Source organism: Chelonia mydas, chromosome 5 (assembly GCF_015237465.2).
Source record: "Chelonia mydas isolate rCheMyd1 chromosome 5, rCheMyd1.pri.v2, whole genome shotgun sequence".
NCBI classification, from domain to species: Eukaryota; Metazoa; Chordata; order Testudines; family Cheloniidae; genus Chelonia; species Chelonia mydas.
The window spans coordinates 95,804,074-96,945,664 of record NC_051245.2 but is presented as its reverse complement, the minus strand read 5'-3'; the positions used below and the strand labels follow the sequence as shown (position 1 = coordinate 96,945,664).

Below are 1,141,591 nucleotides of genomic sequence, written 5' to 3'. Positions count from 1 at the left end.
GATGAGTGACTAGTGATTCTATATGCACTTGAAACCTTTGGCAAAATGAGGACTCTTTCTCTCCCCCTTTTGTATCATTTTTCATTAGACAGACAGCGAGGTGTTAGAGGATGCCTTTAGGACATCTCAGAATTCGTGAGATAAAGAACATAAGTTTCTAATAGAAAATGATACTCAGTTAACAATACTGTGTATTTCAAGTTTGTTCAAATTAGTCATGAATATCAGCCTGCATTCTACTGAATAAACTAATTCTTCTAGTGCAATGGCTCCAAATACCAGTAAGCATGGGTTACTGACCAAGTACCACAAGTAGCCAAGGAGTACATTTGACATGAATTAAAAGGCTCACACGTACAATCAGCCCTGAATAGTACCCAAAATAAACTGTGCATCCCAGCAGACTTTGTCCTGGAGCCATTCATGCACTGCAGATGTTCAAACTGGCATAAGGCAGAGGAAAGCTGCCTGTCAGAGAAATAAACTGAACAGGAAAAAACAAAAGCAAATGTAGGTAAAATTAGGCTAAGAACAGTTCAGAAATTCCACACAGATCAAAAGGAATCACTTATAAATAGAGAGCTTTGTGGGGTTCAGAGCTGTCCTTTTGTTGCAATACAGTGATTTAATACAAACATTTTCTGCCCATAAAATATATATTGTATCCAAATGACTGTGCTTCGGATAAAGTACCCACATCTAGATTAGAAATTACTTTGTAGATATTAGGTTGAAACTAAAGGCAGCACAGCCAAATATTCATCACTGCTCTGGATATCAAAACCATATGCAATAGCTGTATTCTGTATTTCTATGCACTGGTGCTTTATTATTAAGTGAAGCAATATCGACTCTTAACACAACACCAATCAAGAAGATAAGAAATTTGAAAATGCTTTTGAAAGATTTTTTTCATTAAGATCAGCGGAAGTCACTAGGAAGTCTTAGAAGTAAAAGGGGGCCTCCCTCAGATAAATTGGTTGAAGCCCATTCTAATGTGTAAATATCTTTCCTGAAGCAATACCACAGAAAAAAAGATGATGGTATTTCTAATTTCACTGACTAGTTCTAGGATACTGGCCATCTAATAAATTCACAGCATCTCCATATGAACTTTAATGACTGTATTACTGGAAATACGCAAATGAAAGAAGACTTAAAAATACACAGGGTAAAGTGAAGACAGGTGATGTGGACGAGGGCCTACATCTAGAATGGACCACCATGCACTACCATGGAACATGGAAAAGAAATGTTAGCAAGCTCCCTCAAGAACCAGTAGAGCAGATGTTTATAAAGGCCCTAGGATCCCTGCAGGCAAAACAGACAAAGTTGAGACATTGGCTGGAACATGTTAGAATCAGAGCTTAAGCATCTATGTTTACATGTTAGAGAAGAACAACACTGATTTTATTGATGTCTCCATATAATCCACTCGTTGATGTTCAATGCTCATTAAAATGGCAAAAGAGGAAATGTTCCAGCATTCCAATAACTTCTTATGGAGGGTTTGCTCCACTAAAATAATAATAATAATAATTAATAATAAAAAGACACCATTTTCACAAATCTGGAGAAGGCAAAGTTCCACCTGCCAATTCCTTGCAGAGTCTTAGAGATGACCTATTTGTAAAGCAACCCAAATACAAGTATACAAGACATTTCTGCAGGGCACAGATGGAGCATTTGAAAAAATTCCCCAGTTATTGCTTCACTCAATAATTTTTGCTTGTGAATTCTCAAGACATCTAACTGGTTACCAAAGTATCAGTCATGGCAATTATCATGGAAATTAGCAGGGGTATAAATCATGGAGTCTCTTGAATATCAGCTTCAATGGAATTATCTCTCTTACTGAAATATTGATATTTCTGCCTTGAAGAAGGCTGCTGTGTCTTACTTCCTGTCTCAGTTGATTGGCTGACCAGCAGTAATATAGTTTAGTTTGCATCCATTGCCTAATAGCACTGGTCAGCATTAAGTATCATGTCAGTAAGCAAATCAGCCAAGTGATAGGCATCTCACACAACTGCTATTGACATGACACATTGAAAAGGTATCATGCGACATGCCTGTCATTTCCCTGCAGATTGTGCTACATGCCACCAAATGATGCAAGTCCCTGTCACATTCTGTATAAGTAATTTCTAGTCTGTGTCCATTCCATCTCACACAGGGTGTTCAGAAATAGTTAAATAAAATGGGCCAAATTCTTTGTGGGCATCACCCCACTGAAGTCAATGGAATTATGATAGGACAGAATTTGACCCAAAGGGTATTTTTACTTACAACACTAGCTTGTTTTGATTATATGTAGATTAGTAAATGAAAATTATTGCCCATGAAATTATCACAGATGGAAAAACTACATCCCTGGATAAATGTAATCCATTGATTAGTTTATGGTTCCACGGTCCTGCAGTGATAGTCACAGGTCTACCTGCTGAATGCTGGATTTGCATTTGAATCTAAACTACTTGTGAGATGTGTTAAAATGATGTGTTGGTGAACGTTTATTGGCTACATGCAATGTTTATTTCACTATATACATGAAGTACCTTACATTCAGGAAACTTATTTTGAAATTCCTGTTTGAATTGCAAGGAAAGGAACCATATCACATAAATAATATTTGATTGGCATAACTAACTTTGTCAGAGCATCAAAGAGACAGAGCCTGAACAAATATTAATTATTTTATTATTTAAAATTGTGAAATATAGTTGAGAAATGTGTCCACATATTACTTGCCCAGTCTGTAATTGGGGCACACAATGGGGGAAATTCAGTTAATTGATGTGAAAAAATACCACAAATTTCATAACATTTTTTTTCAACCAGCCCTACTATGAGTACAGTATCTGCCAGAACTACTTTTGCTTCAAGCATCTGTCCTGTGTTTGGGGTTTTATTACCTCTGGTCATATTTTCATTGACTTGAGTGGAGTTGGATGAGGTTCTTATACAATGGCAGGCTGCTAGATAGCATAAGACCATTTCTACTATCTCTTTCCTGTTTTCAAGAGCTATACAGTTTTGCTTCTTTGTTTTTTGATGAAAAGTCTTTTATCATTTCTTATAATTTGAGAAAGTATCACACCTTAATATCATGGCCAAATGGAGCAGAAAATGTCTCTTGATTTTACTCTGACACATTTTATACTGCTCTAGTCATGAAATCATGACCCCACTGAAGTCAACAGGAATTCTTCCATTGACTTCAAAGGGGCCAGGATTTCACCTTACGTTTCCACTCTATGCTTTGTACTTCCCACTTTTAGCGTCCACTTTGTGATAGCTGATCCCGTATTTGTTGAGTCTACCCGTATTTTGCCTGTTTTACTGGGTTAAGACAATCAGAGTGAAGTTTCTGTTTAGGGATCTGTGGTAGTCTAGCTCAGTGCAGACTTGTTGTTCCCAATGATACATATATTGTTCTCTTAGGGATTTTTCCCCCCTAATGATGTAGGATTCCGTCATGTCTTTAGGTACTGCTCCATATTGGGATCGGCATGGAGCCACTCCACTCCTGTGAGAATTCTGGGAGGCATTTTGCCTTCACAAGCTCCCAGGCATACAGGCGTATGTCCCTATACTACTACCCATAAGTGGGTGCATTGTGTCTTCCTCTTCATGGCTGGCCAACTCCATTGGCTGGTGAGGAAGGAGCCACAGCATCATGGCCACAGCTTCTCCCTGGCTCTTTTTGGGCACTACTGGGGAGCAGTCATTACACTGTCTGAACACAAGGATTATAACTGTGGTTGGCTGCTGCATAGGGTTTACAAGAGTTGGAAGCTCCTTTTGCACCTATGCAGAAGCTGGCTACAATCTGGCCCTTGTAAGTAATATTTTTGGGGTGTGGTTGTTTCCTTCATTGCTCTGGAGGATACTGTTGTTGAAGCCAGCGAGTGCTGCCACATAGAAAGAAAGAAGCTGGGATACAGTTTTTAAATCCTTCTTCATTTTGGGAACCATCAAGCACAAATGTAAGAGTCATAGATTGCTATTCAAATACATTTTTTGGAGAATGCCAAATTCCCAGAGAGCTAGAGTTTAACAGCTACTGGCTGCTGTGTGGGCCTTCAGATTGTTCCACATTTGGGTGATACACATTTATGTATCTGAGTTTGGGATTAGGCAAAGAGTAGTCTTATTATACATCGACTTAGAATTCCTGAGCCCATGTATAAGCTACATACAATTGCCATTTAAGTTATAATAATCACCCCAGTTATGAACTCTGGAATGAAGCCCAAATATCATAACAAGTACTATTTCTACATAGTAATTAAAATGAAACTCTTGGAGCTAACTGAGTCATTTGGGTTACTATATTAAATGTAGTCAGAGAAGCAGGCTTTTATTATTGAAAACTCTGTTTTTTAGTTATTAAAGTAGCCCTTAAAATGAATTGCTTAATAGGATTTGAGGATCCTTTCCTTTTCAACGTACATTTCCCTCTTCTTTCTACAAGGGCTAAACATTTATTTCTGAATATACCACTGTATTCTGAGTCTGGCAAACTCTCCATCAGGATGCCATCCTATTTCTCACTTTCCTCCACATCTCCAGAGCCAACACAAACACAGGTAGGGAGGGATTCACTGCCATCTTGTTTTCCATTCTCAGAAGTGCACTCACACCAATATCCACTTTTGACTCGGTTTCATAATTCCATACTACTTGTGAATTTCTAGTAGCACAGAAATCAGATTTGTATTAAAGGTACTGTATGCTTGTGACTTTTAGCAAAGCAACCAACAAAACAAAACAAAAAACCACCACAGGTAGTATTCATACAAGCAAAATGTAAACATTGATTTGAATGTTATTTGTTTTATTATTTATCCGATTGTACTGACTGTTATTTCTGTAGGAGGTCTTTAATGTGTTTTCTTTCTCATTTTCTTTCAATATGTACCGGCTATCCCTTTTGGCTCTAGCAGTTAGCTAATATTCAGGGTCTTGCGGGCTGTTTCAGGGAGGTGTTTCTTTGATGCAATCCTGTTTATTTACAAAGAACGTACAAACTCCTGTTTCCCTGAACACAGGAATCAAATATGAAAAGACAGTTTCTTTGCTCAGAATTCCAAGCCTCTTTCTAGCCAGCACTCTGCCCAAAAGCTCATTTTTAGCTTTTCTAAGGGTCATGCTGCAAGTGCCTCTCAGGCTGGCAGTCAGGCTTTCTTGCTGCTTTCTTTGCATGCTTCTGTGATGTTTATGCTTCTTCGTTCTCTCTTTCTTGCACACATGTGTGCGCGTGCACATTCCCCTCCCCCGGAATGAAATCCCCACCCCTATGTTTGTTATCTGAGCCCTGGAAAACTCCTTGGGCCTCATGGCTTAGTCACTGCTCAGGCTTGCATGCAGTTTAGTCCTTGGCTGATGGTTTTCCATGGTTTCACCTATCACTAAACAATAGGGCATTTAGTTCCCCCATTTAGCCTGAATGGAAGATGGCTATCACACCCAACAGCTTCAACGAGATGCTGCAATTGCCCAACCCCTACCATAACACACCCATCACAACTGGACATAATTATATGTTAAAATAATATAAAACAAGTTAACAAATGTCAGCTAAGACTTATTTTCAGATATTTCCAAACATAATCTAACAATAAAACCACCCTTTTTCTCCCCTCTACCACATTTCTTTTATCCAGAGCTTCTCAGGAAGGTATTAACCCAGTAGATTTAAAAATCCAGACAGATTAGACTAAATTCTACAAGTAAATGGAATAAATGTAAGTATTTTCTCCCCTCACCCAGAGTTATATGCTGTATATTTCATTTAGGGCTTTTCACACAAACATCTTAGAATTCTTTTTGATCGCTTGGCTTCTTTCTGCCATTGTAACATAAGAAAAAGGAAGAATCTTACCATTAATAATCAGAACACACAGTAGTTGATCACTGTATATATCTGGGGATATGAAACTACTTTGAAGGTCAATATGGTGCCCTTTTATATTATGATATTTTATATATCTTTTATATATCAAGCATAGGTGCAGTAATATGCCTCTGTGAAATCTGGAAAGATGTAAGTGTGATTATCTCAAATTACTGGAACTTTTCCAAACATTTAGCTTTTAAAACTCAACTGAGATTTAATCAGCAGCTTCCCATTTTACCATCACTGCCACCATCTCTTATTCTGAATGGCACAGAAATCATGCTGAGCTTGAATTAAGATCACACTTCCCAGGCTGTTCCTGAAAGATAAAAGACTAATTGGTTTTGGCTTCTGCAAAGCCTGCAGAACACTTGGAGCTGAAGATTTTTAATCATTTTTGTTGCTGTGCATCATCCTTCCAATTACCACCAAATATGCCCTGTGCATGAGCTACTTCCTTCTACTGATTATGAACCTAGCAAAAGCAAAGTAACATTTCATTTTAAACATCTCATCATTATTAATTAATTTGGGATTTCTTACAGTAGCACTAATCACAGTGAACTCATTTGGTAAATGTGTGGATGACATATGTATTTCCATGGGTATCGACTGTGTAAAGGTATCATTAAAATAAATTGTTACTGAAAGGAAAGAAACAAAATGTGAATTAATGTAGACAGAACATTTTCGCTCTTTCTTTCTGATGGCTTTTGCAGTTTGTGTGTTTGGGAAACAATGCTAGTGTTTGAATGATCCTTTATATTTAATGGATATACTAGAGGTCAACACTGAGAAATGTAAACAACCACTGGTGATTCTCTCTCAGCATTCAAGATTGGCATGAACTGCATTCTAAACTAAGAACTACAAAGAACTGAGAAATGTAGGTGCAGAGTAAGCTGCTTCAGGGAGAAACATGGCATCAGACCCTTGCAAAGTTGGCATGGGAGTAGCCTGCTTACCACCCTATTGTGCTTCTCTGTCTGGAAACTACCACCTCAGGAAAACAAAGCAGGCCTGATTGAAGCATATTTGCCAGGGGCATGTTTGAGAAATAAGCCCTTACCTGGAGGATACTGGTATATGTTCTGTATGTTTTTTGGAAAAATATAAATCAATTCAAACAGCCTTTAGCAGTGAAACTGTCTCCAAATCCAAACTTTTCCAGAGTTTGGGGTTTTCTGATTCCTGTTTTGGATCCTTCTCTAAACAATAATCCCTCCTACTTATATTAAATGATACTGTTGGGTTACACTGACATTAGAATTCGCATTCTGGTGCCAACTGTACTTTTACCGTCTTGTCCTGCTCCAAGAATTTGTGCACATTCCAGGGTGTATCCTAATATGTCCAGTTTGGCTACACTGTGCTCTGCTTTGTAAGTAGCATAGAAAGGGGCAGAGCAGGGAGTGAGCTTACACTGTATCTACTGTATAGACAGAAAAAGACAATATGCATTAGTATGGCTGCTTTTATTTATTTAATTTATTTATCACAAACCTGGATCACAAATACAGAGGTGGGTCTAATCCTGATCCCATTGAAGCACCCCAGCAGCAAACTACCATTGACTTTCACAGGGCAGGATCAGACCCAATAATAGCATCAGCTGGTGTTTTATTTTTACACTGCACTCCCTACAAAAATAAAAAGCTGATGTGGTTAGTTATGGCCACTCCTGCTCCCATGTATGTCAACTGCAAATTTCACATGGACTCCAGTGATGCAGGAACAGGTCTGAGGGTTAGAGAAATTCATAAGCACTCAGTGTTGGCTTAACTCAGCTTCCATTAAAGTCAATGAGAGCTTCACCAACAGTTTCATTGGGAGCAGAGCTAGGTCAACGCTAAGCACTTTTGAAAATCCCACCCTAAATGTCCATTCTGACAATTCACATCTGAAGAAGAAACCCAGCCAGTTAACTTTCTATTAAAGTGGCATGTTTGCACAGAAGAGCATATTAAAGGGAATTACTGCTTCTTTAATAGTTGTCATTGTTATAAACCAATGACTAGAGTTTTTTTTCAGCTGCCTCCATAATTTCCCTGTACTAACAGCTCGACAACGGTAGCATGGCTAAATGCTTCCTGCAGAAACTCTGTTGTTAGTTTAATACTAACTCTTCCAGTTACTATTTTTTTAGATTACACAGAAGTTGTTGACAGTACAAGTTATTTTCTTGCATAGATCGTAAGTGAGAGGGTGACAGATATAAAAAGAAGGAAATGCAGCAGAGTTGAGGCAGTATAGCTGATGAGTGACAGCAGGTATTGTTGCTATAAAGTTACATTAATAATTTTGTTTGAATCAGTTCATTCTCATTGGCCTGCCTTTCCTCAAATAATTCACATTTTAATCTAATAGTGGCAGTAAATTATTCTATTTCTCAATTCTTTTATCCTGGTTGACCACATTTCTGTAAATGGCATTCTGTAAATGTTTGCAACCATAGTGATTAACTATATTTATTGACTGTAATCACAAGTATTATGAGCAGATTTCCATCATAGTTTGATTCACCAAATCAGGATATTTTCCTGATACCAACGAAGAAATCGGACACACTATAGCACACCTTCAAAGCACAGCAATTTTAGGAATATTTGTTATCTGATATCACAGAGTGTGCTTTCTACAGCTGCAGTGGGAGCACATGTTTTCTTCTCTTTGTTTACTGAGGTTTTCAATCAAAAAATCAACAGGAAAGATCTTTTGAGTGGGTGTATCAGAGAACCTTAGAATTGTTAGAGCTGGAAGTGACCCACTGTGGGCTATCTGGTAGAGTAGTTATCAACCTTTTTCAGTGCAGACCCCAACAAAAAACAAACTACCCACAGTTTCTTCTTGCAACCCAGCTGTGGAGTTGGGGCCATGACAAAAAATGTTGGCTGGTTTGGGTGCTGGGGATTGTCTCAGAAGTACCAGTCAGCTAGAGTGAATATTGACCAGAAAGCTAGAGTGAATATTGACCAGAAAGTTAGGGTGAATGTTGATGGACCCATTGTCAGGTCTGAAGCTGAGCAAGCATTTTACTCTCTTTGTTGACATAGTAGATTGGCATCTAGGAAGCTGATGGCAACACACAGGGAATTAGGATAACTTGAGGAGCTATGGCAATTGAGGCAGAAGAGCTCATATCAAAACAGAATGGTCAGGATTTAGATAATGTAACAGTGAATATTGTTGAATGAGCTGGATGCCAAGTCTAGACAGATCCTCTCAATGGTATTGCTGTGTACTGCATCAACCTCCATCCTGAGATTACTATTCTGGATCTCAACAAAGATTATTCTGATCTTCACCCAACCTTAAAAAGTTTGGTTTTATTTTGAAAAGCCAATCTAAAATTGTATTTTTTAAAACCCAAAAGACAATGCAACTGTAACTCTTGCTAATGCCTCAGAGGGCAATTGTGAGCTATTTAGAAGGAACTAGTCAGGCCAGAGTACTGGAGGCTATGATTAAAATGATCATTTGGCTGTCACCCATTTGGAACATATTGCAGAACTGAGTCGGGCTGATGTAGGCCAAGTTAGGGGCATTTTTAAGGTGATCAATTAAGCTCAGTAGTTTTGGGGGCACACAATTTCGTGATGGACTTAATCGCTATGATGACTGAAGTATCCTTTTTTTCAAGGAGTTGATCACTCATTTGTAAAAGTTAGAAAGTGCTATGTTAGAACTCATGGCTAGAAAGACAATCCCAACCCTTATGTCTGAAAACATATCTTTAGAGATGGCAAATCTGAAGGGATAAATATTTCCAGGTCTCTAGAGGCAAAGCTGCAGAAAAATCAGACCTATCTGCTTGGAACTGCATTTGAACATACGGGTGCTAAATTCTTTGACTGTACTCCCTGGCCTAATGGTAAGAAAGAACAGGCGCATTATAGCAGTGTACAAACTGACAGTCTGCAAGAGAATTTTACTAAGATGGGTAATTTGTGAATAGGAAAAGAGAGCATCCTACCTCTGTGGCTGCCTCTAAACTTAATCCATCTATTGTTAGATGATCATATTATAATGGCCAGGCCAACACCTCCTGGGCTACTGAATACATTAGGGATATCCTCATGTTCCATCTGAATCTGTGTTGTGTTGCCAAAAAATATCCCAAAAACTGCACTAAATCTTACTTCTGAACTATGGACTATATGCTCCTCCTGCTCATGCAGCTTGGAGGGGACAGAAAGGACCAAGTATCACAGAGAAGAGTCCTCACATGAGGATTCATGGTATTTTCTTCTCCACTGAGAGCTACCTGCCTTCCCTTAGCAGTTACTGTAATCGATTTCTGGTGTGCCCAGCCAATGGAGGGGCTGATACTGGTGCCATAGGAAGGCAAAGTCTAGAAATGACCCACTGTTCATGGTGTATTGCCCTTCAAATCCTTTAAAAGTAACAATGCATAAAACATCTTAAGTTACTATTGATTGGAGCAGTAACTCCCCGGCCATGGATTTAGCCCTGGTGAAGGGGCATGTCCTTATGGAGAGATCCTGCATGACATGTAGCCAGGATGATGGCTGGGAGACCTGTGGAAGGTTGGACTTACATGGGATTCTCTGTGGATGGCAGCATGCAGCCTTTTGTTTGCTATTCCCCATCCCACAATTGTTAGGGTGACCATATGTCCTGTTTTGGCCAGGACATTTTTTAAGCCCTGTCCTGGCCGTCCGACTTTTTTGGCAAAAGTGGGCATTTGTCCCATTTGCTCTTTCCAACTTGATCAATTAGTAAGAGCAAATGGGACAAATGCCCACTTTTGTCAAAGAAGTGGGGTGCAGAGGAATGTGCGGAGGGGGGTGAGCGGTGACGCCAGTCCCATGAAGGGGGCAGGCAGGGCTCAGGCGAGCAGCAACACCAGCCCCACGTGGAGTGGGGAGACCCGGATGAGTGGCTCAAGCCAGCCCTGCATGGGCGGTGGTGGGGTGGATCGGGCTAGCCCCATACAGTGTCCCGTTTTCCCTTTGGGAAATATGGTCACCCTAACAATTGTGCTTCTGCTATCTAAACATCCAAGAGGGGCTGATTCCACAGCTGACGCTAGCTCAGGAGCTGTAGTCTTTTTGTGCCTTTTAAGTTACACAATTTGTCAGTACGTGACCAAACCTATGAGAGATGCGCTCCTTGAGAACCAAGATTGTTCACAAAATATCAGAGCACTAGAAACACCGATGAGTAAAGAGTCTGATCCCATCATCCCTATGAAATAAACATTTTGTTAATACCGCTGGATTACATTTAAGAAGGGATAATTATTACAGAAACAGGAAACATTGCCCAGAGAGACAAACACACTAAAAGTTTCTGGTTGACAGCAAAGTTCATGTACAGATCTTTCAAAGAGAACACTTAATCCTTACAAGGCTAAAGATATGGGCGGCGATTTCCCCATTGTGAGTGTCATGGGGTAACACTGGCCTTTTAAGAGGGCAGAGGCCAGTGCACCTGTGATTGGGCAGGTGACCCCCCCCCCATTACTCTTAAAAGAGGGCACCTGGGCCCTAGAGGGAGGAAGCTGTAGAGGGACTGCAGAGAGTGAAAAGTCTCCTGCAGAAAAGACCCTTAGACATCAGGAGAGTTTTGAGACAGTACCAGGGAGGGGGACAGGGGACTGTGCCGAGCTTCTAGGGAGAAGCCTATTTTTGGATTTTCTTGAACTTTAATCCAGTCAAACCAGACCCTAAGGAGACATATTACTGAATGTAAAGAAAGGGCTTATCTTCACTGTGTTTCACTCCAAACTATGGGGGTGGGAACTGCAGAGCACACCAAAATGTTATGATCTAACTGTCATATGTGGGCACTGCTGGCGTGAACTAAAAGATATTCAGTTCGCATTAACATAGTAGTGTTTGAAAGAGGACTACGTTAATACAAATGAAATAGGTACCTTTTAGTTTGTGCCAGCAGTGTTCACACAGGGCAACTGAGCACATTTTGGTGCGCTCTGCAGTTCATACCCCCATAGTTCACACTATGGTGCAGTGTACACATAGCCAAAGACTTTTTGGAGTTCTTAAAAGGCCTGAAAGAGGAAACACGCCCCTCCTCCCACTCCCCACCAAAGCCATAAAAGGACACTCAGATGGTGTCTGCCTAGGTTTGCCAACCCTCCAGGATTTGCTTCGAGTCTCCTGGAATCAGTGTCAATCTTCCAGTGACTATTGAAAGCAATCCGGGAGATTTTAATAGGATATTTTAAGAAAATGACATTACATCATATTTGGGGGGAAAATCTCCCGGAATAGCTTCAGTCAGACTTGGCAACCCTATGACTGCCTGTCACAGTGGAACACAATCACCAAATGAGGGAGATTTGGCAGCACTAATTGAAACAAGCCTTAATGACAGAAGAGATAATCAGCACTGCTGTCCAACCGAGCAGAAGACCAAGACTTCACACTTAGTTGTCTAACAAGACAACTGGTCTCTTAAATTTTGGGGTATGGTTTCATTCACAAGTAAATTAAAATGAAATATTGTTTCTGCTATGAATATCTACAGGTAATTTTCTTTTGGCGGTTATTGTGCCAGGGTTTCTCAATCTTATTCTCTTCTTTCATATATTTGACTCTCACTTGGTCTTATATTTAGCTTTGTCCTAGCTTTAATATTCATTAAAATGTCACTGTTACCACCTGTTTGAGACAGAGAGTCAGATACTATGTAATTTATTTCAGTCAAGTAAGAATTCCAGAGCATAAATAATATTATAGATAGTGTCACCTGCCAACACCCAGGAAATCATAGACAATAGGTAGAAAATAGGCCAATAGGTAGAATAATAAGCCAATAGGTAGTGTGACAAAGTTCCTCCTCTACCTTGGTGGGTCTTGCGCTTCTTGGCAGATTTGCTTGCCTTGGAGCTTCACAACGGCCCTCAGTTTGGCCGTTTTCATGAGCCCACAGTCCAGGTCAACTCCTCCTGTGTCTGACCAGGAGTTGGGAGGTTTGGGGGGAAGCCAGGCCCGCCCTCTACTTCGGGTTCCAGCCCAGGGCCCTGTGGAATGCAGCTGTTTAGAGTGCCTCCTGGAACAGCTGTGCAACAGCTACAACTCCCTGAGCTACTTCCCCATGGCCTCCTCCAAACACCTTCTTTATCCTCACCATAGGACCTTCCTCCTGGTGTCTGATAATGCTTGTACTCCTCAGTCCTCCAGCAGTATGCGTTCTCACTCTCAGCTCCTAGCGCCTCTTGCTCCCAGCTCCTTACACACGCACCACAAACTGACGTGAGTTCCTTTTTAAACCCAGGTGCCCTGATTAGCCTGCCTTAATTGATTCTAGCAGTGTCTTGATTGGCTGCAGGTGTTCTAATCAGCCTCTCTGTCTTAACTGTCTCCAGAAGGTTCCTGATTGTTCTGGAACCTTCCTTGTTACCTTACCCAGGGAAAAGGGACCTACTTAACCAGGGGCTAATATATCTGCCTTCTAGTACTTTCCTGTAGCCATCTGGCCCGACTCTGTCACAGTAGAAAATAGAAAATACAATAAAATCCCACCTGCTGGCTCTGATTCTGGGCTACAGCTGTGCTGAGCTCAATGTACCCAAGAGCGTAAGGTCAAACGTGGCTTTCAATAAATTCTGTGGCTGCCAGGGACTGGTTTGGCCCCTCAGAAAAAACTAGAATAATCCCAAGGATTTCTCTAATTTACACCCTTGCTATAATTGCCCCTCGGGATCATCTTATATCCCATAATAGCTAGAGTGCAGGAAAAATGCTTATTTTCCAAGAGGCTCTAATTGCTATGATGAACATAAGCTTTCTTTACCAGAAATAGATCCCCATCACTTGTTCTTTCCAAGTAATGATGCCAGAATCGTATGTTGATCTAACTCTTTTCTCTAGGAATTACTATCTTAACAGGTTGGTACTTCATTGTACAAAGATACAGAAAAAGAGTGCTACAGATGGCCAAAGAAGCAGGGTCAAATCCTGGTCTGAGTTCCATCAGTTACTATTATTATACTGTGTTATTATTTATTATTATTGTTAATCCTTATGAAGGAGGAGAGTGGAAAAATTTATAAGTAAATATTTCTCCTATCCAGAGCACTGGAGCTGAAAATGAACACAGAAGAAAAACCAAGTTATTTGTTTAAACTGTAGGAGATGTCATCCATAATTTGCTTTTGCATATACTTCATTTCTGTGATCCAAAATGAACACTTGAAGAAAAATGAACAGCTGAAATGACTCTTATTAAGCTGGGAAGTATAAATATTGACAGCTCAACTAGTCAAAATGCAGCTATGGAGACACAAAAACATTTTTCATAATTTTAAAACTTTTCCCCCCTTACGTTTTCCATACTTCCTTGAAAGCTTGAAACTGAATCTGTTTCCTTAACCCATTCATAGAATAATAGAATTGTAGGACTGGAAGGGACCTTGAGAGGTCTTCTAGTTCAGTCCCCTGCACTGAAGGCAGGACTAAGTATTATCTAGACCATCCCTGACAGGTGTTTGTCTAATCTGCTCTTAAAAATCTCCAATGACGGATATTCCACAACCTCCCTAGGCAATTTATTCCAGTGCTTAAACACCCTGACAGTTTGGAAGATTTTCCTAATGTCCAACCTAAACCTCCCTTGTTGCAATTTAAGCCCATTGCTTTTTGTCCTAACCTCAGAGGTTAAGAGAATAATTTCTCTCCCTCCTCCTTGTAACAACCTTTTATGTTCTTGAAAACTGTTATCATGTCCCCTCTCAGTCTTCTCTTCTCCAGGCTAAACAAACCCAATTTTTTCAATCTTCCTTCATTGGTCATGTTTTCTAGACCTTTAGTAATATTTGTTGCTCTTCTCTAGACTTTCTCCAATTTGTCCACATCTTTCCTGAAATGTGGTGCCCAGAACTGAACACAATACTCCAGTTGAGGCCTAATCAGAGCAGAGTACAGCAGAAAAATTACTTCTTGTGTCTTGCTCACAACATGCCTGCTAATACATCTCAGAATGATGTTTGCTTTTTTTTGCAACAATGTTACACTATTGACTCTCATTTAGCTTGTGATCCACTATGACCCTCCCCCCCCACAGATCCCTTTCTGCAGTACTCCTTCCTAGGCAGTCATTTCCCATTTTGTATGTGCGAAACTAATTGTTCCTTCCTAAGTGAAGAACTTTGCATTTGTCCTTATTGAATTTCATCCTACTTACTTCAGACCATTTTTCCGGTTTGTCCAGATCATTTTGAATTTTAATCCTATCCTTAACAACACTTGCACCCCTTCCCAGCTTGGTATCATTTGCAAACTTTATAAGTTTACTCTTTATGACATTATCTGAATCATTGATGAAGATATTGAACAGAACCAGACCCATAACTGATCCCTGCAGGACCACACTTGATATGCTCTTTTAGCTTGACTGTGAACTAGTGATAACTACTCTCTGGGAATGGTTTTCCAACCAGTTATGCACCCACCTTTTAGTACAACCCATCTAGGTTGTATTTCCCTAGTTTGTTAATGAGAAGGTCATGTGAGACAGCATCAAAAGCCTTACTAAAGTCAAGATATACCACATCTACTGCTTTCCCCCTATCCACAAGGCTTGTTACCCTGTCAAAGAAAGTTATTAGGTTGGTGTGACATGATTTGTTCCTGACAAATCCATGTTACTTATCACCATATTTTCTTTTAGGTGTCTGCAAATTGATTGCTTAATTATTTGCTCCATCATTTTTCCAGGTACTGATGTTAAGATGACTGGTCTGTAATTCTCTGGGGTGTCCTCAGTCCCATTTTTATAGAATGGCACTATATTTGTCCTTTTCCAGTCCTCTGGAATCTCACCTGTCTTCCTTGACTTTTTGAAGATAATCACTAATGGCTCAGATATCTCCGCAGTCAGCTCCTTGAGTATTCTAGGAAGTATTTCATCAGGTCCTGGTGACTTGAAGACTCTGACTTGTCTAAGTGATTTTTAACTTGTTCTTTCCTTATTTTAGCCTCTGATCCTACCTTATTTCCACTGACATTCATTAAGTTATATGTTCAATTGCTACTAAACTTTTTGGTGAAAACTGAAACAAAAGTCATTTTGCACTTTTGCCATTTCCACAGTTTATTTCCCTTTCCCCCCATTGAGTAACAGACCTACTCTGTCCTTGGTCTTCCTCTTGCTTCTCATGTATTTGTAGTATGTTTTCTTGTTACCCTTTATGTCTCTAGCTAGTTTAATCTCATTTTATGCCTTGGTCTTTCTAATTTTGTCTCTACATACTTGTGTTATTGTTGTCTCTGCCGCAGTATGATGTGTTTGTAATGTTTTAAAGTATGGTTCTACTTTGAAAAGAGATAATGAGGAGAGAGAAAAAAAGCCAATGTTTACTCAACAGATCTGCTACCTATAGCTCCAGTTCTGTCAGCCCTACTTTGAGTAGTACCTTTCTCCATGAGCAGTCCCAGAGGACTATGGTACTATTTAAAATCTGATCCTGTGTGTATTCAGAGATTAGGATTCCAAGTCACCTTTGCATCCATTCTCTCCTTCTCTTAATTTGTGGCCAGCACTCTTGAGCCACAGATAAGCCACATTTCTTTCTGTGCCAATATCATTGTTTATTAAGTTACCGTCAGTTATATCTGTTCAGAGAGTTTGTGGAGGTGTGGGCAACGGCACAATTTAAAGATAACTGGGTTGGCAGGTGTAGCCAAAGGACTAATTTGGCCTGCCAAACATTTATTGCTGGTGATGATGCAACAGAGTGAACTTAGCTTGACTCACAGCACCCCTGTTGAGTTTGCAAGGCCAGAAGCTAGCAAAGCATCTTTTTACTCGTAAACTGACTGCATTTGATATGGAAATAATTGAGACAACCAGCCTTGCACCCCACAATCCTATTATTAGAGTCACTTTTCGGACTAGAAATTGTACTTTAAAAGCTAGTGCTCCATTGTCAAAGTGGATATGCCAAGGCTAATGGGCAGCACTTGTGCACACTGTACCTGGTAAATTAGGAAACACTGAAGTGGTTAACGCTTTTTTCCCCTCTACTTTGTGTACCCACCTTAATATATTGTACTAGGGTTGGTCCTGAGGTTTAGGATTCTGTCATTTAGGTGAATTATTGCTTTTTTAGAACAAACAACATAGAAATCCTTTTTACTGGTGGAATAATCAAATCTAGAAATTGACAACTTTGAATAGGCAGTTTTAAAATGACAGGTTTCAGAGTAGCAGCCGTGTTAGTCTTGTGGCACTTGTTAGTCTCTAAGGTGCCACAAGTACTCCTTTAGTTTTAAAATGTAATTGAACATTTTCATCCTCAAAATGTTTCTTTAATTTAAAGAAGCATATGTGTATTTCTGTTGTTCTCTTAGGTCAGGGTAGAAGTCAAGGTTTTGTAAATTCTTTTGCTAAAGTTGCTGGTATAATTAGAAACCAAAAACTGTTACCAAATGCAATAGTTATCTGTTAATAGGGCGCAGCTGATGTCATAAACTACACAAATGTGTCCTGAGACATTTTATAGGTGTCAGCATAATCTTAGTAGAGAATTATTGCACTGCACGCGCCTCCTTAAGTGTGTCTAGTGTCTTACCTAATATTTACTTTGACATTTAAAGAATACTCATGAAGAATTATGATTTCAAAATGTAAATACATAGTATTATTAAAGGCTGCAACAATTAGTGTGGTAAGGATTGGGATACTCTCTCTCAAAGCTAACTAGATTGTTTTACCTTGCACAGTCTTTACATCTCTCTTGTATTATTTGCAGGACTGGATCAAGTGGATCTAGTCCTGCCCAGAACTAAAGACCTGCCCTCTCAGCTAAGGGGGAGGAACCACTAAGTCCAGGCTGCAAGTGCGTATGTGAGACAACGAAAGAGAAAACAGGAACAGGAATGAGGTCAAAGGTTAAAAATGAGGGAGCCAGAGGAGGAGACTGAGCAGAGAACCCCAGGCAGTGCCCATCACTCCTCAAAGGCATTTAGGGAGTCAGTGGACACTGCCCAGAGTAACTCTGCCCAGAGGCCTGATTGCATGAGGGACCAGAAATAGGCCCCACAATCCCAGAGTATCTTCCCACCCATCTTCCTCCTCCTGTTATAATGAATGGCCATCTTGGCTAGTGGCAGGAGGAGGTTGACGAGGAGGTCCTGTGACTTTGTGGGGCTACAGATGGGGGGAGCAAGAATTAGAAGATGCAGGGAGAAGTGCAGCGAGAACCTCAGTAAGAGGTTCTGGCGGAGCCATAAGAAGGGCTTCAATCTGATGCTCTCTATGTAGATGTGTGCGAGGGTCTCCCTCTTGCCACAAAAGGGACAATGCCAGGGGAGTTTGTGAGCCCATGCTCACGGCTTGATGGAGGAGTCGCCAACTAATATCCCCGGCAGGCCATGGGACCAGAGTGGATTACAGGCTGGCCCACTGGGTTTCCTCGCCTCCTCAGGTGGCAGCAGGTGTTAGGGCAGGACATGAGGAAGTGGATGGTGGGATGAACGTGTGTACAGATGTTCTCTGGGTGCAGTTTGGAGGTGTATTGGCTGAATGACATGCAGCCGACTCAGATGGTGTGTCGGAGGTGGCTGGGGAGGCTCGCGGGGCAGAGGCCTGATAATGAGTTCCAGAGGCCCAGGGGAGAGGGATGGGCAGGGAGCTTGACTTGCTTGAAGAAAGCGGGAGAAGCAGGAGGCAAGGATGCCCTCACTCCTGGAGCACATGAGAGGGTGGGGAGCCCCATGCGCTGGCTGAGTGCCATGGCATCCACCCAGTCCCTCTATAATCATAATCCAGGAGGTCTCCAAATCTGGTGATACCAGCCAGGACCATCTTCCAGTGCACCAAAGGTTACCTCTCTCTAGTGCTGCTAAGGCAGGAGTCTATACAACCATCTCCCACTGCACGCATGGTAATAAGTAGGTAAGTCTTCTAATTGAACTATCTCCTGTGGATGCCTCTAGGGAGAGAAAGCCCTACCCCAAACTTTATCCCATTCCCACTTTCACCAGCAACTGGTTGCACTGCTGACCAATTAAAAATGAAGGTCAGTTTTAAAGCATGTGAGGATTGATTTCCCCACCTGTGAGTATGCGGTTGGATTACTAATCCCCATTGCTAGAGCAGCTACTGCCTAGGAATAGCCCCTCCAATGGAGCACAATAGGATAAGGGACAAGCAGGCTAACATGGTGATACTAGGGCCAAGACAGTTGTATGCATACTATTGAACCCCAGTGTCCAAAACAGGAAAATATGAAGAGCCAATATGCTATGAATAAAAGAGTTATGGGATTTAGAATTCAATAAGAAAAACAGGGGTAAACCTGTGCACCCCAATTATTTAATTTCACTGCTTGGTTATCGGTGTGTGCTGCACGTAGAGACAATATTAAGGGAGAGCTCCAGCCTTCCATGCAGAGTGCCGCTATTCAGATTTTGTGAAGAGAAAGCAACAGGATCTGGTAGTCTAGAACTCATCCCCCACGATCCCCAGACAAGTCATGGGATGCAGCACATCCCCTTTGTGGCTGCTACTCCAAGTTCTGGGCTGAATTGTGGTCCTTCTGCACTTCCTATGCAGCAGATAGTTTCATTGTGTAGTTTTGCAAAGTGGATTGGGTAAATCCAACAAAATATGATTCTATGAGGCTGTAATTTCTGGAATATTCATTAGTTTGGATTGTATGGGTCTGAAACTCTTTCCTTACACACCCCAAACTTGTTGCACAGAAAATGCAGTATCTGGCTCCAGATGTGTGTTTAACTAGTCTGTATACTGTATTTGTTGTTTTGCCTGTAAACTATTAAAATGTCATTACTATATGTTTTTAAAAAGACACCCATGCAGATTACCCTAAGATTTTCAGTGAGTTTCCCTTGACCCTGTAGTGACCTCCTAATGACACATTTTACCCACATTACTGCTTACAGTATATAGTAGGAATTGTTTCCAAGAAATCCTGTCTGCTGAAGCATTCCCCGGTTTCGTTTGTAAGAATTAGATCCATGTCGGGGATGAAGACGTCTGAATCTTCTGGTGTACTGGCCCGAGAGACAGAAATAAATCATGAAAACCAGCTGTTCCTTATAGGAAAGAAATCCATGGTTGTTATTGCTAAGACTATGCAACTGTAGAACACAATCCAAGAAGAAAATATCCGCAGTGTTCTGAGCCATGCAACACCCAGATGGCCAAGGATTCTGGCTTTGCTGCGGAGGGCCGAACAAAAAGAGAAAGGACCAACTCTGCAGGAGCAAGTTGCAGAAAAGCCTGGAGTGGAGGGAAGTAGAGTGCATACATTAGCTTCTTATGTGAATTGAGAATACATATAGGTCCCTAAGTGGGGAAATAAGATGAATTCAAGGACTGGGTATACACACAAATCCTCAGGTGGGGAGTATGGCAGGAAACATTAGCTCCACACCCATTCGTCTCAAAGAAGAGAATGTGAAGGAGCTTGCTATCCTGTTCACCTCATTGTTCTATAATTAGGGGATACCCCGAACAGGAGTCCTGTAGTGGAGTTCTCCCCCCTTTACCTAGGTTTTATGAGTGGAAGATAAGGCCTTGTAGTCCTGCTTTCTCCCAAATGGTGCTCCTTAACAGAACGGTTGGCCTTGCAGATACCCCAGTTTCTGATCAAGGACCTCTAAAATTCTTCCCCAGCTCAATCAGGAAAGGACCCAACCTTGCATTAAGCCATCTGGGGATGCATACACTCATACCAATTCTTATTTAGATAAAAGTGCATGGTTTAAGTTTCCAAAACCTTGTAATCTTTCCTACAATACAGTAGAACCTCAGAGTTACGAACACCACGGGAATGGAGGTTGTTTGTAACTCTGAAATATTCATAAGTCTGAACAAAACGTTATGGTTGTTCTTTCAAGTTTACAACTGAACATTGACTTAATACAGCTTTGAAACTATACTAGGCGGAAGAAAAATGCTGCTTTCCCTTTTTTTTTTTTTAGTAGTTTACATTTAACACAGTACTGTACTGCAGTGGGTCTCAACCAGGGATCTGGGGCCTCCTGGGGGTCCGCGAGCAGGTTTCAGGGGGTCTGCCAAAATAAACTAGAGAGCAGGGCTGGCATTGGACTTGCTGGGGCCTAGGGCAGAAAACTGAAGCCCAAGCCCCACTGTGCGGGCTGAAGCCGCAGCCTGAGCAAAAAAGCTTCATGGGAATGGGGCCCTGGGAAGTTGCCCTGCTTGCTATCCCCTAATGCCAGTCCTGGCTTTTAAGCTACTAGATATGCAGAAAAACCAGAGCCGTCCTTACCCAAAGTACGCAGCTGCATAGGGCACCAGGAAATTTGGGGCACCAAAGTGAGGTACAGCTCTTGAGTCTGGCTAGACTGGGAGTTCCCTGGCACAGGAACTGTCTTCGTATTGCAGTCTGTACAGTGCCTCATTCAGTGGGGCCTTGCTAGTTTGGTGCTCCCAGCCACTACTGCAATATAAATAAATAATAGAGTAGAACAGTCTTAAAGGCTTCATTTTGTGGGTTATTTAATTACACACGGATAGCAAGGCTGGTCTGCCCAAACAGTGACACAAGCCCCACTGGAATGTACCAAATCTAGCCTATCAGATACTAGAGACAGCAGGCTATTTTCTCTTGCAAACCTTGATTCCAATTAAAAGCGGAACTTTTACTAGTCAAAACAGATTTAAGGAAAGTATCATCAGTCTTTAAAAATGTATTATGTGGCATCATCAGCCTTTAAGTAATCCAAACAATAAATAACCTGGGAAACAGGTCTTCATTATAGAGACATAACAAAGCTTTGTTTTTTTCTGAAAAACAAGGAAAAAAATAAAGCTTTATAGTAAAAACTCTTTATGTGCTGAACATAAATTTTTCCGTTTATTAAACTAAAGAGTTTATTTTGTGTCCTTTGTCTTTGCTTTGCTGAGATGATTAAACATAGCCACATTACTCTCATTACCTATTGTCTCCGTGTATACATAACTGTTTCTATTTTTATACCAAACGTGCTAATTTTAGATTGTGTTTGGCCCATTGCATTTCTTTTAAAAAGCACAACTGGAGAAAAATGAATAAAGCATACATGCATGTCCTCTGATGCTAGATTAATATCTAAAAATTACCAAACCTTTGAAACCCAACCACATACACTGAATATACTATTACTGGAGAAGGAAGGCTTTGCAGAGGGCTTTAAGTACATGTTCTGCAGAGGCTACAGTAAGAAAGATGCATCCATATGGATTCTCTAGGTGTAGTGGGCATCAGGGGAGATGTGCTTTGTCCCAGTTATTGACATGATAAAGAGGGACAGAATTGAAGCAGTTAATAACCACAGAAGCAGAACAGATTAACAGATCCAGCACTTGAATAGTTAAGTGGGTACAGGATGATTTTTTTTTCCAGTGAGGTTAAACTTGTTTGTTGATATTGCTGTTAAGGAAAAAGAAAATCATGAATCTGGCCATTCTTTCGGTTAATATTAACCATCTGCCTGATTTAACCTACTTATTTTTCTGGCAGAATTCTGACTTTTGTGGGTTTTTTTCTTTTCTTTGTGATTATGAAACAACCCCCAGTGGCATGTTAAACCTCATTACTGTAAACATGCACAATTGTTCTGCGGTCAGTTTCAAAGGCCCATAAACCCCCCAATATTAAATCTTGGTCTGAAACTGACATTGCAGATACTCCCCTGATAGGACTCTTCTGTGTGCTAATTGAAGCCTCGAAATTATTGTAATACAGAAACCTTTTGTCAAATGCAAATCAGCCTATGGAAAAACACTTTTAAAGGAACTGTTCTCCAAGGACTTGATCCAACTTGAATTGACTTCAATGGGAGCTGGACTGGGCCCTACAATAGCACCTGGCAGGTGTAGGAAATTGGTTCTTTGCAGCCCTAAACTGTGCAGCTCCTCATTAACAGTTGCAGAAACAGTAAAAGATTGCTAAGATTAACCACAATTGTTTTATGTAAATTGAATGAAAACTAAAGGAAAACAATTTCAAGTTTCATAATAGTGCACCTGCCGAAAGAAACCAGCTCCTTCTGCAGCTTGTTCTCCTCCCTTTAAATCAGTGGAATTACTGTGGATTTATATTAGAATAGCTCAGAGCAAAATTTGGTCCATTGTCTCTGATAAAAGCCAACAGACCACAAAGAGAAACAGGCAGATGCAGCACGTTCATTAGCAGTTATTTAAGGTTCCATTCCAGTGAAGTTGCATTCACCTTATCTGTAGCTGAGGTGATATTCTGAGTGAGCTTGCTGTATCCTTTCTGACCTTGCACAACTTTATGCATGGCTGATGAAGGAAGAAAGAAAAATCCTCTGCTTTATTTTAGCTTCATGGGGTTTTAAAATGCATTAGAAGATCTAGAGCTTGAGCTTGTAAAAACTTATCCTGAGGTAATGAAAATGGCCTATTTATGGAACAGTAGATTTAATTAGTCCCAGTTTGTTTCAGTTATAAGTCACAGTAGTCCACCACCAGGGTGGGAATCTTTATCTGTCTTTGTAGTGTTCAGGATGTGGTGAGGCAGAATGCTTTCAATAACCATTATGGATTTCTTTCCAACTCATACCCAGGAATGTGTTTTCTTTGCAGGCAGTTCCCTCACATGCTGTTCAGAGTGTGAAATTTGTTTAAATAGGAGCCACCTGCCTTGTTGTTTTGTTTTTGTTTTGAATGACTTCATATCAATGGTATATGTACATATCCTGCCCTTAGTTAAACTAGTGCAAATCAGAGTGATTCTATTGAAGCTAGCGGGCCTTATTCTGATCTCATATTCATTTTTCATCATGTAACTTCACTGACTTCAGTGCCATTACTCCTGATTTACGCTGGAAAAGTGATGAAGATCTGCTACAATGGTCCAGAGGATGAGGGTAAGCAGTTTTTACCCCTACACTTTGGCAAAACTTCCATTAAAAATGAAGAACATCCTAAACTGTATTAAATTTTACACAAATTTTCCCAAACTCCCTTGGGATCCCCAGGAGCCACTGCTGCCAGGGAGTGTCCTATGATCCCAGGGAGCTGGCTTTTGCTATGAGACAGGAAAATATGGGCTAACTGAATTATCCCAGATGGGATTGAGAGCAGAATTTGGTTCATGATTTGTAAAGAAATAAGCATAAATTATAAGAGGTACAGAGACAAGTGTTTTCAAAATAAATAGCATCTAGATTATTCATTAATTCCATTAACTCAGATTCAGAACAGCCCCAACAGTGCTGGCCCAAAGCATAGAGGCAAGTTATTCCTTGAGTTATAAAAAGAATGAATTTGGCCTATGGGATGTATTTGAGAATTAGATTCATGTAGCTGAAAAGGAAGTGTGGTTTCTTTGTGGGTATCCACATTTTGTATTCCTCCCCACTTACCCTCCTGCAATTTTCCTTCCTGAATCCTGGTAGTAAGCTTTTCCATCAGAGCCGTGGTGAACAACTCACTGAGCCAGTCAGAGATCCTTGCTTCCATCTCTTGAGAAATGACTCTTGGATATCAGAGTAAAAATTGCTAAGCATTTTGATTATTGTGATTGGCTGCTCTCATGGGTTGCTGAACTTTTTCTAGTGTTCTAACACTGCCTTCTCATTTCTAGCCCCAGATAACACCAAAATAAGGAGAGGGGAGTGAAATTAAATAGAATTTTCTGTTACTTTGCCCCTTGTTTTTATGAATGTGCTCCATTTAAGTTAGCTGTATTTCTAAGGGGCCAAAGGCCCTATCCTGTTTCCGTTAAAGTCTCAAATTCAGTGGGAGCAAGCTTTGGTCATTCATTAGTACATTTTCTGCAAGGAACTGTCTTCTGGTCCGGTTCTGGTTTTGCTTCCTCTTCCCCTCCAACCCAAACTTAAGAATAACGGTAATTCTCTATTATTACCAGGTCTTTTACTCCCTTTATTTTTCATTGACTCCACTGGATTTGTTGTTTCATCATTCTGTAACTAGCAATGGAAAAACTTAGTTAATATTCAGAGCTGGGCTGTTAACAAAATAGGAGAAATACATTACCATGAGACAGACTTGAAAAGGCTTGGTACTTACTTCTGCCTTGTGCCAACATTCTCAGAATACTGCAGCGGGTTACATTTTTCCCATGCAGTCTTATCAGACCTTTTTGAAGTTTTATAGAATTGTGTAATTCAGTCTTTAACTTTGTTTATTATTAATTCCTCCTTTCCTTTCTTAAGTACTAGCTGATATCTGTGACTCATGAGGGTGCTGGCTGCAGGTTCCATGGGGTTGCCTAAAAGTATCACATTGATTTCTTCATGTTTCACCCAGCTGACCTAAGTGCTGGGCTAGGCATCCTTTGCGGGGCGGGAAGTTGGCAGTGCTCTATGGAGTTTCTTATTTAAATCCATGTCACTGTCTGTGGCTTCTAAATTAGGTCATATCATAGGCAAGAGATGCTTTGATTTAAAAAGTTTTCACACTCTCTGATTCTATGTTTCATCCTGTGTCCTTAACATGTTACATTATTATTATTATTCATTGTTAAGCTGTACAAGACACAACGACCCTGTTTCAAGGGACTTGCAATCTAAACCAAATGGGCCTGATTCTCAACTTACTTACAGTTGTTTTGTACCAATGTAACTTTACTGGGCCTGATTCTCCTCCCACCAGTTTTACACATTGTAATTTGACTGTCTTCAGTTGAGTTACTCCTCCTGATTTGCACCAGTATACCTGAAATCAGAACCAGAGTCCACATGTGGTTTGTATTTTTAGTACATTTGTGAAATTTGATCTTTCCATTATTTTTTGTACCTCCTTTCTGTTCTTTCGACTTGAAAGAATTTTAAACTCTTCCTTCTTGGACCACTCTTTCACTCCATGTCGCTCCCCTGCCTTTTGGCAGTAACTTGGAGAATTCTTCTACTTAAAAAAGATGCAGCAAGTGGCTTCTGTGGGCACATAATTTCAGTGAAGTATTCTGGGATACTTTTGTATGAAAGACTCCTTGCAAAAGTCAATTATACTGTATGCCAACAAGTCCTGTACCTGATCTTGTCTAGCAAAGAGTGGATGTTGCTTGTATTCCATGTCTTGTAAAAGATTATACTCCTAAACAGAAGCTGTCTACAACAGGGCAAAAAGTAAGTAACTCCTTAGCCTGGCACCGTTAAATGCTAGGTCCTTGGGCAAGAAGACTGTTGATCATGGCATAGCTTCTAGACAGGTCTTCACGTGTCTTTTCCATTGGAGGGCTGGCTTGTTCAGAGTGACAGTCTATTTTGGCAGGAGTCTAAGAAGGCTTTTCAGAATAGTTTTAGTTTAGTGAGGAGGGTAAGTGTGGCAGTTATGAACTGGTCATCATTCTTTTGAACTCTTTACTACAATTCAAACTTTCAAAATCTTTGTATTTCCTTATTCCTAACAACACCTAACTTAACTTATTTTATTTCTTACTGGAAATGTTATCTCTGAATTCATAGTTTTCGTATGGTGCATGCCATGTGTTCTTATATTAATCTTTCAGGATTTTAATCTTGATGACTAATAATTTTCTGAGTGTCTCCTTTAATTCACTTAACGAAAATGTAATAATGTAGCGGAATACCTATCCACTCCATGACTTTTTTTTTTTTTAAAGGTACATGATTTCAGGGAAGGGCAATAGTCCCAGAGTTTGATAAACACAGAGGCCGCATGATATCTTTTTCCATACTTCAAGTAATGACTAGAGTGCATACAGTTATTCATTCAGTTTGACCATACAACCCTGAGCGTATCTACCAGGAAGACAGTACCTTTATGCTTTAGTACCAACAACTTTTGCTAAAGTCTATGAGCTAAAATCTCTCAGTTGCACTAGTTTTACACCAGTGCAACTCCATTCATATCAATAGAGTTACTTCTGCTTTACACTGATGTAAGTGAGAAGATGATCAGGCATTTTATTTTGGATTAAAGTATTTCTTTGGGTTTATGATTACATAGACTGATGATTTCATGCAAATTCTGCTTCTTCTGTTATTCTTTGTTTTTTTCATTTTTTTTCCCTTGCACTTTTGATTGTGACCCAGTTCTCTGGGTTGATGATCAATTCTGGCTTGGCAGGGCTGCTTTGCTTGGACTTCATACTGATGCCAGTCTACCAATAACACATTGAAGTGCATTATGGATACTGAGGGACTGATTCTTCCCTACTTACACTGGTGTAAGTCAGGAGTAACCTCATTGAAGCCAATGGAGTTACACTCATTTTACACTTGTGTAACTGAATTCAGAACCAAGCCATGAGTCTCCATTGTCCTTCTCTCTTCTGGAGCATGTGCTACTGATGAATAGATTTAATAGAATCTATGAACCTATGAATCTAAGACCAGAAGACGCCACTGTGATCATCTAATCTGATCTCCTGCGTAGCACAGGCCATCATACTTCCCTGAAATAATTCCTGGTTGAACTTTCCTATTATAATAAGCAGAAATCAAAAAACAATCTAGCTTACCCTTCTATCAGGTGTTGTCAGCAGTAACAAAGTCCAGGTACAACGAGCTAGTGGTCCCTCTTAAAACTAAAAAAACAACATTGGTTTAAATCCCCACCCAGCATTTCTGGGATCACTACCTTCTCTGCAAGCCCTTAATAGGCAATACTTCCCCACTCACAAGCACTGGGTCTATGTAAGAAAGAAGGAAAATTTTGTTGGGGGGAAGGGAACAGCAGCCACTTGGGGAAAAAACAGCAACAATATACCTATATGAATGATAAATAAAACACTTCCCCACAGTCATTTCAGCGGTAATCCGTTAACATGGTTCCCCACTGACTGGTGTAAAAGTCCAATAGGCAAGTGTCCCTTTATCACATCACTTCCCCTTCCGCTATCCACTCAACCCCATGCATGGTTCAGCATCAGTAGTTAACAGTCCCTGTCCTGAAGTGCACTTGGGCAGGCCTGTCTTTAGTCCCTTTGGGAAGTGCTGTGGTAAAGTTGTTCAGTTATCTAAGGTGGAAAATTCTTTGTCTACTGCATGTCTGTAAGCAAGGATCTCTTAAGAATTATTAGAATCAGAAACGCATGCAGAGCTCTTTTGAACAGGTATTACTCAAAATATATTTAGTTCCTGTGGCGGTTACTTTATTGTCAGAGTATGCTAGAACATGGCCACTATGTCTTATTACTAGTGTTAATGTTGTGATTTGCGCTGTTAGTTGTATTTTACAAATTTGAAGTGATAATATTAAAATAATAGTACCTCCATAATGTGACTAAGGCTATGTCTACACTAGCACTTTTGTCGGTATAACTTATGCCGCTCGGGGTATGACCCCCCCGAGGGACATAAGTTACACTGACAGAAGGGCCGGTGTGGACAGCACTATGTCAGCAGGAAACCCTCTCCTGCTGACATAGCTCCCACTGCTGGTTGAAGGTGATTTAATTATGTCAACGGGAGGACGCTCTCCCCTTGGCATAGAGCAGCTACACAGGAGATCATACAGCGGCGTAGCTGCAGCAGTACAGCTGCCCCACTGTAAGCTCTGTAGTGTAGACATGGCCCTAATGTCACAAGTGAAAAACAGAGCCACTGAATTAAAAATGTACAAAGGGTAGCTGAAAGGGTCTGCAGTATAACAACAAATACCTAATCAGGAATTGAGCTTTACTCCAAAAGTTTTTTGATGGATGGAAGCTGTGTGTAAACATGCCAAATTAACACATTTCAGAAATAATCAGTAAGTGTTGATGTTTTAAAAAAAAAAAAAAAACTGGTGGCAAAGCACTCTACAGAGCTGTCTAAAGCATTTAATTGTTGTGGGATGGCTGGAAAACATGCCTATCAGGGTCACCTTCAGATTTACAGTTGTTACTGTTCTGTCACAGGTTTCTTTTGCAAGCTGCAGCTCTTTATGTTGGAGTTGAAATATCTTAATTTTCAGATTTCTTTGAAAACCAGATTGTTACTTTGCAAATATTATAAAGCACCAGTTAAGACAGCAGGAGAAAATGAGTAAGTTACTTATGTTCATAACTTATGAAAAATAGCTGCTGTAACATCTGCTCACGTTTCTCTAACGAATCCAGCCCCTGAACCCCATCTTTCCCTCCTGCTCTCACCTTCATGCTTACTTCCATACTGTTCCGTTTTAAAGTTCCCAGTGCTTCAGGTGCCCTGTCTTCACTCAGATCCTCCCTTAAAGCTCACTGCTCCAGGGAATCTCACAAACTTGTGATAATCCACCTCAGTTAAAACGCTGTCATCACCTGGGATTAAAAATCAACCAATCAAAATACCTCTTGCAGCTCCCTGGTGCACGGGGGGGTGGGCTGGGGTGTACACACATTGATACACCCCTTAAGACGTATGCAGCATATTCCCTCACAGGTGCCACCTCTGCTGGCAAACACATAGGAGGACAGAGCCATGGCGTAGCTTGTTCTCTGCCGCATCTCACCATGCCATCATCCCTTTGGGCACCATGAACTCTCAGGGCAATGGTTAGGAAGTAGACCCTCTGCTCCCCTGAGAGCAGAAACTGCAATTCTTCCTGGCCTTCATACCGACCACACAGGGAGAGGTAGAGGCTCTTTATTCCGTGCCCCCCACTATGCATCTCCGTAAGGGTCAACCATAATCCAGCCCCTAATGCTTTGGATAATGTGCATGTCATTTACTTTTAAGCTAATTTGAAAAACATGATTTGGTGATTTACCAAATAGGGGTTATCAAACTAATTTAAGCAAATAATATGATTCATTCTTATTATCTCACTCATAAACCCCAACTCTTTGGATCAAGCTGGGAAAGAAAACTATAGCTATGTGCTTATCCGTTATAGTAATATTTACATCAAAGGACTGAAAATAAGGAGGTCAACAAACAGGTTAAACTGAGATTTTTTTCCCTTTTAGTGGGATGGAAGACACAACCTTTTTTTGAGCTGCAAACATGCTTTACCACTCAGTTATCCACTGCGCCCCTTAAATATTAAGGGGTGGGTAAAGGAGAGAGAGTTGATTTCCTCTGTGCTCTGCAAAAAGGCTGGAATTTTAGATGATATTTTTCTAACTGTTCAGACCTCTTCTGGAGAATATACCATCATACTGAAAATCACCTATGTGTTTGTATTTTGGGGGTGTCAAAAATGAATTATTTTGGCACCAACTCCATGATAAAAATAAAAACACACTTCACAGGCTATTTAATAGAATACTCTTCATTACGGAGAGACATCCTAGGTGAATTAAGCAATTCTAAAGGAGGTTATGTTTAAAAATTCTAGCAACAGCAGCTGAAAGATGCATATGTATATTATGGCTATCTGAAGAACAGCCCATTGTAATGCGGTGCTTAAAGCTCTAGGAAATGCAGGAGCTGCAATATTGTTACAGCCGGAAGTAGTTTGGGGAAAGAAGGGGATGTAATTAGTCCAAGTTTTAATGAAAAGAGATAAGATATATATATATATATATATATATAGCATTCATTCATTCTGAGCCGGTACACAGTAGGATGTGTAGGGAGCGTGAGGCAGCAGAAGCCTCCGTCCAGCTGTCCAGTATGCTTGGAGAGTGCAGGCCCTGCTCTCTGACATCTGGATGTTAGCAGTCTGTGTGGAGGAGTGAGGCTCCAAGAGTGGTGATGCTTCCTGCTAAACTGTGTGCTTTTTTTTTTTTGGGGGGGGGGGGGGGGGAAGTCAGTCAAAATTCCTTCTGAAGACACTGCAGACAGCTCCTCTGCATTGCCTCCAATGCCTTTCTGAGCGCAAAAAGCAGATTCAAGTCACATAATTCCTAACAAGTGCTACATGCACAAAACCCTTCTCCCATTAACTTCAGGGGGGAGTCTCCATCCAGATGGTTTGCAAGACAAGTGGGGTGTTTCTCTTAATGATTTTATGACTGCCTCTCTCTAACAGAAGAAAAAACATTTATTAATCTCCTGGACAATCACTTAGCAATATTTCTGAGTTACCCCAGGGAGAGGTTTTTGTGAGTATTTTATGATTTACCCTTTGCCCACATCAAGGGAGATAACAGAGAAACTTGGAGTTATCTGTACAAAGGAAAAGAACATACTACATGTGGTGGATTATGTTTTGATCCATGCACATTGACTCCTGCACTCATGCAATCCCATTGACTTAAGTGGGGCTCTGCCCAGATCAGCTTTCAGGGCCAATTAGTTTAACAAGCAAACACCCAGCTATCACAATTTATGCTGTTGGCATATAAATAAGTATGGTAATTCATAAGGAAGTTTAAGCATAGCCATAAAAAGACATAATTAATTACTTAAATTCCAGAAATATACCACCACGGTATATCTTCCTTAGCACCATTTCTATTATCATCTCTTGGATCTTCCTTTTTTTAAGCTGTTCTGAGAGCAATATTTTATAGCATCATGATATTAGAAAAAGATATACTTGTCTCTTCAATAATATATAAGTTAGTGATAAACAATATGGAAGTATTAATGCCCAACAAAAGAAATTCAGATGTTAACATCATTAGTTTACTGTATCGAGGAAGACATGGACTTTTCCCCGCCTTTATTTCCAGTCACTTTCATCTTCCTAGATTACCTACAAGAACTTTAAAAAAAAAAATTATGACAGATGCAAAAGTTAGAATAAAACAAGTTTATTCTTAAATCTAATGTAAAATACTTTAAGGACCAAAAGCCGCAGTGTTGTAAACGGTGTTTGTGATGAGGTAGTAGTGAACTGTAAGCACAGGAAACAATTGATGTCCCACAAGCACCTGGTTTAATATTGAACAGTATAAATAAGTCAGATAATTGAAGAACATAACTACCACGGTGATAAAGCACACCAGAGATTAGTTCTGGAAACCTCAGAATGCTTTCCCCCCACCTCACTGCTCCTCAACGTTTGGGCTTTGAGCCCCTGGCCTACAAACTACATTCTTTGTAAATTCTCTGTCGCTACTGACTTCTCCAGTTTAGGCTGACCACCTCCTATGGAGCCTTTCCTGGCATTTTGTCTGGTAGTTGTTCCTTTAAATGTGGGAGAAAAGCCCCTGCAGCCAAAGTGTCCCAGTTATTTGCATTTGACTGTTATAGGTTACATCATCTTCCATTTTGGTTGCCAAGTATTTTTAGATCCAGGTGTAGCAGTCTGAGCTGCCTAATCCGAAGCACTGGCTAGAGGTATAGCATCAGTAAGTCCTACCCCCGGTCATCAAAGGATCTTTGGTCTTCTCACAATCCTGGCAATAGAGGTGAGAGAGGAATTAGGCAGAAGAACAGAGAGGGGATGTGGATTGGGGAGAGAAGGTCAGATAGGGGAGGAGTGAATTTAATACTCCTGATATAGTAGGTGAGTTTCCATTCTGTCTTTTATCCACAGAACAGGAACAGTACATGCTGCACCAGCACCAGCTCCCTCTTACTGACCTCTCCAATGTGCCTCAATCCTGACCTGAAGGGAACATTTCTACAGTGATGGAGCAGTACAGTCTCTGAATGTCCATTCAGTCCTTGGATTCACTGCCTGTTCATTCTGATTATGATGGCAGTTTGTGTGATGTAGTCTGCTGTCCACTATGACATGGATTGGCACCACCAATTCATACTGCATAAACAATGAGATGGCAATGGCTTTCAGCTACTACAGACATGGGCCAGACTCATATTAGAGTAGACGAGGCCACTGGAAATGTTTGTTAGGAGATGGAGGTGGCTGTGCTTTCAGTATGCTGATGACACCCAGCTCTGTATCTCCAGATTATATGATCCAACTACAATACTGGATTTTTTAGCCTAGTTTTGGGATAGCAGGGGCCATGGATGAGAGTTAGAGGGCTCACTCTCACTCTGATGTTGGTTGGTGGGGGAAGCAACCAGAAGAGCTGCTATAAGTAACATTGCCATCTCTTAAAAAAGGGGTTTGTCTGTCATTTGTAGGACACATATGCAGGCAAGGAGGCTGCCTGGATTCCTAGCTGCTAGTAGATCATAATGTAGCAACTATAGAAATCTGTCTGGAACCTGACGCTTGGTGCAGAATTTGACAGCTTGTGGTTACAGGGTACATCTTGTAATGAGAACATTATGCTAGAATTCAAAATAAAGTACATTCCAAACAGAGCAAAGCACAATTCATATTGGCATTCCTGTATTTGTATGCTACTCATATTAATCAACCATATAAGAAAAGCTTCATGGCATACAAATCTTCTGATGTGGCAATTTCCATCAATTATTAATCACTTCTTCTACTTTATCAACCGCTGTCATCATTGGTCGCTGGTTTTTCTTTTTCAAGCTAGTCAAAGAAACCACAGACCTGTCTTTTTTTTTTTTTTTTTTTTAAACTTTAATTTGTTTTACCAATCACAAGAGCAAAAACAGAAATACTGTGTCTGGTACAATGATTGTTACTTGCATGTTAGATACTTTTGGCCTGTTGTGAGTTGCCCAACACATAGGAGTGTCACTGTTTTCAGACATGGATCAATTCAGCTGACAGTGCAAACCACAAGACATATATTTCTTGATTTTTGTCTAAATAAAAATAATTAGAAGAGGCAGTCTGGTCTGGTGACTAGCCTTAAAAAGCAGGAATGAGGGCTTCTGAAATTCCAGATTCTATGTTTGTCTTGGCTGTCTCTGTCTATACAGAGCTGCTCTGTATGCCTCAGTTATGCCTTTGGTGAAAATGGATGGAAGAAGAGGTGCCATACGGTTCATGAGACTCCAGTTAACAGCAGGCAATTCTGGATGATTAAACACTTAAACCTGCATGAACATGTTGCTGTCATCACTGACTTATAAAGAAGTACTTTTAAAAGAACAATTAATTTGTGATAACTAAAGCGTTCTGTGAACACGTGTGTTTCATGGACCTAACTTGCCACTCAGCAATCAGAGTAGGTGGCAATATTTGTTTGCCTCTTAAAATTTGAAGCATGTAACTCCTTCTTTTGGGTCCCAGCCTCCCTCACCTCTGGCTATATAGTTTTTCTAGGTCAGCTACCTGTGGCTATATCTACACTACAAGTGCCACAGCAGCACAGCTGCAGCTATGCTGCTGTACCGTAGACGCTGCTTCCATTGACGGAAGGTGTTTCTGCATCAAAGTAGTTGATTCACCTCTCCAAGAGGCAGTAGCTAAGTGAATGGAAGAGTTCTTCTGTCAACCTAGCTGCATCTATAGTGGGGGTTGGGTCAACCGACCTATGGCACACAGCGTGAAATTTTTCACAGCCCTGAGCGACATAGGTAGATCACTCTAATTTGTAAGCATAGACCAGGGCTGATTCTCCTCATACTTATACTAAATTAGGACTAATTCTACTTAAATCAATGAAGTTTTGCCAGTGTAAAATTGGGGTAAAGGACAGCAGAATCAGGCCTTAAATGATTAAACAAAATATAAAATAGAGGCTCCTTCATCTTTCAATACAACATAGTTTTTCCTGCACAAAACATATGTATACCTATAACCACCATCCTTGGCATCCTTATCCTTCCTTGCTTTGATAATCTCCTTCCTTTAACCATGAAATAATCACCTCACTTATGATCCTTCATACCTCTTGAGTGCTACAACATTTCACTAGTGGAAACAAAATAAGTGTAATGTCAGGACAAAAAAAAAAAAAAAGCCACGGAAATAAGTGGACTGTCAAGACCAGTTTGATACATAGCAACATTGTAGGCCTGTTGTACAGGATGAATTTGGGATATTAGGCAATAAACAGCTTAAGGCCTTTAGTTAAAGCAGATGCTGCATTAGAGAGGTTTTCAGTGTTTTACAAAGTCTATTAAATGCTGGCTTTTAATATGAACAGGCTGTAAAAACCTTGTGGTAAGGCTTTCCTAAACAGTATCTACTGATATAAATTTGCCTTAAATTCTGTCCATTTACTAGTACGTCATGCTACTGGAGAGAGCTACTGGAAGTGTTGTAGCCTGGATGAGATGTAAAGATAAGGTTCTGACTGCTTGTGGTAATTAAAAATCTCCTGGTATGTGCAAGAGTAGGGAGGTTAGCCTTCAGCTGCTTCTCTATGAATTTCTCTTTATAGCATGAGTTGGATGGGATATTCTTTGCTTTGCAGTGAGTTTGTAATTTCATATTTAGTTTCTCTGGATGGAAGTACTATATAAATCTCAGCAATATTGCTGTATTTTAGGATTTTCTGATTCATTCATTTTTGGATGCTACTCCATAGTGAAGATTGCCTCAAGTAGTATTGGTCTCCTAAAATATATTGAAACAAACACTGATTATGCATAAGCAAGTATAAAGCAGAAGCAAAAGATCTCAGCTGCAGGCTCATCTCAACTCCATAGATGTATATTTTCAAATTTCTAGAACTGCTATTGCAATAAAACATTCTCTACCTTTACGTAGGCCCTCATAACACGGCTGCTACTCTGAAACCAGTATATTCCTCATTTTCTTTGGAAAGAAACAATTATTTATTTGGAAAGAAATAATTATTTCAAGAGGAAAAACTGAGACCCCTGGTAAATAAAGAAGATGAAAAAGAGGAGAGAGAGCGCACTGACAAAGAAATAGACAACATCCTGGGAGTGAGATTCTGGGCTGCACAGAACTCATAGCCCCTGGGCAGAGTGCGTGTAGTAGCTCCCAACCCCGGCCTGGTCTAATTTACAGTGAGCAGCCTCACAAGGCTGCTCTATGGCTGACAGTAGTGCCACAATGTTGCAGATGCAGCGCTGAATCTGACATGTACCCCTCCTGGCCTGGCCCCACCCACAGCATGCCCCCTGCTCCAGGCCTTGTGAAGGGGTCCTTGGAAGTAAGGCTTAAGGCTATTTTTACAGTGCCTTCACCCTCCTGCAGCCAGTACAGAGACACTTTAGGCATCTTTCAGAGTAACAGCCGTGTTAGTCTGTATTCGTAAAAAGAAAAGGAGTACTTGTGGCACCTTAGAGACTAACCAGTTTATTTGAGCATGAGCTTTCGTGAGCTACAGCTCACTTCATCGGATGAAGTGAGCTGTAGCTCACAAAAGCTCATGCTCAAATAAACTGGTTAGTCTCTAAGGTGCCACAAGTACTCCTTTTCTTTTTAGGCATCTGTCACTTTTACCCAGCACGGGGGCTGGAGCAGGACTGAGGATCTTTCCCTGGATTTCTACATAAACCTTCCTACAAACCTGAAAAATGGTCAATACTCAGTCTCTATTTTCACCCCTTTTTCGTTTTCCTCATCACTTTCTCCATACCTTCCTCTTTTTATTCTTTTCCCCCCCATCTTCATGATCTCTCTGTCTTTCATCTCTGCATGTATCCCCTCTTCTTTGCTTTTTTCTGTTGTTTCCTTTCAAGATCTCCAAAGCAGTGTCATCTGAAGGAAAAAACTAACCACAGGCTATGTGTTTGTGCCCATTTGTTCACTATGGCAACCCCTGTTTTCCATTATACAGTTTTCTCAGCTGTGAAGCTACTGTCCAGAAAGTGGCTCTAGTCTGTTTCTTCTGCTGTTGGTATCTCAATGAAAGCCTCCATAATAGAAGTTGTTACATGGACTCCAGAAGGGAGAAAAAGTGAACTGTTCTTTGGACAAGATGTGTTTCAGGTGTACAGATTAGTAGTTTGGTCACACCTGGAAACAGGAGTTAGTTATTTTGTAAAATATTTGATTATTTTCTTTTGCTATCAAGGTACAGATTTATACTCCTGCAATCCCACAGATGTCTTTATCAGAGTTGCATGGGATGTAAATCAGCACAGAATTTGGTCCAGTGTATTTTGTTCTTTTTGGATTATTAGTGTCAAGGTTCCTTCCCCACTCTGAACTGTAGGGTACAGCTGTGGGGACCTGTATGAAAACCCCCCTAAGCTTATTTTTACCAGCTTAGGTTAAAACTTCCCCAAGGTACAAACTATTTTACCTTTTGTCCCTTATTGCTGCCACCACCAAGCGTCTAACAAAAACAACAGGGAAAGAGCCCACTTGGAAACATCTTTCCCCTCAAAATCCCCCCTAGCCCTACACTCCCTTTCCTGGGAAAGGCTTGATAAAAATCCTCACCAATTTGCATAGGTGAATACAGACCCAAACCCTTGGATCTTAAGAATAATGAAAAAACAATCAGGTTCTTAAAAGAAGAATTTTAATTAAAGAAAAAGTAAAAGAATCACCTCTGTAAAAATCAGGATGGTAAATACCTTACAGGGTAGTCAGATTCAAAACAGAGAATCCCTCTAGGCAAAACCTTAAATTAGAAAAAGACACAAAAACAGGAATATACATTCCATTCAGCACAACTTATTTTATCAGCCATTTAAACAAAACAGAATCTAACGCATATCTAACTAGATTGCTTACTGACTTTTTACAGGAGTTCTGATCTGCATTCCTGCTCTGGTCCCGGCAAAAAACACAACACACAGACAGAGAGAACCCTTTGTTCCCCCCCTCCAGCTTTGAAAGTATCTTGTCTCCTCATTGGTCATTTTGGTCAGGTGCCAGCGAGGTTGTCTTAGCTTCTTAACCCTTTACAGGTGAAAGGGTTTTTCCTCCGGCCAGGAGGGATTTAAAGGTGTTTACCCTTCCCTTGATATTTATGACAATTAGAAACAAAAATAACTGTATCTTCTCATTTGACTCATACTCTGATGTCAAGTGGTGGTGGTGACTCTCAATAGTGGTGAAACAACAATTTTTAAAAACCAAAACCTCTTCCAGGCAACATAAGTTAAACTGAAAAAAAGGCACTCATCCTGGGACAAGAATGTCTACATGAATGGGGCGGAGGGGATAGGGTTAACTGGTATAACTATATCAGTTTAATTTCACGTTAGGTTATACCAGTATATCTTTCCCATGTAAGCAACCCCTTAAACATTTAAACAAGCCCTTAAAAACAGGTCAGTGATCAATGTGTTTATTGTTGTTTTTATTTGAATAAATTGAATATATAATTGAACATAGGGTAATACAAGTCATCTTATTAGAGATAGATGAACACATTTGGATAAAATAAAACTGAAGATTCACCTCAAATCAAACCAAAACAAATTTTTATGGGTTTTGAAAAAGTTTGATAAACCAAAAAGTTAATCAGAAATTTCATGTCTGTCTACTGTACTCTTTCGTTCCAGCTGGAGTCAAAAGCAGAAATACAAAAAATAATGTGAAGAAAGCTAACAATTTTGCAATGTTTCTGATCCATTCTAAACCTGGAAGAACTGGAAATCTTTTGAGAGAATCAGTTCTCAAAAATATATTCAGCCTAAATTCTTGACCAAGTTAGGGTTGGATAAGCTTCTCTGAACCAAACCCTTCAAATTTGAAAGGTTTATCACTACTACTTAATAATAATGTGTCTATAAGTGAAACTTTTACTCAGACAAAATTCTAGTTGAGGCCAATATAAGTTCCACTGACCTGAATAAGGACTTCAGGAGTTGGACCAATACTTTCTTCTGTCTTTCACAAAAGCCCTACGTTCTCTTTGAAGATTCCATACTATTTTTTATTATTGCCTATCCCTTCCTTAGACTGTACACTCTTTGGGGCAGTGATGGTCTTTTTGTTTTGCATTTGTACAACACCTAGCACAACGGGGTCTTGGTACATGACTGGGGTTCCTAGGCACTACCACTATATAAATAACGATAGACTACAAGGTTGTTAATAACTGTGATGGTGTGGAAGATTCAACATTTTCCCCATTTTTTTCTTAAGTGACAGAGAAGTTGCTTTAGACTATATGGAAGATTTAAAATAGTAGATTTGCCATTGTACATATAAACAAATAACTATAAAGTGGAGTAACTGGGTTGTATGACCAAAAATGGCTGGTCAGGGCTAACATTTCTGAATTCCAAAGTGCTTATGAAGAATCCAGATGTAGAGTAGGTAGATACTAATTCCGTGGGCTGAAGGGAATACTTTGGTCTGGAACACCTGATCCTTTTCATCAATGCTCATCAAGTATGGGATTATGTAAGAATGGAGCACTTGGTACAGTGACTGGTTTAAAAAAAATGAAAGCATGCTCTGTGGTTTGGTGTGGGAACTAGACCTGTTTAGAAACTGAGCCAAAAATACCAAACTGGGGTTTTAATTGTTAATTTCTTCCTCCTCTTCTGTACAAGTAGCAGGGGTTTGTGCAAGGAGAATCCTTGGGAACTGAGGGGGGAAAAGGAATCCTTCCTTTGAGGATCATGGGCAGTAGAGGATCCTCCTTGCAGCAGCTACCACAGCCTTGAGGTTACAGTAACCCCTGCCATTCCTGTGCTCCCATTCTGTGGGGGTGTTCATGCTGGTGTTGTTATTAATCATTACTCATGGACCTATGAACCAACCAAGAGCAAATACCCTCTGATGCTAGGTGCTGTACAAACACAGTGGATAGACAGTCCCTGCCCTGAAGGCCTTACAATATAAATAGACCAGACAGACACAGGCTGGGGGAAAGGGATACAACTCACAAGCAGCACGAACAATGTGATGGCAGTAATTGTCATGTTGGTTCCACATTAAGTTTTTGGGATGGCAGGGGGATTAGTTAGCAGGGGATTAGCTAAATGGAAAGAAAGGTGGTGGGAAAGGAAGCATTGAACATTGAGAGGGACAGGGTAGGAGAGAAAAGGGAAAGGGGGCAGATGTGGAGTGAAGCTGAGGAGATGAGATTGTGAAGGAGGGGGTAGGGTTGGAGCAAACAGCCAATCAGCCCTAGAGAAAATCCAGTCAAAACTTTAGAAAGTTCTTTGAAGGCCAAAGCTTTGGCTGCTTCTGCAGCTACTGGTACCAGCTTGCTGGGGAGATTAGTTGATGGCTCCTTCATGAGGCCGTGAAATTAGACGAAGAAATTAGACGAAGGTTTCTAACCATCAGAGGAGTGAAGTTTTGGAACAGCCTTCCAAGGGAAGCAGTGGGGGCAAAAGATCTATCTGGCTTTAAGATTAAACTCGATAAGTGTATGGAGACGATGGTATGATGGGATAACATGGTTTTGGTAATTAAATAGTCATGGTAAATAGGCCCAATGGCCTGTGATGGGATATTAGATGGGGTGGGATTTGAGTTACCCAGGAAAGAATTTTCTGTGGTATCTGGCTGATGAATCTTGCCCATATGCTCATGGTTTAGCTGATCACCATATTTGGGGTTGGGAAGGAATTCTCCTCCAGGGCAGATTGGAAGAGGCCCTGGAGGTTTTTCGCTTTCCTCTGTAGCATGGGGCATGGGTCACTTGCTGGAGGATTCTCTGCTCCTTGAAGTCTTTAAACCATGATTTGAGGACTTCAATAGCACAGACATAGGTGAGAGGTTTTTTGCAGGAGTGGTGGGTGAAATTCCGTGGCCTGCGTTGTGCAGGAGGTCAGACTAGATGATCATAATGGTCCCTTCTGACCTAAATATCTATGAATCATGGGCGTGTACCTGGCAAGGTTCATTCCCCTTCCCGACACTTGCCCCTTCTGTGGCATGAAGGAGACCCTGGAAGCACATCAATCTCGGGCGTGCCAGGTTGCGGTCCCTTTCTCGACTCCTCCAGAACCTTCTCCTCAGGTTCTGGCTGCACTTTTCCCCCACACCTCCTCCTATTTGCACACGCATCCATGGCTCCATGAAGTCACAAGACCTCCTCGTCAACCTGCTCCTGGCACTGGCCAAGGTGGCCATCCACCATACCAGGAGGAGGATGCAGGACGTGGAGGTGCTCTGTGACTATGGGGCCTATTTCCGCTCCTCCCTTAGGTCATTTCTCTGGGCAAAGTTCCTCTAGGCTGCGTCCTCTGGCTCGCTGGATGCCTGCAAGGAGCAGTGGGTGCTGTCTGGGATTCTTTGCTTGGTCTCCCCGTCTGGCTCCCTGCTTTTGACCCTGACTCCCGTCCCTGTTTTTTCATTTGTTGTCCCCCCCGTGATCATTTGATCCCTGGGACTGGTGGCTGTTCCCCTTAGTCTGGAGGGTGAGCCGTTAGATGCGGGTGCACCTGCCCATCCCCCAGAGCCTCAATAGGCTGCAGATCCACTGGTGCCTCTGGTCTACAAACCCCAGTGCACGTGAATGTATGGAACATCCTGCAGAGTTTGATTCCGTGGCAGGAAGAAGGCACGGATACCTGGTACAGACTCCTCAACTCCTGCCCCTTGCATCCTTCACAGAGAAACTGCAATGGTCCTGCAGCCTCAGGGACCCTCTGTGACCACAGAGGAAAGGGAGAACTTGCCCCTAAGAAAATAGCATTAAATGCTCAAGTCTCTTGTACAGGCCAATATCTGAATAGCTGGGAGTTATCAAGGCCCCTAGCCAATGCTGAGGTACTTCATATCTGATTTAAAAAACAACAACCTATGAAAGTCAAATATTGTGGATTTTAGGAAATGTTAATATGTTTTAAAACTGAATCAGGAGCTTTTTAACTTAAATATTTTTCTGGAGTCAGTTTGTTTTTCCAACTCAGGAAGCAGTCATTTCTTGTTTAACTTGCCAGTTTTGGTGCCAGTAGAGTTGTGACAAACAAAGAAGCAATCAGATCATTGGGTTTCAAGTCATTTAAATAATTCCTCTTCTGAAAATCCTTTTTGTTGTTTCCTTTACTTCTGTTTAAAGAAGTGACATGATGATATGCTGCAGAAGCCTGCTCCTTCCAGGCTGCAAGCTGTTGGCACTCTTTTTTCCAGACCTTGTTTAGATCTTCAATAATTTATTAAATAAGGAAGGCTGATGTTTTTAATGTAAATGTGGGTTCCAGGAACCTTTTTCTAGGTCAGTGACAAAATGAGAGCCAGCTTTATAGGTTGTGATTTCTTGTGTGACTTCGCCATTTATGAGCTTGTCCCTCATGAGCTTGTACCTCATGGCCTTTTCTACAATAAAACTTGGAGTATAGATTGTTCAGTTATGCCACAAAAATTCATTATTGAGGCTTACAGCAGTATTTCTAGATACTCTTCAAGTTTAAAAGGGTAGATTTACTCCAGTTTTATGACAGGCTTTGAGGTGCTTTGTATGACTAACCTTGATGCCAAGTAATCTTGTCAAGTACAGCAGCTGCATGGTTCGCCATGACTGATGCCTGGCAATGTTTGCTGGTGAATCAGAAACAGACTCATTGCAAATTCTGTCAGAGAGCTCAAGGTCTCTTTTCCTCTTCTTTAGCTGTGCAGCCTGCCCCCACCACCAATCCCTTAGCAAATTAGCAATAGCAGAGAGCTCTGTTCTCACTACAGTGTCATGAGTGCAAATCACCAGAAAGGGGAAAACATGCAAATGTGCTGAAGCACGATACTCTATGTTGAGTCAACATGCCAGACACATGTACTTTGTTAGTACTAAACAGTAACAAGCTGTTCTGGGTAGATGTGCCTTTAAAACCTAGTTCAGAATCAGGCCAATAGAATGGATAAAATTTCCTTTAAAAAGCTGCGATAAAAAGCATCCAGATGTTGCCACAATAATGACAAACACCTGCACCAGATGCTACCAACAGCAGTAGCAGCTCTCAATATGCTGCAATAGCTGACTACAGTTTGCTGCAAGTAATATGACATGATAGTGATCATAGAAAATAAAACTACATTGCCAAAACCTTTTCTCCATAGTACTGCTTATACCTATATGCCTCTCTTACCTCCTTCCAAAATAACTGCAAACAAACGGATATAATCAGCACAATCACTGGTTATCAATGACTGCTGTTAAGCCTCTCTCTTGTTTCCTCTGAATGAATTTAACTCCAAAGTCATGTGACAAGTAAACAGTGAATAAATATAATGGGACAAGTTTATAAGGAACTCTCGGAGGGAAGTTTCACCTCTACTGGTTACTGAAACAAGAGAGAAGTGCTTGTTTTCCTTAGAGCACTCCCATAGAGTTATATCGTGTTTACAGTGATGCACATCTCTGGATATTCCTTAGTTTGTATAATAGTACCACCCAAGGCCCTACTCAAGATCAAGGCCCCATTGTGCTGTGAGCTGTATAGTAAAGAGACAGTTGCAACAATCAGGCTGACTAATACTGATTATATTTAACTCATGTAACTGTAATCCATACACGTCCTAAAGCCAGATTCTGTCATCCTTACACTGAGTTGTACCTTACTCGGCAAGTGGCCCCATTAAAATCAGTGGGAATGCTCCGAGTGAGGTGATAGCTAGACTATAACAAATCTTCCTATGTGCACAATGAGATGGTCTTAACTCGAACTTCTCTTAAACAAAAAAAAAAGATGCAAGTAATCCCTCTTGGCCATCTGCCTAATTTTGCTTCTAAAGTGCCATGCACATCCATGGTATTGTAAAAATAAATAATGCATAATTATAATGTTAATATTAGACATGGGGATGCTGAAACACAAATAATGAACCATGCTAATTTGCACACAGATACCCAACATGCGTTTCCAGCTCAGAATAATATGGATGTCCAAGCTCTGGGAACAAGCAGAAAGTTCTGGCCTGTGCATGCAGCAAGGTCTTTTCTAAAATGTTTTTTCCACTTCAAATCAAACATCTGTAGCTAGGAATCAATATGGAGAAGTTCAGGATTTAACCATCATGCTCCTGATTCTCTTCTACTGGACTAAATCAGAAATAATGAAAGAAGTTCATATAAGGTAACAGGAGGCAAATCAGGGTCTGTGGACCAAATTTATCTTTGGAGCAAGCCCTCTGAAATCAATGGAATTATAACAGAGATTAATTTATCCCTATGGGTTTAACTTTGATTTCCCATGTTCTCGCTCCTAAATGGAAGAAAACATATGTGAGGCCTAACCATTTACAGTCCATGAAGAAATAACCATGGGAAACCTGCTTTGGAGTCAATTCTACCATTAGTAGAACACATTAGTGCACATGAGAAGCTCATATATAGTGCATAATAAGTCTTTCGACATTTGCTTTCATTGTGAAAAGAGCTAAGATAACTCAAGTGTGGCTATGTTGCTCCCTGACATGAAGTAGACAACCTCATTAGTTTATTAGCATGAAAAGGTAACAGGAGAAACTGCTGAGCTTGAATTAATATGCAAAGTAGATACCATTAACTTGAATTTGAACAGAGACTGGGAGTGGCTGGGACATTACACATATTGAATCTATTTCCCCATATTAAGTATCCTCACACCTTCTTGTAAACTGTCTAAATGGGCCATCTTGATTATCACTACAAAATTTTTTTTTCTCCTGCTGATAATAGCTCATCTTAATTAATTAGCCTCTTATAGTTGGTATGGCTACTTCCACCTTTTCATGTTCTCTGTATGTGTGTGTGTGTATGTATAAATATATATATGTTCCATTCTACGCATCCATGAAGTGGGATGTAGCCCACAGAAGTTTATGCTCAAATAAATTTGTTAGTCTCTAAGGTGCCACAAGTACTCCTGTTCTTTTTAAGGATGGATAGCACTTCAGAGGTTATTGTTACGGAAACAAAGTAAATTAAGTTGAGAACCAGCAGGGTAACCAGTTTCCATTACATTTTTGTACCAAACCCTCTATGTAAACTCACACCCTCCATTCCGGAGGACTTGAAAGAATCTCCTGTAGAGATATTTTGTGATACCATTTCTGTTATGGAGGCTCTAAATATTTGTATAAAACTGCAAGGATTCTTTTTTATGATTTAACTGTTAGTAAATAAGCCTGGCAGAAAAGAGGGTAAAGCACTTAAAAAAAAATTAAAAGAGAGAGAATCCAAAAACCTTTAAGAAAAAACAGGGTATTTTCCTTTCAATACTATTACTGCACTTAACTTTGGAGTTTCCCTGTGCATTACTCAGAACAGTTGTTTTGAATTTGTCAGCACTTAGTAATGCAACTGAATGTAAGAGAGAAGTTTCTTTTCCACCAAATTTCAGAATCTTTTTTTGTTCAGCTCCAATGTAAATATGAATTTCTATACAATTGGCAAATGTAATACAAAGGTACCTAACTACAAAGAATAAAGAGCATGGGACTCTAGTCAAGAGAGAAGCATTTTCTTTCTGATAAATCAGTTTGAAATTCACCTTATTTGTGAGATGATCTAAGCAAACATAACATAGCCCTGTACATTAAGCAAATTAATTCTCAACGAGACTATTATTCCTCCTTCCCCCTTAAGTTTGTGTATTTTTGTGAGTAGGGCTTAGGTTCACCCCATTATAGAGAACCAGGCTAGCTGCAAAAGGTAGATCCAGATCTGGGTTCAGATTCTGCACCCCAATTTTGGGGAGGGTGGTTTGGCGGCTCGGATGCAAGATCTGGTGGGTTCAGGCCCATCTCTATTTTACATCAGTTTTCAGAGAAGGAATTAGATTCACAAAAGACTAAAACTGTGTAACCACAAGGATATTTTGCACTTTTATAGCACCTTTTGTCTGAGGAACTCAACATACTTTTTTAACATTAATGAATAAACCCTCACAACACCAGTGAGAGTAGGGGTATATTACTATCCCCTTTTTTACAGATAGAGAAACTGAGTCATAGGGCCTGTAAGTGACTTACTCAATGTCACACAGGAAATTTGTGCCAAAGCCAGAAATAATACTCGGGTCTCCTAGTCCCAGTCCTGTGCTTTAGCTTAGGGTCATCCTCCTCCTCCAAAGACTTATGGTCCAATCCAGCATTTGTTAAATCAATAGGTTTCCATGGGAACTGGAATGAGCCCTAAAACTTTGAGACAAATCCAACTTTCCTTACTCATATATGAAGTCTAGCTGACTTCAAGTTAGAATATAAGTAAGGTAAACAGGAATTAGGTCTTTCACTCTAGTCTGAATTCTAATAATTAAACCACTGCCTCATTTGGGTTGTTCTCGGTTTGGAACCTCTCTCTTATAGAAGTTTTCATAGTGATTTATCTGATTTATATTTTTTCCTTCTTTCCTCTGGAGGAAACATAAAGTGGTACAGAGAAGACCTATTAAAAACTATAAAAGAACCTACATGCTAACAAGCTTACCAGAGATCACCTTAACATGGACTCTGGTGGGAGCAGTCCTTCAGTTTCCCACCCAAGGGGATTCCTTGTGGTGACAAGTTCACTACAGCTTCAGCTCAGAACAAATGTCCAGTCCTTCCAACCCTACCCTAAGGATTGAGGCCTTCCATGGACCAGGGGTCCTGTCCATTTGCTGGATCAAGAACCCCCTGAGCGCGTTTAAAACCAGGCTGTTTATCCAAAATCCCTTTCTTTGTCTGTTGGTCCCTGGAGAATCCAGTTTGAACTAGTATATCCAAACCTCTCAGGTGGGAGTGGCTTCAAAGGGCTGACCACAGAAGAAGTACACTAGCATCCCCCACTAGAGAAGGTACATACAAAGCCACAGTAGCACACACAAACCTGCATTTTAATACAATGTACCCAAAAGGCATGAACCCTAATTCAATAAGGTTTAATTTAATTCAGTAAAGTTTGTTAATTTCATAAGATTGGTTCAGGATATTATATAGGGTGACCAGATGTCCTGATTTTATATGGACAGTCCTGATATTCGGGGCTTTTTCTTATAGAGGTGCCTATTACTCCCCACCGCTTGTCCCGATTTTTCACACTTTCTATCTGGTCCTCCTAATATTACAGGACATTGCCAGTCTGTCATACAAGTCATATCCAATTTCCAGCATAAAGATGGCAGAATTGCACATTTGTTCATTTTATAGTTAAAAATATATAGTATATTACACCACTGAGGGATATTTCTAGGCAGATGTCGGTTTTCAGTTTTGCAAATTTAAATATTCTAAGAAGTCAAAGACTGAAAAATAAAAAAGAAGCAGTTGATGACACAGTCAGAAGGAGGGATGGAATTATGATTTCTGTGCACAGTCCTATACGGCAAAAAAAAACTAATCACCATTTACCATAATCTCTTAGGCTGGGTGCCTGGTCCATCAAGGTTACATGGTGGTTATGAAAAATTTAGGACACCACCTGGAGCAGGTGAGCTGTGATTTGCATTTTGTTCTGAAAGCCCCCCCTTACCCTTTGGCATTTAGTACATAAACATTATTTTATATATTTTTCCCATATACTTGTATATCACCTTTAAGAAACTTAGGAAGAAATGTGTGCATCTGTGTGTCTATCTTTACATCTGATATAATAGACTCAGGATTGCCAAGCCCAAATGCTCAAAATTCATGAATCAGATGCTAAAAATGAGATGGCCTTTAAAATCCTGAGAGTTTTAGAAACAATTTTGAGGGGCTTTTTGTTTATCTTCTGGTGTTGTACCTTTGGAGTTCAGATTTCCAAGCTTTTCTTCACAACTAGGAGGGCTAAAATCTTTCATTTCGGAAAAAAAAAGTAAGCCGAGATTCTCAGCCAATTACATGCCTCCCAGACTTGGGGCTTTAAGAAAAGCATCAAATATTGCAATACTCATGACAAATTTGTAAGAGTTGGAAACAATGTAGACTCCACTTGAAAGGATTAATCTAGATCAGTGGTCACCACCCGGTAGATGGCGATCTACTGGACGATCCTGGAGCCTCTGACAATTGATCTCGATCTCCGGGCACTAAAAGTCTGGTGGCACAGCGGGGCTAAGGCAGGCTCTCTGCCTGCCCTGGCTCCATGCCATTCCTGAAAGCAGCCAGGGTGTCCCTATGGCCCCGGGGTGGGGGGGGTGGGAGGAGCGGCTGGGGGTCTGCGCGTGCTGCTCCTGCCTGCAGGCACCACCCGCGCAGCTCCCATTGGCTGGGAACAGGAAACTGCGGCTAATGGGAGCTGCAGGGGCAGTGCCTGCAGGGAAGGGGCAGCGCACAGAACCACATGCCCCCCGCCCCCAGGGGCTGCAGGGATGTGCTGACTGCTTCCGGGAGTGGCGTGGGGCTGGGGCAGGCAGAGAGCCTGCCTTAGCCCCGCTGTACTGCCACCTGGGAGCTGCCCGAGGTAAGCACCATCCGGTGGGAGCCCGCACCGGAACCCCATACCCCAGCCCTGAGCCCCCTCGCATACCCCAACCCCCTGCCCTGAGCCTGCTCCCAGAGCCTGCACCCCAAACCCCCTCCTGCATCCCAACCCCCTACCCCAGGCTCAGCCTGGAGCCCCCTCCCACACTCTGAACCCCTCAGCCCCAGCCTAGAGCCCGCACCCCCACCCCCTGCCCTAGCCCCCTGAAAGTGAGTGAGGGTGAGGGAAAGCAAGCAACAGAGCGAAGGGGGATGGAGTGAGCAGGGCGGGGCCCCTGGGAAGGGGCAGGTTAGATCCTGGGTTGCACTTAAATTCAAAAACGTATCTTGTGCATAAAAAGGTTGGAGACCACTGATCTACACAAAAGTCATTTTCCAAAACCAGCTTTGTATATAACTTGTACCATTACTTAAGTCTTGGCAGAATTTGGTTTGCCAGTGCATTTCATATCGCCTCTCCATTACCTCTGCATTTTCCTCTTGTTTCACTAACACCTCCTCTCCCATGTACGCAGATCAACATTGTAAGTTACCTGACATAAATTGTGTGCCACTCCATGGGCTTCAGTGGAATTGCACAGTACTTAAGTCAGCACAAATTGTGGTTCAGAGTGTACTGATTGTTTATGTTGTTCAAATTATTCTAATCACTTAATTAAACAAGTAATTAAATGCACCACTGAAGTTAAATCTCCTAGCAACAGCCTGAGAAATCCTTACAATTGATCATTTAAAATTGAGGTTTTCCCAAACCTTTTAATAGAAAACCTGTGTTTCAAAAAAACTGTTGATGCAACGAAGATTGTATAACGGAAAAATGATTAAAATAGAAATAAAAGGATTTTAAGCCATGTTATACTGGCTTGGTTATTGAACTACAGTTCCCAGAATGCTCCTGTATCTGACATACATCCAAAATATTCTGTAACAAACAGTCACAATTAACCATTATAGCTGATGGCTCATATCTTTCTGATGTAATGTTTGCTTATGATCTATTCAGCTGCACGGCTTGTATTATTTCTATATAGGAAACATCATTTAAAAACAAAACCTTCAATGTGACACCATAAAAGGCTTATTAGTAACTAAACATGCTATCAACGTATGCATGGGACTGCTTAGCATATCCGCATATGTGATATAAGCATTGCGGACAGCTGGAAACATTCAATAGTCGTGAACAGGAAAAACTTTCCCTTCTGCTATAAATTTACAGAGTTTCAAGCAATCTAATTTTAGAAAATTCCATCTTCCGGTGCTGTCAATGTTGAGGAGAAAAAGCATACATGACAGGTCCCATTTTAACTAGATATGCGGACATCAGAGTAATGTTCGTGAAGAACAAAATACCGCTGTGGGAAGTTGGTCTTTGTGCATGGTGCAGCTTACCTACTTGTAAAATGACCATAGCCCCCATGGAGAACCTCTCGTCCCCCTTTCTGTTTTGCAAATTTCCTAAATTGCATGAGTTATATTCAGCCTTTCCTTCACTCTTCCTTTCTATTCCAGCACGGCGTGGCTGTGGAGATGAACTCTGTTATAAGCCGCAGTGCCTGAGGAACACAGAGCCCTGGAGTAGCCCCTCCCTATCCTCGTTTGAGCCAAGGACCAGCTGTGTAGCTGGTAGGTTTCCCTCTCCAAGCTCCGCTCATCTTTGCAGCTGCTTCCATTCTGGTGTCTTGTCCTGAGCACATAAGGAAGCTTGGTGCAAACACACATACGCTGAACGAACTTGTCTGCTGCTTTGGAAGTTTTATTTGCCATAGTCCCTGGAGGGTTCATTTACTCCCCCCGCCCCCCCTTTCTCCGCTCTATTAGTTCAATCCCAACGAGCTGTACTATTTTCCTCACTGGAAGGGCGACTATGCTCCTGCTGTATCTCCTCACTGTGCAAGGTAAGGGGGCCCAGCTATGGGGAGAGGTTGTGCGGAGGGACCAGCAAACTTAGTCCCTGTTGCTGTTAATCCCTTTCTTGCCTCTGTGGGCTGTTTGCTTGTGAAGGCAGGGAAGTGCCTGTAACGGTCCCGTGTGTGCAGCCTCATTTTGGAAGGTATGAGTGAGGCAGCATCTTTCTGTTGGGGGCTATAATGTAACCTGTGATATCAAGGCAAAAAAGGAGTGTTGAATGCAACAGGTTCCATCTGCTGCCCTTATTCCTGGTGCTTCCTGAGTGAATGAGCCTGAGTCTGCTTGCCCAAGTTGCAGAGAAGCATGTGGCTTCCCTCACGTTTCTTTTCATTCTGAGTGCAATGCAATGCTATCTGTGTGAACAGAGCTTTCTTTGTCCTTACAGTTTTGCTGTTTGCTGGAGCTGTTGAGCTCTCTGCTGGGTCTTGTGCCTTTGAAGACAGCACTTGTGGCTATGAATCAGACAATGCATTTTTGCCATGGATTTTAAATGAAGAAGGTAAGGATGGCTTTTTGGTATTTACAGGGACGTGCTGCGCTTAAAAATGAACAAATACATTTTTATACCTAGGCTACAATAAACTAAAAGTATTAAGAACCTTAAATTTCCAATATACTTTCCATGGTTGATGCTGTTTAACTCTTATATGAATACCACTGAAGTCTGTTCACTTTTGTTTACAGTTTCATCGGTTCTCAGTCTTGTAGTATTTCGTTTACAGGCACTACAGAGAGATATTAATTTGTTTAAAAATATCTGTTTTCATGGGAATCTTACAGAAATCATGGTAACTTTCTATTGGTTTAACTTTCTATTGAGGGGAAAAACTCCTTTTTACAAAATCAGTATTTCAGACCTAATTTAATTCATCCCCTTGAGGTGGTGGCTCTGCCTACTCTTTCTCTACCTTTATATATGAAGCATTGTGTCTTAAACGTCTGTGTAATATTGCTGTTTATATTAAACATATGCTTTCTGCCATCCCAGAAGTGGCTGCATTTCTATGGCAAGAGAAATGATGTCTGTATATGTTATTTCTATGTGTACCTGATAGGGTTGTTTGTTAAATATTTTGAGATCATTGAATGAAAAGTAATATATGATTGCTAGGTATTGTTGGTGTTTCGATATTCTTTTTGGTCCATTGTGTGGTACCTAGAATTGAATAGGAAAAATTGTAAGTCACTATTTTTGACATTGTATTACTGAGCTATTTTGGGAAAGTATGTGACAGTCCAAATTCCCATGGATTTCACAGGCAGTGTGGCCAGAATAATGATTGCAGAATTTGTCGTGCTCTATATAATTAACACAATTTGGGTATAACTGAGAAGTGAAAATATTTATATTTGGGTATGGCAGTGGGTACCGTACCATACATAGGATTAAATTTGGGTTCACATAATAAAAGGAAGCCCTATTAGCTGTGGTTTTGGCAGCCACATAAATCCCCCAAACAGCGTCCAGGTATAATAAAGTGGTGAGTATAGATTCCTATAGATAAATCCTCTCGTCTGCTCTCCTTTCAGCCTTCCAACTACTAAAAGATTTTTCTCTTTCTGTTTCCAATCCCTCTCTAACTATTTAAAATAATTGTACAAAACAATGCAGCTCCTAAGAGCCAAATGGATCCCCATCCATTTTTGGAAGCTGTGTTAACAGTCTCTGTTACCACTACCCTGTCTGTTAGCATCACGCCTCATTGAATTGGCTCTTTTGGAAGCAGCACTTCCTCTTACTGATTGACAGGAAGCCCTGTGTAAAGTGTTGCTGATTCAGACCAGAGTAGCAGTGAGACATTGGCAGCAACACCTGCAGGAGCAACGGTATGAGATGTAGAGTAACAGTTATGGTGCTTGAAAGAAGGGGGGAAAAAAACAACCCCCAACTTGGAGCACTAACAGCCACAGCGTCCTGGCTCGTAGAGTGCTAGTTTGGCTGGTTGCAACACTCTTTATTTTATCTGAACATTACAGTTACAGCTAAGTTTCTGTCACTGGAAATCACTGTTTTTATTAAGGAATGTATAACTGGATTGTAAAGTTCACTCTGGGAGGACAGTTGGTGTAGTAATACTTGTAATAGGTAGGGCTCTGTCAATATTTCTGTTATAACCCCTTTTCCAGGAGTTCGTAACTTAGTGGTAGTAAGACATTCCAGACTGACATTTGGCATACAGGGTATTAGCCTCTCTGAAATTTATTCAGTATTGTAACCAAAACTAGTTTAAAATGTTTCATCCAACTTTTGCTTCCAGGTGTGCATAACCAATTTGTTTCAGATACTGTTTTGCTCCATAATACAGTTCTGGGAGCTGATATTTGCAGACTAACCCAGGTGTCTCTGATCAGCGTGTGCATAAGTTGTGCATTTACTGGCACGACAGAGAAAGTTAAGGATGGGAGTGGCAACTTTAACTGTGACTTGTTTCAGTTATTTTTGGTTGTTTAAAATCTTTTATTGTTTTTAAGTAGCATTTACTATTTGGAGTATATACCCTTATAGGGACTACTTGACTTGCTGTTTAAAATCTTTCAGCTCTTTCATCCTATAAATCTCTCAATAATATTGTATCATGCCAAGCAGTTTAGGTGATGTGTGCATAGTTAAATCCCGCTGAGAAATTTCCACTCCATACTTGAAAGTCTTTTGTCGAACTGCCAAGGAAGCCAATGTGTACTTAATGGCCAGACCCAGGTTGGACATAAGGGGCCAATTTTTGCTCTGGTATATACCTGTGTATTCCCAATTAGATCAGTGGGGATGCATGGGTTCAATTTCCCTTTGAAATGCTTATGGCTTCTCTTTAACTATCTGAGAGTTTTGAGGTGGGTCAGTTTTATTCAAATAGATAAGGATGACATTGAGATAGTTGGAAAAGATGTTGAGTACCATACAATTTTACCATTTAAATAATTCTAAATCACTTTTTACCTGATCTTTTGAGTCAAGTGAGCTTGACAGCTGCTGCAGTCCTAATTTTTGCAGAAGACCCACTGGAAAATCAAACAGAAATATTCAGTATTAAAGTCAACAGGAGTTGTGTCTGAGAAAGGACTGTAAGATTGGGCTTTAAGGCCCCAGTTCTGCAGTTGGATCAATAGGATGGATTCTTGTGCCCAAATGAACCTGTATTGACTTCAGTGGTACTCTGTGTGGGACTAAGATTCTGCACAGATGGATCTAAATATAGGATTGGGGCCTAATATTATAAACAACAAGGTGCCCTTTCTGTCTGATAGCTGTTCTGGGGAGGTCATTTACTACTAAAATTTTACATTCCAAAATGTAAATGCCACAAACTATTCTCATGTATTGCTAAAAATCACTGGGTAAAGAATAATATAAGAACTAAAATTGGCTCAAAATATTACAAACCCTCTCTTTAAAAATGTGTACCTAGTACAGAGGAGAGTGTACAATGTCCAGTAATGTGTGAACCCTAAAGAACTGAACCCCAGCTGAGTAAATATAACATTAAAAATCCAGCAGCATTTCCCAGTGTTCCAGTTCAGTTTGCAATGTAATGTGTATGAATAATGGAGGACTCCACTGTGTGCTTTATGCACTTAGTGAAAAAAGTTTCTATATTAGCGATGTGAAAAAGAAAACGGTTTTGAATTTGTTGCATGGCAAAGTGGCTGCCTTATGCAATATATTGTTTTCAAACATAAACTGGTGACCAAGAGATTAGCTAATGTCTGTACAGTGCTTTGAAGATGTAATGAGCTCTGTGAGTGTTGTTCAACTGTATGCATCAGCCAACCTGCTAGTAGTGACCTTCAGTAACTTTTTAGAAACATCTGCAAGGGATCTACTTCCATTTTACCATAAATATCCTTGAATTCACTGTGTCTCTGAACAGGAATTTACATATAAAACTCCTTTTCAGGAGCATGAGACAAATATCATTCTCCCTTGATAAGACCTCATAGTTTATGAGAAAGACAGAAGGCAAGTCCATATTCACCAATACAAGTGATATTTAGTCAAAAAGTTAGAATTCACTGTTGCAATAATAATTGTCACTAATTGCATTTTGGGGTCAAATTCAGCCCAGGTTTATATTCAGAGACCTTGTGGACATTGGCTTTGCAGACCCCTGAAGGCCAGCTCTGATCTAGGCTGTAATTCCATGCTGAGGCTCCGATAATATGAGCAAACTACTAGAGCTTTACTCTTACGGTTTATAATGTTAGCAGAATTGATGAAATCAGACCCCCCTACAATAAGGGGCACTGTTACCTATATTACAAATCCTTAAAGGTAGTGTTGTAGGATTTTACAAATAGTTTAGGCTTACAAATAACTCTTTGGCAGAAGGGGAAGTTTATTAAAGAAAATGCTTTTTTTTGAAATAATTTTTTTTTTTTGTTAAGTAGAAGAAAGTTTTGTCTCCTTCCTGTCCAGAATCCTCTGACTCAACATCACAGGATCTTGTTACACAACACAGTTGTGTTGACTGTGTGGGAGCTCCAAGAGACATTGTGGTTTAGGAAGGTTCAGGGAGTGCCCCTGTCCATGGCCAGACAGCAATTGTGGTTGGAACAGTAGAGACAGGGAGATAGGTCCACCTGGAATGCAGGAAGGGAACAGTCTCTGCAGTCAGAGTGCAAGGACTGCAGTTGTAACTGCATTACATAGATGGTGCCATGGGGTAAGCTTTCTGGCCTTCTTTTGCCTCCCTCCCCGCAACCTAACCTGCACAAGGGCCAGCTGTAATCTGGCCCTAAGAACAGCACGTTCATAGCAAAATTATAAATCATAGTTTCCTTAGACTCAAGAATCAGGGTCCATCCTTTCTATGCCTGTGAACCATTTTATTTGTTGTTACTTTTGTCAAGGATAGCCCTAGTTTAATCCACCACAGGTGCCACCTGTTACTGCTGTTGAGTGTTCAATTTGACTGGCCGTGAGTATGTTTTGTTCCTTCAAGTCAGCAGGAAACAACTTAATAGAGCTGGAAAGCATTCATACTTGGGCCTTTGACTCCTATCTGCACCAAGTCCTGGCCTGTGCTTTGTTGCATGTATTGGTGTAGGCTTGTTTTGATCACCATTGTGTTATCCTTGCTGAGCTCCAAGACAATGAGAACATTGTTTCCATTCACAGCAATATATTCTGAAAGGCAAGTAGTTTGGTGGTTGAACGCTTTAAATGTGCGTATGCACTGGCATTTGTTGTGGATTTAGTGGTATTTAGCAGCAATTTTACAGGAAACTACTGATGTAGGGCTCTCCTCTACACTTACCTGTGTAATGTTTGCTAGTAGACATTTTTAGTACTTTTCCATAATGAATTGAGTGGAGGAGAGCTATGTGAATGGTGCGTGCTGTAGTCTGGGGAATCTGGCATTTGTATGGTCAATGGCAGCTTCAAGCATATAGATTTGATTGTTCTGCTGCTTTGACTCTACAGACCCAGAAATGTTTACCCCATCAAATTGATCATCTCTAAGGATAAATTTTTGGACATAAAGGCAGGATTGTTTTTAGTTGCTGAGAGTTCCTGAATGGAACTTTCTAGTTGTTGTTGTTGTTGCTAAAATTCACACAAGAGACTCGGTCCTTGAAAAGAAAGACTTCAGTCAGAATGGAGATTAAGTACATACTGAATTACAAAATGTGCATAAGTTTTCCTGTCTTGATCCCCTTACAAATGCTACAACTTGAGCTACCTCAGTCCAAGACTCAGGTTTCTGTAGTATGTTCCAAATGGGTGACCGTCAGATGACCGTATTTGAACATTGGCTTGATTAGTAAATCAGCATGCCCGGCAGATATATCTGAAATAGGTCATAGTTGTCTCAGAGAGCTGACGTTGCTGTTGTCGTGTAGGACTTCATAACAGTTGAAAATGTTTTTCAAAATAAAGTTAAACTTTTTAAGATGAGGATAAACTTTTTGAGAACCAGAATAGCAAGCACAAGGCGGTGGACAAGATAGTACACACCAACATGAAGAACGTGGCAGATGAAATTCAGTGGTGACAAATGCAAAGTAATGCACATTGGAAAACATAATCCCACCTATACATACAGAATGATGGTTTCTAAATTAGCTGTTACCATCAAAAAAGAGATCTTAGAGTTATTGTGGATAGTTCTCTGAAAACATGTGCTCAATGTGCAGCGGCAGTCAAAAAAGCCAACAGAATGTTAAGACCCATTAGGAAGGGGATAGATAATAAGACAGAAAATATCATAGTGCAGCTATACAAATCCATGGTATGCTCACGCCTTGAATACTGTGTACAGTTCTGGTCACTCCATCTTACAAAAGAACTGGAAAAGGTACAGAGAAGGGCAACAACGATTAGCGGTATGGAACAGCTTCCGTATGAGGAGAGATTAAAAACACTGGGACTTTTAAGTTTGGAAAAGAGATGACTAAGAGGGGATACGATAGAGGTCTGTAAAATCGTGGCTGGTGTGAAGAAAGTGAATAGGGAGGTGTTATTTACCCCTTAGAATCATAGAATATCAGGGTTGGAAGGGACCGCAGGAGGTCATCTAGTTCAACCCCCTGCTCAAAGCAGGACCAGTCCCCAATTAAATCATCCCAGCCAGGGCCTTGTCAAGCCTGACCTTAAAAACTCCTAGGAGATTCCACCACCTCCCTAGGTAACCCATTCCAGTGCTTCACCACCCTCCCTAGTGAAAAAGGTTTTCCTAATATCCAACCTAAACCTCTCGCACTGCAATTTGAGACCATTACTCCTTGTTCTGTCATCTGGTACCACTGAGAACAATCTATATCCTTCCTCTTTGGAACCCCCTTTCAGGTAGTTGAAAGCAGCTATCAAATCCTCTCTTTCCCCCCCCCCCCCTTCTTCTCTTCTGCAGACTAAATAATCCCAGTCCCCTCAGCCTCTCCTAAGTCATGTGCTCCAGCCCCCTAATCATTTTTGTTGCCCTCCGCTGGACTCTTTCCGATTTTTCCACATTCTTCTTGTAGTGTGGGGGCCCAAAACTGGACACAGAACTCCAGATGAGGCCTCACCAATGCCGAATAGAGGGGAATGATCACGTCCCTCGATCTGCTGGCAATGCTCCTACTTACACAGCCCAAAATGCCATTAGCCTTCTTGGCAACAAGGGCACACTGTTGACTCATATCCAGCTTTTCGTCCACTGTAACCCCTAGGTTCTTTTCTGCAGAACTGCTGCCTAGCCACTCGGTCCCTAGTCTGTAGTAGTGCATTGGATTCTTCTGTCCATGTATTTATTCAAGTGACACCATCATGGGATCTAATCACATTAGCCACGCCAACAGGGGCTCGTTCTCCTGCACATCTACCAATGTGATATATGCCATCATGTGCCAGCAATGCCCCTCTGCCATGTACGTTGGCCAAACCAGACAGTCTCTATGCAAAAGAATAAATGGACACTTATCTGACATCAGGAACCATAACATTAAAAAACCGGTAGGAGAACACTTCAACCTCTCTGGTCGCTCAGTAAGAGACTTAAAGGTGGCAATTTTGCAAAAGAAAAGCTTCAAAAACAGACTCCAAGGAGAAACTGCTGAGCTTGAATTAATATGCAAACTAGATACCATTAACTTGGGTTTGAACAGAGACTGGGAGTGGCTGGGACATTACACATATTGAATCTATTTCCCCATATTAAGTATCCTCACACCTTCTTGTTAACTGTCTAAATGGGCCATCTTGGTTATCACTACAAAAGTTTTTTTTTCTCCTGCTGATAATAGCTCATCTTAATTAATTAGCCTCTTATAGTTGGTATGGCTACTTCCACCTTTTCATGTTCTGTGTGTGTGTGTACAGATATATCTATCTATCTTCTTACTATATGTTCCATTCTATGCATCCGATGAAGTGGGCTGTAGCCCATGAAAGTTTTATGCTCAAATAAATTTTAGTCTCTAAGTTGCCACAAGTACTCCTGTTCTTTTTGAGGATACAGACTAACATGGCTGCTACTCTGAAATATGTCAGCAAAGGCAGTTCTAATCTGATATATGCATACTCTTGCTGAGTTGCAGATCTGTTAGTACAGTAGTAATTTTAGCTGTCTGTAGTACATTTCTGGAACAGTTTCCTACCGTACTATGCAACTGTCTCTATTAAAAAAAAAATCTATAACACTACTCATAGAGCGAAAGCTTAATCCAAGATTAAAGCAACCAAGTTTGTAAAACTCAAAGGGTTGCAACACAGCCACCTCTAGCTTGGTTGGAAAATTAAACTGTTGCTTTCCTTTTTGGCAAAAATAATTGCATTTGGACTACCTGTCTGTAGTGAAAAGCTCAGACCCAATCTCTGCCTTCCCCAGTCACCAGATACCTATGAACAGAACAGCAGCAGAAAAAAATATAACATTCAAACTGAGGTCCATCCTCATGTGTGCACAGCTGTAAACTCTTTCCTGAGCCCAGCTCCTTCTCCTAGATATTGTTTGTGTGTCTGACCTCAACTAGGCCTAGGCCCATCCCCATCCCCTCTGATTGCCAGTTTAGCCTAAATTGCTTTGCTCAACCTCTCTTCTCTTTGTGCACACCCCTCTGACTAGCAGTCCAGGTCTTTGGTCTGCTCTGCTCCACCACTGCTGCCTCCTCCTCCTGAGGCAGCTCACTTCTCTTCTCACTCAGTCTCACACATACCTTGAGCTGCCGGTCAGAGGGGAATGTCTACATTGCATTTAAAAATCCAAGGCTGGCTCGTTCCAGCTGATTTGGGCTAAGGGGCTATTTAATTGTGGTGTAGACATTCCGGCTTGGCTGCACACCAGTCTCTAGAACCCTGTGAGATGGGGGGGTGCCAGAGCTCGGGCTGCAGTCTGTGCCTGAAAGTCTACAGTGCAATTAAACAGCAGCCTGGAGGCCAAGCTCCAGGAGCCCAAGTCAGCTGACATGGATCAGCTGTGGTTGTCTAATTGCAAAGTAGACGTACCCTCAGTACTCCTGTGTGTGATGCCCCTCAGTCATGTTTGCAGCCTCTTCTGTTGTCCTTATCTGATGTGCAACGAATCTGCACTTACTTGCCCAGATATCACTTGTTAACTTAGGCTTCTGTGCAATAGAATTTTTCTCAATCTGATTCTGAGTTACGATTGTTAACTTACTCTTAGCTCAGCTGCAGATACAATTCCCAGAAAAACATCAACAAAAACAAAGTACTATTTACATTCACAAGAGACTTTCAGCATCAACAACAGGCAACGTGTGAAACCTTTGATAAGGCTGGCTTTCCATCTGTTCTAGGACACATAAACCAATCCTCGATTGCTATCAGTACATCACAATATGAGAGACCAGTTTCAAAGTACTCCTTCTCCTCCACAATATAATACAGTTATCAGGATCATGTTTTCTTTTACAGTTGTCACAAATTAAGTATTTTTAGGAATCAACAACCTATTTTAGCTCGTTCACACTAAAACGGGGAGGATGGCTGCAAGATAAGTGTGACAGCTGTTTTTAAAGTTCTTGTTTATTAAATATCCCTGAAGTATGTGCCAGAATGCTTGACTCTATTTAAGAAGAGCTCTGTGTAAGCTCAAAAGCTGATCTTTCACCAACAGAAGCTGGTCCAATTAGAGAGATTACCTCACTTACCTTGCCTCTCTTGTGACTTTATTTTTAACAAAGCAACTAAAATGGGTTAATATGGCTGTATAAATTGATTTGGAGTATTCAAGTAACTGGAAAGATTATAATTGATTATAATTAATAGCAAAACGTCAGGATGTATGCATTGCGTCTTTAAATCTGTAGCAGGAAACAGGGCAAAAGGGGGTTGGGGAAAGGTACTAGAGCTCAAAGTATTGCAGTAAAGGGGAGAGAGAGGTTTCATGGATAAATAAAACGGTTTTCTTTATTCTAATGAAGTTCCTTGTTCTACATTAGAACAAAGCAGCTGCTTCTCTGATTTTTTTTTTTTTAACCATTATCTCATGACACTGTAAATCTTAATGCAAATGCCTTATGACTTTACTTTGCCAAATGCCACAATGTTGCAAAATATCCTCTTATTAAACAGAATACTTGTATTAGTTTTACATTTCTCTACCACGTAATAGAGGACTGGTGAAATTTTTTTTGCACATTTTTGCATACATGGGTGAAAACAAAGGGGTGTGTGTGTGTGTGTGTGTGTGTGTGTGTGTGTTTTGCAGTAAAAAGGGTTGAGTTATGGATAGACCACAGAACTGAGAGATAGGCCTTTGAATTCTAACTGCACCACTGACTCCAGTGGATATTAAAATTGTTTTCTGATAATGGAACCTATTCAACTCTCTGAGATATAGCTATGGTTCGATTTTAAAAAAAAATAAGTTAAATTATATATAAAACTGTGCTAAACTTGAAAATATTGTTGAAACTCACTAAAAATATTTGGTTTAAAATTTATAAACGTGCAAACATGTCTGTTTTAAACAGTAGTAAATATTTTGAATTTTCCCAGTAAATGAGGAACATAAGTTAATCAAATAGCTAGACTTTATATTTAGGGACTTTGGGATGTAGGGGATTCAGTAAAACAGGTGCCAGGAAGTACAATAGCTGTAATGGTAGAAAGGAGATGCTGAATTAGTGCACTTTCTGACTGCTCTAGCTGCACAGCCTTGCCAGCTAGCATCACACACTTTCAGGGTTTTGCTTATACTCTCTAAAAGCCATGTTAGCTTAGGGCAGGTTGCATTGCTGCAGCGTAATAGCTGTGTGGCATTTCCAATGCTTTGGGTCTCCACCATGTAACCCTGGAGCTCATCTAGGCCAGGATCTGTGGGGAAGAAACAAGTGCTTGCAGCTTTGAGAGTACAGGAATCAGTTTGCACCCTTATTGGTAATACCAGATCCTGAAAGTGTGAAACGTGTTACGTTACACAGGTAATAACCGTTATTATCACTGTTACTTAATCAGAATTTATTTGCTGTCATTGTAGATCATAGAGACTATGATTTGTAGGCTTAGCTGAACTAAACTGAAAGTGTCCTATTAATTTTAAAGGGCCACTGTCAACTTGAAATCTTGACATTCAAAAAATAAGTTAAAAGTAGTTCAGCTCCCTCCCCTGGAGGCCTCCTGCCAATGTTTGTGGTTTTACTTTTACATTTCACTATTATTTTAAATGGTTTTTTCTCTCCTGATTGCTGTGTGGAAGACCAACATAAACAACACTGAAAATTGACTACTAACTGGCTGACTTATCAAAGCAAACACAAAGTACTGTCAAACGCTCCACGTAAACAAATGGAAAATATAAATAAATGTATATTTTCAATTTTAGGTATCTTAAGTATTGTAATAATAGTACATAAAGATGTTTTAGACAGAAGTGTGATTGACTGTGACCCTTTAAATGCATGCTGTCATTTTTGGTTGCTTGGCAACATCGGTGCAATTTGAGCATAGTTTGTTATCTTTTTAGAGGACTCAGTATTTTTCGTACCATAATACTCTCCTGTTTTTATGTATACTAACATTTTCCAGTCTCGTTGCTGCCATCACTCACATTAGTGTAGTGTCTACCAAAGAATCAAACTAAAGAATCCTGTAATTTTACAGCACCACCTATAGGTGATTTTTTTTCTCATTCACAACATAATTCTTATATAGTGTATAGTTATTTTGGCAAACATAAATCAAGACTGAAGTGATGTATTACTCTGGTAGGTAGAGTAACTGCATTGGCTCACTTTGAACATTTGTTTTAAATAGATGTGTTCCTAGATAAAGTGTAATCTACACATGTTCCTAACGCTTTGTTCAGTACTGGAACACTTGCAACTTTTAATATCCGAAAATCCATGAATCACAGTGCTTAACTGGTGTTTCAAATGGAAATCTAAAGTCTTTCAGAGAATTTGGACTGTAAAATACCCAATTATTGAACAATTAAACATACATTACGGCACTGGGTAATGCCTTTATGAGTTCCTTTAGACTCTCAGGGCGATAGACTACCCTTTTCAATCAAAATATGTGGAAAGGGCAGAGATCTACAAAAGCAGGTTGTGCAAAGGTGACTGCATAGTGATACCTATATTTAAGGTTGCCCAAGCATTTTCATTCTATATGCCCTTTTTATTTTGGCCTTTCAAATGGCCTTTCTTATTATTGTCTCAAATTTTCACTTTTTTTTATATTACAATATGCTCTTTAATGGTTTTATTACATCTTATTTTGTATGCAGAACTGCTTCCTCATTTAGTGTGCAGGCTGGACAAGGAATGAAGCAAGGGTTGTGCCTGAAGGTGGTGCACAGGGAAGTGCTATCTCATTCTTTTTGAAGCTAGAAAGTTACCATATAAATACTCTTCATCCACAGATCTCAAAGTACTTTACAGAGATCTATAACTATCCCTGTTTTTACAGATGGAGAGTGGACGTGCAGACAGGTTAAGAAACTTGCCCAACGACACCCACACTGGTAGAGCTTGGAATAGAACCAATTCTCCTGATTCAGACCTGTATTCCATTTGCTGAACTATGCTGTCTCCCAGCATGGACCATGCCATTTAGGAGCTAAAACATTTGTAGTAACCAACCCACTGTAAAGGGCCAAGTTCAGCAGATAGGATGCTACTCTGTCTGGATCCTATTTTCTTTTGAACCCCTTGCAGTCCGTGGGTATGTCTGCGGTGCGGTTAGCTTGGATGATAGACCTCCAGGTTAGCCTGGCCTGGCTGTGAGCAGCCACATTGCAAAGCCCTACCCTAGTTACTTTGCCCTCACTGGTGCTTCTGCATTCCCCTTTGTGTCATGTGTGTCCCATGGCTCTTTGTGCTGCACTAAGCAGAGCCGCTCTGTGATTCTCTCCCAGGGAATTGTGCCACTGTTTGTTTAAGGCCTCATCAGGGGAATGAGTGAAGCTGAGGTGGGGTTGTGATTATGAGCCCAGTGAAACCTTGTTATGGGATGAGTTAAAACCTCATTCATGCCCTTCATTTAAAACAATTGTAAGGTTAAGGCACTACATCTAAAACAGGCCTATTAGAGTCTGTGCAGAATCTAGCCCCATGTGGGGGTTGGAGGTGGGAGGCTGCCAGGGTTGGTTCTGTTGCAAGGGGTGTGAGAGAACAGAACACACAGAAATTGAGAAGAGGCAAGAAGGGAGGAGGCAGAGGCAAAAAGCAAGAAAGCCAGGCAGTAGTCTGTGAGCACAATGTGGGAAAAGCTAGAGAGAGCTTTTGGCCAAGGTCTGTTGGCTAAAGAGGCTTGGGGGCTGAAACCGCTCTTCTTGTTCTTAGTTCTTCCCACACTTAGAGAAGCTGAACTTTGTGAAATCCTTGTAAATAAACAAGATGTGTCAAAGAGAATTCCAGATTCCACCAATTTCTGTTTCCAACTAGAACATCCCTGGGGCCCTGAAATTTGACTAGCTGCTTGGGTCATAAGGGGGCAGTATTACTAATCAGTGTGGTGCCCCACATTGTGATGGGTCTTGAGTCTTCCAATAAGGTTTCTAGGCTCCACTATAATACAAATAATGAACGGGGGGATTAGAGCCTGCACAGTTTGCCCATGTTCATAAATCCACTGACACCCTTCCATGCAAAATCTCCATAGCTGGAGCTTCACAGACTTTTGGATGGAGTTTCTAGAAGGGCAGAGATGGAGAGCAGCTGTTCTGTAATATCTCCTGCTGTCCCTGGGGATTTTTATATGGAACTTCCCATGGAAATTAAAGCTAATAGCATCATTAAGTTACCATTTGTAGCTATTATCACTGCCCCTCAGTGGGATAGTGTGCAACCAGGGGACCAATGGTAGCACAGGTTCTGTGCTGCAAGGGGAGGGAGAGTTGTGTCTTGTGGAGCACTGTGGATAAGCTGGGTCTCCACACAGATGGCCCAGGTTTCAGTGAAACTGCAGATTTATTCAGGGATCCATGTGGGTAAGAGGCCATACCATTCAGCTTCCTTGGAGCCAGTAATCTTGCTCTAAGAGTGGAGAATGTGTCTGCACCTTTGCAAATTAAATCTTGTGGTGTTTTTGCCTTAATTTTCCCCTTCTGTATGTTTTTGCACAGGTGATAATTTGGCCTTTGGGGTATTTGTTCGGTAATAAGAAATGTTGATTTTGCTAGGTAATATAAATAACACTTTGGTGTTTCCCTGAGTCCTTCCATATTTCACTGGGACACATCTCCCATTTTGGATGTTTGTAGGTCTTGTGTGGCACCATCTTCTTGCCATAATTTGATATGGCAGCACCTCAAGCAGGAGGCTTTGGTTGGCACTTTTAGGCAGGTTCTGGTGTTCCTTCTGTGCTTCACAAACCTCAGGAGATTATGACTTCTTGGTTTTCATAGAGACATGTAAAATAACTGGGATTAATTAATTGCAGTGTAGATATGCCCCAAGTGTGGCATAGGTAAGTCTATGTGGAATTCTCCATAATGGACTTCTTAGAGGATTCTGCTATGAACCCTTCCAAGATTCTAGTAACCTCTACTTGGGGATGTCTTTTTGTGTATAGTGATTTACACACTGCAGTTATGATGGGGAAACCTTTAGAAAATATGTCTGCTCTGTCTAATCTCACCTGGTGGCTCATTCCATAAATGAGCCTCCTTGACCGAGATATCATCCAATAGTTGTTTAACTGAGGTGTTTTCATCTCAAGTCACATGACAAACATCGCAGTCATATTTGACCATAATTGGCATGGTAATATAGTAGAGAGGCTGAGGAATAAATGAGGATAGTCTCTGAACTATCCTCTCAATGCTTCAAGAGAAATTGGAGGCACATTGGTGAAGCAGATGTAGCATTGCTCTCTGTGGTGCATCTGTTCTGTAAATAAATAGGACTTAAGTTTCTAGGGCCATCAAACCCTAAATTGGCAAACACTTGCTGTTCATGTGTATATAACTACTATCATCCTCATTTTCACCCATATGTATAACTCTGGAAAGTTACATATTTCATTTTATGAAATATTCATATACTTTTGTCTTTTAAAAGCATGTCCAGATACAGGATGACTTGTAACAACATCTATTATATAGAGCTTGCAGATTCATAAGTGCCAGTCCAAGCTGTTGTTTTGTTTGGTACTTGAAGTTTTGGAATTAACAGGCTTAGTTTGAATACATATATTTTAACCTGTTCATCTGCGATACATTACTGAGGGTGTATTATTCAGGTTCATTGTTCTGATCTTCAAGTGTGTGAGAGATTTGCAGAGGGATTTCTTTCCTAACTAAGAGTACATTTATGCACTTGAGTGGAAACAAGAGAGGTTTTATATCAATAGTTTTCTAAATATAGCCACTTCAGTGCTTATTTTAAACTAAGTGTCAAGCTAGGGAGTTATTATAGAAATAATTGCACTTTCCTTGAAAAACAACAGGGAACTTTTCACTGTGAGGCTGTCATTTATGGCAGTGATGTTAGAGGGAGGTGTAGCTTGGATCTCCACACAAATGTGGGTAAGTAAAAATCAAATGTAAGTGTTTTTAGTAAGAGGAAAAAATGTTGACAGAGGGCTGATTAATTGGGAATAGGCTACACAGTTGCAGAGCTGTACAAGCCAAAAGAGGGTGATAAGATTACACTAGGAAAACAATCGCCCTTCTTTAGTAGAAGAGTCATTTCCAAAAGAAACTAAGATATCTCTCATAATTTGGGCTTGGCCAGATCTGTTTTGTTAGTTAACTCCCTTTGTGTTATGTGACCCTCAGGTTCTTAAGCCATCTATCCAAAACGGCTGTGTGGTTATGAACCGATTAAGGGGTTTCAAATTTGATTGATGGCAACCCCTATTCAACTCAGGAACTGCAAATATGGAGTTTGCCACGCCTCCCAGAATGTTGTTGGTGGTACCTCTTCTATAGGCCCAAGAATGAAGGCATTGTCTCTTCCCCTACTGCTTAGGAGGTAGAACAGGTTTAAAAGGAGGCCGTTTTGCCCTGGATTTGTATCAAAGGGACAGCAGAACTTTAGCTACTCTGAAACTCCCTTCAGGGGGTAAGGGTTCAGACTTATCCAGACCGTATCATTGTGTATTGCATGAATGTGCCTGTGGTTGTCGGGGATAGGCAGGCTGAAGCCACCTGTTAAGAATTCTCAAGTGGCTTGTTCAAAAGGGCAGAGAGAATTTGTGCCTTTTGGGGATTAAAAGGTAATTGCTTGCCTCTACTGGATCAATGGTGAGGAAGTGGAAGAGTCCTGATACCAGTACCAGCCTCGCTTCATCCTGTAAGTGAATAATCAATTCTGAGCCTAGGACCAAGGCTTTCCAGGATCTTGTCTGATGAGATTGGGGATGATCATTCTCACCATAGATTTGGGGCCGGGGGGAGATTGTCGTTTGATCTTCCTGACATAGGACTGGCTGATGAAGTCCGAATTGGGGATCTCCAGTGGTTTTCAGAGGGTTTTGTCTACCTCTGAAAGCTGAAGGGCATAGTTTTTGTATGAATCCATAATGTGAAGTAATGGCATAGCTGCCTTGCATTAGGACAGATGTTTTTGCTCTGTACGTGTAAGTGAGGATCCTTCCTTTTAGCTGTCTCTCTGCCAGGAAATTCCACTTCCAGGACAAATTCCACTTTGGCCAATCTGAAAACAATCCAGCATTCTTAGAAGAAGAGGTCCTCCACAATCCTTCACTTTCAACCAGACTGCTCTCAGTGCATACTCCTCCAGTTTGGCTCACTCACTCTTTAGTTTTGTAAGATTTGAGAGTTTTGAAAAGACCTGGGGAGGGTGGGCACTCACTTCATGCATGGGGGGTGGGAAGGGTTGAAAATGGCAAGGTCATGCTCTCTAAGCAGAAGAGTGAAGGTCTGTGATGTGGAATTCCTTGTACCATGGCTAGTTCAGACACCTCCAAGTCCGCAATGTGGACTCATTTTGTTGGAGTGTGTTTTCCCCAGGAATTGAAATGGGGGCGGGGGGAGGTTGAATTTACGGAGGGGGGGAGGGTCAGGGCCGATGAGGGGTGAAAATGGACTGTATGGCACCATAGTAAAAACTGAAAAATATTTCATGACCATTAGATTTAACTCATGTTTTAAAATCATCACACAAATTAAAGTTAGATACTCGAGCCTTCTGTGGAGCACTACATCTACATCCTTCTTGGTTTCTTGTTATAATTTTGCACAACTCTCTTAATGAACTTCTTGAATGCAGTGTGTTCATCTTTGGTGGCTTCTCCTGTATCTGGTACTTCCATTCCTTCAATTGATATGCTCATTGGTTTATTCACATGATCAGGCAAAAGGTGACTTTTCAGAACACACAATTCTATTCAGTGATGGAAAAAGAACACTCAACTGTAGCTGTTGTGACAGGAATTCATCTCTTGCTACTCCCAACTTCTTTCTTCGCAGGAAACATAGCATGAAGGTTGGGTTGAGCCACTAGTGATGATAAAAAAGAAGTTGAAGTCAAATCTTCATTCATTTGTTGTATGATATTCCACTCTGTGTTCAAATTCTCTATTCTGTCCTGAGCACATGGAAGCCCCATTGCTGGTAGTGCTTCACTCCACTCAACTGTCAGTGTTTTATAGGACAGGGATCTGTAAAAGCTACCTAGAGGTTGAGTAGAATCTGGAAGTTGCTGTTGTAGATTTTTTTAAGAATCAAGTCTGTGTACTTTTTCAGTTGTCTTGACAACAAACACTTCTTGTCCTCTTCACTTAAGGATTCAATATAAATGCCTTCATTAGACAACTTCTGGACTGAAGTCTTTTCTTCTTCCAGTACTTTTTCAATGGATAGCTCTCTGTCTAGCAATAGAAGCTACATTTGGATCAAAGACTTACTACTGTTGTAGCAGATGCCTGGATGGCCTTGTTTAATGACCCAAATGGTTTCAACAGTAGACTTACAAGGGAGAGAATGGCAATAGCCTTCTCTGAACAAAGTAACAAAAGTAATCCACCAGCCTCGCTACTTAGATGCATCCCATCTTCGTAGATACTTTCCAAAGTCGGTAATAATGGCTGGAGTAATTTTAAGACCACAGCCGAGGATTGCTTATGAGAAAGCCAGAGGGTTTTTCCAGGTTGGACTAATATGAACTTCAGTCCCCGTGTATCTTCTATATTTTCCAAGATATTCAGTCTTTTTGGACTCTTGCTGAAAAAAGAATATAATGAAGACATTAAATTTATAGCTTTTTAAATGTCTTTTGAAGAGTCTGCAGCTTGTACTTGTGCTAGTTGGAGTAGATGGTCTCTGCAGTGTTTATAGGAGAGATTAGGGTTACACTTTTCTCTGAGCAAAGCTTGTACTCCACCATGTCTTCCAGAGAAGTTTGCAGCTCCATCAAATGCACAAGCAGCCATCTGTTTGGGGTCCAGTTGACAAGCATTTAACTCTAAGATGTGGGTTGTCACAGATGCAGCCAATGTGTCTTCTATAACTTGAACATCTAGAAATGCATCTACTGGCCTACCACTGACATCAAGATAATGTACATAGTGACTTGATGCCCGTCTGAATCGGTGCATTCATCAGCCATGTATGCAAATGTTTTGAATGTGATGAGAGAGTTCTTCATTTTTTTCAACTGTTGAGTCTTTCACTGTTGCACCATATGCTTCTAGCCAGACAGTTGAGTTTCTTGCAGAAAGATAGTGAGCATTTGCTGGTCTTGTTCGGAACCAGTGTTCAGCTTCAGGATGAACAAGTGACAATGCACTTACCACATACTGCAAACTGGAGGCCAATGTTATCTCTTGCTTAAATAGAAAGTATGATGCCACAGCCACGTTTGTTCTCATGAACTGTGTAGTGTCTTCAGCATTCTTAACAGCCTCATTAACGCTCACGGATGTTGTCCTTGGTGAGTGGAGACTCAGAGTTCAGACGTGCTTTCACGTGAGTTCACCTCCCAGGTTCCCTCCAGTTGCTCACTGTTCACTCTGGCCACTGTCGTTCATTGTGCCGTTCACTCCATTGCTCTGTTGCCAATGGCCCTGCGCCGTCCCCTTCTGCTGCACCTGCCACTGTGACCTCTGCGAGTTGATCTCTTGAGGTTCCACCAGCTCTCGGAGATTTCAGCTGAGCTCTCAGTTGGGGGAACCTTGCTGCTAGTGCAGGCAGGGCCATCTCTTCCATAGAAACACTGTCCCACAGCAGGTCTAAGCACTTAGGCCTGATTATCAGTGATTTCAGCTGTAGTGGTCACTTAACAAAACAAAAGACTGTCTATGGAGCCTAATCAGCTGTGTCTTTAAACGGTGGAGAGGGGCAGGTCATCAAGCAAAACACCTGTCCCCACCCTCTCTTCGTGTCCTCAATCAGTACAGGCTAAGTATAGTTCTTCTGCCCTTTACTCATACAATAAGAATAACAACATTCCGCCCCCACCCCCCCGCATTCAAGTGATTTGTAACCCAACCCCAGCCAAAATCTATCACTTGGGCAACACGGCTTTGTTTGCTGGATACCTAGGTAGATTAGGTGTAAATGTAAATACAATCTGGTCCTGAAGCCTTTCCCCCGCCAGTCAGCAGCTCATCACTAGCTGTCAGGGAGAGCTCATTTAGACTTTACTTACAAATCATCATTTTGACATTATTAAGTTGGCCAACATCACTGAAATGAATGCACTGACATTTTCATAAAAAGAGACTGGCTTCCTTATACAGCTTTTATGTTCATACTTTTCAAATCTATTATACTTTTTCAGATAAAATATGTGTATCATATACTTCATATGCTTTTAAAGTGTGTATTAATGTTTCAATTTCAATTCAAATGTCCAAACAATCACCAAATTGGCAACACTGCATGTAACTAGTTCACAAAACTGGGGGGTGGTGGTGTTGGGGAAATCCCTGTTGGGATGAAAAATGGAGACCCCTCCTTATGAGGGAGAATGGTGCACAGGCAGAGTAGGGCAATAGAGGGGAGCGCAGTGGAGAGGCAGACACAGTGAGCAGTGTCTGGAGAAAGGCCCAAGAGCAGCTCCCAGTTGAGGGGAATGGGGAGCACCTGGGCCTCAGGCAGCAGTTCTAGGGTTCCTAGAACAAATTCGGGCCTGGGGTATTGGGTAGCACCCAGGCTGCTTCAGCAAGAAGGCCCTAGAGGAGCTACCAGTGGTGGGAGAAGCAGGTAAGGTAAGAGGGCAGAGAGCCTTGACCCCCAATCTAAATATCAAGTATCTGACTGGAAGCTATGGGTGTTTGTGGTCTAACAGAGGTTCTCAAACTGTGGTCCACAAGCTCCATTCAGGTGATCTGTGGATAGTTCCCTCTAAGGTGCACGCCTGAGTGGCCGCTCCGGAGAGAATGAAGGGCCACCTACCTAATTAGTGGAGCCGCACAGGTCTGGCTCCACTAATTAGGTGCCTGGACCCTGGAGAAGACGCATATGTAAGGTGGGGTGGTGGCCTTTGAAGGAATAGGGGGCAGGTCGGAGGGGGCAGTGGGGTGAGAAGAGGGGAGGTGGAGGGGGGGGAATTTGGGATGTGCAAGGCTGTGGAGGCCAGAGAAAGAGGCGACTTTCCCCAGCTGCAGGGTTGCAGCTCCCAGGGAGAGACAGCCCTCCTTCCCAGCCTCAGCTCTGTGGCTGCTGTCGCGGGGGGGAAAGAGGGAGAGACCTCAGTCCTGCCCAGCCCCAGCTCGGGGGGCTGCAGTGGCGGGAGAGAGAGGTCACATCCATCACATTAGAAAGGTAAGACAAGTGATACTAAAATACAAGTTGTGTGCTTTTATTTGTATAACCAAAAGAAAAGTTAATTACATTTTTTTAATATGATGCTTTTATCCAAAGTGCTTTACGGTAGTTAGCTAACGGTACAAACAACGTTTGGAAAGATCATTAAGTCGTCCGCCGAGACCCTCGGCAATTTTCAAGTGGTCCGCGAAAAAAAACAAGTTTGAGAACCACTGGCCTAACAGATCCCTAGGGTGGCAGTAGCATGCTAGGTGTTCTGCAACTTGGAGACAAGTGCTGGAGGTGCTTCAGCAGCTAGGCTATGGAGGTGCTAGCCCTGGTTGGTCCCGATAACCACTCAGACACATGGATAAGGGCAAGCGTATTTTACTAGGACTGGCAGAAAAGGGAACGGTTGCAAGTACCCTAGGTACAGAGGCTTAAACAGAGTTCTAAGTGAGCAATAGTGGTTCTTGTTTAGGTCCTTGGCATAGTCCAACTGAGAGTCTGAGCTCTTTAGAGTATGGGATGCCCTCTCCAGTCAAGCAAATAGATGGTTTGCATGATTCCAAGCCAGGCTCAGTTAATGTTTTGCTTTGGGGCCCCTCTGCACTGGGTCCCTGCCCAGTTGCTGTTGCTCTCCTATAAGTCCGATGCAGACTTGCACCTGGCTATAAAATCCAGCAGTCACAGCCTTTTCTACGTGCAGCTATGCATACATATCCTGGGGATTCCTCTGCATCTAGCTTCTCTACAGTTCCTGGTTAGCCATGCAGCTGCTGCTTCCCAACAGAGCCCAGCCACTTCCTGGCTCAGGATCTTTCCTCTTACCTGATGAGGAGAAAGGGGAAGGTAGTGCGGAGGGGTTGATGAAGTAGTCCCCCAGTTGGTCGCTCTATCACATCTTAAATGCCATTTTTGAGTGGCCGCAAAAAGTCCTGACTGATTGGATCTGGGGTGGAATCTCTCCAGTCAACCCAAGGAAATGTGTAGCGTGGTTTTCTTGACCACTCTTTTCATGGCCTGGAGGAGGAGTGAGAATCCTATATATAATTATTAGAGCTGGTCAGGATGTTTCTCATGAAATGAAATTTCATGGAAATATGCTGTTTCCTTGAAGCTGAGATGTATCAGATTTGATTAATTTTTCGTCTGAAAGATTTCTGAGGACCAGGGCTCTCTGGTCACTTCTGACATGAGAGAGACTCAAACTGAAAACATAAGCTTTTCCATCCAAAACCAGATGTCTTGACGCAATTCTGTTTTGGTAAAACATTCCAAAGGTTTTGTTTTGCGTTCCAGTGAAGAGCAAAACCAAAACTTGAAACTTTGAAAGTTGCCACGAAAGGGAATTGTCCTCCAGACAGCTCTAATAACTATATCTCCCTTGTGGGGCCCCTTCTAACTTGGGGGCTCTGCCACCACAGGCTGCAGTGTGGGCACAAAACAGCCCGTCACCGAACCATGAAAAACTCTTCCTGAAAGGCAAGGAGGAGTCGTCTTTAAGGTGCCACCAGACTCCTTGTTGTTTTTGTGAATACAGACTAACACGGCTACCCCCTGATACTTGTCTTCCTGAAAGGGAAAGTGGCAGTCTGCAGGGTGCCCACAGTAATGCAGTACCCACTGCTGCTTGCAGGTGAAAGTTTCCTAAGCCATGTTGTACGTAGACTCCTAGGCAATTTTTCCACCATTGCTCTAGCACCAGTGCAGTTTCACTTGTGCTAGCAATGGTATAAACAGCAGTGGAGGAAGGCAACAGGCATTTTTCCAGTCATGGAGTCCACACCTGCCCAGAGCTGTGTTGAATGGCATGGTGATAAATGTGTCTGTGGACTCTCCATTAGTGCTTGCACCATTGTTAGCACTCCTGGCGTTGCCCTGGTGCTAGACCAATGGTGGGAGACTCACCCACAATTCTCAGTGTAGACACAGCCCTATTGGAGTGCTCAGTCAGAAGTCCAGAGCAGTAGAGAGAGTCTCAAACCTACAAGGCTTTAGTTAGCTCATCCACAGCTGACCTGCTGTCAGAGAGATGTCCAGAAGAGCAGTCGCGGTCGAATACAAAACAGAATGCAACATCAAACCTCTGTTCGTTCACATAGATCCTGGCTCCTCATTTGAGCCTCTCAGAATAATGCCAGCAAATAGTCAACCAGTGAAACTTACAGTTGGTTGCAGGACTGGGGGGAGGCGCATAAGGGTGAAGAAACCTAACCTCCATCTCATCCCAGCTTCCCCAGCCACAGCTCATCTGCAACCGAGAATTCAGTCTGATAGCGGAAAGATGGCTGGAGGCAGTGGGAGACACAGAGCAGGAGGCTGCATCTACTATGTGGCCACTCCAGTAAGCATAGAGAAGCGGGATAAAATAAGTTGTTTCTATTGGACCCACAAATTGTTGTTTTAAACGGTGAAGAATTTAGCACTGCCCACTTGATCCTAATCAAGACAAGGTGATTACCCATATGTAAAAACTAATTGATTCTGATGTTGCCTACAGCCATTGCAAATACATTTCTATTGGTACCTACGATAGATTTATTCCTTGATTTATAAATGCAAACTCTGTTGCTTCTGGACTAAAATTACGGTGTTCTGAAATGCTGTATGAACATGGAATTTTTTTATTTCTTTGACACATCCGAATAGTCTAAGAAAAGCCAGTCAGTCATTCGTATCTCAGCTCAGTGGGCTGTGACTGCTGGGTGTTAGAACAATTGACTAAGACTCCCCATTTCCTCCCCAGTAAAAAGGCTTATTATACAATTACATGTAGTCACCATCTAATATTATTTTCACCTGGTTTTTAAATCAATTATTAGTCTTAAAATCTCCATTGTGAAATTCAAGTTTTCATCATCAGGTTCTTAATATTATTGTAACATTAGACTTTTTTATATGATATATAGAATTATTCAGCTATGTTTATTTTACTCCCTCCCCCCCCCCCCCCCAAAAAAAAAATTGTATAGCAAGAATGGTGGATGCTGTTTGGTTCCAGTGCAAATTGTTCCATTGCCAATAAGGGTATGTCTATTCGTACAGCCCTGCAGCAACACAGCTGTACCGAAGCTGCTGTGCACCTGAGCGCGTCTGGTGAAGATGCTCGATGCCAATGGGAGAGAGCTCTCTGGCTGGTATAAAAACTCCCACCTCTGAGAGCAGCAGATGCTATGTTGACAGGAGAAGCTCTCCCACTGACATAGCACTAAGGAAAGGAGGACTTGTGGCACCTTAGAGACTAACAAATTTATTTGAGCATAAGCTTTCGTGAGCTACAGCTCAATGCATCCGATGAAGTGAGCTGTAGCTCACGAAAGCTTATGCTCAAATTGGTTAGTCTCTAAGGTGCCACAAGTCCTCCTTTTCTTTTTGCGAATACAGACTAACATGGCTGCTACTCTGAAACCTGACATAGCACTGTGCACCTGAACACATATCTTGGTATAAGGTATGTTGCTTGGGGGATGAGGAGCGGGGTGGCATATGAGTGACCAAAGTTTTACTAACATCGGCTATAGTGTAGATATAGCCTTAGTAATTAGCTGGCAGAGCTTGTATTAACACATAAGATGACCAAATACAAACTAAAAGAAAAGCTTTTAAATATCCTGGAGTAGAAAGTATATTTCTCCTTCATGGTGAATCTTTATTAAAAGGCCACCCTTGGTATAAAGTCATTGTATTCTATCTCCCAGTGCTATTGAAGTAATTATAAAAGGGCAATCCTAAAAGTAAAATTCTGATCTTTCTGGAAAAACTTTCAAGGCAGGTTGATGATAAGATACTCCTACAGTTTGGTTTCGGCAGGAAAAATGACAATATTTGAACTGATGCTGTCAAAACTCTTGCATGCACAATGTGATGCATCTCAGGTTAGTTATAATTTAATTGGGAAAGTACTGTGTGGGCATTAGCCATCTTGTCTTCTCTAGAGTGTGTGGGGTTTAAAAAGAAGCAGGGGAGTGTGTGTGTGTGTGTGTGTGTGTGTGTGTGTGTGTGTGTGTTGGGTACGGGGACGGGCGGCAAGAGGCATACTCCAAAGATTGCTTCAGTCATAAACATACAGCTAAGGGTAGCATAAAATTCCCCCCTCCCCCCCCCCCACGCACACTTTACCTGTAAAGGGTTAAGAAGCTCAGATAACCTGGTTGGCAACTGACCAAAAGGACCAACAAGGGGAGAAGATACTTTCAAATCTGTGGGGGGAAGGTTTTTTGCTGTGTCTCTTTGTGTGTGTTCTCTCGGACACAAGGAGAGAGATCAAGCAAGTAATCTAGCTCCTACTGAATGATACATCTAACTTACAGAAATAGTAAGTAATAGCAAGGAAATGCATTAGAGTATCTTTTGTTTTAGCTTGTGAATCTTCCCTGTGCTGAGAGGGAAGTTTATCCCTGTGTTTTGTAACTTTAAAGTTTTGCCTAGAGGGGAATCCACTATGTTTTGAATCTTATTACCCTGTAAAATTACCTTCCATCCTGATTTTACAGAGGTGTTTCTTCTACTTTTTTTTTCTTTATAATAAAGTTCTGTTTTTTAAAGAATCTGATTGGTTTTTAGTGTCCTAAAAACCAGGGTCTGGTCTGTGCTCACCTGGTTTACCTATTTGGTTGGTAGATTATTCTCAAGCCTCCCCAGCAAAGGGGGATGAAGGGGCTTGGGGGAATATTTTAGGGAAACAGGAACTCCAAGTGGTCCTTTTCCTGAATCTTTGTCTAACTCACTTGATGGTGGCAGCAGTACCCATCCAAGAACAAGGAAGGATTTGTACCTTGGGGAAGTTTTTAACCTAAGGTGGTCTTTCATGCAGGTCCCCACATCTGTACCCTAGAGTTCAGAGTGGGGAGGGAACCTTGACAGCTTCTAAATAAGGAAGCATAATTTATACCCTATTGCCCATCAAATTCACACAAAATTTCAGTGTAAAGATAAGTACAGCTTTCAGTGAGAGCAGATATGCCATAGAAGAAAAAGTAGTCGTTACTTTACTGATGTAAAAGCATGCTCATTTATGACTCCTGGAGGCCCAACAGACAAATTATGGAACTAATCAGCTCTAATGTGAGAGATCACATTTCTGCAGTGCAGAAAGGGTAGTTAGTGTATGTCAGCATGTTACATGAACAGAAGCAAGCTTTTACACAGTGTAGGAGCAGGTGTGTGAATAATGGGGAATGCAGTCAGAAATCCCGGTAGTGAGCATACCCTAAACAATTAGAGATTAATCCGTAGGGACTGTGGCTGTCTGCTTCAATTCCTGCACTGGAGGAATTCTTACCTGGCCAGAAATGGGGCTTTTAAGTTCCATTTATGCAACTTTGGCCTTTTTACCGAATGTAAAGGGGGCAGTCGGCGGACGCGTCTCTCACCCTGTATATCAATTCTGCTGTATTTCTCCAAAGTTGTCTGAAATGGTGTTCTCACTGTTGTACATATTGTTATAAACACAGTAGTTTCTAGGCAATGTAGTTATATCCAGCCCGTGATGCCAACATAGCAACTAGAACAGAAATCATCTCCCTGACTAACATCTGATATATTCAGACACAACTCCGAACAAAAACACTTCCTCCCTACCAAGTAACAAAAAGCTGAACACCAGAAGACATGCACTACAATGCATACAGATTCCAGTAGATGTCTTGTCAGTAAAACAGCAAGATAAGCACATAGCCAATGTCATATTTTCAGTTTGTCACAGGTGGGGGTATGTCTGGAGAACTGTTTACTATGGAACTGTCAAAGAGCTAGACACAACCTTTGTCTCATATGAGAGAGTTTTCATGCAGTATTCCATCACAAAAAAATTAAGCAAAAAAGCCATTAATTTGTTTTTATACCCTTATCCTCCCACGACTGGCTGTAATGTAGGATTTAGTATACGTTGTCCCCAGCATATTGCTGATATTTGGGTAATATTAGGACACAAAGGAGTAAATACAAACACGTGCTCATATGGGTGAAACTACATTTATCAAATAGAAGATAAAACTGATAAAGACATTTGGGGTTGGTTTCTCTTCTTATTGAGCTGTGCTTGGCACATAGATGAGGGGAGAACAGAAGTTTCTGTGGGTAGGTCTACACTTACACACTCATAGCTAGCCCGTGTCAGCTGCTTTGGGCTTGGGCTGTGGGACTGTTTAATCACTGTGTAGACATTTGGACTCGGGCTAGAGCCTGGGCTCTGGGACCCCAGGATGGGGGAGGGTCGCAGAGCGAGGGTTCCAGCCCAAGCCCGAAAGTCTGTACCACAATTAAACAAACCTGTAGCCTGACCCACATGATGTAGACCTAAAGTCACTGTGATGGCGTATATACCCCCCACACACACACACGATGAAAGGATTAAAGTGGCCTGAGAGACCAATTAACTGACTGGGCTGGAGGGGCATTAGGCATAACTGGTGATCAAACCCAGTTAGGGAGGGGCTGGGCCTTCATAAAGGAAGGATCAAATTGTTGCTAGAGGAAGGGTTAGGGACAAGACCCAGGTGAGAGGTAGTTGGGAGTTTTCCTCCCTTAGGCTGAGGGAAGGATGGGTTCCACTTGTCCTGCCCTCCATCGGGCATTAGGAGTGGAAGACAGGAATATGGATCAGTGCTGGGATGGTTTGAAGCAGGACTAGCCTGCAAAGAAGGCTACTAGCTGAGTCCAGCTGTATTGAAGATTCAGTTGTTTTGCTATTTTCTGTTAGACTTAAGTGAAAGAATTTGAGATCCTGAAGATCTTTGGACCCATGTTACTTGGCTTGGCTGGAGGGCCAGGTCATACCAACAGCTGATATAGGCCAGAAAAGGCATAAGGGGAAACTGAGGCACATCTGTTGCAATGCCATATACAGCACTGGGATGTAGAGTGACAGCAAGTTTGCCACAGTCACTTTTCTGCTTGTTCTGCCAGGGGTCAACTTATTCTCAACTTGTTCTGTGATGGCTTACATGGGTGTCCTTCTGGCTGAAAATAGCTAGAGCACATCTTGCCTATGCTGGAGATTGCAAGTGCAGCCAGCATAGAAACATTCCACCAGCTTTATGCTGTTTTGGGATCTGGTGCCAATTCCATCCCCCTTAGGGCTGCCAGAATGTAAGAGAGGACTGGGCCTTTTTTTTTTTTTTTTTTTTTTTTTTTTTTTAAGTTTGTAAGAGGCCTATGAACTCTAGTCCTCTTTTTCAAAGAAGTGATTTTTAAAAAAACCTAACAAGATATGCTAAGTATCCCAGTTTAATCACTTGCTTTGTGTTGCATCTCTGATCTATATGCTATCTATTTCTCTCTGAAAGCCTAGCATGCTATTGGCACTACATAAATAACTAATCAGCCAAGTTGTGGCCTTTAAGTATTTGATAGTGTCTCTTATTCCTTCCTTCACAAAAAAGGCTTATTTTTTTAAAAATCTGTATTATAAGGAGGACAATTCAGTGAGAATATGAGTTTAGCTATGGTGGTGAAAGGCACTAGGTCTGGAATACTGTAGTACATATTGTCAGCTTGAGTCAGCATCTTGGTAATGTTATGCTCTGGAGGCTTTTAAGACTGGTGTATAGGTCACTGCCTTTTCCCCCCTTTAGATTATAATGGTTGATGATTATGTGCTTCAGTAGTTAAGGTTATGTCCATATTACACACTGAAAACATGTGTTTTTGGGGCTTCCAACAGTCATGAAAACTTGCTTTGATTTTTTTCAAAGATGAAATTTGGCAGGCAACTAGCCCATGATCTGATTTACTCATGGCTTTGAGCTCAGGAGGAGGGGGAAGTGGGAAACAACAATGTAAAAGGGCAAGAACACTGAATCAGTGTTAGGGCTAGAATGCAAACTGACAAAAAACAGAATACTCTGTGTCCAGTCTGACATTCCATTCTAATGCTCTCGGGCTCCTCTGGTTGGCTTTGCACCCCTTTCTCTTTTTCCAGTTAAACAGTTAGCTGCCAGATTGTTGCTCTATTCTCAGTTGATAACCATTTATGGTGGGCCTGTACAGAACCATTCATGCTGCTTGAGCTCTGTGACGGGTGAAATGGCCACTGGATGCTGTGGTTTCTGCTCCATCCCCAAATAGGCCACTGTAGGAAGGGGGCATTGCACACAAATTGGGGGAAAGGGTAATGAGATCTGTGCTTACATGGATCTAGTGGCAGGAATCCCCTGCATCAGGGCACAGATAGGCTGCTTGCTCTTCCAGTCTGTAAGCTGGAATAGAGATTGGGGAGGAGCTGCATTACAGCTCTGCACCATAATTTACAGGTTGAGGGGTAGGCTACGTGCAGGGCTGTGTGTGTGTAAATTGCATTTTAACTGTAGATTATGGAGATAATCTGAACACACATGGATGTTTGGTATTCAGCTCATTCCACCCGTGTGTGTGTGTGTGTGTTCAGATTATCTCCATATCACCCCAAGCAAACAATACAGCAAGTTTCTTTGAAAAAGAATGCTGTTAATACACTAGAAATTTCTGACACATCAGGCCAATGGGAAGCCGCAGGCAGGTTTTCTTTGCCTATCAAGATGAGTTGACAGCATCGTTAGAGAACTGAAAATCTGTTTCTTGACACCAGAAAGAAAGGAATGAGTCATTGTCAGTGATCCAGTCAGACATGCCAGGACTCCAGCCAGAGTTGTCAAGTGCAGAAGATCATAAACCTGCAAGTCAACATTCTGGTATATTCCATTTTCCATCATAAGGTTAATTAAACCAATCTGCACATTATAGGCCAAAGTTTTTCAGTACTGAGTCCACTGTGCTTGTGGAAGTTGCAAGAATACATAGGCTATGTGAGGACTTAGTTTAGTACCTGTGCTGTAAACAAATACTTTGATTCTAAAAGTGATATGATCTAACTATTGGCCTTATTCTGAATAACTCTTGAAGCACACATTATTGCAATGGTTTCATAGACAAATGTAACTCTTGCCCTAAGGAGTGATTTCAGAATAGAACTTAATGCAGTGTTTTTATTGAAAGACCACACAAAGTTTGGCATATACAGCAAAGCTGTTTCTTAAGGTATAATCTTGACATGCATGTGAAACTATAAAAGCATCTTCAGCATCGGTTAAATTTTTGTTTACATTTAAGGGCTAGCATATTAGTAAGTTAATTCACTAAATTTATGTTTGGTCGCTAAAGGAGGATCAGCCTGGCTGTGTTAAGAAGAAGAAAACAAAAGTTTAACAATGTTATGGCCATCCATGATTACAGATTCATGTGTAATGGACAGAATTCACATTCTTCCTGCTTTGTAAGATTGCATTAATATCTGTTTCTTTTTCTTCCCCCTGCTCTTCCATGCGAATTTGCCCAAGTAAGGACCTCAGAATTAATTGATAGAGCCCCATGAATATAAATCCTGGGCAACTTTGTCTTCTCAAGATCTGTATTACCTGTTCCAGAGAGCCCTCCTTGGCGGTTGGGATCCCCCTTCATGGGGTATACCAGGGACAGCCGCTATTGCGGATGTGGGGAAGGCACTGGGGCACAGAGCCTCTTCATAGATGGTTCTACACTCCGGTGGAATGCTAAGGATCCTCCAGGTTTCCGGGTGACCCCTAGTAATCCCACAGCTGCAAATGTGGCTGGAGTTCCCGAAAAATCTAAGGGCTTATTTGAATGGGTCCTAAAGCCAATTTTGGAAAACTGTCTGGGGGATCATGTGAGTTTCTGGAATAAAAAAATCATAGTGACAAACTTTCCATCCTAGCTATTGAATTCCATTTTTATATTTTGCAAGCCATCTCCGTACCAAAACGGAGTGGAGTTAACTTGAAAGAAAGAAGAGTAGGATAAGCCTTGATATCCTGAAATCAGGGGGCCCTGCAACCATAGGTTTCCCAGGCTCCAGAGGCCAACTCTGGCTCTAGGTTTGCTAGTTTTATCATTTTCTGCTTAACCATACTCAGCCAGCAGTCTTTACTCCTCTCCTTTAGAAAGAACTGTAAATCACTGACAGGAGTGGGATCAGGACCAAAACCCTGCTGCTCAGTTTCCCCTGGGTCTAATCTACCACTGAGCTAAAGCATGAGTGTGAGCTGTTTAAAGAATATCTTCTTCTTGGAGGGAACAGGTAAGGAGCTGAATCCATTATATTTAAATGATACTGGACTCCTACCCTTGGCTGGCTGGGACAATGGAGCAAGCACAGGCCTCTTTGTCAGGCCTGGTGGCATTGCATGGCCAAAGGCTAGCAACCAGTGCCAGAAACAGGCAAGCCAGTAGTCACAGCAATCAGGCTGTTTCTTTTTATTCAGTTTTTGAAGATGGTGGCTTGGCTGATTCATTCCTCTTGGAACCCCTCTCAGGAACTTCTTGGTGAATCAGAATGGGGCACTCCTTCTGAAGTCATTGGCATCACCAGATGTGGTTTGATTAGGTCAACCTTCTGCAAATGAAGAACTTCCCCATTCCAGTAACTTCAGGCTTGGATATCCATGGATCCAAAAATATACCCAATCAGTCAGCAGATCCATAGGTATTTTGAGACATTTGAGGTCATGGGTCAATCCACAGGTATTATCTCCACCATCCTAAAAAGTCCTAGCTCAAAAAACAATTAGAAAAAAAGAAACAAAGCTAGTAAAATTTTGGAACTGAAATCATGAGAATACATGAATCATACATTCACTCAGACATGCACAAGAAGGGTTGGTTCCTGTTTTATAGACAGATGCTTATAACTCCCCCTTTTTATTGTGATACGCAGGAGGTCAATTTTGAACAGCATATTTTTGACACACATTCTGGGTAAGATTACACTTTAACTGGGTCAGAGTAAAAAGTCTTTTCCTCCTAAAATCAGTTTTGGGTTTCAGTGTTTATATGCAGCCTAGCTGCCTTTCAGCATTCTTAACTCTAAGTACATGAGTAGTTCCATAGAAGTCAATGGGACAACTCACTTGCTTAATGTTAGCTACCTGCTTTAAGCACTTTGCTGAACTGGGGCTGAAGTGAGTTGTTTATGTGTAGATATAAGGACAATTTTATTCATGCAAAGCAAGTAAGCTTTTATAGGTAACTATCATTCCTTACATAGTTGAACTTGAAGGGAAGAATTACATAATTGTATTAACGCTGTCTCTGGTACATCAGAAGCAGTTACATATGACAGTGACAGCCTCACACAACACAACAGGTCCTAACTACGCATTTGACTTGGAAGATGCAGGTAGAGCATATATGTGTTGTAACAAAGCCTAATTTTTAGTGTCTCTCTCTTTTTTTTTTTTTTTTTTTTTTTTTAACCCTTCCTAGCTAAAATGAAGAGTACTATGAGTGGTGATGGGGTGGGGGGGAATCAAAGAGACAAACAGCACATTTTATAATCTGGGCTAGGACCCCACTGTACAGTCACTAATCTGCTGCCCACCAATCACTGGGTCCCATATGTTTCCAAGCCACCTGGGTCTGGGTAGGGTCTTGTCATTGTTCCTAGCTCTGGGAGTCTAGGGCACATTCCTAAGCTCAGACCTCTTGCTGCTACTCTTTTTTATGAAGTGGAATGGCTCCACCTATCTGCTCTAAACATTGGAAATCAGTGCCTAAGACTTCATGAGTCCCCCTTCCCCAGTTGCTTTCACATGTGCCCTCAAAATTCCACCTAGCCTGTGTACTCTAGTTCTAGTTTAACCCTTTTGGGGACAATGTGGCAAGAAAGCAAGGAACCCAAGCTTAGCAAAGGAATTTCTTAACCATAGTCCCTTTACTCTCAAAGCACTCGAGTTAGATTTTTGGAAAACAACAAAATACTGAGGTATACCATCCTTTGTATCTGATCTCGCCCCTGCCCTTAAGTAGGGGGGCCTTGTCTCTGATCCAGGTGCTCCAACTGAGAAACCACAGATCCCGCAATCATGCTCCCCCCACCTGCACCCTACATGTTTTTTCTATACAGGAGCTCATTGTTCGGGGGGGGGGGGCAACAGCTGACAGACTATCAAATTTAATGGCCCCAGATTGCAGCTTTGATGGCTTCTTGGAGATAGTCCTTCAGTGAGGTATTATGTACCCTTCCTAGGCAGCGACGGTGTCTGGAGTGCAGTTGAGTAGGAGTACCTTGGGCAAGTTTAGATGTGTTCACCACATAATACAAGATGGAGTTCATAATTTCATACAGATATATCCCACTCTGTCATGTTGTGCATCTGTGTAAATAAAAGAGGGAAACAATCAACAGAAGTACAATAGATTAAAGAGAAAAAATTAACATTTCTCCTGGAGGTGTTAGGGCTATTCTGTACTGGTATATGGCAGAACAAATAATTGTCTAGTAAGAACGCCCAGGTCTCCTTCTCTAGAATGTTGATTCTTGTCAAAAACACAATTCAAAGAAGAGGTGGAGTTCAGAACCCAAGAGAACTGCACTGTGAACAAATGAATGCATGGATGTTTCCTTTTTAGCTGCTTTTTTATTTTTAAATATTTTTAAAGCATATAAGATCATGGAAACTTTTCTAAGATGCCAAAGAATAAAGGAAATACTTTATTAAATGATTTCCCTTCCAATTCAAAAACCGCTATCACAGAGGGGTCTTGGAATCTGATCCCCATCCTGCTCAAATCTACTAACAAAAATCACAGGGATGGCTTCTTGAAAGAGCTATTGGAAACAATAAATGGGAAAATTCAACATACCTGGAGGCTTTTACTGCAGTAGCTAACCGATTTGACAAACAAAATACACATATGAGCAACTTAAAAGGACTTCTGAATGCTTTTAACACCAGGCCCCTGAAGCTGATGGAGCAGTTGGGGGGGAAAAAAAAAAAACAACAACAACAAAGGAAAACTTGAGAAGAGAATAAAAGTATATGAGGCTGTTATAAAAGAAAACAAACCCATATGCTTGCATTTGGAACAAACAGAGAATCTGGTATAATCTGTACATGATGTAAGAATCTTGGGACATCTAGAGGGAGAGCAAAGAAAGGTCACAATTGTTGCCAAAAAGTCTACAATTAAGTATCACCAATGAGATCATTGTAGTGGAGCAGATGTTTTAAATCCGAAAACAGCAGCATATACTGAACTTGCCAGATTGTTACAGTTGGGCTGATAGATCAAGGCAAAAAGGCATTACCACCGCTGGTAGTAGCAATGCTTCAAAAGTACCTTGTGCCCACACACAAAAAGCAGTAAATATATTGCTTTCTAGTAGTAGTAGTAGGGGCAGATCTCTTCAGAGGAAGGCCTTTAAACCATTTCTGCCTGCACCACTGCACCCAGGACAGTGACTCACCATTGTGGGCAGGAACTCACATACACTGCAGTCGGAATGGGGCAGTAGGCGCTTCACCCAAAATGTTTCAGTCACTGAAAGACAATAAACATGGAACCCTAAAAAGTTCTTTCCATAGTCACTTTTAAGGATAAACCGTTTAAGAGACTAAGTCAGTACGAGTGAAAATTAAGGTTCCTGCCACAATGTTAGTTTGACCACTGTGCACATCATGTACATTTTATGGTATAAATGGAACAACCTAAACAGAAATACACTCAGCCACAATTTAACAAGAATAGAAAATACTACATATGCGCAATGCAGTCAGATTGCATTGCTGTAGGAACAGTAACGCTATAATTTGTGGACTATTTGGAATGTAGGCTTCACCTTCATTAAGTTAGGGCTAGAGTTTGCCAAAAGGCATGCTTCTGTATATAAAGGGCAGTGCATAGCTGTGCCAAACCTTGAATGGGCATGCTGAGATTGCTATAGTTACAATTTAAATTTGATTCTCTAACCTTGGCATGAAAGTCTGTGCCCATATGAAAATAATGAATAGATGGTTTGCCTTTGAATCTACTGAATGATTCTCTCTCCACCCTCCCCGTTTTTTTTTTTTAACTGGATTTGTATGCTATAAAGTAATTCGTTCTCCTCAGAGAAGATCAATATTAATGCAATGTGCACACAGATATTTTTTCTTCTCCCAGGATAGTCCTTTTGTTTAACTATTGGGCTCTACTTTTGTGCTAATGTGCTGAGTCCTTTCATTTTATAAAATGTAAAACTATAGGTAAAGTGTCTTAAAATAACTAAAGCTGCTTGGAAAATAAGGTGTTGGGTGGTTTTTTTGTTTTTTTGTTTTTTTTTTGCTTTGTTTTTGTTCTGCAGAAAATTTCTACTTTCTGTTGGAAAGTTGAAAACCAAAACACTTTCAATTTTCAGCCAAAAGTATTTGGTTTTCAGGTGTTCAGTTTTCTGGTGGAAAAACTGAAAATATTTGAGGCAGGCAGAGAACTTCGGCAAATTAAACACAGTTTTTTTTTCCTTGCAAAAAAGTTTGGACCAAATAGGGAATCCTGAAGCTGAACACCTCAAATTTATTCTCCTGAAAGTTCCGCTATTTTCAGCCAAAATCTCATGAGAACAGCCAGTAAGATTTCAGTGCTGTTAAATCGAACCTGATCCTGAACCTAAACCAGATCAAAACACTGCCTTCACAGTGCAGACTTAATTGTGCAAAATGATGTCTGCATGGCTTTGGGAAATAGCGTTTGTTAGCTAACCATTGTTGCAGGAAGAGCAGAGCTTAACACATTATGTAATACGGTGTGGACATCTACAAAAATGGTGTCTACTTTGTTCTTTTATTCTTGGCAATAGAATGGTATGTTAAAAAATAAAATTGGATATTGCTGTGCCAAAGGAGATCTCCATAGAGCAAGTTGTTGCTCCTAGAAACCTTGATGATCCCTCTTCTAATTTTTTGTATGGTGGGTACAGAGGAAACAGTCACATGACTTGTAACTTCAAGGCATTTCTTGCAAATCTATGGATTTGGGGACATAAATTAATGCTTAATAAAATTTTCACTCAGATTTCTCCAGTTCACATTTTTAAATAATGTTTCCTCAGGAACTTGCGTTTATAAACATGTTTTCCCTTTTCCCCTTCCCCCTAAAACTGTACTGTTGCTAGGTTGAATGAACAGCTGTACCAGACATAAACCCCTGTGAAGGGTGGAACATATTTGTGGTTACACTTCCAAATGTTTACACCCTGTTACATCTGCAGAATTGGTAATTTTTAGTGATTACAAAGCATTTGTAATCTTTTTTTTTAAATGGCTTGTAGTTTAGTTTGTTAGCCACAATATCTGGCTTCCTGTCTTTCATGTTACTCATAGAATGTGCAATCATCATAATTTTCTTACTGTTTTGAGGAACAAATGCTGCAAAAAACTGCTGATATAATCAGTGCTTAGTGATATATTGATGCCCTTTAGATTTTACTATAATAGCACTGAAACACTGAAATTTGCTAAGTAAAGATAAAATCATTGTGATCTAGAAGTGCAGTGTTTGTGTGGGGAAAAAATGGCAAGGTTATAGCCTAATTAATTTAAACTGATGTCGGTCTTTAAGAAACTGATTACTAGAGAAACAAAGTCAGAGACATACTCACCCATGGGAGTTTAAAGGCCTTGTCTTTCAAACTTTACTGATGTGAGCAGTCCCACTGACATCCGTTGGGTTTGCAGGATTTATTCCTTCAGCCTCAGGTCTAGATTGTCACTGCCCTTGCTTGGACGTACAGAGGGTAAGACGAACTTACTCCCCTGTTTGACCCTGCTTAGACTGTCTTCCAGCCACAAGTGAAAAAGGGGAATTATTTGCCTCATATTCCCTCCTGCAAGCAAGTGGGTGGGGAGAGGATGGAGAGTTGGAGGACCCTGGCTCTGGTACCTCCCACCAACTTTCTAGCCACAGTAGCTGGCTGCGTGGCACAGTTGGGAGTAAACTGCTCCAAGAAAATGGTTGAAGTACCATACTGCCCACCCAGAGCAAGGGGCAAGCGGGGGAGGAATTGTGACTGGGTCATTGTTCTCTGGTCTGTGCCTGGGATGAAGCAGCTACTTAGGGCATATTGTTGTTACAGTCTGGTCCATGCGGACAACTCTCTGTGATCACTAGTAAATGAAATGTTCTGTACTGTGGAAGGGAATGGGATTTTGAGGAATATTTGTATATATGAAATGCTAGAAAATTAAAATTAGCCTCAATGAGAACTCTGCCTTAAAAGTTATCTCCGCAAAAAGCCTTTAACAAGAGATCTACCAAGTTCAGCTGCTTCCAAAGGTTTCCCCAAACAGGAGAGAACTTCTGGAGGCAACATTTTTCTTCTTTTCTGGCTGGAGGAAGGACAACTCTGCATATGCACACCTCTCTACTTTGAGGAGCTTACTCCCCTCATAAACGCCCCTTAACTTCTCTCCCACCATTGCTCTGGACCAAGTCCTTGTAGTCCTTTCTGCTGGACAGTGTCCTTGTGCTGCAATAGCAGCATATTAGTCAGTGCCACTATTCATTTGTAAGAGGTTTAGAATTTTGTCTCCATCTGAGCTTGATCCTGCAATGTTTAAAATGCTTAAAATTAAGTATGTGCTGAAGTGCTTTGCTGGACTGAAGTCAGAGTGCTCAGCATCTTATAGAACCGAGATTCTCTTAGTCTCCTCACCTTTGCTGCAAAAGGGCTTTAGCATATAACAATGAAGTGGTCAAATTAATCTGAAAGAGACGACTCAAGAGACAGGCTTTCCAGCTTTGCGATCAAATATGCTGTTCACTTTCCCGGGGAGTCTCGAGCAAATGAGAACAAGTGTATCATGTATTTAAGGAGCAGCAACAAATTTATGTGGCATAAACATCTAGACTGAAGTCACTAGAGGACATTTTAAAACAAATTACCATTTATGAGAGAAAAGTAGACCCTAGTCTACTTATAATTAAGTTTTCAAGTTAAAAAGGCAGTTGAGCCCTGTAGCTGGTAATTTGAGGTCTCTATCCGAATGTATTTTTCCCTGTCTTTATACTAATCTATTTTTGAAAAACACAAAATGGTGAGTATTATGGTTTGCAGCCATAAGGAGGTTGTGTTTCCTTTGGGGTTTCTCATAAATTCTAGACTAAAATAGGACTGAAATCTAAACAGCAATTGCAATGTCTGGACTCTGAATTATGTTTCTTTGTATCCATGTGTTAAAACGGGGCAAAAGTAGGACTATCTTGAAAATCAAATTCCTTGCCTGAGCTGGATATTGCTGGTTAACTCGATACAAAACAAACCCCCTAACAATGTTTCTGCATCATTCCGTTTAGAATTTTTAGAAAAATTGCATGCATTTTCTGAAAGTGGAGCCTACTGATGTCAACTACCACTGTGAATCAGTAGTCACTCCACTGAGTGTGAGATCAGAATCAGACCTAAAGTTTTCTCTCTTTGTGCATGTAAAAACAGGTTTTTAAATACATGCAAGCTGATCATTCAAACTAGGTAAAAATCCATTAATACATTTCTGTACCAGTTTCTTCCTGCAATTTGAATGACTGGGAAAACTGTATACTAAAGAAAAACCGTGATTAAAACCATTCACATTTCACAAGCAGGAGTATATTTAATCACTTGCTTGTGTATAAGCGAGAATATCTGTCATAGAATGGATTAGAGTAAGGACAAACCTGTTGGAGATAAGAAGATAATATTTTTCAGAGGGTATATTAATTGTTATAGAATTCCTGTCTTTTTTAAAGATCATTTAGATAAACATTTCATAATTCCGTTCTAGATCTTGGTACGAAGAGAGAAAAACAAACCCCCACAAACATACTGTGCGTTACTTGACTTGCACATGCAACTGCATCTTTTATATACGCAGTTACCTGTTTAGCTGCACGCTCTCATGTATGGCAAGCACATTTGGTACCTATTTTTAAATTTTTGGCCCTTGATTTGTTTTTCTTTTACATATTGCTGCATTAGCAAGTCACCCATGATTAACATACCATAATGCACGTATTCCAAGGCCTAGGGACTAAAAGAGTGTACTGTAGATGTCTATCTTGAAAGGAGAGATCATGGCAAGATGTGAAAATCCATTCCTAAAAATACAACAAAGATTTTTAATAGGTTGTGCTTTGGATGTGTGAGCAGCAGTCACATATTTGACCAAAATAAATGGCAGTACTGAGGAGCTATTTGAAGGCAGGCAAACAGCCAATATTTGTAAGCAACTCTCAAAGAGCTTACAGTGCAAGCATATACATTATGGGCCAGAATTTCTCTTGTCCAGCGTTGCCACTCAGAGCTGCAGAGGGTGTCAGAGAGCTGCCTGGGGGATGCTGTAATGTGCACCAGTGGCAACAGCGATCAGTGGATTATTTGCTGGCAGAGGATAGCTGGAGCACACCATACTTCAGCCACACTTACTCCCCAACCTCTGCCCCAATGTGTAGCCTGTGCCAGGGGTTTAGGAATGGGTAAGTTGGGAGCTGTGTATGTCAGCTCTACACCTGCTGCGGTCACAGGACCACCACGTTTCCTTCCCTTTGGGCTACAGGAGTGGAACAAAGAATGTGGAGGGACAGTGAATTGAGCTCTATGTTTCTGGGTTATTTGCTATACAAAGGGCCAAAGCCTTCTGAATGTGAGATGGATTAACTTTTCCACTGTCATTGCAGTCGCGATCTTGGGAATTGGGCTGTGCTCACTCAGGTCCCAGTTTAGCAAAGTACTTAGACATGTGCTTAACTTCAACACTACTCATGTGCTTGAAGGTAAGCACTCCCTTACATACCTTGCTGAATGGGGCCCTGAATTTGTAGCCATATGGAGCCACTGAGCAAAAAACCAGACAGAAGGGAGTGACGGGGCACGTGATACTACTGCAGCTCTGAAGATCCACTCACTCTGACAGAATTTTTCCCAGCCCTGCCCCCAGAGAGTCCTGGCTCCCAGCCTAACCATTTGGAGTGGGCAATGGGAATAACATTTGGGGAGAGGGATAGCTCAGTGGTTTGAGCATTGGCCTGCTAAACCCAGGGTTGTGAGTTCAATCCTTGAGGGGGCTATGTAGGGATCTGGGGTGAAAATTGGGGATTGGTCCTGCTTTGAGCAGGGGGTTGGACTAGATGAGGTCCTTTCCAACCCTGATATTCTATGATTTGTCCCTTATGTGTTCCCAGTAGATTGCCTAAGATCATTTTACAGGAGGTCTAGGTGATATGCAAATATAGAAGACGGCATCAGACTGGCCACAGGGTAGTTTTATGGGGTCTTGTGCTATCTACTCGTTTTGGCCAGATAATATTCCAAACAAACAACAACAACACTTAAGCATGTAGTTAGTTTTAAGTATAAGTCTAGTTCCATTGCCTCTTTGGGGACTACTCATGTGTTTAAAGTTAAGCATGTGCTTTAGTGCTTTGATGAATCAGGGCATTTGTACATATTAGTGTATATTTTCAGTAGTAACCTTAGAAAGAACTGCCAACAGCTTATTTCAAGTTCTACTGCAAAACTATGAGAAGTGCTTAGACTTTACTAAGTGTCAGTTAAAATATATTTTTATTTTTAAAAAAGTTGAATTATAAAATGAAGCTAGAGGTGTTTCTGTCCAGAAAATAATGGAATGTTCCTGTAGGATATCCATTTATTATCTATATAAACAATCACTCCATAAAAGTATAGTTTTAAAGGATAATACTTGAGTAAAATAACTGAAATTTGTTAAAAAAATTAATTCTTCGCACTTATAGCGTCTTTCATGTGAGGATCTCAGAGCATTTTACAAACTTTAATTAAGATTCTCAGTACCTGTAAGGTAGATTATATCTTGTCTACAGATGAGTAAATTGATCAGAGAGATTAAATGTCTTGCACAGTATGTCAGTGGAGGAGCAGGAAACAAAATGTAGGAGTCCTGGCTCAATGTCCTGTTCTAACCTCTACACAACATTTCCTCCCTAAAATGAATACTTTTATCTAGTGATGCACAAGTAAAGTGTCTGACATTTATTGTCCTATTTTTGTGTATGTTTGTATTCCTAGGCCATTACATTTCTGTGGATACTTCCTGGGGAACTCACGATGAGAAAGCAGTACTTACCAGTCCTGAACTACATTCTGAAGAGTGGAGCTGCATCAGGCTTATATATCAGATTGCAACAGCTTCAGAGACATCATTTGATCCTACCAGGCTAAACCTGTATCTGAGGTTACAAGGAGAAAGCTTTGATCATTTACTGTGGTCAGCCAAGGAGCCTTCAGATAGCTGGCTCATAGCCAGTCTTGATTTAAGAAACACCACAAAAAAGTACAAAGTAAGTACAATTGTAGAAGATAGTACTGGATTTACTGTGTACATGCTGGAATGTATTAGCTCTTGTTGAACAGGAGAGATGAGGTGGGTGAGATAATATTTCTTTAACAGACCAACTTCTGTTGGTGGAAGAGACAAGCTTTATTTGTAGTGCGGAGCTCTTCTTCAGGTCTGGAAAAAGTAATCCGTATTCAACAAACTGTCATAGATCTGAAGAAGAGTTCTGTGTAGCTCATAAATTTGTCTCTTTCATGAACAGAAGTCGGTCCACTAAAAGATTAATATTACCTCACTTACCTTGTCTTTCTAATGTCCTGGGACTAACACAGCTAAAACAACACTGCAAACAACATTGACATTCTTCTTGGCTTTCATTGTTGTTTTCAGTGGGTGAATCTTTGAGTAGTGAGAACACAGAAGGAGAACTCAGTGGAAAATGAAAGCTTTTTCACTGGAACCCAGACTCTCTCTGGTTTTCATGCACTTTCCTCTGCTACGTGTTCAAGGACCTGAACATGCAGGCTTAATGTATGCAAAACTCCCATTGAAGTCAGTGGAAGTTAGGTGCACAAAGGATTTCACATTAATACATAGTTGCCGAAATGTTGTCAGGGACAATTCTCCAAATAAGCCTGGGATCAAGCTGGGGCTGCCAGAGTGGTCCAATCTGAGCATGCATGGTAACTAGACTGAAAGAGTAGGCATAGAACTGCACGTACGTAAACAGATCTCTACTTCACTAAAGGTGGTTTTTTGGTGCAAATAGAACCTCACTTTTTAAGGTCTTTCAGAAAACTCCTATAGCGTGCATGATACTCAGTTTATGTAACTGCCAGGGATGAAAGAATTAATCCTTCCTGTAACCTGTTAGCTGCTGGTTCCAGGGCATCTAGGCATTTTAAAACGGATTGATTTGGAGATTGATTCGGGATAGCAATCTATTAATTCTGTCCCTAAAATCAAGTAGTTAATGCTGACCTCCATATATGTTCAGTCCCTAAAATCCAAATTAATGCTGCCCCCCACCAACAAAACAGGTTAATAACCTCCCCAAATTAATCAACTCTTACCCCCACTTGGATGAATCAGCTATGCCCCCAGATCAGTAACTACTTCCCAGTCACCACTCTTCTTTAGAGAGCTGCTTATCTTTTGTTATTCCCACGCTCACTGGTTCTTGCGTCTGCTCCCCTGCCCTCAAAGGAGAAGAGGGTTCGAGGCTTACAGGGCAGTATTGATACCCAAGCTCTTTTCCATAGAGTATCTGGCAATAGCTTTCTTCACTTCACAGTCTGGTCTCAAAGCTCCCAGCTCATTGCTAGCTCTTGTACTACCTCACTAGCTGTCTCTAACTCTCACTGAACCCTCGAGAAGCCTTTTTCTCCATGTCCCTGTGACATCGCCACCTCACTGAGTGACTGCATTAGTACCATCCCCAGGTTCCATTTATGTTGACGTACACACTTAGAAAACTTCAGCAAGTACCCGTGGAAAAAAGTCATTGTCTTGAATGGTGGCAATAGCTACACTAGGCCCATGCTTTTGTTCTTGTCTTTGTCACAGGGCTCATGGGAACGATAAAGAATACCTGGTGATGGAATGATAAGGATGGTCATTCCCCCTTAATGTCCCCAAACTGTGCATACACACATGCATAAGAGCCTGAGCTGAGGTGGAAGGGATGTGCTCTGCCCCAGCTGTGGTAATTCTATATCTGAGCCTGTCCCCAGGAAAGTAAATGAGAAATGTTCTATTGATTTTAGTGGGAGCAGGAGCAGGTTCCATGCTTGTGTAAAACATGTTAGGTTAAATTCATCTGTGATGTAATGCTGTTCAAGTCACTGGAGATACCTAAGAGATGAATTTTTCCCAATAGCCTTCAGGAGGAATAGGAGGCACATTGATACATCTATATAGCAGCAGTACTATGCAGAACTCCTAAGTGTTTGCATTGCCAGCATTAGCTGGGGCCCAGGGGCCGGAGTCATGGCCTTATTCCCATTCTGCTCAGACATGTCTCTTTTGGATATGTGCTTCTGGAGCACTTGCAGCCATAGCTGCCTCCAGTGATGAGCTGCCAAAAGCTGAAGAACCGGTTCCTTCACTCGCTCCAGGTCTTTGGCGGCAGGTCCTTCACTCACTCTGGGTCTTCAGTGGCACGGAAGGACCCGCCGCCAAAGACCTGGAGCGAATGAAGGACCTGCCGCCGAAGACCCGGAGCACCGCCCGGTGAGTAAAAATTAAAAAGAGATTCTCAGGGGAGCCTCCCCAGCCAAGAGCTCAGGCAGGCCAAACAGGATGGTCCCGTGGGCCAGAGTTTGCCCACCCGTTTAACAACCAGTTCTAAACCGGCTTCAGAATGTAACAATCGGTTCGCGCAAACCGGTTTGAACCGGCTCCAGCTCACCACTGGCTGCCTCCCATACAGGAGTATTAGCAGAGGGGAAGCTGGAGTCAGCTGCCTGGGCCTACTCAGCCCATCCTACTTAAGGGTAGCCATAATGGTGAAGTTTTGAGAGAGAGGATCTGTGGGTGTTTTATCTCTTTATAGTAAATTAATGTGCATCTGAAGGTGCCATATCAACAACAGAGGGGTCTGAAGTCTGTTATCTGCAAAACTGGTATAACACAGTGGGTAAAATGCAGGCTTCCTCTCACTACCCATCAATGTGCTTTAGCGCTGACTTAAAGGAAAGAGAGCAGTACAGTCTCCATGCCCATTCCATCCTTGGCCTCTCTGTTGCCCAGCAAGGGCACCTCTAGTGATTAAACACAGGACAAGACTGCTACATTTATTTAGCTACTCTAATATTACAATTTTAAAGTTTCGATATTATATACAGTAACAGAAATACTAGCACACAATTATACTATTGTGTTTATATTTTCCAGATTGTACTGGAAGGAGTACTGGGGCAAGATAATTCTGCCAGTATAGCAGTTTTTGAAATTAAAATAACTAATGGATATTGTATTGGTAAGTACCATCCCTCTCCCCATGTGCATAGATGAAAACAAAAAATATTTTTTATTAGAGAATAGTCTAGCATAGTCCATGTAAAAAGTTCACTATATTTAAACTCTGTGTGTGTGTGTGTACACATATATAGGTCTCTATGACAGAGAGAGAGCTTCACTTAAATGTATATATTTCTGGGCTATTTATTGCACATTCAAGATCTACTGTAGGACTCACAAAACTAGACTGCTGCAAGTGCTGGACGTAACAGCTGCAACCCTATGACTAACTGTCCATTCATTCTTCATTACGCAGATGTCCGAGCAGCTCCATAGTTACAGTTGTGTTGATGATTGTACGTAAAGGAGGAATTTTAAATCCCTTAATTCCCCATGATATTTCCCAGAGATCACTACCAAAGTAATAAAATTGTAATGAGCAGGAAATATTTAAATTTTTAGGTAAATTTAGTAGTGGATGAATCCGCATTTTTCCATTCTTGTGTGTATACATTACACACTAAAAGATAACATTTCAAAGTAACGTTTTATTGTGCTCCGAATAACTTACTTATCACAAGCATCACATGCTTGATAATTCACACATACTTTACTCTTCTTTGGGCAGGCTACTTTTTAAACATGAAGTTTAAAAATAATCATTACATCTGTTTGTCTCTGCAGTGGACATTCAATAGACAGGGGGCCTTTCCGTTTTACCAGCCCTGCTCCAATTACAATAGTCATTGCTATCAATCTCAGCTATCCAGCTATGCTCCCCAGCCTGTCTACCTGCCTGTGACTACAGGGCCCAGCCAGCCCCTTACCAGAGCTCCCTGCACATACACCCCATTTCACTGAGCCCCATTCCAGCCTCTCTTGGATCCACTGTGGTTCACCAGCGGGAACTCTGGTCTGACAGACCTGATAAGGGTCAGAAAGTAGTACACTGAGTCCCTGTTTTGGCATTTGCAATATTTTAATTGGTGCTAAGTTCCAGCAATTAGTGAGATACTTTAGCAAATGTCAAAAGAACAAGCGGGATTGAACAGGACGTGACACAATAGTTCATAGCACACATCAAGGGTCAGTGGCTATGGTAGTGTGGCAGTTTACATTGCTTCCTTTGATGGCTAGCTAGTAAGCCCTGTAGGTGTTTTTTCTTAGATTGCAGAAGGCTAACGTGGTCTCTACTAAGACAATAAAGTAGATGCTTAGCAATAGCCTTTCTTGGCGCTTCTGTAATGAACATATGTGATCTTCATGATGTTATCTGCAATTGCAGAATGTGACTTTGAAGAAAATCATCTTTGTGGCTTCATGAACCAATGGAACCCCAATGTAAACTGGTTTGTTGGTGGAGGCAACGTTCGAAATTCACAATCCATCTTTCCCAGAGACCATACATTTAACAGCGAATTGGGTAAGCAACAAGTAGATTATCTAAACTAATAATAATCTGTGCCCACAAAAGCATCTAACTTTTAACTCTTGTATTGTGGTAGCAACTAACCGACCTAACCAGGTCACATGATCGAAAGATAAACTAAGACTTGATTTTTGCTTACCCTGTTGTCAATGAAAAATAAAATAAATGGTTGGCGAATAATATTGTGACATTTATAATGGTGCAAAGGAAGGGCTGCGTTTTAAGAGAAAGTTAGGAGACCAGGTCCTTGCTACTCATAATTCCTCTTTTTGCTACTCCTCCTGAGGCGACTTCCTTCAGATCTAGGCTGAGGGGAACAAAGGTGGTGTAAAGGCCAGCTATTCTCCATTCCTTTCCTAGCTAGTGTAAATACCTCAGAGAGTAGGTGAAACGCATTCTTTCTCAAACTTGCTCTTTATATTTCCCCTCATCTACTACTTAATATTGCATGTGACTGGGAAAAAAAAAGTCCATTTATTTTTCATTCCAATACTTGCCTGTTCTAAGTTTCTCACATTGGAATGTGAGAGTCACGTGGCTTGAGATATATTTAAAACAAGAATAGACAAAGTATTGGAAAAAATACTGTAAGGAACAATCCTGCATTGGCAGATGGAGAATGGGCTAGATGACTTAGATGTTAGTGATGGAAAATACTTATTATGATTCTAAAGGCTTTGATCCTGTTTATTCGTTCTCATTAAGTTCTTGTCTTCTTCATCATTTTCTCTCATTCCCATCACTCTTTTGGGTCCGTTTTACTTTCAGTGGTCAGGTAACTTTCATATGTAAGTACAGTAACACACCAATGATGATAGGAATCAATTGCATCTGCAGCATTAATAGGAGACTAAGCCCTTTTGTCTGTTTAATAATTTAGGCCCTGATCCTACAAAGATTTTATGCACATACTTAACTTTGTGCACTGTGAGCAGCCTGCTTTAAGAGCAGGAGCAGATTTACCTTAAAACAAACCATGTGGTGGCACCAGGCCCCCAAAGACAGGGGGCCCCCCAAATGCAGGATAAGTATCTGACAACCTGCCCCCGAGACCCGGCTGCCTGCATGCCGTGGCCGATGGCCCCACACCACTCCCGGAAGCGGCCGACTGCTGGCACATCTCTGCACGCCCCTGTGGGGGAAGGGGAGGAGGCAGCTCCCCTGCCCTCAAGGGGTGCGCAGAGACATGCCAGCAGCAGGACTAAGGTGGCTCCCTGCCTTCTCTGCCTCCCTCCCTCCTTTGCTCCTGGAAGCGGCCGGCATGTCCCTTCAGCCCCTCAGCGTGTGTGTGTCTCCGAATGCTGCCCCCACCCTGAGCGCTGACTCCACACCTCCCATTGGCCAGGAACTGCAGCCAACAGAGACCCCCTGCCCCTGGCTAAGAGCTACTGCCAGAGGGGTGTGTGTCCCGGTCACTTTGGGAGCCATGCTGCCCGAGGTAAGCACTGCTCCCCTGCCCCCCAGCCAGAGCCTGCACCCCTCACCCAAACCTCCTCCCAGAGCCCGCTCACCCCCACCCCGAACCGCAACCCCCTGCCCCAATCAAGGTACCGCACTTTATTTTCATTTACTTCTCGTTACTTATAATAGAGGAGGAGGATGAAGAAAAAAAAAAAAGAAAAACAGGGCGGGGAGGTAAGAGGATAATGTTTTTTCATGGCTGGGTCCCCAAGGGGGGACCCCAAAAATGAAGCTATGCACAGGGCCCCATTAACTCTAAGTCTGCCACTGGTTTAAGAGCAGTCTGCTCACAGTGTGTAGAGCTGAGCACGTGCATAAGTCTTTGAAAGATCAGGCCTTAAGTATCACTCTCATGGCAACTTTTCCTCATTTTGTATTGTGCTCCTTTACTCTAGTCTCATGTTCCTGTCATCTTTTACATTCCACTCTTCACCCAGTCCAGACTTGAGCAGATGTAAGGGCCTTATAGCTCACTGAAAGAACAGCAAATTTAAAAAAAAAAAAATTTTGTAGCAAACGAAAAAGTAGAAGTTTGAGTTGCTTTTGATATGAAAAAACTTCTTCTTGGACACTGCTTTGTAAATATTAGACATCTAGTTTGTGAATCAGTTGCTTCAGACATATAAAAGATGTGTTTTCCCTTTTAAACATACAAGGAACTTGGCATGGGAAAAAAGTTCACTTTCCTCCCTCAGTGGTAAGAAAGGCTAAAAGATAGAATTCTCCTTAAAACCATATGTATTACCAAAAGCTCTGTTCAGCAGGTATTAGAAATTATACCAGGCTGAGTGGCCATTTCTAAGTGGGCTGTGCTGAACATATGAATATGTATTTTCCATGTGGATTTGGCCCAAAATTCAGAAAGCAAGTGAATGTCTTATACATAGATCCAAGAACTAGTATCCTGATAAATGGTTCCTGCTCTAAATATATGCCCCTTACAAGGGAACAAGACCACGCTATCTGTTGTCACCACCTTTATTGGTTGTAACATTAGACTAGAGAAGACTGCTGCATTTTGCAACAGCTTTAGTCTCAGGGTGAATTCAAGATGTAACCCCAATGAGATTTGCAGGTCTTCAGCACTTCTGAAAATCAGGCAAAAGGTATCTTGAGTTGAGCATTGAAAAACAGAGGCACACAAAATTAGCAAACTCTTCTACAAATTTTGGCTGTAGATTCTGAAAATTAAAAAGTACCTGTGTAACTTGAATGAAGGAACGTGAATGCAAAAGCTAGTTAAACCCTAACTTGTGCTCTAAAAATAGAGTGGGTGTCCTATTCAAATCGTAGTGCTGTCTGTTTCTTTTGCCCTTTTAACAGACTTTATTGATTTTCATGTGATCTACTGATTTTGATAGTACAACAAAAGACCGTAATGCTGTTATGTTTAGAGCAGTGCCTATGATGCAGTTTTACAGTCTCTGTAAAACTTACGCATTAAAAATTTTCTATTGGGACCCTGTTCTGACTGTCGTCATTTGTAGGGGGAAAAACAGACATGAAAGAAGAGATTAAAACCCATCGGTGATCCAGATAACTTGAAAAAGTTAAGAAAAATTTTCTGAAATCTTTATAACATGATTGTTATGGTCTGTAGTCTGTTTAAGAAAAAAGAAACCATCCACAACTATATCTAGAACAAAACTGTTCCACATTTACAAATACTGAAATAACTCATTGTCTGGATTTTAAAATTATGGTACATGACAACGTGCTGCCAATTACAGAAACCTTTTCATCCTTGTAATGCCGAGCCATACATATTCCAAGCGTTTGCTTATCATTGATATTGGATGGAGGAATTCAGTGAGCAGAAAGTATAGGGAATGAAACACAACTCATTTATATGACATTGACTTAGCTGGAGTTAGAAGACTTTTATTTCTTTAACTTAACTAGGGTTCTGTTCTTTAGGTCATAGAACCCAAAGCACTTAAAGGCTTAGAGGATCTTTCAGATCTCTCCTTGTACATAAAACTTATATAGTAGATGCCTTTTCTTCACCACTTTGCTTGAAGTGCCTCTTTTACACTATACTAGCAAAGACAGGGCAGACTTTTTAGTTCCTTGTTGATGTTACAGAAAAGAAGTTGAGGGCATTCTAAGGGCAGCAACAGGCAAGACTTATAATTCAGATCTTAAACAATGTGAAGTGTGTGACAAAACAAGAAACCAGGAAATGAAAAGTGATGGTTAACACCTCCTTAACTGATGCCGCTGTGCTTTTTACCCCCACAATTGCATGAGTTGAGTACAGAGTATCAGTCTAACGCTGCTTGGCCCCCCAGACAGCTAAACAATTGGTAACCAATTTAACTTGAGTTTAATATGTTACACTTTCACTAGCCCACACTTGGTGACTCATTGTTGAGAACCTTTCACCATTTGTGAATGAGCTTGCCACAAACAGTGAAAATTAAGTTGTGACAAGTGGTAACACTGAATGGAAACAATGAAGCACCAAAAATGCCCTCAGCCAACTGCAATAGAAATGAAACCTAGGTTGGGAGGGTGGTGGCGAGGCAGGAACTTGCCAGACTAGTAAAGAGGCAGAGACAGCCAAATTAGCCCTTCTCAAAGTCCAAGATGAAGTGGTCAACAGCTAAAGCTTCCAAGTTCATAAAATATCAGCTAATTATTTGGGCTACAGAGATGAGGAACCTCCCCAGCAACAAGTATATACAAACCAACATACAAACCTTAAAATGTTAACTCTGAAATAGCTTGTGGTTGTGGCATTTCACGCTACTGTTGTATATATTTTCACCCTGCTGAGCAATATTTTTCCATGACAAACCTCATCTCTGATCAATATATATTATGTCCTTTAACTGTGGCAGCTCTGGGTGTGCATCAGAGACAGAGAAAGAGAGAATGTAAATATACAGATATGCATATGCAGTTTAGATAAACAGAAATACATATAAAGGGTCAAATTCTCAACTGGTGTAAATCAGCACAAATCCACTGAAGTCAATGTAGCTATGTCCGTTTTCAACAACTGAGAATCTACCTCATGTGCGTGCAGGAAGTAACCTACTTCTTCTATTCTAATCTGACTGGGACATGGTAAGTTTCTGTCCTTTGAATTTTTTCAGTTGTGAGTTTGGAGAGCAGATTTTTTCAATTTAAGGTAAAATTGAAGACTTAAATGACTTGAGACAGCAACAGGTAAGGGTTGCGATTGGCTTATTTACCTCTGGAATCCCAGTCTCTCAAAATCACAACTCACCAATATGCTATTCATAGGATTGTGCCGAGAGAAGAAGAGGGGAGACGAAAAAGGGAGGCAACATCTGTAATTTGTCCAGTGAAGAGAGTATTACTACTATTAGCGTTTCTAAGGAGGCCCTCACAGTAGTTATCCCATGTGTATGTTGTAGATAAGCAGCATATCAAATTTCTGCACATCTATTGATACATCTGTTTAATTGTCATTTTCACCATTATATATATTTAAGGGGTTTTTATATATATATTTATATTTTTTAGGTCATTACATGTATGTGGACTCTATTTATGTCAAGCATTTCCAAGAAGTGGCCCAGCTGGTCTCACCTAAGACAACCACTCCCATGTCCGGCTGCTTATCCTTTTATTACCAACTTCAGCAGGAGAGCGGCATTGTTTTTACTCTCTATATGAGAGATATAAATGGCTTTTATGATGAGATCTGGAAGATAGACCGTACAATGAATACAGACTGGAGTTTAGCAAAGGTTGATTTTGATGCACCATATCCAATGGAGGTAAGAAAATCAAAACTTGTGCAATATAGCTATATCTTCCACAGTTTGCATTGCAGCTCCATATGTCAGTGCTGCTGACGTACCGCTTCTTCTCTACTATGTCATAAAATCAAATAGAACATGTGTATCTCTGTCATCATGTCTCTTACCTTCAGAGGGCCTACTAGTGTCCAGGTATGGCATTGCAGGGATTGTTTCAGTCTAGCACCCCCTTTTGTTGGTTTGTTATATATGGCCTAGTCCTCCTGCCAGGTCGCTGTTCAGTTCATTCCCCTTCCGGGGCTAACAGAACAGTCCCCAAAATAGGAAACTCTAATCCATCTCCTGGCCTCTATCTGGTGCTTGATATTCTTGGCTTCTTTTATCTTTGTTGCTTGAGCTTCCCCTCTTGGTCTAGGGAAGAGGTAGGGGAACCCTGTCTGCCCTCTCCTCTGGGTTCCAGTCTGGGGACCTTATTTAGGCAGTTAAGGACTGTTCCTTCAATCCCACCACCATTTCCCCTTTGCTTCACTTATCAGCATCCTCATAAGATCAGCAGGCTCTGTTGTCCCTGCACTGACTCTGTGATTCCTCACAGTTTCTCCTGGGACTAGCTCAGGAGGCATCTCTACAAGCCAGTTTCGTTCCTCTCTGCAGCAGACGGACTGTACAATTCTAGCAATTCTTTGCCCCTTTCTTCAAGGCAGTCAGTAGCTCTCTCTTATGAACAGGAGTTCCCCTCAGCCCTCTCCTTGGAGCTGGGAGTGTGCCTCATGCCTCTTGCCTTAGATTAGTCAGTTGCAAGGCCTCGTGCCAGCTTCCCTCAGCTGAACACCCTTCCTAGTAAGCCTTCCAGTCTGGAGGGTTTGTCAGGCTAGACTTCTGCTGTCAGCATCTCCCTGCTCTGATGGAGGAGGAAGCCTTTATACTGTTCCCCTTCTCCTAACCCCTTTCTTGCCCTGCCCTCTCTGAAAGATTTGGGCCTTTAAAGGTACGGTCTTCTGATTCCTTCCCTAAGCACCATTCATTCCCAGGACTCTTAGGTCTCTACATGTATCTTTTGAACTCCTCTGAACATTTTAAAGGGCCAAGTGGTAGGGCTGACTAGTAGGCACTACTGCCCTCTATCCTGGCCTACCCCATTGCAATCTCATTTGAAAATAAATGCACTTTTAAAAGTTGTGGTAGCTAATGCACCTGAGTGTACTCTCTGGGCTGTATTATTCCTTTTCCCTGTTCAGATAGGATGCCTCCAGCAACCACAGCTTAGATCTTACTCCTCCACAACCCCCCTTAACAGAGCTCGATTTCTCAAAGCTAAAATTGAGCTCTATATTTTATTATTATTTTATTTTATTCTAAATCTCAGGGCTATCCAAAAGAAATAGGAAGTAGAAAGTGTTTATTCTTTGCTGACTCTTGATGCTTCACAGAATGGGAAGAAGATTCCATTCCTGACACCCTCCCTCTGTCCCCATCCCGGCCTTGGAATGCCAATACCTGCACTATCCTCTCAAAGAGGTTTTGTAGTTTTTCCTAAGTAATCTGAATTCCAGATGATGAAGTTGTGTTACTACATTGTAGTGACATACACAATAGATAAGTAATAAATTGCCATTCATTTTTTCAGGTTATTTTTGAAGTTGCTTTCAATAGTGCCAAAGGAGGCTATGTTGCTCTTGATGACATTTCTTTCTCTCCAGATTATTGCAGCAATCAGACAGGTATGAATTCTTTTGGGTATTTACTTTCCATAGTTTCTCCCTTCCTCTGCCTCGTTTTATCAGTCCATAGATTTCACTGCTTGGAATATACTATAGTGACATTCAAATACTAGCCTGCTCAATTTAGCAGTGCCACTGGGTTCCTCCTCTTAAGAAATGAAATGGGATTGTAGAATAAATGATACATGCAGATCAGAAGTGAGGGTAATTTACCCTTTGTAAAGCTCTTTGAGATCTGATGATGGAAAAGCACTATATATGAACTAGGAATTAATAATTATTATTAGTCATTGAAACAACATACTTAGGGACATGGTGGATTGTCCATCATATGACGTCTTGAATTCAGGACTGGATATCTCTCAAACAGAAGTGATGGGCTTGATGAAGAAATTACTAGGTTGGGTTTTATGACCTGAGTTATGCAGGAAGTCAGACTAGATTATCATAATAGTCCCTTCTGACCTTAATCTGTAGATTGCCAGAGCTTCAAAACTAAAGCACAGCATTTTAAATTTTGAGTAGGAATAAAGAAGATTTTAGCTCTGTATTTCGCACTGGTGCAACCACAGCTGGAACACTGTGTCCACACTTCAAGCAGGATGTTAATAAATCTGGAGAGGGTTCAGGGAAGAGCCTCAAGAATGATTAAATGATTGGAAAACATGCCTTGTAGAGAGAGACTCAACGAGCTCAGTCTATTTAGCTTAAAAAAGAGAAGGTTAACAGGTAACTTGACCACCGTCTGTAAGTGCATTCAAGGGGACCAAATATTTGATGATGGGCTCTTCTATCTAGCAGACAAAAGTATAACAAGATAATGACTGGAAGCTGACGCTAGACAAATTCAGACTGGAAATAATTTTTTATCAGTGAGGGTAATTAACTGTTGGAACAGTTTACTAAGGGTTGTGGTGGATTCTCCATTACTGACTATTTTAAAATCAAGATTGGATGCTTTTCTAAAAGATATGATCTAGTTCAGGCAGGAATTATTTAGAGGAATTTCTATGGCTTGTGTTATACAGAAGGTCAGACTTCTGGCCTTGGAATCATGGAAGTTTTTATGAAGTATTTAGAGAATGTCATTCATTTGGGCAATTGATCCAAAATAGAATGGTCTACCCTTCCTCTCAGACAAGTTGCATGCTCCATGCTGCAACTGGAAAGCGAGTTGGAATGCTGTGGTTCTATCTCCCCTGAGGTTAAACAAATTTCCACAGAGACTGAAGCTGGTACAGCATGCCTCTGAGGGAGCATGGGACAGGGACAGGTGCCCAAAATTAAATAAACAAGGTGCCATGGTAGCAGGAAACCACAGGTGACTGGCAAGGACTGTATCCTTCCCACAATGAGGACATGTCCCAGTGTTAATATCTTCCCACATGCCTGGTATGCCCTTTCAGAGTTAAGTCAGAAGATACCTTTTGGGGTCATGTGACCTACTCACCTCCCTCAGTTGATGGAGTGACTAGCTGCCTCTGAGAGGGGAGTGTTGTCAGGATTTTATTAGGTTTCCACAACAACAGAACCAAGATGGATCCATGTGATTGTTGTTGCTGGGCAGTTAGGGCCAGGATTCAGCCCTTGGCAGATACAGTGTCTGTCCCTGGACTTGCCAGATACTGTTTGGTTTGAATGTTGCTTTTCGTTGCTAAGTAACATTCTAACAAAATGATTAATGATTTGCTATCAAACCTATTCATTCTTTTTGGTCACAATTATGAATTCTTTTGAAATGGGAAGAAAAAAAACATTTTGTACTGATCTAGTGGAAAGCAGTTTCTTCCTTTTTTACATCTATCTCTGCATGGTCTCTGCAAACTTTATCTGCACAGCTTAAAGATGCATTCTCTGGAGGGCATGAGACTGAGACCCCAGGTGTGTTGGTTGATTGAATGTAGTTTTTGTATAACTATCTTCTCTCCTCCTGTTCTGGTTTTACTCATTTTTGTAACAGTCTGTGCTTGGGACTTATGTATTTTTTTGAGTTCTTGATTATGTTTGCAATAATGTTGCGCTTTGATCCATTTATTACTTATACTGATAATATATTTTCCTCTTCTATTTTAACTTTCAGATGTTGTTTATTTGATGGGCTAAATACAGTCTGTTACCTCTTTAGAACACAATACAGTTTATTCTAAATATCCTGACTCAAATTCTTATCCACTGTAAGTGCGTGGAACTCTAGGTTGTCAGTGGAGCTACATTCAGTTACACCAGGTCTGATTTTGGCCCATTAAGTTTTTCTGTGTGAGAAATTCATGCCAGTAATTTCCTTGGTGTTTTGTTGAAATATGTTCAGTTACTTTTTAACCCTTCAGTCTTGTCACCAATTCCCATATTTCCATCTCTAGTTGCTTTGAGTACTTCTGAAATTGCATTCTCTTTCTGCTCGGCTTTAGTGGTTCTCTGCCTCCAGCTGTCCAGGAGACTGTGTCAGCTCTATCTGAAATCCTTTGTTGTATAATAGTGACATTAAGTTTTGATTTTTTTTCTAGGAGTTCTGATTCAAAAGTGCACAAATATTAGCTCAGATCTTCAAAAAAAAATCTACCAGCCACCCATTAGTCAGAGGACTATACTTACTAGTCACAGGTTGATTCAAAAGATGGGGCCTGGTTCTTCTGGCCGATGCCCTAATGAAAAGCTGAATTCAATCAGCACCCAGAGTCAGGGTGCAGGGATTTTTTCCAAGTGCTGGTCTTGGACCTTGTTTGGCACCTCTATCTTTCACAGCTGGCTCGTAGGTATCTGTTAAATTTAAAGCCACCACAACCCTATTTGTCCACTGGAAAGGAAGAGAAGCACTTACTTTCTGCTTTTCCTTTCTACTCAGGGTCTTCCAGCTGTTGTAAGGGGTAGCATCTTCAAAACATTAACCCTCCCTCGCCCTCCTAGCTGCTGCAATAGAGTTGGTTGCCATTAGGGCTGATCTGTTTTCAGTCTTCTAAAAGGGCTGAACCCCACCCTCCCTTTTTTTTTTTTTTTTTTGCTGCTAACCTAAAGCTTAGTTTCTGCAGAAACTAAGCACATGGATCCCCACACTTACTCTGGGAAAGCTCCTACTTGGCAGTAGCAAGCAGACTTTTCAATCCGTGTATTAGCTACTGTACTGTAATGCTGGGGAGGACTGAGCCAGGCCATCACAGAGCTCCTATAGACCTGACCTACCACCTGTAGGAACATCCCTTGATTGCCATATGTTGATTTTCCCCAATAACTTGTACAAATGATCTGTGAATATCTTAGAGAGAAGCCTTTTTTATTACGAGCAGTCTGCCGGGTGGAGATATTTTTAGATTAAAACTCTGGCCTTTGAATTCCACACAGCAGGAAAACCAAAAAGCCTTCAGCATGAATGAAGAGATTAGCTCAACTCTTTAATAAATTACACCATTTATAGTGATGTTTTCCTTTGTGCAGTGAACCATGCAATACTAATGTGAATTGAGCAAAGCTCCAGATGTCAGCCATAAATAAAAAATACTACCCCCATCCACCCCTACCTACCTTTCAGGAAAGGAGGGTTTGTTAAAATGAATAAATAAATAAAACTTAAATATTTGTCTTAGAAGGTTATCACACTGGAAATCTAAATATTATTATATACACACACTTTTTGTCTGGATATCTTTTGAATGGAGTAAGACAGAAAAAAATGTCTGGGTGTCTTTATGCATTACATCCTGAAGGAGAAATTTTATTTTCTTTTGACGTCTGTTGCCTATTTATTTTTTTTATAGGGACTGTGAAAGAGGTATTTTCCCCCTTGGCAAAATATAAGAAAATAGGATCTATTTGTCATACAAAAATAATAGTCAGGCTGACATCAAACTGTATTCCATATGTATAAAGTGTGTGTGTATGTATATGTATCTGCTTCTCTTCTGCAATACACACAATTACTAGTCATGAACAAACCGAGATAAAACAGAATACATTTTGGCATTCTTGTTCTTCAAATACTTATGCATATTACAGTGTACCCCTCCTAGCAGAGCATGTTTATCTTTTTGCAGGATTTTCTTTCAATCCTGCTGAGGCAAGCTGCAATTTTGAGGAAGATCTGTGTCATTTTTATCAGGATCACAAGGATGGCCCTGGCTGGAGCAGAGTGAAAGTAAAGCCTAATGCATATAGGACTGGAGATCACACTACTGGATTAGGTAAATCGAAAGTTCTTTTAAGTGGAAAAGTCCAACTGGATATGAAGGTTAAATTACTCTTTATTCCAGAACAGACTATGCAATTGACATATTGCTCTGCACTGGGGGTACGGCAGAGAGATACTACCCCAGAGGGAGCTCTGTAACCCAAGAACCTGTTAATGCCAGCTGGCAAGGGGGCACAGAGTGGGTGCATAGAGAGTACAGGTGTCTCTTGAGTCTGGCATGTACATTCTGTTTCACTGAGAGGGTCATGTGCGTCCTTTAATGAAAGGTTATGTCATACTGATCCTCATAATTGTTGCAAGATGTCTGTACGGATGATAGTTGTGTATATGTACTGAAAATATATTTTAACATCTGTCACAATCAAAGAGGAAAACAGGTTTTCTTCCAGAGAGGAGGTAAGATGCATATCTGTCGAAATGTAAATTAAGCATTGCAAGCCAACACAATAGAAGCCCCATTTACATAGAGCGTCAACAGAAAAGGAGCACACAGGAAAAGAAAACAAGCTATCGGGGTTAGCCTAGCTGTGTGCAAAGAAAATGGACTTGGGGTGGGGGTATGTGCAGGAGGCGAGGAAGACACCCCTTTATCCTGCGTCTAGGAAGTAACCAGGCAGTATGATTACATTCATAAAAATGGGATTTTGATGAGACTTGGTGGAAAATGATGATGCAAAGGACATTTGGGGTGAGAAATTTATTTAGACAGAAAGTAGTCTCTTAAAGTAAGCTTAGTCTATAGGGATCATGTTATGATTTGTTTTATATGTAACCCTTCCGTTTCCATTATTCTCACGCATTATCTCTTAAACCTTGATTGTTGATAATCAACTGATGATCATTTTCACTATAAATATATCTCAGTGCTGTGGTATTATACAAGAACTGATCCTGAGTTGACTCGAACAAGCTGGTATGTACCCTCTCCTCTTGGGGAGAGCAAACCTGATGTTCCTTGGAGTGTACAGGGTGCTGACCCCTGCAGGGGAACACTTTGAAGGGGCTTGGGGACTGGGGTGCACGTACTGTTAATCTGCAAGGCAAAGTAAGAGCTTCCATAATGCAGAGGATAACTAACAGACTGAGGTATCAGGGAGCTGGCACCTAATTAAGCACAAACAAGTATCCCTCTTGCTTGAGGCAGGGTGGTGGTAAGGCGACTCACAGTCGTGGGCACCCTGAGAACCATCCCAAACTCCCAGTCATATAGAAGGAGCATGTACACTGCACCATCCCTGTGAAGGTCCTAAAATGGACTACAATTGTGCCTGGCCTTTGCATTTCAAGAGGGGAGGATTCTTGTGCACTTCTATCACTACACTCTCACAAGTGCCAGGAAAACTCTTGCCCTTTCTCTATGGAAATATAGGACCAGATCCTCAGATAATATAAATCAATGCAGCTACATTCAAGTCAATAGTCAACACCAATTTATGCCCATTGAGGATCTGTCCCATAATGTTTTGCAAAGCATGCAGTGAACTACTTGTAGGAATTTGTAATAGTCAGGAGTTTTGCGTAACTTTTTTAAAAAGGAGAGGTGTTAGGCACATGAATATAAACTCTATTCAAGCATCCTGCTGATTAAAAAAGCAAGAATTGCATGCCAGTAGTGCTCTTACCTCTCCAAGGCAGAGGCTCAGGATATTTGGTTGTTTTGGGAATATCCTTTACCTTGTGGTTTCTGACACTGCTCACATAGACCCTTTTGTGTAGCATTCACCACCATTCAACCATATGTGCCAGAGAGGCTTGCATCCTCTGTATGAACTATCCAGTGAAAATCTGACCGTGAATAAAGTGCTGAGTGCCCTAGCATTACCTCTTCTGATAAGGGAGTGATAGTCTTGAAATTGAGTCAGGCTGCCAATGGAGTCAGCAGGATGCTATAAAATTGAGGTTTTTTTGTTTTGTATTAAAGGTAATTCTGCAAAGTGTTGATCTCCAGTGAAAACTGGAATCTAGCCATGTGCAGTCTTAAATTTGTAACGGCAGGGAGTTTATTTAGGATTTTGATTTGACCACTACAAACAGGGTTTTTATATAATTTGTTAACCTGCTAGGGGGAACTCTCATTAGCACCAAAATCTGCTGAAATGACTAAAGCTTCTTTTACCTGTGAATAGGCTTTGTGAATTGTTTATTAGAAAGACTCAATAATTGCACTGTTTCGCAGGTTATTTCTTGCTGGCGAACACACAGTTTACCTCACAGCCTGGGTACATTGGACGTCTGTATGGACCCTCGCTGCCAGGAAACTTGCAGTATTGTCTGCGGTTTTATTATGCCGTATATGGATTTTTCAAAATGAGCGACACCCTGGCTGTTTATATCTTTGAGGAGAATCACGTGGTTCAAGAGAAAATCTGGTCTGTCTTGGAATCCCCAAAGGGAGTCTGGACTCAAGCTGAAATCACCTTCAAAAAGCCTATGCCTTGCAAGGTAACAACCAGCATTTCTTGTGTTTCTGTTTTTTCTCAAAGGTGTAGATGGAGATTTTTCATTCACTTCCCTTCTAGGGGGAATGTTAATCATCTTTGGCCCAACACTGCAAGGTGCTGAGAGTCTTCAGCTTCCAGTGAAGTCAATGACAGAGTGGAGGGCAATTAGCTTGCAGCAATGGTCAGAATCTTAGGGCACTTGTTAGCAGGTTTATTCTACTATTAGTTAGTTTGTTTGTTTATTGAGGTTGTGCCTCCAGGCCATCAGTCAAAAATCAGTGCCGCATTATGTTAGGCATGTTACATACGGATAATGAAGAACGAATCCCTACCCCAAGAAGTTTGCAATCTGAGTAATCCTGGTGCTCGTGTTATTCCAGAGGACCTTAGTCTGTGAGTTACAGCTATAGCTGTGTGCAACTCGGTGGATTTGATTCTCATGGGCTCCATATACATATAATTTTAGTTTTGCTTCACAGGGGGTTTGCAGCTGCCATTCTCATTTTCAAGTTTTAACAAACCCAAAACCTCAAAAGCAAAAATTTCTGCTCAAACTGCTGAATTTGTCTTAGGTTTAGTCAAAACTACCAAGTCTCAACCTGAACCCAGAAGTCAGTCCAAGTTCACAGACATGGGTGAAGGTTTTGTGGAATCTGGTCAGAGTTTGTACCAAATATAGGTAAATTAACAAAGAACCATGTGGAACCATCCACACCAACCCTCAAGCAGTCATCACACTCCTTCTACTACCTTTCTCTTTTCCCCCCCAAAGTTAATTTGACTTAGATAATCCTCAGGTATCAAAATCAGTCTAGAAGTCATTGTATCAGTTATCACAGTTCCTCTTTTGGGGTTCATCTACATGACAGCAGGAAGGTGTGATTTCCAGCACTGGGAGGCATACACACACTAGGTTTGTTCAAGCTAGCATGTTAACTAGCAATGTGGCCATGGTCACAGCTTGGGATAGCCACCTGAGTGTGTACACAGGGGATCAGGTGAGATTCTGTTCGGGTGACTAGCTCAAGTCAATGCCTATGCCACCACAACTGTCCTGCTATATTTAGAGAGCTAGCTCAAACAGAGCTAGCATGTATGTGTCTGCCCAGGCTCTGAATCACATCTCCCAGATAGAGTGTAGACATACCCTTGGAGCACCATTGCAAATGGTGCAAAGGATTTTGGGGGACACTTCAGGAGGACCAGTTGCGAGTGGCTGAAAGTTGGATCACACAAAAACATGGATGACACTCTACTTAAGATTTTGGAGAGTTTGTTTAATTTTACTATCAGTGTTAATGCCTTTCTGATGCTTCTACAAGTGACCAGTAGTAGAAGGGAATTGAACTTCAGGAACCATATGATAATGCAGAAGGAAACTGAGACAGGCAGTCATAGATCCTGTCCTACATGAATACTTTTACAGAGCTCCTTAAAACTTTTTAAGAGGTGGTGGTACAGACTTGAAAATTTTGACAAGATGAGATGCTGCTATTTGAACCCTAAGATGGTCCTGTCTTCACAAGTCTGCCACATGGTATTGCCATTCTTTTGAGCAAACAGTCAATTTTAATTCAATGAGAGAGGGAGAGAGAGGTGTGGGTGGGGGGGCCATTGGTATGTGTGGTACACACACAATGACTGTATGCCCAATTTCAAATGTGGGTTCCAATCCCAGACAGAGACATCTGCTTTATGCACCTACGAAATATCAATTTGAGTGACCAAATGCAGGATTTCGTGGGCTAACTTTGCTGATATTTGGAGGCCTCACATTTCCTTGACTCCAGCTAGTCTAATTTTAGGTCTGGGAACTTTACAGAAACCACAGTGGTGATATAGGTTTAGGACACCACTCCGCATGCAGTAGATGAGAACAGTACCCTGTTGATTGGCACCAGTAGATCTATCAGTGTGCTAATATGTCCATTCTCCTGACAAGTAGCAGATAGAATTGTTTGTGATTGGCTCTGCCCCTTTCTTTGAGCGATGCTGGGGGTAGCTTTGTGTAATTGCATAAGAGAGCCCTCACAGCACAAGTGCCTTGTACTGTGAGGATGTGTTTTGCTACTACTCTGTTCAAGGTACGTACTAGGCTGCAAAACGTGTCTGTGAGGAGACATGGGTTATAGTTCTGTCAATATGTTGACGACACTCAGCTTTGTCTGACCAGGCTAATGTGATAGAATGGTATGTATGTAACTGGGGCCTGGATTAAGGCTAACTGGCTGAAGCTTCAAGCAGACAAGACTAAGGTGACATTAGATGATGGGAAGAAACTGTAAGATTTGGTGTGAGTTATATTAATGTTCTTAATTAAGGGAGCAAGCTGCCATTTGTTATGCAGGTTTGCAGTGCAAGGGTCTTGTGGCAGGTGAGGCCAGCATGGTTTTTTCAATCTGCACTAGATGATTAGGGGTATGCCCCTGTCTTTCAGATGTAGATCTTGTTACAATCATTTCTGTCTTTGCTCCCCTGAGAGTTGAGTACTGCAATGCACTGTCCATGTTACCAGATCCAGAGTAGAATCTCTTCCTTCCTGGAGAGATCACAAGCTCTACAAAAGCATAAAGGAATCTTCTCCCCTGAAATCTGCCCATGGTGAAACTTTCTACATAGGTTTTTAGCTATGATACTAAATACAAATAAAAAATTTTGGGTCCAGTAAATCTGTACCCGAGTAGTTCCTTCCTCTGCGAACAGTCCCATTAACCACTCACATGGGATTACTTCAACTACTTGTATGAGTAAAAGAGTACAGATTTGATTTAGTGCTGTATTTAGTACCATCGCTTCAAATGAGAGCTAAAAATGGACTACTGTGCATGTGTGAAACCAAGAAAAACATAAAATGGACAGATTTTAAAGCTCAGCCATTTCTGAGTTATGCATAAGCTAACTAGCATCTTAAAACATTCCTACAATGGGAAAATGTGGGGGGTGTGTGTGGTTTTTTTTTCCTCCTACCTTCATATAGTTAAAAATTGCTAAAGGTATTTATTTTGTTCAAACTTTCTAGGAAAAATTTCTCCTTGGGTGGAGACCAAGCACACCCCAAAAGAAGAATTTAAAAAAAACAAACAAACAAAAAAAACCTTATGAACATGTGAAAAGGGGGTTTTGCACTGAAAGTCTCTACCTTAGCTACAGAGTAGCAGGCTCTGTCAGGTAGCTGCTATAGTTGCAAGGTCACAATAAATAGTAATGAGATTCTTGTATGCAATTTCAGATTAATATGGAAAACAATGCAAAAATTCTATTAGATATATAGCAAATGTGTGATGGGAAAATGGTGCTGATAAAAATCTTCCTAGGACAATGGAAGAAATATATATTCCCAGTTTGATTTCTTTTAATATCTGATTTATCTGGAAAATCTTTAGAAACTCATTTGATTTTTTTTAAATTGTTTGAAAAGTTTAGTAATGTATTTAAAAACCTTTTAAAAACTTGATTAGCAAATAACTAAACAAAATACAGTTTGTGTGTATAATTTCCAGGATGGCTGTAGGCAGGGGCAGACTGGTTGAGAACTGGACCTGGAGAAAGAGGAGATCAAGGGAGTATTCCTATCTTCCCTTAGACCTCCTGAAACCTGGATGGAGTGGGAGAAACCCAATGTGCAATTGAAGGCTGAGGCTCCTTGGCCTCCTGGCAAGTCTTAGGAGTCTCACTCAGTCACTCCCCGGAGAGGTTTTTAGGTGCAAAAGTATTTTTCCCCTTGATATACTTACACAGGGACACACATCTTTGCAAGGGAAAAGACTAGAGGCTTGCTTTTTTTTTTTTTTTTTTTTTTTAAAATGAAACCTTGGGTCTCCAGCAGTTCTTTGATGTTCTATATTCAGCTCAGTAGAGCAGATGTTCTGTAGTGGTATTACATGTCCAGAAGTTAATGACTTCCGAAACTAGACCTGTAATCAGCTAAATTTTTATATTGTGCAGTAGGTCTCAGTAATGTTAGTCCTGTAAATTTAAGGTTTATTTTACTCACACGCACACAGAGACTTTCTGAGCTGTGGAGAATACCTACTTTGAGGGTGTCATAATTTAGGAACTCTTTATCCAATTTTACTTAAAATTGTGAAAAAACCCTGCCTCAGCGTAGACTCAGCCTACTCATTTTAAGGCTGATATGACTTTTTTTGTTGTTTGGAAGGCAAAATTTATAGTGGAAACTGTGTTGCAATCTTGATGATGCAGTAGCTGCCGTTGCTACATAAGTAATGACCAACAACAGAATGTCTGAATTCTGTAATGAATCCACTGCTTTATAGCTCTCTATGGCCATATATAGTTTACATAAAATAGTTTTACAAATTGTTGATTAGACAAATAAACATATTGAAGACCATATCTCTAATGCCTTCAGAGGCGCACGTGTGTGTATATAAATATTACACACACAAACTACATTAAAAGAACGTTAAGGTTGTAAAGTCAAATACTCAAAAGTTAGAAAATGCCAGAATTAAGGTTGCCTGTGGAAGCTTAATTTGGCCTCTTATGCATATGTATTAGAATCTAATTACATAATCACATACTATTTCTTTTGACAGGGCCCCTGTCTGACTCAGGACACATGATGGATGGTGCTCATTTACTGAGCAGCTATTCACTGAACAACAAAGAACAAAAATACTGGATGGCCTCAGGCCTCATTTACTGGAAACTATTCAAAGCCTGCTATAAAGACAGAATTATTATTTTCCTCATGGGCTTTTCTATGGTGCTTATCACTATAGCTTCTGAGTGCTTCACAAACATTAATGACTACTTTCATAACACCCTTGTGAGATGAGGGGATGTTATCCCCATTTCATAGATGGTAAACTAAGGCACTGAGAGATTAAGGTCAAATGTATCCATTAAATTTGGGTGCCCAATGTGAGACATCTAGGACCCGATTTTTCAGAGTACTTAACATTACACAGCACTTTATGTATTCAAAGCACAGCTCCCCTTGACTTCAGTTGCTGCTGTAAGTGCTCAGCACTTCAAGTTAGACATCCAGAAAATGACACACACAATTAATGGCCATCTGTGATAAGTCTGGTTTAAGTGATTCCTCAACATCATACAGGAACTCTCTGGTAGAGGCAGGAATAGAATCCAGTTCTCCATGGCAGCATTCAACTGCCTTACCCAGGAAACCTCCTTTTCTCTTTCTACAGTCCCCTGCTTCATTCACCACACACCTTCTAGTTTCTGCAACAAACCAAGCAGGGGCCCCACAAACAACATTTTCCTTTACTACACAATCCTGATTCATCCCCACAGAAACTCCATTCTATGCACTGAATGATGCAGGGGTCCTCATGTGTGTCATCACATAATTAAAGAGTGTACCATAATGCAGACACACAAGGTGGCTAAATTAAGGTGGTATAGGCAACCTTAATTCTGGGATTTCCTAACTTTTGAGTGGTAGGCTTTGAAATCATAGAATATCAGGGTTGGAAGGGACCTCAGGAGATCATCTAGTCCAAACCCCTGCTCAAAGCAGGACCAATCCCCAATTATTGCCCTGATCCCTAAATGGCCCCCTCAAGGATTGAACTCACAACCCTGGATTTAGCAGGCCAACGCTCAAACCACTGAGCTATCTTTTACTGCTCTTTTTATATAATTTGTGTGTGTAATTTCCTAGTTTTTAAAAAAAGCAAACTGAAGAAAAACTCCATTATGTGGCATCATATGGACACACATGGGTCATCAGCAGGGATGGAACTTTTAAACCCACCACACAGACCTCTGCCATTTGAACTAACAGATTAACTGATAACAGTAGGTTGTTATCCTCTGTGTGGACCAGCTCTAGAGGGGGATTAGATGCACACTTTGCCAGTAGCTTTTCAGATATTTGCTGACAGCAGAGGAATGGTGAGACATAGGAATCTTGGGTTCCATTCCAGGGTGCTCTGTGGGGTATAGACTTTATTTTTTGGCTCTCTTTCCCCCCTTCCCCTTCCCCTCCCCATATGTGATCCCTTCTGTCTCATCCCCTCTAGCCTGTCCACATCTCAGTCTGGTCTCTTTCTCATCCATGGGTCCTCGTCCCAGCCTCTGCTCCTTGGGCTTTTCATTCTAGTTCCAGTCTCCTTTCCCAGCAAGTCCCACCCTCACCCCTCCAGACTCCCCTTCCCAATCCTTCCTTCTCTCCCAGAACTAGTCTCTTTGCCCAGCCAGTCCCCAAAACTTGGCAGGGAAAATTTCAGCCCAAATGGTTAGTTTGGCAAATTATAAGCAACTGAAAACAGGGTCTTTGCCTATCTCCCATAAGACATCTTAATAAGCACTGCAACTAGCTCTGCATATTTTATTTATAAAGTATCATGGTTGATGCATGCATATGTTTGAGACAGAACAAGTTTAAACTGAAAAGTAAGAACTTTTAAATGTGCATGGTAATTTGCTTGATCAAACTTTTGGTTGACAGATGTTACTTGGTAGGTTGGCTAAGTAAGTGTCTGTGGAAATAGCAAACAGCCTCTGGTGATGTAATGTCTTGGATGCCACTTAATGGCAAATAAAGCCAGAGACTCAGATCTTTATGCTGTTCCTTTCTTTGGCCAGAGAATCTTGAAAATTGTAAGACTCCTATTGTCAGAAAGTGTTAGTTCCAGAGCTTCTGATCACATATTTCCTTCATCTTTCTCCTCACTCTAAGGAATGATGTATGGTACAAACATTACTCCCAAAACCTTTTAAGGTACGTTTTGAGATTTTTCTGATGAATTTTGGGGACAAAGTGGCATTTGTCTGTTGAAGCTAGCACTTTTGTGTCTCAGATTAATAAAAGGCTCTCTACTTTTGAGGATCCTGGTTTGTATAGGTTCTTTTTGAAAAAGTAAACTGGAGTCTGGGAGCAGTTTACTGGCTTGAATTCTGTGCGCAGGAAACTTGCAGCTGTCCAGAAGGCATTAGTGTAGCATTTTGTAAGTACCATGTCAAAATGTTAGATGGATATGAATCACCCAAGCAAGTTATAAATTCTAATATACATACTGCAAATAGAACACAAAAGCTACATTGAATAATTTTAACAGATGAACTTAACCTCAGAAAAGGCAGGAAATTCAAAGTTATCCTTTCTTACAGCATGAGCTAAGGACAGCGTAAGTGCATATGGTTCTGTACATAAGCATTGCAGAATTTGAAAATGGTACTTTATGAACAAGCATGAGGATGAGGAGGTCAGAGGGAAGATCCTGGCATTTATGGGCATGGATCAGACCCATAATCTGTTAAGGTTTTGTTTATGGTAGCATGAAAAATGACAGCTGTTTAGATTGTTTGAAACACATTTCAGTTTAATACTGAGAACAGATTTGTAGTCAATTTCACTAGAGTGAAGGGGTAGATTCAGACTAAATGAGGTGGGATATGAGGTGGGGGGGAATCCACTTAACAAGTGAGTTCCAAACATGCACACACATGCACTACACAGCTTGAATTTGTGTGTGTGGCGACAACTCACCAGCACAGCACCTCCTACTGGTCATCTCAGGAATTAGCTCTCCAGTGCATGGAGTGCCTCCTCCTGGCCGGAGTCACGCCTGCCAATGGCCCTCATGTCCCTCCACCTTGGGATGCTGCCCCTGGGCAGTGCCCCCACACTCTGGGTCTCCCCTCCCAGGGGAACCCCCAACCTTCTATCCTTACCTTGCCTCCGTGGCTACTGCCAGTCATCATCTAGCCCCTGCTCACTGCGGTAGACTGCAGTCTGTAAACCACTCATCACTGGCAAGGGGGGTTTGGACCTGCTGCCTTTCCCTGCAGCCCCATACCTCTCTTCAGGCTTTGCACAAGGCCTGCAGCCTGGGAAGTTGCCAGGCTGGAGTACCCCAGCTCCTCTTGCCTTTCTCCAGCACCCAGGGTTGTAAGTTCAATCCACCTCAGGTTTTCTCCTTCAAGGTGTTTCATAGATATTAAGGTCAGAAGGGACCATTATGATAGAGTCTGACTTCCTGCACAATGCAGGCCACAATCTCACCCGGCCACTCCTGCAATAAACCTCTCACCTATGCCTGAGGTACTGAAGTCCTCAAATCACGGTTTAAAGACTTCAAGGTGCAGAGAATCCTCCAGCAAGTGACCCGTGCCCCATGCTACAGAGGAAGGCGAAAAACCCCCAGGGCCTCTTCCGATCTGCCCTGGAGGAAAATTCCTTCCCGACCCCAAATATGGTGATCAGCTAAACCCTGAGCATGTGGGCAAGATTCACCAGCCAGATACCCAGGAAAGAATTCTCTGTAGTAACTCAGATCCCAGCCCATCGAACATCCCATCACAGGCCATTGGGCCTATTTACCATGAATAGTTAACATGATTTTGGCAGTTAATTGATCTTTATCCCATCATACTATCTCCTCCATAAACTTATTGAGTTTAATCTTGAAGCCAGATAGATCTTTTGCCCCCACTGCTTCCCTTGGAAGGCTATTCTATTCACTCCTCTGATGGTTAGAAACCTTCGTCCAATTTCAAGTCTAAATTTCCCGATGGACAGTTTATATCCATTTGTTCTTGTGTCCACATTGGTACTGAGCTTACGTAATTCTGCTCCGGTATTTATCCCTCTGATATATTTATAGAGGGCAGTCATATCTCCCCTCAACCTTCTTTTGGTTAGGCTAAACAAGCCAAGATCTTTGAGTCTCCTTTCATAAGACAAGTTTTCCATTCCTCGGATCATCCTAGTAGCCCTTCTCTATACCTGTTCCAGTTTGAATTCATCCTTCTTACACATGGGAGATCAGAACTGCACACAGTATTCTAGATGAGGTCTCACCAATGCCTTGTATAACCGTGCGAACACCTTATCTCTACTGGAAGTACCTCGCCTGATGCATCCCAAGACTGCATTAGCTTTTTTCACGGCCATATCACATTGACGGCTCATAGTCATCCTTTGGTCAACCAATACTCCAAGGTCCTTCTCCGTTACTTCTAAGCAATGCGTCCCCAGCTCATAACTAAAATTCTTGTTGTTAATCCTTAAATGCATGACCTTGCACTTCTCACTATTAAATTTCATCCTATTACTATTACTCCAGTTTACAAGGTCATCCAGATCCTCCTGTATGATATCCCTGTCCTTCTCTAAATTGGCAATACCTCCCAGCTTTGTATCATCCGCAAACTTTATTAGTACACTCCCACTTTTTGTGCCGAGGTCAGTAATAAAAAGATATTAAATAAGATTGGTCCCAAAACCGATCCCTGAGGAACTCCACTGGTAACCTCCCTCCAGTCTGACAGTTCACCTTTCAGTATGATCCGCTGTAGTCTCCTTTTTAACCAATTCCTTATCCACCTTTCAATTTTCATATTGATCCCCATCTTTTCCAATTTAACTTACAATTCCCCATGTGGCACCTTATCAAACGCCTTACTGAAATCTAGGTAAATTAGATCCACTGCGTTTCCTTTTGTCCAGTCACAGCCCTTCTCAGATTCTGCTTTATTAAATCAAACACTCAAAACAAAATTCTGAAGTCCATCCATTTACCTCCTTATCAGGTCAGTTCCAGGTCTTTCCTGCTGGTAGTCTTACTCCCCAAGTTCCAAGTTTCTCTGCTGCAGTGATTCTCAAACTATTGTACTGGTGACCCCTTTAACATAGCAAGCCTCTGAGTGCAACCCCCCCCCAATAAATAGATAAACAATTGTTTTTAATTTATCATTATAGATGCTGGAGGCAAAGTGGGGTTTGGGGTGGAGGCTGACAGCTTGTAACCCCCACATGTAATAACCTTGTGACCCTTTGAGTAGTCCGGACCCCCAGTTTGAGAACCCCTGCTCTACTGGAGCCTAGTCACTTCCAGCAGCCTCTGTACTTCATTCTGTTCTCCCAGAGAACTTTCTCTGCCTCTTTTTGCTACCCCTTTACAGGTGAGTCAGCAGATCCCTGCTCAGGTGTGCCCCCTTGGTAACTATGGTTGGTTGGCCCCAGACCTCTAGCCCTTAAGGGGCAAGCCCCACTGTTACACTGAGAAATCCTTGTCTCCCACTCTCATGAGCTTCAGCCTTGAAGTTGACAGGAACATAGATTCATTCTTAGTTCCTTAGAAACACAATCACCAGGGGAGATCATTAACATGGAAAAAGAGAGGGAGATGCTCTCTTACACATCTTGGACCAATTCCACAGATGTCTTTGAAGACTGGAACTGAGATTTTAAACCTGACCCAGTACGCTGTGGGGAGCCAGTGTAGAACACACAGTATCAGGCTGAAGCTCACTTGGTGAGTGGTGTTGCTGAGGGGCTGGGCTGTTGCATTCTGGGTTAACAAAAAGTTTGTCAAGGTCTTTGTATTCCTAGATATGGAGAGTTGAAATAATCCAATCTTTGACGTCATGAAAGCCTGGGCAACCACAGACAATTTGCCATTTATAAAGGGAAGTTCCCTTGGCAATATCAAGTGAAAGAGGCCATAAAGCCTTATGACTCCTTAATATGCAACTTCTATGTCCAGTTAAAGCATTTTTTGTCAAGTTTCAAAGGGACTCCCGTGCAGTTTTTGAGTTGGAAGGGTGATGGCTGTGTCATGAGAACTTGTGGGTGTGCAACTTAAAGCAGCAGGGAAACTAACCTTGCCCCAAAAACAAAGAAATGGCCCTAAAACGTCAGTCGTTGAAAATACCATTGTGAGAATTCATGGTTAAAATCTCAAATAACGTAAGATTTCTCAAAATATGGTGATCAGTATTGGATACCCATTTGTCTGTGACATTTGATATACACTTTTAAAAATAACATCCTAGAAAAACTGTTAAAGAAAATAATTTAAAAACTTAGGAAATATAAATTCTCCTACACTCATCACAGCAGCTAGATGAGGAGTGAATACTATATCATATCCCCATTATGCCTACCTAGTTGTTCTGCACTACTTAACTGACATTTATTTACTTGCTCTGTTTTGTTCTCTACACTGAATATTGTTTTCCAAGAGGTTGTGTGTGTCTAACAGAGCTTGTGATATTATCAGGTTAATGATGTGGCCAGAGATATGACAGTACTCTTCTGTCCAAGGGCAAAACCTCCTGCTGCGCTGCCCCTCCCCACCGCTCCAAAATTTAAGAACCAAACAGAGTCATTAAAGAGGGAACAAACTCATAATATTAGGATATGGGAAATTTAGCAGGGCTCTGTGGGACTGCTAAACATATCACTAGTCTATTTACTTTTCTGTACAGACAGCATTCTCTGCTAGATAAAATAATCCATTGATCTACATGTGGCAGAGTCTGTGGCTTTAACTTGTTCTGTGAGCTTCTCATTTCTCTTCTTCAGTCTATTTCTCCTTGGACAAATGTGCATTTCAGAAATTTGTCCAAATGTTATGAGCAGATGTTACCAGGCTTTTCCAATTCAATATGCACTAGATTCAGATCAATTTCTTTTGCTCTTTACAATCCACAGCATTTGTATAGGCAGTTTATCTGAGTAATCTGTAACATGAGAAAGTTGCACTGGTTTAATTTAGCGTGATTTTAAAGCCAACTTGGTTAAACGGATGTGTGGACATTCTTATTTTGGTTTGAGTGACTTATTTCAGTTAAGTGTATATCAATTTAGCTAACCAAAATAAACCTGGTTAAACTGAAATAAGACTGTCCATACAGCTGTTTGCACCAGTTTGATTAAAAACTGATTAAAGTTAAACTGGTACAACTTTCCCAATGTAGACAAGCCTTGAGCCGATCAGCCTGATTCTCCCCTTTGCTATACCAGTTTTATGCTAGTGACATTTTGTTATCTTAACGTAGTTATACTTGCGTAAAACCAGTGTAACCAAGTGAAGAATCAGGCCCAATGTTTTGTTTTGTGAAAATGTTATGAACTGGCCCATTACACCTTAGCATATTTTTATTGGAGTGCAATATTTGTGGATTTGGCAAGCTCATCAATATCTTTGTGCTATATAAAGTTTATAACTATTCCTACTAATGTAAGGCCCATCCCAACTCCACTCATAGTCAGTTGCAGGCTTTCCATTGACTTCAGTGGAATTGGGCTTAAGGGGCCTACGCATGCAAGATGTTGAGTGTGTGTGTGTGTGTGAGGGGCTGAACTGCCTCATCTAGACTTCAGTGGGAATTAAGGGCATTCTGGACCATCCAGAATGTGCTCAGTACTTCCTCAGAATGAAATAGTTCATACCTTCTTTGCTAATTTGTAAACATTTTTTCAGCACTTGAAGGTTCTGTTTTAAAAATTGAGACTAAATGCCAAATTTTTAAATTCTTCACACTTAGTTTAAGTTTTAAAACAAAAACGTCTTTTTCCTGCTCAGAGGTTTACAGTTTTTTTTTTAAATCCCAGATAATTTTTGAAGTCATTGGTTCAGATTTCTTTGATGGATATGAGTTTACCAGCCATTCACATGCCATTATTTTCCCAGAGTACATTGCGCAGCAGTAGGTTTTCTAAAGTCTAAGCAGTGGTCAGTGACAAAGTCATCAGCTCGGGGGACGGCCACTGATATTAGGGAAGCTTATTGCTGGGTAGTGAGAGGGAGTGTTCAGTAGCAGCATAATTGAAAACATAACCTGAAAGTTATTTTCAAATTCACGAAAGTGTACAGTCGTGTTTATAGTATAATTGTACTTTACTGCATTAATCTCTGTTTTTGTTAGTCTCAGACCAAATAGTCAGCAATACTGTAGGTTAAACTGCATGACTGTCTCAGGCAACATAACCTACTGCTGGGGCACAGTTTACCTTCTGTGACAGAGTTCCTCCTCTGTCTTGGTGGGTCCTGCGCTTATTGGCGGTTTGCTTGCCTCAGAGATTCATGGCAGCCCTCAGTTTGGCCACTTTAGCTAGTGGCTCAAACCTGCCATTCATTCAGCTAACCTCCTTCCTTTTTCCCTAACCTCAGGGCCAGCATGGGAAAAAGGAAGGAGAACAATCCCCGCAGTCTCTGTTGATCCACCATGTGGGTCGGGGAACAGCCCAGAGACTTTCCCCTCTGGTGGGGCCCACAGTCCAGGTCAATTCCTCCTGTGTCTGATCAGGAGTTGGGAGGAACCCAGACCCGCCCTCTACTCCAGGTTCCAGCCCAGGGCCCTGTGGACTGCAGCTGTCTAGAGTGCCTCCTGGAACAGCTGCACGACAGCTACAACTCCCTGGGCTACTTCCCCATGGCCTCCTCCCAACACCTTCTTTATCCTCACCACAGGATCGTCCTCCTGCTGTCTGATAATGCTTGTACTCCTCAGTCCTCCAGCAGTACGCCTTCTCAGTCTCCACTCCTAGTGCCTCTTGCTCCTAGCTTCTCACACACACGCCACAAACTGAAGTGAGTCCTTTTTAAACTCAGGTGCCCCGATTAGCCAGACTGCCCTAACTGATTCTAGCAGCTTCTGAATTGTCTCCAGGTGTCCTAATTAGCCTGCCTGCCTGAATTTGTTCCAGCAAATTCCTTCTTGTTCTGGAACTGCCCCTGTTACCTTACCCAGGGGAAATGGACCTGCTTAATCTGGCTTCTGCCTTCTAACACTCTCCTGTAGCCATCTGGCCTGACCCTGTCACACTTCCCATCATCAGATTGGGCTAGTGCCTCAGTTTTCTGTCTGATTGGGTAGTCTAGGTCTCTACCTGAACCAAAGCTCTCATTTCTGGGGTAAACAAACAGTGCAAAAGGAAAAACCCAGCTTCTGACGCTACGTCAGGGTCTGGCTGGATCATCTTCCTTTTTCTCAGAGCTTTGCCCTTTTCATGCAGAGCTCCCGATTGGTCCTTTGCCTAGCTCCTCTTAGTCTTAGGGGTTCTTTTACAGGCTTCTATGTCAGGTGCTTTCTCCTTGGCAAGATCAGAATTACTGCCTGTTTCCTCCTTGGCAGAGACTTACAGCAGGTCCTCCCATTTCCCCTCCCCCTCTAGGAGCAGGTAGACTACATATATACAGATTTCAACCTCAATCCTCCTGGTCCAGGTACAGAAAAAGAGAATGGGGAATCATTCAACCCAACTCAATATAACCTGTAAGCCAAAACCCAACTTTGTATCCTGGAAGAGATGAGTTTTGAATCATCATTGCAAATTACTTGCATGCTTGCGTTTCTATTTAGTATGACTGTTGCCTTCTTCTGTACCAATTACTGATACATGGCTGATAAATTACAAGACTCGATCACTGATTTTTGTTGATGCTGTAGGAGATTAAGAAAGCACTGGAACATAAATCAAACATGTTTTGAGAAACTGATGTAAAGATTTGTAAACAGATGCGTGAATAATGTCCTGGGCATCTCCCTTTACTCACTGCAAAAAGCAGAGGTAAAGGAGGAAAGCACTTTTTAACTTCAGTAATATTGGCAACAACTGACTGCATCCACTAATATTTCCTAATTTAACCTCCAGGATATCACACAAACCCAAGAGGTATTTTAATAATTCTAAATTGAAACAATAAATGTATTGTTCATCATCTGTCATGTTAAATAAAGAAAACATGAGCTGAACACTCAGATGATCCTCTGCGCTCTCATCCTCTCCTCTATGGCATGCATTAATTCACTTATGGAAGACTTACCCTGGAAAAAGAAATTGTCAAAACTAATATAAACGTAAATATTGCAAGGCTCAAATTAGATCACAACCAGTCATCATCTAGGTCAGTGGTCTCCAACCTTTTTATGCCCAAGATCACTTTTTGAATCTAAGGGCAATCCAGGATCTACCCTGCCCCTTCCCCAAAGCCCCGCCTCGCTCGCTCTCCCCCCACCCTCACTCATTTTCACCAGGCTGGGGCAGGGGGTTGGTGTTCCGGAGGGGGTGCAGGCTCTGGGCTGGGGCTGAGGGGTTTGCAGTGTGGGAGGGGGCTCTGGGCTGAGCCTGGGGCAGGGGATTGGGGTGCAGGAGGGGGCTCTGGGCTGGGGCAGAGTGTTGGGATACGGGGGGGGGGGGTAAGGGGTGCTGGCTCTAGGAAGGGGCTCCAGGCTGAGGCAGAGTGTTGGGGTGCAGGAGGGGGTACAGGGTGCTGGCTCTGGGAGGGGACTTGGGGTGCAGAAGGGGGTATGGGGTGCTGGCTCTGGGAGAGGGCTCAGGGATGGGGGTTGGGGTTCAGGAGGGGGTTTGGGGTGCTGGCTCTGGGAGGGGGTGTCAGGGCTGGGTCTTGGGGAGAGTTCAGGGTGCAGAAAGGGGTATGGGGTGCTGGCTCTAGGAGGGGGCTCAGGTATGAGGGTTGGGGTGCGGCCTCCTGCCGGGCAGCACTTACCTCCGGCAGCTTCTGGTCAACAACGGGTGCAGCGAGGCTAAGGCAGGCTCCCTGCCTACCCCAGCCCCTCACCCCTCACCCCTCCCAGAAGAGGCCAATGTGCCTCTCTGCAAGCACCGCCCCTGCAGCTCTCCCGGCCAATGGAAGCTGCGGGGAGCGGTGCTTACAGGCAGGAGCAACAAGCAGAGGGAGCCACACTGCACCTTAGTGGCAGCCACACTGCACCGCCAGAGATCGCAATTGACTGGGAGATCCTCTAGGATCGACTAGTCTATTACGATCGACCTATTGGTGACCACTAATCTAGGTGCAGTATGAAGGACCAATTCAGAGGCCAAACCTGAAATGAAAATAAGCAAAAGACTGAAAGACATATTGATACCATCCAAACTTACAGGTGAGCGGCAAGCATACTTAAATGGGCCAAAATTATAATTAAAGATGTTAGGGACAAATAAGGGGTCAGATAAATATACTTTTGATCTGGTAAAGAAAAATGTCTTCTACTCCATTCCTCACAATGGCACCAGGAATGTTACTAAAGGAAAGTTTCAGAAACACTGAATTGGTCAAGAGAACACTAGACAACTTCACAGTGCATTATGTTACTTCTGTGCTGGAAAATCCATTTTTCCTGAGCATAAGCCAACAAAGTAGCCATGGAAACATTAGCCACATGGCAGTAGCATGTCACTTACTATCTCAAAAAACAAGGGTAGAATTTAGCAAGGTTAAAGGTACATATACAGACACTGGGACAGAATTACACATTGGATAGTCTTTGTTGCTTGGTAAAGCTAAAAGGCTGAACTAAAATTTTGGGGGAAGAGTTGAGTATTTACTCAGTTAAATCCTTGACTGGCCAATACCTATTGTAAAAGCAGTACATCACTACTGCTTTCTGTGAGATCCAATGGGTAACTGTATATCGAAAAATATAATTCATGCCAGTCAGCATGGTTTCATGGAAGGTAGGTCTTGTCAAACAAACCTATTGTCCCTTTTTGACAGGATTACAGGTTTGGTTGATAAAGGCAACTGTTTTGATACAGTATAATTAGATTTCTCCAAGGCATTAGAGTTAGTACCACATGACATTTTGATTAAAAATTTGCATTATATGGAATTAACAGGGCACACATTAGTTAGATTAAAAACTGGCTCGCTGACAGATATTAAAATGTAGTTGTTACTGAAAGATATCAATGAGCAGGGCTGTTTCTAGTGAGTTTCCCGAGGATCAGTTCTTGGTCCAAAGCTATTTAATATTTTTATTAATGACCTAGATCATGATAGAAAATCTTTGCTGGTAAAGTTTGAAGACAACAAAAAGATTGGTGGGATAGTAAATAATGAGGAAAAGGGGTTACTCTTACAGGGTAATTTGATTTGCTTAGTTAAATGGTCACAATCCGACAAAATGCCTCTTAATAGAACCAAATGCAAAGTGATATATCTGGGAATCAAGAATGTAGGTTATACCTGTAGGATGTGAGACTCTATCTTGGAAAACAGTGACTCAGGGAAGGACTTAGGGATCATCAAAGAAAAGCATCTTAATATGAGCTCTCAATGCAATGCTGTGGCAAAAAGGGTTAATGTGGATGTAAAAAAGGGGACTATCAAGGGAAGTGATCTTGCCTCTCTAGTTAGCATTGGTAAGACCACTGCTAGAATACTGTGTCCAGTTATTGTGTCCGCAGTTGAAGCGGGATGTGATAATACTAGTCTGTTTAAAGGAGGGCCACAGAAGTGAGCCAGATGTGGGGGGGGAGGGATAGCTAAGTGGTGTGAGCATTGGCTTGCTAAACCCAGGGTTGTGAGTTCAATCCTTGAGGGGGCCATTTAGGGATCTGGGGCAAAAATTGGGGATTGGTCCTGCTTTGAGCAGGGGGTTGGACTAGATGACCTCCTGAGGTCCCTTCCAACCCTGATTTCTATGACTTTCTATGATTTCTATGAGATCCTGGAAAACAAGCCTGATGAAGTGAGGCTTAAGAAGCTCCCTTTATTCATCTTATCAAAGAAGAGGTTGAGTGGGGACTTGATTGCTGTGTGTAGATGCTTACACACAGAAAAGAGATCTGAGCATAAGAGTGGGGTGGGAATTTCAACCTTGATGACTAAAGCATAATGAGATCTGATAGCTGGAAGTTGAAGTTTAATAAATGTAGCCTTGAAATAAGATGCAATTTTGTAGCATCTTTTGGAAGGGAATTAAACTTTGAAACAGCTTACCAGGGACGGTAGTGGACTCACCATTGCTTGGAATCTTTAAAACAAGATTGTTTTTTTAAAAAAAGATACACCTTAATTCATCTTCTAGGAGAAACTGTATGGACTGTGTGGTGTGGAGTATGCTGGATGGTCCCTTCTGGCCTTGAGTCTGAATCTGAGTTCCTCTGTTCATCCCCTTGTTTTATGGGCCATGGGGAGAACAGGATTGCTTGCATTGCCCTCAACGTTCGCAAAACACTTGCATCTCTGTATTAAGACAATGATTATAATCAAATCTCATGCTTCAGGCTATTAGCCTGTTGCCTGCAGGGGTCAGGAAGGAATCCCCCCCCTCTCCCCCCCCAATGCACAATTGGCCAGCTGTATTCTGAGGAGGGAATGGGGTAGGCTTTGCCTTCCTCTGAAGCAGTAGAGTGTGGCCATACCAAGAGGTGGATCATAGGACAAGTCTTCTGAGGTGGTACAGAAAATCCTCTTCCTAGATGCCTGGCTGGTTTATCTTGCTGACATGCTCAGCGTCCTACTCATCAGATTTGGGGTCAGCAAGGAATTTTCCCCAGGGTCGGACTGGCAGGGACTTGGAGGTTTCTCACCTTCCTCTGCAGCATGTGGCATGGTTCACCTGCTAGCATCATCTGGGCATTTCTCAGCTAATCAATTCCCTGCCATTGCATTGGTGACACCTTAATCACTGCTGTTCTCTAACTATGGCACACAGGTTAGTCTCCTGAAATGCTTTGGTCTAACTAAAGATTTTGGACTTAATACAGGGTATTCAGAGTAGGTGGTCTAATGGTCCTTTCTAGCCTTGGATTCTTTGAAAATATGAAATCTTTTATATGGTGTAGATCAGGGGTGGGCAAACTACGGCCCACGGGCCAGATCCGGCCTGTCAGGGCTTTGGATCCGGCCCATAGGATTGCCCCCCGTGGTGCTGCAGGCCCCACGCCGCTCTCAGAAGCGGCCAGCACCATGTCCCTGGGGCTGGGGGTGGCGGTGGGGGCAGAGGGCTTTGTGCATTGCCCTTGCCTCCAGGCACCGCCCCCTGCAGCTCCCATTGGCTGGGAACGGGGAACCATGGCCAATGGGAGCTTCGGGGGAGGTACCTGGAGGCATGGCAAGGGCAGCGCGCGGAGACCTGTGCTCCCCCTCCCCCACAGGCCGCGCATGGACGTGGTGCTGGCCGCTTCCCGGAGCGGTGTGGCATGGAGCCAGGGCAGGCAGGCAGGGAGCCTGCCCTGGCCCTGGTGCACGCTGCTGTCATCCCAGAGCCGCTTTAGGTAAGCGGCGGCTGGGCCGGAGCCTGAACCCCTCCTGCATCCTGCCCCCCAACTCCCTGCCCTAAGCCCCCTGCCTGCCCCTCGCACCCCTCCTGCACCCCAATCCCTTTCCCTGAACTCCCTCCTGCAGTCCGCACCCCTTCTGCACCCCAACCCCCTTCTCTGAGCCCCCTCATACACTCCACACTGCTCCTCCTCCCACACCCCGCATTCCCTCCCGCACCCCAACCCCTGCCCCAGCCCTGCATACAATTTCCCCACCCAAATGTGGGCCTTGGCCCAAAAAGTTTGCCCACCCCTGGTGTAGATTATTGCAATTGAACAAAAAGCTTGATCCTGCTCTAATTGAAGTCAATGGAAAAATTTAATTGGGAGCAGCTTTTGGCCCAAAGTGCTTAAACGTTGTTTCGCTATTGAGCGTTGTAAAATTGTGACTCATCCATTCACGTGCCACTTTCTTGAAGTTGGAGCTTGGGGGTTTTATGAAAATATCACCTCTGTAGCCAAAAGTCATCCACACTGAACTTTTTATTTTATAGAGATAGATGTTAACATATGCCATAGTGGTTATATGTCATTATGTCAATTATTCCAAGGCACTGAATTTTTACTGAATAGTTTGTTTCTTGAGAATTGTCTTACAATTTGTTTAATCATATTAGGATGAAAACTTTATATCTCCATAGCAAAAGGTTTCAAAACCATGATTAGAAGGAGACTGGAACCCTGCTCTAGTCCCCTATGCATTGAGCCGTTGTGAACACTTGTGATGCCCCGCAACTACATGTTTGTAACAATTCACAAAATAAACAATCCGTAGTGCTGGGACTACGGGTGTTGAATATAAAATGCTTTTGAACAGTGAAAATTGCTCAATGCCAGGCAGTTGAATTCATGTATTTTTTAAAGATTTAAGTGTGGTTATCTGACTGTTCATTATGCATTTGCAGGTTTTAATAAATATTACATAGTTAAGCAACTTGGCACTACCCTGTTCAACAACTATATTAGCAGGCACCACAGGTCCTGTTAAAGACAGTGAAAAGTGATTAAAAGTATATACATGGTTTTTTTATGATGATGAATTTTCAGCATAAGCCAAAAATTGTAAGTGAGCAGGGAACCTCAAATGTGAAGCTGAGGGATTAACAATTTGAACTGGAGTGTGAATCAGCCATGAGACACATACCTGGCTGCAGCCACTAAGTCATGCCTGATCACAATGAAATAGCTTTGAAAATTTTCCCAAAAATGATGGCAGCAAATTACTTTTGTTAGTCAGATACACAATTTTTATTATTTGCCCATCTACTGCTTTGCAGCAATATGTACAGCAAATAAGCTTTGTATTTTCTTGATTAATTCAAATGGATCTGCACCAACCTTGATCCGAGGGCAATCAGGAATCTCACATGGTTTCAGTGGTTCTTTGCATTCTGTTTGCTGTATTCATTGCAGATTACATACTTGAACACCTTATTTTTCATGGCAGAATTCATGCCTGGCCAAAATAGGATGTCTTGGACTCCTCTTATACTTCTCGGTACCCAAATGGACACTATGGAGTATGCTTAGCATTTTCGACCTCAGGCTGCATAGTAATATGATCTCGTTTGTAGAGAATCCCATTTTATGGAGCAATTTCACTTCTATAAGCTCAGGACGGTATGTCTTTATTTTTGAAGCATACCTGGGCCTTTTCTGGTGGCCATCCCATAGCGTTTTAAAAAAAGTAAATGTTTAAACTATTAAAATGGTACTCATTAAAAGTTTAACCATTAGGCTCCGCTGCTGCCCTGTGCACCTGGGGTCCCAGCTGCCACCCTGCGTGCCCAGGGCTCTCCTGCCACCCCGCGCCTGGGAACTCCGCTCGCTGCCAGCCCCACACTGGGGACTCTGCTGCCGGCCCTGAGCCTGGGGTCGGCAGCAGACAGGATCTTGGGGGAGGGGCTGGCAGCCGGGACTTGGGGCCAGCAGCTGGGACCCTGGGTCGGGGTGGGAGGGAGCGCGGCAGCCAGGATCCTGCAGTGGAGTTGAAACGTTAACCAGACTACCTTACCTATAAGACTCATGCTTATCAGTTAACCTGTTAACATTTTACATCCCTAGTGCATCCATAACTTTTTTTTTTTTAATTCCCAATGGCTTTATTCTTGCCAATCATGCCAGTGCCATTTTGTACTGTCCTCAAGCAACATTCTCACTGGAACACTCCACATGGGTGCAAGGCGCAACTCTGTGAGAGAGGCGGGGAGGAGGTATAGAATGGGGCTAAAGGTCTCAAAAGGAACCCTGGTTCCCCATGCCTGTTGCCCCGATCCCCCATTCTCTTATTCTGCCCCCCCCCCCAAGCTTTTCCCTTTTGATCCATGTTGTGCAGAGAGCAAAGACACAGTAGTACACTATCACTCCCAGCCTGCTTCGCCCATTTTGTCTCCCATTCCATTCTCTTCACGCCATCCCAGCTGCTGCCATCTCCTCCCCACACACTGGCAGCATTCTAGCCAGGCACCTGCAGATTTGAGAGTGGAGGAGAAATCTCCCTGCCTCAGTGCTGACACCACAGCAGCCCCTGGTGGTCAGGAGAAGTTAGTGGCTCTGTGCTTGCTGCTGTGATGGGTGTGTGAGAGCGACTTTATTGGCGCTGGAACAAGCTGCAAAGACTAACAGAAAATCCCATGCAGACGTTTATATTTTCTTATTTTCAAGACTATAAATAAAAAAGTAAGAGAAGAGTTTTAGACCCTAGCAATGTGGACTGTCAGGGGGAGGGATAGCTTAGTGGTTTGAGCATTGGCCTGCTAAACCCAGGGTTGTGAGTTCAATCCTTGAGGGGGCCATTTAGGAATCTGGGGCAAAAATTGGGGATTGGCCCTGCTTTGAGCAAGGGGTTGGACTAGATGACCTTCTGAGGTCCCTTCCAACCCTGATATTCTAGGATGATTCATAGTATGAAAGAGCATGCACTAAACCATTTTCATCTGAGGAGTCCCTCTTGTGTAATACAATACAAAGGCAGTTTCTAAGTTGTTGACTGTACCAAGTACATCCATTACAGTAATGGAATGTTAATGTATCGCAGCAGCACAAGTCATTCAGGATATTCCCCCAGAATCCTGTTTCTCTTTAGGAGAAAATGTCGCTTTAATGTTTGAAACTTGTTACACAGCTAAACAGGCACTGTGCATGGGATCTACTGATATGCAGGAATTGGGAAGGACTGTATCCATCCTCACAATGCGCAGGCATGGTGTGAAGCTGCCAGTCAGTATCTCCACGGCTGCTATTACGGTCCCTGAGTTTTTGTAATAAGAACTGCAACCTCTCTTAGTTGATGGTTTGTGATCATTGGATTTAATTTATGTAATTATAGACCAACTAGTCATACCTCTTTCCCCATCTAACCCGCACCTCTGCACTAGCCTATGAGAAGTAAGTGGAGAGTCCATTCAGAGGGATGTGAAGTCCCCTTCTGTGCCTGCTTTATAGCAACCTTCTGGAAACACCAGTTTCCCTGCATTGAGGCTTGCTTCTGTCCTTGCATTGCTGGCTAAATGCACCAGAGCATTGTGTACACTATCCGGAAAACTCAAAATCCCAGTGCTCTAGAGTGATATGTACAGTCACTGTAATACTGTGGTTTGCATGAAACCAAACTACATGCTAGAGTTTATTAGACTGTAAAACCAGAATACAGTATGTAATTTTTCAGTTTCAGAGTTGAATGTAATCATGGGAACCTTCTGTTCTTGGCTATATTATATTTTCTCATTTTCAGAAATTGTAGAATAACACGGATCTTGCCAAACCTATAATATGCCTGTTTGCCATATTTTGATTCAACTCTAACCATTCTTGGGGTGAAAAATTTCTTTTAGTTTAATAGAAAACAATCTAAAATTGTGCTATTTTTTTTCCATAGGAAATTTAATGAAGTGAGATCTACGTTTAGAGATTTTCTTTCTCCTATATTGATAAAGATGTGTGCCCTAATAAAATAACTGTATGTGGAGAGAACTTATATTAGTGGAATCTGTTTTTTAGATAGAGATCATTAGCTTTAAAAAAATTAAATGGAGAAAGGTTATTCTATTGGAACTGACATATTTTTAATGTCTAAAAACCAGTTAATTTAAACTGACATGACAAAAATTATTGGAGAAAAAATTTTAATCAATCCCTTCAACACTTAAAAAATTTAAAATTATTAATACACCAAGAAAAGTATAAAATTTCAGGACTGCTTACAATGCCAGGTTTCACTAAAAAAACCTGAGACCCATGTTCTTCATAAATTGCAGGTGGTGTTTTTGAGCTGGTGCAAAAGCTTTTGGGACTGTGGGCTGGTGGCACTTGATGACATATCCGTGAGCCTGGGAAGCTGCCAAACCACTGGTAAGACAACGTGCATTTGAAATCTCTGCTAGGGTTTTGTTCTGCTACAGCCACTGTCCAATCTCAGCCCTTGCTATAAAAAAGCCTTCTTATGTGTCCATTTTCTTAACAGAATTATATTAAATTCTCATTCCATAGCTAGCTGTAACACTGGTGTTCGTGGGTGTCAATCAAGCAGTGAAAGCAGCATTACTTCAGTGATCTACTGTGAGGGCCAAATTTTGGCACCAGAGTAAATCCTGATTAACTCCATTGTCTCCAGTGGGTGGTGTATGTGCTTAATACAGAGCTCAATTTGGTCCTAAAAGTCTGCTTTATAATAAAAATCAGAATGAACCTTTGTACTAGTATTTATGATGATTTTACTTTAATCCTGAGCTATTCAGATTAGGATATAAGGGGCAGTTTGTAGAGGCTAGGAGTGGGTATGCAATACTCCCATTTCCCACCACTGCAGGCTGAATAAAAAGGGGAAAAGTGGCTAGGAGAAGGAGCAGTAAAATTCAATCAGTATATGACTAAATACATGTTTCTTATACTGTAGTTTAAACAGAATTTTCACAGACACTACCATGCTCCTTACATACTTAAACTGATATTCCTATATGGATTACTTACCTCACATGTTGGGACTCATGGCTGATACAAGCAAAAAGGTCTACAATGTCCCAACAGGCCAGAGCGGTTGAAGAATAAAGGGAGAGTCTAGGGTAAAAGCAAGTTTAAAATATTCATGAATTAAAAAATTAAAACAGAATAGCTGAAATGCAGTTCCTCCTTTACATTCCTGCCAGGATCTGAATTCTGGGTTGTCTATTTCTTCTGCATCATGTAATGATATTCCAAACAGCTAAAGTAGTTCAGGGAATGCATGTTGTTGTGATATTATCAGCTGAAATAAAGGAAACACAGAATCCTGTACTGTGGGCTGAGCAGGCTAAATCTTTTCCATTTGACTTCAGATAACATAGGCCCTGATCCTATGGTAGGATCTATTAGTGCAGTCCCTTATGTATGCCCAGAGCCCATTAAGCTCATTGGGTTGTCACACTGGTGGAAGGGCCTACACTAGCAGATCCCATTGCAGGATCAGGGTCACAGCAAGCGGATGACCTATCAGGTGAACAGCAGAGTTGTTTAAAAGAATATGAGAAGGGTCCAAATTGTGAAATTCAGATCCAGAATGGGATCCAAAGTTGTGAAAATGGGGGCTTTATCTGGTGTTCCAATTTGGACCCATCTCTCCTATACTGTGTGTATAACCTGTCATAAATATCTCTATGCATAAAGAGACATTGTAAATGGATGGATAAAATAGATTATACAAGTAATGTATCCAACCATACGTTTTTAGACGTAACTCTGTGTTCTTTCACTGCAGAGATGTGGTCATCTTTTCCTGGAGAATGTACTTTTGAAAAGGATGAGTGTGCATTTACCCAGGAGAGAAGAAACCGAAGCAGTTGGCATAGGAGGAGGGGTCAAACTCCCACTTCATACACTGGACCAAAAGGAGACCACACTACTGGGGTAGGTGAGTTAAGGGTCACATTGAACTTTCAGAGCAGAGTGACAGTTAAATGAATGTCCTTTGAAGTGATATTCTAGAGCAAAGTAAAAAGGTTTTTACCCTTCATATCCAAAATAACAGGTTTCACAGTAGCAACTGTGTTAGTCTGTATCCACAAAAAGAAAAGGAGTACTTGTGGCACCTTAGAGACTAACCAATTTATTTGAGCATAAGCTTTTGTGAGCTACAGCTCACTTCATGGGATGCATGCAGTGGAAAATACAGTGGGGAGATTTATATACACAGAGAACATGAAACAATGGGTGTTACCATACACACTGTAACGAGAATGATCAGGTAAGGTGAGCTATTACCAGCAGGAGAGCCGGGGGTGGGGGTGGGAACCTTTTGTAGTGATAATCAAGGTGGGCCATTTCCAGCAGTTGACAAGAAAATATGAGGAACAGTGTGGGGAGGGGGGGGGAATAAACATGGGGAAATAGTTTTACTTTGTGTAATGACACATCCACTCCCAGTCTTTATTCAAGCCTAAGTTAATTGTATCCAGTTTGCAAATTAATTCCATTTCCCCATGTTTCCCCCCCCCCCCACTGTTCCTCACACGTTCTTGTCAACTGCTAGAAATGGCCCATCTTGATTATCACTACAAAAGGTCCCCCCCACCCCTCTCTCCTGCTGGTAATAGCTCACCTTACCTGATCACTCTTGTTACAGTGTGTATGGTAACACCCATTGTTTCTTGTTCTCTGTGTATATAAATCTCCCCACTGTATTTTCCACTGCATGCATCCCATGAAGTGAGCTGTAGCTCACGAAAGCTTATGCTCAAATAAATTTGTTGGTCTCTAAGGTGCCACAAGTCCTCCTTTTCATATCCAAAATAGTTATTCAAAACAAAAATCTGAAAAAACAAACAAGCAAGAAATCTGTTAGCTTATCTGAAAGATGCTACTATGAATATATGTCTGGGAAGATAATGTTTTAATCTGTGTCATGTGCCTGCCTATAGCATTCAACTGGTAGATGAAATGTTTTCACCAAGTGTGTCTGGGTAATTATAGCTGTTCTTAAAAAGAGATTCACTGTTTTCCATAAAGGAAACGTACTGTAGAGATATATTTATTTTTATCTCTACAGAATTTGGGGTTGTGTGTTAGTATAACAGTGGTTACATTTTATTTTAGTGGGAATAATTACATAGCGAATAGAGAATTTACCAACTATTCAGAAAATATAAATGGTACTTCCAACCCTATAATGTAGTAGTGAAAAATACACATAGAGACTTCTCAGTGGTAGGCAAATTATTTTTAATTTCACTCATCATCTGACTTATTCTTACAAATCAAGTACCCTTTGCTAACAGCCCTCATCCCTTTATAAATATGTGTGATGATGATTGCTGCAGTTTAATTGCATTTCAAATTTGAAGGTAAAGTCAAATGAAACCCTATAATAGTGAAAGTGGGAGACATGGATAGCATATGGGTGCACTTACAGCATCTGAGATATTGCTGGTAAGTGACCCCTTGGAATTTAGTGCAGAGTAATGCAGTGTCAACCTCTTCTTTCTGGGCCCCTTCTTTACTTGTTGGTTTCCCTCTTTTACTCTGAATTACATGGGGCTAGATAGCGTCTTTCCTCATTCTTGAACATACAGCCTGCTTTAGGGCAGCCGTCATTGCCACTTTTAACACAGCTTAGTCAAGGGTGCTTCTAACATCATGTGATGAGCATAGTCTTTCCCTTCATTTTTGAACTCAGGTGTCTATCTTTCTCTGGATGTTCTTGCATATATTCCATTAATGATAGCTAAGGCGTGCCCACTGAGAGATTACCTTTTTGATTTGCCTGTTCTCTGTGCTGGGGTGGGATGTTACTGCAGACTTTAGCTTAAAAAGAAATTAATTTTAAGTGAATGATACAAAGTATTTTTTAAATCTCTCAACATAAGATTTTATAATATAGAGACTGATGCAACTTTGACAGTGCAACCATGGGACTGAAGGATCAGATGATAGGCTCTGTTTCCTATTCTCTTTCTCTTCTTTATTTGGATTGTGTGAAATGAGTTGGCTGTCAGAGGCAAAAGGTGTTCACATCACAAATAGCATAAGAGTTCCCACCTTTGTTGGCTGGAGTTCATAATAGAGAGATCAGTGATTGAATGGAAATGCAGAAACGGACCCTCCCCGTCTTGCGGTAGTCCTTCAGAACAGTGTTTGGGCACATCGATGGGGCAGTGTAAACTATCACTGTCTGTGCTCTAAATTCTCTGTGGCTAAACAGAGCTCGGCTTTCCGGTCTGTCAGTATTACACATACTTTCTAGTTACGATAATAAATGTTCACATATAGAAACACGAATGAAAGACAAAACATAGTGATTTCAAAATGCAAATAAAGTAGGTTTTACTTTTCATTTTTTCTATTAATTTCTTTTCTGCTTTCAGCAACAGGCTTTGGATATACATAGAGGGTGGAAAATCTCAGCTGCTGTAAATCAGCATATCTCTATTGATTTCAAAACAGCTATTTTATATTACTTCAGTAGAGCTATGCCGCCTTAGGCAAGCTGACTATTTGATCTAGGGTTTGACTGAAAGCTGTAAAAGCTAAGTGACAAATTTAGAATATGTCAGGGCTATGCTGATTTCAGTGATATGTGTCATATGTGCAGACAAAGGAAGAATTTTACCGTAAATGCCAAATCCTGGCCCTGTCTTATGTAGAGAAAGGAGCCCCTTATCCCTACACAGCGGGCTTAGCACTAGTTTCACAGATTCTGAAGATATAGCAGCTATGTAGGAGTTACAGGGTATGTCTATACTTCACACTAAGCCCAGACTCTGACCCAAGTCCACAGTCACTACAGATCTGCAGTTGATTCTGTGAGGCCTCCACAGGGGAGAAAGAGGCAAGATAAAGGGGTGGGCGCTCAGCCCTTTTGCATGAACTCCTTGCTTCAAGGAAGAGAGAAGAGATGAGGAACAAAAAGATCGCTATAGATAGTTGGGCCTGGGGAATCAAGGGGGCTGTTCTGTATCTCTTGACCCCCAATTGCCCTGGGAGAGGGGAAATTTCAGCCCCAACAAGCCCATCCTCCATGGCTGGCAACTCTGTTTTCATCTGAAGTGTTTTTGTTTCCTTCTTTATACTTCCAAAATTTGAAGGATTCTACCCTCCTAGATTTCAGAAGACTAAAACAAGAGACGAAAAGGACCAACCTAAATGGTTACTGCATGTTCTCCACCCAAAACAATGAGATAACTAATTGGCTGTATTAAACAGGATGCATGTTAGTATTTTCCATGAGTCACAGAAAATTTGTAGTATAAAACTTTCCAATATATTGTCTCTCCCTTGGTCTGAAGGATGCCTTTCGGGTGTTTACAAAATACACAGAATAGCTGTTTACTTCAGAGAACAAAGATGCAGGCACTAGAATTTTTGCCCTTAACTAGCTTGTTAATTACACAGAAGTAAGTTCAAAGAGGAGAGAGTGGACTCATGGTGTCCTTTTTACTTTTTAAAATATTCAAGGATTCACAAAAACATGAAAAAGATTATGGGAACTCTCACCAGACCTAAATTTATAAAGCATTTCACCTTGTGTCTAAGCTAAAGCTTGCTTGTCCTGAAGAAGAGAATTCCACCTCACATTGCCTCTTACATCAATTCACCAAGGAGCAACCTAATTAGCAGGACTTTTCACGTGCGTGCTGTCACCTGGCTGCTTTAATATAGTATGGGTTATGGCTCACTTACACCAGTGTAAGTCTTTCGAAGTAATTCTACTGACTGCAGCATAATGGATTAAATTCATCACTGTGCAGAAGGCCAGCCTAAGGCCTATGTACTGTGTGGCCCCTTTTTGACCTAAGCAACTCATCAGAGTTTGGGCCCTGTGGGTGTTCTAGTTGGGAGTGGAAATTGATGATAGGTATTTGTTTGATGCAGCTTTGTTTATTTACAAAGAAAGTGAAAAGTCCTGTGTCCCTGAACCACAGAGGGAACCAAATAGCAGGACACAGCTTCTTTCACTCACAGCATTAATAGGGCTCTTTAGCTTGCACCCCTGATCCCAAATCCTCTTCTGAGGTTTATTCCAGGGTCAGCCTTGTGCTTTCAGTTGCTCCTTCCGGCAGCTCTGTTCTTGTCTGACCTCAGTTTCTATATAATTTCTATACATGTGTGCACACACACATCCCTCAGCCCAGGGGAGGGCAAACTATGGCCTGTGGGCCGGATCCGGCCCGTCAGGGCTTTCAATCTGGCCCATGGGATTGCCAGCCCCATGGCAAGAGCGGGGCTAAGGCAGGCTCCCTACCGATCCTGGCCCTGCGCCGCTCCCAGCAGTGGCTGGCACCACATCCCTGTGGCCCCTCGGGGGGTGCAGGGGGGCAGAGGGCTCTGTGCGCTGTCCTCACCTGTAGGCACCGCCCTGTGCAGCTCCCACTTGACCGCGGTTCCCCATTCCCGGCCATGGGTGCTTCGGGGATGGTACCCACAGGCAAGGGCTGCCCCACCTCACCCCCAGAAGCCACTGCCAGACATGCTGGCCACGTTTGGGAGTGGCGCGGGGTCAGGGCAGGCAGGGAGCTTGCCTTAGCCCCGCTGTATGCCGCTGCCACCCGGAGCCACTCGAGGTAAGCAGTGCCAGGTCGGAGCCTTGAGCCCCCTGCCGCACCCCAACCCCTTGCCCTGAGCCCCTTCCTGCACACCACACCCCCTCCCACACCTCACACTTCCTCCTGCACCCCTGCCCCAGCCCTACATTCATGGCCCTGCATACAGTTTCCCCACCCAGATGTGGCCCTTGGGCCAAAAAGTTTGCCCACCCCCGCCTCAGCCAAAAACTCCTGGGCAGGTTCACGCGTACCTTTTGTCTTTGGTGGGGCTTTTGCTTACAGATATATCAATTGAAGGATGAGTTCAACCCTTATACAAGGTTTCACCCAGCTCATAACTGCTTAAACTCTCAGAATACTTTAGCAGACGTAAAAGGATTTAAGTGGTGCCTTCTGTTGGGCCTCTTGCACAGGGCTGAAATTCACGCAATAAAGCTTAAACTCAGTAGGTGAGCTGAATTATAACAATTCTGATAGCTGCGATGAATATATTTTAAGCCTGATTATAACACAGCTTGGCCTTGTCCAAACTGTCTTGCCAAATAGTGTTTTAACTCAGTCTGTGTACAGCTGAATTTAAACCATGCTAACATTTTTAAACATAGTTGTTTCAATTGAGTATGTGGAGTCTTACGCAGCTGCATTCAAGAGCACCTGCAAAACTATTTTGTTTCTAGTTAACAAAATAATAAGAGCCTTGCCTTGTCTCTAATCACACTCTATCGAGAGGGATATTTGTGCATAGAAGAGATGTATACTCAGCAGAACATCACGTTTACACTTCTTAATAAAGCCCCTCCAGTAGCTACATCCTGGGCAGGATTGAAAAATTCTGTATTAATGCAGGAAAGGAAAGAGATGCTAATGGAGGAGGAGAATATTCTTGACTGTTTACAGAGCTTCAGCTACACAATTTCCCTTCATGTCAATGTGGACTACATGGCCAAAGCCCTGGGCATTGAACTGAGAATATACATGGAAGAGTTTTAACCTCACTTGCAGTTTTCAGTCTTCAAAGCAATTATGTTCTCCCACAGCCAATGCTAGCCAGTGCTACATGTAGGCAGAAGTATTAATACATTTCAGGAATGCCAAAGCTCTGATCAAACTCCTGCTATGATATTAGAAATGAAAAATGGAAGCAACCAAATCAGTTACAAATTTGAGCATATTTGATGCAGTTGTTATGGTTAAATTATGCAAAGGAAAAATTTTGGCTGAATAACCGGAAAAACTGTCTTAATGATGATGTCTTCGATACTGTGAAATAGTCTCCAAAAGGAAATGATGGAAGCCTTATTGCTTGGTCCATTTAAAATTGGGAAAAATGCTAGAAAATGTAGCATAGGAAACAATCCTACTCTGGCAGGCTACGAACTAGATGACCTAATACCAGTAGGTCTTTGCCATCTTTAACACCCACTTCTTTTGCATAAACTAGATTTGCTTGAATCCAGCCAGAAAGTCAGGATAAATATTTTTCCAAGTGTTTTTTAAATCCATTTGACTGAATATTTTTTAAAATGTGGTTTTGATACCTGTATAGGCATGTGTAGACTATCCCTGTACTGTCTGGCACAGCCTTCCTTTTCTATATATAGTAATCTAAAAGGACTCTGCTAAATCAGCTTTGCCAGCTTTGTTTTGGTTCATACCAGGCTGCAGTATCATAAAGCAGTAGTTTTCAACCTTTTTTTCATTTGTGAACCCCTACAAATTTTGAATGGAGGTGTGGACATTTTGGAAATCTTAGACATAGTCTGTGGACCCCCCAAGGATCTGCAGATCACAGGTTGAAAACCACTGTCATAAAGAAATGCAGGGCACAGGTTTGTTTACTGTTTCTCCCCCAGCAGGATATTCTACATAGTATCCTGTGTTATCCCTTTTTAGTAGATATTCCAGGCCCCATATTTCTCAAGACTGAAGCCCATCTGCTTGCTGAAGGAGACATTGTAGAGAGATTCCCCACCCTAGGAAATTAGTGTGCTCTCCTCAAAGCAGAAATCTATTGTCTGATTGTACAGACCACTAACCATTGAGACAGCCATGAGGATGGTGTCCTGATTTTCAAAGGTGCTGAAAAAGAGTAATTTTGGTCTTTCAGTCTTAATACTGTCACACAAAAATATTTTTCAAAATGATGATAATTATTTCACTTATTTAGCTCACCCAAGTACACTGGGAACTTTACAAACATGGGATAATGAAATCTAGATCTGATCTAGTCATTCCAGCTAGTTTATAACTTGATTTGGCTCTCGAAACAATTGTGTTATTAGCTTACGCTAATGACATAGTTCTGAGTTTGGATTTTTACTTCAAGAATAATTTTTAAGCAAAACAATAGTTAAAATCTCTATAACAAGCATGCATTCAGTTCTGTATAATAGCCCTGGGAATTTCCTCTGACAGATTACAGGGAGTGCGCTTTTGTTTGAAGATCTGCAGCTGTAGATATTCTTCTATGCTTCCACCCCCTGCACATCTTCTCTCCTTCACTCTCCTGCTGCTACTCACCACCAAAAAAATAATCTTGGCCACAGAGGACCTCCTCCGAATGATTTTAGATAATGACTCTGAATATCATCAAAGACGTTCAGAGCATCTACCAGCTGTTCCTGCCATTCTCTGCTCTCCTCCTGTCTCACTGATCCTTAAGAATTCCCTGTTGCCCCAAGAGTGTTGTAAACTCTGTTATTCAGAGGGGTGGAAGGGCAGCTTTTCCTTGCCAACGTGACAAGAAGGGAGCAGTGGGACCGCAGGAACAGCTGCTGCAAAATTTTAACTTACCAGTTACTGGTGGAGTATGTGCCGCAACATGCAAAACAGTTGCCATGTATAACAGATGGGACATTGGGATGCTTCCCAGTATTCTGATATATCAGTATGCTCCAGCTCGAAATAGCTGTGTGATGACCCTCAGAGGAAAAGTTTATTTGTCTTTTGCCAATTAATAACCAATTTTCCCACAATTCAGACTTCAGAGCATAACCCTTTATGCACTCTGGCTAATCAGTTCTCTTGACTTGTATCTTCACATCTTGTTCATTGAAACAGACACATGATTGATGTCTTCCGTGGCAAAGACTTATTTTTATTCCTTTGATTTATCAAAAGCACCAATTCTAAATATAGGGCCAAATTTTGACCTCTGATGCATGTACACAACTCCCATTGTACTCCAGGAGATCAATAAACTCTCAGATCAGTGAAATTCTGCCTCTCTCATGCCATACCCCTGGGTTAAGAACAGTTGCAGTCAGAGACATTCCTGTTCATTCTGAAGGCAGAATTTGGTCCATATATTAACATAATTAAATCTCTACTTATGTTAAATTCATGGCTTTATTTGAATTATTAGAGGTTGCACCTTTGATCTAAATCAGTATTCCTTACTATACTCAAGTACTATACACTGGGGTGAAAAATCTCAACTCAGTTCCACCGGTACGACTGTACTGCATAAGCAAAAATTTAAAACAGTGTATATTTTAAAAATATGCAACCTTTCCATAACATTTATTCACCTACTTCAGGCCTTTATTATTTCCAGTGTTATCCCTTTATCACCATTCATGGTATCTTATTTCTTTGTACACATTTTTTTCATTTAGTATATATTAATTTAAAATATTTTTCATTAATCATTCATATACTCTGCTTTACTATATAACTAACACAGAGTCATCCATTTCTGAACTGTATTGTGAGCAAGAGCAAGCATTTATCAAACAGGTTTCACACACAGGCTTATTATTGAACATACTGAGGGAAAGAACCATTTTATTTTACTAATATTTCGTCTTGTATCTTTTTAAGGATACTACATGTACATAGAGGCATCCAATATGATCTATGGACAGAAAGCACGTCTGACTTCAAGGTCATTAAGAGGGATCTCTGGAAAGCAGTGCTTGACATTTTTCTATCACATGCACGGAGCTGGAACTGGATTGTTAAATGTTTATGTGAAAAAGGAAGGTGATAGTGAAGAAACTCTCTTATGGAGAAGGAGAGGTGAACAGAGCATCACATGGCTAAGGGGCCTGATAGAATATGAATGTGATAAATACCATCAGGTAAGCAAAAGACTGAGCCACATGGAAGATTAAATTGCACTGTTTTCTGGGATTTATTTTTTAGCTCAGAGAATGAGCTCCATTTGAAGTCAGAATTAAAAACTGCCATAGGTGGGGTTTCAACGAGACCTGGACATCTTATAGGAAGGAGGAAATCAAATCCATGATGCTATTCAGAGCTTGTGTCCTCTTGTGTTCATGACAGAGAAAGTGTTGAGATGCTTCTTGTTCAGGATCACTGACTGGTGCTGCGTGTGGCATTTCATTTGAGCAAGATGAAATACTGGAAAACTTCTCCCAATTTATAAGAGGGAGGGAATATACCAGAAGTCGTAAGTGGGTTGCAAATGTGAACATCTCAATTTATATTACTGATCATGTCCATTTTTGTATATATTAATTTAAATGATATTGTTCCACCCTTTCTTGCTAGTGGTCTTAGCTCTATCTTCTAGATCTCATTTTTATCTCAAGATCATAAATGTTTGAGCTGAGGTTGTAACTGCCAATGAGGGGCCAAGTCCTGAGAGGCGCCATCTGCCCTAAACTCCAGGTTAATTTCAGTGGAATTTGAGGACCCTCAGCACCTCACGGGACTGGACCCTAATAATGTTCATTCTTGATAGATCTAGATTTTCTGAACTGCACGTTTTCCATTGCAGGCATATTTGCATGCCTTTTTTGAAGCCAAAATTACCACGATTGCCCATGTAATTACATTAATTGATTGTGCAAGTCTAACTGGTCATTTGCTTATGCAGTTACATTGCATATGCAAGTGAGCCATGCAAGTGTGTGCATAATTATGAAAGTCTGGGCCCCACTGACATTAAATTTAGAGATGTATTTGAACCAAACCCCAATTCTGAATATCCAGATATGAAGGTTAGAAATGCACTGATGCAAGTTATAACAGGAAATGAACCAGGTGGAAGATGATGTAATACCCAAGGTTGTGCTACTTGGAATATTTTACTATGAATTATTATTAAATCTAATTGTATGTTGACTTACAAAAGACGATAACAAAAATGACTTAGACCCTTACTGACCCAAATACTTTGATTGCATAGATACGCACATAAAAATCTTAAGGGAGGAAAGTCTTTCATTCCCTTTTTAATATATCTGTACATCTTTGCTTGTATTTCTTCTCCACAGCTGGTTTTACATTTCTCTTTCAATGTCACTATAGATCAATAAACTCTCAATTCATTGAAATTTGGAATCATTAATGATGCATCTCTCTTGGTTAAGATGCACATTCTACTGGTCTCAGAGCACATCCCATAGTTGCCAATTTCATCTGTCCAACCATTGGTCATCTATTATGTGACCTCACCTGGCAACGCATCTTAAGATTCAGTTATTCCATACTCCTTAACCAACGGCCTTATTAGAGGGACCTCTAAAATTATGTAACTTGGGTGAAAAATAGACCATCCTATCACTCTCTCTAACTATTCAGGACCTCCCGGCTTTCACCAGAATTGCTGCATCTTGGCCCTTGTGTAAATGAAACAAACAAACAGATGCACACACAAAACCAAACAAAATATGCCCATCTTGTATGCCTTCACAATGTTTAATTCAATTTGTAAACTATCCAGAACAGAGACAATTGCTTTTTATCAGGGAGAATGCATACTTCTGCTGACAAAAATTCTCTGTTGATAGGCTGCTTAGAAGAATTTGGGTACCGAAGGGTATCAGAGCTTATATTTGGTTTATTAAAAAAGTCCCTCATACACTTAGAATTTAATCATCAAATAATTTTTTATTTGTTATCAAAAACATTTGTAACAATGCACAAATGCATCCTTTTGCTGTGTTTCCTCTTGTGGCTGTGCCTCAGTAATTCTGCAGTGAAATCTTGGCCCTGTTGAAGTCAATGGGAGCTTTGCAATTGACCTCAACGAGGCCAGGATTTTAACTCTGTGTACAATAAGAACCTGTGTCTGGTCCTATTAAAGTCAGTGGTACAATTTCTAATATCTATTGGCACAAGAGTGGCCCCAAAATGCATTAACCATTAATAGAAAACATATACTGATAGGTTCATTTTGTCTTAAATGTCTAGAGATTAATTAGAAAAAAATTGCTTTTTATTAAGAGCTAAATTCAACTGCAGGAGTAAGAGGAAGAACTTGCTGGTTTATCACAAAATTATGCCCTCACAACTTACCTGGGTGATAAGGACGACACTCAGGCAATGAAAAAACAAGACAAACATTACATCATGAAAACTAACTGATTATTTGTCAGTCATCCTTAGGACAAAACAGTTCCATACCAAATTCTGAGATTTGATTGGCCTTTTCTGGGTGTCCCATGCATCTCAGTTCTCGGACTAATTAGAATGAAGTCTATTAAAATATGCTAATCACTGAGTATATATTTTTTTCTTAGAATAGCATTGGGGTTGCGTTATATCTTAAAATAGCCTGCATCAGGGTTGTGCATTTTTAAAAAGGTGTACTTTTTTCTAGATGTGATATTTATGAAAACCATATGGGTTGTTTTTACAGATTATTGTTGAAGCAGTTCGTGGAGTGTCAATAAGAAGTGACATTGCTATAGATGATATTCTGTTCCAGGCTGGACCCTGTATAGGTAAATTTTATACTTGCTTATAATTCTCTTAGACACCTAGGTACTATAGGTAGTGATTTTAGTGAGTTGGTGCTATTTTTCCCGAGACAACATTGAATCAATCCCACAGTAGTGTGGTATTAAGGACCACCGTACTGCTGGAGGGGCCATTTTTTGGAAGAGATGTAAAACCAGAGTCCTGATAGCTTGTGGTAAGTAAAGATCCCATGGCACATGGATGTAAGCCCAGTCTCTTGGTCAAAGTCCAACATGGTAATTCAATTCTGTGTACGTAAAAATGATAAAGAAATATGAAAACAGTTAATAGTCTTCCCTCTTTTCTGTTCTAGAAATGGGAGAAATTACTCAGCATTCATCCGGGGATTATGATGACTTAAATGAAATTGAGTATTAAATAAGTTCTGTTGAAATGAATGAAGCACTATGTAAGTTATATGTGAGAAACTGCACAATTCCCTCCCTTTTTTGTATAAAACGATAAATACTGGAGTATTTTGAATATGTCACCAATGTATAGGAAGAACTCAGCGCACTCTTGTCTTTGGCCTTTGTAACAAAGTTACTGACTCAGGGCTTCTTAGACTGTTCTTATTGTATTTTTTCTCTTTTGCATGTGATATTAGATATTATATAAAGGCTTCTCATTTTGCACAGATCAAGCAATAAAATACTAATGCTTTTTGGTAAATCTTTTTTGTCACATAAGTAAAGAGAAGAAGATAAAAAGGGCACAATTAAAATTTGATATTGTGTTATCTTAAATCTGCATTCAATGAATGTTTTGTGTTGGGTAGAAATTGGGTTTTGTTTTTATTTCAAGACTTATAAATATTTTGAAATACGTAAATAATATTGGATATTAATAATATCCTGCACATTGAATGCAATTATTCATGATGACAAATCTCTCTGGGAAAATGTAGTCTCTTAATGGTAATACTTTAAATGTTCCATATGAATGGATTTTTCACTATTCTTTGCCAGATTAATTACTATAATGAATCTATTTGCCATCAATGTGCATAACAAAAGGACTTCCATCAATGTTCCAGTGTGATTCAGTGCAAGTTAATACTATATTAAAATACACTGCTATTGATTTGTATGCAATAGAAGAGGAACACTTTGTTTGGACTGCAGGCCTCCTTTTTTAAATGTTAGTTTCTACACTCACACTTTTTATAGGCTTTACCCAAGAAATGTTTTGCATTTATGTTAAAAAGAAACTAAATTCACATAATCTGTTAACTCTTAAGACATAATATGTGTGTTTGTATTACAAGATGGTTGTTTTAAAATTACCAAACTATCTAATAAAATGTAATTTTGAATGTCTTATTTTATTGCTCCACTTCAAACACCATGTTCTCCAGTTATTGCCATGATGATATGCAAACAAGGTTAGAATTTTCAGAAAAAATTATGGGCTGGATCCTCCAGTACATTTGCACTACAGGAGCCCAGAGCAGCCCAAAAGCCAACGTAACCAGCTACAGGAGGATTCTGTATGTAGACACTGTAACAGTTCCTATGCCAGTCCCCATTCTGGCTGCTGAAACAGGGTATGTGGCCCAGGAAACAGGAGTGGCCAATGCTCCCTTGTACACCCGTGATCCCCAGCTGCTATAACGATCCCTTGGGACTGCTGGTACCTGGTGCATATTGGAGCAGACTTCAGGCTGCTCTAATTTGCATCTAGAGTCCAATCCACTGCCCCCACCTCCACAAGCTGCACTGACCATTCCTTGGCCACAGCTGAAGATCTGGACCTCTATCAGTAAGTCTACACTGCAAAAAAGACTTGCAGCAGCGAGTCTCATAGCCTGGGTCAACTGACTCAGGCTCATGGGGCTCATGCTATGGGGCTAAAAATTGCAGTATAGATGTTTGGGCTTGGGGTGGTGCCTGGACTCTGAAACCTGGTGATAGGGGTGGGTCTCAGAGCCTGGGATCCAGCCCGACCCCAAAAGTCATCTGCGCTGCTATTTTTACCCTATAGTGCAAGACTGAGTCAGTTTACTCAGGCTCTTAGACTGGCTGCTGCAGGGTTTTTATTTTTGCTGTGCAGATTTACCTTACGCCTCCAATCAGCTGGGTTTTTGGTGTTTGTTTGTTTTTTTTTTTTTTTTTTAACATTGGAGGCACAATCAAAGGATTTGATTTTGTTCAATATATACATTAAACAACTATCTTAAGATATATTAATTAACCAATACTTCCTGTGGTTTTCAACCTGGGGTCCACAGACTATGTCTAAGGGGTCCACAAAATGTTGTTTTTACCATAGAACAGTGGGTGGTCTGCAGACTGTCTTAAGATTTCCAAAGGGGTCCACAGCTCCATTTAAAACTGTTTAGGGGTCCACAAATGAAAAAAAAAGACACCGCACTAGACAGCGGAATGAAAGGGAGAAGAGAAAAGGTGGCTTTAAGACACTTTGTGCCTCCTGAATTCACAGCCTCAGGGCAGCACATGACCCCTTGATGCCCATGGTCAATTAAGAATAGAGGTAGCATGCACAGTGCTCCCCCAACTGGCAAGTCTCTATGCTGAGATAGGGGAGGGAGACTGCACAGACTGATGGAATGACTATGCTAAGTAGGAAACCCTCTGCATCAAGGGAATATCCTGGACCTGGAGACCAGTTTCATCTATTATATGGCCCCTTGCATCACTGGAGCATAATAAGTGGATCACAGCAAAGCAAAGAATTGAAGCTGATACCTAAGCTATATGACATGTCATATAAATCAACCATCTAAAAATCTCTTCAGATGCCTTTAAAAATAAATCTTCATGCAACTGCTATGAGCCCAGTTCCGTGGACTATTCCAGTATAGGTATGTAAACAGAGCCTTCAAAAGCAACTACAGGATCCCAGTGGTTTATATTTGGTTTATATTTGGTTGTTTATGGAAACAAATTATATTGCAGTAAAACTGGCATTGTCCTGAGAGCAGGACAGACCTTTCCATTGTCCCTTTGTTGTTTGTAATATTGTCCTCTTTATTTTGCTGTTTGTATGTATATGTTCTATCAGCTCCTCTTTTTGCATATTTTTATTATTTAAGAGGGACAAATTCTTATCAGTTACACTGGTGTAAATCCAGTTGATATCAAATTTAATACAGTTATTTTGGGTTTACACTAGTGTAAATGAGACCAGATTCTGGCACAGTATTAGATTAATCTTGGTTTAACATAAGGGCTAACCACTCTGTTACTTCAGTTTTACTTTCATGTAACAACTTAATCTAGTTGCCCCACTCTTTATGACTGGAGCTATATTGACAACTGAGAGTGTCAGCTCAGCTGTAAGGAAAGGAACTTGCAGAAACCCTAATGCCATTGGTGGAAGTCCTGCCAGTTCCAACAGTGATGGTGGAATACCCGCCCATCCCTAAAATGAATCTGTTGAGGGCCCTCCTCAAAAAGAGGGGAAAGGATGTTGAATAACCAATGACGTTTAGGAACAATCCCTGTGACTAATGTTCCATACAATCCAGCAGCTTCCATTTTGAACGGCTTTCTCTGCCCCTGCTCCCTAGTTGATTGCAAATAACTAAAACAAGCATATTCCTGAAGGACTTGTTTGTTAATTATTGTATATCAGATATGCCTTTAAAATTCTTTCTCTGTGGAAGAACTGCTCGATTATGCTGCCATCTTGTGGAAAAGACAATAACACCACCCTCAGTTTGAAATCACCTTAGCATGGTTTTTTGTAACAGCAATAGTTTTTATGCTTCCCAATTTCAAATATCAGGGAGGGGATAGAGGAGTGAATTGAAAATGGCACTTTGAGACATATTAAAAATGTAAATGCATCTGGTGTCAAACAATACTAAGATACCAGCAGCTAGCTTGTCTCCATGACGCGAACTCTTCATCTGACTAACCGTAAACCATCTGAGCCCTGCTCCTAGCTTCTCTCCTACCCCTTGCTTCTCAGAATATAAAATCACCTTCCCTCCTGAAGGGCCTCTTACTGGCACATGTTATGATAGGACTGTTTTATGAAATTAATAGGACTGAATCAAGTATTAGCTCTCCCCTTGTGGGTTCCAGGACTAGCTGCTTCAGGAAGCAGTCATTTATGGTGTCTAGAAACTTTATTTCAACATCCTGTCCTGAGGTGACATGTACCCAGTCAATGTAGGGATAGTTAAAAATCCCCCATTATTACTGTTTTCTTATAGCCTCTCTAATCTCCCAGAGCATGTTATAATCACTATCTTGGTCAGATGGTCGGTAGTATGTTCCTACTGCTATACTCATTATTCAAGAATGGAATTTATATCCATAGAGATTCTAGATTTTTACTATATTTGACTCTTTCATATATAGTGCCACTTCCCCACTGGTGCAACCTACTCTATCATTCTATCAGGGGAGGGATAGCTCAGTGGTTTGAGTATTAGCCTGCTAAACCCAGGGTTGTGAGCTCAATCCCTGAGGGGGCCATTTAGGGATCTGGGACAAAAATGGGAGATTGGTCCTGCTTTGAGCAGGGGGTTGGACTAGATGACTTCCTGAGGGCCCTTCCAACCCTGTGATTCTATACTGTGGTATTACTGTATCCCATAGATTATCAGAAGTTCACTAAATTTCTGTGATTTCATTTATATCAATAGTCTCACTTAATAGTACCAGACAGTCCAGTTCACCCATCATAGTATTTAGAAGTCTAGCATTTTTATACAACACTTATAAAATTGTCCACAGGTGTCAGGGCCCTGCCTGTAACTGGCCATCTCCACCAAAGCAGCATCGGAGAACTGGTGCAGCAGTCTGCTGTGCCTGTCCTGGCACGTTGCACAGCAGCGAAGGCTGCTGCCATTGTTAGTCTTCAAGGTGCCACAAGTCCTCCTTTTCTTTTTGTGGATACAGACAAACATGGCTGCTACTCCGAAACCACTTTAATACAGAAACTCAGGGGCGGGGCCTGGTCTGGGCAGTTTCAGGCTTGCCCCGTGCCCCTGCCTGCAGGCAGCTGGTGGGGTGAGCAAGTCCCCTCCTGCCCCAGCCCGAAAGGCTGAGTCCTGCTTCGCGCACGGGGCAATCAGCCCCGCCGGGGAAAACAGAGACCTCCGCCCACCCCGAACCAGAGAGCAGCAGCCCGCAAAGTGGGGGGAGGGGCTCAAGAGAACTACCTCTCCCACCCCGCCATGCTCAGCCAGTCACGGGGAAGGCAGGCGCCCGCTTGCCGCGCTGCACGCTGGGCAGTGTAGTCTTTGATGGCTGCACAGCAGGCGGCGAGCTGTAGGCAGTTTCCTTGTCAGGTGGGGGACAAACCTCCGTGATTCCGGCGTATGCAAATGAGGCGCGGCGTCTACGCGGAGACAGGGGTTCAAGCCGGGACGCTATTATACTCCCTCCCCCGATCGCCATATAAAACCCTATCAGAGAGCCCGCCACATCCAACGTCACACCCCCCCCCCCCGACAGAAATGTACCACGTGACCGAGCAGGCTGGCCGGCTTGTGGGACGGCTCCTCCTCTCCGTGTCGCGCGAACGGACCCTGCGTACTGAACTGAAAGTAACGAATTGACCCCACCCCTCCATCTCTCAACCAGTGAGATTTCGCGTGAGGCCCGGTGTTCCATTAGCCAATGGACTCTGCCTCTCCCCGGTCAGTCCCAGTCTGTCTACCAATGGGAATAGGGCGCGCGGTGTCGGGCTCGTTTTCATCTTAACGGCGCGCGACAAGAGTTTCAGGTGGTGGGCGGTGCTTCAGCTTGGCGCAAAGATGGCGGCCCCGGGCAAACGGAAACTCGGGGCCGCCACTACAGGCAGCGGTGCCGGGTGGAGGAAGCGAGGCTCGGGGGCTGCCGGGCCGGAGGGAAGTGGCCGGGGGCAGCCGCAGTCGCCCTTCGTGGAGGGCTCCATAGTCAGGGTCACTATGGAGAATTTCCTGTGAGTGCGGCGCCCCCTATTGCTGGGGCGAGGGGAGGCGGCGGGCGAGGGCGACCTGGCTGGTGGGGGCTGAGGCTTGTGCTGGGGGGCCGCCGGCTGGGCCGCGGGGAGGCGGGCGTTTGGCACTCGGCTAAGGGCCCAGCTCCGGGAGTCAGGGGATCACGCCAGGCACCGCTCGGCCCGGCCTGGGTCGCAGACGTGACCGTGGGCGGTGGAGGTGCCGTCCTGCCCCTGCTGTCACGTGCGGTAGTGGGAGGGAGCCCGGCTGCGGTGTGGGAACGCGGGGGCCTTCCCCCCCAGGCGTGTGGGCGGAGATCGCTGGCCGGTGCGGCTTGTGCTGACCCCGGCTGCTCGGGCTGCTGCGGCCGGCCTAGTTCTGCGCACTAGCGGCTTCAGGAGACTAGAGTGGCCCTGTGTCGGCCGCCTTGTAAAACGGGCAGCGTGTGTGTCCCTGGTTGTACCTTCAGTGTTGGACAGCGCCTGGCCGGCATTCACAAACGGCTTGGGCTAGGTGCCGGGTACTGGCTAGCTCCCCACGCCTTTCGTGTTCCACACCTCCAGAAAAAAAACTGCTCTAGCTTTATGGCTGGGGACAGAATCCTTAAAAAGGTAAATGTAAGGACAGCGCTGTCGTCTTCCTCATTCTACCGACAGATAGGGAAACCACTGCTTTTGGAGGTGTGAACTGCCCTATGTATCACAATAGGTTAACACTGACACCTAAAGTATGGCAGTTTAAGCCTCAGCATGAAGTAGTCAGTTGCTTGATCCTTTAAAGAAGAAACATTTAGGTTATGTGTCTGCTGCACAGCCTGTCTCCCACTCATCTTTGGGTGCCAAAAGCCCCAGCAGCCAAATCTTTAGGCGAGGTCTACTTTACAGACCACTATCAGTATAACTGTTGCTTAGTGGTGTGGATTTTTCACACCCCTGAGTGATGAACTTATACTGATCTAACCCCCTATGTAGACAGTGCTGTGTTGACGGGAGGGCTTCTCTCACTGACATAGCTGCTGCCTCTCCAGGAGGTGGACAAACTACACCAACAGGAGAAGCTCTTCTGATGACATAGTAGTGTCTTCAGTGAAGTGCTACAGTGGCGCAGCTGTACCGCTATACATGAAGACAAGCTGTTACTTATATCCCTGAGCTCTTCTAAGTGCGGCTATGTGTTGTCAGTAAAATCTCTTTTGCATTTGGAAAATTGAAAATGAATGGACAATAGAAGATACTGAATTTAATGTAAAAATAAATGGCACAGGAGGTACAGTACTGACTGTACTAATTTTATTAATTATTTGTAGTGCATTAGCGCTTAGGAACTCCAGTAATAGATCATTACTTCACTATGCTAGGCACTCTTCAAACATATAACAAAACCATTGCCCCTACTCCAAAGAGCTCTTTAATATTAGTTTTAATTAAAATTCTCAGATTTTGTAACTATGTTAATTTATCATAGAAATTTCAGAATGGACTGGAAATTTCAGTCTACTGACAGTCAGGAACTATGCTGCAGATCTTAGATCTGGCTTGCTGTGATATCACACAGGCCGTTGGTGCAGGTTATGCCTTCTAAGATCTGCAACTACAGGAGACAGCCCTCTGCCTACATGAGTCAAATCTGCCAGACTTAGAAACAATCAACTGAACAAAAAGTGTTTAAATCAGCCTTGCAAAATTCAACTTGTCCATTTTCTCTAAAAGATTAACCTTTTTGGGGTAAAAATATTAAGGATGAAATCTTGGCTCCATTGATGTCAAGAGGGGCTATGCAGTTGATTCGGTGGAGCCAGGATTTTACCCTAAGCTTTTCATTCTCTGCAGTCATCGTGGTAAAGGATAGATATGTGCTGCAGCTGGTATATTTTCATTACACTGTTTTAAATGATATGGGATTAGGGTTTTTTTGGCATGTGTTGAGTTTTTCTAGAAAACAATATTTTGAAAAGACTTCAGTCTGCGGTATTGTTAGAAGTATTGGTTTATCATATTTAAAACAATGTCAGAATGGCGCTGAGGCAAATATGCTTGTTTTACATGAAATTGTGATTGATTTTTCTGGTTCATATCACTGTCTATTAGCCTAAAATGATGGTTTCTTTTAGAACATACGATAATTGTGAAGTGTCTCCAGGACCCCATTTGAACATGATAGTAGGAGCCAATGGAACAGGAAAGTCAAGCATTGTGTGTGCCATCTGTCTGGGATTGGCAGGAAAACCTTCTTTCATAGGGCGTGCAGACAAGGTGAGTGCAAATTTTTGAGATCTAGACATTTCATTTAATAATTTAGGGCCCAGTCCAGCAGGAATAACCATAATCCTGGTGCTTTGTAAACTCCAGGTGGATAATAACACCTCAGCAGGTCAATCTGCTGCAGAAACAAAATCTCTCTGAATTGTCCAGCTCTGCTGTAAATCTACAAAGAGATCTGCAGCTGTAATGTTGGTCTTCTGCTTATCAACCTAACTGAGCTCTTGTGTTCAGTCTGGAAGCACTTGATTCATGTTGGGACCTCTTAAAATTTTGCAGCTAACACAACCTAATTAGATAAATTGAAGCATGTAGGAATAGTGGTAATTCTTATATTTTCTAACTTTGTAGTGTTTCACTTTTAAATCTTTTTTCATCAGAACTTCCAAAATGCATGGAATCTGTGAAAGTCTGAGATGCTTATCTGTTGATAATTGATATCAAAGGGCTTTGTGTTAGAGAGCAAGTTAGATGATTTTGGGGCACATAATGCTTTTGGGTAAGAGCCTTATAGAGGGTTGCAATGTGTTATTGACAGCATTATTGGCAATGCGAACACTCCAGAATAAGAGTGCCTTGTTCCTGTTATCTTAATACATTTTAGATGTATGTTCAACTAAGCAGGAACAAATCACTCTTATGTTGACATTCTTACTCAGGAATAAGGGGTTAATTGGGAACAACGCCCAAGTGTAAAGAATCCTTAAATGTAGTTCTTTGGGTAGGCTCTGCACATCCTGTTCATATGTTGCAGTGACATTGCAGCCCTGATAGTGCTTGTTGGAGCATTTTACTGCTACAAGAAGGTTCCACCATCAGCGCTGCACTGTCAGCATATTCCATGAATATGTAGAGTCCGTCTTTAAAAACTCTGTTTACAGGTGAATAAAATTTCATTTTTTTTCTTTAATACACTACACTTTTATAAAAGAGAAGTGTGTTTATGGTATGTTGAAAGTGGACCTTTTGAATAGGCAGTAGGATTTTCTAATCTACTTATTTGTTGGTTTGACTTTTTTATATGTGTTTTTGCAAATTAAGAGGGTATATTTAAAGTTGGTTTCGTGACGATGGATTATACAGCTGTCAGGCTGAATCCCTGTAATTGTTCCAGACTTCTTAATGACTTTTTCCTCCCCATGCCCAACGGGTTCAATTTTTTGTAAAAATAGATGGGCTTTGGGCCAAATCAGTATACTCATCTTTTAATCACATTCATTTGTATTTTCTAGCAGTAGGCAATATGACTTTGTCTGAAATTCCTTCTTCTGTGTAACTTGATTCAAGGACCAGTCTAATATAGGGCATCAGTCTTGGAGCAGATCATGAAGGACAAAAAAGAGCCATACTCTCCCTTTCCCCTGTAGAAGAAATTGAAGCTTTAGGGAGGGAAGGAGAGAGGGAGAAGTTTTGTATAAAATTCTAATTTCCTCGTAACAGGATTTCTTTAGTTATTGCCCAGGCATAGTCTTTATTGTAACTACATGTGAGGGAACTGTATGCATGGCAGCATTGTAAATTGGTACTAGTTATTCGCATACCTATACATTAAATCTAAATTGTCTTATAAGTCTGATTTTTAAATATATTTTTAGTAGATACCTTTTGTGTTTAATAATCTACAATACTGGTTCCTGTAACTTTTGCTCTGCAGGTTGGTCTATATGTAAAGCGAGGGTGCTCTAAAGGCTTGGTTGAAATTGAACTGTAAGTACTAAAACCATTTTTGCTGACTTTATCTTGTCAGCGTTGTAGACGTTGTCAGCGTTGTCAGCGTTACAACAGATTTGTAAAAAGTTTTGTAGACAGCATCTATTGAGGTACTAGTGATTTGTGGTGTGTAAAGAGTATTGAAGCACAAGCTTACTATAATAAATTTTAAAGTGTAAGATAACTGGTTTGTAAGAAATGATCCATTAGCTAGCTAACAATTTGTCATTTTCTGCTGCAGCTTGCCTAATCTTTAAGGGAGGCTCCCGGCATGCAGAAAAAGAAAGAAAAATGGTATATAGAAAGCAAGTGTCTTGACTTAATCGTGTTAGATTTTGGTGTATTTAATGTTAAGTGACGCAAATACTGTTTTATGTAAACACTTATAACCATTAATATAACATGTAATTATATCCAAATTGTTCTATATTTAATAAAAAATAAAATTAAAACTCTTCAGGAACCTTTCTCCAACCTTGCATTGCAACATAACTTTGCATAGTACTTGTTGGGTTCTTGCCCCAAAGAACTTAGACTGCATCAAACAAACAGAAAAGACAATAGGCAGAAGAATAGGGAGGAAGGAGAGGCAGGGTAAAATAATAAAAGGTAGCATAACATTTCCTGCAGACTAAAAGGAACCAAACAGTTGGCCTCAAACCTGTATGGGGCGGTTGAACAAAGACTGACCCATTCCGAAGAGATTTCTTTGAAACCAAGCACAGGAGGGGATATTAGAAGCTGATTAACTAGTAAACATGTTGCTTGGGTAGGAAAGAGATGCCACGATGACAGCTGATTACCAGTGAGGAGGGGGAAGAAACTGAAGGAGGTTATCCTGGATCTTGAGGAAACAGTGAACCTTGGTAGAGAAGTTGGTTCTAGGACCAGGAGTAACTGACCTGCCAACATCTGCATGGCTTGGTGATGGGTGGGCATTTGGTTGCAGAGTTGGAGAAAGAAAGAAGAAATATGGAATGATTGCTTCCTCAGCGCAAGATGAGGTTCTGTTGTTGTCCTTTTTAAATCAAAGGAGAAAAACTGTAATATGGGAAGGCATGGCTAATGGGAAAGGGAATCTGTTTTTTTTTCTCCTGAGAATGGAAACAGTATAATAGTACAACCATCATCCTAATAAGATTCCATGAGTAACTGTAGGATAATATAAAAGGAAGATAGCAAGGACTGTAGTACCAGAAAGAAGGCGTGGGGTGGTGAAGGTGTGTGTTTTGTTTGTTAAAGATGGTGCAACAGTCTTTCACCTGGACAATATAATACCAGACAACACCTTAGGTGAATGGAAAATAATAGGAAAAGGTGGGACTTAAAAAATCTACTTCACCTCAAGTAGATCTTTTGAGATTTTCTTCTTTGTATGTCTTAGTTTCCTCTTCTGGTGTGTTTGAGGATTTACATATTGTAACATACAGTTTAAAGACAAGATATTGTGGTTTTATAATAGAGATGGGCATTCTGTGTTCTTGTGGAATGGAGTTAGCCAACCTTGTTCGAAGGATCAACCCCTTTAAGAACAGGGGGTATAGTATAAGTGGAACTGGAAGTTAATTATGTATGTGGTTTTCCCCATAGCATGGTAAAAATGCAAGGGGTGGGTGGGACTTGGTGAAGAGGGTCAGAGAGACCTTCTTGCTTGTGCACCAGGCTCAAGAAGGCAAGGTGTAGTTAGACTATTTGCCCAGAAACTCTAGAGCTTCAACATCTAACTCTGGCCATTCAGCATATGCAATAAAGATCTCTTTTCTACAATTTTGCCTCACATGTTGCTTATTGGAAACAAAATATGTAGTTCAGTCAAGTGATAGAATCAAGTAAGCAGGAAGACTGTGAGTAGCCAGTCTCTCACTGGTAAACTACTATGGAGCAACCTCTATCATCTTAATACTTCTTTCAGTCTCCTTCTGGGGAAATGCAGATCCCACAATTCCAAGTTTTAGAACAGGACTGGCTTTTCCTGGAACACAACTTCCCTCAAAGGAATCAGGCTACCCTGTTACACAGGCAAAGGAATGAATGATGGACACTTAGCTACAACATAGTTTAGGGATGCTTTCTTCTTAAAACCCAACAGGAGAGAAGAAATGAGTGCAGTTGCCAATGCAGGTGTAAACCCAAGTCTCTCCAAACACACATCAGAGAATGAGAATTTTGCTGTCATGCAGAGAATACTGTCTCAGAGAGAGGCCTATCACAATGTGGGTAGTACAGGAAGAGTGAGTTATCAAAATCCAGGAGGATATTCAAGGAATACATAGACAAGAGAAAGAAACTGAATATGATAGATCTCCAGCTTCTGATAATACAAAATATTGTAAACAGAGGCAGAAAGTGGTAAGGAAAGAACAAGGAATAATAGCACCATATCAAAACTAATCAAGGTAGATCCTAGTACAAGAAGGTAAAGAAAGGCAGAGGAAAGTGGTACAATCGGGACATGCATATATACAGTGAAAGTGGACTCAAGAAATTTTGTGGTTAGTCACAAAGTAGACTGCAAACACTGCATTACTGATGGGATAAATTAATAGATCTTCTTGGAAGAATAAACCTCACTTAGTTTATTCTCAGCATAGTTATGTTTGTTTGAACAAGGTATGTAGATGCTATATGTGATAAAAATAGCCTGTAAAATGGCTTAACTGTAATAAAATCTCAGGGACAGATAGTACTGCCCTTCCTAAAGCAAGTTTTTTACATAGACTTCTTTTACTGAGAAATCTCATATTACAAAAATTTGTGCTGAAAATGACAAGTTTAGGGTCTCAGTAACATCCTTCCTGTGAGAACAATTCAATCAAATGCAAAATTTGATGAGCAAATAGCCCTTGTATGATAATTGAAACCAACTCTGCCATCCAATACATTGAACTTTCACAAGTTAAAAAAGCTGAAGAGCTTTGAGTAGGCTATACTCCTCCATCAGGGTTTGAAGTCACTGGGAATTGTGCTGCAAAGTTACTTTTCATGCTTTTGAAAATACTACCCTAAATATGGTGCCTAAACATTTAGCAGCCTAACTTAACGTCCTGTTTTTGAAAAACTTGGCCAGTATATATTTATTTTTAATCACTTAACAATGAAACTATACTTATACGTTTTATTTTGAAGGTAAGATTTTTGTCACTAAGAAATAGTTTGTAATAAAAATGTTAACTTCTGCTGCAAACACTTGTTTACATGCTTTACTTGAAGTCATACATTATCTAAAAGCTTATGTCTACTTTAAGGTATGATGTGGAGCTGTCAAGTAGTGCTGTTACTATAGAAATGGGGTAAACAGTGACACCATCAACATGTTAAAATGACCACTGTGAAATATTTGTATTCTTTTCTGTTAGTTTAATGACTCTGTGTATTTCAGGACATAAAATTGGATTTCTTTGACTTCACAGCCTTACAACAACCATCTAAAGGGTAAAACAAAATCTAATAATAAATTTGTACAGCATGCTCCTGGCCTCAGATGCTAGAGTCAAGCCACATAAAGCATGGCTGAATTGCTTGCCAGCAAGCATTTGATCTTCATTGCAAGCTACATGTACATCAGAATCAACAAGGTCTAGCAATCGTGAGTCTCCTCAGAATTTCCCAATACATGCAATAAAGCGGTACAGGATGTGAAAACCACCCAGGTGAATCACATTGGTACCAAGTTCATTTGGGAAGGTCCATTTCACTTGCTGAGCAACAACATAGATAGTCTGAATCCATTTCTGAACAGCATGCTGTTGTCCTAGACCTGCTGACATTTCTTTACATTTCAGCATTGTAGTATAGACTGTGGCCATGGCAGCTGGTTTGGCATCCACAGTAGTATGTTAAGTCAACCACATCAATCATGTCTGCTGCTTGCCTATAAATGTGGCATATTTTGCTCTTTGGAGGTAGAGTTAGTGCATAGGTACCTGCCATGTGGTTGCTTTTCTTTGGTCCAAGCTTGTGGTTGAAACCAGTCCAAAATACAATCACCTGAACGTGAACAGTATCACCCATTGCAATATGCGGTGTTGTTGTAGCCATGTTTGTCCCAGGATATTAGAGAGACAAAGTAGGTGAGGTAATAACTTTTATTGGACCAACTTCTGTTGGTGAGAGAGACAAATTTTTGAGCTTACACAGAGATCTTCTTCAGGCCTCTGAAGATCAGTGCAACTCCAAGTGTCACTGCTAAATGCAAGATTTGAACAGATTGTTAAACATAAGTAGTTAATGCATATTTCAAGGGACCATTAGTTAGTTGGTTTAGTTTCCCAGACCTGAACAAGAGCTCTGTGTAAGCTCAAAAGTTTGTCTCACCAACAGAAGTTGCTCCAATAAAATATATTACCTCACCCACCTTGTGTCTCTAACAGTATCATTGTCATTTGGTATTGGTAGGACATCAGGAGGTGGTGGTCTTAAAAAACCCCAGGAGAGATATCAGCTAGTGTTCATTTGTAGGTAATGAGTTTTTCTCAAATACTTTTTCATGGGTAGTCTGTTCTGGAGGTGTTCTAGGTTTTTCAAATACTTTCTCTGGGCAATCAGAATTTCTTATGCAATATGAAGCAAGTGTCTTTTCTTTCCCATGGTTCACTGGTATTTCTTGTGATGCTGGACTGTCTGCAGACTGTTCTTAAAATACCACTCTAGCCATGGAGTAGAAGGCCTTGTTTCCATCAGTGGTCTGTACATTTTTGTTTATGGGTATATCCAGGGCTGGCTCTAAGTTTTTTTTGTTTTTTTTGTTTTTTTTGTTTTTTGCTGCCCCAAGCAAAAAATTTGCCGCCCCCCAGCTCCGAGAGCGCAACTGCCCAAGTGCGCAAAAAAAAAAAGTCACTGGAATGCCTCCCCTGGAATTGTGCCGCCCCCAGCACATGCTTGCTTTGCTGGTGCCTAGAGCTGGTCCTGGGTATATCTACACTGCAGTGAAACACTTGCAGCTGGCCTGGGTCAGCTGGCTTGGGCTCAGGTTGGAGGATTATACTGCAACTTTATGGATGCTTGGGCTGGAGCCCAGGCTCTGAGAGCCCAGACTCCAGCCCAAGCCCAAATGTCTACACTGCAATTTTGTAACACTGCAGCTTGAGCCCTGTGAGTCCAAATCAACTGACCGGGGCCAGCCAAGGGTGTTGTTTTGCAGTGTAGACATACCCTATATTATTTTCTCCTTAATGGATGAGAATTCCAGCAGCATCAAGTGGTACAACTCCATTTGGAATGAACACACCTCCTGGAGTTTTTCTACTTCAGTTTTTGGAGCACTAATGATGGACCACCTCAGCTCATCATGGCCTCTGCATCAATTGTGAAGCTGTAGTATGTCAATAAATTGGAAGACCCAAATTCATGGTGTGATAATTTTGGAACTGTTAAATATATGCACTCTGCAATTGAGAAGCAGCATCTTTGAATGTCTTCTGAAAGAAGATATTCATTGCTGGCTGAATTATATATCTCCATCAACCAAAGGACAAACTCCTGTACCAATTGGGGCACAAAAGTAGCTGACCTCGGTAAATGACAATCACCTGGCTTTGGATAATATTCTGAGGCTTTCATTTCAGCTATTTCAGACCAAAGGATTGAAGCACCATTATGCAAAATCACTTGTACGTTTGAAAGCAGTTCATCAGGCTTACTCACTAAAAGGACATCCCTAAAATCTTTGGAAGACTTGAGTTCCTGCTTCAGATTACTAGCAGCTTGAATAGTATTAGCTAATGTTACTGTGCTCCACAGAGCAATGGTAGACTTGCCTTGTCCATGCTGTGCATGGAATGAAATTGCAGAACCATAGTGTTTTTCTAATTTTCCCTGTCATTTGCTACTAGAATGGTTGCAGCTTCTACATCTGAAGGAAGCAGAGCTTAATATCTTTTTAGCAGCTTGGACAAGAGAAGAGCCTTCTGGTACATAAGATCATTGTCTGTCTCTTCAATCAGGTGATGAAATGCCATGTCGGAAGGTGAATATTGTTGCAGTGTAACTGGATGGTTTTGCTTTGATTCGTTTTACTCAAATAGGAAGAAAGGCATGTTGAGTGATAAACTGCATCGTTAGCAATTAAGTCTTCCACAGATATTCTGCACAACGTGTCGTCATCTCCTCCTTGAAATGCTGCCTCCATTAGATTTGTTGCTCTCTTGTCTGTCTTGTGTGTTTTCTCAAGCAAACAATGCAACAGGACCAATCGCTGCAGGACGTGCTTGCTGTGGTGGCAATAGAAGCAGGTGAACATGATGCTCTCTGATCAGATTCAGTCTTTTTTTCTTTCATTGGTTCAGTATAACTCTGACATGCCAAATTCAACTTGCTTGCATATTTCTGAAAGCAGCCCCTGTGACAGAGCATTCGTGGCACGTTATCCAAATTAGAAAACTCATCCGATAGCCACCACTACAGTTAATCTCTCCTGGATTCTGCTGCCAAAATCACGGAATTCTGTCCAGCACTGGTACCTCCTGACAGTTTTGCATTCTTTTGTTTTTCTTGACAAATAAGACATTTTTCAAAGTTTGTGAAGAGTCTTTTTCTCTTTGATGGAAGCTAAAAGGGGCTTATACTGCCATGTCTTCATATACTGTAACTTTCCTAGAGAGATAAAATTCCCAAAATATATTGTTAACATTAACATTACCACTACCACCATTTTTCATTTTGTACAAGTATAGACTTGTGCTAAATTAGATAGGAATTAGTGCTAAATGTTAGTATCAAAATTACCATTTTTATTTAGTGGTCACTTTGACTGAAGCCTTGTATGAAGTTGTGTATTGTCATCTGTAACAGTAATACTGACCTGTGTATAAGTGTCACTGAATTAAAAAGCTAGTTTATAGAATATTTCAAAGGCTAGTGGTACATGCAAAGGCAATTACAAATTAAAACCTCCCATCGGGCAGACTAGATGCTACATTGTATGTACTAAAACTTACAATGGAGAAGCATTAAATTAGAAATTCATGTAGGTTTGTATCTGCCCGCTATCTGGTACAAACTATGGACATGCAATCATCAGCGTGAGATTGATATGGTCAGCAAATTTTAATTGAAAGTATAGAAAATATTATTACTTGTGATATATATTTTGACAATTAAGAATATGCAATGTGAAAACATTTCATGTTATATTGCAGAATGTTGATTTTTGCTATATCTAAACAGCTTCATCGGGGGGCAGCTTCATCTGCCCATGCAAAACCAGTAAAAATCTCTGTACTCTTTTCTTTGGTATCTTTGATCAATAAACACCACATTAAGGTGTCACAATTGAACTAAAACTGTCGTCCTAGTCATGTTGCAGTGTTTCTGGAACTGTGCAAAAAAAATTAACATTTTTTCGTCATTCTGGGAACCACTGTTTCATCTAACCTGTAGACCTACAGCACTACTTGGCAGCTCCACATTATACCTCATCTAAACATATGTAAAATAAGCTTCCAAATGATATAGGTGTGTGTAGGGTGGGTGCATTTAACTCCAAAAAATATGGCCTTTTTTTGTAGAATTGCTACTTACCGATAAATCAATTATTTTAAAAAAAATCCAATTTATTTAAATCGGATTTTTTTATAATTTTCCTCAATCATTTTATCTAAATTAAAACTATCTTAAGATACATTATAGCTCAGAGATATCTCATCATGGAATAGGAATTATTAATTCTATAGTATGAGACAGTATATTCATGTAATGTTTAAAAAGTTTCGTAAATGAGTTCCAATAGTTCATGGATTAGGGACCCAATCTTATGGGGTTCCAGGGGATTCTGTGTAGATTATTTAGGTTAATCTTTCTATTTACCCAATGGGACTCAGTGCTCAGTCTAGAAGATACCATCAGAGATGCTTAGTTTTGCAGTTCTCAAACTGTGGATTTGTGTCTCCAGAGGTAACATGCTTGTTAACAGCAAAAATGTTTTTAAGTAAATAAATACTATATAGAGGTGAGAAATAACAGACCTCAACTCTATTATCCCTCTGCAAATTTGTGTATACAGAGTCAATCCCTTACCTCTCTCTAAAGTGCAGAGTTTCAAAAAGTTCAATGAATAGAAGATTGTTGAGGGTGGAATAGATCTGGACAAGGAGAAGAAATCTGAAGATAAATGTGAGACGCGAGGAACATACGCTTGTTTTGTTAAAATATTATATGTTTGCTGTTGAACTAAAAAATCCAGAATACTTAATGTTGTTGTTTTAGTTAAATATAACAATTTAAATGTCTGTCTGTTGGTGATCTCCTCCCAATGATTTCATAAATATCTGTTTCAATAACCAAACAATCATTCATTTTCTGATATAGTTGTAAAACTAATTTGAAAAGTTTTCAAAATAAATCGCTGTTTAAAAATGTATAGTGTATACCTTCTAAAAATGAAACCTACCTCTATCTGAGTTGTGAAGAACATGTATTAAGGTTATAACAACCAACAAGAATGCACTTTTATGTAGAAAACCATGATTAAATTGAGTCTTTCTGCCTAGTGATTTAAATCAAATCCACCCTGAGTAGAGTAAAGTGCTATTTTATGAATGAGGAGAGAAAGGGACAGGCTAATGGCATACCACAATTAGAGCACAAAGTGAAATGAGAGAGAGGATGAATAGGATCACTGGAGTCTGGAATAGTATCTTATGTAGATGATATCCAGTTTACTCTGTGAAAGTCATACATTTCTGTAATTTTTTTGATTTTAACAAAAGTGTAGGAAAACATCTAGCTAAGATCAAATGTAGAGAACCAGGCACTAGGTTAAATGGTGCAAACAGGGCTTGAGACATTTCAGACACCTACTATTCAGAGGATTATCCAATAGCCAATGGCTAATATAAAATATAGATATGGGGATGAACCAGCAAAGAACTAGTGAGAATCTGTTTCTTTCCCTCCTTCCCCTCTTCTGTAAATGGAGAGGGTGCTGTTCCCAGAAATTGATGGTGGAACTCCATCTTTCACATCTGTCTGTGGCTAGGAGTTTCTGATCAATTGGAATTCCCTCACTTTCTTCATGCTACATATATCTTCCTTCACCCAGAGCTTCTTGGCTGTTGTGAGGGCATAGTGGAGGGAGTGAAGACTAGCTCTTCAGTTTCTTTGAGTCCTCTCTTCCACCCTACCCTTATCCCAAATAGCTATTATGCTTGCTCCTAATGTTCCCAAGTAGCAGAGTGACCGTGATTCTTGACAATTTCTTACTCTCCTCCAGGGATCTTAATAGTAATTTCTGAATCATTAACAAATTCTGTTTAGCAAAGTTGTAAGCAGCAGCAGAATGGTAATGTTTGTGGACTTGTGAAGACAACTTTCTGTTAACTAGGGCAATGATCAGCTTTAATGGCTAGATCCTTCAAAATAACTTAAATTCTGCAGAAATGGGTTACTTAGACCACCTCTGTGGCCCAGGATAACTTTTTGCTTCATGGAGGGGAGAGGATTTTCAAAACATATAATGAAGGGGTAGTCTTGGACACGCATTGACTATACTGCCAAAGTCAAAGGATGCTTGCAAGCCATAAAGAGATCCCCTTAATGCTTTTCCAGGCTCAATTTTTTTAAACTTGTTTAGCTCCCATTTAGCACCTAAATGAAGTGGCTGACAGAGTTCTCAAATGCTCATCACCCATGGAGGAACATTTCTGAAAATTTGACAACACTCAGGGCTAAGCCTGTTAGGAAACCTGACCAATTCGTTTAGATGCCTAAATGGGAGTCTCACTCTTTTTGAAATCCTGATCCCAGTTGTGGGTGCTGAGCACATCTAAAAATCTAGCCCGAAATCTTTTGAATTTTCCACTCTCTCATAGAAAAGATCAACCTAATAAAGATACTACCTGTCTTACAAATTAACTATATTGCAGCATATAACCTTTCGTGAATCTCAGCATAGTATTTAAAGACGCTGTTTTGATAAGAAGCGGGACAGAGGACAGACCTTGCATGAGCCCTGTCAATACAGTGATCAAGATAAGATAGGATTTGGCTCCCAAATACAAAGCTATATCGTTGGAGGGTCAAAGTGAGACAGTCTGGGGCATTTGGTGCTGCAATGCGTCTCCAGGTCACGCTTTTCTCTGGGCAGTAGTAAGGCAGGTCAAAGGAGATAAATCATCTCCCAATCATACCTCACTTGAAGTATGGAGAGGGTCTTATGGTCTGTGGAGACCTTTAGTTGCAGAAGTCCAAATTTAATTCAGTACTTTGTTTAATTTATAGGGAAGTTTTCAGATGAAAGATTAGAGAGGAAGTGATCAAATATGGGACTACTTACTGATGGGACGCCTAATACCTTTTAGAATTTGAAATGTGTACCCCTCTGTTCCAGCTTGGGTGAATTTGACTCTAGGATCATAACTAAAATCAAGATCATGATGTATACAGTGGTGAAGTATTCTTGACCGTGACTAATGGAATATCATTAATGACATGGTAGGCATTTATAAGGAAAGGCATAGGGTTCACAAAAAGGGTATTCACATCCTTATCCCACTTACATCTTAGTGCTGCTTTCCATGCAGCCCTTCATGCTTGGAACCTCACCTTCTCTTTCAAGATCTGCTCCTTTTAAGTCCCTGCTTAAAATACAGTTTTTCCAAAAGGCCTTATAAGCCCAATTATCTCCTTTTAAAGAAGTGTTAACTGAATAGACACTAGAAAAATAAACTAAACCAAACTAATGGCAATTTCAAGACCACATGCTGACTTCACTGTTTATTTGCTTGCTGATACATCGCATCCCCCATGTTTTGCTAATTAGATGGTAAGCATTTCAGTACAGGGATTTTGTTTGCATATTTATTCGTAAGGTATCTGGTATACTGTATTTTTAGTGTTATAAACAGAAAATAAAGAAATACTTGTTAGTTTAGTGGTATAATATTTTTGTTTTCCTCAGGAATGAGTACAATACAAATGAAATATACGCATCTAAATCTGTACTGTGCGGTATAACAGACATTTCAGATATTTTAAACTATAGCTATGTGTGTTTTTTAAAAATTTATTTGCACAGTTACTTGAAAACTTGTTAAATGTTGCTACTGTTCACACTTGTAACAGTTTTTGAAACAGTTACATGGATACATTCACATGAGTACTATACTTACATGAATAATCTCATTGGCCTCAGTTGAGTGAAGATTTTTCAGGAACTAATGGGTCTACTCATATGAGCAAGGAGTATTTTCGTGAGTAATGGCTTGTATGATTAACTCGTCACCTTGGATCATTAGATAATATGCTGCAATTCCTATTACATTCCTGAATTAGGATATATCTAATATCCAGTAATTTTTAACACTTTAAACCAGTTATTCACTTGCTAGTGATTAGTCATTACCATCAGAAATTGTGGGGCTTTTTTATTTAAAGCAACAAGATGTGTTACCAGTGCGGTCTGTGTGTATATTTCCAAAGTTGCTAAAAGTGTAAACGCTTAACATCTTTTTTCTATTAATCAGGTTTAAGACTCCTGACAATCTCATTATCACACGTGAGATTCATGTAGCAAACAATGCATCTGTGTGGTTTGTCAATAAAAAGCCCTCAACCCTGAAAATAGTAGAGGAGCAAATTGCAGCCTTAAATATCCAAGTGGCCAATCTGTGCCAGTTTCTTCCTCAGGTAGGAGAGACAATAACAGATAAAAATTGAGTACTGCTTTTTTTTTGGTGGGGGAGAGGGAGGGAGGGAGGGAGAAGGGGATTGTGACTTTTAAAATTTGGCCTTTTAGTAGGGCGACTAGAGGTAGCTCTTTGGAAGGCCAAAAAGGGTTTTAAAAAAAACAACAACCCAATTTTAACCATTTTTGTTTGTGCGGGTGTGTATGGCATGCATAATGTTTTAAGGCTAGCTAATTTTGTCAAATTAGGTAATCTTCCATAAAAAAGGAAGCATGTATTGGAGATGGCATGTCCAATGGATAGGGATCAAGTTTAGGAGGCTGGAGGCCTGCACTAGGCTTGTTATGTGATCTTGGGCAAATTACTTTTTTCCCCTGTACCTTATTGAATTGGGGATCATGGTATTTGCTGTAGTTTGGAAAGTGCCGTGCGTCTATGGATGAAAAATAATCAAAACTATTAAGTATCTTTAAATATAGAAGATACATTCTCCGAACAAAGCCAAGAGGAACCTGGGTATGCTTTGGAAAAGAAAAGTAGCAGAGAGCTCCATCATGTAGGTAGTTGGCTTCCTAGTATGTCTGAACTTGAGAACAGACACATTTAATTAGACACTCTCTAGACTAGGGGTAAAAGGTGTCGTTTTAAAACATGCTGGCCGACATATTTTAATCAGGTGGTGGTTAAACTACGTTTATTAATGAGGTCGCTAATTTTTTTTTTTTAAATCAGTTTTTCACTACTCGACCTTAGCGGGAAAATGACGTTAAAACAAATTCTGGGAATGTAGCAGAGTGAAATTTTGAGCACTTAGGTTTTCCAGGGTGTTTTTGTTTTTGTTTGGAGAAATGTTCAGTGATCACCAGAAAGCCATGGACAATATTTGATAGCAATTAGATTTTTCAGCCAGGAGAACTATGACCTATATCATATGCTAACTACTTGTCAGGATACTGTGGGCATTTTGAGGGATTTTGGATAACAGAGTTACAGGGCTGGCTGTAATATATAACTGAGGTGCACATTTAATAATAATTTATGCACTAACTTCCGAAACTGTCTGACATGTAACTGTATGTTGTATGTGCATATTAGCTTGAGATAGGCCAATATATTGCAATAAAATATTACTTTGTTGCTATAACATAACAGACCTGCAACATCATTGATTTTTGGTTTCTGCTTTGCAGGACAAAGTTGGGGAATTTGCAAAACTGTCCAAGACTGAGCTTCTTGAAGCCACAGAGAAATCAGTTGGCCCGCCAGAAATGTACCAATTCCACTGTGAACTAAAAAACTTCAGAGAGAGAGAGAGAGAACTTGAGGTAAGTACCTACATAGTAGAGGGACAGTGGTAGGAGGGATTTTCATAGACCTTCCAGTTTATTTTTGTTTTTAACTATGATCAATAATAAGTAGATGTCAGGTAGTTTTGTACAATATGATACTTTTACAAGAGTAATTGTTTGTTTCTGACATTAAGCTCACTTGTACATAATAAGGAAGTATTCATATTTAAAAGTTGGGCTTCTGGCCAGGGAAGATTGTGTCAATATCGAGTTAACTGGCCAAGCTTGCAAAGGCCTTAAACTCAGTTCAGTGGCATTTGTCTTCTGTATGTAATACAATAATGTTTGAATGCCACATCCAATCATTTCCAAAATTTCAGGGAATGTTTTAGGCATAAGTGTCCAGAACATTATTGATATGGGGGGAAATCTGAAAACTCCAAGGGGAAAATTGGGCACACATGAAGCCTCTCCTATCTCATTAGTACAGCCACAACTTCAATCACTTATGCCATTGTCTGTAGATCAAACAACTAATTAATGACACCCATTAATGCTTAACAGCATAACAATACCGTATCTCATCTCTGCCTATCCTCCAAATAAAGTTTAGTACGTTGACATTTATCTTCCAGTTATAAAGAATAATAATGGTGAGAGGAATGGGGCTGAATGGGGGCATGCACACAGCTCCTAACTTAAGGGGTAGCATATTATATGACAAACTGTGACATTGACTAGGTACTATGGCGATACCAAGCTAATAATAAAATGTCACTTTGTTTGCCATATAGTATCTGTTAATCTAATTAAACAAGATAGATAAAGGAATTATAAAGAGGTGCAAAACTAATAGTTATAAAATCTCTTCTTAACTGAACAAAATATCTCTACTTTCACTACTAATTAGAATTCATTCAAGAAAGAACAAACTGTGTAATTCAGTAATGAAAAATAGTTCCTCCCCCTCTCCTGTTGACCACTAGAGAATAATTTGTTTGATCAGAAAATGTTGTTTGTTTTTTTTAAAGATTAGTTGTGTTTGAATTACTCTTGGTACTTGTTGTAGCCATGTTGAGCCCAGGATATTAGAGAAACAAGGTGGGTGAGGTAATATCTTCTATTGGACCAGATTTTGGTGGTGAAAGAGACACGCTTTCGAGTTTGTAGTCTTAAAAGCATGTTTCTTTCAACAGAACCTGGTTCAATAAAAGATATTGGTTCATCCATCTTGCATCTCATTACCTATATCAAACTTGAGTTTCCATGGCACAGTTATGTGGGAAAAGTTGTCCTGCACCTTCTAGTACTGTTGGCTATAACTAGGTTTGATTCTTCCTTTTTTGAAGAATGAAGTTTAGTTGCAATTAGAACACAACTAAATTGTTCTAAAACGTCTGTCTAATCCTTAATTTCTGCTCAGTTGACATACTTTTCATAATTTCTGCATACCCCTTTGTATTTAGTTATTTTAATAGAGTAAAGTAAATAGTGTAAAATATATTTTCTGACAGAGTTCATTGCAAGAGAAAACTAATTTCTTGGAGAAAATGAAGCAAAGAAATGAACGGTATAAGCAAGATGTGGAGAGATACTATGAACGCAAGCGTCATCTAGATTTAATAGAGATGCTTGAGAGAAAAAGACCGTGGGTGGTAAGTTTTCCCCCAATTTTTCTGAAAAACTATTATAAATCTGCCATATTTTTAAAAAGAGAGAGTTACTATGCAGTGAAATAAGTTTTTTCCGACCCAGAATAGCCTGAGCACTACCAACATTATAGAAAGTGTATAATTGTCCTGAAACATTGTGTTCTACCCCTGGCCTCACTTAGCTTTTGCCCAGTTGCACCTATTGCTTCAAGCAATGGCTTTGCCTTCCTTTTAAAGCATGAAGTACTAGTGACTCCCTCCGCTAGACCAGTCATTCAGTACTGTATTATTGGGTGGTGGTATTTCCAAGCAGCTGATCACCTTGTGCCCTACAGCATAATGAATGATGGGTCTTTTTGTTGCTTCAGAAGTAAGCCTTGCAGTGAGTTTCACAAATTGTTTTGTCATACAAGCACCTAGCACTGGAGATAAGTGCTTTACAGAAATCAAAATAAATAAGAGACTTGCTGGGTTAAAGGTAAATCATTTTGGCTTACTTAATAACCATCCTCTTATGTCCACAAGAGTCTGAATTATTTTGAATTACAAAATGTAATATTTCAAAACGGACTCAGATTTGGAGAATCAAAGTGATCATTTAAGCTGGGGTTGTTTAGTATTTTGAGGCATTTGTCATTATTATATTTACTCTGCTTTCATGCCATCAATTAAAGTTTCCTTCATGGGCTTAATTAATGAAGTATATGTGGCAAGTTTTTGGATCTCATTCACACTGACTGAAATTCACAGAGGGTGCAGAAAGCCTGGCACTCTATAGTAGGTTAGCCATGTAGTGGCACTGCATGAGGGGAGTTGCAGGTGTAGCAACCACACAGAAGCTCCCTGTACAGTAAGGAAGAAGCCTCCATGCCAGCCATTGATCGGTAGACCTGAGGAGGGGCAACAGGATTCATAATTATGTGACTCAGGTGCCCCTAACCCACATTACAAATGGTATGAAGGGACAGCTACTGGGGGACAAGGGCTATAGCCTTCCAACCTGGCAGCAGAGGGTGGACTTTGCCCTTTTCTTTTATGTGGGTGAAGTGAATTTCTCCTCTAGTGGTAGGGGATACTTTTTGCTCCTTAACTGGGTTATCTGTTTAAACAGGACAGCTACAAGCGGTGCACAGTTAATCAGGAAAGATCATTGACATCTCTGTCATTGGGGCAGTACTTAGAAGGCTAATCAGTAGAGACTAAGGGGAAAACAAATTAATGTTTGTCATAACACAAATATTTCTGAATTGACTCTTACATTTGGAAACAAATGGTTCTTTGAGTAATGCCTTTGTAGATTCACACAGCTGAGACACACCTGGACACTTAAATTTTCCCAAGAGCTCTGTAGAAATCATTGATCACACTTTTGCCATCCTGAACGTTTGGGTCTAAAGGTGGACAAGAAGCAGTCAGCCTGACCCCTACCTGCTAATGGCTATCCCTCAGAACACTGAAATTCACTTGCATAGTGGATTTGAACAGAGAAGACACGTACCTTTCCATCCATTGAATCCCAGTATAGTAATGGCAACAGGTGTCTCTACCACGGGTTGGAGTGCTCACTTAGTTAAGTCACAATTAACGTTCTGTAACTTGGCAGATACCAGGTTACATGCCATTGTACTGAGACAAGTGGTTTAGTTGGCTTCTCAAGTCTATTATCCATCAAGTACGGAATCAGGTAATACAAATATTTAGCCGGCAGTAACATGAAGATGAACTATATGATCTACCAGGGTGGAGCCAGATCTGCTCTTTGTAATAAAGCTATTCCTTGAGGAGGCAGTGCATTCAAAAATCTTGTCCTCAGCACTGTTGGCCTGTGAGGCATATAGAGTACATTAGTCTACAGTCTCAGCAGAAATTTCACCTTGTAGCACATAAGAACATAAGAATGGCCCTACTGGGTCAGACCAAGGGTCCATCTAGCCCAGTATCCTGTCTTGCGACAGTGGCCAGTGCTAGGTGCCCCAGAGGGAATGAACAGAACAGGTAATCATCAAGTGATCCATCCCCTGTTGCTCATTTCCAGCTTCTGGCAAACAGAGGCTAGGGACACCATTCCTGCCCATCCTGGCTGATAGCCATTGAAGGACCTATCCTCCTTGAATTTATCTAGTTCTCTTTTGAACCCTCTTATGGTCTTGGCCTTCACAACATCTTCTGGCAAAGAGTTCCACAGGTTGACTGTGCGTTGTGTGAAGAAATACTTCCTTTTATTTGTTTTAAGCCTGCTGCCTATTAATTTCATTTGGTGACCCCTAGTTCTTGTGTTATGAGAAGTAATAACACTTTCTTATCTACTTTCTCTATACCAGTCATGATTTTATAGACCTCAATCATATCTCCCCTTAGCCGTCTCTTTTCCAAGCTGAAAAGATCCAGATTTATAAATCTCTCCTCATACGGAAACCATTCCATACCATTCCAATAATTTTTGTTGCCCTTTTCTGAACCTTTTCCAATTCCAATATACCTTTTTTGAGATGGGGCGACCACATCAGCACACGGTATTCAAGATGTAGGCATACCATGGTCTTGAAAGTAAAAAGTGCTTTGTTCCCTGTTTCTGACATGGGAAAATCCTGCAAATAGATCTATTGGCAATGAAAGAGGGTGCCACCCTCTGTCTTTGAAAGAGGAAGACCTTATTTCCCCTCTCATGTTTTCTTTTCTTTATGCCTTAACTCCAATACCACTGATCCTAAGAATAACGGAAAATTAGAGAGGATGGAGAAAAAGTGCTTCTGATATATTCAGTACCAATAAGTCCAATTGGGGGCTAACCTGCAGCTTCCATCCTCGTCTTCACTAATTCCCACTCTTTTTTTCACAGAAAATGGCAGCGTGCTACAGTTAGATTAAAATCCTTGCAACTACCTCTTTTGGATTTTGAAATCTTAACAGGACAGAATTATTAGTGTGTTTTGGAGCTGATACTGATGCAGATTTGTAAGCACCCTACTAGACAAACGTGCTGCAAAATGTAAGAGATTCCATTTTTGGGCAGCCCAAAACCAGAGTAACCCAACATCTGCTACTATTCTCATGGTATTTGATTATCTTTTGACACAAAAAACCCTCTCAAGTATCATACTGAGCTCAGTTTATTTGACTACTACTTCACTTTATCAAGTTTCTCTATGAAGATCCTCTGGTGATTTTGTACATAGTCCAAATTATTATCTAAGGAAGTTTACATACTTACAGGTTGCTGGACTATGTTGGAAGTCAATGACTTTGAAAATGACCTGGTGGTCATTATTCATAACTAACTGAACAAGAGTTCTCACTGCAATGCTGTGGGGGGGAAAGCTTGGATGTCTTTTAGAAAAGACATGGTTTAGGTCAACCACAAATTATTGGGTGCAGTACAGGTTATTACTATGACCTTTGTTATGCAGGAGATCAGACTAGATGATCATAATGGCCCTTCTTGGTCTTGAAATCTATGGATCTACTCTGATATCCCTTTATTAACCACCTGTTTGACTTTTCTCCTTTCCCCCCAGAACTACATTAATTACTGGGGAAAGCTTTACTACATAGCCTAGGTGTAAATAGAGCATTTAGCTACTATCTTTAGTGGAAATAAACCCATCAAGTAGTCCTACAGATTCTTTATAGTTTAAAATTACCTACGTAGAGAATATATATAGATACAAAGTGTTATGATCTTGTGAGGGCTATGATTCCCAAAAGTCTTAAGGTACATTCCATTGCTTTATTTGTAATCCCCACAGTTTCTCTTAGAAACATCCCCATACTTGGCATCTGTAGAGCTGTGACTTGGATCTTTGTTCATACGTGTACATGTCATTCTAGATTTATCTTAAGATCTGACACTCAACTTGGTAGAATAATGATTGTTTGTTTAGTTAGGTCCTCCTACCACCTTTACAAAAATCTTTGCTAATCAGATTCACAGAGAATAGATCTCTTAAGAAAATATTTGAAAAAAGCAATAGTTATTCACCTATAACTGAATAACTTGGAGGTGCTAGCTTGTGTAGGTTAATTGACATGATCAATCCTCCTTCCCAACTATTTCTGAGCCTTCCTAGTGGACTCTGAAATAGTGAAAGAAACTGAGGGGCAGGGCAGGCCCATAGCTCTTTTATATACCCTTTGGGTCTCAACATTTGATGCTGCATTGTCCATAGGCCAAAGCTTTCTAGATGTTTGCAGCAAGTATGTGGCATTGTGAGGTGCATCCCAAGACTGTGAATCAGTCCCTGCAATAATCTTGAACTACAGTAACTGGAGAGCAAACTGTTTATCTGTCAGTGTCACCAGGGGATTAAGTTGCTCTTCTGAGACTCACCATTTTGGAAGGGTTTGACAAAGAATGTTTCAAAGTAACTTGGGCAGCAATACAAAAATGTTCTTTGTTTACAAGTAGAAAATTAATATCCAGGTGGGAAAAGGCAACAACACATAAAGCAAAAAGAATAGATAATAGTCTGAAATCCTAATATGAGCATTTCTGTTTTTCGCATGCCCCAGAATTTGGAGTACCTCAGACTCTTGTGCTCTTGAACTCACATTTCAGGTTCCTGTAGATACCAGTAGCGTTTCCAGGTTCATCTTGGTGTTGGGAGTTGCAGTGGAATGATGGGTTGATGTCAACTGGTGGGCTATGCCAAAACCAGGACAAACTCCCCAGGTTCAGTATTATCCAGGACACAAACACAAGTCAGGATATTCACAGAATAATTGGATGTTTACACTCATATTTTTATACCAAAATTGTTCAAATGCCGTTGCATGCTTTTGATCAGCAGGAAATAGGTGGGTACCTCAGGGTCAAGCTGATCCAAACCTAACAAGTTAATTGAACCATTACTGGAACTCGATCACTGTAAAACAGACTTTTTGCACGATTCTTGTTGAATTAAACATGAGCACTACAGAGGCATAATATGTGTATCCAGCTAAATGCAGAAGGTAAAAGGCTTTCATTGTTTTGCTTGAAACTCTTGCAAGGAATATGAAAATGTTCGCCAAATGCATGAGGAGGTGAAACAAAACCGTGACCATGCAAAGGAAGAATTAAAAAAACTACAACAAACAAAGTCTCCCATGACACAGCAAATCCAAGAAGTTGAAAAGCAATGGAGGAATTTGGATATAAAAATCAAAGAGAAGGTATGTATTTTGGATTCTCGGTTAAAATTTTTAGACATTCCATATGTTTAATAAAGCTGAAAATGGAACGTGAAGCAATCAGAATATGTTCATTTTTGTATAGTAGAAATAGCATGTTTTTAGAAGGGATTTTTATGAAAGTATTTTTGCCCCTCATTTTCCCTGCTCTGTTCTTTGTGCCTCTCCTCCCTAAAAGGAAATTAAATATGGCTATGTGGAGTTACGTACTACTTAGTTCGCTTTCCGTGATCCCATTTGGTGCACCACTGCAAAAGCACCATAGGAATAGACACAGCCATATGGTTTTCTTATATTAAAAATCTTTAGGCCAACATATACAGACTTAGTTCCATAAAGTTAGGCAGCTAATTAATTTGGCCTGATTTTCTTTTTTTTTTTTTTTCCAGAGGTGCCAAGTACCTGCAGCACTTTCATTTACTTAATTTGGGAACTGTGAGTGATGAGCACCTCCTGAAAATCAGGCCAGTTTAGTTTAGGTAGCTAGTTTTATGCATCCAATTTTGAATATTTTGGCCTACTGATTTCCTGAGCTACTACTCCATCTACATTTAACCCTATTCTAAATACCTATATGATAGAGTTTGTCAGATAGTAACTGGTCATCCTCCATGATTCATAATAATATTTATGAATAAAAACAGTTAATTTAGATATGTTTTGTGGTATAATATGTTGTTTGAGAGTTTTTGGATAGCTGCCATGTATTCATACCATTGGAAAATGTTCGTGAATCCTGAAAGATTTCTATGAATATTTTAGCCCGAGTATCAGATGTACTGTATTCATTATTTGCTGTTTGTTCTTTTAAAAAATGGTGAGCAGAGTGGATTGACTTAAATCAAAGGAATCTAAATCACCAATTTTAATCACGATTTAAATCAGCAAGCAGGAAACCTTGATTTAAATCATCAGTTTTAATCATATAAATTTGTACTTTTTAGTTATTTTCCTAAAGAAAGATTGATTCTCATTAGTTGGTAACTATTGAAATATATTGATATGCAACTAAATATTGCCTTTGCACTAAAATTGGTGTTTAACTTGCATTTATTCAGATGCTTAGTTTTTACATTTTTATGATGTTTGAAAATGGAGCAATGCATTTCTTATTTACAAGGTGATTAATATTTTACTTGTGATTTGTATCAAACTATTTGGATGGAAATTCAAATTAAATTAAAAATGCTTAAAAACAGCATTTTAATTTTTTTATTAAATAAAATTACCCAAGTGCGGGATACATTAACTTTTTTTCTTATCAGAAAATTTATCAAAACATAGTTTTAAATGAAAAACAACTAATTTATTAAACAAAGGCAGTGTTATCTATAGTTAGTGAATTGAACTGATTGGTTTCTGGTCACCATGTCCTTCAAGATGATAGAGCTAGTAGATCTCACCCTCTCACACCTAATTTTTATCCATAGCTTGGAAGAGGAAAACGAGCTTTCCAACTTTTTAACTCTCAAATGGTTTCTTAACTTTGAATGAATTAGTAATCGAACTGAACTAGTTGAATATACTGAAATGAAGAAAATATTCTCTTTGCACCTGCAGAATGGGCTGCTGCTCTCAAAAGATGGTTTATCACTTCAACAAACTCTGTTTCCAGATGCTTGCTTAACCAGTGACTTTCACAAGTTCTGTGGTTTCACTTTCTTTAAAACTTGGCAACTTATTAGGGCTGTCAAGCAATTAAAAAAATTAATCGCATGTGATTAATTGCACTATTAATAATAGAATACCATTTATTTAAAAATTTTTGATGTTTTCTACATTTTCAAATATATTGATTTCAATTACAACACAGAATACAGTACTCACTTTATATTTATTTTTGATTACAAGTATTTGCACTGTAATAAAACAAACGAAATAGTACTTTTCAATTCACCTAATACAAGTACTGTAGTGAAATCTCATTATCATGAAAGTTGAACTTACAAATGTAGAATTATGTTTAAAAAAAAAACTGCATTAAAAATAAAACACTGTAAGATTTTAGAGTCTGCAAGTCCACTCAGTCCTACATCTTGTTCAGCCAATCGCTCAGACAAACAAGTTTGTTTACATTTGCAGAAGATAATGCTGCCCGCTTCTTGTTTTCGAGGTCACCTGAAAGTGAGAACAGGCATTCTCATGGCACAGTTGTATCCCAGCATTGGAAGATATTTACATGCCAGATGCGCTAAAGACTCATATGTCACTTCATGCTTCAGCCGTGCCAGGGGACATGCGTCCATGCTGATGACAGGTTCTGCTCGATAGCAATCCAAAGCAGTACGGAACGATGCATGTTCATTTTCATTATCTGAGTCAGATGCCACCATCAGAAGGTTGATTTTCTCTTTTGGTGGTTCGTGTTCTGTAGTTTCCGCGTTGGAATGTTGCTCTTTTAAGACTTCTGAAAGCATGCTCCACACCTCGTCCATCTCAGATTTTGGAAGGCACTTCAGATTCTTAAACCTTGTGTTGAGTGCTGTAGCTATCTTTAGAAATCTCACATTGGTACTTTCTTTGCGTTTTGTGAAATCTGCAGTGACAGTGTTCTTAAAAGGAACAACATGTGCTGGGTCATCATCCAAGACTGCTGTGAACATGAACTGAAATATATATGGCAGAATGTGAGTAAAACAGCAGGGGGCATACAATTCTCCTCCTAGGAGTTCAGTCACAAATTGAATAACTTTTTTTTTTTTTTTTTAAATGAGACTCATCAGCATGGAAGCATGTCCTCTGGAATGGTGGCCAAAGCATGAAGGGACACACAGATGTTAGTATATCTGGCATGTAAATACCTTGCAATGCCAGCTACAAAAGTGCTATGCAAATGCCTGTTCTCGCTTTCTGGTGACATTGTAAATAAGAGGGCAGCATTATCTCCTGTAAATGGAAACAGACTTGTTTGTCTTAGCGATTGGGTGAATAAGAAGTAGGTCTGGGTGGACTTGTAAGCTCTAAAGTTTTACATTGTTTTATTTTTGAGTGCAGTTTATGTAAAAAAAACAAAAAAACAAAACTACATTTGTAAGTTGCACTTTCACGACAAAGCGATTGCACTACAGTACTTGTATGAGGTTAATGGAAAAATACTATTTATTTTGTTTATCATTTTTACAGTGCAATCATTTTATTTGTAATCAAAAATAATATACACTTTGGTTTCAGTTACAACACAGAATACAATATATATTAAAATATAGAAAAACATCAAAAATATTTAATAAATTTCACTTGGTATTCTGTTATTTAACAGTATGATTAAGACTGCGATTAATCGCAATTTTTTAAATCGCAATTAATTTTTTTTGAGTTATTCGCATGAGTTAATTGCGATTAAGTCACAGCCCTGCAACAAATATACTGCTTAATATTTTTTGTATTTAATGTAAATGATTTTAATAGATTATAGTAAGTTTAGGCTTTAACGTAAGCTGTCAGTTTCAGATTTGATTTTAATAGATTATAGTAAGTTTAGGCTTTAACGTAAGCTGTCAGTTTCAGATTTAATTTTAAATAGATTTATTTTAAAAACAAAACATGTAGTTAATTTAAATTTCAAAAATCCAATTTAAATAGTCTGATTTTAAAAAAAAGATCTTTTTTTTTAATCTATTTTGAAGGCGTGTCATCCAATCAAGGTATAGAAACAATACTAATGGTTTAGTTCACCAATCACACAACTGACCAGGGATGGAGAGGAGTTATTTAAGTAAGACACCAACGTCGGCACAAGAACAAATGGATATAAATTGGCCATAGAGTTCAGACTTGAATTTAGACAAAGATTTCTAACCAGAAGAGGAGTGAAATTCTGGGACAGCCTTCCAAGGGGACCAGTGAGGGCAAAATACCCAACTGGTTTCAAGACTGAGCTTGATAAGTTTATGGCGTGGATGCCACAATCAGATTGTCTACAACAGGGGTTGGCAACCTTTGGCATGTAGCCCATCAGGGTAATCTGCTGGCAGGCCGCAAGGTGTTTTGTTTACGTTGACCGTCCACAGGCACACCCTCCTTGCACTCCCCACAGCTCCGAGTGGCCGCGGTTCTGCGAGGGGCCATGCCTGCGGACAGTCAATGTAAACAAAACGCCTCGTGGCCTGCCAGCAGATTACTCTGATGGGCTGCATGCCAAAGGTTGCCGACCCCTGGTCTACAATACTTGTGGCCCATCTGCAACTGCTAGTTGCCAATATTCCCAATGGCAGGAGCTCAGACACTAGAGAGGAAGAACTGAGTTACTACAGTGTATTCTTTCCCAAGTGTCTGGCTGGTGGGTCTTGTTGACATGCTCAGGGTCCAACTGATCACCATATTTGGGGTCACAAAGGAATTTTTCTCCAGGTCAGAATGGCAGAGACCCTGGGCTTTTTTTTTTTTTTTACCTTCCTCTGCACATTGGGGCACAGGTCACTTGCTGGTTTAAACTAGATTAAATTGTGGATTTTCTGTAACTTGAAGTCTTTAAATTAAATCATTATTTGAGGACATCAGTAACTCAACCAGAGGTTTATAGATCTATTACTGGAGTGGGTGAGTGAGGTTCAGTGGTCTGCAATGTGCACAAGGTCAGAATAGATGATCATGGTGGTCCCTTCTGGCCTTATAGTCTGAGTCTATGAATAACAAATAGGCAAAGCAAACTGTTAATCAATAATTGAGAAAATGAAAATTATTTGTCCAAATTATTTGGTTGCTGATAAATACATTTGAAGAAAATCAGGATCAGGTTGAACAATGATCTTACCACTCCTGCCTGAACGAACACACAACTGAAGATGACTGCCCACATGGGGGAACTTGCAGAATTGGGACCTAAGTTTTTAGCAACTATTATTTGTAACGAAGTTTAATTAGCTATACTCTTTCATCATGTGCTTTCTTAAAAAGAAACTCAGTAGTATTCAGTTGGTGGATGATAATTTAGTATATTTAACATGGAATTTAACACTGCATTTTAATCAGGAACTTTTTATATCATTTGAAATTGGAGATTGTATAAATAATATTGTTTAATGTTTTATCAGTTAGGACCCAGTTTTGCTTTCACTAAAGATAATGTAAGTTTGACCATTGATTTCAATGAGAGCAGAACCTGGCTCAGATCATTATTTGTTTTGCTCTGGCAGATGAAATGGATTGCACTGTGCAGTATCACTTTTCAGCAGCAAAGGTTTATGCCAAAATTTGATGAGGTATTACCGATGTGATTCTAGGTGTATACTCTCTTGCTGTCTTGTTTTTAACAGATAAGTGCATGCAACCATTTTCTGTTAGACTGAGTCTACTGTTAAATTACTTCAAAGACAGCTAAAACGTTTTTGCTAAACTAGTCCATTACAAGTAAATAAATGCAAGCATGTTTTGATTTCATGCTCCACAGTACTGCTCAAATTTTTTGGGTGGTGGTGTTTTGCAAGGGAGGAGGTTGATTTTTTTATTTTATTTTTTTTGCTATTGTGGTTCAAAATGTCTTAACTTTTTTTTTTAAACAAATTGCACTATTTTCAGTTTTATTGTAAAAGTATGTGTTTCCTTAGAGGGAATTTAACAGCTGGAAGCCTGAGATTAATTTTCATAATGCTGTACAGTCCTCCATGCTTGTTAAATGCAAAGCTGCATTTGCACAGCTTGGTATTATCCTGCTATGTTTTAATCATTTTCTCATTTTTAATTAATGTTTTACTGATTTCTAAAAGCAGGAAGGAATTCTGCTGTGAATCACCGTTGCCATAATTCTTAGAAATATAGGGCTATATTAATGAAAAAGTTATGCTCTGTATGAAAAACACAGGAAAATATATTAAGCATCTTTGTATTAACTTGTACAGAAAAGAAATTCTTCATTATGGGTTATGTGCTATGTAAAAGTGGGAGCCAAAGCTGAGGAGGTGATAGAAATGATAAAAGTGATGGAAAAGGGTCAAACCAGGTGACAGCAACATACTTGAATCAGTACATCTGTTTTCTGAAGTCAGATTAACAAATCCCTGATCCTATAAACCTTCTTTTGTCTTTATGCAAGTGAGTAGTTCCATTGTGGGATCAGGGCCTGTGTGTGTAAATTAGATAGGTCTAAATTGTGCCTATAGTTCAGCAGTACTCCGTCTGTGTTCCTATCAGCAAAAAAGCAAGGAGGTGGTAGAGGAAATAAATCATTTATTCCAAAAGGGAGAGTAATAGAATATTCACTGTGATATTCTAACATTGTTTTTACTGTTGATTTTAATGTAGAATTATGTTATGGTTGGATTGATTTAATTTACAGTTAATGTGTTGTGATGCAATATTGCCTTAAAACAAGATTTTGTGCTGATATTATTTGGTGTGTCTAAGACTTGTTTTGATGACAGTGCTTTTCAAGATTGAGGTGCACTGTTCTATTCTGGGGAAGAAAGGATGTTCTGGTGGTTAAGGCAACAGACTGGAACCTTGGAAATATGAGTTGTGTGCCTAATTGTGCCTTCTGCTTTCTGTATGATCTTGGGCAAGTCACTTAGGATGAAATCCTGGTTCCACGAAAGTCAGTGGCAAAGATTCCATTGACTTTAATGGTGCCAGGAATTTACTCTCATTATCTCTGTTTCAGTGCTCCATTTGTAAGGGGGAGGTGGTATTAATGTTTTCCTATTTTATTGCTATGTTGTGAGGAAAAATGTATGTGTGGAGGGGTTATATATTACATTAATGGGGACCACATAAATTGAATAATTCCTGATAATCAAATTAAATTCTCATTATCATAACATCATTGCAGGATTAGTATTTTGTAAGTAAGTATTGCCATAGAGCTACTGATATTGTTTTACTGATTGTTTGTGTCAGTAGTTCTCTTTTGGGGATTGGTAATTGATTTCCACTCTACCCGCACCCTGCCTTTTCTTGGCATGTGAAAACGGAGCGTGCTCCTTGATTTGTTGCCAGAGAATGTTCACTGGCATCAATAGCAAAAGATGTGGGGGCAGCAACTAAAGTGCTTGTATGATCATGGGAAGACTGTGCTCACATTCTTTTTTGCTTTATGTTAAAGAATCAACCAGTTTAATAGTACATGCTAACACAGGCTACTTCACATGGCTGTCATCTCCTAAAATAAGTCGGAGAAACTGCACACATTCTTAAAGATTAAAAACACTTCACTATATCAGTATAGCGTATCTAACTTTTTTGAATTTCCTTTTAGTTACAAACTTCAGATGAACAATCTACATGTAGAAAACATTGTTTCATAATTGGAATAAAAAGATTGACACTTATTTTTGTTATGGAAAGCAATATAAATCCATACCCCCAAGAACTGTGTGATCTTCTGTTTATCCTCAGTTTGGCAATGGGTGGAAGCAGTCCAACTTTAAAGTTCTGTTTCAGTTTTGGGCATGTTATGACCAGTTGTGTAATAGGGTTTTCTTCAGGCCATTTGTGCCAGACATCAGAATTAAACATCTACAAGCCTGACTGTTTCCCTGAGATCTCGATGTGCATGCCCATGTGTGTGTCCCCACTGCTCCACCCAGGCCTGCAAAAAGCTCTCTGTAGTATTGGGCATTTCTGGTTGGAAGGAGGCAAGTCTGAAAGCAAATCTGTAGGAAAATTAATGTATCTGATATTACATTAACTTTTCTGTGGTTCTTCTCTGGCTAAGAACCCCATTCTAAGGGGGTGATAAGGAAGGTGAAGTTAGGGGAAGGATCAGGGACTGGAGAGCTGGAATGAAAGCAGATGGTCTATGCATGGGATGACCCTGTGCCTTAGGTGGAATCGCAGGATCTGAAGGAATAAAATCCTGTTCATTTTTCAAGTTAGGAGAAGGCCTTCCCCCTTGAACAGTTTTGGAAAATTCCCTGAGGGGAACCTTGCTGAGTCTTCCTTCCCTTGGGGAGCTTCAAAGGGGTTTACACAGGAGGAGGCTGTTTGGCCCTATTTTAAAAAACAATTTTCAGTTTCATACAAAAATATATTTCTTCTCAGTCATAAAAAATGAAAGGCAGATAAAAAAAAAGTTGGTTATTCACATATATAAAATATGAATGTAAATCAAATGTACATATGATTTAACAATGTCTGTCATAATCTAGTTAGAATTAATTTTCCAGTTGATATCAAGTGTCCCTGTGCTGACATTTAAAATGTTGCGGGTTTTGGATTTTTTTTTTAAAGTCTTGCAGCTGACTGTTTCCGAAGAGAGAGATTTCTCTCTAGAATGCCTACCTGAGGTTTTTTTTGGGGTGGGGAGAAAGAGGATTACAGCGTCAATATTTTCAATATTGTAATAAGCTCTGATTCTGCAAATGACTGTGTGTAGGTGCTTCGGTCCACATGTGTACAGTCAGCTGCAGGGTTGGGGTCTTAAATTAGTACTAATAATCTTCTCTTTGTCTGAATACCGGGATTTAGGTCTAGGGAAAAACACAATATGACTTTTTAAGACACTTTCTTGCATATCTAACTCCACATAAGATTCTGTCCTTATCCCTGCTTTAAAAATAGTAGCTTTTGTAGTTGATAGGTTGGGTTTCTTTGGTATTTCTCTTATTGCAGTGGATTGTGGTTTTTCAATAAAGATTTTGTCATCTGTAGTACTCCCTGTACTGTACTGCATCTATATCCTGCACATCTGTGCAAGCTGCAAGCCTGAGAGTGAGATGGGGTGTGGCGCCAATGTCCCTCCCCTACCTCCTCTCCATTCTCTCTCCATCCACCTGTGAGAAGAAAGTGGGTGTGGCATGGCAGCTCGGTAACCTGTTCCCTGACTGACATGCTATCTGTCATGTTCGTAACTAGTTCAGGGCCATAAGTTTTTAATATTTCCATGTGACAGCCAGGTAGAGAGATCTGTTTAAAAATTTAGCCCCAAAAGTCATTTTTCTGGTCACTTATCTTTTTGTGGCTTCTGCACTGAAGGGTCTAATTTCTGTACTGTTGTCTGTACAGTTTCCAGTTGCGCTATTCTGAAGTTGATGGAATCCATTTTCCCCATCCATAATGGCTATTGCCGCACACACGTTTTGGAAACAGGCATTACATTTTGGCAGGTTTTCTTTGATTTAGTCTGCTTTTCAGCGGGAGCAGAAACAGTAATTGCTTCACAGTAAAATGGTAGATCCTTCATCTCAGCAGTGGGCAATTTCACATGAAATCTTAATAGCTGGCTTTCTTCTTAATCTTTGGCATTGTAGGATTGGCTGAAGTATTAAATATTGTCTTAAAAATAAATAAGTTATTGGTAAGATTTAACTCTAAGTTTGCTAGATACCACTTGCTGAGCGAGCCAAGTAGAAGTGTATCTCCCTGTTGTGATTTGGCTCTGTGCCTCCAATACAGTATTTTTAAACTCCATCCATATGCAGCCATACAGTACTTTCAGTTCATTCATGATAATAGCAAGCAGATATTGTATTCCTCTGGTTCTTTAGAGAAATTGCGCTTGTCTGTAAAATATTGATGAATGATCCTTAATGTTTTTTGATACCTCTGTCAGAATTTAGAGTCCAGTAGAACACAGAGGGGTGAGAAACTTATTTTGTGTGACCATATATAAAATGCATTAAAACAAGACACAACCCATCCCATTCTCCTCCTACTTTTTGTGCATCTTTCCGTAACTACAACCAAAAATACAATACCTTAGGTACTTCTCTCCTTCCTGATTCCCTCCTCCTTTCAAAACTGGACACACCTTCTGATTGTGTTTCCCAATTTTTCTAAATTCTGGATCCATTGCCAGCCCTCCAGGTTCTTTCTGATCCCAGTATGCTGATGCTCACTACCATCCTGAATTTGTCAGGTCTTCCTTTTGGCAAAAGAATGCTGAATTGTTCTTCCCTCTTTTTATTGGTTTGAGTTTCACCAAACAGTTGCCACAGGAGTTTTTCATCACTTCCCCTACACACCAGTGTGATTTCCCCTTCCCCCCCCCCTCCCCCCCCCCCAGCTCTGGTGGCTCAGGGAGGTAGGGATTACAGATGAATCCTTGTGTGTCAGTGCAATATACTTACAGTAGACAGTGGTGCTGTCACACAGGTGCTGTTATTAATTCACAAGTTCAGGTATGCAAAATATATCTTTCTTTAGTTGTTTTACTTAACATACTCTTTTAAAGTGGCACCATAATATAAAAAAAATCCACTGTTGCGTCTGAAAACTTTTTAGCAACTGTTGTGCAAGTAACTCCTCAGATTGTCATTTACTAAGTGCAGTTACTGATTGTTGAAAAATATCTCCTCTACTTTTTTTAGTTTTTTTTTTTTCCCTGTTTACTCTGAGTTTGAAAGTACTTTGAGTCTGATCCAAAGCCTTGAAGTCACTGGAAAGACTCATTGAATTCAAGACGCTCATTGAGATCAATGGAGTTTATGCCCTTTGAGTGTAGTCATTTTCACTGTTTCCCCTGTATAGTCAATCACTTCCCTCTCTTGTCTGCATGGGTCTTGAATACAGTTGAAGCGGAGTGTTAGACACTTTTTTTTTAAAATTAATAAGTAGGAAAATGTGATTTAAAATAACAAAATTTGCCAGAAGTACTCAGATATTCAGATACAGTACCTGAAATTACTTTAATATATTTTTTTAAAAACCCTTATTAAATCTCAGGTTGGTGGGGTCCCTTTTAAATGCCTCTTGAAAAAGAAAGATTTACTAAGCCAAAATGTGGCCTGGCTAGCATGGCAGTGGAGGGGTTTAAGAGGATGCAAGTTGCCTCCTTATGGCCCCTCACTAGTTACCCACATGACAGATAGCATCTCAGTCAGGGAACAGGTTACAGAGCTGCCATGCCACACACCCTTTCTTTTCACAGGTGGATAGAAGGAGAGAGAATCGAGTGGAGGAGGGGGAGGGACACTGGCTCAACACCCCATCTCTCTCTCAAGCATGTCAGCTTGCATAGATGTGCAGGATATAGATGCAGTACAGTTTAATCTCTTCCTTGAGCTGCAGAGGACCTGGGAGAGAGACTTATGCCCTGAGTCCCAGACTCTCTCCTGGGTTGCTCTTGAGACAATGCAACAATACACTGCCACTTACTCTGGAATTGTTGTAAAGTCACAGTTGAGCACTAAGTCATTTAGATCTTCCTTGGGAAAGTTGTTTTGGAGAAGGAGGCTACCTTTTAAAATATAAAACTCTAAACGTAATTCTTTTATTTACAATCCTTAAAGAGCATTGTGATTTTAATTTCAGAATTATGATGAGCCTTTCTTTATTGGCAAGTATATCCAAATGCGCAGCTCTATAGCTGATGATGTTACACTGTAGCTCCTAAACCACTTGCAGTTATAAGTTCTGTACAAATTATAGACAATATAAATGTAGTAAACATCGCTAGACTAATTACAATGAAATAAAACAACTGTTGGTGTCTAGAAACAATTTTCTTCTGACGAATGTGCAGCTTTTGTCAAAAATAAATTCTATGATAGGTGAATATTTGATGCTCCAAACTGAATGTCCTTCCAAAGTCTGATTTTTGCGTATTTGCTATCATTTTAAAAAATAGTTATATACAAAATAATTATGGCTAATTTCTTGCTTTTTTCATTTAATTTCATTGTATTCAGGCTGCTGAAATCAAAGACACTTCTCAAAGATGTAAACAAAAACAAGATGCAGTGGAGAAGAAAGACAAACAAGTAAGAGAACGTTAATGTGTGTGGGTTTTTTTTATGCTTGTTTGTTGGTGCTGTGGAGCACTGATATAATACTAAATGCATCACATGTAGTGTTCAGGGAAATATAGTGGAATTGTCGTGGCTGAGTCACTGTTTGGATTCCATCAATGACACCCATATTTCAGCTGCTCATGATGGAAAGTTGAACTGGAGATGAAATGTAGTATTACAAGCTGTCTGCAACCTCCACTCCTCCAGGGACCCACGGCTGGTTGGTACAGCCCCCTCCAAAGTGTACAGAGGCAAATTTGGAGGCAACAGGGACAAAGTACCCAGGAGATGCAATGAATCACTGTATCTCCCAGCACCCTCTGCCCTCAGACTTGCTGAGTTCCTTAAAGTTGCTATCCTCGAGGAAAATGAAGTTTATCAGTAGAACAGAGCACTATCATGGAACAGCTGTCTTCTCCAGTTAGATGTAATGTTCTTTTATAAGGAATTTACTTTTTGTATACAATATGGTATTACAAGTTTTTGCTATTGTTGAATACTTTTGCTACATTAGAATGTTTTCTAGCGCTCACTTACTCTTATCCACTGTACCTTGGTGCCTTAAGTCTAACCAGATGAAGAAACAGAATAGTTGCTTGTGTTAGCTAATCAGAGGGCTTCTATATGTACACAATTTATAAAAAATTAAATGCAAAAAGCTGTTAATGCCACATTAAGGATCCATAGCTAAGCACTCAGTCAATAAATATGAAAATTAAACATAAGGGGGAGAGTTCAAGTTGCATAGTCCTTTTTGTTACATTGAACTTATTCAATCCTGTATTAATTCTCAAACTATCCAGTAGCGTGCAACTTTTACTATAATTTTAGATAAACATATATCTAAGAATCTGTAATAATGTGTTTAAAGATTGGGATTGTAACACATTCGTTCTTTAAAACTCTGGCACAGATTCTAGTCATTTTACAAAAAGGCATCAATTTCAGTTGTTAGGTGGGTTTCTGAGCAAGGAGGAGATCTTATATTTTTAAACCTGCTTGACTTCGTCAACATTTCAATATCTGTTACAACAGTCTTTTGTAATTGTCTGCCTTTTGTTGTATATGCAAAAATTTCATTTGTAAATGCCATTCTGGGAAAATATTTGCATTTCTTAGATTGAAGAAATTCAGCAAGTTTTGAGAATGAAAAGAGATGAAGAAATGGATCGACAGAAGAGAATACACAACGCTCGTAAGATGATAGAGGACTGGCAGAATGAGCTCAACAGTACAGGAAACTCTGAGAATCTTCAACCACAAATTGATTCTATTAACAATGAGCTGAGACAGTTGCAAGAAGATAAGGCAAATATTGATGGTGAATTGAGTGATCTGCGAAGAGAGAGAGAGAACCTAGAGAGGGAAAAGAAAAGTGAGATTGCTTGATTCTTTCCCTACTATGGTTACTACATGCAATTCTTTTGTGTTTAAGTGACTTAACTGAGATTAAATCGTTTCAAACCTCAGTAACTGTATTTTTGTACATCTCTGTATTGCTTTCATCCTTTCAAAGCCTGTAAAAGTGACAGGGATAGCTTGTTGTTAAAGGGACACCATCAACTTGAAAACTAGTCTTTCAAAAAATGATTGCACGTAGTTTCAGTAAACCGGCTCCTCACAGATGCTGCCAGTTCGTATGTTTTTCCAATTGAATTTTCTATTTAAATTATTTTTTCTCTTACTTTGTGAAAGCCCCATACAAACAAAAGGAAAACTGATAGACTGTACAGGAGAAATGCTGAAACTGACTTTTCAGTCTTGTCAAATGCATAAAGTAAACAAAATACAGAAGGGTTTTTCTTTATTACAGTAATTTTTAGATGTTACTCGTAACTTTAAGTAAACAAAAACTTCAGACAGAAATGGTCATTTTATTAAATTGATGGTATTAATTTAAACTAGAAGAATTAAATGTGGCATGGTGCCAAGATGCTATGTGTAAAATGGCACTATCTTAGTGACTGTTTCTCCTTCTGCCTTTGTTAGATGAACTTGGAGACCAGTCTTTTTTATCCTTAATGAATTACACTGCACTTTTTTATATCAGCCTTGCCTTTTGTGTTTGTTCTGTCTTGATGTAACTTGAGAGCTAGAATTAAAATTTATCTTTTTAGAGCTCTTTTTGACTAACTTGCTTCCACACATTTTTTTTTTTTTTTTTTTTTGTCTGTATGGCCCCAACGCTGTAGTATCTGAACACCTCCCATGTACTGCAAGGATAAATCCATAAATACCCCAATGGAGAAATGAGGCACAGAGAATGATTGTCCTGCTTAGTGAGATATAGAAAAACCGGAAATTGAACCCTGTCTCCTGAATCCCAGTCCAGTGTCTTAAGTACAAGACTATTCTTCTTCCCCACTGTTGGAGTAATGTAGATTGGAAACATTCTGTGTGTTCCCAAAAGATTTTATAGTATTTTTTTCTTAGTATCACGTGGAAACCTCAAGGTCCCTCCCAAAAGGGGATGACATGAAGAATGCTACTTTGGTGTGTCTTCAGAGGGAGAATGAGTTCTCCCTTTCTTCTCTCGGGTGGCAAGGACCCTCCCACACCATTCTTGCATTACAGCAACATTCTTCTGTTGTCACCAAATAAATAACAAATAGAAAAATACTCTGAAATAGAAGTTTCTTATCCCCCAATGCCCCACCAGTATAAAATTTCCTCCTCCCTTTTTCGAGTAGTGGTGGAGAAGGTTTTGGTTTTTGGTTTTTTTTTTTTTTTTTAAGATAGTGGCAGTCCAGAATTTCTGGCTATGTTATTTGGCAATTGTTGACTTGAATATCTCTGCACCTAGAATAGGCCCATTGCAAAAATTAGTTTGAATATTAATATTGATACCTGGATATTGTTAATCTCTGTTTTGAAGTACATTTCTGTTTATTTCACATAGCTCTTGGATTTAAAATTTTAATGGAGTACATCCTTTAGAATAGATGGGATACTGTTCATAAATGTATGAAAATAAGAAACGGTCTTTCCTAACCATAATACTGTAGCACTATAGTTGTTAAATATTAGAAATCTTTAGTTGTGATGTGTAGGCATGATTTAATATAACTTTCTTAAACAAAATTACAGGAGTAACTGATCGCATTGTACAGTTTAACAATATGATGAATCTGAAGGAAGATAAGCTCAGAGGGAGATATCGAGACACATACAATGCTCTTCTGTGGCTAAGGGAGAACAAAGACCGTTTTAAAAGAAGTGTCTGTGAACCCATGATGCTTGCAGTAAGAAAATTCGCTTGAGTACAATACTAATTAGTGGCTAATAGTGTGTCTTAAAAAAATTAAATTCTAGATTGGTTGTTATTTCTATTATAAACCTAAAATCTAGAGACTCCCTACCTTATCTACTGTTTTACAATGAGTTAGCAAACTGGAGTACATGTAAATCAGTGTCTACAGCTGGTTAAGATGTGTAATTTATCTCATTCAAGTAATGTGACAAGTGTGAAAGTTTTACTAGACTCCTTTGTACCTTCGGTATGTTGTTACATGGATGAACACAGAGTGCTTTCAGCCATCCAACATATAGGTTTCCAATGGAACTGCCCTACTTCAAGGTGGCCTCTACACATTCCAACTGGTGAGATGCATCCCTCTTGTATTCCTCTGAAATTTGGGAATCTTCTAAGAAAGCAGTGGTGGTTGGGATTACATGCGAGCCTTCTCATAGTTCTGAATATTCAGAGCAGAAGTTATAAGAGGACTTTTGCTCCCCCACCTGCTTCAGTTGCTTCTTTTCCACATCTAGTGGCAGGCATAGAGGCGTTCAGTCTGTGCTCAGTCCTGGTTTGTTTCTTGGCCATACTTTCCTATTATTACCAGTAGTTGTCAGTAATGTTCATTTTATATAGTTTAAGGTACTCAGGAGTCAGTAACTAAGTTTAACTAATCCTTCTAAACTTGCTGCTTCATGCTGGTTTTGGAAATGCCAGAAATGGTTTTGTATTGTCAGAATCAAATATTATTTTTGCCCTTTCCAGATCATTCGGTCCTGCTGGATATAGCATTGTCAGGTCAAGTTAATCAAAAACATATCTTGATCTAAGGGCCGTTACCTTTCTCCTTCAAGGCTAGTTAATCTTCACAATGTCCATGAACATCTGAATCTTTTTTCCCTAATCTGTACTGTACAATATAACCCTGTTTCTTTGAGGGTTTTAGGAACATCTGAAACTTTTAGATGAATTAAAACTGGCTCACCTGTTCTGAAATCACTGGTGGAATCAATCCAACTCTGGTCAACTGCCACTCTATTTAATAGAGTTGTATAGTCATGCGTGTTCATTTTCTCAAACATATCTTGATCCTTTTACAGCTAATATAATTTTAGTGTATTGATATGTTCCTAGTATTACCATATTTTACCAGGATACAAAAACCTTCCTTCATCTTAAACAATGGATTTGTTTTGTCTGAGAATTCTTTTGAGAAAACCAGATTAATTTCTAGTAATTCCAAATCCTCTGTCTCCTCACAGGGCCTTGGGTTTCTATATTTATGTTTAGATGTGCTCACTGGCTACTAGTGAAATCAATGAGAACTGCATCTGAATATCCTAAAGATGAATCTGAGTTTTCTGATATTTCCACCTTTCCTTAGGGCAAAGTATTGCCGTTGTTTTACTAAATATTGGCTTGGATATTACCTGTCTTAAGTTATTTATTGTTTTTAATGTGTTTTATTTTTATAGTTATATTACATCACTCTTTTCATGATCCTCCTTTGTCTTTTTATCTGAGCAGATAAACATGAAAGACAATAGACATGCTAAATATGTTGAAAATCACATTTCAGCAAATGATATGAGAGCCTTTGTTTTTGAAAGTCAAGAAGACATGGAAATATTTCTTCGGGAGGCAAGTACTCAGTCATATAACATGTAAAAATGTAGCTTAAAATAAATAATATTGCTGTAGGAACCCTCCAGTTTAGAGCCTACTTATTATGACCACTAAGTAATTTATGCGCTATGTAATAATACATTTGCTAGGTAAGATCAGTTTTTTTGTAAACTGTACTGAGACCACAGATATACAGACTCCCATCTGATTTTTCTCTTGCATAATTTAAATAAGAGCAAGATTTTTCAAAATCCAGAGAGGAGGATTTTTTGCTCTTGCATCCCTGCGCATCTGACTCATACCTGGCTCAGCTATTTGGGTGGGACGGCGGGCTCTGAATTTGACTGTCAGTGATTGCTGCTGATTTGACTAATGTATTTTCTGAAAAATTTTTCCTGCATGGTGGTAGTTAGGTAGTCTATGGAGAACTCAGCTGGTTGGGGCACCACAGTTGTGGGCTTTTGTGGATACTTGCATATGTTTTAGTGGTTTGTGTTCCTTTCATGTTTGTCTTGAGACTCCTTTTTTACTGGATATTTCAGTTTGTCTAGTAAATTGAAATTGAAAATGTATATATTTAAGGAATTGGTAAAAAGATCAGTTAAACATCTGGAAGGGTTAGTTCACATCTATATTACATATTTACCAGATGCTGATGCAGAAAGGATCTTTTCTACAGTAACTCATTTCTGTTCAGGATTTTGAAGATCACCAAGGCAACATTGCTAAGGAGATTGATCATTAATGAGGGAAAAAAACATAAGGAGGACTTCTTTCTTCTTTCTTCGCTTTGTTTACCGGCTAACTGACCACAGTTTTCTGCTAACTGAATGTAGAGAAAAGGAAAAAGCCTTAATGGATGTAAATAACTTTGGTTATCATGTGGGAATCAGAATAATTTCAAATGCATGGTTGGGAGATTAAATCAATTTAAAGGAAATGTTTGCTTCTATGAAATACATCTTTTTCATACATTAGTATCATTTTAACTTACTATCTTGTTTGGTGTAACATTTAGGTGCGTGACCATCAGAAATTAAAAGTTAATACTGTATGTGCACCTGCTGAGTCATCTGCTGAAAATAGACCTTCAAGATCAGTTGAAGAGTTGCAGTAAGCAATAAAATACTTAACCTTAAAACTATTGTCAACATTGAATGTTTTGTTCTCAGTGCAAAATGATGTAGCTGTGCACGATGCTTTTTTTTTTTTTTTTTGGCAAATCAAACTCTTACCTTAAGATCTAATGTTTTTTTTTCTTTCTGAATATTTGTGCTAACTTGTCATAAACAAAACTGGTTAAAGATCTATTTGTGATTTTCACCTTTTCTCTTCCGTAGCCAATATGGTGTTTTCTCTTATTTACGAGAGTTATTTGATGCTCCTCATCCTGTGATGAGTTACCTTTGTTCCCAGTATCGTGTTCATGATGTCCCTGTGGGAACTGAGAAGACCAGAAGCATGATTGAAAGGGTGAGAGGTGCTAAATAACATGAGCAGGACTGTGATTTTCTTAAGACCATATTTAGGAAAGTTGCTGCAAAGTCGACATGAAAAAAGTTGTAATGGGTGTTATTTTGGGTACAAATAAAACTTACTTAGTGGGGAGAAAACCAAGAATAGTAGCTTACATTATGAGTAGATTTTAACACATTGGAGCAAACTGTTGGTTGCAGTGCTTCACAGGAAGTTAAATGTTCATCTTACCCTAGTAATGCACTAATCAAATCTCTAAAACTCAGAGGTTTATTACGGTAAAAAGTCAAAACTATGAATCTGTTTTATAGTAACCAAGTAAGCTTTTTGGGTGGCCAGGCCTGAAAGTTTCTGGGTACTTTTAAAGTAAAATAACTTACAAACAGTTACTAGCTTTCCAAATTTTAAAATAAATGTTTTCATTTTGGAGCTAGGAAATCTCATGACCCCTACTTGAAACAGTGAACTATTGAGAGCAGTAATTGAAAGGTACTTTCTGCTTGAAATGTCTTGTATCTAATATAGTCTTGTAACCTCCTCACTGTATTATTTGTTTTGATAAAGGAAATACAGAAAATTTAGAAAAAAGAACAGGAGGACTTGTGGCACCCTAGAGACTAACAAATTTATTTGAGCATAAGCTTTCATGAGCATCCGATGAAGTGAGCTGTAGCTGACGAAAGCTTATGCTCAAATAAATTTGTTAGTCTCTAAGGTGCCACAAGTCCTCCTTTTCTTTTTGTGGATACAGACTAACACGGCTGCTACTCTGAAACCTGTCAGAAAATTTAGACTTGTTTTAAATGGGCTTACAGAAAGAGTCACCTTCCTGGGAAGCCTGTGTGCGTGCTCGCTCGCTCTCCTCGCCCCATACCTCAGTCAGTGCTGAATTATGCATTCAAGATTTGCACTTGTAACTGTAATAAGAAGTACGCCCTTCAGGACCAGTAGTTCTGTTTGTGGTGAACAGTTGCTTTTCACCTTGCACAGAGAATGGGATCCCAATGTGAAAAATTGCTTTTTCTTCTGGGGTATGGTTGGAAATTCACATTTTCTAAGGGAGTCTGTTCTCCTCAATAGGGAGAAAGGGAAAATTAATGCTCATTCAAGGAATAAGGTCTACAGGCAGGGAAGCTTGCCCCTTCTTTGTGGGAGAGGGGTTATTTCTCTCTGTCTCTCTCTCCATCCTCATATGGTAGGGAGAGAACAGCAGGGTAGATGAGATGGCAGAAGATAAGAAATTCCTCTTCATCTCCCTATTTTGAAGGAGCTATCTACTGGTCTTGAAGCCTATTCTTTTTATGGGGAGGAAAGAGGAGTCACTTCTTATGTGTTCAAGATTTGCTGGAGTTCATGCCTATGTCCAAAATGTGTCTTGGGTGCATTAACTGAGGAGAGCTGGCAGCTGCTCCTCAACTCTGCTGGGAACTGTGCTTCCCATGTGAGAAATGACACTTCTCCACATATCCTCTTTCGGGCAAGGTTATTTGATCTCTCCCCCATCACCACAGGCAATGGGAAGGGAAGATGGCAGGCTGCTTGCACTTACTGGAAGGTGAAAGAAGTCCAAAAAACTTTTTTCTCCTTTTCTGGCAACTCATCTTATGGGCACAGATGAAGAGGAGCCCGCAGTTCACCAACCCAATGTGTTCATGATGTATCTGGGGTAGAACAGCAGTTTTAAAATATCTATGAAGGGAATGCTTTCAAGTATTAAGTGGGTCCCCCCACGCCCTTGACAAGGAACTATCACACTCCCAATCATTACTCATGGTGGCAGGTGAGAGAATCCCACCAGTTCCAATTTTTTTCAGTGAAATGTGTGGTGTTCCTCATGCTCTCATAATAACTCTAATATTTAAATCAATTTTGCTGAAACATTGCAAATAAATTAATTTTGGGGCTCAGCAAAAAAAATGGGAAGCTTTACTCATAGACCTGAAGGAGAAAAAATAGTTAGAATGGAATTGCCCTCTCAACCTTAAGGTGAATTGCAAAGCAAAATGAAGACTTAGTTAAGCACAGATTTCAGTACTCAGTAACTTCACAGTATCCAGGTTGTGGGGAGAATTCTGTACAGAGATTTTTAATAAATAATTTTCAAATTATTTTCCATTCTGGAAACTTCTTGATTCATCATGGTTGATTGAGAATGTCACATAATCCTTCTGAATATTGTAGTACCATGGGTTGTATTGAGGCTTCCCTTATTTCTGATGTCTCCACCTTGAGCGTCTTTAGTGAATCATGAAGTACCAGATATCAGGAAGGTATGAGATTTTAAAAGAATAATGATAAATGATAAATTCCACACCTCCTTTCAGGTGTCTGTTCTTAATCAAAGTCTCAGTTTTGCTTTGGGATTCACCTTAAACACTAACTCTTTGGAACACCATAATAGATATTTACATAGCATCTTTCTTCTCCAAAAATCTGAAAGAACTACTGATACAGTTTTGTGTCTATACAGGAGTCATTCACTCATCACAGAAGTGCGGCAGTTGTTTTACTGTGTATGACAACACAGAATGAGTGTGATATGGTTTTTTTTAATTGCTATTTTAATTCAGTCGGCAAAAACTTCAAATTCAATGATGCAACAAACTTGTTTAATCTCCTTTACGCAATGGCATGTTCATAAACCAGAAACTTGACTAATTTTAGTATTCCCACTCCAAATCATAGTTAGTTTTATTTTCTAGCCTGAAAATAATCTTCCTTGTTCCGAACAGGTGAGCCTTACATAAGATTTTTGTCAAATGGCTTTGTTTTTCATGTTTAGGTCATACAAGAAACCAAATTTAAGCAAATCTACACAGCAGAAGAAAGGTATTCAGTGAAAGTGTCTGCTTATACAAACCAAACTATTTCTAGTAACACATCCCTGAGACCAGCACAGTTTCTCACTGTCACAGTAGATGCAGATGAAAGAAGGCAGTTGGAAAACCAACTAAAGGTAGGCTGTTTTATTTTAGTGTTTAGAAAAAAAAATCTAAATTACGTAGATTGAAATACTGCCAATTTTTTGTTCAGTAAAACTATTATTTGGCCTGAATCTGGTATGATTGTAATGAGAATATTAAAGATTTTTTGTGCCACTATTTATTATAGGATATTAATAGACGTTTCCAGTTACGGGATTCTCAATTGCATACATTATATGAGAGGCAGAAGTATCTGGAACGCAAAGATAATGAGCTGAGACAGCAAAAGAAGGAACATTTGGAGAGAAAAAACAAAAGGAAACAACTGGAATCAAAAATTAGTATGAAACATGATAGGTATGACTTCTGATGAGCCTGTTTGATTGCAAATATTTTCTCTTGCTGAGACGGCATTAAGATGCAGAAATAAGTCTGAAGTATTAACATCAGTTATGATTTTGTATATCGGTGACTAGGGCTATTTCAATAACAAGCAATCCCTAAAATGTGTCTTGGCTACCTCTAGCCCATTGATTCTGACAAGATATAATTTGTTCTTAAGAACTAGTTGGCAGCTGGGCTTCAGAAATGGGGTGGTATAGGTGACGTAGAGGCTTGGTTCTCCCACCTTTCACTTGTGAAATATAGGTTCATCTGTGATTGAGGTCACCAGTGAGAATATATTTGTTCTCTTAAGCCTGGTCTGCACAGTTTTGTATACTGGTGAAACTCTTTCTGATACAAATGAGGAGGGGAATGATTTTAAAAAAAAATAATTATACTGAATGTTATGCCAGGTTAAAGGTACCTTTGTTCTGTAATAGTTTTATTTATTTTTCCCTTATAGGAATAAGGATACCGACATAAGCACCTTTATACTGGTATACATGCATCTGCACTAGGTGGTTATACACTTTAACTACCAATATAGTTAAAGCAGTACAACCTTTGTGTATAGACAAACCCTTAATCTAGTTTCCCATGGGTGTTTTGGTCTGTTACAAGATGATCACACAATTTTACATGATCAGCAAAGATGTTACCTGATCTTTGTTTCATAAACACTTGAAAAAACAAACTGAAGCCTCAACCTTAAAAGGGTTCATCTTCAAATATTATCTTAGTACTCGCATGAAACATCATTATATTATTTTTTTGCTGTTGAGATGGGAAATAAAGTACATTATAGCAAGTGCTACAGAGATAAATGGACTGACCTAAATGTGGTCATGTAGCGTCCTTGCATCTTAGTGTTACAATGTTGCTTCATTTTCTTAGGACATCATTAGAGGATAAAGTACAGACAGCGGTTTCTAAATTCAGATTCAGTTCTGCTTTGTTGTCCAGTCAGAATGGGTTATAGCATATTAAACCTTCCTCCCAGAAACTAATCCTGTCCATTAATCTCTATTAGTCCAGTGAAGACAAAATTCTGAAGTTTCTCTTTAATTCAGATCTCCTAATCAGTTGTATGTTGCACTGCTTCAGTACCAGAAAACTCAGTCATTCTTTTTCTTAAGGTTTATTATATAGTGGAGAAAATATTTTTTGTCAATAAAAAGAGGAGGCAAATAATTTTTGAAGTTTTGTGCTAATGTATAACCACTCTTAAAATATTTGACCAAAATTTTGAAACCTGGACTCCCGAAAAAGTGGCCAAATTTTCTGAATTCAGTGGGAGCTGCAGATATTCAGCATCTCTGAAAATCAAGCCACTGTTATTTAAGAGTCTAACTTTGGGAAACCAGGCTTAAAAACATAAGCCAAAATTTCCAAACTCTCTTCTGCAGTGAGAGCAATAACAGAAGATAAGTAGCTGTTTTTCATAAATTAATACATATAACAGAAATTAAAGAAAACAGCCTTAACTCTTACTTAAAATGATGCGATGAACGGGGGAAAAATCAGTTTCATTTTGTTGGGAACACACACTTTAAAATGTCTTAATTGTAATTATATCCTCACTGAATGATATCATTACAGGGTAGAGTTAGGGTTGTTTGCGTGTCTTAATTGTGCATTACTTGCCTTAACGTGTTCAGATTTCTTACAGGTGTAATCTTAATTCTGAATTTCTTGGGTTGAAAATGCTTGGTTTGGGGATACTTACAACATCGTTGTCATATTCTTTACTCTAAAATTAAGCCTAGTCTACACTTAAAACTTAGGTCAGCCTAGCTTCATCACTCAGGCCTGTGAAAGTTTTTGCAGCCCTGTGTGACATAGTTAGGTTGACCTAACCCCCACTGTAGACACAGCTAGGTCAACAGAAGAATTCTTACATCAATCTAGCTACCGCCTCTCAGAGAGGTGGATTACTGACATCGATAGAAAAACCCCTTCTGTCAGTGTAGGAAGTGTCTACGCTACCATGCTACGGCAGCACATCTGCAGCACCAGAGTTGTGTGGCTGTAGCGTCTGTAGTGCAAACATACCTTTAGTGATACATACTCTCAACCTTAACAGTCAAAAGACTCTTTATTACAGTATCTGATAGCTGTATAGTTATCATGTAGAAGAATCTAAGTTCTGAAATAGGATAAATTCAGTTTTGGGTTTGAAATGGTGCTCTAATCCATAGAGCAACATTATCACCTTTTTTGGAAAGCTGACCTGCATTTAGTCTGCTTACAGACAATAGAAAAAGGAAATGGAGGAAGAATGTAAGATTTGTTTTAGAACCATAATTAAGAATGGTTTCAGAGTAACAGCCGTGTTAGTCTGTATTCGCAAAAAGAAAAGGAGTGCTTGTGGCACCTAAGAGACTAACCAATTTATTTGAGTATAAGCTTTCGTGAGCTACAGCTCACTTCATCGGATGCATACTGTGAAAAGTGTAGAAGATCTTTTTATACACACAAAGCTATTACCAGCAGGAGAGTGGGGTGGGGGGAGGTATTTTTTTCATGCTTTTTGTGTTTAAAAAGATCTTCTGCACTTTCCACTGTATGCATCCGATGAAGTGAGCTGTAGCTCACGAAAGCTTATGCTCAAATAAATTGGTTAGTCTCTAAGGTGCCACCAATACTCCTTCTCTTTTTATAATTAAGAATGAGATCCCTTTTACAGATAACATTTTCTGCTGAATTTTTTTACAGAATCCTTTAGGATGGGAGGAGCAGGAAGTCAAGAGGCAGAAAAATCAATTCCCCTTTTTCTTTATTTAGTAAGGGCAGTTGGACCTCTTCTAATTTTCAATGTGTTCATTTATGATGGACCCTTTAGGATTAAGAACCTGGGTATCTCAGCATGATTTAATCAGTATTAATAATAAATTGTTTTCTTTCATAGTTTGAAACAGATGGAGCAAGATGCCATCAATCTAGAAGAGGAGTCTCAACAAACAAATGCCAGGATCAAAGAAATTAATATCCAAAAAGCAAAACTTGTTACAGAATTAATGCAACTCATAAAGGTATGGCTCCTTCTTAGCTTTATACACATTTTTCCTTGTTGTGAAGGGCCTAGTATAGTTAAAAATAAAAATAAAAAAGGGGGAAGGAGTAGAGCCTGCCTTAATAGTGGGAGGTGTTTTGAAATGTAGGTTTTTATTTTTAAAAGAGCTAAGTTTACTTCTGCTACATGAAGATGTGCTTCGGTTTGAACATAGCCCATATAAACTCTTTCCACTTTCTGTTGTTGGCATGCAGAGTTTACTACATGTGTACTTAAATATTATAAACTGACTTGGATAAAAGCTGCCATCTTGCTGGCTTAAGAGGCTTCCAGCCCATGAAATTGCCTAGCAAACATATGTGCAGTATATAACCTTTTCACCAAATTTCTTCTATTGCCATATACATTTTTAAATTAATTTTATTTTCCTTAGATCTCTTTCTTACCGTTACTTCTATATGAACATATTTTCTTGGTCCTACAAAAAATACCCCAGTTTATGATAATTAAAGAAGAAAATCTTTTCAGTAATTTTTTTCTAGTTTGTTTATTTTGTCTTTTTGACAGCACTTGTGCATGTTTCATTTGTGTTTCCTCTGCATAGTTAATTTGTCTACTCCAGGTGGGTTTTTCACACAGCACCTGAGACTACCCCGCCCTTGTTTACAAATTGTAAACTACAATTGTAAAATCACAAAAATCAAGAAGGGGCCAGGAGCAGTAGCTGAAATTACTTTGAACTCAGGTTTTTAAAGAACGGACTAGTTTTCAATTTGTCTGTAGCCCTTCAATAATTTTAAACTCCTTGGAATAATGAATCAGTCATACATATTTTAAAATACTGTGTACACCTTTGTTGTTGTATAAATGGTAATGGCCACTTCTTTGGGAAAGGTAGAGAACCATAAAATAAAATCCTTAAGTTTTAATAATCAGAGTAGATATTCTTCCTGCTCCTTAGTCATCTTTTTCAATTCCCAGGACTTTTTGGGGGACTGCTTATGGTAAATGGTCTCCTGTGAAATGGTCTTCAGTTGTTTCCTACCACCTTTGGGGGTGAGTGTTTTTGTGGATACAGAGTAACACAGCTACCCCTCTAATCCTTTTTTTGGGTGTTGCCTGTGAAATAATGCTGGTTCTATTGCACTCAGTAACCAGCATTAAAAGAAGCTTCTGCTTACCATGTCAAACAGATGAGTTGTTTTGGAGTATATTGGTAAGCCCTGAATGGCAGAGGTTGGAGTCTTTCACAGATCATGTAGGGTCATCTGGCTGAAGCAGCTTCGAAAACCACAGAGAATTGCAGAAGATAACCAATTTTAAGGCACGGTGGGCCCCCAGGGTTTGCAAATTACTTTTAAAAAGTGATTTTGTATAGGTAATATGCTGTTATTAAGCAAGTACTTTTTCAAAAGCAATATTATTTTTATAAACAAACAATTTTCTAAATTAAAATTTTAAAGTATCAATTTATAAGAACAGCAGCACACTCTAGGATGACTGTGTTTATCGTCAACATACATGCTTCTTGGGTGCAGTTAGTGTTCCTCTGCTTCTCATACACAGCACAACTAAAGTGGCATGTACAGTTATAGACCAGTGAACACCCTGTGTGGAAGAGTATTTTATTCTTCTCCTCCTGCTACCCCATAGCAAACTGGCTTTCTAATATACTTTCTATTCCTTGGCAATACAGATTGGAAGGTGTTTGATTGCCCAGCTGCATGGAAGAATGATAAAAAGAAAAGGAGTACTTGTGGCACCTTAGAGTACCACAAGTACTCCTTTTCTTTTTGCAAATACAGACTAACACGGCTGCTACTCTGAAACCTGAAAGAATGATAGTTGTTAATTACGGGTTACAGAAAAGTATATGGATTATACAACAGTTTAGGCTACACGACCATCTCAGTACCGTGTTTCAAATGAACAGTAAAATTCTGAGCCAAATTAACAGGCTACTGCTATGTATTGTCTCTTCAAAGGAGTAGTCAACTTCGTAAGATTTTGTGAGTGTTCAAGTGAGAAGGACTAGATACTGCAGAAAGAAGTTTGCGGGGAGAACTTGGTGCTGGAAGGGTTGTTGAGGTCCTGCTGAAAAGAGTAACTGAATAGTGAAAGCCTGCATGCTTGTATGCTGGCTGTTGGTGTCAGGGCTGTGAGCTACCGCAGCATAGTATTCTAGGCAACCAGAGTTGCAAAGCAGGTGGTGAATGTGAACTCCTTGCTGACCTGGGTGAATCCCAAAGCGTGACACAGTAAGTAATTGGTTTTTCCCTCTTTTTGTTGCAGAACTTTAGCTCTTGTTTTCCCCTTAAATAGCTGTAACCTTTAAAAATTGTACACTTTTTTCAAATAATGTAATCTTTCTTAGGTTTTTTAATAAGTTACTTCACAATTTTTGTAACTTTAAAGCAGAGGATTTTCCTAGATGTTGTTTACATAACCTTCACAGCTGTAAGTAATGTTAAAAAAACAAATCTGTATGTTTAGTTGCACATCCCACACACCAGCAAAGCTCTGCTTTTGCTACAAAACAAATCAGAGGTTTAGCTTCCTTGTGTGGGGGAGACAAGAAATATTTAAACAAACACCTTGCTGCTTCAGGAAACAGACTGAAAACAGAACTGGGCTGGAGAGCTGAATCTGGAGTCCAGAACTTTGTATAAAAATTGGTATCTTGTAATCTGGTTTGTAAAGCCTGATGCTGCTGACAATATCAGTTTCGAGTGTTTCATGACAAAAGAGATATATGATTTTTTGTGTTTTGCTCTGCAGAATTGCATAACATTGAACATCCTCAAAGTGGATTTGGTTCTTCAGAGCACAACAGTGAATTCCAAGAAGAATAGACTAGAATCTGATTATAAAGCAGCAACTGTACAACTAAGAGCTTTAGAGGTAAGCTTTGTTTTTTATTTCTCGGTGTATTGGTAAATCAACTTTGAAAACACACTTTTTGCCCGGAAGCCTCCCCACTCAGGAATGGGCTGCTTCTGTTCTCTTTCTTAGTAATAGGTATCTCTACTCCTGATGCTAAGGTTTTTTTGCTTTCTGAAGCTTGCATCAGTTCTCTAGTCCCTTTCCCTTCCAGGTGAAAAGGAACTTCGCTTCCCCATGATAACCAAGATGGCTATCTCTTCTGTGAAGATGTGCCCTAAGCATTTTAAACAGTGTGAAGCTGGCATAATAATAATAATAATCCTGCATAGCCCAATCTGTCATTTAGAAATGTCATTTTTCTCCAGTGAGTAGCTCCAGTTGGGACCAATCTCCCAGAACTGACACTTGGTAGTGGACTGACCCAAATGGGACATGTCAGGGTCCTGATGAAGGTCTGGAGGAAAGCACATTCAAGTAGGATAGGGCTGAGACCCTAGTTCTCCATAGCTGTTTTCCTTATCCCTTTTATTAAACTCCTGCCTTTGGGGAGGCCTAGTGAAATGAGTAGGAGCAAGTTTCTTCCCCATTGCCATTTCTCCTACACTGTGACTTTCAAATGTTAGAAAGTAGTGCACTAAATGTTCCACATAAACTAATTTTATGGAGGAATTTAGCATATATGGTAGACATGAGAACTTTCATAATTTCTGGCCTGATTCTGCAAGTACAAAACTCCATTTCCTGGCAGTGAGAATTTGGGTGTGCAAGAGCGGTCCTATATTTTCAGTTCACCTGTGAACTGAATCAACATCACTTGTTGGACAACTTCATATAGCAGAAAAGTTGAAATAATAAAATAAAGCTTTCAAGAAACTGCAGGCAAAGGTACAGAGACTGGTGCACAGAAGTAGTAATTAGTATGAGGTGTTACAGAAATTATGTAGTGAAACTAAATTAAAACCTACACATTATGATTAAACATAAAATTAATTGTCAAACAATCAACAAAGACAGCCACAGATCACATGTTACTCTTGCTACCATTAGTGAAGATCAGAGCAGGGGACAATAAAAAAAAAAAAAATCCCAAACCAGTGGCGCCTGCAGCCATATGCACGTTACACATGGTGTGTACCATTGGTGGGGTAGAGCACACACGTTGGGAAGGAAAATGCCTTTCAATCCAAGTGTCTAACATACACCCAATGTGCTGCTTTTCCCACGGAATCCCAGTGCTGAACTCTTGCTAACATTGCATTTATTAATAATGTTTCTCTTATTAAAAGTTGTTAGTCTTTAAAATATTGTTATAAGACTTGAATGGCCCACAAAACCCAATTCAGTCCCTCTTCCTGAGGAAAGAGGGCTGCATATGTTCATGTGTGAGTTGTCAGCACTGGGATTCCGTGGGAAAAGCAGCACATTGGGTGTATGTTAGACACTTGGATTGAAAGGCATTTTCCTTCCCAACGTGTGTGCTTCAGAATGTGTCACGTTAGTAGCAACAGATTTGTGGGGTTTTTTGTTTGTCATGGCAGCTCAAGTCAGAACCTTAGTATTATTTTAACAACTTTTTGTATTTAATTTGTCTAATGAGCATGAGAAGCAAATGTGTGTTTATGACCCATATTGAACAGTAGGGAGGATTGTTAGCCCCATCTGCTCATTAGATAATTGGCACAGTCGCCTTTGTGTTTATGATGATTGTAAGAGATTTGCTAATTGTCTTGCTTTGATAGCTTGTGAGTTTTTAGGTTCATTTGCTGTAATTTTTTTAAATGATTGGTATTAAACTCGGTATGTATGTTGTTTTTTCTTTTAGGCCAAGTTTGAAGAAAATGCAAATTCTGTTTTCCTTCTGTATGAATTGCCCATCTTTAATTATTTAAATAGTGTCACTAAGAATGCATTCAAACACACATTCATGAGAAAATATTGGCTACTGGCTACTATATTTTCTTTGACTAGTTTCTCATTTCCCACAAAACCAATTGCACTCCTATGAATGTAGAATGTGAGAGGGTTCTAGTATCCAGTAGCGTGCCTTTCAGTAGCTATGCCTTAGCTCCACTCTAGCATAGACTAACCCACTGCCCAGACTAAACTCTCTCTCTTCCTGAATTAGTTCTTATATTGTCAGCTGAAATAACAGTAACACATAGGTCACCCTAAGCCTTCTCCCTTAAACTAGAATTTCCCTCTAGGACCTATCTATTCTAGACAGTAATTCCCTGTGCCCAGAGGGGCATTCCCAGAGGGGCACATCCCTTATATCCAGGATGGGATTAACTAACTGTACTTGCCAAATGTTAGCATTTCCATGAAGTATTTGAACACATAATAACTGGATGGGTCTATAGAAGGTTCCACATGTACGTATTTATATACATACTTAAGGGTGTGTGAGAAAATATCCATCTCATGTGGATGTGATAGCCATGTAATAAATATCAGTCATGTGATAAATGAATTTATTACACACTTTTGAGTGCCTCACCTACCTATTAATCCGTTTATCCTGGTATTTATTCTAACACTTACAGCCGAGAACAGCTTCAAACACCTGCTTTTTTTCTTTTTAAAAAAATCAGCCTGCCCCAATATGTTTCCTCCTCTTCTCAGATACATGTGTTCCCCCAAAACTGCAGCTGCCCAATGGCTAGAACAGGCAAAATTCAGCCCTGTGCCTAAAAAATCACATTAAGGTCTATTTCATGCAGCCCTGTGGGGTTATAAATGGGAGCTTCTAGCCTTTGCATTACCAGAGATGACAGACTATAAAATTGACGTTTTTATGTACAGAAAAGTGATATGTCATTTTCACAGGTTCTTTTGGCTTCTTTTGAACCCTGTATGTTTGGACTCATGGTAATGAAGGCAATTGGCTTTTAAAGTATTGGGATACAAAAAATAGTCCCAGTTACATTTTGAAAACTCGTTAAAATGTTCCTAAATATTTTTCTGTAATAAATAGCATGAATAAACAAATAGTGGAGCAGGTGTGGTGAGGTATGTAGGTTTTATTGACACTTATTTAGAGTGACCTGTGTAACTCATTTTTGGATTGTGAGTAATTGGGCATCCTAAACTTGTGACAATAAGTTTTATGCTACACCACACCATCATGAATTCTTTCTTTCTGTCTATATGCACACACTGTTAAAAATAAAATAAAATAAAAATTTAACGTTAACACAACATTAGAGAAATCAAATGTTCAGAACTGAAAAAGGGTAGAATTAATGACAAGATGTTCCAGTTATTTGTGCTTTAAAAATACCTACATAGGGGGTTGAAAATTCCATCTTAACTTTCTCCTGTGCTGCTACTTTAAAATGGGCTCTTTTTATATCATTATAAAATACCTGTTCAAACTGGGTAGTTCTTTGCAACTTTATATATGCAGCCTTTAATGTCTTGCTTGATTTTTTTCAGTCACAAGACTTCAAAATAGTAGTCAGGCCTTGTTTGATTTTTTTAGTTGCAATGAGATCTACAAAACAAGCCTAGTTTTCAGAAATTTAGTACAGAAACTTAAAATTCTGACTATTTAAAAGCTGAATGGACTAACATTCAGGGTAACTTTTACATGGTCCTCAGGTATACAAACGACAGAGCTTGATATGATCCAGAGTCTCAAACCAAACTAGCACTGAATTAATTTAAAAAGCCTAGCATGAATGTTTTAAGATGCTGATTTAAACTTTCATAACTTTAGAACAGTTAAACTAATGTTATTAAAATTTATTTTGTCCTTAAATGGAAGGTCCCTAACTCTGGGGGTATTTTTATATTTTGTGGTTTTATTGCACCTTTATCTGAAGATATCAAAGCACTTTAGAAAAATGTATTAAATCTTACAACACCTCTTTAAGAATGATAGAGAAGTATGATTTCCATTTTACAGAAGGTGGAACAACAGGCACAATGAGGTTAACTTGCCCAACTTTGTCTAACTTCAGAAATACTGAACCACTTTTGTCCGTAAAGCAGCCAAGTTTGCAAGTTATGCAGGTGAACGCTTCTGCTCAGGATTTATGGGATATGTTTTTGTCATCTGTCCGTCCCCCATCCCATCCCATCCTGTGGTCCCGTCCCCCCCGCCCCCTCGAACACACACACACACCTCCAAGTGCAGAGCCTAAATGTTTGAACATATATTTCACATGCTTTGGGAAGGAAAACTACTCCTTTTGACTGATAACCTAGCGTAGAAAATTTCAGTCAAAAAATATTTATGCCAAACTCTTGAACGTCTGTAAGAACTGAGGATGCGTTTGTCTTAATTATAGCTGTTACTACTACTAATGTTGTATTATTTAGAACAGTGATATGAATTAATCTAATTACATTGACAGAGAGTTACTTAAACAGGTTTTATTGTCAGTACCTATAGGGTGGGCAGTATATTTTTAAAATATGAAACGCACACTTCATCCAGTAGAATATACAAGTATTGAGTCTTTACTTAACTGTATACATTTTAAAACATTTTTGGTCCCATTTTTGTCCATGTGATTCCTGGTTTACGTAGGGGCGTAAATGTGTGAAAATTGGATGTAACTGACTATTTGTGCTTTCAACAAAAGTGAAAACAAGATCTTAGTCCCTGCCCCAAGGAGTTTACAGTCTAAAGATGTTCTAGATTTGATTGATAGTTACATGTAGCACTATTTTTCTAAATTTGCTCTTAGTCATTACTGTGAAACTGTTACTTTGTATCTTTTGCCTGTAATAGTAAAGGTAGCATATCAGAGATGAAGAGAAGTACATTATTTCCTATTTAACATACAGCTAATCTGTTTGTATAATTTCAACTGAAATATTCCTCGTAATGCAAATCCTATTTACTAGATGGCTCTGTTATGTCTAGTAGAAAAAATAGTGCTAGTTGGGAGGCATGATACAAAATAAAGAAACCCTGCAATAGTCCATCTCTTCCACCACCAAATTTTAAAGCAGAGATCTACATCTGGACCTAGGCAGAGATCAAAACCGTGGCTCTCTTTGTGAAAAACACATTCATATATTTTACAGTTGTGCACTCAGTTTGATCCATTCACTGAGATCTGCCATCCCTTTAGTTAAAAAAACAAAAATTTTAAAAAGCCAGAAGAATGTTTTTTGAAAGGAGGGATTATTTTCAACCTCTGTAAGCAATCTGCTATGATTTCACAAACCTTCTCTCTGAATCTGACATGATTACATCCAGTATGCTAGTTCTAAAGGTGATGGTGGAGTTGGAGTGTGTGAAATTGATCACTTTTGTCGTTAAACTTTCTTCTGTAGTTCCCTCTCTCTAGGACAATTGAACTTCATGCAGAGTCACAGATTGATTGACTGTAACTGAAGGCAATGGAGTTTTCTTTAAAATAAAACAACTTTTTATTTTAATTTCTTCTATACTAGCAACAAGTTTCTGACCTGGGTGAAAAAAAACGTGTTCTTTTGGAGAAGTGCAAGGGACTGATGAGGAAAGCTAGACAGGCATGTAATCTCAGCCCTGATCAAGAAATTCCAAAAGATTTTCAGACTGTAAGTATTAAAAACAAAAGGCCACATTTTTATAAGGGTGTAATGGCATAACATGAGGAGATACTTTCACCAACTAAGACTGTTCATCTATAATATTCAGAACTATGCTCTTTTAGTGCACCTGCACCTAAAGCAAGATAGTCCATTTGTGAAAGCTAGATGGTGAGTTTCCAATTTCTCCTTGCTTCCTGCCCCAGGTTCTTACAGTTGTGGAGTACAAGACAGAGCAAGCACTACCTCTTCCCCTTACTGGCTCTACCCTGCCTTTCTATGCCTTCTGCTTATCGGCCTGATCCAAAGCCCATTGAAGTCAAGTAGATCTTTCAATTGATGTCAGTGGGCTTTGAATCAGGCCACTCGATCCCTGTTCTGATCCTCAGGTTAATTTTTTCCCTGACGACTTTAGTAAGGGGCAAGTGCACCCCCGTTTTCAAAATCCTTGTTATATATCTTTGTAATTCTGTCCAAACAAACAAAGCCCACTTCTCAGTAAAACAAATCTGGAGTTTGTAAGACATGTTCTTTTGGAAGTATGTTGAGACAAAATATGTTGGGGAAAAACGTCATTTGGTGACCGGAAAATATTTTAAACACCATAACTTGAAAATTTATTAAAAGTCAGAAAAATTTTAAAAGAGATTCTATCCTGGGATGAATTGTGTGCGTAATATGATGAGTTTTTCAAGGGGGACATTGGGAGTAATAGGTTTGAAAATCAAAAAGAGTACTCAAATAAGTGGCCCAATTTTCAAAAATGTTGAACATCCAAAAGCCCCAGTTAAAGTTTTGGACACAGAACAGAGTTAGAACCCTTCTATATCCTGAACTTTGGACGTTCTATTGATTGATTGTTTGCACTACCTTCCACCTGTTCCAGTTGCTGTAGTCCAGGGGTGGGCAAACAGTGGTCCCTGGGCCAGATCCGTCCCATCAGGGCTTTGGATCCGGTCCGCGGGATTGCCACCCCCATGGTGCAGCGGGGCAAAGGCAGGCCCCCTGCCTGCCCTGGTCCCGCGCCGCTCCTGGAAGCAGCCGGCACCACGTCCCTGTGGCCCTTGGGGGAAGAAGTAGGCACAGGGCTCTATGCACTACCCTCGCCTGTGGTACCTCCCCCGAAGCTCCCGTTGGCTGCGGTTCCCGGGAGCGGCGCAGGACCAGGGCAGGCACAGAGCCTTCCTTAGCCCCACTGCGTGCCGCTGCCACCTGGGAGCCACTGCAGGTAAGCCCAACCCCCTGCCCTGAGCCCCCTGCTGCACCCCAGCCCTCTGAGCACCAACCCCCTGCCACACCCCTCCTGCACCCAACCCCCTGCCCTGAGCCCCCTGCCACACCCCACACCACACCCTACACCCCCTCCCACGCTCCAACCTCCTGCCCCAGCCCTCCATTCATGGCCTTGCATGCCCCTGCTGTAGTCCCCCCATCTGCTACTGGCCTTACTTTTCCTGCCCACAGTGCTCCGCTACAGCCTTCCCTCCCTTTGTTTTTACCTTCCCTATCTCCTCTCCATCGGCCTATTGCCTCTTTTTGTCTGTCCTTTCTTCCATTCTTTCCTCTTATTAACTCTCTTCTCCTTCCTCCAGTTACCCCTTAATGCCACCTCTACCTTTTCCTTCACTTTAAAATCATCCTGATATAAATGCTTTAAAAAATACATGCTAATAAGTTTTCTTGAATGTTCCTCTTGTCTCTGACCTCTCCACCCTGCATGCTACCTAGGCCTTTCTGTTTTGTCTTCCCTCGTTACGTCAAGTATTCATTATGATTTCTTCTGGGCAGGAAGTGTATGTTTGTCTGGGAAGCACCTCTCTCAAAAGAAGTTTCCCTTTTTCTTTATTTTTTCTTCTATCCTCCACCTAACTCCTTTACCTGTCATTTGCTTATGCTTCTCTAAAATAAGACTTGGTCTTGCAAAACCTTACTTGTATGAGTATTACCATTTACTTCAATATAAAGAACTGTTCATGTAAGGATTTGCATGATCATTGTGCCCTTAAATTGTCATCTTCTCAAGATTAGGGACCATGTCTGTAAAGCAGGTGCTATATAAACTTAACTACCGCTCCACCCACCCCGAACTCTCTCCCGTCAGGAATTAAATAGTGTTTTAAGTTTAGTTAATTTTTTTACACTATTATGAAAACTGCTATATCCCATGATCACAAAAAGGTTTTTCCTTGTTGTTTATTCTATATACACAATAGGGGAGGGGGAGAATTTGTCTGGTTAATTAATCAAAACTCCCACTTTAAAGGAAAGAAATTTGGGTCAGATTCTCCTTCCTATTCCAGTTTAGGCAACATGAAAGGCCCAGAGCCTGGATGTATCTGTCCAGCCGAGTAGGGCTGTGTAGGGAAGCTCTCATCTGGCATAGCCAGCTCCTATGCTACCGTCCAGTTTCTGGATGCATGACCAGAGTGCCACTGCACTCCAACAGTTCTCAACTAGTGGGGCTCTTGTGGACCATTGCCAGGTGAGATAAGTTAGAGCAGCTGCACCAGGGTTGGGGCTATACTGCACAGGCAGAGAATTAGGGAGCCATAGTTAGCTTCCCAATAGCCCTCCCTCATCCCCCCCACACCAAGCACTTCTCAGGAGAGAATCTAGCCACTTAAATTTAAATGGATTGTGTCTTAATAAAGTGATCTAGCGGCTAGCAGTGTTCTTGGTTGTCCAATTTCTTGCAACTTTTTAGTCATATTTCAAGCCTCTCTCAACATTAAACTATCTAATGAATAAATTGTTTTTCTTCTTGTAGGCATTCCAAGACCTTCCAAGCACATTGGATGAAATTGATGCTTTACTGAATGAAGAGAAATCAAGAGCTTCCTGCTTCACAGGCCTAAATGCTTCAGTATGTTTCCTCCAGTACTGTACTTGCTTCCCACTCTGTACTAGAACTCTTGGTAATAATTAGCTAGACAGCAGGATCAATGTGCTATAAATGCCAGATCTGACTCTATCAGAATTTTAAGTAGGTTCTTCCAAAGGAACAGCATGTTCTCTGCCTTTTGTTTAGAGAAAAATAGTTGGGTTAACCTGAAATACAACAATGGCTTAGTTGCTCTTTGCTTGAAAGAGACGAGTGTGTCCTGTTCAATGTATAAACAGTGCATACACTACTTAGTTATATGTAAACAAGGGCAGTGTTTACATATGTGTATTTTACTGTTAAGATTTGAATTGACAAATATCTATTTTGTCAATTTGAAATACTGTATTTTTGAAGGATGATGATTTTTCCTGACAGGTTGTTGAAGAATATAATAGAAGGGCACAAGAAATACAGCAAGTAACGGAAGAACTAGAGGAAAAGAAAAACGAATTGGAGAGCTATAGGCAAAACATTTCACAGGTAATATATGAAATCATTACTGTAGTATAATTAATGTAGAAGAAACATAAATGGGTATATACTTCCATTAAAATGCACCATATTCATTTTAAAAGATATTTCAAGTTTTGATGCTAAGAAAAATGAAATGTTGGCAATTGCTGTATGCAGTAGTGTTGTAGCCATGTTGGTCCCAGGATGTTGAAGGGACAAGGTGGATAAGGTAATATCTTTTATTGGACCAACTTCTGTTGGTGAAAGAGACAAGCTTTCAAGCTTACACAAAGCTCTTCTTCAGGTCTGGGAAACTAAGGGCTTGTCTACACTGGCACTTTATAGCGCTGCAGCTTTCTCACTCGGGTGTGAAAAAACATCCCCGTAAGCGCAGGAAGTTTCAGTGCTGTAAAGCACCAGTGTAGACAGTGCACCAGCGCTGGGAGCCGCACTCCCACCGCTGGGAGCTACGTCCCTCATGGGGGTGGGTTTTTTAGAGCACCAGGAGAGCTCTCTCCCAGCACTCTGCAGCAGCGCTTTAATGGTGCCAGTGTAGACAAGCCCTGTTAAATACAAGGCGGAACAGTTTGTTAATTTAGCATAAGCAGTTAACACACATTTTAAGGGACCATTCAAGGTAAAGTGGCCTGTTAACACCCCTCCAGTCATAGGGAGGAAAGGAAGTGGGGGAAGTAGCTGGGGGTGGCGGGTGTTAGCGGGTTACAGATTTTTATAATGAGCCATAAATCAAGTGTCTCAGTTCATTCCATGATTTTTAGTATCTAGCAAAGTTTTATGAATTTAAGGTCCCAGGCTCATCTCTTCAAAGTGTTGTGCAGGTTTCCTTTGTTGATGAGGACTGATAGGGGAGATACAGAGTGATTGCTTTGTGAAAAGTGTTCACCCACAGATGATAGGGTGTTTTTATCTTTTTATCATTTGCCTGTGAGAGCTCATTACAGAGCATAGTGATTGTCTGGTTTCACTCAAATAGTTGCTATTGGGGCATTTAGTGCACTGGATGAGGTTTTCCACATGTGATAGGCGTGTGTAGGACCCATGGTTCTTGAAAGGTGTTTTGCAGGGGGTGTTGATCGTTGTAGCAGTGCAGATGTGTCTGCAGGTTTTGCATCTGTTGTTCTGGCAAGGTCTGGTGCTGCTTTGAGTTGGTGTGGCCTGATCTGTGGGGAGCTTGCTTTTGATGGTGAGCTTAGAGAGATTGTGAGGGTTGTTTGAAGGCCAGAAGAGGGGGTTCAGGAAAGATTTCTTTCAGGATGGGGTCCCCATCGGGTGGTGGGTATAGTAGGCTGGGGGAGCCTAGCGCAGCCGCTGCTTCAGGACTCCGGTTGCAGGTTTAGCGGGTGAAATTTTTGCATTTTATTATGCCCCATGCAGGTTCTGGGGCGACTGAGGAGGCTGTACATGCTATTCAACTTCCTGGGTTTATTAGTAATCTCCCTGAACTCTAGGGAGATTATTGACGAACCCTGGATGCTGTCTGAGTATGCCCCTGGAACCTGCATGGGGCATAGCAAAAGCTCTTCTTCTTTCCGGAAGAGAGAAGAAGAGAAGAGCTTTTGAATTTTTGAGGGGCAGCTTAGGGTCTGCAGAGGGGAGGCATGGGTGCGGGAGGCTCTGGCTGCCCCGCGACTCTTCCAAGCAGGTTGGGGTTGGGGGGGTGCTCAGGGCTCTGGCTGGCCCGGGGCTCCTCTGGCCGCAGAGGGGGGAGTAGGTTTCGGGGCTCGGGGGGAGGTGGGATAAGGGAATCTCAGGGCTCGGGCCACAGGGAAGGTAGGGCGGTAAGAGAGGCTCGATCAGCGGGGGTTAAGGGAGGCTTAGGCTCGGGCCACGGAGGCTGGGGGGATAGGGTAAGGGAAGCTCGGGCCGCCAGTGCGTGTGTGTAAGGGAGTCTTGGGGCTCGAGCCGCAGGTGGCAGGGTAAGGGAGTCTCAGGGCGCTCTGGCCGCGGTAGGAGGGAGTCTCGGGGCGCTCCGGCCACAGGAGGGAGAGGGGGGGTCTCCTGCTGCAGGGTGGGGGCAGTTTTGAGGGGCGGAGCCAGGGGCTAGCCTCCCTGAAATGGGGCTCCATGCCGCCCATGCCATCGAGTATGAGTTGTAGTTGTGTGATGATACCTACCATCCCACATTGGAACCCAGGCAAGGTAACAACTAGAGGTGTGCATTTGGAGTGGGTTTTATTTCTGTATTGAAGCAGGATCTCTTGGATTATTTGGGTGGCCCAAGTGAAGCGATCTACTTCTCTGGTGGAGTGTCTTTGTTTGGTGAAAGTCGTTTTGAATGTGTTAAGGTGTATATCCCAGACTTGCTCTTCAGAGTGTATTCTGTGGTATCTGAGTGCCTGGCTATATATAATAGTTTGGGAGGTTACTTGATCTATGAAGTAAGGTATGGTGATCTGTGGGCAATTTTTAATTTAAATTTTACTGTAATAGTTAAATTTGATATTTTGTTAATTATTGCTTCAACTGTGAATTCTTTCAGAGGTTGTTTTACATTCGTCTCTTATTTTTAGGTTAAAGAAGGGTGGCTAACACCTTTGAAACAGCTGGTTGAACAAATTAATGAAAAGTTCAGTAATTTCTTTAGTTCTATGCAGTGTGCTGGTGAAGTTGATCTTCATACAGAAAATGAGGTATGATTACCATATCTATGAATAATAGCTCCTACATTTTAATTTTTTGTGCTTAAATGTCTCAAAATGAGACAAAATGATGTGTAATTTTGTTCTGGGTTATGGGGAAATGGGGGTCACATACAGGCATTAATCTTAAATTCTCTTGATCCTTTTACATGAAAATCTAACTTCTCTTTAACTATCAGAACCAATTAATTTGTGTCTCAACCAAATGAAAGCAGAATCACCACCAGCTGTATAACAGTCAGTCTTATCAGAAATTTCCAAAGCTAGATGGAGCTGAGTAATCCACTTATTCCAAAGACTAGTTTGTCTATCACATTCTTCTTAAGGAGGTCTAAACCTTTCTAGATCCCAACTTTCTGGATGTGCATGTCCCCTCTCTGTCAAAGCAGAACCTTGTGGAAAAAGCAATGACTGTTGGAGCCACCCAAATGCTTCATCACAGGAACCAAGGGGATGCCGGGAACCACAGCCCTGATCTTACCCCAAGTTCCTTTTTGATCACTGCAGTAGATGGAAACAGAAACCTTAGCTCTTCCTCGCCCAATCTTCCTGGTCCTCTTCTAGTTCGTTAGTTAACAGCTCATTAGTTAACAGTTGTTTGCTGTTTAGCATTAAAAAATTGTATTGACGTAGTTATTCTGTATTTCAGGGTGATGCTGCAGCTTAATTGCCAGTCAAGAGCTGATTGTACCACTCACAGTAGTACAGATTGGCTTTGTTGTTGGTTACTGTTTAAGTCTATCCATTTCAGTCTATATTTGGCAGTATATTTTGGTGCAGCATCAGTCAGACTTGTTCCACATTCAGTCATTTTTGGTGAACTGTTATGCTTTCAGTGGTATTTGAGAAGTATCTCTTATCCCTACTGTTACTCACACACTTCTTGTTGAAAGTGGGCCATCCTGATTATCACTACAAAAGGTTTTTTTCTCCTGCTGATAATAGCTCACCTTAATTGATCACTCTCGTTATAGTGTGTATGGCAACACCCATTTTTTCATGTTCTCTGTGTGTGTGTGTGTGTGTGTGTGTGTGTGTGTATTGTGACAGGGTCAGGCCAGATGGCTACAGGAGAGTGATAGAAGGCAGATATATTAGTCCCAGGTTAAATATGTCCCTTTTTCCCTGGGTAAGGTAACAGGGAAGTTTCCAGAACAATCAGGAACCTTCTGGAAACAATTAAGGCAGACAGGCTGATTAGAACACCTGCAGCCAATCAAGACGCTGCTAGAATCAATTAAGGCAGGCTAATCAGGGAACCTGGGTTTAAAAAGGAGCTCACTTCATTTTGTGGTGCATGTGAGGAGCTGGGAGCAAGAGGCACTAGGAGCTGAGAGTGAGAAGGCATACTGCTGGAGGAATGAGGAGTACAAGCATTATCAGACACCAGGAGGAAGGTTCTATGGTGAGGATAAAGAAGGCGTTGGGAGGAGGCCATGGGGAAGTAGCCCAGGGAGTTGTTGCTGTCGCACAGCTGTTCCAGGAGGCACTCTAGACAGCTGCGTTCCACAGGGCCCTGGGCTGGAACCTGGAGTAGAGGGCGGACCCGGGTTCCCCCCAAACCTCCCAACTCCTGATCAGACACGGGAGGAGTTGACCTGGACTGCGGGTACACGAAAACGGCCAAACTGAGGGCTGCCATGAAGCTCCAAGGCGAGCAAATCCGCCAGTAAGCGCAAGACCCACCAAGGTAGAGGAGGAACTTTGTGTTTGTGTCTCGAGAGAGAGAGAGACAATGAATATCTTCCTACTGTATTTTCCACTGCGTGCATCCGATGAAGTGGGTTTTAGCCCACGAAAGCTTATGCTCAAATAAATGTTAGTCTCTAAGGTGCCACAAGTACTCCTTCTGCTGATACAGACTAACATGGCTACCACTCTGAAACCTCTTAGTCTTGGTTGCTGGTGGGGAAAATATCTGAAATGCCTTGGAGAGGGGCATTGAATGGAGTGGAGTAAAATAAAAATTAATAAAATACGTTTTCATTAAGAGAATCCATTTTAGATTATTTTAAGAAACATTTATGTTACACAGACCTCTTATATGAAATATTCACTGTATAATGTTGAACTAAAGTGTACATTACAGTCCACGCAACTTACAGTTCCTTTATAAAACTACTGTAAAGTACTCAAATTCTCAGTTTTAAGAGTGTTTAAAATAAATAAATAAGTAAAAAGTTGAAGGCTCTTTGGTGAAACTTCTAGGGTATGAATATTTAGAGGAGAGGTCCTAGCTGGAAAATTTCCATTTTACATGAATAGTTCTGTAGCCCAGCATCTCCCAGAATTCTTGACGTCTGGGCTGCTTTCCTCTCTGCAGTTCATGGAGCCTGATCAGCATTTTGACATCACATGGTCTGGTTGTGCCTTCTCTGCAATCGCTTGTTGCCAGATTCTCCGCCTTTGTGACAGCAGACAGTGGCGGTTTCATTTGCACCTGTCCTTTCGCCTTCTATGCTAACTCTTCTGCCCAGTTTTTTGGGCAGTGGGGAGCAGTGTTCTCCTTCCTGAGTTTTTCTCCTCCCCCCAGGGTCAGTTAACCTTTTGGCAGCTTAACCCTCCCTGAGCCTTCACAGCAGTGTGCTTTGGCCAGCTCTTTTGCCCCTTATAGGCATAACAGAGCAGCCGCCAAGAAAGCACCGGGTCAAATCTAAGCAGTGTTCTGTATGTAAGGCAGCCTTCCCAGGCTCGGCAGACAGCAAGATGATGCAGCCTTCCATACCTATCTCCATTAGGTCCCAGGACTATGAGTTGAACAGCAGGTGGGGTCCCCTTCCCACCAGGGAAGCCAGGACTCCAAAAGGGGAAAAATGAACTCCAATGCAGAACAGGGAGAGATTCCAAAAGCAGGGAGGACCCTCCCTGGCCACTCAGCTTAAGGAGTACATCACACGGGACCTCTGACAGAACAAATAGGGGAGGCTTGGACAGGACTTGCAACCCTGCAAGTTTTAAAGTGGGTACTCAGTGCAGTGGGGAAAGAAACAGGACTTCTGATCAGCCTCCCTTTCTGCTATGCCAACCAGGAGGGTTTTCGATAGCAAGTTCCCCCCTCCCACTCGGAATGGGACCCAGTGTGGGAGGATTCTGAGACAGACCTCTCGAGAGGGCAGTAGGCCCTAAGGAAGGCAAATTGCAAAAGGCCTCAATAAAGCAGCAGCAGAGCTTTCACTTTCCCAAAACATGCTAAAAAAGGTTTAAAAAAATTCTAAAGAAGCTAAAAAGAAAAAGGACAAAAAATCCAGAAGATATGAGTCCTCTGACTTCTCTTCCTCATCCTCCTCCTGAACTGAGGAAGACAAGCTGCATGGCTATGAAACCTGCTAAGGCTCCTGTGAGTACCTCAGAATAAATTTCTCCCCTCAAAATCCTCCCCTCAGGCTGCAATACCCCTTCATTTCTCCTTCAACCAGTGATTAGGGATGATTGGAACAAGTCTTATTTGGCTTGTTCCAATCCTTTTGTGCCACGCTCCAAGCATTGCTGGCACTTTGCAAGAACATCTCTTTCCTGGCTGGAAGATCTCCAAAGCTCTTAAGGACAGAGTTCACCCTGACTTTGCTCCACTTTTAAGAAAGTCGCCCTAGCAACATCATTTGTAACTGATGCTTCAATGGATGCAGTGAGGTTCTCAGTCCAAGCTATGGCTTCCAGCTTAATAGTCAGGCACCACCAGTGGCTTTGACCCTGAAAGGTGGATCCTGACTCTAAGCAGATCCAGTGCTTGGCCAAGTTTCTAGGCTTCCTTCTTTTTTGATAAAAGCTGGATAAGGTGGTGGCTGACAATGCAGCAAAATCCTAATAGTCCTTCCCTTTCCCACTAAGTGCCCTCAGGAGAGAATATAGACCGGTCTTCAAAAGGAGCACCTCTGTCTGCTCCTCATTCTCAGAGGCATCAGCAAAGGGAAAATAGATTCCCTAAGGGAAACAGTGTAATCGAAGTCTGAACAGAAAGTCTAGAGAGACTTCAGCCTCCCTCCCGCCAGATTTACTTTATGGCAAAAATTGCATAGGCCTCCATCAGGAACTGAAGCAAGGGGACAGGATTTCCCATTTCCTAGAAGAATAGTTTTCACTGACCACAGACAAGTCAGTCAGGGAAATAGTGAGTCAAGGATACTCCCTAGAGCTGCTGGCTCCACCCCATCCGTTTTTCATCCAGTCACCCAGTTCCAACAACCACATAAAATGCAATCTGATCCAGCGCAAAATATCTCATCTGCATATGGCAGTGAAAGAGTGTTCCCTCAAAAGAAAGGAGTAGAACCTAGCAAATCATCTTCTTCATTATATAGAAGTGTATGGGAGAGTATCAGAACTGTTCTCAACCTCAAAAGGCTCATCAAGTGGGTGAAGAAAATAGGGCTTCAGATGGATACTGTGGCCTCTATGATGTTATCCATGTCCCAGAGTGGCTTCTTCACTTAAGTAGATCTAGTGAACACATATTTCCATATCCCCATCAGACCATGCCACTGCAGACTTCTGCAGCAGGAAACATCAATACTGATCACACCCATTTGTCATTTCCTCGGTCCCAAGGTTTTTATTAAGATGATGATGGTGAGAATAGCCAGATTCAGGTCTCAGGGAACTCTCCTGTACGCCTTTCCGGATGACCTCCTGATCAGAGCTCTGTTGCAGTCATCAGTGCACAGGGCCACGTTTTGGATGTTGACTCTCCTCCAGGTGCACAGCTTCATCATCAATACCAAGAAGAGTTCTCTGGTTCATCTACCAGAATAACCGACCTGGGGGCAGAAATAGACACCTTGGTATTGAAGATCTACCCATCATTAGAAAGGTTTCAGAAAATCCAGGAGTTGATTTTCTTGCTTAAGAGCTGCAGGAGGTTTATCATAGCACTGTGCCTCCAATTGCTAGGACTCCTGGTGTCATGCATAGGGATCGCTTCATGGGCACAAGCATGCATCAGAAGTCTTCAAGCCTTCATACTACAAGTATGGGACCACGCTCCAGAACACATGAAAGATTAAGGATCCAGCACAGGTATTCTACTCCTTACGGTGGTCAGCAGCCCACAACGATGTCCACAAAGGCATGCTCATCTGCCTTCCAGATCCTTTAGTCCTTGCAACTAAGCCAGCTTGGAGGGCTGGGGATCTTACTTGGAGACCTAAACAGACTGGGGCCTCTGGAGTCAGGAGGAAAAGACTCACAGCCTAAACTTCCTAGAGCTGAGAGTGGTCAAGCTAGTTTTATGAAGGTTCCAGCCCACCCTAATGGGGAATCACGTTATGTTTCCATAGGACAATACAACTACAGTCATACATTTAAAAAAACAAGGGGGAACAAGGATTCCGGTACTACATGTGCACGTAATGGATATAATAAGATACGCGGAACATTTCTTCTTTTCTCTCTGAGTGAGCCACATTAAAGGGCACCTGAACCAAAAGGCAGACTGACTTAGCAGGCGCAGGGTCAACAGGCATTCGGCCTCCCTTCAGCCAAACTGTTCATGAATCGTATGAACACAATGAGGCCAGAATACTTCACAAGGGAAGCAGACCCCAGATCCATGGACAGATGCCTTATCCCACAGTTGGCCACAGGCCCTTCTTTATGCATTTCCACATTTTCCACTACTGGGGAAGGTGCTTCAGAAAATAAAACAAGAACAGGCGGTGGTAATACTGTTTACTCCTCACTGGCTGAGGAGACCTTGGTTCTCAGACCTGATAGAGCAGAAATTGAAGCCCCTGCTCCAGCTTCTGTGGCGACTGGATGTACTCTCTCAAACTTGGCTACTGAGAGGAAAGCACTAGAACATCTAGGTATGTCCACCAGAGTCATTAAGTATTACTTTCATCTAGGAGAGTATCAACGCTAAAAGCGTACTACTTTGTCTGATTCAGATTCAAAAACTGGAGCCAAGAGCACCATACAGATTCCAGAAATCAAAGAATTCCAGCGATACTGGACTTTCTCCAAGAAGGCATAGACCGAGGCTTTCAGCCCAGTACCATTGAGCATCAGGTGTCCGCCTTTAGTAGCATGCTGTTCACAGGATCCTTGGGATCCCTAGCAGACAATTCACAGACAGCCAGATTCCCTTAAGCAATCCGATTAGACAGACCACAGTGGTCAGGCCACTCTTCCCAAAATGGGAAGTTTTGAGGGCCCTGACAAGTCATCCTTCTGAGCCTCTGACTTCAGTTTCAGCTTTTTATTTATCCATTAAGTCTTGTTTCTTAGTAACTGTCATGTCTTCCAGACAAGGATCCTTACTGCCTGTTCTATGAGAACAAGGTGGTGGTCTGGATACCTGAATCCTTTCTTCCCAAAGTAAATTCCTCCTTTCATGCCTCCCAAAAGGTTGTGCTTCCTTCATTCTGTCCAAAACTTTAACATCCAATTGAAACAGCGTGGCACACCTTCGATGTCAGAAGAGCACTGAAAAATCTATCTCAAGTGTGGAGAATCCATGAGGAGATGGGGCTCCCTATTTGTGTCTTTCCACCTGACATGCAGGGGACTTAAAACTTCCAAGTCCTCCATCACTAGGTGTACATTAGACCGTATTGTGGAAACTTACAAATCATTAGAGATTTCTGTCCCAGAATGGATCAAGGCACACTCCACAAAATTGTTAGCAACCTCCTGGGTGGAATGAGGGCTGCAGAATGGAAAATTTCTTACCAATAATTTCCTTTCTGATAGCAGCATCTTCCACAATTCTACCCACCCTTGATGGCTCGTGAGTAAGGCTGTGTTTTTAGTCACGGGTATTTTTAGTAAAAGTCATGGATAGGTCATGGGCACTAAACAAAAATTCACGGCATGTGACGTATCTATGACTTCTATATAACCCTGACTAAATCTTGTGGGGGGGGCGCCCGGGAGTGCCATGGGTGCTGGGAGCGGGGGCAGCCCGGGAGTGCCGTGGGTGCTGGGGGGATGCCATGGGTGCTCGGGGGGGGGGGGGTCCAGGGGCACCGAGGGGTGGGAGGCTGGCAGGCTCCCTACATGGCTTCACATCTCCCTGGAAATGGCGACATTCCCCCTCCCTCAGTTCCAGGAACTGTGGCCAATGGGAGCTGTGGGGGTGGTGCATGCAGGTAGAGGCAGCACGCAGAGCTGCCTGGCCATGTCTCCCCCTAGGAGCTGAGGGAGGTGGGATGTCGCTGCTCCCAGGGAGCCCCCTGAGGTAAGCACCGCCCAGAGCCCGCCTCACCCCGTCTCATGCCCCTGCTCCTTCCCCCAAACTCCTGCTGCTGGGGTGTGTGTGGGGGGGGGGGACGTTGTGGCCCCAGACTGCCCCAGCAGTGACAGGTGCAACTGGTCCAGGGGCTGCCTGAGCTGCTCAGGCGACCCCCGAGCCAGGCATACCGGCTGCTGCAGAGGTCACGGAAAGTCAGAATCCGTGACCTGCGTGACAAACTCGCAGCCTTACTCATGAGTCAAGGGTCAGCTATTAAGTAGAATCATTACCATATGATCCTCCTCTTGGTTTAATGTACATAGTGATTTCATTATCTCTGGAATATTTGTTAATGATATGCAAGTTTTACAGTTTAGGAATAACTCACCTGGAAGCAAGCTGGAGCAGAAAGGGTGTGGCCAAACTGTGCAACGCCAAAACTCTTGATCTGCCTCTGTGAGCTGCACCGAGAAGAGAGCAGCCCTGATCCCAGGTCTGTGGGAGACACTGCTAACAGAAAGGAAATTAGCCTTAAGAAGTTTTCCATTCATTTAAAATTTTTTATAGAACTTATTGTGCAAAGGTCAGCATGGTATAATACATGATCAACAGTTATCTTTTGTCTGCAACAACAATAAAAAAAAGCTGAGAAACAGAAATGAGTGTGCACAAATATGAAAACCATGTTTACATTCAGCTGGTACCATTCTAAAAAAGGCTCAAAAAAAGAGGAGGAGGCATAATGACTTTTAAAATTTGCTTTTAAACTTACAATCACTTAAAACCAATTATGATATTAATAGAATCTTCTGAAAAAATATCATGGCTCTTGACAGAGAAATGAAGAATGAGAAACAAAGAATTGTGTTAATTGAGTACACTGACTCTTGGACAAGCAGACATTAAAAAAAAGACTTATGAAGTAGAATTATTTTTTTAATAGCACCTTAATGGACAGCTTCAAGTCCATCTTATCCTAAAATCCATTTAGATGAACAGAAATCACCAGCCCAGATTTGCAGATCACAGTGTATCAGTGCAGTATATCAAAACCATTGACTAATGATTGTGGCTTGGTGTGATCATAGGTACAATAAATAGGGTCTTCTCTGTGGGTAAATTGGGAACTGTTGTATTAATTCCAATGGAATACATGGGCCCAAAAAGTCAAAGGTGTTGACCTGACCCTGAAACTGCCCAACATTGAACAGTTTGAAACAAGGTTTCGTAAATACAGCAACCTCACAAATGCTTAGTACCGTAGCTATAGAGAGATTTTTAGAAAAAAAACCTCCCTTGTTGGACAGTCTCTTAGATGGTGGTAACTCCTTTTGGGGGGAAAAGAGAAAAAATTGAGATGGTCTGTAGCTGGTGGTGTTGTTGCTGTTGCTAAAGCTGCTGTTTCGTAGAAGATAACAAGACACACATACCTCAGAGGGGAAAGAAAAGATCAGCAAAGACCGAAAACGCAGCTTCTTTTCTGGTGTTGACTCTCACTGCTGGAAAAACACATTTGCAAAATAAAAGGGGTAGAGAAGAAATGAATTAAGATGGGGAAGGGAAAGGGACACATGGGGAGGGGCAACAAAGTATCACATCACAGGTGGTGGTTGGGATTTAGCCAAAGCCGGTGAAGGTGGTGATTTCATGTGGGTCCCTCTCTCTGGCCCAGTCTAGTCAGGACATCTCTCGGGATTAGGGTGATAAAAGCTTAGTGATGTTACAGTGGATCCCAAGAAATGGTGAGGGTGGCAGCCATGATGGTAAGGCTCGCTGCAGCAGTTGTTAACAGACAGCTTCTTCAGCTAATTTTTCCCCCAAACTTTTTTTCTTTTCAAGAACCCCAAAAAAGAAGTGGTGGGCAAATAGCCCATCCTGTCACTATTTTGTTTACCTATTAGGCCTAATTTCCAACAAAACAATTTTGGTCAATTGATTTTCAGTTCCATGCTTGAATGTTTACCAGGTATAGTATTAACACAGTCCTTGAGTTAAATCAGGAGGCCTTTTTGTTTAAACTAATTCAATTCTGCTGTCTCCTCTTTGCACCTTTTCCCATCAACATTTATTCGTACAGGTTTTTGTGACATTTTATAAACTTTCACTCACTTTTTCCAGTTGAGCTCACAATTAGGGTAAATTTCTAGGACCAGTTATTGTCTCATGAAACACCTAAGTTTTGTATTCAATTATGATTTTATTTATAAAGCACCTTGCTGCCAATGTTTTGTTTGCTATACAATAATTTACTAACCAGTGTGTGGGGGGAAAAAAAGTATTTATAAGAACAAAATTTCTAATAACTTACCCTTTTTAAAATTAGACATCAAATCGGTTAGCTGGGGAATGGGTTAGAGAAAAGTTCTATGTGTAAAAAGAATAGATCAATGCTAAGAGATAAACCATAGTTTAAAACAGAATGAAAGAGTTTATATATATTACTGATCCCGAACACATCATTCTCCTAATGTAAGACATACATAAAATGGTTTCCTTTCACTTTTGCTGCATTGTCAAATAGGGTGCACTGTAGGAAGCTGTAGATGTCTAATGTTTCCTGTCTACTTTCACAGGAGGAGTATGACAAATATGGGATTCGAATTAGAGTTAAATTCCGTAGTAATACCCAACTGCATGAACTGACTCCCCACCATCAGAGTGGAGGTGAGAGAAGTGTTTCAACTATGCTGTACTTGATGGCTCTGCAGGAACTCAACAGATGTCCTTTCAGGGTTGTAGATGAAATAAATCAGGTAAGGTTTCTAGTGTGTGAAACAAGATTTTATTCCACAGGGGTTTATGGAGTGACCAGAGGAATTGTAAAAATATATATTTCTTTTTTTTTTAAAGGGAATGGACCCAGTCAATGAGAGGAGAGTTTTTGAAATGGTTGTTAAGACTGCTTGTAAAGAGAGCACTTCTCAGTATTTCTTTATTACACCGAAGGTGGGTAACTGAAAACTAAACGAAAAGATTCTCATGTGTGCATGTGTGTCAGACTCTTTCTTTCAACTTCTTTGATAAAATAATAAATAGCTTTGATATAGGTGCTATATAAATGTCTTCTGGTTTGTTCATTTGAGACTATGACAGGGATGAGTTAAAAATACTATAACGGCAGTTTGTCCCCTTTAAGGATAGTTGTGGCCTGGGCTCAACCAACTCTGTTCCAAGGCTTAGCCTCTTTAAGAACAGGCATTCTGGGACTTGTGGTTCCCTGGAACGATTGATTGTACAAACAAGCTGAAGTACACACTGCTGGGAACCAGGGGACCCTCAAGAGACAGGGATATGGAATAAAAGGCACACCTGTAGCCTAAACAAAGGAGAAAGATAAAGGTGAGACAGCTTTCCTTAACAGTCAGGCTGAGGGCTTAGGGAGAGCTTAGGAAGACCAGTGTTGCAGTCCTAGGAAGGAGGGCTGCAGAGAACCGTACACCTAGGGAGGAAAGACTATTCAAGCCTGAGCACCAGGCTGATGGTTTACTGAGCCTGAAAGGGGATTGTGCTGTATTGTCTGGAAGAAGGGCTGCGGAGAACTAATTGACCAGGGGAAATGCTGTCTGTGCCTGAGGCAGCCAGCTGAATGATTTATATTTGTTCTGACCCAAACAACAGCCCCAAGAAGGAACGTTATTTACAAGTTTTGTTTATCTGTAGTACTTTGGCAGAATTGTGTGGTTTGGTTTGAAAGGACCAATGGGTCTAATGCAATCTCAGCAAGTACCCTACACTGTTTACTGCAGGAAATTAGGAGAGATTATAGGGGTAAATTGCTTGATCACCAGTTAAGGTATTAAGGTAACATTCCCCTACATCCCAAAACTTAATTTATTTAGATGTTAGCAGGTGTGAACCAATTATCTGATTATATGGCAGTCAAGGGATCTACCAAAAACAACTTTTTTTCATTGGTCACCTAAACTTCAGCGTCTGGCATAATTTAAGCTTGGTCTACACTTAAAACTTTGAATGACTTAACTACGATGCTCAGGAGTGTGAAAAATCCACACCTCTGAGCACTGGTAGCTTTGATGGCCAAACCCCTGGTGTAGATGCAGCTGTGTTGACGGAATAATGCTTCTGTCGACCTGGCTACCGTCACTCGGGGAGATGATATTCCCACAGCAATGGAAAACCCCTTCTGTTGCTATAGGCTGCATCTACACTACAGGGTTATACTGGAGTAGCTATGGTGCTTTAGCTTTGCCACTGTAGTCTCTGTGGTGTAGACGTGGCCTTAGAGTGGAAAAATTATGGTGGTGGTTATTGTTATTTCTACTCTTTCATTTCCTTATCCCAGATTGTCCAGGTAGTGGGAGACGTGCATATGTGGTCAATGGCAAACAGTGGTAAAAGCACCATGCAAAAGTTCTTTGGGGGAAACATTAATCTATTTTAACTAATACAGAAGTGATGCTTGGCATAAGAGGTGTTGCTTAGTGTGACTTTTTTTCTTTTTTTCCTATTTTTCACAGCTCCTGCAAAATCTCACCTATGCTGAAAAAATGACAGTGTTGTTTGTCTACAATGGACCTTTTATGCTAGAACCAACCAAATGGAACTTAAAGGCATTCCGTAGGCGGCGGCGACAAGTTGAGCAAATGGATCAGTAGTGAATTCCATAGAGCCTTTTGGAGCTACTGGTCTGTGAGACTGTATTTATGAAAACAAAGTGGTTGAATCTGAGAGGGAAACCTGAAGAGAACTGACAATGAAGAGCTGGGCTTCTGTTTTTAGAAACTTACCTTCAAATATATGTAATATTTGCTTAGATCTGTTCTAGCCATTTGTTCCTTCAAAGAAAAACTCATTTTTACCTCGGACTGGCTGTCTGAATGGGAGGGCCCCTAGAAATCTGGATCTTTTGCACTTTTCTATATCCAACATACCAGATCAGGAAATTTTAGCTGTCAGTTTATTTCTTTCCAAATGAGTTACATCTGGTCAAATCCACTTTTGTTGACGTTTCCAAAAGTTGTGATAGGTTAATACATTGCACAGTTAACTCAAAGATAAAGTTACAGTGGATAGCTTTGAAGTGGTTCTGTTGAAATGATAACTATGTGAGTGAGGCAGAAGGGATGTGATGTCACCAGATTCTCAACTAGTGTGGTGTGTTTGTGTGTGTGTAGCTTTGCATCACAGTTTTTTCTTGTGGTGGTTATTAAATATAAAATAGCATACATTATGTAACTAGATTTTATAGTATTATGTATATTAACATTTCCCCTTGAACTCTATTTCAGTAGGGTGAAGTGGATTCCTAAGCCCAAACCCTTCACTCACACACCACACCACTACCCTCCTCCCTGCTCCATGGACAAATATAAATTTTAGCTTTTTAAACAAAAATTTTACTTGAGCCAGTAGCCTTGTTTGTATTTGTCTCTATTCTGGAGAGCTATAAACAAGATAGCTTCTAGAAGTAACATCAATCTAAATGTTGATTGTTTTTGGTGGTGGGTATGGAAATTATTCCTGTAGATTTTTACATTTGAACTCAGCTATTCTTAACAGCTCTAGTTTCTTTGGAGTGGTTTTGTACTCCTAGTGAAGGATAGATCTCTGATGACGAAGCTGTTTAAATTTGCTGGCTTCCTGGTGGGGTTTTGGCCATATCTGTTTAAGTATAAATGGTAACAGTTACTGCTGTCAATAGTAATTGTGAACTCTTGAAATAGAATGTGTCAGCTGGTTGAAATTCTTATCTGCCTAACTAATCTGTTATACAAAATTGTAAAAGGTACAGATTTGTATAAAATTGGAAGACTGCTGTCAGTTACATTTTCCAACTAATCTTTAGGAAAATGAGCCAGTCCCAGATGCTCTCTGAAAATCTACAGCAATGTGTAATATCTTTATTTTCACCACTGAAGGAGCCATTTGAAGGACAGTATTAGTTTGACTGGCATCCACTTAATTTGCAGTGTGACAAAAGTAACATTTTAGAAATTATAGCCTTATTTAACAGGCCACTGTCAGGTCAAATTTAGCCCCAGATGTAGGTTTTGTGTTAAAAAGAGTGCTGCTTATTTTCTCCCATTTGTTTCAAACAGAAGTGGTGCTTGAGGACCCCTTCCACCTTCAGGTTTTGGGAGGGTCATTCCGTGTTTTGTCACTAGGGGACTGGAAACAGTATTCCATAGATCTTTATCTTACAGCAGGGGTTCTCAAACTGGGAATCAGGGCCCCTCAGGGGGTCGTGAGGTAATTACATGTGGGGTCACAAGATGTCAGCCTCCACCACAAACCCTGCTTTGTCTCCAGCATTTATAATGGTGTTAAATATATTTAAAAGTGTTTTTAATTTATAAGGGGGGTCACCGTCAGAGGCTTGCTATGTGAAAGGGGTCACCAGTACAAAAGTTTGAGAATCACTGCCCTTACAGGGTGAGGAAGCAACATTGGAGAAACAGAAAAAGAATAAAACTCTCTCATAGATTGTTGTTAGCTGGGTAATTGTCCTCTAAACTCATGGCATAGGCATGGACAACACTAATGAAGTAAAATACTCAAAATTCTCCCAACTCTTAATTTGTAAAAGATAGTAAGACATCCCTTGGAGATCAAGGTGAAACACCTAACTGAGGAAAGGGGAGAGAGTACTGCCGTTCTCTCTACAAAGTACCCAGGCTGCAGTGTCACACCTTTACACCATTTGGAATTCATTTTTTAGTGTAAAAGCTCAACTGGGAGCTGTTTTAGATTCTCTATTTAATTTTTATTTTACATTTTAAAAAATTAAATAAAAATACTGCTGGCTGAGAAACTGCTCCTGAGAGGGCAACTAGGCTTCTGGGAATGGGCTGAGGGGGAGAAACAATCTGTCCCTGTTTTGGGGAGGTAAAATGGGATGCTGTGTTCCCAGCACCTCCTCTGCAGCCCCAAAATGCTGGGCCTGGCACCTTCTGTGTAAAAGGGTAGCATGCTGAGTTGCAGCAGCTCTTGCCTCTCCCATGCTTCATCAGCTCAGCAGTGGGCTTGCTGGCTGGCTGTGTGTCAGGTACTAAAGCTGGGTGGGAATTTTCCATCAAAATATTTTTTCAATGGAAAATGCACGTTTCTGCAAAATCAAAGATTTTTGGCTAGATGCTTGTTTCCCTGATGAAAAATCAAAATGCAGTATTTCTCCATTTGGGTCAGTCAGCTGAATCCAAATTGAAATAATTAGTTTTGGGTCAATTCCATATTCATCTGTGTCTGCATCAGCTGCTGCAGTGCCTCATGGGCATTGTAGTGTGCGTGCCTCAGGCTCCCATTCTTCTCCATAGGCTAGGCAGGGAGCACGGCCCATCTCCGATGATGCCTCATGGACTCTCCATAGGTTGAACTGACACACTGTATCATGGGAGTCATAGGGTCATAGTGCATCACGTGAAATGTATGGCAAGGGAGCCTAGCCATAGAGGAAAATGGGAACACGGGGCACTATGACAGCTCATGGGGATGTAGATTAATGTTAGACTGAGCCAAAATGAAATCTGTCAGTCTGGGAATGTCTAAACGCAACTTCAGTTTGAAAACTCAGAATTTTCTATCCACAAAAGAATTTGACGTTTCAGATTTGGAACAAAAACAAATTTCAAAATAGTGGAATTTTCTGCAAAATTCTGACTTTCAAAAAGCTCTGCCTGGTATGCTGCAAGGGGACTTGCATTGACTGTCATGCACCTCACGTGACACTCACACATACACATTCCCACAGTCCAGGCTAAGGGCTTGTCTATGTATGGAGTTATTCAGGAATAGCCAGTGCACTTTAAATACACACCTTACTTTAATGTGAATTAACTTTCAAATGCAGACAAGCTCTAAATGTCATGCAACTTCAGTTCAAGACCTCTAGAAGCTTCTGTGGTGCCTTTTGGACCTGAGCCAAGCAAGGAGCAGCCAAGAGGAGTAGGCCAGCAGCGGTGGCAGCAGGAAGTGGCAACAGTAGGGACAGAAGGTAAGATGGGGACAATCCTGGCCCAGGCTTCCCTCCACAGCAACCTTCCAATCCCACCCACATCAAGTCCCAGCTTTCCATCAGCCCTTAGCCAGCATCTACTCTCAGATGTTCTCCAGAACCACCCCATCTTTCCACACCCCACAAACTCAGCAGTTCCCAGCTTCTGTCCTTTCTGACACGGCCTGTACATTCCACTTCTCTTAACTACTGCCACCTTCCACTCCACCCCCCACAACCTCCACCCACTCAGCCCCTTCAACAATCCCCAGCCACTCCATCGTCCATCCACCTATTCCCCATACGCTCTTCAGCATCCACCTAAGTGCCAAGTTTCTGCAGCATGATGACTTACGCCCACCATTGCATGGGGCAGGTTGTATTCACCTTAAACTGAAGTTTATGGTCTTATACATATTACGTAATAGGGTTTTTCATACTTGCAAATCCATTTCCATAAATTGTTATCCATGTAGCTGCACAATACTTGGCAGCTATGGCATATTGCTCATTTGTGAGAGGAGGGAGATCTGCCAAACCTAAGACCCTCCAATGGGGCCTGGAGAAGATTGGAGGGAGACATAAGTTTTGCTGGGGGTGTAAAAAGCATAGGATTGGTTTATCTGGAGGTGAACATGAGGGTGGTCACAGAAGATGGAAAGGGGTCTTGGAAAAGAACAGGATGAGGTTGAGGTAACAGGGACACAGTGAGCACAAAGGAAGCCCCAAGGAATAGATGATGTAACATGGAAGCGTTAAGGAAAGGGAGCCAGGATGGGGTTAGAGACCGGAATGAGTGAAATTAAAAGGGGAAGAGAAAGAAGGTCAGAAAATTGGGGAGGGAGCATGGAAAAGAAAACGGGCTGTCTGTAGGGAAAAGCAGTCTGGGAAATTAGATAATGAGGGAAAGAAAGAGAAATGGGAAGAACAAAAAACAAGAGAAACACTATGATGTTTCTTTCAGTTATTTAACAAACATTTGTGGCAAAATATTCTATCACATCATGGGGTGAGGGTCAAAGGGACTTTGGGAGACCTGATCGTGTGTGAGAGGTGGGCATGAGAGTCTAGTGTTCCCAACAGGAAAAAAAAAGTATACTGAGAAATTTTCCATTTCCCCACCTCCGTCTTCTGGAGGGAGAAAACATTAGCTGCTTTCTGGGATTGCTATAGAGGGTCTAAGAGCAAACTGATTAGTAGGTAAGAAAATACCCTCCATCCTCCTCTAACAATTTAACAGTTTTATTTAAAAAGCTTTGGATTGTGAACACTAATATTAGAGTTTTTCTGCTTGTTCCAGTCTCCATCAGCACTGGTTTACCTTAACCTTGGGTATCACACAGTCTCTATCACAGACAAGATGGCTGTGAGAGGCAGGAAGACTGAGCAATGCCAAATGTATTTGTAACTAAAATGACAGGCTCCATTGCACAGGGTACTCACAAAAAGTGATTCCTTCCGGGCTTATGAACAGTGATTTGACAGGATTGAGACAATGTGGTGGAGTTTTCTCTGAACAGACTAATCTAATATGCGGTAAAATTTTTAGATTTTCCTAACAGTTTTTTAAAAGGATAGAAAGAGTAACAAATGCAGGTGGATAGGGTTCTTTGGCCCATTTTCTCTCCCGTTTCCTAATGTTAGCTCCCACTTTGCAAAGAAAGTTCATTTTTCTTACCACGTCCATTACATTAAATACCCCAGAGGAAAAGTATAATTAGAAATAAATATGAAGAAGCTAAATTTTGGGCCAAATCTTCAGCTGGTATAAATTAGCATAGTTCCATTTAAGATAACCTACATCATCTGAGGATCTGGCAAATTACCTTGTAAATGTTAGTACTGTACATACCCTTCTGTTTCAGTTCATAACAAGAAAGGTGTCAAACCAAATCTCCATCTCCAAGCATCCTGAGTTTTGAAAAGTTTGGATCCTGCTCTGAACTTTGGAATTTGGGTCCATTCTGGAGAGAAGTCAGTCAGTTTACAGGCTAAGTATGTTTTGTTTGCTTTTCAGACAAAAGAAACTATAGTTTCCCTTCTCCATCATTCATGGATACTCATTTGTTAATTCTGAGGTGTGCAAAAATACAGTTTGGTGACAGTAGGTTTTTTGTTTGTTACACAACATCTACTGTCTTTTTTAGATGGCTCATTATACTATCTTGTAATTCAGAAACGGGTGGAAAAGGGTATAGTAGATATAGTATAGTATAGTAGATCATACCAACCTGACCATATCTTTTTAGCAAAATAATTAAAACCCACTAAAAGTCTTTAACATTTTGCTTTCATTTAGTTCTATTTTGTTCTCCACAAAGGTTTTTCAGTTCCATGAGATTTAAGCATTTGTTTGCTTTTAGTATGAAATCTACTACTTTAGGGCTTCTGAAATAGTGATTTCCTCCAACTCAAACACCTAGATACTTCAATACTGAGACATTTAAAAATGGCAGAGATGTTTAGTTTTGCTGCAGATGGGTAGTTGTTACACTGAACAAATAATGAAATATAACAGTAACAGGAGGTAAAGGGAATTGTAAGAAAATTGCAGGCTGATGACAGCTCTCAGTCCACTGCCATAAATAGATGATGTATGTGAGAAAATCAACAGACGCTCACCAACTTATTTTGTCAATAACTATGAACTCTTGGGCTCTTATGTCTCTGGTGTTTGTGAAGACTGAAGACAATTGGAATGTCATATTTTCTTTATAAACGTAAGTAACTTTTTTCATTTTGCATAGTATCTTTAAAGATACTCTGAGCAATAGTAGATCAGCTTATCCACAGCCATAAGGGAAAAGGGAACTGCAGTCGTAATGTAGAAGTATGAGGATGCCCTAAAAAGACCTAATGACCACCCAAGTAGACATCAAAATCCTCAGTTGCTCACTTTAACCATGGACTACCTTGTTCTCAGAACAAATACTCTCCCGTTGTTAGAGTTAAGCCTATGCATTTTCTGCCCGAGGTGCTCTTGAAAATTAAAAAACAAACCAGCAGTAGCAAGGGATAGGATGATTATCATATTACTGGTTCTGGATTAGCCCAGAAAACTATGCATGCTTTGAAACTTCTCACTCTGGGCTTTGTCCTTGTTCAGACCAAGTAGGCTATGGACTAAGTGCAAAGAAAACCCTGCCAACTTTTTTTGATTATCCCCTCAGCAAACCTTCCTCTCAACATCTCCTGCACAAGGATCCTAGCTGCCCCCATCTTTTGGTCTGTTCAAATGACCGTGCTTGAAAAAGTCATACCAGAACAGGCGCTAACCACAATGGTGCGTGAATGTCTGGAAATCCATCGCTGCCCATTAACTGTTTCTTCAGGATTGGCACTTAGATAACAGAAACCTTCTAGCTTTAATTTTGGAGGGTCTACATAGAGACCAGGATTGTGCTACCTTGAGGGCCAGGCCTCTGTGGTCAGGGCTCCAAGATAATATAGATAGATAGATTGTCCATAGGGTAGAGGCTCTTATAGAGAGAGATGGATGCTTTGAAGGTAGCAACCAAGCTAAAACCAACGTTGCTTTTTGTGGCCCTTCAGCCTGGCCCTTATTGCTCTCATAGCCCTCTCTTTGAGCTTTTAAAGAGAGGCTTTCTGAGAGCAGCCTGCCCGCATAACAATTTTCCTGGGTAGAAGGCTGGAGGAATTCCTGGACATCAGGAACCACTACCTAGTCTTTCAGCAAAACAAAGTAGTGATCAAGATGATACCTCATTTTTCTTCGATAAATCCCTCTCCTCATCTTATGGCCAAGGATGTCTCTTCTTCCTCCTCATGTTTCTCCCCGCAAACCCTGAAGGAGCAGAGTGTGCATATTCTGGATGGGCCTTGTATATCTAACTGAAAGGCCCCTAGATTATGTGAGATGGTGTAATCCATTTGTCCTCTACAGCTGAGCTGAGACGAAGGCTAAAACCTCCATGGCCTACTGAGCTCTGGAGCGCTCAGAGCAAAGAAGTCCCCACTACCACTGGAGCATATATCTTCCAATGAAGTAGATGTTGTAAGCTGTCGAAGATATGGGGACTTGCCGACTTCCCATTGGAGATAAGTGCTGTGAGTCGTTCCCAGCAAGGAGGAATACAAACTGAGATAAGTCTGAGTGGGGACAGAGGGACCCACCTGGAACACTGTCCAAAGCATAGGGAAAGCCCTGTACTTTATAGGGATGCTGGCAGTGGATAGCTGGGGCATGGGGAAAGTCCAACGAAGGTGTCCAGGAAAGAGAAGAATTGGGGACATCTTCATCACCAACACAAGCAGTATCCGATGGCCCCACCTTAGAGGTTTGTTTAGGCCTCAGGCCATCCCACCAGTGTCGCAGAAGTATTTTAATGGGCTTCAAGTGTGTGGGAATCTGGACCCACCTGCTGGAACTTCCCTTCCTGCTTCCAGCCCCACTAGTCCTCCTCACTGTGGGCTTGTCTACTCACAGTTTTGGTACTGCTTTAACTTTGCTGGTTTGAAACTGGCATAGCTAAAGTGGTACAATCCCTAATGTGATGCAGTTATACTTGTATAAAGGTTCTTTATCCTGGAATAGTTTATTCCCATAAAGTTTGTAGGGGTAAGCTATACCAGTATAGTCACCTTTATACCACTGTAAGAGCGTCCATGCTCGGGGTTGTACCGCTTCAACTATTTTGGTTAAAAAAATGTATCCCTAAGCAAAATAGTTGAATGGGTACAAGAATTGTGTGTAGACCAGCCCTTAAGCAGAGCCTAAGGCACTCTGATAGGGTCCAGTAAAACAAGCACAGCAATCTTCACACCTACCATGGCATCTATGACTGATGCTGTTATGGTTTTCTCCCTGTCTTTGTTTTCTCAGCAGAGTCATTATTCATAACCTTTCAAGTCACACTGACGTAGGCTTCCAGTCTGGAAACAATTAAAGGCTACCAAGGCAATGGCTAGTACATAAAAACAGACCAGACGCCCATAAATGTATTAGCTTGTCAAACTGCTTGGCTAAAAGTACTACTCCATCCTGTCCCTCTCCCACCCTGAGGCTGCAGGTCCCCACCCACAGACACAAAAAGAAACAAGTCGTCCTTTGGAAACTAGGGCTTCTCAAAACTTTATATGTCAGCATAGGCTTTTGATGTGCTTGAGTTAGTCAGTGGTTTCTAGTTTCTCCCTCGGTGCCCTCCCAATGTCTGTTTTGGAGGAGGATATTTTTGCAGCTGCCATTGTCTGGGTTGACATCATAGGGATGAAGGAGAAGAATAACTTCTTATCTGCTAGTTAGGTTGCTCACAGTTCCATATGCTACCATTTCTCTGGTACTTGGCTGGATATCCTTGTTTCATTGTTCAGGAGGGCTTATATTTTTTAAAGTATTTAGGTAACTGCTGCACTTAGCATTGCAAGGCCTAAATTTCATTTCAAGGGTATTTAGGCACTTAGGAGCCAAAATCCCACTGACTGTCAATGGGATTTAGGCTCCTAAATGCCTTAATCACTTTTTTAAATGAGTCTTAGGCTCCTAAATCAGTTAGTCCTTGCAACGCTGAGTGCAACAATACTGAAATACCTTTAAAAATCTGGGCCAGAAGTTCTGTGTATTGCAGTATTTGGTTGCAGCATCCCATTGAAGGAGAACGATGACACTCCTTCAGTTTGTTTGTTTTCATGTGTGTTTACTGCAGGAAGGATTTAATACCCAGTGTCTGGGCTGGCATGTTATGGCATTATGAGAAATCTTCTTAGCAGGTAAGAAATTACTCTTGGGTCTTGTTGAACAACTGCAGATATTTAACCAAGATCCTTCCATTAGCGTATTTTGTGATTCCTATGTTTTTTTTCTTTCAGCATAAAAAATAAATGAAAGGAACAAAAGATTTTTTTTTCTCCATGGAAAAATTTAACTTTCTTACTCAACTGGTCTGTATTCAGAGTCCACGGATCTGCGTACTCTGCAGACTAAACAAAGTGTTCTGGCTAGTGCTCCCATGGAGACTTACCATTCTTCTTATCTAGTGGTTAGTCCAGTCTGTGTTTAAATGGTTCATGCAATGAGGCTTCCATTACTCTTCTTTTGGAGAAAATATTCCACAGTCTAGTAGAACTCATTGTCGGGAAGATTTTTCCTGAAATTAAGGCCTTGTCTACACTAGGAGGGTTTTGCCTATATAGTTACACCGTCAAAGCCTGTTAGTGTGGATGCAGTATCAGGCTGTGTCTACACTATGGGGACTATAGCGGCATAGTTATGGCACTGTAGCTATGCCATCATAACCCCACAGTGTAGAGGCAGACTACAGCAATGGAAGGGGTTGTTCTGTCACTGTAGGATCACCTCCTCTCCCAGCTGCATCTACACTTGAGGTTAAGATGGCATAGCTTGATTTTTTCGCACCCCTCACTGACATAGCTATGTCAACCTAAATTTTAAGTGTAGATCAGACCTCAGTATAACAATGTTGTAGTGTAGCACAGTAATATTGGTGTAACTGCATCTACCCAAGGGCTTTTACCACCATATCTGTGTTGGAAAAATCACACCCCCAACCAATATAACTATGCCAGTAAAACTTTTAAGTGTAGATCAGGCCTGAACTTCATCTCTTGACTCCTTGTACCACCTAAATAATCTTCCTTCTTCCTTGTGCTGACAAATATTAATAAGTAATGATAACATCCTTTACTTAGTCTATGTATTTTAAAATCTTTTATTTCCCCTTATAGCAATCCCTCCAGCTTGCTGGTCACGTAAGCTATTCCTTTCTGAACTCCTTTCCATTTTTCAATATGTTTGTCTTATCAAGGGAAAGATTAAGTGATGTCATCTACTGTCACAATGGAAATGTGGAAACCGACCCCTGAGCTCAGGTCTTGGAGGGTAAGCAAAGGATAAAATAATCATTTCTAAATTTTATTTTGTAATTTTAAATTTGCAAATGAAGAGCAATATCCTGCCTTGACTTTACACTTGGTAAGGTCGCAGTGGGTATAAATCACAGCCAAGTGTGGCCCTTCATCTGTTCAATGTGTCTATTTTAGAAGGTTTTTCAGGATACTTTTTAAAGATACCACACAGAGGAAAATATAAATGCCAAGTTATCCTTCAGGGTTTGTGGCAAGCCAGGTTATTTGCTTGTTACAGTGCCCCCCTCCTTATTGTTAAAGAGAGAGTCCCAAATTGTTAGAAAGGGTCTGCTCTCTCCAAAAATTAAGTTAAAAAAGGTCTGCTTTGTTACTCTTTTATTCTGCATTATTTCAAACCAAACCAAACCCCTCCTTTTGTTCTTTTTATATAATGGAGTCAGGGACAATAAGTCTTTTTTAAACAAAAATCATTTGGCCCCCTCTGCCCATAGTCTTACTGTTCACAGAAGTCCTGCTATGCAGCTGTAACCCATGCTGACTCACTGTGGCTCTCTGTTCTACCCTAGTGGCTGAACGATATATAGTTTTCTTACTGTACATAGTCTTTGAACTAAGAGCTGGGTCCTATAATTCGGGCAGTAAAGGGTCATGTTTTTAGATGCAAGTTTGATCCCTGTTGCAGATGACCGCCCCAGGATATCATGTTACACAAACAATGAAGCAATCACTTTTCAAAAATTAATCAATTTACACCCAGATTATGATGATCCAATTCACTTCTCTCTGGGAATAGTTCAAAGCCAGGTTAGTGCCTCTAGAAACAATTAGTAAAGTGCATTGCTTGGGAGCCCCTTAATTTAGGGCCAAATTCTCCCCTCTGTGGGTGAAACCTACAGAAGGAGCAAGGAACTGCAGCCCTGAACAGTTTAAAAAATAATGAATCCGGCCTCCCAAATCATGACGTTGGCTTAAAAATCAATCTTACATAATAACTATTGAGTTCTTTTTGTTTGTCTTTGGTTTGTTAAGCCTTTGGTGTTCATTTTCAAGCTTCTCTCTGCAACCTTGAGAGCTAGAAGACTTACTTTTTAGGTTTTTCCTCCCAAATGAAATGAGTTTTTCTGATAATCACATGACTCTAGAAGCTGGGCCTTTAAGAAACCACCAAATAATATCATATAATTACAGAAATTCTTAGGGCTGGAATGGACCTTGAGAGGTCATCTAGTCCAGCTCCGTGCACTGAGACAGGACCAAGCAAACCTGGACCATCACTGACTGGTGTTTGTCCAACCTGTACTTAAAAACCTCCGGTGAGGGGATTCCACAACCTCCTTTGGAAACCTATTCTAGTACTTAACTATCCTTTTATAAGTTTTTCCTAATATCTAACCTAAATTTCCCTTTCCCATTACTTCTTGTCCTATCTTAAATGGACATGGAAAACCAAATGATCACCATCCTCTTTATAATGGCCCTTAACATACTTGAAGACTGTTATCAGGTCCCCCTCTGTCATCTTTTCTCAAGACTAAACATGCTCAGGTTTTTAACCTATCCTCATTGGTCAGGTTGTCTAAACCTTTTATCATTTTTGTTGCTGTCCTCTGGACTCTCTCCAGTTTGTCCATGTCTGTTTTAAAGTGGTACACCCAGAACTGAACACAATATTCCAGCCCTGACTTCACCGGTGCTGAGTACAGCGGGACAGTTACCTTGTGTGTCTTACATATGATGTTTCTGTTAATGCACTCCAGAATATTAGCTTTTTCAGCAACTGCATCACATTGTTGACTAATATGCAATTTGTGATCCACCAGAACCACCAGATTCTTTACAGCAGTATTACTGCCTAGCCAGTTATTCCCCATTTTGTAATTGTGCATTTGATTTTTTTCTTTGATTGTAGCACTTTGCACGTCTTTACTGAATGTCATCTTGTTGATTTTCAGACCAATTCTCCAAATTGTCAGTCATTTTGAACCCTTATTCTGTCCTCCAAAGTGCTAGCAACGCCTCCCAACTTGGTGTCGTCCACATATTTAATAAGTATACTCTCCACTCCATTATCCAAGTCAATAATGAAAATATTGAATAGTACCAGACCCAGGCAGCATCCTATTACATACATCCTCCCAGTTTGGCAGCAAACCATTGACAGCTACTCTTTGAGTAAAGTCTTTGAAAATCACTATAAAATAAAAATAAAGAATTGCCAACACTGACTGAGTTTCAACGTGCATCTAGGAGCAGGCATCCACCATCTTTCCCTCCTGGTATGGAATGAACAGAGGCTTTTACCTCTTAAACTAGAGAATGTCTCAAGAACCACACAGATCTCAGGATATCAGCAAAGGCCCAGTGCCATGGGCATCTGCCTGGTGAGGAGGAGAGAATGTCATGAATAGTGGCTGCTCCCCAGCTGCATTTCTTCCAGCACCTATCCTCTAAACATCTGTGGAGCCCTCACACCATAGAGCTATAGCAGAGAAGCTTCTCAGGTTCCAGGAAAGGGGGAGCACACTGAAGGGTTGGTATTCTTTCTCCTCAGCAGGTTATACCGTAATTAAGCTCCTGTCTGCTTTTATTAGTGGAGGGGAGAATATGGCCCTGAAAAAGTAGAGAAACAAGACCCAATCTCCTTAGTCACTACCAAAGGTTGAGATTTTTAAGACTGATGCAGGGATTTAGCCACACTGCTCTTATTAATTTAACTGGGAGGTGTGTGATTAAATGTCTGTGTCAGCTTTGAAAACTCAACGTCTTCAGAGAGCAAAATACATAGATGTTTTTCATCTATGGTAGTGGAAGTTTTTTTCAGTCACCCAAATTGACCTTTCTGCAGTCACAGTCTGATTAAAATCATCCATAAAAACAAGATAATTTTTTTTATTCCTTTCTTTATTTGGACAATTTATATACATATGTACAAAAAACACCTATGCCTACTTCTTCCTTTTTTTTTTTTTTTTTTTTTTTACAAGTTCATGTGATTTACAAAACAGGACAGCAAAATAACTTATAAAGGATACGAATACTGTACAAAAATAAAACTGATTAAATCATTGTAAAGGTTGGTATTTTATAGTTTACAGATCATTAGTCTGTAGTAAAACAGCATTCTGAAGAACGAGTCCAGTCTGGTGTGTACTGAACGAAGTCCATCTGCAAACTGAAAATAGAATTGTTTATGGAAGTCATCAAAAAATTGTTCACAAAAGTAGCATGCTGTATAGCTATACCTGTAAAGCCTTGGCTTCTCTATGCAGTAGTGAAGGGCTTTCTTAACTGAGGAGAGGAGCTGTCCTAACTTCAGCACTATTAAGTATTTCCCGAATAGTATGACAAGTACGTATAGTATTAGAGAACCTGATTTTTCTTTCTTTTCCAACACCTGCAACAGTCTCTTACAGAAATTCAGTTTAAAATATAAATGACTATCCTGCAATTTGTTTTGTATGTTCAATCCATTGTCGGCTTTCACTCAAAACAAACAAACAAACCAAAACCCCAAAACTTTCTCAATGTATTTTGTTCGTGGTTAATGAACCATGTTAATCCCATCTGGACGGGGCTGAGATACAGCATGTATTAAAGCAAATCAGAATGTTGGTTTCTGCTTGGGAATTTTTATAGACAGGGTCTTCTCACAAACATAGACATGAGTTTATACATTCCATTTTTTGTACCTGTGAGAGTACCTTACATTTTTTTATAACATGAAAAACAATTTAGTGACCTTTGTTTAAATGTACATTCTGCCCCAAATATTCAAGCTTGGTTGCTTATAGCTCGACACCTATATCCATATTTAGGCTACTATGGGTAGTTAAATGGTCTGATTTTTTTGTTTTTTGTTTTTTCAAGAGGTACTGATTACCCACAGCTCCCAACGTAGTCAATAGGAGGTAAGGACACTCAGTATCTCACATGATCCGTCCCTAATTTGCTAAGTACTGCACTTGTCCCACATAATGGCAACAGTACACATAGAACAGCTGCTGGATTGTAGAACTGACTCTAAACTCCGTTAAGTGTGTTTTTTTTTTGTTTGTTTGTTTTTTTATTTTTAATAGAGAAGGGGAGGACGAGTATAAAAACATTACTTTGTGAGTTGCTGGGCTACCACATGGTCCTGACCCCAAGGCAATAGTTACAGTACTGGTAAGCAGAATAAATTTTTTACATTGGGTCAATAGAAATAGCCAGGCTACCTATTTATTAGGAAGAACAAATGTCCCTACAAGTTATTTTGAACACCAGAAATTAATGCTTGTTTCTTAAAATAACTGTTTCAAAAAGCTGAAACGGAGGTAGAAAGTGTGCTTGGTTTCCTGATGTCTTCACTGAAGAAAACGCCTCCCTTTTTATTCCACAGACTGCTCAATATCCCTAATGCCTTAAAAGCAGTTCTCTTCACATAGACAGAATTTCTAATGAACTACACAAGTAAAAATGCTATAGACAAACTGATCTCTAAAGCTGGAAGCCAGGTATAACTGTAGAAGAAAATATTCTACTTCTGAGTAGAATTTTATTTCTAGGAAGCAAGCTTTTTTATCAGGTGAAACAATGAGAAGATAACTGTCGCTGCAGGTGTACTAACAAGATTTTATATACAAAGTTTTACAAGAGGACCCAAATAACATCCCCAGTGTAACACCACTGACTTCAGTGTGGTTAATTCAGAGATGAATTTGGCCCTAGATATCTGTAATAGGGCTTCACCTCACCTTCCTTCTTTTGAAGGAAGGGTAAAAACAAAAGACCAGAAGAACGTTTCTGGAAAGAAAAGTGTGTAAACATAATTCTCCACCATACAAGTGGATGAAGAGGGAAAAATCCATAATATTTTTTTTTTAAATTCATGCTTTTAACTTAACAAGACGAAAACTCAGATAATGTAAATGATCTTAAGTTTTCCGTCACTGATGTCTTAACTCCTCTTAAAGAGCAAATCATAGCTTTTAAATAAATGTAATATTGCCATTATAATAAAATATGTTGTATATGACACACAAGTACTATACAAGGTATCTAGTGGTGAGGCTTATGTCATAAGGAATATTATGACATGCCTTCTTTATTGTAGTTCTAATTATCTCATGATTTTCCCCTCAACTCTATACAACAGCTATGAAAAGATAAAGGAGCCTTAGCTGTTTCCATTAGCATAGACTGCTCTTAAGGAAAGGTCTAGTCTCTCCATAGCACACACAACTCCCACTGGAATTTATAGGAGTTGGACAAGTGTATGATGAGAATAAACCTTTAAGGCAAGTGTATGAAGAGAAAAAACCTTTTAAAAAGCAGCAGTTTCTAAAGATGGTAGCTGCTATTATGCATCCATTCAAATAAAACAGCAGAATAAAGCACTGTTAGTGGCATTCATATAGTACAGTACGGTATATATTGTCAAATGAAATTATAGGAACAATTCAGAGAAGTATATTTCTCCTTTCATACTCCTGCCACATTATTTAGGCTGACTGATATTTTTTTTCTGGTAACTTTGAATAATAGAGCTAAATACACATGATGTCAGAAAGTCTGAGTTTTGCTTTTTGTTACTTTTTTTTCTTAAAGTATCCGCTTACGTTATACACAGATTTATTGGAAAAAAAAATTCAAAAGTATAGTTCATACAAAGAAAAATTAGACCCAGTTTTCTTTAGTCTAAATTCAACTTACTTTTGTATATCAATCAGGTGGTATTAGTAACACATGTGATGTATTTCTTAACAGTCTTTAAATGATGGATCATTCTGAGATAGAAGTGAACCCACTTCTAAGATGTGTGCTATGGAGTTTTACTTGAGAATTATTTAAATGATTTGGAAAGTGGTTTTACTAAACAAATTTTAAATACAAGCAGCATTACATTGTTCAACAAAACATGTTTATGACAGCAATCACAAAGACCTTGGAATCACTATTGTGGAGTCACAGGTCAGACCACCCAGTCAGACATATATACACCCGTGTTGATTCTTTAAGTTACAAAAGAAATTAATCATCTACTCTGATCCCCATCTCTGCCCCCAACCTCACTCAGCAGTCACTCATTTAAGACTGTTATCAGCACGGGGGACAAAATATTTATTTTAAATTTCAGCTACATGTGCTTTAAAAATGCAAGTAGGGAATATTAACTGTACAGTGGCAGACTTCTTGTGCTGATCAGTTATGCCTTTACCAATGTCTTTTTTCCCCCAGTGTAGTCCATCATTCAAAATGAGGTGGAGCTTGACTTTTTTGATCTCTTAATCATGCTTGGATGAAACTCAGTGTGGCGACGGGCATGCTTTGTCAGGTGATCACTCCTCATGAACCGCTTCTCACAGAGAGGACACCTGAACTGCTTTTCACCAGTGTGGGTTCTGTAGTGTCGAGTCAGCTCATCTGACCGAGAGAACTTTTTAAGGCAATCGGGCCATGTGCACGGGAATGGTCGCTCACCTGTAGGAAGGTAATGATGATAAAACCAGAAAGTTTAGAAGGAAAAACAGGAATCTAGAAGATGACAGCAGAGCAATACCAAACAATACCACAGAGCTTACACAAATCAATAAATTTATACACGTGTTGCTTAATCACCGTTAAGGCTGCATTATGGGATATGCCACCAATTCACAACGTGAAAAGCAGGGGAATCAGAGGTGCTGACTCTGTGGGTACTCCGGGGCTGGAGCACCCACGGAAAAAAAATAGTGGGTGTTTAGCACCCACCGTCAGCCCTGCCGATCAGCTCCTTCCCTCCCCCGGGCCTCCCGCCCGCTGGTGATCAGCTGTTCAGCGGTGTGCAGGAGGCGCAGGGAAGGAGGAGTGGGGTAGGGCATGCTCAAGAGAGGAGGTGGGAAGGGGTGGAGCAGGGGCAGGAAGAGGTGGGGCACCCCCTGGGAAATCACAAAGTCAGCACCTATGAAGGGAATAACAAGCTAAGGGGGAAAGTCTTCTGCATTTCTTACCACTTTCACATAGCCTATAGTGCTGTCAATAACACCCTACGGTTATTCACGGCTGTCAATAACAACCCATACGGTTTCATGTCTCCCTCCAACAGATACCAAAAACCAGTATATACCCTGATTTCATCAAACTCCAGTGCAAAATCTTAACAGGCCTCTGAAGCTGTTGTATGAGCAGATCAGCACGTCTGACTGCCATACGTTCCATACAGCTGAGAAGTTCTTCTGCCCTAACACTGCTGAGGTGACTATTAAGGCTTTGCATTAGAGTAGAAGTTTGATGAAATTGGGGGTATATATTGCTTTTGGGTATCTGGTGGAGGGGGAAATGAAACCTTGTGGAGCATTGCAGTGTGTTATTGACAGCGCTGCGGGCAATGTGAAAGTGGCAAGAAATGCAGGAGACTTTTCCCTTACCTTGTTGTTTCCACGCTTTTCATGTTGTCAGTTGGTGGGGTGCTTCCTGAAGCAACCTTCGCTGTCACCAAATAAAGCCTTTGTGTGTTACTTTGCTAGTGTTTTATACTGGTTTGATGTACTTCAGTGAATTGGTCCCCAAGGGAGAGATGCCAATGGTTGAAATGCAAAATACCTGTATTTTGATGTCATGCTATAATTTACATATTCCAATAGTACAGATTATAGTAAATTATTAATGTGTTATGGGATATCTTCTCTTTGTGTAAATTAAATAAACCAGTTGCATTTAAAAAGAAAACCTGAAAGACAAACTGTCACGTGCAACCAGAATATCCCCTCACACAGGTCAACAGCAATGTTTGAACCCTTAACCCTCAAACCAGATCTTTACTGTTAGAGCTACAAGAGTATTTGCTACCCTCAGGTCAGTCACAAGAGGACCTGACACACACTTTCACAAGGGGTTACTAAACTGTTTACCAGACAACATTAGCATATTGGAGATCAGGAATCCCAGGGTCTATTGTTGGGTCTTGAAAAGAGAGTTTAGGAGTTAGATAGGCTAACCAAAGCACATTCAATCAGAAAGGCTGTGTGGCTAAGGGATGCTAATTGGGTCTGCCATTTTTAATCCTGGCTTCTACTTCTGACTGTACCTGCAGTGAACTTGTGCAATGTCTCTGTTAATCTAATTTTGTAAAATGAGGTGCCAGCTCATACTTGCCTTCTAGAATTGGGGTTCAAGGACTGGATTGATAATCAGGGTGGTGAGAATCATGGAAATATAAACCACGTTCAGTAGAGGTGAAATGTGAATTTGGTATTCTCTTTCCCAGCTCAGGGAGCTTCCCCCTAGCTTAGAGGAGTATTGGGCAGAGATGGCTCGCATTCTTTCTATCTCTCTCTCTCTCTCTCCCCTGCCAGTGACCATGTTACAGCATCACTGCTCATTACAGCAGGTTTAGTATAATACATTTCTTTTCAGTTATGGAGAAAAGTTTAAAATTATGATGCCAATGAAGGATATGTATAACTGATACTGTATTAATCATTGCATGATGAGCAACGTGTGGTGCAAAGCACAGATCCCAGGGCACTTTAGTGTTCTTTCAAAGGTTTTTGGAAAACAGGTGAGACAATCCAGTGTAAAACTTCAGAAAAGGGGACAATTTGAAGCAGATTACTCTCTGTAATGACCCAATTTTAATCAAATTGCCATTAAAAAGATAAATAGTATTAATCTTTATAGTCTATGTTTTGGACTTTTGCCATCTTAATGGGATTTATACAAAACAATGGTTTTAAACTTAAACTGAAAACTTATGACTCATTTTTAAACTATGGAGTCCAGATCAGCAACTCCATAATACTACCTTTCATACTCTGGCTTATGTAAAGCACTTTACAATGATGCTAAATACTTGAGGTGAAATCCTAGTAAAGTCAATGAGAGTTTTGCCATTACTACAGTTAGGTCAGGATTTCACCTTAGATGCACAGTGACTGTGTAAGCAAACAAAGTGCCAATTTGTTTCCACCACTAGTTCATAAACAGCCGTTCAGGAAAGCATTTAGGCATATGCTTAACTTTATTCATATAATGCTTAAGTGCTGTCCTGAACAGGGTTGCTTTTCTGAATCAGGACCTAAAATCAGTTACTTGCTGGTTTTCTAAATTGAGATGGAGAGTCCTGATTAGAACACTAGTGTTATGGGATCTTTAATTTTCATCAAGACAGCTGCCAGTGGGGTATCAGCCAGTGGATTTGTATAGGATAACTTATAGGCACTCAGATCCTGTGGTAATGAGTGCAATATAAAGAGCTATATAGAACAAAATGACTAGAACTTGGTTTTTATGAGCTGTATCCACAAACTTGCACTTTCTGTTTCCTTTCTGAAGCACTCCTCAAAATTGGGATGATTATTTTTGAATACACAGACTCTTCTAGTATTCCTTTTTCACTAAGGAATACTAGAAGCTGGAGTTGTGAGAAAAGAAACAAAAATGGGGACCCAGGCCACCAACACAGTTCCAAATAGAGAAAAACAAAGCTGCTCAATCTCCTGGTTGGCTGCTTCAAGTCAATTCAATTCAACTTCCTAGGCTAAAAAGTTACTGTCCCTTTATTGTCAGATCCAGCAACATGGACTGATGTGCTTCTGGGTGTGGGGAGCAAAACCCATTACCTTAACCCAAAATGCGTTGCTGAACACTTTCAGAAACAAAGATTTCAAGAATGGGCAATAACCATTAGATGTGTCCTAGGCACCCATAGGTTGCATTCACAGATATCAAAATCCCTAAAATTAATCCATGAAGATGGCATGAGAAGAAAGGAGTCAGAGCTGAAGGACTAGCTAGACGAAGAAAGAGAACCAGGAGAGGAAAGTATCACAAAGGTCCACTGAGGATAAGATGTCAAGGAGAGGATTACTGACAGAGTCAAAAGCAAAGAATTCAAGGAGAATGATGGGAGTAGATTCTCTGAGATTTGGCCAGAAAATGGTGGCTTTAGATCAGGGGTTCTCAAACCTCCTTCTGAGAACAAAAATTGGCAACCTCCTTCTGACAACAAAAATTACTACATGAACCCAGGAGGGGGGACCGAAGCCTGAGCCCGCCCAAGCTCTGCTGCCCTGGTGGGAGGGTCAAAGCTCTGCTGCCCTGGTGGGAAGAGGGGCCAAAGCCCAAGGGCTTCAGCCCCAGGCAGGGAGACCTGTAATTTGAGCCCCACCACCTACAGCGGAAGCCCTTGGGCTTTGGCCTGGGGTGAGGCTCAGGCTTCATCCCTGGGCCTCAGCAAGTCTAAGCCAGCCCTGGCGACCCCATTAAAATGGGGTTGTGATCCACTTTGGGGTCCCAACCCACAGTTTGAGACCGCTGCTTTCAACCTTAGTCTCTCTCTGTCATATATAGGTGTCAGAGCTTGATGTCCAGGCTCTGTATCAATGGAAGCTAGGCATTGTAAACTGCCATTCTGATGTCAGGTTGGGCACTCTTCCACAATGTGAGTTATCGTCTGCAATGCTGTCCCACAGTCTGAGTGTAGGGAAGAAACCAGGCCAAGCTCTCGCATAATAGTAGCAACTCTGAACGAACCAGAGAGTAGCCTGTTGAGGTTGGTCCAAGATGTACAATCATATAGACAAGGAGGAAGGTGCAGTGGTGGACTCCTGAATTTACTTAGTGTGTTAGGTTCTCTTTCCTACCAATGCTTCCAATCTATGATGTAGTTTTCAGCACCCTGGTGACGCTGATCGTCTGTAGTGCTCTTGTCCAAAAGTGTGTGAGTTGCCATGGCAAAGGGGTGTTGAGAGATTAGCAGGGGTGTAACACTCCCAGTCCACAGGAGTGGGACAACTCCTCTGAAGATGAGCAGACCTTTGAGTTGGCACTGTGTGTTGTTTCCAGTCTGAGAATGGGGCATCAGCCAGCCAGAGATGTAATAGGCTAGTTTTGTCAGACTTAATAGTAATAGCCTCTCATTGAAGGAGCTATGTGTGCTAGCACATACAGACTGAAGGTTGGTGTGTAATTCAAGCAGTCACTAATATGAGTGACCAATATTCTTCATGTCAACAAACTGAATGTGGCAACTGCTCGCCCAGACCATGGAGCACTATTCAGCTATACCAAATAGCAGGGCCAATACAGATGTAGAAAGGACTGAAGAGTCTGCTCCCCAGGAGGCTCCTGACAGTTTTCGTATCAAGGCAGTATGGGAAGAGATCTTCATTTTCAGGAGTCTCAGGTGAGGCCAGCATGTCCGGCTACGGTTGAGTTTTACTCCCAAGTATTTGATAACTGGCTGGAATTTCAGTAGCCATCCTGGGACACACATTGAGAGGAATTGATTGACAAGATAACTGTTTAAATGGAAAGTGGTTGCCGTTGTCCTGGTTTCATTGAGAATTCATCTCCCCTGCTGGAATATGTGGTCAAAATAGGCATGTGTTGGCTGAGCTTCTCTTCAACCCTGTGGAAGTCATTTCTGGGGCGCTCAATACAGATGTAATCAGCATACACGTACTTCTCGGCCTATGTTTCAGGAAGGTCATATGTGTATATATTGAACAAAAGAGGAGCCAAAACTGACCCTCTTTGGGAGGCCATTGTGTAGACACGTAGGGTGAATGATTTTCTCCCCAACTTGCAGGCTGAAGCTTTGGTTATTGATCATTTCTTGGATGAACTGCACCATCGGCCTACAAGGAATAATTCGCAGCAACTTGGCAGTTGGCCCAATGTGCCACATGGTGTCATAGCCTGCTGTCAGATTCATAAGGACTACACCAACTTTCCTGACTCAAATGTGTTTTCAGTATATCTACTCTTGGGTGCATCTTGACTCCATCCTGAATGTGAGGCAACTGAGGGTACCTTGACTACCTCACTAATTCACATCAGCATTAGTCTCTCCAACAGCTTGTAAATAACACACAGCAGAGAATTCAGTCAGCCACTCTCTGGGTCTGTCAATGGCTCCCCTGGCTTGGGTACAGCTACAGCCTTTGCTCTGCACCTGGGTACAATGATTCAAAAATCAAAGTAGCCAGCTTTTGGAAATCGGCCCAAAGTGAGAAAGAAACTTGTGGGTGTAATCTAGACCAGGAGCCTTGTCGTGCTGCAGTTGAGATATAACCAGGTCAAGCTCTTGATCGGTAGAAAGAGCCATCAGGTTCATGTCCACATTCAGAGCCTTCCAACCACCATTTTAACTGCACAGAATGCTCTGCCTCAATTAGAAGTCTTGCCATTTGCCACCAGCTGGGATGTGATGGAGTTTGCTGTGTCTGCTGTGACAGGGCCAGACCAGATTAGAATCTCTGTTCGGTCTCTTACTAGTCTGCTAGGCTTTGTGACTGGAATGCATGACTTTAGTGACAGTGGTAAAAGCTGAGTCTAATAGATGAAAACAGTCGCTCATATAATACATTATGAAGTTCAGTCTTCTAGCTACGTGGCATGCCTTGTGACCTGTTAGACTTTTCTGCCCCAGACTGAAAAGGATATGCTAGGACTCTGTATGTTGTTAAACTAGAACTCTTATGTTGCCCATGAAGTGGGGACATGACTCTGAAACTATCTTGATTTAGAATTAGCCCAGAAAAAGATTGGCTCTTGGTCAAGGAAGAAGGATGAAAGGAGTAGCAAAGTAGTGAGTCACTCCAGAGCACTAGTAGAGAGGGGGAGAAGACACGTGTTTGAATAATTCTAACCTTCGGAGCTCTGACTCTGGTTTTCAAGGTTTCTCTGTTTCCCGCTCTACCTTTCCAAGTGCAGTTGAAAGCCTTTTTAAATAACCACTGCCCAGAAAGGAGACAATTTAATTTTATAGGTCTGCTGTGCATGCACACACAGGCCATGGTTGCATCTATCCTACAGAATGGGGTGGTTGGGAGTTCATCGTGTAGAGCAGGGGCTCTCAACCTTTTTCTTTTTGAGGTCCCCCCCCCCCAAACATGCTATAAAAGCTCCATGGCCCACCTGTGCCACAACAACTGGTTTTCTGCTTATAAAAGCCAGGGCCAGCGTTAGGGGGTCGCAAGAGGTGCAACTGCCTGGGGTCCCATGCCACAGGGGCACCCACGAAGCTGAGTTGCTCCGGCTTTGGCTTCAGCCCCATGCAGCAAGGCTTCAGCTTTCTGCTCTGGGCCCCAGTGAGTCTAACACTGGCCCTGCTTGGTGGACCCCCTGAAACCTGTTTGAGGCCCCCCAGGGGGCCTCCAGACCCCGTTTGAGAACCACTGGTGTAGAGTGTACAGCACTCTACTCAAGGGTTTTGGTTGTACTGCCTTCTCAATGCCTAACTCACACCTTCTGGCACAAAGTCCTGAAGCATTGGCTTGCAGGACATTTGGCAATGCATTCTGGGACTCCAAGAGAATTGTGGGAGAAGAGGTCAAAATCCCATCACTCTTTGGGAAGCTCAGCAATAACCAGGACATGAACTTAAAATGGAAGTCAGGCTGAAATGTCAGAGCTCACTCTTCGCTCAGCCAGAAATGTTTTTGCTGGAGCTCCTAAAATAAAATCACCACATATTGCCGGAGAGGCAATATGTGGTGTCCCTGCATTACCTGTGTATACCGAAAATGCCCTAACCACCAGCCTCTAGTCAGTGTCTCTTCCCTATCCAGGGGAAGCAATTTTCAAATTTCAGGTATATTCTGATGCAGAATGGGAACATTTTTGAAGTTTCAAAAAATTTTGTGGGACAGAAAATTCATTTCCACGCCGGTCTCATGTAGAAGTTAGCATAAACTTAGTGCATGATACAAGAAAATGTTAAAACTCTGAACTCTTGAAGAGCAGATAGAGGTAGGAGAAAGAGGACCATCCTCTTTTCCAGGCTTTCAGTGATTCTGTGAGCCTGCAAATCCACTGCTCCCCTTGGCCAGGAAGCCATTCTCAAAGCCCAGAGAAATGGTGATTAAATAGCTGATTTGACAGAGACAGTGTGGTAGTGGCGTATGCATTTAGAAGGCTTTAAACAAGGTGGAGGTGCCTGCTGACGTGCAGCGATAGCGCACTTGGCAGCGGTGGACATCGTATCTGCCTCTTGCATTCTGCACATCTGTGAAAGCAATAGCGAAGTGTTTAAGAGTCTGGAATAGGAACTTGCAACAATTTATGCACAGGCAGACAAGCAGCACTACCGGAATCTGTAACACGTTAATGCTGGCTGTACCAGGCATGTGAACGAAATGAATCAGAGATGCTTTGTTCACATTTTGCCAGGGTAGTGTAGAGAGGGAGTGGTGATAATGTTCATTCTGCCTGTTCAAGCCTGAAGGGTTAGCATGTGCTGTCCTTAAATATCCTTGTTTCCTTTGTTGATGGTGGGTTTCACCTTATGTATGCACTTATCGGTTTGAGTCTGGGTAAAGAAAATTGTGGCATAATGGAGTGGTGGTGTAATGAGGGTAAATTAAAAGTATGTTTTATGGATTCTTAACACTGAAATAAATTATGCAATTTTACTTTATTTAAAACCACAAACATTCAGGACAGCTCCAATAAGTAACCAGAGAAAAATAAACCAAGCACACACAAATTTGGTTTACGGGGCTATAGGGCCATAAAATGCATGTCTGGCATACTCCAGTTCTTTGTCCTGTTCACCACCAGAGTGCCAGGAGAACACAGCAGAGGGAGCAGACAGGGATGAGCCAGTCCAGTATGGGCTGCAGTTCTGTACCATAGCATCATGCTAAGGTGGTTGTACAATGCAAACAGGTGCTGGGAGAATAGTGCTAGCTGCCTTTGGTTCTCCATGTATTCTCTTTGAAGTTTTCTGTGGACCTCTTGATCCGGCAGCGTCATTTCATCATCATGCCATGTACATTCAGTCATTGGCTTTCTGTCCTCTTGCCTAAATTGGTCTTGTCTTTCCAAAAAACGACCAGCTTTTTCCTTCTTGAATCTAAACATTGTATCAGAGTCCCTTTACATGCCCCTCTGAGTCATTTCCATTTCCTTCCAGTGAAATGGTCAACTGTTCAATAATTTGTGATTCCTGATGCCTTTGCTGTCCCATTCTGTGATGTGCCAGCATTTCCACACTGGGCCTGGGTGCAGTCGGGCCCTCTGAAATGAGAAATAAGAAGAATGTTAATAGGCTAATTAATGACATTCCAGGGTTGTCTGTACCAAGGAATGCAATAAAAGTAACTGCTTTTGGTTCCTTTCTCACTCCAATGCCTTCTTACAGCAAGATGCTCTGTTCTTACTATTTAAGATGGTAAGGACATAAACTAACATTCTCTCCCTAATTTAAAATCAATTCTTAGGCAGCGGGAATGAAAACAATGTGTGCAGGGGTGGGGCTTGATGGCTGTAGTTCAAAGGGACTAAAAAATTGCTTAATCCAGGCAAACAGGAGACAGAGAGACTCTTTGTGTTGAGGATTCCAGAACAGGAAATGACAGCTCGGTTTGAACAAATTAGGAGCAAAGTTGATAATCCTACACTTGAGGAGTTCTCATGCCTGAATATAGGGCTTATTCTGGGACTGAAGAGGTATAGTGAACTTCTGTGGGTGTATAGGGAAATTAGCATTACCCCTAATTTGATTGCTCAGATTGAGCACTGATTTTTACAAAAGACTTTCAGCGATTACTCCTGGAGGACTGGGGAAAAATATGGCTAAAATACATTATCTCTTCTAGATTTCTGCCCTGCGTTGTTGGCTGACCTCAGTGAAGTTCAACACAGTCCTTATTCCACACCCTCACTGGTGGTTAGTATAGAGCAGCTTGTTATTGAGTAATGCTTATGCCTGTGTCTCTCATATGTTAAACAGAAAGGCAGAATGAACTATAACAACAGCTTGATAAGAGTGGATAGCTAGACAGATGCCTTTGGCTGATACATGGGCTCACTGAGACAAGGTCATGGACATGGTGGGATCATGCTGCACAGTATGAGGTTTCTAGTAATAATACTCTTCTGCTTTTACATTTAGGATAATTCAGGGTTTGATCGACTCTTGGAACAGGTTTTCCTTGGTTGACCTCCATTTTGAGCCTGGCCCTGTGACAAGTTTACTGCATGCCTGAAAATTCTGCCCTTACTTGGGACACCTGGCTATGTAGCCAAATGTGGAGAATTATGGTGGGGCTTGTCCATCCTGACAGAATCTGGGGGAGCTGAACCTGGGAGGGAGGGTAAAGAAAGCTTCCCCTTATGCTGTAGTGGCAGAGCCAGGGAGAATAGGATCTTCTAGCATCATGTGATCTTATAACCACCCACAGTAAGAGTATGGCGTTTGAAAGAACCAAAGAACATGTTCCCACAGCCCCCAAGCATGCAAAACCAATCCTGAGTGCTGAAAATAATAAAATCCAATGTACCTTGTGTGCTCCTTTGTCTCCTACGTCCACCCCAACCTGTTTGGCTGCTGTAGCCAGATCTTGAGCTTCTCCAAAGAGGTTTTGGAATCCTGGTAAGGTCTCAGGCACCTCCTGGTCCTGGCCCACATCCCTTGTCATGGACTGGGCTATGATGAATATTTCTCCTTCCTCTTCTCCTGATGGCCCAGGTGCTAGGTGTCACAGTGCCATCCAAAGTATCTCATGCTTTGTAGATGGATGAGTGCCAAAAATAATGTCCACTTCACTGGGGAGAAAAAAGGCAGGTTTTTCTCCTTATCCCAGACTGGCTTCAGTTATCTCAGGCCCTTTTGTGGCCCTTTTACTTTTCTCCTGGTGTTGTCTTTCCCCCAAGTGGGTGATTCCCTGCCACGCACTATATTTGCGTCACTCAGTCATAATCCAAAGTTTTCCTAATTAGAGTTCAACTGCAATTGAATCTCACAAGCACCTGGGTATCTGCCTCTGGCCAGCTCACAGCATTCCTTCACAATAGCTTTTTCCTTCTGAAATTGTTCCAAAATTGACTTGCTGAAACACACAAAGCTAAGGGGGCTGACAAAAAACAGCACAAAATGAGATTGAAGGTATGCAGTACTATTTATACAGGCAAGGGACTTCCAGAAAACTTGATCCTGAACCAGCAAGGTAGAAGAACTAGGCTAAACAGAACCCCCTAAGTGGTGGCTAGTGCTCTGTGGGACAGTGATGGGAGGACAATTTGCACCATAGAGATTTAATAATTTTATTAAGATGATGATGAAGTAAAAAGAAAACGGTACAGAGTTTAGGCATAGAAGTTTCTGATTGCACCACCTCTTTGTATCTACAGTGGCACTGTACCAATGGAGCCTCACAGTCATGTGGGCAACACAGTAGCTAGCCTTGCTCGGAGCAAGTACAACCCACAGTGTGATATGTTCCTGTGCCCCGTAGATAGTAATTTTGTGGGCAGACACATGACAGGTGTGCTGGGAGGTTTAAATGGCAGTTAGCTTGCCAAATTGCTCAAGTATGGGTAAGATCCAAAGCCACAACATACACATAACCACCAAACTTAAGCTCAGTATTGCTGCAGGATTCCTACAATACATCTTTGACTGCACCAATTTACATCTGTTGCCCCTATGTTCAGGAGCAAAAAAAGGTGTTTTCATTTTATCTATGAATTCCCCCATTGATTGATTAATTATTCATCATGTAAAGTGTGCTAGACTATTCAACAGGACAACCTGAGACACTCTCTTGCTTAGGTATTTATAGGGTGCCAGTCACTATAATTAGCATCAGTTCTCAAGCATTTAAAAAAAAAAAAAAAAGAGCCAGAATGCACCATTTTGCTGCATACGCACTGACCACGTATAGTGCAAGGTGAAGAATGAAAGCAATAACCACTATCATGGGTTTACTTTACAGTTATCAGCGGTACTGGAATGCCATTCTGGCTCCCCCAAAAAAGTGCCGGCATGGCATTCCAGAACATACCCGCACAAGAGTGCTTGGCTGGCATCTAAACACAGGATTAAGACAATCATAAGATTTTTTGAAATGGACTCTGTTCTTTCTATCCTCGGATTTGGCAATTTAAACTTAACTTGGTTTTCCCCAACCCTTTCCTCTCTTTCAGGTTTGGCAGCTCTGTCAGTTTATGAATGTGAGGATGGTGCAGTATTGCAGTGCAGTGAACTGAAGGTGAATGTACTCACCCACAGTGATCCTAATGGTTACACGCACAAACGGACAAAATCAGGTTAGGAAGAAATATACCAAGTGTTCTCCAGCACCAAGGCACAACAGGGTGCAATAACTCATTAGAGTCAGCTCTTCTAATATGTCCTCTGCTGGCAACAGGAGTTACATTCTTGGTGTGAAAGGATAAAGTGAAGCAGTTGAGATAAGGTCACTTTGTTGTTCTGATTCCCTTCTAAATGTGCTTTTCCTTGCTTTGATGGGGTGCTGTGACCACTAACACTTTTTGGTAGTTTTCCAAATGTGAAATTTAACAAATACTTAATTCTCTTTATAAAAAAAAAAGCATATTGAAAATATGAGAGAGATTTTTGCCTAACTTGCTCACCCTCGTAGCCTTTCAAGCAATGTAATCAAATTTTATCAAATATTACAAACAATTTTCTCCTGGATAGAGAACATGTCCATTAAGTAACAATACAAGTTTTCACATTTTTATAAATCCCTGAGAAAAATGGTTTCACACATTTTTATCAAGATGCCCTTTGAGCACTGCTATCTGATCTTCAGCCATATTATAAATGCACTACCTGTGTAACGTGTACTGAATAAGGAGCTTAAAATGTTAGATTTCAGATTGTTTCCATTTGAAACTTAAAAGCACCAAGAAAATGCTCCAAACTTTGCCCATTAATATACACATCTGTACTGTCTGAAACTAGGGATAGTTCAGAAAATAAATGGGAAAGTAATGCAGTCAGGAGCAGCCTAAACTAATAAGGGGCCTGGATTCACGATGCAGTTTGTGTTGCAGCATCCATCAGTTGTGTCTCTGTTGTGACAGAAATGCTGCTCCCTGCCTTCCCTCTGGACAGTAGAACTCAGATCTGTGACTCCATGTCTCTGCCCTTAACCTATTGCTGAATATCACCAAAGGCAAAATGTCAAAGGAGGAGTTCAAGGGCATAGCTTCTGTTGTATTGTTACAAAACTCTTGCACTGTTGGATTGGCTCTGACTCACATATTGACATGGGTTCCTCTAAGGCCCTATTGAGGAGGCAGAGAATGTATATACCTCATGCATTTTATAGCACACTCAAGGGGATCTATATCTTCCAAGCACTTATAATACAGGGAAATCCTTGTTCATTATGAATATTTAATATGCACAAGCGTTTACAGCCAAATCTTAGGAGCAAGTGCATCTGCTACATAGAGCACTCAGGACCTCTGGTCTGCCTGGGTTCCCTAACTGAGTAGACTTCTACTAATCCTGTAACAGCCCACAGAATTAGCCTCCTGATACCTATGCTGCTGCCCATATCCTCTCTTGCCACATGGGGGAGACCATCACCACCAATTGCCATTTGTCCAATTACTGGCTTTCTTTCATCCTCCTTGTTTACACCCTCCTTTCACCTTCCATTTTTTTTATTAAAAACTTTTAAAAGCTATAAACCCCAGCTCTACCCTCATTCAGAATATAAATTGGTAACAAAGAGACTGTATTTCCAAGCTAATGCGCTGTACTACTCTAAATCAACCATCCCCACCCACTTCCACCTGGCCTCTTCACTGCACCAATGACTTCAGTCTTGACTGCCCCTCTGTCTGCAACTGCATCGCCTATGGTTCTGTACCTTCTATGCTATTCCCTATGCACGGAATAGCCTTATAGAGTTCATTTGGAAGACCCATATCCTTGTCACATTCAAGTCTCTCCTGAAGACACACCTTTATCATGATGCTCATGGGAAAGCTGCCATTGACAACAACAACTCTGAGAAGTAGTCTGGGTATAATTTTACATGTCCTATTTTTATTATATTTGTATACACATTCTAAACATAATTGCATATGTATTGAATCCTTTCCCTATCCTCAGGACAGAGAGAGAGAAACAGTCTTTAAATTGTGAGTTCCTTGAGGAACATGGCCAGGCCTCCTCTTCTATTTGGAAAGTTCCAAGCACTTCATAGGTGCTACCAGAAATAATTTATAATAGTAATCTTGCTCTTACTAATGTTTCAGTCCAAAACTCAAGACATCACTAAAATTAAATATTAATTTTCAAGCTAGCTTTGAGCAGGAGTCATGAGGCAGGCCATAGGCAACCAATCATCAGATGGTTACTTTTGGTTTCTGCAAGAGGGGCTGGTTTTGAACGAGCAGTTAAGGAGATAAAAGAAATCTCTGATAATGCAGTCCCCCTCTTCTTGTAACTTAGTTTGGTACTTCATCCCTCATCTTCTGTCAGCCTGAACAAGATGTGCCAATGTGTTTTTAGTTTCACAGCAATACAACATACATGAGTGGTCACTAAACATTTTGAACTTGTTTAGTTGCTATGCATGGGTGAAACGGGGTATTAATAAAAGACAGACCATAGGTACAATGAGTAGACATTATGAAACCATTTTTCAAGATAGAGAATAAGATAAATATTAAAAATTTAAGATGGCAGTAACTATTGATGAGCATCTACTTTAACTAAGAGTGCTAAAGGCTGCAAAGGTAGTGAGAAATCAAATCTCTGCCCTGGAAAGCAAGTTCACATTAAGAAATGCCAGGTTGATCTTAAGGGTTCATGAAATCATGGAGATGAATGGGTTTTGTTTTATTTTTTTAAATGAATGAAGGAAGCAGTCACTTAAGATAGTTAACGCTACAACGTGTAGTCATATATGTCCCTGGCCAATCCAATCAAGAAATACCTCACTGTGGCTATGAAATGTATCACTCTTGGAATGACTTTAAATCCGGCATGTGTATTTTACATTCATGTGCCGAGTTCAAGAATCCTATGTGCCCAGGGTACTGTCTTGATCTCCCTTAGTGACTTACTTGTTTTGTTCCCCTTCCAAAGATGGCACTGGAGTAATCTGTGATTTATAGGTACAGATTTTGGGTGAACTGTGGAGGCTACACCCAGCTTTTTCTGTTCTCCCATTCATGAAGTAATCCTCTTGATGAGGAGTATCATTTACTATTCCATCAGCTAAAGTTAACTCTGTTCACACTGGAAAGTGCTGAAAGTTTATTACTCAAGAATATAGCTGAATATTTGTGGTGTTATTTAATCACTGAAAACTGCGGTACACTGTTATTAACATTAACCTTTACAGTGGAGTCGCATCATACGCACATTTAACTTATGCGAATTCAACTATACGCACTCGGCAAAAAACAACAACTCCTCGCGGCGGTGGAGTACTGTACAGGAGTCGACGGGAGAGCGCTCGGGGGGGTCGATTTATCGCATCTAGACTAGACGTGATAAATTGACCCCCACTGGATCGATTGCTGCCTGCTGGTCCGGTGAGCATCTCGCCGCGCTGTGATTCTAGTGTTTAAAGATATGTATTTTTCGTACAACGTGGCCCCTAAATGCAAGCCAACTACTTCATCTGATGCTCAACCGAAGAAACAGCGATCTGTTCCAATGCTGGAGGAAAAACTGGCTGTGTTGGACTTATTGAGAGACGCTATGTCGGTCTCCAACGTGGCGCGTAAATACGGCCGCAACGAATCTAGCATGCGTGTCATCAAGATTCGAGAGAGAAATTCGTCAAGCCGTGGCATCAAGTGCACCAATAACTGCTAAGGTGATGAGCCAGGTGCGTGATAAGACTTTAGTGAAAACTGAAAAGGCATTAAACTTATGGCTGGAAGACATGAACCGTAAACTCTTAGCCTCTACGCACTGTTCAAATCTCCCGCCGAAGAGGGACAGCCTTCTGATGAGAAGGAATTCAAAGCCAGCCAAGGCTGGCTTAACAGTTTTAAAAACCGATTCAGCCTCAAAAACGTGCAGACTACTGGTGAAGCTGCATCTGCCAATGAAGAGGCAGCAAAAGCCTGCCCTGAACAATTAAAGAAAATTATAGAAGAAAAGGGCTATCTTCTGAAACAAGTTTTTAATGCTGACGAGACTGGGCTCTCCTGGAAAAAAATGCCCAACTGCACTTACACTTCAAAATCAGAAAGACAAGCCGCTGGCTTCAAAGCAGCTAAAGACCGTATGACTGTGTTGTTTTGTGGCAATGCAGCTGGGCATTTAATAAAGCCGGGCTTGCTCTACAGGGCTGCAAATCCCCGTGCCCTAAAAGGCAAGAACAAAAATCTCCTGCCTGCGTTCTGGCAATCAAATAAAAAGGCTTGGGTGACGGCAGCATTATTTCTGGATTGGTTCCACAAGTGTTTCATTCCGGAGGTCAAGCGGTACTTCGAAGAGAAAGGACTTGACTTTAAAGTATTGCTGATCATAGACAATGCTCCTGGCCATCCTGAGGCACACCGGTTTGCGCATAACGACGCTGAAGTCTTCTTTCTCCCTTTTTTTATTCTGTCTTTCTTCCATCTCTCTCATTTTGACTATACGCGATTTTTGCCTCATGCGTGGACTTTAAAACCTACTTGATATAACAATACTGGTGATAGGAAATTGGAAGCAAAGTGGAATCGGGTTTACCTAGGCCACATATGAAGTGGATACCAGTGGAAACCTAGTACAGTGGAGTCGCATCTTATGCGGGGGTTAGGTTCTAAAGTGTTGTATGTTAATTTGCATGTCAACATGCAAAATGCTATTCCAGTTGATGTCTACTTCAGAATAGGATGAATACCTGAGCTCTGGGAACAAACTGGAAATGATACTATGATTTCCTCTGTCTTTTGAAAGCCAGAAATTTGCAAATCTTCACCTACATTTAGTTACCATAGTTCTGAGTAAGTATTGGACCGGAAATGGTTGGGCAGATACCACACAGGCCCTAGGGTAGGTTAAAAGACAGAGTTTAAATAAAAAACCTACTTTTGTGACAAATGTCTTTCCCTTCTTCTCTAGTTTCTGTCTGTAGCTATGGGCTGGAAGTGGGCAAATGGAATGATTTTTCTCCCACAAACTTCACTTGTTGAGGCTTAAAAATCAGGACTACATTCTATCCCCAAAGTTCTTTACTAGGAAGATATAAATGGAAGTTCAGGTGGACTTTCCCTTCTCCATAAGGTTCTATGGAATGACTACCAACCCAACAAGATGAGCACGACTGCATTCCTTTCCTTGCTCCCACAGGCAATCAGAGAGGTTCCTTAATTAACCATAGGGATTGCTGTTGAATAACACACAACCATTCTTCTTGTTCACCTGCTCTCCCTGAGCTAAGCATGCTGCTTTATTAGCCCTTCAGCATGGAGAACACAAGACAGGTAATCAAAACCAGGTCTTCCTCATTGCAATGCAAAGTAGTACAGTATTGCTAGGCCAAAAGGAGAGCCTGTTCAATGGGAGTTTAACTGTAACTCAGATTTAGCCATTTTCTTTCATAAATCTGCTCTTAGTGCATAACTATTGCAGCAGTGCCCTGTGGTATATCTTCCTGTGATAAAAATCTCCTCTTTTTCCACCACCACTGTTAGAGAAAGTTCAGAAAAGAACAAAGTAACCTACAACAGAGATGCTATGACTGGAAGGTAAACTTCCAACTTCTGGTGCTGTTGATTTCCTCTGACTCTCTACTTTTACACTTATGCACAACTCTTATTTATAGCAACTTTTAAACAGCCCCATGCACCAGTATTGTGTCTCCTATTGCAATTTACATGTATGGTAATGGTTTTATTCAGACACTTGAATTAAAAGGACTTGTATGACAATTTAAATAAAAATAAGGCCTACAATTACCATGTTTACAGTTTTTGAGGAGAGCCTGTGGACATCTCAATTACTATAGCAGTTTTGGGGGTTGTTTTTTTTACTGCTAGGTTAACATTTTACCATACTACCTCACCTGCTAAACCGCTTGTGCATATTAGCAAATCCAGTCTTATGAATTTAGTCCTGGTGGAAAAACCCCATTGTGACACTACTGGAGACTGATGTCCTCTATGGAACAGGAAGAGCATGGACAATGAAATAGTCTTTGTTGCCCTGTCAATGTGACCCATCCCCCCAGGCTAAATAGGCTACCTGGAGGGGGTCAAAAGTTAGGTTAAGGGTAACATTTTCAAAAGTGCCCAAATGACTTAGGAGCATATGTCCCATTAGAAGTCATGGGACTTAGGCCCAGATCCTTGAAGGTATTTAGGTATTGCTCTACTCAGCATCTGAACACCGAAACCCTAAGCAGCCAGCCACTCAGGCTCCCTGTACAATGCATAGAGAGAGTTAAGCACTTAAGGAAGAGATTTTCAGAAGCCAGTCAGCTGACCAGGGAGTTGTCTAGGCTAGCCAGGAGTGAAATGCTAAGGAGAGGGATGGGGCTTAAGCATCTAAGTAGCTGAACTGGTGCATGTGGCCTAGAGATAGGTGCCTCCCACCACTCAGGCTCCTCAGCCACGAGCCCTCTCCTGGAGTTAGGCACCTAAGCCAGACCAGCCACTTAGGTAGACCAGGTCTTATCAACCAAAACAGTCTCTTTCCCCTGTTCTCGCTTGATATCTTTCTCACACTCATTATACATTTCCCTATGCCCCCATGTCTCTTTGGTATGGGCACTCTTTTGTCCTTCCACCTGTTGGTGACCTGCCTTCAGCTGTGGGGTCCGACAAGTATCAGGTCTTAAGACATGTTCAGAGCATGCCTACCAGATCAGGCCCCACTGATGAGATAGGCACCCCCCATGTAATCTCACTTTGGGGCTTTGGCTTGAGCTGGAGCAGCTCATTAACTGTGGGGTAGCTTTGCAAATGCTGACTAGCGGAAACTAAGGCAGCTAGGATACTTAGGCACCTATGGGGTTAGGTGGCAGCTCACTGGCAACTTTGAAAGTGTCAGTGGTGCCTAAATGGTGGACTTAGGCACCTAGGTACCTTTAAGGATTTGGGCCCTACATCATTTACATGCTTTTGAAAATTTCCCCCAAGGTCCATTCAGTTCTTGGTCTCTTTGCTGATTTTGCCAACAACGTTGCAAGTTTGTCATGATGGAGTTTATGTTGTGTGTGAAAGAGATAGAAAGGGAGAGTGATGTCATCAGAAACTAGACTCAGACTACCAGTTCATTTCACATAGGCCACCAAACAGCCATAATATAATGGTAATTTACCTTTGGCCATTACTGACCTATATTGCATTCATGATGTAAAAACGAATAGCTCTGTGACCCCCTATTACTAGTATTTTGAGCCATCCAGTCCCCTCATGGGAGCAGATTAAAATGATGGTGAACAGGTGCTATCAAAACACAAAATTGTAAAGCTTTGGAATGCACTTAGCTTTGAAAGTTAAGAACAGTGGTTGAGAATTACCCAACATCTGATCTTTAAAAGCAGCTGCCCTTCTAGTTTGTGTGTATCATACTCATGTGCTTGTATTTTAAAAATATGGGCCACATTCCATTGAAGTCAATGGAAGTGTGCCCATTTACATCAGCAGAGAATTTGCCCCTCTATTCTTGCTATGCTTATGTGGGGGGGGGGGGGGGCAAGCATTTCCTTAAAAACATTTGCTCATTAAAAATTTGCTCAATACCTTCACAAAAAGAGTCTGCTAAAAGCAGTGTTATAATATAAATGGTTATAATGAAGGTGGCTGTCATATAATTTAGGACCCAGTGTGCTGTAGCCTTATACCAGCAAGTCTGAATTAAGAGGTATACCAGTTCATAATCTTTGTAAATTAAAATATTAACCACCTCACAACTTTCCTTCAGTGTGCTGATTAATCAAAATATATTTGCCTTGTCAAGGATGGTTACATTTCTAAAGGTGGAGTTTACACTGCCTTTCTCCTCCTCTATTTTTCAGATCTTAGTTCATTAATTACTAGACCTTTCATATTCTGATTTATGTAGGAGTTAAACTTTACAGGTTTCCTTATGAGAATTCGTAAAATTCGTCATCAATCCACGACCTCAGAAACTGACCACGCCCTTAATCTTACAGCAGAGCTCATGGGGACGAGTCCTAACACACAGGATGAATAAAATGAGTCTCTGAAATCTGACTTTGTAAGTAGGGGATGATGAGTTAGCTTCCGACTAACTATCTTGTCAAAATTCTATGCTGTACTATTCAGTGTTATTTTAAAACTCTCTGAAGACTCCTGGTCAAATGTAAAGCCAGCTTGGCAAGCACAAAAAACAACAAGCATAAGCCTAAAAGAATACTGAGCAGTCCCTAAAAGGCCCTACTGCATACAGGGCGTGCAGCTTCCATGCAATTTTTGGTTAATTCTTGCTACTCTCATAGAAGCAGACTATACCATTTTTAGACTGAACAGCTCCTCTACTGGCCTGATCTTCTCCATGTAAACCTCAGTGTTACAGATGCAGAGAAGAGAAAAAAAATCTCAACAACATGACAAACCCATAGAACACCCTTTGCTCTCTACCCTAAACATTCCATATAATTTCAGTAACATACCATGCTTTCATAGACTGAATGTAGCCAGAAAGCCATTGCATTCATAGCTAATAACAACAAGGATGAGAGACAAAAATGGAGGATGGGAGGAAAACAGGTTAAATAGTAAAATAATCTCTAAGGAGTTCAAACCAGGACAACCAACTTCCTTAACGTTAATATTTGTCTGTATTTGCAGCATTTAAGAACAAGGATAATGTTCATGACTTAAAATCAGTGTTGCATAGCCAATGCTGCTCTGTAACACTGAGGTAACCCCCACAGCCCCCTCTGCAATTGAGAGACCACAGCTAACCTGTATGCACTCTGTAATGGGCTTTAAGATGGGAGGATTTTCCATAGACTTTGCCACATCCACTGTATGGACACTTGTGTCTCTTTTCAGTGGCTAGTTTCCCCTTTGCAGGCACTCCACTGTGGAGGAGAGAGAGAGAGCTGGGCACACTGCCAGAATCCTGTCTTTCCACTGGGCTGTGGGAAGGACTCGACCCAGATTCAGTGGTCACGTCGCTGTCTGATCCTACATCCTCATCTGGACTTTCTACACTGTCACTGCAGATGGAAGGGGTTGGGAGGGGTCTGTACTTGTTCAGGTCCAACAAGCTTTTAGCAATTGTGACCAATGTGCAATAATCCTTCCAGGCATCCCTGGGGTCATTCAGGTCCTTGGTCACTTCTTCATCAGGCATTTTCAGTAGCTCTGCATCCTGAGCCCCCTGTTCCTGTACCACAGAGCGATTGGAAATGGAAACCAGACACTGAGCAGCAACAAAATCCATGTAGGCAACTGCTGACATTTTGCAGACGAGTAACCACCAAGAAAGAGAACCAAAATTCAGGCACCGAAACTTCTCTGTCGTACCCCCCGGGGTTTTTAATCAGCACACTGGTGCCTTCAGCCTCCAAGATCAGTAGCGAGGGGGTGGGGCGGTGTGCGTTAGTATCCAAGCAAGGAGTCGAATTCAGCCACTGATCTTTATATAACAATCCATGACTCCAAAGGCAGCATCCACAATCTGGTGCTACACTGGGACTTCTTGCACTCCTAGACCCCTTACCCGTGATCACCAGAAACTCCAGATTTCAATTCACTCCCAATGACAAGCACATTGACAGGCTATAATAAGGCTCTCTTGGAAATACTGTCACTAGTGGTGATTTCAAGTAATCCAGCGTTTTAAAAGGACCCAAGGTGTGTCCCCCCCAAAAAAAAAAAATCGCAGGAGGAGCTCAGGAGATGCACCCAGCCGCTTTGCCTTCGTTAGAATTCCCTGCACATTCACCCACTCATCAAGACGCTCTGTTGAAATAGCAGACAAAGCTCCAGGTCTACAAGACTCTTGCCCCCCCTCTGCCCACTGCCTGATTCACTCCCCCCTCGCCTGCCGCTCCTCACTGTTCCGGCATGCTCTTGCTCAGTAACAATTTCGCAGAATCCCATCACGTAAGGTTCCAAGCCCCCCACCAATTGGTCAGCGGGGAGGGTGATTCAACTCTGTTTACCTTCTCCCCCTTCCAGTCAGAAGAGCCTTTTTGCATGAGAGGCGTGTCTATAAACGAGGAGTCCGGCCAATCCTAATATTTCCTCCCAATGCCTCGTGCTACTCTTGGAGTCTGAGAGCTGCGATTTAAAAGGGCGATGGGGGAGGAATCTGAAATAAATATATAATCATAATCACTTGTTACTGAGCTCCAGCCTGCATAAAACTCTCTTTAGCAAGCTCCTTCTGACTGCAGCTTAACCTCGCAGGGTGCCGTACACTGCTGCTTTCCGGTTGGACTAAATCCCTTCCCTTGTGGTTTAGCTATAGCCCTCTCTGCCAAGCAGGTTTCCAAGTTTGGTTTTCCAGCACTTACCGGGTTAACTGCCTAGCTGGAAGTCCTACAGTCCCAGCAACCAGCTGGCCAATCGAAAGTAAGTTGGCTGATGTCACTAACATTGGCTTAGCCAATCAGAAAGAAATTCCAAACAGGGCTCAGCACTTGTAAACCTAGAGAGCTGGAGTGGGAGACCCGACCGGGAGTGTGCTTGTCGTAGGAGTTTAGACTGCAGACGTAAAGGGGCGAAAATAAATGTAAAGTCACTGACCTGCAGCCACCTCTCCACCCCAGTTAAAAACCCATACGTTCCATTCCAGGGAGGGCTGTTTTTTTTTTAAACCAGGGCAGGAGTCTGCTGGATTTCTGATATGCTTAAAAACGTCCAGAAGCAGCAACCCGAAATATTAGTATCATTTGATTTTACAGAGCCCAAGAGTCTAATACGCATATACAGAAAATTACATGATTCCTGCCCGGAGGAACGTAAAAACTAATTTCAGATAGGAAACAAAGAAGGAGGCCACAAATTAATGGGAAGGGGTGCTGGAGGAAGGACAGGGCAAAGGTCAATAATGTACACAATTACTCAAGGAAGGAAAAACACGGCATGATCCATTGAATGAAAGGTTGGCTAGCTTCTTCTGGACTCAGGAAGAAATGAGACTTCAGAAATAGTTCTTTGGCCTCCTTTTTTAAAATAACATAACTAGAGGGGTCACAAAATATGCTAATTTTGTCTTCGGGAACTTACTTCAATGTTCACTGTATATATGTAAAGTTCTCTCTACATACTATAGGGAGTACCTAAAATACAGCAAATAAGGGGATAAAGTTATCTAACTAAGGCACCTAAAAAGTTTCTAAGGGTGCCCACTGTATCCAAGGAATGCTTTTATGGGTAAATGGTGTCAGTGATGAAATCTCTTATGGATGTTGAAAAATCCATTTTAATCCATTTAAAATGCTTAGAGGTTATTTGCTGCTATTAGAGATATTATATGGTCTCCCTTCACTGACAAGCCTAATAAAAGTTTAGTATTAAAGCTACTTATTTCAGCCGTTCCTTTTTCAACATCTTTTAATTCCCTTCAAAGACTTATGTATTTTTAATTAAACAAGTGAAATATAACCTGACCAAATAAATAGATCATATCTCCTCCCAACAAAAGAATAACCAAGTTATTTGACAAGTAGCTACTGTACATATTTATATACATATTTTTGAGACTGGTTCATCCAAACTGTAGCCTGAGGAGTCTCCTTGACTGAGTGCTTTGAGCAATTTTCCATCTTTGCCTGGAAAATCAGCCATGCTGGAGCCAGTCTTTTTCACCCTGGGCAGATAGTATCAAAACAAGACATGTGAATGAATCTGCTACCATAGTTGGGTTTGACCACATATCACCTTTTGATGTAAAGAAGGTTTATCAAGGTGGTGGGGAGTTGGACTTGTTGCAGAGATCAATGCACATTAGGGCTTGTGAAAGTCAATGGTGAGCTAATATTCCCTTGGGATTTATTAACAATGTCCTCTTCATGGAGGTGATGGTGCAAATCTGATAACACAGCTAAAATATTACCAGGAATCCTTTAATTGACATTGAGAACCTATCCAATCATTGTTTAGTCTCTAGCTATCCATCCATCTCTCCATTTACGATTTTACACTACACACCTCATCATAATGTTTGACTGTCTTTTTGATATCGGAACAACTTAATAAACCATTGGTGACTGAATAAACCCAGGGCCATCTGCATAATATGGGATAAAGCAAAGAGTTAATGCTGGTCTTTTCATATGATTGTGATACTTGTTGCCATACAGTTAATGTTTGATATATCACCTGCTTTTACTACTATTATTGAGAATGACAGGTTTCAGAGTAGCAGCCGTGTTAGTCTGTATTCGCAAAAAGAAAAGAAGTACTTGTGGCACCTTAGAGACAGTGGAAAATATGAATGCATCCGATGAAGTGAGCTGTAGCTCACGAAATCTTATGCTCAAATAAATTGGTTAGTCTCTAAGGTGCCACAAGTACTCCTTTTATTATTGAGAATGTTTACTTTTTAATTTATAAAGTGTGTTTATCATTTGCCTCTAAGCATATGTAAAATATACTTTGTTGTGAATACAAAGCACAATTAGCAACCAGAGCCAATGTCTGTTAGAGGCCCACCCCCCAAAAAACCTAATTTAAATGAAAGAAAATCCTGTGTACCCCTTTCCAATGCACATATCCTTCTTCTCTAACTCACCCTATCAGGCAAAAGCCTGAGCAAATAGATAGTTCTTTCAGCATACCCTGAAGGTTAGCTAACTTGGGCTGTCTCAGACTAGAAGGTATGATTTCCTGAGCAAGCACCATTGAGAGAGAACAACCCCTCACCAGCTCCTAACATTTAAATTTGTGGTAAGATAGCTTGTGTACCCCATCTTGAGTTAAATATCAGGGAAAACATAAGGAGAAAGAAGCAGTCTCTAAAATATCAATCTCAAGGTACTTATATAGCTTCCATGTGACCAAGTACACAGACCCCACACTGACCAAAAAAGAGTTAATGAGAGTCTGTGGGCCCAATCAGCCCCACCCTGTTACACCTGAGAAAGGTGTAATACTGGGAGGGAGCAGGTAAAAGAGGAAAACCCCAACTTAGTAATGGCTGAATGCAAGAGGGAGTAGAACTCTTGAGTAAGCCTTGTTAAGGAAAGTCTGGCTGGGGCCAAAGCCTAACTAGTAACTGCCTGGAAGGAAGGACCAGTGGGGGCTAGGCCTAATTAGACACTCTTAAGTGTCAGAGCTGTCTTGGGGCAAGTAGGCCCAGTATAGAATGTTACTTCTGTTCCTCAACTAATTTGGATCCCCTCTCTTTTGGGACTTGCAGATGAGTCAGTTAGGGAAGAGGCTGTGAGAAATGCTTAGCTCCAGGACATGGGCGGAAGTAGCCTGGGGATCCGGCAGAGGGTATGGACAAACAGACCTCATCCACTTCATACAGTGTCCCTGGGCTGGAACCTAGAGAACAGGATGGCTCTGGGTTCCTCTACTGGCCCATCTAGGGTGGGGATGTGAAAACCCTGGTGCCAAGGGCTGGCAGGCCCAAAAGCCTGAAGTTGGGTTGAACCTCTGGTGTGATGGTGCCAGGTCACTGGCATGTTGGACTCAGATTTCCCTGGAAGGGGCAGGACTAAGTGACTGGGGCTGGAGGGCCAAGTCACAGGAAGAGGCACATCACTGCAAGTTCAGAGTGGCTGTTGGCAGAGGGCACCAAAGAAGGGAAGCTGCTGCTGTGTCCAGACATGAGGGGGTGTGCCTGTGGTGAGTAGGCTTTTCCACAAACCCCTTCAGTGTGGTATCTGATTGTCTCCAAGATCTTTATTTCTGAAGATAACCATCTGAGACAGGGAAGTTTTAGCCTCATTTTATCAATAGGAAACTGAGGCATTGAGTTATGTGCCCGTAGTTAAACAAAAAGTCTGTGACCAACTTCCAGTGAAATCAAGACAAGTTATGCATCTAAATAATTTCTTGAGAATCTGGGCTTGAACCTCAGTTTCCTAAATCCTAGTCCAGTGCCTCAACTATAAACCATTCTTCTTCCTTAAAATGACAGAACCCAAACCATAAAAGGCTTTATAGATTAAAAGCAATCCCTTTAACTGAGCCTGGAAATAATTGGGAAGTTAGCACAGAGTAAGAAACATTGCTGCTATCTCTCTGCAAGAAACACCACTAAGTAAACAGAAGCCGTGTTCTATACTAGCTGAATAAATCTTCAGGTGTGGCCCTCAATAAAGGTATGGCTAACTCTCATGAGGACTGCATTCTTCTAGCCAAACATAACTGGAAAAAAACACTGATTGCTCCGGCTGTTGTTGGATCATTTAGAGGCAGATGAGGATCAAAGGAGTTACCTGGATAGTGAAATTTTCCTATCAATGGGGTGAATATCAATTTTACCATGTTATCAGGGTGTTTTTCCCCAAGCCAGCTAGTCTTGCTTCAGTCAATCTCTAGTGTTTACTAGACACACACACCCACATTCCCAAAATGTAATTCAGCCAGAGCCCTTGCAAAGCAGAGCCTGCAGTCTCTACAGTTGGTGAGAAGTGAAATAGTTAACATTAACATTTACATTGCTGAAATGAGTCTTCAGCATTAAATCTTATTTAAAGGAAGGGGCTCTTAGAGCTGTTGTTTCAGGCATTCTGCAGACTTGGGAAGATGACTGCATTAATTTATATTCTGCTCACAGATGGAAGGAGTCTTCACAAGCATAAGGACTAGTGCAAATGGGGATATATACCCCACTCTAGCTCAGCAAGGGTTAATGTGGTTTAATTGGTCTCAAGCCCCCCTGGCTGCACCTGGAGAGTGGACCAGCCCCACTTAATGATGAGTTTCAGCTGGGAGGCTGCTGTAACAGCAGAAAGTCTGCAGCAGAAGGGGGCTGTACAAGAGAAGGAGGAACTTTGCAGTCATGGTGGTGGCAGTAGGGGAGAGAGAGGGGGCAAGAGCATGCATGCTGTGGGTAACAGGAAGGGTCCTGTAGGTGCAGAGGAAGCCTATAAAGAGAAAATATCTCAGGGTTGGAACAAGCTCCTGTGACTGACCCTGACATGTTGATAAGAACTGCACTTCCAGGGAGAAGTCTAGGGAAGGGTTGTTACAAAGAGCCCAGGAAATGGCTGGGGAAAAGGCCTGAAGAGAGGCTAATGCTAGGAAGCAGTTCAGAGAGGCAGCTGCAAGGTGTCTGACAGAGCAGACCTTGCTTGCTTGTTTGAGGGTCCCTGGACTGGAACCCAGTATAGAGGATGGGCCTTGGTTCCCCTACCAGCCACTGGGAAAGTGGTGTAAAGCTCCCCTGACATAAAGGGATAAGGACAGTTAAAATCCCTGAGAGATGGGGGTCTAAAGAGTGTGGGGCCCAGAACTGAGGACCAAGGACTGGATATAAGGATGGGGACTAGTATTTGTTTGGATGCTTGCCCACCTGGAAAGAGTGGGACTAAAATGGCTGAAGGGCAGAATCACAAGAAGAAGCAGACCACTGAAAGACCATAGTGAGTGTTGCTAGGGGCCATAGGTGGAGGAGAGCCAGCTGCAAGAGGGGAGCTCTACTGGTGAGTCCACCCTTCTTACAACTAGATTTTTTTTTTTTAAGCTGAACTATTGCCTTATTGTTCGAAGGCAAAGGAAGATTCTGTGGCAAAGTCAGTGGCCATGAAGCACATAGAGCTGTCTAATAACTTCCAATATGCCTCCAAAATGCACGTTCTCTTCATGAAGGAAAAAGTACGAGTCCAAGCTCAAAAGACTTACTAATTGCTGTAAGTAGATATTGATACTTTCTGGAACTGAGTAATCATTACTGCCATGTCTTTCTAAATGGTAGGATTTACTTGTGGCATACTAGCACTGTTTGTAACCCGGTCTTCCCAGGAAATCAAGGATATAGACCATGGCTTGAATGTACCTGTATTCATATCTTATCTATATAGCAGTTTTCATCCAGGCAAACAAACCTTAGATGTGAGTTACAAAACATCCATGCCATTTGACCTGTAACTCGATATTGAATTTAGAAAGTGCCTGACTTATTTTGTTACAATATTTAAAATGCATTAATATTTTAGTTACCAAGGTTGACTATCTTAGTTTGCAGGGATACAACTTAATACCCCTCTAACAAAACTTCTGTAAACCTGAGTGCTTTAATGGGCAAATGTCATTTGCTTGTTAAGGATCAAAGTTCAAATCCAAATTGATGATGATGGCCTTGAATCAGTGTGTAATGGACAGGTGTTCACACTGTAAACCTGCAACACAGGCCACCAGCTGTGCTAAATTACTTTTTCTTCATGAGAAGCTAAGTCTACTCATGTTAGGGTTGAGGTCATTAGCAGTGCAGTGTTTGGGGATGCTGCTTGTTTTTCTGACCAAGAGGAAGTGCATAGTAATAGTAGCTGTCTGCTGTGGAGAAGTATATAAGAGGAGAATGGTGACCTCATGATGGATGAATGAAGAAATGGATAAGGATTCAGGTCAGGACAAGTGATCCATATTCCTATGCCTTATCAGGGAGACCATTGTGGGGATGGGGCAAAGGGGAAGCAGCAAACACTTCACAGTAAGATGCAGGATTCAGATCAATGTAAAGCAGGAGTAAGCAATTTTGCCTTCATGGCTTCAGAGTATGAGTGAAGAAATGACCATTTGATGTACAAGTTTATCCCCTCAGACAAACTTATGAATGGCAATCTATGTAGGAACTATGCAAAGGTTTTGGAATGTTTCAAGTCTTTTTAAAAACTGGTATGAAGAGGGCTGGCATGAAATGGATTAAGCTACTGTAACTTGGCAAATTGTGTGAATGAGATGACTGATATCTATAGAGTGGTTTACTATATTTCTGAGTCTGAATTAAAAAAATAAAGACCTAACATGCTCACCACTGTACAATCCACAAAAATGTTCCCTGCCTTGAGAAGCGTACGCTGAAAGGCTGTGCCCACATTAGTGGGAATCCTACTGTGGACACAACTGCCACAGCCAGACCAGTTTTTACCACTATATCAGTTAAACAGACATGATGGTAAGAATGCTGGAGGCCATTGGAGAAAATGAGAAGCTACTGGAGGTATGCCTATGCAAGGTTTCCCATGGATGACATTTTTCTGGAAAATATTTCTTAATGTAGGTATGGCCTGAAAGCCACATAAGATAAACCACAGTAATGCCTTGTCTATACTGTGGTCATGCCTAGACTAGGAAAATAGCTCATGATTAAAAATATGAGCTGAGATTCTGTGCTACATCTACCTGAGGAAGGGAGGGCATAGGTGGCTTTAAATTACTAAGTTGTAGCAGCTTCCCTGGGCTGTTCTACAGATATCAAGAAGCCTGTGGTACTATATGCTATGGGCCTGTACTTCATGCCCCCAGTACCAGGGCTTGTGACAGATACTGTATGGTGTACTGGAGCCATTGTGGTTGGGAGAATCCCTCCAGTTATAGCTAACATTTTTTTAAAAATGCTGATGTAGACAAAGTTTAACACTGTCAAAAACAAAAAAAACCACGAGCTGGTTGTGGTAAACCCTATATGGACACCCCGTCCCTCTCCCAAGGGTTAACTATGATGAGTTAACACCTTTTTAAACATGACTTTTCTTTGTCTACACTAGTTGCTAAATCATGTTAGCTCATATATTTTTTTCTAACACCATACATTTCCCCAGAGTAGACATACCCTAGGAGGCCGGGGAAGGGGCTAGTATAGGTTTCTTTTTTTTTTTCTGTCTGGGCTTCTTTGTGGGGAGAAAGGGATGCCTCATCAAGAGGGATATGAATAAGTAGAGGGTGAAGCCTGCTGCAGAAGGATTGGGAGAACATTCCAAGCATAGAGGGCAGCAAGGAAGAAAGCAGGGGGACAGGAGTGGGAGATAGAAACAAAGAGGGCAGTGAGATTGGCATCACTGGTGGGGCAAGAGGGGACGCAAAGGAGAAAAGATCTGATATGCAGACTAAACCATGAATGTAATTCAGAGTGGAATGGTCTGACCCGTTTGTGTCCAGTGGGGCTGCTGTTACAGTAAGGAGCTTTAACAAAAATATACTATATAGCAGAACTGCAGAAACAATAAAATACAATGTAGATGTAGGATGAAGGAGGTGAAAGGCCATAGCTCCTGCATGCAGCACAATTCAGGTGCTGCAAAAACTGCACTATTTATATAGAGAAAAGTCCACACTTACAGTCATAGCAATCTTAGCAGAGCTTATTTCCTAACCCACCCCCATGGCTTGCATAAATCCAAACCAGCTCCCTTCACTGCAGAGTGAAGCTCGGTGGGGACAGCGCTAATAAACTGCACTGCAGGCTGCAGATGTACGTGTATCGCAGCCAGGCTGCTCAGGCATTGCCCTTTTAAAGCTGTTCTGCAGGCAGCAGAAGGGAGGGGGAGGTGGAGGAGTGGAGTTCAACTGAGGACACAGTCCCAGTTCTCAGAAATCCCTTCGCTGCTGGAACATCGAGCTCCCTCTTTACTGCAGTTGAACAAACTGCCCTAGATCGGGGGCTGGTGAGACCGCCCCCAGCTCGTGCACGGAGCTCAGGGCGCCTAAGCCCACGTGAGCCGCACTGAAATTAGCACCTACACCTCAGAGACAGACAGAGAAGGGCGGGGGAGGGGAACCAACTGCTGGGTTTTCTTACAGCTAAGGTTGCTGGCTGACTTCTGGCCCCGGGCCACCATCCCTGTTAATGTCATTCCGTGGAAATGTTCTCTCCCTTTGTCCCCTCGGCTTGTTGTGGGGCGCGCCTTGCGGAGCCGCAGCGGAATCCGCTTTAACCCTCTCCTGAGCGGTTTGGCCGGTACCCTGTTTTTGCGCCGGATGAGGGCGATGGCGTGTGGCCCGGCTGGACAGTAACAGAGCAAACGTGCAGGAGGCTAGTGCTTGACAGGCACCTACTGGGGTGGGGGTATAACACCCTCCTCGGATGGCTGTCAAGCCCCAGCGCAATCAGGGGGGCAGGCTGGCCCATGTGCCCGACGAGGGCGAGATCAGCCCTTGCCATGGATGCTGGGGGCGCCCCGGCCCCCCTCCCCAGGGAGCTCCCCCCACCCCTGTCTGCCAGCGGCGGGCGCTGTGCGGGATGCCCGCAGCCTTTCCGGGCCCTGTTTTGCTGCACACCGTGTTCCAGTCCCCCCGCCCCCTGGTCCAGTCCCCACCGCCTCGTAAACAGCCGGGGCTCCCGCTACTAGCGGCCACCAGGCTCCCCCTCCCCCGCTCAGCCTCTTCCCACTGCACCCCCCCCCCCCCATAAACACGCCCGCCCGCCTCCCCGCGCGCGGGCTGCAAACCCTCGCCCCCTCCCCCGCGCGCCTCGCCGCCTCCGCTCCCGCCCACCCCTTCCTCGCGCCGGCTCCTCCCCGTTTCACCTCAGATACCCTCAACTCCTCGTCCCCCTCCCCTCCCCTCTCCGCTCAGCTCCCGCCCCCTCGCGGCCTCTCCTCCGGCTCAGCCCCCGCCGCAGCCTGCCGCGCCCCTCTGCTGGTGACGGGGAGCCCGCGCTGCCCCCCCCCCCAGGCTCATCAGCGTGTCCTCGGCACCCCTGGGGGCGCCTCAGCCCAGTCCCTGGGGTCAGAGGCGAGGAGGGGCCGGTGCGGAGCTGGAGCCGCCGCCGCCGCCCCACCCCATGCGCCCTCAGCACACGCGGGGTGGGGGAGGCGCAGCCCGGAGCCGGGGCGGGAGCCGAGCCGGCCGGGGGCTGTTTACTGCTGCGGTTTGCAATGGGCATGACAGCCGCTGCGTGTGTCCTCCCGTCCATCCCCTGGCCAAGCACAGCGGGGGCAGCCCCGCCGACAAACACTTGCAGTCATGAGACTTGCTTGGAGGTGGTGTTTACACTGCGTCTTCGGGGATGGGGAGGGGTGACGTGCGGAGGTTTGAAGTCCAGCTGTGTGAACACAGGACACGCAAACTCCTGTGAGGGAGCCCTCTAATTTTTAACCCCAGGGTATGTGGCTTCATATTCCCTTTCCTGACTCAACACAGTTTTGAACCATTTCTGTAAAGCAGTAGAAAAACCGATTTAGTTAAACTGGTGCAATTCCCTGGGGGTGTGGAGAAATGCAGTTAATTTCTGCATTTCTGCAGTTAATCACCCTTCATAGTGATATACCAGTATAGCCTAGCTTACCTGAACAATTTAGCATAGCTATGCTGCTATAACTGCCTTCTCAGAAGGGGTTGCACCTATTTAACTAAATCAGTTCTTACGGTCTATAGTTAATTCGGTGCAAAAACTCTGCAGATCATCTCTAGAGACTCAAGTTCAAATCTATCAGTAGCCCTTTTGACCTGAATGGTTAACCAGTATTTGGGGTCTTGTGGGTTGTTTTTGTTAGGAGGAGAAATTGGTGGTGGAGCTAAGTATTTCTTTGATGAAATTATGTTTATTCAGGAAGAGTGTACGCACAGCTCTGGTTCCCTGAACATAGTAGGAATCGCACAGCAGACAGTTTCCTTGGTTAATATTCCAAGCCTCTTTTTTCCAGCCAGTACTCTACCCAAAAAGCTATTACCTTTCTCTCACGGGTTACATGACAAGTGCTTCTTGGGATCTCCTTAGCTTTATGCTCCCTTCTATGTCTACTTCTGTGGTGTTTCTTACTTCATCTACTCTCACACATGCTTCCATCAAAAACAATATCCAGCCTGCTGCATTAGCATTCAGTCTCCCCTCACCAACCACTCCTATAGCTCAGTGCCTGACCATCCTTGTGTGTGGCCTACATCCAGAGGTGAAAGTAAGCCGGTACGCCCCGGTACGGCATACCAGCAAGAGCCACCCGGGCCCTTTAAATAGCCACTGGAGCCCCACCGCCGCTACTCCAGGGCTCCGGCGGCTATTTGAAGGACCGGGGCGGTAGAAGCAGGGGAGCCGCGGGCCCTTTAAATAGCCAGTGGAGCCCTGGGGTAGCGGGGGCTTCAGGGGCTATTTAAAGGGCCGGGGCTCCAGCTGCCTCTGCCACCCCGGTCCTTTAAATAGCCCCTGGAGCCCCGCCACTTCCCCAGGGCTCCGGCGGCTATTTAAAGGGCCAAGGTGGTAGAAGAGGGGAGCCCCAGGCCCTTTAAATTGCCTCCAGAGCCCCACTGCTGGAGCCTTGGGGTAGCGGCTGCAGGGCTCCGGCAGCTATTTAAAGGGCCTGGGGCTCCCCTGCTTCTACCGCCTGGGCCCTTTAAATAGCCACTGGAGCCCTGCCGCTGCTTCTGCTGCTATCCCGGTGGGGTGGAGGGGGCACTTACCTTACAGGGTGGGCTGGGGCTGGCTCTGACCCCCTCAACTCCGCCCCTTCCAGGGGCCAGAGTACTGGTAAGTCACTCGACTTACTTTCACCCCTGCCTACGTCTTAGGCAGTGGGTCTTATTGTTTCAGCTATCTTACTCCAAAAGGAACCTAACTGTTTCTTACACTTGTCCTGAATGACGGGTGGCTATTACACCAGCCAGCTTCAACAAGATTTCACCCAACCCCCAGCACTACACTATGAAGCCCTGTGATCTTCCTGCCCCTAGTCCACTTGCTTCCCCATACTGCTACAGGTATGATCACCAGAGGCAATCAGGATGGTACCCCTTCACTTTAAAAGAGATGGGACTGCTGGCAGGGCATTTGCTATGATCTTGTGCTGTAAGACTTCAGTTCCAGGTAAATTGGTTGAAACTATAGTAAAGAACAGAATTATCAGCCACATAGATGAATAAAATATGTTGGGGGAAGAGTCAACACAGCTGTTGTAAAGGGAAATCATGACTCACTAATCTATTAGAATTCTTTAAGGGGGTCAACAAAGTTGTGGACAAGGGTGATCCAGTGGATATAGTGTACTTTGACTTTCAGAAAGCCTTTGACAAAGTCATTCACCAAAAACTCTTAAGCAAAGTAAGCAGTCATGGGATAACAGAGAAGGTCCTGGCATGGATCAGTAACTGGTTAAAAGATAGGAAACAAAGGGTATGAATAAATGGCCAGTTTTCACAGTGGATCTGCACTAGAAGCAGTGCTGTTCACCATATTCATGAGTGATCTGGAAGAGGGGTAAATAGTGAGATGGCAAAATTTGCAGATGATGCAAAATAACTCAACATAGTTAAGCTGAAGCAGAGTGTGAAGAGTTACAAAGGGGTCTTACAATTATGGGTGACTGGGCAACAAAATGGCAGATGAAATTTAATATTTATAAATGCAAAGTAATGCACATCGGGAAAAAATAATCCCAACTATAACTACAAAATTATGAGCTCTAAATTATCTGTTACCACTCAAGATCTTAGAGTCATCGTGGCTAGTTCTCTGAAAACATCTACTCAATGTGCAGCAGCAGTCAAAAAAGCTTAGGAATCATTAGGAAAGGGCTACAAAATGAGACTAAATGTCATAATGCCTCTATATAAATCCATGGTATGCCTGCACTTTGAATACTGTGTACAATTCTGGTCATCCCATTTCAAAAAGATATATGAGAATGGGAAAGGGTACAGAGAAAGGCAACAAAAATGATTAGGGCTATGGAACAGCTTCCAGATGAGAGAATAAAAAGAGTAGGACTTTTTCAGCTTGGAAAAGAAATGACTAAGGGTATATGATAGAGGTCTATAAAATCATGAATGGTGTGGAGAAAATTAATTAGGAAATGTTATTTACCCTTTTACCTAACATACAAACCAGGGGTCACCCAATGAAATTAATAGGCAGCAGGTTCAAAACAAGCAATAGGAAGTACTTCTTTGCCCAACGCCCAGTCAACCCATGGAATTTATTGTCAGGGGAAAGCCAAAATATAACTAGGTTCAAAAAAGAATGAGAAGTTCATGGAGGATAGGTTCATCAATGGCTATTACCCAAGGTGGTCAGGGATGCAACCCCATGCTCTAGGTTTTCCTAAACCTCTGACTGCCAGAACCTGGGACTGGATGACAGGGGATGGATCACTTGATAAATTGCCCTGTTCTGTTTATTCCCTCTAATGCATCTGGTGCTAGCCACTGTCAGAAGGTGGGATACTGGGGTAGGTGGACCATTGGTGTGACTCAGTGTCGGACTCTCAGGACCAGTGCTCTACTGGCTCTGTACAGTCCCTGGGAGTAACCCCCTTCAGTGTGACAGCCCTCCCTAAGGATTGCACACTCTCTCTAGGGTTAGGGCCTCTGGCCCCACTGCCTCCTGGAACCGCACCTCTGAGCCTTCAGCATGCCTGTCTCACTCCATGAGCCCCTCCATGGGTCCACTCACTCTCTACAGGGCAGTGGTGGGCAGGCCGCATGCAGCCCATCAGGTAATCTGCTGGTTGGCTACAAAACAGTGTTTACATTGACTGTCCGCAGGCACGGCCACCTGCAGCTCCCAGTGGCTGTGGTTCGCCGTTCCTAGTCAATGGGAGCTGTGGGCAGTGGCAGCCAGCACGTCCCTGCAGCCCACGCCGCTTCCCATTGCCCAGGAACAGCAAATGCGGCCACTGGGAGCTGTGGATGGTCACTGTAAACACTGTCTCGCAGCCCACCAGTGGATTACCCTGATGGGCTATGTGCAGCCCGCAGGCCACAGGTTGCTCACCACTGCCCCAGGGCCTCCACACCCAGACAGAGTAATGCAACCCTGATCTCTAGACTGCAATGACTTTCAGGCAGTGTAAAAACAGAAGGGTTTATTTCTTATCTGGACGACAGCACAGGAAGTTCTCAGAGGCCTTGAGCCTAGAAAGTGTCAGCATAGTAGATCTGGGTCTGTCCACCATCCCAGTGGGCTCTCACCTCTCTTTGTTCCCAGTCCAGAAGCAGCATCCTTCCAGCTGACCACCTTATATCATCTTCCCCAAAGCCTCTCCTCCATCCTTTGTCTTCTTTCCCAGACAGACAGATCATCTGGGCCCTCTCTCTTCAGCTCTTTGTTCTCCCACTAGCTGAAACTGGCAGGCTTCCAAGATGGGCCTCCTGGTCACCAGCTGGTAAGTTTCACAGTATCCAGACCGCAAAGAGAAAAGGAGTACTTGTGGCACCTTAGAGACTATGTCCAGACCATTGTCCATGGTCCAGGCGGCTAGGTGAGGTCACACCTGGTCCTCTGCAACAACAAACACCCTCTCCCACCACATCATTAAACATACAGCACAAAGGGAAAACTGAGACATACAGAGTATTCATCCAAACCATTAAGAAAATCCCCCACTTCGTCATACCCAGTATGGCCATTCTTACGTTGCATCTATTTATGTGGGCTTTTGCAGAGGAAGGGTCTGGCGGGCGTCGAGGTCTGTGTAGTGTGCATGGTATTACTGGGGGAGAGGGGGGGTGTCCAGGAGTATTGTTGGCTGTTGGAGTTAGTAATTTTATTTTGTTGTAGTAATTTATTTCAAGGATACTCCTTGAATTAGGCCCTTTGTTTTCAGACCCATTTGTCACCAACCAGGAGAATACTTCCTATCTCTAAGTCAGCAGGACAGGTGCTGAAAAGGTCCACCCTGTAGATCAGCCTATCTAGGCCCTGTGCTCTTAAGACACCTATAGCTTTTTGCCTCCCTACTGTTCCTCACGCGTTCTTGTCGACTGCTGGAAATGGTCCACCTTGATTGTCACTACAAAAGGTTTTTTTTCTCTCCTGCTGGTAATAGCTCACCTTACCTGAAAAAAGAAAAGCAGTAGTTGTGGCACCTTAGAGACTAACAAATTTATCTGAGCACAAGCTTTTGTGAGCTACAGCGCGCTTCATCGGATGCTGTAGCTCACGAAAGCTTATGCTCAAATAAATTTGTTAGTCTCTAAGGTGCCACAAGTACTCCTTTTCTCCCCAGTACGATGGATCTTTTATTTTGTAACAACTGGCCCTTCTTCACATAATGGTTCTGTGGGCCTGAATTTTTCATTGATATAGGTCACAGTTAGCCTTAATCTCAGATGAGCACAGGGTGGTCAGACTGAAAGGGAAGTTATGAGGTAAGAAGTCACTTTCTGTCTTCCATGGCAAAAAGCAGTAGTGGTACTATATTGCTATAATACTTCATCACAATCCTTGCCTGCAGCACTTCTAGTGTATTCAGAGTCTCTGAAACCATTTATTTTCTACCCAGTAGGTCTACCAACTTGGAGCAGTTCTAATATGCCCCAGAAGGCTTTGCTCCTGTAAGTTATATCAGGAGAAGCATCCAAGACTTTCTGCACAGTATCAGAACCATTGCAGTCCAGTAGGTAAGGAAAATGACAAGGCTTGGGTGTAAACAGGAGACTGAGGCTTGGAAGTGTGACTGGTGAAAAATTTTCTGTTGAGACCTTTTTAGATGGAATTTTTTTTTAACTAAACAAAACTGCATGGGCTGTCAGCTTTCCTTTAAAAAAAAAAGTTGGTTTTAGAGGAAAAGTCAAAATTTTCCACAGAAAAAAACTGTTTTCCAATCACTTCTACTTAACTGTGTTTACACTAGCTCTCCCTCCTCCCCCACTTTTTTGTTGGTAAATCTATCACCATTGTACTACAGTGAACTACCACCAGTGCAATTCCTCCAGGGGGTGTGCTGGAGTACTAGTGAAGGCTGGCCTATGGCATTTTTTACCACTGTGTCATCTAAGCCTGCTGAGAGCAGATCTCGATGCTACGGTGGTAGAAATGCCTGTGCAGAAGTACTGCTCCTACAATTGCTATCAGAGGTGGAGCCACATTAGTGACAGTGCAACAGTGGGAGATTTCCCCCCAAAATACTTGCATTTGTGGCAAAAACACATTTTTATCTAATTTTTCTGTAACTTGATGAAAGGCTTCAACAAAATGCTACTTTATTTCTTAGAATTTGGAATAACTTGACAAGAACCCTAGGACAAGCACAATCCCACCTGCCTTGCTATAAGCTGCCACTCTGGAGACTGACTCTGAATTGGCGCACTTTTCTCTACAGAGTCCCCTAGCCTGCGAGCAGGATCAGGAAACAACTTATTGAAGAGAGAGCTTGTAATTTTAAGTTTCCAATACATCACATAGACTAGTGTAGACAAGGCCACAGGGAAATGTGCATGAGAGGCAATTCTCTTTGAATAGATGGGGATTTGATAGTTGAGCGGGTCAGCAGGTATTAAGGGGAGTAGGTTCTTAGGATTTGGATTGTGCATGAGAACAAACAAAGGGTTAATTATTCCACATATTAACCTACTCTCCTCTTATCCACTCCATTTTTAAAAAATGATGTCCCTTTCAAGGAAGCTTATGTAGATTTAGAATACATATCTTCCTGAAAGACTGCGAAGAGACCCTACTTCATGCTTTAATTGTAGCACTAGTCCTAAGCCTATTTTTAGTATAATCACCTTTGTATCATACTATGGCTTGTGCAGCTGTAAGATCACAATAAGCTTCTTAATAGCTGCATTTGCTTAAAAAAAAAAAAAGTAAACATTCCTTTGGATAGTTCTGATCTTGGCAAAATGCTGAAGTATTAGCTTTGTTTAAATCTGATATATTTTTTTCTTTACACAGAGAGCAACCATGTTCTTTCATTCTGGGGCCTTTCCTACCCACAAGTTATATCATATAACTAAAATCTGTTTTCAAACCAACTTAAATGGGGCACTTAAACTGGTTTGCAACAGGCTTATATCAGTTTAGTTTAGTTCAGTCAGTCGCTTAAATTGGCTTCAAAATAAGTGACCAGACTTTTTTTTTTTTTTTGAGCTAAAGACAGCAACAAACTAACTTCAGCTAAATCAGGTTTAGTCATTTTATTCCAAAATAAGAATGTACCCACACAGTCTTGCACCAAAATTTCGTTTCATTCATACGTTATGTTTGGTGCAAGTTTTGTGTGTAGGCCAGCCCTTATTTTAGATAAAAAGAAATAAGAACATATTAAAGAGCAAAAGGAAAGTGTCTATGAAAGTGCACAGGATGAGTCACCTGCATAACATGCTGCATCAACTTTGCTTTACAAAATTGCAACAGACAGCAGATTCTTGGAAATTTAGGTTCAGGACACAGAAAATGAAATCCTAGTGGTTGCAGAGCTAGATAGACTTTTGTTTGCCATGGTTACCAATTAATTTTTACCTATCCAATTTCCAAATACCTGTAACTTATAAGTGACCATAGTGTGTCAGATTTTATTTAATTTCCAGTCTTATATTTGTCCTGTTCTATATCTGGAAAAAGTTGTGTAAAGGGGCTGGGAAAAACACCCCAAATCCATGAAATTACAGTGAAATTAATTAGTTTGAGGGACAGCAGAACAAAGGTGGTTTAACAATCCTGTATTACCACAAGGAGATGGATTATTATATCTAGTAGGTCCTTTCTGCCTCTAATTTTTATAAGGAACCAGGAAATGTCCATGATATGTACTTCTGCAGGTGCTTCTTGCATGTTAATGTCTCTTGGCCTGTTTGAAACTAACTTGGAGTATCTTAGTTTGAAAAGATGCTCCTTTTTAATGTTGCCACATAGCACTTAATATATCACTTCACATGTTCAAAATCCTGCACAAACGTTAATGAATCTTCATGCTACACCTGTAAGGTAGGTAGGTATTAATTCCATGTTATAATAGGGAAACTGAGACAGAGAAATGTATTGCCCAAGGTTCTGGAGTCAGTAACAGCCAGAATTAGAGCATAAGGCTTCCAGATCCCCAACAGTGCATTGAGTCCTTTCAGAGACAATGCTGTCTCTGAGAGATACACCCAGACTAAACAGTTCTAATTTATTTTGAACCAGTTTGGCTATCCCTATTTCAAAATACTGTACAGAAAACAAAACATAAGATGACTAAGACAGAAAATACAGTTCTCAAGCATTTGATTGCTTTGCATTGTTCAAGTATGATATAATAATAATAAAAAAACAAACCCCAACTTCTAAAAGCTGTGTAGGCAGCTGTGGAGACTTGCTCCTCAGGTGAAGCAAATTCAATACAGCAGCTGCAAGCTGGTGCAATGGAATTTTGTGGCCGCTTGTGGGTACGCTACTTTTAGCATGACCCTGTGGCATTTGATCCCTCTAAAAAATTTTGTGCATAAAGTTATTAATCTCAATACAGCTCTGAGAATGCTAAACTGTTGTTGCTACAGAACCAACACAGAATACATTGTGTGTGCATGCACGCGCATGTGTGTGTGTAACTTGCAAAAATAGTGACTATTTTTTTTGTTCTCTTAATCCACCACAGTGAAATAGTAGAATTCAAATTTCCTTCCTTCAGCATTTAGAATCTAGAAAACATCTCATTAGATTCTACCAACTTTAAATTAGGGTTAGTGTCTCTTCAGGAGACCATCCATACCAGAAATGCAGCTGAGTCAGAGGGTTCAGTTATAACACAGTGGTTTCCTAAACTAATTATAATACAATTACAATTTGTAATGTAGATAGAGTCAAACATTTTCAATAACTGGCCTAAATGCTTAGCCTGTCTTGGACATACTTCCTGTCTTGGACATACCAATCTTGACTGTATAAATGGACCTTTAAAATTCTTGGACCCTTCCATCCTAAGCACTGTGTCCTGATCCCCAGAAGGGGGACTTGCACTGCTGAATAATGTAGTCTTTCTGCATGAAGGGCTAAATTGTGGCTGGTCCTATACAGGTGTGTAAAGAAGTGCTCAGAGTCAGCCAGGGTTCACTCACACCCACTCCCAATAGTGCCATGTTTGCTTTATCACATGAAATGGTTAGAAATGTTGATAGCACGCAAACCTGTTAGTAAGAAGCTACAGTAGAACCTCAGAGTTACCAACACCAGAGTTACAAACTGACCAGTCAACCCCAACCCTCATTTAGAATCGGAAGTAAACATTCAGACACCAGCAGAGACTCCCCTCCCCGAAAAAGCAAGTACAGTACTGTGTTAAATGTAAACTACTAAATAATAAAGAGAAAGCATTTTTCTTCAGCATAATAAAGTTTCAAAGCTGTATTAAGTCAATGTTCAGTTGTAAACTTTTGAAAGAACAACCATAATGTTTTGTTCAGAGTTACAAACATTTCGGAGTTAAGAATAACTTCCATTCCCAAGGTGTTGGTAACTCTGAGGTTCTACTGTAGGATTCTCTATACCTTTTTACCTGTGTTGTGGACCTACAGGACTTCAGTTTTAGGGGTGCCAGTCCAGCACCCTTCAAAAACACTAATTTACTATTAAATAATTTGATTAATTATTGCAGTCCTTGTGGGCAACAGAAAGGTTTCATATCAGCCAATTTTGTAGCAATCTCTGCATATTATCTTATTTCATTATTGTGCAACCTCAGATTAGAGAAATTTAAAACGAGGGGGGATATTATGCATAAACAATGAAAAATGTTAGTTTTGTCATACTTTTTCCACTCTGACCTGTGAATTCAGTGATAATCACAAACATAATCCTTTTATCAACAGATCTTCTGTGGATCATCATGATTGGGTTAACTAGCAAAATATCTTGGTTTATTTATATTGAATCAGTTTTTAACATAGATGCACGATACTGGAAACATGCCCTTTAGCCTCCTTTTGATACACTGGAATGTACAAACCCAGAATTTAGATAGTGTCCTCAGGTTAGGAACAACCATGTCAAGAGTTCTCTTAAAAGGTTAGCATGCCATTTACATTCCCTAGCAATTTGTTTTGCAGCCAGAAGTCTGATCACTTGATGTTTCTATCTGTTTGTGTTGTCTGTTCTTCTGGTTTTGTATGGTTGATAGTTTCAGTGCTATGTATAAAGATTTATAGCTTTTTAAAATAGCACTACTTAGAATAGTTTAACATGCCAGGAATCTTGATGTTATCAACCCTTATTTCAATGGTGTGCTATGGTTATGCAGTACGGTTTATTTTTAGGTGATACAAACAATAAAATACACTAATAAAAATGCTCCTTGGTTCCTAAGATACAGCCTCCAATGGAAAAATCCACCTCACTCTCTTCAGGATAAATGGGAATTTAATGCATAGTTTCAAAGATTATTCCCCATGGGATGCTCTGTTAAGTCCCAAGCCTATTCCTATTGTAGTCAGAGGGAGCATGATCAAGGCCATAGACCAGGGATCGGCAATCTTTGGCACGTGGCCTGTCAGGGAAATCCACTGGTGGGCCGGGAGAGTTTGTTTACCTGCAGTATCCTCAGGTTCAACTGACTGCAGCTCCCACTGGCCGTGGTTCGCCGTTCCAGGCCAATGGGGGCTGCGGGAAGTGGCTGCCAGCACATCCTTCGGCCCGCGCCGCTCTCTACAAAAGTGAAACGTGGAATTCTGAAACAGCACAGCAACAGTTTAGGACAGGAACTGAAGAATGCTTCTATTCAGCTGCAACTCTGTGAGCAATTTAGGTAGGTAGAGTGTAATCGCTCAAGTTGGAATTTGGACAGGAAATGGGGGTTAGCAGCCTTTCTTGTATAAGGAATGCAATGGTAACTTTCAGTTACTACATATGAATAGGACCTTAATTTGCCATTTCATCCAAAAAATGGCAACTCCAGCTTCACGGCACCCCCTTGCCCCATGCTTGCTCATTTTCAGTTCTGACTCAGATGGAGGAATGTTGCCTCTTGAATGACCAGCTCAACTTTCGGTAGCAGTTAAGTATTCCTGGGAAGTCTCCCAGCCAAATATTGACTCAGCTCATAATGACTTGTCTTGTAAGACCTGACTGGACCAAAGTAGGAAGTGATCTGGTTGCAAGATTTTTATTTAATTAAAATAATGGCAATATTTTAAAATGTTAAATACCTTTTCTTATTTGTCCAAGCTGCTGTACTACAGGTATCTTTTTGTAGGTCTGAGAGCTTGCTTGCTAGCCAGAAACTTTCTTCTGTGGCTGTCCTATTCCCAGTCTTTCCCCCTTTCTCCTTTGCACACCTGCATTTATCCTGCTTCATTCCACTTGACTTAGCCAGCAGCCCACTAATCAAGACTTCATGAGACTGTGAAACCAGTACTAATAACAATGAATTTTCACTATTACTGGAGCGAGCCAGAGTGTCTTTGACATTCATGCAGCTTTGTGGAGCCGGCTACAAAGAAATTGTTGGTTGTTCCAATTACTTAGAATAGTGCTGCTCTTCTCTAGTGAAATGATTTGTATTAAAAAGATAATAGTTTGATTGTGTTATTCACATCTAAATTGTGTGGGCATTGCCTGATGAACAGAGACTCTATTCTGTATTACTGCTTGCTCATACAGTTTTGCATTATAAAGCAGTTTACAACTGGCTTGTATGTGTAAGGGAGAAGAGGGATAAAGTATTTGTTTTTGTTGACCTAAGCCCCTGATCACTGACATACGTATATGTAGCAACTGAATACATGCAGAATTTCAATATGCAACAGTTTACAGATTTGATATATATTGAAACTGTTCTTACAAGTGATTTGCTGTGTACCACAGGTGTTGGGGCTGGCATGCACGTTGCAAAGAGATGAGAGAAAATCTTCCCTCTTTTTAACCACAGTCCTCTTGATGACAATGGTCTACATATCTACAGACAGGGGAGCTGTTAAGCTTCTTGGCTCCCTGAACAAACTAAATATAGTATGCCCCAACAAAAGTCTTACAACATTCCTCACAATCAATATAATTTATAATATCTGATAGTACTCATCTAAATGACTTCTTTTCTCTTATATGACCAGTCTATTCCATCCCCCGTTAAAGTTTTCAGCTTCGTCACAATTTATGAAATGACTGATGACAATCGTTCTTCATTCCAGCTGGTGTCTGAACTACATCCATTGCACCACAGTCACAGTGCACCTAAGCCACTTCATTCATAAGAGCCTTCTCTGCCGGAGGGGTGTGAAGAAACCCAAATTGATGGGATCTTAGTTAAAAGTCACAAGTAACAGCAACTGGATGAGTCCTATTGAAGATGGGTGGAAATTCATGTGTGCTTCTCCACTTTGTTGTGCAGTGGTCCTAAGTGTGGGGTTATCAGTTAAATCTCCCTTCTCCGTATGCAAACGCATCTAGAAGAAGAGGGTACAGTGCAATGGGAAAATGTGTATTAGAAATACATCTATAAACTGCTTTATATGATAAGGACAACGGTTTCTAGGTAAGATTTAATGGTAGAAACTGACTCAGTAGCTTGGAAAGAGTAGGGCACTACTGTAGCAGAGAAAAGTCAAGCACAGTCCCTGAGTCCCTTCTCTATCATCCCTAATGCTCTGCCTTAAAGGATTTCAGGTCTAGCCCGTTGCGTAACAGCTAGGCTAGAATTAAACTGCTAAAGTTGCAATCATTCTTTTGCTCTTGTTGTTGGCACAAGTTAAGGGTTAATGAGATAAGAGGAGGGCCCAGGACAAAGAAGGAGGGATGGGGATGGGGGAACCTGGAATTTACAGAGGCATTTATTCAGTCTGTGTGGCTGAATGAGGTCCTATGCTTTTGAGGGTCCACACAACCACACTCTTCTTCATCCTCAGATCAAAATTATGTGCTAAGACAAAGACCTTGGAGTGGAAAAGCAGAAATGTAGAGAAGGTAATACATGGCTTCTAATATCTGCCATGCTCTCAGCATGGAAGAAGATATACTCTCCACTCAGGGCCTCATATGTAATCTCTCTCTGCTTTAATTTGGCATAGTGGGTCATTTCATCTTTCCATACCTTGGCCATTAGAAATGAGAATTGTAGTGTGTATAAATTCATATGGATAGCTAGTCAGGGAGGAGAATTTCCTTTTGTTGTTGTTTTTTTATGATTTGAGAATTAGATGGAAACGTCCTGATTTTTTCTTTTGTATTGATACTTCTACTCCATAAGTTTTTTTTTTGTTTGTTTTTGTTTGTTTGTTTTTTGGGAACAAAACCCTTCCCTTATTAGGGATAAGGGATCTGATGACTTTGTACTGTTTTAATAATCAACCATTTAGTCAGGAGATTATGCCAATTTCTCTTTGAGTTCCTCTGAGTCTCAGGGTGGGATTAGAGCAATCTTGGGCCATAGCACTCCAAGATCTAGTGACTCCACCTCTGTGATATGGCTCCTAGACTTGGATATTGGTAGAGCCTTATAGTACAAGAAGGGATACATAATTGGAACACACAGTACATTTTAGGAAGCCTTTGTGACATTTGTTTACCATCCATTTGGTGAATAATAGTGTTTGAATTGTAATCTTACTTAAAATTCCGCACTGTATTTATTTTCTTATATGGTATGGTTCTAGATAGAGGGGAGGAGGATGCTTTTAGAAGAGGACAACAAAGGGGAAGGTGTTCTTGCAGTTGGTCTTTTCCTTTTTTATGGAAATAAGGGGAGAATGGGGATATGTGGAGAACTTTCTCATTATGAGTACCTTATTTTTAGTGCTGGGGTGGGGATAAAGTCTATATATTTGTAACAGTAAAGACAAAGGGAGGTGAGGAGAGTGTATTGTGCACATGGTGGTGGGGAAATACCATCAAAGCTGACAAGATAGTAAAGCAGAGCCAAAAGAAGAGATCTCTCATTTGGGAACCCAGGCCAATAAAAAGAGTCTTGTAGAATAAAACATTTAATCCTGGGATAGGAGCTAAAATAGCACTGATGAGGAAAAGGGGGAGGATTCTTGCTGCTCACAGCCTAACTATTGTTGAATGGCTGATGTCAAAGGTTTGGCCTCCCCTCTTTTTAAAAAGTACTTGAAATTTCAAGTCTGCCACTTTCTTTCTTCTTACTAGTAATACTTTGGCCCTCACACTCCATATTGCTCCGGTGGGCAACTGTGACCTTCTCTTCTCAGGTATCCCAATCTCTTCCTGCTTCAGTCCACACCACATATTGCAGCTCAAGTAATCTTCCTTGCTTGCCATTCTAAATAGGTCACCCCTATCCCAGAGTCCATCTGCTAACTTCCTGTTTCAATTCACATCAAGTCCAAATGTCCCATCCTCAGTTTCAGGCCTTTGCATAGTGGTGCCCTTGCCCACTGCTACACTGCTGCTCATGTGCTAAGCTCTGCCTGCTTTGTCTTCTTCTCCCACTTGTAACTCTGTGCCTATATTAATGACTATCTGTGAAGGGACTTGTTCCTAAGAGATTGTTCTGATACCCTGGACCATTAAGAGTATAGTCTCCCAGCTTTCCGGGCCTCTGCTAGCTAGTCCGTGTCCCTATATAAACTCTCTAAGGTCGGATGTGGGCCTCCAGAAGTCTGGCCTTCTCCCTCCCTCCCTCCCTTAGACGGTAGAAGCGAAAGAAATGTCCTTTTTACTATTTCCCAAGAGCCTCACCCCCATCTCCCTGTGGCAGGCCTCTGCATCTCTTCCTTGGGTGTTTCCTTGCCAGGCTACTGCTGGGGAACCTCTTTGGGATAGCCCCAGCCTCTCTGTCAACTGTCCCTTTCTGCCTGAGTGGCAGCCTTTTAACCCAGCTGCTAGTCATCACTGAATCACAGCTGGGAAAATAACTGGCCTGTCCATTAACCCCTTCATGGCTGCATGCTATCCCTACATCTGTAGCAACCTTTCTCCTTTTGTGCATCAGGTTCTCACACTTTGCCTTCAAGTTCTTCCAAAAATCTCAATTTTTTTTCAGCAAACCTTGCATCATTAATAAACTCTTGCTTTTGCATCTTACCTCACATCCCTTTAATATACCTAATATTAGGATTTAAGGAGTGAAACAGTTCTGGAGTATAGCATATAAAATGCCTTGGGAGCTTTGGGAATGGAAGGCTGAATGTAAGTAATGATATTGTTAGAAATGCTGAAACACAGATGCCCATTGGAAAACTGAGAAGTTTTCTTCTGAGAAATCCATTATCAGTTTGGATAATGATTTTCCCAGCTGGCACACATACAGCTCAGGAGGGTGAGGTGAGTTTCTGAAGACTACAAGTTTCTTATGTGCGTAGCTATACAAATGCTAAACCAGCCTGTGTACAGGTCCTGAATATTGGCAGCTGCCTGGCAAATTCCCTTTGCTGCACACGCACACAAGCAGTGTAGAAAGAACCTTTTGTTTAGGCAGGGTAAATATTTGCCTTTTAAATGTACTTTATGTGAAGAAGACAATCCAGAGCAGTCTAAGGGAAAACATATTCAGTGTGGTGTTTGTTGTTTTTTTTTGCCAACATGTAAATATGAAGAAAATCCTCTATTTTACAAGTGTCTGTAGAAATGGGGCAGCATATTATCAGTGTGCAATAAAGATGAAGGAAAAAACCTTGTGCAATCCATTCCTTTGAAGCTCAGATAAAAACATGGTTACACCCAGAGATTAATTATGAATAATTGGTTACTAATGCATTGGCAACATGCATATGAACTTTAATCCACCCAAATGAGGAAAGGAAAGGGGTTGAGTACGGGAAGGATTTTTTTCCTTCTTAAAATGATCAGAGTCTTTCTGTGGATTTGCATAAAGTGATAGAGATGGATGATGATCAGAGCAAAGACGGTGACAATTTCAAGTGGACAGTGATGTCAGGTACAGCACGTGATGAACATAAGGAAGCGGCAGGAATTTGCATCCAGGGCTCTGTACCATGCTATAGCAAACTTTCAATGCTCCTTATGTTCTTTCTATCTTATCCTCTGGTGAGACAGCTTGTTTTCAGCTTACAGCACTATAGCTATAAAAATAGCACAATAAGTAACGCACAGAGAACAAACAGGTAACAGGTCAGGGCCAGTTCAGTTAAATCAGAGGTTCATCTGTTAAGTTATTCAGTTGGACCCATTGGCTCTGAGGCCCATGATTCATTGTATAATTTTTGCTCTCCAACCTGCCTCAAACTCCTATGCCAAATTGATAGGGGTTTCAGTCACATGGGCAGGGAGTAGAAGAAATAATGTGTCCAGGACAGGAGTGTGTGTTAGGGAAGTAATGATTTCCTGTTAAACAGGAGGAAGGGGGAACCTTCAATGTATCTCAGCCATGACAGGGACAAAGATGGAGATATCCTGATGCCGCAAGTGACTCAATTTATTGCCTGACAACTTTTAATCAGAATGAAAGAGCTCATGCTCCCCAGGACAGCATTGGTGCATGAACAATAAACATCACATAAGCCTTTCAACCTGCATCTGCTGGGCTGGGGATCCCTGTGACCTGGGCCCCCCATCACCCACAAGCTTGGCAGTATTGTCTGAACTAGCCCTGATGATGAGTGATGGGGCTGTAATTGCCCGGGGGATTCTGATGACATCATAAACCACAAGAGTAAGCCCTGGATTCATGCTTTGCACAGACAACAGCTCCGTGCTCAAAGCAGTTTCCTTATTGGACAACTTCAGCTACAGTCTGCTCCACACTTTTTTTTGGAACTACCACTGCAGGACTTTTGCCATCTATCTCTTACTCTAACAGACACCTCTTCACCAGTAGCGTGATTTCGTTCACAGCTCTGGCAGTGGGAATCCACAGTGACTGCTTTACTGACCCCTTGTCCAGTGTTGAGATTGTTTTGAGATGGGTTACTACACAGGAATATTATATCTTAAGGTTCTTATCAATGTGGAATGTTTGCGGACTTTAAACTCTCCTGCCTCTTTGCATTGGATCTGAAAGAGGAAAAGATGGATCAGATGATTATATTTCAAATTTGCATATTTCCATATTTAAAACTCAGCTAGATCCAGTGACTTGTGAAATAATGAATCATTGATTTACAGATACAGGTCAGATCTTAGTACACAGACAAAAACATCCCCTCAGATCTATGTCTCCCTTTACTCCTCCCCTGTTTCAGTAGCCTCTTAGCAAAGCTTGCCAAATTTGTGAGTGATTCTGTTATTGACCATCTTAAACAGTAAACAGGTTGAGGGATGAAGTCATACTGTTTATCACCTAGAGGAGGCTTAGAAAGAACAGCAAATGGAGCCCTTTCCCCATTAAAGTGGCAACACTTTGGCTTCAGTATAAAGCACATGCTGGGTGGAATCTGTGCAGATTTACTCTGTGCACTCCCGCTGAAATTGTTGGGATTATATCATCAAAGGATCTGGATGAAAAACCTAGCATTCAGGTGCCACTGGCAGAAAATATTGAACTACTTTAATCAAACCCTGAGCAGTGCACCCATGAGGGAATTTGGAGGGAGGAGGGGTTGTTTCCTTGGAAATGCTTCAGCTATGATTCAACTCTGGGGAGGGAAAAAATCTTCCCAAATTTGTTGGGGAAGGAGGGGAGGAAATGTAACAACTTAGTTCTAGGGCAGAAAGGCAGTTAATTCACTGACCTTGATCACATATCCTTGTGATTTAAAAAAAAAAAAAAAAAAGTGGTGAAATCCTTTGGACAGTTTGAGTATTGAAAGTGTCTCTATTGTAGTGCTGCTGCTGAGATCATGTTGTTGATCTTGTTTTACAGCAGTCCTGCCTGTTGTGCAGAGTACAGAATGTTCTCTTCTGTGAACTGAGGTTGAACTTTTCCAGCCCACTTTGGTTCAGGAACCACATAAATATATGGAAAGAGAGAGAGAGAGAGAACAACACCTCTCCCCCCGCTCCCCCCCCCCCAAGCCCAACCCCCAAAAGGTTTGATTTCATCAGAAGTATTCAGTTTTGTCTCTGTGTAAATTTACCAAAAAAAGCTAAACTATAAAATGTTTCAAAGAACAAAATGCAACCTAGTTTCACAGAGATGGATTAATAGGTGTTTTTCTTTAATTGTATTTGTTACTGCTAAGCATCTGGGTTTTGTTTTACTTTACCACATTTCTCCACATAACACTTCTGTCTCTTTTCTGAAGTAGGGAATTGAAAATGAGCCTCACTCCCCCAGTGATAGAGAAGGGCTTTGCAGAACATAGCTTCCCCACAGCCACATTTTGTGAGGAGGTTTGATGGCAGCAATTCAGCTGCTTTTTGAGTATTCATCCTATGGTGTAACTTTAAGGAGGGATCCCCAGGGCTAGGTTTGCCCTTTGTTGGGTTATCGGTGTTGAAGCACTACATGGAAGGTGCACAAGCATCAGAAAAGCTGGAATAGTAGTTTTAACCTGCTGCAGCCGCTGCTGAACTGGAAGTGAAGGCCTGCTGTTGTCAGCATTCCATTGGAACACTGGGACATTCATAAGGATGTTACAGGTCTATGGACCAGCACGCTGTATAGCTACTCAACGTGCTTGTAAGAGGTTAATTTCAAAGTAATGTGAGAAGTAATCCACTAAATCAGTGGTTCCCAAACTGGGGTTTGCGAAATGTTACAGGGGGTTCTCGGGAGAAAATTCCCTAATTCCAGACAGAGCTGTTTCTAGGAACCCCAGGCAGCACAGGGACAGCAGCCTGGAGCCCCAGGACTTCCAAGAATCTAAGCAGATCAAAGCAAGCATATCTGTCACACTGAGGAGATTTAAACTTCAAGACTCCTTATAAGAAATGGAAAAGGAGGTGGATATTTTTTGCTGTTTTTAAAATTAAATAGGCAGCTAGTATTGTGTTTAAAATTATTATGAAGAACAAGTTTAAGGTTTGTTGTAATGTGTGTTGTTTGCCTGGACTGATCAAGACCTGAATGCTTGTATAGGAGGAACTTTGAGTTGGCTTCTTAAATACCTTCATGCTGTTTCACATCTGATACTCCTTGATGAAACATAGGAGCTGTGTCTTATAACAGGCTTATTTAAAGTGATACAAGCTACGAAAGTGAGATCTTGGAAGAGTGTTGCCAGTTTCATAATGTAATAAAAATACTGTAATGATAAATAAATAATAAAAATTAATAATAAACAGTGTGTAATAAACATGTCATAAAAATAAATTTTATATTTCTAAGATCACTGCTTATATAATTTATACTCGGGTAAAGGAGAAAATCCCTGGAAATATTCATTTTTAGGAGGGGGTTCACGAGACTTGACATGTTAGTGAAAGGGGTTCACAGGTTATTAAAGTTTGGGAACCACTGAACTAAACAGAAGTAATTTTTTAATGTTTAATTCAAATAGATCTGCATCAACCTTGGACTCACTAAAATTTGTTAGTCTCTAAGGTGCCACAAATCCTCCTTTTACTAAAATCTCTGCCTGCCTCTCTTACATCTCATCATAGCTAAAAGAGAACTCCCAATCTCCTCTGCTCTCTCTCCCTCCCCCAAGCTTTCTTCACTGCCTTCTTTCTTGATCACTGTGGGCAACGTCCAGTGCTTAATTTGTAATGAAAGAGGCGCCGGGACTCAAACAATTAGGTGCTGGGGCTCAAGCAATTTTTTTACATTCATAACTGATACAGCAAGCCCAGAGGTGCCAGGGCTATGAACTGCCAAGCCTAGGAGTGCTGGGGCTTAGCCCTAGCAAGTCTTGGCACAAATTAAGCACTGACAACACCATCATCCTGCCTGTCACTCAGACCCATGATGTACGTGTCTTCTTTGACTTGAACATCTCTCTAGGTCCTCAGAGTCAGGCTGTGTCGAAGGGTATGCCTGCACTTCAAGATAGAGGTATAATTTCTAGCTGGAGGATATATACCTGTGCTAGCTCTTATCAACCTAATGTGCTAAAGATAGTATGTAGCTACAATGGTACGAGGTGCTAGCTGCCCTGAGCATGCACCTGTCCAAGATGTGTATTTGGGGCGGCTGGCCTCCTCTGCCACTCATGCTGCCATTGGTACACTCTATTTTTAGTATGATCGCTTGATCAGAGCTAGCGTGGCTATGTCTTCTCGAGCAGGAAATTACACCTCCAGTTTGAAGCATAGGCATACCCTAAATCTTTTGTTGAGTCTTTCTGCATGATATCTTTAAAATACGGTCTTTCTTATCCATTGCTAAAACTCTCTCCTCCAGGCTCAAATAATCTCACATCTCGATTACTGCATCATCCTTCTCTCTGGCTGGGACAAATGCAACCTTGCCACACTTATATCCATTTAGAATGCTGCAGCAAAGATCATTTTCCTCACCCATTGCTTTGACCATGTCACCTCTTTCTTTGCATCCCTCCACTGGCTCTCCCTTCTCTATCGTGTCAACAATAAGCTGCTTGTATTCATTTGCAAGGCCCTTCAGGGTCTATCTGTACTCCACCTACCATTTTTCACTTACAAATGAGGTGTTGACGCATCTCCAGTAGACTCCTGATGTCAGCCTTCACTGCCCACTTGTTAAGTTTTTGGATAAGCACCTTCCTTCTTTCTCCTGTGCTGCCCCACATGTTTGAGAGGAGCTCCCCATAAACATTCATGAAATGTTCGTGTCACTGAGTTGCATATTTCACTGAGAAAAGTTTCAGCTAAAAAAAATCACCTAGTTCTAGCTGCAGGTAACTTCAGTGGTTCTCAGCCAGGTTCCTTTCTTAATTGGGAGATTCAGGTGGCTTTATTTGCTCCATTTTTGCCAAAGATTTTTTTCTTCTGACGCCATAGCTTGACAATGTAAGACACACACAGGCCATGGAGCTGGGGTGGGGGGGATGCGGTCCCCCAGATCATGACCTGGCTACTTTTTGGTCTGCCACAGCCCAGCTCAGGGCATGCAATCTGCTGGTGCCAGGGCCAGAAAGAGGGCAGGGCATTACTGGGGTAGGGCGGGTCCCACTTGCATGCTGGGGCAAGAGCCTATGGGCCCAAGAGGGAAGGTGGGCCCGGGCCCAAGAGGGAAGGTGGGCCTGGGCCCACAAGACAGGCATTGCTGCAGTGTGAATGCAATGCAGGCTTGCTTTCCAGCCCTCCCCTGACTCCTCCCATCCCTGGGGGCAGAACTAGACCCCCTCCCACCCATGCCTCCCCACTTTAAATGGTGCTCCACGGTCCCTGGGAGCACACATGAGAGCTGGAAAGAGAATGGCCTTTATTTCCAGTTTAGCTCTCCTCACATAAAATGGGTTTGGGCTACGAAGGGTTAATATTGGTGTCAGCTGGTAAGGGTCAGGATCCACTGAGTCCAGCAGTAGTTTTGCACTGGGTAGTGTCATTGTTGCCACACTGCTGGCTGTCACAGTTGCTTTGCCTAATGTCAGCCTGACATCACCAAGAGTGGCTGTTGAGCTGAGCAGTTGTTTAGTGACTGTCTCTCTGCCTGCTTTGTTGGGGGCAGATCCCCAATCACAAAATAAATTTTTGACACTATATTTGCAGCTAGATGGTCGCTATGGTGATGACAAACTGATGCCACCCAGAGGAACTGTAACGATGGGTGGGGTACTGTCTCATGTTTATTACAATGTAAACAAAAAGGCCTTTTTTAAAGTAGCACCTGATGGGTAAGCCCTAAAAACAGTACTTTAAAGCCTAAACGGCTTCTGCCTCTTGCCTCACCCCCCTGCCTCCTGTTTGTTTTAGCTTTCATTTAAATCCACTAATGTAAAATAAGGGAAAGGTTGTAAGGATTTTAAGTTATGGCTTGTGCTGCCATGGCTGGAGAGGAAGTGGCTGTGTACCAGCAGCAAGCTCCTGAACAGGGGTGCTGTGACTGAGACGGACAGATTTTTCTGGTCTGCTAAAGCCCTTGTGTGGTGCAAAATGGTTTTGGAGTGGCTGGAGACGGCCAGCGAAGAATCCCACCTTGTGAAGAATACACTTTGCTGCTTTAAAGCTGTTGTGGCAATTCTGCTGCCTCCTGCATCAGCTGACCCTCATCCTCCATGTAAGAGGAGGAATGGGGGTGTGCTGGGGCAGAGCATGGGCAGGACAAGGTGTGGAAGAGAGTGTAGTGGAGCTGTGCTAGGTGTGATCCAACACTAATGTAAGGTACAAGGGACCTTATGCCAGTGGCCTAAGTTAGGGAGGATCCTGTGCAGCTTTATTTCCTCTAGGGCCATGTGGTCCTGAACCAGGGAGCCATAGCCAGCAGGCTGAGGCGGGATCCCCCTCTCCACACTGCCTGACTGAGCTGTGCTTGGAGTTAGTGGAGAATCGAGCCTTAAGCACTGTCTAGCCCTAATTGTATAAAAGTCCATTTCTATGACAGGGAATATAAGTATGACCCTGAAAAAAGCATATTGGGAAATATATGTGACTTCTTTTTTCTGTATTTGGGTCATATGATTGACAGCTTTATGAAAGCTTCTGATTTAATTAGAACCTGTCAGAACCTCTTATTGGTCCTTATTAAGTCTTAGTCAGAACCTTTCCGGTGCTCACATCCATACCCTACAGCCATCATTAGGCCTTAGTGTTAGTTTAGGATCCTTAGCCTTACTGACAGCATCTGCATCTGGGTGAAGTCTCCTCTCCTTCTACAAAGACAGACCTGCCTCAGTTATGAGCTCTAACTTGGATAAGTAACAAGCTGGCTTCTGTACAATGAGCAGCATTATGGCAGTTAACTCTAGGCTAGAATGAAGCTCAAGTGCATCTGGAACCAGGCTATAATTAGAGTTGGGTGAAGAAAGTATTTTCAGGTTCTAACTTCTGATCCCAACAGGTTGAGCTCAGGGTTTGGTACCTGGGTTACAGGCTGAAACAGGACTAACTGCATCGCAAGCTCATGATATTTTGGACCAAAGGTGAATCTTGTGAAATTTTTGTCTACCATTTTGCATTTAAATCTTGTAAGAATAGCTGCTCTTGTGCATTTTTTTTTTTTTTTTTGCCAACGGCTAATGTACATGTGGAAAATAGGCCCCTTCCAGTTTTGCATCCAATCCAGAACAAACACTGAAGGATAGGTTTGAATCTGGGGCTTGAATTTGACCCCTTTCCCAAATTTTAACAGGTTTGGATTAGGGAGTGTCTGCTTGGGTGCCTGGGGGTGGTAGGGTCTCAGATCCACATGAAAATGGCAAATGAGATAAGCAGATAGATCTGTCTTGTCAGAAGAGAGAGGGTGAATAACTTTGCTGGGGGTCATGGCATAAATTGTGATGGTGGCTGGAGGAAAGTGGTGGTGTTTGTTTGTGAGTGGTAAGTAAAAGTGAGAGAAAGAAGTGAAAGTGTTGCTGTTCCTTGATACTGCGGGCAGGTGGGTCGGGGGACTGGCAAGTTTTTCATCTGTATGTGGAAAGCAATGGAAGCTGAGAGCACTCAGTACCTCTCAGAATTGGATCCCACTCTCAGCAAAGGAGATCTTGGTACTGCAGGCTGAAAAGTAGACTGAATTGGAGGTGGGTCTGTGACTGGGTGGCTTTCTCATATGTGGCCCTTGTATGGCTCATACTGAGAATTGTAGAATTATGATCTGAGATTTATAAGAGTGTCTCAGGAATACATGTTTAGACAGGTCAAGGATACCAAAAGTGTTTGACAACATAAAGATTGTCTATGGAACCTTAATTCTGAATTTCTTGATTTTTTTTCTATATTTAGTTTTTCCAAACTACAGTAGTCTAATGAAGTTCTCCTTTATTATTGTTTTATATTATACTATATTAACAATTATTAACAAATATTTCTGATTTTCAAAAAGCCTTTGTTTTTATTCAAAGGTTAATAAATTATAATTGTCACCCTAAATTATAATAACGGCTGCATATCTTAAATATTTCTTTGATTAAACCATATGAATAGGTTTGTTTCATATTCTAATTAGTAATGCGTCACCTGAAGCAGGAAGTTCAAATTCTTTTCTACAGGCTCTCTAATTCCTAACATTTTCTCTCTTGACTTTGACATATAAATTGTCATCTGTACTCTGTTATCAGTGGGTCTTCTTAGGATGTCTGGGTCTGGGTATAGGGAAATTTGCCAGTGTTGTTGGCATAGCCTATATATTTCTTGAAATAGACCTACGGATCCAGAAGTGGTGGCAGGCAATGTTGGCAAAACCAGCATAATTTGGAATTTTGTTGAGCCAGATTGTGCACTATTCCCAGAACCAGCAAAGGCCAACAGGAACTGCTGAGTGCTGCTGAAAATCAAGGTACTTCTTCAGGTGCCTAATGGATTTAGGAACCTCATTTTAGAGTCCTAACTTTGTAAATCTTGGCACTGCGCTATGTGGCCTGTGGAATTTACAAGCACTGTTGTCTGTGGGATTCTAAGACTTTTGAACCAGTAGTGTAGTCAAGGGTAAATGTGGGTAAACGGAGTTTTTCCACTTCTCCTTTGAGGAATACGGAGTTTAGGCTAATTTATCCATTCCTTCCTCTTTTTTTTTTAACAACTACACCACTGTTCTGAACTAAAGCTATTTGGCCAATGGCATTTATAAACTCTGATTTGTCTATCAAAATCCGATGGCTGAAAAATGCTTCTTCCAATTAACCTGAAACTTTAAAATAAAAAAATAAAAATTCTCTTCTGACCAGAGATCACATAGAAGAAGTTTGAGGCAGGCATGATTCCACCCCCCCCCTCCCCCCCACAAAGCTGGTCAAAACAAACCTTAAAATGGGTAGCAAGTTACAACTATGGAGTTCTTACCATGCTTGTTAATGACTTTGGATGGCATTAGTTTTCATGGATACTTTTGGGATGAAGTTTGAAGTAGTAGGAAGAATAGTTTCTGAAGGCCTGTTGTCAATCATCATCATCATCAAACTTAATACAAATCTCCCTTTTGCTCCTGCAATATTTGTACTCTCCAATAATTACAGGCACAATTTTGCATGATTCTTCATTTACAACTGCAAATAATTACATGTAGAGGTCTCTTTGATTACACCCAGAAATAAAGTAGACAGCTTAAAACCCTCATTTGCCCTTGCAAATAGTTCTACCCTTTGATAATTTGCAAAGGGAGGCTAAATTAAAGCCTTTTAAGCAATTGTGCCAAAAATTCCTATATGAGCCAAATATCTTTAACAAATAGAACCAGTGACAAGGTAAGCTTGGAAAAGTACAGGATGTTCAATGGATTTATGTTTAACTCTGATACATTTTTTTGCCCTCCCTGCCAAAATCTCTCTTTAAAACTCAGAGGTTTCTCCAATTCTACACAAACGGGACAAACTGTGCTAAATACATATGTGCTGAGAAACAGGGAGAATGGAAAGCCCTGCTCACTTAAAATACCACACAAAGACAAAAACAAGATACCAGGTCATTCACGCAAAGTGTGGATAATAAACAATGCATGATGTGGGCACAAGCTGCTTCCAGAACACTCTTGAAACACTCATGGGGCCTGAAAAAGAGCAGCATCCATGCTAGTATCTGATTCTCTTCTTTATCCTGTTGCTAGATGGGACAGTGAAAAGACAGAATCATGAAAGTCTAGTACTAAGTGCCATGACTTGTAATTGCAAATAAAATCCTAAATTGCAGGCAAAAGCCAGCCCTTTACCAGCAGTTCAGAACTTCAGTACACGTTCCTCTCCTTTAAATCAGGGCCTTCTAACTAGGCACTGATGTCCCAGTGCCTAGTTGAAAGGCCCAGATTTAAATTCTTCTCTAAATTACCCTGGCTGGTGCAACCCCACTGAAGTTTATGGTTATGCATTGATATAACTCAGAAGAGTCTGTAGCTTCCTGTGACTTTTCCAGATAAGACCAGGGGCTTTGAGAACAGATTATCACTTTAAAAACATGTGGTAATTTAAAGGGGCCCCTTCAATTTAGAAGTCACACTTCTGTCTGAAAACATTTTTCCTACAGTTTGTTACAGGGAACAGCTACATTTACTACAAATAGAAGGGATTAGGAAAAAGGTTTTGGTGGGTTTTTTTTGTTTTGTTTTCCAGTTTGTTTACTGTGTGTATCACCTAGATTATAGTCAGTTTGACTGGTTTCTTTGTATAGTCTGTTACTCAGTTTCCCTTTTTGAGGGTCTTTCACGCAACAGGGGAGGACATTTTTTATTGAAAAAAAGAGACGTAAAATTGCAAAAATGGTCAGGGGGAACTCTGGAGCAATTAGGGTCTTCAAAGCTAATTTAAAATAATTTTAAAAAACTGATACATTTCAAGTTGACAGTGTCTCTCTTTAAAATTGGTGTACCTAGTTACCTACATAAAGAAATACATTGGGTCTGATTCTGGTGAATCTCACTTAAATTAGGATAACTCCAGAGCAATTAAATGAGTTATATGTTGTGCAGAAAGTGTGAGTGAGAGGAGAATTGGGTCTGTTGCCTTTCACATTTCTGGCAATGTGCTAAATCCACCATAGCTATTCTTTATCTCCCTTTCCATGTTTCTGTTACCAGTATTTTTGTTTCAGATTTCAGAGTAGCAGCCGTGTTAGTCTGTATCCGCAAAAAGAAAAGGAGGACTTGTGGCACCTTAGAGACTAACAAATTTATTTGAGCATAAGCTCACGAAACCTGATGCTCAAATAAATTTGTTAGTCTCTAAGGTGCCACAAGTCCTCCTTTTCTTTTTGTTTCAGATGACATCTGAGCGTTTTGCTCTCTGTGTGAACTATCTCTATGTGAACAATCACTCAGCTGATAAACACACTGTCAAAATTTACATATCCTTATCAGAGGCTTATCTGAATGCTGTGTCACCATTTCATTGATACAAGTGTGCCAGAAGGTGATCTTTTTAATATTTAACTGACTTGAAGATAACCATTTCCAAAGGATTATCAGATTATAGTAAAAAAAGATTCTTAACAGAAAATACAACCAGTTATCAGACTGGCTAGGCTTGGTGCATTGTCAGACAGCCTGATATTGCCCTCACCTTTGGCCTTACCTTGAAATGCCTCAATTAAATAAACCTGGAGGTGGAGTGAAAAAAAATCTAGGTTCATTATTGGTAGGGTTGGTAGCATTGCCTATTATTAAGGTTGCCTAGCACTTCCTATTATAAGACCATGTTTTCAGCTTCTTATAGATTTGCCAAACTTTAACTGCTTCCCAAATATTCCCTGCTGCATATTTGCCCAAGGCTGCATTTGTCTGGAAAATTTCATCCAAAATGGTTCAGCCATTTTTCAGAAAGGCTAAGGAAAAATATGTTTTGCCAACATTAAAAGATTCTGGTGACCCTTTTGTTGAAAATCTCTAGCAACCCTATGCTTTGGATCAGAGACTTGAAATTTGGTGCAGGGCCTTTGTTTGCAAATGCTCAGTACAGGCTTTTTGATTTTAATTTCCCTAAGATTCCATGTGCACTGGGCATGCTCCCCGTCTTGGGCCGAGCAGAACTTTCTTTGCAGTTGTAGCTCTGAGCTGCTGCAGGCTATGGGCTCCAGGGAGACGGTCTCCTGGGCTCCCAATGACCCCCTGCTGGGCCAGGCAATGTGGAGGAGGAAGCTGCCTGATTCAAATGCAGAGGGGACCAGAGTTGAATGGGCTATGGAGCAGGAGGAGATTGGGACAAGGTGCCTGGGGTGGGTGGTGGTGGAAACTGGGACTGGAGGCTGGGGAAGAGAGAACTGGGACTGGGAGGGAGAGTGCAATTGGCTGAGCAAGGAAACTGGGGCTGAGAGCCACAGAGGAGGGCTGAGAGTCACTAGATGCAAGCCCTCAGAAGTTAGGAAATGCCAGTATTAAGATTCCCTATGTATTGTGTAACTTTAATCTGGCCCTGATGTGTGCATGCATTATAAACTGTCTTTAATCACATGATAACATACTATTTTTCCCACAAGACCCCTGCCTCATTCAGTGCACATGATGATGGGCTTGCTCTGGGTATGAATCAGGGTTGGATAGTGAAGGAAACTGTTGTCTGTGGTCCACTATCCCATTTGTTGCAGAAATTGGAAGGCATGTAGTGAATGAGGCCACAGGCGCCGACTTTTCAAAATGCCAGGGGGTGCTCAAGCCCCAGCTCTGCCCTGCCCTGCCCCCACTCTACCCCTTCCCCCAAGGCCCCACCCCTGTCTTGCCACTTCCCGACCAAGCTCCATCCCTGTCCAGCCTCTTCCTGCCCAGTTCCTCCCCTCCCCCGAGTGTGCCACGTCCTTGCTCCTCCCCCATCCCTCCCAGCCTCCTGCATGCTGTGAAACAGCTGTTCACGGCAGGCAGGAGGTGTTGGGAGGGAGGAGGAGGTGCTGATCCGTGGGGCCCACCAGCGGGCGGGAGGCACTGAGGGCGGTAGTGGGGAGCTGACTGGTGGGTGCTCAGCGCTCACCATTTTTCCCCGTGGGTGCTCCAGCCCCAAAGCACCCACGGAGTCAGTGCCTATGAATGAGTCAGAGGCTTGCAGAAAGAGAATGCTGTCCTGGAGAATTGGATTCTACCCCTACCTCTGCCACAGAGTTCCTGTGTATGCCGGGCTAGTCACTTACACCAAACTTTTCACTATGCGGGAGGGTCACTAATTGCATGTTCATCATTTTCTGGGTACCCAACATGAGACACGTGGTCTCATTTACAGAAGTGCTGAGCACTCAAAGGCGCAACTGAAGTCAACGGGAGCGGTGCTTTGAACATATAAAATGCTACGTAATACTAAATCAGATCCTAGGCATATCAAAATGAGCACCAAAATCAGTGGATGTCTCTGTGTCTTAGTTCCCCATTTTTAAAATGTAGATAATATGTTTCCTCCTTACACAGGGTTTTTGTGAAAATAAATTCACGAATGTTTGTGAAGCTTTTGGATACCATTGTGATGAGTGCCATAGAAAAGACCATGAGGATATTAATAATTCTATCTTCAGAGCAGGGTTGGAGTAATATGTAGTAAATAAGGCATAGGGTCATACATTTTTCCTTGTTGTTCAAACAAAATACAGAATAGCTCCTCATTAAGTGAACACTGTCCATTTTGTGCACGGAATGAGGCAAGGGTCCTGTGGAAATAAATAGTATATGTTATGTAATTAAACACTGTTTCATAATGGATATGCACAAGGGGGCCCAATTAAAATTGCACAGGCAGCCTTAATTTTGGTATTTCCTGATTTTTGAGTACTTTAGTGTGTGTGTAATATGAAATAGCACCGGCACAACTCATTATCCCAAATTGTTTTGAACTGCTGAAAGCAGGATACCAAGAAACCAAGTATTGCAATTGTATCTGGGGTGTTCAGGGACAGGAGATCAAGCAGCCTCTTTGTTGCTGTTCATTTTACTGCTTCGTTTCTTAAAAGATTTTATAGCTGTCTAGAAAACAGTGGACTGTTCATACTGAAACAGGGTTGTTGTGCTGACCCTTTTGTAGAGTTAAACAAATAATAGAAAATTCCACAAATTTGTTTATTTTTCAAATAATTTGCTTTAACTGCTTGTGATCATTTTGTGTTTTTTTTGTAACTGAGCCTGCTTGGGGACTTTCATTGCTAAAAGCCTTTATCACTTGAGCTAAAGGACTAAGGGCCAGATTTTTAAAGATCTTTAGGCCCCTAAAGTCAAAGATAGGCACATACTGGGATTTTCAAAAGCTTCTAAGTGGTTAACTCCCAGGGATGCCTGTTTACACCTTTAGGGCATAATGGCCTTTAAAAATCTCTGCCCAACTCCTACTGCTTCCAGTGAGGGCAGACTCATAAACCTTTTATATGGCCAGGACACCAGAAGGGGAATGACTTTCTTAGTGTACCTTATATTTGATTTCCATGAATATACAAGCACGTGAGGTTATTTTAGATATTATTTGAAACAGTCTTAGGTGACAATTGCAGAGTATTCACAGAATATTAGTTTAAAATTTGTATTTGCAATTATTCACACCAGAAACTTGAATCTGAGTTAGTCCAGTCCAGCCAAGGAAACATAAACATACCACATGACCTCTGTGTGTAGCGTGAATTGTAAATACAGCTGCCTTGCAAACAATGTAAAGAAATACAAGTATTTGCTGAAATTATGTGACAAATAATTTCAAACAATGAAATTGGAGTAAATCACAATCTGTTCATGCACAATTTGGGAACATCCATCAAATAAATTACTGTAGTCATTACAAATTATTTGCCACTACTAATGAGGAGTGACAACTATATAAAGAGTTTGGGAGTCCTTAAAATCTGAGATCCCATGCAGATGTTACTGAAGGCAAGTGATCCTACTCTCTCTTGATTATTTCCATGCTTTTCAATGGTGGCGGTGTTTTACCATTCAGACTATAATAAACTGTGTCGTCACATTGTCTGCAAAGTCAGCGTAGAAAAAAAAAAGTTAGTAAATGCTTGGTATTGCAACACTTAGATATCATTGGCGGGAGGAGGTGGAGTTGAAGGCATTTCGAAATAATTTTTCTAACATGTAAACAATAACCCTCAGGGAAGAGTTGCCACATCTGAGCATGATATGACCTTTTCAGGTGGTATCTGTACAGAAAACACTACAAACCTCATAAAACCACATGACGATAAACATATCTGATACCCCATGTGGATGATGACTTTCAGAACATGGTTAGCCAGCTTTGTGGCCTATGAAATGCTGAACACAACCATACTCTTTCTGTGCATCTAAATCCAGGCAAATCTAAGCTAAGAAAACATTCAGCAATCTGTTTAAAGATGCCCTGTAATACCATATTTATAGAGGTGTTTCATATTAGAGACCTTGTGAAATAAATATATCGTAACAGTGTGGTAGGAAGCTGACTTCAAAGACAGCCTCTGACCCAAACATACTGGAGTTATGGGAATCTAATTGCAAAGAAAAGCTAATATGTTGCTTTCAGGATGTATCCCCAAGCCAGGACTTACTAAAATTTCCTCTTTATCCAAATCTTAGCCCTTTCACTACTGTTCTCCATTTCCGCCTCTGCTCTTGGAAGCTATGCTTCTCCTCTGAAATGCTGACATATCAAGGGACACATATTGGCTACATGGGACAGTAGTTGTGGTGTATTTTTCTTGACGTACCAGCTTCTTGAGGCGGCAATGCCCATGTGGGTGAATATATGACAAATGGAATTTGAACTTTTCTGAGTACTCACCCAGTTGGATCCCTTAGCAGCCTACTTAAGTCTCAGTTTAACATAGGTAGCACTTTATACCATGCTTTGGTCATTGTATAATAGAGATGTCATGCATGTGTGTTTTATATTTGTGAACAATGATGTTGCGGTGTATGCCAACAGGTAGTTGCTTTAGTTTTACATTGACTTCAGGTCGCTATTATTTAGGTGCTTGACTTTAGGTTTGAAAATTTTGGCCTCAGTAATACAATATTTATTTTATGTCATTATAGCACCTTGATGCAGTGAAAAAAGAGCCGGGATTGGAAATAAGAAGTAATTGTAACTCCTATTTCAGTGCCAAATTCTGGTTACACCGTCAGGTTTACTGGGGTTGCATAGGTATTTGTCCCTAAATGTCTCTAACATTTGGCAGGCTGGCAGGATCTCTGACCTTGCATAGAGATTGAGTGCTCTTATGTTGACCCATGCTGTTGGTCTGAGTTATAACCTTGAATAAAGCTGTGAAGTAACTCCTGCTGACTCACTGGGACAGGTGCAGCTTGTAAACCCCTAGCATATAAGAGAAGTGGGCAAAGATCAGGAGGGTGTGCAGGAAAACCTAAGAAAAGCTAGGCTTAGGGGTTAATTTTAGCTTGATGTTTACATCCTTTTGCTCTTATCTGAGGTACCCGAAAGAACAAATCCCAGGAAGGATATGAATTTGACCTTAGATCTTATTTGGAGCTGGATGGGAATTTCAGAATGCCAGACTAGATGAGTAAAACGGCTTTGCAGATAGCACACTGCACTGCTAACTTGATGAGATATGGAACTGTGGGTTTATTTATAGGACCAAATTTTGCTCCCAGTTACAGGGGCATCCACTTTGAGTAATTCAGGTGGCTTCAACAGAATTACTCCAAGTTGATACCAGTTTAAGAAGGGCAGTTAGCCCTTAAAATTGTTTTCTTCACTTCTGTATTCTTGTCTCTGGTCTGTTCAGAGGGTGGGAACATCAATGTCTTGTTCTCTGCATCATGATAATTGTTTACCATAAGTTCATCACTTATTTAGTAAAATCTTAAGAAATAAAATATTGCCCCCTCTCACCACAATTGTATCAGATGCTAAACTTCATCAGGATGACTATTTATTGCTTTATTATTTGCACTGGGGTAGTGCTTGGATACCCCAGCCCCAGAAGTGCTGGTTCTTCTCCTGCTCCCAGTTAAATCTATGACTAATCTCCCATTGACTGCAGTGAGAACAGGAACAGGCTATATAGGAATGTTAAAAGTGTTGCTTGTTTAATGGATTTATGCATTTTATTTGCATATTATGTATTTTTTGTTTTTATTATCCTGAATGCATCAGAAAGGAACAAAAGCAGAGGGAGGAGGGGAAATTTAATAAAAAAACAATACAAAAACCCTTGGGCCCTGATTCTCTGGTCTGGATGAGTTGCTTCTGAGCCAAGATCAAAAAGTGAGGGACAAAGGTTCCCTTGATTGTTGTGCTGGGCTGATCCCTGGTATAAGTTGGAGTACCCTGAATGTACACCTGGATGCCAAAGGTTCAAGGTGTGCTGTCCTGCTGGCTGGGGATTGCCAGGGCTTCCTTACATTCAAGCTATACTCCTTGAGGAATAGGGGACCTTACAAATACTAGAAGCTCCAGCTCTGTGGCAGCCCTCCAGGTAGGCTGGCATGGGGCCTAGAAGCCCTTGGAAGTGAGCAAGCGGACGAGACAGGCTTCCACTGGAAATCTTCCTGGTTTCCATTCATAGTTTTGATGGAAATAACACACATTCCTGTAGAACGTCTCAATTCTGCTGAATCAGCATTTTCCAATGGACCCATAGACTGGAAGGCCAGAAGATCACGATGGTCCCATCTAGTCTGACCTGCCCATTGCAGGCCACAGAACCTCACCCACCCCCTCTTGAAATAAACCCATAACCTCTGGCTGAGTTACTGAAGTCCTCAAATCCTGGTTTAAAGACTTCAATTTATACAGTATTCACCCTTTACACTAGTTTAAACCTACACAGGCCCCATGTGGCAGAGGAAGGCAAAAACAGTTCCATTGGAGAATTGCCAGCCAGCTCTAATCATAATGCATACCTGCAAAGGGGCCAAATTAGGATTACACAGACCCCGTATTTTTCTTTTGCCTCATTCTTGGAAACAGCTGATCCATTTTGGCTGAAATTTTCCAAAAAACTTCAGCATGAGGCAGACGGTGTGGAAAATTCAGACCAAACAGTTAAAGTTATAAGTAATACAAATGGGGTCTTATAAATGGAAGTGGTGGGAATCCTTAATAGTAGGTGATGCTATCAACTCTGCCTATAAATTATAGCTAAAGTTGGTAATAAAAGACGCTTGGGCAGTGATGCTGTTGCAAGTACACGTGATTATAGCGTGAGAGATGAAAATTGTGATGAATGTGGAAAATGGAAATAGATCAAACATCCAATACTTTCCTTTTAAAGCTCTGGCTTTCACAAGGCTACATCACCTCAATCTGTGCTCGCAGACCTCTGACTTTTTTTTTGCACCAGGACTTCCACTTCCAGCCTGCAGCATTTGTAATTCTAATTACAGCACACTACTAACAAGGTTCACTTGGAGCAGCTCACAAATGTTAGGGTTACACCACTCCCACCATATTGCAACACTTTCTTTTCACAGAAACATCTCAGCCCATTCTACACTTCCTATCTACTCCCCTCTCGTCTTCATGAGTATTGCTTCTTCATCCCATTTCTCCACGCCCCCACACACCCACAAGCTGGCAAACAACTTCTCTACTATGCACTGTCAGTATTCTTGTGCATTATCCAGCACTGTTAGAGCTGCTGCTAACTGTGTGCCAGCTGACCATATGCTGCTCCTCAGGGCCTTCCTGATTACTAGTCAAGCCACGTTGTTTCTGCTTCCCCACCTGCCTCTCAAATGGGGTGATTACTAGGGCTGCCAGGTGTCTGGTTTTCGACTGGAACACCCAGTCGAAAAGGGACCATGGTGGCTCTGCTGACTGGGCCGCTAAAAGTCTGATCGGCGGTGCAGCGGGGCTAAGGCAGGCTCCCTACCTACCCTGGCTCCGCGCAGCTAACTGAAGTGGTCGGTATGTCTGGTTCCTACGTGCAGGGGCATCCACGGGGGCTCCATGCACCCCCCCCCACGCCATTTCTGCAATTCGCATTGGCCAAGGAACTGTGGCCAATGGGAGTGCGGGATTGGCGCCTGGGGGCATGGGCAGCGCACAGAGTCCCCTGGCTCCTCCGCCTAGAAGCCAGATATGCCAGCTGCTTCTGGGAGCTGCCTGAAGTAAGCACTGCCTGACCAGAGCCCGCACCCCCTCCCGCATCCCAACCCTCGGCCCCAGCCCTGAGCCCCCTCCTGTACCCTGAACCTCTCATTTCTGGCCCCACCCCGGAGCCCCCAGCCAGAGCCCTCACCCCCTCCCAAACCCTAACCCTCTGACCCAGCCTGGTGAAGGTGAGGGAGAGCAAGCAAAAGAGGGAGGGGGATGGAGTGAGCAGGGGTGGGGCCTCAGAGCAGGGTGGGGCAGGGCAAGGGTGTTTGGTTTTGTGCGATTAGAAAGTTGGCAACCCTAGTGATTACAGTCATTGTAGAGGCTGTTCTTTCTGTAATGGTGTAGAGGAAGCTGCAAAATTGTGTGCTAGGCCTGGGCCTTTTGGTTCATTCAGCTCTGTCTTTAAACACTTCATCATTTGGAGCCAGATAAATGTGCAGCTGTATTTCAGAGGCGAAAGAGTGACATCCAGTGGCGACTCAGACAAAAAGGCAGTATGTTGTGAATGCAGTGTAGTTGTAGCTGTGTTGGTCCCAGGATATGAGAGAGACCAGATGAGTGAGGTAATATCTTTATTGGACAAATTTCTGTTAGTGAAAAAGACAAACTTCTGAGCCACACAGAGCTCTTCTTCCTGAAGATATTACTCGCCCACATTGCCTCTCTAGTATGTAGTGAAAACTGTCAAGGATTGAGGAACTCAAGAAGGATCTGACAAAAATAGGTTATTGGGCAACTTGATGGCAGATGCAATTCAGTGCAGAGAAATGCAAAGTAAGGTGTGAAATCTCCTACATGAGTACCACCCGGATGATTAGTTTCTTAACTTGCCAAATTCTAGCTCTGTGAGCCTGGCCTTTAAACTGTGGGATGAAGACCCAGAATAAGGGCTGGGGCAGAAATTAACCGGTGAAGGAAGTTTGAAATACTGACATTCATTTCTCTAACATGTACAGTACAATATTTTCGCATAATGTCTGTTTAATAGTTCAGCATTTTTGATGCCAGTAATCCTCATTATTATACAGTCAGGTTTGTGTTGAAAAGACATAAATAAAGCTCTGAAATGAATGACACATACAATTAGTTGAGAGAAAAGATCTAGCAGTCCTGATTCATGGACAGGTATACTCAATACACAGCAGTGCTCAAAAATGTGATTAGGACTCAAGGATCTATCAAGGAGGGAACAGAAAATGCCAGAGGAAAAGTTACAGTGGAATTATATATACGAGGATTCATCCATTCCTTCAGTTTTGATCATCATACACCAAAAGTTGTCTTTCAAAAGGAGAAGACATTGTACTGACCCTGCCTTCTCCATGACAACAAAGTTCTCCTCGATTCTATCCCCTCTATGTTGTGAAGAGTAAGGGTTTGTTCCAATGTCCTAGGCCACAATTTCTATTAAAATAGGCTAAAAACAATAGCATTTACTTATTGAGCTAACTCATATCAAACAAAGCAGAAATGATCGATTAATAGACTTCTCCCTAAAGGCAGAAAAAACCTTGGATAGAATTTTAGCCATGGAAAAAAGAGCTAACTTAAAAAATGACACACAAGGTTGGCTGCCCTTCTGGAACAGGATACTGTAAAAAGAAATTGGATTATAAAGTTGTCCACTTTATCAATTTTTTCTCCTTACTTAAGTTTTATTATTTAAGATCACTCAGTTCTATTTCCCTTTTTGGATGTAAACTTTTAAAATGTTCTTAGTTTTGCCTGTGTGACTTAGACACATTTGAAAATCTTGCCCTAAGTGCCTTAGGATTTGGGCTTGATTTTTCAATGGGACATGTACACCTAAATTACTTAGGGGCTTTTGAAAATCCCATGCTTAATCTTTTGCTTGTCACACTATGTAGTATTTGGCTTTGGCTTAGACTATACTCATTTATTACAGCAAAAAGATGCGGTTACATCTTGGATCCTAAGACAAGATAATTAATATAAACAATGCAGTTGAAATCAGTGGGCCTACTTGCATGAGTAAAATATTGACATGGGTAAGTATAGAGATCAGGCCCTTAATGCAGAGTAAGGTTGAGAAAACAGCAGTGAATACAGCTCCACTTCAGCATTTTGGACTTAAGCATATTAGTCTCACTAACCTCCATGGCAGGGATAACTGATTCCAAAGATACTGCTTGTGCTTAAGAAGTTAGACATGAGCTTGAGTACCTTACTGAATTGGAGCTTATATCACCAAGTATACTACATAAGATTGTCACTGCCTATTAATATTCCAAAATCTCAAAGATTAATGTGATATTACAAAACTTTCTGTGGGGGCAGTTAAAAGTTGTAACTTTTGAACCTGGGTGTTTTAAACAAATCCAATCTCAGAGAGGCGAATTCGGTGAGGTGGTATGTGAACTTTCTGCCTTCCATTGTTTAAGGCCCTGATTTTGTAGCTGATCTGGCTCCAAAGCACCCTCTGATCTGGCTCCAGAGCACTTCCACTCTCATTTACTTTCAGGGAGGGTGTGTGCAGGCAGGGCAGTAGCAGTTGGGCTGTAACCAGGCCGTCTCCTATGACTGGAAAGCAGACTGCACAGATTGGTTCAGGAGCCATAAAAACTGATACAGGCTTATGGCTAAAACGCAAACCAAACCAAAACAGAAACCTGTTTGGACATTTGAAAAAGGTTAATTAAAAGGTTAATTAAAAACAATGGACCAGAGCCTTAGCCGGTGTAAGTCAGCATTGTGTCACTGACGTCAGTGGAGTTAGGTTGACTTACACCGGCTCAGGATCTGGCACAATATTGTTACAGTGCTTGGCCAGGACTTGAACTGGAGACACTGAAATACTGGGAGGCACTGGTTCCTACTCAGTCTGACTCAGGATGGAACTGGTTGAACAACATGTTACAAATTTGTTGAGAAGCTCAGCAGTGTTTCATGAAATGATTATTTGCACATAAATGTTATCAGTGTGTAACCAGCTGTAAATGACTAGACATTTCATGAGCGAGCCTGTTTTTTTTGTAAAGCTTTGCAGTCTGATTTTCAGTCCAGATAACACCCAAAGAACTTAGTCTCTGAGGTCATAATTGAGACCCTGGCTAAGACCCTGCTGCTTTGTTCCTATGCATGTGTTTCCCATATTGCCATCAGAAGTGCATGAGGAAGAGTGGCCTCCATAGTTGCATCTGAAGAAGTGGGTATTCACCCACGAAAGCTTATGCTCCAATACGTCTGTTAGTCTGTAAGGTGCCACAGGACTCTTTGCCGCTTTTACAGATCTAGACTAACATGGCTACCCCTCTGATACCCCATAGGGCTGCTACTCCCCTGCTAGCATAGCTGTGCTGTCATAGGAGCAATCTGTACTGGTTACAGGGCTGACACAAATTACTTCCCCTCCAAAGCAAACTGGTAATCAAGAACTAGATTGTGACTCTGAGTCCTTAGTTTGGTCCGGGGGCAGCATAACTATCTACTGTCCCTTATTTAGGACGTCCAGCAAAGACACAGTAGAGTGTTACGCTTTTAGACCTTCACCAAGAACTTCTGGACAGCTTCCTGAGGTGCATAAACTTTGTTTTTAATAATAAATAGATTTATCACTAATTTAATGCATAACATTGCTCTAAATTGTATGGCAAACTGAGAAATGTAAAATACATGTAATGGTCAAGTGACCCTGAATTTATTTCAGAGATGTCTTCTGCCTTCAGTCCTTGAGCACCCAAAACTCCCACTGCCTTATGTTCCTAAATTATGTCTCATATGTACACAACTTTTGTAAATTAGTAATGAGTGGGTTATGATTCATGCTTCTGCTTAGATCTGTTAATTTTTTTTAAACAAATCAAAGGTTTTTCACTGAGAACTGATCTTTTTTTAAAGTTTTTTGTGGGGAGGAGGAGAAATACTGTCAGCATTTTTTAAACAACGACATGGAACCTCTTTCACTACGGGACTCTCTCTCTGTCCTCACAGTGGGAAGGAACTTTATCTAGGGGTAACTGTCAGGAAAATGCATTTCAAAAGGTGACTGGACTATAAAAGTGAGGGGTGAAAATACCCCAGGTTCTCTCTCTCTCTCTCTCACCTGAGAAGATGAAGGAATTGGCTTTTGAACTTTGGGAGGGGTTCTGACCTAAAAATTTGGTCAGTCCTGTTGCTGGAAAAATGTGGTAAGGATTTTACCTGGAACCAAATCTAGCTTAAATTTTAGTTACTAGAAATCTTTATTTCTCTTGTAATCATTTTGGACTTTAATGCCTTATACTTGTACTCACTTAAAACCTATCTCTCTGTAGTTAAACAAACTTGTTTTATTCTGTAATCAAAACCAATCCAGTGTTGTGTTTAAACTGAATTGTTTGGTAACACCAATTAAAGTAATAAACTGTTGTATATTGTCCACTCACAGGGGCAATGGACCTACAATATCTGAAGTGTCCAGAAGAGGGATGGATAGTGCAGAACATACTACTTTGGGAAAATTTGGGACAGGGAGTTTGGTGGAGTCACCCTGCAAGTGGTAACTGAGGCTGGTGGAAGCCGGAGTGTGATTGGAGAGCTGCTGACAGGCAGATGGGATCAGAGTTGCTGGACCAGAGCTGCAGCTATACACAGACACTCAGACTAACATTGTGTAGGTTGCGCCCTGTTTGTGAGCAACCCAAGTGGGAGCTACACAGCAAAGCATTGTGAGGCACCCAGGGTTGCAGAGCAAGCAGTGACACAATTCCTCACTGGCCTGGATTGCACCCTGGAATGTGCTAATTTGTTCCCTAGAAAGTAGAGAGGGAGAGAGCCTGTTAGATCACTTAACCCAACCCTTTGCTTGTGTATGAGTGATCGCTGCAGAAAAGTAGCTGATTTCACCTTTATGAGATGCTAATTTCTTGCTGGTGGTTTTTTTTTTTTTTTGTATTAAGGAACATAGGAGTGGAAGGGACCTCCTGGGTCATCAAGTCCATTCCCCTGCTATTGCAAGCAGCCCTGTCATATTCATTTAATACACTTAACAAGCTCCATCTTCAAATTAGTTGGGCAGATTGACCCTCCCTCCTCTGATTGTTAGAAACCTTCTTCTAATTTCCAGCCTAAATGTATTCATGGTCTTGAACTGCCCACTTCACTTCCCCCCGTCCCTTCTTAAATGTAGTTACTCCATTTGCTGTTCTCCAGTCATCCCCTCCTTGACGGATTTATTAAACATCCTTGCAATTTCCACATACCAGTTCTTTCAGTATTCTGGGGCAGAGATGATCTGTTTCCCCCAATCTGAGGGCATTAAGCTCATTGATTTGGCTTCTACCTCCAATGTAGTAATATCCATTTCTATATATTTATTCTCATTAGCCTTTCCTCTGTAGTGTACATTATCATCCTTATTGGAAACTGAGGCAAAGTGTTCGTTTAGTTTTTGGGCCTTACCTTGGTAGCCTTAATCTCTAGCCCATCCTTGCTGCATAGAGGCTCCACTTCTGCTTTTCTTGTTCTCTTATTTATAAGGCTAATGAGCCTGTTACTAGGCTTTTATTATTTATTTATTTATTTATAAGGCTTTTTACTGTTTGTTTGAATTTCTTGTGCAATGGCTAACTCAGTTTGACTTTGGCAATCCTCACTTTATTCGTACACTTTTTGAGCTCTAGAATGTAACTTTCTTTGCTGAGCAATCTTTTTCCCATTCCTCATAGTCACTCAGGTTAATCTGAATATTCTTTTTTGAGATTAGGTTTGGGTTTTTTTGCCCCCATCCTGTTAGATCTGGAGCCCTTCATTACAAGTTTATTTCCCTGGCTTGGGCTTCAAATTCAAGATAGTTTCACACCTCTGATTTAAAGGAATTACAAACCCTTTTTCACATATAAGTCCTTGAGTGTATCAATCCAGTTGACTTCACTAACCAGTTACTTTAATTTTCAAAGCCAGTCCTTTAGAAATCTAAATGCTTAGTTACTGAGCTGTTTGATTACCCTTCCATTTAATTAAAACTCAATCCACTTGTAAAATAGGATCACCTCTTGTTGGTTCAGTGAGTATTGGTTGAAGAAATCCTATCACATTCAGGCTACCATTATTAGTAGCATTTGTTCTCCAGTCTACATCTGGGAAGTTAGTCTCCCTATTTAAATGAATAATTGCTTGGGCAGATAATAGTTCCTTAGGGATAAAGGTCTGATCCCAGATCCTTTGCCACTTTGCCAACTGATCATTGAGGGACTGCAAAGGAGGCTTCAAGCCATTTTTGCACACTCTCTCTCCTCCAGAGATACACTGTGCACTGCTCAGCTGCATCTGGGAGGCCTTATAATGTAAACTGCTGCTGCAATATACTGCACTCCTTCAGCTGCCACTTATGGCACCTCACAGCACTGGGCCAGATGAGGATTGTGTAAATTAGAAAACTAAAAATAGAAAGGTACTTGTTTTTTATTCTGTAAACCTTTACTGGGGTGGAAAGAGAGAAAATGGCTGCCATTCTAAGGAAGGTGGGGGAACGGGGTGATGGCTGCTTGTTAAGCATGCCAGTATAGATCCAGTCACACCCTCACCAAAGTTTTAGTCCTGAGTTTTGACCAAATTACTTTCAAAGTTTTAAAATACCTAGAAAAGTGTGTGTTGAGGTTTCCCCCATAAACTAGAGGAGCTTCTTTTGTCTAATTTCAAACTCTCACTCAAACATTGTGAGGTTGAAAGTTTGAGCCACAGTCAGCCATTATTGTGCTCTTTTTGTGAGAGAGACTGGAGAAAAGGAGCAGATAGGAAAGAGAGAAAAATGTCTATTGTTTAGTTTCTCAGAAGACAAAACTGAAATATAGAACAGTATCAGCCAATCAGTGCACATATGCAAATAGTTACATCCAGAATGGATGCAGCAAGTTCCATAAATCTCCTAAGGGGTGAATGATGTTGGGTTGTTTTTTTTTTTTAAACCTCTAAGTGCCTCCTTTCTTCAAATGTTGTTTTCAAAGGAAAATTGTTACACACATGACAACACAGAGGTTTCAACAAAGCCATTCAGAATGGATATCAGAATAGCTTTTGCAGTTCTTTGACTTAGCAAACACCAGCATTTATTATTCCTCAAGGAAAAAAAGCTCTGTCTATATTGATAGTTCCCACTCAAATAAGTAACTCTCCATTCAAACGTGAGTGAGCCAGATTCACCTTCACTGTTCAGATTTAAATACTTGCACCATTAAAATCTTCTGAACCTAAAAGGCGGCATTTAGTGTGGTTGGGCAGGTTGTATTTTCGCCCTCTGCTCTTCTCAGGAGTTCTGGCAGGGGAAGGCAGTTTTAATTCCTTAACCTAGTCTGAGCACTGCTTTTTTAGCCTTTTTTGTGGAGGTGGCAGCTGGGATTCTCTGAATCAGCACATTGTTCATGTGACCCTTCTCATGCAACTTTTGGGATTGTGCCAGCCACAGGGCTCCAGCAAAGGGGTTGCTATGGTATCTTGTGTTGCTGAAACCCTCTTCCTGAGGGTCTCTGCTAGGGTTTGTGCCAGCAGAAACCGATATTAAAACCCTGGTGGAAATAGCCCAATATGTGTTTAATTAAAAAGTGCTTACGGCTTGCCAGCCATAGTGCTGAACATGTTTAACTTTAGAGAAAGAAGGTGGGTGAGGTAATATCTTTTATTGGACCAACTTCTGAGGGTCAGAGCGACAGATTTGCCTCACCCACCTTGTTGCTCTAATAGCTTGGGACTGACACTGCATGCTCCTAACCCAGGGGCAGGCAAACTTTGTGGCCCTAGGGCCACATCGGGTACAGAAATTGTATGGAGGGCCAGGTAGGGAAGGCTGGGGGAAAGCTATGCCTCCCACAACAGGCATGGCCCGGCCCCCTGGAACTCCCAACCCTACCCCCCCGCTCCCCACCACTAACTGTTGCCCAGGACTCCTGCAGCCTATCCAAACACCCCTGCTGCCCCTGACCATCCCCCCAATCTCCCCTGCTCCCTACCCCCTGACCGCCCCCCCCCACGTTATCTGTGGGGTGGGGAAAGGGGGGGGGCTCAGTCCTTTCCCTGTGCGTTTCCCCTGCTCGTTTGCCTGCTCCCCCTGGCAGTAGGGCAGGGCTCGCTCCCTCTCTGGGCTTGGCTGCTTGGGACAGGGGCCAAGCATGCTGGAGGTGGAGGGGGGCCCTAATTTCCTTTGCCCCTGTTCCCGGCAGCAGAGCCCAGGCCCCTTGACCAGCCCCCTGCAACCCACCCTGCTCCTCGCCTCCCCGGAGCTCCCCCTGACCACGCCACCCTGGAGCACCAGGTCTGGCTGCGCTATAGCCGTGCTGCCTGGCTGCAGCGGCAGCCATGCTGCCCAGGTGCTGGGGAAACTGTGACTGCGAGGGAGGGCGGGGAGCAGAAAGGGTGGGGCCAGGGGTTAGCCTCCGAGCTGCCGGGGCGTTGGGCTGGCGCCTCTGCTAGCCTGTCCTGACCCCGCTTCCTGGGCAGGAGCTCGGGGGGGGGCTAGAGGGAAGGGTCCTGTGGGCCGTAGTTTGCCCCCCCTCTATCCTAACCTTATAATTCTGCTGCAAAGGCACCTAATGTGCATCTAACGGCTCTTAAATTGCTTCATTCTCATGGATGGTTGATACCATTTACTGTTATAAACCAAGGGATAAAACACTCTTCACTTCATTCCTATTTTTATGTCATTTGCGCTCTCTGGTACCTGAGCTGGGAAGTGTCAGATATACACACCACTCAGGGTACGCGGGGTATAGAGATACAGCTTGGTATTATCGGCAGCCTCTCCCCTGCGCGCGCACACACATTTAGGCAAACCTACTACATACGTGTTCCTCGGCACACACTGGCAATACAAAGCTACAATATAGGGTTACAAAACAAAGATGAATGGTGCAGCATGGAGCCAATTAGCTTCGTTTATTACCCCATGGTCTTATGTTTCATGATTAGAAGCAAGTATTGGCTATTTCTGGTAGCATTATATAATGCAATAATTGTAAATGATACTGTTTCAGATTGTCAACACTAAATCACCTTTTGCACTTACATAGAGCTTTTCATCTGAAAATCCAAAAACACATTACAAAGGTGGGTGTGTTATTTTTACAGGTGAGGAAACCGAGACACAGAAATTAAGTAAATTACCTAAAATGCAATAGCAAGTTAGTAGCAAAGCCAGGATTAGAAGCTGTGTGACCTGGCTTCCTGCACTCTGTTATAACCTAAAATGGGCATCATACCGCCTGACAATCTCTGTAATCTTATGATTTGCTGTGTTGGTCCCAGGATATTAGAGACATGAGGTAATATTGTTTAGAAGCATGGATTTAAAAGGGACTGCAAAGGTCATCTAGTCTAACCCCCTGCCAAGATGCCGGATTTGTTGTGTCTAACCCCCCCCCCCCAAGACAGATGGCTACCCAGCCTCCTTTTGAAGGCCTCCAGTGAAGACGCTTTCACAACCTCCCCACACACTCTGTTCTATTGTTCTTAAAATGTCAGGAAAAACTTCCTAACTGTATCTAAATCTGCTATGCTGTAGTTTGAATTCATTGCCTCTTGTCCTGCCCTCGGTGGCAAAAGAGAACAACTTTTTTATGGCAGCCTTTCAAGTATCTGAAGACCGCTATCATATTCTGTCCCTGCTCCCCCTTAATCTCGTTTCCAGACTAAACATACTCAGTTCCTTCAGCCTTTGCATTCCATCCCTTTGATCATCTTTGTTGCTTGCCTCTGGATCCTTTCCAGTTTGCATACATTGGTGACCAATGTATTGGCCTGAGCTCTGTGTAAGCTTGAAAGCTCACCTCTTTCACTAATAAAGTTAGTCCAATAGGAGAGATTACCTCACTTCTCTTCGTTTACTGTGTCTATAATATGTGGGGTATATGTAAATCTAGTACTACCTGTGTCAGGGCATCTAACAAAGGGTTCGAACTAATACAGAACAGCTGGAACTGGTGCCTACTTTTAAAAAATCTAGATGACCAGGACCCAGAAGTGTTTGGGAGAACTATTAAACTAGTCTGATTTTTTTTTTATTACATCTGTAAAATGCTGCGAGGGAGGGTACCTCTGTTTTTAAATTAGCCTTAGCGAGAACTGAAGTAAAACAATCAGATTTTATTTGGAGAAAGGCAGCTGCCACTTGCGTCATTGTCCATTGTGGTGTTGAAAAGAGATGACGGCAAATAAATGCACTGGAAGGCTGTAGAAGTGTTTTGAACTACATCCTGTTTTATTGCAAAACATTTTGTTACAGAAATTTCAGAAAGTTCTACTGCAGTAACTGCCAACTTCCGCTTTTTCATTCTGTATCTAACTGCACCGTCTAAAAGTGCACTGTGAATCCAGCAGACCTTTTAAAAAGGACTGTTTTCCCTAGTAATATATATATTTGAATAAATCAAAATTCAAAACCTTCATATTTATAGGAATTTATTTAAAAATGACATTTGAATGGTTTCCCCCTCCTTTTATAAATGTTTGGTATAACAGTTACAAACGATAACCCATATACTATATCATCACATAGCTATATAATATTGCAAACACTGTTCCAGACAGCACTAGCAGCATATAGGCTCTCCTCACATAAGACAGCTTCAGGGGTGAAAGGAGGACATACCTGTAATACAGGTTACTGTTGTGCACGCACATTGTTATATTTCAGAGCCATTTCCCCCCCTACTGTCATATAAACAAAAGTTACCATTTTCCACCAGCAACAGCAATATCATAACCAACCATTTTCCTCGAGAGCCTTTTGAAATAAGAACTTCGTGGAACCTTGTTCCGAATGAAAGTGCAGCAGATAACTAGGTTTCACAGCCTATCTGAACTGAAGTTAGGCAGGCCCAGTGGCTCATTCAGTAGACTGCCCGCTGGAAACCTGGTTAAGGACAATGTGTATAATGGCTAGAAGTGATGTAAAGTTGGAAATTCAGGGTCCAATTCTGCTCGTTATTCTGCAGTGAATACACAGTAACTCCACTTATGTAGACTTCCTGCAGATTTACACCAGTGTAACAAAGGTCATAATCTAGCCAATAATCTACCTTGGAAAGGGGAAGGATGGAACATGCTATATTGCTCTCCAAAATGCCACTACAGTTGGCTATAAAGCAACACAACAGTCATGGGAGTGGAGACAGTCACTCCTTTCATGTGCAGGGGTAGTGCTGTGATGTATTTGTTTATGCCAGAGAGGACAGGAGGGTAAATTCTAATGTACAGTAATGAAGGAATTCATCAGCTAAATGCAACCCCCCCCCGCCAAGTCCTTTACTTTTGCCCTCCTTCCTTATTTGGAATGTGCTCTTGGTTATGTGAGATTGGTGAGGGAGAACTCATCCTACAATACCCTTAGGCTCCTTTCTTAGAAAAAGTATTAACTTAGCTGTCATAATAAATTTACGTTAATCTGGTTTTGCTGTCTCAAATGGGCTGATGTGTGCAAAAATGCAAATGTTGTTTTCCTTTTTCTCTTTGTTAGGTGGTGGTGGGTGAGGGGAGAAATTCATAATCATCACAACCACCACAACCACTCCCACTTTGGAAATCCAAGAATGACCACCTCATATTTTCCTTACTCGTGGTTGTTGAATCCCCTTAAAGTGATAACCTGAGCAAATACAAGAAGACTTTTTTTTCTTGTTTTAAACAAACAGTTTAGAGAGAGATTTTTGATCATTTCAGTGAGCTCAGTCCACATTTGTAAATTGATAACTTTTGCTTTTGAGAGAACAGGCCTGGTCTCTCCAACTGCAGGAATTAGACCAGTGGTTCTCAACTTATTACACATTGTGGGCTGTATGTGTGGCCCACAATGTGTTACCTGGGCCACAGGGGCCAGGTGGCAGGGCAGCAGCACCCAGACCCCTGCTGTGCGGGGCCAGGCAGCTGCCCTGACCGCAGAGCCCAGCCACGTGGGGTGGGCTGGCTGCCCAGCGCCCCAGAGCTCGTGGGGCTGGCCAGGGGCTCCTGTCCCCGCCGCGCTAGGCAGCAGGGCAGCACAGACCCTTTAGCACATGGTCTTTAGCACTGAGCTGGGCCGGGCCACAGCTGTGCACTAATTGGGCTGCATGCGGCTCACAGGCTGCCAGTTGAGAACCGCTGAATTGGACTGAGGCCCTGTCCTGTGAATGGCACTTATTTTTACTGTATAAGCAGTTGTTCAAACTTGGTAGACATGCTTTACTTTTGCATTTCCCAGGTGCCAGATAGTTTCTAAGAAACAAATATTCTACTTCTCTTACAAATACTACATTTCAAGTCACCCCCACCCTAACAAAATCATCCATCCCATCCATATACACGGATTGATTTTCACTAGAAGTCTTTAAATCAACATTAATTATCTGGAGTCTAGAGCGATTTTTGCCATGTGGATTAATGAGCCTTTTCTCACTGTTTGTTATGTTTTAGCAATTTGTACCTCACGGCCATTAGTTACCAGACAGGTGTGCCGAGAACAGTAATGAAACACCTTATCTTTTCCAAAGTAGAGAGCTAAATGTCTCAGCACTGCTGTAGGTTCACACCTTTGTGTTTAGTACTTCAATTTCATGACATCTTGAAGTGTAGCTTACAAAAAAATCAATTTAGTTTGCTTAAAGATTGAACATAATGTAAAAGTCCAAAAACTTGATTTTTTTAAATTCCTAACTGGATTCATTATTACAGGCAGGCAATAATAAAATGTTAAGCCTCATAGTAGTCCAAAGAAATTCATGGAACAATGCATGCATTTTCATTGACACAAAAAGAGACTGGACTTTAAGGAAGAGAAACTAGTTCAGTCATATCACGTTGTTGTGAAAGAATAATATGCTATAATCCAATATCTAGGACAAGTGTACACCCAACTATAGAATAGCATCACTTAAACTGGAAACAACAGAACAGATTACTATATGAAAATATTTATAAAATACTGTACACTGCTTCCTTAATTGGCCAGCATATGTAAACAAACAGCTAAGTCAACTGAGTTTCAAAATATTATTTAAAGTTCATTTATCTTATCTTTTGCATAACATGCCAGTTCATCGTTCACACTATCACAACTCACCAATCACAGCTCACAGTGGCTCATTAGAGACTTATACATCAGCTCATACAAACATTTACAGTGGCGCTGTACAGAAGGACGTGTGAAACATACAGCAGTTACAGATTGTGGCCAAAAATGCATAATCCATATGTATGCTAACTTGGATAGTGGGATTTAATGTTCAATGCAACATGTGCTATTTTATTGAATGTTACAGATTTAAAAGTATGACTTTATAATGTAATGTTAAAGCTGCCCTGTAACATTCACTATATGATCACATGTCAAAACCATACTGGATTATACATGGGCTATATATATATATATTTCATAAGATATCATTCAATACATAACATATCATATGGCACAAGCTATAGTTATAAGATGATGAAGGTTGAGTTATTTTTTATCTCCACTAAAGAAGTTATAACAACCTGTACCATTCAGTGTTGAGAGGGGGGCAAAATCCCCATCCCACTGACATTAACAAGTGAAGATAAACAAAATACTCTACCATCCATCATAATACATGCTATAGAAACCTTATTTTAGGTAAATGGGAAACATTCAGGAAAAGTTTTGACATTTTGGAATTATACTTTTTTATAGTGGAATTTATATATAATGGCAGTTAAAAGATGTAACTAAAGTGTCCTGGTTCACCATGCCTGGAGTTTATGCTCCAGATCAATAAAGTGCTGTATTCTAATTATTTTACAGCTCCTGGATTGGGAAACCCTTTTACCCCAATAAAATAACAATGAATCACCCAGAGGGGATCTCTGCACCTTGAACTAATAAAGTGATGGGGATGTCTCAAATTAATTCTTCTTGTACATGCTAATCTTATTGATGAAGGTGGGAAAGTCTATGAATAGTTTCAGAAAACATCCTTAAATTAAAAAAGCAATAAAGAAAAAGGCTGATTTAGAGAAACCTTAGGAATGGACTGATACAAAAGTTGGCACATTTGAAGCAGACTGTTAAACAAAAATGGCATTGTCCCTGGGAAAGCTATTGTTTAACAATCAGCCCATCACAAGCACACTTTGTAATTCACTGAGTTACAGGTCAGAAATTGTACCCTTGATCAGTGACATGTGACAGAAAAGCAGTACATGGACCTCAAGGCAATCAAGTAAACACAGTATGTGGATCAAGCTGAGCCTAGATCACAGGAGGACTGATTTAACAAAGTACGAAATGGATATAATTGGTGCACTAACAAATAACACATTTTGTGTTTAAAAGTCAACATGTTGCATTTGTTTGTTTCACCAACTTTCCACAAAGTGAGTCACTGCTCACAATTTTTTCCACTCTCTTTGCCTCTTCTCGCGGGTCAGATATTTAATTTTGAGATAGGGCTTTGTTGCCTATCACTCAGATGCCCCTGGGATGAATTCCTAGAGATAAATTAGGTTGAGACTTTCAAAGATGTCTCTTAGATTTGCGTGGCCAACTCCCACTAAAATTAATGGGCATGGAATGCCTAAAAACCCCATAGGTAACTTTGAAAATCCCAGCCACGTTAACATTTAATAATAAAGGACCTAGATCCACATGTATAGTAATTTTTTTTAGAAGCTGTTTTATTTTTAAACTAATGGTCATAGCATTCGCTTCCAAGCTTCTCAAGATTAAGCTTTCCCCCTCTAAAACGGTGTGAAATTGTGATCAAATTACTACTTTTAAGGCTCTATTATATGACCAAGAGATGCTATCATAAGGGCATGAAACACCTTATTAACATCATGAACAAGGTTTTGCACTCAGACGCATAGGACGTATTACTGCTGACTTCATTTGGGGTCCCATACACACAATTGAGGGCAGAATTTTTATTAAAATGCATGTTGTGGTTTGTTCTATCGTGCTGTTAAATGGAAGCAGACTGACGACTTGCAACTGACGACTTTTGCTGTTAACACATATCGGTTTTCACTTTGGTGCTTTAGCTTACCTCTAAAACCTTATTTTATTGTTTTGAGATACTCTGCCAAGAGCATTTTCCATTAAACAACAGTAATCTGAAATCAGACTGCTTGATAAACTTTGTATGTTTGAGTGTTCAGATACAACTGTCTCAATAAGTAAAATGTTAATGCTTGTGTTGGGTGAACGATATGAAAAATCAGCAGCAAGAACAGTAAGAAGAACATGGTAGCAATTTGGGAGGGGGGATAACAATTAATGGAAGTAATGGAAATCTTGCAGAGAACAGTGAAAATATAATATCACTCCTGCTCTGCTTTGAGCATCTCAGCTCATTATTCTTACTGTTCCATGACATCATTTAATTTAGTGAGACAATATATTGATGACAAATGTGGTAAAAAAATAAATATATACTATTCCACTTAATTACATTCATCCTGAGCTTGGCTCAACTGTACCACAATAACAATGCCTGTTTAGTACAGGAAACCACCTGACAATTTTATTTTTTTTTACATAAATTCTTCCTTCATTTACATTGCAATACAAAAAGCAGTTCTTTTTCCTTTCCCATCTTGAAAATATAAACATTTTGTGGCACTAGAATTCAATACAAAAAGAGACAGGTGAACTATATGATTGTTGTCTTGTTTATCTTTACAATGATCAGTTGCAGAAATGGGGGAGCTTTAGGATTTGCTTACAGCTCGTTTCTATAGACTACAATGATGCTCTTCCTCAGTCATTGCAATGATGGAACTGATGTAAATAGAAATCAGTTTATAGTGTCTCATTTGTATGCTTTTCTTTTTGCCAATTTAGCCCTGTGTCTTAGAAACTTATGAATAATTACGAGAAATCCTAGGATATCTTCTAGTAAAAGGCAGATCTCTGAACCTACTCAAGGCTTTGTGAGGGTGTGTTTTTCTTTTCTTTTCTTTTTTTCTTTTTTTCTTTTTTTTAAATTAAAGCCTTTGTAAAGCTTTCCTCCCTCCCTCTTTCCTTAAGTGCAAATGTCAACTCGGTCAGGATCCAGTAACTCAGTGTGCGAAAATGAGATTAACAAAGTGCTAACCTGACCAGTGACAGACTCTGACTTTTAGTTGACATATCATATTTTATTCTGTTAAGGAAAATGGACTGGAGAGCAGATGACTCTTAGACCTCCTGTTATGCATGTCTAGCTGTGCTTGCTTTCAAAGCTAGGGAAGGCACCTGTTCTAGACAGTCTTCTCATAGACAAGTTGTCTCCTCTACTCTCCGGCCTGGATGACTTACTCCTCTGGAATGGATTTCGTGGGCCCGTTGTGTTACGCTGTCTATCAAGTTTATCACTGATAGAATAGCTTTTCCTTGTGTGTGCATACAACATGCTGGACTCATCTGCTGAGTAACTGTTGGCCCTCTCTATTTTTGGAAGTGGTATGTTGTTGGACAGTGTTCTTGCTGTGCTGCTCTCTTGCGGAGATAAGGAAGCTCCCTTTTTGTCTTTGACCTCAATATCCTCATTATCAGAGCTTGGGTGACTTAGCTCTGCTTCTCTCTCTGGGTGGCAGCATCCCAAGTCCTCCACTTTGTCTCCATGATTTCCAAGAAAACTGGATCTTTCTGCAATATTCTGGGGAGCGCTGACACACCTGGTGTCTATGCAGTCTGTAATACTTGTGTACTCCGCTGTTTTGACTGGCACCCCAAGGCTGCTGAAATAGCTCCGAGAAGGAGAGAACATAAAACTGTGAGACTTCACAATTGGGGTTTCCTCCAGAATAAATGGGGTAGTAGCCAGATAGCGACTGCTTTTAGATCGCTCTAAGGTCTGATACAAAGGAGGGTCTGACTCCCAGAGGTTTTGGCTGTCTATGATATGTGAATAGTCTGAAGAAAACACTCTTGTTTCCATTGTAGAGGTTTCCTCACAATCAATACTCCTGCCGGAAATTCTGTCACTGGGAGTACTGCTAATATACGCACTGTTTGCTAGAACAGAAGAGGCTATTTGAGCTTGCAGAGATGGGTCTCCGGTACCAAGTATATTAATTGAACCATCGAGAGGTTCTATACCAGAATGCAATTCATCCATGGCAGAAACATAAATATCTATGCAAGACGAAGGCCTTCTGGAGTCTGGGGCAATTGACAAAGTGCTTGTAGGGGCTAATGGTACTTTTGCTTCTTTTGATACAGAGTGTGAGCTACTTGCTCGATGCAGGCTCACAGACTTTTCTTTAAAAATATTTTCCAACCTTTCTAACCCACATTTGTCTTTCATATTCACTGCATAGAAAGAGTGGCTTCGCAGGCGGGGCGTGATGGTAGGAGAGGTTGGGGACATTGACTCCTCTCCTGCAGGATCTATACTCTCTTGAAGCTTGTAAGTGTTCCCTTCCTGGCTATTGAAGCTGCTCTGTCTCACAATGTAGGCTGCATCTGTGCAGTCTGAGGAGGTTCTAGATCGTATCTTAGTCGTTTCCCCTCTCTCTATACCAGTCAGCTTGTCTAAGGCTGCAGCCATTCGTCCTATCACGTCCTCCAGCTGAGCAAGCCTGACGTCTACAGTCTGAAGTGAAGCCTTCATACAATGTTCTCGTTCATTCACTTCCTCTAGGCGCATGGCCATGTTCTCTACCCTTCAAAAGAAGAATGCATGGGTTATATGCAGGGGACTGATTACTGGTGTTCATTTATTAACGTGCCAAAGTGTATGGGAACAAATAGGGCTTAAAAAGTCCAGGCCAAATCCTCTGTTTTATTCTAATTTTTATATCACCCCATCTGCTGCAAAGCAGTTAAGGATGGATTAAGTGGCCAAAATGATTCCCCTTTTCTAGGAAACTGCAGTAGTGGTGTAGAACCAGAATAATCAGTTCTATGCTACCCACTTGTAGGCCTTGATGTAGGTTGTGTTGGCAGGAGGAAGGGGGTGGTGCTCTGCTCTGGCAATCCCCAGCTGCCAGAACTGCTGCTTTGGGTGCTGTTGCAGATGGGTAAAAGTTAGGGCAGCGATGAGGTTGCTATAAATTGTGCCACAGGCCAAAGCGGGATATGGCTGGCTCCAGGATTAAGGGGGTGTGTGTGAAAGTGGAATATAACCAACTTTAGCCCCTGTCCCTCCTTGGGTTTTCTCTAAGTAAAGCTTATACAGATCTAAGGATCTAGTCTAATTGCTTTGCAGTTTATTTTTAGCTGATGTGATAAAACAATTGTTTTATCAGTTACCTTTAAATACTTTAGTAGATTCAATAAAATAGACCCATAGAAATTAGAGGTGGAAAATACTGCATAAATGGGGTCTGGATTGCACCCCAGTTTAATGGGCATGCAGAGTGGACAAAATTTTAATTTCAGAAGTCTTATCTGAAAGAACAACACACAGCAAACTGTTTAGTACTACACCTCTACCCCTATATAACGCGGTCCTCAGGAGCCAAAAAATCTTACCGCATTATAGGTGAAACCGCGTTATATCGAACTTGCTTTGGCCTCGAGCATTTCCGTTATTAATAGTCACTTCCCGCCCCCTGACTGACCCCTCAGAATCCCCGACCCTTCCAACCCACCCCGCTCCTTGTCCCCTGACCACTCCCTCCAGAGACCCCCCCCCACCCTAATCATCCCCAGGACCCCACCCCCTAGCCAACACCCTGTCTCCTGACTGCCCCGACCCCTATCCACACCCCCGCCCCCTGACAGGCCCCCTGGGACGCTCACACCCTATCCAATGCCCCCGTTTCTCGTCCCGACCGCCCTGCCCTCAGAACCTCTGAACCATCCAACCTGCCCTGCTCCCTGTCCCCTGACCGCCCCCCCCGAGACCCTCTGCCCCTTATCCAACCCCTCGGCCCCAGCCCGGCACCCTTAACACGCCGCTCAGAGCAGTGTGTTGGAGCCAGACACGCTGATCCATCGGCGCGCGCAGCCCTGCCCCCCAGAGCGCTGCTTTACCACGTTATATCCGAATTCGTGTTATATCGGGTCACGTTATATCGGGGTAGAGGTGTATATGTATCAGACTTGGAAAGACGAATGGCTAAATAAACACTGCTGAGATTTGAAGCTGTGGTTTGGAGGAACGTCACTCTTCCCAAGTTGTTTTTTGACCACTAAACCACCCCTTCTAGTCAAAGGAAACAAAAATGTTTGGGGCAAAAGGCCTATCCCACTTCAAGCACAAGATATAATCCCATAATAGAGAATATTCAAGCTACCAATTCCTACTGGAATCAATTTTGCCATATAATTTAACAATTTAACAAAAAGTTCTGTTTTTAAAATGCAAATTTTATATACTTCTTAGCCAATGACTGAATGCACTAGCACACATTCAACCTGTAAAATAACTCTTCTATGATGACATATCTAACTTTAAAATTTAGGGATAAAGAAGATACTGAACAAGGAGAAATTCTGATCCCATTGAGCTCATGGGGAATTTTGCCATTGATTTTAATGGTGGGCTCTGGAATGAAGCATGCAATTAGTCAGTTTGTAGACAGCCAGTGTATAGTAAGGCAGGGTGATTTGTGCCTCTTTGTTTTAGGGAGCAGCCTGTTTTTTTTCTCTCTGTTTGTTTAGATTCTTGTGCGTTATTGTTCTGAATTCTAGGAAATAAAGTAGTGTTACGTTGCAGCCTTCCAGCAAGACTATTTATGTTTTTATCTAATTTCTCTGTGTGTATGCTGTTGCATAACAGTAGGGACCATGTCTGAATACGTATTTGTGCACCAGTCAATACATTCTAGTTCCAATCTTGATTGGAGTCTTTGGATGCTACAGTCAGAGACAATGCGTGTGGAGGGGAGCACATGCCCTCCCCCCCAGATTTCTGCTTTCTATTTAGCTAACTGCCTGGAGTCACTGGCTCAAGGCACCTGGCATTGCTGCTTACCTCCCCAAATGTTCCTCTGCTCCCCCTACGGGGTGGCGCACACCACAGGTTTAAAATGTCTATTTTAGATCCAGCGGCAAGGCGTGGGGTGGTCACATATTGCCCTGGTACCTTTAAATTGTGCCCTCCCCATCAACAGTCATGCGGGGCCTCTGGTTACAGTAATAATTTTAAATATTTTGAGAGGAAAGATAGCCCAGTAGTTAAGGATCCAGCTTGGGATGTGGGACACCATGGGTCAAGTGCCTATGCTTTCTGTGGGACCTTGGGCAAATCATTTAAGGATAGATTTTTAAAAATAATCTTTGGGAGTTAGGTGAAGCTAAACCTAATATCTTAAGCACTATTAAGGTCTGATCCTCATCTTTTTGGAGTCAATGGCAGGTTCTTCCATTGGCTTTAAGACAGGACTTGTCTGTTAATTAGGAAGGAACATTTGCAGGGTGGACTGATATGATGGCTGCATATATTTTAAGCAAAATAATTTAACTTCATGTAACTATATAATGCTATGCTGATTGAAATGAACTGCTGACAGTAGTATATTGTTTATGAAAGAAGGATTCCAAAGAGAATGTGTTGAAACTCTTCTACAATAGAAAGTCCATGTAAAAACATATCAATCCCACCTTGCTCTCCCCCATGGTCTCCAGGAGATTGAACAAGGCTTGCCTTTCTAGTTAATATAATCGGAAGAACCACCTTACAGCTTGTTACTTTTCATTCTCATCTCCTGAAGTGTGTATTATTAACACATAGATATTATTTTGATTAATGCCTTTGAGAGAACCTACTAAGTAGGTAGATAGATACTTTTCTAAGTTATTTGACTGGTGTGCCCCATGAACATTTGGGATTACTAAAATATTGTTTTATGTTTTTTTCCAGGTTCAGTTTTTCATTATAGGATGCTATAACTGGTCAGAGTAGGAAAGATTCTACACACAGACCAAGTTTGAACTCCTTTGTGGGGTGTTTTATTGTAAATCCAAATACTAAATATAAAGCATGTCGGCTCAAACACAAATGCCAGAGGGCTTTCCCTTCAGCCACAGCCTAAGGTAAAGGTGTAAGTTGTCACTTGATTCAGAGAAGCCTGAAGCAAAAGACCAAGGCCCTGGTCCAGCAAACACTTAAGCACATGTATAACTGTAAAATCAACGGGAATACTCACATGATTAAAGTTAAGCATATAAGCAAGTTTTGTAGGATTGGGGCCTAAGTATGGTTGAATTCCACCACAGTATAGGAACTCCCACCCCAATTCTTTTCTCAATTTCTTCTCTCTTCCTAGAGCTTGTTTCCCCTGATTCAAGACTCAGTCCTGCTCTCACATTCCCCCACCAACTCCTCCCAATGCATCTCCTCTTGTAGTATTGTTGAGGAAGTTCATTCATTCATTCCCCATAACTAGCCTGCCTGCACCTATGGCATGTAACTATGGTCCTTTCTCAAGCTAAGCCACAGAACAGACTGTGTAAACCCAAAATGCTCAATAGGATGTTTAAGAAGCAAAGGCATCAATCCTGAATGAGGTGTGCAGCACATGAAGCAATGATACTCAACAGAGTCCGACTGGGGAGCCTGCTTCTGAGCCGTCTGGCCTACGTGCAAGGCAAGACAGCAGCTCTGACTTACATTACTAGCATACAGTCCTGTGGGGATTTGACGCTACTGTAGGACTGGGCATAGCAGAGTTCTGCTGTGCCACTCATATGTCCCCCCCTTCCTTATGCTAGGGGTTGGAGAGGGAGGAGGGGCTTATTCAGGAGGTGGCAGAGCTGCCTTCTTTCGGCTTCTTAGTGGGAGAGAGTTCCCCAACTCAGGGGGAATTCTCCACAGGCCTCTCTAGCTGTTTCACGTCCACTTTATGTCACACAAAGTAGATTTAGTGGACTCAACCTATTATTTTGTGGACCTTGCTTATAATTTAAGTTTTTAATGGATGTAATGCTCTATGTATTCTGCTACAGGATAATGACCAGGTATTGTGATAGAAAAGCGAGAGGGTGTGTAAGCTTCTGTGTCCTGCAACTTATTAACAATTTCTATTGAGATGGCCCTGAGTTATGTAGCTTGGATCTGGAGCGAGTTTTGAACATTCCTCAGTTTGGGGAAAGAGTAGGGGGGTTAGATTTATGTTTCTGGGTCAGAACAGTTGGATAGAGTCTGGGTCCAGATCCAAACTTTTCCTGTGTTCAAGATAGCTGGGAATGGACTGGGACAGATCTGTGGTTCTGGTTCATAAAGTGTCTTTTATCTAAGATACTACAATAACTGGGGCTATATAAGATTCTAAGCACCTCAAATCTTTAATGTATTTATCCCCTGTGAGGAAGAAAATTACTGTCACGTCCATTTTACAGATGGGGAACTGAGGCACAGAAAAGCTAAGTGACTCATGCAAAGTCACAAAAGAAAGTCTGTGGCAGAGCTGAGATGGAACCTGGGTCTTCCATGTTCTGTGTTAGTCCCTAACCACTGGACTATCCTTCCTATTTAATGTACTTTCATAAAAGTGTGTTGTTTGAGAATACAGTTCTCAGCCAGGAATGCAGATGGTTAAGGGGATATACGATATGCTAGTCCTGTCCTTAGCTGGATTTACTTTCAAAGCTGAAATAAAACTAAAATATGTTTCTATGCCAGTATACAGCACATTTTAAACCTGGTTGCATCAGATGTAGTGCTGTGAGGATGCAGCATAGGTGGAAGAGAGTTTCTTCTTGAAATGAACTCACAACCATCACTCTCATTGTCTCTCTAAGAAAAACTTAACCAGAAAGAATTAAAGAGTTTTCATTGGCTCATATGAATTAGTTATTAATAGACTGACTGGATGTTGGCCTGAAATATTTACTGAGACCAATGCCTTAAGTCAATAGACATGATCTGTGATGGCGAACTCGAACTTAACTAAATTGCTCAGATACAGTGGTTATGAGGGCTACATAAACACCCATTTAAACAGAGAGAGGAGAGAGATCTGAGAACTATGTTGGGAATTTGCCAGGAACCTGAGGCTGCACAGAAGTTACATAAAATGGAGTTGATTGCAGTTACCTTCATCTTTAATACAGAGAGAGTGAGTCCGTAATTCTATGGGTGAAATTCTGGTCCCATTGAAGTAAATGGCAAAACTCCCATTCCACTTCACAGGTCCAGACATCCAGTGCTCTTGACCGCTCTAAGTGGGCTACACCTCAGTGCTAAAGTTACAGGTTGCCTTAAAGAACCTAATAGCCACATTGGGCCTCCAGGTTATATTTTGACCACCTGTGTTCTAGGGCTATGATTTGAAAAACTCAGATACAAGAAGAATGCATGGATTTGTTATTTTCTAGCTGAGCTGGTTAAATGTTTTATAGTTTCAAAATCTGGATGAAAATTTGTAGTAAAAAAATTTGAACGTTTTCCAACCCGCTGCAGTTTCTAGGCTGTGAAGAATAATTTAAAAAGTAGCCTCAAGCAGTTCCCTCACCAAGGAGAGGAAGAAAGAGTAGCAATGGTAACAGGAACACATTTAAAGATACATACTATATAGAACAGTTGTGGGCAAACTTTTGTCCTGAGGGCCACATCTGGGTATGGAAATTGTATGGCGGGCCATGAATGCTCACGAAATTGGTGTTGGGGTGCAGGAGGTGGTGAGGGGTTTGGAGTGTAGGAGGGTGCTCTAGGCTGGGACCGCAGGATTCAGAGGGGGCTCTGGCCTGGGGCAGGGAATTTGGACAGGGTGGGGAGGTGAGGGCTCCCGCTGGGGGTGCAGATCTGGGGTGGGGCTGGGGATGAGGACTTTGGGGTGCAGGAGGGTGCTCCGGGCTGGGGCTGAGGGGTTCGGAGGGGGATCAGGGCAGGGGCACAGAGGGCTGGGGCCCAGGAGGAGGTCGGGGGTGCAGGCTCTGGCTTCCCCTTCTTACCTCAAGCAGATCCCGGAAGCAGCAGCATGTCCTGCCTCCAGCTCTGTGTGCTGCCCCCTCCACAGGCACCGCCCTTGAAGCTCCCATTGGCCACAGTTCCCGGCCAATGGGAGCTGCGGGGGTGGCACTTGGGGCAGGGGCAGAATGCGGAGCCCCCGGCTGCCCCTATATGTAGGAGCCAGAGGGGGACATACTGCTGCTTCCAGGAACTGCGTGGAGCTGCGGCATGAGCCTGTGGAGCGGTCCCCGACCCCGCTGCCCAGTGGGAGCTCAAGGGCCGGATTAAATTCACTGGCAGGACGGATGTGGCCCATGGACTGTAGTTTGCCCACCCCTGATATAGAATGAACCAAACCAAACCAAAAATCACCTTTCAGAAGTGACGCGGATTCTTTCATCATTGGAAGAATTAAATCTATCATCCTTTTCTCTAAAATATTCTTCTATGCACTGCTCCTCAAAGTCATGCACTTTTTTTAGTTCGTCTTCGGTTATGAACAGTTCTGTGGGAATTACAGGAGGAATGTGACACTGACAAAGCAGAAATTTATAAGAAACAAAATCCTGATTTTTATTATTGTAGACTGTTGGCGAAACTTTCTCCAAGGCTGTATCTACATCATACACTTGTATGAGAATCAGCAACTAAATTAGCGCACCAGCCATCAATCAGGCAGATAAATATTGTGCACACAAAACTATTGCTGTGAATTTTAGCAGTTGGATGAATATCACTTTGAAAATGTAGTCCTGTCTTTTTACAAAATCATTATTAGGGTTTAATGAACTAGTTAAAACAAAGAAATAAGGCCTGGACCTTAGCCAAATTTGAACCATTTTTTACTTGGGAAAAGTTTGGGTAAGTTCTCCTATTTCTAACATCTCCCAAACAAAGATCCTTAATTGTACTTAAATTCTTAGCATCTCTTCTGGGCCAGGTGCTGTTTTCAAAAGTTTCAGGTCTCAGGGTTCCCTGTTGTCAAGTGAAGGGAAGAAGGGCATGTTTGTATATCGAGCAGTGGTAAGGGAGAGGGGAAAATTTAATACATTCTGCTGGTTTTCTCTAAGGGTGGGAGATACACTGATAAAATTAAATAATTAATTTCAGTTAGTATTTGTGTGCGTATGTAGTTGTTTCTCACTGAAAAGGTTATTGTAGAGCTGAGTTCAGTTTACATGCCCTCCAAACTATAAGGACCACCAAATGAATTTGAAAGTCACGCTTTTTATCTACAGGTGTAAGCTGGTTGAACCTTACTTAGTCCATAGTCTCTCTCATCTTGGTCACTTTCATGTTTCCGCCATCTGCAGCAGAGGTGTTGGAAAATCATAGTCATGTGGCTGAAAACAATCAGAGGTGGTGGCAGGACTGGCCTTTCATGAAATGTCATGATTAATTGATACCTCTGAAATTTCCACACTTGGTTGGATATAGATTTGACTTCAAAAAATGTGTTGCTAAAAGAAAAGAGAGAGGAGAAAAAAGGAAAATAAAGTGAGATTGAAACCATCTTTGGGTATTCCCCCACATGATAATACAGTACCTAGTTAGACAGATTTCACATAGTGTCAAAGCCCATCATAAAAAACAGAACAAGATTCACTGTTATAACCTCAAGAAAGCACAATGACTGTACCAGCAGTTTCAAAGATATGCTGGTTATGAATGACAGAATATTAATACTTCACAGTTGGGCTCATGCAGTTAGGCTCATGAGGTGAGTAAGTGTTGTTATCCACATTTTATGTATGGGTAAAATGAGGCAATGAAGGATTAAGTGAACATGTGCCATAGTTGAGATTAGAACGCAGAACTTCCTTGCTCTGTGTCCCAGTGGATCTCTGTAGGTTGGATACCACAAATTCTAAAGAACTATACAGCCACCACATACCCTGGAGAAAGGGCTGGACCTACACCAAATGGCGCCCAAGGTGAGGAGTGTCTTTTGTAACTCCATTTGTTACTCTTTTGAATACCTTATTTTTTATTGCAATTGTAACCCATTTCATGATTTTGATGCATGGTTTGCATGCATGATTTATCCCTGTCATATAAGAGGATAAATTTGCATGCTAGGATCTATATATCTGTATTTTATTTCATGTCATATATAAACCAATTAAAAAAAATTAATTTCCTCTAAGCTTGTAGAAACTTTAATTTTAAGAATAACTGAAATGTACTAACATCAACACCTGAAACATTTTACTTCAAACATTCTATTTTCTCTTTTGTCGCTAACAACAAAAACAGCCCCCCCCCAAGCCCAACACCCCAAGGCAGTCACCTGCCCCTAAATCCAGCCCTGCCTGGAGACAATCTACTCTGTCACTCCCACCTATAATAAAGCTCCCCTGAAACTGATTCCAAACCCCAGTCTACAGCACAGCAGTCTGCAAAGGCTGCCATGCTGGCCAAATCATCACTGTGACCCAAGGACCTCTGGATGGAGTACAAGGATCCCATGGGTTCATCAAAAGCATGTCATATAAGGCCTGGATCACACTGGTCAGCATAACTGTTGCAAAATGTATGTATGGATGTTGTATAAGGAGTTGTGTGCATATACTTAAAATTATGTTCTTAAGGTCTGTGATTAAGGACTGGTCACCAGAAAGGTGATAAGCAGGTTTTCTTTCAGGTGGTGGTGAGTGCCTCACAACGTAGGGGGCCCCAGGGCCCCAACGTCACAATCATAACTCCCTGAATCCACATGTATCAGTGTTCCACTCACTTAAAAACAGCAATGAGGAGGTTCACCAGAAGAATATTTGCAACCAAGAGGTAGCATGCCATGATGGCAGGAACGATCCATGCTCCTGTCTTGCAGGGGGGCAGCTGGATTATTTTGCCATCCTCTCTGGTTTCATTTTGGCCGCAGGGAGCTGGGAAGAAACAGTATAAACAAACGAATGAGAACGAAACCTAATTTTCAGCACTCCCTACAAAAGCATTTAAATATTTATGAAGAAGGTTATTTTCCCCCCAAAAAATCTTCCAAAGCACAGTGGGATGATGCTTCCCCAAGAGGTTTGATTATATACTTGCCTCATGCTGTGATCCAACACCTGTCAAATTCACTACAGATTATACAAGCTACTGCTCTTGATATTGAATGCTCTTCTGTTAGCAGCATCAAGATTTTCCCTGAGAAATTTCAGGAAGTCTATATGGTTTGAGTGATTTTAGTTGCAGCTGCCTGTCCCTCATTGACCTTTCACACTGCTTCTAAAATAGCGCTATGTACTGGTGGTAATTAGAGGTTTGCATGTGAACTGACTCAAATGCTTATTCCTACGAGCTAACATTTATTTTCTATTGGGAATAAATATTTAGGCTTTTGCTAATTGATAGAAGGGACTGCAAATCAATAGCACAAAGTAATATATGAAATTATTTGGCCATTGCTGTACACAAGAATCTAAGAACCACCATGGTAGTGTTTGTAATGACCCTCTGCTATAAAGGACTTTTGACTGCCTGCCTAGAATAATGCATGAAACAATCAAGTATTTATTGTACCAGGTATAGGAACATGGAGGCAGTGGAGCTGCCCCCAGTTTATTTTCTGAATGATTTAGATTCAAACACACTCTGTACTAGTTTTTTGGAAGTAGGGGGAGGAGGGATAAAATATTATTTTTTAAGTTCTCTGATAATGTTTTGGCCAGACTCCCATTTATAAATGTGAGTTCAGTTCAAAACTCTGGTTGGCATTTTGGTCTCAAGCGATCTATGTACTCTTTCTAACCCATTGCAGCACCCTGACTTATTCAGATCAGCTTTTAATGATGACAATGTCCAAAAATAAGTGTCCAAAATATGATAGCAGCCACATTATTTTGATCCATTTAATACTGTAGTATTTGGTAAGGGTGCAGTTTGAAGATCAGCAGCAAGAGAAATGAAGTGCTGAGTAGCCTTTTGTGAAGATCAGGTTCCTTATTTTCATGACACGCCGGCTGTCTACCTACCAAGGTTGGCTTTGGCAGCCATGTTTTTAAAGGTGCCTTAGCTGTCGGGGAAAAGGCATGTAATGTCAGAGCTCTTTCTTTGTTTTTGGTTCCTTGAGCAACTTAAAGTGGTGAGCCTTGTAACACGTGGTGGTTCCTGTTGCCTGACCCGTTTCATGCTGGCATGTAACTTTCCTATACCTTAAGATTCATCCTGAGTAAGCATCTTTTTGGGTTCTTCAAGGAAACCACTGAAGAAGTGGCTTACATATACCCCTTCAAAGATACAATGGACATTATCGATAGCCTTCCATCATTCCCTCCATTAAGGTGGGATTTTTCAAAATCCCACCCCCCCAGAAGCAAACAGGATGTTAGGAATCATTAAAAAAGAGATAGAGAATATCGTATTGCCCTTATATAAATCCATGGTACGCCCACGTCTTGAATACTGCATACATATGTGGTCCCTTCATCTCAAAAAAGATATACTGGCATTAGAAAAGGGCAACTAAAATTATTAGGGGTTTGGAACGGGTCCCATATGAGGAGAGATTAAAGAGGCTAGGACTTTTCAGCTTGGAAAAGAGGAGACTAAGGGGGGATATGATAGAAGTATATAAAATCATGAGTGGTGTGGAGAAAGTGAATAAGGAAAAGTTTTTTTACTTTTTCCCATAATATAAGAACTAGGGACCACCAAATGAAATTAATGGGTAGCAGGTTTAAAACACATAAAAGGAAGTTCTTCTTCACTCAGTGCACAGTCAACCTGTGGAACTCCTTGCCTGAGGAGGTTGTGAAGGCTAAGACTATAACAGGGTTTAAAAGAGAACTGGATAAATTCATGGAGGTTAAGCCCATTAATGGCTATTAGCCGGGATGGGTAAGGAATGGTGTCCCCAGACTCTGTTTGTCAGAGGGTGGAGATGGATGGCAGGAGAGAGATCACTTGATCATTACCTGTTAGGTTCACTCCCTCTGGAGCACCTGGCATTGGCCACTGTCGGTAGACAGGATACTGGGCTGGATGGACCTTTGGTCTGACCCAGTGTGGCCGTTCTTATGTTCTTAAAAGTACTCAGCATTGGCCTAACATTGCTCCTAGTGAAGTCAACGGAGTTTTAGCACTGACTTCAGTGGGAGCAGAGTTAGGCAAACACTGAGTGCTTCTGAAAATCCCCCCCTAAAATCAACAAATCTGTGACGTACAAATCTAGTTTGATTTCTTTTCAAAATGTTTACTCTGGGCCTGACCCAAAGCCCACTGGAGTCAATTGTGGATGATATTGTGGTGTTAGTCACGTGTATCAAGTAGCACTGAGGCCTTGTTTTTTTGGGGCAGTATGTGAAGATTTTATACTATTAAATCTGTACTTGATGCAGTTGTATGGGAGAGGTCAATGTTTGACGTACTATCCCAGGGCAAAATATACAACCACCACCCACAGAAAAGGCATTACATTGCCAGAAAAAGCAATACCTCATACACCAGTAACACCCTTCTGTAAAGGCTGTGCTGTGCTTGGGGGCATGTGCATATGCTAATGATCATTATTAGTCTTCCCCCCATAGAGGGGGGGAAAAAAACCTCTCTCTCTGGGATGAATTCAAAGAGAAGAATTCTTCAAACAACATGCTATTTACAGATCTTTTCAATTAGCTGCTTATTTAATGTTTCCTTTAGCTTGTCAAACTGTAGTTTCATGTAGGCATCAAGGGCTCTGCCTTGAGACTTGTGGAGGATTTTCTGTGAAGTGCTGATTGATCTCAGCCTCCATTCAACAGCGGTTGAGGGCACTCAGCACTTATCAGGATCAGGAAATAAACAAAGTGCTTTTAAAATTCTGTTGGGTGCGGGGGGGCAGCATTGATTTATGTGCATGCATTGATTTCAAGCTACGATAGTCCGGCAGGATACAAAGCCTAATTCATAACTTGGCCCTATAAAGACTCCAGATCAGTAACAAAATAAACACATATAATCAGTTGCTATAGCACATGAAGGATGCTGAGGAATAGCTGCGCAGGAAGAATAATCTCGCTCTATCACACTGACAGAAATGTCTCAAAAGCGTATTTTGTACCATACATCAGGGAAATCAAAAGCTTAGCCCAAACTCTGGCTACATTTATCCTGTTTTTCTAATTACAAAAAAAAAAAAAAAAGGATTTTCACCTAAAATCCAGCTTTAATTATCGAGACAAAGAGGATTTCTCCAGCCTCCTTTAATATAGACCGCCTCTCTGAGGATTTAGAATGCCATTAATGCAGCCCTGTCAGTTTATGCCGTAGAGTATGATGGACTATTAGACTTAGTATGACAACAGCTCTCCAACCCCTTTCATGCCACAGGAATTACATATACATGGGTGTTTGGTTTTCCCCATACAGGTTTCCAAAGGCTTCCTGCCTATGCCTGTTGTGTTGGAGTCAGCTGTCTTTAAGTGACAACTCAATATTAATTTTGTGTGGCACTCCATGGGCAGCTAACCTGCTATTATCAACCATACCTCTCAACCTTCAGATCTGCCTGAAACAATTAAATTGTGTGACAAATGACCCAAATATGGAACACCTGTGTTTTGTTGCACATCACACCAGTACTGACTGTTTACAATGGTTTAAACTATACAATAGGATTATTTTCATTTCTTTTTAAACAAATGGATTTATTTAGGAAGCAAACAAGAAAAACAGAAATTCTACCATATACAACCATAAGAACCATGCAGATCACCAGCGTAGCCCTCTACCACTTCAACAAGATGCGTCACTGTCAATGTGGGCCAGCTTTGGGGGCAAAGTGACACACAACTATTTGCAAGTCAACAGTAGGATGGTGGGGGATCAGAATTAATTGATTCTGTTCTTGCCCCTGGGAGAGAAGCATGGTTTAGTGGTTGAAGACGGGTTAGCCAAGTACATAGATTTGGTATGTTCATTCTGAAAGGCAACATAGCTTAGCCTTGGGTCGATTGTCGTATAGACCTGAGTTTTATTCCTAGTTCTACTGGGTGTGATCTTGTCCAAATCTCAATTAACTTATTCGTGAGATGGGGAGAATAATACTTGTCTCCCTCTAGGTAGGCTAAGGGAGAGATCTGAGGACATGCTCAATAATAATGGCTATGAAGTGCATAGAAATATGAACAGCAGGCAGTGGAAGAGGTAACCTTAGAACTCATGGTCTCCTAGCTCCCAGTCCAGGGCAGCCTCCCCTAAGCCAAAGGTCATTTTTCCTGTCTCTGATGCATGGACCATCACCTGCTTTGGTGTTGCTATGGAAGAGGGTGTTTTGCTTGAAATGTACCACAAAATCTGCGCTCCTTGAGAAGTCTGTGATCATATACTTACAAATAGCAAGCAAAACACCCCGTGCTTCAATTTGTGGTCTGAAATGTCCAATCTATGTGACAGAGGTGTCTACAGCAACACAATGAGATGTGCAGGTCCAGTGTGAGCATATGCTACAAAAACACACCCTAAGGATAGTGAGAAGCATGGAGGCACAGGTGGAATGATTCCAGTACCACAGAAGTCTCTCATGCTGTGAAACACAGTAATCTGTGACTAGGTGCGCTACACTGCATGACTGTGTTTAAAAGAGATTATATTAAAATAAAATTAACACAATTAGCATTCTCTTTAGAGAATAAATATACATGCTCATACTGGCATAAGAAAACATCAAAGTTCTATTCAGCCATTTAAAAATAGAGTTTGATAAATGCATTTATTTTGTATAATTTAAGGCAGAATTAGATCATGATCACAAACATTTTCAAAACAGAGTTGCAATGTGTGTTTCAGATTGTGTGCTTATGTTTGTGCATGCTATGGCCCTGATTCAGCATAGTACTTAAGTGTTTTGCTGATTCAAGGCCTTTTACTACAACTGCATGTGTATACTAGGTGATTGCACATACACATGACTAGTTGGATACCTAGGTACAAATTAAATGAAGGTAGGACATTGAGCATAGATCTCAGAGCTATGATTTTAACAATTTGGCTCTTCAGGGCCCAGCTCTAATTTCAGTTACACATGTGCAACTTCACTAAATTTTAGGACACTGGATCCTGACATCAGTAGAAACAGTTATTTTTTGCATCCTTTGTTTCTTCTTTCAAAGTCCCCTCCTATGCTTATTTTCCCTTTCCATGTTCACTTTTGCAGCTTCCTGTACAAGCCTTTCCTCTTAGCTCCCCAGCCCTTCCTCTTTCCTGGCCAGCTCATCACATGAGCGCAAACAGCTGTAACCCACATCTCTGAGTGTTTCAGGCCTAAAGCATCTGCAGAATTTAGGCCTAGGGCTATGTTTACTCCAAGGTCTATTTCTCTAATATAATTACACCAGACATGACATGGGCATTGCTAATTTTTAATGTGCATTCGGCTGAGGGCTTGTGAAAGGACAGTTGCAAATCTCCTCCCCCATCTGCCATCCCAAAAGAGAGAGGGAAGGGGACTACTTAGTAGCAAAAACAATTTCTGTATAAGAGCTTTTCTTTTAAAAATGGATAGAGTCTCTACAATTCAAGGTATGTTAGAAAGATCTTCTTAATGGGCACCTATAGTCATGTTTCTCAAGATGAAGACAAAAATATGAATATTAAGTAACGAATAATATTTTTTGTGAAGCTCCAGAAATCTGAAATGTACTTATATCCACATTCTTATGAATAACTAGGTGCTTTTCCCATCTTAATAATACTTCAAATTCCACAGAGCTTTCCATCAAGGATCTTCAAGCATTTTATAACCATTAATTAATTAATTAAACACTAAACAACTTTGTGAGCTAGGTATTTATTATCCTCATTCACCAAATGGAGAAACTGAAGCATAGAGAGGATAAGTGATTTGCCTAAGGCTGCACAGTGATTCAGAGGCAGAGAAAGCCTGAGAGTCCTGATTATCACATCTTTGCTTTAGTCACTAGGGAAAAAAACCTGTCAGGGAACTGCAACAATACCTCATTATTTTAAATGTTTTAAAATTGTTGTTTTAGCATTAATAGATAGTATTGTTCTGATACAGAATCATAGAAATGTAGGGCTGGAAGGGACATTGTCCAGCATCCTGAGATATGGCAGGATCAAGTAAACCATGTTCTTGTATTTTACTTTTTGTCCTGGGTTGTGCTAAAACATTTCCTCCAAATATCTGTTGTGCCTCGCAATGTTGGTGCTTTAGTCACATTTTATACGAAAAGTCTATTTATTCTACACTTGCTCCCTCTAATTCTAGTTCCTTCCTTCTCCGTATATTAAAAACAATAAACATATTTGCAACAAGAGAAGAAAAAACCCCACAGAAGGGTACATAGGCCTTGTAGGAATATCACTCAGTAGGTCTGTTTAGCATATTAACAAAATCTGTCAGTGATGCAGAGTTAATGTACAGTATAGTCACAGAAGAGCAAAGGTGCATTTCATTCCATCTTGTACAAAATTGCTGTTAGTTCTAATTCTAGAATAAGGGTGATGGCCCCGTATGAGAAAGTTCCATAGAAATGTACAAAGGCTGAAACTTAAAAGGTTCTACAGAAATATAATAAGTTTCAATGCAAATTATTATAAAAATCTACAGGCCTTGAATTCTCATTCATATTGGGCACCTTTATTCTGCTCTGGCAGTGTTAAGTGGCTTTCAAGTGGATGTAGATGCAATTTATACTCACTTTAAGGCCCCGCTTGGCAACCAGAATGGTGTAAAGTGTCAATGTGAACTGGGTCCATAGAATTTAACAGAAAACTATACCCTTTCTATAATTTGTTTTAACCATCCTATAGAATTCTATATTCTTCTAGTCATCTTGCTCCAATAAGAACAATAGTGTAGCAGTTGGCATTCCTGAACAGTGAGAATGCCTTTCCCCAATTAGACTAAGTCCTTGCTCACTCTCTTCCCACCTTGTTGCCATAGCTGTGGCAGACCACCAACCAATACCAATGCCCAATACCAGACTTCCTTTAACCCCTGGTTGGAGATTTGAGATCAGAATTCTCTCTCTCCACTAGAGAATTCTATATAAAGGATATAATTTTTTGTTACATTCTCTAAGGTGATTCAAAAACCTGTAAAGACTTGTTAGGTATGACTCTCCTCGTGCATATACTGACCATACACTGAAGTAACCCCACTCTAATTACTGGCATTACTCAAGTGTTAATGAGAGGAGAATCAGGTTCCATTACTGTCTATTACAATTCTATGGGATTTTTCCATAAGGGGATGTAGGGAGCAGAAAGAATCCAGATTGATTTTTAGTTCTCAGCTTGCTTTTGAAATGCTGTCAGTTGGAAAGAAAATCTTGTTTTGATCTATACACTAAGCAAATTTTACATAGAAGACAATGAGCCAACATACAGGGGTTGCCATTAAAAAGTCAATATCTGTCAACAGCAATCACAGTGATTCCATATTCTAAGTCCAGGAAGAATGTTGTGTTGGATTTTAATGGTGACTGCTGTCCATCAAGATGTCATTTTACAGTTACTATCTGACCACATATAAGAGTACCTACCAAACTCACCCTTTGTTTATAGAACAGGCACACTATAGACAACAGCATCACAAGCTTTCCTTTGATGTTGTCTCTGCACCCCACCCCCTTGTTTTTTTCTGGAGGGATGGATTCTAGGGGTGAAAAGACGATTCATTCTTTGTGGCAATTCAGTCTGTGGGTTCTCTGCTCAGATTTCCAACAAGGGTACCAATTAGTGCAAATTGCCGTGGTAGATTTTATGATGAGGACACTTGAAAGGCACTGAAACGACTAATCAGCAGTTGATTGGGAGTCACTATCAATCAATGCCAGTCTGAGCTGGATTAGAAATGGCAACCTAAAAGTGAAATTCTATTATCAATTCCCTGTCTCATCGAGCCTGTCCTTCTGCAATAAACAAGATTGTGTCTATCTGAGAGAAACTGCTTTTTAGTTTCAATTTTAGTTTATCTTTTTATTTAACTTGTTTTAAAATTTGAACATGTTTTAAACATAATCTTAGAAGTTTTGCTCTATTTCTTTTCCTTTATGATTAGGGCCCTACCAAATTCACGGCCATGAAAAATGCGTCACGGACCATGAAATCTGGTTTTTTATGTGCTTTTACCCTAGACTATACAGATTTCATGGGGGAGACCAGAGTTTCTCAGACTGGGGCTCCTGACCCAAAAGGAAGTTGCGGGAGGGGTCACAAGGCTATTGTTGGGGGGGTCGCAGTTTTGCCACCCTTACTGCTACCCTGCCTTCAGAACTGGGCAGCTGGAGAGCGGCAGCTGTTGGCCCGGCACCCAGCTCAGAAGGTGGTGCCCTGCCAGCAGCAGCGCAGAAATAAGGGTAGCAATACCATACCATGCCATCCTTACTTCTCTGCTGCTGCTGGCGGTGGCTCTGCCTTCCGAGCTGGGCTCCCAGCCACCAGCTGCTGCTCTCCAGCTGCTCAGCCACCAGCAGCAGTGCAGAGGTAAGGGTAGCAGCACCGCCACGCCCCTTACAATAATGTTGCAACTTCACCCCCTAACTTCTTTTTGGGTCAGGACCCCTACAATTACAATACCATGAAATTTCAGATTTAAATAGCGGAAATTATGAAATTTATGATTTAAAAACTTCTATGACCATGAAATTGACCAAAATGGACTGTAAATTTAGTAGGGCCCCTATTTATGATTGATTGCTAGCCAATAATCTATATGAGTGTAGTATTTATATACTGCATATGTAATAGCGATTACCACTGGGTTATATATTAACTCCCAGAAGTGAGGATATAACTGTCCCCACTTTTGAGTAGCTAGTGAGATTCAATGTCCACAGTGCATTGTTGAGCATCTATAAACATTTCAACTCAGAGAATTTTTTTTCACATGAAGTGAATGCAGGCATTTATTGATATATATAAACACATACAGTCCATGCAGTAAATTGGAAAAATATGACTACTTAGTGTTTTAAGAGTGTAGTATTTTGAGATAAAATTAAAAATAAGAGATCTACTGGATGGACAGGCTGCCAGTTGATGAGGTGGATCTGGCCAGCCTTACAACATGCTTCACAAATCCACAGAAAGAGATAAAAGAAAAAATTTTTTTTAGAGTAACATACACTTTTTGTACATTTCTCAAATAGACATGAGTAATCTCGAGAATGCAGCTCCATTGTGTAACATGTCAGAGATCAGCACTCTGGCAGAATCCGGAATTCATGGCCAAAATACAAATATTAAAAAAAATATTATAATAATCTGAGCAAGCCTTTCAATGTAATACGAAGAGGAAAGTAAAACCACAGGTCGTGAAATCTGATTACATTTGAGAGGTGGCACAACAGCTTTTAGGGCAAGCTTTGAATCACATTTGAGAAAGTACAGTCACTCTAAATAGAATACAGTGGCTGATTTAGCTTAGAACAGTGTGGAGAATATGTAGCAGTAAATTTCCAAACAGTGAAAAAAGAACAGTATCAAAAAAATAACACAATTGTGTGTCAGTTAATCAGTGCATTCTTCACTCTATTCCATGTATATATTTTGTGATGTACTGAAAAACACTGAAAGAGTGTGGCAGACTCTAATACCCTGCACAGTCTCAGTCTCTTTCTCTCTCTCACAGAGAAAGAAGTAGGGGCTGCTCTTAGAGTTTCTAAGAAGGACTTCATCTGTTAAAACCCCTAATTTCCACAGCAGAGGGACAAAACAACTCCTTTTATACCTGGTTGGAGTTAAGATAATGCACCTGCCTTCATGACTCAGTAATTACCCTGCACTTTTATGCAAGGTTTAAGCACTGGACATCAGGATGATTCACTAGATTAGCCCTGGATCCCTATGCAAGGACAAAGAGTCTGCCAGCCTGTTACAGATACCCAACAGCCATACTCCACTCATGTTAAAATAATCTCTCTCCGATTGCAGGTTCTAAACTACAATCAGCACTTCATTAAAAAAAAATCCTTTTATCCAGCCAGATTGCCGCACTTGTTGCACTATTCTAGTTTCTTAGTACAACATCAATAAATGGCCACTTGTAGTGGGACAGATAGAATTCCATTTGTAAAGGTGAGCCACAGTTTAAAGGGATAATATCAGCCCCCAATTATTATACCATTGGAACTAAAATGGATTTCTGCAGGAAAAAAAAGATGGAACCAAGTGGAAAGGTAAATACAGGGAGAAATTCTCTGGGTTTCAGGCTATTTATTTGCTTGAATGCCATGTTGCCTTTGAGAACATAATGGAGGGGTAACCATAAAAGGAGACTATTTGCATTTGGCATAGAGTTCCATGGACATGATGGAGAAGGAATGTAAATAGGGCTCTCTGAGTCACCTTTCATGGAGCACACAGTCTACATCTAAAGGGCATTAAAGGGGATGAATGGTGATGCAGATATGTTTATTATTTCCGGATCTAAACAATCTAGGGAAAGTCAAAACACCATTGTAAATTCTTCAGTGTTGAATGAGCACAAGATATATCATGGGAGCACACTCCTTCCTTAAGGCTGTACCTAGTATTTAAATTGATATATTTATATAGATTCAATAGGCTCTCTCTACTATTAGTAGAGATACTGTATTAATTTGTAAGTGCTTCCAAGACCTATGCACATTTAAGCAGAAAAGGAGGAGTTGAGCGTCTCTAGCATGTCAGTGTTTGTTAAAAAGATGGTTCTTAGCTTTTTCCATTCCTCACACTGCATCACTTCACATGATCACTTATCTCCTTTGCCATACTACGCCTGGTGGCACCAGGAGGTTTAATTTAAATAGAAAACTGGCATTTTCCAGATTGCCAGCCAAAAAAATCCTTAGGAGAAAGTATCAGAAATGGTGGCTTCCATTCTATTTGCACTGAACTGAGAACACACTCACCTCTCAATAAATGAAACAAAATTTTAGTAATATATCCACCATCCACAAATGGTCACATCACATGATTTAACGTAAGGGTGATAGCGGTGAACAGGTCCCATTGAAAGCAAAACTCAATGGATCAAATCCTCAGCTAGTGTAAGTCAGTGTAACTCCATTCAGTTCAGTACAGCTATGCCGACTTTTACCAGCTGAAGAGCTCTCTCAGTATTTTCAGACTGGCTTCTCAATACCAAGTTGAGCAAAACTGGTGCATTCATTCCAAAATCAAACCAATGGATGGAAAAGGAGTGGAGTGCTGTGTCCTACATATACCAATGAACTCTTCATGGATACCTAGATTTTCTTCACCCCAACACCCTTAAGCATTTAAAAAGAATCAGTCACTTATAAAAGTTATGTGTGTGTGTGTGTGTATATATATATATATATATATATATATAAATATATATATATAAATAAAAGATAAAATTTAGCAGTACAGAAATTGGTACCCTGAAATTGGTATTAGCAGCTACTAGTAATAGCTTGTCTGTGAATATCTTCTTCAATGAACGAGTCCCCTATCTCAAGCCATTTATTGAGAACATACAAATGATCTTGTAAGACATCATCTGATCAAAATTGGATACCTGACTTTGGAGTATGAGAATCATAAACACGCTTACGGTCTATCTGGTCTGCAAACACTTCCCCATAGATCATCCAATAGGGCATGTAAAAAATGTTCTTTGCCAGCTTCCATGAAGGCTCTTCATTGGGGAAAAGAATTGCCTGCCTTGCAACGCCAAAGCTCATCAGAACCACCAACATAATGATGACAAAATACATCATGTCTATCATCTAAAGGGCGCAGGAGGGAGAAACAGAGATAAAGGAAACAAATTAGAGAAAATTATTTGGGTATTATGTTTCAACCTTGATATAATGAAAAAACTGTAAAGTTTAAGGATGCAATTTTGCACATATGGGCTGGAGTTTTCAAAGGTGGTGAGTGGGGACGTTGCGTGCTTGGTTTGGCCGAGTTCATTTTCAGTGGGATTTTCAAAGCTTGTTATGAGTGTGTTTGCAGGTTTGAAATTACAAGCTACCGTTTGGCTACATGGGCTGCCTGCAACTACTACAAGTTCACTGATGTCTGCTCAGCCCAGTTTGGGCCATGCTTGCAAGATGAAGCACCACTCTTATGCTACAGGTGGCGTCTACAAAAACGAGGGGCAGCCATGGGCACAGTCATCTATTTAGCTAGCAGCAGGCATTGTCCCAGGGGAAAGGAAGTGAGGCTGCAGCTACCGTAAGGATTCAACCTCTCTTGGTCACACAGCAGTAGTGAGTGGCAGAACAGCTCATTATTGCAACATAATGGACAGGCACAGTGGTGACCAGTGAGACAGGAAGTCTGTGACACTGGAAGGACTAGAGACCAGCATGTTTGGAGGAGACCAACTGAGGTCAGAGGACTCAGGGGAGTGTGAATTTTCAAAAGATAACATGCAAATATCATAGGGGCTCAGCCCTATACATCTCCCCTCTGCAGTGTCTCATTAGCATATGCAAATCGCTCATTACTACATGATTATAATATCTGCGCATTCAGGGAAATGCTTAGGAAAAAGGGATATCCTCAGTGCCCCAAAACCCACATATCAGGCCCAGGAGGTACTGGATAGGATCTTAGGCATGAGGTTGGGGACAGATGTTGCACTGGCAGTAGGGATGAGAACCCCAAGAAAGGATATTAAAGGAAGAGTAACCCTTGCAAATGCCTAGAATATCTATCATAGGTGCTATGTAAACTGAAAAAATAAATAAATATAATAAATTAACTAACAACATATTGTGGTATGAAAAATATGGGGAAACTGCTGCAGAGAGAAAACACATGGAGACCAAGCTGGAGCATGCTATCCCTTGTCCCCTCCAACTCAAGCACTGATTTCAGGCAGATGTACCAAAATGTCAGGGAAGTAACCAAATAATGTTGACAATTATCTCTGATGTTACTATAAGAGAACCTTTTAACCTTCTGATATATTGTTTACCAGCAATCATGATGTTTGGGGCTCTTGTTGCTAGAAATAAGAGTTCAATTGTTTTTGTCTCATCCACAAGCAAGATGATATCTCATCTGTAGGCTCAGCCCTCTCAATCTGCGTGATCTAAAACTCAAAGAAGTTGATAGGAGTCTTTCTTTTGATTTTACTGGGGATTGGATTAGGGTGTGTTTGCCTGATGTGCCAAATTACAATTGCTAGTTTAACTTGATTGTTCACTCATAGTAACTGTTTAATCGTCTAGCTGAAAAAGCTCAGTTAGCTGACAAAACGTGAATTGTTCCTGTATCAATATATTTATTTAATAGATTTATAAATATATAAAAGTTTAGCCCCGCAGCAATTTCTAACTTGCTAACAAATGAAATACAGTTTGGATGTTAGTGTGTGTATGGAAAAGTGTCTGATACACCTCTTAATCTCGTGACACCATGTCAGAGACATTTTATCCTACCTGCAAATGAAAAGTACATAATTATATCATAATATAAAAATCAAAGAGCTAGATTTTAATGTGCACATTCAGTCACTGAAATAAGAAGGTAACGGCAAATCCAGACATTTCAAAGGCACCATCCTCTTTGTTTTATACCTCTAGTGCCCCCTTCCATTCCTGATTTAATTTCAGCCTGCACAGATTTATGCACTGTTTTTAATGAATCTAGTGGCAACACATCACCATTTATCCTATGGCAGCACCTAAAGGCCCCAGTGGTGATTGGTGCCTTACTCTGACGCATTAAAATTAATGAAATACTTGAGGGAGTAAGGTCAAAGACTTGTCCCTTGTCTGAAGAGTCTAAAACCTTGCTTATGATTTAAAATTCCACATAAATATAAATAGGATGATGGTACAGCTTATACGACGTATAGGCCTTTTGGAAAATACAGTAGCTGTGATTAGGCTTGCTTGGTAGAGACATGTTTAATCACGTAGATCCCTCACATGCTTTGCTGTACTTCCCAAGCACATGAAATGAAAGAGGAGATTAGATAGAACCTAGAGAACGAAAATGAAATGTGATTTAAATAAAAATGTAGTCAGTGAACCAAATACAGCCTGGAGCAAGCAACTGCACGTAAGTAAATGCGTGATATAAATGGGGCTGTCAGTTACACACTGGGTATAAGGTGGCCAGAAAATGGGTGAGAGTGGCAAATTTGTGCAACTCACACCAATTGGGCGTTCATTGTATGGGCAAAATGGTCAAAAATGCTGAGTGCATGGAAACAGGGATAAAGTATAAAAATCAAATACCAGAAGGGCATAAGATAAACCAGTCCCCCGACTTTAACTTAATGCCTTCCCCAGTGCTCCAAGGGCTAAGTGGGCACAACTCCCAATGCCTGCAATGGGTGTTGAATCCATTTATGGCAGGGATGAATTTGGCCTCACAGAATACCAAAGCAGTGGGAGGTTACACTCCTTGTGCACATGCAGGGATATCACAGAGGTGCAAATTACATTATTTTGCTACATACACCCATTTGCAGGCCCTGCTACCCCCAAGGTGCAACATACGTCACCATTCATGTCACTGCTGAATTGGACTCAGTGACCTTAATGTCAATTCATCATAATGCTGACTGCCACTGCCTCAGCTAGTAGGGGTCTGGCAATTTGTCCAGTAGCAAATTGGTCTCCAAGTTGCCTTTGATGAGCAGATGGGTAAAAAAATGTGGCTGTGTATGGTACCAGTGACAAACAGAGGAATACATGGCTGTTTTGACATTCTTTTGTAGTTTCATATGAGACAGGCAGTTTGAGCTGCAATGCCAGTATAGATCATCACAAGGAGGGATTACAGTCTGGGACAAACTAGAATGAGGTGGGCAGGAGCTATTGCAATGGTTTCTGTCTGATCTTTTCCTCTCTGTCTGGAAGCCTGTTTTCTCCTTTCAGTAATCTGCAGCAGCAGTTGCTGATATCTTGAGCGTTTTCTATTTGGACTTTGCCGTTCTGGGAGGTGTCTCTATTCACTGTCCTGTAATCACGGTTCCCTTGGCTCCCTTGAAGGATTCCATAGACTCTCTAAGGCCTTTCTGCAGGAAAAACTACTTTTCAACAGTTTTTGTTGTGGTCTCTCTTTTTTCCTTAAAATGGGCCTTTCCCTTTGATTCTTTGCTATCAGTTCAGCCCCTAACAAGCTAACACACTAAAGAGAGGGTGAATTGGTTATTTTGGTGACTCTGGGAGGAAGAGCGCCAGTATTTTGCACTGGTGTATCCTAAGTCTAGGGGTCTCTGGCACTCATTGCCTTGAAGTACAGGGTTCTACATGCTTCCCCTAATCTAAGGCCCAGGAGTGAGTCTAACTCTTAGCTGCACAGAGGAGAGGGCAGGTATTGTCCCCGTCCCCACTGGTACAAGGGGAGATGGACGTTATACTGTAGTTTACAGACTGGGTCTGCTGCTGAAAGTATAAAGTGTTCTCCGTGGCAGATTCAATAGGCAAAAGACTACTTCTGAACCATAATGTGGATGTTATTAGGTTTACTGAGTATTGCCCTCAGATTAATCAGGCAATATTAATATTTGTGTTATTTGGTAAATTTAATATTCAATTGACCCATCTCTGCTATGTGTAAGTGATATTTTAATATTGATTTCTAAACATTTGAAACACATGATGGGGCCTAATTTTGAAAAATGGAAACCAGAGGTCTACACAAAACATGAGCATGTAAATCAGATATATGTGCACTTAAGAGGCTAGTTAGTCACATACATACTCATACAGTACGCATGGGCATTTACGTGCAGTTATTTTACTTGGACACCTACTGAAGGTGCCTTTTAGTATGTGGACTTGACCTTCTATCTCTTGAGAATCTGGCTTTAGATGCAAAAAATCCAACATTAATGCAATGTTACAGCTGAAATTTTAAACCAACAAAAAGGAGGAAATTCAAAGCTGTGGATCTCACAGCATTTCTAACTCAGTACACTTGACTATGTGTTGTATTAGATATAACTTGTTAACATTAATATGTACATGCAATGTGACTGAAATACAGATGCTCGGGTTGCCAGGTGTCCAGTTTTCAACCAAACACCTGGTGAAAAAGCCTGGTGAAAATGAGCGAGTGAGTGAGGGTGGGAGTGAGCGAGTGATGGAGGGAGGGAATGGGGTCAGGCCTTGCAGAAGGGGCGGCGCAAGGGTGTTCGGTTTTGTTCGGTCAGAAAGTTGGCAACCCTACTGCTGTGGTCACATGAATGGATTTTCAGCTCTCACAGGGAGGGTTCCTTTTGGTGCTTCCCCAGAGATAAAACGTGACATGACCCTGACAAAGCTCTTCAGCAGCAACTGGGGACATCACTGGGAAGGAACAGAAGAAAATCAAGGCAACACAAATGTGAGGCCTAAGATGGGGAAGACAGGAAGTGATCCTAGTAGAAGAAAGTGAGAAGTAGTATGGCAGAAGTGCAGTTGGGCAAGAACTAAGGAGGCCTTTAGTCAGCAGGATGCCCATGGGATGGGAGACAAAAGGAAATGAAGCTATGGGGCAGCAAGCTATAGCACGACCACTATTATAATAAATATTAACAATATATGAACACACCACCCTTATTATAGCATCCTTCTTGTAAGGATCTGAAAGCATTTCCAAAAAATATTGGTTAATTAAATAGACCTCAAAGCATGTCTTCAAGGTAGGTGAGAATTATTATCCCTCACTTTATACATGGGTAAACCGAGGCACAGAAACTAGTGAGAGAACTTTGCTGTTGAAAAGGTGTTTCTGAGGTTGCCAAGCAAAATATAAGACTCCCATATAAAAATCTGTAGAAGCCTGGAGAAGAGCTTGATGCTTATCTCTTATATAGGAGGCCAATCTGGAAGATGTGGGTTTGCCATGATGCTGACATTAGATAAAGGCACTGATTGCTAGGATTACAGGAAAATACTAGTGATTTGTAGTGATTTAATTCTGCCAACCCAAACAAATAAAATCAAGCAAATGCTAAGAAAGTATGGAAAGAATGAGGAAACTTCTCTTACCATTTTCCCAATCATCATAACATATGGTCCCAAATACTTGTTCACGCCGAAGATGTCTAACAAACGTATATACCAGTAAATTATGTTAACACAGTATATGACTCGCCCATCACTCCTGAATGGCTGATCCTGCAGACGAAGTATCATTCCGACAGAGAACAGGAGAATGGCTATGAGGTCTGTAACATTCCAGTACTCTTGGAGCCACACTTTTACCTTCTGTAACAACTTCCCAGGCTCTGACATCAATATCTGAAGGGCATGAAAGAGGGATAGAAGGGGATCTATGTTATCTTTACTTTAGGCCCTATAGAAAACACATGGCAAACATTCATATTTTATAAAGGCCAAAAGCAAATCTGATGAAGTCCCTGCTATGACATCCTTCATGAATACCGCACTTGCTTCTGACCCATCTTTAGATCCCTGTGGTCTAGCCAATCAAACTCCATCTGAGATATATTCAGAATGTGCTATTTTTTAAAAAAATAATCAAGAGTTATTCATTTGTAAAACACAAAATCAAAATACATCTTTCTAAAATCCCCTATAAGTGACAAAAAAAATTCACTGTTCACTTTCCATTTCCCAAACTGAATGATCCAATTTTGAACTAAAGGGCAAAGGAAGAGAGGTAGAAAGGTGTTTAATAACAAAATTCTCATTTAAAGAAACTACAGAAAAGTGTTTCCAAACTACACATAAAAGAGCCAGGGGTCTTTAATGACCATAAGGGCTGTGGTTGTATATTTCATCCAAAACACTGATGTTACTACTTGAACATAGCTTTGGGAGACTGAGTTCCACAGTTGGGAAGATAATGCCTAAAAATAACTTATTCTGTGAATTTAGCTTCTTTTCTGTTTGCAAAATCGTCTGTGAGGAGTTTACAATTTCCCTGAATTTGTTTGTCATTTGAAACTATTCAACAAACAATTTCCATTAATAATTTCTTGCCTTTAGCTTGTTTGCAAGTAGTTTGTTTTGGGTATTCTACATTTGGAATTTGAGTATGTTTGAGCACAGTCATATGGTCTGTTTTTGTTCCCTGACCTGGTGAGCACAATTCTTAGACAAATTGTAGTCTAGTTTTCTGTGAATAATCTCCAACCTCCACTTAGAACTCTTTTTCCATAAACATTCTAAAATGTTTGTGGAAAGTGCACACACAGTTGAAGTGAATGATTATAAAAATGGAACAAATATTCACAGAAAATATTTAACAGCATTTGTTTTCATCCACTGAATTCTCTGCAACTTTTTATCTGTGCTGCAGAGCCCCCTTGTGGTTGATTGATGGGGTGCGTGCCCACAAAATCACTGTCCTATTCCACCATGTTGTAACTCTATTCATTTGATTTAAAACTAAAGCCCAAATTTTTGGAACCTGCATTGTGCTTTTAAGTAACTGTTTTAGGATGAATTTTTCACTAGTCCTCAAAGGCACTTAAATAGGTTTGTTGGTAGAAAATGCAAACATGGATGGCAGAATCTGAGGACGAGATCAAATTCAGCCCGGGGGCACAAATGCAGTCAATGGGAGATACACCTGCTCCCATCAGGGCTGAATTTGGCCTGTGCTCTCACTGCAGAAATAAACCCTTATTCGGCCACGTGAAAAGGGCACAGCTGTAGCTGCAGGGGGACAGGGGACAGAAGAGGAAAAAACAATTCTGCTTCTCATATAACTATAGAATTTTGAATGCACTCATGAATGATGTTCATCTTTTTTCTCTAAGTGCTTTCAAATTTTTTGGGAGACGCCTGTCATCAGTTGATGTAATTAGTGAACAAACATTTACATAAAGAAGGAGAACCCTCCCTCCCCCCCCCGAAATGGGTCACAGTGTTTGGTTATGGGTCTGAATGGTCCCAGAGCTCAGGACGTTTGGATCCAGAGTCTTGGTGAAGCACATTATGGAGACATAGGACAGTTGCAAATATTGAATGCAGAGCCAAGCTTTCAGACAGTTTGGGGGTATTTAGATGTGGGGCTCTGGTTGGAACCCTCTCTCTAACCCCCTCCACACACCCCTAAAAGTAAACAACAAGCCCCACAATTATACTTCAGTGGCCATGCCTATGGGGAACATTGTGAAGAGCCCTAAGAAATTCCATGGAAAGTGGGGCTATGTTTGAAGAAAACTCAGCCTCTGACAATTTCATTAGACTTTGTGTAGAAATCTGAACTTGGAAGTTCCAAGGGGTTGTATGAGTGTGGAACAGACTGTTGCTTTTAAAAGCAGTAAAATGGATAAATGTAGCAATAGAAATTTCAACATCCCTTCTGCTTTTCTGGAAAAAAGAAACTTTGTGGTAAGTCTACCTAACAAAATACTCAGAGAAAAATAATTAAAACAAAAAAAAATGTGAAAAGTATTTGTGTTTCCTTTCTGTTTCTGGCTCTTCCAGGATAGTGTTACCTCTCTCATCTTCTCTATTCCCAATGTGAAAATATAGGAGATAACTATCCATTCCTGTGTAGAAGGCCAACGATCCATCTTCACTAGCACAATGTAGTTGAACAGCATCAGGTACCCGATGTATGCCAACTGTAAGGAAACAAAGAATTTCTCTTGACATCAGTAACCACTAACTAATGTTTGTACAGCATAGTCAGATCCTCTGAAGTGGCTTTAGAACCCTAATTTCAGTTTGCAAAGATCTTCTATCTGTAAACAGAGAGGAGAACAGCAGCAGCAGCTATGCAAATTGAATCTGCATACCAAGTGGAAGCTCTAAAATAAATGCTTGGGGGTCTCCTCTCCCTTGCTACTGCTGCTTCAGAAGTATAATCACTCCCATCATTGTTAACACAACCCACTTGGATCTTCACTATGCCAGATGGGATCAGTCATGGTTCTATATCCTCCATGAGGCCACTATCAAACCTAGACTTCCTAAATCACCTGTGTAAACATTTCCAATCCAGTTCATTTCCCTCCGACCTATTGCTTTTTTACTCACCTGACATTTCTTGCCCACACATACAATCATTTTGATCTAGTTCCTCTACCTCAGACCCACCTGGCCTCCTCTGCCCTTAATGCACAACCCTTTTAATCTGGATCCCCTGTATCCAGGGTGATGCTGAGATAGATATGGCAATTTCTTGCAACATTCTTGGAAAACCTTAGTGTGTTATGTAATAGTATGGGCCGGAGTTGTATGTAACCTCTTTAGGGGAAAGATGTAACGTGAAGTGTTGAGTTTAAAGGAATATAATGAAATTGTGCCAGACAAGAATGGACTTTTGGGGGCAATAAATGTGAAGTAGATTTTCTGGAAAATGCCTAGGGAGAGGCTAATGCAAATTCCTCACCTCCAGTTATGCAAAAACCCAGCCTTTGAAGCTACATTCTCCAGGAGAGGGTGACTGTCTGCTGGTTACCTGTTTCCAGGATTTAGAGATCAAAGACTTGAACTGTTTAAAGAAACAGGCTGATCTATCCAGCTGGTGTTTTGGTTCTGAATCCGAGACAGTTAAGTGAAGTGCTTATAATCAAAGGGAAAACCCAGTTGTGTGCTTTGGAGGAGTGACACCTATCAGAGACTAAGATTGGAGTTGGTGCAACCTCTGGTAAGCTTTTTTAGCATGTGCATAGGTTATTTTAATTTTTTAATGTCTTCTCTGTAATGCTTTCACCTTAGGAATAAATGTGCTTGCTTATAAAGAGCTGTGTGGTAACTTATAACTCTGGGCAATACACTGAGCATAGCCTCTGGGGAGAAAGGAAAGCACAAACGCTGGTTTCTTAGGTAGTCCGGTATACTATATCATAGTATAGGCAAGGAACTGTGCAACCTGGAAAAACCCTTGAGGAGGGGGAAGAGATGTGCGTCTGTGCCCAAAAGAGGTGACAGCTGAGGAGTCGGAAGCCTAGAGTGGGTGCTCTTGGTGGACCACAATGGGGAATACAGGTGAAGTTACCCTGAACTGTGACCACTGCTACCTGCCCTGACTCAGAGTAATACTGCATCTAGCCTGGTCATGATGCATACTATTTCTACCACCTTGACCATCTATCTCCTTACTTCTCTGGCCCCACTGCTGCTGTTGCTCACCCACCTCCCCTCACCTCTTTCCAAGCTTCACAGCACAACTGCTCTGGTCCTCTCCCTTCATATTCCTGCCATCTGCCCTAACACCTGTAGGGTTGAAAAAGATGGTGGGTTTTCTTTTAGTACTTTGGGACATAGGCCATTTATAAAAAACAAAGAAATAAAATAAATGAAGCACCTCTGATCAGCCAATTAGGAGAAGCCATGAACATAAGAATGCGTTAAGCCAATAGTCCATCTAACCCAGTATCCTGTCTTCCAACAGTGGCTGGTGCCAGATGCTTCAGAAGGAATGAACAGAACAGGGCAATTATCGACTGATCGATCCCTGTAGATCAGTCCCAGCTTCTGGCAGCCAGAGGATTAAGGACATCCAGAGCATGGAGTTGCGCCCCTGACCATCATGGCTAACAGCCATTAGTGGACCTATCCTCCATGAACTTATCCAATTATTTTTTGAACCCAGTTATACTTTTGGCCTTCCCAACACCCCATGGCAACACTTTCCACAAGTTGACTATGTATTGTGGGAAGAAGTACTTCCCTATGTTATTTTTAAACCTGCTGCCTATTAATTTCATTGGGTGACCCCTGGTTCTTGCATTATGTGAAGGGGGTAAATAACACTTCCCTATTCCCTTTCTCATGATTTCTCATGACACCAATCATGATTTTATAGACCTCTATCTTATATCACCCCTTCAGCATCTCTTTTCTAAACTGACCAGTCCCAGTCTTTTTAGTCTTTTCTCATGGAGGCTGCTCCATACACCTATTCATTTTTGTTGCCCTCCTCTGTACTTTTTCTATTTCTCATATATCTTTTAGAGATGGGACAACCAGAACTACATGCAGTATTCAAGGTGTGGGCATATCATGGATTTATATAGTTTAATTATGATATTTGCTGTCTTATCCCTTTCCTAATGGTTCCTAACATTGTTAGCTTTTTTGACTGCTGTTGCACATTGAACAGATATTTTCGGAGAACTATCCACAATGACTCCACAATCTCTTTCTAGAATGGTAACAGCTAATTTAGACGCTATCATTTTGTGTGTATCATTGGGATTAGGTTTTCCAATGTCAATCATTTTGAATTTATCAACTTTGAATTTCATCTCCAATTTGTTGCCCAGATGCCAAGTTTTGTAACTCTTCAGTCTGCTTTGGACTTAACCTTCTTGAATAATTTTGTATCATCTGCAAACCTTGTCACCTCACTGTTTACTGCTTTTTCCTGACCATTTATGAATATGTTGAATAACACTGGTCCCAGCAGAGATTCTTGGGGGACCTGCTATATACTGCTCTTCAATGTGAAAACTGAACATTTATTCCTACCCTTTGTTTCCTGTCTTTGAACAATTACTGATCCATGAGAAGACCTTCCCTCTTATCCCATGAATGCTTACTTTGCTTAAGAGCCTTTGGTGAGGGAACTTTGGCGAGTGACATGGAGTCACTGTGGAATAATTCTGTGGCAGGGATATTTGACTCTGGTCAGACTTTGGAGTGCTCAGTTCCCTTCTCCTTTTCCTGTGAGTACCTCACTTTTCAAGCAACAGCTCTATGATATAGAATATTTTAAGTCAAACTTTTCAGAGAAAATCTTCAGTGCCAGGCGTAGAGATTTAGGCATGTGTTCTGTTAACGCTGACATTTTATTACAAGTGTTTGTACTTTAAGAAGTAGGTTTCTTTTTCTTGTGTATTACTCTAGGTCTATTGCCTATGCTGTAACAAGGTCAAAAGGAAGCAACGTAGTGGGGCTATGGATTTTGGACAGGGTGACTTCAGTGGTGGTAGCCAGTGATCAGCACCTCAGAGAATTGGGTCCATAGTTCTGCTCTGTTCAATTAGTTCACACAAACAATTTGTTGAAGTGTGTGAAAGCATAAAGCTTGCAGCACTGAGAGCTGGCTTTATTTTCAGTTACTGGCTTGGAAACCACCTAGATAAATTCTTTAAATTGACCAGAATTATGACCACAGTTAAGATCTACCTCTTCTACTTAAAACAGGAGGAGGAAATGGACTCAACCCTTCTTTCAGATCTGTATTTGGTGATTGGATTGTTTCTCGAGAGTTAACCTGATCTTCTCAGCATGTTTGAAGGAAAGGAAGAGCCAGGTTGACTTATTCTGGGGTCTCGTCCTTTTGAGTCAACAGAAGACTAAGATGAGTGGGACTGGCTGGATTGAAAATGTTGCTACCTAATTGAAAGAACAGCTTCAAAATAGGATGGGCCTATTCTTCACGCAAAATAACATAGGGACAGTACCTTTGAAAGCCTCTTGATGTCTTTTTTCAGTTAAAATGTACCAATTAGATAGATTTTTGCCTGTTCTTGGCAACTAATCCCACCAACCCAAGTTGAATTGGGACCCTTTACTGAATGAGTGGACATCAGTGTTGTAAAAATACAAGGTCCATTTCAATAGTAACAATCACAACATGCTGAATTTAGCCCACTCCAATATACATTAAGAATGACGGTATTAGAGGAGGGCACAGAATAATGGAATGGTTTTATATGCCATTCATATTGACAATTGTAGTTTACATGGACACTTTCCTCGCTTGTTGAACCTTGGATACAAAGATTTGGGGATTTCTTTTGAACAGTTTTTAGGCTATACTTTTTTAAAAAATGAGCCAGACTGATTTCAGAGTGAGTCTAACCCTCACTTTCTTTCATTTTGAAGCATTTCTCATTCAAGTCCAATCAGCCAGGCCTCACAGCCTTACTTTGCTCTGGAAGATGAATCTAGCCAAGATCCATTAATAAGTGACCCTGACCTCCCTCAGGACTTAAAATAGTAGAAACAGGTCTAAATGAAAATGCAGTATTGATCTCCCTCTTCCATTTCAGGATTGAAACAGTAGTGCAAGCCAGGACACTCATTTTGCTTGCAGTGGAAAGAATTTTCTTGGTAGGAATAATGCACATTGATACTCATAATGATACTGAACTGCTGATGAGCAGTTTTTAGATTCATCAGCTTGATTAACATCTATTAGCTACGGTTCGGTAGTATCTTGTTGGATGACACTTGCCAGGTTGGAGTAAGTTACTAGCATATGCTACCCACCATGGCTTGATCTCTGTTGACAGGGAGCTGTTTGTGTTGCTTATATATGTATCATTAAGGTCTCAGCAGGAAAGCATGATTTTTTTTTAAAGTCATCTCCAGAAACAGGGAGTTCTTTTTTGTGATTTGCTGAAATTGGGTTTGGGTTCAGCAGAAGGTAGATCATGAAAATTAGCCAAACAAAACAAAAATGAGCTAAGAAAGTATACTGCTGTAGTAGGTGATACCTACTTTAATTAATTGTGAGCCAGTTATGGAGTCCTTACTCAGGCAAAGCTCTCACTGAGTCCAACAACAAATTCAATAGGAGTACTGCCTGATGGTGGACTTCAGAATTTGGCTCTATTATTGTAGTACTCAGAGACAGATATTTCCAAAAATATGTCTACAACATTTACAGGCTCACCCATTTGTCCATGTAAATCAGCATTTGTATATGCAAATACTGTGGTTGGACTTGCAAATGTCAGTCTGCTTCCCCAAATGGCATTTGTGAATGTATTAATGGAGGTCCTGTGAAAATTTGTGCCAGTACAAACAGATACACGGACAACAGAGTGACACTGACTTCTTTACAAGTGCCTGTATTATGAGAAAGATAGCTTACCGTATAGAACCAAAACTTAACTATGGGTGCATTGTAGAACTCGTATATCTTTCTTCCGAGAGGGATCAGTCTGTGTCCGCTGTGAACTTCTTCTTCCTCCTTCTTTCTTGATGATTCTCCATTCCCTCGGCCCAACATTGCCTGTAACAAGAAAGGCCACTGTTGTAGTTATTTCCTTGTGAACTATGAACTACACCTTAATTGGATCCCACAAGGGGGATTGTTACTTTTGAAAGTGTCAAAAGGAGCCACATTAACTGATTCACTGATATCTTCATCTGAACATGAGGACCGGATCAGATGACCCATCCCTGTTGGGCCCATGTAGCTGCAGGATTCGAACTACTTTGTTTGCAAACAACCTCTTTTGGACAGGAAGCTCCAGTTCAGATCATACCAATTGTTCCCTTATAAGCTGAAGGAGCCACACGCTTCAGCGGAACTGTCAATACCAATGTGACTACTGAGCTCCATTCATATGTTGGTTCTTGGACAAGAATAAGGTGTGAGAGACATTTCTGCTTTTTGCTACATTGATTTCTCGTCTCTTCTCCCAGCAGTCACTTCCTATTATGTAGCTATGTGCAAAGCAGAGAAGGTTAGAAAATAAGTTGTTATAGGAAAATGATCAGAGAGTTGATACTGGAAGCGAAATGCAGGAAGGAGAAAAGCAGATGTTGAAGGTTACTGGATTAGAAATAATGAAGCTGGCTGTTGTTCACTGTATCCCACTTAGGCCACAATCCTGCAGTGATCTCAATATGGATTCAGAGGCCTGCCCATTGGAGTCCATTGCAGGAATGAGGCTTTATAATATAGAGATATACACCTATCCTCATAGAACTGGAAGGGACTTGAAAGGTCCAGTCCCCTGCCTTCACAGGAGGACCAAGTACTGTCCCTTATTTTTGTTCCAGATCCCTAAATAGCCCCCTCAAGGACTGAACTCACAATCCTGGGTTTAGCAGGCCAATGCTCAAACCACTGAGCTCTCCCTCCCCCTCTACAGCTTTAGACTGAAAGCTCCTTGCTATAGGGATTGCATCTTCTTCCATGGTTATTTTCCAGAATGCTGAACACACGTTAGCTGAGGATCTACCACATAGTGTAAATTGCCATAACTCCACTGACTTCAATGACTTGATTTCTTTGGCACTATTACAATTTCCACTAGCTGAGGATCTGCCGGTAGGTGCTTTAGAAATAAATACAATACTAATGGTGACTAAACAACAACAATGGATGTTGTCTACATGCAGAGCTAGTCTGAAATTCATGCTCAACCTTAGAGAGAGAAAATAATTACAATAAATACTATTCACTGAATCTTAAATGATTTTATAACCTCTGAAGAATGGCATTGTTTTCCTTAAAGAAATAAGGCCAAAAAACCCAAAGAGAACTGTCCTGCTGTATTTGTAATACTGACTGTAGAACTGCTCTGTTGTTTTCACTCCTCTCTGAATAGAAGGCTCAGGGTAGATGGAATTTTATGAGAGTTTTCATGCTGCGAGCAAGTTCCCACTCTTAAATTGGTTGTGACAGGCACAGATTTTGGTACTTCTCCATGTAGTGACACCTGCAAGTCAAGTATTTTAATACCTATTGCCTTACTCTAGTGTGCTGGTGCTGCCCTGCTGCTTTTAATTAATGTTTCTATAACACTTTCCTTCTGAAGATTTCAAAGCATTTTACTATTTACACAATAATTAATGCAGCCTTATAACACCTTTGCAAGTATTGCCGTTATCCCCATTTTACAAAGGAGGAAACTAAGACACAGAGAGGTCAAGTGACTTGTTTAAAGTCACACGGGATGTCATGGCAGAGATGATTTCTCCAAACCCGGCATTTGTACTTTAACGACACTGTCCTTCCTTCATTCATGCATCCTGATTCATCAAGGCATTTAATCGTGTACGTAATTAGTTGACTTAGTGGGATTATTTATGTGCTTAAAGTGCCTTGCTGGAAATGTGATATGGCCCATCACCATAATAGCTAAGCGATTCCTAAATATTTAAAAACAAACATTACAATCTCTTGTTTGTTTATTTGTGGTGTACGTAGACTATATCGAGGAAGGTCAAGTCAAAAAATGAATTTTACCTTCTGCAATGGGAGGTTGTATTTCTGAGGATAATGACATTACAGTTCTGTGCCATTCTTCCTGGTGCTGAAAATTTTGAAGGTACTTTTGGGAAGATGCAGGTAAACTAAGGATGAATCCCCTAAACTTTATGATATATCATATCTGATGTTTGCTGGGGCACTACTATATTAAATAACCTCTTGATGACTTTCCTTAATCTATAATATTAATTCATAACATTCATGTTCTTACATTCTATCTCCCTGAATAACCAGATTATTATATTGCTGTAACACCTTTGTCCTTTCTAGGGCTGTCAAGCAAGTAAAAAAATTAATCGCGATGAATCGCACTGTTAACAATAGAATACTATTTATATAAATATTTTTGGATGTCTTTTGCATTTTCAAATATATTGATTTCAATTACAACACAACATGAAGTATACAGTGCTCACTTTATATTTATTTTTTATTATAAATATTTGCACTGTAAAAATAAAAGAATAGTATTTTTCAATACACTTAATACAAGTACTGTAGTGCAATCTCTTATGAAAGTTGAACTTACAAATGTAGAATTATGTACAAAAATAACTGCATACAAAAATAAAACAATGTAAAACTTTAGAGCCTACCAGTCCACTCAGTCCTATTTCTTGTTCAACCAGTTGCTCAGACAAAAAGTTTGTTTACATTTGAAGGAGATAATGCTGCCCGCTTCTTGTTTACGTCACCTGAAAGTGAGAACAGGCGTTCGCATGGCACTGTTGTAGCTGGTGTAGCAAGATATTTACATGCCAGATGTGCTAAAGATTCATATGTCTCTTCATGCTTCAACCACCATTCCAGAGGACATGCATCCATGCTGATGATGGGTTCTGCTTGATAATGATCCAAAGCAGTGCAGACTAATGCATGCTCATTTTCATCATCTGAGTCAGATGCCACCAGCAGAAGGTTGATTTTCTTTTTTGGTGGTTCGTGTTCTGTAGTTTCCGCATCAGAGTGTTGCTCTTTTAAGACTTCTGAAAGCATGCTCCCGATCAGACTTGGAAGGCACTTCAGATTCTTAAATTTTGGGTCGAGTGCTGTAGCTTTCTTTAGAAATCTCACATTGGTACCTTCTTTGCGTTTTGTCAAATCTGCAGTGAAAAAGTGTTCTTAAAACAAACATGCTGGGTCATCATCCGAGACTGCTATAACATGAAATATATGGCAGAATGCAGGTTAAACACAGAGCAGGAGTTCAGTCACAAGGAATTCAGTCACAAATTGAATTAACGCATTAGTTTTTTTTAAACGAGCGTCATCAGCATGGAAGCATGTCCTCTGGAATGGTGACCAAAGCATGAAGGGGCATACGAACGTTTAGCATATCTGGCACATAAATACCTTGCAATGATGACTACAAAAGTGCAATGCGAACGTCTGTTCTCACTTTCAGGTGACATTGTAAATAAGAAGCAGGTAGCAGTATCTCCCATAAATATAGACAAACAAGTTTGTTTATATTTTAGCGATTAGCTGAACAAGAAGTAGGACTGAGTGGACTTGTAGGCTCTAAAGTTTAACATTGTTTTGTTTTTGAGTGAAGTTATGTAACAAAAAAATCTACATTTGTAAATTGCACTTTCACGATAAAGAGATTGCACTACGGTACTTGTATGAGGTGAATTCAAAAATACTATTTCTTTTATCATTTTTACAGTGCAAATATTTGTAATAAAAATAATATAGAGTACTGTATACTTTGTAATCTGTGTTGTAATTGAAATCAATATATTTGAAAATGTGGAAAAATATCCAAAATATTTAATAAGTTTCAATTGGTATTCTACTGTTTAACAATGCGATTAAAACTGTGATTAAATGCGATAAATTTTTTCAATTGCCATTAATATTTTTTGGGTAATTGCATGAGTTAACTGCAATTAATTGACAGCCCTAATCCTTTCTCTTCCCATACTCTTTGGACTGTTTGACACCCCACATTATGGTGTCATATCTATAATTTAGAATGCAAGTTCTTAAGGGCAGGCACTGTACCTTGCTATATCTTCTGGGAAGCCTTTCCTACATTTTTTGGCCTCATTAAAGAATAAATTGTAACAATTCAATCAAGGCATGAACCTATGTATTTATTTCTGTCTGTCTAGATATTTATAGGGTACTTATTGTTAGGGTATCTACGTTTTTGCTGCCATTTCTAGTGTTTACACTTTATTTGATTCATGTTAGTTTTCTCAAAGTTATTGCTATTTGCCATGTGGTTGCTCAGTTTCTTGTATTTGACTGAATACCTGCTAACTGTAAGTCTCTATAGAAAAAGAACAAAGATCTAGGACTCAAGGACAGAGTAGAAGTCGAGTCTTTTCTCCCCCTCCTAAAACTGCAGTCCATCTTAGAAGAGTTATTTATCCATTAGCTCATTGTGTCTATCCCAGACACTAGGGGCATTACCAAATGTGTTTAAAACAACTGGTATTAAATATTAACACAGGGCACCCAACTTAGACCCAAAAAATAAGTCACAAGAAGTTTGGGTGAGACACAGTATCAGAATAAAAGGAGGAAGTGGTTAGTGCCCAAAGGGAAATGGTAGCAGGATTCACTTTAGCTAAGCAGACTGACTCACTCCTTGCAGACTCTATCTCCAACAAACACGCAGTGAATGTAATAATATTAATAGAAACTGTTAACCCTTCCCATTACCAAAGGCAACTTGCCTGAGGGACAGAGTTATTTCCCAGGTCACGAGAGAGGATGGCTTTTTGCATGTGATTTGAGATGTTCTGAACAATTTCTGCTCTTCCTGCCTGAGAAAATCATTTATCTGCTTACTTCCCTCTGCCTCCTGAGTGTTTAAGGGGAAAACTGATATCTTGTACTACACAAATCTGCAGTGCCTATCCTGAGGCTTTTAGCTCTGTTGCCTGCTTGTGCTCAAGAGTTCTCAGGGAGAGGTGAAAATGGGCGTTGGCAGATTTAACTAAGGCACCGGGCAGTGTTTCAGGGCGGGTGACTGTTTAACAGATTCCAAACCCTTCACAATTTCATAAACATGTGACTGTAAATGCTCCTGTACTCCCACAGCAGTCAATGTGATAAGGTCCTGTTCAGGACCTTGCTTTAGGTTCATTTCTTCTTTCACTATTGCTGCTTTATTGCCTAGTTATTCTTGTGGATAATGATGTTGAGGTTAAACATGTTACAGTCATTTCAAAATAACCATCGACCACAGAGCCACCCTCCCCCACCTTGCAGATGGGGAATAGCTTTAAAACTGCTCAGGATTAGGCTTAACCTAATGTCCCAGGATGTTAATTTCATGATGTTATTAACAAATCTGAAAAGCCTTCCCATTAAAAATATTATAAAAAAAGCCTGAGTCAATGGACAGTATGCACGGTGCTGTTGCAAGCTGTGAATGTGAACAAACGTGTGTGTCTATTTCCAAGGGAAAGTAGAAGCTAGGAGAAGCAGTGAGTCTACACTGAGACTGTTTGGTGTAAGTGGCATCTCATTTTCTAATGTAAAACTTTGCCTGTGATTTGCCATGAGTCAGTCAGGGTAATCCTGACTTCAGGGCAACATGCACAGTGCAGTGTATCTGCAGCATCCTCATTACTTGCTTTCCCTTTGGCCTGCAGTTTTATGTTGTGTGCTACATGTACATTATTGAGTGGGACGTGGGGATTTTGTGAGCAGGGTTCTGGGATTTTTTTAGGCATGTGGCTTTATTTCCTTGTAATTATGTTTAGAGTTGTTCCGGCAACAAGATACATTTGGGTTGTGCACTTACAAATTAAAATATGTTTTTTAGTAGTAGCAGTATATACTGTATATTTGTTTTAGAACAAGAATTTTGGTCCTACTGAATATGAGCTTCGGCTTTTCAGAACTCATCTTTAGTGAAACGCACACGCTACTTACAAACTTTAGTATCTACAAACTAGTGAGGAAAAATGGAACATAGCTTGCTGAATATCCATCTACACGCATGAGCGTGTGTGCACACACAATACACAACCATCCCCACAATACAGAGGGAAATGATGGCCATGTGATAACGCTATTGCGTGGCTATTCCTTGCTAAGGAATGGATACTTCCATTGTTTCTAGGACAAAAATTGCTAAAAACCCCAGAGATGTAAGCATGTAAAAACCAGCTTTTGCATGTGCCCAATAGTTCCTTTTTCTGAACACTGAGAACAGTTTTCTAGACACTGATATACACTAACTGCAGCTCTACGTGCTCAATTCTGGAGCATCTGCTGAACATTGTTGAAAGAAATAAGAAGAGCCAAAGCACTAGTGCTGGGCATATGTCTACACAGCATTTTGGAGCAAGCCCCCCAGCCTAAGTCAACAGAGGTATAGATTTTAAGGCCTGAAGGGACCGTTATGATTATGTAGTCTGACCTTTGTATAACATAGACCATACATATCATTTTGGGAAAGTTCTTCCTAGAGCAGATCTTATAGAAAAACATGCAAGCGTGATTTAAAAAATGGTCAGTGATGGGCTTGTGGGGCTTGCACTAGCACTCTAAAAATAACTGTGCAGACAGCACTTTGAAGCTGTGGCTTGGGCACGAGCTTAATGGGAGGGATGAGCTTCAAAGCCCAAGTTGAAACTCCAAAGCTCTGCCTACACAGCTATTTTTAGCACACTAGTGTGATCCCCGCCAGCCCATCTTTTGACTTGGCCTGCAAGGTTCGCTCCAAAATGCTGCGTAAGACTTACCCTTAGTGTTTGCTCAGCAGTTGTACGGAGAGGTTTCCACCCAGTGTGCAGAAATGTACAGCAGTTAGGGTGAAATTCAGCTCTGTGCAAGGGACCAGCATGGCTAATGCACTACTTAAGTCCCCAAATTATGGCTTTTACATGAGACATAAGTGATGCATATCCCTTGTGCTGGTTATTTGCACCAGGCCAAATTTCACCCATAGTGTTTAGCAATGTGAGCAACCCTATATATTCACCCTGAACTGAGTCATGGGGAGTGAGCAGAAGTGTGTGAGTGGGGGTGAGTTAAGGCACAGCCAGGACAAAGGTGTTAGTTCAGCTCAGTGGCCCTCCTTTAGCATTTTCAGCTGCTCCTATTGCTGGCCAGTACCAGCAGCTTACTCAAGTCAGATTAAGAGTTGCTGACAGCAGGGAGGACAGACACTGACACAGAAATATGTCCAGGGGTTGTGGGAAAACAATCTCCCTCACAGACAGCCATTCAGTGTTTCCTGGCATGAAGAGGGAACCATTTTTTGGCCAATCTTTCCTCGACAACTGTGCTCTTTTTCCCCAGTTCACTTGGTCTTTATCATGAATAAGAAAAAAAAAACAAAAAAAACAGGCAAACAGCCCTGCTATCTCACAACTCTCATCTGCACTGCAGCACTGACCCCACGGAGAAGCTAATTTTCAAAGCTAATTTTTGTAGCTTTAGGGTTTCAGTCTGTATTGGTTTTATTGTATTTTTTTTTAATTCCAGAAAGAGCCGGAATCATTTCATATCCAAAAAATTAACCTACTTGAGATTTTTTGAAGTGGGGAATGTCCTAAGCCCAAATGTGTTTCTTTTATTTGCATTCTTACTACTTGTAGAAGGGCAGACTCTTTATTTGATGTGGAAAATTAGAACTAAACAAAGAAAATACTGAATAAATGACTGTGATCTGGTATCTTGTTCCCAGAAATAAGATTGTCAGTGGAAGAGTTAGACTCCTGTAGATTTTAGTTTCCTGCCACTCCTCCCCCCATCCCGTAATTGTTCAAATTTACGTATTAAGGATTAGTGAGTGAAAGGTCCATGCACAAATCCTATGACTTGTTAACCCTTTTGATGCTGGGGTTGCAATGATGAAAGAGGAGCTCTAGCAAATGTGTTCTTGTGGGCATGTTATATCAGGAAATCCTGTTGCCTATCACCAAAGTGTTAATGGCGTTTGTGCCTGGCACTCCCATGCACCTGTTAGAAATTTAAAAAGCAAAAGTGAGTAACAAGTAATTTACAATGTATAAATTCAGCATACTATGGGTGATAACTTAGGGCTTGTCTATTGGCTAGGGTAATGGACACTATGAGGGTGTGATTTCTTAGGCACATTAATTGATCTGTGTGGACCCTGCAGGTGCATACTAAAGGTTCCCTAATGAAATACTATTTCAAATGACACTACATTAAAGCACAGTAGGGAACCTTTAGTGCACACCAGCAGGGTACAACACATTAGTGTACTTTAGAAATAACACTCCTGTATTGTGCACTGCTGCACCATGTGGACAAGCCCTCAACTCCCCACTCCTGATATAACTGTCCCTCTGGGTACTACCAAACAAAAAGCTGTTAAAAAGCAGTGTAAACACATGCCGAGTCATACACACTGGCTTTATTTCCCTGCTTTTGTACTCTGTGTGGTCATTTACTCTTGTGCAGAACGAGTGCAAATTGGGTGGAAAATGCTATCAGATCAGAATGGTAGCGATTTACACCCACTTTGCATAAGCGTAAGCCAAGGCTGTAACACAATCCTTTTCGTGCACCACAGGGTGGTGGTAAAATCCCCCCCTGTCCTCTGGGGCAGCACAGAAAACATAGAACACACCCTATTCTATAATAATCAATTCACAGAGTTGGACTACCAGCCATTTAAAAAAAGGAGGGCAACTTTATATTCAAGATACACTTATAAAGAATTAATAGACATTATAAGCACTCTACAGACCTGAGTCGTGTGTGTTATGGACAGTGATAAGACTGTAGATGGTTACAAGTTATGGTATAAGCAACTTGTTGGCCTCTATAACAATTAACCGTTTATGAAAACATCTATTAATAATTTATTAACTCTCAGACTGTTTAAAATGTACCCTAAATATCAAGTGTGACCAAAAAAAGGTCTTCATGAAAGAGCTTTTTGAGTAATCTTTCTGGGGTCCTCCTGTCCCACGGGTGAAGCAGTTCAGATAAAATAAGAACCAATGCATAACTTTCACCCAAAATTGAAACCAAACTATTTTTTATAATTAGAAAATTTCACTTGTTGTCAAGCCTGGGAAAGGACTAACTATAACAGCCTCATGACACGGATGTTGTCTTTCTTCTGAAACTATTATCCAGAAAGGTCCCATTCTCTGCAAATCTCCTACATCTCCACTGTGGGGCCCAGCAGCTTCCCTGCTGTTGACTGATGCAAAATTAATTAGTTGGGTGTTCTATAGCTCACAACTCAAGGACATATAAAAAACATTTGAATTCAGCAGCAGAGGGCCCAAGACCATATTACAAGAGCTGCTGGACTCCATGCGATCAGCTGGGGGTCCCCCTGCTCCTGCTTTTTGTAGAGAAGGCTGTAGTCATTCTCCCTGAACTGGGTTATCAGTGGTGTGTGTGCTGCATATCAGGGAGTAGGGGGGCGGGTCAGTCAAAGGAGAGAGCCACAGGACTATCAGAAGGCTGAGAGGAGAGAGGAAGGAAAGCTTAAATCCTAAGGCCTGGAAACAAGAATATATCATTCAGCATATAGTGCTTTTGTAGTGGGAATCAGAAGGTTTTTAAAGGGAAATGTAGTATTGGAGACAAGAAACAGGGAGCCGGGATGTTCACAGAGAGATCATGGTATTTACCTCATCGCCATATTTTTACCCAATGCCATAAACATGGCACTGTGTGAAGCGCCTATTGGATTTGAATAAGCACTTCATGAATTGAGCAGAAGCCAGCAATAATTAATTGTAATTAATAGCTAATGAGTGGAAAACAGCCCATCAAATGCTATGCTGGCATCTGGTCTTTTCCAATGGCCAGGTTCTTGCCTGCAAATAGGTCCTGTAGGCAGGTCTTGTGGACCGGTTCTTCCGCTTGCCTGCATATTGGGTCCTGTAGGCAGGTCCTTCTGCCTGCCTGCAGACGGGGTCCTGGGGGCAGCGCCTGCTGTTTGCCTGTGGGAAATAGGCTGTTTTTTAAAAAAATTAACCAGAAAGAACCCTTTTCTTTTTTTTACTGATGTGTCTCAGTTGCATCTTGGCCCTGGAGGACTAGGGTGGGTTTAAAGCCCTTCAAAGCTCTCTGATGATGGGATTTGCAATTTTCCCCCTACCCTGGCCAAATAAAAAATGCTCATGAAGCTTGATACAAACAAGGAACTGTGGAGATTTGTCTAATCATCGGATTTTCAACTGTTTGAGTCCTTTTGTGGTATAAATTATTCATTCAGGGTTACATTGTGCAATTCTAACATTTTAAATGAAGCAAATAAAATATTCATTATAAAAAAAACAGAAGAACACAATCAAATGTAACCTCCCCACCGAACTCCTGTTATTACCCAGGGCTAGATTGTGCAATCCTTTCTAAATACTTCCACATGTATACTAGTAAGTAATTACCAATGTGAGAAAGGGTTGAGTGAGGGACTCAAAGAGGTGAAATTCTGATTAGGCAGATTTCCATATCATAGCAGTAGACATACCAGCACACTAATTTCTGCTGAACGAGAACAGATAAAAAGGAAAAAACCTCCAGTCTCCATCCAAGCTTTGGGAACTTCCATTCTCCCTGCCTTCTGAACACACGAAAGACAAGTGCTCAGTCTCATCCAGGCCACTCATCCTGATATTCTTGGGTGTGTTCTGAATCCTGCAAGTCTGTTACATTTATTTCAGACAATGCCACGTTGCCGTTGGTCAATACATGACGTCACATCACAACGTGATGATGCAGTATTGTCATGCACTGAGGCAACACCAGGACTCAAAGAGGCAAATTTGGTGATTCAGCATTGTAACATAAGTACTGAGTCCCGCCGAGGAAAGAGGATTTTTGGAAGCGTTTATTCACTAAACTTGGACTTCTAGTCTGCAGTCCCTGTAGAGGTGGCAATAGTAAATTGACAGCATTTAGGCTGGCTTTTGTATTGTTTGATCTTACTGTGAGTTCCATGTCCTCCTCTTCCTTTTCCTTTACTGGTTTTTCTGGTTCCTCTGGCTCCTTCTCTTGTAGATGGATCTCATGGGCCTGAGACATGTAAGGCATGTCGTCTTTGTTCTTGAACTCCAAGCTGAGAATTGAAGGAGGAAGTAGAATTCCTAGAATTACCTAAAGCAATAATAATGATAACAATAATAATAATCTCAATTAACAGGTTATGATTATGGTGGTATCTTAGTATCAAATGGAACAAGCCCCTTGGGGAATCTGGGAATCAAACATTCCAGTGTGTAAATTTCAATGCACCTGGAAATCTGTCATTTGAGATTATGTTTTCAGAGGACTGTGGGGAAACTAAGCATAGCATGCCTTGCAATGTTAATAGAAGTTATATGGCTAACTTATTGTACTGAATAATTTATTTATCCCTAAACTGCTCATCTCATACATATTGTTACAAGCTAGAACACTATAAAATATTACCATACTAGGTAGTAGGCGGACCCACAAAAGCATTGAACCTGAAAAGTCTTGCACATTGCAGAGTAGAGTGTTCCAGTGTTCATGTGACACACAAGAAACATTAGGCAATAGACATAGTCCCCTGCAGTACAGAGCCTGTGCTGGCATAGCTGTGCTGGCAGAGCCCACTAGTGGAGACACAGCATAAACCAACAGAAGGAGTTTAGCCAGGGTGGTAATTCTGCCTCCCCAAAAGACATTAGCTATGCCAACGAAAGCATTCTTCTGTTGGCATAGTTACATCTACACTGGGGAGGTTGTTGACTTAGCTATGTGGGGTAGGGGTGTGATATTTTTGACACAGCTAGGTCAATGAAACGTAGTTGTGTAGATCAGGGCTTAGTAAGTTCCCTGTGCTCCCTTACTTGCAAGTAGAATAGGGTAGAATAGGTCAGGACAATGGCATGAGTGAGTCTGAGGAGACAGACTTAAAAGTAAGCAACTTATGTGCTTAGGTATTCACTCCTGTAACTTGGCAGCCCTGCAGCACTGCTCCCGTGAATGTGAGCTCATATTCTTCTGTATTCGCTGTCTTGTGATTCACATCAATTTTACCTTCTGCTTATACATGCATCACTCTACACCTGGGTTGTGCGGAATCAAGCCCACTATGGTTTAGGCCCATTTGTAACCACATACACACACACCAAAGCTTGATTTTTGCCAGCATTTCATGGAAAAATCATTGTATACATATCTCCAATGAATTTAACTCCAGTAACGCCAATGACATTATTTAGTAGGCCTGTTGGCATATGTGGAGAGTGTATATTTCCATCCCATGAGGGAGAACATTCCTGCTTTGTCTACTGGTGCCTACTAGTGCATTGCAGAGGTCATTCCAGGTCTCTGGACTGGAGCTGCCCTGCTTTTAAAGTACAACCCCCCCTCCCCAACACTGCCATATAATCCATTAAGGTGCATGAAAAAGTCTATGCTGTTCTCCCTTTTGCCTAAAGAGAGTTGCTTCAGGGAGGGAGAGTTAAAGGATAAAGGTTTATGGAATAAAGCAGAATAAATAGAGTGAACAATAAACTGAGTGTGGACAGTTGGGAGGAGCTGCTGTTGGAACAAACCGAAAGGAAAATGGAATTTATCACCTTTAGGTACTTATCATGCAAAGGATACGGCCAGGAGTCTGCTGTGTGACTGAAGAGATATGTGCTGTAAAGGACAAGGCATAGAGGGGGAAAATGGATAGATCCACTACACTACATAAGCAAGATCTACTGAGTAATGAACAACTGGAACATCTCAAAAGTCAGGTTTGCAAGAGGGTCAGGCCCCCCAGGGAGAGCAAGGGGATCAGGGCACAGATAGATTCAGAAAAGATATCGCTAAGAGAAAGGAGTTTCCAAAATGTAAGAACAGTCCTAGTTTTAAAAAGAAAGGTACTCATGCAGAGCTGACACAAGTGTGATAAGAATCTTATTAGCCACTGACACTCATTTCTTACTGATAGTGCATTAGCTCCAGTGGGATAATGATATATTTATATCTGTGCTGTTCATAATCATTTTCTCAGACACATGCTTTTGCAGCATAATAGAACAGCCAGAGCAAGTGTTGATTTTCACATGTAAACCTGATACAGGCAAGGGAATGCCCCTGTCAGGGAATATCACCACAAAACACAATTAAAAATGGCAATTCTTGGTCTGACTAGTGAATACTGTGGTGAAGGTGAATGCACTACAGCTCAGTTCCTCTTGGACAGAAATGCCTGTCGGAAAACCCCACTCTCCCTGGCTGTCTTACCAGAGAAATTAAATATTAAATGGGCTTGACTGAATTATCCCCCACATCCCCTAGGGGTGGTCTGTCCAGGTCAGGTAGGAGGCAGCTTGACATGGGACTGCAGGGGTATTTGCACTGCTGCTGCATTTGCTTGTTCTGAGGATCATTCTCCAGGGTTGTCAATTCAGCACTTTTCATTAGTAATAAATTCACTCACACACGCTTTTAATTTATTAATTGATTATTTTTTAAAATACGGCCAAATCCCGAAGCCTTCAGAGACATCCTGAAGTCCTTGCTCAGTCTCTATGCCAGTAACTGTCCTACTGATCTTGGAGAGAGTTTTGACCAAGGACTGAGTAAGGCGCTCAGGATTTGGGCCAGCAGGGATGAACACTGTGTCACGTCGCTATAAATAACACAGGACCATGCAATTAGTTTATTAGTACATCTAGCTGTTGATGATTTGGTGTCAGCCCCATCGCCATCCCTCAGAGCTCTTGCTCTTAATTGATACTAAGGCAGTGCTGACCTTTAGACCTGAATTTTTGCGCATCCGGAGCCGGCCCATCCACATGTCTGTGAGCAGCATTTGGCTGCAAGTGTGAGCAATGAAATCTCGGTGCTTGGCTGCCACCGCGAGCTGCAGGCATGTGGCGTTACTCCAGTTCTTCAGCTCATAGGTCAGCAGTTTCATGGCCAGCTGCTCATCCTGCTTGTATGATTGGTCCAACAGCTCCACCGCTAGCTGGCCGAAATCCCTGCAACAGAGGGCATTCTCATTAGCCAGCACAGTCTGCTTTGCGGAAAGTACACTATTAATGACAGCTCCTGCAAGAGCTGCATCACACTCCATGAAATGCAGTCGCGATGCTGGCTGAACATGGAGGCCCACGTTTTCAAACCTGAGTGCCTAAAGTTAGGCACTTAAGTAAATGTCCTGATTTAGAAGTACTGAGTACCCTCCGCTCCCAGACATCTGCTCCCACCTGCCTGCCTGCTTGCTGTTTCTCTTTGAAGCCCACTGTCTATCGGCTGTTAGGCAGTCCAGGCCCCCATTGCTTGTTCATGAACTCATGGTCAGGTACCCTTGAAGGGGAGGCTTTATTAACCAGTGTCCAAAAATTGTTCAAATTCCTGTTGGTCTTTGATTAAGACCAGAAGGGATTATGATGATGATCTAGTCTGACCTCCTGACATCTAGTCTGATCTCCTGATTAGTTACTTCCTGCACCTGGATACTACTTCAGTAGATTTTGAACTGTATTTCATTGGGATGGGAAAAGTGACTCAGAAAAATCACATTCAGGCTTTGGTGGCCTCAAGATGGAGGAAAGCATAGAGTCAGTATAGAGGCTTCATTCACCTTTTTGGCTCCTGTTCTATCCATTTCAGAAGTTGCACAGTTAGCACAGTTTTTAGAAGGGCTCTGTCAGCACAGGTGCTCCCTAAAAGCCACTCCTTTGGCTTTGAGGGGACAGCATTTTCCCTACATCTTTAGCAGTTAAAGCAAGCCACTCCTAAGCTGATTACTGGCAGTTTCAGCAGCCTCTCTTTGCTACTCTCCAGAAAGTATGCATGAAAGGCAATCAACCTGGAGTTGTGGTTCAGCTCCTGGGATATGTCATCCACCATGTCATTTTCTGATGCCTCGTGGGCCATGGCTTTGCAGAGTTTACAGGCCACCAGAGCCTTAGCCATAGCCTCCTCCCCATGCTGCCAGAAGAAGAGGGCCATCTTCTGACGCTTCATCAGCACAGCCCACACCATCAGCTCATGGAAGGGGAAAGGGAAATGGTTAATCTCAGGATCATCCAAATCAATATCCACTTCTTCTTCTCGTTTCTTTGTGGTCTTCCTTCCTCTTCTCAAAGGGACGTCATCCTGCCAAACAAGGAGAAAGTGTGGTTCTAGGGAATGATGTGAATCAGTTTACACTGGATACAGGAGACATGACACGAGGAAGCTGACTCCCTCACCAAAGGCACACACATGTTCATGTAACTTACTTTCTTTTAATTGCTAATTAGACTGACTAATTATTCACTGTGACCAGCCCACGTTCTGAGTTTCTAGGAGTAGAATTTCTGCTGCTTCCCACTCCTCCTCCCTACGCAAACTTACATAACTAATTTCACATTCACTGAAAAAAATAATTCACAGAATAAATGTGAGGCATATGAAACAATGATTCAACACTCCCAGCTTCTGCCTGGTGGGAAATGGGAGTCTGGGAATGTCAATCTAACCTGGCCCCCTCCCTGTGGCAGTGCAAAGCACTATCAGAACATGCCCAGGTCACTCCTGGGAAAGCCACCCTTACATTAAAGCGTTTGGTTTGTTCATTTACCTCTGAGTTTTTTAAATCTCATTGGGGTGGATACATTCACCTCTTTCCATTCTAACTACATTAGAGAGGACAACGAGAGAGAGGCTGGAGGATGCTTCATCAAAAGATGGTAGCATGGCATTGTTTTGTCCTTTCCCCATTTCTGTCTCATTCTTAGTGATCTTCCATCCTGATCTTACCAGTGGGTTAACCTATCTCTCCTCACATACTATCCCACTCCCTCAATTCTGTGTCCTTTCTTCTCCCCTTTTCCCCTCCAATTCCATGTTATTCCTTCTTGCTTGTCTCTCCTGTTCATTTCCTTCCTCTCATCTTGTCCTGTAACTTTCCTTTGTCCTTCTGTTCCCAGACTGCATGCGCTGAACTTTGATCCTTGTGTGAGCAGCAAAGTGAAACTTATCATACAAAATCTCAGCTCTTTGAAGTGCCAGTGCACAGCATTAGAGGGTTATTGAAGATTGGATAAAACACTGACATTTTGCTACACTAATGCCCTCCACTTTATCTCAGCTCAAGTTCCGAAGTAAAGATATTTTACTTCTGAAAAATCTTTATTTTAATATTGTTTACAATTAAATATTAGTTAAAAAGTGATCATAAAAGTGACAATTATAAACCAATGATATTTACAAAATAATTAAGGCTGGGATTTGTGAAAGTGCTCCCATGGATGTCATTGGGAGTACGGACAGGACAAAGTGGAGGGTTTTTGAGAATCACAGAGTAAATAGCATGTAAAATAATTTTTTAAAACTATACTCAGTGCTCCATATTTTCCATGATTAGGTTGCCACAGAAATTGCTACAGAAGTCAACTACTTGACACAGAATTATGCCCCAGAATTGAAGTTTTAATTAAAAAAAAAAGAGAGGCTTCTATCCCATATAGTTGTAAAGAAAACCTTCAATATATGAGAAAAACATGAAACGGTGCAGTGATGGTTTTCTGAGTCTGCAGACAGCCTGAAACTGCTCTGAGAAGTGCAAACCACTCACATTCAACTAAGTATTGTGCACACGCTGAAACTTTAAAACAACAATCTAATTGTTAACAAATTCCCTGATGGGCATGGGCTGGATTCTGATACCCTCACTCACATTAAGTAGTACCTTCTCCCTCATTTAGTTCCACTGAAGTAAACAGGACTATTTGTGGAGCAAGGCACTACTCAGTATGAGTAACAGTATGTGCATCTGACCCTATTTTAGCAGAAACATTCATGTAATGTGATAATCTATCCATTGCCGTCGGATGTGGTAGCAGGTATTTGGCTGAGGACAGCGAGGCATATAGTTGCTATTTATAGATTCTGGAGTGGCAAAGTAGGATTTTGTGCTTCTCTGCACCCCAAACAATTGCCCCTAACCTTTTCTACAAAGGGAAAAGAAAAAGTCAAAAGCCTCAGCCACGTCAATGGGAACTGGGCATCATATACTCTATTTTGTTTGCCCTCCTCTGTTTGCTTTCTATTTTTATAGTTGCTGGATTGGGATACTGGTTTCAAATAGACTGTACTATTTCAAACTATATGTACCGATTTCACCAACAGAGACCTGGAGTATAGCAGGATTTACTCCCCCCCGACACTTTTTTTTTTTTTAGTTTGTCTATGGGGAAGCATACTGAGAAACCGATTTTCTATTTGCATTTATATAAACAATTTACCTTGGTAGAACGTACAGCCTTGTGTGTGATTAACTTCTCATTCTAAATCTGTGGAACTTTTAAAATATATTAATTACAAGTCTCACATAGTATAATGCTGATGAACTTGTTTGGTGAGAAAGGGAAGAGAATTTAACATTAAGATTTATCACGTCACCTACCTCCATTCCCAGAAGTTTCAGGGCTTTTGGCTGTACAAAAAAAGAGTTTTAAAAAAAACATTATATAACCTATCCATACCAATAACATTTTAAACAAAATTATATAATCCTAGTTATCCCCTCTCCCCCAAGATTCCTGGCATAAGTTTGGCCCCTACCATAAGTTACAGCAGCTCTAATTTGTGCTGGATGGCAACAGATATTAAGAGGCCATTCCATCCGTTGACGATCTTTGGAGTTCATTAGCATTCTGGACATGTACCCTTCACCTGACAACCCCCCTAACAAGAAGTTGCAAAAGAGAGGGCATACTGCTGGCTCTGCATATCTCTCAGGGATTCTCCCATCTCCTCATAGAGCACATATGTGGCCCTTTTTTGCATTGCTTCAGCAATTCAAAGGGACCAAGGATCTAGCCCAAGGTTTAAAAGGCCTTAATTTATACAGTTTTTCCACTGAGTGGCTGAGGGAAGGGAGCATTTCTCTGCAGACAAAAGAGTGCATTTTGCTACTTTAAAAATAAATAAAATAAAATAAAATGACAGAACAGCCATACCCAGGGTGGAATTGGCCAAAAAAAAATTACAAAAAATACAAAAAATACATACAAGAATAAACAACATTTTGTTTAAGAAGACTGAAGAATTACTCCAGATTCACAGCAGTATAACATCAAAAAATACAAAATTGTGCCTTGAACCTGCACTCCTTGCCTCAAGGGGTACAGGATTAAGCCCATGAAAGCCCATTTCGAGTTATGATTTTTCCTGCTCTAAAATCTCCATGCCACTTACAAAGGGTTCAGCACATACCAGGGAAATTTCTCTCTCTCTCTCTCTCAATTCAATTTTTTTTTCAGTCTAACTCCAGTATACTACCTATTACAGGGGCTGATCCAAAGCCCATGAAAGTCAATGGAAAGACACTCATTGCCTTCATAAGGCTTTGTATCAGAACCATTCCCAGATTCATATTCATAGATTTTAGGGTCAGAAGGGACCATGATGATCATCTAGTCTGCCCTACTGCAAAACACAGGCCAAAGAACCTCACCTAATAATTTCTGCATCCAGCCCATAAAATAGCTTGTGTCAAGAGCTGACTTTCACTAGGTCGCAGTGAGGAAGCTGCTCTGCTATGCACAAAACCCTGATCATAATGAACTGCTGATCAGTAGAGAGAATTGTTGCTTTTTAAAAACTAGAACCCAGTAACAATCTTTATCCTAGACTCAGGCCAACACCAGCTGGATCCTAGCAGCAAATGACATGCCATGTATTGATTCTTCTGATAGCTTCTACGATGTGAAGAAAACTACCAAAATTCAGCACCTCACTGAATTGACTCCCAGCACCTTTTTGTTATTACCACATCAGACAGGCCCATTGACAGGGGGAACCGAAAGGGGCAATTGCCCAGGGGCCCGGGCGATTTAAAGGGGCCCAGGGCCCCTGGCTGCTGCCGGCAGTGCAGTTGGACTAAGGCAGGCTTCCTGCCTGGCCTTGCTCTGCGCCACTCCCAGAAGCAGCTGGCACGTCCCTGTGACCCCTCGGAAGAGGGTCTCCACGAGCTGCCCCCGTCCCGAGTGCTGACTCCGCACGTCCCATTGGCCAGCAACTGCGGCCAATGGGAGCTGCAGGGGAGGTGCCTGCGGGCTGTGGCATGCAGAGACGCCCTGGGCCCCCCGCCTAGAAGCCACAGCCAGAGGGGTGTGCTGGTTGGTTTTGGGAGCCGCCAGAGGTAAGCACTGACCCCCTGACCCCCTCCCGCACCCCACACCCCCTCCTGCACCCAAACTCCCTCCTAGAACCTGACCCCTCACCCCCTCCTGCACTCAAACTCCCTCCCAGAGCCCGCACCCACACCCCCTCCTGCACCCAAACTCCCTCCCAGAGCCCATACCCTGCACCCCCTCCCACACTGCAACCACCTGCCCCAGTCTGGTGAAAGTGAGTGAGGGTGGGGGAGGGAGGAGAACGGAGTGAGCAGGGGGCGGGGCCTCAGAGAAGGGGCAGGACAAGGGCGTGGTCTCAGGTAAGGAGTGGAGCGGGGCATGGGTCTTTGGCGTTGTGTGATTAGACAGCTGGCAACCCTACTTGGCAGGCATGTGGAAGCCCTGGCCATGCCGGAAGAGCACTCCCAGCAGCTTGCTGGGCACCACCAGTGCAGCTGGCAGCTCGCTGGGCATCAGCCAGCGCAGGCGCAGCACCGCAAAAATGTCAAGCGGACCATGTCCATGGGGGCCCATTGACTGTTCTACCCTGGGGCCTGGAATCGCTCTTGGTGGGCCTGACATCAGAATCGCAGTACTACTGGTAAAGAAATACCAACTCCTTACCCTCTTGGGTCCAAACAAGTTGTGGTAGAGGGTTCTGAACCGTTTTCGGGTGTAGTTGCAGCGATAAGCTCCTCCCATCAGATACTCAATCACCAGGCCAATATCAATCAGACTTATCCTGTAATCCGGAGGTAAGTTACCCTATCAAATTAAAGAAAAAGGAAAATAAACAAAGAGACAAAGCTGATTAGTACAGATACCATTCAATGTTTCCTCTAACTATATTAGAGTAAAACAAACACAATTAGTTAAGAAACATAGGAATGTATTATGCTGGTTAATTAATTCACCTTAAAATAGATCCAACCGAAACCTGGATATTCTCGCTTGGAAAGAAGACATAAGTAAATAAGAATGTGCAGTAATCCTTGGTAGTAACAGAAGATAATAATGTCAGAAAACAGTACTCAATTTCTTCTGCTGGGGGAAACAAGAAACACCACTGCAGAACAAAAAGTGTGAGGCCCAATCATTTTCCTAAAGTCAAGCACACTTGCTGAACTCTAGTCCCTCTGTGAGGTATGTTTTCCACACAATCTGCTCACAACATCTTTGGCTGAATATGTTTGCACTGACACCATTTGGGCTGCCTTCTCCGTCAGTCCATTTTGAAGGCAGCTCTACATCATTTGCAAACAGAGGTTTTGCAGCTCCTCAGTTGTGATCTCTATTTCCTAAAAGCATGTTTCTTCCCTACATTGCATTATTTAATAGTTAGTACTCATCAAATAAAAGGAAGGGGAAAAAAGTTTCATTAGCAAGGTGTGTCCACTTAAATGTCGACTTAAATCTCTTTTGCTTGAAATGAGTCTTTTAAAAAACTTTTTAGAGCCAAGGAGGTATGTCATCATCTGCTTTGTAGAAAACATTAAACTGGCTCATAAAGTGCCTATTTTCTTTGCTTTACATACATAGGCCAGGAATGTGGTGAGCATCAAGTAATTCTGATCCTTATCTAGGTTCTGTTTTATCTTGAGTTTTAGGAGCAAATATATAAGCCCAATGATTTTTTAACACACTGCCCTCTTGTGGACTTGATGCATTTTATTTTAAGATAGTTTAAAGGTAAGTTTTCAGCACAGGGTTATTGCTACACAACTCTCATTAATGCCAATGCGAGCGACTCAGCTCCTTTGTCATACACTGCTTTGAAAAATGACCCCTTGATGTCCTAGATAACCTCTGGGACTCTGGGTGCTGTTGAGCTGAAAAACCAGTTCTGACCCGTTGCTCCACTGTTTCTTACCCTTCCTGGTACTGGAATAAATTCATATTAATTTCCCATGCCATCATCAAGCACCTTTAAGTTTAAATGGAAAAGGGCGACAACAAATATACAGAATATTTATGGCTCCAACTTTGTGTGCTCCCTGGTCCATTCCCTTCTACTCCTTATGATCAATGCTGCTAATAATGACCTGAAGGTCATGAGTTCCATGCAGCTTACTGCATATGAAGCTGTGAAATCAGACCTTAAAACAGTTCTCTCTGCTCTGCATGTAAAGTGCGCTCCACTCAGATACTACTGTGATGAGCATGGTATAAGAGTATACATAGATTAGAACAGAACAGAACAATGGCCTGGAGAACGACAGGTCCTCTCTTCCACACCTTTGTTCACTAGACCCTACCATCAAAATCCCACAGATCAGTGCCCTCACAGTTCTCCCATGGAAGAGTTCCTGGAAAATTCCAGAGATGGAAGGACAGTCCCACAAAGCTGGCATTTGGCCTTTCTCTGTCTCAATAGGGGAACTCTGAAGACAAAGCTTTGGTGCACTCACAGAGTAGAGGGGCAGTCAGGGACTGAGTAAGGGATACCTCCACACAAAAATATTTGGCTTTTTTATACAGACCTCTGCCTGTGAACAATTCACAAACAGAAAAGGGGCATAATTCATAAAATTTGTCATTATGAATAATTTGCCCAACTCTGATGATAATATTAAGAAAACTCCAGATTAGCTACAGTCTGTCTGTATCTCATTATAGGAAACATGACAATTCTGGGTTAATTGGACATGGAATTAAGCCTAAGAGATCAATTAGCCAATCCATAAAAATAGCACGGTATCCCAGGGAAAAAATATGCTATAATACAATGAGAGCTTTTATAGTAAAACTAAAATAAGGCAGCAAAATTGCAATTGTTATCTTAATACTACTATTTAATGTGCTCAAGTAAAACCAAAAGGAGTACTCGTGGCACCTTAGAGACTAACCAATTTATTTGAGCATAAGCTTTCGTGAGCTACAGCTCACTTCATCGGATGCATACTGTGGAAAGTGTAGAAGATATTTTTGTACACACAAAGCATGAAAAAATACCTCCCCCCACCCCACTCTCCTGCTGGTAATAGCTTATCTAAAGTGATCACTCTCCTTACAATGTGTATGATAATCAAGGTGGGCCATTTCCAGCACAAATCCAGGGTTTAACAAGAACGTCTGGGGGGTGGGGGGGAGGAGGGGTAGGAAAAAACAAGGGGAAATAGGTTACCTTGCATAATGACTTAGCCACTCCCAGTCTCTATTCAAGCCTAAGTTAATTGTATTCAATTTGCAAATGAATTCCAATTCAACAGTCTCTCGCTGGAGTCTGGTTTTGAAGTTTTTTTGTTGTAATATCGCAACTTTCATGTCTGTAATCGCGTGGCCAGAGAGATTGAAGTGTTCTCCGACTGGTTTATGAATGTTATAATTCTTGACATCTGATTTGTGTCCATTTATTCTTTTACGTAGAGACTGTCCAGTTTGACCAATGTACATGGCAGAGGGGCATTGCTGGCACATGATGGCATATATCTCATTGGTGGATGTGCAGGTGAACGAGCCTCTGATAGTGTGGCTGATGTTATTAGGCCCTGTGATGGTGTCCCCTGAATAGATATGTGGGCACAGTTGGCAACGGGCTTTGTTGCAAGGATAGGTTCCTGGGTTAGTGGTTCTGTTGTGTGGTATGTGGTTGCTGGTGAGTATTTGCTTCAGGCCGGGGGGCTGTCTGTAGGCAAGGACTGGCCTGTCCCCAAGATTTGTGAGAGTGTTGGGTCATCCTTCAGGATAGGTTGTAGAGCCTTAATAATGAGTTGGAGGGGTTTTAGTTGGGGGCTGAAGGTGATGGCTAGTGGCGTTCTGTTATTTTCTTTGTTAGGCCTGTCCTGTAGTAGGTGACTTCTGGGAACTCTTCTGGCTCTATTAATCTGTTTCTTCACTTCCGCAGGTGGGCATTGTAGTTGTAAGAATGCTTGATAGAGATCTTGTAGGTGTTTGTCTCTGTCTGAGGGGTTGGAGCAAATGCGGTTGTATCGCAGAGCTTGGCTGTAGACAATGGATCGCGTGGTGTGGTCAGGGTGAAAGCTGGAGGCATGTAGGTAGGAATAGCGGTCAGTAGGTTTCCGGTATAGAGTGGTGTTCATGTGACCATCGTTTATTAGCACTGTAGTGTCCAGGACCTAACCCACAGAGACCTCCCTACCAACACTACACAAAGAAGGATTCTAGGTGGACTCCTCCTGAAGGTCGAGACAGCAGACTGGACTTCTACATAGAGTGCTTCTGCCGACGTGCACGGGCTGAAATTGTGGAAAAGCAGCATCACTTGCCCCACAACCTCAGCCGTGCAGAACACAATGCCATCCACGGCCTCAGAAACAACTCTGACATCATAATCAAAAAGGCTGACAAAGGAGGTGCTGTTGTCATCATGAATAGGTCGGAATATGAACAAGAGGCTGCTCGGCAGCTCTCCAACACCAATTTCTACAAGCCATTACCCTCTGATCCCACTGAGAATTACCAAAAGAAACTACAGCATTTGCTCAAGAAACTCCCTGAAAAAGCACAAGATCAAATCCGCACAGACACACCCCTGGATATTCTGTCTACTACCCAAGATCCATAAACCTGGAAATCCTGGGCGCCCCATCATCTGAGGCATTGGCATCCTGACAGCAGGATTGTCTGGCTATGTAGACTCCCTCCTCAGGCCCTACGCTACCAGCACTCCCAGCTACCTTCGAGACACCACTGACTTCCTGAGGAAACTACAATCCATCGGTGATCTTCCTGATGACACCATCCTGGCCACTATGGATGTAGAAGCCCTCTATACCAACATTCCACACAAAGATGGACTACAAGCCGATAATGTCACAGCTAACCTGGTGGCTGAACTTTGTGACTTTGTCCTTACCCATAACTATTTTACATTTGGGGACAATGTATACCTTCAAATCAGCGGCACTGCTATGGGTACCCACATGGCCCCACAGTATGCCAACATTTTTATGGCTGACTTAGAACAACGCTTCCTCAGCTCTCGTCCCCTAACGCCCCTACTCTACTTGTTCTATATTGATGACATCTTCATCATCTGGACCCATGGAAAAGAAGCCCTTGAGGAATTCCACCATGATTTCAACAATTTCCATCCCACCATCAACCTCAGCCTGGTCCAGTCCACACAAGAGATCCACTTCCTGGACACTACAGTGCTAATAAACAATGGTCACATAAACACCACCCTATACCGGAAACCTACTGACCGCTATTCCTACCTACATGCCTCCAGCTTTCAACCTGACCACACCACGCGATCCATTGTCTACAGCCAAGCTCTGCGATACAACCACATTTGCTCCAACCCCTCAGACAGAGACAAACACCTACAAGATCTCTATCAAGCATTCTTACAACTACAATACCCACCTGCGGAAGTGAAGAAACAGATTGATAGAGCCAGAAGAGTTCCCAGAAGTCACCTACTACAGGACAGGCCTAACAAAGAAAATAACAGAACACCACTAGCCGTCACCTTCAGCCCCCAACTAAAACCCCTCCAACGCATTATTAAGGCTCTACAACCTATCCTGAAGGATGACCCAACACTCTCACAAATCTTGGGGACAGGCCAGTCCTTGCCTACAGACAGCCCCCCGGCCTGAAGCAAATACTCACCAGCAACCACATACCACACAACAGAACCACTAACCCAGGAACCTATCCTTGCAACAAAGCCCGTTGCCAACTGTGCCCACATATCTATTCAGGGGACACCATCACAGGGCCTAACAACATCAGCCACACTATCAGAGGCTCGTTCACCTGCACATCCACCAATGTGATATATGCCATCATGTGCCAGCAATGCCCCTCTGCCATGTACATTGGTCAAACTGGACAGTCTCTACGTAAAAGAATAAATGGACACAAATCAGATGTCAAGAATTATAACATTCATAAACCAGTCGGAGAACACTTCAATCTCTCTGGCCACGCGATTACAGACATGAAAGTTGCGATATTACAACAAAAAAACTTCAAAACCAGACTCAGTTGGAATTCATTTGCAAATTGGATACAATTAACTTAGGCTTGAATAGAGACTGGGAGTGGCTAAGTCATTATGCAAGGTAACCTATTTCCCCTTGTTTTTTCCTACCCCTCTCCCTTCCCCCCAACGTTCTTGTTAAACCCTGGATTTGTGCTGGAAATGGACTACCTTGATTATCATACACATTGTAAGGAGAGTGATCACTTTAGATAAGCTATTACCAGCAGGAGAGTGGGGTGAGGGGAGGTATTTTTTCATGCTTTGTGTGTACAAAGAGATCTTCTACACTTTCCACTGCATGCATCCGATGAAGTGAGCTGTAGCTCACAAAAGTTTATGCTCAAATAAATTGGTTAGTCTCTAAGGTGCCACAAGTACTCCTTTTCTTTTTGCGAATACAGACTAACATGGCTGTTACTCTGAAACCTGTCAAGTAAAACCATCATGTTTGCTATAATGATACGCAGCAGGGACTGTAGTTAATCTGTAGTTTTCTTAATACCATTACACCTGGTTATTAATTCAGAATAATTAATTTTATGAATACTCCTTTTTCGCTTTGGGAATTTTTTGCAGACAGGTCTGTAGAGGTTCTGTACATCCGCCTGACTTCTATGCAGATGTGTTTATTTGATTTAGATTAATAAAGCATACATTATAAAACACTCCGAGAGACAGATTGTGATGATTTTAAGAATCTTTGTGTACAATTTATAAATTCTTGGGAGATTCTGAACTCTATGTATCTTTGCCAAACTACCAACTCTATTTTAAAAATGAGGACTAGTTGCTTTCTCCATGGTCTCTCTGCCTCCATGTTGGACTGAAATTCCAAGGTGTAGTGATACAGGGTGGACAATAGAGGGTCATTAACTTAAGATGAGCCTTCATTCAAATATAAACATCCTAGACAATAGGCAGGCTCCCACACAGAAGAACTGGTTTGTCAGGGGAGAGGCTGCCTGGCAACGAGGTCACCTGGTAGGAGTCTGGGGTCACCTAAAGAGGCTGATCCAGGAGTCACCTGACAGAAGGACTGGAAGGTTGTAAAACGGTTCACAGGGGGGAAAAACCCTCAGAGAGACAGTTGCAGGAAGTTTGGGCAGGAGAGGGGAAGTAAATGGATCATCCAAGGTCTGAGGAGGCAAGTGTTGGAGAGAAGGCTCCATGTTTCATAATCTAAGCCATGCACTGTGATTATGAAAGATCCTGGATGGCTCCAGACAGCCCTGACCTCAGGCCAAAGAATGCTCTGAGGTGATGAGAAAACTGAGGTAGGGAAATGCATGTAGGGTTTATTATTTTTGTATAGATCTGTGTATTTCTCATGCTGTTAAAGAAAGATCAATAATGTGTTAGAATTTGGTGCAATGTCTGTCTGTGTTCTGTGCTACACCTACCATTTGCTCTGAAAGTTAAATTGTGACCAGAATGTCCAGCATGGCTGGAGGTCTGGGAAACGGTGTGTTTACACCAGGAGGAAGTCTTAAGGGGTCAGCACTGATAACAGAAACTACACAGTAGCTCTGCACTGCTCCTTACGAAAGGCATGATCTATCCATGTGATCATAACCGGTAACATGTTTGTGTTCTGGCACTCTAATGAAAATGAACATTTCTCATTAAAAGAAGAAAAATTAAAATTATTGGCTTTTTAAAAATGGTTCTCTCGGTCCAGAATGTTTGAGCCAATGTGAGTTTTACCTGAGTAAGGACTGCAGGCTCTAGCCTTCTCTTTGTGATCACATGTGAGCAGGAACCAATGACAAAGTGCACTATAGGAGACTTATGTAGAGCCGCTTTATGACTGTTCTAAAGGGAAAGGTTCAAATTCATTCCCTTGCAGAAACGGGAGCAACTATTATTGAAGTTAATGAGAATTGCATCTCTTTACCCATCTCCCATTGACTTCAATGGGAGCAGTTTTGGACACCTCAATAAATGAATGTTCTGCACTAGAAACATGTTAAGTGGTAAATATTAGTTATCTCGATGCAATTTAAATAAACACAATATATAATATCCAATAGCATATATTTATATAATATATAAATATTTATATTACAATGTTGAACTAAATACTTTATCATATAATACAGATTTTCAAAGCAACCTACAGGATTTAGACATCTTCCAATACATTTACCTGTACTTTAATGGAAGATGTGTCTAAATCCCCTTAGACAGTTTTGAAAATTTCAGTCAATTTAATTATCAATGGACACTTTGCTGAAGAAACCTTGTAAAACAATAGCAAAAGCACACATTCTATAATACATACACAGGGCTCAATCCTGTAAAGCATGGGAATAATTTTATGTAGTGAATAGTCTCATTGAAGTCAATGGGAAAGAAAAGTTACCCATGTGCCAGAGTGTTTGCAGGATCAGGCCCACATAGTAAATATGTCCATTCTGTAGTAGATATGAAACAGCTCCCTGTTTTTAAATGTAATGGGCAATATTAGGTTTCATTAAGCTATTGTAAATATTCTAGGATGTATTATAACTATTTACATTGTCAACTACACATTATGCTTAAGTCAGTGCTCGTGAATATTGTAGCAGAAACTGCAGCAAATAAACTGATTAATAATAAGGCTCAGTTCATACCCCAAGTCTGGCTGTAGTGGCAGCAGAATGATGCAAGCTGCCCACAACCCTTGATCCTCAGACAGCATGGAACCTACTTACACAGCACAGGTATGAGAGAGGACAGTTTGAGCCAATGGTACTAATAGTCTGCAATGATCCTGAAGTAAGCTTTATGACACAAATGCACTATTCTTCCCCTCTCAAATTCTAACGTATCAGTGGCATTCCTTTCACTATTTCAGAACTGTTTTTATTTGTAACAAATAATGACCATTTCTCATTTTCTATACTAAGAGTTCAATAGTATTTCACAAATACTGACTGGTGATAAAACTATGCTTCACAGTTCCCTGTAATACAGGAATCCAGAAACTGTCTCTAGAACTAAGAGCAGTGAAATTTGAATGTATATATAACTAATGAGCAGGATGAACATCTATTAATTAAGAATAAACAAATGAAAAATACGGACCTGCTGATCTGCATGACTTTGCATGAATAGGGTCCAAAGGTAGGGCAGAATCTTATTTATTTTTTTTAAAAAGTGACCAGTAGAGGGCAATCTCTGCCCACAAAAATAATGTCAAGACACATCCAACTCCATTTTTTCCTGCTGTTTATTTTAAGAGTATCATCTGAACAGTGTGATGAAAGTAACCACTGTGGGACAAATTCTGTTCGCCTTTACACAGGTCTTTTTGACATCAGTGAGGCTGTGTATGTGAATAAGGCAAACAGAATTAGCTTTACTCGTAGTGGCTGCACTAAGGGGATCAAAAGTGGGAGTGGGACACAGTTCTCCATAACCCACAGTAATTAGAAAGGAGAGAGTATTCTCTTTGTTAATTGATACATTTAGAATTCAAACCCTGAGTGTGGCTGTAATTCGTTTAGCTTTTTTTCTTAGGGCTACACTGTAAACAGCTACATTGAGGTAACAATCTCCACAACAATATTTGGAAACTCTCAGGAGAATGTGAATCAGAATGCACAAAACAAATACAAGCTTCCATAAATACAACTGTGGCAATGTAACTTCCCAGTGCATAATAGTTTGTTCTAAAGGGAATCCCAATAGTACTATGAGAACTCCTGTAAACCATGAATATCTCTTAAATCAAAGGAAAAATCTTAGAGATTTAGGGCGATACATTTTAATATACTATGGCAATTTCAGCATTGTTTTCATGTTTCCTTTTTCAAGCAGTTATTTTTATTCTGTAATTTGCCAAGATACAGAAGATGTAAACAATTCACATTTTACAGTAGAACATTTACAAATTATTCTATCTATGAAATAAAATGCATATATTTTGTGCTAGTCCTGGAAGTACCAGGATGAGGTGACTGATTTTAAACCTCTTTGGTGTTTATATTTTTAGAGACTGCCATTACGATTGAAAGTTTAACTATCTGGCTTCAAAATTTATCTAAACTAAAAGACTAGCTTCAACACACCAATCTGCCTCTGTCATGCATAGTGAACCATTTCGCTATCAGATAATGCTATGTTCCACTGAGAGGCTTTTTTCAAGAATGTTTTTGCATTGAAATTCGTGTCAAATCTCCTGATTGATCGATTGACTAGTAAGGGATTTGATTGCTCAGGTGCAGGACTGTGGTACAATGTCAGATATCAGTCAGCATGGCATAGGTATTTTTCATCATTGACAAAATGAAAAGAATAGGCCATAATGGGGCATATTTCTGATGAGCACTAGCGGATGGTTGCTCATGGACTGTTTGTATTCTAAGCCATTAGCTGTATTCCAGTTAGAGCATACATTTTCTCAGCGTAAATACAGGTGTTAAAGAAAGAAAGAAAGAAAGATTCTACACGAGGAAAAACAAAACAAAATAAACCTCAATAGGATACATTTTAGGAAAAATTCCAATACCTTGCAAATTTTTTAATCACCAGGGATACATATTGTTAAAATATATTAAAAATCTTTTAGTTTCTTACTGCTTTATGAAAAAGTCTTCTGTATATATAAAGTGCTTATGAAACACTTAATTTTTCACTATAAGACTCTTTTAAAAACACCTCTCGGACTAGAGGCCCTGGGAAACCATGGTGAGCAATGTTCTAATTACCCTTATTATAACACAACCTTTTGGCACTTGAAATGCTTTGCTTCTGAAGAAGGATGTTAGAAAGAGGAGACCCGGGAATTTGAAATGGAATCTGTTTAATCTAAAAGACAGATGATTATCATGCCAAACATTTAAAGACACAAAAATGATCACACATTTACTAACAAAAATGTACCACTAGCTTGTGCCTCACAGAGAAAGTACAGAGAAGCAGGCAGCCTAGATGCACTCAGGCTTTATCTGAGTACTGTGCTCCATCCAAGGGATTTATGCATGCGAACAATTCCAATTATGTTGCAGGCATTTCATATTTTCTCATTGACACTTGTATATTAGTTAATGCTGTCTATTCTACAGATGATACTGTAGACCCCTTCTCAACAAAACTAAGATGACCCAAACCTCTTCAAATATTTCTAATCAATTTTCAAGCTTTTGCTTTCTTTTGTTTCTGTGTTGGGAAACCCCAGTAATAGACTCTTGCCAACTTGTTTATTGTGTACTATCCATGCCTGTCTGTTATTTCAATCCTAACTCTGCCTTCCCACTCAGTGCCAGAGATTGTTACAACTGTATGAAGCAGAAGAGATGACCTGTGAGGTTTTTTCCCAGGCTGCTGCTATTGCTATCACAGCTCCATTGGGTGACTGAAAAGAGGTTCCCTCCAGAAACGAAGCATCGTACCTCCATGACAAGCAATAGCCCCTAAGGTCCACTTTTACTCAGCTCCTTCAGAAAGCAATGCAGGACACTGCAACTAGCCCTTCCTCTGCCTCATATACAAATGACCCTTTTACCATTACATTTATAGCCAAAGGCCAAGGGGTGGGAGGAAAGAGGTGGAGAAGGGGCATCATGAATAATTTAAATAAAAGGGGGGAAGGGTTGGAAGGTCTCTGATTGCTTTCCATTACACCACTGTAATTCCTATGTAACACAACTGAACTGAATGGGTCTAAAATGGGGTAAGTAAGATCAGATTCTGGGGTGGGATGGGGTTTCACTGCTTTGATCCTTTAATACAATTGCATACAGACCCATTAGCTGCTTTTATCTGGGTGTGGTAGAACCAATGGGGCTGTGGCCTGCCCACCCAAACTATTTTTTAATATAATTATTAAATAACATTATTTAATGTAGTAGCATTGCATCAAACATCAGCCGTTACACTGTGATGTTTAGAAGTCCCTAAATGTCTGTTGTACCAGAACCCTATTAACCCCGTCTAGCTTTCACTGATGAAAGGAACACCACAAATTTGATTTGTGCTCTGACAAAAATTCTCCCTCCTTCTATTATTTAACTAGTTAATCTATACACAGAAAGTCCCCTTGAAAGCATATACCTTCTGGAGGCACAAGAAACGTAGACACCAGTATACACTGAGAATGTCTGCAGTTCACACACCCTTTGAAAGAAAATTAAAGGTGATGGGGTCAGCACAGGGTCACAATGCCCTGCTTGAACCATCTGCATAGAAGATACTGGTTTTTCATTTATTTCTGGTGCATAACAATTTCCCCCCCAAAGATACTGCTAAAGAAAGTGGATTGGTTTCGCCCCATTGGGACCTTTATATTTCAAGATGCCTGAAACTCACTTGAAATTCTGATAATGGGGGAGAGACAAGCTGTCTTCTTGCTTTATTGCACTATTCCTTTTTCTATGCTGTTTGTGATGGAGGACTTTACAGCTTTTATAGTATATCATAGAAGATGAAACTGGAAATGTTGCAGTGGACTAGGATCGAGCACAAAAAATATATATAGATCTATTACAGTCTCAGGGATTGACTGACAACATGGACATTAGCTTCCAAAATAGTCGTGGGTCTGGAAAAATACAGATAACAGCATAAATCCACATGGCATGAAAAAGCCTACAATTCCACTAGCGAAAGCGCTGTATCCAAAGCATCTAAAACCACGGAGACAGCAAGCCCAGTAACTTGTTAGTTGTGCATTGTGTGCAAGAGTTTCAGATTCAATACAAACAAACAATGCAGTCTGAAATGGCATGGTGGACAGATGGGGAGAGGAGAAGGAACAGGAGAATGCTCTGAAAGCTCATGCAAAACAGAGACTGTTTCTAATTACGAGAAGCAATCATGACATTACCTCCAACCTACCGTCTATTGGACTCTTACCTTTTTGACATCCCTCACTAGATGATACAAAGTGTTGGATGGTCCATGTCTCTGTAAATGACAGATAAAGAAGCAAATATTTTTGCCTTATACAGAAGCCACGTAGGAGATCAAATGTAAAATCTGGAATGTGCTCCATTCATGTAAAGTTTTCCTGGTTAACCAGCCAACCAAACATACATATGCACTCCTTGAATAATCAGTAGCACTTCAGTCACACAAATTTATCCATTCTTTTCAAATAAACTACAACAGCATAGCTTTGTCCAACATCCTTCAGAAAATTCTCAGGCTCTCTCTTCTCAATTAATAGACATGTCCCAGGTTAGACAGTCAAAGAACAAGCCAGTCAAAGAGCAGATCTGTACCTTTGGCTTAAGGGCAGCACAGATACTAGTTTTTCTATTATGTGTATGAGTTGAGTCAAATATTTTAGGGTTTGATATTTGGAGACACTTTAACTTCTGGCCACAAGTAAATTTAGTAATATATGCCCCTGAGGCCCATAATGTGACAGCCTGTGATGGGGTACCTAATCCACACAGGCATACAAGGGGTTAATCATGCCCTGCCCCAGAAGGAGCAATGGAGGTGAGTCCTCTGAGCAGCCCAGAGAGGCTGCATGAAGCACAGCCAATCAGGGAGGAGTTGCAGGGAGCAACCAATCCAGGCCCAACTGGCTCAGATAAAAGAGAGCAGCAAGACAGAGTAGGATCAGTGGCTGCTGGGAGCCCATGGAATAAAGCCAGTGTCCCTGAAGGGCTGAGAGAACTCTAAGTACCTTGGACAGAGGGACAGGGGAGTGAGAGGGAGCTCCTGGCTTGCTGCTAGGACTGAGCTGCAGAGTGCCCAGACGTGAGGGCAAAGAAGGTGCTGGGGCCATGGGGAAGTGGCCCAGGGAAATAGAGTAGCATTGATGGAGGTTACAGGGGAGAAGCAGGAGGCTGTTATTTACAGAGTCCCTGGGTTCGGGTCTAGAGTAGTGGGTGGGACCGTGTCCCCCCCAGCTTGCTACTGGGGAAGAGGCTGGACAGTTGGATGGAGATATGCCCCCCCGGGAAGAGGGAAACACAGATGATGACCTAGCCATAGGGCTGAGTTGCAAAGAGGATGCTGTGGTTCTGGGAGCTGAGAGAGGAGCTGTAGGTGGGAGCAGAGACAGAGTGCCAGTGTGGAGACCACAGACATGGCTGTCAGCCTTGAGCTAATCCCCAACATGACCAGGAACAGGTGCCAGTCTGGCGGTGAGGGCTGAACCCTGTGACATACCCAATGAGGGCATGGATTTAAAACGTACAGGCAGAACAAAGCCTTGTATCCATGTATCATATCACAGCTCCTTTCAGTTGGACTGAAACAGAAATCATCAGAACCAGGCACTGATGTGAATTGGGAGTTTTCCCCAACAGCACCCAAATATACTTTTTTTGGCATGCTGTTATGATGATGGTGACAGAGGTGAGCGTTGGTGTAGGAAGTGCTGTAAGCAACTAGAGCAGTGCAATACTCACTCATTTGCTTTAAGGACTTTTGCTTTTTGGAGAATTACAAATTTTATTTCCAAAATGTCTAAGTAAAAACTCTTACTTTTGGGATTGCAAAAATGGTGAAATTTCGCATGATGGTATTACCAACTCCAAGCTTTCAAAAACCATGAGCCAGCCCCCACCCCATGAGATTTTTCTTAAAAATCAGAAGATTTACAAAACAATATATGTAGGGTTCTTTTTATAAGCTTTCTGGTGTTGGAATATTTAAGAGTACATATTTCAAAGCTTTTCTCTGCAACCATAAGGGCTAGAAACTTTGTTTTTCTAATAAAAGCTCTCATTCTCAGATAATAAAGCTGCAACTGCTGAACAGATTAAGAAAAACACCAAATATTGCCAACCTTGCTAAAAATTACAAGAGCTGGCAACACTGGAAAACTCAAACAAACATTCTATCTTCTCCAGGAATCTGGTATGTGCTGGAGTCATGTGGCACTGTCCTTCAGGTCCTACCTTGCCCATGACTCCCCTGCCAATGGCCTGTCTAAGCCCAAGGTCTATCATTACTGAACTACAACTCCCAGCAACCACCTAGTGCTGTCTGCAACTTCAGTGACCTTTATTTATCCACACTTCATAATGTGTGTTTAGACAGAGCAAGCAGGAAGCAATAGTGAATTCTCATGATAAGAGTCAAACCCAAGAAAACAATGTTGGCTTGTGATGTAAGGAAATGACAACTCATTTGTGGAGAAGGCGTAGACTGTGCTGTGCACCACTGGGTCATTCTAGGATAGGCAGATGGTGAAACACACGAACAAACAGATAGAAAATTTGCCTTAGCTTGGCCCTACCGTATTGTATAGTTCCTCTAGTCGGGAGAGGGTGAGAAACCGATGCATGCTTACTCCATTCTCAATGAGCAATTTCACAAAATCCACTCTGTCCAACACCAGAGCATCCAGCATTGCCTGCTCAAGGGATCCCACCTACAAAGGAAAGGATTCATTCAGCTTGTTCCCGGGTTTAGAGGACAGCCTTTAGATGCTACTGTCACTCTAGCATGGGGAGGATTTGGTGTTTTGACAGAATTCCCTTAGCTTGCTAAGCTTAGAAGGGGATCATCACATTTTCAAAACTATTTTGGTTTCCCTGTTTCAAGGTATCAGTACAAAAATGAAAAGATCAGTATGCTAAGATCAATACACTCTGATAAATTTGGATCAAGACCTATAAGCTGAAAGGTTCAGTTCTCAGGTAGCCAGTGACCAAGTCACTACCCTCGTCAGCTTTTCATTATTAGTTTCACTCTCTTGATAAACATTTTGTTTCTTTTGATTTTGTACTTTGTACTCATTCAGTCCTACCTCCTACTAAGTGAATATTGTCGCACAAGCAGCCAAGAAGGGTTTGAAACCAGGGAAGCAGAAATATTTAAACAGCATTTCCAACAAGGGCCAAATGCAACAGATAGGTCACATCCATTTTACGCACAGTCCAGGCTTTCTTCTGTTCTGTGGAGGTACTTTGTACCTGCAGCTTTTAGCTTGTGAACTGGATTTACACAATAGATTTTACACAGATTGCCACTGTGATTTTGTGATGGAGAGAGACATCAGTAGCTGTTTGGAATCACCTAATCCAGGTTTCCCTCTTAAATCTCTGCTGCATGTGTTTTGCACGCTCATTTCCAATAGAGAATGCAAGAGAAATATTGAGGTTAACTGAAAAACTGACTAACAAGGCTCCTTTGCAAATCCCGACTTTGTGAGTAGCAAGAACTGGAGAATACATTTAAAATAAAAATTCAACAAATGTATTTAAACATAGGCAATATTCTTTGATACAATTGCTCTGGGGGTCTCACATTGTGGTAGTTTGTGTCTGATGACACCTGATAGGTATCTAACTTAAATTTACTACATCATGTACTACAACATGACAGATTATCATAAGTATTAGCATACAATGTCGTGTGGATGTTTAGAAAAGTTTTAAAAAAATCTCACTTTCCCCTTAACTATATTTTAATGTTTTTTTTTTTGCATACAAAAAGGTATGCAGCAGACACTCACTGGTAGTTTGTAGAACAAATTTTAATATAGCTTAGTTTTTGTTGTTTATCTCATGGAAGGCGTGGCCAGTGGATGCGATGATCTGGATGCATCACTAAATGGCATCATTTCCTTTAAGAAGAGCAGGGCACTTTTGTGATCTATCCTGCCTTCAGTAGCTCTGACCAGGGAAACTTGAGATGGACTTGAACATGTCTCAGTATGTTGTAAACCCCATATTAGTCTGTTTTTAAAAAAAAATGCATTCACTTTCATGTCAGATTTTAAGCGTTTTCTGCAGACGATGGTATATACTGTACCGGCCACTGTTGCCCATAAATAAAGATCTGACTGCGAGCGATGTCTACTCTGTTCCAGGCCAAAGCTAGGCTCAGTTGGTCTGGAGCAGACGCATTAGCTCCTGTATATAAACAGACAGGGAGAAAAAAAAAAAAGGCATACTTTAGACCCGGTCAATGGCCCAACACTAGAATATGAAGTCTCTTCACTTAGTCAGAACTCCCACCGATGTCAATGGCAATTGTTCCTGAGTAAGAACTTCAGAACTGGGCCCTATATTATGAAACACAACCCTTCCCCTGCGCTCCTGCAATAAAATGCTTATATAGCACTTTTCACCTTTGCAAAGATTAATAAATTATGCCTCAGCACCCTTGTGAAATACAAGTACAATATCCACTCAAATAAGGACCAGAAATAGAACCCAGTTGTCCTGACTGTCTCCTGCTCCAATTGCAAGATCATATACGCAGGGGCATGTGCCCAATCTACAATGTCAATCTTGTACCTGCCTTGACTGATTACGTATGAAGAAGCCTCCACTTTCTATGCATAATAGTGCTGGATACCTGAGGGTTCTGTATTATAAGAAGGATTTGTATTACCCACAAAGAAAACGTTTGCATTATACCTTCTTTTACCAGTATGGATGAACAGCAAGTCCCATAGCAGAGAAATTCATATGAGCAAGCATGACATATAGCTGATAATGAAATGTAATATTACTTTCTTTAAGTAAGAGAGTATGCAGCTAAGGCTTATGAGAGGGTTGTTGTTTTTGGAAAGGCAGAGTTCTTCACTTCAGTTTTAACTGATTTTGTGGGACACTCCTGATCTGCTCTTTTTTTTTAAAAATGTTCTGCTAAGGATTTCAGGGTTATTGAGTGGATTTGTAACCAAAAACAATATCTGAACTTCGGTAGTCATAATGAGAATTAGTATTAATGAACTGATCAGCAAAATAAATAAGAGCCCTTTGATTTTGCTGGTAGGCAGGGCCTCGATGAGGCAGCATTTTTCTATATGGGTTACTTACTGTATTGGTTCATTTTATTATCTGGCAAATGTGCTGAACACCAGGATGTGATATTTGAATGAAACAGATGGTCTCTCCAGGGTGTTCTTACTTTACATCAAAATCAGTCCGTCAGTTAGTAAACCAACTGGGCACAGGCATCTTGATTCCCTGTCTTTCATGAGAGCCATGAATGTGGAAGGAAACCTGACCCAGGCAGAGGAGTTGCTCTGAGAGCCATCATATGGTTCTTGTTGCTAGGAAACCCCTTCATTTGTCTGTCCACATCAGAGGGCTGCCTTCTTCAGTGTGTGATTGTTTAGATTATGCTGCTAATACATCAAAGGAAAACAAAATCAAAGGTGTAGAACATTTATACAAAATAGCATATGGGCTATGGATGCAGTTTAGTCCATTTTTTTCCATGATGCACTGATTACTTTTAATAGATAAAGAAAATTCAAACAATTTAAGATTAAATTCCAAGCAGCACTAAGAACAAGAAACAAAAATGTCCACTGGAGTAAGAAACATCCTTTCCAACATGTATGAAATGGGCAAAACCAAGCAAATATTTTAGAAAAGCCACTGCAATTGTGGATACAGATTCACCTATAACTCCAATAGATGCCATCTGCTTTTGGCACTCTAGGAAACTAAGAACGGCCATACTGGGTCAGACTAAAGGTCCATCTAGCCCAATATCCTGTCTTCCACCAGTGGTCAATGCCAGGTGCCCGAGAGGGAATGAACAGAACAGGTAATCATCAAGTGATCCAGCCCCTGTCACCCATTCCCATCTTCTGGCAAACAGAAGACACCATCCCTACCCATCCTGGCTAATAGTCATTTATGGAACTATTCTCCATGAACTTATCTAGTTCTTTTTTGAACCCTGTTATAGTCTTGGCCTTCACAACATCCTCTGGCAAGGAGTTTCACAGACTGTGCGCTGTGTGAAAAATTTAAAAATTAACCAGTTTGCCTACTCCCAAGACTGATTCTATAGGTAGGATTCCCTCATTCTCATGTGTTGCTGCAGCATAAAGAAATCAATGTCAAAGAATAAATTGGAAATGCAAAAATAGGGCACAGTAAACACAGTATCCACACCTCTCATTCATCTGCTAGTCTGGACACTAAAGGTATCACTCGTTTTGATACTATCTGTGGTGAGGTACTAGCATTTCTATTCCCTGCTGCTTCTCTGCTTTTATGCAGTGCCACTGACAGCTTCCCCAAAGGAAGGCAAAACTTTGAATTCAGCCCCCTCTAGAAAAGGGGGCCACTCCTTGGAGCTCAGAATCAAGAGTGTCAGCAGCACGTAAAGGCAAACACAGACCCGTGCATACAATGGTAATCCAGAGAATAGCAACATTTGTGGCTATTATTTGGTAGTAATTTGCCTGACTGGTGAATATTGTGTCCTGGATTATTAGCATTCTCCTTAAATCAAAGTACTTACGTTTCTCACCAACAAGTTTATCTGTGAACTTCCTGGTGCAAACCACATTGTATGGGTATATCTGCAAAGTACTCACCAAGGACCTGTTACAACAAACACTACTGAGAATAGTTTTATTGAAGCCAAGCTCCACACATGGAAGAGTTTGCAGGACAAGACCCTATATTCCCAAACAGACCCTCTGAGAGCAATTCCGGGCCCCAGGACAGCTGTGCTGCCTGGTGCGCTCTTCCAGCACGGCCAGGGTCTCCCCATGCCTGCTTGGCTGCCTTCGCTGCTGCTGGTACCACCCCGCACGCGCCTAAGAGCCCTGCGGCCCTCACAGGTGATTTAAAAGGGCCCGGGGATCCCAGCCCCTGGGACCTTTTAAATCGCCTGGGCCCCTGGGCAATTGCCCCCATTCCCTCCGCCCCTTTGTTGGCAGGCCTGTTCCCAAACTCCTATTCCAGCGGACACTTTTCGGTTCTATTCAGGTTCTCATCATTGTGGTATCTGAGTGCCTTCCAGTAGTGTCACATGACTAACATCTGTCATGTGTGGTTCATTCTTCCTCTCATCCTCTGCTCACAGGGAAAAATTATCTTTGCAGTGTGATGTTCTGTTTCGGAAGGATTTTTGTTTTTTAATGTACACACTGCTGTGGGTTTATAGTAGAAGAGGGGAAGAAGTGGAAGGTGGTGAGGTCTATGATGGTCCTTAATTTCCATGGGAGTTAATTCCACAGTCCTAGACTGGCCCCTTGGAAAACTCTGTCTCCAGCACAGATGAGCTTTACCTTTATGGTAGAAAATTCCATTGTGCCCAGGGAGTAGAGTTGTAAACCACAGTCCTCATCCCGGAGCTTTAGGTGATCTTTTAGATATCCTGGGTATGGGCAACTGAGTACCTTGAAAATAAGGACTGAGACCTTGAACTTGACTTGATGATCTAGGAGAAGTCAGTAGAGAAAGCAGAGGACTCCTTTGATGTGCTTATGGTAGCTTGTGTTGCTGAGGAGACATACTGCAGCATCCTGTACTAGCTGGAATTTCCTAGAGACACAGTGCTCAGTGTAAAACCTGTGATGGATTCTCTGGGATAGTCTCTCTCTCTTTTTTTTTTTATGTTCATCATCAAGAATCTAGAGGGGGTGCCCCCGAGACATTGCATTGTCCAGATAACCATGTCTGAAGGAGAATCCAAAAAGAATTGGAAAAAGAAAAAGAATCCTCACTTCGTCCCTCATGCTTTTCAGCACAACTTCATGTCAAACATTCTCTCTGTTCCAGCATTTCATTAGAATTGAAGGGTGTTAGATTAGAAAAATAACAATCCACATTAACTCCTCTGTATCTTCTAGTGCATTTGTATTTTGCACAGCTCAAAGAAAATTACTGACACTTAAAAAAAATTGACAATAACAATTATATTAATAAGTAGGGGAGCAGTTAACAGACTCCCGCCTATCTCTGAAACATAATGTACTGAGCTAATGCCATGTCCTTTTGTGTCAACTGTGCAGTGATTTCATGGCTGACAGACCCATCACACTGTGCCTTCCAGGACAATCAGATGCTACACTATGGATGCTCTGTAAGCAGGAATCATGACTTATTCACAAGCTGGAAGGAGTGCACAGGCTCCAGGTTTGCATTAGCCTAGCAAATGGTTCAGTGAACATAACAGTGAATTATGTGGCAGTAATGTCATAATGAGTATATACCATACAGTGTGCCTCTTTCAAAATATTAACAGTTCAGACGTTGAAAGGACTTGGGCAGCCCTATGTGTCCATTGGATGGAAACATGACTGTGTTGTCAACGTTCTTCAGGCGTTGCAACAGCCTTGTGATCCTGCAGGACCCAGCCTTTCCCTTGTAGTGTATTATGAACTGAGGATATTCGATACACACAAAAACCAGGCATTTGTAGTACTAATCACAGGATGTTGCCTTTAACTTTCCTGTCATACTTTCTTCCTGGAAAAAGCAGCTCTAAGAGCACAAAATCAGTTGCCACTGTTGTTAAACGTAGGCAAACGTAGACCACATGATCTGTAGCAAGAAAATTACTTTCCAAAAAATCATACAACTGCAAATCTACTTCCCACATGTTCAAGTGGCTCTTGGAACAATGTGTTGTTGTAGCGCCTGGGCAATAAAACCTGAAAACTGGTCTGGATACGTTCTCTGCCTTATAGGAGATCACCTTAAAGCAAGGTGATGCTGAAGACATGATTAAGCAAAGTGCAGGTCTTTCATGGCTCTTTAGAACAAACAAGGAAACAATCTCTCAAACTCTGTACAAGCTTTTACTATGTGAAATGTTTGAGGCAAGAGAGTTTCTGCACTATAAGGAAATGTATCTGACTCCATCTTAAAAGGCAATGAGCTGGTAGCAAGACTCACTATAGGCAAGAATTGATGCTGCTCTGCCTCCAACCCTCCTACCTTCTACCATTCCCTATGAACTCATTGTGCGTGGTGGGACTATTAATTAGCATTTATATAGCACCGAACCAGTGGTGGGCAAGGGTTACAAAATCCTTCTCAATGATAGTGTGACAAATCAGCCAGTAATCACTCTCCCTTCCCTCTTTTGCTTTCTTGATATAGCTGTAAAGATGGGCCACAACTAAAACCCTGTATCCAAACATCCTTGAATTTCAGGATAATTCAGGTCCAATCTTAGACAACTGAAAATTATTTTAGACTTGGAGATTTTACTTAGCTGAACACATTGATTTTAAAAAAGTCACACATTCCCTACATTTTCCTGTTCTCCTTTATGATCAAAAAAACTTGATGTTAACAAGAAGATATGTGATATAACATAGAATCCAGAAAATGTCTCTTCTTTCATACTCTTCATAGCCAGAAATCAAGCAATTTTCGAATGGCATAAAAGATTGAAGATGGAGTGTTCAAACTGAAAATTTTAGCTCTTCAAACTCTTGAGCGAAATATCAGTGCAGGCTTCAGCATGCTACAAAACCATGGATATCAGCAAAGCATGAAAAGAGATGTAAATAAATTATCCTCAGAGGATCAACCTCCTTTTGAGATAACAGAAGATCACTTCGAGGAAAATGCTGTCTTATACTACCAATATGGACGAAGAGGCAACACCTTTACATTTACTGAGAAAGAAGAAGATATGAATAGATGATACTTGCAAAAATGATATTCTGGACCAGACAGGACCCCTGCAGGGTATATATCCTGATCACAAACTTAGTATTACAGCAGGAGCTGGTACTGCAAATAAACTTTTAAAATAGAGAATGACCCTTCCCTGGCTAATAAATCATCCTCTTTGGCTGCACAGAGAATTACATTGTAGGAGAAGCACTACTGAGGTTGAAGTCTTTGGGGAATACATGTTGGGATTCAAACCTTGGAAAAATACCTGAAAAAAGCAGAATGTCAAATTTAAGGAGCTAATTTGTGACCTACTAACAAAGAGGGATGAAGAACTGCAGTTTCTGTGATTGCCTTAATAGCAAATGTCAAGTTTTCACACTTTAGGTAGAGTATAGTGGAAGGATCCTGTTAAAATCATTAAGAACAGAATAAAATTTTGAAATCATGTATTTCCTGGGTTTGGGATTTTTATTTATTTAAGCAAGGGATGATTTTTGGTTTCTTTGGACCAACTTCTTTTCCTTAATTCTGTGTGAAAATGTCCATAATGCCTTGAGGTTTTAACTACACTTATTACTATGGAGTAGCAGCAAAACATTCATGTTAACCACAAACCAAATGGCATCTGTGTTAAAAATAAAGAGATACAGAAATGTTATTAGAAAAGCTTTTGGTTGGTTGCTTCTATTTTTTTTTTAAAAACATAAAAGAAAAATCTACCACTGTCATAAGAAAATGTCTGCTCATTTCCTTGGTTGGCAGTCACCAACCCAGAGTAGTATTTTTACAGTCACACATTTGCACGTGCCCAATGCTCTGGTGTTTAAATAGTAAAATTATTTAAACAGAACATTGGTAGTTTACTGTTCTGTGCAGACTTCTCTTACACGTTTGGAAGGAAAAAAACGGTTACTTACTTTCTCGTAACTGTTGTTCTTCGAGATATGTTGTGAACATCCATTCCACATTAGGTGTGCGCGCGCCGCGTGCTCGAGTGTCGGAAACTTTTTCCCTTAGCAGCTCCCGGTGGGCCGGCGGGCCCCCCGAGTGGTGCCCCTGCGCCCCACATATATACCCCCGCCGGCCTGACCCCCTCCAGTTCCTTCTTGCCTGCGACTCTGACAGAGGGATAGGAGGGTGGGTGGTGGAATGGACGTGAACAACACATCTCAAAGAACAACAGTTATGAGAAAGCAAGTAACCGTTTTTTCTTCTTTGAGTGCTTGTTCACGTCCATTCCACATTAGGTGATTTTCAAGCTTACCTCTGGTGGAGGGTAGGAGTCATGGAACAACTGCTCGGAGGACCACTCTGCCAACTGCCGCGTCCTTTCTGGCCTGCTGGTTGACCTCATAGTAGGTCGTGAAGGTGTGCACCGAGGACCAGGTGGATGCTCTGCAGATCTTCTGGATCGGGACCTGTGCCAGGAACGCCGCGGAAGTCGCTTGCGCCCTGGTTGAGTGGGCCGTGACCGCGGGGGCTGGAATACCTGCGAGCTCATAGCACTCCCGGCTGCAGCTTGTAATCCAAGACAAAATCCGCTGCGCCGACACTGGGAGGCCTTTTAACCTCTCGGCCACAGCCATAAACAGCTGCGTGGATTTGCAAAAGGGCTTGGTGAGCTCCAAATAGAACGCTAGCGCTCGACGCACATCCAAGGCGTGCAAAGCTGCGGTGACTCGGGACCGTATGGGGTTTCGGGAAGAACACCGGCAGATAAATGTCCTGGCCCAGATGGAATTGGGACACCACCTTAGGGAGGAACTTGGGGTGCGGCCGGAGCTGCACCTTGTCCTTGTGAAATACTGTGTATGGTGGCTCAGAGGTGAGGGCCCTCAGTTCAGACACCCTTCTGGCCGAGGTAATGGCAACCAGAAACGCCACCTTCCAGGAAAGGTGGAGGAGAGAACAGGTAGCGAGGGGCTTGAAAGGAGGTCCCATGAGTTTAGAAAGGACCAGGTTAAGGTTCCATGGAGGGACTGGGGGGCGTCCAACCCTTTAAGGAACTGCCCCACCATTGGGTGGGAAAACACCGAGCCCCCCGAGAACCCCGGATGGAAGGCAGAGATGGCCGCCAGGTGCACTCTGAGTGAGGATGGGGCTAGCCCTTGCTGCTTGAGCAGGAGGTACTCCAGAATGGCCTGCACTGGGGCCTGGCCCGGCTGCACCTGTAGGGGTTCACACCAACACAAGAACCTTTTCCACTTGGCACTAAGTTCAAACAGGGGGAAGCGATGTGTACCAGTGTTGGCGGGCCCAGGCTGGGGCGATGAGGATCACTGCCGCCCTGTCCCTGCACACCTTGAGCAGGACCTTGTGCACCAAGGGGAGTGGGGGGTAGGCATACATCAAGCCCCCTCTCCATGGGATCGCAAACGCGTCCGCGAGTGAGCCCGGGCTGCGGCCCTGGAATGAACAGAACTGCGGGCACTGGGCATTGGCACTGGTGGCAAACAGATCTACCCGTGGAAACCCCCACCTGTGGAAGAGCGAAAGCACGACGTCAGCCCTGAGTGTCCACTCGTGCCATACGGTACGACCTACTGAGGGAGTCCGCCAGCTCGTTCCGCACCCCCCGGGAGATAGGATGCCTCGAGGTGAATCACATGGGCTATGCAAAGGTCCCAGAGGAAGAGAGCCTCGCGACAGAGTGGCGAGGAATGAACCCCGCCCTGCTTGTTTATATAAAACATGGCAGTAGTGTTGTCTGTCAGAACTGTCACGCTCAGAGTGGCGTGAAAGGTCTGGTAGCGAGACGAACCGCCCTGAGCTCCTTCACGTCGATATGGAGCGACCGCTCTGCCTTGGACCACAACCCCTGCATCATGAGGTCCCCCAGGTGAGCTCTCCATCCGTGGTCTGATGTGTCCGTCACCAGCGTCAGGTCCGGAAGTGGGGCGGCAAAGGGGATGCCTTCGCAAACCACAGGCTGGGACTGCCACCACAGCACGGAGTCCAGCACATCCCTTGGGGCTGTCACTACCAAGTCCAGGGGGTCCCTGCCTGGGCGGTACACATGAGCGAGCCACGCCTGCAGAGTCCTGAGTCTCAGTCTGGCATGCCTGACCACGTGCGTGCATGCTGCCATGTGGCCCAGCAACCGCAGGCAGCACCTGGCCATTGTTGTTGGAAACTGGCACAGGGAGGCCACTGCTTGTTGGATAGCCTGGAATCGGGATACCGGAAGGCTTGCCCTGGCCTACACCGCGTCCAGGACTGCCCCAATGAATTCCACTCTCTGTGTGCGGACGAGCATGGACTTGGGGATGTTGACCAGGAGCCCCAGCTCGTGGAACAATCTCAGGGCCACCTCCACATGGCCCCGCACCGCTGCCTCGGATCGGATCCACCAGGAGCCAGTCATCGAGGTATGGGTACACCCGGATTCTCTGCCTCCGTAAGAAGGGCGCCACCATCACCATGCACTTCATGAACACCCTTGGGGCCACGGCTAGACCGAACGGGAGAACTGCAAACTGATAATGTTCTCGGCCCACGGTGAAGCATAGGAACCACCTATGTGCTGGGAAAATGGCGATATGAAAATATGCATCCTTCATGTCGAGGGCGGCGTACCAGTCCCCCGGATCCAGAGAAGGGATGATGGTGCCCAGAGAGACCATGTGGAACCGGGCCTTGACCAGGAATTTGTTGAGCCCGCGCAGGTCTTGGGCCTAGACCTGCGTCACCTACGGTAAGGCTCATGCCTATGGTGAGGCTGGTACTGGCATTGAGGGGGAGGCTGGTACTGGCATTGAGGTGGAGGATCTCCCCATACTTCTCTCTGCTTTATAACCTACGTCACAGTCACTATTCTTCATCTTTTGATTCTCACAATATGCCAGTCCATCAACCAAAGGAGGTGCTATTGATCATATAAGGCATTCATCTCCCTGGTGGGGCTGAGTGTTCTTCTTTCCCCACAAGCCCATATTCTTTCAGCCTGCAGGGCAAGAGACCAGGGGGAAACTCAGCCCCGGAATAAGCAGACACAATTCCCATTAACTTAAATGAAAGCTGCACTTTGTTAGTCCAACACATCCAAGTCTCCCACATGGCAGTGCGCTCTGCCAAATCCAGAAAATAGGGGTGGGAGCAGCTTGCTGACAATTGTAGAAAACTTTCCTAGGCAGCAGAATGGCACTACCAAAATACCATCTAACCTTCCGGTCCTTAATTCAGCACAGTGATTTAACTGGCCTCGTTATCTGTTAAGGGGGAACACATTGCTAGGACTCCAAGCAAACATCAGACCATAAAGAAGATGTTATCACATTTCATTGTTTTTTCAAACCATTTCTGATAGGAACAGAAAAGCATTGGGAAAGGTTCATTATTATCTGCATACTAGGACTGTATAACACACTAGGGCTATATAACATATGCACCCCATCCTGCACACCATATGCACATACATCTCTTATTAGGCTCCTTGAATTTTAATGCTATATAAATGACAGCTCATATGGTGTGTGAGAGAGAGAAACATGGACCCTCTTCACAACGGACTCAGAAGTTGACTTGTATATTTGAAGTTTGTAGCAAGTGAGATGGCAGAAATGGATGGATCTAGACTGTTCTCAGTGGTAGCAGATGACAGAACAAGGAGTAATGGTCTCAAGTTGCAGTGCAGGAGGTTTAGGTTGGATATTAGGAAGAACTTTTTCACTAGGAGGGTGGTGAAGCACTGGAATGCGTTACCTAGGGAGGTGGTGGAATCTCCTTCCTTTGAGGTTTTTAAGGTCAGGCTTGACAAACCGCTGGCTGGAATGATTTAGTTGAGGATTGTTCCTGCTTTGAGCAGGACTAGATGACCTCCTGACATCCCTTCCAACCCTGATATTCTACGATTCTATGAAATGCTGGTACTGGGGAACACGGTAATACCCTGTGTGCTGTTTATATATGGCAGTCACAGTTCATGCCATAAATATTTCCAGGACTATTCTTAAAATAACTGCTTGATGTTTAAAAATATTATTCCATTTTTCAGCCAATACAGTTTGTAATAAAGAATTGAGTGACAACAGTTGTAGATACTTATTTGTACTCCCTATTTTTTTACAAAAAATGGGATATTTGTAAACAGAGAGCTGGATTCCGCAAACACAAGTTCAGGTGAATAACACTTAATCATGCATGTAATTCTATTTTGCCACAGAATTCCAGTTTGGTTAAATTAGTTTTGTGTCTGCAAGCAGATCTTACTCAGTAGCAATGTACCTGTACCTTTCGGATGCATCATACCTTGAAATCTGTAGAATGACTCATGTGAGTTAGGACTAATTGTATGAGTGTCTGTGTCAAGGTTCCTTCCCCACTCTGAACTCTAGGGTACAGATGTGGGGATCTGCATGAAAGACCCCTAAGCTTATTCTTACAAGCTTAGGTTAAAAACTTCCCCAAAGTACAAACTTTGCCTTGTCCTTGAACAGTATGCTGCCACCACCAAGCGTTTTAAACAAAGAACAGGGAAAGAGACCACTTGGAGACGTCTTCCCCCAAAATATCCCCCCCAAGCTCTACATCCTCTTTCCTGGGGAAGGCTTGATAATAATCCTCACCAATTGGTACAGGTGAACACAGACCCAAACCCTTGGACCTTAAGAACAATGAAAAAAGCAATCAGGTTCTTAAAAGAAGAATTTTAATTAAAGAAAAGGTAAAAAAAACACCTCTATAAAATCTGGATGGTAAATACTTTCCAGGGTAATCAGATTCAAAACATAGAGAATCCCTCTAGGTAAAACCTTAAGTTACAAAAAGACACAAAAACAGGAATACACATTCCCTCCAGCACAGCTTATTTTACAAGCCATTAAACAAAAGAAAATCTAACACATTTTCTAGCTAGTTTACTTACTAACTTTACAGGAGTTGTAAAGCTTGCATTCCTGATCTGTTCCCAGCAAAAGCATCACACAGACAGACAAAACCCTTTGTCCCCCTCCCTCTCCACTCCAGATTTGAAAGTATCTTGTCCCCTCATCGGTCATTTTGGGTCAGGTGTCAGCAAGGTTACCTTAGCTTCTTAACCCTTTACAGGTGAAAGGGTTTTGCCTCTGGCCAGGAGGGATTTTATAGCACTGTATACAGAAAGGTGGTTACCCTTCCCTTTATATTTATGACTGTCTGTAAGAATGGATCCAAAGTAAATCAAAATGTGAAAATATTTTAAAAGCAAATAAAAAGCTGATTTGTCATAATGCAATCTTTTAAGATTACTGAATAGAAGAACAGACTTAGATTATTATGGGGCTACAGACAGATTAAGCAAATTGTGGAGTTTTCCAAGTACATGATCTTTACCTACATAAGTAGCCCAAATCTCACTTACACTTGTCTCAGCTGGGAGTAATTCCACTAAAAATCTAGCCCAGTATCTCCCTGCTGTATCTCATTTCCCTTCAGAAGATCACCAAAGTTAGAGATAAAGATGTAGAGTAGTTTCTTCTTAAAATATTCCCAATTTTACCTAAGATAAGCATATGAGGTTACCTTTATTTGTAGTATCCACTTGTACTCCTTGCTACTAAATTATAAGTAAGGCTACAGTTATGTCACAGAGGTCACTGAATCCGTAACTTCCAGAGACCTCCCTGACATTTTCTGCTTTAGCCCCTGGTGCTGCGGGACTGGAGCTGGCAGTCAGCAGGGCCCCAGCAGGGTTTTTGTTTCAGCGACAGGGGTCCCCCTGCAGGGGTGGGGGTCCAGGGACAGACAGCCTACTCAGGGTTCCAGCGACCGGACACAGCCTTGCAGGGGGGAGAGGGGGAAGAGAACCCTGCAGCTCCCAGCTACCACGGTTTTGGGGTAAACCATGGAGCTGCAGCAGCAAAAGACACACACAAGTCACGGCTTCCATGAATATTTGTTTATTGCCTGTGATCTGTCTGTGACTTTTGCTAAAAATAATCATGACAAAATCTTAGTCTTAATTATAAGGAAGACTCTGAATACTGCAAATACTATGGCTATGTACCCTTAACACTGACTGTTATCTAAAGTAACCGGTAAGATTTTAAGGGTCACCACTTATTATAGCATGTTATCCAGTCCATCATTCTGCTGGTTCCCCAGAGTGCATGAATAACACACACAAAAGACAGATGGCTGCTTGCAGACTGATCTTTGACAACTTTTGATAGAGAGACGATGTCATTTGATGAATTACTTGGTGATTCATCATAATATAATAAAGAAGCATACACAACCATACAGTACATCTCACCTATAATTGTATAACAATACACCACAAATTCTTTTTTGTTAAAATTGTTTGGGTCTACTTTTTTTGGGCCAATCAGCTATTGTTTAAGAATGGATTACAAACTCTAATTTACAACAGACCATTATAAATTGAGACAAATTATCAAGTATGTTTTACAGAGCATGGAAATGCCTGCATTGTAAGTGACCTTAAATAGTCTCTCTTTAAGTCCTGGTCTACACTACGAGTTTAGGTTGAATTTAGCAGTGTTAGATCGATTTAACCCTGCACCCATCCACATGACGAAGCCCTTTTTTTCGACTTAAAGGACTCTTAAAATTGATTTCCTTACTCCACCCCCGACAAGGGGATTAGCACTGAAATCGGCCTTGCCGGGTCGAATTTGGGGTACTGTGGATGCAATTAGACGGTATTGGCCTCCGGGAGCTATCTCAGAGTGCTCCATTGTGACCGCTCTGGACAGCACTCTCAACTCAGATGCACTGGCCAGGTAGACAGGAAAAGGCCCGCGAACTTTTGAATTTCAATTTCCTGTTTGGCCAGCATGGCAAGCTGCAGGTGACCATGCAGAGCTCATCAGCAGAGGTGATCATGATGGAGTCCCAGAATCGCAAAAGAGCTCCAGCATGGACCGAACGGGAGGTACGGGATCTGATCGCTGTATGGGGAGAGGAATCCGTGATATCAGAACTACGTTCCAGTTTTCGAAATGCCAAAACATTTGTCAAAATCTGCCAGGGCATGAAGGACAGAGACCATAACAGGGACCCGAAGCAGTGCCGCGTGAAACTTAAGGAGCTGAGGCAAGCCTACCAGAAAACCAGAGAGGCGAATGGCCGCTCCGGGTCAGAACCCAAAACATGCCGCTTCTATGATGAGCTGCATGCCATTTTAGGGGGTTCAGCCACCACTACCCCAGCTATATTGTTTGACTCCTTCAATGGAGATGGAGGCAACATGGAAGCAGGTTTTGGGGATGAGGAAGATGATGATGATGAGGTTGTAGATAGCTCACAGCAAGCAAGCGGAGAAACCGGTTTTCCCGACAGCCAGGAACGGTTTCTCACCCTGGACCCAGTACCCCCCGAACCCACCCAAGGCTGCCTCTCGGACCCGACAGGCAGAGAAGGGACCTCTGGCGATGTACCCTTTAAAATACTATACATGGTTTAAAAGCAAGCATGTTTAATGATTAATTTGCCCTGGCATTTGCGGCTCTCTTGGATGTACTCCCAAAGCCTTTGCAAAAGGTTTCTGGGGAGGGCAGCCTTATTCCATCCACCATGGTAGGACACTTTACCACTCCAGGCCAGTAGCACGTACTTGGGAATCACTGTAGAACAAAGCATTGCAGTGTATGTTTGCTGGCGTTCAAACAACATCCGTTCTTTATCTCTCTGTGTTATCCTCAGGAGAGTGATATCATTCATGGTCACCTGGTTCAAATAGGGTGCTTTTCTTAAGGGGACATTCAGAGGTGCCTATTCCTGCTGGGCTGTTTGCCTGTGGGTGAACAGAAATGTTCCCTGCTGTTAGCCATGGGGAGGGAGGAGGAGCTAGTCACGCGCTGGGGGAGGCAAAATGCAACCTTGGAACGAAAGCACATGTGCTATGTATGTAATGTTAACAGCAAGGTTTACCGTGAAAGAGTGTACCCATTGTTCTATAAAATGTGTCTTTTTAAATACCACTGTCCCTTTTTTTTTCTCTCCACCAGCTGCATGTGTTTCAAGGATCACAGGATCTTCTCCTTCCCAGAGGCTAGCGAAGATTAGAAGGCAAAAAAACCGCACTCGCAATGAAATGTTCTCTGAGCTCATGCTGTCCTCCCACACTGACAGAGCACAGACAAATGTGTGGAGGCAGACAATGTCAGAGTGCAGGAAAGCACAAAATGACCAGGAGGAGAGGTGGCGGGCTGAAGAAGTGGCGGGCTGAAGAGAGGGCTGAAGCTGAAAGGTGGCGGCAGCGTGATGAGAGGAGGCAGGATTCAATGCTGAGGCTGCTGGAGGATCAAACTAATATGCTCCAGCGTATGGTTGAGCTGCAGGAAAGGCAGCAGGAGCACAGACCGCCGCTACAGCCCCTGTGTAACCAACCGCCCTCCTCCCCAAGTTCCATAGCTTCCTCACCCAGACGCCCAAGAATGCGGTGGGGGGGCATCCGGCCACCCAGCCACTCCACCCCAGAGGATTGCCCAAGCAATAGAAGGCTGGCATTCAATAAGTTTTAAAGTTTTAAACTTTTAAAGTGCTGTGTGGCCTTGTCCTTCCCTCCTCCACCACCCCTACTGGGCTACCTTGGCAGTTATCCCCCTATTTGTGTGATGAATTAATAAAGAATGCATGAATGTGAAGCAACAATGACTTTATTGCCTCTGCAAGCGGTGATCGAAGGGAGGAGAGGAGGGTGGTTAGCTTACAGGGAAGTAGAGTGAACCAAGGGGCGGAGGGTTTCATCAAGGAGAAACAAACAGAACTTTCACACCGTAGCCTGGCCAGTCATGACACTGGTTTTCAAAGCTTCTCTGATGCGCACCGCGCCCTCCTGTGCTCTTCTAACCGCCCTGGTGTCTGGCTGTGCGTAACCAGCAGCCAGGCGATTTGCCTCAACCTCCCACCCTGCCATAAACGTCTCCCCCTTCTCTCACAGATATCATGGCATGCACAGAAAGCAGTAATAACAGTGGGAATATTGGTTTCGCTGAGGTCTAACGGAGTCAGTAAACTGTGCCAGCGCGCTTTTAAACGTCTAAATGCACATTCTACGACCATTCTGCACTTGCTCAGCCTGTAGTTGAACAGCTCCTGACTACTGTCCAGGCTGCCTGTGTACGGCTTCATGAGCCAGGGCATTAAGGGGTAGGCTGGGTCCCCAAGGATAACTATAGGCATTTCAACATCCCCAGCGGTTATTTTCTGGTCTGGGAATAAAGTCCCTTCCTGCAGCTTTTGAAACAGACCAGAGTTCCTGAAGATGCGAGCGTCATGTACCTTTCCCGGCCATCCCACGTTGATGTTGGTGAAACGTCCCTTGTGATCCACCAGTGCTTGCAGCACTATTGAAAAGTACCCTTTGCGGTTTATGTACTCGCCGGCTTGGTGCTCCGGTGCCAAGATAGGGATATGGGTTCCGTCTATGGCCCCACCACAGTTAGGGAATCCCATTGCAGCAAAGCCATCCACTATGACCTGCACATTTCCCAGGGTCATTCCCTTGATATCAGCAGATCTTTGATTGCGTTGGCTACTTGCATCACAGCAGCCCCCACAGTAGATTTGCCCACTCCAAATTGATTCCCGACTGACCGGTAGCTGTCTGGCGTTGCAAGCTTCCACAGGGCTATTGCCACTCGCTTCTCAACTGCGAGGGCTGCTCTCATCTTGGTATTCTTGCACTTTAGGGCAGGGGAAAGCAAGTCACAAGGTTCCGTGAAAGTGCCCTTACGCATGCAAAAGTTTCGCAGCCACTGGGAATCGTCCCAGACCTGTAACATTATGCGGTCCCACCAGTCTGTGCTTGTTTCCTGAGCCCAGAATCAGCGTTCCACCGCATGAACCTGCCCCATTAGCACCATGATGCCCGCATTGCCAGGGCCCGTGCTTTGTGAGAAGTCTGTGTCCATGTCCTCATCACTCTCATCATCGTGCTGACGTTGCCTACTCGCCCGGTTTCACTTTGCCAGGTTCTGGTGCTGCATATACTGCTGGATAATGCATGTGGTGTTTAATGTGCTCCTAATTGCCAAAGTGATCTGAGCGGGCTCCATGCTTGCCGTGGCATGGCGTCTGCACAGAAAAAAGGCACGGAACGATTGTCTGCAGTTGCCCTGATGGAGGGAGGGGCGACTGATGACATGGCTTACGGGTTGGCTTACAGGGAATTAAAATCAACAAAGGGGGTGGCTTTGCGAGAAACAGAATGGCCCCCTCAAGGATAGAGCTCAAAACCTCAAGGATAGAACTCAAAACTGGGTTTAGCAGGCCATTGATTTCACGGAGGGAGGGAGGAGAAAATGAATACAAAACAAATCTGGTCTATTTCTTGTTTTGAGCCACTTCATCTATCTTTATACATCTTGCTGGCAGCAGACTGTGCAGTACGACCGCTAGCCATCGTCATCTCCTGGGTGCTCGGCAGAAGACGGTGCAGTATGACTGCTGGCCATCGTCTTCTGCTGGCTGCTGATTAAAAGACAGTGCACCGGCAGTAGGACTCAATCGCCATGAAATGAAACTTAAAGGGGAAATGACCTGGCTGAGTCACTCCCATGTTTGCCCAGGCGCCCCTGACCTCATCGAGGTCGGTTAAAAGAGCACCTTGGACTATGTTGACGACGGCTATCGGTCATATTGCACTGTCTGCTGCCAAAAGGCAATAAACTGCTGCTGTGTAGCAATGCAGTACCGCGTCTGCCAGCACCCAGGAGACATACGGTGACTGTTACCTGAGCGGGCTCCATGCTTGCCGTGGTATGGCGTCTGCACAGATAACTCAAGAAAAAGGACGCAAAACGATTGTCTGCCCTTGCTTTCACGGAAGGAGGGAGGGAAGGGGGGGTCTGACGATATGTACCCAGAACCACCCGCGACAATGTTTTAGCCCCATCAGGCACTGGGATTTCTACCCAGAATTCAAATGGGCGGCGGAGACTGCGGGATAGCTACCCACAGTGCACCGCTCCGAAAGTCAACGGTTGCCTCTGTACTGTGGACACACTCCGCTGACTACATGCACTTAGAGCATTTGTGTGGGGACACACACAATCGACTGTATAAAAACGCTTTCTACGAAACCGACTTCTATAAATTCAACCTAATTTCGTAGTGTAGACATACCCTAAGTTTCTTTAGGTCTCTGTTTACTTGCACACTGATGTTTCTTCTGACACAGTACTGCTGGTTAAAATTAAGGAATCAAGGAGAAGAAACGGGATGTTTTTAAATGTTAATGCATGCATTGGATTGTGCAGTCTGAGAAGTAGTTGAAGCATCAAGTACTTATTGTTTCCTCCTGTAATTTACCATTTAGATACTTTATACGCTGTCAATAAATGCAGGGTTGCAGTACATCAGAGACAGAGTTAAACCATTTGGATTTTTCATGGACTCACTGTGCAGTGAAACTCTATTACCTTTTAGTAATGCTGTCAGGATAGCTAAATCAATGTCCTGGTGTCCTTCTGATCCCATGCGAAATACTGTAATCTGCAATTTTAGAAGACAATGCCACTGTCAGAAACTTGTTCAGTTTTTGCTCACATAGAAATTAAATCAGTGCAGCAACATTTGATCTCAAAAGACCACAATGGCTGCGAAGTGATTATCTAACCATAGTCATAGAGCAGTAAGTATATTAGATGGCATTAACACGAATAGGATTTCTGTGCCATATAATTCACCACAGTAAATGGCATTAATGACCATACAGCAGAACCTAGCCAGAATCTTTTGAGCAAGAACTATAGGGCCAAAATTAAGGAGGAAATTATATCCTTCTGTTAAATTCAAATTAGATTTAATTTGTCAAATTTATTACTGAACTGGAGTTAATCAGGGATGAATTTGGTCCAGTAGGCTTATCAGAAGAGGACAGAATTGATGGAGAATGACCCTTGATGTTTACCATTCAAACCACAACCCTACTCAGCACCATGATTTCAGACTGCAGCAAATTAGTTACATATACTCCAGATTACACATTATAAAGCACAAATAAGATTTAGAATGAGTTCTGAGGTAGGCTTGGTCATGTGCTTTCACTATCCCAGCCATAAAATATGGAAACTTCTCAAGTGGATATGAGACTGAGTGGCTGCTGGTGACGAGGCATTAATATCTTGTAACGAACTCATGCAATTCCATCACTGAATAGTGATAGAGCTGGACCCTTCTTTTAGGCCAATTAAGTCCTAGTTAAGACTTGGGTTAAACATTTACAAATGTAAACTCTCTTGCTCTCTCCTTGCTAGGAAGAGTAAAACACTCGCTCCCCACCACTATTCCCCCCCCCCCCCCCCCCCCCCCCGCCAGCTGTGATAAGAGCAGCAACAAGCACTTCATCTTGTGTGCCATTTATCTACTAACACATTAGATGTCATAGCATCAGTTTTATGTCAACTTTTTCCAATCCCCTGTAGCAACTGACATTGGGTACCTCCTCCAAAAAGCTGTTCATTTGTCATCACTCAGTTCCCTTGAAGGGTACCATATTGTGTTGCGACACTGATCCAAACTAAATCTCTCCACCTCTCCCTCTCTTCCCTACCTACACTGGCAATTGAACAACAAAACTTTTGTCTGTCAGAGGCGTTAAAACCACTTCCCCGCAAAAGACAAAAAGTTTTGCTGCGTTGTCAGCAGGAGAGCGCTGCAAATGCGTTTGTGGGGGGTGGAAGCTTTTTGTCGGCAGGAGAGCCAACAAACAGCGGCTACACTGCATGACTTTTAGCGGCCCAGCTGTAGCGACACAGCCATGTTGCTAAAAGCTGTGCAGCGCAGACATAGCCTCAGTGTCACCTTGTCTCCCTGTTACAGCTCACTGACAACGCTCATGACAGTTCCTGATAGTTCACCCCCTGGTAAGGGTCCCTAATAAACAGTCCAGATTTAACTGTGGGCTCTTGCTATCTGCGATAATTGATAATGAAATCTCTTATGCATCTGTGTAGCTCTAGTTTCAGTGCCTACAATGTGAAAGCTTGTGGTATAAATTTGCCTCTTAATTCTTGAGAGTGACTATTGCTCTCATATAAAGAGAGGAGTTAAAATAGGGCTGTATTGTGGGCAGACACTGTGAAAGCTTCCTCAAGCAGTTCTGTCTATGCATCTCACTTCTGTTATTCCAGTCCTGAATTCCCAACTACTTTTGCTAAATTGACAACAATTATGTCCTTTGACAGGTGTCTTAAGAAGTGTTTAAACTCAGGTCTGTCCCTGCTGACCATTTGTTTTAAAGTGGCCAAAGGATAACGTTTGAATAGTTGTGACTCTGACGGAATTAAATGTCAGAAAGCTGGGCTACTATGTGTAGAGTCATCACAGAACCAAGACGACCTTTTTTTTAACCAATGCCAGCAGTTTGTCGTCATCAAACCAGGTGGCTTCAGATTAAATTTTTCCTGAGGTAATAATTATAGGTTTGAAGAAAAAAGCTTTTGGTTTGGAGCAATATTTTATACATCTATATTGAAAAATAGACCAGCAATATGTGAAAAACTGTCAGTAGCACAGATGACTTTTGTACCCTGCTGTAGTGTGATTTCTGTTGAGCTGCTGTAATTCTTAGGCTGTTAATTAAAGAACAGGGCTGCATGTTCCTGTCAGCTTTTATTTGGAATACATCTGCACCTGTCACTCCTTTGTTTTTATCACCTCTCTCAGAGATACAACAAAAAGGATAACGAAGCCACGCAAAATAATACCTGGAAGAGACAGGGAGGTGAGAAGTAAGGGAGGCATGCCTGGGTGGGAATCAGGAGTTGCCCTAATACCCATGACTAAGGGCTGTTTTCACCTTCTCAGAGATAAAGGATGAGGTTGTCAAAGATGAACTGCACTGTTGTTTCCAGGTTTATATTTGTTTAGAGTGGCTGTGAAGAGAGAGTAGTCATAAATTAGGGATTTTTACATATGCTCTGCAGGGCTATGGATTGTTTAGATGTACATCAATTCCCACACTCACAGGGATGAGCATGTAGGGCCAAATCCTGAAATCCTTACTCAGGCAAAACTCTTACTGAGCCTGAGAGATGCAAAGCCCCCATAACACAGACTGAAATAAATCTGAGTTACTCTTGTTGAGCACCTTTCTGAAACAGGCCATTGACTAGGAATCGTCTTTAAAAGACCTGTCAAATGTTATTAAAGAGCAACCGCATGTAAAGGTCATTTGAGGAGCACACACTTCCTCATGATAGGAAGGAAGGAAGCCACTGTTGTGGCTTTTGCTTGTTTTGCATGACCAGTCCAATGGAGACCTGTCAATTAACCTGTTAAGAGTTACCATCTGACAACTTTCCTGGTGCTGACCAAAACTCTTACCAAAATGTTTACCAGTTCCTCAGAAATGGTGCTAGCAAAGTTTTAGGGTAAAATTATCAAAAGGGCTTAAAGTGATTTAAGAGTCTTCATATCTTTCCCTTTCAATGGCGCTTAGGCTTATGATGATTTTACCCTTTGCCTTTTCTTTTTTAAAGCCTACCACAGAACTACAGAAAACAAATAGCCTTGATTTCTGTCCTACCAGAATGAAGAGAGAGCAATCGAACATCCCTAAAACCAGGAAACATACATTCTAAAGCAGTGGTTCCCAAACTAGGGGCGCTGCTTGTTCAGGGAAAGCCCCTGGAGGACCGGGCCAGTTTGCCTGGCATGCCCACAGGTTCGGCCGATTGCAGCTCCCAGTGGCTGTGGTTTGCCATTCTCGGTCAATGGGGGCTGCGGGAAGCGGCGCAGGCCGAGGGATGTGGCCGCCCTTCCCACAGCCCCCATTGGCCTGGAGCGGTGAACTGCGGCCAGTGGGAGCCGCGATCGGCCGAACCTGCAGATGTGGCAGGTAAACAAACTGGCCCAGCCCTCCAGGGGCTTTCCCTGAACAAGCGGCGCCCCTAGTTTGGGAACCACTGTTCTAAAGCATTTACTTACAGAGCTAAATGAAATAAATATATATTAAATTATATTTCAAGAAAGTACTATGTGCCTGTACTTGAGATTGCATTATTTTTAATTTGTTAAGAGGAAAAAAGGGAAAGATTTATAGTATTATACAGACTGGTATTGCCATTCATCTGCTAACTGGAAAAAGCGAATTACTAGTCTACACTCAGGATTTCACATTATGCTGACCTGGCTTGAACCTCATCTTTAAACAGTTTTCCATTCTTCCAAGCATGGCTGAAACTGTATTAGAGAGAACTTCTGTTTTATCTACTCAATTGTTCCTTTTGGCCCTGAAAAATCATGTTATTTTTCTGGTAGAAAGAGAAAAAAAAAATCTCCATTTTCCCTCTAGATTGAGCCACATTATTTTCATTTGTAGCTGGCTGTTTGAGTCTCTGTTAACCTGAGTTCTTTTTAAGAAAAAATGATTTTTGCTGTCTTTTGTTGTTGCTGCTGGCTATTTCCATCTTCTGGAAATGCTGATACTGTTTATTAACATGCCATGACTCTTCCAGGAACTAGGTTGAGGCTAGAGAACAAGTGCAAGTTACAATCACAGCAAAAGCCTTTGTTAAGTGAATGAGGGTTTGTTTTCTCTTTTTAAATCATTTTTTCTTGTCTTCACAAAAGCAAATAGCCTATTTGAGAAAAACACCTTAAGGGGAGGGCTGCCCAATAATGCAGTTAAGAGTTTCTGAACCAAGTCCTATCTGACACCTGGAAACAGGAGCAAAGCCTCCCCATTTCCTACAATGGGTGGCACTAACATGCTGCAAAAGCAGTAGTAATGTGCACCTGGATGATTGCTGAGTCTAGCTCTATGCATAGTCCCCTTGCTGCATCCTTGTTTTTCTCTACATAAAGAGCAAAACATGTATTTTCAGTCCATTTGACTTTAGTGAAGGAATAAACATCCAATCTCTATAAGAGAGAAAGCAGAGTGCCTCTCATTGTGTAGGATCAACAGTAATGTTCTTTAGGTGAGGAAGCAGGAGGAAGGTGCAGGAAGGTCCCATGTGCAGCACGGAACCCAGTTTTGCAGGGCTCCTTTCATGCTGCCATGGGGCAAGGGAAGGGGCGAACAATGGGAAGTCATACAGTGTGGATCCACTAGCCAAATTCCTATATGAGCTTGATGGGGAAGGACACAATAGCAGCCAGAGAATAAATGCAGTGCCAGACAGGATTCTCCCCTCTTTGCTCCCACAAAACCGGCCATGTACATGGACCAGGATTCACCCCTAAAAATATTAGGAAAAGAAAAGTCCTGCGAAGGTCCCTTTCCCCCCTAACATGGATTTTACTGAATGCACGTTACTGTGACCAGGATTAACCTCTAGAGACAGCTAGTTGTGTTCTAATCCTTCTGAGCAAGGAGTGCTGGAAAGTCACTGAGCCAAACCAGACTGTCACTACAAGCACAATGATCGCCGCACACTGTGATACTTGCCAGCTGTAATTATAGTCCAGCAGGATAGTAAACTCATTTTCAGGCAAGGCAGGTAGAAACCAAGTAAAAAGGGGACAGAGGAAAGGGCAGGATAGAAAGCAGTTAAGAACAAAAACTGCCCTGACTCCAGAATTCTTAGCCAAAGCACTCATTTTAAATCAGCACTGTTTTCTCCCTAGTGAGAACCCCTTTCTTCCTTGACTGATTCCCTTTTTCTTCCCCTTCTCTGTGTGGTTCTGCCTCATCATGGTAGGTGTTATCTAATATGATGTGCCCCATTGGTTAGCAGCCTTCACTGTGATGCTGCATTGCAATTCTGCAAAATACAGTAGGTTGTTTTGTTTTAGCTGAGGGCATCCTAGCAAATAGGGAACATTCAAAAAATGACTTACATCCCCAAAAGAATGTGTGCTACATCAGGAGTTAAATATACAGCAGTTCCCAGATTACATGTGTGTGTACAACACATACTTGCTATTTTGCAGTGCCTGTGTGCAAGGCACACAGACCAGACTTGCATAGTATGGGGACTTTTAACAATTTGGGTTAAGTATCTAAAATATTTCAGTTTACAACAGTGTTGCTGGAATATTCTGGATTTTTACTATAGAACACTGGCAAATTACATAACAAAAAGCACTCCAAACTGATAATTTTTGTTACATATATACACAACAAATGTATGTTGTAGGGAGAGAATGTTTCGTTCACACAATTTTACTTTATGTGAAATGTCAATAAAATGGGTATTTTTTCAAGGAAAACTTGCAGATACATACAGAAAAATTTCTCAAGTTTTTGATGCAAACATTTTGTTGCTCAATATAGGCACATCCTTCCCTAAGAAATGCTATACCTTAGTGCTGTGGTGCTCAGACCTCAGTTATTCAGGAGCTAAATTAGCAATCAGCATTACCCAAAAGAGCCACAGTAGTGTGAATTCATTGTTTCATTTACTATAGTGCTATATATTCATATTTAAACAGTATGACAGGGGAAATATTTATAAAATATTATTCTCACAGCCAAAATGACTGACCAAGTATTATTATTTTACCAACTACAATTGACTAACGACAAAGTAGATGCATCCCGATTGATTAATAACTTATATAGATTAAAAATTAAATCACCCAGTGCTTGAATATCATGTGCTGCAAACAGCTGCAGGAGACACATTAAAGAGCCACCCAAGGCGTGTGAGCCTCGATGTAAGTATCTCTGTCTTAGTGATTTCATTTTGTGAAAGAAGGATCTATTTCTGAGTTCATGACAAAATGCAAAAAAAACCCCCCAAAAACAAAAAAACAAAACCAAAACCAAACCCACCACCCTGGGTTCCAGTTTTGTTGCAAAGATTTCACACATCACTAGGCCCCAACCTTGCAACCTGATGGATGGAGCAGACCCCTCTGCCCGCACTGACTTCCATTTGTACAGAGTAACATTTTTCTGGATGTAGAAGGCCAATGCTAAGGAGCTGTGCAGGTGTCTGTTGACTGAGCAGCCACAAAAAGGCGCAGTAAGAGCTGCATAAAGGTGTCTGGACAGACTCTGCATAGCAGGGAGCAGAAGCCCATAGTGGGGATAGGCAAGGGCATGGACTGTAGAGCCATGTTTATGTGGGTCCACTAGCCCCAGTACCATGTACAATTGGCAGAGAGGGAGTGCAGCCACTATTCCAGCCTAATCCCCCTTCCCCAGCTGCTCCAGAACCTGAGAGTTTATGTGGTTTATGTGGGTGGAGTGTACTTCACCTCTAGAGGGAGCAGAAGTGCCAGTAGTTAGGTGTAGCAGCCATAGCCCTCTACCAACTTCTGCATCTCAGGAGCATGGAATGTGAATAGATTTGTTTTTAGTAAAATGTTAAGAAGCAAAGGTTCTTTGGGCCACTGACTTTAATCCCTTCCCTAACCACATCACAGTGACCCTCCTTCTCATCACGGGACTTCTGGAACCTGTTGTAACTATTCCAAACATCTGTTACAGGGGTGGCTAGGGTTGCCGCCTCTGAGATACAAAACACACAAATGGGACATCTGGGATGATCCTGAGGCCATAAAACTGGACAGCTGGCAGTGCTGACTGAGCACCCTTACAGATTTCCTGGGACAGCTACTTCCAAAGAGGGATGATCCTGGGACAACTTAGGCTGCTGGCAACCCTAGGAGTGGCTCAAGAACAAAGCAAAGGGCTGCTTCCCCCCCAGGACCTGAGTGCACACTTCTGCTATGCCTGCGGCACCTGCCAGCACGAGGAGCTTGGGAATGAATGGGTGTCCCTGTCGTGACAGTGCAGCCGATTTTTACAATATATATTTTAACTCTTTTTTCGCTGATGTGGTAAATCGCAGCTACCCAATGAGGAGAGGGAAGGACTGAAATCAACTCAGATTTCTAGCTGGTGTCAATTTGAAAAGAGAGGAAATGATAACGTATGAGCAGAGCAGATGAAACACATTGTACTCTGTTTCTCTCGAGAGCCCGGAAGCACAGGAGAAAATGTATTCTTTACGTCTTGGATTTATGGTGCCTGCTATCAGACCTAGGGACAGCTGAGGATACAGGCTAAGCTGCAGTAGCAGTGACAAGCACAGGGAGAGAAGCCAGTAGTACTCCTTCCATAGGCTGTAATCATATTACAACGTATTAAGGCACGACAGGTTATTCATCTTTTTGGACAGAGGTCAGATTTTTCCACCTTCATTTTAGTATGGCTAGTGAGGGGGAGAGAACGTATAGTGAGCCAACATTAATTTAAAACGATGTTCCTGTTCCCTCTGTCTTTGAATATATTGCCAGTGCCTTCTCTCACCTCTCGTCAACACATGAACTGTATGTCAGTGTCGTACCGTTACATACATCTGAAAGAAAAGTCAGCACTGTTTGCAGTGGAGCAGGCAGGGTTATTAATGTATTCTGAAACTCTGATGTTTCTCATGCTAGAAGATGTGCTATAAAATAGTCAAATCACTCCAGTACGTTTTAGCATTTATAATTCAGCTAATTCTGCCTGATTATTCCCCTGACAGTTAGAGCAGAATCAGAGTTTAATTAAACAAGCCATTTAAGGTGATCAGCTATGCAAAGTCTGAGAATTGTGGCAATTAATAATCCTATGTAATGGGGGTATAAAACTGTCTGGGACAGAGGTACAGCTAAGATCAACGTGCTGTGAGTGGGTGAGCAGGTGGGTGATGCTGCAGGAAACAAGATGGTGGTCAGACCAGGAGAATTCAGCAATGGAAAGAGAGTAAAGTGTTTAGAGAAAATCAGATCAAGTCAATGGCCATTTTTGGTGAGTGAAATGATGCAGGGTTGCAGGTCAAAAGAGGAGGGGAGGACAAGAGGCTGAGGAGCAAGGGGAGTATGTTGGAACGTTAGTTGTAAAAGTTCTAAATTTACAATTCCTTCCTCTACCTGACAGCATGAGAACTCTTTGCATTTTCTTCCTTGATCTGAAAGTTTGTGTGTGTCATCAGACTGATGTGGAGAAAAGCAGGAGCACAAACAACAGCAACAAAGTCCTAATTCATGTATGTAGGGCAATGGTTCTTCAAAGCACAAACACATACAGATCTAGTCAAAATTCTGAAACATACAGAAGTACGAATGTTTGCTTTGTTCTCTCTGTAATCAGAGGGTTTTCTCTGTGGATCAGCACAGTCACAGATACATCAACAACCCTATGACTGGGTGTGTGTGAAACACTTCTACAGCTACATCTCTGTGTCTGGAACTTATACTTCTGCCATCAAGCACTTCAACCGAACACATCTGTGTCCAAATTTAGATCATCAAACTTTGCATTTCTCATTTTAACCCCTCTAGTGCTACCACCTGTGACAAAGTTCCTCCTCTGCCTTGGTGGGTCCTGCACTTATTGGCAGATTTGCTTGCCTCGGAGATTCACGGCAGCCCTCACTTTGGCCACTTTTGCTAGTGGCTCAAACCTGCCGTCCACTCAGCTAACCTCATCACTGGCCAGCATGGGGGGAAACAGAGAACAATCCCCGCAGTCTCTGTGTCCCACCTAGTGGGCCAGGGACAGGCCAGATCCCTTTCCAATTTAGTACTTCCCTTCTGGTGTTTCTCACGGACCAGGTCAACTCCTCCTGTGTCTGATCAGGAGTTGGGGGGGATGGATGGAACCTGAGCCCACCCTCTACACCGGGTTCCAGCCCAGCGCCCTGTGGATAGCAGCTGTCTACAATGTTCGCTGTATCAGCTGCGTGACAGCTACAACTCCCTGGGCTACTTCCCCATGGCCTTCCCCCAGCACCTTCTTTATCTTCACACTTGAACTCTTCAGTCCTCCAACAGCACGCCTTCTCACTCCCTGCTCCTTGCACACTCCCCTACTAACTGATGGGAGGTCCTTTTTAAACCAGGTGCCCAGATTAGCCTGCCTGCTATAACTGATCCTAGAAAGTTCTTAATTGGCTCCAGGTGTCTTGATTAGCTCACCTGTCTTAACTGGTTCTAGCAGGTTCCTGATTGCTCCAGGGCAGCCCCTGCTCTGTTCACTCAGGGAACAGAAAACTGTTTATCCCGTGGCCAGTATATTTGCCTTCTACTAGACTCCTGTACCCCACTGGTCTGGGTCTGTCACACACCCTTTTGACCTGAATATATGGACAAACCAGTGGTGAAAATAACACCTACAGCAATCCTTTGCAGTTCTATAGCACCTTCCATACGAGGCTCTCAGAGCATTTTACCAACCTTAATGAATTAGGTCTCATAATTTCTTTGTGAGGTTGTACATAGTGTTGTTTCCTTTCTTCTTTTTTTTTTTTTTAAATAGATCAGGAAAGGAACACATAACAAGGGAGTGGCAGAGCAGAGGAATAGAATCTAGACATCCTGACTCCATTTCCTATTCTTTAAGCCATGTTTTTAAATCAACAGTTTATGAATACAAACACAAGGAATGTGCTTCCACAGAGAGCTGAGAATTTCAGAAATTGTATGTGGAGGGCCGGGGAAGTAAGATGAAGAGAGACTAATATTCATTTAAAACTGCACAGTAATTCGTGACCTCTTTCATCACATTGACTCAGGGACAGAATGTCAAACAAATATGATCTTGTTTAATTTTTAAAATGCTAAAGGAACATCCATTATTTCTTATGCTTTAGAGAGAAGGAGCGTTCTTTAGATGCCCTGACTATATACCAAATCAAGCTTCCTTCACATATTTTTCTACAAACAAAAAGTGAGTTAAATAGGTTAATGGTAAAATGGGAATTGAGTGGCATAGTGAATAAAATATTGAAGCTTTAACTCTTGGAAGCTAGTCTGAATTCTAAATAACAGACATTTTGATGGGTTTAGAACAGACATATTGCAGATTACTAACCCCAATGGAAACTAGAAGGTTACTATTCTCACACACTGTCCCACTTATTCTAGAAAAGTCAGGCATTGCTTCCAGGACATGTTTGGAAGAAGCCTTCTATAGAACTTATTTACAGGAGAAAGTGTGCATAGAAATTGTCCTGTTAGGTTGGTGCATTCTTTGGAAAGGTTCAGAGGACAATGAAGCAACAGGCCTCTCTTCCATGGATGGAGATATTTAGGTTCAGCTGCTAAGACTTTATCGTAGTGATGGCCCATTTGTGTACTGTTTGAGATATCTGTATCTTTTAGAACCTGAGCGCTCTATGATCTTCTTGTATGCCACCCTCTGGCAGCAAATTCTTGAGTAGTTCATTTCTCTGAGGGTTATACCTGAATAAATATACTCCTGTTTTTACCTCGCTTTGAGTCTGTGGTACATTTGCTGATCAATCTTGAGCAAGAAAAAATCTTTATATGTATCTGTAAAAACAAGTCAAGCAAGTTAGCTCCACACTGGGCTTTCATTGGAAGAGTCTTGGCCCATAATGTCTCTTTCACACACCTGTTAAAGAACTGTAAAATTGGACTGGTTTTGGAGCAGGATTTAAATATGGAAGCCATGAGCAGGATTAAGGGTTAATCAAAGAGATCTAGAATTGAAGTTCTGGTGCTTTAAGGGAGTAAGACTCTGCGAAGTAAATGCTCATAGCTGTAGGTACGGGAGATATATTGTTTGAATGTCATTATTTTAAAGAATTTTGTCTGCATTCCTCCCATGCACTGCTTTGAAATTGACCCAGTCAGCAGCTATGTCTCTGCTTTTAACTGAAACTGAAAACACTAGCTTCAGAAGCAGGAGAGGATGGAGGGTTCAGGTGTTAGGACACTATCCTGACACTCAGAAGATCCAGATTCTATTCCCTTGCTCCGCCACAGACTTCAAACTCCGCTCTTGCTTTTTAAAATATCACCAATAAACCCTTGTATTCCATGGGTATGCAGATTATTTTGCATTACAAAATGTGACTGTGTATATATTCCATATTTTGACTGATAATGAAATCAGACTGGCCGAGGCAGGAACATTACCCCCAAAATAGCTATGAATTATTACCTTCCAAGCTGCTTAGCAGTCCTTTGAACTACTGATCAATTAGCAATTGGAAGAGACTAGTTAATAATTATTATAATACATTTATGGTGTTGAAATTTATATTGCACTTTACAAGCACTGGACTCACTCCTGCAGCACACAGCATGGGAATAGACTGCTGTGTCCATGCACAGCCCTGCCTAAAGTGCTTGTACAATGCCTAGTTTAACAGGGGCTGGTCCATGATTAGGTCTCCTAGATGCTATTGCAATACAAATAAAATGTAGTAAACAATAGGGCTTTGTGCAGGTGCAGCAGTCTCTCTGGGCTATAGATAAGAGATATTACCTGCCCTAAAGATCTTATAGTCTACATACGAAAGACAGACAAACAGAGGAAAACAGATCAGGACAGAGATGGTGAGGATGAGAGGATTACTGATAAGTAGAGGAAAGGAGAAGAAGGGATTGCTTGAAGTGTTGGGTTTTCGTGAGGGAGCTGGAAGAGGTAAAGAGAAGGTGTCTGGAATAATTATTTATTTAAGATGCACCCATAAAAGGCCTGGGCACATATATAAACAATGAACACACACTATATTAACTCGACAATGTCCCAAACTCTCCCACATTTATAGTTTCAATAACTGGCCAGTTTCTGCATCACCTCATGTAAAACATTCCCCCCTACCCACACACAGTACCAGTTTTCCTAAGTTTTCATTATTGAAGTTCAGATAAACAAGATAAATAATAGAAAATGGTCTCTCCTGAAATGTTTGTTAATGCTCAAGAGACATAGGGTGTATTAGCAAATCTGTACTTTAAGTGGCAACAGAAACTGTTTAGTTTAATTTAATTTTCTCAATTGTAATTTTTGTCACAGAGTATGTGGGGGAAAAAAGACCATGGTTTCTACTAGATCAAAACCACTTATTATGAGCTAACATCATTTGAACTAAATGTATGTATATCAGATAAAATGAAAGGGACATACTGAATGTAATTAATGGGTCAGAGATTTTACTTAGCACTTCAAAGTTTCTTGAGTTAACAAGGAGTATCTGTTATGGGTCTTTAAATATTAATAGTGGGGCAGCAGTAATGGGATGGGGTAACAGAGGTTCATGAGACCATCATAATTTCATACCCTAGCATATACTGCAGGTTGACATTCTTGTACCTTTTGCATATAGGAATCTCTCTCCCCTCTCCCTTTTTTCAAGTTGCCAAGCAACTGCTGTAATAAAAATACAGTGATTACCTTGCAAATTGAATGGCTGCTTTTTTCTTTTTTCAATGCACATTGTTTCACTCACAAAACTTATTGGAATTTATTAAACGAAAATAACTAAAATTGCAACAAACTGTTTCTTAAAGACCTAGTATTCTAATTCTGCCCTCATTGACGTCTATGGCACAGCCAAATTGATTTTAATGAAAACAGGCCCAGACCTACAACTAGCCTACAATTTTGAACAAGTAAAATAAGTGTGTCTCCAGAAGACAAAGGAACCAAATAAGACTGGCAGGAAATAAAACATATTGAAAACCACTATTAGTCAGGTCCTGCACCCCTTATTTACACAGGTAGTCCTTACTTATTAGAATAGTCTTAGTGAAATCAGTATGGCAACTGGTGTAAAGAAGACCTGCTTATGTGAGTACAGGTAGCAGGAACAGGCAATAAATCTCATTGAAATCAGTGGGACTTAGGCACATGCTTCAGTGTTTCCTTGAATGGGGATAGATTTAGCTACATGCCTGTACCTAAGATCTAGTTTCTGCAAAGTGCTGAGTATCCTCAACTTGCATTAAAGTTAATGGGAGTTGCAGTGCTCATCACCTCACAGATTAGTTCCCTCACATTAGATGCAGAAGATTAATTCAGAATCAATTAATTTCATGTTAGAAATCTCACAGAATGTTTTGATGGACTAAAGGCCAGTTGTTCTAGCAACCAGTAAACTACTAGCTGCCTAGAATAGCTGCTTTCCTTCTTCAGATCTTCATTGCCAAATTATATGCTCAATGGAGCCGCCATAATCCTCCCGAAAATCAGATTTTACTGTTCATAAATATGGTACCTCCTCTTCCTGCTCCAGTACAAAAAAATGCCATCAGCTATCAAGAATTTTAGCTGAGATAATTTATTCATTAAACTTGTTTTTGAAATCTGATTTTTTTTAAAAACAACTGTGACTAAATATATATTTCAACCTTTGGGGAAAGTGCCAGAGGGAGGCACTTCATCTCCAAATGTTCTTTGTTAAGTATGTTTTCCAAGATGACAACAGCCTTCTTCATTTCCATCTATCGTCTTTCTGGGTCTTCTTGTCCCATCACTATTAGCTCTTGTTTTATCTGAAACAGATCCCACATTTCATTGTCTCAAATGACTCAGCTATCTCATTCGATACTCCCTCAGCTTTTCCATGATGGTGGCTACCTGCATCATAGCTTCTACCGTTTCATTGCGTAATCTATCCTACCAAGAAAGATTTCCTTCTTGGTCTGACAAAATGGAAATCTCCAAAGATCCCCAAAGGTCTCCATTCATGCAACAATTATGAAGGAAATAAATTAGATCTTTTCCATGGTCTGAATGGAAAAGAATGAGCTACATCACTCACTGGCATCTGAGTTATGTAAATAACAGATGGGCTGCACCTAAATACTGGATCTGTAGAAAAATTTGGATCTGGGTATGAATGTGAATTTTACAACAAGAGACCAGTACTCTAAATCTTTACATTTCTGAGTTTTGGAAAAGTTTGGATCCATCTCCGGTTGAGAGAAAAGCCAACAAACAGCCAGTAAAATCACAGTACAGAGTGAACCTCTGTTCTGAACTCAGCTCATTGTGCCTGGGTATTCCAGCATGATGCACTGATTTGTTAATGTTAGAAGAACAAATGGCACAACCAGCTTGTGTGCCAAGTGTCAGTTTGGAATGAACTTTTGTTGTCAGATTATACACAATGGAAATAAGGGGGATTATAATGGCAACCTAGCTCCAGTCTTTATTATAGTAGCACAGTGGTTACCACTAAAGTAAATGAAAACATGACAGGCAAGAGGAGAAAAGAATGTTTCATTATTCGTGGATGTCAAATAGAGATGGGATTCTCTTGTTTCCCTTTGGCAAGAGACTAATTAAATCTTATCCTGTGGCTCCTTAACTTGGAAACGCGCTCCTGCGATTCACAAATCAGTTTCTTCTTAGTAGGCTCTGGCTTGCATCCACTATCTATAATTTCTTCCTTACATGAAATCTTTTTATAATGGAGTAATATTACAGTGGTGCCATTCAGTCAGCTAAGGCACTGTCAGCATTTTAAAAAAATGCCACTTGAAACACTCAGGGGTTTTACGTCAGCCATAAAACGTCGTTGGTAGTAGTAATAACATTTAACCTTTACCAGCATTCATGTGTGTGCATTTCTATGTTACTTGTCGCCACAGGATCTGTGGGTACGTCTACATTGCAATGTAAGCCCAGAGCTAGTAGAATTTGAGTTTGCAGACCCTGGATTTGTTAACCTAGGGTTTGAGTATCTATGTTTATTTGTAGCTCTACATTAAGAATGGTTGAACCCTGGGTCCCAGCCTGGGCACCAGCATCTACACTGCATTATGGGGGCTTGAGTCCAACCACCCATATCCTAGGTTTCCTAGCCTCCTCCCATAATATGGCTGTTCTAGCCCTTTGTTCGTGGTGCAGGGTAGGAAAACTTGACTGTCCAGAGGACAAAGAAATTCAGACTGTGGAATTGTGGACTCCCAGAGCACGAGTCCAGTGGGGCAGCGTCTATACTGCAAAGCAATAGGACTTGAACTTTGGGTCCCAGTTTGACTCAGGCTCAAACCCTCCACCCCCTTGGGATCCTGGGTCTGAGCTCTGGGTTAGTGGCATTTGTGTGTAGATGAAGGGAGATTAGGCTTGAGCCTGAATTCAAAAGCTGGGTTTATATTGCAGTGTAGACCTACCCTGTGTGCCTATATTTCAGCATAGAGGCTCCAATCCAAGGACCGCTGAAGTCAGTGGGACTCTTTTTGTGTTGGTTTCAATAAGCACGGGACCAGGCCAATTGTGCTCTATGGGCCAAAGCCTGTTGCCATTTAAATCAATGGAAAAACTCCCCCTGAGTTCAATGGAATAGGATTAGGTAAATCCTCAAAGTGCTTTACAAACATTAACTAAATAGTTTTGTGATAAAATCTATCCTAGAAGAACCTTGCAAAGGAGTGGACTAACAGTCATTAAGAAAAGTGTCTGACCTTATGTACTTGACAGAGTCATAAAAAGTTAGAAGATTACTGGCTAATGGTGCTTTTTGGCACTCAGGGTCTGAAAGTATCACTACTTTCAGACCCTGCTCTGGTCAACTCTCCTTATTGCAATGCTTTGGGAATCCCAAAGCTGGATTTTTCAGACTTCATGCTAAGTGTGTAGTTGCTGAATTTCTAGAAAATATTTCCAGCCACTTTATTATACTTTTATTCTACACTAGTGCAATTTAATCGCACTTCTGAAAATGCTCTGGTACATGGAGTCATGCACACCTAAGCTTCCAGTTCAACAAAACCTGCAGATCAGAGAAGTGGAATTTGTTCTCCACTTTGAAAGTGCATGTACACATTTAAATAGATCACTCTGCTCCCAAGCATGTCCTCGGTAAATGAAATTACTTATTAGCAAATGAACATGTAATCACACATGTAATCACTCATTTTGTAATGGCACATTCTGAGCGCATAAGGCAGCAGAGGCGTCTGGTTAGAAGTGTAGTGCAAAACAGCCAAAGTGAAAGTCTCATTCCCTATGGGGTAGGGAACTTTTGCTGAGACTGAACTATTCTCCTGTTAATACAGTTTTGTTTTTTTTAAGAGCATATGCATTGGAAAAGACAGGCTTTTGAAAGTGAAATATTTTTGTTTTTGTTTTTGGTGGGTTTAAATGGCAGAAGCTTGTTTGTTTTTCTTTTTTTCTATTGTCTCTCTCCATCTGTACTTCAGCTGTGTCTGTGACTTTCTCAGTGCTACAGCATATATTCCTGCCTGTGCCCATTTGTGTGTCTGTTTGCTTGCAGGCGCACTATAATGAAATGAGCCTCTTCAGAGCCCTACCGTTTGCTCCTTATGAATTCAGCAAACACAAAGTGCATCTATGACCTTAAGAACCTCTCAATGCCCAGTGGCAAGGGAGTTCCCTGGTCTGTAATAGTAACGTCTGACAGGCCTGAGAAACTCACTGCCTAGCACACTGCTTTCATAGTGTTTATCCATAAAGAATATCATGTAAGCTGTTAAATGAAAGCCAGCATCACACTGATTATAAATATTGTTGTGAAATGTATGTACAGATATCATGTAAAAACATATAAAGAAAATATGTTCCTGAAGTGTGACTCCAGGCAGGGTTGACAAACAGGTTGCTGACAGACAAAGGATGTATTTTTGTCAGTCTGCCTCAGTTCAAATGTAAATTAAGCACCATAAGCCAACACAATAGAAGCCCCCTATTTCCATATGAAGTTACCACACCAGAGCATAAATCGAGAGTCATCCTGACTCCAGGGACACAAAATGGATTTGGGGATATGTAAGGAGAAGGCAAAAGGACACTTCTTTATCTGGCACTTGGGGACATAATCAGGCAGTGTGATTACATTTCTTGAAAATGGGATCCCAACGAGCCTTGGCTGGAAATGCTGCAGGAAGGCTTTGGGTGAGAACAGACAGCTTCTAGATTGTTGCTTAGCCTGTTAATGTTAAGTTTGGTTTCTAGAAAGTGTGTTATGATTTTGTTTTATACATAACCTTTCTATTTCCATTATTGTCCTTACACACTCTCTCTTAAATCTTACCCTTTGATAATACACTCATGACTGATTTCACTGTAAATATATCTCAGAGCTGCGATGTTATACAAGAGCTGATCCTCAGTTAAATCAAACAAGTTGCTATGTACACTGTGCCATTTGGGATGGCAAACATGGTACTTCTCTCAGTAGCCAGTAACAGGGGCTGGATATCAGAGGGGAACTCCAAAAGGGGTCTGGGACTGAGGTGAACCTGCTGTTAACCTGCAACACAAAGTGAGGGCTATCCTTGCCCCAGATGAGACCTCTTGGGTAGCTAACAGACTGGCAGTGTTGGGGAGCTGGCACCTAGCTAAGCACCAGCAAGTCTCTCTCTGGCTGGAGGAAGGGGGGTAACAAGATGACTCTCAGCCCTGGACATCCTGAGAAAGCATCACATCATCTAGCCAAGTGAAAAATGGTGAAAAAAAGGAACTGTGATCTGTTTATGCTACTTCTGAGCTCCACTGAAAGGGACAAGCCCTTATAGCTTCCTGCTGTTTGTTCTGGACAAATATTTGAGTACCAACCTAAAATCAGTTTATCAGGCAATGTTTTGTCTTAAGCATAGAGTCAGGAAGTCAGGCAGGAAAGGAGCTGGAATAGATGTGGAAATGGGGAGCAGCAGGGGAGAAAAGCTGGCTGTGCAAGGTTGGTGAGGTCTCCACCCACTCAAGGGACTATATTGTTGAAGTCATTCAATACCTCTGTCAATATTATTCTGCAAAAGTGCGACACACTGAGAGTCTTAAAAGGAAGTCATTAACTTAAAAATCACAATTTTGTCTGAAGATTTTTTAAACCCATCATTGTTAAAAGCAACACCCTAGATTACTATAACTGAAAGATTAGACACAAAAGTTAATCTATTTTTCTCCAGTTTGTTTACACTGCATTTGACTGCATGTTATGTATAGTTTTACAGTGACTATGGCAATGTTTTGAAATCAAGATCATAACATCTCTCTGTATGCCAACTGCCTCCCTGCCTCCAACTGTCTCCCATACCAGAGAGGCAGTTGCAGCACTTCAGAGGTGGCATAGGTATATAGCTGTAAGGAAATCTGTGATGGGAATCAGAAATGGATCTGAACAAAAATCCCAGATTTAATGCCTGAATCCAAACTTCATAGTTAGCTCTGTAATGGTCTGTTTGGTCTTATCAAAACCCAGGATCTGAATACTTGAGGGTATGAAATCCAGATCTGAATCTGAACCTTCCCAAAGTCCTGAGTATTTAGATTCCATCATTTTTACTAGAATTAAGATTGAATTGTGAATTTGGATCCAGAATGCTGGTTCATGCCCACTCTTCTGTAAATGCACACTAGTATTATTATAATATAAACTGTAATAAAAGTATTATAATATAAGCAAGGGGTGGGGAGTGAGAATTTGGTGAAGTATGTACATTAGTTAGGAGGATTTCAAAAACTCAGAGTAGGCTGCTCTCTATTATGACAGATGCCTCAATAGGAGTGTTGAGAGACTCTAGACTTGCATGAGGCTAGGCAGAGCTAGAGAAGTTCTTAGCATACCAACAAATGCCGCATACAAGTGTCTGAAGGGTACACTGAGTATCACAGTAATGGAGTAGCCCCTTTTCTTATTCCTTCTATGTATGTGTTATGCATATTTTCTATCTGGCTGTTCTCAGGGTTCCTGCTAATCTCATTTATCTATGTATTAATACTGAGTACAGTATATTCCCATTTACCTGAAACCCTATTATCCGAACCTCCTCATTACTGAATCCCTTCCTTGTCTCTCAGCATGAGGCACATGCCCACTGCAGCGGATTTGGCTAATGCAGAGGTTCAGATAATAGTGCAGAGATGAGGAGGCGGCGGAGGACTAGCCTCCAACCGCAGGGGAGGCCATCCTGCAGCATGGCAGGGAGCCCTCTGCAGCTGCACTGTCACAGGAGTGAGCAAGTGGGGCCATGACAGCGGTGCTGCAGAGAGCTCTATGATGCAGGGCCAGCGACACCCTAGCCCTGTGGTCCCAGCAGGGCAGAGCAGAGCCCTGGCTGGAGGGGAAGGGGTCTCTGCTCTGCCCCAGCAGGACTGCAGCCTGCCCTCTGTGCCTACAAGGGTTGGGTGTCACCAGCCCTGCAGCAGCAGAGGGAGCCCTCTGCAGCCCTGTTATCACGGAAGTGTTTGAGTGGAGCAAAGCAGAGACCCTCAGCCAGGACTGCGAGGATTATGACGACAAGCCCACAGTTGCAGGGTAGGCCACTCTGCTGCTGAATGGCTCCTGCCCTCTTGATAATCCGAACTCCTGATTATCTGTCCCCTCATGCTATTTGGGTAATCAGGAGTTGAGGGGAATACAGCGTGAAGACTAGGCACCAAAGAATTCCAGGGATGCCTCTACTGATGTGAGGTGTGTGATGGTACAGCTGACCTTTATAGTGCTTGCAGACAGGATTTAAGCAGCTATGTGCCACAAATGGCCCCAGAGATGTAAAGAAGTATCACAGTATTCATGGGCATGCAAAGATGGATATTTTCCTATCACATCGTTGCCTAATTCTCCATCGTGTGGTCTAGGACAGCCCTTAGCTACAGCAGGGCTCTATGGGGCAGCCTTTATGTGCAGCAGCCTCTTTTGGCCTCTGGAATTATCCCATACTGATAAAGAAAAGCCATGCCTGCCAGGTTGATGAGAAAGAAAACAGTATAAAAGCTGTGCGACTTAACATCAAACAATGTGACTGGGATTAAGGGATTTTTTAAAAATTCTAATTCCCTTATATTAATTCATGTTTGAAGTTCCTTTTAATCTCTGCATTTCTCACAGGCATAGTAAAATGCACAAAATAAACTTGTTAAAGGATACTCAAAAATTTGCTTCTGCTGTAAAATGCAGGAGGAATTGAAATACCATAAAATGTACATCATCCTTCAGAATATGTGTGTGTTAAATCTCCTCTTTTACTCTCTGTCTGTTTATTATATCCATTCTTTCTATGGCAGGCTTCTCTTACACCATCTATGCTGCCTTTTCTTGGGCTTTCCTGTCTCTTCTCTCTCTTCTCTTTGACCTTGCCTTTCCCTTTTGCTTCTGACCTATTTCTTTTTTTCCTCCTTCACTGATATTCTGTTTCATTTTGTGATCTTTCTCCTTTTTGGTGTGTGTGTGTGTGTGAGTGCAGTAGTGCTTGTTTTTTAGGCCAAATGGTTCCCTCCAAAAAATAGATGTTTTCAGTGAGAGCTCTGTTTTGATCCAACAGGGAAAAACTGGCCCTCACCCAGTTAGAGTTAAAGTATTTCTGCCAGAGAAGCTTCATTATCTGCTTGCCTGTAGGTTTTGTGCTCTGCAAAGTTGATCTGGGTCTTCCTAAGGAAGCTGTTTCTGCCAATGATTGGCAAGTGGTGCTACTCGCAGAAGTGGAGATGCAGTAGTAAAAGGGCAGCAGAATAAGGCAGTGATAGATCTGGCAATTCCACTTACATGTATTATAGTTGGCATCTCTGTAGTTTTGCTGTAGGAATGGGACAACTCTGCTTGGCAAGCAGGTAAATGCTTGGCAACCATAAATAGGAGGGAATGGGGGGCAAGTATTTGTGGAATACTGACACTTTAATCGTCAAGGTTGTAGCTTATGTACAGTATCTACAATAATGTAATGATGAGATGACAAGCACAAATGTTATACAGCACAATTGCAAACCACTGCTACATGGGTATTCATAGGCAGCACTCCTGCTCGGATTTTCAAATGGAAATAAGCAGGCTCAGCAGGGTATGAAGCTGCTAGTAACTACAGAAAAATAAATGTTTTTTTTTTTAAATCAAACTGTACCCGTCTTTTTCAAAAGTGCTGATTTGAGCAAAGTATTGCAAACTGTCTGCAACCTGAAATTGCAGGAATTTATACATTCGGACTGATGTGAATCTACAATGGATTTTAGAGGAAGGATTGAGTTATAAAATGAAAGTCTCACGTCAGCCAGCCTGTCAAAAATCAAGGCTAATAGAGTTTAGTACATGCAGTCCATTTAAATGCCTAATAATAATACCTAGTCCTAATATTTCACTTTCCATCCGTAGATCTGAAAGCACTTTACAAAGGAGATAAGCATCATTAGCCCCATTTTACGATGGAGAAACCAAGACAGAGAGCAGTAAAGTGACTTTCCCAATAGGTCTGGGGCAGAGCTGGGAACAGAGCTCAAGTCCTCTGAGTCCCTGTCCAGTGCTCAATCTACTAGACCACACTGCCTCCAAGTTTTTAGCAGTTTTTAGGCTAGTAACTTACCCAGTATTTAAAGCGTGGTTCTACTCTGAAAAGTTACTTTGTAAAAGTGGACTTATGGGGTCCAATATTTATGGTCTCAATGATTTCCATATTAAATGTGCTCAGTTTATAAGTAAAAATATTTTTCTAAGGGACAGCCCTATACACTCAAGCTGGAGTCTCGGAATCAAGCTCTGTTCTCTCCTTCTCACACATCACCACCTGTAATAAAGGTTCTACAGGCTGAATTAAGCCTAAGTGGCACTTGTGCAACCCCATGTCTTCAAATTGCGTTCTTATTGACAGTTGGGCAGTGCTTCTCTTCAGTGGGTTTGCACAGGTGTAACTGGTAGGAATTTAATAAACTATATGGCTGATGATACATGAAATGGGGTAACATTGGTCTCCTTTTAGCTGTGTTAGGCTCTGCCAGGGGTAGAATATACACAGGGAGCAAATCTGCTGGGTTAGGAGCGTGCATTTTTAAAAACAGTCACTTCTTTAAATCAGTAACGTTCAAACCAAATCATCCACAATATTATTGTGATTGTATTTATGATTACCCAACACTTCCATTACACATTTTTGTGAACCGTTTAAGGTTTGGGTATAATTTGGCCCATTCTGTAAAGACACTGACTTCATTGGGATTGTACAGGTGTAAATGAAGGCAGGAATTGGCCCTACATTGCTATTGATTCCAAATACCAGCACCATTTGCTGTTTTGCTGCAGGTTACTCTTACCCATTACCGTCCACATGGCGTGAAATATATGGCACGGAATGTATGAATTCTTTACTGCTTGGTTATGACTTGCAACAAGAATAAATGCTAAAAGCCCAAGCTTGCTGCCTTAATGGGAGCAGAGCTCTCATCAGCATGAATGGCACTTTTGTGTGTGTACAGATGGTGTGGATGGCAAGACAGCATCAACAAGTGCTCTTCTGATTAAGATCTATTAAAGACATTGGCAGGCTCATCTTGTCGTTTTTTTCAGTCACATTATGGACATCAGATAATATGCATAACACCATTCACAAAGCAAAAACAGAGAAGCCACTTCAGCGCTCATACAACAGATAAAATGCATGATGTAAATACAGCACCTAAGTTGATGAGTAAATAAGACTAGAGATCAATAGAAAGTATTCCAGGAATCAAAGGGAAATGAATGCACGGGGAGAGATTTTTCAAAGCTGCCTTGGGGATTTGCACACCCAGTTCCCTGAGCGACATTTGAGAATGTCAGTCATGATGAGGAACTGCATTCAGGTCCCTGATTTCAGATCTAGAAAACCATTCACATACCAGCTCCTTCTTCTTCATGCACTCCATGAGGATTATGAAGAGGTGCTGTGCCTGGGTTCGAGTGTAGGTAAAAGTCTTCTGGATAGTAACTAGTAACTGGTCCCTCAAAGACTCATTGATAAGTCTGAAATTCAGAAAAGCAGAGAAAATGCAGAAGCATGTCATTAAAACTTGCATTGAAAAGGATTGCAATGTCAAATGAATGGCGAAAGAGGTAAGAGTGAGAAAACAAAAGTGTGTTAAAAGTTTGATCTTTTTGCACAGAACTGAAAGGCAGAGATTTATTAAAGAGTCATACAATGTTATGCTGAGAAAACATGCTGCCCTGAACACAGTGAAGTGGTCCCTCACTTCTGAGATTTGATTTCAATTCCCAGATATCGCCTGAACAGAAAGTCACTCAAGGTTACCAGCTATGGGGGATTTCTTAATGAAAGCAAGTTGACAGCCTGGCTTTGATGCAGACTGGGATGTCAGGATGAGCTGAACACACAGTTCTACCAATGGGCTCGCAGAGCTCAATGAAGGGGTCAGCTGGTGGTGCTTTGGGGACTCTCTTTTTTTGCCAATTTTTTGTTTTTAGTGAATATTTTTGTTGTATTTAATGAATCATACCATACCATATACAATTACACCAAAACAGCTACCATAATTCCCAATATTAATATTTTACAACCAGTATTTTAAAAGGTAAGTTTTTATATGTTATTATATTGAATGCCATTTTTTTGCTCTGGTTAAGTCTGTCATCTATGAAACCAAAACGAGCATGGTAATGATACAAGTAAGTAGCCACAATAAGCGAAGGATAAGGATAAAATTTCCAAAGCGCCAAGGGTATGTCTATGTTACAATAAAAGACCCATAGCATGGCTCATGGGTGGCCCTGGTCAGCTGGTTTAGGGCTATAAAATTGCAGTGTAGATGTTTAGGCTTTGGCTGATGCCCCGGCTGTGAGACCCCACAAAGGGGGAGGGTCTTAGAGCTCCAGCCTGAGCCTGAACGTTTACACTGCTGTTCTTAACCCTGCAGCCTGAGCCAACACATGTGGGCTTGGAGATACAGTGCCATAGGTTTTTTATTGCTATATAGACATAACCTTAAGTGACTTAGGAGTCCCAGTGGGACACTTCTGAAATGTTTATCCTTAAACACCATTTGTCAGTTCTCCTGCTGAAGGCTCCACCTTTCAGATGAAATTTAAAACTGAATTATTGACTACTTGTTTTCACTGGATGTCCTCCTGGCATTTTTTGCCAGAGTAAAGGTGTTGATTCCACTGTTTACCAAGTTCTAATGTCTACCTCCATTCCATTCGCAAATTCAATTGCATTCCTTTTCTCTTCCTGTCTTAAACTGTGTTTTGTAGAGCATGGATCTTTCACTGTTAAAAGAGAAGCCACATTCTACGCTGGAGGTGTTTACATTTCAGTAGCTGAGGGAGTAATTCATGTGTATCCTGTGTGTAAGGTTTACAAAGTGCTTTGGAATCCTCTGAGATAGAGTGGCTTAAAGGTGCAGTGTAAAATTTACCCATTTAGCTGGGATTTTAATGAATTACCATCAAGCCACAGTGAGGACTTGCTGTATGGCAGATAAAGGCACTGTAAAATCATCTGTACGGAAGACTTAAAACACCACCCTACACCGGAAACCTACTGACCGCTCTAGTTATCTACATGCCTCCAGCTTTCATCCAGACCACACCACACGATCCATTGTCTACAGCCAAGCTCTACGATACAACTGCATTTGCTCCAACCCCTCAGACGGAGACAAACACCTACAAGATCTCTATCGAGCGTTCTTACAACTACAGTACCCACCTGCTGAAGTGAAGAAACAGATTGACAGAGCCAGAAGAGTACCCAGAAGTTACCTACTACAGGACGGGCCCAACAAAGAAAGTAACAGAATGCCACTAGCCATCACCTTCAGTCCCCAACTAAAACCTCTCCAGTGCATCATCAAAGATCTACAACCTATCCTGAAGGACGACCCATGACTCTCACAGATCTTGGGAGACAGGCCAGTCCTTGCTTACAGACAGCCCCCCAACCTGAAGCAAATACTCACCAGCAACCACACACCACCCAACAAAAACACTAACCCAGGAACCTATCCTTGCAACAAAGGCCGTTGCCAACTGTGTCCACATATCTATTCAGGGACCACCATCATAGGGCCTAATCACATCAGCCACACTATCAGAGGCTCGTTCATCTGCACATCTACCAATGTGATATATGCCATCATGTGCCAGCAATGCCCCTCTGCCATGTACATTGGCCAAACCGGACAGTCTCTATGTAAAAGAATAAATGGACACAATTCAGATGTCAAGAATTATAACATTTAAAAACCACTCGGAGAACACTTCAATCTCTCTGGTCACTCGATTGTAGAAAGAATAGTAAATATGGCAGGTGACCGGCTTGGCTTAACAGTGAAATCCTTGCTGATCAAGAAGTGGAAGACTGGACAAATGACCAGGGAAGAGTATAAAAATATTGCTCAGGCATGCAGGAGTGGAATCAGGAAGGCCAAATCACACCTGGAGTTGCAGCTAGCAAGAGATGTTAAGAGTAACAAGAAGGGTTTCTTCAGGTATGTTAGCAACAAGAAGAAAGTCAAGGAAAGTGTGGGCCCCTTACTGAATGAGGGAGGCAACCTAGTGACAGAGGATGTGGAAAAAGCTAATGTACTCAATGCTTTTTTTGCCTCTGTCTTCACAAACAAGGTCAGCTCCCAGACTACTGCACTGGGCAGCACAGCATAGGGAGGAGGTGACCAGCCCTCTGTGGAGAAAGAAGTGGTTCAGGACTATTTAGAAAAGCTGGACGAGCACAAGTCCATGGGGCCGGATGCGCTGCAGCCGAGAGTGCTAAAGGAGTTGGCGGATGTGATTGCAGAGCCATTGGCCATTATCTTTGAAAACTCATGGCTATCTGGGGAAGTCCCGGGCGACTGGAAAAAGGCTAACGTAGTGCCCGTCTTTAAAAAAGGGAAGGAGGAGGATCCTAGGAACTACAGGCCAGTCAGCCTCACCTCAGTGCCTGGAAAAATCATGGAGCAGGTCCTCAAGGAATTAATTCTGAAGCACTTAGAGGAGAGGAAAGTGATCAGGAACAGTCAGCATGGATTCACCAAGGGCAAGTCATGCCTGACTAATCTAATTGCCTTCTATGACGAGATAACTGGCTCTGTGGATGAGGGGAAAGCGGTGGACGTGTTGTTCCTTGACTTTAGCAAAGCTTTTGACTCCGTCTCCCACAGTATTCTTGCCAGCAAGTTAAGGAAGTATGGGCTGGATGAATGGACTATAAGGTGGATAGAAAGTTGGCTAGATTGTCGGGCTCAACGGGTCGTGATCAATGGCTCCATGTCTAGTTGGCAGCTGGTATTAAGTGGAGTGCCCCAAGGGTCGGTCCTCGGGCCGGTTTTGTTCAGTATCTTCACAAATGATCTGGAGGATGGTGTGGATTGCACCCTCAACAAGTTTGCAGATGACACTAAACTGGGAGGAGAGGTAGATATGCTGGAGGGTAGGGATAGGATACAGAGGGCCCTAGACAAATTAGAGGATTGGGCAAAAGAAATCTGATGAGGTTCAACAAGGACAAGTGCAGAGTCCTGCACTTAGGAAGGAAGAATCCCATGCACCGCTACAGACTAGGGACCGAATGGCTCGGCAGCAGTTCTGCAGAAAACGACCTAGGGGTTACAGTGGATGAGAAGCTGGATATGAGTCAACAGTGTGCCCTTGTTGCCAAGAAGGCCAATGGCATTTTGGGATGTATATGTATATGCCAGCAGATCGAGGGATGTGATTATTCTCCTCTATTCGACATTGGTGAGGCCTCATCTGGAGTGCTGTGTCCAGTTTTGGGCCCCACACTATATGAAGGATGTGGAAAAATTGGAAAGAGTCCAGCGGAGGACAACAAAAATGATTAGGGGCCTGGAACACATGACTTATGAGGAGAGGCTGAGGGAACTGGGATTGTTTAGTCTGCGGAAGAGAAGAATGAGGGGGGATTTGATAGCTGCTTTCAACTACCTGAAAGGGGGTTCCAAAGAGGATGGATCTAGATTGTTCTCAGTGGTAGCAGATGACAGAACAAGGATTATGGTCTCAAGTTGCAGTGGGGGAGGTTTAGGTTGGATATTAGGAAAAACTTTTTCACTAGGAGGGTGGTGAAACACTGGAATGCGTTACCTAGGGAAGTGGTGGAATATCCTTCCTTAGATATTTTTAAGGTCAGGCTTGACAAAGCCCTGGCCGGGATGATTTAGTTGGGGATTGGTCCTGCTTTGAGCAGGGGGTTGAACTAGATGACCTCCTGAGGTCCCTTCCAACCCTGATATTCTATGATTCTACGATTACAGACTAAAAGTTGCAATATGACAACAAAAAAACTTCAAAAACAGACTCCAAAGAGAGACTGCTGAATTGGAATTAATTTGCAAACTGGACACCATTAACTTAGACTTGACTAAAGACTGGGAGTGGATGTGTCATTACACAAAGTAAAACGATTTCCCCATGTTTATTTGTTCCCCCTACTGTTCCTCACACGTTCTTATCAACTGCTGGAAATGGTCCATCTTGATTATCCCTACAAAAGGTTTTTTTTCTCTCCTGCTGGTAACAGCTCACTTAACTGATCACTCTCATTATAGTGTGGATGGTAACACCCATTGTTTCATGTTCTCTGTGTATATAAAATCATCCTACTGTATTTTCCACTGCATGCGTCCGATGAAGTGAGCTGTAGGTCACGAAAGCTTATGCTCAAATAAATTTGTTAGTCTCTAAGGTGCCACAAGTACTCCTTTTTTTTTTTGCGGATACAGACTAACATGGCTGCTACTCTGAAACCTGTCAATATGAAATGTGTTCATAAGACTGTTTTTCTAAATAACCAAAGCGGCCTAATGTGTTGTCCCTATTGTTCTCCAAAACTTAATCTCCATGAGGAGGACAACTACTATCCGAAGATCCATTTCTTCCAATATGAATACATTACCAATACATTCAAAGTTCATGCAATTATGTAAAATTTGTATTATCCAGAATTACTTGGTACCTTCTATTATGTTATCGGATAATCATGCTTATTTTATCTAGGCCATCAAAGCTGTGGTTTCAGATATGATGACTACCACAGAATATCTTGACATCTTCTGAATTTGTTAATTTCTCAGCTGGCACCTGAAAAATATAGTCTATTACAGCAGTCCTGACTTCGGCAAGTCTTCCACTTACCTCAGTGCTATAGGCTGCTTTTACAAATTGGAATAATATCATCATTCATTACTAAAATGTCATAACTAACTAACAGTTTCAACTGATGATTAATTGTATCACAGTATATTGCCTATGGACTATATCTGGAATAACTTAGTCTTTACTTATACAAAACTCCTATTGAAATCAGAAGTAAATAAGGACTGTGGGATTTGGCCCTACGAATCTTTATAGAGAGGATTCAGCAGTACCACATTAACAATCAGTGACCTCATCATTGTTGCACATGCTTATGCTGATGGTGCGAAAGTAAATGCCATCATATCAGTAATTATTAATAAATGTTAACAAATTTACAGTTAGAGGTATTTGTTTATTCCAAAAGAAATCAGAACCATAACATCTGGGAACCTTCGTAGATTAAAAATAAACAAATACCAAATGTCCTAATTCCAGGTTTCAGAGTAGCAGCCGTGTTAGTCTGTATCTGCAAAAAGAACAGGAGTACTTGTGGCACCTTAGAGATTAACAAATTTATTTGAGCAAAAGCTTTTGTGAGCTACAGCTCACTTCATTGGATGCACGCAGCATCCGATGAAGTGAGCTGTAGCTCATGAAAGCTTGTGCTCAAATATATTTTATATTGTGTTTAACTGTTTATATCCCACACTCTGCTTGCAGATTCTTTCCAGAAGTAGACAGTCACTGAATAAGGAAGGGAAGATTCAAAGCACACTCCGCATTGACTGCATCCAACCAAGAAGCCATATACAAGATTTGCTTTTGGCAAGTTGAAGGTTTTAGAAATTTAAAGGAACCATTTTTAACTTAGTGCAAATATTAATACTTAAATAATGCCTTAACATCAAAATGAAATAATATTGCATGCAACATCAACCAAGGTTCTTGACAGCAGAGAGCCTGATAATTGAAACCATTAATTATTTGTTCTGGATGCAACATAGTTATTCTTAAATACCTTACAAATTAGTGGGTTCAGTAATTTAGAAAATGTATCTTTTGAAATCTGAAAGACTCTATCCTAAAGCAGTTTGCTCATTTAAAATGTTATAGTTTTTTTTTTAGCTTATTAGATGAGTCAGAATATTTTCAGTAAAAGTCAATGTTAATCAAATACGGAGTACTGAACCAGAAAATCTTCACAGCTCCCATTTTATGTTAGATAAAACCAAAGCTTTATGATTTTAAACCCGTGCAGCAATTGTAGTCAGGTAGCAGAGTATATAATAGTCAAAGCTGGCTTAAGGTAATTGGTTTGGGATATACAAACACTGAAACCCATTTCATGTAGCTTGTGAGTGTCATGCAAAGTTGTAGCATCACATTCTCCCCCCTGGAGTAAAGAGGTGCAGAAATGAATAGGAGCTGCAAATAATCACTGCAAAATGGATTTTGAATCATCTCATCATTAGAGCTGGTTGGAAATTTTTCCATAAAGTGTTTTTTAAGTGCAAGATGCTGATTTGTCAAAACCAAAACTTGCATCAGGAAGGTTTTCTGAGGTCTCGGATGGAATTTCTCATCAAAGTCAGAGAGAAAGAAAGTGTCACCCCAGAACAGCCAATAGCCCAAAGCTTAGGACACTCACCTAGGACATGGGAGACCCACGGTCAAATCTCTGGTCTGAATCAAGTACTTAGCAGGGATGTGGGAGACCCAGGATCAAGTGCCCAAACCACTGGAATATCAACTGTTCTCTACATATAGTGAACCTATATTGCACCCACTCTGTGGCCACTCATTCCTGATACCAGCCTGCCTAGTCCCTCTATGCAGATCCAAATCCCATGGAGCACCATCTGAAGGGTGCCGCACAAGAAGGGGGATGGAGATAATGCTGGGGAGGCAGCTGAACCTCCTTCCACATGGGAAGGGTGAAAGCTGCACGTTACATTGAGGGTTCTGTATACATGAGGATCTTGGAGGCACAATCTGGGCCATTGCCTGGAAGCATCTGAGGTAAAGTGCCACCACATATGGAAATGTGAGGCAACTTTTCTGCGTTCCTGGTGGTCTGAGTTGCACCCAGTGCATCACCACTGTTAGCGCACAGCTGTCATTTCATTACGTACCCACTGAAACCAGCTAATCTCCAGTACACTGAAGCACATCTTTTTGTTCGCAGCTGAACATAGTTCTTTTGTTGCAAGTTAGTATGTGGCTTAAATATACAGGGCCAAACCCTGAAGCCCCTATTCAGGCAAAACTATTTTCAAAAATCAAAGGGAATTTTGCCTTTGTAAAAACTGAATAAAAACAAGGGTCTTATGCTCTAAAATGGTGTGGAAAGGAGCTAATATTCTAATAATGTATTTCAGAACTCAGCTGGGTTAGTAAACATGTTATTCCATCCTATAATGAGAACAATGTGTAGTAAAGTGTAGTGGATATTGCTAAAAACACCCCTTAAAGAGATTTAAAAAAATCTGGTACCCCTACTGGGAAAGATGTGAAGTATGTGAAACAATTTAGAAGCTGTAATAAGATGCTGTGGCCTATGGACTTATATAGCATACCTTTCTAAAACTCTTTTAGTGTCTACCCCAACCATGGTCAATTTCTAAAAATAATTAAATACAAATCCTGAAGTTTTTACTCAGAATGTAGACCACTTTCTGTCAGGCAAACTCCTCGAAGTCAATAGGAATTTGCTTCAGTAAGCACTGAGTGAAAACAGGATAAGGCTCTCAGGGTAGGGTCCATAATTTTTCAAAGTAGACTTCATTTGTCCTTCCTATATTAAAGTTATCTAGAACATATCATGCCATAAATTTTTTTTTTAAAAGCAAACTTCTGAATTAAACTAAACTAATGGGAGTTCTTTTTAAAAATCAGTGGCATGAGATGGCTGTCTAATTACCGAGAGGCAAGTCTTCCTGCAGCATGACAGTTTGCAAACTGCTTGGTTGTATCATTTATCATGTGATCTGTCACTTAATTTTCTATGCTTATAAATGTGCTATTTATATCAGAAAGGTTTGTAGGCCTAAGGTCAGTCTCAATATTTTTCTATTCAGTGCCTTGGTGATGCAGCAAACTGGAAATAATTATATCAGAAATAGAAACAAATAGCAGGGTTAGTAACTGTCTCTTTCTAATAAAGCATACATAGCAATGTCAGATAAGCTTTGTGTTAAATGTGAAATAATTTGGTTCAAGTCTAAACCTTATTTCCTCCTTATGACCCTAGAAGTGCTAGCAGCTGCCCAAATCAAGGATCCTTGATTGTACTGGACACAACTGAATTGCACAATCAGTTAATTTAAAAAATATATATATATATACCTATGATGCACATGCTAAAAATAGCATGTACAAAACAGTAATTATACTGGCATCTGCATCAAAATCACAGGAAATTATGCATGCAGAATTACCTGCTTAGTGCAAACAACTGCATGTTTCACATATACAAATTAGCATCCTCTTCTAAAAATACAGCCCTCCATGTGGAAGCTTAAGAGGCATTAATTTAATTTAAGCCTCTCTGTGCTGTCATGGGTTAATATTCTCTGACTCTGTTCCCAATTGTTCATACTTTGTTGTCCTAGGGGAGTTTTGGGTCTCTAATAGATTATCTCCTATGGACCAAATATCTAAAAACTTGCCAAAAGGAGGACCTGCTGCCACCACTATCCCTGCAAAATATGGTCAAGGAACCATGGTTGGTCTTGTATGGTTGATATTTAGGCTTGATTATCTACTTTGTCTGAGTTTCTCTGATTCAGGGCTGCCTGATCCTGGCACAAGTTAGGGCTGGGATCTTACGTGCCTGGAGGACTGCGCTGTCATGGCCCTCCCCCTGCCCTTCCCTGACAAGCCTGTCTTTCTTATACGCTAGGCTAGAGGAGTGGTGTAATGCCACTTTGCACTGCTTATTGGGGAATCCAGCCCATAACTTGCAGGACAAACCTGAGTCTTTACCCTAAATCATCTGGATTCTTATCTTCGATGGATATTCCTACTGCCTCCTCACAACCTGTTTGAACCCTGAAGAATCTGTCATGTTGTTGCATGATGCCTCAGGGACAAGGCATAGAACAGCTTTGAGGACCTTTTACTCTTTTCTGTGTCTAATTTTCTTTAGGATTCCTACCCTCTCTCTTTTGGTTTGATCATTTACTCTACCTGAGAGTGGTGTTTTGGGGGGTTTTATGTGTTAAACAGATGAATTCCCAGATTCTATTAATGTATAATCAATCAACTGGGAGCAAAGCATTATTAGTAGATACCTCATTATCTATTCTGTCCTTGCTAAGGAAAAGTCTGTCTTTTGTTTTGTTTTTCTTGATCATTGAGGATTCTGTTATTTCATTTATTTCTGGTTAATTTTAATTCTATGTGCACAAATAATCCAATAATCAATATATGAAAAAACCCCATTTGAAATAATCTTATTACTGTTAAGCAATCAAATAAAAAAAGCAACATTTAAACAAATATAAAGGTTTGACTAAGCAACAAAAGCATAGAAACTGAGTTAAGACTGTCCTCCGATTATGTTAGGCTTACCTAGACATTACCACAGTAGGTGAACTTCCCATTCATATATACTTTAGTTCTTTAAAGTGCAATGTGTTGCATCACAAGTGAAAGATAAAAGTGACTGCCTTAACTCAAACCATTAATATTATTTTAATGTATTTTTTGTATTTACTTTTCTTGCCTTCCCACCGCCAATACTGCACTAAAACAAGCAAGCCACCAAAAAACTTCAGCTGTGCCATTTCAGAAAAACTGGGGAAAGAGGAAGGTAATAGCAAGACCTGGTTTCCTGTGGTATTGTTGGGTTTCTGAACAGTTTCATTTTAAGCACTCTTTTCAACTGCAAAAGTAAATATTGCTTAGATACCATGGAGCTATAGAAAAACCTCAGACTGACAGATAGATAGGTAGATATCACCCCTCATGAAATAAATAGATTCAAGAAGCCTGGGATCTGGCATCTCTGACTGGAAAACAGTTCTAGGGACAAATGCTGAAAGTGGAATGATTATCATGTAGCTATCAACAAGCTGAAGTTGGTTTTCAAAGTTACTGCAATACTGTCAGATCTGGAAAATTCAATTTGTTGTATCATTTGATATTTAAGGTCTTCTAGTTCCACCTTAAATTAGCAGAATGCTTTTGAAAGATTGCTTTCTGGGAAGCAAGGACAGGAGGCAATGCCTGTCTATCCATCCCCCTGTCCATTCCTTGCTGCAAATGACTCCACTGCTCACAAAGAGAGACTGAAAAACGTAAGTGTCGTTTTTTAAAAGTTCAAGATCTTAGAGGTGATATGATAAGTATAAATGAAGGGTATAAAGGACAGTGAAAAGGATTATTCCCACTGGACACTAGTGTTATAACAGCTAGTAGGATCACATTAAAAAAAAAAGATACATTTAATTTCAGTATTAGGAAAACTATTTTGATGGTCAGGTCAACCAGATAAGGGACCTGTTTGTCTTGTGATGTTCAGTAATTATGGCATGATCACTAAGTATCTTTAAGGGAATGTTAGATTACAGAGAAAAAGTAGTATAGGTTCCTTCTTGTTTGGTGGGTTAAGCTAAATGATCCAAATAGGAATGTGCCATCCCTATATTTAATTCTATAATGCATTGGAATCTTAAGGTTAATAGGGCTAAAATTCATCAATGTTCCTATTTTAACATTTTTATAGTACCTTAACAAGTCCATGTTAGTATTTTAAACACTTAACAAAACAGAAATGATGGTTCTTCATGGCAAGAATGTACAAATGGGAATCCTGTCAAGATGCATTAGATTAATTTAGATTGAAAGCCCAGTCTCCTTTCAATGTTAGCTTTGTTCAAGTTGCACAATTTCCTTCTGTGTGGCATGGTGGTTACAAGGCACACAGAAGTTGCCATTCTATAGTTCTTTACAACCGAGATCTAGTCATTTGATGGAGAGAGCAATCATACAATAACACTCCTCCTCTTTCCAAACTCTAAGAACAAATGTGTTCAAAATGACATAGATTTTAATAGATGTAATATATAATGTAAACTCTAAGAAACACCACACGCATTAAACATTACCTTCCAATGAATCTAGGATAACACTGAAATCCTCCATCCCAGCAATTATACATATCTATCTCCTTCATTGGAAGGAAATGTCTAATATGTGTGATATTTCTTAAAGAGTTTACATTATATGACTGACAAATTTCACTTCTGTACATTTTAAAAAAATATAGGAACCAAGTGCTGAGAAATCATGCTAATGGGAGAAGAATAAGAGCCAAGGTAAAATAAACCCAACATTTTGTGGTGCTTCTTTTTTGTAAGTTAGCCTAATTTTCTCTCCAACACCGTTACATTTTCTTTCCCCTGTGAATGCCAACAGATAACCAAATATAAAAGTAGCAAGGTATCATTTGCTGAGCATTATATGACTTTTTTCCAAGATATCAGTTAGTACTTTCAAATACATACAGATTATTATGAAAATGGTTAATTTTCTAACATATCACATGGCCATGGCAATCGAGAGATGTGCAAATAATTCATTTTTTGATTACTGGTAATATAAAAAAATTGAAATAAAAAAAATCATTTGAGGTCAACCAAAATGTTTTGTTCTAACTGAAATAAAATATTTCATGATGTTTGAGTATTTTATGTTAATTTTTTACATGAAATAAAAGTGAAGTAAATTTGGCAATAAATCATTTTGAATAAAAATTCAAAGATTTTTGATTTTTTTAATTGAAACTATCCATGAATATTTCCGTCACCCCAAATTTGCATTGTTTGGTGAAAACCAGTTTTAGATGAAAAATTTCACCCAGCTACTACTACAGTAGAGAGTAAGATGTAAAATGATATTGACCTGGAAAGAACTGGTAATATTATACAGTAGCAAGATTTAAAAAATAAGAAAAATAATTCTCTACAACAGCTTAAATTAATGTATTTTTATCCAGAGCTTACTGCTTATTGCTTCATGTCTTTGGAAATTATATACAGGTCTGGAAGAATTCTAATTTTACTTATTTATATTTTTGATGAATAATATCAATGTTTACTTTTAAACTCTTAAATTTTTTTATTGCTTTAAATTTTCAGTGTTGTGAAAAATTACAGGTGTTCAGCATTTTTAAATTTAACCTATCACTGTTTTGGGATACAATGGGGGTGCATGTCAGACAATAATTAATTAGTGACAGTAGATGCTGAAATTCAAAAAAATTAAAACTACATAACCATTAAAACACAAACTGTCGACATCACTTGTCAAAATATAGAAAGTAAATATCCTAAAATCAAACTTTAAGTTCTCAAGCAGCATTCTTCTGACTTTGCCTGTCATTTTTGATCAATAGAAATATTTTCTCATTGGTTTTTACGTGTATGGTGAAATGGAAGTTTACCAACATTTACAGATTTAAAAAAAAAATCAAATCCTTCCAAGTCTAATTTATTTGACTTAACTAGAAGGGACTAGTTCACACAATAACTATATAACAAAGTACTGTATTACAATATCAATTTTAAAACAAGATGCAAGTTGCCTCAATGTTCCTAAACAGACCTTTCTTGGAGCAAGGTTAATACTGATACTTTCATAAATATATCAATAGAAGATATTTCATCTTCACCAGCTCATCAAATAATTGTCATCAGGTTTTGGAACTTTCACTTAGAGTGAAATCATGCCCTACTGAAGTCAATGGGAGTTTCCCCATTATCTTCAATGGGGCTAGGATTTCACTGTATGAAATTAATGTGTTCAGTACATGATATCGTGTCCTAGAACATCACATTACACAAAGTTCTACCTGGTACCACTTATTTTTTCCTATTTTGCGGACGTGGGGTGGACTCTGCCTTAGGGACAATATTGATCTAATAGCAGTATAAAAAGGTGAAGGTGAGTCACAATTGTTGTAGTTATGATTCTCTATTGCTATTACCAGGAAAACCTCATATATAGCAGTTACTGATATTCCATATACAGATTATAAGTATCATACCCAGAATGCTGCTAAACGCATCATCTCATGGAAATGAAATCTGATCTTACTCCTGTGTTCAAGACTTCTGTGAGGTTCAATGCACTCCCTGCTAAACAACTGAACTCTTCAACTAATTTTTAAAAATAGTAATAATAGAGCTAGTAGTAAAAATGAGAGACTGGAAGAAATGATTTCATTAAAAGTCTCTGTCAAGATTGACAATAGACAATATTTTGGTATCAATAAAGGATCAGATTCACTCCTATGCAGAGGGCCAACACAAGATATATGCAAAATGTAAGTCCTAGTTGGAGTACTTAAGTGGGACTTATATAGTACATTGGTCTTGTGCTGATCCTCCACATGAGGGGAAATTTCATCCCAAAAGTGTAAGACATAATGTGAATTACATATATCTTATTCATCATGGCAATGATCTGCGTAAGAAAAATATTTTTTATTCACAAAGTATTGCATATGGCTAAACAAAGTGTTCTGATTGATTCTGGCTAAACAAAGTGTTCCATTCAAACCATATTCCAGTATAGATCAAGGGTCCGGTTTTCCATTCCATTTTATTCTCCACCCCATTTGACTTCAGGATAAGGCAACAAGACCCAGATTCTCAAAGACATTTAGGTGCCTAACTCCCATGGTGCACATCCATATATCGTTCCAGCATGAAGTAAACCTTCACCCAAGTTTAGGATGAAACATACATTAATCTTTTGTCTGCATGATTCCTAAAGGACATTAAGTCTATTACCATTCCCACCTAAATTTGTCAGATATAGGGTTGCCAGTTCTGGTTGGATATATTCCTGGAGGTTTCATCACATGACAATCTTTAATTAGCTTAATCTTTAATTCCTGGATACTCCAGGACACTCCTGGAGGATTGGCAACCCTAGTCAGACATGAAATAGGCATCAGTAGCAAGCAGGAGCCTGGGCTTTATGTATATATTCCCCCAGGAAAGATGATCATAAGATGTATTGGATCCATCTAGACAAGGCACCTGAAACAATTAAAATGCTTAACTTTAATTGCCTTTAGCAATCTGCATTTTAATTATTCCTATAATACCCTGGAAAATAATTCTCAAAGAACAGCTCCTTTCTTTGCTCTGGCTGACCCAATAGAGACATATGAGAGGCTTTGGCATACTTCTGCCTCACATGACAATCTCTTTTGAACCATACCCAAATGTCAGACAGGATAATATACACTACAGTAAATCATGTCACAGCCTTTCAACTGTGCACCATGCCAGGCTGCAATAAACACTCTAATTTAAGGTTTCACATGCCAGTAATACATTTTAACGTTTTTAAAGGTCTCTTTCTATAAGTCTATAATATATAACTAAACTATTGTTGTATGTAAAGTTAATAAGGTTTTTAAAATGTTTAAGAAGCTTCATTTAAAAATTAAATTAAAATGCAGAGCCCCCCCACAGGACCAGTGGCCAGGACCCAGGCAGCGTGAGTGCCACTGAAAATCGGCTTGCATGCCGCCTTCAGCAAGCGTGCCATAGGTTGCCTGCCCCTGGAGTAGATGGTCTGATTGGTCTTTTCCATCTGTAATTTCTAGAACTTTGCTAACACATGTTTCTGTGATCAATAGCTTTTAAATGTGGCACAGGGAATTTCACCAGCCTTTAAAAAAGGGCATCATAATCATTAATAATAATGACTTAGGTGGGATTTTCAAAAGTCCTCTGCACTGGACTGAATTTGCTTCCATTGAGCTCCAGTGGAAGTTTTAACATGGCTTTGAGGGAACAGAGATAGGCCAACTCTGAGTGCTTTTGAAAATATCTGCCTGATCTACTTTCTGTAGCACCTGTATTCTTAGGGTGAGCCTCATTATGAAACACAACCAAAAGAAAAATTAAACAAATAATTCTAGCCAATTTAAAATCTTGCATATCCATATTATTTTGAACATACAGTAGAATTATCACAATTTGAAGATTAACCCCCCCCCCAAAAAAAAACAAAAACAAAAACAAAAACAGAGAACTGATCACCGAATATCGTTGCTTTAAACTGGTGCAGAAGGGACACTTTTTGGTACTAGGACATGACCACATCAAATTAAGTCTGAATTTAAATGACCATGATAGAAATTGTTCAACATTTGTAATGAAAATAGACTAATAAAAATGTCACTCATTCTTTGATCCTTCATTCCCCATTAGAACATTTTTAAACGTAAAAAAAAAAGTTCCTGATAATTATATTTACTATTAAAGCACATTTTACATGTGTTTAAAGTCTACAGTGTGTATTATTTATACATATTCTCTCATTTTATAAATCTGTTACTGATGTGCATTTTTCACACATACATATACACACACGCCAGCCCAAGAAGAACCCCGGATCTGAACCACCTTAAAACAGTATAAAGGAACTGTAGAGGCAAACCATGAATTAGCCCTTTAAGTTTTACAATGAGAGGGTGTTTTTATTGCTAGGCATTAAGTCCTCAGACTTAATTTTGCCAATATGATTTCATACAGATTAGTCACCATTAGAGGAAAAGAACACATTAAAAATGTATGCACTTAATCATTAGACACACTTGGGATTAATAAAAGCACACGTAGATCCCAATTCAGCCAAAAATATGTTTACAATATCTAAACCGTGATCTAAATACTGTTCTTGCCTTGCCTCGCCTCAAGTTAGCGCAAGAAAAGGTGGAAGACACGCTAAAACCACTGCAAAAGCAGCAGTGCATGAATACAGGTGGACAGATGGAATTCCTTTACAGAGTACAGAAAGAAGCAGATACACTTGGCCAATGTGAACAATTATGATTATTTAAAGGGCAGGGCTGTGCCAAAAGCTAGAGTTAGTAGACAGTATACCACCATTTATAGTATGCATAAGACAGCTCTGATTGCAGTGAGCATATATTTCATGGTGCCCACTGAGCCAGTCCCTTGTTTGACATCCTGACCTGCAATGGTAAGATGTTGCTGATGCCAGACTTTCATTATAGTGTGTATGCCTATATGCAGCTGCTCATGTTATATAGCTAGGATTTATCCCAGTCGTAGACCTGCCAATACAATTCTTCAGGGTTTCTACCATCTTGCATCAGTTTTCCCCATCTAGGAGCCAGACAGCTTTTGCACTGAATATCTTAATATCCTTAAGCAGTACTCTAACCAGTGCTAGAAAGTGTGACTTGAGGAAGTATTTGATACTGTTATGTTGCTAATAGTTTCCCAGCCTCCATATTAGCACCAAAAAAAATTGCCATGCACATTAAGAATTATTTTGTTTCATGAATGTTTCCTAGCAAATGACTCACCCTCCTTCTTCTGAATATTTGTGACCAAATGCAAGGATGTCAGACGCCCGGCCGCTGCCATCACACACCACAACGGGAACAGGCGGAGTGTCTCGTAGGTACTCCAAGACAATAGAGATAACATTGGGCCCTCCTTCCACAATAAGTGCCACCACTGGAACCCCTTGCCCAATTCCTGGAGTAAAAGAAAGAAAAGGGGAAAAAAAGAAAAGAAAAAACCCCCAAAACCAAAAACAAACAAAACCGCAAAGCCAGCAAACCAAATAAAAACACAACAAAAGAAAGAAAAAACAAGCTGAAATTACTGCATACTAACTATATATTGGTCTCTTACAAGAAATGGTGTTAAGAGATTCATAGGTTCATAGATTTTAAGGTCAGGAGGGACAACTGTGGTCATCTACTCTGACGGGCTGTATAACATGTGCCATCGGACTTCCCTGAGTTAATTCCAGTTTGAACTAGAACAGATGTTTTCGAAAATCATCTAATCTTTGTTTAAAAATTCTCACTGATGGAGAATCTACCAAAAGTTGTTCCAATGGTTAATGACTCTCACTGTTTAAAAAAAAAAAAAAAGAAGGTACCTTATTTCTAGTCAGAATTTTTCTAGTTTCAACTTCCAGCTTAAAGGATCTTCTGATACCTTAGTCTGCTAGACTGATGAACCCTCTTTTATCAAATTCCTGTTTCCCATGTAGGTATTTACAGACTATGATCAAGTCACCCCATAACCTTCTCTTTGCTAAACTAAACAGATTGAGCAACTTGAATCTCTCACTGCCAAGCATGCTTTCCAATCCTTTAATCATTCTCCTGTCTCTTCTTTGAACCCCTGCTTTTCAATGTCCTTCTTGAAGTGTGGACACCATAACTGGAAACAATACTCCAGTAGCAGTCAACCAAATACAGAAGTAATATGACCTCATTCTCAACATTTGTAATGCAATTAGATAGGATTCCTCTGCAAAAGAGGCAACATTTATATTCAGTCAGGAGACTGATGTGGTTTGACCAGACTCACCTGAGTGAAAAAATAGTTGTGTGTGTTATATCATTAACAAAAGGTTCTTTATTTGTACAACTTGTACTGCTTGTGCCTTCTTAACCAATGGAGGCTGGTGATATCTGAAATGGGGTATATAACAGAGGGCTGAAAATTTCCTGTCAAAACTGCTTTTTGATGAAAAACCAGGGAGATTTTTTTTTTTGAAAAGCGTTCTTTTTCTGTGGAAAATTTGGATTTTTAATCAAAAAACCAAATGCCCACAAACTGAAATATTTCGATCGGGAAATACTTCCACAGAGCACCAGGAGAGTTGTAGTTCAGTTGACTCATGACCCCATTTTCTTCGACTGGCCAGGCTCCCTTGCCAGATTACCTTTCCTATGATTCACCAAGGCCAGGGACTCCCATGATGGCCAGGGAACCCCATGATGTATCACCTCCCACCTCCTAGAGTAGAGACCATGGTGCATCATGGGAGAAGTAGTCTGACCAGGGAGCCCAGCCACTTTACATGCATAAATGCAGACTAAAACTTTATCTGACTTTATCTTTATCTATTTCAGCAAATACAAATGCTGTCCTACCATCTCTGAGGACATCTTCAGTGTACTTAACTAAAGCCATAATCTACTGTCAATCCATGCGCCTTATTATTACTAACATTTATCATTTAAAGGAGATGTCATGCCTATTGTGCTTTATAACTATTTAAATAGATATAATATAGTTATAAACAAAAACTTGCTTGAAATTATTATTACTGTTTTATTTATATTACAGTAGCACCCAAAACACAGTAGGTGCTGTGCATGCCATACAGGAAGACCCAGTCCCTCCCTTGAAACACTTAGAGTCTAAAATGACAAACAGGCTAAATGATGAAGCATGTGTGAAAAGGTATAATATACAAGCAAAGTGATTAACAGTATGATTAGCACACAGCTAAATAGCTCCACATCTGCTTTGTACATTATAAACTATCCCCAATTGCTTCTCTACCATAATCATTATTAGTTGGTTAATTTCTTGTAAGTAAGGCTATAGAAGGGGGTCAACAGAATGATATTTGAATGACAGAGGATGATTAAGAACTTTGAATAAAAAAAAGACATAAGTATGATGGACTAAATTATGCCTAGTGTACATCCATTCACTTCAATGGATTTAAGCCACGAATGAATATATTTTTGACAGCCTTTCACATGGTTGGAAAAATACAATTATTTTTATCATGTATAATATTAAACCACTTAAAAGTAAATTAAAAAATTAAGAATAAAACACATTTTTAATATAAACTGCTAAAAGAAGAAATTTTTTCTTGCTGAGGAATTGGTGAAACCTTGATACATTTAATAGTACACATCTGACATCAGAAGACGGGCTGACTAAGCATTCCTAATTCTTTATTGCTACTAGATGACAACAGACATATTATTTACAAGTGATTTCTAATTCAAGAAAATTGTTCATGTACTACAGCAATTGACTGTCAACAAAACAGCACGAATAAGAAGGCACACTGCACAGTATATTTCCCAGTGAACAGCATTCCCACTTAATCACTGGACATCTTCACAGGTGCTATTAGAGAACCTTGTTAAAATTCTCTCACCAAATTAAAAGGAAGGTTGTTAATGCTACTGTTTTTGGATTCAACTTCTAGACTTCCAATTAATAGAGCAATGTCAAGCTTTCTGAAAGTTGAAAGGATCAGTGTTCTCTTCTGCTTATTTACATTATTTTCTTCTTATAGTATAGTATATGGCTAATGTTTTATGTAGTCCTTCCTCTACAATTACTTTCTCAAGAAATTAATTCCTTGATTCTTGAGCAAGAATCCACCTCAGCTGCCTTTTCCTCATTCCTTTTTGCTCTAGATGTGAATGACAAGGCAGATATAAAAAATCATGATCAACGTGTAAATAATTTATTGGAATCTTGCACCAACATTCTTTTTCTGGAGCATAGACCTCTCCAGCTGGAAAATGACCTTCCAGTCATGGAGAAAAGGTACAGTAGATATCTAAAGACCTCTTACTTACTAATGTTGAGTAACATTAAACTTAAAGGATGGATAATTCCAGAGAAATCAGAGTTACTACAACTATGAACACTGCAAAGGAACAACATTTGTGGTAATTATGTACACTGCAAAGGAACATTTCATGTGGCTCAGGACAGTTGCATATAAATGGAAACATATCATTCTGAACAGCAGAGTATGCATGAGGAGAATATTTAGCTGATCTCTTTCACTGAATGGGGTCAATACGATGCATTTTAAGGAGTGCATAATGTGAACTAGGAGACATTTCTTATAGTGGCTGTGTAACAATACTCAAACATATACCAGTCTTTTGAATCAAATGCTTATTGTATCATAGAATCATAGAATATCAGGGTTGGAAGGGACCTCAGGAGGTCATCTAGTCCAAGCCCCTGCTCAAAGCGGGACCAATCCCCAATTTTTGCCCCAGATCCCTAAATGGCCCCCTCAAGGATTGAACTCACAACCCTGGGTTTAGCAGGCCAATGCTCAAACCACTGAGCTATCCGTTCCTTCTGTCTCCAATTAGAATGCAGTAACATTGGAACAACACTGCTTTCACTCTGAGGTTGGATTCCACAAGAGGAAAACTTATTTTCTCAAATGTGAAAGAAAGCAAAAGTTCACAATTTGGTTAGGAGGAACACTAGACAATAAAGCCTTCAAACAGATTTGTGCATCTTCCTTCACCCTGCAGGAAGGATTGATCAGTTTTGGTGGGTTATTCTGGATATCCATCAATCTGCTAATTTTAACCTTTTGAATTATGATGATTATTATTTACAGTTGAGCAAATAATTTTCAACAAATAGTTTATCTGAAGAACTTAAGCTCTTTTTGGCTCATGAGTTTGTTATTCAAAAGTATTCAGCAAATGTGTATTTCTTTAAATCTCTATTGACTGATATACAACAGTTTTCTGCAAGTGTCCAAGCTGGGTTTCACTGTGATTAGTCAGATGGCATTGTTTACTTTCCCCGATTGTGAAAACACTTCCAGCAAGAATATCCGATTAAACAACTTTAGGTTAAAAAACCCAACATTCCTAATTAAAGTAGTAATCTAGGTGATATTATTGTTTCCTTTCCTTTGGCATTTAAAGAGATGAGACTCATAAATTTTAGACTTTCCTGTTAACTTTAATTCTGTCCTATACCAAATATGCATGACAGAGATTAAAACCTAACTTTCACAATTGACCCTGCAGGTTCCTTTGTGCAACATCCTGCATCTAGGAAAAGATTTAAACACAAACCTGTTATTTGTGGGCTTTATTATGGATGTTTTATAAATTCTCCTTTTGCTTTATCAAACAGAGGAATTACTTTTCTTGGTAGGTTTCTTCATTCTCCATAAACTGCAAATAGTTTGGAAAGTGACACAGACTTCTTGAGTTTGGGGAGCAATACATTTGGCACTTGCTGCAGGGATAAAATAATGTAATCCTTTGGGGGAAGAATCTCATTTTAAAACCAATTTATTCTAAAAAACTCCAACTGACATTTCTTCGGATCCAATAGCATAGCAATCTTCAGAGAGGATTACTGAGCTGAGTTAGATTTCTGAGCTCCATTTCTCTGAAACCTAGCTCTATGGGTTTCTCATTATTATTAATAATTATCTGCATTAGAGTACCACCCATAATGTGGTAGGGACTTTCCACATATACAGAAAGTCTGTTCCTGCCCTGAACATTTTACAATCTAAGAAATTCAGTAGACAAGACTGTATTATCAGTGGAAAGCAGTGCATTCTCATTTCCTCCATGATGCCCTCTACAGCACTTTAGTTATTTGTTTTACTGTATTCCATTTCACTTGTTCATTAACATAATAATTTAGCTGCCCTTATGAAGGAGATTTTCCTTTCAAGTACAGGTAGACAAGCCACAGGCTGATTTCATTAGATTATATAATCCAAGGAAACCTTGGATTCATTTTAGCCTTTAACTATTTGGGAATTGCTAACAAATAGAGAGACTATAGTGAAAAATGTCATAGTGTAGGAGAGAGTTTGTTTAGGAACAATAATTTCCTAAAGAGATCAATGCACTATTTCATAACCACCTTGTATACCAGAGATTTCTAGCTATCCTTTACATGGCTGTCATTCTTTCCTTATGAACAATGCATTTCAAGGTCAAGATTCCAAGACCCAGGCAAATTGGGAAATATCAGAACATGATCTTGACAAGTTGTGTTAACTAATAGAATGATTTAAATATGACTTTGCAGGGACACATTGTATTCAGCATTGTGTCAGATGGTCGTGGGTTTATTGAAAAGACATGTTGAACATTGAACTATTTAACACAATCCCCAAGCTGCAAACAAGCCCTTTGTGGGTGGGCACCCTATTACTTGATCCTCCAATACTGGCACAGAACTTTTAGAGGAAGCACTAGAGATCATGATGTAAAGAGAGCCTTTCACTTCCAAAGATCAGTATTTTTTTGTTTGTTTTGGTGTTCGTGAATTATTTTGGCTGCAGTAAACCAGGTATTTTTCCTTCAGTTATCTCCTGTGTCATGAATATCCTATCTTCCCTTGGTTTCAGATAGAGTTGGTAAATGCATTTTGAATTTTCAGCAAAATATTTTTTTTTTAAATTCATTTTGGTGCTTTGCAGCCACCTCAGAGCTGGTTGAAACTTTCTGGATGATTCAAAATTTCAACAAAATATTTTTTTTTCACCATTTTCCAACAAGCACTCATTTCAACAAATTCTTCTCTTCTTGTGTGCCTCTGAATTCTTAAAGACTCTTCTTTGAAGAAAGAGATGTCATAGTTACTTTCCCATCTAGCAGTATCTGCAGAGAACTGGTTAAATTCATGGAGGTTAAGTCCATTAATGGCTATTAGCCAGGATGGGTAAGGAATGGTGTCCCTAGCCTCTGTTTGTCAGAGGGTGGAGATGGATGGCAGGAGAGAGAGATCACTAGATCATTACCTGTGGGGCACCTGGCATTGGCCACTGTCGGTAGACAGGATACTGGGCTGGATGGACCTTTGGTCTTACCCAGTATGGCCATTCTTATGTTCTTATGTTCATAGCCTAAATAGTCAATATTCTGAACAATCATTGAGTTCATCACAATGGGGATTACTGGCAGGTCTAATTATGCTTCCAATTCAGTAAAAAAACTAATAGAATATTAGGAACCATTAGGAAAGGGATTGGTAATGAGATAGAAAGTATTATAACGCAACTATATACATGTAAATCCATTCTACACCCACACCTTGAATACTGCATGCAGTTCTGGTTGTCCCATCTTAAAAATTGATACATTAGAATCTGAGAAAGTACAGAGAAGGGCAACAAAAATAATTAGGGGAATGGAACAGCTTCCATATGAAGAGAGATTAAAAAGACTCAGACTGCTAAGCTTGGAAAAAAGATGACTGAAGGGAGATATGATAGATGTCTGTAAAATCATGAATGGTGTGGAGAAAAAGTGTTATTTACCCCGTCACATAACACAAGAACCAGGGGTCACCCAATGAAATTAATAGGCAGCAGATTTAGAACAAACATAATGAAGTACTTCTTCTCACAACATCTAGTCAAACTGCAGAACTCATTACCAGGGGATATTGTGAAACCCAAAACTAAAACTGGATTAAAAAAAGAATTAGATAAGTTCATGGAGAGGTCTATCAATGGCTATTAGCCAAGATGATCAGGGACGCAACCTAGGGTTGCCAACTTTCTGACTGCAAAAAACTTAATACCCCTGCCCTGCCCCTTCTCTGAGGTCCACCTCTGCCCCATCCCTTCTCTGAGGCCCCGCCCCCACTCACTCCATCCCCCTCCCTCTGTTGCTCACTGTCCCCCACCCTCGCTCACTTGCTCATTTTCACTGGGCTGGGGCTGGGGGTTGGGCTGCCGGAGGGGGTAAGGGCTCTGGCTGGGGGTGTGAGCTTTGGGGTAGGATCAGGGATGAGGGGTTTGGGGTGCAGGAGGGGACTCTGGGCTGGGGCCAAAGGGTTCAGAGTATGGAAGGAGGCTCAGGGTTGGGACAGGGGTTGAGGTGTAGGAGGGGGTGTGGGCTTTGGGGGGGGGGAGTTTGGGTGCGGGAGGGGGCTTAGGGCTGGGGTGCAGGAGCGGGTGAGGGGTGCAGGCTGGGCGGTGCTTACCTCATGCAGTTCCCAGAAGTGGCCGGCTTGTCCTGCTAGCTCCTAGCCGCAGGGGCGGCCAGGGGTCTCCATGCACTGGCCACATTTGCGCCAAGGAGCCAGAGGGACATGCTGCTGCTTCTGGGAGCCATGAGGAGCCAGCTGCTGCAGCCAGCTGGACTTTTAGAGGCCTGGTTAACACAGAAAACTGGACGCCTGGCAATCCTAATGCAACCCCATGCTCTGGGTGTCTCTAAACCTCTGACTGCTAGAACCTGGGACTGCATGACAGGAGGTGGCTCACTCAGTAATTGCCGTTCTTTTCACTACCTCTGAAGCATCTGGCACTGGTCACTGTCAGATGACAGGATACTGGGCCAGATGGACCATTGGTCTGATCTGAAATGGCCATTCTTATCTTCTTATATTCAGACAACAAAAGGCAGGAGAAAGGAGGTGGTATCTAATATTTAATGAAAAAAGGGGTAAATAGTGAGGTGGCAAAATTTGCAGACAATACAAAACTACTCAAGATAGTTAAGTCCCAGGCAGACTGTGAAGAACTACAAAAGGATCTCTCAAAACTGGGTGACTGGGCAACAAAATGGCAGATGAAATTCCTTGTTGATAAATGCAAAGTAATGCATATTGGAAAACATAATTCCAACTATACGTATAAAATGAGGAGCTCTAAATTAGCTGTTACTACTCAAGAAAAATCTTGGAGTCATTGTGGACAGTTCTCTGAAAACATCCACTCAATGTGCAGCAGCAGTCAAAAAAGTGAACAGAATGTTGGGAATCATTAAGAAAGAGATAGATAATAAGACAGAAAATATATTTCCTCTATATAAACCCATGGTATGACCACATCTTGAATACTGCATGCAGATGTGGTCGCCCCATCTCAAAAAAAGATATATTGGAATTGGAAAAAGTTCAGAAAAGGGCAACAAAAATGATTGGCGGTATGGAACGGCTTCCATATACAGAAAATATCATATTGCCTCTATATAAATCCATGGTACTACTACATCTTGAATACTGCATGCAGATGTGGTCACCCCATCTAAAAAAAAAAGTTATATTGGAATTGGAAAAGGTTCAGAAAAGGGCAACAAAAATGACTGGAAGTATGAAACGGCTTCCATATAAGGAGAGACTAATAAGACTGGGATTTTTCTGCTTGGAAAAGAGACGACTAAGGGGGGATACGATGGAGGTCTATAAAATCGTGACTGGTGTGGAGAAAGTAAATAAGGAAGTGTTATTTACTTCTTCTCATAACACAAGATCTAGGGCTCACCAAATGAAATTAATAGGCAGCAGGTTTAAAACAAACAAAAGGAAGTATTTTTCACACAACGCAGTCAACCTGTGGAACTCCTTGCCAGAGGATGTTGTGAAAGACAAGACTATAACAGGATTAAAAAAAACAACTAGATACATTCATGGAGGATAGGTCCATCAATGGCTATTCGCCAGGTTGGGCAGGGATGGTGTCCCTCGCCTCTGTCAGAAGCTGGGAATGGGCGACAGGGGATGGATCTCTTGATGATTACCTGTTCTGTTCATTCCCTCTGGGGCACCTGTCATTGGCCACTGTTGGAAGACAGGATACTGGGCTAGATAGACCTTTGGTCTGACCCAGTATGGCTGTTCTTAAAGTCCCAAAATAAGTTTCCTTAATATTATTGAAAAATCCTGGTGAGTTACATTTCACTATTAGATGGAACAACCTTAAATATTCTCTGTAAAAGTAGCACAGGAAGGTAGGAAATTCTGCAATAAATGAGTTCATTAAACAAAGAACCTCACTGTATAAAACTTTATGTAATATGGAAAATATTTCAGTTAAACCAATCTTTGATTTTAAGAAAACTCACTCTACAAATGTACTTTAAAGGATATTAAGGGGTACCTTTTCAGTTGGACCTCTCTACCCAGTCTCTCCCTGTGTATGCACAAAATGGTGCACACACATACTTTTGCCTGCACTGTCCAGGTACGAACAGTTGTATGCACACTAACATTTAAATTAACCCTTTAACAGTCTAACACTTGGGACCATGTAAGTAAATAGTAGCATTTCTACCTGCAAAATCCATTGGCCCTAATGATTTTTGCAAGTAGAAAAGCTACCACTAATATGCTCCCAGGTTTTAGACTTTTTAAAGAGCACGCACAAGTGGAGCCTGAGGCCTCTAAATCTGGCACTAAATATATAATCCACTTGCTTTACGAATTTTTGAATAGGCTTTCTTTGCTTTCATTATGCAACATTAAAGGTACCTACATGTACCATGACCACCGGCTCCTCCCCAGCACTACACATAAGTCTATCTAGATGTCTTGAGAGATCTGCAGCCATTGCACCAGGCAGGCATGTCACCATGAGGATCTTCCGGTCATCGCATACCCAGCCATCTATGTTTCTAATGCTCAAATCATCAATCACTAATACCTGTTTCTTTCTAATAACTGGAGTTCCCTCCCACAGAGAGGTATCCTCAGTGCGAGAGGATACCACATCATCATCTGGAATGAGGGTCCCAACTATGGGATTGTTTCTCTCTGCTCCAGTTGGATGTTCTCCTTCCCTGAAACTTTCGTCCTCCTTAACAGCACAGAGGCTGTCAGACCAGGGGTGGGACTGTTCTACTGTGCCCTGAAAGTCTCATCTCTGTATCTCTGTGTCTCCCTTAGCTCCTCCAGCTCAGCCACCCTGGTCTCCAAAGCCCATACACAGTCTTTGAGGGCCAGGATCTCCTTGCATCAAATGCACACATATGCCACCTGCCCAAAGGGCAGGTAATCATACATACTGCATTGGGTGCAATAAACTGAGTAGCCCCCACTCAGTTGCAGGACTTCTGCCTGCATTCTCTTTTTACTCCTGCAGCTCGTTCCTTTGTTGTTTTGTTTTTATCAGGGGGTGTTTTTTGGTTTAAGGTTAAAGAAGTTTAAGGAATGTTAAGTGTATGTAGCCCCACCCCCCACACTTCCCCTGTAAATTCCCTTGCAAAACTCCTGTTAGCTGCTCCTGTTCACTAGAAAAACAACAGGGAGTCCGGAGGCACCTTAAAGACTAACAGATTTATTTGGGCACAAGCTTTCATGGGTAAAAAACCCACTTCTTCAGATGTATCACCTATTCACTAGATTGCTGATTTCACTTAAATGTCTATCTGTTAATCTATGCAGAAGTTGCCTTTGCACATACTGTTCCAGAACTTTGATACCCATAGCTCAGGGAGAATGTACTCTCCTGTGCCACCAGAGAGTCATTTCAGACCAATCTCAGTACTGCTGCTTCCTGCCTTCTCAACATACCCAAATTCTCAGGTATGCAGCAAGTACCTATATTGCTCTGTAGAGCAAGCTAATTGCAATGTTGTCTGCAGCTTAGTCTGCCGTTGACAACAGGTTTGTACAGTCCCCAGGCAATACACAGAGAGGAGAACAAGCAGAACTGAGTTTGCTTTTAACATATACTATTTTTTTCTTATAAAACAGAATACTACCCTCTGAAAATGGCGGTTCTACATAACCACATGAGTCATCAATAAACCACTGTTATAAATGTTTACTGAGGCTCAGAAAGGGAAATGACATAAATACAGCAATATAACATAGTAAACAATTTGATGCTAGATTAGGTGACATTTAGGAGGAGACATTTATTTTAATCTCTCCCTCCATAAATAAACAAATTGGGTTCATGCAGTTGTAGTAACTGCATTACAAATGCATCTTTGGATATCCACATTTGATTTGGCGAACTCTGAAGAATAAGTATTAGGTTGTTAGGTTGGTTTTTTTAGGTTAATTTTTTGTAAGTCTGTAATATATTTAAAAGTACCCAGATTATAAGGCGGGTACATATTTTCTTTAAAAGTGAAATAAATAAATATAATATCATAAAAATGTGCATGGCAGTTGCAATTTGCATGTGCAAATGCCAGAATGACTTCTCTTTTAAAAACATATCTGGGTCTTTATCTTAGCGGTGATTTTATGTGTGTCAGAATAACAAATCTATTTCTGCATTCATATAGCCATGATGTTTGTCAGTCATAAAGCATTTATCCAACACAGGAGGTTAGAATTCAGGACCTTCTGCTCCAGTGGCCCCTTCCCATTTGCACTAAAGGAGAATCCCCCTTAGCTGTCATTAGGAAAGATCAATCAAGGTTCATCAAAAAGTTCACCCATTTTTCAAAGCTTTTACAATTATGGACTGGCTTTTGATCAAACCTGGTCTGAGCTCAAACATAACTTGGTCACACTAGGATTTTGGGATTTTTCTAGCCTGAAACTCAAGGTAGAACTCTGGGGCTATGGGACCCATGGGAACCCAAACTGAAATCTTTAGTAAAAGGCGAAAGATTTATACGATCTGAATGCTCTAGTTAATCCCTCTGAATTGTAACAGCAGATATTTGTACAGCTCTAGTTAGCAGATGTAATAATGTTTTCCTAGTGTAGGCCAACCACTAGGCCTGAATTACTTTATTAGTGGGGATTGGATGCAACCACTATAAAAGCACTGGAGCTAGTGTAACCCACACACCTCCTGGGTGTGGTGTTCTGTCCCATCTAGTGGAGCTGAGACCACTGAGAGAGAGAGAGACAGAGAGAATAATGAGTCTGCTCTACAGCCTTAGCTAACAGCATATGGCTTTTAGCTCATGCTGTAGTGGCTCATGCACTAAGCTCCAGAGATCCCTAGTTCACCCGCTGACAACCGGGGTCTGTCAGTGTTACTCTAGTACAATATTCAGCAGCATGCTTCAATAGGCTGACACAAACAGACTGCATAAATGTGTTTTGTGACTTCTGAAACCACTTCTTTTGTTCTGGGCATTTGTGCTCTTTACTTTTGTGCGGTACTCATATACCACAGTGAGAGGTACTTTAACAGAAACAATAAACAGGTAAAAATGTTCTTGTGTGCCTTGGGGCAGCATTTATATCATATGAAACAAAAGTCCACACCTAACATGAAATCAAAAAGCCTGAGACAGGAATTTTCACTTTCTGAACTCCTTTGCCCTGCAGCAACACATTATGAACTCCTTTCCCTCTTTCTCTAGAGAGAGACTATGGCAAAAAGATATTCTCACAGTACCCTTAAATAGAGCAACAGATTTAGACAGAAACCAGTCCACAGAAAAAGCAAATGCATCCACACTCATCCTGTTGGGCCTCAGTGCTGTTTGATCCACTTACCACCAGATATTCCTGTACCACCTCAAAGAGGCTGCAAAGAGAAAACCCTGAAATGGCTTAGGTCCTTCATTAAATCTAGAAGGTTATTATAGGAAACCATTTTTCCATCTTTGGAGCCCTCTAGAAACCTCCAAGTCTCAGTCCTCTGCCTGATACTATACAATGGCTATCTGAAGCTATTTTGGACCACATGGGTCGTGGTGCCAGAAGCATACAGATAACACACACCTTTATGTCAACGTTAAACAGCATTTCCCAAGCTTTCTCAATGCTCAATTCAGATTATGACCAAGATGCAGAGCAACTGCCTAGAGCTGAACCCAGGAAAGTCAGTGGTAACGCTGGTGGGAAGAAGGAACCAAGTTGTTGAACAAGTCCCTCCATAACAGCTTCCACAATGAGGGCATTTGCCCTTCAGATTGTCAAGTTGGTCTGTAACCTTAAGTTCCTTTAGGACACTTCACGGCTACTGGAAGTCCAAATACCTATGGCAACAAAGAAAGTCCACTTTCATCTACGACTAGTAGGGAGATTGTATCCCCTCCTATGAGACACAGATCTGGCCACAATGATCAACCATCCATGACTTCCAGGCTTGAATACTACAGCTCATTATGTCTTTCAAGAATGAAGTCTCACATCCTGAAAAAACACATAAAACATAGTCAATCTGCTTAGTAACAAAGGTCACTGTGAGTGCTCCAGCCCAGTGCTCTGCTTTCTGCACTGGGTGTCCAATGAATACAGAGCCCAGTTTCAAGGTCTCCCTCAATATTTAAAGCCCTCCATGGGATAGGCTCTCGTAGCCTGAGAGATTGCCTCTCCTTCTGCTACCATCACCTTCCACCAGAACAATTACATTATTGACCAAAAGGGGAAGATTTGTGAGCTCAGGAGACAGAACTTTGACAGGAGCTTGACAAAGACTATACCTTTCATTAACATAAGAATGTTCACTCCCACTTCAGAGCAAAATTCAAGTTAGTTTTCCCTCAATAGTTCTTCTAACACTGAACCCCGTCACAGAATGTAGCCCACTAATTAAGTTACTTTGAGCAAACCTGAAATTTCAAAGCAACAGAGTTGAAATTACTTAGTTCCTCCTTGTTTCATAACCAAATTATGCACAACTACACATTTTGTACACTCTGTCAAAACTATAAATCAGGCTGTGTCTGCTCAAAGTTGAACCCACGTTCTGATGAAGGCTTCTCTGGGTAGTTATGGTAGACAATGCCTGCCCTCTTTTGACTAGCATACACTATGATCTTTACCTGGCATTGCACACTAACTGAATACACCTTTCCAAATCCATTTTCTCTACCCTCTCTCATATGTCATCAGCTCCCACTGCTGGATTCACAAACCATGGTGAATTCTCTGATGACCATGGCTCGAGCTTCCAGGCTGTAATGAAACCTGAAACCAGGCAATTTCAGATGGTTCTGAGTTTTGTTGGGAACATTTCAGACAGCTCCAATTTACAGTTGGTCCATTTGTTAAAAATAAGTCTGTGTGTACCTCTAACTAACTACACACATATGGAAATGCATCAAGAGCTGCACAGAATGTGAAAGGAAAATCTGACGTAAATGAGCATTCCAATGCATTTGATGATGGTGCAATGGTCAAAAAAGATGCCAGTGATGACAGTTGAACGTCCCTTTGCCTTCCCAGCCCCCTTCATATATTCTCAGGCATAGGATGACAAAGGGAAGTCCACGGGTCACATGAATAGATACTGTAGACATGTTACATTGTCGGAATTCCCTTCTCCACACAACCAGAGCCACCCCAGCCTTACTGTTTAGTTCCGTCAATCTGCCTGTTGAGGAATAAACTACCCTACTACATACAGAATAAATTATTAAACAAGAAAGACTGATGCCCTTGCTTAACACTCTAACACAGTCCTTGTTACTTAGCTCATTGATGGTATGAAGTAAAGATACAGATCAAAACTTTGGAGCTGAACACCTTCAAACTGTGAATTGGAGCTGAATGTTGTGTCTGACCCCTATCTTATAAGGCAACAAAATAAAAGCTGGATCGGAACAACCCTATTCTCAGGAAAAGTTCAGATGTGGATTGTATTTTGTTGCCATCTCTAGCCTGAAGAGATGCTTATGCCTGTGTTACAGAAGCAACAATATCTGAAAACAGCCAAGTTTTAAAAGGAGCCACCATGGTGCAGTGGCTATACCACAAGACTGGAACTCAAGAGACCTGGGGGTTCCATTCATTCTGACAATGATTTGTCATGTGAACTTGGACAAGTCATTTAATCTCTCTGTTTCATTTTCACCCTCTGTAAAAATGGGAGCAATGATGCCTAGCAACTCCACAGTGCAACACTCGGCTAGGAACCTGTCCTATCTTTTACATTGAACACCAAGCTGGGAGAACATCGAGTGTACTCGCTGGGGCCCTACTTCCTTTAGAGGACCTGGTCTGCTGGCTCAGGAGTGTGACCCAGCCTCCTTTGCACATATACTGAAATTGGTGCAACAATTAAGTGCACTGCAGACCATGTTCTCCAAAGCCTCCTGAGTTGGCCTGCCTGCTTGGGGAAAATGGCTAAAGGACCTACCACGCACAATTAGACTTCTTCCATTCTACTGCTCTATTCTGGTTTTGAAAACAGAAACATTTTGTCCAATTCCACAAAGCACATTTAGGTTTGTGAAAGTTGCTATACAAATGTATTAACTAAAACATTCTAACTGATTTTAGGAAAACCCACACAGAATATAGCATGCTTTGATTTTATTTCCACTACCTTAATGCAAATGTTTCAAATACATCTTCCAGTGTATTAACTGGCTTCTTTGGTTCCTTATTTTTATTGTATTTCACAGACTTCTAGAGAAATAAAAAAAACTTTAAACAGAGCTCAACTTTTTGGTTTTTTAAAAAAATCTATTTTCCCAGCAGATATAAAATGCTCCATCAGCTTTTCCTGAAGAGAAACAGAATAGCTACTCTTACTGAAAGCAAAGAACTTTAATAAAAGAAAACTACATGTGTGGCTTTGTTTGTTTGTTTTATCTATTATGACCAGATTAGGGCCCAGGCTTTATATTTATTTATCTATCCTTTTCTTCTTCATCTCTTTTGAAGGTAAAGCCCCCCCACCCCAAAGTTACACTTTATACTGAAAAGGGAAATGAAGTAAATGTAAGCAAAGATTTTTAAATCCATTTCCAAAGCTAATGGAGAGTCTTTAGGGCCACAAATCAGGTTTACAAATGTCTTACAAGCCCCTTTTTCTGCACTTATCGCAACCATGAGGGTCAATTATCCCTCTGATAAAGCACACTGAATGCAAAACTAAATAAAAAATGTTCCCTGGGAATTAAGTCCAAACATTTGGTGATAGAACAGAGAACAAAATTGGCAGAGTTGGTGCTTTCATGCAGCGCTGGAGTATTTGTTATATTTACTTGCCTTTTCCAATTATAAAAACCCAATTACTTGGTATTGAAAATGCTCATTTCCCTTTTGTTGAGCACAACCTGTGGAATTGGATAGCAAACTGCATCTCAAAATGCCTGAATGATTTGATCTTTAACACACACTATCCATGGCTGTAGCTGCCATGTATGCTCTGCTCATGTGGAGTTTTTTCTTGCTTCCAAATAAGACACTACACTCACAGGAAACAAAAGATAGGATGAAGTGACTATTCAGTTCTCATAGGTACGGATACAAAATGAAGACATGCTCCATAAATCTATATGCCCTTTCTGCTTCCAAGGGTTCCTTTTAGATTTTAAAAATATTAACTGTAAAAAGAAATATAGCTGGTAAGAATGGTATTGTATATGGGTTTGTCACCATACTTGCCATATTGAGTTTCTTGCCAGAAGCAAATATATGTGAACATGTTCAAAGCATGGACAATAATTGTCTGCTTGCTGGAATACTTGTGTATGTGAGGATATTCTATAATTAAACATACATTTTTCTGTGCTATGTTTCCAGGTTCTGAAACCCAGGGGAGGGTATCAGTTAATAAGAATACTAACTAGAGCTGGTGACAAAGTATTTAAGCACACCCATTCAAATAAAAACTGAAATTTTGCTCCTACTGTAGTCACAACACCTTTTATTCATTTCCCATAAATATCTGTAGGACAGATTTTCTGGAGTTCTGCCCCATATTTACACTGTCTGAGGATCAGGCCCTTGTACAAGTGAATTTTCCCCTTTCCTTCCCACAAGAACATTCAAGGACAGGAAAAGTACTGTATACAATTTTGAGGTGATCGACAGCCATCTTGAAAACTCTTGATGGGTTTGAGAGCCACCCAACTAGGGAGCAATAACAATACCTCATGACTTAAGTAACCAATAAGATCACAACAATAGTGATTACGAATAATAAATATGCCAAGAAAGATATGAGGTGGAAAAAGAGCTAGGAATATCTGGCATGAGACTTTAAATAAATGTTACCCAATATTTACAAAATATGGAGTATTACTGAAGCGTTCTTTTACTTAGCCAGAGAACTTCTTTCTGTAACATGTGCACACTAAAGAGTGACAACCAATTGGGATGATTTTTTCCCCAACAAAGCTTGAACAGTCTATGGACAACACCTACCAGTTGCATTGTGTTATACTTGTAGTTATCGCAAACCAACAGAAAACTTATTATTTGTGAGGATAGCAAATGTGAATAATTTAGTGCCTGACATTTTTAATGCACTGTGGGTGACAACTTTTTTTTTAGGTCTACCACCACTACTTAGTAATTTTCAGGCATGACTGATAAATGCAGCTAGATTTCCAATGCCATTTTGAAACTTGAGGTAGTAATGCACCATCAGTAATATCTGACACATCAGTATTTAATAGAAATGCTTCATTAATGTCTGGGAATGTTATAATTGGATGATTTGCAATAGGCTGTTTTAAGTAATTAGATGCTTCACTGCACTCCACTGTCTGTTCATTTGAGTCAGACGATGGACTGAGCTCTCCTTCCATGCTGTCCCTTAATATTTTCCCAGCACAGGAACAAAGGCCTGGCTGTGCTCTTACTTCTGCAGGATCACGTAATTTTTACCAATCTCTAATCTGATGCTTGTTAACAAAATCACATGGGGGGGGAGGAGAAGAGGATTAACCCATCTGTTTCAACTGATTTGTTTTTTTAAACTGGCACCTTTGAAAACTACTTCTCTCCATCATTCAGACATGATCCATGCAACACAAACTATTCTGGATAGCATCATTAAAATGTCACACAACATTCCGCAGCCAAATACATATAAACAAGCCAACTATTCACAGCAGATTATAACATATCAGAGGTACAGTAGCTTCTACACAAGTTGAAGGACAAAGATGAGGAGAGGTAAAATGCCCAAATGTTGGGGAGAATAACTAAGCATGGGAAAAGCAGAATGGGCTCAGTTACTGAGATTTTATTATCTTAAGCAAAGAGGAAGTTGGATCATATACCGGGGAAGACGTGGATCTTGATGTATAATAAGAAGTTAATATCTGGCACTTCTTTGTCTTCTATCCAAATACCTCAAAGTATTTTGTAAACATTGACATATTAAGCCTCAAAACACTCCTTTGGATTAGTATTATTATTTAAATTTTACATATAGGGAAATTAAAGAATGGAGAGGTTAAGTGACTTGCCAATGGTCACACATGAAGTCTGTGACAGAACCAGGAACGGAACCTACGTCAAGACACAGCGAGACAATTTCCAAAGGTGAAGGTCTGTTTGCTAGAAGTCTATATCATCTTTAGGAAAATGTGAAAGAAGAGTGGGTCTGGTATTTGGAGAGGGATGTGCTGGAGAGAGAGACAAAGTGAGGGAGAGACAAGGAAAGAAAATCCACAAAGGATATTGAAGACTAGAGGGAAGATTTTGTAATGGATTCTGAAATGGTTAAGAAATTATTAAAATTTTGGAAGATGGGGCTGATGTGACCCTCCATATGAACAAAAGGAAGCATTGAAAGTTTAGATTTAGATGGATTTTAAAAATGGAATTACAGTAGCCAAGAGGAGACGGAGGCATGCATGAGAATTTCAGAAGAGTAGTAATCAAGATAGCTTCCACACTGTAGTGATATATATTTCAGGTACCAGTGCCTGTGTAGTTCCAACCTGTTGAATAGTGGAGTTAGCCATATTTCTCAGCATATTTTAAGCACTTAAATCCTTATTTTCACACCTGAGTCACTGGCTTGATTTCCAAAGGAGTGAAACTCAAGGATTTCTATTTAGCTTGTCATAACGTAACTGCAGCGGTACCATGTTATCTCTTGGCAATAACCCCCACGCTATAGGTTATCCAAATGTTCAGAGTCAAAACTTGCAGTATTTTGATTTAGTCAGATAACATCTGTGATGCATATACTGTAATGGGAGATATTTCAGCATTAAGTGCATTTTTAGAAGCACTGAACCAGAAATCAGTTAAGTAGTAGTGGTGAGGGATAACAACACTGAATTAGAAATTTTCTGACTTGCCTGTGTTAGTTCTGGCTGTTGAGGAACCTAAATGCCTGATCTATTATAGAAATAGTCTACTCATAGCACCACAGCTCGAAGATAAGTGAACTCTAGTTATAGGTCCATGAAGCCCTTTACCCTTTGAGTAGGGAAAGTTTGGTCTCTAAACATTTCTCATGGAAGCTATTAATATAATTTTACAATCCATTTATAAAATGTTCTTAAAATATAATGGAAAAATACAGTTTTTATTCTGCATTTAAATTGGGTATAAATCATCTCTTCTATTTTGTGACAAATTGTCTTTGTAATGCTGTATGAATAGGTTATAAGTTTAGCAGGGGGCTCAGAGAGACCTACTCAATCTGAGGGGAGAATTCTGCACAGGGGCCGCCATGCAGTGGTCAAACTCAGTCTTAACCCTCTTCCTCTGGTTAAGGAGTGGAGTGATCACCAACTTATATACAATCAAGGATGAGGTCAAGGAAACCATGAATATACAAAATATCCTCCCAACTCTGCACAGAGATGGAAGTGGGGTCGGTCTTCTCCAACTGACTGGAAGCTGGGGAGATGCAGTACCTCAGCATGTCCCAAGAGAGAGAGAGTTCCTAGATGGCAGCTTCAAAAATGGATGTGTCTGTGAGAAGATGGGACCCCGCAGGAATGAAAATAACCTATTCCCAGTAACTGGGGGATGCCTGGACAAAGGGAAGGAAGACAGCTCCCCTCCCCACCTTCTGTCCAACTGATCCCGCCAACTTTCCCCCAAAACGATAAAGGCACAGTTCTAGTCCCTTTGTCTCCCTCCTGAAAGAGCTCCACAGCTCTCAGGTATGGAGTGGTGATCAGTAGCCTCCACTTTGATTGACTCCAGTGACAACTGTCCTCAGGGTAGATCTGCTCAGTGCACAACCAGGTAACTTGGCTATGTTTAAATTATTTTTTCACTCCTGGGGGGGGGGGGAAGGGGAGAGAGGAGGGGGAAGATTTGCTCTAAGCACATTTTCAGGCTCATATATTGATCTCTGACTCCATGCACAATTCACTTTGACATAGGTAGTATATGATGCTGAGTGCTGGGCCACAAGCTGCAGAACAACTGACACCAACTTTGGATAACTTTCCCCATGTCTGAAAATATTATTCTAATTTTTAAACCATTAATGGAGCCAAATACTGAAATCCAGAATTGAGGCAATGAGAGAGGTAAGAAGTGGGGTGAGGGAAAGGTTGGGGTGGTGGACAAGGCTTTCTAAATCTCAGGAACAGTACTAATTACTGATTTCCAAAGAAAATATTCCTTGAGGATATTTCCTTAATTGTGCTTCATACATTTATGCAGAACCTAAACAAAGCACAGTGCTTTACATTCAATTCAGGCATATTAGCCACTGATGAGTGATCAAGAATAATGTTACTTTAATGAGAGAACTAGCTTATATTTTCAGAATTATCTGGCACACTTAGAGGCCTCCTCTATTCTTACATTTGAATAAGATGACTCATTTCTACTCCCCTTTGACTTGGCTAATATATTTGTTTATGATCTAGTTTTCAGCTAATTTCGGAGGTCGTGCGACCTAAAAGCCTTTGTTTGGATGGGGTCTACAATACTGAGCCTCTAAAATACTGTTCAATACATTGAAAAATGACCTAGAATCAAGGTAAAAATGATTTAAAAAAAAGCAGAATGTAGATCTTATATGGGATGGGAAAGGTCAAGAGTTTTTATAACATGTTTTGAATAAAACGACAATCCTGCTATCTGTGGATGAGACGGGTTGCCAACTGTTCATTAGTTCCTGAATCTGTGCTGTTGCCTCACCCTTTGCTCTTTGGATTTGAGATTAGGTCAAAAACATGCCTTTTTCTGACTTTTCTGTCTCTGAGGATTGGAGCCTGATACTGTCAAGGAGCATTTTCCACTTCAGGCTGCTGATTATTTAAAACTGTAAATATGGGCATACATGCACAATTGCGCACACACTGGTTCAGATTTAAGTCCCTTCATAGCAGTGCCACTATGGATTCTGGGGCAAGCAGCAAGGATGTCCACTATTCTGCTTTTTCCGCTAGAAGTATAAGGGAAAGGCATCAGAGAGCAGCCATCTGTTTGACTGACCCAATTGTGCAGGTGTTTATTTTATCTCATCCATATGGTAACCTTAATAATTAAGCTTGGCAAACCTCAGAATTCTTTTTGAAACAAACTCAAGTACATTAAGTTTTGTTTTGTTTGGCTGAAGGTTATTTCCAAGTCCTACATCTCCTCTTTTAAAGCCACCAACTTTCCAGACTTCACTGCACCATGACCTGTGAACTCCCACTAAGCAGCCTTCCCATCCACCAGTTCTTCTCAATTTTCTGTCTCCTTAACAACACCTCCTCTGGCTTTTGGATCCCCCTACCACTGAAGATATGTTGTGAGGCTAAAATGTTTTTATTTGAGGCTCTGACGCTTCCACTTTGAAACCTTGCATAATCTGGCTGGCAGCAGAGTTTGGTGTGCTCCGAATTGCATTATGAGTCAGAGCTGAAATTTCAAGTAGACGTTCCAGGGCCAAGTCATCTTTATATTTTATCTTTAAAGGTGTGTGTATATGAAGACAGCGGTATATGAACGTGTATATATGAAGTAGAGGTAGAATGGAAGATCAACTGAGGGGCAATAGTCATAGGGAGAGATGAGTTGAGGGCACAATGGAAGGTCAGCCAACGTGTGGACAAGAATGGAAGAGGAGGGAGGAAGGGTTACATAGTTTTGGATGGGCTGGCTCCAGCAGGGGGGGTCAAGGAGAGAGGTCCTCCATAGTTTAGGAGATTCTAGTAACAGTCAGGTAAGTATCTGACTTGAACGGCCGAAGCTTTTAAGGTTAATTCATCTATACTAATAATGCCTTTCAGTAAATTTATTCTTCTGCCTAAAACAAGCTAAGGTAAATATCTAAGTGAAAAGGGATCAACAATTCCAATAAAGTCATTTTTACATGAAGATTCCCTAACATGTGATTGTTGTACTATAGACTGAATCTCCTCAAAAGTCCTCAAAGTAATTATTTATGCCACAGCTTGATATAGTCAGATTACATTATTTGTACCATTGTTGAACATGATGCTTTGCTGCTGGTTAACTTAAGTTTAGATCATATTGTGCCTATTTGCTGAGGATACGTACATACTGCCCCCTCAGAAGGAGAGAGATGCCCACTGAAGGATGAAAATCATAAGCCTGGAAACAGCAATCTAGAAAATACTTCCCATTTTGGCTTTTTTGGCATGAAAACAGTTGGATCTTGCAGTGAAGTTGGAAGCTTCGAGGCATACTTCACTCTTCATAAGTTGCTATATTGAACTGCTAAATAACATTTGTTATCTAGTTTGTAATGTCCCTATAAATGTACAAGAATTTCAACTTTAACATGGAAGGTCCTCTTGATATAGAGACCTTCAACCCAAAGTGGCTGGTTTGAATTCAGCACCAATTGATAATGTATGAAAGTCACTACTATTTAGAGTTGGGCAGGAAATGGTTATCCTGTCCCATGAAATGGCAAAATTGCAAAAATATTAATGAAATGAAAAAGATTTTTAAATTTTTGGGGCGTCAACCAAAACGCTTATTTTAAAACAGATAGAAATTGAAACCTTTTTTCAGTCTAATCAGTTTAAATTTCATAATTTTTTGTTTAGAAAATTCCAAAATAAAACATTTTGACAATTTTGAAATTTTTTCTTGGCATTTCTTTGAGTTGCGAAATTTGTTGAACCCAATTCTGTTTTGCAAACAGTTTCAGTTTTGACAAATGGGCCATTTTTTAATGAAAATACGATGCCTCAAAAAATTTTCAACACACTCTATTACAATGTAATGGCTGTTTGGTTAAAGGAGTTTTGTGGTGTCATTCCAATTTCAGGTATCCATATCATAAAAGCTGCCACCACAGTTGGCTCTAAAATGCACCTTTGTTGAAAGTTCTCAGCAAAGAAGCTGTGGATTCAATTGCTGTTCAACTGGTTTTCTTCCCTGCTTGCTAAATGGAACATTTTCCTAGTTTTGATTTTGTCTTTGGAAGAACTGCATTGTTGTCTAAAGGATATAGAAATATAAGTACCATGGCAGAAAATTTTTGGATTCATTCTAACTTTGCCATAGAATGAACCCTAATACCTTTGGCCACTATGGTCATAAACTTCCAGAAACTAATTCAACCTATGTTATTTGACTACTTGTACATTTGTGCACCTAAAATGTGATTTTTGTTTACTTTAACATACAGTAACTCATGTTTACTATGTTACTAAAAAATCCCATGCCCTTTGTAGATGAACTACTTAGATTCTCAGTGTCCTTCCTATAATTGTAATTTATACAATAATAGAGAAAAGATGTTACTCACTTGTGTTTATCTTCTGAAGTGAGATGTGCTTTTCCAGCTGTCTACGAAGTTTCACTTCTGCCCCATATTTGCCGGTAGTCCCATTGTCAGCCAGAATAAAATGGGAGTGCATACTATTGAGTACTGTCAGTTTACTCATAGGATTGGACATTGTCTGGTATGGTCGGACCACCTGCATTATAGAGACAGAAAGTGCTCAATATGACAAGACAGCAAACACCCTCTGATTAAAGTAAATCATGAGGTACAAAATATTTATGCTGAGTTGTAGATAGGTCACAATTAAAAAGTAATTGTTTGCCAATAGTTACTACTTAATGGTATTTGAGATATTGCAGTTTCCATGTATACATCACATAGGAAATAACGTGGCACTTATAACGGTGTGGTATCTTTTGGTAAATATTGACTTACTAAGGCTACCACTGTTAAAAAGAACTCTAGGATATTCTCTTTCAATGGGACTGGTAGTCTGAATACAGTTACTTTTCAGTCACCTTAAAGAATTTTAGAGCCTCTGCACATTGGTGAATTTCACACTCAGAAGAATAATATTTGTAATCTATGTCATCCCAGGTCAATCAGCAAAGATAATACTTAAAGATAATACTAAATACTTAATATATACAATCTTGCAAATTATACCACTAGTAACATGGTTATTCCACTAGTGCTGTACTTTAAACATGTGTACAATTACTCAGCTGTATAGAAAAAGGAAAATATTTGGAAAAAATTCAATTTAATGGATAACATACAACTTTGATGGTAGATTATTTATCATTTTAAAAGATAATGCTGTCCGGGATGACTTATTGCTGTATTAATGTGACATGATACAGCGCAGTAGGAGGGACAATCAAATAATAGTGTAAGACATGGTGGATAACAATAGCTGGTGAGCTCTTCGGATGAGGGCTTGTCTTCAGTGTGTTTTCTGTGCTGCATCTAGGACACCTATGGGCAGCAAAAGTCAGCTATTAACGAAGGGCTTGTCTACCTGGGGAAATAGCCAGGCAATAGTTACTCCACACTAGCTTCTGAAGTGGGCATGCTTATTCCTCACAAAGAGTGCCTTTTTGCAGTTAAATTTCCATTTTGGAAGTGGATTAAGCTAATCCACAAAAAGGCACTCAGTGTAGAAGAACTGTCCACATGGGGACCTAGTGCAGAATAGCTACTGTATTTTAAATTCACACCCTAGTTTATTTTGCAATAGCTTCTCCATGTAGACAAGTGTTAAGAAAGAATATGAAGTCCCCCTTTCTCTTGTTATTGAAAAAGATTTATGATGGAAAAGTAGAGGTTTATAAAGAATAGTACTTGATTGAAATTCCCTGGCCAAAGGGCTCTTTTTATGTTCTTAAAATGTCAGTGCTTACAGTACTTTTGTTAGTCCTCTGAAGACAAATGAAAGCCTGCAGACCTCTGTAATTGTTATAAAGTATCACACAGAGCAGTATTCAGTTAGGCATTTGCCAGGGAGAGAGAAAAGACCAGGAGGGTGGCTTGCCAATGTCGTGCAGTTCCTTCCTGTACTGGAATAGGAGATTGATTTTGGCTGTAGTTTCTTATATATTTTTTCCTTTTTATCCCCTCAGTCATATAGCATTTATTCCACAGAGGAGTAAATGTTAATAAATATTAATGCTTTGTTAAAATAGACTCATCAGCTAGTTTTTCTTATATTAGTAAAGTGACCATGCATCCTTTGCCGCAAACCAAAGAAACCTCACAGAGTTTGGTTACTATTATCTGCTGTCTTGCAGCAGCATCTCATGAGCTATATACCAGAAAATTAGGGCAAAGAAAGTACAGTAATTCTGAGAAGATGGGCAAGAAGTTTGCCTACCTACTGCATGATTATAAAGAGGGGAAAAATTCAGCCCACTGGCAAATGAAATTTTGCTGCTCAGACCTGTACTTTGCACCTCAAAATAAGATGCAATGATTTCTGCAACTATTAAGCATCTTCAGATAGTAATGGTCTGACATAGAGGGATAATGAGTTGCAGTTCAAAAGGTGGTCTGGGTATAGCACTGTACAGATTCAGTAAAGCTGCTTAGATGCAGATGAGAAGGAAATGTTCTGGTTTCATGTCTGCTGTTAAACCAAAAGATCAGGATATACAAGAACTTGAATCATAATATTAATCAAAATAAGAAAAGAGTAAATAAGGAGATCCCTTACAGTGAGATTGCACAAAGCATGAGCAGTTAGTTCACTATCTGGCTATGTGGACTTTCTCCTCAGGCCCTATGCTATCAGCACTCCCAGCTATCGTCGAGACACCACTGACTTCCTGAGGAAACTACAATCCATTGGTGATGTTCCAGAAAACACCACCCTAGCCACTGTGGATGTAGAAGTTCTCTACATCAACATTCCACACAAAGATGGACTACAAGCCGTCAGGAACAGTATCCCCGATAATATCATGGCAGACCTGGTGGCTGAGCTTTGTGACTTTGTCCTCACCCACAGCTATTTCAGATTTGGGAACGATTTTATACCTTCAAGTCAACAGCACTGCTATGGGTACTCGCATGGCCCCACAGTATGCCAACATTTTTATGGCTGACTTAGAACACTTCCTCAGCTCTCGTCCCCTAGCGCCCCTACTCTACTTGTGCTACATTGATAACATCTTCATCATCTCGCTCCATGGGAAGGAGGCCCTTGAGGAATTCCACGGGGATTTCAACAATTTCCACCCCACCATCAACCTCAGCCTGGACCAGTCCACACAAGAGATCCACTTCCTGGACACTACAGTGCAAATAAGCAATGGTCACATAAACACCACCCTATACCGGAAACCTACTGTTGGCTATACTTACCTACATGCCTCCAGCTTTCATCCAGACCACATCACACGATCCACTGTCTACTGCCGAGCCCTAAGATACAACCGCATTTGCTCCAATCCCTCAGACAGAGACAAACACCTACAGGATCTCTATCAAGCATTCTGAAAACTACAATACCCACCTGGGGAACTGAAGAAACAAATTGACAGCCAGAAGGCTACCCAGAAGTCACCTACTACAGGACAAGCCCAACAAAGAAAGTAACAGAACACCACTAGCCATCACCTTCAGCCCCCAACTAAAACCTCTCCAGCGCATCATCAAGGATCTACAACCTGTCCTGGAGGATGATCCCTCACTCTCACAGACCTTTGGAGACAGGCCAGTCCTCGCTTACAGACAGCCCCCAAACCTGAAGCAAATACTCACCAGCAACTACACACCACACAACAGAAACACTAACCCAGGAACCAATCCTTGCAACAAACCCCGTTGCCAACTCTGTCCACATATCTATTCAAGGGACACCATCATAGGACCTAACCACATCAGCCACACCATCACATGCTCATTCACCTGCACATCTACCAATGTGATATATGCCATCATGTGCTAGCAATGCCCCTCTGTCATGTACATTGGCCAAACCAGACAGTCTCTATGCAAAAGAATAAATGGACACAAATCAGACATCAAGAATTGTAACATTCAAAAAACCAGTAGGAGAGCACTTCAGTCTCCCTGGAAACTCAATAACAGACTTAAAAATGGCCATTCTTCAACAAAAAAAACCTTCAAAAACAGACTTCAACGAGAAACCGCAGAACTGAAATTAATTTGACACCATCAAATTAGGCCTGAATAAAGACTGGGAGTGGCTGGGTCACTACAAAAAGTAATTTTCCCTCTGTTGATACTCACCCCTTCTTGTCAACTGTTGGGAATGGGCCACATCCACCCTGATTGAATTGGCCTCATTAGCACTGACCCCCCCACTTGGTAAGGCAACTCCCATCTTTTCATATGCTGTATATTTGTACCTGCCTACTGTATTTTTCATTCCATGCATCTGATGAAGTGGATTATAGCCCATGAAAGCTTATGCCCAAATAAATTTGTTTGTCTCTAAGGTGCCACAAGGACTCCTTGTTGTTTTTGCTGATACAGACTAACACGGCTACCCCACTGAAACCTGTTCACTATCTGTGATACTTCTTGTTACAATAAAGATCAGAGACTACACAGTGATACTCCAATCCTCTTTGAAGGTTAAGAAAAATTCTATATGAAGACAGCAAAACTCCATGCTCTGCGAGTATTCCTTGGGGAAGCACAGCTCTGCATCAAGACCACAAAGTTTCAATTTATCATCCTTACTGATTTCCATTTCTTTTGTTCTTTCCAGTCCTTCATGTTTCCTGGGCAAGTTAAAAGATAGTATTACGAAAATGAAATAAAACCTTTTGATAGGCTTTGTCTTTATGGCAGAGTTAAGTTGAGTTTTTGGACCAACTTCTCTTGGTGAGAGACATACTTTTTGAGTTACACCAGAGGTTCTCAAACTGGGGGATTAGGACCCCTCGGGGTCATGAGGTTATTACATGGGGGGGTCGCAAGCTGTCAGCCTCTACCCCAAACCCCGCTTTGCCGCCAGCATTTATAATGGTGTTAAATATGTAAAAAAGTGTTTTTAATGTATAAGGGGGGTCTCACACAGAGGCTTGCTATATGAAACGGGTCACCAGTACAAAAGTTTGAGAACCACTGAGTTACACAGAGCTCTTCTTTAGGTGGGGAAAAGGTATTGAGGGTGTCACAGCTAAATACAAGATCAAACAGATAGTTTAGCATAAGTAGTTAGCACACATTCTAAGGGACCATTCCAGGTGAAGTGTCCCATTAACACCTCTGTAGTCATAGGACAAAAAGTGGGGGTAGTGGGTTACAGATTGTAGTAACGAGTTATACATCCAGTGTCTTTATTAAGACCATGACTTTTAGTGTCTAGCAAAGCTATGAATTTAAACTCCCAGGCTCATCTTCTGAAAGTGTTGTGCAGGTTTCCTTTGAGAATGAGGACTGATAGGTCAGATATAGAGTGATCGCTTTGTGAAAAGTGTTCACCCACAGGTCATACAGTGTTTTTGTCTTGAATGAACTCCCACGGGAAAATGATGTGTAGCTTGAAAGCTTGTCTCTCTCACAAACAGAAGTTGGTCCAATAAAAGATATTCCCTCATCCACTTTGTCTCTCTAATATTCTGGAACCGACATGGCTACAACAACACTGCACATTATGTATCTACACATACCAGGGGAGGGTATATCACCTAGCCCAAACTTGTTGCATTCCAAGATGCGAGTGAGATTCAATAGTTTACAATTAGTGGCACAGCTCTAAGTGAAGCATGGGGTGGGAGGCATGCAAAGGTAGCTTTAAGCCACCTTTCCGCTCTCCTGATCCTGGGCTACTCTGGGGGCTGGAGTAGTTCCTGGTGTAATTTAGATAGCCCTGGGTGTGTTAGTGCCCCAAATCTCTGCAGTGCTACATTGCTGTAACCTCACTGCTAATATGCCCCTCCTACCTCATGCTCATGCCTGTCAGGCCAGCGCTTGTTAGGGGGTCCTCTAAAGGCAGCCTCCCTCAGGTCTTGCACTAGGGGAATTCCCCTTGGCTAAAAGCGGGAATTTAAAGCCCCCTTTACATTGCTCCAGCCCTTTATCCTTGGTAGGAGAGCCAAAGTGGGGATGAAAATCTCACCCAATATATTGAACAAGGTCTCAGTGACTTTAACTATGCTTATTTTCATCTATTTTCCAATGACTGAAGTTCAAGCTTAGGTGCAACAAATTCCTGGTGGACATTTACTTTTATATTAACAAAATATACCAGAAAATCTTAAACAAAAGGATAATAGGTGACAATTTGATGGCAATGGATACTATACAGTATTGCAAAGTAATATATTCTGAATGACGTGCTGATCAATGTCTATTTCCTTTTTCTCTTGTTAAGAAAACTGCTGCAATAATTTACTTTAAAAGTGTATATTCTTGATTTCTAAATAGAGACAGAAAGGCAGAGAAAGGGAAAAAAACATGGTTTGTAATTTGCAAACAGATGAGATTTTTCTTCTCTTTTTATGTTCTGACTTTGGTTCCTAGTATACAAACTGTAAAATCATATTTACTCTTCCTGAATGTTAAAGCTGCATTAGCTTACAAATAAATAAAAATAAAAACAAATAAATACATTAAAAATTAGAGGCAATTTGGTCTGTCTCCTAATCTTATCAAACATATGATTCTCCTTGAATTAAGAAAATAGTCCACAAAGTACAAGTGAAGATAGAAATTCTGATTGTGGATTACGAACTCGAACGCGCCATTGTCTTCCTCAGAGATCCAATGCAACTCCCACTGAAGTTGCACACACATAGCTGAGATTAGAATTTGACCCAATGGCTCCGCGTATAACCCTGAGATGCATGAGTATGCTGGCAGTTCAAGAAGGAGCCGCAAGGTACCTCTTCCCTCCCCTTGCACACATAGGCAGGATTCCCAACTAGTTCTCAAGGAATCACTGGAAGTGAGGTAGCAGAATCCATCACTGAAGCGACCCAAATAAAAATAATAGTTCACGTGACATTGTAGTCTTTAAAAACCCTTAAACCCAGGGATATTAGCTAGATATGAGCCAGGATTTATTTTTGTAAAATGAAAACTAGGAATGGTTTGGATTCATTTTCCATTTAATCCAACCTACCTAAATTTACGGGCTGGATAAAAGGTTCCAGTTTCGGCTCATCTCTAGCATCATCACACAGAATATTTATGGTGCAATTCAACTTCAAGTACAGTGCAGTCATCTGTTTAGAGCCTTTAGTATTGTTCAGCCACTGTCTGTTTTAAATGCCATGAACAATATAAAACAGTAGATTTCTGGCACTGTCAGGCCCATGCAGAGCATATGCTACTGAAAATGCTTGCAAGCTGCAGCCATCCTGCTTTCAGCACCTGGGGTTTCAGAATTCAGAACATCGTTAGTTTGTGAACATAAAATACTTGGTAAGAAAAAAATTCTTATAGTTGTTCGTGAAGAATTTTGAACTGTAGCTTTGTGGTTATATTTCTTATTTCATGTGATGATTCTTACATGTGTGAATGGCCCTAGATTCAGTTAAGGTTTATACTGTGGACTTGCCTATTCTGGTGTTAGTACTAAATAATAAATCCAACCACTATTGTCTCCTCTTTACTGGGTAACATCCCTTGTCTAAAATAATAATTGCTCTGCGTTCTCTAGAATTTTTGCTGTGCTTCTTTTCTGACCACAGAACAGTTGCTGAGTGCAAATCAGAGATTAATTAAATATGGGGGTGAAAAAAAACTTCTAGAAAAAGACTATATTAAGGTTCTGGATAAAACCAATACAAGCAAGAAAATGCAGAGAGAACGCTGGAACTCTTCCTCCCTGCTGTGCCTACATCTAGCAGTGTTTCAGTGCAGTCATGGAACAGTATGTGATTACAAACCTAAACCAGACTTCAGTGATTTAGCACAACAGGACCAGAGCTCAACTTGAACTCTGAGTTTAATTGCTTCAAAGAGTTTAAGTTTTGTGAACTTAAAATTTCCACAAAATATTCCAGTCCACGTACTCCTGATACTCTTTCTACTCTCCTTTTGCCACACCATAGGATGTTGGAGATATCAGTTTATTCAGGGGTTGTCTAGACAGGGATATTTGGGAAATTTAAATCCAAATTAATTGTTAACGCTGTTTAAACCACATTAAATCCCTGTGTTGACACTTATTCAGTAACAGTAAATTAAGCTAATTCAAATGAAGGCCACTTTACTTCTGAATAAGAGTGTCCACACAGAGGCTTAAGGCGGTTCAATTGATGCACTTTAAATCCAGACCTTTAGTTAATCATATAATTTTCCTGAGTATCCCTGTATAGGTAAGCCCAGAGCTATACAATAAAAATTTTGAATTAAAATACACAAATTTAATACTAACTTTCCTTGGTCTAAAATGTGTATTTTAATGGACTTCCAAGGCCAAAGGGGAAAATCCTTAAGTCATTATTCATTCCTTAATCACCCAGAACTCCCATTGAAATCAATAGGAATTACACCTGAATTAATAAATAATAATAATAATACCAAGAATCACACCAAAGGAGAATCCACCATTACATATTGAACAAGAGTGTCACTAGCCTCACACAAGTTGATAGGTTGCCTGGTAGCCCAACATTATTCCTGAGAGTATACAGAGCTGTGTATATCATGACTGCAGAACTTGCCACAGAATTGTGCTCCAGAATATCAGCTTTCATTTTTAAAAATGTGTTTCTAGCCCTAACTTCATGTTTTCAAGTGTAAACTGAGGCTTTGTTGCCTTACAGAGTCTGCTGACAGGCTGAAAAATGGTTTTGGGGGTGAGAACAGGTACTTTCATCTCAGAAGGTTGTTAAGTCTGAAACCTCAGGACATGTAATTTAAATGTCAACACTATTTAATTATTTAACTACTGCCCATTTTAGCAGAAACATTCATTTTATGTGCTTATCCTGCAATCCCAAACTGCCTCCAAAAGCTTCACAGGAGAACAAAGCACCAGCTTCCTCCTGCCCACTGGCAAAAGCTCCAGCCTCCCCTCTGACAATCTCAATGATTGAGTTATGCTTTAAGACAAAATTCTGATACATACCAAAAACTGAAAATACAGGGGCAGTGTATGATAAGTGGGATTTAATATTAACAGAACATGGGTGCCACTGTACTGTTCATTTTAATATTTAATTAATTAAAAACTTCTTTTCATTTAAATGAAACTGCCAGAGAATTTTTAGTCTGGTGCACAACTGTGTCAAAGAATCTGGAAACCTAACAGCTGAATTAGGTCCAGCGCTGCAGAATATGTGGGGTTTTGTCTACATACATATGGTTTATAAGAAGTAAGAAGAGCTCCTCTCCCTCCCTCCAGTGCGAAGAATCTGTGCACCATCCCATACAGTGAGTCCCTGAAGTTAAGGCAATTGATGTGCTGTGAAAGTTCAGAATGTTCTTTTAAACACCCAGAGCTTTATTATTTCCAAATCATATTTCTTTGCACAAGGCAAAGCACGTATTCCTCCTTCAGTATTACATATATACCACATTTGTACTTTAATAAAATTCATTTTAATTACTTGTGTGTTTAAAACCGTATATTCAATGAAGAACACCTTTTAACATTCAGACAATTAAAAATGGCTGATCTAGTGTAAAACTTTCCAAACCTACACTGAACTTTCCAAAACATTTCCCGCCAGTTCTCTCCATCCCCCTCATGAGTCCTCTTCATTCTCCTAGAATGTCACACTCAGGCTGCACTCCTATTGCTACTGGGACTCTTTCCTTCCCTGACATCTGTTTAGCACTTCCTGCTCTGGGCTACTGCCTCAGCTTCCGCTGTGTCTCTAACTGGAGTAGAGGAAAGGAGTAGGGTGTGCGGAGGCTAGTGAGGAGTGGGCAGGGAAAAGGAGGAAGGAAGTCATCTCAGACCCTGATCCTGCCCACCCTGGCAACCTGTTAAGAAAGCAGGAGAAACAGCAGGGGAAGCTGGAGAGCAGACCAAAAGGTGGAGTCTGCCCCCTAAAGCAAGAGGTTACTTAAGTCTGAACTCACACAAAACTCCCATTGAAATCAATGGGGCTTTTTAGCTGACTAGCTTGTGGCTCATAGCTTTTGTGACAGTTTTTTTAAACAATGACTCTTCCTATGACATTAATTTATTTAAGGGTGAAAGGGACAGAGCCTACAGTAGGCATCAAAAGGAGAAAAGACAAATGAATTCATAGGGGCCTAGGCTAATGTGTAAAATTTCAAAAAAAATTTACAGTATGAGACTTCTGACATAGTTGCAGTAATGAGTCTGACTCTCCATAAATCCATCATGACAAACCTCCAGCCCAAACAATGGCTGGGAGTGTTGGCAGGCGTGTTACACAATTTTGAAAACACTTGCTGAGCAAGTCAAATGCAGCGTGAGAGAGAGAGAGATTGAGATTCTCACCCTTGTAAATATCACATGCAGAAGCAAATTTTCTGTCTCCAGTGCTGCTGATAGTATCTCCTGCTCCAGCCAATGAAGGGATGTTTTGACAATTTTTTCAGTTTTGATACTAATTTAACTAGACATAATGCACATACACAGAGCCACAATATATACTGGAATTTAATAAGTCTTTTACTGTTGGTTGATTTGTTCTGAGATTGTTTTATGTATATATTTGTGATACTCATTTTTCATTTTTTACTTGCTTTACTAGGATTTATTTTACATAATCATGGACCAAGGTATATATTATTCTTCTCTTGTTTTTTCTTCGTGATATTTTGCCTTTTCAGTAAGTTTTATGGCATTCACCATATTTTTTTAATATACAGATAATGGTTTATGTATTATAGGTCATTCTCCTTACCTCAATCTTTGTTTCCTTAAATCTACATTTTGTGTGTGTATGTGAGAGACACTCAGAAAAATGTAAAGAGCAAGAACTTCTAGGAACCTTTCAATACAGATAATATTATACTTTAGGGATGGGTAGAAACAGAAGTGATCTAATTTTGCACTCTCTCATTGGTCAATCCAGTTTCCATTTTCTCTAAACTATCAAAGTTTGGAGACAGAAGGGTTCAGTTACAATTTGTCTGTTATACATACACTTCAAAGGTCATAAATATTTTAGCTCTGTGAGGCTCGAAAGCTTGCACATGCCAACAGAAATTGGTCCGATAAAAGATATTACCTCACCTATCTTGTCTCAACCCTACTGACTTCAATGGAGTTGCTTGGTTGTAACTGATGGCAGAGTTCAGCAAAAAACCCTCTTGTTTGTCATTCAGACAATGGTATCCTTTTAAAATTTTTCAAATAGCTTAGAATAACTGTGCCAGCCTACAATTCTCAAACATTTTGAGATTTTTGATTTTTGAAGTATTACTACTCTCTTGGCTCATCCCTAAATTCCAAAGCAATACTCTGCCATTCATTTCACACAATTTAAGTCAAGACTGTTTGAAGTCCAGCATTTATGTCAGCCTTGCACTTAAAATCACCAGGAATATTTTATTCCTGTGGTTGTTATGGTTTTTGGCTTAGTTTTTAAGTGAATCCCCAATTATGTCACAATAGGATTCTAAATTATTTCCACAGAGCCCTCTCCTTGGTGACCATCTCCATCCAGGTTCTGAGCACCCTCAATATCTTGGCAGATTGAGCCTTAGTATTGTATCATGTAAAGGCCAGAGACTGTATAGACAGTACAAAGTTGTACCCCACAATTCTCTCCCCCTCTTGTGGTTACATGTTGTTTAGTGAATTACGATAAATTCCAGTTGGATCCACTCCTTTTTACTCTTATTGTAATTCCTTTCAATTTAACTGATAAGTGAATGCCTTTCCCCATTCTATACTGAGTGCAAATGAATAAATCCAGGTGGGAGGACACAGATTTAAAGTAATTCAGATAAAACAACTGTATTCTGTATTACCTTTGTTATAAATATATAAACCAATTCTAGTAGAATATAGACTGGGATTTCCAGCATCTACCCAAAATGTCAATCACAAGTTCTCATTCAAAATTCTCAGGAAAAGGGGTAGGAAAATTTCAAACGAGGCAAAGTCAAGAAAGCAGGCAGATCATAAAGTTATTATATTATTTACAATGAGAGAGGGAGATCCTGAGGTGGGAGGGATAGAGAGAGATCTAGCCGTAAAGAGGATGACATGAAGAAAGATGCATGGTAAATGTTACCCGCACCCCTTAGAAGATATGTGGGGCAGGGTTTCTGTGGAGTCCTGGCTCATGAATGAAGAATTCATATAATATGAGCCTTCCAAGGTTGTGGAATAATTATATATTAATTGGGAAACAGTATGTAATTATAGAATTCAAGACCGCAACATAGTACATTTGAAAAAGAGGGCAGAGTTCAAGTTGTGCATAAAACCTTAGCTTTGGCATTCTCTGACATTTAGTGATTTACTGTGAAACTTTAACAAGCTTTTAACGTAGATTTTCAATGGAAATTCCTTGTCATTTATTTTAAAAAAGAAGAAAGCATACAAAATATATTAGAAAAAACTGGAATGCCTTATTTCATGAGCCTTACATAATCTACAGGATGGATTTCCTGTTCTAATCTTGCTATGCTCCCACAAAATATAAATTTAAGAACATGAAAATGCCTGAGTATTTGCCTTTTACCAAGCAGCTTGACTACAAATACCACTTCTATCTGAGAAGCACTGAGAAAAAGTAAAGGAAAAAATAACCCAGAATATACAGGTATGTTGTAGATGACACAGATCCCCTAACACTTACATCTTTGCCAATCAGGTCCTCTTGGTTTTCTACAATTCCCCAGGGGGCTATACCAATGGTACAGATCTTCCCTCGGGATTTTGAGGCATGATCCTTTAATGCATCTCCAACATGCCGAATGACTCCTGAAAAAAAGAAACAGGCTCATAATCAAAAATTCAAAGCACAGTATTTTTGGTCACGTTGGTCTGGAATCAGCCAACCACTTAAGTATATGCTTTCCTAATCACATCCCTATTCAGCACAGTGCTTAAGCATGCGCTTAAAGTTAAGTATTTCCTTAAGTGTTTTGCAGAACTGGGGCCATAATAAAATGATTTAGATTGATATATACAGTGCCTTACTAGTTCAGTGTATTTTACATACAACCTTATTGAATAAATTAATGTAAACAACAAATTCCACAACTCTAACAATGAAAATGAAGACGTTGATAATCATAAATTTGCTTTTTCTCATCTGTATCCAGATACATACACACTCTAATATGTGTAGTGTGTATATCTTCAATCCTCTCCAAGTACGCAGAAATGCACAGAAAAGGGGGGAAAATGTGTAGCATGCATGATTGTCCCCTCAAATTTGGAAACCTCTCAGGCATGTAACCCACAAGTAAGGTGGTTGAAATAGTGATGGAAATGTTGTGAAAGCATCATTACACACAGCTGTAGACAGCAGTGGCACCATCGCATCAAACCACAAACCCAGTCACCAGGGAAAAGCCAGCAGGAAGTGCAAGAAAGTAGAGACCGGTGCACACAAAATGACTGTCTCATGGCTTGCCATACTCTGATTACTGCTTGCACTGTCTAAAGCAACTTCTGGCTACTTTAATTACATTCCTATGCTAACTCCTGTACAGTGCACATGTACAGGTTAATGTGCCAGGCTGGACAGTTGCTTTTGGACTCAGGCTTTCTTTTCCGCTTTCCAAGCTCACTTTCCTAACAGTTTTGACACAGCTTGTATCAAGAACTACTTTCATCACCTGACTGCAGCTAACAGTAGCACAACAGCACGTGGAATTTAATGTCACTTGCTCTTCTTTGCTGACAGCTTTGCATAAAATGCATTTAAAATCTACTCGTGCTCACTGAGGGGATAATTGGTTCCAAATTACATTCTTAGATTGATTTTTTTTTTAAACCAGTTTTCTTTACTGTTTCCCTGCTCTGGTTCCATGAATCCTAAAGTGACATTGACAGATTACAACAGTCAGACAATAACCACAAGTTTCCCCATAGCTACTGCCCTCTTATACCCATTTAAAATCAACAGTGAAAAAAAATCTGACATCTAATCTTCTAATCTTCCTGGCTGCCACCACATCGTTTGGCAGATGAGGGCAAAATGCACTCATCTCAGCCAAATGAATCCGTGATCCCACATCCTGATGATACACAGCAGGTCTTCTCTGTCTACGAAAGCTATTGCTTTCTAGGGAATACAGCTTCTGATTCCAGATGGATATTGAAGCAATTTGTTTATAAGAAGATATGGGGTGAGTCAGGCATACGCTATTTATGTTATGTCATGAATATGAATACTCAGAGGGCAACATTTTAGGGGGTTTTCTATTACGCCTTTTAACAACATACAGCTAGCTCCCTGTCTAACTAACTATTACATTAGTTGCCATTCCATGTAATATGATACGTGTATACTGCCATATTATGGGTACATTGTGAGTTACAGCAGCTAATGTATATACACACTTCAGGTTAATAGTCATAATAGTCATATTATTAATATTCTTCAGAAAGGAAATGTTGGAAAGAATTTTTATCCAAAACAACGGGTGAGATTTACAAACAAATTAGGTACCAAATTTACATGTACAATTGGACACCCAATTTAAGTGCACAGTTATCACAATTATGCAAAACAAATTTTATAGTTGTATGTGCAAATGAGCGGTTTATGTGCAGAATTTTTGAGTTGTGCATGCAACTATGGTAACTGCAAGAAGAGATTAGGTTCACAACTGTGTACCCAACTTGTTTAAAAATCTGACCCCAGAGCTCTCTTTTGCTTTACTCTGTATACTTTATGTTGTAAATAGAAGTAATTGAACTATTCAGGATTGATTTTAGGATCGTACACAACAGTGGTTGTTCTAACAGTCTTATTTGACTATGAATAATTTTTTGGCACAGAAAAAAATACCTGTTCATATCAATTTGGGATTTTTTTTTGTCAGCTACAATTATGACACTTTGAAAACTGCTATAATGGACATAGAGCTTTTTCTCTTAACTCCAGTCTTATTCTACAAAGCACAACTTCATATTCAGTCCTCTGAAGACATCTTTGCAGCTTGGTTTGAAATGCTGAGTTGGCGAGCCTATTGCAGTATGGTTAAAAGGTCCACAGATGGATGCATTTTTAATTAGGATTTTCTATCTATATCTGCCACACTCAATGCCGCACGATCTGAACATCTAACAAAATTATCACCACCCCAATTTACAGGCCAACCCTTGTTCTAGTTTCCTTCCTCCTCCATCTGAGGCATTGGGGATGTTTAAAAAAATACCAAGAGATTCCACCTGCTCCTGTTTCTGTTGTAGGTATGGGAAAGCTGAGAAGATGACAAACTTCCCAGACAGCTAAGAAACAAAGGAAACTGGGCTAACAATTACTGTAGTCATCTTTAATTCAATATATATTAAAAAAACAGAAACAAACAAACAATCTCATTAGGCATGTTCTGAACTGAGCTTCAAAATATGTGATGCCTAATCCAAATCCCACTTAAATTATTGCAAAGGTTCCCATTTACTTCAATGAGCTTTGTAACAGGCCTGTATTATCAATATGGTAGAACGAATATGCTACTCTCCATAGGCACTGAAAGGATTAAATAATGCTGAAATATTGATGTAATGTAGCTGTGCTGACTCAGGTAGAGATAATGTGCCACAACAATTCACGTGTGCATACTTTAACTTTACATATTATCATTCCCCATATGTAGAATGCTTTGCCTCGCCTCATTTCCCCACCCCCCCTCCTTCCTGCCTCCCCATCATTTCAGTCTCTCCATGACAATAAAACTCATGTGGACAGGTAGAAAATAACTTCTATGTCAGGGTTCTAAAATTTGGATGTGTTCAACTTTGCATACACATTGAAATATGTTACCTCTGTTTCTGCAAGGACAATTGGGAAAAAAAACCTGGCGGGGGGGGGGGGGGGAGAATCAGACTCCTAATCCACAGAGAGGAGGAAAAAATGACTTTTATTCAGATTAAAGGCTTTTATTTTTTCAGGCACATAAAATAGAAAAAATCTTTTCTCTGTCACATCTAACTTGTTCTTATAAGTGAAAGACAAAAGTTGCCTCTTTTTTTGGATGAAAATATTTCCCTTTAATGAAGTGGAAAGTTTCTGGTTTGTAATACCTACGAACTAGCTACCCTTTCAGGCTGCTAGCTGCAGATCACTCCATTCCATAAATGGTACCTGGGCCCATTGGTGTTAGTCTCATGAAGTCCCCTCTGACAAAACACTTCTGATTGTCTCACAGCAGGTTTTATTTTTTGCACTTCACAATCTGTCTTTCATGCTTTAATAAGCCTTTTATTCTTGGAGAGCTGTTCAATACATATTATTCTGGCATTTTCTTGCTAATGCATAATAAAAAGAAAAAGTTACTATAAAATGGCTCAGCCTCTCTTTAGAATCTGGACTGATTCTAAATCATGATGGTTAAAATGATGAAAGCCTCCCTGATGCCACAAAGCTCTTATTTTAATGTTGCTTGTTACCTGTGTTTACTCCTCCAGTGAATATCCATGCTCCAGTTGTCATGGCAGCTTTAATCAGACCTTTCCCAAAGACTTGCTTGAGTTTTGGCTGAAGTTCAAAATTCTGAAGGCCTCCATGCACAGAGATGAGAAGCTTGGGGAGCTCAAGCTGCCACTCTTTTGTCATCAGGTGTAGAAGAAGATCAGGCTTTGTGTCAAAAGACACACGTACATACTGCAGAATTAAGGGCATTGATAAAGAAAAAGGTTGGTTATGACTCATGATGTGTAACACCAAGAAAATATTTTAAAAACATACAACTTTTGCAACAAAAAACTAATTAATTGTAACTTTGATGGTTTAAAAAGCAATTTATGAAACTACAGACCATGACAATTATAGGTAGCCATTTCACAGAGTTTACTCTCTCCAAAGCTCTTTGTAATAATTAATCAATCAATCCTCACAACACCGCTCAGGAGCTAATAGATAAACATTATCCCTTAATTTCCTCATCTGTAAATTAAGGCAGAGAGGTTAAGTGATTTGCCCAAAGCCATAGGGACAGTTGGTATCATACCTCCATTTAGAACTCTCTTTATTCTAGACAAATGTATTGAAAAACATCTACAAAATATGTAATAGTGGACATGCCTGCATTTAACTTAAGGTTAAGGTTGCAAAGTCGACCACTCAGAAGTTAGGAAATGGCTGAATTAAGGTTCCCCTTTCAACTTGCTTCACTTGTGTGGATTTAATAAAGAATAAATTATTACCCCTGACTGAGAATATGTTTTAAGGCCAGAAGGGACCATTAGGTTCATCTACACTAAACTTTTGCAGAAGACAAACCATAGAATTTCACCCAGTGGTTCCTGCATCAAGACCATAACTTCAGGTTGAGCTAGAGTACATATAATTATTCTGGAACCTTCCACTAATATTTCTTTCCCCCACCCCTCATGGTTTATCAGCATAACCTTCAGATCCACAGCACAGACTTCAGAATAGGCATATCTGATTTTAGAACATTAGTACATTTCAGCGAACATATTATGCTAACATAGTTCATGAACATTTTGTTCATTTTTACTATGTCTATTCCTTTTTTGTGGTCTGTGATTGGTCACCTACAGTAAGTCTCATGGTACTGTTTCTGCTTCCTGAGTGGATGTGAAACTTCAGATGGAGTATTTCTGGCATGAATGCTAATATCTGTGGTTGCATGCAAATATGGGTATTCAATGACGAATGGCCTTTCTCAACATTCCTGCAAGCAGAGCCCCATTTGCACAAATGATCATGAGAAAACAAACGAATAAGAACTTGGTCCAACTGAAAAGTGCACCAGAGTTAAAAAATATTGATTCACTCTACAGTTATAATAATCCTCCCAACAGCTGCTAAGTCTTTTTACTATTAGGAGGCAAAAGGCCATATGTAGTGTATATCTGGTGAGCATGTAATGTACTATCAAGTATGTGTGTAATGGCTTCAATGGCTGGATTGCTGAAATTGAAAGGCAAACTCTGCTAGGCATTTGAGTGCACTGGCTGAATGCTGAAGATAATAGATTTTACTAAGAATTTCACCCAGTAATTCCCGCATGAAGCCCATAACTTCTGGGCTTCACTAAGAATTGAGGATATCATGGACTTGTGACAACAGGAATGTTGGTAAGACACTAATCTTTATTTCTTTCACCCTGTCACAGACAGAAGTTGGGGTTACAAAAGGTTATACCACTATTACATGGCAGGGGTTAGCAGCCACATATTGTAACTATTATTGAGGGTACTCAACATCTTAAAAGGCTGAACCCTCTGAATAGTTAAAAGAGGGAAGATTTTCTGTTGGTCTGAGTATTATATTCCGGTTTTGTTGGCAATGAGAGTCGATGTGCTCAGTCTCCCACGATGAATATATGCATTTTAACTGATGATGATCATATATATTTGTTACAAGCAGAGGTTGTAGGACCATCCCATGTGCCACTCCTGCTCAGATCAAGTCCTGTATCCTGCCACCACTCATGACAGACACCAAATGTTTAAAATGAAGACAAAAATTGCGTAGGATGCACATCAACCGTCTTGCAAAAGCGTGACTGGGGGTGAGAAGGTTTCCTTCTGACCCTTGTAGCAATCGGTTTATTCCATAAAACACATGATTTCATTAACCCCAGTTTAGCTTGTATAACTACCAACTGGTAAAAATATTAACTCCTTATTCAGCCACTTCTATAACTTCCAGCAGTAACAAATTCCATAAGCTGACTACAAGATACTGAAGAAATACTTTCTTTTATTTATCTGAAAATTATCACTAATTTCAAATGACCATTTGTTCTTGTTTAGGTGAGAAAAAGGACTATATTCTTAATGTAAAATGAAATTTTATCATATGAAGAAATGTGAGTAAACAAATCTGAGTGGGTCTTCTCAACTACAAGAACCAGCAATGCAAAGGAAATTTAAATCTTAGAAACTCCCCTGAGAAAAGGTCAAGGGGCTAAAATATTGGATTTTCTTTTCGTGAGAAGAAATGTCTAGACTTCAATTTTGTGATTATCTTATTCCTTTTAGCTCTTGTGGGGGCCATTTTCAGTTTGGTGTGCCTTGGATAATTCTTTTGTAATCACTTCAGATGTAATTTAATGTGTATAGGATCATTCTTTTGTCATCACTTCCAAGGCACCCACTAAATTATGAATAAATGCTTTTAAAACCATTTTTGATCATATTAATAATTTATCTCTCTCTATTTTGTAGTAGAACATTTGACCTTTTCCCTTTTCTGTTTAGATTCTGCTGCCATTACTGGCTTCCTTCACCGCCACTTGCTTGGAAAGATTTTTAAATTTAACTATGAACTTGAGCCAAATCGCTGCTCAGTTCCATCAGTCTCCCCATATCTCTTTGGCTGATATCTACCTTTCAGCTCCATAAGTGATTATATTTTTATAGAGGAGAATTTGACACTTGTGAAAGAAGCGAAACTGACAGCATTGCTATTTATCAACAGAACAGGTACAATATAGGAAGCAGAAGGAGAAGCTTCACCACAGCAACCTGCCAAAGTGCTTTGGCTCACCACTGAACTAGTTTAGATGGGCCACATCATAGGATGAAAGATTAGTTCAAGTTCCCATGTCCATTTAATCCATAGCTTGACGATTAAGACTCAACAAAAATGTCACTTAAGACTAGCTGTGATTATGATGCTTTATTTTCATATCAAGGGATTAGCCAGAAACTCAGACTCATTTCTCATTGACCAATAAACAGCCAGATGGCTGCAAAATAGCCCAACCTAGGTTAGAATTGAACTACAGTGGTAATCTAGTGGTAAAATTTTTCATATCCTGAGCCATACAGTTCTCCAACCACAATGCCTCTATTAGAGTACATATAATTAAACTGCAGTGTGCATTGTACCTGGCTGATTGCTGATAATGATAATTTGAGGGAGACACTTACAAACTCACTGCACAGACTCATTCTGCTGTTGACAGACATGACACTTAAGTATTTCTGAATTTTCCCTCGATTAACATACTGCCTAATACTTTGCCTTCTGCAACGCAATCTGGCATTTCCCCCTGTATTTTCTCACTAGTGGCAACTGGATGATGACATGACCATTTTACCTACTTCAATTAACTGTCCAAAGTTTCAGATGCTTTTCTAAACTAAGCTGAATCTCTGAATCTTTTGCTGTTTGTGCAAAGGCCTGATCCAGCTCCCATTATAAACAAGAGCAAAACTCTCATTAGCTAACAGAAGCAGAATAGGATCTTTATTAATATTCTTTTAATATTTTAGGGCCTTATTCAAATCCAAAGAAAGTCAATGGAAGCACTTATTGATTTCAATGGGCTTTGGATCTAGGCCGGGGTGGCCAAACTTTTTGGCCTGAGGGTCACATCTCGGTATGGAAATTGTATATAAGGCTGGCTGGGATAGGGGATTGGGGCACATGGCCGGCGGTGGATGAGGGCTCTGGCTGGGGGGTGCAGATTCTGGGGTGGGGCTGGGGATGAGGGGTTTGGGGTGCAGGAGGGTGCTCCGGGCTGGGATGGAGGGGTTTGGAGGGGGCTCTTGGCTGGGCAGGGGATTGGGGCACGGGGGTGTGTGTGTGTGGGGCTGGGGATGAGGATTTGGGGTGCAGGAGGGTGCTCTGGGCTGAGATCAAAGGGTTTGGAGGGCGATCAGGGCTGGGGTTGGGGCATGGGGGGGGGAAGCGCGCTCGGGTGCAGGATCTGGGCGGCGCTTACCTGAAGCAGCTCCTGGAAACAGCGGCCCGTCCCCCTTTTGGAAGCAGGGCCACGCCGCTCTGCGCGCTGCCCTGTCCGCAGGCACCGCCTCCCCTCCCCCACTGGCCACGGTTCCGGCCAATGGGATCTGCAGAGCTGGCGCTTGGGGTGGGGGCAGAGTGCAGAGCCCCCTGGCTGCTCCGGCTTCTAGGAACCATGTGGAGCTGTTGCACCTGTGGAGCAGAGCAAGGCAAGCTCCCAACCCCGCTCCCTGTCGGGAGCTCGAGGACCAGATTAAAAGGTCTGATGGGCTGGATGCGGCTTGTAGTTTGCCCACCCCTGACCTAGGCCTTTGTGTATTTCATTCACTTTTTTCTCCAGAACCCTTATTATTTCAAATGCTGTAAATTTATTTTGAATATTAATAATTTGCTATGTCAAAAAATAAAACCCATTGTCTTTTTCATGGTTTAATGTCAAAGGATTATAGATTATCCCCCCTTGTTTCTCTCTCCTTGCACTAATGGCTTTTTAAAATCTTTCCTGTGCAGTTTTGTCAAATCTATACTTTTTAAAACCGCAAATGCATTTTTAGGTGTGGCTGATTTCCAAGACTCTTTAATAAAATACAACACATTGAAGCTATATATGAGAAACTATATCTGGCAAATCTGTTTACCTGCCTCATAGCCACAATGGTGCATTTCAACATGAAAGAACAATGTAAGGGACATTAAGCCTTTTCCACAGTAATATACTTTGTCTTCTGAAGTTGCAAACATATGCCAGCCACTCAATGAGCAAGTTAAAAGTATCATTTGAACGCTTTGGATTAGCAGGAAATTATTAAAAATAGAACTAACGTATTTAATTCACTGTGAACCTTTCAAGCAGCCATCAGCCATCCAACCTTGTATAACCATGATCAAAGCAACTTTAGTTCAGCAAAGCAGAGTTAATTAGAAATCTGTATAGGATTCAAATGTCCCAATTAATGAAAGGGGTTCCAGAATTATTTGTGTGTTAAAAAGAGGAGGATAAATTCAACACAGCAGTTAAATTTGGTCCTTTAAATTCAATGCACGGTGTAACAATGCATGATTGTTCCCACCTGGTCTACCAAGGTCCAGACTCCCCAAATCTCTGTTCAGTCAATTAATTTTTCATATTTCGGGTTTAATTAGAAATTGACAGTCAAGCTATATTTTGCATGCATGTATTCTTGGGATTGGGGTTGATATAAAACCTGATGGCATATCATGTACTGTTTTATAATTCACTAGAAGCCCACCTAAATCCAATAATGACTGACTTAGTAAACCAGGTAACTCTTATTCATTAAAGAGGGATTCTCAAGCTTTTCAAACAGGTGCCTTAAAACATTTTACTGCATCTCTCAAATCTCGCTGACACATCTGTTGGATGGTATCTCTCCACCCAGGAGGAGATCTGTTGATGACATTGACTTAATTTTCCTGTCTCCATTCTTCCGATAGCCCTTGACCTCTTTCAAAAGATCATGGAATTAGCAATGCTCAGCCTCTTTCCCAGCTCTTTACTGCTCCTTTGTGTGATGGAGGTCTTTTTAAGGAGCAGAATGTGTACAGAGGACCATAGCAATGTGGCAAAGTGGTGGTCCTTGGCAAATAAAACCCCCGAACATTTTGGAGAATTTATTGATTGAGCCATGTTGCTAGTTTTTGGGTGGGGGAAGATTTGTATTTAGTGCCCAAAAGCCTTTGGTAATAAAACAATTTAAAAGATATATAAAGAATTTGATGAAACAGCAGAAGGTTGGTGCCAACAAATAGATGAGAGATTAATACATAGAGGCTGGGTAACTATATCCTAATGAGCTGTGCTACAAGCTCTGTCCTGCAAATCCCGAGTTTTGATTTTTTGTTGTAGGTTTATATACAATTTCATTTTATTAAAACAAAATCCGACTTATTTCCTCTTCTGGGCTTTCCAGTATATCTTGTCTATTGTGTCTCTGTTATGGCTAGACAGTGAGCTCTTTGTGCGTAAAACTGTCTGTATTTTTATGTCTGGTACTGTGCTGAACACATGTGCTTAATTACAATAAAATAATTAACATTAATAGAGTCCCTTCTTTTATGTGTGTGCATGTGTGTTTTTTTTTGATTGCAAGAGGGGGAAAAACACATGGAAATTAAACCTGAAACTCTAAAGATTTTCCTTAACTTAAATATTGAGTTCAAGAAAATGTTTATAAAGAAGATTTTGCTTAAATTTGAAAAACCTGTTATTTTCTGTCTAGCTGTGCTAATACCGGCCGCACCACAAATATTGTATATACCCTTGAAGGGTGAAATTTTGTAATGCATTTGCTGAGTATTAACAGGATTAACCATTTTATAAAACCAAAGAAAATTTTTACTAATTGCAGATCTAGAAACGTGGGTGTAGTTATTATAGGACACTCAACTGTTACAAGAAATGAGGAAATACCACTTTATTAACTGATCTCAACAACCACTATAATCTAATCTCAAATATACTCTGCCATAAGAGAGTTAATTTATCCAAATGATTCACCTCAAACATTAAAAGGATAAGTGGAAAAGAGAATAATAAATTTAATTCCACAATAGGCACTGGAAAACTAATTTAAATGTTACTAAAAATGTATCACCATTGCACATATGCTGGAGATGTGGATAGAAAGTAGATACTCTGAATTAGTAATGCTGTACACAAATACATAACATTGATGAAATATGGGATAGAATACCACTACACAGGCTTTCGCTGATGATTTCATATGGTATGTCTCTCAAATTCTCAGAAGGACAAGGTGGGTAAGGTACAACGTTTATTGGACCAGCTTCCATTAGTGAAAGAAATTTTTGAGCTTACACAAAGCTCTTCTTCAGGACTGTGTAAGCTTGTCTCTCTCACCAACAGAAGTTGGTCCAATAAAAGATATTACCTCACTCACCTTGCCTCTCTAATATACTGGGACCAGCATGGCTACAACAACACTGACAAATTCTCAGAAGGTGATTCATTATGTCTACCCTAAGAAAAACAACTTTTTAAAAAGAAAACTGAGAACAGTGTTGGCATCACACTTAATTATTTGTACAAATATGGCAGAAATTCTTACAATGAGCATGAGATCAAATAATGTCCTCAGTTATGTCAGGACATACCCAGTGAAGTCAATTTAGCAGCCCCATAGAGTTCAGTTTTTCACAAATAGGATATTAGCAAAATTAATGTCTTTTGGGAATTTTTGTTTTACATTTCTGGAGGAAAAAATGAAGTTTGAACCATTAAAAGGAATGGTATGGCCCACTTTTGTTGAGGATGTTCAGTCTATTATGTTCTCCTCTGTTACTGTTCTGTATTGATTTTTTTTTGGTTATTACGGCCTTATTGTAGCTTTGTTCTTCATTTTCACTACAATTTAAAAAGGGATATAATGATGCTCACTAGTAAACTCATTTACAAAGTATTTGTACGTTCCCCGTCACTCTGTATTAATGGTAACTTAACTGTATTTCAACTGAAAATAATATACTTACAAAAGGGGAAACAGTTACCTTATTTATCAGATGCTTGAAACCCTTTTATTTAAATATAAACAGAGATCAAATTTTCTCCACAGATAACCTGCGCATGGTGGAAATTTTCATTTGTCTTTCTGTTAATTAAATACCTGACATCCTCACTGCTCTTCATCCCTCAAGATTTTATAGTTTTGTGATCACCACGGATCTGGATGATGTTACTCGATTCTGTTTTATCTTGCTGAATACCATCAATTCTTAGGCCTCAGAGCATGTTCTACAAGGTACAATGGCTCAAATCTTCTGAGTTTTATTCCAAATTCTTCCATTGACTATTGGTGTGATCTTCAACAAGTCACTTAACCTTGCTGTTTTGCAGTTTTATCCATTTTTAAAGCGGGTATAATATTTATCTATAACGGTTGCCACTAACACTCAGCATATGCAAAGAATTACCATACAGTGGTAAATGAGACAACAGATTTTATCTGTACTTAGGAAATTAACTGGAGTAATTTTATGCTACACTTATATATTGCATTTGATGTGAGGGTAAGTGTTAAGTCTCCTGAAAATATGCAAGACCCCCAGGCTTGATATACATTTGTCTCTTTATCTAGGTCTTATTTCTCAAGGTTCTGGAGGCTGCTCATTTTTCTCACTTAATCGCTGGCAAAAATGGCCATCTGGTTTGTCTTGCAAAATGAGAGCCTTGCGGAAGGTAAATTCAGATGCACATTCGGGTACTGTATAGGTTTAATTCTTTTCATAATTAGAACCACAACAACTAAGCTTATGTACTTACCCAACTCTCACACTACACTCTCCTGCCCACAGTGCTATGGCTGTCAGGCACCGTAAGGGTGGCCTTTAAGGGAGACACTTATCTCATTAGCTCTTTAGTTTATCATAAAAAAAAAAAAAACAGTCACCGTTACAGTTCTGCAGACCTGCTTTCATGGTTGTCACCTTACTGTGGTCATTTGCATGTTGAGCTTTGTATCCTTTTATGTACAATAGCCTGTAAGAAGCTCAGCTATTCAGAGAAGCTACGATTTGAAGGCATTTTCCCCATCAATAGACTTTCTGAATGTCTGGCGGCTTTATGGAAGCTTTTCATCCATTCAGAACTTGTTTGTTTTCTTTCCCTTCTGATATGATTTAATGACTTTGAATGGTTGGCAGGATGCAAATGTCTTCCTGGTTCTTCCTATTCTCTGGTACTGTTAAAATAAGTCCAGAGTTCCTCCAACAGCAGTTTTATAATAGAACACCAGCATGTCACAGATACTATTATCCATAATAATATGCACTCATTTTCCACACATATACTAAGTCAAAAGTTACCATTAGATGCTATAGTATTGGTGCTCTAGTGTTTGTTAAAATGTGATAATAGACTTCAGTGGGAATTGCACATCTATACCTCAGAGCAGAATTTGGCCCACATACTTTGGACGGTAACCCTTAGAATTCTATATATGAAAATCATCTCTGTATTCTCGTTTTTAGTATTCCAGTCCAGTACTGTAAGATTTCTCTTGATGGAGCAGCAGTTATACATAGAGGAGGTTAAATCTATATAAAAATCAGCCTGAATTTTCACCCATCCTCTGAAATGAACACTAACTTTGACTAACAGATTAGATTTCTTTTCTTTTAGTGACCCCTCCACAGTTTGTCCAAACTATCCTTCTATTGCTTTGGGATGTGGTGGCAGGATTGCTGGGCTCCAATACTGACTGTTTCAAATTTAGCATTGCTTTCAAGCTTCCCTTGAGTTCTATCCCATAGTGAATGGTGTCCCCCTAGGAACTTCTGATTACATAAAACGCTTTCCCTCTCCCTCAGGCTTAATATCTCACATCAGAAAGGAGTGAGAGGTTCCAAAAGCACTTTATTTATTCTAGTTCATTTATTCTATGGTAAAACAGGGTGGCCCCAAATTTAAAAGCAGAGAAACAGTGATGCCTGCCCGATAGTTACAGAGAATGACCAAAGATAAAGAGAGTCGGTTGCTATTTGGGGATTCTGAGGGAGGAAGCTCTCAAAACGTTCAGAAGTTTATGTAAAATGTAAACAAGCACCTTACGAACGGTTAATGTTAGCCCCTCACTAATCATGATTGGAGAACAGAAGAAGTGGATGTAACTTCCTGCTTCCCATTACATTTCCTTGGAAATAATCTTTCTACTTTACAACTGATGAGTACAATTTTTTGTTCCTTGCCATATTTTACAGTGCTGTCCTTGAATTGCACAGGTTTGGTGAGAAGCGTCTTGCTTCCACTGAATGTGATATACAGCACTGAGAAATGGGTGGCTTGATTTATTCCCTTTAGATAAATTCTATTTCATTTTACTAAACTAGACATATTTGTACACTGTTTTCTGTTAGAGTGAATGAGAGTTGATTCGCTTTATCAATTTTCAGGTGCCTCTGAATAGGCATTAGGGGATCATTAGACCTTCAGGGAAACACTAATTTTCTAGCTGCTTCTATATCTACTCATCATGGGTGACACTGTGTTCTGACACTTCACAGAATTACTACCTCAGAAACAGATGCAGGTGGAGATTTTCAAAGGCACAAATTGCAGTTACATGCCTAACTCCCACTGACTTTCAAACCTTCAAATCCTTTGTAATCCTCCCACATGTTGATTTACTGACTCTGACAGGCATGCTGTCCAATAGGTAAGAGAAATAAAATATATTTAAAGTTTACCAAACATGCCAGACAGTGACAGACTGCAATTTACCAGGATTCTAACAATGTTATGAATTAGCCAGGAACTGTGGGAGATGACTGTCAAAGAGAGGGAAAAAGAGGAGGAAGCAAGAATTAATTGAGAATAAAGAAGTTATAGTTAGAGCTGTCAAGCAATTAAAAAAATTAATCACGATAATATCTGTTAATATTTAAATATTTTTGGATGTTTTCCACATTTTCAAATATATTGATTTAAGTTATAACACAGAATACAAAGTATACAGTGATCACTTTATATTTATTTTTGATTACAAATATTTGCACTGTAAAAAAAATAAAAGAAATAGTATTTTTCAATTCACCTAATACAAGTACTGTAGTGCAATCTCCTTATCATGAAAGTTGAACTTACAAATGGGGAATTATGTACAGAAAATAACTGCATTCAAAAATAAAACAATGTAAAACTTTATTAGAGCCTACAAGTCTACTCAGTCCTACTTCTTGTTCAGCCAATCAAATTTGTTTACATTTGCAGGAGATAATACTGCCCGCTTCTTGTTTACAATGTCACCTGAAAGTGAGAACAGGCATTCGCATGGCATGGTTGTAGCCGGCATTGCAAGACATTTACATGCCAGATGCACTTAAGATTCACATGTCCCTTCATGCTTCAACCACCCTTCCAGAGGACATACATCCATGCTGATTACGGGTTCTGCTCAACGACAATCGAAAGCGGTGCGGACCAATGCATGTTCATTTTCATTATCTGAGTCAGATGCCACCAGCAGAAGGTTGATTTTCTTTTTTGGTGGTTAGGGTTCTGTAGTTTCTGCATTGGAGTGTTGCTCTTTTAAGACTACTGAAAGCATGCTCCACACCTCGTCCCTCTCAGATTTTGGAAGGCACTTCAGATTCTTAAACCTTGGGTCGAATACTGTAGCTATCTTTAGAAATCTCACATTGGTACCTTCTTTGCGTTTTGTCAAATCTGCAGTGAAAATGTTTTTAAAACGAACAACTTGTGTTGGGTCATCATCCAAGACTGCTATAACATGAAATATATGGAAGAATGCAGGTAAAACAAAGCAGGGGACATACAATTCTCCCCCAAGGAGTTCAGTCACAAATTTAATTAATCGTTTTGTTTTTTTTTAAAAGAGCATCATCAGCATGGAAGCATGTCCTCTGGAATGGTGGCTGAAGCATGAAGGAGCATATGAACGTTTAGCATATCTGGCATGTAAATACCTTACAATGCTGGCTACAAAAGTGCCATGCAAATGCCTGTTCTCACTTTCTGGTGACATTGTAAATAAGAAGAGGGCAGCATTCTCTCCTGTAAATGTAAACAAACTTGTTTGTCTTAGCCATTGGCTGAACAAGTAGGACTGAGGGGACTTGTAGGCGCTGAAGTTTTACATTGTTTTGTTTTTGAGTGCAGTTAGGTAACAAAAAAAATGTACATTTGTAAGTTGCACTTTCACAACAAAGAGATTGCACTACAGTATTCGTATGAGGTGAACTGAAAAACACTATTTCTTTTATCATTTTCACAGTGCAAATATGTATAATTGAAAATAATATACACTTTGATTTCAATTACAACACAGAATACAATATATATGAAAATGTAGAAAAACATCCAAAATATTTAATAAATTTCAATTGGTATTCTATTGTTTAACAGTACAATTAAAACTGCGATCAATCGCGATTAAGTTTTTTGATTTAATCGCGTGAGTTAACCGCGACAAAGGGAACTAGGAATTCAAGACATTTACTAATGTACCTGTAAACACACCTGAACAACTGGTGTTGCACTGGCAGAATAGGTACTGCCAGAGGATATGCACATAATTTCTGGAAGATACAGCCAAGCACAGGATAAAGAATTAGATGTAGCCCCACTCCCAATCTGAACAACACTGTAGAAAAAACAGCTTTGTTACCCCGCGACACTGGTCTACTTCACTATTCACCTCCCCATGAAAAATATCCATAGAACTTTAGGTGTGAATTGGAAGAAACCATATAGCATATAATATAACTTTCCCTGAAATATTAACTGACTTGCCCTTAATCACTCAGTATGTCAGTGTCAGGAACCTAATCCAGATAGTCCAGACATCCTGTCCCTTACTCTAATAACTCAATGATAGTGCCTCTGTCATCATAACCATTAGGCCCTTTCCTGTAGCATTGTATCTTTTGTAGTTGATTTTAAGTTATAGTCCAACTATCTTCTTCCTTCCATGACCCATGAAACCTAGAAAACGTATGGCTTTACAGCAAGAAGAACTGTTAAATGAATTAAGTAAGAAGGAAGATACTGTATGAATGCCTTTTGTGGTTAGTAGCATTAGTTAGTATACTAAGAAAGGGTTTTGATTACCATGGCTTTATTGGAGTGACCCCCTCCTTGAAACTCAATGGTTCCAAAGGCATCAGTTGGGCTGAGCTGAGTGTGCTTGCTGATGGACCACTTCTCTGACTGGTGGTCATTTCGAGTGAGTCTGCTTTCATTTTTCTCATTCTGAATAATGGAGATACTTGGAGTCAGTCCAACATGTTGACCTATTAGACGCCCACAGCAACACCTATGGCAGTAAGGAAAAATTAGTTGCATTTATTGGCCTAAAAATGCATCAGGCTATGTTTAAAGAAACTTCTTGTATGCACTGCAAAGTCTTAGAAAGTCACTTTCAGGCTGAAGTGATTTTATAGAGTTGTCAGAAGTCCTGTCTTGTAGCAAATACATTGACATGTCTAGGAAACAGACCGTTACAATATAGATATGACTTTTTTTGACATGTGATTCTCCTTTGTGATGTCATTTTTGTGTAAAACTAAATAAAAAAGTGCTTTGTTCTAAATATAAAAAAAAGCAAAGATTCCCACCCCCCCAATACATTCTATACATTCCCACAGACTACATTAAGCTAAATAAAACATTTTCACATGGACATCAACATATTTTAGTCACACATGAAGCTCATGTCTATCAGTCCCTTACAATACTAGCTGCTGTGTCTCTAATATAGAGTACAAATATTCAGGGGACTGGAATACATCACCAAGAAGATGAATAAGTTACAAATGAAACACTGATATAAATTCAGGTTTTGTTTTTCAGTTGACACTTTCTGGGGTGTATAAAGTATTGGTGCCATGCCTCATGGAAATCCATCTCGAAGGGTTCCAAAATACAAGCCAGTCTTTGTATAGAATACTCAGAGTTGGAAAAAATTATCATCTACGCAGTTATTTTCTTGTAACTATATAGTTTCGTTTTCATAGTATGTAGCAATACAATACCATACAATCTGTAGCATATAGCAATACAATTACCTATGGGGGTCTTTGGTGCTGGGTATGATATGAACACATTCTCTCTTGTAAAATGCTCTCTCTATCCATGATTTCTGAGCCTGAAAAAGAGAGGGTAAAAATCCCATAAACTTTATTTGTTCATTAAATACAATTTCAAGCATAAATGAAGAGATAACTCAAACATGGAGAGAATCTTTAATTATTGACCTTGCAAACATGCTGTATCAGTAAACATTTTCCATCAGAATTTGGGTGCATTTCAAGAGCATAGCAATAAAAAGTTCAATATATGTAAATTTATAATATGTTCATGTTTATTGGCCAGATAAATTTAATACTTGTGCCTACATTCACATGACAGCAACCATGAAAGCAAAACAAATTAAAACAAATAATTGATCAAAGTTTTCTAGGTGGTAAGAAAACAACATGTCCTCAATTTAGAAACAATTTTTTAAAGTACTCTGTTACGTTAACTAATGTGGCTATGTTGGATGTATAGTAAAATTTTTAGACATTAACCCCCCCCCCCACTAAAATATAAATTAATGGCAATCCACTATTAATCCGCTGCAACATTTTGTAGAAACTGCAGTTAAACAGCATATCGCAATGTCACTTAAAGTGTCTTGGAGGAAAGAGCACATACAAAGCAGGAAATGATACATGTGAAACAAGGGAAGCTTTGAAATATAAAAAGAACATGAGTACTTGTGGCACCTTAGAGACTAACAAATTTATTAGAGCATATATATATATATACAGATAAGTTGGAAGTTACCATACAAACTGTAGGAGGCTAATTAGTTAAGATGAGCTATTATCAGCAGGAGAAAAAAACTCTCACAGTTTGTATGATAACTTCCAACTTATCTGTGTGTGTGTGTATATATATATATATATATATAAATAATTGGGTGTGTGTGTGTGTGTGTATATATCTATATATATCTATCTTACTATATGTTCCATTCTATGCATCCAATGAAGTGAGCTGTAGCAAAAAATTTGTTAGTCTCTAAGGTGCCACAAGTACTCCTGTTCTTTTTGCGGATACAGACTAACACGGCTGCTACTCTGAAACTTGAAATATAAAGGGACAGATCTTTATATGGTATAAATTAATGTAGCCCCATCAAATTAAATTAAGCTATGCTGCTTTATACTATCTGAGCCTATAGCCACAAATGTACTCAGTAATGCAAAAGATTTTCTCTCAGTATGATCTTATTTCCAGACAAGAATGAAGAGGTGTGGTGGTTTGTTTTTTGAACAAAAGAGAAACCTATCTTCAGAGTTTCTAAACTCCTTTTAATTATCTGGGTAGTTCTTGATGAATCAAGTGAGTGAGTGTCCTGGTAAATTACCCAGTGGATTCCTGCAGATAGAACGTAATTATTTCCGTTTAATATTCAGGTGATTGAAGGAAAATCTCAAAGTATTCAGCACAAACAGGTACATCTTATAAAGTATATGCAAAGAATAAAATAGTATTTTTACAGTTACACAACAGAAACAGGGATATTGTTAATACTAATCACAAACAGGTGAAAGAGAGCAATGAATTATGAAACATACTATACCAAGTGGGTGAAGTTTAAGGAACATGAAGTGAGTTTCAGACAAATTTAAGCAATGTGATAATGCCTATATAAAAGAGTGGAAAAAAAAAAAGAAAATCTGCCTTTAGGAAATGAAGTGTGACATAGATAGGATGAGAGACATCATCATTGCTTGATACTCCACTTACTGTCAACCTTCTTGCAACACATAATATCTGCAACTTATTTTTGATCCCTGAGGCCCACGTTTCTTGGATGTGTGCAAATCAGTTTAATCAGAGAAAATCCTTCAGACTACATGAATTTTCACATGTGCAGACTTTAAAAACAATGTTACATCTCTGCAATGGTGTAAAATCACCTCAGCTAAGCTTTTAAATAAAAACTGTTCTCTGCATTTTTCCACTCGGAACTGATTCCTTGTTCTTAATCATTGACTATTTAGCTGAGGGAGTTACACATTTTACTCTTGTTATTTTTAGTTTGAAACCAATCTGCCAGATTACACTTTTACAAAAGTCAGGATTTTACATTATGGAAGGAGGCATCATAAAGAGTAGAAGGCATTCCAAGTGACTACCACTAGCCAGGATTCAGAGAGGCTTTAAGGAACTCTAGATGGAGCCATAGTAGACACTCTTTTCCCCCTGGGTGGAACGAGGGCTGCTAGGATATGGAGCCCTGGGGCAAGGTGTGCATATTAAATATACAGAGAAAAAGTATAATAGAGATCCTGGAAGTCCAGGAAAAGTGTACAATTTTTAATAGACTTTATTCTCTCTCTCTCTGTTATGAATTCTGGTAGCTACTTGAAAGGCTCTGAAACACAATCAAAATAACTACGTAAAATGCATAGGAACCATATTTTTGCATGCCGTACTATCCTGTTAGTCAATATTAAATTGGCCAATTTTCAGTTTAGTAATTTAATGGACTTTTCACATGTAATGAGCCATTTCCTTATTAGCCAACTAGGCTTTTAATGCATTTTAAAGTGAACTTTTTTTTAAAAAAAAAACTTCAATTGAATATTTACCTACAGTGAATACTTGTAGCCATTGAAATCCAAAGAATATACAACTTGGGACAATGAGAAAGGAACTTCAAAATTTTGGGGCAGGACATTGTTTTGTTTTACTAAAACATTACAATTACAAAGGCACACTTATTATTCAGGTATCACTTTGTACTATTGCCTTAGAAAAGTATTTGTCAATATAAGTAGAAGCGGATTTATGAATCACTTTTTTGTTATACATGTTAACATTTCTCAAAGTAAGGGAAATTCAGTCATGCTAAGTTTACTTATTTATTTTAACATTTGAGTAAGTGCCTGGCACATCTATCATCTTTCTGGAAAGCATAAAATAGCTGTTACATGTCACATTTCTGGTTGACTTCCTAAGTAATTTCCTAGTACAAAACACCTCCACAAAGTTCTACCTCAGTAACATGGTAGGGCTCCCTAGAACTTTGCCTTTTTCATATACTTCTGAAATTTTATGGAAATCCACAAAAACAATTTACAGCAGACTTTGGAGAATTCACTCATTAAAAATATGCCCAAAGTACCTTCTTTAAAGATAGTTCAGGAACTGAATTGATCTAAACAACAAAAAATCAAATAGAAAATGAACAAAAGAGACTTCATAGAACAATACTTCGTTATTTTTTTAATAAGTGGGGAGGCACATTTTTAAAAAAGGTTTAAATAGTAGGCAAAATTTTATGTATTAGAAATTACAGTATTTATTTGCCAATTCGTAATTACAATTGAGATTTTGAAGACAAAAAAAATGAGATATGTTAAATATAATAATATGCCCTTGAGTTTCTCTGTTTGTTTTACATTAAAAAACAAAGAATGTTTGGAAAATTGTTAAAAAAGCAAATTAAAATAAAAGCTTGTTTTCACTCCATCAGAAGAAAGATTTCTACCTTTTAGGTCTTAAAAGATCTATTACCCTGCCTGCCAAATATTATGGTTTATCTTTTCATAATTCACTGTCACCTTCCATCCCAAAAAGACAGCATCCAATTGTATTGCACTGAACCAAGAACTTCCTGAGATAAATAATTTGCAATAAAAATAGTATATCTATATTCAATCATTCTCAGAAATGAAAAAGGATAATAAAATTATTTGCAACATGGTCTTCACCATAGAGTCAAAGGCAGAGATAAGTGACTAGAGGAACTTTAATATTGTTATGCAAGTCAGATCTGAACAGTTTATAAACTTTACATGAATTATGATGTGCTATATGAATTAATAAAATAGCAAACGATACAGCTTGTCTTTGCTTTTCATTATACCACAAACACGGTCTCTTGGTGCTAATTAGCAAACCCAAAATTAATTCAATGGGTTCAATTAATAAATTACCTTTCATCTTTTATCCTCAGACTTAGTTTGCTTTTAGTTTAGTTCCTTGGAGTCAATATTACTCTCTTATAAAAAATAAAAAACCCCCCAAAACTAACAACAACAAAACAGATCAAGGCTGGTGTGTATATATATATATTAATATATATAGTATATATATTTTTTTACCTGAGCATCAAACTTGGGTGGTGTCTAAGGCAGTCCCAGAGCATATTATGTTGTCCACGTTTCACTGCTGCTGGTCATTCTGCTAATAATGCACTCATGACTGCCCACTAAGCAAGGCATTCACTCCATTCTGACCCAAGAGATGTTAAAGTAAGCAATGAACTTGCGCCCATTAGCTACTTGGAATGTGCTGCTGTGGGATTAGCCTCATTAAGAGTTCTATAGACATTCATCCGCAGCCCAGAAACACTGCTTGATTTGAACATCTAATCTGACGCCAAAAGAAAAACAAATCCTCTGAGAGCTTGGATTTAACTGGCACAAGCCCTGACAGGCTCTTTTTTAAATTGTATTTTATTTTCAGAAAGGCAGCTTGTGAAAGTGTGATTCTGAAAGTTGAACTCAGGAAAACAAATCCTTCAAAAGAAACAGTGTACTAAACTGGAAACTGACCACACAAGAGATATTGTTAATCTCTAAAGAATGAAACTAGAATATATATTAGCCAACAGCTAAGAATCTACATAAAATGTAAATATATTAAAATTAATCAACAATGGCATTTACCCAAGGAACCTAGGTTTCGCAACAGTTTCTTGCTCAACTGTCACAAATTTATCATTTCATAAACCTGAATGTTTGAATTCCAAACACAGGGACAGCTGCGGTATGCTTGTGTTAGTTAAAAGTCAGTGACTTATATTTGACTTGGGTGACTACAAATTTGAGGATCAAAACATGATTCCAATGATCTGGCATTAAGGCAGAAGGAGAACTTTATAAACCATCATTTTACATTTGAATATTTCAGAAAGAAAGCAATTATACATTTAGAATGGGTGACTAGTTTTGAGAAATAAATAAGAATGAGCCCAAACCTCAACCCAAATTTAAACTTTTTATTTAGATTTTTTAAAGTTTGGATGAGTTTCTCTCCCTCCACACACAGACACACACACTATTCTTGTCCCAGATAGACCTTCCAAACTTACTAAACTCTACTAGGGTCTGGTAATCTCTGGAAGGTTGGGTGACACCTGAAATTTCTCACAAAGTGTTATAGTATCCAGAGGCCTCCGATGGACAAAGTGAGCACTACATTCTGGGGTTACTGTTACCAGGAGAATCTCTATTGCATGTAAGATTTGACGAGAGGACCTAGCCAGAGTGAAATAGACTGTGTGGAACATGGAGAGATCTTTTCAGTGTGATACCAACACAGGTGAGGGCCTATGGAGAATAGGGGGCCAGTGTCAGGAAAACAGCTGTCGAATGAGAGCCTGTTGGGGGTTAAAGAGTGAGGTTTAAGAATCAGAAAAGGAGTAAAATGATTTGGAGATTTAAAGAGAGGGATTTGATTTGGCTAAGAGGAGAAAGGGAAAAAAGACTGGAACAAAGAAGTGAGAGGGACAAGACAGACATCAGAAGATTTGATGACTGCATAAGCATCCAAACTTCACTTTGAAATGGAACACATGCTTAAACACTTTGCTGGATCAGAGTCAGAATGCTCATCAAGACGTTGAAAGACCAAGCTCCAAACTTTCATTGGGGTCCTTTTGACCTCAGTGCCCAGGCTGCATTTACCACAGACTTGCCCTGTCTTCACTCCCCAATCCGCTCTGCATTGTTTTCTAATTTAGGCCCAGGTTCCAGCCAGGCACTGTAAGCACATGTAGTCCTGTTGATTTCATACGGCTACTCATGTTTTAAACGTTGCTGGATCTAGGCCTTTGTTTGTAAATGTCTTGGGGCAGAAGTCATATTTTGGGAGGTGCATATCACACCTTTGGGTAGTGACAGAAATAATAAACCATCAGTATAAACTACAATATGCATTAACTACTCCTGGTGTCAACCTGTGACATTGTGGGGAATTTTTCACAAGATGTTGCATTGGAAAGTTTCTGCAAATGCCACTGATTCAACAGAGAACAACAGCTCTATCTGTGGGAGCTCTTATGGAGATGCTTTAACATTATCACATCATGAGGTCATAAACTACCAATACTGTTGCTGTTCCTATAATATGAATAGTAATACAGAGAATAGTCCATAAATTCACAGCAGAGAGACCTATTTTCTTTGTTTTATATTGTGTAAACTACACAATGGAATAGCACTCTATTCTCTTGATCAATGCTTTTTAAAAGGCTGACACTGCTCATTTAGAAACCTACAGCATAAATGCTATTAGAATTTAAAACCCAGCTCACCGTTAATGAAGTGAAATTGGTACTCCTAAAATCAGGAACAGTAATGAGCTGAATATCAATTTCTCAAGGGAGATGACAATGATTATTAAAAACAGTCAGCAGCAGAAATCTCTCAGGACAATAAGTTCCATTAGAAGGTAACCTACTAGGTACCAATGATGTTTAACTGCTGATCTAAGAACTGGAAGTTCAGACTAGCTCAAATAATTAACATGGAACCCATAAGCAGCACTGTTAAAGAGGATTATTTCTGGTAAATTCAGCTTTGCTGGTAAAACCAATGGGGAGACAGCCTTAGCTCAAAGTGTCACAACCTCACTAATCTCCCCTGGACAATGCTAACAAAAACCTTCAGCAGGGCAGAAGCAGTGCTGAAAAAGAAGTGTCATCTGCTCTACAGTGGGCTAATGCAGCTGGACAAACACCAGAATATTTCTAAAGTAAATAACTTTGCATGTTTAAAAAATGGGTCAGATATTTACAAGTGAGATTTTCAAAAGCAACTAAGTGACTTGGGAACACCAGTCTCATCGAAAGCCAATGAGATTGGTGATCCGAAGTCACTAAGCATATGTCTACACTGCAATGCAAGCAGTAGAATCTGAGTTAGCAGACCCCAGGTTTGTTAATGTACAGCTTGAGTCTCTACATTCATTTGTAACCCCAGGTTATGAATTGTTGAAGCCTGGGTCCCAACTTGGGGATCCAACATCTGCACTGCATTACGCAGGCCTGAGTCATTGGACTGGACCAATCTCCCAGACTTCCTAGAGCCTTTCCAAAGTGTGGCAGCTCTAGCCTTTTGTTCTTGGTACAGTGTGGAAAAATTTCACTGTCCAGAGGGCAAAGAGAGCCTGTGGGATTCTGGAATACTTTTGATGGACTCCTACAGCACAAGTCCAGTGGGGCATGTATACACTCCAAAGCACTAGGCTTGAACTCTAGATCCCGTCTTGACTCAGACTCAGAACCTTGACCCCGTGGGGTCCTGTGACCCGGAGTCCAAACCCTGGGTTAGTACAATGTGTGTGTAGATGGGAGGGGGATTAGGCTTGAGTGTGAGTTTGAACCTTGGTAGTATAGACATATCCTTAGATGCTTTTGAAAACCCCACTCAGCATGAATAAGAACAGTATTTGCAGTTAGGTTAGCTCAGGCAAAATTACAAACTATAGCAATTCAGATGTTTCAGGGAATAAGTTTATCACTAGTTGTAGTCAGGGTAAATTTCTCTTTCCCCATTGCACAATTAAGTGCATTATGATGTGTTTGTGTCTTCCCTGAAACATTGGGCATTGGCTACTGTTGGAGACAGGATATTTCACTAACTGGAACATTAGTCTGCCCCAAAATGACTATTGCAATGTTCCTCTGACTTTTACGGGACACTTGTTACTGGCAGTCCTATAGAGGCCAAGACATTAAACCTGCACTTACTGTAGCTTGCTTTCTGTACTCTGTTCCTTTTCTATGTGATACCATGAAAACTTTATCATCGGAGTTGTTCCAAGAACAATCTTCAATTGTCATGAAAATCAAGCTGTATTCAGCACACAGTAGGAGGGCAAAAATGTGGCCATTTATCATCACAAGTTTCCCAAGTAACTTTTACATTGCATTTGGAAGAAATGTAGTAATATAAGAAGAATCTGAAAAAATATATTTTCTTCAACAGTTTGCAATTATAAACACCACCATATCCCACAGAGTTCTTGTCACAAAGTAATGGAAAAATATTACAGCTTTAATTATTGGTGCCATGTAATACTACTTAGTATTTTTATTGTCCATTGTATTTTTGAAGTATTATACAAATATGAACTAATTAGTCCTCAGCATCCCTGTGACTTAGTATTATTAGCCCCATTTTACAGAAGAGTAAATGGAGGCAGAGTGATTAAGGGCATGTCTACACTGCAATTAAAAACGTGTGCTGGCGTCAGTCAGCTGACTTGAACGCGCAGGGCTCGGGCCAAGGAGCTGTTTAATTGTGGTGTAGATGTTTGGGCTTGGGCTGGAGCCTGGGATCCAAAGGGGGGTGCGGGAGAGGTCCCAGAGCCCGGGGCCCAAACATCTACACCGCAATTAAACAGCTCCTTGGCCCGAGCCCCGTGAGCCAGAGCCAGCCGCAGATGTTGAATTACAGTGTAGACATACCCTATGAGACCTGGTGTGTGTGTGTGTGTGTGTGTGTGTGTGTGTGTGTGTGTGTGTGTGTGTGTGTGTGTGTGTGTGTGTGTGTGTGTGTGTGTGTGTGTGTGTGTGTGTGAGAGAGAGAGAGAGAGAGAGAGAGAGAGAGAGAGAGAGAGAGAGAGAGAGAGATGTGGGGTGGGGTGGGGTGGGGTGGGGTGGGGAGCGCGCAGGCAGGCGTGTACCAAGGTCCTAGAATTGGTGCAGAGGCCTAGTGTCCCATGGACACCCTCCCTCCACCAGGATCTATAGGATTTGGGGGCAAACAAGCAGTTCAGTCCCTGTGGCGATCAACTGATGGGATGAAGTGGAGGAAATGCAAAGAAATCCTCATAATATTTCTTTCCCTTAACTTTTTCCTGTGTTTTGCCACATGGATGGAACCCCATGTGGTAAGCTCCAGCCTCTCTCTCACCTGAGGTTTTCTTCCTTCCATTCTCTCCCATGCACCTAGGGTCTGCTCCCAGCCCCGGGGTGTATCTCACTTGAAAGCACCTCAAATCCCACCAAAACTAGAGGTAGTCTGATACTGCCTCTCCCAACATTCTCTGCAGCTGTTGCTGCTGACTCTTCACTGTGCATGGAGACAGGCTGTAGACAGACTGAGGAAAGGAGTAGCCAGTTGCAGGCAGAAAGAGCAGATAGCCATGCTGTTGCAAAGCATTTTCGGTAATGGCTTCTAGTGGCAGGAGGAGTAGAAAAACCTGGTGTCCTGACAATTCTGCCTGATGATCTAGAAGATGGCCCTGGTGTTCTGTGGGTCTGCAGAGAGGTTCCCCCACACAGTGTGGGATAATTGTTAATTCTACTTTCACTTGGAAATTTGCACCAAGCTGAAACCGAAGGTAAACCTCAAAATACCTGCCACTCAAACTCAAAAGCGTCACCATGCTGACACCAAGTGAACTCAAAACTAGTGGATTTTATACCTCCAATAATCACATTCTGTTTGCCCAACTTGTGCTTGCAGTTTCAAATGCAAAGGATGACCCTCTGAATTCTCTGGCCACGTGCAATACAATACATAACAACAACAGATGCTCCAAACATACAATATTCTTCTTCACAACCTAAGGAATTATGTTGACATGCAACTGCTGCATTCCATCCTACAGGTGGCTGCATTTCACAGAAGAAAGACTAACATAGGTACAAGTGTATTCTACCAGTTTGTTTATCTTATAAAATATGTTCCAAGCTTTTGGGATGAAATGTGTTCAATGATTTATTATTATTTATTACTTTGCATATCACCAAGTACATAGGCATGGTTCAAATTTTTGCCTATTGATATTGAAAACACCATTGGTTTTAAAGAGCATAGAAAGGATTTCTACTTCTTGCTAAACCTATCATCCATCTTGAGATTAGTATAGTGCCTGCAACTGAGAGATTTGGAGAGAAGAGTTTATGGTCGGAGCTCTTTGTCCACATACAGTAAATTAAGAATATTCTAGCAATAGGAAAAATGTAAGACTATCTTCTATTTGTATGTAGCATGATCTGATATATGGGTAGTGTTACGGTACTAAGAGAACAATTCCAATTCATTTTACTAATGGGGGCAAGTTGCAAGCACATATTTCAAGCAGCATAAAAGTAAAAATATCTACATAACCATCTAGTACAATGAAGGAATAAAGTATTAAGATTAAACATTATGGAAATATTTTAGTTTCATATTCATTTTTCTTCGTTTTCAAAGAGAACCTTAATGATGTGGCCTGATTGCTAATGAGAAAACAAAGCCATCACCATAAGTTTTCTGTGAGATATGCAGGATTAATTTGACATTACTTGGGGTATTGCAGGTTATTAGACACAGATTTGAACTGCTCGCCAAAGTCACTCATTTTTGCCTTAATGTGTGACTTGGCACATTAATGGGCCTTCACTGCAGAAATAGCAGTAGAGAGATTTCTACAAGAGAAGGAAACTACAGAAAGATATTGCAGAAACGGTTTCTAGATCAAATGCTCCAAGATTTTACAGACTAGGCTATGACTAACAAATTCATGAGAAATCAAATTACACTAGAAACTAAAAGCTTAAAACAGCTCTCAAAGTTGATAATCCCAGAAATAATTCCCCCCATTTTCCTTTTATTTATTAAAAAAAGACCCATACATTTATTTTTTAAAGGCCTTTTGATAACCATCTTAAATCAGAATTACTATTTATTGAAATTTTCTTAATCCAGGGTATAAGATTTACAGTTATGTCCAGGCGTTAAGAGTCCATTGCTTTTGGGGGTGGTTACTACAGAAATGGGGTGTGATTGCAAAAGGGAATTTGTAAGGCAATGAAGCTCAGGCTTACAATGGAAACCCGAGGTTGACCAAGGGACACTTATGTCACAAAATAACTTTAGCTTTGATGCAAAAATAAAAAAAAATCTGAGGGCCAAATTTTCAGCACTCTTAAATTCCACCCACAAAATTCATGAACATGTCCTCTTTCTGCAGGTAAATCTGCCATCTGATTCCTGGACAACGTATTACCCCCACTGCAACAGCCGGCCAGTAGACAGCTCCACAATTTTGAGAACACTAGGTAGGTACAGACTGAGGTCAGAAGATCTGGTTGGAAATTTTCCAACAAACCCAAAGTATCTCATAAAAACAGTTTGGGTTTGATGAAATTTTGTCCAACCACAGGATGGTTTCCAGTGGAAACCTTCTTGGTTCCCTGCCAGCTCACCTGGCAGGCTGCTGGGGACTCTGGGTTTCCACAGTCTGCAGTTCAGGGTACTGTCCAGGCCCACAGCAGCCCCACCACGTGGACTGTCAAGGGGTCAGGGATCCTGGATTTCCAGGGTCTGTGGTCCCATGGCAGACCTACGATGCAACGGCTTCCAATGTTTCCAGGCTCCCTACTGCAGAGTTGGGAACCTGAAAGCCCCAGCACGAGCCAAGGCTCTGAGAGTCTAGGATCCCAGGACAGCACAAATGAAATGACCTTTTATCTGAGTGGCACTTGCAACAAAAATCATGTGTACAGTGAGCCAAATGTATTATATTAGCAAAAATATTAATGGTAGAAAGGTTAGGCAAAGTATAAAGGATACAGTATATAGGACACTACTAAGGGCATACAGTACTATTAAATGCTGTATTACGTTAGAGAAAATTAGGAACACAGTGCTAAAATCACATGGGTATAACTAGGAAGTGTCTCAACAAACGGGGTCAGAAATGGACATTTTGACACAGACTATGGCTGCCTCTGAGCAGGTGTGCAAATTGGCTGGGCGGGACAGGTTTTCAGCCTGTTGAGCACCCATGCAGGGGGCAGCCATTAACCCAGCGCTTGTGCTGTCCTTGTGCAAGGTCAGGGGGGCATGGAGGAGGGCCATGACCTTATCCCTCATCCCCTTCATGTTTTCACCTTTCCCGGACTGCCATTGACATAGGGAGAAGTTGCATATTCAAAAAGAAATTGTAAGCACCACTCTTCAGTGCACCCCTGGCACTGCAGAAGAAGACAATCTGCTGGCACGCGTGTTCCACAGTCAGAATGCCTCCAGTGGAATGGTGCTACTCCACAGCCACTCCCGCCAAGTCAATGGCTCTTACAGCCATAACGGACACCTTTTCTTTTGCAATGTTGATCATTGTCTATTTTGGGTAGGCTTGGGAATGAGTTGAGATACTTGAACTCTTATCTCCATTGCACATTTATGACACTATACAAATAAAATAAAATAAATAATAAATGCACCAATTCCTACGTTCTTCTCCTATACTCATCCCCAGTTACTGCTTGTATGATATGAAGTGATAGAAAACGTTCACCATGAGAAAAATCTGAAGCTCTGACAGACCTATCCCCAGCAAATTCTTATATTTTTGGCAGACCAATCTATTTTTCACTTTTCCTCCAAAAGTGCCTGTGGCAGAGTTACCCTTCAAAAATATCCTTTAGAATAGTGGTTTTCAACCTGTGGCCCAAGGACTCCTTGGGATCCGCAGACTATATCTAAGATTTCAAAAGGGGTCTACACCTCCAGTCGAAATTTTTTAGGGTCTGCAAATGAAAAAAGGTTGAAAACCACTGCTTTAGAAGGAATACTGTCATATAATACCCAGCATGCAGATCTAAAAATGTATTCCTAAAAAAAAGCTCTTAGAAACAGATTTTTAGAGAAGAACATCAGCTAGATTTATTAAACAAAGTTTAGAATATCTCCTCCTCCCTAAGAACTATGACATTACTAATAATCATTTTTATGTAATTAGAAACAATTTAGTACTATGGTAAAAGACATATTTGCTATTGATTGCCCATTTGTATACATATTTGATCATGCCACTGATTTGAAGAGTAATCTGTAGTTACTATTATTATAGATTTATTTGGGACCAGATTTTCAAAAGTACGTGGTGGCCATAACTGAGACTGGATTTTCAGAAGTGATCAGCTCCCACATAGACATATGTGAAGTAATCAGATTTCTGAAGTGATCAGAACCCAACATTCTTCACTGTTCTCAGTAGAAACTAAAAAAATCTGGCCACTTAATTTTAGGTGCCTAAATGGGAGCTGAGCTCTTTTGAAAATCTGGCCCTTGTATTAAGAGTAAAGCCTAAGAACCCAAATCAGGATCAAAGCAGCATTGTGCTAAATGATACACAAACAAAAGAAAGGACAGTCTTCTATCTCACAGAGCTCACAATGTAGACATATGATGAGATGCACGAAACAGACAAATGTGGAGAAAGGGGAATGAAGAATGAGGTAACAGTAAGACAAGCATGCTTTGCATCATAAAGCAATAGTCTTAGTTTGCCACCTGCCTAGCCATTGTTATTCAATAGATTTCATACAGATTCAATCAATCGTCTATTACCAGGGTTCATACCCAACTGACATATTATAATACAAAAATTACAGATCTTTAAACTTCAAAGAAAAATAAAACGTAATGTTATAAAACAGAATATATGGTTTTGGAGGGAAGATCTACTGTAGCTTTAATTCAGTCTCAAATGCTGAAGCCATTTATAAATAGCTCTAGCAGCTATCTACCGTTTTTTTGGCATTAGCCAATCATCAGCCTAATATTCACGCTGGGGCCATTCATTATTTTTGTTCCCGTTTGTGTTAAGAGTAAAGGAATATCAATGGTTTTTATCATCACTTTAAATATTTTAAATGTAATTCACACTAACAAAAAGCAAACTCAGAATTCATGTGAAAGGTCTATTTTAACACCCTAAATTCAAACAAAGTAGAGTTAAGGCTGATAAACCTCCATTTTATCCCTCCACATTTTGATTATTAGTCCAGGGGTCACAGAGCTGTGGACAATTTGAAATATCACCACTACTGCCTTTCCTAAGTATATCAAAGACTGCCCTTATTCTGTTTTGCAAATACACAAGGTTTTGACACCTTTATTATATGGTGCATACAACAAAAGCATGATAAGGAAAAATCATTATGACATTTCTTGAAGAGTTACTGTGAATGAAGTAAGCCATGTTTAAAATTTAATATATTTACCCAAAATATGTTATATCTTGTGCTAACATAAATGAACATAATGCTGCAGTGATTGCTCAAGCCAGATTTCAACAAATGTTCTTGTGAGCAGAAACATATCTTGTAAATGTTGGCAGAAAACTAAAGCAGCATCACATATATTGTCAAAGTGAGCCATGATATATGAAGCAGAACCATACAAATTCACTAAAATGGTGGACTTAAGATGTATCCTGGAAAGAACAAACCCTAACTCTGGCACCAATACAGGAAAGCACTTTAGCATATACTTAACTCTAAGCATATGCTTAAATCTATTCTTATTCACAAAAACCCACCATCATGTGTTTAATTCCTGTTGACTTCAGTGGGGTTTAAACACTTTGCTGAACAGGGATGGATTTATGCAGGTGATTAAAGTTAAGCACAATCACAAGTGCTTTCTGAATCAAAGTGCAAGAAAGCAAACAAAGTTGAAGGAGATCTTTAGAAACCAGAAGAGGCTTTATACAGACAATAGGCTAATCATGCTACAATAGGAAGAGATGGAAGACTAACTAGATTTAGGAGGAATGGTTAGTGGTACTACTTTTCTCTTACAATGAACAGATTAGGCTGTAATGGAATACATACATTTTAATAACATCTAATTTTTTTAATATATAATTTGCAAAAGAAAAAATATCACTTTTGGGCGAGAATCTGCAGACCAAGTTTCTGCCTGGTGCACTTTTTTAAAAGTGTTGTAGTAAATGCAAAACAAGTGAGATTTAGAGTAAAACTGTGGTGACAGCCACAACTAACAGCATGACTACTGAATTCCTCTGGATAGTACAGGTTTTTAAAATCAACCTCTAAAAAATCATCTCTTGCTAGTGGCTTACTTCATTCACAGTAACTCTTCAAGAAATGTCATAATGATTTTTCCTTATCATGCTTTTGTTGTATGCACCATATAATAAAGGTGTCAAAACCTTGTGTATTTGCAAAACAGAATAAGGGCAGTCTTTGATATAACTTAGGAAAGGCAGTAGTGGTGATATTTCAAATTGTCCACAGCTCTGTGACCCCTGGACTAGTAATCAAAATGTGGAGGGATAAAATGGAGGTTTATCAGCCTTAACTCTACTTTGTTTGAATTTAGGGTGTTAAAATAGACCTTTCACATGAATTTTGAGTTTGCTTTTTGTTTGTGTGAATTACATTTAAAATATTTTTGCCTAGCTGCGAACAAAATAGATGAAGAAATGTATAGAGAATATGAACATTAATTAGAATGGAGGAGTAATTTCCAACTGTTCAGATGAAACTTGATTTGGATTTTGAGAATAATACAAACTGCTTTTATACACTTTCCTTATGCTTTGCAGGTACAGTATTGTCATGTGGGAAGCATGTCTAATTGTGTAGTGATCCAAGTGCCACATTTAATACTGTTATGGTTCAGCAATTCTGTGTTTGTAAATGGTGTACACAATGTCTTAATTAGAACTTACACTGAATCTGTGCCTTTCTATTTTTAGATCCTTTTTTTTCAAATTAATAATTAGGGCATTATGTAATTCAGATGTTCTTGGAATTGGTCCAGATAAAAACATATTTCTGCAAGCACCTTCTCTCCTCCCCCCGCTTAACCATCACTACATAAATTCATCTTTTGAATATTAATAGCGTATTTATAAATTAGTATTTTTTCCTGTTTGATTTGAATTCTATTTCATGCTTATGTCTGTCAGGATAAGATGCAAAAGAGAGATTTACAATGGGGAGGAGGGGTGTTCCTGCTGCCAGGGAATATACAGTTATAAAATATTTCATTGACTGACTATTGGTTAGAATCATAATCACATCCTGGGAGCCTGAAATTGAAATCTGTTTTCTTACTGAATATTTTCCATCCAGTGTATGTGTTGAGTTATTTATTACGTATGGTTGTTTACTATTACTTTGTTCCTCCTGGCAATGATACATTAATGTATTAATTCTGTCTTTCAAAAATCTTCATTTATCCATCTATTTCACATACATTTTAAAAATTACATTGACTTTGACAAAAGGTCCTTTATAAATGTCAGAAAGAAAAGGGTCAAAATTTGAAATCCAAAAAGCTTAACAGTGTTCCCTTAAGAGAGGAATTTTCCACTGGGAAAACCACAGTACTGTAGCTTACTTAAATTTACATCTACATATATCATATCTTTTACATTTTAGAAGAGTGCATGTATCCTTAAACCATTCAGCCTTTTTGCATCCTTTCCCTTTTAGGCAAAAAGTTGTGACAGAAGTGTGACTCTCATCACACATGTTTTTATTTAATATAATTTTAATAATTTTGCTAATATTTGCAAACAAGATTTCATTACTCTATTCCCCATTTGCTCTTCTATGCTAGGTCCCAATTCAGGAAAGCACTTAAGCACATGCTTAATTCCAATTGAAGGTAATGTGACCTAAGCAGATGTTTAAAGTTGAGCCTGCTTTCTTGAATCAGGGCCTTATTCTGGAGTGAAATAGCTTTTAATATAAAAATAGACAAATTATGAGTTCATAAATAAAAGATTATAACTTTACAGTAGCGTCAAAGCAGAAGGGGAAATTTGGAGACAACAAAGTCATTAAAGCACATAGCAAGAGAAATAAAAATAAAGCCACTTGAAAAATAAATAGCCATTCTCACTTGCCCTCATTTGATCCAGAATGAAAGTTTCAATTCACAGGTATTGAATGAAAAATTGATGACTATTATATTGACCATGAGACCTTTAAACCAATGACATGTTCAGTTATATGAACATGGAAAACTGTTGATGCTCAAACAATAAAATGGTATGAAATAAAACTAATGTAAAATGCTAATGTTACTATCCTTGTGTTAGCAGTACCATTCTGAAATCTCAATTTATATGCAATTTTATGTATTAACATTTAAAAAAATCAGCCAGACTCTCAGCTATATATACTGAAAAAAGAGAATCTATTTAATTTTTTGGCTTCTCTTGTATATTTTTATTTTAAGGATTCAGCTTTACACAGTAATAGCTATATGAATAAGATCTGTGTTGACTAACCTAGTGAAGTCCCTCTTTCAGCTCACATGGTAGACTTTGCTTATTTTTACTTTTTGAATTAATACTAGATTTACAAGTTAACAGAAGCTACGCTACCATCAGTGTACACAGGTAGCCATCAATAAGGCTCAGACCATGCAAGCTGGTCTGCCTGGGTGACCCTCTGCCCCTTATGGAGGCCACTGACTTCAGAGGGTCTGCCTGACTGGAGCAGCTTATAGGATTGAGGCCTAACACTGGAAATATCTGTGGCAGAATAGTCACATGTGCTTTCATGTCTTAGAGCTATATGCTCCTATGTTCTATGAGTCAATACAGGACAAAAGACTGAAGCTAGAGCTGGCCAAGATTTTTTTAACTGTATTTTTATTGTTTTTATATAAAATATAAACATAACAAAGCAAAACATATATAAATACATGCACAAGATGTAAATACTATATAAATAACAAAATTCAATGTCATTATTTGTAAAACCTGGATCAGAACAGAACAAACCCTGAACCCATAGAGATCACGTAGGGCATCAATCATTAAAGTGACTACATAGATAGATGTGTAAACATAACCTCTGAGTATCAGGGACTAATAGATACTAAACTGCAAAAGCATGCAATAGTTGCATGTGTGACGAGACATCCTCATATTTTCCCCAAGTGTTTCTATTAGAGCAGATTTTTCCATTAATGCAGTGTAAGACAGCTCACTAAGCCAGTCTGTGTATGAGACAGGAACTGCAGATTTCTATTTTCTCAACTTTGGCCACTTCTTAATGTTAACTGAGAATACTAACTAATCCAGCACCCCTAAAACACACAAGCTTGCAGAAGGAAAGATAGCAACACTTAAAATTTGAGAGAGCATGGAATACAGTGTTCCAGAACACCTGCCTTTTTGGACAGATATGGAAGATGTGTGAAAGGTTGGCATGTGGCTGTTTGGATCTCCAACATTCACTGTGTGTTTCCAATCTAGCCTCAAAAACAAATGTTCTGGAGTCCAGTAATACCTGTTCAATATCTTGTTCTGGAAGAAATCGCAAGGATAAAGAACTTGAAGTATCTTTCACATTAAGCCAGATATCTTCCCAGGTTTCTGTTGTGACAGTGAGGGCTAAGTTCTTCCCATTTTCTTTTGAGATTCAGATGTAAAGGATAATGGGAAAGCATTAAGCCCCCTATAAGTAATTCCTACAAAGTGACCTTTTGTTTCCTTATTTCTTAGCATGTTGGTCTAAAGGTGACAGAGTCGAAACAGACCAAGTGTCCGCTATCCTTGCATGAATCCGTGAGCATGATTGCTGAAAGAAGGAACTCTGAAGACAGCAGTAGCTGATATTTGTTACACATGTAATCGAAGCAGGTCAGTTTATGATCTTGCATTATATCTTTAATTTTTGTTAATCTTTTTTCTATCCAAATGGTCTTAAACATGGAGTTGGCCTTGATCCTGAGATACAGGTATGCCATAGTAGAGAAGAGAATTAGTAAGATAGGATGCTGTAATCGTCTGAAGTGGTCAAGAATCCTTGAATGAAATGTTTTTTGGTTGAAAATGGCAGTTGCTGAAACCAAAATTTCTCACAGGAAAGAGTAATTAACATTTTTTTAAACTTAAAAACTAAAAAGGAAAACAGTTCTGAATTTTTTTCCAGACTTTTGGTTCATGAATATTTTCAAGATAGACTTTCTGTCCCTGTTTGGGACGGGAAATGTTTTTTAAATCTCAAAAATTTACAGGGGATGTGAATAACCATTTCCCACCCAGCTCTACTGAACTGGCCTGTTTCACTAAGGCTATATCTACACAAGTTAGGGGTGTGATTCCGTGTCAGAGGGCACATACTTGTGCTAGCTCTCATCAAGCTAGTGAGAGTGTAAATAGCAGTGTAACCATGGTAGCACTGTGGAAGAGAATAATACCTCTGTGGTATGGCTTCATATCAGTGTAAACTCCTGAAATGAAATAATTCAAAACATCTATGATACGGGGTGATGGAGAGAACCAGATTAGAAGGTGTAAACTGGAAACTTGAGTGAATTAGAGGAAACTCTAGAGAGGTCTAAAATACATCAATAAAAATATTGCAAATTGAGACTGCCTTAGACAACAATAGTTTGTCACACAGTGGTAACATACTCATTGGGTGATTTGCAAGACCACTATAAACTTGGAGTTTATAGGAGAAAGGACTAAAGGAGAATTCAAACCCAGGGAAGGGCAAGCGTCAAGTGGCAAGGGTTCCACCCAAGGATGGCAGGTCCCGAGCTCTGTTCTGAGTGGCACCTTGTCGCCAGCCAATCTGCTCACTTATAGGAATCTGCTGACTGGCTCTGGGCACTTTGAGAGGGTAAGGGTTGGGGGGTGCCATGTGCTGCGGTGGGTGGCCTTTTTACCATGTAGAGGCCTGCAGTGGTATAAACTGGTCCAATAGAAGATATTACCTCACTCACTCTACCTCTCTCTAATATCCTGGAACTGACAAGGCTGCAACAACACTGCATACAGTCATGTCTGTCCTTCGCTCCACCTGCGTTTGCAGTGTCATGATAACTGAGCTGAAAGCTGATGGCTTTGCAAAGATCTATAGATAAATAACACACAAACTTTCACTTGGATGGCAACCCACTGACCCAAATCAGTCAGTTGACCACTTTCTGAAACGGTGTACCTATTTAGTAAGGAAGTGTATATGCCTGTGAATGTGTTTTAAAGACTGTCACAGAATTACGGTGGATCTTTGTTTTCTAACAGGTCTCAAACGAGACTGCTGCCAAGTAGTCTTAACATAGAATAAATCACTGTGGTTAAAGATTACAGATCATTCTAGGTGCAGACAGACAAAAGTTACCAGCTTTTTGAACTGCACCTGGTCTGTACAATCTGTCATAAATGTAGGAGTTTGTTAGACATTAGAAGTGTTAGCCAAATCCTGGGGCTAATATCATTCAATGGGAAACAGATAATAATAAGGGTTGACTACTATAGATCTATCAGGAAGAATAGATCAAATTTTCTTGTGAACCAGTTTGCGATTGTTTTTCCTCTGGTGTGTTAACAATACAGGACTACAGGAGCTGATAACTAATTGGCACGAGTGAGGCCCTATTCTGAGGGACTCAGTCAAAAATCTAATCAAAGTTACCTTCCCAAGATAGAAAATAACACTTATACTCAATTACTATTGTGGTTATCGGATATGATTCTGAAAACCTGAATGGTTGTATTGACCAATTTTCTAGTTAGTTTTAGCCAAATCTTAGTCCAATACCATTTTTGCCTTCTTATATCCTATAAGATTAGCTTGTATTAAGGATATTGAATAAAGCTCTATAAAACCAAATTCATCTTGAGTCCTTTTACTTTAGTTAAGCAACCAAAATTAAAAGAACCCTAAAAAGTTGGTATGGGTAATCAGTTATGCAGTTGCTTAACTAAGGTTCATTTTACACCCTATCTTTCTTGCACTAGACTTTAAACAAAGTCTTTGGAGATCTTTGCACTCTAAGTAAATTGAAGTTTCCCACGTGACAGATGGTTATGAAAAGGAATTAACCATACACTGCTTATTACAACTTCTGGATAAAGTGACTATAAATGCGATAGAAACATGAAAAGCAACCCAAGAGATCAAAGCGGTATGATGGAGGTCATTCATAGTAAGGGTATTTAAGCAGTTTTAATTTACTTTCTTGTTTTGACTTGAGTTTCTAATACTGATTTTAATTGCATTTTTAAAAATATGTAATTTTGAATACGCTAGGTGTAAGAATTTAGCTATGGAAAACAAAGTTGGTACTTAAAAGGCTTGGGCCTTTTCTGATTTTTGTTTGGTTTAAATCTTGTGGAATTTGATTATATGGTGCATTCCAGCTACCTGCCACAGCAGGCTCCTGTATCAGGACTTGCTGATTATTACTTACGCATTGTTTCAATATGATTTCTTGAAGGATTTCATTTAATACAGATTAATACTTTTAATAAACTGTGGTTAATTGAAGCCTCTGAGCTTCGTTAAGTACTGTTCAGTGAAGTGGATTAGTTGGTTTAATTTGTTGCTCTCTCACAGAAAATAAAGGTTGAACAAAGTAATTACTTTTCCCCAATGGGTTACTAAGGGGTGACATTACTATAGTGCTCATGGCTTCAATATTTCCAGCAATTTTCTATTTTACAGTTGTTCATATGTTTCAATAAACTTTGATACTAAGCTGTCGCTAATGGCATCCCCAAACAGGTTTAGCTTTTAAATAGAACACCTGAATACCAGGAATACCTTGCTAATTATATGATTAATAATTGTGCTCAAGGTATTGTTCACTCTCATCAGAAAGTATTTTTAACAATTTTTAAAGTTGTCTGTACATAATTTAAAAATAAGTTTAAAAATGGTAATTCTGCTGTAGGTAGGATGCTATATTACTGTATGTTACAGAAGCCTAGGCCCAGATTTCATTTCTCACTCATTAAACCCTACTGTAATAGTCATACATTTAGATTACCTAAAGGTCATGTGCAAGAAAACAAAATGTTCTGCCTCATTGCTGCATAAAGTCTACTAATATTCTTAAGGGAAAGAATTTAAGATTCAATCTAAAAAAAAAATAGTACAGGGAGACTATCTGCCCCCCTCCCCGACCCTTTCTTTGTGACTGACAACTGGTATAAACTTTGAGGATTCTTCTATTTTTCCCCCCACATAAAAAGAGCAATCATATTCTTTATCAGGCTTATGTTAGATAAAAGGAAAATACCAACAAAAATGAATTTAAGTGTCCAAGAGAAACCACTATCTTTTCTATACAGGCTGCAATATTTCGGTAGCAAAACAGAAGCTGTGTCTGCACACAGGAAGAACTCCTACCAAACTCAAAAGTGCAGTACTGAGAAACCACAGGCATCTCTCTCTCTCACAGACAGATTCCTTTTTTACATAAAGCATTAGTTATACCACTAAAAGTTTATTAAAGGGCAATTCTCTCCCTGCAGGCAATGGAATTGTGGTTCTGCTGCGCAGGTGTATCTGTGCCTGCTGTATACTGTGAAGATGTAGTCTGCATTATCGTATCTGCAGCAATGCAGTGGGGTGGATACCTAGTGGGCTGGGAGTGTGCATTGGGAATCCTCAATGAATAGGATATTGCAATGACTGAGGCTGACGGGAGCACAGCAGCACTCTAAACACATCTCTTCTCTCCCAACCATACCGCTGGCAGAGCTGGCTTTGTTACCTGGGGATTTTCCTATACTGGGGGAATTCCCCAGCTGTCTGGGGATCTGACCAACACTTTATAGACTTGGTACCTATTAACTGCAGTAAACATAGAAGATGTCCCCGGTTTCTCGTCAGCCGGTAAAAGTAGAATCTTATCCTCTATGTGGACCTATCCCTAGAGAGGGACATGACACTGTGTGTATTACACTATGTTCAGAATGTAGAATGTTTGGCTATAAAATGCAAACCATTTTCTTTAAAAAAAAGTGATATACCCTCAGTGTGGAATAAAAATGAGGTAAGATTACAGGAAGAAGAAAATTTTTAAAAAAATCTAAACATATTTTTGAACATCTGATTCAGATTGTTGTTACTGCAATTCCCTCCAAAGCTTTCTTGTTAGTGGCTCAGAGACTTCAACTTGAATAGCCTTTCAAGTGCTGTAGGAAAGTATAAAGTCTGGGGAGGGAAAAAGGTATTTTACATAAAGAATTGTACCTAGGAAACTTGTTATTCTGTATGCATCACTGGTAATGAGAACAATTTGCATTCAATTTATATTTTTAATGAAATCCTAAAGCTTTGGCCATGAACCACACAGTAATATTAAAATTCCAGCTAGCTGAGATGAAGACTTAAAAATAAGAAAAAGCAGCCACAGCAGCCATCAGACCAGCTTTGACATTTTTAAAGCTCATCACCACAAAAACTGAATTGAAACTTCCCATGTGACAGTGGCTTCTGAGAAGGAACTAGCAACATGTTCCATCCACTGGTTATTAGAGTTTTTGAATAATACAAACAGTGATGTAATACATGCGTACGTATAGATATGTTCATGCATGTGCATAAGTCAGTCTTTCTACACACACACACACCCTTTTAAGGGTGTTCTTCTTTCACAATCTAAAAAATACCCACTTTGGTTACTGTGCAAGTCAGGTCACTAAACATGCCTTAGGGTGGTTTGGGGGAAAAAATCCTGTTTACGCAAAGCAAGCAAGCACAACGTTCCACCAAAAAGTATGCTCACCTCAGTCAGGGATGGGATGGGGTCAGTTCCAGAGGGAAAACTATCTATTTCCCAACTTATATCTACTTTTTATCCAAGTCTTCTCTTTTCTTAGAGAGTGATGGGTCAATTGGTGTCACCCACTGCATAGTCATTCTCTTCCCCAGGGAAGATTCTTGCTTCATGAAGGGTATGTCTACACTAGAGTTGGAAGGTGTAAATTCCAGTTGAAGGAGACATACCTGTGCTAGCTCTGATTGAGCTAGTAGTAGCATGAGCAGCAAGAGGGAGTAACCACCCCAGTACAATCCTCTTTGAGACCATAAGTACACACTTGGAGCACCAAACCCCTCCCACTACTCAGGGCCCCATGGCTACATTTCTATTTTTAGCATGCCGGCTCAATCAGAACTAGAGCAGGCAATGTCTCCTTGAGCTGGATTTACACCTTCAATTCAAAGTGTACACATACCCTAAGCCTCAAGCCTTGGTGTAAACTTCCCTCCTCACCCTTATGTCCTCTTCTTCCTGAACTACAATACCATAGGCTTGACACTTCTGGCCAATGTTGTGGAAATAGGAAGATTTAAATCTGTCTCCTAGCAGACCATTAATCTCTTCCCACCTTAAGCCAATGAGGACTTTTGTACACCCATCACAATTATTTAGAAATGCACTCAATTTTTTTTATATAAAGTGCTGGACTTCATATATTTGTTATGAAAACAAGTTTAGCCAGTTTCCTCTATTGTGAGCTATGAGTTTTCATAATAATAATTGTCCCCTATGGCTCACTTTAAGTAAGCTTTATGCACATTTCTCCCTTAGTTTCCTATAAAGTTAAATTGTTCTTCTATCTCTAGCAATGGAAACAAGAATCATTGGCACAGCAGTGCAGGGAGGGTTTGTTCAAGGTGCTCCTAGCTTCCGGACAATCCTTTCAAAACAAAGGCAAGATGGAGTACTGATATGATTACATATACATATCAGCACTCTGTAATAAGTGGAAAATCTGCCTTCATGCATTTGATATTCATCACTTTGAAGTCCTAGCTGTAGTGCAGTTGTACTTGCAGTCAATAATTCACTGGAATTTTATGAAGTCGTCACAGTTTATCCTTATTTCACATTCTCTGTGAATATAAACTCAATGTCTGAGTCAAGCTTCTGAATCCATAATGTTTGAGTCGGCTAAAATTAGACAAAAATATTCACCTGTTTCTGCTGATTAGAGAAGAGCCAAAAACAGAAAAATTTCAATCTCATGGATTTGTTATTAAAAAAAAAAAAATCATTCCACAGAGTTTCATTTATTTTGGCAAAAACAAATTGGAGTTTTCCCTGGATATTGTGTGGCAGAAGAGATGTATTCTTCCAGAAAAACTTGTTTACTTTGCAAAAGCAAAGAGTCTGGGACCTTATAAACATCCACCATGAAGTTTGCTGGCAGAAATAGCAATGTCGTCTTCACCCTGAACACCTGAATACTCACGAAAATAAAAGGAGTCATTTTGTACAGCTCTAATGAAGACTCCTGCTATTTAAGGGGGGATTAAGGCTGAGGATTTGATGTTGCTGCTAATAGTATTTTTGTTACTGACTTCAGTAGGTTCAGGATTCAAGGACTCAGGACTTTTGAATACACTTAAAAATCCCACGAGGCACCTATCTCCATCCTTAAGTGCCTAAATATCTATTAAACATCTGGCCCTCAGTCCTGAGTTTGTACTAAGCTCTAACTCAGGCAGACTCCCATTGACTTTGATGCAAAGAATTAGGAAGGATTTAGCAGAGTGAATATCAAAGAAACCAATTCTGAATTTAAAGTTGAAGTAAAACTTAAAAATAACATCTGCATTTACCAAACAGATTGGGACCAAAATGAGTCCTGGATCTGAGCCATAATAATTTGTCACACAATAGCTCCCAACAGTTATTTAGTGGATGACTGCTGATATCCTGCCATAGATCTGCTGCATTACCTGATGGAACTGGCACACTCTTGATGTTAAATCAAGCTCTGTAGTCCTGATCTTGATCTTCCTACATCAGGAGTAACTATATGGAAGTCAACGGAATTACGTCAATGTCAGAGAGATTAGAATCAAGCCCTATACATTTTTATGAATAAATATTTGAGCATGTTAGGGGGATTTTTTTTTGGTTACTTTCTAAATTCCCTGCATTTTCTGAAGGATTGTGTCAAGTTACAAACAGGTCAGGGAGGGTGAATGGGAATTCCAAGGTGAAGATGAGAAATGGTCTATCAATAGGAGCTCAGTCTGCAAGCTGCTGAGTGTTCTTAGCTCTCAGTGACTTCAAAGAGGGTGATAAACTATGCTCTTCGTCACAGGAGGGCTCGACAACTGCAGAATTAAGCCCTAAGTGCGAGTCTGAATGGGAAATGGAGCAGGAACAAACAGCAACACTGCTAATAATCAAATTTTACCTGTCTGTCAGCATACTAACTGCACAGCCACACAAGCAGTTGAAATTTTGTCTAACCACCTGGATACCTTGGATATATTTATTTTTAAATTTCCCTCATAGTTTGCCACTGGGGCCTCATTCCTGAATTTCTTGCATGCTCCTAAATTGCACTGAACCAAATGCACAAGGAAGGCAGGGCTAAGTCGTAAAACAGGTAAATACGTGAAAACACCTATTGAGCACATATTAAAAAAAAAGATTTGGTGAGGCCACAGAGTGTGGGGTGGTGGGGGTGGGGTGAGAGAGAGCGCGAGCGCACATGCGAGACAGACCATGAGGACTGCACTGACAGATAAGCAGTATATTTTGTGGTCAGTCCATCAGTTTAGTTTCACTAGTTTCAGTATGCCTGACCCAGAATATGTTTAAACTAAACATACAGTATTTATTTAGTAGTTAATAGGGAAAGCCCTAGTCTCCAGACAATGTATAATTGCAATGGTCTCAAGTTGCAGTGCGGTAGATCTCGGTTGGATATTAGGAAACACTATTTCACTAGAAGGGTGGTGAAGCACTGGAATGGGTTACCTAGGGAGGTGGTGGAATCTCCATCCTTAGAGGTTTTTAAGGCCTGGCTTGACAAAGCCCTCGCTGGGATGATTTAGTTGGTGTTGGTCCTGCTTTGAGCAGGGGATTGGACTAGATGACTTCCCGAGGTCTCTTCCAACCCTAATATTCTATGATTCATAACAGTGTGTGTTCTGTAGCAGTTAGGCTTTAAGAATGATCCATTCCAATACATTCTTAAAATATTTAAAGCAATGACTGAAGCATACCCAGCACCATGAAAAAGATAAACAATCTTATAAAATTATCACAGATCCTGATCCACTGAAAATTTGAAGACTGAGCACCCAGCTCTTCAGTTAGAATCCTCTATGCAGAGCACACATAGGACTGGACTCAGTTTTTATTCCCCTTCTTTTATATATTCCAACTGCTTAAAAAATCACCTTTGAAATAAAAGCTAGTCAAAAGACAGAAAAATGTATCCTTAGCCTTCATCAGTAACAGAATTTTCTTTCTGATTAATCTTATAAAAAATTAATATCTAAATTGAAACAGGATTGAATTCAGCCTTAAACTCTATTGACTTTGTTTGGCCCAAAGACGACAAGAGAATAACTGTTTGCCCAGGCAGACTTAATAGCCTGCAAAATTAATTTTCAATGCAATCAAATCTACAGTGTTCTTGCCACATTAAATCTTTCAGGCCCTAGTTACAGCATGAATGATTTATATGGCCTTTACGCGGGGTTTTCAGGTATTCTGTCTGGAGAATTGTGCAATGTGTTTATTCTGAGAAAGTTCTAAACATGGCTAGCATCAGAGACCTCAACAGAGTTCCCTGATATTTGAGGCAGAGGAGACTAAGAGGAAACAGGAGTTAAATGTAATTTTTTTTATCCTTAATTGCTTATTTAAGTTTGGGGTACATTTCTGGCTCACTAGTCACACCATTCAATTAAAGACTGATCCTATTTCCCAGTGACAGTCATTACCTGACACAGGTTCCACATTATGCAATAGAACAATTGGCCACAACACAGTGAAAGGGTGCTCAAGTCCAAAAGGGAATAGGGAGAAAAACTGCACAAGAGAGCATTAACCAACTGGTGACTGTTCAGAGTGGTAATGGGCTAGCTTATAACAACCATGCAACACTGTCTGTCCATGTAAGTCTTACAGTTATTTAACAAATTAAACAAAAGTGTTCAACTTTTCCCACACTTGAAATTTGAAAGTATAAATTTAGACAGACCACACTCAGCTGTCATTACACTACTGAGTATTACTAAGATTCTTGACACACCTGGGTACAGAGAATAATCAAGGAAACAAACATCCACGTACCAGCTAAGGCATTAACTTTAACTAAAAACGTATCTCCTGATGATAGCTAAAGACATGCTCCTTGCTTTTTTGTTTTGTTTATTGTTTTTGTTTCTAACAAAATTTTAATATAAGCAAATCCTCAGAACAAAAAACGAACAACCTCCCCCAAGCCCACTAGGTAACATTAATTTTTATTGCTTTTCCTTTAATAAAAATGAATACCTCAAATGATTTTCTAAAAACAGTAATTAAATTGCAGTGACAGAACCTGTTTCTTTAAGATCCCTACTGAAACCTTAGAGGTAACTCTACAGAAGAAGCCCACTTTTAGCAATTAAAGTGTTATGTGCTTAACAATTTCCATAATTTACTGCAATTAGCTTGTTTCCATTTTACCATCATTGCCTTATGCCCTCAGCTACATGTTATACAACACAGGCCAGCTATTTACCTTAACCTAACAATCTCAGCTACATGCCTGAAAACCAAAAAAAAACAAAACATGCCATGGCGTAGCTGCTTTTGGCTCATACATTGACAGCTGACATTTTCATCACAAAGAGTAACAATTTACTGTACCTATCAGGAGTGCTGGCCTTCTGAAAACGGAAACAGGTTAAAATAAAACCTGTGTTCTCTTTAGCTATCAAATAATTATACTAATATTTTTGCAAAAAGAAATGGCAATGACAGCCATATTGCAGGTCAGTTTCTGTACTGTGTATAATCATATCTTGAAGCTTGTAAAAGATTCTTCTGTAACATTCAGATTATTTTGTTTATGCTGCTTCTAGCTTAATTATGGCTCTAGTTGCACTGCTTACCACAAATAGCATGGAGCAAGTGCTATATACACCCCAAATGACTTTACAATACCATTCTTATGTATTCCCAGTCCAGCTCCCATTGCATTCATTAGGGGTCCTCAGACTGTCTTACAGTCTTAGGGTCTGAAGCATGTGACAGCAGTGCCTAATTAAACAGGGATAGAACAAAATGCATCTATAGATAACATTTCAAAAGTGCCTAAGAGTGTATCTATACTGCAGTCACATGGTGGGAATGATTGCAGCTCAAGTAGATATATCCAAGCTAACTTTCGTCTATCTAGCTTGAGTAATGGAGCAGTAGCAATTCATGCTTCAGTGTGGTCTAGTCTTATGAATATTTACCCAGAGTTCCTGGCAGGTTTGTCCAGCCCACACTGCCATGGCTTCACTGCTCTGGTACCTGAGCGAGCTAGATTAAAGCTCTCTCAGGTAAGTCTACTTGAGCTGCAGTCACACCCTGTAATTGCAGTATAGACATACCCCAAGTGACCTAGCAGCCTAAATCCTATTTTCAAATGTGACAGCCACCTAGGAGCCTCTCGCTTTTGAAAATGGGACTTTGGCACTTTTGAATAATTTATCCTAAAACTGATTTATTATAGAAGTATTTTTTGTAAATATTAAAGCAAAATAATTTAAAGCAATTACTAAACATCTTGCTTTTTCTGTCTGATTCATGATTAAATATGAATGTATAATTGCTGGATGAGATTTGTAGTGGAAAAATTCTTTTGTTTATGGGATCTGTGATTAAGTAAAGGCCTTCACATCTATGACTATGCATGAGCTAAGTCCTTAAGCCCTTAGTCAGTCAAAAGACTGAGTAAAGACTTCAGAATTTGACCCTTTACGCTTAACAGAAATCAAGAAGAACTGCAAAAATCAACTATTTTGTTACTACTGCAGGCATTTTTTGACCACATCTAATCCTCTTTACTTAGGGCTTGTCTATACTAAGCCATAGTGCAGTCTACGGGGCTGTGAACTGCAGAGTGCACAAAATGTTGCGCTCTAACTACCCATGTAGACTCTGTTGGCATGAACTAAGAAGTACTTACTTGTGATAATGTAGTCTGTGTTAACATGAACTTTTCAGTTTGCTCCAGCAGTGTCCACACTGGGCAGTTAGAGTGTACCATTTTGGTATGCCCTGCAATTCACACCCCAAAGCCTGCACGGCCATGTAGACATAGCCTCAGGGTATGTCTACACTTAAACTGCTACCGTGACATAATGGCAGCTGCACCTCTGTAGCGCTTCAGCATAGACACACACTACAGAGGTGGGAGGGGGTTCTTCCATTGCTGTAGTTAATCTACCTCCCGGAGAGGCAGTAGCTAGGTCAAGGGAAGAATTCTTCTGTTGACCTACCAATGTCTACACCCAGGTTAGGCTGGCATAGCTATATGTCTCAGGATTTTTCACACCCCTGAGGGATGTAGCTATGCCGATGTAAAATGTCAATGTAGACCAGCCCGTAGTTTAACTTACTCAGACTAAGCAGCACATGAAAATGACATTTGTCCTTTTTGCCTGTCAAACATTTAAAAAAAAAATCTGTTTTTACTCTTCACTCCCCCCCAGACAGGATTTTATTCTCTTTCTTATAGATTCCTTCCCCCCCCCGGCGAAGAACAGATATCAAAAGATTTCACATAAAATTATGGATCTTTCCCTGAAGCCATTATAAGAATAAAAGTAGTGCTAACAGTTGTGCAGTCATGGGATGACAAATGTGAATGCCTTAATTGGTCTACTGGACCAGAGAGACGAGCTTGTTTTAGTAATGTCACTTCTAATACATAATGGTAGTAAAGAACAACGGAACAGCCTATTTCCCACCGATATCTTCAAAGCCTTGCAGACTGCCATTTGAACCATTCGTTAATTACCTCTGGCACAGACTTCAGCAAGCTCCATTAAGCCAAAACCAAGAATATTAATTGTATTTTGCTATAACAAAATAGTAGTAATTATGATGTTTCACAAATATTTGGGTTACTTTTACGGAGCATTTAATGCAGAGCAAGAACTAAGTAATACTGCAGATTCATTGGAAGGTCACTGTTTTTCTGTCTCAGCATCTCCTGATCTTGAAAATGCTGAGCCTCCTCAACTCCTGTTGATGTCAATGGAGATGCAGGGAGTCAGCACCTCACAGGATAAGGCCCTTTAACGGTGACTTTTATTAGTCCAACAGAGAGGTGAGCATGAAAACACTGGATCAAATTCTCCCATTAGACAAACATTTGTAACTCCATTAAAGTGTATAGGAGTTGTGTTGGAATATCGGAAGGCAGAATTTGATGTTTACTTGCATATATGCTTAGTGGTGATGTGAGGAACACATACCATACAATTCTCTCATTTTATCTTTGGTAAAAAACATGGCTTACAATCTGCAAACACAATTTGCCTTTTAAGGCGTGGTTACCGTGGTGGTGGGGGGCCTCCCTTAACCTTTTATAATGAATCAAATAGAATTCTCAAAGTTTTTTCTTTCAGGCTCCAGTTCAGGAAAGCATTTCAATATGCTCTTAAGCTCATCTCTGTTCAGGACAGCAGTTAAGCAGATGCTTAAGTCTCATTGCCTCAATGGGATTTAAACACATAAGTGTTTCCCTGAATAGAGAAGTTTTTCTAAATTGAGGCTTCAGTTTGCCAAAGACAGTAGTTAAAAAAACAAACAGAATCCTGGATTCTACAATTTATTTCAGTCTTTTACCTGCTGACCTGGAAGCAGCTAATTATCCTAGGAGAGGAAAAGTATCACCTACAGAGAGAAAGTAGTATGTGTTTTTCCCATACAGTAGAATCCTAAATATATTAATATCATTTAACAGGAATGGAAAACAGTCATTTCTATATACTAAGCAATTAAGGTTTAATTAGCTATTATGAAGATAATGGCCATAAACATAAGGAACCAATAACTGGAGGGTGTGGTGGTTTATAGTTTTTCCCACGGTGTCACAACACCTACTAGCCTTGCAGCCAGGTGAAAATTACCAATGCTGCTATGCTCTCCAAAAGACCATGTCCTTAAAATGGAAAGGCGTGAGTTGCATACTTTTTATATACTCTATTTAAATGTACCATACTGTCAGTCAACATTCTCTTTAATACATTTCAAGAAATGTAACTTACTATTTTTCTCTTTCTTGCATTATAACTTCTTTCCCATCCTGGCTTTAGTGACTTTTTCCTCTATTTTCCTATAATAGATTATAATGCATCTTTTCCTGAATGGTTTTCACTGTTTTCTCTTTTACTCCACTCCCCAGGCTCTCTCTTTTGTTTTGTGTTCTCTACTGGCTCTTCTAAATATTTTCATTCCTATCTTTTCCCACAAAAGCCCGCTCTCTCTTAAAACAGTACTTCTCTTTTCTAGCATATCACATCAGTCTCTCTCACCCAACACCAGTCCACACACTCACTCACACTTATCTGGGCATTTCCCCCTAGATCCTGATGTCCCTTCATCCTTTTGGTCTTAAGGTAGTAGCTTAGTTTGGAAATTTTATCAGACACTTAATATCCTCAAAAATAAACTACTAGCTAGCGACTGAAACGAAGGACGAAAGGGAGGAGGGAAGGAGTTACTGGCCAGGGGCAATGCCCAGGTGAAAAGCCAAATCTTCCCTGCCCCCATAGTTCAGAGGGTTGATGTGGGGGGGTGTAAGAGAACAAGAAGAGTGCTCTCTCTGAGCACTGCTTAACAGCCTCTGATACATATGAAGCCTCCTCCACCAGCTGCTGGAAGGTGAAAAAAATTCTCTACTTCTTTCCCTGCCTTCCACCTCCTTCTACTCTACCCCTTTCATTAGCTTTCTGGCTGCTGCGAAGGCCATGATATATCTCTGCTAGACAGACAGGAGATGGATCAATTGACGATTACCAGTTCAGTTCATTCCCTCCTTCCACTGGCCACTGTCAGAAGACAGGATACTGTCTAGATGGACCTTTGGTCCAGTATGGCCGTTCTTATGTTCTTAGCTAATCTAGCACTTTCACAGCCTCAATTTTCACGTGGTCCTCTCCTGTGAGCAGCTAGCTGCAGTGGACGCAGACAGGATAAGAGCTTTCTTGAGCATCAACAGAATGAAACTGTGGGAAGATTGTGAAACTGACAAAAATTAGGTCAGTGTTCTGCATAGAAGCAGTGAAAACGGACAAGGACTGCAGTCAGCTTAGCACCCTTGGTGCCTACAGTGGTCTATGCTGACAGAGCCTGGAATTGGATTGGGGCTTTCAAGATAAATTTGCTGGTGTCATAAGATACAAGGCATCATTTCTGTCAAATGTCCAGCCTGGGAACTTGAAGAGACACAGTTCAGTACAATCCATCAATTTAATCAGATGGTTAAAATGGAGAGGTGAAACTCAAACCATGGATGGCTCAGGGAATTGGTAATCGGATAACAACATGTTCATCTTTTGGTCTCCAGCTCAAACATAGTTCTGGGGGACAATGACTGAAAGTCATTACCAGTTCTCAAAGGAAAAGTATCCACATCATCCTCAAAAACCACCATCACAACTGACACTCAGCCAGGAGACCAAGGATGGACTTAGCATAGAAATTCATATACCCCATCTTCCCTAGATGCTGTCCCAGGGTTGGAAGAAAAAGGCAGAGCGTGGGATGGTTTGGGGAAGCTTGCTGCTGCCCATGCTGTTTCAGTTCTATGGATAAATAGGTAACTTCAATTCCAGAGTTGTTGATTTGAATGCTTATACAAGCATTAAATTCACTCAAGAGAACAAAAAGGCAGATTCCACCACACACTTAATATAACTGCTCCCCAGTATATTGCTTTTCATGCAAAACCAAACACAAAGCATTCCATTTCAAGTATAAAATTGCAAGTTGTTATCATGGTAACAGAAATTCATCCAGGGGGGGATGAAGATCCAGCTTTCTGCACCACTATAAAAGGAAGGTGCAGAAATGATTAAATGATCCACAACACAGCAGATTGATTAGCTCCTTTAAGGCAATATTTTACTAAGGAATATAATTAGGGCCCTATCAAATTCACAGCCATGAAAAACATGTCCTGGACCATGAAAGCTGTTCTTTTCTGTGCTTTTACCTTATACTATTCAGAGTTCACGGGGGAAGACCACTGTTTCTGAAATTGGGGGTCCTGAACCAAAATGGAGTTGCAGGGGGGTTCTCAAGGTTATTTGGGGGGGGATGATCACAGTCGGTGGCGGATTAGTCACTGGGCCAACTAGGCCTGTGCCAAGGGCCCCGGCCAATTGGGGGGCCCCAGAAAAATGGGTGCTCCTTTACCCCACTCTGCCCGCCTGGTGGAGGAGTATAAGAGAGGAACATCATCTGAGGGAACTGTATCATCAAACCCATTATCAGCAGCATCCAGTCGGCATCATAGGAAATGGGTATGATCGTAAGTGTAGCTACTCAGAGCAATGTTGGGGATCATGTTTATGAGGGGTGAGTAAAATCAAATCCCAAAGTAGGTGATGTGCAGCAACAAGATAGCACTGCCTAAACCCCAAACCAGCAAGTACTGCCGCATTAATGTCCATAGGCAATGGAGTTATTGCTCTGGAAAACGTTTCACAGAAGTTGGGCCAATCCAACCACATTCAGATTTCCCATTCTCTTTCTTTCTCTCTCTCATCTACCCCTTTCACCCAAAGAAATAAGCCAGACTCTTGTAGTTAAGGCAATGTTACACTAATAATTACCATTTCTTACTTGGCAGAAGACCATGCCTTTCTTCTTATAGCCCCTAATTATTCTGAACTTTACTTATTTATGGCCTTAAACTGAAGTCCTCATACAGGCAAGAGTCACATCAACTTCATCAGGAGTTACACAAGAATCAGGACTGCAGGATCAAGTCTATACAAATTTACTTACTGAAGCAAGAGAAGTCAGACACACATGAGTGAGAGAAATTCAGTAGATTTTTCTCTTCCTCTACAAGTCCATTAACTTCAGCCATCTACAGAAGAGCTTTCTATATGGTTAAGGAAAGTTTCACAGACACTTGATATTCCCAGAACTCTTATTAGGGGCAAAAGTAGAATACATGAGACTATAAAGAAACAAGTTAGTTTGTATGGGGCAGGAAGGGAGGGTGAGTATTGGTAAAAACCAGAGAGAGGGCTAAAGGAACAAATTCAGACCCAAATAGGCCAATAATTCAAAGATGGAGAGTAGAGTTTCACACTAAGGATTTTGTCTTAGCGAGTTACAGGAGTGAACTGACTGCAAAAGTCGTATCAATATTCAAACTTCTCCAAAGTCCAGTTCTGATCCTGGTTCTAGCCCCCCCCCCCAATGCTCATGAGAACACACACACACACACAGCGCAAGAGCAAAATCCCTTAAAACAGAGAGATTCCTTATTACAAACTAATTTTAAGAGTAGCACAAAGATTAACTTTAATTACTGCTTTCTTTCTCTTGTGCAGGACAATTGAGAGACATTTGCTGGAATCTAGTCTGGTAAGAGAAAAGGAAAGTTAATATCCCACTGCAACATATTTATTTTATCAGTTGCTGAATCATCTGTTTTAATCTACAATAATCAAATTGTCTTTCTTAACCTCCCTTTGCCACACTTTTTTTTTTTGCAGAGTTCAAAAAGCTATATAAATAAGTTAAAACCTGCAAATAGCATGCCAAGAATCTGATTTCCTCAGCAAAGAAAACTTTGTTATAGCATTGAAAACAGCTTATGCCCATGCTTGCATTGCTTCACTTTTATGTTCTGCTGGTAGGGTAGTTAGATGTCAAGTGAATTTTAAATTATTTGGCTGGAGTGGGTTAATGTGTACAGCTAAGTGTACAATATTCTCAAGTCAGAACCCAAAACTCATGAATGATCTCCGCTTGAGATTCTTGCTAGGGCATTCTGACTGCAGTACTGAGATAGGAATGTCTCCTTGGGTTAAATATTTTCCACCTGGAAAATCTGATCACAGCTTACTGTGAACAAAGTTTCAGTTGTTTCTGATGGATTATTTTCTATAATTTGTTTATAGCAATTTTATATATATTTTTTATTTTTTAGGGGGCAGGGATAGCTCAGTGGTTTGAGCATTCGCCTGCTAAACCCAGGGTTGTGAGTTCAATTCTTGAGGGGGCCATTTAGGGATCTGGGGCAAAAAATTGGGGACTGATCCTGCTTTGAGCAGGGGGTTGGACTAGATGACCTCCTGAGGTCCCTTCCAACCCTGATATTCTATGATTCTATATACCTTACACTCAGTTTATTTTTCCTACATCAGAACTTCATGTAGAATCTCTCCCATCTTTTTCCTGTATTCTATTTTATTGTTTTATATCAGAGATTAAAATTCACATGATATAACGTATTGTCTAACACATTAAAATTTATAACTAAAGAATGAGAAACTGTAAATTAGAACTTCTATTTTCGAATGTATATTCACAGCCATGTTTTGTATTGCCATAATTTAGCTGGGTTTTAATAACTCTGGGATGCTTTGAATGCTTTACATAAGATCTTGTTTTGGCACCCCGAGTTATTTGAGAATAAAGTCCTTTGAGACAAAGCTTTCCGTTAAAGCAATCCTTTAAAAATATTAATCTATTCACCCTCTCTCATTCTTTAATTACAGACTTTTAATCTGGTAATCTGCACGCGGTGTATGTGGGAGGGTTGTCTTTTTTTTTTTTTCTGCCAAGGTGATCCTTTCCATTTGCATTATTTGTTCTTCTCTCTTCTAATGTTCAGAAGGAGACTGGGCATTCTATTTTCATGAAAAAATTAACTGGCACAAGAGCAATATTATTGGCTTTTTCAACATTAATTCAAATTAATAAAAATTTCAACAGTATTCTTTAAAAAGCATAATTTAAAAAGTTCCCTCCCCCCCAAAAGATAACTGAAAATCTTTGGTACTCTATAACACAAGTGTCTTGGCTAAAACACCAAAACAAGCTTGAATGAACCAGCATCGTTCAAAGCAGTTATGGTGAACTAAACTCTGCCCTCCAAAGTATACATCTCTCCCCCTGAAAACAATGGTAGTCATACAGAAAAGAATTTGACCCTGTAGTAGCCAACCATCCATACACAGGGCTCGTCTTAACTACAGGGAGATCAATGCTGCTCAAGAGGTCGATTTATCGGGTTTCATGATTTTCAGCGCCCATTTTTCATGGTGAAACTGGGCAATATTGTCAGGAAAACCCCCCAATAACCACAAAACCAGGCTGCTCACATGCTGGGATAAGGTGGGCTGATCGTCCTTAACTGTGCTTCAGAATTAGTAGGGATGATCCATGGGTTTTCATGATTCCGTCCATGATTTCCCCAAATAGTTCAGTACCCTCAAATAAAGCCTGGATCAGAAAGGGCCACGATACGGACTCTGAATTACTGTCTAGAGTAGATGCTTAGCATTGCCAGCAGAAGCAGCAGCGATAACCGTATAAGGCAAAGGGCTGTGAGAGATGCCTCAACACCCTTTTAAGGAACAGATATATGCATTTGTCCACTTAGATTTGTAAGTGAGGCAGCCTTCTCCACTGGAACTAGTTAATTTACATCAAATGGAAGCATCCACTGAGGTACTGAAGCAAACTAAATGATCCTATCCATCTGGAGCTCGAAACCGATGATGAAAATGATGGATTTCTTATGCTTGGGGCTGACCTGTGTTGAGAAGCAGGTAGGCAGGCTTATGCATTTTGCATCAGTCGGAGCTTTTTCAGACTTTATTCCTATATATGAGTTGTAAAAGTCAAGCCTGGAGGTCATGAATAAGTGGATCACCATGGCTAAATCCTTATCTGATAGGATGGCATGCAAAACTTCTGCATATTTGCAGATGGAAGTGGATGCTTTCTGCTGCCATGGCTGTTTGGACATCCAATAGCACTGAGGAGTCCAAAAGGACCCCAAGCCTGCAGACTAATTTAATTTAAGAGCAGATGTCCTTGATAGTGAGGAATATTATAGAGATGGAAAAGTCTTAGAAGCATTTCCTACTAACATGTCCCTAGAAACACTGTTAGGGTATATAAAAATGAAAAAAGTACTGAGTGAAAGAAGTTTTGTACTTATATTTTCTATTAAAGACAGGTCTGACTCCTTCCCATGTTTTTCTTTTAGAATACAATCACCCAGAGGAGTAGCTGAGAAAATTAGTTAAGATAAATTAGATGGTGAGGGTCATATCTACACTAGAAGAACAAAGGATTAAACTATAGGGACAGATTCAAGTATGAGTAATTGGAAAAAAAAAAAGGAACAAGAATAAAACCTGGAGCACAGTCTGAATGAAAAGTCAAAGGGCTGACGAGGATAAGAGAAAATTTATACTCTGATACCACTGTGAAGGATGTCATAAAAATGAAATGGTAAAATAGACTAAGGAAGAGCGATAAGAATTTCTGTCATTTTGTGGAGAAACATTAAAAGGAGGTAATTGTTGGGTAGTTTCAATGTAACTGTTTGACTAAACTTTATAATTTTAATTGGCTGTTAAAAGTTATATCACACACACCTTCAACTACAAATTTGCTTTTATTTCATTAAAATTATTTTTCATTTGTATACTTAATTTGAATGATCACTTAACTTACCTAGAAAAAAACATTGTCATTTTACAGTATTAGAGCCAGAGTTTGAAAACACCTCGACATGTCATTCTGTATTCAGGTGAATAATCCCACTGAAGTCAATAAATCCATGGGACTATGCATGTGTGTTCAGCTACTCAAGTGTGTAAGTGTCTACATCCCTGGGCCTTTAAACAGAGGCGATGCTATGTCAAAGCATGATTGGGCTAGAGGAATAGAGAAGCAAAGGGACTATATACAGATCCCCCACACCCAGTTTTTATTCTTGTGTAAAAGGAAAATATTGCATTTCTTGTGTGGTTCATAAAAGTGCTATGTTCTTAAATGGTGGTACAGTTAAGAAGTATTGAAAACGTGAACTCTGGTATTGTGACACTTTTCTACCTTCAGAGGGGGAACTTCTAGAAATAAAATGATAATGTAGGAAATGAGTAGGTATTCAGGTGATGAAACTTTAGCCAATATTGGCATAGTTAGTAGGTAACTATCTATAAGTCATAAAGCACACCTCTATGTCCAAATGTTTTCTGAAGTAACAAAATCTACAGCTGATTTATTTAAAATACATTTTTCATTTATTTTAAGTCATGCAAAGGTACAGTAGTTGTAATGGAAAAGGTCAGCATCAATCTCAGAGGTATCTGAGATATCATACTTTCCCCCGGTACTTGGAATGGGAAATAATTATGGTAACTGTTGACAAATATTGGCTCTCTCATGAATAGTGACCTTTACTTTTTTTACTGTGTATAAGTAGATCAAACATTTTCATTCACTGCTTTTTTAGTATATGTAATAAATATTGTCCATGATATCAGATAACTGAATTTTTGTGTTGATATATTTTGGTTTCTGTTCCATTATATGTATTTTATGTAATTTTGGAGGGGATGGGGGTCACAATGTGGAATTGGTCACACTACAATGAGGATTACTCAAATGTGAAAACATTATAATTCTTCTATGAATATATAGATAGGAAAAATGAAAAATTCTTTTAAAATATGGATACATGCATTACCAGCACATTCAGTTGAACAGAGCAATTAAACTTATAGAAAAGCAGTAGAAAATATCCAAAGACATGTAATGGACTTAAATAGCAGTTATACAAAGTCATATTCTCTCAGAGGAGAAAACTAATACGAAGAAACCCCCGCCACAAATCCAAACTGACAGAAGTTTAAAATCTTGAAAAGGAAGACTTCACAGGGGGGTGGGGGAGAGGAGAGAGAATAGGAAAACTGCAAAAAGGATTGAAAAGGGGAAATTAAATACTGGGATAAATATTTTTAAAAAAGAATAAAACTCAGTTTGTGTACCTTACACACACACTGTTAGGTAATTTATTTATGTAGGGGATGGGAGCCAGAGCTAAGAAAATTTATGAGGTTTTCTTGAAAACGGTATTGTGCCATCTCCTCAGGAATTAGAAAAGGAAGACATAATAAAAATTTAAGAATACTAACCTGCTGGAAGAGAGAAAGACGAAGTGGTTAGTTATAAAATGGCCACCTTAGAACTGGCAGAGGCAAATTGCTGCAGCCCAGAAGGGTTAGATAGACCCCAGGAAGGCACACTGGGAAAAAAATTCCCATAAGATGGCAATTATACACTGAAGAGAGTCAAAAACGATCAGGGAGTTGAAGTCCCTACAGGGGAAAATGCTGCTTCAGCATGCCATCACTGTAGCACACACTAAATATGTTATGCTCTAGAAAACTTGAGAAATAATTTACATAAATGAGTTTCTCTTAACAACAATATTTGGAGAATGTTAAAATGAGCAAAAGGCAAGCTTATTTCAGGCTAGACAAGTCTTAGTTTTTCCATACAGCTTTTGACAATTTTTGAGCACCTCAGTGCTGACCTACCATCGCTTGCAATTCCAGCCTGAGATTTTGGTTGAATAGAGATTACAAACCATGCCGAACCAAAACATATTTAGCTATGTTTAGACCACCAAAAAGTTACTGTACTTGTGAAAATATTCTAAAATTTAGCTCAAATTTCCAGGTTTGAAAGACTAACATCTTAATCCACTGTAGCACGTAGGCAGTCTCTCAGACTGCATAGTTTAGTTTGCATCTTCTGATTTGCTATATCAAATACAACTAAAAAAATAATCCAGCACACTTATTACTAGAATGGTCTTATCTGTTTAGTGACAATTTCATCCTCTGCTTTCAGACATTTTCATTCACAAATGATACACTCAAATACCAAGCTTGCTTTCTCTTCTGCAAAGTATTCTTCCTCTGTATGTTGCCAGGCCCACTCTCTGCTCCAGTTGCTTTTATTCTTACACTTAACTTATCCTGCTCCAAAACACTGGTGTCCTCCCATTCGTCCCTTAGGAAGCTCTCTGATTCAGCCAACTCCAATTCAGAGACTAAGCTTTGAAGATAGCAGGAACAGAAGGGGTTGAATGAGTGAGAGGTATGTAAAAGAAAAAGAAAAATCTGAAAATGAGGAGAGAGAGAGAGAGAGAGAGAGAGAATGTTCCATTGTTGATTGTAACTATTCTAGTACAGAGCCTGGAATCTCAACCAGGAAGAACTTTTATTTATTTGTGATTGATAGCAAAAAATAAATTATGGGAGCCCACATTTCAACTGGAGGTGGGGCAAATGACCAGCAGGACTTTGACACACACAGGCCTTACATTTCTATGAGTCTTCTACTATAGTCGCAGTGCGGAGTGGCAGAGAGCAGAGCTTGCTTAACACAAAGACATACTGGAGGAATTTCCTTCCTTTGTCTCCTGCATAGATTCTACCCCTTTCGGATGTCCCTTGCGTTTGCTGTTCTTCACTTGAAATCCCTACCTGAACAAGTTCTGCTTGTACCAGAAAGTTTATCATCAATTCTTAGCAGAACTGGAATGTCCTCCATTGCCTCCTCCTTGTTAATAGAAATAATACATACCGGTAGTTTCCCGATTCCATTTATTTCCTTTGCATCTCAAAACTGTGAGATTTTTGTAAAAAAATCAATGCAGTGCAGAGTGTCCAACCCACAGCACTTCTCAGTAGAATTCTGAAGCTTTTATTTTCTGATGACTGATTACATTTGACTTGGACCATGAAACTGCGAAGAATTAAAATGTTACTCTGACTCTGTATATAAATAGTTTCTCATTTCTCTTATTTCCATTTTCTAGTTTGTAATATATATTAAAAAGCATTAGGAAAACAGGTAAGTATGTACTCACAAGCTCAGAACATGGGAACTTAATATACACATGCCTTTTCTTCCTTCCCTGCGGTGCACTCAAGCGGACCTGAGAAGGCTTCAGTTTTGCCCCTAACTGTCTCTGTGCATAGGCTCTACAGGTACTGGAATGACTATATGTCAATAGAGGGCATGTGCTTTAAGGAAGCATACAAGCAAACCTGATGGAATGAAGCTATCCAGCATCTTGTTTGTAAGTTCCCTAAAGTTGAAAGAATCCAATGGAAATAACAGCTTACGAGGACAACACTGAAATTTGAGGGAGATAAAATGAGACATTTGGTTAAAGGATATTTTCTGTTGGCTGTAAATGGAGGGAACTATGGAAACTGTCCGAACTATATTTTCCCTAATGGAAAATTCTAATGCCAAGAAATTTTTTTTTTAATATTGATTACACTATTCTTCATAAAGAACAATAAGAGACCGTCCCTGCTTCAAAGAACTTACAGTCTAAATAGACAAGACAGAAAAAGGAAGGGAGGAGAAAAAGGCACAGAATGTGGAAATGATTGGCCCAATGTCACACAACAGGACAAGAGCAGAGCCAGAAATAAACCTAGGTCTCCTGAATCCCAAACTAGTGTCCTATCTACTGGACCACATTGATTCCACTAACAGGAAATTATAAGGATCTGCCACCTGATTATCAGAGATTTAAAGGAGTAGACATGGAAAAGTTCTGTTAAGTTATCAGTTCAATGTGATTCCAAATGAGAAACATTTCCTGTGGTATATTCCTCGGTGTTTTGTTTATTTGCATTTTGAATTAATCACATCGTGGGTCGTTGTCTTCTCTTCAGAATATTCCATAGTCTATTAAAATATGTTGAAAATTTTTTTCTTAGTGTCCAAACTTAGTTTCCTTTTTTCTACATTTTGTACCTTTATTCTGGGTTAAAACTAGTCAAACAATTTAGAGTGAATAATTGAATCAATGAACTTAGCTAATTTTTCTGCTCATGAATTAGTTACAAACTGATTTTTACATGTTTGTTCTGATATTGTTCATTAAACATTATGGATTTTCTGTCTCAGTTGGGTTGCTCACAAACTGTTTGCTTCAGCTGCTAATAATTTGCTTCAACAAAGACTGACTACTTGGTAAATATTTGTGGAACGTTATGGGTCATCTGTACTACATGGTACTGATTCTACTCATATATTGACTGACAAATTTTCATAAGCAAGAGAAAATAAAATAAAAGAGATTTGAAGATGGCCATGCAAGCACTTATTTGTACAAGTATTCATGAGTCTTCCACTGATGAGACATTGTTGCAAACAAAAGCCATTCATATAAATGTTCAAGGAAAATTAACAAATTTAAGAATATTGTCAAATATCTACACCTGTTGTCATACAACATGGACCACCAAAATGATAGTGCTTCAAGGGCATAGGCATTGAGGAGAGAGAACAAATATGTGATTATCATATCTCCTCCCATCTGTGGAGTTAATCAAGGCTATACATAGCAAGGACCAAATGCTATCCCTGAGTCTGCAATGGAATGCCCATTGCTATCAATAGATGTTGCACATGTAGATTGAGGACACTGTATGGTCCCCTACCTCATGTTTATACTTCTGACTATTAATCATTTTAATTCCTATCTGATCTGCAATTTCTTCATATTTTTCTTATATCGAGGAACACACAACTTCAGGCATTAATGGTGTTGTCTTATTTAGTTTTAGACATTTTTCTCTATCATTCCCCATAGTAAAGCTGTATTTTAAATGTGTCAGCTAATGTGTTGTAAAGATTTATTCCAATATTTATGGATATATTTTGGATAGTGACATGCACAGTAATGTAGAAGTACCTTGCAATTAATTATAGAAGTGCTGTATTTCAGAACAGTTATAGCACATTAAGTAACCATCAAAAATATATTTGGACAAATCCATCCCTATATAACTCCATTGACTTAAATACAAGTGTGACTTAAATAGCGTTACACTAGAGATGAATTTGGGACATCCACTCTATTTTTGAGGATTGCACATTTTGTTATAAATGCTTTACATTCTTAGGAATATTTAGATTGTACATTTCAATGCTTAAAAGAAAATGGAACAGAGGCAGAGCTTAAAGAGTCTTCTCTCTAAGGAAATGCAATCCTAAAAAGCAGTTTAATTATCTAAACGTAAAATATTGTCAGTTATTACTATTTACCTGTCTTATTCCTCCTAGGTTAGTATGACTCTATATGGATGCAAAAGCCAATAAGAGCCATAGCCGTATCCTGGAAGTGAATTTATAGGCTTTACTAAAAGAAAATCAGCAAGCACCTGTGCTAGTAAGTATGGCATGTGACATCTTTTGGTGGCCTTTTAATTGTTTCTTCAATAGTGCACAGTTCCATCAGATGGGAAATCTACTCACATGCTGTGTTAGGAAAAGCACTGTGATAGGTAAACTGGCACACACTGCAGGCACATTGCCCATAAGAAGCTAGAAGAAAAAATCAAAACCAAAAGGGATATAAAAAATGCAGCAGAAACAGTTTACTGGGCTGGTTGCCCTATGTATAGATCAGGGCACACTTTGGCCTGCGGTTTGTAAGTCTAAATTTGATCAATGTCAAAGTGGTTTAATGGAGTCGGGTACATTTGGATGATGGAAGCTGTGGGTTGTCAGGAGAAAATGATAGAAAATAATGTGGAAAACTTAATTTTACACTAAGAGGCCCAGAACTGTTAAAATAAATACATATTTTCTGAGCATCCATGAAGATGTGAGAAGTGTGTGAAGTGAAAGAGATCCTTGAGGAGACTATTTGTGAGCCAATCAGCTGACCACATACTAAGGGGCTAGTCTGCTGTGACTCCTGAAAGATGCAGTTTATAAAGGTACAGGTTAGGGGTGGGGAGTTGAGGTTGGAGGGGGCTGTAAGCCACAATTGCACCACCCGGGCCAGCCTCTGCATGCACCAGTGGCTGTACAGCAGCCCTCCTAGAGTTATCCTGCAGTCCAGAAAACACATACTACTATGCGCTATAGCCATGACCCCTCCAACCTCTGTGCTGGGGACTCCGGGGAGTCAACACAGGAATGCATGTGCAGCTCCTGCAGCAGGGGAATTTCCCCCCCTAAATGGTTCCAATATGATGTGGCAGCAACATATGGGGACTGGGACAAGTGCCAGAATTGATTGTTATGCATCTATTTACTTTCCATATCACTGGAAGGAAGTGACCTGGTTTCTCACCGACTATCCATTGCCCCTTGATAGGCAGTACTCTACTCCTCTGAAAAAATCCATACCGCAATGAGTATGTTGCAGAACCCATATAAGTTCAGATCACTAAGTACTTAAACTCCTTGAACCTTCTCTTTTGGCACTTTCATCTCTGACTACAGGGAAAATGTGGCAATTGTCATCAGGGCAAGGAATTTATCTATGTTGCACTCAGTTAATTTAATAACTGCTTAGTCTAACAAAATAAAATGGTTACCCAGCAGGCTGTGCTCCTTAACAATCCGAGGAAAATGACTTTTGGTTAGAATCTTTTGCAAGAAACCGATCAGAAGTCTCATTCTAGATATCCAAAGATCCTGTGCTGGTATTCCGTTCCATTTCCTGTATTGAAAATCCTAATGCTTCGAGTCCCTGTGCTGGTACTGTAGTTCTAATTTCCAGGTCACTGAGCCTGGACAATGTGGAGGGCCTGGATGCAGTCTGCTCTGTAGCAGGGCTTTGCACTTGAAACAATTATCTGAGTTTTCTTTGTGGTTTAAATGAGATCCTACTCATCATCAGACTTTTTTAATTCTCAGTGTATTATTCAGCAGAAAATGACAGACAAGTTTGGTTGTGGGGATTACAGCCATTGTATGTATGTGACAAATCAGCACCATTACAAAAACAAAAGTACAACTAGGAGACCATTCAAAAGTCTGAAAGAGCCGGACTCTGATCAGTTCAGGTCACTAACATGTGCTAGTCTCTTCCTTTTTCAGACAATAGTATCTTATCTTACCCTTACATTATCTAAATAATTAATAGTTGTGAACATTTAAAAGGATTGTTAACAAGAACCATTGATAGGATTACTGTCAGAAACCACATTTTAAAAATGTTAATCTACTATATTAGGAGCAATTTAGAGATGGCACCAGACCAAAATAAAAGCCAGACGGCATTTCTGTGGTGCTAGAAGCATTCAGGAACTCAATCTAAGTGCTGATGTTATAAATAATTATAAGCATATTTCCCCCTCCCCCTTTGATTGTTAAACTACATTCAGTTTTTGAGATAATTCAATTCAATACTAGTTACACAATTTTCTCACTCTACAGTAAAATGAAAAAAAAATAATCTATGGCAATATTTTGATTTCTATTTCCATTTCTATGTACTTTACCAAGCCTCTTTTACACCCCTAAGTAATAGATTATTATTATTCACTTACATTGTGTTAGCATCTAGAGGCTCCGATCAAGGATCAGGGACCGCCTGTGCTTGGCACCGTACGCATGCGTGCACACAGTTTCTGCCCCAAAGAGTTTTATGTTCTAAATATGAGACAGTTCAGGGCAAAGTTATCCCCCTCCACCTCCAACGTCTAAGGAAATGAAACCCAGCAGGTCCCAAATGGATAGGTGGGAGGGAACGCAAGCCATAGCTTTGTTCTCCTCTTCCCCTTGACTCTGTAGCAGCCCACCTGTGAAGACGAAAAGCACTATGGAAGTTATAAGTGTCATAAATTATTATTTCAGTTCATTGCATACTGACAAAAATGTGGGTCTTTTTAGTTTATAATAAAAACCCCTTCAAACTGTACATTATACAGAGAGAAAATCTTTTTCTCCCTTTCTGTACTTACATTTAAACAGATATATACTGCTGTAGCTGCTGAGCCCCATAATGCCTGTGGCTGAAGGCCCCTCGTCAATACTTCTGACAGCCTATCAATGTCAAAGACTAATTTTAGGTTTCACTGGAAAATAGTAAACTGCCAGCCTTTTTCAGTGTGGGGGAAGACTGGAAAACATAAGTGGACTTTTAGAGTTGATAATTTATCATTCTGATTATTCTAGAAATTCATGTATTCTTCTTCACATTACTCAAGGCTGGCCTCTGTGTCTCGTGAAAACCTATAGCTGCAGTTTCCTCCATTTGGGAAGAGGAAAGGCAGTGACAGACCATTTTGGAGTTTTGGTTAAAGTGTGAATGGGTAGAGTACTTATACCATATTCAATGCAGAACACGCCCGCCCTGGGTTAGCATAGGTGCTGCTGCTTTAAGTAGTTTCCATCACATACTGGGTTTCCAGTTTGATTCAAAGGCATTCAGCACCCCTACTATACAACTGTTCCAGCACCACCGTGGCTTAGTGTCTAAAACTTACCCCTGCCTGAGGTTTGCCTTTATTGTTAACTTAAATAACACAACATGAACCTCACTCTTAAGTTTTCTCCCAAGCTTGATTTGTTCCCAGGATTTCTCCCTGCTCTTAGTTCCCTCTTCTGCCTCAGAGGGACACATAAATACGTTGATACCCTGGATGGGAGCGAATAAGCCCTACCTGGTTTACTTGCCAGTATAGCTAGCATGATAGCTGGGTTCTGAAAGCGTGACATCCTGTTACAGGGTGCAAGGGCTATCTGAGTTGCCTGCCTAGTATCAGAACCACCACAAGTTCCCTTCTGGCTGCCAGCCACCTGCTTGCTGCCAGATAACTCTTCCGCTGAGCAGTCAATATGTCTTCTGACAAAAAAAGGAGGTAGTGCAAGAGGTAGCGTGAGAAGCAGTTGATGGATTAAGCCTGGGTCTGGAAGCAAGGAACTTGTGAATTCTAATCCCAGTTTGGACAGCGACTCTGTACTGGGCGTCGGCCAAATCACATAGACCAAAAACTTTTCATATGTGGGTGTTCAGAGAGAGGCACCTAATAGTCTGATTTTCAAAGGTGCTGTGCCCTGCAGCTTCCAATGAGGTCAATGGAAGCTGCTAATTCTCAGCTTTTCTTAAATCAAGCCATTTAATAAGTTCCCAGCTTTTAAACAAGCAATTATGTGAATTTTCACCTTAAGCTCTTTGACTTAATCTCCCCTTAATACTTATCTGCCTACCTCAAGGTGGTGGTATGGACTAAGGACTATCCAAATATTTGGGAAGATACCAAAGATAATTTTGAAGATCTATCCTCAATATCACTAGTCCATTTCTGTGCATCGTGTTGTAATCATGGAGTGAATGAGAAAGAGACAGCATATGTAAAATTGCATGGTATCCTCACCTTAAAGTGCCAGAGCCAGTTCTGATATTATTTTTGACTACAGCATTCTAACATTGGTGAAATTATTGGGATTTACTGCTAGTTGTATAGCAACATTCAATAAATTAATAATTGAATAAAAAATCTGGCATAAAAATTAACAATCCATTCATTGTCACTCAGTTGCTGCTATTCTTATTCAATCTGGATTTCCAGATCTCCCAAGACAATGACTGGCTTGGCTTTCATGTATTAGATTTGAAATGGACAGCACATCAGGTTTGTTTCTAGTTCAACTGAGATTACCTGTCAGAAACAAACAGCTAAAACAGAGATTCTTTCAAAGCTGGCATCTCAAATTAGAGAATATAGGCACCCTTTTAATTCAATTTACCACTACTGAGAATCATATTATCCTCTTGGATGCACAGGAAAAGCTCCCACTGACTTCACTGAGAGCAGTGTACGTGTATCGGAAGACAGAATTTTTAGAAGGAAACTCAAACCTTCAATTAAGTCCAAGTGTCTCAAACGTGACCTAGAATACCTAATATAGTTGCGAGCAAAATCATCCAGCATCTAGCCTTTTTAAAATCCCAAATCCTGTTTTAGAAATAAATAGTAAAAATCCCAGCAGTAATCAATCATTCAGATGCGTCAGAGCAGTATGTATTACATCATCTTCAAAGTAATGCTATTGCCAGAGATGTGTCCTTTCATATTTATATTAGGGCTGTCAAGCAATTAAAAAAATTAATTGCAATTAATCGCACTGTTAAACAATAATAAACCCATTTATTTAAATATTTTGGATGTTTTCTATATTTTCAAATATATATTATATTTATTTTTGATTACAAGTATTTGTACTGCAAAAAAAAGGATTTTTCAATTCACCTAATACAAGTACTGTAGTGCAATCTCTATCATGAAAATTGAACTTACAAATGGAGAATTATGTACAGAAAATAACTGCATTCAAAAATAAAACAATGTCAAATTTTAGAGCCTGCAAGTCCACTCAGTCCTACTTCTTGTTCAACCAATTGCTCAAACAAGTTTGTTTACATTTGCAGGAGATAATACTGCCCGCTTCTTGTTTACAATGTCATCTGAAAGCGAGAACAGGTGTTCGCATGGCACAGTTGTAGTCGGCATTGCAAGACATTTACATGCCAGATGCACTTAAGATTCACATGTCCCTTCATGCTTCAACCACCCTTCCAGAGGACATACGTCCATGCTGATTACGGGTTCTGCTCAATGACAAATTGAAAGCAGTGCGGACCACTGCATGTTCATTTTCATTATCTGAGCCAGATTCCACCAGCAGAAGGTTGATTTTCTTTTTTGATGGTTTGGGTTGTGTAGTTTCTGCACCAGAGTGTTGCTCTTTTAAGACTTCTGAAAGCATGCTCCACACCTCGTCCCTCTCAGATTTTGGAAGGCACTTCAGATTTTTAAGCTCTGGGTTGAGTGCTGTAGCTATCTTTAGAAATCTCACATTGGTACCTTCTTTGCGTTTTGTCAAATCTGCAGTGAAAGTGTTCTTAAAACAAAGAACATACTGGGTCATCATCTGAGACTGCTAGAACATGAAATATATGGCAGAATATGGGTAAAACAGAGCAGGGGACATACAATTCTCCCCCAAGGAGTTCAGTCACAAATTTAATTAACGCATTAGGTTTTTTTAAATGAGCGTCCTCTGAAACGGTGGCCGAAGCATGAAGGGGCATACAAATGTTTATTATATCTGGCATGTAAATACCTTGCAATGCTGGCTATAAAAGTGCCATGCAAATGCCCGTTCTCACTTTCTGGTGACATTGTAAGTAAGAAGAGGGCAGCATTTTCTCCTGTAAATGTAAACAAACTTGTTTGTCTTAGCGATTGGCTGAACAAGAAGTAAGACTGAGTGGGCTTGTAGTCTCTGAAGTTTTACATTGTTTTGTTTGAGTGCAGTTATGTAACAAAATAAAAATCTACATTTGTAAGTTGCACTTTCATGATAAAGATTGCACTACAGTACTTGTATGAGGTGAACAGAAAAACACTTTCTTTTATCATTTTTACAGTGCAAATATTTATAATAAAAAATATACACACTTTGGATTTCAGTTACAACACAGAATACAATATATATGAAAATGTAGAAAAACATCCAAAATATTTAATAAATTTCAATTGGTATTCTATTGTTTAACAGTGCAATTAAAACTGCAGTTAATCATGATTAATTTTTTTTAGTTACTCGCATGAATTAACAGCAATCTATCGACAGCCCTAATGTATACCAGGAATGATTGCGGTTCACAGAGAAGAAAGCAAAGGGGAGCCAATCCCAGAAGACCACACTCCCCACCCACTATCCCCACCTTCCCTCAGTGTAAGGCTAGTGCCAGTCACCAACTAGCCCCTTGTATCGGGGGGCAGACTGCAGTGTAAAAGCCACTCATCACTGGTAAGGAGGGGTTTGGACCTGCTGCCTCAGCCTACCCATGGGCTGCCCCCTTTGTAACCCCTTCTACTAGGTCGGAGCCTGGGATTTTCCAGGCCGGAGCTCCCCAGCTCCCTTGGCCTTTCCCCAGCCCTGCTCCAATCTAGGTACTCTCTGCTCCCTGCAGCCAGGTCCCTCCCTCTCCAAAAGCTAGAGAGAGAGTGCGTGTCAGCTCCTGGCTCACGGCCTACTTATAAGGCCAGCTGAGACTACTTCCCTCCTCAGCCTGGGCTGCTTGCCCCAGCCCCAGCCCTCCCCTCGGCTGTTCTAAGCCCCTCAGGGCAGGAGCGGGTGTCTACCCCGCTACAACTGCCCACAGAGACATTCTTATAGCACACATAAAAATGCAGTATTTTCCAGGTGCAAACAGATGAACAGCAGGGCAAGACATTATTTTAAGCTTTAAGAGATGGCTATGAATAATAGATAGTAAAAGCATTGAAGTCGACAGTGTCCCTCAGCTGACATAATAATAATCTTCAGTACTAAAACAGCTTTTTATAACACCTAAAGGTGAAACTAATTCCACTCACAGAGATATGGCATGTGTGGGCTCTATGCAGGGGGAGTACAGAGAAGCTGGAGAGGTGAAATCTATGCCCCCACAGTTTGGGGCTATTGGCTAAACAGTGGCTGCAGTCCTTCCATGATAGTTCTGTGAAATATTGGGACCAGGGGAGCTGCATAAAGGGAGACAGGCAGCCCCACCCTAACCTGACTCCAGCTTACAACAGGCCTGACAAGGAGACGCTTTCTGCTACATGAAGGTGGTGAACGAAGAGCCCTCTAAAGCCACTCTACCTGTGGTCTGCATTCAGACGCTAGGAAAGGTATAATGTCTACAGAGGACCTTGCTCATGCCCTCTGCACCAGAGAAGAAGTCCAACAATATATTTACCTCTCTCATGAACAGTATTACTCTGTGAAACAGAATTTTCATAACTAATTTCTTTTTTGTATCTTGGAATAGAAATAATGGGGTGTGTTTGGAATACCTACTGAACGTGTTTTTTTAAACTGACGCTATATTCCATATCAATATTTTTTAGTTAAGATTTATACATGGCTATGGCAGTGTTCTATTTATTCAGAGAGAATTTGCATACTTCATTTTAGAAGATGTGTGGGTTTGTTTGCTTAACATAAAAAACCTGCAAATTTATTTTTCCCAGTAAAATGAAAATGACATGGCTTTATGTTCTCCATCAAGAGCAGCTCAGGAAAACTACTTCTCTTAAAACTAAATCAAACATGTATTTGCTTGAACTTATGCAAAGAGAAATGAAGCCATTAGGACAAATCAAAGGATAGAGCCACATGAAGAGTGAATGGCAAGAGTCTGAATTTTTATATTTTTTTTGAGGAACATTAATTTTTGAGCTCATGATGACTCAAACCTACCTTTCAGCACTACGTTATAGGTGCATATTGGGCTCTATAATCTTGTTCTTAGGGACTAATCATTGAGTTTGCTGTATTACACAATGAACACCAAGAAGTGCATGTCTACACTATGAAATTAGGTCGTATTTATAGAAGTCGATTTTTAGAAAGCGATTTTATACAGTCGATTGTGTGTGTCCCCACTAAGCGCATTAAGTCGGCGGAGTGCGTCCACAGTACCGAGGCTAGCGTCAACTTTCGGAGCATTGCACTGTGAGTAACTATCCCACAGTCTCCGCCACCCATTGGAATTCTGGGTTAAGCTCCCAATGCCTGATGGGGCAAAAACATTGTTGTGGGTCGTTTTGGGTACATGTTGTCAGTCGCCCCTCCCTCTGTGAAAGCAACGGCACACAATCATTTCACGCCTTTTTTCCCGTGCGGGCGCCATACTGCTTTCAGCAGATGGTGCAGTAGGACTGCTAACCGTTGTAATTGAACCACCGCTTACGCTACCATTCTGCTCTCCTGCTCTTGTCTCGATCGCGAATTTCTCCATGTTGTCTCTCATGGGCTCCTGCTTCCGCTGCAACTCTGCTCTCCTGCTCTCATGAATCCACCTCGCAGGTCGGCCGCCACCGCTTCCGCTGCCACTCTGCTCTCCTGGTGGTCTCACAGGGCCGCTTCTGCTGCAACTCTGCTCGGCTGCTCTTGTCTCACCATAACACGGCAAGCATGTGGCCCACACAGCTGTTGTGTCCTGGTAGCAGACAGTTCAGTAGGTCTGCAAACCACCGTCATTGAATGATGCTTCCGCTGCCACTCTGCTCTCCTGCAGATGCCATACCACAGCAAGCATGGAGCCCGCTCAGATCACCTCGGCAGTTATGAGCATTGTAAACACCTTGTGCATTATCATGCAGTATATGCGGAACCAGAACCTGCAAAAGCAGGTGAGGAGGTGATGGCAGTGCAGTGACAAGTGTGATGAGGACATGGACACAGACTTCTCTCAAAACACGGACCCTGGCAATTTGGCCATCCTGGTGGCAATGGGGCAGGCTTTGGAACTCCAATTCTGTGCCCGTGAAACAAGCACAGTCTGGTGGGACTGCACAGTGTTGCGGGTCTGGGATGATTCCCAGTGGCTGCGAAACTTTCGCATGCGTAAGGGCACTTTCATGGAACTTTGTGACTTGCTTTCCCCTGCCCTGAAGCACAAGAATACCAAGATGTGAGCAGCCCTCACAGTTCACAAGCGAGTGGTGATAGCCCTCTGGAAGCTAGCAACACCAGACAGCTACCGGTCAGTTGGGAATCAGTTTGGAGTGGGCAAATCTACTGTGGGGGTTGCTGTGATCTAAGTAGCCAACGCAATAACTGAGCTGCTGCTATCAAGGGTAGTGACTCTGGGAAATGTGCAGGTTATAGTGGATGGCTTTGCTGCAATGGGATTCCCTAACTGTGGTGGGGCCATAGACGGAACGCATATCCCTATCTTGGCATTGGAGCACCAAGCCGGCGAGTACATAAACCGCAAGGGGTACTTTTCTATAGTGCTGCAAGCACTGGTGGATCACAAGGGACGTTTCACCATCATTAATGTGGGATGGTCAGGAAAGGTACATGACACTCGCATCTTCAGGAACTCTGGTCTGTTTCAAAAGCTGCAGGAAGGGACTTTATTCCCAGACCAGAAAATAACCGTTGGGGACGTTGAAATGCCTATAGTTATCCTTGGGGACACAGCCTACCCCTTAATGCCATGGCTCATGAAGCCGTACACAGGCAGCCTGGACAGTAGTCAGGAGCTGTTCAACTATAGGCTGAGCAAGTGCAGAATGATGGTAAATGTGCATTCGGACGTTTAAAAGCACGGTGGTGCAGTTTACTGACTCGGTTAGATCTCAGCGAAACCAATATTCCCATTCTTATTACTGCTTGCTGTGTGCTCCACACTATCTGTGAGAGTAAGGGGGAGATGTTTATGGTGGGGTGGAAAGTTGAGGCAAATCGCCTGGCCACTGATTACATGCAGCCAGACACCACGGTGGTTAGAAGAGCACAGCAGGGCATGCTGTGCATCAAAGAAGCTTTGAAAACCGGTTTCATGGCTGACAAGGCTACGGTGTAACAGTTTTGTTTGTTTCTCTTTCATGAAAACCCACCCCCTTGGTTCACTCTACTTCCCTGTAAGCCAACCGCCCTCCCCTTCGATCATCGCTTGCAGAGGCAATAAAGTCACTGTTGTTTCAAAGTCACAAATTCTTTATTAATTCATCACACAAATAGGGGAATAACTGCCAATGTGGCCCAGGAGGGGTGGAGGAGGAGAGAAGGACAAGGCCACACTGCACTTCAAAACTTATTGAATGCCAGCCTTCTGTTGCTTGGGCAGTCCTCTGGGGTGGAGTGGTTGGGTGCCTGGAGCCCCCCACCCCCTGCGTTCTTGGGCATCTGGGTGAGGAGGCTATGGAACTTGGGGAGAAGGGTGGTTGATTACACAGGGGCTGCAGTGGCAGTCTGTGCCTTTCCTGCACCTCAACCATACGCCGGAGCATATCAGTTTGATCATCTAGTAGCCTCAGCATTGTATCCTGCCTCCTCTCATCATGCTGCCGCCACCTTTCCTCTTGACCCCGCCACCTCTCCTCGGGTTCATTTTGTGCTTTCCTGGACTCTGCCATTGGCTGCCTCCATGCATTCTGCTGGGCTCTTTCAGTTTGGGCGGACTGCATGAGCTCAGAGAGCATTTCATCGGAGTGCGGTTTTTTTGCCTTATCTGTGCTAGCCTCTGGGATGGAGATGCTAGTCGCAGAGTTAAAACATTTGCAGCTGTGGGAGGAAAAAAGGGAGATTAAAACTGAAAAAGACACATTGACCATTTAAAAGGAGGGGCTGATGTTTTTGGGTTAATGTGCAGCACAAACCCAACTAACCCCCCCTCCCACCATGCACATACCCAATTCTCTGGAATGATTGCTTCACCGCTCCTGCCACCGCGTGGCTAACAGCGGGGATGATTTCTTTTCAGCCGCAGGCAAACAACCCTGCAGGAATGTCCACCTCTGAATGTCCCCTGAATAAAATTCCCCTATTTCAACCAGGTGACCATGAATGATATCACTCTCCTGAGCATAAAACAGAGAGATAAAGAACGGATGTTGCTTGAATGCCAACAAACACCAGGACCATACGCTGCCATGCTTTCCTATGCAATGATTCCAGACTATGTGCTACTGGCCTGCTGTGGTAAAATGTCCTACCATGGAGGAAGCAATAAGGCTGCCCTCCCCAGAAACCTCTTACAAAGGCTTTGGGAGTACCTCCAGGACTTCAAGGCTTCATTGAGCTGTCCCTGGAGGATTTCCACCCCATCCCCAGATACGTTAACAGACTTTTCCAGTAGCTGTACCCAAGTCTTCAAGGCAAAGTAATCCTTAAACACGCTTGCTTTTAAACAGTGTATTGTATTTACAAAGGTACACTCACCAGAGCTGCCTTCTCCACCTTCAAGGTCCAGGAGCCCAGGTTGGGAGGGTATTGGATCCATGGTGATAAACAGTTTCTGGCTGTCGGGGAGAAGGGTTTCTCCGCTTGCCTGGTGTGCGCTGTCATCTCCCTTGTCCTCAAAATCCTCATCCCTGTTGCGTGAGACCCCCCCCCCCCTTGCAGGAGTCCACGTACAGGGGTGGGGCAGTGGTAGGGGCACCCCCAAGAATTGCATACAGCTTGTCATAGAAGCGCATGTCTGGGGCTCTGACCCGGAGCAGGCATTTGCCTCTTGGGTTTTTTGATAGGCTTGCCTAAGCTCCTTAAGTTTCACATGGTACTGCTGTGGGTCCCTGTGATAGTCTGTCCTTCATGCCCTTGGAGATTTTTTCAGTTATTTTGGCATTTCGTCTTTTGGAACGGAGTTCTGATAGCATAGATTCATCTTTCTATACAGCGATCAGATCCAATACCTCCCATTCGGTCCATGCTGGAGCTCTTTTGCAATTCTGGGACTCCATGGTCACCTCTGCTGATGAGATCTGCAGTCATCTGTGCTGATCAGCTTGCCACACTGGCCAAACAGGAAATGAAATTCATAAGTTCGAGGGGCTTTTCCTGTTTACCTGGCCAGTGCATCCAAGTTGAGAGTGCTGTCCAGAGTGGTCACAATGGAACACTGTGGGATAGCTCCTGGAGGCCAATACCGTCGAATTATGTCCACGCTAACCCAAATTTGACCCAGCGATGTTGATTTCAGTGCTAATCCCCTCGTCGGGGAGGAGTACAGAAATCGATTTTAAGAGCCCATTAAGTCGACAAAAATGGCTTCGTCTTGTGGACAGGTGCAGGGTTAAATCAATCCAATGCTACTAAATTCGACCTAAACTCGTAGTGCAGACCAGGGCTGAGAGAGGTCTGTCTAGTAATGGACAAAAACTGCCAATGTAGAATAGGCCATTCACTATGGTAAAGATTTTAGAGGGGGAAAAGTGCATAAAATGAGTCTTCTAAACCATATTTAGACACCTAAATAAATGGCCTGATTTTCAAAGGTGCTAAAGCTCACATTGGCTTCAAACTTTGGGCACTCTTTAAAATCTTGGCCCAAACCTTTACAGCTGTTTTGTTACACTGGCTACATTTGCACTGCTATAATGTTAAGGCATAGTCAGTTTTTCTTTTCTATGCCCATAACATTTCAGCACTTAGCATGTTACTTCTCCAAGTTATTTCATGGAAAAAAACAAACTTTGCTTAAAATAATCTTGCTCAGAGAGCATCTCTGTATGAAATTTAGGGGGAGGGAGAATGTTTTGACTAGTCTTCAGTTATAGAAGTACCCAAAAGTTAGCAATTTCAGACTTTTTTCCTCACAGCTTAAAAGCTGCTTTAGTTTTAGAACTGGAGTTCCGTGCCAGACTGCGCCCTCAAAACATCCCCCCCCTCGGTAAGAGGAGTTAGGAACTAGAGCATGCCCTAGGAGGAAATTTGAGAGTTATTGTTTCTAATAGTTCTGCCTCCTGGAGCTTCCTGGCACAAAGGAAGCCTGCCTACTATGCCAGTACTTGTAGCGCAGTGTGTGCTCACCTCTGTGATTGACTAGGTGCATTAGCCAGTAGGAGGGTTGATCTGGGGCCATGTCTCTGCTACCCATCATCTCCTCTTTTAGAGTGGTTTGTGTGCTGAGGTGGTGCAAGCAGGATGCAGTTCTTGCACTTAGATTCCTTTAGCACAGGAACTGCAATTCTGGCCACCCTCTGTGAAGGACATGGGTGAATCTTTGTGCCCTCTCATTTGCATCTGAACAGATTGCAGGGGTGAATGGGTCAGCCATAATCTGGGCCCCTGGAAGCAACTAGGCCCCTCACGTGGGCTAGCTGATGTCTTTGACTAGCTTAGGAGACAAAAGTTAACATGGATTTTGAAAGTGAATTCATATACAACATTAGTGATACAAAAACAACAAAAGCAAGGGTGCTGAAAAACCAGAGGACACCATTGTCCCTAACTTGCCTTTTTGTTTCCAAGGCTTTCTTGGAGGGCCCTCAAATTAATGGCTGAAGTTACATACATAGCTTTTTGTCTGTTTAAATTCTGTGAATAGTGTCATGGAAATACTGGATGTTGTTTCTTAGAACTGACAAAAGGAAATTGTATAATCCACTAAAATCTAACAGGTAATCATCACTGGAAAGTTGTGGGAATGTGCAATTTACCCACTGAAACTGAAGGGGTTGCATGGGAGTGCCTGACAACATTCTGGTGGGTCCCAGCTACTTTTCAGCAGATGGCACTGTAGTACCAGGTTTCAAAGTAGCAGCTGTGTTAGTCTGTATCTGCAAAAAGAAAAGGAGTACTTGTGGCACCTTAGAGACTAACAAATTTATTTGAGCATAAGCTTTTGTGAGCTACAGCTCACTTCATCGGATGCATTCAATGAAGGTGCCACAAGTACTCCTTTTCTTTTTACTGTAGTACCAGTATTTTAATTTGTTAGACAACAGTTCACAATGAGTAGAACTCCTAGGAGAATGAGGAAGAATAGAAAGTTTCTCCCCATTTCTGCATAGTTTCATAACTGATTTCAACTTCATAATGTTGTTTGAGCAAGGATGACTCACTCAAGGTTACTAAACAAAGTTTCTGTTGTAGACATTGGTAGCTTTTGAATTGTAAAAGGCAGCAGACATTAATATTCATAAACAAGTCACACCAGACTCTGACAACTCAGAGTGAATATGCTGTACTATATAATCCTACTGAAAAATACATAGCAAGAACACCATAACTCCCATGTTCTGAATACTGGTAGGTATTTACCAGAATACTGATATCAGTGGGATAACTTTTGTTACACACCAACAAAGAAGTACTGAACAAATCTATTTTAGCATATACCTGGAATTAAGAGAAAAAGTAGATGAAAATAGCACAATTGTTTCTGATTTGACCAATCTTAGGTCTCGATCAGCCAGGCAGTTCCATGGAATATAAGAAAGGTGTAAAGGGCACTAACACCCACTGAGGTCAATGGGAATTCAAAGCATTCAGCACCTTGTAGGACCAGAAACTTAGTTCATTGATTTCACAATAGGGCATTGTATAGAACCTGACTCTTCTCTCACCTCAGTGTAACCAGGAGATTGCATAAGGCCTAGCACATGACTAACACAGAACAAAGACAGTCCTTGCCCTTGTGAGGAAAGGTGGGCCTCAGAGCCAGGCCCCTGTGTCCCCAGGCAGTGCTCAGACCAGGGCTGCCACCCAGCACCTCACATGAACAACTGGAGGAAGACAGTGCTGGGTTTAAAATAGTGCCAGTGGCTCCATGGAGCTGGGCCCATGCTCAAAAGGGGCCACAGCCTACTCTGCTGGCAGGCTCCCCCCGCCCACCACTTGCTCCTCTCGGCCTGCCTACCTGTTAGCCGAGGGCTCCTCTCCGCCAGCTGGCCTCACCCTCCGGCTCCTCTCTGCCCCCTGGCCGGAGCGCAGTGCACCTCTGGCTCCAGGCAGTTTCTGCTTCCCAGCACCTGTGGGGCCCCACCTGTCTTCCCGGAGCTGAGGTACCTGGGACCGGTGCAGAAGCCTGGCCAGTCTCAGCCAGGTCGGGGGGACGAGACAGTGTGGGGAACTTGGCTGGGCCCCTCCAGGCAAGGCGTCTTGAGGGAACCTAGCCAGGGTAGGCCCTGGCCTGGCTGATCGTGCCATTCCTGAAGGGACAGAGTGATTCCCGGCTCCGGCTGCACAGCCAGCTCAGCCCGGCAGACACAGTCGCCTCCCAGCAGTGCTGGTGAGTGCAGCCAGGAGACGGGGCTTGGGGGAGTGGGTCTCTGGGGTGTGTGTGTTGGGGCACTAGTGAGTGGGGGTTCTGTGGGGGGTGCTGGGCAGTTGTGGTGGGGCTGTGGGCAGGGGGGCACTGGGCATGAGTGGTGTGCAGGGTGCTGTGCATTTGTGTGTGTGGGGGGTCTGGGGGAGGCGCTGGGCATATAGTGTGTCTGGGGGGGCTCTGGGCATAGGGAGTCAGAGGGTGTCGGGCTTGGGGGCTGTGTCATGCAGCATGGGCCCGCCCCAGAGGGAAAGGGGCACGCTGGCAGCACAGGGCTGGGCAGGCCACACCACTGTCCATCTGGCAACTGCTGGTTTGTAAATAGTGCCCTCTCACTGGGCTGAGTGGAGTGGGACCACCTCTGCCATGCCATGCCCCATTGCCTCCAGGGGGGCCCACAAATATACGTTTGGTGCCAGGCCCACAAAAGGTTAATCCAGCCCTGGAGAAGGGGCCTAGGGAAGCTCTCAAAGGGCCATGCATACAAAGATCCTGATTGGGAGAGATAACCAGCCTGACTGACTAGCTGGGAAACTCTACTTAAACCAAAAAGAGTCACAGGAAGTTGTCTGAGCAACTAAAGAGGAATCCCTGTCTGGCACCTACTATGGACCCTGAGCCTATTTGTCTGATTTCTGAGCCCTGCCTCCCACCCTATGCCTATCCTTTTTATCCCAGATCTCTGTCTGCTCCCGGTTCCGGCTTTCTTGCCTCACTCCAGGTCCCTGCTCCTACACTTTACCCCAACACTGATTTTGGCTTCGACCCTTAGCTTGACACCTGGCTCTCTCTCTCCAGCTCTGACCTGCTTGGCACCTGACATTGACCCTGGCTCTGGTTACAGGCGCCTGACTCTAACCATTGGACATGGCTGCCTACACTCTGGTCCCTATCACCCCAAAGGGCTTACAATCTACCAATAAGGCAAGACAACAGACACACTGAAAGGGGAGTACAAGGAAACAATGGGATAGCATTGGTTAGCGTGATAGCATCTCAGAACACCAGCAGCCTAACCATTGTCGAGGTTTTTTTTGTAGGCAATGCAGCTGAGGAGAGTTTTAAGGAAGGATTTGAAGGAGGATAATTAATTAGTTTTGAAGTTTTCACCTGCGTAGCTTATGTTTGATACAATAAAGCAGAAGGAATCAGTGGAGGGAGGCAACAAGAGTGATACATGGTCAAAGCTTGGGGGCTGTGTGGTGCAGCATGGGCCCGCCCCAGAGGGAAAGGGCTAGGAAAATGATCTTTGCAGCAAACATTCTGAATGGATAGGAGCAGAGACAGGTTGCATTTGTCAAGGCCAGAAAAAAGGATGTTGCAATAATCTAGACAGGAGACTATGAGAGTTTTGCCTGTGTGGGTGGATAGAAAATGATGTTTCTTAGAGATGTTAAGCAAAAAGTATCTGCAAGACTTAGATGTAGCCTGGATTTGAGGACCTAGAGAGAGGTCAGAATTGAAGGTGACACCTGTATGCCCGAGTGACAGGTCCAGTGAAAGAGAAAGGAGGTAGCAAGGGGAGCTGGGGGAAGAAGATTAAAAGCTCTGTTTTAGTCAAGTTGAGCTTGAACTGATGGCTAGGCATGTTTCAGAAATTTGTAGGACAAGGTCATGAAATATTTTCTGGCAAGAATCAAATATTTGTACGGCACAGGCTTCCATTTAATTAAAAATACAATAATTATATTTATCTTGAAAAGCAATGATTTAAATTAAGGATAACTGTTGTGTATTTCAAAAATGTTTGATGGAGACCCCAAAGTTCAAACCATTCCAGTGGGTTTGGATAGAGTGCATGAATCAACTCAGTTTAATAAACTCAGTTTAAGAAGTTATAAGACGTTTCAGTTTTAAGAAGTGCCTAAATTCTGGCACCCAATTCTACATGAGTGCACAAAATCGGCACTGGAGGACCTATAATGAATATTTGTATGCCTAAGACCTGATTTTAGTGCCCAAATGTGGAAGGAATATGAGATCTTAGGAACTTGTTTGAAAATGGGATCTGCTTTGTTAAATTCAAAAATTGGTAAAAGTTCACCACAGTTTTCAGCTGCTGTCTTGTGAATAATTCCTCATCCATCTGGTGGAGAATGTTATGCAGTCTTGTAGGATTCCCAATCATTAAAAGGTGGACAAGAGTTCAGAAAACAAAGTATTTTTTATTCCTAGATATGCTGGCTGAAGGCCAATTCGGATAAGAGAAAAAATGCTGATTGGTTTTGGGAAGCATTCTGGAGACTGCCAAAGCCTAAAATCATTCTCTTAATTGAGGATATCAGGGACACTGTTGTCCAAGTGGTTCACAAAAATCTCTATGGCTCAGTTTTTCCCACCAGAAAAATGGGGATAATGATAATATACCTGTCTCCATGGTGTTGCAAGTTTACATTTCTATAGCAAGTGCCATCTAAAGATCTCAGATTTATTGATGTAAGTAAAACAAAAGTATTTATCTATATACATAAATTTTTCTGTGGAAGATTTTCATTTTGCTCAGTTTTTTCCTATTGTCTGTGAGGAAGGAATATCAAAGTGAAGTATTTTGGTCAACCCAAATTTAAACACTTTTGGTTTGTTGAACCTTCCTGAAATGATTCATTTTGAGTCAGTTCAACTATAAACTATGTCTTCCTGAGTTGCTGCAATGTCTCATGGGAGTTGTAGTCCAGCCATGCAGCCCAGCACAAAGCAGGATGTGGAGAGAATGAGGCACCTGGACTACATCTCCCAAGATGCGTTGTGATGCCCTTTTATTGAACTGTTACAGTGCAGTATGGGAAGTGCCATGATTGTGGTTCATCATAGGAGATGTAGTCTGGCTGGGGACCCCAAAGAACAGGGCCTTGAGGCATCCAAGCCACAACTCCCATGAGGTGCTGTGACAGCTCAGGGAAACGCAGTTCAATGTTGAAGTAAGCAGAAACAAAATGCTTTGATTTGTTCAACAAATTAAAATAAAAAGTTTCAACTTGGAATGTTTTGTTTTGAACCAAAATGTTGAAGTGAAATGTTCCAACATTTCCAAATAGAATTTTTTAAAACGTTTTGTTCTGCCAAAAACATTTGATATTTGATTCTCCCCACCTGCAATTCAGGCCAAAACCAAATGTTAAAATATCTTTAATTTCCAATGGAATGGAAATTCCAATTTTCAAACAGCTCTCTCAACAAGTGTTGGAATAGCAATTTGCCATGGGTTATAAACTAAAGCACAGGGAAAGACCCATGAAAAACCATTTTAGGGAAGCTCCAAGAGATATACCAAGTTTCTGTAAATGATTGACAAAAACTATACTGTAATCTCCAGTGTCAAAACCATTGACAGCTCTAACAGCAGCAGCAAAGAATATCACTCTAAATCTACAGCAAGGGTTCTCAAACTGGGGGTCGGGACCCCTCAGGGGGTTGTGAGATTATTATGTGGGGGGGTCACAAGCTGTCAGCCTCTACCCCAAACCCCACTTTGCATCCAGCATTTATAATGGTGTTAAATATATAAAAAAGTCTTTTTAATTTAGAAGGGGGGGGATTGCACTCAGAGGCTTGCTATGTGAAAGGGGTCACCAGTACAAAAGTTTGAGAACTACTGATCTACAGCTCTCAGCATATTATTGCAAATTCAGATGAAGGAGGCCTTAGTGTTGTAACAAGACTGAGTCACAAAGTTTTTTGAGAGCTGACTCAAATCAACGTTATGGTGGCAGCTGAATTGCTATGATCTTCATCAAAAAACATCATTAAAAAGAAAGAAAATTAGAAACATGCTGATAGTTTGCAAACTTGTTCACTTTCTTATTTCCAAATCAGGCATAGCAGTCTCTTTGGATGAAATGGAAGAGAAGCTAAAAATTTTAAGTTATATTCCACTCAAGAAAAAAAAAATATAGTGAATAGGATGTCTCCTGATCAAAGGAAAGTAGGTCAGGGGCTGAGTTAGAAATACATATATCACAACTTCTGTGACACCTTTGTAGCTTCAAAAGCATAAATGTTAGTGTGACTACATTAAATTAGGCACTGACCTTATCAACACCATCATTAAGAAATTGAACAGATGTCTCAAAAGCAAAACAACCATTGGAGACTGGGGAATAGAAGAGGATAGCAGAACTCTGATACATTTTTAATTAATTTTTCTTTTCTAAAACAAAATAACTTTTTACTAATTGATTGTGGAAAAATGTTCAAATCCATTGTAAAGCCTCATTGTAGCTCACAACATAATTTTAAAACCGTGAAGATAGACAATAAGCTTTGAAGACTTCCGTTTCTATGGAGATTTCTCGCTCTCCATCTATGGTGACCAAGAAAGTCTAAAGAAATCACAAACAAATTCATACGTCTTGTTTAATAATGCTCATTTCCCCCTTTTTATATATGAGGTGGCAATGGAATGAGGCGGCAATGGAATCTAATTTATTTCTTAGGAGGCATAATTTTGATCTTAATTTTAACAGTGTTTTTCATTTAATAAGTATCAGTTATAAATATTATCTTGTTCTTTTATCTGTTTGCTCCATCTTTAAATATGGACAAACTCATGCATGGTGTCCTGTTTTAAAATCTATTTACATCTCGTCTAAATCCTGATTATCAATACACGGAATACACCGATTAAAATTCTTTTTAGTTCAGAAGAAGCTTAGTTTTCAAAATATTGTAAAATTTTCCAAAGGTCTAGATCCAGCTTTGTTGTTCCTTTTTCCTTTATCTTCATGGAAGGCTTCCAAAGAAATATTGGCTTTGCAACAAGATATAGATCCAAGCTCTCAAAGGTTTAATTTATTTTGCAATATAATAGATTCATGAACAAATGTCACTTCTGTCAAGAACATAATTCCCCAATTGCTTTACATCATCATCATCATATTTATCTGGATCCACATTCAACTAGAAGAAATTGATTTTTATGTTTGTGCTATCCAGTACTCAGTACAAGAAAGTTTTCCCATCTGACTCATTTAATTTCTCAGACTCATGAATGCATAGACTTAAATCCAGAAAAGACCATGAGGATAATCTAATCTGACCTCCTGCACATTGCAGGCCACAGAACCTTGCCCAGTCACTCTTGTAACACACGATAACCTCCTTCTGAGTTTGGAAGTCTTTAAATCATGGGGACTTCCATGTTACAGAGAATCACCTATTACTTTAAACTTGCAAGTGACCCATGACCCATGCTGCAGAGGAAGGTAAAAAAACCCTAGGGTCTCTGCCAATCTGACCAGAAGGAAAATTCCTTCCTGACTCCAAATATGGTGATCAGTTAGATCATGAGCATCTAGGCAAGACCCACCAGCTAGACTCCTGAGAAATAATTCTCTATGTAAATCAGAGCCCTCCCCATCTAGTGTCCCATCACTGGCCATTGAAGATATTTGCTGGCAGTTGCAAATTGCCTACAATGGCATGTAGCCAGTCTCAGCATACCATCCCCTCCATAAATGTATCAAGCTTAGTCTTGAAGCCATTTAGATGTTTTGCCCCCACTACTCCCCTTCTTTCCAGTTTGACTCATTTAATTTCTGTATAGATATTATTCAATTTTCCTTTGAACATAACACCACACATTTTGAAAGTGTTCTGTGGATTTTAGCCATCCAGTTGCCAAGAAGGTCAATTATAGTTTTGTGGGTAAATCTGTGCAACCTGATTCTCCACATTCATACCTGTCCAAACAAACTACTCAACGTGCAAGGCACTGGAGACTCAGGCCTGTAGACGGTATTGGAGAGGTTGTACAATATTTTCATCGAACATGGGGCTGATGATTTCACACATGCGCTTGCCCTTCTCAGAGGGAGGCATGAACTAAAACCATTGCAGTCACTGGGCGTGTCTCCATGGTTTCCATGGGCTTTGGACCAAACCCTAAGGCTACAGAGGTGCTGCTGTAAGCTCTCTAGTGGAGCTGCTCTAAGCCAACAGGAGAGCGCTCTCCCATCCACAGGCGCTGACTTTTATTTTTACCGGGGGGTGCTCCACCTGCTCTGCCCTGAGGCCCCTCTTGGTCTTGTCCCCGCAGGCCCCACCTTTGCTCTTGTGCTAACTTTTCCTTAACATGCTGCCTCTTCCCACCCCTGCTTCACCCGCCAGCCCTGGGGGCCCACAAACAGCTGATCAGGTGGCCAGCCCTGGGGTGGAACCACTGTGGCTGGTGGGTGCTGAGAAACCCCTAATTTTCCATGGGTTCTTGAGCCCCAGAGCACCCACTGGAGTCAGTGCCTATGCTCCCATCGACTCAATCCATTCCAACAAGCAGTGGTAGCTATGCCAACAACAAAAAACTCCGGTGGCAAGGTTGGTGTAACTTATGTTGCTCAGCAGGTTGGCTTACCCCAAGCAACATAAGTGGTACTGTAGACATATCCTAAATGAGGAACAGATTTGAGTTCTCAGAAATCTTTCCTAAGAATTTACCCTTTATTTTACTCATGTATGGTCATGACTTGTATCACAGAAAATATTTACAGTACTTCATGTTTCATATGCTGCAGTTTGGACATCTTTGTGTTCACTGACATTGTGTGGCAAAGGACAGAAAGCAGATAACAGGATCCTCCTCTCCCTCGTATTTGGCCATCTTATCTTGGCTACTGCAGAATAGCATCTTTGCTTCCTTCTGGTATGATCATCTAGTTTAGTCAGGTTTCAGACTTGCTTGTGGAATACTTTCATCTCAGGTCCACTGTACCAGTTTGTCTGTGCTTTTTCTGGAAATTACAGCAAATCCCTCTGTTTGAATGCTTTGCAAACTATTTGACTAATTTTCATATTATCAAGGTACAGCTTATGAACTCTCTCAGCCATGAAGAATGGTTTCTAGCTTTGTTAAAAGTTGTAATCTTAGTACATATTCAGTAAGTCACATTTATGCTTTTTACATTTTAAATTTACCCTCCAGTGATTACAACTTTTCGCTGTCAATCCGGTATTCATTACAAGACTCTCACACAGCACAAATGCTATTGGTTTTGTTGCTTATGGTTTTACTGATGGTACTAACTTCTCATACATGAGCAAATAATTCATCAATGAATAATTTACATAATTAATGTAGACTGTGTTCCCAGTGTGGCCGAGAACAGATTGTGATTTTTGTCTAATTCACTCAAAATTCAAATTTAATCAATTTTTAATAGAAGGATTAGTCAGAAACAGTTCTCTGTGAGTATTAGATACTTGATCTCTGTCGGTTAGCTGTGATTTGTTGCATAAATCACATGATATTGTGTCTGTTCTCTGAATAGAGGAGTTAACTGATAGATAGAAAGGTGACTTGAAGGGGCTCTGAATCTCTCAGGGACACTTATCCTCTTCAGAAAAGGGACATGTGAAGAAGGCAGTCAAAACCTTAATTCTGCTTGTTCCATTACCTCTGTGATAGGGCTCTAGCAGAGTGTTTATTTTTCCTCTTTGGAACTCAGCTCCCCTGCTCTGTTAGGCATAGAGCCCTCCGTGGGGCCTGGAGAAAAGGGGATGACGCTGTGGAGGCAGATGAACCTTTTCATGTAGAAGCAGGGATGTCTGTGTGGAGGGTTCACCTCCACATGGTGACTTGCCCCTTTCTAATTAAATACACAAATCAATTCTTGGGTTCTTCTGTTATTGTTTTATTTTTAATGTGGTATTATCATGCATTATATGGAAAGCGGTTTTGCCTTTCGCAGTAGCATTAGGTATTGTCCACTGCCATGGGCAGCGTATCAGATTAGATGGATCTAATACGGCATGGTAAATTGTATGTTCCTATGAAAGAACTGAAACTTTAAACGATGAGGCAGATAGGCAGGAACTACTCAGCAAGGTAACCCTTGCTGAATTTACAATAAAGCTCTTCATCAAAGAGATGGTCTTTGAGGTTCCCAGAGTTTACTGGAGGCCTCTAACCCAGCAGATCATAGGAATTCACAGGGAAGGGAACCCCTAGATCCACAGAGGTAGCATCTGTTGGGAGGGGGTAGTTTGTTTCTTCACATGGCTTCACTTGTGTGCCCCACTGATGGCACCAAGGCTCCTGCAGGAGTTATGCTGCTATTGGTTGCAGCTTTCTGCGGCTTTGCAGAAGTAGAGTCTTACGGTACTCAAAGAGAATGAATACAGCTCCAATATGTATAAAATATTGAATAGTTTCTGCACAGAAATCGTATGGCTCTGAAATGGACAGTGCAGTGGAGACAGCCAGTCCCTTACTCTGTCCATCCACTCCCTGCTGTGACCCCAAAACATCCTGGATTCCCTTCCATGGAGAGCCCCAGGAAAAATAATTTAAAATGTTAGAGTAGGAGAATGGATTGTAAGGTAGAATACAGAGAGATCAGAAACACACCAAATTACCAAAGGAGTAATGTATTTTTTAAAAAAGTTCTTTTGCTTAAATGCTCTGACAAAGGAATCAGTTTAGACTATGAAAGTGTATGCTTTGACACCAGATGTCTTGTCACTCTTTTCAGACTATTGTTACACACTGATACACAATATCCACAGCCATATCTATATAATGTTGGTAATCCTATTCACTGGTTTGAAGCAAAACTGAGTCACATTTCATTTTATAATTTTCAGAGTGAGCTGTTAGTCTGTAAATATGCAGTTCTCATTAGCTATCAAAGTCACGTCCCATCCACTCTCACTCAATGTTTTGCTGGATTTTAATTTTTAATGTGTTCTCTGCTTTTCTGTCATTGTGTGAAACATCTCCTCTGCTCCTCACAAAGTAACAGAGCATGGTTTGTTTAATGTCCGCTCACACTACAGAGCAGACAGATATTGATGTGGACACAGTGGCAAAATGAGGACAGACAAGCATGGAATAAGCATCAGGCTATAACTTATTAAATTTTAGCAAAGGGTAGGAGCGCTACCAATCTATCACCCATACTCTCCTATATCAGCATTTAATTGGTTCCAGTGCAGGGGTTTATAGATTCATAGATATTTAGGTCAGAAGGGACCTTTATGATCATCTAATCTGACCTTCTGCACAACGCAGGCCACAGAATTTCACCCACCACTCCTGCGAAAAACCTCACACCTATATCTGTGCTATTGAAGTCCTCAAATTGTAGTTTAAAGACTTCAAGGAGCAGAGAATCCTCCAGCAAGTGACCCATGCCCCATGCTACAGAGCAAGGCAAAAAACCTCCAGGGCCTCTTCCAATCTGCCCTGGAGGAAAATTCCTTCCCGACCCCAAATATGGTGATCAGCTAAACCCTGAGCATATGGGCAAGATTCATCAGCCAGATACTACAGAAAATTCTTTCCTGGGTAACTTGGATCCCACGCAATCTAATATCCCATCACAGGCCATTGGGCCTATTTACCATGAATATTTAATTACCAAAACCATGTTATCCCATCATACCATCTCCTCCTTATCGAGTTTAATCTTAAAGCCAGATAGATCTTTTTCCCCCACTGCTTCCCTTGGAAGGCTATTCCAAAACTTCACTCCTCTGATGGTTAGAAACCTTCGTCTAATTTCTAGTCTAAATTTCCTGGGGGCCAGTTTATATCCATTTGTTCTTGTTGTCCACATTGGTACTGAGCTTAAATAATTTATCCCTCTGATATATTTATAGAGAGCAATCATATCTCCCCTCAGCCTTCTTTTAGTTAGGCTAAACAAGCCAAGCTCCTTGAGTCTCCTTTCATAAGACAAGTTTTCCATTCCTCGGATCATCCTAGTAGCCCTTCTCTGTACCTGTTCCAGTTTGAATTCATCCTTCTTAAAGATGGGAGACCAGAACTGCACACAGTATTCCAGGTGAGGTCTCACCAGTGCCTTGTAAAATGGTACTAAAACCTCCTTATCCCTACTGGAAATACCTCTCCTGATGCATCCCAAGACCGCATTAGCTTTTTTCATGGCCATATCACATAGGATGACTATTAGCCGCCAATGATCAACCAATACTCCAAGGTCCTTTTCCTCCTCCTTTACTTCTAATTGATGTGTCCCTAGCTTATAACTAAAATTCTTGTTATTAATCCCTAAATGCATGATCTTACACTTCTCACTATTAAATTTCATCCTATTACTATTACTCCAGTTTACAAGGTCATCCAGATCCTCCTGTAGGATATCCCTGTCCTTCTCTAAATTGGCAATACCTCCCAGCTTTGTATCATCCGCAAACTTTATTAGCACACTCCCACTTTTTGTGCCAAGGTCAGTAATAAAAAGATTAAATAAGATTGGTCCCAAAACCGATCCTTGAGGAACTCCACTGGTAACCTCTCTCCAGCCTGACAGTTCACCTTTCAGTAGGACCCGTTGTAGTCTCCCCTTTAACCAATTCCTTATCCACCTTTCAATTTTCCTATTGATCCCCATCTTATCCAATTTAACTAATAATTCCCCCCATATAACATGTAACTGATGCCAGAGTTACAGGTCTTCTTACCATATAACCCCTAATGCAGGGTAGGCTTTCCTCACTTGACTCCCCAGGACTCAGCTATCTCTGAGTCCTAGCACCCTGCCTGCCCCACAAGGGGGACAGAGGGAGCAGCAGGGTAAAGATCTTGGCCTGTGAGGGCCACGAGGTCACACCCTATGATATGAGCCCAAGGCCCAACACCAAAATCCCAAGTTTTTTCCTCAGGGAACTGTTCATTTTATTCTCCTAACTGCACTGGAAACTGGCCACAAGTTGAGACAAACAAACAACTCCACCCCAGTACCTCAGTTAGGTACTAAGGATGTTCCTACTCAACCCTCTGTGGCTTGAAGGTGCTGTGAGGAAGACAAAACTCTATGGTCCTCTGCCAACTGGCCCATGGGAGAAAAAAAAAAATCCTTCCTGATCCCTTAAACAGGCAAGCAACTAGACCTGCAACACCTGCAGCATTTGTCAGGCCGGGTTCTCATTCTTAGCTCAGGTGGGTACAGTGGGTTGCTGGAGCAGAGCTGAAAGAAGCTCCACATGGTGCCTGCACTGGGCTAAATCCTGGGAGTTGAGGCATGCCAGCCAGTTAGCATCTCTCCTCCACAGCTGGGCAATGGGTGTCAGACTCCCAGGGGGAGGAGTTACCTATTGTCCCTAGGCAAGTGTCTCCTTCCCTTGCTAGGGGGCCCTGTCCCCCTTTCATTGCTGGCTCCCATTTAATTCCCCCACCCATTGATTTAGGAGGATCACATTTCTGCTTCTGAGATGGGATGAGGGCACATTTGGGCTAAGAACACATTGTTAATTCTTTAGTATCTCAATTATTACATATACAATACATGTATTAAGTAGTGAAAGGGTCCAATTCCACAAACTACAGAGTACACTCAGTTCTCATGTCAGTCTCACACAGCACATTGGAAGATTATGGGCCCAAATCAGTAATTTTTCAGCTGCACTATTAGGGATATTAATGATACTTGGCAAATTTGCAGTAGGGTCCTTCAAATAAGCATATGCCATTTTTAAGTGATATCTGATGTAAAGGAAGTCCACCTTTCCTTTATTTTCCTAAAGAAAATTTATTAGCCACCCATTTGTAAGACTTATAAAACATATCATGGACCATTTTCAGACGCTAAAAGAGAAAAAGCATTTGGCATAGAGATGCAGTTCCAAACTTACTAATAGAAAGGGGCAGTTGACATCTGTTAGGCTACCACTAAATGAATTTTCAAGCAACTATGCAACCCTAATGGGTATATAAAAATACGGTCTTCTGTGTTACCTAAGATGGGCAGTACCCATACTGTCAGTTTCCTGAACAATTTTCCCCAGCAACCCCTAGACTCAGAACTGTGCTGGGGAGATCTCCTAACTCCAGGGCACTAGGATCCCAGGGATATTTCCTCTCCCCCTGACCACGTGGCCTTGGGGGAGAACTAAGGAGCCAGCCAGAGACTCTAGCCTGTAGGAACAGAAGCAGCCAAAGCCAGAGACCTTTTGCACCTATACACATTCCAGTCAAAACTGTAGAATGGTGTCGGACTTTCTCAGCCCTGCACTGATTGCTCCAACCCTCCCACTCTTCCTCAGTCTCTTCACCTCAGCTTTACTTTGCACCTGTCACTTTTATGCTCTTCTCCCCTGCCCTCCCACCCTCTTTGCTTACCCGTTATTCCAATTTAGCTGGTCCGCTCCTAATTAACCCCTGCCCTGCAAAAACTGCTGATATTTGCCACCATGACATTGTTCGCTCTGCTTGTGTATTGCACCCTTTTCCCCACCTCTGTCTGCCTGATCTATGTAGATTATACACTCTTTGGGGCAGTAACTGTCAGCTATCTTACTTGGCCTTAGGCACTACTGTAATAAACGTGATATACTGTATTTCCTGTGTTTCTGCCAGGGTAAATTCTCATACATGTGCACCAAAGGCCTGCCCATGTTTAAGTTAAAAAGAGAGTTGTGCTTTTGACTTCTTATGGCATCTGCCCTCAAAACCAAAAGTGTGGTTAAAATTAAATATTATTTCTATAATACTAAAAGGTGCAGTAGTACAGACTGACTGAATTATGACCTGTTAGCACCACAATAAGCAGATACTCAGACATAACATAGGTAGGACACAGACATCTATGGATCCTGTTACCTGGATCATTTGAGAGAGATGTCTAAATTTATACCCAAAGTGAAGATATTAACAAATAGATTTGACTAAGTGTACCACTAAGGGCGTTTGGCCAAAACCCAGATACTTTTACCCTGGGATAGTGCCCAGACAGATGAATGATCATTGTGTGACGGTATTAGCTTTCCAGTAGTTGCTACTATTACGATAGCCACACAACAAATGCTTGACTTGTCTACATGGCCAGTTAATGTGCTGTAGATAAACACTGCTTGCTGTGCACTACCTCCCTGTGCAAACACGCCATTAGCTGAAGTCTTCAAAATTCTATCACTTAGGAAATTCACATACTCCATAATTTGCATACAAAAGAAATGGGTCATCTCCATTTTTTCCAGTAAATATTCGACAGCAATGAAATCTCATATTATGACTAATTTTTTTTCAACATATACTTCAGATTTATAACCAGTACACCATGAAACAGCATGATAAACATTAAAATACATTTATGTTTTGTCATGTATAGTCACTTTTTAAAAGCTGCTAATTTACAAAATTTAATGCATCCAATATTTCTATTGGCTATTTTAGAAATTAGCTATGCTTCCACTCCAGAATATACTGTTATTCATACACGTAATTAAAATTTATTTTTAAAACAATATGTTTATATCTGTAAACATTGAGCAACAGCTGCTAATGGGTTCAGATCTACGGTTTAACCCTGTTAGCCTAGAGAATTGTGCTGATACTGCTATAGTACATATGCTGCAAAAGGTGTAGACTATCTAAAATTAGGGTTGCCAGATATCCAGATTTCGACCGGAACACCCAGGTGAAAAGGGACCCTGATGGCTCCGGACAGCATCGCTGACCAGGCCATTAAAAGTCTGGTTAGCGGTCTAGCAGGGCTAAGGCAGGCTACCTGCCCTGGCTCTGTGCGGCTCCCAGAAGTGGCCAGCATGTCCCTGTGGCCCCTAAGTGCAGGGGCAGTGAGGGAGGCTCTGTGCGCTGCCCCCACCCCAAGCACTGGCTCCACAGCTCCCACTGGCCAGAAACCACAGCCAATGGGAACCACGGGGAGGGGGGGGGGGAGGGGGTGCCTGAGGCCCAGAGCCACCTGGCACCCCTGTGCCTAGAAACTGGACATGCCAGCCACTTCCTGGAGCCTCAGGGAGCCTGCTTTAACCCCACTGCACCGCTGACTGGGAACCCCCTGAGATAAGTACCACCCATCTGGAACCCAAACCCCCTCCCAGGCCCCAACCCTCTGCCCCAGGTTGGAACCCCCTCCTGCACCCTAACTCTCTCCCAGAGCCCTCACTCCAACCCCCTGCCCCAGCTCTGAGCACCCTCCCAGAGCCTGCACCCCTCCCACACCCCAGCCCTGAGCCCCCTTCTGCACCGAAACTCCCCCAGAGATGCACTTTGCATCCCTCCAGCCCCCCAACCCTATGCCCCAGGCCTGAGCCTGCTCCCACACTCCAAACCCCTCGGCTCCACCCCAGAGCCCCCTCCTGCATCCCAAACCCCTCATCCCAAGCCCCACCCCAGAGCCCGCACCCCCAGCCAGACCCCTCACCCCTCCCACACCCCAACCCCCTGCCCCAGGCTGGATCCCTCTCCCACACCCTGAACCCCTTATTTCTGGCCCCATCCTGGAGCCACACTCCCAGCTGGAGAACTCCTGCACCCCAACACCCTGCCCTAGCCCAGTGAATGTGAGTGAGGGTGAGGGGAGTGCAAGCGACAGAGGGGAAGGAGGGATGGAGTGAGTGGGGGAGGGGCCTTGGAGAGGGGTCAGGGCAGGGGTGAGGCCTCGGGGAAGGGTAGGGCAAGGGTATTCAATTTTGTGCGATTATAAAGTTGGAAGCCCTATCTAAAATACAGCTTTAAGCAGAGTTTATAACCAGTAGTTGACCTTGGTTCCAAACGTGCTTTTAACCAAACACACACAATACTCCAACCCATTGCAGTTCCCATGATCCGCCCTTCCTAGAGACCTTGGCTGGCACATAAGTGTCTTCCTGTAACTTGTTCAGCACATGAAACATGTATATGGGACCTTCTAACCATGCCTGCAAAACCTGCTTTGACCAAGCCTCCTTTCTCCCAGCTGTGGGTGACAACACACCCCCAAAGTGCTGGTGCAACTCATTACACGTCTTCATGCACTCTCTCTCTTGCTGTGGCCCCAAGGACGATGGCCCAGATTTTCCCAGAATGCATGGATACAAACATGGTTAGGTGATATGTTAGCTATGACACTCACAGTTGACACTTGGCTGTGATGTGGAATAAGTTTCTACGTGGCCACAACTCACCCTTGTTTATAGCAACCTGGCCAGATGAACGTGTCATGAACATGCTGCAAAAATATTATAATTAAACTTCAGAGTAGCAGCTGTGTTAGTCTGTATCCGCAAAAAGAAAAGGAGTACTTATGGCACCTTAGAGACTAACAAATTTATTTGAGCATAAGCTTTCGTGAGCTACAGCTCACTTCATCGGATGCTTATGCTCAAATAAATTTGTTAGTCTAAGGTGCCACAAGTACTCCTTTTCTTTTTATAATTAAACTTGTAATATAAATGAGGCAAACATACAGTGAAAAGGACTGTAAACACAAGTACATAAAAACTAGCTTTTAATGACATGTCACTTTCAGCCCAGTTCCCTTCTTGTCTCAGATTTTATACCCTAAACAACTGGGCCTGAAGATCCTCTTAGTATGTGAGGAGGTTTCAAGTACTACTAAGGGTATAATTAGTCAGTGTTTTTGTTGGATAAAGGAAACCTGGTGCTAAGGAGGACAGATTGGGGGACCAAAAATATTATATATAAATAACTGAGGGGAAAAGAGAAAAAGGAAGGAGAGAGTGCCAATTAAAACAAGAGTGAAAATTAAGATAATAAACTAATAAGGAAATCAGGAAGTGGGAACATGTGTTAATCATTAAACACACATTTCCTGATGTAATTATATATTTTAAACACTATTTGCAATTAAATTAAGACCTAATGATTTGTACATATTATAATATTGGCTTAGTAATGTAATTTCACATTTTTATGACTAGCAGCACAAAACACATATAAACACAGTGTAGATTTTCCAGTATACATGACTGCTTCAGAGCTGCAGTATTATGTAGAAACAGAAGAGGAGGAAATATGGACATCTGAAGTCCTTTAGTGCTTAATGAGTTATTACCATACATTTTGAAGGAGAAATCCTCCAAAAGCAATAAAGAATGCTTTACTAAATAAATAAAAAAAAAAAAAAAGACTGTTATCTACAGTAGTGTCTCTAAATATGGTCATGTCACTGTTATAAAGATGTAGCATTTGGGCCAAAAAGACCAGATAACCTTACAGACTCTTTGGCACTCCAGAACCAAAGGTTCAAAAAAGGGCAACTAAAATGATTAGGGATTTGGAACTGGTCCCATATGAGGAGAGATTAAAGAGGCTAGGACTTTTCAGCTTGGGAAAGAGGAGACTAAGGGGGGATATGATAGACGTATATAAAATCCTGAGTGGTGTGGAGAAAGTGAATAAGGAAAAGTTATTTACTTGTTACCATAATATAAGAAGTAGGGGCCACCAAATGAAATTAATGGGTCGCAAGTTTAAAAACAAATAAAAGGAAGTTCTTCTTCACTCAGCGTACAGTCAGTCTGTGGAACTCCTTGCCTGGGAGGTTGTGAAGGCTAGGACTATAACAGGGTTTAAAAGAGAACTGGATAAATTCATGGAGGTTAAGTCCGTTAATGGCTATTAGCCAGGATGGGTAAGGAATGGTGTCCCTAGCCTCTGTTTGTCAGAGGGTGGAGATGGATGGCAGGAGAGAGAGCACTAGATCATTACCTGTTAGGTTCACTCCCTCTGGGGCACCTGGCATTGGCCACTGTCAGAAGACAGGATATTGGGCTGGATGGACCTTTGGTCTGACCCAGCATGGCCATTCTTATGTTCTTATTTGATTATGTTCTTTTGCTTGAAATTCTATCTTCACAACTGTCTTGCTGTCTATTTCTAAGGTTCTACCTCTTTCTTTTTCCAAATTTCAGGACATTTTCCTTTTTGTTTTCATGTCTGAGAGCTCTTGTTCTCTTGCCCTATGTTTCAGTATCCAGTCTGATACTTTCCTCTTAAAAAGAGAATTCTCTGTGTTCTGCGTTTTCCTTCTAGCACCTGAAAACCTTTTTCTTTCAAATCCTATACCCTTAAAATGCTAAAAATAGCTACTTTTACCTACTGTTTCCTAATTCCTCTGTTCAGAAGCCACTGCTCTGTTATCTGCTATGATGTACTTAACTGACTGAAGGTTTATTAGTTGTTGTTTATAAGGTTCTCTTATAGGGAGAAACTATGAATGACCTTCAAAATATTTTTAAAAAAATCTAATTGTAGAGTTACATGATATATAGCTCAAAAACCAAAGGGCAGAGGGGTATTCAGAAAGACAACAACAAAAACATAATGCTAAACATACTTTTAAAATAAAATTAGGTGTCAAAGTCAGACTTATTCCTGTGTCAGACTGAAACCTTCAAAATTGACTCAGTTGCTGAGTTTATTCTTTGGGTGACTGATGCAATCTGAAGATTGAAGTCTATCTTTAATGAGTGCTAAGAATGATAGAATTATACATGCTGATTCTGATCTCTCATACACTGATTGAGTTAGACTGATATATAATTTACTTTCGAGGCAACCAAGACATAAAATGGTTATAGAATAAAAACATCTAAAGAAATTGTTATGTTTAATCATGATTTTTCTTAATTTTTCTTAATTTAATATGAACCATGAGGTATATTAGGTACAAACACGGAACGAAATACTTTGTTAGAGATTAATGTTTGCGCAATCTTGAGAACCTGCATGACTACATATACATAATATTTTAATTGGGGAACTAATTAATTGTGTGGCATACTTATACCACTTTGATGCAGACTTTTTAATTAAAAAGGGCTCAAGTATTTAAGTATTTGTGGAACTGGAATGATATTCCACAAAATGAAGTGAGAAAGAGGTTTAAAGGGAAAAACAAAGAATCATCTCTGTCAGGACAGAAGGTGATAAAGAGGATTTAATAAATAAACAGGAATTTAACACTTATTACTCTACCTCCATGTGCATCAGCTGAAGCAGCAACCAAGACCAGCCCACATGTAAATGAGCTAACTGAGGATATAACAGGTACTCAGACCTGAATCAAAACAATCCCCAGAGAGGTGTTTAGATTTCAAGGAATTCAATGGCTTTTTTTACACTAGGAAAATTCACCAGCATTTTTTAAGCCCCTGAGTCAAGCAGAGTTATAGGGTTGTAAAAACTCCTGGGCTCCAGCTACACTACAGCTGTCATTATTGCTACTTCTGATGGAGCTGCACTGATGCATAAAAATGCTGTTATAGGCACATCTGGTGTGTGAAAGCCTCCTGAAATTCACGAAGCTTGAGCCAGGGAGAAAGAAGCTTACTGTCCTTCTGACAGAATCACAGACTATTATACAGCAGCTCCTCAGCAACTAAAAAAAGCACAAGACACAAGAAATGAAGCTAATTTCTGAAGAACCTTTCAGTCAGTCAGTATCTCACTAGCAGTAAACTTCAGTTGGCAAGACTGAAGAGCTGCATAAGCATTGCCCAGGGTTCGGAGGACTTTATTGCCAAAATGTAGTTTAACTGAGGCTACTGAAATGTTATTGAGAGTCCACTTTTATTAATAATTTCTTGAGCTAAAGTCTGGATGGATTCTGGTTTTGCTCAGCTGCTTATCTCAGACTGCTCTTTCAGTGAGCAGGTGGGTTTAAAGAAACATTGAAATCTAAAGCAAATACTTGTTGAGCTGCTTCTTGAAATAAATGAATTAAAGCAATCCTCCAATTACTGAATTTCCCCAAGAAGAAGTTGGTAATAATACAAGCGTAAAATCACTTACTTTTAGAACCAAAACCACCTTTGGACAAGATTCACCTAACTTCTGTTTCAGCTTGCTCAGAGAACAGTGCCCACTATAGGAAATCAGTCTTGTTCTTCTAGGAGATGTAATCTCCACGTGAGATGCACTAGAAAGGAGGTTGCAAGTGAATGAACACCTTTTTCACTGATTGCCCTTGTGATTACTATCTTCTTTGTGGAATACATTCTACATCATTCATAATTGAGTTCTTTTGCTTGTGAGAGTCATGACGTCCCATAAAGTATTTAAAAAAAAACCTTTGTGACAGATAGTGGAATTATACCCCTGATGTTAAATCATGAAAAACCATTAATATACCTCACAAGGCATTTGTTTTTCCAGACTATAATTTACTACTTTGGGGACAAAGTGACTTGGCACTCAACATTCTATTTTTTTTTAATATATATATATTATGTGTGTGTGTGTGTGTGTATACACACACACACACGCTTTCACACCCACACCAGCTCCACTTACACCACTTTATTGGGTTAGCTTAGCTGCTGTAAATTCTGCAGAAGCATGGAATCAACCCAAAGGAACTTGGATAAGTGTTACTTTGTATTAATATTATAATGGCATGGCTTTAAGTCTTCCCCCACCAAGTAAAAGCCTGCCACATACAAGGCCCTGTCTGAGCTCATTAGACTTAAATTCAGAGGAGGAGGAGGAGAATGGATGACCATGGCGTGCTCAGAATAAGACAGCTTTCTTCAACGTCACATGACCCCCTAGAGCAGAACTATGCTGCAAATATGAAATGACAATTATGTACCAATTTGCATAGCCACCTAACCATAATATACACACGGCCCTGGCCAGATACTAGGTAACTAGAATTTAAATCAACCAAGTGTTGCCAACATTACTCAAACCTCAACACATGCTTCAGTCAGAAAATTCAAATCAATCAGCTACATTGTCATTTCCTGTAAGCAGGCTGAGTTCACACCCATCTCCGAACAAATCCATACGCATTCTAGATAGTTCAAACATTCCCCTTTCCTGGAGTTTTTCTCAGCGGCTAGTTCATATAACTATGTAAGAACATAAACCCCTGAGGAGATGCTTTCCCCTCCAAAATTGACTTCCTAGAATTTGCCTGTAGGACTTCCTCTATCCCAGCTCCCTCTGCTTCTCAAAGACACACATCATCCCCTCCTATATTCCTTATTGAAGGGAACAAGATGTTCCTATGACTCCGCTGTAATTATCCTGCGTCTTCCTACAAAGTTCATATGCCTGACATCACAATGACTTTATGGAGGAGCCTTGAGTCATTACATTTGGGGTCTGTTAGAATCTGCCATGCTATTACACGGCCTCTCATGGAAATCACAGTGGCACTGCAGTTAGCTGATGGCAGAATATGGTTCCATATATTTCTGTATTAACTTGAAAAAGATTCAAGCTAGGTAGATTATTTCAAGGGTCATAAAAGCTTCAGTTTGGAATTTTCTAAAAGTGGCTGATGAATAATTCAGTATATTCTAGTGTTACAGAATACATCACTCAAGTCTATTAATTCACTTAACATAAGGAGAAGCATAACATGACTAAAGAGAAGTGACATAGCACTATTCTGTACTGATCCTCTGGTTATCTGTAATTTTTTAATGATCGTTAATCACTAATTAATGACTTAGTTAATCGCTTGCATAACTAAAACATTATCTTTTTTTAATTACATTAAGTAATGAAGAAGTAGGGTTTTTTAAATCTGTGTGTTTCCCCATGGTAATCTTGTGAATATTCCAAGAGAAATATTTGTTTTCTGTATTAACATATACTTTAAAGGCCCAAGAACATAAAACAGGCCATAACATGATTACTATGTTGGCATCTCTTGGTGTGCACATAATGATGGGGGGGTGGGGGAGGGGGAAGGGATTTTAATGGCAGGAGAAGAAAAGTAAGTACCGGTGGGATGAGGGGGGAGAGAGAGAGAGAGAGAGAGAGAGAGAATGAATGAATGTCACTCAGAAGTGTTCTTAGCATGAAAGCGCTCAGAGCAATAGTTCAATGTATTGGCTATTACCATCTTTTAGTTCCTGGAAAGTTAACCCTTTTCTTTCTGATATGGATAGTAGTAGGCTTAAACAAAGCTTCAGCACTTCCAAGCTGGACATTTATTTGTGCTTAACTAATCCCCCCTTCAAATTCATCCAGATACGACATATATTGCAGAACATAGATGCCCTTTTGCTCCTTTGTAAAGCACAAGGACAACGGAATCTACAGCTTCAGCCCTTCACAATGGGTACTATTTGCCAGTATATCAACAGATTCAATTCCAGATATGAATGTTACTGTACGAACTCTTTAATACTGCAGACCAGATGGCGCTTGAGCAACTTTATGTTCCACCAAGGCAACTGAAATCAGCCTGAGCATCTTTGTTCTCCATCCTGAGGTTTCACCAGAATTGGGCTGGGAGCAGGGCATTCTCAGTTTAGTGACCACCCTTCTCCAGAACTGTCTCCCACAGAATGTCCCTCGGAACCTTTCAGTGGCTCTCCACAGAGCTTAGTTCAAGTGCATCAATGACTGTTTTTGCCTCCCCTTTTTTGCCAGCTCTTCATTGGGATGCTTTTACTATGGTGGCTGGCTGTTTCTGGGCCAGTTTTGGTATTCATTTTGTTTTGAGTTCTTCTGTAAAACATCATATATATTCAATGGAAGATGAGCACTTAATACATTTTTAAAGCTCTATTTTTATCCTCTCAAAAATTCAGATTTGAAAAGAATGCAAAAGAAGAGGAAAACATGAAATGGTGAAAATAAAAAATAATGCAATGTGCCAGATATATAGAGTGCTGAAGGAAGTTAACATGAACAGCAAGTCAAAACACACAGTGTGGTTCTAAGGGGTCACAGGACTTGGCAGCATAGCTACAGGTGTCCGTAACATTTTCTTTAATCTGCCCCTGGAAAGAAGGTTGTGCTCCACACTGTTGGATGATTCATGCTACAGTGATCCATGCCTTTTCTAGGCTCCATTATGGCAACTTGCATACTTTGGGATGGTGTGCCAACCCCTTAAGAAAAGCCCCAACTGATCTAAAGTGTATTAACTTTCCTCCTGAACAACACTGCTCATCCCAATGCTACACGCAACACAATCTTTTATGAGGATCCAGTATAGTAATTCCAAGCATGTGTCCTCTCGAGTAAGGTCTTTTATGGAAACTTATAGTATTCTAAACTCAATCATTATGAGTTATGTATACAGCCTGTGGCTGTCAATTTGAGTATATAGAAAACGGTGCTCATAATCTGTGCTGCAACTTCAACTCCACCTCACAGTAGGGTGTGAGAAGTCAGGCAGGCAGGGGCATCTCCTAAACCAGTTGTTTACATGAAACGGGCTTCCATTGTCCACAGCCCAGGAAAGGACATTGTTGGACCATTAGAGTTAATGGAAAAACATTGACAACTCAAAATAGAGAGGAACATCTCAGCTCCCAAACTTCAAATCAGGAGTCATGGTGGAGACAGAGAGACAGAAAGAGAGAGAAGGCTTTTAAAAGCAAGTTTGGGACTGAGATTTTTTTAATCCAGAACATGGGGGACAGTCTCAAGACAGGAGGTTGTCCATGAACACTGGCTCCCTCGCATATTTAGGGGGTATGGTGGGGCATGGTTTTAAGGCAACAGGCAATTCATTAGGAAAGGAATGTTATATAATATGAAAGTGTAAAGCTGGAGGTTGTGTCTTCACTTTGATTTTCTGCTTTCCCTTATTATTTAATCTTTGAATTGGTGGTTTTTCTATTAAATAAACTTTGTTTATTTTTATTCCAAGCAGGTCTCTGGCGTGCAAACTGTGTGGAGTGCATACGCCGAAGGAAGCTGATAACTGGGGGTCTGATTTCATGCCTTTGGGGGTGACAAACTAGAGGGGAATGGTCTGAGTGTCTGGTATTTAAGAACTCACTGATAATGAATTTGGGGAGACTCAGGACTAGATGGCCTATTGGTATACCCTGCAAAGTATAACTGGGCTGGTGAAAGCCAGAGTCACACCTTATGCTTTTGGGCTGGCTACTGGTGTCAGGGATCTGAACCACAGTTACACAGCATTAAGGCCCCCAAAGTTACAGGGTAGGTGGTGAAAGAACCCCTTACCAGTATGGGTGGTCCCCAAAATGTCCCTCCATGACACTGGACCAACAAAAAGTGTGACTCTCACTAAGGGACTATGACCTCCCTAGATGGTTGTGTTTCACGGGTATTATAAAACTATCAAGCTCAAAGGTCAAACAAGTGATAGCAGTCTCAGCAATGGGCAGAAGACTATGGAGCTCCCTTCTGGGGAAGGTAAAAATGACCCTAGACTTCATCACTTCAGACCAAGATGTTAGACTAACTTCTTTAACCATTACCTGAACTTCCACCAGCAGCAAAGAAGAAAATAATGATACATTTTTCAATCTAATTTGAACTCTCTGCAATAGGGAAGCAGAATATTTATACACAGAGCTTTGAATGTATTGGACTTTAACAGAATCCACTCTCTGCTACGTTCCACCTCATGGCTAGGCACGGCATAGCTGTTCCCTCGCTGGGCTAGCATCCTGTACTAATGGTTGCTATGGTAGTTCCTCTTCCAGTGATTGGTGTCACTATGTTAAGTCCACCCCTTCTGGGGCCACTATTATCGGAATTGAAAATCCTCCAGAAGTCTAACACAAACAAAAATCATTCTTCCTCCCTAGGGATTTTCCTCAGCCTGCCTTCGGCTCAGCCAGTAAGCCTCCTTGCTGGGCTCAATAACCTTTGTAGTGGGCTTGTGTGAGCCCTTCTCTGGGACTGGTAGGGGAACTCAGTCCCACTCACTACTTTGGGTTCCAGTCTGGGGGCCTGTACTGACCAGCTAGGTCTGCTCCTTTACTGGTGCTGCAGTTTTCCCTGGGCTACTCCCTATCCAGCCTCTTAAGTTTTCCTCTGAGGGGGTCTGTCTCTTCCCTGCTTTGTCAGAATCTCTCCCAGGCCTCCCTGCCTGGAAAGCTTTTCCCAGTCTCTTCCCTGTTTGGTCAGAGTCCCAGCTGGAGAGTTTTCCTTACTCTGAGCTTTTTGCCTGGCTCTCTCTCCAGCTGGGCTTTATCATTTAAGCCTGACTCATTCACTACAGCCAAAATTTGCTCCTGGATTTCCCTCAGATAGGGCTCATTCTGCAATCAGGCTGGCTTAGCCCCAGGCTGTCCAGCCCGTCCTGTTACATGGACCATGTAGTGTCTGCAGCAATATCTCACTAGTACAGATAGCATACAGAATACGTGCATGGTACAGGTAGTGACAGAATAAGTGCTTTCAAATAACCATTTTATATATATATTTATTTTCAATGGACTCTTGCTTTGACTCAAAACAAACATGGAATACAAGGTAAAAATAAAAACATTCCAGTAAATTGCTATAGACATTGTAAGTGTCACCAGGCTTTTAGAGATCACTGCAAGCTTTTACACACTGTAAGATTGAGAGGAGTGCAGTAGTTGCCATTAGACTCTTTACCATGGTTGACTGCTAAAAATTAATGTTACCATGTAACATGCAGTATTATTTATATAATATGTTAATTATACAAAAGGGAAAACTGTAAAGATGTGACTGATAACCTTTGTATGTTGATTGAATGTTTCAGTAGTATTGGAAGACATAAGAGGAAAAAATTGCTCTCCTGAAGACATGGAATTCATGGTAGTCTATTGTACATGGAAGACAGGATTTGGTGAGTCCACACAGTGCTGAGGGTATACCTTTGTGCACTGTTGTGCATGGTGCACAGATAGGGCCACAGGATCCACCACTAGGCAAATCCTCTAGTCTTTGCCCACTCTACAGAAGAGGTAAGAGAGGGAAAGGGAACTAGATCTGTGAACACTACTTGGGAGGAGTGTCAGCCAGTGAGGGAGGATTCTAGCTATCACAGGGTGCACCACTCACCACTGGTCTGGCACCTCCTTCTGGTCACTCTGGGGATTAGCTCTTGAGTTCAGTGCCCTCTTCTGCTGTTTGCACGCTGTCGCTCCGTCTTTCTCTCTGGTCTGCAGCCCCTCTCTCACTCCAGGAATCGCAGCGTCCTCTTTGTGACTTAGCCCTCCAGCCAGGTCACTCAGTGTTCCCCCCCTTCCTGGGTATCAAAGTCCCTTTTCCCTTGCAGTCCTAGGCAGTCTTCCCACTCACTGCCTCTGGTGCTACTCCCTCAGTGTCTGGTAGGGGAACCTGGGCTGGCCCTCTACTCCAGGTTCCAGTCCAGGGACCCTCAGCTCAGCAGTTCTGGGCTTTCCTCTCCCAGCCACTACTGGTCCCTTGACTGCTTCCTACCACACTTGGTTCCCCTTCTCTCTCTGGGTGTACCAGCTCCAAAACCTCCCTCTCTCCCTCTTTCTAGGAACTGACTGACTGGCTGGCTGGCTTGCTTACAGCCTTTCCCAGCAGACCCTGTCTGTTGCTTACTACCTCATTTTATATAGGCCCTGCTTGTTCCTGCACAGCTGAGCCTGCTTTCACATAGTTCCCTGCTCCCTGGCTCCTCCTCCAGGTGCAGCCTGTGGAGTTAATTGGCCTGCCTAGCCATCTTAACCCCTTCCAATCCTGTGTGAAGTGGCCACCTCATCACACTAGTACTCAACTGTTATTTAGACTGAGTGTTAGAAATAAGACTCTGGCCAAAGTAGCCTGTCACTAATCACATCTCTACATTATTATGATTATTTGTGTGTGCATTGTCTATTCTGTGATGAACAGATTTCATGATATGTGAAAAATAATGAGAGAACTCGTGTGTTGGAAAAAAAAACAAAACCCTAGCCCGACTGATAGGTATAATTGCTTAGGAATCTTAGAGAAAACACCGATTCTATTGAGATGATCATTTATGACAAGATCACCCTTTCTTTCCATCACCCTGCTGTCAATCTATTTAAATGTTTCCCTATTTAAAATTTGTATTGATTAGGTTTGATGCACTAAATATGAGTAAGGCTGCGAGTCTGTCACGGAGGATTCCATGATTTTCCGAGACCTCCATGACTTCTGCAGTGGCAGTGTCCAGCCGTTCAGGCAGTCCCCAGGACCAGTCACACTGGCAGCTGCTCAGGCAGCCCGGTCGCCTGACCCTGGGGACCGCCCGAGCAGCTGCTGGTGTGGCTGGCTCCAGGGACTGACCACGCAGAGGTCCACGGCCCAGGAACTGCCCCGCAGTAGTGGTCCCAGAGATGGCTGGAGCAGCGAGCAGCCGGGGGCAGTCAGCCCCCATTGCCGGAACACCGGCCCCCCCAGAGTAGCAGCCCCCTGGGGCCCTCCAGAGCAGCAACATCCCAGGAGCAGTGAAGATTTAGTCAGGGGTACAGTCATGGACAGGTCATGGGCCATGCAATTTTGTTTATTGCCCATGACCTGTCCATGACTTTTACTAAAAATACCCATGACTAAATCATAGCCTCAAATATGAGTCTTTCCCATCTCTTCCCCCTCAGTGGTGGTTTAAATTTTGCTGAGGCGAAGGAGGATCCTTCAAATTTTTCCCTAGCTGAATGAAACCTTTAAATCCTTTTGATGTTCACTCCTCGCTAATACACAGAAGTATCTCAAAACAAATCATTAGTAATGCACTTGGAGAGTCCCTGAAATGTGTTTAGTTACTGCAGGCAAAGGCTTTTTGTTCAGACTTAGGTTAAAAAATTGTTAGTAGTGCTAAATGAATAGCTGCTGTAATAGTAGTTGGAGCGTAGGAGTTATGTTATAAAACACCAGCATTATATAATGTCTTCAATAAAGAGAAGTCAATGCAAGTGCATCTTACTTAAATCTCTTGCATACAGTATAAATATCTCTGATGCCAACTTTCTGAATTAAGGGTATAAATATAAGTGTATTAATTAAAAAACACCATATATACTAAATTAGTTGAGCTACAGTAATTGTTCAGGTGGTTCTGTTTGTGCCAATTCATTTAGGCACCTGACAGAATTTTCACTATTAATCTCCAGAAGTTTATTGCTCACTCAGCCATTGTTACAATCTCCAAACTGAAACTTGAAAGACAGGGTTAAAAATATAGACCAAGGGGTGCCTTTCCCCCCAATTATAAGAGCCTTTCTCCTTCAAGTCTCCTTGCTCCACCACAAAATAGCCCTCCTATTCTTCCTTTGTGCCTAGATTCAGATCTACCTGCCTTTGGTATCAACCCCAGATTCAAAATGCACAGCAGCTTTCCCTTGCATCTTAGCACAACTAAAGATACAGATATACATTAACCCAAATTATTTTTTAAAAGAAAGAAAAGATTCCTTTCATTTCTATGCTATTTAAAAAGATTACCTCTCTCTGAAACTTGACATTGCAGCTATTTACATTTGCCCCTAGCCTCTGTAAGGTGCTCTGGATGAAAACCACTATCTAGGCACAATGTCTAAGCGCAAAGCCTTTGTAATTATCTACAGATGTTACATGTATACTATTTTGTAAATTATACTATCTAAGCACTGTGCAACATAGAATCATAGAATATCAGGGTTGTAAGGGACCTCAGGAGGTCATTTAGTCCAACCCCCTGCTCAAAGCAGGACCAATCCCCATTTTTTGCCCCAGATCCCTAAATGGCCCCCTCAAGGATTGAACTCACAACCCTAGGTTTAGCAGGCTAATGCTCAAACCACTGAGCTATCCCTCCCCCCATATTTGTCTGCATTTCATTATAGCCAATTAAATTGCACTCCATAGTAGTATAACTGCACTAAAGACACTGTGCGTGAGAAAAAAGATACAACAGCTTAACTAACTGGACTTGGTGACTTTACTTGGTAAAGTACCATGGCTTGTGTTATGCAGGACATCAGATTAGATTGTCATAATAGTCCCTTCTCGCTTTAACATTTACCAAAGTACAAAAATAGCTCCCTATGTATGCACAGACAGAAAGAAAAAAAAATCACTTAACCAAGATTTGCATGACACTTACTTAAAATGCAGCCCCTTAGAATACCTGCTCAGTGATACTAAGATTACCAAGCAGCTAGTCATTCACCGCACTGCACCGACGCTGTCAAAAACAGATGCAGTGTGTCCTGGACTTGTTGCCCTATCTACTTACAAAGAAGGTGGCCATTTACCAAATATGGCAGCCATTCTCCCATATGTACAAGTCTGCTGTGTGTAGCTCTATCCTTTGTGAATGAAGGAGCATCTAAAAGTTGTGAACAAGCTACAAAAATATTTTTTGGCTCTGAGCCTTGATTTCTATTTTTTATGGATATCAGAGATGATCAATGAATCACAAAGAGAGGGCCACAGGAGTTACAAAAATCTGTTGTGGTGATTGCTCTCTTATTGATAGGCTCCTACAGAAGAGAGAAGCAGTAAGTATAGATCAAAGGAAGCTAATTAAGGATGAAATAATACTACGACTGGACAAGAAAGTTCAAAAACCAGCGTGGGTTCTACATGGGAAAATCACACCTCTGTAACCTCATAAAATTCTTAGAACAGATAATAAAACAACATCTCAAGGCAGACATAAATCATTACATTTTCAAAAAGTTACCTTCAGAAAAAGCTGTACAGGGAATTGATCTCACGACTATTAAGACACAGTATTTTGTAAAAGATGAAAAAGTGATAAAGCACACCCCCTTTTCCTGGGAATATCATCTGCACTGGAGTGGCAGAATAGTGAGAGATCAGTATAAATATGCTACACTGTCCCCTGAGTATTCTCACTATACCAAGGAATCCCCAGGTTTTAGTGTCTTATCAATAATGAATATTTATATAATGGTAGTATCCAAAGGCCCCAACTGGGGTCGGGGAACATATAAACACAGAAAAGAGACAATCCCTACCCTGAGGACCTACAGTCTAAAGACAAAGGATATGGATACAACAGACAAGCAAATTAATATAGTGAAAAATTGGCACAGCTACGTTAGGGTAAATGGCTGTTGTTAGCGGTTGCTTTTAAGATATCTGAGGTGAAAGATAAGGAGGAAGGGAACAGGAAAAGGAAAAGATCCTCTCTTTATTACCGTAGTCTGGTTTGACCAAATTTCCAAGAATCAGTAAACATTTAACAAGTAAACTAGGATTTAGGGACCCCCACCCATCACCAAGCTGGCTAGATTAAGCTTTTATGCCTTATACCCCAGAGCAAAATTTAGAAGTAACCAAAATATACCAGAAAGTTTCCTCTAAGTCCTGGTACAATACTAGACATTAGGTACTAGTGCTATTGCCACTACTAAAAGATTAGCAGCAGTAGAGCCCCTATCAGTCTTTATGCAAAGAGGCCAAAATCTCAGGAGTATACAAAACTGCAGGCATTGAGACAAAGATGCACAATTCACCAGTGTCCCTTGTCTTTTACAAGGCAGACGTTTTCCCCATGAGCTGCCTGAGGCTTTACAAACGTTAGAACCTTTTTAGGAAATTAACTCCAAAGGGTATATCTGCCCTCTCAGCTCCCTCCCAAAGGATGACATATCTGAAAAGATAGTTCCCTTTGTACCAAGGGTACAGAACTGATCATAGGCGCTGACTTGCTCAGATCCCAGGGGGTGCTCGACCTCCACTCCGCCCCAGGCCCCGTCCCCACTCCACCCCTTCCTCCAAGTCCCCACCCTCACCCTGGCTCTTCCCACCCCTCTGCCACTTCTTCCTCCTCTGCTCCTCCCTGTAGCACCTCCAGCATGCTGCTGAACAGCTGATTGTGGCAGGTGGGAGTCACTGGGGTGGGGGTGAGGCGCTGATCCAAGGGGGCTGCCAGTAGGTGCTGGGTACCACTATTTTTTTCCTGTGGATGCTCCAGGGCTGGAGCACCGATGGAGTCGGTGCCTATGAAACTGATCCGAGGATTGTTATAGCAGTAATAAATAAATATACTGTTAGCCGTATTCTGTGTACCGGATAATAGCAACTGCTCTACAGTACCATTGGGTCATACTCACAAAATCATAGAAATGTAAGACCAGAAGGTTTATTTTATAGTATATGTGAAAAAAGTTATGGAGAATGTCTTCATAAATACAGGGAGGAAGGAGAGTCTTGCGATTAAAGCACAGGATAAGAGGTGGCAGAAGTGGGTTCTACACCTAGCACTCTTCAGTGGAACCATCTTATTTTCATTGTTTCAGTTAGGAAAAATGCAGTTGAGATTGAAAAGGTCCAGAAAGGGACAATAGTTTAGGGATACTGAGTTATATATGACAAGAAAGCACAAGAATTAAGACTATTTAGCCGAGCTAAGAGCTGTGTTAGAGGAGATATGTTTGAAGTATTCAAAATCATTAAAAATGTATAATAGAATAAAAATATAGTCTTTCTGCCTTTTGCCCTATCCCATAATACAAGACTCAAATTTAAAAACTGATCAATTCAGCACAGTCACGAGGAACTGTTACTCTACACAATATATAGCCAACTTGCAGAATTTTCTGTCAGTCATCAGAGAACTGACTGGATTTTTTTAAAAAGGCTGTTTAATTTTATGAACTTTTAAAACATTGGTAGCTAAAATTAAAGGTAATCAGATTTCATGCATCAAGAAGCAAACTGATCACCTGCAGGTGTTAGGTAGGAATATTTTCTTCTGTGAGGCGGTCTACCCAGTTGCCTGGGGGGAGGGGGGGGGGTTATTGTTATCTTCCTCTGTGACAACAATACTGGCTAGCACTGGAGGCTAGATATTGTACTTAATGCCACTGTATGGTACAGTAGGTTGGCTGTAAAAAGAAAGGTAAAACAAGAGTAAGGTAACAGGCACTGTATAGTATGTTTGCTTATTTATTTATGAAGGATATGATGGCTCAGGGGGGAAATAACTTCACAATACATTGGACTATGTGAAACAAGGAGTTGGAGAGCTGCCCATATATGGTGCCCTTGTACATAACTCATAATAAGGCACCAGAAGTTCCAACCTAATAGGTTTTTTAGGGTTCCCTTAGTATTGGAGAGAAGATCACAATTTCTGTTAAGGGGAAAAGTTGCTGTTTTCTATTGTTATCTGCCTCCACTCCTGTTTTTCCAGTTTTACCATTTGCAATGTCCTGAGGCCACATGGATGCACATGTGGAGAAACTTTCTGGCTGATTGCATTGCTCACATTATATAACTTTTAAAACTGTATCAATGTATTTTATTGAGGGTATGGAAGAGTCTGTTGGGTAATGTGTCATTAGAGGTTATGAACCTAAAGAGGAAACCCTGCTTTTCCACATTTTTTTCATAATCCCTGAATCTTTCCTTCTGTTCATTTTCTGCCTCATGTTACCGATCAGACTTCACAATTTTGGGGAAAGCCTGATGAAATCTGGTTTGGTTAGATTAATTGGCCAGTGTGTTCTGAGGATTTCAGCTAACTTCCAGGTTCAACATGTCAAAACAAACAAAAACAACCATCAAAGAACAGTTCACTACCCTAACACTGGGTCCTGCGAGAGGACACGCCATGCCCACCCTCTACCCCAGGCCCTCCAGACATTTTCGTTGGACCCCTGCCCCGTGGACCTGCTAGGCCATCCCACCCCTTTACCGCAAGCCAGCTGCAGTTCGGTTCTGGACCGCGCCAAGAAAACATCTGTGCATGCTCGTGCTCCACATTCTTCACGTCCTCACCCTCGCGTCCTGCCCCAACATGAAGTGGCGGGACTTCTTGCCACCTCTGGAGGGTGAGGAGCCCCAGTGGACCAGTCTATATTCTACCCTGGTCCCAAGGCCCACCGCGGATGTCAGCTGGCGGATCCTTCACGGAGCTGTGAGCACGGGCGTTTACTTGGTGCGGTTCATTCCCCTCCCAGACACTTGCCCCTTTTGCGGCATGAGAGAGACCCTGGCGCACGTGTACCTGGAGTGTGCCAGGTTGCAGCCCCTATTCCGGCTCCTCTTGGCTATACTATTATGTTTTTGGTTGCACTTTTCCCCTCACCTGTTCATCTACGCACTCCCCATCCGTTGGCCCACAAAGTTGCGGGACCTCCTTGTCAACCTCCTCCTGGCCCTGGCCAAAATGGTCATCTACAAAACCAGGGAGAGGACATTGGCTGACGGGGTTTCCTGCGACTGTGGGGCCTATTTCTGCTCCTCAGTCCATTCACGCATCCGGGCAGAGTTCCTCTCGCTGGCTTCCTTAACACCTTCGAGGAGCAGTCTGGGGTTCTCTGCTCAGTGTCCCCATCTGGTTCCCTTCGTTTAGCCCTATGACCTCACTCCCATTCCTGTTATCTCATTAGTTGTCCCCTGCAATTATTTGGAATCCCGGACCTGTGGATCCTTCCCTTAGGCTGGGAGAGGTCCTTTAGTAGTGGGCGGGCAAAGCCACTGGATACCAACAGGACATATTCTGTCAAAATCACTTGGAATCCCAAGTGCCCCAGATAACAGAGAAGAAGTTCAACCATCCATTTTCAGTTCAGCATTTTATCTCTCGCTTTCAATCAGTATTAAACACTTCAGAACAGAAGCTAATGTGGTTTATAAATTATAGGGTATGTTTTAGACAAAAATTGCTGCAAGCCAAAAAAGGAACATATCTTAAGTAGATGAGTGTAGCTGGAAAAAAAGATTCGTCAACATTTTATTTTAATTTCAATCAAGTAGCACTACCTGCTGAAGATTAATAAGAAAACCTGTAGTTAAAAAAAACCTATAAATGAGATGATTCATGATGAAATACGTTTGGGAGTATTTACCAGATATGTGCCTGGCCTTGCACACAGAGATTTCTAATCTTTAATATTAAATCAACATTACTGATAAAACACACAGGGACAGATCCTCAGCTGTGAATGAGGAATATTACTCACTGCAGGTGGGGGTGGGGTAGAGGACAATGGTGGATTTAAGCCATATTTGCATTCCCCAGTCATAGGGCTGCATTTTGTGGAACTATTTCCTGAAAGCTACCCTAACTCACACCAACCAGCAATAGCCCCAGAGACTGCTTGAATCCAGGGATGCCCTGGCAATATCCTTTGCCCTCAGTCACATGCCCCTGCACCAGCCAGAAGTGTGTGTTTGGGCTAGGAACCATTATAACAGTTATTCGGTACTCCAGAATCTTCCTACATAGGGTTAGGAAGATTAAAAAACAACTTTTCAATAGATTTTGTCTTTTATTATTTGACACACACTGCGCCTTTTCCTAGTTGAGGATATTCAGCCCCTTATAGATGGGGCTACATTTTGTTAGGCTAGACTATGTGTTTTAACACCCAACCCTGTGTAAATGGTGATGTGGAACAGTACCAGCCCAGAGGGAGCACTGAGAGGAACTGGGCCTGAAGGAGGTGGGAGAGAGGAGGGTGTGGCATGCAGGCTGTTCTACTCTTGTTCAGGAAGGGTAATGGGCAGTGTGTGGTGTATGTATGCACATACTCCTTAAGCATCCTTCCTGTGAATGCATGTAAAGGCCAAACACAATTTACCCATCATAATGATTTTGTGTTAAGTAGGTGGCTTATAAAAACATAAGCATTCTACTACTGCACTGCTAATGGAAATCTTCTGCAAGCTCAGATGATAGAGACCTGGGGTGAAATCCTGGCTTCACTGAAGTCAATGGAAGGTTTGCCATTGACTTCAATGTGGAAGGATTTCACCCTGATGTCTCTGCTCCATGCTGCCTGTGTGCAGTTCAGATGATAAATAAATTGGCATGTATATGGCCACAGATTTTTCACAAGGTAGTTTTAAAAGACATGGCCTCAGGTGTGCACAGATGTGTGATGACAGAGTGGTGTCCATTTAAAAAGTCAACAGCTATCCGACATAGGTATATAAAATACCAGAGCATTTCTCTATACTTAGAATAGCTGCAGGGTCTTTATGGCTGACAATTATTGGTAAATGTTGAATTTTTAAAGGCAATCACTGTATCTCATAATAGCATTTCCCTTCTGTATGTTGCACTTCTACATAAAGAATTTACACCAGTATATTTTGTAAAAATTTGAATAATGGGAACACTTTTTCACAAAGTTTTTCATGAAGAATTTAGAGGGTTTGGGTCAAAATTCAAAATCTTGTTTTGTTTTTACCAGCTCTATAGCAGCTGGAAAAGTGGAAAAGAAACTTTTTGTGAAAAGTCATCCATTCGTTTTTCAATCAGTTCCAAAGTTCAACCAGTTCTAGTTAAAAGCGGTTTTGATGATTAACAGACAGTGCGACAATTCAGTGCATATATCCATATAATGCTATTTCAACTACTCTGATTACCTAATGCACCTTGTGCAAATTCATTCAACCAAAGCACCTCTTGGTATTAGATTCAAGGCAGGATAGGAATATGTCCCTATCTAGAAGCAAAAGGTGCTTTCTGAATATTCCCTTCACCAGCATATAACATCTTTTATTCTAATAATACCATAAGAAAATGGTCAGCTTTTCAAATTTGTACAAGGAATACAATCACACTCTATTAAGATGGGACATTACCTTCCATTACTTTACTTCTATTTCTTAAATTTATTGGAGTGAACTATCAACAAAGTGAAGCATGTATAAAATACCACTGCACTATCCAAAGGCCACATTCTGGTTTTGTATACGTGTGCATGGTTTCTATTTATACCCAAAAGCCAGAACATGGCCATAAGTGTAGGGCAGTTAACACCAAGTACAAGACCATAAGTATTAATTAAATCATTAATATGCTGTACGGGGTGCATATCCCCCCTGTGGCTATCTCCATTTGAAATTCTGGTCTGAAGAACTAAATTTGCTTTATATATTGACTCTCTCTTGACATTTCATAAGTATATTCCACATGATCAAAGATTCCAGATGTTCCAAATGTAACTAATGCTGATTGCATATGGGCCCCAGGGCTTTCCTCAGATGGCTGCAATGCTTACTCTTTGGTATTATTGTATGTAAATTATTCAGCTGGCTTTAACTGCACATCAGTCTACATAAAGCAATAAAATGGGGAGACTACACAGGCCTACAACTAAAACAGTGTAGATTGTGAATGATGATCTCCTCCATGCTGGACAGTTTATAACTGAGGTGAGAGGGACAGTTTCAAGGTAAACTAGCAGAAGATATTTAAATAGGTCAAATACAACAGGACAGTGCCTCAGTACACCCTTTCTCCTGAGGCCAAGCTACAAATGCACAGCTTCATTGCCTTTTGAAGCTATGTTCTGAGGAGAGGGTCATTGTCTGCTGTTGTTTACCTATTACAAAAGGCGAAGATCAAAGATCCGAGCTGCCCAATCTCTGTTCTGGATCTGAGACGGATAAACTTGTAATCACTGGGATAAACCAGTCATGGATTTTGAAGGACTAAAACCTACCAGAGCCCTAGGTTGGAATTGGGTGTGACCTCTATTAACTGTTTTAGCATCTGTGTAGGTTTCTTTTATTGATTTAATATGTTTTCTATTAAATGCTTTTACTTTAAGAATAAAATGTGCTTGCTTAAAAGTTCAGGTAAAATGATGTATTTTTTTACACAAGCCTAATCTCCAATACTTGAAGATTGCCTATCAACAATATTTTATTAGATGTTAAATGTGGGGGGAAGGGGAACAAAGTCGTCCACAGACCACAACAAATAGCAGCATTCCCACTAATAGCTCAAAAATGATCCTTCTTTGCAGATACTGTATGTTGTAAAGAGAAAAACCTGCTAGATTTAGGATAGACTAAACTACTGACAGATGCAAGTACTTTACTTCACTTGTCTTAAAAATGGACTTTTAAGGCCCAGATAGCTGGTATGTCCTCTGAGTTCATTCAGATATAACCACAAAAGGGAGACACTTTCACATGTGTGGTATGGAGGCAAAATTCTTTCCTGACAGTGCAGGTGATCAATTTATGCCTTAAAGACAGAGATTTGATTGCTCCAATTATGTCAGTTTGTGTAACTAAAATGTTGATTTATATAAATAAGCACAAAATAGTTCACCTTTTAAACATATTAGCACACATACATGATTAGATTTTAAGCCCCCAGAACTGCATGTTGTTCCATGTGGATGGAACACATTAGAAACTCTTTAAAAACAAATAAAAACACCAGTGAAAAAAGTGGAATTAACATGAAATTAATATAAAAGCAGCTAATTGGCTAGCAAGGTCTCTCTCTACTAAACCAAGAAAGAAAATTTGCACACACTCAGCATCACCTGCAACCCAATTAAATGAAACTGTTCTCAGAGAATTTTGGAACACTGCTCTAAAATCACCCAAACAAATCCACTTAAAATTACTTATTAGTTCTCACACACAAACACTTATCAGGGGCAGTAGAACAATTTTCTGACAGTCTCAGGAGACTGCAATTTTAGAGGATGCTGGCTGGTTTTGCAGACCTGCTGGCTTTAAAAGAGATGCATTCCAATTAGGACTGCCCCTTTAAAACACAGCCGGCAAGCATCCATTTTCACTGACAACAAGGTATGGTAAACACAAAGCACAGGAGATGCCAGCCCTGGGCAAACCAGATAGTATAATTCTTCTGTATTTTGGGACTGTGGAACCTAAAAAAAGGCCTTTCATTGCTGATCAATCTGGGATAAACCAGCAAAAAATATTCTCTGTACGCCAGCTCTGGGGTAGCTTGTGTTTCCAAGCTTGGTGTACCTAAAACAGAATCTTCTTCACCAACAAGTTGGCACTTGTTAAATTGTTAAAGGTGGTTTAAAACTACCTTAACTTTCCCTTTCCTCCCCTCAGGCTATGAGTTCTGTGTGGCATCTTTTAGCAAAGTTTTTGCATTTGTATTAGCAGATATGGAATCTCATGAGCTTTATTATTGTGCTCAGTCCAGACACAGAACTCCAGCTAACATCAGTGAAAGTTTCACTTTGAGACAGAAGACAATATATGGCTAAAAACAGTACAGGGCTCAAAGAGGTTGACAGCTCCCTCAAATTATTAATTCATGAGATAACATTTCACTTCAAATAGGCACAGGTATCACATGCTGGAGTTTTGCCCCCTTCCTCCCTCTGTAATCCCCTACTGCAGTGGTTTTCAAACCATGGGTTGCGACCCAGAACTAGGTCGCAGAATGGTAGGCACTGGGTCGCGGCACCTCTGGTCAGCGCCACCGGGCCGTTAAAAGTCCCATCGGCGGTGCTGCAGAGCTAAGGCAGGCTCGTCACTACCTGACACCGCGCTGCGCCCCGGAAGTGGCCAGCAGGTCCGGGTCCTAGGTGGGGAGGGGACGGGGGGTTCCACACACTGCCTGCGCCCCGAGCACTGGCTCCACACTCCCATTGGCCGGTTCCCAGCTAATGGGAGCTTGGGGGGGGGGCGGTGCCTGCGGGCGAGAGCCACGCAGAGCCGCTTGCATGCCTCTGCCTAGGGGGCACCTGCTGCTGGCTGCTTCTGGGGCACAGCGCGGTCCACGGTGCCAGGACAGGCAGGAAGCCTGCCTCTGCACCCCCGCTGTGCCACTGCCCGGGAGCCGCCTGAGGTAAGCCCGCGCCTCAGCCCTAAGCCCCCCCCCAAACCTGAAGCCCCTTCCTGTACCCCAAACCCTTCATCCCCAGCCCAGGGCCCTGATCCCCTCACCCACCCCAACCCCCTGCCACAGCCCTGAGCCCCCTCCCACACCCAGAACCCCTCATTCCTGGCCCCACCCCGCAGCCCTAACCCCCGCACAACAATCCCCCGCCCCACCTCTGAGCCCCTTCCACACTCCAAATCCCTCACCCCTGGCTCCGTTGGGTTGCGGGCATCAATAATTTTCTTCAACTGGGTCACCAGAAAAAAAATTTGAAAACCACTGCCCTACAGTACTACATATTTTGTCTAGAGGAAAATAGAATATGTATTCATAAGGTCTTTCTGCAAATTTTAGAGCATAGCCAGAGCAAACAGACTGATTTTTCTACAGCATCCTCAGTAAAATATTGCTTAGACTCATATCAGAGATTTGTACTTCTGGACAGTCTGACCTTTCACACTGAAATCTTCATCACTCAGAAGCAGAAACACAGAATGATCCTAAAACAAAACATTCACTTCAGTTGGATTTGGTGCTCACTTCCTCAAAAAAAAAAAAAAATGCATTTTCCTAATTCATGAAGAACTCTGTTACATGCTCCTGGCGGGCATGCAGCTCAATAAGAGTTTCTCTCCCCACTGCTCTCCCCCCTTTTTTAAAAAAGTGAACTTGAAACAATTCAGAGCTCCATCAGCAGGTTAAAATGACACTGAGAAAAAGTACAATAGGATTATTCTGAGATACTTCAGAACATGAACCCTTGGGGCTCCATGGTGATTCTACTCGCACTGAACAGTTACTGAGACTGCAGAAAGGCAAGATAATACCAGCAGAGAGAGAGGCTGTGGGGAATGCTTGAAGGAAGTAATGCCACATAAGCTTATTTTGTTCCACTGATTTTGTGGAAGGGGTTAGTATTTCTTCTTGGGACATGAAGCAAGACAAAAATGACAAGGCACTAGCAGCAGCACAGAGAAAGGCCAGCTGGATCAGTACACGCTGCTTCCTAGGGAGGAAAAAGCTTTTCCCCCATGTTTGCTGTAAGAATCCCCTGTATTGTCCACAAATCAACAGGTATTTACAGGAAACCTTAGTCTTAAAACACTTAAAGTTTGAAGTTATTGTCCTTTGACATTATTCCTCCTGGGGTAGTTGGACAAGCAGACACATAACAGAGGCAGTCTTTGGCCACTCACCTCATAGGAGCAAGAATTTGGTCCATAAAAAATAAGCAGTTGGACAGAGGTAAACATTCAAAATGTTTTATGATGTGTGAATCACAGCAATGCTTGGATAGGTTTCACAGATAACAGCCTCTTTCCTCCAGAATCTATTCCTACTTTGCACCCAGCATGCAGATGTAGGGGGATATAGCAGGGAATCCAGCATCCAATTTATGTCTTATTACCTTGGGGTGAGACGGATGGGATGAAGGATGATTCTCTCAATTTACCTCCTAAAAGGAACTAGAAAAGGCAGCAGCATAGTGGACTGAGCATTACAGGGACGTGAAAACATAGTCATGTTCTGGAGAGGGACAAGCAGAAAAGGACCAGTCAACGGCCCACTACCCTATCAGAGCTACCTGAAAGGATCTTTTAGGCAGGCATTCCATGTATCATGATCAGTGGAACCGGAGTCAAAGTTCCCTGAAGGGATTGTTATTGATAGAACTCCAGTGGAACAGGGAATGCAGGCAGTTAGGCTGGAAGCAACTCAACAACATGGACAGCGCAGTCCACAGGGTTTAATAAAGTTTCTCATTTTAAATTGCATTCCACTTCACACTTTGTGAATGAAAAATGCTGGCAGTGTCTGAGAGGTCAGTTCTCTGCAGTGCAGCAGCTGTGTAAGCTTTTCTAACCTTTAAGTTGAAACATTTTTAATTAATGTGAGGTTGTTAAAAATAATGGTGCAATAAAACCCAACTTAGTTTTTTTACGTTTGAGCCTTTAGGTCAGTTACAGAAAACTTATTTAGTAGAGGACCTGTAGGCAACACTTTAAATGATCAAATCAAACTTTTATTTGACAGAAAATGATTAGTTAAGCAAACAGGCATGCAATTACCCCTTAATAGTGCAATTATACTTACACTTAAAGATGAAATAGTGTATTAATAGGTGATACAGCCTTATGCACACTGGCTGCTACATGCAATTTTGGGGACTTGACAGACACTGATTTGGGACAGGATGGTCTGCAGCACTTGGGATCACCACCTAGTGGTTGCTTCGGGAATGCAATCTTACTACATTAGACACATGTTTAGACATTGGGTATGCAGCAGAAGTCTCAAGAGAGAGTGAAAAGCCTAGGAGACATAATACCTCCAGAAGTGCAGGCAGAGAGACAACCAGCAGTGCAAGTGGGGTGGTACAGTCCGTGTTAAGGTTCCTTCCCCACTCTGAACTCTAGGGTACAGATGTGGGGACCTACATGAAAACCCCCTAAGCTTATTTTTACCAGCTTAGGTTAAAACTTCCCCAAGGTACAAACTATTTTACTTTTTGCTCTTGGACTTTATTGCTGCCACCACCAATCGGCTAACAAATATATAACAGGGAAAGAGCCCACTTGGAAACGTCTTTCCCCCCAAAATCCTCCCCGAACCCTTTCCTGGCGAAGACTTGATAAAAATCCTCACCATTTGCATAAGTGAACACAGACGCAAACCTTGGATCTTAAGAACAATAAAAAAGCAATCAGGTTCTTAAAAGAAAAATTTTAATTGAAGAAAAAAAGTAAAAGAATCACCTCTGTAAAATCAGGATGATAAATACCTTACAGGGTAATCAGATTCAAAACATAGAGAATCACTCTAGGCAAAACCTTAAGTTACAAAAAGACACAAAAACAGGAATCTACATTCCATTCAGCACAGCTTATTTTATCAGCCATTTAAACAAAACAGATTCTAATGCATATCTAGCTAGATTACTTACTAAGTTCTAAGACTCCATTTCTTTTCTGTTCCCAGCAAAAGCATCACACAGACAGAGAGCCTTTGTTTCTCCCCCCCTCCAGCTTTGAAAGTATCTTGTCTCCTCATTGGTCATTTTGGTCAGGTGCCAGCGAGGTTATCCTAGCTTCTTAACCCTTTATAGGTGAAAGGGCTTTTCCTCTGGCCAGGAGGGATTTTAAAGGTGTTTACTCTTCCCTTTATATTTACGACAGTCCAATTTGCCATACCAGCAAGATATTTATAGCTGGTATGGTGTACTGGAAAGACACAGGAAGAACAGAACTTGAGGCCACTGGGAGGCCCCACACCAGCAACACCTCCAGCAGGGCTGTACTGCCCCCAGCCCTTCCGCACAGGGTCTCCTCCATCTGACAGCAGCCCTGCTGGAGGAGACGGCTGGGGGTGGTACAGCCGCCCTGGAGGAGCTGCTGGTGCGGGGCCGCCTGGTGGTCCCATGATCTGTTCCTTTCCCTGCTGAAGTTCCCGGGAGAACCCTGTGATTCAGGACTCTCCTGGGAACCGCAGCAAGGAAAGAAGCAGAACCCCCAGCCCTGTCCCCTGCCCTTCCACGGAGCTTTCTCTCCTCTGGCTCCGTCTGTAGAGCAGCAGCCCCGCTGTAGGACAGGGCTGGAAGGGCGGGGCTGGGGCAGTACGGCAACCCCAGAGGAGCTGCCGGCGTTCTGCTCCTTTCCATGCTGCGGTTGTAGCTTCGAATAGCTCAGCCTCATGGAGGAGACCCTGCGTGGAAGGGTTGGGATGGTACAGTGGCACCAGAGGAGCTGTGGGCATGGGGCCACCCAGCGGCCCCATGTTCTGCTCCTTTCGCTGTTGCAGTTCCGAAGTCTCCAGCGCAGCAGGAGGAGGACAGAGCCTCTCCCTCCCCAGGTAAGGGGGGGGGATCGTGGGGAGAGGACGGGGAGAGCATGGGGGCCATAGGTTGGGGGCGGGGTGAGGAGGAGTCACTTGGAGAGTCATGTGAGGAGGTCACGTTCCCTCCACCCGCATACTGGTAAGAAATGGATTCCACTTGCACCACTGATCCCTCTTGGGATATACAGCCATACAAGCCATGGATCTGATCAGGGTACAGCTTCAGAATTTTATAACTGCAATGCAATAAGGAAAAGGGAGAGTCCTATGAACAGCGGATACAATTTCAAAAGCATATGGGGATGTTTGCAAAGGGGACAGATACCATGAAGAAAGTTGAGACTGGAAGTAGACCCCACAGTTGTACCTGTGTGCTTACTACAAAGGAAAATTCCAGTGGTACTACACAATCCAGTATGCTAGGAGATCAAAAGTCTGCAGAGTTGTGGGGTATCATAGCACTTATAGAGGCCAATCCATGCTGGGTATCAGCATGGTGGTGATAAATAAACCATGAAGCAAATTGCATTTTCACGGACCCAAAGCCACTGAACCAGGCACTGAGAAGATGCCACTATCCACTGCCCACAGTTGATGACATCTTGCCCAAACTTTCCAAAGCCAGAATCTTTATAGCCTGTGCTGTGAGGAATGGGTTTTGGTACAAAGGCCAGGATGAAGTGTGCAGCATGCTGACAACCTTTGCAACACCATTTGGTTGCTACATCAGTGAGTTGTAGGAATGGGATCAGGACACTGAATCCATTACATGCTGCACTATCTCCCAGTTTCAACAATGAAGCAGAGGCTATGGTAAAGGACATCCAACTACAGGAAGTTTAGACACCGGTACTAGCAGGGTGTCAAGAACACAAAAGCCAACTACCAGTAGGAGTAGAACCATATTTTCAAACTAAAGATGAGCTGAGTGTGCAGGTTGGAATCATATTTTGAGAACAGAGCTGTTGTCCCCATCTCATTATATAGGGTGACCAGATGTCCCGATTTTAGGGTCTTTTTCTTATATAGGCTCCTATTACCTCCCACCCCCGTCCTGATTTTTCACATTTGCGGTCTGGTCACCCTATCATTACCTAAGGACGACATGCAAAAAATACATGCCTTACATCTGGGCATTGAGAGCTGTCTTAGATGGGCTCGCGTGTTTACTGGCTGGAAATGAATACACAACTCCACTTCTTGATAGAAAGGTATGACACCTGCTGCTCATGTTATAAGTGCCAGCAGAAGGAGACACAACATGAGCTGCCCACTGACGATGGGAAAAGGTGGGAGTGGACCTATTTACCTTTAATCAAGTACTGTTTTTCATTGCAATGGACTACTATTCAATTTTTTGGGTGGTCGATGCCCTGCCTGATACCAGAAGCAGGTCAGTGATTGGCAAGCTATATGTTCACTTTGTAAGATATGGCATTCCAGACTCTGGATTCACCACCAATGGACCCCCATTTGCCACAGAAAAATTCAAGGAATGTGTATACAAATGGGAGTTTGACCCCATACTTCCTCTCCGGCATACCCACAGAGTAATGGTAAGGTGGAATTAGCTGTGAACACAGATAAGAGACTGTTATGCAAGGCTATTTCTTCTGGTTCAGACCCCTTGTTAGCGTTTTTGTCACACAGGAATACCCTATCACAGGGGTGCCAAAAATCAGATGCGGGCACTGATGGGGTCAAAACCCTGCTACCAATGAGGGGAGACCTTTTACTACTGACAGTAGATGCCCAGCAATCAAAGAAAGAAGACACTGGAGTATGACAGGTCAATCAAGGACCTACTGGCTCTGGAGAGAGGCACTCCTGAGAGGATCCAGCCATTACACACACAAGAGGAGTGGACTAAAGGAGTTGTGAGGGGTGCAGTGGCATCCAGGTCATATGTGACGACTACATAAGAGGGACAAATGAACTGAAGAGACACGAGGCACTTACAAGCCAGCAGACTAAACACTCAGAGGGAGCCTACAGAGAGCATAACAGAACACAGACAGAAAGAACAATCTGGAGGCCAGTCCCACAGGGAGGGAGGGAGACTTTACACAGAGAGAGTTTTTGCTAGACTCAGAGACAGGGAACACAGAGACAGAGAGGTCATTACTGGTATGGTTTCCTATCGAGAAGACCAAAATATCTCAAAAGGCTTTGTAACCAGCTGAGTCTGTGGTAAAGATGAGACTCCAATGTTCTATGTGTTAGCAGCCTCTGGCCAAAAGGATATGGGGTGGGAGACTAGGCATCAATTGTTTTTAATATTTATATTAAAATCTTTATAAAATAGGGAAGATGTATCTATTTCAATTCCATTGGTCATGAGGGCCAGTGTTCCCTGGAGGGACATGAGTGGAAGAGGGACCATGTGGGGGTTAGGGTTGAAGCCTCTCAGACACATGGGCAGAGCAGTCTACAGGATTCAGTGACGTTTCACTTGTTCAACTTAAGCTGTATTCAGCTTCACACTTGTGCATGAAACAGTCAGCAGTCCCAATTGCTCCCTGGAATTGCCTGCAAAGATTTTGTAAGAACCTACCAGCATCATGGTCTGCTTTCCCACAGGAATGTGGGGGGGAGGGGCAGGGGGGAGAAATCAATCGTAGGCTATTCCAGTATTAATGGCTCTTCTGGGCAGCCTTACAACCCAACTCCATGCAAGATTCAGTTCCTGAAAAAAAGATCAAATGGCCGAAACCCACCATCAGTAAGAGTCTAAAAGGCAAATTTCTTGATCTGATGATACCTGTCTATTCTTCAGGACCAGGAACTCATGTCACCAACTCTTGAACCTAAACAGTTTCCAAAACTCCACCTTGAACTCCTCTGATTCTGGTCATTCTTCCCTAGATTTTATGAGTGTGTGTTTATTTAAATGGGCTGACAAGAGACTAGGCTGTCACACAAATCAGGATTTTTTTTGCTTAGAGCGAGCAATTTGCATATTTCACAGCACTGTTATCTTGATGAAAATGACACTGGCTCAAGATGAAGACACCGGGAAGGAGCAGATAAAGGCACTCTTTCTGTCTGAGATGCTTTGGAATTCAGGTACAGCCCAAAGGTCCGCTTTCCATCTCATTTCCCATGTCTTTATATTCCATACTGAGTTGGAAATTGAAATTTAGCTGTGATAAGTGCCATATAAATGCCAGAATAGTCAAGCTAGATGAGATAGGAGAGAGATAGAGAGAAGGGTGATTGATTCAAAGGTGAAAAGTAAACCCCTCAGCCTATATGCCTGGTAGGTCACAGAAGCTCTGTTCAACTTTATAAAAAATCTGGAAGGAAAATGCACCAGTAAAATCCATGAGAAAGTGAGTTTGACAGACTTGCTCTCTTCTGATTCTCTTCTGCCTCCCCTGTCACCAAGCCTCCTGCTTTGACTAGCTCAACCTCACTCCCTAGGAATAAAAGAATGGAGAAAATCCTATCTGGGATACCTGTGACTGTCACAGGTGACAGGTATTCTTTAATGAATGATCACAAAGGAACAAAAAAATGGAGGGAGTCATCTGGAATATCTGCCTGATATTTGTGCTGACTTTGTGAACAAACACTGCTCACTTGTGACCGTCATGGGTAAATACCTCACTGGAGTTTCTGCCTAGACTAAAAAGAATCTAGTTCTCTGCTATGCCTACATATTCTACAATACCTTTGCAAATTGTAAATCTCAGGAGCTATGACATTGTCCCCTGGAACTATACTAATGCAACTTGCTTCAGAATGGCTGATGACCTGTTTGCTAACTAGTTAAAATTATTTGTATATTTGTAAACATTTCCTAAGCAGCCATGACCTGTCTCCTAAACTGAGTTACGCTAAATTGTGGTGCTCCCTGTACTATTTAAATTATAAGAAAATCTCTACTGCTACATTGGCCCTCTTATTAAACAGGTCGAATAGCAAGAACTATATAGCTTTCCTCAAAGAAAAAAAAATACAGATCAGGGTATTAACTGTGGTTCAAAGAGTGCTTTACTGAGACTCTTTTAATTATAGGAACCTCTGGTGTCAGATCTTCCTATCAAACTCAGTATGAAGCTCTGTAGACTGGTTTAATGAATTTCCTACCAAATCAATACCTAGTGTGGTTCAAAATCCTTCCTACATGCTTCAGGGACACTGTACAGATACAAAACTGTCTGCTTCTGACCAGGACAGAGAAAAGAAAGCATAGGGACAAGAACAACTATAACTGAAGTTTCCTGATTTAAATGGATTACACGAAAATAATAGGGGAAAAACACGGAACATATATTTGCTGTAGTCTCTGATGTAAATATTAGACTTGTCACCTTATGAGCAGGTTGTCACTTGCATTGACTAAATCAACAACTAGAAAGTACTAATATAGAGGACCCTAAGAACAACAACAACAAAATCACAGATGAACGAGCAATTAAAGTGACTTACAAAAGTTAGAGATAGAAAAGACCTACCAGCTCACTCTGTACGCCCCCTGAAAATGCAAAGTGTATCCATGCACTATATCATGAAGCCTAAGGTCAGCATGACCACATCTGTGGCTGTTTGGTACCTATGTGAAATGTAGTATGTCATAAAATCAGACAGATTTAGCAACAGCTAGCTCACTACACCTCTTAATTCATGTGCTGTTCATTGGTTATATTTCCGTACATGAATTCTAAAAAATACAAATATGCTGTTTTATATATCAGCTTTTACAATATTTGTATTATTGATGCCAAAAACAACACTAATTTGAAATGAGTGGGTGTTCTTAGTCCAGTTCCTAACCGATGGATAGTCACAGCACAGAAAGCCATAAGTATGATTGGTACTAATTGGCATCCTTATTGGCAACCTCTACATCAGAAACAAAGGCTGAATGGCCATGGAGAATGAACTATCTTAAATTAGTTGGGGCACATTGCTGAAGTGGAATGGGAAGCCTGTGTTATCACTGACCATTCTGTTTTGTACCTGTTATGTAGTTTAAAATGTGCAGTTCTCTTTCCAGAGCTGTCGGATATTTTTCACACTATTTAAATGTGTTTACCCTGTGTAAGTGAGCAACAGAAATGTAAATGTTATCCAGAATATATTGCATACATTTGGGATTGAATAGATAATTTTTCACAAAACGATAACCTCCTCCCCCACCACACACACACACAGTCTGAGGCAAAATAAAATGAGATTAAATTTTTTCATGAAAAAAGAGGCATTAGATCAAATTCCACATTTACATACATACTGTACACTAACATCACAACTGACACAGATAGCCACACTTCAGGAAAAAGATTTCAAAATATTTTCTTTATATGTAAAAATCTTCGTTTAAAACAATGCAATGTCATATTTTGAAAGTAAATGCTTTCTAACTGGATTTGCAAAAGAGCTCTTCTCCAAACAGCGCAAGAGTCAATGTTTGTGAAAAGAGTAAGTGACTAACGAACCTCAAGTTGTCTTCTAAAAATACAGAAATCTCTCTGCTCTCAATATAAAGAACTTGAAAGAGAATAGATTTCCAAGAATCACATATAGCTTAATAAAATGTAGTATTTCTTCCAAATTTATTTCAAAGTACATTGTCTTCTTTAATAAAGCACATTACATGTTTTTACAAAAAAATCAACTGAGCTAACTGCAGGTGTATCCATAGCACAATGTATTAATATTCAAGAGGCACACATCTGAGGCTTGCAACTCATGCTATGGATTTTCAAGGGTTTATAGAATTTCAAATAGATACTTCCATCTAGGCCAGTATCCCATCTTCAGACCATGACCAGTGCCAGATGCTTCAGAGGGAATGAACAGAACAGGACAATTTATTGAGTGATCCATCCTGTCATCTAATCCCAGCTTCTGGCAATCAGAGATTTAGGGACACCATCTCTGACCATCTTGGCTAACAGCAGATATAAGGACCCAAGGACTAGAACCTGAATTTGCAGAGCCTGGGACAGTTGACATTCCCAGAGTGCCACCAAGAGGAACAGCCAGGAAGTGCTATGAACAATAGGCAATGCAGGAAATACCAAGCAAGAGATCCATAGTGCCAGTACCCTGAAGCCCTCCGATTGGCCAAGCACCATATTTAACCCTAGGGGTTGCCCTAGGAAGTTGTCTGGGCAACCACATAGACTTTGCTTGATCTCTTGATCTTTAGTCTCTGACTCCAACCTGCCTCTGACCAGGCCTCTTGCTTACAGACCCTGGCTCTTGTGATTCCTCCAACTCCTACTGGGTGACTACCAACCCTAGTTTGCAGACCCGAGCCAGACCACCTAGGCCCAAGCTCCTTGCAGCCATTGATGAATGTATTCTTTTTGAATTTATCTAATTCTTTTTTAACCCAGTTACACTTTTGGACTTTACAACATCCCCTGGCAATGAGTTCCACAGGTTGACCGTGTGTTCTGTGAAGAATTACTTCCTTGTGTTTGTTTTAAACCTACTGCCTATTAATTTCATTGTGTAACCCCTAGTTCATGTGTTATGTGAACACTTCCTTCCTTACTTTCTCCACACCATTCCTAATTTTTACAGACCTCTATCATATCCCCCCACTCCCAGTCATCTCTTTTCCAAGCTGAACAGTCTCAGTCTTTTTAATCTCTCATCACATGGGAACTATTCCATACACCTAAACATTTTTGTTGCCCTTCTCTGTATTTTTTCCAATTCTAATGTATCTTTTTTGAGATGAGCAACCAGAACTGCACACAGTATTCAAGGTGTGGGTGTACTGTGGATTTATATAGTGCCATTATGACATTTTCTGTTTTATCTATCCATTTCCTAGTGGTTCTTGACATTGGTAGCTTTTTTGGCTGCCATTGCACAGCTAGCAGATGGCTCCAGAGAACTATCCACGATGACTCCAAGATCTCTTTCTTGAGTGGGAACTGCTAATTTAGACCCCATCATTTTGTTTCCAATGTGCATTACTTCTGCATTTATCAACACCCAATCTCATCCGTCATTTTCTTGCCCAGGCACCCAGTTTTGTGAGATTCCTTTATAAAATTTTGTAGTCAGCTTTGGACTTAACTATTTTGAGTAATTTAGCATCAGCTGCAAACTTTGCCACTTCACTCCTTACCCCTTTTTCCAGATCATATGAATATGCTGAAAAGCACTGGTCCCAATACAGATTATTGGGGGACTCCACTATTTACTGTTCTCCACTGTGAAAAGTGACCATTTATTACTACCCTTTGTTTCCTATCTTTTAGCCAGTTATTGATCCATGAGAGGACCTTTGCTTCCTTGGCTGGGACTAGGGTCTCTCCTCCTCAAGGCAGCAGCTTGCCCAGACTCCCCCTATTCAGCCTCTTAGAAGTTTATGCTCAGTGAAACTATGCATATTTACATCTTCTAATCTTTCTTAGCCTTACAGCCTCAATTTCTTTGAATTTCTTATTTATTTTTTACTGGTGTGTGTGTGTGTGTGTGTGTGTGTGTGTGTGTAAATGAAAGATTCTATATATGTCATTTCTTTGTGCATTATTGCTAAAATTTATGAAACAAAAGGTCTTCCTATTTTCTAACTACAGTAATTTGCCTATGGTTTGATTGCACACTGTGGTGACATTGTATCTAGCTGCTTATGTTCTTATTGACCCAGGAGCCCATCACTTAAATCAGACTCTGTACCAGATAACTGACAGAAAGCTAATGTGATGCTGGTTTTTTTTTAAAAAGGCTGCAGAGGCGATCCTGGTAATTATAGGGCAGTAAGCCTAATTTAAGTTCCAGGAAAATTGGTTGAAACTATAGTAAAGAACAGATTTATCAGACACATGGATGAACACAATATGTTAGAGATGAGTCAACACAGCTTTTGTAAAGAGAAATCATGCCTCACCCATATATTAGAATTCTTCAAGGGGATCAAAACACAGGTGGACAAGGGTGATCCAGTGGATATAGCATACTTGGGCTTTCAGAAAGCCTTTGACAAGGTCCTTCACCAAAGGCTCTTCAGCAAAGTAAGCAGTCATGGGATAAGGTCCCACTCTCCTGGGAGTTTTAAAACTAGAATGGACATAATACTAAAAATGTTTTGTATGGAAAAGTTGCTGTAGCCCTATAGAGATGGACTGGATGACTTAAGTGTTTCCTTTTTTATTTTTAAATACTTAGAAATTCTGAGATGTCTGTGCAGGTTTGCTTGGCATGCTGGATACAGCTTCCAATTTCATTTTAACTGCACTGAGATTAAAGGTCTTGAATATAGTAAACAAGAAAAAAATAAAAATCATTGTGGATGTGTTAATCTGTACTATACTTCAGATACTATGCTTTGATATATACCAATATATTTAAAGTGAAAAGACTTGCACTTCACCACTTTCCCTCCCATTTTTCCTCTCTGTTATGTATCTCAGTGTAGTCTGAATCTACTGAAGCAGGCTGTAGAGATAATTGTGTGTAACAAATTTGATTCTGAATCTCAAACAAACTCAAAAAGGGGGGAAAAATCACTACAGGGAAGTTAATTACTAGAACTCCTAATCTGGATGCAACTCTGATAACTTCTGGAGATTCTTCTAGTTCATCAACCCAAGCCAAATTTGAAGAATCTGTTACCACCTCTGCTTTTGTTCATGCTGTCACCTTTGCTGACTGCCTTCTCTGGTTTCTATTCATCCAACAAATACTTGTGTGTAGGCAAGCTTACAGAGATGCTGTGCTTCTCTTGTCTAGGCACATCAGCCTTAAATGTGAAATAGTCCTCCCGGTAAGTCTGCAACGGCAGTGCCTGTTAAGAGAGAGCTCCCTGTGGAGCTGACATGAGTTCAAAATGGATGTGCAAGAGGGAGAGCTAGACTGCACTTTTCCTCTTAAGAAATTGCATTTTTCCCCAATTGCTAGTTTTTTGTAATCAGAAATAAGTGCTCACAAAAATACAGAGTATTATTGCCTCTGAGTATAAAAGGCACAATAAACATCACAATGCCAGCTGCCAAACTTGACAAAACACACCACACTCCTGAACATTGCCAGTGGAAGTACTGTCAGTCTTCTTTCCTCAATCTCCTCCCCCAGACCCACCATCAAATACACTGTCAAAAGAGCAAGAAAATCTGCTGTAGAGATAAGAAAAACTACATTACTTGCCGGGTGTGCTTTCCATGATAGTAGTAGTCCTGGGTGAGAGGCCAGAGCCATCCTAGAAAACTTTCTCTTCATAGCCTAAGCGCTGTCTCTCAGCAGTAAATGTAGGAAGTGGAATCTGCTGGCAGTTTCCCCAAGGAAAAGATAAAACATTAAAACTGTGCAAAGGGAATGGGCCTATTTCACCATTGCCCTGCACCTTGTGTAATTATTTCACTGGTGCAAATTGCATGTCAAATGAGACTTTTCTGATTTAGTAGTGTTTTATGTCCACTTTGCACTGATAAAAATGGCTACACATGATGTGAGACAACAGTGAAAGAGACCCAATGTGTGCTTCTAATCCACTTAAAAGATTGGATTGCAACAGATTCTGGTGACACAAGCCACAGAAAGTCAAGAAATCAAGTGAAGATTTCCAAGAATATCAGGATAGGCACTGATTGCTACCACCCTCTCCCCAACAGAGACCTCTTCTTCACCTGGTCCTCACTGGAAATGTTCCCCTTCCCAGTTCTCCCAAGAGCCCAATAAATTGAGCAAGACTAGATAGGGATTTTCAGACCCTATCCATTCTGCTCCTTACTCAGCCTAAAGGATTGCTGGAGAGCAAGTCCTTCTTCCTGGTGATGACTGATCTCTTTTCTCAGTGCTCTGATGGCCCAGAAGGGATATTGGGCTCAGAAATTAAACTGGTCTCTCTCACATGGTACCACAAAGCACTGTTAACATTTTTATTATATCCCACTATTAAGCTATCACAAGAAGTACATATATAAAATTTGTATGCACTTCTTGGGATAGCTTAATAGTGGAATGCACTGAAACTCAATGCTCTGGGCAATGTAGAGAAAAGTCCAATTTTTTAAAAACAAATTTCACGTTACTTCAGCCACATGCAGAAAATAGTTTCCAACAAATAGTTCTTTATATTTTCTCAGCCAATTCCAGCCTGTCTTCCCACCTGTAACTCCCTGACAGCATCTCCAGATGTTTCTACACCCACTTGAAACCTCTCTCTCTCTCACACACACACCCCCCAATTTCCCCTGACTCAGAACAGCCATTGCTTAAACAGATTCCTACACTCTGCATATTCCATTAACCACTGAACCTCAAGAAAGAAGCTTCCCCTGCCTCTCCCCCCACCTATCCATCCATCAGGCTCCCTGGGATACTTTGGCACAAGGGATAATGTTATAGTAGGGTGGCATTGTACTGTAGAGTATCTGACATTGCTGTACTAAAAAGACCAGAACCAGATGGAAATGCTTTGTTTTGTATTCAATTTTCAATCTAACCTCAGGAAACTTTTTTCAGTTTTTCCCACTTTGTGATCCTACATACAATCCTGATTGCTAACTCCAAAAACATCACTCGTGTAAGCCAGATGCAAGGTCAGTTACTGCTGAATTCTCACAATGCTTTGGATCCTATCCTAGGATGTGCTCACTTCATACAGAAGTCCTAAACAGCTTCAATGAAGTGTTCAGCACCTAGGAAGATCAGGCTCCTTATCTTCAAGATTACCCTCTCCCACTGCTTTTTTATTGTTTGTAATGTTGTACATTTTTATAGTGGTGCTGTTTCTGCTTCTTGGGTTAAAGGTCTGTGAGCATTTTTCAAGAGGGTTATATAATTGAATCTTAAAATGCACTCTGAACTGAAATTTTGCTTACAAATGTAGATCATAGTGTGACAGGTAGGATCACAGAAACCCCCTTGGGGCTGCCAACTGGTGTGCCAAGACTACCTCTGCTTTCCCTGCCAGCTTGGGACTCCAGAGCCCTGCCTAGTTGTGCCAGACAAACTTTCCGGCCACAAACACAGACCCAGGTCTGAACCATATCCCACAAACAGCAAGCTTAACTGAAAGCAGCTTAAGAAGTGTTCCTGTCTTTAACACTCAGATGCCCAACCCCAATGGGGTCCAAATCCCAAATAAATCAGTTTTACCCTGTATAAAGCTTATACAGGGTAAACTCAAATAGTTCGCTCTCTATAACACTGATAGATATGCACAGCTGTTTTCCCTTCCCCCCCTCCCCGACCAGGTATTAATACATTCTCTGGGTTAAATAATAGGTAAAAAGTGATTTTATTAAATACAGAAAGTAGGATTTAAGTGGTTCCAAGTAGTAACAGACAGAACAAAGTGAATTACCAAGCAAAATAAAATAGAACATGCAAGTCTATGCCTAATACAGTAAGAAAACCGAATACAGATAAAACCTCACCCTCAGAGGTGTTCCAATAAGCTTCCTTTTACAGACTAGTCTCCTTCTAGTCTGGGTCCAGCAATCACTCACACCTCCTGTGGCTACTCTCATTTGTTCCAGTTTCTTTCAGGTATCCTTTGGGGGTGGAGAGGCTCTCTCTTCAGCCAGCTGAAGACAAAATGGAGGGGTCTCCCAGGGGTTTAAATAGACTCTTGTGGGTGGAGTCCCCCTTCTCTCTCCTATGCAAAGTCCAGCTCCAAGATGGAGTTTTGGAGTCACATGGACAAGTGAGATGTCCATGCATGACTCAGAACTTACAGGTAGCAGCCATGGTTCACATGCTACTTTCAACGTCCTCAAGTAGACTTCTTATGTGGATTGGAGCCTTCCAAGAGCCATTGTCCGTTAAGTGTTTGATTGGGCACTTAACTTGCACATTCCTTTCTCAAGAAGCTGACCAAACGCTTAACTAAGGCTACTTAGAAATCAAGCAAGTACACAGCCCATATCGATAACTTCAAACACAAAAATGATACATGCATACAAACAGGAGGAATAGATTCAGTAGATCATAACCTTTACAGAGATATGTTACATGGCATATGTAGCATAAAACATATTCCAGTTATGTCATATATACATTCATAAGCATATTTCCATAAAGCCTTATGGGGTGCAACGTCACACATAGAAACACTTTTTAATGGATTTTTAAATTTGCAAATAAATGAGTTTGGCCATTTTTAAAAGGCTGCGAGTGCATTGAATACTCCTGACCAAAGGCACAATTTTGGCCCTTCCACAGCATTGTCCCTGCCCCCTCTTTAGCAGGCACAAAATTCACAATGATTTCAATGATTTTTAGCAAGAGGAAAATAGCGCATAAACAGCAAAAAAACTGAACACACCAGAAAAAAAAATCTTAACAAAACCCTTAAATAAGATAAATGCTATGAAGCATTTGCTGCCATGGAGAACATCATAAGGATAAAAAAACAACAAAGCAGATGAGAAAGAAAGTGTAATTCAAACCTTACAATGCAAACAAAAAAACACTGCATATTAACTGGCTTCTTCACCCCAACAGTTAAAACCAGTTTTATGTCGGGTCTCCTAGTTGGATTTTACCCACATCTATTCATACAGATTTCTAGATTATACATCCTTATGTCTTGTGAAAATGTTTTCAAATACCCACAGGTCTATATCATACACTAGAGTCTATCAAAATAGATACCAATGTCATTAGCTAACTATGATAGCCTATCATAATTAGGTATGTGAGCATCACTCAATCAGAAGCATCCTATTGGATCTCAACAATACCTGACTGGCTTTATAAACAACCTCAGGATTAGAAAGCCAACTACTGCTATTAGTGTTATTTAAATGAACCTTGATGCAGATCTTAATGACCCCTGAGACCAGAACTCCTAAATAGCAGTTGGACCTTCCTCCATCCCAAATTTGTCTAAACTGAGGGAAAGCAACAGTTTCATTGGTAACTCAAACTGCCAAATCGTAGCCTCACTGCCTTACACATCAATTCATGCAAAGCTAAACAAAGGCCTACCTTCTTTTGGATGACAAAAGAGTCTGTTTATAGTTACATGATTCCTAGATGTTTCTATGAAATAAGAGTTTAATCTGTTTAAATGTTATGAATTTAACTGAGAGAGCTACTGATGAATGGAATATGGCCTGATTCTGCTCTCACTTACACCAATGTAAATCAGGACTAACTCTATTGAAGTCAATGGACCTAGACTGGTGTAAGCAAGACTAGAATGGCATTTTTCGGCACAAGAACCCAAATTAAAAAAAAAATCCTAGAGGGTTGTGATGTTACTGACATAACCTGTGACCGTATTGATCATTGTTGAAACCACTGTTATATATTTGCAGCAAATACTGTACAAAAGGTGTCTATGGAGAGGTTATGATTTGCGGATTATGATTATGCTATCTGTATGTGTGTATCATTTTTGTAGTTGAAGTTATGAATATCAGCTATGTACTTGTATATCAATGTGTTTTGATTCTAAGTAGCCTCAGTGAAGCATTTGGTCAGCTTCTTGAAAAGGGACTATTCTCAATAAGTGCTCAATCAAGGAACACTTAGCTGACAGTGGACTTTGGGAGACACCAATCCACATCTGAGCTTTCCTGGGAACATTCAAACTGCAGGTTTAAATGAAGTCCCTCCAGAGGCAAGAAGCAGGATTGAAGACAAAATGGAGGAGATGCAATCTCCATCTTGCTGCTATAATTTTCCCACAGAAAGAACAAAAAGGGTGTCCTTCCACCTGGAAGAGACTATAAAGGACAACTGCATCTCCTCCATTTTGTCTTCAATCCTGCTTCTTGCCTCTGGAGGGACTTTGCTACAAACTGAAGCTCTGAACCATCCCAGCTGTGGATGTACTCCAGAGACGTCATTTAAACCTGCAGTTTATTCCATCACTGCTACAAGCCTGAACCAAGAACTTTGCCATTACTATACATAAATGATTCCATTTAACCAGTTCTAGCTCTCATCTATATTTCTTCTTTTTTATAAATAAACCTTTAGATTTAGATTCTAAAAGGATTGGCAACAGCGTGATTTGAGGGTAAGATCTGATTTGTATATTGACCTGGGTCTGAGGCTTGGTCCTTTGGGATCAGGAGAACCTTTTTTCTTTTACTGGGGTATTGGTTTTCATAAGCATTCGTCCCCATATCTAGTGGCACTGGTGGTGATACTGGGAAACTGGAGTGTCTAAGGAAATTGCTTGTGTGACTTCTAGATAGCCAGTGGGGTAAAACCCGAAGTCTTCTCTGTTTGGCTGGTTTGGTTTGCCTTAGTGTGCAAAGGAACCCCAGCCTCGGGCTGTAACTTCAAGCAATTTGTCCTGAATTGGTACTCTCAGTTAGGTCCCACAAAAGCCAGCATCATTACAAGGGTTTTCCTTTTTCATCCTTTATTCCTTATATTATTGTTTGTCCAGTGTGCTAAGCCTAAGCTATTCCTTTGAAGAATCTGGACCTTTGAACTTTTAATGAAATGCAGAGATCTAGAGAGAAAAGCTGACAAATAAGAATGTGTAGGCACAGCAGAAATGTAAGGCACAGCAGAAATGTAATTTACTACTAAATAATGCTCCACAACCTGTGTCATAAATATAAAGGGAAGGGTAACAACCTTCCTGTATACATTACTGTAAAATCCCTTCTGGCCAGAGGCACAATATCCTTTTACCTGTAAAAGGTTAAGAAGCTCAGGTAACCTGGCTGGCACCTGACCAAAAGGACCAATAAGGGGACAAGATACTTTCAAATCTGGGGGGTGGGGTGGCGGGGGAAAGGCTTTTGTCTGTCTGTTCTGTGTGCTTGCCGGAGAGAGAGATCAAGAAAGCAAGCAATCCAACTCCATTAGAATTAGTAAGTACTAGCAAGGAAATGCGTTAGTTTACTTTTGTTTTGGCTTTTGATTTTCTCTGTGCCGAGAGGAAGGTGTATTCCTGGTTTTCTTTTTTGTAACTTGAAAGTTTTTGCACAGAGGAAAATCCTCTGTGTTTTAAATCTGATTGCCCTGTGAGATTAGCTTCCCTTCTAATTTTAGAGAGGTGCTTCTTTTACCTTTTTTCTTCTTTCTAATAAAGTTGTGTTTCTTTTAAGAGCCTGACTGATTTCTCTATTGTCCTAAGACGCAGGGGTTTGGATCTGTGATCATTTTGTAACCAGTTGGTTAGGAAATTATTCTCAAGCCTCCCCAGGAAACGGGGTGTAAGGGTTTGGGGGAATAGGAACGCCAAGTAGTCCTTTCCCTGATTCTTTGTTAAATCACTTGGTGGTGGCAGCAGTGGACCCTCCAAGGGCAAAGAGTTTGTGCCTGGGGGATGTTTTACCCTAAGCTGGTAGAAATAAGTTTAGGGGGGTCTTTCATGTGGGTTCCCACATCTGTACCCTAGAGTTCAGAGTGGGGAGGGAAACTTGACAACCTGTGTAAACATTTTTTTCAAGTTGAACAAACATAGTGCTCTTAATTTACATTTCCAGTGAAACAGTCATTTGTGGTTTTTCATATTTTACTCTTCAAGATCTTGAAAAGTAACCAGTGGATTTATGTTTCTCCTCTAACCTACAGCATTAAGGTTACCCAAGAAAATCCAAAGCAACCCAAGCTCTTGTTCCATTTCCCAACCACAAAGAAACATCCAGATCTAGATAAAGAGAGGGATATTTCTCTGAAATATATTTTTACTTCTTAAAATGCCTGCATACAACTCACAACACCATGACTTCTGGAGCATGCCCTCTGAGTACTATTACAATGGGCATTAGATGGACAAAAATGTACACCATTCTCTGTATTGAACAGATGTTACCATATGTACTAAAGGTAATTTTTTTTGTATCATTTTCTAAAGTTTTAAGATGTACATTGCTATATATGTTTTCTTTGCAGATAACCTAACGTTGCCACAGTCAGAACAGTGTAATACACAACCAAACATTGATTATAATGTGTTTTATGGAGGGATATAATGGGTCCGGGGTGGGGGGGAAGAAAGAGGTGAGAAGCAGGTGTAGGGCAGAGGACAGACACAAGGGGAAGGTGACAGTGTGAGTGAGAGAAAGGTACAAAGGTAGAAACCATGGACTAAATTAAGCGAGTTCACTCAAGGTGTTAAGAAGCCCAGGTGAGAATACCTATAGTGTGGGCAAAGGCTTTAGCAATAGAAATGGAAAGAAAAGGAGCAATTTTAGAACTAGTGCAGAAGAAAAATTGTTTTTATTAGCTCCTCATAATATTTCTTGCAACAATGTGGTCCAGTAAAGTTAGTTTGTGATTAAATTACTTCTGGAACTGGTTGAGATGTACATTGAAAAAGAATTTGTTCAAAAAAGTAGCCTTTTAAAAGATGAAAATTTCCACAGAAAGTTGTAGATTCTTTAATGAAAACGACTGGGGAAAAAAATGAAAACTTTATTTTCAAGTTTCAAAACCAAAAATTGTTCACTGGATTTTCACTTGTCTTCCTCTTTCTCTTCCTGTTTTCCTTCCCTGCCCTCCACCCCCATTTCAGTGGCAAAATAGAAAAAAAAAAAAAAAGGGGGGGGGGGGGAAGAAGAGAATCACCTTTTTTACATCAAAATTTTAAGTTTTTCCAAAAGAGTTCATGAGCTATACTATAGTCACTTTTTTTTTTTACTAGCTCTAATTATCTCCCAGATACAAGCTTTAATAAGTAATATTGTTTTACTTGATTCTGCTCTCACTTCTGTTTCAGACCTGTGAAATCAATGGATTTCAATAGAGTTACACTAGTGACGGTGAAAGGACAATTAGTGAAAGGAAAATGACTCATGAGTGCACTAAAAATACCATTTAAACGTGACATTTGTCCCTCCACAAAAAATATCCCTTTTTCTGTAGAAGCGCCATTTACCAGTAGCACAAACACTCTAGTCCAGAGGTTCTCAAACTGTGGTCCGTAGGCCACCAGTGGTCTGCGAGCTCCATTCAGGTGGTCTGCGGATAGTTCCCTCTAAGGTGTGCGCTTCAGCGGCCGCACGTGAGAGAATGAAGGGCCACCCACCTAATTAGTGGAGCCACGCAGGCATGGCTCCACTAATTAGGTGCCTGGACCCTGGAGAAGATGCACATGTAAGGTGAGGTGCTAGCCTTGGGGGGAGTGGGGGGGGGGAGAAACAGAAGGTAGGTGGGAGGGGGAATTTGGGACATGCAGAAAGAGGCAAATTTTCCCCAGCTCCAGGACTGCGGCTGCCACAGAGAAACAGCCCTCCTTCCCAGCCCTAGCTTGGGGGCTGCTGCAGTGAGGGAGAGAGGGCACATCCATTGCATTAGAAAGGTAAGACTACTGATATTAACATAGGAGTTGTGCGCTTTTATTTATAGAAGAAAAAACTAATTATTAAGTTTTTTGTAATATAGTGCTTTTATCGAAAGCGCTTTACAATAGTTAGCTAATGGTACAAACAACATTTGGAAAGATCATTAAATGCTCTGCCAAGACCCTCAGCAATTTTCAAGTGGTCCACGAAAAAAAAGTTTGAGAACCACTGCTTAAGTCTGTTTTAATAGCTTTGCCATTATTCTAAATTGACAAATAGATGGCAAACCAACTTCTAGGAGAAGAAGGGTGCAGATGAGCAGTTTTCTTCCAAAGGTGCTCTCTGAATCAGGCATCAGGAGACACTTGTACAAGTGGCTTGAGCACCACCCCTGCAGAGAAAAGGGTCTGGGATCACTGGGGAAGTTATGGCTGTATAGTAGCAGGTAAGCATTGTTGGTAATCCATTAAGTCTGTACTGTTCACCACAGCTTTGCCTTCAAACTTTAAGGCACTAAGTAGTTCTTTCAGTGCAACATCAATATCAGCAGCAACAATATTGCTTTGGTCTAACTTCAGCCTAGAGCACATTTTTATAGCAGTTATAAATCCCTTAAAATTGAAGTTAATTCTGAGAGATACCTCTGCAACAGCAGCCTGAATTATGTCTCTTAGGAGAAAAAAATGCCTTTTACTATCCCCCTCTACTGCCCACATGCAGTGGCAATTTTACTAGAAGTTTAAAGTAAAGATCTTTGTAAAAAAACAATTTGAAAGGTAAAAATTTCTCCTTTTAGAGGTAGTACACATGTAATAACATACTCTGCAGTATATGCAGAATTATATACAAGCAAAATGGACCTGATTCTTATCTCAGTGACACTGGTTTTACTTCATCCTAACTCCATTGACTTTAATAGAATTACACTGGATTTAAAACAGTGAGTGATCAAAATCAGGCCCAGTATGTCTCTGCATTACCATTGAAGTGTAATGACAATGAACTCTCCTAAAATTACTAGACAGTGATTCAATTTTACTAAAATGTCACTTGATTAACATTAAAGCCATTTCTTCCATAAGGGTGTAAGAAGAATCAAAAGCTCTAGTCTAGGCTTCTCCAAGAGATTTGCATGACGAAACTTCATGGGTGCACCCAAAATGTTTGCTAGAGAGGCATATACAGATTCCAACCTTGATTCAGTGCACACAGCCAGCTGCCACTCTGGGGGCTAGGAAGGAAGCTGGTGTTTTGCGCTCTGTACTCTATATCTAATCTCTCATTCAAATGGGAGGGCGAAAGAGACAGATGCCAAGGAAAGCTGAGTATGCTGGAGGTTATGCATCCCAAATGGAAGGTGGGGGTTGCTCTGAGCTCTTCACTAAGTAAACTCAATATGGAAGCATTTTCCTGCCAACCCTCTCCCTGCCCCCCCCCGCTTTTTTTTTTAATTGTTCCCTTATCTTGTCCAAGCTTCTCAATTCATACATCAATCAAAAAGTAAATGAAAAAAAATTTCTTCACAGTTTCGTATCACTCACTTCTTTAGCCTCTCTCTATGGTATATCATGAGTACTACTTTCTTTCATCTCCTTCCTTGGTCTATTTCCCTTCCACCTTTTAGCCCTGGCTCCCCTTCCAGGACTCCCTTCTCAGGGACAGCTGTGGATGCAAATCTGAACTAACCCAAATTTTAGGGATTTGTTTATGATTTATGATCTGGCTTACCTTGGTGTAAATCAGGTGTGGCATATCTGAAGTCAAGGTAGTTACACAATTGTAACCCTGCTGTGAGGTCAGGTTCAGGGCCAAGCTGAGATTTATAATGAACTTTCTGCCAAAACTGCCCACGAAGGTTAGGAAAAATCTGCTTGGTCAGCAAACACTCTCCTTAATTTAAAAGCTCATGTTCCAAGTCAGAACTGAACTAACAACCATGGAGAAAACAGGAGGAAAAAATTAGGGAAATAAAGGTATAAGACCACCCAAAAGAGAAGAGGGAGCCATGGGGAAGAGGCAGAGCAGGGGTGGGAGCAGCTTTCCTGGGCAGCTCAGCCAGCCGACTGATTGGGCTGGCCACTGGAGCAGCATGCAGCCCCAAATTTCCTCGTGCCCTATGCAACTGTGTACTTTGCATATGGTTAAGGACAGCCCTGGTCACATCCTCCCCCCACCCCCAGCAGCTCTTCCCTTCAGCTCCCAGGTGTTAGTGCCTTATGGAGAGGCAGCAGCGAACAGCTGGGAACTGCAGGGAGGGGCCACTGCTTTTGCTCCTTGGGGAGGGGTAGCAGCAAAAGCACCAGCTCTCCCTGCAGCTCCCAGCTGGCCAGCTCCAGCAGCTGCCCTGGCAGCACCATGTGACTGAGTTGGGGGCCTCTGGCTTCTGCCCAGCTGCGGGGCTGAACACCTGATCCCTGGCAGGCATGCCCTGCCTCTTGGGCTTATTAAGGTTATTGTATGCGGCTCAGAGGGTCAAGCAGTTTGGCCATTCCTGTGTTAGAGGTTTGAAAAATCCTCTGAGGATTGATGTGTTTACTTTTATCATCATGAACAATGCTCATGTTGTCACTCTCCTTCATTCTGATGTCTCAAACACCAGAACTAAAGTGAAAATAACGAGGAGTCCTTGTGGCATCTTAGAAACTAACCAATTTGCCTCTAGGGTGCCACAAGGACTCTTATTATTGCTGATACAGACTAACACGGCTACCACTCTGAGAACTAAGTGAGTAATGCTCAGAGTAAGATGAGACAACATACTAAATAAAAATGTGTGTGTGGTGGGTGAGATTAAGTGAATTTAGTTCATGTGGAAAAGTAGGGGTTGAACAGCAGTAGAGACGGACCTCTCACTACAGAAAAGGTGCAGAACACACAGGAGTAGTGCAAACTTCTCCACACTGCCCTGTAAAGGTGCAGAAGCTTGTCCTGGTGGGAGACCTCTGGTGTTCAGAGGGTAGCTTGGCATCAATAGGCATTCAGTCCTTGGCCTCTGCCAAACATGGCCACTTTTAGTTGTTTCCTGACAGACTCGGGGTCCGATTTTCAGAAATACTGAACATACACAGTTCCAACTACTGTCAAGGGGAATTGTGTGTGTTTGATGCCTCAGCAAAATCAGAGGCTTAGCCATTAGAAAGACGAAGAAACTACTTATTCAATACACAATAGCCAGCAATATCAGATGTTAATGAGTCACAATTTACCTGGGCTGGATTTGAATTTGTGATGTAAGCCTGAAAGCATTCTTAATACTGTAGTAACCTGATTGAAACTAGATGGTGAAACAATCAAAATCTTAGGTAGGTGATTATAGAGGTCTACAACTGTAAATAATTTAAACATGTTTTATTTGTCTACTATAACCATACATATAAATTTGATTTTTTTTCCTGCTCTCTACAGACTTCCAAAAAAGACAGTCTAAGACTCCCATCCTGTCATGCATTGTGCACTGGCAGACCTGTTTGTGCAAAGTCCATTGACTTCAGTACAGCTCTGCTTAGGCACAAGGATCCATCCACGCAATTATTGCAGGATCATGGCCTCAGACTCCATCTACCCTACCATCAGAATCATGTTAACTGGAGCCATTAGAAAAAATTTTTGAAAAACTGATTAAAAACACACCACACTCTGTAAGTTAGATGGGGCCAAACAGAGCACCGATAGTATAACTGAGCAGTGGTGAAGGAAATATCAACCAACCAACAACAGCATGGTCAAAGTACTTGTGAGGTCAAATATTTTGCAAGGGGGTTGTGGGAGGAAGGAGAGAGGGTAAAGGCTCATGCAGAAAATGTATCTAGTAGCAGAGAAGTAGTTTCAAGTCTGATTTGGAAGACAGACTCAAAGACTTATAGACAGTTTCAGACCAAGAGAGGAGAGCACCTGAATGAGAAATGAAAAAGGAGAATCAATGTGCCACAAATTTACAATTCAATACCAAAAGAGACAAGACATGTAAACAAAGAGACCCAGGTATCACAAATGGTCTGGATTGAGATTCTGAAAACATTGGGGGGTGGGGGGGGGGAGAGAAAGAGAGTTCAGTGGTTTGAGCGATTGGCCTGCTAAACCCAGGGTTGTGAGTTCAATCCTTGAGGGGGCCATTTAGGGATCTGGGGCAAAAATTGGTCCTGCTTTGAGCAGGTGGTTGGACTAGATGACCTCCTGAGGTCTGTTCCAATCCTGAAATTCTGTGATTCACAGGGACTCCAAATGTACAAAATTACACAAGTGACCCAATCTAAGCAACTTTGCTTGAGCATCTGCATTCATGAGGAGTATTTATGATTTTCCTTAGGCCACAAAAGTTTTGCAGCACAAGGGAAAAAATAAAAATATTCACCAAAGAAATTTTTAATACTCCCAGTAAATAAGTTTTATATGAGGCCTAAGATTTGGGCTGGCCTCAAACTTTGAGACAGCCACACCAATCTTTTCTGGTCACAAAGAAAACAGCCCATTTTGAGCCCGTGGGTGGTAGGGGAGGATATTTCTGTTTTCTAAAGAAGATTTGCATTTCCCCGCCCACCCCAGACAATAATCCAGACTAGATATACATAATAGAGTACTTGCCCTAAATCTTGAAGTCACCAGCCAGGTAAGTATTTCCTCTGAGTCTCTTCCTTCTGAGAAGAGTCTTTCATTATGAGTGTAAGACCCACCTGTTTTCCCTGACTGAGTCCTGGGCCAACAACAGCTGCCCGGCCCATTGTCCCATAATCAGAGCAGAGGGAAGGAAGTAATTACCACCACCTGGTTGCTTCCTTTCCCCCTATCCCCACCTTAGGGAATGCATTTACTAAAGAGACACAGGATGTCTTTGGCCCACAGGACCTGTATGCTCCATTACACTTTTGATGATCTGTGTATTAAAAATTTCATAGTGGCTTCCTGAAACCTATGGAGATTTCAGAAGATTAACTGGTCAGGGCTCTTTTTATATGAGGATGCTCGTGCTATGAGAAGATGCCCCCCTTCTTTCTAAATCACTGGATTGTCCTCAGAATACATGTTTGTTATCAATATGAAAGTTATTCATGAAATGTATGTAGCTATGAAACTAGAGTGCTTTTCATTTTTTAATTACCATGACTTTAAATTTCTCTGTATGTGTACAGTACAGCAGCCATTTTGTTCTCAGACTTGTTTTTAGCCCGTCAGAATGAGACAGTACTCAAGTGCAAGCTTTACTTTTGCTCCTTCTTGTTTTTAGTTTTGTTTAATTTTGAACAAGTAATCAATAATGAAGCACATACCTTGCTTTGTGTATAGAAGCACAACAGCTCAGTTTTTTATTACCACAAAATTTACATTCACATGACTAACACTGTATTTTTGAAAAGCTTAAGCAAGTGATAATTTGTCAAAACAGTTACAAATGTGTCAAAATATACACACTTGCACCAAAATATATTTTGGTGCAAACACTAGGAAGGGAGAATTGTTTATGGTAGATCAAGGAGCTATGACTAGTCATAAGGAGACAAAACTGAGCAAAAAAAAAGTAGGCATTCAGGAAATTCATCCTTAGTCAAACAGAGTTTCCACATATTATAGTCACTTAACTCTGAGATAATCACATTGTGAGAAATTGCATCTGCAAAGGGCCGGCCTTTCTTGATGTGGCTCTGCAGAGAGTTATAAATATTGTAAGAAATCTGACTTTTCAATTACCCAGTCCTACTCTATGAAGAGAGAACACCATTGCAATCCACCTCCTGATCTGCAAGTTATACAAGCCAGTTTTTTTTTAAAAAAAAGAAAATAAAAAAATCAAGTCTGTCAAGATAGCTCCATCTATTGTGTATGTTGTTTAAATATTCTTAATTGAGCTCAATATCTTAATTGAGATTTAAAATGAATATTATCTTTTCTGTCTGCATTCCCTCAGAATACAGGCTGAGTGTATTTCTTTGCTTCATATCTTATTTATGGTACTTATTCCTGGGGAAGTGCTTCATTTAAAGGTTTGCCACATACCATTACTAATCCCCAAAGCTATCCAATGTGTATGTAAGTATATCAAATATGCACACCCATCAGATACACATGACAAATTGTAAAGCCATGTTAATATATTAACTGATTTGAACATCCAGGAAAAACTTCATATTAGCAGTTTGTTCAGGAAATTGTACATATAAGTACCAAAGATATATAGAGTCCTTCCACCTCTACATGTCACCACTGGAAATCCCATCCAATTTAAAAGAGTCACCAAAGTTGTTATCCCTAAGGGCATGGCTACACTGGAAACTTCAAAGCGTTGTCATGGGAGCGCTCCCACGGCTGCGCTTTGAAGTGCGAGTGTAGTTGCACTCGAGTGCTGGGAGAGAGCTCTCCCAGCGCGCCTGGTAGTCCACCTCCATGAGGGGATTAGTTCCTAGCGCTCGGAGCCTGTTTACTCTAGTGTTCTAAAGCGCTCTGAACTTGCTGCGCTCAGGGGGGTGATTTTCCCACCCCTGAGCCAGCAAGTTAGAGCACTATAAAATGTAAGTGTAGCCAAGCCCTTAGTGGCTGTTTGGTGACCTAAATTAGACCTGGGCAGGAATCTGACTGTCCAGCTATGCCAGGAGGACGACAGCATGCAGTGAACGTGGCTTGATTACGCCACAACTTTATTCTCTTAAATATCTGGGAGTACCCAGTAAATAAATTGAATGGTGCAGGTCACCATCATTTCCATAAAGCTTTCCATGTACTTGGGATGCTGCCATCAACCCTCCTGCCTTCCCACCTGGCCCAGCCATCTCACTATTGACTCATCCTCCCTTCATATGAGGTTAAAGGGGCTAGAAAGGAGGTGGGCTGACTCCCTGCCATAACAGATGTAAGAGCCCCAAACCCCCTTCTTCGGCTACTTTAAAGGACACTCCTTTATATCCTTTACAAATCAATTTTATCTGATCACCATATCCATTCCACAACAAGTACCGGCACTGGACACCTGACACACGTTTTATGTAATAACTTGTGACTTATTGCTTAACCATCTTGCCCAGTGGTGGGCAACCTGCAGCCCATCATGGTAATCTGCTGGCGGGCCACAAGACAGTTTGTTTACATTGACCATCCGCAGGCATAGCTGCCTGCAGTTCCAGTGGCTGCAGTCACCATTCCTGGCCAATGGGAGCTTGCCCCACCTCACCAGGTCCAAACCCTGTTGCGGGAAAGGTGAAAAAAAAATAAATCCCACATTGGCCAACCTGGTGGAGAGCAAAAAAAAAAATCCTTCCAGGCCCCCCCCCCCCCAGAAAAGGGGTGATTAAGTGAAACGACCACAGTGAATTATGACAAAATCTTGCCCTTTAACTGCTTTCAGTCAAAGCAAAAAAGAGCTTTACAGGAACTGCATGGGGTATAAGTACCCCCCCCCTCTTCCAGTCAGCTGTGGGGGGGAAGAGAGAGAGGTCCCCCCACACACACCTTTTCTGCGCAGCTTCCTCCTTCCAGCTCAGGACAGGTAAACTGTTCTTCCACTTTTGCCCCCTGTGCTGCGAGCTGGAGAGTGGGCTCTCGAAGGGGCAATGACCCCTTTCATTCCAGCCTGCTGGACAAGGTCCTGAACACAGGCAGTTAAGGGGAAAACCCCTTCTCTTCCATCCAGCTAGACAACAGACCCGCTGCCTAAGACACAGTGGGGACATTTTCCAGGAAATTTGAGGATTTTAAATTTTGTTCTGTTCTGCAGTGGACTCAAAACAAAAAATTTTGAGTTTCCCACAAAACAAGATTCCATAAAAATGTGTTTCCAAATTGGCACATGGTTCCAATATTGACTATTTTTATCATAACAGAAAATACAAAAAGCTGAAAGAAAAAAATAATTTCAAAATGAAAAATTGCAACATTCCATTCTGAAGAGGCTGACATGTTCCATTTAGATTCCCCTTTCTTTTCAATAAATTGTTGTTTTTAAAAAGTGTTAATTTCATTTTGTTATTGACAAACACATTTTCTGTCAGAAAAGTGTTTTGTTGGATAATTTATGACCAGCTATACCTACAACATCTGAAATGAGTTTAATGGTTCCAGTCCAGTTTCTAATATTATTTTATGGTGGTTGTAAAATAAGGAAGAGAATAGAGCCTGATTTTTAGCCTACATAGGCAAAAGAATGAACCTTAAGAGACTAGGAAGAGAAAAGAAAGAAAAGACATTTAATTCTGGGATAAAGCGCAAAGATTGATGAGACTTTTGGGAGCATTAGAGAGAGCAGTTTTCCTGCTATCTGTCTCTATTTTAATAGGACTAAACACAAGAGCTAGAAGCTATAGAATCAGGCTCTAATAGTTTTCTCAGGGTTTATAATTGAAGTCAATTCATTGTCCCATTCTGCCTTAAGTGGCTGAAAGTGAAACCAGAACTAACTGCCCAATGAACTCACAGGAAAATGGTACAACAAGAACACCCTATTGCCTGCGGGTGAACACTTTTCACAAAACGATCACCTTATATCTGACTTATCAGTCCATATCCTCAAAAGGAAACTTGCACAACGCTTTCAAAAGATGAGCCTGGGAGCTCTTAATTACTCTGCTAGACACTAAAAAAAATCCTGGATTGAGCAGAGACACTCGATTTATGGCTTATTACAACACCGTAACCCACTAACCCCTTCTTTTTGTCCTATAGCTGCAGGGGTGTTAACAGACTACTCTACCTTGAATGATCCCTTACAGTATGTGCTAACTGCTGATGCTAAACAATCTGTTCCACCTTGCATTTTTATGTGATGCCAGGAATACTTTTCGCAGACCTGAAGAAGAGCACTGTGTGGCTGGAAAGCTTGTCTCTCACCAACAGAAGTTGGTTCAATAAAAAAATTACTACCTTACCCACCTTGACTTTCTGATGTCCTGGGACCAGCACAGCTACAACTACACTGCATACTGGAAGTAAGGAGTAAGCAGTGAGATCCAATGGCCTTATCTGAAGGATTTTCATTAATAATATTTATGAAAAGTTTGGTACATTTTCCAGCCTCTGTCTGAGGTAGCTCATAACGATTTCATATAATTGGTCTTGAAAGTCATTTATTTCAATGACTACACGTACAATTCAAACACTACAAACATTAAGTATACAAACTATAACTCATGACGAGTTTTTAGGGAAATAAATGAAGTATGGGATCAGAACAAAGTCCAAATCCCCCCTTAACAATACACTGTCATAAAAACCTTCCTGCATCGATATCCTCAGCAGCATTGTCTCTGCACCTGCTACTAAATGAACTGTCATCCTAGAGCCTATCAGCCTAAATTAGACTGTAAGCTATTTGGGGCAGGACCCCTGTCTTGTGAATACACGGTACAGCACGGAGATGAGCTGTGATGCTATATATAAAATCATTACTATTATGAGAGACTCTCCAAAATGACAAACTAGGGGCCCAGTTTTATGAAGATTCTCAGTCCCTCAACTTCCTGTACAGTGTTAAAGTCTAATAAGATTTGAGGACACTGAGAACCTCCCATGATAGGGCCTGTACTGAGGTGATGACTCACCAGCTTGGCGCCTCCTGCTGGTCATCTCAGGAATTAGCTCTCCATCCTAAGAAGCGCCCTCTGCAGACCAGTGTCTCGCCTGCCGCTGGCCCCCCGTGTCCCTCCCAGACCCTGGTGCCCCTTTACCTTGGGGTGCTGCCCCTGAAGTACCCCTGCAGTCTCTGGGTCTCCCCTTCCCAGGGAACCCCCAACCCCCTATCCCCACCTTGCCTCAATGGCTACTGCCAGTCACCATCTAGTCCCCGCTCACTGGGGCAGACTACAGTCTGTAAATCAGTCATCATTGGCCGGGGCGGCTGGGGTAGGTGGACTAGCTGCCTCTGCCTATTCCCAGGCTACCCCTCTGTAGCCCAAGTACCTTTCCTAGCCTTTAGCAAGGCCTGCAGCCTGGGGGGTTTTCCAGGCTGGAGCTACCAAGCTCCTCTGGCCTCTCCTCAGCCCTGCTCCACTCTAGATACCCTGCTCAGCTCCCAGGCCCTTCTCTCTACAGCTGGAGAGAGAGTTCTTTTTGAGCTCCTGGCTCACAGCCCTTTTATAGGGCCAGCTGTGGCCTGATTGGGGCATGGCCCCAGCTACAGCTGCTTCCCCAATCAGCCTAGCCTATTGGCTCCCACAGGCAGCCCTTTCCCAGGGCTGTTTTAACCCCTTCAGGGCCAGAGCAGGTGACCACCCCACTACAGGGCCTTTAATCCCCACTCCTGCAAAGAGGTCTGGATGGACAAGGGTGTACTCACACAGAGCTCACAGCAGGTTTGGCACCTCAGTGTTGTTTCAGGAAAGGTTTTTAATCGCGCCAAATGTGTGTATAAACTTAAAATGCTATCCTGCCAACTTTTAAAAGTAATTTAGTCATCTAGATATCTTCAGATTAACACTGTTAAAGCAATTAGCAAGAGCCGCTTGCTATTTTAAACATTGGTTATTCAAGGAGCCTTGCCAGCAGAATTGTTTAAAAACAAAACAAAACAAAAACACACACACAGAAACCCACCTCATTAGTTCAATGGCTGTGTCTAGAAGGCCACAGCCATTTATTCATCTGACTGAAGTGTTGACATTTGTTATACTGGGCAGACAGCATCCTGGTGACAATTGAAAAGATATTTGTTGGGCATTCTGACATTTCACATTATTGCAGCAGACCCCATTAAAGCATAGCTATGGGAATAATCCAGCAATATATAAAAAGCAAAAAATAAAATCAGTTTAATTAACTCTATCAATTGTCTAAAATATTCAAACCTGTCAGCGAAACCTGAAGATCTAAATAAATGTTTTATAATGACTTCATAATGCTGACTTCAAAAGAAACCCAAAAGAACAAAAGCAAAATAAATTATAACAGCAAAAAGCATTCCAATAATTTTGGTTTACTTTTGCTTTCTTTGGTCTTTAGCTTAATTTTAACAGCAGGGAAATAATATTCCAAAGAAGAAGCAAGCGTGAATTACAGCTAGTAGAGTGCCAAATCCGACAGTCTTTAACACAGACAGAAGTCCTGCAGAAATCAATAGAAATATTGAGAAGCAGTAGTTTTGAGAACAGTAAGAAAGACAGTAGGATTTGACCAATAGTAAATTTGTACTCTTTAAAAAGTGTTTCTAGGTTTAAAATATAATGCACTACTACCAGCATCCTCACACAGCACACCTTTTATCCAGAAAGATTCCAGAGTTCAATAAGCTCTATAACTGATTTGGGCATGTTTATTGTTATCTAAGTTTTAGAGGAGTATTATACTCCTGTAGGAGTATTGTAAGCAAGACACGAGAAGTAATTTTTGCGCTCTACTCCACAGTGATTAGGCCTCAACTGGAGTATTGGGTCCAGTTCTGGGCACCACATTTCAGGAAAGATATGGACAAATTGGAAAAAGTCCAGAGAAGAGCAACAAAAATGATTAAAAGGTCTAGAAAACATGCCCTATGAGGGAAGATTGAAAAAAAAAGGGTTTGTTTAGTCTGGAGAAGAGAAGACTGAGAGGGGACATGATAACAGTTTTCAAGTACATAAAAGGTTGTTACAAGGAGGAGGGAGAAAAATTGTTGTTCTTATCCTCAGAGAATAGGACAAGGAGCAATGGGCTTAAATTGCAGCAAGGGTGGTTTAGGTGGGTGTAGCAAGACCCGACTCCCCGGTGCGGCACCTCCCGCTGATCATCCTAGGAATTAGCTCTCCAGCCTCTGGAGCGCCCTCTGAAGGCCAGTGTCCGGCTTGCTGCAGGCCCTCATGTCCCTCCTGGACCCCGGTGCTCCTTCCCTCGGGGTTCTGCCCTCTGCAGTCCCCCCGCAGTCTCTGGGTCTCCTTGCCCCGGGGAATCCCCACCTCGCCTCAGCAGCTACTGCCAGCCCTCCTCTAGCCCCCGCACCCTGCGGCAGACTGCAGTCTGTACCACTCGTCATCGGCAAGGAAAGTTTGGACCTGCTGCCTTTGCCTAACCTTGGGCTGCCCCTCTGCAACCCCAGTACCTGCTTTAGGCCTTCAGCAAAGCCTGCAGGCTGGGGGTTTTCCAGCCTGGAGCGCCCCAGCTCCTCTGGCCTTTCCGCAGCCCTGCTTCACTCTTGGTACCCTAGTGAGCTTCCCAAGAGGCCAGGCCCATCTCTCTCCACAACTAGAGAGAGACTGACTAAGCTCCTGGCTCACAGCCTTTTATAAGACCAGCTGTGGCTGCCTTCTCCCTCAGCCTAGTCTTTGGCTCCAGCCCCAGCCCTCTCCCAGGGCTGGCTGCAACCCTTTCAGGCCCGGAGTAGGTGACCACCCCGCTACAGTGGGACATTAGGAAAAACTTCCTAATTGACAGAGTGGTTAAGCACTGGAATAAATTGCCTAGGGAGGTTGTGGAATCTCCATCATTGGGGATTTTTAAGAGTAGGTTGGACAAACACCTGTCAGGATGGTATGGATAATACTTAGTCCTGGCTTGAGTGCAGGGAACTGGACAAGATGACCTCTCAAGGTCCCTTCCAGTTCTATGATTCTATAAGTTTAAAATAATTGATGCTTACCTTCACATTGTATATCTGTTTGGATCTTAACAAAAAATAGATATTTAAATATTCTGTCTCATCTAAATATAATATGATTCACTGACACATGCCTCAAATAAAGATGTTGAAAAATAATAATGGTTATTACTAAATTCCCACATATAATGCCATTTTAGGGCCCAATTTTATAGTCTATATTCATAGCAGTAGGCCCGCTCACTTCAGTGGGACTGTTAATGTAAGGACTCAGGATTACACTCTTTTTTACCAGTTGGAAAAGATTTTCCTTTCTGGTTGAATTGTCCTTCTTGCAATACTGGACTATATACAGAAAATTTCTAGGAAGACTAAGGCAATCAGAGCAGAGTTCTCCACTTCACCCATAAAATTCGCTATCCGTACCAAGATAATTTCTTCTACAGAATATTTTCCAACACATCTCACTCTCTTTAGAAGAAGTATATATAAATAAATAAATAAACACTCTGCCCTTATAATCCTCCTATCCTTTAGCTCTTAATGGCATGAAACTATTATAACAACTCCTTGTACAACAGAACTTCTTTGTTATTTAAAATGTGTGGATCCCAAGGAGAGTGTCAAAAATTAAAATGTCTTAATTACACACTTCAGAGTTACAGCCGTGTTAGTCTGTATTCGCAAAAAGAAAAGGAGTACTTGTGGAACCTTAGAGAGTAACCAATTTATTTGAGCATAAGCTTTCGTGAGCTACAGCTTACTTCATCGGATGCATACTGTGGAAAATACAGAGGATGTTTTTATACACACAAACCATGAAAAAATGGGTATTTATCACTACAAAAGGTTTTCTCTCCCCTCCCCCCCCCCCCCCCCACTGTCCTGCTGGTAATAGCTTATCTAAAGTGATCACTCTCCTTACAATGTGTATGATAACCAAGGTGGGCCATTTCCAGCACAAATCCAGGTTTTCTCCTCCGCTTCCCCCCCCCCCAAAAAAAACAAACCCACTCTCCTGTTGGTAATAGCTTATCTAAAGTGATCACTCTCCTTACAGACTGGACTTCTACATAGAGTGCTTCCGCCGACGTGCACGGGCTGAAATTGTAAAGCAGCATCACTTGCCCCACAACCTCAGCCGTGCAGAACACAATGCCATCCACAGCCTCAGAAACAACTCTGACATCACAATCAAAAAGGCTGACAAAGGAGGTGCTGTTGTCATCATGAATAGGTCGGAATATGAACAAGAGGCTGCTCGGCAGCTCTCCAATACCACTTTCTATAAGCCATTACCCTCTGATCCCACTGAGGGTTACCAAAAGAAACTACAGCATTTGTTCAAGAAACTCCCTGAAAAAGCACAAGATCAAATCCGCACAGACACACCCATGGAACCCAGACCTGGGATATTCTATCTACTACCCAAGATCCATAAACCTGGAAATCCTGGGCGCCCCATCATCTCAGGCATTGGCACCCTGACAGCAGGATTGTCTGGCTATGTAGACTCCCTCCTCAGGCCCTACGCTACCAGCACTCCCAGCTACCTTCAAGACACCACTGACTTCCTGAGGAAACTACAATCCATCGGTGATCTTCCTGATGACACCATCCTGGCCACTATGGATGTAGAAGCCCTCTACACCAACATTCCACACAAAGATGGACTACAAGCCGTCAAGAACACTATCCCCGATAATGTCACGGCTAACCTGGTGGCTGAACTTTGTGACTTTGTCCCTACCCATAACTATTTTACATTTGGGGACAATGTATACCTTCAAATCAGCGGCACTGCTATGGGTATCCGCATGGCCCCACAGTATGCCAACATTTTTATGGCTGACTTAGAACAACGCTTCCTTAGCTCTCGTCCCCTAAAGCCCCTACTCTACTTGCGCTATATTGATGACATCTTCATCATCTGGACCCATGGAAAAGAAGCCCTTGAGGAATTCCACCATGATTTCAACAATTTCCATCCCACCATCAACCTCAGCCTGATCCAGTCCACACAAGAGATCCACTTCCTGGACACCACAGTGCTAATAAACGATGGTCACATAAACACCACCCTATACCGGAAACCTACTGACCACTATTCCTACCTACATGCCTCCAGCTTTCACCTTGACCACACCACACGATCCATTGTCTACAGCCAAGCTCTGCGATACAACCGCATTTGCTCCAACCCCTCAGACAGAGACAAACACCTACAAGATCTCTATCAAGCATTCTTACAACTACAATACCCACCTGCGGAAGTGAAGAAACAGATTGATAGAGCCAGAAGAGTTCCCAGAAGTCACCTACTACAGGACAGGCCTAACAAAGAAAATAACAGAACGCCACTAGCCGTCACCTTCAGCCCCCAACTAAAACCCCTCCAACGCATTATCAAGGATCTACAACCTATCCTGAAGGATGACCCAACACTTTCACAAATCTTGGGAGACAGGCCAGTCCTTGCCTACAGACAGCCCCCCCAACCTGAAGCAAATACTCACCAGCAACCACATACCACACAACAGAACCACTAACCCAGGAACCTATCCTTGCAACAAAGCCCGTTGCCAACTGTGCCCATATATCTATTCAGGGGACACCATCACAGGGCCTAATAACATCAGCCACACTATCAAAGGCTCGTTCACCTGCACATCCATCAATGTGATATATGCCATCATGTGCCAGCAATGCCCCTCTGCCATGTACATTGGGCAAACTGGACAATCTCTACGTAAAAGGATAAATGGACACAAATCAGATGTCAAGAATTATAACATTCAAAAACCAGTGGGAGAACACTTCAATCTTTCTGGTCACTCGATTTCTGATCTCAAAGTGACTATCCTTCAACAAAAAAACTTTGAAAACAGACTCCAAGGAAAGACTGCTGAATTGGAATTAATTTGCAAATTGGATACAGTTAACTTAGGCTTGAATAGAGACTGGGAATGGTTGAGTCATTATAAAAAGTAACCTATTTCCCCTTGTTTACTTCTCCCCCCCCCCCCACTGTTCCTCAGACATTCTTGTTAGACCCTGGATTTGTGCTGGAAATGGCCCACCTTGATTATCATACACATTGTAAGGAGAGTGATCACTTTAGATAAGCTATTACCAACAGGAGAGTGGGTGGGGGGGGGGAGAGAAAACCTTTTGTAGTGATAAACACCCATTTTTTCATGGTTTGTGTGTATAAAAACATCTTCTGTATTTTCCACAGTAGGCATCCGATGAAGTGAGCTGTAGCTCACGAAAGCTTATGCTCAAATAAATTGGTTAGTCTCTAAGGTGCCACAAGTACTCCTTTTCTTTTTGTTAATTACACACTATTTCTGGTAGGCTGCTATTGTAAGTCTTTGTTCCTTTCTCCTTATATAAAATACATTTGACTTCCATGTTGATCTTGGTTTATTTTTATCCTACATTATGATCTAATGAAAACATTTCAGTGAGGTAGCTGTAGTTCTATATAATCCTTTAATTCCGGATATTTTTTCTCCGCAGAAGAGGCCTAAAAGGTAGGATAGCATTTCCACGGTTTCCAAAAGAAACAAACAGTAGCTATTGCTCTGCATATCTAGAAGAGATTATTTAGTTTTGGCTTTAATAAGGTCATTTTCTTTAAATACTGTATTGCTTTTAAATTTAGTATTTCACAGAGCATTTCAGCATCAGATATGGTAATTTCCCTGACCATTTTCTGATCTCACTTATAGAGATTGTATGAGTTTCCTACAAAGGGATTTTAGTGACGTGACTGCCTCCCTTCTGACAGGGAAATCATGAGAAACAGCAAAAGAAAGAGGATACTGGGGGAACTGCTCCAAATCCAGTTTCTGTCCATTAGGAGTTATTAAGCATTTTACTTTCAACTCAGGTCAGTGAATGCAACATCTACATGTTTGTCTTGGCTGATCTCCTGTATCAAAGGTCAAGATAGACGTAACCCTTTTATAGTTCAAAGCCCGAGGATCTTGTCTGACAGAACTGCAGAGATGACACTTGGTTTCAATGCTATAGCTGGGGCTTTGGAAGTCCTCCCCTATTTTATTTTTTTTTAATTTCTTTTAATTCCTTTAAATGTGTTACCCAGTAAGAGATTTGTTAGTATATCAAATAAAACACTAAAGTTCTACTTGTCTGTGACCTGACTGGTCTCCTGCAAGGTCAGTTTGTTTAAGACAATGCCATCAATAAACAAAAATAAAAATAAAAGGAAATTATTAATGATAGAGAAATGTTCAATAGTTCTGTTCAAGCTTGAATGAAGCTTTGAGTTTTGGGTTTGTGTTTAAAAAGTCATTGAGCTTGTCTGTTAGAGTTAGTGACCAAACAATGGAATTTACCCATCTTTAAAGTAAACTGACCATATTGGTTAAGTTACATAATCCTCTATCAACAGAAAGAAAGAGTAATCTTACTCCTTTGTGTGCGAATTGTGTTTCAGGCCAGACACTAAAGTCAGGCAGATTAAAACAATATGCTGATTACAAATTCTGTAATCGGATATTGAGTTCAAGAGAAACAGAGGGGGTTGGAAGGAAAAAAATAAAAAAAATCAAACTAAAATAAAAAACTAAGGCCAAATAGTAAAGATTTTCTGACTTTTGATAAGAGATAATGCTACCTATAAAATTTGCAAGCTGCTTCACATTTTGCCTCTTAATTTTTTGAAAAAGAAAGATATATGATAATATGGGCCATCACTCACAATGCATCACAGTATTTTTATTTTTTTAAGATAATGCAAGTTATGGCTTTGATAATGCAAAAAACTTACAAGTGGAAGGTCCAATTAGAGTGAATGCAGTGGGACTACTCAAATACAGAATGTTATTCAGGTATGGAATGATTTGCGTGATCTAATGAAATGTAGTATTTCTTTTTAAAATAAATGATATTATTGACTGCAATACATTGTCAAATTTGTGATACAACATCTGGCTGCTCTTACATTTCAGAATAATAAAAATATTAAAATCTGAGAGTGAATTCAGTACTCATGAAAGGGGAGAACTAATAACTATGACTATAACCAAGCATTGTACAAGCAGATGCTATGCAAGTTCCCTGCATAGCTCTGCCAAGTCACTAGTTGTGACCGCCAGTTCTAGTTATGGGGCTTCTCCTCAGCAAATACTGCTGAGTCTGCTGATTTCTTCAATACTCTATAATGGTTTTGTGATATGAATATATGGGAACTGGAAGATCAGTGGTGCAGGATTGGGCGTTTTGGTGAAGTCAGTGGGAGCTACTGTATCCTTGGCACTTGTACAAAACTGGTAATTTAAGTGCTCAAATATAGACTAAACATTTAGACATCCATTTAATGGCCTTCACCATTGACCTCAATGGAAGCAGAATCAGGCACCCAACTCACAATTCATAGATTAACTAACTTACTGTGGCACTTTATTCACATATTTGAACTGTGTTCTTATTAAAAATTTATTCTCTAAAGCAAACCAATAGTTATTAGTTCCATCTAGAAAATATTTGTAGTTTGGACAGTTGGATATATTAGGCCAGCAAAGGTTTTATGAAGAGCAGGATGGTGTGCATGTGTTTTTGAGCTCTGGTTGTAATTACATGCACACCATCCTGCTCTTCATAAAACCCCAAATTATAAACTATGCATTGTTTCCTTGTAAATCACATATACCGTGAATAATCTCTCTTTACTCCAAATTGTAACATGCATATTTGTTTCCCTGTGAGTCAGATCTATATCCGCTATATGTGGAAAATGTCTCTTCTTCTATTGTAAGTCCCAAATAATGTGAAATTCTTAGTATAATCAAAGCATGTACAGCATATGTCTTCTATATTTAGAAGACTATAAGGATTTTGTTGATTTTCATTGTAAATAATTGTTGCACTCTAGAAGTAACAGAAATAGTCTGGCACAAGAAAGGAGAAATTTTAAAAGATAGAAACCAGGATATAATTGTGGGATATTAACAGAAATTGCTTAAAGCAGGGGGGAATCACAGTTGATTGTGGGGGCAAATAATGAAATACTGTCCTTGAGATGAATTAAACTTAAAACGCCTCCGATAAGAAAAGGATTAAGGAAATTTGATATACACTAATGCCATCCCCGGGATACCAATGGAAGTATCAGAGAAACTAAGAGCTGAAATCTGAGGCTTCACTTGGCATGTGTCCAATAGGAATCAGAGGGTTGTCCCCTTCAACAAGTCCTGAAACTAGGGTATGTAAACCAGACGTCAACATGTGCTCAGGAAAGTTCCCTGAACCCAACACAAGAAACTAAGGTGACCTACGCCTGGACCAGCTGTGTGGAAAGTAGTTCCACCCCTTCCAGGGTTAAGAGGATAAGAAGTGGTGAAATTTCATTTAAAAGATTGTATTTCCCCTTCTATTCTTTAATACAAATAACTATAGGTTATCTTGTTGAGTCCACACTCTGTAGCAAGATTTTAAGTAACCATATTTTATATTTTAACTCCTTTATAAGTCCAAGCAAATTGGCCGAAGGGATATTGAAAAGACTTGTTTTGAGCAATTGCTTTTAATATTCTAAATTTGTCTCCTTTGGACCAATCTAGTCAAAGAGAAGTAACCACACTCTTCAATGTGCCTTAAAGACAAGTGCACACTTGGAAGTGTGATAAGGTACTAAAGAACTGAAAATTGTTGATCATAAATAAATTCAATAGGAAATCTTGGTAATTTGCATTGTGCTTTGATATAACTACTGAACCTCAACTCTAGTCTGTGATAGTCTGCAGGACTGTATTGTGTGTGTAGCACACACAATTGGTTGTGTCCACATTTGAGCGGTGAACTGTTAATTATATATTAATGTGGTTCTGGGTGAATTAATAAATTGTTGGTTGGTTAAGAATAAGCAAGTGTCCTGATTTGAGAAATACTGTTCAAATTAAAAGCTGACCTGAAAAGAACTTGGCACTGAAATAGAAAGCTAATGCTCCCTGGACTCAATAAAAGGGGTGATCCTATTGAATTTTAATATATTGGCAAACCAGGTTTCTTAAATTTCAGCTTTACAATCTAACTAGCACCCTGGCAAATTCTTAAATTGACCCCCTTTCATGCTTACATGGGCCTTTCAGTAACTTGAGTTGCCACAAGCTCCATCCTAGTTGGCTGTCTGCGCATGGGGTAGCTACTCCCCCAAGCTACCCATGTGAAGTTTGATCAAAGAGGAAGAAAGGTTAACAGAGGAGCACCACAAGGGAAGAGAAGGGGACCCCCAGATGTCTCTAAAGAGAAAGGAAAGCTGGATTTTTTTCTGTACAAGGAAAGGAAAAAGAAGATAAGAAGGGAGAAAGGAGACAGAACAATGACAGAAATTGCGAGAGAAAAAAGTATGGGATGAACAGAAAGTTTTAACAATGAGAAAAAGAAAGGGATGAAGAAATTTAAAAAGGAGGAAAGCAAGACAACTTTTAGGATGGCACATTTTTATTTATGTTCATTGTTTTGCTATTACCTGGCAGACATTCATTATCTCCAAACATGTTGGGGATGGGGTGAGATATCTACCTGAGGCATTGACGTTTATTAACTATTTTGGATTTTATAGTTCAATTATTGGAGAGAGAAAGACTGAGGCCAAAATTTTAAAACCTGGGTGTCCAAAGTGATATTAGGCCACTTTTGTTTAGGAGCTCAAATGTGGATCTAGAAGCCTAATTTTAAAATTTTGGCCTAAAAAAATAACCTACAATCCATCAAATTCTAAAACTTTGGGGACCCTAAGAATTGTATTGCTGGCCCTCCCAAAATCTTAAAGTTGTTCCTGGCTAGCTTGCTGGAGAGCTTTTAAAATATGTTTTTCTTGTTCATGTTGCAGACTCCAGTAGCTGATAAACTTGAGAGATACTCAACTCACATCATGGACATGCCCTGAATTTTTCAGCAAGCATAGCTGTTCTACAACAGGTTTGGAATATTTACCCTGCATAGCTGCAAATTGAGACTCAAGCTTGAGCACAGAATAGAAAAATAATACTTTAAAAATTCCTGCCTTCCAGGTAAAGGGAATATCTCCACATACACTGAGAAACCTTCTAAACCTTGATCTTCTTTTCCATCTCTTAAGTTCTTTGGACCTACTTGATCCTTTAAAAAATGCTTGACTGAAAGCCAAGCCTCTTTCTTACTGTCAAGCCAAGAGGAAGATGTAATCCTAAGGGCCTGTTTCTGATCTCACTTACAATTTCACTAACTTTGATGGAGTTACTCCTGATTTCAACTGGTTTGACTGAGAGCACAGGAAGACACATTATAGTTCTGGCCTCTGCAAGCTGACAAAGGTTAAAGGCTCTGCAGCAGCCTGAATCCAAACTAAAGGGAACTGTGCTCGCTGGAAAAGTTTAATAAACTATTTCTACAACAGCAACCCCAGATCAGGATCAGAAACCCCATTGTGTTTGGTGCACAAACTCACAGTAGATGCCAGCTACGATTTAAAGTGTTTATAAATGTAGGGTGGGACGGTGATAATCTTAAGTGGGGTTCCATTTACAGAATTTCCTTCACATTTTTCTGCTGAATGGGTGTGGTCACTCTCACCTTCCTCTCTCAGAAGAAATAGAGCGTCTCACCCCTTCCAGTCCCACTTAACCAGGAATGAAAGTGGGCAGGATCTCAACAGCATCTGAGAGAGAGAGAGAGTGTGTGTGTATATGTGTGTGTCTGTGTGTAAGTAAGAGAGGTGACTTATAAAAGGTTCCTGCTCACCATGTCTCCCACCTGGCTTTCATGCACCTGAACAGCACTGGAGACAACAGATTAGAACAAGTGGTTTTACACCATCCTGGGCCCATATGAGAAAGAACCCTTGCGGGTGGGGAGGAGGGGAAGAAGCCTATGAATGACCACTATTCCCCCACTGAGAAAGAAAACTTTGGAGTAGAGTTGGTTGGAAATTTTTGGACAGCATGGTTTTCACTGGAAAATGCTGATTTGTTAGAACAAAAATGTTTTGCAGAAACTATTTGGTTTTGACAAACTTCTGCCTGGTTTCTTGCCAGCTCACCTGGTGGACTGCTGGAAACTAGGCCTTCCTGTGAAACCTTAATTTGGCCTCCTGGTGCATATGCATTATGATGGTGTCTTTAATTACATGATTGCATACTATTTTGCATGGATAACCTTTGGAAGGTAAATGGTTGTAAGAATATTTGTAACCTGAGCAAAACACCAGATTTTGTCCTTATCTTGTTCTCACTAAAGCATTTTAGTGGAAACTTCCCAAAAATATATAACTGAGCAGACACCTTGGCATGGAAAACGTCAGCCCAAATGGGTAAAGTTTGGGAAAGTTGTAAGCAACTGAAAACAGGATATTATAATGGAAAGCATCAGGCAACCCTCACTCCACGTGGCAGTACCAGTTCACCCACAAAATACAGACAATCCCACAGATACCTAAGAATCTGCTACATTACAGGACTATCCATGTGCTTCTACATTGGCTCTGTGACTCCTGCTGCCCTTCCAGCTTCCCAGCAGCACATTTAAATGTATTAATAAATTCCTGTCCAAGCTCTAGGCGCCTATATGAATATTAGAAAGACAACAAAAGTTAAATACTGATTGTACAAAGGACTCTGCTGCTCAGGGCACTTTTCAGCAAGCCCACTTAATAGCACAATCAATCCACATACAGGACCAATTAGGAAGTCACCATGAATAACAACTACCCACAAGCAACCACCTCAAATCCCTCCTATAAAAACATAGAAAATGGATGAGCCTTGCTAAGTGCCTTGATATTAAATTTGGGTTCTGGTGAACTAAGGAGTGCGGTGGAGATCAAGTTCCAGAGTCAAAGGTGTTCTCAGTGACCTGCCACAGTCCCTTCCCTTTCAAATGGCGGACAAACGGCTTAACATCTCTGCTGATTGCAACTGCAGAAAAATCATATGAGGAAAGAGGCAGTCTCAAGTACCCAGGACTCAAACCATTTAGCGATTTACAGATCAAAACCAATACCTTACATTCCATCCAAAAAGTAGTCAGAGACCAGTGCAGAACCCGGAGAGCACCAGTATAGTGGTGTATATGCATGAAGCACCATTAATGAGTGAGCAGTTGCTTTCTTCACCAGCTTAAATTTCTGATTGACTTAAAGTGTAGTCCCATGTAAATGTGTACAACTGGACTCTACTCTTGAGGTGACAACAGCTTGAAGAGTGGAAGAAAGGTCAGCATCTAAACCAAAAACTACACATAAAGCACAAATGAGAGATCATGACCCTGGCCTTCTTAAAAGGGACAAATACTTATTTAAACACAACCACAGTATTATAGTGATGAAATCATCAGGTCTATCAGACAACTATGGAAATAATACGAAAAGGTGAATTGATATTTTAGTTTATACAGTTCTAAAATCAATCTTATGTTTGTGGATTTTTATTTATTTTTACACTTCAAAGCACCATCAAACTCAGTTGTTTCAGATTTTGAATGGGAAAGTGTTACAGTAAAATCAGACACACAAAACAGATTAATAATTACCCATTATTTCAGCTCTGACCTGTAATGTTTCATAATAAGGGGAAAATCTCAACTCAAAGCCATATAATCTTACCCCTTGAATTCATTATTGAGGAGTACAAGCGTTCTGTCCCATTTATTGACTATAATGTGTATTTGCTTAGGCTCTATTTCACAATGATGTACTCTTTCTGGAAATGGCCCAACTTGATGATCACTTTAGATAAGCTATTACCAGCAGGAGAGTGGGGTGGGAGGAGGTATTGTTTCATGATCTCTGTGTATATAATGTCTTCTGCAGTTTCCACAGTATGCATCCGATGAAGTGAGCTGTAGCTCATGAAAGCTCATGCTCAAATAAATTGGTTAGTCTCTAAGGTGCCACAAGTACTCCTTTTCTTTCTCATTTGTAGTTTCATATTAATGTATTTTCTTCTGACGATGATTTTAATTGTCTGTGTTTCTTTTTCTTTGTAAAAATGTTCAATAAAATGCTTGAACAAAACACAACCAAAAAGAGCTCGATCATTATTTCAGAGTGGACCGCTTTAAATACTTAGAACTTTTGGGGAAGGTTGTTATCATAGTATGTCCACCAGTGGTAAAATCCAGCACTTGTTCTGCTGTAAACTGAATTGAAATAGAAACATGTGAAGGGTGCTACCATCCTAGATAACGTATAATTTGCTAATCCTGCTAAATTTTTCAAGGAATGTGAGTTTCTCATGTGGAGTGAGTGGAGAAGAAACACTGTGCATAAAATGACTGACTTCTGGTTGGCAGTGTTTATAGTTTTAAGCACCAAGAAATTGTCAGAGGAGTTACTTTAAAGTATGGCTCTGCCCTGAAAAATGCTATTTGGGGTGAAAGTGGTAGGGACGACCCACTGAAGAGCCATCTGTTGGGTTGATGAGTGCTGCCACCACTCCTCTTTGCTGTTTCCTGTCTTCAGGTGAATTGTGGTCTGCCCTGGAAAGGGGAGAACTCATCCCCCATCCAACAACCAGAGGACTCTTGGGGAACAGAGGGGAAATCCTCTTCTGACACCATCCTCACAGTCAAGATGGAGTGATGACAGCAAGGGCCACACTCTGATGGGTTAATGTTGATGCCTGAAGTGATACGTTTCAGAGTTACTAACCCATTAAGATAAATGAGGTAGTTTGCCCTTTTCAGAGCGAACTCCAGGTGTAGGCACACACCCCTTCATCAGTTACACTTGTGGAATTTTTCAGGCTTTTCTTTACAACTATGAGTGGTAGAAACAATTGTAAATAATGAAAGCTGATATTCTGATTCCCATCATGTGACTCCAGCTGCTGGGGCTCTAAGCATGTGCATAAAGGGTCTATGCCATAATCCGGCCCTGTTATGGGCACCATCTGCTCCCCAGGCCCGCTGACAGCAATTCCAGACCCCAAGGCAGAATAGTCAATGGGACCCCTAGAAAGGGATTGCTGCTACCTGTATCACCCTGCGTAAGCCTAGGAGCCCTGTGGCCTGCCTGGCGATTGCCCCTTTTCCCCTCCCCGCGTCGGTGGGCCTGCTACTCCCATTAAAATCAATGGGAATAGGAACAGGAGCAGGCCCTCTTTTTCCTCTTGCAAGGCACCTTAAGTATGCTAGGGTAGATTAGCACCATAAAAATAAAATGCATTATTTATAAATATGAACAAATGTACTAAAGAATTTTCTTGAGTACATACAAAAGCTGTAGCTCAGAAATTGGTTGTGCATTTACAGGAAGCATGCGGTGCTGTTATGAGGTGTACTAGCAAACACCTAGAACTGCAAAGCTTTATAAGGGAGATTAAATGAATCTCTGTAAAACCTCTGAAAACTGGTTTGTTGTGATGACATTTAAAGAGAGACCTGCCTAAATTTTACATTGCTGCTCTCTTCATTAAAAGTTACATTCTAACCTTTTGGAAACACTCCTACCTTTCTGTCATCCCCTGTCAGTTGATGAGCTAAATATTTCAGTGTAAAATATTATTAATACTAAATATGAACAGATATTCTAATTCTACTTTGTTCTTGTTACATTTTGTTTTATATCAAACATTCATGTGTCAGATTGATGAGCAGGTGCTGCCTGGGATTTCTTGGCTGTAATGATATGTGGTGAAATAATAAAACATGAGATGAAGCTGACAACAGAGCGCCACAGGAAATACATTATCAAGCATTAATCTTCTGTACCAAGCATCTCAGACATCACTTCTGCATTTATTTCTGAAATGTTATCAGTAGGTATCACCTGTCCCTCTAACATGATAAATGGGTGAAATTCTAGTCTCATTGTCTTCAATGGACTCAAGATTTCACCCAGTATTTTTATTTGATTCAAAATATGTAGAACTCTGGCTTATCTCTGGCCCTCAAATTAACTCCCTTCCCCTTACTGTAGCTTGGTCTAGTAGTTATAGCACAGAAAGAGAAATCAAGAGACCTGGGTTCTAATTCCAGCTCTGACATTGACTTTCTTTTTCAACAAGTCACATCACATCTGTTCCTCTATCTCTGTATCCAAAAAATGGGGATTATATTGTTTGTTAGTGCTACTAATCACAGTTAGGGTCAAGTTATGCCCTTGAATACTACCTTGTTCCTCAAGAGACGACTGATTTCAATTGGACTAACGAGGAAGCTACTACTTGGTGTGGATGAGGGTGGCAGTGTCACAACCTCAAGAGTTCCCCTGGGAAGGCAGATCAGCATTGTATGTGGCTAACACTGTTGCAAGCATTGCAAAGCATTTTGGGGAGGGTCAAAGATGTGTGAGTGGAGAGTGGAAGTTTTCTTTGCAGAATACGAGAGGCCAGGGGGAGAGAAAGAAGAAGAGCAGAGAATGGGTTAACGCAACACTTCAGCTAGCTCCGTGTGAAGATAAGACGCTGGCCCTGGCCCAAGGTCATGGGCTTGACCAGAATCAGCAGCTGCCCAGCCGTGAGAAGAGAAGAACTAAGTTGAGCAGAGCTGCAGAGATAGCAGCGAAAACAGTGAAAGCAAATGAGACTGTGACAGCGAAGGCCAATAGAAGGAAAAACAAAGTCTCCAGAGCCAGGATGTTTTGGGAAACCGAGGAGGCCACAGCAAGCCTGTTTGGACTGGCACAAAGCGCACCAGAAGCAGAGGTCCCTGAGTGGAATACCCCCCCACCCCCGCAAGGAGCCCAGCACTTAAAACCCTCCTGAGAGCTGGAGCAACTCAGAGAGTACAGCAGATCCTTGGATGGCCTGGGCCCAGGACAGCACTCCCGTCCACCTTCCCCCCCCGCCCCCCCCTTCTTCTTACGTTACACCCAGACTTGGCCAGTCTGGGTCTTGCGTGTGAGAGTATGAAAGTGGGTTAGGGCTTGGGACATTAACACTTTCTTTCTTCCTCTGAGTGACGTGGGAGCGTTCCCAACACTCTCTGCTGTTCTTTTATTATTTCATTAATAAAGCTTTAAAACTTAAACACTTGGTGTGCCTCGTCATCTCCTCCCCAAAAAGATCCTGTGGCCCCAGCCTGATCAACTATGGCCCTAGGAAGATTGGTAATGAAAATCTCTCACAGCAGAATCTCGTTTTTAATGTTTAAGCAGAACTAGGAGATCCTCGGATAGAAGAGATTATATAAGTGTCTCTTATTATTATATTGTTATGGAGAATGGAGTAATGAAATGCATTTATCAAGTCAGAGAGGATTATTTGTTATGGACCTGCCAGCAGAGGTTTTGAATATGGAAATCATTCCAGAGATCCTTCCATTGATTCATAGTTTAGACATTAAAGGCAGTTAGGCAACAAATAGATGACAACTGCAGAGGTAGGTCTGGAACTTTGTGTAATAGGGTCACTGAACTCTAATAGTCTTTTGAACTCACAATAGTTTTCTTCATTCTTAGCAGGACAACCTCCAAAAAAGTGGTATGGACTAAAGTGTGGACAAGTGTGTATGCCAAGGCAAAGTGATCCCTAGAATATGTAAACACAGTAACATATAAGGTAGGCAACACCTATACCTCGAAGGTCAAGTGGTGGAACAAGTCAGTTTTCCCTACCTAAGCCATCTAATAGTATCAGATGGAAGATTGACTAAAAAATGAAGAGAAGGATACAGCTTTCAAAAATGTATTCAACAACTTCCAAAGACTTCTGAGCTGTCACAAATTAAAACTGCACATCCACACTAAACTGCTGAAATAATACATATGGTCACCCCTTCTCTATAGATGTGAGAGCTGGACACTTAAAAGAATGCTGCGAGATGATTCAGAACATTTAAGTTTTGGTGTTATAGAAGAAAGTTAAAAATTAGCTGGATAACCAAAACTACAAACAATGAGATGTTGAGATGGAGAAATTGAAAAACAGCACAACTACTTAAGGCCCTAGGTAAAAGAATAAAATCTTTCTCTGGACGCACAGCTTGACTGGAACAATTCAGGATCAGATCCTTTATAACAGTGTAGCACTGTGACTTATTTATAGTGAACACTAATACGTTTATTGGCAAAGAGCAAGGATTTAAGAGATAGTGAGCAAGGAACAACAGGTTACAAATAATACAAAACAAACACAGTCCTAGCTCTACACTTATTAATGGTTACATTTTCTCTTTAATAAAGTAGTTTTTCTCTCAAGGATTCAGAGTTTGATGGAGCTGCTGTTTTTCAGTCACAACCAGGATCCAAGTTTTCATCCCTGAGCACTACAAGGGGCTTCTCAGTAAATGGATAAGAAAGGTATCTTTTTTTCCTTCCTCTTCTAGTCTAATAAATCTTTAAAATGCCCATTTTGAAGTGCCCCCTCCCCAGATAAGACTCTTCTTCCCTGTTGCTTGTTCTCCGGTGTGCTCCCTCATGTTGATTTCACATCCCCCGCATCAACCTGTTTTCCCCTTTGACTTCACATGCAAATGGAGCTTCCAGTGTGTTGGCTTTACCATGTTTAATTTACTCATGACAGAGAGATACACATCTTATCTCCTGCCTGGAAAAATCCTGTTTGTCAACTCTGCCTGTTTATACAGTTTGAACATATTTTTGGTAGGTACACATAACTTCACAGACACTGATTCTACATATATCTCTCAGTGCTTATGACAACCAGCATGATATGAGCTTTCATTTGAAACCTCACACAATATTCTTTATATACAAATACTAGAAAATCAGTATGCTAGGTGTAGTGAGTTTTTCAGGCCTGAAAGGAGATGTTGTTACAGACCCTTTGCCAGTTATTTTGAGGGGTACTTAGGGTCACAGTAAGCAAGACAGACTAGAAAAAAGTATCTTGCGTCCGTATAACTTATTTTCATACCAGTGAGGAAAACATGTCCCATTTAAGCCCGACAAAATACTTATTATTCAGAAAAAAGAGAAACTATAGGATTTTTAAAAGGTCAGTAAAATATTGCATTCTTCAATGGCACAATTCCAGGCAACAGCAAGATACATGAATATTTCTGTAATCTAGAATGTTGCGGAGGGGAAAAGGGAGTGGAGAAAAGATGGTTCTCTCCAGCTGAATTTATTCATCTAGTTCCCTACATATGTCTGTACTGCTCATTTGTCATGCAGGCCCACCAGGAGCCACTGCATAGACAATCCTGTTTTTCTCTTGTCATCCTCTAAGAAGTGGGCAATCCATTTACACCTAGCATGAATATAATGCCCCTCAGGTAATGTAAGATGCATTACCAAACAGAAAAGTCATCTAGGTCAATTGATTACTTTTTTCATAGTTCATACACCTTCTCACTGATGAAGTGTTTGAAAAAATAAAAAGGCTAATAATGTGTCAAGAACTGCTTACTAGCTTTGAGGCCTCTGTAGATAAATTGCTTCTCTCTTACAGTAAAGTGCAGAAGTAGATGTTGAAATGACCTCAAAACCTCTGGAACAACCATTAGGAGAATTAAACTGTGTGAAAGGGCTGAGGTGCAGTGGCTCAGAAAAGTTTCTCCTTTGGGATGAAGGAGCAATGACTTGAGGAATTTACTGATACCAAATGCATGTGATTCAGAGAGTTTTTAACCTGAGAATAATTGTATATCTACCTTCTCACTCAAGGGCCAGATTTTGCTCCCATTAAATTGAATGGAATATTTCCATTTAATTCACTAATCCCCCCCCCCACTGAAACCTCTAGGATTATTTGTATATTTCAATTCATGAATGAAGGGGTTAATGGCAGCTGTCAGTGCACCCATAATGCAAAAGTGTTGTGTGTGTAGAAGACTTTAGAAACACACAACATTGAATTTCTCATATTCTGTTTCTTATGAGTTTTGATAAAATAAAAGTGTGTAAAGTATGTAAATAATGTAAAGTATGCACAAATAATTTGAAAATCCTAATAATAGAAAAAGCATTTTGGATTTGAGAGAGACACCTTCAATAGCACAGCAGCCTCTAACATTACACTGAACACACTGTTTTAATATTGACGCAGTGGAAAGATTATCACTTAGGTTCCAATTCAGCAAAATGCTTAAGCAGTTGCTTAAGTAAGTGCCTTGCTGAACAGGGATGAACATAAATACATGCTTAAAATTAAGCATGTGCTTAAGTCCTTTGCTGAATCAGGGCTTGAGTCTTTAGCAACATTACCCCTACAGCACCCTGCAGGTGTTGTATCCAAACTAGGGGGGGTGGGGGGGGTTCACTACTTTCTATTTAAACTGTTAAATATTTTTTACAATTGGAGATGGGTCTGAGCCTCAAAGCATGGACCCAAATTTGCTCATAGTTTGGGGGAGTCAGATCCAGAGACTTAGTTCTTATCTACTGCTGACTATAGTATTAAAATAAGATGAACAAGTGTGCTGATCATTTTAACCTATTACTATCATATTAGATTCCTACACATGTAGTGGCACAATTACAAAATTTCAACTCCGTGACTAACATCTCTCAGGAAATTAATATTTCTATACAGATTGAGCAGTGGTATGGTATTCACTGTTAAAATGTCAAATTTCCTGAAATATGCAGCACAACTTTTAATTAACTAATAAAATTAATGACATGACAAGAGCAGAATGCATTATTTTTAGCTAGATGGGGTTATTCATTTTGAAATGCGGGTAGATGATTAATTTGTATGAGGTGACAAGTGAAATCACCTGTTAATTAATGAATTAGTTATATCACAAAGTATAGGCAGTAATGGTGGAAAGTAGATTTATCTGCAGTAAAAAAAAATCCTGGATTTAGACAAAATATTATGTTTTTCAGGGTCATGTTTTAAGTTATTTTTGCTATTTCTTTTATGTAAGCAATTTGAAGAATTATTTAAAAGGATGAGTGCATGAGTGTGTGTTTTATCTGAGGAATATACAGACACACATTCACACTCTAATACATGTGTATCACCACCAAAACATGTAGAAACAAATTTCAGAACCATGCAATAAATGGCATTTATCTTTCACGTTTGACCTTGTATGTCTAGACTAGAGTAAAGGTGTTTATTTAAAATGTGTTGGCTAATACTAGCATATTTTAAACCCCACAGTAGACAGGGCAAGTTGAATTTTAACACAGTAGCAGGAAGAGGTGAACCCCAAGCTCCCCACTAGGGTTCACCTCCCCCTGCTAAAATGTGTTAAAATACAACTTGTCATGCCTACAGAAGAAGAAGGTAATGTGTTTTTAAAATACACTTTTTATCCTAGTCTAGTCAAGTATTAATCCATCTCTGGTAAGACTATTACTGAAACACTCCCACCCCTAAGCAAGCAGTAAGACATCTGCCTTTTAGTTGGCTGGTTGGTGAGAGAGTCAGGGTGAGAATGAGAGTGAGACAGAGTGTTTGTGTATTTATTTTTAAAAAACCCAACCTACTATAGAAATTTCCTTTCCCCTTCCAAATGTGAAATAGCCCAGACCTTTTCTAAATTACACTAGCTAAAGGTGCAGATTGAGAAAATACTCACTCCTGATAGGTTTAAGGTTCAGTAGCATGTGAACCACCAGGTTTAAAAAACAGTCCTGTGTCCTATTGAAGTAGTAGGAATTAATATATTCTTCCCAGTGGAATACTGCACTTGTTATAGCCTTAGCAAGTTCCAAGATATTGGATCTTGAAATTACAACCTTTGATCTGAAGAAATGTTATTTTCAATAATGTTTCGAGGTTTCTAAAAGTTTTCAGTTATTTTCCTCTTGTAGAATCAGATTCTTGATAACAGATACTTCAGATCAATTACTTTAGTTTCCTATCTTGCTCTTCTAAGTTAGTATATCAATATAATTATTAATGAATGTCCACTGTGTTTTCAGTGCAAAACAAAATACATAAGATTTAGTTCCTGCTCCAAAGATCAAATCTAAAATAGACATATACAATGCAGACCAAATAAAATATTGTATCTACATACATATTTTTCAATCCCAAATCATATATTATATGTGGATGAAGACTAAACCTTTATGTTCCTCTTCCTTATATACCATGTCCAACCATGTGATAAGCAGAGAACTGTTAACTCTTTCCAAGCTGTTATCTCTACTTCATCAGACTGGTTCTGAGAATGACTTTGAGAAAGCTTAAAATATTCAAAACATTTAGTTATAATATTTTTCATGTTTTAAAATTGAAACTTTGATGGCTTTTTAAATTGAAGTTCAAGAAATTTCAACTAGTTTTGCTAAATATGGAAGATAGCCCAGTATTTGCCATTTACTTTTCAGCATCAATGTTCCATACATCCTTCTTTGTCCCTTAATTGCTCTATTTAATTTCATGAAAAGTTCCCTACTTTTGTCCTCAATATTGGATTTTCATTCCCTCTCTAATGAGTAACCTGACACTCATTTGAACCTGGCTGTGGTAGCTCGACAGTTCCAGTACATGCACAGACAGGTCACAACACACCTTAAGGAAGCCTCTGGAACAGATGCCATAAAACACCATGCAGTCACATGAAAAAAGGAGAATGGGTTTACTTTCAAAGAAAACAAGGGCAAGTGATTAGTAAAGAAACTGATGATGGAAATACATACAGCAGTTCTTTGATGTTAAGATAACAATGGATTCCATCAGGTTACAAGAACGATAAAGACTTTGCTTATCGTCTGTGCTAAACCTCTTAGAATGCCCGGGATAAACAAGTTCAAAAAACATAGGCGGAGTCAGACTGAAATGAATGTTTGTGCATTTCCTTGCCAAACCAGATTACTGATTGCTTAGTAAACATTATGAGTCAAATCCTCAACTGGTGTAAATTGGCATCATTGCATTGGCTTCAACAAAGCTACACAATTTACACCTGCTGAGGATCTAGCCTTATCCGTACATTGCCTAATGAGAAGTAGTCTTTCACACTAATACTTGATTCCTCCTGTTGAAAGGCTGAATGCCATCCATAGAAATAGTTACACTTGTAAACAAGAACAGTGAGTAGAATGAGAATAAAGCATTGACAATATAGTATCCAGAGATTCACCAACCTAGCCATTTGCTTCAAATATAGCCATTTAGGTAGAGCTGAATGGACTATGTAGAAAATGATACAGGACCTTTGTTTGGTGACACACATTTATAAATTAAATGTAACATGTCAAATCTGCATGCAATATCACCATGGAATGAGAACATTCTCTTTATGATATTTTGCATGTTCTATCTTCTCATTGCTTGTGTGTCCATATAAAACAACTACAGGGAAATGGACATGGCAACCCATTAATCTTTATGTCAGGGATAAACGCTACCTAGCACTTTTTCTCAGTTGCCTAGACCATATCCACACAGGACTTTTTGAGAGCTAATTCTCCCCCCTTCCTTGTCTCCCATTATTTAGAATCAGTTTATTGAAATCAGCTTGCATGTAACTGGTTTGAATGGTGAACTTAACTATTCATGCAACTGTTTACATCAGATTTTCCTGTTTTGTGTGGAGGAATTAATTAGCTGGTGCAGATATTTGGTTAAATCACATAGGTTATATAAACTAGATCAGACTTCAAAAGAATAAATTTTTGCCTGGGAAAATCATAGGCATCCACTCAAGCCTTTAGCAATATTTTACCAAAGTCAGGGCCCAAAGCAATATTTTTCTTGTTTGCTAAAATATAAAAGCATGTCACTAACCTCTTAACAACTAACTGTGCTCCCCTTTCATTTCTCCTAGTCTCAAATTTAGAAGATGCCTGATCATGAAAATGTAAACTCATAGTGCAGTTTGCATTCAGTGTAGAGTCCTATCACTACACAGAATGCTTTCACTGACACTCATCTTAACAGTTCTAGTAATTTATGCAGCAGTCTCCTAGTTGCATAATACAGGTTGACTCTAATACTCTTGTCACTCCCCACCCCTCCCCCATTTATGTAAGTTGATGATTCCACTGAGTGTTAGGAAACTAGAAATCCACTGTTAGCAAGGCTGGTTCTTCTGACATATAAACCCCAAAACATTTCCTGGCATTCTGCAAAGAAAAAAAAAATATCAGCGCAACTTCTCAACACGGCTATTTTCAGAAGTCACTTTTTTTTGGAGGAGGAGAGAGAGATTTGAATTTTATTGAAGGGTTATAAGAGATGAAATTATAGTCGAATTAACTTTAGTGAAACTGGAAGCCAGAATTGTTGACAATCTTTTTCAAAGCAGCTTAATAACAGAAAGCCCAAAGCAAGGATGTCTGTAATCATGTGCCTCATGATACGGTCTTAACCAGCTAAAACAAAACCCTTGTTTCAGAGATGAACTAGGACAGAGAAAGTTGTTTCCAGTAGTACAAGACATTGTCAGTGGGCTGTTCATTCAGGCAACCTGGATGGAGGCAGTGAGGGTGAGGAACAGGCTTTATGGCTCTCAGGAGTGATGAGGGGGGGAAGAACTGATTTTCAGCTAGCTGGGTGTTTGTCCAAAGGAGGTCTGATAGGTTTGCAAGATGATAGACTAGGAATGGACATGGATGGAGAGGATGGTTGAATAGTGAGGGAGTGTTAATTAATCTTTGTTAATTTACATTCCTCAATACCATTGTTTCTGTCTGCGATCACTGTTCTGATATTGGATTTGTTTTTCACTAAAGTTCTTCTTTTCCTCATTTTTATACAGTTGGATAGATTAAGGCTCAAAGAGATCAGATGACATATTGACTCTGATATGTTCCATGTCCAAATTCTTTAGAGTAAATTTCATGTCAACTCCACTCACTATAAAAATTATCTGAATTTTATTTCCTGCAAGCAACCCTACCCAGTCCATTGCTGAGTTCCCACACTTGTTTTCAGTACTCAATTTGTAGGCCACAAATAAGAGAATATTACTATGGTGTAAAGCCACATCAATCAGATATTTTTTCCCAAATCATATTTTCTAAGCAGCTACAGTCCACTGTGTGATTTATGCAGAAATTGTCATTCTGATAAGGGATTCTTCATTGACTATTAATAGTGAAGAAGAGTATTCACTAAACAGTTGGTGGAATAAAAGTTTGCTTCAATGGTATTCATATGGTATTCAATGGTATTCATATTAACTTTCTGATCATATTCATACCAGATTCAGGTGAATTTTTGTTCACAAAAATGGTCCAGGAAAGAGAAAGTGTTTCAAATATGGATTGGTACGAGTAGTGTGTGGAGTGTTCACTCAGCTGTCTTAAAAGCTTTTGATGGGTCTGAGAGTCATCCAATAAAGGAACTGAGAAAATATCATAAGGCCTACATGCCCAATCACAGACTATAATCAGTCAATTTTCAATAGTGAACACTTAAAACAATAATTGTGGCAAATAATTTGGAAACAATCCGGGGGCTGAAATGCACTCATGAACATAAACCCATTAAATAACGTCGAACAAATTATTTTTTGAAAATCAAAGTCTGTTCATAGATAATTCACAAACTGAAAAGGGGCTAAATTAATCAAATATGTATTTAGTTGCAACTACTTCACCTATATTGAGTCACAGAGATGAAAGACAGTCTTTGGAAATAAAACAGGTCTGTCTGCTGAATGTCAGTCTTGATTTATATTCGGTTATATTAAAAATGTGTTTCTGGCAGAAGGAAAGGGGTTGTTTTTTTGGGGGGGGGCGGGCGGGGAGGGCAGGGGAGTTAAAACTCTCTCCATACTATATTCAGGAGGAAGAATGAAATGGTCTGGAGATAAATTAGTAAAGGGTCAGAAGTCATGACGTACCAAATTCTAACATTGGTTCTGCCACTGATTTGCTCAATAGTCTAGGGCAAGTCATTTCTGCTCTCTGTCTCAGTTTCCCCATCTGCAAAATGGCAAGAATACCAAAGCTCCCTCAAAAGGAGGTTGTGAAGATTAGTCATTCAGTTAGTAACTACAGAAGATTTAAGATGTAAAGTACTATGAAGTTCTGGGCATCATTACTGCGTACCCTAATGACAGGTATATTTGAAATTCCTCAGGTAAGAGCAATACCTATAAAAATTAGAACTGGTCAAAAAACTTTCAATGGAACATTTTCCGTCAGAAAATGCTGTTCCATCAAAATGGAAATATTTAATTGAAATATGCCTATTTCAATGAAATTTCTGAAATGATTCAAATTTGAAATGGAGTACTTTGTTTTGACTTTCTTGTTCTAATTTGTTTAAATATTCCTTTTATATTTCTGCCAGTTCCATTTCAGTACAGTGTAGCAACAGACTAAGGGAACTAGTGCCAGCAGTAGTTAGGGCAGTGTGAAGAGATTTTAGTCCAAAGTCACTGCTGGGATAAACACAAGCAATTTGATTGATTTGTCCAGAATTGTATCCATTTATGTCCATCGTGAGTTTGGACCTTTGTTTTTAAAAGAAAATTAAAACTCAAAGAGACCCAGTTTAGCTCCTGGTTCTGGAAAAACAGGTTGAGGAGAACACAAATTCTCTGACTCTTTTTCATGTATACCAGTGGCAAAATAAAAAATGTAAAGAGTTTTTGAATGCATTTCAGGAGTTGTGCACAATATCTTTCCTTAAAGCATCAAAATCTATTAAAAGGGATGCCCAAGACACGGGAAAAGCCTGTACCTAGCAATACCATCAATGAACAAATGGAGAAGTCTAAAACTACTTGAAAAACACAAGTTGTGGCTTCCTATGTGTGATCTCTGCAAAAAAGTACAGACGGCCATTACCTAACACTAACAGAAGTGCCAGGTTGCAGAGATGAAGCTATAATATTGGTGCTAGCGAGACTTCTAGTAGCTAGTACCATCCCCTGGCATTTGCATGGTGTCAGTGTGTCTTTTTTGGCAGACCTACTTCTTCACTTATTGCTGTACGGTAGTTATCCCCCTCTCCCCAGTGACTGACGGCACTCCCAGAAACCTGGGCCAATGGCAGAGCTAATAGACTGTCGAGGGGGACAATTACCCTCCAACAGCCTCTAGGCATATGTATAGTGCCTCTGCAAGAATATTACGCCACTACTAAAGACAATGTATGAGATTCTGGAGAGCAAGCCCACCCCACACTCCCCCAGCAGTGGCAGCTCCTGTCTTGCAGGTCTGGGCTGGGACCAGCTCTCTGCTTCAGGTATTGTGGTATGGCACACAGGGTCGTGTAGTGCTGCAACCCTATGCATCATGTCGCAATGCTGCTCACTCAAATTTAATAAGTATCTGTACGGGGAAGAAATATTTAATAATGGGATCTTCATTCTAGCAGGGAAAGATATTACACAATCCAATGGCTGGACATTGAAATTAGACAAATTGAGACTGGAAATATGGCATACATTTTGAACGGTGAGGGTTATTAACTACTGGAACAATTTCCCAAGGGTTGTGCTGATTCTTCATCACTGACAATTTTTAGGTCCAGGTTGGAGGTTTTTCTAAAAGATCTGCTCTAGGAAGCATTTTGGGGAAGTTTTATGGCCTGTGTTACACAGGAGATCAGACTAGACGATCACAATGATCCCTTCTGGTCTTAGAATCTATGAAACTTTTGGCCTGGCTAGCCAGGACAAATCCAAATGGTGCTGCAACCCTGTGCACCAGGTCACAATGGTTGGAATGGGAAGCTAGGCCCAGTCTTACAGGACAGGGTTCACTGCTGCCAGGTGAGTGCAGGGTGGACGTGCTCTTCAGCCACCTCCCCAGGGGCTGGTGGAGAAGGAGTGGGTCCATTGAATAGAGAGGTATTATCAATGGTCCATCATTCCCCCCAACCTCACCCCTACCTCAGTTGCAAAACCTGGCTCGATCACTGCCTGAGGCCAGAGCCCTAGCAATATTGATGTAGTTAAACAAGGGTATTCTACATTGAAAAAGACCCACAGCAGCAAGTCCCAGAGCATGAGTCAACTGTACTGGGCTCCCGCTGTGGGAATAAAAATAGCAGTGTAGATGTTTGGGCTCAGGCTGGAACCCGACTCTGAGACCCACCTCCTTTAAGTCGGTTTCAGAGCCCAAGCTCCAGCCTGAGCCTGAATGTCTACACTGCTATTTTTAGTCCTGTAGCATAGCCCTGAGAGTCTGAGTCAGTTGACCTGGGCTCTGAGACTCGCTGCTGTGGGTCTTTTTTTTTTGCAGTGTAGATGTATCCCAAGATAGATAAGGGTATGTGACCACACCCATAATCACTGGGACCATGCAAACACTAGTCAGAAGCATAATACAGCTGCAGTTAAGGCATGTAGAACTGGCTACACCCTTCATGACTGAATTGACATACAAATGTGCACACCGCATAGTTACTTTGTGTGAACATGCCAAGGGAAAAATCAGTTTAAATCAGTCTCCAATTTGTAATATAAAATAGCCTTATTTTTGTAGCAAGAACTCCTCAGGGGAAGTAGACCTTAAAGAAAAAGGTACAAAATGTCCTACCCAAACTGATCCCGCTCCCTCCCTGAATCAAAGGCCCAGTGATCTGAACCTCCCTTTCCACTCTTGATTACACTGACACACTCATAGTCAGACAGCAGAAACAATACCTTGAAGTGAACAGTCACAGAGAGACATTGTATAGAGAATACACGGTGGAGACTGTTGGCGAGCAAGCCACAAACTGAAATAGGTTTTGTATAATGCATTTGTTGAACTTTATTTACAAAAAAGGAGTCTTGTCTGTGAAAAATACACACACAGAAAAACAGGGCAAAAATTGTTGAATAAATTGTTTGCTGACAATATAGCTTTCTAGGCACTAGTCAGGGACATAACTCAAGCAATTGGTTTTCCTGAAGTTAGCCAGAGGAAAGACAGCTTTTCCTCCCCATTGCACAGTATAGATTGCACATAAATGCATGTGTGTCCACTAGAGATGTGCATAGATCCTGGCAGTCACATATTTATTCCTTGGGGACTACTATTCATATTGGGTAGCACCAGGGTTTCAAAAACAGTATACATTTCATATTAGCAGTAAAGGAGATAAGAATAAAGGCCTTCAGAGTACTGCCACACAGTGTGGATACAGCCCCTTCTTTTTGTTTTCTGTCTCCTTTGAGATGCTAATAATTGGAGACAGAGGACCACATTGCCAAACCAGGTACAAACCAGTGGAATAAGGTCTCAGCAGCAAGTAGAGCAATGAACACAGAAGAGGGACCTGCCTCCATCTGACATTTTCTCACATGGGCAGGAAACAAACCCGCATTGAGGACAGAGGGAAGAAGTGATGTCAGCTAGATAGTAGGAAAATCTTTGGCTTCTAGTGGTTGCCATCTGCCTGACTAAAAGGATACACTTGTGGTACATGAGTCAGAGGGCCAGAGCCCTTGCTATCGAAGAAGGCACAGCATCATACAGGTGCCTACAGGGTTAGGCAACAGCTCAGCAGGGGTTTTAGGGATCTGAATTTTGGATTTAGGCACTTTAAGTGGCAGGTGTCTAAATCCTTTGTACATCTAGCCCTCCATCTCTGTTTTTCAGGGAATAGTTTACTACCTCACACAAATGGCTGTGAGGTAATTAATTAATGCTATACAGAGTTGTGAAAATGTAAAGTGATATTCTGTATAAGTACAAAATATCCTCCCCATTTCCACCGAAAGTAAAAAAATATATATTTCACCAAAATGTCTCCCAAAAACACAAATATCCAAATACCACGCTGTGCCATTTCATATTTATTAGCCATATTCCTACAAACTATCCCAATGTGAAGGAAAGATGGGAAGAATAGTAAGAGGCCAATATGGTTCCATCAGGAGCTCTTTAATGGCCTGAAAATAAAAAAGGAATCCTACAAAAAGTGCAAAGTTGGATAGATTACTAAAGATAAGTACAAATGATTAATGCAAGGATGTTGGGTCAAAATCAGAAAGGCTAGGGTGAAAAATGAGTTACACCTAGCAAGTGACATAAAAACAGTAAGAAGAGATTCTATAAATACATTCAGACTAGGGCCGTCCTTAGGCATACACAGCATATGCAGCTGCGTGGGGCACCAAATTTGCATACGTGGCAGCACCAGCCCTGGCGACCAGCCCTATCCCTCAGCCGGCCCCCCTGCGGGCTGTGCCCACTGCAAGGGGCAAGGCTGTCCCTAGGGGAGTGTGGGGCCCCGGACAACTCCCTCCGCCCCACCTCTTACCCTTCCCCCCTGCTCTGACCCCAGCCCGCCCCATTCCACCTCTTCCCCCAGTGACCCCACACTCACCGGCGGCGGCAGGAAGCCACTCCGCCAGCTCCCAGCCACATCGCTCCGCTTCCCACCATTGGTGAGTGCGGGGAGGTTGGGAAAGGATGCCCCCCACACTCACCGGTGGCGGGAAGAGGAGCGCCATGGCCCCAGTCCACTCCGCTACCCTTGCCCCAGCCCTAGCCATGTTGCTCGGGTTGGGGAAAGGACCGCCCCTTGCTCTCACCAGCGACGGGAAGCAGAACGCTGCAGCTGGGAGCTGGTGGAGTAGAACTGGCTGGGCCAGGCTGCTGCATTTCCCACCGCTGCCAGTGAGTTGGGAGGGGGGGAATCCCTTCCCCCAAGACCCTCCCCTGAGTGACACAGCTGGGGCTGGGGTGAGGGAAGCGGAGGGGGCTGCTCCTGGCCCCCAGCTAATCTCCCGGGCCACTCTGTGCCCCACCACAGCTCCTTCCTCCCAGACCCTGGCGGGGGGAGGGGAAGAGAGGCCTGGGGGCTGCATAGGGCACTCAAATGGCTAGGGATGGCCACAATTCAGGCCATGAGAAAGATGAAGGAAAGTGTACGTCCACTACTTAGTGGGACAGGAAAGCTACTAACAGATGACATGAAGAAGGCTGAAGTGTTTAATGCTTATTTTGCTTTGGTCCTCACTGAAAAGGTTAATAGTGACCAGATACTTAATACAATTAATATTAACAACAAGGGGGAAGGAACACAGTCCAGAATAGGGAAAGAACAGGTTCTTGAATATTTAGAAAAGTTAATGTATTCAAGTTGGCAGGGCTGCTGAAATTCATCCTAGGGTATGTAAGGAACAAGCTAAAGCTACCTCAGAACTATTAGTGATTATCTTTGAGAAATCATGGAGAATGGATGAGGTCATAGAGGATTAGAGAAGGGCTAACATAGTACCTAGCTTTAAAAAGGGGAACAAAAAAGACCTGGAGAATTATAGACCAATAATCCTACAAATTATTAAACAATCAATTTGTAAGCACCTAGAGAATAATAGGATAATAAGTAACTGTCAAGAACAAGTCATGCCAAATAAACCTAATATCCTTCTTTGACAGGGTTACTAGCTTAGTAGATCAGAGGAAAGCAATAGATGTGATATATCTTTATTTTAAAAAGGCTTTTGACACAGCCCCACGTAACATTCTCATAAGCAAACTAGGGAAATGTGGTCTAGATGAAATTACTATAAAATGGGTGAAAAACTTGTTGAAAAACCATACTTAAAGAGTAGTTATCTATGGTTTACAGTCAAACTGGAAGAACATATGTTGTGGGCTCCCACAGGGGTACATCCTGGTTCTGATACTATTCAATATATTCATTAGTGACTTGGATAATGGAGTGGATGGTATGCATATAAAATTTGTGGAGGACATCAAGCTGGGAATGGTTGCAAGCACTTTGGAGGACAGGATTAGAATTCAAAACAACCTTGACAAATCGGATGATTGGTCTGAAATCAATGAAATTCAATATAGACAAGTGCAAAGTACTGTGTTTAGAAAGGAAAAATCAAATGCACAACCACAAAATGGGAAATAATGGGGTAGTACTACTGAAAAGCATTTGAGAGTTATAGTGGATCACAAATTGTATATGAATCAATAATGTGATTCATTTGTGAAAAAGCCTAATATTCTGGGTTTTATTAACCCAGGGTTTTATTTAACCGGACTGTAATGTACAAGACGCGGGGGGGAGAGGCGGTGGTCGACTGTCCCACTATACTCAGCACTGGTGACGCCTGAGCTGGAGTTGTGTCTCTAGTTCTGGGTGCAACACTTTAAGAAAGTTGTGGACAAACTGAAGAGTGTCCATAGGACAGCTACAAAAATGATAAAAGGTTTAGAAAACCTGATCTATGAGGAAAGTTTAAAAAAACTGGGCATGTTTAGTCTTGAGACAAAAAGACTGAAGAGGGAACCTGATAATATGTAAGTCTTCAAATATGTTAAGGGTTGTTTTAAAACAGACGGTCATCAATTGTTCTCTATGTCCACAGAAGGTAGGAAAAGACGTAATTGGCTTAATCTACAGCAAGGGAGATTTAGGTTAGGTATTAGCAAAACTGTCTATATGTATAGTTGCATACTGGAACAGGCTTCCCAAGGGAGGTTGGGGAACCCTCATCTTTGGAGGTTCTTAAGAGCTGGTTAGACAAACATCTCTCATGGTCTAGGGTATACTTGGTCCTACCTCAGTGCAGGAGGCTGGACTCTTGGAACTCATGAGGTCCCTTCCATCCCTACATTTCCACAGCTCTATGATTTTATATTCCTAATCTCTACCTGACTGAAGAGGAGCTGTAATTTGTGATAAATTGAGCCCTATAAGCCTAATGGTTGTGGTTGGCACCACAAAAGTTTATTTAAAAAGATATTATGCACTTAACAATTGGGAAAAATGAAAAATCATGAACAGATCATCAGAAAGCCCCATAAGATGTTAAATTAGAAGCAATAGGGAGAAGTTACATGAACAAAACTACTGAACTAGCTTTCGAAATGACTATATTGGCTATAGGAGATGATTTAAGTTACACCTTCTGATACTATACATGCATGATGGTATTTAGCAAATCACATGCTTTTCCTTGCTACTTTGTAAATGGACTATATTGATTTTACATTTGTGCTTAATATTTTTTAAATCATGAGCATGAAAAAATATAAAAAAGTGGCAAGCTCATAGAGCATAATACCTAGCTCATGAACATTGACTTTCCAGGGACCAAAACAGACAACCATATCCTGTTAGTTCAGCTCATAAAAATAAATTAATTAGATTATGGCATTATAAGGTACAAGCAACATTAATCATATTTAATGGAAAATGGCCACGTACTGTGTATAATAGTTGTAGATTATTTCATGTGAACAGTGAATGGGTTGATAATGTCATCTTTTTCAGTCTGTGTTTTTGTAATTTTAATTTTGAAAGGTAATTTGTAGTGTTGTTTATTTATAGAGAAAAGATCATTCATTGTTTTCCTTAGTGCTCCATTAATTTCTCACCTCATTTGTTGGTGGTTACATTTGCCCTTAAGAATATTAACTATTAAAATATACATGCTTGATGATAGCTAAATATTGCTCTAAGGAAAAGGTGATTATGGCAGTCAGCTCCATGTTAAACATTAAAAAAGGATAATATTAAAACAAAATATATATTAGTATAATGCTAGGGATACAACACTTATATGTCAGAGTAGAAAAGATAAGGATGCCAGTCGCCTTAGTTTGGGCACACTGCATTTACTTTTCTGGAGCACTGAAATTGTAACTTTCCTGCAGGGGATTTCCTGTACCACAGGGTGAATGCCAAAGGATAACACACTGGGTTTTCGTGAAAAAACACGCACATACAACACCCCTCCCCCGCCCCTCTGTAGGACAAGTAGAATATGTGGGCTCCAAGGCTAAGTTTTGCTCCAGACAGGGAGCTAAACACTGCCATGTGAATTAAATGGGATTTCCAAAGTGCTAATGAAGGTCACACAGATGTCACTGTGGAGCAAAATTTGCCCTATATGCTTCTCAGATACTTCTCTGTGCAACTCCCGCTAAAAAGATTGTTGTTGACACCGTAAGAATTTTCCTTTAACCTTGACACAATCTATGCTACCCAATCCAGCCCTCCATGCCTAATAACCTCTCCATTCCAATTCTGACACTCCCCAAAGTTGAGTTCTGCACTGGGTGAGTCTATCTGGCCTGAACCTCTCTAATCACTTGTCAATTGCTCCCTTCTTGTCTCTCCTTACCACTTACTTTCCCATCTCCCTTTGGAAACTGCCTCCCTATGCTTCCCACCCCATGCCTTTATTTAGAAGAGGTCTTGAAGAAAGAAATCCCTGCTTCTGTAGGTGTCCTGATGGCTCTGAGGCTGAAGGGTGTGCACTCCCATGGCTCTCCTATGAACCCTGGTGGGTAGCAGCCTCTTTCAAGTCAACTGCCTACAGCCCCACATGAGGCTGCAGGGGCAGAGAGGCTCCAAAGCTCTTTGCTGCTTTTACATGGCACCAGGGAAGCCAAAGAAGGTAGTTCTGCCATGGGTGAGGGTAGCAGCTATTCCAGAGAGGTTACATCAGTTTCACAATTGTGCAGCTAAAGCCCAAAAACAGAGCAGTAAGTGAGGAGAACAAAAGATACTTTTCTGAGGAGATACTGTGGTCCCCTTCCAGTACCTTACTCCAAAAATAAATTCATTTTATATTTTATTTTTTGTAATATTGTGAAGTAGCTTGGTGACTAACTTGCAGCAAGCAATAGCCCCTTGGGAAGTTTCAGCTTCTAACATACTAGCATTTTTGAGTGGTGTGTACAAATACTGTTTACGGCACTCTGTGTATATTTATGTTCTCCTCTCTTTCATAACATAATATTGATTAACGGATTTTACTCAAGTTTTTCAAACAAATTCATCTTTGGGCTTAGCTCATACATGGAAAATGGCATCCAAAAAACAGAATTTTTCAGATGCTGAGAATACCATATAACAGCAAGCTGCAGGCTGATAAGAACCTTGAAGTGATGAGAAGAGAGTTCTGATGAGTTCTGTTTGACTGGTAGGATGGTGGATGCTCCAAGAAAACACTGAGGAAAATAAAATCTAAAGCCTAGATCCTGTATGATACTTATGCATGTGAATAATTTGATTCAATGAGTAGCCTCACTGGGAACAACATAAGAATGACCATACTGAGTCAAACCAAAGGTTCATCCAGCCCAGTGTCCTATCTTCCAACAGTAGCCTATGCCAGGTGCCCCAGAGGGAATGAACAGAAGAGGTAATCATCAAGTGATCCATCTCGTCGCCCATTCCCAGCTTCTGGCAAACAGAGGCTAGAGACACCATACCTGCCCATCCTGGCTAATAGCCATTGATGGACCTATCCTCCATGAACTTATCTAGTTCTTTTTTGAACCCTGTTATAGTTTTGGTCTTCACAACATCCTCTGGCAAGGAGTTCCACAGGTTGGCTGTGTGTTGTATGAAGAAGTACTTCCTTTTGTTTGTTTTAAACCTGCTGCCTATTAATTTCATTTGGTGATCCCTAGTTCTTGTGTTACGAGAAGGAATAAATATCACTTCCTTATTCACTTTCTCCACACCAGTCGTGATTTTATAGACCTCTGTCATATCCCCCACCTTAGTCATCTCTTTTCCAAGCTGAAAATTCCCAGTCTTATTAATCTCTCCTCATATGGAAGCTGTTCCATACCTCGAATAATTTTTGTCACCCTTTTCTGAACCTTTTCCAATTCTAATACATCTTCTTTGTACCACGACCACATCTGCACACAGTATTTTAGGATTTATATAGAGGCAATATGATATTTTCTGTTATATTATCTATCCCTTCCTTAATGATTCCCAACATTCTGTTTGCTTTTTTGACTGCTGCTGCACATTGAGTGGAGGTATTTTCAGATTTCATAACATTCATGTGCATAAAGTTACTCATATGTGTAAAAGTTTGCAGGATCAGGGCCCATGTTTGCAAAACAGAAAACAAATCATGCAAGAAAAGGAAACATTGTTTCTAAGTTTCTTAGCTGACTGGGTCTGAGCTTGATCAACCAAGTTTTGAAAGTGACCTTCTTTAACAAGGGTTCCATGCAACATTTCAATATGTGCTGAATGTTTCTCAGTAACCGAAGGAACTGAGTCGCTCAGCACATTACTAATTTAAAACTCACATTTTTAGGTCAACATGTAGGCTCAGCTGCAGAAAGTCAGTGCCTGTTCATTGTAATGTGCTTACACTGATGACGCCACACCCACAGAAGAACTCCACTGCAGACTGGACCCAGTCTATGGGGTAAGGAACACCATGGTTGATTTTAACAATATTTCACGCTTCTGCAGATTTTTTAAAAAATATTTTATATCCCTTTGCTGTTGCACCTCACTGAACAGAAACCAACAATCCAGTCTTCGGTAAGGACCTGATCCAACGCGTATTGAAGTCAGTGGAAAGACTCCATTGACTTCAATGAGCTTTTGATCAGGCCCTGATCCATCAGGAATAAAAAGAAGTTTAACATTAACAGTATGATGAAAGCCTCTCTAATCCTGCTTATTTAGTGATGTTCAGCATATACGTTTAATGTGATTTGAATTTTAAATGTTTTTGAAATTCACCCTTAAGGTACTTGAACACATCTTGACCAGGTAACAGCTATAAATTCTTTTTAGTAGAAATATTGAATCAAACTTTCTCCACAGGGTTTGAATAATAAGCATTTATCAAGAGGAATTTGTATTCCTTTCTACCCTCTCTACGTGTATATTCAGTGTATTACTTTAACAAGAACACTGTATTGCCCTTCTCCCAAGACCCTGTCATTTTGAGCCCTGTTACTACATGATTATTTTGTTTTTACTTATGGGCTGAATTAGTGATTCACAATCAGATGTAAGTAGGTACCTTTAGACTTGCATAATACAGATTAGTTAAACGGCTACCTTTGTGAAAGGAAACATTATGTTGATTTAAAAGTTGATGGAAAAGAAATATATATAGTGGTTTATTGTCTAAACTGATTTCACATCCCTCTAGTGTAAAAGGCATTAATACACCGTGTATCCCTCAAAAAGAGTTAAAATGGAAAATAGTTATTCAATGTCTGATTTAGATTGTGCACTTTTGTATCTTTTTTTTTTTGTAAAGTGCTGTGTGACATTCTATAGCTACAAATAATTTCACACACAAATCTATGTTAAACACACACAAAAATGGTTACTCACCTTTTTTGTAACTGTTGTTCTTCAAGATGTGTTGCTCATATCTATTCCAGTTAGGTGTGTGCGCGCGCCGCGTGCACGGATGTCGGAAACTTTTCCCTAGCAGCTACCCGTCGGGCCAGCTGTGGAATCCCCTAGAGTGGGGCCAATATGGCGCTCTCTATATGACCCTGCCGGCCCGACCCCCCTTCAGTTCCTTCTTGCTGGCAACTCCAACAGAGGGGAAGGTGGGGGGGAATGGAATAGATATGAGCAACACATCTCGAAGAACAACAATTACAAAAAAGGTGAGTAACTGTTTTTTCTTGTTCGAGTGCTTGCTCATATCAATTCCAGTTAGGTGACTCCCAAGCCTTACCTTGGAGGTGGGGTAAGAGTCAAGGTATTGCAGACTGAAGAATCGCCCTGCCGAAGGCTGCATCATCGCGAGATTGATGGACGATGGCGTAGTGCAGGGGTCGGCAACCTATGGCATGTGTGCCAAAGACGGCACGCAAGCCAATTTTTTATGGCACACTGCTGTCTGCCGGGGAGCCCGGCAGACAGCAGCGTGCCATTAAAAATGCACCGCTCTCTCCTTGCAGGGCAGGCAAGCTTCCCCCTCCCCACACCTCTTCCCCCAGTGTGCAGGGTTCCTGCCCCTCCTCCTCTCCCTCCCTGCGGCCAATCAGCTGACGGCCATTGCTACGGAGCGGGAGAGGGAAAAGCGGAGCCGCAGCGCGCTCTCTGCTCCAGGGACCTTGGGGAAGGGGGTGGGATCGGCATATCCCCTCCAGCCCCCTGCCATGAGCTGCTCAGGGCAGAGGGCTGGGAGCACCCCCACAACCCCAGCCCACATCTCCAGCCCTCTGCCCTGACCCCTGAACCCCACACACCCTCCAGCCCTCTGCCCTCACCCCTGCACCTCCCCCACACACCCCAGCCCCGTGCCCTGACCCCTGCATCCCCCCACAACCCCAGCCCTGACTCCGGCACCCCCCACACCCCATGTTCTGACTCTTGCACCCCCCACATCCCCACCCCCACCCTGAGCACCAAACGGGAGCTCCTGCACACCCCCTCTCACATTCCCACCTGCACCCCTCGCACCAAATGGGAGCTGCCCAGGTAAGTGCTCCACACCCAAACCTCCTGCCCCAACCCTGAGCCCCCTCCCTCATTCTAGCTCCTAGCCAGACCCTGCACCCCAACCCCCAGCCTGCCCCTTCACCCCCAGCCCTGTTCTCAGCACACTCCCACCCTCATTTCAGTGCAGAGAGAGGAAGAGAATGGCTAGAACCAGGGAGAAGATAGGTACCTACTCTATGTGGGCAGGGCTGGGAGCCCAGACCGGCAGCAGACTGAGCGGGGCCAGCAGCCGGGACCCTGGCTGGCAGGGGCCGGCGGATGGAACCCCAGACTGGCAGCAGGCTGAGCCGCTTAGCCCACTGCTACCCACTGAGCGGGGGTCCCGGCCACTGGCCCCGCTCAGCCCACTGCCGGTCTGGAGTTCTGGCTGTTGGCCGCAGGCTCCGCTCAGCCCATTGCTGGCCTAGGTGAACGGAATCCCAGGCCAGCAGCGGTCTGAGTGGGCTGGTGGTGTAAGATCAGCATTTTAATTTAATTTTAAATGAAGCTTTCTTAAACATTTTGAAAACCTTGTTTACATATGACAATAGTTTAGTTATATATATATATATATATATATAATATATAGACTAATAGAGAAAGACCTTCTTAAAAAACATTAAAATTTATTATTGGCATGCAAAACCTTAAATTAAACTGAATAAATGAAGACTCGGCACACCACTTCTAAAAAGTCGCCGACCCCTGGCGTAGTGCAACATGAAGGTGTGCACCGAAGCCCAAGTGGCAGCCCTGCAGATTTCCTGAAGAGATACGTGCGCCAGGAAGGCTGCAGAGGACGCTTGAGCTCTCGTGGAATGAGCCATAACAACAGGCGGAGGGAGGTTTGCCAAGTTATAATAGGTACAAATACACGTGGTGATCCATGAAGATATCCGCTGGGAAGAAACAGGAGAACTTTTCATTTGTTCCGCTATAGCAATGAACAACTGGGTCGTCTTGCGAAAGGTCTTTGTCCAATCTACGTAGAAGGCAAGCAACCTCCTGACATCTAGTGAATGCAGCTGCTGCTCTCGAAGATTGGCATGCGGTTTTGGATAGAAAACTGGCAGGAAAATATCCTGGCTGACATGGAAACAGGATACAACTTTTGGCAGGAAAGCTGGATGAAGCATAAGCTGAACTTTGTCTTTATGGAAGATGGTATACAGTGGCTCACACGTGAGGGCCCGTAGCTCAGAAACACATCATGCTGAGGTGATGGCCACTAGGAAGGCAACCTTCCAGGAGAGGTAAAGGAGTGAACAGGAAGCTAGAGGCTTGAAAGGGGGACCCATGAGCGGGAGAGGACTAAGTTAAGGTCCCAGGCTGGCACAGAGGGCTTCATCAGAGGATGGATCTTTTCCAGCCCTTTTAGGAAACGTCCCACGGTGGGGTGTGCAAACAGGGAATGCCCAGAAGCTCCTGGGTGGAATGCCAAGATAGCTGCGAGGTGGACCTTAAGAGAGCTGAAGGCCAGATTTGGTCTTTCAAGTGCACTAGGTAATCTAGGATGCATGGAATTGAGGCCTGAAGTGGAAGCACCTGCCATTGGGCACACCAAATGGAAAACCTTTTCCACTTTGCTTTGTAAATCATCCTGGTAGAAGGCTTTTGGCTCTCCAGGAGCACCTGTCTCACCAAGTCTGAACAGGTGGGCTCAGCCTGGTTCAACCACGGATCCTCCAGGCAATGAGGTGGAGAGACTGTAGGTCCGGATGGAGGAGACAACCGTGATTCTGTGAGATGAGGTCGGGAGTGAGAGGTAGACGCAGCGGGGCCCGGATCAACAGATCCAAGAGAGTGGGGTACCAGCACTGGTGAGGCCAAGCCGGGGCCACCAGTATGATGTCAGCCTTGTTCCTGCGGACCTTGAGAAGGACCTTGTGGACCAGGGGGAATGGCGAGAAGGCGTATACTAACTGGCCGGACCAAGGGATCAGAAAGGCATCTGCGATCAATCCCGGACTTTGACCCCGGAAGGAGCAGAAAGTTGGGCACTATCTGTTGACCTGTGTGGTGAACAGATCAATTTGGGGAAACCCCCAGCTGCGGAAGACAGAGTAGATAACGTCTGGGCAGATCAACCACTCATGAGTAAGGAAGCATCTGCTCATGCTGTCTGCCAGTACGTTCTGAACACCCAGCAGGTATGAAGCCTGGAGAAAGACGGAATGGGCTAGACAGAATTCCCATGATAGGAGGCTTCCTGACATAGAGGAGATGACCGGGCTCCACCTTGTTTGTTTAAATAAAACATGGCCGTGGTGTTGTCAGTCAGCATCGCTACACAATGGCCCCACAAGCGGGACAGAAGCGCTTGGCACGCGAGACGGATAGCCCTGAGTTCTTGGATATTGATACGTAGGACCAGTTCCTTTACTTGCCATAGACCTTGAGTTGTCAGGCTTCCGAGATGTGCTCCCCAGCCCAGCATGGACGCATCCGTTACCAGGGTCAGAGTGGGCGGGGGAGGGCGAAATGGGACCCCGGTGCCCACCATGAGGGGGTCCAGCCACCAATGCAGGGAATCGAGGATGTGCCCCGGGACAGTGAGCACCATGTCCAGACTGTCACGACCCGGGAGATATACGGACGCCAGCCACGCCTGTAGGGGTCTGAGCCACAATCTGACATGCTGCATCATGTAAGTGCAGGATGCCATGTGGCCCAACAACTTGAGGCACTGCCTCGCTGTGGTAGTGGGGAAGTCGCGAAGACTGGCGATTATATGTTCAATGGCTAGGCATCTAGCCTCTGGGAGAAAAGCTCTCGCTTGATTTGCATCTAGAACCGCTCCAAGAAATTCTATTGTTTGGGTCGGGGCGAGAACTGACTTGTTGACATTGAGAATGATGCCCAAGCAGTCGAACGTGTCCCTGACCAATTGCACCTGTGATTCCACGTGCTGGTGGGACCGGCCTCGTATGAGCCAGTCGTCTAGGTACGGGTAGATGTGCATGTGGTGGTGGCGAAGGAAGGCTGCAACAACCACTATGCATTTGGTGAAGACGCGGGGAGCCGTGCGCAGGCCGATCAGGAGGGCTGTGAACTGATAATGCGTCTTGTTCACCACGAAACATGATGTGAAAATAAGCATCCTTCATATCGAGGGCAGTGTAGCATTCTCCCAGATCCAGTGAGGGAATTATCATGCCCAAGGAGACCGTGTGGAACTTCCAGTTGACGATGTACTTGTTGAGCTCCCTGAGGTCCAGAATGGGCCGTAGACCTCCTTTTGCCTTGGGAACAAGGAAGTAACGTGAGTAAAAACCCTTGCCCCTGAGCTCCTGAGGCACCTCCTCCACAGCCCCTAGGGCAAGGAGGGTTTATACCTCCTGGAAAAGGAGTTGCTCGTGAGAGGGGTCCCTGAAGAGGGACCGGCAAGGGGGGTGGGAGGGTGGGAATGAGCAGAAGTGGATAGAATAGCCTGCCTCTACCATGTGGAGAACCCACTGGTCCAATGTAATAAGGGACCATGCATGGTAGAAGCGGGATAGACGGTTCAGGAAGGGAGGATAACTGGCCGAGATATGGACTGGTAGTCCGTCCTCGTGCTCATCTTCAAAATGGGCACTTAGAGCCTGGGGTGGGCTTGGACTGCCCCTGGCCCTGTCCAGATGGAGAGCACAATGGTCTGTGCCTGGTGTATCTACTTCTCCTGCGGGAGAAGTCCTGCCTGGGTCTAGCGGGAAAGACCGCTGCTGGGTGGGCTGGGGCTTAAACGGCTTTCTTTGAGTCGCCGGGGTATGCATGCCTAGAGACTTAATTGTGTTCCTTGAATCTTTCAGGCTACGCAACCTAGAGTTGGTCTGTTCAGCGAAGAGCCCCTGACCGTCAAACAGAAGGTCTTGGATGGTTTGCTGTACTTCTGGCGGGAGACCCGAGGGCTGAAGTCAGGTGTTACGCCGCATGGCGACACCAGATGCCAGTGTACGTGCTGCCACATCAGCAGCATACAGGGAGCCCTGAAGAGCAATTCGGGCCACTAGTCTGCCCTCCTTAGCAATGACATCCAGCTCCTGCCAAGACTCAGATGGGAGGAGCTCCTTGAACTTTTGAATAGCAGACCAGGAGTTGTAGCTGTATCTGCTAAGGATCGCGAGCTGATTAGCGATCTGCAGGGAGAGGCCACTGGTAGAATTAAACCCTTCCTCCCAAAGAGGTCCAGGCGTTTTGCATCTTTTGACTTTGGGGCGCGTCCCTACTGACCCTGTCTTTCTTTTGCATTTACCACATCCACCACCAGGGACCATGGGGGGGATGGTAAACAGGTATTCGTACCCCTTAGTGGGGGCAAAGTACTTTCTTTCGGCCCCTTTGGCCGTGGGGGGAATGGAGGCTGGAGTTTGCCAGATTGTTTTGGCATTAGACTGAATAGTCTTCATAAGAGGCAGTGCCACCCTAGAGGGCCCTTCTGGTGTCAGAATGTCCACCATGGGGTCCTCTTCCTCTATGACCTCCTCCACCTGGAGATTCATGTTTACAGCCACTCTCCATAGAAGTTCCTGTAGGGCCCGATAGTCCATGGGTGGGCGGCCAGATGCCACCGCCGCATCAGGTGAAGACGAGGAGGCGGCAACCGGCAGGATTGGGTCCGAGACAGCCCCTTGGTCCACTGATTTCAGTTCCTCCTGGGCACCGGGTGTAGCCTCCACCGGGGGTGGGGCTGGATCCAGGGTTTTTGCGGGGTCCGGAGGATGATGACTGATGGTTGCCTTGGGAACATGGGACCCAGAACATGATGCCAGATGGACACCTGTAGGGGCACCCTGGGCTTGGTGGTACACCCAGGGAGTACAGAACTGCCACTGGGTTTGCCAGTGGGGTGCCAAAATGTCCCATCTGAGACTTCCCAGACCTGATTGGGGTGCCTCCGATGCTCCCGATGCCCTGCCCAACCTGGGAAAGGGTGACTGGGAGCAGGATGGCCAAGGAGGAGCGGTACGCTGCGCAAGCGGGGGGTTCTGCATCCCCTGACGGGCAGGATGGGTACCCTGCAGAGTTGAGGGACCCAGAAGGTGATCGACGGTGCCATTGTGGGGAGCGGTACCGAAAGGTCGACTGGTGCAGAGATGTTGGACTTCGTCTCCATGGGGAGTGACCACGGGAGTGTGACCGTGACCGATGCCGTGCCGGGGAACAGTGCCATGCCGGAGAGCAGTGCAACGATGGAGAATGGTGCTATGATGGAGAACGGTGCTGTGCCGGGGAGCGGTGCCGCGATGGAGAGTGGTGGCGCAGAAAAGTGCGGTACTGCAATGGGGAGCGGTGCCACTGCGCGGAACGTGTCTCTATGAGCGGTGCCACGCGGTCTCAGACCTTGACTTAGACCTCTAGTGGGACCACGACCTGTCAGCTGATGACCACCTCGAGCTGGAGCAGGTCCGAGGATTGGGGCTGCGAGACCAGAGCCGCAAGTCAGACTGGCGCAGAGTATGGCGGTGCCGGGACTCAGAGCGGCGCGGTGGAGCTGGTCTGGGGGCAGGCGGCCCAAAGATTGCCGGTTTGTCCCTTGACAGTGCCAGGGCTCGAGATAATGTGGGCCTCGAGACCAGAGACTTAGGTGCCGTCATATCAATGAGGCCTCTGGCGGCCTCAGTGGTGTCGGGTGTGGAAGGCAGCGTGACCTCCTCAACCTGCAGCTGCAGGGAGTCTGGCGGTACAGGGCTTCCCAGGGAGGCGGGGGTCCATGGAGGACAAGGCCTACTGGGAGGACTGTATGCCTTATTCCTCTGGTCCACACCATGTTCTGACGGGAGTGCGATTACAGCCTTGGGCCTTCGCGCTAACTTCTCTGTGGCCTACTTCTTGCGAGTGGCCAAGGAGTGAGAACCGTGCGGGGGGGGGAAGGGGGGTGCTTTTGGGCCCCAGGGGACCGCCGGGCCCTAGAGAGGCATGCCGAGTCCTTCTTTGGCAGCAAAGACAGCACCGCTGGAGATGCGCTCCGTACCGAGGCACTTGGGGTCGAGCATTGAGGCAGATGGAGAGCAGACTCCATGAGGAGTTGTCTAAGTCTAATGTCCCTCTCCTTTCTAGTGCGAGGTTTAAAGGCTTTGCAAATCTTGCACTTATCCGCCTGATGGGATTCTCCCAGACCCCGGAGGCAGGAGTCGTGGGGATCATCCGTGGGCATGGACTTGCAGCAGGAGCCACAAGGTTTGAAGCCCTGGGATGGCATGCCCCGGGGCTCTGAAGGGCACTCGTTGAGGGGAAACCCCTTCAAGTGTTAATGACAACACTTAACACTAAAGATAACAGATAACAGACATTTGACTAACAATAAAGGTAAGTAGAGTAGCTAGGGAGTAGTGAAGCACTTGTGAACAAGAGACCACTGTTCCAACAACCATCACTGGTGGTAAGAAGGAACTGAAGGGGGGTTGGGCCGGCAGGGTCGTATATAGGGCGCCATATCAGCACCACTCCAGGGGGCTCCACAGCCAGCCCGACAGGTAGCTGCGAGGGAAAAGTGTCCAACATCCATGCACGCAGTGCCGCACACACCTAACTGGAATTGATATGAGCAAGCACTCGAATAAGAATCTATGTTAAAGGTACATTAAGGTTGCAAAGTCAAGCACTGAAAAGCTAGGAAATTGCAGAATCAGCATTGCTTGTGCAACCTTAATTTGCCCCTCTTGTATGTATGCATTATGATACAAGTACATGATTACATTTTTCCCCACAGAAACCTGGCCTCATTCATCTAGCTATAATCAAAATCGAGGGTTTTGTAGGCATCATGACAAAAGTGAATCTTAGTATTTTTTTCCTTATAAAATCATTTTGTACAAAAGAAATCAAATATTTTCTCTACCGGGAGAATACATCTCATATTATATGATAAAAATAAGTATGGGCCCTACACAAACTTTTGTGTTTGCTTAACTTTATGCGTGAGAGTAGTCCAAATGATGACAACTCTCAGGTGAAGGTCTTCGCAGGATCAGGGCCTATCTTAAAAGAAATTTCAGGTTGCACAATTAAGTACTAAAAATTCAGGAAATGCCAGCGTGACAGATATAGCAATGTATGCAATATTTGTGTTGTGTTGAATAGTTTATGTAACACTGTGGCTAGGGAGTGTATGCAACTCCAAGGATGGAGGCTCTGCCAACCACTAAAAAACAGTTGAGGGTGATTAAATCGAACCTCTTAGGTTATATACATCTCCAAATAGGCCTGGAAAGGCTTGCATATACTCCTTCAAACTGTTCTCCCCGCCCTATAAATCATCAATCAAAGAAAGGGCTTTTGACGTAAGAAGGTTGGCTTCGAATTGACTTTGGGGCCTTCTTTTTGATCCAGCAAACAGACAGGACCTTCCCTCCAAGGAAGGCCTTAATCCTTGAGGGTTAGAAAGACGTTGGCCTGCTACAGCTCCGTAAGTAGGGCCCTACCAAATTCATGGTCCATTTTGGTTAATTACATGGACATAGGATTTTTAAAATCTCAAATTTCATGATTTCAGATATTTAAATCTGAAATTCAATGGTAGGGGTAACTGTAGGGGTCCTGACCCAAAAGGAGGTAAAGGGGGGGGAGAGGGTGTCTCAAGGTTATTGTAGGGGGGTCGTGGTGTTCCACCCTTATTTCTGCGCCGCTGCTGGCGGCAGTGCTGCCTTCAGAGCTGGGCGGCTGGATAGCGGCAGCTGCTGGAGGCAGCGCCACTGCCAGCTGCAGCACAGAAGTGAGGATGGCATGGTATGGTACTGCTACCCTTACTTCTGTGCTGCTGCCTTCAGAGCTGGGCCCTCAGACAGAAGCCACCACTCTCCAGCCGACCATTGCACCATTACTTCTATGCTGCTGCTGGCAGTGCTGCCGTCCGAACTGGGCGTTTAGCCAGCAGCCACTGCTTTCCAGCCAGCTCTGAAGGCAGCGCAGGAGTAAGGGTGGCAATACCATGTCCCATCAACAATAACCTTGCAACCCCCCCACGACATTCTCTTGGGTTGGAACCCCCTGTTTGAGAAATGCTGGTCTCCCCTGTGAAAACTGTACAGTCTAGGGTTAAAGTACACAAAAGACTAGATTTCACGGTGGAGACCAGATTTCATGGTCTGTGACGAGTTTTTCATGGCTGTGAATTTGGTAGGGTCCTGCCCATAAGACTGATGCGTGAATCCTGATATATTTCATGTGTATTTTAATCTATTTATTGTTTTTTTTAAAATGTTTTCTCTATAATGCTTTTACCTTCAGAATAAACATGCTTACTTAGAAAGCACTGTGTGGTAACTTGTAACTTCTGGCAATACGCTGTTCAAAAGCCTCAAAGAGAAAGCAAAGCACAGGCACTGGGCTTTAGACAGACTAGTTTACTGCAGATATTCTAGTATAAGGCAGGGAGCTGTGCAGCCTTAAAACCCTCAGTCAGAAGGGAGTGGGACTGGGTCCATACCAAGAGACAGGTCACAGCACGAGACCTGACCTGGGTACTTCTGGAGTGCATTCCTGAGGGTGAAATACAATTGCAGTTACCCTGAAACTGTGACAGCCAGCATTATGGTTCTATACACACACTTAACTTTGCATTATTTTGCATATGCATTTGATAGTCTAATTACATGATCACAAACTGTTTCTCTACTAAAACAATTCTATATTTTGGAAGGGATATAAACCCTCAAGTTTCAGGGTAGAAGCCAACCAGCAGGTGATGGGGGATAGGAAAAAACTTCCTTTATGTCCAAGTTATTTTATAACTTGTCTTCTACATGTTTCATGCACCTTCTTCTCAAGCATCTGGTGCTGATCACTGTCAAAGATAAGATAACAGATTAGCTGGACCACTGATTTGATTTGTATGGCAATTCCAAAGTACTTTACAAACTACAGGTATCGTCACTTGTGCTGTCATACTCAACTTTATTATTCAGTAGCAAGCAGTATGCTTTGATTCTGTCAGAGCTTGGGCAATTCAGTCATACCTCAGTGGCCATAATCTCTCTCTGGTGTATCATATGTAAGGTTCCAACCATATAGCAGTACCGATAGCTATGTAACAGAAGCAGATGTAATGGCCCTTGAAGAAGTTACGTGCTAAAAGCAGTCCCATGTTTATCTGACTAAACCCTCATATCCAGTTCCAAAGAAAACCCTGTTGAAATGAAATGTCTTGAACCTGGAAATACACAAATAAGAACCACAATGAACACTATAGAAGAGCTATGTATTATTTTCAACAGCTATTGTGTATGTATATCAGACTGATTTCAGATAGTTATTCCAGTAATATTGTTTGTACTGCAAACACTGTATGATTATTCCAGTAGGGATATACAGAAGAATCAGAAAGCATATAAAAAGGAGATTATAACACTAGAACAAATTAAATGAATGCATGTTAACATGTCCTACTGTACCCCTGTAGGGCCCGAACAAAGCAACTAGGCCAGGCGCTGGATAGATGCACAGAAAAAAGGGATGGAATCTTTCAGCCTTGGCAATTGAGCTGCTCTATGAAGGCCACTCCAGCCCAATGGCAGAATTAGACTTCCTAGTTCCCACCCGCCTCTGCCTTCTGCAGCTGTGCAGAAAGTTTACATGCGCCGAGGGTCTGAGCCATGCAAGGGGTATGTGCACTCCCCTTCATGAGTCCTTGGCTTCCTCCACTCCTTCTTGTTCTGCAAAGCTACCCTAATGGCCTGTACCTGCACCTCTGAATCAATGGGAGCTTTGTCATTGACTTCAATGGGTGCAGGATCAAGCCCCAGGTCTATTGTTTGCGAGTTGCTGAATTGTGGAGGATGGGGCTGGCCTTCTCTCTGCTTAAGAGTGAAAACATCTCACTTAGTGATTAGTGCTAACTTAAAATGTGTAAGGTACTTTCTCATTAAATTACTAAACATGAAATACAGATCAAATTCTGCCACCAGATACTGAGACAGAGAGAGAGGGGTGAGAAGTGAACAGCTACCTACTGCTCAAGAAAAATGCTTACTTACTGCACCTATTCAAGACTTGTATCTCAGGAAAGGCCTGGCCTATCCCTAAAACTTAGGTTGAGCTGGCTACATCACTCAGGGCTATGAACAATTCTTCACCCCAGGCAACATAGTTAGGTTGACTTCACCACCACTGTAGATGCAGCTAAGTCAATGGAAGATACCACTGAACAAGCTACCAGATTACCTACATTGATAGAAAAACCCCTTCTGTCAGCGTAGGAAGCATTTTCACTACAGCGTCCCAGCTGCAGCACCATAGCTGTGCCGCTGTAGAGGTGTAGCACAGACACAAAATTAAATCTGACGTCAATGGGAATTCTGTCTGAGTTTGAAGGTTACATAGGGCTATTGAAGGGCCTGATACATCTCCTGTTAAAATTAATACTAGTCTCTCATTGATTTCAATGGAAGTTGGATCAGGCCTCAAAGGAGGCTAGATATGAAGACTGGAGAACAAGAGCAGTCATTGAAGAGCACATGATAACTCTGGGGAACCAGTCAGCACTAAACTAGCTGAATATTCTGCCATCTATCACACTGAACCTGTTGGGAGAACCTGTTCTAAATGGGCAACAACTGTCTGGCTGTACTATGGGAATTCTAGATGACACAAAATCAAGCTATTTGGTGCCTGTGGTTGCCCTAATGTACAGTGTGACGAATAAGAAGCAGTGAGAGGGAGGAAAAAATGTCATTTAAAAATAATAAGAATAGCCTAGCAGGGTTCATTCATTCTCACAGATCTACACAATGTATAATGTCACTCACAATACATAATTTAGAATCTCTCTTTGGTTACCAGTTAAATTATCACAGTACAAAGGTAGAATACTATTGGAATGGTATTATTATCCAAATACAAGTGCTATTTATCTGAATGTATAAGCAGTTTAGCTCTCGGAGAAATGCATGTTCACAGTTGTGATGCAGTTATTTTTAGAATGTGAGCACATCATCAATGCCATGTTTTCTACCTGAATGTTTGACTCACAATAATTTTCGTAAGTGTAGGCACTTCCCATAGGTTATATCTAGAACTGGGTGGGAAGTGGTTTTCCTGTCCAGCAAAATTTTGAGATTTCAAAATTTTTCCAGGTCCGTACAGGGATAAAACCAAGACCTTTGGAAGTTTTTCAGGGGGGAAAAAAAAGACACATCCACCGCAGAACAGCCAATAGCCTGTTGTGACATGGTCCTGGGGTACACCTGGCTATGAGACACCTTCCCTTTGTATGAGGATGCCTTGTCTATGTCTGCTGAGAGTCAACTCCGCAACTTCACCAGCCACAGGCAATGCAAGCACTCCCTTCCTGGACTACACAGACCTTGCTGTCTCTTCACAGATTAGCGATAAGCACACTGCAACCCCCGAGCCCTCTGAGTCTCCTTGGAGTGTCCAATCCCTGTTCCACTTGACACTCATCAAATTCACAGATTTTCTGCTCCCAAAGGGACAGTACCCCCCCAGCTCACCAGTTAAAGCTTAGATCACTGCTCCCTGTAACACACAGCACTTAGATATGTTTATAGTGAAAACAAGTATAAGTTTATTTAAGGATAACGTTTCTAATAGGGGCAAGCAGATGTATTGAAATGAAAGGTTATATATAAAATAAAATCACAACACACATTCTAGAACCTATACTTATTTAACTAGATACTTTTATGTCTTATAGAGCAATGTTTACCCAAAGTTCTTACAGTGATTTACAGCCAGGTTGGTTGTGATCTGATCATGAGACAAGTCATGCTGTCAACTTGCCTCCTCAGTAGGAGATGCTGCATGTTTATTTACAGTACCTGATATACCAGACTAATCTTTTGATCTTAGCCATAAATAGCACAACCCAGGTGAGTGCTATAACTACTGGGCTATTGGTTATTCTGCAGTCTCTCCCTCCCTCCAAAAGTTCCATCCTAGACCTGAGAAACATTTCCCAATGACAGTTTCATTGAAAAGGCTACATTCCTGTAAAAAGTCTGCGTTTCAATGAATCAGCATTTTCTGACAAAAAAAACTTTTCATCAAAAGTTTTGTGACCAACTCTAGTTATACCCACACAAGCCAACAAAATATTACATTGAAGTAGCTATACTTATTTAAACAAAACCTAGATAAAGCCACTGCCATGCTGGTGAGCACTTCATTCCCAGATGGACTGGACTACAAATACTCAATTTATTAGAAAGACTGGACAATTTCATTTGTTGCTTTCATCAGAACTAGAGCTGCAGGAACTGCTATATACTGAGAGCCTGGAGGAAAATGCACAAACAGAGCTAATTGACTGTCCCATTCATGGAACATGTAAAACACAAGATAAGTGTGATAGGGAAACAAGCAACCAGAAGGTACCATAGAGTTGCATCATATAACAACTGATCAAGTTCCTAACAATCCCAATACATTAGCCCACCTCTTTTTTCATTTTGCACTGCTGAAAAGCTTACCTAAATAAAACAAACGGAAGATGATAATGTACTACATGAGTTTCTGATGAATGCCACAATAAAATCAGTGTCCTACATTAAGTGCCACAGTTCAGAAAGTGGATTCTTACCCCATAGAAGCTACAGTCAAGATCATTTCAACTTACCCCACAAGTAGTGAATCAGTGATATTAACTGTGAAGTTAAAATCCTAGTTATCTACTGCTCTGGGCTATCTGTACATCCTGTCTATTCTACATGTCTTGATAGAGTATAAACTTTTTGGGGAAAAGACTATGTTTTTATGTCTTGTACAGCACTGAGTACATGGTCTCAGTATCTTGTACTTTTACACCGGTGTGAATCAAATATGAAACGTTACCCTTGGAGAACTGAGCCCAATGTGGGAGACTTCCAACCTCACAATGCTTATTTTCTTCCAGTCTGCACTACTGTATTAAACAGTCCACCAACTAACCCATGTCGGACTGTAATTTATGATTAAAAGTGACGTAAGATTTGTGATCACAAATTCCTTCAGCAGTAGCAATATGTGGTACAACAGTCAGGCTAAGCAGGACAGTCTGTTCACTGTTTGTTTAAAAATTAGGGGGTGGGGAGGGAAGTAAATTGTGAACTGAGCTCCCCCTTTCAATCAGGCTATTTTGGGCATTCGTCATGCATTGCTAAAGATGAGAGACTTTTTGAAACACAATTTACAGGTCACCTTTTAAGGATTTTTTGTGAGGGGTAAGGAGAGAAGGGATGGATAAAGTGTTGTATGTGGAAGCTGCAATACCCCAACCAATAATATTTTGCATTCTATTCTAGAATGGTTTCTACATGTATATTTCACAACCTACATTAATTATGAACTTTAATGAATTATGCCTTACAGCAATCTCTAAATGAACATACTATTCCCAGGATGACACAGAGTGGTTAAATGGTTTTCCCAAGATCGCAGAGGAAGTCTGAAAAGATCAGGAACAGAATCAAGAATTCATGACTTTCATTCATTTTCTGTAGCTACAAGTCCATCCATTCACCTGTCAACCTTAGCTAATGTAGATAAGGGAGGCAAAAATATTCATTTTGTCACTGCCATTTTACTTATATCCCAAGTCATTACAACAATCTATTCATTGCAATGTTTATGCTTGTTTTATTTTTATATTTAATTTAATTTATATTTATAATTTATAATTTTTGGGGGGAGAGGGATAGCTCAGTGGTTTGAGCATTGGCCTGCTAAACCCAGGGTTGTGAGTTCAATCCTTGAGGGGGCCATTTAGGGATCTGGGGCAAAAATAAGGGACAGTACTTGGTCCTGCTGTGAAGGCAGGGGACTGGACTTGACTCAATGACCTTTCAATGTACCTTCCAGTCCTATGAGATAGGTATATCTCCATTTTGTTCTATGTTGCACTGAAATCTCATTTGTCCAGATCACTGCTAAAGACTACTAGTCTGGTTCCAAGCTGAGTTGCAAATGTAATGAAAAAGAGAAAAAAAAAAGGAGAAAGTTGGCCATAACAGCTATTATAAATTCTGTCTCTCAATTTAGGAAAGTTCTATAACACCCACCAAAACTGTATCAGAGGTGCAGGCTGTTTTTCCTGTTATTTCTACTTCTGTTCTTGCACTGCTACCAGCTTCACTCTAACAACAATTTGTCTCTTTATTAATGGCATGATATGTGTCCCCTGGGCCTGGAAAAATGATGGGGATCGTATGAAAAACACAAAAGAACTACCTCTTCCTTCCTTGTATTATGCGATAGAAATTGTTGCAAGACTAAAATCTAGTGTTATAACTACAAGCTAAGGCACAGTATTATAATTAGTGTAATCCGGAAGGCCAAACACAACTGGAGTTGCAGCTAGCAAGGGATGTGAAGGATAACAAGAAGGGTTTCTACAGGTATGTTAGCAACAAGAAAAAGGTCAGGGAAAGAGTGGGACCCTTATTGAATAGTGGAGGCAACTAGTGACAGATGATGTGGAAAAAGCTGAAGTACTCAATGCTTTTTTTGCCTCAGTCTTCACAGACAAGGTCAGCTCCCACACTGCTGTCCTGGGCAGCACAGCATGGGGAGGAGGTGAGCAGCCCTCAGTGGTGAAAGAACAGGTTAAGGACTATTTATAAAAGCTCAACATGCACAAGTCCATGGGTCCAGATCTAATGCACCCGAGGGTGCTGAGGAATTGGCTGATGTGATTGCAGAGCCATTGGCCATTATCTTTGAAAACTCTTGGTGATTGGGGGAGGTCCCGGACAATTGGAAAAAGGAAAATATAGTGCCCACCTTTAAAAAAGGGAAGGAGAACCCGGGGAACTACAGACCGGTCAGCCTCTCATCAGTCCCTGGAAAAACCAGGGAGTAGATCCTCAGGGAAATCATTTTGAAGCACTTGGAGAAGAGGAAGTTGATCAGGAACAGTTAACATGGATTCACCAAGGGCAAGTCATACCTGACTAACTAATTGCCTTCTATGACAAGATAACTGGCTCTGTGGATGAGGGGAAAGCAGTGGACGTGTTATTCCTTGACTTTCGCAAAGCTTTTGATATGATCTCCCACAGTATTCCTGCCAGCAAGTTAAAGAAGTATGGGCTGGATGAATGGACTATAAGATGGATAGAAAGCTGGCTAGATTGTCGGGCTCAATGGCATCAATGGCTTGAAGTCTAGTTAGCAGCCAGTATCAAGCGGAGTACCCCAGGGGTTGGTTCTGGGGCTGGTTTTGTTCAACATATTTATTAATGATCTGGATGATGGGATGGATTGCACCCTCGGCAAGTTCATAGATGACACTAAACTGTGGGGAGAGGTAGATATGCTGGAGGGTAGAGTCCAGAGTGACCTAGACAAACTGGAGGATTGGGCCAAAAGAAATCTGATGAGGTTCAACAAGGACAAGTGCAGAGTCCTGCACTTAGGACGAAAGAATCCCATGCACTGCTACAGGCTGGGGACTGACTGGCTAAGCAGCAGTTCTGTAGAAAAGGACCTGGGGATTACAGTGGATGAGAAGCTGGATATGAGTCAGCAGTGTGCCCTTGTTGCCAAGAAGGCTAATGGCATATTGGGCTGAATTAATAGAAGCTTTGCCAGCAGATTGAGGGAAGTGATTATTCCCCTCAATTCAGCACTGTTGAGGCCACATCTGGAGTACTGCATCCAGTTTTGGGCCCCACATTACAGAAAGGATGTGGACAAATTGGAGAGAGTCCAGCAGAGGGCAACGAAAATGGTCAGGGAGTTGGGGCACATGACTTATTCGGAGAGGCTGAGGGAACTGGGCTTATTTAGTCTGCAGAAGCGGGATTTGATAGCAGCCTTCAACTACCTGAAGGGGGGTTCCAAAGACGATGGAGCTTGGCTGTTCTCAATGGTGGCAGATGACAGAACAAGGAGCAATGGTCTCAAGTTGTAGTGGGGGCAGTACAGGTTGGATATTAGGAAACACTATTTCACTATGAGAGTGGTGAAGCACTGGAATGGGTTACCTAGGGAGGTGGTGGAATCTCCATCCTTAGAGGTTTTTAAGGTTGGCTTGACAAAGCCCTGGCTGGGATGATTTAGTGGGGGTTGGCCCTGCTTTGAGCAGGGGGTTGGACTAGATGACCTCCTGAGGTCTCTCCAACCCTAATCTTCTATGATTCTATGATTATGAAGAGCAATGGGCCACTTCTGCACTCATATGTATTATGCAAATCCAAAGTATCTTTGTGGAAGTAAACAGAGTTATCTGTGATTGAATCAAATTTGATAGAGCACTATCTGGTCATCTTGGTATTATGTGCCACCGTCCACTTAATCATAGAAGACACTTTCTTACACCATTTCATGGGTAGGCCAATGGTACTATACATGTGAGCCAGCTAAGCTGCCATTACTGGACAGTTGTCCCTGGAAGTATTGCACAGATTGCTAGGTATTTATGTATCATTGGGAACCTACCAATTTTAAATTACCAATACCGATTAATCAATCAGGAAGACTATGTTTTTACCAATCTCTACATGGAAGCAAAACAGCCTTTACAGATGCTGGCCCACAGAAGTGATGCAAGTTTCTTGGCTTAGGCAGCCATAGAGCCTGTTTCTGAGGGACTAGTAAAGGGGAGGCCAAACTTCCTGAGCCTCCGAGCCGCATATGACAATATTCAGAAGTTCAAGAGCTGAGACACATATCCTGGGGCTTGGGGCTTTAGCCCTGCAGGAGGAGCCTGCCCGGCTCGGGGCTTCAGCTGCTTTTGCTGCTACCTCTCCCTAAGGAGCTAAAGCAGAGGCCCCTCCCTGTAGCTCCCAGCTATTTCCACTGCCTCTCCGTGCAGAACTAACACCTAGGAGCTGAAGGAAGGTGCCGCTGAGGGAAAGAGGGGGAGCGTGCATGGGGATGTGTGACTCAAGCTCTTGGGAGAGCTGAACCTTTAAATTTGCTCCCCCGCTCTTGGCAGGCAGCAGTCATCTCTAGCAGAAGTCACTAGCCCCACCATCCTGTCACAGGGCAGAAGCCCTGCACTTCCCTGCCCCCCAGTCAGGTAGGCGGAAAATGGTGGGGTGTGCGGGGCACTGAGAGCCGCACTTTAATTGTAAAAGAGCTGCATGCGGCTCACAAGCTGCAGTTTGGCCATCCCGGACTAGTAGATACTGCACAGAAACCAATGATTGTACAATTCCTAGGAGCACACTAAGAGACTTCAACCAGTTGAGTTGCCATATATGACAATTCTACTCATGGGAATAATGATTAGGGCTGTATAAAGCAGGGCATATGGAGGAGGAGAGGAAGTGAAGGGGTTGGTTCTTTCTCAACCAAGTTATTGATAATCAGATAAAGAACATTTTTAAAGGTAAGGTTTACTTGTTAGATAATGTAGTAGCTGCAAGTGATCCATTGTGTTCAATAGTCACTTTGATCCCCTCTGCCCTCAAAGAAATTCCCATCTGCGGGGAGTCCAAACTTCTCTCAGCTGGAGGGGGATCAACCGCTATTATCATACTGGCAAAATGGACAGAAATCCTCCCACGCCAACCCCAACTCATCTGGTAGGGACCCCCGTTCCCTCCCTACACATGCACTGCAGACCAATTAAAAGAAAATGAAAAGTCAATAAATAGCCTTAGGTTCTAGTAAATCTGTATCATCAGCGCACAGAGGACTGCGCTGTCACCTCTGGGCTACATGATGCCAACGGTGGGTAGAGGAACAGGCCGAGAATATGGATTAGCTGAGCTGAGGAAATTGTGGAGCAGTATTGCATGAGTTCTCCTTCCCGGCAGAGAACTGCCATTCCCTGGAACAGCATATTCTTATGAGGGGAAGGAGTCTCCTGCAGGGGCTAGCCTCATACAGATATATTGAGATCTACATAACTCCTTAACCACTAAATTATTTGATTATCCATGAAAAACTTGTCACTAAAAAGCTGTAGGCTTAAACAGTTACATTGTATTTACCAAGTAAACCCTATGGCCTTTGTATTCTATACACTAAGGGTTAGACCGGCTACCTTAGCACCACCACTGGGCTTTCCGAAGGGGCAGGAGCTGGCCAAGCACAGTTCCCGCTGGGCCCATTTAAACGGTGGCAGAGTGTTCCCAAGGAACCGCAGAAAGAATGCTAGCTGAATCCACTAGCATATCACCGAGGGGTCCCATAACAGCAAAGTTCCTACCCCTCGCCCCCCTACCAGACACACATTTAAGGATTGTTCCTTTAGGCAAAATTTCCTGCAGTAGCAGATGTAGCCTCCTGATTCAATGGGTGCACTATACTAAATTCTAGAGTAATCACAACATGAAACAAAACACAAAATACACTGGCCTCAGTGTAGTGTGAGAGAGAGACACCCTGTCTGAGATGTTTCAGGGGAGGCAGCTCCACTCATGAAGAGGCTCAGCTATGAGCCCTGTGTCCTGCCCCTGAAATCCTACTGCCTAGAGAATGGGACACATGGGGACATTGCTTCCCCCTGCCTCCTCCCCAGCACTCCATCTGGCAGATTTTGCCCTTTGGGCCTACACAGCAGCGCATGACTCTGACATCATCGCACAATGACGTGGCTGGGAACAGTGCCAGCATGATGTGGGGCCGAGCTGTGGTGCTGGGCATCGCTTCTTGTGCAAAGGAGCAAACATGGATCCCTGTGCCCTCTGCAGGGTGTATTTTGCATCCTTTGTTTCATGATTTCAGCAGATGCAGTCAAACCCAGGAGCTCCTGCTAAAGCCACTCTTGATTTCCTGTTGGTTTTTGTTTTTAGTTCTTTTTCATCCTGTGGCAGCGTTAAGGAACGCTATCAAACCAATATCTCCTCCAACCCTAGAAGGCTGCAATCCAGATAAAATCATTTAGGAGCCGAACACAGACTGAAATATTTGCAGCTAAATGGCAATATCTACAGCTTATATTTTGGTTTGGATAGTGAAATATTTTGATTCTGAACAATTTCTCAGATAAAATATCAGTTTCGCCCCATCCCCTGCTCCCGAGATAGGAAGCAAAACCAATTTTTGAAAGGACTGTAACAGCAAAGCTGATTACAGTATCTGTATGAGTAACCTGGTTCTTCAATGTCATTGTACTCATTTCTGCTGTCAAAGAAACAAGGAATCCAATGAGACATACTATCTGCTATCTATCTGGGTCTTAAAAACTGTAGTGAAGACCAAATGAAGCAAAATTTTAAATATGTACACTGGCTTCATATGAATACACATGAGTATAAAACAAACCCATGCAGTCTCTGGTATTACTTGGTTAGCAGCAGTGGTGTATTCTTTATCTCATGCAATGATTTAAAGAAAAATAGACAATACTATATATTTGAATCCATCTGTCTAGAACAACATACTAGAATTAGAATTATAAAAATGTGATCCTGAAGTACTTAAGTTTTGTAGCCTTTTATAATGCTGTTCAGTTGCATATGTTTTGTCTTATTTTAAAAAAAACAACCTTTCAGTTATTACAAGGAAATGAAGCAAAGCAGTCTTTACTTTCCACTTTATATTATCTGTTGCAAATTGTAATTGTTCTTGCCACTGCACGCATATTAAAAAAAGCTACAGGAGAAACCGCTTCTAAAACCTTTTCAGTGCCAGTTCCACTGTAGCCAATATGATGACATTAAAAATCTCTGATGTGCTGTAGTGAAGTCTGTTTCCTGAGCAGACGGGTAGAGATGTACAATGCTTACTCTGCCTATCCAGAGAGAATGAAGGCAATATAATATTGATAAGGTGAGATCTTGCAGTGAAGAAAATTCCCCTTTTATGAGGCAACCAAGTGTTACAAACTAATTCGTAGAGCTAGCTCTCCTCTGACAAGCCTCTTTAATGTAGCTTTCCCTGGCACAAAAAGTGACAGATTCAAGAGTTGTATTGCCAATAGTGCCTGTGATAATGTCCTCATGGTCTCCTTTTTATGGAGATAAACAATGACTATATGGGCAGAGGTTATTTGAGCAGTACAAGTGAACAACAGTACTCATTAGATTCTACATTCACACATTACCTTTAAACAAAAAAACAACCCAATATATAGATATTAGTCCTGATTAACTCTATTGGCAGAACCTCAGCGCTGGACCCCCAGCAGCAGAAACTCTGCTGGCGGCAGGGATGCAGCTGCACAAGGGCTCTCACAAGCCATACTTTGCTCTGCCAGGGGGCATGGAGCCAGACAGCATAGCTGCAAAAGCATTCAGACCCAGATGAGGACAGCCTAACTAGGGAATGCACTGAACTCCTCTCCTGAGCAGCCTCCACTGTGGGGCTCCTCTGGAGCTCCATGAAGAGTTAGAGCTGTTCTCCCCAGGAGGACACTAGGGGAGTGCTGCCATAGTGACAACACAGCCCTACTTCAGGGCATGGGGTGATGGATGGGTGGTGAAATGTGCACACATCCCTTGTCCCCATGGCAGTAAATCAGCACTATTAACTAATCCTCACAATGCATCCTGTAAGACAAGCAAGGAAGACATATCCCCCTTTGACAAACAGGAAACTGAGAGAGTGTCAACACTGCAGGAAATTCACAAGTACCACGGAGGTTTAGACCCTTAGTGAATTGACCCCATAATCTCTGCTATAATGATCTCTGGGATGAGTTTAATCTGCAATAGATATACTTGGTCCTGCCTCAGCAGAGAGGGCTGGACTAGATGATCTCTCATGGTCTCTTCCAACCCTACATTTGTTTGAGTCTATGACAGAAGCTAGGATTCAAAATAGCATTAAACAATTTTATGAATATGGAGAACATCTACGGTACATTAGACAGGATAAATATTTTAATATGGTATATACAGCCTCATGTTTCCATGTGTGAACTACTCCTATGGACAGATTATTCCATAAATGTCCAATACAGGGTTCTTTTAACATTTCTCTGAAGCCTCTGGTGCTAGCCGCTGTCAAAGACTGATTATGAACTAGATGGACCACTGGTTTGATTCTATACAGCAATATCTATTGTATCTTGCTATCAAATTACATTGCTATCTTAATCGATCCAATTACATGTGCAAAACAAAGAGTGACAGATGCAGGTACTTTTATTTACATCTTCAATTCATGCTGAGTTTTGGGTACAAATTTTACAGGTACAAGTTGTGACCATAAAAAAAGAAGTCATGCATTAGCTCTGCTGAAAATTTTAGACCTAACAGCACTAATGCAAGAGCTCTCAGAAGCTTGACACTGTACAAATCACTTCAGCTGAGGGCATAAATACTCTGCTATTCCTGCTACACTTCCACATCCATTGCTCCAATTGCCATGGTGTGCAGTTAACTAGATGGCACTCCCATTGGATAAAATTCTTGATGAACAGGAGTAAAAAGTCAAAACATGGAATATGTAAAACAATCCTCCTCAGAAGAAAAATTATTTGCACACTGAGGGGTCATCTTTCCCATTGATGCATTCAAGAATGTGTAATTTACCTCCTGTTACCAACAATGGCAGTTACCTGCTTAAATTCCCTGCACAAAACACAGAAAAGAGAGATTCCTTAAGAACTCAGTAGAAGATTTTTTTGGCCTGAGAATATTTGTTTATATGCCAATCTCCAATGTCATTGTGTTCACAGACAATTAATTATCAAGTACATTCCCCTGATTTCATTTGAGCCTGGCCCTTGTGGCTATGCAAGAGGGAGAAGACACAAACAGCCTCCTTGTCCCTTAGGATGCCTGTGCAGGGGCCAGCCACAATGTCGGTGTAGAATGTGGACCTTATACAAGGCTTGTATTGCATCTGGTGCTAGGCTCTCCAAAAGGGAAGGGTGAAAATGGGGTCAATGCCTTCCCCTTTCTATGCACCTTCAAAAGGAGCGATGGAGATCCTACTCCAGCATGTATTCCCCTGGACTGACAGGAGGAGTTGTGCCTGGTTCAACCAGAAATCCTCCATGAGCTCCCTCTGCAGTATGAAATAATAGTTGTCCCACCAACAGCCCTCTTCTACATAAATACAGAAACGCATTCACACGCACACAATGAGCTGTGGCCACTAATCTTTACATGTAGTGTTACCTCTATTTTATTGACTATTTTATTTGAAATGTCAAGACTACACATTAAACAAAAGCTGCAACTGTTGCATGGCTCTCCGACTGTAGGTTGTTAGCAAGTAAGTGTGGGGAAAATTCTGTACACAAAGGGGGACACATGGCTCTGAATCCATTGCATTCACTCATACAGAAATAGAATCTGGTCTGTTTGGAGTCCAAAATGATAAATGATACAAAGCGTCTTCCCCTTGTCTGGGGAAAAAAGGGGGAGGGGGGATTTCTGGTTTTTGTTTTGCCAGAGTCCACAAAATCTTTGTGTAACAGCTTTCCAAGTGCTAGAAAAAACATGTAGATGCAGCATTTACACAAGACATTTGTTTCTTCAGCAAGAAAAGAACAATAATTGAGATCAGCAGAAATAAAGTAAATTGACTTGTGGACTTGTTTATGTAGTGTTGGTTCCTTCACCCTTTGCACGTTACAACGGATCATGGAAGACACATAGACCTACAAGGTGGTCACTTTTTGCATTATTCAGTTACTGGCAATGAATTCTCCCTTTCTAGATGGATTTTATTTTTACGTTTTTTCTGCATTTATTTTGCACTTATGGAACAAGCATGTTTAATGTACTGCCTATTTCCAAACATCTTTGAGACGCTTCACTTCTTGTGAAGGGGAACTCCTTTTGCCTGGATAAGGCTCCCAGCTTTGCTTCTCTCACTCTTTCAGCAGGCAGGCATGCTGCTTCCCTCCTTCTCTCAGCGAAGGCTACTACTGATGCTTGCTTTCTCACTCTGTGTGCAAGAGGACTTCTAATCCCCTGTCCCTATGGAGACCTGGTCCAGTGAGCTGCCATTCCTCTGGGGCAGACTACCAGAGCCTCCTGATTGGCTCTTCTCTTCTTTTCTTCCCTCCCACTCCCTGCATGGGTTCTACATTCTCTTTTCACTAAGGAAGCCGATGGTTCTTTTGCTGTCCTTTGGCATGCTCTAACTGCAGTCCCATTATTCCTGGAGGTAAAGGACCTACAGCTGTCATGTTACTTGTAGTCTGTTCCTTGTCAGAGTGTTTTGGTGGGATAGGAACTCAGGGTGTACATAAGCAAAATATAAGAGCAGCTGTTTGCCAGTGTAATCAAAAGATCGGGTGCAGACTGTTCCCTTTTTTCATTTTTGCACATTCAAGACTGTTTCACAAAGAACACTATGACTGCATAAAACCAAGAGACCAGGTACATTTTTCATTCTACCAGAGTACTGTGTGGTTTTTTTAATGTAACAATCCTATACCATTCCCCCAAAGCGAGTAGTGACTGAGTGAAGTACAAAAACAAAGTGACAGCCATACCTTATTTTTTATTGTTGTTTAGCTTTTAAGCACAAACTACTTTTAACTAGATGAAGTTTTCACATGTTCTGTATTCTCTAACTGGAAAAAAGCTTGAGAAAAATTTAAGCTGCACCAATTTTCTTGTTGTTGTTATGATGACGCGTTGTTATTTCTCAAAAAGCCACAAAAATGTGGGTGATATGCTACAGTTTCTGTACTGTCAGAAAGAAAGAAGAAAACAGGAAGATCCTAACGAAAATACTTAGTAGTATACATTATCTTGTCAAATGAGGACTGATACTGCAAATCCATTATACTGAACAAGCTAAAAATATGCCCTAATGTGGACATAAAATATAAAGTATTAAGTACAACACCAGGCATTCATGTCCTCTGTCCTACTACATAGACTGTGCAGACACTTTATTTTCAATTTCTGAGAACTACCTTGGATTGTATGCAATTTAGGAGGTTGCAAAGGATGCAATGAAAGATCCTGAAATGATAGCTCAAATTGGTGGCATAGCAGCTCAAATGGAAAAGTTTAACTTCCTCTTTTTCACTGAACAAGGTCAAAAAGTCATAAACAAGGTAAACACTCTGTCCAAAACTCTGCAAGGGTCAGATATTTTAGCAACAGAAGTCTATTCTTTTATGAAAATGGCACTTAATCCTCTTCATCTCATCCAGTCAGACAAAAAAAAACTTATTGTGGGAACAAATCCACTAGAAAAGTTTAAAGTTGGAAAATGTCTGTATGCCTATGCTTCCAAGAAAAAGAAAAGTTGCCAAGAAAATGCAAATAGGGAAAGTGAATCCAGCTACCTAAATTCAGTAAAGGAATTTTATAAGGACATTTACTCTGAAGTAATTGATTTTACAATGTCCAATATTAAATCAAGATTTGCAGAGGATACAAAATTATTCAAAAATCCTGAAACTCTCATAAGAATTTCAAACAGAAACACAAGTTGTGATGGTGTATGGTTCTGATTTCAACCATGCTCACTGATTAATGAGCTTCATCTGCTGCAAGCCAAATGTCAGTTTACAGTAAAATCACGGAAGTCAGTTCAGAAATCTCAGTTTGCTTAACCAATTAAACATCAGCTGTTTTCCAAAGGGGGAAGGTTGATAAAAATTATTTTGGTGGGACTGGCAACCAGTGCCACAAGTGAGTGTAGTTTCAGTGTTCTATGTTGTATTAAACTATGGTTTTGACTCAGAATGAGACCGTCACAGTTGAGCTAGTGTATGATTTCACGTGTATACAAGGACCAAACTGACAACTTAAAGCTTACAAATGTTGCACAATAACTCATTACAGGAAACCCAGGGTGAAGATCATGGGAACTTTTCCAGATGTTATCTTTTTTTTTTAATCATGTTTTTAAAAGTAATGCTTCAATTAGTGGTTTTGTACTATGACTAAATTTGGACACTTAATAAAGTGTAATAAGCAATCTTTGGTTCCAAACTCAGTGTTTCCCTTATTTATTAATGCAATCTCTACAGCTCCCTCAAATCTCCAGTTGTCTAGAGCCATGTCTTGGCATTGCCAGATTTCTCCCTCTAACTTGATGCGTGTCTGCTGGATAATTAACTTGTATATTATTTGCACCGTTGAGGTTAATCTCATTGTTTCTTCCTGACCATATTTCTATTTGTTAGATCCTTTAGAAATAACAAATACAACATCATCTAGTGCTTTACAAAGGATTTTAAAAACTGTGGGTCAAATTCTGCTTCCAGTTATACCCATGCAATCTTATTCAATTCAATAAGTTTGTGCAGGTAATAAAGCAAGCACACAGTTAGGCTCATTAAGGGCCTTATCCTGAGTCCAATAGTAGTGTTTCTATTGACTTAGTGGGTTTTGTATCAAGCTCTAACTAACATTAACTGATGTTCACAACATCTCCCAGTTCAGTAACATCTGTAAATTACTCTTTAGGGGAAAATACTCCTTATCTGAAGAATTGGTCTAACTAGTTCTGTGTCTTTGGGATCAAGAACCACCTCTGGCATAAAGATATCAGTTTGGTATCAAAGTTCAGTGGTTTGATCATCAGCCCTGCAACTAACACAGTGTTTAATGAAAATCATAAATAATTAGGATTTTCTTTTAATTTTGATAAAAAGATTCAGGAAAATCTGGAAAAAAAGCATGGTATCTAAAAGTGATTTCCAACCTTTTGTTGATGTTTAAACCTCCTTATAATAAACAGGAAGATAGGGCCCTTCACTCCTCCTGTCCTTTCATGGAATTCCTTGGCACAGACTGCCACCTCTACCTTTTTCTGTACCCACACTATGCAGAGAGACATGCACACACAGTGTCACTCACTCGCCCCCCATTTTTTTCTTTCTTGTTTTTCCTTTTCTCTCTCTCTCTCTCTCAAAAATTCTCTTCTATTTTTTCCCATTGTTTGCTCACTTCCCCTTCTTCTGTTGGATCCCTTTCCTGATTTTATCTACTCACCTACTACTACTGTAGCTCACGAAAGCTTATGCTGAAATAAATTTGTTAGTCTCTAAGGTGCCACAAGTCCTCCTTTCTTTTTTGCGGACACAGAGTAACACAGCTGCTACTCTGAAACATAGATTACAGTGGCATTCATTTGTGAAGTTGTAAGAGGATGGGTAACAAAATATCTCCTTGACTCCTAGATTAAAAGGTATCCCTGTATTTGCAGATACTGTGCCTGAAATCTTTGACATATCTGATCACAAGCACTGTCAAAGGATTAATGGGTCATCACAGATAATTGTGAAAGAAATATTGATGTGTTATTCAACAGTGCTGTATCAAAAACAGTATATTTTATTCATTCCATCAGTTTAAAGAAACAAGAGGAGATAGATATATGTATACAATGAACCATTCTCAAAACCTTATGTCAGAAAAGCAAAACATATTTTGTACTGTATACGGATCAAGGAGGGATAGTTTCCATGGTGTTCCTTACAATGTTTTCGATCTACGTCTAAGTCTCCAGAATTAGAGTCTCCAGAAGAATCTAACACCATCCTGTCTGTATTCCGTATGCTAGACACAGATGTTGAACAATTAGGGCAGGATTTTGAGAAATTACTCCACTACTGAACCCAAGAAGGTTCCAGATCCTGCTTCCCCCTGGATGAACAGCAAGAGTCATTGGAGGAGGAACTCACCAGGAAGCCAATGAAGAGCTGTCCCTGGAAAACCAGGATCTCTTCAGGAGACAGGATTCTTATGCTGACTATGTAGGATCATGTAGGAACCAAGCTGTACTCCTGCTGTTCAGGAACCAAGCCAGTTTCCTAACCAGAAACCCAAACTAGGACTGAGGAGGCATAGGCCATTGCGGGAACTTTGGCACATAAGTATCTATCTTTGCAATTTATTATTATGATATATTGCTGTGGTAGCTTCTGCTCTGGGTGCCTCAGGGCTACAGCCATTCTCATCAGATGTGAGCTAGGAGCCTTTCTGAGTCTCCAGCCTCTGCCTCCTTCTCCTTGGCCCACAGTGTCTGCTCAGCGCTGTGATACATATTTTCAAAATGTCAGCTGCTCCAGCTGGGCAATCAGCTTCTGTCTCATGCTAAAGCCCCCACTATCAACTGTTTTTAAACCCAAGCCATGGGTTTTTACTTTCTTCATCCTACATCTGTCCTGCCTGGTGAATGCCCCCAAAGCCAAAATGACAGCTGCAGCATGGTGCAACTACAACCACTGTGCCATATCCCCTCCCATGACATATTAAAATAATGAAAATATTGAATTGTGCAAAATTCAACAGTTTATTGAGACAGTGGTTAGTATTCTCTATTTTCATGAGATAGACACAGGCATTGCATTCCTGTAAAGGTACAAAGACTACAGCTCCCCGCTGAGGAATAAATGCTCTAACACTCATTCTTACAGGAAAAGTGCTTTCCCTCAGGGATAGCAAAGCTCTTAATGTCTCCTCACAGGTTTACATTCAGAAAGGCTGGGAACTGTGAATGCTTCAGACAATCAGTACAGAACCCTATCTATTTTTCTCTGCACTTTCACTATGTCTTCAGGGGAGATAAAGCAGAATCTAAAACTGAGAAATTGCTCAGTTTTTGTTTGGACATTGTGTGATATCTGCATGGTTATTGCCTTGGTATAGCTTGCAACTCCCTTTCATTCCTGCAGCTCTTCTGGGGGCATCATCTTGGTGAAAAACATTACGATGTATCTCTGTGGTCTGTCCTTTGCCTTTTCAAATAAGGCCATTTTCTGTTTCTTAATCTTCCACCTCAATGTATTGGCACCGAGAATGAGGAAAACCTAATGGGGATGCAGAAGGGATACCTTCTAGCTCAGTCTCAGATGCCCCCGCTAACTCCTTTTAATACCATATAAGCACCTCCAAGGCACAGCAAAACTGCAAAAGCCAAACCAGGAATGTAATTCCAATTCCCTCTTCGTATCCTGAGCCATCATATACTGCATAGACAAAAATCCCAATATAGCTCTCCTCATCCATACCACTTACCATCTCTGAGGTTCTGCCATGACTGGGAAGAATCTCAGGAGGGGAAATCAGAAATGCATACTTTTAAAAAATGCTATCACAGCTTCTCTGGACTATGAAGAATAACCATTTGTGGTTTTGTTTCCTTCTTCCACAGCCTCAAAACAGCAGCTGGATGCTCAAGTACAGGGGCTGGCTGAGTGTAAAGGAGGGACAAAAAATTGGGATGACATTCAGAGCCCTCATTGGAATCTCCCCCCAAAACCCAAAAACAAAGGAGGGTTGGCAGTTGTACTTGTGGTTGGAGGGGGAAAAAGAAATGGGCTATCCAGAGACATCGTTGAAGTATCCACAGACAGCGTCACAGTGGCCAGAAACAGCGTTGCCATGGCAAAACACACTGAAGAAAGACAGGGAGCTGCAGGGGCAACTCCTGGAGGCAATACAGAGCCACTTTTTAGATCTGAGGTGTCTCAGGATTTTAATTCTTTTGGAAGGTTGATTAAATCTCCTCACATTCCAGGAGTACACTAAGAAAATTCATGGCAAAATTTTAAAAGATCTATTAAGAACTTAACCTTATTCTAAAGATACATATTTCCCTGTTGATATTGTAAAACCACATCTCTAGGATATGGTCTGTATTTATACATATTAGATACTGGTTAGTTCTGAAAGAATTTATGCCTTCAATAGAGGCTTTAAGGATGTCAGGTATACAAAAAGATGCATAGTTAAATGCTGTGCACCTTCAAAGTATACTTGTAACAGAAAACAAAACAAAACAAAACTAACAGATGTAAAAGCCAGCATGGGCATGTTGAGATCCCTGAGGGTTTCAGTTCCATCCATTCCTCCCTGCCTGTACTATCGAATAATAGTCTAAAAAATCTCTAAATGCAAATATATTTTAAATCAGGTATTACCCTGTAAATACCATTGGGTATTACAGAATTTGTATAATATATTCCTACCTACAAAGTCTTTATGTATACATACCCACACATATGTATATGCATATATACAGAGTATACATGTAAATTTACAAATGATTTGGTAAATCAAATATAAATTAGTACAAAATCTAAATATGAAAAATACAATATAAAATTCATATTCACCCTGCACAAATTGAATAACTAGTACTATTTAAGGTTTACAGTCTACTCCATGTCAGGAGTATTGCCTGTGCCAAGGGAATTGTGGGTACCACAACATGATCAGATGTATACAGTGTTGTTGTAGCTCTGTCAGTCCCAGGATATTAGAGAGACCAGGCGAGTGAGGTAATATCTTTATAGGACCTACTTCTGTTGGTGAGAGAGACAAGCTTTCGAGGTACACAGAGCTGTTCTTCACGTCTGGGAAACTTACTCAGGCTATGTCTACACTACCACTTAGGACCATATAACTTATGTCGCTCAGGGGTACAAATAAGCCACTCTCCCTAGCAACTTAAGTTACACCTACCTAAACGCCGATGCGGACAATGATACGTTGGTGGGAGAGCATCTCCAGCCAACATAGCTACCACCACTCATTGGGCATGGATTAATTAAATTGACAGGATAGTTCTCTCCCATTGGTTTAGAGTGGCTATGCTACATTCTCTAGTGTAGCCATAGCCTCAGAGTGTCACAGCTAAATACAAGATGGAACAGATTGTTTAGCACAGGGGTCTGAAACACGCGGCCGGCAGGCTGCATGCGGCCCGCGGGGTTCTTTCGTGAGGCCCACCAAGCTCCCCGTGCCCCTCTGCCTACCCCATGGCACCGCGAGCTCCGCGCCGTTCCCTGAAGCAGCTGTAACTATGTCCCTGCAGCCCTGGGAGGGGGATAGAGGGCTCTGTGCTCTCGCTTCTAGGCACCGCCCCCCGCAGCTCCCATTGGCCAGGAACGGGGAACCGTGGCCAATGGGAGCTTTGGGGGAGGTACCTGGAGGAGCAGCAAGAGCAGCACATGGCACCATTCCCCCCTCCTCCCCCAGGACTCCGGCTGCTTCCTGGAGCGTAGCGGAGCAGAGCGGAGCGCTGCCACCCCGGAGCTTCTCTAGATAAGCAGCACTGGGCCGGAGCCCGCACCCCTCCTGCACCCCAACCCCTTGTCCAGAGCCCCCTGCCACATCCCATACCCCTCCCGCACCCCAACTCCCTGCCCTGAGCCCCCTGCACCAAAAACCCCCTGCTGCACCCCTCAGCCCTCCTACACCCCACCCCCCAACTCTCTGCCCTGAGCCCCCTGCCATACCCTGCACACCTCCTGCACTCCCTGCCCTGAGCCACCTTCCGTACCCTGCACACCTCCTGCACCTCAACTCCCTTCTCTGAGCCCCGGCCACATCCTGCACCCCTCCTGCACACCCTGGGAGCAGGGAGGGGGCAGAGTTGGGGTGAGGACTTCAGGGAAGGGGTTGGAATGGGGGCAGGAAAGGGGCGGGAAGAGGCAGGGCAGGGGCGGCGCCTCATGGAAGGGGTGGAATGGGGGTGGGGCTGGGGGCAGCAAGGTATGGATGTCAGTGATGCGGCCCTCAGGCCAATGCACTAGTTCTCATGCGGCCCTCATGGTCATTTGAGTTTGAGACCCCTGCTCTAGACCCTCAGCAATGCCCAAGGGGTGAAGGATGTTTCTTTGAGATGTTTTCAAAGTCATACTGTTTTTCTTCCAATTTGTCTAGTCTAAGCTTTAGGGAGGCAGTTGTTTCTTTAATTTCACTGGTTTCAATGGCACTCTTTTGTAGCTCATTTTCCAAGTGAGGTGTTTGAGATTTTACATCACATACACGTTTAGAGAGGTCATAAGTACCTTTTGAGGTTGAATCCAGTTGGTCTATGAGGAATTCTTTCAGTGCCACGATATCCTGTTGAATATGGGCTAGTTTCTCCTGTGGCCTTGTGCTCTCCCACTTCAGCTGCTTAGGTGATTCAGGCTTAAGTCTTTTCTTGCCTCTCATTTTCCCATTGGAATCCATATTCAACAGTTTGAAGTTATCCAGGGGATTAATTTGAACTTTTATGACAGAAACATATTGCCAATTTTCTAGGAAAGTAATGGTTGGAGAAGAATTGATATATGGGGAGTGAGGAAGTCCTAGGCAGCCATCGTCTTCATGAGTACCATATATCCTCCCTGCCATTTATAAATTCTAAGCCTTGATGGCGGTGAGGAAATAACTGGCACGTGGGTCCCATCAGTTTGGGAACCCAATGCATGCAAAGCCACCAATAATCTCTTGTGCATTACTGAGCTTTATGACCCAGTGTAACAGTACCTTATGCATTGCATCACATACCTGCATGACAATGACCCCAACACTCTCTTTATGCTGAATTGGGTGGCTACAGACCAGTCACATTCAGGGGTGGCCAGTTTCAAGATGGTAATGGTGACCAACTCTCCCCAAGTAAGGGGCACTGTATGTTGATGTTATGCCACTGAAGCTCCAGGGCTAGTTCAGCACATATTTAAAAAAAGATTGCCTTCACCATCCTGAAATTCTCTCACCATTACTCGATCATCCCAGGTCGACAGAACAATCCTTTCCTACCAATCCATGCTGGGTTCCCGACCCTAGAAATGGCTCTGCACCATGTGAAGCTACTTCAGGAACAGCTTCTGTAGTAGCAGTTGCTCGGTGTTGCCCTCTTTTTCTCATCCTGCTTCCTACACCACTGCTGAAGCGGCTACTGCTACAACCACATCATTCACTCAGTGGTGCAGTGGGAGAAGTCCAAAACTGAAGCCACCTGGCTTCAAGAGCTGAAATACAGCCCAAGTAGCCTCTTCCACCACAGGGGCATGAAGCATTGTTGGGTCTTTGGTGCCTGTCAGCAATCTGAAAATGGCACTAGCCCACCCAAAAAGGAAACCTGGAATAGAGAGGGAAGAATCATGGGATTTTTAAAATTTGAACCTGCCTGGTTCAAATACACAACGAGAAAAATCCCAGAATGCACAATACTCAGCGAAGAAGCAAAAAACCCTGGGATACACCCTTTGAGAATGTCACATGCTTAGTACTAAGCAAGTCCCTGCCATGTGTATACAATGTTGTGAACTGAAAGATGGCACAGCTGTCCTGTGCCCATGCTATTACTCAGTATTCTTTTAACTCGATGCGGATTAACACCCCTGTGTAGATAATCACAAAAAAGGACATTATGTTTTATTAGTAAAATGTATTGTTCATTCTTTTCTCCTCTATATTTGGCCAGGAATGCTATATAGAGGCAAATATAGGTTTTCATTAATCATCAAACTAGAAAAAGCAGGAAGGGGATGCATTGTGTAAAAAGTAAGTCTAACATGATCCTTAGGGAAGGATATATGCATGTTTAATGGGGAGGAAACTGGTATGCATTATAGCTCCATAAATTTAAGTTTTGATGTTTACTATAAAATGCAGGCCAATTGGAAATCCATATTACAACTGTGGTAATGAGTAGCTGCCCATGAAATAAAAAGAAAAAAGCCAGTCTGTTTAGCAACTCCCTCAGCATCCTTTGTTTCAGTTTACAAGATTTTCTATTCATATTGAAAAAACAAGGTCCTACAACAAAGACAAACTGCTTAACCAAAGAGAATCAGACTCATGAAGAAGAGTTTCAGTTCCATTGTACAGAGTTTCAATAAAACACAGATTGCTATTATCAGAACAAGCAAGCAAAACACCACCACAAACAAAAAATCCACCAAGGTATAGTATATCAAGAAGTTCTGCGAGCTATTGCCTTCGTTTCATTGGCCAGAGAAGCACCAAAGAGGCAGCAAAATTTATTTAAAAAAGAAACTAGACTAAAAACATTTGAGAATAGTCAAATAATACAGTGTCCCCTAAAGTTATTATTGCCCTGTGGAGGAGGAGTTGCATTAGAGGGTCCTCAAGGTAATTGCACATAAGGGAGAGCAAGATTATGACTGTACTTCTTCATTGAAGTCTTCAGAGCAGGGACTGTCCTTTAGTGTCTTGAAAGTGTCTAGACATAGTTGAAGAGCTATGTGAATAACTGATTTTTTGGCTCAGTGGCTGAATTGAAAAAATTAGTTTCAGGGCAAATGAACGGTTTTGTTCAACCTGAAATGAAACTGTTTATTTCATTTCAGGGTTTTTCCCTTAAAAAAAATTAAAGCAAAATTCAGAATCTACTGTGATTTTGAATCAGTAAACTTTTCCTTTTGAAAATGTTGAAATGAAATATTGTGACTTATGTGGAATTTTCTTTTGGAGAGTTAGCCAAAACAATTCAGCAAATTTGACATGAATCTGAAAAAATGTTTTGATCAATCCAAATATATATATATATTTTTAGTGAAAAAGTTTTGCCCAAAAAATTTCACCAAGCTTTACAAAGTAGACACTACCACACATTTTTACATATACATATAAGAAGGCAATTTTCACATCAGGACAGTAATACTTGTAGGTGACATGCTATAGAAAAAGCTGCAATGACTTTTCTATTGTGAGGTTTAAAATAAAATTAAAGTCTTAACATATTAAGAGCAGTGTGAAATTTCTTCACCTTGGACCTAATCCTTAGTATAAGCATTTTAAGGGCAAGGTACATGGACACAGCTCTGCTCCTCAGCCAGGCTCTGGTGTTTGCAAGCACTAGTAGGTTGTTGAGGAAAGGAGACAAGGCACATCTCTCTTCTCAGAAGCCACACAGCCCGACCCTTTCCCTCAGTGGCAGAGTCTGTAAATGACGACTCATTAACCAGGAGAAGCAGGTGGTGAGTTATCACCAAGTCTACTGAATGGCTACAAATTGTGCACAGCTTACTATGCGTTACACTGATTCCCCCAGCCCACTTTTCCATCTCATACCCCTGTTGTGTTTTGTCTTTAACTGTAAGCTCTCTGAGGCAGGGCCTCTATTTTATGTTTGTACAGTGCCTAGCACAACAGAGCCCAATCTGGCTATAGCCTTCATGAGCTACTGCACTATATTTGTTAAATTATACACAAAAAAACTACATTAAAAGAACATTAAGTTTGCAAAGTCAAGCCCTTAAAAGGCAGTAAATGGCACAATTAGGATTGCCTGTGAAACCTTAATTCTGTCCCCTTGTACATATGTATTATGATACCATACTTAATGGCATGACCTCATGCTGTATTTTCCACAGGACCTCCTTTCTTTTACAGGAAGATCTTTCCTCTGCTGGTTCCCCCACTTCTCCAGGGGAACACAAATGAAAGAGTTTCCTGTCTCCAACTCTGTTTCTTCCAGGGCAAAAGGGAGATGCCATCATTGGCTTCCCTTCTAGCCAAAATCCAGGGGAAACAGAACTGCCTTGTCAATTCCCTCTCCCCTCTTAGTGCTTCACAGTAAGCGGTACGTGCACACACACTCATGCACGCACATTTTCCCCCCAGCAGATTTAGGTCTGCCTGGGCACACGGACTCCTTTCAGATATAATTTATTCCTTTGTCCCTATTCTCTTCCCTGTGACATATTCCAGCACACAAGATACAGTAAAAAGAAAAGGCATACTTGTGGCACCTTAGAGACTAACAAATTTATTTGAGCATAAGCTTTCGTGAGCTAAAGCTCACTTCATCGGATGCATGTAGTGGAAAATACAGTGGGGAGACTTTATATATACAGAGAACATGAAACAATAGGTGTTACTACACACACTGTAATGAGAGTGATCAGGTAAGATGAGCTATTACCAGGAGAGAAAAAGAGAAAAAAACAAACAAAAAAAACACCCCACCTTTTGTAGTGATAATCAAGGTGGGCCATTTCCAGCAGTTGACAAGAACGTCTGAGGAACGGTAGGTGGTGGTGGTGGGGAAATAAACATGGGGAAATAGTTTTACTTTGTGTAATGACACATCCACTCCCAATCTTTATTCAAGCCTAAGTGAATGGTGTCCAGTTTGCAAATTAATTCCAATTCAGCAGTCTCTCGTTGGAGTCTGTTTTTGAAGTTTTTTTGGTGTAATATTGCGACTTTTAGGTCTGTAATCAAGTGACCAGAGAGACTGAAGTGTTCTCTGACTGGTTTTTGAATGTTATAATTCTTGACGTCTGATTTGTGTCCATTTATTCTTTTACGTAGAGACTGTCCAGTTTGGCCAATGTACATGGCAGAGGGGCATTGCTGGCACATGATGGCATATCTCACATTGGTAGATGTGCAGGTGAATAAGCCCTTGAAGATGTGGCTGATGTGGTTGGGTCCTATGATGGTGTCCCCTGAATAGATATGTGAACACAGTTGGCAACGGGCTTTGTTGCAAGGATAGGTTCCTGGGTTAGTGGTTTTGTTGTTTGTGTGTGGTTACTGGTGAGTATTTGCTTCAGGTTGGGGGGCTGTCTGTAAGCAAGGACTGGCCTGTCTCCCAAGATCTGTGAGAGTGATGGGTCGTCCTTCAGGATAGGTTGTAGATCCTTGATGATGAGTTGGAGAGGTTTTAGTTGGGGGCTGAAGGTGATGGCTAGTGGCGTTCTGTTATTTTCTTTGTTGGTCCTGTCCTGTAGTAGGTGACTTCTGGGTACTCTCTGGGCTCTGTCAATCTGTTTCTTCACTTCAGCAGGTGGGTATTGTAGTTGTAATAACGCTTGATAGAGATCTTGTAGGTGTTTGTCTCCGTCTGAGGTGGTGGAGCAAATGCGGTTGTATCGTAGAGCTTGGCTGTAGACAATGGATCGTGTGTCCATTTATTCTTTTACATAGAGACTGTCTTCACCCCATGAATATGACAACATACAACAACTGCCTGATTATCATGAGGCTTGGCCAAGCCACCCCAGGTCTTCCCTCTGTGGGAGTCTGGGCCCTCCATGCTCCTTGGAATATGCTCTTTTGGCAACAGCACATGTAAAGAAAATTACATGTATTACTACAGACCAGTGGATAAATGCTGTCTGTATGTGTACATTTGGTACAGCGTATTAACATAGATTTGAGAGAGATTTGTTATAACAGTAGTTGCTTAGTATCTTAAAGAAACACAAGGATTCCTATTAAAAAAGAAAATGTGGAACATATGGAAATAAGATCCTTATTTCAAACATGTTTTTCTCTTTCTCTCTCCCCCTCTGAAATGATCACTATTAGTATTTGGGATCTTTTAAGAGTTTGATGTCTTAGTATTATCTATTTGAATGAAAACATAGCAACATCAGTCTCACGCTTACTATTTTTAATGGCACTACTGTTGACCGTCCTGCATGTGACACCTTAAGATGATCTGAGAGACAGAGAAAAGCATCTGCTTTTCCATCATTCATCCAGTCTCACTGGTAATAACATTTTCAATGCTGTTAAAATATACACAGTATAAAACAGTTACGTACACATACATACACACTGTACTATACATCAATGCCAGAATTAAGGTTGCTTGTATAATTTTAATTCAGCTGTTTTGTGCATATGAATTATGAGAGAGTCATTGATTACATGATCACACACTTTCCTTTCCAAAGGACCCTTGCCTCATTTAGTGCGCAGAATGGACTGTGATTTTTGAATGGGTGGTATTCAACATTTATTTTTGTATTCATCATTCAATATGTGGCTCCATGCTTCATTTACTGTACACTGTTTAAACCCCTGCACTGAATACAGAAATTTCAATTTCCTTGTGAAATTTTCTATGGTGCTCTCAACATAGTATATTAGTTCTTTATAAACATGAATGAGTTTATCATCACAACACTCATAAGAAGTCAGGTTGTATTATTTTTCCTATTCCACAAATGGGGAACTGAGACACAAAGATTAAAGTGTCAAAAGCACCCGCTAATTTTGAGTGCCCAAGATGAGAAGCTTCAGGCCTGATTTTTCAGAGTAATTTAGAATTTTATAGCACTTCATATGATCAGAGCAAAGCACCCATTGAATTTCTCAGTTGCATTTCATAGAATCGTAGAATATCGGGGTTGGAAGGGACCTCAGGAAGTCATCTAGTCCAACCCCCTGCTCAAAGCAGGACCGATCCCCAACTAAATCATCCCAGCCAGGGCTTTGTCAAGCCTGACCTTAAAAACCTCTAAGGAAGGAGAATCCACCATTTCCCTAGGTAACCCATTCCAGTGCTTCACCACCCTCCTAGGGAAAAAGATTTTCCTAATATCCAACCTAAACCCCCCGCACTGCAACTTGAGACCATTACTCCTCATTCTATCATCTGGTACCACTGAGAACAGCCTAGATCAGGGGTGGGCAAACTTTTTGGCTCGAGGACCACATCGGGGTTGCGAAATGGTATGGAGGGCCAGGTAGGGAAGGCTGTGCTTCCCCAAACAGCCTGGCCCCTGCCCCCTATCTGCCCCTTCCCACTTCCTGCCCCCTGACTGCCCGTCTCAGAACCCCCCACTCATCCAACCCCCCTGTTCCTTGTCCCCTGACCACCCCCTCCCAGGACCCCACCCCCTATCTAAGCCCCCTGCTCCTTGTCCCCTGACCGCCCCGACCCCTATGCACACCCCTGCCTCCTAACAGACGCCCCAGGGACCCCTGACCCATCCCCCCCACTTCTTGTCCCCTGACTGCCTCCTCCCGGGACACCATCCCTAACGACCCCCCCAAGATCCCACCCCCTATCCAACCCCCCCGCTGCCTGTCTCCTGCCCACCCTCTCTCCCCGAACCTCCACTCCATCTGACCGCCCCCTGTCCCCTGACTGCCCCCTGGGACCTTCTGCCCCCCCCTTACCATGCTGCTCAGAACAGCAGGACAGGCTTGTGCCGCGCTGCTTCTGTGGTTGTGGGGGAGGAGGGACAGCGGGGGAGGGGCTGGGGGCAAGCCTCCCCTGCCGGGAGCTCAGGAGCCAGGCAGGACAGTCCCGTGGGCCAGATGTGGCCCATGGGCCACAGTTTGCCCACCTCTGGCCTAGATGCATCCTCTTTTGAACCCCCTTTCAGGTAGTTGAAAGCAGCTATCAAATCCCTCCTCATTCTCCTCTTGTGCAGACTAAATAATCCCAGTTCCCTCAGCCTCTCCTCATAAATCATGTGCTCCAGCCCCCTAATCATTTTTGTTGCCCTTCGCTGGACTCTTTCCAATTTTTCCACATTCTTCTTGTAGTGTGGGGCCCGAAACTGGACACAGTACTCCAGATGAGGCCTCCCCAATGTTGAATAGAGGGGAATGATCACATCCCTTGATTTGCTGGCAATGCTCCTACTTATACAGCCCAAAATGCCGTTAGCCCTCTTAGCAACAAGGGCACACTGTTGACTCTCATCCAGCTTCTCGTCCACTGTAACCCCTAGGTCCTTTTCTGCAGAACTGCTGCCTAGCCGCTCGGTCCCTAGTCTGTAGCAGTGCATGGGATTCTTCCGTCCTAAGTGCAGGACTCTGCACTTGTCCTTCTTGAACCTCATCAGATTTCTTTTGGCCCAATCCTCTAATTTGTCTAGGTCCCTCTGTATCCTATTCCTACCTTCCATCATATCTACCACTCCTCCCAGTTTAGTGTCATCAGCAAACTTGCTGAGGGTGCAATCCACGCCATCCTCCAGATCGTTAATGAAGATATTGAACAAAACCAGCCCCAGGACCAACCCCTGGGGCACTCTGCTTGATACTGGCTGCCAACTAGACATGGACCCATTGATCACTACCCATTGAGCCTGATGATCTAGCCAGCTTTCTATCCACCTTATAGTCCATTCATCCAGCCCATACTTCTTTAACTTGCTGGCAGGAATACGGTGGGAGATCATATCAAAAGCTTTGCGAAAGTCAAGGAATAACACGTCCACTGCTTTCCCCTCATCCACAGAGCCAGTTATCTTGTCATAGAAGGCAATTAGGTTAGTCAGGCATGACTTGCCCTTGGTGAATCCATGCTGACTGTTCCTGATCACTTTCCTCTCCTCTAAGTGCTTCAGAATTGATTCCTTGAGGACCTGCTCCATGATTTTTCCAGGCACTGAGGTGAGGCTGACTGGCCTGTAGTTCTCCGGATCCTCCTCCTTCCCTTTTTTAAAGATGGGCAATTTGTGAGCATATGTGCAAATCTGGCCCCAGACACCTTAAATTTGGCATCCAAAAAATGAAAAACATAGTGGCCACCTGTGAAAAGTTTCATTTAAATGACTTGCCCAGCATCACATAAAACTGTGGTAGAGACAGAGATAAAAGCCAGATCTCCAGGGTAGTACTCAACAACCTTAACCATAAGACCATTCTTTCTTTTACAGCACTCCCCTGCCACATTCACCACTAAGCTTCCAACTTCTGCAATAAAGAAGCAGGGGTCCACACAGAATAGCCTCATTCACTACACTACCTTTATTCATTACTAGGGATTCAGTGCCCATGATGGACTGTGAGGCAGAGGCTCTGTGAGGGGGGAAAAAAAAGACAACAGGTAGATACAAAACAGAGAGGGAGAGCACAAAATAACAGGTTTCAGAGTAGCAGCCATGTTAGTCTGTATCCGTAAAAAGAATAGGAGTACTTGTGGCACCTTAGAGACTAACAAATTTATTAGAGCATAAGGTTTTCTGAGCTACTAAATTTGTTAGTCTCTAAGGTGCCACAAGTACTCCTTTTCTTTTCACAAAATAACAGTGAGACACAAATTAATTAGCACCATAAGCAACAGTCACAGCACATCAGCTGCCTTCTTCCTGTCTAGTTTTCAATAGGCATCATGGGGGAGGTTACAGAGGGATCTGAGAAATAATAAGAGATACCGCGTAGTGGCTTTGCTCCCATGCATAACTGGTGATATAGGGGAAAGTGTGAGGGTTTTTCAGGGTAATTGGAGGAGTAATGGCTGATAAAGGTTGGCATCACTGGCTGAGCACAAGCATGGGTTGATCACTTGAAAGAATACAAAATTAGATTACTTTAACAGCTCTTTATTACATTGAGAGGCCAGCTGAAATAAATACAGACACACAGACTTAGTGGGGATATGAAACCATGAACTGGTATTTATGTATCAAATTTCACTGAGATCAGGTTCAATTTTGCATCACAATGTTATCTTTACATACCTTTAGCTGATCAAGATATAGTTTGTGACCACAATGTGATTTATACAAATATCAGCCACTGTTTGGCTAACATATATTGGGCCTGCTAGATGAGTAAAACTGGTGTTAGAGACTGAAGAATTGGGCCCATTAGGATTCATTTTTTCAGACACACGGCTAAAAAGCATGACTAGAATCGGTCATGCTGTTAGATTTGGGACTCATCAGTTGTGCCAGGAGCCGCCATAGCAATGTGTTCATTAATCCCAATGGTGGTGATTATGGTTGCTGTTGATCATGGGTAAAATTAGCATTAAAAGGAGAAAAAAAGTTAAAGTAACAGATTAGAAAGACAGCCAAAACACAGAAATTTCTAGGCGTGAATCATTAGGTATTTTTCTGAGATGTGTGTATACATTCAATGGATTGTCATCCATTTAAATAATAAGACATGACAGGAATGCATGTTGTGGAAAATTATTGCATGCCTCTAGTAGTGATATGAGGCATGTGGCATAAAGCCAAGTGGATTTAGCCACCTGAGAAGTGCCATAATCCCCTCAAAATGCACTGCCCAGGGTGTCTTAATGCTACCATAAACTGGAAATTCAAAAATAAGCAAGGTGGAAAGGCAGGGTGTACTGGATATTATTAGCAGGGATCATCACTAACAGCCAGTCACAAAGTACAGTGTGTCCAAAATGTTACAATAATTTCATAATAGCTCACACTGCCCTATATACTGAGGTACGCAGCAGAAGTTCATTGCTTTTTCAATACATCTTTTTTACCATTATATGCAAAAGACAACTCCCCACCCCCAATTATATATGGCTACAAAGTAAGAGAAACAATGGAGAGATAGGAAGGAAAAATAATAAGGCTTGTGCATGGCACTTAAAATATTAAACAAATATGACTGCAATCTAGACCTGAAGAATCTGCTAGGAGTGACCACCCAGTGCCCACAGAAAGGCATCTAATGTAAGTTATATTGAAGAGGGTGTCCTGAGGCTTATTGGAATAGGGGAGTAGGATTAGGGAATAGGATGATCCCTAGGATTTTCAAACTCAAATCTCCGAGGATCACTGTGATTAATTTGTGAACCAAACCCTGCAGAATTTTCACAAGCACATCCCTGGTGCTGCCCGTGTTACTCTCACCCAAAATGCAAGAGGCATATTTCTCCACTGCCTTGATCCTTGGATAGTCACTTATACCTGTGCAACATAATTGTAAAACAATATGACCTGGATTTTCAACTACAGCTGAGACTCAGGCCTTACCATTCTGGTTTATTAGCATTTTATTCACATTTTGCACTTATTTGTACAGGGGGGCAGGCAGTAGAGAATCAATCTCAAGATCTCTGAACACATGGAATAAAGCACAAACCAATCTGAAATAAAGTCACAGCACAGGCACTGAATGTGGACTGTTTATGAAAAACCTAATGAATGGCACTGTGGATTGTATTCCACCTTGGCATAAGTGGGTGCAATTCCCAATGAAGTTAATGGCACCCACTTACACCCAGGTGAAATTGGCTCTCTTTCCATTACACTTTTGACCCTAGGGTCATCATGTGACCTGTAGTGGCCATGGTAATAGCATTTATCCTGAGATAGCACGTGGACAAGACATGATCAAAGAGAACAATACAGCTTCAATTTCTGATTTAGTGTGAATACTTGCACTTATTCATTCAAAATTTTCTTAGTCAATATTCTCCAATATTCATTAAAATTTGTGAAGCTTTCCAGTGAGTAATCAGATTGCTAGAATATTCATGGAAAGTAACCACAAATAGAATGTGAACACATGCGTGGATCCGATGCAGTGAGCTGTAGCTCACAAAAGCGTATGCTCAGATAAATTTGTTCGTCTCTAAGGTACCACAAGTCCTCCTGTTCTTTTTGCGGATACAGACTAACACGGCTGCTACTCTGAAATGTGAACACAGTAGAAGTCAATTCATTTTGAAATGTGAATAAGTGCTTGTGAAATATTTCTATACTATTTCCCCAGAGGTACTCCTAGAAAAAAATAAATTGTGACTGTGCCACCTCGTGGTCTTGACCAGAGGTGATAAGTTAATACTGCAAGTACACTGAACATTTACTGACAACACATCAGATCAAAACATGGCATTCAATTGTTGTAAATGTGATTTTTTTTTTCCTTTCACACGCAAAAACATGAATGAAAACAGGATATGAAAGCAAAAAATATTAACATATCACAACTAGGGATTCCTTTGATTAAACTAAAAATAATCAATAAAACAGCTGCTATTATTTTTTTTAAAATTGCTTTTAAAAAGTACAGACTTTGGAGGGAAACAAACCAAAAATGGCAAGGTTCCTGAAATGGGACTTTCAATGAAATTCAATTTCGGATCACACTATCTTCTGTCAATTAAAATTTATATCACTTCTGTCCATGCTGTGTGTTCCAGTTTTAGGATGCAACTAGCAGCAGTAAGTTAAGTGGATGTTTATTCCACAAACAATGTGGAAATGAAGAATGCAAACAAAAAATGCTGTTTCAAAAAGCTCCAAAGAGTATTTGTTTAAAAACACTTGTGTTATTTTATTTCTAACAAACAACTGATTTCTGCTCATCTTTATGCAGATACAATTCCAATATAACAATAGCTTATAAGTATTGGGGTAGCACCTAAGGCCCCTAAGCATGGATTATGGCCCCACTGTGCTAGGCACTGTACAAATACATATCAAAAAGACGGCCCCTGAACTGTAGAGCTTACGAAGTACCACAAAAATAATTGATTTGCCTGAAAAGTTACAAGACACTAAATCAGCCAGAAATAAACACTGAAAATGAGAAAAACCAGACATTACAATCCCCAAAAGCAATTAATACCACCATTTACTCATGTGGATGCACCAAACAGATTAATTATGATGCAAATGGTACAGAAAATATGGCCAATACTTAGAAGCTACTGACATTACAAAACACATCTTGGACAGTAAAAAAATCAGAGTTTGCTGATATTAAACATAGGACTATAACGATATGAAGTATATATGATGGGAATAAGTCAAAATCAATAAATGCCAGAAGACACATATGGCACATATGCTCAATGCGGAGAAGTGCTCGCCAAGTATTTTACACCACAATGCCACTCATGATACCCAACATATGTCCACAAAGCAACACAATGCTCAATCAACAGATGAACATTAAACACCTGGGGACACTAGCCAAATATACAAATCCCATGAACAAAAATGATGATCTGAAGCAATAAATAAATTTCCAGCACACATAAAATATGAAGACGTGCCAAGGACTGAAATCCCTTTCATGGATCTCTCTCTACATGGCGGAGGACTGGAAATGTCTCCTCTACAGGCCTATAAATAAATGAAGCTGCAAGTGTGCAACAAAGTGCACATAACTAGAAAAGACAAGTCATCCAGTCAGAAAAGACTTGCTGTAAGTTTAGTCAACCATATCCTCAGAAAAGAGAATGTCCCACAAAAAGGAAAACCTGTGGCATTTGTGGAGAGATTAATCTGCCTTGGTGTGTCAAAGTAGGAAACCATGTGACACTTCACATCATCACAAATCTTCAAAATCTATGGTTTTATATTAGACACAGTGGGAAAAAATTTTTTTTTCAAAAAAGGTTCACTGAACAGAGACTGACCGAGTCTGATTAAGACACATCAGTTGCTGATAAAGTAGTAGACTGAATTTCCAAAAATAAGTAAGGCCGACCTTGCTAAACTGATGACTAATACAAGAAGCCATGTAAGTATAGAATATTTATATTAATGGGAAATTAATTATTAGGAGTGCTGAACCAACTCAGGAATGCAAGAAGAATCAACTTTCTAAAAACTGTCATGTAGAATCAACAACTTTAATAACTATTTAAACTAAAGACACTCTCATAATTATTTGATATTAAAAGATTTTAAAAACTAAAACCTTTTAAATAAAGGGTAGGAGTGTTTGGACTTTTAAAAACAGAATTTAAGTTCATGTTGAACTGTATTAAAATTGAAGGAATATCTCAGAAAATGATCTGAATAAAATGAAAAATAAGAGGTAAGCTAACTTCAAAAGGTTATCTGAGATTTTTCCTGCAACAGGTTTCATATTAATTAAACAGCATATTCAGAAGCAGAAGGGGTTTGCTTAATTTCATGGAAATAGAAAGGAAGGGAGTACTAAAAAACCCTTAGAAGTGAATACTCCAGCACTCTACAATTTATCCTGTCCATCATCTCTACAAGCAAGCTATGATAACAGCTAAGAACAGAGAATGCACAAAAAAGAAATCAACCCAAGGAGAACCTCCCCAGAACTTCAACATGGATTGGTAAGAGAAAGTTAACCAAGACGTTGCCAAGAGATGAGGTGTAAAAATTCTTGTAATAATTTTGTTGGATTACAGAAATGCTGTTGTAATTTATATAAACAGTTCTGTTAATTACCAAATGGTTAGACCATATATTCTTGGAGAGGAGACTGAGGCTAATCACTGGTAAACAAATAAAAAGTGGGATTTAAGATTCTTAATATTTGTAATTGACCTGTTTTAAGACACTTCCTTAAATGGCTTCTTCTAAGTAACTGATTTAAATATTTTCTTCAATTTCATAGGATTTAGTTAAGATTGATTACTTTGCCCAATTACAAACTGTCTGGTTATTATTAATTAAAAAAGAATTAGTAAGACCTGACCTAACTTTTCTTGTTTCTCTGGACTAAATATTTTTAATACTGTTTAAAATAAAATTACTTGGCATACCACAATTTACAATTACCCCTCCTGCCACCAAAGTGAATAACAGCATTAAGAAACTACTAGCAGAATATGGTGCCATATTTACTGGTAAAATAAAGGTCTGCCAGGTTCATAGTTGAGGCATTTATACCAGTAGGCCAAGAGAACTAATAGAAAAGTGCAAACTAACAGGACAAATCATCTTTGAGCAAGTCCATGGACCTGTAGCATTACTCAAAAAGCCAAATATGTGATATGCAACTGTGTGGGCATGTTATCCAATGAAAAATGATAAATTAAAACGTTTCATTCACAAACTCCAGGGAGTATACCACACCTGACTGCATACATCTCAAAAATAAAGGGGCCAAAACTTTAATATCAATTCAAAATCTGTCTTAACATAGATTAGATACAATCACTTTTTCCATTGATCCCATCCCACAAAGCTAGTGATTGTGATTTGGAATTTCCTCAGAGTCAGCAGCGTTTGAAGACATCAGACAAATCAGTCCTGTGAAGAATGCTCGGAACTACAGTGATGACATTCTTGTGTTTGCAACAACAACACATCAAGAACATAATGAAACATTTGATAGTTTCCTGGAATGTCTGGAAAGTGCAGATGCTTTAAAAAAATCCTAAAAAGAGCTGCTGTAGCAAAAATCAAATCAAAATAAAACAAAAACAACCAAATATATGCACGAGAGATATTATATAATATATAATTTCTTATATGCTACAATAGTCTATATAAAATTAGTGGTATGATAACTATGTTCGTAAGAGCATTGACACTTAAAAAAAATGACCCCAGTGGAAAATTTTGTTATAAAACCTTAATGAATAATATCATTCATTTTAGCTTTCCCCACACACTTTAAACTATTTATGTTTACATATATAATACACAAGCATGAACAATCGTGATAAAAAGAATTTCCCCAAACTTTAAGGAAATTTGCATCCACATCTGAACTGAACTTCACAGCTAATTGAATCTCTTATTGACTAAACCAAAATTCTAGATCTAAATGTCCCCTAATGTGAGGAAAGTTAGGCTCAAGGTCTGACCTCTGCAGCTTGGACATACCTATGATGTGCTCACAGGTATATATTATTGCTAGTTTGGTACACTGAGGACATACAGGTAAATGTGTCCGTAGGCACTTTTTTGATAGTTGGGTACTTATTTGGTGTCATTTGTTTGACTGCCATATAATTTGTTCTTGTCAAGTTTTAGTTAACAGTCTGTAGGACTGTCATAAATATAAAGGGAAGGGTGAACACCTTTAAAATCCCTCCTGGCCAGAGGAAAATCCCTTTCACCTGTAAAGGGTTAAGAAGCTAGGATAACCTCGCTGGCACCTGACCAAAATGACCAATGAGGAGACAAGATACTTTCAAAGCTGGAGGGGGGGAGAAACAAAGGCTCTCTCTGTCTGTGTGATGCTTTTGCCGTGAACAGAAAAGGAATGGAGTCCTCAACTTAGTAAGTAATCTAGCTAGATATGCGTTAGATTCTGTTTTGTTTAAATGGCTGATAAAATAAGCTGTGCTGAATGGAATGGATATTCCTGTTTGTGTGTCTTTTTGTAACTTAAAAGTTTTGCCTAGAGGGATTCTCTATGTTTTGAATCTGATTATCCTGTAAGGTATTTACCATCCTAATTTTACAGAGGTGATTCTTTTACTTTTTTCTTCAATTAAAATTCTTCTTTTAAGAACCTGATTGCTTTTTCATTGTTCTTAAGATCCAAGGGTTTGGGTCTGTGTTCACCTATGCAAATTGGTGAGGATTTTTATCAAGCCTTCCCCAGGAAAGGGGGTGTAGGGTTTGGGGAGGATTTTGGGGGGAAAGACATTTCCAAGCGGGCTCTTTCGCTGTTATATATTTGTTAGACGCTTGGTGGTGGCAGCAATAAAGTCCAAGGGCAAAAGGTAAAATAGTTTGTACCCTGGGGAAGTTTTAACTTAAGCTGGTAAAAATAAGCTTAGGGGGTTTTCATGTAGGTCCCCACATCTGTACCCTAGAGTTCAGAGTGGGGAAGGAACCTTGACATGGACAATTTCATTTTTGTCTTAGTGGTAGGTCACTGGGTCTTTTTCCATTCTTTCTTATGCATATGATCATTGGGTAGGTAACCATCTGTTAAAGACTGGAGCTTGCATTATCCTGATTCTGGGAGTGATTCAATATCTTATGTATTTCCTTCAGTTTGTGTACCTAGATTCATACATGAAGCATAGGAAACAAGAGATCTTTTTTCAGTCAGTTTAATTATATGTATTTTCGTGTGACTATTGCAAAGATTAAAAATAAATTCTTATCCCTGCTGTTCTTACATTCTGGTGGCAATTTTAATTTAATGTAGGATGTAGAAGTGTGTGACTAATTTTCATATTTTTGTGAGATCTAATTTTGTAAGGTGACATTATTAAAAAAAATCCTCAGTTCCTTGGAGAGAATTACATTTCTTGAATCTAGTATTTATATATTAATTCTGCAAACTCATGGAAAGAACTTACATTTACTGTCTTTCATCTTGAAGGATCCCAAAGCACTTTACACACAATACCAGTATCTATGCAATAGTTACGTCATCTGTCCCTTGAAAATACTATTACCGTTGGGCTGGAATATGACAAAGGGCACAGTAATATTGGAGTACATGATTGTCTGATCACATCAAATAATGATCCAGTTGAAACTATAGGGAGAATTTATGTAAAAGTTGAGATGTACCCAGGACACCTTGCAAGGACAAAGTGTGGTTCTTTAATAATTATGAGCAATCAGGACCTTAATTTTACATCTCATCTGAATGGCAGCACCTCCAACAGCACAGCGCCATCTAATATTACACTTGAGTATTTGTTCAGTACACTAACTCAGAAACAACAATTGCAATTTCAGAAGCATCCTAAATTTTCCTTTCCCAGTCAACCAATAATTAGGTTCCCCCTGCTTGACTTATGAAATCTGAGAAGATCACAACCTGAGATGGTATGGCTGCAGCGTCCTTTTCTATTTGCTGAGGACAAACTCCAAGCAAAATGAACAACATGTTCTTAAAGTCTTCCAGACAACTGCATATTATTTTTCTTGAACTTAAGAGTGAACATTAATTTGGATCCAGTTCTGAGATAACTTACGACGGAACAGAACGTAAAATATTTGAAACATACTAATATAAATAGCATCTAAAGTAAAAGTACGCAGTCACATTTTCCCCCACCTGACAGGAACTGTATTAGAAATGCAGTCTATTGCAGTGTAATTGATCACGTGATTATGGCTTACCATAAACAAAAACCAAAAGCCAAACCTTTCCCTCCCCTGGTTTGCATCAAATGACTATTTGTTATTGACTTGAAAGATGGAGGAGGGAAATAACTTTCAATTAATTGCAGCATGTTCTTCTCCCCATTTCCTACTGAGAAAGAATCCTAATCAAGCTTCAGTCTTGAGGAAACAAGGATCATTTCTGAGTATTTCTACTGTAATGTCTTCTATAGAACTTAAGATGTCATTCCTTAGCTTTGCCTGTGCAACAGCATTGACTTCAATGAGATTGAACAGGTGTTCTCCTTTAAGATTATAATATTTGGTTAAAATATGTCATTGGTTGGGGTTATTGACAACACAAAAACAAAAGCAGAGGACATTAAACATTAAAGGCCAGATTTTCCAAAGAGTTCAGATCCCACTTGGGTACCAAAATAAGTGGCCAGATTTTCAAGAGGACCATCTAGTTCTTTGCCACACTCTGTCCCAGATGTGCCTTATGAGAGTGAGGTGGAGAAAGCAAGTGGGCTGCACAAGTCTTCCACTTATCTCTTATGTATGATGAAGGGGGAAAAAGCTCACCCAAGCCCCTATGATAATCCCTTTTGCCTCCTAAAGATCCTAAGAGAGATCCACAAGGGGATTCCTTCCTTGAAGATCTGTCCTGAGAAGAGACTGTGGAGGCTCCTGGCTGTATCATTTAAGAGCAGAGTGACACATCAACCAAATTACTAAAAGGTGGGGAAGTCTTTTGTGTAGGGCAGAAGTTGGAAGCTGGATAGAGATACAGGCATGAAGCCCAGGATAGCAGAGATACTTATGAATCTTTGCCTGGATGTTATATTCCAAACTTGTGGTATGGCTGTGGCCAGATTTGTAGTCAGCAAGTTTTATCACCTCTCTACCCTTCATCCACTACAGTTTATGAACTAAATGAGAGAGAGAGAGAGAGAATAAACCACTAGCAGAGAAATCCAAGAGCATTCTTTCCTAGCAATTATTATTTTTTAAATATTATGTTTTTGGGAAGGGAGATTATATTAGTGGCAGGAAAATGCCACTGGTAGCCTGCACCTGACCACTATCCTCGAACCCCAGGCCAAAAAAAAAAAAAAAAAAAGATATCCATCATCATCACGGTATCTGAATGCAAGTCTTTCCCCCAAAGCCTACTCCTCTTTCTCTTCCCTTTTATCTCTCCACAGTTCTCTTCCCCTTATTCATTCTCCTTCTCAATTCTCTTTTCTCTGTTTTCCTCCATTTTTCTTTCATGTCTCTTCCTCTGACTCTCCCCTCAATGGGTCACTTCTCTTCCCACTCCTAAACATCTCTCTCCTACCCTGCTGTACAAGGGTCATGGCAAGTCTAAATATCTGCCTCACACCAAGAGGAGAGTGAATGTTTATGCTGAGCCACCCATGTATGGTTCTTTGCCTTTTAGATGTTGAGTGGCCAGTAGCACATTCAGAGAGAGATAGATTGGCTGAACATGTTCAGACAAACTAACTGAGGAAATCCGGAATGTTTCCCTAAAGAATATTTGCTGTTGCTGCAGATATTGTTGCTTCTCTCCCCTCACACACCAAAGAGGCATAAAGAAATCTTCTGCAAAGATGATGCCAGACTTGTTGCCTACCACCTGATGTATGTATTGCTGCCCAATCTTCAATCTGAAGTGAATCAGAGACCACAGATAACCCAGTGCTAGGCTGCAAGTAGCATACATAATTAGTAGCACATCTATGGACTATTACAGGGTCACAGAGAAGCAGAAGGGGAAATTGTCAGGGTGGCTGAAATTGTCATGTCCTATGATCATTATCCAGCCAAAAACATACAAACAAAAACCAAAACACTGTATGTGGGAACTGAATTATAGAACCTCTACAGCAAAACAATCTCAGAATTTAATTGCAATCTAATGTATGTCCCAGAAAACATTGTGGCCTCCATCCACAAAATGCCTCACAGGGTTTCTCATTGTATACTTTTGTCTCTTGATATTTTGGATCTTCCTGTATCTCCAGTCTTCATACAACATTTAGAAATAACATTAGGGAACTCCCCTGATGACATTAATTCAAGGAACACCTACCATGAGTGACTTGCAGCTAGAATGCTCCTGCATGGATTAGGAAGATGCAATGTGTTGTAAAAGATGGATCACTGCCCTCAGTCAAACCAAAAGAGGCCATTGTAAAACCAAGGATGTTTACTTAGAAAATTGACCCTCTTCTACTTTCCTCCACCCTCCCTTCAGGATGTTGTGGAGTCATTAGTTAACAAAGACCATACAAACCCAATTGTCCAACAGCCCCAGCTTTTTGTTGAAATACTTTCTTTATAATAATACATTTATTTTCCTCAAACAGAAGGTATGCTATAAACAGAAGCAAAATCCCAAATGGAGTTCTTTCTACCACATACTTTCCTTTCCCTATGCATCATTCTGGCCTATCTATTTTTAAATGCCAAGAAGCGTTTTTCAGACCGTTCAGCTTTCCTCTTGAATACAATAAGCAGTCTTGATACAGATCTGTAACCTCTGACATAAGCTCCATGAATGAAGATAGCCTACAGTAGTTTTTGTGAGGAAAGCCTGAACTACGACTATTTTGGTCAAGGTCTGAGTCTCCTAGCTACAAGAAAAAGATTAACATTCAGAAAATAAACTGATCAATGTTAGCAATTTGACATTCTAAAACATGTCACTTTAGCCTGTATATGACATTCTTTGAAACTGTACTGATTCACAATAACAAGCTAAATCTTCAATATATTTTTGTGTGTTTTATTTTTGTATAAACCTGATTTTGTAATTCCCACTTGTCAGTATTTTCTGCTTTTAAACTCATTATCGGAAAGTAATTCAAATAATTGGGGAATAATAATCACTTGTGAGCATAAACATGTGATATAGCATTTATGTATTCCCAGTATATTCAGATCACACAGCAGCTACCTGCATTAATTGTGGGTATTTCATCCCTTAATTAATGTTTCTTCTTTGAGCTAAAACTAATGCATTATGTTATATTGTTTGTGGCCTCCCTGTGAGCCTGAAAATCCTTTACAGCGGGAAGCAATGTTTTTTAATGACAGCTCACTCGAATTTTCAGATGAAACACTTAAATCTGAAATGCACTGTCATATACTATTGCATCATGGAAACACTTAAGAGAAAATCATGGGAGAGCTAAAAATTCAAGGGAGCACACGTATTCTTTTTCAGCTTGGATTAAGAAACAAACCTAATTTTTCAAAAATGACTGTTGGTTCTGAGTACTTCAATTTTGGGGTGCACCACATGAGAGGCCTTAAAGGAGCCTGATTTTCAGAGAATAGGTGCTCAGAACTTTCTGAAAATTGGACTCCTTTAAAGGCTCTAAAGTTGGGCACCCCAAAGTAAAAAACACCCAAGATCAACAGAGAAACAAGGCGGGTGAGGTAATATCTTTTATTGGACGAACTTCTGTTGGTGAGAGAGAGAACCTTTCGAGCTACATAGTGCTCTTCTTCTTCAGGTCTGTGAGAGGAGCATCACAGCAAAGTACAAGGTGAAACAGACTGTTTAGCGTAAGCAGATGGCACCAATTGTAACGGAGCATTCAAGGCCTGTTAACGCTTCTGCAGCCAAAGGACAAAAAGAGGGGGTTAGTGTAATTATTAAAATAGCACTGTTTTAATTAGCCATAAATCCAGTGTCTCTGTTCAGTCCATGATTTTTTGCGTCTAGCAGAGTAATGAATTTAAGCTCCCAGGCTTAACCAATAAAATATATTACCTCACCTACCTTGTGTGTCTAATATTCTGGGACCGACACAGCTACAACTACACTGCATACAAACCAAGATCAGTAGTCACTCGAATATTTAGGCCACAGGATTTACCATATTGGACTAGGCTATATATTTGGTATTCAGCCTCTGGCAGTGGTTAGTACTTGATTCTTCAGAAGAGGGAACCCCTTCCTACACATCTAAGCCAAATCTGCAATGTTATATATGGTGGAGAAATCCTTCCTGACTCCTGTAATAACCAGCTTATGACGTATAGCATGACATTTGATTCAGTGTGCTAAGGTAAGAGTAATTTATAAATATTGTCAAATTTATTTAGTTTTTCTAAAAACAATTAAAAGCCATACTATTTCTTAAAGATGGATGAATGCAGAAAAATGTTTCCAGCAACTATTCACTCAAATATTTGATTTAATTCATTTACTTCCAGCTTACTCCCTCCCCTTTTGAATTTGATTTCTGTGAACATGTGCGTCCGAGTGTACTTTTTGGGGACAGTGACTTTCAAGGCTGTATGTCCAAGAGTTTGCAGAACTCTATCATTAGTCATGTGAGTGAGTACTTGCAGAAGAAGGGTCTGCTCACCTCGCCGAGAATGGAGCAAATATAGCATCATGCCACTTGTAACTATCCAGAACTATTAACAGAATCTGCAGCAAAATCTTACCTGACAAATCTGGATCATGCCCATAAGTCAATGAAAAAGTCTTTCCATTGACGTCAGTGGGCTCTGGGTGAGCCTTAAATGAATAAATTAATAAAAACTACCTGCTCAAGAACATTCTATGACCAGAAAAATGTTTTTTAATTTTAATCTGATACAAATAATTCACTCAGCTCAAGTATTTAACTTAATGATGTTCTGTGATAGACCCTCCACAGACTGCAACACATTGTGAATAAGCATTTCCTATTATTTGTTCCAACTTTACTAGACTTACATCCCATCAAATGACTTTTTAGCAATTCTAAAAAATTTGCACAAACAGCAAACTGGAAAAAATGTTCCTTTGACTAGTTTTGAAACAGGAGTAAACGAAGAAGAAAAAAGAAAACCCATCTTGGGATGTTAGCTATGTGAGATTAAAACTGGCATTGCACAGCTGCTTCTAAGGAAGCAACCTGCAGAATAGCTCATTACTTCTACCTCAGAATAGGTTACAACTCCCAAAGTCTCCATTGACCAGCAGCTGCACAGGAAATTTGGATGTAATAGATTAGAGACATTTATCTTTAAAACAAGTTTATTTTGAAAATGTTATTTATCCTAGAGTGAAATAAGGAGTGTGCATTCAATTCTCCACCAAAATACCTATGAAAAATGAAATTTTTGGTTTCAAATGTTACATGGGTTGTTAAAGTATACTTTATATTAGAGATACACATTCAATAAATAAATTCCTTCATTCATATTATTTTTAAGCAATTTGAGCAGCACATCTATTTAAAGTCAAATGTTTTAATAATAGCAGTTCCCCTTTTGATTATCCCCATATGTTCAGTTTTCAAACTGATTTGTCTGAGTACTGAAAGTAAATTAAAAAACATAGAATACCTTGGTCTCTGAGGGTATGTATAAACTGCAGTTACACTCCAGGTGCTGGCTCGTGCCAGCTGACTCTGGCTCTGGCTCCAGGGGCTGTTTAATTTTGGTGTAGATGTTTGGACTCAGGCTACAGCCCAAGCTCTGGGATCTTCCCACCTTGCAGGATCCTAGACCCCTGGATCCTGCCCAAGCGTCTGCACTGCAATTAAACAGCCCTTTAGCCTGAGCCCGAGTCATCCGGCATGGGCCTGCGACAGGTTTTTAATTGCTGAGTAGACACACATTAAGATAACTCAGTGGAGTCCCTGTGATGCCATTCGCGGTCTCCTGTTTGTCATATGAGAGAGGCAGATAGAACTATGGACTCTATGAAGATTGAGGGCATTGTACTAGTTTTGGGAACTGAGGGCATTGTAGAGCTGTGAACATTGTGCTAGTGGAAACATGTACTAGTGATTAAAGTACAGAATGGGGAGCCAGACTGTACAGTTTTTCATTCCTGCATATACTACTTATTTGCTGTCTGAGCTTGGACAAGGCACTTAACCTCTCTGTGCCTCATCTTCTCTATCTGTAAAATGAAGACAACAATACTTCCCTCAAAAGTGAGGTCCAATTATTTGTACAGCATATTAAAATCCTTGGACTAAAGGTGCTATAAAAGCTTAGGGCTGTCCCAGTTTTGATCTATCTGTCCCGTATTATAAAAGGATATTTAAACAGTCCAAAATAAGTAAGTCATCACATTGTGACCCTGCGGCATGAGGTTGCATTGCAACTGACAAAATAATGCCACAAAGTTATCATGCAACAATTTTGTACCCAGCTGAGAAAGACGTCCCTCCAGTGCAGAGTACCTAATGTGGTGCATTCTCTAGAAGGACAAAAGAATTCTTAAATGTAATGGCTTATAAATTATGTTTCCCCACTGCAGCTATGAAGCCAAGGGTCAGAGGAAGGAGGAGGATTCTGCAGAACTCTCTCAAGGTAGAGGTTATGGAATGTTTTCCGGCATCACGCTATCACTGAAGGACAAAAACCTGGTTATCATTTTAATTAAATAATCTGAAGCCTGTTTTTAATCTGTAGGTTACCTGGCTTTACAAAAAACCATTTGTCAGATTGTTTCATGTCACCATTGTATTTAAAGGATGAGAGATATTTTTGATGAAATTATTTTATTTCATGGTTTATTACTGGCTTTGACATAAATTTCCACAAAGCCTCAAGGGTTTCTCTTTTTGCACTGTAGCATACACAGTTTTCTTAGCAACTCAGGTGGAATAAAACTGCACAGCTTTAGTTCATGGTCCAGTGGCCTGAACTGCTCACATGGCACCCTCTCAAACAAAGAAATAACCCCACCGAACAATATTGAATCTTATGCTATTAATCAAAATCATTAACATGTTAAATGGTATTGCATCTGTACCCTTCTGTTTCAAGTGTTTCTGTTAAGAGCAACATTTTACAATTCTTGCCCCAAAATATAGTCACTGTTTTATATTAGACTTTTTTTTTTGATGGAAGTAGTAACTGCTATTTTATCTTTTTTATTTTTTACTTCTAAACTTCTCTTACAAAGACAAATGCAAATAAGACACTTCATGGAGAGTCAGCAAAGAGGAGAGCTGCAGTTTTATTACATTTGCAATGTTTGTATATGTATCGTAAAATGCTATAGTGTGCTGTGCAATATACAAAGAATATTACAAGGTGCTGTGCGTCCTCAACTCCTATTGGCTAATAATATATTATCCTAATAAGAAGTTATCACATAGTTTTAAAGGGCTTTAATCTAGACTCTTACCTTACACTCACAATCCCAGGAAAATTGAAAGCAAAATCAATTGTAAGCATCAATGATAGCATTCAGACATCAAAACTACCTGATAGTTGAGTGCAATTAGATATGTAGATGGCAAAATTCTGTCATTAAAGTTACACCTGGTTGCACGTGCAAAAGTGCAGCTGAAAAGTTAGAGGTCATTAAAAAAAATAGCTCCATGTATATACAATAAACTTACATCAGTTGCAACTGCACCTGAAAATCTGCTGCATTTTTGGTTCCCATGAATCTACTAATGTAGATATTATTCTTGAAAAAGCATTGTATGTGTGTCTTATTATGTACCAAGAAAAGGAGTACTTGTGGCACCTTAGAGACTAACAAATTTATTAGAGCATAAGCTTTCGTGAGCTACAGCTCACTTCATCAGATGCATGTAGCTCACGAAAGCTTATGATCTAATAAATTTGTTAGCCTCTAAGGTGCCACAAGTACTCATTTTCTTTTTGCCGATACAGACTAACACGGCTGCTACTCTGAAATCCATAATGTAGGCTCAATCTGCTAATATATTTCTCATTGATATTTATATAGTCAAAAAATGAACACCTATACCTTTGCAATATAATTACCCACACTTAAAATGACTTATCAATATAAAACACTGGATTTTGCTCCTTCAGGAGAACTGAATCAGCTCAAAGCTCACCAAATATGAGTATCCCCAGCTGCCATATAAGAGGGATCACCTCAGTGCCTAGTAACCCCAAGCTTAGGGAAATGCAAAGGTGGTTTACTCGGCTTTAGACCTGTCCCCTGTTAAAACAGCAAGGGAATGTCATGGCCCAAGAATATCCTGGCCATATTATCTCTCTCCTAGCTTCAACCCTATGCCTCATGTCAGATGAGGGGTGGTACAGGAGCCACTATACCTGTCTCTCTACAATGTGGTTCTTGGACAGTGGCCAGCTAAGCTGGATTTAGAGCCATTATGTGCTGGGAATGCAATGCAAAGTGCCCCCAACACAGCTGAAACTCAGAGAAAAAATATTTAAAGTCTATTGCAAATTTACTTAACTGACAATTCAGATGAGAAAACAGAACTTTATCGATTCATTATACCAGGTTGCTCTACATAGGGATCATACATACTCTTATGCAATCATCTATATTTCATAGTGTACTATGGGCACCAAGTTTGTGTAATTTTTGGTCGTGCCCAGAACAGGTCCAAGTCCTGCCCCCACCCATGCCTTGTAAGCCGATTTTATATATATATATATATATGTAAACTTTAACCCTAACATATCAATTTTAAAATGTTACATTCTGCTTATTGGGTCAGATCCTCAGCTGATGTAAATCAATGGTGCTCCATCAAAGTTAATGATGCTATGCCAACTTACACTTGTTTAGGATTTAGTTCATTATTCCAATCCGTTTATTGATTAATTTAGCTGAACTCTTCAAATGTCTGAATTAATGTGTCTAGATGTTTGTGTGTCTCTGGTACAGCACATTAAGCTGTTTCTTGGTTTTGTTACTTCATTGCTCCAATGTTTCCATTCTCTAACCTGCCCTGAAGAATTTCCCCCCCAAGGAACATCTGTTTCTTAAATCCCCACTAGACCATAGGGAAGAGGTCTTATCTGTCTAATATACAGGAAAGATGGTTGTTTTAATAAACGTTTCCATTTTATTTTTTGTATGCTTCTGCTATTAGGTTCGACACTCTGTTCATTCCCGTATAGCTGTCCTGTTTAGCAGTGCCTTCTAATTTCCAATGTGCAGCTGGAAATCTGTTAACTGTTGTGCAAAGTGACTTTCATCAGGTTTTAAAACACAGTTTAAATCACAGTTTGGGCTCAGTTCCTCTCCCTTTGAGCACAATGGGAAAACTCCTACTAACTACAACGGGAGCAAGGTCAGGCTCCTCAGCAAGATCTACGTCTTCAGGTTCCTATTTGTTCTGTGTCTACCTCTCAGCTTCTCTCACTTAAATCCCCAAACCCTCCCCTACTATGTTGCACACAAATTTGGTGTCCCTGGGCGCGGGGCCGGCAGCGGAGCCCCAGGTGGCAGCCAGGACCCTGGTCTCAGGGCTGACCGCGGAGCCCCAAACATTGGTGGAGTCGGGCTGACGATCCTGAATATTGGTGGAGCACGGACACCACGGGCCCATACAACTTGCCACCTATGTAGTGTACACAACTGCACACAAATCCCTGAAGTGTGACCAGTTTTCTACGGATGAATTTAAAAGAGAATAATTACGCTGAAATGAGAGTGTCAAATCAGGTTACAAAAAATGGTACAGTATTAAGAAATGTTAATCTTCACACTTACCTATCCTGGCACATCTCTAGACATTTGGCACAACTTTCCAGTCATTTTAATGAGTTCAGGATTTCAATGCATATCTTTTCTGTACTTTAAAAGATACCATGCCATATTCCAACACCCTCTTTTTTTCAGCCTCTTAAGTGGTTGCCCTTTCAGTTACCTTACATACACTTTCCTGTGTAATGCAACTTTAAAAGATGTTAACTGGTTTCTATTTTGATCAGAAATTAGCATCTGATGCCTTTAAGTCACCAAAAAGCATTTGATGGACAGCACATGGCAATCATTAAGATGAATCAGATTGTCCCCGAACTGAGTAGGTTTCTTCTGTAGTTAATTGATATAGTCAAATGGACACTTCCCACTGAACCATGTGGTTAAGAAATAGCTAATTTATTTTTTCCATTGTTTCTTCTGACTCTTCCCTTTTCTTACGACACGGGCAAACCTAGAGCTGTATGTTTATAGAAAGTAAATTCCAGACTCATTGTAAAATCATTCCAGTAGCCCTATTGTGCAGAAGTAGGTGAAGTAAAATCATTGCTTAAAAGTTATGCAAAGGTTAATATACAGTATTTCCATATGAGCATGCCTCTAAATCGGTAAAACTGACCTTACTGAACATCAAACGAATTTTCCTTTGTACCCTCCTACTATCCAAGCCCTGCCCTGGATTTTCTATGCATTATTCCATCTCCTACCTCCATGGTATGTGTCATCCTCATATCTGCCTTAACCAGAGGTTTAACATCTGCAGACACTCCTAGAGGCATACGGTCTTTAAAGTGAAGCCTTGCTAGTGATGTTATTGATCAATTTTTCATCAACACACAGACCTGCTCAGAAATGTATATTTACTCTAAATCCTCCCATCTTTATTTTCTCTGCTGCTGCATTCACTCCAAGCATCTCCTCTTCAGCCAATATCATTGAGCTAAATGGAGTTTATTTCCCCATGTCTTCTCAAAATAGAACAGCTTTTAAATGCATGATACTTGGATGAATTGAGACTGTATACATATCATATGAAATTCCCTGCACAATTAATATTATGACATTAAAATCAACTCTCCTGATTTAGAGATTCAAAGAAAAATCAATATAAGGTCCTGTCTCAACATGCAAACAAGCAAACAGAGCTAAAGCAGAGAAATTGAAGCTAAGCTGTCACAGATGGAAAGCCCTCTTTGGAAGATAGCTCTTCTCTTTTCGATGACCATCTGGGGGGAAAATGACAATTTTTCTCTACAACACAAAATTGCTCTGTCTGCATAAGGATTTCCAAGCTATGTTCATCTTAGTATTCTTATTTTATATTTGAAGCAGTGATATTGAGTGCTTGTGTAGCATGTAAAAAAGCCACATAGTATTTGCTGCAAGAATGCTCTATATGTTATAGGGAAAAAAGAAAAATAAAGAAACCCAGTCCAATGAAGCACCAATTATAAAAATGCCATACAGTAATTTGGTTTAATTCATGCTTCAAATGTAATAGCTTCCTAGTTCTTTAATATTCTGTTTCTCTGTTAGAAAATGAAAAACTAAGAAAATAGGATTATAAAACCATTTCTAAACATGAGGGTATTACTAAAATAGGTTAAAACAGATATGCATGCCTGGAAGACAAGCATAAGAAATAGAGTTGGATGGTGTCCAGCCTGTCAGCATCTGTGAATGATCCTAGTTTAGCTAAATCAAATCAGGCCACTATGTCCCGCACTACATCTACTGTCAATCCATGTAACAGAGAAGGCCATGCCAATTCAACACAACACTAGGATAATGAATCTGGGTTATCTGTTGAAAAGCAGAATTATGTTAGTAATTTAAACTCAGTCATTTCAAGTGCATCCCACAGGATTATCAGCACAGAATAGTGTAAAGGGAAGCTATTAGCCAGTCCTGGCTGCTACTGTTGTATCTTAAAATTAATAGATCACTACAACTAAAATTGAACTAACAGAGTGAAGGGAGAGGACAGCTCCTTGTTAAAGAGACTAGTTTAATATACAGTATAGACAGATGAAGATGGGGGTTACATTGTTTACTATTGAGTATTACATCAGAGGTCACTATGGAAAATTATTCTAAGTCCCTAGAGTTTGTTACTGCTCTTACAGTTTGAGCATATATGTCAGCTTTCAATTTTAAAATGTTTTGTTATTTTGTTCTGATTGTATAAAATAAAGTACAGAGATGAGAATGATTTAGTGTCATTGTAAATTTTTATTCTTTGAAGACTAAATAAAAGACTATACCATCAGTGGTGAGCAACCTGTGGCCCACAGCCCGTCAGGGTAATGTGCTGCCGGGCCGCGAGACCGTTTGTTTACACTGACCGTCCACAGGCACGGCCCCCGCAGGACGTGCAGGCTGCCGCTTCCCACAGCTCCCATTGGCCGGGAACGGTGAGCTGTGGCCACTGGGAGCTGCAGGCAGCTGTGCCTGTGGACAGTCAATGTAAACAAACTGTCTCACGGCCTGCCAGCGGATTACCCTGATGGGCTGCGTGCAGCCCATGGGCTGCAGGTTGCCCACTAGTACCGCTGTATGAAATATATTGAAATAGAGTTTGGCAACATCAGATAAAGTATATAATGATGATAAAACGGATGCTATATGGATAGAAACATCAGTTGTAGCAAAGATAATCCTTTTACTGAGCACACTCATTGTGCAAGAAGCTAATCCCATTTAGTAATACAGTATATTAGGCAAAAGAGAAATTAAATAGAAAGGGCTGGCTGACATCATTATACAGGCAAATTCCCGTTAACTTCGATAGAAGAAACTGAGTAAGGACTTTGGGATCCGACTCTATAAATATAACAGGTGATAAGAATATACTTGTTCTGTGTCCAGCATTTTCACAAATGGTATTAACTTAAGAGAAATCAGTACAACATAACAAAAATAAAGCTATATAAGCAAATACAAGAATAAAGGAAACTATTGCGCCATTTATTTATCATGACACAGCCACTGCATTACCTTTTAAAGGGATGCTATCAACTTAAAATTTAGGCAATTTTTTAAAATGAGTTCAAATTAGTTTCAGGTACTACACCTGTCCCTGAATCCCCTTGTCAAAGTTTGTGGATTTACAGTCAGATTCTCCTCTTTAGGGGAAAAAAGAAAAAGATTCTCTCTCCTTTATTGCTGTGAGAAAGACACAAAATAAGGAAACTGAGTACCTAGGGGAGAAAGTGAATTTGTTTATATACAAATTACTGTCAAATGCACAGGAAAAAATGAAGGAAAATTTTCTCAATCTTCTCTCTCCTAGTTCGAGTAATCTTAGGTGTTCCAATCCAAGCATATAACCTAATTATAACAAGTGAGTTCTTTGGGGGGCAGGGATTGTGTCTTTGTATGTGTCAGTACAGTAGCTAGTACTCTGGGGCCCTGCTCCTGTCTGGATCCTTTGGGGGATACTGCTCTGTAAATATTCAAAACTAATGGTAAAAATCGGTGAAGGTTTTAGAAGGTGTGATTTTTGAGTTGATAGTGTCCCTTTAAGATGGTACTACATGCGCTTTTTTCCATAGCCAGCCGCCAGTGCAGAAAGACTGGGATAGTGCCAAGGCCCCACCTCCTTCCCATTCTCTCTGGTATGATTAGGGCTCCTATCAGTGCAAAGCCTTCCACAATGCTTGCATACCCCTGTGCACAAGGACTGTGTTGTCCCTAGCTCCTGTATGTGAATTCTTCCAATGCTTGTTCACCTGTGTAGGGACTAGCCATCATCTAGCCCTAAAAGATTGTTGTTGTAGCAAGAAAAAGATTATAGTTAGCGTGTGCTGTTTAATAAATAATCAGTGACATTTACCCTTAAAACATGTGCAGTGATGAAAAACTACACAATGTTTATCTGTCAAAAAGATAACAAAATAATTTTCATGATAATAGGAGTGCTAATAAACCACCACACTGAGGTCTCTCCCCCCACCTCTCTGGGAAATTATAGTCTCCTAAGTGAATTTTGATAGTAATGTGTTGCTTATTCTAGCTTGTGCTCTTCGTGTAATTGCTTTTCTCATTAAAATAAACACATATGCCACATTTGTTGTAGGATCTATTTCTGTTGCATTTTCATTTACTCATACATATAAATTCATATTCTGTATCTACTGAACTGTACTGCTCACTGTGTTTTCTTCAGCACATACCACCTAGGCTGAGAAAAGCAATTGTTCCGAGGATAGCCCCTTTCTGTCAAATTAAGATCCATCAAATGGATCATAGCCTGCCATGATGCTACTGTAGTAGTTTGTTCAATGCATACACTGTAATTATTATACATACAGTACTTAACTGGAAAACTAATAAAAAGTAAGCTATTATTCAATAGTACGTTTAAAGATTCTATTTCTAATAAATGACTTCATTGTCACAATGCCAGTTAGCCATATGAAATCAATGGGTACATCACGTTTTATATTCAAAGACATTAAACTAGAATACTCATATTACAGCTGATTAAATGTTCACTTCAGGGCCAGTCTATGAAACGTTAAGGTTACAGATGCACTTGATCAAAAGAGATATTACAGGTGTAAAAGCAAAATAGAATAGTTTCAGATTCCTGATTATTATGGGGTTTAAAATGTGCACAGCACATTCAAACAAATCAAGTGACCAGCTTTCCCAAGAACAAACGACACTTTTCAGCTCAATACAAACTTTATTTTCTTCTGAAGAGTTTGACTTTTGGTTTTGATACATGCCTCTAGAAGGCTAAATTGGGATGTACTGTAGTAGTGGTACTTCAGGTACGGAAGCAAATATCTGAGTTTCATACCCATCCATCATGTACTATATAGTATACTTATTATTTAGGTAAGTATCTTTAAGACTCCTTATGAAAACAAAGCGTAACGCTTGGTTTAAAAACAAAGGATTAGCAGAAAATTACAGTCAGGCAATCTGCATTATCAATTAGCCATAGGCTGACCACTGACCACTATGTACAGCTTTAAAAAGCCATGATAATATTTGTTCACTCACACAGGATCAATGTAACGGTTCATTCTCTGTGGTACTCTACCCATAGGTGTCCCTGGGGACTAACCATCATCATATAATTAATATCTGCTTAGAAGACTTCTCACAGTATACACACACATACACCCTTAAACTGATTTTTTCCTTCCCTAGAAGTTCATATAGTTATTTTTTCCTAACAAATGGTGAATTGGAGCAGAAACTGAATTAATCATCCCTTATTCCAACCTCACATTGTTAAATGTCTCTCGGACATCTCTACTTCTGGTAAACATACCATATACGTAAAGACAGAGTTTTGCTATCTTTATGCACTAAGATGACAGGAAAAAGAATTCAAAGCAAAGTTTCTGGATTCACTCCAGTAACAAAATCTGAAACACTCTGAATAAAGGATGAAAATAAGTGTTTTATATTAAAATGACCATTTTACAATACCTTAAGAAGTCTGACAGATGGGAGAAAAGCAGCATGGCATAGCTTCCGAATGGTCCAGTTTAGTGGTCGGGGAGCATCAGTTTGACTCATGACCCTCTAAAAATTCCACTTGAAAACGAACTGCAAACCTTATAATGCCTACAAAACAAATGGTCCTCCACAGTTTTGACATCCCACGTTCATCATTTCCACACCTGCAATTCCGTAGGACAGATGCTTCCTGGAACTTGGTTGGAAGGCTGGCAAAGTGGATTTGCCTTAGCCACTGATCCTCCTTAAGAAAGCAACCTCCTGTCTTGGAGCAGTAGTGCTCATGCATACCAAATGTGGCTGAATGGAAGCAATCAGCCTGCTGCTCAGAGGAGGGCTGCACTGTTTTAAAGGAAAGGGAAAGCCTGCATGAATAAAACCCTGCAGTAAGAGCTACTTGCTAGCTTTCTCACACTGTTCAGAGTATAGGCAGGTTAGACATTAAGGGAATCCGAGCCATTTGCTTTTCCTCAGATTTTTTCTTTCTTTCTTTCCTTTTTTTTTTTTTTTTTTGTGGGAAAGAAGGCAGAATGGAATGAAAGAATATAAATAAAGCAAGCGACAGGGTACTTCCACTTTCTTTCACAAAGCATTTTGAGGAGAGATAAACCAGCATGAGGGGAGGAGCCGACATTCAGATAGAAGAGAGATGGCTCTGCCTGATAAGACAAAAACTACATCTTCCTTGATTTATCTGGCATAATGAATTGAGAGAGATTGTGAAACGGATCAATTTTATTGCTCTGTCATATTGCAGAAAATCATCAGCAAATGAGTGGGGTTATGTCCTGATATAATGCACTTTTTAAAAATTAAGGGTCTGTTGAGAGATAACTCGTCTGAGGAAAATACTTAAGGGCACAGGTAGGCAGACTGCAGGCCAAATCCAGACCACCAGACACTTTTGAACAGACCCCCAAAATCGTTTTACTTATTATTATCATTTTTTATTATTTTTTCTGGAGTCCGTACTTTGAGTATACCTTGACCAATAAATTTGGATCTTGACAAAAAATAATTGATTACCCAGAAGGGTATTTTGCTTTTACTTTATAATTTACAGATACAAGAGATGTATAATGCTGGAACGCTTATAGTAAGGTAGAATCCCATTTGAGATAATTAATGGCTTGCCCAATTAATGACACTTAAAATGTGCTTTAGCTTTTGCAATACAGAAGGTGAAGTACCCTTGATTTTATTTTATTTTAACAAAGGTTAGTTACACTGTGACTAGTTAAAATGATAAAGGTTTACAGCAATTTGGGCTCTGGTAGTTGGAATTTTCCAATGTGACAGGAATAACCAGTTACTTTTAATCAGAATACGGAAGGGGATAATCAACCCCTTTTTTAACAGCAACATCTTCACTCTCTTCTCTCCTAAGGCTCACAGTAGATCATATTTATTCAATTTGGGGACATGTGACAAACTTAAGGCATTTTCATGTTCCATTTTACACAGGTAGCTCTCCTTATTAAAGACACTGTTTCTCTATTCATAATTATCTAAAACTATCATTCCCATATTCCACAGTTAAGCTGACAGTCTCCAAAAGAGAGAAACAAGAAAAAGGAACACAAATATTGCAATGACCCCTTAAGGATTTGGCACAGTTCAATTAACATTGTTTTTGTGAGGCTATGCTAATAGTCACCTTTTATAGCTCTCTATTTTGTACATATCTATATGTCTATACTGGTTTACAATGGGTTCCTGTGAGTCACACTAATAAGAGCAAACCAATATTTGTGGTCCCAAATCAGTCTTAAATGGACAAGCCTTTGAGCGAGTTGAAAACTCAGGACCTGATCCAAAGCCAGTTGAAGACAATGGGACTCTTTTCACTGAGTTCCATGGTATTTGAATCAGACTCCCAATGAGCATCCTCTGAATTATCCTCTCCAAGACATGATGCAAGGATAGAGTTTACCCCACCCTCCCGCTTTTGTGGGGCATGGATGGCCCTCATACCTGTGTATGTCTCAAGATCCCTCAGTAAAGCCTACAAATCTGGGGACATCTGTAGAAAACTGGTGGCCTGATGCAGAAGCCAAGTACCTCTGTGCTCCTTCCTGACCCCTTCCCCAACCCTTCATATTGGTTGGGCTCCCTGAGGAGCTGAACCCCAGTTGGTTTTCTAACTGTTTACCAACCAAAAACTCACATTCAGGGGGAAGTTGAGAGCAGATTGTGAAATGGAATAAGACAAGGCTTGTGGAAGAATTATTCAGCAGAACAGCTCTGCCCAAATCTCACCTGTAATCCAAAAACTGCAGAGTTCTAAACATGCAGAGATTGAGGAGTTATCAAGATGAAGGACCTGAAGCTCAAACGTCCTTCCTCCTAACTAAATTTGGGCCAAAGCATCTGACTTTTGCTTTTTTTTACCCCCTCCACAGAGGGAAAAGGAAAAGGGGTGTGATCAAGCACCCTTTGCCCATGTTGCACAGGTTTCAATGTCACACACTTTACTTTTTCAGTTGAACTATAAACATAACATATAAAAGTAGTAAACATCTACCATTGATGAGTTACAGTGTGACTCCAATAACATTTCCTGACACTCTTATAAGGGCTTGTCATAAATATCAAGGGAAGGGTAAACACCTTTAAATCCCTCCTGGCCAGAGGGAAAAACCCTTTCACCTGCAAAGGGTTAAGAAGCTAAGACAACCCCGCTGGCACCTGACCAAAATGACCAATGAGGAGACAAAATACTTTCAAAGCTGGGGGCGGGGAACAAAGGGTTCTCTCTGTCTGTGTGTGTTGTTTTTGCCGGGACCAGAGCAGGAATGCAGGTCAGAACTCCTGTAAAAATTCAGTAAGCAATCTAGTTAGATGTGCGTTAGATTCTATTTTGTTTAAATGGCTGATAAAATAAGCTGTGCTGAATGGAATGGATATTCCTGTTTGTGTGTCTTTTTGTAACTTAAGGTTTTGCCTAGAGGGATTCTCTATGTTTTGAATCTGATTACCCTGTAAGGTATTTACCATCCTGATTTTACAGAGGTGATTCTTTTACTTTTTTCTTCAATTAAAATTCTTCTTTTAAGAATCTGATTGCTTTTTCATTGTCCTTAAGATCCAAGGATTTGGGTCTGTGTTCACCTGTGCAAATTGGTGAGGATTTTTATCAAGCCTTCCCCAGGAAAGGGGGTGTAGGGCTCGGGGGAAAGACGTTTCCAAGTGGGCTCTTTCCCTGTTATTTTTGTTAGATGTTTGGTGGTGACAGCAATAAGGTCCAGGGACAAAAGGTAAAATAGTTTGTACCTTGGGGAATTTTTAACCTAAGCTGGTAAAAATAAGCTTAGGGGGGTTTTCATGCAGGTCCCCACATCTGTACCCTAGAGTTCAGAGTGGGGAAGGAACCTTGACAGGGCTCATTAAAAGAGGCAAAGGGGAAACCAGGCAGATAGAACATATCTAAATCTTGACATTAAATACCATAGTACTTAAAAGGAGCACAGCATGATCATTTTGGCTGGGTTAGGAAAGTAGGAGTAGATGAGTGCTGTCAAATGGTTAAACTGAGGGACGAGGAGTTTGCCATGGAAAGAAAGCAGAAAAACTGCAGCCTGGAATAACCCACCTTTTTCTCCAAAAGGCTGCAGGAAGGCTCATTGGTAAGATACATACCTCATCACCACCGTAAACCCTCCCCACATCTGCTTTTTCATTGGGCACCTGCTGAAAAAGAAAGTGGACAGATTGCACTAGAAATAGGGAAACTGGAAAATGGTAGAATTCTGCCTTTCTTGTCACTGTGTAAGAAAGTAGGATAACAAACCTCTAAGAAGGTTAGGGAGCAGAAGACACTATAAAAATATAACAGATTGTTTTAATAAACTAAAAATAGTAAGTCCAATGCATCTTAGCTTCCACTGCATTTTAAATGCTTGAGATAGAGCTCTATAAATGCCTCTCTGCTACACACAGCAGCTTAGAAGCCATCGCTTTTATATAGTGCAGTGTTTAGTATGCATCCATTTGTTTTCATGGGCCTGCTTCTTCACCGCCTGGCCTCTTGACTAGTCATTTAGACCTGTAGAAAGAGGGGTGTGTGTGTGTGTGTGTGTGTGTGTGTGTGTGTGTAAAAAAATACTACCTACTAACTTCCAGATAGGGTAGAAAGGATGGTGTAGTGAATAGGGCATGGGAATGGAACTCAAGAGATCTAGAGTCAGCTCCCGGTTCTATGGTAGACTTTCTGTGTCACCTTGAGCAAATCACTTAAATCTGCTCTATGGCTCAGTTCCCCAACTGCAACATGGGGATAGGACTTCCCCTATCTCATACGTGAGGATAAATAGATTAGTGACTGTAAGGCACCCAGATATAACAGTGATGAGGGTCATACAAATAGACCGATAGTTGCTACCAATCAGAATAGTAACTAACTCACACATTGAATAGCTGTAAGTAATCTAAGGGAGTGGCAGTGAAGATTCAAGCTCCAAAGGCATGATTTTCAGAGGTGTTGAGAAGAGCTGGTCGAAAAATGGGACACCATTTTCATGAAAGTTCTCATGAATTTTAATCCATTTTTTGGTCAAAACTGTAATGAAAAATTGTCAAATTGAAGATTTTCAACCAGCGGTACTGCTGCGCACCTGCAGCTGTCATTGAATTCTGTTTCAACGGTCGGTGATCAGCTCTTTTGAAAACCAGGCTCCCTGTCTCTACGTCAGAAGATTATGGAGGTGCAACAATCACGTCAGACTTTATCCTCCTATTAAATGCTGTTATAACATAGCAGCACTGACTGTTAGCGTTGCCCTTTTTCAGATTAAAGTGCTCCCCCTTTCCGACACAGTTACTGCACTACCATTACAGTGAGACCTATTACTTTGTCAAGTGCCAAACAAAAATCATAACAATTTAAGGCAAGTTCCGTTGTTGCCAGCTGACAAGAAAGATTGCCATGGTACCTAAAGAAAGTATTTTTAAAAGCTCTTCTATGTCAATTTCCATAATCTCACATAACAATCCTGTGTTCATAATCATCTACCATAGCACATATCCCTACGTACAATACATGAAAGCAGCACATATAAGAATACTAAAAAAATGAAAGAATGGTTGACATTCCATAAAATCCAAACTAGTTACAGTATATTGATTGTGGCCAACCATTTTAGCCTGGGGGCAAATATATAACAACAAGATCAAAGGGCTGCTGCTAACAAATATTTAAGAGCAAACTGTCCTGTTTCTTGTTCCCTTGGCATCACTCAGTCAGCACAAAGGGAATGGAAGCCAGTAGCATGCCCCCTGCTCAAGATTCCCCTATTATTTTTTTGCACTGAGGGAGTGTTTAGTAGGTACAGTCACAGATCTGGACCCCACTGTGCTAGGCTCTGTACAAACAGAACAAAGACTGTCCTTACCCTAAAGAGTTTACAATCCAAGTACAAGATGAGAGACAACAGGTGGATACAGACAGAGAGCAAAAGGAAACATGACAGTACTGGTCAGCACGACAGGCAGCAGTCTCTGCACACCAGCTGCCTCACTATTATCAAGTTCTCTCTAAGCATGGGAAAATTTCCAGCAGACATCAAGTTAGCATAGCTGGCTCTTACGCCGTGCACCAGGAGCTGCATAGAGAGAGGTGTCTATCAGGAGTGAGAAGGATGTGCATTGTACTCTGGCTATCTATCCCCAGTTGACGTATGGTCCCTAGGGAAAGGTTTCCAGCTAGCACAAGACAGAGCACTCTGCCTGCTTAATCAAGGAAGTGTAATTGGCTGTTGTTTCTGTGCTTCACCTCTTTCCCCCTTCTCCTGGGTAGTCCTGCAGTATCCTTTGCTAATAGGCACTCCTGTAAGCTCAGGCAGAGCCATTCAAGCTCCTATCCTATCCTGCTCTCCCTGGGGCTCTCATAGTCCAACAGGCAAGCAGACAATCGAAGCAACTCACTTCTCCCTCCCCTGTGATGCAGCACATGGTCAGCAGGGGAGCTGCTGAGCAGCAGATACAGAGAAGATACAGGTTTCAGAGTGGTAGCCGTGTTAGTCTGCATCAACAAAATCAACGAGTACTTGTGACACCCTAGAGGCTAACAAATTTTAGCTCACGAATGCTTATGCCCAAAGAGAAGAGACAGCAGCTGCTCAAAGCTTGCTGCTTGCAAGAGAGTAACTCCTGAGGCCCCCCCGCCCACCTCCCTTTAGTCACGGGATTGACTCAGAAGCTTGAGTTTAAAAGTCACAGGGTTTAGGTTTAGGAAATATTTTCAATTCATAATCAAATAAAAGTTCTCTTATTTACAACATTGTCCTCCAGCATTACAGTGTGGTCACCCCTGCAGTATATAAGTAGTAGCTATTGTTCACAAATATGGTATAATAACCATCTTTGTTCACTACCTTTAAATTTAAATTCACAAAGTTCAGTGCTAACCATTTTTTCCCCACTTTGCTTTGCATGTTTTTGCATCCCCAGAAAGTTGGGTTCTAACAAACTGGAAATGCGAACATGCCACAAAACTCATCTGAACTCCCCAAGTCTAATGTGGCATCCATCTTAACACACAAATTGACCCAGATTTACTTGAAGCTTGTGTAACTCAAGTGCAACTCAGCCTGTGTTTTGGATTTAGAATAAATAATTGATTGAAGTTTTGCACAGCTCTTGCTGTTAGATGTTTTTGGAACATAGCTTTGCTTCTCTTTTCTACTGCTACCTTTGCTAAGATGTTTCACAAATTCACTATCCCGTGCGTGCGCACACACACACACACACGTTGGTCATGTTATATTAAGACTACATAAAGTATTGATAAATGATTGATGTTACGAACATGTTCAAAATCTAGACATGAATATCACATATTATAGAGTGTTACAAGCACATACGTAGAACATGTTATAAATGGTTACATACGACCATAATTAAAGACAACCTATTGAGCAACTAGATTCTAACAATCTCTAACAATTGATTAACTATTTACCAAGATACCTATTAACTATTTATAAATGTACCCTTAATATAATGTGAACAAAAATGTTTAGGCTCTTTGCTGTTTCCTTGTTAACTATATATTATTGAGTGCTGTTGTTAACGTTAATAATTTGAATATTTCTATTGTATGCCCATCCTTTTAGTGTATTGAAAAGCTCGTCATATGTCCTTTTAATATTTACTTTTCTAGAATACAGACAGTTCCAGTTTTCCCTCTAAACTTCTAACATTCTTTTTGCCCTTCCCTCTCAACTAGATTTCCTTTCCATTATTGATAATAATGAGCCATAAGTCTAAGTCCTTACCCGAGTACTACAGTATTTTTCTGACTTTTGTTGCATACAGTCATGTGATATTTTTATATTTCTTGTCTGTTACATTTTGTATTCTCATGCAATTATATACTCTCATTTTTATTATTTAGTACTTTGTACTTACTTGTCCCATTTCATCTAAATATTGAAATGTTCTTTATCACTTAATTAAGTCACAAAGTTCCCCAGTGAATCATTTATGTTAGATCATCTAGTACCTAATTTCCAAGATGAGTAAATTGAGAGAGAGAGAGTGTCAAAGTGAATTGCCTATATTGACACAGAAAATTAATAAGCAAAGCACGGAATGGAACCCAGTAAACTTAATTTCCAGTTCCTTGTTCTAACCATCAGGTTACCATGTTTCCCATTCAAAAAAGAGTGAACTTTTTTAGTCTAGATGACTTAGGTCATAATAAAGAAAGCAAAACAAATATAAAGTTTGCATATGACAGAGAGAGAGAGAGAAACAGTGATTTGCCCTGTGCTGTTATGCATATGAGGTGAGAAAAAAAATGGCAACAGCCTTGCACTAGGCAAGGAGCTCCTCTGCATTTAAAGGACAGTGGACAGATACAGAGTGACAACTTTCTGCAACATATACCTCACTCCTTTCAGTAATTTAAATGTATACAGTCACATTTAGTTCTAATGGAGTCCTGTGCCACATGACAATGGCAAAGAATTACAAACACTAATGTTATATTTTCTTTTAACACTAAACAAGGAACTTTAGTAGAATAAGGAAAACAGTAATATCCATCTCTAAAGCTTGTTCTGTCTCTCTACTTCCTTGTAGAGCTTCTGCCTAGAAATTTACCAAGCTCTGTGCTACCTGACTTCTTGTTTGAGATTTAAACAGTACACATATCCTCACAGTCTCCCTTTATACTATATCTAGCAGTACCTGTCCAGAAGGTCATTCGGCACCTGCTCTTTGTCCATAACTGCGCACACACCATGCTATCGACATCACTTTGTAGACATTTACCACTAGTTTGTCTACTCCTTGACCATGTGGATCAATACTACATCCTATATCCCATATCTTCTGCACCACCTCTACCCTCCCCAAGTTGATTAGGGCCAACATAAGGTGTCTTATACCAGAGTGGTTATCTCAGCTGACTGTTCTCCTGTTATCACTCAGCCCAGACTCATTTGGTTGGGAGGTGGGAGAACCCTGCTGCTCCCCTTGACTGTCACAATATTCATCTACCTGAGGATACACATCTCTGTTAACATCTTGCTGTCTCCAATATTCAGCAGGGCAGGCAGCTGACCCAGGAGTGCCTCTAGTTTGTTCTGCAGTTATTCAGTTAGCTGTGTAACAGAGTTTGTGTGTGTTCCATTAATTAATACTGCCAGAGAATACATATACCTAAGGGTCTGTTCCAGTAAATAAAACCATCACCAAAGATAAGAAAGAAAAAGGAACAACTCTGTGCTTAAGAGGAAATGTCTACAGTGATGGATTGCACATAACAAGCAAATGTAACCTAGGAGTAGGTGAAGAGAGTTTGTCAATATCAGTCTTTCACCCAAAGTTATATTGCTAACAACCAATATAGCAACAAGTAGTCTCCAGAAAGATGTTAATATTAATTACAAAGATGTCCTGGAATACTATGTATTTGGAAGCACCACTAAAACCCTTTTTATGGATGTTTCAGACAGATGTCAGTTTTCACAGATGTCAATGACTGAAAAATAAAATCCACTCTAGAGTTACTGTTACTAACATTCCATCATTACACTCCATGGGCATTTTGAGCACTAGTGACTGTTGTCAACCAGTACAAAGAAGCTTGGCCTGTGAAATAGTTGATCCTCCTCAGCAAGAAGTGGCCCAGCTGTAGCAGTTGATATTTTTTCTTTGCAAAACATCAAAGAACTAAAAGTGAGATTCATATCAGAAAGCTCCATAAAATAAACAAAAGGAAAATACAAAAAAAATGAGAGTTAACTAAATTATGAAATAAGACCGTTGTAATTTAAAAAAATACTTTTTCTCTTTTTGAACTATTATGAAACCTTATTGAGTCCTATGGACTTCAACTTTACATCTGTAACCAATTCCATATTCAAAATTTTACAATTTGTTAGGCACATCCAACACTAATATATGTTTCCCTACATCCTGCACTTGTGCACGCTTGAGAAATATATGTCTTTTCATTAAAAAAAACTATAAACACTTGGATAGTGACACAAATTCTGGATATCACAGAAAACCATAACAAGAAAGTCCCTTTTCTACCTTGGAAAATGTTTCTGCAATTACTTTTTCAATCATTATTTCTGTGTATTACAGTAGCAGCTGGGGACCCAAATCAAGGATCAGCACCCCTTTAGGCCTAACACCATAGTAGTAAAAAGACAGTCCCTGCACCAGAAAACTAATTATCTATGTTTATACCAAGACACAACAGGCACACGAAACAGAAGAACTAGGTGGATGAGAATGGGATGAAGCAACAGTAAAGCAAGCATGTTTTTGCATAATAAGCAGTAGTCTCAGCTTGCCACGTGCCTAACCATTGTCAGATGACAGGGTGCTGTAGGCATGATGGGAGATGGAGGCACAAGATGAGACAAGCTGTGTGCATTGAATTACCAGAAGTCTTCCCAACCCTACACAAAACATATTAGTCACATAGAGAACTGGAAACACAGAAATCAACCACACTGCCTTACACCACAAACTATTTCTAATGCCATTTTGTATAGCGTATTGAAAACTGAGTTAAAATGATAAAATATCACTTTCCATTTCAGGGGTCAGGGAGGATTCCTAGTCCTGCTTGCAGGCAAGGGGGCCCTGTAGGGAAGCATGTGATCTGGGTCTTTCAGGAATCAATCTGCAAAGAGTCAGCCTAAAGCATAGTGTGGTGAGTTGTGCCTCTCTTATAGAACAGCTAGCTCACACACTCTCTGTTTTTGGTTCTTGTGGGCTGTGGTTCTGGACTTTAAGAAGTAAAAGACTGTGACCTTGCAATTAATCTGTTTGTGTGCTGTGAACATAGCAGTTGGTATGACACACAACAAGATCCTTGAAAGATCTATGCTTGCTTGTGTCTGTGTAATTCCCTCTGTGACAGTAACACCCTATTTGGAATTGAACAGTGGATCAATAGCATGTCCAATTTTCCAGTAACAGCAGCATTTCCTATTAGTAAAGGCAAAAGAGGCCCCATTAATGGTGGTTTTCTATGAGAAATTTGCTTTTTAAGGATTTGAACAATTTTTCTTCTAAAAATCTATCTGTAGCTAATATAGTTTAGTTGTTTGCAGGAGCCCAGCCATGGAAGTCAGGGGATCAGCAATTAAACTCAGAAATGATCTTTTATACTACAACATGTAAATTTCATATTTTAAAACTTTAATAAAACTAGTCCGTTTTAAGAGCTATTAGTCATATTCCCAAAGCCTTCTTTTGAAATGTATTACTTATGGGGCCTATTTACTAAGTGCTTTTGCATGTGATCCTCTGCAATGTATGGAGGGTAGTAATAATTCCATGTTAATAAGGTTTTAATTTTTTAAATCAGAAATCAAACAAAATGTGGTGTAACATTGCTTTGCAAAATAAACTCTCAAATTACCCTTCTAATTTAGCTTATGGAACAATAGTGCTATAATGCTGTTTCTCATTGACTAAATAAATTCACTGATTTAAAACAGACATGACACCAACCTTGATGTATATTAGTCCACACAGTGCTTGTTTGCTTCTCTCAGGAGGGGACAGACTGTTTAGCTGTTGCAACCAAATTGAAAAAAAAAAAATAAAGGAAAGAAAACAGGGCAAAAGAAAAGGAAATTGGTGTAGATCAGTTGGGGGGAAAAATGTAATTTCACTTACTCTATTGCTTTTTGCAAACATCCTAAAAATATGATTTCTACTATATCACTATGCCTAAGTCTTACCGCTATTATAAAACCTCTCTGACTCTCTCCAATACATTTCTTAAATGATCTATTTTATAATTAATATTAACTACTAAACTAATACATAGATTTACTTGAAAAGTTTCGGAAAATTCATTCTATACTCTAAGATTAAGTGCTCTAATTTTGAGATGAAGAGTCTATTTTTCCATACGTAAGATGCTGAATCCCTGCTTTAAGTGCAAAACTCAATTAAATCTTAACTTTGGATCCACAACAGGTGCCTCCATAATTATAGTATTAAAAACTACTAATGTTTTCTATCTCATGGAGAAAAATGAGAACATTTGTTGCAGGTTTTGAAGGTTTCATGCCGTGACAATCCTATGGGCTTGACCTTGAAACTCCTACTCATGAGAGTAGTCTTTATTGAGTATTTACAGTGTAGTCATTGGGGCTGTTCTCTGAGCAAAGAATCCTCTTCTAACTAGCCTGTAAATTCAAACCCTTCCACTATGACTCTGAATTTTTAGGGACAAATGAATTCTTATTTCTGTGAATCCCATTTTATATTCTGTTAACAAACGGCTATATAAAGTAAACAGTGCATTATGCCTACCAGGACAGATTCCCCCACGAGTGTGAAGTTTGGTTCCCTACTTAAACGCTTTTAGCGCTACTTAATAACCTAGGACAATCTCTCTCCTTTGTGATTTATGTGCCCACTTCCAGGAAAATGAACTGATTCTGCTGGTTTTGTTGACACCATGCTTTACACCCCCTATCCTGTTATGCTTAAAGTTCCTGTTATCAATAGAACACATACTTTACTTTTTAGAATTAGAGAAAATAGCTCTAGTGATTTTTTAATGGAACAGAGGGTCATTCTTCTGTGTGTGCCACTATGCCATAGCATGTAAGTTAATTTGCAATTTTTATTTTATTTGTTTTTGAGAATGACTTAGAATACTGGGGTAGGAAAGGGCAGGAGGAAAGAAGGGGAAATCAGGAAAATGACAGTGAATAAATCCTGATGCAATGTAGCTGCATAAAAACATTTAATATTTGTTTTAAAAATTACTTCTGTATTTAAAACGAAACCCAGATAACCAGTCTGATTTTTGGGTGTGTATTTGTCTTTCTGCTACTTGTGTAGCTGCTCACTGATTTCTAAACAATGTTGCTCAATTCCTTCCTTTCTTTTTTAAGAATTTTGTTTTATCTGACACTTAAATACCCACAAAAGAGGCCACTTACTAAGTAAGCTGTAATTCCATTTTGTGTTTTAAAAGAGGTAAATTTTAAAGAAGTCATGTTTTTGCTTAATTTATTTTTCTTTTTATTACCATGAGTTATCCTTATTGAATTCCTCTTTTTATTCTCCCATTTTCTCTCTTATATAATAATCCCTCATCAAGATTCCTGTTATTTGATTAACCAATATTTTTCAGAAATAAAAGAACAGCATATTGAACAAAGTGCATGTTGTACTTCATTGAATATGCAAAGTAGAAACTATAACCAAGTACAACACACAGCACGAGAAGTTATTTACTAACATGAGAAAGTTCCATAAATCATTTAGCTCATGCGGCTTTATGTTGTATACCTCATCTAATTTAATTACTAAGGCAGCAAACAGCAGTTGGAACATTTGCAAATCCAAAAGCATGCCTTTTCCTGTTGGATTATTTTACAGTAGCAGTTTAACCTGCTAAGTGTTTGTAAACAATATACAATTTACACTTTAAGCATCTTTGGCTTATTGGCACACAAGGAGTCAAGTGAGTGAAAGAAAACCCTTGAGCCCTGATCAGCCATTTTGACATCAAACAATACAGTGCGCCTGTAGGCTATAAAATATCTTTGGATTGTGAGCAGAAAAAAGAAAAGGGCAACGTAATTAGCTTTAATAAGAGTAACAATAATGAAACTCCTTACATCATCTCTCTCTTTGGGAGAAACTACTGTTATGTACTAAAAATAAATTGTCAGACTCATAATAAATTTATAAAAAAAAGCCTCCTCATATGTGTATCCATGACAACCGAAATTTATATTTTGAGCTCCAAATAGTAGTTTCACTACATTTTACATAAATTACTGTAAAGGAAGTAACAAAATAAGATGGTTTGCTATCCCAGGTGTTTTATTTGGCATAATATGTCATATTTCTACAATATTCAAAACACAGAGAAAAAATGTGTGTAATGGTTTGAAACTAATCCTATCAGAAGGAAAACATTTTCTTCAATAAGATAATGTACAGGATTTTAACTCTGTTAAAGTACAGTGGGGACTGAACTCCGATGAAGGGGGCTGTAGCCCACGAAAGCCTATGTTCAAATAAATTGCTTAGTCTTTAAGGTGCCACAAGTCCTCCTTTTATTTTTCCAAATGATTCAGTCATTCAGTACCAGTAAGTCACAGTTGAGACAGCAACAAAAGCACTAATAGAAATTAGAAACATCCATTGCATGAAATAAATAAGGTTCCTATCATTTATGCTACTGTTTTTCCTAATGGGATTCCATCTGGAGTGCTTTGTGCACAGCCAACTCATCTTTAAATCCCTTAGAGAGAGGGGCCTGGTTTCACCAAGCTGGGTACCACTAAAATTCCAGTCTCTGTTATGCATAACTGCTCTCTACAATGAAATTAAAAAAGCACAATGTGTTGTCAATATCATACTGAATCATGGAATTTCTAATTATAAAACTGAGCGAATGAGCATACCTCATGCAAGTTTCAAACTGAAATGTCAAAGTAAAGCTTTCCCTTGATCTTTATAAAGTTATCCCCTTTCTTAGAAAGAGAGAGGGACAACACCATAGAAGTGATAGGACAGAAGCACAGTTCTCCCATCATTGTCTATTCCTGGAACAGCCTGCCATCTATTTTTATTTATTTATTGAGTGCAGGGAGGAGGGAGCATCCTCAAGCTAGTAACACACAAGTTGCTAACAACTATGGAAACTGTTCTGAACTGAATTGACTGTTTTAGGCCCCAGTCCAGATCCTTAATTCCTATGTGGAGTCTCACAAGGAAATAGCATAATGGCCTACCTGAAATATAACTGAAGGCCCCTGAGTGAATGGATGACTGCAACTCTCATGAGGATAAAATGTAACCCTAATTAAAATAACTGGTCTGAATATTATTAAATATTTCTACTGCAGTAACACTGAGGCCCTAACCCACATTGGGCTTGGCACTATACGCATATAACAAAAGGACAGTACCTCCTCCAACATCTTACAATAAAAAATATGGTAACACAACAGTGCTGAAAATTAAGTGTAATAAGGAGTCACACCATGCCAGCTGCCTCACCATTATCAAGTGCTTTATAGGCATCATGGTAGAGGGGAGATTCACAATCAATAACTAACTTTTTATTCTAAGAGTATAGAATATTTTGCTCACTATTCTAGATGATAGGGTTAATTTAGCAGTCTGAACAAATGATTCCACGCATGTGCATTTATACCATGTACTTTCAAGCAGAAATTGATGCGTCACCTCATTATGCAATTCCTGATATGGTTAATACCCACACGACAACATGGCATTACTTACATACTTTAGGTATAGATAATAACTGTTTGATATTCAGCCAGTCACCATGAGTTAGTATTTGTTGAGTTAATATGAGTTGATATTTAAATCAGATGCTATACCTCAGCAGTGTGATGCTGGGTAATATTTGGTATAAAATGTAAATTTAAGAACTTAAACACTTAAAGCTTGCTTGTTTGAGTATTTCTGTGATGTGGATTAAATAAAAGAGGTAGTGTGGGAAAAACAATAGTAGTGGATGACTTGGGGGGGGGGGGACCCTGTGTTTTGCATCAACATTAAGATACTGATAAAGTTTGTTTTTGTTTTTTGTGCCAGCATGAGGTGCCTGGGTTTACCAGGTACACAGCAGATGAAAAACTAGAAACCTCTTTCTGCTAATATTTTCTCAAAAGAAGAAAAACCATCCAATTTCTTTTGACAATTATAGTCTCCAAAAATGCACCATAAATTATTACTAATCTCTATTAATCTTTATCAAGCAGCAGTAGATAACATCACATGATCTGCCACGAAGGCTGAGGAAATCTACAAAGCAAATGAGTTTCACTAGTACGTATGTACACTTGTCGGGCCCAATTCCACCTAGATGATGCTTCTGGGGGCATGTCAGATAAACTATGAGTTGAGGAGGAGGGTTGGGTGCTGTTTTTCTGCTCTACCAACTCCACTCCGAACTTTTGGAGAGCCCTTTCTGCAAGCTTTTTATGATCAGAGCAGGAGAGCTCTTCAAGCATTTTAGTGTATATGCTGAATCACGTGTGTATTTTCCCAGATTTATATTCCAATCTTGAAATGAAGAAGGATGAGGAAAAAAAAATATATGGACTGGCAAACACCCATGACCAGAGAACTAAAGACACTGATGAAATCAAAGTCATTAAAGATGAAAGTGGAAGCATGTTAATCAATGAGAACCAGATTAAGAAACAGTGGAGAAGTTACTCTGAAAGGTTTATGAATGAAAAGAATCCCAGGAAACCATGATGTATGATAAAAACCAAACACGGGTCTGGTGGTACCAGTCCTAGAAGTTAGAGAAGCCTTGAGCAACATGAAAAGAAAGAAAGCTCTTGGTCTCAATGGCATACCAGCAGAAATATGGAAAACCTGGGGCAAACAAACATGTACATATTGAAATAATTGTTTACTTTCATCATAAGGACCGAAGATGATGCCTAGAAAAAGAACATATTAGTACCAATATTTAAGAGAAAAAGACATACAAGACTGTGGAGTAGCCAATGATGAGCACCAGCATGTGGTGATCTGGACAAGCAGTGCACTGGACCAACAACACACCTGGCTGCACAGACTCCAGCAAGTTAACTGGGGAAGAGACAGCTTGGCTTTACCCCCCTCTCCTTTTCTTTGGGTAAGTTTGGAAGCTAAGAGAGCAAGCATGGCTCAGAGTCTCTGCTGAATTCTCCTTTCCCCCAAAGGGAGTTTTTTGCAATGTTCTGAGATTTTGAGGGGCTCAGGTGGCACGACATGCCAGGGAAGGTGGAGCAGTTGGAGGAGTTTGAGAGTTTTAGGAGTCAGGGCACTGGTTTATTTACTGATGTTTGTTAATTACTGGTTAACCTTTACCCTTTCCTTCCCTGGATCTTATTTTCCTGTACCCAGTCAAGTCTGTCCTCTGTTGTGCTGTTATTATTGTTATGCCATGCATTTGATGATGTTTGTTTTGTTTACCTTATTGTCATGTGTGTACAGGGTTTACACTCCTTGCCAGCTAGTAGTATTGTAAGTGATTTCTCAAGGGACAGCTCCCCTGTGTATCATGCACAATGAGGAGTAACTTTGAGTGGAGGCACGTAGGTGCTAAGAAAAAGAAATCAGGACCAGACCCACACATGGACAGGGGAGAAGCTGCTTCAGATTCTAGTGGTAGTAAGCACCAGAGAGAGAAATGGGAGGAGGATTAAGCCACAACTTGGGAAAGTAGCTACATATATGTGAAAATCCCACTGTCACCACCAGTCTGAGACAGTCAGAAATGAGACTGTGTGATAAATGTAAAACTCAATCTGGAGTCAATAGCCCATTTAAAATCTAAGTAATTTTCTCATTACAAAGCATTATGGATAATATCCATCTAGTCTGAAATGTAGAACTGATCATACAGAATAGCGACAATGAGATTGATGTTAATGGGGCTCCAAGCAACTAGAGAGTTGTGTTAGTACATACTGATAAGGATCAAGGCCTAAAACTGGGGCCTGCTGATCATGTCAGTTGTGTGTATGCACCTCCTACATAAATTATTGAGGGTTGCACGAATGCAAATGAAAGGATAGCAGCCTTTAATCTACAGACTATAAAAGGATCACTTAATCCAAAACTGAAATGCAGCGATGTCTTGGTGCAAAACAACGTAGCTAACAGTGCACAACAATACAGCAAAACAGTTTCTGCCAGGAAGAGAACAATAGGGGAGACAAGAAATTACCAGTCAACTGAAATAAGCTAAATGTGATTGCCAAATTCATAAGAATGTGTGTAGGAGACCAGAGCTAACACCTGCAACTTTTGTGAAAATTCAACAGGCTCGGTAATAAAGAATTTAATCTTTATTTTGCCTTCTGCTTATCTCCATAGGATGTAGTGTTGTAGCTTTCCATAGGATGTAGTGTAGTAGCTTTCAAAACACATCTCAAAATTCAGTGCACTGATAATAAGCTCTACTTCTACACATACTTGCATGTATAACATTCGTTTCCCCCTTTCTGTGATAACACATTGTATTGTTGTCTAATAAAGGCAAAGAGTCCAGTTAATTAATTTTGTAAAGTTACTGACAGAGACCATAGAAGATAAATTGTTAAAATAATGTGAAAGGGTGAAATACACAAAACTTAATATGCAGAATAAATGGCATCCATCTATATAAGACTAGGCATTATTTTCTTCCTATGCTATATTTTGAAAATGTATCTGTAATTAATGGTAATAAGAATGTTCAGTCCACAAACTTCAAAACATTTTTGAGATCATTGTGACATAGAATACATTAACCTTAAAGAAATTTATTTTCAGGTCAATAGAAAGGATGAATCTTTTCATTAGCCCTGAATTGTGAATTATCATTTAAGTATCACTTGTCAAGTCACACAGATGTTACAATATATTTAAATATCTATGCAGATCTCCAAGGATATCTCAATATTATAGGGGCTGTTTATGTAGCTGCCTATGCACTCTAGCTGTGTAGTTTAGTCACCTTCGAATGACACAAACTTTGTATCACAAAAACTGAAATACCTTTGAAGAAAAAACAAAACAAAACAAGCATAAGCAGTTTTGGAAGATATATCTTAATACTAAGTGGCACACAATGCAAATGGTGTTTCTTGAATTTTCAGCACAGAATCAGGGTTACTGATGAGTAACTCTAACCAATAGTGGTATCTAAAAAGGCACATGAAGTGCACAAAACATTTGCAGCAACTAATGAGACATATAGTGAACTGGAAGCTCTGCAAAGGGACTATTTTCTTTCAAAAAATGCAATAAGTGAAAATTTATAGTAGCTAATCCTACAACCCACCACTGCGTATATGGTTTCAAAATACAATAGAAAAGAAGATAACCACAGGCCAAATCCAAAACTAATTGAAATCAGTGGGAGTACTTCCACTAATTTAAATGGGAATTAAATCAGAGTTCAAAGGAGTAGCACAATCCAGAAAGTACTTGGTTATATTTTCATAACCATTTACATACGGAAAGGAGAGCACATTTTGAATTTGTTCTATTCCAGCTAAGCACCTCATATTTCATTCTCATTGTGTAATTTATTTATGTTTTTATACCACACCCATCAGCATGGCATCTAAGCCACTAATATTTCAGTGAGTATTGTTTTTAGTCCACTGGGGCATTAGAGATTATGGAGATTACATCAGCAATGCAATTGTCATTGCACACACACAACACTGCCTACTTTTTCATATCTCACTCCTGAAGTCCTTTTTCAGGTCAAACTGCTAGACAACTGTCATAGTATTGCATTATTAAAATGAATTTGATCACTTTAAAAAAACTCAGATTATTTAGTGAAAATGTACCGCAGATAAAATAAAATGTGTTGTATGTCAGGGTCCATGAATGCTTTTTTTTATAACCATTCAGTCCCTAGCCAGAACATTGTGACTGATTCTTCCAGATGCTGTTCTTAGTACCATGATCCATGCCTTTGCCACCTTGAGACTGGATTACTGCAGAGTGCTCTACGTGGGGCAATAAATTAAATCTACTGATGCTTTGGCTAATGCAGAATATGGCAGCCCTTGTGCTAAATGGTGACTCTCAATGACAGCACATATTATCTCTGCTCTGTGATCTTCACTGGCTGCCCACTGGTTTCTAGAGTTTAAAAGGGCTTTTTTGACCTATAAGGCCTTGGATAGTTTGAGATTTAAGAGACTGCTTCTCTCTCTCCATGACATTCTGTCATAGCCATATCAGCAGAAGTCCTTGTGTACGATTCTCCATCATTATAAAGGAAACTGCTAGCTGAGTGGTCTATGTGAAGGGTTCCTTCTTTTGAAATACTCTGCTTCCCTAGGATCCAAAATAACCTGAATTTGTTGACCTTTGGGTCACATGGCAAAGTGTAACACTGTGAGTGGATGTTGGCTGAAGCAACTGGGTGTAGGAATTTTTTCAGGGAGTCTTAAGCTGTGTTAGTCACATGCCTAATGAAAATGAAGTGGTAGGAAGAAGTGCTGCTGCTTTAGTTCATTTTTACTTTTATCACATATGTTCTCTTGTTTTTAAATATTCATGAACTGCTCCTATAGGTTTGGAGGGTAGCCTTTGGTGTGCAGTTTCTGTAAGACTGAAATCTAAACAAAAAATTCCTCGCTGAGTAAGGACTGCAGGGTTAGGCCCAAAGGCATCTTATAAAATCATAGAAATGCAGGCCTGGAAGGGAATCAAGTCCAGCCCACTGTGCTAAGGCAGGACCAAGTAAACCTAGACACTCCCTGACAGATGTTTGTCCAATCTGTTCTTAAAAACCTCAGATGATAGGGATTCCACAACCTCCCTAGAAACCTGTTCCAAATCTTAACTGCCATTATAGTTAGAAAGTTATTCCAAACTTTCCAAATCTCCTATGCTGCAGATTAAAAGCCCATTATGTGTTTTTCCTACCTTCAATGGACTTGGAGAACAACTCATCACAATCCTCTTTAGAACAGCTGTTTCCAGATTTGAAGACTGTTATCAGGTCCCCCCTCGGGTCGTCTTTTCTCAAGAATAATAACATGCCCAATTTTATTTTTTAACATTTCTTCATAGGTCACGCTTTCCAAAACTTTTATCATTTTTGTTCCTCTCCTGTGGACTCTCCAATTTGCACACACATTTCCTAAAGCATGGCACCCAAAATTGGACACACTACTCCAGTTGAGGTCTCTTACGTGCCAAGTATAGCAGGATAATTACCTCCCATGTCAGACATATAACACTCAGGTTAATACTTCCCAGAATGATATTAGCCTGTTTTGCAACTGCATCATCTTGTAGACTCATATTCAATTTGTCAAATACAAACTATATTTGCTTTATAAATTACAAGTTTACTACAGTATAATTGATTCTTCATTGTGTTAGACTACTGCAACTCTCTCCAATGATTTTACTGAAGTTGCACGGACATAAAACTAGTCCTGACTCTATAAATATAGTATCTGACAATGGAGTAAATTCATTCCACACATGCTTACACAATCAAGTGCATAAGGGAAACTTCAATTCAGAACTGTTCCAGGCAGATCCCTCAATATGTTCTGTAAAACTATTCAGAATTCCTTCTGGAGTGAAAAAGGTTATTTGATTTTCTGATAGATATGTTTGTGCCAAACAGGCTTCAGCAGAAAAATAACTTTATTGGCTTATGCTAATTAACATTCTGGACAAGGCCAGAAACTGATGCAGTTAAATCTGCTTTCAACATTTCAATAACTGATAAATAATACTTCCAACAGTGTAGATAGTTCTGAATATTCACAGGAGATTGAGACAGCCATGTAATTACAACACCAGCAGAGTGTTCAGAGAAAGGTCCAATTTTCTATCTAGCCAATGTTACAACTGTGTACGTCAATAAGGTTAATGAAAAATGGAAAACTGTACAGCATATATAACAGGTTCTTGAAAAATGATCAAAACAATATTCCCATTGGCTGGGATTTTCAAAGGAGACTATGGAAGCTAGGCACCCAAATCCCACTGTATGATTGGGTGCTTAACTCCCTTGGGCTCCTTTGTAAATCCCAGACTATGTGAGTTCACTAATTCTAATTTAACTTTTAAATAAATAATTTTGGCAGAAATCTCCCAAAGTAAAAAGTGGCAACTTTTTCCTAACCACTGAAGCTGTCAACATTGAAGTTTAACACATATCCATGGGTAATATTTATTAGCAACTACATATTGCGACTGAATGCTCCCCTGTAATACCTCACTGGTCAATAATATCATGGTATACTTTATGTAGCAACATTATATGTAAAGTTATGAATTCCCCCTGAATGATGTTGGTAGTACATGTTCAAACCCACAGAGCACCAATGAGGCAGGAGTGGTTAAGCAGGTCTATCAAACAAAGGAACATGTGCTTACTTCAATTTACATGTAAGTAGTAAACAAGGTCTTTCAGACAGCAAAGGGGCTGGAACAGACTGATCTGCATTTTAGCAAACAACAGCATGGAAGACTCCTTGTCATCACAAGACTCCTTGTCTCCATCCTCACAGCGGGAATGAACTTTGTCTAAGGGTAACCCTCAGGAAAGTGCATTTGAAAGGGAACACCCCAGGGTCTCTCTCCCTATCCATCTCTCTCTTTCATCAAAGAAGAGAGAAGAAACAAGCCCTTTGGACTTTGAGGGCAGATCCTGACTTGAAAATTTGGGCAGCAATGTTACTGGGAACCTGTGATGAGAATTTTACCTTTGAGCCAAGTCTAGTTTGTTAAGTTTAGTTACTAGAAATCATTTTATCTTCATTTCTCTTATAATCATTTCTGACTTTAATGCCTTATACTTGTACTTGCTTAAAACCTATCCCCTTGTAGTTAAGTAAACTAATTCAGTGTTGTCTTTAAACTGAACTGTGGGGGTAACTCCATTTAAAGTAGCAAACTGTTGTACATTGACCCTTTACATGGGCAATGGAACTCCAATATATGGACTGTCCAGGAGAGAGCTGGACAGTGCAGAACACACCTTTTTGGAGGAAAATCTGGGACTGGGAGTATGTTGGGGTCACTCTGCAAATAATAACCCAGGCTGGTGGAAGCCAGCATGTAACTGGAGTGTGCTGGCAGGCTGCAGCTATACACAGACACTTAGGGTGTGACCTGCCTGCTGTTTGAGAGGGGCCTAGGTCTGGACTTGCAGCAGCGAACCATTGTAAGACACCCAGGACAGGTGATGACACAGTCTCTCACTCATCTGGATTGTAGTCTGGAATGTCATACATATGCAAGATGGAGAGTGGAATACTGATCAACCAGTTTTCCCCATTAGCTGAATCATATTTAGACATGTAATAAATTAATGGCTAAAACATGTTTGTATAGTATACGACCAATATAATGAAAACTTGCATAACAGATTATGCCAAAGAAATTGTATTAATTGAGAGCTGCATTATCAAGCATTCACATTATTTTGTCTTTAATCCTGTCAAATTTCTATCCGCTTCACATTTCAATTCAAACTGGATGACTAACATCTCCTTTGTGTCCTCCTACATGTGCCTTCTTGTTTGCTACTAAGAAACCCTCTGCACTTATCACCCGTTCCCAGATGCAGTCTCTATGATTCTACTCAGGACTCCTCCATTAAAACACATTTCTTTCACAGGCCTACAATCCTCAGACTTCCCTCCAGAAAGAGTTGTCAAAATAAGTGGATAGAAGAAAATTAAATAAAAGTGGAAGTATCAAGGCCTATCTAAATAGCACCTCTCAATTACTTGCTTTTCCTGGAACCCTCCCTCTTCCTTTGTCTTGAAGATAAAATACGGACTGTCACTCCTTCCTTGCTTCCTAAATCCCTAGCCCACTTTTGGCAACATACACATAAATTAAGAACAAATGAATGATAAGTTCACCTCTTGTTCTGGTTTCTTCTGTGATTTGTAACAGAAAATGAATCCATTTCCGATCAAATTTCATTGCAATAACTACTTGAACTGACATGACAGAAAGTGAGTTTAGCATGCTCTGAATTATTCTCCTTCTAAAATAACTATTCTTTTCAATTTAAAACACTAACAAAATTCATCTGAAATATTAGTGTATCTCTTGTCCCTCTTTCTTCTGACCTCTGGATATTGTGCCCCAGGACTTGGCCCACATGGACAACAGCTAATTATAACAAAGGAGAACTGTCCTAATTTTGAGGAAATCAAAACAGAGGGGAGATTCTCTGTAGATAATTTAATAACTTTGACTTTCTGAAAATTTTCATACATAGGGGTAAGAGGAATTTAAGAAATGTCTGTCTTGATAGCATATTCCCTTTAAGAAATGATTACTTATGGGAAGGTCTTCATTTCAATAAATCTACAGATAATTTGGGTGCTCCTTTCATGGGCCCATAACCAATAGATGCCAACTATTATAAACAGCACAACTGTTCTGGACTGGTTCTGAGAAATGGGGTGTGCACAAACATGATTTATTTTCTTTAACATGACACAAATATCCATGGGCGAAAATTTCTTTAAATTCAGTTTGCATTTTGGGTGAAAGTTCATGTTGGTTTTTATTTTACTCAATCTTTTAATTTTTTATGAAATGTACATCTGAAAGTATTTAATAATTCATATGTTTAACCTCTCTTTCTTTGGAAATAAACTGCAATATCATATTTGGAAGGACTCTATAAAACACGGCACTTTTGTGGCTCACAGAGTACATGGGACTACATTAATAATGACAGGTTTCAGAGTAACAGCCATGTTAGTCTGTGTTCGCAAAAAGAAAAGGAGTACTTGTGGCACCTTAGAGACTAACCAATTTATTTGAGCATAAGCTTTTGTGAGCTACAGCTCACTTCCTCAAATAAATTGGTTATTCTCTAAGGTGCCACAATTAAATAATGGACATTTAATTGAAAACTATTTAGAACTGCCCATCAGTAAGAGCATCTTTTGGATTTCAGCATATGGCAGTGTATTATATTTAATAAAGCTTTTCAAATACTGAGTCTTTGCAACTTTGATATCATTTCCCTGATTATACAAGTTGTTCATATGATTGATGGGAAACAAAAAGGATGGATGGAACACAGTGGATCCATGGCATGAAATCTATTCAAAGCTGAACTTTTTGAATAACATCTGTAAGAAATAAAATCTCTAAAGAAATAATGAACTTTACGTAGTTCTTCATGGAGAATGCAGAATCTGATAGCAGAAGTAAAATTCTATTTGTGCTGTTCAGAATATATGACAGATTGTTGGGATAAAATTAAAGGCAGAGCTCTGGGCCATCTCCAAATCCTTCACTAATGTTTGAAAGAAACAGAATCTCCCGCATAATCTGGATTGAGGGCATGATTGCAGTAATCATGGTCCATTGTTCTTATCTTCCCTTAATCTGCTGGCAATGCTCCTACTAATGCAGTCCAATATGCCATCAAGCTCCTACTAATGCAGCCCATATGCCATAACAATGGTGAACTAATTAATCATCAATACTACCAGCAGTACAATTTCACCCTACCAAAGACTTTATCAAATTACTTTTATGCACCTTGTTCCTGGGTTTAATGACCCTTAGTCTATAGCTAGACAACATTTTTCAGCTGAAACTTTTTTGCTGAAAAATGCACATTTAGTTCAACTGAAACATTTGGTGAATTGTGTCAGTCAAAATAAATTCTGAAGATATTGAAACATTTTTATTGACATTTTGAAATAAAAGATTTACATTTTTTCTATTTGAAACTACTTATTTTTAGAAATTTACTTCATTTAAAACAGTTCAAAAAATCCCAAACATTTCATTTCAGATCAAATGAAACATTTTGTTTGATCGTAAACAAAAATTATTTTACTTTTTGGTTCAGCTACCAAACCAAACAAATTAGTTATTTGCGCAGCTATACTCCGTCATCAACTCTACTTAGCAGACACAATCATACAGCAGAATGAATGGCAACTTTACTATACAGATTGTTAGGAAAACTACACATCCTTGTTTCAGATAGTGGGTCTAGCACTGCCATCATTGTCCAATGGTCCAGATGGAGGATATGTTAGTGTGGTGTGGGATGTGGGCATTACTCCACCCCTTGCACTTCAAACAACAATTGGCTGTGCTGGGGTAGAAAGCACAGGATTTTTCCAAGCAGTAGCAAAGCCTGCACAGGAATGCACTCCCTTCAGTGCACCTGAAGCATTACACTCCCATGCCGCAAAGGTATAATGCCCACCTACACAGACACCACAGCTGTTACACCACATCCCATCCATCCCAGCATGCCTCTACATCTAGCCACCTTAATTTGGCCTTTTGGATGGATGTCCATTTATTCATTTTGGTATTATCAAAGAGTGATACCAAATGAAAACATGAAAGCCAAAAATCATAGCTAGATAACAATGTAGATTGGGAAGGTGGATTAATTTTTTAACAGAGGGGAAAAAGATACTTCATAAATTCTTATACTTTTTGAAAACTATAAATCTTTAGTTCTTAATTTTTTTCATTATGTGATATGATTACTTATGTAATAAGCAGCTTGTACTTGAATATTTCATTCACGTAAAACTTGACAATCTTGTTATCCTCTCTCCAATAGACATTATAGTGGTAATTAGATTTTTAAGGTATCTTCTTTACCTTTTTAATGCTACACTGAATACAGTCAGAATTGCCAGAATAGTTGGAGTATAAGCAGAGACAATGGAGCTTTGATACATAGGCAACGGAGTGAAACATGGGCATCCATTATTTCCTCATGAAGACCTAAATGGCAGTTTAACCATACGTGTTCTGTGCACTCCAATGATACAGCAAAAGGTTACAATAATATTTTTCAAGGCATTAAAATTAAGTCTTAAATAAAATCTCCAACTGTTCAACAGAAACACCTTGCAGGGACATTCATTTAGTGAGTTCCATATCTTGCTCCACGGCTATCAGATGAACTGCAGATGCAATTCGAGCAGCTCCGTTCATTCACTGAGCATTCAGGGCCTCTCTGTTGGAGAAAGTTGTACCAGCATAACTTAAAATAGTTTTAAATTGTTATAGTGAAACCTGTGCAAAAGGCTGGGTGATTATTCATATGTGTAATAGTGGTTTACTTCAGTTTAGTTAAATCTTTTCCTAATTGGCTTAACCTAAACAAAACTAAGTCACTCATACCAAAATAAAAAATGTCCACACAAAATTTTGCATGAATTCAACTGTTTTTGGTTTAAATTCACACCTTAAGTTATATCGTTACAACTTTCCCATGCCAATAAGGCTTCAGTAACTACCCACTAACTGAACAACACTTGCAGCAGCCTGAGTGGATCAAGGTTACACAAAGAAGGAAAATGAATGAGCCATGCAGAATTAAAAAATGCGGCCTCAAAATGAAGAGGTTTATTGTACAACAGTGTGCGTGGGGAAAGAGGATCAATATAAAACAGTGTGCGATTGTTGAGTACTCTTACATTAAAGAGTGAACAGCCTTGTACTGTTCTGGTAATCTAATCCATAACTCAGATAACAAGATAACTCAGAGGAAGGCTTCTTCCCTGCTATACCCAAACTGTACTAGCAGCAGACACTGAAGCAAGTACTACTTTGTATGGCTAGCAAGTCATTTCTGAGCTATAAACACTATGGTTATAGGTCAGACATGAATTAGATTCTGCAGGAATTTCTCAAGTGTATGAATTATTTTTAGCTTCACAACTATTTCCGTCTATGTACGTGTCAAGGTTCCTTCCCCACTCTGAACTCTAGGGTACAGATGTGGGGACCTGCACGAAAAACCCCCTAAACTTATTTTTACCAGCTTAGGTTAAAACTTCCCCAAGGTATAAACTATTTTACCTTTTGTCCCTGGACTTTTTTGCTGCCACCACCAAGCGTCTAACAAATATAACAGGGAAAGAGCCCACTTGGAAACGTCTTTCCCCCCAAAATCCCCCCAAGCCTTACACCCCCTTTCCTGGGGAAGGCTTGATAAAAATCCTCACCAATTTGCACAGGTGAACACAGACCCAAATCCTTGGATCTTAAGAACAATGAAAAAGCAATCAGGTTCTTAAAAGAAGAATTTTAATTAAAGAAAAAGTGTAAGAATCACCTCTGTAAAATCAGGATGGTAAATACCTTACAGGGTAATCAGATTCAAAATGCAGAGAATCCCTCTAGGCTAAACCTTAAGTTACAAAAAGACACAAAAACAGGAATATACATTCCATTCAGCACAACTTATTTTATCAGCCATTTAAACAAAACAGAATCTAACGCATATCTAACTAGATTGCTTATTGACTTTTTACAGGAGTTCTGACCTGCATTCCTGCTCTGGTCCCGGCAAAAACAACACACAGACAGAGAGAACCCTTTGTTTCCCCCCCGCTTCCCCCTTTGAAAGTATCTTGTCTCCTCATTGGTCATTTTGGTCAGGTACCAGCAAGGTTGTCTTAGCTTCTTAACCTTTTACAGGTGAAAGGGTTTTTCCTCTGGCCAGGAGGGATTTAAAGGTGTTTACCTTTCTCTTTATATTTATGACAGTACGGCTTATAGGACATGTAGCAATTCCTCCTCCTATCAGAAGAAAGAAATTTGAATAGTGTGGATTTCAAAGATTTAAATTATTGTGCCGGAATTGACACATGTACAAACATTTTGGAAGACTATTTGTGCATCAGAGTTAGAGCTTGTCACTTCCCGCTTCTTTTTACAATGTCTGGAAGTAGACAGGTCATAACATTACCATTAGCACTTTTTTTTTTGCTAATGCACTGTATATCTTCTGCATGCCACCTTAAAAATAAGCTTAGGACTTAGGGTGAACATTTAGTCATTTTTTCTCTCCATATTCTGAAAAACAGTTGAAGCAACCACTTGAAGCATGGCACAACAAGTTTTAGTTTTCAAGCAGGTTTTTGTAGCCAAGTTACCAACTCTGAAAACAGGACTAATAAGAATAATTCTGACAGACTTATCAATGCAGCATTATAAATAAGTATCAGGGGGTAGCTGTGCTAGTCTGTATCCAGAAAAACAACAAGGAGTCTGGTGGCACCTTAAAGACTAACATTTATTTGGGCATAAGCTTTTGTGGGTAAAAAAACCATTTCTTGGATCTGACGAAGTGGGGTTTTTACCCACGAAAGCTTATGACCAAATAAATCTGTTAATCTTTAAAGTGCCACTGGACTCCTTGTTGGCATTATAAACAGAGACTGATACATTCATTTTGAAAAGATAAAATCCAATAAGATACTAGTTTCTTCTCTGAAGGGGGAAGAAGCTATACAAAATGATAAATAAATATACTGTAACAGGGAGGGCAAAATCATGATGAGAAATGTAATGCCAACTGTCTGCAGAGATTTCTTTTGCTGGAGCTGAAAATAAATGCACGTTCACATTTTATTTATTTATTTAGGACTGTTATTGTCAGTCTCAGATGGAGAAGAAAATTTTTTACAACAGACATCCAAAATTAAGCCAGAAAGCTATCACATGGCCTTTTCAGGGATGGTTTCATGTTTGCTACTTAAACAAACATTTGCTCTAGGTAGTGCCTCTGTATAACTTATTTCTTGGAAGCAACTTGTATTAGAAAGCTGTTAATTCCATTCCTCACTCCCACTGCAAGACTTACTAAAGAGCAATGCAAGCATTCGTTTCTGTGTACTGCAGCTAATCAGTTTGATTAGGTTTTAGATTTCAATTTGAAGAGCTAAAATAGTTTTTGACATTGTGTATACTCAAAAAAAGAAAAAGATCATCTTCAGTGAATTTTTCTCAATTTAGATCCTCATCTTAGTATCACTGAAGTAAATGGAAAAATCAAGAAGGTAGGATTGGGTCCTCACGCAGGAAAATATTTCCAAGTCTAAGGTAAGAAATAAGAAGCTTTGTATACTATTGGAGGACTAAGTCATAACCCATATGCTTTTTAACATTTCCCAAATTCCTTCAATTTAACTTCTGTGGTGAATGCAATTTTGATTTGAATTCTGTGCTGAAATCTCATTATGAACAGCAGTAGATATTGGATTTAGGAATTTAAACATTATCTTTTACCTTTATTTTAGCGATTACACCACACTTCTTGTAATGTCAAATATAAATGTGTCAGGTATTTTAATTTGCAACTGCATAATTAGATACAATTCTATTATTCTCCAGAGTTGCTAACAGGTCTAATATACTGATATTTTCCCTCTGAACACTGAAAGTAAGGCAGATTACAGTTAATGCAATGACTGCATGATCTAGTCTGCTAGTAAATTCCCATGACTAATACTACACCAGTGGCACGGACTGCTTAGTAAAAAACTGGCTATAGAGAAGTGAAAGTAAACATTCGTTAGATACACTATATTGTTCAATCAATTGATCAGAATAAAATAGATATGCCTAATCCCAGTTAAGGTAATTAAGGGTCCTCCAAAGAATTGTTACTTGAAAAATGGTGACAATAAGAGCAAACAGATGATTTCCCCAAGGACTATTATTTATATACAATATGAGCTATAATTAGTTTTTCCCCCCTTTCCTTTCCTTTATATTGGCTTTCGCAATAATGCTTACAGTATATTACTTCCTTTCTCCTTAATTTGAAACTTCCCCTCCCCTTCATTCTTCCATAGTTTTCTTCTGGCTGCTGATGGAATGGACTGAGATGCACTTTCCCTATGGAAACCAAAAGTACTGGGTCAAATTCAGCCCTTGTTTGAGGAGACGCATGTCCACTAAAATGAACTGAATTGCATCTGCTTACTCTAACATTGAGTTTGGCCCATTTGGGGAAAATTGTGCAGTCCCTGATAAACTGGATTACCCACAAACTCATCTTTGGTAGCCTGCCTGCTAGAATATAAACTACTGCTACTGTACCATCAGGTCAGCAAGAGCCCTGCTTATCTGGAGTACAATTAGTAGTGAAGCCCTTAATGTCAGTTAACTTTTCAAGGTGGTTTTATTGTGCAAGAACAGTCACTAACAATATACAAATCTTTAAAATACTCTGTTTCTATGCAACAGAAAAAAATATGTTCAGAGGCTATATATCTGGCAAAGACAATGAGACCTGAACAGTTCAGGCTTTTTAAAATATTAATTAGAATACCCTTTTGATATTGCTGAAAATTTCACTCTCTCTGGAATAGATTTCTTAAAAAAAACCTTGTTTTCTTCCTGTTGGCTAAATCTGATTTAATTTTGTTTTAATACATCTTAGAGTATTGAGCCAATTTAACTAAATAGCAAAATAAATTCTGAAAATGGGATTTTATTTGAAAGGGGGAAATCCTTCAGTGACTTGAAAGTAAACCTTCAACTGGCATCCAGTCAATGGTGCAAATCTTCAGAGGAAATCTCCATAATGCATCTTCCGTGGAGACTTCTGCTTCTAACAACCAGTTAGTATTTGAGCAGGGGGGCAGGGTAGATGTCCCCTTAACACTACAAGGCTCTTTAAAGAATTTTGAAAGCATTAACTCCTCCCAATCAGAGCTCTGCATTTCCAAACCTCCTGGAAAATTCTAATTATCAACATTCTCTCAAGCCAGACCCTTAAGGTTCAGCAAGAGAGAGAGAGACACACACACACACACAGAGAATGAATGTTGGCTAAATGTGCCAACATAAATAAATTTTGCTCAAACACAACACAAGAGGAAAACCCAACAAGATGACAAAAATACTTCACTTCAAGGTATAATAATATTCAGATGCCCTCCCACAAAGACAAATTCAATGTTACCCCCCCTAGAAACTTAGAAGTACTCTCCCTTTCCATGCCCTGCCACATCTGCCATCCACCCACCCAGTATGTCCATCCCAAACCACACATTATTTCTCCTTACTCTGGGTCTTCCATTCTCTTTACTTCTTTCAAGTCTCTGGATGTTCTGCCTCTTTCTTCCTTCTTTCCAAATTTCTGATGACTAACCACATCCACTTGCAGTTGGAAAGAGTGCCTATCATTACCTGCTATTCTCCCATGTGGGCAGGTGGCTATCTCCCTACATGGTCTTGTTCCCATCATCGGTTGGCGAATGAGTGGGTGGAAGGGAGAGGAATGAGCAACAAGCAGACAAATGGATAGGTGCGCAGTAGCTGGTGAAGGGTAATCTCCACAAGTCCTTTTAGGTTTTCTCTGTGCAGCAACAGATCCTCCTGCTATACTCTAAACCTTTCTATACCAAACACCTTCTGTGAGCAAGCCAGGTGAGATATCATACCAGTTAAACAGACCTTTAAATTCTCTCCTTCCTCACTTTGTAGTACAACAGGGCTTTCAAACAACAAAGTTTCCCTGCAAAAAATGTTTTTAAATGAAAAAATTTCATTTTCAGAATTATATTTCAGAAACATTTCAAATTTGGTTTCAAAATGAAATTTTCATTTAAAACTTTTTTCCCCCTTTAAATTATTTTTACATTATTGCATGATGTCAGGTATTATAGTGCATAACATGTAGAGCTGCGCTGGGTTGGAAAAAATAATATTTTAAAGAGTTCAATATTTTCCTATCCTGACTTAGGATGAAAAATTGAAATTTATAGATATAATTAGTAAAACTCCTATTTGAAAATTTGTTGACTGACATGCAAAGATGACTTCAGCTAACCCTGCCAGACAGAAGTGGCATGTAAAAAAATGTCCACATATTTTGAACAACTTTGTAGTATTGCTAAATTTTTTTACATTTCAAAGACCAATTTTCAACATTGATATAGATAATGAATACTACTAGAATGTATAACTAAAATACCCAAATGATCACACAATATATTCCTGCTAACTGAAACTGCTGTTAAAAATTCCTCTCTTTCCCTGAGAAATTCTACTTACAATCAGACTGTTCAGTTACTTCAGAGGATTTCCTGCTGTAAAGTCAAGGTAATTCATCTATTTTATTCCCCCAATGAGTTGCCTGAAGCAGTTACGTGTAGGTAGCAGAAATGAGTTTTTATCTTCAAACTTCTCTCTTTTAACCATTTAAAGGGAAGCATAAGCTTTCATTAAACTGAAATAATAGCTGTTTGAATGATTGTTTACGTCAAGGAGCATATGTAGGCCCCCATCTTGCAAACACTTTATGTATCTGAGTAGTTTTAGTCATATGAATAGTCCCAATAAATTCAGTGGGACTCCTTACATATGTTAGAGACTAAAGGTGGATGAGGGAATATCTTTTATTGCATCAACTTCTGTTGGTGAGAGAGACAAGCTCTGGAGTTTACACAGGACTCCTCTTCAGGTTTGGGAAATACACTCAGTGTCACAGTCTGTTGCTGTGACAGAGTGCATTTCACTCAACAACAACAACACTGCATATATAAAGTCACTCTTGTGTGTTTGCTGGACTGGGGCCATAGTGGATAGAATCTGGGGGTAATTCTGCAGTTGTATGATTTGGGGATCAATTTAATTTCAATTCAATGTCCCCAAATCTTGTTTTTCATGGGGACGGAAAGACGTCAATAACATAAAAATATTTCAAATGTGTATAAATACCAAGAAGAAAAACAATTATTTTGGGTGGTTCACGCGAGTAATGGGATGGAGTTAAGAAAAAGAAAATAATCAGCCTAATTTTATTATTATTACTTGTATATCCAAGATACCGAGAGGCCCTACTCAGAGACCAGAACTCCACTATGCTAGGCACTATATACACTGAATAAAAAGAAAGTCCCTGCCCCAATGGGGTTCATGGAAAACTTCCTGACAGTGATTTGTACCAGTGATTTGTTGGATTACTACTTCCTAAGTAAGTGGCAGGAGCACCATCATTTGGAACATTTAAACTCAACTGGGTGGGAGGGGAGTTAGGAAGTGTTTTACGGGAAACAATCTTATACTTTCATGGGATGCTAGCCTGGACAACTTAGGACTAGTCTACACTAGAAGTGCTACATTGGCGCAGCTGTACTGAGGCAGCTGCGCATCTGGTGAAGACGCTCTACATCGATGAGAGAGTTCTCTCTGGTTGGCATAATAAATCCACCTCTGCGAGAGGTGGTATCTATGTTGGCGGGAGCAGCTCCCCTGCTGACATAGTGCTGTTCACGCCAGTGCTTAGGTCGATGTAACTTATGTCGCTTGGGGAGTGGCTTATTCACACCCCTGAGCAACATAAATTATACTGAAGTAAGTGGTAGTTTAGACCTGGCCTTAATATTGAAAGTATATACAAATCCAAACAGTTGTTTTTTTTTTAATAAACCAACTACCTCCCTGAAGTGTTGTTTGATTGAACCACAATACTGACACAGATGATTCTAAAAATGAATCCTGAACTGCTCTTAAAAATCTCTGGACATTGCCTCCACACCCAAATAATTGCTACTACAGAATGGCAGTTTTTGCATGTGAAATATCAGCAAGTGAATATGGATACAACTTCTCTCTTTATATATATTAGGAATAAGTTCTGGTTTGGGGTTTGGTTTGGTTCTCTCTTTATTAATTACCATTGCTGCAACAATCACTTTGCATTCCTCGATTCTACAGAATTTCAGAGATTACAACATTAAAATTATTGGCACATGACAGAGAAAGAATGAAAATTTAGCTAAAAATTCCCTGTTTGAACTTGCTTTAGTGCTTTCATGTCTGTGGTATTCAGACAGTCTTGCCCAATACAGGTTTCAGAGTAACAGCCATGTTAGTCTGTATTCGCAAAAAGAAAAGGAGTACTTGTGACACCTTAGAGACTAACCAATTTATTAGAGCATAAGCTTTCGTGAGCTACAGCTCACTTCATCGGATGCATACTGTGGAAAGTACAGAAGATCTTTTTATACACACAAACCATGAAAAAATGGGTGTTTACCACTACAAAAGGTTTTCTCTCCCCCCACCCCACTCTCCTGCTGGTAATAGCTTATCTAAAGTGATCACTCTCCTTACAATGTGTATGATAATCAAGTTGGGCCATTTCCAGCACAAATCCATGTTTTCTCACCCCCCCCCCCAACACACACACAAACCCACTCTCCTGTTGGTAATAGCTTATCTAAAGTGATCACTCTCCTTACAATGTGTATGATAATCAAGGTGGCCCATTTCCAGCACAAATCCAGGGTTTAACAAGAACGTCTGGGTGAGGGGGGTAGGAAAAAACAAGGGGAAATAGGTTACCTTGCATAGTGACTTAGCCACTCCCAGTCTCTATTCAAGCCTAAGTTAATTGTATCCAATTTGCAAATGAATTCCAATTCAGCAGTCTCTCGCTGGAGTCTGGATTGGAAGTTTTTTTGTTGTAATATCGCAACTTTCATGTCTGTAATCGCGTGACCAGAGAGATTGAAGTGTTCTCCGACTGGTTTATGAATGTTATAATTCTTGACATCTGATTTGTGTCCATTTATTCTTTTACGTAGAGACTGTCCAGTTTGACCAATGTACATGGCAGAGGGGCATTGCTGGCACATGATGGCATATATCACATTGGTGGATGTGCAGGTGAACGAGCCTTTGATAGTGTGGCTGATGTTATTAGGCCCTGTGATGGTGTCCCCTGAATAGATATGTGGGCACAGTTGGCAACGGGCTTTGTTGCAAGGATAGGTTCCTGGGTTAGTGGTTCTGTTGTGTGGTATGTGGTTGCTGGTGAGTATTTGCTTCAGGTTGGGAGGCTGTCTGTAGGCAAGGACTGGCCTGTCTCTCAAGATTTGTGAGAGTGTTGGGTCATCCTTCAGGATAGGTTGTAATGCGTTGGAGGGGTTTTAGTTGGGGGCTGAAGGTGACGGCTAGTGGCGTTCTGTTATTTTCTTTGTTAGGCCTGTCCTGTAGTAGGTGACTTCTGGGAACTCTTCTGGCTCTATCAGTCTGTTTCTTCACTTCCGCAGGTGGGTATTGTAGTTGTAAGAATGCTTGATAGAGATCTTGTAGGTACATTGGTCAAACTGGACAGTCTCTACGTAAAAGAATAAATGGACACAAATCAGATGTCAAGAATTATAACATTCATAAACCAGTCGGAGAACACTTCAATCTCTCTGTCACGTGAATTCATTTGCAAATTGGATACAATTAACTTAGGCTTGAATAGAGACTGGGAGTGGCTAAGTCATTATGCAAGGTAACCTATTTCCCCTTGTTTTTTCCTACCCCCCCCCCCCCGACGTTCTTGTTAAACCCCGGATTCGTGCTGGAAATGGCCCAACTTGACTATCATACACATTGTAAGGAGAGTGATCACTTTAGATAAGCTATTACCAGCAGGAGAGTGGGGTGGGGAGAGAGAAAACCTTTTGTAGTGGTAAACACCCATTTTTTCATGGTTTGTGTGTATAAAAAGATCTTCTGTACTTTCCACAGTATGCATCCGATGAAGTGAGCTGTAGCTCACGAAAGCTTATGCTCAAATAAATTGGTTAGTCTCTAAGGTGCCACAAGTACTCCTTTTCTTTTTGCCCAATACAATAATCTAGCAGTAATCTACACTACCCCAGAGTATTGGGGCTTCCCTAGCCTCTTCTATTAATGCTTGATATTTATAGATTTTTTCCAAATGTTAATTTATCTGTACATTGCTACTAAATTCAAAGTCTAATGTCTCTTCGGGGGGTGGGGGGGGGGAAATAGAGTAGGAAGTTCTTTATCACATCATGCAAACAGTCTAAAATGATTAAATAATACATGGTTTGCTTCCCCTCAGCAATTCTCTCAATGGCACAGTTGCAGTGCTTTTCAAAATGCTGTTATAGTATGAGAAGCTATTGTAAGAAATGTATGGTCTCTCAACAACTCCCATATCTAATTGGCTCATTTTGTGAGTAAAAAGATTATTTTTCTGACAGCCAGAGCAGTAACAAATTCATGCTTCCCCACCCCTTACATGCACTAGTAATGAGAATTCCTCAGTCAGAATTAACTGACAAATTTTGTTGAGGATGCATGAGGCAGACAAAATCCAGGCCATTTTTCCATCATGATATTGGCTCTGCAGTGCTCACAGTAGCAAAACACTTAGGTGTGTTGTCTAAGGGCGTGTCTACACTTGCCAGTAGATCGGCATTGCTGCAATTGATGCCGTGAGAGTCAATTTAGCTGGTCTGGTGAAGACAAACTAAATTGATGGGAGAGCACTCTCCCATCGATTTGTGTACTCCACCTCCCCTAAAAGCATAAGGGAAGTTGACGGGAAGCGCTCTCCCATCGACACGGTGCAGAGTAGCCACGGTTGTAGGTGGCTCTAACTACGTCGACTTCAGTTACATTATTCACGTAACTGAAGTTGAATAAGTTAGATCAATTTACCACGGTTTGGTAGACCAGCCCTAAGAATGTATCATTTTTGCAGTCATATATTGGCTACAGCCACAATTCAGGTTAGGCACCGAAGCCCAAAGGAAGCCCTAGATTACAATGCTACTCCAAGAGGGACTGTAGAGAGGGCCACATTTTCAGTCACTGAAAATAATACCCTATTACATTGGAATTGGAAAAGGTTCAGAAAAGAGCAACAAAAATGGTTAGGGGTATGGAATGGCTGCCATATGAGGAGAGATTAATAAGACTGGGACTTTTCAGCTTGGAAAAGAGATGGCTAAGGGGAGATATGATTGAGGTCTATAAGATCATGACTGGTGTAGAGAAACTAGATAAGGAAGTGTTGTTTATCACTTCTCATAACACAAGAACTAGGGGTCACCAAACAAAATTAATAGGCAGCAGGGTTAAAACAAATAAAAGGAAGTATTTCTTCACACAACACACAGTCAACCTGTGGAACTCCTTGCCAGAGGATGCTGTGAAGGCCAAGAGTATAACAGGATTTAAAAAAAAACCGAGATAAATTCATGGAGCATAGGTCCATCAATGGCTATTAGCGAGGATGGACAGGAATGGTGTCCCTAGCTTCTATTTGCCAGAAGCTGGGAATGAGCGACAGGGGATGGATCACTTTATGATTACCTGTTCTGTTCATTCCCTCTGGGGCACCTGGCTCTGGCCACTGTCAGAAGACAGGATACTGGGCTAGATGGACCTTTGGTCTGAGCCAGTAGGGCCATTCTTATGTTCTTATAATCAGTCCCTATGAAAACAAGAAGAGTAACATGAGATTTCCAGCTATGTCACTGAAGATGCAAAATACTGAAAACCTAGAAGTCCCAAAATTGTTCAGCACTACAACAACACTGCATGCAGCATCTCCTTATAACTTAACAGCTAACAAGCATTCCCCTTTTGAGCATGTCTTGAATCCCCCTTGTAATTTAGCAGTGAAATTAAATCAATCAATTTAATCTAATAAATGGATTTTCAAGAATCATGGATCTGTTAAGAATCTGCTGCTATTGTAATATGATGCAAAACTGCTTTTATCTAAAACATACTAGTTCTACCACTATAACTGCAGAAGAAAAATCACTGGCTATCTGCAATGGTTAGTCTGCACATTAGTAGGCCCCTAATGTAAGACACAAAAATTATTGCAGTCTGCTGCCAAGCAACTTGTCAAGTTTGAGTCACACAGATGTCAGATTTTCCTTTTCAGCACTACTTTGGATTAAATAAATCCCAGCAGCACTCTATCAATTCCATGACATTTTCATGCAGCATGTCAGCAGCACTATGCCAACTTCATTACTCTGCACATATATTTATGAAAGTCCCATGACTGCTTTAGCAACACTTTTGCAAGCACAAATTAACCTGGCATTATTACAAAGTCATCTGTTTTCAGCAGTCCCTTTATGGCATGAAATTCCATTGCATCAGGGACTTCTCTGTCATGGGCTAGCTCACAATACTGTTCCATTCATGCTCTCTCTTCCTCTCTCTCCCCCTCCGATCTCCTTAAATATAAATGTGTTCATTTTAAAGATGTTCCTCCATTTTGAAATCATTATAATATACTCCTAATGCCTCATCATTTGTAGTCTCAGAGAAACCCAGGCAGATTCCCAAAGCTAAAAATTCTGTACTCATTCTCAGGTTTCTTCTCTAGGAGATACTACCTGGATTAACACAAGGAGCTAGATCAGCAGGCAAAATGGTAGACCATTTACCTTACGTCTGTCCATATCTTCAAATAGTTTTTCATTTTCTGAACGTTTCAGGGGGTTAACACTTCCTCGTGGTTCTTTATGTCAAAGAGAAGATGCAACCCATGTAAAAGTAAGGGAATGCTCTATTTATCTTTCATACGGTTCCATTAATTAAACAAGAGTTGCCTCTGTGTGGTGTGATTCCATTAACGAAGATATTTTGAAAATATTTGTATTTGATGAGTGCTATTGTAGATGCTGAAAAATATTTATAAGATGAATATTGTTGGACAAATAATTATTTTAATTTTAAAAAGTCTATGTTCATTCACATACATTCCCAAGACCTGCTGTTCCTGAAATGTCATTTGCAAACACAAAGCTTCCAGCTTAGTTCATGTAATATTAACACATACAAAAAGCACATCTTTCTTCACTGCTCCGGATTACCAGTGAGCTAGTGCCATTCACTGAATTTAGACCATTTAATAGAAACATCTATCACACATCCCTAACACTTACACTAAAGTTTTTTTTCAGCTTTCAAAAGACATTTGCTACTCTCACATAGTGACAGGTTTCAGAGTAGCAGCCGTGTTAGTCTATATTCGCAAAAAGAAAAGAAGGACTTGTGGCACCTTCGAGACTAACCAATTTATTAGAGCATAAGCTTTCGTGAGCTACAGCTCACTTCATTGGATCACATAGTAGCTTCTTCAACTTCTGATTGAGAAAAAACCATTATTTTCTGCCTTTACGTAAATGTAATAAAAATACATATTTGAACAGGAGGCCTTAGGAAATGATGCTAATAAAAGCCGTAGGCGTTAAAATATTAGTGGCACAATATAAACGTCCACTAACACTAACAAACCTTGCTTATGAACATTATTCCCCCTTTGGTTTCTGCAGTTCATTTATAGTCTGTTTTCCCGCTATGCTGTACACCTACATCTACAACTTAAATCATTGAGGGTACTGCAGGTGCTCGCTCCTCTGAAAATAAGGACATCAGTGGCTGGCGCTCTCATTCTCTCTCTGGGTTATGGGATCTGAAATCCAGGACTACTGTTGGTCTTGTTCGTCTTCCATAAGCGCAGTTTAGTGCCAAACTCCAAGAACTATTTTTCATTCACATCTTTGTTTCCTGCAAATCAGTAATTCAGGATATTATCTGAAATTTTGTATGGAGTTCAATTTCTTCTTTGTTTTAACAGGGGTCATGGGGTCCACTCACTGCTAGTGGTGCCTCCTGCTGGCCAGGATTAGCTCTCCCAGGTGCTGCCCTCCTATGGTCCCTACCCATTGTCCTTTCACTTGCAGACCCTTCTTGCTCCAGGAACCGCAGCCTCGTGACTTTGTGACTTGGCCCTCCAGTCACTATATGGCTTCCCCTTCCAACGGCTATCCAAAGTCCTTCCACACAAACAGTCTCAGGCATTCTTCTCTGGCCCTGCTCTGATAGTGCTACTTCCCCAGTGGCTGGTAGGGAAACTGCGGCCAATGGGAGCTGCAGGGGTGGCACCTGTGGACGGGGCAGCATGCAGAGCCGCCTGGCCACGCCTCCACGTAGGAGATGGAGGGGGACATGCTGCTGCTTCCTGGAGCTGCTTGAGGTAAGCGCCTCCCCAGGCCTGCACCCCTGACCCCCTCCAGTGCCCCAACCCCCTGCCCCAGACCTGATCCCCCTCCTGCCCTCCGAATCCCTCAGTCCTTCCCTCCTCCAGCCGAGAGCCCGCACCACCAGCCGGAGCCCTTGCCCCCACCCACACCCCAACCCCCTGTCCCAGCCTGGAGCCCCATCCCGAACCCTGAACTCCTAATTTCTGGCCCCACCCCAGAGCCCACACCCCCAGCCAGAGCCTTCACCCCCTCACACACCCCAACCTCCAATTTTATGAGCATTCATGGCCTGCCATACAATTTCCATACCCAGATATGGCCCTTGGGCCAAAAAGTTTGCCCGCCCCTGCCCTGAAGGGTTCTCTCAAAGGTCTAAAGAGCTTGCTTCTTTCTCTGGACTCCTCAGACTTTTAATTTGGTTTGGAATAATATCAGAATAAACATTTTAAATGTACATTATTAAATATCAAATATTTTACATGTTCAAACTTCTCCCTAAAAGCTCTTCAGGGTGGAGATGAACCAGAAATATCATATATCTGAACTTCTGATCTTTCACAGTTCAAATAAAATAAGACTGGATCTGAACCACCCTTGGTTGTGGTTTTAAAAAACAAAACCCTGATCAACTAGGTTTCACAGACACAGAATACACACCTTTTTCTGAAGGAGAAATGAGGGAAAAAATGGACATATTTAGCTGCACAATCTGTTCCCAAACTTTGGCTAAGGGAAGAATTATGGTGAAATGGGAAATTTAAAACTAAAAGCAACCCTGATTTTGCCCATCTGTTCATATATTAAACAAAATCACATCTTATTTTTGGAAGGGTGAAGAAAATGGGCACACTCAGTGGAAGAAATTCTTGCTGTCAGATACAATTGCATGTATATAGTATTGTAATTTTATCTACACTTTTTGTAATTTAAAATTTACAACTGGGTTTTGGGACAGTACATTGGCTAATGCTTATTTCTAAGCCTTCTCTCTCAAGAGATTACCGAGACCAAAATTAAGCAAATGTGTGGAACTTTCTCTTGAAGTGCTGTTTGCTATTGCTGCTCTTTTAAAGGAGTCAAGGATTAACATGTACTATCAGCACATAATACTTTGCATTTGCATAGCAGACTACAGCTTCTGCAGACTGTACCACGGGGCCACTGCAAATCACTGGGGGACAAAAAAAATTTTAAATGAATTGATGTAGGAGCAATAATTATGGGGTTTATATTTTGCATATATTAATCCACATTGTGAAAACTGAGCATTATAAATCCTCTAATTGTAATTATTTTAAATTATAAATCCACTAATGCTATATTTCAGTGCCTAGGGACCATGATCAGTGGTGCTATATGAATACCACTAATATATAGATAAGTACTGAAATACTATTGATAACTAGCTAGCAGTTGTAAGGCTTCCACTCTAACAGTAATAAGTATCTGATTTGATCACAAGGATCAGCATAAATCCCAGATGTTAAATTAAAAAAAGAAAAGGAGTACTTGTGGCACCTTAGAGACTAACCAGTTTATTTGAGCATGAGCTTTCGTGAGCTACAGCTCACTTCATCGGATGCATAGCATATCGTGGAAACTGCAGTTCTGCAGTTTCCACGATATGCTATGCATCCGATGAAGTGAGCTGTAGCTCACGAAAGCTCATGCTCAAATAAACTGGTTAGTCTCTAAGGTGCCACAAGTACTCCTTTTCTTTTTACGAATACAGACTAACACGGCTGCTACTCTGAAACCTGTCAGATGTTAAATTGCAATTTGAATGTGTAACACAACTGTCTGCTATAACTCTTTCATAAGTTATATATAAAATGCAGTTACTCAGACACTACTTTTTTTTGTGAACATTCAAGAAAGAGCACTTTAATGCCATCTCAAGAGAAGAGTAAATGTGAAGCAAAGTTTTGCTATCATGTAAAGAAAATTACTCAGGGATCAGAAAAGGAGGAGAGACTAAAGGTCGCATAAAGAGAGGTTTCATCAGTAAAAAAAGAAGCTTTAGACATGTAAATACTTTGCAAGACAGTAACAATGTTGGGGTACCTTCCCACATTATCTGTTTCCTACAAAAAGGAGAACTGATTGACCTGAAGCTGTATCAGACAGTTCTTCCACAAAACGCCTTCCTTAGCGCCTGAACGCTGACTTGATTAGCTATTGAGAACTCTGAATAAGTGGTTCACTGCTGAAAGCAATGGAATAAGCAGCTGAATTAAAAAGATGAGCACATATGCCTATAAGCCTCAGCACTTTGGTCATAAAGGAGTTTACTTCACAGTAATGTGGAAAGAACAATTAATTTCTTTTACAGTTTTTGCTTTCCCCATTTTTAATCAAGGACATGATTTCAAAAAGCAAAAGAGAAACCACCACCACCACACAAAAAATAGGTACCCTAAAAATACACAGCATTTAGTTGTCTGCAGAGAATTTGACACCTCATATTAGTGGACAGTAGGCACCCTCATAATTATTGCCAACTACAATGTTATTACTGTAGGAGTGCTTTGAATCAGATTCATTCCAGAATAAAGAAAAACCTCAAAATGTCTTCAAAATTTTGAATAACCAGGCAAAAATGAGGTTGCTTTTACACTTTCCAGCAGAATTCCTTGTCATTTTCTTCTGCCCCCTTTTTTTTTTTTTGGTTTAAATTCTGGTAATTTTAAAGTGTCATTTGCAAGACTTTTATGTAGGGTTACCATACGTCCGTATTTTCCCTGACATGTCTGTCTTTTTCTTAAATCACCGTGAGGGAGGAATTTTTAAATATCTAAAAACGTCCGGGATTTTGCCATTATTATTTTTCCCCAAAGAAGAGTTGATCATTCAATAAAGAGAGTGAATGCTGATCATTCGAGAAAGAAAGTGAATGCTGATCACTTGAGAGAGTGCCCGCTTTTTCCCCCTAGCTCCCAGCGCTTGTGCCGCAAAACAGCTGTTTCGTGAGGCTGGGAGGGAAGGGGGAAGAGGGGGAATGCAGCGCTCTCAGGGGAGGAGGCGGGGCCAGGGCGGGGATTTGGGGAAGGGGTCCAGTGGGGCGAGGAGGGGGCAGAGTTGGGGGGGGACTTTAGGGAAGGGGTTGGAATGGGGGTTGGGAAGGGGTGGAGTTGGGGTGGGTCTGGGGGCCGGGGGATGCAATCAGATACCCCCCTCCCCTGTGGAGTGTCCTCTTTTTTGAATGTTCAAATATGGTAACCCTACTTTTATTAATTCTGCTGGAAAACGGTTTGGATCTTAGGCCCAAATCTTGCAAAGGGATTCACCTCTGTGTGACACTGAACTCCTCTTGAAACCAATGCTCTTTGCAGCACCTGAGGTTTAATCCTGAGCCTCTTTATTGTAAACTGAATCCAGACTTCAGACCATTTTTTAAGTTCAAGGTTTGTATTTTATTTCTTTTGCTTTGTAGTTAGAGGGCTGTATCATGCGTAAGAATCACCTCTATGGTTAGATTGCTGTGGTAATCTCACAAGATTTATTTGATTACATTTGTAAAGCACCTAAGTGTTGTACAATGAAATAATACAAGACAATACATTTAAAAAATAAGTATCAGATAGCTTGAATAGATCACCAACTAGAACCAGGGCCAGAACAAAGGGAAATCCAGTAATTGGGATACTCTCCAATATCTTTCTACATAACATTAACCACATTTACGCAACTCTACAGGGTATGTTTCTCTCTCATATCGATGATTTTACAGTACAAGCTAATACAGATGGTCTCATTGTGCAAATCCTAAATTATTCATTTTAAGGGAGAACTCAAATTTTTCATGGTGGTGGAGGGTAGTTGATGGCAACAAAGGGAAGGAAGCTACAAAGGATACCGAAAACATCCACAAGAACAGCAACCTAGGTTATATGACAAGGTGGTCGGTTTGGGAAAGTGATTTTTGTATAGCTTGTTAATTGGTCACACAATCTGTCCATTTTAACAGATTATGTTGTATTTCTACTACATGGGCATTTTCATACGTCTACTGCTGCTGTTTCAGATACCTGCTCCTTTTTTTCCCCCAAACAGAAAAGGCTTTTTCCTACAATAAAAATTGACTATAGTTTTGATCTAAATTGAAACTTCACTCAATATTGGGTGACACTGGAAGAAATGTGTTCTACTTGCCTCCCAACTAATTAAAACGGGCTTTTGGGAATAACAATAAATATGAACCTTTTTTCTTTCTGAAATCTACACAGAAACTTTCAGCTCAATAGGAAATGATGAAAAACCTTGCAATCAGGTTTTGTACCACAGCTTCCCAATAAACAATGTTTGCTGCTAGTATGTCGAACTACACTTTCAAAAGTAAAGGAACTCTCAGTGCTAACAAAAACAGTAAAATAACCCAGCACGACTTTTATGGGTGCAGAGAGGGAGGAGAAAGGGAGAGTTATTTTTCCATGGTGTAAAGTACATCTAGAATATCTCCTCCACATCAAACACAAAGTAGTTGCCATCGCTTTTAAGGCCTTTATGGCCTACCGTTTCCCAAGTTATCTCTCACAAATTATTGAAATCTCAGCCCTTGCCTCAGCCAGTTACACCAGCCTTCATTGCCCATTTGTTAAATTTTCAAACAAGGATCTGCCTGCTTTTTCCGACGCTGCCCATCAGGCATGGGAGAAGCTACCTAATAACATTCACTAAAAACACCTCATTGTCCTCCTTCAAATCCCCCCTTTAAAATACACCTCTGCCATGATGTCTGCTATGACCAGTGTTCTTGTTATGCCGACCATTGTTACTTTAAACTTCCCTTTGTCTGTTTGTTGTTCCATTTGTTGTCTCTTATTCCATACGAGCTGGTTTTATTATTTGTTTAGTATAGTGCCTAGCTGAGGCCTTGAAATACATGATTGAGGCCTGTAGACACTACCTCAATACCAATTTCAGTGAGAGAGGAACAGAAGAGCTGATGGAAAATGCCAAGCAAAAAGAAGGAAAAGCAACATGGAAATAGAGGGAAAAGATGAAACCAAGAAATGGATGAGAAAGAGAGAAGGTAATGAAGAAATAGGAAAGGAGAGGACAAAAGCAAGGAAAAGCATATGCAACTTTACTTATTTGTATTTCTACATTTGATTTAAAATCTCTGGCAGAAAAAAGGAGTTGAAAGCAAGGGAAGAGTCTAATATGTTCCAGGGGGATAGGGAGTGTTAATTTTTATGCTGCATGATTCTGTGGGGAAAGGAGGCACACACCAGCCATTTTATTTTTCTAATCTGAGCACTGCATAAATCCCAAGTTTCTTGCTTCATTACGTTCTTCACTGGAATGAAGGAGAGAAGCAATTCAGCAGAGATGGATAGGGCCAATTAAGAAGGCATCTGCAATCCAAATAACTCTTAGATCATTGGCAAAATCAATTCATAATTAGATAGTACACAATCCCAGAGCTATGAAAAGCACATCCGCAGAGAAATTAGAGTGGGGAAAGGAGATTTGAGTCTCAGTGATAAGATAGAGATAGCTGTGGCCTTTAAATCTAAGGGTCAAGAATGGATCATTTCTATCACTTCATTCCAGACTGCAGAATGAGTAAAGGGAGGTCTAATTGAAAAGCCATATGTGTTTCTACATAGCATGTTCCACATTAACAGAGAGAGATTGTGAGCATTCCTGGCAAAGGCACACTGGAGTGATAGTGGGGGTCAGAAGTGGGTGCATACAAGATGCCTCTGAGCCTTCAAAAGGGCCAATCACTGTAGAAGAGACTGTGACTTGGGTCTGTCTGATGCCTCCTGACTCCTGCCTGCTAAGCATATCACCCAAAAGGAGGCAGAGAAGGGCAAAGAGGAATTGGGGAACAGCTCCTCCCATCTCTGCACTGGAACTACTCCACGTACATCATTAAGCATTCCCAGGAGCGGCTCTGCACTGCCCCTCATAGTCTATAAGGTGCCACAGGACTCTTTGCCGCTTTTACAGATCCAGACTAACACGGCTACCCCTCTGATGCTTGACCTCATAGGATAGTGTGTGAAATGCATCATCTAGGTCAGAGAGTGTAGGCTGTCAATCTTGAAATCAAGCTATATCCACTTAAACAATTAGAAAAACAAAATTATTATTGGCTACAAACATCACATCAACCTGCTTACTGTTTACAACTAAGCATGACATATTACACTTATCGGAGTCAGAATCTAAATCCTCATCTATTATACCTTCTTGGTCAGCTCTAAGAAATCCTCAGTTGCCTGCATATATGTCCAAATCGAGGATCAGAGTCACTCAACTCTCTAGTCACGTAACTTAGCTAGTTCAAAACTCATTTATTGGAAAGTTTGAACAAAAGCATAGTCCAGCTCTGACCTCAGGTACTAGAATTGAGGTTTGGAGGTGATGGTGGTGGTGGTGGAGGGGAAAAAGCCCTGTAAATTATGGAACATCTTTTCCTTCTTCCAAGACTCTGCCAGTCTATGGGGTTTTGTGTTTGTTTTTTTCATTCAGGTTTAAACTCAAACACTTTGGGTACTTCACATTTCACTGTCAGTAGCAGATTCTTCTCTTGTTATTCTACCACTAGCTCCTATTGCTAATAAAAGAGCATAATTAAATATCTTTATATATAAATCTTCAGGGATCTATTTCTGTTAAAAATATTTGTTTTGTTTTCCTATGCACTTTCCATTAGGCCTAATATTCTTGGAAAGAATAAATAATGTGGATTAGGACCACCAACTCATGCCACAGACTACCACAGAGTCAAGCAAATGACCTTCTGCTACTACCAACCTAGGCTGGATTGTACTAGTGACCTAGAGGTTAAAAAAAATATCCATATCATATTAACCATTCCTGCCATCCATTCCCACACCTATTTCACTTGGTAATAAACTCGGAAAATTGAAAATTTGCAACAAAATCATGGCAGCAACTTAAAGGTGATGTGGTTTTGGCTAAGTGACAGATATTAGAAAACAAAATTTTGGGTTTCCAAGCAGTTTACACTAACAGTATCCTAGCTGTCAACCCTCCCTATTGCTACAGGTTGCCCTTTATATGTGAGAGAGATACAACAATGATCAATATGGCAAGAGCACACTGATAATAAATATTTCAACCCATTATTTCCCTTTTAGTCCTCCTGTACAGGCCCTGGAACAGAGGCTCCTTAACACCATCCCTCTAGAGGTGTTTGCTTCAGTGCACTGGGTTACTGTGTAACACTGGCTTAGCATTATCTTGGAGAGTGGAGGGGTGTTCCTCCTGATTTGAAAGGGAGAAATGTTGTGGAGAGTGTCCTTTCTTGACCCATCTGGCCAAGCCTGGTGGCCTTGGAAAGGCTCCCTCAAAAACCAAGAAAAAGGGAGAGCATGCCACAAACCTGCTACTACTACATATCTTATGCCCATACTTACTGAGAGATGAAACAATGGTAGAAATCCCCCACCACCACACTAATAAAAAAGTTACCAAGACATTTCATAGTCCCACTCTTCCCTATTTTTAATGTTCCACTAACAATAAAAGTGCTAAACATATAATAGAAGTGGCATTCATCTACTAAAGTTTATTTGAATAAAAGACGACACCTTAGTTTTTGGAATTGTACTCTATTTGTATTTTATTTAAATTTGAACTATTTGCAACAAAAATCTCTGGATACAAGACATATATTCACAAGGTAAAATCATGTATTACTTATTATTAAAAATGTCAAGATCAGTAAGCACCAAGTCACATAAAGCCATAGAACAACAATTTTAGTTGATTTTTTTAAAAGAGAACTTGTGCTTTGCATGACTTATAGTGTCTCAATTTCTCACTAAATATGTTTTTAATTTTGCCCCGATGGCATAATCATATACAGCTAAGCATTCACTCTCAACTGTTTAGCAGACTGAGTAAGATTCATCTGATTTGTACACATTATGGAGAATTGTTCTGCAGTTTTATAACCAATTCCTTATTTATAACATCCATGGGTTCATCCGTCACATTGTTCATAAAACTATGACAGCTGAGGGATCTTAAGACTTTTTATACTCAGCATCATCTAACTCTTGTGCTGGATGCAAGCAGCCATCAAATATGCTGTTCAAAAAGGAAAACCAAAAAGACAAATCAGCATCCACTATTAGACATAGCTATGAAGAACCTTGAACATCTTAAGATATCTTCCCCTACTCAAACAACCTCCAGTAACGTGTGTCCATTTCTCAAGGAAAATGATTTGATTAAAATTGTATGCCTGTTCCTTAACAATGTGCTTTATAGCAGCTAGAAACTAATATTGCAAGTCATCTTGCCAGGCTGTAAGAGTTGCTAGAAATTATACTGATTTTAAAACATTTGCATTCTGTATTTTACACAAGAACCTCTGCCACAGACCAGCTTCTAAAATATTTCATTCTCCATATTAATATGAAATCAGCCTTGATCTCTGAAATGCATGCATTTCAGCATTTCAAAGACACCAACCTCATATCCTAGGTCAGAAATGCAGTATTTCAAATTGAAAATAGGTATAGGTCTATAATACATGTACCTAAGCAGTTAGCTGACATTTTATCATTGAAGTATTTTATGTGATTGTGCAAAATTGCACAATTTATGATGTGACAAATTTTTGGAGCAGAAATGTGTTTTCATTCTGAAAATAAAAAATGAATGGCAGCTGGAATGGCCATAACCAATTTCTATAGCTGTACAGTGGTAAAAACCAGTGAATCTGACATATACCAGGGTACTGGAGTGGTAAATAGAGTTTATTTGCTCATGAAACTTTAGTAGTCATTTCTTCTTTGATTTTGTTTTAAATTAGCCTCGGACCTAGACAATATCTAGTACAGGACCAGTTCACATTCAAAATGCTTTTTGGGACTACAAGGCATGTATACATGATCTTGTTCTCCAATTTTTATTTGAAAAAGATACAGTATAGTTTACAGATAACTCAGTCTCCATGCACGACAGAGCATGATCCTCTAGATCACAGAGCAATTACACTGGGCCATTGTACTGGTGAATGAAACTTATAATTACCCAATACATTTGGTAGACAGTACACTAGAAAATGGTTTCATTTCCTTCCTAGAGCATGTAGTCCTAACAAGAACTAGGCAAACATCCAGTGGGGTGGGGTGGGGTGGGGGGAGAGGGCCCACTGCTATGGGTGGGTAGGTACAGTGTTCTTTAAAAATTATTTTCAGTGTTAGGTGCAAGAGAGTCCTCTAAAATTACAAGTTTATTGGGCTTTCAACATGTTACATCATTATCAACATATAGGAGAAACTAGTAATAACAAATCTTATGCTAGAGCTCATACATCTGCTCATGGAATCAGGGAGAATGAAAGGCTTTGTCCATACTGGGAGGCTTGCTAGACAAACAAATTTAAGCCTGGTTGTCGCGAGCAGAGTTTGATCATAGTTTGTGCACAGCTTTCCCACCCTGAAAACTGTAATATATGACTTTGTTCTATATATTATATATATCTATAGCACAGTTTGGGTAACATGGTTCAGGAGAGGGGGGACGTTCTACACTTGTCAGGGACACTGAAGTACCCTTCTTGCTATCGCTATAACTATGTTTAAATGTTGTTACTGCTAAAATGAGTTTGATTCCAATGAAGATATGCAAGGAATGGGGCCAGATCCTTGGATCCACTGTTACCATTTTGCAGCAATCAGCAGAGCAAAGCAGCTGGAAAGCCAACTTAGTAGCCTCTCTGAGGACTGATTTAGTGACGGGGAGTCCCCCTCGGATCCCAGAATCAGGGATGGCCTAGCTCAACCTCTGAACAAGCCCCTTACTAGTGAGAGTATTCAGGATCAAACTGAAGATGTATCAGGTATCAACAACCACCTGACCAGAAGGAAAGTAAATATTCTTGATTTTCTCACTAGTTTCTTGTGTTATTAAAGACTATTTTCAGAGGTGCTGACCAATCAGAAGCTCCTACTGCATTCAGCTGGACTTCAAGGTACTAAACACTTCTGAAAAATCAGACGTAGAAAAGAAAGGGCCAAATTGTGGTTCAACTTGAAGTCAGTGGGAGTTTTGCCACTGACTTCTTAAAGGCCAAATCTTGGTCTCATAGCAGTACTATAGAGCAAAGGGTTGGAACTTGACAGACTTGAGTAATGCCAACCCACCTTTGTAGCCAGCATTAACCAATGTGCACTTGGTGGTCTTGCACAGAGTCCCCATCTGAGATGTCCCCTGAACACCGGATTTGGATGAGCGGTGTTGCAATAAGACAAACCTGAGCGGTGCTATGATCTAGGACACCAGGTTGCCATGCCACTCACTCAAATTTGACTCATGCCGCGTGAGCATGGGGTGGCTGATGGGAGTGAGTTGAGCCACTGGGTGGCTGGGACAGGAAGAAGCCATTCTAGCCTGGTGGAACAGTGGGCAGAACACAGGAAGTGCACCAGAGACTGGGAAGGTCTTGGAGCAGTGGGTGAGGGGCTGGGAGTAAGTTGTTGGTGGCTATGGGGTGAAAAGAGAGTGGTGGGGAGGAATGGGGTGAGTTGTGTTGGCTGTGGTCTTGGGGGCTCTGGCCAGTGGGATGTAGGTTAGGGCTGCTGGGTGTGAGGGGATTGCCAGGATAAGTGGGAGCTGGTAGGTGGTTGTGCAGTCGGAGGAGAATTTGGGGGTCTGTGTGTGGGGTGGGGACATAGTTCTGAGTGGCCTGTTCATATCATGCAGGCAGCAGCTGGAAGAGCTAGAACAGGGTTACAGCACCACTCAGATGTAGCCCAGGTGCCCCTCTGTCATGACACGAGACAACTGGGACAAATTTGAGTATGTGTGGGTATCCCCAATTTTCATAGTGCACAGAGCACCAAAATTCTTTAATACAGCACTGTTTGTAGCAATCCAGTAAGGGTAAGTTATGAAGCTGGATGGCTTTGTGGCCTACTGACCAAACTCTGTGGGATGCTTTATGGTTGCCAACCCTTCAGGATAGTCCTGGAGTCTCCAGTAATTAAAGATTAGTCTTTAATTAAAGATTGTCATATGATGAAACCTCCAGGAATATGTCCAACCAAAACTGGCAACACTAGGGTAGACAGAATTGCATTCCTATAACATGACTTTCATCTGCATTCCATAGCCATAAGGCGTATTTCTCCCTTGTCAGAGCTAATGGCCTTAGTTATTATCGCGCCAAAACAGAGCAAATGCTCACAAAACAAGGTAATGAGGCAAAACAGGTACCGTTAATTCCATGAAATAACCACATTCCTCAAGCATTTGAGACTTCAGGCACAAATATCAGATTATTTCACATAAATGCTTTTGTGGAGTTCCTTATCGCTAATAGGACAATTCTGTCAGTTTTGTGTATAAATAAATAATTTCAGTAAATTACTTTAAATCACTGGAAACTGCCAGTAAAAACTGTTTTCTTAGTTGTGAGACTCACAGAGACCAATCTACAATGCTGAACAGGTAGTAATATACATTTGCAAGTATCTGTGCCAATCTTTTTAAGAAAATCCTTTGTACACTCTGATCAGCTTTGATTCTCTCTCCTGGGCCATGATAAAGTTTCCTTACCCCTCAAAAAACAAAAACCTGAAACTGAAAATCTGCTTCTTGCCTTAGTTCAGCAGGAGAAGGTCAAATTCAAAGACTGTTCAGCGCAGAAGTCCACTTCTTTTTCATTATCTTCTTACAGCATTTGACCTCCTGACAGTCAGCGTAAATGAGTCAGAACAGAAACATTTGTATTATTGGATCAATGTTCCAAGCTTTTACCAACAGCCTTTACGACAACAGTCTGAAAATGGAGCTACGCAAACAATAAAGTGGATGTATTTTATATAAAAATATATACTGTATCTTGTATGGCAAACCTTAGTATAGAGATTCCCTGTAATTAATGGTGTATATTTTTGAGAGGGGTAATTCAATATATGAAGAAACTCTTGCCTTACATTTTCATTTGTGTGAAAAAAATTGTATTACAGATGCTTAAGGACCCTATTCTGCCCTCAGAAAAAGTGCAGCTGAAATCAATGGGAATTCATAGCCAAATGCATCCCGTTTTCAAATGTGTACCTAAATTGCACCTGCAAAAGAGGAGCGTACTCTTGTGGCGTTGACATTTTTGCACGTATGCAAATAGGGTATTTGTACATGCAAAGTGGTAATTGTGCATGTAAGTACAATTGTCTGTCTTGCACATGAAAATGTGCCTATGTCCACAGGGCCCTAGCTGGCACTATGCTGAGTACAGCTTACCTAGTGCTGAATTTGACTTGAATTGTAATGGAGAATGCTCAGAACCGCTCGCTAAGACCTGGAACTGGTTTAATTGTGCAGAGGGCCTCCTGAAGATACATATGATTTCCCTCTGTATGATTAGTCAAATCCCCTTCTCCACACCCACACACAGAGATGAGAGGAGATGACACAACCCAAGGTTTTGGGGAATAAGCAGCAACAGTGGCGAGGCTGTAACCCCAGCTACAGAGGGGGAAGCAAGCAGTGACATAGTGAGTTTAAATGTAGCCAGGCTACAGAGACTGGCATTGTAGAACTACCTTAGGACTCATAGGTTTTAAGGCCAGAATGAATCATCATGATCATCTAATCTGACCTCTGCATAACACAGGTTATAGGCCTTCACTGAATTAATTCCTATCTGAACTAGAGCATCTCTCTTTAGAAAAACAGCCAGTCATAATTTAAAAGTTTCTAGTGAAGGAGAATCCATCATAACCTGTAATCAGTTGCTCCAATTAATGAACTCATTGTTAAATTGTGTGCCTTAATTCTAGTCTGAATTTCTCTAAACTTCAACTTCCAGCCATTGGATCTTGTTATACCATTGTCTGCTAGTTTGAAGAGCCTTTTATCATCACATTTCTGTTCCCCATCTATTAATCATGTCACCCCTTAACCTCTTTTTTTCATAGAATAAGCTCTTTGAGGCACGTTTTCCAATCTTTTAATCATTCTTGCGGCTCTTCTCTGAACGCTCTCCAATTTTTCAACATTCTTCTTGAAATGTGGACACCAGAATTGGATACAATATTCCAGAAGGAGTTGCACTAATGCCAAATACAGTGGTGATATAACCTCTCTACCCCTATTTGATATTCCCACATTGATATATCCAAGGATCACAGCGGGCAGTCATGTTCATTTGATTATCCACCAAAACCCCTAAGTCTCTTTCATTTTCACTGTTTCCCAAGGATAAATCCCCCATCCTGTAAATACAGCCTGCAATCTTTGTTGCTAGATGTATGACTTCACATTTAGCTGTACTGTTTTGCCTGCACCCATCTTACCAATCAATCCAGATCTCTGTTCTCAGTGACCTGTCCTCCCCACTATTTACCACACCACCAATGCTTGTGTCATCTATAAATTTATCAGTAATGTTTTTGATTCCTTCCTTTAATAAAAAATATTAAATAGTGTAAGGTCAAGAACCAGTCCCTGCAGGACTTCACTAGAAACACACCTGTCCAAGTATTACACTTTGAGACTTCCAATTTAACCTGTTTTTAAACCATTTAATGTGTGCCATGATGATTTTGTATCATTCCAGTTTCAGAATCAACATGTCAGATTTAAGTTTAAGTTTATTACATGCACACTGCTCTCTATCAATCATATTTATGGAATGGAAAGTATATCATCATACAGTATAACTACATCAGCTGGCTTTTTCCCCAAATACAGAACAGAAATATTTATCTAACTATTTTATCTCTTCTATTATTATTGACAATTCTACCATTTCTGCATCCCGGCATCCCCCAGCTGGTCCTATGTACTAGTTAAGTCCACAGCATAGGGCTTCTGTGAGCCCTATGCCCGTGGGTGAATTTCACCATATGTGCCCACACTGTCTTGTTATTGCACTGCTCATGATAGCTAGTCTATGGGCACAGATATTTTTATTTTGATATTTTTAAAAAGAGCACTTGTAGCATTTGTTTTAGGTGGAAATGCATTATTTCTAATGTCAGTATATTTTTATAAATAGATAAGACAGGATAATGTATTTTGACAGTATACCTTTAGTTTCAATTCATTCTTTTGCTTTAATTTCAAAATTTGAGATTTTTCTAGTGGTATTTAAAAAACAAAAAACAAAACAAAACAACCAACCCCCTATCAGCAATATCTATTTCTGACATTCTATAGTTGAGATGTGTTTGTATGCATGTATGTATATATCATCCTTAAAACATTACTCTTCGTGCCTCTATTTTTAACTACATTATAAATGCATAAAACCTGCACTGCAGTTAAATTAAGGAATCAGCAAGCTAAATGCTCAATTGAAACAGACGTTTACCCAGTCTCATGAGAGCTACTATTCAAAACAGCGTATGTGAAATAATCCCGACATTGGCTTTGAAAGCTTTTACTGACAGTTGCCAATATTGAAATGAAAACTTCAATGCATATCCTAGAAGCATCAAACTCTACCTTTCCAATACTGTACCACAATGCATAATACAGTGATTACTTTAGATATGGTAGAAATATATGTGATTGATACATGTCATTACTAAAAAAAAAGAGAGAAAACTATAAAGGATAATATATTAAGAGCCAATATAGATTCCATGATTTTCTAAAAATCAGCTGTTCAAGGCATCTGTGGTTTTGCATAGACTGTACAGTTCACTACAACAAGGTCTCCAAAGTTAGACTATAAATTCTTCTGGACAGGGATTATGCCTTTCTATGTAATTGTACAGAGCTTAGCATATTGAGGCCCTAATTCTGACTTTGGAACTTCGGGCACTACTACACAAATACAATTAATAAAGCATCATCATCAAATAGTAACACCAATCATTTCATCTGTTGAGGACATTCACAGTTTTAGGTCCTTATCTTGCAAATACTTCCGCATGTGAATGTCCTGCTTCTGGTATGTACAATCTAGTTCACCAAAGAATGTCATATGAGGTCTTAAATGAAAAACTTGAGTCATGCTGGTCTTTAATATTGTTGGGCAATGTATGTTCAGATACTATGTAAGGAGTTATATACACATACTGAAAATGTTTTAAATTCTATAGAAAGGCAGAGTTGATAATCAAGTTTTGTCGAACATGGGAAGTTTATTCACTGGTCTCTCTTTTGAAATGTAAATTAAGTATTGTCACAGTCACAATGGGTCTCTGAGCCTAGGACTCCGGCCTAGGTTCCACCAGAAACAAATTGTTTCCACAAAATGTTTTCATTTCTACTAATCAGCAAATTCCAATGAAAAAGTGTTTCTAAGAATTTTTTTAAAAATATAAATACTGTCACCAAACACTAACTGCCACTAAATCTCCATTCTGATCTGTGTGCATGCTAAAAAACCCCTTTTGGGTGACAGTGAGAACGCTTACAACCCGGAAGTAGGTTTTATAGCTGACAGGAGGAACGTTTAATGCTGTCAGGGCTAAAAAACTTAAATACGATCAGATCAGATCAAATGTGACATATTCTGAGTACTTTGTTAAGCATTAGTACACAAGAATATGGCAGAACAGTAAATGTGACTTGAAAGCTCCTTATCTCTGCAGTATGCAGCAGTTTACTGCAGTAGGGCAATACAGTATGTTCAACGTGATGTTGGTTTGGTGCAGTCATATGGGAGACTTGCCAAACATCACTGTAATAATTGACAATACCAGTTACAGAAAACAACCCTGCTAGAATAAAGTGATTTCTTGAACAAAAGGTTGATATATGTGTGTAAAACAAAACGTAATTATTGACCTAGATTTCCTTTAAAAAATGTAAATTCACTGGCCTAAATCAAAGTTAAATGTTCAGTTTTTTTCTTTATACATTTCTTATTATTCATCCTTTCACTAGTCAGATTGTGTTAATGTTTCTTATGCTTACTGGCCCTGCATTGCAGTGGAACCAGATTCAATTTACCTAGAGTTTTTTGATTCAATAAAAATAAGGGTGTGTTTTTAATATACATGTTTGCTATATAGAGATATAGGGTCTGAAAAAAAATCCATTTTTAAAAATGCTGCTTTTTTTTTATTAAGAGTTTTGTATATATTTTTTATTATTTTGTAACTGAATTACTCTCCAGACCAGACCAGAAACTGGTTGCAAAGAAATTTTGGACAGCAAAGTACCTTGTTCATTGACAAATGGGAAGTAACTGAGTGTAAGGGGACTGTTGCTCCCTTACGAACATTCAGTGTGGGTGTTTTGGTTGGCTAGCTCCCAGTACTAAAAGGGGAAGGGTCTATGTGAAACCAGGACCCTGAGACCGATAGTCCCCAGGAACAATGGTGAGAGGCCATTGCTCCAGGTCAGCCTGAATGACAGGGTGGGCAGACTAATCAGAGTCAGGAGGCCAGGGAGGTCCCGTCCTTTGTGTGAGTTGCATTTGCCTGGGTCAGACAGAGTGGGGCCGAGCTGGGGAGCAGAGCTGTGCCAGATCCAGAGGGAACAGGAAAGCAGCCCAGAGAGCAGACCCTGTCCTGGGAGCAGAGCTGCAGCACCAAAGCCAGAGGCACAGCCCAGACAGGAGAGCTGCAGCAACCAGAGCCAGAGGGGCCAGAAAAGCAGCCCCAGAAGCAGGTCAGTGCTAGGAGCAGAGTCACGGGAGCAGCCTGCAGAGCAGACCTGTCCTGGGAGCAGAGCTGCAGCAACCAGAGCCAGAGGGGCCAAAGAAGCAGCCCAGGAGCTGGAGGCAGAGCAGCAGCAGCAATGCAGAGACAGAGTGGTGCAGTTGGGGCTGGAGCAGTCTGGAGCTGGGTGCGGTGAGCAGCTGGGGAGAGCGAGGGGGACCCTTCGCAGCAGGCCCAGCACAGGGAGACGCCTCAGCCAAGAGGCTCTGCAGGCCAGGCTTGGATCATAACCCCGACAGGGCGGGGGCGACACTGGGAAGACGAGTCCTACCACTTAGAGTGTGAGAGTGTGTGGCCACCACCAGAGCAAGTGTCCAACCCACAGCATCCCTGCAGCACAGCCCGGACCTGAGAAGAAGGCCTGGGACTTACAAGGAACAGACTGTGAACTGCCCTGACATTCCAAAGACACCGTTTGTGATGTTCCCTGCCACAGAGCCGGTTGATGTGTTTCCTTTAACCTTTCCCATTTTTCCTTATTCTTTTTAAAATTAATTGTTGATTAAACAACTTGCATTTGCTTCAAATTTATGTAATGATCAGTGGGTCAGAGACGTGCCCAGTGCAGAGAGAGTACCCTGGAGTGGGGACACCCTAGCTCCTGTCCTAGGTGACCACAGCAGGGTTGGAGGTCGAGCCCCCCAGGAATCCTGAGCCCAGCCTTGTTGGGGTTACGAGGACTCTGCCAGACAGAGAGTGGAAGGGGAGTCCTCAAGGGCAAGGAGGCCACTGGGTAAAGGAAGTGGGAGCGAGGACTCAGATCCTTTCGCTAGCCCACTTCACCGGGGTAGTGCAGAAGCCAGGAAAGTTCCCCACAATAGTGGGACTATTCCGCCGCTTACACGAGGGCCAAATCCAGAGTAGGTTTGAGGCCCAAACTCATGGTTTTCTACCGTGCTGAACAGTTTATTCACTAGCTGGTAGATATAAAATATCAAGGGTGAAATTTTGGCCCACTGAAGTCAATGAGAATGTTGCCATTGAATTCAGTGGGGCCAGTATTTTACCCTGAATGTCTGAGTCGCTATTACTGCTGTACTTTGTTCAAAAAACAAAAACAAAAAAACAACAACATTCAAGCTGGTTGGAGAAACTCATTCTGTTTCATGGAGGATTTTGATATTTTGAAATTTATTTTGAATCAGAACAAAATTAAAAAGCAAATATTTTTAAATGCTCCGCAAAAGGGAATGGGGCCCCAGCTCTGAGACAGTCTGCCTGGAGGATTGTACCAAAACTGTGGATTCTGGATGCTCTGGTGTTCCCAGCAGTCTGCCAGGTAAGCTGCCAAAGAGCTGAGCATGTGAGATGTCAGGAAACCTAGCAATGGAATCCTTTATGGAGGCAATGACCTGTTTCACTCTATCCCTGGGTTCCATCAGAACTTCATCAGAATCAAACTGTCTCCACAAAATGTTTTCATTTCAACTAATCAGCAAATTCTGATGAAAAAGTGTTGCATAGGAATTTTTTTAAAATGACGAGATCTATTCAACATATTGTTAGTATGGATTAGCCTATTTGTACCCAATTAACCCTTTTGGTCTTGATATTTTTAATTTTTGAATAAAAATTAGGGGTTTGGAATTATTGGTACCTAAGAGGAATCAGTGTGGTAGGAAACAAGAAGGTTGTGGCAGCTATTGAAAAGTGTACCTGAACTGTGAGATCTTGCAGCTGCAACCATTCATGGAGGTTGAGTGAAGCATATTTTAGTTGTAAGCTCTTTGGGGCAATGATTGTCTTTTTGTTCATGTGTTTGCAGAACACCTAGCATAGTGGGGCTAGGATCTCTACATGCTTCTACAATACAGATAATAAAGAGGTGATGGTCAAACAAGGAAAAGGTAATGGGGAGAACAAAAGCACTGTGATTCAACAGCCAGGGGCATCCAACTTGGCTTCTGCATATATCTGTCCAGTTACAGCTCCCGCCTGCCCCCCAAAAGCTGCAGCTGCATGGGGTACCTGGTGGGCATGAGGAGAAAGCCTCCTCCCACCCCACAGGAGAAACCTAAGAGGACTCAGCATGAAACACTGCATAATAAAAACCAGTCAAGCTTCAAATAAAAAAAAAACCCCAACCCCAAATCCCCAAGTAGCTGCAATATTAGATTAGACTGATTACTGTTTGTCCAGCTATTTGAAGATCTAAAGCACTGGGTGTGTTAAGCATTATTACAGTTATTAAAATGGATCAACTTGGTACAGTCCAAACCTGACATTGTCACCATATGGATGAATGACTTCTTACCCTGTTGGTTTAATCTGCTATAGTACTTGATCTGTTAATTAATACAGAGTAAACCTATTGAAACACTTTCTTCAGAAACATATTAAATTAAAACTTACTGTTATTCCTCAGAGTACAAGATATTTAAACTATCCAAACACATCCAAAGATGTGCTTCTTTCGTACCCCTCATATTAAGTGTAGGGATACGTTTCATTTGTATTTTATAGGTAGTGAACTGTGATTTTTTTCAGGGCCTGGGTGGGGGGCGGGAAATCACCCAGAGCAGAAAGGGGCTCTCACCGCCTTCCTTATAATGTTGGGTGCCTTAATGCTATGCTGGTATGGTTTAGAACATTGATACCAGTAGCCAGCACAGAGGGGATCCAGTGTTTCACAGACAGCTTATAGCTGCCACTCAGTTTCTGGATGTTCTTCACTTCAAACCCACCTCTCTTTTAAGGGTTTGAAGTTATTTTTTTTTCTTTCGCTCAGCTTATATTGATTCATGAGTAGGGCCCTACCAAATTCACAGTTCACTTTGGTCAATTTGAAGGCCACAGGGTCTTAAAATTGGTCAATTTCATGATTTCAGATATTTACTTCTAAAATTTTATGGTGTTGTAACTGTGGGGGTCCTGATCCAAAAGGGGATCATTGGGCGGGGGAAGGGGTGTCCCAAAGCTGTTGTAGGGGGTTGCAGGATTGTCGTACTCATTTCTGTGCTGCCTTCAGAGCTGCGTTCTGAAGGCAGCAGCTGCGGAGTTTCCTGCAGCTGGAGGAGGGTCCCAGAGGTAGAGGTAGGTCCTAGCTCTTCAGTGCTGCTGGGAGCTCCCCACCCTCACTTTTGCACTGCCTGTGGAGGTGGATCTGAACTTCCCACATAACAGCCGTGCAGGGGAAAGACAAATCCTGTCCCTCCCCAGCCCAGCTGATTTTGAGGAGATCAGATTTCACAGGGAAGGGCTTATTTCATGGTCTGTGACATGTTTTTCATGGCCATGAAATTGGTAGGGCCCTATTCATGAATAAATGTACTGGAGCAGGATGATTTTAATGTGCATAATAAAAGAAATACATATGTGAATCCCACCACTGAATCAGATTTTATATTTTACTTCTAAAGCATACTGAACTAAATGACATAACATGAAGAACCCTCATGTATAACTGTGATCCCAGGACTTCTTGGTGCCAACTATCAGAGGGCACAAGGGTTATAGGGATCCCCTGGGTCTGGGCTCTACACAATACTTCAAAGGATGTCATGTAAGGTCTCTTCTGAAAGCTTGTGTCACAATGATCATCATAATCATTGTGAAACATATGTATGGATAATATGTAAAGAGTTATGTACATATACTGAAAATTATGTTCTTGAAGTCTGTGATTTGGTGCTGGTTACCAAAGGTGACAGTTTCTTTCAGGCAGGAGATGCTTGTCTACTTGTCTGACTAAATGTAACCTATTATATGTTGCACAGTTGGCACCCATGTACAGTCTGAGCAAAACGCTTATTAAGTGATTGCAAAGTCTCCTGGGGAGAAACCATATAAGAAAAAAAATAAAAAAAACAAGAAGCAAGGGATACCCTGCTTACAAATTAAGACAATTAATGGTTGTAACTACATATGGGGGTTTAAAGGTAAACCAAGGTATCCTTCACCTAGGGGGAAATCTTCCAACTGGGCTGTTTTATGAAGAGAGGATCACAGACTGCCTAGCTATTTAATGCTGGGAAAGAAATTTTGGGTGAGCTACCCGTTAGGAGACAGGAGAATGTTGTGTTAATTGTGTTTAGGCTCTAGAAATCATTTTATAATCGTTTTTGTGTAACCATTTGTTTCCATTAATTCTACTTCTACTTGTTTTCACTCAACAAATCTAACTGCTGTGAGTTGAGTGGAGTGACGATATGGAGGTGAAACTGGTAAGCTGGTGTATAGTGTTCCTTTGGGAATAGCAAATGTGTGAATTCTGTAAGTGCTCAGTGGATTGGGGCTGGAGACTCTAAGGGTTCGGGGGTGTAGGGTACCTACTGCTTGCCTGCAGAGGGAGAGCAGAGCACTTCTGGTGCCTGGGGCTGGCGCAGTCAGTGAGCCCAGGCATAGTCAAGGCTTCCTCATGGTAAGGACAAGTGATCTCACAAGTGGCTCACAGCCCTGGGTACCCCCCAAAAAGCATCACAATAACCACAGATAAATTTGAAGCCTCTAAACAGAAAGTACTGCATTTTTTGGAGTTGCATGGAATTCTGCACCTCTGCAATGTGTAAGAGGTTTTGTTATTTATAAAAACAGATATGCACATAGACCAAGACATAAAAGGTTTTTTGTCCCTCCAGTGGCTTCCGGAGTGGCTATGATTTATCATGCAGTAATTAACGTTTAATACATGTACCTGGATAAAAGGAGTCTATAATGCTCACTGGTTTCATTTGCACTTTGGATAATTGAACAACGGATCAAATACAGTAGAAATTGGCTCATTGACATTTCTGTAAATCACATACCTGTAAATCAATATTAAGGGATTGATCCTGCTAGCGATCCCCTCAAGAGGAATGGAGGGCACAGTGTGAAACAGAACAAGTGAAATTCAATGAAAGAGCCAAGTCTGGAGATACCCATGTAGAGGATGCAACCCCTCTTGTACACCATGAAATACAGATGGATGGGGACTTGCTGTGCCCCGTACAATAGGAGATGGGATTGAGCTGGATACACTGTCCAATTCCCTCCTCTGTAGGGGACAGAAAGGAAATACTGCTGCTGATCAACAGCACAGCCGGGAAAAGGAAAGGATCCCTTCTGCAAGGGTCCTAGCACACCTCCCTTCCACCCAGCTTGGCTGCTTGGGCCATGAACAGCAGTAAGGATTTGGCCCTAAGAACATAAAAGTCTGCAGCTGAACACAGAACAGCTTAGTGAGGTGTGGGATCACAGCACACGAATGTAATATCTTCCTCATTGTGGAGTAATGAGGAAATGTGATTAAACCCCAACCCTCCCCCCCTCCCACCCCAGCACAGATGGGCTTTGCTTGTGACTGTCAGGGCTGCCAACTGCCATCCATCTCACCTGACACACATTTGGCAGCGCTGTCATGCCTGCCCACAGCCCAGCTGAGATGTCATGCATTCAGCTGGGCTTCAGGCAGGAAGAGACAGCCCATCCCTAGACTGTCAGGGGCCAGTATGGGGCAGGTTACAGGCAGTCAATCCCTCACCTCACCCCTGTGTTCCCTTTGCTGGTGCCAAGCTAGAGTGAAAACTCCCAGGCAGGAGGCTGAGCTGGCATGGACAGCAGCTGATAAAATGAAGTGAGCAACTGGCAGAGACAGAATGCAGACAGAGAAGTTTGTGGGGCAGAGGACAGAAGAGGACAAGACAAGTGGACAGTTCTGCGAAGGTTATAGGGAAAGGAGGAGAATAAGAAAGGCTACCCTAGGTTCCCCCACACCAAGCACCCCAGGCCCTCAATGCTTCCAACAACCATGTCTGCCAGGATCTCTCCCCACCTCCCTCCTGACAATCCTTCCAGATTCATTCCCCCAAATGAGGAATGCAAGGAATAGACTCCTGCCTCCCCTACACAGAGTAGCTGTGAGTGGTAGGATGAAGGGTTAATACAGGACTCCACCAATGGCTTGTGAGGAGTATGACAGGGTACTAGCAGCACTTGATCTCCCCCTCTTGGCACCCACACCAGTTTACCTCTAGCAGAAAATTCTAATAATATAATCATACATTCAAATAAATCCTTTTACTGAAGATTTGGGTAACAATCTGAAAGCAGATTATAAAAAGAGGGGGACCATTCAAATTCAAAACATCTGAATTTGTTTTTTTAAACAAGCACATATGATGCCTGTTTCTGATGTGATGACACTCCAAATCCTTAATGTTATATTATGTATTGCGAGGTGATACCGTCTCTGAAAATAATCTATACACGTTTAATTATATAGGTACTGGGATATTCAAAGGGATTTTATTCTACTAAACATGTTGGGTAAATACACAGCTACCATGTACGCAGCTGCTTTTTAATGTCATACTGAGCACAAATATCACCACAATAAGCCATGCAAACACTTCCTTTTATAACCTCAAAAATGACATTTTCTTCTTTGATGTTTCTCTGATCTACCACAGATTTAAAGGATCCTGTAGGTTACATTTCCTCTAACCTTCTATCACATTGAAAGAAGCCTCAATTTAAGTAAGGCAGTTATGTAACTGAAGTGTTTGTCCTCTATAAGTCATCTTAGTTTTCAACCTTCATTAAAAAACTAACACAGAGCCATCCATGTAACACATTAGTATTTGCCTGCATTTAGAAAAAAGGCTTTTAGCAGAAGATACACTGAAGGCAATGAAGCATTAAAGGAATATGTTGTGTAGGTCAGCTTCTTTTTAGAAAGACCTCCTCTTGAAAACAATGGAAAGATGCCATCAAGTGGTTGAAGATAGTAGAGAGCTGAATCATCTCCCCAATTTTATATTAACTACAATACCATCTAGTGGTGAAAATCAGCAAACCTTTAGAAAAAGCTTGTAAAACAGTCCCAGAGGGTGTTCCAAATAATATTTATGTTATAATTTGACATTATGAATTTTAATTTTTAGACTCCTGTCGAAATTAATCCCCTGTATTCTTTCATAGATACATTTAAATAATTCAGTTCCCTCTTATACCATGTTTTTAAATTAAGAGGCAGAGAAGACATCAGTCGTAATTCAAAAGAACTCCAATATTATTCACAAATTACCACTGTTGTCTTAACTGTGCATATCTGATATATTATCGGTTTTAAAATGAAACTTTACTATATTATACTTTAAACAAAATAGCAATTTTAAAATACTGTGCTGATTTTGTTACTGCATAGTACCAATATTCTGTATAACATCACATTTCTTACACATCCTATACATATGCACATGTTATTTAAAGCTAATTACAAGATTAATGAAGTTCTAGAGACTTCAGTAGAAAAAACTGAATTCTTGCCATAGAGGGCTTCAAAAATCTCTAAAGAAAAGATACCATTCTCTATTAAAATATTTAGGTTTCAGAGGTATTTCTATAAAAACCCATTACATTTTTATTTAACTCTATTGGTTTACTTCCTATTGAATTCTGCAGGATATTTTTTGTTAAGGCAGGCCCAAAGAGTACAATTCAATGGAAGGGAAAAAAAAAATTATTTCCCCAGGATTTTGGCATCAGAATTTCTGTAGTGTGCTAATAATATAAAATAAAAATAAAATATGAAAGAGATATCTACTACATGCTACTTGCAATGGACTGTATTCAGATGTCATGAACTCAGATCACATGCAATTTTGACTGTAGCACTTTCTTATTATTGCTTGGGACTACTCTTTATGGATTACACTCTAAACAGTTGGTGCTTTTCACTGACATATCCTTTGTTCTCTGAAAAAAAGCGTTTACTTGAAAGTAAATAAAAAAAGGCTCAAGTAATGCAACGTAGCTACTGCAGGTTTCAGGCAAATCATATTCAGAAACCTCTTTGAGAAGAAAAATACAGAAAGAAGAAATGATCTGAAAAAAACAACAGGGAGAGTTGTGGGGAGACTAAATGATAGAGAGAAATTATCTAGCAAACAGATCTAGGATAGATCTATATTACTTCGTATTAAATGCCACCAACATTAAGCAAACTGTACAAGATTCTAAAATAAAATCAAGTACCGTGATAGATAAAGAATGATGAGGCTTGTGAGTCAGGAAATATTATTTGAGTAACAATTAGGAGAGAGGTTTAAAAATTATTAAATCCAGTGAAGAGGAAAATAATTTCTGAGTTTCATCTTGGGCACTTGGTATTATTAGCAAAAGCTGATAAACCTTTTCTGAGCTGAACACTTACATTGATTGTCTTTTAATGTATCTGCAGATGACTATTTTGGATTAATAAATCATACTTTTTTATGTATGTTACTAAAGAAAAAAAAACCTTTTGATGACAAAATATACGTCTCTATCACTTTGTGGGGCGGAGGGCTTTGAGTAGCCCATTCAGAACTGACTGAACAACATCCAAAAGAGAGCAGAATATCGGAGCTGAAAACTGGTAGCAGAATTTTTCCTTAACTCTTGATAAAGCTAAGGGCATTTCAATATTACACCAATTGGTATGTCTTGCTGCTTAATTAGCTCAAAGGAGGATGATTTAAAATGTATTATATACCCATGTTGCTTAATGGAAAAAACACAATATGGTTTATTAATCTGAAGTAGGCAACTGGAGATACAAAAGGCAATCAAACATAATTGTTCACATTAGCAAAGGATTATTAATACCACTCAATGCACCTGCTGAAATTTAGAAGTTATTTTCCTATTCCTCACTAAATTGATCATTTAGTAACTAGTTGCACCATTTTGACTCAAGGAAAAATCGGTGATTCATGATCCCTATTTTTATCTCTTCTAACCTCAGTGAGAGCAATAGTATGGGAGTGCAATACAAACGGAGCTAAAACATCACTGAAAAAGAGCAGACAAGTAAAAGGAGTCGTATTGAGAAAGCTTCCATATACCTGTGTACAATTGAGGAGTCTTGGCACCAGTAAACCAGTTGCTAGCAGGCCAAGATGGAGTGTTTAGGTAGATCCAGTTGCTAAAATTCCAGTATGAAGGGTATGGAGGGATATTATCTGCTCTTAGATTTACTCCTGAAACTCTGTTTTGGTAAGTTCTTTTACAATTCTGTAATCCTATCCCAGGGTACCTCAGAGAATGTGTAACACGCAGAATGTAATCTAGAAAAGAATAATGGAAAGGCTAACGCAAAAATCTTTTTAAATATAAAGTATATATTGTGAAATATATACTGGTATAATCAGTCGCTGTTACACTAAATCAGAAAAGATTTTAAACATGTTTATACTGAATAGGTCAGTGGACAAAGACACATGTTTTCTGCCTTGGGGTCTGTGCATCCAGGTGCCCCAGTTCCTCTTCAAGCTTATTGACAATCAAGAGTAGATGGCTCTTCCCCCACCAGAGTTCCCCAATATTCTTCTGCCAGTTGCTCTCATGTATAATGATGAGGGGAGGGCTGAAGTTGCCAACACACTCTGCGTTTCCCCATGGGGCAATGTCTGAGTTCCCACCATACACCATTCAGTCTCAAATTCAAGGTTCTGTTACGTGACACACAGCTCAGCCTGGGATGCATCCAGCTCCTGTTCCCACAAGCATTTTGCCATACGAGTCTGAGGGCTGCTAGGCTGGGCAAAAACCTCCACCCTATTCTCATCAGCCACACAAACCTTCTCCTGCAGCTCTCTCTTATCCACTCCTGGAGCAGTCTGTGGGGTAGCTGTAGCAGCTGCTGCTACTACTGCAATATCTGCCCTGCACACCACCTCTGTGGGTATATTGCTCAAGGGGTCAAACCCTTCCTCAATATCCCTGAGCTGGGACTGATTCCCTTTCCCCTCCTGCTGCACTTCAGGTGCCTGGGGCTCACACACTAGTGTTAATGGAGTATACATGCTTCTTCTCCACTTTGATTCTATCCTGGAGACCATTCCTATTCATTCACAGCGCCACTCACTCACTTCCAAGGTCCCAGTCATCAAAAGGGTTTGCCTTTAATATACGTATCACCATCCCACATCTGCAGCACCCCTCTGAAGTGTCTTTCTGTCACAGGCTGACATGCCTTACATGCAGTTTTTAAGAGGATAGTCTCTTAGGAGGGGACTCCAGCCTCCCCATTTGACTAAAATAGAATGCCACGTAGTTGCATTCCATTAATGGGCAATCTCTCAGTGTGCCCAGGTTTGATGCATTGGAAACATACCACCATGATTTCCTGGCAATGCCCAGGGAAACATCCCTAGGTTGCAGGGGTGATTGGGGGTAACTCTTCTGAAACCCTATGTCTGGGGCTACCCAGGACTGACTCTCCTTGACAGCCTCCCCACAGTCTCCTCAGACAGGGCTTTTATTCTTTTTCTTGCCTTTTGCAGTAATACACTCTTGGTCTGGCACACTGCTTAGCTTCCTCAGCTTCCAAGTAGGCCTCCACGCTCTCACCAACAGATGGCCAAAAAATGCCTTTCCTAGGTTTTGGGCTCCCACATGTAGGACCAGCAAGAATTGTTCCAGGACTACCACTCTCTCCACAGAGCTGGGCATAACGAATGCATAGTGAGATCCTGCTGGGCTATTAGATATTGGTATGCTCGCCATGGAAATGGTTCTACCCAGAACTGGTGGTGATGTGTCTCTGGAATCAGTCCCAGTTGTGTCTAAAATGACAGCTTTTACCTCAGCATATGAGCCACTCTGCTTGCTGCTCAAGGATCAGTGTGCTGCCTGAGCTACTCGCATGCAAAATAGTTCCACCCAAGTCAAGCTGGCAGCACTGGTCACGCACTCAAAGAGGTGGAGAAAGGCCTCAGCATCATCTTCTGGTCCCAAATTTGACAACCCTGGACTAGGCCTGAGCTACCCTCTCCAGGTTCACTAAGACTCCCAAGAGCCCACTTCGCCACTAGGTTTTTCAGAAAACTCTCCTGTTGCTGGTGTTGGGCCTTGCGTCACTGCTATTGATTAGCACACTCTGCCTCCTGCTGCTCCTGTTGACTCTGTAGGAGAAGCACCCATGTCTGCTGCTGCAGTTCGATCAGCAGATGGAAATGACTCCATCCCTTCCCTTTGTCTTTTCCCTAAAAAGTAAGAGAGAAGAAACCCAACCAGTAAGCACTTTTGTCTGGTCTTTTCTGTAGTTGCTTCAATTTCTCCTCAGTTTCAGAGATCAATCACCTGCCTACATTATCCACCATATGTACGCTGCTGGCCTGTCTCCCCAGCCCAGGAAGGACTAACACCATATCCAAAAGTCTGTTCAAGTCTTTCCTTCAGGAAACAGTTTTATGCTTCAAATATAAAATTCACAAAACAACAAAGTTACTCCCCTGACCAAATCAGGATGCAGGCGCCTAGAAGCCTTTCCTCTGGATCTCTTCCCCCATACCAACCTTTTCTTTCTATAACTCTCCTCTTCAATTGAGCGCTCTCTGCACTTTATAGGAATCGCCTGTCCCTTCACAGCTGGGTCTTATAATTGAACTCTTAAAAGGGCAAACCACCCTGGTACAAAGACCCAGTCCTTCTTGAGTGTTGCTAAGTAGGACTGAATGGAGGACAGAAACTCCATTTCACAAGGGATTTAGAGACTTCAAAATGTGTTAATTCCAGTTTAGAATAAAAATCAGAAAATTGCTAAATCCTTTACAAAAGAAAATTCAGAAAAATATTCATTTCAGACCAACTGAAATGTTTTGCTTTGATTGATATTTCTTAGAAATTTATATTATAATCCAAAACAAAGTTTCAAAATGAAATGTCTTTTCAAATGAAAAAAATTATTCAGAAAATGTTGAAATGGGATGTTTCAACATTGTCAATTTTTTTCTGACTTTTCTCTAAAACAAAATTTTCTGGAAGATTTCACAAAGTGTTTTGATTTCAACCATATTTTCAACCTCTTTCCTATGGAAAATAGTGCCAAAGTTTTTCTGATCAGCTTTTTTTACTTGTGTGGTTCACCACACAAGTTCACCTGAAACCAAAGAGAGTTGAGGATACCAAACACTTCACAGGATCAGACATGGTAGGTCCAGTTCAGCTGGGAGTCAGACTACATTAGATCTGAAATAATGTTCCATCTGATAAATACAATAAGCTTATAGTATAGCAGCAGTTATGGTGTTGTGCCCAGGATACCCAGAACTGTGAGCTATTGAGTTACTACTCTGCCTTAAAAAGAGCAAGAGCTTTGCTTCTGCTAAATTTTGTGTCAGTTTTCTGACACACCAGCATATCTGCCTGGCCAGCAAACTCTTCAAGACTCTGCCAGTCTAAACCTTGCTTTGCAAATAACAAATTAGTAAACCCCAGTTCCTGAGTTCCCCAGAATCATCTCCCTGCAGTATCTAGTCCCTCTCACTGCACATACACAGAAATTATGTTCTTTGCCTCCAAAGTGACAGAGCACACATCCATGTGTTAAGTTAGCTGAAGACCCACGCTTCACTTCAATACACAGCACTGGGATGGCTTTGTTATAAAGCAACAAGAAGAAGAAGAAGAAGAAGAAGAGAGATTCAGGTGAAACTAAGCAAGAGCAGACATAAGGATGGTTACAAACAAAATAAAACACTTTCTAGCGACTAAAACTTAATTTTAGCACGTTACAATCTTAGCCTACTTACTTTTCATACTTGCATCAAATTACCAGCATCCCTCGCCCTCCAGACTAGGGGATCTAACTTTCACAGCTTCGAAGGGTGCTTTATCCTATGTCCCCTCAGTGATAGACAACTAAAAGATATTTTTTACTCTCATTTTATCCAGTCTATTATCTCTGCCTCGAGAACCAGGGAGGGGTGCAAATTCTGTCCTCTGGTGTGACTGTTAAATTATCTCCCCGGTTTGTTTAGCTTGATGGCTATGTTTCCCTTATATGTAATTGCACTTGAATTGTCCTCCGTCCCTAGCCAAGTCAGTCAGACAGGGAAATGTACATTCCTTTTTCTAAGGCAGGCTGGGTTCACACACTGCATCTGAAAACACATTTTAAGAACATATTTCCAGAGCACATGTATAACTTTGTACACAACCTGTTCACACATCACACAATGACTTTTGGGACTAGCATGTCAGCAGTTTACATACGATAGCTTATATAACCCCTTTGAAAGACATTAGGACAACAATATGTTGGGGCAATGAGTGTCAAGTCTGGTGTGAGTTATTGGGGGGGGGGGAGCGCAGGGGCTTCTGCCAGTTGGCAATGAGGGACTCCCAGAGTCACAGCAGTGTATTTTGTAGGTAAAAAAATAATTTTAAAAGTACAGTAATGCTCCCACACCATTTAGACCTATTAATAAACTATCCCTCAGTCATAATACTTATATAATTTTCTGTAATTAAATATTAGGTGCATCTTAAAATCCTCTAGTCTTCAGTGTGTTACTAATTAACTACCTGGATTTCATTACCAAACAAAGATATTTTTGTCTCACTGTGTAACACTGAATAACCTTTAGGTTAAAAAAAAAAAAAGATTAAATATCATAAAATTCTCTCAAGAATTTTAGCAGAGTGTGGGTGTCACTTTTCTTACCCATGCCTAGAATAGACAGATAAAATCTGGTTGTGAAGCATTTGGATGAAGAGCAAAATTCAATCTGCCTGATAACAAACAAGTTGTTCCCTCTGGCTAATGTGAAACACCCACTTAAATCTCTCAGATGAAAACGTAAAGCTGATATTACTGCAGTATGAATTAGGGAAAAGGTGACTTTGAATTTTCTTCATATAGAAAATAGAAAAGATTATATCTCTAATTTCAATACTTTTTTGGTTCTGTATTACTGTAACTTTTAAAATAAAATATCATATACATTAATTTTTCTACCGTGTGATTTCTTTGAACACTCTTTCCTGCATACGAAAAGGAATCAGTAAAAATGTTTCCAAAATGTAGGGTGACCACATGTCCCATTTTGGCCAGGACAGTCTCTTTTTTAAGCTCTGTCCCAACCATTCTGACCATTATTTTTTTTGGTGCACAAAAATGGGCACTTGTCCCATTTACTCTTTCCAACTTGCTCAGTTGGCAAGAGCAAATGGGACAAATGCCCACTTTTATCAAAAAGTGGGGTGCAGAGGAATGTGCAGGGGGCGGAGGGCAGCAAGCGGAGACGACAGCCTCGCACAGGGGGGAAGCAGGGTTCCAGCGACAGCCATAGGCGGAAGGGGGCGTGGTGGTTTCCCATTTTCCCTTTGGGAAATATGGTCACCCTACCAAGATGTTGTGGTAAAGTAATAAGAGTAAAAGACGGTAAACTAAAAACTAAAATCCCATTAGTATGTACTCTGGGAAAATAATCATTGCCCTAAGTTACCTTTTAATTAAAAACTGCAGTTTTAATAATAAGCTGAAATACATACCGTCAAATAGTGCAGGCTCCGAATGAAACAGCAATTATTTGCATTGAATAATATCTTTAGGAAGATTAATATTATTGTAGCATTGTATTATCAGAGAGCGATTCAAAGCAAACACTAAGTTAAAACTATCTTAACATAAAAAAAACAAAACAAAAAAACCCTGATTTAAGTTGTTTCATGTGTAAACAGTTCTCAGGATATCATGAAATTTTCACTTTAGGGAACGTTCAACGTACAATTACAGTATTTAGACACAGAATGCTCAGGATAATATTGACACAGACAAGAACATTCAAATCTTACACTTGACTGGTTTTGCCTTATGAAAGCTACACTGATTCCATTTCCAGTGGACTCACCTAACTCATTCTTTGTGACAGCAGAATGGCCTCACATTTAATATAATACAGAAAGGCCTGATCTTCAGCATAATCAATGAGCTGCACTTTTTATAAGAGTAAGAATTATCTAAGGAAATGCATTCTGACTAGCCAGTTATGTGTTAAAAAAATCTATTTCTTAAACTATTGTACAGTGATGCTAAATAGCCACTGCTTTCCACTGAACAGGTGGTAGCATTGCAGTGGTGGATCATAGAATGATAGAATATCAGGGTTGGAAGGGACCTCAGGAGGTCATCTAGTCCAACCCCCTGCTCAAAGCAGAACCAATCCCCAATTTTTGCCCCAGATCCCTAAATGGCCCCCTCAAGGATTGAACTCGCAACCCTGGTTTTAGCAGGCCAGTGCTCAAACCACTGAGCTATCCGTGCCCCCCATGATCCCTATATAATCTTTACCTATCTCACAGGGAATATGAGACCTGTACACTTGGAAGATATTTAAGTACTTTGAGATCCTCAGATGAAAGGTGCTATGGAAGTTCAAATTATTATTATTAAAAATTTTATAAGACCACATTCAAACATGCAATCAGAGGCAACTTTTCCCCCTACCCCCGCACACACATGGAATTATTTACCGTAGTTAGTTCAAGAATAATTTCTTGTCATTTACAAGAATCCCCTAGTGCATGTTGGATACTAAGTCAAAATTATCACATTGTTTTGAATAAGCACTTCTGGGTCCTACTACTGGTTTTGACATGTGCCAATCAGCTTGATTGGCATCACTAAGTCAGCGAGGTCAAAAATTGAACATACTAATATTATTGACTTTTCTTCACTTTTCTTTTCCCAGGTAACCCATTTCTCTGGGCATTATATCTTCCATCCAGTAAGGACCAATAGTCTCAATTTGTCTCAAACCAGCAGCAAGGGAGGAAGAGGCATGACACAAAGTATAAAAAGGAATTAGCATTCACAAACAACACTAGGGCACCTTATGAGATCTGGGTCAGTTAGGGGCCACTTCACTGTTCCCCCAACCCCATCTTCAACCTCTTTCAAGAAGTGTTTGAAAGAGTTAGTACAACAGAAGACAGTTTCATTCTTGAGCAATACACAAAGACACTGACTATTGGAGTTGCTCAAACACTGCCAAAAAATACTTTCCACAAATATTTGAGTTTTTTCAATTAATTTGCCATGGCCATGTCCACAAACTTAATACGAACGTATTGATTAAAAAGTTTTACTGGCACAAATGTCAATGGAAGGACATTTCAGTGACATACAGGAAGGGTTTTCTTTTCCATGGAAACTAACTCTTACATTTGAATCAGAAGTGCTTATATGATCATCCATGTAGGGAACAGAACCCATACAACGTTTACCTGACCAAACACAAACTAAACTAACACAGTTCAAATACTCACATTATAGATTATTAATCACAAAGTTAAAAAAAAGACAAAGTTGTTCAATACCTTTGAAGGATGAAGAGGAAATAATAGAGAATAAATAATAGAGGAATTGGAATTTATTCATTCAGTTTTGAGAGGTATAGAATTGATTGATGCCCACCCAAGTAAGTTAATTTTAAATGCTAATCAGTTCTCTTCTGTGCTGTTGAGATGTCGCACCTGAGTTATGAAAAATTCAGCATGTCATATCTTCCAGTTATATTATGTCATTTCAAGATGCTTTCATTATTTTCTCCCTGTCCTTTGAATTAGTCAGTGAACTTCACCGTGCCCTCAGAAATTTCAGAGGTTGGACTTTTCTTGTGCAAACGGTAGCAACTTTCATGATAAACTGGATCTTCCTTCAAGTCAAGAACTAACTATGTGTGGATATGGTTTTAAATCAGAGTTACCTGTTGTAATATTTTTGTAGCCAGAGCTCTAAAAATTTTGATGTTTTTGTCTGTGGCCCAATATTCAAATATTTCCAGAATATCTGTTTACCCAAATCCACAGTATCATTATTTTGCCCACCACCATCACCACAATGAAAAAACTACCTAAATAATTTAAAGTACTGTGTGACACTATTATGAATAGACAGAAAAAAATGAATCATGATTGTAAAGTTAAAATAATGTACTTGCAAAATAATTTTATAATTTAGTTTCTTTCATACATGTCAGAAATGAGAAACATTCTGTAACAAAAAAAATTAAATGCCAAGTTGCTCAAAATAGTTAGCAACAACTAAACACATGTCCTAGACAGAACACTTCTGTTAATATGGCATCTTTTTTATTGCTAATGAAAAAGTGTTTGTTTTTATTCTGGGAGAAAAAAGCATTCCTGCCAACTGGCTTATTTTTAATCTGGCCCATATTTTACTGTAGGTTTGAATCACGTGTATTCATCTGAACAGGTCAGTGAGGCTTGCATGCCTTTTTCTGCTCACCTTTGTCTTACTCAAAGTGCTTATGCAGAAGCATGATTCAAATCAAGAAAATAAGAATCCATAACAGTGGTCTTATTGAAATTTTTTACTGGATACTGCATAGTAATGCCCTTTTTCTTCTGTGCATGGCTAGTGCTACGCAAGGCTGCATTTCAAGTTCCTTCACTTCTGGTAGTAGAAAGTTTCCCACTGCAGCAAGAAAACAAATGGAGTTAGGAGGAAATATTATTCTCCAAGGCTCTTACATTTAATGTTTATCTATCCATAAAAAATATTACCTGCCTCAGACTTAGTTTTTAGGTATTTGTTTCTTTGTTGTTGCCAGGACTATTACTGTCATTTTAACTGGAGGAAAACAATCCTTCCTTTTACAATCTGTGATTACCTCATAAGAATTACTACAGAGGTTGGGAAGGCAGGATCATCCAAGCATGTTTAGGGCAAGTATATGAAGTTTTATATTTGAATGTCAAGTTGCACAGGGCTACATATTTTGTACATAGTTTTATTTATTGGTTCATGTATTTTAATGGCTTACCTTGCTACTGCACTATATAAATTATGTACATTATGTACACAACTTCAATGGGATGACAGTTTTTTAAACACATGCTTACATCTTTGCAGGATTGGGACCTATATACACAGTGAGGAAAATCATTGAATACATCAAGGTCCAGGTTCTGCTGCCTATTTTTTTGTAATAGGCCAAATACTTATAATCAAATACATAATTATATAATTTTGCAATATTCCATGGAAAATGTATTTTATATTCATATCATGCTGAATACTATTTATCAAATTAACATAATTATTAATTATTGTATTGTACCATACAATCAAGTTTATTCTTTACTACATTTGATGAATATTAGAAAAATTGGTTCTTGACCCACATTGCACTAGTATTTCTTATTGATGTTCACAGGGGGTTTAATCCAACTGTGATCCCAACGTAAACCCCATAAGTACCTTGCTTCAGCAGGGAAAACCAAAGATGGAACTAGCAGGCCAAATCGTTCAGATCCTGGCCAGCACAGACTTTCAAGCAATCTCAGTGATCTTAACTATGGTCAAGAAACCTTGTACATTTGTCCAACCCTTTCAATCTTTCAGCTAAATGCTGAACGTGTCTCAGCTACCAAATGCTCCAACCTCTTGCCTCTAAACCTGACAAAGAGGGATAGCTCAGTGGTTTGAGCATTGGCCTGCTAAACCCAGGGCTGTGAGTTCAATCCTTGAGGGGGCCATTTAGGGATCTGGGGCAAAAATTGGGGATTGGTCCTGCTTTGAGCAGGGGATTGGATTAGATGACCTCCTAAGGTCCCTTCCAAACCTGATATTCTAAGATGTAATCTGCCTTCATGAGACGTATGTTAATTCCATTTCTGTCAGCTGCCTTAACATCAAAAGTTATGACCCTGTGAGTTACACTGCACAGTAAATATGGCCATACTACCTGTGTTAGAACAGATCTTACTGTCACAGAACCACCTCCCCTCTAATTCAGGCCTGTATAATATTGTAAGAGTAGGTCATTTCTGAGTGGGAAATGTATACTGATGTATAAATAATGATACTGCGAGGTATGACCCTGCCCCGATCAGAAGTATCTATAGCGCTCTCACAGTGTAGGTGATGCAGTTGGGGGCACAGGTAGTGTTCTCATCAACCCCTCCAGTCAAGGGTAGAGGCCTGGGCAGAGACAGGCACATCCTGGAGGAGAATGGATGGCTGAGGTGATGGTGTCATCAGGACAGCTTTGGCGTCTTTATCAATGGAATGCTGTGCCAAGAAGGACTGCTGAGCAGAGATAGGGTCCACCTATCAAGGAAGGGGAAGACTATCTTTTGATACAGACTGGCTAACCAAGCGAGGTTGGTTTTAAAACTAAGTTCGATGGGAGCAGGAGACAAAAACCCACAGGTAAGTCTAAAACATGGAGACCTAGGTGATCAGTCAGAATCTGGGCAATCATAACAGGAACAAAGGAGAGACAAGAGGGAATATAGAGGGGAAACCTAATGAACATCTTAGAGGTCTGTATATTAATGCAAGATGTATGGGGAATAAATAGGAAGACCTAGAAATACTAATGAATAATAATGACAACATAATTGCATCACAGAAATTTGGGGGATAATTCATGAGTGGAATACCGGTACAGAAGGGAACAACTTGATCAGGAAGGGCAGACAGGAGGTGTTGCCTTGTATATCAAAGATGTACACACTTGCACTGAGGTTGAGACAGAAGAGGGAGGCAGACTTGTTGAAAGTCTCTGGATAAGGATAAAAAGTAAAAACCCATGGGGTCTACTATATATCACAAAACATGAAGAAAAAGTGGATGAGGCTTTTTTTTAAAAAAAGCAACTAACAAAATCATCCAAAAAACAAGAATCTGTGATGATGGGGGACTTCAACTACCCAGACAACTGTTGAGAAAATAATCATTTGTCAAGAACAACCCTCAAAAGCTTAGAGACTAACAAATTTATTTGGGCATAAGCTTTTGAGGGTTATAACCCACTTCATCAGATGCATGGAGTGAAAAATACAATAGGCAGGTATAAGTATACAGCACATGAAAAGATGGGAGTTGATGATATTCACCCCTTCTTCCCAACTGTTGGGAATGGGCCACATCCACCATGATTGAATTGGCTTTGTTAGCACTGACTTGGTAAGACAACTCCCGTCTTTTCATGTGCTGTATATTTATATTTGTCTACTGTATTTTTCACTCCATGCATCTGATGAAGTGGGTTATAGTCCATGAAAGCTTATGCCCAAATAAATTTGTTAGTCTCTAAGGTGCCACAAGGACTCCTTGGTTTTTTTAGTAGATGTGAGCCTCAACATTAGTAAGGCTTTTGATACCATCTCACATGACCTTCTCATAAACTAAAAAAAATATAGCCTAGACAAACCTACTATAAGATTGGAGCACAACTGATTGGAAAAGCACACTCAAAGAATAGTTATCAATGATTCACAATCAAGCTGGAAGGGTATATTAAGTGGGGTCCCACAGGGATCTGTCCTGGATCCGGTTCAGTTCAATGTCTTTATAAATGATTTGGATAATGGCATAGAGAGTACACTTATAAAATTTGCCCATACCAAGCTGGGAGGGGTTACAACCGCTTTGGAGGACAGAATGAGAATTCAAAATGATCTTCACAAACTGGAGAAATGGGCTGAAATAAATAAGATGAAATTCAATAAGGATAAATGCAGACTACTATGTTAGGGAAGAAATAATCAACTGCACAAATACAAAATGGGAAATGACTGCCTAGGAAGGAGTACCACAAAAAAGGATCTGGGTTATATGGATCACAAACTAAATATGGCCCAACAATGTAATACTGTTGCAAAAAAATTAAATATATTTCTGGGACATAGCAGCAACATTGTAAGAAAGACAAGAAGTATTTCTGCCACTCTACTCAGCACTGATAAGGGCTCAACTGAAGTACTGTGTCCACTTCAGAGCACCACACTTTGGGGAAAATGTAGACAAATTGGAGAAAGTCCGGAGGACAGCAACAAAAATTATGAAATGTCTAGAAAACATGATATACAAGGAAGGATGGATAAATTGGATTTGTTTAGTCTGGAGAAGAGAAGATTGAGGGAATACATGATAACAGTCTTCATATATGTAAAAAGCTGTTATAAAGAAGAAGTTGATCAATTAACCACAGAGGGCAGGAGAAGTCGTACTGGGTTTAAATTGCAGCGAGAAAGATTTAGATTAGATATTAGGAAAAACTTCCTAATTGTAAAGGCAGTTAAACACTGGAACAAATTACTTAGAGAGGCTGTGCAATGTCTGCCATTGGAAGTCTTTAAGAACAGGTTAAACAAACACCTGTCAGGGGTGGTCTAGATAATACTTAATCCTTCCTCAGTGCAGGGGACTGGACTAGATGACCTATCGAGGTCCCTTCGAGTCTTATATTTCTATGATTCTATAGAAGACCGCTAACCATCCCTGATCTACCCCAAATATTCTTCCTAAGCGCCCACTCCTCGCCATCTATGTTGGAGACTAACAGCCACCACCTACCTAAGGATGCAGAGAGATCAAAATCGAGTTGACCTTTTGGACTGTCTCTCTCTCTCCAATACCTTCACGTCATCCAAGACCCAAAACAATGGGTATTCACTCCTTTACATACACCCCTAAGTATATACTTGGGTGACTAGTCCCATCTGCAGCCCATCCTGCTTCAGCCACATCAATATTTTTAGCATGCTAGCTGAAGCAGAGCTTGCATACGTCTATCTGGGATGGGAAATACTCTCCCAGCTGCTGTGTAGACTTATCCTTAGCTCATTCTGGCCCATTTCTAAGGCAAATATTTGTTCAGAATTTTTCTCTCCTCTCCTCCCCAGAAGTCTCATGGTTGGAATCTCTGGCATGAGTGATTTACAAGTACCCTCTCAGAGGACAGATTCCCTCAGAGGAACAGAAATCCCACTGACTTTCCCTTCAAATTAGTGGTAAGAATTTTAACAAGGAGCTCCCCAAAGCACCCTTCACTGCATCACTCTAACCATCCCAGTGAGAGCAGGTTATTTCCTCAGGTTTCTATTAGTTGCCTGGAGCTACAGAATCCAGAAAGATCGGGCACGTCCAGCTGGCTCTCTGCCAGAGAAGCAGCGAAGGCAAGATTCTTGTTCTTATACAAAAGGAAAAACAATTCAAGTCTCATTCAACTTGGTATAGCAGACTGGGGACTGGTCTTTCTTCTTAGAGCAGAAGGTTTGATGGGCATAGATTTCTCTTTTGGGGACGTTAGGTGGTATTATTGAGGCTACCCTCATTGTGAGTTTCTGATTGGTGAGCTCAACCACAGAGCTCCGTAGGAGCTCTGTTAGTGAGGGATACTGAGGGGGATTCACTGAATCAATGTATCTGTGTGCAACTCCCATCCTCCATCAATATCACTCACTCTGTGGGCAGTGATAGACCCTTTCAGAGCTTCAGCAAAGGGGAAGCAGTGACTACTCTAACTTTCTAATATGGACTCTCTCATGCCAAGGATCTCTACCACGTAATAAACTGCTAAAAGGTAGCAAAGCCCTTATGTGAATTTAGCCCTGTGATTTTAAGAGAGTCACTAGAAGAGAGTAGCAAGCCACCAAGCCTCTCTCAAGAAGAAAACACAGAGAAGAAAAGGCCATGCTGAGAAAAGGATGGAGTCCAAAATGATCTGCTCAATCAGATAAGCATCAGACAGACATGCAAAACCCCAAGCTGCTGTTAGCTCAAGATTCTTCACTCTGTATATATACACACACAAAGGGCAGTTTCTCAGCTGATGTAAATTGGCATAACTCCACAAAAACAGAGCTATACCAAATTACTAATTTGATAATTGCATGTGCAAATTAGGCACACAATTGTGAATGCATTTGGTGGCTAATGTTTTCGAAAATCTTAACAGCTATCTTAAACTCTTGACTGTACTGAAAAGCTGTTTGGAAAAAATTCAATGGAACCAGTTTCCATTGAAGAATGCAAAATTTGCAAAATCAATTTCATTTTGAAAAAACAGGAAAAAAAATTCCAATAATGCCAAAATGTCAGATTGATTTCATTCCAAAACTTTTCATTTTTAATTTTGTATTATATTATATAATAGGCATAATTGAAACAAAATGTTTTTGTTCAAATTAGATATCTGACCCACCCAAAATAAGATTTTGAAGTTCATGAGTTTTGTTTCTAATTGGAATGGAGACAAACATTGAAATCTCAAAATCCTTCATGAAATGGAATTTCTGTCCTCCAATCAGCTCTAATGTACTGTCAACTGATTATAAAAGTCCCAGCAATACTACTGAAAAAACTTGCACATGCTTTTTTTTATTTCTGATCTAAAGACAGCTTACAAGTAACATCAGTCAACTGAATAGCTTATCAAAACAAAACAAAAAAATGAAGAATTGCATAACCCAAAAGGCAAAATTGTGCGTCTGCAACTAGCCTGAGATCTGTAACGTGGAATCCAAGTGACTCATTCCTTCTGCAGGGTGTCTCTAGGTAAGTATGGTACAGCAGCTAATGACTAGGAAGAAGATCAGGTGTAACACTGAAGTCTTTTGAATGAGGTTAGTTAATTTTACTTTATATCATTACAGCACCAATATATTTGATAAACAATTATTTAATATCAGTTCCCCACATCTACTCTATGATACTGCTCTATGCAATTGAAACCTCCAAAATAACCAGGTCTCTGCAAACCTTCTGTAATGTGATGTAATTCCCAGAAATACTACTTTAGCAAAGGGCCTAAGTGTCAGTACATTGTTTTTCCTACTACTATAATGCCTTTCTCGGAATGTCAACTTTTGGAAAAAAAGACTGCAACACCTGTGCTCACTATTGCTTTTTTCCTGTTTTATGGGTAGGAGAGGGTTGGGGTATCCAAACACTCTATTCAACTTATATGTGTTCACTTATATGTACCTACACTCTGATTTCCTAATAAATTCCTGAGTTCTGAAAGATATGAATAATTCATATGGACTTCAAATGGGATTTACACCTACTCTGTAGTCCCAGAATAGGACATCTGTTTTTCCTGCCCCAACTTAAAAATTAGATACTTTATTTTAATCATAATTACCTCTTAAAGTTTGTTTGGCTTGGAATTTCCTTACTTTTCAAAAATAATATGATAAAAATGTCTGACTTTGTATCAATTTTTCATATCCGTATTTTACATTTCTAATAACACAATGTAAACTTAAACTAGAAATTGGGGTCAGAAGAAAAAAATATCTATATAAATGCTAAGATAAAGAAAATATGGTCCAATTCATGTTAAGTAATATGGTGGCATTGGGCTTCTAGCAACACTATAGGCCTTAAAAATAACATTTAAAAAAAAAAATTTGAAATCCTATAGGTCTGGATTTCTTTGCACAGCGGATAGGATGTTTATATTCAGAACACTGCTGCAAAGGCCATTTTTCTAGCTCATTGCTTTGACTATGCCACCCCTCTCTTTATATCATTATATTTGCTCCTCATTCTCCATCTCTGCAAATACAAACTACTTCTCTTCAAGGATCCTCATGGCCTATTCTCTCTCATTCACTTTTGAAATGTCTACTCCCCCCTCCAGCATGCTGATGATGCTAGCATAAACACCCACTTGTTAAATAAGGCCCTTAAATCTTTCTCCCATGCTGCTCCCCACAGATAAGAGTACCCCATAAACAACCACAAAGTCATCTGATTATCTTCCTTCCAATTCCGCCTTAAGATTCTCCTCTGCCATGATTCCTACCAAAAACGTGACAACAGTTCTACAGCTGGTAGGCAGTGATTTCCACACATTATGATGACCAGTGTTGTTTAATTGTTTCTTTACACTCCCCCAACTGTCTGCATCCACCTGTTGTCTCTTATCTTACACTTAAAGTATGTCTACACAGCATTCAGAGTTGTGACTGCAGTACATGTCAGCATTCCTGAGCTAGCTTTGATCTAGCTATCTCGAATAAAAATAGCAGTGAACACATGGAAGTATGGCCTCTCCAAGCCCATCTGTGAACCTGGGTTTATACTCAAGCTGCTAGCCTGTACTTCTGTGGGTTCACGGCTACTGTTATTCAAGTTAGCTAGATCTAAGCTAGCTTGAGTGTGTCTACATGTGCTGCAGTCACACCTCTGAATGCAGTGTTGACACATCCTCAGACTGTAAATACTTTGAGGGCATGAATTGTCTTTTTGTTCTATGTTTATACAGTGCCTAGAACAATGGAGTCTTGGTTTATGACTGAGGCTACTAAGAGGTATTGCAACAAAAAAAATTAAATTAGCTAATGAGGATTAGTCAGTTAAGGTCCTGATCCTGAAAAGAGTTATGCAGGTGCTTAACTTTAAGCATTTCAGTAGTCTCATGAAGCATCAGATTAAAATCTATTTGGAGTTTCTAGACTAATCCGATCAGGAGATTTACTAAGGAAAAATATACTGTATTAAGGAAACTTTCCCAAAAGTGAAAGTGTTATGAGAAATTGCTATCCAATAGGGGAATCCTGTATACAGTATGCACTACTGTATGATTATGTATAGGAACGTACATAACTGTACTTTCAGAAGTGCTTGATGAGCGAGAACAGCATATATGGAAGTAGGAATGAAGCTTGAATGTTGCACTGTCTTGTCTCCCTTTCTTTTTATGCTTGAACATTAGACAAAAAGCCACCATTTTCCCCTCTAGTCTCATCTCTCACAAATATTTTGCCTGACTTGCCTTGAAACTTCCCTGAAAAATTCTGCCCTGGCATTGAACAATTCAAGTGAAATTTCAGACAGACTGACTGAATTTTTGACAAATTAGATGTGAGGTGCAAAGGAATGGCAAAATTAGATTTACCATGAAAAAGTAACTTCCATCTTTACTGCACAGATCAGTCTCTCTCCCCAATACAAGTTGCTCCAAATAATTACAAAGCTATTTGCTGATTTATATACATATGTACAAAACTTCAAAGTGGAGTTAGGATTGTAGAAGTTTGTTGGCAAGAGACATCTGTTGCACCATCTGTGCTGGAATTAAATATTACAAATAAATCCATATTTTGGGGGTTGCTGTTGCAGTATCACCAGCATCTTAAATACCACTACATTACTATAATAGGAAAAAATATGGTTTAAACTCCATTGTCAACAGCAAGCTTTAATGCAAAGGTCAAGAGGTGACTTGATGATCACAGTGTATATAGATACACGGGAGAAACATTCTGACAGTAGAAGGGCTCTTTAATTTAGCAAAGATATGAGATCCAATGGCTGGAAGCAAAAGCAAAAGAAATTCAGACTAGGAATAAAGCATAAAAGTTTTTAAAGTTAGGGTAATGAACCACTAGAACAATTTACCAAGGGACATAATAGATTCTCCATCACTTGAACCAGACGTTAAGGATTCCATACAGGAATAAAGTGAAATTCTATGGACTGTTGTGCAAGAGGTCAGACTAGATCATCATAATGGTCCCTTCTAGCCTTAAAAATCCATGAATACTGTGTTTTTTATTTTCACCCCAAGGTCTATTTTAAGTGTTCAGTGGGTTTTTCATAAAGCAGAGTTTTTCCAGGGAACAGAATTTACAGAGATAATTGCAAAGCCAGAAGACTGATTTTTCCCAGGGGATGCAGACAGCAGAAGAAACAGGAAAAATGTTGGAGAAGCCAAAGTGTAGCCAAATGTAGTCCAGAAACTATCCATAAGTAATAATTTTCTGTATGGCACCATCTTTTTATATTGTATGCTCTCTGGGGTAGCAATGATATTTTGCTTTGTGTTGGGGAAGCAGTTTGGCCACTACCACAATTTAATCAAAAACAATAAGTAATAAAGCACACAAGGCATACCACAAAACAATTTGGTTATAGAAGTAAGCCTTAGGTCTGGACTGTCCCTGTGGATGTGTATCACAAAGCTTCCTTATGAAAAGTCTGGTAATATCGGAAGGATTTTAAAGCGTCATAAGGCTCAGAAATACAGGGCTCAAGTACATACAGCAGACATTAAGTAAGATAAAAATTAGAAGCACCAAAATGAGGTCAAAGAGCAAATAGCTAACGATGTAAAAACAAAAAAGATTCTTTAAGTATATCAGAGGCAGGGAGCCTGTGCAAATATTGGGGGGTCCACTGAACCACCATCAATTAAAGAGAACAATTCAGGAAGATAAAGACATTGCTGATAAACTAAATGATTGTGAAGGCTAATGCAAAGAAATAAACAAGAATATTGGGGCTATTCCTACCCTGGACCTTGTCATTCCTGGTAACAAGGTATTCTCAGAGAATGAGGGGACAGAAGAAGTGATGATGGAGTAAACTGATACATTTAAAAGTAGTAAGTCACCAGGCCCAGATGGATACAAAGAGTCCTGAACAAGTTCAAGTATGAAGTGGTTAAGCTACTAATTGTGGTGTATTGAAAACTGTTAAAATTACAGGCTGTCATTAAATTCTAAAGGGTTTTCTATTCCTGCTTGCAGTCTAGAGGGCTCTAAGAAAGTGGACCATCTGGCTCCTCAAAAGTCAGTCTACAAAAAGCCAGCCTAGAGCAAGGTGGAGTTAGTGGAGCTTCTCTGCTTCAGAGAGAGAGCCTGAGACCCTATGGGTGATCTGTAGAATTATAGACCTGTAAACCTTACATTTGTATTGGGAAAATTAGTAACATTAATAATTAAATATAATGACAAAACCTCTGGAAGATCATGATTAGGGCCCTGACAAATTCACAGCCATGAAAAATGAGTCACAGACCATGTAATCTGGTCTCCCTCCAACATGTCAACGAAGTAGTGAATAAAGGAGAACCAAATGACAATGTAGTTAGCCTTCCAAAAAGGCCTTTGACAAGTCCTGCAAGAGGCTACAAGAAAAGCAAAGTAGTCATGGGGTTAGAGGCAAAGTTTGTCAGGAGACAGAAAGGTAAGGGTAAAATTAAAACATCAGTCACCACATGGCAAAAGGTTAGCAGCATGGTACCTTTGTGTTCTGTACCAGGTCCCATGTTAATGTATTCATTAATGATTTAGAATAAGGGCAAGTAGTAAGTTAGCAAAATTTGAAGATGACAACATTATTTAGGTTTCTCTGAAGTTCCTCAGTCTTTTCTGGTCTTGACTAACCTAAACAAGCTAAGCTAATGGGCAACACGATGGCAAATGGAATTCTGTGTCAATAAATGCGAAGTAACGTATATTATAAGGGAAAATTTAAGCTACCCATACACCTTACAGGGCTCTTATGCCATCCTCTGAAGCATCTATTTTTCACCACTGTCAGAGATAGGAAAGTGGGCTAGATGAACCACTTGTCTGATCCACTATGACAAGTCATATGTTCTTATGTCTAGCAGTAGGAGCAAAGGCCTGAGTTCAGATTGTGTGTGCTATTTAACCAGGTGCCTGATAAGAGATGCTTTTGATAATTTCAGGTTCTTCCTCTGGCATTTCTTCCCAGTCTTCCACATTTCCAGCTCAAAACATCAAGACACCATTATATTCAGGGTCAACATAATCTTTTGAATTATCCACAGAATCAATATTTGCGGTTAGAGGTGCTTGAAGAATAAAATGTAGTTCTGACTATTAAGGCTTTATAAACTATACTCAGTGATAAGCTGCCAAAATCTTAACAACCGGTTCCCTCTTCACCCCACGAGGTCGTTGCCCACCCCCGCCCTGGGACTCCCGCCCCATCCAACCCCCCACGTTCCTTGATGCCCCCCCAAGACCTCTGCCCCCTCCACTCCCCTCCCCTGTCCCCTGACTGCCCCCAGAACCGGGAAGAAGGGTCTCGTGGGCCACCGTAGTGGGTGTCCACCCCACCCCTAAGAGCAAGAGGGACCTGCCGGGGGGCGAGGTGGGGAGTCCCAGTGGTGCTTACCTGGGGCAGCTCCCAGGAAGCATCTGGCAGGTCCCTCTGGCTCCTAGGGGCGGGGGAGCGTAGCTGGGGGGGAGCAGAGGGAGCAGCCGCTCCCCCCCGATCACGTCAAAAGTGGCGTATTAGGCACCGACTCCCTAGGTGCTCCAGGGCTGGCTGTTCAGCAGGAAGCCTGGGAGGACTGTGAAGCAGGCAGCGGCTTTCTGCTCAGGCCAAGGATGGCGGAGGTGAGCTGGGGCGGGGAGCGGTTCCCGTGCGCCCCCCCGGGTTACCTGCTGTGGCGTGGGCGGCCCTCCTTGCCCCCCCCCTCCCCCGCCCCAGCTCACCTCCGCCTCCCTGGGCCTGAGTGCGAAACCACCACCTGCTTCTCAGCCCGCCCTGGCTTCCCGCGCGAACAGCTGATTCGTGGGAAGCCGGGGCGGGGGGGGAGCAGCACATTCAGGGGAGGAGGCAGAGGCGGAGCGGAGGTGAGCTGGGGCCGGGAGCTGCCGGCGGGTGCTCTGCACCCACCAAATTTTCCCCTTGGGTGCTCCAGGACTGGAGCACCCATGGAGTTGGCACCTAAGGCGCCACTTTTGCGTGATTAAATTTAGAAGCCCTTTTAGAACCGGTTCTCCCTCGCAGAACAACTGGCTCTAAAAGGGCTTCTAAATTTAACAACCGGTTCTAGTGAACCAGTGCAAACCGGCTCCAGCTCACCACTGACTATACTCCTGTAGGCTTCAGAATATGTATAAAATTAGCTACATTGTTCCCTTTAAGCCACTAGATGTCCCTGGCTGCATTCATTATAAAGACATATGTACAATTTAACATATAAAATGAATTACATTCTATTACTATGAAAAATTACTTGTCTGTAAGTATTAGGAAGTAATGTAGCATAATTGTCTTGCTACATAATTTAAAATAAAAATGAAATGCCCTATCCTATAATTCTAAAATAACTTCCATGAAAGGAAGGAGGTGATACTAGCATCACTGGTATTCAGATTTGGAATACTGTGTTCAGAACCAGTTGTCATGTCACAGAAAGAATATAATAGCTAGGGAGTGGTTCTAGGTATAAGACAATGCCAGATCTCAAAAATCTAAAGTTACAAAGAAGTGTTATGTTTTATTCTCATTGGGATGAAGGAAATTGAGTCATGGAATAGACAACTCAAAGTTATGACTGGGACTGCTAAAGTGGATAGAAATAAATTCTATCCATTGTAAAGATGATGAAATCAGGATTACTAAATAATTCAAAGAAATTACAAATATGTTGATACCTAGGGCTCTCCAGCATCTCTTTTTCAAATTACACCACTCGGGCAGTGTAGCATTCAAAGAGAACGCAAAGAGATCTAAATAAGGGTGACCCAATGTAGGCCCCCAGGTTTGGAACACTGAGGATAGGAGGCTCCATTTCACAGTGGGAATTGCACAACAAGTTAAAAGAAAAGGAGTACTTGTGGCACCTTAGAGACTAACAAATTTATTAGCCATCCATTCAGTAATTAGATTCCACTATCGAGTGGCTTGCCCTGACAGCAGACATGTTTCTCTGCTTTAGTAAATAGGAGAAAGAACTCATCCAATACACCAGCAGTCCAGGCACTCCCTCTCCCTTCATATAGCAACCACTGCTGGATTTGGTAGTCAATCTCTCTTTTCTTCAGCAATAATGGGGATTTTCCATGAGTTAATAGGCTAAATGGAAAGCTTAATTTAAAACTGCTTGGTCCTACAATACAGGGAAGTTCTTTACAAAACACAGAAGTCAGAAACTTTCCTTGACACTCACTTGAAACATGAAGACACTGCAAATAATGAAAAGTAAGAATCTGATTCTTGCTCTCTTCCCACTTCCTTGGTTTAGCAGTCTTGTGACTGATGGTGTGTAAATCTTGTGTCATTTCTTTCAGGCACGAAGAAGCAGAAGCTGCTCTCGCAACTCACTCCAAAGCAAGGAAGAGCAAGAATTGGGCTATAAAAAGGAAGAAGAGGCCTCAGCACCAAACTTTTGCCACAATCTGTTTGGAAATTTATCAAGTATATAATGAAATAGCTGACCCAAACAGCTGCAGAATGATGTGGGAGAATTGTAGAACCATTTCATGCAAAGTAAAATGAAAATCTGAATCAATTTTCAGGGAAGATTATTGAAGCAGATACAAGTGTGTTCCAGAGGGCCACTCAGATTTGCTGATAGGGTTATGGTGAAAAAAATCAGGAAAATTGGATGAAGGTAAATTTTAAAAGTGAAGGTATGTCAGGGATGGACAGTTTCCCATTTCTAAATTTTCATCCCTTTTTTTTTTTTTTTTAGCCAGTGGAGCTTAAAGAGAATGTGCAATTGCAGGTCTCTCTCCAGTCTACCCCAATATCACTTAAGCAGAGACTACTCAATTGCATTAAATTGTGCCAAATTATGCAAAACAGATTTTGCTAATATAAGGTGCTGCCTCCACTCTCTTATTTTATTAGTAGACCCTTTTTAACCAATGTCATTTGGTAGCCATATAAAGCATCTCAAATATCCTCATTCACATGAGACTATTTCATGCTTTTGAGGTTTAGTCTATATTAGTCCTCAATACTCATGGGTTAAGTTCTCACTTATTTATCTATTTTTAGTCACTTCAATAATTGATGTCCTGCATGACCTCTACAGATTCAAGTTTTCTGGTTGTTTGTTTTGTTTTTTCCGGTTTTACAAATAATGAACAGTGAATTTTGTTATTTATATGGTATTTTCATCTTGCACATGTATTTATATATGTTTTGTTTCATTATGTGTTTATATTACATATAAACAAAAATAAAGTTTAAAAAATCCTCCTTCAGAACAGCAGTGGTATACAATATCTTGCTGCTATGGCATAATGTAACCATCAACAGCACTGAGTAATTGGGCAATAATAACTAGAAAATGCCCTTTGGAGGAAAAATCAGATCAAATGTGAATAAGATAAATAAGCAGATCATTGTTAATCCTCTGTCAAGGCCATGACTGAAAAGCAGAATCGTGTAGAAATTTTGAAACATACCATACGTGAGCACTAACACTGCTTTACTAGTTCACATAATTCCATCTCTGTGTGTGTCTATGTAAGTAATCCTTATGAAATTCGGTTGTCTAACACACATTGTATATCCTCATTAAGAAAGTGTGGTTTGCTTGCTACAACTAATTCCATTGTGCTCACACAATGCTGTGCTGCATTTGAGGCTTCTTTAACACTGCCATTATAAACCCATATTCTTAAGGCATAAAAGTTATGCTTCAAGATGAAGCTCCTCAGGACAACAAGCCAACCAACCCCAGGCATGTACAGAGGAGAAGGAGCACAAATCATCAGTGCCTCTTCAACTGGCAGTCTCACTCAGCTCCTCCCCTTCTCCCACAGTGGGTGGCAGAGGGTGTTACGCTCCAGGTGCTGCTCCTCTTCCCTGGAGGGAAGGGGAATGAATATTCCACATTTAGGCTATGTCCACACTATGAGCTAGGGGTGCGATTCCCATCTTGCACAGAGCTACTTGTGCTGGCTCTCATCTGAGCTAGCACACTGAAAATAGTGTAGCTGGAATAGCATGGGCAGTGGTGGCATGGGACTAGCCTTGTCAGTACAAACCAGCCTGAAACCTGTGGGTCCATGCTTGGCACCTTTAGTCCATGCTGCTGCTGCCACTGTTACCCCGGCTACACTACTATTTTTAGCGTGCTACTTCAGATCAGAGCTAAAATGAGCGTGTCTATTCAAGCTGGGAGTCACACACCTAACTAGTAGTGCAGACATAGCTTAAGTGCTCTTCTCTGTGAACAGGAAAGCTCCTTACCTCATGCTGATCTCTCTTTGAAAAGGATCAGAAATGCTCAATCATTAAAGCCCCTAATTTCTGCATGCATGCAGGAAACATTTAGGAGCAAACAAAGAAAAACTTAAAGATAACAAGAAATGTCCATTTAATGCTGACATCTAGGCAGTACTTTGGACAAAAATGTCTATGTACTAACACTTACTGCTCCATGAATTAACCAGAAGTGATAACGAGGCCTTGTCAGGTAGCATCATTATTCATGCACACCTGTAGACTGTCTTTAAGACAACTTCGCTTCAGACAGCTTGCATCCTGGGATGCATCTCTCTTCATCTATCACATGTCCTCCAGATACCTAAGGTAATATGACTATCCGCCATCTCAATCCTGAAGGTTGTATATAATATGCTCTTCTCCATCAGATCTGAGAATGATATATGGCCAAAATTAGGCTATTTAACTTTATTACCAAATAAAGGTTATTTCATGCACCAGTATGGCTAGTGATTCCATTCTAAATAACTTTGTTAACAGGATGCTAAACTGGGCAGCGTGTGAGAAATTAGCACAGTTCCATCAGTAATTTCTTACTCAGTGTACATTATTCCAACATAAATTATGTAGTGATGATGGTATTATCAGAAATACTGTTTTATAAATAAATCCTTTATGTATAATTTGAATTAAAAAAAGGATATTTTGCCTAAACAGTCAGTGTGATACACATTAGCTATTCAACTGAAAAAATGAACAGTCATTTAACTGCATAGCTTAAAGCACAGCACAGCATATGGCTCATTACATTTACACTGGCATATTTACTAGTAGATGCCAACACCCCTCCTTCCCCAAATGTACACACACAAATCTGGCTGTTGAACTCTATGCTCCATCATTGTTTTAGCACTGATGAGGTTATTTGACAGTAATTCATTCATGTCTAGTGCAGCGCAATTTGCTGGAGACAGCGTGGGAAAAGTCTTTCTTACACTGTTTACATATTTGCTATCCAGAGTTCCATTGCTTAAGAATTTGTGTCAGTACATATGTATGTTGTCAACCTGTAAAAAGAAGTGGAGAATTTTTCCTTGAATATATTTTACCTTGAATATTACAAGGTAATGATTAGAGTTGGGCTGGAACTAGAACTTTCATTTTGCAGGAAATTTTACCATATTTCAAAAAACTTTTTTCATTCCACAACAGAACAAAAGCCAAAAAAATTGAAATTTCCAATGAAACAAATTTTAATTTGTGAGGAAATTGAAATATTTCATTCCAATTTTGATTTTTCATTTTATATAATATAACATTTTTCAAAACAGAAAATCATAACAAATGTTCCATTTTGACTTTATCAGAATACTCCATTCTGAGTTTTTTTAAAAACAAAAGTTACTCAGAATAGATTTTTGATTAAATGTTTAGCTTTAAGTGAATTGGCATTTTCTGACAGAAAAATGTTTTGTTGGAAAATTTCCAACAAGCTCTAGTAATAATTCAGGAACAGATAAAAGTATAAGCAAGTCCACATCCAAACTGGTTTATCCTATCCTAGTTTGTACAAGGCAATACACTGCTTTTTTCCCTGTTATTCAAAATTACAAAAAAAAAAAAAAAAGACTGAGAACTTAGAAAGTATGTAATGTACCTTTGAGCTACATTGGTATATCAGCACATACAAGTTTTGCATTCTCAAAACCTACATTTAAGCATGCAAACAGGAAGTTGACTATGAAAAATGGGCACTTGGGTATACAGTTACCTAATCTGCATTCACAAATGTGGGCACCTAAGCAACATGCATCCATTTTTTTTCAGGTTTAAATCAGTTTTGTGGGAGGCACTGGAAGGGACCAATAGTGATAGTGATTTTGGGACAATATGAATCTATTGATTCATATTCTCACCATACCTTTGGAGATGGGGCAGGAGAGGGATGGCCAGGACAACACACCTGCAATTTGTCCCCTGTCCAGCCCAGCAAAACATATAATGAAAAGTAAATACAGACATGGGGGATCAAGTTTAGGAGCAGTTTTTCTATGGGGAGCAAATCCCAAATCCAAACTTTACATTCAGCCCATCTCCAGCATGAAGTTGCTTTTATAAAACAAAAAACAAATGCATAGGAACTTAGTTTATCAACACAGACTTCACTCAGCAGCAGCACTATGAAAATATACTATCTCCTAACAATAATAGAGATTTGACCCTGGGATTCAAATTAACTGAGATTCAACATTACAGAAAGTATCTTCTGTGTGGGGGAATGTGGTATGAGTTAATTAGGGGTTAACGTTTGGTTTTGGGGAAGACATGAATAATGAGAGAGGATTTTTCTTCCCTTTACAGAACTACGGGGGCGGGGAAAAGCAATACATTGAGCACTTGCAAAAATAGAGCAAGAAAAAAAAAAAACAAAGCCAGGGTTAAAGGAAAGCTCTTGTGTATATTAAAACTTCTTGAAGACAGACTAGTTTCAAGAATAATTTAAAGTCATCTTGTTTTAAAAGCTAACAAAAAAGTTAAGCTTAACAACATGGACTTTGCCATGTTTCTGACAACCTGTAAAACACAATAAATAAGGGGAAGAATAAAACAATTGTGTATCGCCTGCTGATATTTTGTACTTTCAGGTAAATTTGGTCTTAACTTATATTCCTTTATTGTATTGTCAGGCAGGACCCAGCAATTTCAGATGAAAAAGGTATGTGCTATGGGCTCTGTGAAATGTTGTCTTTGATCTTTGTTGTTCTCCATAAAATATTCTCACTCAAACAATTCTGTCTCTCATTTGAGCTTGTTTGGGTGGGGAAAGGTCAGGGTGGATAGGTGTTGGCAGGAGGGAGGGGTACTAGAGCAATGTGGTGGGGAGGTGAAAGGGGGAGGAGAAGAACTGGAGCCAGGGTGGAACTGATAAGAACAGAGGGGGACAGACAGTCTGATGGCAGAGAGAAAGAAGGGTCTATGACCACTAGAGCATGCCCCGCTCTAGAACCTGGAATTTAACTCTGGAGTCCGTAATCTCCACATTCCTCTGCTATCAGTAATAACTGTGAAACCTACTAGTGTCACATCTCCCTCTCGTGATAAGTCCATATGGAGGATAAAGCCTATTACTGCTACCAATTATTCTCAAGCGGAAGCGGTCTGTGTGTTGGATCTAAAGATCTGAACTTTGTGGTGCCACAAAATAGAATTTCTGCTTTTCCAGTTTGCTATTTTTAAAAAGTTAGGAAATTAAATTAAAAAAACACTCTACTTTAAAAAAAAAAACATTAAGATTGCAAAACCAAGCACTCAAAAGTTAGGAAATGCCAGTATTAAGGTTCCCTGTGCAAGCTAAATTCATCCCTGTTTCCCTATTTGTATGCATTATAATATAATTTTTAAGTTCATGATCACATACTATTTTTTCCATAGTATTCCTGCCTCATTCAGTGCACCAGATGGATTTGCTCCTGGGAATGAATCACGGTGTTGGAGTGAAGGAGGCTGTTGTCTGTAGGACCCAGCCTCATTTGTTGCAGAAGTTGGAAGTTGTGTAGTGAATGTGGCAGGGGATTGCAGAAAGAGAAAGGATGGTCTCATGGTTAAGGAAATAAGACAAAATGTTCATAATTGGGAACTGTGTGTGTTTCTTATTTTCTGTGTGCCCAGCATGAGACATCTGGGACCAGATTTCCAGAAAGACTGAGCATCTGAGCTTTTAACAAAGAATCTGAGCTATAAATATAAAATGTTATCAAACTGCTGAATACTCTGGGAAAAAACAGGCTCTTGGTGTTTCAATTTGGCACCCACAATTCAGAGACACTTGACAACTATTGCCTTAATATTTCTGTGCTTCGGTTTTCCTAGTGTGAAATGGCAATACCACCACACAGTCACACATGAGAACTGTGGAGATAAACTCAATGTGTGTGAAACACTCAGGTATTCTGGCAAGAGCACCATAGTACTCAAAAAGAAAAGGAGAACTTGTGGCACCTTAGAGACTAACAAATTTGAGCATAAGCTTTCGTGAGCTACAGCTCACTTCATCGGATGCATTCAGTGGAAAATACAGTGGGGAGATTTATACACACAGAGAACATGAAACAATGGGTGTTACCATATACACGGTAACGAGAGTGATCAGATAAGGTGAGCTATTACCAGCAGGAGAGCAGAGTGGGGGGAGGGGGGGAACCTTTTGTAGTGATAATCAAGGTGGGCCATTCCCAGCAGTTGACAAGAACGTCTGAGGAGTAGCAGGGGAGGGAGACGGGGGGAATAAATATGAGGAAATAGTTTTACTTTGTGCAATGACCAATCCACTCCCAGTCTTTATTCAAGCCTAAGTTAATTGTATCCAGTTTGCAAATTAATTCCAATTCAGCAGTCTCTTGTTGGAGTCTGTTTTTGAAGATTTTTTTGTTGAAGAATTGCCACCTTTAGGCCTGTAATCAAGTCACCAAAGAGACTGAAGTGTTTTCCGACTGGTTTTTGAATGTTATAATTCTTGACGTCTGATTTATGTCCATTTATTCTTTTATGTGGAGACTGTTCAGTTTGGCCAATGTACGTGGCAGAGGGCCATTGCTGGCACATGATGGCATATATCACATTGGAAGATGTGCAGGTGAACGAGCCTCTGATAGAGTGGCTGATGTGATTAGGCCCTATGATGGTGTCCCTGTAAGCCCACTGGCAATTATCCTCAATTATTGCTATTCTCACTTTAGCATACCACTGAACTGTCAATTTGCACACAAGCAAAGTGTGACACAAACTGATTCAGTGTGGAACACCTATGTTTTAAGCGGATATATATCGTGCCATAATTGACCGATTGTAATTTTTTTTAAAGTTGTGAATTAAATTTTTTTTTTAAAATGAGAAAACTGGAAAAAAAATTCCAGCACATGCAGCCATAAGGCCCATCTGCATAGGTCATCTGCAGAATTTGAACCCTGGGCCGTCAGGTCCCCAGGCCAGATCTTTACCATTTTAACTGAAAGAGTACCATTCTCTATATGAAGCAGCTAGAAGAAGGGGACTTGACATTTAATCCTGCAGTGGGTTACACAACTATTTGCTAAACAATAGTAGAATGTCACAGATCAGGAATTCTGGGGTCTGTTCTTGAATCTGAGAGAGAAGTCTTTCGTGGCTAGACACATAATATCCATAGATGAGGTATATATATTGTGACAGGGCAAGGCCAGATGGCTATAGAAAAGTAGTGGGAGATAGCTATATTAGCTCCAGGCTAAACAAATCCCTGGTACCAGGATAAGCGAAATGGCAGCTGCTCCAGGTCAATTAAGACACCTGGGGCCAATTAAGAACTTTCCAGAAGGCAGGGAGAATGCTAGGTTGATTGGCTTCAGGTGTCCCCATCAGGGGCTGGCTGAAACTAGTTAAAAGCCTCCCAGTTAGTCAGGTGGGTGTGCATGTCAGGAGCTGCGAGAGGAAGTTGCGCTGTTGGAGAGACTGAGTAGTACACACCATATCAGGCACAAGGAAGGAGGCCCTGAGGTAAGGGTGAAGTGGAGCTTGAGGAAGTGAGGGTTGCTGTGGGGGAAGTAGCCCAGGGAATTGTACATGTCATGTTTCTAAAAGGTCAGCTACCATAGCTGATACTATTAGGGTCCCTGGGCTGGAGCCTGGAGTAGAGGGTGAGCCTGGGCTTCCCCCCCCCCCAACCTTTGCCCCCTGATTAATCACTGAGACTGGGAGACAACAGAGACTGTGCAAGGAAGGATAACCTCTCCTCACCTCCCTCGCTGGCTTATGATGAAAATGGCTCAGTAGACTGTGACCCTTGTCCCTAGAGAGAGAAGGGTTACGTGAAGGGTCACAGTGAGGCTCTGAGGCTAGCGAAATCCGCCAGGAAACACGGGACCCGCAGAGGCAAGGACAGAGCTTTGTCACAATATTATGAGAGGCAAAGTAGATGAGTGCAATAAGAAGAGTCTGTCATACTACAGACCTGGGGTCTAGTCCCAGAGCTGCTAGAAGTGACTTCATACAACTTCTCAGTTAAGAAACTTGTAAAATAGAGAAATCATACTTCACTACCTTGTGGAGTATGACATGGTGCTTTGCTCAGTAACACAGGGTTTCAAATGCACAGAAATATAAACACCAGTCAGCAGGGATAAAACCAGAACTCCTGTGCTCCCACCTCAGTGCACCTGCTCTCAAGTCTCAGGGTATTGTGGACCTGTCTATCATCTACAGAGCATTGTCTGACATGGTGGTAGAGTCGAACATCCAGCTGGATTTGGCAGACCTGAAGAATGGTTCCACAATACTGTAGAACTGAAATGTCCCAAAGGGCAGAACTCTCAAGTGTACCAGGAAACATCTGAAATATTTACTCTGCACTCACACAACATTGTTACTTATCTACTTAATAGAATTTTTAATATTTAAGAAAATGAAGGCTTCTTTCAATGTACACTTCAAAGATGCCATGCAGGATGCTTTTCAGTTTGCTTTTTAGGGAAAACAACTACATATTGTCAGGTTGTCTTATTTTACTGCCAGAACCAAAAAAACCATAGATAGAACCAAAACCATGGATAGAACCAAAAAAACCTATGCTGTTTAGAAAAAAAGAAATGTTTCAGAGGAGGAGGATTAACTTTGAAAAAACCTTGATCCTGTTGCAAAAAAATGTTGGCTTTTGAAGCAAAATAAATACAGAATCAGCCAAATTGTAATTACAAGACTGTGCAGAGTTCATTCTTCATTCTTTAAATTGTTTTTTAAGTTCAGTTGTTAATACGAACACTTACTAACAGAGAAATATTCTAGAGGTCCAGTATTTTGAATGCATTCTTTTAAATTAATTATTGCTGTACAAATTGCTCGCTGCAACACAATCATTTAAATCTCAAATGAGCTTTTCCATTCAGATATTTTTGAATTTATTTTCCCATTCTCATTTCAGACTATTTGTCGCTCTAAGCTTCTTAAGGATCGGATTGTTTCTATCAACTCACTTCACGCATCCAGCAGAAACAAACATCATAGCTGAGCTGCAACAATGTAGCAGTGTTGAGCTATGCCTTTTCTCTCTTTAGTCAACCTTTCATCATTTTTTAGGTGCTGCTTTGTGACAAAGTGATGAAAAAAATAAAAAGGGGTCCTTCCAATCACTTGAATTCTAGAAGCAGTGACAGTACTAATAAAATCCAAGTGAAAATTTTCCAGATCCACTCAGCTACATATTAACTCTCTGGGAAGAGCAGAAGTTTAGGTTTTGAAAACTTTTGTCTGAACACCATAAATGTAATTAATAAAAACAACCATATACTGAATATTTCAAGCAGCATTGTTGAAGTACCAGTACATATCTATAAGCACCACTAAAAATTAGATTGTTGGACACTAGGAAAACATTCACACATGAAAGTCAGCTAAAAATTAAAGATGCCACAATTGTGTCGGGGCAAAAGGCGTGTGGGCAACATATTCACAATTTCTTCATGAAATCTGAGTTTGTGGTGTCCATTTTACCAATGAACAAATTCTCACCAGAATATATTGCACCATAGTGTAAAAAAAAATTTAATTTACTAACAGTGCATGTTTAACACATTGGTCCTTGTGTGGTCATATCTCCCCATAAGGGCCATCTGATCTAGAAGATAAGTCTGCTACTTGCTCAAAGCTAAGGGAGTTGATCCTTTCTCTCAAGAGAAAATGAGCTTATGCTTTTGAGTTTGAAGGCCCCAGGTTCTATCCTTGCTTACCAAACCTCTGACTGCGATCACTATCAGATATTTGTGTCTGAAAAGAATTGTCTAACAAATTCAGAATGTCAGCTTGCTTGTATCTTGCGCTATGTTCTGTATTTGTTCACTGTTAATAATTATTGCTCACGTTTCACTTAAGCAAATCTTGATTTCTCAGTTCCAAATGGAAGTTGCTGTTTAAAGGTCTAGGCCTTTGTAAGCCTTCTGGCTTGCTATTCTATATCTTTTTTGAGTCTTACATGCCTATTAGCCCATGAGAATTCAACAACATTTAAGGGTTAGTCCTTATTGTTCAAACTCATTATCCATTATTGGCTATTATTATCCTCATCTATCTTGGGTATAACCTTTCCTTTCTGCAGGACAAGTATTGATATACATGTAACAATAAAAGAAAAGGAGTACTTGTGGTACCTTAGAGACTAACCAATTTATTTGAGCGTAAGCTTTCATGAGCTACAGCTCACTTCATTGGATGCGTACTGTGGAAAGTACAGAAGATCTTTTTATACAAACAAACCATGAAAAATGGATGTTTACCACTACAAAAGGTTTCTCTCCCCGCACCCCACTCTTCTGCTGGTAATAGCTTATCTAAAGTGATCACTCTCCTTACAATGTGTATGATAATCAAGGTGGGCCATTTCCAGCACAAATCCAGGGTTTAACAAGAACGTCTGGGGGGGGAGTAGGAAAAAACAAGGGGAAATAGGTTACCTTGCATAATGACTTAGACACTCCCAGTCTCTATTCAAGCCTAAGTTAATTGTATCCAATTTGCAAATGAATTCCAATTCAACAGTCTCTCGCTGGAGTCTGGTTTTGAAGTTTTTCTGTTGTAATATCGCAACTTTCATGTCTGTAATCGTGTGACCACAGAGATTGAAGTGTTCTCCGACTGGTTTATGAATGTTATAATTCTTGACATCTGATTTGTGTCCATTTATTCTTTTACGTAGAGACTGTCCAGTCTGACCAATGATCACTTTAGATAAGCTATTACCAGCAGGAGAGTGGGGTAGGGGAAGAGAAACCTTTTGTAGTGGTAAACACCCATTTTTTCATGGTTTGTGTGTATAAAAAGATCTTCTGTACTTTCCACAGTATGCATCTGATGAAGTGAGCTGTAGCTCACGAAAGCTTATGCTCAAATAAATTGGTTAGTCTCTAAGGTGCCACAAGTACTTCTTTTCTTTTTGCAAATACAGACTAACACGGCTGTTACTCTGAAACATGTAGCAATAAAATCATTCTAGTGACAAACAAGAACTGTAGTGATAATGGAAAGGGTTCAAATTCTGCTCACGGTTACACTTGTGCAATAGGTCTGCATTGTGTAATTGACAACAGATTCTGGCCCAATAATCTTAGCATAACTTTTACTGAAGGATATGAAGGTCTCTCTAGTAAAATACTTGAGCACAGTTGCTGATCTGATTTAGAATGGATTACTAAACAAAGGGAAAATAAATTGTTACTGTAATACAAAGAATACCACTTTTTAAATAATTTCTTCTGATTTCAGTTTCCCCATCTGTAGAATTAGATTATTTCTACCTGTCTCTCACGGATATTCTGATAGCTAAGATCTGTATAGTGCCTTGATCATAGGATGAAAGGTGATTAAAAAAAATCTAACATTTACAGTAAACTCTGCAAGTATCCATGCATATTTGCCTAATGAACTTATGTATAAAGTTCCAAGTTCCACACAATTGTTAATACTGTTTAAGCCACTGGCAGTTCCATATATGCATCTAATATTCAACAGTGCAGTTACAAATTTCCTAGTAAGCTTTACAGTCAAGTACAGATTATATTAGGATATGCTGCTCTGAAAAAATTCCCCCCTTTGCTTGTGACAGGTCCCCTGTTTTGTCAGTGTTGCAGATGTACAGAGGGAATGAGGAAATCTGGTTTCCTATTAAGCAAAAACACCATCAAATAACCACAGCCAAAGTTAGAGGTAACATTCAATTTCAAATGTAGGAATAGATTTAAGAATTTTGAGGGCATCCCAGTGTTGTCTTCCTTTTGAAAAACTTATTGGAAATGTTTCCAAAAAGCAAAAAATTGTTCTCACTAAATTCAGGAGCCCCAGTGATAATTCATCTTTGGCATGGATGATTTAGCAGTATGCAGACAGAGGGCAACAGTATCAAAGGCAGGGAATTAATCTCTAATCCGTTGGCTCCTGGCAGCACACCTCCAGCACATCTGTAAAAGCTTACATTACAGCCAACCTGTAGCAGGGCATATCAGGCACCTACAGGCATTTTAAAGCACATGGAACAGGCAGGATGAGTATCATTGTTACGAAACAAGGACTGAGATTTAAAAAAAATCAGTGTCACTTCTAACCCTTTCTGGAAGACCACCACAAATCTGGAAAAAGTGAAATTTAAAATATTTAGATATCTAAGAGGGATTTCAAAACAATAAGTAAGGTCATTCGTTCCAATGGAGATATAAGAGTTCCAATTCTCTTCACAAAGGAATATATGGGAGTTTAAAATCTACTGCTGCAACATAAGCAGATAAGTTAGTTTTTTTTCCAAGCCATAGTTCAAGTCCTCAGTAAAGTTGGTAGCATAAAAGGAATTCATTATTTCATGTTCATCCCAGGGAATGCTGATTCAACTCTATCTTCTTTGTTGATATTTGGCTTCAGCAGCAGGTACACAGTGTTCACTAAGCTCTGGATCCGCAAAGGTTATGTCTACACTGCAAAAAAACACACACCCACAGAGACTGAGGGATCTGAACATCAGACTATCCCATAGTTCAGTGGTTAGAGAACTCTCCGGAGAAGTGCATATCCCCTGATCACATTCTATCTGCCGGAAGGGAGAGGAGGTATCTCATCTGTGTGGCCTGATCTAATAGGCATGCTCAGAGGCCAACTACCGAATTGGGTCCCATTCAAAATGTATCTGGTGCTAACGGTGACCCACATTTTGAATGGGACCTAATTTGGCAGGCGACCTTTGAGCATGCCTATTAGATCAGGCCATAAGTGAGATAGGTGCTCCTCCACTATCTTTATCCAGTTTGCGGATTGCACCAGAGCTTAGGTGGGAGACAGCATCTGAATGCCTAGAGGAGGCAGCACTGTGCACAGCCAAAAGAAGAAATGTAGGTGCTCAGAGAACTTTTACACTGAAAATTTAGGCACCAAGTGTCGGCACCTACAGAGTTAGGTGACAGTCAAAACAGGACTTTTGTGGATCACAGTGATGCGTACAGTGGGGACTCATGCACTGAAGTCTGGGCTTTAGATGCCTTTGTGGATCTGGCCTTAAATTTTTATGGAAATTGAGTTTAATTAATTCCCAGTTTTTACATAAATGAGAAAATAGAAATAAAGGATTTTGAGGTGACACTGAAAAATGAGATCTTGAGTGTTCAAGCATTCATTAAAGATTTAAATGTTTTATATGCTAAAAGAAAAAGTTGCTACTATGAAAATTTGAAGATAATTGACCAGAACACTGTCTCCGGCCTGAGTAAACTCTGACATAGGCATTTATATAAAACAAATTCTGAGGGCAAGTACTAAAACAGAGGGATTCTAACAGGGCAATTATGTAAATTCCTGGTATCTGATTGGCTGACAGCTACTAGCAGTCATAATACAGAAACTCATATAGGTTATTATTGATTACTAGAGAGTGATTATGCAAATCTGTCACCTATAATAAGAGTGCAGGGAACTTACATCTGAGGGAAAATACAGTTAGACATCCGTAATTATACAATATCTTTCCATCCTTACCGAAACACTGCCTATTTCAAGAATTAAAACAATCCCGAGGAATAAAAGCTACTTAACAGGAAAATAACTGCTGCAATGCATTGGTGTATTCAAAATGTTTAATAAAAGAGACTTGAAAGGAGCCCCAATGCCTGTCAATCCTTGTTAATGCAGAAAAGTGCTACTATGAGATATGACCGCCTGATGCAAACAAATTATCTCTGCCTAATTCTGTAGAGGAAGATAAAAACATCTGGTACCTGATAATGTGTGCCCTGGTGAGAAATTCTTTCCCCAACTCCAGATTCAGGTATCTATTAAACTCAGTGGAAGCATTACTAAAGCTCAAGCACCTAATTCTATTTCTACCTTAAGAAATTGCAAGTACCTGAGCAATTGTTTATTTTCCCCCTCCAATCCTAAAGAAATGCATTTGCTTCCTGAGGTACAGAATTCAAAATATTGATTTAAATAATCAATTTACCATTTGTCATACAGTAACCAGAGAGGATAAAGCAAGGGTATGTAACATACATGTAAGTGTGTTTGTACCAGAAAGTAAATATATACTTAGCATGAACACAGGTGGCACAAAAAAATGAAAATTAATAGAATCATTATGGTGTATTATTTAAATTCCAATTGATGGTGAAAACGTTTAAGGTGTAATAAGCATCTAACCAGCATGCATCTATTATAGACAGTAGCCATAAGTCTTGATGTGTCATGTCATTAAACAGACAATTCCTTATTCATTAACTTAAAATTAAGGTGCTTATATTGACTGTAACATTTAATTGAAAACATAAAACAATTTTCTTTTCTTGTCCCAGCTAGGGTTATGTGCTGTGCTCTTACTCTGATTGTAAATTACTTTACACTTCAGCAACCAAAATAATGGAGTGCTTTGACACTAATAGTATTGCTGTGCTTTTAAATGAAACTAACAAAATGACATGTGAGGCAGGAGCTGAAAACAATGTAGCAAAGTTCAATTTAAAAAATTCCCCAGAGATTGAACATAGAGAAGCAACATAATTTATGGTTGTGATGAGATAATTGATTCCTTGGGATTTAACAAAGTCCAGGCAACTGCTTCTAATTCACCAGGAATATGTTTATTTTAGGATAACTACAAGGAAGAGTTTTTCCTCATTTCTGTTACAATAAGTCTACAAAGAAAGGGTGAAGATACAATCTTTGCACTAAAGACATGATGAAATTTCAAGTCTTATTTGGGCTGGGATGTAAACAATGATCAATCTACAGTCAATGTACATCAATCCACTCAAAATGTGTACTAGTCAGTTATAAAGCACCCCTTACCTGCTACAACACAACAAACTCCAAACGGCCAAGACCATTTTAAAACAATCATTAATTTGAAAATTGTTGCTCTGTAACATACATGTAATAGTTTGGCTTGAGCACTCATTTTAGCTGCCAGGTATAAGCCCAGAAGGTTTCCGGTATTTAGAATATGTCTATAGTCACTTTTCTGTTTGGGAACCATGATCTGATTTCAAGATCATGTTTTATTTTTGTTAGCTAGTTTGTTTTTTGCCAAGTTAATTTTCAAAACATCTTCTGGGTTCCGTTAGAAACGGTTTCAATATATTTTAATGAGATGTCGTTACAGTTTGATTAATATTTTCCCCAATTTATCAGTTTGACTATCTTTGAAAAGATTCACAAAATGAGTGACAGCAGCATGTTAACATTCAAATAACTCTTCGATAAATATCCAATCTTGATTTAAAAATTTCCAATGATGATGAACCCTTCCACTGCAACCCTTGCTAAATTGTCCCAATAGGTAATTGGCCTTACTGTTAAAAAACAAAAACGACCTTGCACTTTATTTCTATTCTGAATTTCTCTAACTTCAACTTCCAGCCATTGGATCTGGTTATATCTTGGTTTGCAAGACTGAAGAACCCTGTTATGAAATTTCTGTTCTCCAAATAGTACTTATAGACTATGATTAAGTCACCCTTAAATCTTCTCCTTTGTTAGGCTAAAGGTGCTTAGTCTGTTTAGTGTACCACTATAAGACATGTTTTCCAATCCTTTAATCTTTCTTGTTCTCTGAATGCTCTCCAAATTATCAGCATCCTTCTTGAATTATGGACAAGAAGTAGGCACAGAATTCCAGTAATGGTTGCACCAGTGCCATACTGAGAGGTAGATTATAACTCCTCTCCACGAGATTCTTGTTTATTTTCATTGTCTACTTGCAAATTGGCCCAGAGGCTACTTTTCACAACCTTATTATATGTATTGCGGTAGTAAGTAGAGACCCCAGCCAGACCGCACTAGGCACTATGCCAACATATTAACAAAGAGATATCCTCTATGCGTTGAGGCAGGAACTATGTCTACACTGCAAAAAAAAATTCTCTCCACCAGTCTCAGAGCCCAGGTCAATTGACTAGGGCTTGTGCTGCGGGGCTAAAACTAGCAGCGTAGACATTTCTGCCTAAGATGGAGCCTGAGACCCTCCCCAGGTTTCAGAACTCAGGCTCTGGCCCAAGAAGGAACATCAACACTGTTTTTAGCCTAAGTCCCACAAGCCCAAGCCACTTGACCCAGGCTCTGAGAATCTGCACTATGGGTTTTTCTTTGAAGACAAGACACCCCCCACAATACATTCCCCACCAAAATGCACCCTATGACCAAGGAATAATGTGCATAAATCCATTTTCCAGACAAAATAAAATTCTGTGTATCCGATTAGGTCAGAATGTTGTGGGATTCTATTAGACTGGGGGGTTAGAGGGGAGAACAGGAGAGAGAGGAAGAAAATCAAAATACAGCAAGCAGATTTTTCTGCTAATACGCGGCATTCCACCTGTGACATTTTCATTAATTAGCTACTCATCTCTATTAATTATACAAATATGCAGCAGCTGTAGCTCTCAAACTATAATTAGAATTAAACTCCATCAAATATAGCCACACTTAAAGCCTGTTGTACTTTGTTCAGTTTATTGACTTAAAATAATTGCTTCACAAATGAATTTATTCAGTCTGCAAAAATCCTCAGATAAAATGGATTACATCCTAGAATTCAACTAAGTCATAAAAGAATGATGCCAGGAAAATATTGTTAGGGGCTTAAACAACTAAGTTGTTTAATCTACAGCTTCTTGTTCTTAATGACATTTGAAGAATGGACTATTTTACCAATTAAAGACTTCTGGGACCTTGTCTTCATACCTGTTTGTACAGTACCTAATACACTGGTGCCTTATAACTGAAATAATAATGACGGTAGTAAAAATGGACATCTTAGAAAGGTGTTCAAGGCTTTGTGTACTCTACAGCAGTGGTTCTCAAACTTTTTTTTTCTCCCGTGGACCACTCAAAAATTGCAGAGGGTCTCAGCAGACCACTTAATGATCTTTCCAAATGTTGTTTGTACTGTTAGCTAACTATTGTAAAAAATTTGGATAAAAGCGCTATATAAAAAAAAAGTTTTGTTCTACAAATAAAAGCACACAACTCATATTTTAATATCAGTAGTCTTACCTTTCTAATGTGACAGATGTGCTCTCCCCTCCCCCGCCATGGCAGCTGCCGAGCTGGGGCTGGGAAGGAGGGGGGTCTCTCCCTGGCAGCTGCAGCCCTGGAGCTGGGGCAAGTCTCCTCTTTCTCTGGCCGCTGCAGCCTTGCACATCCCCAATTTCCCCCACCCCCCTCTCCCACTACCCCCTATTCCCCCCCAAGACCACCACCTCACCTTACATGTGAGTCTTCTCCAGGGTCCAAGCACCTAATTAGTGGAGCCAATCCTGCGCGGCTCCAGTAATTAGGTGGGTGGCCCTTCATTCTCTCGTGCGCAGCTGCCCAGGTGCACACCGTAGAGGGAACTATCTGCGGACCACCTGAATGGAGCTTGCGGACCACAACTTGAGAACCCCTGCTCTGTAGCAAGTTAGACTTAAATTCAGCAGCAAGAGTCTTGCATTCTGTGGTACTCTGGTGCAGAAGGCTAGAAATTCTGTGGCAGCCTTATTCAAGTTAAGCAATGGAGGTTTTTGGTTAAATATGAAAATGAACAATATGAATGCTTTGTTTATTTTGACATTACATTTTTTATGCTTTCTCCACATTTTACGTTTTTACTCCAAAGATTTTTAAATTAATAAACTCCTAACTAATTATAATAGTGGTAAGAGAACAAGAGGTTTTGGCAGCTGAGGACCTTTTGCATCTGGGGAAGCTCAAAATGTGCTTTGGGATTGTTGGACAAACATTAGCTGGATATAAAATTAATCAGCTTTGGGAAAAAGCTGACATTTAAATAGTCATCTGTAGGTTTCAAGATCTGAACAAAACAGCTCACACCTCTCAGAGCTATTGTGTCAGACTGGCAGCAGACTTGGCAAGGTAATAATGCATTGTTTCTGTTCATGATTTTAAGGGTTTATTTGCCCCCTTCCTCCCACAACCTTACAAGCCAGAAAATTTTTTTTAAAATCATATTTTGGTTCTGAAGCATAATTCCATGGCAAGGAGTGCATTCTGCAGCAAATTCTGCTCATTGTGAAATACACTGGGCACTGAACACATATGGTAGATGGGTAGACAGAAGTACAGGGCAAGGCTTACGTAAAAAGACACATGAGAAATAAGAAAAGGAGGACTTGTGGCACCTTACAGGCCCACCTTGATCATCACTACAAAAGGTTCCCCTCCTTCCCCCCCGCTCTCCTGCTGGTAATAGCTCACCTTACCTGATCACTCTCCTTACAGTGTGTATGGTAACACCCATTGTTTCATGTTCTCTGTGTGTATAAATCTCCCCACTATATTTTCCACTGAATGCATCCGATGAAGTGAGCTGTAGCTCACGAAAGCTTATGCTCAAATAAATGTGTTAGTCTCTAAGGTGCCACAAGTCCTTCTTTTCTTTCTGCGGATACAGACTAACACGGCTGCTACTCTGAAACATGAGAAATATTCCATGTACTTACATAGATCTTTTAATCTTCAAAGCATACTACACATACTATCCTCACAAACTAGATACATTTTATAGATGAAACACTCTCACAGACCTTGAGGGACAGGCCAGCCCTTGCTTACAGACAGCCCCCCAACCTGAAGCAAATACTCACCAGCAACTACACACCACACAACAAAAACACTAACCCAGGAACCAAACCCTGCAACAAACCTTGGTGCCAACCCTGTCTACATATCTATTCAAGGGACACCATCATAGGACTTAACCAATCAGCCATACCATCAGGGGCTCGTTCACCTGCACATCTACCAATGTGATATATGCCATGTGCCAGCAATGCCCCTCTGCCATGTACATTGGCCAAACCGAGCAGTCTCTACGCAAAAGAATAAATGGACACAAATCTGACATCAGGAATCATAACATTCAAAAACCAGTAGAACACCACTTCAATCTCCCTGGTCACTCAATAACAGACCTAAAAGTGGCAATTCTTCAACAACAACAAAAACTTCAAAAACGGACTCCAACGTGAAACTGCAGACCTGGAATTAATTTGCAAACTGGACACCATCAGATTAGGCCTGAATAAAGACTGGGAGTGGTTAGGTCATTATAAAACCTAATTTCCCCCTACTGTTACTCACACTTTCTTGTCAACTGTCTGAAGTGGGCCACTCTCATTACCACTTCAAAAGTTATTTTTCCTCCCTTGGTATCCTGCTGCCAATTGAATTGTCTTAGACTGACCTCCCACTTGGTAAAGCAACCCCCCCATCTTTTCATTTATTTATACCTGCTCCTGTATTTTCCATTCCATGCATCTGATGAAGTGGGTTGTAGCCCATGAAAACTTATGCCCCAATAAATGTGTTAGTCTTTAAGGTGCCACACGGACTCCTCGCTGTCCTTAGTAAAATCACTGAGCTAAGATTAGAATCCAGGAGTTTCTAGCTCCAAGATCAGTGCTCCGACCACATCTATCTTCTCTATAGCATTTAATGCTATCTTCCCAGTAAAACTTCACACAAACATTTTGACTATATATTTATAGTGATAATATAGCAAAGGTATGGTAAATTATGTTGGATTTGGACTTCTACTGATCTGCTAATCATCACTCATTCACACCGCCCAGAATGAATGTCACACAATCAGCTGGGCCACAGAAATGGTTTTCAGCTGCTGCTCCCAACTGGCAGAGGCCTCTGTACAGCATGCTGAGCATACATTCAGGCAGTCTCTGTCTCAGTCTCCCTCCTAGACCTGAGCAGGGAAGGAACAAACTAGAAGAAATAGGCAAGCATAAGCAGGAATAGTATTAGTTCTAGGCTGCCCCCTACCCCAATGACCAGCCAGCTCAATCCTCTCTCAGTTCCCACAACAATGGGTCCCAGCTTCCATCCAGCCGTCAGCCACCATTTTGCCCCACACAACCCCAGGTCCCTCAATAAACTCTTCCAGACATCTCACAAACCCAGTTTCTCCCCATAGCTACATCTCTGGACACCTTTGCAAATCCAGCTTCCCTCAGCTTTCTCCATACCCCTTCCCCAGTATCTCATAACTACCCCTATCTTCCACATAGGTACCCTCACAAACCCAATTTCTCTTAGTTACTGTTGGACTTTCCTTAGTCCCTTCCATCCACTCAGCCTATTAGGATGATGGGGGCTATCTTCCAACCAGAAACCTCCACAAACCCAGCTGCTTCATTTCCCCTCTCCTGATATATCCCACCCAACCACCTACTCCCCAGACATCCTTTAGCCTCCACCCAGCTGCCAAGTTTTATGTAGTTTCATCTTCTGCCCTTGTCACTGGTCAGAGGAAAGTGCATTAAACTTAATCTGAAGTTTAATGTCCTACATAAATGTGCAACTATAAAAATTCAATGAGCCAATTTACATATTTTCAAATAATTTGCATAAAATATTAGACAAAGAGCTTCACAAAAGTTGGTAGCTATTAAAGGGTCATATTTTCAGTCAGAGACTCCTAGTGCACATATGTATATACATTCAGGTACAATGGTTGCACATGCAAATAGATACAGTCTATACTCATTTGTTTCATAGCAATGGGGAATACGCAAACCACACCAGGCGAGGGGGTGTCTCTTTCCTCCCCTCAAATGGCTAACCCCTTAGAAATTAATGAGCCTGCTGCAGCTATCAGCTGGCTTTCAGCAAAAATGTAGAGGCTCATGCTTTTATTAAAATAATCCCAAATTTAAACCCAATTATTAGTGCGCACACACACACACGTGCACATACACCACCCAAAAGAGAGGACACATGCAGTATAACTATCTAGATCAGTATCTTAGCTATTTTGCCATTAGAAAGCAAGGTTCCAATTTGATGATGCAGAGTAGGACTGAAGGAAAACTATCATTCCCATCTGAAAGTATTGGATATCTAAAAATGTAAAGTGTTTATGGAAAATTTCAATACATGCTTCCATTCATAGTATTAACATTTATAGTGAAATTTTGGGTTAATTTCCTACAGTTCCTAAATGAATACAATAGCTGGAAAACTTCTTTTTTTATGATGGCATCTTTTTTTTATATTCAAAGTAAATTTTCAACTATATGAATCTGAAGCACAGGACCTACATCTTGTACTTGCATCCACTACAGGGATTTGGCCACAGACTGCAAGCTCATGGACCACTTTTCTTTTTTTAAAGTAAATAAGCTGCTACAATTGTGGAGAGAGAAATTCTAGGAAAATACAACTAAGTAAAATTCAGTGCATCCTGTGCTAGTTGTCCTTCTATTACACCTTGATGAGAATGTTAGCCCTCTCTTTTTAACTTTTCACTGAATGCTCATGTAATCCTCTTTCATAATCATCCCCCACCTATATTGTCTTCGAATTTTGTAGATAGGGACTAAGCCAAGATTGGGGCTTCGCTAAACATATGATGGTCATGGAGGTCACGGATTCTGTGACTAACAGATCTCTGTTACTTCTTTGGCTATGACTGTCAGCCCCAGGTGGCAGGGCTCCGGCTTCAGCTTCAGCCCCACTGTGACCATACCATGATTTTATACATTTTCCCTCATAACGTTTACTTAATTTTACCATGACAAAATGGTATCCATAGGCATGGCGAAAAGAGATCAAGACAACACAGCTGTTTTGTATGTGTCATTGGACATAAAGAGAAAATGGCTGAAAGACTCATGTAGGGTCTGAATAACTCCATTCCTCCTAGGGTGACCAGATGTCCTGATTTTATAGGGACAGTCCCCATATTTGGGACTTTATCTTATATAGGCGCCTACTACCCCCACCCCCTGCCCCGATTTTTCACACTCGCTGTCTGGTCACTCTAATTCCTCCTGGTCAGTGAAGCTACTGAATTCCACCGCAGCTCAAGTCCATGCAGAGGTCACCACTTGTAATGCAACACCCCTGGATGAGTAGTCAATAGAGCTGGTCTGAATTTTGTTTTCCCCAGCAGAACATTTCAGCTTTTCCAAAATATCAACATATTTTTATTCAAAAATGCCACCATAGTGCCTCATGGAAGTTGTAGTTTAGATGCCTTATGATCCCATTTTCCTTGATGGTATGGGTTCTCTGGACAGACTACATCAGTCATCATGCACCATGATCTCCCCTCTTGGGGACCGGAAACAATGCATCATGGGAGACTAAATCCAGCTGGGGAACCCAGTCCAAAGAGGACAGTGGGGATACAAGACAACTGAGCTACAGCACAGGAGGCACTGTGCTGACGTAAACAAAATATTTCAGTTTGGGGGCATTTGAATTTTTGATGAAAAATATCGAAAGACAGACATTTAATGAAAACTTACGTTTATTTGGTAATTTACTGTTAAAACGGTTGTTAGATAGAAAATGTGCGACTCTTGCCCTACTTGCCCTGTCAGCAGGGGTTGAATCGGAGACCTTAAGATCTAAACCATTAGCCTCTACTGCCTGAACTAAGAAGTTTGCCTAGTAGCTCAAAAGTTTTAAGCAGGGTGTTGCATTACACTTGTATCAAAATCACACTTAAATGTTTTGACATTTTCTCCATCTGTCCACTGCTGCACAAAAATGTATGACTTTAAGTCATAAGTAAAACCACTTGTGATGCGTGAAAAATATCGCCTGGGTAAAAGAAAGTCTGAGTATTTCCTGACTTTCTACATGAGCTACAAAGGAAGATTGGTCTTGTCTTCCCCCCATCCCCATCCTCCCCCCAAGAGAGAAAATACAATTACTTAGAAACACAATACTAATTTCCTTAGCAAAATTATTCAAGAAAATTTATATTTTGTAAGTATGAAACTTAGATTCTACATGTAACCTAAAGTCCCTTTGATTCTTTGGAGATCTTGTCATTTATTTTTCAAAGATGTCAGGGATGAACAGTTCCAACTAAAAAGCAATTCATAGCTGTCACATTACATTTATATTGTGATAGACTAAAAGCTTATGAAATAAGCAGGACTTGAAAGGAAGTAGGACTACTTATACTATTTAACAAATTGCCTTTTCAGTCTTGATTAGCAGTGTCCATATATTTGTATGGGGAGCTTACTCAGATAGTTCAGCAACCTACGTGGTTTCAATAGGGGGAAAAAATTATAAAGACAAATTATACAGTAGTTTCTAAGTCACTAATTATGCTTATTTAATTTTGAAAGGCTGCAGAACACTCATTAAGTTGTTTGGGGGGCTTGGACCAGAAAAAAAACACTTTATTACGCAAAACACTCAGAAAATTTTAGCTGCTAGAGTGTTGATCATGCTTATTAAATACTTGATCGTCTAAACCCACTAGCTTGTGAAAGAAAGGAAAGACTTTCAAATTTAATCAATTCCATGATAAGTAAATGTTGCAGTTCAGTGTAGCCATGCCACTGTCACCCTTTCCAGAAAAATAGACAAAGTTTATATTAACCCATTGTATAAACTATGCCAAATTAAATTGCTTAAAATATATTTTATCACATCTGCTTTCTTAAACAATTATTATTAGGATTGAATCACTAAGAAAGCAAATATTTCTGAGGATCGGGCTCTTAAGCATTTCAGGGGCTCCCAACTCAAGTGAGATTATACTTCTCTTACATACCCTACAAGGTCAAGTTTTAACTCTGAATTAATATGCCTAGGGACAAACGGTCAAATCTTGTGAAGTCTCAGTCAATTCAACATTAAAATTATTTACATAGAAACTTAAAAGTTGCGATATCAGATCAGATGAATGATCCATCTACTCCAATGTCCTGTTTCCAACAGTGGCTACTACCAAATGCTTCAGAACAAGAAATAATCAATAATGGAATAACTTGACTATAGAGAAAGTTTCTTCCTAATTCTGTCAGTTAAAGTCTGGTTTAAGAGATCATGAAGGTTTTTATTTCCTTCCAAACTCACATGCGCATGGGTCAAAGCGCTTACAACGGAATAAAACAGATACCATCGCATAAAATATAGAGATGGACAAAAATTTTCAAAACAATATCAAAAGATTCTTTTTTCAAAAAATGATTTAAGAAAAAAATCAATATATTTGACAAAAAATAGAAAATTTCAGTGCCTTTCAGTATCCATCCCACCCCCAAAGTTTTTATGGAGATATGTTTTTGAAACTTATCAATTTTTAGTTTGCCAAAAACAGATTTTTGGTAAAGGAAAAATTACTTACCAAAATACACATTTTTGGTAAAAAAAAAAATTTGATAACTTTTCCAAAATCATTTTCAGTTCTTTTAAATAAAAGTTTAAAAAAAAAAGTTTGCATTTCCAATACTTCACAAAATTTTGAAATAGTTTTTATTTTGAAATGGCATTTTTGACCAGCTCTAATGAAAAAAATAATACTGATGAAAGATTACTCCTGCTATGCTAAAAATAATCAAGAGTTGAGCTGGTAGAGAAATGGGGAAAATATTCACAAAAAATTGTCCCTATTTTCATTTTAAAAATTTCCTGAGTTCTAATAAAAATAGAACATAAAAATAGAAGGCCATACAGAATAACAGGTGTCCTGAACAGGTTTACAGCATAGGGGCATCAATTAGAGTGAGTGGTTGCAGTTCCAGTTTGTGAGGACCAACATCTCACCAACTAAAATAGCCTTGAGAGTGAATATAAAAATTAGCCTCCATTCAATAATAGTCACTAGCTGTTGACGATCCAGAGCCAAACTACACTGTAAGTTACCCAATATAAATTCACTGCAACTCCAAAAATGTCATTGTAGCTGTGCCTCAGTTATTCTAGTAGAAAATCCAAGCATAATCTAATCCAGAATACGTAACAATTTAGCACAGATGCATGCTAAACACATCAGGCATGTTATACAATGCAATCAGAATCAACATAAAACCATTCTCCCCAATGCACATATGACTGCTCATTAGTGTTTAAAATTTACAGTTTAGATTGTAAGCCTTTTTGGACAGGGATTTTTGTCGTCTTATGTGTCAATGAACTGCTATGCATACCGATGGCACTATATGAATATATGGTTTAAACATTATAAAATATTAAGATACATGTCGTTTTTCATTGGAATAGTAAATTCCCTAAAAATCCAATAAAAATTAGTTATTTGAATAAAAGCTTCAGATTTCATTGAACAAGAACAGTTGGATCAATAGTTTCCCCAAAGCAAACATTTCTACAATATGGAAGTAATGTATACCATTCATAAACTTCCCTTACATCCTCATTTTACACACGGAAATATCGTTGCCCCTTCTTCCAGCATCAGTGTCCCAGTCTGACACCAGTGTCATTCATCTGCTGAGTGGTAGAAGATATCTAGGACCTTTCAGGTCAGCTTCCAAGAGGAGAAGTTAGTGATGTGTAGTCTGGGCACTTTTTAAGTTTAACTTGATTTATTTGCACATGTACACCAGTCCTGAAATGAAATGGTGAAACAGCATGCAGAGCAATCCCTTCTTTCAGGAATCTCGGGCCAGGACCAATGTGTAGCAGTAGTGGTGCAGAAGCCAGTGTTTCATTCAGCCCTACTTCAATGTGGTATCTGAGAATGCATCACACTAACTGTGGGGTGACAATAACTATGTACCTTTCAGCCCAGCTAAACCAGGTTTTCTCCAGCTATTGCACAGTTCCTGGCTTACCGCTGAATTTGTGGAAGGCCATACAGAACAGGTGTGTAAAACACATTTACAGCCTAGGGGCATCAATTAGAGTGAGTGGCTGCAGTTCAAGTTTGTGAGGATCAACAGTAGCCTTGAGAGTGGTAATGTGAAGTGTTGCTACACTCTTTCTCCATTTTAAGATCAAGAGGTCTACTGGGGAGAAATTTAATAATGGAAACTTTATTTGAGACATGGGGAAAATAGTGCTAAGGTAGGCTGGAGTAGCAGGTGAAAGGAAGCTTATTACATAAGCTTGACTTCATTTCCTTCTTTTCCTCATGAGGTGTTGCCACTTCTGGTTGAAGACCCATGACCTAGAAGTGGATCCTGTTTAGCCAGAAGTGGAGGATCAACAAATCAGAAAGTGTTCAGAAGCAAATGTCAGGGGTTCGCTAGATAATGAGCTGAATGATCTGGAGCTGGGGATAAAATAAAAGAGTAAAATAAAAGTAGAGGACTTGGAACTGAGGAGGAAAGTAGGAAGTTAGGAAAGGCTTCAGGTCAGTAGAAACAGAAAACACTAGACCTAGGTATTAGAGAAAGGAAGTAGAGGGAAATAAAAATCTACAGACATTCCAGAGAGAGTATCATGGGAAAAAACTGAATGGAAATAGAACTGGTGAAAAAGAAAATTGATCAAAAAAGTGTGTTAAATTAAAACAGATCCTGAAAGCAGTAAACGAGAAGCCCACCCACTAAGGTTTATGAACAGAGAGAATGACTGTGAGAACATATATTGATGGAATACAGTTCACAGGTGCTTAAGGGACAAGCGTGGGCCATTAGCTGAAGAGATCCCGCTTGTGGATAAATTCGATGCAAAGAGGTACAGCCACAGGAACATCAAATCAAAGGACTGATTCAAGCCGAAGACAAGCAAACAGGACAGCAAGGGCAGAGCTGGACTTACAGCCAAGGAGAGGAAAAGCTGGTTCTTCTCTGAAGTGACAGTATATTATTGAGTAATTTTTTTTATTCATGGTAATAATGCATTTGGTATTAACTGTACAGAATAAGAAAGTAGTGTGTACAAGCTTGCAAAGGTCAATCTGTTGGTAACCTATAGTTTATTATTATAAGTAGTAAATACTTGATAATGTTCTATATTATTTATGCTCCTGGTAAAATTTTGCAGGTTTTCCCTTATAAAGTTCTAAACATGTAAAATTATCTCTTACCTTGGTTTGCCTCTGTCTCTCCTGAAAGAGAGTATAGCCTAGCCAGGTCACTGCAAATATATTGGATGTTAGATCAAAACTCCTTGTGAAACTTATCATGAAACAAGGATTACACTAACACTTGTTTATAAGACAGCAAGTGCCCCATCTATAGTACAGTATCAAGCATTTATAGAAGAGACTAAAAGAGGAAATTTCCAGTTGCTATTAGCTTGAAGTTATTTGCATGTGTAATCACACTGATGAAGTGATATCTTTCAAGAAGGATCAGAACACTTATTAACAAAGTTTTGAAACTGGAAAAAAATCAAATAATCAGCTGAGAGGTCTTCATACCCAGTTAGAATTGTTTACTCTTTTTGTACTGTAGTATTAACGATCATCAAGCAATGTCCTGAAAAATATATTAGCCGATGAAATAGGCACACACTCTTTCACTAGGGACAAATTTCACAGTGGTGAAGTTAAGTTTGAGAATATATACCAGAAAAGTCCTTACATGAACATAGTTAGCAAAAGAACAACCATAAAAAAAGTCAGATAATGCAGACCTAAGACTAAACTTGCAAGAAAAGTGAACATTTGTAGGAATGAACATACACATTTAAGGTGGTACCAAATAATCCTAGCTCTGTCCCTCAGTGATTCCCAACCTCCCATCCTACGTTTTTGGTTCCTTTTACAAGAGGGTTCCTTTGTAAGAGGTTTTTTCCCCTGGTTTAACACATTTCTTTATTGACTAAATTTTGAACAACCATTGTACTTGTAAAGCTGACAGATGAAGTACCATAAATACACTCTAGAGCAATTGGTGTATAATTGATTTCATTATTTCATCGTAGACACATTGGCTCTGGGTCTAATAACACTTTGATCATTGATTGGCACATAGAATCATAGGTCCTGATCCTACAAAAGGAAGAGTGCCTTCAAGTGCTTGTAGTTCTGGGCCTTAAGAAATTGTGAATGATTTCCTTTAGTCTGCAATTTGTGTAATCAACCATTCGAAGAGCACGTATCCCCTGTGGTGTATGTATGATAGTAAAGAGGCTGGATTCAGCCTAGTCATGTTATGATTAAAGTTTTAAGGCTGGGTAGTCAATTGTTTTTTATCAAGGTCCAAATTTCTTGGTCAAGGTCCAGTCAAGATCCATACTCCAGAGAAAAAAATTAAAAATGAATAATAAAAATAAAGAGATTTTGGAGTCCATTCAAAATCATCTGGTGGTCTAGATTTGGCCCACGGTCCACCTATTGACTACCCCTGGTTTAAGATCAATGTTACAATAGAATTGTTTCACGGATGAATAGAATACTGTAGTCAGAGATTCTGACTAATACATCTTTATGTTGCCAGAATTAAGTTTATTAGGGTACCTTAGTTGTATATTTATATATTTTCAAATGTTTAGGCTGCTTGTAAATTTTATCTGTATTGCCAATTTTTTTAATTTGAGTAACTACGATATGTCTAAAGATTTTTACCCATGAGTTCCTGAATTCACTGTACTTCTAATGAGTGATGGGAAGGAGCCTGCGTGTTTGTTACAAACTGGTACAGTGACATAGGTGTAGCAAAATTTAGATTGCTAGAAACCTGAGCCTATGAGAGGTTGCTTTGAAATGCTTTCAGTTCCATCCAGCCAGCTACACAAAAAGGAACATCAGGGTTTCCATAAGTGGGTGAGAAGAAGAGGAGACATTTAAATTTATCGGATACTCAGGAACGTTTTAGGGACAGGAAACTGTGCCTAACATTTATGCCAGGACCAGAGCACTGGAGATCAACTAGGTAGGCCTATTTCAGTGTAGCAGCCACGTTAGTCTGTATTCGCAAAAAGAAAAGGAGTACTTGTGGCACCTTAGAGACTAACCAATTTGAGCATAAGCTTTCGTGAGCTACAGCTCAAGGCCCAGTAAATCAAGTTTTATGTTCTCTCTCTTTTTCCTACAGAGTGGAAAAGAAAAGAAAAAAACACTTTTACAACCCTAGTATGTGTTGTTAGGGTGTGCCAATTCAGAAATCTTTGGTTCACATCACAATTTGACAGAAAAGTTGTACTTCCTTGTCAGAGCTAACCTACAAGTCTGGAATCTGACTTTGCTTTCTTTTTAGTTTTAAAGTGGGGAGGAGCAGGCAACAACCACTTTATGATAGAAATTCAATTGCAATCTTAAATATAAAGTGGCTGCCACTCTAATCTATGAAATAGGATTTACCAGAAGTTTAGAAGACCAGCTCACAGCTTAGAAAATTCAGAGCAAATTCCATCTTATCTTCTATTTAGAGACATTTCTGTTTACAGAGGCTTACATGCATTTATTCTCCTCTGTTTTATTTCTACAGATACAGCATTAAAACAGGATTCTGCCTCTTTTTTAAAAGGTTCCTTTTGTTGCAATTGTTTGTTCTTCACTTGAAATCTAAAGCACAAAACTTTAAAGTGAAGTAGTTCAGGGTGTACAAAACGGATTAACCAATTAATTGACATGCACCCATCAGGTATTTTCACATATCCAGGTGCAAACAAATAGGTGTATGCAAGTATCTGTACAATCTGGTATAAATTGTTCTGTTTGGGATACCACAATTGGTTGCTATAGAAACTGCTATCCTCTCAGAAGTCAAAACATTTTGACTTCAAAGTGATGAACAAATGGCAGAAAAATATAATATATTCAAAAATGAAGAGCCCATTTTTCAGGACCAAAATGTCTAACAACATTGGAACAAACATTTAAGCATATGTAGAACTTCAAGCTAGAACTTGAGAGTAGTCCCATCAAACTTGGAACTTATAATCAAATTCATATATTTAAGTTGTGCATTGCTTAATATCTTGCTGCATCATGAGTTTTATGGGCAAAAATCTGAAGCTGTAATCTCAGGCAAAATTCCCATTCACTGTATTCAAATGTTACTTCTACCCCTTCCCAGTACTGCTGGTATGAAAACATTTATTCAAAAACAAAATAAGATATTTGAAGCCACGCTTGATTGTGACCTCCACTCAGCCCATAGAGAATCATGGTCTGCTTGTGTTACATTGCACTGAAATAAGAAACTTTCTGTTCTCTTCCTGCTGATCATCCATGAACTAAAAGTTCCAAATAAGGCAGGCTCTAATAAAATGACCTTTTCTTATGAACGGTTTCAGAGTAGCAGCCGTGTTAGTCTGTATTCGCAAAAAGAAAAGGAGTACCCCCACTGTTCCTCAGAGACATTCTTGTCAACTGCTGGAAATGGCCCACCTTGATTATCATTACAAAAGGTTCCCTTCTCCTCCCCCCCCCAAGCTCTCCTGCTGGTAATAGCTGACCTTAAGTGACAGGTTTCGGAGTAGCAGCCATGTTAGTCTGTATTTGCAAAAAGAAAAGGAGTACTAGTGGCACCTTAGAGACTAACCAATTTATTTGAGCATAAGCATCTGATGAAGTGAGCTGTAGCTCACGTAAGTTTATGCTCAAATAAATTGGTTAGTCTCTAAGGTGCCACAAGTACTCTTTTTCTTTTTTCTTATGAAGTAATTCTTTCAAAGATGAATCGTCCAGGCTGTACTAGAACAAGCTGATAGGAAAGATTTTACTGTGGACAGATGATACAATTGATTTTCCTCCTAGGCAGATGTCTGTAAAGGTTTTCTTTGCTGTGGTAGCTCAGTTCTCAGCAAGATAATCTATTCCTCTGTTGTAGTAAAACCAGTTAGTTTTGTTTGTTTCTTTCCCATAGATTCATCCTATTTGCACTGAAGTTGATAGCAAAACTCCCATTGACTTCAACTAGAGCAAGAAAGGTCTGCTAGCATTTAAAGTTCAAATTTCAGGCTTGGCAACATGTGAAATTAGCATGTTAGTGTCATATTTCAGGGTTATGCCATAAGTTTACTTAATGTAAAAACTGTCTTCGTTCTCTCTCTCTATATATATATATAAAGAATGGAATGAAGAGTTAGCACAGAAACATTTTTTTAAATTATGTTTCAAATCCTCCTACTTAATTTCCCAAGCAGTTGTAACTTAAAGGGGATTTTATATACTAACATCTATAGACGTTTTCATCAGATATAGGTCAGCAGATTTTATATTCGAATATAATGAGAACTTGATGTCATCTGAATTGCCCACAGAGACTTCACACATTATCATTTACAGAGCTAACAATGAGTCATACCTGGGCTTTGTATTACACTCTTTACACAGATCTAAGCAGAATGTTTGACAAACACACAAGTTGGGATGGATTCACAGCTGCATTGGGGGCAGGGAAGGATAGGGGAAATGGCCAATGAGGAAGGAAAGCAAAATGGGTTGATGTTGATGCTGGGAGAATGAAGATTTGAGGCTGCTCAGATAGCTTTAGGGAGGAACTGGCTTTGGTGCAAGTGATGACCAATGGCATTGGGAGGGAGCGGAAACCTGCTTGAACAGGAAATATCAAGTCAGTCAAGACCCCCCCCCCATCCCACCCTTACCAACAACAGGCGGGTGCTGCCAAGTAGAAGCTCGGGTGGAACATTCAACCTCTACTAATTGAACTTCCAGTTTAACTTTGTGCCCCCCTAGGATTTAGCTTCACATTAGCCTTCAGGGGCAACCTCCTCCCTCCCTGTAACGATAGACTATGAAGTTGTTAATAATTTATAGTAGGGCCACCTATGTGTTATATGCTTTCAAAAGACTCCAGAACAGAGGTAGTCTATTTTTTGTCAGGGACCACATGTCTTGGTCAAGGTATATTTAAGGTCCAGACTCCAGAGAAAATAAATTAAAAAACCCACAACAACGATAAAAAGATTTCGGGGTCCATTCAGAAGCATCTGGTGGTCCGGATTTCGCCCATGATCCACCTATTGACTACTCCTGCTCAAGAAGGATGACCCTGGGTGCTTATCTTTAGAACAGACAGATGTTAGAGAGAAGGGGATCAATAAGCCAATCTGCATACAAGCCAATTCAGTTGCCTGTAAGCAGCATGGCAGATATGGATCTTGAAGAGGTACTTAAATATAGGCAGGATAATAGCTTTGTCCCTAGATCTGAGGGGTTGTACCACATGTAGGAGGCAATGTGAAAAGAACACACAAAAGTGATTGTATTGGAAGCTGACAGAGAGAGACAGAGATAAGACTGGAAACACGGGTGGAGCAGAGAGGATGGGGACCCTGTGGAGCTAGACAAGGAAGGAAAGTAGTGAGGGGCAGAGTTATATGGAATTTTTAAAGTGATGTCAAGTGCTTAAATTTGATTTGATCATGGATGGGATACCAGTAGAGGGATACAAAGTAGGGGGAACCATGATATAAAGTGACAGGTTGGGAAGAAGGCAAGTGGCTGCATTTTGTATGAATTTAAATAGGGGACAATGTGTACATGTTTGGACACACTTCACCCCCTTCCTCACCCCGCACCTGCCACACCACCACCCCAAAGGGGCTCAGTGACAAATAGAAATATTTGATTCCCTCTGATCTGCACTATAAGGACTACAAAAGATGGAAAATGGGAAAGTTCTTGCAGGACTTCCCACTTTTTGCTGATACATGAGGAGGCTCCCTGGCCTAGAGCAGCAGAAGCAACCCTGGGATGGGTGAGGGGGCAGTAAGATAACTGGTTGTGGCAGGTGCCACCTAACATTGCATGTATTCAAATACTTGCATGCTATGGAAGAACCCAGGAGCATTTAACCATCAGTCATTGTTACTTGGAGACTTGATATATTTATTCAAAATATACAGCCAAAGAATTCTTCTTTCCAGTATTCTGGCCAAGAAGCCTTTACCTTTACTCGAGGTCTTTCGGCTGGAAAAGCTGGAATAGGAGAGTTGTCTGCCTGCATACTGTGAATAAATCTCCTATATTATAATAATTTGTTCCCTTTTTTGGTCTTTAGCACACTTGTTGATTTGCAGCTCAAACACAAGGAAAAAATATTTGAAACTTGATTTTTTTTTTTAATCAGGTAGGTAAGCGTTAGCTTCATTTAAAACTGAGGTAATGATTATTGCTTCTCTTTGCACTCAACAGGGACTTAAGTGAAGGGTAACATTTGAGTTATAACTTAAGTTAACTCGCCAGAGAAGAAGCTCTTCAACTTCTCTTGCCTGCACTGTATACCAGCCACATACTTCAGTCATCTCTCCCTCCTTCTAGTCTTTTATTTTTATTTTTTTGAGGGGGGGGCGGGGGGAAGAAATAATTCTATTCCTAGTTTATAGCCTCCTTTTTATCCTAATCAACCAGGTCTTTAGGATACTGTGAGGAAAGGAAAAAGACAAATAAGCAATTGTGCCTGAAGGGAAAAATTTCTTACTAATCTGAAAACCCAGTCACAGCAACTACAACAAAATATAAGGGGGGGCTGGGGGCAGGGCATAGTTCTGGGCACTGATGATGGCGAGCTTTAACTTTTGGACTAAAGTGAATGACATCACTCAAAATGAAGGGCATTTGAAAGATACGGATGCTCATCTGCCTATTATGGGACTAAGCACATATTTCATAGACGTGATGCATTTTTTGAAATGATTTGCAGGCCTCCTCAATACAATATCAAGTACAATACCAAATTGGCATCCTCCAAACTAGCCAAAATAGTGGCCACAGGAGGCAGACAATGGGCTATAAAATGTGACAACCACCCAAGACGAGGCCCATCAAAAAAAATTATTCATACAAGAAATTTATACAATTCATACAAGAAATTCATACAAGAAAATTCTGTGGGAATCCTTCATTTAGTGTTAACAGGACTGCTCGAAATTTCAGTGAAAAAACTGGGATGGATTTTATTTTTTGGCAAAAACATTGCTTTTTTAAAACCAGCTATTCCTACAGCCTCAGTTTCATCAATTATTTTTTATTCAACAATAAAACCCAGTTAACTCTTAGACTAAAGTGAATGACATCCCTCAAAATGAGGGGCATTTGAAAGATATGGATTCCTATGGGACTAAACACATATTTCATATGCTTGATGGAAGTTTGTGAAATGATTTGCAAGTCTCCTCTATACATAAGCAGTAGTTTTATGCAAGGGAATTATACCCTATGCTTTGTGAAAAATATTTAATTCTAATTCAGATGGATTACATTATTAGACCTTAGTATGGACATCACCACTTTAATATAACAGGATTTAATATCAAGTTGATTCTATTAGACCTGATGTAGAACAACAGTACAATTCACACATAAGAATTTAAAATTTTTTTTAAAAATAGTGTCAACAGGAGGAGCTGATAAAGCAAAAATCAGCCCTGAAGCAACTTTGGAAACAACTATGTAGTGGGTCACATTGCAGAAAGAAGCCTGCTGTAGTCAACCCTTTTTTATAAAGAAAAAAAGAGTGCAATATACAATAGATCTCTGAAAAGTTTGTTCACAAGAATGAAGCCCTGTCTAAATGGCTGATACAGGACAAGGATTAGTACAATAGGCTAACAAACTGAACTTCATATCTGACTTTCAGAATCAGTGTTTTGCTCCCCAAGCAAAGAGAGGCTGGATGTCCTATAAAGGCAGCACCCCAAGCTCTGAAAATGTGAGATTTCTGTCATTAACAGCCATGCTCGTGATTTACAAGTCTTAACAGTCTGGTTCATATGTAGATAGTAGGGGTGAAATCCGGGCACTTTCTGTTGAAGTCAATGAGAGTTTTGCTATTGACTTCAGTGAGGCCAGGATGTCATCCTACATGTTTTCAGGTCAATACTAATAGTGATGTCATGGTTTCATAAAAGTATGTAAACGTTAGTGGACACTTCCCCTAGCTATGAGTTGTGTGAACATTTCAGGTTAGCAGTGAATCTCACAATTATGGCAACTCTTGATTTTTAATCATGAGTCTTGTGAAAAGTTTGTCCCTAACGGTTGGGTAGAAAATTTGAAAATTGTCTGACTGAAGCCTAAAAGTTCATAAACTAAAAGGCAAATAATAATTTATCATGTAGCTAATGTCAGCATATGAAAGTGAATCTCCTGAGTTTTAGTGGGCCTGATTTGTGATTTTTGAATGCTTGGGATTGGCAATCCTAATCCCATGCTGTCATAAATATAAAGGGAAGGGTAACAACCTTCCTGTATACAGTACTATAAAATCCCTCCTGGCCAGAAGCACATCATCCTTTTACCTGTAAAGGGTTAAGAAGCTCAGGTAACCTGGATGGCACCTGACCAAAAGGACCAATAAGGGGACAAGATACTTTCAAATTTGGTGGGGCAGAGGGGAAGTGGGAAGGTTTTTGGTCTGTCTGTTCTGTGTGCCTGCCGGACACAGATCAAGGAAGCAAGCAATCCAACTCCATTAGAATAAGTAAGTACTAGCAAGGGAATGCGTTAGTTTATTTTTGTTTTGGCTTGTGGTTTTCTCTGTGCTGAGGTGGTGTATTCCAGGTTTTCTTTTTGTAACTTTAAAGTTTGGCCCAGAGGGAAATCCTCTGTTTTTTAAATCTGATTGCCCTGTAAGATTATCTTCCATTCTAATTTTACAGAGGTGCTTCTTTTACTTTTTTTCCTTTCTAATAATGTTCTGTTTCTTTTAGAAACTGATTGGGGTTTGGTTTTGTTTTTTTAAGTGCCCCAAAAAACCCCAAGGTTGGTCTGTGCTCATCTTGTTTAGCCTCAAGCCTCGCCAGAAAAGGGGGTGTGGGGGCTTGGGGGGATATTAGGGGGGAGCAGGAACTCCAAGTGGTCCTTTCCCTGAGTTTGTCTAAATCACTTGGTGGCGGCAGCATAACCTAGTCCAAGGTACAAGGGAGAATTTGAGCCTTGGGGAGTTTTTAATCTAAACTGGTAGAAATAAGCGTAGGGGGGTCTTTCATGCGGATCCCCATGTCTATATCCTAGAGTTCAGAGTGGGGAGGGAACCCTGACAAATGCGTTCAATTTGGTTTGTCTTCTACATTTGGCAGTACTTCCATTTGTTAGTCAGGCAGCATCATGCTGGACTCTTATATAGCCCTATCCTTCCAAGTAAGCATAGCACTTCCTGATTTGAAATGGCCTGAATTTGCCACTTAATAGTAGCAGAGCAGATACAAAGTTATAAACAGCATTTTTCTACCTCCTCCAAAGGAAGCAACAGCATTATAGTGCTGGACAACGAGAGAATGGACACTTCAAGACCTTAACCCCTGCTGAGTAATCACAAATAGCATTAAGTGAACTGTAATAAATGCTCAGATTATAATGTTCTCAGTCATAGGAAAGTTGTTCTGACATGAAGTCTGTGTCCAGACAATGAAGGCAAGATTATATTAAAGGAAAACTTCAAGGCTCTTTTGAAGATGCAGGTTCAGCCTCTCCGCTCTTAGGGGACAAATTTCATGGATCAAGTCCATTCCTCAGACAATATTCGCTCCATCCAGACTGTGGACACATGCCAAAAGACAATGATCCCAGCTCATAAGGCAACTCTCCATGACCCAAAAACTGCATTATTTAGTTTAAGAGTGGTATCACAGTTCTTAGCACTCATACCCCTAAAATCAGTGAAGAAAACTGTTGGCATGGTTTTAAACAGACTGACAAGCAGTAATAAGAGACTGAAAGTCCATGAGAAGATGCATTTGAGAAGCTGCATCTGAGTCAGCAATAACTGAGTGACAAACCCAGTTTAAGTCTCAGATTTGACAGGCATGTACCTCTGTTTTCATGGCCTGGTGAGCAACTAACATTTGTTAGCACTTAAAGAAGTGTTAAGATTAGGTCTTAAATTCAACCAGAGCCACCCAGAGCAAAGCTCCAGTAAATATCTGAAGCCCTGAGACCCCAAAGAATACTCAGTGAGAATTTACGTTCTGGTTAAGATGTAACTTCATGGGCTAATTTACTATAGTGGGGCAGCGTAAACTGAGCCAGTAGGCAAAGTTGAGTCTGGGGGGGCACTTGGGGAGGGGGTGTTCATCCCCCATCCATTGAGAATAGAAGAAAGAGGGACCGGCTACAGATCTGTGCAGGAGGGGGAAGTTTAGAGCCTTGCATGTGTGCTTCTGTGTGAAGCAGATCACAGTAGGCAGATATCTGTGGGCTGTTAGACATTAGTTGGTTCTCTGAATAGTACTCATATTGCTATTGGGCAAATTTAGTTTCGATTGACCTAAAAGCCATACATTTTAATAATCCTTGATAGTTTAGTTACAACCGATGATTGTTTGAGACTATGGCTGTCATCTCCCTTTAGCCTTGGTCATTCACTATATAATTTGTTCCTGAACACTTGTTACTGTGAGAGTTTGTCACTGTGAACAAACCAAAGTTTCGGACAGCATACACAAAACTGACAGCTCTTTAAAACCTACAGCAGGGACTCAGTTCATTTCACAGTGAACTGAAAAATGTCTAAGCAATTTATACAGTAGAAAACTGAATGAAACATTTTGTAAAAAGCACCATTTAAAAGAAAAAACATAGTAGAACCTCAGTAATTTACGCTAACGGTTATGAGACGATTGCAAAATTACTGAAATTTGTGAATTAGCAAGTAATAAATTAACTAAAAGTACCCATAATCATGTAAAATATGTCACTTTTTATTTTCAGGTTAATTGGTTGACAATTATGATATGGTGATTTATTCAGGAAGCATTGCTAATGAGAGTAGTGAAAGCAAACTAGAAACAGTTTAAATTGATGACATGGCTGTATGAAGGACAATTTTTGGTCTTGGCATGGAATTTTTTCCCTCTGATGTGTTATGTTCTGAGGCCCTCTTTCCTTTGTCACCTGTGGCTTATTTCTTTTTTCCTTTTTCTTTGTTTCCTCTGAGTTTTTGATCATAAAACATGGGCAAATTCTAAAGAGGATTAGGATTATGGCTTTGTATCATTTTTCTTATAAAACAGTCTTTCATCTGTTAAGAATACAGATATATACAGAAAAAAGAAAGGGAAGACTTGTAGCACCTTAGAGACTAACAAATTTATTTGAGCATAAGCTCAATAAGCTTATGCTCAAATAAGTGAGGGGGGACAATAAATGTGTCCATTTATTCTTTTACGTAGAGACTGTAGAGTTTGGCCAATGTACCTGGCAGAGGGGCATTGCTGGCACATGATGGCATATATCACATTGGTAGATGTGCAGGTGAACGAGTACCCAGAAGTTACCTACTACAGGACAGGCCCAACAAAGAAAACAGAACGCCACTAGCCATCACCTTCAGCCCCCAACTAAAACCTCTCCACCGCATCATCAAGGATCTACAACCTATCCTGAAGGACGACCCACCACTTTCACAGATCTTGGGAGACAGGCCAGTCCTTGCTTACAGACAGCCCCCCAGCCTGAAGCAAATACTCACCAGCAACCACACACCACACAACAAAACCACTAACCCAGGAACCTATCCTTACAACCAAGCCTGTTGCCAACTCGGTCCACATATCTGTTCAGGGGACACCATCGCATTAGCAACACTATCAGAGGCTCATTCCCCTGCGCATCTTCCAATGTGATATATGCCAGCAATGCCCCTCTGCCACGTACATTGATCAAACTGGACAGTCTCTATGTCAAAGAATAAATGGACACAAATCAGACGTCAAGAATTATAACATTCAAAAACCAGTCGGAGAACACTTCAATCTCTTTGGTCACTCGATTACAGACCTGAAAGTGACAATTCAACAAAAAACTTCAAAAACAGACTCCAGCGAGAGACTGCTGAATTGGAATTAATTTGCAAACTGGATACAATTAACTTAGGCTTGAATAAAGACTGGGAGTGGATTGGTCATTGCACAAAGTAAAACTATTTCCCCATGTTTATTCCCCCACCCCCCATTCCTCACACGTTCTTGTCAACTGCTGGAAATGGCCCACCTTGATTACTACTACAAAAGGTTCCTACCCCACCCCCCACTCTCCTGCTGGTAATAGCTCACCTTACCTGATCACTCTCGTTACAGTGTGTATGGTAACACCCATTGTTTCATGTTCTCTGTGTATATAAATCGCCCCACTGTATTTTCCACTGCATGCATACGATGAAGTGAGCTGTAGCTCACGAAAGCTTATGCTCAAATAAATTTGTTAGTCTCTAAGGTGCCACAAGTCCTCCTTTTCTTTTTGCGGATACAGACTAACACGGTTGCTACTCTGAAACCAGAGATATACAGACATGATCATTTATAGTTAGGTTTACCTATTTTATAAACTGCAGTTACTGTGCAGCTAGTAAACTTACTGTAGTTTTTTTGTAAAACAGTCTTACAAACAATAGACATTACAGTATCTGCTATTAAATCTTTACAGAGAAGTAAGACACTACCATTATCATCCACAAATTAGCAAATGTTGAACTTGCAAAATTCTATGTAGTTCGTGCAGACTATAACAAATGCCTACAGGACTTTAAGGATTGCCATATATAATGCAGTCACATTAAAAACATGTAGTTATAGGACCTCTTGCGCCATCAGACCTGCCAAACCCAAACAGTTCTTGCAGTCATTTTGCACTTACTCACCACTCAGTGAGCCCTCCGTTCTACATCTTAATCTTTCAAAACAAAAACCAAATACCCCTTCATTTTACATTGCCCAAGTGTCTGTCCTTGTAGGATGGCCAGTTCACTCTCCACCACCATCTGTGGGGACAAGCCTTTTGAACTGTATATAAAAACCTTTCAGATATGTAATCAAAGATTATTATGGGAAACAGAAGTGCTCTGCCTGCAACCTTATGCAAAAAGAGAAGCTTTATATATCTATCTGCAAGTATTCAAGGGAATATCTAGAGTCTATCTCCATATTCCTCAAAATTTAGATATTCATTTTAATACTGCTAGATACTCAAGCCTATGGGGGGGGGGGGTCTGGTTCTAAACATATGTTGCACACTTTGATAAAAGGTTAACACTGCAAGTCACTAACTCAAAACATGGCTTGCTGCTCTTTCTAGACTAGCTATGATGCAATGCAAGCAAAACTACAGGTTGGTAGTAAAATAAAGGTACTGTTTGCATATATTATGCTCTTGTACTGAGTGCACTCAAGGCATCATTTCTTGTAGCTAACGTCTGAAGAAAAACCTGGCAGTTTCTCTTCTATAAAACCGTCTTCCATTGCAAACATTCTTTTGCATCCCTAAAACAATGGTTGTTTGGATTGTGCTATCACTTGCCCTCTTTTCTTTCGATGAATATAGGCACCAATTTTCAATGTATCATAAAAGATCAAGCCCCTGCTCTTTACATTAGCAAGGATGAGTTGTTCAGTTCTTTGAGTGAGACAGTTGTAAAATTCATCATGTAAACAGCCTGTCCTGTATTCTTTGTGCATGGAATCTCATGTGTGTATGGCTTCCAGAGAAAGAGCTGTTTTACTATAAGGGGCGCATGAAATCAAGGTCTTTAGCTCATTGTTTCTTGAGAACTCTTAAGGCCAGACCTACCTTTATTGTATGAACTCTATTACCATAGTCTCCATCTTAATTTATTTACCCTCAGAATATCCCCATAAAAGTTAGGAAAGTATTCTTATCCCCATTTTAAGATGGGTAACAAAGGCTAAGAGAAACTGACTTGCCCAAGATCACCCAGGAGGTCTGTAGCAGATCAGGGAGCTGAAGACAGGTCTGCCGAGCAGGGATTTCCCCTACACTCACCTCTTGGGTGTACACCCTCTCCCCCCACTGAATTCGCCCATCTTCTCAGTGGTCAACTAGTTACACAGTGTTGCCAATTTAGTTGTTTTCAACTCTTCCCCACCCCCAGTCCCCATTAATTCGAACACCCCCTCTAATTTCAAATCCTGGGGAAAACACTGCTCCTGCATCCCAAAGTGGTACCATAATCAGTGAACCATTCTTCCCTTATAAAATCTCTCTCATTAAGTATCTTTCTCCCACTGCAATAAAGTCATCATACATAAGCAGGTTGGGGTTAGCGAGGAACGTGGTTAATCTGAACTGGAATCAAACAGGCTTTATTATTCTGGTTTGGTTTTAAGTGATAATTAATGCAAAATGTCATCTCAATTAAAAAAATGGGGCGGGGGGGGAACAGTGATTGAAAACTAAACTTTTCACTAAAAGGATATCTTATTTCTTTTTCAAGACATTAGGATAACACACTTGTTTTTTTAGTTTACTTCCATCCCTTTATTCCCCCAAGGGAGAAATGAGGGAAAATGATACAAAAATTAGAGGAAGTAAACAAAAATAAAATGAAGACCATTCACTTTTCTGCCTCCTTTCCCACTCCTCTAGGAAACATTCACTTCTTTAATAAAAATTATGCACCTTTTCAGGGGAAAGTAGCAAAATAAATCAGAAACCCACTCTCTCTCTCTCTCACTTAAATTCCACCCCCCCTTTACTCCCACTGGAAAAGTGTGAAAAGGGTAAAACAGCAAATAGCAGTGGTGAAACTGAATGTCAGTTTCACATACTATGTTGGAAACACCATATTTCAGAATCAAAATGTTTGATTTGCTGAGAAACACTGGCAAATTTGGTTTCAGTCTGATGAGGAACAAATCAAATTTTGTAAATCAAAAACTTCTCACTAACCAAAAAAATGCAAGTTTTGGCCTGCTCTAGATGGAGGTATGTTAGCAAGCCTTGGCACGGAAACTGCGTATATTACTGTTCCAGATCTATTCCAGTCAGAATGCTGTTCCTTAAGTCTCCTGATTTGTCAGCCCAAGGTTCTGTGAACTTCCATTCCACCCCCCACCCCTCCAAATACATAAATAACTAAATAAATAAAAAGATTTGAGGGAGATCTGGATTTTTTTGTCCATATGTTTTTTGTCCCCCTGCAGGATGGTAAGTAGAAGCACTGAACAAAATTCCCCGCCCCCCCCCCCCCCCACTTTTTTTTTTTTTTTTTTTTTAAAAAGACATTTGCCCCAAGAAGAAAAAAAAATTCTGATTAGCTGTTGAACAGTGTCCTCAATATATATATACACACACACAACATTCAGGTTTCAGAGTAGCAGCCGTGTTAGTCTGTATTTGCAAAAAGAAAAGGAGTACTTGTGGCACCTTAGAAACTAACAAATTTATTTGAGCATAAGCTTTCATGAGCTGAGCTATAGCTCACGAAAGCTTATGCTCAAATAAATTTGTTAGTCTCACGTGCCACAAGTACTCCTTTTCTTTATACAACATTCAGTGACTTCTGCTTTCTGATCACGATTCAAAAATAGGTTTGCGGTCTTAGACAACTTTGGATAAGAATCTATCACTCTCTTATTCCTCTCTTTTTTAGTATGATTTATGTTTTCTGAAATTAATAATACTGACATATCCCTTCCAGTGTTTATGACTATTCATCACCTGCTGTACCTAGTTGACAACAGGCACTAGATCTTGACATTAAAAGACTTAACACATGAATCATTTTAGGTTTCAATTTTTTTAAAAAATTCTCTGCCTATTAAGGAAAAGCATCGTGAATGTGCACTGCAGATTACAGAATCAGCCAATGTCGTCACAGATTTCAGAATTTTTGGAAAGATTAAACAAGACAGACATAATTGAAAAATTACAAAAAGGCCCACCGATTTTACAGATTTAGTGTTGAAGTGTTCTGTTTGATGCATATAAAACTTCTATGATTTCCTAGTAATGGACACTACTATGTGAAAATATTTCAAGACAGCACACTGCCTAAAATAGCTAGCATTTAAAAGATATAGTATTTTGGCCTTCACTGAAGTAAAAAAATTGTATCACATCAGATTCACAATGGGGGAAAAATGTCTTTTTAAGTTCACTTCTAATTTTTAATATTTCTTTTTGGTGTGGTGTTACACAACAGTGGTTTACTGCACTAAAGCAATCTCTCTTCTGCTGGACCTCTGCCATGACTCCTCTGCAAAGAAAATTGTTTTTCCTCAAAATTCAGATACCAAGCAGTGATGGGTATTTTACTCTTCTCTAAGACCAATGGATTTTGAGAAATAATTACATGTACAGAATGACTCATGTGGGTTCAATAAGATTAGATCTTTTACAGACTTCTGTCAGCTTGTTTGGTGTAGATTGCTGCAGCTCTCAACGCCTCCACACCTGGCCAACTGAAAAAACGGTTATTTTCTAGTTGTTTTATTTTCATGGCTCCAGGCAGCAGAAGGACCTGACAAAGTGAAGAGTTTGTGCTAATGAGCTCCTCTTTCCCTGTGGACAGTTATTCCTGATTCAACTGAACTCAAATACTTCATACAGCAATAAAGGAAGAATAAATTTGCTTCCCATCCCAGTTTAGGATGCAGTGGAGTTTAGGGAAGAAATTAACAGCTTTGTAGTCCAGACTCAAAATGCCCTCAATGGCTTTCTTTTACAAATCAACCTTACCTTCTCCTGTTGGGGATGGGTTAGGAGCTCCTCAGTTTCATCACAAACTCTATGCTCTTAAATCCAATTTTTAAACATGTATTTCTTTTACACTTGTGTAGGGTTTCCATTTTAAAGTTCTTCCCAGTAAATACACAGGCTATATCTGTGAAACTGGTGTAGGAAGAAAAATTACGCTAGTGAAGTCTTGCTTGGCAAAAGTAACTTGTACAAGTAAATTTTCATATCTAGCAACAAATAGACACATATAATCATAACTTAAGGGTGTATGGTAGATTTATGTAACTGAAGCCTGAACTTTATCAAGACACTTTTTTTTTTAAATTAAAAGCCCAATATTTATATAGCCCTTTCCATTGGAAAAGCTCAGAGCACACTGACTTTCCTTAGGGAATTCTCACTGTCATGGCTTTCCATCTTCACTATTTCCTTATAATTAGTGATAAGAATATAAACCAGTAAGCAACTCTAACCTGAAATCAGGATAATCTCATGCTAAATGTATGATGATGTATTTGGCTGTCTATCATAAGTGAAGTATGCCCAGATTTACTGTAATCCCTGCTGTCCTTGGCAGACAGTGTAGCTCCTCCAATATCACCATAACCCATTCACCTATCATTTACAGTAGGACAATGAAAACAGCAGATCCCAAACAATAATGCATCCGGAGGACTGGAGCTAACTTCACCCATCTGCGTAGCTTTTACTGAGGGTTAGTCTCAAACAGAACTGGGGTTATTTAGTCTGCAGAAGAGAAGAGTGAGGGGGGATTTGATATCAGCCTTCAACTACCTGAAAGGGGGTTCCAAAGAGGATGGAGCTAGACTGTTGTCAGTGGTGGCAGATGACAGAACAAGGAGCAATGTCCTCAAGATTCAGTGTGGGAGGTCTCGGTTGGATATTAGGAAAAACTGTTTCATTAGGAGGGTGGTGAAGCACTGGAATGGGTTGTCTACGGAGGTGGCAGAATCTCCATCCTTAGAGGTTTTTAAGGCCAGCTTGACAAAGCCCTGGCTGGGATGATTTAGTTGGGGTTGGTCCTGCTTTAAGCAGGGGGTTGGAGTAGATGACTTCCTGAGGTCTCTTCAACCCTAATCTTTTGTGATTCTTTCCCTGCTTTTATGGAGTTTGGGAGTGAGGCACAGCCCAAGGCTGAGATGCTAATTTCAATTCCATTGATCTCTAATTAAAATATTTTTCAAGTGCACAAGGGACCGGGATTCTGCTCTTTGGTTTAGATTATTCAGTGGAAGGTGGTCAAAGTCAGCTATGTATTATTTGATTAAGGATACAGTCTGACTTTGCATGCAATACTTCCATGGCTTCCATGCTGTTGTTGCTGCTTTCCTTGCAACAGGTTGACTGAAGATTTGTACTTCCCCTTCTCATACCACCACCACAACTCTCTGGTGCAGTAAACACATCTCAACTATTTTCTGGACCTCTCTTTTTGCTTCTCCTTTTGCTTTCAATCCATTTCAGCTTTGTGTGCGTGTGCGCATTTTTTCATGTTTTTTGTTCCTCTCCCTTGTTTCTTCTGCTCCTTCCACCAAAAAGGTGCACACTACTGGAGGTGGCAGGCATCCTTTGGTATCTTGTTGGGACTATTCATTTGCTGTTGCTTGTTGCCTTGGCCTGTTATTGTGGGATAAGACTGAATACATTTCCAGGCTCACTCAGTGGGTCATGTGAAACTAGTTTGTGACGGTGGGAAAGGAGATGTCATTAACAGCAGGTCTTCAGGCAATCACAATAGTGTTTGCTCAAGGAAGAGAAAAATAGAGAGTAGGCCTGATGGAGTGACAGATAGGTGTCCTAACAGATCTCTGGACCCAAAAAATTGAGAGAGTTTGAGGTAGGCAATTCAGACCCAGGAAGCCTACCAGCAGTCACGCCTGGGGAAGAAGGATTGAGCTGAATTTTGTTATTGTTAATATACACAAACCCCGTGCATTTTTTTTTTTTTATGTACATGCTCTGTGGTTTTTGGTGCAGAAAAGGTTGGGGAAAGAAATTTGGTCCCACGATGTTCACTTCATCCTCATTTGGGACAATATTGAAACATAACTTCATGAAAGAAACAAACTTGAGTAGTAAAAAATATTTGGCTTTTGTCTGAATTGATCATTTATATAACAGTGGCTCCAAGACAGCCAGTTAGAATTAGGACTCCCTCTTGCTAGGTGGAGCATGGACAGTGCTTTCCAGTACACTCATAACTGAAAAAACTCTTCACTGGTATCCAATTACCAAAATTCATTTTTAGGACATTAGTAACTCAGTACCACTGACCAGAAGATTGCAATATATGTATGTCTGATGAACTGGAGACTAGCTGCCATGAAGAATAAGAAAACTAGGTAGATAACACGCTATTTAGTTTCTCTACAAACTACTGCTTGGCGTAGGCAGATGGATCCTTTAACTATCTGTTTAATCCTTTTATTTTCTGAACAAGAGCTTTCTCCCATGATTTAAAAAAATATTGCTGACTGAAAGATCAAACATATTTACAAAACCCAGCGATATAAGCCTCAAAATACAGACTGTTTCTCTAGACAAGAAGTGGCAGCTCAGTCTTGAAACAAAATACCTTTTCCTTTTCTTTAAAAATAGTTTGAGTTTTAAGCATTAAGTTAGAACATAAGAATGGCTATACTGGGTCAGACCAAAGGTCCATCCAGCCCAGTATCCTGTCTACCGACAGTGGCCAGTGCCAGATGCCCCACAGGGAGTGAACCAAACAGGTAACGATCTAGTGATCTCTCTCCTGCCATCCATCTCTACTCTGACAAACAGAGGCTAGGGACACCATTCCTTACCCATCCTGGCTAATAGCCATTAATGGACTTAACCTCCATGAATTTATCCAGTTCTCTTTTAAACCCTGTTATAGTCCTAGCCTTCACAACTTCCTCAGGCAAGGAGTTCCACAGGTTGACTGTGCGCTGAGTGAAGAACTTCTTCCTTTTATTTGTTTTAAACCTGCTACCCATTAATTTCATTTGGTGGCCCCTAGTTCTTATATTATGGGAACAAGTAAATAACTTCTCCTTATTCACTTTCTCCACACCACTCATGATTTTATATACCTCTATCATATCCCACCTTAGTCTCCTCTTTCCAAGCCGAAAAGTCCTAGCCTCTTTAATCTCTCCTCATATGGGACCCATTCTTAATCATTTTAGTTGCCCTTTTCTGAACCTTTTCTAATGCCAGTATATCTTTTTTTGATATGAGGGGACCACATCTGTACTCAGTATTCAAGATGTGGGAGTACCATGGATTTATATAAGGGCAATAAGATATTCTCCATCTTATTCTCTTAGTTAGTTAACCTACCTAAAAATACAGCCAATAATTTCAGTACCAATTAGTCCATAAACTATATGAATTATAAGTACTTAATTTGCATTTTCAATTTTAAAACCCATTTATCAGGACAATGAACTGCAAGAGACAAAAACTGCAAGGGCAAAGATCCAAATAGTTAAAAAGAAACCAAATGAGTCTTAAAAAACAACAACAAAAACCACACACATGTGGACATTAAAGCCTTCTTATACAGAACAGACAGACATATATAACTTGTAAATGAACAAGAAATGGAGATCAGCTACTTGTTCATTTCCTGGAAAACTTAGCTCACAAGGTGACAATAAGTGTGGTTAATTAGTAAACCAAAGATACTCCTCCCAAGCTGCCCAGTTTTAATGGCAATAAATCGTTTGGGTTTTTGAGGGCACAGGTGTTTCATTTAATGTAACACTTATACTGCATACACTTGTGTGCATGTTTAAAACTCCACTATGTCTCAGATGTGGAAAATTCACAATATTGTTCTTATTAATTAATGTGTTCTACTTCCATCTGAGACTTTCAAAGCACTTTTCACAAACACTCACTAATTAAGCCTCATCACCTCTGACAAGAATACGAATCACTCCATTCAACACTGAAATTCAGCCACCTCCTGGTATTAAAATCTGTGCCAGTTATACACAAAGGCTTAGGAAAGAAATGAAGAGGATTACTGCATACAGTTGAAACTGCGAGAGGGATTTGTTTCATGTACTGAGTGCCGGGTAATAACACAAGATGACTCCATGTTTCTAAAATTAACCGTCTCTTAGTAAGGAGAACTATTTACAGAGATACTGCAGCAGGCTTTCTAGCCATGCATACACAGACTGACTTCCTTATATTAAGGAATAACATTAACAATAGCTTTCAGAATTGAAATGAAACATTGGTTCACCCATAATCCATTTTGGAGAGGCGAGGAGGTTCAATGTGACAAAATTTTTAAAAAAATTGGTTATGAGCCTCCATTTTTTTTTCAGAATTGTCAATCAAGTGAAAAAACTATTTGCACAACTCTAGTCATAGCTGTTATATCCAAAGCAGTGGAGAGTGACACTGCAAACGTATTGTGAAAGGGTGGCACAGCACATGAAAAACAATTTCTTCTCCATTCCTCTCCCTCCATTCTTCTCCTCCATTCCTGGCTCACTAGCATCACCTCCTTCATGCCTGTATTCAGTCTTAGAAAGTTTACTCCTACTCAGGTCCAAATCTCAATCATAACTGCAGAAATTATCTTTCAAACGTCTGGCCTGTCACAGGATCTGAAGAAAAACAATCAGTTAGCGAACATGATTCTCAACACCCCTTAATACATATTGTTGATGCATTAAAAACCTTTACAATCATTTCGGATTGTTCCCTAGGTGACAACATCACTAGCAAACATTATTGTAAAGATATTAGACTGTCTATGTGAGTGTTAAGAGGGTGAAGGGGCTTTGCAATCATGTTAAGATAACTCAATTGAGTTGAGTTGATTTTTAAAAAGCATCTTTTCTATTTGTTTAGACAGGGCATAGGTGTTACAGAGTGTTAAATATTATATTAGCTAACAATTTTTTTAAAAGAATTTTTATATCCTCTGTACTGAACTTCAGATACAGATTGATGCCTATGAGTGGACATCAGTAATTAAGGGTCATTTACATTCAAATATCCCCATGATTCTTTGAGCACACTTTAGTGCTACATTACCAGGTTTAGGTGACTAGTGAGATAGGAGCTGGTAGCAGTTGCCTGTGTTTAGATCGAGAGATTTGGGAGACTCCACTGTCAAGCTATCCCAGCTGAGACTATGTGGAGTAGTATTAAGGGTGTGCCACACCTGCTAACACCAGCTTCCAGCATATTTACTCCTCCTCAGCAGCCAGAAAGCGCAGGTTGTACTGGCAGATGCTGAGCTGTGCTCACAAGCACAAAGACTATCCTGCTTGTTTGAGGACACCCTGTTGATCCTCATGGGGGTCTGGCATGAAATTCCTTATGCTAGGGACGGTGTCTCATCTCATGCTAGCGGAGGTGAAGACCAGGGAGCATGTAAGAAAAGAGATTACCTGTTTAGAGTTCTTTCAGAGTAGCAGCCATGTTAGTCTGTATCCGCAAAAAGAAAAGGACTTGTGGCACCTTAGAGACTAACAAATTTATTTGAGCATAAGTTTTCATGAGCTACAGCTCACTTCATTGGATGCATGTAGTGGAAAATAGAGTGGGCAGATTTTATATACATAGAGAACATGAAACAATGGGTGTTACCATACACACTGTAACGAGAGTGATCAGGTAAGGTGAGCTATTACCAACAGGAGAGCGGATGGGTGCGGGGGGGAACCTTTTGTAGTGATAATCAAGTTGGGCCATTTCCAGCAGTTGACACGAAAGTGTGAGGAACAGGGGGGGTTGGGGGGCAATAAACATGGGGAAATAGTTTTACTTTGTGCAATGACCCATCCACTCCCAGTCTTTATTCAAGCCTAAATTAGTTGTATCCAGTTTGCAAATTAATTCCAATTTAGCAGTCTCTCGTTGGAGTCTGTTTTTGAAGTTTGAGTTGGTGGCTGTTTTATAACCATGATCATTAGCAACTACCACTGTATCTATTTTAATCTGCTCTGTGCAAACAGTATCTCACTTCTATTTCTTAGGCTGCCTCTGCTAATTCAGAGATACCTAGCGCTGCCCTTGAACTCCCATTTAACAACTTTGCCATCACAAGAAAGTATCTGGGATTTTAAAACTATGGTGGTGTGCAGATTTTGGGAGGGGTTGAATTTGTTAATATAATAATGTTAATGGGTGAACATTCTTATGTAAATTTAAGTGTTTTTTTTTAAACATAAGCCTTTGTTGTAGTAAGTAGTAGTTATGTTTATTTTATTGTCTATAAGGATACGATTTGGTCACAGATTCTGTGATTTCAGACGTCAGTGAATTCTTCGGCTGCAGCTGTCAGCATCCCCTCCCCATGACCATATCCTGATTTTGTACATTTTTACCGTGACTGTTCTGTGAATTTTTCTTAATTTTACCATGACAAAAATTGTATCCGTATCTATAAGTTGCCACCATTAGCTGAACTGATGAAATGCCCTATAACAACTTGTCATAAATCATTACAATAAGTACTATGTTTTAGTCTATTACATTGTCACTGCATTTTGTTATGTAATGTTCCTGGCTCCAACTTCGGTGTTTAATGCTTTCCTTAGAGCAGCAAGTGCTGTTTGCTCTTTTCTGCTATGCCTACTGCATGGTTTAGGCAGTTGTAGTACCTGGAAGCTACCAAGGTACCCTAACAAAGTAATATAGTACATATACAGATGGACCACCAACTGCCATTCTTCCTATTAACAGAGAGCAGCTGCAGATGGGTAGATCGAAGATTTCCACTTATCCAACACCACCACTAGGATCTTCCCAGGATCTCTATTAACCTCAAGAACGCAAAGCACCCATGCAAGAGGTGAGCACTTGCTTGCTCCTGGGTAATCCAGAGAATGTCTTTGATCTACTGTGGCGGTAACTGGAAGGGGAATTTCTTTGATATTTCCCAGAACATGTTTTTATGTGGTCAGCAGATGGAGAATCAACACTGGGAGCAGGCATTCTAAATGTGAGATGGGAAGAAGATAGTAAAACTCTGAAGTTCTATCATTAGCTCTTCTGCCTGTCCAAGAGTCAGGGCCAGAAACCATCCATTGAGTCTAGGGTATCTGTATTGGAATATTCTCATCAGGAAAAATAAAATGAAGGGAAAGAAAAGTTAACAGTGAAATACTAGATTTAATATTTCTCTGCTTAATAATTTGTGTGTATCCTGTTCTACCTGTTCTACCTGTAATTAGATCCAAATAAAATACTGTATAGTACTAGGTATTGTCCATACAGTACAGAATCTATATTCCATTTGCCTGTAGAAAGTCATTTATAAAAATCAGATATGTAAATTAAAATCATCATGGTTAAAAAAGTCAATATAGTATGAATATTTAAAGTAACTGTACACTTTCTATTATATTTAATGTCTGTTAGCTTCTAGGTATGACATATTAACTACCACACTGATTTGTCGTAGAAAGGACCATGCATCCCTTTCATAAAATGTCTCAAGTGTTAAATCAAAGGGACGACCAGAGTATGTCTAAGATAGTTGTGTTTCTATTTTTATCAGAACTTCTCAACTGTCTAGGCTCATTGTGAATTAGCTTCCAGAGATACACAATGAAGCCTACTATAGATGACTTCCTTAAGCAAAAGACACCATACATATCTGATGCACATTTTATGTACAGATTTATATCTTTAGTCTCTTCCTGCAGCTGGACAGGATCTTGACTCTAAATGTCTTATTTTTCTAAATTGGCTAAGCTAACTTTAATCACATTTTAATATCTATTCAAGCAGTAACAACTGTTCAAATAATACTCTTTCAAGTGAAAGTTTCTATACCTGTTTCCTCAATAAACCCATGGACTCTTTTTTAGTCATGTTATCTCTGAAAAACGTTCCAGACAGGCCTCATTTTCACAGCACACACAAATAATCAATAGGGATCTATTCTAATCTTAAAGTATAAAATGAACTCTCAAATTTAAATTGGAGTTAAACTGAGAGACAACTAAATCACAGGATTAAGAAAACACATTGGTTTGTTTATTTTAAACACTCTGATATCGGGGAAAGCAAACATTACCTGTAGGATATTTATATGTGTAAGCAGAGTCAGGATGAGCTCTACCCTGACATCTGGTGGTGAGTCATGGTGGGTTGTGGAAAACAACTTCAGGGGCTGATCTAATTTGCATAGGCACACCCACCCTGCCTAGATGGTCACTTTGGCTGCTGTAGGAGCCTCCGTTTCTCTGTTATTGGGACAGGAATAAACTGTTATTATCCTGATTATGTGAATCAAGGACAGTGGAACTGTCCTTGGCCTTTTGTTATGACGGAGGGACTCACCATCAACTACGCAGCACTCGCTAGGCAAGGGTCATGGGTTCCAAAACCCAATGGATGGAGAGAGGCTGGGGACAGGTATTAATACTTGGTGGCATGGGCCCTATGCTAACTGCACTTCCTCCTCTCTCCACTGTGGAATATCAGAGCTAATTTTGATTCTATTAGGAGTCTAGTTACAGGCTGCTGAGCTGAATTCACTTTGGGCTAATAGTGCACCAGCACTGAGGCTCCCGTACTACAAGCTGAAATTACAAAAAAGCTAAACTTACTAAGAGCTGAAATCACTGAGTGTTGTGTTAAATAGTGGCGGAGCCTGAAGATATATTGCGAAGCAGTTTGTGGGGCGGCTGGCAGAGCAGTTTGTTGGATGCCTGGAGCAGCTCATGGGGCGGCTGGCAGAGCGGAGCCCCATGGAGAGGTGAAGCAATCAGCTTTGGACCCCCATCTCCACCCAAGTTGGGAGGTAAAACTCTGCAGATAAACTTTTGAACTCTGGGATTTCCCTGACCAGGGACAGAGACTTTTGGGACTTTGGGTTGCTGGACTCAAGGACCAAAGGGAAAGGACATACCCCAATTTGCTTGGGGTGGGTTTTTTGCTCATGGGTTGTGTTATGAATCTGGTTGGTGGTGTTTCCCCAACATAATGCCACATTGTTTCTCTCTGTAGCAAAAAGCCTTTTAATAACACTCAGACCCTGTGCTTGCGAGAGGGGAAGTATTGCCTCTTGGAGGGTGCCCAGCGGGCGTGGTGTATATTTGTCCCAGATCACTGGGTGGGGGCTCGAGCCGCATTGTATTAATGGAATGGGACCCCTAGATACTGAACCTGGCCCTTGTTGCTGCCAACTCTGACGGGCAGAAGGGTTAAGTATGTCAGTTTATCTTGAATGGTCTTGCCTACTGAAGACATTGAATTTGCTGCCATAAGGGGTCCATCATCATCTACACTTACATAACATTTCCCATCCATGACTCTAAAGTACTCTGACAAACATCAGAAATTAAGCTTCTCAAGAGTCTGGTGGGTAAGGAAATATCACCCCCAAAAGGCAGAAAGGAAGTCTGTAGGAGAGCTAAGAATAGACCCCAGGGATCCTGACTCAGGGGCCTGTGGTTCACCCAAGATACCATTCTTCATACCAACATCCCACCTTCCAAACCAATTTACGAGTCACATGAAATGGTTAATCAGAGTAAATGCATTACCCCAGAAACTTCCAAACTGTCGTGGTCCACAGAACACTTGCTTGTGGGCCATGTTGAGCTGACTGATTATTCATAGATTCTAAGATCAGAACAGATTTTTACAGTCACCTAGACTGAACTCCTACATTACTGGTTAAGTGGTGCTGGCTTCTTCTCCTTGTTTCCAATTTCTAAGGAGTATTAAACTCAGCTAAATATTTAGTTATTTGTTTCCATGTAAATAATTGCTGTAGTTGTCACAGGGATGTTAAGTCATCATGAAAGGGAGAAAGAGGTGGTTTGCAAAACCATGAAAGGGTAGGAAAGGTTCACAGGAAACACTCCAAAATCCACATTATGAAAAAGCTGAGAGCCCCTGCACTAGTCTAATAAAAATGTAGTGTTTTCTTACTTTACAAAATACTCAGTTCGAACGCAATTCTTCTGCCATTTAAATTGCTAAGCCTGACTGATTTCAAACAGCAGAGTATTCTGAGTCACTATACCATTAATTATTGCTCCTGAAGAGCTGAAAATAGACATTGCTCCTGCCTTTATGGCTGCATGCAACTTCAATCCATCAGTGACATTTAAACAGTAGGTTAAAAATTCACATCAATAAATAGAGAGACTCCCCAGTACATCTCCTAAAATTCAGGGCTAAAAGAGATTTCATGGAAAATGATTCTCAGGTCTCCTTCATTCATCCTTCAGTGTTTCTATTAGGTTTCTAAAAACATATGAGATAGTGGAAAGTGCATTAAGCTAGGAACACATATTGATTAATGCACCTGGATATAGTCATTAATTTTGAAGTCTACATTTTTGATAACTATCTAAGGTAATAAATAGCACAAGCATTCTCAGCAGGTTTCATTATTATTCCTAACTTTCCAAACTTCCTATTTTAGCAGCAAAGGTCAAAATCAAACACCACTTTTTTCCTGCTGAAATTAGCCAAAATATTCTGCATTTATCTAAAAACTGCTGAGCAGTGTTCAATATTATATTATTCAAACTAATATTACACAAATTAAATGGCTCAATATTGATTTTTTCTTTGATGAAATTCAGTGAAACCTCTGAGCAGGGTTTTGGTTACTTTTAGTCACAAATAGCATTTGACAAGATCACACAGAAGCAGGCATTTTCAAAGGGTCCCAAATGCAGTTCATGAAGAATTAAGGCTAGATTCTCTTCTCTGCCAAGCTAAACTTGACAATTCTCAGGGCCATCCCAGGATTAAACCAATCACCTATCGCTACTGCCCTACAGTTCTTAAGGAACCCTGCGCCTGCCCAGGATTGCAGTTCAGCCATGCTCCCTGCCCATCCCTCCTCCTTTCCCTCCCCACGACCCTATGCAGAGAGGAAAGGTGCAAAACCTGGAGCTCACACATCTGTGCCAGTAGGGATTTCTCTCCTAGCAGGAAATTCTATGCTGGCAGGCTGCAGTCAGTTTCTAGCCTCTTTTTGTCTCCTGTGTAGTCCAAAGGGGGCAGAAGCTGATTAGAGAATCCAGTTAAGCCTGTATTTTTGCCTGCTTTTCTCAGGCTCTAGAAGCCTCCAAAGCTGGAGCTCAATGGAGTATTTTTTCCTTCAAATAGTGAATTTTGAAGCTTTTAAACCCTTAAACTTTTCAGAATTTCTGAGTCGCAGGCCAAATTGTCCTTTCAGACATAGCTATAAATCCAGAGCAACTTTAGTGAAATCTAGATTTTACAACAGTGTAACTGAGATCAGGATCTGGCTCACAGACTATACAGGTGCAGTGAAGCATGATGTCTAAGTAAGTTTTTCTTACATTGCAACACATTGTTTAATGGTACTTTTTTATAAGCTCAGTAACTGCCACTGTTATATCCCAGCTATGCCATTTCTATTTTTAACTACTTTGCTGAATCTCTGTGCTCCTTACAAGTATGATATTAAATGCGCAAAGGACCTAATTAAACTGAGCTCTCAGGGCACGATGTCCACATGTAGGAAGATGCACAATACTCAGCATTTATCAAATGTATCTGCTTGTGTCCTGAAATGCCCAAAGACAACATGTTTTCTGCCCCCAAGATCTTATATTTAAAAAAACCACACACTCACAGGGAGTAAAGGGGAATTTGGTGGTTTGTTTTAAAAAGATAATTATGGCAAGATTGTAGGGTACTCAGGGATACCCTACTAGTACTCACTGAGCAACATCATACTTAGAGCTGGGAAAAGTATTTTGGACAAAAAACTTTTTCCCCTCCCTGAAAAATGCAGATTTGGATCAAACATTGTAGTAAGTCACATTAAATTTGCTAAATTGCTTCAATTAAAAATACAAAAATAATCTGGAAAAAATCTGAACGTTCCCTTTTAAAAGTTGAAACTAAACATTTTATTTTGATTCAACTTTGTTTAAAATTTTACTTCCATTTTATTTTTAAAAACAGTTAAGAAAAAAATTTAAAAAAGTTAAATTTTTGTTCAACCCAAAATGAATTTCTCAACTTTATTTCACCAAAAATTCAAAAAAAATTTCATTTCCGGTTGACCTGAAATTATTATTATTAGATTCACCCCTCCAAACTGAAAAAAAAGTCAGTCACACAGCTCTAGTCCTAAAAGAGAAGGTTCACTGAGTGGGATTTGAAAGCAGGAAGGATGGCCTTGTGGAGAGACTCCGGCATGGAAGAGAACAAGATGACATTTCTAGTAGAAGCAGACAATATGTCAAAGCATTATTGATGGTGCAGTGAGATGTGGACATGGGTGATGTAAAAGAAGATCAGATAAACAGGAAAGAGAAAAGCATGCAGGGCCCTAGCCTGAAAGCAAGAACATAAAGCTTGAATTTAATGGGGTGAAGGAGGGAGAACCAGTGGGAGATATTTAAAGAAGGAGCTGATGTAGTCAGATTGAGAGGTAAGATTATTTTAGCGGCTGTTTTGCATGGACTGAAGTGATGTGGATGTTAAGGAGGGCAGAGAGGTGGTAGTTAAAGTAATCTGAGACAGGAGATGAGCAGCTGAATGAGCATTTAAGCTGTTAAAATAGAAAGAAAATTATGGATTGTACAAATATTTTAGAGGAATAAGCAGCAAAATTTGGATATGGTTCGAGCATGTGGGACAAGAGAATGAGAACTCAAAGATGACCTCCTCAAGTTATAAACCTGAGAGAGAAAAAAGTTAGTGGCATTATACCAGGTCCTTGAACTGCGTCATGAATTGTTGTAACAGCAACAATAGCCTGTTATTTTAACCAAAGGGATTTAGATTATATTTTCAAAAAAGTGGGGTCAACAGTTTTCTTTTATTAAAACAAACATCAATTTTCTATTTTGAAATGTTCTAACACACCCAAAAGTAAAAGGTAATGAACAGGAGCTGTACTTATTACCTCAATAATCCAGCCAAACCAAGGCTCAATATATATATAAGTCATCATTCCAGATGCCTCACTTAACAGATTCATGATGAAAGTGAGAGAGGCAAAATACCAGATATTATTTCCTTTGGTGAAAATGCGCAGTCACCTATTCCTCTCATTTCAACTAAGGTACATTGTCACCCACTGCTTATAGAGGAGTCAGAAGAAACAGGATTCCTTAGCAGAGTATTTTACTTTTTCCAAGATTACCACCAACCATCTCAGAATTAAGCTAAGTGTACTTTTAGGGGAACACCTAGATGACACCTTTAGCCAAACTGACTGTGTGTTCACATAGTTAAATTTCATATCCTCCCTACCCTGCATCTCAACACCTGGAAGACTGTCTGGAAGACAAAGACTTTGAATTTAGGAGATTGGTCCCAGGCTGGAAGAGAATTCGTTCTGAGTATTGAGAACTGTAAGATGTCTAACTTCCTGAGGGGTGAGAGTGTATTTGATTCAAATTTTATTTAGTTTGTAAAAGTTACAATTTAGACTAACTTTGATCTCTAGGCCTGCTACTTATAATTACTTAATTTTTTTTGTAGTTAATAAATTTTATATTTTACCTAAAACAGTGTGGCTTTGTTTTAAGTGCTTGGGGAAAGAGAGGTCTGAGTCAAAGACGACACCCAGTTTATGGGCCTGAGTGACGTAAAGGACAGTGGTGTTGTCCACAACGATTGAGAAAGGAGGTAGCGGGGAGAACTTCAGTTGTGGGGAGAACAGGTAGATCTATGTGCTGTCTGCATAGAAATAGTAGTTAAGTTTGTGGATGAGATTACCCAGAGAAGAATAGAAGGGAACAAAGAATAGAGCCCTGTGGAAACAGCACGGAAAGCTGGAAATGGGGAGAGGGGGGGAAAATGAGGATCATCTGAAGGAGCAATTAGAGGAGAGTCATGGAAGCTCGGGGAAGACCAGATTTCAAGAAAAGGATCATGGTCAACTGTGTTGAAGGCAGCTGACAAGTCAAGGAGGAAGAGGATGGAGTACTGGCACGGAGATTAGGATAAGAAGAGGTCATTCCAGACTTTAGTGAGAGTGGTTTCAGTTGAATGCAAGGGGTGGAAGCCTGACTGGAGAGATTCTAGGATGAAACTGGAGAAGAACTCTACACAGCAGTGATAAGCATCACATTTAATGAGTTTGGAAATGAAAGATAGATAGATAGATAGTAGTGGTAGTTTGAGAGGCAAGTAGGGTCAATAGGAGAAACTAAAGCACGTTTGTATTGAGAGTGGAAGAGCCAGAGGAGAGTGAGAAGTTAAGGAAGGGAATGAGAATGTGTATGAAGGTGATCAGGAGATGAGTCACTGAGGGGCTAAAGGAGAAGAGCAGATGACAAACTTCTTTGTCTATGACCAGGAAGGAGGAGGAGGAGGAGGAGGAGAAGAGTTATAGTGGGAGGAAGGGAAGGGCACAATGTATTTTTACAATCTTCTGTTGAACAAAAATCAGCAAGATCCCATGCAGAGAGCATAATGGAGGTGAATTATTTGAGGAATGAGTCAAAGGTGACAAAAAGGTGGATAGAATTGCAAGTGTGAGATTCAATTGAGTTGGAGAAGTAGAGTTGTTTAGCTAGGAAGACAAAACTGAAAGAGGAAAGAACAAATGTGTAGCAGAGGAAGTTAGCCTGGTGATGGGATTTCTGTCAGAAGTGCTCCACAATGCAAGAGCAGAGAATGCAGTTGCTGGGGATGAGCCAGGACTGAGGGTGGCAGGGCAGACCTTGCAATGGGAGAAAGAGGTACAAGAGTCAAGGGGTTAGGTGAGTGAGGAATGGAGAGACTCAACCATACTGATGGAAGAAAGGTCAGGGGAAAGAGGGCTGAAAACAGATGAGAAGTCATTGATGCCTATGGATTGGAAATTATGGAAAGGCTGAATGACAAGGCACTGATGAGAGATGCTGAGAAATCAGCTGATAGTCGGAAGGGGAACTCAGCTACAGAGAGCGCATGCACACGTGTGCAGTGATTGGTGAAGAGCAAGTCAACAGCCCTTTTTGTGAGTAGGAGAGTTTAATCAGGACTGCATATGGATCTTTTTCATTCCCTCTCCCATGCTGTCAGAAGCCCATAACCTGGAAGTAATCTATATGAGGAGTTGGAGATGATGTCCAGATCACATTGCTTTTTCATCCACAACATTTACAGAGATTAAAGAATTCCATTCTCCTGCTACTGGCTCATTGCATGAACCCATGCAAGCCATTTATCCACTCTATGCCACAAAGTTTTCCTATCTGCATAATAGAATATTAAATCCCCTACCTACTTTATATGGGAGTTGAGGAATAATCAGCTAAAGCTTGTAAAGCACTTTGAGATCCTCAGATGAAATGTGCTGTAGAAGTGCAAAGTATTTTCATTATCTCCTCTATATTTTATAACTCATAATGCTGAGAATAAGAGATTAGACATTTTTTCATACAGCCAACTCTGATTTAAATATAAAAAACCAAAGAACATTCAACAACATTACTGCCTTCAGAAGATGGCACCAGCAGCCATAACTATGTTATAGAAGAACATATTTCAAGGCTCTTCGACAAAGCTTTCCGTGCTTCAGTTAATATGCACATGTGTTTATGCTAACTGATTTCTGCTTTTACTTAATTGAGTAATAAGATACAACATGATGTGAACTATGGTATTATGATTCATACCCACTGTGTTATTGGACATGAGGCTCCAGGCATTACCTTTAAATGAAATAGGCTCAAATTATAAACACCAACATTCACACTACCAGGTGTCTTAGAGCAAGAGACATGCATGCTTTTTTGAAGGAAAGGAGATTTCTCTGAGTGTAATGTAGCCCAGGGGTCAGCAAGCTTTCAGAAATAGTGTGCCGAGTCTTCATTTATTCACTCTAAGGTTTTGCATGCCAGTAATATTTTTTAACATTTTTAGAAGGTATCTTTCTATAAGTCCATAATAGAAAACTAAACTATTGCTGTATGTAAAGTAAATAAAGGTTTTTAAAATGTTTAAGAAGCTTCATTTAAAATTAAATTAAAATGCAGAGCCCCCCGGACCGGTGGCCAGAACCTGGGCAGTATGAGAGCTACTGAAAATCAGCTCGTGTGCCATAGGCTACATCAGGGGTAGGCAACCTAAGTACTGTCTGAGCACAATCGTACAACTCCTTGCAAAGCAAGTTTTCATTTTAACTGTGTATGGACATAACACACTGCATAGCCAGCAGTACTGAGTTTTCTGCAGTATTATTTTCCTCCTCCTTTCAGGCTTCCTTCAGTCCTGCGTATTTTTACCAATAAATCCTTCTGCCCACAAACAGCAAAGCCACTCTGGCTGCTACTATCTCTTCAAGGTTACAGTAGCCCCAGGGACCAGGAGAAAGGCCCAAGGATCCATCAAGTTACACATCTACTAGCCCCTCTTCTGACTCACCTATACTCCAATAACTGATATGCGGCATTCTCATAAGGAAACATTCACTACAGTGTCTACTCCTGACCCCATTCACCCAGCCCTACTCCACATATTCCTTTATTCAAATACCTACATTTAAGAACTGTCATCTTCTAACTCATTACCAACATAACAGGAATCTTCAGCCTTGTGTTCAACAGAGATCAGCCAATAATACTTCCATTTGTTCACAAAAACAAGGATATTGGTTTTAAATCCAGGTATACAGCACTATTTCTGATACACAGGAGATTGTTAATAAACAGACAAATCCACTGCTTATTTACTTCTCCTGACAGATCTAGGAAAACCTTTTGTTTTCTTATGATACTGGAATATTGAAATTGTTCAGTGTTATGAAATTTCTCCTAGATTACAGACTAAGATAAATCAAAACAGTTATCCTCTCAGTCCTATATAAATTGTAGGAACTATGATTAAAGCAAACAAATTAGCATTTTTCTGGAGTCTTTAGCCTGTTTGAGGGTGTCTTAGATAAATCTCAAAGGAGAGCTTTAGAGAAATATTCAGTCCTCCAACCAAATCTTTCAGATAGGTGACTATTGTCAGGTACTGGATATTCCCCATGGCTGTATTCCTAGGTTAGACATATTAGCTCAATCTTCAAACTCCCCTATGGGTAAGATTCTCCTTCTGTCTCTGTTAATTTTATTGCAGATACTTTATTTAACTCAATTAGACTTAATGCATCTAGTCTGGTAACCTTGACTGCAATAGCTCTAGGAGGCCTCTGGCTAACAGCATGGCCGAATTGATTTTTTTCCTCTGTGGAGCATTCCATTTTAACAGGAAAACCTAAGAGCCAGGCATAATGTAGATCCAGTAATTGTCTACTGTTCTTATAAATATTGAATCAATGTAGAATTGCTTATTCAATCCATGATCACACTCATACTGTAGATGGGCAATGAATTTCAGAAAACTCCCCTCTGTCAAATCTTAGTCATTGTCCTCAATTATAAGTTAACTCCAGTGTTATTTATGTTAAATTGAGAAATGTTGAGATATTCTATTTCAGGAGATTCATTCTGCTTGGGAGAAACATGGATTAAATTATGACAAGAATATGTAATGTTTGCAGTTCTCAAAGCTTTGTGAATCTCTTGGTTGATACCTGCAGAACTCTAGCACCCACTGATGAACAGACACCACATTCACCTTTTCTAGAAAGGTCTAGGGACAAACACAAACTTGATACGTTATATCTAGGGATGTGACAATTTGTCTGGCTAAGGTAGAATCAAACTCATGTCTTTTATTGGTAAAATACTAAGTCTTGAGGAAAGCTGCACAAGCTGCTGTCATCAGCAGAGCTGAGAACACATCTTCCTGAGGCAACAATGCTCTCCTGCGAGAGAGAGAGAGAGAGAGAGAAAGAACGAACATTCCCTGGTCCAACACTAGAAAATAAGACAAGTGGACTTTAGAAAAAAACAGTTTCTCTCAGAAGCTCCAGCCAGAGGCTGTCAAATGGTTGTGGGCCAACCAACATTCTGATCCTTCAAAATGCAGTGAATCAAGAAGCTGTATTAACAGAGGACTTCAGTGTGAAATAGCATGACTGGGCAGAGTACACAACAGAACAGTAGAGAGAGTGATGATGAAAGAGGAGAGGAGCTAGACAGAGGATGCAGACAGAGGAAGACACAGCAGAACATAAAGACAATAGTCTTCTGGACCTGTTGGAAAAAGAAGTTCCTATAGCCTCCCAAGTCAAAAGGAAACAAATCAAAGCATCAAACTTTGTACTGAGTACAAGGCAAGTGCACCCATATGCCCTAGATGAAATGTAATTTTCCCTTAACCACAGAATAAAAGTCTGTACACCTTTGCCTCAGGCAGAGATTTAACATGATCTCTGAACATCTGACAAACAGCAGCAGCACCACAACATTCGAGGATGGCCCTCTTCCCCAGTGATTTCACAGAGTTCTTATGCATGTATTTTAAGCCATCTCCTCTATTAAAATGGCACACTGTTGGTTTTGGAAACACATGCAGAATTGATCCATCTGGTGGTTTTCCATAACCAGGAGCCTTTTGGCAAGGTCGTTCAGATTTCAATGTCTTTGTTGAGCAGATGGAAGTTAGAGCGGAAGGAGCTCTCAATCCCAGAAATTGAGGCCTTCTCTTGGTACTACTATACACATGTATAGATCCCCATCCTGAAAAGGGTCAGAGCATCTACAACTCACAGTGACTTTAATGGAGAGTTCTAGATTATTACAAGGCATTCAGCAACCCTCTGGATCACACAAAAGACATTAGATCAATCTAAAGTTAGTTATATTAAAAGGAGGAGGATTAAAATCTGAAGTGTCAATTTTGCCAAATATAGACTTGAACTACTTGCAAGTACAAACACATTTTAGCAACTTACAATCAAATAGGTAACAGCAGTTGTGCAGTCTGAAGCAGCTTTTCTGTTATGACAAATATTTAACTGTCAAAAAATATTTAAATCCTCAAACTATTTGGGATTTGTTTATCTATAAAAAATTCATGTGTTGTACAATGCTCCAGGGGGACCTGTAAACAAAAAGGCTGGCTGTGGAGCCTGAAGAAAATGATTAAGAACCAGTTGAATTATTCATAGTGAATTTATTCTCCACCCCCACCCTTCTCTGACAATTGTCTGTAAACAGATTATTCTTATTATTTGTTTTATAGCCAGTGTGTTTAATAGACGTTAAATAGGAACCAACTTTAGCCTATTGATTGTGAGTGAACTGTTCATTGTGTTTTAGAGATTTTTCTTTACTCAGACTGTGAGGTTAGTCACTGGGTATTGTTTCTACTTTCTGATTGGATGACCCCAACCTTTATAAACAACTTCTACCTTACCGGAGACAAATGAAATTTTGGCTACAGAGACTCAAAATTAGTTTCCTCTGAAGAGTCATATGAACATAACTTCCCTCCTATGGATTTTCACACAAAGGACTATTTATTACTTGTATTGTGATAGCATTTAGGAGCTCCAGTCACAGAATATCAGGGTTGGAAGGGACCTCAGGAGGTCATCTAGTCCAACCCCCTGCTCAAAGCAGGACCAATCCCCAATTTTTGCCCCAGATCCCTAAATGGGCCCCTCAAGGATTGAACTCACAACCCTGGGTTTAGCAGGCCAATGCTCAAACCACTGAGCTATCCCTCCCCCATATGGACCACGACACCCTTGTGCTAAATGCTGTATAAAAAACAAAAGGAAACTATCACTGCCCAAAATATAGAGTGTGATATACAAAGTTTTAATAAAAGATATATGTTGCAAAAAAGTGGTCACATGATTTTGCTTATTGTTCATTCAGCTTTACTGGTTAAAATAGTGTCTGGATAAAAGTGCTGCACATGCTTTTTTAGTAAGGGAGAAATGTTTTCCTCACTCAGGAGTTTTAAATCTTACTGGATTTGCAGACTGGATACCGGATTGTGTTTGTTCTAAATGAGCTTGAGGCTTTCGTGCATTTGTTCAGAGATTGGAACTTTTGATGAGAAATGTTCTTATGTGAAGAGTCGCTTTCATACCACCTTTCTGAGATGCACTCAACTGCTCTGCATAGGTTTAGGTACCAGAAAAAATCTGTTGCAGGATGCTTAAAGAGCTCTCAAAAGGTCTTAAACAGCCACTTGGAGTTTGCTTTTGAATTGAATTTTCAAAGACTAAGGATTGGTGGGCAGCGATCGATCCAGTGGGGGTCAATTTATCGCGTCTAGTCTAGACGTGATAAATCGATCCGTCGACTCCTGTACTCCACCGCCACAAGAGGCGCAGGCAGAGTCGACGGGGAGCGGCAGCAGTTGACTCACTGTAGTGAAGATACCACGGTGAGTAGGTCTAAGCACGTCGACTTCAGCTATGTTAGTCACGTACCTGAAGTTGTGTAACTTAGATCGATCCCCTCTCCCCCCCCCCCCCCCCCCCGCCCGCCCGCCCAGTGTAGACCAGGGCTTAGAAAGTGGATTTATGCCTGGGAACTATTGAGGAGGATTGGGAAACAGGCTGGTGTTAAACCTGTGTTTATGTGAGTTTTTTATGCTAATTTCTGATGTAGGTTGAGGTCAGGTTGTTTACTAACAATGCTAAACTTGTTCTTAAATTTCTCATTCTCTCCGGATATACCATGTTTGAGCAGTATTCCATGAACCACCCATGCACTGACCAGGGTAACTGGGCTACTGATAATTCCATTTTTTCCCATAGATTCATGCAAGGTTTGGGGTCAGTGTTAAAGAAAACACTCAAGGAAACCTAGGGAAAAGAGCAGTTTATCTTGTAATCTTGCTATTCTAGACCAATGAGCTGAAGCAAAACGTGAGACGAGTAGAAAGTGAGAGATCAGAGTTCTGTAAATCCTCTCGAAGCAGAATCTTACAAAAAGGACATCATCCATTTGTACAATACATATTTATACTTTGGACTATTCACAATGCATAAGCAAGGGGGAGATCCACAGAGCTATCCTAGAAACCAATCTCTGATGTATATAATGTAATATACATGCTTTCTCTAAACTTTCCAAATTTTAATAGCCAACCAAGGGAAATTTTACTACTTAACAGTTATCCATAACCGCTCATGAACTCCACTTACTAAAAATCCCTTCATAAAGCTTTCTTTATGTGTGCTTTCTTGTGTGTGCAACAAGAGTGATGTAGTGGTGGGAGTCTGCTATAGACCACCGGACCAGGGGGATGAGGTGGATGAGGCTTTCTTCCGGCAACTCACGGAAGCTACTAGATCGCATGCCCTGATTCTCATGGGTGACTTTAATTTTCCTGATATCTGCTGGGAGAGCAATACAGCGGTGCATAGACAATCCAGGAAGTTTTTGGAAAGCGTAGGGGACAATTTCCTGGTGCAAGTGCTAGGGGAGCCAACTAGGGGGGGCGCTTTTCTTGACCTGCTGCTCACAAACCGGGTAGAATTAGTGGGGGAAGCAAAAGTGGATGGGAATCTGGGAGGCAGTGACCATGAGTTGGTTGAGTTCAGGATCCTGACGCAGGGAAGAAAGGTAAGCAGCAGGATACGGACCCTGGACTTCAGGAAAGCAGACTTCGACTCCCTCAGGGAACAGATGGCCAGGATCCCCTGGGGGACTAACATGAAGGGGAAGGGAGTCCAGGAGAGCTGGCTGTATTTCAAGGAATCCCTGTTGAGGTTACAGGGACAAACCATCCCGATGAGTCGAAAGAATAGTAAATATGGCAGGCGACCAGCTTGGCTTAATGGTGAAATCCTAGCGGATCTTAAACATAAAAAAGAAGCTTACAAGAAGTGGAAGGTTGGACATATGACCAGGGAAGAGTATAAAAATATTGCTCGGGCATGTAGGAAAGATATCAGGAGGGCCAAATCGCACCTGGAGCTGCAGCTAGCAAGAGATGTCAAGAGTAACAAGAAGGGTTTCTTCAGGTATGTTGGCAACAAGAAGAAAGCCAAGGAAAGTGTGGGCCCCTTACTGAATGAGGGAGGCAACCTAGTGACAGAGGATGTGGAAAAAGCTAATGTACTCAATGCTTTTTTTGCCTCTGTTTTCACTAACAAGGTCAGCTCCCAGACTGCTGTGCTGGGCATCACAAAATGGGGAAGAGATGGCCAGCCCTCTGTAGAGATAGAGGTGGTTAGGGACTATTTAGAAAAGCTGGACGTGCACAAGTCCATGGGGCCGGACGAATTGCATCCGAGAGTGCTGAAGGAATTGGCGGCTGTGATTGCAGAGCCCTTGGCCATTATCTTTGAAAACTCGTGGCGAACGGGGGAAGTCCCGGATGACTGGAAAAAGGCTAATGTAGTGCCCATCTTTAAAAAAGGGAAGAAGGAGGATCCTGGGAACTACAGGCCAGTCAGCCTCACCTCAGTCCCTGGAAAAATCATGGAGCAGGTCCTCAAAGAATCAATCCTGAAGCACTTAGAGGAGAGGAAAGTGATCAGGAACAGTCAGCATGGATTCACCAAGGGAAGGTCATGCCTGACTAATCTAATCGCCTTTTATGATGAGATTACTGGTTCTGTGGATGAAGGGAAAGCAGTGGATGTATTGTTTCTTGACTTTAGCAAAGCTTTTGACACGGTCTCCCACAGCATTCTTGTCAGCAAGTTAAGGAAGTATGGGCTGGATGAATGCACTATAAGGTGGGTAGAAAGCTGGCTAGATTGTCGGGCTCAACGGGTAGTGATCAATGGCTCCATGTCTAGTTGGCAGCCGGTGTCAAGTGGCGTGCCCCAGGGGTCGGTCCTGGGGCCCGTTTTGTTCAATATCTTCATAAATGATCTGGAGGATGGTGTGGATTGCACTCTCAGCAAATTTGCGGATGATACTAAACTGGGAGGAGTGGTAGATACGCTGGAGGGGAGGGATAGGATACAGAAGGACCTAGACAAATTGGAGGATTGGGCCAAAAGAAATCTGATGAGGTTCAATAAGGATAAGTGCAGGGTCCTGCACTTAGGATGGAAGAATCCAATGCACCGCTACAGACTAGGGACCGAATGGCTAGGCAGCAGTTCTGCGGAAAAGGACCTAGGGGTGACAGTGGACGAGAAGCTGGATATGAGTCAGCAGTGTGCCCTTGTTGCCAAGAAGGCCAATGGCATTTTGGGATGTATAAGTAGGGGCATAGCGAGCAGATCGAGGGACGTGATCGTTCCCCTCTATTCGACACTGGTGAGGCCTCATCTGGAGTACTGTGTCCAGTTTTGGGCCCCACACTACAAGAAGGGTGTGGATAAATTGGAAAGAGTCCAGCGAAGGGCAACAAAAATGATTAGGGGTCTAGAGCACATGACTTATGAGGAGAGGCTGAGGGAGCTGGGATTGTTTAGTCTGCAGAAGAGAAGAATGAGGGGGGATTTGATAGCTGCTTTCAACTACCTGAAAGGGGGTTCCAAAGAGGATGGCTCTAGACTGTTCTCAATGGTAGCAGATGACAGAACGAGGAGTAATGGTCTCAAGTTGCAATGGGGGAGGTTTAGATTGGATATTAGGAAAAACTTTTTCACTAAGAGGGTGGTGAAACACTGGAATGCGTTACCTAGGGAGGTGGTAGAATCTCCTTCCTTAGAGGTTTTTAAGGTCAGGCTTGACAAAGCCCTGGCTGGGATGATTTAACTGGGACTTGGTCCTGCTTTGAGCAGGGGGTTGGACTAGATGACCTTCTGGGGTCCCTTCCAACCCTGATATTCTATGATTCTATGATTCTTCTCCTCCTCCTCTCCAGAAATACTATGCTCCCTCAAATTTTTAATATACAAGAAAACTCATGATTAAATGAAATAGTTATAAACTTATGGGAACAAAGGTGCAACCTCAACCTTCCCAGTATCATAATTCATGTGATGCTGATAAGTATTTTTACTGTATTTTTAGTTGCATAAGTCAGTCTTTTGATTCAATGTCCCATTAGTAGCAGAGACATGGATTTTGAATTCTGAACTCTGCATGTAACATACGGAATGAACAGAAAACAAGAGGTCACTGAAATACTACTGAAGTGTTTTAATAAAATATATTCAAATTGAGCTTAAAGATTTGGCCACTTCTTGCCTCTGGCAGCTAGAATAAATTTTCAGACACTTGTTTCTTCGCAAGCGTGTAAAAAACTTCCTGTAAATCAATGTTTCCAGACAGACTATAAATTTTATCTGGACACATTATTGGGTCTACCATACCCAGAAAGTTTCCTCTTTTGCCTCACAATTTATTGTGTATTTTACAGCTAGTCAGGGGGCATTTTGGTGTTTAAAGAAGTAGACATCACCATCTTCCCAGAGAAATTCTTCATTCCACAGAGCTTTCCAAGAGAGGTGCTTTTAGAATACAATAGTCTATGGAAATAGACTATGGATTTTTAGTAGTAAGACATCGTATTGAATGGCAATGAGGAATTTGGGGGGTGGGAGGTGCGGGGGGGAAAATGTGATCTGACAGAGCCATTCAGCTGAAATAATCCAACTGATTTTTAAAAGGAGGCCTTGTAAGAATTACTCTATGCCCCAGACACAAACAGGTCTGTCATGGAGACCAATCTCCAGTGTATTTATTGGGGTAACCTATAGGTTTTCAACATCACTGCTCCTCTGGATACAATTGGTACTTTCAGCTGCCATTTGACCACGCTTTGACATTCACAGAGCTTTCAATTAATTCAGGTAGATAAGGGATCAGTTTAGAACCACCCCAGACCTAGATCTGGGGGTTAATTTAAAAAACTTTGGGCAAATGAGGTGGCAGTTGTCAGAGAGCTGGATTAGCAGACATTACAATACAGATCTTTAAAAATGGAGAAGCCATAAAACCTTTCATTCCTCTTTGTGGACATTTAAAACCCTCTCCTGTAAAGCACCACCACTGGAGTTAACAAAACCATCAAAAAAAATGTATATTATACACACACACCCCATATACATGCGCACACACACAAACTAACAGGATGCAAAATAGTCCTTGTGATAGTCTGTAACCCTACGTTCACCACTTTGTCAAGACTATGATAAATTTTGTACAAACTATCTTGTAAGAGATCATTTAAAACTCAATTTGCTGATTATGGTCCTGGTAAATACGTGTGGCAACACAATACTACTGCACAGCGGGGGAGAGGACCTTGCCTGCTCTGCAGCGGCAGGACCAAGCTTCTTCACCCTGCACCCCTGGGGGGGCGGGCAGGATTTTTAGTGGCACACTGCTGCCTGCTGGGGTCCCGGCCTGGGTTTGGCAGCGGGCTGAGCGGGGCCGGCGCCTGGGACCCGGCAGGCAGCAGCATGCCATTAAAAACTGGCTCGCGTGTCATCTTTGGCATGCATGCCATAGGCTGCTGACCCCTGTTCTATAGCATGAGCTAAAAGCCAACTGGCTCTTAGCTAAGACTGTAGAGCAGACTCATTTAACTCTAAGTGGTCTCAGTGCCACTAGATGGGACAGAACACCACACCCAGGTGGTGTGTGGGTTACACAAGCACTGCAGAAGACAGCTCTAAAACTGCCTCTCAGTACCTCCTTGCAAGCCCAGTTTAGGGGGACATTCTGGGGGCAGAGCCACAGCATCTCTTAGAGACACAGCACAGAATCTCACCCCAAGGACTCTCAGCCTGTGGTTTGTAACCACCCTGCCCTTTCCATATTGTTAAGCGGCATTCACATTCAGGGATATCCCAGCATAGAAGAGATTGAGAGCCACTGATGTACACCAATCATGATTATGCCACAGGGACAGCACATCAATCAAAATGCCCGATAGGGTCTAGATACCAGCTGCAGCCTCTTAGGAGAGCCCACTTTATCAGCAGATAAAGCTTCTCTGTGCAGGCCCGTTCCTTGATGCAAAGAGGTGCAATTCAGACTATCAGTTAGAATGTGTACCTAACCTACTCAATTACATGCCTGCACATCTTCAGAATGGAGTTACATCCATTGAAACATGGTCTGCAATTCATCCCGCTATCTATTGCGATGCAAGCCACTCTATTTGCGCAGATACACCATGAATGAATGACAGATAGCACAGGACCATCTAAACTTATGTATCTGTGCTAGTAAGCAAAAGACCTTCAGAAGTGTCTTAAGGCATACTGACAGGTTTCAGAGTAGCAGCCATGTTAGTCTGTATCCACAAAAAGAAAAGGAGTACTTGTGGCACCTTAAAGACTAACAAATTTATTTGAGCATAAGCTTTCGTGAGCTACAGCTCACTTCAGTCGGATGCATTCTGCCACGTTGCTTAAGTCATGCACTGAAGACAGGTCAACCAGGCCGGAGGATTAGAGCAGAGAGAGTAGTTTAAGTTGGGAAAACAAAAGAAAAAGCAAAACACTAGTCACATTTGACAATTTAACCCATATTCAGGGCCAAAATCCAGAGGCACAAAACTCTCCTAAAATATTGGTCCCATGCATATTGTTATATTTGTGTACATCCAATTCATTTTTACTTTTTTGGATATAAATATCAAACGCTAAAAAAAAAAAATTAAAAAAAAAGGAGAAAACTTGCCTGCAAGGCATATGCCAAATCATTATGAGCATCAGAGTGTATAACATACTTTAATTTGTTCCTACATAATTGCAGACTTCTTTGTTTTGTCTTATTTTTTAATCAAAGCATCTGCTCCAGATCAAGATACTAATTGCTCCTGGTGCAGTGCCAATGTTTAAATGTTTGCCTGATCTTTGCTCAATTTGTTATGGAAAGAAAGAAAAAAGTTTCATATGTGTTGAAAAGCAAAATTGATTTTATTTCCAATAGCTGGATTTGATGTTTAAAAAATGTATATTAAGGAACTGCAGCATTATGATGCATTTACACTAAATGCTTGCAAAAAATTCCAGCTGGCATAATAAAAAAAAAAGTAGTGTCTGTTTTACACTGCCATTTTTCTAACTACAACTCCTGTACTGTGTGCCTGAGCGTATGCCCCAGACCTTTATAACAGCCTTTTCAGAGGATATTTTCAAAAGGATGGTAGGATATAGTTACAGGAGATCCACCTGAATAGCTTTCTAATATCGTTTGCAGTTCTGGAACACTTTCTTGCAAAACTGCCTTTAAATAAACCTGGCTTCCTCAATCTTTGCTTTTCATTCTTTACACAAAAGAATAGTTTGTCTTCCTTTGATTATTTTAAATACTTCATCTTAACAGCTGTACTTCTTGACATCTACCACACAGTTTGCTGAATATTATATGCAATGCCAAGGTAATACAGATAGTTTGCTAGATGAAACTGCAGTACTCATTGACAAGAGAGTTCTTCCTATCTATGGGGCTCCACGGGGACTTTCTGCCCTAAGGAACCGGCTTACAGTACCAATAATTATAAGCATGCAAGCAATATTCCTTCTGGCCATCTCCTGCACAGAATGCTATACAAAGATTTAGCTTCCAGTATGAATATCAGAGCTAAGTAAATAACAGTGAATAATTTATTCAATTAACCTAGTCTTTTTTCTAGTCTGTGAATTATTGGCAGAGTGAAAAAAAGCTGTGGATCCTATTAGTCATGTCATGTCCTAACCATGATTTCCAAGTTTATCTTCTCTCTCTGAACACCAGAATTGTAGGACACCATTATTCCTTTATTGAATTAAAAAAAAAAATATATGAATAGTGAATACTTCAGTTGGGGTGTTAAATTTTATTCCTCCTTCCCATTTCTGCTTCACTGAAAAGCCTCCTCATACTTCAAATTAATGTATATGCACTGAGTTTTAAATACTCCTTTAAAAAAATAAAAATAAAAAAAGCTTTCTTTCTTCAATACAGCCATTATAATTTCCCAGATTCTTTTCCAGGATAAGCTTGGGCAAAGATAGAGTCCTGAATCACATCTTGAAGGTAACCCGAACCAAGGCGAGAAGACAGGTTTCAGAGTAGCAGCCAGGTTAGGAAATTCCAGAGAAAATAGCCACTCATAAAGAATGTCTGTCAGCTCCCATCCTGTTACAATAGAGGCTGTATTTCAAAGGAGGATAGGAGCCATCTTTCAAGTAGACAAGATCCCAAAGCATTTAAGGCTTTAATAGGTCAAAATCCTGAAGTTTAAAATCACCATGTCACCTCGGGAAAAAAAAAAAATTCAGATCACCCATGCTGACCCTACAGTCTGCCCCCTCACTCTACACACTCATCGCAGAATCAAATTGGTGGTGGTGTCATTGGGTTCTGAGCAGAGAGGTGAGTGGGAAAACGGAATCTGCCCCAAAATACAGGATGGGCTCTATGTTTGTGGGTGCCAAACATATTAATGGTCTCACTAATAGAAATTGTTACTATTGATTTTAGTTTCAGTTTGGCTGCATGAGACAGCAAGGAAGGTTCAAACAAGATGTCACAAGCTGCTTACCAGAAATAAGAATTAGTCTGCATATACCTAGAAGCTGGCATTTAAAAAGAGTGCTGCTTTTATGGACACCAAAATAATTCTGGCTTCAAGAATATGTTTAGAAATCTAATTTTCTTTCATCCAGTCAGGAAAGAAGTTAATATAACATAGCATGTAGAAGCATGAAGGCACTTTAATACAAATGGCAATCAACAAAATACATTAGAATCTCGGTTTCAGAGTAGCAGCCATGTTAGTCTGTATCCGCAAAAAAGAAAAGGAGGACTTGTGGTACCTTAGAGACTAACAAATTTATTTGAGCATAAGTTTTCGTGAGATACAGCTCACTAAAATAAGAAATGCTGATTTCACGGTGCAGGACAGGCTCTTAATTTTCTTCTGTTAGCGCTTTGATTGGCACTTCATTATTATTAGAGTACAAATACATAATTAGCCTTTGCTTCTCGTTACTCTCCCTCCATCCCCTATTTTTCACAAAGCAGTTCAGAACCAGCAATAATTTGTCTCTAAGGATCTTTGAGGGATGCTCAGTAGATCTAGCCCAGACTGATTGAGAGATTGATAACTCGATTGGTTTCCCTTGTTTTCTTGCATTTGGAACTGATCAAAATAGTCTGACCTGTGGGCCCCACAAAAAAAGCAGACAGCACAATTGCTTGTCACTGGTCACTTCTCTGGGCAATGTTATTATGTTCTCCTGGAAAGTGGTAAAGTACTTTTTATAAATGGATCAGATAGCTGAATGATAGCTTGTGCATCTATCCACCTTGCAAGACCATCTCCTTTTGCCTAGAATGACATCCATTCCCTATACAGGAATCAAGGTGGACATGTGCACACACCAGGTTTGTGGTATCACTGAGGCCAACTCAACCGCAAGTGCTTGGAAATTTAAATGTAGCACTCATTACACTTCCAATCCTGTGTTTGGATATGTAACGAGGCTGGTTCTGGTGGGACCCAACTGAGAGTGCCAATTCAGGACAAATTGCTTAAAGCAGGGCAGTTACAGCCCAAGGCTGGGGTTTCTACGCACACCAAGGCAAACCAAACCAGCCAAACAGAGAAGACTTTGGTTTTACCCCACTCGCTAACCACAAGTCACACAAGCAATTCCCTTAGACCCTCCAGTTTCCCAGAACCACTACCAGTGCCACTCGTTATGGGGATAAGTGGTTATGAAAACCAATACCCTAGTAAAAGAAAAAAGGTTCTCCTGATCCCAAAGGGCCAAGCCCCAGACCCAGGTCAATATACAAATCAGATCTTACCCAAAAGACACGCTGTTGCCAATCCTTTAGAATCTAAAATCTAAAGATTTATTCATAGAAGGAAAGAAATATGAGAGCTAGAATTGGTTAAATGGAATCAGTTACATACAGTAATGGCAAAGTTCTTGGTTCAGGCTTGAAGCAGTGATAGAATAAACTGCAGGTTCAAATCAAGACTCTGGAGTACATCCACAGCTGGAATGGGACATCAGTCCTTTGTTCAAAGCTTCAGTGTAGCAAAGTTCCTCCAGAGGTAAGAAGCAGGATTGAAGACAAGATGGAGGAGCTGCAGCAGCTTTTTATATTCTCTTGCCATGTGGTCTTTCTTTCTTTGTTCCAAAGAACAAGCTGTCCATCACATGGCCTGGAAAAACCTCAGAGTTCTGTCCACAGGCAGGTCCCTGCATACCTTGCTGAGTCCCAAGACGTGTTTGCCTTCTCTCAATGGGTCAATTGTATAGCTGATAGTCCTTAATGGGCCATCAAGCAGGGTAGGCAGAGCTGACACCAACTTGTCTGGGGTGTCACCCAGAAGCATAGCATAAGTTTGAAATATAGACAGTATAGAGCCAATACTTATATCTTTAGATACAAAAATGATATATGCAAACAGATAGCATAATCATAACCAGCAAACCATAACCTCATCTTAGACACCTTATTTGACCCCCTTTATACAAGATTTTGTGTCACTACAAGACCTTGGTTGCAACGATGTTCTATATGGTCCCAGTTCAAGTCAATAATGTCACAGGATACCACCAGGATTTTAAGCTCTCTCAGGAACTAAGTAACCTATTTTTCTTCTCATCTTAAGGCTTATAATCACTCCATCTCCCCACCTTCTCTTTGAGAATGTGGATTTGCTGGCATAGGTTTCCATCGGGCTCCAAAGTGCAGAAGGAGCCAGGCTCAAGAGTTACAGCAGGAAGTCATGCCTCCCAAATTTGACTGGGCAGATATGGAAACGTTAGCTAAGCAGCATGCTGTGGTTGGATAACGGGGATCTACAGGAATGATCTGATGTCTGACAATGAAGTCCAATTTGGCTCCAGGCCCATCACCTCCTTCAGTTTCCCTTCACACAGATTGGTTCTCTTGATCATTCAGCATGGTCTGGTTGCAGAGGTAACTTAGCCATTCAGCTAAGTCACAAAAGTCCACCCCTTCTGGGGTACCAAAGTCCAAAGATAAACACACAAATCTCTCTCAGGGCATAGCCCTTCCTTCTTGAAGATTTGTCTTCTCTTCCCTCATCTTCACCTGATTCTCACTGGATTCAGCTGCCCTAGATTCTAATCAGTCTTCCTTCCCATTATGTGCAGGGTGTTGGCCCTGGGAACCCTAAACAGGTCTTTCTACCCCCTGCAACCACAGCGTGCCCTGCTTCTCCTCCGCATGACCAATCCCTTCCTGGCTGCCCTTCTGCTCTTTTATAAAGCACCTATTTTACACTCACACTCTCCCTCTCTCCCCCTCAACCTTCTGGAGTCTCTCCCAGGTCTTCTTGGTTGTCTCCCAGAAGACCCAGTCCCTAGCCAGCTGACCCCTTGTCAAATGACTTCACTTATTGCCTCCAACAAGGGAGGTGGGCCAGATCTGGCAGAGGTGCAGTTGAGCACTTAACTCTTGTAAAGAACGAGTTCACTCTGCAACAGATGATTTGAAGGTCAAAGTTAAATGGAATGTTTGGCATCTGAGGCAGAATCATCCCAGTGCCAACATGGTGTGGTTAAAAGTCTTCCTAGTTCAGGTTTAGAGGTGTGACACATGCACCTCCCCAATTGCTAGCTGTAGGGAAGGATGAACAGGCAGACTGCAAACATTTTGCAATCTCTTGATGAAGGAGTTTGAGGCATTCGGACAGCATGTAACAGGCTAATAAAACCCTTACGGATAATAGTGCCAACAGTGATAATGGAGCAGAATAAGGGCAGCCATATTTATTACCAGTATTAAGGCTTCAGGTCAGAGTCGTTTCATTATTTTGGATTTGTTATAGGCTGAATAATCACATTACTGTTAGGAGCTTTCAGCTCCATGGCCACAGACTCAGAGCTCAGAATGACAACAGGCTGGGGGCTATCAGTTGTGATACAGGAACTGGTGTGCGCGTGTGTGGTGGTGCACAAGTGTTGAGCATCACCTTCAGAGTGCCAGATTCCCTCCACAAGGAATGGACTGAAAGAACATTCATTCAGTTTGGGGATGCTCAGTTTCAGGAGGGATTGCTGTGTGCAAGACATGAGGGCCTTCAGCTTTCATGGTGGACTGGAAAGACTGACATACAGTGATCTGACCAGGGCTGGCTCCACGCACCAGCTTTCCAAGCAGGTGCTTGGGGCAGCATTCAGAATGGGGCAGCAGTCTGCGTCCCACGGAGGCAATTCAGTAGCAGCTCCGCCGTTCTTCCCGCCATGGCGGCGACAATTCAGGAGCGACTGCTTGGGGTGGCAAAATTGGTAGAGCCGCCCCTTGTTCTGACTTGTCAGCTGTGGGTCAGATTTGGAAAACACAGAAGGGAAAAAAGCAAACAGATTCAGGAGTGTTGCAAATATAGAGGAAAAAAAAAATCTACTTTTTAAGAAAAAGTGTTAGGTCCCGAAGGAAATGAAATTAAGTTACAAAATTTCTCTAGCAACTAACAATAGAGTTTCCAGCTAGAAGAAACCTTTGGCTAGGCTTTTTCAAAAAAGGAGCAGCATGCAGCTTTTCTGGGGCTGCCAAGCTTAAATCTCAGCCTTCCACACCTAGAACAGGCCTGTGCCTAAACTAAGGACAGGTTTCAGAGTAGCAGCCGTGTTAGTCTGTATTCGCAAAAAGAAAAGGAGTACTTGTGGCACCTTAGAAACTAACATTTATTTGAGCATAAGCTTTCGTGAGCTACACAAAAGCTTATGCTCAAATAAATTTGTTAGTTTCTAAGGTGCCACAAGTACTCCTTTTCTTTTAGCCTAAACTAAGTTAATCTTTCAAGAGTGAAGCAGGCTTTACTGCACGTCCTATCATCCTTCACCATCAGACTCAGAGTGGAGTATCCCAGCTAGCAACAGACACTTAATTCCAGGATAACTTCACCACCAGTACAGTTCTCCCAACAGGTAAATTTATTAACACCGGGGGGGGGGGGGAGGGGAGGTGGGGGCGCGCACGCAGAAGGAGAATCCAACCTTTCAGAGCATACCATGCAGTTGGCTCCCACCTTCTTGTTTCCCTTAGAATATACAGGAAAATGAATGCCAGTTACCTGTTTAGCCTTACACCATCCAACCAACTGGGTCTCCCCTCTCCCACTCAATCACAACTTATTTGCAAAGCAACAATTACCATTTCATTTCAGATTCATTATTGTACATTAATAGCCAGAGGGTCTGAATCACGTTATTTGTGTTTGTATATTTATTGGTCCATCTGCTTGGCAATGCCACTACACTAATTATACTTGAACAGAACTATTGTATTTTTGACACTATTATGTAAAACCATCATTTAGATTTGCCTTTACCCTTTGGGACTGGCCACATATAATTATACCTTAGAGTATACATTATTCATGCCCCAGAGTAGAAAAGTTAGAGAATTCCGGAGGTTACACAATAGTCAGTGAGGGAAAACATATCAATTATACTAATTGTGTGAAGAAACCCCAGTGGTACATAAAAACATTTGAACAGATTTTTTTCAAAAATCTTGATTGCATTTTTCCATAATTATAAACCTTTGATTTTTCCTTAAGATTTTCCAAAAAAGATGCTTTCTGGTTTAACTATCACATGGACGACTATATTTAAAAAAAATGCAAGTTGTTGTCTGCTTACAAGAAGCAGGTCATGGTACATAGATGTGCCCTTCAAATAGATAAATTTTTAATGTTCCCTTTCTTTCCAAAAGCTATAGCTGAATCTGCCCTTTTAAAAATTATTTATTTATTGAGAGCTGATTTATTGGGGTTGTGTGTTGTTGGCATTTGTTAAGTTTTTTTTTTTTTTAAGAATTCTATAATAAACTTTTTAAAATGCTATTTGAGTAAAGTGTTAAAACTGCAACATAGGAGAAAATAGATCACTCGTTTTATTCCATATATAAATGTATTTTGTCAAATTTTCAACTTTAAATGTATTTTCATCACAGCAAGTTAACCTCATTTGCAAAAATCCACTCCAATATTGTTCTCCTTTTGCAGTGATTAGCTTTGATTCATTTTCCATTCATGACGTGAAGAAGAGCACTGTGTAAACTTGACAGCTTCTGTCTCTCTCACCAAGAGAAATTGGTCCAATAAAAGATATTACCTCACCTTGACTCTCTTACCATCCACCATTTCATTCCATTGCCTTCCATTATGTATTAGTTCAACATTTCAATGGAGGAAACTGTTTTTAATTTAATTTGCATAACTGTTAAGCTATATATTAAGCATTGCTTTTATTCAGCACAGTTATATCAGATGTCCCCCCTTTGACTGATTGATTTTACATTCCTGGTCTCTGCAGTGTTGAAACAAAAAACTAGGAGGTCATAATCTCTGACCTCTCAGTGCTACATTAGGGGATTTAAAATGTCATTATTCAAAGAGACAGGATGGCTATATAAACACGCTTTTCTACCATTTTTTAGTAACTGAAAGATACTCAAACCTTAAATTTCAGAATGAGATCCAGATTCCAAAACATTCCATACCTACACTACAAAATGTTAATTTAACTTACATCAGTATATAGCCACCATAGTTATTAAATTGCTTGTGTGTGCACATACTTGACTCATTGTGTCAGCAGCACGCGTCCTCACCAGGAGCACTTGTATCAATTGTATTGTCAGCCTGGAGCACTGTGGGATGTCTCCTGAAAGCCAGTAACAGTCAACATAAGCAACACGGTGCATACACTGACGCTGTGTCGGTCTAATTACATCCACCATGACTCTAATCTACACCACCTGGGGAAGAGATGTCAGGGGGAGCCAAATTTAAGTGAAGACACTTCCACAGTTAGGGCTACAAAAACTGCTTTGCATCCACCTAACCCTGTAGGATACAGGATAGCTCCATTATTAAGACAGGACAATTTCAAGTTTGAATTTATGTCCATATTATTTATTTGAAAACACTCAATATTAAGTGGCTCTCAAGTTGGAGATTTTGTTTCAGGAATAGCAAGCTTGCATTTTCTGTGCTGTTACTGAGGATATTTGTGGGTTTTGTTTTTTATTAATCAAAGGTCTCTTATAACTCAGCTTTTTTCAGTGACTTAGTATTACTTCCACCCATCCAATGTGGGTTTGTGGAGGAGACAGCAGAGATATTGGTTCATTGCTTAAAATTAATCAGGAAGGAGAGAGAGCAGGATCTCCCTACCATGGATGAAGATCACCCCTCACCCTTTTGGACACTGGTAACTATCCCTGCCAGAAAGGACTTATCTCTGGCTCCAAAGAGACACTGCTGAATCCTGTACCTTTGGAATGCACCAAAGACAAGCCACAGCATTTTCACAAAGTTTGCTTGATTGAGGACATCCCTGTACAAGGATATGATTCCCTCCCCACCCCCTGCATATTTTTTCCAGCTTTCAGATCTTTGCTATACTTTCAGCGTTCTAATTTTTCCCCCACCTGTGTGCGAAATGAATTTTGTTCTATGCACCAATATGAAGGTGGTGTGCGACGCATCACCTCCATATAGGTGCACAGAACAAAATGCATGTGGTGGGGTGGGGCCAAGGGGTTTGGAGTGTGGGAGGGGCCTCAGGGCGTGGGAGGGTGCTCCAGGGCTATGGTGGGGAGATAGGACTCCCCTCACCTCTCTCCCTGCAGCAGCACCTGGGCTTGAGGGCGTTGTGGGAGAGAAGAGGAGCCTCTCCCCACCACAGCAGCTCCAGGGCTGGGGTTGCAAGATAGGCGTCCCTTCCCCAGCCGGTCCGGGCTGCAGCAGAGTTGGGCCCGCAGAAGGGTGCCTCAGCCACAGCAGGTCTGGACTGCCCTGAAAGGTTGGGTGCTGGGATAGGTTGGGGGCTAGGAGAGGGGAGCCCCTCCGCTAGCTGGTCCCTGGATGGGTTCCCTGAGCGCCTGCGTGGTGCTAAGTAGGCTGCTGTGCGGCTGCGCAGCTTAAAGGGAACTTGGCGCCGATGACTGAGAGCGAACTCTGTGGGTGCTCCAGGGCAAATATGGTATTTTGATTATTTCCTGTAATTAGAGTGGGATTTAGCATATGTACCATTGTAATCATTTGAAGTAGGCTAATGGCAGTAAATCGATATTTAAAGGTACCCTTGGAAAATGGAATTGCCCTCCTTCCTTCTTTAGCAATAGCATTCTGTTTCAGTGTGAAAACAATTTCATACATTTCTTAGTCCCATGCCTCTCCCATATTCTCCCCTCTGGCGTACAAATAAAGTTGACATTTTGATTTTGAAATGAGGGATAAATGTCAAAGGAGAAAAAAGGGCAGTTAATCAGGGTTGAATTATAATCTTTTTTAGATTCCAGATGACTTATTTCTTTTCTCTCATTCAAATAGGCTTTGATCTCCATCAGATATTTTGCTGCATCTAAGGAAACTTTACTCTGAGAAAAATATATATTTTACCTCAAAGATTACCTGAGCTCTGCAGAATTTAATATCCAAAATCTGACAAATTAAAATTAAATTTTAGAAAAATCTCTTTTGTACATCAGACATGAACAGCACATCTCAAAACGAGTTACAGTCTCTTGTTCTAAACATTTTGCAATGTTACTTTTGGCAACATGTATTAATAAAAAGATTAGCGCTAAGAAGTTAAACAATAGAGTTCTACCAATGCTACTCATTGATGTAAGGGCTTGTCTGAACACCGTAACAATGTTGGAGTATCAGGATCCCTCATTTGATCTTGAAAGCTGTAACAAATGCACAGGGAATCCATTAAGCCAATTTATTTTCTTGTGCTGTTAAGCCATAAATTCAATCTCCATTAAATTTATTCTACTATTATGCAAGAAAAAAGTGATTACTAATAAGTTAATTCTTAAGCAATAAATATAAGCAATTTATTTTCGTTATACACAGCTGCAGCACCAGTAGCCTAACTAGTTGGAACCAATTATTCCTTTGGCAGGTTAAGTAACTAACAAACAAGATTAGTTGTATATCATCTCACTTTATGTCATCTTCCCACAGATAAACGGCATCTTTTGAGACAGATCCTCTCCCCCCCATATCTATAGCAGAGCAGCAATAGCTTCCTACCTTCAACATCAAGACACAGAGGCCTGGCATTTACAGTAGTTGAAATTCTGACATGAATTAAATTAGGAAGCACTTCAGGATATTCAGACAGTGAACATTCCTAACCTACTAAATCTGATCATAAAGCTCAATAGGATGTTCATCCAGATAACTTGAACGGTTAAATAGTCTTAACTTTCTGAATTTGACTAGAGGCATCTCATGCAGAAGAACATATTCTGAAGTGTGACATGTAGCTGGCAACTGGAAGTGTACATACATGCTACTAGCAGTATGCTATGATCTCCCTCGGTGGCTATGACACCTACGCACAGTATGATAGTTACTATAGCATGTGCAATTAGCTTTAGCTTTCTAATCTTGTATTAATAAACTGCATAATTTGAAAATCATTCAACTGTATACTATAAGAAATACTGCCTCCAGGAAAGTAAAAAAAAAGTTACGGTTGTGTAAGTGGTGTATACCTACACAAATCCACATTTGCAACAGATTGTTCCTCTGTGATTATATCTCTGGAGAAGACGATCAAGTTTAATATTAAGCTGACAATGAAAATATTGACGTTATAGTTATAGTGTGAGCTGAGAGACCAACACTATGCGAATCTGAAGAATTCTCAGCTCAGGTGTCAAAATGGCTTATCCATCCTCTATTACAATGCTCAAAATTGCTCACTAGGCACTCAGTAGAGGGGGCAGAGAGGGAAGTGGCCTAGAAGCAGACTCCTTTATGTTGTATTGAACTCCTGCAGCTTGTATTTGCAGCATGAAATTGTTTGTTTTATACCAAGTATTTAGAGAATAATCAAGTCTGGATGCACACAAGATGCACACATTGTCCGTTCTGCATGCATCAAGAAGAATATGCCACTTTAATTATATTCTCAAGCCAGAGAAGTCATCGTATGACCACTGCAGTATTTTAAAACTTTTCTATTAAAGATTCCTCCAACTATTAACCACTGCATTAATTTCTTGAAAGCCAAACATTGCTTTAAACCAACACATTCTTGCTGAGCAACAGATGTGTGTTCCCCTGCCTAATATAGTACAGCAAATTGCTTATCGTGCAATAAGAGTGTGTGGCCTGTAGTTAGGTGGGTTGACTGCAAATTTCTATTCCATATCATGCTCATTACATAGTATTGACACTAAATCAAAAAATAAAATAAATATCTTCATGGGCTTTGGCATCTTTATTTAAATAAAGGGTCATCAGTGTACTCTGCTTAAATTAAGACAATGCAGACAGACCATCAGAAGCTTGTGTGGTACATAAAATGGCAAATAGATACCAGCTAAAAGCCTTTAACCAAAATACTGGATATATATATTTCAATTCCACTGTTGTCCCACACTGAACTGACTCCAGTACTTGACACTTCTCCCATTAAGTAGTAAGATCTACATACAGTAACCCTACTGTGAATCTAATTAGACATGTGTAATTGATCTTCTGAAACAAATGTATATTGAGGTGAATTGTTATCACTGTATCTGAATCCTTACAAGATAGTCTCATAAATGTGGCAATATAAATGTGTTGGTATGAAATCCATACAACTCAGGATTCCAAGTACCTTCTGGGACATTTTGAAAAGGGGGAATAAGGTTAACAGCATTTATAAAAAGCTTGTTGACAGTGGGATGTGGTGATTAAAGTTTGTCATGGACTGTATTTTAATTGATTTTAATTTAATCCCCTTTTAACCCTGCTAGTATCCCTAAATTTTGAATTATACCCTTTCACATTCTCCAAAGTTCTTATATAGCCTGGTTGTTCTGCAACACCTGAGGACACTAGAACAAATTGTAACTCCTCTAACTTCAACTGAGTTAGATCAGAAATTAGTTTAGCCTATTGTGAGGAGATTGACTCCTCATCCTACTATTCTGTTAGTTAACAATGATAGCTCAAAACTACTAGAATTGTACTTTCAAATAGGAAAGTCCTTTTCTTCAGCCCATTCCAGTTAGTTATTTGGGCCACAGATCCATGCAACATTTATCCTAATTACTTCACTGCCACAAGAAGTTTTAAACTAGAAATGGGCTTGAACCAAAACTTAAGACCTCTGTTAGAAAAGTTTCAACCTTGATTCAAACTTTGCAGCTGAAGCAACAAGTTTTTTCTCCTGTCTTTAAAACAGTTCTCAAAACAAAGTTCAGTCCTATTGTTATTGAAATAGTTCTACCACAATGGAAGACCAAGTATTCTTACCTACATGGGTAGTAATTCTGCATTGGCTTAGCTTGCAGCAAAGGAGATTTAGGTTAGATATCAGAGAAAACTAACTCTAAGGATAGTTAAGCACTGGTACAGGTTAACTAGGAAGGTTATGGAATTCCAGTCCTTGAAAGTTTTTAAGAACAGGTTAGATATACACCTGTCAGAGATAGTCTAGATATCTATAAATCCTGCCTCAGAGCAGGGGTAAATGGATTGCAGTAGATGACCTTTCAAGTTCCCTTCCAGCCCTACGTTTCTATGATTATACATATATTCCTATATACACCATCATTTTCATCCCTCTTCAACAAGGCTACCTTTCTTGCCTACCTTGCCATCTCCAGCAGCTCTTGGCTTTTCTCCCAGAGTATCCTTATCAATTTTCTCATTGTCTCCAGAACATCTCTCTCATTGTTGGCTCTTCTAGACCCAAATGGTAACTTCTTTCCAGTCCCACAATGTCTCAAAACATGCATTCACACTCACCTTCTCCGGCATGTGGCTTCTTCTACATGTTTCCAGGGTGCTCTGCTGAATATGCCACATGCATCTTACTGTGATGTGCCTCAGTTAGGCCCACCTCTAATTAAGAGCTCAAGCAATACAGTCTTCCAGGAATTCCTGACTGTGTGAGATAATGTCACCCAACTGCACAACTAGCTTTTAAGCATCTATGCATAGCCACTTAACCAGCATCACCATCCCTCTGCTTTTTAATGCGCATACACCCATACACCTCCAGTTTAAGTCAGTCAATAAAGAATTTGGTCCTGTAGGTGAATTTAAGCCATTTCTTGTGTGACACACACACACACACACACACACAACACCCTCCTTTGGACTTTCTAGTTAATACTTCAGTGTGCAGAATATTTTTTGATATGATGCTTTATGTAATTTTTTCCGATGAGAAATTTGCAATGAGAGTCAGTTCCAGGTCTAAATTGCTGTCTTATGTGGAATATATTTACTTATTAAATTTCCCCTTGAAAATGAAAAAGCATATCTTGGAGTTTGTCTGACTTAGTTTTAGAAGTACATTGGCTTAAAAGGAAATAGACATTCTGAGCCAAATTCAACGCTGGTCTAACTACACTGATTTCAGTTCAGTTTCACAGTTTGCACAAGTTTAAATTTGTCCCATAGTTTTCAACCCAATCAGCTACTAAAAATAAAACTGCACATACATGTGCAATCATAATAAGATTAAATCATCATATAAAAATGCAGAAAAAATAATCACAGTAAATACCATGTCATTATCATTCAGTGGAAGTAACGTGAAGTAAACATCCATAATAAGTTACCACATTACCAAGTTACTACCTGGTATTCTTCCTCATTACACATTATTTCCCACAAACAAGTACTCAAACATGCTTGCATCACTGTCAGTCATTGGCACTGTGGTTTCCTTTGCTTGTTTATTTACCGATGACCTTTGAAATTCTTTCCCCAGACATGTCTATACACAGTAAATAAACACAGTAGTAAATAGTCTATACACTATACACATGTCTATACACTAGTAAATAAAACACAATGTTTGGGGTTTTTTTGGGGTGGGGAAGAGGGAATCATCTAAATTTTTGTAGGAGTGCATTTCATGGCTCGGGACAGGAGAAAGAAGAAACACAAATACTAGTGGATTGAATAATCTCATGTGTTTTATACACTACTGTCACTGGACCATATTGTCATAGAATTGCACACAAAACCTTAAATTAGAGTGAATAAATGAAGACTTAGCACACCACTTCTGAAAGGTTGCTGACCCGATATAGGGCTTCGTTCCTGCTGCTCTTATCTTAATTCCTATTCTGTTAGCGAGTTTATGTCCTAATAATGTGAATCAAATAAAACTGTTTCAATATTTGTTACTCCTATGTTCTATAGTTACAATTAATAAACTCCAGCAGTCCCATCATACAATGAAGTCTTTTAGAACACTGTTTTGGTTAAGACACCATTTCCTCTTGGTCCAAGTAATCTGAATCTCTATTACGGCTCCAGTGAGTCACTTCCAGTTACAATTACTGGGATTGGGCTCCCATGTTTCCAGTAACACAAAAGTTACATCACTTTCAAGCAAGGTATCTCCTTCCAGTATTAGACTGAAAAAAGCCAGCTGTAATTAAAAATGAGACCTTACGTGCAATTTACATCTTGCAGGGTGAAAAATGCGTCTCAACTTGTTGCCTAGACTGCTGAAGAAAGTTAAAATAGTTTTCTTTAAACTTAAGAGGGGGGAAAACGTCTTTTACTGCAGTTCCAACATTCAAGACAGGACTTTTTTTTGCATTTTAATCACACAGTCCTTGCTTGAGAATAAGGTTCCAGAGAGGATGGGACAGACAGGTGGGAGGGAAAGTGGAAGAATGCATCCAAATGTAGAAAAATGACTTGGCTTTTGTAGCTTGGCAAATCAGGGTTTTTTTTTTAAATCTATTCCTCCTTGGCGCTCTTCTCTGTCCCTTCAAATTCCTGAAGTTTCTAAAGTAACAGAAACAAGAAGTGTTTTTGTTTTTAAAGTGTCACCTAACATACACCTTCAAGGAAATTATGATGAATGGATTACAGAACAGATAATAGGTCTGAATACACTATTATTATGTAAGGGAGACTTCCAGTCCAACTAATGCACTAGTTCCGTGGGCATTAACCCAAAGCCTTTGTTTCCCCACTATATACAGACAGAGTCTCAACCAAATGAAGGGCCAAGATTTTCAAGAGCGTCTATTGATTTTGAATTCTCAGACTAAGACCTTTATAAAAAAGCATAGGTTCATCCATCCTCCAAAAAAAAATGCACCTCCTTAAAATGTCACCTGCTTAAAACCTAAGCCATCCAAATATCTCTAATTACTTTTTGAAGTCTTGTCCATTGCATTAAACACTATTGCCCCACTTAAAAGAAAATTCCATCTCCTTTTGATGCAATACATCTAATATAAGGCACTTGCTTTAATTTCAGCTTTAATTTGAGAACTTGAGAAGAGACTACACACACACACACACACCATCTCAGCAAACGAAATGGGACACTTCAGTATTTGCCCAACTTATATCATTGCAGAATTAACAAAATGTGGAGTCATTTCTTAGACAACTAAACTAAGTCTCACTGTTCAAAAAAACAAAAAATCCTGAAGACCTAGTCAAGAGGTACTGACACACTGGGAAAAATTTTCAAAAATGCTGGAATTAAAACTTCATCATCTTTCTTACCATGTTTGTTAAGTTACTAAAGCTGTGTGTTAAAACAAAGTTGTCCTCCCTCTTTCTTTTGATCCTGCATAGAAGCCATAAGGCTGGATTCTGTAATTACTTACATCCCATATAACCCACTGAGGTCTTTAAAATTCTGCTCTCAGTGGCATTCTCAATTGAAATAAATGAATAAACTTCAGAGTTATTCAGTTCAGTATCTAACCCATTAACTTCAAAAGGGTTGGTGAGTGAACATATCAGCATAGAATTGTGCGGAATAATCTGAAACTGTAACTTCAGAGTCATTTCAGATTAGTTCATCAGTAGCACAGGATGACTATTCTAGAATCAAACTGAAGTAAAGACAGCATGGGAGAGAGAAGGCATTCATACACATCTTTACAACAACTGTAAAGAGACTAAAAATGGCTAAGTGTGCATGTATAAATTCTTCTGCTTCAAGTTTCACTGTGAAAGTCATTTTTAAAAAATAGGGAACACTGTCAGAACAGCCACCTAAAAAAGTCCTATTTTGACACTGCAAAGAAGCAATATTTAGAATTCATCTGCAGCTTCATTTATGCTTATACTAATATTAAAACAGAAGTTTGACCCAATGCTGTGACTTGCACACAGACCGATTATAGGAAACTCGGTCATGGATTAGTTCATATACAGGTTTGTTTACTGGAAGCTAATACACACCAGTATGACTTGTTTACTTAGAAATGAGGTTTAGTGATGAACGTACTAAATGCTGAATAGGTAATCACAGAAGATTGGGGTTGGAAGAGACCTTGGAGGTCATCTAGTCTAACCGCCTGCTCAAAGCGGGACCAATCCCAAATAAATCATTCCAGCCAGGGCTTTGTCAAATCGGGCCTTAAAAACCTCTAAGGATGGAGATTCCACCACCTTCCTAGGTAACCCCTTCCAGTGCTTCACCACACTCCTAGTGAAATAGTTTTTCCTAATATCCAACTAGACCTCCCCCACTGCAATTTGAGATCTCTGTTCCTTGTTCTGTCATCCAACACCACTAAGAACAGCCAAGCTCCATCCTCTTTGGAACCCCTCCTTCAGGTAGTTGAAGGCTGCCATCAAATCCCCCCTCACTCTTCTCTTCTGCAGACTAAAGATGACCAGTTCCCTCAGCTTCTCCTCATAAATCATGTGTCTCAGCCCCCTAATCATTTTAGTTGCGCTCTGCTGGACTCTCTCCAAATTTGTCCACATCCTTTTTGTTGTGAGGGCCCAAAACTGGACACAGTACTCCACTTGTGGGCTCACCAGTGCTGAATAGAGGGGAATAATCACTTCCCTTGATCTGCTGGCAACGCTTCTACTTATTCAGCCCAATATGCCGTTAGCCTTCTTGGCAACAAGGGCACACTGTTGACTCATATCCAGCTTCTCGTCCACTGTAATCCCCAGGTCCTTTTCTGCAGAACTACCGCTTAACCAGTCGGTCCCCAGCCTGTAGCAGTGCATGGGATTCTTCCATCCTAAGTGCAAGACTCTGCACTTGTCCTTGTTGAACCTCATCAGATTTATTTTGGCCCAATCCTCCAATTTGTCTAGGTCACTCTGGACCCTATCCCTACTGTTCAGCATATCTACCTCTCCCCCCATCTTAGTGTCATTTGTGAACTTGCCGAGAGTGCAATCCAATCCATCATCCAGATCATTAATGAAGATGTTGAACAAAACTGGCCCCAGGACCGGTCCCTGGGGCACTCCACTTGATACTGGCTGTCAACTAGACATTGAACCGTTGATCACTACCAGTTGAGCCCGATCATCTAGCCAGCTTTTGTCCACCTTATAGTGCATTCATCCAATCCATACTACTGTAACTTGCTGGCAAGAACACTATGGGAGACTGTATCAAAAGCTTTGCTAAAGTCAAGATACATCACATCCATTGCTTTCCCCATATCCATAGAGCCAGTTATCTCATCATAGAAGGCAATCAGGTTGGTCAGGCATGAATTGCCCTTGGTGAATCCATGCTGACTGCTCCTGATCACCTTCCTCTCCTCCAAGTGAAATATGTTGAACAAAATTTTAGTGCTCCTATGTTAAGAAACAGTAGATCAATATTTATGCTTAAATACCAACAAGCATCGCTTTTGGCTTCATTACCAATCCATACAAATAAGAGATTAAGGGAAAAATTTTCTCCATCTATTTCAAAGCAGAAATTTATATATTGCAACATTCAACACTGCATGTTATAAGAAATTTAGGCAAGAGTGCCTAAAATGTGAAGTATGTACTACTCACCAAATCCCATTCCTCCTTATCCACACAAAAAATGTGTTTAAAACCTTTCAGAACTTTAGATAATTGCTATTGAATGGAGTTCAAACAGGATACATACAAAACTAAAAACGTTAGATTAACAAAAAATAGGTTTTAGTGAAACAGGATTTTTTTAAAAAACCCAAGTAAACAATTTTCTAAATGCTTTATGTTATTTTAATCATTTGGTACATGATGAAATGTACAGTTTTAAGAAAAATATTGGTTATTTAAAAAAGTGTGTAAAATCTAGATAAAGAAAGACAATGAATGACAAGAGTAGTAGTCAACAAGTTCAACCTGCTTGTTAGTACCTTCGGCTCCCTCTGCAAGGGATTGCTTCCACTTTCAACAACAGAGTCACCACCAGTAAAAAGAACTATTATTAGGGTATGATGACAAAGCAATAAATATTCTGGACAGCAAGGCTAAGCATTTCAAAACCAAAGTTAATCTTACTAAGTGGGAACTGTGTGTCAGTGTCTGATCCACCAGATGTCCGATTCTCACAAGTCTTCTATATTACACACATTAGCTCTCACCTTTCCTCCCTAGTCAAAACCAATTGTCTTGCTGGCAGAGGCTTTACTGCATTTCTGATTACTTCAATATGCAGAAAGTGAAGATTGTATACTAATATCCTGAATAAAAATGGGGGAAAAACACCAATCCAAACAAAAAAAAAGCTTTGTACTACCCTGTTTGGGCCAAATACTGTAATCCACCATATAGGACAAGTGTCCAGGCTGCAGTCAAGGGGCTCTCTTGCAGGAACCTCTCCCCACTCCACCCCAGTTTATGGAGTGGGTCCCTCCACAACTCCCCCAAACTGCTTGAGCACAAAAAACCAGTACAGAAAGCTTTCACCACACGAAACAGGTGTATCCATCTCCCACTCCATTCTGCAACACCAGCGCCCCTGTTCTGCTAGGTCTGGGTCCTCCATTGTTATGGAGAAAGGGTATTTGACACAAGTATTGAATATATGCACTACTACTTTTTCCTATATATTTCTGTTACATTAAGTAACATTCTACTCTGACTGCAAACACCTGCTCATAACCTGAAACTGATAAAGTCCTACATATTTTACAGAACATTTCATCCAAAAGGATTCTAAAAAACATTATATGAGTATGCAGAAGTTACTCCACCCATCACCCAAGTCAACCAACTCTGCAGTGGAATACAAACACTGCTTAATAACACTTGCTTACAAGTAACTGTTTAGGATATGAACTGAAGTGAAGCATACTACATTCATTTGAAGCTATAAAGAGAAAAGTTAGGCAAGCAGAACATAATTGTCCAAATTCCAACCTGAATAAGATACCTAGATAGAGCTGGCTGGAAAACAATTTCCCCACAAGAATTCCCTTTCAAAGTTTTCCCCCTCTAGAAATTCTAGTTTCACAGGGAACTCATCAAAAATATAGGAAAGTTCCCCTCCCTCCCCCGCACTTCACACTTACATGTTGAAAGACAGACAGACTTTAGAGAGCAAAAATGTTATTTTCAGGCACAATTTTTTTTTTTTTAAGATGGGGGGATACCCCTTTGGAAAATGAAGTAAAAATGAACACTTTCTGCAAAAAGTTTGATGAAAACCTATTTTTGATTAAAATAGTTCAATCCTTGCTGCCAGACTGACACCTAGGCTAGCACTGCTATTCTTGCATTAAAAAAAAAAAATTGCGACCTTTAAGTGACCATTGTTAATTCCTCACATTTACGTAGTATAGAAAAGATTACAATACCTTTGTCTTATTTAGCATTTCTCATCCATAGATCTCAAAAACACTTTACATAGGCAGCAAGTATTGTTATCCCTGTTTTACATATGAGGATCCTAAGGCCACTAAGTAGAAGTGACTTATTGAAAGTCAGCCAAGTGAGTGTTCTATTCCCAAGTTTTAGTTCAATGTACTATCCACTTCATGACTGCTTCAATTACCCTATTCATCCCCTAACCACAGACTATATGCCCACAATTTAGCTATGCCATGAGCTAGCTAACAGATACATTCAACACCTGCGAGTGACAGAGTGCAAGTGAGAGATTGTGTCAGAAGATTCCAATGGAGGACCAAAGACACTGCTCAGAATTTAAAAGGATTTGTTCCCCACCCAAATAGAAATACTTTATGTGCTTATATATTTCTCACCAATATTTTCTTTTCATCTCAATGATGCTGTATGTAATCAGAGGGAAGACATATTTCATATTACTTTAGTTTCAGTTCAAAAGAAATCTTTAAAAAAAAGTATTACATCAAAAGTGAGTGGTTGTACAATTACTTAGCTTCTCTATTGTAAAACTAACCCACTCGGAAAACCACAATTGGTTAAAATAACTACACAAGAAAGGAAACACCTAGTACAGAGACTGACTTTGGTGATAGGAGGCCAGCTGAACCACTTATAGCTAGAGTTTAACAATATAGGATGAAATCGTAGCCCCACTAAGTTAATGGCAAATTGACAAGGCTCCCATTGATTTCAACAGGGTCGGGATTTCATCCACAGCTAACTAAAGGAGGATGGAGAGAGGAAAAAGATAGTCAAACTTTCCTACACTTAAGCTGTGGCCTTTCCATTACATTCTTCAAATCCCACCCATAAATTTATTTTATACCAACATTGACAGCATTTTCTCATCTTTACTACAGCTGTCAGTTTTGATTACAATATTGAGTTTTGTTTAGATCATGCTGCTTGTGTCTTTCTGTGGTCTATGCACTGTTTACTATTATAAGCTGCCAATATTAGGAAAGTTTTCCCCACTTCAACGCCCCACTCTCCCTAAATCAACACTGGCCCATTCACTCTTCCTCACAATCTAAACACCAAAATAAATATAGGCCAAACCAAAAACCATCAAAACCCTGACAAAACTCCACCTACACAAAGGAAAAAGATTACAGGCTGCTATCCAAAGAGAAAGGACTAACAAAATTAAAGCTCAGGTACAGAATTAATTGTTACTTTTTACTTCTCATGATTTGAAATTTCATACTTAGTCAGTGAACTCTACAGCCATGCAACGAAGAGAATAGTTAGAGACTACAGATACAGCCTACTGCATTTTAACTAACGAGATGTCAGAATCTAAGTTTAGGCAGACACTGGAGAGCTTCAGTTCTATTTAGGCATTATGCAATACTTGTATGAAGAAAACTGGAGTGATACTATCCATAATACCCATCAATGCTTTGCTCGTCATCCTTGTCATGAGAGAAAAAAAAAATCCAGGCTCCCTGTGATCAGCAAAGATAGAAAAAAAACACAGCATGATTTAACCAAGAATCACAGTCATGCAAGTCACCTTGACTGACTGGTGAAGAGACTCTACAGTAGCATGGCTGAAAGTTGACTTTAATATGCTGGACTTTGAAATCTCTCATTAAGGGGACAATAACCTTGTATGGGCAACACAGATTTTTGTTATTTTCTCCAGGCAATGCTCCTGACCAAACACTTGGTGGATCAGTTGATGCAACTGCACCCTGATATGATCAGGCAGTATAACACCTGGGACCACATAAACAGGTCAGGTGGGTGGTAGTTCCCTCTGAACAGCCCTGATTTATAGAGATGCACAATTTTCCCCCCACTCCCCTCTGTAACCAACATAAGGAAGCCTATTTAACTGGGCTTTCTAAAATATTCAGATAGGATATTATGCAAAACACACCCAAAAAATATTCACAAAAAACAACCCCCCCACCAACCACCAACTTTTATTTTAAAAATAAGATTTATTTAAAATAGAGAAGACTACTCTGATGTGGGTACCTTCACTTAGATGGCCCTAAATAGATATGAATTCTTCAACTTCCGAGGAAGGTTGCCAAGACATAAGGTATTTCTGGAGCCTAACCACCATCCTACTTAAAGTCTTAGGTAAAAGGGGCACGGACAGCAGTGTCCTCTCCCATTAAGGTATATTGCAAGAAGCTTGTAGCAAGCTAACACAGAGAAGAAGCTTAAAGACAAAAGGAGGAGATGGAGTTGGCTGGGGTGTGGACGACAAAGGGTTATACTGAAATGATGAAAAAGGCGGTGGACCTTAAAGGGTACCACAGTTGTTCCAGAACAAAGAATGAGAGGGATAGGCAAGGCCAGCTCAGTAAAGAATGCATACTTGACAATAGATACAAGAGCAAAGAAATCCACATAAAAGTATCTTCTACACTACTGACCTAAGCAAAACTATATAAGTCATCTGTACCATGAGGCTGCATATTCTGAGAAGTACGGTTATTTTAAAGTAAGCTGTGCAAGAGAGATGGAGGTTGTTGAGGGAAAAACATGATACGGGGACGGTGGGGATGGAGTCAGGTCTGGGGGTTCTAATGCTTAAGAAACAGAGGCTTAAAAAAAAAAAAACGGGAAAGAAATAGTTCTGAGAGAGGGTTTGTTGTCAAAAGGTGCTAGTTGAACTCAAGCCTGCAAGTCTCACCCATCTAAGTGGCAACGTTAGCCTACGTACTATACAGCATTACTGAAAGTAATCAATTTCTAAAATTAAGATAACAGAATTGGCTATTGTTGCATCCACATCTGTAATTTTATTTAAGACAGTTTCAATGCGACACTGAAACCCAAATAAACCCAAGTCAGGCAACTGCCTATATTATAAATAAGATTTAAAAAACAGATCTCATGTATATACTGAGGAAGACATTATCTTTCAGAAAAGCTTCTAAAGAAAATAGCCCCCTCCTCAAGAATGAATGACAACTTTTATTTTAGGCAACTATTCTTCTACATAAAGTATTCTGGAGCTATATGAAACTGCAGTTGCAAGTAACATGCATGATCTAAAAAGAGCAAACTGGTATAAGCACTTACGTCCCCAGCACGATGGTAAAGGTGTTTTTTTGTTGATTTATTTAATAAAAAACAATTTTTCTAGTAGGGGTAGTCATGATAGAGTCTATTGTTGCTGGAAGGTGGGAAGTGAAGTCAATGGACTCAGACAGTAACTGCATATTATGCTGCTGAGTTATTTTCTCTCAGCTATTTCCAGCAGAAAAATATTAAAGACCTTGAAAGATACTGTACTATAGACCTATCATCATCATATCTCAGAAGCTTCAGCACAAATTTAATGGGTGGTTTTCCTCCATGTTTCAGCCTTAGAGCATCCAATAAAGGAACTAGAAATATACCTTGTACAATGTCTAAAACTTGGCTATAACTGGCTTTTCCTGTAACAGTTAGAAAGTCAAAGATTGGGTCTTTTAAGCTTTGGCTGTACCTGTAGATAAAGAGAAGTAAAACAAACAAACAAACAAAAAAAAGCTTGCCATCACTGGGAGCATTTTCTATGAGTGCTACTCATAAATAGTGAACTCAGAATTTCAGAACAGAAAGTTTTTACTCAGTAAGTAGGCAGGCACCTGATGGGTGTGGCAGATGTCATCTTGCTCCCCTGACACTGATACCCAATGGAACCTTCTCTCTTCTTGAGAGAGAGTTAGTGGCATGTTCTGACATTTCTGGGCAAAAAGCCAAGACCCCTTCCATCAGAATAAAAACAAATTCATATAAAGAGCTATTTATTCTTACTGGTGTACCCATGACAAACACTTCAAGCAATGTAATGTACAAGTGGTTAATGAAGCATCCCTCCTTTTGCCAATATTTCTTAATGTAAAATGGGATGCCAAAGCTGTACTCCTTACCTATACTATTTACTAAATATTTCAAATGACCACCTTAAAGATATGAGATTGACTTCCACAATCATCATGGGTTGATTATTTATATGGTGCAAGTGAGGAGGCCAGGGCAAATACCACATATCTAAAGGTGTTTGGGCTGAACAGCAGATTTAGTGTAGAAGACTAATTTTTAACATAAGGCAGCAGTCTGAGTTAAAGCTTTTCCTTTACATTAAATATTGCCAGGATTGAGGCTTCCCATGCTTGCATCAGAACGTATAGTAGATTTCCCTTCCAAATTACCTCAACCATTTAACCCTTTAAAAATCTACATAAAAATGTGCTCTCCATTATTTGTTCTTCCTGCACTATAACTATACATATGAATAGTATCATAATGAAGGACTATAAAAATCTTTATTAGGTAGCAGATTACTGATAAAGTTTTAGAGTTTAATCTCCACTGCTTTGCACCTAGTGTTTTTACACCAAATTAGAATTACACTCTTGTTGGACAAATATAATGACTATGCAAAAGCCAAGGCAGTTGAGAACAAAGCCAGAGATGAGAGGAGAAGTTTTGAAATATAGATGAGCCCAAGTCAAAGTTCCAGTCTGATAAGGGATCTGAACTTTGAGAAAAATACAGGATTTTGGTTTGTGCCCCTGTTTAAAGAAACACAAAAACCCAAACATTGAACTGGAATTGTATCTATAATTACAGAAAAAGAACAAATGTGTTGAATAATATGTTCCCAAAACAGTGGAGAATATACCCTACTCTTGCTTGCTCTAAACACAGTCTGTAGAAGGTTAACGTTGTCAGATAGATTTTCTGAGATTATATGCTAATATTCAGATAGAGCATCACATAATAGGGAGATGTGTTGTAAAAACAGCCACTAACGTGCCCTGTTCATTTTGTGGGTAGCAACAAAGATTTATAGAATCAGTCTCACATTCACTGTCATTTCCCTCCCCAGAGATTCTGGAGCTGAAACTATGGTGTGCTTGTATTACCTTGGAAGTAGGAAGTAAAGCCACCTTAATGCCATTTTAAGAAAGAGAAGAGGAAGGGGAAATTGGTAATCTGTTTATAAAGACTGTAAAGGAAAAAAGTTTCCTTCCCTTCCCCCGCCCCCTTGTTATTGTGCATAAATTAGCTAACACTGTACTATGGTTTCAACCTGTGTTATGACATTTTGTTTGTAACTTGAATCTAATTCAAAGAATCAATCTTAGTTATAAGCCACACAAAATATTTTGTAAAATATGTATAAGACAGACAATTAAAACAAGACTCCAAAATAATTTTTTTCTGAAATATTGATGATAGAATTCTCAGCTGAAAATCTGCTGTGAAAAAAAATAGCTTAAGGCAGTACCACAATTTCATCTTTAAAAAACAAACAAACAAACAAACAAAATGAACAACAGGTTATCTACAAGTGGCACAAATGACTGCATCTCTCTTTTCTCCATAGATCAGAATACTATTGCTTCTCCATATGTCTTCTGGTTGTCATAGCACTCCTCCTATCATAGGTCTTTTCACCCTTATGTTCTTCCCCCATAGGTATTCAACCTGTGGATATTTTCCTTCCAACTTGACAGCTAACAAGTCTGCGTATACATTTGAAATAAATCACTCTTAATCCATCAAATATACAACCTGAGAACTGAAGCAACAGGTTTTTGCTAAGAACATATGGTGTTTTTCCTAAGCAAATGAAGATGACAGTAATATGCAAAGTAAAATGAGAGATTTATACTGTCCCTTCAATTTTCTTATGTATTTTATCAGCAAAATTAACATCTTATATATACTTTCAAATACAATGTGTATATTCATAAATAGGTCTGTCAATCCTTAGAAATTCCTAATGCAACCTCCCAGTGTTATTAAGCAAGAAATAAAAGCTTTTTTAAAAAAACACTATATCTGTATTAAAGTCTCATATTTGGGAAAAATAAAAGTTAATATTTAAAACACTGTGTCTGGTTAAATGCAGTTTTCCTTCTTATGGTTCAACAGTTCATACATTCACAATGCATTGCTTCTAAAGAGGATTTAAAATTATTTTATTTAAAGAACAAACTTTCAAAAGCATGTTAATGGGCTGTCAGAAGAAAAATCATCACAAAAGGAGGGATGCTGTGATGGTCCTTACAGCAGTTACAGAACATTATGAAATTGAAAGTCTAAGTGTAATGTGAAAATGCCAGTAGGTAAGAGATACATAGTTTATGGTGGTTCTACTTGATTATTCAGACGTCTATAAATCCGTTCCATCACCAATATAACCAGGGCAAGCATTTTGACTTTTAGTAAATGACAAACCTTATATTTTTTTTCACTTATTCGGGCTGGTACAAGCAACAGGAGATTTTCTTGTCCCAATCTCTAGTCAGATTCAGGACATTTTTTCTCTAAGATGCAACAGTTTTCTTCCTCATCAATTGGTAGGGGTATCTGGTCATTTCAACAAGGCAACGACTGAGACACTGCCCTACGCAGGGCCGACGATAATATTCAGAAAGCTTCTGTTGCAACAAGTGAGAGGAGGGAGAGGAGTTCACACACACACACGAGATGGGGTTTCACAGTGTGGCTAGGAGCACCGCCCGCCAGGCAGCCGCGATGTTCCCGCGGATGCACAGGGGAAGGAAGGCTCACAAGCCACTGGGTTTAGCCATTACAAGAGTCAAACCACAACGTTCCCTGTCAAACACACGGGAGTTTTCCTCCCCCCCCAGTGAGACGCGCTCCCTTGCCTGCTTTCCCAGATTTCCCAGCCAGGGCTGCGAAGAGCCAGGACCCAGCACTCGTGTGAGCAGCTCTCCAACGAGGCCGGGTAACGAGACGGGTGCCACACCTCAGCCGCTTTGCCTTAGTCCGACTCCGCTCCCCCAACGAAAACCCGCTCCCACCCCCCAGAGAGGCTGCGAACTATGCCAAGGGCAGGCCCGCGAGCGGGGGAGAATTCCCGGCTCGGGGCCCCAACAAGTTCAGGCGCTTTGAGGCGAACAGGGAAGGAGCCTTGCGCACTTACCGGCGCCTGCTGGGAGGCGAGCCCAGCCCGCTTGGTGGAACCCTGCCTCGAGCTTAACCTTTTCCAGGAATCCGCAAACCTCCCCCGGCTGGCGCTCCTGCTCCGTCTCCTGCTCGCTTCCGCCTGCTCTGAGCAGCCTTTCTCCACCTCGCTCGGGCTCCTCCACTTCTTCCCCATCTTCGAGCCAAGTTTGCTCTCCCGGCGCGGCTGGGCTGGGGCGCGGTCCTCCCACTTGCGGCTCGGCTGCTCGCGCGCGCGCTCTCCCCGCGCCCGCCTTTCCCGGGACGCTCCCCTGGAGGCGCGGAGCTACCGCTCCCAGGCTCCGCGGCGTCGCGGTCTGCTGCGGGCGCTGGGGTCCGTTCCCCGCTCGGCCTTCCGGCCGCACGACAGCTACCACAGCAGCACAGGTTGCGCTGGTAATTACGTTGCCAAGAGACCAGGGGTAGCAGCTGGCTCAGAACAAGCCGCTCTTCCCTCCTTCTCTGCTCCCCTTGCCCACTTCTTCCCCAGCTTGTGGCAGGGGAGGGGATAACGCAGCCCTGCCCCCCTCACCTGCTAGTCTCTAGGTCACGTTGTCCTACCTGGCGAAGGAGGAACGTGCAGTTGGCAGCTAATAGGGACCAGCCCAGGGACACACAACTTGACACTCTCCTAGCACTTTCCCCTATCTCGAAAAGAGAAAAGCTTCACCTTGCCTTGGTCTTTCCCAAGATGGTAGGTGGTGCCAACCACAGGGGAAACTGCCAGTGTCTTCCTCACTTTTCCTGGCACTAATTTACCGGGATGCGCCCCCCCGTGGGCAAAAAACAACCCCCGCCTACAAGGGTTTGGTGAGAGGTGGCGGCAGCAGGTGAAACTCATCAGATGAATTGCAGGTTGATTGTTGCAGCAGCATCCGTTAAGACACATACGAGATTCTTCTCTTCACCCCCCCGGGAGCTAGTGAGTTTGTTTGGTTTAATAATCTTGATCCCCCGGGGGCGAAGACCAATGAAGAAGCTGCTGTAGATTAACCTGCTAAATTTGATCTGAAGCCACTGTGATATTAAAGGGCAAGTTTCATTCTACATAAGCAAGAGCGGAGAGGAGACAATTAAGCTGTTAGATATTTTACAATCAAGTGTATTAAAGTTGCAATCTAGGAACCAGGGAATTAAGCATACAATTCTTACCTGAACCTCTGCAAGCAAGGATATATATTTGGGGGAATTAGGGGGAGGTAAATTGTCTTTCCCTGTTGGAACATGTCCATTGTGTTTAGGCAGCACGCGCCATATACGACATAAAATCATCCACGGTTTGGGATACAGCCACTGCGAGTGGAGTTATTAATGGAGCTGGAGAGTTCTTGTATCCTTCGGTTTACAAAACAGTATTTTGCAATAATAAAGTGGCTCGCATCCTAAAATCTCAAAGCGCTTCAGGAACGATTAGTGCACTGTAATGGTCTTGTCTCTGCATCAAAATGTAGAATACTGACTAAGGTGCTTCATAGATGTCTCAAGGAGCAGCATAATAAATCCATGAGTTTGAGCGCACATTCGTGTAGTACTGTTCCATGGATAAAAAGGGAACGTTTAAAAAGAATCCCTTGATGACCCACTTTTTCAAGTCTAGGATGACAAGGTATAACAAGCATGTCAAGGAGTACTTAACCAATTTATTTGAGCATAAGCTTTCGTGAGCTACAGCTCACTTCATCGGATGCATACTGCGGAAAGTGTAGAAGATCTTATTATATACACACAAAGCATGAAAAAATACAGACTAACACGGCTGTTACTCTGAAAGGAGTACTTAGGAGACCGTTAAACCTTTGATTTGCACTTATCAGTTAACCCTCCTTACAGAAATTCCTGAGGAAATGTTTGAATGGAAAGTAGTTTATTATACTTGTGCATATTCCTCATCTAAATAAAATATCTAAACCAAATCAGATCCAATCTGTATAGCCTGATGCAACATTATTCCCATTTATGTCCAGGTTATTTAATGCCATTCATGAAAGTGGAAAGTTGCTGCACAGCATATTTAATGCCATGATAATATTAGGAAGGCTGGGTCAGCAAATGCAAAATAATGCTAATATCTCTATTAAATGTAGATTGGGAGCTAATGGCTAAATACTTTTTATGAGCTTAGGAAGCCTAATGCCCTCTGTTATACAATCTGATGAAGTTGGTTTCAAAAAGTGAAAGATATAAGTAGATAATCTGAGGGGCCATTTCTCTTCCCAAGAGCGGCAAATATTCCAAGATTTAGTTACCTAGCAATTGGGTTCAATTCCTCTGAATTATATTTCTTCTTGAGTAGCTTCAGTGACCCTCTAGTGAAATGCATCAGCACTCAAGTCAGTAGGTTGGCCAATTTAGAGATGTCATAATAAACAAATACATAATCTTATATGCTTGCAATAATCATACATAATATTGTAAAAAGTTAAATTAATATTTTATCTTTTTCAAGACAGGTCTACACTTCATCTTCTGTGATATTTCCTCTGGCTTCTGAACCTTTGGCCATAGCTATTAGAAAGCAAGTTACCAAAATCAGGGAATATAGTTGGCCATTGGAAGATCTAAAACCTTCTTATATGTTGGGGATGGTTTTTATTCACATTAATTCACAAGTGAATTTGTCCATTCTATCCTAACCATCTTAGAACCCACAAAGAAATGTGGGACTGTCTCTGGTCACAGGGTTAAGCAAGACAGAAAACTACTGCACAAGATTGGACTGAAGGAAGTTGGCATCCTCTCTCTCTCTCTTGTGCAGAGGAGGAGGTGGAATAAGAGTCTATGACAGGATTTCTGGATACAGAAACTAACCAGAACTCTAAACTATAGGCAGTTGAGAAGACAGTCCTTCAGTGCTTGAAAGAGCAAATTAGGTTCTTTCACCAGTTTTGTTACCCAGACAGACAGAGACATTTATTTAGTGTAGTGTAGCTTGGTTTAAGAGAGGGTGAATGTTCTGACTTGGAGTAGTGGCGTTGACAGGCTGACTTACAAGATGGCGACAGATTTTGAGGTCTTTGGCATAAAGATTAAAATCAAAACTCCAAGCTATAAAAGAATTGAACCATAAATAAGGCTGCAAGTTTGTCACGGAAGTCATGGACTCCATGACTTTCTGTGACTTTTGCTCAGGCAGCCGCTGGGCCAGCCACACTGGCCGTTGCTGGGGCAGTCTTGGGCCACCGCGGCCCTCCCACCAGCAGCAGCAAGAGTTTGGGTGCATGGAGAGGGAGTGAGGGCTCTGGGTGGCTCCCTGGAAGTGGCAACATCCCCCTCCCCCAGCTCCTAGCTCCACGCGCTGCCTCCACCCGCAGGCACCGCGCCTCCCGCCCTCCCCCCCCAGCTCCCATTGGCCGTGGTTCCCAGCCAATGGGAGCTGCGGATCCAGGAGCTAGGAGCTGAGGGAGGGACATGTCGTCGCTTCTGGGGAGCCACAAGGAGTCAAATAGGGAGCTTCCCAGCCCTGTTAACACCCCCATCCCCAGCACCAGCGGGGATCCCAGGGCACACACGGCTGCCTACCGTCCCCACCCCCAAAGCACCAGCAGGGTTCCCGGGCTGATTCCCCCCCGCCCCCGCAAGCACCCACAGTGCCCCCCAGGCTTCCCCCACCCTGAGCACCTGTGGCATCCCCAAACCGCCCCCCACAAGCAGCCAGGACACCCCCTCACCCTCCTTCCCCACCCGCCAAGATTTAGTCAGGGGTATTTATAATACAAATAATGGACAGGTCACAGGCCATGAAGTTTTGTTTACTGCTGGTGACCTGTCCATGAGTTGTACTAAAAATATCCGTAACTAAAACTGTAGCCTTTACCATAAGCCAAGTAGAATATATGTTTCATTGTGCACGTAATATGTGGAGTGAGTCATAAGGATAATGGCATCAGAAGGTACGATTTTGTGAATGGCCAAAGTCTAATTTATGTATACATACAAATACTTAAACTGGTGTTGGTTTCTCTTCAGCTCTTATTAAGGATGCAAAGTCAAGCACTAAAAAGAAAATACTAAAATTGCCTTTGTGACCATAATTCAGTTCCCTTGTGTATATGCATTATGGTACTGTCTTTAATTATATAATCACATTCTATTTTTTCCACAGGACCCCTGCTTTATTCAGTGTATGGAATAGTGTTTACGGTGAAATGGAGAGTAAGAAGAGCTGAGTCAGGTTCCTTCTTTAATCAGGGGGCTGAGGCTTGGCTTAGTACTAAGGATATAGAATTATTAACATCAGTCAGCAGGAAAGCAGAGTCGAAAACCTACTGTCTTGCTGGGTCCCAGCCCAGTGCATCTTCCCCTAGATCAGAAGCATTTTTGTCTACATGGCTGCTTCAGAGTGATGTAAGAGACTCATTAGGACTGAGAAGGATGTGCAGTGCAGACAGAATGTTAAGAGAATTTAACAAGCTCTATTACACATGCACAAACAGTGGTTTTCCGAAGCTTATAATTTAGCAAAATCTGGATGGATTTTCACAGGGACAACAAAAACTACCTCTCTCGCCACTGAACTGTCTGACACATTTCAAGTTTCCCTTAAATCCTTAATGAGCTAGAACTCTTAAAAAAACTGGAAAGATTGGTTAAGATTGTTAAAACTACCTAGTTTTCACTTCACTCATTGTCAGAAAGTGCTGCATAATTTTTTGCTAAAACTTAAAAAATAAACATTAAAACAGGGCAAGACCATATCTAGACAATTTCAGCTCAAACAATTAAAATTAACAAAGATATAAGCAACAGAAGATAACAGGTTATGATGGGAATTGTTAGACAACCATAATATTTGGGATCTTTTATTTAATTGATATTATCTTGTCTTTTTCTACCCCTGCATATACCTTTTAGATAAAGCTACTAAATTATGTAAATGGCTAACTTCCCTGTCAAAAATCAACTGTATGGCCTCTGTTGCATTCAATCAGAATAGAACCTTTTATTCCCAAACAAAATCATGAAGGTTGGAGTTAAGGTTGTAAATATGTATCATTAACAAAGGAAAAGTGTAATATAATGCGGTAGTTTGTTTTTTTTATTTTAAAAATAATTGAGTGGCAGGACATTGAAAGTTAAGATTACACTTTAAAAAATCTCAGTGTATATTAAAGCAGCCTCAAAGTACAATGGACAACCTCACCTTTGCTCTTATATTCTTCCCCATATCCTCCAAAATCAGTCTTTAAATTGTAAGCTCTTTGGAGCATAGATAGACCATCATTTATTATATGTTTTGTACAATGCATTGTATAATAGGGGCCAACTAGGTTGTGGTCTTAAGATACAATACAAGTGTTAAATAATAACTTCTACATACAATTTATTTTCAACATTTGCAATGTGAACCACATATATATTCTAGATTAATATGCTCAATTTATGATTTTTATAGGCATCACTGTGACAGAATATATAGAATATGTCTTGTAGTAAGAGGGTCAACACTCTTTTCCTGAGCAGAGGAAAGACCACATCTGCGTGCCCTAAGTGCAGGAACTGTCAAGAAATCTGTCCATGAAAGAGATATGGTTAAACTGGGCTGCAGCAAGTTAGATAATTACCTCAGCACATTGTTGATCTGATTCTTCTCTACCACTAATCTAAACTCTTTACTCGGTCTCCTCTCTCATTCCATCTATTTCTTCATTCCATACTCACTTTATTCATTGTCTCCTCTCCTGTACTCACTTTCATCCTGCCACTATGGAGAATGTCGGGAGGAGAAAGAAAAAATCAGTGGTGAAGAGGACACCAACTAGGCATCAAGTAGTGGTTGGGCCTACTTCCCCTAGGGAACAGCAGTGGTGGCATGTTCATATGCCACTTACATTATATTCACATAAGTTACATATACTTTTACTCCATGTTAGTTAGGAAGACTTTGGAACTCTTAATTTAAATCTCCAACTGTCAGAAGGTTTGTTTTGACCGTGTTATATTACAACAGTCAATTACAATTCAAGACTCACTACACTTTTGTTTCCATACCTGCCTGTGTTTCTCCTAATCTGCCACAACCACTACTCCCTCTATCACAAATTATCCTCTATTTCACTTTTCCTTGCCAGGACAGTACACGAATACCTAAACTCTTGTAGTTCAGATATACATCAAATACCAATCCAATTCCCACTTCATCGTCCTAATAATACTTGATTATGCCAAGCACTGTAAGTTTTACAACTCTTTTAATCCTTTGCCAGGAACAAAGTGGTTAGTAGTGCCCAGAATATGGAAGGCACTATATAAAACTAAACTGCAAGACTAGAACCTCTCGTGCAATTTTAACGTAACCAGGAATTAACTATATTGTTCAAGGAATCTATTATTCCCATATTCAAGTTGCAAAGAACAACTTCATACAGCTGACCTTTTCCCTTCATTATACAGAATCCCTGTAAAAATCATTCCTAAGTAGATATAAACAAACCACATTAAAGAGAAGGAAGCTGTCTAAGTTTAATTATGCTTTCCCCCCCACCCCAAAACTACTATGTTAAATGAAATGGAAGTAATTAGATAGGAAACAACAGTTTAGCTAGTGCCTTTCATTTTTAATGCATATTACAGATTTCATTTGCTTCATCTTATGGGAATTTTTTACTTTTCATTATAAAATAGAATCAATAGCAAAGCCTGGTGGAGTTTTATAGCACTTCTGACTTACCCTACACATCTCTTTCTTTGTATGTTCTGTTTCTCCACTGTCTATCAGGTGTAAATGACTACACAAGATCCAAGGCAGTGGAGAAACGAGCACATTCTGTCTGACACACACTGCCACATAAACAAATAGCAAGGGGCTAGAGAGCTGGAAATGTCACCATTACTAAAAGTGTATAATTCGCTAACAGAGTCTGGAAGCTGGTGAATTTTAGCTTAAATTGGTATGTATTTTTGAGTTTCTGGCACAATACAAAACCTACTTTGAGGCTCAGAACTGATACTCCCATTGACTGTACTGCCTGTAAATCTCTTCTCTTTTTCCTCCAAGAAGCTTTAAAAATGAATTGATTTTTGCAGTGTTGCCAGAAATGGTGGACAGATGTAATATGCACGCTTACGTGTACTGCAGAAAATATTACTCTGTTAAAAGAGAAACCTAAAAGAGAAACAACTGATTTTTTTATTTTTCCCCTTCATTGATGAAAGGTTGCCAAAAGGGTGCTGAAGTTTTTCCATAGTTTTATCTTAAACCTCCTCTTTCAAGACCTTAATCTCACTGCCATCATTCTTCCATTTGAGGAAGATTAGCTGTTATTCCCTAAGCATATGAGAGCTTTTCTTGCCAGATGTTCCACTGTTCACTGATCCAAAAGACTGAATGCAATCTCTCCCCAACACTTCCAATCACTTCTTGCCTGGGAAGCAAGGAACTGGAAATCAAAGTCAAGTCTGTCACTAAGCTATTAGGATAGCCTTAGATTTTTCATTGTCTTGAAAACCATCACAACGGTTAGCTCAGTCAGAGGACACAGAACAAGACCAGTTAATAGACAGTACAATAAAAAATTGTCCAGAAAATTGTGCACTCTGAATTAGATACACTGGTCATTGTGAAGAAGTGAGAATTTATCAAAATTATGGTATCTAAGTTACAGCAGCTACCTCCTGTGCTAAGCACAGTACTACAGTATTTCTAATGACACCGGGTGGTAAATATTGACTTTTTTAAACAGTGACAAGAAATATAACATCTTTTCTTGTAATATTACTCCAAGTGGAGAAAGGACTCTTCTATGATAGTACTAAAAGGTTTTAAGTTAATGTCTATCTTTCCTTGATTGCTTTCATAATATGTATACATATATATATAATTATGTTTTGGTTTTTTTAAAATACAACACTACGTAGATGAAAGATAACGGACCACCACATTAATCTTAGGTGTAACTATTAACATAAATGAAACTACATGAGAGATAAGTTTGGCCCTATATAAAACTTTGTCACCATCTATCAAAAATGCTCCTCTACTAATGTCAAAGGCATCAGTGCTACACCTGTGACTCTTATTATATGGAAGACTTTGCATGCACTGAAAATTGCTTACATGTCACTGTTACTAAAACATCACATTTTTCATGGTAATTGAACAGTGAAGTGAAAGGTATTTACTGTTCCTTTATATGAAAGCACAAAAGGTTAAATTCACAAGAGGGACTTATACATAGCATTTTCAATGCCTAATTTTTAGGCATCCTGCTGCCTAGTGAATCCAAAGCCCCAAGCTAGGCTCCCTATACAATGCATGGGAAGAGTTGGGACACCTAAGAATGTAATCCACAAAAGCCAGCAAGCTGATCAGGGAGCTGCCTAAACTAGCTTATATGAAATTCTGAGGAGAAGGGTGGGTCCTATGCCATGCCTCTCAAAGGGACTTCAGTGCCTAAATCGGGGGTGGAGGGAGGCACCATCCTCTACTTGGAATTCACAGTTGTGCACCCTCTCCTGTAGTAAGAACATAAGAATGGCCATACTGGGTCAGACCAAAGGTCCATCTAGCCCAGGATCCTGTCTTCCAACAGTGGCCAATGCCAGGTGCCCCAGAGGGAATGAACAGAACAGGTAATCATCAAGTGATCCATCCCCTGTCGCCCATTCCCAGCTTCTGGCAAACAGAAGCTAGGGACACTATCCCTGCACATCCTAGCTAATAGCCATTGATGGACCTATCCTCCATGAACTTATCTAGTTCTTTTTTGAACCCTGTTATAGTCTTGGCCTTCACAACATCCTCTGGCAAAGAATTCCACAGATTGACTGTGCGTTGTGTGAAGAAATACTTCCTTTTGTTTGTTTTAAACCTGCTGCCTATTAATTTCATTTGGTGATCCCTAGTTCTTGTGTTATGAGAAGGAGTAAATAACACTTCCATATTTACTTTCTCCACACCAGTCATGACTTTATAGACCTCTATCATATCCCCCCTTAGTCATCTCTTTTCCAAGCTGAGAAGTCCCAATCTTATTAATCTCTCCTCATACGGAAACTGTTCCATACCTCTAATCATTTTTGTTGCCCTTTTCTGAACCTTTTCCAATTCCAATATAACTTTTTTGAGATGAGGTGGCCAGATCTGCATGCAGTATTCAAGATGTGGGCATACCATAGATTTATATAGAGGCAATATGATATTTTTTGTCTTATCTATTCCTTTCTTAATGACTCCCAACATTCTGTTCGCTTTTTTGACTGCCACTGCATATTGAGTGGATGTTTTCAGGGGATTATCCACAATGACTCCAAGATCTCTTTCTTGAGTGGTAACAGCTAATTTAGACCCCATCATTTTATGTGTATTGTTTGGATTATGTTTTTTAATGTGCATTACTTTGCATTTATCAACACTGAATTTCATCTGCCATTTTGTTGCCCAGTTAGGTGCCTTTGCCTTTTCTCACAGAAAGCTGAGGAGGAAAATACACCTTCTTATAACTTTTAACACAATGGTTAGAGCACTCATTAAGACATGGGAGACCTGGATTCAATTCCCTCCTCTGCTTAATGTGGAGAAAGGACTTGACTCCACCATCTCCTAGCAGGTGTCCAAACCGCTGGGCTATGGGATATTCTGGAGAAGGGTTTTCTCAGTTTCTCCTGTTGGAGCTGTTCCACTGTATCTAAAAATTTAAATATGCATTTGAGCCGGGGGACTTGACCTTGGGTTGTTCACATCAGAGCGGGGAGTGTGCTAACCACTGGGCCATAGAGTCATTCTCACTTACTCTCTGGCCCAATTACTATTTAATTATTTGTACACAGTGGCACAGTTTCAACTGGAGAGATTGAGAAATTCATGCCCCAGAATTTCCTGTAACCTAGTGGTTTAGGACCTACTCCTAGCATGGGGGAAATCTAAATTCAAATCCCTGCCACAGATCAGGTGGAGGGGGGAATTAAACCTGAGTCTGCTACATTCTGGGTGAGTGCTCTAACCACTGGGCTAAAAGTTATAAGACAGGAGGGAGGCCCCACCATCTCCTTCCCCATTGTTTTGTGTGGGACACAATCAAGTAGGCAGCCACAGCAGCTGTTATGTAAAGCCTCTGCTCAAATGCAGTTGTAAGATCTGTAACTTGTATCATTAAGTTCTGCAACTTTTTTGCAGACTTTGTAACTTCAGTTATTGTTAACATCGCCTTTTAAGTTTTGTAACCTTTGCAAGATCTGTAACCTTTTAAAGTTATCACTTGTATGAACTTCCAAGCTTTGTAATATCCCATCACACAATCAGAGGGAGTGTGAACAGGGGAGTGTACATGGGACTGGGTGGAGAGGAACTGCAAGGAGAATAGAGCCCAGAGCCCGCAGGAGCCAGGTGTGTATGATGTAATCTGCCCCGAGAAGGCAATCATGGGGTGCTGTAAAGAAAAGAAGAACCTGGTATGCATGAAAAAAACTGGTCTGGGGATGCTTCTCAGTGACGGACACAGAAGGAAAACTCAGTGTACGTGACAGGAGCCAATCCGTTCCAGAAAAAGGAAGAAGGCATGCACACAAGCTGCTGCTCCTTGACCTGCTCACCAGCCTGGATTCATGACCGTAGGTGGACACACCAGATCTACCATGCTTCAGATTCTTGGCTTCCATGCTATCTCCGGTAACTCTCCGCCTGTGTAAGTGTGTGGGTGCATGAGGGTATGAATGTCGTTAGTGTGTGCGTGTGTGGATAAGTGCCATCTCTTTTCTATCTGACCCAACAGTGGCATCGTAATAAAACTAATACAAGTGTGACCCTGGGTTGGTTTTTGGGGGCACTGAGGTAACAGAAGCCACCTACCAAATTGGGCCCTGCAGGGAAGATAGGTGGGGAATGTCTAGTTTGAGGATGCTGCTGGGACTTAGATGTGAATTAGGTGCCTAGACTGAGGCAGTTGTGTGCATGCTCATTAGCACATTTTTAGGCACCTAGGGGACTTTTATGATGAAATTACTGGTTCTGTGGATGAAGGGAAAGCAGTGGATGTATTGTTTCTTGACTTTAGCAAAGCTTTTGACACGGTCTCCCACAGTATTCTTGTCAGCAAGTTAAGGAAGTATGGGCTGGATGAATGCACTATAAGGTGGGTAGAAAGCTGGCTAGATTGTCGGGCTCAACGGGTAGTGATCAATGGCTCCATGTCTAGTTGGCAGCCGGTGTCAAGTGGAGTGCCCCAGGGGTCGGTCCTGGGGCCGGTTTTGTTCAATATCTTCATAAATGATCTGGAGGATGGTGTGGATTGCACTCTCAGCAAATTTGCGGATGATACTAAACTGGGAGGAGTGGTAGATACGCTGGAGGGGAGGGATAGGATACAGAAGGACCTAGACAAATTGGAGGATTGGGCCAAAAGAAATCTGATGAGGTTCAATAAGGATAAGTGCAGGGTCCTGCACTTAGGATGGAAGAATCCAATGCACCGCTACAGACTAGGGACCGAATGGCTAGGCAGCAGTTCTGCGGAAAAGGACCTAGGGGTGACAGTGGACGAGAAGCTGGATATGAGTCAGCAGTGTGCCCTTGTTGCCAAGAAGGCCAATGGCATTTTGGGATGTATAAGTAGGGGCATAGCGAGCAGATTGAGGGACGTGATCGTTCCCCTCTATTTGACACTGGTGAGGCCTCATCTGGAGTACTGTGTCCAGTTTTGGGCCCCACACTACAAGAAGGATGTGGATAAATTGGAGAGAGTCCAGCGAAGGGCAACAAAAATGATTAGGGGTCTAGAGCACATGACTTATGAGGAGAGGCTGAGGGAGCTGGGATTGTTTAGTCTGCAGAAGAGAAGAATGAGGGGGGATTTGATAGCTGCTTTCAACTACCTGAAAGGGGGTTCCAAAGAGGATGGCTCTAGACTGTTCTCAATGGTAGCAGATGACAGAACGAGGAGTAATGGTCTCAAGTTGCAATGGGGGAGGTTTAGATTGGATATTAGGAAAAACTTTTTCACTAAGAGGGTGGTGAAACACTGGAATGCGTTACCTAGGGAGGTGGCAGAATCTCCTTCCTTAGAGGTTTTTAAGGTCAGGCTTGACAAAGCCCTGGCTGGGATGATTTAACTGGGAATTGGTCCTGCTTCGAGCAGGGGGTTGGACTAGATGACCTTCTGGGGTCCCTTCCAACCCTGATATTCTATGATTCTATGACTTTATCAATAGAAATTTAGGTACCTACAGATTTAGGTGGCAGCTGAGTGGTGGTTTTGAGGATCTAAGTTTTGGATATATGCACCTGAAGTGGCCGTTAGGCACCTAAATCCCTTTGTGGATCTCCCTTAGCATTTGTATGTGGAAGATATACATTTAATGAAGGGGCTAAAGTGTATCAATGATTCAATGCTTACATCTAATAGGAAGTAATGTGTAAGCAAGGCTTTAGAAAAACATTACATTTTCTCTTTACAAAAGGTTATAATTTGCACATTTAAGCCATTTTTTTTGACATCTTTATGGTTTTGCTTTCCTAAAAGAGTAGCTGAGATTTAGGACGATTTCGATCTGTCACTACATTGGCCATGGTCATGGTGACCAGGGTTCTCCCCTTTTCCCTTTCTATGAGTATGTGGGTCACAACTGATACAATAATAAAAATACAAATATTCTATTAGATACATTCATAATATGCTGAAAAATATATACATATGCAAAAAGATAGCACATTTTGTTTTTCTATTCATGGTGCAATTTCTATTATCCTAATTCAGGAAGGTATCCCCATTAAAACAGGGTGTTTAAACATATACATAAGTCCTACACATTCAGTAATGCTTTATTGACTATACCTGGACTTAAGCATGTTCTTAAGCCCTGGTCTACACTAGGACTTTAGGTCGAATTTAGCAGCATTAAATCGATGTAAACCTGCACCCGTCCACACGATGAAGCCCTTTATTTCGACTTAAAGGGCTCTTAAAATTGATTTCCTTACTCCACCCCTGAGCAGTGGATTAGCACTTAAATCGGCCTTGCCGGCTCGAATTTGGGGTACTGTGGACACAATTCGACGGTATTGGCCTCCGGGAGCTATCCCAGAATGCTCCATTGTGACCGCTCTGGACAGCACTCTCAACTCAGATGCACTGGCCAGGTAGACAGGAAAAGAACCGCGAACTTTTGAATCTCATTTCCTGTTTGGTCAGCGTGGCAAGCTGCAGGTGACCATGCAGAGCTCATCAGCAGAGGTGACCATGATGGAGTCCCAGAATCACAAAAGAGCTCCAGCATGGACTGAACGGGAGGTACGGGATCTGATCACTGTATGGGGAGAGGAATCCGTGCTATCAGAACTCCGTTCCAGTTTTCGAAATGCCAAAACCTTGTCAAAATCTCCCAGGGCATGAAGGACAGAGGCCATAACAGGGACCCGAAGCAGTGCCACGTGAAACTGAAGGAGCTGAGGCAAGCCTACCAGAAAACCAGAGAGGCGAACGGCCGCTCCAGGTCAGAGCCCCAAACATGCCGCTTCTATGATGAGCTGCATGCCATTTTAGGGGGTTCAGCCACCACTACCCCAGCCGTGTTGTTTGACTCCTTCAATGGAGATGGAGGCAATACGGAAGCAGGTTTTGGGGACGAAGAAGATGATGATGATGAGGTTGTAGATAGCTCACAGCAAGCAAGCGGAGAAACCGGTTTTCCCGACAGCCAGGAACTGTTTCTCACCCTGGACCTGGATCCAGTACCTCCCGAACCCACCCAAGGCTGCCTCCTGGACCCAGCAGGTGGAGAAGGGTCCTCCGGTGAATGTACCTTTTAAAATACTATACATGGTTTAAAAGCAAGCATGTGAAAGGATTACTTTGCCCTGGCATTCGCGGCTCTCCTGGATGTACTCCCAAAGCCTTTGCAAAAGGTTTCTGGGGAGCGCAGCCTTATTGCATCCTTCATGGTAGGACACTTTACCACTCCAGGCCAGTAACACGTACTCGGGAATCATTGTACAACAAAGCATTGCAGTGTATGTTTGCTGGCGTTCAAACAACATCCGTTCTTTATCTCTCTGTGTTATCCTCAGGAGAGTGAGATATAATTCATGGTCACCTGGTTGAAATAGAGTGCTTTTCTTCAGGGGACACTCAGAGGAGCCCATTCCTGCTGGGCTGTTTGCCTGTGGCTAAACAGAAATGTTCCCCGCTGTTAGCCACAGGGAGGGGGGAGGGTTGAGGGGGTAGCCACGCAGTGGGGGGAGGCAAAATGCGACCTTGTAACGAAAGCACATGTGCTATGTATGTAATGTTAACAGCAAGGTTTACCCTGAAAGAGTGTAGTCACTGTTTTATAAAATGTGTCTTTTTAAATACCACTGTCCCTTTTTTTTTCTCCACCAGCTGCACGTGTTTCAATGATCACAGGATCTTCTCCTTCCCAGAGGCTAGTGAAGATTAGAAAGAAAAAAAAACGCACTCGAGATGAAATGTTCTCCGAGCTCATGCTGTCCTCCCACACTGACAGAGCACAGACGAATGCGTGGAGGCAAATAATGTCAGAGTGCAGGAAAGCACAAAATGACCGGGAGGAGAGGTGGCGGGCTGAAGAGAGTAAGTGGTGGGCTGAAGACAGGGCTGAAGCTCAAATGTGGCGGCAGCATGATGAGAGGAGGCAGGATTCAATGCTGCGGCTGCTAGAGGACCAAACCAGTATGCTCCAGTGTATGGCTGAGCTGCAGCAAAGGCAGCTGGAGCACAGACTGCCACTACAGCCCCTGTGTAACCAATCGCCCTCCTCCCCAAGTTCCATAGCCTCCACACCCAGACGCCCAAGAACGCGGTGGGGGGGGCCACCGGCCAACCAGCCACTCCGCCACAGAGGATTGCCCAAAAAAAAGAAGGCTGGCATTCAATAAATTTTAAAGTTGTAAACTTTTGAAGTGCTGTGTGGCATTTTCCTTCCCTCCTCCACCACCCCTCCTGGGCTACCTTGGTAGTCATCCCCCTATTTGTGTGATGAATGAATAAAGAATGCATGAATGTGAAGCAACAATGACTTTATTGCCTCTGCAAGCGGTGATCGAAGGGAGGAGGGGAGGGTGGTTAGCTTACAGGGAAGTAGAGTGAACCAAGGGGCGGGGGGTTTCATCAAGGAGAAACAAACAGAACTTTCACACCGTAGCCTGGCCAGTCATGAAACTGGTTTTCAAAGCTTCTCTGATGCGTACCGCACCCTCCTGTGCTCTTCTAACCGCCCTGGTGTCTGGCTGCGCGTAACCAGCAGCCAGGCGATTTGCCTCAACCTCCCACCCCGCCATAAACATCTCCCCCTTACTCTCACAGATATTGTTGAGCACACAGCAAGCAGTAATAACAGTGGGAATATTGGTTTTGCTGAGGTCTAAGCGAGTCAATAAACTGTGCCAGCGCGCCTTTAAAGTCCAAATGCACATTCTACCACCATTCTGCACTTGCTCAGCCTATAGTTGAACAGCTCCTGACAACTGTCCAGGCTGCCTGTGTACGGATTCATGAGCCATGGCATTAAGGGGTAGGCTGGGTCCCCAAGGATAACTATAGGCATTTCAACGTCCCCAGCGGTTATTTTCTGGTCTGGGAATAAAGTCCCTTCCTGCAGCTTTTGAAACAGACCAGAGTTCCTGAAGATGCGAGCTTCATGTACCTTTCCCAGCCATCCCACGTTGATGTTGGTGAAACATCCCTTGTGATCCACCAGAGCTTGCAGCACTATTGAAAAGTACCCCTTGCGGTTTATGTACTCGGCGGCTTGGTGCTCCGGTGCCAAGATAGGGATATGGGTTCCGTCTATGGCCCCACCACAGTTAGGGAATCCCATTGCAGCAAAGCCATCCACTATGACCTGCACATTTCCCAGGGTCACTACCCTTGATATCAGCAGATCTTTGATTGCATGGGCTACTTGCATCACAGCAGCCCCAACAGTAGATTTGCCCACTCCAAATTGATTCCCAACTGACCGGTAGCTGTCTGGCGTTGCAAGCTTCCACAGGGCTATTGCCACTCGCTTCTCAACTGTGAGGGCTGCTCTCATCTTGGTATTCATGCGCTTCAGGGCAGGGGAAAGCAAGTCACAAAGTTCCATGAAAGTGCCCTTACGCATGCGAAAGTTTCGCAGCCACTGGGAATCATCCCAGACCTGCAACACTATGCGGTCCCACCAGTCTGTGCTTGTTTCCCGAGCCCAGAATCGGTGTTCCACAGCATGAACCTGCCCCATTAGCACCATGATGCATGCATTGGCAGGGCCCATGCTTTCAGAGAAATCTGTGTCCATGTCCTGATCACTCACGTGACCGCGCTGACGTCGCCTCCTCGCCCGGTATCGCTTTGCCAGGTTCTGGTGCTGCATATACTGCTGGATAATGCGTGTGGTGTTTAATGTGCTTCTAATTGCCAAAGTGAGCTGAGTGGCCTCCATGCTTGCCTTGCTATGGCGTCCGCACAGAAAAAAGGCGCGGAATGATTGTCTGCCGTTGCTCTGACGGAGGGAGGGGTGACTGATGACACGGCTTACAGGGTTGGCTTCACGGAGCTAAAATCAACAACGGGGGTGGCTTTACATCAAGGAGTATTTCAGGCAGGACTTCACGGAGGGTTCCAATAAGAAATGGTGCACCTAAGTTATTGTTCTTATTGGAACAAGGAGGTTAGCCTGGCCTCTGATTGATACATGGCTAGATTTACCTCGCTGCACCTTCTCTGTGAGTGACTGCAGTGTGACCTAGATGAATGAGTCCCCTAGACAGGGGAGGAGGGGAAGAAAATGAGCACAAAACAAATCTGGTCTATTTCTTGTTTTGATCCACTCCATCTATCTTTTACATCTTTGGCTGGCAGCAGACGGTGCAGAAGGACTGCATGCCATCCACATCTCATGGCTGCTCGGCAGAAGATGGTACAGTACGACTGCTAGCCATCCTCATCTCTTGCCTGCCTGGCAGAAGATGGTACAATATGACTGCTAGCCATCGTCATCTCTTGCCTGCTCGGCAGAAGATGGTACAGTACGACTGCTAGCAATCCGTATCGCCTGCCTGCTCACCATAAGATGGTTCAATAGGACTGACTGCAGGACTAAAGAGAATGGCCTGGTCAAGTCACTCCAAATTTAGTCCCTGCGCCCATGTCTGCCCAGGCGCTCCCAGCCGACGTGGCCAGGAGCACCTCGGACACGACGAGGACGGCTACCAGCCATATTGCACCGTCTACTGCCAGAAGGCAATGGGTTGCTGCTACTGTGTAGCAATGCCGTACCATGTCTGCCAGCACCCAGGAGATATACGGTGACGGTTACCTGAGCGAGCTCCATGCTTGCCGTGGTATGGCGTCTGCACAGGTAACTCAGGAAAAAAGGCGCAAAACGATTGTCTGCCCTTGCTTTCACGGAGGGAGGGAGGGAAGGGGGGCCTGACGATATGTACCCAGAACCACCCGCGACAATGTTTTAGCCCCATCAGGCATTGGGATCTCAACCCAGAATTCCAATGGGCAGCGGAGACTGCGGGAACTGTGGGATAGCTATCCACAGTGCAACGCTCCGGAAGTCGACTCTAGCCTCGGTACTGTGGAAGCACTCCGCCGAGTTAATGCACTTAATGCACTTAGAGCATTTTCTGTGGGGACACACACACTCGAATATATAAAACCGATTTCTAAAAAACCGACTTCTATAAATTCGACCTTATTCCGTAATGTAGACATACTCTAAATGTTGTCCTGAATTGGGTCCTGCTATTATTAAAAATAGGTACTTTGTCTAGATATTGTGTTTATAGTAAAATAATACACACCTCATAGTTATTTCTTACTATAAATTATATGATTAATTACTCATAACATGGGAAAATATTTCCTTTGCAGTAATAGTGTTTATATTAAATATAAAAACATTCACAGACTGTTCAAACTCCAGCATTTCTGAAGACTGTTGATGTGACTGAATCAGTCTGATTTTGAGCGAGTTTCTTAACAGACCCATATACTCCACAGAACAAAAGAAAAGGGGAGGACCTGCTGGGCTAGTTCCACTTCACTGTCTCCTTCCCTCTTGCAGTCAAACCAGACTCTGTGCAATTCTCTGCTTGAAGGCCCTGGACATTAATTTTCAAAGAAGCCAACTATTCTCATGCAGTTAGCTGTGAAAAACCTGATAGTTCTCAGGCCATCTTCACTCCAGCTGACGTGCTCCATGCCCCTCCTGTCCCTTCCTCCAGACTTGGCTAACAAGCACGTGCCATCCTGCCATTGACTGGGCCCCCAACAACAGCATGTTTCTCTCTCTGTTCATAGGGTCCGAGCCAGGAGAGGAATGTTATGCCACTTTTAGATAGGAACACGCTGTGCTGAGTGACTGTTCCTCAGTTCCTCCACCATGAACACTGTTGCTTTTGGGCACACATTGCAGCCACAGAGGGTGTCTACACTGCAATTAAACACCTGCAGCTGGCCCATATCAGCTGCCTGGGGCTCGCAAGGCTTGGTTTTAAGGACTATTTAATGGTGATGTAGACCTTCAGGCATGAGCTGGACCCCAAACTCTGGGACCCTTAAGAGTCTAAAGGAAATACTCCCAAGAGAGAATAAAACCGTATAGCCATCTTTCCCCTCTGCACAATATGTACACCACATTTACGTGGCACTGCACTGATTTTCCCATGTCCATACACTATTACTAGGAGAGGAACACAGAAGTCTGGATATAATACATTTTACTTGGGTAAATAACAGTAGGCTATACTATTTTCCTTACTACTGTGTTTGGTAATGTTTTATTTATGCATTCTTAGTTTTGCTGCATTATAGAATGTCTTGTAGAGTATTCAAATTAATACATTTTTTAAAATGCTGAGGTCTTAAAACCTTCAGTCACTTTACTGATATCAAGAGCTTCATCTAAGCTTGTACTCAAACTATGGCATCTGTTACGGTAAACTTCTGCTTCAGGCTTCATTATATACACAAAGTAATGCAAATATTTCATAATCTCTGCTAAGACCATCATCTGTTGTTGCTTACAAATAAAATGAAAAACTGAGATGAATTCTACAAAATATGTTTAAATATTGATGAGGCATGAATCTTAAACCATTTGGAATTTCAGATAAATATTTTAATATTCAGGTGCTTAGTGGATTCCTTGGTCTGGACATTAAGACAGAACTATCATGACACTAGTTCTTTCTGGGAAAATTTTCAGAGCTTTGTGCAATGAGAGAGCTGCTCAAAATGTACATATACTCGTGTGCACAAAACATCACTGCAGAAGTACTTTGGGTAATGGATTTTATTGCATGATTGATTTTGGTTTTCTAACAATATCATCTAGCAAAGACTCTATGATTTTTTATGTATTTTATAAATATAATTGTGTGAACAAGATTATACCAAACAGCTTCTCCTTACCCACAATCCAAAAAAAATATGCATATTCAAACACTGCATAGCCTCCGTCATAAGCCTCCCTGCCCCAAAAGCTAGATGACTTTCTAAGGCACCTTGAAGGCCAACAACTTTGGGTATTTCAAAACATGTGAGGAAGAGTACATTCTAAAGTTAAAGGCCCTGGTTGAAAGATACCCTAATGATAGGCCCACTCTTTTAAATTTGAAGTGACTCCAGCTTGAGTGTCTTTGGCAAGAAGAGAAACTGTCCAACCCATTTAGGGTTTTATAAGTAATACCAACACCTTAAACCCTACACAGAAACCAATAAGAGCCAGCACAGATCACTGATTGCTGATGTCATATGTTGCCAGTGAAATACGCTACATAAAAGGAATAGTCAACCTGAAAAATCATATTTCCAGGTGCAAATTCTACACCTACTATTGTTATAATTAACCCTTGATGTTACTATAACAAATAGATTAGATGGAAAAATGTTTATTTATCAGGTTGTTCACACTGAGCATTTGACAGCACTTTGTGTCTAGCCCATTACATCGTTTTATCAATAGTGCATTACTCCACCTGTTTCCTACTACTAGCATAATGATGCCACACTCATGTAGTTCTCTGGGATCATTCACTATGCACTTTCCCTCCTCCCACTAGTAACAACTGCAGCAAAACAAATTCAGGAGCAGCAGGCAGGCATGTGCCCAGAGTGTAATAGTAGAGTTGAATCTGCGCATGTTTTCTGCTGGTTTACAAATGCTTACATGCTTAATTTTAAATATGTGACTAAGTGTTTGTAAGACTGGGGCCTATATCCCCTTTCCTATGTCTGATCCCAGCCCAAATACTGGATCAAGAATGTGACCAGCTGGGCCAAGAGCCACTTGGGATAGGCCCATGGCCATTATGGTGACCTTGAAATCCTGAACTCAGAAGAATCATTGTCCACATGGATGCTGAGGTTGCCAAGACTGTTGGAATATACAATTATCCAGGCTGCATACACAAAAGCAATTCTGTGCGCAGGAAAATAAAAATATAAGTTATGACTTCACATGCATTGTGTGGAACTTCTCTCAGTGAGGGAGCTTTGAAAATTTGCACCACGTGAAGACATATGCTACCCACCCACATTTACAGGTGGGGGGATTTGATGGGGCTAGCAGTGAAAGGGGGACAGTCCCAATGGCAAGGGAGGGAGACACTCACCAAGGGACAATAGGTAGCTCCTCACCTGGGATTCTCTGGCACCCATTAGACAGCTGAGGGAGAGAGATGCTGATTGGCCAGCATTTCCTAGCTCCCAGGATTTAGCCTGTACAGGGGCCATTTGGAGCCTCTTTCAGCTCTGTTCCAGCAGCCCTCCCTACTCACCCAATCTAGCAATGGGAACCCAGTTTGACAGATGCTGCGTGTCTAGCCGATCACCTGTTTAGAGGGTCAGGAGGAATTTTTTTCTCCCATAGGACAATTAGCAGAGGACTAGGTAGTCTCTTGTCTTCCTCACAGCACCTTCAGACCACAGTGGGTTGAGAAGAAAGGGGCTTAGTATCTAACTCAAGTACTGGGAAGGAGTTGTTTATTCCTCGCAATTTACAGCCAGTTTCCAGTGTGGTTACGAGACTAAAATGAATGGTTCCCAGAGGAAAAGACCTGGGATTTTGGTGTTGGGCCTTGGGCTCATTGATAAGCTCAGACCTTGTGACTCTCGGGGACTAAGCTCCCCACCCGGCTGCACCCTCTCAGGGGGGAAGTGCTAGGACCAAGAGAAAGCTGAGTCCTGGTGGGTAGGCTGAGGAGAGCTTACCCTGCGTTATGGGTTATATGGGAAGGAGCCCTGTAACCGTGGCACCTGTTATGGGTTATATGGTAAGAAACTCTGTAACCCCTGCACTGGAACGAATTAAATGTTTGGTAGAGGGGAATAGGGTGATGGGCAGATAGTGCCCTTCTCCTTTGTTAAAGTTTAATAAAAGTTATGGCCTGCCATTTAATTCCATGCATGTGCCTGTCCTCATTTTGCCCGTGTCCACATCAATATCCTATGGTGCATTTTGGTAAAACTCACTCTGAAATATTTATATTCCTTCCTTCTTACAAATCTTGTAAATCAGTGGTTCTCAAACCGTAGTCTGGAGAATACTTGCTACTTGTGAGCAGTGGCTTGAGCCGTAGTAGGTACTGGTTCTCCTCTTATTTTCCATCTGCTAACTCACATGAATGACATACAAACATAGATTAAATATTTTACCTATATTAGTTTTTCATGAATGCAATTGCTACAGGGATATTACACAATTGCAAATGGAGGGAGAGGTGAAGAGAGAATTCTTGAAGTTGCAAGGCACACTGTGAAAAGACAAGTTTTCTCAGGCAAATTTTCCTATCCATTTTTCTTATTAATTCCAACATAGAAATGTTTTTCTTTTTTAAAAAAAGCTCAATATCTCTCAAAAATTTCATTCTTTAAAAAGAAATCCTTTGAGAGCTGTTGTGAATTTTCACTGTTGCTATTAAGATCAGAACATGCCTAATGAGAAAATTACTAACATTATTCACTTTCCTTCCTGCATAAAAATCTTGTTGAAATAGGAGGAAAACATGTTTGTATGAATCTAATATTAGTATCATAAGGGACCCTCCTTCATCCTCTTTTTCACTGGGGTTTAATTATGGAAGTTAAACTCTCTCACATGATCAGGATCAGAATCAGAAATACTTAAGGGAGAACTTTCCAGATTTCCTAATGCAATAAAGACATTTTGCTGTACATCTATAAAAATAAATTATCCCATTAAACAGTTTAATTTAATTAAATCATGTCCAAACACTATATATTGGTATCTGCTATGTGCAGAATGTTTTTTTTTTACTTCAAAATACAGTACCTGCTACTGATACTGAGCATCAAAAAATATCAAAAAGAAAAGGAGGACTTGTGGCACCTTAGAGACTAACCAATTTATTTGAGCACGAGCTTTCGTGAACTACAGCTCACTTGATCGGATGCATACTGTGGAAACTGCAAAAGAAACCATACACTAAGAAAATCTTGATAGTATTTAACATGAAGCTGTAGCAGGTTTTGCGATCAAAATGTTATGGATTAAGCTTTATATTAAATTAGGTATATGGCAAATCTCCAAAAAGGACCACATATGTGGAGTTTAATGTAGCTATTTTACATACACCCACCTCATATATCATTTGAAATCTTGTTTGGATCTATGTTTAGATGAGGTACAATGTGGAGCTGGCAAGTGGTGCTGTAGGTGAGTTATAACAAGAGTACCCAAAATGAGAAAATGTCATTTTCTTTGCACAGTTCCAGAAACACTGCAACATGATGATGACTACAGTTTTAACCTTTTAAGTTAACACCACATTAAGGGGCTGAAATTGTCATCTGGTAGCTCTGACCAAAAATGTATTAAAAGATGTTTATTGGTTTTGTGTGGACATGATTTTTTTTTAAAGAAATATTGAGCATCTGGCAAAAATGGCAAACAGCATTTTGCAATATAGCAACATGAAATGTTTTCACATTGCACAGTCTTAATGTCACGAGTCTCTACTTAATATAGCAGCTGTTAGTGAAGAACAAATGGAGTGTTTTGTGAGACATGCACTTGATTCTGATGGGACACATAGCTTCTCCGGCCCAATCAAGAAATCTGGAATCAAAATATTTGCTGACATGGCCAAGATGACAAAATTTAGGTCTGGCAAGGGAGGGACAATTCCAGCAGCTATCAGTCTGGAAATTGTCCTTCACAACATGCAGAGATGATGTTTCAGTGGCAAGTGTTCTTAGTCACCGAATAGGACCTGTGCCTATGTCCCTCTTCCATGCTGATGGAACTATGAGAAGAACAGACATAGCTGAATTAGGGCATCAGCTCAGGCTGAAAGAACCCATGATCTAGGATCATGCAACAAAGAAACCACAGGATACATCAGAGATGCCATGGCTGTCATACAAATGATGGCTGGAGATAAATTCCATGCATTTGAAAAAATGGCTGCTGAGTATTTCAGTCAAATCCTTTCAGGACTTGCCAAAGCTAATTCTGTAATCAAAGTATTTGACAGACAGGGCAACAGTAATGCTGTGAAAACTGCAGAAGTGACGGATAGGAACGAAGGTGGGATGCAGGAAATACCAGGTGATTGGTGGATGCCCTGTCACTCCATGGAAAAAGTTTCTAAATGTGACATCCAACATTCAGTCATTTGTAAAATTCCTCTGTGAATATATGGTTCAAAATGCACCTGAGAGTGTAGGAGCATATCCAGCACAAACACTCCTCTTTGCTGGAGGCTTTTACAATGGTGAAATAGCAAAGTCCATCACCAATATAGATGGTGAAGAAGTCTAAGACTTGAATAGTACTCAAGAGTAATTAGACACTAGGATGCTTCTGCATGCTGTATGTGCCAGTATGGCTTTTGGGTCTCTTGGTGTCAGAGGAATCAGGTCACCGGATACAGACATTTTGGATCTTGCTGTTCACTACTTTCCAAAAATGGAACACGTCAATAACATGTGGATTGAAACAGGCACCATTTGCAGCACAACTGACAAGTGTCACTTCATACCTGTGCATGCAATTTGTGAAGCTGTCACTCCTGCCTTCTGCAACATACTTCCTGCTGTACATGATTTAACAGGATGTGACTGTATGTCATCCCTACTTGGTATGGGGGGGGGGGGAAGAGATCTGTGTTTAATGTCAAAACAAAGGGGGCTTACTGCTTGAGAGATCTTGCCAAATTGGGAGAGAGTGACACAAAAGATGCAGAGCAAAGAAGAAAAAGAGACCCACAGAGACTTGAATTGCTTTCACCTTAATCTAGCCATCTAAAAGAACAAGTCACTGGTCAAGGTCCCACAATATAAGCACAGTTTTGAAGAGCATGTCAAAAGAGCAGCTTGGCAAACAAAGATTTGGATATCACTGTTCATAGGTAAACCAGATACTGGATCACGACTACAACATAGATGGAAAAACATGGATGATGAACTACTTGCTGTATTCTTCAAGGGCCCAATGGCATCTCAACTTCTACAAGACCTTATCTGTGCCTATACCAATAGGGGTAACTGCACAATTATGTCTATAGTCAGATTAGTCTTCCCTGAAAAGAACAGTGTACATGCCAAGGCAATGAAGACTGTTGTAACCCACACATTCTCAACAGAGATCATAATTATGAACAAGATGATGATAATGATGGTGACTAGAAATGTCACCATCTGTTACCTGCATAATTTAGGACTCTCAGCCTCCTACCTTCTCTTTTGGGTACTCAGGAAGTAAGGGACCCAACTTTACCCCTTCTTGGGCTCAGGGCTAACACCCCTTTCCAGTGAACTCAGGGATCTATGGGTCTGCGGGACCTTTTTCCAGTGAAAGAGCCTTACACTGTAATATCCTTAACCAATATTTATTAACAGTTAATCAACAGAATACACACACTAAGCATACAATGCTCAGCTCTCCCAATAAAGCAGACAAACTTTTCTTGATGGCCAAATCAAGATTTAGATCGTCCGGGACTCTGGTTTCTGCACAGTATCTCGGCAGGGTGTTGAGGTCTGGCAGCTCTGATCCTGGGCTGTGTTCTGGAGTTAGGTTCCAAAGAATTCCTTCTTGGACCTCAGTTTATATAGTTAAAACTCGGGTCCTACTTAGTTATACCTTAACCAATAATTTTAAACTAAAATATTACAAAACAGTATTTTTCACCAATCCTAGCCCACCACCTTTTACATACAAGAATTAATTTAAATTTTGTGAAATCACTCGCACAATTGACCGAAGCAATTAAAGAACAAACAGAAGCAAGCAAAGAAACAAAAAGGGAAGTATAGATCTTCTCAACCAAAATGGATTTTGCCAGACAGTATTATCTTGCAAAGTTTTCTTTTCTCATCTCAAGGTCTGTCTGTTGATCTGGTCAGTCTTGGTGCTTATACTTCCTTAGGGCAGGAAAGCTTTCTTAACAACCAGATATTCTATTGTTTTATACAGTTTAGATGGGATGCGACTCCCCACTTTTAGCTAATGGCTGCGGCTCCTGTTCCTTACTGCAAAACGGCCTCAGACCACACATCATTATTACATTTCAATGATACCTGTACAAATTTATTTCTAGATTTTGTTTTGCCCTTTAGTTTGTTGTTGTGATGCTTTGAGGTCACAAAAAAATCCAATTGTGTGTCTTGAAATAATACACAGTCATTAAACTAGCAGGTAAATGCAAATATTTCGAAGTGGGCATTTTAATGTGTTGACAGTGTCTTGTTTATCCCCATTTCTATGGTAACAGCACCACTTGATAGCTCCACATTATGCCTCATCTTAAAGAAGACATAATAAGCTTTCAAATGATGTATAATGTGCATGTGTAGAAAGGGGGTACATTAAGTTGACCAAATCAGTGGTGTCTGCTGCTTGTCCTAAATACTGTTCAGAATGCTGAAGGCCCAGTCCTACTCTCACAGAAGTCAATCGGGTTTTGCCATTGACTTCAATGGGTGCAGATGCAGGCTCCACATTTTAAAGTAATCACCTTTGTCTAAAGATGCACTATATCAAATTCCACTACCTCATCTTTTATCTCCTTTTTAAAATCCCGACTGTCATTATTACAACAGTATCTGAGAACTTTACAACCATAAGTGGAATTTATTCTCACAACACCTCTGTGAGGTAGGAAAGAGCTGTTCCTATATTACTGATGGGGAACTGAGATACAGAATAAATCAAGTGACCTGCACAAGGTCACACAGGATGTCTACAACTGAGCGAGGGATTGAATGCAGATTTTTTTTGTCCCACGCTAGTACCCAATCCATTAGACCGTTCTTCCTCACCACTAGCACAATGCAGGTAAACCATGAATAGGTAGGTTATACCATCACTCAATTACTGGAAATGTAGGATTCATAAAGGTTTATGCGCTTGGCAACATTCAGGGCACACCCGGAGTGTTGTGTAGGAGCAGTGCGCACTCTGCTCCATCCAAGGGCATCAGCCTTGGAATCTCGCCAAGATGACATGAACCGTGGGAAGCCTCTCAGGACTGGGCTCAAGGCCCGAGAGCAAGGAATGCGGTAGATAGAAATTGGTAAATAAGAATGTTAAACAAAGCCAGTGTATTCCTTTTATCTGTTGGAGAATGTAATGCGCGGTGGGAGAGAGAGAGAATAAAGGGGAAGGTGGAAAGCTGACAGGCAGAAGCCCGTTAGCAGAGACCAGCCTGCTTGCTTGCAAAAAGCTGTGTTCTGTCTTGTCATTGAACCGCCACATGGAAATATACAGAATAATAAACATTAATTGTATTACACATTTTTAAAAGTATGCTCAGCTCTAAAATAAAGTAAACGCAACTCTAGAAAAAATCAGATTATGAAATATGTTTATTCTACTTCCTAGACGCCCTAGCATATAGTGTTTATTCACTGAAGTCTATGAGAATTGAGTACAGACTGCAGGATCAAGCTCTGAATATTTACACCTTAATTATATCTAATTTTCTCTTCTTCCTTCATTTCATAGACAAGGGTCATAATCCTCCACTATGACATTGTCAGGAATACTTGCAAGGTCTCTCAGGAGTGTAGCTAGTAAGCATGAACAAATTGTACAGGATAGTTTATTAAGGCTCTTGTATTTTATCTGGTATAAGAACAGGCAGCAAATTTACAAGAGAACTACAAAACTAAATTGCTTGAACTAGAATCCATTTCTAGCATATTTAATAAGCTTCATTAATTATAGTAAGAAAATTTCTCAGATTCCATTCTTGCTAAGACAGTATTCAGAGGATGTTTGAACAATACACAATGTGCTCCAAAGATGAAATTCACCCATGATATGGAGGACTAGCACAAGCACTATTTAAACACCACATAGAAGCTGTAAATGAAATTGCACAGAAGAGTACAGGCAGCCTTTAGAGACCTGGTCTCTAAACCAACGCATGGTCACTTTGGGAATGGATGAGGCACTGCAAATACCCATTTATGCAGATCCAGGGCTCTGTGCAAGCAGGCCAGATGGGTAGAGGTCACTATTCCAGCTCATAGATTGGAGTTAGAGCTGTAGGGTGTGAAGAAGCTTCATGGCAGGCCTGGATGGGGGAATAAATGTCACCTCTTTCCATTCCATCCACATGGAGCCCAGCTACTCTGGCTTTAGCAAAATGGAGTGAATGTCACCATAGTCCACATAGAGCAGACTTCAGGATAGATGAAAAATTTGCACATTTTCTCTTTCACACATACACATTTACACATGCTATATATATATATATATATAATATCCAAAAAACTAAGTTAAAAGAACATAAAGATTGAGAAGTCAAACATTCAAAAGCTAGGAAGTGGCAGAATTAAGACTGCCTGTGAAACCTCAGTTTTCCCCTCTTCTGTGTATGTATTATGGTAATCTGATTTTTAAAAATTATTTAATTACAAGTTCACATGCTATTTTTTCTCCAAACGACCTTTGTGCTTGTGTGTTTGATTTTGAAAGGTTAATGTTATTTTAACCAGCTTTTAGGATTTAGTTTCCTAATTTAAATAAAAAACAGAAATTCTATCATGTGGAAACATACTCATCGCAGCTTGCATCATCAGCAGGGTATGGATCTTTAAATCCACAGGTTAGACCTCTATCACTTGAGTTAGTACAGTAACTGATAGAAGTAGCTGGTCGTTATCCTCTGAGTAAACCAGCCACTAAAGAGGGGCTGAAACGTGCACTTTGCCAGAAGGTTTCACAGATATTCACTTACAGCACAGGAGCAGTGAGACTCAGGACTCCTGGGTTCAATTCTGGAGGAGCATTTTCTCTAGTGAATATAGATTCTGTGTCTGCAGCCTGTCACTCTCTTCCATTACTCCTATCTACTCCCCAGCTTTTGACCATCATATTTTTTCAAAAACAGCTGAACAATTTTATTTGATTTTTTTTTAAAATTAATCCCAATGCAGACACTCATCATAGAAAATGTAAACCTGAACAGCTGAAGTTTGCTAAGGTTACAAGCAACTAAAACCATGATCTTATATTGTGAAGTATTAGACAACCTCCACTAAAGGTGTCACAACCTGCGCTTCCTATAATACACTCAACTTGCTCGTAATAAAGACTTAACACGTAGACATTTTTTATAAAGTATTTTCTGACAACAGACAAACAATAGGTAGGACTTGCTTTTAGGTAGGCTTAGTTTAATTCAATCATTTAAAGATTTTTCATTATTCGTGACCTAATCTTGCAGGCCTTGATCAGAAGCAAATCATGCTTTCCAAATGTCTTCCCGGGCGTTTTCATAAGAAGCGTGGAGTATCGACTTGCTGTGGAGTCACCCTGTTGGAAGAAGAGGCCTTCCCATCCCACCCTCAAGAAAGAGAAATACTAAAATTCTACTTTAAATTAAAAACAAACAAAAAAACCACTTTGTCTCCTTTCGAGAGGGGCATCCTCAAAATGTCATATTAGGTATTGTCCTACAAAAATGTTGGGACAGCCCCATCATTGCCTCTGTTAGGCAATATTTTTAATGAATTCTGCCTATAAATAAAGACAGTTGAATATTATTTTGCTGACATTTTTGATGGTGGACCAATCTATTTAAACAAATTTTCTTGTCACTACTTTTTTTTTTAAATTAATATCTATGCTGTCTTTTTAAGTATGGTTGAAAGATCACAGGTAGTTTAGAAGCTCTTTTTCCATGACTGCATCATTTTCTTACTACACTATAGAACTGTGGTATGTTTAACCAGAAGAACTATATAATATTGACTGTGTCTGATCTATTAGCACAGGGATATCTATTACATTCATGTCTGGGGTAATCAGCCCATTTTATTGGGCATCACTGTCAATGATAGAATTAATTTTTTTTTAATTCTCCTTCAGCCATATAAAAGTTCTGTGCTATGAGTTCACATTATTAATTATTATTATTATTTAGTACTTGAAAATAACTGTATTCAGCTGACAGGAAATACAAAATGACAATCTCTATATCATCATATAGCTTCAGGTGAGTGACAATAACAGCATGTTTTAATACATTATGTACTTTCAGTAAGATATGTGTTCACTTAACATTTTTGTATCTGATAAAAGGTAAGTCTTCAAAGCACAGATAAGTGAGGTAACTATCCATGGTTTGGTAAAAACATGAGGGCTAAACCCCACCATCTGCCCAGTATCATTCAACAAGTGAACAATGAAATAAAACAGCTTCTGATTCTGACAGGAACAAATTTCTAGCTTGCTTTTCAATGCAAGTCCCTAAACTTTAATTAATACCTTTCTGGATAAAAAAGTTTAAAAGGCGTGACATGTCGGGACTCTGGGACTATGCTACCCAGTGATACTAAACTGTGAGTTGGGTCTAGTGGATGGGGGAGGGAGACATGATGTGGTAAAGGGACACTTGCCTACTGGACACCAAGTAACAGATTACTGCTTATGGTACCATGGGGGAGTATTTTACTTATTCATATAGCTATAGTATTGCTCTGTTCCCCCAAGATGATGCGCTGTTCTTTTTCCTCTAACAACACTTCCCCACCCCCAAGCACTGAGGGTGTATGAAAAGTGTTATTAGAGGAGGGAAAGTATTGCCTATTAAAGATGCCCAGGAAAGGTATTTAGTAATGCCAGACATTCAGAGTGGTGGCTAGAGCTGGTAATGTTCATTTTAATCTTAGTTATTTGAATGTGATCCTGGTTGCAGATGACTGCACCTGGCAGAAGGGTTAGACATACAAAGGGATCTAAGGAATTCATGTTATTTTAGATTAAAGTTCATGCTTTAATTATGCTAATAATCAGGGGCAGTGCTGGGGAGGCTTATGGGGTCTATAGCCACGGAAAATTTGCCTTAGCGTCCTTGTAGCCACTCTGTAGCAGCCACCACTCTCTCGTTGCCCAGCTCTGAAGGCAGAGCAGAGAGAGCGCTAGCTACTGGCCGGGCGCCCAGCTCTGAAGGCAGTGCTGCCACCAGCAGCAAGTCTGGGGAGTGGGCAGGGCCAGAGAGAGGGGCAGGGCCTCGTGGTGTGGGGGGGCACAGCCCCCACAGTTTTCTGCCTACTCCGTCTCAGCCCCGTCCCACAGGGAAGAGGCTGGTGCTACCCCTGGCTGATATCATGAAATTTCATCTTGTATAAATTTAGACCTCAGTCCAGGAAAGCACTTAAGCACATATTTCTCTTTAAGGATGACTTCAGTGGGACTACCCATGGTTTTGAAATTAAATACATGCTTGAGTGCGTTGCTAGATTATTGCCTAAAACAGTAAGGACCTTATTCTCAGTTCCACTGAGGCCCCTTTACACCATCCTACCAGTTTAAAGAGGCCTCAATGGAACTGAGAATTCAGGCCTAAATATTGCACTTTTTGTTTATTTTAAATATGGTGCTAGTGCACTGAAACAAATTGTTTGTGCATTGAACATAACATTAATAAAGTAGGCCCTGACCCAACAAAGACTTATGTGAATATGATTAGTCCCACTTATGGCACAACTCATATATAAGTGAGTATAAATTTAAATTTATTATTATACAAATATAAGTCTATAATCTTAACTATTAAATTCAATTCACTGCTGATAGAACTCTTCGCTAGGAATTTACCTGATGGACATCAGTGACAATGATAAATATTTTATTGTATCAGTTTTTCAGAGGACAAAAGAAGCTCCATGGGGTGTTTTATAATTCATTTCCTGTTTCATAGAAGAAAAGGAGTACTTGTGGCACCTTAGAGACTAACCAATTTAGAGTAACAGCCGTGTTTCATAGAGTTACACTATCGAACATTATCCTGCAATCACAAGTTGCTTAGCCTTTTCTTTGGATAAGATTACAGAAAGAAAAGCCTCGTTCATTTTATATTTTTAAATTCAAACACCTTTAAAGAAAAGGATTTGCCCAAGATTAAGCCTGAGAGTAAAGCAATAGATTTCTAGTTCCTTTATCTGTGTAAGATATTTTCCATAAATAGTGATAGACATCTTATTAACTCATATCTTGTGAATGCTGGAAATAATAGTTACCATGGTGCCCTAAGTTCTTTGAGAAGGCTAATACTTTCTCAGGGCTGTTACTGTTGTCGTCTAATGTGATCGCTTCTTTAAAATGATTGATAAAGAATGCTGGCTTATGCCTACAATTCCCCTCTTCCGTCAAAGTGACACCCCACCTTATCATTGGAATACATTTAAAAAAAAATAATAGGTGAAAGATCAATGATTTTATTTATGTATTATTTAGGACTAAAATACCCAAATGGAAAAGGGAGTGTGGTGACATTTTAGATATGTTTTATTTAGAAAGCATTTTACATGTTGATGGCTATTCAGAATATATACAAGTGCACGGAGTACTTCATGGGGTCATGATCCTAGCCCAATGAAATTAGTGGAAGGTTTTGGATTCAGTGCCAGGTAAATAAGACACAGAACCAGCTCCATGATCTTCCAATGCAGGGGTTGGAGTCTGCCTTCCTTACTCACATTGAGGAGTACCTTACTCTGCCATGGAACTTCAATGGAATTGTTCATGGAGTAAAGTACTACTCATCATAAGTAATGGTGGCAGGAGCTGGCCCTAGGTGAGGTACAATATGACAGGGAGAGAGGTTTCAGATGAGCTGTGGAAGAACAGGAATGTGGCAGAGGTTCTCATAAAATTACTTATTTTCACATTGTACACAATAGTTTCATGCCTGTGTTTTTTGGTTTTAAGTTGGTGCGGAAGTGTATCACAAAGTGCAAAATGGGGCATAGGGAGAATAGGACATTAATTATGATGTTTACAAGTTGTGGAATCTTTGAAAAAAAAAGGTACACATCTTAAAAGAAAAAAATGAGAAGTAAAAATAAAGATTTTGTAAGGGTTAGCTTAAGGGTCTGAATGTTTCAGTCCAGCTGACTGTAGATCTAATATTATGTCTGATCTACTAGCTGTTAATATTCAATAAGACCCTACTGTATATAGAGTGGTATTTTAGAACAGCCTCCTGAAAATCATTTGGGGATGAGAAAAATGTGTATATGATAGGGAGAATGAGTGTTATGCAAAAGCAGTTCCAGCAAAAAAATTGCAGAGGATTCATTTTGGAGAATCCAAAATTTTCTATTTCCATTATGTTTTCATCACACAGACAAGGAGAAAGGAAGTTGCCCCCTTTAAGAAAGGAATTTTTGAAACTGCAGACAACATTTCTGAAGAAAAGGCCTGAATATCAAGCAGGATATGGAAGATTCACTTTACTAATGGAAAATATTTACAGTATGGGGCCCAGATCCTGTAAGTTGCTTTATGCCACACCACTGGTAGAGTATAGTCCTACATCCCAAGTAGGTGCGCACATGTAGTGGGCTCCTTTGGTGGTATGGGACTGACACTGACTTCTACACTGTTATCTCTCCCTGCTGCCATAAAGAAAGAGTTCTGGCTGGGACTTCCCTACACCCTGCTGCTCCTCGGGTGTTGACAGCTGGCATAATTTGAAGCAGCTTCCTCTTCATGTGCCAGATCCTCATACTCTTTTCTTAATTACAAAAATTAATAAAGTTGTATATAATTTGTGTACATAAATTATACACCAAAACTATAGTACATATTTTAAAGTTATTTATCTGCACACATTGCTAATATCTTACAAGATTTCAATACCCACTAGTACTTCACACTCACTGCTGATGGGTTGCACATAGATATATAGTTCTGTTTTGCTTTTAATTTACCTTTTGCAGATAAACAATTCTTCAAAATTACTGTAGGGAGTGATTACCATGTGACAAGCAAATGGCTTGGTTTGGCCTTTTTTGATCCCAAGCAGTCACACATAACAAATCATTAACGTACTCGCAGAGGTTTCTGAAATTCTCAAAGAAAACCAGTGCCTCTTTTCTTTGAGCAAGTTTTACTTTGTGTGTTCATTAAAAAAAATAAAGTAAACCCAACGTATTTTTTTCCAGAGATCAGTTGCACAGGTTAAGCTCACATGTAATAGCCAAAAATATGCAGATGTTCAAAGAGTGTGAGTAAAATACTTTTTACTTACCCTTCATAAAATATATTATAAATACTATGAGGACATATTAGAGAACTAAATAATTGTTCCACATCCACCTTTGATAAAAGCCTAGATGTATTATGTTCTGGGAGACATGCTCCCTCTTCTACAGAATAGAGAAAAATATTTATTCAGAGAAAAGCAGACCATAGCTTGGATGAGACTGTCCCAAGACCTGAAGAGTTGTGCTTTAGACAATGAAAACCAACCTCAACACTGCACTAATCTAGAAAGATGCTAATCACTTATGTTATTTACTGAACAAACAACTCATGTATACCTACCCATACTATCACAATACAGTACTATAATGCTACAAATACCCATATACCCTAATTTGCTTATGTTTGACAAATGTCCTTTTAATCATTATATAAGATACTAAATGGCATGTTTTTCAAAGACATCAAACTATATTCAGCTTCTTTTGCAAATTTTCAGTGTATTAACAGTAGAACTGTTTTGGAAAGGGTGTGTTATTTATAGAGTACTACAGAATAAACAGCACCTTGGAATGACAGAGAAGCTTTCAAGCCAACTCATGCAATGCACATATTGGTGCTTAGATACGATGGGGATAGTTACCTTAGAAACACCTAAGATAGAACAATCATGTGTGTGCGCATATGTCTCATCTGAGAAGAGATTAACATTAGAAAGCTTTATGAGAATAGCAGACTTGGTGTAGGAATTTCCTGGAGTGGGAAAGTGCTTGGCATACTTGGACTGGAAGCCTGTTCCAAGTGTTGAGAGTAGAATGGAAGGGGTGAAGCAGAGAATAGCAGGACAAGAGCAAAGATGAGAGCAGAGAATTCAGTAGGAGGCCAAGCCTTCAAGGCGAGGATGAGAAGCTTGAAGCTGATGTGGTAAATGAAGGGAGCCAAAGGAGGAGATATGGGTGATGTGGATGATAGTGACAGAACAAGTTTGGGAGGAGAGAGAAGAAATTCAGTTTTGGATATACTGAATTGTAGATGTTGGCAGTACATCTGGGTGAAATTTTTCAGACCAAGTGTATTCGCTGAAAAATGCAGTTTCAGGTTGACTGAACTATTTATGAATACAATACAAAATCACCAGATAGTTTCATCCAAAAAAAATGGCTAGATCCATAAGGAGACTTAGGCATTATTCACAAGAGTGCAGTAGGAGGAAGTGGAGATTTCCCCTGCTAGCCCAATTATTAAAGACTTGATCAAGATGTGGGATCCTGGGTTCAAGATCCCTCTCTGCTGGATTTGAAACAGGGTCTGCCACATTTGGACTTGGGTCTGCCACATTGCAGGCAACGTGGGTTATATTCTGTGTGGGGTCTCTCTTTCATGTTGCAGCTATTCCCTTTTATACAAATAATTATACCACTACTTGCTACTGCTGCTGCTCCTCCTCTGGTTTTGTGAAGGGTGCTTGCTCCCCTGTGCTGCCAGATTTAAACCTAAACAAAAGAAAAACTGTTTCCAGATTTTCCCATAAAAATATTTGAATTAATCTGTTTGAAATCTTTCCTGGGAAAAAAATAGCTCAGATTATGAATAGTCTTCACTTAATACGTCAAAGTACAATTTACTGAAAATTGGCTATTCATTTTGTTTATTTCAGAACAGAAAATATGTGGGGACAAAGTTTAACAGAAAATGCTTATAAAAATGGGCAAAGAGATTGCATCCTTTAGACATACATGGCACACCTTACTGTAATAAAAGAAATGACACAATCCAGAATATCCACGGACACCTACCATAGCTGAAGTTTTTGTACTTCTCACATAGTGACTGGGACAAGCCTTTCTGCTGTGTAAATGTTTTTCTGGTAAAGAAAAGGCTTGGAACTCAGAAGGTAATCCTGACTAGAGCTACTGCCATAGGAGACAGACAGACAGTCTACAGGAGTTCCACCATTGACTTCAAAGGGGCCAAGATTACACTTAAATTGTACACATATAAACACTCATAAGCAAAGATAGAGGTTGGATTCTGTCCATATTTAGCAGAAGCACAGACATGGACACTTTGCCCACAGTCAGATCTGTGAGACAACTGTCATAACAAACAGAACTAAATAGGATGTAGTTTTCTGTCCTTATAGTGCACAGACCTATTTTTTCCTTTAAACAGTAGTTCAAAATAAGGGGTTTAATTCTGTTTCTATTGAAATCAGTAGGCATTTTTCTCTTAAATTCAACAGGAACAGGATCAGACTGTACATTTTAACAGCACAGAAGGCAAAAATGAATGTCCAACATTTCTCTGGTGGAAAAAAAATGTAGATGTAAGTTGGAAGACTTTGCTTCTTAAATTTCCCTACCTGACAGATTCAGCCAGCTCTTAATACTCAAACTGAGGGAAATTCTCTGATACTAAACTAAGCGAATTTTTAGTTTTAGCTGGCAACTTCTCAAAATGCAAGACAGAAAGCTGCCTAGAAATGCCCATCAGAGATAATGAATAATATTGGGTATCACCCCTCTAGTTTAAAATATATTCAAAGTGGCTTGGAAGGTCCTGAGTTGGGTTATATATTCTGCATCAGAATCATATTAACAAAGAAAATTAGATGGAGATGGGGTAGACATTAAAAAGTTTAATTAAGCTAGATATGTCTGGAATTAGATCACATATTATTATAGGTCTCCACTGTACCTTAACTTCAAATATGTATTTCTTAAAGAAAGAGTAAAGCAGCATCAAATTAATGCTAAGAGAATGACAATCTTTATAAAACATGTGGGTTTGAACGTTTAGATTCAACAAATACTGATGAGAAATAAAACGGTACACAAACAATAGAGATCACATAACATCATTGCAGTCTCAACAATGTGAACCAAAATACCCTTACCATGCCCAATACAGAATGAAATGGATTATGCATTTCTTCTCTACAGACCCTGAAAATCCTTGAGGTCTGTGAGTTTAATTAGCCCAGAGAACAGGGAAGTCCAATAAATATTTCCTACTTATGCAAATTTAGCGTCTGTAAGAATGAAAGAAAAGGAGTACTAGTGGCACCTTAGAGACTAACCAATTTATTTGAGCATAAGCTTTCGTGAGCTACAGCTCACTTCATCGGATGCATTTAGTGGAAAAAACTGAATGCATCCGATGAAGTGAGCTGTAGCTCACGAAAGCTTATGCTCAAATAAATTGGTTAGTCTCTAAGGTGCCACTAGTACTCCTTTTCTTTTTGTAAGAATGAAGAAAACTCTATGCATCTAGTGGAAACTGACAACATTACGCAAGAATATTTGATAAGCAAAACATTGCTCTGTTCAAAATCCAGCAAAAAATGCCAAAATTTCTTAAGTGTGATTTGATTAAATGCTATGGTGTCTTTTTATGTTGTTACAGTGTAGGCTGCACCATAATACTATTGATACATTGTACAATTTTATCCAAATCACTCCTTGCCATTCATACTAAGATGTCTTGGGTAGCCATCCCATATTAGGAAGTTGTTTATGGATGAACTGACTTCCAGCCACTTGCAGCTGCACAGACATTTCTTTAGAGTATATTTTTAATCTTTGCAGGAGCATGGATTTTTATTTGATTTTTTAAGTAGAAGCTTTGCTTTCTCCCATGTTTCCTGCAACAAAAATACTGTTCACGTTTGGAGAAGAGATGGAAAAATTCAGTCTGCACATTCAAAAATTCACATGCCAGCCTATATCTGCCTCCCCATAGAAAAAAAACTTGGGAGGAGGGGAAAAAATGCCAAGAGTTCAGTGTATCAACCATATAAAGAATCCAACAGATTCGCTCTTCAAAGGAAATGTTTACTATTGAGAGAAGGCAAAGAGGGTGGCCAGTATAGCCCTTGGCAAATCTAGTTCTAGCCATGGAGATCCATTCATACTAATCACTAGAGCCTTCCCTACCTCCCCGCAGCATTACCCCTTCACTCCCCATGCAGTCATTGGCTCACTCACACAGCTACACCCTGATCTACAGCTCCCAGTTTTAAAGGCTCAAGGGCTGTAACAGATGCACACAACACCCCAAGGCCCAGTACCCTGTTACAGGGAGATGGCATTTGCTCAAAGCATTTTTAGTTCTTTAGATTTTAAAGAATGGATATCAATACTAGCATCCTTCTGCGCTGAATGAAGTGGGACCTTTACCATCGAGCTCTGCTTCCCTTGCTCTTTTTCTTGCTGACACAGAACATGATATGGCAAATACAACCCTTACCACACACCAGTCTATGTGATTGTGTCACATCCAGGAGATAACCTTCTTAGTTAAACCTGTTGGTGGAAGTGGAGCAGTGTTCTTCCATGGAAAGGAACAGGACTCCGGATTATTGGCTGTTTTGGTGAGCAGTTTAAATTCTGTGCTAATGCAGCAATTAATAGATATAATGGCTTTAAGGAAGGCTACAGCACATGAGAAAAACAGTTTCTTCTTTAGCAGGAGTCCCTGGCAAGTAAACAGTGAGTCAGCTCATTAAAAATTAGAAATAGAACTGTATTAATAAAAAGACTAATGATCTAGAACATATGTATTTAGGTAATTTTTTTCTTTGCTGCAAATTGGCAAGGGAAAGATTTTGAAAATTGTTAAAAAACAAACAAACAGGTAAGGGAAAGGAAACCGAAAAAAGGCAAAATGCTAATTACTATGTGCCATAGTTGCAAGTCTTACAAAAGTATTGTACTGTGGAAGCATTTCATTTGTGAAGCCTGCAAAGCTGAGTAGTTCTGGCACCTACAGTATAATGAGTGACAGTTGCATTTGACAAGATGGTCTTTAGCTGCAGTATATGTTAATTTTTTAGGACTAAATTGAGCTTGGTTCTAATCAGAGGCTCAAGAGCATGCATTGCTGGCTATCTTGAAAAAAAGCCTCTAATGTGTCTGTATGAATCTCTGATTAGAAGTGAACTCAATTTATATTTGTGTGCATCAGAAAAGACCCAATGCTGGTGCCAAACAAGTTTCTTTAATCTGAGACTGATGGGACAGTATTGCAGACATTGAATATGGGAATATTCCATAAAGAGGAGATCATTTTGGAGCTACCAATCTTAGTGAGGTGCAATGGGATGCAAGACCATAGGAAAGAGCTGCAGAGGACCAGCATGGAGGGGGGAAAGCTGTTGATCTGTAACCTGGGCTACTGCCAGACTCCTGCTACATCCTCACTCCCCAAAATTGGACTCCCAGAAACATAGGTAGGGGCAGGATTTAGGCCATTGATAGACTCCTCCTGCTCTCCTGCTTCCTAGGGCTGGGCTCTCAAGGGTTTGTGTGAATGGGGAATTTAGTCTTCCACCAGTCTGCTCTGCTGCATTCCAGTTCCCCAGTGTTGTGAGGAACTGCAGTGGGCAACGGGAATCTGGTCATAGCTGCAGTCCTGTGAGCCAGAGTTGCACTCCTCTGTGGAGAGGTGGGGTTAAATTAGACCTACCGGTTGACAGCTTTCAGACTACGTGGGAGTCCTGCTGTCTGAGTTGGGCTCCATGTTGTGCAGTGCTTTCTGTCGACAACTGAGCTGCATGTGGCTCCCCTCTGTGCTGTTCTATATAGATTCTCATGCTCCCTATACCTGGAGGCTGTAGGAGAGTTGAAAAACTATTGATCTGAAAAGAATTCACAGTGGTGTCAACCCAGTGCAGCTCTATCCAGGAAGTCTACACCTGTTGGGGGTCCCTGCAAAAAATCACAGAACCCTTGACTGTGTGTCCCAAAGCAGCATCAGCACCAGCGTTAATACACACTAGTTTAGAAAAAGGAAATTTTGCCGATCTCAGTGGTATAATAAATGGAGCTGAGAGAAGTCATATGTGACTTGTCTAAGGTGTCACAGAAATTCAGTGACACAACAAAGGACAGAAATTAGGTTGGCTGACCCCCAGTCCTGTGCCCTTATCTCGGTATTGTAACAGCAGGATAACAGGTTGCTACAGTACTTAGGTATTGGAAGGTGGGGAGAGAGGAGACAGTGGCTGGGGAAAATCCATGTTTGGAACTTGAACTCCATTACAGAAAGTAATTGAAGGGTAAGAATGAAGTCATCCTGTGCATCCCCTGAACATGATATGTTCTGATTTTACCATCTATATGGAGCATTCATACCTATTGTATTAATTTCATAGTAAAGCACAAGTTTTATAGACTTCAAGATACTGGCAAAATGGCAATTTTAGTATTCTTTCAGTTATTCCAAAATAAGCTGGAGCCCATGTAATATTAGAAAGCTGATGATTATAGCAAAGGTTAATAAAACAGATGCTTTCCTCCTCTATAAACATCTAGTTATAGCAGGTGAGTCAGTATGGGTGCCCTAACCTTCCCCTACACCAAGTAATTGTTCTTTCTCTGACACCCACTCTGCTTCCAACCCTGGAATTCATTGAACCAGTCAATGAGGAGAAAAATAAAAACAAACATCATGTTACTAAAAATTAACTGTTAAACAGACACATTTTTCTTCAAATATATACTTCTTATATTCAATCACCCTCTCTTTGTCTGGCACCGACAGCTTCCGTTTAACATCTCCTGTCTTTGTATGTTCTAGACCAGAAAACAGGCAGGATCTTTTCTGGCTCTGATCCTGATCCTGGATGCCCTCCTTGAGTCTGCCCATCTCTCTCTCTCTTCATCAGCTGCAGCTCTTGGTTCTTTTCTTGGCTGGTAGCAGACAAATATTCAGTTATCCTTTTAGCTAGTTATCCTGACAGACCTTTAACCTCTTCCCATACAGAGACTACTTCTGCTGACAGAAACACCTTTTCTAGACATAGCAGATGGGGAGTGTGGGTGATCTTCCTTGTAGTTCAGCTCCCTCCATAGATCTGGCCTTGCTGGCATAAGTGACTGAAGTATCTTTCTCTTGATAAAAGGACCTTGAAGAAGGCTCATACTCAGCCTGTACCTACCCACAAGCAAATCTCAGCCCACTGAAGGTTGTTCTCTTTCCCATGGATTCTACTTCCACTCCTTCCTGGGTGGTACTAACAGCTATATCAGAATGGAAAAAGGTAAACAGTGAGGTCCCGAGGGGTCTGTCCTGGGCCCAGTGCTATTCAACATATTCATAAATGATCTGGAAAAAGGGGTAAACAGTGAGGTGGCAAAGTTTGCAGATGATACAAAACTACTCAGCATAGTTAAGTCCCAGGCAGACTGCGAAGAGCTACAAAAGGATCTCTCAGAACTGAGCAACAAAATGGCAGATGAAATTCAATGTTGATAAATGCAAGGTAATGCACATTGGAAAACATAATCCCAACTATACATATAAAATGATGGGGTCTAAATTAGCTGTTACCACTCAAGAAAGAGATCTTGGTGTCGTTGTGTATAGTTCTTTGAAAACACCCACTCAATATGCAGCAGCAGTCAAAAAAGCGAACAGAATCTTGGGAATCATTAAGAAATGGATAGATAATAAGACAGAAAATATCATATTTGGCTGTTTAAAAATAGCCAGAGCCTCGCGAACCAGCTGAGCGGCAGCGAACCAGCTGAGCAGCGGGGACAGCAGAGCAGCTCACAGCAGGAGTTTGCCTGGGAGTTCGCCTGGAGTGAGCCCAGGGAGGCTTACATCTTGCAAACGTCTCTAAGGAAGCTCATAGTAGGTAGGTGATATGGAAGGGGGGGGTTCAGCTGTTGTGACCTGCACTGGATGTGCCATGTTTGTCTTTCTTCCATAGGACAGAAGCGACTTTGTCTGTACAAAGTGCAAGCTGGTCTCCATATTGGAAGAGAAGATTGAAGGTCTGGAGCAACAGATAACGACCCTGCGTTGTATACGAGAAACTGAGGATTTTCTGGACAAAACTCAGGATAGGCTTCTAGGATATAAAGATATAGAGCAGGTTGCACAGAGGAGCCAAGAGGCCAGTGAAGAAGCTTGGCAACATGTGACCTCCAGAAGAGGTAAGTGGAATGTCCAGGTTCCAGTAACACAGACACAGGTAACTAACCGCTTTCATGTTCTCTCCACAGGTGCCATTGCGGAGAGTGGACCAGATGATATGTCTGGGGGGAGAAAGCAGAAGGAGACTCCGCTGGTTGGAAGGCATGAGATGCGATGTCCTGAGGTTGGGGGTTCCACGACCACCACTCCCAAGAGGAGAAGGCGGGTGGTGGTGGTCGGGGACTCTCTCCTCCGGGGGACTGAGTCATCTATCTGCCGCCCTGACCGGGAAAATCGAGAAGTCTGCTGCTTGCCAGGGGCTAAGATTCGCGATGTGACGGAGAGACTGCCGAGACTCATCAAGCCCTCGGATCGCTACCCCTTCCTGCTTCTCCACGTGGGCACCAATGATACTGCCAAGAATGACCTTGAGCGGATCACTGCGGACTACGTGGCTCTGGGAAGAAGGATAAAGGAGTTGGAGGCGCAAGTGGTGTTCTCGTCCATCCTCCCCATGGAAGGAAAAAGCCTGGGTAGGGACCGTCGAATCGTGGAAGTCAACGAATGGCTACGCAGGTGGTGTCGGAGAGAAGGCTTTGGATTCTTTGACCATGGGATGGTGTTCCATGAAGGAGGAGTGCTGGGCAGAGACGGGCTCCATCTTACGAAGAGAGGGAAGAGCATCTTTGCCAGCAGGCTGGCTAACCTAGTGAGGAGGGCTTTAAACTAGGTTCACCGGGGGAAGGAGACCAAAGACCTGAGGTAAGTGGGAAAGCGGGATACCGGGAGGAAGCACAGGCAGGAATGTCTGTGAGGGGAGGGCTCCTGCCTCATACTGGGAATGAGGGGCGATCAACAGGTTATCTCAAGTGCTTATATACAAATGCACAAAGCCTTGGAAACAAGCAGGGAGAACTGGAGGTCCTGGTGATGTCAAGGAACTATGACGTGATTGGAATAACAGAGACTTGGTGGGATAACTCACATGACTGGAGTACAGTCATGGATGGTTATAAACTGTTCAGGAAGGACAGGCAGGGCAGAAAAGGTGGGGGAGTAGCACTGTATGTAAGGGAGCAGTATGACTGCTCAGAGCTCCGGTACGAAACTGTGGAAAAACCTGAGTGTCTCTGGATTAAGTTTAGAAGTGTGTGCAACAAGAGTGATATCGTGGTGGGAGTCTGCTATAGACCACCGGACCAGGGGGATGAGGTGGATGAGGCTTTCTTCCGGCAACTCACGGAAGCTACTAGATCGCATGCCCTGATTCTCATGGGTGACTTTAATTTTCCTGATATCTGCTGGGAGAGCAATACAGCGGTGCATAGACAATCCAGGAAGTTTTTGGAAAGCGTAGGGGACAATTTCCTGGTGCAAGTGCTAGGGGAGCCAACTAGGGGGGGTGCTTTTCTTGACCTGCTGCTCACAAACCGGGTAGAATTAGTGGGGGAAGCAAAAGTGGATGGGAATCTGGGAGGCAGTGACCATGAGTTGGTTGAGTTCAGGATCCTGACGCAGGGAAGAAAGGTACGCAGCAGGATACGGACCCTGGACTTCAGGAAAGCAGACTTCGACTCCCTCAGGGAACAGATGGCCAGGATCCCCTGGGGGACTAACATGAAGGGGAAGGGAGTCCAGGAGAGCTGGCTGTATTTCAAGGAATCCCTGTTGAGGTTACAGGGACAAACCATCCCGATGAGTCGAAAGAATAGTAAATATGGCAGGCGACCAGCTTGGCTTAATGGTGAAATCCTAGCGGATCTTAAACATAAAAAAGAAGCTTACAAGAAGTGGAAGGTTGGACGTATGACCAGGGAAGAGTATAAAAATATTGCTCGAGCATGTAGGAAAGATATCAGGAGGGCCAAATCGCACCTGGAGCTGCAGCTAGCAAGAGATGTCTAGAGTAACAAGAAGGGTTTCTTCAGGTATGTTGGCAACAAGAAGAAAGCCAAGGAAAGTGTGGGCCCCTTACTGAATGAGGGAGGCAACCTAGTGACAGAGGATGTGGAAAAAGCTAATGTACTCAATGCTTTTTTTGCCTCTGTTTTCACTAACAAGGTCAGCTCCCAGACTGCTGCGCTGGGCATCACAAAATGGGGAAGAGATGGCCAGCCCTCTGTGGAGATAGAGGTGGTTAGGGACTATTTAGAAAAGCTGGACGTGCACAAGTCCATGGGGCCGGACGAGTTGCATCCGAGAGTGCTGAAGGAATTGGCGGCTGTGATTGCAGAGCCCTTGGCCATTATCTTTGAAAACTCGTGGCGAACGGGGGAAGTCCCGGATGACTGGAAAAAGGCTAATGTAGTGCCAATCTTTAAAAAGGGGAAGAAGGAGGATCCTGGGAACTACAGGCCAGTCAGCCTCACCTCAGTCCCTGGAAAAATCATGGAGCAGGTCCTCAAAGAATCAATCCTGAAGCACTTACATGAGAGGAAAGTGATTAGGAACAGTCAGCATGGATTCACCAAGGGAAGGTCATGCCTGACTAATCTAATCGCCTTTTATGATGAGATTACTGGTTCTGTGGATGAAGGGAAAGCAGTGGATGTATTGTTTCTTGACTTTAGCAAAGCTTTTGACACGGTCTCCCACAGTATTCTTGTCAGCAAGTTAAGGAAGTATGGGCTGGATGAATGCACTATAAGGTGGGTAGAAAGCTGGCTAGATTGTCGGGCTCAACGGGTAGTGATCAATGGCTCCATGTCTAGTTGGCAGCCGGTGTCAAGTGGAGTGCCCCAGGGGTCGGTCCTGGGGCCGGTTTTGTTCAATATCTTCATAAATGATCTGGAGGATGGTGTGGATTGCACTCTCAGCAAATTTGCGGATGATACTAAACTGGGAGGAGTGGTAGATACGCTGGAGGGGAGGGATAGGATACAGAAGGACCTAGACAAATTGGAGGATTGGGCCAAAAGAAATCTGATGAGGTTCAATAAGGATAAGTGCAGGGTCCTGCACTTAGGATGGAAGAATCCAATGCACTGCTACAGACTAGGGACCGAATGGCTAGGCAGCAGTTCTGCGGAAAAGGACCTAGGGGTGACAGTGGACGAGAAGCTGGATATGAGTCAGCAGTGTGCCCTTGTTGCCAAGAAGGCCAATGGCATTTTGGGATGTATAAGTAGGGGCATAGCGAGCAGATCGAGGGACGTGATCGTTCCCCTCTATTCGACACTGGTGAGGCCTCATCTGGAGTACTGTGTCCAGTTTTGGGCCCCACACTACAAGAAGGATGTGGATAAATTGGAGAGAGTCCAGCGAAGGGCAACAAAAATGATTAGGGGTCTAGAGCACATGACTTATGAGGAGAGGCTGAGGGAGCTGGGATTGTTTAGTCTGCAGAAGAGAAGAATGAGGGGGGATTTGATAGCTGCTTTCAACTACCTGAAAGGGGGTTCCAAAGAGGATGGCTCTAGACTGTTCTCAATGGTAGCCGATGACAGAACGAGGAGTAATGGTCTCAAGTTGCAATGGGGGAGGTTTAGATTGGATATTAGGAAAAACTTTTTCACTAAGAGGGTGGTGAAACACTGGAATGCGTTACCTAGGGAGGTGGCAGAATCTCCTTCCTTAGAGGTTTTTAAAGTCAGGCTTGACAAAGCCCGGGCTGGGATGATTTAACTGGGAATTGGTCCTGCTTTGAGCAGGGGGTTGGACTAGATGACCTTCTGGGGTCCCTTCCAACCCTGATATTCTATGATTCTATGATATTGCCTCTATATAAATCCATGGTATGCCCACAGCTTGAAGACTGCATGCAGATGTGGTCATCCCATCTCAAAAAAGATATATTGGAATTGGAAATGGTTCTAGAAAAGGGCAACAAAAATTATTAGGGATATGGAACAGCTGCCAAATGTGGAGAGATTGGGACTTTTTAGCTTGGAAAAGAGACGACTAAGTGGGTGGGGAGAGAGAGATATGATAGCAGTCTATAAAATCATGTCTGGTGTGGAGAAAGTAAATAAGGAAGTGTTATTTACTCCTTCTCATAACACAAGAACTAGGGGCCGCCATATGAAATTAATAGGCAGAAGGTTTAAAACAAACAAAAGGAAGTGTTTATTCACACAATGTACAGTCAATCTGTGGAATTCTTTGCCAGAGGATTGAAGGCCAAGACTATAACAGGGTTCAAAAGAGAACGAGATAAATTCATGGAGGATGGGTCTGTCAATGGCTATTAGACTGGATGGGCAGGGATGGTGTCCCTAGCCTCGGTTTACCAGAAGCTGGGACTGGGAGACAGGGAATGGAACACTTGTTGATTCCCTGTTCTGTTCATTCCCTCTGGGGCACCTGACATTGGCCACTGTTGGAAGACAGGATCCTGGGCTAGATGGACCTTTGGTCTGCCCCAGGATGGCCGTTCTTATGTTCTGATTCCCCCCAGCATCAACAATTGGGTGTTTTGAACCCAGTTTATCTCAGTGGACATAAGGACTCCCTCACTGCATTTTTTTCTCAACTCTGCTCACGCTTTTACCTCCCAGTGAGTCTCTCTTCAGGTGACATGAGGTACAAGTGAGGAGCTGAGGCACACGTGTCCAAATACATAAAGGAGGTTAGTGTTTCATCCGTTACCCTAAGGAGTCCCACTGAACTTGTTTGGGTTCTGATAACCAGTCCTCCCTCAGCAACTTGGCTAATGCAGGTGGTCACACATAAAAAGTTAGGGCGGGAGAGAAAAAAGAACTCCATCAATGGGTCCTACCTTTACAGAGTGTAATAGTAATAATATTGTGCTTCTATGGTGCCTTCTAGCTGAGGGTCCCAAAGCATTCTAACAAACAATGAATTTAGCTCTATACCTAACTATGAGGTATGTAATTATTATTCCTGGTGGTGGCATAGAGAAGGTAAGGGACAGATTTTGCCCTGCCTTTCATGGGTATACAAGTGCTGGAGAAGGAGATTGCAAGTACCCTTTCTCAACATCTACCTCAGTGCACCTGGTGCAGTGACCTGTACTCTCATTTTCCATGCTATTATACCAGACAATACCTGTAATCTCTTACTCATTCTTGCATGCCCTGACCCACAGAGGAACTCAAAAGACTAGTGGTTAGAACAGTTCAAACTCCATTACAAATGGCCTAGTAAGTGGTGGACTGCAGCAGTATACAAGGGCCCAGCACAGAGGCTCACCTATGAGGAAGAGCGTGGGGAGACTAGAAATTGGAAATTCTGAAGTGACTGGTGCAATCAGGGTCTGACCCACAGGAGTGCTGGCAAGCACAATTATTACCCTGGCATCAATCACATGGCCAGAGTCAAGGCTCCAAAGGTCAGAGCCTGTAATGTGATTTGGGGTCAGTATACATATACTCTAAGGATATGTTTACATTGCAGCTGGAGATGGAATTTCCAGCTCAAATAGCCATATCTGTGCTAGCTTTGATCAAGGTAGTGTGCTAAAAACAATATGTAGCCACAGTGGCATGAGCAGTGAGATGGACTAGCTGCCTGAGTATATACCTAGGTTTTCAGAGGAGCTTGTGCTCATGCTATCTAGCCCATCCCACTGCTCATGCTACTACATCTAAACATCTATTTTTAGCATGCTAGCTTGATCAGAGCTAGTGTGGTTATGGCTTCTACCTGAACTGGAAATTACATCCTAACTAACTAAAAAAAGAAAAGGAGGACTTGTGGCACCTTAGAGACTAACAAATTTATTTGAGCATAAGCTTTCGTGAGCTACAGCTCACTTCATTGAATGCATCTGATGAAGTGAGCTGTAGCTCACGAAAGCTTATGCTCAAATAAATTTGTTAGTCTCTAAGGTGCCACAAGTCCTCCTTTTCTTTTTGCGGATACAGACTAACACGGATGCTACTCTGAATCCTAACTAACTGTTACACTTAATTGCTGGGTTTGAAGGCATCGGTTTTGACTTATAAAACCCTAAATGGTCTAGGACTGACCTACCTCTCTCTTTGTGATACATTGCTGCAATGTGGGCATATACCTTTGGGGTATAAGAGAGGGGGTTCTGTGTAAGAGTCCTGAGGTTCCAGAATGCCCTCCTACCTTGGCCCAAAATAGCTTGGTTTTGCTGACCTTCAGGGCATGGTAGTTTCATCTGACTTTTGATGAGAGGTAAGGAGATTACAGTATATGCTGATGCATGTGGGTTGTTGTTATTATGCCATGAGTGGAAAGGTTGAGCTCTTTGTATTGCATTTTGTTCTAATTTTAAATAATCAGCAGGGTGCTCATAGCCTGTATACGAGTACTCTATATGGATTCTAAATCAAAATCATATTAAATACTATCCAGTTCCACATTACCTGCTCTGTAATTAAATTAGGCAATGAGGATGAAAACAGAGAAATGAAAACAGAGAAATACTCAGACTATATATCACACACTGAGTGCCTAAAGCATTTTCACGTACATTGTCATTATCATAGACTCAGTAAAAATGTATCAACACTTCCATATTTTGGAAAACTGTCCAAGTGTCACCCAAATTGGATAGTCCAGACAGAGCTGACATGAGCTTTTGTTAGTGCCGGGACAGTTCAGAGTCCTGAATAAAATATAGCTCCAAAAGTTTTGGAATGAATATTTTTCTGTAAAATAATCTGGAAAGTCACCTGCTGATAAACTGGGACTTGTTGTAAACAGACTGAATACCTTTCATTAGAATTAAGAGAATCTGGAAATGTACCTACAAGCAAATGCTTTGAAGGACTCAGTCTCGCTCTCTTAAAAATCACTCGATCCTAAGGGTTAAATAAAAACATGTTTCCATTATGATTTACAATGGCAATCGCTGTAGAAGTACAGGTATATAAGTGGAGGGAAGTGGCTATCCCAATCAACAGGTAATTTTGAAAAAGTTTCTCTTTATCAGGGTTCCAATGCAGTTTATTTTAGGTCTCCTCTCTACTCAAGTCATGGAAAGCTTACAACTTTAAACTCAAAATTTGTTGCCATGGAGATACTGAAACCTCATTTGCAAGGTTATTATTATTATGTAACTTCATGACACCTCATCTAAAACTTTTGATTGGAATAATTAACACTAATTAGTGCATACAGCACATGTAGCTTCTGTAATATGGAAATACATCATATAGCCATTCCTCTTCCATTTGAGTTGTAATGACTAGATATCAGTGCACTTCAAAAGAAGGACTAATCTGTAATCCAGTCATCTGGATACTTTTAGATATTTTATAAATATACAGCAGCTAAGCAGACACTTACCAATTTGCAGTATGAACGTGTATCATTAACAGCATACATAGAGTTTAAAGCCAGAAGGGACCACTACATCATCTACTCTGACCTTGGGTGTATCACAGGCCATCAACGCCAGCTAGCACCCGCACACTGACTAACCCAACAATTGAAATGAGACCAAAATACTACAACCCACAGGAGACTAGACTATTATGTGCCAGAGGCAAAGAATAGGAGAGACTGAGACACTTGAGACCCCTGTAATGGCAGGGAAATGATTAAGTGAGGTATACACAGGAAATCCTAGCAAGTGATCCACATCCATGTGTTGCAGAGGAAAGCGAAAAACAAGGCAAAACAAAACAAAAAAAATCCAATGTCTCTGCCAATCTGACATGGGGGAAAATTCCTTCCCAACCCCACATATGGTGATCAGTTAGACCCCGCACAAGTAAGCAAGAACCAGCCAACCAAGTACCTGAGAGAGGGAATGCTCTGTGCCACTTCAGAGCTCTGGCCCACCCAGCTCAGTGTCCCATCTCAAGCCTTAGCCATCCCTAATGCTTCAGAGGAGGAGATTAAAAATCTCCCAGAATACACTGCGGGGGTGTGGGGGAGATAGAGATGAATCCCTTCCTGACCCCACCGATGTCCAGCTGAAACCCTGAAGCATGAGCTTTAGGAACATAAGACATAAACCAGAAGTGAGCCGCAGGGCTGTTGAGCCCTGCCCCCCTACCATCACAAACAACCCCATCATACAAATGCTCTCGTAAATTTGTCTAGCTGTCTCTTAAAACTAATTAAGTTGTTTCTCCTCACAACTCCGATGTAGAGGCTATTCCAGAACCTCAACTCTCTGATGGTTAGAAACCTTCTAATTTCCAGCCTGAATTTGTTCTTGGCCAGTTTATATCCATTTGTTCTTGTGCCAACATTGTCCTTTAGCTTAAATAGCTCTTCACCCTCCCTGGTGTTGATCCTCCACCTCCAATGTATTTATAAAGAACAATCATAGAGCCTCTCAGCCTTCGTTTTGCTAGACTAAGGAAACCAAGCTCTGCCGCTTCCTCTCATAAGACAGGCCCTTCATTCCCCTGCTCATCCTAGTAACTCTTCTCTGAGCCTGTTCCAGCTTAAATTGATCTTTCTTGAACATGGGTGAACAGAATTGCACACAGTTTTCCAAGTGAGGGCTTACCAGTGCCTTGTATAATCACATTAATACTTCTCTGTATTTACTGGAAATGCCACAGCTAATACATTCTAAGATTACATTTGCCTTTTCAAAGCCACATCACATTAGTGGCTCAGAGTCATCCTCTGAACAATCCACATAACCACATTTTCCCCCTGCTGTCACTTCCAACTGATGAGCCCCCAGCTTGTAGCAGAAATTATTATTAGACCCTAGGTGCATGATTTTGCACGTTGTACTATTGAATTTCATCCCATTTCTATCACTGCAGTCTTCAAGTCATCCAGATATTTCTGTATAATGTTCCGAACCTCCTCCTGACGATGCCTCTCATCAGCACATTCCTACTTTTTGTGCCAAGGTCATCAATAAAAATATTGAATAAAATTTGTCCCAAGACTGATCCTTGAGGGACTGCACTAGTAACCTTCCTCCAGTCCTACAATTCACATTTCAGCACAACCTGTTGCCTTCTCCTCTTTAGCAATTCCGTATCAACCTGACAATGCTTGTACTGATCCCCATAAACCTAATTTAAATACGGTAATATTTTCCCATGTGGAGCAATGTCAAATGCTTTCCTGAAGTCCAAGTATATTAGATCTACTGCATTTCCCTTAGCTAGACAATCAGTTATTTTCTCAAAGAAGGAAATCAGGTTAGTCTGGCACGAACTATCTTTGGTAAATGCATGTTGCATTGCATCCCCTTTACCATTTAACCCTATGAATATAATTATCCTTTCCTTCACGATTTGTTCTAAAACCTTGCATACCACTGACATCAGACTAGCAGGTCTGTAATAGCCTGGATCACTTTTTTCCCCCTCTTCTTAAATCTAGGTACAATGTTAGCTATTCTCCAGTCATATGGCACTACCCCCAAATAGACAGATTTACTAAAAATCCTTGCTCCTTGACGAGCAATCTCACGTGCCAGTTCTTTCAATATTCCTCAGTAGAAGTTATCCGGTCCCCGCAGTTTGAGCACATTGAGTTCTATCAACTGCCTTCATATCATCATCATAACTGAAAACTGAAGCAAAGTATTCATTTAGTTTTTTGGCCATACCTGGATTATCTTTAATCTCCTTCTGATCCACACTGCATAGTGGCCCAGCCTCATCCTTCCTTATTCTCTTTTTATTTATTTAACTAAAAAACCCTCTTTTTATTTTATTTTCCTTGGCAAGAGCTAACTCCACTTGACTTTTTGCTTTCTCACTTTATTCCTACATTTTCTAACCTCCACAAAGCTGATCAACCCCCTTTTTTCATTCCCTGTAGGCTTTCTGCTTATTCCCAATAATTTTTTTGAGGTAGTTTTTCATCGGGAGCCTTTCCCTACAAGTTTCTTTCCCTTTGTGGGCTGCAACTTTGTGACACAGAGGCCCATTGGTGGTTCACTGCTCTGTGTCAGCAACTCTTATCAGGCCTGACATACTCACAACACTTAACACACTGTTGTCATAATCTATATCTAAAAGGTGTCATGTAATATCTCATTGAAAAAGTAATTGTTAACTCTAGTTAATATGGCAAGCTACTGGGTATTGTGTCTTTAAAGGGACAAACTAACATTATTATTTCTCTGAGTGGTCCAGGAGGGGGATGGACAATTCTGGGCACACTGTTTTGAGGAAACTCAGGTCTTGGGGTGTATTGGGGTCACTTGGCTAGTAGTATCGAAGGCTGGAGGAGACCAGACTGTGGGTGTGGTATAACAAGCAAGCTGCTGGAGTCAGAGTTGCTGAACCAGGACTTGGGAGCATAACGACAGGGAGCTACAGCAGCAGAGCATTTTAAAGCACCCAAAGTTACAAAGCAGGTGGTGATGCAACCCCTTACTGGTCTGGATTGCGCTGACAAGTTTTCAGATAGTTTTTGTATAGTTGTGTTGAAGAAATTCCAAGCTTCCTCAATATTTAAGTCCTTGACCTCTTCTGTCCATCTGACTTTTTTAATTAAAGAAGTTTTATTTTGCCAGAGACTTATTTTTTCAGTTCTTCACATTTTTCAAATTTCAAATTCAGTTCTTCACATAGATTTCACCTAAAGAAAAATGGTTTACGTTTGTTTAAAGTTACCTTATTGTATCTAGGATTTGTGTAGAAGGTGAATGAGTCACAAAAGATTTAATTCTCTAAAATCTGTTAGTAAGTGCCAATTCAGAATGTATGCCAGAGACCCTCTGAAGTTACAAGATAGCTTTGGGTTTTTTTAAGCTGTTTTATTGTAAATCAGACAAATCATATTGTGCACATGCCTGAAAGACCGATTTGTTCAGCTTTACTAAATTTTGCTGGAAGACTGACAATATCAAACCCTATTTTCAGAACAGTTGCAACTAGAATATTACATGGAAATATTATGCAAAGAACTAGTAAATATGCTAAATATAGAAGTATTTGAAATTATTAATAGAGCATGAATGGGATCTTTCGGGATCAAAAAGTAAGTGCAGAGAGAGACTCAAAACTAAAATGACACTCAAGTTTTATCACTGTTAAGTTTCAACTTGAAAACTTTGCATTTATTTTCATTTAAGTCCATCTTATTCACATGGAATCTTTTAAGTCAACATGTCAGTTGCATATAAAAACTTATTGGAACTCAAGAAAATTAGCTCTATATTTAATTTTAATTGAAGAGAGGCTGAAGCAAAAGCTTTTTATGTAAACTGTTTCTCCCTTGAACTTCAACTGAAGCTGGATTTGAACAATACCTGGTTCTCCAAAACCAAAACCTTGCAGGATCAAGGCCATTGTGATCACAATGCAGCTAATATTCTGGTTACCTTGTAGTGGCAGCATAGTTAGGTCAGACAAAATTAAGTAAGTAATTTTGTAAATTACTCATTTGATTGCTTTTTGCCTGACTATAATACTTTAATTAAACTCTGCAACCAGTATTACTAAAGATAGCATGCATTGGGCAATGCAAGTAGAGCCCTTTATATTTGAATTTAAAATCCACTCTTGGAGTTTTCAATGTGGTGTATTAAAAGCTTTTCAGTTGAAATGTAAAACACAAAAATGAGCAAAAATTAAAAACACTTTCAAGGCAAAAAGATTTGAAAGTGTGTCTGTAATCCTAAGGGAGACACTTGAAATCATGTTTCTCTAATAAGGGTTTGGTAGATCATTATTGCAAGCTAAATAAACTCCAATCCTTAATTAAACACAAATATAATTGAACACCTGAGTCAGAAAATGTTGCACACAGGTTTTCTGCAAATGCATTTTTATTGCAAGTACTTAGATCTCAAATGTTTTTAAAGTCAGTTGCTGTGGAAAGATTATAATGAACACTGCCATGTAAATTGCTAAAAATAATAAATGCATAGCTGCAATAATTATCCTTAATTAGTCTGCAGGGTGCTCAGAACGCTGGGTGCTGGATTTGTACAGCAGCAAGTAAAACATGGAACAAACAGTAGAGGGGAAAAAAGGAGGGCACCTGCTGGTGTGGAGGTCATGCTTGTGTAACCCATTTCAGTCAGGCGTGGTGTCACTGCTGAGCCCTGCCTCACTTCCCTTCACCCAGGTTATAAACAAACTCTCAAAGTTTCCCCCTAAAGTTTCCCCCCAAAAGCACACCCTTTTCCAAGGGTCTCATTTATTAGCAAGAGCCATAAGCATGAGTAAGAATTTACCCACATACACCTGGGGACTTTCATTTGTTTGGGCTTAGTCCAACCAGTGGTCTCTGATGCCTTCTTTCAGGAGACTTCTCCTTCCTGAATCTGCAAACAGCCTCTGTTTCTGGAACTCTTCATAGGTCCTTCTCTAGGTTATTCCTTACAGTCCCTCCTTAAAGACATGTGGCAATTCTCCAAAAAAGGCCATATTTTTTTAAATTGAATGTAAACCTGACACCAATATCATATATCATTTGAAAGCTTATTTTATGTACATTTAGATAAGGTATGATGTGGAGCTGTCAATCAGTGATGTAGGCCTGCAGGTGAGTTGAAACAATGGTACCCAAAATGAGTGTGTCATTTTTCGCACATTTCTACAAACACTGCAACATGACTACAGTTTTTACTGTTTAAATTAACCATGATAAGGTATTGAAGTTATTGGTCAAAGCTACCAAATGATAATGTATTAAAAAATTTCTATTGATATTACATGGACAAGGGTTTTTTTTCCCCAGAAATGATGAAACTGTTTAGCATGTGACCAAAATGGTGAATATCAATATTTTGTAATATGTTAACATGAAATGTTTTCACATCTCATATTCTTAAATTTCAAAGTATCTTTCAAAGTAGTTTTTCATATTTTCTTTTTAAATTTGCAGACCTGATCTGTCTCACACTGAAGATTGTGCACAAGTAGCAGTAGTGTGCCCACAGTTTGTACTGCATAGTGGATAGACAGAAATGTACACAAATTCCTAACATAGTGCTTCTCCATTTGTAAGACTTTGCACATGCAATGTAGCATCTAGTCTGCCTGGCTGAAGCTTTTAATTTGTAATTGCCTTTGCATGCACCACTAGCCTTTTAAATATTTTAGAAACCAGCTTCTTAATTCAGTGACGCGGATGCACAGGTCAAATTAGTGTCAGAGATGACAATACACTGTTCCATATTATGTATATGAAAAAGCTATGAGAGAAAGAAGTGGCCTAATGAGAAGCTGTGAAGACAGAGTCCACAAAAAAGTCCTTGCCTCTGAACTGAAGAGGGATGAAAAGCATGTTAAGCTCTTACCAGCCAAGTCATCAACCATATGACAAACCCATTTGACCCTGAATCACATCCAGAGATGCTTATCAACATATCTACTGGACTGCACAAAACCTCAGATGTACAGGAGTCTCTACTGAATATAGCAGCTGTTAGTGAAGAACAAATGGAGAGATTTGTGAGACATGCACTTGATTCTGATGGGACTCATAGCTTCTCCGGCCCAATCAAGAAATCTGGAATCAAAATATTTGCTGACATGGCCAAGATGACAAAATTTAGGTCTGGCAAGGGAGGGACAATCCCAGCAGCTATCAGTCTGGAAATTGTCCTTCACAACATGCAGAGATGATGTTTCAGTGGCAAGTGTTCTTAGTCACCAAATAGGACCTGTGCCTATGTCCCTCGTCCATGCTGATGGAACTATGAGAATAACAGACAAAGCTGAATTAGGGCATCAACTGGATGCTCAGGCTGAAAGAACCCATGATCTAGGATCATGCAACAAAGAAACCACAGGATACATCAGAGATCCCATGGCTGTCATACAGATGATGGCTGGAGATAAATTCTATGCATTTGAAACATTGGCTGCTGAGTATTTAGCAAGTCCTGAAAGGATTTAACTCAAAGCTAATTCTGTAATCAAAGTATCTGACAGGCGGGACAACAGTAATGCTGTGAAAACTGCAGAAGTGACGGATAGGAACGAAGGTGGGATGCAGGAAATACCAGGTGATTGGTGGATGCCCTGTCCTTCCATGGAAAAAGTTTCTAAATGTGATACCAAACAAGCAGTCACTTGTAAAATTCCTCTGTGAATATATGCAAAAAGAAAAGGAGTACTTGTGGCACCTTAGAGACTAACCAATTTATTTGAGCATGAGCTTTCGTGAGCTACAGCTCACTTCATCGGATGCATACTGTGGAAATCGCAGAAGACATTATATACACAGACACCATGAAACAATACCTCCTCCCACCCCACTCTCCTGCGGGTAATAGCTTATCTAAAGTGATCATCAAGTTGGGCCATTTCCAGCACAAATCCAGGTTTTCTCACCCTCCTCCCTCCCACAAACAAACTCACTCTCTTGCTGGTAATAGCCCATCCAAAGTGACCACTGTCTTCGCAATGCATATGATAATCAAGGTGGGCCATTTCCTGCAGAAATCCAGGTTCTCTCACCCCCTCACCCCCCTCCAAAAACCACACACACAAACTCACTCTCCTGCTGGAAATAGCCTATCCAATTATTTCCAGCAGGAGAGTGAGTTTGTGTGTGTGGTTTTTGGAGGGGGGTGAGGGGGTGAGAGAACCTGGATTTCTGCAGGAAATGGCCCACCTTGATTATCATACGCATTGCGAAGACAGTGGTCACTTTGGATGGGCTATTACCAGCAAGAGAGTGAGTTTGTTTGTGGGAGGGCGGAGGGTGAGAAAACCTGGATTTGTGCTGGAAATGGCCCAACTTGATGATCACTTTAGATAAGCTATTACCAGCAGGAGAGTGGGGTGGGAGGAGGTATTGTTTCATGGTGTCTGTGTATATAATGTCTTCTGCGATTTCCACAGTATTCATCCGATGAAGTGAGCTGTAGCTCACGAAAGCTCATGCTCAAATAAATTGGTTAGTCTCTAAGGTGCCACAAGTACTCCTTTTCTGTTTGCGAATACAGACTAACACGGCTGTTACTCTGAAACCTGTGAATATATGGTTCAAAATGCACCTGAAAGCGTAGGAGCATATCCAGCACAAACACTCCTCTTTGCTACTTCACCATTGGAAAAGCCTCCAGCAAGATCTATCACCAGTAGAGATCTTGAAGAATCTCAAGACTTGTACAAGAGAAAGTGGACACAAGGATGCTTCTGCATGCTGTATGTGTCAATATGGCTTTTGGTTCTCTTGGTGTCAAAGGAATCAGTAATTAGGTCACTGGATAAAGATTTTTTGGTTCTTGCTGTTCACTACTTTCCAAAAATGGAAAATGTCGATAACATGTGGATTGAAACAGGCACCATTATCAGCACAACTCACAAGTGCCACTTCATACCTGTGCATGCAATTTGTGATGCAGTCACTCCTGATTTCAGCAACATACTTTCTGCTGTTTAATGTTGTCAGAACAAAGGGACCTTACTTCTTCCAAAATCTTACCAAATTGGGAAAGAATGATAGACAAGCTGTCATTTATGCTGCAAGGAAGTTGATAGCAGTGCTATCTCACCAGAGTGAGAAAGAAAAGGAGACCCATAGGGACCTGAACTTTTTGACAGCTAGATAGAAGTGCAAACAGAACAAGCTACTGGCTACACTCCCACCATGTGAGGACAGTTTTGAAGAGTATGCTAAAAGAACATTTTAGGAAACAAAGATTTGGATGTCTTCACACACAGGTAAACCAGGTATTGGATCACCATTGCAACATTGATGGAAAAATGTGCACGACGAACTACTTTCTATATTCTTCATGGGCCCAGTGGCATCTGAGCTTCTTCAAGACCTTATTTGTGCCTTTACTTGTGAGGGACACTGCACAATCAACTGTGTCTGTAGTCAGAACAATCTTCCCTGCATAGAACTGTGTATGTGCCAAGGCAATGAAGACTGTGGTAACCCACACACACTTGACAGAGATGAGCAAGATAATGATAATGATGTTGACTAGAAATGTAACCAGTGCTATTAAAAAATGTATTATTAGATTTTGTTTTGCCCTTTAGTTTGTTATTATGACCTCAAAGCATCAAGAAACCCAATTTTGTGTCTTGAAATAATACATTGTCATTAAACTAACAGAAATGAATGCAAATATTTCAAAGTAACCATTTTAACATGCTGATGGTATTATTGAAACAGCACCACTTGACAGCTCCACATCATACCTCATGTTAAAGTAGACATAATAAGCTTTCAAATGATGTAGGATATGCATGTTTGTAGAGAGGATACATTAAATTGACCAAATCGGCTGTGTCTGCAGCTTCCCTATTTAGCCAGAGTCCCCCTCCTTAATTAGCCTGCTAGGTGTTCAGAAGGTTAGCCTTTCCCTGCCGGTATCTTCTGGTGTCTGCTGTGCTCTGAGGGAAGAGGTGGTATTTATGCTGTTCATCTTCTCCCAGCTAATCCCCATTTGGTTGAGGGAGAGGGGATCCTTGCCCCAGGACCTTAAAGAAACAGTAATATGTATTTGGGAGGAAATCCTCTTACTCCCAGAATCTCTTCCTTTCTCCCTGTCTACCCCAATGCTTGCATGTATATCTGCATCTCTCCAATGCCATCACACACTCTTTATCCGCTGATTCTGCTTGTACCAGTCATTGTTAGATTACTCTAAATGGCATGGACACCAACCCCGTCCAGAATTCTGCTGCATCTTCCCCTTCCACATCTCTAAGATGTGTCCTTTTCTCTCTATCCCTACAACTAAAATTCTTGATAAGGCCGTCACTATCCCCAGTCTTGATCATTCCTCCCTACCAGCCACCCCACATCCACATTAGCCTCTACTAAATCCACCAAAATCTTCCTGCCCATCCCACCCCTGCAGTTTTGAATCTCTCCAATGGCTCCACTATATAAAGACAAGCTTCTTGTCACCATTTTCAACACACTGCACTACTCTGTCCCTCCTTACTTTCCCTCCTTGTTTTGTTTCATGTCAGTCCATGCCTCCTCTGCTCCACCAGTGATGCAAGCCTCATCCACCCACTTATCAGCTTCTTGCACAAATGTTTCAACACCTCTTTCCACACTGCCTTCTAATACATAGAAAACCCTTCTTTCTCATTCCACAAGGCCACTACCCTCTCCAGAGCCACACCCCAATTAAAGACAATTCTGCTATATGGTCTAGGGGGAAAACTATCTGATGTGGAGTAGTTTAAAAAGTAGTTAGGAATCATTTCCATAGGTAATTTATATTTGAAAAAGATGTTAACTTAACCTTACATTGGTATGACCTGGCCAATCACCATCTCATACACATTGCTGTTTCGTATTATCCCTTCCACTTACCCTGTCTGAAAATTGTGAGTTCCTTAGGGCAGGAGCCAGGACTTCTTTCCTGTTTGGAATGTACTTAACACATTGTGGATGCTACCATCAATAAATTCATAATCACATTCATGCCTGGCTTGTTTTAATAGCAGAGTGCTCTTGTGAGTTGTTACCAAATTAGCAGAATAGATTTAGGTGCTTTATAAACTGGAAGGGGCCAAACTGATACACAAATCTCTCTTGGAATTTTGTTGGGGAATGAGGGAAGGTTCACATTTGAATACCTGGATCCAACATCAACCATATGGTATTGGCTTCAGCTTAGATCCAAGACTGGAAGTGGCCTGTTTTCCATTTCTGATACAGCCAAAAAAGGAGACATTCTGGTCCCATTTAAGCCAATGGGAGTTTTGTCTTTAATTGGAATGGGGCTGGGATTTCATCCATTATCTTGGAAGAATGGTTTGAGACTTGGGCACCCATTCTTGAGACTGAACTATAAACCTCATCTCCTGCCACATACCACCGGTGCTGCCTACTCCTGCTTAAAATATGACATTATGCTCAAACAAGTTACTGAAAGCATTTTTATTTGGTTGGGGGAAAGGGGAGAGAATCTAAAGCATTTATACCTAAATTCACCTTTAGCAAATGTGATAGCTGAAAGATAAATACATACATTTCTATATCAAACAAATATCCTATCCCTTTTTAACATGACAACATCTGTTTAAAATAAGTACAACACTGTGTTGAACCAGCAAAAGTTTGCTAAGTATCAGTGTTAAGAAAAGCAATTTTATCTAGTAACATCTAGATTAGAGCTGGGTAAAAAATACTGTACATTTTCAATGAAAATTTTCAAACTAAAAAAATGATGTATTGTTTTAAACTTGTTGCAAAATTTTGACAAAGCAAAAAACTTGAAAATATTTTGCTTTCAGAAAAATAATAAAAAAAAATTTAGGGTTTTTTCCCTTCTTTCTTCCATTTTTTGCCTTGGGGAGGGGAATAAAACTGGGAGAGTAAGACAGAAACAAAATAAAACAAAAACTTGGGGAAAAATCAATTTTTCAACAACCAAAACCTTTTTTCTTTCTTTTTTTAAGTATATTGGAAAATTTCAACCAAAATGGAAAAAAAAAATTGAAAATTTTCATTTGAGTCAAAAAGCCATTTTTTGATGAAAAAATTTCCACCAGTTCTAGTATAGATTATTGATTCCAATAGGGATGATGAAAGGACTATAGATTCAAGCCCTACAAAAATATCATATGTGGAAATATACTAATGCTTTTACTTCAGCAAGCACTCCTGGGAAACTGGGTGGGCACAAGGTGTCTATTCTTTATGTATTCAGGAATATTACTCAAACAATAAGTGATTTTTACATGGACTGAAAACTAACCATAAGTCATATCATGTAATAGATTTTCTTGGTAATAACTCCTCTATGTGTTCATTTAGGTATTTATAATACATTTTATTACAGATATGCACATTAATGTTTTAGTAGATATATTTTAAGTCTATTTATCCACTACAGACAAACCGATTTTGGACTTTGGAATAGAAATGTATAGTGAATTTAGCAAGACTTTGGAATAGATTTTTATTTTAAAACTTTAATCATTATTTAATCTTGAGAAATATTCACTAAATTAACAGAGGGTAATTTACATCTCTGTATGCTTCATTGTCTCTGTCAGAAATGTTACAAGTCCTGAGATCTAATTGCAGCTCTCGTGACCTCAATGGTGGCTCATGTTTCATTGATATTGCTAGCTAGCGTCTGTCCTACCCATCCTGCCTCTCCTCACCATTACTGCAGGGCTTTGGGGGTGGAATGCATGATCCTGCCCATTTCTTATTAATTAAATTAGACTGAGTTTCTCTCTTCATCAGCCAGTGTGCTTTCTTCATCCTCCCTGCTCCTTCAGAAACGTTGTGGCAGGTGGGACAACTCTTGAGCAAACTCCTAAATTACACCCCAAAACTGGATTATAACTGACTTGACCTTCACTATTTTGAGTGTAGGCATCCTTTTAATTCAATGGAAATAGACAGAAACTGCCTCAGGGTTAGTACTCGTTAGCTTCACTTATGCCAGCATTATTTTCATTGGACACATGCACTATTCCCTGAATAAATATGTATGCCCCCGGAAGCAAAAACTCCTTCAGTACAAATCTCAGGAATGCAAGTTTGCATAGTATGAAATATATAGTATCATATTAATAAATGATAGGGACAAGAAATGGATGTATTTCTGAGTTTTGATGACTCTCAGTTGCCTTTCTTTGCTATATTTCATAGACGCTCATTTGTCAATTTTTTAAAAGTAATTTCTCATCTTCTGGCATTTTTAATCTAAATTAATAAAAATTATTTTGCATTTAATAAATATGTTTTATAATACAATAATTTATCATACAAGAATAATGCTTTGTTTGTTTGTAGTAATTATTCTAATTAGAATAATTCTAATTCTAATTAGAACTTTTGTCATCATTTTTGGATGCACTTTCAACACCTAGAAGTGACATCACATCAATGAATTGGTATCTTCCAATGGCAGTAGATCACACCCATTAATATTTCCTTTAAAGCAAAGTATTTCTGGCCATTGGCAGCTTTAGTCACAAGCCAAGTAGCTACCTAGGGTACTACACTTCAGGAAGAGCCATTGCTGCCCCTATGCCTAAAGCTGCCAATGAGGATTTGTTTGTGGGACTCAGTGGGTGGCTGAGGTGCAGAGGTGGAATTGAAGATGGGGTGCAGAGAGGGGGTAGGATGGCTGATTCAGTTTCTGAGGCACTTCCCAATTGACCAGTTGGGAGTTCTGTGTCATCTAGTCCTCCCTTGATTGAAAATTGGCCCTGCCATCATCAAAGCAGGCAACATCCTAGGGGAGGATAGGATGTTTAGAGATAGAGAAGCAGAAACCAGGTCACCTTAACTGTTCCTAATCCAAGGACACAGGGCATGGCAGAGGGAGGGAGGTTGGGAAAGTAGGGGAAAGAGCTGTGTTGTTGGGCTGCAGAAGGGATGCAGCGTGGCAAGGGTGCTTGAACGTGGGTGCAGAGAGATAGCAATTCCGCAGGAATGTTGAAATGATGGAGACTTGGGGAAGTGCTTAGGTTCTGAGGTACCATGGTAACAAGCATGGAATGGGGCATGGGCTGGGGAGAAAACTGATCATTTATTCTTTCTTTGTTTCTTGTTTTAGCCACGTTTCATCAAGAAAAAGCCTCTTACCCAATGGATTCGAATTTCAAAAGGCTTTTGAAAGTTTAAGTTGATCACTCTTACACATCACTATTAATTATATAGCAGTAAAGCAATATTAGACCCCTATCCTGCAAACACTAGCGTGTGTGTGTGTGGTAAACTTTAGGTCCCAAATTACTTCAATGAGAAGATTACGTTGATATTCAAATTAAGCATGTTCAGAAGTATCTATAACACCAGGATTTTCATGGTTTAAAAAAATCCAAAACCCTGACAACATAAAGTTCTGAAATGTACTAATCTTTTTTGCTTTATATTTCCTAAAACTGAAGTGTAAGTCAACTAGCAATTCAGAAAGTAGTTCTGTGTTCTGACAAATAATAGCTGAAAAGAGTCCATCATTTAGGAAGGTTGCTTTTCCCTGACCAACTGATCTTTCCACTGTGTTACTATCATACCAACCCCCTGCACACCCTCCATCCCCCTCCTGTGGGCTGTTGTAGAGGCATGCATGCAAAAATATTCTCACTAGTGTGGCAAAACCAGAGCACTGGAGGGAGCTTGGGAGAGAAATCACACTTTTCCAAAAATATTAAACATTTTGCCCATTCACCTGTAGATTTTCCCTTTCCATAGGTTTCCATGAATAACCAGGAACAATTTTTCCCCAAAGTAAAACTATTATTTTGTACATGATGAAACACCAAGTTCTTGGTACAAATGGCCTAATTTCATTTCAAAGCCAATTTTGCAGTTGCCCATGTCAAAATTTCACTAAGTTTGCTGGCAGAAAAGATGAATAACATATTTGAATGTTCATAGGAATCTTACTCTTTCACACCAAAATACTCAAGAAGCAACAAACATTGGTCATTTTGAATATTTCCTGTCTGCTGTTAACTATAGCTTTACATATTTTTTTCCCTATAAGAAGAAAAAAAACAGCACTTCTGAATATTTCATTTATTTAGGCAAGAAAAATGCTTATTTCACAGCCTCTTGGGTAACGCTTAAATGATCCAATCTCCATTTCATGTGACTGTTCTGTTAACTTTTACTTCTCAGAACATACACCTAACAAGGCAATGCCAGCTCAGAAATTCACGCTGTACTGGAAACGCTGCTTTTCAGGAGATAGGGTCTAACTCAGACTGTGGTGATAATAAATTGGGTGGCTATTATTTGATGTTTGATCCAAATTTTTAATAAATACACATATTTGAGAGTGTTCCATAACACTGCAGTTATTCAGCTCCAAAATGCATTTTAGTAGATGTGTTCATTTTTAAAGTAGAGAAGATCCATATATTGCATATTACATCATAGAAAATATATAAACAAGCATTCAGAAGAGATGCCATTTAAAGAGACACAATTAATTTGAAATCTAGGCAGTTTAAAAGAAATAGTCAAAGTAGTTTCAATTTTCAGCGAGTCTCTGAAGCTCCCTGCCAAGTTGTGCGTTTAACAATAATTTCCTTATTTTTAAAATGTTTCTCTCCCTCCTAATGCTTTGTGAAAGATGACCACAAAAAACGGGGAAATTAGAAACAGTGAAAGTGAGTATTTATAAATTGTTGTCTAATAAGAAAAGCAAAGACAAATAGGAAGAAAAGATTTTTTTCTCTAATCTCTTTTAGTTCCAGTCATCTTAGTTGCTACTTATAACAACATAAGGAAAAAATGTTCTTACACAAATGTGATCTTTAAATTGGAATTGCCCTTTTAACATAATTTTTATTAGGCTTCTCTGAGTCAGATGTTAACAGTTTTCAGCTTCCCTCTCCTTTTTAATAGGCCTAATCTTTCATATCCAAACCTACACCACCACCAAGGCTCTAATCTTGCAGGCAAACAAGCTCTTCCTAGCCTCTAATGCCACTCTGTGGTCAGCAAGTTATGGGGTGGAAGAGAGGGAATCTACACTTTGCTCTGTCAATACTGACTGTGAGCATGATATTCCCAAAGCCTAACATTGCAAGACTCAAGAGTCCTTAGGTTGGATACAGTTGTAGCTCCCCAGAGTGCTTGTATGTTACCCTACTAGTGGAAACACTGGCTCAGCCTAATGGTAATGTGTTTCTAATACACCATGATACACAAAAAGAAAAGGAGTACTTGTGGCACCTTAGAGACTAACAAATTTATTTGAGCATAAGCTTTCATGAGCTACAGCTCACTTCATCAGTAATTCAGTATATGATGAAAACTGATACAGTTTATTCCTCATTAGCAATAAGACTCTAACACTGGGAAGGAATTCAGGAATCAGGCTGACTAGGCCAATAGAAGCTGAAATGGTCAGAAAGCTGGAGATGTCTGTGTCCAGACGGGGGGAAAACACAGATCTTATAACTGTAATGAACAGATCCTCAGCATGGCATAAACTGGAGCTGCTGTCCTCACTGCCTGGGAAGTGCTAGTCCTGATTAAGGAAAGCATCCTCACTTAGGAAAGCACTTGAGCACATGCCTGTGTAAAATTGGGATAATTATACTTACTTCCTTTGTAAAGCCTATGATAACTATGTATGAAAAGCACTGTAAGGACTAGCTATTATTATTAATGACAGTAAACATGTGTTTCAGTGCGTCCATGAATAGGAATGGACTAAAGCACACACTTAGGTGCTTTCCTCAATTATGGCCTCTATGTCTGCCACATTGGGATTTGTGAGTATAGAAGCGGTCATGGGGAGTTGGGGAGAGAAATTAAGTCTACAGATTCTTGAGGGAAAGATTGTTGTTTGCTATGAGGATGAAAGTAGGATCTCTAGCCTCAAGCAAACAAAAGCTCAATATGCCATTGCTGTTCTGTAGCAGTCACAGCATGCTTTTCTCAGTGTCAGCTTGATATTTTCCTTTCCGTAAAGTGAAGATTTTTTTAACAAAACTATTATATGCCAATAGTTTTGGGAATTTTCTTTTTTGGTAGCAGACGAAATATGTTGGTTTAACTGTATAAAGTTTTTAACACAACAGAAAATCCTGTTTTGAACAATAAAATGTATCACAGGCATAACATTACTGTGATGTAAAGAAAATCAAATTTCTAAAAGTGTCTGTACCCATATAAACACATGCACATACTAACACGGTATGAATCTTGATTATAAAGACACTGACATTGTACAAGTTAGGACTGTCTTTGTACTACTTGCATGGGTCATTAGGAAGTATGTACTGTACTGCAGTTTGATATTTCACTGCAGTATGGTAATATAAAATGCAGTTGTAATACATCGGTACCATTCCTCTTAAACTTCGTAGGTTATTCTATTTATCACCTGCATAGTAAATAGCTAAGATTTTCAACATCTAGGAGGGAAATACATATATCAGTGCACTGTATAATACCGTAAAATATTTAAAACTCTTAAAATGTTCACCATTGTCATGTGTGTAATCCTCGAAATCTAGTTTCTAGTAGTTTTGAAATGTACTGATGCCTCACTGAAAGAAACACTTTGAAAATAGTCTCTTTAGAGAGAACTCTAATATTGATAAAATATTATTTCCTTTTTTATTATCACAAGTTCACATGAGAACAGAATGTTTATTCTTAAATGTTAATCCCCTGCTGATTATTTCTCACTTCCCATTATAATCCTTTGTTTGTGACATAACAATTAAATTGCTGTGGAGATCATTATGACGTCAAAAGCAGCAGGAGTAGATGAGATCTTAATCACCAAATATCCTGTTTTTGCGCAAATGTCTGTATTAATAAAAAAGGCCAGAGAAAATACAAAGCCCCAAAACACTAAGTACAGTGTTGTTCAGAGTTTCCCCTGACACATCAGTGGCTTTTAAAATGTTATAAAACAACTTTCAGAGGGATGAAAAATCATCAACTTTTATTAGTTTTGTCATGGAATCAAGAAAATATTAAAATCCTTATAATATGTTTTTATAATGATTTGACCTATTTTAGAACCAGGTTAGTGAGCCAAGGAATTGCAAACTGTTTCTGCTAGTGGCAAACAGGTACGTCTACCCTAGAAACGTAAGATGACCGACCATAGTAATTACTATGGTGATTCATGTCCATGCTACCCTCCTTTTGTCGGTGGTACGCATCCTCACGAGGAGCGCTTCCACTCACTTAAGCGGGGCAGTATGGGGGACTGAGAGCCTGGCATTTCAGCTCCATTCTCCCCTTCCAGGAGCCCCGCTCCCTGCTGTAACTGGACTCCTGCCTGCAAGCTCCGTGTCTGGAGTCTGGGGGTTCCCAGGAGCCTCTGTGCAGCTGCCAGGCTCCCATGGGGAGCCAAGAGCTGGGAGGGAGCAGCTGGGCTCCTGGCGGTGGGGAGTGGGGAGCCTCCAGGCAGTAGCCCACCTAGCTGTGAGGAGTGGGGAGCCCAGGCAGCAGCTGGGCTGGAAGCCAGGACAGCTGAAATTGACAGGAATGACAGACAACAGTAAATGTAGGTAATGCAGTGCCTACACAGACACTGACACAAGCCCTACACCTCTCGTGGGGGGAGGGAGCAAGGCTGTCATCCATACACTCATGGGTGGCGGGTCACATAGGCTGGAGGAGGCTTTGCCTCCCCAAACAGCCAGGTGTGACCTCACCCCCTGCCATGACCACTCTCTGCATGCGGCTGGGGCTGGGGCCACATGCCACCCACCTTCCCGGAGCTCCAGGACTCGGGAGGCTGGAGTCGCACGCCGCCCGCCTTCCTGGCACTCTGGGGTTGGGGCCACGCGCCACCTGCCCTCCTGGGCTGGGGCCACATTCCGCCCACCCTCCCAGTGCTCCTTTGGGGCTTGGAAGCTAGCCACGGGACTGACCCAGTGGCCGCAGTGTGGGGAGGGCGGCCCTGGGCTCCAGCAGGGGGCAGAAGGGAGGACTCTGTTCCGGCGTGGGGGCAGAAGGGGGGCTCGGTTCCAGCAGGGGAGCAGGGTGGGGCCTCGGGCACAAGGGGCGGGGCTGGGCTAGCCTCCCCCAGACAGCAGTTCACACGCCCCCCCCATGCATACTCTCATACTCTCATCTCCTTCCTTGGAAGTTTTTAAGGTCAGGCTTGACAAAGCCTTGGCTGGGATGATTTGATTGGGGATTGGTCCTGCTTTGAGCAGGGGGTTGGACTAGATGACCTCCTGAGGTCCCTTCCAACCCTGATATTCTATGATTCTATGATTCTAAGTAGGTCAACATAAGCAGGACCAGTGCAAGGAGGTTTCGCGACCTAGGAGAAACTTCTACCTTGTGCCGCCCCCTCCCCCACAGCCCTGCAGCAGCTCCCCACCGCCGTCCCCTCCCCTCGGCCCAGGGAGCCCCCCCGCAGCAGCTCCTCGCCCCAGCTCACCGCTGCTCCGCCTCCTCCCCAAGCACGCCGCCGCTTCTCCTGCCTCCCAGGCTTGCGGCGCCAATCAGCTGTTTGGCGTGCAAGCCTGGGAGGGAGAGAAGCAGAGCGGGGCGGTGCTCAGGGGAGGAGGCAGAACAGAGGTGAGCTGGGGCAGGGAGTAGTTCCCCTGTGCGCCTCCCTGCCCCCCTGTTACTTGCTGCAGTCAGCCCTCCCCGCACCCCCCTGCCCCAGCTCACCTCCGCTCCACCGCCTCCCTGGAGCACACTTTTGGCCGCCCCCAACCACTTGGCACCCTAGGCAACCGCCTAGTTCGCCTAGTGGTTGAACCGGCCCCGAACATAAGCTGCCTTACGTCGACCTAACTCTGTAGCGTAGACCAAGCCATAATTTTAACTTTTCAAAGAGACCTGCCAGACAACACAAATGCAATATGACTTCAGGAAAACAAAATGAATTTAGTCTTTCATAAACAGTCATCAAATCCTTGAAGGAATTTGAAATGTGGATTCCATTCCATTATCTACAGCAAAATATACACTGGGGCTGTTTCCATAAATCTTCATGGCTGTTAAATTGTAGCCTCACGGAGTAAATGGTGATCTTATTACTCCCAAGAGATTAATAACAATTGTATTACATATCTTTGGCACCCATAACATTTACACACCCACGTTGGAGATGCAAACATGTAACTTGAAAATATCAAAAGAATGGGACTAAAGGATGTTACAACTCATGGCCATCTTTGGACAAGAAGATGAATTTACAGTTTTAAATCTTCCATGAAGCATCTACAAACCACAATAATAAAATAACTTGTATAGACCTGCAAATATACAAACTGAAGTGCAATGTGCTACAAACCACACATACAGTTCCTTATCTTTTTTAAATCATAGGACAATTACTACAGTTTCATATAACATATAAAAGAATGCCAGGCAAAGAAATGTGTCATTGCTCAGCATTTGCCTAATAACATATAGGATTCCACTGGCGCATTCCAGCTCTTAAACTTACCTCTCCTAGGCTGTGTCACCAAACCTACCTTTCTGAAGTACTGTCAAAGATGCTAATGAAACAGTAGTATGAAAAACTGAAGCAGCAAGATATCAAAGAAGGCTGGAGTTTATATTCTAGTAGTTGTGTGATCACTTACCATAGGCGATGCCCATTTCCAAATTAACATCCTGTGGGGAAATTATCTTTTGATTTTGATAATTTTAGTCATAGATATTATTTCACTGAAGTATCTTTCACATATATATTGAGAAAACGTTTTGCTATCTGAATTTTGATGAAATAAACTTTATAAATTTTAGCCACTCTACAATATCTGTTTCAATTATATTTCCCCTTAACGTTTTAAATGACAATAAAGGCAAAAGTTTCAGATGAAAACTGAACTTTCTTGATCAATAATCAGATCATATTTTTAAATCAGAAGATTTTAATGAAATGCAGCTTTAGCTTTCACATATATAATTTAAAACAAGTTTCTATAATTATACAGTATCAGATTTAATAGCTATTTTCTATTTCTTCTTACAGAAGATAAAATTGATACTTTACATTTCAATTTATTTGCATTACAGACCTTTTAAAAAGTGGAGAAACTGCTCATTCAATGAAGCACAGTAGCACCATACAAAAAGATTGTGTGTATGTACGTGTGTGTGTACAGAAACAATTAAAATGTCATTAAAATGTATTAAAACAATGCATTAAAATACTTCAGTGAAGACTAAATAGAAATTAACACAACTATTTTACATAATTCAGTACCACCATTTTTCAAAAACATATCTTCTAATTATTTTAATTGTTTTTAATAATTTAAATTTTATGGACATGTTCTTAAGGTATGTTAAACTCCCTGGTAATTTTAAACTACAGTATTTCTCTCATGTGGAAGTGGTCAAATTATTTAAAGAGTGGGAACCCTCACATCTTCATTATCTTATTTTCCTTTTCTAAGGTGACAAATCTCAAAACCATTCAACTCTTCGCTCTGTAAAACAACATCTGTAACGTCCTGACATTGTGTCATTCCTTAAGATTTATCCATTCAAGCTTTTGTCTGCATTGTAAACAATATTCTATTTTATATTGCACCCAGATTTGATTAAAAACTACTTAAATGAAACTTTTCTTCCAAAAATTTCAGAACCAGCAAGGTCACTAAAGATCCATGAAAGATTAGTCCTGAATTCCTGTAATAAAAATTAAGTCTCTACTTTCATTCAATACATTTGGAGAAGTGGATGACTCACCAAATTTGTCTGTTTATTCTTCATTTGGGCAGGCAACTTTCAACAGATGAGCCAATATGAATCCAGCTGTCTCTTCTTCATTCTGGGAAATCTAGGAGATGAGACAGGTGCAAGTGCATTGGCAGAGAGCAATAGGGATGTGTTTGTGCCGCAGTGGGCTGGAAGACGAGAGTCAAACCCTACAGCAGTTTAAGAGTTCTGGCATGGTGTGTCTGCCACAGGTTGCAATAATTAGCTTTGGCTGATCTCTCCTTTGACATTACTGCCTATTGAGCTGTGAGTGTGCAAATGAAGACTAATCACTATGTGATTTAAGATGACTCCTACAGTAAGCCCTTGTGTTTTGTCAACTGTGGAGATAATAAATGCATAGGGAGGGAAGAAAGTATGCCACCTGTCACCTGAGGAAAAACGATCAATTTCCTCAATGTGGTGCTTATGTTGACTTTAAAAGTAGGTGATAATTATTCCTGCTATCTTTTGCAATGATTTGTGAAGTACACTGATAATTGTTATTAACACTGGTGTGAAATGCTTTCTGACACAAGAGTTCATTTGGTGTAGTTCTGTTTATAGATTAAGCAATCTCTATTTACTGAACCTTGTGGGATTCAGGAAGGACTAGTTCCCTTGTGTTTTACTACACTTTTTCTTAGTAAGGATCAATACTCACTATACATGTGAGGTGTTTGCCACTTCACAATAATGGCATACTATTAAAAAGAAAACAGTTGGTGGTTACTTAACAGTTCACTTTGCTTATATACATCTGAATAAATTAAGACCAAGGTGAACCAGCTGCACTACCATCATATAGGAACAGAAAAGGGGCTGCCTTCACACAGATGTCAAAACAGAATCTTGAAGATGTCTGCTGACTAACACACAAAGCACCACCCAGCATACTCTCTACTTTCATGACCCAAGAAGGAAAACACTTACCAGTTCTATTCATCTTTCAACAATGGTCAGAATCAGAAGAGAAGCAATCCATATGGTCTCTTTCAGATCACCAGTTTTAGTTCTGAGAAGAAAAAGATGAAATAAGTATTTTTATTCCATTCCTAAAGTTTGATACTGGGACAAAAGTAGGTGGATGTGGCCTTGGACCATATTTTGGGCAGCTCATAACTTGACTTGTTAGCTGCTATGAATACTCAAAAAATTAACTCTACAGCAGAGTTTTCCCAAGTTCAATGGAACTACATGCATATGTAAAGTTGGGCGCATGACCAACTGTGTGCAGGATCAAGGCCACAGATATGAGTCAGTGCACACAAATAGGAACATGTAGCAGTGTAAAAAACTTAAAATATCAGGGATACAATTTTCAAAATAAATACATAACTGCATTATGTGGGTCACTGTTTCCACGTATTGGTCTGCAAAAATGGGGATGATAGCACCGCCCCATCTCGCAGGGGTGTGAAGGTAAATACATAACTGGGGCCATGTAAGTACCTTAGATGAATGTTAATTCAAGTTAATAAGCATGACAAAAAACTTCAGTCTAGTCAATGCCTTGGAGGACTCAGCTTCAGGCAGGAAGACCTTTTCAATCAAGTTTTCCTACCTGTTTTGGGTGCTAAGCTGTTTGTTGTTTGACTGCATTCTTTGTGCTGACTAATTCATTCTTTTAGGCCTTAACTGACCATTCTTTGTGAGGCAGACAAATAGGAGATGGAAGAAAACAGAAAGAGATGCTGGCTAGAAGAGACTCACTCACATGAGAGTCCTGATCCTGCTCACCTTAGTTCCCACTGAAGGTTTTGACAACTGAGATAATATGTGAATGAAACAGCAGGAGAAAGTCAAACATTTCTCCAGTTTCATCCTGGAGAGAAGAGTAACTAGAACCCCATTTATTTCAAAATAAAAAGACAAAGAAGGTGGGACACAGAGTGATATCATCTAAAAATAAAGATTGCTTGTCTGTATTTAAAGGGACAGTCTCTATTTAAAAATCATATGTTGAAAATACCCACATTTCTTCACATAGGGCATGCTTATCACCTTTGGTTATTAAAGAATTTTTTAAGTTCTCATTTTCTTGTTGATATATATGCTCTTTGTTTGCTGCTTAACTTCCTCTCACCTTGGACAATGAAAGTGGATGAAGTCAGGTTCACTATTGTTTCAGGTTTTAGTTTGGGAGCATGTGTTATGGTTTAAATAACTGTTTCCATGTTTAATTGTTTTAAATTGTTGAAACACATCTGGAGGTCTTAGTTTTACATTTTAAAACAAATTTAAATTAACAATCTTCCTTTAAGTGAAAAATATGTATTAGTAAAGGATTAACAAGAATAAAATTGAGCATTAAACTAGAAATAATGTGATATGAACCACCTCAGTTTTAAAGAAATGGAAACATAGATCTGTATATCATTTAAATACAGATAATAGTTAAAACCATGATAATGACACTTGGCATTATATGGCACTTTTTAGCTATAGAACTCAAAAAGGTTTTGTTTTCAGTGGATGCTCAGCACTTCTGCCAATCAGGTTACTTATTTACGAGCCTAATTTTAGGTATTCAAGTTTAGAATTTTGGGTGGGCAGGGGAGAGTGGGGGGGTTAAAAAAATCAGCCATTGGATTTGATCCTACAAACAGTTACACAGGTGAGTAGCCCCCTAAAACTCAAAGGACTACTCACCTGCATAGTTAATCACATATGTAAATATGGGCCGCAGGAGCAGTTTGTCACTACGAGTGAGATGCTGTATGAAAGTTTATAACCTTCTCTCAAAAAATAGTAAATTACAAAATCTAGGACTATAGGCTAGACCTCATAATTGCTACCAATAAAAAAGAATTTGAAAAAAGTTTGCTTCCATTTAAAACTTTTTTAAATGATACAATCATCCGTCTTAAAATATAGCAAATTGAATACTTTAGAGAACTGAATATTTACTATCTGATACTTAAACCGTTTATGTTTTTCTACAGGTTTGAATGTTCCTTTTTACAGTAACAAAACCAGTAACATGGAAGGCTTAAAACATCCAGTTTAGAACCTTTAATATAGTACTTAATCCCGTCACTGAAACAACAGATCAGAGAGAAAGATCTGAGCCCAGTTGCTATAGTAATATCGTTATAGAGGGCCCTCTGTTGATGCTATGCATATGGGATGGCAATGCAGAGAGGAAATGAGACCGTTTCTTTTTTCATGCACAGCAGGACCAGCTTGCACAACTGTAACAAATGAGCAAAAATGTCACAGATTGGTAACCAGTTGGAGATAGATGGAGGGGGAGATGAGTAGAGAAGAAACAGGTCAGGACACAATAGCAAAGCATGGGGGAAATGGAATGAGTACTATATATACTCTCAACACTTCATCAGCTAGCAGAGGACTATCACTAAAAATAGGACATATTGTGTTTAGATTTCTTTAATCCTGTTTGGCGAACCTTTCATGCGCCTCCCTATCACGCAACCAGCCAATTTCCATAGCCTAAAGGTAGACACTAAATTCAAGTCAGATTCTTCCCAAGTATCCTGCAGCGGTTGGAGGCGTAGCAAATGGCATCTCAGGCAAAACAAATTGGATTATTGGATAATTCCCATGTATTTTCTGGCCGCAAGGTGGAAGATAGAATAATTGAAATTGTAGCACCAGGCATCCTATTGCAGTGCCCATCTCTTTCCTATCTTCCTTTGCACCACACCATCTAGAAACACTTGACTGCTCAGATGGCATTACTCTACTGCCACTGGATCACTCTAGTGCTCCCACACTAATAACGTTGAGGCTAAGGACACCAGGTATCTGTGACCTCTCAAGAGAGAGTGAGAGTATTCATTTCTGGTTATTTGTGTGTGTGTTTTTTATATATATGTGTGTGTGCATGTGTTTTGACAATTGGATCATCTTTACAAATTGTCATATTTTACAATTATATATATTCTATCTATATAATCTCTATATATAGATAGAATATATATAATTCTAAAAAAAAGACAATTTGTAGAGAGGATCCAATTTTCAAAACTTAAAATCTAGAGAAACTTGAAATATAGTTCCCGTTCTTAAAAACTTGACAATTGCCTTACATATTTAAATAACATTGCCTCTATATTTGTAGTATTCACTAAATATTTCCTATGGTAATTATGGAGAAGCAATAGAGAGAGTAATGCAAATAGTGGATGTTACCTTATCTATTTATCTTGGATAAAACTGGCAAGATTTTAAAGGATAATCTCTGTATACAATATGTCTAGTTATCAAGATTCTTTCTCTTTGTCTAAAATGTTCTCTGTATGGTGTAGGCAGCTCCTTCTGAACTCTTTCTATAACTCTCTGAGTCCCTATTTGACACCAAATGTCCCCTCCTCCCAGGTATAAGCACACACTCTCCCTCTCACATCAATAGGCATTTGCAAACTAAAACCAATATGTACAGTAGCCCACTGGATCACTTTTTGCCACTACTTCAGCTTTCCCAAATGCACTTAGCCTTCCTGAATTCTTCAGTGTCCAATGATCCTGTCTCAGGCTCATTGTATCACTCTGACCCTTCTGAGCTAGCCAGTGCATGCCATGTCAATGTTCCTTCTAACCCAGTATTGTTCATGCCCCAAAAGAGCCAGAGGATGAGGTTATAACAGACTACTACTTTATTTTACACCTTCTGATGCCTTTGTGATAACTTTTCCTGCTGCAGTTTTGCCCTCTGCCCTCTCAGTGTGTAAATTACAGAAACTCATACTCACACTGACCTGTCAACATGTAACCTCTGCACCATGTTCTATATCATCTCCAAATTTGGCCCATTATATGCTACACTGAGCTATCAATTTGGGTAGCAGTGCTGCTTTTGCTGGTCATTCTGTGCTTGTGTGTGTGTTCAAGAAAAAACTGTGGGATTAATTTATGCTTCAGAAATAAATTCAATGAGCTAGTTCCTTGGGAGCTAGGAGGCAGGAAATGAGAGAGGTGAATAAGGTAGAGCTTGCAATCAGGCACACAGGGGGTAATTCACAGATTTGCATTTTATCTCTGAGGTTCCAGTGATTCTGTCTTCATATAAACTATCAGATAGCATTAAAAAGAGACAAGATAAATAATTCATGGTGTTATTAGATGAAAAAATAGTGCTAGAATTCACTTCAAACAGCATACTGTATTCCATTGTTAGATTCTTAGAGCTGTTCCATTACTGCACATTTAAATGTGTAGTATATCCCAATTAAATACGTTGGTAGGAATGATTCATTTTAATAATTAAAATGTTTCCAGCGCTCCCTAAAGAGTGTTACCATGGAGGATCAGACCGACTGCTGGCAATATTCACCGCATGCTAATGTACAGTCTAGGGTGACTGCTTAATGTCAACCCCACATGTATATAAAATCCACATCTCAGGCACGTAGCACTAGTAACTGCATAGACATGCCCTTTCTGTGCATCTTTCAAAGTCTGTGTCTTGTAAAGCTTGCTAGCTGAGCCCCCTCTGACAGAATGCAGAGTGGCATTTTTTTCCTCATTGCTCGTTATGGTGGTGGCTTTTTCCCACAACTTTCTCCCTCTTATGTTGCCTCATCAAGACCAGATGGCATGGTTTAGTGCTCTAAGCATTGGTGCTGACATTCCTAGATTCCCTGGCAGCCACAGGTTCAAATTCTTAGTTTTTCATCTAGTTAAACAGAGTTCCATTAAGTTCCTCGTGTGACTCGGTCTTATAGATGAGAGATTAAAGACATCTGCTCTATATTGATATTAAAGACCCCATGGCTCTTTCTGGAAGAGGAAGGTTTGGTGTGGTATTTGTGACCAATATTTCTCTCCCCCACTGTTGTGCAGTATATTGGTTAACAGTTGGTATAAATGGCTGTCATTTTCCCACCCAGAGATGTCTGCATGGTTTGTGTGCCTTGGTGTGTGTATAAAATTAAAGAGACAGTCTGTAAAGTACTTGAGGTGTCTTAGCAATGAAACACACTATGTAACATGAAATTTCATTATTATCAGAAGGAATCTTCTTTTCTGTATTAAAATGTTCAAAGCCCATGCTAAATTGAACTGAAAGACACCTGACTTGCATTATGCAAAACTAGATACTACAACAGGGGCCATGGATCCATTTGTATTCATATAACGTTGAGAGTTAGTTTTTATTTTGTGTAAATAGGGAGGGAAGGAGATCAGGGAGGTGGTAGGAATCCTACATTCTTCCAGATAAGCAAAGAAACCTATGGGAAGATGAGAAATGTTTATTTAATAAGCCAAAATGATAAAACAGATTAAACCAGGCAGAAAAGATAAGTAAAACAAAAAAAAACTGTTGGCTGAATCATTTTTATTGATAGAGTAAATATATCTGTAATCCTTTCTTGCTTCTCATGTTCGACAGTCTGAGTGGTCAGGGGCTGTGGAAATGCATGGATGGGGGTCTTTCGGCAACAAGAAAATAGTTCAACCTAGGATGTTGTGCAAGGACATTGCCAATAGTGTCAGCCAGTGAGAATTTCCTGTTGCTGTTTTTTTGCAACATTTATGTTATATTTGCACATCCCTGAAAGCTTTATGAAGCAATGGCTTATGTTCTTTGAACTATGTTCAGTAAAGCTGATTGAAAATTTTTTGACAACAGGTTTCTTTCCTTTGGAAAATATCAATTCATCATTGTTGAAACTTTGTGTGGCAAAGAGTTAGTTTCAACCATTTTTTTTTACTCCAATTTTTTTTTGAAAAAAAAATTTTTTTTAATTGTCAGAATATTTCATTGTGACATTTTTGAAGTGAAAAATTCCAGTTTGGGGGTTGTAATGACTTTGTTCAGAGATTTAAGCTAATTATAGTAAACCTTTTTTTAAAAAAATGGTCAAAATGAAAACAAACCATTTCAACATCATCAAAACAAAACATTTCAATTGACCTGATCCAAATATTTTCAGAATTTCAGTTCACAAAAATTTTTAAGATTTTGCCTGTTTGCCCCATTTTGGGACAGGAACATTTTTTGAAATCTCAAAAAAATTCAGTTCTAATATTTAGTAGCAGGAATTTTTAATCACTTGAGAACCAGCTAGTTAGTTACTGTTTTGTTTTGTTAGTGAAATAGAGAAAGGGAGGTTCATAAGCTTTCATTTGTAGCTATGATAGATTTCACACACTCTTGATCTCTGTAGACAGCAATATTTTGTAGCATTCTCCTGTGTCTGAGAGGTGGCATGGTTTAGTGGACTGAGCATGAAAGTGACCCAGTGACCTGTGAGCTGTAGTCTGGAGGCCACTGACTCAGTGTGTGGGTCTTGCACAGGCAATGCCACCAATCTCTCTGTAGTTTCATTTCCCCATCTATAGAAAAGGGGATGATAATTTCTATCTTCAGCACAGGGAGTGGTAAGGACAATTATTTAATGTTCTCATAATACCTTAAGGATGTAAAGTACAAGGCACCAGTGCTCTGAGATCAGGACTAGTTGCCTGTTGGTTTCAAGCTAGAGTTTAAGGTACTGGCTATAACTTATCAAGCCATAAATGATCTAGGACCTGCCCACCAGAAGTGTTGAATTGTGCACTGTGAACTTTATGGTTTCTCACACATTAATGCACAACCACAATTTGACTTGCACACCCTAAAAACAAAGAAAATTAAAAGGCTGTGACTTCTCCCCACTAGTAGACAAAGGACAGAAAGTATGAATAGGAAGAGCATGATACTGACAACAAAAAAAGGGTTCACAAACTCTTCAGAGCAAAAAGTCTTCTGGGCTCTCTTAGGGTAAGAGCTGGAATTAGCGCTTCTTGCTAGCGGTCCTCCTTCAGATGCATGGAGAGACTGGTTGAAGGCTGTTGACATTGTGACTTCCCAAGGTGCTCTTGGAATTCTGGATCATTAGTCTTCTCTCAAACATCTTGTTGAGCCAAAAGGCTTCGTGATCTGACCATTGATTCTTGTGGTTTACAAATTTCTCTCACTCCACATTACAGTGCCTCCCTCCAAGGCCTTCAGGCAAATCAGGTGTGAGGCCTATCTTAAAAGTCATGCAGCCTGGTCCAATCAAGTTTGAACAGGGTCATCGTTACCAAGTGTCAGCTTAGAAAAGTCCCTCTGAGGCCAGCAGTATTCAATAATTTTCATATCATGAGACTATTCTTTTAGTGAACTCCCAAACATATCAAATCTCCAGACACATAAGTCCACTTTGGAAGAAGCTGACAGTTTTTTTCGTGTCAAATGTCTTCAGAGACAATGTCACCAGTTGATGGTTACAGAAACCATCCTGAGTTTACAAAAAAAAAAAATCAAAATCAAACCCTTATACAAATAAGCACAACAAAGCCACTCTCAAACAGTTTAAAAACTGTCAAGAGAAAGGCAGTCTAAACAAGTTAGTGGGAGAGGCCTTAGGGGCTGGAGGAATGTGCACAGGGTTTGGAATTAGGAAGTCTTGAGTTCTAATCTTGGCTCTGCTGCTGATTGACTGGGTAAGTCAATTCACCTCTCGGTCTCAAATTCCACATCTATGAAATTGAATGAGGATAATCATTATTATTAACCTGACAAGGATATCATGACAATTAATTATTTATGCATGCAGAGAACTTTGAACACAGAATGAGGTATATAAGTGCTAGAGATCGCTAGGAATGGCATATTTATCAAAAAGATGCACCTGACCTGCGTAGAGAAAATAGGCAGCGTTTCTAGTACTTGAGCATTTTCAGTAGGTAGAACTTATCACAAAATGTATTCCTCATATAAATGAAATACAAACGTCTGTATAAAATGAGCAGCCCTCATTTGCACATGAGTATTCTACAGTACAATGTACTATATGATTTCTTTCCTACCAGTCATTATAGAATTATAAAATACTCTTGTGATTCATATGGGCAGTAGCTGATCTTGGTATTATCCAGAAGCTATTGAACAGAAGCTCTTTGTTAAATCAAAGATTAACAGGTGGGGGAAACCACAGAAATGACACATCACAAACAACAATATTTTATTTATTTTAAAGTAATAAAACAAAGTCCCTCAACAGTGACAAAGGAGCAGTCTGGTGGATGATCCATTAAACAAGATAACTCATTTCAAATAAAGAGGATTGAGAATGTTTAGCCACTGGATTGATTTGACTGGTGTAACAAGCTATTTTTATTGGGAGATTCTATTTTACACAACTGAGCTAAACAATGCTTAACAACTATTTAAAATTGAAATGCACAAAAAGACAGCCAAACCCAAACCAGATCTCATTGCCGATTTTGATTCATGTGGAGATATATTGAACATCAACCTGGAAATATTTCAGACCATTTGAAATTTTCATGTCATTTAGATATGACTGAAATTCATTTTGGTGATTCTTCCCCCCCCAGGAAGTTTTTCATGATTAGGAGTTAGTGGTGTTTAGTCTTGAGGCAGAAGATAGGACCTATAATCTATGAAGGACTCTGTTTTGTAATTATGGGAAATTACTCAGGCTCTCTCTGCTCAGTTCCCCAACTGTAGAACACTACTGCTTGGGTTGTCATCTTTGTAAAGTGCTTTAAGATCCTTGAATGAAAGCTAGATAAAATACAAAGTAAAACATGATAAAATAGCTGCAGCAATTTATCAATCAAAAATATGCAAAATATTTGTCCCTGGAACATTTACTTGTTTGACTTTCCTCTCATTTCTAAACAGAGTCATATCTTAGTTTGACTGACCTACTTCACTCATCCAGTTTATGTAACTAGTTGGATAATTTAATTTTTCTAATATCCCAAACCTAATATGCACCTTTATTCCTTAAGACCCTTCAATTTTTTTCTCATCTTAAAATGACAAGTTTGTGTTGAGCGGAGGCGTTTTCTGATCCCATTCCAATATCATGTGTCAAATTCATCCTCAGTGCAACTCAACTGACTTCAGTGGAGTTACACCAAGGACGAATCTGTCCTCACGTAATAAGAAGTTTCAGAAAACAACTAGGCTACAGGAACTGAGCGGGTGTAACATAACATCTCTTTAATCCAGAAAGGGTCTCCAAGTGTTTTTTAAACTATATAACCTCGAATCACACATTTGCTGCTAAAATACAAACAACCCTGGAAAGGAATGCACTAGGCATTCTGTTCCAGCAATACCACACAGCATTTTTGTAATTAAAAGTAACTTCAGCTGAAACATGGCAGCTAGGCAGAACTCTGGAATTTGTCCAGGACACTAGGATTAACACCTTATCTGTTGTAGAAAGGGTCAGAAGCTTTTTACTAATCCTCTGATAACTGTGTACCAGTTTTAGATCTCATCCTATTCAATTTTAGTTCTTCCCTTTTACACTGAATCTTAAATTTTGGACATGAAGAAACCTCCTTAAAATGAAGCAACCTACATAATAAGGAAGTAATTCAGAAACAGGGCAAAAATCAAGCTCTTCAAGTTTTACTGCAAATGGGAAACTATCATCAAACAGGTGTGTTTCTAGTGGGGTCCCCCAGGGACTGGTTCTTGGCTCAGTGCTACTCGACATTTTTATCAGTGACCTTGAAGAAAATATAAAATTATCACTGATAAAGTTTACAGATGACACAAAAATTGGGGGAGTGGTAAATAATGAAGAGGACAGGTCACTGATTCAGAGCACTCCAGATTGCTTGCACCCAGCTTACCAAGCAAACAATGTCTCTTTTAATATGGCTAAATGTAAATGTATACATCAGGGAACCAAGAACATAAGCCATTCTTACAGAATGGGGAACTCTATACTGGGAAGCAGTGACACTGAAAAAGGTTTGGGGTCCGGATGGATCATCAGATGAACATGAACTCCCATTGTGATGCTGTGGCCAAATAAGCCTACGCGATTCTGGCATACATAAAGAGAGGAATCTTGAGTAGGCGGAGAGAGATTATTTTGTTTCCATATTTGGCACTGGTGTGACAGCTGCTAGAATACTGTGTCCAGTTTGGGTGCCCACAATTCAAGAAAGATGTTGATAAATTAAAGAGGCTTCAGAGAAGAGCTTCAAGAATGACTAAAGGATTAGAAAGCATGCCTTACCGTGATAGACTCAAAGAGCTCAATCTAGTTTAACACTGTGTAAACGGGGGAATAGTCCCGTTATTGTGGGGAACTTTCCTGGCTTCTGCACTACCCCGGTGAAGTGGGCTAGAGAAAGGATCTGAGTCCTCGCTCCCACTTCCTTTACCCAGTGGCCTCCTTGCCTTTGAGGACTCCCCTTCCACTCTCTTGTCTGGCAGAGTCCTCGTAACCCCAACAAGGCTGGGCCCAGGATTCCTGGGGGGCTCGACCCCCAACCCTGCTGTGGTCACCTAGGACAGGGGCTAGGGTGTCCCCACTCAGGGGTACTCTCTCTGCACTGGGCACTTCTCTGAGCCACTGATCATTCCATACAACTGGAAGCAAATGCAAGTTATTTAATCAACAATTAATTTTAAAAAGTATAAGGGAAAAATGGGAAAGGTTAAAGGAAACACATCAACCCGCTCTGTGGCAGGGAACATCACAAACAGTGTCTCTGGAATGTCAGGGCAGTTCACAGTCTGTTCCTTATAAGTCCCAGGCCTTCTTCTCAGGCCCTGGCTGTGCTGCAGGGATGCTGTGGGTTGGACACTTGCTCTGGTGGTGGCCACAGGCTCTAGGTGACAGGGCCCTTCTTCCCAGCGTTGCCCCCGCCCTGTCGGGGTTACATATCCCCCTCTGAGTCTGGCTGCAGAGCCTCCTGGCTGAGGCATCTCCCTATGCTGGGCCCACTGCCCAGGGTCCCCCCTCGCTCTCCCCAGTTGCTCACGACACCCGGCTCCGGACTGCTCCAGCCCAGCCCCAGCTCCAGCTCCACTCTGCCTCAGCACGGCTGCTGCTCTGCCTCCAGCTCCCCGGGCTGCTTCTCTGGCCCCCCTGGCTCTGGTTGCTGCAGCTCTACTCCCAGGACAGGTCTGCTCTGCAGGCTGCTTCTGTGACTCTGCTCCCAGCACTGACCTGCTTCCTGGGCTGCTTTTCTGGCCCCTCCGGCTCTGGTTGCTGCAGCTCCGTTCCCAGGGCAAGTCTGCTCTCTCTGGGCTGTGCCTCTAGCCTTGGGGCTGCCGCTCTGCTCCCAGCACAGGGTCTGCTCTCTCTAAGCTGCTTTTCTGGTCCCTCTGGATCTGGCACAGCTCTGCTCCCCAGCTTAGCTTGGGCCCCTGCTTTCTCTTTAGCTCGGCCCCACTGTGTCTGACCCAGGCAATTCCAGCTCACCCGGAGGACGGGACCCCCTGGCCTCTTGACTCCCTGATTTGCCTGCCCGCCCTGTCATTCAGGCTGACCTGGAGCATTGGCCTCTCCCCATTGTTCCTGGGGACTGTCAGTCTCAGGGTCCTGATTCCCCATCGACCCTTCGCCTTTTAGTACTGGAGCTAGCCAACCAAAACACCCCCACTCAATGTTAGTAAGGGAGTAACAGTCCCCTTACAACTGGAACAATTTATCAAGGGCCATGATGGGTCATTGATAATTTTAAATCAAAATTGGTTGTTTTTCTAAAAGATCTGTCCTAGGAATTATTTTGGAAAGTTCTATGGCCCGTGTTATACAGGAAGCCAGACTAGATGATCCCTTCTGGCATCTATGAATAAAGTTGTCTAAGTAAGCATTCAACACTAGCAAAACTTGAGAACAGAAGCAAAGAGGATCAGTTGTAATTATTTTATGTTGCTTACAAGATTTTTCCTCTTATTACTATGCAGAACACTTACCTGAAATACCAATTAAAAAGGTAATCAATTATATATGTATTTTAAAAACTTCTCTTTTATTGCACAGGTCTTTTAAGTATTTTGCGAGTATTTGAAGTTAAAGCAAAGAGAATCTGTGGTACAATAGGAGGTGTCAAATTCACTATGTATTTGTGCTAATTAAGTGGTCTAAATATCAAGATTATTGTCACTCATTTAGCAGCTCATTTTTTGTGGGCTGTATTAGTTTCACCTATTACGTTACTGTCTCACTGCTTATGCCTCCTAGTAATGAAAATAAGAGAACAAACTGGCATGATGAAAGGGCAAGTATGCCATAAAGATATTATTAGAATAGAGATTGCCTGTGCCTCTTTTGAATGTGGGTTCCGATAATACGATTAAAGAACAGAGATGACTCACTGTGGCCCGGAGATGGATCATGCACTGACATACTCTACCAGTGAGCTACAGGTTGGCATTGGCATTGTAGCTAATGTAGAATGAAACAGTGGAAGTGCAGGGGTAGAAGAGAGAGAAGAAACAGATACCGGAAGGAAGATGTTGAATGTACAAATGTTCTGAATTACAAACCATGTGTGTAAGTGTCAGAAAAGGACAGAGGAGAGGGGAGGCGGAAGTTCCACTGAATATTTTAGTGAGGTTGGTGTAATTTAGAATCCTATTAATACTTACAGAAATGTGACACCCTTCTCTCCTTCCCTTATGCCTTCTATTTTCAATTTTTCCCTCAATTTTCCTGTTGTAAGGATCCCAGCAGCTCATTACTGGGTTAATTCTATTGCCGCCTCTGGAAGGACCAAGATGGCTAGCGTGGGGCCAAAGGTGTATAGTTAAGCAATCTGTCTAACACTGTCCCACTGAGGAAGGGCTGTTGTAACCAGCAGATCTGGTGCTGGGGAAAGGCCATCCAGTGGCTTGAACAGGGGCACAAGAGACACAAGGGGTTGCAGAAACCATGCAGCTCAAACTAGGTGAGGCCTCTTTAGCTCTCAAAACAAGGAGAGGTTTATTGGAGGAGGAGGTTTTTTCTTTCTTAGCTTGCATGTCTTTAAAGGGACCCAGAACTTGTTGGGGACAGCAGGCAGCTGTGCTTGGCTTCCTTGGAGACATGAGATAATCAAAATTGAACATTCAAGTGAATAGGAAGGTTTGGGTTCACTTTTAACATCTACAAATGACATTGTTGAGTTCAGGTTGCACACTGGCTCCCTGCTGGTGAATTCGAGCAACCTGAATTCAGCATAGTGAGAAATAGATTGAGAGAATTCCAGTGTATCCAGGTATTAGATTCCAGGAAAGCAAATTTTGGGGATGACAAAATCTAGTGAGTCAGATTTGAAGCAAGGGAGGATTAAAACCAACCTAAAGATAGGCTCCTAAATCCATACTTAGCCTCATACATAAGGAAACTGCAGCATCACTTCCTAAAATCAGGCCATTTTTATTCAGGAACATAACTTTAGGTACTCAGGTATGAATTTTTGGGGGGTATCTCCAGTGCCAGATTAGCCACTGGGCCTGTGCCCAGGGGCCCCAGCGAACTGCAGAGCCCAGAGTCCTGTGCGGGAGGGGAAAGGCCCCACTCCCAGGCAGCAGTGCTGGGCGGGAGGGGGGGCACGGTGGTGGGGGAAGCTCCTGTGACCCCAGACCCCGCTTCCAGGCAGCAGTGCTGGGTGGGGTGGCAGCGGGGGAGGCACCCTGCACCCCCAATGGCCATGCTGGGCGCGGGGGCAAGGATAAAGACCCCACTCCTCATGGCATTGCTGGGCAGGACGGGCACGGCAGCTGGGGAAGCCCCCAGTTACCCCCCCCGATCCCAGCAGAGGCCAGGGGGGCCACAGGGGAAGCCTCCAGCAGCCACCCCAACCCCATCCCCGGCAGAAGCGGCAGGCAGCAGGGGAAGCCCCCAAGGCCCCCCGACTCTGACGCTGGCAGAAACTGGGGGCAGCAGGGGAAGCCCCAGCATCGGGACCCCCACTGTGGCACGAGGACTGGAGAAGCTCTCGCTACCTGCTGCACAGCTCTCACTCTCCGCCGCGGCCACAGTCTGCAGCAGGGGGACAGAGCTTCTCCTGTCTTGGGCCACAGTGGGGTGGGGCAGAATAAGGGGTACCCTGGGTAGAACAGGGGCAGGGCCCCAGGGAAGGGGCAGAAGGGGGTGGGGCTGTGGGTGGGGTTACATATGGAGCAGGCAGAAGGGGGGGGGCACAGGTGGAAGAGGTGGGGAGGTGGCACCCCACTTGCTCTGGCCCAGGGGCCAAGTAACCCTTAATTTGCCTCTGTATGTTTCTATGCAGTGTTAAGCAGGTTGTCTAATCAGGGGGTTGAAATATGGAGCCTCTTACTAGGTCAGCCACTAGAGGGCAATAGGATAATACTTGAGCAGATCTGATTCCATCCAGTAGGGGATATGTTACTCATGCACACCAGCCAGTGACCTCAAGGGCAAAGTGAATATTAGTTTCTCTGGATGACTCCTATTATTAAACCAGTGGTTCACATATACACAAATTAGGGCTTGTCTACACAGGAAAGTTCTACCAGATATACCAGTATAATCGTTAAACCAATATAGTTATATGAGTTTATATAAAACTCTCCTTATTCTGAAATAAGAGTGGTTTTTTTTCAGTTTAACAAACGCCTTCCCAAGCAACACAAAATAAACTGATAAAAAAATGGAATAAAAGTGTCCACAAGGAAAATCCTATTGATATCACTAAGATTGGTTTAAGTTCACGCCTTAGCTCGTACTAACATAACTTTCCATTTAGGCAAACTCTTAGTCCAAATATAATCAGTCAACAACACCTACTACAAAACTTCACCTATATTGCTCAGCAGAGTGCTTTGAACGTTCACACAGAGGGAAGCAACTCTTGCTATCTATAAACTGCAAAATATGTTTAATATTATATTAATTTTCTTAATTACATTACTATACTTGGGTCTCCTGTTGACACTGCTTATATTGATTAAAAGATTTCATCTTTGTTTAACAGTTCAGGCCAACTGCAGACCTGCTGTTAAGCACATGCAAATCCACTGATTCACAGGGGTCTGAATTTGGCCCTTAAAAAGTAACACAAGATTCTTTACTAGGAGCGGGCCCAAGACACAAAATTTGGATTTCAAACCCCACAGAATACAAGCATGTTCAGATCTGGAGTTATAGTTAAAGTCCATCGATAACTTGAGCACAAGGAGCCAAATTTTCAAAGGGTTTCCATAGCTACAGCTGCAATATTTATGGGGCATCTGTGCATGAGAAAAAACACAAATTCAGTATTCAGCCTTACATGTACCTAATTTACAAGTGTGACTGTCCTTTCACACATAAAAGCAGGTTGTTATACTCCCAGCAAGAGAAATTAAGATGAGTCTTCCAAAATTTGCACCTGAATTTTCCTCATTTCTATTATTAAACGGTTAAGTTTTTCTCCAGTACAGATACCATCTGCATATATTTTACTTGCTGAGAAAGATTCTGACAAACATCTATGTAACATTGGGATCAGTCACTACAAGATATCTAAATTGCTATGGTGTAAGCTGAATGTCCAAAGGCTAGTGTGAATATTATATGAAAACTTGAAATATTACATTGGCAAAGCACAGAAAATATTCTTTTTATATTAGTATCTATTACTTTAGGTAGCACCAAAAGTGTGCTAGTGCTAGATCGTAAATTACATGTGCAATTTCATTTTGACAGGTTAATTTATGTATTGCCCTCATCAAGCAGAGCATTTCAGTTTTCGTAAGTGATCAAAAGTCAGTACAAACTGAAAGGTTTCATATTAAAGAGCCATATTTCCATCAATATTTTCACATTTTGGCATCAAACATTTTTCTTGAAGGAGTCTGGCATTTACCATAAGAGAACAACTTGCATTTCATTAGTTTGTTTTTGATAAGGCTGGTTTACAAATGTGTGAAATGCTAACTTCTTAAAAGAAAAATAATGATACATTATGTCAAAAGAGGACTCAAATTCAAGGAAGCTGGTATGAACACAGTTTTCCTTCTTAAAATACCTTAATTAGTGTAATATATAAGGAGAAGACAGAGCAGGGCATGCTGAGGGACAGGGAATATTGACACCTTTTAGGAAAATACCTTTGTTTTTCAAGACATCATACCACTGAGAGTTGAAAAAGCATCAGATACCTCAAATTTAGTCAAGACTAAGGCAATCAGCTGTCTGAGCTGGAGCATTTGGTTTGCTTTCTCTGATATGGACTGGTAGCCACAGAACTGAACTAAGCCCACTGTTGTATTTATTTAGACAGAATATATGGGCCAAAGGTGTGAACATAATTCAGTCACTGTTCAACATTAAACAGTCATAAACAAGGTTTGGGGTTTGGTATATTTCAGCCTGGATAGTATCCTGGCAAACATAGCATTAAAAATCCTTTTAACATTTTATTAAAGATAAAGAAAAGAAGGAAAACAGTTAAAGCATTTGAAATGTAAAGTATTAAATAAGGCTTTAACTTGAACAACATCCCTTGTTCTTTGATTGGAGGGAGTTTTTAGAAGGGAAAAGAACCCTTGTTTGACAGTCTCTTAGATAGTATCTAGGATGGTAACTGTCCTCTTGGGAAAAAGAGAAGAAATTAAAGTGATGGGCTGGAGCTGTTGTTGCTGTGGTTGTTAAAGTCTGATCATGTTTCATCCCAGGTGGTGTTTGGGATTCAGCTGGAGCCAGTAGAGGTAGAGACATCATTTGGGTCCCTCTCAATGTCCCAGTCTAGTCAGGACATCTTTCAGGATTTTGATGAAGCTCCAGGGTCCCAGGAGATGATGGGAGTGGGAGTCATGATGATGAAGCTCCCTCCAGTTTCCAATTTTTCTCCTCAAAGCCTCTTTCTTTAAAGCACCCACAAAGGACTGGTGGGCAGAATAGCCCATTCCCTCATTATTTTGTCCACCAGTTAGGCCTAGTTTCTGACACACCAGTTTTGTTTCACTGATTTCTAGTTTCACACTGATTCCATAGAGAAGGACTGGCCAAACTTTTTAGATTTGTCTTTCTTGTTCCATCCATAGCCTGGCTCCCCAATATCGGAGCTGGGGAATATTGGGGCCTGTGACCCAAGTTCCAGTTCAGGAGGAAATAGGTCAGCCACCCAGACTTGGCCATAATTACAGTCTATGCACAAGCAGTCCCAGCAGAAATGTCCAGGGTGCCCGGATGCAAAGCTTCCCTCACTGGGCAGATCCCCTTTTGGTCTTCTGCACCTCCTCCCGGATTCAGGGAGAGGCTCTTCATAGGGCCAGCTTCACTTTCTAGGCTTGGGTCCTGGCAGGGGCGAGCTCCCACTTATCTCTCTCGAACTGCAGCCCTGGACTTGTCCCTCTTATGTCCCTCTTCCTCACTCTCCCTTCTGTGGTCTGTGTCAGCTGGGGTGGGGTCAGGTCTCCGCTATTGGCCCAGTGGTGAGTAGATAATTCTTGGATAACATTACAACCATGGAGAGGGCTTCGGGATGGTGTTGCATCACCCACTCCTATCTTCCAGCCCTCAGGATTTGGATAAACTGCTTCAAGATTACTCATTCAGCTACCTGGGTTCCCATTTTCTCATCAGGCTGGAGCTACTGCCAACAAAGTCCTCTTAGACACATGTGCCCACGTTCTCCACCCCTTTGTGGCAGGTTTCACTCAGAGGCCAGCAGGCCTAATAGGCAGGCGATGGCTTGACAGTCTTGCCCAAAGACCTGGGATGGGCTTACCCAATGGTCAGTGAACCCAGCAGTCAAACTGCAATCCATTGTTCTCCAGACGGATAGGGTGTGGGGGAGGAAGGTAGAAGGACCCAGACCCAAGGGAGAGAAGCGTGGAGTGACTGGATAACTGTTTTGTTCAAGTAGGCGGTTCAAGACCCAGAGCATGCAAAATCAAATTCAGAGGGCCAAATTATGGCCTCTCTTCCATGTCTTTCTGGCCCAGAGGCTCTAGAGGTAAGATCGGTTATGCAAATATTTCTTTTCTTGGCCACCCATGAGTGTCCCATGAGTAGGACAGTTTATTTTCAGCTTATGTTCAAACTATTCAAATATTTCATTTTCTCAGACAAGAACTACTGTAGGCGCACCAACTTATGCTGGCATAAGTGGTGTTTTATCCCCTACCAGCCAGGGACTACCTACCTTTTCAGCCTCCAAGAGAGGAGAAGAGAACCACCACCTGGAAGCTTTCTTCCCTGGGCCTTGGGCCGTCAAAAGTGAAGATTTTCCTATCCACACTAGCACGGTTCCCCTAGTGCTCCTATGCTTGTGTGTTCATGGGAACATGCAGGACTCCTTCCTGTCTGACAGGCACCAGTTCTATCTGCTTAACCCTTGTCCCAGCTTCAGTATGCTGCCCCTGCAGCCTTTTACTCCCCTCACTCTCAACATCTGTTGGGTGGGATAGCTGTCCCCGCATATTTCTTGGTCTCTTTTGAAGTGGGCAATTGGACCATGTCTCCTATTCCATTTCAGCATGGAGGGGTGGGGGCATAAAGGTAAGCTCTTTCTCACCTCCTCTCTGCTGGATCCATCCTTAGAGGCTGCCCCACATTGTCCCACTGAAGCAGTAAAGCTCTTGATCATGCTGCCGCTGCCACTGGCCTATTGACTCCTTGCTAAGAGATGCCACAATAGTGCACATGGCCTAAAGAAAATCTTGCCTCAGGCCTCTCTCAAAGAGCCAGTGGAAGCAATGGTATTAAGTATATTTCAATCCCCTTGCTCCTGAACAATAGAGAGTGAAGAGACAGCATAAAGATGGCTCTTCTAGGATTTAGGTGTGGGGGTTGCCTATATTTGTGGACTCTTGAAGGAGCAGAATGAGGAAGCAACTCAGCTGCTCGACCACCAGATTAACCAACTGACCATCCCCCAAAATGCCCAGAAGGGATAAATTGTAATATAACTAGATAAGGAGTTTGATTCATATGGCATCTCTTAGTTTTTCCTGAATGTAGCTTCTTCGGTTAAGTCCTGAGTTTTTGGAGTATAAAGTAAACCCTTTTTCATGTAAGCCATTTGCCAGAACAATTAATTTTGTGACAAAGATGCACAAACAAGTGAAAAGGGAAACAAAGTAGCAACAGTTAAGGGTCTGATTCTATGGGGCTGAGTGTCTTTAACATCCATTAAAATCAATGGAAGGAGGAGGGTCTCAGCATATAGCAGGACTGGGCCTTTGGAGCTACTTTTTCTTATTCAAGCCCCTTTATTCTGCATTACTTTTCATCCAAGTATCTTACTAAGCAGCAGCTCACACTAATGTTGGCAGGTTGGCAGAGTCCTGTTAGTGCCATCGATATTAAACCCTGCTTATAAAAGATATAAACAACATCTACAGGTGGTAAATAAAATCGTCATGTCCTGTTAGTGCCCTGGGGTTACTGAATCCATGTTTTAATAAAGACTTGCAATTGCAAATGTTTGTAAAGTCTTTATAGTGAATAAAAAAAAATATCCAGAATTATTAGCTTTGTCTTTCAGGTACAGAAGCCTCATTTACAAGAGTCTGTTTTGCTCATGTGTATGTCATTAAAAATCAAACAATAGAAGAATGCACGAAGGCACGCTAGTGGCCAAAACAGAAGACAAAGAAAATGAAAAGTAACTTTCTCCTAAAGTTCTACAGAACATTTTTTTTTTAAAAAAAGAAAGAATAAAAAATCTAGTTATTTACAAAACTCAAAGTCCACCACAAAGATTGCTTTAGAACAATGATCTAATAAATGGTAACATGTATGGTCTACTAGAGGAAGCCTACGTTGTTTGACCATTAGTATATCTAAACTTGCAAAAAAATGCTTTCCCCACAGGCCTTTCCGTGCTCACTTGACAAGAATTTTACATGGTTGAAATGTCTGCTTTCAATAAAACAGGATGGAAAATGGGCTGCCAGGTCTCCCTATCACAACCACTGGAAATTGCTCACGGTAAATGAGACAGGATATGAGGAGAGTCAGCCCATTACAGGAATGAGGAGATGAAATCAGAATTTGAATATCATAGCATTCATCTCTGACAGCTTGAATCTATCGTGAATACTAATACACCCAATACAAATATCATCCAATGTGCAATACTGCAGGCCCAACGGAACTGCTTCAGCACATGCTGTGTGTGAACTTTGAGGGATGTTAGAATTGGTTGCTAGGAACCTTGAGGCATAGAGAAGAAGGTGACCAAGACTGAGGATAGAGAAGGGTCAATCCTGGGAGCCTGTCAGGAGTGAGGGGGTGTCGTATGCTGGTAGCCATTTAGAGAGACCTTTGGATGGTGGTAGGGGAGATCACTGGTGGCCGTGAATCTTGATTCAAGGACAGATCTTGTTGGGGAAGGGGTAGAAGATCATGGCATTCTACCATACTATCATGGTATACTGAAAGCCTTTGGAGGACGGATCAGAGGAGAAGCAAGCTGGATTTTTTGGGGATTCTGGTCCTGAGGGTGTTCCTAGGTGGACTGTAGGGAAGACAATGCAGAAGTCTGGGATGGGAAGCTACGTGAAGTACCAGGAGTTTCTCATGTGAATGGAAGGGCATCACAAAATGGGGAAGAGATGGCCAGCCCTCTGTAGAGATAGAGGTGGTTAGGGACTATTTAGAAAAGCTGGACGTGCACAAGTCCATGGGGCCGGACGAATTGCATCCGAGAGTGCTGAAGGAATTGGCGGCTGTGATTGCAGAGCCCTTGGCCATTATCTTTGAAAACTCGTGGCGAACGGGGGAAGTCCCGGATGACTGGAAAAAGGCTAATGTAGTGCCCATCTTTAAAAAAGGGAAGAAGGAGGATCCTGGGAACTACAGGCCAGTCAGCCTCACCTCAGTCCCTGGAAAAATCATGGAGCAGGTCCTCAAAGAATCAATCCTGAAGCACTTAGAGGAGAGGAAAGTGATCAGGAACAGTCAGCATGGATTCACCAAGGGAAGGTCATGCCTGACTAATCTAATCGCCTTTTATGATGAGATTACTGGTTCTGTGGATGAAGGGAAAGCAGTGGATGTATTGTTTCTTGACTTTAGCAAAGCTTTTGACACGGTCTCCCACAGCATTCTTGTCAGCAAGTTAAGGAAGTATGGGCTGGATGAATGCACTATAAGGTGGGTAGAAAGCTGGCTAGATTGTCGGGCTCAACGGGTAGTGATCAATGGCTCCATGTCTAGTTGGCAGCCGGTGTCAAGTGGAGTGCCCCAGGGGTCGGTCCTGGGGCCGGTTTTGTTCAATATCTTCATAAATGATCTGGAGGATGGTGTGGATTGCACTCTCAGCAAATTTGCGGATGATACTAAACTGGGAGGAGTGGTAGATACGCTGGAGGGGAGGGATAGGATACAGAAGGACCTAGACAAATTGGAGGATTGGGCCAAAAGAAATCTGATGAGGTTCAATAAGGATAAGTGCAGGGTCCTGCACTTAGGACGGAAGAACCCAATGCACCGCTACAGACTAGGGACCGAATGGCTAGGCAGCAGTTCTGCGGAAAAGGACCTAGGGGTGACAGTGGACGAGAAGCTGGATATGAGTCAGCAGTGTGCCCTTGTTGCCAAGAAGGCCAATGGCATTTTGGGATGTATAAGTAGGGGCATAGCGAGCAGATCGAGGGACGTGATCGTTCCCCTCTATTCGACACTGGTGAGGCCTCATCTGGAGTACTGTGTCCAGTTTTGGGCCCCACACTACAAGAAGGATGTGGATAAATTGGAGAGAGTCCAGCGAAGGGCAACAAAAATGATTAGGGGTCTAGAGCACATGACTTATGAGGAGAGGCTGAGGGAGCTGGGATTGTTTAGTCTGCAGAAGAGAAGAATGAGGGGGGATTTGATAGCTGCTTTCAACTACCTGAAAGGGGGTTCCAAAGAGGATGGCTCTAGACTGTTCTCAATGGTAGCAGATGACAGAACGAGGAGTAATGGTCTCAAGTTGCAATGGGGGAGGTTTAGATTGGATATTAGGAAAAACTTTTTCACTAAGAGGGTGGTGAAACACTGGAATGCGTTACCTAGGGAGGTGGTAGAATCTCCTTCCTTACAGGTTTTTAAGGTCAGGCTTGACAAAGCCCTGGCTGGGATGATTTAACTGGGACTTGGTCCTGCTTTGAGCAGGGGGTTGGACTAGATGACCTTCTGGGGTCCCTTCCAACCCTGATATTCTATGATTCTATTCTATGAAGGCTCTGGGATGTAAGAAGTCCATTGGGATGCAGTGGCCCATAGCAAGGGACTATGCATGGAGAAGATGGATAGTGAAGAAAAAAGCTCCCGTAAGGTTCAATGTGTTGAAGTGCAGAAATCTAAATATAAAAAGCACCTGAAAAAAAATCTACTGAAATAACTTTGAAAAAAGCTACAAAAGTTTGTGGTTCCAAGACAGAAGCATTATAACCAGAATGGGTGGAGAACAGTCCTGAAACCAGAGAATCAGCAGGCGTATGCGTGGGACCTAGCACTTGTATCTCAAATATTTGTTTGTAGTTTTGCACTTGTTTTAAGGTTTTCATGAGTTCTCTCCTATTACTACAAGGAGACAAAGTAGGCATGTTGCATAGCCCAAAGAAACGCAATCAAAACAATTTAATTTCTCTCTCAAGTCTTAACACTATTTCTTGATTACAAAAGAGAATACAATTTGTAGCCCATAGAATTATTTTGCTAGCTATTATGTTTTACTAATTTAGCCAGCAGTATTAATATGTTTTTTTTAAAAATAATTTATTTTATTTTTATATTTTATCAGTATTAATTTTTTAAAATTTAAAATGTGTTAAGGCATGTGTTTTTTAATAATAAGTTTTACTAAGGTGTTAAAATGCAAGAAGCCTACCGGCCTGTAAAATTTGGTAAAATTTGCTATATAGCAAAAAGTATAATTAGTTATTAATATGTTAGCATAAAAGCTGGCAACCTTTGGCACAAATAAGAATGGTCCCTAAATTTTGGAAAACCAAAGGGAGAAACTATTTACATTACATTACAAGTTTATCCAGCATTTACAACCGGTTGGTAACCGCAGGGTACACCACAACTTAATAGGTTATCAAGAAAGCCTAGGCTGGCAGTTTTAAAATAAAATAATCCTTATTAATATATTTAAAAAGTAAGTGTTATAATTTACTAACCTATAGAAAAAGTGTACCCATACATTTTTTAGGGTATGAAAATAAAATGTGGGTATAGTAGGTTGGGCCTAAATTACATAGGTTAGAATTTTATAAAATACCTTGTAAAAGAGCTTTTTGTAGCTTTTTCTAGGTGCTAAGCTTTTTAAAGTTTTAAAGCTTTGGTTTTTTGGAGTGCTTTACTTTAGAAACTATTTTTTTTTCATTTATTTTATTTTTTATTACACTATTAGCTTAGCTTGTGCAAAATAGTATAACTATTTAACATTTTTAACCATTGGAAAAGCCAGCACCATTGCAGAATTGGGCATGCCAGGAGTGAGGCTAGTTCTTTACCTTCTATTATCGGGTCCTCAAAAAAGGGTGTAAGTATGTTAGTGTGACAGGTGTCGGTCGGTCCTCCAAGCCCCTAGGGGCGATGGAGAGCAATGGGGCCTCCGTGGCAGGCCTCGGCCCCACCTCCCGGGCGTTGGGGAATTAGCGGGGAGGAGCGCCGGCACGAGTCAGCAGCACGCCCCTCAGGCAGGGGAGCGCCGGCACGAGTCAGCAGCGCGCCCCTCAGGCAGGGGAGCGCCGGCAAGAGTCAGCAGCGCGCCCCTCAGGCAGGGGAGCGCCGGGTAGGGGAACTTAGGCCCACCCAACTCCACTGCGTTCCAGCCCAGGGCCCTGACAGTGGCAGGAGGCGAAGGTCCCGCCGCTGGGTCAGCGGGGCAATCCGCGCCCGCTGACCAAACACACCCACCCCACGGTGTAGTTGGGCCCATGGGCTACTTCCTACCCGGTCTCTCTCAGGCGGGTCGCTCCGGTCCCTCCATCTCCTCCGGGTATTCCGCTGCGGGCAGCTCTGGAACCTCCATCTCCTCCGGGTAATCCGCTGCGGGCAGCCCCGGTTCCTCCGGATAATCCGCTGCGGGCAGCCCCGGTTCCTCCGGATAATCCGCTGCGGGCAGCCCCGGTTCCTCCGGATAATCCGCTGCGGGCAGCCCCGGTTCCTCCGGGTATTCAGCGGCCGGCAGCCCTGGTTGCCACAGGCCTTCCCCCCGGTAAGGCTCCTCCTTGCCCAGGGCTTCGCCTGGGTCAGCAGCAGGATCGCGAGGGAGCAGCCAGCCGCCTGTGTCTGTCTCCCTCCCTGGTGCTCTCTTCACTGGGCAGAGGGCCCCGCCCTTTGTACTTCCTGCCCCACCCTTCCCCTTCCGGGGATTGGCAGAAGCTTGGCCTGGCCCCGCCCACTCAGGCCCAGAGGGTGGCTCTTTACCCTCTGGTTCGGAGGGGAGCCACCCTGGCTCCCTACAGTTAGGTTAAGGTACTTATAATAAAAATGTTACCACCAAAAGTTTTACAGTTTTTCTTTTTACTGTTTTGTTATAAGTTTTATTGCATTTTTTATTTTTGTTAATTTTAATAAAGATTTTATTAATTTGGTATTCTTAGCGTACGTGTTTTTGCCAAGCACCCCAAATTTTTTTTCCCCCGATATAGAACTTTTTGAGTTCTTGAACTCTGTAGTTTATTGGATAAAAACCTATAAATCTTCTGGTCAAATGCAATCAGTGGCAAGCCATAACAACTAACCCATGAAATTCAGGTCAACAGATTGGCGAGCAGGCAGAAGTCTCGAGGTGTGCGTGACAAACACTTACTTAAAATGTTAAAAAGCAAAACTTTGTGTGACCTAGTCATTGGGCATAGTCTGGTAACAGTTTCCTTTGTAACAGACAAATTCTGCGTATCGATCCCAGAGAACTTATAATACTTCCTTTTTTTTCCTCCTTGCAGCTTGCGGGTTAAATGGTTTAACTGTTTTATGTCTTTTTGTTTTATGTGGCCAAATATTAAGAGTAATGGTAGTGTACGTGCGATAAGGGGTGTTTGGTTTTTTTAGTATTGAGTATTAATTAGGCAATTGCATTGGGCCCAATAACCCACACTTGTGATGGCGGTGAAGTTAATTAACGTGGTTAGCTCAAAACTTGTACGGTTCCAGTTACCCCCTTGATAGTCCCCTCAGCTCCCCCGGATTGCCCCCCTTAAGCTGTCTCTGAGCAGTATTTGCCCCCCCATTCAGTAGGTCCCACCAGGGGTTTTTCCTCTTGATCTGCTAATACACATTGGCCATCGAGGGAAGAGAAGGATCCTACTCCCTCCTTTCTCTTGGGACTTGTTTAAAGTATTGTTGAACAGGTCTGGGGTATATTTTTTATTACTATTATTAGTTTTGTAAGGCGCCTTTAAATTTATTAACTTAAGATTTAGAGTTAAGTTATAGTGTTAAGTTTCCATCCTTGTGGTTAAGTATATTCAGTGTAAAAGCAAAAATAAGTAAAAGAAGGGCGGCAGAGCCTGTAGAGGCTGCCTGCAATATAGCCTTAGAAACGTTTGTCAAAAAATACATTAGGAAACATGGAGAAGGATTGAAGCAATTAAAAGATTAAAAAGTTCTCTCCGAGCATAGTAACCTGTGGGGTCTAGTAAGTTGGGTGTTTAAAATTAAAAAAAGAGGAAAATAAAAGGGATTGCAATGAAGTGTTTTGTTAACAGCATGTGGGCTTCTAGAACAAAAGTTAAATGCAAAAGTAAAGCTGCTCAATAAGGCACAAAAAGTTGTAAAAAAAAAAAAAAAGTTAAAGGAGCAGTTATATATTGCCTCTAAAAAGTGATTTTCTCTTTTCTGTAAAGGAAAGGAGTTAAAAAAAGTTAAAACAAAGTCAGCATCATAATCATAAGCTGTATATAAAAAAGTGTATAAATGGCAAAAACAAGTAGCTGCCAGTTTAAAGTCACTAAAATGTTATAAACTAAAGCGTGGTCGGTTATTAAATCAAATCAAAAAGTTAAAAGGCAGTTGTAATTCACTCAAAAAGAATAAGGTAAAGTGTATGGAAGAGACCACAAAAGCACAGGTAACCATAAGCACCGGGGTCCAAACAAAAATTGTAAATAAAAAAAAAAGCCCCCACAAATTATGGCCAAAAAGCCAAAAAAAACCCACCCCCAAGTAAGTCAGCAGCGTTTCCTATCCCTATTGGGTTAGTGAAACCAAGAAAAATCAATCGGCCCGTGGGGCCAGTAACAAAAAAAAAAAAAAAAGGCAAAAAAACTAGCTAGTGCAAAAATGGCTTCTAAAGCTGCTAACACAAAAAAAAACCTGGTAAGTTAAAAAAAAAGTTAACAATAAAGTAACAAAAGCCAGTGTGGCAGCAAAAAAAAAAAAAAAAAAAAGTCCTCCAGTCATAGTCCCCCCAACCCCCCAAAAAAGTTAAGTAAACCAAACACTTTAAAAAGTGTTTAAAAAAGCAAGTAAATGTTACCCCCCCCCCACAAAAAAGGCAATTCTAAAAAAAACTGTCTCAGCTCTTAGCAGAGCAGAAAAAGCACCTTTAAAGGTTCAAATTCCTCAAAAAATAAAGAGTGCTGTATCGAAAGTAGTTCAGGTATCTAATGTGTGTAATACAATCATCACCAAAATAAATAAAAAAAAAAAAAGGCAGCCTAAAAATGTTATTCCCCACCTAATGTGGTGGCACCATCCAGTTTAAAAGGTTTTTTAGGATTCCCTTAAAGGGGCGGTCTTTTGCCTTGGCAACCAAGCCACTCACCGGCACCACCCAGGTTCATGGAATACCTGAAAACTCCAACTCCATGGTATGTGTTAACGTCACCACGTGTACCAGTAAAAGTGTCAGTCTGGTATAAAAGTACCTTCCATAAAAGTTATCCAAAATGCTACACTAACTATATATTTCCCAGGTTCCACTCAAGAAAAATATCTAATAGTTCTAATAAAAAAGGTACTAACTCGGGTAAAAAAAGGCCTCCAGGTTTAAAAAAAAAACAAAAACACTTCAAATACTAATTCCAGTAAAAGTCAACCAAACTCTCCAGTAATTCCTGACTGTTCCATAGCAGTGGTTACAAATATTAAAACTCTAAATTTGGTAGTTAAACAAGTAAAAAATAATAAAAAATTCTTCTGTTGCAGTACAGGCACAGCGGATTCAGAAAACAGCACAAATATTTGGTTTGCCAAGTAATAATTGGGTTAAAATCTTACAGCATACAGTAAATCAAGCCTTATAAAGCACTTTGCCCCCAAAGTTTAAAAAGGGCAAAAAGTCTTTTTCAGAAACAGTGATTAAGCGTAATCAGCATCCTGAACAAGCTGAAGTGGCTATCCTGTCTAATTTAAAGCAAAAGCCAAATAAAAGTCTCCCCACCAATTTTATCTACAGTTAAGTGCAGCCTGGCGCAGTCACATGAAAAAGAATACAAAGGGTACACAGTATGTTAGCTTGTTGCTTAATAATTCTCTTCCCTATTTAAAAAAAATGGTTAACATGCTTATCCATAATAAAACTCTCTGAAGGAGGCCCTGGATTTGCTGGCCAAGGGCCATATTCAGAAAAACCCTAAAGCAGGTCAACGTAAAGTCCCAGTTGCAACTTTACAAAGGCCACAGGGTGCTCCTATAGTAAAAATTAAGGGTCCTACCGGGGCACCTCAAAGGCAAAACTGAACAAATCCCAGGTCCCCTCAATCTCAGCGCTGGGCGAATAATTTCAATTCACAAAACAATCAACAAGGGTATGCATTTGAACCCCAAAGGGGGCCTCAAAATCATGTTTGTTTTGGTTTTTTTTGCTGGTGCCGCGCAAAACTCTTCTTATCCTCAAGGCTCTAGGTCACCACCGCCTTCTCAGAAGGAAAACCTCTCAGGGATGTCAATGGTCAAGGCGATGCAGCAAACCCTAGAGACCCAATGCCAGAATATCCAAAAACTCCAAACGCGTCTAAACAAGTTGGTGTTGAAAAATCAACATCCAAATCTTTTCAACCAACCAGTGGCCTCTGTAAACTCAAGCGTTCCTCCTAATTGGGTGGCTTATTCTCAAGCAGGGTCGGCTACCCCTAAAATATTAAATGTAAAAAAGCCTAAAGACTACCCGCCTATCTATCCCATAAATTACTGTGCATGATGCCAGTCGGCCCCAAAAAGCCTCACAACCCCTTTAGGAAGAAATGCAAGTAAAAAACCCACGGTATCTTTAGTGGTAGGGGGCCGCCACCTAAATTTTGTTGTAAATACCAAAGTAGCAATCAGTATCATTCATGTGAAGGATCCTAGATCCTCTGTTTTGGCATCTAAAAAAACAAAAATGTTATCAACATTTGTAAACTACCAAGTTATGGCCATGCTATCTAAACTTATCAAAGTACAAATTGGTCACCTGCGCAAGACCCATGTCTTTGCATTAATCACATTGTCAGACCCCAAAAGTAATCTGTTGGGGTCTGATTTCCTAGGTATGCAAAAATGCGTTATTGATTAGCTAAGCAATCATTGTGTCTTACTGTAAAACAAAAGTAGGGTTGCCCACTAGTGGTCATGCCGAAGCATGGTATGGTCACCCCATCGGAGGAACCAAAACCAAACGAATACCACCTAAACACATTAATAGCCAAATATGCACTCTATCCAAAGGTACAAGCCATACTTCACAAACATGCTAATGCCTTTGCTAAACACAAATATAATTGCAAATGCATGTCAGTCACTATTGTTGTAAACAAAACAAAAAAAAACCACAAAACAATATGCCTATCCAAACCAGGCAATCAAGTCATTGTGGGCACAAAAAGTCCTGGGTAAATGCACTTCGACAGCCAATTCCCCAATTTGGCCTGTTAAAAAAACAAATGGTTCTTGGCGTCTCACCATCAATTATCGATGGTTAAATCAGGTCACCCCTACTTGTGTCCCTACTGTGGCAAAAATGCCAAACCTCATGAAGTCCTTTAACCCAAAGGCTAAGTGGTTCTCTGTGCTAAATATCAGTAACAGCTTTTAAACTTTACCAATGGCCCAAAAGTCGCAATACAGGTTTGCATTAACTTCCAGGGGGTCCAATATTCCTGGACCCAATTACCTCAAAAATATAAAAATAGCCCGGCATTGTTCCATGCTCAAATGAGGCAAGTCTTAACACAATTGTATAAATGGTCTGTTTTATTCCAGAATGTAAACAACTTGTGCTTAGCAACTCGCACCAAAAAGAAGCATTTGGCAAAGCTAAACAAGCTCCTGCAAATTCTTAAGGAAGCAAAATTAAAGTGCAACCGTGCCAAGGCGCAACTAATAAAAACCATTGTCTCTTTCTTAGGTCTCACTCTAACAAAATGGGATCAAACTCCCTCACAGCAAAAAGTGAAGGCAGTCTAAAAGTTGCCAATTCCAAAAAACCTAACGGCGTTAAAATCCTTTTTTAGGCTTAACTGGGTTCCACCGGAATTTCACTCCTAAATTTGCTTCCATTGCAGGTCCTTTGTACCAACTGCTAAAAAAAACAAAAAACAAAAAAAAATTCAATAAAAATGGACTGAACAACAGACAGAAGCAGTGTCCCAGCTAAAATAGGCCCTTGTCAAGGCTCCGGTGTTGATCACTCCAAATCCTAAAATACCTTATCACTTAAAGGTGGCGGTAAGTGTTCATGCATTAGCAGCTGTTGCTTCCCAAAAAAGGCATAAAAAATTCAAACCCTTGGCCTATGTCTCACATTTAATGTCTCCAGTAAAACTTAAATACAACAACTGTAAAAAGTACTTACTGGCCACTAGTTGGGCCATACAGCATTTTGCTTTCCTAATTGGCCTCAGCCCAATCATATTACACTCATCACACCCCCCCCCTTTCAGTTTCTGCTATCTAATCGGGTTAAAAATGGGCAAGTTTCCAATGCCCACCTAGCCCATTTGGCTTTATTGTTACATACGTATATATATGTATTGCAGTAAAATCTGTTAAAATGCCATCTTTGCTGCCCACAGCCTTACTATATATAAAAAAAACCCATAACTGTCCAAACACAAACAAAGTCCAAAAAAAAGAAACATCGTACCAAAATATTGGTCCGTTTTCAGACGCCGCTTGGGTGTGCAATTCTCTAACTAAGTTCCCGCTCTGTTAAAAAGCAAATGGGTTCACATCCTCTAATGGGTCCCCAATCAAGTATGCATCACTGTTAAAGTACATCCGTAACCTGGCATTAAAAATCACCATCTCAGAGTGGCCAGTCATGGTAAAAAAAAGTCAAAGCCCATTCCAAATTAAAACCCTATGCAATCAAAAATAAAAAGGCCAATAAATTAGCCAAAAAAAAAAACAAACCAAAAAACTCTCAATCAAAAAAGCTTTAAAAAAAAAAAAATTAAAACATTCCCTCAGAACCCTTGGTTCAAAATGTTGAATTGCTGCCACCAAGGCGGTAAAAACTAATATTCCAAACTTAAAAAAAAATGCAAGCATCAAATAAAAATATAGTAAAAATAATTCAAAAACTCTCCAAAACAAACAAAAAAAAAATGAATGGTTATCTATATTAAACCCTGTTTATAAAAAGGTATCAACAACATCTACAGGTGGTAAATAAAATCTTCATGCACACAAAAGGCCTTTTTCCAGTGTGGGTGGTTACGACCTCTCTAAATATATATATATACAAACACACACACACACGGTCCATAATACTCCAACAAAAAAACATCAAAAAGTAAACAAAACGGTTCAACGTCTCTTAACCATAAAATGGTGGCCTCTTCTTAAATTAAATGTGCAACAGTACTGTAACAACTGTTTGACTTGTGCTCAACTCAACCCAACTCCTTCCAAGTATAATGCACCATTACAATCTCAAGTGTATAAAAGTCCGTAAATGGCTTTGCAGATTGATTTCATAGGCCCTCTACCGCATCCCCAAAAAGGCAACCAATACCTCTTGGTGGTTGTCAATCCTTTCTCAAAATGGGTAAAGGCCTTTCATTTAAAAACTAATACTGCAAAGGGCACAGCCAAGGTCCTGGTAAAACAAGTCTTCTCTCATTAAAAAATCCCTGCAAAAGTAAAATCAAACCAAAAATCACATTTCACAGCGCAGTTCTTCAAAAACTGTCTTAAACTAATAAAAGTCCCGCAAAAACTACACATCCCATTCAAATCACAGTCATCTGTGATGGTAAAATATACAAATCAAACCATAAAAGTAATGTTAAAAAAATTGGTAAATGCCAATGAATGCAACTGGAATTCCCTCATGCCCCTAATTCTCATGACATTTAGGGCAACTCCTGCTGCATCTACCAATAAAACATCTTTAAAGTAATAACAGGCCAAAGTATAAGGTTGCCAAAACATCTAATTTGGCACTCCAGTGGCACTTAATTAAAAAAAATCAAAATAAATACCTCTCTGCAAAAACATTTAAATCAAATCCATCTGCAGGTAGCCGCAAAATTAAAAAAATCAAAACGCAAGCCTAAGGCCTAGTTTAATAACCGCCCCCCCCCAAATACTTAAAAGATTGGTAATCTAGTAATGCTGTTATCCTACAAAGCACCAAAGCATAGGCTGTGTAATTGATAAATCAAACCTTTCCAAATCATCAATAAACTCAGTTCAGCAGTGTACAAAATTAAAGTAACAAAAGGCGAGCGTACTAAAAATAAAATCTACCTTGCTAATCTGTTAAAGCTGTATCAACCATCCAGGTCCCTGGAGCAGCTTGCTTTCCAAATGCTAGCTAAATAGTCTCCTAAAAACCCACCGTAGTCAAAGTTCAAAAAATTGCAGTCATAAAATAAACATTAAAATTTCTAATCTGCTACTCATTCGTCTTTGCCCTAAAAATAAAACTAAGCCAAAATCAAAACTTTGGGACTAAACTCCTGCATAAAGTACACAAGCTGCCCAAAACCATAATACCCAACAACGCCTCCACACTCAGGTGTTTAAACATTTAAAACACATCGCACAGCTAACAAAAATTAAACAAACCATTATCACCAATCAAGGTAATAAACTTACTTTAAAGCTATATGCCAATTTGCTGGTAAATGGCTCTACAAACTCATTCCCACATCTTGTAAATATCTTAAGTGTTAATGGAATGGTAACTATTGTTTGGGGTTAAAAAAAAAAACACTAAATCTTCACCTTCACATAATTCAAAGTCAAAAAAATATGAGGTAATCATAAATTGGCAATATAAACAAAATAAAAAATAGAATTGGTCACAGCAATAAAACTATGAACCAAACTATCCGCCTAAACTAATACAATATTAAAAATACACAATGTACCCACATATATGTCCAACACATACAAAGCAAAAATTTGTACAATTCTTCAACTATTGCCAAATAATTGCGTTTGGTAAAGCCATCCTAAATTAATTCTTCAACTACCTAACGTAAATAAGTTTCCAATAGGTCTCAATTTAAATCCCCACCCTAAATTCATCAACCATCCAATCCAACATGTTGCAAAAATAAAATAAAATAAAATTAAAAAAAAAATAAAGTCACCTTTAAATATCAATTAACAGGGGTAACTTCACTGTCATCAAGTGGTTACAAAAAAAATCATCCATTAAATAAAAATTCCAAACAACAACAAAAAAATGTAACACCTATATCTTCACACTAACCAATTCCACATCCCTCAAACATAAAATTCCCTATGGGAATTAAAAACACAAGGCCAACTGTAAAAACTCCGTAACCAAAATAGTCTAACCATACATAAAGTCTGTCTCATACCTACCTTTCAAACTAAATTTAAAAATAAAAAAATACATATTAAATATAACTTTTAAACTTAAGGTTCGCAACCCAATAATTAACTATAACTACAACAACACCATTGGTAATGTATTAATTTGTCCAGCAACAAACCCAAAACTAGCCAGTGGTCTCACCACAACACCCATGTTTGGAGTATTAATTAATCAAGTTCAATTTATGCATATTCCTGTGGTGTTAAACTTGTCCAACTGACATCTGGAAAAGTTTAAATACTGAAAACATACCAAAGTAGCTTCCTTTTTCTCAGTACTCCTTGTAAATAAAATTGTAACTTATCAGCAACAAGTACAAAACGTATCAATGTTGGCAGTAAATAACAAAACAAAATCATATACCTCTAGGCAAAAACGTAGCTTAAACCCACTGGAAGTTCTAAAATCCATATAAAAACTATTTGGTTCAAAAATGTCAATGTAAAACCATATAAATGTTTAAAAAATCCATAAGCAGATAAATTATGTGTTACAAAAAAGAGCTAATCAAGTAATAAATCCAATGTTACGAGCCATAAAAGGGCTATCACAAAAAAAAAAGTTTTACCATTTATAACATGCATAACATAACACAACTATTCAATAACACTCAATCCAAAATTAACCAGCTAATTTCTCATAATAATAATTGGCAAAAAAACCCAATCATTAAAAAAAAATTTATTTGCTCTGCATATAAAACTATGTTATTAACACTATCACTAAGGCATTGCAATCCCTAAAATTAAAAAAAAATCCCCAATCTAATCAAAAATAAGCTATTATTAAATTGCCCTAAATGTTTTAAAAGGCCTAAAAAAAAAAATCTGTATGTTTAAATACGTGTCCGCATGTATCCATTAAAACTATAAAACAATTGGGGTCTGTAATACCACATCCCAACCAAAACAGTTGTTTATCTTCTCAAAATTGTGTCGTAGCACAATCTTTGTATGTTTCATTCACAGTCTCCTTACCCATGTTTAACTTAAACAAAAATGTGTAGAAGTGGTTGGCTGCAGTACAGTCCTTAGGTCACCTCAAAAACGGCATCTATAAACAACGTGTCAATATGCCTCCCTTGGTAGTCTATCACACTGCAACCCAAACATAAAAAGTTCCGCAAATGGCCTGTTGCTCTAAAAAAAGGGCCTCAGTATATCTGCAAATGTAATGTGTTTAAGGCAAGTACTATCTTGTGTAAACTGCAAAAAATGCTCCAAAATCAATCATTAAAGTGTATGGTCCAACTAACCAAATAAAAAACTCTTATGAAAAGGGTAACCTATGCTAAAAATTGCCAATTTTGCATAGTAACCAACCAAAATGGTTTCCTATATGGCTCCTTAAAGTGTCAGGTTACAAATCCAAACTTCTGTTTTACTCCTAAGCAGTTTACCTCAATTAAAAATCAAGTAATTTCCCCTATTCCTGCCTTTAAAAATGCAACTATTGTTAAATCTAATCCCTCTTATCAGAATTTAACTATCCGATATACCCCAACATTTTTGGTACATATTCCCTCTCTAAAATTACAATTAAAACAATTGGTATCCCCCCCAAAAAACCCCACCTTATCCAAATAAACAATGTAAATAAGGCTAAACAAGCAATTGTCCAGTTATTAAATAAAAAAGGCCAAAAGTAAATTTTCCCTAAAACAAAATTAAATTAAAAAAAAAATTATCATCCAAGGTATTGCAACCAAAATTGTTTTCATCACTTTAAAATGTATGCAGTGTAAAATCAATAAGTTACAAAAACAAACACCTCCAATGCAGCCCACCAATTATGCCTCTATAATGCCCATTCTAAAAATATATACAAAAATAAAGCCTGTTCTCACAACTAAACTACCTGTCCCTTAGTCAGTGTAATGGGGTTCTTTAGTAATCACCCCATCAAAGGGGGGATTTGTAGCGCACAGAATTATTTTGTTAGCTAATCCTACTAATCCAGCCAGCGGTATCAATTAATATGTTTCTTTTTCTAAAATTAATCCATTTTATTCTTGTATCTTATCAGTATTAATTCCTTAAAATTTTAAATGTGTTAAGGCATGTGTTTCCTAATAATAAGTTTTTCTAAAATGCTAAAAGCCTACCGGCCTGTAAAATCTGGTAAAATCTGCTATATAGCAAAAAGTATAATCAGTTATAAATATGTCAGCATAAAAGCTGGCAACCTTTGGCACAAATAAGAATGGTCCCTAAACTTTGGAAAACCAAAGGGAGAAACTATCCACATCACATCACAGGTTTATCTGGCATCTACAACCAGTCAGTAACCGCAGGGTACATCACAACTTAAAGGTCATCAAGAAAGCCTAGGTTGGCAGTTTTAAAATAATATAATCCTTATTAATATATTTAAAAAGTAAGTGTCATAATCCACTAACCTATAGAAAAAGGGTACCCATACATTTTTTAGGGTATGAAAATAAAATTTGGGTATAGTAGGTTGGACCTAAATTACATAGGTCAGAATCCTATAAAATACCTTGTAAAAGAGCTCTTCGTAGCTCTTCCGGGTGCTAAACTCTTCTAAGTTCTAAGCTCTTCTAACTCCTAAAGCTTCAGTTTCTTGGAGTGCTTTACTCTTTTCATCTATCTATCTATCTTCTATCACGCTATCAGCTCAGCTTGTGCAGTATAGTATAACTACTCAACATTCCTAACCATTGGAAAAGCCAGCACCATTGCATAATTGGGAATGCCAGAAGTGAGGCTGGTCCTTCACCTCCTACTACCGTGTCCTCAAAAAAGGGTGTAAGTATGTTAGGTTAAGGTACTTATAATAAAAATGTTACCACCAAAAGTTTTAAAATTCTTTTACTGTTTTGCAGTTACAAGTTTAATTGCATTTCTTATTTTTATATTAATTTCAATAAAGATTGTATCAATTTGGTATTGTCCTCAGTGTACGTGTTTTCATAGATTCATAGATATTTAGGTCAGAAGGGACCATTATGATCATCTAGTCTGACCTCCTGCACAACGCAGGCCACAGAATTTCACCCACCACTCCCACAAAAAAAAACCTCACACCTATATCTGTGCTATTGAAGTCCTCAAATTGTAGTTTAAAGACCTCAAGGAGCAGAGAATCCTCCAGCAAGTGATCCGTGCCCCATGCTACAGAGGAAGGCGAAAAACCTCCAGGGCCTTCCAATCTGCCCAGGAGGAAAATTCCTTCCCGACCCCAAATATGGCGATCAGCTAAACCCTGAGCATATGGGCAAGATTCATCAGCCAGATACTACAGAAAATTCTTTCCCGGGTAACTTGGATCTTACCCCATCTAAAACCCATCACAGGCCATTGGGCCTATTTACCATGAATATTTAATTACCAAAGCCATGTTATCCCATCATACCATCTCCTCCATAAACTTATCGAGTTTAATCTTAAAGCAAGATAGATCTTTTGCCCCCACTACTTCCCTCGGAAGGCTATTCCAAAACTTCACTCCTCTGATGGTTAGAAACCTTCGTCTAATTTCTAATCTAAATTTCCTAGTGGCCAGTTTATATCCATTTGTTCTTGTGTCCACATTGGTACTGAGTTTAAATAATTCCTCTCCCTCTCTGGTATTTATCCCTCTGATATATTTATAGAGAGCAATCATATCTCCCCTCAACCTTCTTTTAGTTAGGCTAAACAAGCCAAGCTCCCTGAGTCTCCTTTCATAAGACAAGTTTTCCATTCCTCGGATCATCCTAGTAGCCCTTCTCTGTACCTGTTCCAGTTTGAATTCATCCTTCTTAAACATGGGAGACCAGAACTGCACACAGTACTCCAGGTGAGGTCTTCTTGCCAAGCACCCCAAAAATCCTCTCCCGATATAGAACTCTTTGAGTTCCTGAACTCTGTAGTCTAAATTGGATAAAACCCTATAAATCTTCTGGTCGAATGCAATCAGTGGCAAGCCATAACAACTAACCCATCAAATTCAGGTCAACAATTTTTTAATACCATGTTTTCATAATATAACTACCAGTCCCCTGCAGGGAAAAAGCAACCTGCCTATTGCAGACAAGCAGAACTGTTGCTGTAACAAACGTAAATCAGTAATTCAAAAGCAGGAAAATCCTAACTTTACAAACAGCTGTGTTACAAAACTACATATAATCCAAAATGCCTATGTCTTCCCCCAATCTGACATTAGGATTATTACACATTGCCATAATTTTCCAAATCCTGATTTTATAGGTATCCTCTGAGATCTTCACGCCATCAGGGCTTGCCTATATACTTTTAATTTATCAGAGATCAGTCTTAATGAAAAATATTCTTCAGCTGCTCTTGGCTTTAGACTGCATTTGAGTGAGTGTACAGTACAGTGTTGCCTATTATGGTAAACACATGCTCAGACTGCGTACTAGTGGGTGTATAGAAGAAACATTTGTAACCAGCCACCTATGCTAGTGATGGCCATATACACTACTCTATTTGCCAGGCCAGTATGCCAGGGAGTTGGTACTGGAGTTTGGGATCATTCTCATTAGAAAAGCTGGGAAAGCTTTGCTCTAAGCATGGGTGTTAAACTGATTCAAGGTCTGGTTTGCGGAACATTGGTCCACCTTCTATAAGGGAAGGAGAGTGTATGGGTTGGATGGCCTCCACAGTAGAAGAAGGACCAATCACCTTGGAGACAGGCTGCCTAGAGTAGTCAAGAGAGGGTTAAATTAAAAGCAAAATGGGAGGGTAAGAAGAGGGAAGATATGAGCACTCTGCATAAAATCAAGATGTTGAGAACAAAATTAATCAAGGAACCAAAGGACTTGAAAAGAAGAAATTCTAGAATTGCCTCTATACCGATGTTAAGATCCTGGGTAACAAACGAGAGGAATTGGAATTGCTTAATTTATTAGCATAAATTCTATCTAATTGGTATTACTGAAATCAGGTGGGATGATTTGCATGACTGGAATGTTAAAATCAATGGTTATATCCTACTTAGAAAAAAGAGGAGGGGAGTGACACTATGTCAAAAATGGCAATACCTTATTTCTGAGTCACTGATAACTGAGAAGAAAATGATCTTGAATGCTTATGGATCAATAACCTAACAGATAAAACACAAGATGGGGTATTAGTTGGTATATGCTCCAGACCACCAAATCACACTAGGAACAGAATGACCAACTCCTTATGCACCTATATATAATAGGAAAAAGCTGCGTAACCATGGGGTACTTCAATTTGAATAATATACGCTGAAGCCAATACTAAAGCATCCTTGTCATTTCTCAGCCTTCTAGATGACAATTTCCTAACTCCAGAAGTGTTGCAGTTAACACGGGGGAATTCTTTATTAGGCCTTGTACTAACAGATAGAGAGGAACCGATCACAGCACTAAAAATTAACGGTAGTTTAGGTACAAGTGGTTGTGACTTGATCATATGTATAATGTGCAAGCAGGATAAAGTCCAGACCATTAATGTATGTATTGCATTCTTTATTAGGGCCAGTTTCACAAAGCTGAAAACAATTACCAGCCATATTAGCTCTGAAGAAGAATTTAATCAGACAAATGTGAATGATAATTGGGAATCATTTAATAACACCTTACTAGATGTCCAAAAAGCCACTATCCCATAACTGAGAAAGAAAGCAGTCCTGGCTAATATACTTATCTGGTTTAGAGGAGAAGGAAAGGCAGCTATAAATAAATAATATATAATGAATGGAAAAAAGGGGGAGTTGATAGTAATGAATATAAACCAGAAGTTAGTAACTGTAGAAAATTGATAAGGGAAGCAAAGGAAAACCAGGAGAAATCTATGGCAGCTGAGTTATGGACAATAAGGAGTATGTTAGGAACAAAAGGAATCCTGAAAATGGAATTGATACTTTACTAGATGAAACTGGTAGAATTACCAGTAATAATGCAGTAAAGGCAGAAACCTCCAATAAATATTTCTGTTATGTATTGTGACAGGGTCGGGCCAGCTGGCTACAGGAGAGTAATAGAAGGCAGATATATTATCCCCAGGCTAAGTCCCTGGGTAAGGTAACGGGGAAGGTTCCAGAACAATCAGGAACCTTCTGGAGACAATTAAGACAGGCTGATTTGAACACCTGCAGCCAATCAAGAAGCTGCTAGAATCAATTAAGGAAGGCTAATCAGGGCACCTGGGTTTTAAAAAGGAGCTCACTTCAGTTTGTGGTATGCGTGTGAAGAGCTGGGAGCAAGAGGCGCTAGGAGCTGAGAGTGAGAACGTGGACTGTTGGAGGACTGAGGTGTACAAGCATTATCAGACACCAGGAGGAAGGTCCTATGGTGAGGATAAAGAAGATGTTGGGAGGAGGCCATGGGGAAGTAGCCCAGGGAGTTGTAGCTGTCACACAGCTGTTCCAGGAGGCACTCTAGACAGCTGCATTCCACAGGACCCTGGGCTGGAACATGGAGTAGAGGGTGGGCCCCGGTTCCCCCCAAATCCTCCCAACTCCTGGTCAGATACAGGAGGAGTTGACCTGGACTGTGGGTTCAGTAAAATGGCCAAGCTGAGGGCTGCCATGAAGCTCCAAGTCGAGCAAATCCGCCAATAAGCGCAAGACCCACCAAGGTAGAGCAGGAACTTTGTCACAGTATTTGGGAGGAAAAGACAGATGATCTAGGCTGATTTTACTCCATTCCACTAGTATCTCTGGTGGATGTTAAATAGAAGCTACTCACATTAGACATCTTCAAATAAGCAGGTCCAACTTGCATGCAAGAGTTTTAAAAGAGCTGACTGAGTGGCTCACTGAAACATTAATGATTATTTTCAATAAGTCTTGGAGCACTGGGGAAGTTCCAGAAGACTGGAAGAAAGCTAATGTGCCAATTTTTAAAAATGGTGAACAGTATGACCGGGTAATTATAAGCCTGTCATCTTGACACCAATCCCGGTCAAGAAAATGGAGCAGCTGATACAGGACTCTTTATTAATCAAGTTAAAGGAGGGTAATGCAATTAATGCAAATAAAGTTGGGTTTATGGAAAATAGATCCTGTCAAACTAACTTGATATTTTTTTATTATGAGATTACAAGTTTAGTTGATAAAAGGTAATTAGGGTGACCAGATAGCAAGTGTGAAAAATCAGGACAGGGGATGGGGAGTAATAGGAGCCCATATTAAAAAAAAGCCCCAAATATCAGGACTGTCCCTATAAAATCAGGACATCTGATCACCCTAAAGATAATAGTGTTGACATAATATACTTAGACCTCTGTAAGGTGTTTGACATGATAGCACATGACATTTTGATTAAAAAACTATAATGATATAAAACTAACATGGCACACATTCAATGGATTAAAAAACTGGCTAACTGATATGTCTCAAAATGTAAATGAAAATGGGGAATCATCACTGACCAGGTGTTTCCAGTGGTGTCCCACAGGTATTGGTTCTTGGCCCTACGCTATTTAACGTTTTTATCAGTGACCTCAAAGAAAACATTAAATCATCACTGATAAAGTTTGCAAATGACACAAAACTTGGGGGACTGGTAAATAATGAAAAGGACAGGTCGCTGATTTAGAGCACTCTGGAGTGCTTGGTAAACTGGGTGCAAGCAAACAAGATATGTTTTAATATGGCTAAATGTAAACATGTACATCTGGGAACAAAGAACATAATAGGCCATACTTACAGAATGGGGAAGAGCTCCTAATGAGATGCTGTGGCCAAAAGAACTAATGCAATCCTGAGATACATAAACAGGGGAATCTCAAGTAGGAATAGAGAGGTTATTTTAGCTCTATATTTGGCACTGGTGTGACCGCTGTTGAAATACTGTGTCCAGTTCAGGTACCCACAATTCAAGAAGAATATTGATACATTTAGAGGGTTCAGAGAAGAGCTTCAAGATGATTAGAGGATTAGCAAACATGCTTTATTGTGATAGACTCAAACAGCTCAATCTATTTAGCTTAACGAACAGAAGGTTAAGGGGTGACTGATGACAGTATATAATACCTACATGGGGAACAAATATTTAGTAATGGGCTTGTCAGTCTAGCAGGGAAAGGTAGAACATGATCCAATGCCTGGAAGTTGAAGCTAGACACACCTTATTTCCAGTCTGAGTTTACGTTTTTGACAGTGAGGGTAATTAACTATTGAAGTAGTTTACCAAAGGTCATGGTGCATTCATCATAGATAATTTTTAAATCAAGATTGGGTATCTTTCTAAAAGATCTACTCTAAGAATTATTTTGGGGAAATTCTGTGGCCTGTGCTATACATGAGGTCAATCTAGATCAGTGTCTCTCAACCTTTCCAGACTACTATACCCCTTTCATAAGTCTGATTTGTCTTGTGTACCCCCAAGTTTCACCTCACTTAAAAACTACTTGCTTACAAAATCAGACATAAAAATACAGAAGTGTCACAGCATACAGTTTCTAAAAAATTGCTTTCATTCTCATTTTACCATATAATTATAAAATAAATCACTGGGAATATAAATATTGCACTTACATTTCAGTGTGTAGTATATAGAGCAGTATAAACAAGTCATTGGCTGTATGAAAGTTTAGTTCATACTGCCTTCACTAGTGCTTTTCATGTAGCTTGTCATAAAACTAGGCAAATATCTAGATGAATTGATGTACCCCCTGGAAGACTTCTATGTACCCCAGGGGTACACATATCCCTGGTTGAGGACCACTGATCTAGATGATCACAATGGTCCCTTCTGGCCTTGAAATCTATGAATCATGGCATCCCCCTAGCTTCAGGAAAGATTGCTACCAAATCATGATCCATCACTAATATATGGAGAGTTACTTTGTCCTCACATTCCTACAGATACTGACTTCAATCAATTCACAACACCCTGTATCTGCAAATGTTTGATAATGCCTTGGCATTATGAAAATAGGCATAGATCTTTCAACCAACACCATTTTTGTTAGATAAAGAAATGTGTGTATTGTCATCCAGTGAGTTCCTAATCACCAGTCTCAGTGTGTACACACAGCAACAGATGCTAAAAAAATCTGTTATGAAAAATACCACTGCTGAGCGGGCTAACCAGTAATCAGCAAAACTAGATCAGAGCTTCTGATAAAAGGAAAATGAAGGGAGACAAATCCATTGATTCACCATGATCAGATGTTATAGCAAGAAGTCACAACCAAGTGATTGTAAAATGTAAATCACAACTGCTTAGCTGTTTATGTTTATACCACTTTTATCATGCTTAGGCTGGCCATTCGGGTTCACAAAACTTGCAGTATTATTAAAGGCAGGAATACTGAACCCTTGAAATGTATAGGGATTACCTTAAACTGTTTGCAGGTAGCTTTAATAGGATTAGTGGTTTAAAGGTATTAACATAATTGTTGGTGCTAATACCATACATTGTATATATTTACTGTTCAGCAATGGCAGTACAAGATTACAAAGGTGGACATGCTGTCTTTTAAGAAAAGGAGAATATTTACAGGCTGGAATTCAGGAGGGTTGAGGAGGGATGGCCAGAGTAAATGAGCTGCATATGGAGAAGACTGTGCAATCATGTCATCTTTGCAATTCCCTACCCACAGGTATTTCTCTCTCCTACAAACTCCCACAATACAACTCCTCGCTGAGGCCCAACCTACCTCCAAAGAGACTCGTAGTGATGTAGCTCCTTCCCCAGCCCAAGGATGTTGAATCTGAGGGAAAATGTAAGTAGTGTTACGCTTCCAAACTCTGCCCACAAGCTGAGCACCCACCCACTCCAGACAGTACAACAAATCACAGGAGACTGTCCAGATGTTCACAATATGATCACAGAAAACCCTTTGGGTTCTATGGGCTCTTCAAGCTTAGCTGCCCTTCTTTGGGGTTCAGATAACCTAATAGGCTGTCCTGGGTTCCACTCAGCATCTGAGGGGTTTGGCTTGGTTCCCCACTCACTGGAGCTTGGATAACGACCAGGCTATAGCTGGGATCGTCTGGTTCAGCTCACTGTCAGGTGCAGAGGAGACTTAGATGCCCCACTGGGCTGTGTTCCTTCATACTGGCTTTGTGATTAAAGCAATCAGATTGTGGGGGAAAAGAGGTAATTAGTGGCATTCTCCCAGCCTTAGCTCCCAACCCCATGTCCACACGTTCAGCTCACCCAGCCCAAGATGTCACAGCAGATTGTGCAGAACTTCAGAATACTAGCAGCCCTCTTTCCCTTCTTAAGTGCATTGATCAGCCATCAAATAGTTAACATTGGAGCTTAATGATGGTGATGTAAATGTCAGCATTGTTAACAAGTCAGTGAAACAAAGGGGGACAGTTTACCCTTCTCAAAATTATTCCTTCGGGCTGTTTGCAGAGTCAGGCAGATGTCAATTTGTAGGTTTTGTTTACAGCCATAAGGCTTATATTTAAAAATGAAAGCTTAAATTCTGGATCACAAAATAGCAGCCACAATAGAAGGATCCTGGCTTGCTGAACTGCCATAAGCCAATCCCACTGATTCCCTGTTAACCCTGCTCCTAATCCCAGGGAGGATCCACCCCTCACTTTAAGAATGTCCCAGATGCATCTTTTCATCCCACTCCCTTAGAAGGGTTTCCTATCTCCCCAGCTACAACTATGTATCCTAGAAAGAGTAAGACTTCCCCAGTCTCTGCTAGCATGCCTAACTTTACATCTGAAATGTCCCTCACTCAAAGGACATCACTTATTTTAGAGCCAAAGTTTTCTACATTCCACTCAAGCTTGATGCTTTCCTTCATTTACGTATTTATAACAAGAAACACCAGAAATGCAGAGTAATGGATCTAGGGTTACAGGAAATGTTGTTATTTACAGTAAAGGAATGAAGTTTTAACTCAATTACATTTCAATGTATTAGCCATAAATGTTAAAAAAAAAAATCACAAATCATTTACAATTTTTTTAATTCACAGGTACAAAACAATAACTCTTCCCCACAAAATTCTGTGTGTTCATGTCAAGAAAATAGTCCATGCTGATCATTTCACACTAGACTATGTACTTGAAAAAAAATTAATTCTTCACACTCAGATCATTGTGTATGTAAACAAGGAAAAAATATTGAAAAGACAGAAAAAATGCCTTGTCTGTATTGTAAGTGTGCAGTATAAGGTATTTTCATGAAGAGGGACTAAGATTAATAGGGCTGTGACCACTTTCTTGGAAATTAGTGCTATCTGAATGCTGGAAATGGTCCATGAGCTGGCTTTTTAGCATGATGTGGCATGTTTGTTTGAATTTTTAAAAAATGGAAATAGCAGAGGTATGTTTAGAAACAAGGGATAGTCTGTAAACAGAGCTGCTGGTAACTAACATATCAATCAAGCATATTTTTCCAATTAATTCAAAGGTTATGCTCATGAAATACCAGTTCTGGAATATTCCATGAATATAATTCTGGGAGAGTTTGTGTGAGGAGGCAGGGCTGTGGGTGATAGCGTAAGCCAACCATTTAATAGTCCTATTAATTAAATGGATTTCCAGACAAAGATTTGTGGACAAAGCCCAGTTACCTTATGTGATCATGTGGAGATTCAAAACCTGAATTCAATTGTCCATTTAAATGACCCATTAATGACTCAGGGGTGTATTTTTTCCACACAACACACAGTCAACCTGTGGAACTCCTTGCCAGAGGATGTTGTGAAGGCCAAGACTATAACAGGATTAAAAAAAGAACTAGACAAGTTCATGGAGGATAGGTCTATCAATGGCTATTAGCCAGGATGGGCAGGGATGGTGTCCCTAGCTTCTGTTTGTCAGAAGCTGGGAATGGGCAACAGGAAATGGATCACTTGATGATTACCTGTTCTGTTCATTCCCTCTGGGGCACCTGGCATTGGCCACTGTCAGAAGACAGGACACTAGGCCAGATGGATCTTTGATCTGACCCAGTATGGCCATTCACGTGTGTGTGTGAGAGAGAGATGTTGAACAATGCACCCTAAAATACATTTCAATCATTACAGTCATGAAGAGATCTTTGATTTTAACACTCGGGTCATTTTTACTGCCAGAGGGGTCATCCTGAAAACAGCACCAGGCAAATGGAGCTGGTCAGTCAGACCTGTCACTCTCCACAAAGGAGCAAGTTTGGCAACATTTTAATGGTATGTGAATGAAATTAAAGAACAAAACATTTTCCCCAATTTGTCATATATTGTCGCTGTTCACTTCAGCTGTCATTTCCCCCCATATCAAAAATGCAGAAAAAGTCAAAGAAATATGTCTGATCAAACTTTTCCTCAAGCTACGGGGCAAGCAATAAGAAGAGCAATTAAATGGGAATCACTCTTAGGGTGCTTTGTGGCTCCTATTTTTAGATGGGTTTGTTTTTAAATCTGCTGTGAAGAAACATGTCTCTCATTAAAGAGATCCTGCTGATAGGCACTTCCAAAGCAATCTGTCCAGTCAGCAAGGAGGCTAGTGCTGCTGTTATGAACCTTTTTATGTATACAGTACACAGCCATCACGGGTGTCAGTTGTGGAATTGGGGATAGGATTTAGTATGCTTGGCTCCAAAAATACAAGCTTCTCCCACTTCAGCTAAAGGAAAACCTTTTGGTAGCATCATTAAAGCTGATCTCCAGGATCAGCCCTCGACACTTGCAGACCTTGTTCCCACCAGGGTCCCCAACTCCGATGTAAGGGATCTTTCAGTGGAAGCAGGAATTAAACTGGGTGCAACCAATACTAAGCCAAAACATTATGCAGAACAATGAAATGGGTTTTCCTAAATTAAAATAATAAACCTAGAGAGAACTGCACTGCTATCTCTGTGGTACCCAGGCTTTGCCGGTCTGAGAGCGAAAGCACAAAGAGCTATTATGATCTAGCTCTGGCTGTCCAAGATTCTGCATCAGAAGTATGGCATGATGAATCCTATCAGGGAAAAGAGAAATGTTTTTGAAGACATTAAGCTGGTTTTCTGAAAAGATCGGCAAAAAGCTGCAAAGCAAATGGAGAGAACTAGTAGATGTTAGCTAAGCTTTCCTAACTGGGGAGCTCCAAGCAACCACTGTATTATCTTGCCAAATCATGTGTGGTTCATGAGGAATAAAAATATCTCCTCTGGGGGGAAAATGGCAACTGAAAATTGTTGGATACAATACATTCTGATGGTGGAGACAATTCAAAGGATGGATGGCTGCTACTATTTTGTGCTTTCTTCTCTCTCTCATATATACACAGCTACACATACAGACATATGCACATTTAAAAAAAAAGAAGAATCTGTCCTACTGGTAGTATTTACTGAGAACCATAACACTTCACAAGGTGTTAAACAAGATCTCTCTTGTTTAGGTGTTCTCCTCCACCCCATTTTATAAGTACTAGCTGTGTAATTAGTACATTATAAGGCTACGCAATAATGAAATGTATTTAGAAGGGACATTTTATCCCCCGAACACTAAAGAAGTCATTAATCTCCCACCAGGTTACTTATGTTACAATGTAGGAACTGTGTTACTACAGCATGGCTTGGCTTTGCACTGACAGAATTATTGGTATGTTTCCAATTATAGCAATTTACACCTTGTGACAATGAGCAGTCTGCCTATATTAGTGTTCTGCCTACAAAAAAGTTCATATAGAACCACATTATTGCTTAATGTGCTCTTTCCTTGTATTCATTCAGAGCCCAAAACATTTTCATATTATTATGGCCTAAGTTTAAACTGGGTCTCTCAACTTTTGAGAAAGCTCTGGGCCTCATTTTCCTCTCATTCACATCTGTCTAAATTAGCAGTAAGCCCACTGACATTCATAGAGTTACACTAAAACAAGTGAGAACAGAATCCAGCATTCTATCTTAGACACAAGATGGAAACCACGGACCTTCTCTTCTTGCCGGTGGTGGTAAAGTAAGGAGACAGGCAGGCTCAGCCTAAGCAAGACTGCCCTTCCTCAGGTCTCTTCTCCAATGGGATGAGGAAGAAAAGCATTTGTTTCTCCCCTTTCATAGGTGTTAGACTAGGAGAGATTATCTGCTGCTCCTGCTTCATCTGATTAGAAAGATCAGGGAAGGAACAAACCTCCACTACCCACCACTACTTCAGGGAGACTAGCAGAGAAGAATCAGGTTGTGAGTAGCCTGATTCCCCTTTTCCCTGGGGAAGATTAAGCCTGGGGAAGCCCCCAACCTACCTGTCAGTTTCTCTCATTCACTGATGGAAGGATGGAGATACAGTTCCTAATGCCTGACAAGGAAGGGAAGTATGCATGGGAGAAAATGAACCGCAAGGAGTAGTGTATGAGAGCAGGTTAGATAAGTCAGCACAGGTATCAGAAGCCTGGTATCAACCCTGCCTGACAGATGCCATATCAGTGTAATGACCCTCACCTTGAGGCTGTAGAGCCACTTCTGGTTCCTCGTAGCGTTAGCAGGTCAAATGGCCTCAGAGGCTCAGAATGATCATGCTGCACCATCTTCACACTGGTTTGCAATAGTGGTATCATTGCATGACGATGTCCTGTCTCGATGACCCACAGTCACCCTCCAAACATACCATTCGGGTGTCTGGATTCTTGCACTGCTGTGGCTCTCTGTGGCTTGACATCTCTGCAAGACTCTGGCTCTCTAGTAGAGACCCTGTATTCAAAATGCAGACCTAAAGGCTGATATTGTAATGCCCGTATCCAAACGCTTACAGGTGAGGGGCATGGAAGAAAAGTCAGTTTCCCATCTAGGATTATAGAAAAGTAAGAGAAAAGGTAAGAGCCAAATGCTTTAGATAGTGTGAGTAAAGCAGTCAATTTAATTACAAAAGACAATGTTCTCTGCTCATGTTACACCTATGCAATTCCATTGATTTTCCTGGAGATGCTTGTGTGTAATTTAAGATAGGGGTTAGCCACATTGTTTGTGAATGATCCCAAGAAGTTATTCAATAGCATGTTGTACTTTCATATACCAGTGTAAGTCCCTGAGGGGAGTGGGAGTTTGAGGGAGAGATGCAGGGGTTCTCCCTTTCTTTTATTAATTTAAGCAGTCACTATAAAGTATTTGCTATAAATGCTTCCATTGGACACTGTGCAGTGGGAAAGTTAAGTTATCTCAGGGGAAAAAGTCCAAGCCTTTATTTAGCCAGCTTTCCTATATTAAAACATAAAGGCTTTTAAAATACAGATTAATTCTACAGAAGTGTCTTTTTCTCCTTCACATCACTTACCAGAGATCATGAGAATGATTTAACTGTATAGCAAGCACATAGAACTCTACGACTTAAGAACTAAAATGTTATGGACTTTCCCCTAGTCCCAAGTGGCCCAATTAAAACACTGAGTTGTAAGTAAGATCACAGTGCCCTCTGCTGAAATATGGAGCTGTGAACAAAAACACACATAACATTTCAAAATCACATCAGGCATGACATTACCATGGTTTTTGTTCAATGTGCAGACAATAAAAGTGGTCTTAAAAGGCTTTACAGTACCTGTGGCTTTCCCTTTACAGTAATGTTCTTGGGTACAACAATTTCATTTCTCATTCTACATGGAGGCTATATCCACATAGCATGGTTTACAATGACAGTCTCAGAGAGCTAGTCTGACATTACTTATGCAGTAGCGAATGTGGGTGGGAATGCTTGGGCCAGTAAAAGATATAATCTCACCTACCTTGTCTGTCTTTTACGAAGGTGGAGGAAAGTAACTGCAAAGTAATAGTTGATTCTGATTAGCAAGTATTATATTAGATTATTAAAACCCTGATTATATTATTCTGCTGCAGGTGTGTGTGTGGAGGAGGTGAAATTAGCATTTCATCCTAACACTTAGAAAGAGGAAGGATTAATAATAAGTAGGCTTTTACTGATTGTTGGGTTGAATTTTTTTAACGGGCTTGGGAAAAACCATGGACAACTAAAGATGGAAGTGGGGGAGTTGAGTCTCAAATAATGCACATCTAATTAGCTGTTTAAGGAAGAGCTATTGTTGACTAATGAGCTTTGGATATTTGACTAATCTGAAAGCATCTGTTCCCACATCTGAAAGGCTGATTCAGGAGCAATATGTGGGGGAAGTGGGAGAAAGGACTGCTGCCACCTATCTGGAAGCTTTTTGGTCTGATTAGCTCCTTTTTTCCTTCAATACCAGGACATATATAGTGGATTCAGGTTGGTCTCTATAATGCTGAAGAGGTATTATATAAGGGTTGATTGAAGACTAAGAAGCACTAGTATTAAGTTTAAACAGAACCTGGCACCAGCTATTTGGCAGTATAGTGTGGTGGTAGCACCAGCTGACCCCAAGCACCTGAGAAAAAGATTGAGCCATTCTCCATTCTGTTCTTTTCTATCTGGTGCTTAAGAACTTCCTAAATCTGTTCTGTAAAACAAGTAATCTTTTTATCAGATGTGCTCTTTAGTACTGACAGATGATGTCTGGTGCTTTCAAATGAGCATAGCTTTTTATAAAACACTCTGATGAACCAGCAAAGACAGAGGAGCTGAATAGGGTTGCCAATTTTGGTTGGACATATTCCTGGGGGTTTCATCACATGACAAAATTTTAATTAAAGATTAATCTTTAATTCCTGGAGACTCCAGGACAATCCTGGAGGGTTGGCAACCCTAGAGCTGAATGGAGCCCCGTTTCATCAGAAATCAGTTTGTCCCTATACAGCATGCATTTTCTCCATATCTGATGCAGCAGACAGCAGCTTTCAAAAGTTTCTTCAGTCTTTTTAATACCCAAGTAAATCAGAAGTAGAGTTTGTGCAAGCAGAGCTATAAGCAATAACATGGTTGTGCTGATTAAAATGTGGCACCCTGTCCTACTTAGAAAGAGATGGCGGAGTCTGATATTTTATTAAATATCCAACACACAGGTTTTGTTTGAGGATGGACATCTGTTGGAGATTTTCAGTAGTGAACATCTGGAACTTAATTCTCTAGACTGAGTGGAGCTAGAGACATGGAAAATCTCGTCTTTAGTCAAAGTCATTTGTGGTGCCTATTTTAATCCATCCCTCACTCCCCCAAAACCCCCACCCAAGATATCCTTTCATTCGTATCCATGGCAACAGCGCTTTGCATTTCTTTACACTGAAGCTCTGCAAATGGTGTTAACTCAGTTCAACCAAAGGTTATTCTAATTCCCTCCCTCAGTTTCAATTTAGTGGCTCACATTAACCCAATAATTAAAGTGACCCCCCTTCTATTAAAGCAGTTCCCCCTTAATTAGTTAATATGATAAGTCTTTTTTGTCTGTCTCTCCCTCTCCTTGACAGCAATTCTGTTGAGACAACAGCCTCTGTTGGGCAGGCGCCAAGTGCTAAAATAACAAAAGATCCCCATAGTAGGCACTAGCCAGAGTCCCTTCCTATGGGATTGAGATTACTGTGGCTATAAACCTCTAAGGGGATTTACAGCTCCACACAAAACGGCTGTTATCAGCAAACACTGTAGCTTCCATCCGGTAGACTATGCCAGCAGTTCCTGCCAACACAAAAGTTGGCCAGGATTGGAATACCCTGCTGTATTATATAAGCATAAGCATAAGTTTATGAGTCAGAAAGAAAGCACTACTTTCTTCCTTTTTGGCTGTGGAATCATTTTACTATTCCGATTTTGGATTGTTTTGCTATGCTCTCTCTTCCAGTCATTCTGGTGAACTGTACAAATATGATATCTGCTTCCGTAAAAGCTTTTTTGATGTTGGTGCTCATGTATGTTTACTGTGTGGGTAAGGCCTTGAAATGCTCTGTGAGGTCTTTTCCCTCTTACACTTGAGCAATTCCGATAAAGGAAATGTTTATTCTAAATCTCCCTTGTATCTCTTTCATTCAGCACTTCCTGCAATATATAAACACCAGCCAACTGGTTGTACAAAGAATGTAAATTCTTTTAATATAATGGCAATGTTCTGCAGTCTTTATGTTCATTTTCCTTTTAATAATTTCCTTAGTAAGAGAACTTCCTCCTTCCAGCTAACATCTCAACTTGAATAATTCCAACAGATACACTGATTCACAATCCACAATCCACAAACTGATTCAGCTGGCTGCATTTGTTCTTCCTTAAGCAGATGCCTTTTGATCCACATTGTGATGAGAACATGCATTAAATTGTTCTGTACTTGGGAAGAATATGTTGAAAGCAGCACTAAATTGCTTCACTGCAATAAATTATGCTTTGGCATAACAGAGGAAGGAAATCAGTAGCCGCTTGTCCTTGTTGTGTTTGCTCTACTGCTGCCATGTCCGAATACACTTTGTGCTCTGCCTTGTTTTACAGAAGAAATGTTTCCTGCATGAGAACCTATTCCTGTTTATGACATTTTTTATCTGGAAAAAAACATTTTAACTTTCACCAATGTTCATAGGCATTCTTTCTATAACCATCATCCGTCATCAGAATCAGATCTGCTTCTCTTACTGTGTTCTCAGTATTCTGCAGTGGTTGCATCTTTCTTTAGGACTTCCTCCACTTCCCCCTCCCCACCCTCACCCCCACCCATGAAAGGAAACCTCTGGGAGGACTTGAGCTGTCAGCTTGAAAGTGAATTGCCAAACTTTAAAACAACTATTTTAAGATCCTTAACAGAATAAATCACTGAAGACTTAAACACACTCAGTAGTTACATTTAATAACTAGCTTGGGTTTTTAAAGAGCTAAGGGAGTTAGGCACTCAAAACCGATTGAAGCTCAGGTTTAAAACCATGTCTACCTCAAAAGTTGAACTGCTTTAGCTATAGCCTATAGTTAAAGCCATACAACTCCCCAACCCCTACTCCCCAGATATGGATAAGCATGCTTGTTCTGGTATAGCTTATTCCCTGTTAGAGGAAATAGCTACAGATTTATACGCACTTTCATCCAGTGTAACTGCATCCACACTAAGGGGTAGTGCTGGTATGCCCCTACCCAACATACTTTTATGGGTACAGAAACTGTGTGTAGCTCAGGCCTTAGGCTTTTTTGAAAACCTCACCCACTGCCTTTATTACACATAGTGAAGATAATCTGTAAATGAAGGGGCCTTACATACACAGCGTAAGAATGCAGTTCCCTTTTGCACCATGAGGTAGGTAAATAAAGCAAAAGTAACAGATTAAATAAAGCAGAATAAAATATTCTGTCCAGTTGCACACTGCAAAATTCACTTCTGTAAAGCTCATAAACAATAACCCACACCAGAAACATTGCCACCCACCTACTACACATATAGGCTCTGAGCCTGCACACAGATGCATGTGAGTAATTGCTAAGACTACTCATGTGCATAAGTGTTTGCCAGGGCTGATTATACCATGAGGCGAACTGAGGCAGCCACCTCAGGTACCAGACTGGTGGGGGGAGGCCACCACTAGGACCCAGAGTGTAGAAAATTGTGTCTGCTGCTGGTGCAAGTGTATTCTCTCTGCTCTAGATGCACAGAGATGGTGGAGTGCTGTGCTGGAGGAAGGAGGGCACAAGAGACATAACAGGCAGGTAGGAGAAAAGGTGAGAGGGAACAACAGAAAGCAGCAGGAGCTGCAAGGAGAGAGGGGAGGAGGAGGAAGAGGAGCCTCTTATGTACCTCTAGCACCCCCAGGAGCCTGGACTGATTAACACCAGCTTCTCAGGAAGCTTCCTGTTTCCTGCTGCTTCCCTGAACCCACTTGAGGGGAACAGGCAGTCAACTGAAGTAGTAGGAGCCACTTAGGCCCTTAAGACGCTAAATATCTTCCCTCACTCAGGCCCTGCTACCAGCCTGCTTATTTTTCCCCTTCAACTGAGTGTTGAGAGCCACTATAGCTGGCCCAGAACAGCAGTCATGAGTGAAAGAAGAAAACGCCCCTCTGGGGCAGCATTCAGAAAAAGAAAGAAAGCAAAGGAAGCTTTTCTATCTAAGCAGGAAGGAGCTCTCCTGAGATACATAGACACAAATATTCATGGTGAGCCTTCTGGCCCCAGTGAGAATGTGAGTGGTGAGGAGATGCCTGATCTTCCAGTTAGTCAGAGTGCAGGTGACCTGGCAGCTACTGCAGCATCCATATCGCCATCTCAAATGGATGTAACCATGCACATTCCTGAAGAAAAGTGTAGATCCGAGAAGAGTTTGGTGGAGGCGCAAGAAACAGCTGCTGCTGAATTTAGTTCCTTAAGTCTAGACGATCCAGGACTGTGGACCCACTTGAGCAGTAGCCTGAGGGACTTCCTTGTACTGCATGGGCCACAGCAAGTGAAAAACTTCATGTTCCCCAAAGACAATGAAAATAGAAGTTTCCATCCAACACATTACAGGTGTAAAATCCCCAATGGTGACAAAGTGGAGAGGCCATGGCTTATGTACTCAAAAACCCAGAATGCTGCATACTGTTTTTGTTGCAAACTCTTCCAGTCTAATGTTCCAGCCACATTGGGTTCTACAGGAACAAAGGACTGGAAAAATCTGGCTAGAGATCTGGCATGCCATGAGAAGGCAGCAAATCACCAGAAAGCATTCCATAGGTGGAAAGAGCTTGAGATGAGACGAAGGTTAAAGGCCACCATAGATGATCAGCATCAAGAGAAGATTGCATCAGAGTCTCTTTACTGGCAAAATGTTCTGAAAAGGCTCATTGCCATTGTGAGAATGCTTGCTATCCAAAACAGAGCACTGCGTGGCACTTCAGATCAGCTGTATGTGCCAAACAATAGAAACTTCCTTAAAACTGTGGAGCTGATGGCTGAGTTTGATGCTGTACTCCAGGAGCATCTAAGAAGAGTCACCACCCAAGAAATGTACACACACCACTACCTTGGAAAAACAATTCAAAATGAGATCATACAGTTACTGGCAACAAAAGTCAAAGAGAAGATTGTGGCAGATCTGAAGTCAGCAAGATATTACTCTGTTATTCTGGACTGCACACCCCACATCAGCCATACGGAACAAATGACTTTAATGGTGAGTTTTGTAACAACAACAGAACCTAGTGAAAATGTCCCTGCCATGGTGATTGTCAGAGCATTTTCTAGAATTTATTGACATTGATGATACTACAGGAGCTGGTATGACAAATGTGCTTCTTAAAAAGCTGGAAGATACAGGAATTGCAATAGCTGACATGAGAGGTCAGGGCTAAGATAATGGTGCCAACATGAGAGGAAAGAACAGAGGAGTGTAGACACAGATCCAAGAGTTAAACGCTCGAGCTTTTTTTTGTCCCATGCAGTTGTCATTCATTGAACTTGGTGGTCAGTGATGCAGCATCAGCTTCTAGTGAGGCTGTTGAATTTTTTAATGTAATTGAAAGCATCTATGTATTTTTCTCTGCATCAACTCATCCATGGCAAATTTTGAAGCAACATCTGGGAACATCCTCTCTGACACTGAAACCACTGAGTGCCACACGATGGGAAAGTCAAGTGGAGGCAATAAAGCCTGTCAGACACCAAATTGGGAAGATAGATGATGCCATAGTTGCCATTATGGAGAATAATGCTATGACAGGAACTGTTTGTGGGAGAGCAGTGGCAGAGGGAAATGGAATCACCCGAAACATACGTAACTTCAAATTTCTGTGTGGCTTAGTGTTGTGGCATGATATACTGTTTGAAATAAATGTTGTAAGCAAGGGACTCCAAGGTGTTGACCTTGATATATCTGGAGCAATGGAACAACTGGACAAAGCAAAGTCATACCTACAGTCTTACCGGTCAGATGAGGGATTTCAAAACGTTCTGAAGAGTGCACAGAAGTTGGCAGAGGAACTTCACACTGAAGCTATTTTCTCACCCATTCAAGAATACAAGAGTCACCGAAGAAGACGACATTTTGATTACGAGGCACGGGATAATCCCATAAGAGACCCCAAACAACAATTCAAAGTTGAATTCTTTAACCAGGTGCTAGATTGTGCAGCACACGCAGTTGAAGAACGTTTCATGCAGCTCAAGGAACGCAGCAGTGTATTTGGGATGTTGTATGATATTCCCAAACTCCTCAGTATACCTGAAAAAGACCTACACCAGCAAAGCAGGGCACTAGAGATAGTGCTGACACATGATGACATGCGCGATATTGATGCGAGTGATTTAGGTGATGAACTGAAAGCCCTTTCAAGATACATTTCAGCAGGATCAACTCCAAAGGCTGTTCTGGAATGTATGTGCACAAATAAGATGACCACCCTCTTTCCAAATGCTTTTGTTGCTCTGTGCATACTTCTAACACTTCCTGTAACAGTTGCCAGTGGAGAACGCAGCTTCTCCAAGCTGAAGTAAAAAAACCAATCTATGCTCCACAATGACACAGGAGAGGCTGGTCGGCCTTGCAACCATCTCAATAGAGCACGAGCTGGCCCAGACTGTGGACCTTCAGCAGGAAGCAGTTCAAATCTTTGCAACCAAGAAGGCACTGAAAAATCAAAGTGGTGTTTTCCAACAGATAAAAATGCCAGTGTTTACTATGCAGAGAAGAAAAGTTAACTTTCAAATGCCTGAACAGCAAATGTAAGTGTTACTTAAAATTTTTGAACAAGGCATTTTAAGTTGTTAGTTCTCCTTTATTGGGGTAGGTAGCAGAGCAGTACCACAAGAGGAGTAAAACAGGAAGAAGGCAGAATTGAGAGCTTTCAAAGTTTTGGCCCAAGCAAGGGGGCATGGCGAAGTCATTTGAGCTCCCCGCCTCAGGTGCCAAAATGTTGTAGGCCGGCCCTGGTGTTTGCAGAATATATATTTTCTCTCTACACACACACACACACACACACGACAGCCCTTATTAAAAATAAATTGCGATTAATCACACCATTAAAAAAATTAATTGTGGTTAATTGCACTGTTAAACAATAACAGAATACCATTTATTTAAATATTTTTGGATGTTTTCTACATTTTCAAATATATTGATTTCAATTACAATACAGAATACAAAGTGTACAGTGCTCACTTTATATTTATTTTTGATTACAAGTATTTGCACTATAAAAAACAAAAAAATAATATTTTTGAATTCACCTAATACAAGTACTATAGTGCAATCTCTCTATCATGAAAGTTGAACTTAGAAAGGTAGAATTATGTACAGAAAATAACTGCATTAATAAAACAATGTAAAACTTTAGAGCCTGCAAGTCCACTCAGTCCTACTTCTTGTTCAGCCAATCGCTCAGACAAGCAAGTTTGTTTACATTTGCAGGAGACAATGCTTCCTGCTTCTTGTTTACAATGTCACCTGAAAATGAGAACAAGCATTTGCATGGCACTGTTGTAGCCGACATTTCAAGATATTTACGTGCCAGAAGTGCTAAATATTCATATGTACCTTCATGCTTCAACCACCATTCCCATGGACATACGTCCATGCTGATGATGGGTTCTAATCAATAACAATCCAAAGCAGCGTGGACAGACGCATGTTCATTTTCATTATCTGAGTCAGATGCCACCAACAGAAGGTTGATTTTCTTTTTTGGTGGTTCAGTTCTGTAGTTTCCTCATTGGAGTGTTGCTCTTTTAAGACTTTTGAAAGCATGCTGCACACCTTGTCCCTCAGATTTTGGAAGGCACTTCAGATTCTTAAACCTTGGGTCGAGTGCTGTAGCTATATTTTGAAATCTCACATTGATAACTTCTTTGCGTTTTGTCAAATCTGCAGTGAAAGTGTTCTTAAAATGAACATGTGCTGGGTCATCATCTGATACTGCTATAATATGAAATATATGACAGAATGCAGGTAAAAAAGAGCAGGGGACATAAAACTCTCCTGCAAGGAGTTCCGTCACAAATTTAATTAACGCATTATTCTTTTAACGAGCCTCATCAGCATGGAAGCATATTCTCTGGAATGGTAGCCGAAGCATGAAGGGGCATATGAATGTTTAGCATATCTGGCACCTAAATACCTTGGAATGCCGGCTACAAAAGTGCCATGTGAATGCCTGTTCTCACTTTCTGTTGACATTGTAAGTAAGAAGAGGGCAGCATTATCGCTTGTAAATGTAAACAAACTTGTTTGTCTTAGCGATTGGCTGAACAAGAAGTAGGATTGAGTGGACTTGTAGGATCTAAAGTTTTACATTGTTTTGTTTTTGAGTGCAGTTATGTAACAAAAAGAGTTCTACATTTGTAAGTTGCACTTTCACGACACAGAGATTGCACTACAGTACTTGTATGAGGTGAAAAGAAAAATACTATTTCTTTTGTTTATCTTTCACAGTGCAAATATTTGTAATCAAGAATAATATACACTGATTTCAATTACAACACAGAATACAATATATATAAAAATGTAGAAAAACATCCAAAATATTTAATAAATTTCAATTGGCATTCTATTAACAGTGTGATTAATCGTGATTAATTTTTAATTACTATTAATTTGAGTTAATTGCATGAGTTAACTGCAATTAATCGACAGCCTTAATATTTATATATATATATTTTATATAAAAAACAAAACAAAAACACTTGAAGGTCCCAATCCTGCAGTGAGCTGTGTGAGTGCAGGGATCTCATTGTGGGAATGAGGCCTAACAACGTTTCTCCCAGTATGTGTGTGTGTGATATTTGTGTGTCTCTTTAGGACTGTAAGCTGCTGCACATGCAGCGGTTTCAGAGTAACAGCCGTGTTAGTCTGTATTTGCAAAAAGAAAAGGAGTACTTGTGGCACCTTAGAGACTAACCAATTTATTTGAGCATAAGCTTTCGTGCGCTACACCTCACTTCATCGGATGCATACTGTGGAAAGTACAGAAGATCTTTTTATACACACAAACCATGAAAAAATGGGTGTTTACCACTACAAAAGGTTTTCTCTCCCCCAACCCCACTCTCCTGCTGGTAATAGCTTATGTAAAGTGCTCACTCTCCTTACAATGTGTGTGATAATCAAGGTGGGCCATTTCCAGCACAAATCCAGGTTTTCTTCACCCCCCCCCCCCCCCAACAAACCCACTCTCCTGTTGGTAATAGCTTATCTAAAGCGCTCACTCTCCTTACAATGTGTATGATAATCAAGGTGGGCCATTTCCAGCACAAATCCAGGGTTTAACAAGAACGTCGGGGGGGGGAGGTAGGAAAAAACAAGGGGAAATAGGTTACCTTACATAGTGACTTAGCCACTCCCAGTCTCTATTCAAGCCTAAGTTAATTGTATCCAATTTGCAAATGAATTCCAATTCAAAACAGTCTCTTGCTGGAATCTGGTTTTGAAGTTTTTATGTTGTAATATCGCAACTTTCATGTCTGTAATCACGTGACCAGAGAGACTGAAGTGTTCTCCGACTGGTTAATGAATGTTATAATTCTTGACATCTGATTTGTGTCCATTTATTCTTTTATGTAGAGACTGTCCAGTTTGACCAATGTACATGGCAGAGGGGCATTGCTGGCACATGATGGCATATATCACATTGGTGGATGTGCAGGTGAACGAGCCTCTGATAGTGTGGCTGATGTGATTAGGCCCTGTGATGGTGTCCCCTGAATAGATATGTGGGCACATTTGGCAACGGGCTTTGTTGCAAGGATAGGTTAGTGGTTCTGTTGTGTGGTGTGTGATTGCTGGTGAGTATTTGCTTCAGGTTGGGGGGCTGTCTGTAGGGAAGGACTGGCCTGTCTCCCAAGATTTGTGAGAGTGTTGGGTCATCCTTCAGGATAGGTTGTAGATCCTTAATAATGCGTTGGAGGGGTTTTAGTTGGGGGCTGAAGGTACGGCTAGTGGCGTTCTGTTATTTTCTTTGTTAGGCCTGTCCTGTAGTAGGTGACTTCTGGGAACTCTTCTGGCTCTATCAATCTGTTTCTTCACTTCCGCAGGTGGGTATTGTAGTTGTAAGAATGCTTGATAGAGATCTTGTAGGTGTTTGACTCTGTCTGAGGGGTTGGAGCAAATGCGGTTGTATCGCAGAGCTTGGCTGTAGACGATGGATCGTGTGGCGTGGTCAGGGTGAAAGGTGGAGGCATGTAGGTAGGAATAGCGGTCAGTAGGTTTCCGGTATAGGGTGGTGTTTATGTGACCATCGTTTCTTAGCACTGTAGTGTCCAGGAAGTGGATCTCTTGTGTGGACTGGACCAGGCTGAAGTTGGTAGTGGGATGGAAATTGTTGAAATCATGGTGGAATTCCTCAAGAGCTTCTTTTCCATGGGTCCAGATGATGAAGATGTCATCAATATAGAGCAAGTAGAGTAGGGGCGTTAGGGGACGAGAGCTGAGGAAGCGTTGTTCTAAGTCAGCCATAAAAATGTTGGCATACTGTGGGGCCATGCGGGTACCCATAGCAGTGCCGCTGATTTGAAGGTATACATTGTCCCCAAATGTAAAGTAGTTATGGGTAAGGACAAAGTCACAAAGTTCAGCCACCAGGTTAGCCGTGACATTATCGGGGATAGTGTTCTTGATGGCTTGTAGTCCATCTTTGTGTGGAATGTTGGTGTAGAGGGCTTCTACATCCATAGTGGCCAGGATGGTGTTATCAGGAAGTTCACTGATGGATTGTAGTTTCCTCAGGAAGTCAGTGGTGTCTCGAGGGTATCTGGGAGTGCCGGTAGCGTAGGGCCTGAGGAGGGAGTCTACATAGCCAGACAATCCTGCTGTCAGGATGCCAATGCCTGGACCATGACCTCTTCTGTGTTCTGTAGAACATCCAGGACATTATTAACAACATTTATGTGCTTAACCAATATGCAATAATTATAAACAGCCATTATAAACAATTTCATTTTTTATTTTTATATTGCAGTCTCTTTTACCAAACGGATCTAAAGCTTGTCATAAACTTGCTGTCATTTTTTCCATATCACTCCAACTTTTTTCACATTTGTAAACACACACTTTGTTGCAGTATCATTAGGAAACAAATGATGAAAAGTAAGGATGCAGCTATGGATTTCACTTTCTTTTTTAAATTTATCTTCAGTGTTTGTGGACATCTACTACAGTGTATGAAGGATATTTGACTCAGACTAAAATTTTAATACAATACAACCCAGAAGAGACTATTTGCTTACTGTAGTGGGGCGGCTGCCCCGCTCCCACAGAAAAGAAGTTAAAAGCCAGGGCCGCCCGGGGGATGGGGGGCAAGTGGGGCAATTTGCCCCAGGCCCTGCAGACAGGGCGGGGGCAATTTCGGCGGCAATTCAGTAGCGGGTCTTTAAGTCCCTCTCTTCGTCGTTGGCAGCAGCTCAATCGCTCCGCTTCCGTCTTCTGCGGTAAGTCCTCCTGTCCTCTTCTTTCTTCAGCAGCACGACTTGGGTTGTTTTTTTTTCTTCGCCACCTTGGGGCGGCAAAACTAACACTTTTTTATGGAAGGGGCCCCCAAAATTGCTTTGCCCAAGGCCCCCTGAATCCTCTGGGTGGCACTGTTAAAAGCAGCCCTGGAGAGGGCTGCAGCAGGGAAAGGATAAGAGGGCTGTGGGCCAGAAGCTGAAGGAGTCTCAATCTAGCCTTAGAGTGGGAAGGGCTGGCTGCCTGGGAGCAAGGTACCTGAGGTAGAGCAGTGCTAGGGAAGGGCAAAGGGAGTTGGAGAGCTCCAGCCTGGTAAACCCCCAGGCTGCAGGCCTTGGTCAAGGCCCAGAAAGGTACTGGGGCTGCAGAGGCAGCCGGTCCTACCTTTTGCCAATGATGAGTGGCCATTACAGACTGCAGTCTGCCCCAGTGAGCAGGGGCTAGATGATGACTGGCAGTAGCCGCTGAGGCAAGGTGGGGATAGAGGGTTGGGGGTTCCCCTGGGTACCAGAGTGGGGGTACTGCTGGGGCAGAACCCAGAGAAAAAAGGCACCAGGATCTGGGAGGGACACAGGGCCAGCAGCAGGTGAGACACCGGCCTGCAGAGGGCGCTCTGAAGGCTGGAAAGAGCTAATTCCAAGACAACCAGCAGGAGGTGCCGCACTGGTGGGTCATCGCATCGCTACACTTACCTATAAAGATCTGCTTTCAGCGTTTTGCCTTTTCCCACCAATAACAGACTGCATAACTGAAACCTAAAACAGATTTCCTAAAGTTATATAATGTCAATTATTCTTGCCTGGAACTCTAATTTCAGGATTTAGCAACTAAGCACGGGAACTGTCATATAAAGAATAGTTCTGTAATTTTTAACTCTGCTTTGGGATATTTACAAAAGCTTTGCAGTTCACTTTTAATACTCTGGTCTCTTCTAAGCTTTAATTCTTCACCTAAACAGTATCTTAGAAGCATGCTAACAGTGTTTCCTTAATTTATTGGCCTTGTTTTAGAAATCAGTTTACATGCCACTTTTAACAACGTCATGCAGTCTGCTTAGGACCTTCCCTCGGAAAATTAAAACAAAACAAAAAAACAACCCTCAATTAAAGACTTTGGTCTGAAAGTAATGAAACTGGAGTAGCAGGTAGTAGAAAACTTGACAGAAAGCACCAGCATCACTTTTTTTGGGGTAAGTTTCACATCACTAATTCATATCATGCTAATTATAAAACTCTTGTACAATAAACACACAAGCCATTTAAGAATGGAAACCCAACCTTTAAACCACAGTTTACATGATTCTGATATGAAAGAAATAGCATTGTATACTGAATAGGCAGCAGAGACTTAGGTTTTCACAGTAGTTCTGTTCCATTTAATTCCCTCAATTTCGCTGGCTGGGTGACTCCAGCCTGGGGCCAAAGTCTAGGGTATGTTCACTTTCAATAGAAAGTTCTATGTATCTGTACAATGGGGAACACATAGCTACCATTGGACTCACTCTGTTATCCAGAAAGTAGTGTAATTGGAACAGAATTTCTGGGAGAAATCTCTTCAGGGTAAAGGCTCCTTTAAGACAGACTGATGGAACTTTAAAGTGGGTTCTGTAGAAAAAGGAGTGGCGGGGGGAGAGGGTGGGGAAGGAGCAGCTGAAAAGGCATCACCATTCCAGCTTCCCACAATGATTTGGAAATATCGGTGACAGAGAAGAAAGATAGGCCATTCCTCAGGAAAAGCAAGGGAAGCAGGGCATTTGAAACACAAGAGATGGAGCTTCCTAGTGGAAACAGAAACACTTTCTGGAGCAGAGTTCTGGTATCTTCTCCTGGAGATGGAAGTATTTCCCATTTCCTCTGTTTCAACTGAAAGGAGGGGGACAAAGGAGAGACTTTTAGAGTTAAAAGAAAAAAAATCAGGCAAATTACTTTTGAATGAGGAAAATAAATAGGTTTCTATGTCAAACTGCTGAATCTTGTTCTTGGGGCAGGTAGTGTCTTATGTTTCTCCACCACTTACCACAATGAGGAGCCACATCTTGACTGGAACGGTTAGATGCTACTATAATACAAATGACAGTCTTATAATATTTCATGCTTTTGCTCATGTGTAAGAGAACAAAGGATCTGGGAAAAATGCATTACACCAGTGATACACTAGATTTAATCCCAGGACACACACCTGTAATACTTTTTTTTAATGGATTAATAAAACTAAGCATTAAAAAGTGGACACACACATTGTATGCCAGTGGGTGATGCTAGGATTACCCATAGGATCACACATGCTTCACACATGGATGTTACAGGAGACTATGGCTACTTGTGGCCTTATCCACTTTTACTCAGACTATGTGCCACAAACATCATTTAAGCCATAGAGCATAGATGGAAGAGAGCTATTAGATCAGCACGCATACCCTGTAAATGTAGGACACCGTCCCACAATTAAAAAAAAAAAACCTAAAAGAAATTAAACTGACACCACTTAATCTTGTGAGATCATTACCAGAGGCTAAAATCCCAGCCTACCTAGAGTTGCCAATCCTCCAGGATTGTCATTGAAGATTAATCTTAAGTTAAAGATTGTCATTCGATGAAACCTCCAGGAATACGTCCAATCAAAACTGGCAACCCTAACCCTACCCTCTCACCCAAAACCCACGCACTGAAGTGACCCAGACTGATGAAGACTAGAAATACCATGTGAATCAGAGATAAAGGTTAAACTTGAACTTCAACTGTGCCGAGGACTCCTCTGCTGAGTACATTATTTATGCACCTATCTTCTCTACCTACGCAGACAAAACCTATTAGTTACAGTAATGCATTATCTAGATGTTCTCCTTATTTTCATATTGCATTTTGGCCTGTCACATAAATGCTAGACATCTTTTACTACATTGTATTTGCTCTGTGGTTTAAGGTCACTCATTCAGAATTCCTCTTTAAAGCGTGTTACTGCAGTCGGTTCCAGGGAGATCCAGTGGTCCTCGTTAGCAGGGACAAATAGGAGACAGAGTGTTAGACTCACAGGCTGAAGCTAAGCTGTGCCCCATATTTCAAGTTTAACAGAACAGGCCAAAATGCTGTGCTGTAAACCTTTTGTCCAAGAGTTAATCAGAGACAAGCATGGAGCAGACAGGCTTCTTTGAGATTTTTTGGCACATAATTTAAAATCCCCTGTGAGCTAGTCATACAACCTTGTCACTAATATACCAACCACATTATGGTAACAAAAAACTTCTCAAGAGTGTGTGCGTGCGCGGGGGGGAACATACAATATTTAAAAATTCTTTTGCACTGTATTTGTGCTAATGGGTTTTGGGAAGGAAATGGCAGGGGGGGGTAGGGTGCAAAAGAATGAGTCATTAAACAGGGTTGACCTCATCTGATGGAATGCCTTATGTCTCTACATCAGTGCCTCTCAACCTTTCCAGACTACTGTACCGCTTTCAGGTGTCTGATTAGTCTTGCCATAAGAGCTCTGAACTTGTGTTTTAACAAAGGACGGTGTGTTACATGGCAGAAGAAAGTGGAGGTGGGCTAGGAGGATTCTGTCTGCAAGTCTGACACCATGAGGGGGTCACAAAGAAGAGTTTTGTCAGAGGCAAAATTTTGCCAACCTGTTAGATTCTTTTACATAACTGTGAAATGCCCAAGATGATAATGAAACCAGAGCTATTCTTTGACCCAAGAACCTCTTACTGCCAACCGGCGAGGGTGCAACAGAGGGGACTACAGAGATCTCCTGGGTTTGTAGCACCCTTATCATTGCAAAATGCATGTGCAGATGTTGTGTAAGAAGTTTAGATTCACTGAAAATCATGTTCTTTAAAGTATGTATTGTAATGTTCACAATAGGTCCCCTCTCACCTGTCTGAACTGAATACTAATGAATGATTGTGAAAACTTCAGAGAGAAAATTAACAGGAAGAAATCTAACTGCAGATACAGATCAAAGGTTTGCTCTAGTATACTTGGGGGACACAGAAGACACCTACTCATCTTTCACTTAGGAAGTAAACGGGCAGCGAATTTGCTTCATAAAGGAGTGGTCTCAATCAGGCTTGGTTGAAAACACAGGAGAACTTTGGGAGAGAAACTTCAGACAGGAGGATAACATGTTAGTTTAGGCTCTAAAAAGCATATTATGATTTAGTTTATTAGTAAGAATATTGGAAACAAATGTTACAATCACTTGAATCCCTGTTCTTTGAAAGAAAAAGAGGAAAAAAACCCAAACCCTTACTCTTGTTTTTACTGTATACAAGTGCTGTGTGTTAAGAAAAGTGCCTGTCCTGAGCATACAAGCTGGCATGTATGCTGCCGCTCTGGGAACAGCAGGCCTGGAAATCCTGAGAGTGTTCCGTGGATAAGGGACCGGACACTACAGGGAAGGTTCCAACGGTTCAAGAGTTGGCATGTCCTGTACAGAGAGCGAGGTCCGTGGAGGCCCGGAAGACCATGGTTGTGTTGCCTGAGGCTGGTTGTTTCAGGGAATTGACCCACAGCCGTCACAGACGAGACTCCCTCACGCTGACAGCTGTTAAGGGTGAGGTGCCTCAGAACCCGGGATACCACTGGGGAGCATCACATTTTAAGACAAGCAGCCAGGTCGGGGGATTAGGATACATATCCCCTTTTCTGGAAGGCCCGTAGCAGGATTTTAGATTATAGGATCCATAATTAAAAGCATCACTTGAAACAAATACCTTGGACAAACTCCAGAGTAAATTTTAACAGTCTGATTTGTCACTGCCTTGCACCTTATATAACCATGCTGAATCGGTAAAGAATACTCCCAAGTCAGAATGGTACATCTGTGCACAGATATACTTTACTCCTACACAAGGTGAAAGGCCCTGTGATTTACAGAACAGGATTGAGTCAGGAAACCTTTGTTTCCAAGTGACTTGTGCCCTGGCACAGTCACTTAGTATCTGGTTCCTCATTTTCTGCTCTCGTTCTCTCCTCTCCCCACTCCATAAATCTGGAAGCATACAGACCATACCTACCCTCACAAGTATATTGGGGCTTGAGAAATTAATGTCTTTAAAGTTTTTGAAAACCTTAGACCAAAGTAACTAAAGAAGTGTATTTAACATAGAAAGAGTATGAAGATAGCCCATCATTTATCGCCTGGAAGTTGTCAGATATAAAATGTATTTATACTCCTTGTCAAATGTTAGTAACATGGCTCCCTGGATTAAAAGGAACACACATTAGCACAGAGAAGTTTATTAGATCTAGAATGATTTATTGATAGCAGTTTGAGGTAGTATACTTTGTAATGTAACAACCAACCATAATTCAGCTTCTCTGCATTTTTCCCTTAAAGACACAAGACAGCCTTTGCATTTGTTTCAGGAAGAAAAAAAATGTACAGATTGATATCTCCACAAAGATACTCATTTTAAATGCAAAATATGAAGTATATTTAAAAAGAGACTCTCATATATTACAACTGGAATCAATGGTATATTTAGAATTGTGGGTACAATGTAGTTCTACTCCTCCCCCACCTTTATGAAACTGGTCTTTGGGCTCTCTGAGATACTGATATTTATGTTCAAAGACAAAGGGCACAACCTCCTAAAATCAGTACCTGCATGAGTTGCAATCCTTCAATGTGGCTTTCCCACAATTTGCAAAAGGATTGACTAGACTGAAAATGAAAAGGACGCAAACAAACCTAGTGTATAACCCAGAGGAGGTATCCATTTGTTTATATTAAGAACGATTCAAACCTAAAGGTCAAGAAGCAGCTGATTATAGCATGAATGAAAATAGCACTAAATATAAATCAAATATACAATTAGAGCAGCGCAAACCAAAGGTTAGAGCAGTGGATCTTTCACACCAATTTCAAAGTACAGTAATACAAATTAAAAGTTTAACTTGCATGGCACAGGTCAAAAAGCATTTGCTCTGCACAAGTTGTTCTACTGTTTGAAAACTGAATTTTAAAGAGTTATTTTGTGTTTAAGCTTCAGCTTGAATAACCAGACTAGGGGCTGGAGATTTTCAAGGGGGTGAGAAAAGCAGTCTTCTTATCCTAGGCTGTAGCTGCTTTTGCAGTAGCCCCCATGGGCATTGCACATCAGCTGAAGAGAGAGAGGCTAGAGCAGAGGTGGGCAAACTATGGCCCACGGGCCACATCTAGCCCATGGGACTGTCCTCCCCAGCCCCTGAGCTGCCGGCAGGGGAGGCTAGCTCCCAGCCCCTCCCCCGCGCTCTGGGCAGCGGGGCTGGTTACGGCCGGGCAACAGGGCTGCCAGACATGCTGCTCTCAGCAGCATGGTGAGGGGGCTGGGACAGGGGGGTTGGATAAGGGTCAGGGGGTTCCTGGGGGTAGTCAGGGGACAGGGAGCAGGGGGCGGTTGGATGGGGCAGAGGCTCTGGGGGGGCAGAGGGGTTAGATAGGGGGTGGGGTCCCAGGGGTGATTAGGGGCAAGGGTCCTGGGAGGGGGCAGTCAGGGGACAAGGACCGGGGGGGCGGGTTGGATGTGTGGCAAGTGGGAGGGGGTGGATAGGGGGCGGGGGCCAGGCTGTTTGCAGAGGCACAGCCTTCCCTACCCGGCCCTCCATAGAGTTTCACACCCCGATGTGGCCGTCGGGCCAAAAAGTTTGCCCACCCCTGAGTTAGAGGATCTACATAACTGCATCCGTTGGCCTTGTCTTCACTCCAACCCTAGAGCACCCCATATATCCCCCGCACTCCGAAGCACAAGTAGCCTCTGCAGAACATCGCTTCATGACACGCATAAGGTACAGGCCCCTGCACAGGGTCCTGGAATCCGGTCCTCTTCTCCCCGTGTGCAGTTGAACTACAGAAATTCTGCTACAGTTAGGGCTCTTTGTACCCATGTGGGTAGGGGAATGGGACTTGCCGTTTAATATCTGGAAAAGTGGGTATGGACCATAACTAGGCTTGGCAGGATTTGATTCAAAGAGTCAGTAAACATCGATTTCACCTGACACACAGAAATAAAAGAAAAAAATATCCAGCTGGCAAGCACAACCTCCCATACACCTTCAGGAATCCGGTATCACTGGCCCCACAGGGAGCCCCCTCCAGCCCCTGCGTCATGGCCCTGCTCACTCATTCATCAGCTGGGAGCGTGGAGACTGTCTCCAGGCAGGAGCATTCAACAGCAGGGTGTCATCCCCTGCAGCAGATGGCTCACCCTCCTCCTCGTGGGGCTGGCCAGGGGTCTCTGCTCTGCCCAAACAGGACTGGAGCCTCCCCTGCACCTTGTACCCACAAGGATCCAGTATCCCAAGCCCTGCAGCTGCAAGGGAGCCCCCTGAGAAAATGGAAATTTAAAATGCATAGAAAACAGGAGAAAAGGTTAAAAATTAAAAATAGAGGCTAACTGTTGAATTTACAACAAAGCTGATTTCTGCTGAGCCTACCCATAACTCGCCTGATTGTTAAATGTGATCTCAGGAATGCGTAAAACAAACAGGAAAAAGGAAATGCAATGACGGATTAAAATAACCAATTCAAACTGCTTAAGAGACAGATATTTTAATTAATTTATTTTTTTTAAAACCCTAAGCCATCCAATAATTGCTACCAACACTTCTCCAGGCTGATCCTTATGAGCATCCTCAAATTCTCAGGCTACAAAAGTATAAAATAAAAAGAAACTGTTTACAGTAAATACAAACATCAGAAAACAAATCTCTGAAAAACCTGTCTATACAAATAGTAATAAATTCTTTAACATTTTGTACAACTAGAAGGTGCACAGACTGGCATTCAAACGGTCAGCATAGGCATATGTCTTTATCAAAACAGTAAAATGGTTTACTTGGGATAAAAGTATAGTTTAAAATGCCATAAATTAAATAAGTTAGTTCACATTTTCTTCCAGCACTTAGTACTTAGTCTCTAGTGTGCTCTTGAAGCTTGCTTTAAAAGTTCCAAGTCTTTCCGTTTGCTAGAGCTCACTCTGGTGCAGCCATACTCTTCCATTTGTAAAGGTATAAACTTTTCTATCTGACCTAGGCCCTGCCCAGCAGGACTGGTAAACAGCTTAGCCCAGGAAGGTTTAAAATTTCCTCTGAAGCCAAGAAAGGCTATGCTCCCTGCAATGAAACAATTCAGAGTAAAAGAATCAGAAGTTAGCCAGGAAAGAGACACCTTTTACATACAATTTACATGCAAATGGACATTACAACAAGGTGACACAGGAGAAAATAATTCCCTTCCCTCCACCTCATATAATAGTAAATGCAGCCATCCTCACACGCAGCCAAACACTATGGTTTTAAAAGCCATCACACCACCACTTTTGAAAGTTTTAAAACCTTAATTAGTAGTTTTCCACTAACTTCTTTATTATAAAATAGTTTGACATCATCTTAACTGGAAACAACTCATGCAACACCTCAAGAATTTGGACTCGTCAAAAGGGAATTTTAAAATACAAACTGTGTGAGAAAATTAAACAAACCCTTGTTTTGAAGATGAGCTGGTTTGGCTGTTCCCAGGGACATTAAGGCTTCCGAAATATTAAGGTTTCTTATATCACCTCTTGTGCTTAGCAAAACTATTGACCTGCACCAGAAAGAAAGTAGTAAGATGAAGAAACTAAATATTTATCATCACGGATATTTACACACTTTACAAATTAGCTTGCTTATTAGATCACTGTATTTGGGGCAACGCTTATATAGAGAGCTGACCAAAAATGGTTGGGGAAAAAAAATTTTTTTTGGTTGAAGTGTCCTGTTTTAGAAAATGAAACTTTATGAAAAATTGTGACTTTTAATTAAAAAAAACTTTTATTGAAATGTTATCGCTGGTTAAAAAAGTTTGTCTAAGGAAAACTTGGTAAAAGAAAATTGATAATGCTTTCAAGAAAGAGTAAAAAATTCTGCAAAAATGTAAAATGGAGCACTTTTGAAACCTTTTAAATGAAAGCTGCAATTTCTATTTTGTGAATTTAGCTTTTCATTTTTCAACCAGCTTTAGTAATAGGCACCTTATTAAAACTGTTTTAGTGACATTTTTATTACTGTCAATGTATGAACAGAAATTAATAAATCTTCAACTTATTACCATTAAAGCACTTTTGTCAAAATTCTCATGGCACAATGTCCTCCACAGACCAAGGCTTATTCTTCCTACCACAGTAAGCTAAAAAACGTGATTATGTAATGTTTCGTTAAAATGAATCCTTTGAAAATGAAAGCATATTTTTGGGATTTAATCCAAATGTTTAAAGTTTACCTGGTCCATTTTCTCAAATGTAGCTAAACTGTCCCTTTCAAATGTGTGTGTGCTTCTACTTACTCCCTCAATTTAAAAATGTTCTCATAGCAATGTTAAAAGTGAGCTAGAATTGTCAGCCCACAAATACTGTTCTCTAGCAAGGGTTTGACTATCACGATAAAGCACTCCAGTGTATTTTGTACTCCAGTTCAAGTCTATATTTCATGATACGTATTGTAAATAAAAGGATAGGTTTACAATAGCATATACCTTTGCGGAATTCCAGTTTTTAAATATTCGTCTATGCTTTTAATGTTTGCTTGAAGAAAAAGCTTTTTTTCTGTCACAGTGCCAACACAGGCATCAACTACTAGGGTAAATACACCCATATCTTTGAAGGGAGACTTACTTCCATTGACCTGAAGTGAGAAAAGACATCATAAATCACTGCCTGCTTTTGCCGGCGATTTGCAAGTACAATAATATTCTTCTGCACCTGTCAGTTGGCCACATTTATCATAATTTGATTTATAGACACATTAGTGTCCTTTTTGACAACCAATAATTTATCAGAGATTCTCCATTCTTCCTCTTCCCAAAAAGACCCGGCTGATGGGACTTCTTTATTCCTCAGGGAGCCTTGAGAATCACCTAGCTTTTCCTCACTTCACTGTAATCACTCTCAAGGACACGAATCCTATCTCAGCCACCACCATTCTTGACAAGGAATGGAGGTAGCTCACTTGTCCGGAGACAGTGCCATTCAGAGACCCAACCACTCACTCTGTGCACAAAAGCAGAGCATGTAGCCTCCACAGTTGATTAATCTGTACTATATTTAACAAAGCATCTTACTGAATATTGTTATTAAAAATAAGCCACATAAAATCCCTTACAAGCTTGCATTTATGATGTTACAAACATGCTGTTGTAGCCTGCACTTCTCTGCCTAAATAATTCAGAGTTTTACTATTTCACAAACACAATGTATGCATTACTCTATAGGACAAATATAAATTAAAATTTCACCCTTGGGGTACTGAGAATGCCTGCAAACCCTCACCTCCAGCATCACATACAATTCTCTCTTGGTTCCCAAGTGGAAAAATGGCAACAGACCAAGTGTTAAACAACATTACATCATCACATTTATCACCACTGAGTTGGAGTGTAAACAAAAAATAATGACTCCTCTCTTCTAATCACAGTTTTGAAGGGCTTTAACAGAACAAAATGTTGGAGGACTGGTACTATTAGGTAATAGTCTGTTAGTATAAGAGAGTTATTTCACGGATTTGGATTTAACATAGTACTGAGTACCCACCAGTTCTCATTGGCTTCAGCAGAAGGATGTTCAGCTCAAAAGTGGTGCTCAGTGATACAGAACTGCACCAATGTGCAACTGCCATAATTCAAACTGCTAAGGAAAAAGCAGTTAAAAGAGGCCATAAAAATACTTACAGAGATAAAAGATGGAAGGCTACTTTGTAATTCTGCTTTGCTCATTGACTGAATCTGCACAAGGAGGTAGGTTTTGTGAGGATCACTGGTAAATGCCATCTAGATGTAAAAAATAAAATTTTAACATGTTTACACTTCCCCCCTTTCCCAGAAACTCTGAACAGCAAGTCTTATTTTAAACACTAGATAGCATACTGATAATCAACAATTATTCTGATAGACACTCTAGACTGCCAACTGGAAAAACCAAGATTAATAAATCAACACTGTCAAAATGCATGGATACTTTTAGACTGAATGCTCTTCAGGGAAGGGGAACTATATATCCATAAAGTGCCTAACAGATTTTGGGTGCTATTGTAATAAAAATGTATTAGTATGGATGAAAACCAGGACATTAATGTATTCAAGTCTGAGCAATGGCACTTTGTTCTTACAGCATCTTTTGGTGTCTTGCCCCTAGGCTTGTGCTGGACATCAGTTTCTGAGCCACTTCTGCTTTTTTTGGGTAACATAGAAGTATGAAGTAACGTATATGTTGGAAAAAAGGATCAAGACAGCACTGAAGATACCAAAGGTGCCTATAGCCCTAATCTTGTAATCTTTAAGCTAGCGATATTCCCACTGATAGCAACAGAAGTTTTTCCTGAGTAAAAATTGCAGCATTTAGACTCTCATTAATAGTTAGCATTTTGGGTATGATGGTACTGTCTGGGGAAGAAATTGCACGACAACAAACTGGAAACTGAAAAATGAAGAAGTGACGAATAAAGTAGATTCCACAAAATATCACCATAAAGCAGACTTCTAACTGTAAAAAAATCACATTCACAGAGAGAACAAAACCTGGCTCACTGCAGTGAGATGAGAAGGGTGACTAAAAGATCTAAGTGGCAGAAAAGAAATGGTTAAAAAAAAAAAAAAAGTCATGAACTTATTTTTCATGTTCTGTTTTTGTCATGGGGGACAGAGAATGGAGTTATGGAACATGATAGGAGTATGAACATTTTATTGAACTGGAAAGAAAATACATTTTCCCTGCCAAACAGAAGTAAAGAAAAAGATGAGGAAAATCCAGTTACTGCAAAAGGGGAAAAAGCACATTATAAGTAGAGAAACCAAGCCTTCTCTATGAAAGAATAGAAAGGAAAAATCTTGAAAACATGTTACTGGAATAATGGACAGTTAAGCAGCAACATAACGGGTTAGATCCTCAACAAGGGCCAAATTGCACCTGGTGCAAATTAAAGGATGGGAGGGACAGCTACTAATGGCCCCCCAAGGGGCTGAAACCACAGGCAGTGTTTGGTGGTAAGGACATTTCAGCCATGCCCCTTTTCCTCTTGCTGTGCCCCATTTCCCTGCTACTTCACAGAGGAAGCCTTTCTGTGGTACTGAAACCAAATATAAGATCAGCTCCTCTGAAGTAAACAATGATTGGGAAAGCCCTAGGAGATCAGGCTGTAACTCATGCCATCTTAATTCTCTCCAGAGTCTCATCTGTTTTATCATTAGAAAGACCCGACCCCTTAAATAGGTGCGTGTGAAACTGGAGCAAGGCCTGATGATCCATGGTTTATGCCCCTCTCTTTCTCCACCTGAGGAAGCAGTCACGGATTCACTGTTTGTTTTGCAGAGTTCCTGGGCTAGAGAGACCAGCTTTGAATTAGCCAAGGGACATTACAACAAACAACAACGAAAACTGAGGACCCTCTGGGGTACAGGAGGCATACAATTAGCTCTTTTTGGTACTGGTGGTGAGGACAGAGAGATGTGTTCTTGAAGCTTTAAGTCAAGCAGTAGAGGCACTGCCAAAAGCCTTGAAAGAGGCCCTTCCTCCCCCCCAAGTCATAAGAGGGGAAATCGACTGTCAGAGGTATGTGAAACAGCAATGTGCCAAGGTCACCTAGCACCAGAGCCTCAAAGCAGGAGAATTACATGCCGGCAGAATTACAAAGGCGGCAGAATTAAGACTAGTAAGGAGTCTCCAAAAGTGATGTGGTTTTGGAGAAGGAGAACAATGCCCCATTTGGTGGATCAGAATGTTGCTGCTTTTCCTTCTTCCCTGAAACGGGGACATGAGAAGATTTGGAAGCCTGATTCCTCAAAGTTGATCTGTGCTGACTAGAGCACTGAGGGAATTTTTGGTGCTGACAGCAGCTTGAAAGCTATTTTGATGGGGGCTGCAGTGCCAGACAGCATCAGGTGAGAGGCACAGGACCAGCAAACATGTGCCTTGGGGAGGTCGTTCTTAGGCTCGACACAAAAGCTGGGGTGACAGGGCGTCTCATGTCTCTTTACAAAAGACCTCAGCAAAGAAGAGGACCTGGAAATTCCTGATGGATGATCTGGCTGAAGGCTCAAACAAGCCAAGTGCCACTGCAGTTGTACGTGCCTGTCATTCCTCATCCGAGGAGTGAAGGCATGGTAAATTTTGTATTGGAACCCATGAGCTTCTCCCAGCAACACGAGGCATCAAGCATGTAGGTCCCTCTCTGGAAAGATGGCTGAAGAGGATGTATGCCTTTTGAGTCCTCTGTAGGATCCGGGTATGACACAGCAGTGGAGATAACACAAGGCAAGTAGCCCCAACTACTCTAAGTAACTATAAGAAGATACGCTACCTAGATCACAGACACAAGAGGCAGTTCCATTTAGCTCTCTCTGTGGAAGTGAAGGAAATGAGAGGTGTGTGCGCGCGTATGCGCGCTCTCATAAAGATAGAACTAATTAAGTCATCTTAGCATGAGAGCACTCCAACACTCCCCAGCAGGAATGGCTTTGTTATTTACAGTTCCATAGCCTCACACTAGAGACACCAAAACCCCTAACTGAAAATGCACAGAGGCCCTTGAAGTACACGCATATTCAAGTTGAAAAACATTGCAGAGGGGCTGGTTCCCTTTGATTTTAAAAAAAATGTTATTGGATCATTTTTACAAACCTTAGTTTTTGTAAAAGCTTTTTTTTTTTAAACAATTTAAAAATTTTGAATAAATTTGAACAGAACTGACTTGCCCTTTATGTAGTAAACAATATACACAATAGAAGAACTTTATTCCAGGTTATATCTGCTTCTGAAGTGTTCTCACTCCTTCATGAAAACCATATTTAAGGCAATTATGTGGAAGTTAATATCTATTGGTAATTTACATACACATTTATGATTTTTTTTTACCTGAGTTGTGCCACAATTTTTACACTGTACAGTAGTTCTGGCTGGCATTGGCCGTAGAACAGTTGGTGCTTGGTAATACTTTGGATATGCTTTTGTCATGCAGTTACTGATTTCTTTTGATTGAACAGTGGCCTGAATCTTGACCCTTTCACATCCCTGAGCTGAACAATAACTGTGACCATCCCTATTATATTTGGCTTGAAGATATAAAAACAGCAATCTAAACACAAAACAAAACAAAGAGATTAGAAAACTAGTTCATAAAAATACAGAAAGTTACATAATCAAAATTTCGTCAAACGTACTGATTAGTGAACACAGGAGACCTCAGACTGCAAGCTTTTCAGGGACAGGGAAAAGGTCATGTGTTTTTGTTTTTTAAATCTCCACAAATTCACAGTATTTTGTAAAATGTTCTGTAATAAGTACAACAATAGGGAAGTCTTAAGTGATATATATTAGAACTCTGCAACTGTTAGAGAAAAGTCATGACAGGATTTGTTTGATCAGAGAAAAAAAATCTAGCCAGCATAAACCACCCCCCATCTCCCACCAGTAACTGTCACACCATACATCTTAATAAATGTTCACTAAACTTGCTATTTGGCAATTAACATATCAGACATTACTCAAACAAAAACAGTGCTCTTATTGTACAAAATACAAAAATATACGAGTGTCACTGGAAAACAAAGATCTTTATTGCTCTGAGTGTGCATAAAGCCCAACAAAAACATCCTGACTGGAAGACTCTTATACTGATCAGCTCTACCAGCTTTTCTATAGTTGCTTGTCACTGTAGTTTCTAGATGAAAAAAGAAAATCTAAAATGATATCAAAGACTACATACATCTGTTTATCTACATGAGTATCCCAAACCAGTTAATAAAAACCCTCCAAAAATCTTATACTAATATTCTGATTATAATAAAAATAGGGAACAAAAACAAAATAAAAAACCACAACATTAAAAAAATGTGTACATAGTTTTTTTCTAAGGAAGCTTTATTATGGTCTTCAGTGGTAACATTCAAAGTGCTTAAGTGACTTAGGAGCCTAAGTCCCATTTTCAAAAGTGACACGCTTAAGTAACTTTTGAAAATTTTACTCCATAGTTTAAGAAAATTCCTGTTGGTCCAGAAGGAATCAGACCTATTTTCTTACACTCTGTTTAAGAGGTGAAGGGCAAACATTTACAGTTGAGCCATACTAAATTAACAAAGCAGTTACTGGCCAAAAAGGTACCTGTGTGGTATTTGAGATACCACAGTTTCCCCATACTTAGAATAGGAAATAACTGTGGTAGCTGTGGTATACATTTACAAGTGCTGATTTGATGGCCACGACATTTATAATTACAAGTTATGTAGATTCCTCTTCCAAACATCCATGGCGACATGCTTAGTGTTTCTCCATAAGATTTCCCTTCTTAAGCAGCCATCAGAGCCAATTCTTAACACTACCGAACTTGCAATTTTACTATTAAATAATGTATCCCTTTATTATCAATCTATATAAAATTACCCAGTGCTGTCATCAAAATAAAATTTCTTCTCTGATCGATTTTTCTGCAGCTCCATCATCGAAGTTACTGATGTATAGTCCTCCACACTATAGAAAGCAGATGTCTGCCTTTGAAAGACATCAAATGTTACTTGAAAAGTTGTGCTTGATGGATAACAGAGTCCAACCCGAATCCAGTCATTCCTGGAAATATAGTGAAACAAAATTGTTATAATTCATTTATTTGAGCAAGTTTCTTGTTTTTGTGGTAGTGGACACAAATAGAGTGGCAGAGAGAATATTTTCATTTCATTTTATTCAACAATTTCAGTTCAAATCACTAATCATTCAAAGTTAAGACACCATTTGGGAGCTGAAAAATGCAGAAAAGCTGTTTTTCTCTTCCAATCTATGAATAAAAGCTGTATGTGAGAGGAGGAGGTCCACTAGTTCTAAAATCTTGAAGGGCATTGGGACCAGAAACTAACTACAGATAATACTTCCTTAGTTTTAAATGCAAACCGTGTTTTGATAAAAACTTTTTTTTTTCTTATGTAGCCAGCACATTCTAGGTAGTTTTAGTTAATAAAAAAATTAAAATGTTTTTGTGCATTTTTAACTGAATTTCAATTTCCATCCAAACTGAGCTTGACATGAATCTCAAGTTGGGGAAAAAACAAAAATCAGTCATCCAGTTGAAAGTTAAGCATGTCTGCTTAAATATAGAGTATCCTCCTGCTTAGCAAAAAGCAGGATCAAATTTAGTGTAAAGGTATATTTAGTTGCAAATCATCATGTTTTATTGATTATCAACCAATGCAAATCAACTTTTTGGGGGGTGGGGGAAGTAACTAAAAAGTACAAATGCAAAACATGAATAAAATCTATTTCCTACTTGCTGATTTAAATCAGGATAAAAATTTCAATGATTTAAGTTACTGATTTAAATCAATCCACCCTGTTTGGATACAAATTTTAAATCTTCCAGTTTGACATACTGCATCTTACTCGCAAGGCCAGTGATAGGTTAAACCATTTGCAGTTCTACTCTGCACAGCTTCACGCAGTAATAAAGCAATAGGGCTTTCCTTTAAATGCTTCTTTACAGCATTTTCTGTATAGCTCTACACAGCTTTTGGTCTAGGTCTCCAGTACACATTTTGCTTTTAATATTTGCTATTTCAGATAAATCAAGTTCCAGTCTGACTCATGGTTGTAATTTTGAATGTATAACTATTTTTGCAATATAGTATTCCAATGGTGTCTTTTGAATCAAAGGCAAAAACGAAAGGAAAGGAAACATACCTGTTAAAATTAATGAGATAGAGAAAAGTGGTTTGGGGAGCTTGTCCATTCCAATGTATCGTATAGCCCTTCTGAAGCATCATTACAGGCTGGTACTGTTGAAAGGCAGCTCGCTGGTTAATACCTCGGAGTGCCATGGTGCTGGATGGGTATTCATCTCGTACTATGGTCATAGTAAGGTTCTGTGGGTTCCTTGTCTGGATGTATAACTTTAATTTAAAAATTTAAAAAAAAAAAAAAAAAAGGCCTTAGACAGAAGAGGAGGAGATATTTGAAGTAATTGACAATTTTTGATCAGTTTCACTAGAAACAATACATGAGGGAAAATACAGATAAACAGTGTAAACAGAACCACTAGAACATTAGATGTCATGCCTAGAGGCCCCAGTGAGCCTGGCACTGTGCACACAGTTAAAGATAGCCGCTGTCCTGTAGAGTTTACAACCTAAATAGACAAGGCCAACAATTTCCCCCATTTTAAAGATCGGAAACAGAGGGATTCAGTAACTTTCTTAAGGTCACACAAGTCTGTGATCGGCTAGGAACTGATCCCAGCAGAGGGGTTTGTATTTAGAAAACTATATTTCACATTTTTAATAATATTGTGAGAAACAGAACCACAAGTGTAAGAAAGCCCCCATACTTAAAATGTTTTTGCCAACAGGACTATGTTATGCAGATGATGGCAAGTCAACTCACTGCATAAAGATTTGCTTTATTACATTTGCTATCATAATCCTCCCTTCCCCCAACAAGTTGTTCAGAACCATCTAGAAGGCAAAATAAGTGTAAAATCAATTTTTAAAAACCTAAAGAGGAAGGGCATTTCATGGCTTTGATAAATTTTTCTTCAAGTCTTGTGAATATATATAAAATATAGAATACACAAAAAACTGCAACAGTTCCAACCTGTGCATAGGTCCCACTGCAGACCACACCATTCCACTGTGTAACATTAATGCATTTTGGATGTCGGATCAGGAAATTATCCATTCTACCAACGTAAGTGTCCTTATATTCTGTCACAGAACCATCTACATCATGGAATATTGAGTTCTTGTCACCATCCAGCTCACTGTCTTCAAACCAGGGACCAGGTTTACCAAAGAAGACTTTCAGAGAAACCTGATCATAAAAGGGAAGTAAAACATTCCAATTAAGTCTCTCTTATAAAGCCACCAATTTCAGTTGTGCTACTGCATGTATACAGTTAGTAACTGAAACATTTCCATGTATGTAAAGATCATCAGGAATCTGACAAGGTTTATGAGCTGAATAATTTCTCTAACAAGGACAACATAGTCTTGCAAAACAGAATTTCATTATTTTGTAGCAGTCACGGTTTTCAGTTAACACACAAAGCCCCGTTCAGACTTCTGCTAAATATTTCAGAATTTTGTGTTAATATTTATAAATGCAAATTCATTATTTCAGCTGCCTCAGGTCTTAAAGAATCTGGTCTCATTATCATTATACGTCCACAATCACTTGTTTTTGAGGTCAAATCAAGCATTAAAAACCCAAACCAAAACCCCATTTCTGGTCTATTCCCTGTCTCCACAGCTGAGTTCAGTTTGGGAGGCACTGACTGGTCTTTTAGTTTCATGCCGCACTATACAGTTCTGTTAGCAACTGCACAGCCTAATAGGGGTGGTTCTTCACTTCACTATGAATTCTATATTAGAATTCCATGATTTAAGTAACTCTTGTAACCAGAGTAAGCAAGCAAGCAAACAAAATAAAAAAGAAAGGTTAGTTTCCAAACTAAGAGAATACATATTTGTAAATGTAATTGGCTATAGAGAACAGATTACTCTAAATGTGCAAATTTAAAAAAAAGTCTGGAAGCTCTGTTCTGAACAGCAGTTTGGACTGGGAACTCTTTGGGCTAGAAACTGCACACGAACAGGCACTTGTTATTTCCTGTACTTCCTGGTAAGCCAGAAATAGTACAAGACAGCACTTCTCATGAGATTTTAGTACAATCATTTCTGGCTCAAATCAGGAAGTTCAAAGGCATGTGACAACGGAGGAAAGTATGATTTTCAACCCTCAAAAGTCCAATTCAGTCTTAATTGTAAGCAAAGGCAGGAGGAGCTGGATGACATTTTATCCAAACCCATCCATCTCAACGCTATCATGGGACAGACACAAAAAATGGGAAATGTAGGACATGCATATGTCCCCTAGAAGTTGCTTAATCTCACCTCCCAGCCTCTTCAATGTTTCTGGAGCCTTCTACAGCAGCCCAAACAGTCCTTAAATGTGTCAGACTCCCCTTCTCCAAACTACAACTCCCTTGCTCAGCAGACATTACTTGGGGGACGTCAGTTTGGGCACATCCGCCTGAAGAAAAGCAGGTACTTGCAGGGAGGCAGGGAAAAGGCAACCCAGGCCCAGAGGTGGCAGTCAGCACAGAAATATGGCAGGTGTAGGCAATATCGGGAGTGCACATGGGACTCCCATTTGTTTGAAGAAATAGGAGGACATCACCAAAATTCTTTCAAAATAAATCTCCTGCATGAGACACTGAATTCATCCCTTCCTACTTCATGAAGTCTCCCCTTTCCACCTCATCCACTGAAAATGAATTTTTCCATAAACTTACATTTGTATCAAATTTAATGAGAGAAATGTTGTTTTTAGGTGTCAACTGCCAAGGGTTTTTCAATAGGAATCCAATTGCACTGGTGTATCTATCAGCAGTCGGCACAAAGTTTTTGAACGTGCATTTGGTAAGATGAATGGGTCCATCATAAATCTGAAAACCTCTGATTGGAAATGTCCTGTTAAAAACAGAATATGTTTAATACACACACACACACACACACACACACACACACACACGACCTGTTAGAAGTCTTGGTTCAGGGTCCCTGAGGGGCAATGCTTCCCTTCATTTAAAAGCATTAAGAATGCAGTGCTAAGACAATGGTTTGTAGAGTGGAACACTAAAGACAAATGAAGTCTTCCCTCCACTATTAACTTACAGGTAAGTTCCTACACCTCAAATTTTAGAATTAGAAAAGGGAGCCAAGCTGCCTGCAGCTCACCCAACTCCTCCCCTTTGCCTCTCCCTCCTAGGATGCTTTGGGACCCCTACAGCAGAAGTACCCAACTGGGAGTCCCATGTGCTTGGGCAGGCAGGAAGCCTCAGGCTTCCAGACCATCTTAAACTTCTCTCTGTCAGATGGCCCACCAGCACAGAGCTGCCATGAGCTGAATCTGCCCTACACCTTCTCCCTTCTTATGTGAGGCATGGGGTGATAGCTGGCAGCGGGTGAATCAGTTTCCCGAAGGCAAGCCGTTGGGGAGGTGGAGCTTGTCTGACACTGGGAGGGGAGCGGGACTGGCTATGCATAGTAGTCCCAAACCAGCCACTCAAAATCCCCTAGCCACAGACTTTCTAGTCTCCACCAGTCCCAATTATTTCAAACCTCATTGGACTTGCTAGTGTTGTAAGACCTAAAAGTTACAGCAATTCATGAAATTACATATGGAAACATGAAGTTAAAGATGCAATTCACCATACCAATTAGTTTCTTGAAGGCACAGAAATCAACTGTTAATATGTGCGGCTTTCAACTAATTATTATGGATTTAGTACGAGAATAAATTTTATTTTCTCATCACTATTGTTTCATTACAAAGTTGCACAATTTTTTAGATTACCAACATTTTAATTTTTATTGCTTATCAATGAATGAAGATTTGACAGCAAGAACACATGAAAGAGTGAAATAGCCCACACCACATATACTCTATTAAAAAAAAGTGCATAACCTTCCATTTGAGATCTTTCACCTCCGACAAATTTGACATTAAAAAAGGAAAAAGAGAAAGGAAAAAAATGTAACGTTCATGCCAAAATACTTTTACCCCAATCAAAAGTATTTTCCAAAATAATAGATGAGAGAAATTATCAGAATCACTATTAGTAAAGGACTTTTCTTTTTCTACCCCATTGCGGTTTGCAGGCAAATGATATTGGAATTGAAAGTTTCTGCACAGTAAATCATTTTTGTGTTTTGTACTGATGTTTAAACTATTGATGATTTATTTTGGGCTAGGTAGAAAGAAACTTGTGCAGTACGGTTTGTGACAGCTGGCAATTTCCTTTACAAACTGTATTGAAGTAAGTTTAATACCTTAAAAAACCACTAACCCAGAAGCAGAAGCTGGTACACACGGTCATCAAGTCCCCAAACCATGCAGACCCCCTTGTAGCCATGTTTTATCTTGGAGTATTTTTTAATTCTGTGCTATGTAATACTAGTTCTAAATGTATAGTGCTACTTTCAAATCAGACAGAAAGTAACTTTTATAAAAAGCAACTTTGTTTTACCCACTGAAACACACTTACCGATTTCTAGGCAAAGTGCGGTTTTTATTGTCTATTCCTCCGGTTCCTGAGTATTTGTTTTGGCCACCCTGAAAGCCATAATTCCTGCTCTCACCAACAAACAAAGATTCTGATACTTCCTGGCTAGAGCCTTCATCTTTTGGGAAGCTTCCATCGCTATCAAAATGAAGTCTGAGATTACGGATATGATAGTACAGCAAACAGGAAAGTTATATTGCTCTGAAATACAAAGACATCCTACAATTTCTAACTATTGTTTACCTTTATCTAATCAAAGCAGGCTAAGCCTTTTGTTTAGAAGTGTATTACAATATACAATTTAATTCCTGCTTTTCAAAAACCCCAGCCTTAAAAAAAAATTACAATTAATTGACTTAATGCACATTCAGTTGATTTTAAGTATTATATTTTCTTGTTCCCCTTGTCCTCCAGTCCCCTCTTTAAAACGTGTATATTCAGTATTAGGAACCTTTTAATTATACAAGGTGAAACGCTAGGATGTTGTACACTTTCCTAGAGTTCTGGTCATGTCATCTAATTATCTAGTATCACGACTTGATGTATCAGAGCTCCAGCAGAAGCAGACTCAGGGTCAAAATTGATGAGACATTCCCCTTATATAAACCCTCTTGGCCTTCTTGTCATCATTTTCACATTTCTAATATTTTTACATTTGGGTTTCTAAATAGCCCCAGTATCACATCTACTACTTATTATTTGACATATACTGACAAAAATTAAGCTAGGAAGACTGAACATAGTGATGAAATCCAGTACAAAAATACTTACCTGGCAAAAGTTAAACCTATTCCATTGTCGGCAAACCTACAAGAGAAAATTATTCTTGAACAAAGCAAATTTCAAACCATGTACAATACAATACTTTAATGTTCATTAAATGTGTATTTTTATTTTAGCTTCTCAAAGCGTCAGAGCACAGATTCACTTCAAACTGAATCGAATCTTGATCTGTGTATGAAATGAAATTTACAAAAAAAATCACCATAGCTATTATACTTAAGAGATTTCTGATGTTTTAAAATCAGTATAACTGTTTCTATATAGTTTTGTTAAGTGGTAATATGATAGCTTCAGAGAAACCTCAAATATACTAAAAGTCAAAATTTTTAAAAGTACTTTCTATGGTCTCAGTTAATTTTTGGACTTAACTTTTCTCTATCATGTAATTTTAAATCTTTGTTTGCTTCCCATTTAAATGAAATTCCCATGTAATCTTGCATGGACTTAGTTTCAGCCCATTAGTGGAATGAGACAGTCAAACAGTTTCAATGGTTTAGCTCTGACATTCTCTCTCATAACCCTACTTTAATCTAGGCTTTTCCAGACTTTACAACTCTCACTTCTACTAGCTTTTATACCACAGTCCAGGAGAATGTCTTTTTATAGCAGGTAGAGGTTTGCTCTTGGATACCTACCCGGAGTTCTGAATGATGATGTCCCCTCCTCTGACCCAAGACCCATGATCATTGTTTTTAAAAGCGATTAGTCTCTTAATCACAGCAGCAACTCGGGGCTTCTCAGGATCAGCATCTCGATGAGGTCGAAACCTTAGAAAGAGATGAAAAAAAACACAACACGCCTGAAAAGAAGGTATCTGATTTATGCTCTGTGCACATATACACTATTGTGGTATATACCAAGATATAAACACTTGCACTCACTGGACAGGCAAAATCAGCTCCTGCAACATGCTTGAGACAAAAAGGCCCATGCTGAAAAATGACAGAGACTAAAACCCTAATTTCACGGAGAGTGCCCCCACATTTCTCCATTCCCACAGCAGTGTTTTCAGAGATCTGACCATCCTACTCTTGGGAAGAAGCAATAAAAAGAGACGAAGCATTAAGCTTCTCTTCCCTTCCCAGAAGGGCTAGGATATCTCCCACTATGGATTCCCATCCTACTCTTCCTGAGCTGCACCTTCCTGTTCCCCGACTCCTTTGTCCCACAACTTGAGTCTCACCCCCTTCTTCTCTCTTGCCTTCCCTGGTGTCTTTCTTCCCTCCCCTTCTCCTTAAAGCATTAATCTGAGGGTATGGAGAGAGAGAGAGGAGGAAGATTGACCCTGCCACTGAGAGGGCATATGGGACTGCAGTTGCACTAGACAGAAGGCTGGAGGGATGGGTGCTGAATGCTCCTAGACCTCTCAAGTACACCTATATTTTGTGGAGTGCTCTTCATTTGGGTAGGACACATGTTTCTCCACTCCTCCATATCTGCTGCCCAGCTGGTCCCACATAGTGGCAGCTGCAGTCTATTTTTGACCCAGTTTAGCAGCGTAGTACAAACACAAAAGCAACAGGGAGGATGGAAGAAATAGCCTGGGTACAGGCTGGGGGTGCTGCCAGTTGGGGAGCCCATGAGAGCCTAGGGGGCTTAAGGCATATTCAGTTCCCCTGTTTTAAGCTAACTGGGAGAGTGGAAAATAATTCATACCCATTCTGTATTTTTATTGATATGAACACAAAAGTAACTAGACAGAATCAAAAGGTACAGGTACATGTATCGAAGGGGGAAACCCACAAAGTAACTGCTATGAAACTTGCCCAATCCTACGCATTAGGGAGCTCTCTGCACCACATTTATGGTTTAATAAGTTGAAAGACACTATTCCTTCCTCTCAGCCAGTCCTCCCTACTCTGCCCCCAGAAGCATCAGTAGCAGAGAAGGGGCAGAGACAAGGACTGGAGAAGAAAGCAGTTCACAGCTGGCCTACTCCTGCCCACTCAGTGATCCAGAGCGGCAAGGAACCTTTTTTAAAAAAGAAAATTTTCTGACAGCAGATTGACTTCTGCTGGGACAAGAACATCTGGGCCTGAATTTAAGAACTATGGATGGCTGACCAGTCTGACACAATAGTCATGTCACTGTACATCAGTTCAGGCAACAATGAAATGTATGAAGATTAACTAAAAGAAAGACTTTTCTGCAGTTTCATCTGGGAAAAACTGTTGCAGTATATTACATAAAGTAACTTTACAATAAGTTAATTTCAATCTTAGTGAGGGAGAAGTCCAACTTTAAAGTAAAAATGGACTATTTTAAATTCTTCTTCGGGTAATACTATCGAATAATCACATGTATGCAGTCTGTCAGATTCTTTTAAGGACAGATTGTGCAATCTTAACTAAATACAGTGGTTATGACAAGGTTACATTTCTCTGATCAGAGAGACAATGGATTTCACAAGATATAGTCACTGAAACTATTTTCAATTAACTCAGACAAGCTCAAGGTTTCTGTCTACAGGATGGAAGATGCATGATCTCACAGATATTATTTGCTCAAGGTGCCATGATCATCCTCTACCAGGAAACCGAAGTTTTATTAAATACTAATATGGACTCCCTCCCTGCACAAAAGGTATGTTTTTCCTCAGTGAATTGCAGAGAGAGAGAGGCAGAAATGCTCAGATCCTTCTCTTTCTCCTTGCAACCTTCTTCTGTGCTGCTGCTGATCATGCAACCACCACACCAGACACCCTCCAAGGAGTTGGTTCCCAAACATCCGTTCTTGCTTCAGGGATATGTGCCTTTACCTCATCTCATAAATACTGGTTCCCCCTCCAGCCTCTTTGGACATGTGCTCTAGTACCACCACCCCCCCGCCCCCCCGCCATAGCATTTACCTCCCAAGTGCTCGCCTATCCAAATACATGTGCATCCTGACTCCTGTCCCTCAAGGTAAGTCTACACAGCAAAGAAGGCCCGTGGCTGGCCTGCGCCAGCTGACTTGAGCTTAGGGGGCTCAGGCTGCGGGGCTGTTTCCTTGCTGCGTAGACTTCAGGCTCGGCTGAAGCCCAAGCTCTGGGACCCTCCCACCCCACAGGATCCTAGAGCCCAGGCTCCAGCCTAAGCCTGGACATTTAACAGCAATGAAACCGCACCACAGCCTGAGCCCTGCAAGCCCATGTCAGCTGGCACAGGCCAAATGCAGGCTTTTCCTTTGCTGTGTAAGCATACCCTCAGTTTCCAGACAGCCTCCAGCACATAGATACCATTCAGCACCTTGAAATTTCTGAGTTATTCTAGGTAAATAATGTTTTAAGTTCCTCCACTATGATTTAACGTCACCCTCTCCCCCACAATCTGCTGTGTAAAGAATCTTACTTTATTTCCTTGGATGCTCATGCTCTGTTTTAGCCCTCTAAAATGTTTTATGAAATACTTTCAGTTTTTCAATGCTCTTCTTTGTTCCCTGTGAGACTACAGTATATTTTCGTAAGATGTCATGTACTACTTTGTCTCAAATCCCAAGCTATGGTTACTTTGTTGGTAATTCACACTGGTCTTATCTGCCTTCCATCATAATTTCTGAATTGGAAGTTCATTTCCAAAGCATGAAGTACAGTATGTTCTCAGAGTCTTGCCTTTTCCTCTCTACGTCCACACCTATCATTCAACTGTCCCCTTCCTAAACAGAGGTCAGTTCAAATACACAGATATAGTCCTCTTACCCAATGACATTTTCCAGCTCAGGAAAAATCAAGACTTTGAAGGTTATTTATTTTACTAAATTCTACAGCAGGGTATGGGTAGATGTAACTATTCAGTTTCTCCTCATTAATTTTATTTGAAGTGCAAGAAAAAAATAGTTAGCCAGCCTGTAAGAAGGAACCTCTCCACTATTCTTCCACTGAGCAAGCTAGATTAGGAATCCTGGAGAGAATCTGGAATGTGTCTATGTGTACTGAATCAATTAATACCCTGCAATAGATTCTCTCAAGTTGCACTGTTGAGCTACATATTCAATAAGTTGCTGGAAGACTTAGTGAGAGATTTTCAAAGGTGACCAACTCCCACTGACTTGCAATTTGAGTTGTACTTTTGAAAGTCTCTCTCACTAGGTCCTTTAGACCAGTGGCTCTCAACCTTTCCAGACTACAGAACCAGGAGTCTGATTTGTCTTGCATACCCTCAGGTCACACCTCACTTAAAATCTACTTGCTTACAAAAACAAACAAACAAACAAACAAACAAACAAACAAACAAACAAACAAACAAACAAACAAACAAACAAACAAACAAACAAACAAACAAACAAACAAACAAAGCCACAGCACACTGTTACTGAAAAATTGCTTCCTCTCTCATTTTTACCATATAACTAAAAATAAAAGCAATTGCAATATAAATATTGTACTTACATCTGAGTGTATAGTATATAGAGCAGTATAAACAAATCATTGTGCGAATGAAATTTTAGTTTGTACGGACTTTGCTAGTGCTTTTTCTGTAGCCTGTTGTAAAACTAGGCAAATATCTAGATGAGTTGATGTACTCCCTGGAAGACCTCTACATATCCCTGACAGAGAACCACTGCTTTAGACTGAACCACAAGCTAGGGAGTCCAGCATTCAAGAGCCTTTAATAGGTTTTCAACTTTGCACATCAGATAGGAAAACATTTTTCAGAGCCTGTTGAAAATAATGCCTTACTATGGTTGAGAGAGTCAGCTCAGGATGAGGGTGCATAAGGAGCAGCAAGCTCCCAGAACAAGGCATGCTCTGCTGATTCAAAAACTGGTGGGTGGGTTGGCGTGGGTGTGTGATCATATAAATAAAACAACAGAAATCTGACAACTATCATGTTTTGCAGATAACTGCAAATAATTTTTTTAAAAACACTTTCTAATATTAGGTTATGAATATTTTGAAAGGAGAGGATTCAATTCTGAGAACTTAGCTATTTTAATGTTAATATGCATTCAACAGTATTGAAAGAACAGATTTTACCTCGCATTGTTGTCCAGACAAAGATATTCCCTTGGATCCTCAGCACTAGCATTGGTGGTTTTTACACCTTTATCAATAAATAAGCCAGCCTGAAACAAGCGAGGAAAGAAACAAATAATTTTACCTGACCCAGCCCCAGATAGCTTTACAAAATTATCTTTCACAATAAATCTGAAATTGAGTTCACAAAACAGTGAGTCACTGTGTGTATAATGTTGGGTTTGTTTGTTTTTTAAACGTACTCTCTTTTAGTTCTCCATTTCCCTTAGCTAACACACTCTTCCTAAGGAAGCAGAAAAGCAGATAGCCTGGGGAAATATATCTCAAATAATACTTAGTGCTATCACAGGACTGAAAATGTTCATGGAAATACTATAGTTTAGAATTCATTAAAAACATTTGAAATCTGTTATTTTCAAAATGTAATTAACTTTTCTACTGCATAGTCACCTCATAAAAACTTGAAGTCTTGGCTTAGAATATTCCCTACCATCAACCACATTTTAGTTTAAATAGGAATGTGTGATTTGGTTTAAGCACCTCCATTATAATATACTTCTGATTTGAATACAAATTTGTCCAACTCTCAATAACTGCCATCAATTTTCAGACAGAACTGTTTTTAATTTACAGCCCCCATAAAGTTGTGCATTCATGCTGTGATACTGTCACTGCTATTTGGGGCAGGAAAGGTTATTATAACCGGAAAAGTAGTAAAAGCCAGTTTCTAACATCCCAAATAATATGGTATGTAAAATTTACTCTTTAGGACCTGACTTTCAGAGAACTCCTATTATGTCACCTTTAAGCTAATATAGATGGGTAAAGAAATACCTAGATGGTTTTATAAAATCAAGATGTAAATTGCCATACAAAAGCAGCTACCATGAAATTATAATGCTTTTTACTGAAGGGCTTTAAGAGCTCACTGTGAATTTATAAGGGAGAGTATCTTATTTTGTCAACTGAAGTTTACTAATTTAAATAAATTTGAATCACTTTCAATGGCTCAAAAGTCCCTTGCATGTACCCACTGGTACACTAGATCTGAACTGACGCCAAACTACCATATAAAATGGCTTATGGGCTTCTCAAGTCAAATACTGTGAGACTATAAAGAAGCACCTGAAGTTTGTGTGTTAATGATCCAAAGGGAACAGGTCACTGAGTTTATGAACTACAACTTTCAGTTCATAGCCACCCTGGTCTGTGCTATACCTTGATTGTCAACCACCATTGCACTTCAAAGCGCCAAATGATAGCCTTAAAACACTGAGCGGTCTCTCATATTTCAATGTTGAGAAACTAAACATTTCTGTAAGCATGTTATGCAAAAATTATGGATTTTTGTTTTCAACAAAATTCGACAACTCCCCACCTTTTAAAAAAGAGAATATTAAACACCAAAAACTACTTTGAGGATGAGCATTGCGCAGGACTGCACAAGTACCTGATTATACTATGTGCTACAATGCTAGACAACAAATTTCAAGAGCAGCAGGCTTTCAGTCATCTGTCTTTGCCATTATGATTTTTTTGTTTAATCATGAAGGTCTTAATATTGAATTATTATTATAGTTATTAAAGCCCAGGTATCAAGCTATTACTACACTACCTTGAAATTAGAATGAACTCTGTTGTTATAGAAGATGCCTAATGGTGTAAGCTCTGCTTTGGTTTCAGGGTATAAACCGTGAGAATCTCCTGTTGAAATCTTGTGGAACAAATACCATATTCCAGCATCCTGCAAAGAAGAGAGTGAGAACATGTTTTAAAAAAGTGACAATGACCTGTCTAGCACCAGCAGGTTTAAATCATCATTACTGCTATATTGACTTCTCCAACAAATCAAATGCATTTTAAAAATAATTTACATGTCTCAAACAAACATAAAATGAAAACACAACCCATATCCTTTCACAATGAATTCCACATTAGATCTTGTCTGGAAAAAAAACAAAAACGGTCTGCAGTAGAACTAAAAATTTGAAGAGGTTGTATGCATGATTACAAGGTTACACAGAAAAAGGAAATTTTTAGCCACAAAGGTTTCCTAATTTTGAACATTTCAAGTCTGAACTCCAAGTCACTAGGAAAAATTGTAACCTTTTGCATTTCAATGACACATTACATTTTGGTGTACTCAATCATATTTTGTTCAACTAGCTAGCAAAATTATTTTATTGTAGAATATACACAAATATTTTTCCACTTATTTGTCTTTAAGAATTGCTCATCACTATGCCCATATCAAGATTTAATGATACAGCCAAAACACTCACAAGAGCTTTCAAAAAAATTGAAAAGTCTGGCCAGTTCAGAGCTCGGAGCCAATAATATGCAGCAATTATTTCACACACCTATGTCACTCTCCATTTTCTCTCAATTCCCCAAACAACTGCTCTTAAAAAGGTGACATTTACCAATAACCCTCCATCCCGTACGTTACCCTGCATGAGAGGTGGCAAGGACACAGTAGTTGAGTAGGAGCCTCCGCAGTCCTGGTACGCCGGGGGAGAGTTCCTGCGCTAATATGGTGTGGCTATAAGATCTGAGCTGTTGAGCATTCGCTATGTGAGGGTTTTTCTTAAGAGAAATAGGGATACTCTAGCCCAAAAGGCTTGAATAATGGCTATAGAGCTGCTGTGCTGTACCCTATAGTTTGCCATTGGGGGAGAAGAGAATAGTTTTAAGTCACCAAAACCCTGCTCGCGTTCTATATCTGGTGATAGAAGGGTCTCATCATTCTAGGATTTGTGTTCTGCTTGTCATTTTAGGTATCAGTGTTGAGAAACAACAGACTAACCGCAGAGCCAAGACAATTAACACATCTTAGTCCACTGTAAAAAAAAACACAGTACAGCTATTTTGGATTCCACTAAATATGACCAGATTTTAAGTCCTGAACAGTAGCCATACAGTAGGCTAACAATATAAACTACAGAAAATATTGAAGCCTTAATATTAGCATGGATGTATTCAGAAGATCCCTTATTCACAAATGATTCACTATACACACAGTCATAAATATAAGGATTAAGAATTCAGAAAAAGGAGAATTATCTTCCGTTCTCTTCAGAACAAAGATGTTCAGTATCTTTCAAATGCCCACTTAGAAAGACAGCTTGCATGTAAAATGCCATTGTACTTCTAAACATAAACAGACAGACATCTACATCTGAAACTTTGAAATGCCTACCTTTTTAATAGTGTATGTCTTAGTTATCTGAAATATGAATATAGTGTGTGTCAAAGAACGTCTATGTGCCTCACCTGTGAGCCTGCTGCTGCATTATTGATAAGATGATTGTTGGGATGAGCAATCCAGAATGTTGAAACAGCCCTGCAATATATTATTCAGAAACGACAAATAATTCAGAAGCTATAACTGGTAAAATCCCTACAGAAAACTTTGCATTCAGATCTAGCAAATTAGTGAGTGCTAATTTGACATACAAAGCAAGAGTGTCATGAGATTCAAGTAAGAAATCATGAAGAAAGTCATATTTTCCTAAAGAAAACTGTTTGTTTCTTTCACAAGTCCTCCTGCAAGCTCTTGTGGTTAAAATACTACATGCAATGATAAACCATTTTGATAGTAAGTGGCATAATCGTATTTGGCTTTTACAGAAGAAATCTGATGCCTTAATTCATAAATTAAGCATTAAAATGGGGGTTTCATAGCATCTGGTGCCTTTGCATAAAAATAAGGAAATAGCCTGAAGAGAAGTCTGCTGAATCAGGTACCATATCAAGTAGTTACTGTATTTCAGCACAGTTGTTCATATATTCTATTTGTGTTGTTCAGATTGTTAATGCTTTTTTCTAAATGCCAATGTTGTATTCCAGCTGTCCACCTTTGGTAGCCTACATAAAAAAAAAAAAATCTTGCCTATTTGTAGAGCAACAAGAGATTTTCAAAAATTTAATTATGGCAACTAATTCGATTTTCTTTTCTTAGCCAGATACTCACATGCAGTCTGTGGCTGGCACGGGAACATAATTTCCATATACTTTATCCTTAATGGCCATACACATGGTGCTATTCCTGTCTGTGGGAAGAAGAGTGCCTGGTTTGGTGACTAGTCCAAGGTTGTGGAACAGAATATTCCTCTGTTCAATGCCATCCTCTATGAAGAAACAGTGGCCTAGTGTGTCATAACCAATGGTGTCCTTTATCTGCAGAAATACAAGTTCATTATGTCATTAGCAATGTCAAATAAATCTCAATGAATGCTAAGTGCCGTTTAGTTTTACTATCTTGGCATAACTGCAAAATGACGTTTCAATATCAGCCATAATGGCCAAGTTAAATGTCAAGTTTTATTTGTTCCCCAGAGACTTTTTCTGAAGATGTTGGCTAACTGCAAGGCTCTAAATATTCAATTAGAAAGACCAAGAGTGGTCACAAAAGTCATTGTTTACACATGGTAATTATGTATTAATATTTTAGTCATGTTCTGCACATTTAAACTGAAAAATGGAATAAAGTATTTTCACACTAACTGTGCTTTGTAACGTTTACTTTCAAACAATTTGAAACGGCACCTACCAACAAGCCATTAGTTGCATGAATTGTCACACATCTGGAGAAACAATGATGAATGGAAAGGCCTTCCAGATAAGTCCTGAAGCTATAACCTCCTTTCTCATCCACATCCCCACAGCGGTGGAAATGAACAGGGTAACTTCCTATCAGTTGCTGTCCCATTTGCCTCAATTCCACATGGGAGAGATGAACAGATGTGAAATTCTTCAAAATCTGGAGTGTGTAACAAGAAGATCTAACTGAATAATCAATTACCCTTTTAAATTGGTAAAAGTTTAAATTTAAAGCCATTGTGAACGGATTTCCTCCAGGCATGGACAAGTACAGCGGAATATTACAAGAATCAGTCTGGAGAATCTTCAGGTTTTGCTTTCTATCCAGATCTATAAATCGGTGACTTTTATAAACAAGAGACATGCACATAAGCTAAATGTTCATGTTACCAAAACTAAAAGTTTCATCAGGAATTTTATTGCTACAGCAAGTCAGGTTTAAATGGCTCTTACTGGAATTCTCACAAATTAAACATTCTTTAAAGACAGCCAAATGGTATTCAAACAAGAAAGAATTTTTCTCCTTATATAGACAAAACTTGTATTGCTTTAACTAAATTGGTTTAGAAATTTGATTTAATTAAACGTGCAATCGTATAGACACTCAAACTGGTTAACTAATTTAAGCATCTACACAAGGGGATTGCGCAGTTTAGAAACAGAATTAATTTGGTGCAACTTTCTTGTGCACACAAGGCCTTAGAGAGACAATAAAATCCAGTTACTAATCTGATCCTTAAAAATGAATCTTCTGTGATTACTATAAGCAATGGGCAAAACCTGAACTCTCACTAGAAGGGACTTAGCAAAACCAAAAGACTTCTAGACCTGTATTTTATTATAACATTCCTTGAAGCAAATACTCTAGTTTAAATTTCCAGTAGACATTTGTTATAACTGCACTTTCGATAACTCAGATTCCCAAACAATTCTCCATTTGAATAAAACCCTCAATAATCATTCCCTTTAACACCACAAGTGAGGACTGTAAAGGTGTGAGAATCCTTTCAGCATCAAAATGACACGCTAAACTAAAACAAAATCCAGCTATACCAGCTCACATGTGTCCAACCCTCACAAAAGGAAGTCACTATGTAAGGCTTTGTGTACAGCACTAGCACTTTTGTCAGCAAAACTTTTGTTGGTTAGGGGTGTGAAAAAATACACACCCTTGACTGCCATAAGTTTCACCGACAAAAGCATCGGCGTGGACAGCGCTATGTCAGCAGGAGATGCTCTTTTGCCAACATAGCTACTGCCACTCATTGGGGGTGGGAGAGCACTCTCCTGTCAGCATAGAGCTGCTACGCAGGAGACCTTACAGCAGTTCAGCTACAGTGGTACAGCTGTGCCATGGTAAGATCTGTAGTGTAGACATAGCTTGAGCCTGCAGTTTTAGATACAAGAGGTGGGTTGCTCTTTTGCTACATGACGATGGGCAATTCCCTCAGAACTATGGATTTTCACATTAAATTGCATAATTGGCTAGTACACAGCTAAGTATTGTACATCCAAGTTGTTAAGGTTATGGAATTGCACAAAACAATGGGGCAACTGCAAATATTTCTTCTTCCTTCGGTCTTAAAAAAGCGAACTAAACGCAAATGCTTAGTTATATGAAGTTAAGTTTGCAAATTTGACAAATCAAGAACTAAGTAGAACTAAGTTCTCATTGTAATATTAACTTACCCACATTGCACATTTGAGGGCTTGTGAATTAGACTATCAAATATAAATACCTTAACACACAATTACATGTTGTAGGCAAGTTAAAGAAGCAGTGTTTGACCATTTCAACTTTTTAGCTGCTGAGCTTAGATTTACCACCTCGTCTCTCTAATAGCTTTATTGAAGAGACAAGGTTTTGAGCCACAGAGAAGCATTTAGGACCAGTGTAATGCTGAGGGCTGACAGAAATTGGCCTTGCTGCATTTGCTCCCAATTAACACCAGCTGAGGATCTGGCCCTTAAATGTTTAAACACACACAGTAATGAAACATTAAAGCTACAACTTAAGGCCTGATTCAGATGTACAGTACAACACTTATACCACTCTTTCCATGAAAAGGGGTCTTATCAGCCTGTAGTTTCTACTGGGTCCAAACATTTTAACTAATTGTAATAGCCTATTTTACCCAAATTTAGTACAAAATGAACAAAAGCTGAAAAAAAGTGGTAGATGTTTATAAACAAATGCTAATGTAAATTAAGCAACATCTGCCCAACTATTCAGAACAGACTCACAAGAACAATTTAACAACTCTGTTCCATCTTCATGCATCTGAGGGGCCCACTCAGTTTGAGTTATTGCAGCAGTCAAAGACAGGCTTTGTAATGCTCACAACTTGTCAACATCTTTCTCCACTGCATTATCTTAATCACAATAGGAAACTTAAAACCCAATTTATTCTCCTCCCACAAAACAAAGGCTGCAGCACAAGAGAGACTGTAGATTTTTCCCACCATTATTTCCAGCATTATGAAACTAAAATCTATACCCAACACTTAAAAAAGGAGACTAAGCCTGTGACAAAAAACAGTGAAAGCAAAGCAATTTGCATTTAAAAGGATGAAGCCTCAAACATTTCTAACATCTACTGGGAACCGCCGTAACACTTCAAATCACTCCTTGCATCTGTTCCCACTGGAATAAATATGGCAAGTTTTATCCTTTAACCCAGCTTCCCAAACTATGGGATTCAACCCGAAATGGGGTTGAGGTGATCCCTAGTGTGGGGAGGACACCATTCTGTTCTGCACTGCATGACCTCACATGTATGGTGTGTGTAAAGTCATGGTGCATGGAGGACACCATTTTGCTGTGCAGAAGAGCCATTTTGATCTCACATGCAGCGTATGCCAAGTCATGCTGTGCAGTGGAGATTATTTTGTTCTTCAAACTGGCGTCCTCCATGCTGTCTGGGGTCCTGGGAGGAAATTAATTAAAATGTGGTCATACCAGCAAAACTTTTGGGAACGGCTGCTTTAACCATTAGTTTCTATACTGCTGTACTGCTTTCCATCTCAGCCTTAATCTTCCTTCAACATATAGCCATGCAAGATATAAGAAGTGGTAACACTAATGATCCTTCTATATCCCTTTATTTTAATAAAGGAGACTCCTGGTTTTGGGTGCTCAACAGGAGATGCCATAAAAGGGCCCAAATTGTTCAGATGGTATGTGCTCAGCACTTTCTGAAAATCAAGCTCCATTACAGTGACTCAGGTTGGGTACCCAAAATCAGTCGCTTTTGAAGATCTTGCCCTTTGTATACCAAATCATCAGTAAGTTGAACAATACACAATATAAACATAAGCAACAGGCTTCTAACAACAACATTATACACATTAACATTTCCTTGTCCTTAATTCTTCAGTCTAATTCTTGGCAAATTAATTCCAGTTTTAGGAAAGCTGATAAGAAATATTGACAGACAGAACCGCTCAGTGAGAATTTAGTGAATATCAGGTTAGAAGATATTGAAACAAACTCACCCCCCAAATTTAGAATTAATACTTTTGCTCAGAAGCCATCCTCAATCTAAGGAAGCTACTTAAAAAGTTTTTCAAACCTTGATGTGTCCACCAAATGTATCATAATTGAAGTATTGACACTGATTGCCAGCATAGCAGGACTTTTCTGTCTCTCCCTTGATTAGGATATTCCTAGTGAGAACTCCAACCTCTGCCCTCATGTCCACTCCATCAATGACATCTCCCATATGAAGGAACTGGGGATTTTCTGTTCAAAAAGTCAGTTCAAGGAAAGAAAAATAGGGTAGATGACCAACTTAACTTCTCATCCATTAAAACCAGAAATGTAACTTGTTAGCTTACATAACATTCTCACTTAAGCAACTAGAAGATAGGGTAGGCAACATCGTATTCTAAAACCTCTTGGAATTCTGGATACCTGAATCCTAATGTTCTGATTGGTTAACAAACACTTCTCATCGGAGATGAAGAGTCCACTAGAGCAGACAAAATACACATCACTGGCAGGTGATAAACATCAAGCAACAAATATTTGTTGCCATGGGGTTCTGTACAGAAGGCAACACTCTCTCCACAAGGCAGAGGGCTGCGGAATAGGAGACTGGGCACCAGGAACAGCACCAGTTTTCCTATAGCCAGGTTTTTAGATTGTAGTCAATTTAATGATACATAAGCACCCAACAGTGCACTGAGAGGACTATTAGGGACTAGTACCCTCCCCAAAAGGGAAAGGAGGGGGGTCCTGAAGAGAATGAGTGTTGAAGCTCTCCCATGAGACTGAAAGGAGGGTGGCAGTAACCTTCCTTTAATCAGGAAATAGAAGTGGAGAAATGGAAAAGATTAAGGATGTTTAAATTATTAAAAACACCAAAAAACAGTAGGATTTCAAAGGAGAGGTTGTTTTAAAAAAAAAAAAAACAATTGGCTAATCTTTCCCACACAGAATAATCAGAAAACCTGGAAGTGTGTGATAACTGATAAGTAAATTCAAACACCTTTTCAAGATCTATGGCCTGGATCCCGCAAAGACGTGTGTACATGCTTCGTCTTACTTGCTGTGGGTAGCCCCACTGACTGCAGTGGGACTCCTCACAGTGTATAAAGCAAGCCTATTTGTAGAACAGTGCAGGAGCAGTGCCTAATTCAGTAAAACTTTAAACAGTCATTAAAAAAAACCACTGAAGGAAAATTCCCAGACTCATTGCTCCATTTTTTTTTTTAAACTAATTTGGCTCCTTCCTAAATGGGAGAAACATTGCCATAACAGTTAAAAATCCTAATTAAAAAGGCCTTTAAAAACAACAACAAAAAAACCCAAGAACAAAAACTTTCATCTATTTTGGCCCTCACACACAAATTCTTCTGAAATATTAACCTTCATTCATCTATATAATGTGAAGTATTATCCCAGTAAGTATCCCCTTAAACTATAAATGGGCACTTTTTGTTCTTCCATTTATCTCTCTATTGATAGGCAACTTCTTCCCTTAATACAAAGCTGACATCTCTGTCACAGCTGGCTCTAACTGCTACAGAAAGAGTCCAGCTGAAAAGTTTCAATAGGAGTACTTCTCATACTATGCCTGATGTTATGTAAAACTGACCAGAACTGGTATATTTTCCTTGGAGCTGGCAATCTTTGCTCATTCTCTTCCCCACCCCTCAAAAAAGAATGATGGAGAGGAGGAAGGAAAGAAAACCAAGGCATTCTTCAAAAAAAATACTTTCCCCTAACTTCTGTATCCTACAAGTGTTACATGGGCTATCAAAATTTAAGGAAGGGGAATACTAAAATCTTCCTTGTGGTGGCAAACTCAACTATCAAATTGCTTCATTTTTTCACGTTTGTACAAGATACAAATAGCAGTGAGAAGAGAAATAGTGAGAAGAGGCCGATTCAAGGCATACTGTAATCATACTCCCCCTCCCCTCCTGCCCCCCCGCCCAACCAAACTGAGGACAGAATTTGGCTTGACAAGTTTGCATGACAAAACAAACAAAAACAAAAACATGCCTTAGGGCATAATAAAATTTCCCTTTACTGTCTGCTTTACTTGGTTTCAAACTACTGTACTATGAGAAAAAAGCACTTAAGTTAATGCTGAAAAGTAGTAAGATCAGCAAATTCACCTCTCTTATGAAAGTGCTAACTATTTACATAAAAATTTTAAAGCTCCAAATTACTCTTCCTTTCAGAAGGTGTGCACATTGTATTTGACTCCCTAGTCTAAGCCCTGTAAAAATGTTACTGACAAGCTCTAGAAGAGCAACTCTAGAGTGAATCATACATGGACTAAAAGGTACGTTTTCCAAGGTGAAGGGTTTATAAATACTAAGTTTAGAAGGTGACTGAAATACAACATGATTTAATATAGTTATTTACTGACTGTATCCCAAATTTTGGAGTTACAGAATAGCTTCAAAGTGGAAAAAAAAGAGGGGGGGGATAGACAAGGAATACATTTTGGATGACGTGAAAAACACATGGTGATTCAGTAAGGAGAGGAGATACAAAAATTCTGTCCCAGATGGCAAGACAATACACTTTTTCCACCAACACTGGGAAGACATTTTCAGAACAAGAAAGGATATTGGATCCAGAACAAATAGGAAGACAGACCTGTTTAGGAGGGGCACAATCTGGTTGTACTTCTTCCATACATGAGAGCAAGTGAGGAGCAGCATTCCACAGATGCTGGAGACTAGGACTCAGAGGCTAGAGAATTAAGTTCTTATAGTCAAGATGAGAAGATATGATTGCAACAGTACGTGTTTCACCAGAGGCACTGAGGCAGTAAGAAAAAGAATTGCGGTCAAAGGAGAAAGAGGAAAGTTCAGGAAGTAAGGATGATATTATGATTACATGCAGTGGGAACAAAAAAGAGTTCTGAGTCTAAAAGAGAAAAATAGGGGAGATAAGAGTTGTGTGTGAAGGTGCTCATATTGTTCAAGACAAAGTCATAAATCTGAGAGGCCAACAGGACAGACAGAGGTATCCCTAGAAGGTGTCAAATTATATGGTGAGTTGATCAATGTTAAAAGTGATTGCTAAGGGTAAAGCCATGAGGTGAAGGGGATGAAAGCTCAAGATTGGAGACTTGCAGGCCCCTCCACAGAGGAAAAGTTTTGGCTTGAAAGGGGAGCAAAGAGGTATAAGAAAACCAGAGACGTCCATACAGCTAAGGATGCAGTCTCAGAGAATGGAGTGGGCTGCAGAGGCAATGGGGGGAGGGCAACATTCCCCTTCCCCAATTTTTTCCAGAGTTTGCTGGCCCTGCTTGGTCACATTTTGCAGCCGGGCCCCAGCCCTGCATGGCAACAGATATAGCTGGCAAACTGGGAGCTGTACTGTTGCTGTGGGGAGAAGCAGCAGCAAACAGCTGGGAACTGCAGGGAGGGGCTGCTGAGAGTAAGAGAGAGGGACATGTAGGCAGGGGCATGATACAAGCTGTTGGAAGGGCCCTTTAAATTGTGCCCCCCCACTATCAGCAGGCACCAGGCATCTCTGCACTGCGGTGAAGTCAAACAGAAGGGGGTCGTAGGCAGCAAAAAATGAAATGGTCAACTACATGTAGGCAAGACATTTCTGTGTTTTGCCCAGAACAAAGACAGTTTGCAACCAGTCAGAGATATGACAGTCATTTGCATAAACACTTTGCTGAAAAAGAAAAAAAAAAAAAAGATTTACAAAGAGAAAATCAGGGTCAAAGGAAGGGTTTTTGTTTGTTTTTTAAAGACAATAAGGATATATCATGGCACATTTAAAAGAGCTAATAAAGGCACTAGAAGCAAAGGAATTGAAAAATCACAGTTCAGGGAGTGAAGGTGGGGAGATTGAACCAAATGAGAAAGAAGGAAGGTGAGAAGTTATTTTTAGGACCAGATTGTTTCTGAAGTGTCCACTGAAAAAAGTAAAGCGAAGGAAGGAAAAAGGAAAAGAGGCAAAAGGCAGTGTTCATGGGTGTGAAGTTAACATGGTCACAGATCAGGACAACTGTATACTAAAAGAATGAAATCCATTCCTTGCATATAGCTGGAGAAAGTCTGGGAGGGGAGGGAAAGATGGATGAGTGGGCCGAGCCTGTCACTCGCAAGAGTTTACCGTTCCCAGTATAAGAGGCCATTTCCCTAATTAGTACATATTACACAGTCACATTGTACGTACCTTACATTTTCATCAGTCTCCTACCTTTGACTTTGACCTGATATCTGTTACACTCTGGACAGGGAAGGAGAGTGAATTCCTCTGCTTGGTACATTGAATAGTCGGTGCTTGCAACTACGATCTGGTCTTCAGGCTCCCACTTACTAACATCTTCCAACAGATCTAGTATCACTCCATCTATAGCCTCTACCTGGAAACCTGAACGTGGGACACCTAAAAAGGAAAAATGATGCATGCAGCAATATATAAAGCTATAACTTCAAATGTCATCTACTTTACAAATACTTAGTTATTTTAACTAATAAGGAACTCTGATATTTAACTAACATTTTCCAAAATGTAAGAAACTTTCTAGTATGGTACTGCCCTGAAAAGGGAGCATGTAAACTAGCATCAAGGGCTTCATGTTTCGTGAGTCTGATTCAGATGCAATGATCTCATTTTACGAGTAGAAATGGTAAGTTTTTGTGCCTTTCAGCCTATGTATACAACCTGGGATCGGAGAACAAAGCTGTGTACTTTCCTTATGCACCACCACCACCAGAAGAAAGACTTGGCAAGCCAAGTGATACTTGTGCAACTACACGCCCTTCACTGGGTTTCCACAGATGCAGCAACAAATTAATTCTGTTGATACATGTGCAAGAATAGCAGGGCCAGCTCCAGCTTTTTTGCCGCACCAAGAGGTGAAGGAAAAACAAAAACAAAACCCAAGCCTGGTTGAGCTGTCGCCAAAGTGCCACCGAAGAGGAAGAGAGGGACTGCAGGGCCAGCTGCCGAATTGCAGCCAAAGACCCGGACGTGCAGCCCCGATGACGGATGGTGTGCCGTCCCTTTCTATTGGCCGCCGCAGGCACCTGTTTCCTTCGCTGGTGCCTGGAGCCAGCCCTGAGGAATAGAATACAGCTCTATCTCACTCAGCAGTACAGAGCCAGGATGGCTAACAAATAAAAAAGCCAAACATACTTGTCACTCAAGTGGGTAGATACAACTCAGTATACATATTCAACAGATGGTGCCATTTTTCCATAGTCACTTTTCAGAGAGATTTTTTTGAAAAATTAAGAGCCAACATTTTGGTCATTATGAAAGCAAACTGTTAATTCCCTTCTCACACCTTGCCCATCAACCACAAGAGTATAATCTCAAAACGAATAAAAGATATGCAGTAGTCTTCTCAGTGAGGGAAAACTTCGTAAAAAAACTAATTTTTATATGTAGATCTTCTTAGACTGAAAAAATATGTGGAACTCCTTCACTTTAAAAGTGATAAGTGAATTCAGTTGTTCACAATCATATGATGCTAGAAACTAAATTTCTAGAAGCTGCCAGGAAAGTGAACTGCCTGGCAGAGAGGTGGTGTTTAAAAGAAGTAAGCAGCACTCTGAAAGAAAGAGAGTGTGGTGAAGTGGGAGTTTAGTGACCCCCAAAATACGACATGACAAGGAGAGTCTGGAATTCTGTAACTTCTTGGGACAATTTAAGAGAAACTATTCTTAGGAAATTAACAGTTGCATATATTTACAGAACTGGAGTAGGGAGGATCCCAGAGGAATGCAAACTCAGACAATAACTGGGATTTCAAGAAGATCACAGAACATTCAAAATACAAGGGATGAACAAAGAACAAAATCTTATTGGGAGATAAACCTTTCACAGCATACATCCTGGATAATCAGCTGAAGAACAGCATCATAACACTAACATGACCAGTTAGGGTATCTCTGACCCTGAAAAACAACTAATCCCCCAACCATATCTATCTCATAAGTCTGGTAGACCATATCTGCATGGGTATCTCTTCAGTCTGATAATCAGTCCAAGAATATTATATATAGTCTTATACATATCCTTTTTAAAGACCAAAGACCAAACTGCAAACAGAAGAATGTGATTGTACTGAGCCACTGATTAAGAGGAGAGTTTTGTTAATCTGAAATTCCATCACAGCTCCAGTATAGAGACTTAGGCTGTGTCTACACTGCCACTTTCAGTGCTAAAAACTTGGCGCTCAGAGGATGTCTTTTCATACCCCTGAACGACTAAAGGTTTAGCTCTGAAAAGCGCCAGTACAGACAGTGCTTTATTGCCGGGAGTCTACCACCCCTCGTTCAAGGTGGTTATTTTTTATTGCCAGAGAGCTCTCCCCCAGTGATGAAGTGTGACCACACTGCCCATGTCACAGCGCTGCTGCAGGCGCGATGTAACATGGGCAGTTTCGACATATCCAGAGACAGATATTCCTTGGCTTTGTGGTGAACACAAAGGCCTTTGCTACCCATGACAAAGATGCTACATCAAGGCAGAGCCATACATTTAATGGGGATCCTACAATGCCCTCACAAAGTACAAGGGGACTTGGGGATATTTATAGGTCACAGGCCTTGGTGCAGATTTTCCTGATCAAAACTAGGCTGCAAGCAGTCACCAGACTCAGTGGCCTGCATCCATTTTTGTTTTTTAAAAGAAATAATGATAAGATTGAGCTTTAGCATCATAAAAGATGTAAATGAACTCCTAGTACTGATAACATTTATTGCCAAGGAATTTGACCTCAGAAGCAATTTCCTTTTTCTAATCAGGACCAAGGCCATGGAGCTAAGAATAAGAAAAGCAGTTAAGGATTCAACACCACCAGAAATATTCTTGTGTGTTCAGATACTGCTTGCTACCAGACAACAGGCTGTCAGAAGTATGCATGTCAGAATAATCCAACTAATCAGAGACGCTTTTGTGAAAAATAAAATCAGCCATGCTTAAGAGTTCTCCAAACATCACAAGCAACAGCAATTAACATAATATTCTAACAGGACTAAAGATAAGAAACCCAAAAGGCAAACATGGAAAAAGATATACAAAAACCCACAAGCCTGTCAGATCTCCAGCCTGCAATAGGTGATTTTATATTTTAGTATTTCTCCAGCACGCTTGTATAACTAAGTTTTTAAATTTAAGTATTAAGGCAGGGGTGGCCAACCTGCACCTGAGAAGGAGCCAGAATTTACCAATGTATATTGCCAAAGAGCCACAGTAATACATCAGCAGCCCCTCATGAGCTCCCTGCCCTCCCTCCCAGCACCTCCCACCACCGGCAGCCCCACCGATCTGCACCTCCCAATCAGCTGTTTCGTGGCATGCAGGAGGCTGGGGGGGGAGCATTGAGGGCATGGCCGGCTCAGGGGAGGGGGTGGGAAGGGGTGGAGTGGGGGCAGGGCCTCTGGCAGAGCCAGGGGTTGAGCAGTGAGCACCCCCCAGCACATTGGAAAGTTGGCACCTGTATCTCCAGCCCCGGAATCAGTGCCTATACAAGGAGCCACATATTAACTTCTGGTCATATTAACACAGGTTGGCCAGCCCTGCATTAAGGATACAGTTCCCTGGTTCCCCTGGATGCGGTGTTGGATGCCCACAGCACTGAAGCAGATAAGGAGGAGATTTACATTCTAAAGTTTTCATTTTTGATACCTTCCCCTCTATTTGGATTTCATCCAAAAGTTAGGCAACATTAAAGGTAAACAGACAAAAACCCCACTGTAGTAATTAGGAAGTTAACATGAATTAATAAACTGTTCTAGAAAATGATCCAAACAAATTGTTTTTTGAAACATTTTGCCTATGAAGATTTTAGGGGAAAAAACACAACACAAACTTTCCTACCTTCATTCCATTCACTGAAAGCTCTCACAGCAAACTTCTGACCATCAACTGTGAAAAATTCTCTTTGAGCAAGAGCTTTTCCCCCAGTGCTATGATTTTCATAGTCTCTCACAGACTCATTATAGGAGGAATTTCCACCACCTATAACACCGACTAAAGCCCAGGCTTGCCTGCAAAAAATGAAGTAAATGTTTAAACACAAAATTCCCTTAAATTAAATCCTTTGCAAATAGACACCGTATACAACATTTATTCTTTTGCCTGTTTTCCAAAACTCTCTAAAATAGAATTCCAAAATGCAGTAGAAGAATGGGAACTCCTCATGCAAGAGATAATTGTTGAAAATATTTGGTTGTTCTCATAAGCAGGCTGGAAAATGCTCACCACTCATTTTCCACCCTCCTCCCCTTCTCTCTCTCTCTCTCAAAAAAAAAAAAAGATTCCAGACTTCAGGAAATATTGTTAATACTTTGTCCAGTGACCAAAGTATTTTACAAACCACAAGATCATGTGATAAGTGTTATTTTGTGCATAAAACAAAGTACAGAGAGATTCAGACCTTGTTTACACTAAAGAATACTTGCTAAAATGTTTCCAACTATGGTAGTGCTAAGGATAGAGTAGGCACTGACAAACCTGCTCTAACCAGCCTGGAGACCTGACTATAGTGCCAAATCCACTGTTGGAACTGAACTTTCAGTAGTAACAGTGGGAAGTTTTTAGCTAAATGTATACGTGTGTGTGTGTGTGTGTTATATATATATATTTTATATATATATAAAAACACACACACACACAGAGTACATACACTTTGTACTGCTATAGACACCCCCTGAATAACTTGCCCAAGACCCCATAGTGAGTCAGACAGGAGACTTGAAACAGAAGCCCAGACTTCCATCCTCTACTTCATTCACCACTTTCACTACATATCTTCTCATATAACATGCTTTCCTTCATCGTTAACCCCTGCCTATCTTCATGTGTTCTGCCCTTTAAATCAGAGCTGGGTTTTGACTTAATATAATTTATAAGCACAGCATCTTGAGATTCCTCTCTTTCTTACTATACCCCTATGTACTCCAATCACACAGCCACCTGAATCAAACTTTCCAGTAATTTTCTTAAAGAGCATTGCAAGATATTGAAATTGGATGAGGTTGTACAAAGCAAACCTATTCAAATATATAAATAACATTTTTCGTAAACATTCACTGTTCCATACTATGTTTATTACTTGCATAGTCAGCACTCTCAATCATCGGTTTGAGACAAAAATCCTATTGTAGCTCTGAGACTCAAATCAAGCATGGTCATATCACTAAGTGTACAACCCTTATTCCTAGGGCTACTGATTAGGTGATTAAATCTAAATCTGATAAAAAATAAATATCCTATTATACCAAACAGAATCTGTGCCACCCAGTCAGCTTGCTGGATGGCCAGTCATTCACCAATTAAAGGCAGAACTTAAAACCTTCAGCCAAGACACTAGTTTATTCATAAGCATATAAAACAAAGTCTAAACAGGTATTTTTACAGGTCAAATTCCGTAACTGCTGTATTCTAGTCTAATCACAATGATAATCGAGGGGGAGAAAAGGGGGAGGAATAGCTCCGCAGTTTGAGCATTGGCCTGCTAAACCCAGGGTTGTGAGTTCAATCCTTGAGGGGGTCATTTAGGGATCTGGGGCAAAAACTGGGGATTGATCCTGCTTTGAGCAGGGGGTTGGACTAGATGACCTCCTGAGGTCCCTTCCAACCCTGATATTCTATGATTCTATGCAAGAATGTTACACTGAACATGTCTTTCTATAGCCTCACTATCCATGAAGTCAAAATAAGCATTTGACAGAAAGAACATTCAAAAAGATACTGTCAAACTGAAGATCTCTTACTTTGGGTGCGAGGGAAGTCATCTTACCTTTGCATTTTTATTTTATTTTATTTTTTTAAACTGACATGAGACGTGAGTGACTATTACTTGTGAGTGACTGTCTCTGTCTTCTGCTGCTGGGACAATGGGAAACAGAATTCTGTTAAGAAGAAGGGAGTCTCAGCCTACCAGTGAAAGCAGCGAGGAATCAAGAAGGGGAGGAATGGGGAAAAAAAACCTCCTGCTCCCTCCCCACACGAGGTAGGGAATTTCTCAATTTCAGATGAACAAATGCCGATACAAATGAGGAGGTACAACCCTCCCAACTCCCGTACACCCACCCAGGATGTCACGGGGTAGTTCTGGGCACCTTGAATCCGAGGTGTCCCCCTCCAATCACTTCATGCTCACAGGAAGAGATTTAGGATCCAATGTGGCTGTCTACACAGGGTCACATCAGAACCAACCTTTGACTGAGTCTTTACTGTATCCAGGGGACCAGTACATATTATGGTATGCTCTACTGCCCCCATATTTGCTGTTCCTATAAAAACTTCTGAGGCTAGAATCCAGACTTAGGAAAGCCTCCCAGTCCCAGGTGACTAGATCCTTCTCTGATGGCTCAGAGGACTCTTTCTTGCAGGAAAGCCCTTTAAAAGGCACTCAAGTCACAAGGATATTTCTAGGACAATAAACACGAAATGGTATTTTGTCAAGGCAAAAAGCTGGAACCCTGACATTTTTCCTGTACTGCTGAAGCAGAGGGAGCATAATAGCCCAAGTCTGAATATGGGGAGGTGATGGTGGGAGGGGGCACGAAGACACAAAACCAAAGACATACTATTGACTTACTATTAGAATATTATAGTTAAAATATTTATCTAACAAATCCCAATGTAAGCTGAAGATTGGGTTCCACTCAAGCTAGCAGAAAAAGAGGAACTAAGACACAGCTGGAGACTGAGATTTTATATCCTTGGCTTTCAAATGCACACTCACTTAATAGGCTACAACACACTTTCAAATGGGTTCTACCACCAGGTGCGAGGGAATGGGATTCTGATCTGTTGCGGCCACATTACGAAGGAGAAGTTGAGATGCCTCGCAGATGCAGTGTCAGAATATTGGTTTCTTATTAATTGCCAGAGAAAAGTGCTGACAACAGAAGAATGCAGCAGCTGTCTGTATCACTTTTTACTCTCTCTTTTCTGTGGGGCTGGGAGGAAGTTAAGTTGGTTTGGTCTGGTCTGGTCTGATTAGGGCCCCTTTTCTGCATTTGGTTTCTAATCGGTCACTTCTTACCCCAGAGGTGTCAGTAACATGCATCAGATGTCAACACCTGCTTTTGATTTGTATACTTAAAAGAAAGACAAGTTCTGAAAATAAACACTAGTCATACAATTATATTAGAAGTTATGAAGATTGGTGCACTAGAGTAAGTGTTAAAATCCACTATATATACACACAGCTATCAGTGTTATAATAAGCACTTACAGGCCTTTACACTGTTAAATAATGTACTAATTAATCCTCTTCAATACTTCTGTAACGGATTATCCATAAATAAGACATTTATTTGCATACCGTACCAGTGTGAAGAGCTTTGGCAGACAGACCTTGGACGAACAGTGTTAGATTGTGAAAAAAATAGCACACTTTCTTAAGGTTTCACAAATCCCTGTTCACAGGATATATTCTACATCTAGAGGCACTAAGTGGATTTGAAGTGAAAACAAAATTATTTACCTGTAACTCAATCCTTTGACAAGCTTACTTCCCAGAAGATTTTGAATAGTCAATCTGGTTTCGTCCAGGAGATTTTTAGCAGCTGAATCTCCCACGGCAATAGCAACAATGCGGCCAAGATCCTGACCTTTTAAAAAATCCTGAAGTCTCCTGCTTTCATTTTGATATTCATGGGTATCAAACTTATCAACAACCAAAACTTGTGCTGTGTCCTGGTCAATCACTCTCACATTTAGCCCCCGGGAAAAATTCCTTTCAAATGCATGAGAACCAGAGGCCAGCCCTGAGGAATACATAGACTTTGACAGCAAAGTCCATGATAACTTATGAGTCCCATGCAATTCCAGTGTTCCATCAGAGCCAACACCAATAAACTTTTTGCCAAATGTTGGCACATCATCACCTTCATCAGATTTGCCATACAAGATTATAGTTGCTTTGGATTTATAGCGACAGTTCTGTGCTCCAATATGAAGCGCTCCACCATCCTTTATCAGGATAAACCGAGTTCTCAAAGTGATATTTCTGGATCCATCTTTATCATCACCGAAGACAAGCAATCCTATAGGAAATAATTTCAGTATTAAGCTATGTTTTAAAGAAACAGATTTTGCTTTAAAAAAAAAGTGCAAGCCAAACATTGCAATAAAAAAACCTAAATGTTAGGGGAAGTTAAATAATTTTGGTTTCTAAATGGATTGAGGAAAGGAAAATGGGTTTTACAGGCAGTAATATGTTAAAATCTATCTGGAACAGAATTGTAACTTCTAGTATATCAACATTTTGAAAAACTGGCTTATAGTTTTATTAGATATGATAATTGCTAATCTGTTCTGCCAATTTGTTTTCTCAACATCTGAACAAACAATGCATCAATACTGATTCCGTCAATCAGATAGAAAGTTACTGTCCAAGTCCTGCCTTACAAGGCTCCTAGAGTCTCTTGCAGCTGTCCCACTGAAGAGCCAGGGGCATTTGTTCATCGGTTTATATATTTGAGACTCTTGACACAAAAGCAGGAAGTGCAGTAAAAGCTGAGGAGCTAGTGATTGATAAAGCTGCAATACCACTGGACCAATAATGACTTGAACATCAAGACAACCAGACAGATATGGGACATGGGATGATCTAACAAAATTGTTTAAATTTAGACAGACCTACCAATGCCTACAGTATGATAGGAAAGAAAGAAGAATTAACTAATTCCCAAGAATTAGAATCATCACTCCATTTTTCTTGACTTCGAAGATATATGGGAGTCCTGGGTCCCATTATGCTATCTACTCATAAATCATTCAACACTATACAGGCACATTGCCTGCTGTGGGCAGCTTGCATGTAGTGTATGTGTGACAACCAGGGTCCAGACATCCCAAGGGGAGAAGAGAAGATTTAAACCCCAGCAATGAGCAGTTAAACCAACTGACTGCATACTGTGTTATTGTACTATAAAAAACACATCAGGTAAGGTCTTTTATGAAAGCTTGTAATGTATATAGGCTATGGTTATGAATTTACATATTTGTGTACGTAGAAAACTGTGCTCAGTCTGTGGTGCACTTCAGCTACCTCTCAGCAGGCCAGTGAGTAGTCACATGGGGAGGGGCATCTCCCAAGCCAGCTGTTTATACAAAACCAGCCTCAAGAAACTATCCCATTGTCCAGCCCAGGAAAAGACAATGATGGACCATTAGAGTTAACGGAAAGACGCAGAGAATTTGAAACTGAAAAGAACATCCTGGCTCCCCACACTGACTAACCATGAGTCACCACCATGGGGCAGGGTGGGGTTTGAGGGAGATTAAAGAAGCCTTTTAAAAGCAGGCTTGGAACTGAGGTTTTTTTATCCATAACTTGGGGGACAGGCTCAAGGTGAGTAGCTTTTGGGGGTGGGAGAGAATTGCTTTAAGGCAACAGGTAACTCTTATTAGAAAAGCGATTTTATCTTTGATATGAACGTGCAAAAGCCTGAGGCTGTCTTTTTATGTTGATTTTCCATGTGACTTGTATATGTTTGCCTTCCCTTACTAATTCATCTTTAAATCTGTGTTTATTTAAAGACTTTTTATTTAGGTTTTATCCCAGGCAGGTTGCTGCTGTGCAAACTGTGTGGAGTGCATACGCCTGGGGAAGCAGGGGACTGTTTCAAGCCTTCAAAATTTACAAGGCAGACAGTGACAGAACTTCTTACTGATCTGTCTGGTCCCCAAAACATCACAACATATTACACTTAAACCAAGATGCTACAGAGCCTAAGCATGTTAGCAGTAGAGATGCAAAAGTGATGAGTAAGTTGTATGTAGTTTTGTGCAAAAATATTAGTCATTTAATGCTGGACGATTTCACAACTCCAATTCTATTTTCTTCAAAGTGGTCATTTTCATATTGAAACTGAACATTTTCAATGCAAAAGTATTTGTTGGAATGATGTTCAATTCTGAACTTTCCTTAAAAAAAAAAAGCCATCAGAGTGAAAGACCCATTTTCTTAAAGTACAATTGCTAATTTCCAAAGTTTTTCACTAAATATTTCAAATGAAACGCAAATTGAAGTTCTCATATTTCATTGCAGGGTTTCTGCAGACATTACTAATGCAGAAGAGCAAGTGTTTCGGCAACACCTGAATGGGGAAAGGGAAGTATATGTTTGTTTGTATACGCCAACTTCCCTCCTCACCAGCCTTCCCTCTTCAACCAACACTGTCACATTCACCTATACCTGTCTAATGTGCTTTGAGCATAAATCAGAAATGTGTTAAAAAATGGGACATAACAGTTGATTGAAGCACATGGCTTGTTTTGCCATTACACACCTCCATCCTGTATGACTATAGAGTGCACCGTAGCATCCAAATTCAGACGAAACAAATCTCCCTTTTTGATGATAACTCTCTTTCCAGTATCTTGACCAGGGTTCCAATTCTGAAGACGAGGGTTCTGATCTGGACAATTCTCTGAAATAACCAATTCAATTAAAAACACCACAAACACATAAAGACAAGACATTGCCATATAAAGTAAAAAAACCCAGAAGTCAGGGGTTCTCCTCCCTCTACAGCAACATGAAGGTTTCATTCATTAGGAACATGTTTCTTTCTCAAATTAGATGGAATGGGATCAGAAATAATGGATGATCTTGTTTCTTTCTGCTGTTTTCCTAATTGTACCATAGAAGATACTGCAGTTAGTCGCATCAGGGTTCAAACTTATGTAGCAAAAACAGTGACAGGGTATGTGAAGGCTGACTAGCTTTAGTAGAAGGAATGTATTCTTGCTCTTAAACTGAGCCACTTAGCGCAATAAGAGCATTACAAAATGCTCCTGCCAAAAGGGCACCAATCATTTAGATACCAAGGAGACCCGTATGCTGTCAGCTGAAGTTACAAAAACATAGAATTCTCTTCTCTCAACAATTGGGTTAAGATTGTTAAAATAGCTGCCTACTGCAGTGGTAGAGACCTGCCTTCTCATAGTATGGAGGAGGGGAGACAGAGATTGGAGAGACTCTCTGAAGCATCTGGAAAACGAGAAATTGGGGGTAGGGGAGGTGAACACAACAGATGCCAAGACTAACAGGCGAGCACCCAGTGTTAGAACAATGGTTGGATGGTTCCATGTCAATGGAATTCATCCATTTAGCCTTCTCATTTCTCCTTCAGAGACTATCTTACATCAAAAGGCAATTTAGTTTCAGAAAATAAATGGGCATGTAAGACTAGACAATTGTAAACAGCCCTATCTAAGGAAGTGGGATTGCCACCCTGTAATGAAATAGATACTATTCATCTCATCTTTAATGTAATCATTAGCATTTCTGATATATATATTTTGTAAATTATTTAACACCATACTCTCACTTCAATCTTTTTCTACGCTGTGAATTCATATCAATCTTTTTCACAGTAGCCAAGATTTGACTTAGAAAAGGAAGATTAAGACAACTAAATATGTAAATACATGGCCAGAAGAAACCTAAGGGATAATATAAACTCTACAAGAAAACAAAAGGAAGGAAATATCAGGGCAGGAGAGAGTTGTTTAGGGTGGTCCAAACTGGTGATGATATAAAACTCAACAAATGAATTTAAGCTAAATAGCAGGAAGCATTTCCTTAATAGTAGTATCTGCTAGACTGTTGATTAATCTCCAAAGGAAATGGAAGCCCCATTATTTCAGAATTAGACTGTACAAAGCTGTAGAGAAACACATTGCCAGGGACACCAAAGGGAAATTTAATAAGATGATCTAATGAGACAGTAAATTTACTATAAGTTCTATGAAAAGATCTATAAAGTGCAGTGCTAAGGACTGTAACTTCAGCGCAGAGATAGGAAGGAGAGGGATAAGAGAGCAATTCTAAAATTGACTGTTTTAGGATCTCTGATAAATTAAATGCTGACAAAGGAGATATGAACATCACAGGCACAAATTAAGTTCCTCTAACATAAATATGCTTTTGAAACACAGAATGTGCATCTGTTCTCTGATGATTGCTATGAAGAAAATTAAGACTTTTTTCACAGTTGGAAGTGCATTGAAAATCTTCCTTGATATTTCAGGACCAGGGACCAGAATGAAGCAGCCAGCATTTAATACTAATACAATATATCACCCTCCAAAATGATCAGTTGTGTTTTACACAGATACACTTTTCAGTATACATTCCTGTTTTCAATTATTTGCAACTTTGGCAAAGATAACTTTGCCAAACTAATGGTTCAGGCTGAAAATTTTCCAGGCTGGGTGGCTGCTTGATTTTAAGTTTCAGCAAAGCAGTGCAACTGTTTCTGAAAACAAGTTTAGGGAAAAAAAAATATGCTATTTTCCAAATGTTTAAAAAAAAAAATCTTAACTCTTTAACTGAGAAGCTTCGGAGCAATAACTTGAAATTTGGCAGGGGGCTGAGTAGGTAGAGGTGTCACCACTGTGGTCACATAGGAACCTTTTGTTGTCCCTACAAAAAGTCCTCAAATTTAGGGGTATAAACCTCTGGAAAAGTCACCACTTTCACGTGCTCGGTAGAGGCTCACAAGAGTCTGGCAGCTAAATTCTCTGAAGATTCTGTCTACCCTCAGCATGATCTAGCCCAGGGCTGCAAGTGCCAAGCAGAATTTCTCTACATTTGCTCCTCATTGAAGCCAAGGGTCACTTGTAGCATGCGACAATGGTACCAAGAGCAGGGAGACTGTCTCTCCTTGTGCTCTCAATGGTCTCCCTTGCTGGCACCCAAACAGACTGACTAGAACATAGGGTGAGAGGAGCAAGGAGGAGGGCAGAAGCAGAGAGGGACAAGCTGGGAGGACAGGACAGAAAGGGACAAGCTCATGGAGGGGCATGCTAGAGGGAAAGGGTCTAACTACTACAGCACAATGCCCTCACCCCAAAAACTTGGAATTCAACCCAGGGTTCCCGAGTCTCACTGCTTCTCTACTACTAAATAGCTGTGAAAACTATTGGCAAAGTGGGTGCCTCATCCCACCTCTAATATTCACAGAGGGTACCAGCCTACTACTGCTACCAGTTACTCCATTGGCTCAAGTGGTAGACACAAGTCTTCACTGTGGATATAAAGATTCCAATCCTGCTGAAAAACTATGAGGGGGAAGAAGGAATGCAGAGTTCAGCATGGTTACACATGACAGAATGTTTGGATTTTTTTTTTTAATTAAAGGGGCATAAGTGGAATTCTCCTTTACATAGATACTTGGAAAATTCCAATCAATGTGTCATTTATTTTAAGACACACAGAATAAATTTTAGGCAGGCAGAATGTAACTAGCTGTATTGAAAATGGCCTGAATTCCAGGATTAATACTTCTGCTCTTGTAAAGAGAGCAATGAGATCTCCAATAATGCAAGTAGATCTCATCAAAGTACACTGGACCTCAAGGAACCCAATGCTCACTACCATATTAATAAAGTGATTAAGGTATAACTCAGAGAATAGTGCCACCTACAGAATCATCAACACCTCTTCCTGCAACACCTTGTGTTTCCTTGGAAGTCTGCCAAGTACTGATAAGGCACAACTCTACTGAGGGTGCAAAATTCAACTAGTTCAAAAGTCTGATGAAGGAATGACTGCAGATCAAATAAATGTCATCTTGAAACAATCTGCATATGAACACAAAAGCACACTAACTCTTTCATAATTTTACAGATTAAGACAAGAAGAGATCATGATGATAATCTAATCTGAGCTCCTACATAACCCGACCCAAAGAAATTTACCTGGTAAACTCTGCAACAAATCCATTGCTTTTTAGAGCCTCCACTTTAAAAGTCTCCCAATCTAGATTTTAAAAAAGACTTCTCAAGTCACCTCCTCCTAATCTTCTTTTGGATAAAACTAACTAGATTGAGCCTCTTAAATTATTCACTGTAAAGCAGATTGTCCTAGAATTTGAATAATTCTTGCAGCCCCTTTTGAACCCTTTACAATATCTTTTTTTGAAGGGTTGACACCAGAACGGAATTACAATGGGAATACCATCTCCCAACTCTTATTGAATATTCCCCTATTGACACATCCAAGGATCCCACAGCACTGCACTGGGAGCTCATATTCAGTTGACTATCTCCAAGTTCTTCTCACTTTCCATGAGACAGTCCCACACCCTGTAAGAGGAACTTTTGTTGTTCTCACGTGTGGCCTTCCTGTGACACGGACAGACTGGTCAACTAGCGTATGACCCATAACAACTTCACAGGAGGTACTGAAATGATAAACAGATTCCCTGGCCATTCCCTGCAGGTCGTTATCAAAGCTATGTTAAATAGACTAGAAACTTTAATATGTTTACTTACTATTGTTAGAGACTTAAAAGGGTAGATGCTAATTATATTTGTCTATGTTTACCTATATCTTGTTAGAAGTTTAACAATGTGATCTAATTAGCTTGTAGATGCTAAAATTCTGTTCCTGTCTCATAATGCTTCATTACTGCATTCTACTGATTCAGTGATCAAAAGGGGATATCATCATTTAGATGGGAAATATTCTGTAATATTATTGTCCTCGTTTCTCTTTGAAACTTGTAAATTGCGCATAGTAAACTACTTTTGAACTGCCTGAATGGTTAATTGCCTTATGCTAATGGTTACCTGTGTATGCATAGGAAACAGAGATTAGCTTCAAAGCAACAGTATACATTACCTATTCTTCATCCAAGGAAGGCACTGCTCTGATTGATGGCTGGCTGCAACTATAAAGAAAGCTTTGGGCCTGAAACTTTTTAATCTCCCATCCGTTTAAACTTTGACAGGGAAAGTCTAAGCCCAGAAGACTGAGGTCTCCAGGTCTACTCTGGATTAACTCTGGAATTCTCATGGAAGAATTTGAACAAACTCAGCACATGGACTGCCTATTGGACTATAACCTTTTAAAATGGATTCCAGAAGGACTTTTACAAGTCAGCAGCCTCACTATCTCTGCTATGAAACTGACCTGAGAACTTTACTTATATGTGTATGTATATTGATCTTTTAACCATAGCAACTCTCTTCTTTCTTTTGATTAATAAATATTAGGTTTAGTTAATAAGGATTGGCTGTAAGTGTGTATTTGGGTGAGATCTGAAATATTCATTGACCTAGTGGGCAACATGTCCGGTCCCTGGGGATTGGTAGAACTTTAAGTATGGTGAATAAGGTTTTAGTAATCACTTGCTATATTAGACTTGGCTGTCTGGATGGGATTGCTTAAAGGAGGCTGTAGTTTGGTTTCTTGGTAACCAGTGTGGTAATACAGAAGCGGTTTAGTTATTGGCTTGGTGAAATCTAATTATAGAATAAACCACCAGTGTGGGGGATTGTCTGCCCTATTCCTTGCAGTTAACCCAGAGCGTGGCATTCTCAGTGTGGCCCATCCAGGCACCATGGTCACACTTGCATTTGGCTGTTTTAAAGCATGTGTTGTTCAAATGAGTCCAGGTTACCACCGAGTGATCAAGGTCACATTATATAACTGACCTGACCTGTCATTTACCACCCCAATTTTTATTTTCTTCTATATCACTGAAGAAAGATACTGAATAGTACTGGGTGAAGAACTGATCTCTGTGGAACCCCATTAGAAATACCACCACTGGATGGAGGTTACAATTACTTTTTAAAATCAGTCATCAGTTTTTAATCTAATCAATATGCACTACACTGATTTTGTACAGTGCTAATTTTTTTAAACCAGAATGTCTTGCAGTAAAGTCAAATGCCTTTCAAAAGTCCAAATACATTACGAGTTACCTATACCAACAAAATTTAATCAACTGTTTTGACATTTTCCAAAACAAACAAACAAACAAACAGATCCTCATTAATTATGCTACCATCCTTTAATTCTTTACTAACTGCATCCCCTATTAGCCATTCCAAGATTTTGCATGAGATTGATATCAAGTTTAACTATAGGACAGTGAACCAAGCCATCCTGTTTATCCCTTTAAAAATACTGGTGTATTAGTTTTTTTTCCATTCCTCTGGAACTTTAACATATTTTGGAATACTGGGAAAAACCCAACATCAATGGTTCAAAGAGCTCATTCGTCAATTCTTTTAAAACTCTTGAGTGTAGGTCATCTGGTACTGAGATTTAAAAAGGTTTAATTTTATTATGGGCTGTTTAACATCCTCCCTAGTCACGGTTGGAATAGAAAAATATCGCTGACCTATGAATTCATCATCCAGCCTCTCCCCAAATACAGAACAGAAATATTTGAACATTTCTGTCTCTTCTGCATCATTGCTGACAATTTTATCATCCCTATCTAGTAACGGATCTATAGCACCACTAAGATTTCTTTTGTTCCCAGTTATTTAAATCTCCTTCTTATTGTCCTTCGCCCTAGTTTTCATGGATACCCTTAGCTCCTCTTATAAATTGCCTTATAAATTAGACCAGTTAACATCACTGCTATCAACTTCCCCCTTTTTACCCATGTGTTATATTATTTTTAACAAAATATATTTTTAAATAGATAAATATAAACATCAAATATATATTTATTTTTAACATTAATACTGATGATTGTTAAACTATATTCATAGCTTGTGTAAATGAATTCTTATTACAACAACTTACCATCTGGTGCATATTTTGAAGATATTCCCAAGATAATTGCCAGTGCAATAAAAAATGAAAAGCTAGAAATACCAAAGCAAATGAGAGTATTTTTGTGTCTTTTCTTTCTGCTTGCTTCTGCTTGACGGCGCTGCTCCTCTGGTGAGAGGGCAAATGTTGCATGGGCTTCTTGTCCTGCAGATGTAAATTTGGCTGAAGTCTGGCTCTTTGGACATGGGGATGGACGAAGAGGAACAATTCTCCCTGGAACATAGCCAGAAGATCGATGACTGCTCCCATTCTGAGGCTGAAGGAAAACAGGGGAATTCCCCCTGCGATCAATGGCTTGCATGTTATAAGGTCACTGAAGGGGGGAAAAAAAATAAATGAATGATTATGAAAAACAATCAGATAGTTTAGGTCATGTGTGTTACGTGACTATATGCGTCTCTCTCTGCTCTCGCTATTTATACTGTACCAATATCGTAGTAGCCAGAATTTGCCATAACATAACAGTTCAAAACATTTGTGCATAAATGAAATAAAACCTTATTAACAAAAAATTTGCTATAGGGAATCTAACCACTGAATCTCTCAGCATTTCAGTAATTGCTGATCCCCTAAAATTTTTAATTAAATGTTTTTGTGTATAATTTTGTGATTAAGAAGTGACTGGTTAAACAGTAAGACAGTATGTCAGCACAAACCCCACAATGGTTATGCAGAGAATGCCTACATGTATTTCCACAGTATGCAGAAACTGAATCAACTCTTCATTGTTCTCCCTTCAATAAGTGAAGCATGAAATTCCCTTCACTTCATATTTTAAGCACCAAAAAGGCCCCTTTTCATTTAATATGTACAAATCTCAGGCATAGCATATTTACACCCATCCCCCCTTCCTTAGATGCAGTTATGTTAACATGTATAATCAGGACAAGCATAGATGTTCTGCATGCAGTAATTTTGACTTACAGCACAACTTTGTTGTTAGGAAAGGTGTGTCTGGAATGGTTTTATAAGCGGATCACCTGCATCCTGTTCAGCAAGGTCTCATGATACTTCTCTTTGCCAAGCTGCGTGGGTTGTGACACAAAGTCTGGGAGCTACATGACCTCTCCAGACCCTGGCACTTATCACCCAACATAGAGAAGGATTTTTGTTCCAGTTGCTAGCAACCTCTCTTTGAGGGAGCTAGTGACAAAGACCCATTAAAAATATGGTTCCCAGACCCCCATCATTCTTGCCAGTTGTTCAGAACTGACAAATCTTAATTTATGGTTTGCTTTAAAAGATACATAATGTGCACTATATTTCATTTTTTGTCTAATATTTACTGCAAGCAGCGTTCTGAAAGTCAGCATGTATCCCATTAAAATTTCTAGTAGTGGGATATTTGAGAAAGCTGAGTAAATTGAATATATGTGAAGCTTGATCTACTAAAGACTATAGATCCTGTTAAATAACATGTGCTGATGAATGATAGAAATAAGAGCCTACCAATAACGAGACAAAGACCCTTTATTCTCCTCTACTAACAAAGGAGTCCTACAGTATATATTCTAAAATGCCAGGCACATTGATGAAGCAGAGAAATTACAATGGTAATCTTATTCTGAGAAATAGCAGGGAATTTTGTGTCTCACATGCTGCAAAATCTGATACTCCACTGTTCCAGGGTGAGAACCAGCCTGTTCAATAACAGCCTGGATTACCCTTTTATAGGAGACAATGCATCTCCTATACACATAATGAAAGCTAAAAGCATTGAAACACTAGCTAGAGAAGGAACAGCAGAGGACAGCGCACAAATTGGCCCAAATCCTCTAGAGACTATCCCAAAGTTCCTTGCACCTGCTCCTTGTGGCAAATGGACTTTTCAACATTCTTCCCTTTATTTTTTCATAGCTATTTCCCAAACTCATTTACTTAATCCCCACTCCCAGATTTACTGTCCAATGTTTCATGAGCATTTGAAGAATGGCTCTTACCATATGTGCATTTTAAACTAACTCAAACTCAACTACTAGACTTCTAAATAAAATACTGATTCAGATTTTACTTAAGAAAAATCAACATGTAGCCTTAAAGTCAAATTACTTTGAAGCCTCAGCCTTCTTTACAAAAGACAGCACCTATTGCAAACTGGATCAAACAAAGATATCCTCTAGTACAGTGGTGTTCAATTTTTTTTTCTGGCAACCCAGTTGAAGAAAATTGTTGGTGCTGGAAGCTGGAGTGGACACAATTTTCTCAGGTGGTGGATCCAAAACTAAACCACATCTTCAGGCCGCAGATAGAGAAAGCAATTCATGAGTTCCTGGCTATGCAAAAGAAAGAGGAAAAACTGTGCCAGCTCTTCCACCAGAGCCCGAGAATCAGGATCCTCCTGCTCCATCCCAAGATGCCTTGTAAGTGTGTTCCTGGTACTAAAAACAGCTGCAGTTGCAAAATACAAGTTTGGGGCAGAGGTTTTGGGGTGCGGGGGTGAGGTTGGGAACGAGGGGTTCAGGGTGTGGGAGGGGGCTCTGGGCTGGGGTGCGGGATAGGGTCAGGGCTCTGGGCTGGGGTTGGGGGGAGAGGGGGGGGCTCAGGACTGGAGATTGGGGCATGGGTTTACCTTGGGCGGCTCCCTGTCAGCAGCGCAGCAGGCATGCCAAGGCAGGCTTCGTGGCACTGCGGACCGCGCCAGCAGCAGGTCTGGCTCCTAGGCCGAGGGGGAAGAGAAATGTGGGGGAGAGAGAGGGCCGGGCCCAAGGGGCATCGTGCATTGCCCCCGCCCCGAGCACCCACTCCGCACTCCCCATAGCGCGGAGCGGGTGCTCGGGGAAAAGGCAGCGCACGGAGCCGCGCCCCCCCCAACCTAGGAGCCGGACCTGCTACTGGCCGCTTCCGGGGTGCAGCGCTGTGTCAGAACAGGTAGGGGCTAGCCTGTCTTAGCCGGGCAGCACCGCCAACGGGACTTTTAACAGCCGGTTGGCAGTGCTGACCACAGCTGCCATGACCCGGTACCTTACATTCCACAACCCAGTACTGGGTTTTGACCTGCAGTTTGAAAAACAAATAGTGTTCTAGTACAATAATTCTGACCAACCAGATGTGTGACATTTTAGAGCAGACTCATAACCCAAAGACATGAACCTGATCTGAGAATTTTCAGATATAAGAGTAACACTTAACTCTAAGATAAAATGCCTGAATTTAACACTCAAATCACAAAAGTTTCAGATAGTGCAGGCAAAAACAAAACAAAACAGATCCACCAGTTAATACTTTTTATTGTTTAACAGTATAAACCAAACCCAGAGGAGGTATTCAAAGTTTATTTTATCTTTATGAAAGAATCCTACTTCAGTTTGATCTGATAAATGTTCTCTAAATAGTGCCATTTCACAAAGGAGACCATTTAATAAAGTTTTTCCTCTATTTTGAACCAGAAACGTAAGGCTCTCTGGCACACAGTCTGAAGACAACCTACAGTAATTGTTTGAAAATAATTCATTTCAAACGTTTAGGAAATGTTGCAGGAAGTCAATGCTGCAATTCAAGTATATTCCATCATATCATAAAACTGATTTTAATACTTGCTTGGGACCGTCATTTTGCTATTTGTAAAAGTTTCCATTTAAGGGCAAGTGTTGTTCTTCCAGGGACACGTGGGAAAGAGATGCCACAGAACCACCAAACCCCTCTCAACTCTCCCTCCAGAAAAATCAAAATTAAATTGAAAAGACTACCATGAATGAGAGGTCTTGTACAATCAACAAGTTTACAGTGCAGCTCTGCTCATTCCTCTCCGCCATATAACAATTATTTAAATTTCCTTCTTCCTGTTGTCATTTTAAATTCTATGGTGGAAAGAATGGTTTTTATTTTTCAATTTTAATCCTTTACACTAACGATTTTATGTTACTGACTTTTTGTTTTAAAGTGAAACATCACATTTGAAATTGTTGGTTTTATTGTTCATTTGTACTTTATGGATGATTTTAGACAGTAACATACCCACCCATCTACACTGCAATTAGACACCTGCAGCTGGCCTGGGCCAGCTGACTCAAGCTCACAGGGCTCAGGCTACGGGGCTGGTTCATTGTGGTGTAGACATACCGAATCGGGCTGCAGCCAGAGCTCTAGGACTCTCCCACCTAACAGGGTCGTTGATCCCAGGCTCCAGCATAAGCCTGGACATCTACACCGCAATTAAACAGCCCTGCAGCCCGAGCCCTTGCGAGCCTGGGCCAGCTGCAGGTGTCTAATTGCAGAGTAGACATGCCAATAAATACCAAGGCCCTGTGCACAATATAGGTGTGCAAATGACTGCATTTACATGTTTTGGCTGAGGTACAGCCTAAGTCTTTCTGTACTATATAAAGTGGACATTTTCCTGCCAGCTCCTGTTCAACTCAGCTTGTCCCCCTACCATTTTTGATTCACTCTCCACATCAAGCATGTTTCACCCACAATAGGAATTCACTGTTTCCCCTTCTGCAGCCCCTGTCTCACCACAATTACAATGGAAGAAAGCAGAACAAGAGGGAGATCCTTTGCAATTCAAGGCAGCAATGACAGTGGCCAGAGCAGCAAGAGCTATAAACACTGGTTTCATGGGGAGCTAGGGGCGGTTTGAAAGAAACACTGGCTGGCATCTCGGCCTCCTGAACTACACAGAAGGAGGAGCTTTTTATGGGGAGTTTCATGCTTTAGCCATCTATCCTAGATGGTGAACCTCCTAAAACAAAGAGTCTCTCCTACAATTCCAATTAATTAGATTCACTGGTTATCTATTTTTACTTTGCGGTTATTTTTGGAATTATTCCAGTACAAGTGAAAGTTATCCAATGATTTTGTGGTGAATTAACATAGCTGTCACGAAGTTGTTCAGAATTCACTGCAAATCTGCCATGTAATTTAGGTGTCCTATGTTACACAGTACAGAGGACCTTTCATGTAAGAATGCTCAAAATTATATTCCTCTCCCCCACAACAGAAAGCTTTGCATCTTTTTATCCATTATATATTAAAGGGCTTTATTCTGAGCAACATTTAAGCACATGCTTAAATACCACTCAAGGGGTGAAGCAGTATGTGCTTAACAGGTCATTAACTTTAAACACATGCTTAAGAGTGGTTCAAAATAGGAATGTTTTCCTAAATTGAAACCTAAAGCACCAGAAATTGGTGTTACTACTCTGACAACCAGAAAAAGGAATCTACCTCTACTTCACAGGGGAAAGATTAACGTATTTGAAAGGTTTCAGAGTAGAAGCCATGTTAGTCTGTATTCGCAAAAAGAAAAGGAATACTTGTGGCACCTTAGCGACTAACCAATTTATTTGAGCATAAGCTATCATGCATAAGCTATTGTGAGCTGTAGCTCACGAAAGCTTATGCTCAAATAAATTGGTTAGTCTCTAAGGTGCCACAAGTACTCCTTTTCTTTTTGCGTATTTGAAAGGTGTTTTGTTTTTTAAAGTCGCTATTGCAATAACCAGAACTACAAACAGCTAACAGGATCTCTGGGAAATCAAAGTTTTACCTTCAAACATGGGTGTGCCTAAAAAGAAAAGGCCTATTTTCAGGAGTGCTGAGGACACACAACTGCTGTTGGCGTCGGTAGAAGTTGTAGATGCTCAACACATTAGAAGCTCATGCCACACTTATTTAGATGATTAAGTATGGATTTAGAGGACTAATTTTAGGCACCTAACATTTTACTAGCACCCTTTTAAAAAAGAATTTAAAGAATCCATTCTGGGAACATGGTCTGACGCTAGCCAAGATGAGGAGCCAAGTCCTCTTCTGGCCTTGAATGATTATCCTGGTAAACACTTACAAACCTTCAGAGTCACTATTCCAGAGCCCTCTGAGCATCCAATCCTGAGAGACTATTTAAAAAAGCAAAACAAGTTTACTTCCGAACTCCATCATAACGTAATGCTTCTTTAACACACAATATTTTAAGGATTTCTTGTTTGCGCAGGTCATTTAAAAAAAAAAAAAAAAAAAGATGCTAACACTGTGGCTCTTGGCTATAAAACTACAGTTCCTGCTCATGAACTTCTCTCACACAGTGTAATCTCAAACTGAACAGAGACCTCAAAGAGGGCATCTCTTTCATGTAACATAATACTTGCATTGGTCACTACAGCTTTCTTAGCACATAGCCAGACTATTGTTTGGTATGGAGCAATGAGATTAAAAGGTAGAGATGGAAATCCAGACTGTAAGAGAGGTGGAGGGGGATGAACAAAAGGATGCAAAATGGCTCACAATTAGCAACAAAGTCTGATATGTTAAACAGAAAGCATGGGTGATTTTCTGAAATTCTGACATGTACAAATTTACCTGCCTGGAACCTAGTTATCAGCTATCACAGGGATTTTATCCCACAAAAGACAAAAACAAAACATTAGTCTTCAACAACGTCTCAAAATGTATCAAGGCTCCAATTCAGCAAATCACTTAAGAATATGCTTAACTTCAAGCATGTGAGGAATCCCAATGAAGTCAGGTTAAGCACATCTAAGTGCAAGGACATTTCCTTCTCAGGCACACATTTTCCTCCACCAATTTTTAAAATGTCTATATACTGTAATGATAGACTGTTTACTAAGAACCTATCCTTACTTATCCACATGTATAAAAGCAAGGAAAATAAACCACATGCTGCAGGTGCATAAAGAAACACACAAATAGTATGGAATGCAGAATAAAAAATATTTTTAATAAATGAGAGAAACCCCGATGGGCTACATAATGTGTAAAGTTACTGTGAATATTTGATGTCACACTGTTTACTGAACACAATTTAAGGTGGTTTATTTTCCCCCAGATGGTGGTATTAGAAAGTCAGATGAAATGGAAAGCAGAGTGTAATCAGTTAGCTGTAGAGAGTCTCAGACAAGGCAGAACAGAATTTTTAATATGTGAGCCAGGAGAAAAATAAAAGCTGGGTTTCTGCATCCTGTAAACCCAGACTTTTTGAAGGCTCAAAAATCTCAGACTTTTTCAAATGTCTCCGTGAAGGGATGAGACAATGGCATTCAGAGGAAGGGTCACGTTTATTAGCTCTGATCTATACTACACAGAGCTCAACTTAAGTTTTTAGTGTAGACATGACCTTAGGAAACTTTTGGGAAAGGAGGAGCCTATACAGGAGGGATGGGCTCCACCAAAACAGAACCAAATTGCTGGCATGCAAAATTTAAAAACGTCCTAGAAGAGTTTATAAATCAAGGGCTGGGGGAAAGCTGACAGGTGTGGTGACACATCATTTAGGGTATGATTTATTAAACGGGATACGCTATATCCTAGCAAAGAGGAGAGGATAGAAGATAACATACAGGTAGGAACAGAAAAGAAACAGCCATTGAAAAAGAGTCCCATTCAATTACACCACATGAAGGCAGAAAAATAAATATTGACAAATTTTATAAGTGCTTGTATACAAACACTAGACATCTAAATACTAAGATGGGTGAACATGAGCGTCTCATATTAAAAAAGGATATGGATATAACAGGTGTCACTTGATGGAATGATAATCCATGGGACACAGTGATACTAGTATTCTTGCTTAAATTTAGGTATAGTAGTACATACCTAAATGTAAGCAAGTAAATAGTCCCATTGAAGTCAACAGGATAATTTATGTGCTTAAAGTATGTGTGCAGGAGTTTAGCTGGATCACAGCATTAGAAATCCCCTGGTGGAAGATACTACAGAAGAGCAAAGTAGTATAGAATACTGAACTTCTCTTAACAGCTAATCAAAAATGAGGATCATGAGAAATTGTATTTATAACTGGCTGAAGTCTTCAAAAGACCAAAACTCCAGGAGTGCAGGTATCCAAGGTAGCCAGACAACCCAGAACCTATTAACTGTTTCAAAAATACGTTTCAAAAGTAGTGATGACACCCTTTAAGAAGAGAAGACATGATTCTGGCACTTTTTGGGTGACTATAATATATTCAAAGTGAGAGGGAGATCAGACCACCTACCCTGTGTATATGGCTTACATAAAAGTTTGAGTTATAAGGCTTCTCTCATATGTACAATATGCGAGAGAGAACAGTAAAATACTGTGGATGGATCCAGCAAAGTGTCAAACTCATTCAGAAGAAAGGACCAGAGCCCATGTTCAATTATGGTCCAGGAACTGGGATATAAAAAAGGATGTCATACTCCCCTCAAACCATGACAGCGCTTCCCCTGATGTCAGTTGGAGGTTTATGAAGAGATCAATGGGAGAATACAGCTTTTATGTAGTAACCAAACTTTTATTTATTCATTCAGTGTCATTCATCGATAGAACCGACTTCTGTTTTATTTCTTCCTTCTCCATCGCTCCCTGTTCTCCGTGTCTCTTGTTTTCCTCTCTGTCTTTTCAGGCAGCCATTCCAAACCCACACCTCTCAAGGGCTTCACTCCCACTCCCTTTCCCAGTCTATCTGCTAATATAGTCAGCAATTAAATAGTTAAAATTGGCATTTAAGTGTCATCACTGGGCTTTAGAGTTGTCACTCCAGTGAGATTAATAAAAACAAGGGAGTTCAACTGAATCATTGATTCAGGCTGTCTGCAGACTCGGGCAGATGTCACTGCAGCATTTACACTTTGTTTGCTTTGGCAGGTTCTCTCTGAAGCCATGAGGACTAGAATTTATTTTTAAAGTGCTTAGGTCCCAAATAATCTGAAGCCGTCACATAAATACATAATGTGCAGTGTCCTGAAAATTATGTACAATGGAGTCACTAAAAATGGGGATATAATCTTTTTTCTTCTATTTTATCTTTTTGTAACATTCTCTAGGAGTGAGAGAGACAAGAAAAGTGTTCTGTAAAAAATAATCACATAGAAAGGAAAGGAAAAGGAAAGTATTCAATAGCTGAAATAAACATTTTAAAAACAAATCAAAAATTTTGAATCTACTGTTAAGTTTTCATTCTGCTAAAATGGCAGCTGAAAGTAACAACATAATATTTTGCATTATCTTGGCACATTCAATTTGAGGAACTCAAAGCACTTGCACACATTAGTCAAGTAAGTCTCACAATATCCTGTGAGGCATGGTATCTAGTTTTTTTCCATATGACTGTAGTACACTTTTTTCTAGTTTATCATGTGTGTCAAAGTTAGAGGGGACTGCTAGTCTGCCCCTTTGTCAGCTTGCCTTGCAATAGTGACCAGAAAAGTTTATTTAAATTCCAAAGTAAGTTATCTTGAACATCCTCCTAACATTGCTGCATTCATAACATTTCTTGCCCAAACACACACATTTTCTTTAAGCTACCCTTTTCATTTCCCTTCCAAATATTACTGTTAGCAAGGAGATTTTAAATGAATCCTTGTCTATAACAGATGATTATTGAATCAACCTAGTTTTCTTGCTGAGAAGAGACTCTTTCCAAAGCAATCTGCTTTTTTTTTTTAATAGAGTTAAATTGGTTAGTCTTAGATACTACTATACTAGTATTAGATACTACTATATTAGATACTACTTCCTCAAGTTACATTTGGGAGGAATTACTGGTAACACAGCATTTTTCTTATCCCAGATACTGTATGGAATTAGTAAGTGTGGTGCTCTGTTGAGGTACGGAGAAACAACTTCCAGATTAGGAAATGGGAGTTGTAGGTAAGGAGTTTCAGGATGTATGCTTGCACATGGACATGGCAATATTTCCAGCACACAGAAGAAGCTCTGATTCCCAGCTGGGAACATGCATTATCAAAGTAATGCCATTTGGACTCCCTACAACCTCAAGTTTTAATCACATACTTTACAGTAGCAGCCCTCAGAGTCTCAGCAATACACCATCTATCCATACCTGAACTGGCTCATCTGGGGAAAGTCTTCTCAGGACATCACTAATAGCTCAAACTGGTTCTCAAACTCTTCCACTCTCTGGAACTGAAAAACAGGTATGCTAAATCGTATCCACTCCAAATTAATTGGTGGAACTCATAAGAGCAGTCCTAGACTCCAGCCAAGGCCTTCCTTCCACAAGAAAGATCCCAAACAATTTTAAGCTTCATTTCAGACATCAAAGAAATACACACACCATTGCAAAAACTTGCCTAAAACTACAACACCATGTGGACTCGGGCACATAAGTAATACCTCTTGACTTCACCTGTAAGGCTGGCTGAGGTCAGTGTACTAGTCAGACATAACATGGATATTCAGCTCATGATTTCTATTGTTCTAGTCTCCCTAAACAGGGGGATAAATCCAGACAGTCTGCAAATGAGTCCCCCTTCCACACTCTTGTTCCCTGCCTTCCCCCCTCATTCCTAGTGACTGATATTTCCATACACAGAAATGGGGAGCTCACCACTAGCGACGGCTGTGGACCTCTCAAGTAGCTAGGCTCCATGTAAACATACAGGAGCTTGGGGCAATTTGCCTGGTAGGCAAGGCCTTCTGTCCGATGCCACCCTCCAGATCCCAAAAGACATACCACTGCAACACGCAAAGTGGAGCTCCATCACCACCTTGTGCCAAGAAGCAATCAGGTTCTGGAACTGGTGTGTTCAACAGAGCATAATTCCCACAGTCCTTCACTTAAACAGGCATAAGTAACGACCTGGCACACCATCTCAGTAGAAAGTACTCAGAGCATCCCAAGTGATCTCTGGAGGATTATCCCTTGTGGACTAGTATATGCTGGCTATCATATAAATCATAGAATCATAGACCTTGAGAGGTCATCTAGTCCAGTCCCCTGCACTCAAGGCAGGGCCAAGTATTGTCTAGACCATCCCTGACAGGTGTTTGTCTAACCTGCTCTTAAAAATCTCCAATGATGGAGATTCCACAACCTTCCTAGGAAATTTATTCCAGTGATTAACCACCCTGACAGGAAGTTTTTCCTGATTTCCAACCTAAACTTCCCTTGCTGCAAGTTAAGCCCATTGCTTCTTGTACTATCCTCAGAGTTTAAAAAGAACAATTTTTCTCCCTCCTCCTTTTACATACTTGAAAATTGTTATGTCCCCCCATAGTCTTCTCTTTTCCAGACTAAACAAACCTAATTTTTCCAATCTTCCCTCAGAAGTCATGTTTTCTAGATCTTTAATCATTTTTGTTGTTCTTCTCTGGACTCACTCCAATTTGTCCACATCCTTCCTGAAGTGTGGCATTCAGAACTGGACACAATACTCCAGTTGAGGCCTAATCAGTGCAAAGTAGAGCAGAAGAATTACTTCTCATGTCTTACTTACAACAATCTCCCAAAATAAATTGACCCCGGGAATTGTCCCTGTGTGCTACAAATAAAAGATCCTGAATGGCATTGTTCTCTGTAGATACTAACAAAGGTCTCTCTTTACAATCTTACAACACTCCTCCTAATATATCCCAGAATGATGTTCACTTTTTTTGCAACAGCATTACACTGTTGACTCATGTTTAGCTTGTGGTCCACTATGACCCCCAGATCCCTTTCTGTGGTAGTCCTTCCTAGGCAATCAGACCCAGAACTTAAATATATATCATATTAATAGTACGCATTATTCGCACGATATATTAGTATGCATTAAGTACCAACAACATTAAGCACAAATATTATAACAGTGATATGGCCTAAAAATGCCTATACCATAACCCTGTTCACTTATGCTAAGTAAGTATTTGGCACAAGCAGATAGGAAACCTGTCAAAATGAAGATACATTCATTCTATGTCTTAGTACAAGCTTCACGGATCAGTAGCTTCATTGAACGCTAGTATCTAAAACAAAGGTAAGGAAGGAACAGAACAACAAGTTAGGGAACTGGAGCAAACTGCTGGGCTGGATTTTAGTGATGTGTGAAGACATGTGTAACTTGTAAAATCATAAATAATACCAGCTGAAACATGTAATTCGGGGAGCACACATTCTGCATAAAGTGTATGTAACATCGCTGCATGGGACCGCTGTTCGGAGACAGGTATCATATAGAACCTTTTCCCTGTACCATATTAATAAACCTGACTGATATTGATTATTTGGTCTAAGGTATATTTCATAATGAAATAACAAACCAAAGTCTGGTCAAGCAAATGACTATACAATTTATCAACCTGTTGTTCAGCAACATTGCAAACAAGTGCCCCCTTTTCTGTTCCAAAGAAGGAAGAGGTTCCAGCTATCAGACACTTTTCTCCTCTCCTGGTCAAAAGACGTATTATCCACCTTCCCTCTGGTTCCTGTGATTCTCAGAGTCACCACAGAGATCACACATGATGCAGCCAGAGTTTTCCTCATTGCTCTCTCTTGGGCAAGACAATTATGGTTCACAGAGCTGCTACACCTAGTGCAAGACCTCCACATGCAGGACATTCAAGAGTGGGACTTTGTTCAGAACCAAGGTCAGATTCTTCACCCCCTCCCAAAGTCCCTGAACTTCATAGCATACGTGTCAGCTGGCTGAGCCACACAAACAGCATTTGTTCTGCAGAAGTACGAGACATCTCAGCTAAAACAGAAAACTATCCAGCAGAGTCCTTTCAAGAGGAAGTGGAAACAATTCTGCATATGGCCCTCCCAGGAAGGTGTGACTCTTTCAAAAAGATCCTGTTTGTAAAATCCTATGTTCTCCAACTAAAAGCAAACAAGACTCAACATCACTTCAGTCAGAGTCTTACTTAGCTGCAAACTTCATCTGTCACCCTCCAATCCAGCCTTCTATCACCTCACAGTGACCAAGTGCTTTAAAGCCCTGAGCCGTTCCTTTCCACCAACCAGAGAACCACCTCCACCCTGGCACCAAACTATTGTCTTAACCATTCTTATAAAACCCCCATTTGAGCTATGAATGACTATTCACTTTACCATCTCTCCATAAAGATTCCTTTCCTAGTGGCCATCATCTAAGCTAGGAGGGTGAGCAAGATTCAAACCTTGATTTGAATCAAGATTCAGATCCACAGTATACAGGATTCCATAAGGATAAAAAGATGTTGAGGTCTCACTGCAAATTCTTATCTAAAAGAGGTTTCCAAATTTCACATGAATCAGTCAGTCACTTCTTTGCTAAACCCCATTCAAACCATTGGGAAGCTAGATTATACACATTAAATGTAAAGAGAGACCTTTGTTAGTATCTACAGAGAACAATGCCATTCAGGATCTCTCTTATTTGTAGCACACAGGGACAATCCCAGGGGTCAATTTATTTTGAGAGATTGTACATAAGAATGGCTATACTGGGTCAGGCCAATTATACAAGAATTAGGCAGCATACCCTTACTTATTACAAAACATTAGGGCCTTTCCCCTCCCACAGGTATCAGGGTTCATTCTACTAAATCTAAAGCGGCTTACGTGTTACCCCAGATTTGAGGGGTGAGTGTACCCGAGATTTTGATTGAGCCCACTGCAATCATATTATGTGCATTCAGTCATCATGAATTAATAAAAAATGGACCACCACCTACGTAAGGGTTAATTTGAACAAGCAAAGTTTCCGGAGGCAAGGTCAAATACATTTGCAGGCTTGTAGTCTCTACTAATCAGAATGGGAGGAGAGGAGAGAAAAAGTCAACAACTGAGAGGAAAGCAAATTAGTGAACGAGAACCTTGGAGTTTGGGCGCCTTTGATATAGAAGTTTATTATGACTAAGATTGTTAGGAATGTTTGTTGATAAATAATGTATTGATGTTAGGAGACGTGATGACCTAGTAGGGGTCATTATGATGTGTGTTTTGTAAAACCTAGTTGTAGAAGGATTAGAGTGTACTTTGGAGCAGTCTTCTGAAGCAATCCTGAGAGGGTTTTTTCCTGACACCTTACTCCCTGGCAGGGAAGCAACCGGCCATTGCTGAACTGCTGCAATTTACTCAATACCGTTCCAGATTTTACATAAATATTTGGGATGTTCTAAACCTATTGTTTTGTGTCCGTGTGTGCTTAAATCTAACAAACTGTAGTTTTAGATAAGAACATGCTTACTTGTATTAATCTTTCATCAGCTGAAGCACTGTGTTCCCATTGATTTATTCCTGACACTGCCTGGAGTGAAACAGTAAAGTTACCACCGCTATGGGTTCTGAAAACTCTGGGTAACATATGCTGCTTACCTTAGGAATGTTTCTCTTCAAGAGATTCGCTGAGTGGCTACCTGGAGCTTTATCCACATATCAAAATATTACTCGTGGGTCCTGGCATCCAGGTCTGCAAGAATGTTTCTGCATTTTATTTAGCCAGGACTCTTAAGACTTTCCTCCTATCTGGTCTGGGAATTGCTTACTAGTCACCATGAATGGGACACAGACACACAATAATTGAAGAAAAACAAGGCCCTTACCTTACAGTAAAAAGAAAAGGAGTACTTGTGGCACCTTAGCGACTAACCAATTTATCTGAGCATAAGCTTTCGTGAGCTACAGCTCACTTCATCGGAGTGAAGCTTATGCTCAAATACATTGGTTAGTCTCTAAGGTGCCACAAGTACTCTTTTTCTTTTTGCGAATACAGACTAACACGGCTGTTACTCTGAAACTTACCTTACAGTAGTGTTTCTCAACCTGGTGACCCCCTTTGGACTAAAAAAAATAGCGACCTTCCCTTACTAAGACTTGAAAAAATTGCAACCCCCTATCTTAAATATCATTAAGTTATGACTAGTACTCATGGCTGGTATTGGCAAGCAGGGCAAGCTGCCCAGGGCCCCATGACACAGGGGCCTCACAAAGCTAAGTTATATGCTTCAGCCCCAGGCAATGGGGCTCGGGCTTCAGTTACGGGCAACGAGGGGCTGAAGCATGTAACTAAGTTTCCCGGGTTCCCTGTGGTGTGTGGCTCCTGGCAGTTGCCCTGCTTATCACCCCATAATGCCAGCCCTAAACTTGCACCCTCCCCCTGACCCCAAACCTGTCCCACAATGCCCCTGGGGGGTCATGAGCCCTCATTTTAGAAGCACTGCTAACTGATAGTTCTTTGAGATGTATGCCAATCCTATGACTCACTCCCTTTCCCCACTACTTCAGAGTCCTCCTATACAAGTACGATTCTAGATTAGCAAGCAAACAGAGTGGTAATTGGAGGTGCACTGCTCCTTTAGTCCCTCTGGTAAGGGGGCATGAAGACATGCAGGACACATATCCCCAACACTGTTGGCCAAAAGATTTCAGACTTGTGGATTTCCACAAGTGGGACCTCCAAGGACTAAGCATTTCAAAGAACTAGACAGGGCAAGATAAGGGCCTTGTTTTTTCCTTGTTGCTGTACAGTCCTAATTCTAATGAGCAACAGGTCATCCTACACCAGTAAATTCAGATGTGTCATTGCAAATCTATTTATAGCATGCACCAAAGTAACTTTCTTGACTGAAGTTTCTTCAAAAGGAAGGCTATCATTGTCTAGCAGATCAAAGATCTACTCTTTCCTCAGCATAGCATTATACTTTTTTTTGTTTTGGTTACGTTACTTCCGAGCCTTCTGTTACCTTTTTCCCTTTAGGAGCACATAAAACTGTCTCAACTTTAAAGTGTGCGTAATATTGCAGGGTAATATCCTCACACACATCAAGACAATCTGCCAGGTATTTAAATATGAAAAATATTGTGTAGCCAGTTTTTCAGATACCCTAAAAAATATGCTTTAATTCCAAGGATTTAGCTGTACAACTCCTATTATACTTTCAGGGACATCCCTGTGTGCATAAATTATCCCGTGGGGACAACATTTTAAACGTGATCATATAGTATACTCTACACTCAACAAAAGTTAATTAAGATGATGTAAAGACTGCAGGCATGGTGATTTCATACATATTATCTTCCAAGAAAATTACAGTTAACAAACTTTATTAGAAACACAGAATTAAGGCTACACCTAAACAAGGTACCCAATCTGTGGATGTATTGAAAGCGTGCCCCATAACTATTACAATTTGTTTTTTTACATACATGTCTCAAATGCTAAGCGTGATACTTTGTCACCATACTAAGACTTTGTTAGTTGAACATACTTTGTTCTTTTCATGCCAGTGCTCTAAAAGCACAATCTACACAGGAGAGTTCTATGAACAAAGACATGGTAGCTCTTTTTAGCAACATTTGGATAATTGGCTGCAACAGAGTAACCACAGAACCTTTATCTTGTGAGGCTAAGCACCCTCACCATCTTGCATGACCAGGCCTTTAATGAAGAGGGGGGAAACTTCATCTCAACAGACTGATCGTTCTGACACTTTAAGATGACAATATATTTACCAACATTAACTATTTCACTGATGATCATTGTAGCAGGAACAGCTAATGTGTTTCTCCCACAATCCAGAACTGCCTACCATGTTTAAAATCCCCAGCTGGTGGTTAGCCATTGTCAAAATCTACCACATATTAGAAACAAACTAGAAAAATAAACAAGGCCTTCTCTGCCTATTTTTCATTTTTGTATTTAATTCAATAGCCTCCATTCTGTTCTTACCATATCAACTAGTAAAGCACCACAAACTCAATATAACACCAAATAGAAGCTAACAAGTCAATCTCACTAATTCACATAACCACTGCAAATTACTGAATTTTGCAAATTCCATACAAATGAACAACACACTTTGTTTGGGGATTTTTTTGTTTGGGGTTGTTGTTGTTGATCATAGTTCAATTTCAAGCATTTATGATAATGCAGTAGAGGATTCTAAATTTTAATTCATGGACCACTGGCAGTCCAGAGCAGTTGGTGGTGGTCTATGGAAACTGGCTGGTAACATGGTGCAGGTGCCACTATTTTTTTCCAATTGATAAGTTTCATTAAAAGAAGCTAAAACTATATTACGTTTTTTCCGAATATTACTTTTATGTAAGTGATTGCTGTAGATACCATATGAACGTTATATGATCATGAATAGGAGAGACTATTGTCCATATGTTGCAAATGGGAGGGGAGGTAGCCCATGAGATTAAGATAAGGTCCACACTATCAAAAAATAAGTTTGAGAACCCCGGTTTAAAATACTTGTTAAGGTTAGATTATTTTTACAATGCAAGACCCTGCTACAGCATCTATTACCTGCTGAGAGGTGAGAGCACCCTGTCAAATTTGTTGTGAATTATTAAAGAGATTCTAATGCATTCAGTAGTTTTGTTAGAACAAAAATGCACTTAAAAACAAGAAAGTTACAATAAATCATTATCAATCAGGTTTAAACAAAGAAAAAAACACCTGTGGAATTCAAAGTTAAGGCAGCTAATTCATCCTGAACTCACTGTATTTGTGTACTGCTGCAGGTGTGGAGGTCAGGTCTCACCATGTGCTGGGAATTTATGCATGCAATAACCTTCAGTGGAAGAATTTACTTGAGGGTATGAAAAATTACACTCTGTTCAGGGACTCCATCCATTCCTAGGATACAGTGGACATGACATCTAACTAGAATTTAAAGTTGTGAATTTCCTAGCTCTCTCCCTATCTCCCAATTTAAGTCAGACCCTTATTTTTAATATAAGCTTTTTCAAAAGCATATTTAAATAGGTAACATGTTACATCAAAAAGGAAAGGAGTACTAGTGGCACCTTAGAGACTAACCAATTTATCTCTAAGGTGCCACTAGTACTCCTTTTCTTTTTGCGAATACAGACTAACACGGCTACTACTCTGAAACATGTTACATCAAATGATAACATTTTTATTTCCTTTCAGGGAAGTCTACAATACCAGTTGCTATTACTACTCTAACTGACACACAACAGCATCAAACCTAAAACAATATTTAAGTGCATGTGAATTTTTAGAGACTTCCCAACTTAGTTTAAAACACAAGACATTAGCTTTCCATTTGCTTATTAAAACTGGAATAAAGGAAAGATAGGGTTTAGTTTAGCAAAGATAAGCATGACCAGCCAAGAGGTAAAACTTGGCAATACAAGTGTAACTTTCTTCCTAAGCCAACCAAAAAAAAAAGAAAAAAAAATTGCTTACAAGTAGATGTCAATAACTCAACCTAATTTAAAAAACGCATCAAGATAAATTATCACCTTTCAAGTAACAGTTTCTTGTCTTCAACCAATCTTCTTATGCAGTCCATGAAAGGGTGCGGAAGGATGTTTTAGTTCCGCTCCTAACTTAGGCTGTTTCATACAAACTTCTGTTGGTGAAAGAGACAAGCTCTGGGGCTACACAGATCTGGAGAAGAGCTTGTCTCTTTCACCAACAGAAGTTGGTCCACTAAAAAAAAAATATTACCTCACCCACCTTTTCGCTCTAATATCCTGGGACCAACAGGGCTACGACAGCCCTGCAAACAATTGTTTTGTGCTGCAGATGAAACTCTGATTTGTTCATTTAAACTGTATCTGGGTTTGAGAAAATCAGTGGAAAAGAAAATAGGGACCGGAGGGTGGTGAGCAAGGGGAAAGGAAGCAGGGAGTGAACAGTGTGGGTGCAGAGCGGAATGGGGTACACAGGCTCAGCGGTGGGGTAAGCAGCAGGGGGTGCTGGGGAAGAGGGCAGCAGGGTTGGGGTAAGGAATCCAGGGCACAGAGGGAAGCCAACAGCGGGTGAGGAGTACAGCGCTTGGGGGGACAGGGCGAAGCCAGCAGGGGGCGAGTAGCCGGAGCCCGGGGGCGGAAGTCAGCAGGGGAAGAGCTGCACGGAGCTTGGGGAGCAGTGGAGGGAGGGGGAGCCCACAGGCGGAGAGCGGCACAGAGCAGGGGGCGCTCGGGCGGCGGCGGGGCCGGCTGCACTCACCTCGGCGGCGCGCTCAGGACGCTACCGGTCAGGGCGGCATGGTGTCCCGGCTCCCCGCCCCGGCTGCTGCTTTTACGCAACTGGCAGCGGCTCCTGCCGTGGGGCCTGGAGGGGAAACAGCCCGCCCCGCCCCCGTCCCCGAAATGACGCGGCTCTGCCAGGCCGCCCCTTCCCCGCCCAACCCGGCAGCACCCCCGCTGCCAGCCCCTTCCCCGGCGCCGAGGGGCTGGGCTGGAGGAGGAGCGCCGGGGCCTGGGCTGGGCTGCCCTGCCCGGCTAGGAAGGCCGGAGGCGCCGCGGGGGACAAGCCCAGCGCCCGGGAGCTGGGCGCCCCGGCTCTGAGCTCCCGCGGGGAGTGTTCGGCCTGCGGGTTCCGGGCCCGGCCGGCGGCAGCGCGTCACGCCGGTACCAGGCGAGCAGCCCAGCGGGACCCCGCCTCGCCCAACCCCGGGGGGGAGCCGCTGCGTCCAGCGCCCCTGCAGCTCTGGTGTCTCCCCAGAGCAGCTCCCGCGTCTGTGCGCCCCCCTGTATTGCCCCAGCGATTCCTCTCCCTTTCCAGCATCGGCCGCACCCCTCGTGCTGCCCAGCTTCCCCCTTTCCTTACTCTGTTCTTACCCCCGCACATTCCCGTGAGCCACTTCTGCCTCCCTCCCCCAGGCATGCCCCATATTACCCTGCCCCCTCTTCCTAGTTCCCTACACCCCATCCATGTTCTCCCCGGTCTCCTCCCCTCCAGTCCCCTTGTATTACCCTCATTCTCAAGCCTGCACCTCCCGAACCTCTTCAGCCTCCCTCCTGCTTCCCCCTTTTCATCGGTTCCTGGTGAGCTCGCCGCGCCACTAATCCGCCCCCTTCTGCCCTTAGGGCATCGCGGTGTCCGTCGCACTGCAGACCAGGAGAGCATCTTCACAACGGGGATAGTGGCAAGTCTGAAGCCAACAGCAGATGCGAGCGTACGGGAAGTTTTCAATAACGCTTCCTTGGGGGGTTAGGGGCGGATGGTGTTCTGGAGCTCTCAGCAGGAGCTTCTCTCATTCACTGGCTGGGACTGGGAAATGATCTTGTCACCAATTAAAACAGGAGCTGAATTCCCACAGAGCCTGTCCGTCCCCCCAGCATGCAGGTAGCAAATGTGCAAATTCTGCGCCTACTCCCATCGCTTCCCTCCCTCCAGTGCTCATCCTGCTTTCCGTCTTACCACGTGAGCAGGGACTTGTCCTTCCCCGTGGAGATGTGGGCAGCATATAGCTCATTTTGTGGATTACTAGAATTCAAATAATCACTTCATGTTATGTTGTGGGGGAAGTTGGGGAACATTCTGCAACACACACACACACAAACGACTCACAGTAAGGGAGAGGAATCAGAGAGAAGTACGACCTTGCACTGCTTGTCATGCTATAGAGAGCCACACCCCTTCTCAAACAGGAGACTATTAAGGAAAACTATGAACTGAAGACAAATGGAGTTCCACACAGCTTGAGTTCTAACTAACTCTTTGTTTACCAGAACCAAAACCATGTCTGAAACGCTGTACAGCAGAGGAGACATCTAGTGGCTAAATAGCATACTGCAAGTAAACATTACAGTTTAAAGCAACAGGTAGCTCCAGTTACTTAAACTTGAGCCACTCCACTGATTTAGTCTCACTCCAGCGAGAGCTGAAAAACTGCACTCAAGCTACACAGAGCGATTTGATTAGCAGCACAAAGTGATTGGACTAGCATCTGATATATTATGCTAACTGCAGCTATAGTCTGTAGCTGCATACCTATGATATTACTAAATCTAGTATCTGCAGCTCTCAACAAGCTTCAACTCATACGCCCATGGGCCAGCTAGCTAGAGTTTAATGTACCACTTAACTCACCCAATTGCACATGAATGGGAGTCAGGTTAGAGCTAATACTCAATTTATACCTTGAGCTAACACTATAGCCAAGACAAGCTGTTAGATATGTGAATAAGGCAGCATTTCCCCCCTTCCTTCTTCACTCTAGTTAATTATACTAGTCTAATTATTCCAAATTATATTGGGCCCAATTTTTAAAAAAGTCAAATTCATAATTACATGTGCAAATATGTTAATAAATCCATCATAATTATGAAAAATGCACATGCATAAGGGCATTTGCACTTGCAAGTAATCTGTCATGTCTCAGCTGAAGGAATTGTAAGGTCTTTTATTTTTGTTTGTTTTACACAATGGGAGCATCTTAGACTTATACTATGATAAACCAAAGCAAGCATGAAAATCAAGGATGTTTCTATATACAAAGTGCTGCATTTTAAAAAATAAAGTATACCATTGGGCATCTAATGTGTACATGCAATTACTTTGTTTGCCTATGCAATGCAGGTTTTGGGCATTCAGATTTCCACTTAGTCTGACTATTTTTATGTACAAACTGCCTGAATTATTTATTCAATCAGAATAGTTGCATGAGCATATTAGGCTCATAACCGCATGCACTTTTTTGCATATGCAATTTCATGCCTGACCTTTCGAAAATCAGGCCTTTCTATATCAAGAAACTTTCAGTGATCCTGCTTTCTTTGGTCTCCTGTAAACAGTGATACATCTGAAATATTCCCACTGAGCTTTCACTATAAAAAGTAAGGTTTCAGAGTAGCAGCTGTGTTAGTCTGTATTCGCAAAAAGAAAAGGACTTGTGGCACCTTAGAGACTAACAAATTTATCTGAGCATAAGCTTTCGTGAACTACAGCTCACTTCAATGCATCCAATGAAGTGAGCTGTAGCTCACGAAAGCTTATGCTCAAATAAATTTGTTAGTCTCTGAGGTGCCACAAGTCCTCCTTTTCTTTTTGTAAAAAGTAAGATCATGCAATTTAATATCAGTACTCCCTGAATGCTATTAAATATTTAGGACTTAAGTTTTTCCTCTCCTTTGAGAAATTACACTCACTAAATGCAGTTTTTACAAAAATCAATAAAAAGGAACTTGGCCAGATGGATATGCTTCCTGCTTTCGGTGAGCAGAAGGACCTACCTCTTAAAATGTGTTGTCCTCCCAATGCTCATTTCTCTTTAATACATAGCATTTCCCATCCATCCCTAAAGCAAAGTTTCCAGTAATGCAAAGAACAGTTTACTTTTATATACAGGTATATGGCAAATTAAGAGATCCAGAATTCAGTTAAAATATGTACCTGGTCCTGCAAAGTGTTCCAATTTCAATGGGACTACAAGTGGCAAGAGAGCCACTTGGGGTCATAAGCAGCGGGGAGGGTGAAATCTAAAAAAAATTACTGAATGTTTTCCAAAATTTACTGAATAGGAGCAGGGTCAGAGGGAGGCGATTGAGACACCCTGAGGAGTAGAAGGGGAGGGGTTGGAGGCTGGATTTAGGTGAGTCAAGGCAGGCAGAGGATGGGCCTTACCAAGTCTTATCCCGATTCCTGAGCCACAAAGTTGAATTGCTGGGCAGGGCTGGTACTTTTCTGCACCATCCCCTTTGCTCCACGCTAGCACCACTTGACGGCCGGGCTGGACCCTTCGCTCGGTCAAACATTGGGACAGCCAGCCTCACCCCTTGCTGCCTCCGGCATTACTAGGAGACAGCAGTGGAATTCAGACTTCTGGGGCCGGGGGAGGCTTGCACAGACTGCACAGTTAAAAAAAAAATGTCTGGCACCATTCCCCAGGCCACCAATTTCCCCCTCTCCAGAGCCAGCACCACCACAGCCAGCTCCTCAGCATCCTCCCTGACAGCATGTGGGAAGCCCCTGAGGGGCAGCGCCATCCCACACCAGCTGGCAGCAGTAGCAAGCTGAGTTCTTCTGCTGCTAATCTCTATGGGCAGGGGGAGAAGACCCACCAGCTTGGCACCAAGCTGTCTTTAAGGCCACGGCAGCACTACCAGCTGGTGGACAAAATTTTACCAAATGTGTCAGGAGTGGGGGATTTCACACCTATCCGCCCCTCTTCTGGTGCTCCTGCCTGTGGGAGTAAGGATATGTGGATGGGTAACTCTTTAAAGGCCCTGTAGCCCTTAACCTGCAAACACGGACATATCTGTTTAAAGTTATGCATGCTGTGTGTCAATGTTTGCAGGATAAGGGCCTATGTTTGTCAGAAGGAAGGGATGAAATGGGAATTGGTATTTTCCACTGAATGCATCCGATGAAGTGAGCTGTAGCTCACGAAAGCTTATGCTCAAATAAATCTGTTAGACTCTAAGGTGCCACAGGTACTTTTCTTTTTGCGAATACAGACTAACACAGCTGCTACTCTGAAACCTGTCAAAATGGGAATACCGTAACTAATGTTTATTCAGCAGTTTGAAGCTAAAAAGTAATATTTGTGAAGCCTCACAATTCAAGATTAAAACTAATTTTAAATAATAAGGATTAGGATGAGATTTTCACTGAAGGTCCAGATTATATCCCACATCTGCATGTGTGGGTTTCTTGCATCTTCCTGTGAAGCATTTGGTGCTGATCACTGTCCGAGACTAGTATTGCCATATTGGCTCAAACCTATGGCCCATCGAATCCAATAGCTAAATTCTTATACCTGTGATCTTGTGATGCTTTCCTCAGGGAACCCAAAACCGTAAATCACTGTGTTGCCTCCCTGCCTCAGCAAAAGAGATCTTTGCTGGAGCTTAAACTGTGACAATTCCCTACCACACACTCTGTCTGCCTCACCACCAAACTCCTTGAGACTCGACAGTCTAAACTTTGCCTTGCAGGTAACGTTTAATGCATCCAGTTCCAAATTACCTAGAGGCATCTCTGAAATGTCCAGTCCCTCTCATTGGACACTCTCAGAAAATAACCAAGTCCACTGCCACACCAGCCTGTTGGCTCAACTGAGGATGCACACCCCACTTTAATATAACAGCACTGAGATGATTTGCAGTATAACTAAGCATAAATTTATTAATAAAGAACATGAATTTAAGCGATTCTTAGCAAGAAAAGAGTCAGGAATAATTACAAGTAAAACAAAATAACACACTTTTAGTGACTAAAGCTTTTTCACTTCCATCAAGCTGTCTGCATCTCCAGCCCTTCAGGAGGAAGATCCACTGTTCACAGAATCAAAGAATCCTAATTCCCTTTGTCCACTAAGTGATGGATAACTAAGGGTTTCTCTCCCCTTCTTATAGTCCAGTAAACCTTTGAAATGTATTATTTTGGAGTATATCCCCAGATAAAGCTTTTCTCTTGTGCTGCTTGTGCTCCAGGAAGTTGATACCATGCTGTGTTCCAATCCTCGCCCTTCTCTCAATTTGCTTTTCCTGTTGACGCAGATATAAATATAACTTCCACTGTCTCTGGCATCACCTTGCTTAATTTACACTGGAGACAAAGGGAAACAGACAAAACAACATTCCTTTGTCTAGGACAAATTGTTTATCAGCTCTACTTGGATTGCTTGGTCCAAACAAACATATTTCTAGTACTCCTACATAACTTTTTACAGGCTAACCCTGTGTAACACACAAAAATATTAATTATCTGAGTGTCACCAGTTTTCCTGCAATACGTTACAAGATACTTTTTGGATAACAATTATGACAACGGTTGTGTTATGTATAGTGGAGTTTGCCATGGTGTCAAGACTATCTAATAAGAATAACAGATAAGCAATCATAGTGCAAAAGGAGGAATTTGTCAGGTCGGATAACAGTTGTAGTTACGGATAATGAGCCCTTTGCCAGTGGTCATTGACTGGCTTATAAGGTCATGGTAATATATATACACACACACTATTGTTATTAACTGATCTGCAATACACACTTAGTTTTGGTTGATCATCAGACCCACTCTAATATTATGCCCTGCCTATTAATCAAAAATAAAATGTTGGAAGCCAAATAAACTAGCAAATGTTGAAAACAAACCATCTCAAAGCCCTCTCTTTCACAAGAAACCCAAGTTTAAAATTTTAATATTCTTTTAAAATTATGTTAGAAGTCACATCAAACTTGACAGTGTGGAGGATCACTTTCTGAAAATGTGTATGACTTCTTTTCTGGAACTGTTCTGAACTGGAAGTTCACAGATCATCATTCCAAAGAGATACCCTAACATTTAAAAGAAACATTGCTAAAGACATATTTGAAAAGAGGATATGGATGTGTTTTGAACAGTGCCTCAGACAATAAAACATGAGTGTCAAAAGAGCCTTCTTTAAGTCCTTCCAAACTAGATAAAGTCCAAACAAACCAAACTTAAATAAGTGCCTTATTAAAATTGCAACCCCTTCTCTTTAAGATCTCATCTAGACCTTTGTGATTCAGGAAATCATAACATTTGTAGGTTATGGTTGAGAGAACTAGCACATTGTCTTCCCTATTTACAACTTTTTGGCTCACCCCCATCCTCTTTGTGGTAAGTAACAGCTACTGCATATAGTAGGTGTGTTTTAAAGTTATTACAAACATGTCTGTTAATTATGACTCAGGCGCTCATTTTTTTAATTTCACTTTAGCATTTACTCTCTTCCATACAATCTGTTACTCGTTATTTGATGTTCGTTTTGGTATAAAGGCACTAAGTGAAATCCTGGTCCTACTGAAGTCAATAGCAAAACTTCCTACTGACTTCAATGGGGCCAGGATTTCATACAGTCTCTCTACCCTTTTTGGATTTCTTTGACTACAAAGTAAATTGAGTCTTGTGGTCTATTTTGTTTTTAGCAACTGGATGAAAAAATATTGTATTAAAAAAAAATGGGTGCCTTTTCTGTATGTCTGCAAAGTTCTTTTGGATAAATTGTATTTGTACAGTATTTTATTGATTTTATTTATAGACTGGGGTCCTCACAGACAATATAGAGTATATGTGATAGACTGTCATAAATTATGTGGCCATTTTTAAAAATGCCAGTAAAAACTTTATACTATATAATACCTTCACGTGCTTTGTTTATACCAGATGGTTTACAGAAAAGAGATTTTAAAAACTATTTAAAGAGCGCTTACATTATTTTTCATGTCCCTATATCTGTTAAGTCTAGTTGCCTTAGTTACAGATTTTACAGTGATTCTTTTAAAAGAGTTTGGTCTTTTTAAATATATTTGTATAAAAGGTATCATTCATATTACAAGTCATTTGTTAAGATGAAAGACAAGTGCACACTTAAGATATAATGTAAAAAAACCCCAAAGAACATAACATAATCAGACATCAAAGGTCAAATTCCTCCTTGACATTTTGAATGCATTTTGAATTTGAACTTTAAAAACTGCTGTCTTCTTAGAAGAGGGAGTAATGGAATATTATTAGACTTTTAGAAATCCAGAAATAAGAATAAGGAAATGGTATATCTTACCTCCTGTACTTTGCAATCATCTTTGGTGACATAGGCTAAAATTTCCAAAAGCCCTTAAATGACCTAGGAACCTCAGGCCTATTTTCAAAACACATATTAACCTAAAATCATGACACACGCTTGTGCACACTTAAGTGCTTTGTTAACTTGGGGTCTAAAATAATATCAGTTTTTCTTACTGATGAACTATAATAGCTGAAATAAATTGCTGAGCTGTACAGAGATTTACTCTTGGCCAAAAAATGTCAAAACTGTTGGAGGTAGGTTGTATTCGAATACTGGACTGAGACAGAGTATACAATAACACTAGCCAAAAAAAAAATAAAGTCTTGAAATGCATTCCACTTTATCCTTGGATTACATTTTTATTTTAAGGCCCTTTAGATTAGTGCCAATTTTTAGTCAGAATTTAGCATTGACTAGTTTCAGCAAAATGACTTGTACTTTATTAGCTTTCTTCTATGATATTACATGTTTAAATCTTACAAATATAAGTCAGCGGCTGTGGAAGTCCCAGGGAACATATTTTATTTCAGAAACACCATGTGGCAGTCTTGCAGAAATGACTTTTTCTTCGGACTTTCCAGTTTGCAGGAAATTACAAAAAAAATTGGTTTCATTCTGAATCACAATGTAACCAAATTTCAAAATTTCCCCAAAACTAAAAATCCCAAGTTTTGGCCATCTCCACTCAGGTGATGTGGATTCAATTCTTGGTTTTCCTGCAGACTTTATGTGTGACTTTGGGCAAAACACTTACAGTGGATTTTCAAGAGCATTTAGAAGTCAATGGTAATTTTACTGTTGATTTCTGTGGTAGTAGAGCTAAGCAAATGCTAAGTATTTTTGAAAACACCAGTGTCTCTGTGCCACAGTTCCTCATTTTCGCACCCTTTGTGTTTCTTGTCTATTTACAATGTAATCTCTTCTGCGCAAGGACTGCTATGTATCTATGTCTTACTATGTGTTTGTATGGCATAATGGCACTCCGCTCTTGGTGGACCCTCTAGGTACTATTATAATGCAAATGAAGAAATAATAACAATAGTAGTAGTAGTCATGAAGGGCTTAATTATGCCTTAGTGCTGGGTCAGCTGGGAGACTGGGTGGTGGAATTACAGCTGCATGGATCCATAGAGGTGGTGCAGTCAGCAGATGTAAGGGTCAAGGCTGCAGTACCTGCCATGGAGTTACTCCCCCTTCATTTGGACAAACTTCTCTAACAGAGAGCTCAAGTACTCAGGCTGAATGCTGAGTCCAGGTTTTACCATTAAGATTGAGCAAATTCACTAAATTAAGGACTTGGAGAGAGACATGGTATAAGAACACAGACAGACAGATCCTTAATAGAATAAAACCCTACATCCTCTTTACTCATCTTCAGTCCCCAACTCTTATCCATCACAATTTCACATATGGCTTATGAGCCAACAGGAGTCTCCAACTAGTTATCAAATTGTACTAGTGATCACAGAACGATCAATTCACCTTGTCTAGCAAAGTGAGTCTTTCATATATTGCAATATCAAACAGATCATTGATCCAAGTGTCCATCCAAAGGGGTGCAAAGTATTAGCTTCTTAGCGGTCACTGATCAAGAAATTATTTTCCTGACTTTGAAGTATGTAATTTTGCAAACTTAATGCTCTCACCATTTTTTGGTATGGCATGTGTTTAAATTGTATAGTCAATTGCTTGACCACATTTTGGTTTTTGGTTTTTTTTTTAAATGAAATATACTCAAGAGACCAAATAACCAATATCAGTCAGGCTTATTATTATGTTACAGGGAAAAGGTTCTGTACGATACCAGTGTCAGAAAGCATCAATGTTACATTCACCTTACATGGAAGGTATGCCCTGCAAAGTTACATCCCTAAAACTATCTTTTTATAACCTACTTATTTACCAGTAAAAGATACTATATACTTCGCCTGAAACTGAACTCAATCCACTTTTTACCTTGTTTGTTTCTGGTACCATGGTACCCCTTTATCTTTTGTTCTGAACCAAGCATTCCAGGTCATGATGTAGCCTTATCTTTGTTCTGAGCACATGCATTCCAGGTACTAAGAGGCATGAAGACACCTCCTAGGCCTGTACTAGAATAAATAGGTTTGTGAGGGTAACTCCCTTTCTGTTGCTATGAAGAAACTATTATATGTCCTGATACTGACAGTTTTCCTATCTACTTAAGCCAAAACTTTCTCCAGCTAATGCAAGTTGTCATGGAATACTTAGCATAAGTGAAAAGGTACCGGCCAATAAAGTACCGGCCAATTTGGCCTATATAACTGATATTAATACTTAATATGTATACTTAATATGTATACTTAAATGCTTGGAATATATATGGCAGGAAGTATTATCAGCATAATATATACGTATGCTAGCCAGCATATATTAGTCAACACATGTATAATATTAAGTTATGTATGTTTTGTGGTTACAACAGTTGTGAATAGGATATGTGAAATGAGAGCAAATATTCTGTCTGACTGTCTACCTTACAGGTGCACATGGTTATTAAGATGGTACTTGTGGAGCACTTATTCTCAACACTTTGTCTAAAATCTCTTAAGCAGAGCTAATGATCTCCAATAACTTTATCTCCAAATTAGAGGCCTATGACCTGGGTTTCTTTTGGAACAAACCATTACCAAGACCTTAAGTCAGGTGCAAAGAAACAAAAACAATTTTTTGTTTTTGTTTTTTTATTATTAATTATTATTATTAGGCTGTCATCCCCTTCAGGCAGAGCCTCTGCAAGAAGGCTGCTGAGGGAATACAGAAGATACATGGAGAGGGAATGGAGATGAGCAAGGAGCCAAGAGGAACTGGAGAGGTGTCAGAGGACCAAAAGGACATAGATGGAAAGCAGGAGATGGAGAGGAGACAGGAGGGCTTGGTGTAGTCAAATGTAGGGAAATATTTCCCTACAAGTTATTTTTCACTTTACATTCGTCTACCAAGGGGCAACTTCACTATAGGCACAAAATATGGCAGATGCATAGTGTGATATCATTTAAAGTTGTCTGGGTAAAACTAACATAATTGTGGCATCTTAATATTGAATGAGGACCCAGCTCTAGTACGTTTATTGACTGTTTAACTACCCTCATGTGAACAAAAATGGGTACGCTCTTCCCACCAGTCTGTGATCCATTTCCACGCACTATTAAAAATGTAAAGCCTATTTACGTGTCCTACTTAATTATATGCATGTGTGTTGTGGAGACTACAGCTGAATGAAAACTTAAAAAATATTTTAATATTTGTTCCAATAAAAATTACATTTGTTTTGTTATGTTTACCCCCTTATGTGTTAACTTTCTGCAAATATTGTAGCGAATAAATTTACTAGCAAGAATATTTGTTGAAGCAGTAAATTTGAAGTCAATATTAAAAATATGCATTGAAAATGAATTTTGAATGAGTGTGAGGATTTGCACCAGAAACTTGAATCGAAAGGTTATGCTTGTCCAGTCAGGGAACAGAAACAACAACATGTAATTATATGTATCCAATCAAGACCAATCAAGGCTATGTCTACACTACAGACCTTACGGCGGCACAGCTTACCGCTGCAGCAGCACCACTGTAAGGTTTCCTGTGTAGCTGCTCTGTGCCAATGGGAGAGAGCTCTTTCGCCAGCCTAATTAAGTCACCCCCAATGAGCGGTGGTAGCTATGTCAGTAGCAGAGTATCTCCCGCTGATATAGCATTGTGGACACCTGCGCTTTTGTTGATGAAACTGACATCAGTCAGGGGGCAGTGTTTTTCACATGGTATAGACATAGCCCAAGATAGCTTGAGTTTTGAATATGAAATATAATAGTCACAATGAAATGCTCAGCAACAATCTACAGCCCTTTGAAGCATTTGTCTAAATTATTTGGTAAATAACAAATTCAAGAAAATTACAAACTGCTTGTATGCATTTCACAAACTAAAAAGGAGGTTAAAATTTTCAGATACATTATTTGCTAAACATTATTTACCTGGCTTTAGTTCAAATGATCTAGAATCTATGGTACAGTTTGTGTTTTACATCATGGATTTAATATAATTACTTAAAATATGTTTTCCTGTTTAAAATCCTTACTTATAAACATTTCATCTAATAAGTCTGTGTTCCTTAACTTTCACTTTTATTTGATCTTAATAGATATTGATTTTGCCATATGTTCCACGGAGTATACAGTACAACTAGAACTGAGCCTAAGAGCTACATGTTTCTGACCTCAATCTAAACCAGCAGTTATATACAAAAGCAGACAGATTTGTTACAACATTGTGTCCTTTTTGTCTTGATTATGTGGAGACAGATTAATTCTTTCACACACACACACACAAAAAGCATTATTGCTTTTTTTGTTTGTTTTCTTATAAAACTGCCTTTTTTATAAAGTTAAGTTAGCAACTATAAATTTGATAGGAGTACAGTGTAAATATTTTTAGAAATGAAAATGTTTTAAAATGTATATTAATTATAAAACATTAAACAACTCTGGAAAAAGCAGAAAGATGTCATTATTCTTCTTGATTGCTGGCAAACAAGAATGGCTGCCAAAAATGCTTAGAATCTGGATTTAGCTTGTAACTCACTTTCTCTGAGAAAAAAACTTGTCTGTAGCAGTGTTTTGTGTATCCTTGAAAATGTAGCAAGTAAATTGCAACAACCTCAAGACACTAGAGCATTTCAAGGGGAAGTACTTTAATGGACTATTACAACCAAGTCTAAAATAAAATGTACCAAAAATCAATATGAGTGAAAGAACCATCATGCAAGATGACTTGTTAACACAAAGCATTTTACTGTTGTTTTGTCTGTCAGTTGCCATACACCTATAGATTTTGAGGTGCTAGTTCTCCAAATACTTCTATATTACCTGTATAACAGGAAATTTTCTGAAATAAAGTAGAATGTAATCAAATTAATTATATTACATATTGTAGAATAAAGCTTCTTTACAGCTTACCTTGTTTATTGTCACTGCAGGAATACCCAAAGCAATCATAAAAATGCATACAACTGACAAGATTTTCTTCCCGTTAATTTGCAGTGTTCTGTCAACATAGATGGCCAACAAATAGCAAACTGAACCCTTTTCCTTTTGGGAGAAGAATGAATATAAAGAGTAATCACTGTTACAGGAAGAGCATTATCTGTAACATGCTCTGCTCAGGATATCATCCTGCCCTCTTGTTTTCTGACCTCAAAAACAGGAATTAAAGTGTCTCATACAAAAGACTGTTGTAAGCTAACGATTACAAATGAGAAGACTTTATCACTTGAGATTATAGGTTTTTGCTCAAAATATTCAAGCTTGTCTGTCTAAAATGAGACACATCTTTAGGCAGCTAAATAGAAATGGCCCGATTCTCAGAGAGACTGAGCGTGCACAACTTTAATTGGCTTCAAGTTAAGGAATAGGTGCTCAGCACCCCTGAAAATCATGCCACTTATTTCAGTGCCCAAACATGGATTTAACTTTAGGCATCCAAGTTTAAATATTTGGACCTCTGAATCTATTCTCTGATTTTAACTTGTGTCAGTTATTTGTATTCAGTCTACAGCAGCTGATTAAAAAAAAAAGAGAGAGAGAGACTAAAGAAACAGCTTTGCACGTACAGGTGGACAGCCACTTGTTCCCCTGAGTTTATTTCAAAATCATTAAGAAAGAGGTATTAAAGATTAAAGCTGCCCACTGAACTGATGAGCACAACATATCTGCCAACTCAAAGGCATTTATATTTGTCATAAATCCATAGACTTAGACTTTGGGGAACCTGAGAACTACATTAAGACTCAGATCTGACCAGAGCTTCCTGCAGGATTCTTAGTGTGTTTTTATCTTTTGCTGCCATGCCTACAAACATTCAACCTGAACAGGAAAGCTGAAATGGCTATGATGCAAACTAGCTCATAGCTCTCTAGAGAACTTCACTGACGACAATCCGTTGAGACATGCACCTATTCTTCAAATGCTTCATACAAAGAAACAATAAAACCATGACAGCTTCAGAATGCACAAACCCTTTGACCGAAACATATCATCAGTTCCCTATTGCCCTTCTGAAACATTAGCATTTAATTCTCATAGGATGAATAATAGCCCCTCCCCCCCCCCAAATAAAATACAGGAAAAATACCTAATAAAAATGTTGGGGACATGACAAAAGCTTGAGACACTCTGCAGTCTGTAATGGAAGTTTGATTTCCTTCCAGGATACACTCAGAAGGCTGATCTCCAGCAGGGTGAGAAGTTGTGGGGTTAATGGGTTTATTTTTCTTATTTTTCTTCAGATTCTATCTCTACTCATTAATCGCTTCTCTTTACTTTGTTACTTTATTCCACTTCCCTCCCGCTTTCTACTGCTTTATTGCTGCAGAAGTACATTTACTGAGCAAGCCAGATGTACATATTGGACTGATACCAATATTTTATAGTTAAATCCTACCTCCACAACACTTCGTGGGCTTAGCAGTGTGCAGCAGAAAACAGGCTGCAACCAGCAACAGACTAAACTTCATTGTTAATACAACTAAAGCTCAAAATAGCAAAACATCTCCAAGGCAATGGTCTCTAAATTAAAAGTTCAGGCTAAGCACACAGATATTATAACAACATATATTCACCAAAGCAATTTTCTTCATTCTAGTACTACACAGCACTCAGACTTTATGGAAATGAGAGATCTGATAGTAACTCATGCCTGGCTAGGAAAAAAAAATATTACAATTGAGATCTACAAAAAATACAACAAACCTATTAGAGATTCTGGGGAAATGCCCAGACACTGAACAGAAAGACCTCACAAGGTTCATGCATCACTTAGACCCTGCTGGAGGGCCTAGTTCCGCCAACACTTACTGCTAAACTCAGTGTTTACTACCACAAATATTACTTACTTCCATTTCAGGCACATCAACAGTACACATGGTGAAATTCCTTACAGAGATCGCATAATGCCTAGTCACCTCTTAAGTATTCAAAATAGAGTTCCAGTGTAGTTAGACCTCGTTCTTCTTTGTAGGGGTGAATTTCATTAATAGATTAGACGGTTTTGGAGTGGAATTTTTTAGGTCAAACCTCCCCTTCCAGGTCTTCTTATGTGGAAAAGAGTATCTGACACATAATATCTATTCAATTAGCCAGGACATTTGACAATTTTATTTTTCTCATCTCATTTAGCCAGTGTTAGTGGTTTTTAATCAGTACCATCATCCTGTTTTGACATTAGCTGCTTTCGCTGATGTTAGTTTCAGTGCTACTGAAAAACAACAATGAATTCAAATTATTTAGCACCTTGACTTTTGTGGGCTGCATAAGCATACTTAAAAAGATATGAGAGCTCATGTGCAAGAATCTCTTCTGTGAAAGAAAAGGAAACAAAACTAAAAAAAAACCCCACACACTTCTATTTGAATTATTTTTAAACTGACTTGGATAGAAATGCCACCTAGAATGACTTTCTCTGAAAGAGATGGGAGAGTTTCCCCACTTTGCTTATTTATTTGACAAAAGTTTCTGTCCAGTCAGTGTCATGCTTGGTCTGGCTTTCACAATCAAACAGGGGAAAGAAAAAATATTATCAGGAATGAGTGATTGTGAAACCATAAACTGGCAGGGGGAACACAAGAGCAGGTACAATACCTAAAAATACTCATAATTCTTTTAAAACAAAAACCAGATTTGATTTCAGGTTGTTGACGTCCTTCTACACATGAGGAAATGCAAGCAAATGTGCTATTTACTCATTTCTAATGTGCATCAAAAACCAACAAAAACCCCCTTATATGATTAATGCTTCCCTCTCACTGTTGGACATTATAGCAGGTCTAGTTGTGCTCAGGATTGTTGGCATAGAGAATGAGGAACTCAAGCTTCCTTCTTCAAATTTAAAGTAATCTCCGCTCTGACCCAAAACGGGGAGGAAAAAGAGGAGAGGCATTCTCATCTAGCTCCAAAAGCCTCAAATGCCTCTGAGTCCCATCGTTAGATGCTTTAATCTTTCCTTGCATGAAGGACATGGTGAATTAAAACCCTGGCCCCATTGAAGTCAATGGAAGTTTAGTCACTGACTTTGATGGGTTCAGGATTTCACCTGAAGATTTTATCCTCAGCTTGGTTGTAGGATTTCCAGCCTATCTTAAGCTGATCATCTAGGACTTTAAAAACCAACACCAATTATGTGAATTACACCTGAAAATGAACAGGAAGCCAGTACAGAGACACAAGCACAAGTGTTACCTGCTCATATTGATTAGGAGGCAGGTAGCTGCTTTCTGCATTAGCTGGGGTTTCTGGGTGGTCTTCAGTGGTAGCCCAAAGTAAAACAGATTAAAGTAGCAGTAGATTAAAACCTGGAGGTAACAAGGGCCTGGATAGCCATTACAAGGGCCACAACTGGAAGTGACTCTCTCTGGCAAGGTGTAAATGATCAAAAGAAATTCAGAAGCAACAATGGATATGACAGTACCCTGAGGCTGCTCTAGCCATATTGGTGAAAGGTGGGTATATGCCTTCAATAGCTCAGGAAGGCAGTCTCCAATCCACTCCTCCAAATGCATTAAAGATAGAAGGGATAGGAGAAGCCTTCTAACTTGCTCTTTATTCTACCTACCCTCTTTTCAGGGACAGCATATTTTTCAAGTTGGACCAGTGTTTTTCTCTCAATTACCTTACAAAATTCCAAAGGAAATCAGATGTATCAATAGCAGAGGTCACATAGTGAATGTGCATGTATGTAGAAGCATTTCTGTATTAAAAACAAACCTCATGTTTTTTGAGTCCTCAGACAGATTTTTAATAATGGTGGTGTTGGTCTTGAGCCCATCCACTCTCCCTTGCTGAAAAGACTCCTATAAAAATCAGCAGGGAAGCAGAGAACCCTTTATAACGCTTTTTAAAGCTACACTTTAAATAAAATTCCAGACATACTTGTTAAAGGCTGCTCTATCAAAGTCTGATTTTTTTTAAAATCAATAGTATCCCTGTACAAGAGAAGAGCTCTGTATAAGCTCAAAAGAGTGCCTGTCTCACCAACAGAAGTTGTTCCAATCAAGATATTACCTCACCCACCTTGTGTCTCTAATATCCTGGGACCAACATGGCTACAATAACACTGCATACAGCATCCCTTTAACTCACAGCATATCATGTCTATGTCATGCAAACTGTTTTATAAAACAAAGAAATATAGACATTAAAATATTGCTTAATGGGTCTGGATCGCTTGGAGAGAAGGCCACCTGTTCAACTAGTGTACCGTTGATAGGAATGATCAACTAGTTCATTAGTGTTTAAAGTGGGTTGCAAACAAACTACCAAGTTTTATTAGCACTAGAGAGGACTTGTCATCAGTTGGCTGTTTGCTTACCTGTAAAAATGAGTGGTTTTCTCAGGTCTACTAAGTAACAATTAGCATCACAATTGGCACCCTGTTTCACAGTCTCAGCAGAAAGGTCAAGGACTGAGTCTCTCTCCAGGTCACAGTTCTCTCTTCAGGTTCTAACGTCACACTCCTTATTGTGGTATCTGAGGGCTTGAAGCAAATTGAGAGAATATGGGGAATTCACACAGTTATTGCTTTTGTGCTGTGTCCGTTCTGTGGAGAAAAAGAAAGAAAGAAAACTAAAGTTAGCAAAAATGAATGAAATGTTCAGCAAGTACCTATTCAAACCACAAGTGTATGTATTCCCAGCACACTTAATACCATTTTCTATATTTTTCTGATTGCCTAGACAAATGTAACCACACATATCAATTTATCATGTGCAAAAGAGACATTCATATTACATACATAGGTCAGTCTCACAGCAGATTTTTTTAATTGAACTAAAAACTGAATATACACTAGCACTGTGCATTTACAAGATTGCATGTCTGAACAATCTATTCATGTCTGAACAATCTATTCATTCCTAGTAATACAGGTATGTGTCAGCAGAGGGCATAGGCTCATTTAGAAAGATTTAGCAGCAAGCTAACCTTAAAAAATACCTTTAAATAATCTCCCTGTTATGGCTGCATTTGATTTTGTTTTGTTTTGTTTTTAGTATTTGGTGTTCCACTTTGCTTGAAAAGTCTGCATTTCATGGTTTATTATAGCAAGGGAATTTGATATTAGTCAAAGTAACTTACTCAAGTAGAGTTTTTAGTGTGTCAGCTTAAGGGTGAGTTCTGTGACTCAAATCTATGCACACACACAACTTCCATTATAATTATCGGGACTTTAGGATGGATAGCCATGACAGAACAGACCCCTTACTAAGGTTAACTTTTTTTTTTTTTAAGATATCCCTAATCTAGAAATATATTCTTTGTGACCCACTGTGACTGCACTTTAAAGTTTTAAATGTATCATGTTGAAGGCATAGCACAAAGAATATACTGAACTCAGCAGGGCAACTCACATGAGTAAAGTTATGCACGTCTTGCACAAATGTGGGCAAAGTCAGAAAAAGGACTATTGAAACAGCACTTTCTTATTAACGATGATTCCTTAACAAGCCAAAGGTACACAGCTAGATTTGTAGATTCCAGGTTTTGCTGCCCGAGCTGGATGTTAGAAGAAAAGAGAAAAGAGAGAATAAGTTTTGAGCGTATGATGTCATTTTTATAGACATTTTTCTCAATACCGCCCCACTTTAAGTAGAAACTTTCCAATGCCAAAGACTCCATAGATATAAATAGCAATATCTGATATGGCGGAATACCTGTTATGCAACAATTCAGTAGTCATCGATAAAATGAAACCAATTGTGCATGAGAGTAACACTTGAATGAAACGGAGAAATACAAATGAGAAATTGCAAGTGCAGTGGATATAGAGGAGTGTTTTTAAGTGCAATAGCCATTTTAGGCAGCCTTGAGTCTTGGGGTGGTCAGCAATCCCACCTCTGTGCTGTGCTCAGCATTAGCAGCATGTTTTTTATATACAGCACAAGTGAAATCAATTTCAGTTCATTTCAGTAACATTTGTATCATGAAGAAAAAAGTGAAACTGGTGTCCAAATCGGTGCCATTCAAAAATCAACATACTATTTACTCTGCTGCATTATTTGTGCAGTATTTCCGTATATTATTCCCACTGTTCAAAGTTCCACAGGAAGCAAAAGAGCAAATATGCTGCTCATTGCAGTGGAGCTTTGTTACAATAGGCCTGATTTCAGATGCGCTAAGCGCCTACAGCTCCCATTGGGTTCAACAAGAGCTGTGATGCTCTGCACTTCCGAAAATCAGGCCCCCTATGATTTGGTCTTCCAAATTGCTAAGACCAAGACAGAGATAATTTACAGGATTTCAATTTGTCCAGACCGAATTACAGTAACTCCTCGCTTAACGGTGTAGTCATGTTCCTGAAAAATGCGACTTTAAGCGGAACTATGTTAAGCGAATCCAATTTCCCCATAAGAATTAATGTAAATACAGGAGGGTTAGGTTCCAGGGAAATTTTTTTCACTAGACAAAAAACTATATTATATATATATATATATATATATATATATATATACACGCACACACACACACACAGAGTATAAGTTTTAAACAAACAATGTAACACTGTACACGGCAATGATGATTGTGAAGCTTGGTTGAGGTGGTGAAGTCAGAGGGTGGGATATTTCCCAGGGAATGCCTTACTACTGAATGATGAACTAGCACTGGCTGAGCCCTCAAGGGTTAACACATTGCTGTTAATGTAGCGTCACACTCTACAAGGCAGCACAAATGGAGGAAGGGGAGACAGCATGGCAGACAGACACAGAGACACACACCCTATGAGAGAGAGACACGCATTGTGCCTTTAAGTACTCTGATCCCACTCTGAGTATATTGCCTTTTTAAATATATCAGGAAGTTGAGAGAGCAGCTGCAGCCAGCAAGCTCCCTCCATCCTGAGCCCTGTCCTGTCTGCCCCCTGCTCTATGGATGGGGTAGGCAGGGGGCAGGAGAACACCCTGACATTAGCCCCCCACCCCCCCACACACAGAGCAAGCAGGAGGCTCTTGGAGCAGCTCCAAGGCAGAGGGCAGGAACAGCACGTGGCAGTGGCGGGAGAGACAGCTAAACTGCTGGCAATTGATAGCTTGCTGGGTGGCTGCCACACAGGGAACTTAGGGTAGCAGGGAGCTGATAGGGGGGCTGCCGGTCCACCCTGGTTCCAAGCCCCCACCAGCTGGCTGCAACGGGCTGCTCTTCCTGCAAGCGGTGGACAAAGCAGCCAGCTGCCAAACGACGTTATAAGGGAGCACTGCACAACTTTAAAAGAGCATGTTCCCTAACTGATCAGCAATGTAACACCGAAACAACGTTAACTGGGACGACTTTAAGTGAGGAGTTCCTGTACCACACATTTCTTTTTTCTGTTTCACCTCATATATTAGGCCTTACTTACGCAAAGGGCTGAGAACCCTCAGCTTCCACCGTCAATGAGAGTTGAGATCGCTCTGGACCTTGCGGGAGAAGCCCTAAGTCAGATTACAGGATATGTCGACAATTGCTTTGAGAAGGTCTGCGGAGAACTCATTACATAGCTCTAGAAATCTACTTACATTCTGTCCATAGTACAATGCTTGAATTGGAAAATAAACGTAGTGGTGCCACTTCCCTCAGGGACATGATACGTCAGAAGTCCTATTACTCACCTTTATTCCTTCTTTCAGAATCACTTTCCTCCCCAGGGAAAAGTAACAAAATGTGGAAACTAGAATAAATTGAAGGGGAGATAAATTTGTGTCTATTCTCTTGTTGTTTCTCTTTCGCTTTCCCTTTCTTCTTGTCATGCAGTCTGGAGTGATTCACCGTGTGAATGGTAACCTTAGGGCAGACTGTCAAAAAGCAGGGCAAATGTCCCAAAACAGTGTGTTCTATAATTATATTTCACCAACGCATTAACAAACGTGAACTCCTGAAGCAAGATGACAGTCTTATCATGGAGTCTCAGACAATCGCCTTGGGCATTCCAGGCTATCTTGCCACCAAGGCAAACTGGACTGAGTGATAGCTGGTTGCCACACACCAAAGATCACAAAAGATTCAGGTTACTTCCAGTCCCAAAGGACCAGTCAACTAACCCCAGGTCAATTTGTACCTCAGATCTCACACCAAAGACCATGTTTGTATCCAAGCCTATAGTAAACCAATAAAGGATTTATTAACTAGGAAAAAGAAATGAGAGGTTATTTGCAGGTTAAAGCAGTCAAACATATATACATAAATGAGTTACAGCCTCTGGTTCCAAAAGGTGACAGAGTTGTAGCAATCTGTCAGCACTGAATGTCTTTCAGGGCGAACTCAGGTTGACTCTTGGAATTTCTGCTTTTGCTTCCTACCTTCAGCCCTGTGACAATCCAGAAAACAAAGAGATGAAAAATGTTCATGTCAGCAATCTTTATTTCCTTCTTCCAGCATCCATGCTGATGGGATGAGCCTTCTTGCCCGTAGCACCTTCCTGGGTGTGAGCGGGCCACTAACCCAGTCTTTGTATTATGATGTTCCACAATGGCCCATTTAGTTTTGATAATGCTTCTTAGTGGGCAGGAGAACCACTTCTCCTGCCTGGGTTCACAAGTTCAGAGCAGGAATTTTTACTGTTTTAAGCAAAACTTACATACTACCTTATAGGTATGGGATACAGTCATTACAAGAAGAAAAGGAGTACTTGTGGCACCTTAGAGACCAACAAATTTATTTGAGCGTAAGTTCCACTCCATATGGCTAAATTAGTGCCTTGCATAATGACAGGTTTCAGAGTAGCAGCAGTGATAGTCTCTAAGGTGCCACAAGTACTCCTTTTCTTTTTGCGGATACAGACTAACACGGCTGCTACTCTGAAATCAGACATTACAAGTAAGATTAAGAACATAAGGACAGCCATACTGGGTCAGACCAGAGGTCCATCTAGCCCAGTATCCTGTCTTCCAATAGCAGCCAATGCTAGGTGCCCCAGAGGAAATGAACAGAACAGGTAATCATCAAGTGATCCATCCCCTGTCGCCCATTCCCAGTTTCTGGCAAACAGAGGCTAGGGACACCATCCCTTCCCATCCTGGCTAATAGCCATTGATGGACCTATCCTCCATGAATTTATCTAGTTCTTTTTGAACCCGGTTATAGTCTTGGCCTTCACAACATCTTCTGGCAAGGAGTTCCACAGGTTGACTATGCGTTGTGTGGCAAAATACTTCCTTTTGTTTGTTTTAAACCTGCTGCCTATTAATTTCATTTGGTGGCTGCTAGTTCTTGTGTTATGAGAAGGAGTAAATAACACTTCCTTATTTACTTTCTCCACACCAGTCATGATTGTATAGACCTCTATCATATCCCCACTTAGTTGTCTCTTTTCCAAGGTGCAAAAGTCCCAGTCTTATTAATCTCTCCTCATACAAAAGCCATTCCAAACCCCTAATTATTTTGTTGCCCCTTTTCTGAATATAAGATTAATGCATGCAGCAATTTACAAGCATTTTATAGAGTTTAAACACTAAACACATTTTTAGAAATCTAACATCTATATTGAACAATACTAACACAGGTGAGCTCGACTGGTTTCCAGCTATGAATTTGTTAGTGCTCAGCTGACACCTACAACCTTGGCAAGAGCTGGCACTTGGTCTACCAACACCACATGTTCATCTCCCACTTCAGTTCTGTTTTTTCTTTTCAATCTTTCTGCCTATTGCTTTCTCATCTCACTCTCTAACTGATTAACCTGAGAGCATTGTCATGGCAGGAAACACTGTAATAAGCAATCACTCTGATAACATGAAGACAGGTTTCAAAGTGGTAGCTATGTTAGTCTGTATCAGCAAAAAAACCCACAAAACCAAAAACACCCCTAGGAGTACTTGTGGCACCTTAGAGACTAACAAATTTATTTGGGAAAATAAAGCTTATGCCCAAATAAATTTGTTAGTCTGATAGCATGGACTTATGAGGAGAGGCTGAGGGAACTGGGATTGTTGAGTCTGCGGAAGAGAAGAATGAGGGGGGATTTGATAGCTGCTTTCAACTACCTGAAAGGGTAGTTCCAAAGAGGATGGATCTAGACTGTTCTCAGTGGTAGCAGATGACAGAACAAGGAGTAATGGTCTCAAGTTGCAGTGGGGGAGGTTTAGGTTGGATATTAGGGAAAACTTTTTCACTAGGAAGGTGGTGAAACACTGGAATGCGTTACCTAGGGAGGTGGTGGAATCTCCTTCCAAAGAAGTTTTTAAGGTCAAGCTTGACAAAGCCCTGGCTGGGATGATTTAGTTGGGGATTGGTCCTGCTTTGAGCAGGGGTTGGACTAGATGACCTCCTGAGGTCCCTTCCAACCCTGATATTCTATGATTTCATAATCACAAGGGATTACTTTCTGAGTTCAAGACTATTTATTTATGCTGCTTGACCACTTATGTGCTTTTTGCAAAATAATCACCCTGGGCTTGACTACACACAAGTTGTATCACTTCCATGTATTGGCATAGTTTAAATGGTACAACCTCCCCCACCCCAAGACATACATACACTCCCACTTAGATGCAGTTTCACCAATATAAAGTGTGACAAAGTTCCTGCTCTTCCTTGGTGGGTCTTGTGTTTATTGGCAGATTTGCTCACCTTGGAGCTTCATGGCAGCCCTCAGCTTGGCCATTTTTCTGAATTCACAGTCCAGGTCGACTCCTCCTGTGTCTGACCAGGAGTTGGGAGGATTTGGAGGGGACCCGGGCCCGCCCTCTACTCCGGGTTCCAGCCCAGGGCCCTGTGGAATGCTGCTGTCTAGAGTGCCTCGTGGAACAGCTGTGCGACAGCTACAAGTCCCTGGGCTACTTCCCCATGGCCTCCTCCCAACACCTTCTTTATCCTCACCATAGGACCTTCCTCCTAGTGTCTGATAATGCTTGTACACCTCAGTCCTCCAACAGTCCGCGTTCTCACTCTCAGGTCCTAGTGCCTCTTGCTCTGAGCACCTCACACGCACACTACAAACTGAAGTGAGCTCCTTTTTAAAACCCAGGTGCCCTGATTAGCCTTCCTTAATTGATTCTAGCAGGTTCTTGATTGGCTGCAGGTGTTCTAATCAGCCTGTCTTAATTGTCTCCAGAAGGTTCCTGATTGTTCTGGAACCTTCTCTGTTACCTTACCTGTTGGATCATATTAAAGAAGTTCTGTATTAAAATCACAAATGAATTTGATTCCCCATAGTTTAAATTCCAGGGTATTACTAATTAAGAGATCTCTTGGTTTTTGGTACTGTTTCTCTCCCTGTATGTGTGAAACTTGCAAGCTGCTAAGTGCGTTAGTACATTCTAAGACAGAGTCTGTTCTCAAAGCAATTCACAAAGAGAGAGACTCAAAGCAATACTCTGTAACAATAGAAACAGCACCCAGAGACTCCCCGCCCTTTTGTTATATTAACAATTGTGATTAAAATAGAGATAGAGGATGTATGTGGATGGATGCTTGGTGTGGATAATAACTAAATGATCAGGGAGGTGCCAGCCTAAGAATCCAGTGTCCATCGGCTGAAGAAGGCGTCAAGTGGAAATAACCAGAGGACCCGACCAGAGGGCAGACTGAAATCCACCCAACAGCCTCAAGAATGGGAGAACCAAAGAACAAGATAACATCTGGCAGCACGGAGCCATCAAAGGAATGTGCTATCTGCTGATTGATTCAGTAACAGCATGATGAAGCAATTCCCATAGACTGACATAGGAAGAAATTCCTATAAAAATGGACCCTAGAAAGTGAGAACTTTGGGGTCTGATTCTGCAAACCAACTTCCAGGAGCATATCGATGAGCATCTGACAAGGCCCTGCTCCCTCCTCATGTCCAGGCTACCTGGCCAGTGGCTTGGCATGAGCAACTCTAAGGCTGGTAACTATGACAACAACCTTGCAGAACCTGTGTGTGTGTGTTTGTATGAATGAATGTGTGAATAAATATGAGATTGAATGGAATGTTATAGCTATAACTAACTGCTTACTATGATTCTTTTGTATTCACAATAAATGTGGTATTTTGCCTTTTTCCCTTTTAACAAGATCCTGCTGGTTTT

The 1,141,591-nt window shown here is 40.7% G+C and overlaps 5 protein-coding genes and 5 long non-coding RNA genes across 39 annotated transcripts; 5 read left to right on the top strand and 5 right to left on the bottom strand.

The window, feature by feature from the left end:
* Window positions 1–19,830: 19,830 nt before the first annotated feature.
* On the bottom strand, window positions 19,831–49,204 carry LOC122465977. Of its 3 annotated transcripts, none has more exons than XR_006291140.1 (3): window positions 49,097–49,204; window positions 21,150–21,320; window positions 19,831–20,137 (listed from the first exon to the last, which is right to left on the bottom strand). It is a non-coding gene; the product is annotated as an uncharacterized LOC122465977 (long non-coding RNA). The 3 variants fall into 3 exon arrangements; XR_006291142.1 differs by having other exon boundaries at window positions 49,101–49,204; XR_006291141.1 differs by lacking the exon at window positions 49,097–49,204 and adding an exon at window positions 28,950–29,067.
* On the top strand, window positions 49,038–145,578 carry MAMDC2 (MAM domain containing 2). 3 transcript variants are annotated; one of them, XM_043547387.1, is made up of 14 exons: window positions 49,048–49,330; window positions 50,001–50,114; window positions 90,047–90,318; window positions 93,210–93,294; window positions 94,561–94,698; window positions 99,661–99,917; window positions 101,527–101,620; window positions 105,646–105,792; window positions 107,977–108,242; window positions 131,294–131,387; window positions 132,769–132,921; window positions 141,371–141,630; window positions 144,159–144,243; window positions 144,573–145,578. In XM_043547387.1, exons 1-14 carry the CDS (start codon window positions 49,108–49,110, stop codon window positions 144,635–144,637), a joined length of 2,253 nt encoding a protein of 750 aa, XP_043403322.1. In that variant the 5' UTR covers window positions 49,048–49,107; the 3' UTR covers window positions 144,638–145,578. The 3 variants fall into 3 exon arrangements, with proteins under 3 accessions (XP_043403323.1, XP_043403322.1, XP_007065628.1); XM_007065566.4 differs by having other exon boundaries at window positions 49,273–49,602; XM_043547388.1 differs by lacking the exons at window positions 144,159–144,243; window positions 144,573–145,578 and having other exon boundaries at window positions 49,038–49,330; window positions 132,769–132,917; window positions 141,371–141,529.
* On the bottom strand, window positions 143,718–149,777 carry LOC122465979. The gene is made up of 2 exons (XR_006291144.1): window positions 149,700–149,777; window positions 143,718–144,506 (listed from the first exon to the last, which is right to left on the bottom strand). It is a non-coding gene; the product is annotated as an uncharacterized LOC122465979 (long non-coding RNA).
* Window positions 149,669–225,456, top strand: SMC5 (structural maintenance of chromosomes 5). 4 transcript variants are annotated; one of them, XM_037901845.2, is made up of 24 exons: window positions 149,669–149,876; window positions 152,269–152,410; window positions 154,071–154,123; window positions 165,586–165,748; window positions 166,938–167,072; window positions 168,551–168,691; window positions 173,678–173,839; window positions 185,419–185,490; window positions 186,640–186,895; window positions 188,608–188,762; window positions 190,283–190,396; window positions 191,400–191,494; window positions 191,722–191,854; window positions 194,640–194,813; window positions 194,969–195,138; window positions 198,074–198,197; window positions 200,957–201,079; window positions 206,471–206,596; window positions 209,355–209,450; window positions 209,847–209,951; window positions 212,456–212,575; window positions 222,326–222,505; window positions 222,603–222,698; window positions 224,231–225,456. In XM_037901845.2, the coding sequence occupies exons 1-24, from the start codon at window positions 149,857–149,859 to the stop codon at window positions 224,366–224,368; spliced, it is 3,093 nt and encodes a 1,030-aa protein (XP_037757773.1). In that variant the 5' UTR covers window positions 149,669–149,856; the 3' UTR covers window positions 224,369–225,456. The 4 variants fall into 4 exon arrangements, with proteins under 4 accessions (XP_037757773.1, XP_037757772.1, XP_037757774.1 ...); XM_037901844.2 differs by having other exon boundaries at window positions 149,692–150,160; XM_037901846.2 differs by lacking the exons at window positions 149,669–149,876; window positions 222,603–222,698; window positions 224,231–225,456 and adding exons at window positions 149,903–150,160; window positions 220,125–220,245 and having other exon boundaries at window positions 222,326–222,460.
* Window positions 225,457–227,718: 2,262 nt separating this feature from the next.
* Window positions 227,719–255,694, top strand: LOC122465976. Its single transcript, XR_006291139.1, has 3 exons — window positions 227,719–233,430; window positions 234,486–234,559; window positions 238,623–255,694. It is a non-coding gene; the product is annotated as an uncharacterized LOC122465976 (long non-coding RNA).
* On the bottom strand, window positions 237,528–262,452 carry KLF9 (Kruppel like factor 9). Of its 4 annotated transcripts, XR_005225750.2 has the most exons (3): window positions 261,160–262,355; window positions 240,238–241,005; window positions 237,528–237,718 (listed from the first exon to the last, which is right to left on the bottom strand). XR_005225750.2 is itself a non-coding variant. In XM_007065615.4 (2 exons), exons 1-2 carry the CDS (start codon window positions 261,659–261,661, stop codon window positions 240,776–240,778), a joined length of 732 nt encoding a protein of 243 aa, XP_007065677.1. In that variant the 5' UTR covers window positions 261,662–262,452; the 3' UTR covers window positions 237,528–240,775. The 4 variants fall into 4 exon arrangements, 2 of the variants coding, with proteins under 2 accessions (XP_007065677.1, XP_037757777.1); XM_007065615.4 differs by having other exon boundaries at window positions 237,528–241,005; window positions 261,160–262,452; XR_005225751.2 differs by lacking the exons at window positions 237,528–237,718; window positions 240,238–241,005 and adding an exon at window positions 248,905–249,528 and having other exon boundaries at window positions 250,794–262,361.
* Window positions 262,453–265,325: 2,873 nt separating this feature from the next.
* On the top strand, window positions 265,326–269,137 carry LOC122465978. The gene is made up of 2 exons (XR_006291143.1): window positions 265,326–266,004; window positions 267,851–269,137. It is a non-coding gene; the product is annotated as an uncharacterized LOC122465978 (long non-coding RNA).
* Window positions 269,138–321,954: 52,817 nt separating this feature from the next.
* TRPM3 (transient receptor potential cation channel subfamily M member 3) lies at window positions 321,955–914,254 on the bottom strand. Of its 6 annotated transcripts, XM_037903066.2 has the most exons (27): window positions 913,340–914,254; window positions 503,766–503,845; window positions 502,810–503,014; window positions 489,929–490,142; window positions 486,159–486,283; window positions 473,962–474,133; window positions 450,668–450,842; window positions 434,097–434,220; window positions 411,274–411,346; window positions 393,327–393,427; window positions 391,807–391,941; window positions 389,463–389,513; window positions 377,584–377,619; window positions 377,294–377,434; window positions 374,956–374,985; window positions 372,373–372,662; window positions 371,311–371,539; window positions 368,520–368,687; window positions 367,406–367,531; window positions 357,495–357,635; window positions 352,156–352,284; window positions 349,733–349,984; window positions 344,344–344,518; window positions 332,572–332,722; window positions 331,095–331,294; window positions 330,207–330,339; window positions 321,955–323,658 (listed from the first exon to the last, which is right to left on the bottom strand). In XM_037903066.2, exons 1-27 carry the CDS (start codon window positions 913,514–913,516, stop codon window positions 322,212–322,214), a joined length of 5,280 nt encoding a protein of 1,759 aa, XP_037758994.2. In that variant the 5' UTR covers window positions 913,517–914,254; the 3' UTR covers window positions 321,955–322,211. The 6 variants fall into 6 exon arrangements, with proteins under 6 accessions (XP_037758994.2, XP_043402935.1, XP_043402934.1 ...); XM_043547000.1 differs by lacking the exon at window positions 367,406–367,531; XM_043546999.1 differs by lacking the exon at window positions 377,584–377,619.
* Window positions 914,255–1,050,674: 136,420 nt separating this feature from the next.
* On the bottom strand, window positions 1,050,675–1,131,717 carry CEMIP2 (cell migration inducing hyaluronidase 2). Of its 13 annotated transcripts, none has more exons than XM_043547025.1 (25): window positions 1,117,230–1,117,328; window positions 1,113,982–1,114,070; window positions 1,098,567–1,098,909; window positions 1,092,301–1,092,441; window positions 1,089,489–1,090,050; window positions 1,085,867–1,086,036; window positions 1,082,234–1,082,422; window positions 1,078,122–1,078,291; window positions 1,074,500–1,074,709; window positions 1,073,921–1,074,126; window positions 1,073,221–1,073,290; window positions 1,071,563–1,071,691; window positions 1,069,948–1,070,036; window positions 1,065,629–1,065,760; window positions 1,064,982–1,065,017; window positions 1,064,193–1,064,348; window positions 1,062,438–1,062,615; window positions 1,060,739–1,060,954; window positions 1,059,830–1,060,038; window positions 1,058,546–1,058,728; window positions 1,057,022–1,057,241; window positions 1,053,844–1,053,942; window positions 1,052,653–1,052,801; window positions 1,051,622–1,051,725; window positions 1,050,675–1,051,253 (listed from the first exon to the last, which is right to left on the bottom strand). In XM_043547025.1, the coding sequence occupies exons 3-25, from the start codon at window positions 1,098,895–1,098,897 to the stop codon at window positions 1,051,057–1,051,059; spliced, it is 4,146 nt and encodes a 1,381-aa protein (XP_043402960.1). In that variant the 5' UTR covers window positions 1,098,898–1,098,909; window positions 1,113,982–1,114,070; window positions 1,117,230–1,117,328; the 3' UTR covers window positions 1,050,675–1,051,056. The 13 variants fall into 13 exon arrangements, with proteins under 13 accessions (XP_043402960.1, XP_043402958.1, XP_043402961.1 ...); XM_043547023.1 differs by lacking the exon at window positions 1,113,982–1,114,070 and adding an exon at window positions 1,108,379–1,108,461; XM_043547026.1 differs by lacking the exons at window positions 1,113,982–1,114,070; window positions 1,117,230–1,117,328 and adding an exon at window positions 1,131,452–1,131,717.
* LOC119566557 lies at window positions 1,118,093–1,129,054 on the top strand. 3 transcript variants are annotated; one of them, XR_005225749.2, is made up of 2 exons: window positions 1,118,093–1,118,181; window positions 1,127,290–1,129,054. It is a non-coding gene; the product is annotated as an uncharacterized LOC119566557 (long non-coding RNA). The 3 variants fall into 3 exon arrangements; XR_005225748.2 differs by having other exon boundaries at window positions 1,118,099–1,118,181; window positions 1,127,273–1,129,054; XR_006291000.1 differs by lacking the exon at window positions 1,118,093–1,118,181 and adding an exon at window positions 1,118,234–1,118,351.
* Window positions 1,131,718–1,141,591: the final 9,874 nt, after the last annotated feature.

Bases quoted from the DNA above. Each gene is read 5' to 3' on its own strand.
- CEMIP2 (XM_043547022.1), bottom strand. From the start codon at position 1,098,897: ATGCAAGCCATTGATCGCAGGGGGAATTCCCCTGTTTTCCTTCAGCCT. The intron at 1,074,127-1,074,499 runs GTAGGTGCCGTT...GTATTTCTGCAG, and splicing joins ATGCAACTAATGGCTTGTTG to ATAAAGGACACCATTGGTTA. The intron at 1,062,616-1,064,192 runs GTAAGTGTGTTT...TGTTTTTAACAG, and splicing joins CGCACTTTGCCTAGAAATCG to GACATTTCCAATCAGAGGTT.
- MAMDC2 (XM_043547387.1), top strand. From the start codon at position 49,108: ATGACCATAGCCCCCATGGAGAACCTCTCGTCCCCCTTTCTGTTTTGC. The intron at 94,699-99,660 runs GTAAGCAACAAG...TATATTTTTTAG, and splicing joins TACATTTAACAGCGAATTGG to GTCATTACATGTATGTGGAC. The intron at 132,922-141,370 runs GTGAGTTAAGGG...TATCTTTTTAAG, and splicing joins AGACCACACTACTGGGGTAG to GATACTACATGTACATAGAG.
- SMC5 (XM_037901844.2), top strand. From the start codon at position 149,994: ATGGCGGCCCCGGGCAAACGGAAACTCGGGGCCGCCACTACAGGCAGC. The intron at 186,896-188,607 runs GTGAGATTGCTT...ACAAAATTACAG, and splicing joins CCTAGAGAGGGAAAAGAAAA to GAGTAACTGATCGCATTGTA. The intron at 222,699-224,230 runs GTGGGTAACTGA...TATTTTTCACAG, and splicing joins ATTTCTTTATTACACCGAAG to CTCCTGCAAAATCTCACCTA.
- TRPM3 (XM_037903066.2), bottom strand. From the start codon at position 913,516: ATGGGGAAGAAGTGGAGGAGCCCGAGCGAGGTGGAGAAAGGCTGCTCA. The intron at 490,143-502,809 runs GTAATCAAAACC...TTAATTCTGCAG, and splicing joins GTCACTCCAATAAAGCCATG to TATGTACGTGTGTCTTTTGA. The intron at 434,221-450,667 runs GTGAGTCATTTG...TCTGAATTTCAG, and splicing joins AAATATTCAGAAGAAGGAGG to ACTTATCAATGAGTCTTTGA.
- KLF9 (XM_007065615.4), bottom strand. From the start codon at position 261,661: ATGTCAGCAGTTGCCTACATGGATTTTGTTGCTGCTCAGTGTCTGGTT. The intron at 241,006-261,159 runs GTTAGCTGTGGT...ACCTTCCTACAG, and splicing joins CCATTACAGAGTGCATACAG to GTGAGCGACCATTCCCGTGC.